The 1,018,060-nt window shown below is 35.4% G+C and overlaps 9 protein-coding genes and 1 non-coding gene across 16 annotated transcripts; 6 read left to right on the plus strand and 4 right to left on the minus strand.

Annotated features, from left to right (window-relative positions):
* The first annotated feature begins 24,162 nt into the window (after positions 1-24,162).
* LOC150093148 (endoplasmic reticulum disulfide reductase DNAJC10-like) lies at positions 24,163-209,309 on the plus strand. 2 transcript variants are annotated; one of them, XM_090413490.1, is made up of 20 exons: positions 24,163-24,622; positions 38,965-39,070; positions 41,288-41,597; positions 43,094-43,268; positions 51,013-51,063; positions 58,098-58,183; positions 73,595-73,720; positions 80,153-80,321; positions 90,599-90,642; positions 98,039-98,251; positions 113,269-113,515; positions 122,359-122,495; positions 124,217-124,333; positions 133,621-133,722; positions 144,871-145,026; positions 150,383-150,522; positions 167,021-167,222; positions 172,698-172,826; positions 194,610-194,684; positions 208,922-209,309. In XM_090413490.1, the coding sequence occupies exons 3-20, from the start codon at positions 41,427-41,429 to the stop codon at positions 208,946-208,948; spliced, it is 2,367 nt and encodes a 788-aa protein (XP_090269616.1). In that variant the 5' UTR covers positions 24,163-24,622; positions 38,965-39,070; positions 41,288-41,426; the 3' UTR covers positions 208,949-209,309. The 2 variants fall into 2 exon arrangements, with proteins under 2 accessions (XP_090269616.1, XP_090269617.1); XM_090413491.1 differs by lacking the exon at positions 38,965-39,070.
* A 19,488-nt stretch (positions 209,310-228,797) lies between these two features.
* Positions 228,798-245,035, minus strand: LOC150093149 (uncharacterized). Its single transcript, XM_090414163.1, has 5 exons — positions 244,976-245,035; positions 244,671-244,765; positions 241,502-241,584; positions 241,132-241,357; positions 228,798-228,832 (listed from the first exon to the last, which is right to left on the minus strand). Exons 3-5 carry the CDS (start codon positions 241,514-241,516, stop codon positions 228,798-228,800), a joined length of 276 nt encoding a protein of 91 aa, XP_090270289.1. The 5' UTR covers positions 241,517-241,584; positions 244,671-244,765; positions 244,976-245,035.
* On the minus strand, positions 244,663-258,853 carry LOC150093150 (uncharacterized). The gene is made up of 5 exons (XM_090414164.1): positions 258,757-258,853; positions 258,327-258,538; positions 258,008-258,129; positions 253,091-253,264; positions 244,663-244,765 (listed from the first exon to the last, which is right to left on the minus strand). The coding sequence occupies exons 1-5, from the start codon at positions 258,851-258,853 to the stop codon at positions 244,663-244,665; spliced, it is 708 nt and encodes a 235-aa protein (XP_090270290.1).
* On the minus strand, positions 249,786-249,857 carry TRNAC-GCA (transfer RNA cysteine (anticodon GCA)). Its single transcript has one exon. It is a non-coding gene; the product is annotated as a tRNA-Cys (tRNA).
* A 43,427-nt stretch (positions 258,854-302,280) lies between the features above and the next one.
* Positions 302,281-399,197, plus strand: LOC150093152 (E3 ubiquitin-protein ligase ZNF598). Its single transcript, XM_090413808.1, has 6 exons — positions 302,281-302,685; positions 321,788-322,027; positions 338,111-338,322; positions 370,279-370,496; positions 387,067-387,163; positions 397,097-399,197. The coding sequence occupies exons 1-6, from the start codon at positions 302,518-302,520 to the stop codon at positions 398,865-398,867; spliced, it is 2,706 nt and encodes a 901-aa protein (XP_090269934.1). The 5' UTR covers positions 302,281-302,517; the 3' UTR covers positions 398,868-399,197.
* A 37,821-nt stretch (positions 399,198-437,018) lies between these two features.
* Positions 437,019-513,780, plus strand: LOC150093153 (uncharacterized). The gene is made up of 8 exons (XM_090413749.1): positions 437,019-437,217; positions 440,673-440,762; positions 464,220-464,778; positions 478,223-478,330; positions 490,530-490,699; positions 492,411-492,591; positions 501,869-502,163; positions 512,751-513,780. Exons 1-8 carry the CDS (start codon positions 437,125-437,127, stop codon positions 512,830-512,832), a joined length of 1,578 nt encoding a protein of 525 aa, XP_090269875.1. The 5' UTR covers positions 437,019-437,124; the 3' UTR covers positions 512,833-513,780.
* Positions 513,781-527,021: 13,241 nt separating this feature from the next.
* On the minus strand, positions 527,022-877,002 carry LOC150093154 (uncharacterized). Of its 5 annotated transcripts, XM_090413479.1 has the most exons (13): positions 876,937-877,002; positions 851,498-851,589; positions 727,473-727,556; positions 682,189-682,314; positions 668,115-668,312; positions 663,267-663,431; positions 638,195-638,633; positions 593,932-594,009; positions 580,115-580,234; positions 558,562-558,692; positions 544,725-544,827; positions 533,509-533,600; positions 527,022-527,303 (listed from the first exon to the last, which is right to left on the minus strand). In XM_090413479.1, exons 4-13 carry the CDS (start codon positions 682,294-682,296, stop codon positions 527,145-527,147), a joined length of 1,593 nt encoding a protein of 530 aa, XP_090269605.1. In that variant the 5' UTR covers positions 682,297-682,314; positions 727,473-727,556; positions 851,498-851,589; positions 876,937-877,002; the 3' UTR covers positions 527,022-527,144. The 5 variants fall into 5 exon arrangements, with proteins under 5 accessions (XP_090269605.1, XP_090269604.1, XP_090269603.1 ...); XM_090413478.1 differs by lacking the exons at positions 851,498-851,589; positions 876,937-877,002 and adding an exon at positions 771,354-771,478; XM_090413477.1 differs by lacking the exons at positions 851,498-851,589; positions 876,937-877,002 and adding an exon at positions 770,876-771,180.
* Positions 788,490-851,074, plus strand: LOC150093155 (uncharacterized). The gene is made up of 6 exons (XM_090414165.1): positions 788,490-788,683; positions 804,883-805,037; positions 813,446-813,584; positions 827,106-827,468; positions 835,542-835,592; positions 850,758-851,074. The coding sequence occupies exons 1-6, from the start codon at positions 788,650-788,652 to the stop codon at positions 850,964-850,966; spliced, it is 951 nt and encodes a 316-aa protein (XP_090270291.1). The 5' UTR covers positions 788,490-788,649; the 3' UTR covers positions 850,967-851,074.
* A 14,112-nt stretch (positions 877,003-891,114) lies between the features above and the next one.
* LOC150093156 (glycerophosphocholine cholinephosphodiesterase ENPP6-like) lies at positions 891,115-936,727 on the plus strand. 2 transcript variants are annotated; one of them, XM_090413747.1, is made up of 7 exons: positions 891,115-891,488; positions 909,882-910,241; positions 922,191-922,300; positions 925,332-925,487; positions 929,069-929,212; positions 930,624-930,738; positions 936,454-936,727. In XM_090413747.1, the coding sequence occupies exons 1-7, from the start codon at positions 891,245-891,247 to the stop codon at positions 936,654-936,656; spliced, it is 1,332 nt and encodes a 443-aa protein (XP_090269873.1). In that variant the 5' UTR covers positions 891,115-891,244; the 3' UTR covers positions 936,657-936,727. The 2 variants fall into 2 exon arrangements, with proteins under 2 accessions (XP_090269873.1, XP_090269874.1); XM_090413748.1 differs by lacking the exon at positions 891,115-891,488 and adding an exon at positions 897,097-897,246.
* Positions 936,728-943,963: 7,236 nt separating this feature from the next.
* Positions 943,964-979,103, plus strand: LOC150093157 (glycerophosphocholine cholinephosphodiesterase ENPP6-like). The gene is made up of 7 exons (XM_090413302.1): positions 943,964-944,411; positions 967,124-967,480; positions 967,862-967,971; positions 973,854-974,009; positions 975,597-975,740; positions 977,434-977,548; positions 978,751-979,103. The coding sequence occupies exons 1-7, from the start codon at positions 944,171-944,173 to the stop codon at positions 978,957-978,959; spliced, it is 1,332 nt and encodes a 443-aa protein (XP_090269428.1). The 5' UTR covers positions 943,964-944,170; the 3' UTR covers positions 978,960-979,103.
* The last annotated feature ends 38,957 nt before the right edge of the window (positions 979,104-1,018,060 follow it).

Consider the following 1,018,060-nt stretch of genomic DNA (forward strand, 5'->3'; position numbering starts at 1 on the left):
TGTTCCACATCATCCCCTGGTATAATCTTCCATCACTAGAAAGTATGCTTCCCAGATATATGAAGTTTTCACTGCTACTCAAGAATTGCCCATTGATCTAACACTATTAACGTTTACATTTTCTCTATGTTCTCACTTTTCCTGCTGTTAGTATAAAATCCATAGTTCTGTGTCACGCTGTTCCATTTGTCCAATTTCTTCTGTATCTCTTCTTTTGAATGCGCCCAAAATATCATCTTATCTGCAAACACAGCTATTTCTCCTTTCTGGTCATTAACCTCATCTAGGACACTATTGATCACCACAATACACAAATATGTAGCAATGGAAATAAGAGACTTCTTTGTCACATTCCATTATTATATGTAAACCACTCTGAATTGTCAAACATATACAGTATTCACGTGGTTGTTACATTTAAAATACATATTCTTTATCATTACTATTTCTTGTTTTTCAATGCCTATCTTTTCCAAACTTTCACAGCCTTTTCCCCGTTGAACCATCAACGGCTTTTGCTAAATCTAGAATGACACAAATACACTTTTTTTCAAAATTCCTAGTTTCTTTCCATCATTCCTCTTACAGCAAAATCCAAGTCAACAGTTGGTCGTTCTTTATTAAAAAGGAAATTGTCATCTCATCGATCTTCCTGCATTTTATATCTTATTCTTGTTTCTATTATTATTATTATTATTATTATTATTATTATTATTATTATTATTATTATTATTGTTATTATTATTATTATTATTATTATTATTATTCGTGACACCTCTAAGGAGTCTGAAGACCCATCGGGGGAAGACACCTACTGTACAACTCTTCGTTTCACACAAGTACACCAAACCTCTACTACCAATCATCTACATCAACGCCATCTACTGCCCACTACCACCACCATACAGATAGTATTTTTTGTCTGTAAATTGCGCGTGTTCTGCAGGGCAGATTTGTCTATATGCCGGTTGAAAACCCGAGTTTCCCGGTTTTTCATCTCTTACTCTTTAATTAGCTCTTTTTCTGATTATAGAGAACTCCATATTCATTTGATCCCGTATTATGAAGTAGTTTCGAAAAGCTTCATTTTTTAACTGTGTGGTGCTTCTTTCATCTCTCATCCACTAAAGTGTTTCTTTTCCTTTTCCGCTTCACTCACACACACACACACACACACACACACACACACACACACACACACACACACACACACACACACACACACACACACACACACACACACACACACACACACACACACACACACACACACACACACACACCTCTTCCGCCGTTTTAATATCACAAGTCGCATTTTTTTCATTCGTGGTCGACATTATATTTAGTCAGCTCATTGAACATGACTGAAGTCTCAAATTCTTGCTTTATTTAGTCTGTTCCAATGTCCATAGCATCAGTTTTCTATATGTTTTTTTTTTCATGTCAAATTTATGATGTGGCGTAAAAAAACAAAACAACAACAAAAAAAATAGCACTGAACGCCAACACTCCCTTCAATACACGTGCCATGAGATATGAAGTTCACTACTGTTTTTGTTAGTGTCATACCGTATTTTCGATTCACTCCTTAAATAGGTGGCTATAAGTTACCTATGATCTCCTTCTGAAGCAACAGAAGGGAAAACTTGATCTCCATGACTACCTTGCTCCATTCTTTGCCAAGGATAAAATAATATATTACTAATATTGGGGCTACTGCAGAAATTTTTACCAATCAGTTTATTATAATTTTGCTTTGGGCAATATTGAAATTATGCACAAAAATTGCACATATATACACAGGCCTATAAATAGCATGTCCCATCATGCGCTAGACCATCCAAAGAAACTCTCTTGTAAGTTCGATTCTTGCAAACCTGGCAGAAGGAAATTTTTCTAAGCGTTATCGAATGCATTCGAATTAATCGACCGGAGTCACGTGCCAGCGTCGTTTTCTCCCAGATACTGAGATTTATATCCCTTTAACTGAAGAAAATCGACAATAATATATTGCTGTGGGATTGAGGACAGCAAGAAGGCAGCAACATGCCTGCCATACTGTTTTCGCTGAATGCCGTTCAATATATTATTATTATTATTATTATTATTATTATTATTATTATTATTATCTGAGACTTCCAGGAAGTCAAGGACTCATTGAGGAAGGCAGTAAATTACCCGACCCAGGTATAACTAACTAAGTCTATAATTAACTGCAGGAGGAGATTATCAGCCCCTCACTAGTCTGAATAGTTAAAAAGGGATAAAAGAGGTTCATCTACTTTCTTGATGAAAAAGGAGTTAGAGGATTTATTTACGAAAAAATCTGCTAACGCCTTGTATAGGGAGTAGGCCATACTGTTTTTGTTATGTCTAACTTTTCAAGACTTAATGGCCGTTCATCTTCTATCATTAGCCTATTAGTGGTAGTTGGATTAAGCATATCATTGATTTTAAGCAGCATCCACTGAAGAGACAGAAACCAATGCCACTAGCTCTTAATCTCTAACCGTCAAATAATATACTATTGTCTGAAATGGTGTGGGATATATAGTCGATTATCTGGTATTTACCGGACAAAAAAATCAGAGTGTCCAGGAGAAAAAGCTTGCATATCCCTCTCAGAGATCGACTTAATCAGAAACCGACTGAAGAACGGTTTGAAAACGTTTATTTATTATGAAATCTAGAGCTAGAAGAAAATGTCACCTCGACAGGCCTTTGTTTAAAAAAAGAAAAAGAAACATTAAAATTATCATCTAAAAACGATCACCGAAATTAAAGTTTAATTTCGTTTATGCACCAACTGTGTTGTGAGAACAACACAGTTGTCCTGTAAACTCAAGAAAATCGACCGTAGAACCACACTATTTCAGACATCAAATATACTGTGTTAGGGTTAGGGACCACGAGATGGCAGCACTTGTTGAGCCGTCTCTCTTCACTGTGTGCTGCTTAATTATTGATAGCCTTGGGCCAGCTATCTCTGATTGGGTACCACTGGAGATTGAACTGCCCACTCAGTCTCCAAAAGTTAGATAATCTAAAACGACCTCGTCTACTCCCTATACGGGAATAAAAGGCGTTAGCTGATTAGCTGATTTTTTTCTTTAGCATTAAAGACCACACATTGAATTTTGTAAGATACTTGAAACCTCCAATAAGCAGACAATGATTTCTTCAGAAGAGATGAAATTCAAGCACCCTCTAAAGACATTTTACAAATCCATATTGACAGTCAAATTAAAAATCTGTAGCCAGTTGGAGGGGTAGAAACGGTAAAGACTCGACCAAAACGGTCAGACAACCTTATTTTTTAAAACCCTGGTTCCTTGAAATTCCATTCGTTTTTATTTCTACAGCTATTCACATACTAAAGACTGATTGATGTTTTATCATTACTGGCGGAATAACAGGTGGTTTGAAATTCATTTGATTTGACATTATGACTACTTATATTATTATTTATTTATTCATTCACATAATTGATACACAGTGAAAACAGGATATCATTTAAAAAACAATTTGACTGGCGATACAGAACAATTCATATTCTATATAAGAACATAAGAATAATCTGTCAAGTGGCGTCGTAAAATATGGGCAATTCCAAGTAATGCTATATTTTGCAGATCATATGGGGTCACACCGTTGATGTTTAATTGCTGTAAATAGTTGGACAGCTTCTTTGAAATTACATCAAAGGCAACGATAACTGTTGGAACGACTTTGGTGTGTTTAAGCCACAGCTGCCACACAGACATTTATTATTATTATTATTATTATTATTATTATTATTATTATTATTATTATTATTATTATTATTATTATTATTATTATTATTATTATTATTATCATTACCAAAATAAAAATAAATCAGCTAACGCCTTTTATCTCCTTATACGGAGTAGGCGAGGCCTTTATATCCTATCTAGCTTTTGGAGAATGAATGGGCAGTCCAATCTCCACTGGTAGCTAATCAGAGATAGCTGGCCCATGTCTATCACTAATTATAGCAGCCACCGATGAAGAGGATGACAAACAAGTGCAGCCATCGCTTATGTTACTGTCTGAAATAACGTGGGTACTACTGTCGATTTTCTTGAGTTTACGGGACGAAAAACCCGCTTCCCCATGGCAGAGATCGACTAATTCGGGAACCGGTGGAAAAAATGCTTAGGAAAAGTTCCCCCCCATTCGGAAACTAGACTTGAACTTAAGTCTAACTTCGAGCGACCAAGCACATAGGACTCAAGAGCCACTTGCGCTGAGCTACATCATCATCATCATCATTATTATTATTATTATTATTATTATTATTATTATTATTATTATTATTATTATTATTATTATTTTTATTATAACATTATTATAAAAAACTATAAGTTTTTTATAGTTTTAAAATGGTTCTTACACCCGTTTTAAGTTGAAAGTGCTCCCAAGTAACCCTACTTATCACGCTGAAGACAGTGGTATAAAATTCAACGAGATCGGCTAAGAAGAAACCAAATTTTGAAGTGTTAAAAAGGGAACAGAGAGGACCGTGGTCAACAACCAGCGAAGAACAAAGGACGTCGCCATCTTTATAATCACGCCTCACTGCCTAAGGGAAGAAAGGTGAGTCATGAAGTGTATCAAATGCCTGGAGGAGTTATCGTCCAACGGAAATAATATAACTTGTACGAAATGCAGTAGGATTCTACACTTAAAATGTGCCGGCTTTTCAGAAACAACCGGGCAACATAAATATGAACCCGATGTAGCACGTGAGGAATGGAAGGGTGTAATCTGCATGAGGAACAAAGAAACGCACGTAAGGCAGCCACCTACGATGCTGCCGATTATACCGGAGGCAAAATCAGATGACGAACTGAACAGACAAAAAACGCAGGTGAGTCCTATAATTTAAACTCTTTAAGTATGCTAATAGAAAACGGTCTAGTGACTATAAAAGCCAGCTTAGTAGATCTTGTGCAAGAACTCTTTAAGAAACAGAACGAACAAATAACAAAAAAATCTAGCGAATATGAAGATTTGGTAAAACATAATGATTTAGCAGTTATAGAAGTGTTGCAAACGGTAAAAGACATTAAAATGAGCATTAACACACTAAAAGACAGGCAACACAATTTGATGAAAAAGACATCCGAACTCCGTCAAGAACTTCATTCTCTAAAACTACAATACGAACGTTTAAATCAGCAACAACATAAAAAAGATCTTGTCACAAACGGTCTTCCTGAAACTGCACCTACAGAAAACCTCAGAGACGTGGTTTTAAAATTAGGCCATGTAATTGATATCCCCCTACAGCTTAACGATATTCAGACCGTAAATCGGATTCCTAGGAAGAGCAAAAACCAATGCTTCCCACGACCTGCACCAGTCATAATTCGTCTTAAGAGCAAGTCCACAAGAGACAATCTCATAAAAGCCAGCAGGTAGAAAAAACCAGTTGCCAAGGACTTGAACGCACAGCAAGACAATACACCAATCTTCCTATCCGAATATTTAACACCATTCAACCAGAATCTGTTGTACCAAACAAGAAAAGCAAAAATGGAAAAAAATTACCAATTTTTGTGGACCAGAGATGCCAAGATATTCATGAGGAAGTCACAAACTTCAAAGCCGATACAAATTAAAAGCACAGAATACATAGAAAGGCTGCCACTGTGAAGAAAAAAGCCTCCTAAATAGTTCAAAAAGAAGCCCACAATAAAAAAAAAGAACGTGAACCATCAAGATAGATGCAATAACACAGAATATATCGGCAATTTCACTCTGATCCGACCTTTCAGATCATTCATTTGACCTCAAAAGATCTGCCTACTTCCAACACAGCAACCAAATCAATAACAAATATATGTATATATAACCAGTATCTCCCTCAGATAAGCTAATTACAAAGCTTCGAGGGTGCAGTTGAGTTACATCCCAGTAGTAGTATTTATCTAACATTATTCACTTAATATTCTGTAATGAATTTAGTAGTAAACAGAAAATGTGATAATAATACTTGAATCATATATTTAAGTTTAAAATTATATATTTAATTTACAATTTAAATTTTAAAAAATTATTATTATGTAAACTGTAACATAAGTAATATTGTTTAACTTGTGAGTCATTAATAATAAACACGATTACTATGATTATTATTAATGGTAATAATACACACTTTTTACTCTTGTGTCAATGAAAAATTCTGCAAATGATAATGATTTAAAGAATAATTATAATTCTTACTGAGCCATTTTGCAAGGAAAAGATGCATTGTTGCCTAAATATTAGTATATTCATGTAATTATTTTAGGAGATAATAAACTATAAAAAAATTATTATTATTATTATTATTATTATTATTATTATTATTATTATTATTATTATTATTATTATTATTATTATGTGATTCAAACTCCTGCTGTTAATTTAAAAGTGTGTCACAAAGTAACTCTTCTTGTCACACTAAAGACAGGGATATATAATTCATCGAAATCGGCCAAGTGAAACACAAGTTTTGAGTTTGTTGAAAATTGAGCAGAGTTCAACGTGGTCCAAGGGAAGAAAGGTGTGCCATGAAGTGCAACAAGTGCCTGAAGAAAATATTCCGACGGAATTCATATAACCTGGAGGAAATGCCTTAGGAATCTTCAATTTACATATTCCAGATACTCAGAAACAACATGGCAACGCAAATCCAATGCGAAGCGAGAGGAATGGAAATGCCTATACTGCAGAGAGGAGAAAGAAACTCCACAACTGATTACGCCGGAGGCAGAATTGGACGATGAACTGAACAGACAAAAAAATACCAGGGAGTCTTATAATTTGAGTTTTGTAAATCTATTACTAGAAAAAGGTTTAGAAAATATAAAAGCCAGCTTGGTAGATCTTGCCCAAGAACTATTTGATAAACAGAATAAAGAAATAACGAAAAAATTAGCGAATATGAAGAGTTTGTTAAATTTAATAATTCAATAGTCGAAGAAGTCTTACAAATGGTAAAAGAAATTAAAACCAGCATTAACTGACAGGCAGCACAAATTGATAAAAGACACATCGGAACTCCGTCAAGAATTTAATTCCCTGAAACTACAATACGAAGTTTTAAACCAACAACAACATGAAGAAGACCTTGTCATAAACGGTCTTCCAGAAACTGAATCCAAAGAAAATCTCAGAGACGTAGTTTTAAAGTTAGGCCATGCAATTGACATCCCCTTATAGCATAATGATATTCAGACCATAAATCGGTTTCCCAGGAGGAACAAAAAACAAGACTCGCCACGACCTGCACCAGTCATAGTTCGTCTGACAAGCAAGGCTACAAGAGACAATCTCATAAAAGCCAGCAGACTGAAAAAACCAGTAGTCAAGGATTTAAATGCATCGCAAGACAATACGTCAATCTTTCTATCTGAGTATTTAACACCTTTTAATCAGAATCTTTTGAACCAAGCAAGAAAAGAAAAAACAGAAAAAAGTATCAATTTTTATGGATCAAAGACGTCAAGATATTCTTGAGAAAGTCACAGACTTCAAAGTCTATACAAATAAAAGCTCGCAAGATATAGATAGGTTGCCAGAGTGAAACAAAAGACTCCAACTTAGTTCAATAAGAAGATCTCAACACAACAAAAATTAGTGTGAACCATCAGATAGATGTAATTACACCAGAATACATCAGTAATTGTACTTTCGAATCGCTTGATGCATGGAAACAACACACAGTACAAGCGAGAGGTCTCTCAATCTTGCATATTATCATCAGAAGCATCCAAAAACATTGGTTATTGTTACAGGCTTATCTGAGGAATTACACTGATATTATTGATATAATGATTCTTACAGAAGTATCCATAACTAATGACGATGCGACTGCTTTCCAAATTCCAGGCTTCCAACAATATACATCATGACGCCACACAAAATCGGGGAGCGGAATATTAATATTTATCAAACATAAATTAATAGCAAAAGAAAATGTTTATCAGTTTGAACATGCTGAAACTCTTTGCCTCGAAATCACTAATACCACCAATAGACAGCATCCCATAATAAAATGCTATTTACAGGCCACCAAACCTAAACATGATAAAATTTTTGCACGAATTCAATTGCTGGCTTTCAAGCCAAAAAAATATGCTCAACCGAATACCTAATGATAATTGGCGACATGAACATAAATATTGCAAACGAAAACCAGAACAACACTGTACAATACCTGGACACGCTATCCATGTATAATCTAATACCAACAATAACATCGTGTTCTAGAGAAGAAATATTCGGAAATACTATCACTGCCTCCTCTCTAGATCATATAAACATCCGAGCACCACCAAACATTTACACTGCATCAGTCATAAAGTGTAAAGTAGCAGACCATTACTTCACCGCTCTAAACCTGCACACCAAGACAATATCCATGCAATATCCCACAGAAGAAAAGCGACAGAAAACAATAATAGACGAAGAAATAGTCAACCACGAAATAAGAAAAACAGACTGGGAACACCTGGCATCAGATATCTTATACAACAACATTAAACTCACACTGGAGGAAATATATAAGAAAGCTACAAAGAAAGTCAGAATTCGTTCAAAAACAACACAATATCCTTGAATAACACAAAACTTAATCCTAGAAATACACATAAAGGACGGTTTATGGAAAGAATTAAAGCGATATCCAAATAACACAGCTTTAAAAACTGAATATAAGATAACAAGGAATCGACTTACAACACAAATAAGAAATTAAAAAAAAAAAGCTACTACAGAGACAAACTATCCTCTGCACAAAATAACTTGAAACAAACCTGGCATCTGATCAATGAGATGCTAGATTTTGTTCCCATCACCACCGCCTCCGAAACCATAAAGCACAGCTTCATGAAAGACGCAAAACCTATCCAACAACCAGCAAATGACTTTAACCAATACTTTGCAGACTCCATCCAAGAACTGCACAGAAATATTCCCCAGTCACAAAATGAGACCCTCCACTTGGACCACAATCAAAACAGACATTATGGTTCCCAACCATAAAAGAAGCAGAACTTCTCTTTGCACTACATCAAATCAAACCAAACAAAGGCCCAGTTGATGGTATCAGACCTAAAGATATAAAGCAACATGCAACTAGTTTAAGTTCTGTCCTACTAAAATTAATAAATAAAATATTTAAAACAGGACAGATACCAAGTATGTTAAAGACCGCCATAATCACACCCATATACAAACATGGAAAAAGAAATTTAATCAGCAATTACCGACCCATAGCAACATTACCAATTATCAATAAAATTATGGAGCGGATCATACTGAAGATCCACAGCATACACTGAGATCTTTCATATTATCCCCAAAACATAATATGGTTTTCAGAAAAATAAGGGAACAACATCTCTCTTGGAAGACTTTACAGACGTAATTAATACCGCCTTAGACAAAAACAAAATTTCCATGGTAGTCTTTATTGATCTAACTAAAGCATTCGATACACTTACACATCAAACCTTGCTAGAAAAGCTGAGGCATGTTGGAATAGACGGGCCTCTTCACAGGTGGTTTACAAACTACCTTCAAAATATAAAGCATACCACACGTATCGGGTCAAACCGAAGCAGAGAGCTACCAGTAACCTGTGGAGTACCACAGGGAGCTGTACTCTCCTCAACTCTATTCAACATTTACACTTACGATATTAATCAGATACCACTCAAAAGTAAGATATTCCAACACGCAGACGATACAGTAATAATATCCACCCATAATAATGCAAGCATAGCCCTAACAAATATGCAACGACATAAATCTGATCATAGACTGGCTCACGAAAAACTCCATACACCTAAACTCAGAAAAGACAAAATTAATGATATTCAGAAATCCACTGACTCGACTAGTTGATAACAAATATATAACCATCCAACATCCACTTTCCAACATAATAAACACACAGAACTGTAAAACCACTACAATCACTCAGGTTGAAACAATACGATAGCTTGGAATTTACTTCGATGCAGATATGAACTGGAATAGCCACATAAACCATCTACACAACAAACTCCGAACAATAAGTGGCAAACTCTACAGGTTAAAAGACATAATTCCCATACGCTTAAAAACACTAATATACAAAGCACTATGCCAAAATATACTAAGATACGTTATAACAACGTATGCTTTCTGTGCACCCTACAAATTGAATAGATTAATGTCGCTACAGTACAAAATGATAAAACTGATCTTTTAGGAACAAAGAGAAAATAACATACATTGCAATGTCAGAACACAAAATACTGAAAGCAAAACATTTATGTCACTATGCAGCTTTGCTAAAACATTATTTCGATGCCAACTACAGGACAGTCGGAAATACATACCGTATAACAAGACCTCAGACTACTAATAACATCAATGCAATAATCACTACGGAAAGGCCACGCGAAACTTCTACATCCCAGACATGATGAACAAATTACCTTTTGAATATAGAAACCTTACAAACTACAATAGCCTGAAAAGCGCTCTAAGGACATACTATGAACAAGAAACACGCACCCAAAATACCATACAAACTTAATGAAACACAATATATTCGTTCAGGCTTCCAGTTCAGCGACGCATTAATACATTCCAAGTTATTATGTGTGTGTGTGTGTGTGTGTGTGTGTGTGTGTGTGTGTGTGTGTGTGTGTGTGTGTGTGTGTGTGTGTGTGTGTGTGTGTGTGTGTGTGTGTGTGTGTGTGTGTGTGTGTGTGTGTGTGTGTGTGTGTGTGTGTGTGTGTGTGTGTGTGTGTGTGTGTGTGTGTGTGTGTGTGTGTGTGCGTGCGTGCGAATTTCTCAATCATAGATTTCATAGCTTCCCAACACAGCAAAAAAATAAATAAATAAATAAATAATAACCAACTGGTGTCATCCTCAGATAAACTTACATATAAGCTTCGAGGATGAAAGCAGAGAAATTAGTTCTCATCCAAGATGTATTATATGTAACCAAGTGCATGTAATGTACGTATCACATGTAAACCAAAGTATGTAATGTATGTATTATATGTAAACAGATGTATGTAATGTAAGTATAGTTCGCCCACCGATTTGAGGTCCCTCGACACTTCTGCGCATGTCAGAAAAAGGAGAATTCATTCCGATAATAGGGTAATCAGTCTGTCTTCTGGGATGTAATAATAAACAAACTGAGTTTGTTTATTATTACATGTCGGAAAATTTAGCTTTTCTTTTACGAATATTGCTGTTTTTAAAGTGTAACTATTTTGCTTGTATAACAGTTGGAAAAATGTACGTAGAGTGTTAATACGTGCAAATACTGCGTTCTACATAAAACAATGTCACTTCGCTCCATGATAAGTTTCCTTTTATTCTGTGACTTTTTAAAACAAAATCCAATTTCATGAAGTATTTTCCTTAAGTTTCTCTTTTCCAAGGAAAATTAATTTTTTCTTTAAGCACAGGAATCAATTTCGGAACAGTTGGCACTCTTCTCTCGACTACGTAAAATTCGTGAATAGTTCTTATAACGTCTACATCAAAATCATTCAAAGTTACGGTTTCGATGGTTTTCTTTCTCCGGCGCTTTTTTTTTAGGAGATTTAAATTTTGGCTTACCTTCACCTTTTGATTACCTACGAATTATTTTAACAGTCGCTCCCGATACGCCCGCACTTGCACGTTTTATGACTTGAGAAAGGGGAACAAGAAGACGGCCTTCTGACGATTCTTTTTCGCAGAATGTCAGCACATTATTCAATATTCTTTTGCAAGAGCTACTGAAACGTGTAACAATAGAACTTGTGGACTGTACTGGATCCATCATACAAATTAATAATAAAAAAATAATGCAAAAAGAGAACAACAAAAATCAAGCTAGTACTAGTACAACGACAGACAAGAAAGCACGTGATTTCGCATGTTGGCGACCAATTCGTACATCCTTTATTTCTTTCTCCCCTTCAGCATGAATCGACTATTCTTGGCACCAAGCCAAGAAGGGATCTAGAAATGGTGGGCGAACTATATCATATGTAAACAAATGTAAGTAATGTATCATATGTAACCAAATGTATGTAATAACTGTAACAAAAGTATGCAATAGAGGGTGATTATATCCATTGATATTGTATATATAGAGTGTAAAATTGCAAAGAAACATCTGCAATAATCATCATTATGAATATTATAATAATATATGTTTAAACAGTTATTGTTATTATTATTATTTAAAAAAAAACTTTATGTACGAAAAAGTATTTATTATGCATAATTTTCGTCATATAATGTATGTAATTTATCTGAGAAAAAAAAAAGTAAAAAAAAAATTATTATTATTATTATTATCCATTATTCAAAAATTCCATGTAATCTTCATTGTTAATATTAGAACAGATGTTGTAAATATAGATGCAAAAAAAAAGTATTATTATGAAAATTTTAATTGAAATGCAATGTGGAAACTGAATCACATAAGCATTTAGTGCTGAATTTTGTAAAAATTACAAGTTGGAATATCACTAAAGATGATTATTGTAATTGTGTAAATATTTCAGAAATCAATCAATAAATTTAAAAAAAATATATTATTATTATCAAAAATAAATATTATTTTTATTATTATTATTATTCACTAAGGTGAGCTCAGGGGCTCACTTTAGTGAGTACGGACGTGGCAAACGCGAAGTACTTGATGCCTGGACCATGCCTTACTTCATGTAATATACATCTGTTATATTATCTGTGGACTGGTCCCTCCTCTTCCTCTGTTGCTTCTTTCTTTCTTTTCTTCTTGCTCCTTCCCACGAATGCTATTAGAGTGGAGGGGTGGAGGGGGAATCTTTCCTATTTTGCTGTGTCATTACCAAACACTGTAACATAGTTAGGTCATCAAAAAATGTTCATACGCATCGTCCATCGCGCAGGTTACCAAAGGGACACGTTCGGGTTTTAGGCAGAGGGACCCGTTCGAAAAGTATGTTACAATTCGAGGAAGACAAGCGCTACCGGCTAGACTTAGTCGGGCTTTCTTCGACCAAGAGGAGAGCCTCTGGAACTGTCGACCTGGAAGCTCTGGTGTGAGCCCGGCAATATCTGCTCTGACGGCTGTGGGGATGCTCCCGAGCCTGTGTGACTGGCTGTCAGACTCTGTTATTGAGTGGATCCCTTTGGGGGACGGGTATGTGTGTTAAGGCTTCAGATGAAAAACCATGACTTGGCCGTGGTGCATAGGCTTGCACCACAGCCAACTCAATTCACCTAATCTGGAGTTGGAAAACTCTGCCTTCCTAGTGTAAGTGGATGCTGCTTTTGTCAGGGGGAAGACATGGAATCAGTCCTGCTAATGGGTGACTTCAATGCACATGTTGGAACAGATGACCAGACGTGTAGGGGTGTGGTGGGGGAACGGCGACCCTGACCTTAATGCGAATTGGTTGAAATTATTGGACTTCTGCTGTACTAACAGCTTCTCCATAATGAACACCTTTTTTCAGGAACGAGAAGTCCAAAGGTATAGCTGGTACAAGGATGCACGTGGACTCTGATTGACTTCTTTATAGTCTCAATAGACCTATTTTGCTCAGTGTTGGACGTTCGTGTGAGGAGAGGGGCAGAACTGTCAAGTGACCACCACCTTGTTGTGTGCACTCTATGGCTTCAGAAACCAGATGCTACCATCAAAGCTGGTAGGCTTAAGCAGCTATACCACGTGAAATGGGAGCCACTGGGAAATGAGGCTGTGAGGAAGAATTTTCCAGATGACATTTCCTCCAGGTTCAAAGAGATTTCCAAGCATACTTCATGTTCAGAACAGCTGTCATAGCCTCTGAACTCTCATGCTGTGGCAGAAAGCAGCTCGGTATGGCAACGGCAGTGAGAAAAGGACGCCTTGGTGGAACCAAGAAGTCAAACAAGCTGTTCTGGCAATAAAGGAGGCCTGCCTTACATGGCTTAAGGTCCGGTCACCTGAGATACGTTTCCGGTATGCTGAAGCGTGAAAAACTGCTGCTGAGGCAGTAAAGACAGCAAAGCAGAAGGCTTGGGAATCCTTTGGAGAAAGATTAGACTCATCCTATGCAAATGCAAACAAAGTATTCTGGCAGACCATCAACCGCCTTCGAGGGAGGAAATCGTGGACAGCATGGACAATTAAGGCCTCTGATGGTGCACTTTTAACAACGAGAAGGATATCCTCTACAGATGTAGGGAATCTTTTGAGAGCCTTCTTAACCCAGGTGGACCAGCAGTTGTGAACATCCAAGAGTTGCAGATCGGGGTGATGACTAGTCTCACAGCAGAAGAGGTCCATTTAGCAATAAAATCGCTAAAACTGGGCAAGGCTGCTGGTGATGATGAAAATCGGCGCCCGAAATGCAAAAACCTTAAATCGAGATGGTGTTCTCTGGCTGACTAGAGTGTGTCAGGTTGCTTGGATATCTGGGGTGGGGCACCAAAGCAATGGCAGACAGGACTTATAATACCGGTCTTCAAGAAGGGAAACCAGAGAGAGAGATTGCAGCAACTATCGTGGCACCTCCCTGCTCAGCCTGCCTGTGAAAGTGTATACTAGGTGCTTGGAAAGATGGTGCAGGAGCATAGTTGAGTCAAAGTGTTCCAGAAAGAACAATATGGCTTTCGTCCTGGTAGAAGCACAACTGACCAAATCTTCACTTTAAGGCAAGTCTCTGAGAAATCTTGGGAATATGGCAAGAATGAGTACACATGTTTTGTAGACTTGGAGAAAGCATATGACCAGGTTCCTCGGGATAAGCTTTGGTGAGTAGTATAGGCGTATGGAGTGGATGGCCAACTATTAGCTTTCATCATGTCCCTGTATAAATGCTCAGAGTTTTGTGACAGGGTAAACAGCACAAAATGTGAACCTTTCACAGTCTCTTTTAGCCTCCGAAAAGGGTCTGTTCTGTTACCCCTCCTCTTCATAATATTTATGGACTGGATTGATAGGCGCAGCTGAGGCAGTGAGTGTGTCAGAATTGAAAGATGTAGCATTGGACGTCTGCTTTTTGCAGATGACCTAGTTCTGCTTAGCTCTTCCACAGATGTCCTCCAGCATATCTTGGATAGGTTTGGCTGTCTTCAATACTGTCTTCAATACACCATCCTCGCATAATGTCATGAGAGTTGGGTAATGACCAAAAGAATGCGGACACGAATCCAAGCAGCTGAAATGAGTTTCCTTCCAGGGATTGCGGGGCTGAAAAGACTCGACAGATTCAGAAGCTCTGCAATTCGGGAAACCTTCAACACTCGACCGCTGCTTCTCTTTGTTGAAAGATCACATTTACGTTGGTACGGGCACCTGGTCAGAATGCCACAAGAGACGGTCACTCAGCAGGTCCTCTTTACCAAACCAAAGGGTATGAGGCCACGTGGAAGGCCAAAGACTCGCTGGATAGATTATATCCAAAACCTTGGGTGGACACGTTTGGGAATCCCACTAGAACACCTGAGCTTGGTAGTGGAGGATCGTGACCATTGGAAATTCTTCTTGCAGTTACTGCCCCCACAACCCAATTAGAAAAGGTGGGCCTTGAAGATATGCATGTATTATTATTATTATTATTATTATTATTATTATTATTATTATTATGGAAAATCGGGTTTTTCGTCCTGGAAACTCAAGAAAATCTACCGTAGCACCTGCATTATTTCAAACAGTAACATACCCTGTTAGAGTTAAGTATCTAGAAAGACAGCATTTGTTTGACCGTCACTTCATCGGTGCAGTATTTAATTGGTAATAGACATGGATAATGGATTTAAATATAATCTGATGAGTAACAACAGTTATCATTAAGTTATCTACATAATTCAGAGGGCGTGGTCAAATGGATCGATTTTCAGATGATTACAGTGAAGCACTCATATCATTCAATTATAAAATTGGAAATAAAACTGAATGTGAAAATTTACAAGTGAAATTAATGCATTTAATTTACCTATGCATTTTGGCAAAAAAAAGCATTAAATTATATTTGAGGTGGTCCTGCAGTATTGCATGTTTCAACTATTTTCATGAAAATTTCATAACTCAGACAGTTCCACATGAAAAAAAAAATTAAGACTTGAGGTGGAAACTGAACGATCATAAAATAATAAATTAGAAATTAATTAAACAAAAAATTATTTATCCGTTGTTTAAATAAAAAATGAAATAATTAAATTATTTTATTTTGTTTTATTTAACTAAAAGCAACAAAAGAATTTTAATCAGGATGATGATTTAGTATTATTATGGGCGACTCAATGGATTCCTCAGACATATCTAGAGAAGAACCATTCTAAGCATTATCGACATTCCCACAGTATATCTCATACATTGCATTGAACTCATTCACAGTCATGACACTCCATAGAAAATCTGACAACCTATTCCACTCATTCACCACTCTCCAAGCAAAAAGTCTAGTAATGCCATCCATGCTAACTGCACTCTCGCTCAATATCGAAGGATGGAGCTAATTCTCCTACCATGACACCTTATCTAAAAAATTTATTCTGTACTATTCCTGTAAAATCCTTCAGTAATTTCTCTCTTTCAACGATAACACCCCTTTTTCCTCTGTCAGTCACTTTCCTAATTTACAACTTTTCCTCATGAAATGCATACAGTCGACCTTCTACCAGCTTATTCCCTCGGCTCCGGAACCTCTCCACCTCCTCCTCATTCCCAAGAAAGCCAAGTGATTTCGTCTGAGCACAACCGTCAAGATGGAGTCTTATGAAGGCTCTGTAAAGAAGTATAATAATCTGGTTTATCTCTGCTAGTCAAGTTATTCTTCAGTAACCAAGTAATCCGCTGATCTGCTTTAGCCAAATTTGCAATATGTCCTTTAAATTTGACGTTTTAAATCCCTCCCACAATCTTTCTTGGTTGAGAAGGATGGTGGAATGGAGGCTTGATGAAGAACAAGCTGGATTCAGGACAAATAGAGGCTGCCAGAATGAGATTTTGACTTTACAACAATTAGTTGAGAAATAATGAGAATATATATAAAAAAAGATCTGTATTTAACTTTTCTAGATTGGAAAAGGCATATGACAAGGTGCCAAGAGAGAAGCAATTCAAAACGTTACAGTTGTATGGTGTCAATGTCACATTACGAGGCAGGTCATTCCCAAACGTGTCATTGTCGGCCTAACAATGAAAAAAACGAATTTATAATTTAAAAATTATTTTTATTTTTCAAAACATAATCTCCCTTAAGACAAATACATTTATACTCGATGCTCCCGCGCAATTATCCCAATTATTTATTGTACTTGCAACATACCATATATAGGAGAAACAGGACGCACAATTCCTATCAGACAAAAAGAACATAAACGACACATTAAATATAATAATTATGGTGAAGGCCTTTTTGATCATGTCCTGAATTCCTTACACAGAATTGGTATGAACGAAAATTCCAGGAAGCATGTGAGATTATTATCAACCACCCCAATCTGAACAATAACGACGGTCTAAAAATCTCAACCATATGGAAGGTATATATTCGACCCATGGAACGTTCCTCACTACGAACAACTATAAACAGGACTGTAGAAAATCAAGTATCTTAAAATCAAAAATAAGAATTGTAATACTAAAAATAGGACATCATTGTTTCTGAAAGAATGTTTATTCCTGTCATCGTAAATAGAATTTAGCTTGATGTAATTTTTTTCACTAGAGGTCATACCAGTAGAATAACATGTGATCGCATACAATTAATAATGTAACTCAGCTTGTCTTATATATTGATATTCTCCAGATGATGATACTGATATGAAGATCGAAACGTCAGGATAATAAAAAATTTTTTTAACACGGTTGTAAATTCCATAAATTTTTAAAATGAATGCTGATCACCGTGTAACTCTAAAAGAAAGGATTGTACTCGATACCAGTTAGTATGTCAGCTTCTGATCGCAGTATTGCCTACCATATGAGGTTGAAATATATTAACCACGGCAATAAATTCTACTCATTTGTTTATGATACTCCAAGCATTCGTATACAGAAAGCAAGTATACTCCTCAGGTGGTCATAATTTCCTCTTTAGTTCAGCATGTAACCTTTTCTGAATGGAACATTCATAAACGTAGTCACTTAGACATTATAAGTTACCTGATTCCTTTTTTGTACAGTCTTGTCTGTAGTACGTGTGACACAGTTGGAAAACTTACAGATCTTTGTTCTTCTCTAGTTCCGTATATATGCAGACATCGTTACAGATACTTGATAGGTCTGGACCGGAGGAAAACAAAATCGTTCTTTCTTTCTTCATAAGAATTTCCATAATGATAATCATTCCTATCATAACACAGTAACTTATCACTGCCACTTTTACACCCAGATTCTCACGATTACTCTGATTACAACTCAGTTTTCCTAACTTTCTGTATTAGGTAGGCGTATACGTACCGTTTTGAATGGAACAGTACCGGTTTTTTTTTTTTTTTTCATATTTCCAGGCCGTTCCGTCGTTTTAATAAAAATTCCAATTTTGTCCCGTTTTTAATAAAAACTATAAATATACTTTAATATTGGTCAATCATAAATTATTATTCATAACCTATAATCGTATATCAATATCATGGATACCAGTAATTTGTATAACCATGGAGTCGCATTGTTCGATACAAAATATCCATACCTGCAGTGATTTATTCAGAGAAAATAAAAATGCATGCTGGCAACACTCCGCGTCTCAGACGCGGAGTCTGTTCTGCTGTAGGGTTAGTTTTTGTTTTCCTGTATGCTAACCGGTGGCTTTGTTATTCAATGCCAGTGTTTTAAATTTCATATTTTTTAAAGTTTTAAGTCTTATCGATATCAAAGAGGCGAAACTGCAGTTTTAATGAATGACGATCTCTAGAAAGAATTCAAATTTATTTAAATGGACCCAGCTGTGTACAAGTGATGGAACAAAAGTACATATTTTTTCTGAAATGAGCGAAAACCGCCTAGACTTTCAATATTTTCTGTTATGAACAGTATGTGATTAAAGGATAAATCTAGATTAAGCATTGAGACAATAAGGGCTTTGTTAGTTGTAAGACAAAATTGTGTCATGGAATGTGAGAAGTTTTATGATAAGGGGTTGAAAGATCGAAATTCTGCGTAAGATCATTTCATTGGAGAAATATTCATGGTACGATCGTGGCTAATTACAGTGCCCCCTCAACGTCTACCTAAATTTTTGTATGGGTTCTGTCACTAAGAATAATGCTCAACATGTTTATGTAATAAAACTTTTTTTTATCGTCTTACATTTTCATGAATACAGAATATTACATAACACCCGTCCCGTTTTTGTCTCAAGGAAATATGGTCAGCCTAGTATTAAGTTTCATAGCAGTTAATAAATTTTCAAGACTCGTGATGCAAAACGAATTCAAATATTGACTGTTCCTCTGATGCAAATCTATTCTTCCTTCAAACTCACTCCACACATGAAAAACCTCGGATTCATTCCTTCTGCACACAGTCTATGCATCGAGTTGTTTGCCATCATAGCACTGCTTCGCATTTCATTTCTATTATATCTTGATAGTAAAATAACAATTTTTACTTCCGCATTACTTTTTCTTGCTTCTTCCAACAACCTTTTGATATCCTTTCTCATATTAAATTTATCGATATTTAAGACTGATATCTACCAGAATTAAGATCTCTTTCCTTTTCTGTTTCTCTTTTCTTTTCTATTTTTCAATTACCTGCGTTATATTTTTAAATTTTGCTCCGGGAAAACTTGACGTTATAACCAAATCATCATGAGTGGCTTATAATGTCGAAGTAACGAACGAGTTGTACGTTTTATGATAGAGTCCCCATCCCAAATAATATCCTTCTTTTTAGAATCAAATTTACTTACCATATTTTCAATGTTATGCACTAACTTACCTGATTCCGAGGTTTTTTTGTTTTCCCTTTTGCTGCTGAGCTTTTTTTTATTCTTCCTTTATTCGTCTAAATGCCAATTTTATGTAATTCCTTCGTTCGTGAGTGGCCTGTGGAATGTTCCCTATGAAGATAATGAAGATAGATTGAAGGTGTGTAGATTGCAGAAGTTGGTTGATAGGAGAAAAAGAAGGAATATGATAGAAACATTTAAGTTGTTTAAAGGGTTTTATAGGCTACATGCAGAGAAAATGTTTCAGCACTTGGCAAGAGGGACTACTAGAATAAAAGGTCATCCTTTGAAGTTGAATAAAGGTGTGGTTAATAGGGTTGTGAGGACTATATTTTTAACAATAATAACATTTTCATACAGACTATATACAGCCATACATGCACATTTCACATCTGTGTTTTCTATTTAGTACTGTAGAAAATATTTTTAGATAAATGTACACAATAAATAAATCAGCAACAGGAGGAGTAGAAATAATAATTAATTATTTTTATTATTAAGTAAATTAACATGTAGTAATAGAATCATGCTTTAATAGAATGTTAATTATGAGTTTAATTATAAAGAGTGCCTATAGATGTCACTAAGACAAAAACTGTATTATGATATACGTAAAGAGAGAGAAGTATATGTAATCAGGAAAAAGAGACTCATTCTTATAAGAATAAATAATATCATTAAAGATCAAGTGAGCGGATGATGTTCTATAGATTATATCATTTAGCGTCGTGTGATCTGGATGTTAATTGTGGTAATTGGGTTATAATATCGAATTATTATCCCATCGTTTCTAAGCTAAGTGAAGCTTTTGTGATGGAAGTGGGATTATTTCTTAATTCCTGCATGCGTGTTGGTATATTATGTTATTTTCCTTTTAGTCTCATAGATAACTAATCCTATGTGGTCTTTCAGTGTGATATGCTGTTAACATTTCCATAGTTTTTTTGGGTGTTCGATAACTGATTAGTTCTAAGGTGTGTGACACATTGTTGTTGTTGTTATTATTATTATTATTATTATTATTATTATTATTATTATTATTATTATTATTATTATTATTATTATTTGACAGCTCCAGGGAGTCCAAGACTCATCGAGGGAGGACACCTACTCTACAAATCTCCATCTCTACCACTCATCCTCATCCACCAACAGCATCATCTACACCAACGTCATCTACTGTCCATCACCACCACGTGTATTTTCACAGACAATCAAAAACATTCATACCCACAGCGGGATTCGAACCCGCAACCTTTTGGCTGGACAGTGGATATGCTAACCTCTCGGCGATCTAGGCTAGCAATTGTTGATCAGAATACCTATCAGATTCTTTCACATAGATTTTCCCGTATCTATTGATGAAGCACCTGGTAGTATATAGAGTAGTGGTAGGCCTAGATATGCGATATGTGTCTCTATGTTTGCCGTAATCATTACTGAAGTAGTTGTTTAATATGATTATGTAATTTTTCAAGTTAGATAGGTTTATTTGAGGAAAATTGAAGAGTTTGTCAGTGATTTGCGTACGTGCTGGCTCTCAAAAACACCTTGGAAACGATTATTTTGTGCAGTAATTCTATTCTGGCCAGGTCTTTGCATGGTTTAACAGATGCTATAGGAGATACGTGTTTTAGTTTTGACTGATATCATAGCCTTTATTTTGGAATAATTTAGCTGCAATAATGCGATTTTTTATTAATTAATTTATTATTATTCTTTTATTTATTTATTTGCTTTCAGTGTGTTGCTCCATTTAAAGTGATCATCGATATAACTGTCCAAATATTTAACGTGTCTTACGAATGTAGTTTTAGGACAATTGCAAATGTTAAAATTGAGAATATAATGATATGTGTCCTGTGATAAGTGGTACGAGATATACTAGACTAGGGTTTTTAGTAACCAACATTTAGTTTTGGTATTGTTTATTATGAGTGAATTCTTATGAATATATCTTGTTAATTCATTGCGGTCTTATGCTTTGGAGAATGTGATGTTAATGTCTTTGTGAATTGTTAGTAGTGCAGTATCGTATGCATACTGATATATTTGGTTCTGTATGCGGATGTTGTGAATGTCTTTTCTGTTGTTGTTATTATTATTATTATTATCTGAGACCTCCAGCAAGTGAAGGACTCATCATAGCCTTTGACTTATAGTCAAGGGCTTTAAATCTCCCAAACCAACTGTCATACCTTCCCTTAAATTCGTTCACACTAGATGTACTCACTACCCCCTAAAGACAAACTATTCCACTCAATCACTACTCTCTGGGAGAAAAGCCTAGCTCTTACCTCTTTCTTGACTGCAAATAAATTTAACTTCCATGATCTCTCCCCCACCTTTCATATACGAAAATTTCCATCAGACGATATCAGATGATAATAATAATAATAATAATAATAATAATAATAATAATAAGAGAGCCTGTGTAGCTCAGTGGATGTGGCGTTTGCATACCACCGCGCTTGGCCGCACGAAGGAAGTCTTGGTTTCGAGTCTAGTCGGCGACTAGAGGAAATTTTTCTAAGCCTTTTTTCGACCGGTTCCCGAGTTAGTCGATCTCTGGCACGGGCAAGCAGGTTTTTCCTCCCGGAAACTCGGGTTTTTCGTCCTGTAAACTCAAGAAAATCGACCGTAGAACCCACATTATTTCAGACATTAAATATATTGTGTTAAGGTTAGGGACCACGAGATGGCGGCACATTTGAGCCGTCTCTCTTCACTGCGTACCGCTTAATTAGTGATAGCCTTGGGCCATCTGTCTCTGATTGGGTACCAGTGGAGATTGAACTGCCCACTCAGTCTCCAAAAGTTAGATAGGGCTAAATGGCCTCGCCTACTCCCGTATATACGGGAATAAAAAGGCGTTAGCTGATTTTTTTTTATTTTATTATTATTATTATTATTAATATTATTATAAGGGCAAGAAGAAGAGCCTAGGTTCCATTCTCGTCGTCGAGTAGACGAACTTTTTCTAAGTTCTCTTCGATCGGTTCTTGAGTTAGTCAATCTCAAGTACGTCCATAAGACCCATATTATTATGAATATGGTGTGTTTATAATTAATAGTAGTCTTGGGCACGCTACCTGAGATTGGCTGCTGGTGGAGAATTAACTGTCCCTTAGTCTCCACAAAGTTAGATAAAGCTAAGTCTTGTCTTTTCCCTTTAATAAAAGGGATTAGCGGGTATTTTTATTTTGCATCTAAAAATGAGTAAAATTTTAATTGAATTTACTTTACTAGTTGAATTTACTCATAAAGAGTAAACTCTTTATTTTACTGAATAAATATTTTATTGAGTAAATAAAGAGTAAGCTCTTTATTTACTAATAAAGAGTTTACTCTTTATGAGTAAATTCAACTAGTAAAGCCCTCTTAAGTAATCTGTTCATATCCGATTGCATTATCTTGAACAGAGATGTTAGGAACTGAAGCTTGAATTTGATCTGAACGATCAAAAAAAAAAAAAAGAAAAAAAAGAATTGGAACAGGTCGAGAAAAGGCTTCGAAAATGTTCCTCGACTCACGATTAGCTTCTAACCCAAGTCTTTCATCGTGCGGTTAATGGACGTAGTCCACAGACTCATCGAGGGAGTACACCTGCTTTTAAATAATGATTTTATTCTATTCTGTCACACCTGCTTTTAAATAATGATTTTATTCTATTCTGTCACACCTGCTTTTAAATAATGATTTTATTCTATTCTGTCACACCTGCTTGCATACTCTGGAGATAACTTACATGTTTTTAGATCTGTGATATAGGTTCAACACTGAAGTTACGACCAAAGAAATTTTTCTAGGCTTTTATTTATTTTTTTTCTTCAATTGATTACTGGGTTAGTTAGTGCTAACTAGAGTGGGTAACTAGAATTTTTTCGTCTACTTATGAGATTACATGAGATGGCTGCAGCTCTATGTAGCATTTTTCTCTTCTTCCAGACACATTGGAAAACTTATGAATATCGATAGGCGGGCTATCGATTACCAAAATTTAGGATTAAGAGAGTATGGCTTACTCCTTTAAGTAATAAATTAGAATTATGCCATATGTGCAGCTAAGAATCAAGGGCACACAAATTGTGTGCAATACTGTGTTCATTCATATCCATAATGAAATAATTAGTAGTTTGGCTGTACTTGACACTCGGTAAGAGATGTGGCGCTGTGCGCTAAATTGAGCGGCGTGTCTTCGAAAGTTTTTGACACTTGTAACTGATGTAACTTGTCAATCTTTTTTTTATTTCTCTATGTTTTAGGGATTTGTCATTTTGCTATGTACGTTTCATATGAAATAGCTGACACATACATCTAGTGGTTAAAAATCATTATGGTATTTGAGTAATTTTCCCCCCATTTCATGCGTATATATAAAAACTTTTCACGTGCATTGAAGATTTTTCGTTCATCGCTTAGTATATTTATGTTTTAGGCATTAATAGTTGTATTTGTGGTGAATTTCTTTTATTGCATTTCACTTTTTTATAGATAAATTAATTTCAAGTTAATAAGCATAGGCGTATTAATGACGAAATATGCAAATAAGTAGCATCCAGTAGAAGTAGTACAAGTTTCCTTTAAAGGAAGAACTGCTGCTCCATCCACGCATTTAAAACTTCGCATTTTCTTTGATTAGAAAGAAAATTGACTACTCAAGAAAAGGAGCTCCTGTAAGATTTTATTTAATATGCAGAATTAGTAATGGGTAAAAATGCAGTTAGAAAGCATAAAGTGTGTTTATATATATATATATATATATATATATATATATATTATTTTTTTCGACCCCAGAACATGCAAACCAGCCCCGTGAACACACGCTTCTACAACAGACATAGGACACCTCCAGGAATAAGGAGTAACCAACCTATTCCGTAGGATTTCGGTTCCGAATGCCTACACGGTAAAATATGTAGGGCTACGCGTGAGCGTAAATTAGAATAGGATATACAGGGTGTTCGGGATAAATTTGACAGTTTCGTAAGGAAAAAGAAAATCTTCTTTGTATCTATTAAATTTAATGAATTGACAAAAAAACATTACAGGCAGAGTTAATTACAATACTATCAACAAGATTTACTCAAAATAACCACCATTAGCATCGATCACAGCTTCAATTCTGCTTCGGAACCTCGAACAAGCTGATGCTACAGTCTTCCTGGGAAGGGCCGCAAAAACTGTTTTAATTTTATCCATTAACTGGGCTTTTGTATTACTGGAAGTGCGATTGGTGTCTTTTTCAACTGCGCCCCATACAAAATAATCCATGGGGTTAAGGTCTGGGGAGTTTGGAGGCCAAACATTTGGACTGGTGAAGTCGTAGAAATTTTCAGACAACCATTTTTGACTTTTCCCAGAGGTGTGGCAAGGGGCCGAATCCTGCTGCCATACATACGGCCTACCATTGGCTACCCTTGTTATCCAGGGCTTGACTACAGTTAGCAACTCCACGAACAAAGCCCGAATTCCAATGCCAGGGTTCTTCAACACCTGTTCCTGCAGATTTGCGAGGAATTCTGCTGTACGAACGCAATCAGATCGTCTGCTAGGGATCTTTCTTCTTGCTACATCCTCGTAGTCACCATTGCAAGTCTCTAGTTCATGCCTGATTGTTTTTACTGTATTCAGGGAGCATTGGGCAGCAGTCGTAATATCCTTATTTTGATGGCGGGCACGAATCATCATGATACAAGTTATTCTCTTCCATGATTCAGGTGGGTTCCAGCTATCCATCCTTTCTGACATCTTGTATATGAATGAAGAAGGGTCCAAACTTTTAAATGAAGAGAAGTGTGTGTTAATACATGTAACTTACGGAAAAATATAATTAATTATAAATATGTCAAATTTATCCCGAACACGCTGTATATATATATATATATATATATATATATATACATACACACACACACACACACACACACACACACAAAGGAATATGAATAGGCATTAGAAAAAAAGCATAAAGTAAGTTTCAGGCTTTTTAATTGTATTTTTTTTATTACATCTGCATGTTTCTTTTATATGTTCATTTCCCTGTGTTTAGTTTTTTAAAGTGTGTCCATGAGTAGTGTCAGATGTCATTTTTTAAAGTTGAAATTTGTTTTTATTTTTTATTTTTGAGAGATAATTTACATAAAAAGTGTACAAAATGACTTCTACAGCTCTCCAGTAACATAAAAAAAAAAAAAAAAAAAACACATGAAGTATTGCCATTCATGTGACACTGCTCTATAGAGATAAGAAAATAGGATGCATATAAGAACATCAAACTTAATAAAATAATAAATTAAATGTAAATAGCAGTAATAAGTACAATATAATAACCAAAATGACACATGTAGGAATATATATATATATATATATATATATATATATATATATATATATATATATATATATATATATATGTGTATTCCTACATGTATAAGATATATATATATATATATACATACACACACACACACACACACATTCTTGGAAGGGTTGCAGATTGTAATTGTTTGGGAATACTTAATGAGGAAGGCATTTCAGAGAACAGCAGAAAATGTTATAATAGAAGAGAAGTTGGTTTAGTGTGTTTGTAGCTATACACAAAAGGCATTTGGGTAGCTGTTGCTCTTGTTTAAATAGGACCAACAGAAAGTGAGCAAATGATTGTTGTCAATTCAATGCAGTAGTGACCATGGAGGTACCTGCAGAATGGACACGGTGCATTGCATCATAAAGAAAGAGGTTAAAGTCTGTAAGGGTAGAATTATCTGCAAGTCCAGTTGCTCTCTTCTTCACAGCATCAAGAATTTTTGGGAAGTTTTAGGTTCACCATTTCAGTAAACTGAAACTGTGAACAGTATTCTGAGGATGTGCAAATTTGGAATTTGTATACCTTTAGTAGCCTGATGGGTGTAAAACAGCATTTTGAGCTGAAGAGAATGCCTAGTTTTTTGGTTGCTGAGGAAGCAATTGATGTGATGTGTTTATGGCAGGAGAGTAGAGATAAATGTTAGTCCAAGCAGAGAGATCTGATTCTTTCTGACAATTTGTATGTTACTGAAAGTAAGGATAGGTGAACTGAGATTGTTTTTGTAAGAGAAAAGGCAGGGCTGCATTTTGGTGGCACTGAAGATGACCAGATTGTCCTTATCTCATTGAAGGATGGTGTGCAGATCAATGTTTAAAGCATTGTTTCCCAGACTTCAGATATCTGCATACCCCTTCTTAAATTTTCATTATTACCAAGTATCCCATTATCAAAATAATAATAGATCATGCTAGGATGTGAACTTCGTGGTTCACATCCTATAATGATTCCATGGATTAATGATGCATAGCTGAAAATTGCCACGTACCCTCCTGAAGACCTTTTGCGTACCCCCCCAGGGGGGGAGCGTACCACACTTTGAGAAACACTGGTTTAAGTCATTGGTTGTTGATGATCTTGAAACTTGATGTCTAAGCACTACATGGTTTGTCAATTGAGTAGGATGATAAATTAAAAATGTCAAGAAATTATATTTTTGGTTTCATCCTTTATCTAAGTGTAAGCAAACAAAGTTTACGTTGAAGTAACTTCATGACTGGGCTACTTGTATATGGAGGCAAATGGCTTCACATTTTGACTACTTGTATATGGAAATATGACTTGTGCATTACTTCAACCTTGTATCACTTCTAGGTCTGGCTCCCACTGATGAGATTTCAATAACGGTCGAAATCTGGTCAGTGGCCTTTCCCATAATGCATAGCACTACACGTCTGTAAGGATATGTGCATTGCATTATGGGATACTAAGGCAATTGATGTGAAGCCATTAACCTCTGTATACAAGTAGCACAGTCGTGAAATTACTTCACACACAAACTTTGTTTACTTACACTTGGATAAAGGATGAAACCAAGAATCCTGAGATGACCTCATGTTCTGCCTCTCTAGCAATTCCTGAAATATATTTTCTACATCAATCCTATAAAAGTCCTTAAGAAACTTAAATATTTCTGTCATATCTCCCTTTTTTGCCTGTTAAACAATTTTGCAATCCACAAACTCTCGATATATCTTTATAGGGAGCCGACCACTGACAATCTTGTTCACTGACCTCTGGATCGTCTCCACCACTTCCTAATCCCCAAGAAACCCAGGTGACCAGACCTGAGCACAGTAATCCAGATGTGGTCATATCAAGGATTTATAAAGAGAAATGATAACTCCCTTATCTCTGCTTCTTAGTATGTTCTTCAATAACCAAGTAATCCTGTGCATGACTCTGTTTACTTTAACAATATGCTCTCTTGACTTCAGCTCTCTATCCACTATTACTATGAAATCCCTGGCTTCATCAGTTTCCTTGAATATGCTTTCCTTAATGTGGTACACAACTTTTAATCTTTGTATCCCAAAATGCATAACTTAACACTTTGCCACATTAAATTGACATTCATTATTTTTTGCCCATGCTGGCAACCTATTTAAATCATCCTACAAGCTCTACATTACCTTAACTATTATCCTATCTAACTTTGCATCATCAGCAAACAACTGAATATCTTCTTTCAAATTATTTCAAGTCATTTATTTACAAATTAAACAGCTGTGGTCCAAGCATAGAGCCCTGTGGCACACCACTAGTTACCTGCCTTCTCCTGGATTCTGCTGCTCCATATACTACTTTTTGGAATCTGTCCATCAGCTACCCTTTTATCCATATCATTAGTTTCATATTCATCTCAATTTGTTGCAGTTTGCATAACAGAGTTCCATGTGGTATCCTGTCAAACTTCTTTACAAAATGCAGCAATATCATTGTGTAGCCATTCCCTTTATCCAACTCAGCTGTCACTCTATTATCAAGAGTGACAACTTTAGTTATAAAGTTAGTAGATTACTAAGGCATGACTAACCCTTCACAAAGCCATGCTGCTCCTCATAGAGTATCATATTAAAATATAAGACTTATTATTGTTTATGTGACATAGGTTTTTTTAATTACTATATATGTTCATATAATAACGCCTACCAGTTTCGCTAGCAACTGTCTAGCTTTCTCAAGACTTGAACAAGAAACACAAAAAAATTATAAACGCACAAAGTATAAAGAATGCAAAACCATTAGTAAATATAAGGTAGCTAAGTTGATCATACATCAATTTGATAAACAATAATAAGTCTTATATTTTAACACTTCATGACCAAATATGAATACTTTAAAGAGTATCATATTCTTACATAATTTGCTATTGAAGTCTTTGATCCTCCTTTATGCAAAGGAATTATTTTTCCCTCCTTCCTCTTTTGTGACTGCTAGAGCCGAGACTTAAACAGCCTGGTTAAAGGGTATCGCCAGTTCCTCTGCACATTCTTATAAAACATGAGCCAATATTCCATCCAATCAAAGCTGTATTTGCATTTAGATCCTGCAATATATTATCCAACTCTTCAACCTCTGTTCTCACGTCAGTCCCTGTCACTTCTGTCATAACACTATCTTAAATTGGATGATATACCCTTGCAAAATGATCACTGAGTACCTCAGCAATTTTGTCTGCTTCCATTACTGCTCTGTCCTCTGCATTCATTAAAGTTGTCCTATATTCAATTTTTCCTCTTACTTGACACATAACAAAATAACTCTGTTTTCCTTTCACCTGTTTGACTAATCTCTTCTTATAATCTGATTTTGCATTTCTTACCATGCTGGTCACTTTTGTTCCTGATCCCTGTACTGCTCATAAGTTAGTCTGGTCACCTTCTTATTTACTCTCCACAACATTTCCTTTGTTTGCAGCTCATGCTTAATGATATTACTCATCCATTTAACTCCTACCTGATTTACCCTCCTGACCTTGGGTATAGAGTATGATATTGCTTCCTCCAGATACTCCTTGACTATCCCCTATTGAATGTGAACATTCTTTCCTTGCAGATCTTTATGTCATGGTTCAGTTTCATCTTCCTTTTAAGTGTATCATAATTACCTTGGAGTTCCATATTATACCCCTTCTTAACTGGAATTACCGTGTTTTGCTCCCTCCCAAATCAAGACTATATGATCAATTTCCTTAATCGGAGGCAACCTAGCTTCTTCCATAGTTATGGAGAGGTCTTTTGATCACTTAACAAGATCCAATATTCTCATACCCTGAGTCCCTTCCATCATATTCTGCTTGAAGTAATTATCTCTCAGTAAGTGTATACATTCATTTCCTTCCTGCCATGTGATCTTTCCTCCTTTCAATCTATGTCTCCATAGTTGAAGTCCCCCCCCACAATAATTAATCAACTTGCACTAATTGTACTAATCTGCTGATGCATGTCTTCTGCATCATTCCAATCCTATAGCAGCAACCAGTTTTATATTTTTGTTGGCTTGTATCTCATACCAGACTCAAAAGAACTGCCATCCATCCAACTGATTCCTAATCTTGTTGGATGCAATTCATCTGCTGTCATCAGCAGTACCCCCACTCCCTGTCCTGTCTACTCTATGCTCCCTGAAAAACTAAATCATTCTTATTCTGTCCCTGTAACTACATCATCTGCTGTTAGCTAACTCTCACTAATGCCTATGACTTTTGGCAAGGTTCACTAACCAAAAGCTCCTCACTCTTGTTCCTGACATTTCCAGCATTAGTATGTAGAAACTGCAGCATCCCTTTTCTTCCTGAATTGACTACCCTATTCAATATTTCTGCTTGAGACTAGATTCTGCACATTTTGGTCATTCTCACACTTATTTGTCTCATGGATGTCTTCTCACACATGCTTGTCTGTGTCCACAATCTCAGTGAACAAAGTTCTCTGTAGACACCTAACTCCAAATTCATTTAAGTGCAGTCTATCAACATTGTACTAATCTTTGCATCTATCAAACTCATGCCATAGATCCACAAACTCTACATGATTCCTTCTGCACAACCTGCATATTGATTCACTAGCTATCATTGCCCTCTTTCTCAGTTTACCTCTATCATAGCATGGCAGCAGACTTACGAACCTCATTCTTTCACTCTTTTATTTTTGCTCCTTCCAAAACATAACATGATAACATAATAGCATGCAGACCACTATAACAGCATGCAAATTTGCTACAGTGGTGTTTGCTGTAATGCATGACAATGTATATTGCATAATTTGATTGGATGGTATACCAGCTTGTGTCATACGAGAAGCAGCTAAAGAATTGTCAGTGCCTTTGACCATTATGTTTAATTTGAGTCTCGGGTCTGGGTTAGTCCCAAGGGGGTGGAAAGAGGGGAAAATAGTTCCATAAAGGAGGTTCCAAGACTGCTATTGAAAATTACCAGCCGATCAGTATATCAGGAATTGTTGTCAAGGTCTTGGAGAAAATAGTCAAGAGGAAAATACAAGATTGGATAGATGAAAATGGGAGACAGCATGGTTTTGTGAAGGGTAGATCATGCCTCAGTAACTTGCTCACATTCTATAACACAGTGACAGCTAAACTGGATAAGGGTAACGGGTCTACAGTGATTCTACTGGACCTTACTAAAGAATTTGATAGGATACCACATGGAATTCTAATCAGTAAACTGCAAGGAATTCTAATCAGTAAGCATATGAGAATGGATATGGGGGTTGGTGAGATGAATAGGAGGGTGGTTGATGGAGAGATATCAGAGAGTGGTTTATTCAGGAGTAGAGTCCAAAAGACGGCCTGTGACTAGTGGTGTGCCACAGGGTTCTGTTCTTGGACCACTACTGTTTAACTTGTTCATTAACAATATAGGAAAGGATCTGAGAGGAACTGTGCATCTGTTTGCGGATGATGGTAGAGCAATAGTGAATGCTCAGGATGTCAAAATTTGCAGGATGATTTGGATAGTTTGGAGGACTGGGCTAAGGAGAATGGATGTTAATTTAATGTGGAAAAATGTAAGGTTTTGCATTTTGGGGTGAAAAGATTAGCAGCAGTATATCACATTGGTGGAACTGTACTCCAGGAGATTGACGAGGCCAGGGATTTGGGAGCGTTGGTGGATAGGGAGTTGAAGTTTAGGGGACACATCGCAAAAGTGGCAAAATCAGCTCATCAAATCACTTGGTTGCTGAAAAACACTTTAACGAGCAGAGACAAAAAGGTTATTGTTCCTCTGTATCGAGCCTTGATAAGACCCCATCTAGACTACTGTGCCCAGATTTGGGCACTAAATCTGACCTCTTCTCGATGGAGAGGAGGTGGAGAGGATCCAGAGACAAGTGGCGAAGATAATAGCAGGACTATGGAATGAACCTTATGAGAACAGGTTGAAGATTTGTGGGCTGCAGAAATTGGTTGATAGGCGGAAAAGAGGTGATATGATTGAGACATTCAAATTACTGAAGGGTTTCTATAAGATTAATTCAGAAGATATTTTTGAGAATAGGACTGGTAGTGGGAGGACTAGGGGTCATCCATGGCAGCTTGGTAAGAGTGTGGTTAGCAAGGGTGTTAGAGCTAGGTTTTTACTTGGAGAGTGGTAAATGAGTGGAATATGCTGCCAGAGTCTGTTGTGGGTGCCATGACTGTAAATGAGTTCAAGGTGGAGTATGATAGATACTGTGTGAATGTTGAATAGTTGTTCTTGACATGATGTTGGGCCTCCCTCGATGAGTCTAAGGACTCCTTGGAGCTGCCCGTAATAATAATAATTTCATATGACATAGGGTTTTTCCTTCCACACAACACTCACATTTGGTTCCATTTTATTAATTTTCATGTTGTTTGAATTCTCTTCTTTTTATCATCAAATGTAATTGTGCATTATTGGGTTCAGTTCATGTGTAGAGTTCACCCCCCCTACTTGGTTATAAATTATATTAAACTTGCTAAGACATTATATTCTTGTTTAATCCTTTACCCAAGTGTAAGCAAATAAACTTTGCTTGTGAAGTATCTTCATGACTAAGCTATTTCAATATAGAAGCTAATGAGGCAAAGTGCACATCCTTTTGGATGTGTATAATGCTGTGTGTTAATGTGAAGGATTACTACCCAGACCTTTGTGTAAGTTAATCTCCAAAAACTAGATGATTCTTCGGATCACTAACCTCAATGTGTTATCTTATATTTACTCCATTTACTCAAGTTAAATTAAACTTGCTATTTTAACTTATCAAGTGATCAATTTAACTTATTAATTTTTGATCACTTCAAGATACTGAACAGTGGTTCCACTCAGTTACAGGCAAATCATACTGCTCAGCAGAATTGCTGATCTCCCAGGGATGGGAAATCAGCAATTCTAAAATGCACTTATGCACCAATGAAAACCACATCAGTGAGAGCCAAACCCATAAGAGATACCGATATTGATTTTTGACTAAACTGATATGATGGAGATCAAGTCCTTGGTTTTCACTCCCTTAATCATGTAGATTAATCTGCTGGAGCATTTATTGAGCATATAGTTTGCCCTCTGTAGGAAGTGAGATTAGTGATTAGATCTGGTTCAGTAGGATTGCTTTAGGACATTTGTATTTCACACGATCATTGATTTGGATGGGTAGCTGCTTGAGAAAAGTTTTAGAGTTGTATACTGAAGAAATATAAGAATATCTGGAATGTTGGCTTCTCGATGAAGTTGTGAATTTCTAACAAACCAAGGAGCATCAGTCGTGTAGGCATTTATTTTGGATTATTTTAAGTTTCTTGATGATGGAAGGTGATATATGGCTCCATGCTGGTGATCCATATGTCATTATTGGTCTGATGATTGATTTGTAAATAAGTAATTTATTATCTGTACTTAAACAGATAACAAATTACTTATTTACTAAATTAGATAATAAATTACTTAATTTATTAATTAATTTATTATCTAATTAATAATAGATAATAAATTACTGCTTCTGTTGATCAATGAGTATAGCTGAGCAATTGTTTTATGTGACATTTGTGGAAAATAAATGGAGAATAATAAAGGAGATAGTAAGGAGCTTTATGGAACACCTGCTGTAATTTTATGTTCAGAGGATCCGAGACCCTGTATTTTAACTTTGAATTATCTGTCCTTTAGATGAGATCTGATAAATTTAATTAGTTGAATTGGAAATTTTGTTATTAGCTTATAAAGGAGGCTGTTATGCCATACTTTAACAAATGCTTTGGCTATGTCAAGGAAAATGATACCAGTTTGTTGCTTCCATTTAAATCTGTTTGAGATATATTCCATGATTCTCTGGACCTGCTATACTGTATATGGTTTGGTCTGAATCCAAACAAATTGTTCATCTGGTATGATGTTATTGTTGGATACTCCTGCAGTCTTGTTAGAATAATTTTTTCTGATAGCTTTCTGAGACAGGAGAGGAGGTTAATGGGTCAGTAGTTTTGAGGAAATTTGAAATCTTTTCCTCGCTTGGGATTAAAATTATATTAGCTGTTTTCCATCTAGTTGGAAAATAACGAAGTCTCAGCATTGCATTTGTGATGGCAACTATATGCATGATGGCTTTTTGCAGGAGACATTTAATAACCGTATTTATGATTCTATCAGGGCCAGGAGCCTTTTTATTGAGCTTTTTGATGATTCTGTGGACTTCAGCTGGAGAGGGTGAGCAGATAGGCATTTGATGGATATGGCAGTTCAGAAGTATTTCTTTAATTTACTTATATTTACTTAGATCTTTTTATATTTACTTAGATCTTTACCTTTCTCTTTTTTCCCCCTTTTTTTTATTTAATTAAATCCATAATTTCATCAGTCATCCATTATTTTCTTTTTCCTTGTTCTGTAGTTTTGGATCTGCTGATGTAGTGTGTGTGTTGTGTTACAAGTTTTATATTGTACTCACTGAAGATGTCTCTGTGACTGATACAAGATATTGGAAAAATTAATGTTTTCAATCCTTTCTCAGTGCTGTTTTACTCCATTAAGCCTATACTATGAGTTCCTCCCAGCACCAAAGCCTTAACAAACATATCATGAAATATTTGATAACTTAGCCAAGGAATAGAAATTCTGCAAGTCATTTCATTGTCACTGTTGTAGTGCTGAAGTATATGATACCCAGATTAGCTGATAGAAGGTCAATTTGTATAAAAGAAGGCATGGACAAGTTTACAGATGGAGTGGTCAGTTTGGAAGTACAGCTGGTTAAGGCATCCAGGATGTTGGGAGGATATATATTGATGTCATCATAGTCATTTGGAATTAGGAGAGTACCCAAGTTAGGTAAGGAAGTCTTGACTTAAACCAATCTGTAAGAAGATCAATCAACCTTCATTCATGTGTGCCCCATTTTTTAATATTAGTTTTTGTGGTGCCCCCTCCCACCTTCCCTCTTGCAATTCTTGTGTTGAGACACTGACAAAATCCATAAAAGTTAGCAAAACAACAACAACAAAAAACAACAACTATGAATTAAATCAAATTTTTAAATATTCATACAAATTTAAATATGTCATCAAATCTTTTGAAAATTGTATAGATCTGGCATCGCTGCACAGACCATTGAATCATATTGGCCTTTCAGAAACATTCTCGATTTCATTATGGAAATTCTCAAATGTTCTGGAAATGTTTCTGCAAGTAAATAAGGCTTGAAATGGCAAGACGGCATAACATTGCAACAGTGACCAACAGTGAGAGGTCGATGGTTGGCTTTATTTTATTCCTATTCACAACAACTGTGATGATACACAGTATAAAAACAATCTTTTCTAGTGTAGAAAAATGGATAAGCAGATATCTGATGACTGTGGAGTGCTGACATCAACAAATTCAGGTTCACAGAATATCACTGCGAAAGTAAAATCAAGAAAGTATGCACTGTGACCACTGTGTATTATTTGTTCGAAAATTTTGGTGGCTGATAGCATGAAACAGAATAAACTTGAATGACATTTGGAAACACATCATAAGGGGAGTATGTTAACAAACCTCGAGAGGTCTTTGCTGCCAAACTAAAATGTTTTGAAAAGCAAAAATCTAGCATTAAAAAAGTTTTGTCTGTAAATGAAAAAGCTTTACTAGCTTCTTACAAAGTTGCATATAAAATAGCTAGGTGCAAAAAGTCGCATAACTATTGGAGGAGACCTAATTCTGCCAGCTGCGATTGATGTTGCGGAAACAAAGCTTGCAGAAAATTTTACTAAACAACAACAGTGCATACCTCTATCAAATGATACTGTTGTTTGGTGAATTGGTGATATGTATGAAGATATGCAGCAATAACTTTTGTCGAAGCTTTGTGACAATTATTCTCAATTCAGCTTGGTGAGGCAACAGATAAGAACAAGGTTTGTCATTTATTAATTGCTTATGTTTGATTTTGCAATGGATTATCAGCAGTTGAAGAGTTATTGTTTTGTCAACCAATAGAAAGAAGAGCCACAACACCTGAATTGTTCAAAATATTGGACGGTTTATATGCATTGGAAAAATTGTGTTGGAATTTGCACTGATGGTGTTTGAGTTATGTCTGGAAGGTTTAAAAGTTATAAGCCCTTGTGAAGGGGAAAAATCCCACAGTGTATTTGGACATATTGCATGATTCACAGAGAAGCTCTTGCTGCAAAGGAAATGAGTCCTAGTCTTATGTTAACATTATGTTAACAGTTATAACTTGGTGAATTATATAAAAATGAGACCGTTAAAATCAAGACTGTTTTCTTAACTTTGCAAAGACATGACTGGAGCAGAACATTCAACATTACTATTTCACTGCAAGATAAGATGGTTATCACAGGGAAAATGTTTACAACGTATTTATGAATGAAGAGATGAAATAGCAATCTTCTTGGAAGAGGAAAATCACAAAGAAGCAGAGAAGTTTAGAGATCACGTATTTGTGATGAAATTGTGTTACTTGGTGAAACTAATATTTGAGAAACTAAATATATTAAACCTGCAACTTCAAGGAAAAAATACACATATCTTAGAGATGAGTGACAAAGTTAATGCCTTTGAAAGAAACAAGAGTTATGGAACAAAAAGTAAAGCAACAAGAATTAGAAATGTTTGCAAATGTGGATGACTTTATCAAAACCTACAAGGCCGAAGAGCAACACATCAAAGTTTTATTTGCAACTATTGAAAATCATTTAACAATGTTGACGAAGAATTTTAGAAACTATTTTATAACCGAGAACAACATAATGGCAATGTCCGAGTGGGTTAGAAATCCATTTCAAATTATCCCTGAAGGTTTCTCAATTGAAGAAGAGGAGCAATATAGACTTTATGTCAAGTGGTGAAATCAAAAGACAGTTTGCATCTAAATCATTTTTTGGAATTTTGGGCCAGTGTTGAGGATGAATTTTCTGCACTAAAGTCAACAGCTTTTCGTGCACTTTTGCCCTTTCCAACATCTTATTTTTGTGAAATTGGGTTTTCTGCAGTAGCTGCCTTAAAAACAAAATATAGATAGATCTCAGCTAAATATAGAAAGAGAACTAAAAATGTATCACCATCATATGAAAAGCTTTGCTCTGCAACATAGGCCCAAGGAAGCCATTAATTTTTAGATTGATTGTTATTGTTTAGTTTTAATTAGCAATTAGTATATTTTGCAATATTGATATGTTCCCATAAGCATAACTAGTTTATTCAATACAGTGGATTTTATACATTTTATTATTTTATTTTCAGAGTGTATTTTATGTTTTTGTGTCAATAAATAGTTTCATTAAATTACTTAAATATAAAGAGCTAATAAGCTTCATTTTGGCGATATAAACATTAAAATTAAGGGGATATTAAATCCCACATTGTTTTAAAACCGAATAAGAAACTCAAAGATTGGAATCAGAGAGTTTCTTGCTGAATATAGTAAACTATAAAGTATCGGCGACCACTAGCGTGAGCTAATGCAAGTGACCCTAGTACGTAGTACAATACTGGGCAATTCGTAGCAAAGGTGGTGAAGTTCTGATCGCTATTCTTAGGTATTTCCCATAATGTAAAAACACATTTCCTAGGAAATGTATGCTGTTATTACATTATGGTGGAAGGTCACTACCCAGACTAGTTTCAGCCTTTTTTGAGGCTTCATCAGTGAGTAGCTAGACCAATTAAATTGGTCTAGCTACATCAGTGAGTAACTGATGAATTTTCTGCACTAAAGTCAACAGCTTTTCGTGCACTTTTGCCCTTTCCAACATCTTGTTTTTGTGAAATTGGGTTTTTAAATTAAATTGGTCTAGCTACTCACTGATGAAGCTTCAAAAAAGGCTGAAACCGGTCTGGGTAGTGACCTTTCACCATAATGTAATAACAGCATACATTTCCTAGGAACTGTGTTTTTACATTATGGGAAATACCTAAGAATAACGATCAGAACTTCACCACCTTTGCTACGAGTTGTCCGGTATTGTACTACGTACTAGGGTCACTTGCATTAGCTCACGCTAGTGGTCGTCGATACTTTATAGTTTACTATATTTGGCAAGAAATTCTCTGATTCCAATCTTTGAATTTCTTATTCGGTTTTAAAACAATGTGGGATTTAATATCCCCTTAATTTTAATAATGTTTCATTAAATGTTTTTGTTTCAATAAAGTAGTTTTTCATTTGATTTCCACTTTCTTCGCCCCTCCTTTAGATGTTTCACACCTCCATAGGTTGAGAATCACTGGTTTAAACAGATTGTGTAGAGGGGATTCTAGGGTCAGTAATCTTTGGCATGGAATGAATGTCAAATTTGACAAATTCATGTTTTTTGCCCTTTTTATGGAAGGAATTGTGCAGAATATGGTTAGTATAGGTATGGTGTACTATTGTATAGGATGTTAGTATAGGATGACTGTTGAGGTTCTCTGTGGAATAACAGGTTAAGTTTAGATGCATTCAAGTGAGTTGCATGTCATTAATTTTCATGTTGATGTGTATTTTTTATTTATTTTAATTTAATTTAATTTTATTATTGTATATAATATTTTTTTTGCATGGGATTTTATTGTTTTAGTTTTTTTGGAGTGTTTTGATTTTTTTTTTGTTGATTTTTGTGAGAGTTTATCTTTTTAACTGCAATGTTGCTGTTATTTATTGTGATATCTTTCATATGCTTCTGTAGGCGCATTTGGAAGAATGATGGAATATATGCCCAGTTGGGAAAAAACTAGGTTCAGTTCTCATCATACTCCTCAAAGTAATCTTTGTATGGTCGTTCTCATCTGAAGGTGAGTTAGCTAGTCTCTGTAGAGGTGGTAGGGATTTTTCTCTCAGAAACTCAAGTTTTTCCTCCTACAAAACAGGCAAACTAGTCATCTATCATTCAGTTAACAGATAAGAATGTTGTGTAGTAGATAGTGTAGTGCAGGAAGTGGATCATGTAATATTGGATTGTGTCGCTGTAGTGTAGCCTCCTTGGTGGAGTTGCCATGTAATGATAATAAGTCAGAAACTTTAAAAAAGCAAGAACCTGGAGAATGCTTCCATATTGCTGTACTCAGACTTATCTCCAGGCACTATCTGACAGAGTGGTAGCAGCAGAATTATTTGCTGGCTGGTGGAAAGCCTCCTGATGCATTATCATCAGGTTCACTCTCATGTATAGATATAGTAGTTGGCCTACAGAACCACTTGATTGCTATACATGAAAGAAGTGCTACTCCATAGTTAATTATGGTATTTGTGTGATATTATTGACAGATAATTTCTCTTCCAGATTAATCTGTTCAGAATATCCATCTAAGCCATCATCCACACTTTTCATGTGAACGTGAGAGGGGAGGAAACAGTACGTTCAGTGAGCTTTATCCATGGGGACTGTGTTATTATGTGTACTATATTATATAAGGCATGGGTATTTGTAAAACTTACTTTGAATGAGCTTATGTGGCTACTTGAGTTTATAAATAAAAGTTTATCATTAAAAATAAAGTCAAGTGAGAGAATTCATATCTCATTCGATAATAATGATGCCCTTTGGCTGGTATAACCTGCATGTGAATCCCATCTAGGATTGCAAAGAATCTATAAGAGCTTTTCAGCCAAAACTGAGTTAGCTGGCCTCATACATAGTGGGGATTTTCTCCCAGAAACTGAGATTTTTCATGTCACAGGATAAACTGACTAGAAAATACATGTAATTTAGAGACATTATAGATTATACAGATAGGCTTATCTTAACATTGTTTCTATGACGCCAAGTTACTTGACCATGAGAGGCCACTGAGCCTGATGCTTAAGGAGATGAGTCAATAACTGATATATTATATAACTTTTATAAACAATTCATTAGTTTTTATTAATAAATACAATTTATGAAATTACTCATCGTATGTACCAATGGTTAGCATACAAAAGAATATTTAAATTGATTATTGCTAGAGACAAAGTAATAAAGTATTGGTATATGTTCATCATTTGCATTTCCTTCAGTATACTAAAATGGTTGATCTACCCTGTTTATGAAATACATAACCCCCAAAAAGTTTTATAATTATTAAATAATGGCTAATTTATAGTGTTTTGTAATTTTATAAAGTTTTTAGCATATAATCACAAACAAACAAACAAAAAAAAAATCTAATTTCACAGAATTACTATGGATTTTGATGCCTTGCTCACTTCACTTGCCAACTCCTACTCTTCAGTGCTTTGTTCTACAGCTTACTAATTTGTGTGCATGTTCAGTGAAGCACATTAAATATCTGCATTTTTAACCACCCAACTGGCCATTATGTGTATATACATCCAGGTTACCATGGATGCAAAGTGCATATTAAATTTGAAATATATGATGGATACGAAGTGTAGAGGAGTGATGTATTTTATCCATATTGATGGTGACATGGTTTTAAACCAAGAAAAGTAAAATAAATGTCTGTATTTGAAAAACTACTTTTGCTAAGACTTGTCTTGGTATGTTCCACTAAGTAACACACACGAGCAAATCAGAGGTCGGTCACACTTCATAAATTATAAAAACAAGTAAAGCAGAGGAATCAAAATGAACATTTTAAGCAGAAGTGTGATCTTCCGTTCTTAGAAGTTGCCTTGGTATACATGACTGAAGTTATTGCATAAGCTACAATTTATGAAGAAGATGGCTCAAATTTTGTGTAATTTTAATAACATGATGAAATTACACATTTTCATATCTGACATATTTCACATAATGAAATATGTTGGATATGTTACACATCTATAATTACATGGATGCGACCATTGAAACTGAAATAACATTTGGATACTATTAAATTAACATATATATGAAGCATAAAAGATCTAATAACTATTACTGTTTTTAAATTTTTGATGGTTTAAAAATATATATCTTTATCAGCATAGCTTTTATAGTGTAACTAAGAGAGATCTTAACTTAATTTTTTTTTTCTTTGTGTTGTGTGTGTGTAAAGCCTAAAAATATTTTATAATTTTATTTCATTCAGTTTTTGCAGTCTTCTGTTATCAGACAAAAAGAAAAGTTTGTGCATCTGCAATCTAGTCATAATGTTCAAGTCCATTCCTATTTTGCTGATGACCTTCTAGTCCAAAAAGTGTAACACTCATCTAGGCTGTAATTTTAAAATGTGCTCTATTGGCAAGATTGGTGTATTGTTTTTACTTCTTTTTGTGAATAGTCTTACTAGTGCTGATGATTATTATGAGCTTCTGGGTGTTGGAAAGGATGCTAATAATAGGGAAATTCGACGAGCATTCAAAAAGTTGGCATTAAAATTACATCCTGATAAAAATAAAGTAAGTGTTCTAAAATAATGGTTTCAGTATTTTCATATTGTACAATAAATCAATAATAATCATACCACTGATTTTCTAGCACCTTTGGCCAGACCAACAGATGACACGTAATAATAATTCATCAGTACATCTTTGACCCACTAATTATATCTCTCCCACATGTTTAAAGCACCATGGACTACTAGAAACTTAATATATTCAATGTAAATTAAAGATGAATTAAGTGATTAAATAAAATGTATCTGTATAAATGATACAGACTTGTGCTTACACTTGATACCATTAGTGTGAACTGCCTTGCTCCCTGCCAAGAATCATTCAAAATCAAGAGATCACCATTAAATGTAGATGTAAATAATTAAGCAAGGGTGTACGTGCAATGCCATCTGTGGGTGGTCCAGTGAAGTAGCTGGGTAGTCACAGAAATTTCAAATGCACTATTGTAATTTTTGTCTGGACTAAAGAAGGTGCTGAACCATTTACTGGAAAATCAGTGGTATACCTGTATAATTTTGTATATTATGCATGTAGTTATGTGTGGAGTAAATAGAAGTTAAAAGATATTGACTGGTTAAGTCCTGAATTTATTTATTTTTCTTTTCTTTTGTTTATAAATGTTTACCTACATAAGGTTGGAAACCTATAGCACATTAGTACAATGATGGATTATGGGTGACAATCTTTGACCTTGGAATTTTGTTGTAGAAAGGAGTCTTTTATGCCTCCAGTATGCAAAGCAGTGATATTATATTGTGTGACAAAGCATCTGTCACTTAAATCTTTGTAATCTGCAAAATAATCTTATTGCTTATCACAAAAAAGCTCAAACAGATAATTTGTGGAAACCATTTTGAGTTGTTTTCACAGTTTTTCATATACTTTTTTTGCAAGTGGGATGCACATAAAAATTAAAATAGTTACAATATACAAGTAGTGAAATGTTATATTACTTTATGATTTAAAAAAAATAAAAATAGCAGTCTCACCTATATTACATTAATGCCAGCTTTGTTCTGTTGCAAAGCATATTATACTTGACAGAAAATTCTTGATTTCATCCATTTTTTATCCAAGGTATAAGCAAATAAAAGTTTGCACCTGAAACATCTTCAAGATTAAGCTCTTTATAAAGAAAGGTTGGTTTCACATCAAAGCTCTCTGTATCTCGTAATGCCAAGCATGTTACTTCTCAGAACATATATTACCACGTATCATGGTGAGAGAGTTCCTGTCCACATCTGATGTGTTTTGTATTAAGACAGCTTGATGTGAAGTCATCTACTCTCTATAACTAGTTGTCATGAAGATATTTATTTACTCATACTTGAGTGACATGGATGAAAACAAGAAATGCAGTTTCTTGTCAAGTATAACATACTTTAATACCAGAAGAAAAAAATAATTAGAGGAATATTATCTGAAAATTGAATTGAAATATATGATTAGAGAATGTTTATTTTTTAAAAAGGGATATACTTTGTTAACGTGTTTCTTAGGATGATGAAGATGCACATGAAAAATTTATTAAAGTAAATAAAGCATATGAAGTACTTAAAGATGAAGAAACAAGAAAAAAATATGATCTTCATGGTGAGGAAGGTCTTAAAGATGATTTTGGTAAAGGATGGAGAGGAAGCTACCATAGCTGGAATTATTATTATGAAAACTTTGGTGAGTGTTGAATTATGTATTTTTTTTTTTTTTTTTTTTAAATTACAGATGTGGATGAAATTTTTAAATAATGTTATAATAGTATACATAGTAAGTTGACATTAATGGTCTAAGTGGTTGAGTGTGTGTTGCATATATATAAAGGTGGTGGTAAACTGTTTAGATATTGCACTGTGTTGAATCCTTTTTTTTTCCTCTCTCATGAAGAAGAGCATCAGTTTTCTGGTAAGTGCCTTTCTTTGTAATAACTTACTGAGGACAAGAAAAAGTCTTGAAGTGTTTTACAATTGTATGGCATGCTGATGTTTTATTAATGAACAATTACAATAGTCAATAAGCACATATTAGTGCCTCTGATAGTTTTAACTATCTATACATATTTTGTTGAAATTTGAGTTCTTGTATAAAAATTATACATATTTCTCTTGATTTAATTGATACATTACTTAATATAATTCATATCATGCATTCAGTTGATATTAAACTGATAACCTATTATTACTCAAGCTCTGTAATCATACCTTCTTCAAGCTGTAAGCATATTTATCTACAATTTTCTCTTACATGAATTGGAGTATGGCTTTAATTCATTATTCCTGCAAGTAGGAATTTATTCTGACAAGCAACTTAAAACTACAGCTTGAAGCACAATTTTCAGTATTTTGTTTTTCCTGCAATATACAAATTTCCATAAATTCACATGTAGAGAACAAACACTCTAGAAAAATTGTTATTGTTGATAGCAATGTTTTCAGATTGCATTGAGATATAAGAGTGTGCAGATGATTTGAAAAATAGTATTGAGCAGAATAAAATGAATAATCAATTAAAAATAAAAAATATCTGGACTAAAGTTTTTTGAAAAGAATCAAAGATTAAAAAACTATGTTGACTCAAATATACAAAATTGAGGGGAGAGAAAAAAAATTAAGAAGTTTGATAAGAACCAAACCATAGAAATTGAATGGAAACTTTTGATGCAAAGAATTAGGAAAACATGTGAAGTTGTTTCAAAGATAGAAAAATAATAACTCTGTGGTGAGCACAGGAAGTTAAAGAATCAGTCTAAGTTCCTAGCTACTTAAGTCAGCACATGTGTTCTTAAAGAATACAGAGAAAAATGTAGGAAACTGAATTATTTGGTAACTACATAAAGTCATGGGAAGATTTTGGAAAGAATATAGAAAATAAATATCACGAAGGTGACAATGTTTCAGCAGCTGCGGAAAAAAGATTGGATATGGAGATAAGAGGATAACAAAAGGAATCGGATACTAAAGATGATGTAAAGACAGAACAAAAAGGACATTCCAGATGTCTGAATAATTATTTTGAAAGAAGTAATTATTTAGATGATTATAATCAAGTGAAAGTTTTTTTACTTGGTTATAAATTAAATTAAAAATGCTAAGAAATTATATTCTTGTTTAATCCTTTATCCAAGTATAAGTAAACAAAGTTTGCATGTGGAGTTTCTTCGTAACTAGGCTGCTTGTATATAGAAGATAATGACTTCACATGAATTGCCTTAGTATCGCTTAATGCAAAACACACCAGACGACCCAGCAAAGATGATAATACTATTATTAATATGGTGTTACGTAATATTGGTATGATGTTATACATAAAGGTGTTAAATAATATTAATAAGGTGTTACACCTTTTCACTACTTGTACACATACTGACCACTGAATTAGAAACTTTTATTTAATACCATGTTGAGAACCTCCTTTAGTCTAGATTACAGCACATGTGCGATTTGGCATAGATTCCACAATGTGTTGGATTGCATCTATGTCTACAACATATAAGGCGTTCACCAGACAAGCCTTTTGATTTGATGTAAGAGGACTTTGCTCCCAGATCTGTATTTTTTCTAATGTCCCATACATTCTCAATGGGGTTCAGATCCAGGCTTTGTGGTGGCTAGGGAAGATGGTGGAAGTCACTGTCGTTCTCAATGAACCACTACTGAACAACTCTTGTGCGATGACAGTAGCATTGTCTTCCATGAAATAACTGTCACCTGCTGCATAAAAAATCAACATTGCAGGATGGACTCGATCAGCAAAAATGTTCAGATATTCCTTGGCAGACACCCAAACTTTCAGCAATATTGGGACCCATTCCATACCAGCAGAACATGCCCCACACTGTATCACTACGTCCAGAACCTTGAGTTTTGTTTATAAGGCAAGCTGGGTTTATTGCTTCATGAGGCTCCTGCCAAACACTTTCTGTCTACCATCAGTACAGAACAAGGTGCACCATGACTTGTTAGACCACGACTTTTTTTCAGTGTCCAGTCATGGTGTTTCTGACACCATTGTAGATGAATTTCCTTGCTCTTTGCAGAAATCAGTGGTTCTGTATAGGCATATGACTGCCAATACCAATCCTCTTCAATTCCCTGTGCGTAGTTCAATGAGATATGGGACAGGAATAGTCATCATTAAATGCTTTGGTCAATTGCTGCACTGCACATAGGAAGTTCTGTTTATCCATACAAGCCATCTTAGATGATGGTGATCTCGTTTCTGACAGACTATCTTTGGACCACAGTTATGCCTTTTGACAAGAAATCTAGGTTATTTTTCCACTGATTAAACACCTAGGATATCTCACCTTTTGAGAAACCAGTCAGCTCTGCTATTTTCAAAATCGGGACTCCAGCCAGACGGGCACCCACAATAAGCCTTTTATCAAACTCTGAAAGATCCTTTGTTTTTCCTGTTGAGATCAACACTATTGTTGATTACTGACAGCAGCATTCTTAAATAGTTGCCTAGAACACTTGGCAATGTACATGACCAAGTATCTTGTATTTATGCTGTGACGTTTATGTACATCTGCATAAAGGTTTTTAATTCAGTGCCAGTATGTGTGTATGGGATATGACTGCTGCATTACTTCGACCCTAGTATCTCTTTTAGGTCTGACTTCCACTGATAAGACCTCAATAAAAGTTAAAACCAGTCTGAGGTAGTTGTTTTCTCTTAACGCATAGTATTATACATATAGATGGATGTGCACTTTGCTTTATGGGATACTATGGCAATTAATGTAGTCATTAGTATCTATATACAAGTATGTACTGTATATAAAACTTTCTGCAAATAGCTCTAATCCAAAGTATTGTAATATTTTCACTACTCGTATATGGGATATACATGACTTCTGCATTACTTCAGCTATGGTATCTCTTCTGGGTCTGGCTCCCACAGATGTGGGACCTGCTGAAGTGGTCTCAAATCATTGCATTCCATTAGATGCCTGGTATGGTATGACCTCTACTGATGTGCTCTTTATTGAGGCAGGCCCTTTAGTGGATGCCTTCCCTGGGAATTGTGTGGTTCTGGCTGATTGTGTGGAGATTGATGCTTGGCTTAGTGATGGATTTTTGCCTATCACCAAGTTGAGCCAAGGCTTGTCTAGTGAAACCACTGAGATTAATGGAGTTCAATGAGTTATAGGATCCTTTGGATTACTCATTGAGGTTAAAGTGATCTCAAGGATTGCCTAGCTTATGGAGAAGACTCTTTGCTTAACCAGAAGTATAATTTCTTGGCATTTTTATTTAAGATGACTAGATTAAAGCTCTCATCTTGTCAATTTATTAAGAGAGAAAGAGAAACTGAATGTACAAATTAGAGAGGTATCAGTATTCCAGGAAAGATTTTGTAAGCATACTTGAAAGAAATGTTGAAGGGGAAAGTGGTGAAGCACAAGCTGGATTTAAGCTAAATAGGAATGTCCAAGATCAGATTTTTGCCTGACAGGAAATTGTGTGAACTATAATAGAGACCCTTAGATCTCTGTTTTTGTTGAGCGTTCAAAATGTATGTTTAGGTATCAAGGGAGGAACTGTTAAGCCATTTCATTATATTAAGAGAGACTATTTTCATCATATTATATTGATACTAGTAGGATAATCCTAGTTATATTCCATAAATAGAATTTTCTTTTGAAGTTATAAGGATGGGCCTAACTTTTGTCCACAGTCACAATTTTGTGAAGAAAAGCATTGCCTGCACTTTGGCACTGTTGGAGCAGTTGGTGACAACCTTCTATAAGGGAAGGCAATGCCTTTTTTTTTTTTTTTTTTTTATGTGTGTGTGTTATGAAGAAAATTGTCTGCTCTTTGATAACTGAAATTATTGAAATAATTGAAACAATTGTCAATAAACTTCCCATCTTATGTGTTTCATTTGCTAGTTAAGCAGTATCTGATATGTGTATCTCATTTCTGTAGAAATTTGGGTGACTCCTGTTAATTCAATGTTTAGTTTCATTTACTAGTGATTTCTGATTTATTTTCTAATTTTCTTTGATTAATTTGTCAGCTTAATTCTTCCTTCCTTTCTTTTCCTAATGGAAATCATCATTTGTATACCACTGAAAAGTTTCCTGTGTTTTAGTGGTGTACAATACATCTACAGTTGCTTCAGCTATAAATTTTTGTGTATCACAAATTTGATTACTGCTGGCTGTTTTACACTTTTCAACAAACATGTAAAAGGCTTCTCCCTTGTGTATGCAATAATATAGAAATAAAACTTTAAAATGTTTACCACTACATGCTAAACTGTGGTGGAGGGAAGAAGGAACAAATCAAGATTGTACATTTTGCATTTTTGCCTTTGTAGTTAAATGACATGTCTAAGTAAAGCAGTCTCAAATCCATATTATTATTTGTCTTTTGTTTTGAAGTAACAATCTCACTGTTCAAAACTTCATAATTATATTAGTTTTTAATAGAAAGGGGGATGGTAAATCCCTTTATGTTTCTATAGCCGGGTACGAAACTCAGTTGCCCTGGTGTTGTACTACCCAAGTGATCATTTACACTTGGGCTCGCTGATAGTTTTTTTGGCATGAAACTCTATGGATTTCGATCCGAGTTTCGTACCTGGCTATAAAAACATAGGGGAATTTACCATTCCCCTTTCTATTAACATATTCGCCGGTAAAATAGCCTTTCAGCTTATTAAATTAGTATATTAGTTTTTATGTATATTGGTATATTGTATTGGTATTTTTATTTGTAATACAACCTTTGTGGGTGTTCTATATATATATATATATAACTTTTTTTTTTTGCACAAAATATTGTACTGCGCATAATGCAAGCATGTATAAAAACTACCATAAGCATAAAAAAATAATTTATTTGAGACTTGTTTTTTTATCATATAATAAATGAGAAATAATAGAGAAAAATCTGTGTGCATACATGACTCAAAAACAGTAATATTATTAAGAGAGACTTCCAGGGAGGCCACATACTACACACACCAGCTGTCATAATTGTTCTTAAATTCATTCACACTGCTTGCACACACACAATATCCAATGGCAATCCATTCTAATCATGCACCACTTTATGAGAGAAAAAATCTACCTCTCAGTCACTTCTTAGCAGCATTCATTCTCAGCTTCCAAGGATGTCCTCTTGTCCTTTCCCTACCCTTCATAAAATAAAAAATTCCATCAACTGAAATCCTGTATGACCCTTTCAGAAGATTGTAAGTCTCAATCATATCACACCACTTTTTCTTGTTTGCTAGTGTCTGCAGTCTACAAATTCTCCATCTGTCTTCATAATCAGTATTCCACAATCCTGATATCATTTTTAACACTCTTCTTTGCCCCCTCCCCTCCCACTGTATCAGAATCACAACCGACACCAGAACTGTGTGCAGTAGTCCAAGTGAGGTCTTATAATGGCCTTGTAAAGAGGCAAAATGACATTCTTATCTTTACAAGTCAAGGTTCGTTTCAGAAGTGCAATTATTCTCTGAGTTGTATTTACAATTTTTGCTATATAAACCTTGAACTTCAACTTCCTGTCTACTAAAACTCCAAGATATCTTCCTGAACAGTGTTTTCTAGTAATCACATCATTATAATATGACGTTGGATATCTAATCACACCAAAATACGCGATCTTACGTTTATTAATATTGAAATGACAGCCATTTTTACATGCCCACAATTCCGGCCTATTCAAATCATTCTGCAAGTACTGCATGCCAGCAATCTTCCTGATTACCTTACCTATCTTATAATCACATCATCAGCAAATAGCTATACGTTGCATTTCAAATCCTTCCCAATATTATTAATGTACATATCGAATAACAATGGACCAAAGACTGATCCTTGAGGCACACCACTGGTTATCTTGAATCCCATATGCAAATTTTTGATGTCTTTCAGTTAGCCATCTTCCTATCCATGCCAATAGTATGTAATTCAATCTCATATTCTCTAATTTATGCAAGTCTTCCATGCTGTATTCTGTCAAAAAAGCCTTAACAACATCCAAAAATATCATGGGGTATCCATTCTCCTAGTCTTGCTCTATGGTAACATTATTATAGAATGTGAGCAAGTTCTAAAACATGACCTTCCTTTAGTAAACCCATGTATAATGACCGCACATTGTTTTTTAATCAGTGATGTCATAATTTTTGCTGATTTTGACATCAGTTCATTAAAGACAGTGTTTTTTTTTTTTTTTTTTCATGATTTATAATCACTCTTTCTGTCTTTTTAAAATATATTCACATCCATGTATGTCTAGGTGATTTTGTGCCAAAGTCGTCTCAGTTTGTCTGTTTTGAATTTCACTCAATGTTTTGCATTACTCAGCATTAATCATTTTTAACCAATAATGCAATTGGTTATTTATTTAAAAATTAAATAAACCCCCTCATTTAAAACCAAAAGAATCAAAAATAAAATAAAGCAATCAAATTACAAAAAAAAAGAAAAAAAAAGTTTTTTGAATCAAAATCACTCTGGTGATGTAATTTATTTTATTGTTATTATAATTTAATATTGTTGTTATAATTTATAATATTATTATATTATAATTTATTATATTATTTTCTAGATGATGATGATACTATCATAAATTTAGAGAAAAACTTTGATACATGTCTCTTCAGTTTAAAAATGAGGTAAATTGCCAGTAATTAAAAAAAAATTGCCAAAATGTTCTGAATGGCAGAAATAATTACATTTATTTTGTTCATGCTAAAATTGTTTGTTATTGGCAAATTTTTAATAGCATTATTGATATGAAAGATAAATGTCATTAAAATCCCAGTATAAGTTGGCTACTGAATGGCATTATACTTTCCAGATTATCGTTATATGCATCTATTATGAGGGGTTTCTGAAAAGTAAAGTAACACATTTTTTTTCCCTTAATAATGGTTAAAGGGAATTGAGATAAAACATGATGGACAGATAGACCTGTTAATGCCTGGTGTGGGTACAGAATTCTTCAGTACTGGTATTGATAAACTGATCTGTCATTGGGAGACAAGTGCATCAATAAATTTGCAAACACTGTGGAAAAGTAGTACATTTTCACTTATTTCTTGGTGTATAATTTCAACTTACTATTATTAAACATCCTTGAGGGAAAAAAAAAAGTGTTACCTTACTTTTCAAAAACCCCTCGTATAATAAGAGGTTAATTAATAAAAATTCTAATTGCAAAAATAATATACTGTTAATCAGTAAAGCTTAATTTTTCTTAAGCTACACTAATTAATAATATGTTAAGTATAGCTAAATGTATTTTAATTGAAGTGTTAAATTTAACAATTGCTTATCAACTTAAATAATGAATTTCTTTTGGTCTTTGCTATTACTATATGTAAAAATATGTGCTATCTATGTTTTATCAGTAATTTGCCTGATAATCTGTTTCTTCATTTTTGTTGACAGGTATTTATGATGATGATCAAGAAATTATCACACTCAGTAAAAGTGATTTTGGTAAGATTTTCATTTTAACTTTTTTGTAATGTTATCTGTTACTATGCTCAGAATAAAACTTTTATTCCTGGCATAATTATTCTGACTTTTATTCTGAACAAAATTAAATTTTAAAAAAAAATTAAATTTTGTACAATAAAAAGATCTAAATGTATTTTAAAATGAGTAGTAAATCATTTGCCATTCACTTAAAAAAAAGTGATTAAAATTTATATATTCTCCCCCTTTCTACACACAGAAACACATTCACAAATATGCATAGTCTATAACATGTCACTGTTGTGTATGTGGGCCAGTTAGTTAAATAAAAAAAGAAGGAATGTTGTGATGGGTTTCTTGAAAAGCTGGAAGTTATAGTTGGTTGTAATTGGTCACCTCTAGTTAGATAGACGGGACCCAAGTGACGAACAGCTAGCTGTGCAGGATAGAAGTGATTGCATAGCTGGTGTGAACAAATCAGCTTTCTAATTGGACAGAGCTTCCTAATTGGAAGCTGATTTGCTCATAGAAGAGTGTCTAGGAAAAAAAAAAGACTGGTCCCCAAAACTTATGCCATAGAAACTCATTAACAGATTCCATCTTTCTCCCTAACCACTTGTCACTAGCATGTTGGTTTAATCTCCTGTATATGGGATTGACATAAAAAATTTGTAGATTACTAATAACTCCATTGTGGGTTACAGAAAATATTTAAAAAAAAAATAATAATAATAGTGCAGGATGTTTAGATTTCTTTTGGATAAAGCATGTTATTTGTGAATGTTTATATGTGAAAAAAAAAGGTATTTAAACATAATTAGTATTATGCTATGAGGTTATTCTTTCATTTCTTATGTAAGAAAGCAAAGAACATAAGGAGGTATAGTCAAGTAAGTCTGATTATTTTTAAATCCTGACTTGCCTGTATTCAGATTATTAATTAAGACAGTGAACTTGAACATCATAGCAAAACAACTTTATTACTATCATGAAAATATAGTGCGTGAAGGGATAAAATATGAGCTGAAAACTATCACTTCAATTTATTGCCTTAAGATAAGGTGACCATATCTGAACACTGCAGTCCACATGTGATTTTACCTGAGTTTTAAAAAGTAGGAGAACAACTTCATTATTCCTGCAAGTTAGTGTTTCTTTTCAACATTTCAGTTAGTTGATGGGATGCCATTTATCATTATGGCTCTTGCCTTTAATTCTCTATCATCACCCCTAAGGTCTTCATTATCTGGTCCTCCTTCTGCTCACTAGGAATTGTCTTTAAGTTAGTCATTGCTAATTCTCTTACACATTACTTTAGTACAGGTTAATAACCTGAAATGTTGAAAAGAAACACTGACTTGCAGGAATAATAAAGCAAATAATAATAAACAATGTATTTCAGAAAAAAAATATTTATGCATACTTGAGAAAAGAAAAATAGCTGAAGGGAAATTGGAAAAGAACAATTTGTCTTTAACCAAATAAAGATTTTTAAATCAGATATTTACCTTATAACAATATAGTCAAGAAATCATCAGAATTAAGTTTTGTTGATCATCTAAAAAAAAAAAAAACAGTTTTCCAATTGAGCAGAGCTTCCTAATTGGAAGCTAATTTGCTCGTAGAAGAGTGTAGAAAAAGATACATCCCATATCCCCCAAACTAATATTAAACTGTGTATAATACTAATCTATCTGGTGTTAACAATCTTATACGAAGTGTTGCATAGTTTATATTAAGTTGCAAATTAGCAGTTAGAATTTAAGTAGTTGCTCTGGAAGATTGCTTTGATTTTAAGTCAGATAAGTTATACAATATCTCTACTGTAGTTTATGATTGCATGGACTAGATAGAAAAGTCGGATTAAACTTTGCACTTATAGAAGATATTAAACTTAGTTCTTTATTCTGTATGGATGACATTATCCTCTTAAATAAATCTGCTGTTCAAGTGTTTAGCAAATTTAATAATTTCTACAATAAGTCCAGTATGACAATCAGTATACAAGAATGAAATGGTGTAAATAAGCAGAACACATCACCTACATTCTTGGTAGCATATGTATAGAACATTACATATTTTTAGCTGTTTTGGCAATTTTTAGTGAAGATGGCTAATTAAATATGGAAGTAGATAATTGGATATGCAAAGATCTGTAGAAGCCAATTTTAACTTGTAGATCTGAGAGATAAGTTAAAAATTTGATCATCTTCAAGATATTACAGATACTATAGTTCTGAGAAAAATTGGTCAGTTGAATTGATGATATTAATGGCAGAACCATATTAACTCCCCAACCGGCCACAACGTCTATAAATGTCAAGATAAATCTGGATACGAAGCTCTAAAACCCATTGAATAACATGGATAAGAAGTGCAATTTGGTGTCACTATTTCATCCACATTGGCCGGTAGGGAGATTAAAGTCGAAGAAACTGAGATGGTGTAGTTCATTTTTATTTTTGCATAAAGTACTCTACACAAATTACCTTCACTCCACCCACTGAATACCCTTTTTGCATTTGTGGTGGTATCCTTCAGAGCTGCCTAAAAATCTTTTTAATTTAGTACAGAAGAAAGCAGTTATGTTAATGACCAGTCTCTTACCAGTTTGATCCACTCTTTCATGCTGACTTTCAGTTTCTTCTACTCACTTGCATTTTCTATAAATGTTTCCATGGTCATCATTAGAATTGGCACAACTAATTAATACAAACTCCTTTAAATATGTTAAAACACGTGGCATCTATTCAACATTCTTTAACAATTTAAAAATGTCCAAACTCGCAGAACAAATTTTTCTTCACGTGTCATCTATTCAACATTCTTTAACAATTTAAAAATGTCCAAACTCGCAGAACAAATTTTTCTTCCTCTTCATTCATTCTTTCTGTTGCTGTCTTTTGGAATATTCTCTTGAGTTGTATGAAATCTAAAGAAAATAATCTGCAGGTTTTTAGATCTACTGTTAATGAACTTTTCTCTCTTTCTCTGCCCATTAATGCTAATGCTAATGTACTATAGGTTGAACAACCTCTCATTGCTCAACCTATAATATATCAGTATAGAAGAAAGCGCTGATCATAAACTAGTCACAAATATTAAGCGCATTAGACTTATCTTAATGTGGTAGTTCACCCATTGAAGGTAATGCAATCTTACTTTGTGCTGACAATATCTGAGCTCTGTTCTGTATAAAGCAAGTCTGGCTGGAATATGTCTTGCTGTTCTCTCTGTTTCATTTATATGTTTCAAAATTAAACAGTGTTCATAAAGGTGATCTTATAAACAATTATTTAATTATATTTGCAGACTGTATGCTACCTTGTGGGTATGTGTTCATACAATATATATGGGAGGGCTGAAAAGTTCTGATAAACACCTAGAACAAAAATTGTATTAAAGCAACTGATATAACCATTCTATATTATTTTCGACCATCTAATGAATGCAAGAAATTAACATAAACTGGATTGTATATTGGCTGAAGGATTTTAATAATTGATACTAAGTAAAAAACACCAAGTTTCATATCAGCCTTGCAGTCCATTGCAAACCAACCAACACAGGTCAGTATTTGCACTTCACATCTTCACACCACATTTCTCAAAAACCGAGTATCGTACACATGCTCAAAAATAGGGCCACTCGCATTACAACAGAAGAAAAAGATCTCGAACATGAATTATCCCATATATCAAAACCCTGATAGACGATGGCTATCCAAAAAAACTGATTCATAAGATACTTTTCTGCGACCCACAACAACAATCTGAGGAAACACATTACAAATTCACCATTGCCATTCCTTATGCTGTGACAGTTTCTAAAAAGATTGTTACACTCCTCAAGCCACATGAAATACGAGTGACTTTTAAACCTTTAAAGACTATCCGCCACTTTTTAAGATCTCCGAAAGACAGTTATGCCTTCTTCAAATACGCCGGTGTCTATAACATCTCCTGTTCATGTGGATTAAATTACATTGGTCAGACCTCAAGAAGTTTGGAAATAAGGGAAAGAGAACATGTCGGAGATGTAAACAACAACAGAGAAGACAGTTCTGGGTTAGCCCTTCATTTCTCAAGGACAAACCATACCATTGAATGGGACAAAAACTCCATGCTCTATTTTAGAGGAAGATTTTTGCTCCCGAAACATAAAAGAAGCTATAGCAGTCATCTGTTCTAAAGGCAACCTCAATAGAAATCAAGGATTAATTCTAGCTGATATTTGGAAGACCCTCATAAAATCATTAAGCATGCCAGAGTTACAGAACATTCCTGCTTGACAACACACTCCATGTGTTTGATGTACCGTTCTTCTGTATTTGTAAAAAATACAATTGTATTCGGTTCATTCCTTCACGAACAGTTTAAGTTGTTTTGTATCTCTTTTATACACCCTGATGAAGACAGACAGCTAAGTTAGTGAAACTTGTTGGTGTTTTTTACTTAGTATCAATTATTAAAATCCTTCAGCCAATATACAACCCAGTTTGTTAATTTCTTGCAACTGATATAACCACAAGAAAGAGCATATCTTAACCCCCCCTATATTTCATCAAATTGTAATAATATGTTCTTTTTCTTTTACAATATATAAGAAGACATGTCCAAGGTTTGAAGAAATTTGAAGACACAGAGGTGTGGGCCATCATCAAGTTTTTCATGCTGCAAGAAACGACTGCAACTATGATTCACCAAACTTTGAGACTTTAGTTGACTGTGCCCTGGCATATCCAACAGTTGCCAGATGGGTGGCCAAGTTTAAAACTGGGCATCCTGAAACAACAGATGCCCCCAAGTCAGGAAGACCTTTCACAGTGATCACACCTCAAAACATCGATACAGTGCATGACATGATCCTTAATGATAGACGAAAACCAGACTGGAAATATCCATGGAATAAGTTGGGTGATCCCAACTTATCCACCAACATTGGGACATGCAGATGCTCTCAGCAAAAGTGGGTCCCCAAATGTTTGAATGCTGACCAAAAGAGAAAACCTATTGTCATCGCAAGGGATTTGGGATCATTTTGAGAAATCGGGTGCAAATTTTTTGGCTCTGTTAAATTTGTGATCTTTGTAAACTTCATAAGAGAATCTACTTGATCACAATTTAACAAGTAGAAACCTTAATAAGAAAATCATGCTTGCATTTAAGTATAAAATGAAATAAATATATTGAAAAGAATAATTGTTAACTCGTATAAGAACATTGATTGTATAATATTAGAAAAATGAGAATTAATTTACAGTATTTAGTTATAAGAATTTTGCATGTAAAAGGCTTGCTTGTTATACACTTGAAACAAGAGATTGAAAGTTATGCTAATTCTTAGAAAAAATGGGTGAGCTGATAGAGTTTGATAAAGCTGACTCATAGGGTTACCTAGAAGCGAAGTAAAGTCCAAGATCACGGTTCCCGATTTAGACACTGGTGTGAGTCAGTCGCGTGCACACGGCCCACCAAAGATGGAAAGTTCAGCAGGGAGACACCACCCTAACAGGTTACGAGAAACGTATCCTAATGTCGGGGGGAAGAAAATTAATTGCAGGAGGTGTTGGTAGGGTCATATAAAAGGGTTAGGACCCCCCCCCACACACACCCCAAGAAGTCTTTTGCCAGTTTTCATTTAGAGGTTACCTTATGCAGTTTCCTGAGTGACAGTCTGGAGTCTCCTCCGTCCGCCACGACATGGGATATTAGTAAGTTGGATTTAGGTCCTGTTTTCTTACCATCGAGAAAACCCTAGTCCAAAGGAAGGAGACTATCAGTGGAAATTGTGGATATCCTCATGACGAATCTGATGACTGCAGAACAGCAGATAGATCATGTTTCCTTAGAAGAAGCCTGATATGCTGCAACCAAGATGGCCCTCATGTTCCGAAGTACCCCAAATATGTCCCATTACAGAAGGAGATTTTCTTCAGGAATCGCAGACTTCTTGGGGGGGGGGGGGGTCCTAACCCTTTTATATGACCCTAGCAACACCTCATGCAATTGAAGGACTTGAATGAGAGTTGAACTAGGACTTTAGCTCACTTAATAGTATAGAGAAAGAGGGAACTAGTTTATCAGTATTACTGAATGAATGATAGTGTGTATAGATACTAGTATATGTAATTTACCCTTAACTGAGAATGGTCAAGAGAATTGAATGTGGCATTCATTGTAGCAATGGAATTGCTAAGCCCACATAACTCTTGTAAATTAATGTGTGTAATTCAATCGTGTCTAATTGAATTATTGTGTCATATTATTGTGCTTAAGAGGGTGAAAGATTTAAGCCAACTTAATCGTTGACGGGAAAGCCCCTTTATCTTGTGCGTGAAGAGTCCTTTGTGGAGGCATAAAAGTTTATCCCACGTGCTGGTGTGAAATTCTCAATTTTGTATTTTGCTTATCTTATTAATATTGTATCAGCTAATTATTGAATTGTAGTTTTTAGAATTTAATGTACTGTATTGTATTTATGAGTTTAATAAACTTTTGCTTATCAGATATTCAGTTGTCTGAAATTGCCATTCAATTCACCTCTTGTTATAACGTACGAACCTAGGCGCGGGGGGGGGGGTTAAAAGTTAAGCTGTTAAAAATTCCAAAATATTTACTCAAAACTAATATGAGAAAGGATCAAAATTATGTGCAAACCAATATACACACACACACACACTACAAACTGATATTTTAATAATGGCTATTTTTATGGTAAAGTAGAGAGCCATAATGGAATCATAACCACAAAGAAATTTGCATCTTTTCACTAATATTTAACTGAAATTTTAAAAATACAGACTAAAAATACCTGTATAATATAAACTCTTGTATAATGAATAGATATTTATTACAAAAAAAAAAAAATTTTTTTTACATTTTAAAATATTCATATGCATTCAGATTAGTAATACTAATTGTAATAATAAAAAAATACTATATTTTAAATACACAGAACACAGATTTTTTTTTTGTTTGTTTATTTAACCATTGTCAGAAATTAGAAAACTCAATATCAGAGTATTAAATTTTTTAACATATTTTATTTTGCAGAACAATCAGTGATGGATTCACCTGACATTTGGTTTGTGAATTTTTACTCTCCCCAGTGTTCGCATTGTCATCACTTAGCACCAGCTGTAAGTATTGTCTTAATATTTCCATCTTTTAAATAGTTTGAAATTTGGCAACTGCATTATGTAAAGGAGAATCTCGTCATTCAGGTTTATTTTTTTTATATAGGGCCTAAATGTTATCCTTCATTATAGGTGTTTTGCAAAATTATTTTGTATCTCTCACTTAGACAAGATTTTATTGAAATTTGGTATTTGGAATGCTTAAAAAAAATTTGTCAAGCCATTGCAGTTTAAGAGTCATAAATTTTCATTGTGACAATTTTCAGGAGCACAAGGGACAGAATACTTCAAAATTATATATAGCAGTAACTCGTTTCTGATATAACGGCAGCCAGTTCATTTTGTTATTGAGAATAGATATAACTTTGAATATGTTCAAATGGTTTAATTTTGATGCTCTGATTGTTTTTTATTTGCTCATCATCATCATCAAGTTTCTGACATGTATACCCTCAAGGGGTGTACAGGATATGATAGTATTCCTATACTATATGAAAAATTTACATCATTACTAACTTCCTATCTACAATTTTCCTCTAAATCAGTCTGTTACTTGTCAAGACTCCAACATTATCAGATCTTATATTTCTATCGTCAAAGGCACGTTGTGCCGTATCAATCCACCTATATCTTGGCCTTCCTCTGGGTATTTTTCCTGTCAACCTGGCAGAGAACACTTGTTTTGCCAATCTTTCCTCGCCCATTCTGTTTAAATGACCATACCACCTGAGATTAGCTCTCTAACGCATTCCTGGATGCTAACAATGTCAAGTTCTTTCCTAATATCCTCATTTTTAATATTATATTGCCATTGATGCCATCTGTTCATGCCTCTAATCTTTCTCAGGATTCTCATATCTGTGGTCTCTAGTCTTTGGTCGAGTGTTTTACTTCTGACCCAGCTCTCAGATTATCTTATTCTTATGAATTTATTCAATTGACTTTCTACTATACCAGCTTCTGTTGTCTATTTCCATATTTAATTTACCATCTTCAGTAAAAATCGTGCCTAAGTACTGAAATGTTAATGAAATGAAATGAAATGTTAATGTTTTACACAGGTTCTCCATTCACAAAGCATTTGACATTTTCAACAATTCTACCTATTTTCATTATCTTTGTCTTTTTAATGCTGGCCTTCATACCATATTTAATACAACAGTTATTGAATTTATTCAGGTAATCTTACAAACTTGTAACGGATTTATTTAGAAGTATAACATCATCTGCATAAAGCAAAGAGCTGACATTAACATCTCCAATTCTGATATCATGTTTCATACCACTTTCCTTCATAATGTGATCCATATTCCTGTACTTCCTTCAATTCTAACTGCTGACTTACAACTCAAATAAAGACTAAGTATTGCTTGATATAATGCCCCATTGACACCGTATAATTGTAGCGTATTGAATAGCTTCTCTCTCTTGGCACCTTGTCTTATGCCTTTTCCAGATGAACAAAACTTAAATATAGATCATTGTTATATTCCCATGCTTTCTCAACTATTTGTCATAAACTGAAGATCTGATCCTGACAGCCTCTATTTGGCCTGAATCCAGCTTGTTCTTCACCAAGCTTTTCTTCCACAATTCTTCTCAACCGTTTCTCAAGTATACTTGCATAGATCTTACCAGGAACACTCAGTAGGGAAATATGATGTAATTCTCACATTTCGTTTTATTTCTCTTTTTATATGTGGGTACTATTAGAGGTCTACTCCAATCATCAGGAATTCGCAAACAGGATTATACTTCAGCATTTCTGGTCGAATATCATCTAATCCTGCTGCCTTTCCACATTTCAAGCCGTTGATGGCTTTTTCTACATCAAGTATGGATATGTATTCCTGACTGCATGCCTGTTGAGTGTTTTTTACCACTATGCTCTCACTGCTTGTTTCATTTAGCAATTTTTCGAAGAAATTACTCCATACTTCAAGGATATCTTTTTCTCCCGTTTTCATGTCACCTTTATCATCTCTAACTCCTTTTACATCACTCTTTCCTATATTTCTAAGCTTCTTCAACAACCTCCAGAATATCTTACCCTTCTTGATATTTATTTTCTATGTTCTTGCCAAAGTCTTCCTATGGCTTTTGTTTAGCTAGTTTTACACAGTGTTTCGCTTTCTTACATTTGTGTCTGTATTCTCTAAGAGCAAAAGCTGACTTATTAGCCAGGAACTTTTGATATGCTTTCTTCTTTTCCTTCACTGCCTCTTTAACTTCCTGTGTCTATCATGGAGTTCTGATTTTTCTATCCTTGCAGACACCTCACTACATGTGACTAAATAGTGATCGCTTCCAATTTCAAATACTCGGTACACTGTGGTGTCCCGCACCAGGGAGAAAACATCACTATCAACAATAACATAGTCAATGAGCCTTTTCTTATTCCTTGCCTCTTCTCTCCATGTGAATTTGTGCACATTGTTATGTTGGAACATGGTGTTAGTAATAACTGGTCCAAGTCCTGAGCAGAAATCCATCCGGTATTTGTCATTATTATTTGCTTTGCTCTTTTCTCTAAATTTTCCCAAAATATTTTTGTATGTCTGACAATCACTTCCTACTCTGCAATTTAGATCCCCAACAAGGACCAACTTTTCATTTTTCATTGTGTCAGTAGCATTCTCTAGAGCCTCAAAAAATTCCTCCACTTCTAACTTAGTAGCGCCTTCTGTAGGACCATAGGCACAAATAAGTCTCATTGTCCAGTTCCCCATTCTCATATTTGCCCACATTACTCTACTTGAGACTGACTGCCATTCAAGAAGATTAGCCTCATATTTTGTGTTGAATACTATGGCTACTCCTTCTTTTCCTTGATTGCCATTTCCTGAATATAACATTTTGCTTGTATTGCTCAGAAAGATCTCACCAGTTTTTGTCTTTTTTGTTTCAGTCACCCCTATTATGTCAATCTGGTACTTATCTAATTCTTCAGCTAGCTCCATTTCTTTGCCATTCAGGCCTCTTATGTTAGTACCGATCTTTAACTCTGGTGATGTCGAGTTGGGGTGTGCTTTCAAATTTGTTCCAGTAGCTGACTTTTCAATGTTCGCCCTGGTTCCCTAGTGAAAACAACAGAGGGCCTTGTTTAACTGGGCGATGCCCTAGCCAGAATGAAATTTTGTCATGTTGTACCATCATTTTCTATATTGGTTTAAGCCAATAAGAATACAATTTGGTCAACTAAATCCCAAATTGCCAGCCCATTATCGTTCGTTCAGTATCCAGGTAGATACCCAACAGGGTGCACCATGAGAAGGTGAGGATTGGACATTAGATCAGAAGCCAAGGAATAAGAAAAGCCTCATTGACTATATTATTGTTGATAGTGATGTTTTCTCTCTGGTGCAGGACACCAGAGTGTACAGAGGATTTGAAATTGGAAGTGATCACCATTTAGTCTTGAGCAGGATAAAATTGAATTTCATATTGAAAAGAAGAACATGTAAGAAAGTTTTAAAATGAATAAAAGTTGAGCAGCTCTCAGATGTGAACTGTAGACAAAAATATACAAACATTATTCAAGAAAAAATGAAAGAGTTTGAGAACAGAAACCAAATCTTGGGGTTTCAGTGGCAAGCTCTGAAGAAAACATTGATTGAATCTTCCAGAGAGGCATGTGGTGAGGTTGTCTGTAAGTATAGAAAAACCAGAACTCCCTGGTGGACAGAGGAAGTTAAAGAGGCAGTGAAGGAAAAGAAGAAAGCATATCAAAAGTTCCTGATAAAAAAATCAACTTTTGCTCTTAGAGAATACAGAGACAAATGTAAGAAAGCTAAACACTGTGCAAAACTAGCTAAACAAAGGTCATGGAAAGACTTTGGTAAGAACATAGAAAATAAATATCAAGAAGGTGGTAAGATATTCTGGAGGTTGTTGAAGAAATGGAGGAAAGAGTGCTGTAAAAGGAACTAGAGATGATAAAGGTGATATGAAAACTGGAGAAAAAGATATCCTTGAATTAGGGAGTAATTACTTCAAAAAATTGCTAAATGAAACTAACAGTGATGAAAGCACAGTGATAAAAAAAACACTGACCAGGCATGTAATCAGGAATACATATCCATGCTTGAAGTAGAAAAAAGTCTGAAATGTGGAAAGGCAGCTGGAGTAGATGATATTAGACCAGAAATGCTCAAGTATGGAGGTATAAAAGTCTTACTGTGGCTGCAATGCATAGTTCAGAGGGCCTGGATGACAGAAGGATGAATTCCAGATGATTGGAGTAGAGCTCTCATAGTACCCATATATAAAAAGGGAAATAAAACTGATTGTGAGTATTACAGAGGTATTTCTCTACTGAGTGTTCCTGGTAAGATTTATGCCAGTATACTTGAGAATGAGAAACGGTTGAGAAGGAGCGTGGAAGAGAAGCTTGCTGAGGAACAAGCTGGATTCAGGTCAAATAGAGGCTGCCAGGATCAGATATTCACTTTACGACAAATAATTGAAAAGTCTTGGGAATATAACAAAGATCTGTATTTAAGTTTTGTAGATCTGGAAAAAGCATATGACAAGGTGCCAACAGAGAAGCTATTCAAAATGCTACAGTTGTATGGTGTCAGTGGATCATTATATCAAGCAATGCTTAATCTTTATTTGAGTTGTAAGTCAGCAGTAGTTCGAATTGAAGGAAGTACAGGAGATGATTTAATGTTAAATCTTGTGTCAGGCAAGAATGTACATTATCACCTCTGTTATTCATTATCTATGTGGATTACATTATGGAGGAAAGTGGTATTAAACCTGATATCAAAATTGAAGATGTTAATGTCAGCTCCTTGCATTATGTGTATGATGTTATACTAATAAATAAATCCGCTACAAGTTTGCAAGATTCCCTGACTAAATTGAATAACTGTTGTGATAGATATGGTATGAAGGTCAGCAATAACAAGATAAAGATAACGAAAATAGGCAGAGGCATTTAAAATATCAGCTGCATTGTGAATGGTGAACCTATAGAACAAGTAAAACATTTCAGCTACTTAGGCACGACTTTTAGTGACGATGGTAAATTAAATATGGAAATAAACAACAGAATTAACAAAGCTGGTATGGTAGGAAGTCAACTTAATAAATTTATATGGAATAAGAGAGAAATTAGTCAAAACACTAAATTATCTGTATACAAGACAGTGTTCAAACCAGTTTTAACTTGTGGATCTGAGAGCTGGGTCAGAAGTAAAACATTTGACCAAAGACTAGAGACTGCAGATATGAAAGTCCTGAGAAAGATTAGGAGCGTTAACAGATGGCATCAATGGCAATATCATATTAAAAACGAGGAAATTAGAAAAGAACTTGATGTTGAGCAGAGCTGATCTCAGGTAGTATGGTCACTTAAACAGAATGGACGAGGAAAGATTGGCAAAACAAGTGTTTTCTGCCAGGTTGGCAGGAAAAGGACCCAGAGGAAGACCAAGATATAGGTGAATTGATATGGTAAAAAGTGCCTTAGAAGATAGATATATAAAATAAGATCTGACAATGTTGTAGCTTTGACAGGTAACAGATTGATTTGGCAGAAAATTGTAGGTAGGAAGTTAGTAATGATGTAAATTTTTCATATACAGTAGATTTGACTATCCAGCTCGCGATTATCCGGCCTCCATACCATCCTGAGCCTGGATTTTATCATGGAAAATTATAATAATACAGTAATTCTCCGTGATAAAATGAGGAATATGTACTGTAATTTACTTTACCAAGTTGAGACATGCAAAGTGCGGATTTCTCCACTTCGTCAGTTGTGTATCAGATGTCCACAAGTGCGGAATACGTTTACCAATGTTCCTAGTTACATTAGTAAATTGTTAGTAAAGAGATTCGAAACATATCACTTGTAAAGTCTTGGAAAATTCTTTTGGAACATGAAGGTGGATATTTTAACCTTGAACCCATGTGTGAAACCGAAGTGGAAGATGAAAACGATAAACTTGTTTCGTTGCTCAAAAATGTACTGAGCTGTGACGATATCAATGCAGAGGATATTACAGAATGGATGTCAAACGATGATGTTGATGAAATAACTGACAACGATATTGTGGAAATGGTGACACAGGGAGAAGAGGAGGAGGCATCCTTAGATGACAGGAAAAATCTCATCCCACATTCGGAAGGGTTCAAGACGATTGAGGCAGTGCTGCAGTACATAAGTGAGCAGGAGGAAGCGACACCAGCTGATATAATCTCCGGCATATCCTGCTTTTGTGTTATCCGGCCTGCCCTTCCACCACATTAGGCCGGATAGTTGAGAGTCTACTGTAGTACTATCATATCCTGCACACCTCCCTTGAGGGTAAATGTCAGGAATTTAATGATGATGACATTTTGTCAATAAAAGTTATCACAAAATTTGATAGAATGATTCATATTAACAATGTCTGCACTGGCTGAATGGAGTTAAATAAAATTTGGTGATTATGCTATATATTTATTCTTATTATTATCTGAGAGGCTCTACAAACAGCTGTCATACCTTCGCTTAAATTCATTCGTGCTAGATGCAGTCACTACCTTAAAGGCAAACTAATCCACTCACTCATTGTTCTCGAGAGAAAAACCTTACTCTTATCCTTTTCTTGGCTGCGAACAAATGGGACGTCCATGGAGGACCCCCGATATTCTCTCTTCCCACCTTCCATATAATGAAAAATTTCATCAGATGATATCCTATAACACCCATTCAGAAGTTTATATTCTCTCTCAACCTGCTCTCATAATCTAAATCCCATAATCCCGATATAATCTTTGTAACTCTTCTTTGCACCCTTTCCACAACTTCTCTATCTGATTGGAATCCAGGAAAAAATCTGCTCACAATAATCTTATCAGGGTCTTATAAAGAGGTAAAATGACTTCCTTATCCTTACATGTCAAGGTTCACTTCAACATCGCAGTTATCCTCTGAGTTGTATTTTCAACTTTTTCTATGTGACATTTGAACTTCAAATTCCTATTCACCATTATGCCAATGTCCCTAGTCTCATCAGTTTCTTGTAATATAACCCCACTAATATAATATGCTGCTGGAAATCTCATCACACCGAAGGCAATAACTTACACTTACTACTATTAAACTGTAGCCATTTTCATTTGCCCAAATTTTCAGCCTATTCAAATCATTTTGTAAGTGCTGGATATCAGTAGCATCCCTAATTGCCCTGCCTATCTTTACATCATTGGCAAACAAATTCACATCTCTCCTGTTTGATCCTTCCTAATGTCAATGATGTATAGATTGAACAACAGTGGCCCAAGGACTGAACCCTGAGATACACCACTAGTCATCTTGAATCTAGCAGATTCACACCCACTGTATACCACTTTTTGATATATATCTATCAATCATCCACTGATTCAAGTCAAGAGTTTATATTCCAATCTCATATTCTTCAGTTTATGCAACAGTCTTTCATGTGGTATCCTATCCAAATGCCTTATCAAAATTCAATATTATCATAGTGTATCCATTCACTTTATCCAACTTAGCTGTAACAATGTTATAAAATGTGAGTAAATTGCTGAAACTTTTTTAAGTAAATCATGCTGCTCCTTGCAGAGTATAGCTTGTTTGTCTACCCATTTCTGTATACTATTTCTTACTAACTTTTCTGAAATCTTCACTACCACACCAGAGATACTGATAGGTCAGTAGTTAGACACATTAATTTTTCTACCACCCTTGTACAATGGAACTATTACACATTCCTGAGTTCAGACTCAAATTATACAAACATGTGAAAGGCCTAGCTAGTTCAATTAAACAGTCCTTTAGCAAATGTGTTGATATTCTATCTGTCCCTATTGACAATTCATATTCAGTTGAAAGTTTATTTTTCACTTGGTTAGATTATAATAAATTTAGTTTAATCCCTTATCCAAGTGTGAGCAAACAAAGTTTGCGCCTAAAAGTATCTTCAGGACTGGGGTAAGGTGGTACAACACCAGGGCACTCCTTGCAAAGGTGGAGCGAGCTACCAACACTCCTATCTCAGTATCTCCCATAATGCAAAACACATCCCCTTGCAGATATGTCTAATGTTATGCATTAAGGGAAGGGCCACTACCCAGAATAGTTTTGACCTTTATTGAGGTCTCATCATTGGGAGCCAGGCCCAAGTGGAGATACCAGGCAGCAGCATTAGCAGGTCATCTCTACCTATAGGAGTTGCCAAATGGTGTGCCACCCTTTTTTAATAAATTACTCTGGATTTAGAGAAAGATGTTGAAAGTTTATTTTTCACTTGGTTAGAGTATAATAAAATTAGTTTAATCCTTTATCCAACTGTGAGCAAACAAAGTTTGCACCTGAAAGTATCTTCAGGACTGAGGTAAGGTGGTACAACACCAGAACACTCCTTGCAAAGGTGGAGCGAGCTACCAACACTCCTATCTCAGTATCTCCCATAATGCAAAACACATCTCCCTGTGGATATGTCTAATGTTATGCATTAAGAGAAGGGCCACAACCCAGACTAGTTTCGACTTTTATTGAGGTTTCTTCAGTGGGAGCCAGGCCCAAGTGGAGATACCAGGCAGAAGCATTAGCAGGTCGTCTCTACCTATAGGAGTTGCCAAATGGTGTGCCACCCTTTTTTAATAATTTTTAATAAGTCTGGGTTGTGGCCCTTCCCTTAATGCATAACATTAGACATATCCGCAAGGAGATGTGTTTTGCATTATGGGAGATACTGAGATAGGATTGTTGGTAGCTTGCTCCACCTTTGCAAGGAGTGTTCTGGTATTGTACCACCTTACCCCAGTCCTGAAGATACTTTCAGGTGCAAACTTTGTTTGCTCACACTTGGATAAAGGATTAAACTAAATTTATTATACTCTAACCAAGTGAAAAATAAACTTTCAACATCTTTCTCTAAATCCAGAGTAATTTTTTAAAAAAGGGTGGCACACCATTTGGCAACTCCTATAGGTAGAGATGACCTGCTAATGCTTCTGCCTGGTATCTTCACTTGGGCCTGGCTCCCACTGAAGAGACCTCAATTAAGGTCAAAACTAGTCTGGGTTGTGGCCCTTCCCTTAATGCATAACATTAGACATATCCGCAAGAGATGTGTTTTGCATTATGGGAGATACTGAGATAGGATTGTTGGTAGCTTGCTCCACCTTTGCAAGGAGTGCCCTGGTGTTGTACCACCCAATCCTGAAGATACTTTCAGGCGCAAACTTTGTTTGCTCATTGGATAAAGGATTAAACTAAATTTATTAAATTCATATCCAGGTTATGCAACATTTCTTCAACCCCATTTTCATGCATCCCTAACTCTTCATCCAGCACTGTGCACCATGTTACATACACCTGGTTGATATATAAGTGAGCTCATTAATTGAATGATCTCATTAGCATCTAACACTAGAATACTATCTGTGTTCAGTAAAGTTATTCTTCCACACTCATTCTTTCTTTTGCTTGTGGCATATTTCTTTACATATTTCATAACTCTTCTCACTCTTATTCTAACAATATTTTTTCCACATCATCTTCTTTTGGATCTCTTGCTTAATAAGGTTGCACATTCATTTCACTCTCAACATATGAGGGTGGCCTGAAAAGTTCTTGGCCTAACAATGAAAAAATGAATTTATAATTTCAAAATTATTTTTATTCTTCAACATAATCTCCTTTAAGACTAATACATTTATTCCAGCATCATTATCCTGTTCCTGTAGTGGTTCTCTGTAAGATAAGAACCACTACAGGGACCACTCTACATCTGCAATCACCTCTTGATTCAAAGAAAAATGCAGATCAGTGAGGAAGAGTTTTAGTTTTGGGAAGAGATAGAAGTCAGAGTGAGCCAAATCTGGGGAATAGGGTGGATGTTTCAACAATTCATAGTGCAGATTCCTTAATTTTCCCATTGCCAAAACACCTTTGTGGGCAGGTGAATTGTCCTGATGAAAGATGATTTTTTCTTCTTCAAACCGGTTCTTTTCGTCTAGTCTGGTTAAAAGATCGGAATAATATTCCCCAGTTTACCCTTTTACCCTTTTCAAGATAATAATAAACAAAATGCCTTTAGCATCCCAAAACACTGATGCCATTACCTTTCCTTCTGATGGAACTGACTTTTTCTTCTTTGGTGTTGAACAACCGGCTTCTGTTTTCTGTTTTGATTGCTGTTTGGATTCTGGTGGATAATGGTGAATCCAAGTCTCATCCATAATAATAAATCAATGCACAAAATCATTTTTATTCTTGTTAAAATGCTCCAAGCACTGTTCAGTGATTTTCATGTAAGTGCATTTTTGATCTGCTGTGATCAAGCATGGCACCCATCTTGCCGCAAAGCTTTTTCATATGCAATTCTTCATGTAAAATATATCCTACATGTTATTTTGAAATGCCTATAGTCTCAGCAATTTCATGCACTTTGACTCGCCGGTCATCCAATACCATATTATGCACTTGCAGTGATTTCTGGTGGTGTTACACTTTTTGGACATCCTTTATTGTGGATCATCTTCATGACTGGTACAGCCACTTTTAAACTCGGCAGCCCATTTCTTAATTGCTGAAAACAAAAGAAAAGAGTGCCAATAAACTTCAAATGAATTTTGCTTGGCGTTAAACTTTCTTTAATAAAGAATTTTATAACCACACAATACTCAATTTTATCCATTTCAAAGGATACAGACAACACTTTTGCTTCAGAAAGATGTATAAAACAAACTACTTGATAGAATGACTTGCAATTTCACATGGATGCTTATGACAGATGTACCAACTTAGAAAAAAAAATCTTGCCAATAGTGTTGCCATCTATGGTCGAGGCCGAGAACTTTTCACACCAACATCGTATTTATTCTTCAGACATTAGGAGTGCATTCAGATACTACCTTATTTAATCACTTTTTCAAAGATTCCCATGCATTTCTGATATTTTTCCCATTCAGTAATTGATACCATGAGACCAAAATAGTATTCTCCTTAGTTGATCATAATTTCCAGCTTTGTAGTTCAGCATATAACCTTTTCTAATGGGAATATCAATATAATTAGATACTTCCCAAGAAAGCATATCATTCACCAACTGGTGGCTTTATTTGGCCTTGGTGGTAAAACAGTCATATTCTTAACAGAGATCCCCTCTGATGCTATGAACAAATATAACACTCTTTGACCTTGAATTTCCTCTTTTACATTTCTGTTTAAGAAGGTTGTCTCGCAACAATTCAATAAATTCCTCTTCATTCTTATGATATTTCTCTTCTACCCAATCAATATTTGGAAAATTGAAGTTGCCTATAATGATCACTCATTTAGTACTCATAAGGCTAAACTTGTGATGTATTTCTTTGTCCTCTGTAACTGAGCCACCAGGTCTATAACAACATCCCACCATATATTTCATTCTGTTAGTCTCCACTTCACACCAAATAGCCTCAAACTTGCTGGAACATTGGACATTGTTATGATCGTTGTTTTCTTGCTTTTCTACCCTAATTGGACTTAAGTTGCCTGATATCATTAGTAGTACTCCATTTCTTCTCCTATTTATTCTATCATTCCTAAAAATAGTATACCCACTACACTCGATTTCAGTTACCATATCTAATAGCCATGTTTTACTAAAGCCAATTTCACACACATTTTTCCCATTTTTCCCTTGATGACCTAGTTTTCTTGACTATGCATTAGGCCTCATCCCAATAAATAATTTCTCCAAGCTCCCAATGCCAAATGAATTCAAGTGCAGGCCATTTCTTTATTCAAGTCTTTTCTGTCATCAAACACTCCACACATCTAAAAACTTGCATCCATTTCTTCTACACAGTCTGTGCATGAAATCATTTGCTATCATTGCACTTCTTAACTTGGCACTGTCATATCTCATTAGCAAAACCTACATTTTTTACTTGCATTTCTTTCTCACTTCTTTCAACAGACCTTTCATATCCTCTCTCATATTGTATTTGTTGCTACTTAAATTATTAGTTCCTACAAGAACTACCGTCTCTTTTACTTTTTTTTTTGTTGTTTTTTGATTATGTGTGTTATATCTTTAATTTTCACTGCCAGATATTTGTCAGATCATTTCAGTTGGGATTTCATTCAGATCATTTGTACTGGTAGAATTAGGCAAAACAAAATTATAGTTCTGCAGTACATATAAACCATTAACTCAATATTTCATAAATGGTACTTTAACTTTTGGCATAATTGTTGTATAAGTACAATCATTTGATAGTGTTTTTCTTTCTTAAGTAGTTTCTCCAGTTTGGAGGTTAGCAATCATGGTATGCTGCAGTGCCCATTTCTCTGCCATCCTTTTGATCTCGTAATAGCTCTTGTTACCCATCCATTTTTTACATCATCAACCCAGGTTCTTGGTCAGCCAGGAAATCTTCTTCCCTGTGATTTTTTCTCCACTATTGTCAGATAAGTTTTTCTTGTTGATCCTTTTGATATGTGTCCTGCCATCTTGCAGTTTCTCTTTATAAGGTCTTCTGCAAGTGCCCTCTCTCTCTCTCTCTTTCCATCAACTTCAGTACCTCTTCATTTGATTTTTTTCTCTCTCCAAGAAATCTTCAGTGCTCTCCTAAATCATTGCATCTCAAAGGCCTACAATTTCCTGATTACGGATTTTGTATATGTCTACGTCTCACATCCTTAATTCTGTGTGGACCATACATAGGATTTTATTATTCTTATTTTAGTCTGTTTATTTATTCTAGAGGTCATTAGTAATTTATTATTCCAAAATGCTTCTTTTGCCTTAGCTATTTTTGATTTGATTTTCATAATTGTTGTTCTATCTTCTATAATCATTACTCCTAAATAATTATAAGCCTTTACATTTTGAATGAATCCCATTGATACTCTTAAATTTGTGGTTTTTGTTATTACCATATACTTGGCTTTAGCTGTATTTAACACTAAGCTAGCATTCTTACTCTTTTTGATTAGTATTTCAACCATATTTTGTAACTGTGTTTTTGTTATGAACACCAGATCATCAGCAAATCTAATATTGTTAATTCTATTGCCATTTACTTTTATTTCCATTTTAGTTTATTTATATTTTTTCATTATCATTTCATGCATGTATTGAAAAGTATAGGGGATATTATACATTTGTCTCTCTCCCCTTTTGATATCTATTGTTTCATTATTATTAATTTCGAAAGTTTATTTTTCACTTGGTTAGACTATAATAAATTTAGTTTAATCCTTTATCCAAGTGTGAGCAAACAAAGTTTGCTCCTGAAAATATCTTCAGGACTGAGGTAAGTTAGTACAACACCAGGCAACTCGGAGCAAAGGTGGACCAAGCTAACATCACTCCTATCTCAGTATCTCCCATAATGCAAAAGACATCTCCTTGCAGATATGTATAATGTTATGCATTAAGAGAAGGGCCACTACCCAGACCGGTTTCAACCTTTATTGAGGTCTCGTCAGTGGGAGCCAGGCCCAGAAGTGGAGATACCAATGGAGAGGTCATCTTTACCTATAGGAGTTTCCAAAAGGTGTGCCACCTTATTATTAAATTACTCTGGATCTAGAGAAAGATGTCGAAAGTTTATTTTTCACTTGGTTAGTCTATAATAAATTTAGTTTAATCCTTTATCCAAGTGTGAACAAACAGAGTCTGGGTAGTGGCCCTTCCCTTAATGCATAACATTATACATATCTGCAAGTAGATGTGTTTTGCATTATGGGAGATACTGCGATAGGAGTGATGTTCACTGTCCACCTTTGCTCCGAGTTGTCCAGTGTTGTACTACCTTACCTCAGTCCTGAAGATATTTTCAGGTGCAAACTTTGTTTGCTCACACTTGGATAAAGGATTAAACTAAATTTATTATTATTAATTTCATTTACAATTTGTATCTTCTGATTCTAGTATAATTATTATTCTGAGGTCTTTTGTATCAATTTGAAAGTCTTTTAATATTTTTAAGACATTCAAATTCATGGCTTACTGTGTCAGATGCTTTTTGAAAATTTATAAAGCATATGTTACTCTTTATTTCTATTGATATTTCAATAACAGGTTTTTAGTTCATAAACTATATTAATTGTACTTTTTCTGCTGTCCACTTATATTGCATTTAATTTTAGGAAACATTATTTTTCTTTTTAATTTCTTTCTTTCTTTTGTTTTTTTCTTTGAATTCCTTAAATTTTTCACAGATGTGATTATTCTTGCAAATATGGAAAATCGAAAATTAAACTGTATGCAAAATTTTAAAGCCTGCTAATCCAATGTGCATTTGGTAATTTGCATAGTTGTAATATTTTTCAGTTTGAAGTTCAATACTGGTTGAAAAAACATTTTCCTTCCCCTTTTTTCCCCACCTAACAATATTCTTATTGGCAAAAAGATTGGAAATGATGATTCCTTTCTGATTGATAGAATTTAATCAAATTTAGTATTTAGAATCTATTAAAATTTTGAATCAGTTTAATTTTGGCTTCATTAGGAATATTTCTAATGTATTTCTAATATATCAAGTTCTGTGGAATGAATCAGAAATCTTGCATCACAGTTAAGACAGAGAAAAATATAGGTGTCTAGTGAAATTTTGTTATATTCTGTACATTTGAATATAAACTTTAGCATTAATCTGTCTGAAGGTATGAGGCACATAATATGCATATGTGCACACGATAATGAGAACATATTCACAACCAATTTATCTGCATGTATATGTTATGTGTCATTTACACTTGAGGAAGTTCCGTGTACTTAGGACATCTAGTCATGTAGTATTAAATAATTAAAAGTTTTTATTTATCTTATTCTGACTTCATATGGACTTTTCTAGATTAATACACACATATACTGCTTGGAAAGAAGTCAATGGACACCCTATGTGCAAAGTGCATTGTGCCATGTAATGAGTCCTGTATTTGTTTCTTCTTCTTCAACCTTTTGGTTCTGTCCACTGCTGGACGAAGGTCTCCCCCTTGATTTTCCAGATCACTCAGTTTTCTGCAATTTGTTCCAGTTCATCCCTCCACCTTCTTCTTGGTCTTCCTCTTTGTCTTGCTCCATCCATTGGTCTCCACTCTGTTGTTTTTCTAGTCCATCTCCCGTCACTGCATCTGGCAATATGGCCAGCCCAATCTCCACTTTCAGATGTTTCAGATGAGAGCAAGGGACATCCACTCAACAGTCCAGGATCTCATTTCATGCCTACTGGTCATTTTATTATTAATGGTCCAAAATTCCCATTGATTGCTATCATATGCTTGTGGAAAGTATGCCCATAGACTTGTTGTAGTTATTGCAGTGAAATGTGTTACATCTCGTTAAGGTGAGCAGCATGGCTGTTTATTTGTCACACTAAGGTGTCTGTTGACTTCTTTCCAAGTAGTATCTCTATTATATATCTATCTATATCCTTTTTTTTTTCTCAATATAGTGGCGAGCTTTAGCACGAGAATTGGAAGGTGTTATACGAATTGGAGCAGTCAACTGTGAGGAAGATTGGAGCTTGTGTAGGCAGCAAGGTATACGCTCCTATCCTTCTCTTGTATTTTACCCTGAGGTGAGAATTTTATTTAAAACTTTATTATAATAGCACATGTAATTCATTAGAGAAATGAGCAAAATCTTTTTTTTCTTTTCTTTTTTTTTTTGATAAACACTCAATAATTGGTTGATCATTAAAATATGATATTCATTTTATGAATATCATTATTCATAAAATTTTATTAATTCGACAAAAGTTTGACATTCATTTGGAGTAGCTGTAAATTTCAGCCTTCACTTAAATATAGTTTCAGTGGTTCTCTTAGGTCTTTTTGTTATTCTTCTAAGCACTTTAATTTGGTTCATATGCGTGGAGAGGTTGTAGGATATTTCACAGTATGAGAAGTACATGACTGTTGTTCACTTACACAGGTAGTCATTTAAGCATTTAGTACATAAAGGCTAAACTAAACTCCTTTGCTATCTTTTCATTTCAGCTTTTGCAGGTGGTGTGAAATTGTATGTAAGGATTACAAAAGTCTGAACTTCATGATGAATTGAAGCATCAGTCAGGAAAAGAAGAAATTGCATCAAAAGTTCCCTGCTGAGTAACTTAGTGAGTTCTCTGAGAGAGAGAATACAGAGAAAAAGTGTAAGAAAGCTGCATCATGTGTAAGAGATGCTAAACAAGTCATCAGAATTAAAAAAAAATTGGTTAAGATATGGCGACGATGTATTTGCAGTCTGGGATCATCCCAAACATGAATTACAACTGTTTCTAGATAAAATTAACCTTCTTCATCATCGCATCAACTTTGCGTTAGAAAAAGAATCTCCACAGGGTATCTCCTTTTTGAATTTACACATCCAAAGAAAAGAAGACGGTTCCATCGCCACATCTGTCTTTCGCAAGCCTACATTCTCAGGTCGCTACATTCGCAATTCTTCTGTTCATCATCCATCTCAGAAATCTGGCATTATTAAATCACTAGTTTCCAGAGCACACAAATTCTGCTCCTCTGAAGAATCTTTAAACCAGGAATTAGAAGTAATCAAAAATACAGCCATCCTAAATGGATATAATCCTAAAACAACTCAAAAAATCATCAGTAGTCACTTCTCCACACATCAAACCAGACAGGAGGAAGTCCATAGGATTCCCATACCTTATGTTAAAGGCATCTCAGAACGTCTTTTTAAAATTATGAAGAAATACAATTTTGCCACTACTTACAAACCCATCAACCAAATTTACAACTTGTTACCTTCTCCTAAGGATAAACTCTCACCTTTGATGTTGCCTGGTGTTTATGAGATTCCATGCTCACACAAATTATCTTACTTTGGACAGACAGGTAGGTCTGTTCAGAAACGTATCTCGGAACATCAAGACCACATTCGTCTTTTTAAACCGCAGAAATCTTGCCTCTCTCAGCACGGAATTGAAAATCCAAACCATAGGATCCATTGGGAAAAGTCTAAACTTTTACATAGATCTTTATATAAACATGAACGTTTATACAAGGAGAGTTCTGAAGCCCTACTACACAGACCAAACTTAAACAGCAACGACGTTCTTACTACTCCTAAAGTATGGGAAATTGTCATACAAAATTGTGTTAAGTAATTTTTTATTTATTTTATTTTTTTTATTTTTTGTACTACTGTAGCACGTTATGCACGTTTAATGAGATTCTATTGTAATATGCACCCTAACTGTATGTTATTCCTATTATTGTTTAAAACTACTGTACTGATGATGTCCTAAGATACTTAGGATGAAATATTTACAATTAAATAATTTTCACTGTGGTTAATACGTGTGTTTCTTTTAATTATGATCGCGTCACAGGTTTCGTTATTTAAAAAAGCCATCAGAAGACTTTGGTAAGAATATAGAAGATAAATATCATGAAGATGACAAAATATTTTAGTGGCTTAGAAGTGGAAGAAAGAGTACTGTAAAAAAATATCAGAGATAATAAATTTAGGTTACATAAAATTGAAGATAAAGATATTCTGAATGTCAGAGTAATTACTCTGAAAAACTGAAATGAGAGTGACAACTGTAGTAGAAAATATACAAGAGTATTTCAGGTAGTGAATAAACCATCACTATCCTGAAATGTGAACAGGTAGCTGGAGTAAATTATATTTGACCAGAAATGTTCATATAGATGGATATATAAAAGTTTTATAGTAGCTACACTATATAATTTACAAAGACTGGTGACAGAGTCAAATTTCAGGTAATAGGAGCAGTACTTGACTATAAGATGTCAAAATGAAATTAAATAGACCTACAGAAAAATTTCTCTGCAGAATGTTCTGGATAAGATGTATGCAAGCATATTTCAGAAGGTACTAAGAAAAATTGTGGGAAAGAACAATCTGGATCCATTCTAAATAGAGATTTATCCACACTGGATTTTTAGTTTGAGAAATAATGAGAGTGACCTATATGTTTTATAGATCTGGAAAAGGTGTATGAAAAGCTGTTCATACCCTATACTCAACTTATAAGCAGTTAGAATTGAAGGAGGGTGAAAATTGGAAGAAATACTAGCAAAACAACCAGGATGATAGGCAAAAAATATCCATTAGATGACTAAGATCTAGGTGGATTGGTGCATGTAGGTAGTACATTTGAAGACCAAAATAATAGATATGATCATGTTGGAGACCTGACAAATAACAGATTGATTTGGAAGAAAATTGTTGACAGGAAGCAAGTAATAAAGCAAATTTAATCATGTAGTACATTATTCTGTAAACACCATGAGGTTACATACAGGAATTTTTTGATGGATTTTTTCTTGTAGTCTAGCTATTTTACATATAGAGGAAAGTTTTTATCAGCATTTCAAAGGAACAGTAGTGGATATCCCTCTCTTATCTTTCTTTAAATAAATTTGACATGATTTATTTTGAAGAAAAAATTATTTTCAAATATTTTTCCTTCCCCCCCACAACCTTGTGTTTGGTATCATATCCTTAGATGATGTGTTTTCCCTCCTGTGGCTTGCCTCTGAAAAGGAATTTCAACTTGCTGAGAAAGATTAATATCCATCAGTGCATCAAATCGGTTCTGAAGAATCTGAAATTTGTGGGTGGATTTGAGATTTGTACAGCGTAAGCAACCAAACAGAAGAGAAGTAACATCAGGAGTGAAAAAGTATGCTAATTTTTATTGGCATCCTTTTTTGACACACAAAGTTGACAATACAATGTTGTTCCAGGTAAAGAAGTTGATTGCCTTAGTCATCTCTTTAGGAATTGGATGAGAAGAATGATTTCAGGAGGTCACTCTTCTCTTTAGATGATGTTGTAGTGCTATCATTTGGGTGGGAAGGAAGGTTGAAGCACGGATGAACAAAAGTTATGCCCAACAGCTTTGCGAGGGACCAGAAGACATGATTACCATTGGCACAGTTGGCAAGTTTATTACATTTACATGTCAAGGTCAGACTCAGCCTTTTTAATGATTTAGTTAATATGAGCTTTGGTGTAGGCTGTGAATGAAGCTGCAGTTTTTGTCTCAAGCCACTTTATTAAGTTGTGTTTTTTTCTTGGACTACCTTGGTACACTTTTATGGAAAACTACGGCTTTGGATATAGGGTGGGAATTTTGAACAAAGTGAGGGATGGAAACTCCATTTCAACGTGGATAATTTCTGTAACAAGATCACAAGTATCCAGAGAATAAAACACACAAACAATAGTTTTTTAACTATGAAAAGGAAGAATAGCCTCAGAGAACTATAGTTGCATCTGCCTTTAACTGAAGAGATTGGAACTTAGTAAGATTCTCTGCTGCTGTATCCCATCCATGATGAAGTCTGACACATTGTAAATTTTAATATAGTTCTTTTCAGACTGCTGCTGTGTTTCCCATTTGAACCCATGAGGCTCATCTTCAAATCTGCATGATTCTTGAAATAGTGTGTTGGTTTCTGGTCACAGAATTATCATTAACTAGACACAGTGAAATTTTCTGCTTGGTTATAAAGTAAATTATACTTAACAAAAAATTATATTCTCATTTTTAATCCTTTAACCAAGCATGTGCATGTGAAGTAACCTCACAATTAGGTTGGTTTCTAATTTCTCCTTAAGCATAACTAACTTTGTAAATTAAATTATACTCGTAATTAAACCAAAGGCCTTGCTATAACTATCATCCCCAAATATCTTACCATTTTCCTACTTGTATATGAAAATATGACTTCCAGCATTGATTTAGCTCTCAGTATATCTCCATGGGCCTAGCTTTCACTGGTCAGATTGCAGAACAGGCTGAAACCAATCTGGAATAGTGGTCCTTTCCACAATGCATGGCAACATAAACATCTGAAAAGAAGTTTAATGTGAAATCATCTGCCTCCATACACAAGTAGCCTAGTTGTCAAGTTACATTTTGTGCTCACTTGTGAGAAAAGGATAAAAACATGAACATAATTTCTTATCAAGCATAATTTAGGTTATCCTGTTGGACTATTCTTAATTCACTGTTACTGGTGATATGAACAGCCCGATGACACACTCGATGGATAAAGCATTAGAGATAGGAGTGATGGGAAGTTGACACTGGCATCCTCCACACAGAGTAAAACATACCAAAACTTGAACACAGATGGTAAATAGGCAGATATCAGGGCTTTCCAACAGTGTATTGCAATCAATGAATGTGGATTAATGTGGCAAACTTAGCGACTTTGATTGTGGACGTATTATCGGTGCAAGACGATGGGTCATTCCAAGCATCCAGTGGTAAGAACCCTAGGGTTCTCGAGGATGACTGTATCAAGGGTCTAATGCAAGTAGACCTTTGACATACTAGTGCCCAGCGAGCAAGTGGTGGCCGACCACATGCCACTGATGAACAGGATCAACAGACTGTCCAGGCTCATACAGACCAACTGTAGAGCAATGGCAGCACAAATCACATCCGGTTTCAATGTTGGAGGTCCAAGCAGTGTCAGCAAGCAAACAGTACAATACCCTGCATGCCATGGGAGCTGTCCCTAATCGTGCATCACTGTTAACAGTTCATCATTGGGCCTCGCCTGGTGTCGGGACCAAAACTGGACCCTGCAGAGTGGACTGGAGTCATGTGGTCTGATGTACTAAGCTGATGGGAAGGTGCGGGTGTGGCATCGACAGCATGAGGCCATGGTCCTGTCATGCCAGGTCAGCTCTGTTCAAGGAGTTGGTGGCTCTGTGATGGTTTGGGAAGCCTTTTCTTGTGACACATTAGGTCCTTAGTGTGTCTAGAGAGATCTTTAAATGCTGTGGGCTAACAGAATGTGTTGGCTGATCACCTACACACTTTCATGGCCTTCAGTTGATGATCTGTTTCAGCAGGACAGTGCACCATCCCACCAGGTTACAAACATCCAAGCATGGCTCGAGGAACACTCATCTGAGTTTGGGACCATCCAGTGGCCCTCAGAGCCACAGATTTAAATCCAGTCAAATCCTTTTGGGATTCTGTAGAGTAAGATCCGATCTAATGTATCCAGGACTGACATGTAAGGCACAGTTGTGGACAATGCTACAATAGGCATGGCTGGAATTACCTCTGGCAACCCTCGGGTATCTGGTGGAGTCAATGCCTCACAGAGTACAGGCTGTTATTCACACTAGAAGAGGACTGACGCACTCGTTGCACTATTAGGTAGGTCTCACTAATTACTTAAATTAAGGGGATATTAAATCCCACATAGTTTTAAAACCGAATAAGAAACTCAAAGATTGGAATCAGAGAGTTTCTTGCCGAATATAGTAAACTATAAAGTATCGGCGACACTAGCGTTAGCCAATGCAAGTGATCCTAGTACGTAGTACAATACCAGGGCAGCTCGTTGCAAAGGTGGGGAAGTTCAGATCGCTATTCTTAGGTATTTTCCATAATGTAAAAACACATTTCCTAGGAAATGTGTTTTTACATTTAACGCAAGTGTCGCCGATACTTTATAGTTTACTATATTCGGCAAGAAACTCTCTGATTCCAATCTTTGAGTTTCTTATTCGGTTTTAAAACTATGTGGGATTTAATATCCCCTTAATTTAAGTAATGTTTTCATTGCCGAAATGAAGCTTATTAGCTCTTTATACTTAAGGTCTCTCTAATGTTTTGTCCATTGAGTGTACTTTTGCTAGTGAATAGTTTTTTACCACTATTATGCCATGCTTAGCATTAACTTAGGTCATGTTGTTGCTCAATTGTTTTGAAACTGCATGCACACAACTTGGAATGGCTGCTGACTTCTGATGAAGCACTGGATTATAGAGTGAAAAAAAATGAACTACATGTTCATATTTTACTCTACTGTCAGAATTTTTAAATTATGCATAAGAAGAAAATTAAAATCAATAAGAAATTTTATATTTAATAAAAAAATAATACATTATAATTTGCTTGAATACCAACAATAACAATTGTTTTTATTCATTTCTTTTTATAAATTTTATTGTTATTATTACTTTTTTTAATTTACTATTTTAGAAAGAAAAATACCTTGGCCCAAGAGATACAGATTCTATGGTTGAATTTGTCCTTCATAGGCTTCCAGATAAACTTATTTCTTTGTTAGGTGATGATTTTGAACATACAATCAATAATGAAGATAATGGTGATAGACCATGGTTATTAATAAAACTTGCTGTAACTCAAGGTAATTACTGTTTCATATAAGTTAATTACTGTTATACTTAGTGTTCTGTACCAATGCTTCAAACTTTGATAATGCATTATCTGAGCTCAAAATTTCATATTAAAGAATCATAAGGCTAGAAATTACATTTCTAAAAATGTCTGCAAAGCTTCTTTCTAAAGTTAATCTAGCAAAACAATGCTTATTTAAGTTATGAACTGTAACGTTCAAGGAATTAATTCTCACCAACAAAATCAAGAAGATATGAGATATATAGTGACTTCACTTACAAATAAACTGTTTGCTTCAGTGAGAAGAAGCTACTTTTCCCTTCAGCGTTTAAAAATACATTATAGTATTTATTTTTTGTATAAAATATAAGCTTAGTAGCTTGGTTAGGTTTTTATAGCAGAACTCATATAAAGTGCACAAAATATTAACACTTAGTATTGTTGATATTTATTGTCTGTGCTAGTAGATATTTAAGAACTGAGACTTGTTTCAGTTTGTGATTGTTTTCATCCACTGCAACCGCTTTTCATTTTGGAAAAGTGAGTTTTTATATCATATCTAAGGGAATAAAAGTCTAAACATATAAATGTTTGAGAAAAGCCTCAGGAGTTAATTTTCTTAAAGAAATATTACAACAATCTCAGTAGATACAGTTGATGTCATAACTTTTAGAAAACCAAATCTGAAAGTTTTAGAATAAAATTTTTCCACGTTATATTTGCAGAATGCTGTAATGAAAATTTTTAAATGCAACGTTGTCTAATAAGTTGGGCTTCTGATTATTCATGACCGCCTTGACTTCTTAATTTAATATTATGTAATTTCTAATTCTTAGTCCAAAAGAATAAAAATTAGAATCTCTGTTGTTCAGTCAGTATAGATCAGGGGTGGCCAATTATGCATCCTTTTTTAGCCAAAATAATTCCAGTAGAACTTAGAAGAGCCATAACCTCTGATCGATGCGATGGTACAGGAGTAAGTGAGTGTGCATATGGCGAGGTTGTAACAAGCTTGTAAGAACTGCTTTGACTAATTATCTAATTTTAAGGAGCTTACTAAGAAAATGGATACAAGGAAGGCCTCTACTAGTAAATAACTAAAACTGTGTTTCAACTTTAAAATTATTTTAATTGTTCAAAGTGAACTTCATTTAATATGTTTCGAATTAAACTTTTTTTTATTGACCTGTTTTTCTCTATCTTCTCTCTTTTTTTTTTATTTTGTTCCTCTTTTTTGTTGTCTTCTCTTTTTGTTTATTTTTTACTGGTAGATTGCAAAGAGCCACGTGGACGCGAGCCACATTGTGGCCACCCCTAATATAGATGATGCCTTTTGGTTGGAAAGATTTGACTTCAAATCCTGTACAAGACATGAAGAATGTTTAATCAGGATTTTTCAGTGGAAGATTAGCAGGTCTTATATGGAGGTTACAGGATTTTCCCTTTCTGAAACTTGGGTTTTTCAACCCACAAAACAGTCAAGCTGGTCAGAAGAACATGCAATTTACAGCCATGGCACACAATGCAGATAGAATTAACCATCCTATCATAAGTAGTAATCTGGTTTCTAAAAAGCCTAGTTATTTGGCCATGACATGCTTCAGCCTAACATGTAAGGAAAGATGGATAAAAATTTAGATTCCTTAATTAAGAAATAACAAAGATGTGAAATAGATTTGATTGACATGTTTGTTTTAAGAACTATTCTGCTACTATATATTTTCAAATTGAGAAATAACTATTCCTGATAAAATACTGTAGAATGAGAAACCAGTTGAATAAATGTTTTTTTTTTTTTTTTACTTTTATAGTTATATTGTGGTTATACTCAATCTGTTGCACACAGATAAGCAACTTGACTCTAAGCTGCTTCTGTTAAGTGAAAATGCAGTCATGTTGTGATTTTAGTTCCCCCCCCCCCTTTAATGGTTCTACTGATTCACAGTATTTGGCATCATTGAATGCTCTTCAGAATTCAGCTAGAAACTTAATAGTAGTTCATGTGAGATGTTAAGAAAATTCAGAGACAATATTGATTTACCTTTGCTTTTTTAATATTGATCCCATACACAAGAGGTAGAAAGGCCTATAGCCCATTAGTGCTATGGGGGGGGGGGTTCGAGAAAGAAGACATTTGTTGGATTCAGTGTGTTTGTAGATGGGCTGAGAAGGAAAGGACTGCTGCTCTTATTTTTACAGACTCAGCAAAAAGCAGAAAAATGATGAATTATAGCTGCCACTTCTTGGAGCAGTACGATAGAAGTACCTGTAGAAAAGGCATGGAGCTGAAACATTGCATCTTTAAATTAGTGGTGAACTGAGCATTTGAGGGAGGGATTATCTTTCAGCCAAATTGCTCTTTTCTGGATGGCATCAAGAATTTTAATGTTTTAGGTGCATCATCCCAGATAAGTGAACAGTTTTCTTATAGGTCACATATTTGTGATTTGTAAAGCGTTAACAGCTGGATGAAAAGTAGTGTCTTCAGCAGAAAATAATGCTAATGTTTTTTAGAGGCTGATGAAATATTTGTTAATATGATGCAATGTGTTGATACCAACAGGTAAATACCAGTCTAAGAGAAATCTAATCCTGTGTGTGTGGTGATTTGTATATTATTAAGGCAAGGGTGGGTGAGCTGGTGAGAGGGGCTACATTTTGGTAATGCTTTAGTAACAATACTCAATAAAAAAAAATTACTGATGTTTATCATTCTTGACTAAAAATACTTGATTTTATTGTTCAAACTAAAGTCTTTTAGGGGTCCTTTCTTATTTTACGAGATTCATGGAAATCTTGTGTTATTTGTCAATAATTATGAATGTTTATGGTCATATTTGGTTCTCACAGGTTAGATTTAGTTTTTAACTATGATTGTATAGTTATTCACATTAAATCATCATCATCAAATTCCTGACATGTACCCTCAAAGGGTGTACAGGATATGATAGTACTAAATGAAAAATTTACATCATTACTAACTTCCTATCTACAATTTTCCTCCAAATCAGGCTGTTACTTGTCAAGACTCCAACATTATCAGATCTTATATTTCTACTGTCTAAGGCACTTTGTATCGTATCAATCCACCTATATCTTGGTCTTCCTCTGGGTCTTTTTCCTGCCAACCTGGCAGAGAACACTTGTTTGGCTAATCTTTCCTCGCCCATTCTGTTTAAGTGACCACACCACCTGAGATTAGCACTGCTAACGTATTCCTGGATGATGACAATGTCAAGTTCTTTCCGAATATCCTCGTTTTTTAAACGATATTGCCATTGATGCCATCTGTTCATGCCCCTAATCTTTCTCAGGACTTTCATATCTGCGGTCTCTAGTCTTTTGGTCAAGTGTTTTACTTCTGACCCAGCTCTCAGATCCATAAGTTAAAACTGGTTTGAACACTGTCTTGTATACAGCTAATTTAGTGTTCCGACTAATTTCTCTCTTATTCCATATGAATTTATTCAATTGACTGCCTACCATACCAGCTTTGTTGATTCTGTTGTCTATTTCCATATTTAATTTATCATCTTCACTAAAAATCGTATCTAAGTAGCTGAAATGTTTTACTTGTTCCACAGGCTCTCCGTTCACAACGCAGTTGACATTTTCAACGATGCTGCCTATTTTCATTGTCTTTTTATTGCTGACCTTCATACCATACCTATTACAACAGGCATTCAATTTATTCAGGGAATCTTGCAGAATTGTAGTGGATTTATTTAGAAGTATAACATCGTCTGCATAAAGCAAAGAGCTGACATTAACATCTCCAATTCTGATATCATGTTTCATACCACTTTCCTTCATAATGTGATCAATATAGATAATAAATAACAGAGAGGATAACGTACGTACTTGTTTCACACCAGATTTAACATTAAACCATCTTCCTGTACTTCAATTCTAACTGCTGACTTACAACTCAAATAGAGACTAAGTATTGCTTGATATAATGCCCCATTGACACCATATAACTGTAGCATATTGAATAGCTTCTCTCTTGGACACCTTGTCATATGCCTTTTCCAGATCAACAAAACTTAAATACAGATCTCTGTTATATTCCCATGCTTTCTCAACTATTTGTCGTAAAGTGAAGATCTGATCCTGACAGCCTCTATTTGGACTGAATCCAGCTTGTTCCTCAGCAAGCTTTTCTTCCACAATTCTTCTCAACCGTTTCTCAAGAATACTTGCATAGATCTTGCCAGGAACACTCAGTAGGGAAATATGATGTAATTCTCACATTCAGTTTTATTTCCCTTTTTATATATGGGTACTATTAGACCTCTACTCCAATCATTGGGAATTCGTCCCTTTGTCCAGGCTTTCTGAACTATGCAGTGCAGCCACAGTAAGACTTTTATACCACCATACTTCAGCATTTCTGGTCGAATATCATCTAATCCTGCTGCCTTTCCACATTTCAAGCCTTTGATGGCTTTTTCTACTTCAAGTATGGATATGTATTCCTGACTGCATGCCTGTTGAGTGTTTTTTACCACTGTGCTCTCACTGTTTGTTTCATTTAGCAATTTTTCGAAGTAATTACTCCATACTTCAAGGATATCTTTTTCTCCTGTTTTCATGTCACCTTTATCATCTTTAACTCCTTTTACAGCACTTTTTCCTCCATTTCTAAGCTTCAACAACCTCCAGAATATCTTACCACCTTCTTGATATTTATTTTCTATATTCTTGCCAAAGTCCTCCCATGACTTTTGTTTAGCTAGTTTTACAGTGTTTCGCTTTCTTACATTTGTGTCTGTATTCTCTAAGAGCAAAAGCTGACTTATTTGCCAGGAACTTTTGATATGCTTTCTTCTTTTCCTTCACTGTCTCTTTAACTTCCTGTGTCCACCATGGTGTTCTGATTTTTCTATCCTTGCAGACAACCTCACCACATGCCTCTCTGGCTGAATCAATCACATAAAAGTATTAAAAATCAGAAGATTAACAAAGGTATTTAACATTCATGAGCTGCATGCATATTCCTTTGAATGCTATGATGAAGATATTGTGAAGAGAGTCACCATCATTCGCCAATCAGATGATTGCTGGGCGTTGATCTTAAAATTTTAATATTTTTGCATAAAATGGGGTGAAATTCCAGACTTCGTTACCAGAGGTAACATTAACCAATGTATGACTGTGTGTTTGTGTGTGTGTGTAGACAATACATACTTAAATATATTCCTCTATATCATGTTTTCCATTTGCCCCATATAATTGTACTGTTTTGAAAAACTTTTCTGTGGGTACCTTGTCATATTCCCATGAGTTCTCAGTTATTTGTCATAAAGTGAAAATCTGATCTTGGCTAATCTCAGCTTCTTCTCATAGTTTCTCTTCCACAGTCTTTTTCAACCTCTTTTCAAGTGTATTCTTTCATAATCTTACCTGGAGCATTTGGTAGAAAAATTCCTCTTTAATGCTCACATTCAGCTTTATTTCCTTTTTTTTTTTTTTTTTTTTTATAGATGGGTACTATGAGAGCTCTACTCTAATCATCGGGAATTCGACCTCACCAGGCCTTCTAAATTATGCAGTGTAGCCACTGCCAAACTTTTATACCCCCACACTTAGCATTTCCGGTTGAATATATACTTCAGCTGCCTTTCCATATTTCAATTTTTTTACCATTTTTTCTACTTCAAGTATTTATATTTACTTGTCTTTGCATTCCTCTTGAAAATTTTATAGTACGCTTCTCTCACTTCTTGGGTTGTTTAACAGGCTTTCAAAGTAATTATTCTAGAATATCCTTATTTTTGATTCCTTTTACAAAAATCAAGTGGATATTAGATCCAACATTATTTCAAAGGCGAATGTAGAAACTATGAAAGTTTCATAAAAAAATAAGCTGACCAAAGAGCTTATGTTACAGAGAATATGTCTGCTGGCATTAACAAATTGCCCTAGTGTGGACCACTTTAGAAAACATGCACGCTGCCCTGGCATCCATATATTCGCTTTCTAATTTGGTCCATTTTTTTAAGGTTTCACTAGCCTGATAGCTGTTTCAAACTGGTTGGTTCTTGTTAGAGACTAGGCAGAAACCTTAAGAGAGCAAAAACTCTTTCAGTACTCTCTTCAAAACTCAAGTTCCTCCTCCTCCTCATCATCATAACACTAATTACAGGTATAGACCATATTGGTCCGTTATCCATTATCCATCCTCATTATTCATCCAATATCCTTTTTTGAGGTCTACCCTGCCTTCTCTTTCCAGTTCGCTTATATAGGCTCAAGTTCCTTAGTATTGAAAAAAAAAAGTGTTTTTGTTCTGTTAAGGTTTCTGCCTGGTCTCTGACGAGAACCAACAACTCGAAACAGCTGTCAGGCCAGTGAAACCTTAAAAAAATGGACCAAATTAGAAAGCGAATGTATGGACACCTAGATAGCATGCATGTTTTATAAAGTGATCCATGCTAGGGCAACTCGTAAATGCCTGTGGGCATATTCCCATAAGCTCTCTGGTCAGCTTATTTTTACGAAACTTTCATAGTTTCTACATTCGGCTTTAAAATAATGCTAGATCTAATACCCACTTGATTTTTATAATGTTTGCATCGTCGAACTGAAACCTTTTCGCTCTTTATTTTAGTAAATTCCTTTTATAGTATTTTTTCCTCCATTTCTAAGCTGCTTGAATAGTCTCCAGAACACTTTGCCACCTTCCTGATATTTTATTTCCCATACTCTTACTAAAGTATTTCGTAGAACCTTTGTTTTACTACTTTTACACATAGCTTAGTTCTTTTACATTTTTCTCTGTATTCTTTTAGAGCATCTGCATACTAGGAACTTTTGGTATGCTTTCTTCTTTTCCAGGACTGCTTAACTTCTTGTGTCCACCACAAGGTTCTTATTTTTCTATCTTTACAGACAACTTCATCACATACCTCCCTATGTGAATCAATCACTGTCTTTATTCAGAGCGTTCCACTGAGACTCCAAGTTTTGGTTCTTGTTTTATTTGTTACATGTTTTCTTCAATAATGTTTGTATAGTTGAGTCTACAGTTTACCTGTAAAAGTTGCTCAACTTTAATTCTTTTTAAAATTTTCTTATATACTGTTCTTTTCAATGTGCTATCCATTTTTATCCTGCTTAGCACTAGGTAATGGTCACTTCCAATTTCAAATCCTCTGTACACTGTTGTATCCTGAACCAGCATGATGATATCACTATCAACAATGACATAGTCAATGAGGCTTTTCCTATTTCTTGTGTCTTCTCTCCATGTGAACTTGTGCACATCTTTATGTTGAGAAACATGTTAGTAATGACTAGTCCATGTCCTGAGCAGAAGTCCAGTAAATACTTACCATTATTATCATCATTATCAATTTTTGACCTTTTCTCCAAATTTTCCCAAAATGTTTATGTCTGGTGGGGTTCATTTCCTACTCTGCTGTTCAGATTTTTAACAAAGACCACTTTGTCTGTTTTCTTTTACCCCATTTTGAGGTTTCCTCACATAATTCTACTTGAAACTGCCTTCCAATCAAGAAGTTTATCTTCATGTTTGGTGTTGAATACTATCACTATTCCTTCCTTCTCTTGATTATTATTGTCTGAAAAACACATGCTATACTTATTATTTAGCAAGATCTCACCCTGTTTTTGTCTTATCTCAGTACTGCCAATTATGTCCACTTGGTACTTTTCAAATTCTTCTGCAGATTCAATTTCTTTCCATTAATACTCCTAATACTTCTTCTTCTAAATGTTGAGTTGGGGCATTATCTTGTATTCATCTAATTTAATATTTTGACTATTTTTGCATATTCCATATAAATTTATTCATTTGACTTCCAATCATTATCAGCTTTGCTTATTCTGTTGTCTATTTCTGGATTTAATTTGTTATCTTCATTAAAAAGTCTGCATAAATCGCTGACATGTTTTCACTTGTTCTTTAGCTTTCCCATTCAGGATGTAGCTGATGTTTCACTGTCTCCCCCCCCCTTTTTTTTTATAATTTTCATGTCAAATGTTACAGCAGTTATTCAGTATAGTTAAGGAATTGTACAGACATGTACTGAATTTATTTAAGGGTTAAAAATCATCTGCATAAATAAAGAGCCGAAATGAACATCTCTAATTTTGATATCTAGCCTGATGCCATTTTCCTTCATAATGAGATCCATATACACAATGTGAATAACAGTGGAGGCAGTGTACAGGTTTGTTTTGCACCTGATTTTTATGTTCAAACCATCTCCTTCAATTCTAACAGCTGACTTATAACTTAAATATAGACTGTATTACTCGATATAATTTCCTGTTTCCATAATATAATTGGAATTTTTTGAACATAACTGTCTATAAATGTTAAGTATACTGATCCTTTATGATTTTTAACTGTTTTTTTTATAAAGCAAAAATCTGATCCTGACAACCTCTATTTGGCATGAACCAAACTTGTTTTTTCATGTTTTCTTTCTCCAGTTTTTCTTAGCCTCTATTCAGCTAAACTTGCATTAATATTCCATGGAACACTCAGTAGAGGAAATTCCTCTTCAAATCAGTTTTATTTCCTTTTTTATAGATGGAAGCTATAAGAGTACTACTCCAATCATCTCCAATTCAATATTCTGACCAGGCCTTCTGTGAATGCAGTGCAGCCGAGTCCATTATGTTCATTATGAAACTTCAGCCTCCATATTTTCACATTTCTGGTTGAATATCATCTACTCCACCTGCCTTTCCACATTTCTTTCAGGTTTTTGATGGCTTTTTCTATCTCAGGTATGAATATGTGCTCCTGATTACATTATTCTTTATCAACAACTGCTCCAATAGAAACTGTCAGGTCAGGTGGATCAGAGCTCTCCATTTCTTTTTAAAATGGTTGCCATGTGCTAGAGGAATCTTTTTTTTTTTTTTTTTTTTTTTTTTAAGACTTCTGATTTTATTATTTTTAACATGGTTCCTCTAGCACATGGCAACCCTGTTTTAATGGTAAAGCAATTAGTTTTACCTGGTTTTCCTGTCTTTTAATTGTTTGTTGTTTCCACACACACTGATGATATGCTGTTAATTTCATTTTACATGTTTATTTCTCTTGCAATCATTATGTCACAGGTGCCTTCAAAGATTATCTATTATTAATTTTGCTCACCATCCCAAATATACTTTGAGATTCTGTAACTTTGTTCTTTTCTCAAACCAATTGTTTCCAAATTTGAGATTATTTCTGATGCAAAAATCTAGTAACATTTTTTCCCCTCATTTCCTTAACCAAAACCAAATGCCCCAGATTTTTTCTACTTGTTCTATCTTCTCCAATATGTACATTAAAACCTCTTAAGATGAATATACTTTTATTTTAAATAATACTCTTCAATGCTTCTCACTGTCTTTTCCTCCATATCTTAACCTTGTGGTGTGTATACCTCGAGAAGTGCAATTTGTTTTCTATAACATTCAAATGTAAGTCTTATCACTAATTCCATTAACTTTATAAGTCCATCATTTCTTCTTTCCTAGTCATAAAACCAGCTCCTTTTTTATGCTGGTAATCTGCTTCTTTCCAAATCCAAACATATTCTTCTTTTCTTGTTTTTTCTGTCTTGTTTTGTTATGACCCCAAACATCTGATTTCCTCTCCATCATAACATCCACCAACTATTCATTTTTACCTTTAAGTGTCGGTATGATCAATATTTTCCACTTTTCAAATTCCCTTTCAGTCTACAATATTTACCATTTATATCTGTCCAACTTTGATTCCTTTGTTTCTTTTCAGTTTAAATAAATCTGTTCCCAATTTACTGGGCCTGTTGCAACTATACCAGCTCCTCAGTTGCCAGATTGTTCAGGAATTTTAATGAATTTTCATCCATCAGGCAACCCCTGCAAATTTCAATTCTTTTCTTCTTTCACATGTTTTCTTTTGGCTCAGACTTGGGGTTGGACTTTGCATTCTTCTTTGCTTATTTTCTACTGCAATTCTGCCATTTCTTGTTTTATTTAGCATTCTTTGAAAGTATTTATCTGGAATATTTTTTCTTCAATTTTCATTTTTACCTTGATCATCTCTGATTTCTCTCACATTTCTCTTTCCTTCATTTCTTACAACTGGGAATTTTTTAATTTTTTATTTGGGAAAGTGCAAGTTGACATCAAAAAAATTGTTTCTTTTAAATCAATCATAACTTTAATTTTTGAGATGTTGTGAAATGTAAACTATCCTTGGAAATTTACAGTGTGCAAAATTTTACAAAACAATGTAACCTAAAATAATTAAGAATTTTTATTTGTTGATTGCAGGCTATATATTTCAAGACGATATGAAGAAATTGAGCTTTATGTTGGTAAGAATTTTCTAGAACTTGAAGATTTCTCTTTTATCATTTTAAATTATGTGATATAATTTCAGGATGGCAATAAGTTATTCATTGGTTTATACTATTTGTGAGGTGCTTTTTATTATTTTTTGCTGAGTGTTTTTTTAATACATTCAAGAGAGAAAGCTGAGAAGGATCAGCAGTATTTGTTGCTTAACAAGATATTTTGAAATTGGTTTAATAAATTAAGTTGATAATTTTAAATTTGATAGCTATTTTGATGGAGAACCCATCCATGAGCAGTTGAATAACCTATAATACACTAGTACTGTGGATGGGCAAGAAGGAATTTGTTCACATTTGACTGGAAAAACTGTAGATTGTATTCCTTGGGAAATTCAAATGGTGGGAGATCTGTTCCAGAGGGAAGAAGTGGAAGAAATGAACTAAGAAATGGAAAAATTTGTTTTGTGTGTTTTGAGAGAGTGTTGATTGGCTGCTGCACACGTTGGGATGGATTTTCCAGAGTGGGACAATTATTAATGCCAATTCTAATGTCTAGCAGCCTAGAAGTATTTATAGAAGATGCAAGCAGCAAAAGCTGAGCACCTGTGTAAAAGTGAGTAAAGTGTGTATTAGTGAGAGTTGGGTTATTAATCTGTCTAACTTCACTTTAATGGGGTTTGAATTAGGTTGTATATGGTTAGGAGTCATTTGGAATTAAAGTAAAACCCTTTGCAAAAGTGAACGTAATTTTTTGGATACAGAGGAGGCAATATTTGTAATATGTTTGTGCGAGAGAGATTTGAGGTTGGATTTATCTCAAGAAGGTAGATCTCATCTCAGCTAGAGATTTGAGTTTGCCATAGGTAAGACTGGAAGAAAATGATTCTTTTTTATGGGAAATAAAGCAGAGCTGTGTTTTGCTAGCATTGAAATTGACAAGGTCCTCCAAATTCCATTGAATGTTTTGAAGATCAGAATTTAAGGTGGTAGAGATTAAGATTCTTCAGTTGCTTGAAATTCTTGACATTAAAGATGTCAAGAAAAGAAATTATATTCTTGGTTTAATCCTTTATCCAAGTGAAAGCAAACAAAGTTTGTGTCTGAAGTATTTTCAGGCCAGGGCAACTCTTATATAGAGGCTAATGACTTCATATCACTCCTTAGTATCCCATAATGCAAAGCACATATCCTTACGAACTTTGCTTTCACTTGGATAAAGGATTAAACAAAGAATATAATTTCTTGGCTTCTTTAATTTATAAGATTCTGCAGGTTGTGTGATTTGTGCATTGCAAGCTTAGTCAAATGAAAAAGGAGTGCAGTGTGCTGGATTGGCAGTAAGCTGTAGTAGATCATTTATACATAGAAGGAAGAGGGGATGGGTTAACGAACAAAGCCTTATGGGACCCCAGCATTAGTTGTATATTAAGAGCTTCATGTTAGAGGCTTAATGGATTCTATACAACACTCAAAAAGGATTAAAAACAGAATTTAATTCTTCCTATATTTTGTCTCAGTCAATGAGACATCTTCAAGGATTACAAAAAAACTAATGTAACATAAAAACAAATAACAAACAATACTAAGCCCAACCACGTGGGTGACACTAAAGACCTATCTAGGTGAAGTGCCCTCTAAGGGCAGTTGTAGGTGGCCAGGAATCTAAAGTGGGACCTCCGGTGATAAGTGTTCCCAAATCTTAGGAAGCTTAATGCAACCATATTTGTTAAGATTTGGTTGATTCCTGAGACCTGCTGCTGATTCTAAGAATAGTCTTTCTCTTTTGAATTTGCTTGGTGGAGCATGGTGGTTTTTTTCCATGAGATCCTGTGGGTTGTATATGTAGTCAGGCCTGGCTGATCCATGGTCAGCCAGGCCTGACTAACCATAATCGTGCTTGCAGATGTATGACTTATGTTCCTCCAGGCGGATAGTAGCTGATCTGCCTGTCTGTCCAAAGTATGCCAGTTTACAGGAACAGGATACTTTATAGACTCTAGGCACTGAGAGAGGAGGGAGCTGATCTTTTGTAGAGCAGATAAGGGTAGCAAGTTTGCGGTGGGGCTTAAATGCTGTGTGTAGGTTGTACTTTTTTAAAATCTTGGCTATTTTTTTCAGATGGCCACAGATGTAGGGTATGGTGACGGCATTTCTAAACTCTTTTTGAGGAGAAGACCGGGGAATGGGGGAGGACCTGATTATTTTTTTAATGCTGTGATCGCTGCAGCCATTGGAGAGGAAAGTGTTGTGTATGTGGTCAAGCTCAGTTGTAAGGGCGGTTCCACTGGAACAAAGATTGTGGGCTCTCTTGGTAAGAGTTTTAATAATGCCATATTGTTGAGCAGGGTGGTGGTGGGAGTGTTTGTGGATGTATCTGCCTGTGTGTGTGTGGGTTTTCTATATACCATGAAGGAAAGTGTACTGTTGGGAAAGTGTGTAACTCTGTTTTTAATCCTTTCTGAGTGCTGTATACAATCCATTAAGCCTCTAACACGATGTCCTCACAGCACTTAAGCCTCTACACACGTATATTAAGAGCCATCCACTATCACTCAAAATGAGTGACCAGTCAGAAAGCTGGCAGAAATCAGACTAAATGATGGGAGTGTTTACTTAAAAAAATTTTTCCATGCTGTTTGTCCAGAGATGGATGACATAGGTAAGTAGATCCCCTGTTGATCAGCAGTGACAGAATCCATACTGGTTGGAATTTATTAGTTTGAGAGTCTTTGAGATAGTGTTAGAAATTGAATGTTGATGGTTATTTCCATTACTTTAGAAAGAATTGAAATGAGAGAAATTGGATGATAGTGTGAGGGTAATGATTTGTCACACCAGTGGAATAAGGGAGTATATAAAGGTGGCTTAGAGTGGAAGTCAATTCTGAAGCACAGATGACAAAGTGGCTTGGCTGAGGTTGCTCAGAAGTTTGAGTACTGATTTGTTGATCTTGGTACAGTTGCCATTAGTCCCCTGACAACAAAAATCATATAGAAGACTCTTTTTATTTTCTAATGTCCAGCTTGCAACTTTGGCACTTCAGAGCTTCATGTGGTCAGTCTGAGTTTGGTTTGGTGCAGTATATAAGGACCTGTCACCCTTATATACTGTACCAATAAACCCCTAATCAGCTAACCAACCAACCAAACTGTCTGCAGCAGTGAGACTTGAAGGACTCTGTTGTCACTCAGCTTTGTTGCCACCATCTTTGCTTCATGCTGTAAATATGGCTGTATGTTGTGTCCTGGCACTTTCTTTGGCCAATATTAGAATAGAGTAAAATTTTTTTTTAAATGGTCAGAGTACCTATAGCATTCTTCTGAAGCTCCTAGAAACTATTGCTGTACTTTCATCTGGATTGTGCGGTTATGTAAAATCAGTTTTAAAACAATAAAATAAGAGAGTACAGTTTTTGGAAGTTTATTTTAAGAGAGTACAGTTTCTTAGCAATACAATCTAAAAACCAAAATTAATAGATATATTAGAAATATACCTGCTCCTCTTACAAAATCAGTTGGTGCAGTGAAATTATTTTGTGAATGGAATGTAAGCATATATCAAATGATTTCCTATTGTTTTTTTTTTAATCTAATTTCTTCTGCAGGCAAAAGTTATTTCAACTCATTTTCTTTAATTAAGATAGTGTTTGTACATAAAAATTAGAAGCTAAATTAAAAAAAAATAATAATAATAAAAATGTGGCTTGTAATTGACTTGAGGGTATATATCAGGAATTTGATGATGAAAAAATGTGACTTCCAAACCTGTGAAAGTAAACCTATAGTACATTAGTACTGTGGGTAGGGTACATGATATGATAGTGTGGAAAGTTTTGTTCACTTGGTTATACTATAAATTAAAGATGCCAAGAAGTTGTATTCTTGATTTCATCCTTTATCCAAGTGTAAGCAAACAAAGTTTGCACATGAAGTAACTTCACAACCGTTTACACTTGAATAAAGAATGAAACCAAGAATATAAGTTCTTTGCATCTTTAATTTATAGTATATATAGCATTATACATGCCTGTAAGGATATGTGCATTGCATTATGGGATACTAAGGCATTTGATATGAAGTCATTAGCCTCCATATACAAGTAGTCCAGTCATGAAGTTACTTCACATGCAAACTTTGTTTTCTTTGATAGTTATATGGAATCATTAACCTCACTATATCTGGCTGTGATGTCATTTTATCAAATATATTTGATTGTGAAATAATTTGTTTATTCTAGTGAAAATTTATTTTGTAAATTGAAATAAAGGTCTTCTGAAATACATGGTCTTCTGTAATAAAAATTTGTAAATATAGAGAATAACTGAGTGTATTGTATTATAAATATGTGGGTAAAAGCTTTTTGATTTTCTCAGTTGCAGTGAGCAAAATAAAATTTTCATTGGGCAGAATCAGTCTGTAGGTTGCTCACCCCTGATTGAAAGAGAAGCAGTTCACATTTCTTCTTTTTAAACATACAAAAAGTTTTTCTTTTTTTTCTTATATGGTAATGTAACTGTCAGTGTTACATTTAAGTTTCATACGTGCTTTTCTTCTTTTTCCTATTGTAATATTCTAGTTTTTTTTTCTTTATTAAATTTCATCATTTTAGTTAAATTGACTTGTTTTTTACTTCATTCTGAATAGCCTCAGGATTATCAAGTTGGCTCTCGGTATAGCAAACACTATTGTAATAAATTCACTCACCTAATGCAAATTACTGAAAAGTTCTGACCAAACTCCATAAGTATGGTTCTTTGCTAAACGAAATTCACTGTAGCAAATTATCTGCTATAGTAAACCATTCCTCTGGTCCCTGTGAGTTGATCATAAAAGAGTTATGGTTTTCTAGTTTACTTTTATACTCTATTGAGAAATGGTAAAATGCAATAACACAATTGCTTAAATGATAAAGGTTTCTGTATTTATATGTACAGGTAAAACTTTTATTTCTTTGTTTGTTTATCATATCAGCATAGATAATTTATCATTTTTTTTTTTAAATAATGCCTAACGAAGCCTTCTTAAGAGACTTTCTTAAAAGTAATTTTATGCATTTGGATTCTTGGGAAATGCACTCCTTTTTGCACGCCTTGCTCTGGCTCTTTGATGAAAATAGTGATTGGGAGAAAGACTTGTTTAACTGGTTGGCTCTCCAGCTGGCATGACCTGTTTACCTCATTTTTGTATGTGGTTTCAGCCAGTACAGAATATCAGGTCATCCCAAAAGTAATGTTGTTTTCAGCACTAAGTTTTGAAAGGATATAAAAGATAAATTACTATTTTTATGGCCATTTAGCCTATTTTGTTTAGGAGTGCCCCTTTTTATAATGTCATTGGCTTTTTACTCAAATTTTAGTTCATTAATGATGTTTTATATAGACTGATATATGAAGAATATGTAGGAGGAAAAATTCTGACATACCATTGTAGGATGTTGCTGGCCGTCTTCTTATTCAGCAGCATCCTGCCGTATGGCGATATACATTCATCTGCTGTTAAAGGAAGTATGATTAAAAGGAAGGGGGGATTGGAAAAAGTGGGGGTAGAGAGGTGTTGGGGAATGATTGGTGAGGCAAGGGATATGTGAACCTTTTTGAAAAACCCAGGTTTTTTTATTATTAAAGGTGGGCAGAGAATACTTGGAGGGGGGGAGTGAAAATAGAAATTTTTTGGGGAAGGGGAAGGATATGACAGGAGTAACGCGGTGTGAGCCATTTCGACAGTGCGTTGTCTTTGGAGCTCGTAGGGAGGCTATGTCATGCCGGCTTGGTGTATCTGTGTTATTTCCTATTGGTCAGAGTCGTTACCTAATTTTTATGTTACAGAGTTTCCAACTCTTGGAGATTATGTAGGGCTGGGGGGATGTTTATTGAGTTTTTGTCACATTTTATGGCGATCGTTTCCGATATTCTAAGCATTGTTCCGTTTTCTTGTATATCTATTATTATGGCCTTGTCGATTTGCAGGGTATGTTTCTGTCCAAGGACGTGGACTGCTATTTTGTTTTCCCTGTATTTTGCAGTGTGTTTTTCTTTTGGTTATTGCATTTTTTATTGTTTAAATGTTATGGAATAGGGATGTTACAGTCATGGAAATGTTCTTGTAGTCCTGACCATAAAGATCTGATGGTAGAACCTGTGTAGGTGAGATAACAATCTTTTTGGCAAGGAAATTTGTAAACCACATTGTGGTGTTCTAATATTTCTTTGTGTGTGTGTGAGATTTTGTAGGTTTTAGAAGTGTTGCCAATTTTTGGTTCGTGGTGAGCACCAGCTTATAGTTGGTGTGTTTGAAAATGTATTTGTAAGCTTTGTATGTGTTCTGGATGTATGGCAGTTTGATGATTTTTTTGTGTTGGGAAGATAAATTACTAAATTAATCAAGTATATATTCTCCATTTGAATCAGTAATGCTCTTCCATCGTTGTGAATGCTTCATAATGCCATTTCTATAGAATTATTGTAGAAATTTTAATTTCTACAATGGGGTTCGGATAACCTCATCAATTTCAATGCTAATAAAACCCATTTCTGTTCTATCTCCCATAAAAAAGAGCCATTTTTTCCCCAATATCCTTTTTGACAATACCCAAATTTCCACAGTTTGAGATCTCACTCCTTGGAATTACCCTCACATCAAACATTACCATCGCATAAACACATCACAACCCATTGCAACCTTAGCTTCAAAAAAACTAGGATTTCTCTTTTGCTCAAGACGTTACTTCACCCCTGAACAGCTGTTAACATTATACAAATCACAAATCTGCTCAGCTATTGAATACTGCTCCCACATATGGGGTGGGGCCCCTAAAAGCTATCAAAATGCTTGACTTAATACAAAGGAGAGCAATTACTTATTAATGACCCATCCCTTACGAATTCTCTCCCCCCACTTTCACACAGATGTATGGTTTCTGCAGTATGTATATTCTACAAATATTTCCATGGGAAATGCTCATCTGAAATAACATCAATAATTCCTCCACTCGGTACTAAGCTCGTTGGAACACGTGCAGCTGCTGCCCAACATTCCTTCACTGTACACCTAGAAACAAACAGAACAAGTTTCTTTTCCTCCTCCTTCATCCCTGCAACTGCTGCACTGTGGAACAGTCTCTCACCTGCTGTGTTTCCCAAGGAATACAATTTATAGTCATTTAAATCAAATGTAAACAAGTTCCTCCTTTCCCAGCCCATTACTCATATACAGTACTAATATACTATAGGTTGACCAACCAGCCTCTTGTGTATGGGCACAACATTAAAAAAAAAAAAATGAAATAAAAATTCTCTTTTCAGATTCCTTTTCTAGCCTTTCTGCAATAGGTAAATAATTGTTTTTTTCAGCTGTCACTTATATAAATACCAAATATCTATAATAGTACCTATTCAGTTTATATTTTTTTCTACCTTTAGGATGGACTAGTAAATGTAGCTGAGTTTGACTGCCAAAATAACAATGCTCTTTGCCACAAGCTAGGATTCAGTTCAGGAATAATGCTTTGTAATAACCTGAGTAATAAAGATGCCATTTGTGAAGCAATTTCAGCAACAGAAATAAAGGATATTAGTCATTTTGTGTTGCAGAAGCTTCCAGGAGCCCAAGAAATCACTGATAAAAAATTCAAAGTAAGGTTGGAAATTTATCATTATTGTGATATTAATGCAGTAATTTGTCCATAAGTATGAGTTTTAATAATGGTCTCTTTCAAATACTAAAGCACATCTATACTGCACTTTATAAGAGTTTTTAAACTGAAGATGAGTTAACCATTTTCCTAGGAAGCAGGTAAAGTTTTTATTGCCTTTCAGATAGGCACACTGGAAAGCAAACACATTAAATTTACTGACACATGGCCTCATGACTTTTGTTACTATTTGCCTCAGCTGTTATTCCAAAAGAAAAACAGAATTTTATGCATTATGAATAGGTTTGTTTGGTTGGTTGGTTTGGAATTAATTGCAAAGTGACTAAAGCTATGAATTCAGCATATTATGTCTATTCTGTATGTGTGGGTAATTTGCATGTTCTTTGGGATAAAAAAAAACCGGTTTCGCTATCACTTCTATATGAGATCCTAACTCATCTTCAGTTGAAAAATCTTATAAAGATTCATGTCATAAACAGGATTTCATCTCTAGGTCTTTCTTAAAGGGTATTGTCATTACCACTTGAACTATGGATGTTCTAAAGAAGCTGAATTTCAGTGAAGAAAATGCAGCAATGTTCTATATGTTATTAAAGAAATTTTGTTACTTAGAGGTGGAGAGCTACCATAAATACGTTACTCTTCTTCTTCTTCTTGAGTATTCTGCAATTGAGCAGGTTCTTCTCTTAGTAGCAAAAACTTTCTTTCCACTCTCTTCTATTCTGAGCCTTCTCTTCAAGGTTGTGTACCTGTCTCCATTCAGCATGTCATCTAGCATTGTTTTCCATACTCTTCCTCTGGGTCTTTTTCCTTCGATGCCATCTCTGATGATTCCATTCCCTCTCAGAACATGTCTGATCCAGTTTCCCTTTCTTTTTATCCTCCATAATAGACTTCTTTCTTCTTCTACTCTTTTTAAGACCTTTTCATTAGTTATTTTATCTGTCCATTTGATTTTTTCCATCCTTCTCCAAATCCACATCTTCTTCTTTCTTCAATGTCCAAGTTTCAGCTGCATAGAGGGCAACACTCTACACACAACATTTTATTAGTCTTTTCTTTAGGTTTCTATCCATTTTACTTCTGAATAAATTCCATTTTCTATTAAAGGCATCTCTTCCCATCTCTATTCTTTCTTTTATGTCACATTTACATCTTCCATCACTGCTAATCACACTTCCTAGATATTTAAATGTCTTCTTTACTCGCTTCAATTTTTCCCCATTTACTCTAATAAATGGGGAAAAATTCTTTCCTTGCTATTTTCATTACCTTTGTTTTTCTTATATTAATTTTCATTCCATAATTGATACAGGATTCCAGTAATCTGTTCAACATATGTTGTAGTCCTCTTTCAATATTTGATAATAATGCCTTGTCATCTGCCTATCTTATTGCAAATATCTGTCTACCTCCAACCTTTATTCCTTCTTCCGAATTCTCCAGTGCTTCTTTTAACATTGCTTCGGAATACATGTTAAACAAAATTGGTGATAGAGAACAGCCTTGTCTTACTCCTCGTCCAATGATACCTGGTTCTGTTGTACCATATATGTCTCTCACCATGGCAGTTTGTCCCATATATAGTGAAATAATTAGCCTTCTGTCTTTCCAATCTATACCAATCTTTTCCGTTACTTCCACCATCGTATCCCATTTTAGAAGGTCAAAAGCTTTTTCAAAATCTATATAACAGATATTAACTTCTTTATTCACTTCCAGACTTCTTTCATTTACTATTCTTAACAGTCCAATCGTATCTCTTGTTCCCCTACCTTTCCTGAAACCAAACTGATCTTCTCCAAGAAATTCTTCCGCCTTAGATGCAATTCTTTGTGTTAAGATTCTCATAAGTATTTTTGATGTATGGGAAATGGGGCTTATTGTTCTAAAATCCTTGCAGTTCACTGCATTACTTTTCTTTGGTATAGGTATAAATATTAAGGTCATAAAATCTTTTGGTAATTCTCCTTTGTTATAAATTAAATTTATTATTTTGATTATTTCTTCAGTTCCTTTCTTCTGAAGTTGTTTCAGTAATTCTGCAGGTATTTCATCTATTCCTTCTGCCTTTCCACATTTTAGTTCTTTAATGGCCATTTTTACTTCTGTCTTCAAAATCTCTGGGCCTAGATCATCTTCATTTACCTTCTAACGGCAACTCATTTGGTCTATTTTCCTTGTCATATAGATCTTCAATGTATTTATTCCATCTCATTAGGATTTTATCTTCTTCAGTTATGATTTCTCCATTCTTATTTTCTATGCTTCTAGCTCGAATTCCATTTCTCTTGTGCTTTATGCTTCTTGCTTTTTCATGCAAAAGATCATACCTTCCCACTCAAATTTTCCATTTCTTCACATTGTTTTTTAAGCCAATCTTCTCTACTTCTTTCTGCTTCTCTTCTCAATTTGTCATTCAGGGTTCTATATTGTATTTTCCCTTCTAGGATGTCTTTATTTTTCCATTTTCTTCTTTCTTCCATTAGAGAAATTATCTCATTAGTTATCCAAGGTTTTTTTTATTCTTTTAGCTCTTACATATCCAATTTCTTCTTCTGCAATCTTCTTTATTTTCTCTTATGTTACTTCTTCTGCAGCTTTTCCCACTTAAGTAGAGTCGCTGATGTGCTTAGCTCTCATGGTAACAAACTATTGCAAAATCCCATCTAAGTCCTGATAGCATCACTGTTATGCTATGGAAATTCACTAGCAGACCTATTGTGATAAACTATTCCTTTGGCTCCTTTACTTAGAGTTGACTGTATAAGGTTTGTACTGGTGCATTTTCCCAAATACAGTATACACTCATAAAAATAAGTGAAAATCAGAACTGTGGATGCTTTCTGATAAAAATGTAGATGTCAAGACATTAAAGTATTGAAATAATGCCATGAAAGTGAGAAATTTCTCTCTGAGTTTTATTTACTTTATCCTTAATAGTGCTTCAATCAGATAAAATGTTCAATGTTTTTATTTTTATGTTGTGAATAACCATTAAATTTCATTATCAAAATTCTCTCTCTCAGTCATCATAAAGTAAATGAAAAAAGATTACTTAGGTTGAAACTAGATAACTTGGAGAAGATCTCCATGTGACCTGTAAGGAATGTGAACTGATTGGAACTTCTGACTTGATATCCAATATGTTTTCCCATGGTGGAACTTATTAACTCAGATGTTGAAAAAACACAGACTAGCAGTTTGAGAACTTGAATGAAGGCAAATTGTTCTCTGTATTGGCTGAAACAGAAACAGAGATTATGGTTGAGATTTTCCCATCTGGCACAGTTGGGAAAATCACCTGATTTATATATATATATATATATATATATAGGACTCCAGAAATATGACTTAAATCTACTAGTCACAAAAATTTTACTCACCTGTAGTATGAATTGTGGTGTGTGTATGTACTGTATATACATACATTGATTTTTTTTCCTCCCCTCCAAAACCTCTCAACCCATGTTTGGTTTTTGTACTGTCAATTTCCATTTTGTTCACATTCAATTCTTGATCCTCCCCCCCAGCTGATATATATTTTTCAAATATACCATGGATGGCTTTTCTCCCCTTGACAACTCTGACTACAATCTCATTCAAGTCCTCTTCTTTACAGTTCATCCTCCTCCCAGCCAATCTCACCCTCACCTCCTATGGCACTGGTTGGTGCCAACTGGAAGGATGACCTCTGGATTTTTTTTGCTGCTTTTCCATCAAATTACTGCTTTCACTCTCATGATTCAAACACCTGCATTGAACTAGTAACCAAAATAATCCTCACTGGAATGAGAACATTCATAACCCACTCCACTGCAAACCCCTTACCTGTATCTAAGCATTGGTTCTCAAAAAAAAATGTGACTCTGCTGTCCATGATAAAAATGCATCTTATGTTTAGTGGCTTAAATTAAAAACTCCAGCTTCTCATTCAACTTACACAACAGCCAGGAATGTGTAAAAAAGTTAACGATTCCAAAGCAGACTTCACAAGAATAAAATGCAATAAACTTACCTCCTGCTGAACTGGCAGTCAATCCTTCTGGCCCTTTGCTTAGGCTGTTCGACATAACTTCTGCCGTTCCATGTTGCCACTTCTCTTGCATCCTGTTGGCACTATGATCACATCACCCAAAGAAAAGACAGACCTCTTGGCATCAATTTTTCCCTCCAACTCCAACCTCAATGACTAAAACAAATCACTTCCCATACTTCCACAAACTGCCTACTGCATCCCTCCTCTGAACTTTGGCTGAAAGTACATCAGAAAAGGTCTCATTAATTTTGATACTAATAAGGCTTCTGGTCCAGATGGTATTCCTCTGGTTGTTCAAGACTTGTCCTTCAGAATTGACACCCATCCTATATTTTGTATATAAACTTTCATATTCGGGGTGCTTAAGGTCAAAGCTGTATAACTGAGAGGAGACCTCCACATAGCCTTTAAAGGAATGTGGAGAACCGACCAGGGCTTCTGACTTAATGTCCAGTCCTCACCTTCTCGTGGTGCACCCTGTTGGATATCTATCTGGATACCGAACGAACGAGGATGGGCTGGCAATTTGGGATTTAGCCGACCAAATTGTATTCTTATTAGCCTAAATCAATATACAAAATGATGGTACAACATGACAAAATTTCATGCCGACTGGGGCGTTGCCCAGTTAAACAAGTCCCCATTGTTTTTGCCAGGGAACCAGGGCGAACAGCGAAAAGAAAGCTACTGGAACAAATCTGAAAGCACACACCAACTCAACATCACCAGAGTAAAAGATCGGTACTATCAACATAAGAAACCTGAATGGCAAAGAAAGGGAGCTAGCTGAGGAATTAGATAAGTACCAGATCGACATAATAGGGGTGACTGAGACAAAAACTGGTGAGATCTTTCTGAGCAATAAATACAAAATGTTATATTCAGGCAATGACAATCAAGGAAAAGAAGGAGTAGCCATAGTATTCAACACAAAATATGAGGCTAATCTTCTTGAATGGCAGTCAGTCTCAAGTAGAGTAATGTGGGCAAATATGAGAATGAGGAACTGGACAATGAGACTTATTTGTGCCTATGGTCCCACAGAAGGCTCTACTATGGTAGAAGTGGAGGAATTTTTTGAGGCTTTAGAAAAAGCAACTGACACAATGAAAAAGGAAAAGTTGGTCCTTGTTGGGGATCTAAATAGCAGAGTAGGAAATCATTGTGACACACACAAAAATATTTTGGGAAAATTTGGAGAAAAGAGCAAAGCTAATAATAATGGCAAATATCTGTTGGATTTCTGCTCAGGACATGGACTGGTTATTACTAACACCATGTTCCAACATAAAAATGTGCACAAATTCACATGGAGAGAAGAGGCAAGGAATAAGAAAAGTCCCATTGACTATGTTATTGTTGATAGTGATGTTTTCTCCCTGGTGCAGGACACCAGAGTGTACAGAGGATTTAAAATTAGAAGTGATCACTATTTAGTCTTGAGCAGGATAAAATTGAATTTCATATTGAAAAGAATAGCATGTAAGAAAGTTTTAAAGCAAATAAAAGTTGAGCAGCTCTCAGATGTGAACTGTAGACTAAAATACACAAAGATTATTGAAAAAAAATGAGAGTTTGAGAACAGGAATCAAACCTTGGAGATTCAATGGCAAACTCTGAAGAAAACATTGATTGATTCTGCCAGAGAGGTTGAATCTTCACTGCCTCTTTAACTTCCACCAGGAAGTTAAAGAGGCAGTGAAGGAAAAGAAGAAAGCATATCAAAAGTTCCTGTCAAATAAGTCAGCTTGTGCTCTTAGAGAATATAGAGACAAATACAAGAATGCTAAACACTGTGTAAAACCAGCTAAACAAAAGTCATGGGAGGACTTTGGCAAGAACATAGAAATTAAATATCAAGAAGGTAGTATGATATTCTGGAGGTTGTTGAAGAAGCTTAGAAATTGAGGAAAGAGTGCTGTAAAAGGAGTTAGAGATGATAAAGGTGACATAAAAACTGGAATAAAAGATATCCTTGAAGTATGGAGTAATTACTTTGAAAAACTGCTAAATGAAACAAGCAGTGATGATAGCACAGTGGTAAAAAACGCTGACCAGGCATACCGTCAGGAATACATATTTATACTTGAAGTAGAAAAAGCCATCAAAGGCTTGAAATGTGGAAAGGCAGCAGGAGTAGATGATATTCGACCAGAAATGCTGAAGTATGGTGGTATAAGAGTCTTACAGTGGCTGCACTGCATAGTTCAGAAAGCCTGGACTCAGAAACAAATTCCCGATGATTGGAGTAGCGCTCTCATAGTACCAATATATAAAAAGGGAAATAAAACTGAATGTGAGAATTACAGAGGTATTTCCCTACTGAGTGTTCCTATTAAGATCTATGCAAGTATACTTGAGAAACGGTTGAGAAGAATTGTGGAAGAAAAGCTTGGTGAAGAACAAGCTGGATTCAGGCCAAATAGAGGCTGTCAGGATCAGATCTTCACTTTACGACAAATAATCGAGAAAGCATGGGAATATAACAAAGATCTATATTTAAGTTTTGTTGATCTGGAAAAGGCATATGACAAGGTGCCAAGAGAGAAGCTATTCAATACGCTACAATTATATGGTGTCAATGGGGCATTATATCAAGCAATACTTAGTCTTTATTTGAGTTGTAAGTCAGCAGTTAGAATTGAAGGACATACAGGAAGATGGTTTAATGTTAAATCTGGTGTGAGACAAGGATGTACATTATCACTTCTGTTATTTATTATCTACATGGATCACATTATAAAGGAAAGTGATATTAAACATGATATCAAAATTGATGATGTTAATGTCAGCTCTTTGCTCTATGCGGATGATGTTATACTTCTAAATATTTTGCAAGATTCTCTGACTAAATTGAATAGCTGTTGTAATAGATATGGTATGAAGGTCAGCAATAAAAAGACAAAGACAATGAAAATAGGCAGAATCATTGAAAATGTCAACTGTGTTGTGAATGGAGAACCTGTGGAACAAGTAAAACATTTCAGCTATTTAGGCAAGATTTTTACTGAAGATGGTAAATTAAATATAGAAATAGACCACAGAATCAGCAAAGCTGATATGGTGGGAAGTCAATTGAATAAATTCATTTGGAATAAGAGAGAAATTTGTCGGAACACTAAATTAGCTGTATACAAGACAGTGTTCAAACCAATTTTAACTTATGGATCTGAGAGCTGGGTCAGAAGTAAAACACTTGACCAAAGACTAGAGACTGCAGATATGAGTCCTGAGAAAGATTATAGGCGTGAACAGATGGCATCAATGGCAATATCATATTAAAAACGAGGATATTAGGAAAGAACTTGACATTGTCAGCATCCAGGAATGCATTAGCAGAGCTAATCTCAGGTGGTATGGTCACTTAAACAGAATGGGCAAGGAAAGATTAGCAAAACAAGTCTTCTCTGCCAGGTTGGCAGCAAAACGATCCAGAGGAAGACCAAGATATAGGTGGACTGATACGATACAAAGTGCCTTAGACGATAGAAATATAAGATCTGATAATGTTGGAGTCTTGACAAGTAACAGACTGATTTGGAGGAAAATTGTAGATAGGAAGTTAGTAATGATGTGAATTTTTCATGTAGTACTATCATATCCTGTACATCCCTTGAGGGTACATGGCAGGAATTTGATGATGATATTTCTACATAGTATTTATTTCATACTCTGTAGTTTGGAACTTCATCTGAGATCTACTTTTCCCTTTTTTCTTTAAGCAACCGACAGATTAGAGCAGTTTCTTCACTTATTCCTTAGTAGGTCACTCTGTGGGGCTGTAGGCACAAATGAATCATCAAATTCCTGACACACACACACATACACTTTCAGAGAGGAGGGATTGCAGAATATTACTGCATTCTGCAATTCTAAAAATACTGCATCAAAAGTTCTATGCCCTATTTTTTGCAAAAAAAATCTGTTATTTTTGATTGTTTGCTTTTATCTGAGAGATCTTTATAAATTTCGTTTTATGGAGCTAAGCACTTGTGAAGTTCTCTCTTAAATTTTGTGCTTCTTTCAGTGGAAGGATCTTCATTTAGAAAATATAACTCCAATTGTTCAGCTAAGTCTAGGCCTTTCTTTATTCTTTTTAGGATAAAATGTTTAACTTCGTTTCCATCTTTGCTATCATCCTCTGAATTAATTTAGTTTATTCCAGATGCCATTTCCACCAAATTTGCTTCATCAGTCTCTTCTTCCACCAGTAATTCTTGAATATCTTCAACATCCATATCGTCAAAGTCTTCCCCTTCTAGAGACTTAACAAGTTCTATTATTGCATCCATTCTGTTTTCTGCTGGCTCGATTAGATTTTCACTTTGAACTGACTCTGGCCATACATTTTTCCAACAGGCATTTAACATTATTGGTTTTATTTCTTTCATGGATGAAGTTATGAGATTAATACAATTTAAAATTGTAAAAAGTTTCCATGACTTTGATAGATTCGTCATCGACTTTATTCAAAACCCATTGCAATGATTTCGTGATGTAATTAGTTTTAAATGTGGCTATAATTCCCTGATCTAACTGTTGAAGTAATGAACTTGTATTTGGTGGTAAGAAAATTATTTTGACATTTGGGTATTTAAATCTTTCGGATGGCTGGGTGCATTATCCAATATCAGTAGAACTTTAAAATCTAGATTTTTCTGCTTTGATGCTTTAAAATCTAGAATTTTTCTAAACTGTTTTGTACCACACTTGGTACAAAACAGTTTAGAAATCATTTTTTAAATAAATCAATAGTTACCCAAGCTGTCTTATTTGCCGTCCAATATACCAATAAAGCACTCTTATTCTCTTATTTAGGTTTTTCATTGCACAAGGGTTGAGGGATTTATAAACTAGCATGGGTTTTACTGTGATCACCTGAAGCATTACTGCACATAAGTAATATTACATGGTCTTTTGATGCTTTAAAACCTGGTGCAACTTTTTCATTTTTTGAAATAAATGTTTTCTTGGACATTTTTTTCCACCAGTGGCTCATCTTGTCGGCATTAAAAACCTGATGTGTTGTATATCCACCCTGTTTAATAATTTTTTGCAATTCCTTTGGATAAGTTTTGGCAGCTTCATTAAAATGCTGATGCACTTTCCCCTTGTATTTTATGTTTTGTAATGAAAAGCATTTTCTAAAACGGCTGAACCAACCTTTGCTAGCAACAAAGTTGGGGTTAATAGCAGATTTTCCATTTTGTAAATTTTTAAAGTTTTATGTTTAATAACATTGGTGTCCAGTGGATCCATTTTTTTTTGAGCAGTTATCAATCCAAATACTAAGAACTTTTTCCACATTTTCAAGTATTGGTGTTCTGGGATGAGCTGTCATATTTGTGGAGATAGAACAGCCTGCAGCAATGGAAGCTCTAATTTTCTGTTCATTTTTCTATATAGTCCGGATTGTTGCTTCATTTAAATCCAAGTTCTCGTGGAAAGGCTTAGATGTTGGTTATGCATTTTTTACTAAATAATTTAAGGAAATTACAACGTCAACTAGGATATGCATTAAAATAAATTTTAATATACTTCAATATTTCGGCAACGTCACGTTGCCATTTTCAAGAAACTTAAGAACAAGACACGTGCACGCAGGCACAACAAACAGTAAATCCTGATGGTGCCCCCTAGTGGGCAATGTTGGTATTCTTGGGCGATTGGGCTGAAGGTGTTCAGATGGAGATTTCCCAAATTTGAGGCAGTCTCATGCAGCCAAATTTGTTGAGGTTTGGATTGTTTCTTAGGGCTGAAGCCGATTCCATGAAAAGCCTTTCATATTTGTATTTATTACGATGTATTATCGTGGCTTTCTTCCACCGTATTCTATGGCAGGTATCCAGCGCATAGTCAGCAAGACCAGAGTGGTTGTATTGGTGAAACTGGATGTAGTCCTTGTGTTCTGAAATTCTGATATTTGCAGTCCTGCCTGTTTGGCCAAAGTAGGACAGCTTATAGCTGCAAGGGACCTGGTATACACCAGGTAGGTCTGGGGGGGGAAGGTTGGTCTTTAGTAGAGCAGATAAGGGATGCCAATTTTTTATATGGTCTGTAACAAGAAGTTAAGTCATGTTTTTTTTAGGATTTTTGTAATTTTTTCCGAGGTGCCTCGGATATAGGGTATGGTGATGGATTTAGAGTAATCCTTGTTATGAGGGGGTTATTGGTTTCAATATTTTTGGGTTTTTTTTGGGGGGGGGGGTAGCCATTGGCTGAGAAAGTGTTAAGAATGTGGTTTAGTTCTGTGGTTAGGGCATTGTCATTTGAACAAATAAGTTTAGCCCTGTTGTGTAGTGTCTTAATGACTCCATATTGTTGCGAGGAGGGGTGGTGGGATTGTTGGTGAATGTATCTGCCTGTATGGGTGGGTTTTCTATAGACTGAGAAAACCAAGGTTCCATTAGGCTGGCAGGTGACTAGTGTGTCTAAGAAAGGAAGGCAGTTTTTTTCTTCTTCCAGGGTGAATTTGATTCTGGAGTGTTGGTTGTTTAAGTGTGTTAGGAAGGAGAGGAGTGCATCGGAGCCATGTGGCCAAATAGCAAACACATCATCAACATAGCGAAGCCAAATGGTTAGTTTTTGTAGGGCAGAGTTTAAGGCTTTCTCTTCAAAAGTCTCCATATAAAAGTTGGCCAAGGGTGGGGAGAGTTTCGAACCCATGGCTGTCCCCTCTATTTGTTTGTAGAATTTTCCTTGCCAAACAAAATAGCCTGAGTTCATTGTGAACTGAAATAGGGCTGTGATATCGGGAGGAAATTTAGCTTGGATTAGCTCTAAGAATTCTTTGAGTGGGATATTTATGAATAAGGAGGAGACATCAAAACTGACCATTATGTCAGCGTGTTTGAGTGTAAGGTTTTCTATGCTGGCTTTGAAGTGGGTTAAGTTTTTTATGTGTGAAGGTGTGTTGCCAGTATAGTGTGAGAGAGCTTTCGCCAAATGTTTAGCTAGTTTGTATGTGGTTGAAATCAATGCCATTCACTATGGGATGTAATGGCACATTTTCCTTATGTATTTTTGGGAGTCCATAAATACAGGGGAGGGGTATGGAGTTAAATGGTTTTAATTTGTTAGTGATTTCCACAGGCCAAGAAGTAACCTTCTTAAGGAGCCTGTGGAGTTTTCTAATTTGTGAGTTGGTGGGATTGTACTCAATAGGGAGGTAAGTAGCCCGATCTAACAATAGAGCTTTCAGCTTACCTGTGTAATCCTTTTGGTTAAGCAATACTATGGCGTTCCCTTTATCAGCTTTGGTGATTATTATTTTCTTGTTTTTCTTTAATTCTAGTTGAGATTTAATTTCCTTACTGGGCATGTTGGTTTTTGGTGGTTTAGCTTTGATCAGAACACAAGCCACATCCAGTCTAATATCGTTGGCGACGTGGTTTGGAAGGTGTCGTATCCCACATTCAATTCGTATCATAATATCTTCAGCAGGTATTCTTCTGGGCGCAATGGCCAAGTTGTGGCCACATGCGAGGGTGCTGAGTGCTTCAGGTTTCACACTAAATGACGAAAGGTTGATTACCGTTTCGGTAGGAAGTTGTGGTTTCGAGATAGAGTTCTTTTTTAAATTTTCAAATTTTTTGATGTGTTGATCTCGTACTTTTTTTAATTCTTTCTCTGCTGCAGTGCACGAGATGTCGTATAAAATAGACCAAATTTCATGGCTTAAGATGCTTGAAAGGTTATCTTTGAGTGCCTGGATAGCTAAGTTAGCATCATTCAGGAAACGGCCAGTCGTGGTGATTTGTTCCCTGAGCAAGGCTTGTCTGGCACAGTTATAAATATGAAGAGCCTTTTGCGAAGAGAAATGGTGCTTGAATTTGACACAGTTAGGAATTACCTGGTTATCCCGGCAGTGTTTTAGGAAGGCGAGACGATTAAATCCAAGGTTTTTGCAACATGTGGTACTTCCCCCCCCTTTTTTTTTTTTTTAAGATGATCCAAAATCTGTATTTTTAATTCTAGAGAGGTGAAATGTCTTTTAAGAGGTACTTTTTTACTTCTGGCAGACATTGTTCATGGCTACAAATTAATTCACAAAAAAGAAATATTTAATACTTCTTTGAAAAAGGTTCAATAATACATACAAAGAAGAAAACGATGAAAGTCTTAAAATATGTTTAATATTCCATGAACAAAATGAATTTAAAATTCTAAAATTCTGTATGCAAATCTGACACGACATACATGCTTGAATGAAAAATATTGAATGAGATGCTGCCTGCTCATAAAAGCTCTTATCACATCCTGTGTTGTATGGGGATTTTCCCAATTCTCGAACCATGTTAGAGCGAGAACTTGTTGTGGGAATGCCTTGTTATACGGGGATTTTCCCCAATTCTCAAACCTTGTTAGAGTTAAACCGTGTTGTAGGAATGTTATACAGTGGTTACCTGTGTGTGTGTGTATATATATATATATATATATATATATATAAACATATATAAAAATGTTAATTGTTCTTCTGAGCATTTTGTGCCATGCTTTTCTACTTTATTCATTTGTGACTAATACGTTTGCATTGTTAAGTCTTGTTTATGCTAATTGTTATATGAATGCCTTGTTATACGGGGATTTTCCCCAATTCTCAAACCTTGTTAGAGTGAAACCGTGTTGTAGGAATGTTATACAGTGGTTACCTGTGTGTGTGTGTGTGTGTGTGTGTGTGTGTGTGTGTGTGTGTGTGTGTGTGTGTGTGTGTGTGTGTATATAAACATATATAAAAATGTTAATTGTTCTTCTGAGCATTTTGTGCCATGCTTTTCTACTTTATTCATTTGTGACTAATACATTTGCATTGTTAAGTCTTGTTTATGCTAATTGTCTTGTTTAATTTTGAATTCATAATGATGAAGATGCCCTTCATCCTTGAGCGAAACTTTTTACCATTAAAATTCTAATGGTGTTCCATTGCACTAAAATTTTATTTAACTTGTTTCCAGTAGCTGCCTTTTTACTGTTCACTTTTGTTTCTTGATAAAAACAGCAGCTGTCCTCTTATTTAATCAGGTTACATTACTTTGCATGACATTTCATCATGCAGTACAGTTTATATTTTACATTACACTTCTATATACACTTAAATTATTAAAAATAAAAGAAGATAAAAAATATACAAATATATAATTTTACATATTTTTTTATTATTTTTAATTGATCGTCTGTAGCAGCAGTCGGCAACCTTTTTGGAGTGAAGAGCCATTTTTAAAATTATATCTGTTAAAAAAAAATTTAGGGAGCCGTATGCAGTGATGACCAACCAATGGTCTGAGGGCTGCATGCAGTCCTCTCAGGTTTTTTATGCGGTTCATGGTGTTCGTTTTGTATGGCAGAATTAGTATATTTTAATTAAAAATCTATTTTATGAATGTTGATTTTTACATGTGAATTTATTTGTGCAGGTTAAAAAATTAAAATATACCTAAATAATGGAAAATAAATTAATACTTTCTTATCAAAGAAAAAGAAAATATTCTTTATGTGGATCGAACTGAGTATTTGATTTACTATTTAATTACTCATCACTGCTTTAAATTTAGAAACTACATTGAAAAATATTATAATTAAATTATTTATTCAGGTTTTTTTTTTACAGTAACACATTATCATACTTGTAAAACACGGGTGGCATGTGACACGAAATTATATGATATTTTTAAATATTAAATAATAAAACAAGGATTTCCTCCTTACAAAAACTTATGTATAAAATCCAATAACATACTTATTTTTTTAATTTAAAATATCTTCTTAGTGCTACTTTTGCTGTTGAACTTCTTGGGATAGTTTCTCAGTATGTGGCGAATATGCCGTAATTTTCATTTTCAAACATGACGAAAGCCTCTCGTTGTTTAGTTGGTTTCTCAACTTATTTTTAATAAAATTCATGTTAAAAAATATATGCTCACAGAAATATGTCGATCTGAAAATCGATAGAAGTCCAAATGCATATGTTTTTAACTGAACGTAAGTGTCTGGTAAACAATTCCACGTGTCAAATACAATCTGATCTTGCTTTTTAAGATCTTCTATTTCAGATCATTTGTGTTGTATCGCAAGGGTAAATTTTTGTCTTTCCAACTCCTCCAGGTCAGTTGCAAGAGTGAGCAGATTTACAGACTACACCTGCACTATATGCGAAGACAATGGGCGCATTCAGACAGGCAAGCGCTACATGTGCTAGCCTAGCATGACGTATTTGGTTTAATAAATTAAAATAACATAAAACATAACTTAAGTAATTTTAATTGGCATGAATAATTAAAACAAATATTTGACAAATCAGTGGGTTTATGAATTCTTGCATTATCCATGATAATCTAAGACTAATGTAAAGAAGGATTATCGCATATGATTTCAGAGTTCAAACATGAACATATTAAAATTTTCAGCATCGCATGTACTATTTTCAATTGTGAAATATCCTTGACTTAAATGTAAAATGTCCTTAATTTATTCCAATGCTATATTTAGGGTTTTTAGTTTCTAATTTAATAAATAATATTCATTTTGCATTATTCAAAAATAGGTTATTTATTAACAAAAAGAGCCGCAATTATTCATTCAAAGAGCCGTATGCGGCTCCGGAGCCACAGGTTGCTGACTGCTGGTCTATCGCATTTGTACTCTTTTATTCAGTGGTACATTTCTTAATATTGCATCATTTCAGTTTGTAACTCATGCCAAGCATTCAAATAATAACTACTCTCACAGTTATCGTTAGTTCTTTTGAATTTTATTTTCTTCTTCTTTATGTTGCTCTACAAAATATAGTGTTGTGTCTGTTTTTAATGTAATTTACTTATTAAGCTGATTTCTCCAGAGGACCATTACTTTTTTGGTATAACTGCACAAATGAAAATAAGTATATGATTCTTATATTATGTTTATAAATTCTCAGTACTTTAAGTTATGATCATTAATTTCTAATTTTATTTATTTTCTAGGAAATTTGGGAATCTTTACAAGATATGAGACATAAACCTTGGTTAATTCATTTTGCTTTCCACATTAATGGAGAAGAAAATGAAAATCTAGAAAGGGAAATGAAGCGACTTAAGGCTTTATTGCCAAATGTTCAATTAGGAAAAGTAGACTGTCAGCAGAATGCCATCACCTGTAACTTTCTTCATGTGCACAAATTTCCGACCTTCATAGTCTTTAAACCTGGTGGAACTTACGAAATTCATCATGGTATGGCATTTAAATAAATAAATACATTGGAGGAATATTAGAACTCAAAATTAAAAGCATATTATATAACAAACGACGCTAATCATTTGACATACGGTGAAAAGGTTGAAGACCATACTTTCATAAATAAGATAACCATCTAATACCCATCATTCATTGCATAAGGGTTGAAGTTATTACTATTTTGTGCCTAGAGTCTTGGAGCTGTGTATTTCTGGGGACTAAAGGTCCTAATTTTTTGGAACTTACTCCTATAATCCTGTTATTTAAATTAAGAAATATTGGTAGCCTCTTTAAGAGGTTATCTGGATCAAGTGTGAGACATCCATATTCTTGATATTTTAGACCATCATTACTGTTAAGATTAAGTTGAAGTGAATCTTTCCTATTTTGCTTTTTCATCTCATCTTATGTGGAAAGGGCCTCTGCAATCCTACCACTTTCTTCTTGCAATGACTTTGTTCCAAAATGCTAATATGGTTGTGCCTTATAATACATAATGCATAGCTATATATATTTCTCATAATGCATAACAACATATAATTTCTAATGAAGAAGAAAACAGAGGATTCATCACACTCCCATATATTAGTTCTGTTTCCATAAAACTAGCAAAAATACTTAAGGAATATAAAATCAAAGTAGTATTTACCCCCTTTATCAAGATGAGATCACTACTAAGATCTGCAAAACCTCGACATAGCCCACTTCAGTATCCAGGTGTTTATTGGTTATGGTGTGATTGTCAGTCATCTTACTATGGACAGACAGAAAAATCAATTGAGCAGCACATTGAATAACACATTTGAGAATTGAATACCATAGAAATAGACCCTCAGCTTTGTCATCACACGTGCTCTCTTCAGCTGACCCATAAGATGCTTTGCAAATGAGACATCAAGTTTTCTGGGATAAATCAGAACTACTACACCATTGCTATGATACAACAGAAAGAAAAACATATTGGGGGGGGGGGGTCTTTGGAAATAGCATTAGATCCTAAACATTTAGATATTAACTAAAGTATTAACTTGTCTGAATACATCCTGCCCTTAATTAATCAAGAACGTTCATGTGAATGCTTAAACATAAACATGCAGAATCGGAACAATTAGAAATAATTTTTAAAAAATAACATCAGTCTCTTTTGTATAACTGCATAAGAGTTCTCAACTTTGTTAGTCCTTGTGTGCTAGTTTATTTACACCTGAAGAAATCCTGTGCCATTGGGATGAAACATCGTTTTACTAAGCAAATAAATGTTATCAACTTATTCTGGTGTTCTGCCTTATAAACTTTAATCAAATATTTGAACTGGCAAAGTTTACACACACACACACACACACACACACACACATACATATATATATATATATATATATATATATATATATATGAATAGAAATATGTTGTTGTGCATTATGGAAATACTGAGGTAGTTGATGCACAGTCAAGTCTTTATAGTCTAGTCATGAAAATAGTTCATGTGCAAACTTTATTTGCTTACACTTGAATAAAATAAACAGACAATATGATTTCTTATCTAGTATGGTTTACTTTCTAACTAAGCAAGAAAAATTTTCTGCAACATTCAACTCAGTTCTTTACTTTATGAAAATATTATACTCTTAAATTTATTAAGGTCTATGTATTATTAACTAAATTGAATAAAAAGACAACAACTTTCAAAATAGGAGAGAACATGGAAACAGTTGCATTCTCAGTGGAAATTGTAGTTGTTTTGAATTATGGCTGAAATGTCTAAGGTTGAATGGCCAGTGTGTGTGCTTGTGGCCATTTTGCCTGTTATTCCCTTTGGAATTATGAGAGGGGAAAAAACCTACCGCTATATGAGACAGGCTAACTCACTTTCATTAGAAAAGCCCATATAAACATTCTGGTATGGTGGGGGAACCAGCTGAATAAAAAAAACTGCCGACTAGAGAGACCACAAATATGAGAGTTTAAAGAATTAGAAGTTTAATTATTTCTCTTTGTGCTGTACTTATTCCATTAAACGGTGTAAACCAGCACCTAAGCCTAAACATGCAAGGATATTAGAAGTGAACTTTACATTGTTATCATTTAGAAATGTGCAAGCAGAACTAATCTAAGTATTATTGTCACTTAAAAAGAATGGGAGAGGAAAAATTAGCAAAAAGTGTTTAATGCCAGAGTGCAAGAAAAAGGTCCATAGTAAGAAATAGGTGGATTGTTGCAATTAGTGATGTTTTAGAAGACCAAAATGCAAGAACTAACAGTATTGAATATGTGACAAATAATAAATTAGTATGAAGAAAATTGTTGCTAGGAAGCAAGTCATAATATTAACTTTATTAGATAGTCCTATCATGGTATCCTGTACATTCCTGGAGGGATGTGATGACTTTAAAACTTAAAAGATCTTTGCCAGAGTTATGTTGGACCTGAGAAAGTCCATATAAATGGGATTGATGTGGCAGACTTGATATTGTTTGTATTTTTCAGTTTTCTGGTAATATCATCAGGCAGATAATAACTTTTTCCAGATTGTTGCTGTTCTTGCATATTCTGTTAGCTTGATTTGTTAGAGACTTTTTATGGCAACATAGTTATGGGTTGAAAAATATAGTCTCTGCTAGTGATCAGTATTTTACAAGTTTTTAAACCCCTGGGCAGTTTTATCTCTTGATAGCTAAATTGTTGTTTTGGTTATAATCCTTAATGTATATGATAGAGAAATTACTTAGCATGATTTTAAAATAGTGATATTATGGTTTGTTTTCAATATGGTAAGAAATGTTTTCTCCATGCACCCCATTCGGTAATGTTGGTTTTGGGTATACTTTTGCATTCTTAATTGGATTTCCTCATCTGACTGAGTATTATTATTTCACTTTTACATTAGGGAGGCATTAGTCTATTTAAGATGACAATGGTGTAGACTTCATAAATTATCCTATTCCTGCTACTTTCTAAAGAAAAGTAACATTGCAAAAATGTGTTAGAAACAGTTGTTTTAGATGTTTGAGGTGAAAGTCTGGGAATACCAAAGGAAATCAACCTGAGAACTGATCCACTTAGTACAGGGATTTAAAAAATGATCAGCAGTAGATGAGTGATATACTGACTGCTGGACAGAGGTGACACATAACTGAAGATTCTCTTTCCCCTTCTATATAGGTAGTGTTTTGTTTATTCGCCTTCAAATTATTTCTCTTTTTTATTTTATATTAATTTATATTATTTCATCATCTTGTCACCTTTCATAGTAATTATCACTCAATTTTTTTTCATTAGAATTCAAATAACCTTGTCAATTGTGATACAGCTTTTGCCTTATTTCCAACAAAAAATAATTTTCTTTCACCCTTACTTTTACAAGATTCTCTTGGGATTACTCTCACATCAAGACTCTCTTGGTATGAACCCATTAAAACTGCTGCTTCCTCGATATCCAAAAAATTTAGGATCTCTCTTTCACTCAACATGCTACTTTATGAAGGTGAAGTAACACGTTGAGCTGTTGTGTATGACTGTAGACCTATACAGATCTGCTCAACCCTTGAATACTGCTCTCACATATGGAGTGGTGCTCATGAGAGCTTCTTAAAAATACTTGATTCAGTAGTATAGAACAGAGCAATTAGGTTGATTAAGGACACATCAATTCACTATATCTACTTTCATAGTCATTTAGTTTCTGCCTTTTTGCATCGTCTATAAATACTCTCACAGTAATTGTTCGTCTGAACTAGCAACAATAATTTCCCATTTTGTACTAAATCCATTAAGACGTGCAGCATAACTTCCTGTCCATCCACAGTACTAACGTACTATAGGTTTGTTTCAATATAGGAATACAAGGCATGATAATAATAATAACTATAAAGCCAGAGGAAAACTCACATAAAAATTTATTTATTTGTAGAATATTCATCTGTGTTTCATAGGCATCTTGAGTATAGAATTATAAAATGGCAATCAAACAATAACAGAAAATTCTAAAAAGCATCACCACAATAGTAGCTAATATAACACAACTAGACCAGTGGATCTGTTTAGGTTAGGGCAGTGGAGTAATATTTTACACATTTCTTTATAAAGACACTGTGAGGAATTGACTTTTATGAAGGATTGTCTTGTTCCAGTGAATTCCATGCTTGGTGGAGACAGCATGCTCAGCAAATCCTTTCAAACCCACAATATTTAATATAAGACTTATTTTCTTCAAGACAAATAAAAGCAGATCTTCCAGTTTGTCCAAAATAAGATAGGCTACAAGAGCATGGAATCTGGTACATGCATGGAAAACCAAGAGGCAAAAGATTGTCCTTAGAAATGAAAAAGGAAGAGGTTTTCTCGCGTTTCATGTTTTTCCTATCCCTTATGTGCAAGGCATTTCTGAATACATAGCAGAATTTTTAAAACCACTGAACATTTTTGTTATCTTTTGTCCTGTCAGAAAAATCTCCACCTTACATTACGTACTGTTATTGTTTGATTGTAATTCTGAAGATGACATGAAACATAGCCGAAAATTCTATAAAAATAAGTTTTTAACATGAGTTTTTCTTCCGTGTTTATAGTTCAGCAATTTCATCTACCTCTGTTGCCTCTTTACCATCTGCATTCATTAAAGTTATCCTTCCAGAGTCCTTCCTCCTGCTTGCGTAATGAAAAAACCTTTTTGGGGTTTTCTTTAACCTGTTTAGCTAATCTCTTCTCAATCTGATTTTGCCTTCCTTACCATGCTGGTCACCTTTCCTGCCAATGTTACTGTTACACCAGTTCAGTCTACTTTCTTTGTGAGAGAAAGTGGACTGAATTGGTGAAAACTCGCACTGAGGTTCAATTTCTGCAGGTCTTTCTGTGGACATTGTTCATTAGAATTCTAATCTAATCCTGTAGCTTCCTCTATTAAGAGGGTTACAGCTGATGAACAGTCTGCTTCTATATCACTCTATCTCTTGCTTCTGTAAGACTCTTGCCCATCCAGTCTTTGAGGTTGTCTTTCCATTGCAGTCAGAGTCTTCCTCTCCTTCCCTCCACCATCTCCTGCAAATGCTATTTTTCTTCTTTGGATACTAGCCATATAGTCTCTTTTCATCTTGAATCTTTTAAGAACCTCTTCATTGCTTATTCTTTCAGTCCAGCTGATATGATCCATTTTTCTCAAGCAACACATTTCAAACGCATTCAATCGGTCACTCGTCTCTTTATTGATTGTCCAGGACTCATATGTCCCCACGCTCCAGATCATTGTCTTGAAGATTCTTACTTTTAACTGTTCAGATTGTTCAAATTTTTAATTGTTCAAATTTCTGTTTCCTAATATGTAGCATATTTGGAAACATGCTACTTTTTCTTTTTTAATTCTGTTCTTAATTTCATAATTAGATTTATTGTCATCTGTTATCCAACTCCCAAGGTATTCAAAACTTTCTACATTCTCTATTCTTTGTCCGTTCAAAGTTATTTCCAACCCTGTTTTCAGTCTATTCAAAATTCTTTGCAAACCTTCCTCTGTTTCACTCATAAGTACAATATCATCTGCATATCTTATATTATTTATCAGATGTCAATTTATCTTTATTCCATCCTTCAGATCTTCCAAGGCCTCCCTCATCATCCATTCACTATAGACATTAAAAAGGAATTCGAACATCCCACACCCTTGTCTCATACCCTTTCTTATGGGAATCCATTCAGTATCCTCTCCTTCAAATCTAACCCTGGCTTCTTGAGTTTTATATATTCTGAACAACAGTGATAATTTTTTCATCTATTCCTATTTTATGCAAAATATCAAATAAAACAGAACGATTAACATTATTGAAAGCTTTTTGTAATGCACAAAGCATAGATATAAATCTTTATTGCATTCAATCATTCTTTCCTCCAATATCCGCAGTGTTGTAATAGCTTCATTGTTTCTCCTGAAACCAAATTGTGCTTCATTTATTTCTCTCTATCATCTGTTCCATTCTTCTATATATTATGTTGATTAGGACTTTTGCAACATGGCTAATCAAGCTGATAGTTCTCTGCTTATTTCAATCCATCGTTCCTGTAATCTTGGGAATAGAAATAAAAATAGATCTTATGAAGTCTTTAGGTATTCTATCATCCTCCAGACTTCTATTAAATATAATGGATAGAAGTTTTATTCCTTCCTTCCTTTCCCAATGCCTTCAGCAGGTCTCCTTGAATTTCATCCACTCCTGGAACTTTCTTATCTTTTATTCTTTTAATGGCTGCTTTGGTTTCCCATTCCTTAATTTCTGGGTATCATCATCTTCTATCTGATCACATTCCAGATTATCTTCATCTCCAGAAAGTTTTGTTACATATTTCGTTTTTTCCACCTTATCGTTTTTTCATTTTTTTTTAAACAAAATCTTTCCTTTTTCATCCTTTAAAGCACTTCTTTTTGTACTTCTTCCCTGAAATCAAGTTCAAACCATCGTAGACCTCTCATATCCTTTGCTGTATCATTTTCCTTGCAGACCTGATTGAGCCAGTCTTCCTTTACATTTTTAGCTAGAATTTTTACTTGTTTATTGATCTCTTGATATCTGACTTGGACTTCGTCCATTTTTTATATCACTTAATCAGTAATCCAGGGCTTCCTTCCTCTTCTCTCTGCCTCACCCAGAAGACCTTTAGCACATTCCTTGATTTTCTCTCTTAAATCAGTCCAGATTACTTTTAGGGGTCTGTCAGTATCAATATTGCTGATATTATTTTCTAGTTCAGCTTGATATTTCTCTATCTTTTCTTTTTAGTCCATCAATTCTTATTTTTGCTTGCATTCTTTATTTATTTGTTTTAATCTGATTTTTACTTTAATTGTGAGCAGGTTATGATCACTATTGCAGTCTGCACCAGGATAAGTTTTGCATTTTTTATTATATTTATCTTGAATTAATTAATATACAGTATAACCATTCTGATTTCTTTACCTCTCTGTCCAGGTGCTCTCCAGGTATACAGTCTTCTCTCGTGTTGTTGAAACCAGGTGTCACTATCAATTTGTGTCTTCTACAAAATCCACCAGTCTGTCTCCCCTTTCATTTCTTTCTCCCAAGCCCCAAGGGCACACCAGACCATCCTCTCTTCCGTTCCCTATTTTTTGCATTCATATCTCCCATTACTATCAGTATATCTTTGTTATTTTTCAAATGTAAACATTCCTCTATTTGTTGATAGATCTCTTTGACTTCTTCATCTATATGATCTGTTGTAGGCAAGTATACTTGAATTATAAGGATATTTCTAGGTTTGGCCTTTATTTTCAAAGCAATCACTCTTTCAGATCTCTGCCAATATCCCTCCACCATATTAGCTATCCTTTTATCCAACATTATTCCAACACCTCTTTGATGTTCCTCCTAAATAAATAAATCTAAATCCATCATCTGTTCTTATATCTCCTTTCCCTTTCCATCTAACCTCTGTGATTCCAAGAATTGATATCTTCATTCTTTTCATTTCTCTGATCACATTGGCCATCTTCCCTGCTTAATATATTGAGTTAATATTCCATTTGCCCATATTTGTATTTTCGTTGAGGTTCATTTTCTTATGTTGTGTCCTTACATCAGTTCCAGAACTTTATTATTATTATTTTTATTATTATTACATGACACCTCCAGGGAGTCCAAAGACTCATCGAGGGAGGACACCTACTCTACATTTCTCCACCAACTACAACTAACTGTAACTACACCAACGCCATCTACCGCCTGCCACCACTACTAGTATTTCCACAGACAATCACAAACATCCATGCCCACGGCAGGATTTGAACCTGTGGCCTTTTGGCTGGAGAGCAGATACGCTAACCGCTCGGCCGGCCAGGAGGCTTTGATCCCTGCAGTGTCATTTGAGGTCTTATCCTGCTGAGACTCCAACACAGATCTACAAACCCCTCCCCCCTCCCTGGTAGCATATTGCACGAGATTCAGACACAGGGGGTTCCATCTGTTCTTGTGTATAATTCATTCTTCCATCTTGACTTCATCGTTACTTGGAGAAAGAGAAAAAGTCTGCATGGTGGTTCTCCGTTGCCTTCCATGCAGCATGGTGGGTTGGACATTTCCTTCCATCCAGATGTAATGGTCATACAGGCATGACCACTGCTAATTCATTATAATTAGCAGTGGTAATTCCCATATTCTTCTCTAAATCTGTTTAAATACGTGCAGCAGCAGCAGTTCAGTTCAAATGCGGAACAAATTTTTCTTCCTCTTCATTAGTTCCTTTTATTGTTCTCTTTTGGAACACATTCACCTTTTGTATTATAAAATGGATACTTTACATACCTTCAAATACAATGTTAACAAGTTTGTTCATTCTCCTTAACTTTCTGCCCATTGACTGTTCTAATGTGCTATATAAGATCAAAAAACTCCTTGTGTATGGGATTACCCAATAACATTTCTGGAGAACATTTACATAAAATTTTGTTTTATGATAAATACTTGCAAAATGAGCTATATGAAATGATTATATAGTAATATATAGAGAGGGATGTTTATAAAATATCTTAAATTTTTGAGCATATATTACATTTAATTTGTGCCTCACTTCACATTAATTATCTTAACCCTAAATTGTAAGCACTCAGCTAGTGTTTGCATTACTCCTAATTAAAAACACATTGTATTGGTCGATCTGAGCATATTTATGAAAATCTGAGAGTAATATTTAAAAATATTACTGTGGAATATCAATGAACAAATATCTGAAAAATTAAATAAACTTGACTTAATAAATATTATGCATATATTAACCTTCACAACTTTATTACTTTTTATTTTCTGATTTTACTGAAGGCATACATTTTCTACTGTGAACAGGGAGAGCCAGTTCCCATGATATTGCAAGCTTTGTTAGGGAGAGCTTATCTAGTCGAGTCGCAACTTTGAAACCTAGTGATTTTCCTGACAGAGTTATAAATTCTGGAGAACCATGGTTTATAGATTTCTTTGCACCAGTGAGTATTATTTATATGTATACCACACACACGTGTATATCATTCTTAAGTTTTTGTTCCTAAAATAATATTTACAGTTGATAGTGGAAGGTCATCAGTGTTGGCCGAATGTACCTGCTCTCCAACCAACAAGCTGTGGGTTTGAATCCCACAGTGGATATGGATGTTTGTGATTACTTTTGGGTGGGAGATGACTTATCGAATGGTGGGAGACTACTGCCCTGCTTATTGGAGTCCTGAAGTGAGTTGAAAAAGCTCCATGTTTGGTCTCTGGAGCAGGGTTTCCAGGCTATGTTGTTTCCAGACTCTGTGTGTGTGTACACTGAATTAGCTTTGCACTAGGAACACCCACCTAATAACGTGTTGGTCCACTTCACTGTGCAATCACAGCTTGCAGATGCCTAGGAATCAGATTCCACAAAGTGCCAAACATTCTCCATGTGCAACTCAACCCATGATCGCTTCAGCAACTCCATCAGTTCATGCTCATTCCATGAAGGAGGATCAGCAGTTCCCACACAGGTTCACTTGGGTTTACAGTTAGGGGAGATTGGGGGCCCAGACGATGTGGCAAATTTGTTGTCGTTCCTCCAACCACTCAGTAGTTGTATGAGCCAAATTACAAGGTGCATTGTCCTTGAAGGATTGCACTGAGGTCAGGGCCTCCTGAAGATATGGATGGAGATGGTTGACTAATGGGTCCTTGTAGCATTTGCTGTTGTTTGTGGGATGCTAACCAATGGATCTAGGGCATGCCAGAAAAAAAGCTCCCCAGACCATAGCACTCCACCAGCCTGTTGAACCTCAATTCTGCAACCAGGGGTTAGGACTTCATGCTGTTTATGCTAAATGCAAACCCGGTCATCAGCATAGTGCATCAGGAAATGGGACTCATCACCCCAGACGACCTTCTTCCATCTGTCTAGAGTCCATTACCAACGTTCCTTGGTCCATGTGATTCATCGTTTACAATGCCTAACCATTATCATGAGTACCCTTGTTGGTCTCCAGCTGTGGAACTTCAAGCAAAGCATAGTACAGCACATGGTGCATGTGGAAATGGGTCTAATTGCCCTGCTGCTATACTGGTGGGTGAGCTGTGTGTCTGTTGATGAGATACCAGTCATTACACCCGATGCTCATCTCTAGGATCAACCACATGTGGCTGACCGATGTGAGTCCTTCTGCTTAATGTCTGTTAATGGTTAATCCAGTCCTGATGCATCCTTGATACAGTAGTATGGGAGCAACTAACAAGTACAGCTGTTTTTTTAACTACTGGCACCTGTCCTCTGGGCTCAACTATCCCCACAGTCAAATTTGCTTACGTTTTCCCATTACTGGTTTGACTGATTACATACAGAGGATAAGTGTGCCCATTTATAGTAGCTGCACGTGATGTTGATATCACGTGGTACTTCGTTATTTCACCGAATATGTAAATTGAATGGGGTGTTCCTAATGCAAAGCTAACTCAGTATATATCTCCTTAGCCATGGCACAAAATGTAATATAAGTTTGCATCTTTCATGGGTAGGTCATACAAAAGAAAAAAAAAAAAAGCAGAATCAGTCATTAAGGCATTTTATTTTAATAAATTCATTCTAATTTTATTAAAATAAATTTTAGTAAGATTTTGGAAATTGTTGCATATACTTGAAATATTTGTGCAGACTGATTGTTACAAATTTTTCATTTAACATATTGATTTTTAATATTAGTGGTGTCCTCCATGTATGCATTTATTGCCGGAATGGCGAAAAGCCTCCCGAGCTGTTGGGCACTTGGCTAATTTTGGCACTGTTGACTGTACCATCCATTCTTCTCTTTGCACTAATGTAAGTAATATTTTTTTCATAGTCCTATTTCAAAATGCTAAAATATTATCTATGTCTATGTAAAGTTATGATATCATGAATAATTGAAACTTATATTTTTTTTTCACTTACCTTTTTAGAATTGTATCACGTTTAGTACTACAAAATGTAGGTAACAATAAAAATAATTTAACTTATATCATGTACAATATCCTTTTCCATAGTTTCTTGTTTCTATATTTCTGCTCATCTTGTATAAGTAATTTATATAACAAGAAGCTAAAATATAATATCAACAGGGTGTCTTTGAGAGAACAAACTAGCTCTCACCCTGTCTCTTTCTGCACACAAACTGAACTTTCATGGATTTCCCCCTTGTCCTATCCCCTGTCCTTTAATTATCCAAATATTGATTGGGTAGCAGTAAAATCTCAGGAGAAGAATGAAATTGAATTTATTGAGCTGTTGTGAGACAACTTCCTCAATCAGCATGTGGCAGAAGGAACTTGAGGTCAAAGAGTGTTAGATTTGATTATAGTGTCAGAGGGCATTTCAGTTAAAGATGTAACTATTCTAGCTCTGGTTGGTGACAGTGATCATGTGGTACTCACTTAGGAATTGGCTAAGTTTATGAGTGTTCCATTCAGAAAAGATTACATGCATACATTATGAACCAACTGAGGAGTATACCGAGTTCAGTGCGACGGCATCAATTGCTAGATAGGAAGAATATCAACAGTTCATGGAAAGCATTTAAAAAATACTTAAATTATGCAATATCAGAATGTGTCCTGAGAGTTCAAAGAATAAAAATGGTAGGAGTCAAATAGATGTGTAAACTTATTAAGCAAGAGATTCGTAAGAAAAGGATGATGTGGGAGGAATACCATGTACATAAGGATGATTATAATTTTCATAATGGACTATGATGTCCATTATGAAAATTATAAGCAGCAGGCCAGAAGAGTCGCAATTTTTGTACGGAAATCTAAGTCTGAGTATGAAAATAAATCGGCTCTGCAAGATAATGACAACCCCAAAGAATTCTATCGATATGCTGCAAGTAAAAGAAAGAATGAAATTGAAAGAATAACTGTACTGAATGCAGTGAGTGATACAGAAGGGACTGTTTAACTGGTGAGTAGCCATTTTGCTAAACGCTATCAACCTGGTGTGTGCAACATTGAATTCACTGCTACCTCTTCACTGGATGAAGAAACTCAGGTGTATGAAGAGGAAGTATTAGAGCTGTTGCAGAACCTGAATAAGAATTCAGAAATAGGGGCTGATAGCATATCAGCACAGGTGCTAAAAAAAAGAGCTCAGCTGAACTGGCCATTCTTTTGACCAGGCTATATAATCTGAGTCTGTCTCAGAACAGGGAAGATTCTGCAGGAGTGGAAAGAATGTATGATAATCCCATTGTACAAGGGAGGTGCAAAGACTGATGTATCCAACTATCTACCAATCAGTATCTCAGGAGTGGTGATGAATGGTGAAGATTTTGAAAAAGTTGGTTATGTCTTGCATTCAGAAATTAGTTGACAGAGAATCTCTTGCAATGAACAGCATGGGTTTACCTTGGGAAGGTCATGTTTTAGCAACTTGCTCAAATTCTATAATAATGTTACCATTGAGTTAGACATGGGGGGAATGCATGGACCATGATACTTTTGGATTTTGCAGACTTTTTGACAGAATACAGCATGGAAGACTGTTGCATAAATTAGAAAATATGGGTTTGGATTATAAATATTAATGTGGTTAAGAGGTTGGTTGACTGCAAGATATCAAATAGCGGTATACGGAGAATGTAAATCTGCAAGGTGCATTGGATGTGGTGACTGTGGTCAGGCCGGTCTTTTTGGTCGTCGTGCCTTGAGCACTTTGCATGGAGTTGACTGGGGGGGGGGGGAGTGCCTGTTGTTTTGCATCGCACCAGATCGTGGTGTAAGCATGAATTTGGGGAGGCCTGTGGGATTCTTGTTGATCACCTTGATCTTGACAATGGTGATGGTCTGGGGGTCCCAAGCATGTGGAGGATACATGTTCTGCCCGCTTAACTTTTTCCCTGGGAGTTGGTTTTGAATAGAGCCATTGGTGTCAGGGATCCTGAGTCTAGTGTGGCAGTTGTCATGTTGGATTGGGACATCATTTTCACTGTGACATGGCTGTCTGCGAGTGTTTCACTGATGTTGTCTTGAATAGAATGTTGCTTTGATGCAGTTAATTTGTTTTACTTGTTTTCATTTGTGTTTCACGGATATTGTCTTGAATAGAATGTGGCTTTGATGTAGTTAATTTGTTTTACTTGTTTTCATTTGTTTGTTGTGGTTTTGTTTTCACTGGAGGTCGGCCAGTGGATTGGCCATTGGTCGAGTCGTTGTCTCTTCACCATGCTGTGTGTAATGTGATTTGGCTTGTCACTGTGTGTGTGTGCACGCTCTCTCTCTCTCCAGGTGGTGACCTTGGTGTAGGGGAGATTGAAGTGGTTATTTATGGCACGGTTGTAGAGTCCATAACTTGTGTAAAATTAATTAATTTTCCTTTACGACTAGAGGTGATTTTTTTGCTGGTACATGTATTTGAGTTTGTGTATCTGCAGAGAGGCTTTCGGTAGCCCATTAATACAAGCAGACTTTAGGCAGGCTAAAGGCTCATCCCATTATCAAGGTATCTTAATTGAGTCAGCACCTGCAGAACACGAGATTGGCATCTCTGCTGCACTGTTCTGTAGATGGTGCTCCTTTAAAAGAGTCATATCTGATGCCTCCCCAGCATGATTGGGTAAGGGATGGCACCAGATTCCTCCCTGGGTTAGAGTATATTGACCTTATCAGGACAAGGATCAATGCCCTGCCCAGTGTTGTTTCTGCACCCATGGGGTTCTCGTGCGGAGGCATGATGCCATGGTCTCCATTCTGTACAACCTCTTTAAGGTTGGGAGACTGCGGTGGAACCACATTATAGAACCTCCGTGGGTTTGTGTAAGCCAGATTTAGTGATTAAAAGAGATCATGACATTTGGGTAGTTGATGCCCAGTGCTGGGAACAGGGCACCTACTAGCCTATAGCCATAATAATAAGGTAAACTATTATAAGAATAACCAAAATCTAGTTAGTAAGATATGAGAGGAGCATGGGGCAACTCCGAGGTTTACCAGCGCCACCATCTCTTTACATGTTGTATGGAGCACAGAGAGCTATAAGGACTTAAAACAGCTTGGGCTTACGCAGAAGGATATAAAAGTTCTTTCCTTGAGGACCCTACTGGGCACACTGGTGGCATGGTGTTGCCACCAGGGAATGACTACAATGATAACTAGAACAGGCATAGGGTAAAACACTTGTAAAGGCTTAGGTCTATATCAAGTCTGGATGAGATGTCTGGACATGATTTTGAGTAGTACTACCCATAATCAGTACAAAGATTAATAAAATAAAATAAAATAATAAAAATAACCAGTGGTATACCACAAGGATCAGTCCTAGGTCCACTGTTATTCAATCTGTACATTAGTGGCATTGGAAAGGATTTAACGTTCGACACACAGCTATTTGCTGATGATGCAATGATAGGTAAGGTAATCAGGAGTACTGCTGATATGTGGGAATTGTGGACATGAGAAAATGGATGTCAGTTCCATATCAGTAAATGTAAAATCATGCACTTTGGCTTGATTAGATATCCAGTGTCATGTTATATTGGTGGGATTATGTTAGAAGAAACTGATCAGGCTAGCGATCTTTGAGTGTTAGTAGATAGCAAGTTGAAGTTCAGGGACCGTGTGGCAAAGATTTCGAATACAACTTAAAACATAATTGCAATGCTAAAACAAACTAACATGTGAAGATAAGGATGTCATTTTGCCTCTTTACAAGGCCTTGCTAAGACCTCACTTGGGCCACTGTATGCAGGTCTGGTCTCCTGGTTTCCATTGTGATTCTGATACAGTGGAGAGAGAGCAAAGGAGAGTGTTAAAAATGAGATCAGGATTATGGAATACTGATTATGAAGACATCGAAGATTTGTAGACACTAGCAAATAGAAGAAAGAAGGATGATATGATTAAGACTTACAAACTTCTGAAAGGGTCATACAGGATTTCAAATTGATAGAATTTTTCATTTTATGGAGGGTGGGGAAAGGACAAGAGGGAATCCGTGGAAGCTGAGAAGGGAGGTGAGGGCACCACTCTATAAGAGATTTTTCTCTAATAGAGTGGTGTATGATTAGAATGGATTGCCATTGAATGGGTATGTGCAAGTTGAATGAATTCAGGAATAATTATGATAGCTGGTGCTTTTAGTTTGTGGCTCCTTTTATGAGTCCCCGACTCCCTGGAGGTCTCTCTTAATATGAATAATAATAATTGCTTGTTATTGGCTTTCCACCAGGAGGCTGAAGGCAATGCTGAGGGTAACGAAATTACACTCAGTTGGAATCAATTAGGCTGCCTTAACAAATTACCGAGTTTGTTTGTTTTTCCTGACAGCTTTACATGTAATTCTACTCCTAAATGTGTGCACGAGGTCAGTATTGTTGGATCAGAGTTCTAAAATATATTTAGGATGTTAACTAATATATCAATATCAAGGAATCCATGTGCATATAGAAGTAAATACTATCTGCAACATCATGTTGCCATTCTATACAAAAAGAGGAGGGGGGGAGCATGATCATGATGGTTTAATGGATGCATTCTGATGGATAGACAAGATAAAACTTGAAAGCTTGGTGACTGTATGCTAACAGCATTACAACTACCTTCTTGATTTCCCTGTATGCCTATAGATGGTTGTAATGCTGTTAGCATACAGTCACCAAGCTTTCAAGTTTTATCTTGTCTATCAAGATATTTTATTTTGTCACAATTAGACTGCCTTATGAAATGCCATTTCATTTGGGCAGTTATGAGACATTTCAAAGTTAGAACAGGAGTTATTAGGTACATTGCAACATCTGGAAAATCCTAATATTTAACTAACTTCACATACTATGAGAAATATGTATCTGATATGCAAGTCAGCAGAATATATAGAATCAACACAATGTGTGCAAGTACATGCTTCCGGGTGAGAAGTAAAAACCTACTGTTATCTTCAAAAATGGAAACAGCTACCATGTTAGAGTAAAACTTCAGTTTAATATAAACCAAAATAATCACTCACTGTTTCAACTTTCTCATTGAGGTCATCATCTGGAGTACATACATATATACAAAGAAACAAGCTGCACTACAATCCACATGGTATGCTGAAGTTGCATTAATTTGGTGAACCGTTAAAACTACTGGCCTGACCTCTGATGAAGAAAAACAATCTTACATCAAAGCTATAGTCTTGTTATTATATTATTATTATTATCTATTAGGTTACAAAATTAAATTCAGCTAGAGAGCAACATGTTCACACAAAAAATTTTACTAATATAAGTACAGTGGTACCTCAACTTATGAACCGCTCGACATACAAACTTTTCGAGATATGAACTTTTTTCATATCCCATTTTGACCTCTAGATATGAACCGTGATGCTTTTCTTTTCAAATGAACTAAAGCCTGTTTTACATTATACTTTTTTTTTAAACTTTTTATGCATGTTTAACTGAGCATACGCTGAACTGTCTCTAGTGTAATGATTGTTGTTACTATGTTGTACTTATCTGAAATACGATGAATGCTTCACATATTTGCTTTTTTGTGTATCTATTTCGGTATTGTGTAAACAAACAATACACTTTGTGAAGATTTTTTTAGGTTTGTATTTATTATATGTACTGTATGTATTTCTTTTTATAAGTGACGTGTTTTATTGTAGCTTCACATTTATTTTCTTAATAATCTACCAGATAAGTGTCATTTCATTGATCAGCGTATTATTTTCAACATGGGGCCAAAGAAAACTAAAAAAGAAGAGAAGAAGAAATCACGATAGAAATTAAGAAAGAGATTGTGGAAAAATATGAGAAAGGAGTCAGGCAAAGTGATCTGTGCAAGCAGTGTGACTTGTCCAAATCCACCATAGTTACAATTGTCAAGAAAGCAAATTTTTATAAGAAACTGGATGTGGGCAAAGGAGTATCTATCGTGTCATCTCGAAGAAATAAAGTTATGGAAGAAATGGAAACTTTACTACTCATCTGGATTAATGACATGCAACGGAAAGGAGATAGGGTATCTCAAAACATGATATGTTTACAAGCTCAAACTATTTACAAAGATCTTTCACAGAACTTGCATCCACTAGCAGTAGCAAAGACATCGGCAAAGAGTTTAAAGCTAGCAAAGAATGGTTTGAGAAATTCAAGAATAGGACCGGTATCCATAGTGTTGTTAGACACGGAGAAGGTGCTAGTGCTGACAAAGAAGCCGCTGAAAGGATTGTGAAGGAATTTCAGAAACTGATGGAATCAGAAGGTTACAGACCAGAACAAGTTTTCAACTGCGATGAAACGGCTTTTCTGGAAGAAAATGCTTAAGAGAATGTTCATCAGTAAGGAGGAAATGGCATTGCCAGGACACAAGCTAATGAAATGCAAACTTTGCTTTTTTGTGCTAATGCTAGTGGTGACCTGAAGATAAAACCTCTGTTGGTTTACCACTCTGAAAATCCTAGAGTCTTTAAAAAGCAGAAAGTTAACAGGCACAAACTCAGCGTTATGTGGAGAGGTAAGAGCAAGAGCCTGGGTAACCAGGCAATTCTTCTGTGAGTAGATGACAGGGGTCTTTGCTCCCACAGTGAAATGGTATATAAAAGAAAAGGATCTGCCTGAGAAAGTTCTTCTTATAATGGACAATGCTCGAGCACATCCACCACAGTTGGAAAATTTGGATGAAGAGTTTGATTTCATCAAAATTAAGTTTTTGCCTCCTAATACCACACTACTCCTACAACCAGTGGATCAATATGTTATTTCCAACTTCAAAAAGCTTTATATCAAAGCTCTTTTCCAAAGATGTTTCGAAGTTATCACCAACATAGAATTAACCCTCAGGGAATTCTGGAAGAATCACTTCAATATTTTTCCGTCTTATTAGTCAGACATGTGAAGATGCTTCTGAGAGAACTCTAACATTAGCCTGGAAAAAGTTATGGCCCGACTGTGTCCGAGGAACTGCATTGGAAGGATCTAAAATCAAAATTGATATTGTAGATACAGTTGTCTCCCTGGACAAGATCATGCATTTGGAAGTTGATGAAGCAGACATAGAGGAGCTGGTAGAGGAGCACAATGTTGAGCTGACCACTGAAGAGCTACAGGAGTTAAGAATAGAGAGCAAGAAAAAGAAAGGGATGAGGAGGAAAAGCAGATGTCTTCAGAGGACGAAGAAGACAGCAACAAAAATGGAGCAATTCTAACAAGTGACTTAAAAAAAATCTTGCAGCACTGGGGCAAATTGCAAGAATTGGTTAACAAGTAGCATCCAAATCAAGGTGTTGTTTCTAGAGCCACCAATATCTTCAATGACAATGTCATTAATCACTTTAGAAGGGTGTTAAGGAAATGACAGATTCAGTCAACATCGGATAGGTTTTTTAAACCTCTCTCACCTAAGAGATGAAAAGAAGCAACTGTTGACAACAAATAGAAAACTCCTGAACCATAAAACCAGCCACAAGAAAATTGATTTTTTTTTACAATTTAATGGAAGATGATTTTCATACTAATCATGTAAAACCAAAGAATTCATAAATAAAAATTAATATGTAATGGTATACAAAATGCATATTTATAGTGTAAAAATGCTCCTCCTCCATTTCTTTGCATTTTCTTCATTTAGTTGAGAATATTTTTTTTATTTTTTGGATTTTTTTGTTTAAGTTTTGAATCTGGAAACAGATTAATTGAATTCCCATAAGATATAATGGAAAATTGGATTTTGAGATAAATACTTTTTGAGATGTCGAGGTACCACTGTATACATATAAATTGAAACAAACCAGTATGGATGGTGGCCAGTAAAAGCTGAAAAGTTGCTTAGAGTCCTAAAGTCCGGGTTTGCTCTAATGAACAAGCTCTTAAAATAAGAATTACAAACTATTAGCAATACATTTATAAATAATGGCTATAGCAAAAATGCTATTAATATTAATAAAGTTCTTCATAAAACTTCATCAAAAAATAATATAGATTACAGTAAAACATAACTATCCCATACATCAAAGGGTTATGAGAAAAAATTAATAGAATTCTACACCATTATAATCTTAATGCCACTTTTAAAGCACCTATAAAACTAAAAGACATATTCAACTCTTTTAAGAATCCTCTTCCCCCATTGGCTCGCTCTGGCGTTTATTGTATCTATTGCACCTGTAACTTACTTTATATTGTAACTTACCTATCCGTGAAAAAGAAAAAAAAAAACCGACATATTAAATTTAATAATTTTGGTGAAGCAGGCCTCTCAAATCATGCTCTTAACACCCTACACCAGACTGACTGGAAAAGTACTTGTTCTTTACATCATACAAAAACTTGGTATGAATGGAAATTTAAAGGGGCCTGTGAAATTTTGATTAACCGACCTAATCTTAACAATAATGGTGACATAAAAATCCCAAGAATTTGGATGGCACACATTTAACCCACACTTAGTTTTTCAAGTTTTCCAGCAAATCCTGACTTTAGGACTCTAAGCTATATGAGTAAAAGTTTTTTTGTGTGAACATGTTGCTCTCTAGCTTAATTTAATCTAATTTTGTAACTTAATAGATAATTATAATAACATAATAACAGAACTCTAGCTTTGATATAGTAAGTTTTTTCCCTCTTCACCAGAGGTCAGGCCAGTAGTTTTAACGGTTGACCAAATCAATGTAACTTCAGCATACCATGTAGATTGTAGTGCAGCTTGTTTCTTTGTATATATGTATATACTCCAGATGATGTGAAGGTCAAAACTTTGAGTGATTATTTTGGTTTATATTAAACTGAAGTTTTGTTCTAACCTGGTAGTTATTTCCATAATTTTTGAAGATGTATTCTGATTATCATGTAAACATGAAGGAAAGGAACTTACTGTTATGGTTCTTTAATGGGATTGTAACTGTTATTCTTATGCTTGCCTGTTGATGCTCATGCTAAATAAAATTTACTAGTTTAAAATCAATGGTGTGATTGTATGTATCAAAAGGCATTATATGTGTATGATTGAAAGAGAAAATTTGAATTTTTTCAGGTTTTTGTCTTATTAATTAGTATTTGGTAACATGCAAATTTTCGTTAATAATTTAAGAAATAATTTCAGTCTTTTAGTCTTAGGAGCTAATTCATGCTTCTGAATTTGCTCTTCATTTTTCAGTATAATATACGGTCATATCCTACAGCCATCTTTTATAATCTGAGTATTCCACATCAGTTCTTTGGAGGTCATTCCATGCAACAGCTTATTGAATTTGTACAGGTATGGATAGTATTTTGATTATAAAATATTGACTGTGAAAAATTTAAATAAAAATTCAAGCAATGAATGTGGATAAAAGAATACATTTGACTCTCACCATAGCAAACTTGTGGGGGACTACAGTACTGGTTTGTTATAGCAGTTAGTTTGCTGTTGTGAATTTCTTTTAGCATAGCATACTTATATAGGGTTTTGGTTGGGACTCTTTAGTAATTTTTTTACTATAAGGAGAGTAGAGTATAGTTTAATACAGTAATAAGAATATGCAGATAATATAGTGGTTAGCATATGTAGTAGTTAGAATACTTGCCCTCCAACTAATGGACTGCAGATTCAAATCCCACCAATAACAAGAATGTTTATTTTATAAAAAGGTGCCAGCACACTCTGCACATACCTGGGGAAGAAGGGAGATCTAGCATAGCGCTTATAAGCACACTCCAAAATTTACTGCATATGCAATCATGCAGAATGAAATTTTCAAATTAAATGGTTAATTTAACTGAATTTTGGCTTGAATTAGAAACTAAAATAAATGAACTGGGGAAAAAAAATGCATCTAAAAATGGCACTATATGCAGCCCTGTTACTCTTATATTGCCACAAGTTCTCTTAGATTTCTCAGCAGTGATAACATCACGTTTACATTTTCTGGTGAACTGGCTGCCATCATCCTTTCACTGTTGGGCTCAAACATACTGAATCAACTTCTTGTCTTTTATTCTGTTTAGCTCTTCTCTTCAGAACAGTTTTCTCCATACTGTTTTCTATGTTTGAAGTCAATCTTTAAAAAATCTGAAACATTTTAGAGGAGAAAATGAAACTCTAGGGAAGAAAGTTTTGTTTTCTTATCGGCAATTTCTGATTGTACACTTTAAATTAATCAAAACTAAATGGTCAGTAGGGAGAATGTGTTTTGTATTCAAGTTATTTAATGGTATTTTGAAACAGAGTAACCCGAGAAAGAAACTATATTTAGGCAGAAGGGGATTGGGAATCCACTTTGATTATAAGATACATTGGCTTTTTAAAATTTAAAGAACTTTATTAAAGGAAGCATTACAAAAAGTGAATAATAACTATTATAATTACAGCTATTTTGCCAGCTTCAGTTTAGGAGTGCCCCTTTTTAAATGTCATTGGCTATTTACTCGTGGATTCTTAGGGCATTGTAGATGTAAATTTACCAAAAAGTATATGTAGCATAAGGAAGAGAAATTTACACATACCTTTTTCTGGGTGTTGTGGCTTTTCTTCTTTCTGCGATGTCCAAAAACTACTGAGTGTGTGGAGGGGGAGGCAATTTGGGAGAATTAAATTAGAAAAACCCGGTTTTTTTTCCAGTAATATATATATAAACATATATATTATATTAGTATATTATATAGGGTGGGGGAAAAGGTGAAAGGGAGAAAGGGGGTTGACAGGGGCAGTCCGTTTCGACTAATTCTTGGTCGTCATCTAAACACGTTGGGAAAGTGGATGCTATGTCAGTGCAGGTAGGTGCTTCTGTTTTTAAAGTGTTTGTGTTATCGCCTATTGGTCGGGGTTGTGACCTCAATTTTATGTTGTGAAGCTTCCAAACCTCGGAGATTATGTAGGGCCTGTGTACGTTGATAGAGTTTGCGTCACATTTTATGGCTATTGTTTCCGATATTCTTAGCATTGTTTCATTGTCTTGTCTGTCTGCTATGATGGCCTTGTCGATCTGAGGGGTATGTTTTTGTTCAAGGGCGTGAACAGCTATTTCCGTTTTTCCTGTGCTTTGTATTCGATTTTTCTTTTTGATGATACGTTTTTTAGTGTTTAAATGTTCTGGAATAGGGATGTTACAATCATGGAAGTGTTCTTGTAGTCTTGCCCATAAAGACCTGATGGTGGAACCTGTGTAGGTGATATCACAGCCTTTTTGGCAGAGAAATTTATAGACTACATTGTGATGTTCAAATATTTCTTTCTGTGTGTGAGGTTTGGTGGATTTTAGGAGATTTGCCAGTTTTTGGTTTGTGGTGAATACCAATTTGTAGTCAGTATGTTTGAAGATGTATTTATAAGCTTTGTATGTGTTTTGGGTGTATGGTAGTTTGATAATTTTTTTTGCTGGGAAGTTCGTTTTGGTACTTGGGTTGTTTTGGCGGTTTTTTGCCGTCTTGTTTGCGTAGTTAATCAGTTGTGTAGGATAGTTACGATTTATGAAGATCTGTGTTAGTTTTTTTATTTCTGCGTTTAGATTATTCTGATTGGTTGAAAATTTATAAGCATTTATGAATTGTGATAAGATGACAGATTTTTTAACAGAATATGGATGGTATGAGTGAAAATGGAGGTAGTTTCCTACATGCGAGGGTTTGTGGTATACTTTCATGGCTATTTTGTTGTGTGTTCTGGTTAATGTCAAGTTTAAGAAATTGGTGGATTTGTTCTGTTCGGTTTCTGTGGTGAATTTTAGTCTGTTGCTGTAACCGTTTAGGGATGATTTTAAGGTGGTGATGTGTGTGGGATTACCAGTGCACAGAATATCGTACAAGTATCTGCCATAAAAGGTGATGCCGGGAGGAAGGGAAGGGAATAATAACATTTTTGGAAGGAAATTGCCCTAATCTTCTATCATTAAAATACAAGATGAAAAAAAAAAATGTTTTGAAAAGTTTCATTAGCTATTTTTCGTGTAGCTAGTGATCTTTATTCTTTATTTTACCTTTTGCATTTGGGTGTGGAGTTTCCTTAGTGGATTGTAATTATCTTTGCATCTATTTAGGCCTGATTTTTAGGAAAGATGGTAAATTAAATATTTCATTTAAGACAACAGAAATAAAACTGGCAGTGTAGGGATCCAGTTGAATAAATTTATATGGAATATAAGAAAATTTAGCCAAGACACTAAATTGCAGTGTTCGAACCATGCAACTGTAAGTTTCTGTAGTTTAGTAGTTCTGTGGGAAGTATTCAGTATTGAGACCACATCATTATGTAATTAAAGAGTTTATGGGCTGGCAATTTGGGATTTAGCCGACCAAATTGTATTCTTATTGGCTTAAACCAATATAGAAAATGATGGTACAATATGACAAAATTTCATGCCGGCTGGGGCATCGCCCGGTTAAACAAGGCCCCCCATTGTTTTTGCCAGGAAACCAGGGCGAACATCGAAAAGTCAGCTACTGGAACAAATCTGAAAGCACACCCCAACTCAACATCACCAGAGTTAAAGATCGGTACTATCAACGTAAGACGCCTGAATGGCAAAGAAATGGAGCTAGCTGAAGAATTAGATAAGTACCAGATTGATATAATAGGGGTGATTGAAACAAAAAAGACAAAAACTGGTAAGATCTTTTTGAGCAATAAATACAAAATGTTATATTCAGGAAATAACAATCAAGGAAAAGAAGAAGTAGCCATAGTATTCAACACAAAATGCGAGGCTAATCTTCTTGAATGGCAGGCAATGTCAAGTAGAGTGATGTGGGCAAATATCAGAATGGGGAATTGGACAATGAGACTTATTTAATGCCTATGGTCCCAAGTAGAAGATTCTACTTGGGACCATAGGCATTAAATTTCTACCTTAGTAGAAGATTCTACTAAGGTAGAAATGGAGGAATTTTTTGAAGCTTTAGAAAAAGCAACTGACACAATGAAAAAGGAAAAGTTGGTCCTTGTTGGGATCTAAATAGCAGAGTAGGAAATGATTGTCAGACATACACAAATATTTTGGGAAAATTTGGAGAAAAGAGCAAAGCTAATAATAATGGCAAATACTTGTTGGATTTCTGCTCAGGACATGGACTGGTTATTACTAACACCATGTTCCAACATAAAAATGTGCACAAATTCACATGGAGAGAAGAGGCAAGGAATAAGAAAAGTCTCATTGACTATGTTATTGTTGATAGTGATGTTTTCTCCCTGGTGCAGGACACCAGAGTGTACAGAGAATTTGAAATTGGAAGCGATCACTATTTAGTCTTGAGCAGGATAAAATTGAATTTCATATTGAAAAGAACATGTAAGAAATTTTTAAAGCGAATAAAAGTTGAGCAGCTCTCAGATGTGAACTGTAGACTAAAATGCACAAAGATTATTGAAGAAAAAATGAAAGAGTTTGAGAACAGGAACCAAACCTTGGAGATTCAATGGCAAACCTTGAAGAAAACCCTGATTAATTCAGCCAGAGAGGATGTGGTGAGGTTGTCGGCAAGGATAGAAAAATCAGAACTCCATGGTGGACACAGGAAGTTAAAGAGGCAGTGAAAGAAAAGAAGAAAGCATATCAAAAGTTACTCACAAATAAGTCAGCTTTTGCTCTTAGAGAATACAGACACAAATCTAAGAAAGCGAAACACTGTGTAAAACTAGCTAAAAGGACTTTGGCAAGAACATAGAAAATAAATATCAAGAAGGTGGTAAGATATTCTGGAGGTTGTTGAAGACGCTTAGAAATGGAGAAAAGAATGCTGTAAATGGAGTTAGAGATGATAAAGGTGACATGAAAACAGGAGAAAAAGATATCCTTGAATTGAGAACCTGTGGAACAAGTAAAACATTTCAACTACTTAGGCACGATTTTTACTGAAGATGATAAATTAAATATGGAAATAGGCAGCAGAATCAACAAAGCTGGTATGGTAGTCAGTTAATCGAATAAATTCATATGGAATAAGAGAGAAATTAGTCGGACACTAAATTAGCTGTATACAAGACAGTGTTCAAACCAGTTTTAACTTATGTATCTTAGAGCTGGGTCAGAAGTAAAACACTTGACCAAAGACTAGAAACCGCAGATATGAGAGTCCTGAGAAAGATTATAGGTGTGAACAGATGGCATCAATAGCAATATCATATTAAAAATGAGAATATTAGGAAAGAACTTGACATTGTCGGTAACCAGGAATGCGTTAGTAGAGCTAATCTCAGGTGGTATGGTCACTTAAACAGAATCAGCGAGGAAAAATTAGCAAAACAAGTGTTCTCTGCCAAGTTGGCAGGAAAACAACCCAGAGGAAGACCAAGATATAGGTGGATTGATAAGGTACAAAGAGCCTTAGATGATAGAAATATAAGATCTGATAATGTTGGGGTCTTGACAAATAACAGACTGATTTAGAGGAAAATTGTAGATAGGAAGTTAGTAATGATGTAAATTTTTCATGTAGTATTATCATATCCTGTACACCTCTTGAGGGTACATGTCAGGAATTTGATGATGATGATGTGTAATTGATTTTTAATAGGCTTCTGCTGTGTAAAACTTATGTACCTGTACTCCTGATGATGTAAGCCTTATGACTTACAAAACTTGTTGGGTTTTAATTGTTAATTTTTTTATTAAACTCTTTAATTACATAATAATGTGGTCTCAGTACTGAAACTTCCCATAGTGAAGTTTTAATTTTAGGAATGTCAAGAGTTTGGTTAAAAAGAAAACAGTTGATCAGATACTAGAGACCACATATATGAGAATTTTTAAAAAAATTAAGGGAGTAATCAGATGTCTTCATGGCAGAATCATATTAAAAATAAAGATATTAGAAGGGAATTTGATATTGTTAGCTTCCAGTTTGTGAGTAATGATTAATCTAAGGTGATATGATTACTTAAATAGAAAATGGGAGGAAAGGTTAGCAAAATAGATTTTAGATGCCAGAATTGCAAGAAAAAGAGTAAAGGATTGGACTGGTGCAGTTAAAAGTTCATTAAATATAGAAGATATGACAATATTGGAGTAGTGAGACTAATCTGGAGGGAAATTGTTGATAGGAAGTTAATAATGTAACTTCAGGTGGTAGATGAATTTAATCACCTGATGTGAGTTCACCACCCTGCTTTTGGAGTCTTTGAAGTGACTTGAAAACTTTCCATGTTTGGTCTCTAGAGTAGGATTTCCAGACCAGGTAAAAAATAAAATAATATACAAAAAATCATATAAAAATTAATGAAAAGAGGAAAAAAATTTACCCATGACACATATACTATATTATATGTATAGTACATATGATATACTATATGTATACAAGGTATACATTAAAAAAATAAATAAAAAATTGCATTCCTTGAGGGGTAGGTACTTATTCTCTTCATGCCTCATGGCACATAAGGCTGGGATCAGCTTCACTCGAGCTCTTCCCAACTGGCCATTCTTCTTTTCTTTTCTGACATTCTCTGCCAAGTTAATTTAAGCCTTTTTCTTTCTGGAATCAATGTCAAAGCTACTTTTGGAGTCTCTCTGTTGTTCATTCTTCGTATGTGCCCAATCCTTTCCATCTCGTTTTTTAATTTCACTGATGATACTGTTTTTACTCAATCAGTTTATATAAGTCATTTGTTATATGTTGTGGCCAAAATATGTTTATTTTACACAGACAATTGGTTTTAAAAACTTTAATTTCCTATTTTTTCATCATTTTCAATGTCTTTATAATAATTAATCTTTACATGGCTTTTGAAGATCTGCATTTTGGATGACTATTGGATGACTTCCATATATTATTTAATTTTCTGAAAGCAGTATTTGCTTTGGTCAATTTTTGCATTATACCCCTGTCAGTTCCATTTTCAGCATCTAAATTTGCTTCCAAGTATGCAAATTTGCATTTTTTTTTTAAATTAATGCTTTTAATTTTGATTGTATATTGGTGTATTTTGACAAGTTCAAGGTTGTTATTTGCATAATCTAGATCTTCCATATTTGACATAGGATTCTATTTAATTCCTCATACTTGTAATGTAACTTTCTCATAATCCAATCAATGATTATGTTAACAGTAAACTAGACATTACACAAGTCTGTCTCATTAATGACCTACCTCTTGTTACTGATAGTTCTGGCATTAATATACAGAAACTGCAGCATTCCGTTAGTCTCATCCCTTCAGTCCCACCCACCTTTACTTCTTGAATTGACTACTTTGTTTTGTATTTTTGCTTGTGAGTCTAGATTCCACACTTGGTCATTCTCACACTCACTCACCTCATGGGTGTCTTCACACAAACTCATTTGCTTCCACACTAATTGCTTAAATTTTCCTGAATTTGCACTTCAGCATGCTCAATGAACAAAGCTTTCTCCAGACACCTAACACCGAAACCATTTAGATGCAATCCATTAGTATTGTACAAATCCTACATCATTCCTTCTGCACAATCTACATATAGACTCATTGCTTACCAACACCCTCTTCCTCGGTTCTCCTCTATCATAGTGTGGTAGGAGACTTACAGTCTTTACCTTGTCGCACTTCAGTTTTGCGTCTTCTAACAACTTCTTTACATCCTCCCTCATAGAATACTTTTTCAGCTCTCAAATCATTTGTACCAACTAAGACAATCCTTTTCTTTGACTTTATGCATCTGGATGGCATGGCTAATATCTTGAATTTTTGCACCCAGGAAAAACGATTTTGTCACACTTTCCTTAAGTACTCCTCCAATCACTGAATCTCCATACATAATTTTCTCCTTAACTTGTTTTTCTTGTTTGTTCAGTCGGTCTTTATTATTCCTTTCAATCATCTGCTAATCTCTTGCCGCTTCTGCAATTTTTCAATTTTGCACTTTGTCCTATGAAGGATAGCATTTAGGTGCACTATTTCTTTATTAATGTTCATTTCATTCTCCTCTATTTCCATTCCCACACGTTCAACATTAATAACAGCATTTTCCATCTTATCGTCGGTATTTGCTGCATCCTCATCACCCTAATAGACGCTCACTTTTGAAACATTTAATACATACTCTCCCTCCAGTTTCAATTTCCTTCCACATATTCTTTAATTTTCTCGATGAATACATTTCATGCACACTGCACCTAATAAAATCCTGCAAATTCAAATCGCAGGACAACGATTGATTGTCTTTGCCGCCATTTTTCATCGCATTGGTGTCATGCAGACATCACAATAAAAATGTTATAAAGGCACTAAATATTCTAAAAACATAGAAATCTACACTAATGTTCTAATGAAAAAACACAACAAAACAGATAAAAATCACCAATTTTACACAAGCACTAAATTACACAACCACTCAGTGTAACCTCGAACCCTTCATTTTAAAGCATATTCTATTCTCAAGAAAAATCAGCGAAACTTATGAATTCAGTGCAGTAACAGTTGTCACTACTATTAATCTGTCATCAAGGCAATTAAATTGCTAAACTAATTTAAATAAGTTTCTAAAAGTTCTTTTAGAAACTTATTTAATCAATAAGTCTTAGTTGGCATTCCATGCAAACTAAGTAATAAAAGAAATGCCATTATTTATTGTTGATTTTCTTTGTATATCATTAAGCAAAATTGATCACAATGATTAACTTTATTAACAACTCTCATGGAAAAAATGGATTGTGCAACATTGAAATTAATAGAAAATAAGTACTGCAGAATAAACACAATTTCATTCTGTGGCTGCTTTTGATAGTGTGAAGTCTACTTTTGGTTGCGAAGTGGTTGCCTTGGAAACATTTGCATCCGTCTTTATCATCAAATGAAAGATTTTTTACTATATATATATAGACAGTCATTACTGAATAATTGCTTTTTGATCATGATCCATTATGTATAATCTTCAGTCTTTTCAGATGTTTCATGCCCTACCAAAATTGACTTCTGAGTTTCAAGCAATTACAACAAAGTACTTTTTTTTTGTACTAAACACCACATCTGTACTCATTGAACATGTGGCACATCCACGAAACTCCATGACTGTTCTGTTATTAATTATTAACTGCTTCATTAGTGAAGAATGTCTTTTAGGCATTTTATACAAATGAAGCTGATAGTGAAAGAACATTCACACTGTCTTCTAGATACACTACATCTGTCCATTATTGTTCAAAACGTTTTTCAAGTTTTCTCTAAATGCTTGAAATTCTGTAGACAAGTTCACAAGGAATAAACCATTTCATACTAACTGAAGATTATAACAGAATTTTCCTTTGACAAAGATGGATGCAGTGTAATGTTTCTATGGCAACAACTTAATCAAAAGTAGACTCCATACTACTACTTTCATTCTGAGTTGGAATCCATATATTTGTACATTTCAGTTAGCAGGTGGTTATGTGGTAAATGAATTTTAATGATGTATAAGTTCTTATTTAGAAATGAGCATCTTTCATAAAAGCAGATGTTCAGGACTCTCTTATCAGGTTACTTTTTTCTGTTTTGTGATGTGGATTATTTATATAAGATATTGATATTTATACTTTCATATGGACAACTGATATTTTTATGCATTATAAATGACTTTAGAGGAGCCATTTCTACTGTTATGAATTTAAGCTTGAGCCCTAGAAAAAAGTTAGAGTAATTTATAATTTGAAACTAAGAGCAGGTAAAAGCTTTCAGTCTCCTGTTTTTGTTACTACCCTGGGATTCATTTCTGCATTGAATTTATCGTGCTTTTTAGAAGAAAATTACAGGTTGTTAAAGGTGTGAGAGGCTATTCTTAAAACCAACAGCAGCTCTGAAGCACTCTCCCAACCACAACAAGTATCGTTGCATTAATTTACCAAAGATCTGGGAGACTATCATTTTAAGGTCTAATAACTGGACCTCTCTAAATTAAATTTGTAATCTTACCCATAGAGGGCACCATATATAGACATTGTCATTTCCAATTTAAATTGTTTCTACAGTTACTTAGTTTAGTACTTTGTGCCTTTCATAGTTATCATTGTGCTTTGATGATGCTGGGTAGAAAACCAGCAAAATATTAGTGAGTTTAATAAATGTATTTTTTTCACCTTAGTGTTGTTTATACTGGTAAGCATTATTATGAATTTGATTTTTTTTTTTTTTTCCCTTCAGAAAGTTCAGTTACCTTGTAACTGCTTCATTGCTTGTTGCTATCCCATCAGAAATCAAATTATGAAGAAAGTCAAAATACATTGTCTTAAATATGCCACTTTTAATTCACATTTCAGCATTACTTTATTTGAGAGACACTTGGGAAATACGAGAAAAGCAGTAAAGAATAGCGTTTCATCAGCTAGCTACACAATATATAATTCTTTGATTTGATAATTTATCCTCCTGGAAAGTTGTGTTTTGTACTCCAGAGAAACTAGTCAGAACATATGCAGTTAACAGGCATAATGGAAGGGATGATACAAAAGTAATGCTTCCTCCCCTCTCTCTCTCTCTCTCTTTTTAATATATAACCCTTCAAGCATGGCAGAAAGCTTTACACATCACCATGAGTAGATGGTATTAGTTTTAATTTAAGTACTGTGATTGGTCACATGGACATAGCACACAAATAATTATAATTCAGAATGACAGCTGCTATAGATGATATAAACAGAAAGTTATGAGTGAATTCCTTACTGATCTAAATTCATGCCTGTTGGAAAATGGGTTATGGAGATAACTATTTAACAGTAGGTCCACTAGAAACATGAATGAGGTTCTCTTCCACCATGATAATATTCTACCTCATGCCAGTTTACCCATAAGGGATGAAGTTGCAGTGGCATTTGGCTGGTCTGAACTTTCTCATTCCACCAATATCCCAGATCTTGCATCCTCTTACCATCACTAGTTTGGCCTCCTAAAGGATGTACTCCAAGGAAGCCATTTTGCAGATGATGTGCTGAAAACAAATTGATCATAAAGAGCTCTGATGTCAGAGTAAAGGCCTTTGTGTGATCAGCATACATCTCACTTAGCATGGCAAAAAATAAATAAAATAAAATAATAAATAAATTATATAGAAAATGACGGAGACTTTATTTAAAAATGACAGTACTCACTGAAAGATGCAGGATTAATCCAAGCAAAAGTTACTTAAGTAAATTTTCTCAGAAAAAAAAAAAGTCATTACTTTCATAAAGCCCTTCGTACATTAGCCTCATAAACTTTGTTGTTTCAGAATAATGTTAGATAACAAAAGTTTAATAATTTATGTAATTATTCGTTTTTTTCATTAATCAATGAAGTTTCTGCATTACTTTTTCTTACTTCATATTTTTCATGTAACAATTTCATAATCTGTATATGTATATATATGTGTAGACATTTTAGATTAATTTGATTGTTATCCTATTATGTATTTAGTCTGTCTGCTTAGTTAACTCTTATTAATATGCATTCATAATTTTTCTTGAATCCTTATAATAGATAAAATTATTCACTTTATTTACTGTAGGATACTCTGTCTCCTCCTGTTGTATCCCTAAATCCATCCCTCTTTTCTAATCTTGTCGAGACAAAGTCTACCAGTGAAATTTGGGTTATAGACTTTTATGCACCATGGTGTGGGCCATGCCAACAACTTTCTCCTGAATGGAGGAAGTTAGCTAAGGTAAATGTATATGTACAGTATTTTAATCTTAAAATATATGAATTTTTAAGTAGCATAAATGATTTAGCGAATTCATAACTTTGAAAGAATCAAAATGCCATGTGATATTTAGAAAACCATGATATCTTACAATATTCTTATACTGTTTAACAATTACAAAGTGATCTTCTTTTCCAACACATCATCAAATTAATGACATGTACCCTCAAGGGGGTGTACAGGATATTATGATAGTACTACATGAAGAACTTACATCATTACTAACTTCCTATCAACAGTTTTCCTCCAAATCAATCTGTTATCTGTCAACACTCTAACATTATCAGATCTTACATTTCTGTTTTCTAAGGCAATTTTTACTATAACAATCCATCTTTATCTTGGTCTTCCTCTGGGTCTTTTCCTGCCAACCTGGCAGAGCTTTTTGCTATTTTGCTAATATTTCCTCTCCCATTCTGTTTAAGTGGCCATACTACCTGAGATCAGCTCTGCTAACACATTCCTGGATCCTAACAATGTCAAGTTCTTTCTTAATATCCTCATTTTTAATATGATATTGCCATTGATGTCTTCTGTTGATGCCCTAATCTTTCTCAGGACTCTCATATCTGTGTTCTCTAGTCTTTGGTCAAGTGTTTTACTTCTATCCCAGCTTTCAGATCTATAAGTTAAAACTGGCTTGAACACTGTCTTATATACAGCTAATTTAGTGTTTTGGCTAATTTCTCTCTTATTCCATATAAATTTTTTCAATTGACTTGACTAGCTTTGTTAATTCTGTTGTCTATTTCCATATTTAATTTACTGTCTTCACTAAAAATAGTGCCTAAGTAGTTGAAATGTTTTACTTGTTCTATAGGTTCTCCATTCATAATGCAGTTGATATTTTCAGTGCTTCTGCCTATTTTCATTGTCTTTGTCTTTTTATTGCTGACCTTCATACCAAATTTATTACAACAGTTATTCAATTTAGTCAGGGTATCTTGCAGACTTGTACTGTATTTATTTAAAAGTATAACATAATCTGCATGAAGTAAAGAGCAAAGATTAATATTTCCAATTTGGATATTAGGTTTAATACTACTTTCTTTCAAAATGTGATCCATATAGATAATGTACATCCTTGTCTGATACCAGATTGAACATTAAACCACCTTATTGTACTTCCTTCAATTCTAACTGCTGACTTACAACTCAAATAAAGACTACATATTGCTTGATGTAATGCCTCATTAACACCATATAACCGTAGTGTTTTAATAGCTTTTCTCTTGGCACCTTGTCATTTGCCTTTTGAAGGTCTACAAAATTCAAGTACAGATCTTTGTTATATTGTTACGATTTCTCAACTATTTTTCGTAAAGTGAAAATCTGATCCTGGCAGCCTCTATTTGGCCTGAATCCAGCTTGTTCTTCACCAAGCTTCTCTTCTACAATCCTTCTCAACCGTTTCTCAGGTATACTTGCATAAATCTTACCAGGAACACTCAGTAGGGAAATACCTGTGTAATTCTCACATTCAATTTTATTTCCCTTTTTGTATATGGGTACTATGAGAGCTCTACTCCAATCGTCTGGAATTCATCCCTCTGTCCATGCCTTCTGAACTACGCAGTGCAGCCACTGTAAGATTTTATACCTAGAGCATTTCTGGTTGAATATCATCTACTCATGCTGCCTTCCATCATTTTCAGCCTTTTATGGGTTTTTCTACTTCATGTATGAATATGTTTTCCTGATTGCATGCTTATTGAGTATATTTTTACCACTGTGCTGTCACTGCTTGTTTTGTTTAGCTATTCTTTGAACTAATTGCTCCATACATCAAGGATATCTTTTTTTCTCCAGTTTTCATGTCACCTTTATCATCTCTAAACAGCATTCTTTCCTCTATTTCTGAGCTTTTTCATCCAGAATATTTTACTGTCTTCCTGATATTTATTTTTTATGTTCTTGCCAAAGTCTTCCCATGAGTTTTGTTTAGCTATATTTACACAGTGCTTAGCTTTTTTACATTTGTCTCTGTATTCTCTAAGAGCGGAAGCTGACTTATTCACCTTCTGATGTGCTTTCTCCTTTTCTTTCACTGCCTCTTTAACTTCCAGTGTGCACCATGGAGTTCTTATTTTTCTATCCTTGCAGACAACCTCACCACATGCCTTTCTGGCTGAATCAATCAGTGTTTTCTTAAAGGCTTGCCACTGAATCTCCAAAGTTTGGTTTCTGTTCTCAAACTCTTTCATTTTTTCTTGAATACTGTGTGTATTTTAGTCTACAGTTCACATCTGAGAGCTACTCAACTTTTATTCATTTTAAAACTTTTTTTTACATGTTCTTCTTTTCAATATGAATGTCAATTTTATCCTGCCCAAGACTAAATGGCGATCACTTCCAATTTCAAATCCTCTGTACACCAGTGAGAAAATCCCTATCAACAATAACATACTCGATGAGACTTTTCTTATTCCTTGCCTCTTCTCTCTATGTGAATTTATGCACATTTTTATGTTGGAAATTGTGTTAATAATAAACAGTCCATGTTCTGAGCTGAAATCGAACAGGTATTTGCCATTATTATTAGCTTTGCTCTTTCCTCCAAAGTTTCTTAAAATATTTTTGTATGTCTGATATAAGTCCCAAAACTTTCCAACACATTGTTGTTGAATAACTTTATTAAGTAAAAAAGTGGTTACATTCTGTTATCTTAGATCACATATGGGCAACCTGCAGGCCGGATCCGGCCCTAATCTATTTCAGCGAAGTTTGTCTGATTCATGGTGGGAGAAAACATGGTGTGTTCTACTAACTTACATTAAGCTGTCATCATATGACTTGTGCAAAACACACTGTTTTCTTCAACCAAGGTCTCTTTCTCATTTTGACTAGCGGCGTGTGTGAACATGTTACAACTTGTCAGTTCAGTACTTGTGTTGGTGTTGTGCTTTGTTTAGTGCCTGCATTGATGTTATGTTCTGTTCTGTTCAGTGCCTGCGGTGTAGAAGACAATTCTGAATATCGCTTATAAATTTGGGACAATGTCAGGGGTTATTGCAAAAAAAAGAAAAGTAGATGTAGAGAATCGTCAATTTCCAGACAGCTGGACAGAGGATTATTATTTTATTCTGAATAAAGGTTTGACTGTATGTTTGCTGTGCAACGAATCCATCAACAAAGCATACAACTTGAAGAGACACTTTACTTCGAGACTTGCTGATCACCCAGAAATTGATGGACAACTACGAAAAGAGGAAATACAGAAGTTGAAGAAGAACTTGGATACACAGCAGCAAATGTTCAACAAGCAAAGAACGCAGCACCACAGCCAGCTTTGTGGTAAACGAAAAAATCGCTAAGCATTCTAAGTCATTTGGTGAAGGAGAATTTATCAATTGTTCGACGGATAGAAATTATGGCTGATGATATCAAAAAAAGTTTAAAAGAGAAGATTGCTAGATTGGAAGCATTTCCAATTGCTTTGGATGACAGCACCGATGCATCCGATACAGCACAACTAGCAATATTTATTCGTGGAGTTGATGCAGATTTCAACATCACAGGAGAATTATTGGCGCTTCGGCCATTAAAAGGAACAACTACCGGTGAAAATATATCTGAAACAGTCTTCGAGAGATTTGGGCTTAAATGGAGTTCACTATCTGGCATATGCACTGATGGAGCCACTGCAATGGTTGGTGCACAGAAGGGATTTATTGGAATAGTTCATGACAGAGCAATAGAACTACCGTTCCATCCAGAAAATTTAACAAATTTTCACTGCATTATCCACCAACAAAACCTGTGCGCAAAATCGATTAAATTCACAAATGTTATGGAAGTTGTAGCAGCCAGTATCAACTTTATTAAGTCACGTGCATTTAATCACCGCCAATTTAAGGAGTATTTGGCAGACCTATTTTCGGATTATGAAGATGTCTTATTATTGTGAAGTGAGGTGGTTGAGTAAAGGTAAAATGTTAAAACGATTTTATGATCTGAGACAAGACATTGCAGATTTTATGGACATAAAAGGAATCACAATTAACCAAATAAAAAATGATGAGTGGGTACGTGATTTAGCATTCCTTGTAGATGTCACTGGATACCTAAACAAACTGAATCTTAAATTGCAAAAACAAGGACAATTGGTTCATGAACTGCATGGACATGTCAAAGCTTTTTGGAATAAACTAAGATTGTTGGAAAGTCAGATAAGAGCTAAAAATTGTTATCATTTTCCTACTCTAGCAATTCATAAAAATATCCCTTATAATTGTTATGGAGATGAACTGAAGGCATTAATAGAGCAATTTGATACAAGGTTTGCCGACTTCAAAAACAAAGACTCCACATTGGCTCGTCCGATGGATGCTGATGTAAATAATGTGCGAGAAAACTTACAGATGGAACTTATTGAGCTTCAGGTGGATTTAGTGCTAAAATCACAGTTTAACAACATTGCTTTGACGGATTTTTATAAATTTTATTTGATGGAAGAAAAATATAAAAATTTACGTGCCTTTTCAAGAAAAATCATTTGTCTTTTCGGCAGCACATATATGTGTGAACAGTTTTTTCGAGGATGAAATACAATAAATCAAAAATTCGGACAAGAATAATGGATGAAAACCTTGAAAATTCTATGCGATTATCCTTAAGTAATATTAATGTCAATATTGATAGTCTCGTAGTTGAAGTACAAGGCCAATCTTCACATTGGCCTTGAAATTGTTATGTCGTTCATTATATTATAAAATTTATGTAGAGCTTTATACTAAAGCATTATATTATAAATAAATGAAATATGACATAGCAACTTGTTTTAATTCATTTAATATTAATTGATTTTATTTAATCATTTGGTCCGGCCCTTGACTCGGAGACAGAATGGTAATTTGGCCCCCGAACTAGGAAAGGTTGCCCATGCCTGTCTTAGATGATTGTAATTTAATTCTATAAGAAGAAAGTGTGCTTGCATTATGGATATGTTGCACATATTATGTGTTAGTTTTTATTAAAGCAATTTGCAACTTGTGAAGAATTTGTCACCACTTGAATGTATCTATTTGCAGCTTGAGAGGTTAGATCCATTGAAATTCTAAAATAAGTTATGTATAATAAAAGCACAAGTATGAAGAAATATCATTCATTATCATTGGTGAATTAAATTGGTTATATGGTCTGTATACCCTAAATGAGATGTCTTCTAGTCCATCACAGGAACAAGAATATTCTCAAGTTAAAAACATTATTGATTACAAAATGTTTTTATATGTTTTATAATGTAGGAAGTAAAATTAGGCTTATTCATGTATTGGCTAAGGGGGGAAAAAAAATTATTTAAAATGTTTTCATTTAGATGCTCTCCCGTGAATCAAATGTGCATGTAGGTGAAGTTAACTGTCAAACTCATCATCATCTGTGTTCTGCTCAAGGGGTGAAATCATACCCTAACATAAGAATTTATCCAACTTCTAGTTATGGTACTTCAAGGTTTAGGTATGTATAAATTAAATATTCATCAAAACTTTAACTCTTTTATTGTTGTCTGTTTGTCTAAATGACACTTAAAAATAAATAACCAGATTGCTTGTTATTATCATCATGGAAGGTTCTCACTATCAACTGGTGTTTTATATTGATTCATTGTTTCTGCATTCATCATGCTCTCAGGTATTGCATTTCACTCACACTTTTAAATCAAACAAAAATCAAACAGAATCCTCACTCCCTTGCTTTACACCTGTACACTTGTCTCCTTTCACACTAAGGAATAAATGCTTCAACTTATGACTCATTCACACTAATCCTCCTGTCATCACAGGCCTTACAAGTGGCATTCTCTCAATCTATCTTCATATTCATCATTCCAGACATTTGCAACTGGCTTAGTTACTCTTTTCAAAATCTCTTTGTCTCCTCTAAAACCAAGGTGACCAAATATGTGCATAGTAATCCATATGCAGTCTGATCGAAGTATCTCTTGATTTCTTTACCTTTATCTCGTTATTTCTACAAATATGCCATAATTTGCCATTGTTATCCTCACAGTTTTAATACTGAGCCATCTAAGGTTAAGCTCCTTCTCTGCCAGTACATACCAATTACAAGTACAGTATCTCATTTTCTTTTTGAAAATCTCGCACTTTACAACATTATATTGATATTTGAGTTAATCTACCCCCCAAAGAGCCACAACATTTTCTCTCCTTAACTTTGCATCATTGCATTAAATCTCTCTCTCTGTGTCATTAACATATAAGGTAGATAGTCCTCTCTGTCGCACACCACTAGTGACTTTTCTGTTCTAGAATACTGATCCTCTGTAAAATATTTAAATATCTTAATATGATTTTGTTTGCGGAAATTATTGTTACCGTAGATAATTGAAATAAAAGATGTATAAATATATCATTATGTTGATAAAATTATGTTTAAATGCTATTTTATTAAGAAGAATATAGCAAGTGCTTGTAGTTTCACTGTTAGTAGTTGACTAACAAAGCCAATAAGCCTAACTGTACCTAATTGCTATGTCATTCGTGGAAATAGCTTATCATTCACCAGCATGAAGAATCGGCAAGATACACACACCTACCTATGCCTTTGGAATTATAATACCTGTAGATTTTTTTTAATATACTGAGTGCAGTGAAATAAACATCAGGTGGAAAAGAAATTTCATCATACCACAAATAAACATATCCAGTCTGCCATTACTAAAAAAAAAAAAAAAAAAAAAAAAAAAAAAAAAAAAAAAAAAAACTTCACTGTTTGTGATTCCTGGCTGTGATGAGTCATTCCACGCAATTATGATTGAGAGAAGAATACAGCATCTGAAAAGTTCTCGGCCTTGACCATAAATGACAATGCCATAAGCAAGGTTTTTTTTTTCCTAAGTTGGTGCATTTGTCATAAGCATCCATGTGAAATTGCAAGCCATTCTATCAAGTAGTTTGTTTTATACAGCTGTATAAAGCAAAAGTGTTGTCTGTATCCCTTGAAATGGATAAAATTGAGTATCGTGCAGTAAAAGAAGGTTTAAAGGCAAAAGAAATTCATTTGAAGTTCATAAAAGTTTATGGGCACTCTTCTCCTTCATTTTTGACAATTAAGAAATGGGCTGCCGAATTTAAACATGGCCGTAGTCTTAAAGATGATCCACGTGAAGGACGTCCAAAAAGTAACAACACCAGAAATCATTGATCAAGTGCATGATATGGTATTAGATGACCAGTGAGTCAAAGTGCATGAAATTGCTGAGATATAGGCATTTCAAAAGAACGTGCAGATATTTTGAATGAAGAATTGCAAATGAAAAAGCTTTATGCAACATGAGTGCTGCGCCTGCTCACAGCAGATCAAGAACTCACTTGCATGAAAATCTCTGAACAGTGCTTGGAGCATTTTAACAAGAATAAAACTGATTTTGTGCATCGATTTATTACTGTGGATGAGACTTGGATTCACCATTACACAACAGAATCCAAAGCAGTCAAAACAGTGGACAGAAGTCAGTTGTTCAGCGCCAAAGAAGACAAAGCTGGTTGCATCAGCAGAAAAGGTCATGGCATTGATGTTTTGGGTTGCTAAAGACATTTTGTTTATTAATTATCTTGAAAAAGGGTAAAACAATAACCGGGGAATATTATTTAGATCTTTTATCCAGACTAGATGAAAACATTTGTGAGAAAAGACCCAGTTTGCAGAAGGAAATAATAATTTTTCATCAGGATAATGCACCTACCCACAAAAGGTATTTTTGCAATGGGAAAACTAAGGGATCTGCTATGAATTGTTGGAACATCCACCCTATTCCCCATATTTGGCTTCCTCTGACTTCTATCTATTCCCAAAACTAAAACTCTTCCTCGCTGGTCATCGTTTTTCTTCGAATCAAGAGATGATTGCAGCTGTAGAGGGGTATTTTGCAGATCTTACTGAGAACCACTACAGGGATGGGATAATGGTGCTGAAGCATCGCTGGAATAAATATATTAGTCTTAAGGGAGATTATGTTGAAAAATAGAAATAATTTTTGAAATTATAAATTTGTTTTTTCATTGTTAGGCCAAGAACTTTTCAGACCACCCTCGTATATGCTTGACTGTGATATGAAAATGAATAGCTGATGGACACAAGAGAGAGAGAGAATGTGCATTTTTATATATAGAAGAGTCATTAAAAAAAAAAAGATAGAAGAATATAGTTCCCTTAAAAAAATATTTAAATCAAAATTAACCGACAGTTTTGATTTTTATGGTGCAAAGACATCGCAGGTCATACTGTGCCAGGGGTATAGCAGTACATATGGTAAATGGATATTTGTGCCTCTTGGCTGGAGAGCAGATATGCTAACAACTCGGTCAACCAGGCCTACCAAAAGATATAAAGAATGAATAGTAATACTTTTTGTGGATTCTTATGTTCAAGTTCCTATTGAAAAGTTTATATATCTTCACTGTTGTAATTTTTTTGGTTTTTTGGGTGAAGATTACATGAAAAACTATCTCTGTTTATGGAACTGACAGTTGCCAAGTTCCATAAAATTGTTTTCTGTTTCAGTACTGGATAACTGAGTTTTATGAAATAAACTTAATGTGTTAAGTACTTGTTTTATGTAGTAACTGAATATGCTAGAAGTAAAGCATGTTGTTGAAGACACGGATATGAATTAATATATTCTTGTGTGATTGTGTGGAAGAAAATTTATTGCTGCTTTTTCCCAATATAAGGATTAATGAGAAACATGTTTGATTTTCCAGAGTAAGATTACTGATTTTTATGTGAATGTCTGTTTGAGTCTCTGACTAAAATATGTTAACTATAAAAGGGTCATTATTGTTTTAATATGCAATTTTTTTTTATATTTGTGTGTGTGTGTGTGTGTGTGTGTGTGTGTGTGTGTGTGTGTGTCCATCAGTTATATTTACTTGGTGAGTAGATATGTTCATGGTTTTTTGATTGACTAGAACTGAGAAAACAGACAACAATTTAATTTAATGAGGCACACATGTTTCATCAAAAATGACTTCAGGTGTGGGAACACTTAAAGCAAATGAAAAAAGCATAAAAACACTGTACCATTATAATAACAGACTTGTAAACTGAAGTTAAGTTTGAATTGTCGTTATGGACTATTACGACAATTCAAACTTAACTTCAGTTTACAAGTCTTATTATAATGGTACAGTGTTTTTATGGTTTTTTCATTTGCTTTAAGTGTTCTCACACCTGAAGAAGTCATTTTTGATGAAACATGTTGTGTGCCTCATTAAATTAACTTGTCTGTTTTCTTGGTTTCAGTCTGTCAAAAAATGAATATATATATATATATACTTTGCTAATAAGATATATATAAAAAGAAAGCTTAGTTTTCATGTATGTAGCATAACAAACACCAAATACATAGCCTGGGGAAAGAACCTGTAAATTGTATTGGAAAATATACATGTAAGAACTTCTAAATAATTAACATTTCCCTGATGATGTCAATTTGACTTTGCCAAAATACTTGAAATTATTACTCAAATTTATTGCAATTAATATTTATTCTAATTTTATTTAAAAAATACTGTTATGAATAGCTAACATACAAGTCTTATCACGAAACTCACCAATCTTATATAAGTAAAGTGAATATTAGATCCAGCACTATTTCAAATCTGAATGTAGAAACTATGAAAGTTTGGTAAAAAAAAAAAAAAAATAATAATAAATAAGTTGACCAGAGCATTTATAGGAATATACTCACCAGCATTCATGAGTTTCCTTAGCGTGAACTACCTAGAAAACATAGGTGCCACCCAAGCATCTATATATTTGCTTTCTGTTAGTCCATTTTGATAAGGTTTCACTGGCCTGACAGCTGTTTTGAACTGGTTGGTTCTCCTCAGAAACCTTAAGAGAGCAAAAACTCTCGTTTAGTACTAAGGAAAGCCAAAAGCCAATTCGGCAATGCAAAATTATATAAGTAAAGTGGATATTAGATCCAGTATTATTTCAAAGCCAAATGTAGAAATTATGAAAGTTTTGTTAAAAAAATAAGTTCACCAGAGAAAACTTATGAAACTTTCATAGTTTCTACATTCGGCTTTGAAATAATGCTGGATCTAATATCCACTTATATAATTTTGCATTTTTGAACTGAAGCCTTTTGGCTCTTTTATTTTAGTAAATCACTAATCTTAGATCCTATCCCTTGTGGAATTTAACATTTAACCACAACTCTATATACTTGGGCCAGCTTGTGATTTGAAACCTTGTGAAGTAGCAATGTCACTCTCCAGTATTCATTCTGTCTTCTGTTAGCTGCATATTGAAAACTGCCTGGGATTGTTCTTGGCCTGATTGTCTAAGTACTGTTCTCATGCATCTGATCATCTCTTATCTTATGCTACTTCAATAATGGCTGTTTCTCCTTCTTGATTGCCTGTTTAATCTCACTCTTCATCAATCTCCTAACTTTTGGAACATATCCAGACATCATTACTGTTAAGTACTTGATCACTTATCATATAGTCTGTAACTTAGACCCATTCATATGTTACGACATACACATACATAACAGGACTTAATGTTGTGGGATAGATAATAGAAAATAGATTCTAATATATATGTTTAATTGTTTTGTAACAATAAATGTCAGGCATATTTTTTAATGATCATTAGAATGACATTGCCCTGGTATTGAGGCTAAAACACAAAACAAAAGTGGAACATAAAATTAGTGTACAGTTAAAATTGTAAATTAATTATATACAATTAAAAGCATTTACAAAACATTCATGTTAAGCCCTGTACATAAATAGAATTAAATACTTCATTCATATATGCACACATACATGCATGTGTTAATAGCATCTGTTGCGTGTGAATTTAATTGTACAGTTTTCATCACAACAGAATAAATTAATCACCACAACCAGCTAGCTATCCATCTCCTTTTAACAAACTGTCATGTTGCCATTATTTTAATTACAATTCCATTCACAAAAAATTTGGTATACTGCAGTACATTTTAGTACTCTAGATGGGGGATAAGGGTAAGATAATTATGAAAGGATCAAATGGTACTTTTTCAGGCTACTTTCAGCTTCTTATGCAGATTGATGGTGGTAGCATCTTCACGCTGAGTGAAGAAATGTTTTATCAACTAATGTTTGTAAATTTAGAGACACAAAAACACATGTGTTGAACAGATTATTTTATTAATTACACTAATAAAATAAAACTTGACGTTTCGACCCCTGTATCGAGGTCATCATCGGAAGAATACAAGTATATACGGAACCAAGCTACATGCTCATGCCCTGTATACTGGTAAACTAAATCTACATATTTAGTTAATCCTTTTCCCTAGCCTGACCTCTAGTAATAAAAAATAAAATAAAATAAATAAATATTAAAAAAAAATATATATATATATATATATATATATATATATAAATAAATACAACTACAATAAACTGCTAAAGTCATGTATTAATATTCTTCTGGATAGTTCTGATTGTTATAATATGATTTCTTTCAGTTGCTCTTGAATGTTACAAACACTTCACCAGGTTGTCTTCTTGTAGTGGGATTTTTCTATGGCTACTTTAGGTTGTTATATAGGTTGTAGATGGGTCTTCCACATTCTTGAAATGGTTAAGCCATCATTTTTGTTGAGATTTGGGTTGCGTTTGAGCATTTCACATGACTCTTTAAATTTTCTCTCAAACCAGGTTTTGGTGCAGTGTAGGGACTTGGTATTTCTCCGATCAATTCTGTGGTATGTTTGGAGCGCGTGGTCAGAAAGGCCGGTTTTACCAAAATGGAGGTATTTAATGTGTCATCTGTGTTTGTCTTGTCTGATTGGGATAGTTTGCCCTTCCCTTTTCACCAATGTCCCAATCAATGACATGATCTTGCTCCTACAGAACATATTTCCATGTGACATCATGGCCCTCTTTGCCCACATACTCCGCTCCGGATATTTCGTGTGGCAAAACAATTTTTACCTTCAAAAAGAAGGTACAGCCATGGGCCCACCACTTTCTCCCCCAATAGCTAACTTTTATATGGAAGACTTTGAACAACGTGCTCTAGAGACAGCATGTCTAAAGCCCAAAATTTGGCTCAGATACATCGACGATATTTTTGCCATTTGGCCCCATGGCCACGAAGCTCTAAATACTTTCCTTAGCCAACTAAAAAAACAACTCTCTTCCTTTCCTAGACACACTTGTCACACGTCTTCCCTCTGGCTGTCTCTCCTTCTCAGTTTACCGCAAACCTACACACACAGGCCAATACATACACAAAAACTCATACCACTACCCAACACAAAAACTAGGTGTCATAAGCACCCTTAAACACAGAGCCCTAACTATTTGTTCTAATGAACAGGCTCTAAACCAGGAATACAAGATCATCAACCAAACATTTATCAAAAATGGATACAGTAAAAAACCTATTCATAAGCTCCTCCATAAAGATACCAGTAAGAACAAAAAAGATTTCAAGAATGCTATTGCCATTCCTTATGTTAGAGGCATTTCTGAAAAAATAGACAGAACACTTCGCAAATACAACATTAAAACCACCTTTAAACCCCCAAATAAGCTAAGACACCTACTCAGTTCCTCTAAAGATCCTCTTCCACACCTAGCACACCCAGGGGTATACAAAATACAATGCACATGCAACATTGCGTATATAGGGGAAACAGGGCGAACTATCCCAATCAGACAAGATGAACACAAACGACACATTAAATACCTCCATTTTGGTAAAACCGGCCTTTCTGACCACATACTCCAAACATACCACAGAATTGATTGGAGAAATACCAAGTCCCTACACCGCACCAAAACCTGGTTTGAAAGAAAATTTAAACAGTCATGTGAAATGCTCAAACACAACCCGGATCTCAACAAAAATGGCCTAACCATTTCAAGAATGTGGAAGATCCATCTACAACCTGTATAACAACCTAAAGTAGCCATAGAAAAATCCCACTACAAGAAGACAACCTGGTGAAGTGTTTGTAACATTTAACAGCAACTGAAAGAAATCATATAACAATCAGAACTATCCAGAAGAATATTAATACATAGGACTTTAGCAGTTTATTGTAGTTGTATTTATTTATTTATTTATTTTTTATATATATATATATATATATATTTTTTTTTTATTTATTTATTTTTTATTTTATTTTTTTTTATTACTAGAGGTCAGGCTAGGGAAAAGGATTAACTAACTACGCAGATTTAGTTTACCGGTATACAGGGCATGAGCATGTAGATTGGTTCCGTATACACTTGTATTCTTCCGACGATGACCTCGATACCGGGGTCGAAACGTCAAGTTTATTTGATTAGTAATTAATAAAATAATCTGTTCAACATTTGTGTTTTTGTGTCTCTAAATTTACAAATATGAGTGCTGATCACTGTGTAACCTTAAAAGAAAGAATTTTATCAACTAAATTTTCACATCTATGTCATTGGGAAATTCAATGACATAGATGTGAAATTATTGATGTATTCTACATTTTCAACTACTGATGGTTGAAAAAGTAGAATAAACACATTGTATTTGGGATTGTCAATAGCATATTATGTCTTTACATAACTGTGCATTCTTAGGCTAGTTTATTTTTGATTCCTATGAGTAGATTTGCTTGAATTATAATAACCAGCTTTTTAAGTCATATGCAATTGTTTATTTATACTAGATGTATTTCCTCTACATGATTGTCTACATAAATAACAGCATCATCAGGAGGTTACATAACATATATATAAAAAAAGGCAAAAGCTTAAACGTTTTTCAACAGCAGTTAATATCTATAGTTGAAAAGGCTTGGAATGATGGTCTAATCATGAGTATCATTAGGCATGTCACGTGCAGTCTTTCCATTGTTTTCTAAACTCTGTATGTGATGGCTGGCATAGGACATCTTTAATTTTACACATGTTAATTAATGATTTCCAGATGTAATGAAGGATCATTCTTTGATTTTTATTTAGTGTGCCTTTTGAGTGAATGACCTCAGAGGACTCCTTGAACAACCTGTCGAAGTAATTCTCTTCTAAGTATGGCATGGAGGATGTTTGCCAATTTGCTTTGTGATGTTCTTTGAGGATGTGCTATGAGTCCACTTTTTTCTTCCCATTTGTTTTCAATGTTCTTTGTTGTGGATTTCGCAACTTCTTCCAGTCTGACCTATGTATATCTTCACACAAGATGTACAAGAGGAAAAATCAAGAGAAAAAGTTGAGCTACTTCTGCCTGAGAGATCAGGCAGAAGTAGCTGGACTGGTCTCAGAAGTCACAGAAACATACTGCAAATGGGCTTACATTAAATATTTCCCATTGTAAACAGAATTTGAACTGTAGGTTTTTTCCAGAAAAATGGATTTGTTTTAAAGCACATCACTCACAAAATCATATTCCTTCATTGATAAAACATCTAAAAACATATTACTTGTGTATTTGTGGCCAAAAACAAGTTAGTATTATTATTGTGCATTAATGGCATTAACTCGAAAAAGAAAGCAAAGCAAATTTAGGACTGTGTGTGTGTGTGTGTGTGTGTGTGTGTGTGTGTGTGTGTGTGTGTGTGTGTGTGTGTGTGTGTGTGTGTGTGAGAGAGAGAGCTACTATTATAGTACTTCATGAAAAATTTAATATATCATCTTTCAGCACTCCAATATTGTCATGCCTTATATTTTGTTTTCTAAAGCACTTCTAACCAAATCAATCCATCTTGTAATCATATATACTTGGTTGGATAATCTTTCCTCTCCATCTCTTTAAAGTGACCATACCACCCAAGATTATCCCAGCTCATTCAATGTCATGTTCCTTCCTAATATCTTCATTTATAATATGATTTTGTCATTGATGCAATTTGTTTGTTCCAATTTTTTTCAGAAAATCTCATATCGGTGGTCTCCAGTCTTTGATTAACTGTTTTATTTCTAACCCATCTCAACAGTTATTCAATTTAGTATTGTAATAAATTTGGTATGAAAATCAGTAATAAAAAGACTGTTTAAGCACAATATTTAGTAAGATGGTAAATTAAATATGGAAATAGACAACAGATTTAGTAAAGCTGGTATGGTAGGAAGTCAGCAAACTCGTACTGGATTTATTCAGAAATATAACATCTGCATAAAGTAAGGAGCTATGATTAGCATAGTCAAGTTTGATATCAGATTTAATACCATTTCCTTCATAAGGATCCATATAGATAATGAATAATTGTGGAGATAATGTACATCCTTTTTGCTGTATACAAGACTGTGTTCAAACCAATTTTAACTTATGGATCCGAGAGCTGGGTCAGAAGTAAAACACTTGACCAAAGACTGGAGACCGCAGATATGAGAGTCCTGAGAAAGATTAGAGGCGTGAACAGATGGCATCAATGGCAATATCATATTAAAAATGAGGATATTAGGAAAGAACTTGACATTGTCAGCATCCAGGAATGCGTTAGCAGAGCTAATCTCAGATGGTATGGTCACTTAAATAGAATGGGAGAGGAAAGATTAGCAAAACAAGTGTTCTCTTCCAGGTTGGCAGGAAAACGACCCAGAGGAAGACCAAGATATAGGTGGATTGATATGGTACAAAGTGCCTTAGACGATAGAAATATAAGATCTGATAATGTCAGAGTCTTGACAAGTAACAGGCTGATTTGGAGGAAAATTGTAGATAGGAAGTTAGTAATGATGTAATTTTTTCATGTAGTACTGTCATATCCTGTACACCCCTTGAGGGTACATGGCAGGAATTTGATGATGATGATGATGGTTTTACATCAAACCATTTTCTTGTTCATCCTTCATTTCTAACTACTGACTTACAGTTTAAATAGAGACTATGTATTGTTTGATATAGTGTCCCATTTACACCATATAAATGTAACATTTTGAAGAACTTTCCTCTTGGCGCCTTGTCATATGCACTTTCCAGATCTCCTTATTATATTCCCAAGATTTCTCAACTGTTTGTCTTAAGGGTAAAAATCTGATCCTCACAACCTCTATTTTGTCTGAATCCAGCTTGTTCTTCACCAAGCTTCCCTTCCACAATTTTTTCTTAGCCATTTCTCAAGTATGTATGCATGCATAAATCTTACCAGGAACACTCAGTAGGAAAATACCTCTATAATTGTCACATTGTTTTATTTCCCTTTTTTATAGGTTGGTATCATGGGAGCTCTACTCCAGTCATCTGGAATTCATCCCTCTTACAGCCATGGTAAAACTTTTATACCTTCATATTTGAATCTTTCTGGATGAATATTATCTAGCCTAGGTGCCTTTTCACATTTCAGGTTTTGATGGCTTTTTATCTTCAGTTTTCATGTTACCTTTATCATCTCTGATTCCTTTTACACTCTTTACTCCATTTGAAACATTTTTCAATAGGCTCCAAAACTTTTTTTTTTCGCCTTCCTGATATTTATCTTCTGTATTCTTTTGAAAGTCTTCCATGACTTTTGTTTAGCCACTTTTACACACTCCTTTACTTTCTTACATGTTTTTTTCTGTATTCTTTCAAAGCTTATGCTGACTTATTTGCTAAAAACTTTCTTCTTTTTCCATGACTTCCGCTCCTTCAGTCTGCCATAAAGTTTTAATTCTTCAATTTTTGCATTCAAGCACTTGCTTCTCTGGCTGAATCAGTCTGTTTTCTTCAAAGTCAGCTACTGAGTATTCAGTTTTTCTGAATGTCCAGTTTTGGTTTTCAATGTTGCTTTCACATTCTTTAATTTTTTGTTAAATAATAATTGTTTATTTATGGAGAGTGCTGAAGCCATGCTTCATCAACTTAATTGGAATCAGAACTACTGCCTCTTTTTACCAAAAATCTAGGAAGTGTAATTTACACAGGCATCAATAGTTTATTTTCATACCAATTACTGTACCTTCCTAACATCACTTTGTTATTTATATCATCATGCAGCTCAGACTGCTTTTTATACAATTCATTGTTAATGTTCCGCTTTATACTTACTAGCCTACCTGCCATTAATGACCTGTTAATTTCAGGTTAAAATATTTGACAATAAAAATTTTTTCGACTTCTGTGTTTTAATAGTTTTATTTATCCTTGTGTTTGCATGTAGACTTTTCTCAACATTAGTGCTATGAGTGAGCTAAAGATTTATTTTATTTATTTTTTGTATTTTTATCTATTTTTTACATAATCCAAGACCCCTGCTATAACACAGATCTGTATTTAAGTTTTGTAGATCTGGAAAAGGCACATGACAAGGTGCCAAGAGAAAAGCTATTCAAAACTACTTTTATATGGTTCCTTTCCTTTGGTGTTACAGTGATCAGCATTCATTTCAGTAAAATTATGGAAACTATAACCATGTTAAGAATGATTACTTTAATTTCCTAATGTTTCGACCAATCTTCATATTAAGGTCATCATATGGAGTATACATACATACGTATATATAGACAAGCTATATTACATTTCAAACAGTATGCCAAAGTGGCAATTATTTGATCAAGTGTTATTCTACTGGCATGACCTCTAGTGGAAAAAAAACTACATCAAAGCTATGTTCTATTTCTAACATTATCAGAGAACAAATTCATATCAATAGTTTTAATAGAGAAAAAGTGGTGGCCTAATCCATAGTTTAACATGAGTTTTGTTATATTAGAGTTTTGATCCTAAATTACTTAGTCTCCTAATTATAATTAACTCTTAGACCAAAAGGTTATGTGGGTAGAATATGTGCCTTCCATATTCTTAAATAATAAAGTAACACGTAAAAACCAGTGAAATCTTTAATTAGTAAAAAGAGATATTTCGTACTAAAATTAATAGTACATCTTCAGTGTCTGTAACAGTAATAGGAATAGAATATAGGCAAACGTTCGGTGCGATCACTATTTAAATACAATTGTTACCGTGTGCTAGGAAATAATAGAAATAACAAATTTAATCTATTAAGATAAATGGTTTTTTACATAAGATAAAAGTCTCCCAGATTTTTGAGAGAGACATACAGTCATTTCTATTTAAATTCGGTCGGTGTAAGATAGTTTCACAACTTTCTTGGAATAAGCGTTCATATTTGAATCTGCATCTATGGAGGAGAACTGCTTTATCCCACTGGACATTATGAGTAGAGTCAATACTGTGCTGCACTGCCAGACCAGACTTCAGAAGTTTGTTATAATCAATATAATATTGATGTTCTTTTTTCTAAAGAACAGCCAGTTTGTCCAAAATAAGAGACATCGCATTTGCAAGGTATTTGGTAAATGCCAGCCAAAGATAGAGAAGACAGTTTATCCTTTGTAGAAGGTAATAAAGAAGAAATTTTGTTGATAGGAATGTATGTTGGAATCAGTTGATACTTTTTCAGAATTCTACCTGTAGGTTCTGAGATTCCTGGAATGTACGGAATAGGAACTCTGCGGACTGTTGAAGAAACCGTAGGTGTTGGAACGTTGTAGAAAAGTGGAAAGTTCATCTTCAGTGTGTGGAGATGAACTTTCTACAACGGATAAATAACCTTCACCCACGCATCCAATTCACTATGGTAAAAGAAAACTCTGGTACTTTACCACTTTTGGACGTCCTCCTTACTAGAACGTCTTCTGGTACCTTATCTACAAGCGTCTTTTGAAAACCACTTTTACTTGCAGATACATTCACAAAAAAGTCTGCACACCACGTCTCAAAAATTTGGTATTCTTAAATCTCTAATTCATAGAGCACATAAAGTTTGCTCTTCCCCAATAATCTTACAACAAGAACTTTCCATCATTAAAAAGTTAATGGAATCAAATTATTACAACTCCAATCAAATCCAACAGATACTTGAATCTTATGTTCCAACACCTACAGTTTCTTCAGTCTGCAGAATTCCTATTCTGTACATTCCAGGAATCTCAGAACCTATAGGTAGAATTCTGAAAAAGTATCAACTGATTCCAACATATATTCCTATCAACAAAATTTCTTCTTTATTACCTTCTACAAAGGATAAACTGTCTTCTCTATCTTTGGCTGGCATTTACCAAATACCTTGCGAATGCGATGTCTCTTATTTTGGACAAACTGGCTGTTCTTTGGAAAAAAGAATAAAAGAACATCAATATTATATTGATTATAACAAACTTCTGAAGTCTGGTCTGGCGGTGCAGCACAGTATTGACTCTACTCATAATGTCCAGTGGGATAAAGCAGTTCTCCTCCATAGATGCAGATTCAAATATGAACGCTTATTCCAAGAAAGTTGTGAAACTATCTTACACTGACCGAATTTAAATAGAAATGACTGTATGTCTCTCTCAAATATCTGGGAGACTTTTATCTTATGTAAAAAAACCATTTATCTTAATAGATTAAATTTGTTATTTCTATTATTTCCTAGCACACGGTAACAATTGTATTTTAATAGGTGATCGCACCGAATGTTTGCCTATATTCCATTCCTATTACTGTTACAGACACTGAAGATGTACTATTAATTTTAGTACGAAATATCTGTCTTTTTACTAATTAAAGATATCACTGTGGTTTTTACGTGTTACTTTATTATTTAATTACTATGCCATAGGTTCCGCTAAAAATTACTTCCATATTCTTGAGATTTTTAGACCATCATTATTGTTAAAATTAGAATGGCTGATAAGAATTTCGCAGGCCTACATAAATTTATGTCATACTGCGTTTTGATGCGATGTAAACAACAGGTGCCTTTCTGGTAATTTCTATGTAGAATATTCAGGGCATGATCAGAAAGGCCAGATTTACCATAGTTATTAAATTTAATGTGTCATTTATGTTCCTTTTCTGATAGGAATTGTGCATCCTGTTTCTCCTATATAGGACAAATTACAGGTGCAGTGAATATGGTATACTCTAGGTGGGCCAGTGGAGGGAGTGGATCCTTAGATGAGTTGAATAAGTTTTTTAATTTTGCAGGATTAAAGGTGGCATTAACTACAGAAATATAACTTAATGTCACTCATCCAAGGATCCACTTCCTCCACTGGCTACCCGTGGAATAATCTGTATTCATTGCACCTGTAATTTTCCCTATATAGGTGAAACAGAACACACAATTTATGTCCAAAGAAAGGAACATAAACAGTGTTAAATTTAATAACTGGTAAATCTGGCCTTCCTGATTATGCCCTGATACTCTACATAGAATTAACAAAGGGCACCTGATGATGTTATAAATAGAATATAGCTTTTGATGTAGGTTTTTTTTTTTCACTAGAAGTCAGGCCAGTAGAATAACAGTTGATCAAATCATTGTCACTTTGGCGTACTGTTATACTGTTTGAAATGTAATATAGTTTTTCTTTGTGTGTTGTGTGTGTGTGTGTGTGTGTGTGTGTGTGTGTGTGTGTATTATGTATGTATACTCCATATGATGACCTTAATATGAAAATCGAATCTTCAGGAAATTAAAGTAATTATTACTAACACAGTGTAAACAATACATTAGGTCCAGTTGTACATAGTGTATATTTGAGTTGTAAGTCAAAAAAATTGGAGGATGTACAGGATTTGATGTTAAATCAGGTGAGAGACAAAGTTGCACATTTTGAAGAAAAGTGATATTATACTTGATATCAAAATTGGATATGTTATTTTCAATCTCAGCTCTTTACATTATGCAGATGATGTTATACTTCTAATTAAGTCCAGTACAAGTGTGCAGGATTCCCTGATTGAACTGAATAGCTATTATAATTTGATATGAAAACCGGCAATAAATAGACAATAAAAATAAGCAGAAACTTTGAAAACATCAGCTGAACATATAGAACAAGTAAAACATTTAAGCTGTTGAGGCACAATTTTTTTAATGAAGTTGGCAAATTAAATTTGGAAATAGACATCAGAATTAGCAAAGGTCATACAGTAGGAAGTCGGCTGAATAAGTTTATATAGAATAAGAGAGAAATTAATTCAAAATACTAAGCTATCTGTATGTAAGACAGTGTTCAAACCAGTTTGAGAACAGGGAAAAAACACTTGATCAAATTGAAGACTATAGATATGAGAGTTTGAGAAAGATTAGGGAAATGAACAGATGGCATCAATGGCAGTATCATATTAAAAATGAGGATATATTAAGAAGCAACTTGATATTGTTAGCATTCTGTAGTTGTGTAAGCAAAGCCAACCTCAGGTGATATTGTTGGTCACTTAAGCAGAATGGGAGAGGAATGGTTAGCAAAAGAGTTGTCTTGTAACCTTGTCAAGATGTATGTGGATTGATACCTTATAAGGTCAAAATATAAGATCTATCAGTACTGGAGTCCTGACAAATAAAAGATTAATTTGTAGGAAAACTGTTACAGAAGTTAGTAACGTATAAACTTTTCATGTAGTGCTCTCATATGTGTACAACTCCCCCCCCCCTGCCTCAGGGTACACGTCAGGAATTTGATGTTAATGATGGTAAAAAAGAGACCAATATGAAACTTTGTCAAACCACTTCAGGCATCCAATAAATGGGGTAGTGGTCTCACAGGTGACAAATTTCATCCTCCATGTAAAGATTGCTAGCATAGGAGAGAGATCTGATATCCTACTTGATTGGTTGAAAGGCTTCAAAATATTATACAAGATGAGGTCTTGGTTTTTGTTTAGACTGCCATGTGAGTGTATAATGGTGCCAGATTCTTCGAAAAGCCAATATAGGAGGTTATCATAATGAGGCATCAGAACTAATGGCCCTTCCATATCATTATTGTTCTGTGAAAGCATGAGAATTCTCAAGAGCTAGACATTTTTCTGAATGGAATGCTTCATAATCTTTGACACCTATATAAAATAGTTATAGATAGCCCCTTAATTTTACAATCCCTTGTTAGGTATGCTGTAATGCTCATTTTTATAAGATTGTATACTTTTTCCCATTACCTTTTACTCTAAGAATAAATAACTATTGAAAATATCAGTATAAATAAGTTTACAAAAATGTATTCTTTCATAGTTTCTATAATGACTGGAACAGAGATGCCTCATCTCTTAGAGCATGGGTATACAGTTTCCTACCAAGTCATGTCAAAACTCTTTCTTCTGGAGATTTCTTCAATAATGTTCTTACTGACAAAAATCCATGGGTGGTCGATTTTTATGCACCTTGGTGTGGTCATTGCCAGATTTTTGCACCTGAATTTGAAAGTGTTGCAAAGGTGAATATTTTCTGTTATGCTGTTTATGATGATTATTACATCTGATTATTTCTTAATAGCTATTCCTAATTTTTTTTTAACTTTTAATCTTCCTTTTTAAGTAAGTTTAAAAACTATGTAGTTGATAAAATGTGAACGTTTTTCTTCCAGATGATTGTTTGAATAAAAACAAGAATGTTGTGGTATATGAATACATATGGGTGATATTTTAAGGTCTACTTAAAAACACCTGAAGTAGTTCATTAATTCAGAATTATTATTAGTGTGAGATGAATTTAAAATGTTTAGAAACTCATGTTTTTAAACACTGAAAATGAAACTTTTTATGAGATTGGTATTGATGTTTTTCATTTATGAAATCAGTACCAAAAATAAACTTATTATAAAATAAATTGTTAGGAAGCATTTGATTATATAAGAAACACAGAAAGTGGCAGCAACATTTGGGAATGATACATTTTTGGAACATAGGTGTGCTGTTGAAGGTTTTATGAAAATGCACATCCAAAACATTCATGTGTGTGTGTGTGCAGCAATCGTCGATTATGCATCATTTTTTTTCTATACCCAAATGCAATTAATGTGTCTGTAAAATTCGATTAGTGCGCCTATATATACATCTTAAAAATAAATGTTATAACTTATGGATTTGGGAACAGGGTTAGGGAAAAAAACACTTGATCAAATTGAAGACTATAGATATGAGAGTTTGAGAAAGATTAGGGAAATGAACAGATGGCATCAATGGCAGTATCATATTAAAAATGAGGATATATTAGGAAGCAACTTGATATTGTTAGCATTCTGTAGTTGTGTAAGCAAAGCCAACCTCAGTTGGTATTGTCGATCACTTAAGCAGAATGGGAGAGGAATGGTTAGCAAAAGAGTTGTCTTGTAACCTTGTCAAGATGTATGCAGATTGATACCTTATAAGGCCAAAATATAAGATCTAACAGTACTGGAGTCCTGACAAATAAAAGATTAATTTGTAGGAAAATTGTTACAGAAGTTAGTAAAGTATAAACTTTTCATGTAGTGCTGTCATATCTTTAATACCCCCCCTGCCTCAGGGTACACATCCGGAATTTGATGTTAATGATGGTGAAAAAGAGACCAATATGAAACTTTGTCAAACCACTTCAGGCATTCAATAAGTGGGATAGTGGTCTCACACCAGGTGATAAATTTCATCTCCGATGTAAAAATTGCTGGCATAGGAGAGATCTGATATCATACATGATTGGTTGAGAGACTATACTATTTCCATATACACTATGTTCCAAATTTATGTCATCTGCTAATTATATAGCATTTTGCTGATCATATCTCGTGTTTCCAATGCTGTTTTCCTTACTTTTTTTATTTTAAAGTATTTTCCCAACCTTTAATCATGAGTAAAAGAATTAGTGAGCAAAAAAGTGGAAGTGTGAAAATTATTCGAAAAGTAATATCACTGAAAGTCAAACTTAAAATAATAAAGAAAAATGAACAAGGTGAGTCCAGAGCAAAGATAGGAAAAAGAACACAAAATGGGCGAATTTAACTACAAGGGCAATTTTAAGCAAAGCTGCTGAATACAAAGAGAAAGGTAAGGCTGCTTCAAGTTCATCATGCATGCAGACCACTTGAAACCAAAGTATTATAATGATTGAATTACAGAGACTTATTTTTACAGAGTTGAGGATTATAATCACTGGGGAAAACAGTATGGGGAAGATTTCCAGAAAATCAGAGGTGTAGGGAATGAAGGACTAATCTTTAAAGGTAACTGACATGATTATAAATAATAAATTACACGATAACCACAGTAATTAACTTGAATGAAATGAAAGTACACGATACAAAATACAATGAAAGTACAAGATATGTACTTTCATTTCATTTCATTAAAGTTAATTACTGTGGTTATCGTGTAATTTATTATTTATTTAAGGAAGTAAAGGAGTTGGATGAAAAGTTGATAAGTTTGAAACTGAACTGTGTATGGATATTGACCAGCAGCTGTTTGTGTTTATACATGATTTAAGGAAAGTAGTGACCAATTCAGTGTAGCAGCATCCCTAGAAATACATTATAAAAAAGACATGATGTACCAACAGTGCTGGCAAAGCAGCTAGATGTAGTCATACAGAGAGAGAGAGAGGGATCACCATTTAAGCGAATAGCTCTCCACTGAATACAGTCAAGCATTTTGAATGAGATCCTAGGTGCACCATCCCAAATGTGAGAGCAATATTCTAAGACAGCAAATGTTGTGCTTTATGAAGTTTCAGAAGGTGAGCAGAGAGACATTGTTTGAAGAGAGAACTATTATTTTGAAAGAAAAAGAACAAGATTTTTTGTGGGCTGAAGAGGCAGTGGGAATGGTATGTTTTTGCTAGGGTTGGCTAGATATAAGCCAAAAGAGAAAACTGATCCTGATTGGCAAGCATAATATTAGCAAGAGTGAGGGAAAGTGAAGCATACTCTTGTCCAGAAAATGAGACGGGATTGCATTAAAACTCACCAGATTATCTTCACACCAATTGAGAATGATGATTGGTGTTTAAGGCATTGATTATGGAATCTTGAGAGCATTGGATCTTGACGTCTTGAATCACTTGAGTACTACAAAGTTTTGAGAATGAAAAGAGGAATGAAATGTACTGTCATCATCAAAGCTATGAATAGGATTGCATGTCAAAATGAAAAGATCATTGATATATAGGAGGGCAGAGTGTAGAGCACAGAGCTCTGGGATACTGAATAACATTTTGAAAGGAAACAATCCACCATGACCCCCCCCCCCCAAACAACCAGAGAGGAAGGTGGCAATCCACTCACAAAAGGCAGAAAGAATACCAAAATATAGCAGTCCACAAGAAATCTATGATGCCACACTCATTGAAATGCCTTCAAAACATCAAGAGTAACTGCTTCAGTTTCTCCAAAGGTGAGTAAGGTTAGCTAGAAGATCCATTCTGCAACAAGAATAGCAGAATCCATATTGATTTAATCGGTGAGTCTCCAGAGAGAGAGAGAGAGAGAAAAATTATCAAGCACATAGAGCATAGCATTATAATTCGTTGAGGAATATTATGTTTTTCATTTACAATATCAAATTCTTTGACCCACGTTTCCAAAATTCTGCACATGTGTAAAATGTGTCACAGACACACACATGCTTCAGTATATATATTTAAGAATTACATTTCTTGTTGCAAGTATTCTTCATTTTAGGCTTATGGAGTTGTCATTGCCAAATTACATGACTTCATATAAAAATATCTGATGATATTTTTAGCTCCTCTGTAGTGCAGTTGGAAGAACGACACTGTGTTGTGCCCTTCGGTTAGAAAAGAGCTAAGTTCGATTCTCGTCATGATGGGAGGAATCTTTATATGGACTTTTTCAATCAAAGGTGAGTTAGCTGATCTCATACGGAGATAGCAGGGTTTTTTTCCTCCCGGAAACTCTGGTTTTTCATTCCGCATACAGACAAATCGGCCCTTCAGAACACATGCAGTTTACAGACAAAAAAAATACTAGTGGTGTTAGTGGTTGTGGGCAGTAGATGGCGTTGATGTAAGTGATTGATAGTAGAAGTTCTGTGTAGTAGTGGAGACGGGGAGTTGTACAGTAGGTGTCCTCCCGTGATGAGTCTTCAGACTCCTTGGAGGTGTCACGAATAATAATAATAATATGATATCGCAGTTAATCTTGAGTTTATGCTGCTTGCATTCCTTTCTGGTTTGTCTTTCTTGCAGGCTGAAAAACCAAAGTTTCTTGAAGGAAAAATCATTTACCTCTGTATTAGATCACCTAACTCGGCATCAATTGTTAAAGCCCCAATAAAGATTTCTTCAAATGTCCTACACTGAATTCAAACCATTAAGAACAGTAGAATAGTTTATTCAGTTACAAAGTTTCTCCAGGAATAGGTGGCATTCTTCTTTCCAAATACTGAATAAATACATGAAGTGGAAAATGTCATATAAAGTAGAAATGAATTCTGGAGTACAGTCCTTGATCAAACTCTTCATCAATCTTTGATAAAGTTATTGTAGGCATTAAATGTGATGCTTTGTTTGGAATGGTCAGAGGATATTTATCTATCTTATCATTGCAGAGTGTAGAGAAGAAGATAGAAAGAAGCTAAGTGTTTGGCTTTGTCCATAGATAATACTGCAATTGAACTGCCTGAATGCAAAAAATGCGTTATATACATGAGCAGTACAGAAAAGAGCCAAAAAAGCTTCTTGTTTTGAAAAGTTTGAAATGAAGGAATAATAAATATCCATTACTTTTATGACCAAGTAGGTAAACATGGTTTGCCATTTGAAAGTTTAAAATTTACCAAAATGATGGAGAGCTTTTGAGTGTTCACTTTTAAGCGATGCAATATGAATATCAATATCTTTGATATTCATTTTTATTAATGCTTTTGCTTAAGGGTTTCACCAGTCTTGCAGCAATTTTAGATTGTTGGTCTCCATTAACAACTGGAAAGAATCCTAAAATGTTAACTTGTGCTTGAATGATGTATATCTTTCATAACTGGAATCTTGATCATGAACAGTTCATTCAATTTACTATTGAAATTACTATATTTACTCGAATATAACTTGTTCTTTTATTTCCGAAAAAAATAAAGTTGAAAAAAAATTGTAGTGTGTGAGATATTATGTGGGATTTTCAAAAACTAAATATTTTCAGGAAAATATTAAATTGGCATTTATAATTAAATTCTCAGTATTCATTATAATTTATAATTGCTCACATTATTTATAAAATGAATGCCTTTAAATTTTAATTATCAATGTTTATTATGCGATCGGCTGCTCACCTTCATTGCACGGTATATTTGAATCTTCAGCAACAATGCTTTCTGTAATTAAATTAAAGCAAACAGTTTCATTATTGCTTGTCCTTTTATCATTTCAGAAATCATAAGATTATCATGATTTAAAAAAAAATAAATAAATAAAAAAAAAAAAACTGAAAATGGATATGGCTTACCAAGAATCTACTATTCACTATCGCTACTTCTGGTCTCGCATATGATTGGTGCAATATTAACAAGAGATTGCATGACTAACAAAGGCAAGCTGATGATTGTTGAGTTGAAATGCTGATTCTCTTCAACCAAATTCCGAAATATCTGAAACTGCCAATAACATTCACTATCTATTTCTTAAAGTTTTAAACTTTTTTTCATGTGCTAAGTACATGCAAAAGTTTTTAATTTCTTTTTTCATAAAGTAAAATCAGGGGTGTGAGATATACGTGAGGACAAGTTATATTCGAGTAAATACAGTAATGAAATAAATAGCTATTGCTATTTTAGTCAATTAAGTAAACAATGTTTGTCTACTTCGTTGTAAAATGAGGAATAATTCTTTTCTTTTCTTAGTTGTGCATGTTTTCAAGATATTTGAAAATTTATAATAATTTGCTCTCTTGCTTTGAACTTTAAATTGCATGTTTTAATTTCAGAACTTGAAAGATAAAGTAAATGCAGGAAAATTAAATTGCGACGAGCATCCACATGTCTGTCAGCAAGCAGGTGTTAATGCCTATCCTACTGTAATACTTTATTTAGGAAGTGCAAATGGAAAAACGCAGGTAAGCTTGTCATCATTGAATTGTGGTGATGGATTGTTTATTATTACATATACATTTTTCAATGGTATTCTATACAGAATGAGTTATATCATGCCCTAGCTTTCAGTTTACTTTATGTAGGTAATGTTATACTCTTAAATATTTTCCTGTCCATTGTCAGATAGTTAAAAATATCTGACAATGGACAGGAAAATAGAAAACATTGATTGCATGCTCAGTGATCTGATAGAAAACAAGTAACATTAACCATTTAAGCACAATTTTTAATGTAAATGACAAATTAGTTATGGACATAGATAAGAGAATAAGCAAGACATGGTAGAACTGGTTCAGTTTGTTCGGAATAAAGGGAAAATCAGCCATATATACAAGACAATGTTCAAACTACTTTTACTTAATGTATGGATCTGAGAGTTGATTTAGACTTAATCAAAAACTGGAGAGCACAGAAATGAGAAATGTAATGAAAATTAGTGGAGTGAACCATTAACAATGGCAGACCCTTGTTAGAAATTAGAACGTAATTTGATGTAAAGAGCTTTTCAGAATGTGTCAGCGTTAATCTCAAGTAGTATGATAATTTAAATAGAATGGAAAAGGTTGAAAAGAATAATTACCCAGAATAAGATCAAGATCTTGATTGTTGTAGTTAAACTAATCTTCCTTGAAATTAAGACAAACATTCATGCTTGTGGGATTTAAACCCACTACTACTAGAGATTGCAGTAATTTAAGTAAATGGCACCAACATCCTTTAAAAATTTACTGGTAATGCAGTGTTTTCTAATAGTATTTTGGTAAAAGAAAATAATGTTGAATGTATCTGCTCTAGATACTTAGTTTTGATTATCACTCATGTTGCTTAGTGGACAAAACACTCATCTGAAGATAACTAAATTTATTTAGCTAATTAGATTACTAAGCCAATATTTCACCCAACCAAGGTATCTTTGCAGATACAAAGAAATATACTAAGCATGTACATGCAGGCATATCATTAGGAAGGCAAACACAGACTGATGCAAAAGGCAGGTTCCTGTGTTCCTAATTGGTGTCCTCTGTGTGTGTGTGTGTGTGCAATGATTGAATCTTGCTGAAGGTCTCAAAATGATGGTTTTCCAGAGTTTTGGTAATGTGAACTAAACTATGCCATAACTCCAAAGGAAATACCAAGGTCTGCAAATTATGGCAAAAATAGAACAAAGCATCTGCAGTCGCCTCTCTTCCTCTTTCTCCTCCATAGTGCCAACAATATCCAGCTAGACATACCCAACATTTTAAAGTTTTAAAGCATCCAACAAGGAATGACCTTATGTAGAATTTGCTGCACTTAAAAAGGTACACCAAATTCACAATATTTTCATCAACAAAGCAGAGGTAATGTTACATTAGTACTTGATCCCTCTGAACATGATAAAAAATTATGGATCTTATTCAGAGATTAATCTACATACTGCTTAGTTGATACTGACTCTACCCAAATATAAGAACAAGCTTTCAAAAATTATCGAAGTTGTTTCCTGTCATTTATAGATGAGTTTGGGTTACCAAAAATACACAAACAAAACACACCCTTGAAACTCATATGACAGTATTGGTTTCCCTACTTATAAAGTGACCAAATACTTAACTTAAGAGCTCTTTATCTTTTTCTTCGTATTACAGACCACACTTCTTTCCAAAACTCTGTGCACTTCAAACTTTGCTTGTCAAATATGTTCCTTAAAGATATTGACATCATGGATGGTTTTGATATAGCCTCCCTATTTACTAATAAACCACTAAAAAAAACCCTCAGAACTCATGCATATACCCCCCCCCCACACACACACACACAACATCAGCCTTATGCACTTTGGCTATTTTAATTGGGATGTGAAAAACCTACAAGCAGATTGAAGGCAAAGATATTGGCTCCTTCTTCCCTATCCTCTTACTGTTCTTTTCAAGGAGCATTTTGAAAACACGTCCCTAAACTCTGCCCTTCTCAAATCCACAATATGGCTATATGACTACACTATATTGATGTTTTCTTCATTTGTCAACACCTTTTAGAAACATTTTAACATGCCTCAACAGCTAATACCCAAGGATTCATTCATCCATCATTGAAAAAGAAAACAACTCTTTAGCTTTCCTTGACACTGTAGTCATCCTTTCAGTCTACAGAAAATCTATCCTCTGCAAGGCATATCCATCATATATAACATAACCACTCCTCTCAGCAATAGCACTTCAAAAAAAAAAAAAAAAAAAAAAAAAAAAAAAAAAAAAAAAAAACCTGCATGCATTCTTAAAAGGTTTAACTTACAGAGACCTCCTTCAGGCTATACGAATAATTAATTACCTTATCCACTTACCAACACATCATCTCTAGATCAGTGTTTCCCAAAGTGTGGTATATGTATCAATAGGGATACACAAAAGGCTTTAGGGCAGATACTATTTTTTTTTCTTTTAAATTTGATTGCCTTTTTGTACAGAGGATTTGAAATTGGAAGTGATCACTATTTAGTCTTGAGCAGGATAAAATTGAATTTCATATTGAAAAGAATAACATGTAAGAAAGTTTTAAAGCGAATAAAAGTTGAGCAGCTCTCAGATGTGAGCTGTAGACTAAAATACACAAAGATTATTGAAGGAAAAATGAAAGAGTTTGAGAACAGGAATCAAACCTTGGAGATTCAGTGGCAAACTCTGAAGAAAACATTGATTGATTCTGCCAGAGAGGCATGTGGTGAGGTTGTTTGTAAGGATAAAAAAATCAGAACTCCCTGGTGGACACAGGAGGTTTAAGAGGCAGTGAAGAAAAAGAAGAAAGCATACCAAAAGTTCCTGTCAAATAAGTCAGCTTGTGCTCTTAGAGAATATAGAGACAAATGCAAGAATGCTAAACACTGTGTAAAACTAGCTAAACAAAAGTCATGGGAGGACTTTGGCAAGAATATAGAAAATAAATATCAAGAAGGTGGCAAAATATTCTGGAGGTTGTTGAAGAAGCTTAAGAATGGAGGAAAGAGTGCTATAAAAGGAATTAGAGATGATAAAGGTGACATGAAAACGGGAGAAAAAGATATCCTTGAAGTATTGAGTAATTACTTTGAAAAACTGCTAAATGAAACAAGCAGTGATGACAGCACAGTGGTTAAAAAAACACTGACCAGGCATGCAGTCAGGAATACATATCCATACTTGAAGTAGAAAAAGCTATCAAAGGCTTGAAATGTGGAAAGGCAGCAGGAGTAGATGATATTCGACCAGAAATGCTGAAGTATGGTGGTATAAAAGTCTTACAATGGCTGCACTGCATAGTTCAGAAAGCCTGGGCAGAGGGACGAATTCCCGATGATTGGAGTAGGGCTCTCATAGTACCCATATATAAAAAGGGAAATAAAACTGAATGTGAGAATTACAGAGGTATTTCCCTACTGAGTGTTCCTGGCAAGATCTATGCAAGTATACTTGAGAAACGGTTGAGAAAAATTGTGGAAGAAAAGCTTGGTGAAGAACAAGCTGGATTCAGGCCAAATAGAGGCTGTCAGGATCAGATCTTCACTTTACGACAAATAGTCGAGAAAGCATGGGAATATAACAAAGATCTGTATTTAAGTTTTGTCGATCTGGAAAAGGCATATGACAAGATCCCAAAAGAGAAGCTATTCAATACGCTGCAGTTATATGGTGTCAATGGGACATTATATCAAGCAATACTTAGTCTTTATTTGAGTTGTAAGTCAGCAGTTAGAATTCAAGGAAGTACAGGAAGATGGTTTAATGTTAAATCTGGTGTGAGACAAGGATGTACATTATCTCCTCTGTTATTCATTATCTATATGGATCACATTATGAAGGAAAGTGGTATTAAACATGATATCAAAATTGGAGATGTTAATGTCAGCTCTTTGCTTTATGCAGACGATGTTATACTTCTAAATAAATCCGCTACAAGTCTGCAAGAATCTCTGACTAAATTGAATAGCTCTTGTAATAGATATGGTATGAAGGTCAGCAATAAAAAGACAAAGACAATGAAAATAGGCAGAATCATTGAAAATGTCAACTGTGTTGTGAATGGAGAACATGTGGAACAAGTAAAACGTTTCAGCTATTTATTCACGATTTTTACTGACGATGGTAAATTAAATATAGAAATAGACAACAGAATCAGCAAAGCTGGTATGGTGGGAAGTCAATTGAATAAATTCATATGGAATAAGAGAGAAATTAGTCAGAACACTAAATTAGCTGTATACAAGACAGTGTTCAAACCAGTTTTAACTTATGGATCTGAGAGCTGGGTCAGAAGTAAAACACTTGACCAAAGACTAGAGACTTCAGATGTGAGAGTCCTGAGAAAGATTATAGGCGTGAACAGATGGCATCAATGGCAGTATCATATTAAAAACGAGGATATTAGGAAAGAACTTGACATTGTCAGCATCCAGGAATGCATTAGCAGAACTAATCTCAGGTGGTATGGTCACTTAAACAGAATGGGCAAGGAAAGATTAGCAAAACAAGTGTTCTCTGCCAGGTTGGCAGGAAAACGACCGAGAGGAAGACCAAGATATAGGTGAATTGATACGGTACAAAGTGCTTTAGACGATACAAATATAAGATCTGATAATATTGGAGTGTTGACAAGTAACAGACTGATTTGGAGGAAAATTGTAGATAGGAAATTAATAATGATGTAATTTTTTTCATGTAGTACTATCATATCCTATACACCCCTTGAGGGTACATGCAGGAATTTGAAGATGATGCCTTTTTTTACTGCTATATTTTTGTCACAGATAGGTGCAGTTCATTCTGTAATTAATTTTTCAATATCTCAAGGAAGTTTTATAGAAAATATGTCTCTTGGTATATCAATCGATATCATCTTCATCAAATTCCTGCCATGTACCCTCAAGGGGTGTACAGGATATGACAGTACTACATGAAAAAATTACATCATTACTAACTTCCTATCTATAATTTTCCTCCAAATCAGTCTGTTACTTGTCAAGACTCCAACATTATCAGATCTTATATTTCTGTCGTCTAAGGCACTTTGTACCGTATCAATCCAGCTATATCTTGGTCTTCCTACGGGTGGTTTTCGTGCTAACCTGGCAAAGAACACTTGTTTTGCTAATCTTTCCTCTCCCATTCTATTTAAGTGACCATACCACCTAAGATTGATATAATGCTCGATCGACACCATATAACTGCAGCGTATTGAATAGCTTCTCTCTTGGCACCTTATTATATGCCTTTTCCAAATCGACAAAGCTTAAATACAGATCTTTGTTATATTCCCATGCTTTCTCGACTATTTGTCGTAAAGTGAAGATCTGATCCTGACAGCCTCTATTTGGCCTGAATCCAGCTTGTTCTTCACCAAGCTTTTCTTCCACAATTCTTCTCAACCGTTTCTCAAGTATACTTGTATAGATCTTGCCAGGAACACTCAGTAGTGAAATACCTCTGTAATTCTCACATTCAGTTTTATTTCCCTTTTTATATATGGGTACTATTAGAGCTTTACTCCAATCATCGGGAATTCGTCCCTCTGTCCAGACTTTCTGAACTATGCAGTGCAGCCACTGTAAGACTTTCATACCACCATACTTCAGCATTTCTGGTCAAATATCATCTACTCCTGCTGCCTTTCCACATTTCAAGCCTTTGATGGCTTTTTCTACTTCAAGTATGGATATGTATTCCTGACTGCATGCCTGGTCAGTGTTTTTTATCACTGTGCTGTCATCACTGCTTGTTTCATTTAGCAGTTTTTCAAAGTAATTACTCCATACTTCAAGGATATCTTTTTCTCCTGTTTTCATGTCAATTTTATCATTTCTAACTCCTTTTACAGTACTCTTTCCTCCATTCCTAAGTTTCTTCAACAACCTCCAGAATATTTTGCCACCTTCTTGATATTTATTTTCTATATTCTTGCCAAAGTCCTCCCGTGACTTTTGTTTAGCTAGTTTTACACAGTGTTTAGCTTTCTTACATTTGTCTCTGTATTCTGTAAGAGTAAAAGCTGACTTATTTGCCAGGAACTTTTGATATGCTTTCTTCTTTTCCTTCACTGCCTCTTTAACTTCCTGTGTCCATCAGGGAGTTCTGATTTTTTTATCCTTGCACTCAACCTCACCACGTGCCTCTCTGGCAGAATCAATCAATGTTTTCTTCAGAGTTTGCCACTGAATGTCCAAGGTTTGATTCCTGTTCTCAAACTCTTTCATTTTCTTTTCAATAATCTTTCTGTATTTTAGTCTACAGTTCACATCTGAGAGCTGCTCAACTTTTATTCGCTTTAAAACTTTCTTACATGTTATTCTTTTCAATATGATATTCAATTTTATCCTGCTCAAGACTAAATAGTGATCACTTCCAATTTCAAATCCTCTGTACACTCTGGTGTCCTGCACCAGGGAAAAAACATCACTATCAACAATAACATAGTCAATGAGACTTTTCTTATTCCTAGCCTCTTCTCTCCATGTGAATTTGTGCACATTTTTATGTTGGAACATGGTGTTAGTAATAACCAGTCCATGTATTCCTGACTGCAGAAATCCAACAGATATTTGCCATTATTATTAGCTTTGCTCTTTTCTCCAAATTTTCGCAAAATATTTTTGTATGTCTCGCAATCATTTTCTACTCTGCTATTTAGATCCCCGACAAGGACCAACTTTTCCTTTTTCATTGTGTCAGTTGCTTTTTATAAAGCGTCAAAAAATTCCTCCACTTCTACCTTAGTAGAACCTTCTGTGGGACCATAGGCACAAATAAGTCTCATTGTCCAGTTCCCCATTCTCATGTTTACCCACATTACTCTACTTGAGACTGACTGCCATTCAAGAAGATTAGCCTCGTATTTTGTGTTGAATACTATGGCTACTCCTTCTTTTCCTTGATTGTCATCGCCTGAATATAACATTTTGTATTTATTGCTCAGAAAGATCTCACCAGTTTTGGTCTTTTTTGTTTCAGTCACTCCTATTATATCGATCTGGTACTTATCTAATTCCTCAGCTAGCTCCATTTCTTTGCCATTCAGGCTTCTTACGTTGATAGTACCGATCTTTAACTCTGGTGATGTTGAGTTGGGGTTTGTTTTCAGATTTGTTCCAGTAGCTGACTTTTCGCTATTCGCCCTGGTTCCCTGGCGAAAACAACATGGACCTTGTTTAGCCGGCGACGCCCCAGCCGGCATGAAATTTTGTCATGTTGTATCATCATTTTTTATTTTGGTTTAACCAATAAGAATACAATTTGGTCAGCTAAATCCCAAATTGCCAGCTCATCCTCGTTCGTTCAGTATCCAAGTAGATACCCAACAGGGTGCACCACGAGAAGGTGAGGATTGGACATTAGGTCAGAAGCCCTGGTCAGTTCTCCGCATTCCATTAAAGGCTATGTGAAGGTCTCCTCTCAGTTATACAGCTTTGACCCTTAAGCACCCCTCAATCGATATCTGTTAGCATTAGTTGATTGACAGCACAATTGTGTTCCATTTAAATGTTCATACTGTTTGTGAATGTTTAAATTTAAATAGTTTGAACAACACAGTCGGAACTTTCTGCTAAATTTCATCTCATTAAACTTTTTTTTTATTATTGAAAATTTAAATTTCATAATTTTTGTTTTATTGTATTATATTGGATTTGTATAACTAAAATATATTTAATAATAATAATAGTTTCACACATTTGTATTATATATAATGCAAAAATAAATATTATAATTATCCATGTTTGAATAAAATATGATAACATCCCAACAACAACTTCTCATACAAGTTGTACCTCTTTTGCTTTGATTAAAGACATTTTTACAAAATGTGAAAAATATATATACGGGATTCCAATTTCAATTTAGGAGACTTATTTCTAAAAATAATTTTAGAAATAAGATTTCGAAAAATAATTTTAGAAATCTCCTATTTTTAGAAATAAAAAATTATTTCTAAAAATAGGAGACTTATTTCTAAAAATAATATTTGGGAACTATCTTAATGGTATAAAAAAAAATCTCAAATCTAATGTTATCTTATTTCGAGTCATCAAAAAAAAAAGAATGAAAGAAACTATTTGTGTTACATAAATCTGTTTTTCTGTGCTTGGTGAAGTATATACAAGGGTGGTCTGAAAAGTTCAGCCTCAGCCATAGATGGCAACACTATTGGCAAGATTTTTTTTGCCGATAGTGTTGATAGATGCTTATGACATAGAGGCCTATGACAGATGTACCAAGTTACCAAGTTCCTAACTTGGTACATCTGTCATAAGCATCTATGTGAAATTGCAAGTCATTCTATCAAGTAGTTTGTTTTATACAGCTGTCTGAAGCAAAAGTGTTGTGTGTATCCCTTGAAATGGATAAAATTGAGTATCGTGCGGTTATATTCTTTGTAAAAGAAGGTTTAACGCCAAAAGAAATTCATTTGAAGTTCATAAAAGTTTATGGGCACTCTTCTCCTTCCTTTTTGATAATTAAGAAATGGGCTGCTGAGTTTAAACGTGGCCGTACAACACCAGAAATCATTGATCAGTGCCCAATATGGTATTGGATGACTGGCGAATCGGAAGTGCGTGCAATTGCTGAGACTATAGGCGTTTCAAAAGAACATGTAGGACATGTTTTGCATGAAGAATTGCAAATGAAATAGCTTTGCGCAAGATGGGTGCTGTGCTTGCTCACAACAGATCAGAAATGCACTGGCATGAAAATCTCCTAACAGTGCTTGGAGCGCTTTAACAGGTATCTAATTTTGTGCATTGATTTATTACTATGGATGACACTTGGATTCACCATTACACACCACAATCCAAACAACAGTCAAAACAGTGGACAGAAGCTGGTTGTTCTTCACCAAAGATGACAAAGTCAGTTCCATCAGCAGGAAAGGTCATGGCATTGGTGTTTTGGGGTGCATTTTGTTTATTAATTATCTTGAAAAGGGTAAAACAATAACTGGGTAATATTATTCCGATCTTTTAGGCAGATTCTTAGTTTATAACCATGACCAATCAGATGTGTTAATTTAGATACCGTGCATTAAAAACAAAATTATTATTATTAATGAATGGGCACCTCTATTAAGTCCAAAGACACAATGTCAGTCATACCTCTCATTGACTGATAGAGTACTCACAACGGACTCTGGTAACCCATTCTACTCATCCACCAAGCTCTATGCAAAAAAATCTAGTCATCACACCCTTGTTAACCATACTCTTACTCAATTATTATTATTATAGTGTGGGCACCTCTTGAGTCCAAAGACTTATCGTGGAAGATCCAGACTGTCCATACAATATCTCTTGCACTTCTTGAACCCATTAACAAAGCACTCATAACTGACCTTGGCAACCGATTCCATTCATTCACCACTCTCTGAGTGAAAAATCTGGTACTTATCCTTACTAACGACAATCTTCTTCAACTTCCTGCAATGATCTCTTGTTCTTCACCCCCCCCCCAGCCAAGTCCTGAAACATTTCCTCTGCATTAATCCTATAAAACCCTTTAAGTAACTAAATGTTTCTATGATGTATCCCTCTCTTTTTCATCTATCAACCAACTTTTGAGACCCACAAACCCTCAATTTGTCCTCATAGGGAGTATTCCACATGCTGCTCACCTCTGGTCCCTTTCTACCACTTCCTCATCCACAAGAAACCTAAATAATTAAACCTAAGCAGAGTAATCCAGATGTGGACATATCAAGACCTTTTAAAATAGCCTTAATAGCCAAGTAATCCTGAGAGCTACCTTAGCAATATGCTACCTATACTTCAAATCTATCTACTACCACTCCCAAATCCCTAGACTTGTCTATTTCGGGGAGTGAAGTTCAATCAATGTTCTGTCAGTTATCAATTTATGTACACGTTTTATAATCAATTTATGGCCAAGCAATAACTTTACATTTTTCCACATTAAACTGATACCCATTATCTTTTGCCCATACTGACAGCCTATTTAAATCACCCTGTACATTTGCCTTAATTAACTATTACCTTTTTTTTTTTTTTTGTATGCGAAGGTTTCTGTGGTTTAGCAATTCATAAGAAAGATTCTGGTAATTGGACCACATGTTTATTAAGATAAATGACAATAAAAAACAAACCCGACAAGTTTTGTAAGTCGTTTGATTTACATCTTCAGGGGTCAAAGGTAACTAAAAGTTTAAACACAAGAAATGAGAAATTACTCAAAATAGTTCCTTTTATGCAGTTGTGGCCATCTAACTTTCATAAAATTCATTAAATTGAATATCCGAATGTAGATTCAGTGCAATGCTAAGTTTGAACAATGCTGGATGCTGTCATGTTCTGTTGTTCGCATTCACATTGTCTGAGGTCTGACTTGGGTATATTTTGTATCGATGCTGACCAAACTTTGTGTAGATTTAGGTCCTGGGTTTTGTTGCATTACGTTGGAATTCTAAGCATGTTTTCAGCTTCTTTAAATTTCCTTATGTAACAATTTTTTCAATATAAGACATGTTTGTTTTTTGCTAGAGTACATTATGGCCGGTGGAAGTTCTATGCTATGCTAGGCCTGATTTGTGTTCTCTTCTTTTTTGCACGTCTTTTGGTGTTTCATTCATGCGGATTTCCCCTGATCTTCCCATATGCCCTACATAGCAGATACCACAGGAACAATGAATTTTATATACACCTGGTGTTTCTAAAGGATGATGTGGAGGTTTGAGGGGGATGTAGAAATCTTGAAATTTTTTCTAGCGGTAGAAAAGCCACTCTGATGTTATGTTTGTTTAGTAATTTGGCCATTTTATCTGTAACATTCTTGATGTATGGAAGCATGATTGTGTTCTTGAAATCTTACTTTTGAGATGCTTGTTGGAGGTGTGTTGAGGATTTTTTTGATTATTTTAGGTTCATAACCTTTTCTTTTTTGAGGATCTGTGTTAAATATTGAAATTCTTAATTTCTTTGTTTTTCTGTGCTGAAAATATTATAAGCTCTGTCTCTCAAGGTTTTAATTAAACCTATTTTTTGCAAAGGATGGTGGTGTGAGGCTGCATTAAGAAATCTTCCTATGTTGGTGGGTTTTCTATAGATGAAGAAGGATAATTTATTATCGTTTTTCATTGACTTCTATTAGGATATCAAGAAAGGGAAGTTTTTTATGTTCTTCTTGTTCCAAAGTAAATTTTTTGTTGTGTATATTATTCAGGTAATCTTTGAAAGCAGTTAGTTCCTCTGTTGTTCCTGCCCATATGATGAAAATATCATCTACATAGCATAGCCAAATTTTTGATTTTTTATGATAATTGTTTAAAGCATTATTTTCAAAATGTTCCATATATAGGTTAGCTAAAGCCGCGGAAAGAGGGGGGCCCATAGCCAGTCCTTTTTGTTCCCAAAATTTATTTTGATACATGAAAAAAGTATTTTTTATGCAATGTGTATAAAGTTCTATGATGTCCGGAGGAAAATGGTCTTCAAGGAGATTCACTGTTTCATTTCTAGGAACATTTGTAAACAGGGTGATTACAGGTTGAAAAGAATAAGAGGAAAATAATTTAAAATGGCTTTTCATTATCAAATGATCAGTCAACCAACAAATTTCGAATCTGATTTTTCTGCTGCTGGATTAATTTGTACAAAAATTAGTTATGTTAGTTATCACAAAAAACAAGTTATGTTTTTTGTGATAGTTTTTTCTTATGTTTAAAGTTATTTATGCTTTGAAATACATTTTGTTGGTTTATAATGTTTATAATCCCTTGCACATTCCCTCAAAATACATAGTTGTATATCAAGTCCCTCAGCCTTATTAACATCAAGTTTGCTCAATTCCCCATATACCTCATGTTCATGCACAGTCTCTCCTCCTCCTCCTCCTCTTCCAGTGCTTTCAAACTCTGCATTATGTCACATTCAAAAGGATGAAATACCTTTATGAACAGCTCATTTAATATCTCAACTATATCTCTCCTCTGCAACAGCTATCCTTTTACTATTTTCTTCAACCAGCATCATCCTTCCATGATCTTTTTTTGCTTGCTGACTGCATATTGAAATAACTCCCTAGGTTTTTTAGCATCTTTAGCTAACCACTGATCATACTGCACCTTTGCTCCCCTTGCCAGGTCACCCTTCTTATTTGTTCTTTGTACTCCTCATGGAACTGATTACTACCACTCATCTTATGTTGTCTCTGTAATCTGTTATTCCTGTATTATATGCTTAATATCTGCATTCATCCATTTTACACCTATCTCATTTAATCTTGTAACTCTCAGAATGCATTTAGACATTAGTTCTACTAGGTAATTCGTGAATATCACCCAAGCAGGAGTGATCTCCTTTTCACCCAATTCTTCATCCCATGCTACAGCTGCAAGCTGTCTCCTGAGCTTTTCATAATTACCAGCCTTGTACTTCCACATATATCCTTTCCTCACGAAAGTACTCATGTGACTTGCAACCACCTAGGTAATAACTTCGTGGACACTCTTACCACATACAGGGAGATTTGACACCTTATTTATAATGACATCCTCTGATGAGATAATAGATTCAAGACCCTCAGTCCTTACATACCATACCCTCTGTTATATAATGTCTGAGGTAGTTGTCCCCTCAATAACTTGAGAAATTCATCTTCTTTACTTCTAGATGCTATCCTGTCATCCCAGTCTATATTGCTATAATTAAAATCACCCTTTTTCTATTTGCTTATACATTTCATGGTCACTGCCCTCCAAGGTCTATAGCAACATCTAAGTATTTCATTCTGTTCACCTCTATCTCACACCATACTGTCTCAAACCATTGCTACTATTACAAACCCTTTGCATCTGTTTCTTGCATGGGCATAACTCCTTTTCTATCGTCATCAGCACTCCACCTCCTTTTTAATCATTTCTATCTTCACAGAAAATGTCTTTTCATCTCTATTCCTATCAAGATGTCATCCTCATCCAACCACATCTCACTTATTTCAACAATTTTTAGATGAACTAGCTCAATCAATGGAACATTTTCGTTCCCCTTGTTTCTAATACAAGGGTGATTTGAAAAGTTCTCAGCCTAACAATTAGAAAACAAATTTATAATTTCAAAATTATTTTTATTTTTCAACATAATCTCTGTTAAGACTAATACATTTATTCCAGCGATGCTCCAGTGCCATTATCCCGTCCCTGTTGTGGTTCTCAGTAAGATCTACAAAATACCCCTATACAGCTGCAGTTACCTCTTGATTCAAAGAAAAACGCTGACCGGCAAGGAAGAGTTTTAGTTTTGGGATGAGATAGAAGTCAGAGAGAGCCAAATCTGGGGAATAGGGTGGATGCTCCAACAATTCATAGTGCCGATCCCTTAATTTTCCCATTGCCAAAACACTTATGTGGGCAGGTGCAGTGTCCTGATGAAAGATGATTTTTTTTTCCTTCTGCAAACTGGGTCTTTTCTCACGAATTTTTTCGTCTAGTCTGGTTAAAAGATCAGAATAATATTCCCTGGTTATTGTTTTAACCTTTTCAAGATAATTAATAAACAAAATGCCTTTAGAATCCCAAAACACCAATGCAATGAACTTTCCTGCTGATGGAACTGACTATGTCTTCTTTGGTGCTGAACAACTGGCTTCTGTCCACTGTTTTAACTGCTGTTTGGATTCTGGTGCATAATGGCAAATCCAGGTCTCATCCATAGTAATAAATCGATGCATAAAATCAGTTTTATTCTTGTTAAAATGCTCCGAGCACTGTTCAGAGATTTTCATGCGAGTGCATTTTTGATCTGTTCTAAGCAAGTGCTTCACCCATCTTGTGCAAAGTTTTTTCATTTGCATTTCTTCATGCAAAATATATCTTACATGTTCTTTTGAAATGCCTATAACCTCAGCAATTTCACACACTTTGAGTCGCCTGTCATCCAGTACTATGTCGTGCACTTGATCAGTGATTTCTGGTGTTGTTACACTTTTTGGACGTTCTTCATGTGGATCATCTTCAAGGCTTACAGCCACGTTTTAAACTCTCCAGCCCATTTCTTTTGGCAATAATCCTTCTTTTACAAAGAATTTATAACCACACAATACTCAATTTTATCCATTTCAAGGGATACGGATAACACTTTTGCTTCAGGCAGCTGTATAAAACAAACTACTTGATAGAATGATGTGCAGTTTTGCATGGATGCTTATGACAGATGTACCAACTAGAAAAAAAAAAAAATCTTGCCAATAGTGTTGCCATCTGTGGTCAGGGCCAAGAACTTTTCAGGCCACCCTCATACTTCAAGGTTTTGTATTCAAAAATGACAGTTCATTTCGGGATGTATAACAGGTTTCACTGATACCACTTATTAGATGTGGCTTCTCCTTGCCTTCCTTGAGCTGTTCCTTTCTCACATTACCCATCCCAGTACTGTCTTCAAACCCAACTGTTCCTCCCTACAACCTAGGCTGTTCCATTTCTTTCTTGAAATGCCCCTTTATGCAGAACAGCTGGCAGGATCTTCAGCATCAGTAAAGAAACTGCACTCAGAAGATATCCTTATTGAAGCAGCTACAATAGATAATCAGAAAAATTACTTCATAACATCTGTGGGAGGGTGCCGATTATAGTTACCCATAGCTTGAAACTTTTCCATAGGTGTGATATAAGAAGAGTGGAGAACTTGATATTCTTGATATGATCTGCACTGAACTCGAGGACCAAGGAGGGACAGCCATAAGATGAAGAATCCTCATTCGTAGGGATAGACACATGATTCCAACCAGGAACATCATCCTTACCTTCAACAAACCCAAACCATCATCCTTCAAAGCAGGTTATCTCAATTTTCCAGTAAGGCTCTATATCCTAGAAACCTTTTATGCCACTTTATATCAGAAATATGGTCATTCTCAAGCTGCTTGTGATTGGTCTGCTATCTGTTCCCATTGTGGCAGTAAAGATGAGAATAAAGACTAAGAACAAAACACCAAAATGCTCCTGTGGGGGAGAGGCCACTAAGTATGCACCCGAGCATGCCAAAAGGAGATCCAAAAATTCTGCAAGCAATCTTCTTCTTTCTTTCTCCTTATCTAATGTCTGTTTAGAATATCTAGAAGTCTGTTTATTTTCCTCATTACAACTATAACCATCAGTTTGGTTGCATTAGCTGAAGATGTTTTCATCATTTGGCCCAAATCCAAAGCAGTAAGAGGGTTTTAATCATATTTATTTATTTATTTTATGTTTATATAGTCCGGAAACCCTGCTTAAGAGACATGGAACCTTTACAAGCCACTTCAGGCTTTCAATAAGTGGGATGGTGATCTCACACGGGAGGATGAAATTTTTCCATTGTATCAACTTCACCACAAAAAAGCAAAAGGCTGGAAAATTAGCCTTCTTAAACAACCTATTCTTTCTGATCCTATCTTATGTACTAACAACTTCGATTTTTCATAAACCCACTTTCACGGGCTGTTACCTACAACAAGATTCAGCTTACCATTCTTCTCAAAAATTGGGCATCATCATATCTTTACTTAATAGACTACATGTCTGCTATGCTAGAATTCTGATGATCTTAAACTAGAACTTGACATTGAATGCATCATGCTGCAAAATGGCTTCACCCCCCCTCCCCCCAAAGAAGATTTCCCACATCTGTGATGTGTTAGGTCTTTTCTGAATTACATCCCTGTCCCAAGATCAGGAACTTGCCACTGTATGGCAAGTTTCATTTCCATACATTTTTTCTGGAATCTCTGAATCAATTCCAAAGATGCTTAAAAGATATAATTTAGTTTTCACTTTTTTCCTGTTAATACCTCTTCCTTATCACCCCCCCCCCCACACACACACACCAAGAATAAACAGTCTCCTCTCCCTCCCCTCCCCTTCCTGGTATTTCCACACAAATGTGGCAACTCCAGGGAGGAAGACTTGGATCTTTCTTTTGACAAACAAGATGTTTTGTCAAAAAATAACTACAGAAACATACATATATACATCATCTATAAAAAAAAATTGATCTTGCACCGTAAAGCAGACCAAGAACATTGACCATGGTATCCTCTGGTCAATGATCCAGCTATTACATTGGTGTGATTTTAATTTGAGCAGTGGTCTGAAGAGTGCTGAAGTGTAATCTGACAATGTGCTAAATTAAATAAAAATGACTCTCTTTTCTTTAATTAGCTACAATTTGGGAGAATCTTATCCTTATTAATGGCAACCAATAGTTTTTTTAAGCATACCTTACTGTTTGTCATATGGTTCATATCTGTTGAAAAAAAAGCAGTTGTTGTTGCTTTACCTTTTAAATTGTTTGTTCACTGGTGATGGTCTATTAGTTTCAGATCAAAATACAGGTAACTCTTGTTATACATGATTTTATTATTCGAGTTATACAGTGATAATGGAATTCACAAGAGCATGCAATCATCTATCTCAGCATGATCAGAGTAACAAAATCTTGATATTATGCAATTAAGAAATTGGAAAAAATATTAGCTATATGGATCAAGCATCAGAATCAGCAGAACATGCCTTCTATCATATGGCTATTCCCAGACAAAGGTGAAAAATTTGTACGAAGATCTCACAAAAGATGAAAAGCAGACAACTTTTGCTGCAAGCTGTGGGTGGTGTGACTGCTATAAGAGTTGCTACACATTCTACAATTTCAACATGACTGGTGAGGCTGCAACTGCAGATCACGTTACCACTGAAGAATTTCATGAATTTCTCTCCAAAGCAAGGACAGAAGAAGGAGATTACACACTGAGAGGTTTCAATCAGAATTTGACAACTGTGAGTCAGGTTTCCATTGAGAGATTCTTGAAAAAATAGCCATCAGCTTCCTATGAGTCTTCAATTTCAGCATGCTTGATAAAGATGCAATTACGATATATTTATCGTGAAAATAAAGACTGATAGGAAGCTGATGGCTATCTCTAGGATAGGGTTACTGAATTATCTTTTTTTATGTAACTCCCACAAATGAAAGATTATAAACCTATAGTACATAATTAGGTGGCTAAGGATTGTTTTCTATTTTTATTAATTTTGTATTGTATATTTTTTTTTGTACTTTTTTAAATTTTATTTTTTACATAATCTGGAAACCCTGTTCTAGAAAGCCGCTCTTGGCATCCAGTATGAGGGACTGGGGTCTCACACTGGAGTTCATCTCCCAGCTGAAGAAGCTGCCAACATTCATGCCCACCATGGGATTTGGTTAATCTAACCACTTAGTCAATCAGGCCAGCCTGACTCTTAGCTGTTTTTTTAACCCACTAATGTATGAGTGCAGCAGGTGTCTGCTTACCATAATATAGCTTTTTATTGCCTCCCCCCCCCCCTTTTTTTTTTCTATGTAAAATTTAATACTATCTATTAATAGCATGTGTGCACATACAATCTTGGCAATCAAGTATCACCAAAAGTTTAAAAGTTCTGTTTAAAATAACATGCTCTAAAAGAAATATTAAACAGAAATGTTCACTGAATACTTCTTTTTCAAGTCCACCATATTTGTCTTGGTTATATTCATTATTGTTTTCATTTAATCAGAGAGAAAGAAGAAATGAACTTTTCATTTCATCTTGCAAGATGGAAAGCCTGTTACCTTGTGGGATAACAAGATAGTATGTTTAGAACCAAAATGAAAAGACCTGCAAGGAAGCATTCAGTGGGCATGTGTTTCATGCATGTCAAGAGGTTGCACATTCATACAGTACATACTTTGCCTGTTTTGGAATTACAAAATATTTCAATAAATTTGATTAATCAACGTGAATTTTTTAGTGATTTAATATACATTTTTGAATCCGTGAATTGTTTACCTAGTTATATGTAGCTTATTTTGTTTTTAAACAGGCTTCCAAAAAATAGATTTTTTTTATTTAAATTTTTGGTGCATTTTTCAAGCAGACACTCATTGTATTATAAGTTTGTAGCCCTTTGTATTATCTTCTATTTTTGGGACATTCAGGTGATTATCTCTGCCGATTGCTCACTTGAAAATTGCTATCTTGTTCATAAAGTGTGATAATTGGTGTATGGTACATACTGAAAAATATGTCCTTGTGTAGAGGCTTAAGTGCTGTGAGGACATTATGTTGGAGGTTTAATGGATTTTTTACAACACTCAAAAAGAATTAAAATAGAATAGTAGATGCTATAGTAGATGCCACCAATGCACCTTGTTATAGACTGTCTAAACAGCTGGCCAATTCTCTGTCCCCCCTCACCGGAAATTCAGCTTCCTATATAAAAAACTCGACCCACTTTAAAGCCCTCACAGAAAATTTAACCTTGAATAATACAGACATATTGGTAAGCTTTGATATCTCCTCCTTGTTTACCAATATTCCCCTAACTGACACTTTATCTCTCTTAGAAAACGTTTTTCCCTCTGACATCTTAGATCTCTTTTCCTTTGCCATCAACTCTGGGTATTTCGCTTGGAATAACAAAATCTACAAGCAGATAGAGGGAACCGCCATGGGCTCCCCCCTCTCACCCCCCCCTTGCCAATTTCTATATGAAGATTTCGAAAAACGAGCCATAGACTCAGCCCCACTCAAACCTTCTATCTGGCTAAGATATGTAGATGATGTGTTCTCTATTTGGCCTCATGGCCCAGACACGTTAGATTCCTTCCTTGGTCATCTCAATAGCCTACATCCAAGAATCCAGTTTACTATGGAAAAGGAAAAGAACAATTGTTTACCCTTCCTAGACACCTTAGTCACGCGCCTGCCTAATGATACACTTGCCTTCACTGTATACAGAAAGCCCACACACACAGGCAGATACATTCACAAACTCTCCCACCGCCACCCCTCACAACAATATGGCATCATTAAAACCCTTACCAAGAGAGCCCACAATCTTTGTTCCAGTGGAACCGCCCTCACTACTGAGCTTAACCACATACACAGAACTTTCCTTTCCAATGGCTACAGCGAACACAGCATCAAAAAAATAATCAATTCCTCCCCCATTCCCCGTCCCTCTCGTCAACAAGAATTTAAAAATGCCATCACCATACCCTACATCCGTGGCACTTCGGAAAAAATAGCCACGATACTAAAAAAGTATAACCTACACACAGCATATAAGCCCTACCGCAAACTGGCTACCCTTATCGGTTCTACGAAAGATCAGCTCCCTCCTCTCTCTCTGCCTGGAGTTTACAAAGTACCCTGTTCCTGTAAGCTCGCGTACTTTGGACAGACAGGCAGATCAGCATCCATCCGCCTAGAGGAACACAAGTCGTACATCGTTAAACACAACTATGGCCATTCAGGCTTGGCTGACCATGTTTTGGACACCACCCACAGAGTATCATGGAAGAAAACCACCATGCTCCACCACAGCAAATTCAAGAAAGAGAGACTTTTCTTAGAAGCAGTAGCAGCTCTCAAAAACCAACCAAATCTTAACAAATACGGTTGCATTAAGCTTCCGAAGATTTGGGAAACAGTCATCACCAGAGGTCCCGCCTTACATTCCAGGCCACCTACAACTGCCCTTAGAGAGCGCTCCACCTAGATAGGACTTCATTGTCACCCATGTGGTTGGGCTTAGTATTGTAAGTTTTTGTGTGCATGTTACATTAATTGTCTTTGTAATCCCCGTAGATGTCCTAGTGACTAGGACGAAATATAGGAAGTATTAAATTCTATTTTAATTCTTTTTGAGTGTTGTAAAAAATCCATTAAACCTCCAACATAATGAAAAATATGTCTGATATTTGTGTACATCCTATCTTCCAGTCTATTTGCCTTTTATCTGTTGTTTTGCTGGTCATTGCATTGATAGAGTAGCACTTTATACAAGAACTTAGAAAGAGATTATAGGAAGAAAATATTTTTTACAGTTCTTACTAATAAGATGTATAAGGGTCCCATATTTTTTACGTTACACTCAGGTTGCTGCTAATATTTCATTCAACAGATTGTATTCCATTTACTTGAGTTCCATGGCAATTAATTAAAAAACGAAACTTGGATAATTAATCTCTAGGTCTTCTCCATAAATACAATGAGTGCACTAACTTCCATTTTGATTAACATAATTTTTTAAAGTTTCTAACTCATTTTTGATTTTTTATTATTTAAGATAGATTAACTATAAATATTTTGATTCACATATCATAGATTATAATAAATTTAGTTTAATCCTTTATCCAAGTGTGAGTAAACAAAGTTTGCACCTGAAAGTATCTTCAGGACTGGGGTAAGGTGGTACAACACCGGGCGACTCCTTGCAAAGGTGGAGCAAGCTAACATCACTCCTATCTCAGTATCTCCCATAATGCAAAACACATCTCCTTGCGGATGTGTATAATGTTATGCATTAAAGGAAGGGCCACTACCCAGACTATTTCGACCTTTATTGAGGTCTCTTCAGTGGGAGCCAGGCCCAAGTGGAGATACCAGGCAGAAGCATTAGCAAGGTTGTCTCCACCTATAGGAGTTGCCAAACAGTGTGCCACCTTTTTATTAAATTACTCTGGATTTAGAGAAAGATGTTGAAAGTTTATTTTTCACTTGGTTAGACTATAATAAATTTAGTTTAATCTTTTATCCAAGTGTGAGCAAACAAAGTTTGAAAGTATCATCAGGACTGGGGTAAGGTGGTACAACACCGGGCAACTCGTTGCAAAGGTGGAGCAAGCTAACATCACTCCTATCTCAGTATCTCCCATAATGCAAAACACATCTCCTTGCAGATATGTATAATGTTATGCGTCAAGGCAGTAGTTCTCAACCGGTGTTCCCCGGAACACTGGTGTTCTGTGGAAGGTGAATAGGTGTTCCACGAGAAGTTCTGGAATTTGTCATTTTTCAATTAATTTGTCAGCACAAATTAATTTAATGATGGTTTATTTGATGTTAATTATTAATCAAGAAGTAATTATCAATTATTGATTAATAATAAAAAAATCAGCTAAATTGCCAAATAATTATTAATTTATACATTACAAAATAACCAAGGTATTCCGCGAAAATTTCAGGATTTGTGAAGTGTTCCGTTGTCAAAAAAAGTTTAAGAAACACTGCATTAAGGGAAGGGCCACTTTTTGCAACGAGTTTCCTGGTGTTGTACCACCTTACCCCAGTCCTGAAGATACTTCAGGCACAAACTTTGTTTGCCACACTTGGATAAAGGATTAAACTAAATTTATTATAGTCTAACCATATAACTTTTCAATATCATGGATTAGTGCGAGTATAATACAGTTGAAAATTAAACAATACGTGAATTGAAATATTTCTAGTTAATCTATCTTAATTAAATAATTTTTCAACTGTGTATATGTGTAACTTATACTATGAATAACACAGTTATCTCTCAGTAAATATATTGATGGCATTAATTCACTCTTCTAATTTTTCTCAGATCTATTATTAAAATTAATTAAAATTAGTTTGAACATGGTCTTGTGTACTGCAAGTTTAGTGCTCTATCTTTAAATTCTCTCTTATTCAATATAAATTTATTCAAGTGACCTCATCATACCATCTTTGCTTATTGTATAGGATGGACTATGTCTCAAGACCATTCAAAAGTTATTTTCATAAGAAATGGTTTCTAGACATGGTTTATCCCATGTTATATATTACTAATGCTAAATTGCTAAAAATCGTGACTTAAACAGCTGATGAAAAGTTCACTGAGGATGCAGTCAATGTTTTTTGTTTCTGCTTATTTTCATAGTTTTCATTTTGTAAATATTGTACAATTGCATTGTAGTAATGTGTAAAATAATTTTATTTTTATTCCAGCATCCTTGGGGAGAAGAAATTCACAGTCAGAAGGCAAACGAGATTTTATCTTTTGTGAAAGACAGGTTACCCAAGGTAGAATATCTTATATGTGCATAGTATTTAGCTATTTTAAATAGGTAAATGTATTGTTTCTGGGAAAATTCCCATGTTACTCCTCTTAAAAAACTATTATTTATACAGCTATTTTAGCCTGTTTTCGTTTAAGAGTGTCCCGTATTTCAAATACATTGGCTTTTTATTCTAGAATTTTTAGGGCATTATAAGTGTATTTTAGAGGTAAATATATGCAGACTAGTAGAGGAAGAAATTTTGCACATACCTTGTTTGGATGTTAAAGGCCATTGGGGGGGGGGGGTATAGGAACCATGGGGGTGTTTGAGGCAAGGTGGGAAGATTAAATTAGAAAAACCCAGGTTTTTTTATTGTATTTAATGGGGCTTCTTTAGGAAAGGGAAGGGTTTTATGGGAGACGGGCAGGGGAGAGCGTTAACTGGGTGCAAGCCATTTCAACCGTGTATTGTCATTGGAACATTTCGGGATAAGTGTAGGGCTGTGTCATGACGGCTTGGTGTATCTGCCTTAGAAGGACTTTTGTTATCGCTTATTGGTCGTAGTCGTGACCTAATTTTTATCTTGTGGAGCTTCCAACACTCAAAAATTAGGTAGGGGTCAGTGGACGTTGATTGAGTTTTCGTCATTAACGCCTCCCCTGCCCCTGTCTCCCATAAAACCCTTCCCTTTCCTAAAGAAGCCCCCTCAATGTCCACCGACCCTACCTAATTTCCAAGTGTTGGAAGCTCCACAAGATAAAAATTAGGTCACGACTCCAACCAATAAGCAATAACAAAAGTCCTTCTAAGGTAGATACACCAAGCCATCATGACATAGCCCTACACTTATCCTGAAATATTCCGATGACGATACACGGTCAAAACTGCTCGCACCCCGTTAACGCTCTCCCCTGCCCATAAAGCCCTTCCCTTCCCTTTCCTAAAGAAGCTTCATTAAATACAATAATATATATATATATTATTTATAAAAAAAACAGGTTTTTCTAATTTAATCCTCCCACCTTGCCCCCCCATGGTTCGTGCCCCCCTTTTAACGGCCTAATAACAGAAGTATGGAGAATGAAGACATTTTAACATCCAAACAAGGTATGTGCAAAATTTCTTCCTCTATTAGTCTGCATATACTTACCTCTAAAATACATTTATAATGTCCTAAAAATTCTTGAGTAAAAAGCCAATGTATTTAAAATAAGGGACATTTCTAAACGAAAGCAGGCTAAAATAGCCGTATAAATAATTGTAAATAAAGAGTTTAGAAAACTAAAGACATTACTGTTAGTAATCTGCATGTTAATTTTTCACTTCACATTTATGGATAAACTTAACAGATTGATACTAAACATTCAAGCTAAAATAGCAAAGTGTATTACCTGATGTCTGAAAACTAATATCTAATATAGGGTTCCTTTGAGACTGTTGTTGAGACTTATCCTTTACATCATGATGGTATTTAATTTTTCATGAAGCTTGGGCGTTCACATACAATGACAGACTTGGGTGACAGTATTAACATTAACTGCTTTATCATAGTATAAGCAAGGTTTATGAAAGCCAAGTTACTTGCCTGTGACAAGCCATTAGACCTAATGTATTACCAGGGATCAATGAATGCAACAATTTTCAAGTCATGTAAGTTCATGTTTAGATGGAAATAACGTCTCTGTTAATAGTTATATTAATTCCGTTTATTTCCAAAATGCAAGAAATATAGTCTTGTTCACTGTGGCTGCTATAGAAAGTTCTCTGTTTTAATGTCTACAAAATATCTATTATTAAGGAAGGAATAGTTGACTATTCCTGTATCAATAATAGGAATGTGTAGTCTCCCTTGATGGGAGACTACACATCACTCACACCATGTCAGGTCTTCTCTTGAATTCATATACGCTGTCTGCACTTGCAACTTCCAAAGGCAAGCTATTCCAATCACACACTGCTCTATGAGGGAAAAATCTAGTTCTCATCCTTTTTGCGATTGCATTCGACTTCCATGGATGCTCTCTCTTGTTCTCTCCCCATCCTCCATAAAATGGAAAATTCTGTCTGCTATTATCCTGTATAACTCTTTCAGAAGTTTGTAGGCTTCTACCATATTACCCCACTTTCTCCTGTTTGTTAGTGTCTACAGTCCACAAATACTTAGTCTCTCTTAATAATCTTCATTCTAGTCCCAGTATCATCTATAGCAGGGATTCTCAACCTATGGTATGCATACCACTGGTGGTACGTGAGCTGCTGTCGGGTGGTACAAAAAGAGTACAAAATAAAAGGGTAAATTAACATATTGTTTTACTCGCAACATGAGTTAAGAATTAAAAATATATGCACAAATATTTAACAGTTCTACTTAAAATATTTCATGAAACTAAATTAAAAACAATTAGATTTTACATTATCATTAAAAACTTGTGTATAATAATACACAAAAATAATACGGAAGTTCAATTTGAATTTAATAAGTATTAATCAAATGACAATGACAGAAAGTAACTTGAATATATTTTATTGGACAACAATGGGAAACAGTTTGTCCATTGTAGTTTGTTTAGCTGTGAGCCGCAGTCACAGTTAAGAAAGTAGTGGTGTTAGATTATTGTCTTTGAATGTGAGATTTTATTTGTGAAATTGTCATATTTTTATGTAGGTTGTGTTAGAGGATAGAAACAAGTGCAAGCGGGGGTGAACAATTTTTTCTGCCAGAAGCCACTACTTCGAATCCTAACCAACCAATGGAGGACATCATTGTACAAGAATGCAAAAAAAAACCCATACAGCGCAACGTAAATATAATCTTGGTTATTTATCATATGGTTTCACATATATTGGAGAAGAAACCACACCTGTTCCCCAATGTGTGATTTGTTATGAAACGCTATCAAAACATTCGATGAAGCCTTCCCTTCTTAGACATCATTTTGAAACCAAGTGGTGATCTAAAACACAAACCTTTGGAATATTTACAGAGAAATCTGTCCAATTTGCTGACAAATTGGACAGAAAAATAAATATCCTCATTTTCAGGATTTAACACGAAGGCTCTGGAGGCATCTTATGAAGTCAGTTTAAGAATAGCTAAGGCAGGAAAACCTCACACGATCAGAGAGTCATTAATATTACCGGCAGCTACAGATATGGTTAGAATAATTTTTGGGGGAAAGGCAGCAAAACAACTTGAAATGATTCCATTATCCAATGACACCGTATCACAAAGAATTTCAGATTTGTCTTCAAATGTTAAGGAGCAGTTAATAGAAGTTCAGGTTAGTAAATGTTTTTCCATACAATTGGATGAAACTACTGACATTAACAGCATGGCCTCTTCTTACGTATATAAGATTTATATAATGAGAAAACAATGAAGGAAGAATTCTTGTTTTGTAAACTACTGCCTGTTCAAACAACTTCAAATAATATAGAATGGAATAAATGTGTTGGTGTTTGTTCTGATGGAGCACGTGCAATTGGGAAACACAGTGGTATTGTTGCAAAAATTAAAGAAATAGCTCCACAAGCAAAATTTGTACATTGTAGCATTCATCATGAGGCTTTAGCTGCAAGAAATATGCATGTTGCTCTGAAGACAGTTTTGAATGAAAGCGTGAGAATTGTTAATTTCATTAAGTTCAGAGCTATGAATTCATGACTTTTCCATTTTGTGCAGTGAGATGGGTGCTGAACATGATTCTCTTTTACTTCACACCGAAATTAGGTGGCTGTCGAGGGGAAATGTATTGAGCCGCCTGTTTGAACTTAGTTCAGAAGCAGATTTTTCTCTCTGACAAATCCTCAGACTCAGGCTTGAATTATTTAACTGATGAACTGTGGCTTGCCACACCAACCAGCTGAATACGAGCTTGCAGGGTGCACATACTTCCTTATTCTTGGTATAGGATAAAACTGCAGCTCTTAGGAAAAAGCTTGGCTTCATCATTAAAGAAATCGATACTGGAAACAAATGTTCTTTTCCATTGTTGGGTGGAACTGAGAATGAAATTCTTCATAGTGAACTGGCAGCGAATATAAAGAAGCATCTGGGAGTCTAATCACAGATTTCAAGGAATACTTCCCTGAAAATCTGGCTTCAGAATTTTGCATAGAGAGCCATTTTCCATTGATGACTCCTTACCAGAAACATTAACTCCTTCCAAGAAAGATGAACTAATCGAGCTCAGGCAAACAATCAAGAGGATGGATTTAACAGACTTCTGGTTGGCAAGAAGAAATGAATATCCAATGATCTCAGAAAAAAAAGCTGTAAAATTTCTGTTGGTGTTTTCACCTGCTTATCTTTATGAATGTAGGTTTTCTTCTCTCATTTATATCAAAAACAAGTACAGGAATAAGTTGAACCTGATTTAAGACTCAAATTAAGTCAATTGAAACCAGACATTAAGAAGCTGTGTTTAGCTAGACAAGCACAACCTTCACACTGAAACAAGAATGTGAGTTCTGTAATTAAAAATATGTTACATTTATAGCTTCTACTGATTGTAAGTTTATTTGAGAACTGGAGTACATTGTCAGGAATATGTGTTTGTCAAAATTTGTTTATGTATTCACTCATTATTATTTTAATTTTAAAAAATTGCACATTTTACAGAACAATCCATTGAATAGATTCAAAGAGTAACTGTTTCTCCAATAAATATCCGAATAAAATAATAAATTACTAAATAAATCACTCGTATTGTAGAGAAATGCTTATTTTGCCCCTAGGACCAACAAATCTCAACAAATCACATTTTTCCAGAATAAATTTGCTTACTGGTACATCCACTACCCTGAATTAACATAGTGGTATGCTACCAGAAAAGGTTGAGGACCCCTAATTTATAGCATTCTCCTTTGCACCCTCTCTGCTATATCTGTTACCTCGAAAACCAGAAGACTAGATCTGTTCACAGTAATCCAAATGAGGTTGCATCAAAGCCTTGTAAATGGGCAAAATGGTTTCCTAATTCTTACATGTCAATGTTCATTTCACCATTGCAGTTATCCTCTGAGGTTGTATTTCCAGTTTAATCTATGTGACCTCTGAACTTCAACTATCTATCTACTAAAACTCCAAGATCCACCAAATATAATATACTTATTGGACATCTCATTACACCCAAGTACATTTACATTTCCTAACATTGAATGGACAGCTGTTTTCACATGTCCATAATTCCAGCTTATGCCCTGATTATCCTGCCTATCTTTGCATTATCACTAAATACCTGTGTGTCACTTGTCAAATCTTCTCCAGTGTCATTAATGTAAAGATTGAATTACAGTGGACCAAGGACTAATTCCTTTGGTACATCACTGTCACCTTAAATCTTTCAGACTGACATCCCCCCCCCCATACACCACTTTTTAATATGACACATTCAGTCATCCTCTTATCTAAACTATTAATTTATAATCCAACAGCCTTCCATGCTGAATCCTGTCATAAACTTTAGCAAAAAATCCAAAGCTCTACGGTGTAAAGGAAGAAACTGAGGTAAAATAGACACTTAGTTGAACCACCTCTTCTGGATCTATCACCCTCATATCGTCTGTGCTGACAAGTTATTCTTTCACATTCATTATTTCTTTTACTTGCAATATAATGATAGATTTCTTTTGGATTGTCTTTAGCTGCTTGCACAGTCAATTTCTTTTCATACTCATACTTAGCTTTCCATGCAACAATTTGCAACTCTTCCAGCCTTCACCAATTTTCATAGCTAACATCATCCTTATCTACACATCATGCCTTCCATGTCATCTTTTTCTTAATCTCTTGCATGATAAAATTGTGCATCCATTTCACTCCTATCCTATTTATTCTTTAAACTCTAAGGACATTTCAATATTGCATCATTGATGTGTTTTTTAAGTGGTTTCCATGCACTGCCAGTATCCTTCCCATCTAGAAACTGATGGGAAGGATACTAGGTTAAATTCTTAGGTTAAACCATGGAATTTAATCTAGTATTCTCCTCAGTCCATAATTTCCTGCTTTGAAGTTGACTATGTAACCTTATCGACATGGAATATCTTAGCTATTTCCTACTGGTCACTGTCACCAATTGGAGGCAGAACAATCGCATCTTTAATGAAAGCCCCTTCACACACACAATAATCAGCCCTAATACTCTTTGATCTCCAGTTCCTTCTGTTACATGCTGCTTAAGAAAGTTCTCACACCACAGTACCATTAGGTTTATTTGGCACTGCATTTCATTGTCACCAGCAACTGATCCACTAGGTCTATAGCAGTACTATCCCACCATGTATTTGATTTTGTTAGACTCCACCTCACATCAAATAATCTCATACTCACTGCTACATGGGAAAACCATTAACAACTATTATTGCAAACATAGCTATCTACCTGAACTGGACTCAAATCATCTGATATCATTAGCATTACATCCCTTTCTCTCCTGTCTTGTCTTGTCTATCCTTCCTAAAAAAAAATATATATCTATATACCCTTTACATTTAATATCTTCCTCTTTTTAATTGGCAGTGACCACTTATAAAGTTGACCAAATTCTGAAGTTTTAAAATAATTTTTGATTTTAATAGTGCAGACTGTACATACACTGCTTAGAAAGAAGTCAATGGACACCATATTGGGAGGAACAAACAGCCATGGTACCCACCTTAATAAGATGTAGGACCCCTTTTCATTGTAACAACTGCAGTGGTCCTTTGGGGTATACTTTCCACCAGCATACAATAGTGATCAGTGGGAATTTTGGACCATTCTTCCTGTAGAAATGTAATAAGGTCTTGATCTATTGTGGGTTAGACATCCCTTGCCTTCACCTGAGGCTCCAGTTCATCCCACAGTTGTTTCAATAGGGTTGAGATCAGGGCTCTGTGTGGAGGCCAGTCAAGTGTAATGAAGTTCATGTCCACAAACCATGCAGTTACAGCAGCAGCCTTATGACATGGTGCACCATCTTGATGAAAGAGACAATGGTCACTTCCATAGAAACAACAAAATAGAAAACATTGCATTCTCCAGAAGGTTCAGATACCTCTGAGCTCAGTGTTTGTGGCACCACAGAGGTTCAAAGCCAAACCAGGAAAAACAGACCATACCATCACACCGCCACCTCCAAACTTCATAGGAGGAGTTACGTACTCTGATAAGAGACATTCACCAGGTATCTGACACACACACAGGCATCCATCTGCTTGGTAGAGTGTGTAGCATGATTCGTCATTCCATAACACAGCTTTCCATGTCCAACTGTTACATGCTCTTTGCACCACTGAAGAAGATGCTACATAGTTCGGATAATGTGGAGTTTGCATATTGCAGTCCTACCATGTTGTGAGCCTCAGATCTGAATGTTTTTGTGTAGATTCGTGTATTTGTTCCAGTCAATACCCAGAACTCTGCATTCAGTGTGTCATCTGACAAATAGCAGTTTTTACATATTATCCTTCATAGCACCCTACAGCCACATTTAGTGAGCATGGTAGGTCATCTAGTGCAGGTAGCACCTGCAGTTGACTCTCTGTACTTTCATCTCAGTATGGTATCACTAATTATTGACCTAGGATGGCCAAATTTGTCAATTTGCCTAACAGATAGGCCTACAACATGGCATCCTATCACAAAGCCTCTTTCAAACTCATCAGTTCCCTTCTCATAGCCATTTCACTTAGGCACAGTTGCTCTGACTTGGGAGCATAATATTCCTCCAATTTATACTGGCTACAAACACGTGACTTATTACAGGCACAATGCACCTTGCCCATGGAAATATCTGTTTACTTCTTTCCAAGCAGTATATTTAGTTCACTGTGAATTAATAAATATGTATATGTTCATTAAGTGACATTAATTTAAGCTAAAATAACGTTTCAGATTTAATCAGTAATTCTGGATTTTCATTTTATGATTTTGTACTCTTCTAGTTTTATTATTCTTATTTGTTTCCTGTTATTGGTTGCATTTGTACTTTTTCCATGTTTTGCAGGCTTTATGTATAGTTCCTGTCTTTATGTTCTGTTGTCAGTTTAAGATTTTCTGCTCTTGTTTTGTTTCCTGAGAATTGAGTGGGGATCAGCTTTCCATCTCCCTCCCTTCCTCGCTCTTGAATTCATTATAGTGAACCTCGCATTATAATAGACTATTTCTTTTTCTCCCAAGGGTTTGTTGTAGCAAGTGTCTGCTCTGCTATATAACATCAACTCAACAGCCTTCTGGTGAAAATTATAATACAATTATTATCTGGGGATAGACATGACACTGGTTAAGTGGATAAGAGGGTGGCTGCTGGACAGATATCAAAAAGTGGTATATGTAAGGGATAGAATCAAGGTGAAAACAGGTGACTAGTGGTGTACTGCAAGGTTTGGTGCTGGTACCATTGCTGTTTAATTTTGTACGCAAGTGAAATAGGAAATATGATGCTAAATTAGGTAGAGTAATAGTTAATCAAGGTGATGTGGAGAGAGAGAGAGAGCTTACAGGACTATTTTAAATAGGCTGTCAGTATTGGCAAAAGATAGTGTGCATCAGTTTAATGTTGAGAAATGTAAAGTTATGTATTTTGGGAAAAATAGATTACAAACCATGTATCATATTAATGGTACTGTACTCCAGGAAATAGATGAAGCTAGAGATTTAGGGGTAGTGGTAGACAGAGAGCTAAAGCTTAGAAGTCATATTACTAAGTAGCCCATAAGATTACTTGGCTAATGAAGAATACATTAACAAGTAGAGATAAGAAATTGTTATTCTTCTTTAAGGTCTTGATTGGATTACTTTGGATAACCCACATTGGATTACTGTACTCAAGTCTGGTTCCCTGGGTTTCTTAGGGATGAGGAAGTGGTGGAGAGGATTCAGAGGCGAGTGACCAAGATTGTGAGAGGCCTGGGGAATGTTCTCTGTGAGGATAGATTGAAGGTGTATGGATTGCAGAAGTAGGTTGATAGGAGAAAAAGAGGAAATATGATAGAAACATTTACGTTACTTAAAGGGTTTTATAGGATCGATGCACGGGAAATGTTTCAGCACTTGGCTAGAGGCGGGCCAGAACAAGGAGTCTTCCCTTGAAGTTGAATAAAGGCGTGGTTAGTAGGGATGTGAGGACTAGATATGAGCCTCCATAGCTCAGTCGGTATAGATGAAGCCTTTTGATCAGAAAGACCTAGGTTCGATTCCCATCCGTGATGTGAGAAACCTTTATCTGGTCTCTTTCGATGAAAGATTAGTTAGTCGGTCTCATATGGAGGGGGGGGTCACCTGGAAACTCAGGTTTTTTTTTGTCCCCTAGAACAGGCAAACTGGCCCTGTGAACATACGCATCTACAGACATAGGACACTATGGGAGGCATAGGGCTAACCACTTTATCCTTGATTACGATTAAAAAATCCAAAAATAGTCGGAAAGTCATGGGCACTTATATGCCTGTTAGAACCACTGATGAATGAATGAGGACTAGATATTTTGGCTTGGAGAGTTGTGGATGAGTGGGATGCCAGAGTCAGTTGTGAGTGCTTTGTCTGTTAATGAGTTCAAGGAGAGATATGATAGATATGGTCTCCTGCGATGAGTCTTCAGACTCCATGGAGGTGCCTGTATAATAATAATACAGGTAATCCTCGTATAATGCGGATGTTAGGTTCTGCAGAAATGCCGTGTTATATAAATCGCGTTATGTGAGCCTCAGATCACATAGAAAAAGTAGGCTTATGTTCCGAAATTGTAATTTTTTTTTTTTTTTTTAATTATATAAACAACAATGACATATCCAACAAAAAAATATTTTTATTTAATTCATAATTCATGTAAGTTAAGAAAACATATAAACTATGAAACAAATACATAGTATAAAAGTATAAAAATTACAAATTGTACTTAAACTTCATTGCACATAATGCATAAATGTTTTAGGCAAAATAGAATAGTGCATATTTTAATCTTTCATAGCACGAGGATTTGGGGATTGGTTAATAAACACTGGTTTTGTCATGTAATCACCTGATGCATTACTACAAAACAGAGTAATTCTGTCTTTGGAAACTTTGAATCCAGGAGCTGATCTTTCATTTTTCGAAATATAGGTGCGTTTTTGCTTTTTTCCAATATAACCTGGATTCATCCACATTGAACACCTGGTCTGTACTATAAATGTTTATAAACTTTGAGAGTTTTTTGTTTAATAAGATTTTCATTCATAGGAATTTTCTTTTGAGGTTCAATCTTCTATCGAAATCAGAGATTTCTCCATTTTTCCATTAGAATATCGCATACATGAGCAACGTGCTTTGCACTTATCATTGGCCCAGCAATAAACACTTTCTTGGATTTTATGTTCATTTTGTTTGATTGTTCGAATTGTTGATTCATTTATCAAAGTCCCTACAAAAACTCCTGGTTTTTCTCCATTTTTCAACCGATCCAAGATTTTGAATATTTTTCTTCGAGAGAAATTAATTTTGTTTTCAATGTTGGCTTTTCTCTTTCGTTGCAGTTTGTGGCCATTACTATAAAATAATTTTTTACACAAAAAAGCAAGCATTACATATTGTATGTAACTCACCAGAAAATAAAGTGCTCAGCTTGAGATGAACACACTTATGATTTTTAATGCACTTTCCTGGTTGAAACGAGGACAATTTTCAACAATAAACGTTTTATATGGTAAACAATTGAGGTACATGCATGCTGAAGGGTATTTCCCCTAATATAAATTCACTACTTATAATTACATGCGGGATACAGGCAGACACAAATTTAATGAAGATAAAATTTGATTTTTAAGTCGTGCAGTGAAAAACATATGAAAAGATAAAGGGCTACTAAAATTTGTAGACAGTGTTATATCGAAACTGCATTGTATAAGTACCGCGTTCAACAAGGGTTACTACAATTTTAGACTGCTTTGTATAAGTACCACGTTATACGAGGGTTACCTGTAATTATTATTATTGTTCTATACATTAAAAATCTTTTGGAAAAATAGTTCATGTTTTAACAAGAATTGTTTTTTTCTGTCTCCTTTTCCAGTTGTTTATATGGATAGTGAAACAACTGCAGATGAGCAGCTGATTTTGTGTTGTGCTGTCCAGAAACAGTTTCATTCAGCATAAGATGGAACTGATACATTAATGAAATTTTATATGTAAATCTGATAGCAAAGTTTTGATAACGTAAACTTAACTAACATTGGTTTTTTTAACAATTTTTTGATAACAATTTTTTTAATAGTTGAAGTTAATTTAGATGATTCAAATGTATTTCAAAATTCTGAATCAAAATCTGCAATCCAGAACCTTAAGGATATTCCTCTCTCCACCACACCAATTTGTGTGGTGGAGAGAGGAATTTAATATTTTAATATTTTATAATACTAAAATATTAAATGACTCTCACGTAATGGATCTATTTTTAGCTCTCATAACTCTCGAGGCATGTATCTTCTTGAATAATGAAGAGCCCACTTTGTACAAATTGTGGGCTTCTACTTTAACCCAAATGAAATGGAAGCATATATATATAACAATCTTATGAAAGTATGCCGTGCTTACTGTGCCACTGATATGTTGCTTAATATTTGTAAATGATAAAAATGCATTACAAATATTCACACTTGTTTTACAATATCTAAATTTAAATGTTAAAGAGAAGAGAGAGAGAGATATTCAAAGACATTTGAGTGATAGCAGTTTTTTCCTCCCAGAAACTCAAGTTTTTCATCCCACATACAGACAAATTTACAATTTACAGACAAAAATTACTAGTGGTGGTTGTGGGCAGCAGATGGTGCTGGAGTAGGTGAGGATGGTGGTGGTTCACTGTAGTTGGTGGATTGGGTGGTGGAGAACGGAGAGTTGTAGAGTAGGTGCCCTCCTTCAATGAGTCTTTGGACTTCTTGGAGGCGACACATAATAATAACTCCAGACTGAGTTTAGGTTACAGTATTACTTGGTGTATCAAGTAGTAGTGGAACACAAACTCAGTCTGGAATTCTTATTTGCACACACTTATATGTCTGTAGCCTTATTATTGCTGCATGTGTTGCAAAGTTAATTTGACTTTATTTATTGGGAAAAAGGCTGACTGGCCTCTGACTTTTGCTGTCCCAGTCATTTTGAAAGAACCCAAATATCGTGCAATAGATTGTTCTTCTTAAACTGATGTATATGAATTTTCAATAAAAAAAAAAAAATGATTTTGTATCCAACCTTAGAATCACTAATAAGGCACCTCACTTTTGATCCTCCAACATCTTCTCCACCATCACTGTAATGTAATGCAATATTGTGCAGTTTGCAATATTATATCTTGCTATAATAGTAATAATAAACTGGACAAACAAAAACCTTCTTTAAAACATTGTACAGAAATGGAACTGAAATTATATTTGTATTATATTTATTATAATTTAGTTGTATAACTTATAAATTATTATAATTTATTTGTATTATATAACATCAAGACTATCAAAAATTTCATAAGCAAAACTTAAAGCAGGTATAATTGTTAGATATGAAATAGGATAATGGAATAAGCAAGAACAAAGTATTAACCACCTTACCGGCCATTATGGATCAAATATGCATCCTCGTATGCTTCGTATCCATCATATATTTTGATGTAATATCAATGGTATTACAATTTTAATATGCACTTCGCATCCATGATAACCTTGACCCGGTAGCGTAGTTAAAAGATAAAGAATTCAAGAAGCGTCTTATTGAAATTAAATAGAAGCCTGGAAATCCTTTTCTTTAGGAAAATGCAGATAAATCACAGTATAAGCATCTAGTTACCCCTGTTATAAAATGTAATAGGGGGAACTAGATAAATTAACAAATCCATGCTGCTCTTTTGAAAGATTTCCATTCTCGTCAACCAGAATTGTCTTCTGTCTTAACCTTTACCACTACACCTGATATATACACTGGCCTAAAATATAACAAAATATACAAGTGGTTGAATTTTGGCTGTTTGTTTTGTTAATTTTACAGAATATAATGTTTGTTGGAAGTCTTCCCACTTGGTTATACTATAAATTACAGATACCAAGAAATTGTATACTTGGTTTAATCCAAGCATAAGCAAAGTTTGTGCCTAAAATATCATCAGGACAAGGCAACTTGTATATAGAGGCTAATGACTTCACTTACCCTAGTATCCCATAATGCACATATCCTTAGGGGTATGTATAATGCTATGCATTATGGGAGGGGTCTCTACCCAGAACAGTTTCGACCTTTATTGAGGTTTCGTCAGTGGGAGCCAGACCCAGAGGTGATACTAAGGTTGAAGTAATGCAGAAGTCATATTTTCATATACGAGTTGCCAAAAGGTGTTACACCTTGTTATTAAAATACTCTGGATTTGAGATAGTTGTTGGAAGTTTTTCCACTTGGTTATACTATGAACAACTTTATCCAGGGGTAAGCAAAGTTTGTCCTTGAAATATAATCAGGACAGGGCAACTCGTATATAGAGGCTAATGACTTCACTTCACATGCCTTAGTATCCCATAATGCAAAGCACACATACAAAACATAAACTTGACCAACTATTTTTCAAAAATAAATACAAATTAACACTTTTAAAAACAAAAATTATATTCTATAAATTAAAGATACCAAGAAATTATATACTTGGTTTAATCCTTTATCCAAGTGTAAGCAAACAAAGTTTGCACCTGAAATAAGTTTTATTTCAAAATAAACCAATAAACCAAATTAAGAAATAGATCTGGAAGGTTCTGTGGGGTTTGTTGTTGACTGAATGGGTCATAAATTTCCTATGCATTGTTTGTATTCTAGTTTCCAAGATGGCTATTAGCAGCACTTGATTCTACAGTATTCCTTTGTAGTCATTGTTCCATGTTTCGTTGCTGCTTTGTCATTTTTCTTCCATTTATTAGTGGAATCGATAACCTTTTTTATGCTGGCCAAAGGTAAGGTCAAGCTGCAGTAATATACATGATTGGGGTGAAGTGCGTTTGAGGTTGTTCACAGCCACCATTAATTATTCACAGGTTACTTTCACCAGTTACAAGAAATTCTTTCATCCCATCTTTTGCATATTTGAAATCCTTATTTAAATTTCTACACAGCACTATGCATTTCATATTACACAAATATCAAACTTCAATTTTTAAACTGTATGGATAAAGAATAAATTTTGTTTTTTGCACAATGTAGAATAGCCAATTTTGCTAAATTCGGCACTGTTATTCAGCATGCTGATGTTTTTTCTTTTTTTTTTGCAGTTGACTACACAGAAGGATGAATTATAATGTAGAATGAAAGCTTATAATAATGCAGTTAATTATTATTTCAACTAAACAAATTTTAAAGCAGAGACTGTTTATTAATTTCACTGTTTGGGCTTTCTTTATGCATAAAAGACTTAAGGTATAGTATAGTTAAGAAACGTTCTTTCCTGACCTTGAGAAATAAAAAAAAAATTATTTTTAAAAAGAAGAAAACATGAAAGATATTGAGATGCTCTGCATTTATATGCATTTTTAAACCAAAGGTTAATATATGTTTGTAAATTAATATAATATTCCATGACATCAAACAATATTTTACTCCTCTGTTTGTATTTTTTTATTTTTGCAAAAAAATAAATAAAATTGTTAAGTTCAATCGAAACCTGCTTATTTTGTGTCTTCTATTTTATTATGCCTTGAATAATATAATGTGCTGTTTGCAAAAAAAAAAAGTCAATGTACTGTATTTCTCATACTACATCTCTTCTAGTGAGAGTTCATGTCAGAGCAATCACAAAAATAATAGTCATAACTTCACTTTTGCTGTTGGCCCTGTTAATACTAGCAACTGTCCATCATCCCTTTTCACTGCATTTGTGAACACACTAAACTTGCTTCTCTTTCTCTTTTGTTATATCTACCTCTATCCTGTGGAACAGTCTTTCTCTTAAAGTGTTCCCTAACAACTACAGCCTAGCTATTCAAGAAAGTTGTCAAAGTACTATAATTTTCTCAGCTGTCACCTGTACCCCTTCTCATGATACTGTGCTACAGGTTCTTTTGACCTCATGTATATGGGTTGATATTTTTAAAAAATAATTATAATTTAAACTAGCTTCCCTATCTAATCTCCTAAGGATAACATCCACCCATTATCAGTAAGAATTTTTGTGATGTCTTGTCAGTGTAGCTTCCTCGTTTAGCTGCAGAGTGGTAAATCTGCTACCTAAATGGAGAGGTGAACACCAAAACTATTATTTTTAATCAATATTGGACAAAGTTTGATACCAGTTGATATGCTTAACACCCTACATGCAGTAAGATGAAGATTGTTATCTCTAAGAAGACTGCTTCATAAGTGAAAGGTTATCAGCTTATGCTGTATGGAATGATTCATTTAAACAAATTTGAATGTTAAACACTGAAAAATATTTGGGATGCTATCATCTTCTGCTTAAATCAACCAAAAACCCAGCCAGCTTTTAGGACATGGTTAAATTTGAATACGTGCTTGAAATTGTGTGTTCTTGTTGAGTTTTTCTTTGTTGCTCTTTATCATTATTAGGCTGCTTGAAAAAAAAGTATAGATACTGGAAAAAGTATGACAAATATAAAAGTCTGCTGGATTTACTAAAAAAAAAATCTCTCTGAGATGTTCTTTACTATTGATGTTGATAGTGAATAGCACACTTTCTATCAACAGGCTGGATTAGAATTGAATCCAACTGTGATATAGATGTTAGTAAATGTCTTTAGGTTGAAGATCAATTTAATTGTCTGGTGCAAGATCACAATCCTACTTATATGAGGTGGCTTGAAAAAGTTCCGTATTTGATTTGAAATGAGAAGACCATTTAAATCTTACACCACAGTAATGTAAACATATCATAGATATTCACCCTTTCATGTGTATAATTTGCACTAATAAATAAATCCCTCAGTGGCTTCTCCCAAAAGGGAGTAGGCTTAACCAACTTTCATTTATTTTCACATATTAAAAAAGAGAAGACAAATCTGCTTACACATTAGCCTCTTGTACTTAGTTTAATGGTTTCTCTGTACGTTAATTTCACTTCATGATATGTCCATGTTATTAAACCAGTGTTTTGCACTTTCTCTAAACAGCTTTTCAGAATCTGTATTTCAGGGATATTAAGCAAAAACTAAAAACAACCAGTTATTACATACAAAAAACCAAATAAAAGCATAAAAACTACATGTAAATGCAAGAATCAGCCCTTGATTCTTGCTGCATTTTGTTGGAATGCATTATCATCTTCTTTGCCTTTTTGAATCTCTATGTACACTGATTTCCCATAAATTAAGAAACAAAGAGAAAAATTGCAATAACTCAGGGAAAAGGAAAAAAGCATATGAAAGTCATGTATGTTATGTAAAAAGATACTATCTGGTTATGGTATTCAAATGAGTGGCACTATTGGTATATACAAATGAGCCGTGACATAAAAGTGGGCATTTTGGAGTGGTTTTCCATTTTGTGTCTTGAGTGAGAAAACGACATTTCACGATAGCAAAATTCTTGAATATGGCTGCAAGTTATCATGAGACCAGAGGCTGGCTAAAGTTAGGCAGAATTGGCCAGATGGGTGCATGTGAGTCATTCTGTGGTTCATAGACTGTGGAATTAATTGCAACAGTCATCACAAACGCATCCCAGAGATACAGTGAAGGAACTCTGTGGGCTAAAACTGCAGTGGGTGACTGATATTTCAGATTATCTGCTCACCAAAACAGGAGTGCTATCCTGAATTGACTGTGATCCCGCCTTGGCTACAGGAACATTGGTTTCTGCTTCCACTGTGTGCATAAGGCTTCACAAAGGTAGTCTGCATATCCCTTTACCACTCCACAGGAGAATGTTTGAAATGGGCTAGGTTCCACATCAACTGTACCCATGACCACTGGGGGGGGGGGGGGTATTATTTATTGACGAATCATGATTTGCTCTACAAAGTGATACCAGGTGTGCTCTGATCCAGACAGAATCAAAGACACATTATCATCTCTCTAATATTCTTGAAATCACACCTTCACTTATGGTTGCAGTGTGATGGTTTGGGGACCCATCTTATTGGATGAATGTGCCGACCTTTGTGTTTCCTAGCAAAACCATGAATGCTTTAAGTTATAGAGATGAGGTCCTGGATCTCTGTGTTCATTTGTATGCTGATGCAATAAGTTAGACATTTATCCTACAAGACGATGATGCTCATTCTCATCAAGCAAAGCTCTTGGACCAACATCTTTAAGAAGAGACTTATCATATGTATTGGCTAGCCAGGCCAGATCTCCTAGCCTTAATCCTATTAAGCATGTCTGAGATGCTCTAGGTCAGGGGTCACCAAACTTCTTTGACCATTGACCCCCTTCAAGAGTTTCTTGACTTTTTATCGACCCCTCTATTTTACTATTACGTAATTGTAACAGGACAATCAAAAAAGATGCTTATGTTAGTTTTTAGATTGTTTATTTTATAGTTACACTGTTTATTGTATGTATAATATAGTATATATTATTATATTGGCTTAACGTCAAAGGGATACTTTTTTTTTTTTTGATCCTTCTTAACATTACATATTTGATAGGAGGGATAATTAAAATATAAAATTTAATTTATATTTTATATTTTATTAAATATAAAATATATTTTAAATTTATTAAAATATGTAATAAATTTAATATTTAAATATATATTAAATTTTTAATATATATTTAATTTAATATTTGCATTCTGAAGTAAGATGGTCCATCTTACTTCAGAATGCAAGAGTAATTGGTTTGATACTCATAATTTTTTTTCACAAAGTTTGGCAACAATCGCGATTTAAGAGGATGAGCTCTAATTTGATTAATAGATTTAATACACACTCTTAGAGTATAATGCAGTTCGTCACTGAGAGTTTTTGCCACCAAATGGTTTCGGTGCAACACACAGTGAATAGTACGTACCCTTTGAACTTTTTCTTTTAGAAAGGCAGCGAAACCTCGATAACGGCCCACCATTGCAGATGCGCCATCTGTGGCTACTGCTGTTATATTAGTAAATGGAATGTCAACCCCATTCCATCACTTTCAAGATATTTTGCAAATAAAAATTCATCAATAATTTGATGTTTGGTTTTACTAATAAGCCATAAGAATAGAACTATCAAATATAGATTCATCAAGTTGGATGACGAACTTACTATTTTTGAGTTCTGATACTACAGTTTTCATCTTCAGCCATTTCACCAATACGTCTTTTCACGGTATTCGCACTCAATGGTAGGCATTTTAAAACAGGGCTAGAATCTTTTTTCATTATGGTTTCAATTATTTCTTTGATTGCGAGTATAACAATGTCCTCTGCAATTGTATATGGTTTCCCTTTTTTTGCTATATTAAAAGAAATATTGTAGCTGGCTGATAATCCTTGTTTATTGTCAGTTTCGGCAGGTGCTTTCATAAATGATTTTATAGTTGGTCGATGTGTGTATTTCTCTTTCAGTTCTTTAAAAAAGATCTTTATCTTTCTTATCGGGATGGAGTCTTTGAAGATGATCCTTCATTTTTGCTGGTTTCATTGCATCGTTACTAAAAGTTTTTTCACAATGAAGACACATAGGTCTCATTTCGTTTCTTAATGAAGCAATAAACCCGAGTTTCAAATATTCTAACGAATATTGTCTGCATTTCTTTTTAGAATCTGAAGCTGCCATTGTGGTTATTGTGGTTGTAACAAAATAATTAAAATTGAAGTCAGCAGAAATGATAAGTCTAAATAACATACCTACTCACGTATTTCTATAGGATGTACAAAACTACCAGCCCTGCTCAACTCGTCAACATAGAGAAGTTTAGTTCGGGAATGAATAACGATTGAATTATAATATGTATGTTGATGAATTTTAGAACATTATCGCTCACTTGTATGTCGATGCGCAAAAATGAGATTGGGATCGAATACTTGTAAGTATAAGTAAATAAGCAACCGGGCACGTGTTGCAATCTTGCTTCCACCACGCCGGCAGGCAGAAACCACTGTCATCTGTTTATTGGTAAATACGTTATTTTGGCCTACTTGATTGGCCTCCATAACTATTTTCATGACCTTGCTCCATATTACAGGTCCTATTCATGTCACTGTTCCCACGATTCACTCTTAATTGCGTTGTTGTCATTCAGGATGGAGGTCATCCAAGTTAACCGAATTAAATATTACCCATGCAATGATGTCTTATATTTTTCTATCGGCCCCTAAAAATGTTATATCGACCACTGCTCTAGGTAGACGTCTTGCTGCTCTCAATCCCCTTTCCCAAAACCTTCAGGGATTTAGGAAATCATTGCAATAGTTTTTGTTACCCACTGAATTCCTGGACACCATTATAAACAGTATAAGACAAGCTCTGTATTGCTGTGAAGGATGACTGCATTCCTTATTCAGGCATTCTGACAATCTCGTTTTGACTTCTTTTTTTTTTCCCCCATTATCTTCATATGTCCTTTTGTTACTAAATTATTTATCTACAATTTTTGTGGGTGTTTTTTTCATATCTCATATCATATTACTTTTCACAGAATTGTGTAAAAATTCTTCATGCTGTTTTTGAGTTATTGTGATTTTTCTCTTTAATTTGTGGAAGCCAGTGCATTTGTATGCAGTGCATAAAAGTTTTGTCTCATTCCAGATAACTGTTTTCTTTTATAGTATACAATACTAATCTTGACTTTTGTGATTGTTTTTACTCAGTGTCATGTTGAACTGTGCAAATTTTTCCCAATATGTCTGTCTACATAAATGCTGTGTGCACAATAAACATGCAGTGGAAATTCCAGTTAAGAAGGGTTATATGTTAGGGTTATAAAATTAAATAATTTTTCATGAAACATGAAAAAAATATTGTTTATTATCGATAAAATTATACAGTTTAGTATAATTCAAAATTACTGAAAAATAAAATCCATTCCTTTAATTGTAATTGAAGGAATGGATTTACAATTTTTGGACATTACAATTAAATCCTTTAATTGTAATGTCTAAATATTTAAAGAGACGGAGTAAACACGATAAGCATTATGAACACTGCTACTGGTGCAAACTGCATATAAACAACAGTGGAACTGCGCGACGGACAGTGCTGCATTATGCTAATAGCTTGTATCTCACTATGACGTGCATATTGTTGTGCGCAAAGCAATATGATACTGTGGTAAACACAGTGCTGCTAGCATCCTTCACTCTCCAAAGTTGTACAAGGTGGATTTTTATTATTTTTTATATACAAAATAAGAGAATTGTATAGGATGATAAAATTGTTGTTGATGATAAAATAAAATATTACAACCAAGTATTAATAAATTAATAAATAAATTTATATGAGAAAAATTGGAGGTGCTGCTGTTCCTGGCCATGATCCTTCCTGCTTATGGAACCGACTTTGTCTTCTTTGGAGTCGAACAACTGGCGTCTGTCCACTGTTTTGACTGCTCTTTGGATTCTAGTGTGTAAGATTGAATCCAAGTCTCATCCATAGTAATAAATTGACACACAAAATCCGTTTTATTCTTGTTAAAACACTCCAAGCATTTTTCATAGATTTTCATGCGAGTGCGTTTTAATCTGCTCTGAGTAAGCGCTGCACTATTTTGCGCAAAGCTTTTTCATTTGCAATTCTTCATATAAATTATATCCTACACGTTCTTTTTAAATGCCTGTAGCCTCAGCAATTTCACGCACTTCTACTCGCCTGTCATCCAATCCCATACCATGCACTTGATCGATGATTTCTGGTGGTGTTGCACTTTTGGACGTCCTTAACATGGATCATCTTCAAGGCTGGTACGGCCACGTTTAAACTAGACAACCCATTTCTTAATTATCGAAAACGAAGTGAGTAGAGTGTGAATAAACTTCTATGAACATCGAATGAATTTGTTTTGGCGTTAAACCTTCTTTTACAAAGAATTTTATAACGGCACGATACTCAATTTTATCCATTTCAAGGGATACTTTTGTTTCAGGACAACACTTTTGTTTCAGCCAGCTGTATAAAAGAAACTGCTTGATAGAATGACTTGCAATTTCACTGGGATGCTCACGACAGATGTACCAACTTGGATAAAAAGAATCTTTCTGATAGTGTTGCCATCTATGGTTGAGGACAAAAACCTATCAGAGACCCTCGTACAAGAGGCCATTCTTTGAAATTGTATAAAGATGCTTGCATGAAAGAGTGAAGCATGACTTGTTTTTTTCATGGGGAATCGTTGGAGAGTGAAATGCATTGCCGGACGAGGTGGTGAATGTGGAGACATAGATTCAATTTAAGATCAAGTATTGCAGATATTATCTCTGTTAATTTGTATGGCCGTCCTCGATGAGTTGCGACTCCAGGAGCTTGTTTATAAAATAATAATAATATTAATAATGTTAGATAATCTATTTTAATATATACAGTTAATATATAGTACGAAAAAGCAGAGTTTTTTTGCTGAAACAGCAAATAGTTATTCTTTAGGCATAGATTTAGGAGGGAACAGGAGGGGGGGGGGGCAAACAGTTTCTGCTTTATAGGTGAAACCTACTTTCATGTATCAGAGATATGTTGTCTCTTTTTCCTTCACACACTTCTTGCCATGCTTGACCATGGTTTTTGGATATGTAGGGTGAGCGGTAACCTTTCCATATGATTTTGCAGCTGTGAAATTAGCATTTGATTTACAAACAGTTTTAGGAGACGCTCCTATTTTTTGGTAAGAAAATTCTTTCTTTCCTATATATTTTATAACTTAGTACTGAGCAATAATCTTCTTAGCATATATTTTATTCTAGTAAATCTAAGATGTTCTGAGAGCTTTTAATAGCACACAATTATACATTAAACCAAACTAAAAGTTAAACAAAATGCAGACATTTAAAAAATTAGAATTGTAGAATTTTTAACATCGTTTGTTAATAACAAATGCTGCACGTGTAGTGGATGGAATAAACAATATTGACCATGCTTCCCCTACCCCACAGAAGGATTTTACATCCCCCAGGACAGCACACTCCACCCTTTGAAAATTACTAAAGTTTTAAAAAAATCAGCTAATGCTTTTTATTCCCTTATATAAGAAGTAGGCGAGGTATTTATCCCCTATCCAGCTTTTGAAGACTGAGTGAGCAGTTCAATTTCCACCTGTAGCCAATCAGAGATAGCTGGCCCATGTCTATCACTAATTATAGGCAGCCACTGATGAAGAGGCTGGCAAACAAGTGCTGCCATCTCTTGGTATACCTAACCTAACAGAATACGTTACTGCCTGAAATGTGTACCACGGTGATTTTCTTTAGTTTACGGGACGAAAAACCTGAGTTTACTGAAGAAAAATCTGTTTGCCCTTGCAAGAGATCGGCTAACTCGGAAACCGGTCGAAAATAGTATGATGTAGCAAATGATCTTAATATTGATCCTATTTTTCGAGGCATTCGCAAAATAACAAAACCAACAAAAATGTTTGGTTACGAAGCATCAGATGAGACAACGCATAATCTTTGCACTTAAAACTGAGCGACAATCGTGATATTGATGGAGATGACTTTATTTCAGGAATTAAAAACTTTGCAATGTTTTATTAAAAAAGGGTTGGCTCCTCAGGATGTTTTAAATTATATATACGAAAATAAATTAACTGACACATTTCCGAATACTGAGATTGCAATGCGTACTTATTTAACATTACCAATATCCGTAGCATCAGAGGTGCTGGTTGAGGGAGAGGACTTTGGCCTTTTGATGAGAACAGACGTATTATTTTAGATTGAGCCTGATCAGATTTCATACAAGGTTTTTCAGGAATCTCATATTGCACTGCTGCTCACACAGTTTGATTCCTACTGTCTCCCCCTCTGCATGAAACATGCAAGAGGTCTGATGGCCGTGTAGGCCCCACCCGCTATGAGGACCAGTGATGGATTTATGGTTTATTTAGGGATGTAGGATTTCAATCTGTGGCCAAGTGAGATCTTGACGCTCCTTTCCTCGTTTAGTAGGATGCCACAACTTTAAATATTGCTAGTAGACCACCTTGGTCTACAGGATTTTTGCTGGCAGGCCCCTAGCCCTGCAGGATTCTTTTAGTAAGCCAACTGGCACACTTCACTCTGAAGTCTCCCGCACTCATTACTGCTCTCAAACATTCTCAGCCGGCAGGAGACCCCACCCCGACATGGACAATATCAAGGAGAAATCCGGATCCTTAATAAAGAGCATTCCCTAGAGGTACTGAAACTCATAATGGACAAGCTTGAATCCGACTGGCCTGGTTTTATTAAGCAGTACATACAAACTAATGACCAGGATGGAGAGGAGGAGAAGGTATCACAAGGAGAATTCATTACTGTTCTGTCACCAAAATCCCCCTGTCAAAACACTCGCAAGGGGAGCATTCTAACAAAAGGTGCAGAACTACAGAGGACCAGTTGGATGAAGACTGACCAACACCGGATGTCCCGAGGAACACTGAAAAGGTTCCACCTGTTATATTAAGGGACAGGGACAAATGGACCACTGTCTCATCAGCCCTTAGGGAACATAAAAATCTCATATTCCTGGGCTAGAAACCAAGATGGAGTCACAATCCAGCCAGCCTCAGTAACTGACTATAGACAAATGACAAAGCTAAAGGATAAAAGTCTTCCTTATCACACATTTGCTTTACCCAGTGAAAAGAATCTCAAGGTGGTACTTCATTTGGTAACCGAAGGTCTCACCTCTGACGAAATCACTGCTGACTTTATGAATCAGGGCCTGATCCCAGTCAAAGTGAGCACGATGCTAAGGTCAGATAAACGGCCTATGCCACTGGTTCTGGTAGAGATTGACAAGACACATAAAAAGATATATGAACTGACCGCTATCTGTGGCCTCAGAATTTCTACTGCGCCGCTAAGGAAAAAATCGTCAGCTGGGCAGTGCCATAGGTTTGGTCATGCCCAAAAACTATGCAAGGCCAATTTCAGGTATTTAAAATGCGAGAGGGCCACCACACCATCATATGCACCTCAAGATCCATGCCAGCTAAATGGGCCAACTGTGGAGGACCTCATCCTGCCAACTACATGGGGTGCATTGCACACCCAAAGAACCACGAGTCTGCAAAAGCTGCCCTTCCGACACCCTACAGTGACACTCAAGGAAGCTATGCAGGTCACACCCCAGTCCAAACAATCTCCAGTTCTACAATTCAGGATAGAAAAGAATCTGCAGAAATGACCAAAACCTATGCCGAGGCCGCAAGAACCAAGGTTATTCCATCACATGAACAAATAAACTCTAATCTAACGTCAGTGTTAACTGCCTCACTAGATACCATGTTACTAGAATTCAGCATGCCAAATCCTTCACTATCCTCCATGAAAAGATTCCTGCAAGGTACTCATTCAATTTTGACAGCCCTCAGTAATGAAAAGAAAATACAAGCCAAACTCTTTCATGATCACTGCATGGAATGCAAATGGACTGAGTAACAAAATCCTAGAATTGCAAGAGTTCACTCACAGACACAATCCTGATATAATATTAGTAAATGAAACATATCTGAGAGCAGCTAATGACCCCAAATTACGGGACTACATAATGTACAAAACAGACAAACTCACCAGCAGTGGAGGAGGTACAGCCATATACATTAAAAACTACCTAAGCCACAAAGTCCTGACCAATCCACAAACCAAGAACCTAGAGATAACAGGCGTTGAAGTTCATACAAACAACGCGGGCAGTATCAAAATCTATGCTGTATACAATCCACCCAGCATTCCATTACTGGTATCCGACTTGGACTCCATTCTCAGCTCCACAGACTCCATCATCATCATCATCATTGCTGAAGATTTTAATGCCAAGCATACAGTTTGGCACAGCTCCACAATCAATGGCAACGGTCGTAAACTACTACTCAACTCAAAATTCTATTGTCATAGCAGGACCCATAGAACCCACCCATCACATCCCATCTTGAAGCTCAGATGTACTTGACATAGTCATCCTCAGAAACATTAGATACCAGTATCAGTTGGAAACATTAAATGAGCTGTCTTCAGACCACAACTCCATTCTGCTTAAGCTTGGTACACAAGAGCAATTCTCTCCTCTGCACTCTTTTATATCTTGAGACAAGCTCTCCAGAATTCTCCCAGAGCATATCGGTCCAGTCGCTGTAAAGAAGAGATAGACTGCTGTAAACAACCTAACTATTCAAATCAAAAAAGCAATAAAGTCAGTCATCCAAACTACAGTCTCTCACCCTGGCGGTCGGATCCCCGAGGAATTCATGGATCTAATTAGATTGAAAAACAAAGCCAGAAATACCATAACAATAGATCAGATAAAACAACTCTGAATAATCTAAATAGACAAGACGCGAAGCTCTGCAAATGCATCAAAACCAAGACTGAGAAACCAAGCTGACGAAACTGAACCCAGAGGATAACTTCATCTGGAAATTTTTAAGACTCCTCTGCACTAAACGGCAACTTATACCCCCAATTCAGACCAAAAAGGGAATAACCCACACTGACAAAGAAAAAGCAGAAACTCTAGTTGACAGCTTGGAAACACAATGTGACCCCTCTTATGAAAATCCGAATGTCAATCTTATATACAAGATTCACTCTGAGTCGAGCAGGTCATAACACAACAAAAGGAGAACTCAGAACCTATCACATTCACTTCTCCAGCAGAAGTTATAAATATCATAACCCATTTGAACAACAATAAGGCTCCAGGTCCAGATGGAATCACAAACCGAATAATCAAACTACTCCCCAAAAAAGTCATTGTGCATCTACTCAATATAATCAATGCCATCCTCAGATTCAAGTATTTTCCCTTAACATGAAAGATGGCGGATATCACACCGATCAAAAAGATTGGAAAGAACTCGGCTCCCAGAAAGCTATAGACCTATCAGCCTTCTGTCCAGCCTTGGAAAGGTTGCAGAAAAAGTCATCCTTACAAGGCTTCAATCAGCAACGGATAAATTAGGTATTATTCCTAATGAGCAATTCGGATTCAGAAAAAACCATAGCACTGTACGACAGATACGCCGCTGGTCGAATTTATCACTAAGGATTTCAATTGGAACCTCCACACAGCTGCGGTCTTTATAGATGCTGCGAAGGCTTTTGATAAGGTATGGCATCGAGTTCTTCTCTACAAACTTATCAAATTCAATATACCAATTAATTTAGTAACAGTATGTTAAAAATACCTCAGACAGATTCGTGCAAGTCAAAATAAATGAAATTGTATCAACCAGATGCAAGATCCTGGCAGGCGTGCCACAGGACTCGCTTCTGGTCCCCCTGCTATTTTCTATCTACATTGCTGATATCTCTCAAAACCCAAGTTCAACAATCACTGCGTTACATGCAGATGATACTGTTTATTAGTAAGATCTCTCAGCCCCAAACTAGCCATTAAAAGACTCCAAAACAGCATTCATATATTGGAGAAGTGGCTGATGGAATGGAGGATCTAAGCAAACCCACAGAAGAGTTCAGTCATGCTGTTCTCTAAAAAGAAGGTCCAGACCAAGGAGGACCACCTCCAAATTCTTATGCCATGGCGCTGCTGAAAGCTAACTCCTCAGCTTGTCATAATTGCATATTTTGTAATCCACATATACCTCTTCTTAACAGAATATTCTGTATGCCTGGCCATCTCCAAGTCAAGGCCAGTGCCGCGGCGTGGGTAGGAGGCGCCCTTGACTTGGAGATGGCCAGGCATACAGAATATTCTGTTAAGAAGAGGTATATGTGGATTACAAAATATGCAATTATGACAAGCTGAGGAGTTAGCTTTCAGCAGTGCCATGGCATAAGAATTTGGAAGTGGTCAAGGAGTGTTTGAAGAAAGCAGTATCAGAATGCATACCCAGAGTCAGTCAGAAGGAAAAATCAGGTAGCAATCAGATGGGTGAATAGCATCATTAAGTAGAAGATGCAGACAAAGAAAAAGTAGTAGAGGAAATATAAAGAAAGAGGTGATCAGCATGCTCATGATTAATATACGGAACGGGCAAGTAGTGACTTGTATGGTAAAGAAAGCGAAAGTTAATTATGAGATTAAGTTAACTGATGAGGCCAAAAGAAATACTAAAAAGTTCTTTCACTGTGAAACAGGTAAAAGCAGGAACGACTATAGATCTTTTTGCCAGGGTTTACTATCTAAGTGGTGATATTGCAATGCTGAATGTGACTGATGACAGAATAGAGGTTGAGGAATTGGAAATGTTTAAAATATTGTGGAATCTCAATGTGAACATGCATGGAATTAGATGGCATATTGGTCCATGTATTGCAAGAATGCAAAGGAATTATCAGCTCCTCTAACCAAGCTGTTTAATTTAAGCCTCAGTACTCGAAAGGTATCAGTGGAGTGGAAAGAAGGCAAAATAGTCCCGCTGCATAAAGGAGGAGACTCCAAGACAGAAGTAGCAAATTATAGGCCAATCAGTATCTCAGGAGTGGTGGTTAAGATATTGGAGTAATTGATAAAAAAACAATTTAGGACTGGATTGATAGGAATATGATACTTTATAGGGGCAACATGGTTTCTTGAAGGGTAGGTCTTGCCTAGTAATTTGCTTCCTTTTTGTGGAATTGGATAAGAAAAATACCCACTCAGTGATACTGCTGGTCTTTGCAAAGGCATTTGACAGGATTCCACATAGAATGCTGTTGTATAAATTGGAGCAAATGGGGATGAATATTAATCTGGTGATTTGGATTAGAGGGTCACTGATGGACAGATATCAAATTGTAGGTTATGGAGGAGCCGAGTCTAGTAAATAGCTGACTACGGGTGGTGTACCAGAAGGCTCAGTACTTGGTCCTTTGTTGTTTCATGTGTACATCACTGATATAGATAATGATCTTCTGGGAAGTATTCAGTTTTCTGCTGATGATGCAAAACTGGAAGAGAAATAGTATGGGATGTTAATGTAAAGATCCTGCAGGATGACCAAAATAAGAAGTCAGTACAGGCAGAAGTAAATGGTTGCCAGTTTAATGTGGCCAAATGTAAGGCGATGCAATTTGAGAAGAAGAGATTGCGTTCAGTGTACTGTATTGATGGAACTGGAAACTGATGAGGCTAGGTACATTGGAGTGATTGTGGACAGGATAGGATTGTGATGAATTCCTTAAGATGTGGTTGTTGAAGAACCCACTAACAAGCAAGGGTATGGAGGTTATCGTTCTCCTTTAATAAGATCACATCTGGACTACTGCATTCAGATCTAGTCACCTGGATTCTGTGGGGATGAAAAAGTGGTGAATAGGATCCAGAGGCAAGTGACAAAGATTGTGACATGTCTACAGAATGCTTCCTATGAAAGTAAATTGACAGTCTGTAGTTTTTAAAAACTAGCTGACAGGCAAAATAGAGGAGACATGATAGAAGTATATACAGTAAGTTATTAAAGGAGTTTTATAGGATATACACCAAAGACTTTTTTTCAGTACATGGCAGGAAAGGAGATGGGTAACCCATGGAAATGGAAATTGTGTAAGAGTGTGGTTGGCAAAGGTGTTAAGACTAGAATTTTTGCTTGGAGGGGATGAATGGTGAATTGTGAATGGATGATTGATGAAGCACTCACAACCAGAGGTGGTTGTGAGTGCTTCATCAATTAAGGAGCAGTATTGTGTTATAGGTATTGTGGGAATAATGATCTCCTATAGTGAGTCTTCTGACTCCATGGTGAGATACCTATATAATAATAATAATACCTGAGTAGGATAAGAGTTCTGGAAACTTTGCTCTAGACCAAACGTAGTACTTTTTCAAGCCACTTCAATTCTGCAATTAGCAGAGTAGCGATGTTTTTAGTAAGCCTACTCTATTAGCAGCTTGAGATTTTAGAGTTTGTCAGGGTTTTTTTAATTGAGTTTTCATTAAATATGAGAATTTTGCTGAATTCATTGCTTGTTCTAGTGATGCTGTATAAGAAAAATATAAATCATCCTTAAGCTTAAGTTCAATGACTTTTTTTATTTAACACACTTCTTTATAAACTTTTTCACAGCATTTATTCCTGAAAAAATGTTTAATGCATAAGAATTTAATCTAACTTTCCAAATGTTAAATGCTATACTCTTAATTCATGCCTTAAATACCATTTCCTTAACAAACTCAGTAGCTGAAGAAAATTCTAACAATATTTTATTCCAGCTGTCAAGAAGCTTCATTGCTCTTTTTTGTTTTTCATCTACTGCAAGATTCTCATGTGAAAATTTTGTTTTCCTTTTTAGGATCTTAAGCACATGCTTCATCCACAGAATATTGGTTTTTGGGTTATACTTCTTCCAGTCATTCCTATAGAAAAATGAAAGGAGATATCAAATGATAACAGATATGTGTGAATGTGTATTGATAGCGATTTAATTATTAGTTAAGCAAACAATCTAATCGTATTTGTATAATCCTGCAAGACCACTAGAAAATATCAAGCTATAATTCGTGTAGCAGTAGTTTTTGAAACATGAAATTATAAATATTACGATCCTTTTGAATGAAAACAATCCAAATATAAAAGCTAGTCAAAATAAATATTTAAAAAAAAAATTATTCTTTATGAAGAAGAAAAATACCACAGGCTCAGTTACAAGATGTCATGATATTGCCCTTCAATTGGAAGGACCTAGATTCAAGTTCTGCAAGGGCCCTTTCTTAGGACTCTTGCAGGACTTACAGGAACTTTTCAGCTGAAGTATCAAAGGTGTTAGATGATTTCGCACAGGAAATGGTAAGGTTTTTACTTTCTGGAATCTCAGGTTTTTCATCTGACATAACTTCAAACTTGCAGAGAATATATATAATTAATAGGCACATCAGACTAATTGAATAAGGCTACCCATGCTGTCTCACTGGATTTGGCATTGAATACCTACATATTGTTGTTGTGTCGGTTTTTGCATAAACTGATGATGAAATTAATAGACCAGTTCATTTTAATCTAAATCTTGTGGAAATGTATTTCCTATTGATATTTAAATAGGATCATTATTAAGATACACTTGAGCAGTTTTCTTTCCTAAATGACTTTACTGTATTATTATAGGGTTGAATGATGTTCTGATTTGGATTAGCAAATCCCCATTCATTGCTATATCTTGCTTCCCAACAAGACATTTATATTATCCTATTTTAATTTTTGTTATTTAATTAATTTTTATAACATCATGCAATCCTATAATAATACAATAGTCATTTATGGAAGAAAGCTGCTCATACATTTATATGCATGATCTACTACAAATAAAGATCAATTTTCAAGCATATCTTAATAATATTCCTATTTAAATATGTATAGGAAATACATTTCCATAAGAGGTGAATGAAAATTGAATATCATATTGAAAAGAAGAGTGTATAAGAAAGTTTTAAAATGAATCAAGATTGAGTAGCTTTCGGAGGTGAACTATAGCCTCAAATACACAAACATCATTGAAGAAAAAAATGAAAGAATTTGAAAATAAGACTGAAACCTTAGAGCAGGGGGTGGCCAACCTTTTATAGTTCATGCGTCAATTTTTTCATTTTTTAGTTAAGATGCGCCATACAAACTTATACTACTTTTCAGCCCTTTTAAAATATGGTAATATGGATATATTTAACAGTTATGCATAAAATGATTTATATGGTAATATAGACACTTTTAGCAGTTTTAAATAAAAGGATTTCATATAAAGACAAGATAAACATTAATTATTTCATTGAGACTTTTGAAATTGCTTTGCTTTTGTTAAGCTTGTAATTTTTGGAGTTAAATCTGTTACAGAAAGCATCAAACAGTTTTTCAAATTTGAATCAGTCAGTCTCGATCATAGTTTGTTCTTAATCATTTTCATTGATGAAAATGCTTGTTCGAATCTGTATGTAGTTCCAAAACGACAGATATAACTCTGAGCAAATTTTCTCAGTTCTGGAAAATGTTCACAGGGCAACGATCACCAGAAATTAATTATATCAGAAGCATCTGGGAGTGATGGAAGTTCATTAAATTTCATTTTCAATAAAGAATTGGTTTTGAGAACTAGGCATCGTCAAGATTTTTTGTTCAGGAAGTGAAAAGGGATTTATAAATGCAAGTACGCTGTCTTCTTCTTCGGCAAAATCGCTAAAATGACTGCTAAAGGACTCTTGCAATAATCTGAGTTTCTCAGTATATTCTGTAAAGTTGCCATTATTTTCAACAGATTCACTAATGTTCTTTTAAATGTGGAAATTGACTTAAATCCCCATTTTCTAACTGGGAAATGAACAGTTTTAATTTCATTTTGAATGCACTAGTGTCATTTACTAAGCTAGGAAACAATTTGTTCTTGCCCTGCAGTTTCAAATTTAGATCATTGAGGCGGCTGGTAACATCAACTAAAAATGCTAAATCAAATAGCCATTTCTCATCACACAACGGGGCTTTTTCCTCATGCAGCACATCCTTCTCTTCCAGAAAATTACGAAGACTTTCTTTCAGCTTCCAAAATTTACTGAGAACTTGTCCTTTAGAAAGCCAGCGCACCTCACAATGAAGAATGAGATCACCATATTCCATATCTAGCAGTTCACAATATTCTCTGAATTCTCTTCTGTTTAACCCTCTTGCTCTAATTTTATTCACACACACACTTTACAACTGGTATCATTACATGCTTCAAATTTGGAGTTTTTCCACACAGAGATTCTTCATATATAATACAGTGATACTTTAGTAGAGAACGACCTAAAAACCTTTCAAGTAAAGTTAGTCCCAGAAACTCTACCTACCATTGACGGTGCTCCATCAGTGCAATCTAGTGAGTTCATCAGTCCACCGATGAACTCACTAGAATCTAGTTGTTGATTTTCTAGACATGACTTTACTTTGTCAAATATGTCTGACCCCTCTGGTTTTTCCATGAAGTGACTCAAGACCGATAGGTTCTTCAAAGATGTTAAAATTACCATGAATTCCTCTTATAAAAATGCTTAATTGGGTTAAATCACATATGTCAGTGGATTCATCCAAGGCTAAAGAAAAGAAAGAACAAGCATGAACATGGTCTTTCAATTGCTCAGTAACATCATGGGAAAGTTCTTTGATGCATCTTGTAATTGTTTGCTTGGACAGAGTAATTTGGTTTACTTTTCTTTCAACATTCTTATCATCAAGACATTTTGCAAATTTTTCGAGACAGGACTTAACAACTTCCTCTCCATCAGATAAAGGCTTGTGTTTTTTAGCCAACACAAAGGCAATTTCATATGACGCCTCCAGCATTGCCACACTTTCACAATTTTGTTTCACAAATATATTTTGTCTCTTTTTTTATTTCTTCCTTTTTCTTAACCACACATTCTTTCCGAAACTCAGACCCCAGGAACTAACTTCAGTTTTTCTTCTAATTCAGCTTGATGTTTTCTATAGTGTCTGTTAAGATCATGTCTTCTATTATCTGAGAGAGTGCTTTCACAAACAATGCACAACGGTTTTCCTGAAGGACCCACAATAAATAACTCATTTTCCCACAGTTCATTAAACTGGCACATGCTATCACCTTCTGCTTTTCTTCTGCAAAGTAATGGGTAACTGACAGTAAAAAAAAATTATTTCAAAAAGTAAAGCTTATTATTAAATAATTTATTTAAATTATTTTATCGTTTTAAACATTATGAACATTCAAAATCAGTTCTACAAGTTTTAGATAAGATTCCTGTTTTCATGAATGCCTAATACAGTTCTATAAGTTTAAAAATCATACATATATTTTTTTTTCATAGAGTTTTCGTCTCTCTGTCTCGTAATATATTATGTCCAATGAAATATGAGATCGCTTCCTGCCATAAAACAGTCGATCAGCTGGCCATCTCACACACAACCCAAACATCCTCATTACGAAAGTTTTGCTGATGATCAGTTAAATTTTAGGAATAAACCTACTATACGTAAATAAAAAGGAAAGATATTGTATAAAAACACACACACACACACACATACAAATACACCGAATAATTGCATGTTTCACTAATCAGCAAATTAGGGGAGAGGGCAAGAACTTGACATACACGTTCAAAATGAAAACATTTATTTTTAAATTTACAGAACTATATTAAGCCTTCATGAAAACAGAAATCTTATCTTAAACTTAAAGAACTGTTAATAAAAACATAAAGTCCGAAACACAGAACTGTTCACTCACGTCGAATCAGAAGTTCATCAAACGTTATGACACGAGAGTCAGCTGTAAACTGATTGAGTAACTGGTGATGCATGTCAGCATTTGCCAGTGCCTGTTGCTTCAAGATCAAACAAGTATAATAAGTGCACACTCTAGAATTCAGTGGTAGGTTAATTGTGTGTTTATATAAATCGTATACAATTTTTTTTTAAATTTTTCTCTGGGGTTCAGCGTGCCACTTCTAATCATGCAATGCGCAATGGGTTGGCCACCCCTGCCTTAGAGATTCACTGGCAAATCCTGAAGAAAACATTGATTGATTCAGCCAGGGAGGCATGTGCTGAAGTTGTCTGTAAGGATAGAAAATTCAGAACTCCATGGTGGACTCAGGAGAAAGAGGCAGTGAAGGAAAAGTAGAAAGCATATTGAAATTTCCTGGCAAGTAGGTCAGCTTGTGCTCTTAGAGAATACGGAGAAAAATGTAAAAAAGCGAAATGTGAAACTAGCTAAACGAAATCATGGGAAGACTTGGGTAAGAACTTAGAAAATAAATATCAGGAAAGTGGCAAAATATTTTGGAGGCTTTTGGAAAGGCTTAAAAATGGAGAAAAAGTACTGTAAAAGGAATCAGATGATAAAGGTCGCATGAAATCTGAAGATAACGATATTCTAGATGTCTAGAGTAATTATTTTGAAAGACTGCTAAATAAAACAAGCAGTGTCAGCATGAAAGTAGAAAGCTCCCAACAGGAATGCAGTCAGGAATATATATATATATATATCCATACTTTTAAAGTAGAAAAAGTCATCAAAAACCTGAAATGTGGAAAGGCAGCTGGAGTAGATGAAATTTGCCCAGAAATGCTCAAATATGGAGGTATAAAAGTTTTATAGAGGCTGCATTGCATAATTCAGAAAGCTTGTTCAGAAGGTCAAATTCTAGGTGATTGGAGCAGCACCCTTATAATACCCATCTATAAAAAGGGAAATAAAACAATGTGAATTACAAATGTGTTTCCTTACTGAGTGTTTCTGGCAAGATTTATGCAAGTATATTTGAGAAACTGCTAATAAAAATTGTGGAAGGGAAGCTTAGTGAAGAGCAAGCTGGATTCGGGACAAATAGTGGTTGTCCGGAGGAGATTTTCACTTCAAGAGAGATAGTTGAGAAATTTTGGGAATACAGCAAGGATTTGTATTTAAATTTTGTTGATCTGGAAAAGGCATATGACAAGGTGCCAAGAAAAAAGCTCTTCAAAACGCTACAGTTATGTGGTGTAAATGGGACACTATATCGAGCAATACATAGTCTCTATTTAAGCTGTAAGTCAGCAGTTAGAATTGGAAAAGTACACAAAAAGAGTTTGAAGTAAAATCAGGTGGGCAACAAGGGTGCACATTATCTATATGGATCACATTGTGAAGGAAAGTGGTATTAAATCTGATATCAGAATTAATGATGTTGAATGTTGAAAGTTTTTTCACCTGGTTATACTATAAATTAAAGATGCCAAGAAATTATATTATTGGTTTCACCCTTTATCCAAGTGTAAGCAAACAAAGTTTGCATGTGAAGTCACTCCACCACTTGTATTTAAAAATGTGACTTCTGCATTACTTCAACCTTAGTATTACTTATGGCTCTGGTTTCCACTGATGAGACCTCAATAGGTCTCATCAGTGGAAAGGAAAGGGCCTTATGGACATGTATAATGCATAGTATTATACATGCCATAAGGGTGTGTGTATGTTGCATTAATGGATATTAAGGCAACTGATGTGTGAAGTTATTATCCTCTATATACAAGTAGCCCAGTCATGAAGTAACTTCACATGCAAACTTTGTTTGATTACACTTGAATAAAAGATGTAACCCAGAATATAATTTCTTGGCATCTTTAATTTACAGTGATGTTAAGCTTAGCTCTTTACTTTATGCAGATGTTATACTTCTGAATAAATCCAATACAAGTCTGCAAGAATCCCTGACTAAATTGAATAACTGTTGTAATAAATTTGGTATTGAAACTCAGCACTAAAAAGACAAAGACAATGAAAATAGGCAGAAGCACTGAAAACATCAACTGTATCCAGAATGATGAACGTATAGAACAAGTAAAACATTTCATCTATTTAGGCACAGTTTTTAGTGAAGATGGTAAATTAAATATGGAAATAGACAACAGAATTGGTGAAGTTGTTATGGTTGGAAGTCAACTGAATAAATGTGTATGGAATAAGAAAGAAAAATTAGCCAAAGCACTAAATTAGCTGTATTTATTTATTCATATGGAGTTCCTCCACTGTCTCTTAGGACTGGTTAAGCCCTCCTAATGAGGGATTATATATTTATGACTGTAGATCCATGTGTGTTCACAGACAGGCCTATTTGCCTGTTCTGAGGGAAGAAAAACCAGCTTTTGTGGGTGAAAAAAAAACCTCCACCTCTGTATGACACGGTGAAGAAAGAGGACCAGATAAAGTTCCTCACATCACTAACAGGAATCAAACCCAGGTCTTTCTGACCAAAGGGCTTTGCCTATACCAGCTGAGCTATGGAGGCTCAACTAGCTGTATAAAACACAGTGTTCAAACCAATTTTAACTTATGGATTCAAGAATTGGGTTAGAAATAAAACACTTGATCAAAGAATAGGTACCTCTGATATGAGAGTTCTGAGAAAGATTATGGAGTCAACAGATGGCATCAATGACAGTATCACATTAAAAATGCAGATATTAGGAAAGAACTTGCCATTGTCAGCTTTCAGGAATGTGTTAGAACTAATTTTACGTGATATAGTCACTTAAACAGAATGTGAGAGAGGAAACATTAGCAAAACAAGTGTTATTTGGCAGGAAGACCAAGATGTAACTGGATTGATACAATAAAAAGCACCTTAAAAGATAGAAATGAGATCTGATAATACTGGAGTCTTTACAGATAACAGATTAATCTGGAGGAAAATTATTAATTGGAAGTTAGTAATAGTGTAACTTTTTCATGTAGTACTATCATAATTATCCTATACACCCCTTGAGGGTACACATCAGGAATTTGATGATGATAATGATGAATTTTTATAACACATTACCATTAAAAATTAATATACCAAGTAATCAACATATTTTAACATTACCAAAATTACCTTAAAATAAGTGCTGTATCAAAATATTTACATCAGTCTTAACTAGCTTTGTTAATTGGATAAAACCCTCTTTTATCCAATTAACAAAGTTATTTGCACAAAATCTTTGTGCTGATTTGCCTCAACAGGTTACAGATTCAGTTTCCACTATAACATGTTTCTTTTTTTTTCGATTTTTGGAAATTTATTAATGTTATCTTCAGAAGTAGTAATAATAATAAAAGCAAGTAAAGATATCATACTTTTGAGGCAGAGGTTCTAGGCTTTATTTAGATTGGTTATTAGCATTTTGAGGGAAAGGATTTAGATAGATTTTTGTATAAACTTAAGGACAATGAAATTTACTATAGATGAAGAAGAGGGATTGAAAGGCAGAACTAGCCAAAGTTGCTTGTATACTGTTTGCAATCGCTCTTGCAATGAAGTCACTAGAATAAAACATAAAGAAACATAGTTTCTAATTTGAATTAAAAATAAGATAAAACCTGGGCTATAAATATTTGTTATCCTGAACTAAATCCTTACAAACAGTAAAAAAAAATGTTGCATAACTGAATCTCCCCTCTATCATATATGACCAGTTACTGTATCATCTTGAAAATCCCCTATGTTCAGAAAAGCAGAAGCATAATTGATAGTACATAAAGGATATGTTCCATCCCAAGAAAAAGAACCATAATAACTCATATTATGCAATATAAAAAATGATACCCAAAAATTCAAGTCCTGCTATGCTGACTATGCTGGGTGTTAATGAGTAAAATCTGAAATGTTATATTCAAGCAGTAATCAAAATAAAGGATTTTAAGTAGAGTAATAAGAAATGTAGTAATACAGTATTAAGAAGAATTTTGGTTGTTGCAAATACCAAAGTAAACACATTTCAGGATAGCAAATTGTGGAGGTCCTTAGTTATTTATGAGTTTACATTTATTAATAAATAACTAAATCCTGGCATGAATTGGATTTGGGTTATTTATATTCTTCATAAGTTGCTCCAGGATTTAGTTATTTATTAATAAATGAAAACTCATAAATAACTAAGGACCTCCACAATTTGCTATCCTGAAATTTGTTTACTTTGGTATTTGGTTACAAGTCTAAATCTAGAGACTCAGTCTTTAGATTTAGACTTGTAAATTACTAATATTGTTATTACAATAAGATTGATTAAAATATGACTTTGTTAATAACTAAAGCTAACATAATGACTTTGGAAACCATAAGGAACAAACAAGTATATAATTATGCTGGAAGAGTATAGCCTTTCTCTCAAAACATAATGAAATTTTTAAAAAGCTTCCTCTTTTTTACATTGTTGAGCTACTTATAAATTGCCTTTTAATGATCTGTTGGCAGAAGAATTAGAAGTATATCACATCAACATAATTGACATCATGAAAACGAAGACCAAAACAGGATTTTTCAAAATAAAAAATACGAGATATATTCAGACAATAACAGGCGAGGAAAGGAAGGAATACTATAGTATTCAACACAACACAGAGTTGAATGGCTTGCAATTTCAAGGAGAGTGATGTGGACAAACATCAAAATAAAGAATTGGGTAGTTAACTCATTTGTGCTTATTGTCCAACAGAAGGTCAGACAATTCCTCCTCTAAGGAGGAATTGTTTGAGTCAATAGAGGAGGCAACTAACATAAAGGGAAAGATGGTTACTGTTGGAGATTTAAAGAAAGATTAAAATTGAATATTATATTAAAAATAAAATATGTAAGAAATTTTACAAAAAATCTGAAGTGGAGCTGCTTCCAGAGGTGAACCATAGACTCAAATCAAATATACAAATGTTATTCATGAAAAAATTATAGTTTGAAAAGAAGAACCAGACCTTGTAGTCAGAGGTGGACTGAAGAAAACAACATTGATTCATCCAGAGAAATGTGAAGTTAAGGACAGAAATATCAGAACTCTGTGGTGGACTTAGTCAGTCATGGAAAAGAAAAAAACAGTCCAAAAAGATGATGTGAGAAATGAAAGTCTCATTAATTATGTTCTGGTTAGCAATATTGGAGCTTTATTAGCGTGGTTAGTGTACTAAAGTGTTTTATAACATAATCTATGTCGGGAAGTCGCCGCTAGATGAATTTGTAATGTGTAGTGTTCGTGCAAGCTCCAGATAAGATAAGTATCATTTTCAGTTATCGATACAAATTACTTAATATTGTGTAGTTTTGTTTTGTTTGCCTTGCGTATTTTAGTGCGTCTATTTTTGGTGTGTTATAGGGTCTTAACTTGGGAGGTGGTTAAAGGTGTAGAATTTTCAATTAAGACAGGGTACATGTGGAATTATCGGGCTGGAAAGTATGACAAGCTTAGGAGTTTGATTGGTTCAGTGCCATGGCATGTACAACTGCAAGGACTAGAAGTTGATAGTGCATGGGAGGTAGTTAAGAAGTGCTTGCATGACGCAATGGCTGACTGTATACCTAGAGTCCGAATAATAAATCAAGTAGGGGTTAAATGGATGAATAACACCATTAAGCTTGAGTTGCAAAAAAAGAAACAACTATGGAGGGAATTTAAGGAGAAGGGTGACCGGCAGGCACATGAACGGTATAAAGCGCAGGCCAGAAGGGTGACGAGTGTGGTAAGAAAAGCAAAAAAGGATTACGAAAGAACATTGGCCATGCAGGCTAAAGAGAATCCTAAACAGTTTTTTAGATATGTAGCAAGTAAAAGGAAAAATGTACATGGCAGATTGATTTTAAAGAATGCCGATGGTAGGGAAGTAACTGAATCAGTTGAGATAGTTGAGTTACTGAGTGAGCACTTTGCAAAAGTATATCATCCAGGTGGTGACATTGCAGAAACGAATAAACCAGTAGATTATACGGGAATTGTGGTTAATGAAGTGGAGGTGAGTAGTCTATTGCATAACCTCAATGTCAATACATCTGTGGGATTGGATGGTATACCAGCTCGTGTTGTACGAGAAGCAGCTAAAGAATTGTCAGTACCCTTGACCATTTTGTTTAATTTGAGTCTCGGGTCTGGGTTAGTCCAGAGCGGGTGGAAAGAGGGGAAAATAGTTCCACTGCATAAAGGTGGTTCCAAGACTGCTGTTGTAAATTACCGACCGATTAGCATATCAGGAATCATTGTCAAGGTCTTAGAGAAAATAGTCAACAGGAAAATACAAGATTGGATAGAAGAAAATGGGATACTGTATCGGGGACAGCATGGTTTTGTGAAGGGTAGGTCATGCCTCAGTAACTTGCTCACGTATTATAACACAGTGACGGCTGAACTGGATAAGGGTAATGGGTTTACGGTGATTCTACTGGACCTTGCCAAGGCCTTTGACAGGATTCCACATGGAATTCTAATCAGTAAATTGCAGCATATGGGAATGGACATAGGGTTGGTGAGATGGATAGGAGGGTGGTTGATGGAGAGATATTAGAGAGTGGTTTACTCGGGAGTAGAGTCCACAAGACGGCCTGTGACTAGTGGTGTGCCACAAGGATCTGTTCTTGGACCACTGCTGTTTAATTTGTTCATAAATGATATAGGATATGATCTGAGAGGAACAGTTCATTTGTTTGCGGATGATGCGAAGTTGGGTAGGGCAATAGTGAATGCAGATGACATCAAAATTTTGCAGGATGATTTGGATAGATTGGAGGTCTGGGCTAAGGAGAATGGATGTCAGTTTAATGTGGCAAAATGTAAGGTTATGCATTCTGGGGTGAAAAGATTGGCGGCAGTTTACTGCATTGGTGGAACCATGCTCCAGGAAATTGATGAGGCACGAGATTTAGGAGTGTTGGTAGATAAGGAATTGAAATTTAGGGGACACATTGCAAAAGTGGCCAAAACAGCTCATCAAATCACTTGGTTGCTGAAGAATACGTTGACAAGCAGACACAAGCAGGTTATTGTTCCTCTGTATCGAGCCTTGATAAGACCCCATTTAGACTACTGTGCTCAGATTTGGTCACCTAGGTTTCTTCTTGATGGGGAGGAGGTGGAGAGGATCCAGAGGCGAGTGACCAAGATGATAGCAGGTCTGTGGAATGAACCGTATGAGAACAGGTTGAAGATTTGTGGGTTGCCAAAATTAGTTGATAGGCGGAGGAGGGGAGATATGATTGAGACATTCAAATTACTGAAGGGTTTCTATAAAATTAATTCAGAAGATATTTTTGAGAACAGGGCTGGTTGTGGGAGGACTAGGGGACATCCATGGAAACTGGGCAAAAGTGTGGTTAGTAAAGGTGTTAGAGCTGGGTTCTTTACTTTTAGAGTAGTGAATGAGTGGAATGCGCTCCCTGAGTCTGTGGTGGATGCTGTGACAGTGAATGAGCTTAAGGCGAGGTATGATAGATACTGTATGAATGTCAAATAGTTGTGATGAATATGATTTGGGGCCTCCCTCGATGAGTCTAATGACTCCCTGGAGTTGCCCGTAATAATAGTAATAATAATAATAGTAATATCTTCATGCTGGTTCAGGATTTGAAATTAGAAGCATTCACCATTTAGTTTTGAGTAGAATATAATTGAATATCAAAACGAAAAGTACAGTTTGTAAGAAAGATTTAAAGTGAATCAAAGTTTAGCAGTTTTCAGAGATGAAATGTAGACTCAAATACACAAGTGTCATTTGGGAGGGGGGGTGAAAGATTTTGAAAGCAAAAACAAATCTGGGAGATTCAATGGCAAACCCTGAAGGAAACATTGATTTATTCAACTAGAAAGAGAGAGAGAGAGAGAGGTGAAGTTATCTGCAAGGACAGAAAATCAGAACTCCATGGTGTGCTCAGGAAGTTAGAGGCAGTGAAGGTAAAGAAAGTGTATTGGAAATTACTGGCAAATAGTCATGCTCTGAGAGAATACAGAGAAAAATGGAAGAAGGCAAAGCACTGTATCAAAATAGCTAAACAAAAGTCATGAAAAGACTTCTGTAAGATGATATTGAAAAACATAGTGGAGGAAGGAGCACTGTTAAAGGAATCTAAAGATATCCTAGATGATTGGAGCAATTATTTTGAAAGGTTAAATAAAACAAGCAGTGACAGAACAGTGGTAGAAAACATTCAGCAGACATGAAATTAGGAATATACATAGTACTTGAGGCAGAAACCTTATCAAAAAACCAGAAATGCTAAAATATGGAGGTATAAATGTTTTACAGTAGCTGCACATAATTCAGAAGGTCAAATTCTAGATGTTTGGAGTGGAGCTCTCATAATATCCATCTATTAAAAGGGAAATAAAAAGTGAAATTTCCTTAGGGAGTATACTAAGCAAAGATTTATGCAAGCATACTTGAGAAGGAGCAGTGCAAAATTAGTAATAATGTAAACTTTAAATGTAGTATTGGCACTATATCCTTTTATATGATGATAATCCTATTAAATCATGAATCAAAGTAATTTTGGACAATTCTACATCTTGGGATAAAAATTGTTTGGCTCAAACACCACTCGTGGAAGACCTCGGAATTTTGGGATTACCAAAATTCCTGGAAGTTACTATGCATTTTAATAATAAGGTGATATACTTATTTGTATGTAGAAAATATGACTCCTACATTGATTTAGCCATCAGTATCTCTACAGATCTATTTCCCACTGATGAGATCTCCACAGAAATTAAAACCAGTGAGGTGTATATTGTATGGCAATATATACACATCTGAAAGGGAGTATCGTGTGTTTTTATGGGTTACTGAGGTAATTTGATGTGAAATCTGCCTTCTATCTACAAGCAGTCAAGTCACAAAGATATTTAACACACATTTTAATTGCCAACTCTTGGAAGAGTGATTAAAACAATATACAATTTGTCAAGTATAATTTATAAAACAATACAACTCAATTCAACATAATGGTAATCTTTGCATTCTCATTCACTAACATACAGAATACTATAGAGCAGTTCAAAATTTTTCTCCAGATATTAAATTATTATTATTCTCCGTCTCCACTCTACCGAACCTCTACTAACAATCAACTGCATCAGCGCCATCTACCGCCCACCACCACAACATCTTTGTCTGTAAATTGCGTGTGTTCTGAAGGGCTAGGTTGTCTGTATGTGGGATGAAAAATCCGAGTTTCCGGGAGAAAAAACCCTGCTATCTCCGTATGAGATCGACTAACTCACCTTCAGTTGAAAAGGTCCATATAAAGATTCCTCCCGTCGGATGGGAATCGAACCCAGGTCTTATCCAATCGAAGGGCGCAATGTACCATCATTCTTCCAATTGCGCTATGGAGGCATGTCACACATTCTAGCTATTTCACTTATGAAGAAAAGTTTTAGCAGCAAGTTGAAATAACTTGCTGCAAATTTCAACTTAATAATCTTTTATAATGCTTATTAGCAAATACATTTTCCCAGCCTCGTGATATTATTTCATGGATGATGTGTTTGCCACCTACCCTGCCTCTGATCAGTTTATTATTGAATTTAATGTCATTAAATAATATTACTGGTGTCATAAAATTTACTGTTGAAAAAGACAACACTTATCTTTTATTATATAACTCATGTTAAAGCTTTTAACATGACTTATACAATAGAGTTATACTGTGTTTGTATATTATACAATTAGGAAGAAAAAACTGAATTGGAAAAAATTAATTCGTACTCACTTGCTAATTTCCTGCATTTTTTTGTAAACATAATTATGATCACACCAGCACCTTTTCATATTCCACTCTGATGGTATAATATCATCAAGATTTTTGAAGTATATACAGTTTCCTTTAAAATTAATAAACTTATACATTAAATAATTTAATTCAAACTTTTATTGTTTAATATCACTATGTAACTTGCTATCTTTTTTCAAAAGTAATTTATATTTCTTGCTATTTATATAATTGAGTCTCAGCTCAGGAATGGAAGGAATGTATGATAGTTCCATTATACAAGGGTGGTGCAAAAACCGATGTGTCTAACTACCGACCTGTCAGTATCTCTGATGTGGTAGTGAAGATTTTAGAGAAGTTGGTAAGAACTCACATAAAGAAATGGGTAGACAAACATGCTATACTCTGCAAGGAGCAGCATGGGTTTACTAAAGGAATGTCATGTTTTAGCAATTTGCTCATATTTTATAATAACAATGTTACAGCCGAGTTGGATAAAGGGAATGGATACGCTATGACAATGATGGATTTTTCTAAGGTATTTGATAGGATACCACATGAAAAGCTGTTGCATAAACTGGAGAATATGAGAATAGAATATAAACTCTTGACTTGGATCAGGGGATGGTTGACAGACAGATATCAAATAGTGGTATACAGTGGTTGTGAATCTTCCAGATTTAAAGTGACCAGTGGTATACCTCAGGGTTCAGGCCTTGGCAAGATGTCTTGATACGTAGCCTATTCACCCAAAGGATTAGTCTGCATACCTTTATCCACAGCTTATCATAGAGCAGGTTGTAAAGTAGCTGCCCTCCCTCATCGCGAGAGGGTAGCTACTTTACAGCTGTCTCCACCACTCAATCCACCAACTAGAGCAAACCGCACATCTACACCAATTCCATCTACCATCCACCACCACTAGCACTTTTACAGACAATCACAAACATCCATGTCCACTGCGGGATTCGAACCCGCAGCCTTCTGGCCGGGGAGCGGATATTCTAACCACTCAGCCAACCAGGCCAGTAAAGGTTTAGTAAAAGTTTTTCTAGTCGGCGACTAGAATTGAACTCACGACACTCTTTATTCGAGGTGTCTAGCACCATGAACGGCACATGCCACTCCCATAACCTACACATTCTCGAAAGGAATAGATATACGGCGGTGCTGGGGTCGCAGTGTCGGGAGGCAATATGCTTAATGGACACACCAAGCTACAAGTGCTGGAAAAAGGGAGTATGATTGGTGAACGATGTTGCAACGCAGTTCTTCAATGCCATGTTCAATTGTTTCGTGGCGCTGTAGGCAAAGAATTCATTTTTATGGATGACAATGCTACACTATATCATACTCGAGCAGTGGAGATACTTCTCGAGACAGAGGATAGAAATAAAATAAAAAAAAAAATCAGCTAATACCTTTTGTTCCCTAATAAGGAATACGCGAGGCTTTTTTTAGCCTTATCTTTAGCCTTATCTGAATGGGCAATTCACTCCGAATTGGTAGCCAATCAGGGATAGCTGGGCCAAGTCGGTCACTAATTTCAGTGACGCGCAATGAAGAAACGACTAACAAGTTTCGCCATCTAGTGATCGCTAATCTTAACAATATTATTATCTGAAATAGTGTGGGTTCTGAAGTCAATTTTCTTGAGTTCATGGGATGAAAAATCCGCTTGCCTGTGCCAGAGATTAAGTAACTCGGGAACAGGTCGAAAAAAAAGCTTAGAAAAAATTCTTCTACTTGGCGACTAGAACCGAACTCATGATGCTCTTTCTTCCAGTGGTCTAGTGCTGAGGATTGCAACCACTTCCGCTGAGCTATGCAGGCTCTGGAGAAGAGAATATTAATCAAACTGAGTGGCCAACACGTCCCCAGATCTCAACCCCATAGAACATATTTGAGACGCAATAGGGAGAAATGTTGCACGAATGTCTTCCTTACTCTGAAGGAGGAGTGGGCCAGTTTGCCTCAAGAACTGAATCACTTGGTGCTAAACATGTATTATAATAATAATTATTATTATATACGGTAATAATAATAATAATGTGTACTAATAATATATAATTATTACACCTCCATGGAGTCCAAAGACTCATCATGGGAGACCAAATCTATCCACATAATCTATCATACTTCTCCTTGGACCCATTAACAGACAAAGGACTCTGGCAACCCATTCCACTCATTCACAGCTCTCCAAGCAAAAAAATCTAATCCTCACACCCCTACTAACCACACCTTTATTCAACTTCCAGGGATGACCCCCCCCCCTTGTTCTGAACTCTCTAGCCAACTGCTGAAACATTTCCCCTGCATCTATTCTAGAAAACCATTTAAGCTACTTAACTGTTTCTAGCATGTCCCCCTCTTTTTCTCCTATCAACCAATTTCTGCAATCCAATCTCATATGGAACATTCCACAGGCCACTCATCATCTTGGTCATTTTCCCTCTGAATCCTCTCCACTGCTTCCTCATCCATAAGAAACGCAGGGGACCAGACTTGAGCACAGTAATCCACATGTGGGCATATCAAGGCCTTATAAGAAGGAATTACAACTTCCTTATCTCTGCTTGTTAATGTGTTCTTCAATAGCCAAATAATCTTATGGACTACCTTAACACTATGTTCTCTAAAGTTTAACTCTCTCTGTCTATCACAACCCTCAGATCTCTAGCTTCATCTATTTCCTGGAGTACAGGTTCATCAAAGTGGTACACAGCTTGTAATCTATTTATCCCAAAATGCATAACTTTACATTTCTCGACATTAAACTGATACCCATTAACTTTTGCCTATACTGACATGACAGCCTATTTAAATTGTCCTGCAAGCTCTCAACCATCGCCTTGATTAACTATTACTCTATTCAAATTTCGCATAATCAGCAAACTGAATATTTCCTTTCAGGTTATTTCCTACATCATTTATGTACAAATTAAACGTACCGATTTATGTACGAATGTTCGGGGCTACCAGTGATTTCAAAATTTTTGGGTGAGAGTATGGCAAAGAACTGCACCCATCTTGTTTTTCTAAATTTTAAGTTGAGCTGTCTTCAATTAAGGCTGAGGCATCTAATTTTATGAAGGGTGTATATTGTGTCTGTCAATTGCGTTAATTCTTGTGAACACAATTTGCTTGCTTTGTGATTAAAAAAAAAAAAAAACTTAAAAGTTTCTGGTATGGAAACCCTGCCGTCATGAAATGGCATATTATTATCTGAAATATACTGATAGTTCTATGGTAGAATTTTTCTGAATTGAGTGGTTAAAACCCGAGTTGGCAATTTCAAGATAACTTACTTGGCTGTGCCAGAAATGACTAATTAGGCTGATAAAAAAAAGGCCTAGTAAAAGAGCCAAAGAGGTTTTTTCTTTCACTACCGAGTGATTTATCTTTGACTACTGAGACTAAACTTTAAGCTTTTTTTTGTCTATGGAAGATATTTATCCAATTCTTTAAAGCATATTATTAATGAACAGTACCTACCTGTATTGATTCTTGCAAATGTAAAATCAATTATCATGGCTCGGACACCATAACTAGGCATATAAAATTTCCGGCCTTGAATCCTGTACTCAAAAATTGGCTTATCATATTCAGAAAACAGGACATTGCCAGCATGTAGATCGCGATGTTCAAATTCTGTGGTTATCTCTGCTAGAGCAAGGGCTATAGCTACTTGCCTAAATATGCTGACACTTTTCCATGCATCCTGAGAAAATAAAATAAGTAAATAATAAAAATAACGTAATAGTGAAATAGCAAAATAACGATATAACTAAAAAACAAATTTTGTTATTGAAAATTGTGAAAAGACAATGACTTTAAAGCTAAGATAACCATTAAAGAAAATTACCTTATTTATATCCATCTGATCCAGGCTCTTCCCATAATATCCGCTTTCGATACTCACATATATTTGACTTTCCTCATCAAGGTCTATAAAATAAATGAAATCACTTCATGATATTGTTTGTAAAAAAATAATCAATGACTAAATATTTAAAAAAAATCAAGAGTCGGTACAGTGTTAAGCATAATTGAGAAAAAAAGTCTATAAACATATGTCTCGTTCTTCTGTTCTAACTAATGCTGTAATCGATTTAGTATAACGCCATACTATGACCTATTGTTTCATGGCTTGTGTTAGAGCAGTTAACTGCCTTGCAGTAGAAATTAATGCTTCTATCCATTTGTGTAAAGAAAAAAAATTTCTCTTATTATCAAGGGCTAATATCAACTAATAACATAGACATTTGGATAAAAGTAATAATAGTCACAGCAATGCTGACATTAATTCATTCCTGTTTTCAAGAAACAACTGCTTGTAGTAAAGCTATTATGCCGGATGTATTGTGGGCAGCAACTTATTCTTTGTATGTTATTAATTATGAAATTGTAGCTGACCAAGTAGCACATAGCCCATGATAGACGTACTTTCACATCTAAATATAGAATTTTGTTAGCTAATAAAAATTGCCCCTCTTCCCTTTCCAAAAAAAAAAAAAAAAAAAAATATATATATATATATATATATATATATATATATATATATATATATAACATATAAAAAAGAAAGAAAAAGAAAAAAAAAACATATAGTAGAAAAGCAGCATTTACACAACAAGATGTACGTACTTGGTAATGTTTGCTGTTGCTTCCACTGTGTCTTTCAAATTATGTAATGTATGACCACTTCACTCCATCATTTGCTACTCATGATTATGAAAATGTCTTCTTAGTTTTGGGAGAAGTATGGTACTTCTTAGTTCTAAATTTGTATTGTTATTCAAATCACCGAAATGTGTGATTGCTATCATCTAACTTTCACAGAATCACATGATTCCAGAACCTAACAGTCACCATGGCTATCATTCAGACTTCCATCATAACCCATACTTAAAAATCATCATCATCATCATGCGTATCATGGATTTCGGCCTAGCATGGCCTGTTTTGGCCTTAGAAGTCATTGTTTAAGAGGACGTCCTGGTTTTCGTTTTCCTAATGGTTTGTACTTTAAGGCTTGTTTTGGTAATCTTTCTGTTTTCATTCTTTGAACGTGTTCCATCCATTTGTGTTTATATTTTTTAATTTTTTCTATTACTGGTTCTTGGTTTAATTTGTTCATAATTCGTTTCTTTTGTGATCAAATAGGGTATACTTTGCAGTTTTTCTTGTAAACTTCATTTCTCCTGTTATTAGTCTTTGTTTGTCTTTTTGTTTTATTGTCCAGATTTTGCTTCCATACATTAAGATTGGTAGGGCGAATGTATTGTATACTTTTAGTCTGGTTTGTTTTTGAACTAGATTTGGTTTAAATATAGAGTTGATTACATCTGTTATTTTTAAATATTTTGCAATTTTTACGTTTATATCTTTTTCATTTTCATAAGTGATCACACATCCTAGGTAGTTAAATGAATTCACCTGTTCTAAGATCTTGTTATGTATTACTATTTTAATTCTTGCTGGATCTAATAATAATAATAATAATAAACCTTTAATCAATGGAATATTATCAATCATCTCCAGGAACTCTAGAAAAATGTGGGAGTTGGTCTTGTCATAAGACCAACTCCCACATTTTTGTAATTTCTCTCCCACCCACACACACACCACTATCACCGCCACTCCCTGTGTTCTATGGTCTGCACTCCCACAGCTATTGATCCATAGCCAATGATACACCGCGAACGATTATTTAGATGTTATGTTAACTACTCTTTTTCTGAAAGTTCTCCACTATTGTCAGTCCATTGAATCTTGGTGTTGCAACCATCCGTCTGGATCTTGATCATTTACCAGTCTTAAATTAAACAACTATTTTGCTATCTTTACTCTAACATATTGGTCATTATTTTCTTAGATTAGTCCTGCTTTTACATTCTTGAATGCTGCGGACTTCATTAAGTTCCTCGTAATCTCCATGCTTAATACGATTCTGCAATTGATGTCATCTGTTAGCTCGTAATTTTGTCCTCTTTCGCTCTTAAGAGTGTTGAAGATTTGATCTGCAGCGGGTTTATTTAGGAGTATAACATCACTTGCATAGAGGAAAGCAGAAAGGTTTATCTTAGATTCCGATATTGGGTTTAAAGCCACTTTCCTTCATAACGTGCTCCATTACAGCTATTTTTGCATTAAGCCGTTTACAATATATAAATGAAGTATCCTCGATTGCTTTTCTTCTGGAACTTATCATATGTCTTTAAAAGTCTACAGAACTTAATTACATTTGTTATAATCTCCGACTCATGCTTAAAATAAATATTCAGTCTTGACAACTATAATAAATTTAGTTCAGGACTGAGGCAACTCGTACGAGTTGCCTCAGTCCTGAAGATACTTCAGGCGCAAACTTTGTTTGCTTACACTTGAATAAAGGATTAGAGTAAATTTATTATAGTCTAACCAAGTGGAAAATAAACTTCCAACTGACAACTATGTCTGGACTGAAATCAACTCTTTCCCCAAGTTTCTCTTTCCACATTTTTTTTAAAAATCGATCGAAGATAACTGGAAGAAGATTTGCACGTTTCATCATTACATGATACGTGCAGAGATCTCCTATTAATGGGTTATCTACCGGATACTGAACAAAACGAGGACCAGCTGAAAATTTGAGACTTAGCTAACCAAACTGCAGTAAATAATTTCATAATTTGGCAGTTAATACCTAATGGCATTTGATGTTTTTGTTTTGTTGGTGCGACCTGAGTTCGCATGACTTCAAGCACGCAAGAAATATTTATAAAGATTTTCAGCTGAAGGTGAAAAAGCCAGTCTCATGCGGATTTAGCAAGGTTTTTTTCTTTTGGAAACTCGAGTTTTTCATCTGCAAAAACAAGCAACCCGGCTAGAAGAATAAACACATTTATTTTTCTAGCCGGTTCACTGGTCCTAAAACTCATTATTATTAACATTTATAGTGAACATTCGTTCTCTTTCTTCACAATATTTTTAAACGACCTAGATATCACTATCTGTTTGCAAATTAAAACTTTTAGTTGCTAGTTACTCACCGCCAGGAAAAGTATGATGAGAGAAGTACTCGAAGTAATATCTTTCCCATGATTTCAGCAAAGGCTCAGGGAAGCGATCTTTAACGCAGCAAATTCTAAAATTCAAAATATATTAAATGATCATTAATTAAATTTCGTATAAACCTACAGGGGAAAATACATTACCTGGCTTGTCCATTTCAAGTGAGGTAGTTATCAAGTATTTTGTATTTAAAAAATAAAAAAGGGGAAAGACAACAGGTGAAGACCAGCTACTTATCGATTAAAAAAAAAAAGTGGGGGAGATAAGAGTGTCGCTTACTCACTTTAACAGTAATTATATTCTTGATTTAATTTTCTTTCACATGCTACCTCCCCAAAGATTCATGTCACTTTGGAATTAAGTTGGATTTTACTTAAATATATCTTAAATTTTTCGATTAAGGGATTTATTATTTTAAATCAGAAAAACTTTTACTTCAAAATATATTTAATTTTATATAATGTTATATGTCTCCTTGCATATAATGAATCCGTGGACTCCTTGGAGGTGTCACGTAAAAATAATATTTATTTATCTTTCTCGTATAGATAAAGAAATAGACTCATGTGACAGTTATTTACACATGATAAAATTTTATGACCGATGTCTTTCTTACATTGAGCTTTGGGAAAACAGTTTTGGTGGAGCAGAATCTTTTACTTGGATAAATAATATTAAGTAATATTAAGTAATATCTAATAATAAGATAATAATAAGGTACCGATGCATGACAAAGAATTTTTAATAGCTGCTAAAGAAGCAACTTTTGCATTTCATGTTGCTATTCACAATCTCAGCTTTAAGTCTGCCGATTGTTCATCTAAATTGATATCAAAGCTTTTTGAAACAAAGTTTAGACTGGGTAGAACAAAATGTGAAGCCATCATTGTTAATGTGATTGAGTCACTGTTGTTTCAGCAACTTTATGAAGATTTAAACAAAACAACTTTGTGACGATATCAATTGATTCTTCCAACAGGAAAGAAATTAAAACTGTGCCATGTGTTGTGCGGTATTTTGCACCAGATTGTGGAGTAAAAGTTAAACTTTTAGACTTTCAATCAGTTCCCAGTGAAACTGCAGAAATACTGACAAACCATTTAATGTCAGTTATGAAACTCATAATATAACAAAAAAAAGTATTGGATTTTTTGGAGATAACCGCAATAACAATTTTGGGGATGTACAGTAAAACGGAGAGGAGAAAACAATATTTACAGTCGATCTAAGAAGAAACTAGGAAGAAATATTGTGGGCATTGGTTGCGGTCTCACATCGTTCACAACTGTCTTCAAACTGCAGTTGATGTTCTACCTATTGAAATAGAAGCTTTAGTAATCAAAATTTATAAATATTTCCACATTTATACGGTTCGAGTCACTCAACTAAAAGCGTTCTGTGAATTTGTAGATGTAGAGTATAAAAAGGTTCTTCAACATGACAACACCCGTTTTCTTTCGCTATTTCCAGCTATTGACAGAATACTTGAAATCTATGAGGACTGAAATCATATTTTATTTCACAAGAACACCGTCCGGTGATGATAAAACAGTTCTTTGATAATGGTTGTGGTGAAATGTATTTGTGGTTTGTGCACGGGCAACTCAAATTGTTTAACAAATCTATCTTGATTATGGAAGGTACAAAAGCGAGTGCAACAGATATTGTCATTGAACTTAGAAAATTAAAAACAAATCTTGGGGAAAGGCGTAATAATAATACATTTATACCTCAAGAAGCAAAAAAGCTTTTTAGAATACTGGAAAATAATGGAAGTATTAATATTAATACAATACTACAAGAGTTTACCAAATTTTATGTCCGATGTCTTTCTTACATTGAGCTTTGGGAAAACAGTTTTGGTGGAGCAGAATCTTTTACTTGGATAAACAACAATGAAGTAACTTGGTCGGAAATTGAAGCTTCAGGTGAAAAAATTAATGAAACTCTTGCAAATAATGCAATAAACATGGATGAACTGTTTGTTGAAGTGGTGATTGCAAAAGCTTTTTGGTTGGCAAACTATGACATTTTGAAAAATAAAAGTTGCGAAGAAAAATGGATACAACTATTCAGTAATTTCAAAAAAAAAAGAACATTTCATTGCCCAATCTTGTCCGAATTATAGAATACATTTTCAGCCTGCGAGGCACATCTTCACCCGTTGAAAGGATATTCTCAATAATGTGGTCTGAAGAAAGAGGTAGAATGGCTGAATCAACAGTAAAAGCTGGATTGCGCTGCAAACTTAATAGTGAACTAAAGTAGTGAATTTTTCGACGCGATTAAAAATAACAAAGAATTTTTAAAGAAAGTTTACGCTAGTGATAAATATTAACAAATTTTTAATAATAAGGTATGTTCAGTTAAGAGTAATTAAAAATTATTACTACGAAATGTTGTTTTTTGTGAACCGTTCCGTTATTTAGCCTTTTCAATCATAAGTACTTAGCGTAGAGGGCGCTACTTTCTGTTTTGAGCGAACTCCCAAAAATGTCCCGGTTTGATGAAAAATTTTTATGGTAAGTCTACCCATAATACAAAGCACACCTCCTTTCGGACGTGTATAATGCAATGTATAATGGGAAGGGTCACTACCCAGACCGGTTTAGATCTTTTTGAGGTCTCATCGGTGGGACCCGGTACAGGAGAAATACCAAAGCTGAAGTAACGCAGAAGTCACATACATCTCATATACAAGTAGAGTATTATGGGATGTATACTAAGGCAAGTGATACGAAGTCATTAGCCTCTATACACAAGTAGTTCAGACGTGAATATATTTCACACGCAAAAACATTGTTTTGCTTCCTTGGGAAAAGGATTAAAAGCAAGTATAAAATTTCTTGTTATCTTTAATGTATAATAAACCCAAGTAAAAAAAAAACAAAAAAACTTTCTACATCTTTCTCTCATCTAGAGATTTTTATTAATAAGGTCAAGCACCTTTTGTCTATTTGTATATGAGTTATATATGATTCTGCATTACTTCAACCTTGGTATCTCTCTCGGATCTGGCTCCCACTGATGAGACCTCAATAAAGGTCTAAATCGGTCTGGGTAGTAACCCTTTCCATTATGCATTATACACGTCCGAAAGGAGGTGTGCTTTGCATTATGGGATACATACTAAGACAAGTGATATGAAGTCATTAGTCTCTATATAGGAGTAGCTCAGACGTGAACATATTGTTTCGTTTCCTTGGGAAAACAAGATTAAAACCAAGTATAAAATTTACTGGTATCTTTAACGCACAATTTTGGATGTTGTACAGTTTCTAGTAGATAATGATGTCTGATGGTATTATCCCGTTTCGCTTTACAGTCGAGCACTTAAATATCAGACGGTCTATTACAGCTAAGTTACTTGATTTAAAATATTAATAAATAAATTTTCTAATGCTTCTTTCTCCAAAGAGGGTAAATAGCATTTATTAAGATTTAAGGTTTTTGATAATCGGAAAGGCTATCTCTATTTTTCGTATTGCTGCAGTTGAGTGCCTTGTAGTATAAGGTGAAAGGAGACAAGAATGCAACAAACAACTACTGCCATCTCTCGTGTTATTAATTCTAATTATTTCTCTATCCATGTATGTGATGTGTTCTAAAAATCATCATCAGCAAAAAAAAAAAAAAAAAGTCGCGCAATTTTTTTTTTTTTTGAGTTGCAGCATTTAAAAACCTAAGTTTGTTCTTTCGGGAGAAGGGTAAAAAATATATTTATCTGCTCTAAAGATGAACTAACTCATCATCTGCTGTATAAAATAAAATAAACTAGGAAGAGTTTTCTAATCAGTGTTTAGAATCGAAGCTGTCGAAATTTCTTCCACTCTAGTAGATTCATGCACTAGCTTGGTTTTTATAATATAATATAAATAATATATATGTGTATCGGACTGGGCGAGATCTTTCCAAGTAGAGGCCGTTGTTATTACTATCCATTGTAAAAAAAAAAAAAAGTGTTATATATTCAAGAAACAGCTTAAACAAATACCGGAAGAATTATTTTTAGCGCAAAACATGTACAATAAAAGAAAAATCAGCTAATGCCTTTTATTCTCTTATAGGGAGTAGGCGAAGCCTTTTAACCCAATTTAGCTTTTGGAGATTCAGTGAGCAGTTCAATCTCCACCGGTAGCTAATCAGAGGTTGGCTACCTGTTTCAAAAATGAACGCGCTTTACAATCCTGAGGGTTACGAACATTCACCTCCCCCCCCACAGTCCTGACTTTGCATTTAATGCTTCCCATCTCTTTTGTCCACCTAGTTGGCAAGTTTACACATGTAGTGTCAATCTGTAGCAGTCTATCATTTTCTGGTTAAAGTATATCATTCCGATTTCTTCTAAGCCGGTATAAACACAACGTCATTGGCGACTGTGTGGGAAAATGATGTCTATATAAAGTTGATTGTGTTGTACATGCATCTAGTCTCACAAGAAAATCCTTCGCACAAAAGTGCAACATTATTATTATATCATCATCATCATCATCATTGGATTTATCATTTAATTTAAACTACAATATTATTAAAGTATTTTATATATATTTTATTTTCCAATTTTCAAAGAAAAGTTCTTTTCCATTCCCGCGTTCTTTTGAACTGCGCAAGCATTGATTTTATTTCCAAGAAATGCGTCGTTACGGAAAAATTCAATGATTACCCCATCATTTCAATAGACGATCCACTATGAACTTATATTTATACTAAATGGCAAATAAGCAAAACTTACTTGTAGATTCGTGGAAAATGTGGAGCCCGGAAGAGTTTTCCTCGAGCTAATGCATCAAGATGTCTGTAATAAAGAAGAAAGAAACTTCAGTTAGTGACCATTCGCTTTTGATTCCAGTTATTTTGATTAATTCATTTAATTTAATAAACAGAGTGAGATATTATAAGAATCAGAACGGATTTACACTGAAGAATATGAACATTATATTCACATTAATAATGTGAATTTGGTCCGAACTGTTGTAAGCATACAGTACAATTAATGTACTGTATGCTTACACACAAACAACGTAAGCAAGATGGTGGTCGCATAGTTGGCAACGAAAATCGTGTACTTGAAAGAAGAAGAAAAAAAAAAATTAAGGGAGCGCTCGGGATTGAACCGAGGACCTCTCGATCTGCAGTCGAATGCTCTACCACTGAGCTACACCCCCACTTTCTCGTTACTTTCTTCATCTCATTCACCTCTATGGTGAAGTAGCAAAAGTTTCACGACATCATGAATTGATCAAAATCAGGATTTTGGAAGGCATGCACTTTTGAGTAACGCAATATGAAACATCGCACTTTGGAAAATTCAGGAAAAACGTCTAAACTGTGTCTACAGTTCGGTTCCAGATGGGGATAACGTTTTTTTTTTTTTTGGTAGAACATCTCATATATTTCCATTCTCCTCATGGTTCAAAAGGAGGCCACAATGTTTCAGAAATGTTGCTTATATTTGTCGGTGAACTGTTGTTTAGGAATCTACCGTCCATAAGCAGAAATATCATTATCTAATGAATGAAATGTAACCAAGACTAAGCAAGTATTTTTTTAAGTCTTTTGTCATACTCGTAGATATGGATGGTATTATTCTCATCATTTTTCATAAATGACACTTTTTTCAGGGGGTCGGTGGTAAATGCTTAGCAGCAACAAAACACTGCTTCTATTCTGTGCTCAAATTTCTATCCTCCCCGCATCCCATATTCATAACCTATAGATAAACTGTCCCTCTAATAAACGTATTTTCAATATTAAAAAAAAAAAACTCCTAAGTCCTTACACCAAATACTGTAGCGAGTCACTGTAAATTCGACCTACTGTAAATTCTTGGTTCTATTTTGGAGAATTCAGTTTGAATCCTCCAAATGACACAGCCTGTCAAATTTCAGGTGTTATAGTCAATTAAAAAACTTTGAAAATAGTAAAAAAAAACGTCTAGTATCGTTTTCTTCTTCCTCTTATTTCTCGGCCCCCCATGAGAATTTTAACAGATCACATGTTCAGGGCTACAGCCTGAAGTATTGTGAATTCTATGTTTTTATTTTTTTTTAATTTATATTTAGCTTTAAGATTAAAACCCTGAATTTTCAATAGTATAAATCCTACTTACCTGTTCCAAAGATCTACGAACACGCATGTAAAATCCAAGAAAGAACTAGAATCGGACTTGTAAAGATAGCAGCTGTCAAGAGTTAGAAAGCAAATGCCATTCTCCACAGGACTAACTCCTGCCTACAAAAGGTTTTAAATTGATTGCGGGCTGGGTTAGAGTTAGATAATCCGGAATTGGGATTATCTAATTGATAATCCTAATTCCGCATTGCGTAAAAAAATTCCGCAAAAATTCTGCATTGCAAAGGAAAATCTTGGCAATGCAGATTTTCTGTCGCAACACACTTCTCTTCTAGACTCAGCCTTAACTAATCATGTTAACCCAAACAACCCGCTGTACATGATGACATAATAATAATAATAATTATTATTATTATACGGGCACCTCCATGGAGTCCGAAGACTCATCGCTGAAGACCTGATCTATCCACACAATTATTATTGTTGACAAATAATTATTGTCATATTACTGGTGGCCGATTAGTGGCGCTTTAATTTAGCATTTGCTTTTTAAATAAGTATAATTGTATAAATAGGCAAAAGTACTTTGCAATTTTGACGCGTGGAAACTGGCTGATGTAATTCCTATACATAAGCCAGGCAAAGACCCGCACCTACCGCAAAATTATCGTCCAATCAGTCTCATCTCCAATCTGGGTAAGGTTGCGGAGAAGGTCATCCTCTCACGACTCCAAACCTCAGTAAATGACCTAAACATCTTCCCTAAAGAACAGTTTGGTTTTCAGCAACACCATAGTACTACTCAGCAAATCCACAGAATTGTCAAATACATCACCACCAGCTACAACTGATGCCAGTGCACAGGAGCTGTTTTCCTAGACCTATCAAAATCCAAAGCATTTGACAAAATCTGGCATTTTGGGCTCCTGCACAAACTTATCTCAGCCGGTACCTTACTAAAAATGGTTTATCTAATCCACTCATATCTTCAGAATAGATCAATGCAAGTTAAAATCAACGGTTCTACATCGTCCCAGCGCCATATCTTTGCTGGAGTGCCGCAGGGATCTCTACTGGCTCCATTGCTGTTTTCTGTATACATGTCAGACATCCCACACAATCCGATGACTTCCATTTTGGCCCTGTATGCGGACGATACGGCAATACTAACCAGATCTCTCTCCGACCCCATTTCGTTACCAGAACGCTCCAAGAAAACCTTCTAAAGCTGGAGGGGGTTGGTCCTCCAAGTTGAGATTGGAAGTCAACCCCTTGAAAAGCTCAGCCATTCTTTTCACAAAAAGGCCAATGTTTCCTGTAGGAGATGTGTTACTATTCAATACTAAAATTCCCTGGCAGATAGAAACAAAATACCTGGGTGTAATTCTCGACAAAAAGCTAACTTTCAACCAACACATCAAGTCTGCGTGCGCAAAGGCATCTAAAGCCATAGCTCAGATCTACCCGATAATTAATAGAAATAGCAAGCTCAGCAACAGAATCAAATTTCAACTATACCAGATGACGATTCGTCCTATAATCACCTATGCCTCTCCAGCCTGGAGCCACACCTCTAATACTAACATTATCAAAATACAACGAGTGCAGAACAAGTGCTTGAGAATGATTCTGAACGCCCCGCAGTATGTTAGAAACAATCAACTTCATACAGATAGAAATATTCCCTATATTTTCTCTTTTCTACAATCCTTAGCTTCCAAGTTTTGCTTAAAGACGTCCACACACCCCAACGATTTTGTTCAGCAAGCTGCAGCATGCGAGGCAACGGACATATTCAAATATAGAAGACCAAAAGCTATATTAGCCTCCTATAGCGATGAAAAATCTCCATGCCCATTCAGGGCGAGCAAACTGCTCATAAATTTTACCCTCACTGTAACTACAATAGATAGCGGGGAATGTGAAAAACATCTTGCTTCACCCCTAAAGACATAAATGTCAATTGTCAATTTGGACGCGGCACACCATTTGAGAAACTTATAGCTTCTTATGCAATTCATCAATACGCATAAACAAACCTCCCAATATGTTCCATTAAAAACAAGAACGTACGCTTTTTATCGCTATTGAAAGACAAGGGTTCGTTGCATAAAAATTTTGGCGTAATATACAGTATTTCGATGTTGCATACGGAGTTATAAAGGTCCTCTTACGAAGGCAGTCACTCGCCAGCACTCTCGCAATCATAAAGAGTGCTAGTGAGTATCCACAGGTGGATTATACTATATTGTCTGCGAGAGTTCTCATGTTTTCCATCAAGCTATTGATGTTAGGTTACGCTAGAAATAATTGTTGAATCACTTACTTGGAAGCACTGATTTCACTGATGATATCACGGAATTTTAGTTCGGCAGTGGAAGAGTTGTATTTATTTGTGAGAGTCATGAGCTTCACAGTCCTGAGTGTATGGTCATCGATACGCATGAGATAGATCTCACCCCAACTACCCTCATCGATTTTTTGGCATAGTTCCCATTTCCTATAAAGAAATATTGAATTACTTAATATCCTTTAGGCCATAAAAAATTTATCATGTGATAAGGTCAAAATTAATGACAATGATATTGTCATTAATTTTCTGCGTGTATATTCTGCGTGTGTGTGTGGCGCGCGCACACGCACACACGCAGAATATACACGATTGCTTACATTACATGTGATTACAATTAGAAATAATGCAAGGACACTCGAGGTAGTTAATGAGATTAAATAGTCGGAAATAATTTCTGATAACAAATTCAACTTCTAACAAGCATGTAGGTGCCAAATGCCTGCAGTAATAAATCTAGCGAAATGGGCAAGAATTAAGCCAACGAACTCTGAAAATAATGTCTGATTATTATATTGATATAGGATATATCATCTAAGGCAGCTTCTCTTGTTTTGCCGGTATAACACCCATTTACTTGAAAACTCAAGAATTCTCTCCAAGAATATGAAACTACTTCGGGAAAATGCAATAAAAATGGCAATATTGTTCCAAAAACTACACGAATGTTTGGTTTATTACATCAAGTGGGCTCATCCAGATACTAAAAATATGCATTAAGAAGAATCACGGTAAAGAAAACGACTAGGAATATGACATCCATACTAACTGAAGCAAAACAGAAAGGAATGTTGGATGTTCTGTTGTTGACTTGCTCTAATACGAGATAGTATTAGTGCAGGAGAGGCCAACACTAAAGTGGTTTTCAATTAATGTAGCATATACTAAATTGAATATAAAAGTAGTAAAGTCAAGTACTGTATACGTGTCAAATATGAAAAATAAAACGTTAAAAAATAGTTAATCCAAAATTATGTAAATATATACACTGTATATGCAATGTAGCATACGGAAAATAAAAGACACTCCTAGTAAGAAAACAACACACACACACACACACACACACACACACACACACACACACACACACACACACACACACACCAGTTAACAGTTTTTCTTGAAATGATTCACTGATTTTCAATATGCTCTCTTAACTGTCTGTTGAAAAGCCACTTTACACTGGGTCTTATAAGTGGAAGCAGTCCTCTTCTTTAGTGTCTGTCTGCTTTCATTATTTTTAACCATCATGAAGGAAATCGTATTAGCTCGGAAGTAGCTCGTTTCCAACTTGAAACATCTAAAAAACTTTATCAAAATCAACTTTCTGACAAGTATATTTATAACAGTCTTTGTGTGGGAATAATGTGTTTATAACTTTAATGTTATTGTAAATACACACTCGATTCGAAGAGGCCTGTGAAGCTCAGTGGAAGTGACGCTTGCATCCTCTGCGCTGGGCTACTCGAAGATACACTTAAGTTCGAGTCTAGTCACCGACTAGAGGAACTTTTTCTAAGATTTTCTTCGACCGGTTCCCATTTTAGTCGATCTCTGCCACGAGCAAGCAGGTTTTTTCTCCCGGAAACTTGGGTTTATCGTCTCATAGAACCGAGATTATTTCAAACTAACACATCTTGTTAGGGTTAGGTATACCACGAGATGGCAGTACTTGTTTGCCAGTCTCTTTATCGGTTGCCACCTATAATTAGTGATAGTCATGGGCCAGCTATCTCTGATTGGCTACCGATGGGGGAGTGAACTGATCTCTAAAAGCTAGATAGGGTTAAAAGCCCTCGCCTACTCCCTGTAAGGGAATAAAAGGCGTTAGCTTATTATTATTATAATCGATTCGACTTCTTCCATTTCTAATAACTCTTTGCTCGCTGAATTAATTTTGTTATTATCAATTCTAGCATTCAAGTCTCTCATCACAACTTGAAAATTTAACTTACTTACTTTGTTCGTTACTTCATTCAGGAGGGAGTATAAGTTTTTATTACTTTCTTCATCACATTTTTCATAAGGAGCGATTTTTTTTTCCACAATAGCAATGCTGTATGCATTTGGGTTGCAATAAAACAAATATTATCCACAATACGAATAATGTCTTTTGCAAATATTGCGAGAAACCATTTCTATTAATAATGCTTTCAGATTAAACTCAAGTAAAAATGGCGGGAATGGAAGGCAGATATAAGATAGCAGTTTGCCCAGAAATCTTCTCGATCGAACGGCTTGGAAACGATGACTAAACCTTTCCAAGGCATGTTTAGAAGTGGATAATGTTAGCCAGGAAATCCACTATGAATTGTGATTATGGGGTAGGATATTATCAACACCAGAACACTTATTGGCATCCAAGACATTCGAACTTCCTTTGACATCCCTCTGTCTAGTGAAAGACCAGACAACGCATGCAGAACAATTCTTAGCAAATCAGCAAGTAATTCGCATAGTTTATCAATGCAGTATATAATAATTTTGTATTTTAATAAGTCGTCAGCTTCTAAAACGATTTATGGATTGTTACTGTGATATGACTCAAGAATGACTAATTCTCGATCATAAAATTTGTGCAGATATAAAGAACTCAAGAATAATTGGTGGAGACAATATCAGAATGAATTCCAAAGGTTAAGAGGGTAATTAGCGCAGGTACGAAATGGATGAATCAAGAGATAAGGTATGCAATTTGGAAGAAGGTATTATGAAAGCACAAGATGAGTAGTTATAACAACCAGTTGCATGAGAAGTATAAAGAGCAGGGGGAGGAAGGTGATTCGTTTGATAAGGGTAGCAAAAGTGCAATATGAACAGCAGTTAGCAAAAAAATAAAAAAAATCTAAGGATTTTTTTCGATATGTGGCCAGTAGAAGAAAGAATGATTGTGGCAGGATGGAACTGATTGGTGAAAGAATCATTACCGCTGCGGAGGATATAGTTGAGATATTTAATGAGCAATTTCTAAAGGTATTTCATTCTTATGAATGTGACATCATGCAGAACTTGAAAGCAGTGGGAAAGGAGGAGGAACTGTTAGTAAGTGAACACGAGGTATATGAGAAATTGAATACACTTCATGTAAATAAGGCTGAGGGACTTGAAGCTATTTCACCACGTGTCTTGAGGGAATATTCCAGAGAGTTAACAACAGTTTTTACATATCTTTTCGACATGAGTCTTGCAATGGGTCCAGTTCCAAAGGAGCGGAAAGACAGTAAAATTTTTGGAATTCATAAAAAGGTGATAAGAGTAGAGCTTTGAATTACAGACCAGTCTGTGTGTCCGGAGTTAAGGTATTAGAGAAGTCAGTTAGTACCAATTTTCAGAATTGGGTTGACAACAGAAAAATTCTCTTTGGCGGCCAGCATGGATTTGTTAAAGAAATATCGTGCTTTAGCAATCTGCTTACTTTTTATAATAAATTGGAAAATGCATTGGATAAGGATGTTGTATACACAGGGGTATATTTAGATTTTGCAAAGATGTTTGATAAATTGCCACATGACAAGCTGGTAATTAAATGGGAATGAATGGGGCTGAACAGCAGATCAGTTCGCTGGATTGGAGATTGGCTGTCTGATAGATATCAACAGGTTGTGTATGGGGGGGGGTGATATCCCAGAAGAGGAAAATTACTAGTGATGTACCCCCTCCCAAAGGTCTGTTTTGGATCAATTGCTGTTTAATTTGTATGTAAATGATATTGGGAGATGTCTGAATGGTGATATGCAGTTGTTTGCAGATGATGCAAAGTTGGGGAGAGCTGTCAGGAGTACAACGGATGCTGTGGTTTTGCAAGAGAACTTGAATACACTGGCTGAATGGGTAAATGAGTGGGGATATCAATTGAATGTTGCAAAATGTAAGATTTGAAATTTGGAAAGTAGAAATGGATTGTATGGTACACACGCGGTGGAAATAGCTTAGAAGAGGTAGAGGAGATGAGAGATCTGACAGTGATTGCAGACAATGACCTAAAATTTCGGGTACATGTTACTAAAATTGTGAAGACAACACAGCGGATAATGGGAATGATGCAGAGAGCACTGACTTGTAAGGATGTTATGGTTCCTTGTATAAGGCATTGATCAGACCACATATGGATTACTGTGCACTAATCTGATCACCTGGTTTTCAAAGAGATGAAGATGTGTTGGTAAAAGTTCAGAGACGATTGACTAAAGTGGTTTCTGGTCTCTGGAATGTTGAGTATGAAGACAGATTGATAAGATGCAGTTTGCAGAAATTGGTGGATAGAAGGAGTAGAGGGGATATGATCGAGATATATAAGCTCTTAAGAGGTTATTACCAGATTAATGTTGGGGAGGTTTTGAACAGAATGGGTGAAGACAGGAAGAGAACAAGAGGTCATTCCTGGAAGCTGTATAAGGAGGGTGTGAGCAAGGGAGTGAGGAGCAGGTTTGTTGAATGGAGAGTGATTGGAATGCATTGTCCGAGAATGTGGTGAGCGCAGAGACAGTGAACATATTTAAGGTATGTATAATAGGGGACCTCCCACGATGAGTCTTTGAGTCCATGGAGGTTTTTATATTAATAATAATAATAATAATAAGAAGAAGAAGAAGAAGAACTAGGGTTTCTATATATAAATCTCACAATGTGCAGAATTCCTCAAGAGCACATCACTGATAAATTCTGCAATGAACACATCAGTTCAATGACTCGATCGCTGAAATCCAAAGATGCACAGAACTCTGCATTCGAGCACAGTGGAACACGATTTATTTATTTTAATAACAGCTGGAGGAAGTCCAGTCACCCGATGCGAATGGATGTCAACCAACAGTTATTTGGTGGTAAATATTTGTGCCATAAGCATTTAAATGGTGGTAAACAAAGTCAGGCGTATGCTAAGATTGTACCTACCGTTTGGGAATTGCCCAGCAGAAAGGTACAGGGTACTGAAGTGCGGTGTAATCTAGTAATGAAAGTGCAGCTGTCCGACTGGCCCTTTCAACCCTCAGTGGTCTAGGCACAGCAGTTAATTTCTGGAATAAAAGAAAGAATGATATGTTACTAACATTAATTCTTAGAGGAAGTACACACACACACACACACACACACACACACACACACACACACACACACACACACACACACACACACACACACACACACACACACACACACACACACACACACATGCACGCACGCACGCACGCACGCACACTGAGAATATACTCACCGGATTTTTTCCTTTTTCAAGTACCAACTTGTAAAGAATTCCTAACTTTTTCGTCACATGTTTCCAAAACCAAGGTGCTGTTCCATCATCATTGTTGTATAGATTTAATGTTATATTTAACTTCTTAACAATTTCGCGAAGCTTTTGTTGCTTTTTCTTTCTTCTTTTCGGATTTTGATCTTTTTTTAATAGATGTCGAATCCTTTTCCGAGCTATGTAGAAAGACAAACGTAACACGTTAGAGATTTTGTTGTGTGTGTGTGTGTGTGTGTGTGTGTGTGTGTGTGTGTGTGTGTGTGTGTGTGTGTGTGTGTGTGTGTGTGTGTGTGTGTGTGTGTGTGTGTGAGAGAGAGAGATCGTTCCATTAATTAGTCTAAATCAATGACATCTGACCCTCCCCCATGGAAAAAGCTCCTGAAAATGGACGTACCTATTCTGTTCGGTTTGATGCCGAAATGCTCGCTTGTTGTTGATACAATTTCAACAAATGCGTCCTTAGTGGAGAGGGCATTCGCTGCAACTTTCATGGTTAAATTTAGCCACTTAGTGCCCACTGCAATATTAAACCACTAAAGCCCTTTGTTTCTGTGCATGTAATGTAAATCGAGAAACAATGGATTTACTGCGATTCTTTGTTAATTGGGGGAAAAAAAAACGATTCTCAGTTCCTAACAATACCTGGTCGAATATTTTGTAACAAACAACTTTCATTTGTTTCATTTGTCTCATGACGAACTATTTTGTTATTTAAATACTTAATATTTGAGGTTTTTTTCTTATTCATATCGATTTAATAATTAAAATGATATCAACATATCTCATGGAAATTATATCTCTATCGGAATTATTTTATGTAGCTTTTTTTTTCTTTTCTTTTCTTCCTTTTTTATGGAAATATACCTTAACGTCCTCGAAAAGGAAATAAATAAATAAATACTTTGTTGAACTTTCTGACTTAATTTCTAGAAGGATTATTCTTAGTAATGAACTATATCTATATAACTATTTTCATGTATTTTTTTTTTCCATTTTGTGCTCTAAGTATTCACAATAACTTGAAATGCACAACATCAAAATGTTGACATGCTCATTCAGAACGCATGTGTACCAACAATCTGTATTTCAAGTAAGAACATTCAGCAGGCTTCGTAAACGTTTGGTTGTTCAAAAAATCTCAAAAAATGAGTAACGTTTACACATATAACAAGGTGATCGCGCATTATTGTTATTCTGGTTTCCGTAAAACATCTTTAAATAAAACAATGGTTTCGTATCTACAAAATATCAAGCTTTCTTCCCCCCCCCCCCCAAAAAAAAACTATCATTCCTTTCATTCCCTCAAAACATTAATATAATTAGCTTCATTTACCTACAACCATAACTAGGTATGGAATGTACAGAATGACATAACGCTGAGCTTTGAGGTTACGTCACTGTTCGCAAATATACCATTACAGGATAACTTTAAGCAATTAATAAAAATATTTTCTCCAGATATTGTCAACTTTCGGTGTGTTGTTTACCCTCCCAATAGTAATCCTAATAGGACAATTTATTTCCTACATCCATTGCATATAATTTATATACGTATTACACGTAGCTTCCAAGTAACTGATCAATATTTATATTAAATTTACGTTTATATTTTTGTATCACTATTCGTATTTATATTTGTGTTTTTACATCTATATGTACGTAGTCATATTTCGTATTCATCCATATTTATATTTATATTTTTCTGTCAGCAAAAACTCTTATTTATACTATATGATTCAAACATTATGAGTCTTTTATATTACATTACAATTATTAGAGGTTTATCCTATTGGCAAAATTAAATAATTCTGAGTAATACTTTTGGAAAAGTCTCTGTTTTGACATTGGCTAATGTACTCTGACGTAATTTCATCGTCGTCAGGTGTCTCTTTCCATTCTTCTTTGCCTGTAAGATTTGTGGATTTCTTCATTTGTTGATTCTTCATCATCAGGAATAAACTTGTTTATCATAATAGCTGCAGTTTCTGGTAAGTTTCTAGTGTAGGAGTCGTCTGTTTTCTTAATAGTTGATAATATAGGTGTTGCCTTATTCATTCTTGCTGCTAATTTATATATACAGTTCCAAAGATTCGATATGTAATAGGTATGTATTACATAGGAATGTAATAGGTATTGAAACAGTGCAGAATTTTTTCCATGATTCTGTTTTCCCGTTTGTAATTTTGGATTGATAGCTGTATTCGGATTTATAGTAGTTCTGTCTTAAATCTTCATTGTTGTAGGTTCTTCGACAGAGTCGTCAACACGTTTTCTTAGGACTGTTAATTGGTCATTCCACCAAGATACTAATTTTCTGCCATCGATGTTTAGCTTCTTGGATATTCTGAGCGTTTGGTCGCTGGATTTTTTCAGACCTAATAAAAGCGCACAAGCAAGGAAGTCTATATAGGCTTGTGTTGATGTCCAGATGGCTAAGTTCTTGTCTAGGTTAAGCTGTTGTTCCTTGGTGACAGGGAATGACGCTCTGAGATTAGGCCTGCAAATTCTCCTTTCATTGTTTTTGCAAAACGTATCTTAGTGAAGTACGTAAAGCTATTGTAGTGATTTGTCTCATGTATTCTGTTTAATTTTTATTACTGATGATGAAACTTAATACGCAATGATCAGAACAACTTTCTTCTTCCTCATTCAGAAATCCTGGGTAAAGAAGAGTCGTTTGCTATTGTCAGATCTATGAAGCTGCTTTCTCTAGTACTTTCTAGTACTCTCAGTCGAGGAAATTAATATTGCCTCGACTTCAGGGTTGACCACGAGTACTACAGCACTCTTTCTTTCTGATCTTTTGGAGAAAATTTTATAATTAGTTGGAAAGCCACATATTTTCTTGTTGATGTTGAAGGGTTCTTGTATAAATGCTAATCTTGTATTTCTTCTGTTTCTATGAATTCTGTTATGTTATATACAGCTTCGATAGAGCATTGAAGATTTATTTCAAGGCATGGCAGGGAAGTAGTGCTGCTTCAGCTAATTTTACTATTGATTTCCATAATCGATGTTTTGAATTTTGAGCTGTCTGTAGTAGTTGAATGTCGGACAGTCTTTGCTTAGTGCCATGTGTTTGCAGTCGTTTATGCAGTAAATTAATGTCAGTTTTTGTTTTTGTTTTTTTTCTTTTGGATTCGATCAAGACTCCTCTGTTATTAATACTTTTCATTTTTGTAATTCTGATTTTGATTTTTCTTGGGTCTGATATTTTTGGTTTCTTCGCAGTCGGTTTCACTATTGATTTAAAGCAAGGGTGGTTTTCGGAATCGTTTTTGTTTTTAACTAAATTAGCCTGCACCTGCTTGGTTGTAGTGGGCTGTAGTTCTTTCGTTTCACTTTTAATTTTATTGTATACCTTTTAGTTCGCTCACTGCGTAAGTATGTCCTTTTTTAAAAATCATTTCTTAAATTATTGCTTACTTTGGAAACGTTACGCAACAAATCGAGGGCTTTTTCTAACTCGGTTTCGTCCCATGCCGCCATCTTAGTGCTAATCAAAGTTGCAATACTATAATTTTTCACTTGAGCTACTAAGTTTAAGAAATATACTTGCAGTTTTGCTGCTTATTCCTAGAAGTGTGTGTGTGTGTGTGTGTGTGTGTGTGTGTGTGTGTGTGTGTGTGTGTGTGTGTGTGTGTGTGTGTGTGTGTGTGTGTGTGTGTGTGTGTGTGTGTGTGTGTGTGTGTGTGTGTGTGTGTGTGTGTGTGTGTGTGTGTGTGTGCGCGCGAGCGCGCGCTTGTTGCATAAATCTCACTTGGAAATACTCAATAGAAAATTTCTCTGTAATTCTTTTTATAAACTGGGTACAGTTCTACTCCACTCACCATCAGGAATTTGTTGTAGAATTCTGACCAGATGTTTTCAATTATGCAGGTAACCACAGCAAAACTTTTATACGTCCATGTTTGAAGACTTTTGGTCAAATATCCTCTACTCCATCTGCATTCCCACATTATACGTGTCTGATAGCTTTTTCTATCTCAATATTGATATATACTCCTGACTGACTGTTCCTGTTGAATATTTTCTACCACCGTTCAATTATTACGTATCTCATTTAATAATTAATTATTCTAGGAATCCAAGAACATCCACATTTCAGTCTATGTGTCATATTTATCATCTCTGATTACCTTTTGTTGTACTCTTTCCATCATTCTGTGCTTTTCACTAGCCTCCAGAATATTTTGCCTTTCACAAAATCTAATTACATTCTTCTCAGAGCTTCTACTGATCAGTTGTTAATAATGAAGTCCTTTGGACAGAAAGACCTGAGTTCGATTCTCATCTAGAACGCTAAAAAAAAAAGGGCTATAATGTCTTTTCAAGTAAATTTGAACTAAGTGGGCTCATATGACGGTAGTACGTTTTTATTTTTTACTCTAGAAAACTCTGGTTTTTCGTGTCTCAAAACAATCAAACCAACCTTTAAAATAGAACTGACAGAATTAAGAGAATGCGCAAATACGATTAATCATGCTGTCAGAGCATTAATGTGCTCTTCTTGAAGTTATATGACCGTACGTTAAGGAGAAAATTACGTATTTTTTCCTAAAGTATTGTCATGAAATTTGTTTAGTTACATTTTTTACATAACTTACGTTTCTTACATTTTTCTCTATTTCTTTATATGTTTCCAAGACTGCTTCTTTCTCATTGAAAACACTTCTTCACATCCACCTTGAATGAATCTTTTTTTCACGTTTTGTCACTCAGGTCTAGAAGATTCGTTTCTTCTTTTCGAAATCTTTCATTTTTAGGAATTCATATTCAGTGGCGGCTCGTGGCTTGAAATCGTGGGGGTGCTGCAAAGTGTATACGTGTTTTAATAAAATATCAAAATTATGATAAAAATTTTAAAAAAATTAAACATGAAAAAATATTGTTTATTATCGATAAAATTATACAGTTTAGTATAATTCAAAATTACTTAAAAATAAAATCCATTATCATAACCCCAATAATGTTCTAAAATAAAAACTATAACAAATGTCGTGTCTTTAATTGTAATGTCCAAATATTTAAAGAGACGGAGTAAATACGATAAGCACCACGAACACTCTACTACTGGCACAAACTGCATATAAACAACAGTGGAACTGCGCGACGGACAGTGCAGCATTACGCTAATAGCTCGCATCTCACTAGGACGTGCATATGATTGCGCGCGTAGCAATATGACACTGTGGTAAACACAGTGCTGCTAGCGTCCTTCGCCCTCCTAAGTGCTACCAAATGGATTTTTATTATTTTTTATACAAAATAAGAGAATTGTATAGGATTGTTGATGATAAAATTAAATATGATAAGCAAATATAAATAAATAAATTAATATATTTATATATCGAGAAAAATTGGGGGTGCTGCAGTTCGTAGTGCCTATGCACGAGCCGCCCCCTGTTCATATTTCTCTGAAAGCTGCTAAACTTTAATTCTTTTCGATCCTATTCTTTTTATTTATTTATTTAATGTGGTGCTCATTTTTATCCTGCTCAAACGAGATGGTGACTCCTATTTCAAACTCCTTTATATTTTATATTCTCGGAAATACATCTACACCTGTGTGAACAATGTCATAATCGAGGGGACTTTTCTTTTAACATGTATTCTCTCCATGTGAATTTATATTAAAAACAGCAATATAAGAAGGAAAAATTATGTCTTTCAAGTTGGTCTATACTGAGGCAGATACTGTATTCTTGATTAACTTTGTAGGTATAAACATAAACTTAATTTAAATGAATTGTCGTATTCTATCTCTCTAAGAAGGAAATATTTCTTCTTTCATATATAGTCATTCCGAGTTGTCGATATTCTGTTTATTTTCTTAAGACAAACTATTTAAATATGAGTGAGAGGTCACTGCAGTTACTATGCCTTCCCCCCCCCCCCCCAGTTATTTTACGCTGCAGAAAAATAGCATTCGGTAGAGATTATTATCAAGGTCAAAATGTTGAAGTTCTGTATTTTTTTATGTTCCCGAAATTCTATTTTTAGACAGAATCCAGAATCATTACCGCTTCTCTTAGATGATGTTTAAAAATAGAATATTTCGGGAACTTAAAATACAGAACTTGCTAAAAATATAATATGTAGTTATTAAAAACTTAATGTTAGTAAGTGGCATGTACAAGTCCAAATAACACACCTATTTTTTTTTTTTTTAATTTAATTCTTTGCGTTACAGTATTCTAACGCTAGGGGAATAACTAGCACACATCAATGGCATGTTCATAAAGATAGAGGGTGCATATCATTGATGCATACTTCACAATTCCTTGAAGGGCTCTGAGGGAAAGTATTTTGACATCTTGGGCGCTAAAACCCAACACCTGCGAATCCTTATAGGACTTTACACACAACATGCTTCTATTTCAGATAGTTAAAAAAAAAAAAAAAAAAACTGGCAGCAAGTCATATTCTTCTAAACAATGTCTTTATCCGGATTAGCGGAATAATTTATCTTATCTTCATTTGTCCAATCTAGGTCTCTGTTCGATCCACAGACTTGGATATCCAAAACGACAAATACTGCCATCTCTTGATGTCAAAAGAGGCTTTTTTATGCCTACCTCAGACTTGATATTTGACTCCTTTCTGATTAACCATCCTTTCTGTTCTAGTCGGTTCTTTATGATGGCACATATTGCATTTTCTTTTAACTCTAATGTTATGGGTTCTAAAACAACATTGAGTATATGTGTCATAGTCTCTCTGAACCCACATCCATCTCCACATGAAGTATCCATATTATACCTACTGCGGGTTATACGAGCCTTGGTAGGAAGGGCTTTTCTACCAAGCCCTGATCAGATCTATATACTCCCATCCAAGTGACATTCTTGTTCCTTCACGTACCAAAAGATGTTCAAACGGAACCCTCTCCGAGCCACTGAAGGGCTTCCCGTCAACTACGAAATATAGAAGTCCTTCCCATCTCTTCATTTCAAGAGAATTGGAAACAATAGGCATTCCATTATCAAAAGTCCAACGTAGTGTTTTAGTTGATTCTCGTTGAATTAAAGGAGTTCTAGAGGCAGCTATGGTAAAAGGTAAAGATGGTGAACAAGGTGAAGTTTATTTAACCTCGGATATTTTAAGTGAGGAATCATCCATCTCAATGAAGAAATTCCTAACCCACTAGATTTAAGGGCCGGATGAAGATAACTGGAACACCATGTTGTAGTCTCAGCCAAGATCTAACTACTTGATGTACTTGTTTATCTAGTATTAGGATGAAGTTAGTTTTCCTAATACTGAAGAATGGAATAATTGAGATAGCACAAAATGATTTAATAACACAATGCGTTGTTGAGGCATCAACGGAACTTTACGGAGCTTATCTAGAAATACTGAAAGTTGATTCGACCAAGTCGTCATCCATCAGCCGAAAATAGTAATCCCAAGTGCCGCCACTGAGTGGCGGTACCCGTCTTCTATGTCATATGGCGACAGTTCAACATAAAAAAATAATTTAAAAAAAACTGACTGTACTTTTTATGCTATGCAAAATTTGAGCCATGCAAAAGTATTACTCCAGTTACTCCAGCAATGTTTGTAATACACAGGGTAAGAGCTGAGTTACGTGTTAGACAGGTATGCCAAGACATAGGTGGAGCTCGTAGTGTTTTTTTTTTTTGCACTCCAAATACAAAAATTTACATTATTTCTTGTTTTTCTACTCCTTTCACCGTGTTACGATATGGAGGAAAGATGCGCTCAACATGTTACTGGTTAAAATATACCCCCCCCCCACCACCACCACCACCAACATAAACAGACACATTTGCTAAGTTTCACTTAAAAAGAAGACGTAGCATTTTTTGAATCTCTGCTGCTGTAGAAAATGTAGAAAAGATCACAAATGTGCTGCACACGTCTTAGTTAAGAAATGTTTTCCATTTTCACGCTAGATGGCAGTGGAAGCAATGATTTTTCAAATTTTGATATACTGTATGTGTATATACAGTATATATAATTTTTACGTCCATATGTTACGCCCGTATTTGTGTGAACGGAAATCGAATTCTCAGCCTTTCCTTGAATACCAAATCGTAGTGACACAAAATACCGTTAGCGTGGAAGTATAAATTATGCACTTAATAAGGAAAGGAATAGCACGTTTTGAAGCTAAAAAACTTACTGTAAGATTTATAATTAATTAACGTTAAATAACATATTTCATCGCAGATAAAAATTATCAGTAGTACAAGGTATGTTGCTGATTAAAAACAAAACTCGAAAACAGATAAAGATAAATAGTTTATTACGGTTTTATCAGCTCTACAAATGTTTTTTTTTTAATACTAGCGACAGTTAAAAACTGCACAAAATCCTTAACCGGCAATTATATATTTCTTTGAAGCATGGGACAAAATACTAATAATACTTTCCTAATAAAGGAATGCTTCTTTGTTTTTAATCTCAATTAAAATAATAGAAATAAAAACAATTAACAATAATGCATTAATAGACATGAATACGTAAAATATCAAAGAAAACTTAATTTTATTTATTTATTTTTATTGCAATTTTTGTATAAATTCGTGCACCCTGATCGAGTGGTCTGCCCTGAAAGACTTAGTTACGGCACTGCTTACAACAGCTGCTGTTTACAATTCCAATTGAAATATCGACTTAAAACAAACATGCAGACTAGATCACCATTTGCAATCGCTGATTCTAAAACATAGCCGGTTATTTTTTAGCTTGATTTGGTTTAATTGGAATTTAAGGATCGTGGCTGTTATTGCGTATGTTTTTATACCAGTTTGCTTGTTTTGCACTAGGAAAACCCCTGCCTTCTCATTCCATGTGACAGGTAGTCCCACTTTCAGTTAAAAAGCTCTTATAAGGATTCCTAGCATCCTAGCAGGAGCGCGCCAGTAGTGTCCGGCCCCTGTGTGCAAAACTTTAGTTGGAGCCCCTATCCCCCCCTCCAATAAAAAAATCACTTTAAAAAAAACTTTTTTTAAAGTATTTCCTCCTCTTTGGGGCCTTTACTATCCTGGCGCCTGTGTGCGTCGCACACATTGATAATGTAAAGTGGCTTGCAGATGTGAAACCTAACACGCTGCACCGTCGACAGGGTGTAGCATAGAGGCAGCCTGCCTCACGGCGCGGCTTAATTAGGGCGCTCGTTCAGCCATATTGCAGTAGGCGCCGTCGCTACGCCAACAATTCCTGTTAGCGTAGCAAGTGCGGAAAGAAGTTTTTCCGAGCTGAAACTGATTAAAAATTATTTACGAACAGCAATGACCCAAGAAAGATTGGTTGATCTAGCAACTATATCGATAGAGGCGGACATAGCTAATAATTTAAATTTAGAAGAGCTTATAAACAGTTTTATTGTGAGATATTCCTGCAGAGCAAACATTTAATTAATATTATTATGTAATCGTGTTGCATTAATGTTTCTCTTACAATAAAAACAAAATGACAATTGGAGATTTTCTTATATTTTTGTCTTATGATCCAGCAGGGGCGATATTTAATTGTTTGCCTCAGGGCGCGATCTAATCTGGCGACAGCCCTGCTAACACGTATGCCACGGTCAGAGATCAATTTATTCATAATATTAAAAACATATTGAATACAAAAGAACAGTGAAATGCATGTGTTACAATGGAACAGCATTTGTGTGTGTGTGTGTGTGTGTGTGTGTGTGTGTGTGTGTGTGTGTGTGTGTGTGTGTGTGTGTGTGTGTGTGTGTGTGTGTGTGTGTGTGTGTGTGTGTGTGTGTGTGTGTGTGTGTTATTTAATACAGTTGAAGAGAAAAGATAACAGTTTCCCCAACTTTTGTAATACGTAGGCAATAATGATTGCGGTTTAAGTTACGCCGATGTAGTAAGGCTTCAGAACTTTCTTTGAATAAAGGTATAAATTTATAATTACAAAAGATTGATATCCCATGGCTAGCGTTGTCAATTCCATGTTGAGCCAGATCCGATTAATGCGGTCTTATATGCCGAATATCGTTTTGATATTCTGCATTTTTTTTTTAACTTAACTTCCTGTTTGACCAAATAAGATAAATTGAGGAACATGGAACTTGTTAAATAACAGGTAATAGCAAAGATGACAGTTGGTCTTTTGACGAAGGCAGAAAAGATTGCCAATTTGGCTAATGGATTTCAAGATGACGGCGAGTTTCGAATTTCTTCGATTGCTTCATGCGCAGAAGCGTTTTAAAATATCCCTTCGAAATGGATTGAAATTAATAAGCAAACGATAAATAGTTATAATCAAAGAATTACACATAAAATCATCGATAGTTTCTCTCAACATCCTTCAAACGAAGAAGTCCGCAGAATCCTTACATTTATGTAAAGAACGGGGGCACAGGGATCTGCGGACTTCTTCTCTTGGAAGATGTTGAGAGAAACTCAATGATTTTATGTATAATTCTTTGATTATAACCATTTATCAATGTAGTTTGCTTATTGGTTTCAATCTATGTCGAAGAGATATTTCGGAAGAGCAAATTTAATGTGTTCCAAATACTGATTTTATAATTCTGTATTTTTGAAATAAGTGAGGGATGTCCACACACACACACACACACACACACAAAAAAAAAAAAAAGATGATATTGATTCTTTCTCCAAAATAATTATGATTCTAGGATGTAATGTAAATTATTAATATCCGCCATCGAAATAGCTAAAGAGAAGGTTTAGGGACGAAACTTAATTTTCTTTCTTCGAGTAGTTTTAAATAATAATAATAATAATAAGTTCCTCCCCCCCCCATACACACCATTTTAAATGGTGAATAGAAGAAAGAAGTCATCCACATGGGATCCACATAGGATGTCAACAAGGAACGCGTTTGGTGCTATAGCTCCAAGGCATGAAGCGATAAATGGACTACAGGGCTCAGACACTTTTGCTGGGCAACTAGGGTAGGAAAGCTGAAATGCGAACTGGAAGAAGAGAAAGAAGAATTGAAACGAAAGAGATGGACTTCATCTGAAAAGAAGATAATTATACAAGTTTATTAGGAACCAAATCCAGCATCAAGAGGAAACCAAAAGCGAATGTATGAAATTTGGAAACAGAAATTTCCTGATACAAGAGTCGCTGAGCAGCAGTTAATGGACTAACGATTTATTGTAGGAAACCGGGATCATTTAAATGTGGCACAACTCGAACTGAGACATCTGACTGCAGAATAAATGCAGAGCACCGGGCAAAGACAACAACTAACGACACTGAAACAAATCCGGTGATAATTGACAAAAATGTCGTATTTCGAGTTTAACAGTTATATTCGCAAGTTAATTAAAGAGGCCTCCGGAAATGTACGGTATCCAATCTATACAAAAAAAAAAAAAAAAAAAATCATCCAAAACCTTATGGTTTGCTTTTATAAATAGGTTATGATTGATAACATGCAGCCCAAATTAAGAATGAATCACGTGTATGATATGTGGAACAATGTCGAATGTTAATTTTCAACATCAATTTTGTTCAACATTTTTTGATGTTATAGCTTCTGATTTATTCTATCCACCTTTGTTAACGATCTTTATATCCCTTAAGAAATACGCGTGGTGGTAGAAAATAGTTGAACAAAAATCATTTTCTGCGCAGTTATACTGTTTTATATTAATATTATGAATACCAGTCACAAGAGGCGTACAGCCTTCAAGCAAAACACACCTCTGTAATGTGAATACATGTTAGTTGTTTAATATTACTTAAAAAAAAAAAAAAAAGTTTCTTTAAAATTTTCTCCTACCACTTAAGGCAAGCTTGAAGGCCTCAAGATGGCAGCTCCATCACGAAGCTAGACTGCAGATGGCCAGTAATCCTCTCAGTCAAAATTTTAACCCTCTAAAAAGACTCATGAAGATAGTAAACGGACAGACTTTTTTAGTAACGAACCGGCTTGGAATAAGGATTCGAGAAGAAAATTATCGAAAACAAAAAAAAAGCAGAAATACACCTATTGGAATATAGCCACCTGGAATGTGAGAAGTATCCACCACAAAATCATAGAACTGGACCAAGCACTAGAAGAAAGAAATGTAAAAATAGCAGTAATTACAGAATCTAAAAAAAAAAGCAGGCAGGAACAGACGAAACTGAAAATTATATCTATATATATAGTGGGGTAAAAGCAGAAGAGAGAGAGCTAAATCTGGTGTAATGATCTTTCTACATAAATCTCTTAGAAACAATATAATCCATTACAACTTTTGGAGCGATAGAATAATAGAAATGAGAATTAAAATAGACAGAGGCTATATGACAGTAATTGGAACTTATGCACCTGAAGATGGAAAAGAGGAGGACTCAGAAAACTTCTATACCCAACTGCAGAACATATTAAATAAGACCAATCCTAAGGATCACATTTTGGTAATAGGAGATCTCAACGCAAGAATTGGCAATAAACCATATAAACCAAACATAGGACCTATCGGAGAACTTAACTGTAATAGAAATGGAAATAGATTAAGGGATTTTACTATAAGCAATAACCTTAAAATAATGAACACCTTCTTCAAACATAAAGACATCCACAGATACACCTGGGAAGCAAGAGATACAAGAAGCATTACTGATTATATAATCAGCAATATCAAAATGTCAGAAATGATAATAGATACAAGAGTACACAGAGGATCTGAAATAGAATCAGATCATTACCTTTTAATTGGAAAAATAAAATAGGAACCAAGATGGAAAACAACAAAAAGGCACAAGGAAAATAGAAATTTTGAATCTTTCAAAGTTAGACTTTTGGGCGACAGTAGTATTAGACTTGTACCAAAAAAGAATAAAGAACTGGATGACAAGTATTAAACAAAATCAGAACATAGAAGAAGAATAGTCAAACCTAAAAACCATAATGACAAAAGCTGCGAAAGAAAGTTTTAGGAACAAAGAAAAACTGGAAAAGAAAAAGAGGCCTTAGGGACTTGGATGATGAAATTAAATGCATTATTGAAGAAAAGAAAAAAAGCATATAAAAACTGGCTGAACCTTAAAACAATAGAATCAAAAATCGAATACAACAGAAAAAAAAGCAATAGCAAAAGCAGCACGCAGGAGAATAAACAGAAACAGATGGAACAATTTTGTAACAAAATTAGAGAGAGACTGTACCCTCAACTAATGCATATAAAATCCTCAAAAATCTAAGCAATGAAACTAGAGAAAAAGCAGATATTAATACCATTAAAATAGAAAAATGGCAAAATCACTATCAAGATCTATGGTATGATGAAAATATTCGAAACAGAAAACTACCCTTTGTAAACATCTCTGATAACTTAGAAAACATCACTCTAGAAGAATTAACAGAAACATTAACCCAAAGCAAAACAGAAAAGGCTCCAGCAGAAGACAATATAAACTTGGAACTTATCAAATATGCAGGACTTGAATTCTCACTCAGGTTACTTAACCTTTATAATATGATCTGGAAAGAAGGAAAATGCCCACAAGATTGGACCAAAGCAATAGTTATTCCATCTACAAAAAAGGACACAAATCTGATTGTAACAATTATCGTGGAATCAGCTTACTTAGTACCTTTTATAAAGTATATGCAAAAATCTTAGTATATAAACTTAAACGTATAGTAGACCCAAAATTAATAGAAGAGCAAAATGGATTCAGAAAAGACAGGTCTTGCATAAACTCTGCATTTACGTTAAAATTATTAATTGAAAAACACATAGAAATGAACATAGAAACACACATAGCTTTTATAGATTACACCAAAGCATTTGATAAAATTATCAGAGAAAAACTATGGGAAATTCTAGAAGAATATGAAATACCAAGCCAACTCTTTAGAGCCTTATATAATATATATCAAGATAATAAAATATCTGTGAAGTACAATAATTCAACATCAAGCTGGAAACCAATAAATCGAGGAGTACGTCAGGGTTGCCCTCTCTCACTGGTTTTATTTAATATATACATAGATAAAATCATAAAAGAATGGAAGATAACTAATGAAGGAGGATTCAAGATAAACCGTAACACCAGATTAGCTACTCTACTTTTTGCTGATGACCAAATAATCCTTGGAAATAATGAAGATGAACTACAAAAATCATTATGCAGTCTAAATAATCGGATAAAAACGTATGGTATGGAAAGATCAACAGACAGAACAAAAGTCATGGCCTTCAAAGGTGCTGATCCAATAAGAAGCAAAATAGTAATAAACAACAAAATAACAGAGCAAGTAAATACATTCAAATATTTAAGTTGCACAATGTCATATGAAAATGAAGCTGATATACAATCAAAGATATCAAACTTTTTAAAAGTAACAGGCATTATAAATAAAATTTTTAAACCTAATTATGTACAAAAACACGCACGAATAAGAATCTACAATACAGTTGCTAAACCAACCTTACTTTATGGCAGTGAGATATGGACAATAAAAAAAAGCAGATGAAAGAAGAATTGAATCATCCGAAATGAAATTTCTGCGCAGAACTGAAGGAGTCACAATAATGGACAAAATGAAAAGCAGCGAAATCAGAAAAAAAACTTGGAATTACAACCTCCCTAAATGAAACAGTGATTTGCTATAGAGAAAAATGGAAAGAACACGTAATGGTAATGAATAGAAGCAGAATACCTAAACAAATTCTAAATTACCACCCAAAAGGTACTCGATGCAGAGGAAGACCCTTAAAAAGATGGAATTGAGTCCGGAACAGGCCACTTGGCCTATAAGCCTGGAAAGGAAGAAGAAGAAGAAGAAGAAAAGGACATCTTTACCGTTAACTGGAAATTACCAGCAGCTTGAACTGCAGTGTTAAAGGATTTTTGGAGTTAACGTGCAGCATTGTTTCTCAGAATATATTCCGAAGTGTAGTGTGGGTCGTTGAAAAAAAAGTATCCTTAGAAAATATAATAATTCAAATACGGCATGCGAGCGATAGAGAAAATCAAGCTATAAACGATAAAAAATAATAAAAACAAACACGACAGAAATGGATAGTTATTACTTATTCAAGTGTTGATTAACATGCGTCACATTAAAAAAAAATGCCCATTTAGTCTCAACAGTTGCCTGATATCAGAACACAGTTAAAATACCCGCCAGTTATTACAAAATCTACATATTGTATTCAACAATGTGCATGTATGCAGGTTGTTTGTGATGGAACGAAAAATTACACTGAAAACCACTAGTTTCCAGCAATGTAAAGTTTGGAAAAATCTGCCTTATAGTAAGCTTTTGAAAATCAAAATTGTGTTGATACAACTATTAAAAAACTTTCTTTTTCTGTCAGCATGGCGTGATTCCCATTCCCATTCCCAAGGGTCAAGTAACTTGGCTTTCTCTGAAACCTAATTAATGCTTTGATAAGGTGGTAAAGAACTACCTTGACAGTTCTTTACGCTCTCTGCATAGTATAGAATTCAGGGTAAAACAGTTTCAGAAAATATTATTTCGTGACGTCTCCAAAGAGTCCGCATCCCAATATCTACACAACCCAATATGTCTTCATTCACTACTATTTATTATTCTATGCACTACTCCATCTATTGGTCAGAGTATTTTTGTTTACGTGCTTTGATATGCAGGGGGGAGGGTTATTGTCCGGTGTGGCCTCTATACGGGCCGTGTCGGTGAATGCTTTTCCCTGGAATATGGGGGGGTTCTGCTCAGTGGTAGGGTGAGCCAGTCACTGAGTGGAACCAACGCTGAGTTGGACGATCCTTTGGTCACTCGTTTAGAGTGGTCTGGGGGATCGGCTAATTTTTAGAGAGGCCTTTACTTATACAATGCCTGATCTCTGAAGAGAACCAGCCAGTTCGAAACAGTTGTCAGGATAGTGAAACCTTATCAAAGCGGACTAATAAAAGGCGAATACTATAGATCAGTGTTTCTCAACTTGTGGTCCGCGCACCACAGTGGTCCCCGACGATGGGACAGGTGGTCCACAGGCAGACTTAAATTAATTAAATAAATATATATTTTTTAATTATCCAAACAAAACAAATTAAAATTGAATAAGTAAAAATTATTGAAATCAAATGGAGACTTAACAAAAACAACAAATAGCTTCAGAATATTCAAAGGAGGACGCAATAAGACTATATTGTTGTTTACTTCACCGCTCTTTTATTATTGGTCATTCTGGCACTACAATAATTTGTAGCAGCAGAATGACGAATAATCCGCCTTCCTTTGAGTTTTGTCAGATTTGAAGGAAACACGTGTTATCCACATTTCAACCAATTGCTTGCTGTTTGCTGATTTTTATTACTGAAGGTTTTCCTCCTTCAACCAAGGCTCAGTATATCTTCAGAGGTGCTAAATGATACTTGGACAAAGTGTGTCGTGAGTTAACCCCAGTATTTATATATTTTTCGGAAACGTTTTTAAATAATGGAAAAGTGGCTTAGAACTAGGACTTTGAAAAGAAGAGCAAATGAAACAGGTGATGCTAACCCTAATTGTGATACAAGTGTTGCAACGGCGAGTAAATCTGATACTATTAAAGTAGAAGAAACAAGCAGTTCAAAAGAAAAATACAGTAGGAAATATGACAGTTCATATTTGGAATTTGGGTTTACTTGGTGTGGAGATGAAAGTGAACAGAAACCTCAGTGTCTTTTGTGTTATGAAGCATTGTCGAACGAGTGCATGAAACCTGTGAAACTCCGGTATTTAGAAAAAACATTGTAATATGTAAATTAGGAAATTGGGGAAAAAAAGCCAATTTCAGCGAAGCTTAGCGACATTAAATAACGGAAAAGATGTAGTTCCGACCATGGGTTCGATTCATAGCAAGGCACGGAAGCATCTATCTCTTAAGTTTGTGCATAGCGAAAACAGGGAAACCTCATTCTGTTTGAGAAAATTTACTACTTCCAGCTATAAAAGATGTGGTAAAAACTTGGCAACAAGTTACTAAAAGATTTGATTCCTCTTCCAAATTACACTGTCGTCGCAGAATTAATGATATGGCAGGGGACGTAGAATCTCAGTTAATCGAAAGAGTTAAGAAGAGTCCTTATTATGCGTTACAAATAGACGAGGCTACTGATGTTACAAATGATGCGCAGTTAATATGCTACGTAAGATATGCGCCTGATAACAACATTCACGACGATATTCTGTTTTGTAGAACTTTGCCATCCCGAACAACCGGAGAAGAAATATTTCACACTCTCAATAATTACATAATACACAAAGGGATCCAGTGGGAAAAATACATGAGCTTCTGTTCGGATGGAGCTCGCGCCCTTACAGGCAGGAATAGTTGGGGATTGTTTCTATGGTCAAGGAAGCCTCCGGATATGAATCTGGTACATTGTTTATGAAACAACGTATGACATAGGAAATGGTTGGGAACTTATACCTTTTATTTGTTTAATGAAAATTAAAACTTTGTTCAGTGATCATACACTTTTAATCGTTTACTTTTCAACTTAAAATGTTATAAAAAAGTAGTTAAATAACAGGTTATTTTCAGTACTGCGATGAAATGGGTAGTGACAGGGCTGGCGGAAGCGGGCATGAAGTGCATGCGAGCGCCACCACGAAGAGAGCGCCGCTGCCGGGGCATGGTTAATAAGTTCATTTTTAGGAAACAAAATTTTTATCATAAAAACAAAAAATTCTTAGAATGATCAATATTAAAATAAATAAGAAGGCCAGATACACCAAATAAAAATTTAAAAAAAATTGTATATTGCCGCCTTTTTGATCAGCCGGCTGTTTACAATTTTGCAGCGAGAATGTCTGCAGAATGTTGTGTCTACTGCAGTCTATCTAAAGTGAAACGGTGAACGGTTTTTATGCGCAGAAACGAATTTTCGAACAAAACATTTGTTGCTAGTTAGCCAGTCATATGGTACGCATCTCAGTAGGCTACTGACAGCAGCGCAGTGTGGACTATTATTTCGTCTCTGTGTCGTGTTGTGTAATAATTTCTTGTGGGTATAAAATAGAAATGGAATCAAAAATTTTAAAAAAAGTTACCCGGTGCACAAAATCATAATCGTCATGCTGCGAAAGAAGCAGATATTAAGAAACAAACTGGGGCTCTTAATAAATTTGTTAAAATATTAAAATATTCTGATGCAGATTGTAACCAACTCGATACATCAGAAATCAGAGTTGAAGAACCGTGCACTTCATCCAGTTTTCATGAAAGTACTATTGCAACTGAAGACGCATGATTTAAGTGAAAAACAGTTAGGAGAAATTTAGTTGTAGTTGACTACGAAATTAATACGTTGTTAGTCTCTGTAAATTTAGATGATCCAGATGAATGGGGAAATATTGATGAAAAATTACGAGTTGTTTTAATTGAAAAGGGGCCTGGTCAAAAGAAAAATGTAATATATCCCAGAGATACATAGGTCGTAAATTTGGCGATATGTATTATAATAGAAAAATGGAAAACGGGGAGCTCGTACCAAGAACATGGCTCATTTACTCCGAAACTTTAAATTTTGTTTTTTGTTTTTGTTGCAAACGTTTTGCACCTACTGAATCAAGTAGTCTTGTAGAAGACTATAACGATTGGAGAAATGTAAGTACAACTTTGCATATACATGAGACTAGTTTAACTCACATGAAAAATTTCTTAAAATGGAAGGAACTTGATAAAAATTTAATAATCAAAACTGCTATTGATTGCCAGCTCAAAGCATGTATGAAATGGAAAAGAAACATTGGACGAGTGTTTTAGAACGCTTGATTGAAATTATAAAATTTCTTGGTAGTCAAACTTTAGCTTTTCGTGGATCATCTGATAAATTATATTATTATTATTATTATTATTATTATTATTCAGGCCTCCATGGAGTCAAAAGACTCATCGTGGGAGGTCCTTCCTAAGAACATATGAAAGGAAGAACGGCAATTTTTTTTAAATTAGTCGAACTGTTTGCGAAGTTTGATCCCGTTATGGAAAATCATGTTGAAAGGACCCTACAACGAAACAATAGAGAACACTATTTGAGTAAAGACAAAATGAAATATTGGAAACTTTAACTAACGCAATCAGGGATACAATTTTATTATCAATTCGAAAATCTAAATATTATTCCATAATTTTAGACTGCACACGTGATGCAAGTAAAACAGAACAAATGACTAGTATAACTACGATGAAAAGCCAAACGGCTATTTTTTTTTTTTTTTTAATGACTATTATTATTCGCTTTGTTTCCTGTGACAATGGAATTGTCAAGATCAGGGTAAACATTTTAGGTTTTCTAGATATATCAGATTCCACAGGACGTGGTTGGTTAATGTACAACAATAATGGAACAACTGGAAAAATGGAACATCCCCATTGAAGAGATGCGAGGTCAAGGGTATGACAATGCGGCAAATATGAACAGGAAAAAAATATGGGCTCCAAAATTTCTTTTTGAACAAAAATCCTCGAGCTTTTTACGTGCCATTTCTTGCTCATACTCTAAATTTAATCATTAACGATGCAGCCAAAGTGAATGCAGACACAATTAGTTTCTTTGCAATTATTCAAGAAATATACAATTTCTTTTCATTCTCTTACAAACATTAGGCAATCCTTTTAAAGTTTGTAAAAAATTTAACATTGAAACAGCCATCAAAAACGCGATGGGAAAGTAAAATGAATGCAATACGCCCTCTACGATATCAGTTACGAGAAATTCACGATGCACTTTTTGAAATTTTAAATAATGAAAATTTTAATAAAGAAACTCAATATGAAGCACAAACATAATGTGCTAAAATAAAGGACTACAAATTTATTTGCTTTCGTATAACTTGGCATGATTTACTTAACAGAATAAACCCTTTGAGTAAAATGCTTCAAGACAAAAATATGAACATTACACTTGCTTTACAATCTGTCGAAAACTTAAAAATATTCTTACAAGAGTATCGATCAGATACAAATTTTAAAGAAGTTCTAGAAGAGGTGGATGGAGTGAAGAGGTGGATGGAGAACAAGAATTTAAACCTGGTACGGAAGTTTTAAATTCGAAAGAAGACACGACAATTTGACTACGAGCATCAGCGAGCGGTGAACGTTCCTTTTCCAAGTTGAAATTAATTAAAACCTACTTCAGAACAAGTATGTCACAAAAAAGGCTTGTTAGTTTAGCGTTAATAGCTATTGAAAATGATGTATGTGCGGAATTAGACGTTAAGACCATTATTTCTAATTTGGTGACTATAAAATCAAGAACCCTAAAATTTTAATAAAAAAATTTCAAGTATATTTATGTAATTTAATTTATTGTCTGTTATTCTGGTAAAGATGTTATTTTTTGAATACTTATATTAATATTAATAAAATGTTCTAATTTTTATTTCTGAATTATTTTCTTATTTTCTTATCGGTCTTGAGTTTCTTTTATTTTCCTAAAAGATAGCTCCACTTATAAAAATTATTAAAAACTTTTTACAACTTACTAAGAATTTAGTAAAATGCAAGAATTTTTTAAACTTTAGTTCAAATAAATTTTAACTGTAATTAAAATTCATGTTAATTTTGTTAGCGATTCGGGACGGTGAGAAGGCTATAATCCTTGTATCATTATATTCAACGATTAAAGTGAGATGGCTTTATCAAAATTTGCTTTAACTTTTGAGAATTTTTTGAATATTCGGGTTTTTAACGATTATCCTGCCTAGTCAATACCCCCGGTTCGTTACATTTAGTGAATGTGTGGCTGTTCTGTCAAAATTTATCTAAGAAATTTCAAATAATTTAAATTTTTATTATCGTGAAAGAACCACACACTCCTAGATCGTTACAGGGGCTCTTAGATAGAAATTGCATGCGGGCGCCAAAGACCCTAGCGCCGGTTCTGGGCAGTGAATATACACAACTTTTGCTTCATTCTGAAATTCGCTCGCTTTCCCGGGGCAAAGTACTAAGAAGATTATTTCAATTAAGGCACGATTTTTTATTTTTTGTAAATGAACGTAATTCTGATTTTGCATTACTCCTTGTTGCCGAAATCTTTCAGACATTTTTTCGAAATTAAATGAACTAAATCTCTCCCTTCAAGAAAATTCTTAAACTGTTCTTGATGCCTACGACAAAATAAAGGAATTCGGAAAAAAAAAAAAAAAACTAGTGTTGTGCATTAGTTATGTATAAGAGAGACAATTTGCACATTTTCCAACATTCGAATTCTTTTTAGTGGAAAATGATATTTTTGTTGATTCTGAGTTTCTGGAAAGGGTTTGTGACCACCTCAAAATTCTGAAACAGAATTTTGAAACATATTTTCCGAATAACTTTTATAAGAATTTCTGTGCGTGCGAGATCTATTTCTGAGCTTATGGTCACGAGAACGATCTTTCGTTATCGAAAAAAGAATAATTAATTGAGCTTTCAAGTGAAACTGGGCTTAAAAATGCAATTCTGTTATCTTGGTTTGGCTCAATTCTGGATCTCACCTTAAGTGAGAAGTGAATTTCCCGAATAATCTTGAAGCACTTAAAATCATCATGCAGTTTTCTACAACCTATCTTTGTGAGAAAGGATTTTCATCGCTCCTTCAAATAAAAACAAAATACTTAGTGTGTGTGCCGATCTTCCAGCAACTCTGCAAAGGCCGAGAAGCTCTCATTAAAAGCAAGTAGTAACATAATTATATCGTATTACTTATTTGGACTACAGTTTCCGATGATTCTCGTTACTGATTTTGGAATTAATAAATATCCAAAATCGGACAAAATCGGCTCTGCCGGCGAGGTGGATAGCTGTACGTATCCCGTTTAGCGAAGTTCCGTCGCATGCAGACAACAACATCCGTGCGGTCATGGATGGCACTTTGCAACTGACATCGTGGGTTGGACTGTTTATAGATATCGGGAAGGACCTCACATAACAGGAAGTCTTAAATTTTTTTGCTGGTATAGAAAACTCGTCAGGGAAATAAGGCGATTCGTATCGGCCGGACGTGGGGGGGGGGGATCAATGGCTTTGGGATGTTCTGAGTGAAATAAATTTTTCGGTATTTGCAGAGGATGGTTTGGACAGGACAAGGGATGTCAACCATGATGGAATCCATCGATGTCAAGTTCGTATTCAATATTATTTTTCCCTCGTCTCACAACGCACTTAGCGAATGGAACAGTTTTCATGTCGAATGAGAGCGTGCGTGAAGATAAAATTTGTTGTGGGACTAGCTTCATAAGTATGGGCAAATGAATGGGGAATAACATATAAAATATAAAAGTTGCTGTGGGCAGATGAAAGGGGGAAACAGCTGTAATGCCCATTCATTTGCCCATAGCAAATCGGAAACTTATACCTTTTATTTGTTTAATGAAAATTAAAACTTTGTTCAGTGATCATACACTTTTAATCGTTTACTTTCCAACTTAAAATGTTATAAAAGGTATAGTTGTTCCAAAATGTTGGTAATCCCCTCATACATTTAAAAAAACATTACATAACTTAGTGGTCCGTAGATTGTTTTCGGCATTTTACTGGTCCTTGGGCTTAGAAAGGTTGAGAAACACTGCTATAGATCCTTTGGACGGGGCCTATGTCTTTTAAGTAGTCCGCATTAAAGCAACTCGTGAATGCCGGGGAATTTCTTTCTGCAAGCTCTCTGGTCACTTTACCTTACGAAACTTTCATAGTTTCTACATTCGGCTTTGAAATAATGCTGGATCTAATATTCACTTTACTTATAAAAAAAATAGTTTTATTTTTCGAAATCAAACAGTAAAGTAACCTTACGAGTACATTTTAGCTATAAAGTACAATCGTGTATATATTTTCAATATCAATACTTCGGTTTTATTTTTAAAAATGCAGCAACTTATAGTTTTCCTTTCTTTTAACTTTTAGCTTACTGTTTATGAACAAGGCACATAACTTTAATACTGATATTTTTAGTGGTACACCAACAGTAATTTATATTTGTAACTTCGTTATGCTTTCCTTTGGTTGCTTAAAACAACTTCTCCCCTCTTTAGACAATAAATAATAATAATAATAATAATAATAATAATAATAATAATAATAATAATAATAATAATAATAATAATAATAATAAAACTCTTTCATATCAAGTCAAATGCTGATCTGTAATTCATATCGCATTTCTGAATAGGAAAAACTTTATGGTGCAAGCACTTCTTACAGAAGTAACTTCACCAATCCTTTATATCTCCAAAATTTGATTCATCATAAACATCACTAGAAATCAGAGATTTCATTTAATGTCACTCTTATAAATGCTTAAGGTTTCAAATCTAATATTATGGTACTAAGAATTTTTACAATAATAATAGTAAAGGATCGCATTTATATTTCTTTGATTGTCAGTAACTGTAAGTTAGAAAATCAAATAAGAAATAATACAGAGAATCATTTAGAGACCGTACCTGAATTTTTCAGATAAAAATGCAAATACTCGTCTATCGTTTGGTGCTCTTCGCAGTGAAAGAATATCACTGAACTTACGTTTGCCTGAAAAAGTTGGAAATCGCAATTTTAGTTTCGTAAAAAAATAAGTCTTTTGATCGCTATATAAAAATGGCTTGTTATAAAAGGTATATGGAGTTTTATACTAATAGCTTAGTATAAAAATCCAAATATTATATCTGGTTGAGTCTAAACAAAATTTTAATTAACCAGCCATTTTTTAATTAATTAATGCTTAGTGTCATCCTGCTACGTATTCATAATGCGTTGCATCCATTTTATTTAGCTAATAATGCATGCCTATTACTCTTTGTTGCTTTCTCTGCAGTAATATATTTTTCATGCAAACATAAAATTGTTCTTGAAATTCTTATACTTGAATCATAAGTGTGTTAAAAATTTTTCTTTCACTGGCTCGACACAAGTGATCAGCTAATAAAGAATCTCCTTGAAGTAGTCACAGGACTTCGATTTAAGATTTAACGTTAAATTACTGAATGCCAAAGCGATTTTTTAATTTTATGGTCTTTTTATTCATTTCCTTTAAGTATAGATAAAAATTAGAAAATTTAGTAAAGTTGAAATATAAAATATGCAAAGTCAAAGTGATGTTAAGAAATATTGATAGTTTAATCAATAATTTACCTAAAAATATCTTTAAAATAAAGACTATTTTCATACGCATCTTTATTATACATTTTCACTAGTTGTCTACATTTACTTAAACGAGTCATTGAACTTATAAACCAATGGACACATCACTTATGAACACCAAAAATAACGTTCAGACAGAGTGTTTTGAAAGGCTCCCGTTTAGCGATGGGCAGGCTTATCGGGACATTGACCTGTTTTGTAAGTTCTGAAACAAACCTGGAGGTTTCCGAGCAACAACACAACAACAACAACAACAATAATAATAATAATAATAATAATAATAATAATAATAATAATAGCCTGTACAGTCCCAGATCATTTATTATAACGTCATCACATAATGTTTATATCTTTCGTTCAATAAAATTTATTTATTACGATTATTAATTAATAAATATGACTATCCTCTTTACTAATGGATTAACTTGACATAGTTCAAACGAGATTCGAATTTGTTCGCATAAGGTTGTTGATGTCCCAAAACACCAAAATTGTGCCGATTTCTTACAGTTATTATTATTATTATTATTATTATTATTATTATTATTATTATTATACGGGTATCTCCATGGAGTCAGAAGACTCATTGTGGGAGACCTAAACTATCAAAACAATATCTATCATACCCAGTAGCGGCTCGTAACTTGAAATCGTGGGGATGCTGCAACTTTCGAAATATACATACACACTGTAAGTACAGTGGATACCAGTTTGGATAAAATATCAAAACTATGGTAAAAATTTTAAAAAAAAACATGAAAAAATATTGTTTATTATCGATAAAATTATACAGTTTAGTAATTCAAAATTACTCAAAAATAAAATCCATTATCATAACCCCAATAATGTTCTAAAATAAAAACTATAACAAATGTCATGTCTTTAGTTATAATGTCCAAATATTTAAAGAGACGGAGTAAATACGATAAGCACCACGAACACTCTACTACTAGCGGAAACTGCATATAAACAACAGTGGAACTGCGCGACGGACAGTGCCGCATTACGCTAATAGCTCGCATCTCACCATGACGTGCATATGATTGCGCGCGTAGCAATATGACACTGTGGTAAACCCAGTGCTGCTAGCGTCCTTCGCCCTCCTAAGTGCTACAAGACGGATTTTTATTATTTTTTATACAAAATAAGAGAATTGTATAGGATTGTTGACGATAAAATTAAATATGATAAACAAATATAAATAAATTAATAAATATATTTATATATCGAGAAAAATTGGGGGTTCTGCCGTTCGCAGTGCCTGTGCACGAGTCGCTCCTGATCCTACCTCTTCTTGAATTTATTAACAGACGAAGCACTCACAACTGAGTCAGGCAATGCATTCCATTCATTCACCACTCTCCAAACAAAAAATCTAGTTCTCACACCCTTGTTAACTACACTCTTCCTTAATTTCCAGGGATGACCTCTTGTTCTTCCACCACTATCTTATCACATCAATCTTATAAAAACCTTTTAGTAATTTAAATGTTTCTATCACATTTCCTCTTCTCTGCCTATCAGCTAACCTCTGTAATCCATAAGCTCTCAATCTATCCCAACTTAATCACCCTCCTCTGAACCCTCTCCACAACTTCTTCGTCTCCAAGGAATCCAGGCAACCAGACTTGAGCACCGTAATCCAAATGTGGAAGTATCAACGATTTATAAAGGGGAATAATAACCTCTTTATCTCTGGATGGTAGTGTGTTCTTCAATAACCAAGTAATCATGTGCACTATCTTGGACACCATAGCAATGAGGCCTCTTAGTTTCAACTCCCTATCCACCAACACACACACTGGTACCTAGCCTCATCAATCTTGTTGAGGCTAGGTACCTCATCAAAACCACCCAAAGTGATTTTTGATTTTATGGTCTTTTTTATTCATTTCTTTTAAGTGTAGATAAAAATAGAAAATTTAGTGAAATTGAAATATAAAATATGCAAAGTCAAAGCGATATTAAAAAATATCGATCTTTTAATCCCAAAATGCATGACTTTACACTTTTCCACATTGAACTGACTTTGATTTTTTATTGCGCTACCCAACTTTGTATCATCAGCAAACAACTGAATATCTCCCTTCAAGTCATTTCCTATATCGTTTATATACAAATTAAACAACAATGGCTCAAGCACAGAGCCCTGAGGCACACCACTCGTCACCTGCCTTATCCTGGTCTCAGATTTTCCATACACTACTTTCTGGTATCTCTCCACGAGCCATTCTCCTATCCATATCACCAGTTTAGTATCCATCCCCATTTGTTCTAATTTGCGCAACAGTGTTCCATGGGATATTCTGTCAAAAGCCTTAGCAAAATCCAAAAGTATCACTGTGTAGCCATTCCCCTTGTCCAACTCAGATGTCACTCTATCATAAAAAGTTAATAAATTGCTAAGGCAGGACCGACCATTAACTCTGGTATGGTCCTTCCACTCCTTAGAGACCATATCAAAGTTCAAACTTAAGTTAATAACCAAGTAAGAGGAGTTGACAATTCCTTTGCACATTCACGCAACCCGAGCTGATATTCCATCTAAACCTACAGCAGTGTTTGCATTTAATTTCTGCAATATACTAAGTACATCTGATTCATTAACTACAATTTTCACATATTATTTTTACAGGTACAAAGATATCCTCACTTGGGTGATAGACTTCTGAAAAGTGGTCACTCAGTAACTCTACTATTATATCAGATTTGGTCACGTCGATACCATTAGCACTAAGGTTATTTTCCAAAATCATTCTTCCTTTTACCTGCCACGTAGCGGAGGAACACTTTGAAATTACACTTGATCCCCTTGGCTAAGGTCTTCTCATAATCTCTGATTTAGCTTTTCTTACTATGCTGGTAACCTTTCTAGCCTGAGCTTTGTACTGCTCATGGGTGTACTGATCACCTTGTAAATTCCCCATAACATTTTCTTTTTTTGCAGATCAAGCCTGATACTACTACTCATCCATCTTGTTAGCCTTCTTGACCATGGGAATACATTCTGATATTGCCTCCCTCAGATACCCATTTGAAAAATATTTCGTCTGAAAACTGAAATACTTTCAAAATCACAACTTCTCAAAAACTTACAACAGAAAGTTTTATTCTAAGTACGATTCTATTATTTTTCGTGTAATTCATAGTTAGATATCCATGATTTTCATAACATGGTGAAAAATTACCGCCATATTGATCACCGGAAAAAAAAAAGTAAAATTAATGATTATCAACTGTACTAATGAATGGTACTAATGTGTTTTAAGATTCTTCCTTATCTATGTAAGTATATCTTGGTTCTATCATCGTCTAGAATGACTAAAGATAGCACCTCTTGAAAAAACCTGTGACCTCGAATACTTTGTGTGTGTGTGTGTGTGTGTGTGTGTGTGTGTGTGTGTGTGTGTGTGTGTGTGTGTGTGTGTGTGTGTGTGTGTGTGTGTGTGTGTGTGTGTGTGTGTGTGTGTGTGTGCGTGCGTGCGTGCGTGTGTGTGTGTGTGTGTGCGTGTGTGTGTGTGTGTGTGTGCGTGTGTGTGTGTGTGTGTGTGTGTGTGTGTGTTTCATTTTTTACTTAAAAATTCAAATATGTTTTTTTATACTGATGTAATGCCGCTCTTGTAAAACGTGTGTCGCTCTAAGAATGCTTTTACTTTGCTGGGTCAAGAGCTAGTCCTGATCGAAAAGTAAAATAGATGTGCTGGAACTGCTCAACTGACCATGCGGCACAATCGGAAATAGGCAAAGACCTGTTGGGCAGTGTCCCAGTCGAGTATAATAACAGACGACTATTGACATCACGTCTGTCCAACGCAACCTCACTATGAGACACAGAAGAATGGTCACACGGAAATGAAGAAGGCAGTTTACCATGTAGAAAATATACCTAAAACCGAAGGTATAATGGCACAACCAATAATGAAACATATACTGCTTAAAACACGAAACGAAATTGCTAAGTTATGACTGGCTTCCATGGGTTCATGTACTACTTCAAAGTCAATCTAGAACCTCGAATCTCTCCGCATGTCACATTGCTCTATTTTTGGTAATTTCTTCTCACCATCTTTGTTTATTTACCCTGATCTGTTGTTATTGTTGGGATGTGTCAGTACCATAGCAACCTTGAGAGGCAGTCTTGTAGATTTTCTATCTGTTCATGGTTTAGTGCTATGTCAGTTACAAAATGATCTTCCATTATTGCCTTGCAATAATGGAAGATTTAAGTTCTTAATTTTTCTTGCAGTACTTCACTGGACGATAATATTTCTTTTGGTGTTCGGTTCACAAATATCTTAATGATATGATTCGTGAATCGCGTGATGTTTGATGATATCTCTTTGCCTTACATGTGGTGAACTCTTTCAGCATGATAACATGATAACCACTTCTGGTTGAGCTATAACCAGAAGTGGTTATAGAAAGATCATAGTGAATTTACCTTCATGTTATTCCCCCCCCCCCTCGTTTGCCAGATTTCATTCCCAGTAAACAGCTTTAGGATATATTAGAAAACAAGATGTTCATGAGAAAAATTTACCAGCAGCAATTCGTTATGTCCGTCTATGATTGGATGGGATAGGAGGAACATTATGCAATGTTTCAAGAATCTTTTGGCACAATGGATGCCCTAGAGCAGTGTTCCCCAAATTTTTCCTACTACGAACACTTCACAAATTCCTGAAATTTTTACTGAACACCTTGGTTAGAGTCGCAGCATTTAAAACTATTCCAGGCTCATATTAATATTATTTTTGATAATTTTTCACGGAACACTTATTCACTTTCCGCGGAACACAATTTCGGAAACCCTGTCCTAGAGGGTCGAGAATATTGCGAATGCTCACGGCGATCCGATGTGCTATTACGTACGTTCGTATTGCTATTATGTTGTCCTTGTTATTGTCGTTTGGAATTACGTTCGAAGCGACTAAGGCTATGAAGCCAGTCTTTGAATTGTGTGTGTTCTTCTGAGCGTTTTACCTGTTTTACTAGTTAAAAAAACTCTTCCATCTCTGGTTAACTCACCTTCATTTGAAAAACTAACAAAGGTCTTCGCTTCCTGAACTGATTCGCACTCAACTATAACAGTTTAGAAAAGTAAACAGTACTTCAACATTCTGCATTCTGCCTATAACGAAGATAACATTCAGTACGAAGAGAAAAAAATTTCCTGTTATTAAGTAGAGGGAGAAATAATTATTATGTGTTCAAGTAAATGTTAATTTACACGCTACAGTTTAAAACATTTAAGTAAAAACAAAACAAAAATCAAAAGTTCTCTAGAACAAGTTTCCTGATTGTATAAATCTCAATTCGATCATAGTATTAATGTGTGGTAATAGATTTAAAACCTTTAAAAGGTAGGTATGTGATTAAAAAAATAATAATAATATAAATTGCCTATGTAGCCCTGTGGGAATGGTATTTGCTTCCATAGTGCTGGCCCGCCGGGGGGGGGGGGGGAGATTCGATTATAGCCGCTGAGTTGATCGATTTTTGGGTCGAACTGCGGATATTAAAAACCTCCGCAGCTCGAAAAGTGAGGGCATACTATTTCAGACAATTAATACCTGTTAGCATTTAAAGGCCACGAGATGGCAGCAAATGTATGACATAATATTTCCCTTGAAAGGTTTAATCCTTTGTTACTTTAAGCTCATTATCAGGGACTGGCTATCCATTCATTATGTTAGGAAAGGAGCTCATCTCCCTTTGGGAATAAAAGGTTTAAGAGAATTTATATTTATATTTTTTAAAGTATTAAAAATATGTGTCTATTTGATGTCGTTCAGATATGACGATGTTACCACATCTATGAATAAATTAGCAGTTCATTAGTTACACCTACTTGATAGCAAGTAGGATTCCCTTTAGCCATCAGAACAATCTCAAACCATTGAGCCTTTGATTCTACTGGGTGAGGAATCATTTTGCACGGGCCTTCTGTGGATCGATTGAACAGCTTGTTCAACATCGTCTCAGGGATGCTCGATGTGTTTAAGATTCGGGTTTTTGAGTAGGCTAATGAAGTCAGTTTGATGATTTTGAAACCATTCTCAGACGATCTGTGCATGATACATTTTCTTGCTAGAAATAACTTTTTACCAAATCGATAAACCACCATCATCATCATCATCATCAAATTCCTGCCATGTACCCTCAAGGGGTGTACAGGATATGATATTACTAGATGAAAAATTTAGATCATTACTAACTTCCTATCTACAATTATCTTCCAAATCAGTCTATTACTTGTCAAGACTGCAACATTATCGTATCTTATATTTCTATCATCTAAGGCACTTTGTACCGTATCAATCCACCTATATCTTCGTCTTTCTCTGGGTCTTATTCCTGCCAACCTGGCAGAGAATTGTTTCGCTAATCTTTCCTCTGCCATTCTGTTTAACCGATAAACCATAAGCATGAATAGATAGACGTGATCCGCGAAAAGTTCAAGTACCCGTTGAATTTGCCATTCAAATGTCGCTCCACCTTTGTCAGAGAACTCATGCTGCAACAACAAACAAACAAACAAACAAACAAAAAAACATACTGTCACTGCTAACCTACACCACGTTGCTATCAGTGATTAATCCTGCTGTCTCCACATCGCTGATCCTTTATCCACGTTATCAGTTTTTACACGTTCCTATGCTCACTGTACTCTTCCTGTTTTAGCCAGAAAAGTGGAACTCGGCGAGATTGTCTGATGACAATATCTCACGCATTCTCCCTTTCTACATGCTCCTTCTTTGAAGATGACTGTTGTATTACTAAACATTTTTATAACACTCTGGTACTTGACACCTAATTACCCCCCCCCCTTTTTTTTTTTGAAAATTTTAAGTGGAAAATATCAAGCATTATTAAAAGTGGATTTAGTCATTTCCATTATTGGAAAATCTATTAGAATAATTATAATTTCTCTTCTACATCTGTAAACATTACTATATAATATCTATAACAGATCATATTTAGTATATTATTAGTAACTGTTGTTACATAAGTACCTCCGAGTCCAAGAAGACCCATCACATCAGGTCCACACTGTGTGTAACATCATCTTATTTTGTATCGTAATCAACAAGTTAACAGTTATTTACAAATAATTTAAAACTACCAGATAACAAGAACCACTTTCAGGAATGACTCATCGAGCTTGCACAATGCTTATCTTAAATTCGTTCACTGATGTAGCAACATATTCCACTTCATCATCATTTGCCAAGAGAAAAATCTGCTTCTCACTCCTCTCCTAACCAAGCTTTTATTCGACTTCCATAAATTATCTCTAGTTCTTTCCCTTCCTATCATGTATTGAAAAAATTTCCCTGCATCTATCTTATAAACCTCCCCACTAGTTTATATTATTATTATTACGTGATACCTCTAGGGAGTCCCAGGACTCATCGTGGAAGGGCACACTACTCTACTTTGCTAAATACATCTCGTCCTCTCCACTACTACTCAATTCTCCAACAACGACTCCAACTTGCGTGTGTTCTGAAGACAGATTTGTCTGTACGCGGGATGAAAAACTAGAGTTTCCGGAAGAAAAAACCTGCTACTATCGTATGAGATCGGCTAACTCACCTTCCATTGAATAAGCCCATATAAGGATTTCCCCTCGTCACGACGAGAATCGAACCCAGGTCTTTCCAATCGAAGGGCGCAATGTTCCGCTGTTCTTCCAATTGCGCTACGGCGGCCATTATATGTTTTTATTATATCCTAATTACCTTCTCTCCTTCTTTCTGACATATTTTGCACCCTACGGTTACTCAATCCCTTCTTATAGCCATCTTTCCACAGCCCTGAAGTCATCTTAACTATTCTCCTTTCTAACATTCACACGTGTGTAAATTGTTCCAGAACTCATGCGTGTCTAATTCACTATCATTGCTATGTGTCTCTTGAACTTTATCCCCCATTCAGTCAACCTCGCATTCTTTCCTTCCTCTACCTCTTTACAATGCAAAAACTTATACTTGGAAACACGGAAGAGACATTCTTCCCATATCGCTAGCCTATCTAAATCTTCCTGAAGTAATCCTATATCAGCATTAGTTTACATAACTCTCCCTAGCTTTACATCATCTGCTCCCCTTTAAAATAAGTATATATGTTAAATATAATAGTATCGGTATTATGGTATCGCCTTTTCTTTCTAATATACTGCTTAAATAATAGATATTAACACACTGATTTCTATTTCTGAACTAGTCTCCAATCCATGTTACTAGACTTTTATCAATCCCCCTTTGCTGTAATGAAAATATTAATTTACGGCGCAGTACCAATTTAAATACTAAATTCTTGTTCAGGAAATATTACAGTAAAACTTTCGCTTTAATCCAATATGATAATATTTTCATTCCTTCTAACGTTTTATCTTTTAATTATATTATTATTTTGCCCAGTCTAATTACTGGAATTAACGAATCACGCTGTCTATCTGCTTTTCTTTATTTCAATTTCTTCCTCTGTTATGTGTATATTCGATAAGTTTTACTATCAAAGTTCTGCAATCTGTTCTTTTCTGATATGAAAACTTTCTTCGTTAATGATAATGTTCGTCTAATAAATTACTGTATATATCACATATTAAAAAGTGATATTATCAATATTACTCCGAGATACTATATTGTTCGTTTCGTATTCATTGGTCTACTGTACATAGCTGTTTCCAGTCCAGCATACGCAGACAAACTGACGTTGCACTACTTCCGATAAGAAATCCTTTCTCAGTTACTACATAAGTATCTGTATGATGAAATTATAGGCCATATTGATCAGTTTGTTCTTATCATATTGCCTGTAATTTCATCATACAGATACTTATGTAGTAACTGAGAAAGGATTTCTTATCGGAAGTAGTGCAACGTCAGTTTGTCTGCGTATGCTGGACTGGAAACAGCTACGTACAGTAGACCAATGAATACGAAACGAACAATACAGTATCTCGGAGTAATATTGATAATATCACTTTTTAATATGTGATATATACAGTAATTTATTAGACGAACATTATCATTAATGAAGAAAGTTTTCATATCAGAAAAGAACAGATTGCAGAACTTTAATAACTTTAATAAGAAAAGAACAGATTGCAGAGCATGCGGTGCATGTGGGCGCCGCTACGAAGGGGGTGCGGCCGCTGGGGAACGGTTCATAAGTTCATTTTTAAGAAACAAAATGTTTATCATAAAAACAAAAAAATTCTTAGCATGATCAATATTAAAATAAATAAGGCCGGATACACCCAATAAAAATTTTAAAAAATTGTATATTGCCACCTCTTTGATCAGCTGGCTGTTTACAATTTTGCAGCGAGAGCAGGCTAAATGCTTGCCTGCAGAATGTTGTGCAATCTATCTAGAGTGAAATGGTGAACAGTTTTTATGTGCAGAAAGGAATTTTCGAACAAAACATTTGTTGCTAGTTAACCAGTCATATGATACGCATCTCAGTAGGCTACTGACAGTAGCGCAATGCGGACTGTTATTTCATCTCTGTGTCGTGTTGTGTAATAATTTCTTGTGGGTATAACATAGAAATGGAATCAAAAGTTTAAAAAAAAAGTTGTCCTGTGCACAAAATCGTAAGCGTCAAGCTGCGAAAGAAGCAGATATTAAGAAATCGGATATTAAGAAACAAACTGCGGCTCTTAATAAATTTGTTAAAATACTTAAATATAAAGAGCCAACAGGCTTCATTTCGGCAATATAAACATCAATTAAATTAAGGGGATATTAGATCCCACATTGTTTTAAAACCGAATAAGAAACTCAAGGATTGGAATCAGAGAGTTTCATGCCAAATATAGTATAGAAAACTATAAAAGTATCTAGGATTACTTTGCATTCAGCTCACGCTAGTATTCTCCGATTTTGCTATCGGCATCAATGCTGATGCCGATTGCAAAAATCAGTGAAACTAGTCGGATAATAAATATTACTGACTTGACTAACATTCCTAAAAAATGAGTTATAGTGTCTAATACAAGTAGTCAAAAAAAAAGTCACACAATAGAGTACACTATTTGAGTAAAGACAGTGAAAATTAAATATTGGAAACTTTAAGTAACGCAATCAGGGATACAATTTCATTTTCAATTCGAAAATCTAAATATTATTCCATAATTTTAGACTGCATACCTGATGTAAGTAAAACAGAACAAATGACCATTAGTATTCGCTTTGTTTCCTGTGACATTGGAATTGTCAAGAGCAGGGAAAACCTTTTAGTTTTGCAGATATATCAGATTCCACAGGACGTGGTTTATGTGCAACAATAATGGAACAACTGGAAAAATGGAACATTCCCATTGAAGATATGCGAGGTAAAGGGTATGACAATGAGGCAAATATGAAAGGGAAAAAATATCGGCTCAAAAATTTGCTTTTGAACAAAAATTCTCGAGCTTTTTACGTGCCACGTGCTGCTCATACTCTAAATTTAATAATTAACGATGCAGTCAAAGTGAATGCAGATACAATTAGTTTCTTTGCAATTATTCAAGAAATATATAATTTCTTTTCATTCTCTTACAAACGTTGGGCAATCCTTTTAAAGTTCGTAAGAAATTTAACATTGAAACAGCCATCAAAAACGCGATGGGAAAGTAAAATTAATGCAATACGCCCTCTACGATATCAGTTAGGATAAATTTTCGATGCACTTTTTGAAATTTTAAATAATGAAAATTTTAATAAAGAAACTCAATATGAAGCACAAACACTATGTGCTAAAATAAAGGACTACACATTTATTTGCTCTCTTATAACTTGGCATGATTTACTTAACAGAATAAACCCTGTGAGTAAATTGCTTCAAGACAAAAATATAAACATTACACTTGCTTTAGAATCTATCGAAAACTTAAAAATATTCTTACAAGAGTATCGATCAGATACAAATTTTAAAGAAGTTCTAAAAATGGCAAAAGAACTGAGTGAAGAGGTGGATGGAGAACAAGAATTTAAAACTGGTACAGAAGTTCGACGACGAAAGAAGACACGACAATTTGACTACGAGCATCATGACGAAACGCCACAATCGCCAGAAGATAAATTTACAGTGAATGTGTTTTATTCACTTCTAGACGTTGCAATGTGTTCGTTAATAGAACAAATTTTGAACAACTAAAAACATCTTCTTCTTCTTCTTCTTCCTAACATGGAATTTAGGCCAAGTGGCCTGTTCCGGTCTCATGCCATCTCTTTCTTGGTCTTCCGATTCTTCTTTTTCTACTTATTTTGTATCTGTATAATATTTTTGGTAGTCTGCTGTTGTCCATTCGATTTAAATGTTCTAGCCATTTTTGTTTATACTGTCTTATGTCGTAATTAATTGGTTTTATTTTCAGGGATTGTAAGATTTCTTCATTTGTTTTGTGGTCCCACTTGATATAACCAGCTGTTTTTCTGAGGAACTTCATTTCTGCTGTTTGAATTCGTTTTTCATCTTTCCTTTTCATGGTCCACGTTTCGCTTCCGTATAGTAGAGTTGGTTTTGACAAGACATTATATAGTCTAATTCTAGTGTGTTTTTGTACTAGGGATGGGTTAAATATATTATTTATTATGCCATTTACTTTGACAAAGTTTGATATTTTAGTGTCTATGTCTTTTTCTTCTTCGTATGATAGATCACATCCCAAGTATCTGAAAGTGTTTACTTGTTCTAGTATTTTATTATCTATCACTATTATACTTCTTATTGGGTTTTCTCCTTTGAATGCCATTATTTTTGTTTTTTCTTTAGATATTGTCATATTATTTTGTTTTGAGATATCATTTAATGATTTTAATGATCTTTGTAAGTCATCTTCTGATGTAGCTAATACTATTTGATCATCTGCAAATAGTAGTGTATCTATCTTCATTTGCGGGATCATTTGTATATCAAATGGGTTATGCTGTTTCCAGATTGTTAATATTTCATTTATATATATACTGAAAAGCAGAGGTGAGAGGGTACATCCTTGGCGTACTCCTCTTGATATATCTTTCCATTCTGAGATGTGTTCTAATTTAACTGCTATTTTATTTCCTGTATATATTTTTTGAATAGATTGTAAAGTTGGTTTGGTATGTTTAAATCGGTTAATATTTTAAACAATTTTTGTCGACTAATTTTGTCAAATGCTTTTTCATAATCAATAAACGCCACATGTGTTTCTTTTTGAAATTCTCTTCTCTTTTCTATTAATAATTTTAAAATAAAAATTGGATCTATGCAGGATCGGCCTTTTCTTAAACCATTTTGTTCTTCTAGTAATTTGTCTTCTACAATGCTGCTTAGTTTCTCTTTTAATATTCCTGCATATATTTTATATCCTGTATTCAGCAGGCTAATTTTCCAATAATTATAGCAATTGTCTTTATTTCCTTTTTTATAGATTGGGATAACCAGTGCTTTTATCCAAGAGTTAGGGTTTTTTCCGGACATCCAAACCATATTAAAAAATTTCAGAAGTCTTTCATTAAATTTTTCACCTGCACTTTTGTATAGTTCTATATTTATATTGTGTTCTCCTGGTGTTTTCCTATTTTTCATCTTCTTCATTATATTTTTCAGTTCTAACATTGTGATATTTTCTATTGGGTCATTCTTTGTCTTATAAAATTTTATTTCATTGTTCTCATCTGTCCAGAGATTTTGGAATAGGTCACCCATTTTTCTAAATCTATTGTTTGTATTTTTATCTTTTCTTTTATTTCTTTATTAATGTATTTTATTACTTTATAGGTTTTGGGTTGTGGCTTAAATAAATCCTTTTCTAGTTCTGTTACGAAATTGTTCCATCTTCCTCTATGTTTTTTCCTTAATTCACAACTAAAAACGTATTATGATAATTTCAATTTCTTTTATAGATTACTACAAATTAATAACGAAGATTTACGAAAAAAAAATCTTCGTTAATCTCTAAAATGTGACGATTTAGAGATTCTCTTGAAGGACGGCGACAATAAAGACGTAATGCAATACAACTATATGACGAGTTATGTGCTTTCCGGGGATATTTTTCGAAAGGATAATTTAAACATTCAAAACCCTTTCGATATTCTTAATTTTATTGTGTCCAATAATTTATCTTTCCATAACTTTTCAATTGCTTTAAGAATACTATTCACCTTACCTGTTAGTGTAGCGAGCGGTGAACGTTCCTTTTCCAAGTTGAAATTGATTAAAACCTACTTAAGAACAAGTATGTCACAAAAAAGGCTTGTTAGTTTGGTGTAATAGCTATTGAAAATGACATATGTGCGGAATTAGACGTTAAGACCATCATTTCTAATTTTGTGAATATGAAATCAAAAACCCTAAAATTTTAATTAAAAAAATTTCAAGCATATTTATGTAATTTAATTTATTTTCTGTTATTCTGTAAAGATATTATTTTTTGAATACTTATATTAAATGTTCTAATTATTTCTGAATTCTTTTCTTATTTTCCCATCTATCTTGAGTTTCTTTTATTTTCCTAAAAGATAGTTCCACTTATAAAAATTATTAAAACATTTTTACAAGTTACTAGGAATTTCGTAACTTGTAAAATGCAAGAATTTTTTAAACTTTAGTTCAAATAAATTTTAACTTTAATTAAAATTCATTTTAATTTTGTTAACGATTCTAGTCGGTGAGAAAGCTATAATCCCTGTATCATTATATTCAACGATTAAAGTGAAGTGGTTTTATCAAAATTTGATTTAACTTTTGAGAATTTTTTGAATATTAGGGTTTTTAACGATTATCTTGCCTAGTCAACACCCCCGGTTCGTTACATTTAGCGAACCAACGTGTGGCGGTTCTGTCAAAATTTATTTAAGAAATTTCAAATAATTAAAATTTTTATTATCGTAAAAGAACCAAATACGTCCGGATCGTTACAGGGGGCGCTTAGATAGAAATTGTATGTGGGCAGCAAAGATCCTAGCGGCGGTTCTGTGGAGGTGCTTGCCCCTTGCTTGTATCACATTTTTCATAAAATAACCTTTACAAAATACTGCATATGTAGTAATCAAATATTTGCAACGTCACAACTGTATTGCAAATGACAAGCTGTTCGGAATGCAACCCATTTAGTAATTTCCATTATTGGAAAATCTATTAGAATAATTATAATTTCTCTTCTACATCTGTTAACATTACTACATAATATCTATAACAGATCATATTTGGTATATTATTATTACTGTTGTTAAATAAACCTCCCCAGTCCAAGAAGATCCATCACATCAGGTCCATTCTGTGTGTGACATCATCTTATTTGCATCGTAATCAGCAAGTGACAGTTATTTACAAATGATTTAAAACTACCAGATAACAAGAACCACTTTCAGGGATGACTCATCGAGCTTGCACAATGCTTATCTTAAATTCGTTCACTGATGTAGCAACAAAAACGAGTTGATATGTCATTAACGCATCATATAACTTTTGAACAATCGTCGAATTTTTATATAAGCATCACCACTCGATACAGTTTCATGCTACTATTGTATATAAACATATAAACTAACATTTGTTAACAATAATGCCACTTTGAGTATATGCCTGCATACCGCAATATTTTAATATTTAATTGAAAATTCAAGACATTTCTTTGCTCTCTAATTTTTTAGAGTATGGGGGATCAGGATCAATGATGTCATTAGTATCTACGTCATACTTATTTACAATTTTGATATTAATCTATCACAGTCCTATTTTTCTGATTATTTATTACCGATTATCTTCATTATAATTATTTTTCTCTTCGTGAATAATAATGCAATTACTTTGAAAGTATTGGCAATTAAAATATTTTCCTGCTTATTTTAAATATTTTTATATAATACCAATAACAACAAGAACGAGTAAGGATATATATCATAAAAACTGGTGTTTTTTTCATAGTAGCACTCTTGTGTTTTTTGAATATGCGATGCTTAATTTTGCCATTAAAATGTTCAACTGAAACGACAGATTCTAATAGGGATGCTAAATGTCACATTTCGTTAAATTTCATCACTAGAGGGGGGGGGGATGATTATGCCGATGAAGAGAAACCAAAATATGGATGAGATTATGGTGATGGCTATCTAGAGAGGCATTGTAAACCGAGTAGCAACAAATCTGAGATCAATGTTAACGACTGCCCAGCAAAAAAGTGTATTGTCCATTAAGTAAATAGCAGTGCCGAAGAGGGGAAACTAGAGTTGGTAGGTTGAAAGATGGCACAGATGGTCTCTTGTAGGGAAAGTGGTTCAAGAGGTGATACTTCTTGGAGTAGAGTAGAAGCTGCCGAGGATAATAATAGACATGTTGTCGGTGAAAGTGCTGGTATAGCTGGCTCACATATAGGGAATGCTGGGAGGGCTCTACGTTTTCTATATATAAATGGTAGAAGTAACAGAAGTAATATTAATACGTTGGTTGCGTTGATTGACACAATCTGTCCAAAGGTTATCGGTATTAGTGAAACGTGAATGACAGAAGATGTCTTAACAGGAGCAGAAATGGAAGGGTATGGAAGTCGTCTTTGACAGTGTGTGGTGCAAGATGGAGATGGGAAGAAACAGATATGTAGTTAGGACCGTTAGGGAAAGAGCTTTTTTGTCGCACCTAAATTCACAAAAATATGTAACTAAAAAAAACAAAAGTGTGTTTATGACTGAGATACAATTTTTCCGGTTTTCCCGTGTTCTCCAAACTTGTCACTACTAGGCATTGCTTTAGTTACTTAATGGGTTATGATGACCCTACTTCTAGCGTAAGTTTTCAGGTTTCATAATGCACAGTAGTTGTTCAAAAGGGGTCCACCTGCCAGCGATGGACCATGCTCGATATTGTGGCAACAAATTCTATTGTTCCAGCAGAACAGACTTTAGTTTAGTTTAGTGACGGAGGGGTTGGCTGTCGGCTTGCAGTACGAAGCCCAAGGGTTTCCCATACACGTGGTTCCAGGATCTCTTCTGTGTACTTCTACACAGTTACAGTATCCCTAAGAGGAGTGCTGCTGACGATCATTATTTCTCCCAACACACGAGAACTCTGTCTCGAGTGAAAGTGCTCTTTTCTCTGAAGTTGGAGGGATGGTAATGTATTCCTCGTTCTCTCCAGATCAAATAACGGAGAGAATCCATTTATAGGTTAAAACAGAACTCATCAGAGAACAGAACTGTACCCCAATTTTTCGGGAATTCCGAAACACAAGTTCATGTCACCAGTTTCTATTTCACAATTTCAGAAGTTTGTAAGTCTCAATCATATCACCCCTCTTTCTCCTGTTTGCTAGTAAGTACTGTCTACAAATTCTCAATCTGTCTTCATAATCAGCATTTTACAATCCTGATATTTTTAACACTCACCCTTGTACTCTCTCCAATATATCAGAATCACAACGGAAACCAGACCTGCGCAGAATAGTCCAAGTGAGGTCTTATCAAGGCCTTGTAAAGAGGCAAAATAACATCCTTAACTTTGCATGTGAACGTTCGTTTCAGCATTGCAATTACCTGTTGGTTGTATTTGCAATCTGCCACATGGCACCAGAATGTGAACTTCCTATCTGTTAACACTCTAAGATCCCTAGCTTCATCAGTTTCTTCTAGCCTAATCCCACCAATATAATACGACATTGGATATTTAATTATGCCAAAGTGAATGACTTTACATTTACTGACATTTAACTGACACCCATTTTCCCATGTCTACAATTCCAGCCTATTCAAATCATTCTGCAAATACTGCATATGAACAGCATTACTGATTATCCTACCGATCTTTGCATCATCAGCAAATAACAGTATGTCGTTTGTCAAATCCTTCCCAATAACATTAATGTACAGATTGAATAACAGTGGACCAAGCACCGATCCTCGTGGTCACCACTTGTTACCTTAAACCTTACAGACTCAGATCCCTCGTATTGGTATCTTTTTGGTATCTGTTAGTAAGCCATTCTCTTATCCATGCTAATATTGTATAACCGAAACCCATTTTCTCCAATTTATGCAGCAGTCTTCCATGCTGTATTCTGTCAAAAGTCTTAACAAAATCCAAAAGTATCACGGTGTATCCATTCCCCTTGTTTAGTTCGATGATAGCATTATTATAGAATGTGAGCAAGTTGCAAAAACATGACCATCCCTTAGTAAACCCATGTTGTTCATTGCAAAGTAGAGATTCACTGTCAACCCATTTCTGAATGTAGGCCCTGATCAGTTTTTCCAAAATCTTCACCACCAGTCCTGAGATACTAATTGGTCGATAGTTCGATACATCGGTGTTTACACCACTCTTGTGCAATGGAATTACCATACATTCCTTCCATTCCTGCGTCATTATCCCTGTTCTGAGACTCAATATTAAACATCATGGTCAAAGAAATGACTAGTTCAGCTAAATACACTTTTAGCACACGTGCTGATATTTCATCCTTCCCTATTGCTGAATTCTTATTCAATTTGTGCAACAGCTCTAATATCTCGGCCTCACACACCTGCGTTTCTTCATCTAGTGAAGAGATAACAGTGAGCGGAATGTTGCATTCACCAGGTTGATAGCTTTTAACGAAATGGGCATTCATTAACTGAACAACCTCTTCTGCACCTGTAACCATCACGCCATGTGGATTTAGAAGAGTTATTCTTTCATATTCATTCTTTCTTTTACTTGCAGCATATCGATAGAATTCTTGTGGGTTGTATTTAGCATGTAGAGCCAGTTTCCTTTCATACTCAGACTTTGCCTTCCGTACAACAGTTGTGATTATTCTAGCCTGCTGCTTATAACGTTCATTACGGACGTCATCCTTATGCAAAACAGTATTCTTTCCATCGCCATTTTCTTACGAATCTCTTTCTTAATAAGATTACACATCCATTTGACTCCTACTATTTATTCTTCGAACTCTCGGGACACATTCTGATATCGCATCATTTAAGTATTGTTTAAATGCTTACCATACACTGTCGATATTCTTTCCATCCAGCAACCGATCCCATTCCACTGAACTCAGCATACTCCTCAGTTGGCCATAATTTCCTGCTTTTGTAGTTCAGTATGTAGCCCTTTCTGAATAGAACATTCATAAACTTAGTTACTTCCCAAGTGAGTACCACATGATCACTGTCAACAACCGGAGGCATAATAGTTACATCTTTAACTGAAACGCCCTTTGATACTATGATCAAATCTAACACTCTTTGACCTCGAGTTCCTTCTGTCATATGCTGCTTGAGGAAGTTGTCCCCCAACAGCTCAATAAATGCATTTTCCTTCTTCTCATGATATTCTACTGCTATCCAATCAATATTTGGATAATTAAAGTCTCCTATTATGATTACTCTTTTCGCGTTCATCTTTGATATTTGGTGATGCATTTCTTCATCACTAGCAACCGATCCACCAGGTCGTTAACAACATCTTACTATGTAATATGTCTTGTTAGATTCCACTTCACACCAGTGGCTTCAAACTCGCCGGCACATGAAATATTGTTAGTAGTACTACAATCATAGGTCTCAACTCTAACTGGATTTAAGTCATCTGATTTCATTAGCAGCATTCCCCCTCCTCTCCTATCCTCTCTATGCTTTCTAAAAATACTGTACCCATGAGACTCGATACCAGTTAGTAGGTCTGATTCCGATAGCAGGTCTCACTAATATCTACAATCTGAGGTCACAACATATGGACTAAAGCAACAAACTCTATATCCCTTTGTTTCTGATACTCCTAACAATCGTGTACAGACATAATAATCTGTGTGTTTGTTCTTTTGTATTGTCTTGTCTGCCTAACACATTTGGAAAACTTGCAGACCTCTGTTATTCTCTAATGCTTTACACATGCAGATATCTTTGCACACATACAATTCGTCATATGTGTTATATAATTTAATCGGTGATGGGTTTGTTTGTTTGTTTGTTTGTTGCACAGTAAGCTTCTATAAGTCATTTGTTATACGTTGCACTACCAAACTATTTTTAATATTTTACACAGACATTTTGTTTAAAACTATTTAATCTAGAATCTTGTTTTTTTGTTTAGCTTTTATGTCTCTGATCCATATAATAATGCGGCCTTAACACTGCTATTGAAGATATTTATGGATATGTATGTATACCCATAAGTATTTGCATTGAGAACGTTACTTCCGTTATGTAGAAAAGACGAACTTAATTACTATTAAGTATATTTTATTAATATCTTCTTTTTCTTCCTCTTCATAGAGCTTTTATCCCACTTGGTGCAGGGCTTGCTATGATTATGCGATTGTGGAAAACCCCAACGTCTTGTCGCAGAGTGTGGCATTGGGGAGAGGAGGAAACCAGTTTTATGACTTAAGTGTGTGTGTGTGTGTGTGTGTTCACGAGCTGGTTCTTTTGATGAATACCGGGTGAAAAAAAAACCCTAACTCCATATGAGACAACTAACTCACCTTTAGTCGAAAGAGACCAGATAAACAGGAATCGAACCCAGGTCTTTCCGATCAAAGGGCTTCGGTCTGTACTTACTGAGCTGCAGAGGTCCTGTTTCATGAATATATTAATGAATGTATTGTTATATTAATAGTTTTTTTTTTCATATAGATCTTTCAAGAAACTAATATGAATTTTGAATAATTTTAAGACTAATCCTTTTATAGTTATAATTTTGGAAATGTAGATATTAATCCTAAAATTATTTATAATTTTATTTTTGATTACTGAAAATTCTGTAATTACCTTCATATTTCTAAAATTTATAAGGGAGTACGTGAAATATACACCTCTTGACATCTGTTCTGTGTTCCAGAGTACTAGTCTATGTCCTTGGCATCGTTGGTCCTTGGACATGATACGATTACAGTAAATTAAGAAACTCTTTACCCATAAGTATTTGTATTGATAACGTCACTTCCGTTGTGTAGACAGACGAACTTAACTGGTGTAGTCGTGACGATCAGAAGTTCGTAAGAAGTTTTTTTAAGTCTATTTATTTATGTGATTAACTATATTTATGTAGACGGGGATATTGTATTATGCGTCATTTCCTTTGAGCTGGATAATATTAACTAAGTTGACAACAGTAGTTTCTATTAGTGTCTCAGACAAAAAGATGGAATCTTCTGATCTTGGAGATGATGTCTGTGTTGTCTGCTGCCGGAAAATTAGCTATTTTGCGGTGGGAGTATGTGACCATCCAGTTTGTCATGAATGTTCTACCAGGATGAGAGTACTTTGTCGCCAGAATGAATGTCCCATTTGCCGCAGAGATATGGGGAAGGTTTGTATGTATATATACAGTATATATATTGTCATTTTGATAAATATTATAGATTTATGTAGTCGAAGTTTTGTAGGATACGCTAATCATGGAAAGTTTTATGTATAGGCAAAATTATCTGTCTGTAAGTACACATCAGTGTGCTGATGGAATGATACTTTTACCTATGCATAAAAGTTTCCGCAGCATGCATGCGAAGGTAGGTGTTACATAATGGCAGTTGAGCAAGCGCTCTTATTTAAAGAGCTGTACATATGGCTATACCACGCAAGTCTGACTACATTGCTTTAATACTATTACTTGTTGTTCCTTCACTTATACTATTTCTGACGCTTAAAAAAAAAAAAACCCTTAGGTTGTGTACTTTTAAAAGAAAATGTAAAATCGGGTAAAATTGAGACTCGAAGTGCCATACGATTTTATTTTTAAATCATTCACCACCCAGAACTTCTCCAATAATTAAGAATGCTTAAGTTACGTTACTTAAATTAAGGGGATATTAAATCCCGCATAGTTTTAAAACCGAATAAGAAACTCAAAGATCGGAATCAGAGAGTTTATTACCGAATATAGTAAACTATAAAGTATTAAGTTACGTTGTTTACAGCGTTTTATACCTCTTAAGTTTAGAAAGCATGACGAATTGAGCCGATTTAAAAATAATTTTCAATCGCCTGAAAAAGGCATTCATTTCATATAATGGAATGATATACAGTTTTCAAAAAAAAAAAAAAAAGTGTCTTCTAAAGTTTTTTGCTCCCTTATTATTATTAATGGCAACTCTATGGAGTCTGAAGACACATCACAGGAGACCCAAATCAACCATCTTACACACAAATCCTATCATACTTTAACTTAAATGCATTCACCACAATGGAGCTATTGTGGTGAATGCATTTAATAACCAATTCTGGCAATCCATTCCACTCACCACTCTCCGTGCAATAAATCTGGTCTGCACAAACCTACTAACCACACTCTTACACAACTTCACAGATGGCCCCTAGTTCTCTGATTATTTGTCATATATTTTATACAACCCCTTTAATATCGTAAAAGTTTATATTACATACCCCTTCTTTCCCACCAATCAACTAAACTTTGTAACCCACAAACCTTAAATCTATCCTCGTAGGGAATATTCCACAGACCTATTGCCATCTTGGTCACTTGTCTCTGAATCTTTTCAACCACCTTCCTGGTCCCAAAGAAGCCCTGGTGATGAAATCTGTGCACAGTAGTCAAGATGTGGCCAAATCATAGCCTTATAAAGAGAGAGAGAAAACTTCCTTATCTTTAATTGTTAGCATGTTTTTCAACATTCAAGTTATTTGTTGAGCTTTACCAACTTCACCTTTTTGTCCATCATTATTCCCAAGTCTCTAGCCTCATCAATATGCTACACCATATCAACCTGAAGTTCATAATTTTGCAACATTAAATTGACAATTATTATCCTTTGCCCATAATGCCAATTTATTTAAATCATCCTGCAGGATGATTTAAATAAATTATAAAATAAATGATTTAAATATCCACTATTGTTCTCCACAATTTTGCATCATCAGCAAACAACTGAATATCCCACTTAATCTTTCCCTGTATCATTGATATACAAATCAAAGAGTAGTAGCACTAGTAACGAACCCTGAGGTACTCCACTAGTTACCATCATTCTCTTTGACTCCACTCCATCATATATTACTCTCTGGTGTCATCTGTCAGCTACCCCTCTATCCATGCTACTAGCCTTATATCCATTCCTATCCTCTCCAGTTTTTTAGTAGTTTTCAATGCAGTATTTTGTCAAATGCCTTATCAAAGTCGAGCAGTATCATGGTGTAGCCATTACCTTTTATCCAATTCTGTTCTCACATTTATTATGAAATGATTATCATAAAAAGTTACTAAAACAGGACCTACCTTTTACAGAGCCGTGCTGCCCACTATAGAGTATGGCATTCCTATCTACCCACTATTGTATTTTATCCTTATTAAAAACACGCAACACTTTGTAAACAAAATCAATGACATCACACTGGAAAAAGATGAATTATTAGTCAGTTTTGATGTCTCTGCCCTCTTCACAAATGTTCCAGTCAATGACACAATCCTTCTATTACAGGACAAATTCCCTCCTGATATCACAGTGCTCTTTGCACATGTACTATATACTTTCTACCTACAAAAAAGAAGGCACAGCCATGGGCTCACCATTATCCTCCTCTCCCCAAGTACTAACTTTTACTTGGAATATTTTGAGCAATGTGCTCTTGATTCCTCTCCTTTAAAACCCAAAGTCTGGCTTAGATATGTTGACGATGTTTTCGCTATCTGGTCCCCATGGCCGCCAGACATTAGACACTTTCCTCACCCAGGGCTGTGAAGATTTGCTCCGATGAACAAGCACTTAAAGATAAATTAAAAATTAGTAGTAATACCTTCCTAAAAGATGGCTACAGCCAAAATACTGTCAACAAAATTCTTCACTCTAGTTTATTTTTGTTTTTAAGTGAAGTCTTATGAAGAATTTCTCTCCCAGGCTAATAAAACTGTAACCATTCCATACATTAAAGGGATATCAGATAAAATAAACAGAATACTATAGAAATACAACCTTAAAACCATCTTTTAAACCTCTTGCAAAATTAAAGAACTTACTCAACTCATCCAAGGATCCACTCCCTCCCCTGGCCCACCCTAGAGTATACCGTATTCACTGCATCTGTAATTTGCCCTATATAGGAGAAACAGGACGCACAATTCCTATCAGAAAAGGAACATAAATGGCACATTAAATTTAATAACTATGGTGAAGCTGGCCTTTCTGATCATGCCCTGAATACTTTACATAGAATACTGGAAAAGCACCTGTTGTTTATTACACCGAAACGTGGTATGAACGTAAATTTATGGAGGCCTGTGAAATTCTTATCAGCCATCCTAATTTTAACAATAATGTTGGTCTAAAAATCTCAAGAATATGGAAGGCACATGTTTTACCCACATAACTTTCTCCTTAAGAGTTAATTATAAATAGGACTATAGGTAATCCAGGACCCTAAATCTAATATAACAATTCTCATGTTAAATTAGGACATCGTTTTTGTTGTAATTAAACTGTCCATAGGAAAAAAATTTTCCCAGATGCTGTCTTGAATTTTTCTTTCATTTATTATTTATTATTTTATTATTTGACACCTCCATGGAGTCCAAGGACTCATCGAGGGAGGGCACCTACTATACAACTCAGTCTCTGCCATTGAATCACCAAATGACTGCAACTATATCAACAGCATCCACTGCCAACCACCACTGGTATTTCCACAGACAATCACAAACATCCATGCCCATGGCAGGATTCGAGCCTGCAGCCTTTTGGCTGGAGAGCGGATACGCTATCCACTCGGCCAACCAGGCCAGCATTTTAATTTAATTTAATCTAATTTTTCACTAGAGGTCAGGCCGGTAGAATAATTGTTGATCAAATCATTGTCTCTTTAACATATTGTGTGAAATGTAATATATATCTTGTATATGTATACATATCTGTATACTCCAGATGATGACCTTAATATGAAGGTTGAAACATTCGGGGAAATTAAAATTATTTCTAATACGGTTGTAGAGTCCATAATTTGTCTAAAAAGGACTATTGTATTTTACCTTTCACCGACTTTTCCAATACTTCAACAACCACTCCTGATACGTTAATTGGTCTGTAGTTTGCTACTTCTGTCTTGGAGTAACCTTTATGCAATGGTACTATCCTACTCTCTTTCTTCCCTTGGAACCCTGCCAGAGCTGAGACTTAGATTGAACAACTTTGTCAGAGGCAATGCCAATTCTCTTGTACATTCACGTAGTACATGGGCTGATATGCTATCTGGTCTGACTGCTATGTTCACATTCATACTTTTAATATGCTGAACACACCACCTGTTCATCTACCTCAATGTTAATATGCATCTCTGTAAAATCACCACCTGGATGATACACCTTTGCAAAATGGTCACTCAGCGACTCAATTATTACTTTTGGTTCAGCCACCTGCCATGAGCATTGTTTAAAGTACTTCTACCAAAGTTATTTTTCCTCTTACTTGCTACATAACAAAAAAAACTTAAGTTTACTTTGGCCTGTTTGGCTAATTCTCTCAGTCTGATTTGGCCTTCCATACCATACTAGTTACTCTTCCTGCTTGCATTTTATACTGTTCTTGAGTATGCTGATCACTTTTTTCTTTATATATCCTCCACCATATTTTCTTTTTTTTTTTTTTGCAGCTCTTGCTATATATCCATACATATTCACTTAATTCCAACTTGGTTTATCCTCCTGACCTTGCGTGTGCAGTCTGATACTGCTACCCTCAAGCAATCTCTGTCCACATGCTGTGCACTACTGACATTCTTTCTTTGTAGCTTCTCAAGCCATGGCACTGTTCCAAGATGACTCTGGAGTCTCTCATAATCACCAGCCTTATAGTTGAACATAAACCTATTCTTGATAGAACTCCACATGCTTAGCATCTTCCCAAAACAAGATCACACGGTCACTCTCCCCAATTGGAGGCAGAGTGTCTACCTTTGTTATGAATACATCTTCTGATGCTATTATCAGATTCAACATCCTTGCACCCCTTGTTCCCTCTTATAACATGTTATATGTGTGTGTTATGCATAGTTTATCGTACCTTATGGAAATATTCTTGTAAACCTATTTCCAGAAAAGGTTCACAACATTGTTATTCAGTTCTTGCCCAGCTGAGTTGTTTCTAGAATATTATTATCATCCTAAGACTCATCTAAGAGGTAACGAGTACGCTCCTTTGTCATACATACAGCTCATCATACCATGCCTTTAAACACATTCAAATTCTCTTTAGACAGACATCATGCTCTCAGGCAATGCATTCCATTCACAACTCTTCATGCAAAAACCTGCTTCTCATTCCCTTGCATATGCCCTCATTATACTACTTCCAGGGATGACCTCTTGTTCTCGCTCGATCTCCCACCATTTTATGATAAACCTCTTCAATGTTAATCCTTCATCCAATCTCCCTCATCGATTGTAGCTGTCACCTATTGTAATAAGTAAGTAGATTACTGACCTCCCTTTAGCAAATCATTTTGATTAAGATTAGGTCTATGAAGTAAGGCTTTGCCACTTTCTTTATATAACTGTTTATATTTATATGTGGATCTATGTAGTAACTGTTCATTGAAGATAATGCTACTGTTGTCAACCTGATTCTGGTTTTCACCGGCCTCTGCAACACTTTAACCACAACTTACATAGATAGGCCTATAATTCAATGTTTGAGTTCTGTAATCTCCCTTATGAAGTGCTGCAATTTTGCTTTCCTTCTACCCCTTTGGAACTTGACCGAATATAAGACATATTAAACAAATATGTCAAGGCAGATGTCAATTAACTGGTACATTCCTTCAAAATACGTGGTGATATATCAAGTTCCACAACCTTATTGACATCAGTAACTACAGAATAACACTTATACCACAGTAAATAATTTTTTTATTATGTAAATATTTCATTTTATGTATCATAAGACATCATCAGTACAACTAACAAACAACAATAGGAATTGAATTTAAAAAAAACTGTAGTGCACATGCTTAAATTGAAATCCCTCTACATATACAGTCATGTGTTCATAGATTAAAAACTACTGGGATCAAATTAAAGTTACTTAAATTAAAATATAGCAGATATATTAATGAATACAATTGAGGATAATAATTTCCCAAACTTTTGGGATAGTGAGACAGTCATTTCGATTAAGATTAGGTCTATGAAGTAAGGCTTTGCCACTTTCTTTATATAACTATTTATGTTTATATGTGGATCTATGTAGTAACTTGGCATTTTGCCATTGGATCCTGTGGTTAGCATTTTCAATTCCATGTTCTGCAAGCCCAGATTTGTGAGGTAGATGTGGTCTTGATGTTTAAAGATACATTTATTGCTGAGAGTTTGTCTTTTGGAGCAAGTTGTGAATTTCGTTGATGGTTTGTGGGTAGCAATGATATACGAAATAGGAGTCCTATGGGCTTCTTGTCTGGGTTGATTTGTAGGAAAGTGGTTGATTAATTTTGAGGTTGTTATTGGATTATATTCATTTAGTAAGGATATTTCTTTGTTAATTTCCAATTCTTGTTTTAGGGATTCTTCAGAAGAACAAATATTGTGTGCTCTGGATACTAAAGACTTTGCCACATTCTACAAGCCCAGATTTGTGAGGTAGATGTGGTCTTGATGTTTAAAGATACATTTATTGCTGAGAGTTTGTCTTTTGGAGCAAGTTGTGAATTTCGTTGATGGTTTGTGGGTAGCAATGATATACGAAATAGGAGTCCTATGGGCTTCTTGTCTGGGTTGATTTGTAGGAAAGTGGTTGATTAATTTTGAGGTTGTTATTGGATTATATTCATTTAGTAAGGATATTTGTTAATTTCCAATTCTTGTTTTAGGGATTCTTCAGAAGAACAAATATTGTGTGCTCTGGATACTAAAGACTTTGATGCCATATTTTTGAGATGGATATAATGACCCGAAAAAGTTGGTTTTTGGTAGATGGAAGTGGAAATGGATCCATCTTGTTTACGCTGGATGTGTATATCAAGAAAGGAGATACCTGTTGATGATTCCTTTTCTAAAGTGAACTTGATACGAGGATGCAGGGTGTTGATTTTTTGTAGAAACGAGTAGAGTTCAGATTCTGTGCGACTCCAAAGACGTCATCCATGTAGCGTAGCCACATTGTTGGTTTTGGGTCAAGAGCGAAAATTCTATTTCTACTTTTTCAAGAAAAGAGTTGGCTAAGTTAGGTGATAAGGGTGAGCCCATTGCTGTTCCTTCGTGTTCTTTATATATTTTATCTTTCCATATGAAGTAACCTGCTGTGATTGTAAATTTGAATAATTCCACTATGGCCGGTGAAAATTTTTGGGTTAACAATTCTATTGTTTCTTTGTGAGGGATATTAGTGAAGAGAGAGAGAATGTCAAAGCTTATGCACATGTCCGTATCTGCTAGTTTAATGTCTTTTATCCTTGTATGAAATTCTATGGAATTTTTTATTGAGGAGGTTGAGTGGCCAGTGAAGAGATGTAGAATGTTAGACAGGAATCTTGATATTTTATATATGGGACTGCTGCCCATAGAATCCACAGTAGGTCTGGGTGGACAGTTACGTTTATGTAATTTTAGTGAACAATATATTCTGGGAGTCTTGCATGGTATGTTTGAGTCTTTTTGGTGGTTTCTTCATTAGTGGATATGGTTTCATCCAGTAACTGGTTGAGTTTTTTTAGCTGACTTTACTAACTCCCAGCTTAATAATGATGGGAGTAAGTATTGCAATCACGAAACAGTAAATTCTTTTTCCAATTGTATGATTTAGCATCTAAGGTATTGCCTTTGTCAGCTTTGGTGATATCTATATTATTGTTACGTTTTAGTGAATTTGAGGCTTTTAATTCTGCTGGTGGAGTATTCAATTCTGGTGGTTGGGCATCATAGATCACTCTGTTAGCTTCAGCACTAGACAGATGGCTGGTGCTCTTTTTAGTGCTGTGTAGGTATTCATTATATATATATATATATATATATATATATATATATATATATATATATATATATATATATATAAAGTATTATTAACATCATATTTGCTCACTTCCCCATATATCTCTACTCTCCATGATGTCACATTCACAAGGATGAAAGAGCTTTATGAACTGCTCATTAAATATCTCAACTACATCCTCCACAGCAGTTGTCCTTATACCATTTGGGCTATCTCAGACTGACTACAGATAGAGAATGGTTGTCCCTCGATCTCCAAAAGTCAGATGAAGCTATTATTTTTATGTATATTATCTTTTGTTATTTTTCTGCCAATGAAAAATCACAAGATTCTAGAAAATCTGTCTTATTAATTCAGTGGTATTTTCTTCAAAAAATGCCACATGTTAGAGTTGTTTCTCGTTCATCACTTACTAAATGTGTTTTTGAAATAGCACTAGATATGATTTGTATTTTCTTGATTTTGGTTTCTATGTCCCACTGATTAGCACTTGGTGGTTTTTCATCCTTGAAGTTCTATCTAAAATTATCCACTGCTGCAGTTCACAAGAAAAACTCCTCTACAGGTGAACTAAAACCTTTACTTGTTTTCCACAGTTGTCTGTAGAGGGTGAAGGCCTACATCAGCGGATCTGTATGCTGTTGCACATTGTGGGAGATCCACTCTGTCTCACAAAGTATATGTTTGATAAGCACTTTGAATTTATGTGATTCCATCATATCGGCACCCCTTTTTCTACTAAGCTCTCCAGGTTACATTTCCTCAGTCTTTCCTTGTAGTTGACATTCTGATATTATCATTGTACTCTTCATAGTTTTCTCAGGCATTTGAAGTCCATATTCTCTCTCTCTCTCTCTCTCTTTTTCTGTGTATGTGTACACGAGAAAGAGAGATTTAATTTTAGACTCTGTGCTGCAGGAAGTAGTCACTACTTGTCAACATCCTTCTCACCATTGTAGCAATCCTCTAGGTAGTCTAACCAAGTGAAAAATAAACTTTTAACATCTTTCTCTAAATCCAGAGTAATTTAATAAAAAGGTGGCACACTGTTTGGCAGCTCCTATAGGAGGAAATGACCTTGCTAATGCTTCTGCCTAGTATCTCCACTTGGGCCTGGCTCCCACTGAAGAGACCTCAATAAAGGTCGAAACTAGTCTGGGTAGTAGCCCTTCCCTTAATGCATAACATTATACATATCCGCAAGGAGATGTGTTTTGCATTATGGGAGATACTGAGTTAGGAGTGTTGGTAGCTTGCTCCACCTTTGCAAGGAGTTGCCTGGTGTTGTACCACTTTATCCCAGACCTGAAGATACTTTCAGGCGCAAACTTTGTTTGCACACACTTGGATAAAGGATTAAACTAAATTTATTATACCTTGCAATTTGTCTCTTTAACTTTGCCCCCTCTCAGCCATCATCTCAAGGTTCTTTTTCCTTCTCCACCTCCTTCAGTACAATTTTACCACCAGAATGTGCATGCCCTTCTTTAGATCCTAAAGGCCAAAACCTTATACTTGGTCATTAAAGTGGTATTCCACTCATCCGTTTCCTTCCCTTTCCTTTCATGCCTGTTCAAATCCTCCTGTATAGCTAGTGCATCAGTACCATTTCCAATAACTCTTCCCAGCTTTGCGTCATCAGCAAACGATTGTATATCTGCTTGTAATCCATTTTCAATGTTAACACAGACTTGAACAGCAGTGCCTTTTTCTATGGAATCTCACTTATCTTCTACTTTCTTGATACATCTTTCATAGAGTAGTTCCCTTTGATTTCAGAAAAAAATGGATTGTGAATAAGTATTCAAACTCTCATGAGTTTTAGATTAATTAGATTATATACTGTTAATGTTCAGCTAAAACTTTTCTTTTTTCTTAGGAAATTAATATCAAACCTTATATATCTGCATTTTCATTGAGTAAGTCCCACAGTTTGAAAACCTCTGAGATAGCCCAGTTATCCATCATATCTTAGTCATGAAAGGAGATTGAACAGCAGATAACTTTTAATTCTTGTCACAAAAAAAATTCATTCCTATTTGAAGAATAATTATTTTATGATAAGCCAGCATATGTTGAGTGTATTCATAAATATATTTATGTAAGCATATATGAGATATGGAAATAGACTTAAGATTGTGTGCTAGGCATGCCGAGCTTGGTGACAGCTGAGGTTTTATCAGCTCCAATTTTGTTTCTTAGCTGGAGGGTAAGGAGATGTTGAGATGAATGACTAATATTCTTGTTGCAGCATTGTTCAATATTTTGATACAGAAATTAGATGCACTAATCCTACCCTGTAGGATTAGTGCATCTAATCCTACTGAGTAGGAGGAGAGTGTGGAATGAATGGATGATGTATGTCATCCTAGGACCACTCTAGATATGAAGGTGATGTCAGTATATACCTGGGCAATAGCATTCTAGTTAGGTTAGCAGCTAACCATAGTATTTTATACCCATTTGCTCAAGGAAACCAAAGTTGGAAAAACTTGACAGCTGTATTGGAACTGACTAGGAACAGGAAAGACATAAAGAAGAAATACTGGGAATTGGCACCTGGAATGTAAGATCACTGACAAGAGGAGAATCGCTAAAGAACTTGAAACTCATAATATTAAATTTTTGCAGTATCAGAAAGAAAAACTGCAATGGAATAAAACAAATTGGTATTTGCATATTAATCTATAGTGGAGTAGAAAAGTATGTAAGAGCAACGTAATTAAATATCAAGCAGAATACTACATTTAAAGCTAAATAAATGGGGGAAAAGTATTAAATATTAGTGTGTAGAGTCTAGAGAAGGGAAACTAAAAATAGAATAATTTTATAAGATCTGCAAAATACACACACACACACACACACACACACACACACACACACACACACACACACAAAATATATATATATATAAACAGTAATTGACAATGTAGCAATTCCAGGTATTATGTTAAAGATTTTGTTAAGAAATAATTAATGAAAATGGAATAAATCTGCTACAATTTTGTACAAATAATGAATTAAGAATAAATAATATATACATAATACAAATAATACATTAATACTTGGAGGGGGGGTGGGATAGAAATACATTTTATTTTATTCTATGATGTACTTCTATCCCTTCCCCATTTTCATTGAGACACTTACTCAATGAAAATGCAGATATATATAAGGTTTGATATTAATTTCCTAAGAAAAAAGAAAAGTTTAAAGAAAAATTGAAAATGAGATAGAATTACTCCAGGAAGAAAGCTTAAAATATCTGTTCAGAAAAGGAAAAAAAAACTATTAAATAAACTGAAAATAATAAGACCAAAACAAACAGTAGTAGACTGTTTTTAAAGATGCTGTGTATAAAACAGCAGAAGAAAAACAGTACAAAAACTAATCAAAGATGGACACCATGGTATAAAGAAGAGGTAAAAATTTAGTAAAGGAAATGAAAACTGTATTTCACAGGTATCTACAAACTAAATCAAATACATCAATGTATGAAGCATATAAAGTTATATGAAATAAAGTAAAAAGTGAGACAACGAAAATTAAACAGTAATATTCTGAATAACTTAGCATAAGGGAATGTGCTAACCAGTTCGGTCATTAATCTACACCATTAGAAGTTTTTCCATTTTGGCAGTAAAATTGTCACGTTTTACAAATAACTTTTATATTAACCTGTGTAGCACTTTTCACATCGCTCAGAAATGTCTTTTGTTTTTAATAACTGTAACAGCAGTAGTGCGAGATAAGTTTAGCCTGCAGCTAAGCCTTCTCTGTGTTCGATACATTATTATTATTATTATTACCACCCCAAGACCTCATGGAGTCAAAGACTCATCTGGGAGGTCCTTTTATCACACACACACACACACACACACACACACACACACACACACACACACACACACACACACACACACACACACAGCTCATCATACCGTGTTTTAAACACATTCAAACTCTTTGCAGATACCACATTTTCAAGCAAGACATTCCAATCATTCACAACTCTGTACGAAAAAAACCTGCCTCTCACTCCCCTACTCACACCCTCTTTATACAGTTTCCAGGGATGACCTCTGGTTCTCCCCTGATCTCCCACTATTCTCTGTAAAACTTCTCCAGCATTGATCCTATAACAACCCCTTCCAACATGTAGGTCTCTATCATATCTCCCCCCCCCCTCTTCCTCCTGTCCACCAGACTCTGCAAATTACATCTTCTCAATCTTTCCTCATACTCGACATTCCAGAGGTCAGAAACTGCCTTAGTCAGTCTCCTTTGGATCCTTTCCAACATCTTCATCCTTCTGAAAACCTGGTGACCAATACGTCAGTCTCTAAATTTAATAGTTTTAATCATCAATATCTAATGATAAGTTTATACATCTTTTTCTTTTCACTGGATAAACTGCACTTTTACTTTGAATTTTATTGCCCTTATTAACAACATTAAAAAAAAAAAAGTTATACACACCTTATAATTCATAGTGAAACACTAAAACACAGAGAGATGTAGCTAGCAATGATGTCTTAAACAGAGTTCATGAATTGTGCATTGGTTGATTCATGGTATTGTCATGTTACTAAAACTGTTTATGAGCGAATACAGCATGATATAAATGGGCATTGGTCATAATTGAAAAGCTGCATGTGGGCAGATCATTGTAAAGTGAAGTATTGCTGTATTATATTGGATAAATAGAAACGTTATTTTTGAAATCTCTACACAGAAAAGAATAAAGATGATATAATGAAAAATAACATTTATGAAGAGGACAATGTACTTTTTATAATATATACATTTACAGAAGTTAACAATGTATAGAAAAATATAATTTTTGAAAAGTTAAATATATTTCATCCTATGTTACATGGACAGCATCAGAGAGAAAAGAGATCCATTAACTACATTGAAAACATGAATTACAAGATATGGGTCATCTAGTATTTGCTTACCAGTCCATGTCTTGTTCAGAGCCGAGTTATCAGGAGAATGTACATTGAACAAATTTAATAGCTTTTGTAATTTAAAATTAAATAATGTATTCAGTGTTACAAAAAAAAACCTTTATGGCTATTACTTCTTAGAATTTTGAGACTGACATGCAATTCAAGCTATTAAGATTCAGGCAATGTCAAAGTTTCAAGGGACAGACATGAAATTTAAATCTGATGAAATGAAGAACCTTGGTTTAGTTCCAAAGAATTGTGTCTATGTCAGTAGCATGAAAAACAAGGCCAGACTTTTGTTATGCTAAAAATTTAATGTTTGATAATACCTGTCTTCTGTAATAGATGACGTGAAGACAGGTGTATCTACCAGTGAAGAAAGGTTTTCTATAAACAGAAAATTCTATCCAGAAGTATTATTATGTGACACCTCCAAGGACTCATTACAGGGCACTCTACTCCACTTTGCTACATACACATCTTCCCTACTTCTCATTTCTCCTACTACACACAACCATCTACCACCCACCACCATTAGTATTTTTTGTTATAAATTGTGTAAGTTCCGAAGGCCAATTTGCCTGTATGCAGGATGAAAAATCCAAGTTTCTGGGAGAAAAAAACCTTGCTACTTCCATAGGAGATTGGCTAACTCGCCTTCAAATGAAAAAGCCCATGTAAAGATTTCTCTTGTAACAACAAGAATCAAACTAGCACCCAGAAATAGAATGCTATGATTGGATTCATGTTCAATAGTGAATTTGATACAGGAGTACAAATAGTATATTTTATCCAGAAATTGTAGTAATTCTGGTTCTGATATAGCAAAGATATCATCCATAATAACAATAACTATAAAAACAGAGGGAAAACTCACAAAAAACTTATTTATTGTAAAATTTTCACCTGAGTTTATCTCGTTTTTATAGTTATTATTATTATTGTGAATGATATCTTTGTGGTCTGGTCCCACTCACAATTGAACATGAATCCAACAATAGTCTTCTGTTTCTGGATTCTTTAATAACCCATACTTCTACATACTGTACTGAATTATCCGTTTACAGAAACCCTTCATTCGTTGGTAGATACATCCATCCATCTTCACATCATCCATAACAGAAGGCAGGTATTATTAAAGCTGTTGTACGCACAGCTTGTGCATAATCCACACTTTTGATTATTTTCTGTTGGAAAAATAATTAAATAAATAAAAAAACACTTGAGTAATAGTTATAATGAAACTACTATCTTAAAAATTATTGAAAATTATCATTCCTCAGCCAGATCACAATCTGATATAAAAGAATCTCTACATTTTTCATTAAAGGGGTAATGGGACAAATAGCATGGGTTCTATACACTACCTTCAATTGACTTAATTTTAACACACTGGCCATTCTGCTAAGATTAGAATCCAAGAACATCAGGACTACATTAAATTTTTAGAATCAGAGAAGTCTGGTTGTGCTTGCCATACCATTGATACTAGAAGAGTTCTTTGGAGCTAAACCAACATTTGATCATTTTTCTCGAAATGAAACTTTACAACTTCATCCAAATTTTGACCCTGGATTACATTCCAGGGTCAAAATTTTAAAAAGAAGCCATAAACTATTCATAATTTTTTTTGTAATATTGAATAAAATTGAATAAATTTATTTAATTTTGAATTACTGAAGTTTTCATTTTGTTCTTTTGAAGCCTAAACATTGCATTCTCCCGATAACTCAGTTGTGACAACTGAGCATCAGCTAGTAGCTTCATGCTGTGTAACTCATATCTTGTGATTCATGTTTTAAATGTAGTTAACATCTTTTTCTCTCCAGTGATATCCATGTAACACTGAATAAAATATATTGGAGTTTTCTATAAATTTTTCATGTGTCAATGAATTACAAAATAGTAAATCAACTTGAATGGATAAGATATAAAAATGAATTATTCAAATATGGAAGGAAACAACAAATATTTGTGATATTCTAAAGTCAGTATGTGAAGAAAGGGAAAAAAAATACTAAAAAAAAAAAGAGCCTAACAATACCAATTTAAAAAAAAAAAGGACAAATCCATAGAATTGCAAAGGAATAAATTTGCTTTGCAGAGCATAAAATTATGCTCAAAAAAATTTAAAATAAATTGACTTATCTGATGAACAACAAGGATTTATTAAAAATAGATCAACAATAGATTCAGTATTTATATTAAATAGCAAAATCATTAGAATACGACAAATCTCTTTACATGTGTGCTATTAGCTAAAAGCATTTGATAGAATGTATTATTTAAAGCGGGGCTGTCCAACCTTAGGTAATCATCCGAGGACCACATTAAAAAAAAAAGGGTTTATCCGGGTCTCATTACGATGTGCATCTAGTAATTTGGTGAGCAGCAGTGGCACAACCTCGAAAGCTGACAAATGAACAACACCAATTGCACACTTATCATGTGCTCACGTTCCCCGTGAGCACCTGGAGCATGCACGTTGGAACAAAACAGTGTGAGAACACTTCTATGACACACCTAATATTTGAAAAACGCACGTATACAGTGATGTAAAAACACCAAATAAAATTACCAACATTGAGATTATCAATTAGTGATATAATTAAAATATCTAATAAACATTCAATTAAAATTATTTTATTTTTTCTCTTGTGAAAATCAAAACCCACAGGTGGGCCGCACAAAATTTCACTGCGGATCACATGCGGTTTGTGGGCAGTTCTTTGGACAGCCTTGATTTAAAGCATAATAACCACATGAGAAATAAGATAGATAAATACCAAACAAATTTCAGAACTACTGTATTTATGTATTTACTCGAATATAACTTGCCCTCGCGTATATCTTGCACTCCTGATTTTACTTTAAGAAATAGATAATGAATGTTGTTATGGAAGTTTCATATATTTTGGAATTCAGTTGGAGAGAATCAGCATTTCAACTCAACAGATCATTGGCTTGCACGATCTTTTGTTAATACCACACCAAGAAATATCACAGCTATGCATGTTTGCATAACTGCGATATTTCTACAGGCCTACCTTTGCTGTCCGTTTTGCATTCCGCTTTCACTTCTCGTTAGTCATTCATGAAGGATTGTTCATAATGTATCTCAAGTCTTATAAATTACTGGTAATTTTTGCTTGAAATATGGAGAAACATTCAAGTTACAGTACTGGTTTTAAACATAAAGTTATGATAAACTCAAAGATAATATGATTCCAAAATGATAAAAGGACAAGCAATAATGGAACAGTTTGTTTTAATTGTCAAAACTGCCCTTGGAATCTCTCTTCTATCCATTCTTAGTACATGTCCAATCCATCTTCATCTTATAATTTCGATTTCAATCTATTTATACATTCAGTAATGCAGCAGAAAAGAAAAAAATTGAAAATATCAACAAAATAAACTAAAACCATGACAGATGCTAAAGAACCCATAAAATGTAAAGTGAAAATTAGTGGAAAAGTAATTGAACAATTTAGTAAGATAAACTATTTAGGAATAGAACTAATTAATTATGGCATCACACAAAATGAAGTGCAAGAATAATCAATAAAAAAGAATAGCATATCTGGCATTCAACATCCTCATCTAGAGGAATAAGAAAATAAATAATAATCTACAAAAGTTTTCAAAACGAGTACTAACATATGCAGCAAAAACTACAAATAAAGAAATGAATGAAACCAGTGAGATGAAAATATTAAGAAAATTTGATTGTAACTATTGCACAAAACCATTGGTTCCAATAATGACAAAGATGAATGGAAAAATCATATACTAGCAGTATTATTTCCAAGCCTTCATGGAGTCCAAAGGCTTATCACTGGAGGTTGACCTCACAGACCATAGTAACTATCATACCTTGCCTTTAATACATTCAGTGTTGGGGCACTTGCTACCCACTCTGGCAATGGATTCCACTCATTAACCATCTATCAAGCAAAAATTTCTTTTTCACTTCCTTACTCATATGACCTTCATACAGTTAATAGAGATGACCTCTTGTTCTCTCATCACATAGGCTCCTCTCACCAAATGATGGATGGATGGATGGTATTATTGAGATCTATCATTTGGTGAGAGGAGCTTTATCTTTATCTGCCAAGTTTAGAAGACTAAATTTCCTCAATTTGTCCTCATGTTCAATATTTCAGTCCTCAGGCAATCTTAGTTTTCACATCTTTACTCTTTCCGGTGTTTCCTTAACAATATAACCAAGAGACTTGATCTGTACACAGAAATCCAAATGAGGCCTAATCAGTGCCTTATACAGTGGAACTATCACCTCCTTATCTGTACATGGCAATGTTTTTCACAGTAATCCTTCCAACTTTAATAATATGTATATGTTCTCTGAATTTTAGTTCCCCCTCCACCCAGATCCCTTGCCTCCTCCCCATCCTGAATTAAAATTTCTCCAATATGGTAAATCTCATTTTATGTTCTCTGGCCAAACTGAATAACTTTACGCTTAGTAACATTGAAATGACATTTTCAGCCCAAACCACCAATCTATTCAAATCATCTTGTAATAACAACACATCAGAATTTCCTAATATCGTTCTTCCTAATTTAGCATTATCAGCAAACAACTGAATATTTATTTTCATTGATATATCTCAAAGTTAAACAGTAGTCCCAGAACAGAACAGCGTTCTGTTCTGTCATCTGGAGTATACATACATACAATATATACACAAAGAAAAACTATATTATATTTCAAACAGTATGCCAAAATGACAATGATTTGATCAACCCCGTTATTCTACTGGCCTGACCCCTCTAGTGAAAAAAAAAAAAAAAAAAAACTACATCAAAGCTATATTCTATTTATAACATTATGGTGCCTTTCTAGTTAATTCTATGTAGAGTATCAGGGCATGATCAGGAAGGCCAGATTTACCATTTATTAAATTTAATGTGCTGTTTGTGTTCCTTTTTTGAACAGAAATTGTGTGTTCTGTTTCACCTATATAGGGAAAATTACAGGTGCAATGCATACGGTATATTCCATGGGGGGGGCCAGCAGAGGAAGTGGATCCTTGGATGAGTGACATTACGTTGCATTTCTGTAGTTAATGCCACCTTTAAACCTCTTGCAAAATTAAAGAACTTATTCAACTCATCCAAGGATCCACTCCCTTTGCTGGCCCACCCTAGAGTATACCATATTCACTGCACCTGTAATTTGCCCTATAGCAGGGCTTTTTGGATTATGTAAAAAATAAATCTTTAGCCCAATCATAGCACTAATGTTGAGAAAAGTCTACATGCAAACACAAGGATAAATAAAACTATTAAAACACAGAAGTTGAAAACATTTCTATTGCCAAATATTTTAACCTGAAATTAACAGGTCATTAATGACAGGCAGGCTAGTAAGTATAAAGTGGAACATTAACAATGGATTGTTTAAAAAGCAGTCTGAGCTGCATGATGATATAAATAACAAAGTGATGTTAGGAAGGTGCAGTAATTGGTATGAAAATAAACTATTGATACCTGTGTAAATTACACTTCCTAGATTTTTGGTAAAAAGAGGCAGTAGTTCTGATTCCAATTAAATTGATGAAGCAGGGCTTCAGCACTCTCCATAAATAAACAATTATTATTTAACAAAAAATTAAAGAATGTGAAAGCAACATTGAAAGCCAAAACTGGACAATCAGAAAAACTGAACGTTCAGTAGCTGACTTTGAAGAAAACAGACTGATTCAGCCAGAGAAGCAAGTGCTTGAATGCAAAAATTGAAGAATTAAAATTTTATGGCAGACTGAAGAAGTGGAAGTCATGGAAAAAGAAGAAATTTTTAGCAAATAAGTCAGCATAAGGTTTGAAAGAATACAGAAAAAAACATGTAAGAAAGCAAAGGAGTGTGTAAAAGTGGCTAAACAAAAGTCATGGAAGACTTTCAAAAGAATATAGAAGATAAATATCAGGAAGGCAGAAAAAAAAAGTTTTGGAGCCTATTGAAAAATGTTTCAAATGGAGTAAAGAGTGTAAAAGGAATCAGAGATGATAAAGGTAACATGAAAAGATAAAAAGCCATCAAAACCTGAAATGTGAAAAGGCACCTAGGCTAGATAATATTCATCCAGAAAGATTCAAATATGAATCTTTCTGGGTGAAGATTCAAATATGAAGGTATAAAAGGTTTACCATGGCTGTCCCACATAATTCAGACAGCCTGGTAAGAGGGATGAATTCCAGGAGTAGAGCTCCCATGATACCAACCTATAAAAAAGGGAAATAAAACAATGTGACAGTTATAGAGGTATTTTCTTACTGAGTGTTCCTGGTAAGATTTATGCATGCATACTTGAGAAATGGCTAAGAAAAATTGTGGAAAAAAAACTACATCATAAAAGGTGTACCCCTAAACAAAAATAAGCAAAATAGCCATAGAAATTAATGAGTATCTTTTCTTTGTTTTTAATTTTCTGTATGATGAGCTTTACTGTCATTTGTATAGTTATTATTAACTTAAATATAATATTTCATACAAATTTTTTTGCAGGTAATTTTTACTCATAAAGTTCAGCCATTTTCTGTTCTTTCACATAATGCTTACCAGATTGACAGAAAATATAAAATTTGTTTTGAAGATGAAAGTGTACGGGAAGCTTATGAAAAATTGCTTGAACACTGTTGTACACTATGCAATAATAGAACATTTCGAACATTTGGTTTGCTGAAAGATCATGTACGACGAGAGCATGAGCGGTTTTATTGTGACCTCTGTGTGGAAAACTTAAGGGTATGTATCCTATCCTTCAGTATATTTATATTCTGTGTCTGCATTTCTAATTTAATTCATGAATTTAGCTTTCCATTATGATGATACTGGATAAAATGAATCTGGGCTTTTTTTATACCTTAGAACAAAATTATTATTATTATTATTATTATTATTTTATTATTATTACGGGTATCTCCATGGAGTCAGTAGACTCATCGCGGGAGACCCAAACTAGCAAAACAATATCTGTCATATCTCTTCTTGAATTCATTTACAGACAAAGAGCTCACAACTAAGTCAGGCAATGAATTCCACTCATTCACCACCCTCCAGGCAAAAAACCTTGTTCTGACACCTTTGTTAACCACACTCTTCTTTAATTTCCAGAGATGACCTCTTGTTCTTCCATCACTATCACACAGCTGAAACATTTCCCCTGCATCAATCCTATAAAAACCTTTTAGTAATTTGAATGTTTCTATCATATCCCCTCTTCTTCGCCTATCAACCAATCTCTGCAATCCACAAGCTCTCAATCTATCAATGTAGGGAGCATTTTTTATATCACTCACCAACTTGGTCACTCTTCTCTGAACCCTCTCCACAGCCTCCTCATCTCCAAGGAATCCAGGTGACCAGACCTGAGCACAGTAATCCAAATGTGGAAGTATCAATGCTTTATAAAGGGGAATAATAACCTCTTTATCTCTGGATGTCAGTGTGTTCCTCAACAACCAAGTAATCCTATGTGCAATCTTGGACACCTTAGCAATGTGTCCTCTGAACTTCATCTCCCTATCTACCAATACCCCTAAGTCCCTAGCCTTATCAATCTCTTGGAGTACCTTTCCATCGATGTAGTACACAGCTGGTAATCTTTTAATCCCAAAATGCATGACTTTACACTTTTCCACATTGAACTGACATCCATTTTCTTTTGCCCATTTTACCAGCTTATTTAAATCTTCCTGCAAACTATCAACATCAGCTTGATTTTTTATTGCACTACACAACTTTGCATCATCAGCAAACAACTGAATATCTCCCTTTAAGCCGTTTCCTATATCATTTATATACAAATTAAACAACATTGGCCCAAGCACAAAGCCCTGAGGTACACCACTGGTCACCTGCCTCATTCTGGACTCGGCTCCTCCATACACCACCTAATGGTATCTCTCCCTGAGCCATTCTCCTATCCATATCACCAATTTAATATCCATTCCCATCTGCTCCAATTTGCGTAACAGTGTTCTATGGGGTATCCTGTCAAAAGCCTTAGCAAAATCCAGAAGTACCACTGTGTAGCCAGTTCCTTTGTCCAACTCGGATGTTATTCTATTATGAATAGTTAATAGATTGCTAAGGCAGGATCTACCTTTAACAAAACCATGTTGGCCTCTATAGAGTATCATATCCTGATCCACCCATTCTTGAATTTTGTCTTTAACCAACTTTTCCAATACTTTTACCACTACTCCTGAGATGGTGATTGGTCTGTAATTCAATACCGCAGTTTTAGAGCCACCTTTATGCAAAGGAACCACTTTGCCTAACTTCCACTCCCTAGGGACCATACCAGAGTTCAAACTTAAATTAAATATCCAGGTAAGAGGGGGTTGACAATTCATTTGCACATTCACTATAGGGCTTTGATCAGGCCACACTGTATGCAGATTTGGTCACCTGATTTTTCAAGGAGAATATATTGGACAGGGTCCAGAGATGGTTTACTAAGTCAGTGTCAGGTCTATGGAATGTCAGATATGAGGAGAGATTGAGGGAATGCAACAACAGAATTACCTTCATATACACATAGATTACTGATAGAAAAAGTGTGCTTTACATGGAGATAAAATGGATTAATTTGTTTTATCATGTCCATTCAAAACTCAAATGAATTTTTTTTTTTTTTAATTGGTTGAGATATACTGTATATTTACTGAATTTGCAATGAATCAGTGCTTAATCAATTTTAGGAATTTGTAGTGTATACATATGTGAAAGCTTACATTAAATTTGCAACAATGTTATTTTGCAAAATAAAATTATGCTCGATTCATTTTTCTGTTTTTCTCTTGTTCATAAATGGCATAATTAGGAGTATGAAATTAATTTATTAAAGGAAAATAATTATGTCATATCAACAATTTTAACACTACACATAATGTTGAATTTGGATTTAGAAATTACTCAACCATGTTTCCTTTTATATATTGTAACACATTTGCAATTGATGGTTTAAAAAATTTCATTGCTCAGGTACTAACATTTGGTTAATAAAAATAATTAATTTTCTTGACATTTAAAATCAGGCAAAATTAATCTAAGTTATATATATATATATATATATATATATATATATGTGTGTGTGTGTGTGTGTGTGTCTATTGTATATAGTTGCAATGTTTATTCTTTCAGCCTGCATGTTATAGGAAATAAGCATTGCATATGTGTACTGCATGTGAATGCATTAATTTTATTAAGAAGAAGTAGCTGTATTTCTAAGTTTGAAAATTTTCTTAATTTAGTTCAAAAAAGTATAAGTATATAAAAAATAAATATGCCAAAGAAATCTTTTGGGGAAGTTTCAAGCCATTAGCAAACCCAGAAGTACATTAAATGTTCAAAAGTATCAAATAAGATTGGAAACACTTCAACAACGATAAAATGCTTCACAACTAAACGTGACATTATTTTGCAGAAAGATACTGAAACTCAAGAAGGTAATGCTTCTTAAAAAATTAAAGCCAATAAAAAAAGTAGTTTTTTATTTATTTTTACATAGTTCGAAACCCCTGCTCTAAGAGACCAAGCATAGAACTTTTTCAAGCCACTTCAGGCCTCCAATAAGTGGGGCACTGGTCTCACACCAGGCAATGAAATTCATCTCCCACCTTTGTCCAGCGAATCTGTCACCTTGTAGGAGATGCATAATACAGTGGTATACTTGGATTTTTTCAAAGGCCTTGGACAGATTGCCACATGACAAGTGATAGCTAAATTGAAACAGATGGGATTAGATAAGACTAATCATTTGGATAGCTGGTTGGCAATCAGATAGGTATTAGCATGTGGTATCCCAAAAGAAGAGGTATCAGCATGTGGAGGAGTGGTATCCCAAAAGAAGAAGGTCACTAGCATAGTGCCTGGATCTATTTTGGGACCATTATTGTTTAACTTGGACATTAATGACATTGGGATTGGCTTATCTGGAGATGTTCAGCTGTTTGCTGATGATGCAAAGTTGGGAAGAACTATTAGAAGGAGAACGGATGTTGAGGCTTTGCAGGAGTGGCTCAATAAACTGTGTGAGTGGGCAAGTGAGCAGAGTTGTCAGTTTAATGCTGCAAAGTGCAAGGCCTTGAAATTTGGTAGGCAAGGTTAGAATGCAGAGTATACAAATAATGGGAAGCTTTTGAAGGAGGTGGAGGAAATGAGAGCTTTGGGAATGATGGTGTAGAGACTTGAAGTTTAGGGGTCACATTGCTAAAATTGTAAAAACATCGTGATGGATTTTGGCAATAATGAGGAAGACATTGATATGCAGAAGCAAAGAGGTTATGGTTCTCTTGTATAAGGCTTTGATCAGGCCACACTGTATGCAGATTTGGTCACCTGATTTTTCAAGGAGAATATATTGGACAGGGTCCAGAGATGGTTTACTAAGTCAGTGTCAGGTCTATGGAATGTCAGATATGAGGAGAGATTGAGGGAATGCAACTTGCAGCTTTGTGAATAGAAGAAAGAGAGTGGATAAGATTGAGACATAAGTTGGTGAGCGGTTGTTACCAGGTTAATGTAGAGGAGCGTTTTCATAAAGTAGTAGGAGAGAAGGGTAGAACAAAAGGCCATCATTGGAAGATGTATAAGGAGGGTGTGAGCAGGGGTATGAGAAACAGGTTCTTCATGGAGTGTGATTAGTGAGTGGAATGCATTGCCTGAGAATGTGATGCGAGTTCAGGAACTGTGAAAGGATTTAAGATCTTTACTTTAATGAATCCTTCGATTCCCTAGAGGTCAGATATTATGCTTAGCAACATTAACTGTTCCTTGCATCTCTAGAAATCAAGTCTGGTCACATCCTCTTGCAGGAATTCATTGTTACTATTTATTGTTCTTTTCCAGCTTTGAATCTGCAAACAATTGGGTGTCTTACCTGAATCCATTCTAAATATTAGGTAAATATCAATAATCCAAAAACAGACTCCTATGGTAACTCGCTTGTCTTTCCTTTATTGAATTCTCCCTCATACATAACTCATTGATACCAATCTCCTATAAAGAACACTTAATTCATCATATTCTCATTTCACTTAATTAAAAGCTTACTATTAGGTTTTTTTTTTGAGGGGGAAGGGGTGCTGTAGTTGATAAATCTCATCAATACAGTTGTCACCTTGTGTAAAATCTAAATTATTGAAGCATGATCTTCCCTTAACAAACCTTTCTTGGTCTGTAATAGAGGTCGGCCATCTTCCCTTCTGTGTTAGCTCCAATGGCTTGTCACAGCCAAGTACCTAGGTATCTTAGAAATTTGATACTGCTTATGCTAGGGTGATTAATCCTATCTTCATTATGTGCTATCAATGCAAATTTTGTGTTTCTTCTAACCAATTTTCCTGTTTTGCCAGAGGAAAAATCCTGCCACTTCGATATGAGACTAGCTGACTTATCTTCAGTTGAAAGGTCTTAATAAAGGTTCTTTGCATCTTATATAAATCCTGTATTTTAGGTCTAACCAGTTGTTTGAAAATTTTAATTTCCACTTCAGAAATGCATACTGTATGCATATTTTGAATGTTGAGGGACAAAACTGGGTTTAATAGTAGTTACTGTTTACTAGTGGATCATATATTCATATAATGAACATACGATCATATTCATTATATGAACATTCCTAATGCTATTAACTTTTTTCCTTGCTGATTGCATAGTTGTAAATTTCATCAACAAAAATAATTTGAACTTTGTCTTATCATGTATCATAAAATCAGTTATTTTAGCCTCTTTTTGTCTTCTCTGTTAGAAACTATCTACTAAATCTGGAAAGTTTTTAATACTTACTCCTTTATTAATTTTTGTATCTCCTTTTCTTTCTCTTACGTGTCATTGAATGCTTCACCATCCATAGTTTTGCTGATGATAGTACAGCATAATCCAGGACAGGAAAGGAATGGTGTACACAGGAAAGGAACGGGGTGACCTGGGATCAAGAGGAAACAATTGGAATTGAAGAGGGTTATAAAATGAATAAGCAGAAAGGGAAATGGCTCCAATCGAGCATGGAGAGATCACATTGAATGAGTGGTATCAGTGGAACTAGCTGTAGATCCAGGAATAAGCTGTTGTGTTTTGTATACAAATGCTAGAAGTGTAAGAAACAAGGCAAATGAAATGGTCGCACTAATTGAATCTGTTCACCCAAAAATTGTTGGAATAAGTGAGACATGGTTAGATGAGGACGACATCTTGACAGGAATAGAGATGGAGGGGAGTAAAATTCGGACTTGTGATGAGTGGTAAAGCTGGTGAAAGTCTTGATCATTACGCAGAATGAATGCTCGCTTATACGTATACTTTTAGAACACATTCATACGCATTTCACTGATGTAACTCTAGTGATGTTATTTATTTCTGAAAAACTTGACACAAACTTGCTTTACAAGATTCTTGAAACTACAAAAACATTATAATTTGCCTTCAAACACTAATGTTGTACTTATTCTTTCACTTCGGGCACATTTAAAAAAAATGGATACCACACACAGCGGAAACTTTGCTAATCAAGTCCTAAGCGTCGTCTGCTTCTGTCACGACTGCAGCGCCTCCTCGCCAAAGTACACAGTTTTAAAGAGAATTCGCAAGTCTTTGTGACAAAAATCTTTACAGCTCCCTTTGGGGGAAGCACATCCGTCACAGGAGTGTCGATGTTGCATCTAAAAAAAAACTCAGGCGAGTAATTGACTCTAAAATACAAGAAATGAGGTGAGAGCTTTATGGTGCGATGCAGCTCCCACACACACAAAAGAAAACTATATAATTATCATTAACTAAACATCAAGAAAATATATAATCATTATTAAGAAACAAGCCAATAGCATTAATTAATTATATCAGTTTTTAATCTGGAAAGGGCATCAGCGTTACCATGACGACTACCCTTTCTATATGTAACAGTCAGATTATAACGTTGTAGGGCTAAAGCCCATCGGGACAACTTGGCACTATGAGGGGCACTTTTAGTTAGATAGGTCAGAGGGTTATGATCTGAAATTACCTGTATTTCAGCACCAAATACCCATGTGTCAAACTTTTTCAACGCCTCCAAGACGCAAAAAGCTTCCCTTTCAATGGTTGACCATTTCATTTGACAGGAATTTAGTTTCTTACTGAAAAAAGCAATGGGCAATTCTTTTCCTTGTTCGTTGTTTTGAGCTAAACATGCGCCAATTGCTGTTGCTGATGCATCCGTATACAACTGGAACGGCTTGTCGAGATCTGGAGTATGCAAAGAAGGCATTTTTATAAGCTCTTCCTTGAGTTTCGTAAAAGCTTCATCAGCATCAGTAGTCCAAGGAATGTTGTTTGGGACACTTTTCTTAGTCAGATTTGTCAGTGGTAATACAATTTGGGAGAATCGTGGTATGTAGTCACGGTAGTAGCTAGCCAGTCAAAGTAGACTTCTTACTTCCTTCATTGTTGCTGGTGTCGCTAAACTTTTTATAACCTCGACCTTCTCTGGGTCTGGAGAATGTTGACCGGATCCAATCAAATGACCTAGTAACTTCACTTGATTTTTCCCGAATTCGCATTTTTCTAGGTTTACTGTTAAACCCACCTCTCTTAATGTTTTGAAGACTTCATCTATGTGGGTGAGATGTTCAGACCATGTTTTAGAAAATATAGCAAAATCGTCGATATAAGATCGGCAGTATGCCTTATGAGGAGCTAGTGCTTTATCTAATGATTTCTGGAATGTGCTTCCAGCGTTCTTCATTCCAAATGGTAAGACATTCCATTGATAGTGACCAGAATGCGTCACGAATGCGGTGAAGGGCTTTGCTTCCTTTTCTATAGGGATTTGCCAATATCCCTTGGTGAGGTCAACTACAGTGATAAATCTTGCTTGTCCTACCTCAAATAATAAATCTCTAGCTATTTTCATTGGATAAGCATCTGGAATAGTAAAACTATTCAGCAATCTAAAGTCAATGCATAGTCTGACACTTCCATTTTTCTTAGCCACACAAACAACGGGATGAGCCCATTCACTGACACTTGGCTCAATGAGACCCATATCTAACAGTTCTTTGACTTGTCGATCTACTTCCTTTTGTAGAGTGATTGGCACCCTATAGGGTTTGAGTCTCTTAGGGGAACAGTTCTCTGTAACTTTGATGGAGTGTCCATCAACTTTGGCATGACCAGGTTTGGAACTAAAAACATCTGCATATTTCCGGAGGATGTCAAAAAGTTCTTGTTTTTGTTCTTCCGTCAAGAGAGCTTTCATATCCTCAAGGTGTTTCCTAATATCTTCAACTGATTTATTCATCTTGTCAGCAGGTGCATAGTGGAGTGTTCCGAAATCTTCATCTAGTTCGAAAACTAGACCGACATGATTAATTCTTTGAATATATGGTCGAAGCTTATTTATGTGGAGCTCCCTGATACTTCCATCCTTCATCTCAACCTTCGCAGAATGTGGTCTAGTTGGACGACTGTAGCAGGTCCTGTCCAAGTATTTAGAAGCTTATGAGAGGATGAAGGTAACAATACTAAAACCTTTTCACCAACCATGAAGGATTTTTCTTTGGAACGAAGATTATATCTGGAGGAGTATTGTTCTTGAGACTCTTTGGCATTCTCGGATACAATTTCATGAGCTTTTCTTAGATTTTCAAGAAGCTCTTGTAAATAATTTTCAACCGAGCGAGAGGCAGCAGTTGGGATGACTCGTCCACCAGTCCAAATTTCTTTTAACAAAGATAAGGGGCCTGGAGGTAATCTTCCATATACCAACTGGAAAGGTGATAACCCAGTAGTGCTATGTGGTACTTCTCGGTATGCGAATAGAAGATAGGGAAGATGTAAATCCCAGTTTCTTCCATGTTCCTGTATATTCTTATTCATCATCTCTTTTAAAGTTCTGTTCCAACGTTCAACAGCGCCCATACTCTCAGGATGTCCTGGAGTGGAAAAACGTGGAGCTATGCCTAGCAGATCTTCAAAAGCTTGAGTGAGTTTAGATGTGAAATTTGTACCTTGGTCGGTACAGATCATTTTAGGAAATCCAGTCTGAGTAAATATCCTCATTAGAACGTTACATGTAGTTTTAGCACTTATTTCCTTGACAGGTATGGCTTCGGCCCATCTAGTGCATAAATCAACAGCACATATTATGAATCGATGTCCTCTTCCCGATGGGGGTTCTAACGGTCCGATACAATCCACGCTCCATACCTCAAACGGAGCTTCTGGTCTGACGATAGGTCGTATGGGGATTCTATCTCTATATGTAGCAGTCCTTCTCATTTGACATTCCTTGCAGCTTTCGCAATATTTTTTCACGTCTTGTTTAATGGTAGGCCAAAAGAATGAGTACTTGATTCGCTGACGGGTTTTCTTTTCGCCGAGATGGCCAGCAAGAGGGATTTCATGTGCTATCTTTAAGACATTCTCTCGTTTCACACGCGGTAGCACTACTTGTCTAATATTCTCGCCACAAATATGTTCATTATGAAGCAGAACCCCATTGTCAAACGCATAGGAATTTTTCTGTCTTTTTGCCCATTCAAAACACCTTCGAAGCGTCTCATCATCCTTTTGAAGTTTGCCGAATTCGAATTTTGTTTTTTCTGGTATACACTCATTTTCTTCACCTGGTGGGGACTCTATCGTACTTACTGCCAATGCTGTACTGGTTATTTTCGAAGGCATGTCTTCATCTTCATCATCTTCTGACCGTTTATCGCTTAAATCTTTTGATTTCAGAACCGGTGTCTCCCAATGATGACTACTCTCATGTAGCTCGACGCTTTCGACCAGCATTTCATAGGCAGAGGAGCTCAGTATCAGATCGGTAACCAGTTTTCTTGAGACAGCACATGTGACTGGAACATTACCATGTAAATTATCATCAATTTTCATTTCAAAAATCCTTAAGGGTGTTATTTCATTTTCTCCGAAAGCAGAAGATATTTCTATCTTACTTTCTCCATCATGGGGCGTATCTGCCACTAAATCTTCGCGCACTACCGATATTTGCACTCCCGTATCTATTATTCCATTTAAAACCCTACTTCCACATTTGATTTTGACCACCTTCAAATCATCTACATTTCGATCAATGTCCACTGATTTGGATACTGGAATGGAAATTTTGGCAGTCAACACACCTGATTTATCGTCATTCCCAGTGGTAGACGTTTGAACTAGGTTACTGTGTGCTGTAGTAGGAGTACCTTTTGATTGACTATTTTTCATACAAAACTTGGCAATATGACCTTCCCTTCTACAAGTAAAACAAGTTGGTTTGTAGTGAGGCTTGTATGAATCATCATTTCGCCACGGCTGGTACCATCTCGGTGGACTTTGAGAGGGAGATAACTTATTTTTGAATGTTCGCTCAGCAGGTGGAGTATAAGGTCTAAACTTTTCAGTAACCTTGTCCTTCGGAATAGCTCCGATGGGCTTCCTTGATGTACTACGAACACTGTCGTATTCGTCCAATCTGTCAGCTAACTTGGTTGGAGAAACGAATTTTGTCCAGTCGTCTAAGAGATGTTCTCTCACTTCATGTGGTACTTTCTTCTTCAGTTGATCCGTAATAATTAGATCTTTTAACCCTTCAAAATCCTTGATATCAAGGCCACCAATCCACTCTTCGAAATAATTAGTTATTTCATAACAGAAATCCCTCCAAGATTTTTCAGCAACCTTTTGGTGCATCACAAACTTTTTTCTGAAACTTTCAGGATTCAGTCTAAATCTCTTTAGTAGAATTGTTTTAATATATTCATAATCTTCGCAATTTTCTTCTGACTCTCTACCAATTAATTGGACAATCTCAAATGGTAACAAAGTCAAGAGACATGATATCCAGTCTTTAACATCTATTTTTGTTCTCTTAGCTTGTCTTTCAAACAGGGATAGGTATATCACAATGTCATCCTCTTGTAATCTAAACCTAGACATTAGCTTAATTAGTTCAAGACAATATGGTTTATTGTCACTGGATACTGGAGTTGAGGTTGGTTGAACACGCGCTTCAATTTCCAGTTTCTTCAACTCGAACTCCATTTGTTCTCTTTTCTGTTGGGCCCCCAATTCATCTTTCCGGCATTGGGCTTCTAGTTCTTCCTTCCGCCGTTGAGCTTCTAATTCTTCTTTCTTCATCAGTTCTTCCTCGAGTCTGGTACTAATAATCGTCTCCAACATCCCTTTAACAAATTCTTCTTCATAAAATTTACTTCCCGTAATAATCATTTTAAGATCTATCACTTTCATTTCAACAGTTGGCTTCTCTCCCAATTCTTCAGCCAATTTACGTAAATCTTCCTTTCTACCTTTGGTTAAATAAGTCATGGTGCTAAACAATAACTCTCTTTACTGATAAAAAAAATCACCCTAAAAAAAAGAATCAATTGCACTTTTTTTTTTTTTTAAAAGCCCAAAAAGAGATGTATACATTTGGCGATTATGGGACTCATAATTAAATTCAACATATCATTTGTAAACATAGATAAATCTTACAATATTATCAGATAAAAACTTCAACTACACAATTTACTACACTTTCAAATACACAAATATATATATATATATATATGTGTGTGGATATATAAAAACAAAACAAAAACAAAAAAATAGTTCCGATTTTACACCGCTACTATATAATAACTGAAATCTCGAAACAGAACTATCAAAACAGTATGCAAAAATTAACTATGATAACACTGTCGTGTTCTTTCTCTGGCGAGAAATCACAAGTTCTGACTGTTCCAAGATGGAACTAACATGCAAAACAGGACAAATCGGTAACTGCAGAACAAAATAAATTTAAAATGAAAAAAAAAAACAACTATTCTGAACTATCTGGGACGAAAATATAGCTTGAACACTGGCGTGTTTTTCATTTATCCAAACTGTTGTACTACTGTTCCAGGATGGAACAAAATTTGAATACTGACGTATTCTTTCTCTGGCGAGAAATCAAAACTACTACTGTTCCAGGATGGAACAAACTACGAACACTATTTTTTTTTTGTTTTGTATTAAAACAGACTTTCGCCCAAATAATCAAAATAGAACTCTAAAACATGGGAGCATGCATTTACATAACGAATTGCTCTCACCTTGTAGATCCTGTCGACTGCGCCAGTAAAATTCGGACTTGTGATGAGTGGTAAAGCTGGTGAAAGTCTTGATCATTACGCAGAATGAATGCTCGCTTATACGTATACTTTTAGAACACATTCATACGCATTTCACTGATGTAACTCTAGTGATGTTATTTATTTCTGAAAAACTTGACACAAACTTGCTTTACAAGATTCTTGAAACTACAAAAACATTATAATTTGCCTTCAAACACTAATGTTGTACTTATTCTTTCACTTCGGGCACATTTAAAAAAAATGGATACCACACACAGCGGAAACTTTGCTAATCAAGTCCTAAGTGTCGTCTGCTTCTGTCACGACTGCAGCGCCTCCTCGCCAAAGTACACAATTTTAAAGAGAATTCGCAAGTCTTTGTGACAAAAATCTTTACAAGGGGTATGATGTGCTTCATGAGGATAGAAGGGGTAAAAAGGGAGGGAGAGTGCTATTGATGATAGAGAAAGAGTTATGTCCATACAAAGTAGAGATGCAAGAGGGAAATAGTGCCAGTGGTTTTGAGGCAGTATGGTGTGAGATAGAGGTGAATGGAATGAAATACTTGGTTGGATGTTATAGACCAGGCAATGTGGATGGTACTGACTATGAAATGTATAATCAAATTAGCCAAGCAAATAAGAAATGAGTGATCATTATGGGCGATTTTAATTATGGCAACATAGACTGGAATGATGAGATAGCAACTGGAAGTAAAGAAAATGAGTTTCTTGAGTTTTTGAGGGATAACTGCCTCAGTATGTAACAGAGGGCACACGAGGATTTGAGTGTCTTGAATTTGGTCATCTCATCAGAGGATGTAATTATAAATGAAGTGTCAAATCACCCACCAGTTGGTGAGAGTGACCATGATTACCTGGGTGGTTGTCAGCTGTGTGGGGATCTCTGTAAGAAAAGGGAAAAGAGATCAATTCAGCTTGGGGGATTTTCCAAAACTCTGGTAGATGCGATGTCTAAATTATTCCAAGGGTGAGAAGGTTAAATGAGGTAGGTGTGAAATGGATGAATAAAGCACTTAAGCATGCGATACAGAGAAAAAGGGCATTATGGAGGCAGCATAAGAGAAGTGGAAATAACCAATTCCTCGCTCTTTTCTTATTTGCTTGGCTAATTTGAGGGTAGCTAAAGAAAGTATGAATAGCAGTTAGCTGATGAAGCCAAAAAGAATCCCAAGGAGTTCTTTCGATATGTAGCCAGCAAAAGAAAGAATGATTATGGAAGGATGACATTGATTGGAGAAAATGGAAAAGACAGCTGTTGCAGAAGGTGTGGTGGAGATATTTAATGAGCAGTTCATAAAGGTCTCTCAATCTTGTGACTTCATGGAGTGATTGAAAGTGTTGATGATGGGGAAGAGATACTGACTGTAAGTGAGCAAGAGGTGTATGGGGGAGTTGAGCAAACTAGATGTAAATAAGGGGGAATTAACGTTGGCCTTGACATATTTTTTTAATTCAAGTCTTGCACTGGGTCAAGTTCCTAAAAAGTGGAAGGAAGACAAGATTGTGCCACTTCATAAAGGAGGTGATAGAACTCAAGCATCAAACTATAGGCCTATCTGTGTGTCAGGTGTTGTAGTTAAGTTGTTGGAGAAGCTTGTGAGAACTAGGATCCAGAATTGGGTTGACTACAGTGGTATTACCATATTTTTTGATAGATAACATGTGCATTATCTATACAAAAAAAGTCTAAATTCGTTAAAAATGAACATGCGCAGTATACATTTGAAAGGTATGAGAGGTAAATCAAATGTAATAACAAAACTAAGGTAGAAGTATTACTTAATATTTATTCAACATTACACTATTCAAATCCAAAAAATTCTTCATCAGACTCAATATTGAAAGAATCAATTGCGTTTGGTATTTTTTCAGCTTCATAATCATTGTCACCGGACACCACTGCATTCCATTGTGCTTTAATGAAACCATTTCTAACACAGTTTTTTTCACTTACAGCAGCCCAACTTTCTACAATATACGTAACTATATCTTTATATGATGTTCTTTTCATCTGCCCTGTTTTGTTATATTCATGGTTATATATAAAGTATATATAACCGTGCTTTTAAAGAATTCCTCCATCCTCTGTCTGTACTTCTTAACTCTACCGCTAGTTGGCGCATGCGCGTTATCTATGCAGCAAAAGAAGTGATGAAAATGTGAAAATGTTGGGGTGCGCGTTATCTATCGAAAAATACGGTATCTTTGATGGACAGCATGGATTTGCTAAAAGGAGGTCATGTTTTAGTAATCTACTTACTTATTACAATAAGGTGACTGCTAAGGCTTTTGATAGATTACTGCATGATAAGTTGATAGTCAAACTAGAGTGGATGGGGTTGGATATTAGATTGGTGCATTGGATTGGAGACTGACTATCTGATAGGTAACAACAAGTTGTGTATGGGGGAGCAATATACAGGAAAAGGAAAGTTACTAGTGGTGTGCCTCAGGGATCTGTTTTAGGGCCATTGCTGTTTAACTTGTATATTAATGATATTGGTGAAGATTTGGATGGAGGTATTAAGTTGTTTGCAGATGATGCAAAGTTGGGGCGAACCATGAAGAGTAGAGAAGATGTTGTGGCCTTACAAGAAGGCTTAAATAAATTGAGTGATTGGGAATGGGGATGTAAGTTCAATGTTGCAAAATGTAAGGTTTTAAAATTTGGAAAACAAAAATAGGATCCAGAATTTATGCTTGGTGAGGATATATTGTTGGAGGTGGAGGAAATAAGAGATCTGGGGGTGATAGTGGATAAGAATCTGAAATTTAGGGGACACATAGCCAAAATTGTGAAGACAACACAAAGGCTTCTGGGAATGATGCGGAAGACACTGACTTGTAGAAGTAGGGAGATTCTTGTTCCGTTGTATAAGGCTTTGATTAGGCCATGTATGAACTATTGTGCCCAGATTTGGTCACCTGGTTTTCAGAAGGACGAAGAGATGTTGGAAAGAATCCAGAGGCGACTAACTAAGGTAGTTTCTAACCTCTGGAATGTCGAGTATAAGGAAAGATTGAGAAGATGCAACTTGCACAGTCTGGTGGACATGAGGAAGAGGGGAGACCTACAAGTTGGTAAGGGGGTTGTTATAGGATCAATGCTGGAGATGTTCTACAGAAAATAGTGGGAGATCAGGGGAGAACCAGAGGTCATCCCTGGAAACTGTATAAAGAGGGTGTGAGTAGGGGAGTGAGAAGCAGGTTTTTTTTTTCATGCAGAGTTGTGAATGATTGGAATGCCTTGCCTGAGTGTGTGGTGTCTGCAGAAAATTTGAGTGTGTTTAAAGCACGGTATGATGAGCTGTGGGTGTGGGTGTGTATATGATAAAAGGATCTCCTAGATGAGTCTTTGACTCCATGGGGTCTTGGGTAATAATAAAAATAATAATTCATGCCAGTTAGTGTCGGTACTCTTTTGATTTAGCCATTTGTGGAAAATGGACTGTATCAGCAAGAGGGCAGAGCTATTAATTGACAATGCAAGACTGTATTTTGTTTAGTCTGCTTGTGCATTTGTTTAAATTACATATCAATGCATTTCTTCCTTAATACATTATTAAATATTAGTATCTGATTTATCTCCAGCCTTTAACTCATCCACTGCACTAGTTTGTATATTAGTCTTATAAGCCTTTTGTACATAGGATTTCTCAAGTATTGTGTGTGTGTGTGTGTGTGTGTGTGTGTGTGTCAGTGCTGAAACTATTGTACAGATGCTGCATTTGTAGAAAGGTTTAATTTCTGCCACATTTTTAAAATTTTCTTTACATATTTGCAGATATGTTAATGACCTTTGTGATCTTCTCCAGACAGGAAAAAAAGTTTGTTTTAAAAATGTTTATGCATCACTTTATTTTAATTGAAGTTAGCAAATGCTCATAATATCCTCTCCAAATATTGGTTACAGTAGGTAATGGTTGCCCTTTGTTTGAGGTTTAGACACTGAATGTTCAACCATAACAATTTTGTTTATATATATATATATATATATATATATATATATATATATATATATATATATATATATATATATAAACAAAATTGTTATGGTTGTAATAAACAAAATTGTAATATATATATATATATATATTTTTTTTTTTTTAAATTTTATTTTGTTTATTTATTATTTACTTTTTTGGAATAACATGCTTATAATACAAACAAAAGTAACTATTTGATGCAGAGAGAATGTTAATTCTGTTATGAACCATTATCTTCAGGAAAATTTAGCACTAGCACAAAGTAAATATTTGTTACTTTGTACTAGTGCTTTCTTTTGCACAGTTAAATTTGATCAATATAGATTCTCATCATATTATGAAGCATGCCAAAAAATATCTTATTTCTAATACTGCTGATGATGTGTTCATATGCCAAGTATACTTTGTAACACCTGCACTTGCACAAATTGTCAAGGTGCCAAAATCCTTCACTAGTCAGTGCATGAAATTTGATATCTGAGAGTGGTGGTGGTAGAAATCAGAAGTTTTGTTTAAAAAACTGTACTTAATTTCATTACAAAAAATACTGTTTAAAATGTCTGGTGTATCTAATGTAATTCATTATAATAATCTTTAGTCAGGCTTTTCTAGGTATTATTATAAAGCAGTCTTCAAAATGGATTTAACAGAAAAGCAAATGTCTTTATACACAATATAAAGTTTTACACATTCTTGATATTTTTATTGTTTCAGATATTCACATTTGAAAGAAAGTCTTATAATAGAAAAGATCTGGCACGTCACAGAAGAATTGGTGATATAGATGATACTTCTCATCGTGGCCATCCACTCTGTGAATTTTGTAATGAGCGTTATGTTGATAATGATGAACTTTTTCGCCACCTGCGCAGGGAACATTATTTTTGCCATTTTTGTGATGTTGATGGGCGACATCAATATTATAGGTTAGTATAAACTTTTTTTTTTACTTTATGAATGGAGGAGCAGCTAGTGAATCTTCATTAGACAGCATTCTCAGATCTTGCTTTCAGCTTCTTATAGGACAGTGTTTAATAACATGGTTCTGCATGATCTGAATGGAGCTTATGTGGTCTAGTTACTCTATATAAATAAACTTTAAAAATTCATGTGCTTGATTTTCAAGACACAGCATAAAAAAAAACTACGACATATGACACAGGTCAGCAATATTCTGAAAATTGCATCAATCTGCTTATAGGAATTGTCAGATAATTTTATTTTATTTTTTCCCCTACATTTTTTTAATAGTTACTTTTTATAGATTATATGCATCGAGATCTATATATGTACCTGAGGTCCTTTCTTTCATAGTTACACTGTGATCAGCATTCATTATAATAAATTATGAAAACAAATTCATGATGTGTATATAGATTTTTTTTGTTCAAAAAAAACAAATGTGACAAATGATAACTGACACTGGGTTTAATAGGTTGTGATAATATAGACAGTTAAGCTGAGTAGTTTCATCACAGATGCTAGTGGCTTTTTCTTCTTCTTTCTTAGGAAGGACAAAAAAAAAAAAAATACAAGCAATAAACATGAACTATTACATAAAACCGAACATGTAGTAACTGTTACACAAAAGTTAAAAAAACAAACAAACACAGTCATTGCTCAGTAGGTATGCATGATAGTTGGCGAAAATGTTTGACCTGCGGAAAGATCTAATAAGTAACTTCCAAGTATTACATAAAATCATTCTTTGGTTTCTGTTGATTGTGAATAACCATTGTAGCCTCTTTTATGTTGCAGGCACTGAAGTTGTCATCTATGTAAGCCATTTAGCTCTTATCCTATTCAGTATTGTGGTGAGTGTGGGAAAAGTGGAAAAATAGATCTGAGCTGTCTTCTCTTTTGTCATTAACATCTTCAATATGCTCTTTTTGTCTAATTTCCTAAACAAACTTCTAGATATGGGGTGCTTAAGGGTCAAAGCTGTATAACTGAGAGGAGACCTCCACATAGCCTTTAAAGGAATCAGGAGAACCGACCAGGGCTTCTGACCTAATGTCCAATCCTCACCTTCTCGTGGTGCACCCTGTTGGGTATCTACATTGATACTGAACGAACGAGGATGGGCTGGCAATTTGGGATTTAGCTGACCAAATTGTATTCTTATTGGTTAAACCAAAATAAAAAATGATGGTAAAACATGAGAAAATTTCATGCTAGCTTGGGCGTCACCCGATTAAACAAGGCCCCTGTTGTTTTCGCTACGGAACCAGGGTGAACAGCGAAAAGTCAGCTACTGGAACAAATCTGAAAAAACACCCCAACTCAACATCACCAGAGTTAAAGATCGGTACTATCAACATAAGAAGCTTGAATGGCAAAGAAATGGAGCTAGCTGAGGAATTGGATAAGTACCAGATCGACATAACAGGGGTGACTGAAACAAAAAAGACAAAAACTGGTGAGATCTTTCTGAGCAATAAATACAAAATGTTATATTCAGGCAATGACAATCAAGGAAAAGAAAGAGTAGCCATAGTATTCAACACAAAATACGAGGCTAATTCTTGAATGGCAGTCAGTCTCAAGTAGAGTAATGTGGGCAAATATGGGAATGGGGAAATGAGACTTATTTGTGCCTATGGTCCCACAGAAGGTTCTACTAAGGTAGAAGCGGAGGAATTTTTTGATGCTTTAGAAAAAGCAACTGACACAGTGAAAAAGGAAAAGTTGGTCCTTGTTGGGGATATGAATAGCAGAGTAGGAAATGATTGTGAGACATACAAAAATATTTTGGGAAAATTTGGAGAAAAGAGCAAAGCTAATAATAATGGCAAATACCTGTTGGATTTCTGCTCAGGACATGGACTGGTTATTACTAACGGCATGTTCCAACATAAAAATGTGCACAAATTCACATGGAGAGAAGAGGCAAGGAATAAGAAAAGTCTCATTGAGACTTTTCTTATTCCTTGCCTCTTGAGCCGGATAAAATGGAATTTCATATTGAAAAGAATAACATGTAAGAAAGTTTTAAAGCGAATAAAAGTTGAGCATCTCTCAGATGTGAACTGTAGACTAACATATACAAAGATTATTGAAGGAAAAATGAAAGAGTTTGAGAACAGAAACCAAACCTTGGAGATTCAGTAGCAAGTCTTGAAGAAAACCATTGATTCAGCTAGAGAGGCATGTGGTGAAGTTGTCTGCAAGGATAGAAAAATCAGGATTTCTATCTTTGGTGGACACAGGAAGTTAAGGAGGCAGTGAAGGAAAAGAAGAAATCATATCAAAAGTTCCTGACAAATAAGTCAGCTTGTGCTCTTAGAGAATACAGAGACAAATGTAAGACAGCGAAACACTGTGTAAAACTAGCTAAACAAAAGTCATGGGAGGCCTTTGGCAAGAACATAGGAAATAAATATCAAGAAGGTGGTATGATATTCTGGAGGTTGTTGAAGAAGCTTAGAAATGGAGGAAAGAGTGCTGTAAAAGGAGTTAGAGATGATAAAGGTGACATGAAAATGGGAGAAAAAGATATCCATGAAGTATGGAGTAATTACTTCAAAAAATTGCTAAATGAAACAAGTAGTGATAGCACAGTGGTAAAAAACACTCAACAGGCATACAGTCAGGAATACATATCCATACTTGAAGAAGAAAGAGCCATTAAAGGCTTGAAATGTGGAAAGGCAGCAGGAGTAGATGATATTCGACCAGAAATGCTGAAGTATGGTGATATAAAAGTCTTACAGTGGCTGCACTGCATAGTTCAGAAAGCCTGGACAGAGGGATGAATTCCCGATGACTGGAGTAGAGCTCTAGTAGGCCCATATATAAAAAGGGAAATAAAACTGAATGTGAGAATTACAGAGGTATTTCCCTACTGAATGTTCCTGGCAAGATCTATGCAAGTATACTTGAGAAACAGTTGAGAAGAATTGTGGAAGAAAAGCTTGGTGAAGAACAAACTGGATTCAGGCCAAATAGAGGCTGTCAGGATCAGATCTTCACTTTATGACAAATAGTGGAGAAATCATGGGAATATAACAAATGTGTGTATTTAAGTTTTGTCGATTTCGAAAAGGCATTTGACAAGGTGCCAAGAGAGAAGCTATTCAATACACTACAGTTGTAGGATGTCAATGGGACAAAGACAAGCAATACTTAGTCTTTATTTGAGTTGTAAGTCAGCAGTTAAAATTGAAGGAAGTACAGGAAGATAGTTTAATGTTAAATCTGATGCGAGACAAGGATGTACATTATCCCCTCTGTTATTCATTATCTATATGGATCACATTATGAAGGAAAGTGGTATTAAACCTGATATCAAAATTGGAGATGTTAATCTCAGCTCTTTGTTTTATGCGGATGATGTTATACTTCTAAATAAATCTGCTACAAGTTTGCAAGATTCCCTGACTAAATTGAATAACTGTTGTAATAGATATGGTATGAAGGTCAGCATTAAAAAGACAAAGACAATGAAAATAGGTAGAATTGTTGAAAATGTCAACTGTGTTGTGAAAGGGGAAACTGTGGAACAAGTGAAACATTTCAGCTACTTAGACATGATTTTTGGTGAAGATGGTAAATGAAATATGGAAATAGATAACAGAATCAACAAAGCTGGTATGGTAGGAAGTCAATTGAATAAATTCATATGGAATAAGAGAGAAATTAGTGGGAACACTAAATTAGCTGTATACAAGACAGTGTTAACTTATGGATCTGAGAGCTGGGTCAGAAGTAAAACACTTGACCAAAGAATAGAGACTGCAGATATGAGAGTCCTGAGAAAGATTAGAGGCGTGAACAGTTGGCACCAAATGCAATATCATATTAAAAACGAGGATATTAGAAAAGAACTTGACATTGTTAACATCCAGGAATGTGTTAGCAGAGCTAATCTCATGTGGTATGGTCACTTAAACAGAATGGGCGAGGAAAGATTAGCAAAATAAGTGTTTTCTGTCAGGTTGGCAGGAAAATGACCCAGAGGAAGACCAAGATATAGGTGGATTGATACGGTGCCTTAGACAATAGAAATATAAGATCTGATAATATTGGAGTCTTGACAAGTAATAGACTGATTTGGAGGAAAATTGTCGATAGGAAGTTTGTAATTATGTAAATTTTTCATGTAGTACTATCATATCCTGTACACCCCTTGAGGGTACATGTCAGTAATTTGATGAAGATGATGTAAATATAATTTTTTTTTTTTTTTTTTTACTGTGCATCTGTATATTTTATTATAATTACTATAGAATTATAGTTTGTTTTGTTCCACTCTGATGTACTGTTAATTTTGGTACAAAATATCTGTGCTGCTTTTATTAAAGTTATTTACTGTGTCTAGTATATTTCCTCTCTCAATGACTGTGTCACAGGTTCCATTAAAATTAAAAGCATAAATGAGATTTTTGGTATTATAAACATCCCTATCTGCTGCCATACCAGTTACATCTGTCTGAGGTAGCTCAGACAGAGAGGTAACTTGCTCCATACTTAACAAGGTGGGTCATGAATGTTTTTGTAAGCTGTCGCATGCATATTAGACAGTGGTGTTTCACCAGTATTCAGTGCAGGTGCACTGGCATCTGCCATTTAAGGGTCTAGTTGAATTTTTCTTCCATCTAGGGAAGATGTGATTCTGGGTTGGAATATTTGCCTGACGCAGCCTGATGCTTGTGAATAGAAATATTCACCTAAATCTCACCTTTTCATTCTGCAGGTCATGTCATGGGAAAATGAGGTTGGCTATATATTGCACATCACTAGCCCATTAGTGATCCCCACCCATTTAATTATCATAGATTCAATTTGATTTAAAAAAAAAAAATTCAGTTATATTGTTTTTGGTACATGCATCAGTGTACCTGTTATGCCATGTGGTAAAACTAATACCGGTAGAGGTCTGCTATAGCCTATTTGAACATCATAATGACCAGATGCATCTCTTCGTGTTTCTGGTTTAGCCATCTAGTAAAGATTACTTCTAACAATACAACAAGAGATTTAACAATAAAGACACGTTCAATGAAAAAGTCATATAAAGATTAGAGTAATATAAAGTATTAAGATTAAAAGTGAGGTGCTAAAACCAGATGGTGTTAATAAGAAAATTCTGATTGGCTGATGTAGTTAGTTATTAATCTTGCTTGGATTTTTTTAAATAAAAATTTTAATTTAACTTAATTTATTTATTTAGTTAGAGCCTCTGTAGCTCAGTCAGTATAGACGAAGTCCTTGGGTCGGAAAGACCTGGGTTCAATTCCTGTCCAAGACGTGAGGAACCTTTATCTGGTCTCTTTCGACCAGATAAAGTTGCAGTCTTATACGGAGGTAGAGGGTTTCCCCCCCTTCCGGAAACTTGGGTTTTTTTGTCCTCAGAACAGACAAACCAGCCAGTAGACACATGCATTTACAGACAAGAATACTTGGAGACATAGGGGTAACCGCTTTATCCTCATATTACAGTTAAGAAATTCAAAGATACTTGGAAGGCTATGGGCACTTAAGTGCCTATTAATGCCACTGGAAGAAGAAGAAGATTTATTTAGTTGTTTTTTTAAAATACAAGAGGTCTGGCCAGATGGATTAATTAGTTTTAGATGTGATGTAGCTTACTATGGTATATTGGTAGTAGCTGTAATGCATCATATGTACAGGGTGATCAAAGTTAAAGTATCCCTGTTTAAACCCTTATGGAGGCTTTAAAGTTAGTGTTAAGGCTTTAAAAAAGCCTTAACATTAAAAGATCAAATTCTGTGAAACTTTGCAGGTATTCATTGTGCGTCATGCGGAAGCGATATCTGAGGGGAAGAAAAAAGTAGTTTCGAAATTCACCACCTGGGCACTGTATGATGTACCAAATGTAGGTGTAGTAATTTTTCTGTATGTAAGAAGGAAAAAAGAGACACCAACATAAAGAACACATTTTTATTCACTTCCATTATGCATTCACAGGCTGTACTGTTTAATGTGCTACCTTTCCTGGTACAGTGGTGCCTCGCAATTTGACAGTTGAATTTCGCGGGCCCTCTCATGCACATGCATGGAATTGTGCGATGTTATTTGTCATTTCTTGTTGGGCTACGTTGGTGTGATGGCAGTAGACACCTACGGGCATTGGATGCGTGGTTGTTGATGATGATGATGCGTTGGTGTTTGTTCGTGTTTTTTGTGCTAATTTTCAGTTCTGCTTTTTCAGAAAGTAAAAATTTTGTGCATCTGCAGTTATTATTTTTTTGAGTGAAATTTAAGAATGGGTCCAAAGAGAAGTGAACAGAGGAATAATTCAGGAAAGAAGCACGCTTGGTTGAGCATAGAGAAGAAGAAAGAAATTGTAGATAAGGTGCAGAATGGCAGAACAATTACAGATGTAGCTCAAGAGTATGGCGTTCCTAGGTCAACTTTGGCAACAGAGAGAAGATTATGGGTGCTAGGGTGTCTACTAGTGCAATGAAGATTTCTGACAAGAATAGATCTTCAATCAATGAAGGGATGAAAAAGCTGCTTATTACCTGGATTAGAGAAAGACAGATTAAGTGAGATCCAGTAACTCAGGCAATGTGAGAAGGCTAGGTTGATTTTTGAAGAATTGCAGAAGAAAACTCCAGGATGTACCTCAGATCAAACTGAGGAATTCAAAGCAAGTCGAGACTGGTTTCACAGATTCCAAGGTAGAATAGGCAGACAGTGGGGAGCTGCTAGTGCAGAAAAGTTTGTGAAAAAATTTGAAGATTTAATCAGGAAGAAGGCTACTGTTATATGTGTTGGTTCTTTTTTTATTGTTATGTTCTAATATGTCATTATTTAGGTAGGGAACATTTCCTTTTGATTCCTCTTTATATGTCCTATCGATACTCAAACTACCTATCAATTCTGTGGTCATCACTTAGCTTTCTCCCATGTGCAAATTCGATAAACAAAGAAACTGCCCCTGGATCGAGCCAATTCCTTTATTTGAAAATCTGGAGCTGTCTCCTCGTTGGGTCCAGGAAAATTTCTTTGTTAATGCTGCATCATCCAGAACCCTTAGATTAGAAAAAGCTTCTTAATCAAGGATTGAGCTCTCAGAGTGACACACGGTTATACAATCTCTATAATAACAGTTACCAAGTTACCCAAATCCCTTATTTTAAATTCTCATTGCAGTCGTGGTCTTCCCCAGTTAGCTAGTTCCTCTCAGGTTCTACTTGATGAGTGGTGCATTGGATTCATTCATCAGGCAATTTGTTAGGTGAAAGAAAAAGGATTTATTCATCAAACTATCACAATACAAATTTACAAGACTTGTCATATAACTCAAGTAAATCTTTCTTCTAAGTTAACAGACTTAACTATACATAACTTCAGTATTCCTAGTTGAATTCTACCACGAGACAATATTAATTATGAATCAGTTCACTGATTTCTAATAATCAGATCTACAATTTCTCTCAATGTTCAACTTATCAAACTTCAAGCATTACTAAGCTATAGCATACTACATACAAATTAACACCACACTATATCAGAATTCACTCTCAGAGATAAAACATTCTGGTATTAGGCTAAGCCCAGAAGTCCTGTTTTATATATTATATAGGTCCCACTAATGAATATTTTTTTGCACATTATTACATACAAAGTTCTTTTATATACACAAAGGAAACTAAGAGATTCGTACGTTACTGGGACCTTCGGACTTTGTTGGGTCTATCTCTCGATCCTTACAATTCTTTCCACTGATCATTTCTTCTTCACAGTTGCTTTCCAGGCCAGCCTGGAACTCACAATCATGAATTATCCTCTCCTATGTAGACAAGAACAGCTCTGCTTAAGTTGGTCCACGGTCTAGCATGATGATCAGCTTGCGTTGATTCTCCCGCTTTACTGACGAAATGCCCGTACTCGGCCGCGTAACTGCGTCTAGACATAGTTCTGTTGACTGCTCTCACGTATTCATCTCGGGGAATTATTCGAGTTTGGGCCCTCGAGCGACCTACGCCAAAGTTGAGAGAGAAGAAAAAAGCTTACGAGAGAGAGCAAGCTAGCGGCATCAAAGCCTTTTATATCGTACCTTGAGCAGCGCTCCTACAGCGTCATACCTTTCCGCTCGGCACTACTCCTTTGCACACGGTTCCGGTCCTTCTCCTCACGTCTCCTGGGAAACGTCTCCCGCGCAATTTACTCCGTGCGTACGTGACTGCCATGGGGCATATTACTAATCAGAGTGTCTCGTTTGCGAACTTTGAACTCGCTTTTGCATACTAATATAATTCTCATCAAATTTTCTTAGAGAATAGTCTAATATTAAAAGTATTTATTTAAAATTTTCAAGCATTTAACGTCTCTACTTATAGACAAGTATTTCTCTCAGTGTTTTGATGCTTGTAAAATCCTGAATGAGATATTTCACAACGAAATCTCTTCATGCAAGATTTAACACTACCTGCTTCAGCAAATTTTTAATGGGGATGAAACTGGCTTATTTTGGAAGTGCTTGCCAAATCGAACTTACATCACACAAGAAGAAGTGAAGCTCCCAGGACATAAGCCTATGAAAGATAGGCTTACCTTGTTATTGGCAGCAAATGCAAGCGGAGACTTTAAACTAAATCCACTTCTGGTCTACCATTCAGAAAATCCTCGGTGCTTTGGGAAGAAAATCATTAAGTCCAAACTGCCAGTGATGTGGAAATCCAATGCAAAAGCCTGGGTAGACCAGCAAGTTTTCAAAGATTGGATTTTTGAGGTGTTTTCCCCGAGCGTGAAGAAGTTCCTCACTGACAACAATTTGCCTTTAAAAGCACTGCTGGGCCTTGACAATGCTAGTTACCACCCTCAAAACTTAGAGGACATTCTTGAAATTGACTTTGACTTCATTAAAGTCAAGTTCTTGCCTCCAAACACAATATCACTGATCCAACCAATGGATCAAGAAGTGATTCCCTAAAAAAATTTTCAAAAAAACTTTACACCAAAACTTTGTTCTCACGGCTTTTTGATGTGACTCAATCTTCTGACAAGACACTGAAGGACTTCTGGAAGACCGATTTCAATATTCTCCACGCCATTTCCTTTATTAAAACTGCCTGGGATGGAGCGACACAGAGAACCCTTTGTGCATCATGGAAGAAACTCATTCCTAATTTTTCTCAGGATGATAACAGTGCAGACTAAACAGATGGAGGATCAGAAGCAGCTGCAGCCATGCGAGAGATCTTTTCGACAGTGGAGAATCTCGACATAGAAGAGGTTGATGAGGCTGATGTAGGAGCTTGTGGAGGATTATGATTACAAACTTACTGTGGAAGAAGAACTCAGAGCACTCAGTGAACAGTGAATAAAGGAGTGAGAAAGAGAAATTTCACCTGAAGAAGAGGATGGCAGGGAAAAAGGGATGATGCCAACAGCTGCCATTAAAGAAGTTTTATTCCATTGGGAGAAGGTGCAGTCTGTTTGTTTGGAATAACATCCCAACACTGCCGATGTGAGTAGAATCACAGACTTGTTCAACAACACCATGATGCATCACTTCAAAACCATCTTGAAAAAGAGGGAGAGACAGTCGACCCTTGATCAGCTCCTCATCCCTGTTCAAGCAAAGAGGAGATGAGAAGAGATAGAACAGGAAGAAAACTCCCTTCCAACATCTAAGGCTCAATAAATTGTATGTATTGTGTATACAATAGTGTATTTTGTAATTTAGTGTTATACAATAGTAAAATACATAAAGTAAATAATATGGTGTATTTCTATCCCACTCCCCCATTAGGGGGGAATGGAATGGAATGGGAGGTCTGACAACGAATTAATCTATTTTCCATAGACTTATATGGGAAATACTGTCCCACAATTCGACATTAGTTCAGCAATGGATTCATGTCGAATTGCAAGGCACCACTGTATGCCACACACACACACGTCATCCTTTGCACAGTGTGAGTTCAATGGCAGAATGCAGCTGGTCAAGACTGATATTGCGCACATGCTGCATTATGCTGTCTTTCAGAACTGGCAAGTTATCAGGATAATCCCGATAAACCCTGTCTTTGAGAAATCCTCCAGAACCAGACGTCACAGAGGGATCAGATGAATGAGGCAGCTATGCAGTGTGAAAGCACAGCTGATCTCTCTCTGGCTTTCATGAAATGTTTTCAAAGAACATCTTGTACAAATCAACCAATATGTGGATTCAGTCATTCTGCATGAAAATGACTGAATCCATGCACAGATGCTGCTGTAGCAGTGGCACAACGAAATTATTTAGCATATGCCAGCAAAGGTTAGTCGATTGGTAGAGCCTCTGCTACTAATCGCTCACGCAAAAAGTTAAGCAAGTTTGAGCATAATTAGTAGTTGGAAGGGGTTAATCATTCGATGCTGTTGGCACACTCTTCCTCGATGAATCTTTGGACTCCCTGGAGGTGTCACATAATAATAATATCATGATATTTCTTGGCAATAACTGAGCAGGTCACAGGACCTGACCAGCAAATGTCCTCAAAGAATGGTCCAATGATAAACGAAGCCTATGAAGCAATGGTAAAAACCTGCACCAGGCAGTAACCTTGGGTGAATGCAAAGGATCTTGTTGGATTGCATGCAGATTTTTCGTAGCCTATACCCAGCAGATGTGGGTATTCGCAGCTCCGTTCAGGTGAAAGTGAGCCTTATTTCCCCACAAAATCATCTACATCCATGCAGCATCCAGCTCCACCTGAGCAAGGAATGTTAAAGTGAATGTCATTTGACTTTCAAAGTCCTGTGGGTGCAATCTTGAATGGGTAGAAATGCAGAATCTTCCATAGAATTTTCTGGACAGTTGTGTAAGACACATTCATATGTCTTAATACAGCACGTGTACTACAGGAACCAATGTGCTGTTATTCATGGCCTGCTCCACAGTAGCAGTAGCAACTTCATTCACTTGCTGTGAACTGATTGGTTTGTGACTTCTGCCAGGTCGACTCCCAACGATCCTTTTTTTTTTCAATCATTTGTTGCTGAGCACCAGTGGCGAATGCTGGTCTTGAAATTCATGCTTGCTCTTGTTATCATTCAGGGAGTGAGAGGTGTGATTGAAGTCTGATTAGCGGAATAACGAATTACTGACCATTTAAAACTATATATTTAGAAATTTATGTACTTTGAATCATACAAATACAACATTTATTTTACAAATGATATTCTATCTTTTTCAGTTTTTCTTTCGGTTTTGTATTTAAACTACTTGAATACAAATTCTACCCTACGGTTCTTCGAACTGGTCAATAACATTGTCATAAAAAGTTGGTTGTAACTTAATTTTCCCAAGCAGCATGCACACTTGTAAAGGCTGGCTAAAGCTATGTTGACTGTGTATGGCCTGTGTTTAAGCAACAGAGTGAGACGCTGAAATGGCTATGCACACGCATGAAATCACAGTGCTGCTGCGAGGACCTAGAAGCTCCTACAACTGAGCAAGCCAAGGTAGCTTTGACTAGACGAGCAAGCATCGGCCTTTGATATACACAACGCAAAGCTCAATTATTTCCGCGAGCATAGGTCTTCTGTTTACAAAAAAAAAAAAAAAAAAAGCCTAAATGGAATGCTTATAAATGCATGCATTTATTAACAAATAAATATTACTACTTTCTCGATTAATGTGCTTGCATAGTAAGCATGGAGAATGCTTGGTTAGTGCCATCACTGTAGTATTAACAACTAGAATGAAGGGAAAAATTTTGGGTCCATCTTTTTAAGCCCTCCTAGCATATGCAGAGTTGGGTGATATGCATATTCAATGCATTTGGTGTTTAAAATGCCCCTGGTGATGAATTTTGAAAATTTTTTTTTTTCAGATATTGCTTCTGCACGATGCACAATGTATTCCTCAGTTTCTTATCATTTGGATCACTGAATGGTGCTCCACAAAGCCTTAAACATGGATACTTTAATTTTGATTACCCTGCATATATTCCTGAAGGCAGCCTTAATGTAAAGGTCAAAACATGGAATTTTATTATTAGTTTTATATGAAATGGTAGTTGACTCCTAATTGAGAGTAAGTCATTTATCTATAATAAAAAGAAGGTAGATGATAGAACATATCCTGAGATGCTACTGCATTGGTGGCAAAGTGAGGGACATATTCCCTATGGCATACAGTGAACAACCAGAGAGGAAGCTGGCCATCTAGTTAAAGAGCAAAGCAGATAGACTGAAGGATGTCAGTTTGCTTAGTGGTCCTTGAGGCTAGACACGATCACAAGCTCTGGAAATATCGAGAGTGACAGCACATTTCTCACTGTTTCCATTGCACATGTCCAGGTTGTGGATGATTTAGGCCAGTGATGGCAACCCTATGACACGCGTGTTGAGGGTTTCAGGTGACACACCTTGGATGTTGAAAAATATTGGCATTCTGATGAAAAAGCTGCAATAAATCGTGCAAGATCGCTCTCAGTTAAGGCGAAGGTAGGTTTGTTCATTGAAAGAACTTTCTACCAGTAGTCAACAACAGAAAAGTCATTAAATGTAATATAAGTCATAAATTTTATATCAATGTCCTATTAAATAAATAGCCTAATATGATATGTATAAGTCACCATCTATAATTATGTAGTTACATTTATAATGCATGTATGCAAGTGGCACATCAACAACATCAATATTTAAAAAAAAAAAAAAAAAAAAGTTTGACACACCTGGGTAAAAAGGTTCGCCATCACTGATGTAGGCTAAGAGGTCAGCTGTGACCATGATGCGTGAAATCCTTACTGGTGTTTGCTAATTAACTGGTGGCCCTCTGTAGCTTGATATTATCTTGTTGCCTTCTGCTGGATGTTTTCAACTATATACTCATTTCATCTGAACTGTAGTACTATATCTGAGCACAAGTAGTAAAGATGGGATCTTATCAAAGCCTTGTACACTAGAGGAATAACTTCCTTATTCCTGAGTTATCACATGACTGCAACTAATATAATACCTGAAATATGCTCAAGCCAAAATGCATAACTTTCATTTTACAAATTATGGACTTTACATAACTTTTCACTTAGCATTCATTGTCATTTGCACATAGAACCAGTTTGTTCAGATCAGCCTGCAATAATTTTCCCTCATTGCCTTTCCTAACTTTGAATCTTCAGCAGATAGCTGTATATTACTGCCTAAATCAACCCCAATATCATTAATATACAAATTAAACATGTAATGGCCCAAATACTGAATCCTGTACTACCACACTAGTCAGTCTCCTCTTAAAATTGGCATCTCCATACATAATTCTCTTTGTCACAATCCAAAAATGTTGTAGTATATCCATTTCTCTTATCCAATTCTACAGTCATTCTTTTATAAAACATGACCATATTTAACAAAGCCATGCTGTCCTTTAAATAGGTTGAAGGTGCACTCTACACATCTCTGGATGTACATCCTAATTAGCCTCTCCAACATACTATAATGCTACATACCCATTGGTCTGTAATCGGTTGCTTCTGTCTTATATTTCTATAATAGAGTTATCTTACTTTCCTTCCACTCAGTAGGAATTCTGCTCGTGTAAAAAATTCAGTTGAATAACCAGAGAGAGTGAGGCAAGTCCACTTCCTCATTGTGCTCCCTGGAACCTTCTGTAGGGTACACTCCTTACAAGGATGCTAATGGACCTCTGTGAAGAACAGTGGACAAATCAGCAGAAGAGGATTCATATCCCAATGGTGAAATGTGTGGAAGAATCTTCAGAGGAGCAGACCTCTATAAACAACCTGGGCTCAGCTGGCTCCAGCTGTCAGTACCTCGTCAGGGTCCCTACTGATGGTTACAAAGAAAATTAAAGGATTCCTCTGACAAAGGAAAGCAGCTTTGTCAGTACTGACACAAGATTGAAGTCTCATGATGACGGTAAAGCTTGCGATTAGAAAATTGCAGATGGCAATACAGTTTATTATGTACTTCTGTAATGTCAGAACCCTGTATAAAGCAAGTGAGCTAAGAAATGCCCAGGAAATGAAAAGACTTGGAATTTGGAGTTTAGGAATGAGTGAAGTTAGGCAGCCAGGTTCAGGCAAAACCCAAGTTAATGACATGACAATGTACCACTCTGGAAGTAGCGAAAACAATCATCAAATGGAATTGGAATAATATTAAACAAAGATGCCAATAAGTTACTGTTGACCTTCATCCCCTAATCAGATAGGATGATGTTATTAAAACTGAAAGGTGAACCACCAGATATTAATCTTATATGGGTCTTTGCCCTACTGTTGACAAAAATAATACCGAGATCGAAGAATTTTATGATCAATTAAAAGAACTAATGAAAAATACAAAGAAGCATAATATTAACATCGTCATGGGCGATATCAGTGCTGAAGTTGGGAAAGGTAGAAGTGGAGATATAGTTGGCGAACATGGACTGGGAACAAGAAATTACAGAGCAGACAGTCTTATTCAATCCTGCCAAGAAGAGGAACTAATAATTACAAACATGTGGTTTAAGCTAAGAAATGCCCATCTATGAGAATACACAGTTTTGATGCTAGCTCCACAAGCCAAGCATTTTCACTGTACTGACCTTGAAGAAGTGAAAATGCTTGGCTTGTGGAGTTAGCATCAAAACTGTGTATTCTCATAGATGGTATATGCTTTGCACAAGCCAACAACGAGTATACTCATATGACGCTTACCGCCGGCAACGAGATTACCGTACCGACCTTGAAGAAGTGAAATTGCTTGGCATATGGGAACAGACTATGCTGAAGTAGCTTGGCAGCGAACGTGTTAAGAAACATCAACAAAAAAGTTTGATCTAGGAGAGTTAAAAAAAAAAAAAAAAAAAAAAAAAAAAAAAAAAAAAAACAGAGATAAGAAAAAACTGAGTCATGATCTGAATCAAGAGATAGCACTTATCAAGAATGATGATGTCATGAGGGTTGATGAATCATGGGACAAATTAAAATATCTTCATAGAGAAATGTACCAATATCTTGTGTCCTGATAGAGCAGTAAAAAAAAGAAAGATTAGATAACTGACTAAATTCTTTCTCTCATGGATCAACACAGATATAAAGAGGTTCAGAAAATTATTAAAGACAAAATCAAAGAAGCAAAAGAAATATGGATGGATGAAAAATGTGAAGTAATAAAATTTCTAAAAGGAAAGCCTGACAGTTTAATCTATGCAAAAAGCTGAATGAGGCATCAGTTATATTTAAGAAAAAAACAACTCTGTGTCTTTTGAAACAAAAAGGGAGAAATAATATCCGAAAAGATGATAAAATAAAAGAATGGGTGAAATGTATAGGAAAAACTCTTTACTGATAACAGATAAAACCAGAAAATACTTATGAATGCATGGACCTTCCATCTGTTATCGAGACCAGAGGTAGAATGTTTGCTGAACTCATCTAAAAATGGTAAAGCCTTAGGCCTGATAGAATACCAGCAGAAATAGTCAAGTTATTAGAAGGTGACAACATTACTATATTAGTAAAGCTATTTAATAAGAGATATGATACAGGCATAATCCTTCAAGACTGGTTACAGTCTACCTTTTTCATACTATGTAAAAAAGCAAATGCGAAAACTTGTAACGATTATAGAATGATCTGTCTAATGAGTTATGTTCTCAAAATGTTTCTGAAAATAATTCCAAAAAGAATATACAGAAAATGTGAAGACACCATCAGTGATACCCATTTTGGCTTTAGAAACGGTTTGGGAATGAGAGAGGCTCTTTTCCATTCTCAAATCTTATTCCAGAAATGTAGTGACCAAAACAAGGAAGTATTCATTTGCTTCATCAACTTCAAGAAAGCATTTGACAAAGTCCAACATACTAAAATTATTGAATTATTAAAAAGAATTGGATTAGACAGTAAAGACATCAGGATCATTGAAAACTTATATTGGAACCAAAAGGCATCTGTTCAAGTCGATGACATTTATTACAGACTCCATTAACATCAAACAAGGAGTAAGGCAAGGACGTGTGCTGTCATCTCTCCTTTTTAACGTATACTCAGAATTTATATTTCAAAAAAATCTTAAAACTATTCTGCAGACAATATTCAGGATCTTCAAAATCTTCTTGAACTAGTGAACAAAGAGTGAAAAAATGGGATTAAGAATAAATATCATCAAAGCTAAATTCATGGTCATAAGCAAGAAACCAATTCTTAATTCAGCACTTTCTTTAAATGGGAAACAAATAGAAAGAGTGACAAAATTTAAATATCTCGGATGTTGGTTAAATGAAGAATTCAATCAAGAAATGGAAATAAAAGTTAGAATTGAAATGGCAAGAAAAAATTTTCTCCTGATGACATCAACACTGTGTAACCACAATTTAAATTTAGTTTAGAGTATGCATGGTTAAATGCTATGTATGGTCTGTATGTTGTGTAGTGCAGAAATTTGGACCTTGAAGACAACATCGGTTTAAAAAAAAAAACTTGAAGCCTTTGAGATGTGGTTATACAGATGATTGTTAAAAATCTCATGGACAGCAAAAACATCCATTCAAGAAGTACTGGAATAAATGGGGAAATCATGCAAACTTTTAGATACCATAAAAAGAAGAAAAACTGCATATCTTGGTCACCTATTTTGTAATGAAAAATATAAGATACTTCAATTGATTATAAAAGGAAAGATAAATGGAAGAAAATCTTGGCTGGCAGATATCAGACAGTGGACTGGCATGAGCTCTGAGGGACTGTTCAGAGTGGCTGAGGATTGCTCAAAATTTGCCAAGGTGGTCGCCGACCTCCGATAGGAGATGGCACTCAAAGAAGAATAACTGGATCATAGGCACTGCCAATTTCCTTACACACTTCCTCATTGCCCTTGCTGAAACCTCATCTATTTCCACCATTCAAATCAATCTCTTTCAATAGTTTTAATACTTCCTACTCATCCACCTCAGAATTCAGAGAGCTAATTGGTTTGCCTGAGATTGCATGTCTTACTAAAGAGATCACCTAACAGTTTTTGTTTCCAATACATCTGACACTTTCCTGCCTTCCATATTCATTAAGGTTATTCTCCCATGGTCGTTTTTACTTGCCACATAGCAAAAAAAAAATTCCTAGATTGATTTTTGCATGTAAGGCTAAATCGCTATGAAATGCAGTTTCATAGCATTTGTCTTATAATATGAAACTCATGCTATTTTGATAGTAAGAGTTTCATGATTTGCTGCCTTCCAGGTTAAAACCAAGTGGTCTCTCTCTCCATCCATCCTTAAGTAGAACAAAACAACTGTCTTATTTATATACAGATGCTCCCACAATATCTCTTCTACCACATGCTGCTTGAGGTAATTAGACCATAGCAAGTCTATACATTCTTCATCTTGCATGTTTTCCCTTTTCCAAAATGTTGTACACCCCTACCCAGTGTCACAAAAAATCAGGTGTTTAACTTTATATTAGGTTTTATATTAAATCATAATGGATGTGAATGAAATTGCTTACATGTCTAATCTTTAATTTTGTTTTATATTGTTGCATAACTATAAAACAAAATTACATCTAACCACGGTAATAAACTTTATTACTTTATAAACAAGATCTATAAACAGATAGTAGGCACTGCCATGGGTAGCTCTCTGTCTCCACCTTTGGCAAACTATTTTTTGAACCATCTGGAAGATACTTTGTTCTCATCCCAACTCTCTTTGGTTTGGTTATGTTAATGACATTTTTGCTGTTTGGTCTCATTCTGAAAATGATCTTACCACTTTCCTACATTGAATCAGTAGCCTTCACACTTGCATTCTATTCACCATGGGAAAAGAAAATGGTGGTAGTTTACCATTCTTGGACATCCTCCTCTAGTAAACAATCAGGGCATTAATTAATAGAGCACATGTTTACTCCTCTCCACAATAAGAATTTCTCACTATCAAAGCTTTAATGGAAGGAAATGGTTACAAATCTCATCAAATTCAATAGGTAATTTACTTCTAGATTCCAATCGCTTATATTCTGGTATCTCTGAACCTATTGGTAGAATTTTGAAGAAGTATCATCTGTTGCCATTTACAAAAGAAAAATTGTTGCTTCTACCTTTAGCTAGTGTTTACCAAAGCCCTTGTGAATGTAATTTGGCATACTTTGGGTAGACAAGCAGTTCTGTGGGAAAAAAGAAAGAATTAAGTGAACATTGGTATTACATTGAATACATGAAACCTAAAAAAATCTAGTCTGACAGCTTAGTATTGGCACTAAACACAGTAACCTTTGGGAGAAGACAAGCTTTATCCCAAAGGTTACTGTGTTTTAAATTGGCACTAATGAATACAAGGAGTTGTTGGATGAAGCAAAAATGAAGAGCCAGAAGGTGAAGACTAAGCCTCCTGCCATGCAATAGAGGTGAATTGAAGAGGAGGGCATTGATAGTGAGAGAATCAATACACAGGGTGTACAGAAGGAATGATGTAGAGTCTGTGGACCTGTGGCCTGTGTTTGAGGGAAGGATTTGTATAAAGCTGATAGCCTGCATCTAAATGTTTTGGTGTTAGGTGTCTAGAGAGAGAGAGCTTTTTGTTCACTGAGCATGCTAAAGCACAAATTCACAATTAGGGTGAATGCAGATGAATGTGTGTGAAAACTTACCTCATGGGTGCTAACACCCATGAGGTAAGTGAGTGTGAGAATGACCAACAAGTGCAGAATCTAGTCTCTCAAGCAAAACTATAGAATAGGGTAGTCAATTTGGGAAATAAAGGTGACCGGGGGCTTAAGGGATGCTGTGGTTTCTATATACTAATGCCCAGAAGTATTAGGAACAAGATGGAAGAGTTTTTTGCATTAATTAGTACAACCTTACCAAAAGTTATAGGCATTAGTGTGACTTAGCTAACAGTAGATGTAGTTACAGGGATAGAATGTGAAGGGTTTAGTAGTTTCAGGGTAGATGGCATGGCAGAAGGGGTAGCTGTTAGCAGATGAATTGCAGTCAAAAAGAATAGGAGATAAGATGGAGGGTGACTGTTCATTTGAAGCAGTCTGGTGTGAGATCAAGGCCAATAAGACAAAATATATACTTGGTTGCTGCTATAGGCAAGGGGGATTCCGGGAATGATCTTGAAGACTTACATCAACAAATTAGTATAATGAATGCAGGTCAAGTGATTATTATGGGGGGACTTCAACTATGGAGGTCTAGATAAGAAGGAAGAGAGATCACATGGCAGAAAAGAAATGGAATCTGTACCCTACTGAGAGATTATTACTTGAGGCTGTATGTCATAGGAGGGAACTAGGGTTGTGAGAGTATTGGACCTTTAAAGGAACAGAAGAGCTATCTGTAGCTGAGATAGCCACATTACCTCCAATTGGGGAAGGTGACTATGCAGTTTTGATTTGAAAGATTGTAAAATATGAGTAATATTCTGTCAAGGAGTATATGTGTAACTACAAGACAGGAGAAAGCTCAATGCTGAATTATGGCATACAACCCTGCAAGGGAAGGATATTAGTAGTGCATGGAGATAGTTAAGAGGCATCTAGGAAAAACTTGTTAAATTGTATATCTAAGGTAAAGAGGGTTAAGCATGAGCTGTTGAAGAAGAAAATGCTGTGGAGGGTATTAAGGAGAAAAGTGACCAGCAAACTCATGAACAGTACAAGGCTCAGGCAAGAAAGGTAGAAATCATGGTAAAGAAGGCAAAATCAAATTACGAGAAGAATCTAGTCAAGCAGACCAAAGGAAATCCCAAAGGGGTCTTTCAATACATGGCATGTAAGAGGAAGAATGACTCTTGAAGATTAACATTAATGAGTGGTGATGGTGATGAGGTGACAGAAGCAGATAAAATAATTGAGCTACTAAGTGCATAAATCTGCATTATTGATCCATTTATTGGTTTTTCTTTTAAGTCTGATGAGCTATTTTGCTGTTTATAGTAGTAAATTTTTCTCACTTGGTTATACTGTAAATTAAAGATGCCAAGAAATTATATTCTTGATTTAATCTTTTATCCAAATGTAAGCAAACAGTGTTTGCACTTGAAATATCTTGGCAACTGGGCTACTTGTATATAGAGCCTAAAGACTTCACATCAGTGCATTACTTCAACTTTGGTATCTTGTCTGGGTCTTGCTTCCCACTGATGAAACTTCAATAAAGGTCAAAATTGGCCTGTGTAGTGGCCCATTGCATTATGGGATACTAAGGCAATTGATGTGAAGTTATTAGCCTGTATATACTTCTCGTAGACAGGCTTATACGTTGGTTATGCATTATTAAAACGCTTCAGGAATTGAACAACGTAGTTAAGAATATAAATTAAATTATACTTTAATAAATATTTCCGATATTTCAGCAACATCACGTTGCCATTATCTAAAGGAACTTACAAAAAAAAGTAAAACTTGCTACCGACACCGTAATCAACCTTTCTTCAGTCACTCTGAAGCACTCAACGCGCTTTCATATGGCCACAACTTCACCATTGCACCCAATAAAATACCTAGTGAGGATATTATGATCCAGATTGAACGTGGAATCCGCCACCTTCCACATCAAGTCGCAAACAGTGTAAGACTGGATGTTGCTTGTGTCCTCTCCAAAGCAAGACCACCAAAAACCAACATATCCAACAAGGAATATAAAGCTCTACAGGAAATGAGGAAGAATAAAAAATTAGTTATCACCAAAGCAGATAAGGGAAATGCAACTGTAGTACTTAACCAAAAGGACTACACAGGTAAGCCGAATGCTCTTCTATTAGATCGGGCTACTTACCTCCCTATCGAATACAATCCCACCAACTCTCAAAATAGAAAACTTCACAGGCTCCTTAAGAAAGTCACTTCTTGGCCTGTAGAAGTTACCAACAGATTAAAGCCGTTTAACTCTATATCCCCCCTCCCCTCGTATTTACGGACTCCCAAAAATACATAAAGAAAATGTGCCATTACGTCCCATAGTGGATGGCATTGTTTGTCCCACATACAAATTAGCTAAACATTTGGCCAAAGAGTTCACCCACTATACTGGCAACACACCATCACAGATAAAAAAAACTCAGCCCACTTCAAAGCCAGCATAGAAAACCTTACACTCCGACGTACTGACATAATGGTCAGCTTTGACGTCTCCTCTTTATTCACAAATGTCCCACTCAAGGAAACTTTAGAGCTAATCCAAGCTAAATTTTCTCTCGATATCTCAGCCTTATTTCAGTTCACAATGAACTCAGGCTATTTCGTTTGCAGGGAAAATTCTACAAACAAATAGAAGGGACAGCCATGGTTCACCACTCTTCCCACCCTTGGCCAATATCTTTATGGAGACTTTTGAAGAAAAAGCCTTAGCCTCTGCCCCACAAAAACCAACCATATGGCTTTGCTACGTTGATGATGTGTTTGCTATTTGGCCACATGGCTCTGAAACACTCCTCTCCTTCTTAACACACTTAAACAACCAACACTCCAGAATCAAGTTCACCCTGGAAAAAGAGGAAAACAACAGCCTCCCTTTCCTAGACACACTAGTCACCCACCAGCCTAATGGAACCTTGGTTTTCTCAGTTTATAGAAACCCACCCATACAGGCAGATACATTCACCAACAATTCCCCCCCCCCCCCTCACAACAATATGGAGTGGTGAAAACACTATACAACAGGGCTAAACTAATCTATTCAAACGACTTGGCCCTAAACACTGAACTAAATCACATCCTCAACACTTTCTCAGCCAATGGCTACCCCCCAAAAAAATTCCAAAAAATATTAGAACCTAAAAACCACAGATTTCCTCCCTCCCCCCCTCCATCCGAGGCACCTCGGAAAAGATCACCAAAATCTTAAAAAAACATACCTGACCTCCTGTTACAGATCTTACAGAAAATTGGCATCCCTTATCTGCTCCACTAAAGACCAACCACTTCCCCTAGACCTACCTGATATATACCAGGTCCCTTGCAGTTGTAAACTGTCTTACTTTGGCCAAACAGGCAGGCAGGATAGCAAATATCAGAATTTCTGAACACAGGGACTACATCCGTTTTCACAAGTACAGTCTTTCTGGTCTTGCAGACCATGCTCTGGATACATGCCACAGAATACAGTGGAAGAAAGCTACAGAAATACACCGTAGCAAATACAAATTCGAAAGACTATTTATGGAATCGGCCTCGGCCCTAAGAAACTCTCCAAACCTCAACAAATTTGGTTGTATGTGACTGCCCCAAATTTGGGAGGCTTACATCAGCAGACCTTCAGCCCAACAGCCAAGAACACCTAATTAGCCTGCTAGAGGGCACCATCAGGACTTTTAGGAGAACAATAGCTTTCTCTTCATTCTCAGTTACTGTGTTGTAGTGCCTACGTGTACATGCCTTTTTTGTAAGCCTGTATATAAGTAGCTCAGTTGTGAAGATACTTCACCCACAAACATTGTTTGCTTAAACTTGGATAAAGGATTAAACCAAGAATATAATTTCTCGGTATCTTTAATTTCTACTGTTTATAGGTTTAAAGTTCATCATGTATCTTTTGAATAAAATGAAGCTCTCGGATGTGAACTGTAGACTAATATACACAAATATTGTTCAAGAAAAAATGAAAGAGTTTGAGAACAGGAACCAAACCTTGGAGATTCACTGGCAAGCCCTGAAGAAAAGACTGATTGATTCAGTCAGAGAGGCATGTGGTGAGGTTGTCTGCAAGAATAGAAAAATCAGAACTCCATGGTGGACACAGGAAGAGTAAAAGAGACAGCGAAGAAAGCATATCAAAAGTTCTGGCAAATAAGTCAGCTTGTGCTCTTAGAGAATACAGAGACAAATGTAAGAAAGCTAAACTCTATGTAAAACTAGCTCAACAAAAATCATGGGAGACTTCGGCAAGAACATAGAAAATAAATATCAAGAAGGTGGCAAGATTTTCTGGAGGTTGTTGAAGAAGTCAGAAATAGAGGAAAGAGTGCTGTAAAAGGAATTAGAGATGATAAAGATGACATGAAAACAGGAGAAAAAGATATCCTTGATTCATATTTGTAGATTTAGGGACTCAAAAACACACGTGTTGAACAGATTATTTTATTAAATACAAATAAAATAAAACTTGACGTTTCGACCTCTATATCGAGGTCATCATCGGAAGAATACAACTGTATATAGAACCAAGCTACATGCTCATGCTTTCTATACCAGTAAACTAAATCTACGTAGTTAATAAATCTTTTTTCTAGCCTGACCTCTAGTGATAGAAAAAAAAGACAAAAATAAATAAAGAAATAAAATGATAAAAAAAAAAAAATTTATATATATATATATATATATATATTATAAATAGATAAATGCAACTACAATAAACTGTTAGAGTCCTCATGTATTAAAATTCTGGATAGTTACAAAATGATTTCTTTCAGTTGCTATTGAATGTTCTAAACACTTCACCAGGTCACCAGGTTGTCTTCTTGTAATGGGAATTTTTCTAATGCTAGTTTAGGATGTTATACAGGTTGTAGATGGGTCCTCCACATTCTTGAAATGGTGAGGCCATCATTTTTGTTGAGATTTGGGTTGTGTTTGAGCATTTCACAAGACTCTTTAAATTTTCTCTCAAACCAGGTTTTAGTGCTGTGTAGGGACTTGGTATTTTTCCAGTCAATTCTATGGTATGTTTTGGAGCACATGGTCAGAAAGGCCTGTTTTACCGAAGTGGAGGTATTTAATGTGTCGTTTGTGTTAGTCTTGTCTGATTGGGATAGTTCGCCCTGTTTCCCCTATGTGTGGTATGTTACATGTGCAGTGTATTTTGTATACCCCTGGGTGTACTAGGTGTGGAAGAGGATCTTTAGAGGAACTGAGTAGGTGTCTTAGCTTATTTGGGGGTTTAAAGGTGGTTTTAATGTTGTATTTGCGAAGTGTTCTGTCTATTTTTTCAGAAATGCCTCTAACATAAGGAATGGCAATAGCATTCTTGAAATCATTTTTGTTCTTACTGGTATCTTTATGGTGGATCTTGTGAATAGTTTTTTTTATTGTATCCATTTTTGATAAATGTTTGGTTGATGATTTTGTATTCTTGGTTTAGAGCCTGTTCATTCGAACAAATAGTTAAGGCTCTGTGTTTAAGGGTGCTTATGACACCTAATTTTTGTGTTGGGTGGTGGTAAGAATTTTTGTGTATGTATTGGCATGTGTGTGTAGGTTTGCGGTAAACTGAGAAGGAGAGACAGCCAGAGGGAAGACGTGTGTCTAGGAAAGGAAGAGAGTCATTTTTTTCCATTTCAATGGTGAGCTGGATACGTTTCTGTTGTTTGTTTAGGTGGCTAAGGAATGTATTTAGAGCTTCGTGGCCATGGGGCCAAATGGCAAAAATATCGTCGACGTATCTGAGCCAAATTTTGGGCTTTAGACATGCTGTCTCTAGAGCACGTTGCTCAAAGTCTTCCATATAAAAGTTAGCTACTGGGGGGGAAAGTGGTAAGCCCATGGCTGTACCTTCTTTTTGAAGGTAAAAATTGTTTTGCCATACGAAATATCCGGAGCGGAGTACGTGGGCAAAAAGGGCCGTGACGTCATGTGGAAATATGTTCTGTAGGAGCAAGATCGTGTCATTGTTTGGGACATTGGTGAAAAGGGAAGTTATGTCAAAGCTGACTAATAAATCTTGGTCGGTGAGTGTAATGTTTTTGATTTTACTGATAAAATGTTGTGTATTTTTCATGTAGGAAGGGGACCGACCTACCACTTCCTTGAGTGTGGCAGCTAATTTTTTTGCTAAGTGATAATTTGGGCTGTCAATTCCTTCAACGATTGGGCAAAGTGGTGTGCCAGATTTGTGTATTTTTGGCAGGCCATAAATTCTAGGCGCACGGGCATACTGAGGTATTAATTTTTTTGTCGTTTCTTGGGGGTAATGTGTGGACGGATTTGATTAATTCAGTTGTTTTCTTTTTGTTACGTTTTGTGGGGTTGTAGTTAACCTTTTGGTAGGTGTTATGGTCCGCTATTAACTGGTTCATTTTTTCAATGTATGTCGTATGGTCTAACAGGACGGTGGAATTGCCTTTATCGGCTTTCGTTATTATAATATCCTGGTTATTTTTTAAGGATTTAAGGGCTAGATTTTCGGTTTTGTTTATGTTGGTGTATAGTTTTTTGTTAGAATTTAGTATACACGATGTTTCCATTCGTATTTTATCAGCCAGAATGGTGGGGAGGGATTGTAAACCTCTCTCGATATGATACACAATATCAAGCTTGTTTACTGACCTTGGAGCAGCGGCGTAGTTCAAACCTTTCTTTAGCAGCGAGAGTTCACCTTCGGTGAGAATGTGATTTGATAGGTTGATAACTGAGCATTGATCCGATGGTGGTTGGTGGCTCCTAACATTGTTTATGGGCGATTGGTTGCTCCTTATGAAATCGGTTTGTGGTTGGCTATTCCTTTCGTAATGGCGTCTTGATGATCTTGTGCTTTTCTGTTGTTGTAGGGCTTTAAATTTCATTATTAGTTTTTCTTTATTTTTCAGTAGTGAGTGCTTGGCTGAGTCATCAGTGATCCTATCTAGAATCTCCCAAATTTCTGGAATAACGTAGTCAGATAATTCAAATTTAAGTTGCAGAACTTTGGTTTGGGTGAATGCTAGATTTTTACGTGCCTCGTGGATTTGTTCTCGTAACAAGGCTTTTTCCAACCGGGCATAAATACGGAGCGATTTGGCTGATTTAAACTTCTTCTTTAGTTTAATGCAGTTTGGAATTATGTTGCTGTCTCTACATCGTTTCAAAAAGGCTAGTCGATTCGTTAATAAAGAAACACGTATCTTCAGCTTACCGTAGAGGCTGCACTGCTTATGGGTCACATCTCCATGGATTATGATGATTCTTTCTTTTAGGGTTACACGGTGATCAGCACTCATATGTAGATTTAGGGACTCTAAAACACGTGTTGAACAGATTATTTTATTAAATACAATAAAATAAAACTTGACGTTTCGACCTCTATATCGAGGTCATCATCGGAAGAATACAACTGTATATAGAACCAAGCTACATGCTCATGCTTTCTATACCAGTAAACTAAATCTACGTAGTTAATAAATCTTTTTTCTAGCCTGACCTCTAGTGATAGAAAAGAAAAACAAAAATAAATAAATAAATAAAATTATAAAAAAAAAAAAAAAATTATATATATATATTATAAATAGATAATTGCAACTACAATAAACTGTTAGAGTCCTCATGTATTAAAATTCTGGATAGTTACAAAATGATTTCTTTCAGTTGCTATTGAATGTTCTAAACGCGTCACCAGGTTGTCTTCTTGTAGTGGGAATTTTTCTAATGCTAGTTTAGGATGTTATACAGGTTGTAGTATGAGGTAATTACTGAGGTTGAAGTATGGAGTAATTACTTCGAAAAATTGCTAAATTATATAAGCAGTGATGACAGCACAGTGGTAAAAAACACTCAACGGGCATACAGTCAGGAATACATATTCATACTTGAAGTAGAAAAAGCCATCAAAGGTTTGATATGTGGAAAGGCAGCAGGAGTAGATGATATGTGACCAGAAATGCTCAAATATGGAGGTATAAAAGTCTTACAGTGGCTACACTGCATAGTTTAGAAGACCTGGACAGAGGGACGAATTCCAGATGATTGGAGTAGAGCTCTCATAGTACCCATATATAAAAAGGGAAATAAAACTGAATATGAGAGTTACAGAGGTATTTCATTACTGAGTTCCTGGTAAGATATATGCAAGTATACTTGAGAAATGGCTGAGAAGAATTGTGGAAGAGAAGCTTAGTGAAGAACAAGCTGGATTCATGCCAAATAGAGGCTGTCAGGATGAGATCTTCACTTTACGACAAATAGTCGAGAAATCATGGGAATATAACAAAGATCTGTATTTAAGTTTTGTCAATTTCGAAAAGGCATTTGCCAACAGAGAAGCTATTCAATATGCTACAGTTATATGGTGTCAATGGAGCATTATATCAAGCAATACTTAGTCTTTATTTGAGTTGTAAGTCAGCAGTTAGAATTGAAGGAAGTACAGGAAGATGGTTTAATGTTAAATCTGGTGTGAGACAAGGATGTACATTATCCCCTCTGTTATTCATTATCTATATGGATCACATTATGAAGGAAAGTGGTATTAAACATGATATCAAAATTGGAGATGTTAATGTCAGCTCTTTGCTTTATGCAGACGATGTTATACTTCTAAATAAATCCACTACAAGTCTGCAAGATTCTCTGACTAAATTGAATAACTGTTGTAATAGATATGGTATGAAGGTCAGCAATAAAAAGAGAAAGACAATGAAAATAGGCAGAATCATTGAAAATGTCAACTGTGTTGTGAATGGAGAACCTGTGGAACAAGTAAAACATTTCAGCTACTTAAGCACGATTTTTAGTGAAGATGGTAAATTAAATATGGAAATGGACAACAGAATGAACAAAGCTGGTATGGTAGGAAGTCAATTGAATAAATTCATGTGGAATAAGAGAGAAATTAGTTGGAACACTAAATTAACTGTATACAAGACAGTCTTCAAACCAATTTTAAATTGTAGATCTGAGAGCTGGGTTAGAAGCAAAACACTTGACCAAAGACTAGAAACTGCAGATATGAGAGTCCTGAGAAAGATTAGGAGTGTGAACAGATGGCATGAATGGCAATGTCATATTAAAAACGAGGATATTAGGAAAGAACTTGACATTGTCAGCATCCTGGAATGTGTTAGCAAAGATAATCTCAGGTGGTATGATCACTTAAACAGAATTGGAGAGGAAAGATTAGCAAAACAAGTGTTCTTTTCCAGGTTGTCAGGAAAAAGACCCAGAGGAAGACCAAGATATATGTGAATTGATACGGTAAAAAGTGCATTAGAGAACAGAAATATAAGATCTGATAACGTTGGAGTCTTGACAGATAACAGATTGGTTTGGAGGAAAATTGTAGATAGGAAGTTAGTAATGATGTAAATTTTTCATGTAGTACTATCATATCCTTTACATCCCTTGAGGGTATATACCAGGAATTTGATGATGATGATCTTTTAATAATTTTATGAATCAAAAACCAACTCCCTCATCTCCTCACTGTGTTCCTGAATAAAGCAAAAGGTTTTTCTCATCTGTAAACAGTTCTTTTGCTTGTGGCCATCTGATCTCACAAAACCCCATCGTTTTCATCTCATGCAGTGATAGTCTGTTTCTCTCCCAGGTATTTGCTTAACCTAGTAGGCTGAACAGAAAAGAGATCGATGCCACCTTTTCGAAGCATCTGACATTCCAAGAACACCCCCCCCCCCATGAAACTCTTCCTGGACAGCAATGAGTTCTCTTTGTTGATCCATATTATTATTACTTGACACCTCCAGGGAGTCCCAGACTCATCGAGGGAAGGCACTTGCTCTACAACTCTTTGTCTCCACCACTCAATCCTCTAACTACAGCAAACCACATCGTCTACACCAATGCCATCTACTGTCCACCACAACTAGTCTTTTCAAAGACAATCACAAACATCCATACGTACGGTGGGATTCGAACCCACAGCCTTTTGGCTGGAGAGCGGATATGCTAACCACTCAGCCAACCAGGCTGACATATAATACCAGTAGCAAACTTTCCACCACAATCTCTGGCAGTTCCAGAAGGTGATGCAGTCTCTGTTTGTCCTTATGATGATTCAGCTGGTATAGAATGCTGTAAGACTCTCCATAGTGTGATATGGGTAAATATAGAGGTGGCACCATCTCTTTTGTCTTCAGCCTATTAGGTAAAGCAGATAGATACCTGAGAGAGAAATCAGACTTCCACTGCATGAGATGGAGGAGAAAAAACAAACAAATGAACAAAAAATATATATATAAATAATAGGAAAGATTCACTTCTGGCCTTCGAATACTCGAATAGCATTTGGGAAGGTGTAAGAACCCTTCATTCCCTAAGATTTGGGACCAGTCTACAGATGTATATTACATGAAGTAAGGCACAGTCCCGCATCAGGTACCTGGGTTCACCACTCCTGTATTCACCAAAGTGAGCCCTTGAGGTTAAACCAGTCAGCAATAAACCTGCAGTTTTCTTTTCTTTTATGTGTGGTTTATTCTGGAAAAGTCAAAAAGGAGTTTGCATTTGATACCAAATCAGAGGTTTCATTTACATTAACGAAACCTCTTTACAAAAGGCACAGCTTTATAAAAAAATTTAATTTAAGCAGAACACCAGATTCTGTAATGGTAATCTTTTACCATTACAGCATAAAATTTTACCATTATTTGGAATAGATGGACTGTCATGAGATGTGTATAGTCTTGAAGATGTAGACAGTAACAATGTTAAGATATTATATTTGTTTTCATGGGGAAGAGAAAGTTAGTACTTTGTCCTTTTCAACAAAGGCACCACCTACCTGAACTATGATAGCAAATGTATATCAGTGTGTATATATATATATATATATATAGGATCCATATTTTCACATATTCTCTGGTTGTTGCATGTTGTATAATACAGCACAAAACTGTGAATTATAGAGAGAATATAACTCTACAGTTTTTGCCTTTTGATCAGCAATATTTCCTCGTGAAACCATTCCAACATTTTATAGTAATCTGTGAGGTAAGCAGTTTATAAAGCTTATTGATAAGAAAAATGTTGAAACTTTTGGTCTGATTATGTGATAGTTGTTAAGGAATGAACTGAATTTGTGTTATTAATTGAGTTCTTCCCTCCCCCTTTTCCTGCGTCTTTCCTTTTCTGTATTTTGAAATCACTGGTAGGCTGAAAAGTAATACAGGTAACCCTCATATACCGCGGTTTCGATATAACGCAGTCTACGATTTGTAGTAACCCTTGTTCAACGCTGTTTCGATATAACGTGGTCTACAAATTGTAGTAGCCCTTTATCTTTTCATATATTCTTCACTGCGCAACTTAAAAATCAAATTTTATCTTCGTAAAATTTGCATCTGCCTGTATCGCGCATGTAGTTATAAGTACCAAATTTATATTAGGGGAAATATCCTTTAGCACGCATGTACGTCAATTGTTTATCGTATAAAGTGTTTATTGTTGAAAATTGTCTTTGTCTCTGCCAGGAAAGCGCATTAAAAATCATAAGTGTGTTAATCTCAAGCTGAGCACTTTATTTCCTGGTGCGTTGCATACAATATGTAATGCCTTTTTTATGTAAAAAATTAATTTTTTATATTAATGGCCACTTAGAAATCTTTTGCGATATGGTTGAAAACGAAATTAGTGAATTAATTGATTGGGAAATAGATTTAAATGAGGAAGAACTAGTACAATTAAGAGATGACATCGAACCAAATGTCGTGGAAAGTTCTTTTGAAGATTCTGATTGTGATGAATCTGTTAAGAATTCAGTTTAAAGAAATTAGCAGAAGAATTGGACTTAGCAAGGAAGTTATTTTACGGATAATGATCCCTCAATGGAGCACTCCGGAAAATTCACGAGACAATTGGATATTTGTTTAGCTCCATATTATGAACTTAATAAAAAAAAAACTGCAGCGTAGTGGTAAGCAAGATCTTATTACTGACTTCTTGATAACTAAACTAGTCGAAGTATGCAATGATGCACATATTATTCATTGCACATAATGCATAAATGTTTTGCCTAAAACATTTATGCATTACTCGTATGTGCAATGAAATTTTCGTACAATTTGTAATTTTTATAAGTTTATACTATGCATTTGTTTCATAGTTTATGTTTTCTTAACTTATACGAATTACATGAATTAAATAAAAATATTTTTTGTTGGATATATCACTTTGTTTATATAATTAAAAAAATATATAAAAAAAAACGATTTCGGAATATAACCCTACTTTTTCTATGTGATCTGAGTCTTGCATAACGCGGCATTTCTATGGAACCTAACATCCGCATTATATGAGGGTTATCTGTACTAGTTTTTGAATAAAACCAGAATTAGAGGACTGATTAACTTCCCTTAGCCTGTTATTTATTCACTTTTTGAAAAATCCATGTTCATAATTTTTGAACCAATATTTTTTTTAATTCCTCATCTATTCATATTAAAGTAATAACAACATTAGTGTTTTTTTTTTTTTATCATTATTATGATGCAAAGTTGTTTGATAATTTTCAGGTTAGGTCTTTTTTATTTTTATGGTTTACCTGGATTTTAAAAATTAAAAATTCGCAATCCCAAGAAATGGGTTACTGCTATTTTTATGACTTTGCTTTATTTTTGGTGCAGGAGATTTACACTTCATTCACTTTCATTCTTGATATTGGCTTATATTCTCTCTTGTAGTGATAGACCAAGTCATATTAGTAATAGCACTTTTTTTAAATACTAGATAGACTATTTACACAAGATCTCTAAAAGGCATGAGGTAATCTAGAATTTTTAAACTTTCACCCACCCACCCTCAGTATCCTAGCCTTTCTATCACTGTACGAACACTTTCAAATGGTAAGGGACTTTTTAAGGCTTAAAGTTTTTAGTTCACACAATGGTCTTAATGAATCCATTCATCTCCATTTCTCAGATTTTCATTTGTAATTTCCAGTGGTCTGTCTGACCTGGGTTGATCTTTATTTTGGTAACAGTGTTCTGACGTTGCTGATATCAGTAGTTTCTGCATCATATACACAGATTAGTTTTTTTTTTATGAATTTCCACTTCTGACAGGACTCGGTAACTATCCACCACCACCACATGTAAACATCATATGATCTAGCCCGTGTTAAGAATTAAGGTAATTTTGTAAGGAAATGGACATTACATTTCTGCATCACTGTATTTTTTTTTTTTACCATCTGAAGCAATTCGTTTAAAATTTTGTCAAGAAAACTTAAAATTTTAATCATTGCTGTAATAGCTACTGTTATTTCATTATAATAATCATTAATGAATTTTTATTCATTTAAATATTTTCTCCCCATTTTAGTAACTATGAATTTCTTCGGTCTCATTTTCGAGAAGAACATTACTTGTGTGAAGAAGGTAGTTGCCGTGATGAAAAATTTACTGCTGTGTTCCCCAGTGAAATTGATTTAAAAGCACATCGAGCAATGCACCACAGCAAAAATTTGACAAAGGCTGAAGCAAAACAAGCCCGTACATTAGAATTGGAGTTTACCATTACTCCAAGGAACCAACAAAATGGTAAGAACATTAATATTGATAATTTTCTAAAAAAAAAAAAAAAATGTGAATTCATTCATTATAGATATCTCTTGTTTCACTTTTCTGTGAAAGTCTTTTTGTGTTCCATAATATGCAGACTATCTAGTAGTGGCATAAAATCTTACCCTTGTGATTATACACTTTCAGGCTGAAGCTATACTAATGACTTGTCTTAAATGTAAACACAAAAATCTAAAGAAGGAATTATTTGCCAGTCTGGGTGGCTGAATGAGTGGTGTGTCTGTCCCCCCCCTCCTCGCTTTCTAATTTTAAGTATAAATTTTACTATGGTGTTTGTGAATTAGGTGTAATGACTTATTTTTCATGTGAAATCTCTACTCAGCTTATTAGAGGCCTGAAGTGGCTTTGAAAAAAATGATTTCTCTAGCAGGGTTTTCACATCCAACTCATAGCCCACCCATAGTGTTGATGTGTTCTAGGTTCACAAACTTTTATTGTTGGGATTATAGCATAAATATATAATGAGTGAGGCATGTGGCATGGAACTTACCCAAAAATCAATTGTGGAGCATGCATTTTTTTAATAAAGGGTTGTAAGCTTAAATATTTTTGTTGGCTTTCCACAGTTATTGTGCTAATTTTTCTATGAAATAGGTAGTTGAAAGATTAGCAAACCAGGCATTTGAAGATAAAAGGCAGGAAAATGACCTAAAGAGGGAATAGGACCAAGATATATAGGTTGATGAGTTGACTATTTTGGAAGACAGGAAACAAGTGACGATTTGTAAGAGACCAATTTGAAAGACATTTGGTCTTTCAAAATTGGAAGAAAACACATCTATAACTTAACTTCCCTACTAGCCTGGATGTATATATATGTCCAGCAAAACCTGGGTTCAGATACATATAATCTTTTGGAAGAACATGGGGGGGAAAAATGCAAGTCTACCCTCATATCCATTACAAGGTACGATATACTGAGGAATGTTCATAGCTATGTACACATATAGCAAGAAATGCAGTTCCTTGCTATTTTCCTTGCTGTATGCTGGGTAACTGGAATCTTATTTGTAGTAGACAGGCTAAATACCTACAAATTATTTTTATTTTTTTCTACTTTTTTTTTATTGTATATAGTTTTTAATACCAGGACAGAATAAGAGATCCTTTCATACTTTATTCATTTAAATATTGTATCACCTTGAAAAATCAGTATCATAAATTTTTTGGGAGGAAATTGTGTCTAATCTTAGTCGACAACATGTTTTATTTGTTCTCATTTGGCACTTCAACTTTCTTTGTTTTCCAGAATCACTCACTACAAATTGAAGTAAATTGTTATCTATATATTTTCTGTTAGTTTAGATGTTATTTGGCAATTTTGAATCAAGAACTTGATTCAAGATAATTATTTTATAATTTAATAAAAATCTGAATCTTAAAAAAAAAAAAAAGCTCCATATGTTCCAAAATTAAGCATTATTTATTTATTTATTTTTATTCATAATCATGGTTCAAAAAATAGTTCACAGTTGCATGAAGGTCCACCCTTTTACAATTTTGCTTCTAAGAGAACTATATGAAAATCTTTAATCAATGAAATGAATAATCTATATAATGTAATCTGAAGTTATTGGCACTTCAACTTTCTTTGTTTTCCAGAATCGCTCGCTACAAATTGAAATAAACAGTTATGAAGTAAATTGTTATCTATATATTTCCTGTTAGTTTAGATGTTATTTGGTAATTTTGAAGTAGCAATATTTTTACTGTAGTTTGATTCAAAATATGTATATGTACTTGTCTCAAAATTCCAAATTTCACAAAATTAAAAGGTTTCACCTACTCCTTATAAAGGAATAAAAGGCATTAGCTAATTTTTTGTTTTATAATTATTATTAGTAGTAGTATTTTAATAAAAGTGGGATAAAGGGACTTTTTAGATACATATCAATTTGTATCAGAAAACATGTTATCATATTGTTAAATGCATTCTAGGTGATTCCATGGGTGATCTTGGAAGACATGCATTGGCAAATTAGTGCAGATTGAGTGATTATTATGGGGGATTTCAACTATAGAGATATAGGCTAGAAGGAAGAAAGATCACATGGTAGGAAGGAAATAGAATTTATATGCCTACTGAGAGATAATTACTTAAGGCAGCAATGTGATGGAGGAGACTAGGTTATGAGAGTATTGGGCCTAGTCATAGGATCAAAAGAGCTATCCATAACCAAGGCAGCCACTTTCCCTCCAGTTGGCGAAAGCAATCATACGGTCTTGATTTTGGGAGATTGTAAAACATGAATATTCTGTCAAGAAGGGGTATATGTCGAACTACAAGGCAGGTGATTATGACAAGCTAAGGAGGAAGCATAAATCTGTGCCATGGCATAAAACACTGCATATGATGTTAGTAGTGCATGCGAGATAATCAAGGAGCATCTTGAAGAATCAATATTGAATTGTATACCTAAGGTAAGGAGGGTTAATCAGGTAGAAGTTAGATGGATGAGTAATATCATTAAGCATGAGATGTAGAAGAAGCAAATGCTGTGGAGGGTGTATAAGGAGAAAGGTGACCAGCAAACTCATGAACAGGCAAGAAAGGTGACCATCATGGCAAGGAAGACAAAATCAGATTATGAAACAAGTATAGCCAAGCAAGCCAAAAGAAATCCCAAAGAGTTCTTTCATTATGTGGCAAGTAAAAGGAAGAATGACTGTGGAAGATTAACTTAATGAGTGCAGAAGGTGACAGAAGCAGAAAAAATAGTTGAGTTACTGAGCGACCACTTTGCAAGGGTATATCATCCAAGTGAGGTTACTGCTGTAACATATGTGATAGAGGCAGATGAATTGGAGGTTCTTAGGATTTGCAGAATCTCAGTGTAAATACTATTACATAGGATATCAGTTTGGGTTTTGCAAGATTGTGCAGTGCCTTCAACTAGACTGTTTATAATAAATTTAGTTTAATCCTTTATCCAAATGTGAGCAAACAAAGTTTGTGCCTGAAAGTATCTTCAGGACTGGGGTAAGGTGGTACAACACCGGGAAACTTGTTGCAAAGGTGGAGCAAGCTAACATCACTCCTATCTCAGTATCTCCCATAATGCAAAACACATCTCCTTGTGGATGTGTATAATGTTATGCATTAAGGGAAGGGCCACAACCCAGACTAATTTCGACCTTTATTGAGGTCTCTTCAGTGGGAGCCAGGCCCAAGTGGAGATACCAGGCAGAAGCATTAGCAAGGTCATCTCTACCTATAGGAGTTGCAAAATGGTGTGCCACCTTTTTATTAAATTACTCTAGATTTAGAGAAAGATGTTGAAAGTTTATTTTACACTTGGTTAGACTATAACAAATTTAGTTTAATCCTTTATCCAAGTGTGAGCAAACAAAGTTTGTGCCTGGAAGTATCTTCAGGACTGGGGTAAGGTGGTACAACACTGGGCAACTCGTTGCAAAGGTAGAGCAAGCTAACATCACTCCTATCTCAGTATCTCCCATAATGCAAAACACCATTATGTGTTTTGAAGATACTTTCAGGCACAAACTTTGTTTGCTTACACTTGGATAAAGGATTAAACTAAATTTATTATAGACTGTTTAACTTAAGTCTCAGCTCTGGTAGAGTTCCAAGGGAATGGAAAGAGGGAACAATAAGCTGTGTTCTATATTGATGGAACTGTACTGTAGAAAACAGATGAAGCTAGAGATTCATCTAGCTTCATCTTCGTCTAACTATTACTGGTATGTTTCCCCATACTGCTACTAAAGTAGCTCATAAGAACACACTAAAAAGTAGAGATAAGGAAGTTATCCCTCTTTGTAAGGCCTTGATATGTCTGCATCTGAATTACTGTACTGAGGTCTAGTCTCCTAGCTTTTTTGGAGATGAGGAAGCAGTGGAGAAGATTCAGAGGTGAGCAACCAAGATGGTGAGTAGTCTGTGTAATGTTCCCTATGAGGATAGATTGAAGAAGTTGGTTGATAGGGAAAAAAAGAGTTGATATCAGAAATAGTAAATGAAAGTTCTCTTTTTGAGAACATTAACTATTAATGTTCTCAAAAATTAGAAATCAAGTTTCATTTCTAATGAAAAGAATGAAAACCATTTACTATTAGAACATACAATTTTTAGAAAAAACTACAGAGTAATTCAAAATTAAGTGGATATTGGATACCATATTATTTCTTAGCCGAATAAGAAACTCAAAGATAGAAAATCTAATCTAAGTGTTTCATGCCGAATATAGAAAACTATATAAAAATCAGCGAGTCCAAGCATAAGCCAACACCTGGTAGTGCAATGCTAGGGTGACTCGTAGTAAAGGTGCAGTAAGCTTTGATCACTGTTCTTAGTATTTTCCAATAATGTAAAACACAGTTCCTAGGAGATGTATCATCCCATAATGTTACAGAGAAGGTCACTACCAGACCGGTTTCGACCTTTTTTGAGGTCTCATTAGCGAGTAGATAGACCTAGATGTAATACTAATACTACGAGTCACCCTAGATTTTTTTTACCAGGTGTTGACTTACGCTTGGACTCACTGATTTTTATATAGTTTTTTATATTCGTCATGAAACTCTTAGATTAGATTTCCTATCTTTGAGTTTCTTATTCGGCTAAGAAATAATGTGGTATTCAATATCCACTTAATTTTGAATAATTTTACTTCTCTGAAGTGAAGCCTGTTTGCTCTTATTTCAGTAATCGTATTTGTGCACCTTTTTTGACAACTCGTACGGTAAAGATATAAGTACTCACTGATGAGACCTCAAAAAAGGTCGAAACCGGTCTGAGTAGTGACCTTCTCTCATAATGTAGAACAGTAATACATCTCTTGGAGCTGTGTTTTACATTATGGGATGATACATCTCCTAGGAGCTGTGTTTTACATTATGGGAAAATACAAAGAACAGTGATCAAAGCTTATCCCACCTTTACTACAAGTCGTCCTACCATTGCACCACCAGGTGTTGGCTTTGCTTGGACTCGCTGATTTTTATATAGTTTTCTATATTCGGCATGGAACTCTTAGATTAGATTTCCTATCTTTGAGTTTCTTATTTGGCTAAGAAATAATGTGGTATTCAATATCCACTTAATTTTGAATAATTTTACTTTGCCGAAGTGAAGCCTATTGGCTCTTATTTCAGTAACTGCAGAGTAATCTTGAACAGTCGATGCCCACTTTATCTCATATTTAAATTTTGTTTTGCATGAAATCCCAATTATCGGAATTTTTTATTTTTATTTTATTTTTTTGAAACATTCCGTATAACACAATCACACTTAATGCAACTGGTTTTTTGAAATTTGCCTATTATAAGATTGTTTTTAGTAAATAAGTTTGTTAATAGTGAAACTGACTTTTAAATTTTCATTTTTAAAAATGTTATGTCCTGAAGATACTTCTGTGCAACTTTGTTTGCTTGCACTTGGATAAAGGATTAAACCAAGAATTGGCTTAATTTTTTGGCATCTTTAATTTATGCAAAAAAGTATTTCATGCTGTTTCTAAAGGACAGAAAATAACATTAATCGTCATATCTAACTTTTATCACATAAAGATAAGACTTTTTTTTTTAAGTATGGAAAATAACAGGTAATCTATTTGTAAAAAATAAGGTCATTTGAAATATTACTGAATATAAATTTGTGAAGTTTTTTAAAACCTTACAAATTTATATTCATTTACAGAATAAGAATGTAAAAGAAAAGTAGAAAAAGTTGTTCACAAATAACAATAGTGTGTCTAAATCTGTAATTATAACAATATGACATGCATATTTCCATATCGAAATAGTACAAGGAAAAAAAAGTTCATATTTATTTCAATAAATGTTGCTTGATAGTCTTTTTTTCAGAATATTTTAAAAATAAAATTTTTAACATCAGCTTTGGAAATTAATGCTAAAATAATTTTCACAGTATTGTCAGTGTAACATGTCTTCTAATGTGAATGTATATCTTAGAAAGAACCAAAATGTTTTCTTGGAATTTCCTAATAGAGGAAATTCTAGGTACAACAGTTCATCACTCTTCGAGTCAAGAGGACATAAATGTTACAACTCCGTTACACTTAAGTTAATGTATAATTTCCAATGTTCAGTTGGCAAAAATAACAAGAAAATAATCGTGCACTTTCTTTTCCAACCAATAACATTTTGTTCTAAATCTCGATGAAGATGACATTTTTTTTATTCTTATTATTATTTGGTATTTTCTTGTAGCACAACGGAGAAATTGCTGGACATTTTGAAAAATGCATTTGCTTCTAGTTTAGATATGTAGCATTTTTAAAGTAGCTATACTTTTACTACTATTACATACTAAAATAATATTACATACCTGCCTACAAAGGACACTTCTCGAAGGAACTGTTGAGGGAAAGAGAAAGAAATGAAAACAAAGACTGGAGTGGATGAAAATATAGAAGACTGGACCTGTCTCTGCATTCCTCTCTGCATATAAGGAATGCAGCAGAGAGGTGCAGAATAGGACATGTTGGAGACACATGGTAGTCAATCTCCTGGAGGGAGAAGACACCTGACAGGACATATTAAAATGTATGAACATGTTCCCCAAGTGAATTTATGTTTGTAACAATTGTCATGTGAACTGTTGTGAAAATAAAATATCTGAAATATCTTCAAATTCAATAGACAGGAAACTCCTCCTCCTCCACAAAAAAGAAAAAAAGTATAACACTTCAGTGGCAACCCAGAGGGGAAGCCATGGGACCCTGGCACCCCCCCCCACCAAAGAAAAAGGAAAAAAACACTAGAAAATTTTCCAAAAATGTTTTCCCTAATTAAAATTCATTTTTTATGAATTTTTCATTTTATATGAATAGCTGCAAAAAACTACACAACAGTATGTTTATTAAACTCAGGTTATAAAATATATTCAAAAACCTTGTATCAGCACTGTCCTTAAAAAGTTATGCATTGTGTTGTTTAAGGAAATTAAAAACGTAGACTAGATAATAACTAAAAATATTTAATTATTATTTCTTATATTTCAGGGAAGTCCTCACTGTGCGCTTTACAACCATATGCCTGGGGAAGGGGTGTCCTAGGTTCGATTCCCATCGATGACGTGAGGAGCTGAAGGATCTTCCTCAGCCATAGCCAAGTTAACCGGTCTTGGGCATGGACAGTAGGGTTTTTTTCCCATTTTATCCTGGGGGTTTTTATATCCCACAAAGGGCAAACCGGCCTTGAGAACTCAACACTATGGACATAGGATACACTGGGGTGTAGGGCTGACCACCTTATTCTGTGAAAGGTTTGAGGTCCGATGATAACAAACCCTCGACACCGCAAGGTAAAAGAGGGTAAAAGGGAGATGAGATGAGAAATTCATTTTTTATTATGTTGTGTGGTGTCTTCTATTTCTATACTACTACTGATGAATTAGCGACCATTGTAGATGCTCAGTCATAGGTCATATGCGATGCATAGTGTGTATTCTCAAATCGTCTACTCAACTTGTCCTCCCTTCCCCCAAGATTAAATCCTGAGTGTGCCACTGTAACACTTATTTAAAACATGCACCTTTTTTAAAAATAAAAAAAAAATCAAAACCTTTGATGATGATGATGATGATGATTGTTTCCAATCCAATAAAACAATGAATTTATAATTTTTGGATAATAAAAGTGAAACTGATTGTTAGAAATTAAGAAATAATTATTTTAACAGAAATACAGTATCAGCTTGTAAAAGAAATATCTATTCTGTTTAGGATGTCTGTTAATCAATCAATTGAAAATGAAACAGACATTGCTGATGCATTCTGCGCTGCTGTTGAGACCTTAGTGCGACTTCTGGGGAAGTGTTCTGTCTTTTTTTCTCTTTTTTTTTCTCAACAACATTAAAATAGCCTAAGCTTTTAGTTTTCCTCTAGCTGATAGGATTATTATCTAGTATTTCTAAGACAAGCTTATTTCAGAAAGAAAATAGTAACAGTAACACTACTGAACTTACTTTTTTTTGTGGGATCCATATAAACAGTTTTTATAAGGTGAAAATACAGCAGAGTATTTATAAAACTTAGAATAATTTCAGCAGACAGTTGAAAGTTTATTTTTCACTTGGTTAGAATATAATAAATTTAGTTTAATCCTTTATCCAAGTATGAGCAAACAAAGTTTGCGCCTGAAAGTATCTTCAGGACTGGGGTAAGGGGTAGTACAACACCAGGGCAACTCCTTGCAAAGATGGAGCAAGCTAACATCACTCCTATCTCAGTATCTCCTATTATTAGCCAGGTCATCTCTACCTATAGGTAATGCTTCTGGCTGGTATCTCCACTTGGGCCTGGCTCCCACTGAAGAGACCTCAATAAAGGTCGAAACTAGTCTGGGTAGTGGCCCTTCCCATAATGCATAACATTAGACATATTCACAAGGAGATGTGTTTTGCATTATGGGAGATACTGAGATAGGAGTGATGTTAGCTTGCTCCACCTTTGCAAGGAGTTGCCTGGTGTTGTACCACCTTACCCCAGTCCTGAAGATACTTTCAGGCACAAACGTTGTTTGCTCACATTTGGATAAAGGATTAAACTAAATTTATTATAATTTCAGCAGACAGTTGAACAACTGATTATAGATTGCAAAAAGGTAGTCTAAAATAAGAAGTACCTGCTTTGAAAGATACAACAATATTATTGCCTTAGTGCATTTTGTTAAAATGGTAAAATGAATTACCTTAATCCCCTCCCTTATCCATGGGCTTACTTTCTGTGGTTGCAGTCAACCCCGGTCCGAAAATATTAAATGGAAAATTAACGTGGCAAGACATCTGCGACAAGTAGGCCTATATGCCCGAAGGCCTGTAGTCTGCATCCCTTTATCCACAGTACATTGTGGAACATGCTTTCAGTGGTATTGTATCCATAAAAATTGAACAAGACACGAATGGGCTAATGTACTCCTTACAGATGAGTCGTTTTAGTCTTTCCTCTGATTCTAGATGATGCTTGATCTGGTGTGAAAGTGGTGCTGCTTGCCATCATTAAAGGGATAGGTATGGCAGTGCTCTGGCCATGGCATGAGGTGGCATTATACTTAATGGACGCACCAAGGATAAGGCCTTGTTAGTTTTCTGATGGGGATGAGCAGCGGTGTGTCTCCCTATTGCATCCCAAATGTGTTCTATAGGGTTTACATTTGGGGAGTATACTGGCCATTCAGTTAACATCCTCAATCTCCAGAAGTATCTCCACTGCTTGTGTACGATGTGATGTGGCATTGTAATCCATGAAAATGAATTCTTCATCTACAGAACAATCAAGCATGACATTGAAGAACTTTGTTGCAATATCGTTCACCAGTCATAGTCCCCCTTTTCCAGCACTTGTAGCTCGGTGCATCCATTAAGCATAATGCCTCCTCACACCATGACCTGAGCACTGCCGTATCTATCCCTTTCATGATGGTAAGCAGTGCCATTTTCATGCTAGATCAAGCATCGTCTAGAATTGTAGGAAAGACTAAAACGACTCTCATCTGTAAAAAGTACATTAGTCCATTGGTGTCTTGTCCAATTTTTATGGATACAACACCACTGAAAGCGTGTCCTACGATGAGCTGTGGATAAAGGGATGCAGACTACAAGCCTTCGGGCGTATAGGCCTGCTTGTCACAGACCTCTTGCCACTGGTCAAGATATTCGCATACTTGTGTTTGAATGGAGCCGACTTGCAAGCTGACCTGCCGTGGGGGTATCGATTACGTTTTGCTGTTAACCAAAAATCTGTCTTTGTGCTCCACGGTAGAGCAAGGGTGACCTGTTAGCTAACATCTAGAACACATTCCATTGAATTGATATACTGTCCAGAGCCTGGAGGCAGTGCTATGTGAGATCCCAAATGCAAGCAATATGAATAATTCTGTAGCCTTCTTCAAACTTTCCAATAATTCTTCCCCATGTGAAATCATCATGATGTCTTTGAGACATTACAAGACATCCAAGTTTGCAACTTTATTCCTTCACAAAAAGAGCTTCCTTCAAACATAGTGCAGCCTTTTATCCTGTTGAATGCTATTACACGAACCCTTTGTGCGCAATTCAAAAATTTGAATGTTTATAGTATGCCCACATTTCATAGAACTCAGTCTGGCAGATTATCAAGAATTGTCAATTCATGCTGAAGGGGAGAAAGAAATAAAGGATGTACGAATTGGTCACCAACACATGAAATCGCATGCTTTATATGTAAAATTTTCAAACTGTTATGCAAGCAAAATAGTTACCACTTTAAAAACTACACTGTTCACAAAAGAAAAGTTAATTTTCCAACGTGTAATAATAAACAACTTGTCACACAAGATGGATTGATTACCCTATTATCGGAATGGATTCTCCTTCTTCTGACATGCACAGAAGTGTCAAAGGGTCTCGCATCTGTTGGCATACAGTACCCGCTTTCTACTCATTCATCAGTTACACAAATTTCCACAAGCTGATTAGTCTGAATTTTACAGATTCGTCTGAATCTGTAATCTTCAGAAATAGTGTTCGTAGCTTTTAGATAGCTTTTAGACACCAATATATTTTGGGATTACACAATATTTATTTCCTTATAAACAGTATTTTATAAATAAATAAAACTGATAAAATATCATAACCTAGTAATATGTTGTTATTCTGCTGGATATCTATAATTTATTATCCAGTAGAATTTTAAAAATCTCCATAAAATTGCTTCTCATTCACATCAAAGGCATGTAAATATCATAAAATCACACTGATTTGAATCTACCATGTTCAGGTAACCTCATATGCTGAATTAGGCATTAACAAATATGATTAGAAATACTGCTTTCAGTGATTTAGAATAGATAGTTTGATTACATCAGTGGTTCTTAACTTTTTTTGCCTGGCACCCCTGCTCATTTTTGCACTAGGTTAATGACTCAATAATATAATTATAATATATTTGAACTGATAATTAATTAAAAATTAGTGACTTTGATACAAATTAATTTTTACTCAAAAAATATGTAAATTTACAGTATTTAATAAGCCCAATCATTAATGGCTACCCTGAGCCTGATCCCGCTAATTTTTCGATATCAGGTTTCAATGTTCGACAAATGAAGTTTAAAGTTTTTTTTTTATATTAAGTTTATTATATCAAGTTTATTATTATATTAGTAGTATTATAATGCTTACTGTCCCCCTCAGCACCACCGAACCACTTACTGCCCCCTCCCCCACGGGAGCGCTACTGCCCAGGCTAAGAACCACTGGATTACATCATGGTCTTGTCAGAATCACAACTAGTAATTAGCTAGAAATAGTGAGGTAAAATGAGCTCTCATAGTCATTTTGTAGAAGGCTCTACAGATTATTAGCTAACGAAATTACCAGTACAATACCTCTCACTATATATCAAATGTTTTTGGAGCAAAGGAATAGTTTCTTGTGGAAAGTGGAAAGTTTTTTTCTAGTGGAAAGTTTGGTATAATGATAAATTCTTATAGAATAGCATTGATGCTTCTGAACTTTGGCTAGAACTTATTAATAGAGTTCACTATAACAGTGTTTACTATGTTTTAATGAAAGAAAACTTTTATGACTAAAAAGTTCATGCTAGACAGTAAACATAAAAATGCATAGCGCATTAGTTGTCTGCAGTTAGTAATGGAAGTGATTGTTGGCAAAATTAAAATCTGTAATGTTAATAGATTTAACGGGAGATTATCATGTACCACCTCTTGGTCAGGCCTTGGTTTTCATTCAGTGGACATTGTGCAAATAGATCACTACAACAGATCCCTTCAGAAGTCTGAAATAAAAGTGCTCTTCTAAATAAGGCATGATTGAAAGGTTTCAATCATCTGCATGGTTGAGATTAGAATTATGGATGGCTAAACCAGATTCATCTTTTCTTTTGTGTTTAATATCTGCAACATGTTCCTTCTTTCCTGCCATAGTTTGGATTTGTCTATTTTCATAGAATAGACAAATCCATAGTTTTAACTGGTAATTAATTTACGGAATTGACAACACATATAAAGTAAATAAATTAAAGATAACTTTAATGAATCACTTCTATATTTCGGCAATGTCACATTGCCATCTTCGGGAACATAAAGATATGGTATGTGCACTAAGGAACTAACAAAGCAAATGAGGAAGAAAATAAGAACTAATTTTGTTCCTAAAGTCCTAATGGTGCCCTCTTGTGGGCTAATTTGGTAGTCTTGGCCGTTGGGCTGAAGTTCTCAAAATAAAAGTCTCCCAAATTTGGGGCAGTTTCATGCACCCAAATTTGTTGAGGTTAGGAAAGTTTTTTAGAGCTGCTGAAGATTCTTGGAATAGTCTTTCGTATTTAAACTTGCTGCGATGGATTATTTTTGTCTCCTTCCAATGAATTTTATGGTGGGTATCTAAGGCATGGTCTGCCAGTCCAGAGCGGCTGTACTGGTGAAACCGGATGTAGTCTTGGTGTTCTGAAATCCTGATATTTGTTGTTCTGCCTGTTTGGCCAAAGTAGGACAATTTGCAGCTGCAAGGGACCTGGTATACACCAGGTAGGTCTAGGGGAAGTGGTTGGTCTTTGGTAGAGCGGATAAGGGATGCCAACTTTTTATATGGTCTGTAACAGGAAGTAAGGTCATATTTTTTGAGGATATTAGTTATTTTTTCAGAGGTGCCCTGGATGTAGGGGATAGTGATAGACTTGGTGTAGTCTTTATTGTGGAGGGGGGGAGGGAGGTTGTGGTTTACAGGTTTTAGTATTTTTTGGATTTTTTTGGGGTTGTAGCCATTGGCTAAGAAAGTGTTGAGGATGTGGTTTAGTTCCATAGTCAGGGCCTTGTCATCTGAGCAGATTAATTTTGCCCTGTTATATAGTGTTTTTATCACCCCATATTGTTGTGAGGGGGGGGGGGGGATTGCTGGTGAATGTATCTGCCAGTGTGGGTGGGTTTTCTGTAAACAGAGAAAACCAAAGATCCATCAAGCTGGCGGGTGATTAAAGTGTCTAGGAAGGGGAGGGTGTTGTTTTCCTCTTTTTCTAAGGTGAACTGGACTCTGGGATGTTGGTTGTTTAAGTGTGTTAGGAAGGAGTGGAGTGTATCTGAGCAATGTGGCCAAATAGCAAACACATCATCCACATAACGAAGCCAAATAGTGGGTATAGTGGTACTACTTACCTCCCCATTGAATATAATCCGACCAACTCTCAGATTAGAACTATCCACAGACTCCTTAAGAAAGTCACTTCTTGGCCTGTGGAAGTCACCAACAAACTTTAAGTTTGTTGGTGACTTCCTTATAACTCTAGACCCCCCCGATTATATGGACTCCCAAAAATACATAAACAAAATGTGCCATTGCGTCCCATAGTGGATGGCATTGATTCCCCCACATATAAATTAGCCAAACATTTAGCCAAAACGCTCACACACTACACTGGCAACACACCATCACACATAAAAAACTCGGCCCACTTTAAAGCCAGTATAGAAAACCTCACACTCCAACACACTGACATAATGGTCAGTTTTGACGTCTCCTCCCTATTCACTAATGTCCCACTCAAAGAAACCTTTGAGCTCATCCAAGCCAAGTTTCCTCCCGATATCTCAGCCCTATTTCAGTTCACAATGAACTCAGGCTATTTCGTTTGGCAAGGAAAATTCTACAAACAGATAGAGGGGACAGCCATGGGTTCACCACTTTCCCCACCCTTGGCCAATTTCTTTATGGAGACATTTGAAGAGAAAGCCTTAAACTCCGCCCCACAAAAACCCACTATTTGGCTTCGTTATGTGGATGATGTGTTTGCTATTTGGCCACATGGCTCAGATACACTCCACTCCTTCCTAACACACTTAAACAACCAACATCCCAGAGTCCAGTTCACCTTAGAAAAAGAGGAAAACAACACCCTCCCCTTCCTAGACACTTTAATCACCCGCCAGCTTGATGGATCTTTGGTTTTCTCTGTTTACAGAAAACCCACCCACACTGGCAGATACATTCACCAGCAATCCCCCCCCCCTCACAACAATATGGGGTGATAAAAACACTATATAACAGGGCAAAATTAATCTGCTCAGATGACAAGGCCCTGACTATGGAACTGAACCACATCCTCAACACTTTCTTAGCCAATGGCTACAACCCCAAAAAAATCCAAAAAATACTAAAACCTGTAAACCACAACCTCCCTCCCCCCCTCCACAATAAAGACTACACCAAGTCTATCACTATCCCCTACATCCAGGGCACCTCTGAAAAAATAACTAATATCCTCAAAAAATATGACCTTACTTCCTGTTACAGACCATATAAAAAGTTGGCATCCCTTATCCGCTCTACCAAAGACCAACCACTTCCCCTAGACCTACCTGGTGTATACCAGGTCCCTTGCAGCTGCAAATTGTCCTACTTTGGCCAAACAGGCAGAACAACAAATATCAGGATTTCAGAACACCAAGACTACATCCGGTTTCACCAGTACAGCCGCTCTGGACTGGCAGACCATGCCTTAGATACCCACCATAAAATTCATTGGAAGAAGACAAAAATAATCCATCGCAGCAAGTTTAAATACGAAAGACTATTCCAAGAATCTTCAGCAGCTCTAAAAAACTTTCCTAACCTCAACAAATTTGGGTGCATGAAACTGCCCCAAATTTGGGAGACTTTTATTTTGAGAACTTCAGCCCAACGGCCAAGACTACCAAATTAGCCCACAAGAGGGCACCATTAGGACTTTAGGAACAAAATTAGTTCTTATTTTCTTCCTCATTTGCTTTGTTAGTTCCTTAGTGCACATACCATATCTTTATGTTCCCGAAGATGGCAATGTGACATTGCCGAAATATAGAAGTGATTCATTAAAGTTATCTTTAATTTATTTACTTTATATGCGTTGTCAATTCCGTAAATTAATTACCAGTTATGTCTAACCAACGTATAAGTCTTACTACTAGAATAAAATCCATAGTTTGTCTATTCTATGAGACTAAACACACAAGCATGGAATTCTGTATACCTACTCTGGATATTTGTAGAAAAGGTGAGCTATCTTTAGGAGACCTCAGGAGGTTACAAACAATTTAAATTGGCTTAAAAGTTATTCTGATGTTGTGATCTTTGAAAAGAGATGCTATTTTAATTGATAAATTTCCATATATAGTAATGTGATGGCGTCTCTGTATTGTATATTCTGGTTATTGGGAACAGAAGGGTTCGAACATAAAATCCTGTTCGAACAAAAGCTGTTTTCTTGGAATAGCTTTTGAGAACAAAGAAATTATGGATGATATGGAGTTCTGTCCTGAGTTGGTCATCATTTTATATAATAGAAACTGCTCTGTTCTTTAGTGTGTGGATTATGCCTAATTTTTGAGAAGGATAGATGGTGAAGTGATGAAGAATGAACATATCGTCTTGTATGTGAAGGTTTACAATACACATCAAGGGTACGCCACTTTCAAGCTTTTTAAATAAGAACATCAATCAAGGAAATGGAGTTTTCCCGTCTTTGTGAATTCAATAGTAGGTTTGTAATAATTAAGGGAATGTAGAAATTGTTGCAGGCTTGGGAGGCCATTTTGGTTTTATCCTTGTTTCTGTTAGAAAAGTCAGTTCATAATTCTCCAGGAAAAGGTAAGCTAAGAGAGCTGATAAGGAGAAGGGGATAGGAAGCTGCCATAGGCATTCCTCTCTCTCTCTCTCCTTCTTCATCTGACCTTTGATGGTTGCCAAAATGACTGACTAAAGATAGAACACCAGACTATGTCTGATTTCTTTGTTCTCAATGGCTATTTCAAGGATGCAGTTGACAGGATTTTATTTTTGAACCCTTCTGTTCCCAATAACTAGAACTCCATCACATCAGAGTAACTTTTAAGCCAATTTAAATTGTTTGTAACACGGTCTCCTAAACATAGCACACCTTTTTACAAATACCCAGGAGTATATAGAATTTCATGCTCGTGTAATTTGGTCTACATAGAACAGACAAGCTGTGGATTTGAGGTGGGAAAGAAGGAATGTGTTGCAGACCTTGATCACAAAAGAAAAGACATTTGGTTTGGCTATTCATAATTCTAATCTCAACCATGCAGTTGATTTTACCTTTCCATCCTGCCTTACTGAGAAGAAAACTTTTATTCCAGACTTCTGAAGAAAAACCAAGGAGTGATACATGGAAATCTCTCATTAAATCTTGCAACATTAGAGATTTTAATTTTGCCAACAATCACCTTCTATTACTAACTGCAGGCTAATGCATGCATGCATTTTTACATTTACTGTCTGGCGTGAATTCACCAGTCTGTATTGTAATGGTTTTTCAGCATTTAATCAAATTTGTGATATTTGTTTCTAACCCTGAAGAAGCCACCAGTTATCTTTTGAGTGGTGAAACTAGTCGGTGTATTTTATTTATTTAGGTAACGACTAATAAATTTCTTTTATTAAATGGGCATTTACTATAATGAAAGTTGACTGTTTTTTGTTAGCTCATTGGCTGTTATATACTACATAACATTTTGTTTCCACATTAATGCAAATTAATTCTTGTTTTCTGTAGGAATTATTCCTAATTCAAATCAACATGAGTATATCAATTCAAGACGAGGAAGGAGGGATAATCGAAGGGGAAAATATCACCAAGGACCAAGAGATAGGTATTAGTCATTTTTTATTTTAAAGCTTGGCTGAGATTTGCCCATCTAAATTAATTCTTAGTAGTTAGCTGTTGAGAATTATGACATCAAATCATTACTGATCTACTTACTCATATTGCTATTTACTTGATATTGCATAGTCAAGTATCTCAGTGATAGTACTTAGTAGCACTAATTGAGTTGGTTACTTCTCATTTAGTTAAAATTGTGCCATGAAACTTGGGGAGCAGCAAATACATCATTTCTTGGACAGATCTACCCATAATTTATTAATTTTTTTTAGAACAGGTATATAAGCTGTCATATTTGTTTACAATTTGGGATGGAAAAGAGGTGATACTAAAAAAAAAAATGTGACACGAGAGCATTTTTATTTTAAAATTTAAGCATGGTTTTTTTTTTTTAAAAAAAAATATAAATTGCCACAAGTGCTCATTTTTTTGCATTACAATAACTTTCTTATGTTGCATTGATCAAAATGAAACTATTACATTTAAAATGTTAATCCCAAGATCAGTTTAGATTTTCATTGAATTTGCCATTTCTTATATCATCATCATCAAATTCCTGACATGTACCCTCAAGGGATGTACAGGATATGATAGTACTACATGAAACATTTACATCATTACTAACGTCCTATCTACAATTTTCCTCCAAATCAGTCTGTTACTTGTCAAAACTCCAATATTATCATTATCAGATCTTATATTTCTATCGTCTAAGGCACATTGTACCGTATCAATCCACCTATATCTTGGTCTTCCTCTGGGTCGTTTTCCTGCAAACCTGGCAGAGAACACTTGTTTTGCTAATCTTTCGTTGCCCATTCTGTTTAAGTGACCATACCACCTGAGATTAACTCTGCTAACACATTCCTGGATGCCGACAATTTCAAGTTCTTTCTTAATATCCTCGTTTTTAATATGATATTGCCATTCATGCCATCTGTTCTTGGCTCTAATCTTTCTCAGAATTCTCATATCTGCGGTATCTAGTCTTTGGTCAAGTGTTTTACTTCTGACCCAGCTCTCAGATCCATAAGTTAAAACTGATTTGAACACTATCTTGTATGTAGCTAATTTAGTGTTCCGACTAATTTCTCTCTTATTCCATATTTAATTTACCATCTTCACTAAAAATCGTGCCTAAGTAGCTGAAATGTTTTACTTATTCCACAGGTTCCCCATTCACAACACAGTTGATATTTTCAACAATTCTACCTATTTTCATTGTCTTTGTCTTTTTAATGCTGACCTAGAAAAAGCCATCATATCTATTACAACAGTAATTCAATTTAGTCAGGGAATCTTGCAAACTTGTAGCGGATTTATTTAGAAGTATAACATCATCCACATAAAGCAAAGAGCTGACATTAACATCTCCAATTCTGATATCATGTTTAATACCACTTTCCTTAATAATGTGATCCATATAGATAATGAATGACAGAGGGGATAATGTACATCCTTGTCTCACACCATATTTAACATTAAACCATCTTCCTGTACATCCTTCAATTCTAACTGCTGACTTACAACTCAAATACGGGCTAAGTATTGCTTGATATAATGCTCCATTGACACCACATAAATGTAGAGTATTGAATAGCTTCTCTCTTGGCACCTTGTCATATGCCTTTTCCAATTCGACAAAACTTAAATACACATCTTTGTTATATTCCCATGCTTTCTCGACTATTTGTCGTAAAGTGAAGATTGGATCCTGACAGCCTCTATTTGGCCTAGCTTGTTCTTCACCAGGCTTTTCTTTCACAATTCTTCTCAACTGTTTCTCAAGTATACTTGCATAAATCTTACCAGGAACACTCATTAGGGAAATACCTCTGTAATTCTCACATTCAGTTTTATTTCCCTTTTTATATATGGGCACTATTAGAGCTCTACTCCATCATCGGGAATTCGTCCCTCTGTCCAGGCCTTCTGAACTATGCAGTGCAGCCATTGTAAGACTTTTATACCACCATACTTGAGCATTTCTGGTTGAATATCATCTACTCGTGCTGCCTTTCCACATATCAAACCTTTGATGGCTTTTTCTACTTCAAGTATGAATATGTATTCCTGACTATATGCCCGTTGAGTGTTTTTTACCACTGTGCTATCACTGCTTGTTTCATTTAGCAATTTTTTGAAGTAATTACTCCATACTTCAAGAATATCTTTTTCTCCTGTTTTCATGTCACCTTTATCATCTCTAACTCCTTTTACAGCATTCTTTCCTCCATTGCTTCTTCATAAGCTTCTTCAACAACCTCCAGAATATCTTACCACCTTCTTGATATTTATTTTCTATGTTCTTGCCAAAATCCTCACATGACTTTTGTTTAGCTAGTTTTACAGTGTTTAGCTTTCTTACATTTGTCTCTGTATTCTCTAAGAGCAAAAGCTGACTTATTTGCCAGGAACTTTTGATATGATTTCTTCTTTTCCTTCACTGACTCTTTAACTTCCTGTGTCCACCATGGAGTCCTGATTTTTCTATTCTTGCAGACAACTGCACCACATGCCTCTCTTGCTGAATCAATCAGGGTTTTCTTCAAGGCTTGCCACTGAATCTCCAAGGTTTGGTTCCTGTTCTCAAACTCTTTCATTTTTTTCTTCAATAATCTTTGTATATGTTAGTCTACAGTTCACATCTGAGAGCTGCTCAACTTTTATTCGCTTTAAAACATTCTTACATGTTCTTCTTTTCAATATGAAATTCAATTTTATCCTGCTCAAGACTAAATAGTGATTGCTTCCAATTTCAAATCCTCTGTACACTCTGGTGTCCTGCACCAGGGAGAAAACATCACTATCAACAATGACATAGTCAATGAGACTTTTCTTATTCCTTGCCTCTTCTCTCCATGTGAATTGTGCACATTTTTATGTTGGAACATGGTGTTAGTAATAACCAGTCCATGTACTGAGCAGAAATCCAGCAAGGATTTGCTACTATTATTAGCTTTGCACTTTTCTCCAAAATTTCCCGAAATATTTTTGTATGTCTGACAATCATTTTCTACTCTGCTATTCAGATCCCCAACAAGGACCAACTTTTCCTTTTTCATTGTGTCAGTTGCTTTTTCTAAAGCATCAAAATATTCCTCCACTTCTACCTTAGTAGAACCTTCTGTATTACCATAGGCACAAATAAGTCTCATTGCCCAATTCCCCATTCTCATATTTGCCCACATCACTCTACTCAAGACTGCCTGCCATTCAAGAAGATTAGCCTCGTATTTTGTGTTGAATACTATGGCTACTCCTTCTTTTCCTTGATTGTCATTGCCTGAATATAACATTTTGTATTTATTGCTCAGAAAGATCTCACCAGGTTTTGTCTTTTTTGTTTCAGTCACCTCTATTATGTCGATGTGGTACTTTTCCAATTCCTCAGCTAGCTCCATTTCTTTGCTATTCAGGCTTCTTATGTTGATAGTACTGATCTTGAACTCTGGTGATGTTGAGTTGTGTTCTCAGATTTGTTCAGTAACTGACTTTTTGCTGTTTGCCCTGGTTCCATGGCGAAAACAACAGGGGCCTTGTTTAACCGGGCGACGCCCCAGCCAGCATGAAATTTTGTCATGTTGTGCCATCATTTTTTATTTTTGGTTTAACCAATAAGAACACCATTTGGTCAGCTAAATCCCAAATTGTTAGCACATCCTTGTTCGTTCAATATCCAGGTAGATACCGAACAGGGTGCACCACGAGAAGGTTAGGATTGAACATTAGGTCAGAAGCCCTGGTTGGTTCTCTGTATTCCGTTAAAGGCTATGTGGAGGTCTCCTCTCATTTGTACAACTTTGACCCTCAAGCACCCCTTCTTATATTATATATGTTTTAAATTTTGTTATCCTTGTTGGATTTCAACTTATCATCCATCATTCAGTAAATCTCTTTGAATACAATACATCTTTCACAGACTTATTCAGTAACATTCCGTTGTTGCTAATGAGCATGTCATTACTCAAAGCAGTTAACATTTGAAAATGTTTCGTGTACCAAAATGATAAGAAAAATTCAAGCTGTATTTGATCCTCTGTGTTTAAAAAAAAAAAAAAAAAAAAAAAAAAAAAAAAAAAAAAAAGAATCATGTGATCATGGTATGGTAATTATTTGTTCTAAGTCCTGTAGCATGTCTTGAATTATCTCTGTAGTGCAGCTATGAGAAATTTGACAATAACTGAAAAGATTTGACTTACATTTGGTTGGTCTAGGTTTGAATCCCATGTAGCATGTGAGGAATCTTTATAACTTTTCAGCTGAAAGTTGAGTTGGCCATTCACGGTTAACACTGCAGTGTTTGTAACAGATATACTGCTTGGAAAGAAGTCAATCGGCACCATAGTGCGAGGAACAAACAACCATGGTGCCCACCTTAATAAGATCCAGGACCTCCTTTTGCTGCAATAACTGCATCAACCAATGGGAATTTTGGGCCATTCTTCCTGTACCAGTCAAGTGTGGTGACGTTGTGTGTCCACAAACCAAGCAATTACAGCAGTATCCTTATGAAAAGGTGCATTGTCTTGCTGAATGATACAGTGATTAGTTCCATAGAAATGTCACAAACTAGGAGGCATTGCATTGTCCAGGGTGTTCAGATACCTCTCGGAGTTCAGTGTTCATGGAACTACAAACAGAGTTCTGAGGCCAAAACTAGGAAAAACAAGACCATACCATCACACTGCCCACGTCCAGATTTCATAGTTGGGGGTTATGCACTCTGGTAAGAGATGTTCACTGGGCATCTGCCATACCCATCCAACTGCTCAGTAGAGGGTATAGTGTGATTTGTCACTCCATAATACAGCTTTCCAAGCTTCCATGTCCCACTGTACATGCTCTATGCACCACAGAAGCTAATGCTACATGTTGGTTTGGATAATGTGGGACTTGCATATTGCGTTCTTCTCATGGAAACCCATGTTTTGAGCCTCAGTTCTGAATGTTTTTGTGCAGATTTGTATTCCAGTCGATGCCCAGAATTCTGCATTCAACTGTCACCCAATGATAGCAGTTTTTACATATTATCCTTCATAACACTCTATGGTCTCTTTTGGTGAGTGTGGTGAGTTATGTACTATTGGTAGCACTTGCAGCTGACTCACTGTAATTCCATCTCAGTGTGGTATCACTGATTGTTGACCTGAGATGGCCCAATTTGCTGAACAGATAGGCCTGCAACATGGTGTTCTGTCACAACCTCTTTCAAACTGTCAGTTTCCTTCTCGCAGCCATTTTACCCAGATACATTTGCACTGACTTGGGAGCATCATATTCCTCCAATTTATACTGGCTACAAAAACATGACTCATTACATAGCACAATGCACTTTGCTCGTGGTGGTGTTTATTAACTTTTTTCCAAGCAGTGTACTTTGCTATAGTGATTTTTCTTTATCATGCATGCACCTCTGGGGATGTGTTCAGAACTTTTCATTATTTTCTTAAAATGAGTGAGTTTGTCATAAGTGTTTGCTTTAAATAAGAACCAACTGTATGCTAACCTCATGGCCTTGGCCCCCTCTGTTTCCAAAGAGTATATATAGCATTCTTTGTTAGTGAATTTGAGTTCCTTATCACATGAGAAAGGAAGACTGTTAATCATTTATTAAGAACATAAAAATATAAGTGGATGAAAGTTTAGGTTTATTTAAATTCAAGAACTCTTTCTGGAAGAGGTTCTCCAAAATTAACAATTGCTATTGAGCAGATGGCTTAATATTAACAAGATTTAGTATTAACAATTGCATTTCCTGTTCAGGATATGGACTAATCTTTATTAATACTATGTCCCAGAATAAAGATATACTTAAATTCTTATGGAGTGAAGACACAAGAAATACACGAATATTTCTGTTATTAGTTTTGCCCGTTTTTTGAAAACGTTTCTATATATCTGGAAATGAGCAGGGTCTGCTAGCTGTGGGGGGGGGGGGGGGGGGAAGGAGGCAATACTTGATAGATTAAGGTAAGAGGAGTTCCTTCCTTGTCAGTAGTGGTAAAGCAACTCTTACTAATAATCTATTTATTATTGAAACAGGTTTTTTTTTTTTTTTTTTTTTTTTTTTTTTTAATATAGAGATGTGTGTATAGATAGTGTTCAATTTTGATTAATTGAAACTCTTAAGAATTTCATTTATCATCATTTAACAAGCAAAACCCTGAAAAGAATATACTTGCATCCAAGTATGTGTTATATGTATATGGACAGATATAGAATACGTTATCACAAAGAACGGAAATTGTGAATAATTAAATGAAAGGATTCTTACTAGATTGTCTAATGTCAGTGATACTTTGTAAATATATAATAATTTTAAAAATAGATACAACAATTAATTGTTGTAAGACTTGCATGTAAGTTAACGTGAACAAAAGGTTAAAGTATAAGGGCACGTCAATGGAATGAAGGGTTGCCCCAGGCAGTATCAATTGCGCACGGTACGTGAAGAGATAAGCGAAATTAAACGGTACAAAGCGAGACCCACGTGGGAAGAATTCTACGCGATGGGTGAACAACGAAGGTTACAGAGAGTGCTAGTAGGGAGATGGTATAAAAGGGTTGGGACCCCCTACACACGCAACTCTCTGAGGCTGCTGCTTTGGGTTTTTGCAGTGGCGAGCATCTCTCTTCCAGAACATCCAGACGGGGAGCTCTGCTCAGACTCCCGTAGGTGATAGTTGGAAATGCCATGTACCAGTTGAAAAGGTTACGTACCCCAAACCTTAGTATGGAAGAAAATATATCTATACTGAAGACAGGCAACAAAGTCCTTTGAACAATGCGGCAAGATATTATTCCATACAGCTCTCACGTTGCTTTGAGTCACCTCTTGCCAAGATTCATAAATATTTTGAATGGCATCTTTTATGTTAAATTTCTTCCAAAATTCACTCAAAGTCCAAGAATCTTCTTCTGCTGCGCCTTTAATAGCTTGAGCAAAAGTTCGCCTTGAAAGTGGAGATAACGCCTTGATCCATCGGCTGCAGAATTGATGTTGTGTTTGGAGGGAAAAAATGAATCTTGACATTTTCATCTAAGTCATTCAATAGAGTTGGATGGCCTGGCGCATTGTCTAACAAAAGCAAAATTTTGAAAGGAATATCATTCTTTTTACGATAGCTTTTAACTTCAGGGCAAAAACGAGTTTTAAACCAGTCTTCGAAAATTGAACGAGTCACCCATGCTTTTTTATTCGAATGCTAATGAACACGTAAATTGTTCTTTGTAAAGCCCTTAAGAGCTCTTTGGTTTTCCGCTCTGTACACTAACAGTGGCTTTAATTTTAAATCACCTGATGCATTACTTCCTAGTATAAAGTGTCAATCGGTCTTTTGACACTTTATACCCAGCTTGTGTTTTTTCCTTCTCTGCTAGAAATGTGCGCAATGGCATTCTTTTCCAAAACAAGCCAGTCTTGTCAGTGTTAAAAATTTGATCATCTGTGTAGCCTTACTTCTCAATAACCTCCTTCAATTCATTTGGAAATAATTCTGCATTGGCACTTGCGCTTTTACGTTGGATTCTTATGTTATGGAGTCCCATATGCTTTTTGAAATTGTAGAACCACTCGCAACTTGCTATAAAAGTTTCACTGGTTGTACCTCCTTCATATTCGCTTTCATTTTCTTTTATTTTGTTATATAGACTTGTTAGATTTTGCCTGGATTATCATTTGACTCAAAGGAATCTTTTTCTGATTACAATCTTCAATCCAGATTAGAAGGTGTTCCATATTTTCCATTGTAAAAGATCGATTTCTTGTGATCACTTTTGACATATAAGAAGCGATGCTCATTCCATGTTGTTTAATCTTTTCTTTGCTCTGAATAATTGTTCGTACAGATGACTCATTCATTGAATTCTCATGTGCTATTTTAGCAAACGAAGCACCATTCTCGTGACATTTTATAATTTCAAGTTTCTTCTCTAATGTCAGCCACTTGTGTTTTTTTGTTACTCCAACAGTGTCTTCTTTATTTTGTCTCTTTTCACTCATACTTAAATAATAAAAAAATATTAAATACTAATATTAACATAAATAATAAAATGCTGTGGGGAAAAAATGTGTCTACGTGAGAGCCAATCGAATAACTACTGCATAAGCGTGGCTTTCGACTGTCACTTGCGGCGCCCAGGAGTCAATCGGTCAGTGTTGACAATGTTAGTGTAATAATAAAGCCCACGTTGTTCAAAACCACGCTATACAAGGTATTCCTGTATTTCTCTATATGTCATTTTCGTTTTTACTTTTAGTATTTTTGGCGTGTATTGAGAGGGACGGCAAACTCGGGAATTGCCCCGGGCGGCAGGAGCTCTAGCTACACCACTGGTGGTTGGTTATTCATTCATTGTTACTTTTTTTATTCATATTCTTTTATATTCTTACATGCACTTTTTATATTCACTTCACACAAATGTACTCTTATATGCATTTTTATGCAAATGTTATAATTTAATTTTTACTTTTATTTTAGTAAATGTTTCTTTATAAATTTTCTTTTTACATATGCTTTGACATCCCTGTTATGAGTCACATACTCTATTACCAATTTGCTGTGTTAATGACTATGTTTATGGTTTCCCATGAATTCCAAATAATATTACATGCCTTGCCAGAGAACTGAAAAAAAAAGAAGAAAAAAAAAGAAAGTACACTGTAACATTTCATTCCATTCTCACTTCCTGTAACTATCCACTATTTTTGTGTGTTCACTCTGATATGAAGTACTCAGCATGAAACTTAATTTATGTAGTGTGAGGCCTGTGTAGTCCTGCAGCAGTGGCCATCCATAGTAGTAGGCTTCCTGATGGAAGATGGTTCTAAGTTTGATTCTAGTTGCTGACTAGAGAAAATATTTCTAAGTGTATTGTCAACCACTTCCCAATTGATCTCTAACACGGGCAAGTAAGGTTTTCTCCTTCCTGGAAATTTGGCTTTTTAATGCCATAACTCAAGAAAATCGACTGTAAAACTCAAACTACTTCCAACAAAAATATATTGTCAGCGTTAGGAATGACATAATGTGAGTTTATCTCATGAAGTGGTCAGAGAATTTTTCTCCAATAAAGATGGGTAGACCAGTCCATTGGACTGCATGCCATTGCCAGGTGATCTCAACTGGGCACAACCAATGCCAAAATGTGGCGATTGTTTACATTTACTCTCTTCCATGGAATCTCTTTCCCAGAAGCCATTTGTAAAATTAATAATAGTCTTGGGCCAAGTGATTGGCTAAGGATGGAGAATAGTGCCATCCCTCCAGTTTCCAAAAAATATTTAGGGATAAATGGCCCTGCCTACATCTGTGGATAATAATAGGTGTTAGTAGGGCCTTTTTTTACTTTATTTATGTAAAGTGGATTAGATAAGATGGAATGGACCAAGCCACCATTAATCGTTAGGAGGCATCAAATGTGTGTTCTGTGATTATTTTGTGATCTTTCATCATGAGCTTATTCATATTGTCATAATTTCATTATTTTAGATTTTCACTGGCCTTCCTCTCATGGAGTTGTCTTTCTCATCTGTTCAATCACATTTATGTTCATAAAACCGTCTCTGAATTCTGTGTTTAAACAGGACTGATTACACTATTTAAACAGTCTTTGATTTCAGGCAATGATACATGTTCATTTGTCAGAAATTTGATGCAAGTATGTTTTCCGTTTTCTTTATTTTTCAGTATCTCAGCATGGTGTCGCTGAGATAAACTGAAATTGTACTTTCTTTTTACAAAGATAGATTAATTGTGGAATTTGATTAAAAAAAAAAAAAAAATACTACTAAAACTGTATTCAGTCACTGTACAAAAATCCTTCTTCCTGCGTACAGGAAAATTCTGTGTTTGACCAAACTTTTCACGGTCTTTTATATAAGTAGAAATGAATAACAATTTTCTTTTTTGTCTTGCAGGGAAAACAGAAATTTTAATTCAGGTACTCCTCACTTCGAATCATCCCAAGCTCATGTCCAAGAACTTTCTCCAATAGTTGAAAATCCTCATATTCCTCCTATTGATACACATTCAGTAGAAGAATTTCCTCACTTAAATTCTTCGGCCTTGCCATCTGGTGCAAATAACACTTCTGCCAATAATACTATGGCTGATCGAGTAGCCAGAGGGAATTTTCTCACTGTTAGATCAAGGCAGCATAAGCATGCTGATAATATTATTAATGAAGAGGATTTCCCTAGATTAGGGTCAGCTTCATTTAAAATACCAACTCAGAGTGGTTCATCTAGTTCACGATTAACAGTTACATCTTGTCCTCGGTCTCCTAATACTACTACTGCAACAACAAAGAAAACGCTACATTTTCATTTTAATGCTCAGGAAGATAACAGTGCTACTTCAAAATACCTTCCAAATGTTTCTATTGAAGTTTCCAGGACTTCAAATCTTCCTTCTTGTGTTAGAGGTATAAATTCGGTGAATAATCTAAATGGAACATCCGGTTTACAAAATATAAAATTGCACCATCCTGTCACATCTGTCATTAAGAGAGCAACTGTTCCTGCCACTACAGATGCTTATGATAATATTGAATATAGTCAGAAAGTTTTATCAAGAAAGTCTATTAATAAAACCGACTTTGATGAAGAATTTCCTGCTTTGGAGCAATATAAAAATTGTAGTAACAAATCATCACTTGTTATACCAGTGTCTAAGTTAGGTAATCAAGAAACAGACAGCTTTGGGAATAATGTAAGTCCCCCATACATTACAGTGAAATGCAAATCAAAGAAAAAGAAACAGAAGTCTAATCTGGAAACTGAAAACAAAGAAACTATACACAATAGTGAACCAAATAAAAAGAAAAAGAAAGAACCTGTTTTGACAGTTAATAAACTGCATTATAGTGATGAAGAATCTTCATTGGAAAATCAAGAAAATGAAGATCCTCAAAGAAATATGGAAGAGTTGGTTACAGATCAGAATGAAAAAGATGGGCAAGACGTAAGGGATTTGAGTAAACAAACTAAAAATCTTGTAATGGATGATTTTCCACCTCTTCCATCTAATGTTGAGAATATCCAAAAAGCTCCTCCAGGATTCAGCAAATGTGGAAGGATAAACAGTGGTAATTCTCCTCCTCCAGGATTTGTAACATGTGGAAAAAATTCATCTGTCAACATATCATTAAGTTCTGTAGCTAGGCATTTGGTATCTCCATCATTTACTACCACAATAGATATAGCATCAGAACACACAAAAAACTGTCCTTACACTCAGCCTTCTGATTTCCAGCAGCGAAATAGAGAACTTATAGAGAAAATTCAAGAATTACTTAATGGTGATCAGGAACATTTTTCAGAGTTTAAAGCACTATCAGGACAATTTAGACAAAATGTTATCCTTGCAGATGAGTATTATGAAAAATGTATGCAAATACTTGGAAAAGAAAAATTTCTTCAGACCTTTCCAGAACTTCTGGTGCTACTTCCAGACATCAGTAAACAACATGAACTGTTCAATGTATATAATAAATTTTCTGTCAGAGAAGCTAAGAATGGTGGAGCTATTCCAAAAGAAAATCTTTGGAGTAGACCTAATCTCACTTCAAATTTTTTAGTTTGCAACCTTTGTAATCAAGTATTAGCCAAAAAAGATCATAAAAGTCATATGATGATGCATAGTTCAAATATAAATGTGTCTGAAGTGAGGGAAAATGTTTGCAGTTAACATAACTGGTGTATGATAAGAAATCTAATACCGAAGTGTCAGAATTGATACTACAAATAGTGTTAAATGCTGTAATAAAAGTTATTTATAACAACTGAAAAATAATCATTCTTAATCTGTATTTTGATACGACATGTATATGCTTAATTATGGACTTGAATAGTAAGCATTCCGTGCATGTTACAATAATATAATTGTATGGTATTAGAATAAGTTGGCCTTTATTTCCCTCAGTGTCAATAACTGCAAATCCACTTTGCAAGTTGGACTAGGAAGAAAGCTTAGTAAATTCATTACCCTAATGACATAGTAAAATGATATTCACTGCTTTGTTTTTGTTTAAATCATATACTTTTTCTTTTCAAGTATATCATTTAAAAATAATTCCACCTACAAGAAGTTAAACTATAGCATAATATGCAGGTGGGCTAAGGTTAGATTAGTGATTGCCAACCTTTTACAAGCTTCCTTCTCACCCCCCCCCCCTCAACTTTTCAGTATTATTTTCTAATAGTCCTTGATGGAAATCAAAATAAATTTTTGCTATATAAAACTAGTCATGACATCACTTGAACAATGGTGGAATGGCCTCATAAAACATCTTTTTGACAAACTAAAAAAAAATTGCTGTGCAATATATATTTGTAATCATTTGTATAAATCAAAAAAAAAACTTAAAAATAAAAGAGCTGCATACAAGAAAAGTAAACAGTTGCACTAAAATCCGCAATAAATACAGGGTGTCCCAAAATTCATGCAAGAAGTAATTTTGATAGAAAACACAGGTTTTTAATTAAAAATTGTAATTTCTTATTGATTCATAAAGTATACAGTAGAGGGTTATGCATGGAATAGCATATCGGGGAAATGGCCTCCACGGCTTTGCTGGCACATACGCACTCTTTTGTCAAAATTTTCCATGACCGTTTTGCATAAATGTGGCTGAATTTCGTTGATACAGCGCTCAATTTCCTCCTTCAAGGCATGGGTGGTGGTGGTGGTGGGCTTGTTGGCATAAACCTTAGACTTCAAAAAAACTCCAAAGAAAAAAGTCCAATGGTGTTAAGTCACATGATCTGGGCGGCCAATTCTGATCACCAAAACGAGAAATTACACGACCAGGAAATGACTCATGCAGTAATTGAATTGTTTCTCGGGCTGTATGGCATGTGGCACCATCTTGTTGAAACCTCATGTCGTCCACATCCATATCTTGCAATTTAGGCACAAAAAACTGGATTATCATGTCGCGATAGCGAGCACGTTAACTGTTATTTCCTTACTAGCCACATTTTTGAAGAAGAATGGACCGATGATGCCTCCAGCCCAAAATACACACCAAACAGTAACACATTGTGGATGCATTTGTTTCTCAACAATCGCTTGTGGATTTTCTGAACCCCAAATGCGACAATTTTGTCGATTAACGAAGCCATCGAGATGAAAATGAGCCTCATCGCTGAAGATGATCTTGCTGCCAAACCTTCATTATTTTTAAAATATTGCTCAACAATGAAAATGCGTTGCTCTTTCGTGTAGCGCTCCATTTTTAATAACCCTGAACTGTCAGCTGTCTGCTGTCTTTTTTTTTCTCGTTGGCATCACTTTACCGCACAAATGGCGCCAAATTTAAATCTTGTGTAAATTTTGGGACACCCTGTACAATGTTTTTTCTTTTGTTATTAACAAATTAATAACAATTTTTATACTGTATTTTTAAAACTGTAATAGTACTTTTGAAACACTGCAAATTTGAATTTAACCCTTTCTGACCTGAATTTTTTTTTTCCCAAGCGAAAAAAATTTTTCTTTCTATTTATTTTGTCTTTAGGTCTAAAAAAAGCAAGAGTATCAAGTATTTTGATGAAAAATATATTTCAGGATAGGAATTCTGACTGATTTTATATGGAATCATTATATTCTGGTAGCAAATATTCAACTTCTGAGCTTATACTCTATAATCCAATATATGCATATTATTCTACTAAGTCATAAAAAATCGATATTGGTAAGATTTATACGTATAATACATACCTGTTATTATATTAAAGAAATGGAACTACGATGTACGATACCAATTGGAATCATTTGCCACGTAATATGGGCTACAAAAGCCAAGACAGTTAGTGATTCCAATTGGAATCACTAGGGCAGAAAGGGTTAATGACATTGAAGAAAAAAAAATGAAATAGATGCTTTCCTTTTAAAAATACCATTGGTTTCATTGTTAATTTCAGAATTAGTTTGCTAAACACACATCACATAAAATAAAATGTAAAGGTTTGGCCAATATTAAGACTTGCCATTTTGAAAAAATACCCAACATATGACTGAAGCATTCCCATTGTCAATGTGACAAACCATATGCCTTACTAATTTCTGAAACAGTCTTTTTCCTAGAAGACAGAAACATTCCCATTAGAAATCATGGAATTACGTATCTGTAAGTACCACTCTTGAGGTCAAATATATTATTCTTTTAAGTTATTCAGGCTTCAAGACTACAAAGCAGACTTTCTGATGCTTGCTTAGGTAGTTGAGTAGATAGTAATGCCACCTTGTAACTAACATGCTGTGGGTTCAATTTCTAACACCTGTATAATCCAGGCTTTCAGTGTTTAGCACAAAAACTAATAAAAATTTCAGCTTCTTTGCTCTGTGTAATTAGTCATGGGAATTTTTATTATTATAGTATTTGTGGTAAGTGGGCAACTGTGATAAATTTAAAAGTAATATCTGGTTTATTGGGATGCCATATACTTGTAGTATTTATGAACAGTAAGAGATATAGAATTAATAAAACCATATTAGTCAGCATGACTCTATTTTTAATGGTTTGTATTTATTTTCCAACATAATCACTGTTATAAACATTCTGTATTTTATTATGCATTTCACAACCCTGCTTTGTCTTTGTTTTCTTTTTACTTAGAACTTTGCAAATCATAAATGGTCAATTACCTTAACTAAAGACTACTGCCATTTATTTATTTCAACTAGATCTTATTTCTCACTCTCTATAGTCTAACAAATTTATTTGTTTTATGACTGTGCCAGTTAGACTATGTATTGAGTGCGAGATAAGATTTTTAACCAAAAACAAAGCAGATATTATTAGCCTTTCCCGCTTATGTTAATCTTTATCTTTAATTAGTCGTGGCTTGATTATTGATCATCTGAACTTTATCTTATGCAGTTTCAGGATAGTGCATTGACAGAATCAGTCTAATGTGTTGTTCACAAACCATTTAATTAAATCAAAAGGAATATTTACAGTATGATTCACATTAACACACACACATACACATACATATATATATATATATATATATATATACAGTATATATATATATACAGTATATATATATATATATATATACAGTATATATATATATATATATATATATATATATACAGTATATTACAATTCTTTATTATTTTCAATTCTTCCTAATTCAAACTTAATTCTAATTTACTTCTTTAAAGCTAAATCACAATCTAAAATATCCTACCAGTCATATATACACAAACTGATAATAAAGCATACCTTGAGTAACGTTAATTCAATATCAGTTTACATTATCTTATTGTGCCCATTAATGTACACTCTTATTCGGGAATTCTCACATATATAACTACTTACAATTCTTGTTCAGCACTTCTCTTACATAAATTTTTGTTCCCACAAAGATGTTACCTTTTATCCTTCTTTCCTTCTGCTGGCTCATTCTTGATTTCCCACCAAATTTCTTCCTTGTCTGAGTCGTTGATTATTCCATGCCCTATAGGATCCTTAACATTCCGGCAATGTCAATCTTTCCTTTCGATTCTCAACATCAGACCTCGTGGCAGCGAACCTAGGTAAGAGAAGGTGAAAATCCTAAGACAAAGTCCTTCTCAATGTCTTGCCCTATATAGGCCCAGACCTCCATTGTACACACGCGCACATCTCTCGAAACTTCCATATATGGTCACGTATTGACATCAGACAATGATTACGACATACTTCGTGTGTCTTTTGAATTTGTCATATATGGCAGTTCTTAGAATTTTTCACTATTCTTAGAATTAGACGTACTAATTAGACATGAGTTGACAGTGATACATGACATCATGCAGCACGTTATTTTAACAAAGGCTCATTGGTTAATTTATTACAAATACAAGATTATTACGGACAAAATCTGTCATTTCTTTAAGGGCAGTCTCCTTAGAAAAATATGTAAAAACAAACATAAGTTACATAGTTGCATATCATGAGAGATCTTACACACTATCTTTGCATACACCTAGAAACAGTAAATAAACTAAATTTTGAACAGATTTGCAGTTGAAATTTGTTCAGCATTGTATTTCCACAAACAATGATATTCTTGTGAGATGGGGTTAAAATAAAATGGAAAGGAAGTTTAAATGAAATAGCAAGTGATCCTCAATCAAAAGAAACCTTTCAACCATTTTTAGCTAATTTTATACATCAATTAAACTATATTACATTAATAAAACAATAGCCCTACCAGCCCTATTAATATTGAAGTGAAATCTGGACAATGAAACAAAAAGACAAAGATTAATAACAGCTGAAATGAAGTTTATGAGGAAAACTGCCAAGTATATGCTATTCGATCACAAAAGAAATGAAGAAATTATGAAAGAATTAAACCAGGAATCAGTAATAGAAAAAATTAAACAAAATATAAATGGATGGAACACATTGAAAGAATGAAAACAGATTATCAAGCCTTATATTATAAACCACTAGGAAACCAGGACATTCCTCTTAAGAGATTCAGCAATGACTTCTAAGGCCAGAACAGGACACTCTAGGCCTAAATCCTTGATAAGCATGATGATGAGTTAAACTATATTAGAGTAAAAGATGTTGTACTGCTATAGCATTGATGGTAGAGAAAAGTGAAGCTTCTCTATCTGAATTTGATAGATGGAGAAATTGAGATTTGCTTATATGGAGATCTTTGTCCGAAACATTGAACAGTTCATGAAATAAAAAATAGCAAAATTGCTGGCATAGTTGAATGGTTTGCACATTCACTCTCCAGCCAACATGTTGCAGTTTCAAATCTTGCCATGGGCATAAATGTTTTTGATTGTCTTTTAGGTTGGAAAATGAATTTCATCACCTATTTGTGAGACTACCACTTTGCTTATTGGAAGCTTGAAATGGCTTGAACTGTTTTTTTGGATCTCTAGAGCAGTTTCTGAACTATGTTATAAAAAAAAAAAAAAATAATAACAGTTTATGGTATCTAAAGCTCACACTTTAAATACAAAAGTGAACATCCACAGCTCATGATTTTTTGAATCATGATTCTTGTCTTGATAGAAATTTTACTCAAGTAATTTGGGTAATGTAAGCTTTCTTGGACAGAAGGAAAGGAATAACAAAGTAATTCTAGTACAAGCATATCTTACATTATGTATACATATGCTATGGGACTATAGGGTTATGGAGTACTCTCTGTAATGATCAACCTGAAGGTTTGCCTGTTAAGCAAAAAAGCAGATACTGATACATTATTATGAACACAGTACTTCTTCCTTTCATGAATGTAGACCATGTGTCCTGTTTCAATTTCTATCCAGCATCATTATTCTATTTATATTTGAGTTTCTCAGGGGATATGGAAATGGTGGAGAGGATTCAAAGATGAGTGAACCAAAATTGTAACTGGTTTATGGAGTACTCTCTGTAATGATCAACCCGAAGGTTTGCCTGTTAAGCAAAAAAGGCAGATACTGATGGGCAGAAAAGCAGGAATATGATAGAAACATAAGTTACTAAAGAAATATTTCAGTACTTAACTATACTGGAGAGAACAAGGCATTTCTCCTTGGAAGTTGTGTGTGTGGTTAGAGGGTGTAACGAAATATTAAATTTGTTGAATGGTTGCCAGTGGTCATTAGGGTATTGCTAGCGAATGAGTTTGAGGAGGGAGGATAGTATTGTGTGAATAATAGTTAGTGTGGTTCTGACCCCCATGGTGATGTCTATTGTAATAATTATTATTGGTGTCTGGTTTAGTTCTTTCAATGTTCTTCATCTTAGTTATTTTGTCTAGTTTTGTGCAACTTGTAGTTTTCCTTATTAAGACAGAGCACTAATTAAGTATTGTTGAAGTAAATTTGCACACACATATTGTCTATCATTACTTATAAGCCAAGAATCACTGTAGTAAGTATTCATCCATGTCAGTCACACTTTTAGCAACTTGTCAGTGGTCCATCTTTGTAGTGTGTGACTTTAAGTAAGAGAGCAGCTTTTAAAAATGCTATTATTATTATTACCTGACACCTCCAGCGAATGCAAAGACTCATCGAGGGTGGGTACTACAGCTCTCTGTCTCTAACTGCAACTACACCATCTACCACCCACCCACCACCAGTATTTCTACAGACAATCACAAACATCCATGCACATGGCGGCATTCGAACCTGCAGCCTTTTGGCTGGAGAACAGATACGCCAACCAGGCCGGCAAATCATCCTTATGTGAGTCGAACCCACAACCTTTGGATTAGAAGTCCAACACTCTATCCACTGCGCTACAAGGATATTATGTAAGATCACCAGCACACTGAAAACCAGGCATATAAGAAAGGAAGATTGAATACAACTGTGCATTGATATACACGAAAATAAAATCAGATAAATTCCAAACTCAGATTATTTAAGCAAAAATACATGTTATCCATTATTTTCATAAGCATTTTTAAAATGAATCCACTGGTAAATAACGTGATCAAAGTTTTAATTTCTAAATTTTATCGTCAATTTATTTTTGTATCAACCTGTAAAATGGCTTCATAAATTATAATGCATTCAGGTGAAGTGAATGATTTTCTAAATTAAAATTGTGCCTTCTACACATCTTTTATGATAGTGGGATCACTAGCAGTCATCTAATAAGAAATATTTCGTAATGAATACTGCTGATCTTTTAACATTTGAGAGGCCTGGAAGAAAAAAAAAAAGTTAGCAGTCTAGATTAAAATGTGATCATTTCCCATTCTTACGATGATTATGCCTATATTATTAGACTGTTCAATAGTTTATTCAGCTGGATGGTGTTTTTACTCCCTCCCCCCTTTCAAAGACTTGGCTTCAATTGTGGGGAACTCAGCTAAATTGGGGTTGGGGGCTCAGCTGAAGGTGGGTTACCCAATCGCAATAAGTTAGCAGACATTTAACCTACTAACCAACCATTCTTTCCTTGGTGTATAGTTCATGCACTAAAGCCTGGTGGCTTTGAGATATTATTATTACATGACACTTCCAGAGAGGACACTCTGTGTCTCCACCACTCAATCTACCAACAACAATGAACTGCAACTAGACCAATGCCATCTACAACCAAGTTTCACTTATTCCAATTATCTTTGGGCATACTGCCTCAATCAGTGCAACAAACTCAGCTCTCTTGTTTCAAATACTCCTTAATTTATGCATAAACATAACAATCACTGTGTGTTTGAGGTCATTTTACCAGCACCAACATTCTCTGTTCTAGCTGCTATACCTCTCTTCAGCCTGACCACTCTCGTTTCCTTGATCCTGACTGTGATTTTCATTTCTAGCTGTCTCATCCTCACCTTTATGCATTCTATCTTCTTGTGCTGCTGCAACCACATCTTCACCTCATATCCATCTTCCTCCTGTCATGCAATCTGACATAGAAAGATTTAAAAGGGGATATTCAGTTGTTTACTGATGATTCAAAACTGGGAGAGCCATAGTTGATAAAGGTGATGTACATATCTTGCAGAATGATTTAAATAAATTGGCATTGTAGGCGAGGGATAATTGTCAATTTAATATTGCAAAATGTAAGGTTATGCACTTCAGGTTGAAAAGTTGCATATGGTGTGTATCATATTGATGGTACTGCTTTGCAGAAAATTGATGAGGCTAGGGATGTGGAGATAATGGTCGACAAAGAGTTAAAGTTCAGAGGGCATATTGCAAAAGTTAGTAAAATAGCTCAACAAATTACTTGGTTGTTGAAAAACATGTTAGAAAGTAAAGATAAGGAAGTCATTATCCCTCTTTATAAGGCTATGATTTGGCCTCATCTTGACTACTGCACACTGATTTGGTCACTTGGGGACCAGGAGGTGGTCGAAAAGGTTCAGAGATGTGTGACCAAAATGGTGACAGGTCTGTGGAAAGCTCCCTATGAGGGTTTGTGGGTTACAAAGTTTACAGGTCTGTGGAAAGCTCCCTATGAGGGTTTGTGGGTTACAAAGTTTACAGGTCTGTGGAAAGCTCCCTATGAGGGTTTGTGGGTTACAAAGTTTAGTTGATAGGTGAAAAAGAGGGGACATGATAGAGACCTTTAAGATATTAAAGGGATTTTATAGAATTGATGCAAGGGAAATTTTTCAATACATGACAAATAGAGAACTAGGGGCCCATCCGTGAAAGATTTGCAAGAGTGTAGTTAGTAGGTGTGTGTGGACCAGATTTTTTGTGTGGTGAGTGAGTGGAATGGATTACCAGAATTGGTTGCAAGTTCCCTGACGGTGAATGGATTCAAGGAGAGGTATGATAGGATTTGTGTGTGTGGTGGTTGATTTGGGTCTCCCATGATGAGTCTCTGGACTCCGTGGTAATGCTGTAAATAATAATAATATAAGGCTGAAATGATTAAAAAAAAAAAATATATATATATATATATATATATATGGTGATATTTCATTGGACAGAGGAGTTGCATATACAGTAATTTTTCTGAATTTTGCAAAGTAGTTTGATAGAATGACGTGACAAATAAGTGCTAGCAGAAATGTGTATGGATAGCAAGCAGGTCAGTGGCTTGAGCATGAAATGATTCTTCAGTAAATTTGTGTGTGTGTATTGGAGGGGGAGAGGGTTCTTGAAGGAAAGATGTGATAAGCAGCATACCACAGGGTTTTTTGGAGTATATTGGACCAATATATACTCCAAAGATTTAGATGTTCAGTTGTTTTGCAAATAACACAACACTGATGAATACAGAATTCTGATTTTTAGAAATGATGACTATGCTATAAAATTGGAATGCCATTCTATAATGATCTTGAAGTGTAAAGCCTTGCCCTTTGACAAGAGGGTATGGACTACATTTAACTCTATTGGGGGTAAATGTTCCCCAGGAAATTTTGGTTGTGCACTCTACAGTTATACTCAGCATCACAGATGCTGAGTATAACTAGAAATTGGTTCCACAGTCTGTGAATCACAGAAAGACATGTAAATATTTGTCTACCTCTGCCTGACTTTGGGTGGCCTGTAGTCTTACTATGGCTCGTCACCTGAATTCATTGTTTAAACAATGTCTTGCGTGCCAAATCCAAGAATTTTGCCATCATGAAATGGAAAATCATCCCAAAATGCTTGCTTTTATGCTGTTTTGGTCATTTGCATATACTCTTGACAAATGAATTTAGTATTTTCAGGAAGGATAGGGCAGAGTACTGTTGATGATAGCAGATAAATTGTAACCAACAAGATTAGGAGTCAGTCAGGTGAATAGTAGTTTTGAATCAATTTGGTGTGAGATTGAGGCCAATAGGACTAAATGTAAAATCGTTGCTGCTATAGGCTAGAGATAATGTGGAAGACATGCATCTGCAGATTAGTACAATGAGTGCAAGTCAAGTAATTATTATGGGGGGTGAGGGGGTTTTCAACTTAAGAGACATATATTGGAAAGAGGAAAAATCATATGGCAAGAAGGAAATGGAATTTATACACACTGAGAGATAATTATTTGGAGCAGAATGCGATGGAGAGGACTTGGGATATGAGAGTACTGGATCTTGTTATAGGATTAGAAGACCTGTGCATAACTAAGGTGGCTACATTGCCTCCAATTGGGATAGGTGATCATATGGTCTTAACTTGAGACATAGCAAAACATGGAAATTCCAGTTAAGAAAGGATATGTAAGGAACTATAAGGCAGATGATTATGATATAATTAGGAGGCAGCTTGAAACAGTACCATGGCATAAAGTTCTGCAAGGGAAAGATGTCCACAGTGCATGGGGAATAGTCAAGGGATATTTGGAGGAAGCAATATCATACTATATATATATACTCAGAGGGTAAATCAGGTAGAAGTTAGATGGATGAGTAGTATCATTAACCATGAGCTGCAAGAAAACAATGCAGAAGATATTTAAGGAGAAAGGTGACTAGCATGCTAAGGAAGGCAAAATCAGATTATGAGATGAAATTAGCCAAACAAATGAAATGAAATCCAAAAGTGTATTTTCATTATGTGGCAAGTAGGAGGAAGAATGACTATGTAATGATAAATTGAATTGAGTGCAAATGGTAGATAATTTTGTCTGCCTCTGTTATCTACCATTTGCACCCAATTCAAGTTATCATTACATAGTCATTTTTCCTCTTACTTGAGCACTGAGTGATCATTTTGTAAGAGTATACCAAGTGAAGATATTGTTGTGACATGGACTGATGTAAGAACAGAGGTTGATGAATTGGAGGTACTTAGGATATTGCAAAATCTGAATAGAAATACAGTTGTGGAATTGAATGGGATATCAGCTCTCATTTTAAGAGAGTGCAGAGGAATTGGTGAAGCCTTTGATCGAGCTGTTTAAGTCTCAGCTCTATAAGCAACTGAAACAAAGGCCCAAGAGAATGGAAGGAGGACAAAATAATTCCTTTGCATAAAGGAGGAAAGTCTGTGATAACAAATTATACACCAATAAGTATTTGAGGAGTGTTGGTGAAAGTAGGTCAAAAAGAGAATTCAGGAATTGGTGGATAAGAATATGGTACTCTATGAAGGACAGCATGGCTTTGTGAAGGTTAGGTCATGCCTTAGTAATCTTTTTATAATAGGGTGACAGCTGAGGTGGATAAAGAGAACAGCTACATGATACTGCTGGATTTTGAAAGAGCATTTGATAGGATACCACATTGAACTCTGTTATGCAAACTGCAACAAATGGAGATGGATATGAAACTGGTGATATGGATAAAAGGGTGGCTGATGAATATATGGAAGAGCAGAATCCAGAAGCAGGAAGGTGACTAGTGGTTTGCTGCAGGGATCTGTGCCTGGACTACTGGTGTTCAGTTTGTGCATAAATAACATAAGAAATAATTGGAAGGGAAATATTCAGTTGTTTGCTGATGATGCAAAATTGGGTAAGGTAATTGTTAATCAAGGACATGTAGGGTGATTTGAATAGGCTGACAGTATGAGCAAAACATAATGCATGTCAATTTAATGGTGAAAAGCATTTTGGGATACAATGATTACAGGTTGTGTATTATATTGAGGGAACTGTACTCCAGGGATTTGTGGGTAGTATTAGAGTTGAAATTTAGAGGGCAAAGTAGCAAGGGTAGCTCTCAGGATTACTTGATTATTGAAGAACAAGTAGAGATAAAGGAGTTATCATTTCTCTTTAAAATAAACATACCAAGAAATTATATTCTTGGTTTAATTTTTTATCCAAGTGTAAGCAAACAATGTTTGTGCATGAAGTATCTTCACAATTGGGCTACTTGTATATAGGGGCTAATGACTGCATATTAGTATCCCATAATACAAAGTACACACCCTTTCTGATATGCAGAGCCGGGGCTAGGGTCTTTGTCTCCCGCATGCAATGTCTATCTAAGCGCCGATGTAACGATCTGGCGTGTGGTCTTTTATGATAATAAAAATTTAAATTATTTGAAATTTCTTAAATAAATTTTGACAGAACAGCCACACGTTGGTTCACTAAATGTAACGAAGCGGGGGTGTTGACTAGGCAGGATAATAGTTAAAAACCTGAATATTCAAAAAATTCTCAAAATTTAAAGCAAATTTTGATAAAACAACTTCACTTTAATCGTTGAATATAATGATACAGGGATTATAGCCTTCTCACCGACCCGAATCACTAACAAAATTAAAACGAATTTTAATTAAAGTTAAAATTTATTTGAACTAAAGTTTAAAAAATGTTTGCATTTTAAAAGTTGCTAAATTCTTAGTAACTTGTAAAAAGTTTCTAATAATATTTATAAGTGGAACTATATTTTAGGAAAATAAAAGAAACTCAAGATAGATGAGAAAATAAGAAATGAATTCAGAAATAATTAGGACATTTAATATAATTATTCGAAAAATAAAATCTTCACAGAATAACAGAAGATAAATTAAATTACATAAATATACTTAAAATTTTTTTCATTAAAATTTTAGCGTGTTTGATTTCATATTCACAAAATTAGAAATAATGATCTTAACGTCTAATTAGGCACATATATCATTTTCAATCGCTATTAACGCCAAACTAACAAGGTTTTTTTGTGACATACTTGTTCTTAAGTAGGTTTTAATCAATTTCAACTTGGAAAAGGAACGTTCACCGCTCGCTGCACTAACAGGTAAGGTTAATAATATTCTTAAAGCAATTGAAAAGTTAGGGAAAGATAAATTATTGGACACAATAAAATTAAGAATATCGAAAGGGTTTTGAATATTTAAATTATCCTTCCGAAAAATATCCCGGAAAGCACATAACTCGTCATGTAGTTCTATTGCATTTGCGTCTTTATTGTCGACGTCTTTCAAGAGAATCTCTAAATCATCACAACTTTTTCGTAAATCTTAGTTATTAATTTGTAGTAATCTATACAAGAAATTGAAATTATCATAATATGTTTTTAGTTGTTCTAAACGTTCTATTAACGAACACATTGCAACGTCTAGAAGTGTATAAAGCACATTCACTGTAAATTTATCTTCTGGGGATTGTGGCGTTTCGTCATGTTGCTAGTAGTCAAATTGTCGTGTCTTCTTTCGTCGTCGAACTTCCGTACCAGTTTTAAATTCTTGTTCTCCTTCCACCTATTCACTCAGTTCTTTTGCCATTTTTAGAACGTCTTTAAAATTTGTATCTGATCGATACTCTTGTAAGAATATTTTTAAGTTTTCGATAGATTCTAAAGCAAGTGTAATGTTCATATTTTTGTCTTGAAGCAATTTACTCACAGAGTTTATTCTGTTAAGTAAATCATGCCAAGTTATAAGAGAGCAAATAAATTGTAGTCCTTTATTTCAGCACATAGTGTTTGTGCTTCATATTGAGTTTCTTTATTAAAATTTTCATTATTTAAAATTTCAAAAAGTGCATCGTAAATTTCTCCTAACTGATATCGTAGAGGGCGTATTGCATTAATTTTACTTTCCCATCGCGTTTCTGATGGCTGTTTCACTGTTAAATTTTTTACGAACTTTAAAAGGATTGCCCAACGTTTGTAAGAGAATGAAAAGAAATTATATATTTCTTGAATAATTGCAAAGAAACTAATTGTATCTGCATTCACTTTGGCTGCATCGTTAATGATTAAATTTAGAGTATGTGCAGCACATGGCAGGTAAAAAGCTCGCGGATTTTTGTTCAAAAGCAGATTTGTGAGCCGATATTTTTCCCTTTCATATTTTCCCCATTGTCATACCCGTGACCTCGCATGTCTTCAATGGGATTGTTCCATTTTTCCAGTTGTTCCATTATTGTTACACATAAACCAAGTTTTGTGGAATCTGATATATCTGCAAAATCTAAAAAGTTTTCTCTGATCTTGACAATTCCATTGTCACACGAAACAAAGCGAATAATAATGGTCATTTGTTCTGTTTTACTTGCATCAGGTGTCCAGTGTAAAATTATGGAATAATATTTAGATTTTCGAATTGATACTAAACTGGTATCCGTGATTGCATTAAAAGTTTCCAATATTTCATTTTGACTGTCTTTACTCTATTGTTTCTTTGTAGGGCCCTTTCAACATGATTTTCCATAACGGGATCAAACTTCGCAAACAGTTCGACTAATTTTAAAAAATTGCCGTTATTCCTTTCATATAATTGATCTGGTGATCCACGAAAAGCTAAATTTTGCTACCAAGGAATTTTATAATTTCGATCAAGCATTCTAAAACACTCGCCCAATGTTTCTTTTCCATTTCATACATGCTTTGAGTCTGGCAATCAATAGTAGTTTTGTTTTTTAAATTTTTATGAAGTTCCATCCATTTTAATGTGAGTTGAACTAGTCTCATGTCTATGCAAAGTTATACTTACATTTCTCCAATCGTGATAACCTACAAGACTACTTGATTCAGTAGGTGCGAAAAGTTTGCAACAAAAGCAAAAAACAGAATTTTAAGTTTCTGAATAAATGAGCCATGTTCTTGGCACGAGTTGCTCGTTTTCCATTGTTCTATTACAATACGTGTCGCCAAATTTATGATCATGTGTATCTCTAAGGATATATTATATTTTTCTTCTGAACAGGCCCCACTTCAATTAAAACAACTCCAAATTTTTCATTAATATTTCCCCATTCACCTGGATCTTCTAAATTTACAGAGACTAACAATGTGTTAGTTTCGTGGTCAACTACAACTAAATCTTCTCCTAACTGTTTTTCACTCAAATCATGTATCTTGTTATTTTGTTCAGTAGTTGCAATAGTACTTTCATGAAAACTGGATGATGTGCACGGTTCGTCAACTCTGATTTCCGATGTATCGAGTTGGTTACAATCTGCATCAGAATAGTTTAATATTTTAACAAATGTATTAAGAGCCCCAGTTTGTTTCATAATATCTGCTTCTTTCGCAGCATGACGCTTACGATTTTGTGCACCAGATAACTTTTTGTTAATTTTGGATTCCAGCCAACCACGGCGCTTGGCCGCACGAAGGAAGACTTCGTTTCGAGTCTAGTCGGCGACTAGAGGAAATTTTTCTAAGCCTTTTTTCGACCGGCTCCCGAGTTAGTCGATGTCTCGCATGGGCAAGCAGGTTTTTCCTCCCGGAAACTCGGGTTTTTCGTCCTGTAAACTCAAGAAAATCACCGTAGAACCCACATTATTTCAGACATTAAATATATTGTGTTAGGGTTAGGGACCACGAGATGGCGGCACATTTGAGCCGTCTCTCTTCACTGCGTACCGCTTAATTAGTGATAGCCTTGGGCCATCTGTCTCTGATTGGGTACCAGTGGAGATTGAACTGCCCACTCAGTCTCCAAAAGTTAGATAGGACTAAATGGCCTCGCGTACTCCCTATTCGCCGTATACGGGAATAAAAAGGCGTTAACTGATTTTTTTTTTGAAGAAATTGTTACACAACACGACACAGAGACGAAATAATAGTCTGCACCGCGCTACTGTCAGTAGCCTACTGAGATGCGTACCATATGACTGGTTAACTAGCAACAAATGTTTTGTACAAAAATTCCTTTCTGCACATAAAAACCGTTCACCATTTCACTTTAGATAGACTGCAGTAGAGACAACATTCTGCAGGCAAGCGTCTCTGCTCTCGCTGCAAAATTGTAAACAGCCGGCTGATCAAAGAGGCGGCAATATACAATTTTTTAAAATTTTTATTCGGTGTATCTGGCCTTATTTATTTTAATATTGATCATTCTAAGAATTTTTTTGTTTTTATGATAAAAATTTGTTTCTTAAAAATTAACTTATGAACTGTGCCCGTGCAGCGGCGCCCCCTTCGTAGCGGCGATCGCATGTCCGCTTCCGCCGGCTCTATGCATGTCGTTCATAATATTCTACCGCTACAGAAATGATATCTCTATGGTTGTTTGTTATATGTAAAAAGAAACGCTGAAAGTTTCTTGGTGTATAATGTAGACTGCTGATTACGCTACGGTCGGAACATGCTGGTAGTACCCAAGGTAAACAAACAAATCTTTCATAAATCCTTCGAATACCTAGCGACAAGCAGCTACAATAAACTCCCAAATGAAATCAAATCTATAACCTCAGCTTATGCATTCAGAAAAAGATTGAGAGACTACCTCATGGGACTAAACAATGTTGATATTTAAACGTGTAGTATAAGAGATCAATGGAACTCACACATCATACAAAATTATGTGGATATTGAATACCACATTATTTCTTAGCCGAATAAGAAACTCAAAGATAGGAAATCTAATCTAAGAGTTTCATGATATAGAAAACTATATAAAGTTCGGCGAGTCCAAGCGTAAGTCAACACCTGTTAGTGCAATGCCAGGGCAACTCGTAGTAAAGGTGGTGCAAGCTCCGATCACTGTCCTTAATATTTTCCCATAATGTAAAGCACAGCTCCTATGAGATGTATTACTGGCCTACATTATGAGAGAAGGTCACTACCCAGACCGGTTTCGACCTTTTTTGAGGTGTCATCAGTGAGTAGGTAGACCTAGATGTAATACTAAGGTTTCAATAGTCAGAGCTTATTTCTTTACTGTACGAGTTGCCAAAAAGTGCACAAATAAAATTACTGCAATAAGAGCCAACAGGTCACTACCCAGACCGGTTTCGACCTTTTTTGAGGTGTCATCAGTGAGTAGGTAGACCTAGATGTAATACTAAGGTTTCAATAGTCAGAGCTTATTTCTTTACTGTACGAGTTGCCAAAAAGTGCACAAATAAAATTACTGCAATAAGAGCCAACAGGCTTCACTTCGGCGAAGTAAAATTATTTGAGCTTCTTATTCGGCTAAGAATTTATGTGGTATTCAATATTCACTTAATTTTGAATAATTTGACTTTGCCGAAGTGAAGCCTGTTGGTTCTTATTGCAGTAATCACATATCATATCCAATTAAGGTACCAATATACTAACTAGTTCATTCAATTAGGTGACTAATATATTAATATGTACATTAAATCAAGCCTTGTAAAGTGAGCCCTCATAGATGCGGTCACTGGACTTTCAGTGACTGTTTCGAGCTAATTATTTCCCTAGTAACCCAGTATGGCTACCGCCCTTGGTTACACATAAATACATAAATTAACTTGCTTTATCACTAAAACCAGTAACTTATTATAAACTACGAAAACCATCCAAAATGCATTTTATTCTACTTGTATATGATATGAGAAAACGTTTTATTAATTATTACAAAACAAATAGCCAAAATTAGTGTAAGCACTAACAGAAAATTATAGTAATACTTGAATTGTATTGTTTAATACTGTACATTGAAATGTACTGTAAAATATTGCACATTGAATTATATTCTGACTGATAACTGATAACTTTTGTGGCTTGATGGATATCAGTCCCGTGGACTCTGCTCCCTTCATCGCTATGAATGATTCCCGGTTTAAAGGAAGAAATTTTTGAGCACTTGGCTCGCCTTAATTAGGGCTGTGTTGAAAGATTTCAATCTGTGACCAGGGCCGCCTTTGGGCGTTTATGTTTCCATCTCTCTTTTTCATCGTAATCTGATAACTCACGAATGAGTAGGTTGGGATGGAGTGATGCCTGAGCAAAGTACTTGGTTGCTATCTGGAGGAGAAATGTAGGTATGTCTGGCAGGTTTCCATCTTGATGGAGGATACTGTTCCTTACAAACCACGGGGCATCGAAGATCATTCGGAGGCATTTGGTTTGGATTAATTGTAATCGTTTGATGTTGCTAGGAGAGCTGTGGCTCCATGCTGGCGAACCATAAGTCAGTATGGGTCTGATGATTGCTTTGTATATTCTTCTAATTTGTTATCTGGACTGACTTTGCTTCTACGGTTGAGTAGAGGGTAGAGCTGAGCTATTGCTGAGTTTGCTTTGTTGCAAGCATGACAGATGTGGGAGTTAAAGCTGAGATGGTTATCTAGTTTGATTCCCAGGTATTTTACTTCTTTTTGCCATGGGATATCAGTATTGAGCATCATGATTGCTCCATACTGGTCTACTTTCTTCCTTGTAAATAGTATGGCCGTACTTTTATATGCATTAACATCAATTCTCCATAACCGAAACCATTTTTCAAGATTCATTACTGCATTTTATAGTCTTTGTGTGGCCAGGTATGGCCTGAGCGATCTGGTCAGTATCGCCATGTCATCCACATAAAATACCATGGTGGTTGATGTCGTGCTTGTGACGTCTGAGATAAAAATGTTAAAGAGTAGCGGCGATAATAGGGAGCATTGTGGGACACCTGTTGTGATACTTCTTGTAGTTGATCTGAGCCCACGAAGTTTCACTTGAAATGTTCGGTCTTTTAGGTAAGAGTCTATGATTTTTAGATGAGGTTTAGTGAGTATTTTTCAGTAATTAGTTTGTGGATGAGGCCTTTGTGCCACACTTTATCGAATGCCTTCGCCACATCCAGGAAAATTGCACCTGTATGCTGTCTCCAATTAAATCCGATAGTCATGTATTCCATAAGTCTGTGTATTTGTTGAGTTGTGCAGTGACCAGTTCGAAAACCAAATTGTTCTTTTGGGATTAGACCTAGATTGTCCGTTTCGCTTTGTAGGCGTTTTAAAATTACTTTTTTGGCTATTTTCCCTAGGCCTGACAAGAGGCTGTGCTGGATCCTACTTCTTCTTAACACATACTTTGGATCCGACATGTTATTTACTATGATGTTCTTAACTAATTGATAAGTTGTGAGTTGATTTCTAATTAAAATATAGAGAAAATTTATATTTAAAGACTGCGCCACTCTATATCTTAATTAGTTCAAGAATTGAAGAAAAATCAACCTTCAACTATTTCTCTTTAAAACATATACTGGCCGAGTATATTTGACTTACTTAATTTACTCGCTTTGGTTCGAATATTTTATGAATGGTGTAGTAAAAGAGATTCAGGCAAAATACAACCTTAGATTAACAAAAACAAACATTAAATTTTATAATCACAAATTTTACACTTAGGATCAAATCACTAATTAAGTTATTATAAACGCTTCAGCCTTTCTGATAATACTGTCATACAAACTCAGACAATGGTAAACTTGTTATCTCTAATACATTCTTCTCACAGTTTTTTAAGCTATTTAATAAAGTTCCTTAATGATCATTCACATCAATATCTCACAGTTCTTTAAGTTTCAAATACAATAAAAATTGCAGCAATACCTCTTTACAAACACTTATAAATATACACTTTAGCTAATTTCCTCAATAGTTACTGTTAGTATAAGGAAATTCTAGGATGAAACTCACACACTTCTCTGCAAAGGAATATTAATGGTTGGAATAATCTTACCGATAATCTTCTTTCTTCATGAACTTACACACAAACATTTTTTTATAACTGTAAACACTTTTAACAATAATCGGCACTCATTAAAATAAATCTTCAAAGCATTAACTGAATTAATTCATCGGTCACAATACACGTAAACAAACGTTGTTGCATAAAGCACTACTGATCACTCATGAAATAAGGCAACACAAAATAATTCCTTAACTTGAGGTTTTATATGCACAGCTGTTCATTCTTCCTGCATTCATTTATTTCTTTAGGCAATATATTTCTAAGCACAGCTATCGGTATACTTCAACTTTACAGCTCTACTATTCTTTAGTAACTTCGTGCTTTATTTCAAGATTCTGTGTGTCCTTGACAGGTCGGCCCTGAAATTAAATCTCAACTCAAATATCGCTAGTCTATTTAGTAGTCACTCAGCTGTCTTCCGTAGCTATAATTGTTATTCTACAACTTATTAGCTAACCGCCTCTCGACTAGTAGACCTTATTTAGCTGCTTGAGTGACTTGCCGACTCGCTATTAACGTACTGTGATTTCCGAATGCTGAATGCTCCGATTCCAACCTAATGCCACTCTCTCTCTCTTATAAATCTCTAATGCTCTAATCTCTCCTATTTTAGTAACTAGTAACTAGTAACATTACTGGCTTAACGGGTGAAGCTAAAGCTTTTCATATTCTCGGCTATTTTAATAGAAACAGTGAGTTGAGAGAGTTTATGAGCCAATTGCTCGCCCTGAGTGGGCTAGGAGATTAATCCTCAGTGTTGGGGTTGAGGATGGCTTTAGGGCTTTTGTGCTTAGAATAGTCCATTGCATCATAGTCAGCAGCCAGTTGGATCAGTCTGTTAGGGTGCACAGTTGCTTTTGAGAAGAATTTGGTTGCTATAGTCTGCATGAAAGTATAGATATAGGGTACCTCCGTGTCCCGGTGCAGTTGGACAGTTCGGATGAACCATGGGGCGCCCAGGATCATTCTAAGACACTTGTTCTGAATGCGTTGTAATTTGATAATATTCGAGTTTGAAGTATGGCTCCAGGCCGGTGAAGCGTAGGTGAGTATTGGACGAACCATCAGTTTGTATATGAGAAGTTTGATTCTGTTGCTCAGTTTACTGTTTCTGTTAATTAACGGATAAAGCTGGGCTATGGTGTTTGATGTGTTTGCACAGAGAGTCTTGATATGGGAGTTGAAAGTCAGTTTTCTGTCCAGTACTACACCAAGATATTTGATCTCTGTTTTCCACTGAATTTTTGTGTTAAATAGGAGAATATCTTCTTTAGGAAGCACTGATCTTCTAGAGAATAGGACGGCTACGCTCTTCAGAGGATTCACCAGGAGTCGACATTTGGCAAAATATTGTTCAATTTGCAGTAGGTTTTCTTGCAGTTTCTTGATGGCTAGGTGAGGCTTTAATGATCTGGCCAATATCGCTGTGTCATCAGCGTAAAGAGCTTTAATTGAAGATAATGGGTTGTGTGGTATATCATGCAAGTATAAGGAGAATAGGATTGGTGCTAGTAAGACCCTTGTGGAACTCCAGCCAAGATGTGTTTTTGTGTAGAGACTACTCCACTTAATCTCACTTGCATGCACCTATCGTAGAGATATGCCTTGATGAGTTGAATGATTCCCATTGGTACACCGGATGATATTAGTTTATATAGTAAACCATAATGCCAAACCTTGTCAAATGCACTGGCTAAGTCTAGGAAAACAGCCCCAGTACATTGACGCCAGTTAAAACCTGTGATGATATGTTCCACCAATCTGTGTATTTGTTGTGTGGTGCTATGCAACTGTCAGAAGCCAAACTGCTCCTCAGGCAGGATATTTAATCGGAGTACAGAATCTTGAAGTCTAGTAAGAATTACCTTCTCAGCAATTTTTCCGAGATTAGAGATGAGACTGATTGGTCTGTAATTTTGAATCAAAGTGGGATCTTTTCCAGGTTTATGAATTGGTATTATGTACGCCAATTTCCAGTAGGAAGGAAAATATTTGTAGTGAAGAATGGAGTTAATTATATTTGTCAGATGGACAATAGCTTTACGAGGTAGAAGTTTTATAACTTTGTTGGAGATACCATCGGGTCCGGGAGCCTTTTTATTCTTGAATTTCTGAATAATAGCATATATTTCAGCAGGTGAGGTGGGTGCAATTTCAGTGGAATATGTTGGAGCTGAATTGAGCGAATATCTGACGTTACGGTGGATCTTGTAGATATGATTAATATCAAGGTGGTCGTATGCGGGTTCGCATTGTTTTTCAAGATGATTTGCTATTGCCTCAGATTTATCAGCATCAGTGTGGATGAGACCTGAATCTGTTTGAAGAGGGGGAAGAGGTTTATTTCTGTTTTTAATCTTTCGGATAAGATTCCATACAGAGTGATTGTCAGTGGAGATGGAGGTCAGTTTTTCTTCCCAGAGTTGAGTTCTATGAGCTGCGAGTGCGTCTCTCACTGCAGAATTGAATCTGTTTAAGATCCGCTTGTCTTGTGGCGCCCTGGTGTTGTGGTATCTTTTTCTAGCCTTATTTTTTTCCCTAATCAGATTCATAATATCTTCAGGTAAATAGTTGGATTTGTGGGTAGTTGCAGGGGTAGTAACTGCTGCAGAGGCTGCTGTAATCTGCTCTGTTAGATTTTTGACAACTGTTTGAATTTCCTCTTTTGATTTAATGATGGGAACAGGACCAATATATTTTGGAAGCACCTTGGAGAGCCTTTCCCAAGGAATAAATGAGTGAGGGGGGGGGAATAATTTTTCAAGATTTCCTAATTTTAACCGTAATGGGTTATGATCTGATGACAAATCATTGATTGTCATTAAATTGTATTGGAGTCTGATGTGCTGCAGTATGGCTATGTCCAATACATCAGCCCTACCATAAGTATTGTGATGTGTGGGATCAGCAGGACCTATTATATGAAGGTTGCTGAAATCAGCATAGTTCTGTAGTATCTGTCCATTTTTGTTGGTGGAATGGCTATTCCAGGTAGAATGCTTGGCATTTAAATCACCTGCCACAATGGCAGGCTCTCCAGTATCAAATAAGGCGTTCAAGTCCGAAAATAATAATGATTTTTGTGGGGGATGGTATGCTGCAAAAATTTTTAATTTGCCTACTGAACTCGTGAGAATCTCAATGCCAGTGACCTCAAGATTGAAGGTAGGAAGGATGTTTGTGGAGTGATGAGAGATAAAATTCTTGATGAAAATTGCCATGCCTCCACCTCTGTGGGTTGATCTGTCAGTTCTGTACGATTGATATCCATAAATTTTGGGATTGTCTTCCGGTTTTAGGTGCGTTTCATTTAGTAAAAGGACATCTGGCTGATGTCTGTGGACAAAATTTTGAAGTTCTAGGATCTTATTTCTCAAGCCATTTGCATTCCAGGCTATTATCTATAGGGATTCTGGTTTTAATTTTTTACTGTTCATTAGTGAGCGCTGAAATGATGACTTGGGTGTCTTTTAGAAATCTGTTAGTAGAACTTTGTGAAGGATTAGATCTGCTAAAATCTAATAGCATATTAGCCAGGGACGCGGTAATGATAGCTGTCAAATTTGGGCATGATGCAGACTGTTCTAGGGATGTCTGTTTAGGGCGGGTTACATCCGCATATGTCCTACACTGCTGTTTTTGAGTTGTTTTTTGTGAAGCCTCCGTCAGCAGATGGGCTTCTGAGTCTTTATTCTGAACTTTAGGAGGCTGTGAAGTCTGATGAAGGTGAGCTAATTGAAGAGGAGAATGTTCCTTCTTCAGATTTCCTATTATGTGGATTATGCAAACATCCTCTGTAGTTGGCAGTGTGAGGACCGCCACAGTTGGCACATTTGGCCGGGGTAGATTTTGGTTTAGAGCATGTGTTGGTTGGGTGACCGACCCCACACTTCAAACATTTGAATTCGGCTCTACACATTTTCTGGGCATGCCCAAACTTTTGACATCTATGGCATTGCCCAGTAGAAGCTCTCTTCCTTAACGGTTCTACCGAGATATTCAATCCACAGATGGTCGTCAAGTCATATGTGTTTGTAGGTTTGACTGATCTCAATCAACACTAGTGGCATTGGAGTCTTGTCCCTCCTGGTTATTCTGCTGACCTTTATTGGTGGTAAATCATTCAGGTGCAGATCTGTAGTGATTTCGTCTGTGGATACATCCTCAGGTACACCTCTGATCACTACTTTGAGGTTTTTTTTTCAGAACCAAGTGAGAATGTATGATACTGAATTCCTCTGGTATTTAATTCAGATGTTAACCGACGATAGTCCATAACAGTCTTGGGGTGAATTTTAACACCATCTGTGACATTCTTTGCATTGTGGTAAGAGATCTTTAAGTTGTTCATTGTATTCCTTAGTGACATCCATTTATTCTTTTCACGCAGAATAATCGGGGGGATCTTTTCCCTTGAGGAGGTAGGAGAGTCTGGGACAGAGCCATCTTCTTCCATTACATCCACATTTGGTGGTTCGAAGGTCGCAGTTTTGCGCTTTTTGCGTGCGCGAACCTCCTGATAATCAGTGTGGTCAGTAAGGGAATGATCTTCAGCCGTTGTTGCTTTTTCAGTAGCGCTGTCTTGAAGTAGTTCTAAAAGTTGAGCGCCGTGTGCATCAACTTCTTGTATTTCATGAACTACTACCTTACCTGGCCATTTTGTGTGAAGCAGATTTCCAATATGCTTCACACAAAATGTGTGAAGGAGCTGTTTAAAGTTAAGTTACTCATACGGAGCATCTATGGTTGGACCCACGTTTTGTTCTGTGGAACAGGACATGACTTTCCTTTTCCACAGTATTGTAATAATAGACAGTTTTTAGTGCAGTAGCCGACGCAATGAAACAATGGCGATGCTGATAGCAGTAGGCCTAGCGTATCGCCGTTGTTTTGAAAAAAGGTCGACTTACCTACTAAGTTGATTTTTTGAACCTGTTGAATACCCTATCAACAACTGAGCATTAGCTATATATACATATATTAATACAATCCCTCGCGACTGGTTATAGTAAATCGCTTAACGCTTACCTCTATAAATATCATTCAAAACTATCGCACTGATCAAAACGCGTCATTAATACGTGAGCCGCCATTTGCATTTTTCTCTCTCCTATTTAACAACAACAACAACGTTACTGGCTTGTTGGGTGAAGCATAAAATGCTTTTTATTTTCCCCTTTATCTGTGTTGAGAAGATTGATGGTTGTGAGACTTATGCTCGCCCTTTGTGAACTATGGCGTTAGCTCTGTTCTGCTGAAAGCAGGAGGATTGCCTTGGATCTTTTGTGTTTTTGATAGTCATGTTCACTATAACCGGAAGCTTGTCTGATTAGTGGATTGGGATGAGAATGTGCCTTGCTGAAGAACTTTTCCGCATGGTCATGAAGGAGAGAACGGATGTCAGGGGTTCCGGTTTCTCTGTGGATCTGCGTGTTTCTGACGAACCATGGGGCGTCTAAGATCATCCGCAGGCATTTGTTTTGTATCCTCTGTAGTTTCCGGATGTTAGATTTGGATGTGTGACTCCATGCCGGGGATGCATATGTGATTACTGGTCGAATTACCATCTTATATAATAACAGCTTGTTGCGTTTATCCAATTTGCTGTTGCGATTGATCAGGGGATAGAGTTGGGCTATGGTTCTGGATGTCTTTGTGTCTATGAGCTTGATATGGCTGTTGAAATTTAGCTTTTTGTCTAGCTGTACTCCAAGGTATTTGGCTTCTGTCTGCCATGGTATCTTTTTTCCGAGAAGTTCAATATCATCTTGGATGAAGGCTTTGCGTCTGGTGAACAGTATAGCTGAGCTTTTGACGGGGTTTACTTGTATCCTCCAGTTGGAGAACCATTTCTCTAGCTTTGTGATAGTATCCTGGAGACGACTGATCGCCAGGTGTGGGCGGAGAGATCTTGTCATTATGGCTGTGTCGTCAGCATATAGGGCTGTGATGGTAGTCCTCAGGTTCTGTGGAATGTCAGCCACGTAGACTGTGAAAAGTAAAGGAGCCAAAAGAGATCCCTGTGGTACTCCTGCAGGATTTTGCGCCTAGTTGAGATGGTGCCATTTATTTTTATCTGCATGGATCTGTCAGTGAGGTATGATTTTATTAGACGGGTAAGGTTTGTTGGAATGTTGGCCTGAATGAGTTTATAGAGTAATCCTTGATGCCATACCTTATCAAAGGCCTTGGCAATATCCAGAAAAACTGCAGCTGTGTGAAGGTTCCAGTTGTATCCTTGAGTGATATGCTCCACTAGTCGGTGTATTTGTTGCACTGTGCTGTGCATACGGCGGAAGCCGAATTGTTCGTTTGGAATTATTCCTATTTGGTCTGATTTTTCTTGTAGTCTTGAAAGGATAATTTTTTCAGCAATCTTTCCCAGGTTGGAAAGCAGGCTTATTAGACGGTAGCTTTGCGGGAGTTGCGGATTGTTTCCTGGCTTTTTGATTGGTATGATGTCTGCTGTTTTCCATGCAGAGGGGAAGTGTTGTATCCTCAATATTGCATTGGTTATGTTAACCAGGTGCATAATAGCCTTTCTAGGAAGTAATTTGATGATTCTGTTAGTAATTCCATCTGGCCCTGGAGCTTTTTTGTTGTCTAGATGTTTTATGATGTTGGTTATTTCAACTGGAGTAGTGGGGGTGATGCTGGCTGGTTTGTCTTCGGACTGACTTAAGGTACGCTTGACCTGCTGGTGGACTTTATATATGTGGGTGATGTTTATATTATCATATGACGGGCTGCATTGTTTTTCTAGGTTTTCTGCTATTGCTTCTGCTTTTTCGTTATCAGTGTGCGCCGTTCCATGAGCAGTTTGCATGGGCGGTAGGGGATTGTGTTTAGTGCGCAGAATCTTCAGAAATTTCCATATTGTGTGATCTTCTGGGTTGAGTGATGATAGTTTATTGTCCCAATCCTGGTTCCTGTGGATTTGAAGTGCTTTTCTGATTGGTTGTTCAACTTGTTCAGAGTTTTCTTGTCCTGTGGGGCTCTTGTGTTGTGGTATCTTTTCCTGGCTTTGTTTTTTGTTCTGATGAGGTCCATTATGTTTTCTGGTAGCCGACCGAATGGGTGGTTGGTTGTGGTTTTGGTGACTGCTTCTAGTGCTTTTTTAATTTGGCTTGTTAAATTGCTTATTGCTTCATCTATTTCTTCTTTTTTGTGGATGATTGGTACAGGACCAATGTATTCTGGTAGGATTTTATACTACACAACTATTCTGGTTGAATAGTTGTGTAGTATGCGACCACTTCTGTTGTTGGTGGTGCTGAACCATGCTGTGTGTTTGGCGTTCAAGTCACCTACTATGATGGTGGGGTCTGTGGTGCCGAGGACTGCATCCAGGTCCGTTGTCAGTAGAGGATTGCTTGGTGAGTTGTAGGCAGCAAATATCTTGAGGCTTCCAGCATTGTTTGTGTGGACTTGTATTCCTGTGGTTTCCAGGTTTGCAGTCTGTGGGCTGGATATGGCATTGTGGTGGAGGTATGGTTTGATGTAGATGGCAGTGCCTCCCCTCTGGAGCTGAGTCTATCCATTCGGTATATTGTGTATCCTCTCACTTTTGGGTTGTTGGCAGGACTTAGGTGGGTCTCGTTGATCAGCATTATGTCCGGGTTGTGTCTTTGTGCGAATTCCTGTAGTTCTAATGTTTTGTTGGTGAGGCCATTGGCATTCCAGGCTGCAATTAGAAGCGAGTTAGGTTTTACTTTTGTTTTATTCATAGTTGAGTGCTGTGAGTATGGAATGGGTTCCTTGCAGGAATCTCTTTGTGGAGGATGGAGTTGGGTTTGTTCTGCTGAATTCCTGCAGCATAGTGGCTAGCGAAGCAGTCAGTATTGCTGTGATGTTGGAGCCTATTTGATTGCTTTGTATTGTGTCCTTTGGCGGGCTGCTTCTGCATAGGTCTTGGTGGAAGGTTGAGCCCTTTCCTGACTTTTATGGATTGGGTTTTGGTGGTTTGATGACTGTGCAGCAGAGATGCTTTGAGTGGTGGTCCAGATTGAGGGAGGTTGGATGGGTCTTGTAGTTCCGTGATTTCTGGGATGGTGGCTGCATCCTTTGTAGTTTGCTGGGTGGGGACCTCCACAGTTGGCACATTTCGTTGGTGTGGTTCTTGCTTTTGTGCATGTAATGGTTTGATGCTTCTCGCCACACTTCAGGCATCTGAACTCGGCTTTACAGAGTCTTTGGGCATGGCCAAACTTTTGGCAACGATGGCATTGCCCTGCTGATGCCCTTTTCCTGAGTGGCTCTGTTGATATTTTAAGACCACAGACCGCAGTTATGTCATAAATTTGTCTTTGTGTGTTCTGTATCTCAACCAATACTAATGGCATCGGTTGTTTATCGGATTTGTACATCCGGCTGACTTTGATAGGTGTTAGGCCCTGCTGGGTAAGGTCAGCCGCAATCTCCTCGGAGGTAATGCCTTCGGTGACACCTCGCAGTACAACCTTTAGATTTCTTTCGCTGCTTAGTGCGAAGGTGTGGTACTGTAATTTGTTGTTATCCATCATTTTTGTTATTCCTCTGTAGTCTGTGACTGTTGTTGGTTGAATTTTTACACCTTCGTCGGTGTTTATGGCCCAGGAGTATCCAATTTGATGTTCTCTTAGGTTTCTTGCAACTGTGGTCCATTTTTTCTTTTCACGGAGAATTACCGGGGGGACCTTTTCCCTTTTTTTCAGGGACTATTTGTGAGGGTGTTTCGTTTTCCACATGATCATCTTCGATTCTACGTCTCTTGCCCGTCTGTTCTCCTGTGAAGACCGTCTGACTGAGGCTCTCGGGCAGGGAGATGGATGTGTCATTGATCTTTTCCGCTTCGCCCTCCATATCATCGGATTCTTCCGGCTGTGTGTACAGGTTTAGGAAACCTGGCCATTCAAATTTTTTAAGCAGTAATTTAAACAATTTTAATGCTTGCTCTTTGTTTAGATGCTCTAGCAGATCAGTAACATTATCCATGTCTGTTTTATTTGTTGTTATATCTAGTAGGTAGTGATTGGAAAATTGCTTATGATCGCAATTAGACCGCAGGTCTTGAGATCTGCCAGCAGAAATTTTGTAGAGGATATTGCAGATGAAAAGGATTGCCAGCAATATCGAGCGATTAGCTAAATGCGCAAATCAATAGCATATGAAATTTCAGAAAATGAAGAACGCTTACCTCTATATATATCATTTATCATTCAAAACTATCGCACTGAACTAATACGCGAGCCGCCATTTGCATTATATCTCTCTCCTATTTTCAGCGTTCTTCCCTTTTTATATCCGTTGTTCCCGCCTAAATTCTTCTCGTGATTTCTTTCTAAAACTCTTTTCAATAAACTTCACATGGTGTTCCATAACGTGCTCGCTCACTTACATACGTTTCCATGACAACAAAACAAAATATAATAAAATTGAGCTATTACATAACGTTAAAACAAACAGGAATAAATAGAGAATATTTACATTTCAAATAATGCGCAGTTAAAATATCAAATACAAATTCTTATAATATTAACGTAGTAATAAATAAAATAGCTTAATAATATTTAATACAGTCTTTTCATTATCAATACATATATCTTGATGAAATAATTAAATATTAAATAAAGTTAAAGGTAGTTATATGAATATTAAATTATAAAATAAGTTATTTACATTAAATAATGTTTACAAGTCTAGCCTTTGTGATGGAAGATCATGTTGGATTCTGAAGCAAATAATAATTACTCTAATCTCTATATAATCAGAATCCAACAGCCGATAGGTCTGTAATTCTGTAGGAACTGAGGCGCTTTCCCTGGTTTGTGGATAAAGATTACATCTGCCTGCTTCCAGCGGGTGGGGAAGTAATTGAATCTTAGCATCGCATTGATGATAGCCAGATGCATTATTGTTTTGTGAGGGAGTGTTTTTATAATTTTGTTTGAAATATGATCAGGACCTGGTGCTTTTCTGTTATTGAGGTTCTTGATGATTTGGTATATTTCATTTGGTGTGGTATAACTTGAGTTGTCACGGGTGGTGGAACGATGAAGTGCATAGCGTACTTGCTTGTGGATTTTTTCAATGAAGCGCAAGTCTGCATGAGTGTAGTTTGGTTGAAATTGCAGCTCCAGAGAGTCTGCAAAAGCTTCTGCTTTTTCATCATCTAGGTAGACTATACCTCTTTCTCCATGGATTGGCTTTATGTTGGGGTGATCGCTGCAAAGGGTTTTAGTCATTTTCCATAATGAGTTATCTTCAGTTTTTAAGGTGCTTAATTTCCTCTCCCATTGCTGATTCTTATGGTCTTTGATTGCATATCGGATTAGGTTTGTTGCCCTGTTAAGCTCTTGTTTATCCTGAGGTGATAGTTTTGCATGGTACCGACGTCTAATCCTGTTTTTGTTGCGGATAAGCTTTATCCACAACAAAAAATCTTTGAGAATTGAGTTGAGCTTCTTGAGATATATGTAGGATTGTCGGAGATGGTTTCTGCTTCTCCACCTAGGCTAAGCAGAACTAAATTGTGGTCGGAGCTAAGACCATTAATTACCTGTAACTGGAATTGGTGTGGGGGTTTCCTGAAATTGGTTATATCCAGCACGTCAGGTTTGCCCAGTGGTCCATAGTGTGTTGGATAAATAGGACCTGTTATGGTGATGTTTCTTGTCGTAGCGAATTTTGTGTAGGCTCTTCCCATTATTATTGGTGTTTCTACTGTTCCACTCAGGGTGTTTTACGTTTGGATCTCCCGCCACTATTATTATTATTATTATTATTATTCCTGATACCTCCAAGGAGTCCGAAGACTCATCGCGGGAGGACATCTTCAACTGTCTTTACACCTTACCTCTACTACGAATCAACGCCATCTACCGCCCACCTCCAACACCACCACAACTAGTAATTTTTGTCTGTAAATTGCGTGTGTTCTGAAGGGCCGATTGTATGTATGCGGGATGAAAAACCCGAGTTTCCGGGAGAAAAAACCCTATTGTTGCTTCGTCTGTGTCAAGGAGCTAGGAGAGGTCTGAGGCTAGGAGGGGTTTGCCTGGAGGGTTGTAGACTGAATATAGTTTAAGACTGTCTGTGTTTTTTGTATGTATTTCAATTCCAATTTCTTCCAGGTTTGTGGTTGCTGATTTCTTGATCTCATTGTATCTTATGCTTTTTTTTAACAAATATAGCAGTTCCGCCCCCTCTGGCGTTGAGTCTATCTGATCTTAGCAGAGTGTATTACCTTATTTTGGGGTTGTCGCAAGGCCGAAGATGCGTCTCGTTGACTAAAATGATGTCTATTTTATATCTATCAGCAAATTCTTTTAGTTCTAGGAGATTGTTGTTTAGCCCGTTAGCTTTCCAATAAGCAAACTGTAATGAGTTAGTTAAGGTGACCGTGTTATCCATTAATCATAGAGAAGATGACTTGTGTGTTTTTGAGGAATTGTTGGTGTCAGCCTGATTGGGATTTGTTTTGCTAAAGGCTGTTAACATCTCTCCTAGAGTAGCAGCTAGGATTGTTGCGGTGGTTTGTTTGCAAGATGCTGTTTGCTATTAGTAGAGACCGCAGATGCATATGATTTTTCAGGGGTAACGACCAGCGTTTTGATTTCTGGTGTAATTCGCTCTGATTGGGCAGGGGTAGTTCCTCTCTAGCCTTCTGCAAGTTGAATGGGTGGAGTGAGCATGCCTTGTAATTTGCTGGGTGTGGGCCGCCACAGTTCGCACACTTAGCAGGTGTGGTTATTTATAAACACAAAAAAATTAAAATTTTTCATTTTTTCCTTGGGGGTGCTGCAGTGTCACAGTGCTTAGTACGGGTCGCCACTGCTCTACATCATTTTCATTAACAACAGCTCCCTGGTTTTGCACCATCTGCAAACACCTGGACATATCCAATATCATTAATATACAAATTAAATTATAATGTACCAATGGCAAAGGTTTGTGGTTACCGACCTTCTCTTTGATACAACTCGTCGGTGTATTGCTCTTTGATATCTGTTTAATTTCCATCGGTGCATTAAGATCTACTTCAGTTGCGAACTAGCTCGGCACTTACTGCGATGACGTTCACAGCACCAGGAAACCAAAATTCAGGTAAAGTGAAGATGAAATCCAAATAGTAACAACACTGTCGCAAAGTCTCCAAGCTAATAGTTGAAATCATAATCTATATACAGTTTAACCTTTGTAGCTGAATGGATCTCAATCCCTTGGATTATAATCCCTTCCTTTACTATACAGTATACCATCAACCTAAACATATATTATAACAATAGCTCGCACAACGGAAACAGTAATTACAAGAATTTTCAACACATCTTAATAGCATATCCAGAGTGTAGTACTGGCAAGAAGATTGTTTTTTTTTTTTTTTTGAGAATATCCACCAATGCCTTTTTTTGCCTACATTTTCTTTAGTTTAATTTGCATTAAAATTCAAACAAGAGTATAAGTTAAGTTTTTGCATCAGCTGGAATCATTTTCTCCAACCGAACAGCACATCTCAGACCGACTGCGGGATTTATTGATATTTTGTTTACAATATCTTAAAAACATTTCGATGCATCTCAACTTTTGTGTCGCTCGGATAATTTGTTGAGGAACAGAATGGAAAAACTTTGTAAATTATTTAAAACAACAATTACGTCTGATTGCGTGGAATTGAATACAAATATAATTTCCATCTATGCCAGTATTCCTCCTTTTAATACAATCGTCATTTAATTTGAATGATTGCTATTGGCGAAAAATTTTTTATTATTATTATTATTTGTGACCTCCAGGGAGACCAAGACTCATCGAGGGAGGGCATCCACCCTACAGCCCTTTCTCCACCACTCACAGTCCACCAACTGACTGTAACTACACCAACACGCCATATATCGCCGACCACCACTAGTATTTCCACAGACAATCACAAACATCCATGCCCACGGCAGGATTCGAACCAGCAACCTTTTGGCTGGAGAGCGGATACGCTAACCACTCGGCCAGCCTGGCTGGCCGAGTGGTTAGCGTATCCGCTGTGGTTAGCGTATCCGCGAGTGGTTAGCGTATCCGAGTGGTTAGCATATTATATAATGTAGTGGTTACCATGATCAATTGGAAAAACAATTGATCATGGTAATGATAGCAATTTTTGACCAGGTGGTTAGTGGTTAGCGTACCCGCTTTCCAATTAGCAGTCAGTTGGTTCCAATCCCGGTATGGGTAGGAATGCTTGCGATTTTTTTTTTTTTTTAATGGAAGATGAATTTCATCTCTAAGTGTGAGATCACTGCCCTGATTATTGGAAGTTTGAAGACCTTCAAAAAGTTCCATGTTCGGTCCCATACTTTGTAAATATAAGTAAAAAATATAAATTTACAATTGGCAATTGACATTTATGTCTTTAGGGGTGAAGCAAGATGCTTTTCATAATCCCCGCTATATGTTGCGGTTACAATGAGGGTAGAATTTATGAGCAGTTTGCTCGCCCTGGATGGGCATGGAGATTATGCGTCGCTGCAGGAAGTTAGAATGACTTTTGGTCTTTTATATTTGAACATATCCGTAGCCTCGTATGCTACAGCTTGCTGCACTGGATCATTGGGGTGTATGGACGCCTTTAGGAAGACGTCTTTAGTTTCTAAAGATTGTAGGAAGGAGAAAATATAAGCAATATTTGTATCTCCATGAAGTTGATTGTTTCTAACATACCATGGGGCATTCAGAATCATTCTCAAGCACTTGTTCTGTACTCGTTGTATTTGGATAATGTTAGTATTAGAGGTGTGGCTCCAGGCTGGAGAGGCGTAGGTGATGATCGGACGAATCGTCATCTGGTATAGCTGCAATTTGATTCTGTTACTTAGCTTGCTATTTCTATTTATTAACGGATAGATCTGAGCGATGGCTTTAGATGCAGTTGCGCACATAGACTTGATGTGTTGGTTGAAAGTTAGCTTTTTGTCGAGCATTACACCCAGGTATTTTGTTTCCGTCTGCCAGGGAATTTTAGTATTGAATATTAATACGTCTCCTGCAGGAGATATTGGCCTTTTCGAGAAAAGAATGGTTGAGTTTTTTGTGGGGGTTGACTTCCAATCTCCATTTGGAGAACCAACACTTCAATTTTAGGTTTTCGTGAAGCTTTCTGGTAATGACATGTGGTCGGAGAGATCTGGTTAGTATTGCTGTATCGTCCGCATACAGGGCCAAGATGGAAGACATCGGATTGTGCGGGATATCCGACATGCATATAGAAAACAACAATGGAGCCAATAGGGATCCCTGCTGCACTCCAGCCAGGATATGACGCTGGGATGAGGTAGAACCATTGATTTTGACTTGTACTGATCTATTCTGAAGATATGATCGGATTAGATGAACCATTTTTAGTGAGATACCAGCTGAGGTAAGTTTGTGTAGTAGTCCGAAATGCCATATTTTGTCAAATGCTTAGGATAGGTCTAGAAAAACAGCTCCTGTGCACTGGCGCCAGTTAAAGCTGGTGGTGATGTATTCCACTATTCTATGGATTTGTAAGGTAGTACTATGGTGCTGCCGAAAGCTGAACTGCTCTTTAGGAATGATGTCTAATTCGTTTACAGAGGCTTGAAGTCGAGAGAGGATGACCTTCTCTGCAACATTACCCAGATTAAAGATGAGACTGTTTGGATGATAATTGTGGGGGAGGTGCGAGTGCTTACCTGGTTTATGAATTGGGATTACATCAGCCTGTTTCCAGATGGAAGGAAAATAGTGAAACTTTAAGATGGCATTAATGATTATAGTCAAGTGCACTACAGCTTTACAGGGCAGTAGTTTGATCACCCTATTTGAGATACTTTAGTTTTTTAATAATATCATATATTTCAACAGGTCATGTGTGTGCAACATCGTTAGCACTGGTATCTGGGAGTTTTAATACGTGTCTGACCTGCCTGTGGATTTTATATAAGTGACTGAAATCTAAGTTGTCATAAGTCGGTTTGCACTGCTCCTCTAGATTCTTTACTATGTCTTCTGCCTTGTCTACATCTGTGTGAGCTAGGCCCTGGTTAGAGATTATGGAAGGGGGAGGGACCTGTTTTTATTTCTAATGTTTCTCAGTAATCCCCAGATAGTGTGATCAATAGGTGAGATAGAAGCTAACTTTTCATCCCAAACTTGGTTTCTATGAGTTTAAGTGCATCTATCACTGCCCCATCCAATCTCTTAAGAACTGTTTTGTCCTGAGGTGCGCGAGTGTTACAAAATCTCTTCCTAGTTCTGTGCTTCTCTTTGATCAGGTCCATAATATCCTCGGACAAACGACCAGGCTTGGGGACAGATTTGTAGAAGGTGGCAACCGTTATAGCGGACTTATTTTGTTGGGTGAGGCTAGTCACTGCAGATTCCGCATCTTCTTCTGTGCATACGTGAGTAACAGGTCCAATTTGATCCCTAAGTGCTTTAGACAACTGTCCCACGATATACATGAATGAGAGGGACGAGACAGGTATTCTTGTTCTCCCAGTTGTAGTAGAATTGGGTTGTGATCTGATGACAGCTCGTTCAGTGATCTAAGGCTGTACTGAAGTTTAATGTCTTGCAGGAACGCTATTTCCAGGATGTCAGCAGTGCCAAATGTACTGAGATGAGTTGGTTCGGTAGGTCCAGCCACAACAGCATAGTTTGATCCTATGTAGTTGGAAAGGATGCAGCTATTCTTGGATTCGAGGTAATTCTACAATTCCAAGCAGGGTGTTTGGAGTATAAATTCCCAGCAATAACTATGAGTACTCTAACTCCTAAAATGGCATTCAGATCAGTGTGCAGTAGAGTTTTTAAGTGTGGATTGTAAGCTGAATAGATTTTCAATCTGCCGGCAGAGCTGGTGAAAACTTCCACGCCTGTAATTTCAAGGTTATTGGTTGGTGGGTTGTTCACAGAATGGTGCTTAATATAATTTTTAACGAAGATGGCAGTGCCAGTGCCTCTGTAGTTGGATCTGTCATTCCTGTACAAGAGATAACCCCGTATTTGGGGCTGTCTGAGGGTCTAAGATGAGTTTCACTGATTAGTATAATATCTGGCTGGTATCTGCAGGTGAAATCTTGGAGCTGCAGAATTTTGTTCCTTAAGCCGTTTGCATTCCATGCAATAATCTGAAGAGAGGCTGGAATGAGTTTGTTTTTATTCATTTATTATTGCTGTGAGGATGGCCTGTGTTTCCCATAGGAATATTTTAATAAAGGTTGCTGAAGGGTTAGACAGGCTGAAATCTTGTAGCATGTTAGCTAGAGAGGCCGTAATAACTTTTGTCAGATTAGTAGGTGATGGTGGGTGATTTGTTCTGATGTTGGTTTGTTTATGCGGGCCACATCAGCATAACTTCTTGTTTGCCTTTGGCTTCCACTGTCTTTGAACGTCACCGACTGTTGCTACCGAGTCTCAGGCTGTGGAGCGCGGGCCTCAGGTGTTCTTTTACTAGAGGAAAAGGGCAGTTTAGCTGTCTCCATCCTTCTGTTCTTTGGGTGCGGAGTATATCCCTTGTAGTTCGCTGGATGAAGGCCACCACAGTTGGCACATTTAGCCGAGGTAGTTTTTGGCTTTGTGCAGGTGTTCGTGGGGTGGTTCTTAGCACATTTCAGGCATTTATACGCTGCCTTGCAGAGCCTTTGAGCATGGCCAAAGTTTTGGCATCTATGCCATTGACCAGCAGATGCCCTTTTACGGAGTAGCTCTGGAGTCCACAGACTGATGTTAAATCATAGATATTCTTATATGGATTTCAACTAAGACCAGAGGCATAGGCATTTTTCCTTCAATTCTTTCAGAGCTATTGAATAAACTGCGTAACAGTTTCATCTTTTTTCAGATACTTATTAATAATTACAACATCCATATCCCATAAGTCAATAGCAAGAACCTTCCCTGCTGACTTTTGGGTTTGGAACTTCTTTGGCCATGGATAATCTTTGTGTCTCCACTTCATTGACTATTGTTGGTTTCTGGGTCATAGTGATATAGCCATGTTTCATCTATAGTCACAATACGAGACAAAAAATTGCACCCAATTTCTCATAATGACCCCAAATCCCTTAAGATAACAGCAGGCATTCTCTCCTTTGGTAGGCGTTCAAACAGTTGAGGACCCATTTCACTGAGAGATTCTGCATGTCCAGAGGTTGGTGGATATTGACTTAAACTCGTTCGCTGGATATCCATGGCATTCGTCTATCATCAAGGATCACGAAACCCGAATTTTGGCCCATTCTACCTGCATCGATGTTTTCATGAGGGATCGCTGTGGAAGGTCTTCCTGACCAGGGGGAAACTGTTGTTTCAAGATGCGTTTGATATGCTTGGGCACAGTCTCCTAATGTATCACACAAAGCTTGATGAATCTCAGTTGCGGACTTTTCTTAGACTTTTCAAGCAAGAAAACCTTGATGGCCTGCACCTCTGTATCTTCCAATTTCTTGAAAACCTCTGACATTTCTTCTTATATGTCCGAAAAGAAAGAGAACAAATTATGACAGTTTGATGAAACATGGGCTTTAAAGGATTTTAAGATATGTTCTTTCTTTCTTGTGGTTATATTAGTTGTTTTAATATTCTTTTTGTTCTGGTGTTATCATACGTTTCAAAGCTCCTCCCTCGTATATTGATTTTTGTATTTGTTATACATTTTATACCCATGTGTATAACCAAAGAACATGAGTTTATGTTCTTTGGTTATATACATTTGGCATTGTTAAATTGTATTGCATTGTATAGTATTAAGTAAATTTTGTTCCTTCCTTTGGTTGCGATGACTGCAGAAATCCTGAGGAGCTTACTTTCCACAAGCGTGAGATAGAGATGAATGAGAATTTTGGACCATTCTACCTGTAGACATGTTATGAGGTCTGTACTGTCCTATGGCGGGCGTTCCTTGACCTCACCCGATGCTCCAGTTCATCCCATAGCTGTTGATTAGGATCGAGATCAGAGTTCTGTGGAGTCCTGTCAATTGAGTCATATTCATGTCTAAAAACTACATAGTTACTGCAGCAGCTTTATGACAAGGTGCATTGTCTTCTTGAAAGACACATGGTCAGTTCATAGATGCGCCACAAAGAAGATAGCATTGCTCAATGTTCGTGGCAATACAAACAGAGGTCTGAGGCCAAACCAGGAAAAATAGAATCATACCATCACACTCCTCAAAATTTCATAGTACTGTATGCGATGCATTCTCAAATCATCTACTCGACTCGGCTCTCCCCCCCTCCCCAAGATTAAATCCTGAATGTGCTACTAGTTCTTAGGGACTAAAGACCGTATGAGACCGGTAAACTCACCTTTAGTCGAAAGAGACTGGATAAATGTACCTCGTGTCATGGACAGAAATCGAACCCAGGTCTTTGCGACTAAAGAGCTTTGTGTATATCGACTGAGCTTCAAAGGCCCGCTTTTTATTTTATCAACATATTGTCTAAATTCACGCGAACTTTGAACAGCATGTCACTCTTATTACAGTCCTCCCCTCATGTATTCTCCTTCTAATTCTTAGTGGAGGTTCGGTATAGTGGTTGAGACAGTTGTAGGTGTCCTCCCGCGATGAGTCTTCGGACTCCTTGGAGGTGGTATGAATAATAATAATAATAAAAAAATCAGCTAACGCCTTTTTATTCCCGTATACGGGGAGTAGATAATAATAATAATAATAATAATAATAATAATAATAATAATAATAATAATAATAATAATAATAATAATAATAATAATCTTTGCTCCCATTGTTGAGATTATTATATGCCAAAATTATGATTAGTGCATTTTGAAAGATGAAGTATTTCGAAATATTAATAATGGACATTTTTAAAGATCTACTTAGTAATAACTTTCCAATGATTCATTTGGTTATCTAAATGTGGCAATATGGCTAAGGAACAGAGAGTTAGAATTAGTATTCCTCCCCCCCCTCTCTTTTTAACACAAACAAAACAGTTTAAAATTACAAAATTTGGATTAGAAGGCTGTTTCTTTATATTATTCGAGATTATTTATATAACTTTTATGTGATACGCTTAAAATATTTTCACCAATAGTAATTGAGATATGGTAGTCCATCGAATGCAATCTACACCAATCGCGTTTAAGAGTACAGTATTACGGTAAATTCAAATTACGAAAACGTGGATAATGTTAGTTGTTAATTGAAACATTTAGCTCTTGTATTTTATATAAATATGGTCTCATATACGGTGGAAGAACTGCAACAGCTGACATATATTGAACTTCGGAAACGTGCTAAAGACATTGGTATCAGGAAAAGTATGAAAGTAAGTGTACGATCTTTTATTTAGATACGAACTGCTTACTCGCTGTTGATTTTAATGGAGCGGTTAATTGCATAATAGTTGAAGGATATGACAGAATAGTTCCCAGTTTATATTATTAAATATTAAGGCGAACAATGAAAACTGTACCGAAAGAAATGACACGTTCAAAGAAATAAAACATGTTTAAACTTGTGTAGGAATTAATGTAACGAAATATAATAATATAACATAAGCAAACTGCTTCTGTATATATCGCCAACTGTTAACAGTAAGCAGGTCAAAGTGCACTAACACAGAGTCATTAAAACAAAGAAATAGAGTATGCATTTCCAGTGCGAGCTATTTCCTGACTGGATAAAGTTGTGATATTCTGTGTGTGTGTGTGTGTATAAATATATATAGATGAGTCTCTTGACTCCATGGAGTTCTCTTGATAATAATATGATAGAAAGGTCACTTAGGAAACATGAGATATATTTCTATATACCACTGAAACATAGTTGAATGGCACTGATTCCACTTATAAACTCAATCTTGGTCTTGTTCCTTTTCCCACCTTAATCTTAAAGGGGGGAAAATTCCCAAAAAATGCCAAAATTTTACACAAACTATAAATATTAGATGAAGAGGGGCACCTTCAGCACTTGGTCAGCTTAGTGCTGACACACTTTGCCTTTGAATATAAAGGAATGGGACCTTTGCTGGCTTAAAGGGGAAAAAAAAAAGGTTGCTATTTGAGCAAAGAAGTATAAACATGCATAGTGCTCTTAAGTAACCTTGATGAATCTTCTTTACCTATCAGTGAAGAAGATTCATGAAAGTATCTTCAGTGTGCTTCATTCAAATGGTAACCTTACTTTTAAAAAAAAAAATCAATAGAAGTCGGAACATTATTATTATTATTATTATTTGACACCTCCAGGGTGTCCAAAGACTCATCGTGGATGACTGTTTTTTGGTATTCATATTACTACCAAGACTTCACCGTACTATAGTTTAACAATGAATAATTTAAAACAAAACATTCATGCAAAATTTAACATTTCTATTTATGAATAGAACAGAATATGAAATGAGTACTTTATCTGACAGATGCTGTTTATTAAACTATACAAATTTGTACTATAGCAAACACCGCCACTTTCATTTGATACAGTAAGTGAAAATTAGCTATTTCACGGCAGTGTATCATCATACGATTATTATTATTATTAGCTGCTTCTTTGATCCCTGTGAATTCTGCAGTGAATCCATGTTACTTCATTGAAAAAATTTTATTTTATTTTATTTTTTTGTTAAAACTGAAGTCAGATATTCTGAAAGCTTCCTTTTTAATAGGATGTACTATTTAAAAATGGAAATATAGAAAATTGATATTTGTCAGTCCTAGATGAGGCAATTTTTTATTTCTTTTTCTTTCGTGTTTTTTTTTTTTTTTTGTTAAAGTTTGTGCATATGCATTCTAATATTAGTAATTATTAAAAAGGATAATAAATATCTATTATTTTATAATAAGTAGACAAACTGTTTTTCTCTCAAGTTTTGAAACTGATTCAGAAATTTCAAGAATACAAACTTTCAATGACAGTTTCTGTGGCATCAGTCTTCCTAAAAGACTTTAACTCTGCCCAGGAACCTATATATTCATCTTTTTATTAATGCTTCTGATTAAGGATATTACTTTATTTTTCGGACATGTATTTTGAACAAGTGTCAGACCAGTTTCTCATCAGAGAAACTAGTCTGACACTTGTATCAAAGGTTTGCAGTCTCATAAGCTCTTGCTAATTACCAGCCCTCTGGTAAATATTAACAATATTTACCAGAGGGCTGGTAATTAGCAATTAATTAATTAAAATATTTGTAATTAAAATATTACAAATTTCTTGCAATTTTTTGTTCAGTTAAAAAGAATAAAGCATAAATGAAGAAATAAGACATTAAAAACACATGTAATTTCCTGTAAAATAAGCATTATGAAATTATTATTTTATTTTTTTGGTGCATCCATGATTGAAACAAACTGTTAGTTTTCATATTCTGGGACCAGAGGAGTGTATGTTTACTTCAGTCAAATTGATGTGGTTTTAAATTGACTTTAAATGGTCAGGTAAGCTTTCAAGGACCATAGTGCAGGCTACTCTTCTTCCAGTATATTGGTCTTGAAAAAGAGCAATTAACAGATTAAGAAATACCAAATCATTCACAGATATACAGAAAAGCCAATACTAATGACTCGTGCACCTAGAAGCAAGCACTCCTGGCTTACAGCCCTCCAACATAACCATCGTAAGTTAGTAAAGACAATATGCACATCACATTTTACTTAAGCAATTAAAACACTTTGCTGGTCCCATAGTATGAAAAGTAAGGTTTTGCTATATTCATGGATGCTGGCATTGCTATATAGCTTGGGTAATGTCAGCCAGTTGGCTGAGTGGATAGCGTATTTGCTCTCCAGACAAAAGGCTGAGGGTTCGAATCCTGCCATGGGCATGGATGCTTGTGATTATCTGTGGAAATACCAGTAGTGGTCAGGAGTAGATGGAATTGGTGTAGTTGCGGTTAGTTGGTAATTGAATGGTGGAGACGGAGTTGTAGTGCAGGTGCCCTCCCTCGTGAGTCCTTGGAGGTGTGTGTCAAATAATAATAGTAATTTAAAAAAAAAAAAATTGCATACATATATATAAAATCATTTCACAATGCATATTTTATGGGAAATTGCGCAGGTTTTTGTATTTGTTTCTTTATTTACCTTATTCTTTTTAACTTAACAAAAAACAGCAACAAGACATTTGATTTTTCTCAGTTTTAGAGGAAGCTGGGTTAATGTGAGCCCTATTTTATTTTTAATTTTTCTCCCCTAACTCCTTTAGCCTCTTACTATCCATTGCTAGATGGCCGTCTCCTTTCAAGCTCTGTCTGTCTTTAGCCAATGTCCACCATCTGGCACCTCCATAGTGCAACTGGAAGAACAGCAGAACATTGCATCCTTTGATTGAAAAGACCTGGGTTTGATTCTTGCCGTGATGAGGGGAATCCTTATACGGGCTTTTTCAAGGTGAGTTAGCTGATCTCATACAGAGGCAGCAGGGTTTTTCTCCCAGAAACTCTGGGAGAAATCAAAAAATACCATTGATGATGAAGGACAATAGATGGCATTGGTGGTAATAGTGTTGTAGTAGGAGAATTAATAGTGAAGAGGGTAAGATGTGTATTTAGCAAAGTAGTGTCCTCCTGCGACAAATCGTTGGACTCCCTGGAGAAGGTGTCACATAATAATAGTAATAATCTCATGTCAAACTTTTGTAGATCATGCCTTTTTTCCTATTTGATATAAAGTGATCGATATTTATTATCCTTTTTTTTTTTTATTGATTTTCGTTGCTCACTTTGAAGCATTTTAGGTTTTTTCTTCATTAATTATAATAATAGTAATTTTTATTTTATTTTAGACAGATAAATTGATTGCTGCAATTTTAGCACATGATGAGGACTGTCATTCACCTGAATCCAAAAGAAACAGGGGACTAACAGAAAATAAGGTAACTATTTAGAACAAAACACTGAAAGTTTATTAAATGTTACAATGTCCATGTTTTCTTTTTTTCGAAATAATAAAATTTAGGGGATACTGTGCATTAGACTTTGCTTTTTATATAACAAATGTAAGCTCAGTTACTATTTACACATGCCTACAGTGAACTTTTCACTGTAAGCATGTGTAAATCTGGCACAAATTTACGCTGTAGGCATATGTAAATAGGATACACTAACCACTCAGCCAGCCTGGTTAGCCGAGTGGTTAGCGTTTCCGCTCTCCAGCCAATAGGCTGTGGGTTTGAATCCCTCGTGGATGTTTGTGATTGTCCTCTCCCAATACGGACTGGATCACCATGGGAGTAGTAGACCCAAAACCTTCCGCAATGGGAGAGGCCTTCACTTTTCTTTTCTTTCTTGCAGTGGGTAGAAAATAGGCTGAAAATTTAAAAAAAAAAAAAAAAAAAAAAGCAGTGAACTACCATAGGTTTATGTTATTACAATGTTGAAGACATTGATTGATAATGCCACTGTATTTAATTTCTGTTTTTATCACTGTGTATCATTATTAGGAGTCATTTTTTTGCTTTTTTTTTTTTTTTACTATAACTTTTATATTTAAAAAAAAAATATTTTTTTTTTTTTTTTTTACAACAAATCAGAGCTTGACAACTACACTCACCTGTGGTGACTGCATTTTGCCAGCTAGTGAGTAGGCTGGGTAAAACAATTTTTATAAAAAAACTTGTTAAACAAAATCTTAACTTTTTAAAGAAACACAAATGCAGCACAACTAATTTATGGTACTCCTATTAACTTATTTGGACATATCATTAAAAAAATGAAGGGAGAGGGGTATCTTGGACGGTAGTGTTTTGCATCATTTGTCGAGCCCTGAAAAAAAAAACAAAGTATACAGCATTTAAGTCTCATTTGAGTTCATTAGTTGAAAAAAAATGAGTTGTATTAGCCTGCTATTGTTTTGTTTTTGTTATCCTCTTCCCAAGTATACTGGAATCATCGGCAGGGAATCCCTGTGTAATTTTTACATTTTCTTTTCTTTTCGAATGAGTCTTATGAGACCACTACTTCAATTATCTGGAATTTGGACTTGATTATGCATTTCAGCCACTGTGAAAACTTGCATATCAACCTCTCTAGCTGCTGTTCCCTATTTCAAGGGAACAGCAGCTAGAGAGGTTGATATGGAACATCACCCAGTCTTCAAAAGAAAATATTCAGAGATATTCCAAAATATCTTTATCTTCAGTTTTTATGTTACTTTGATCATCAGATTACTTTATAATATCCCCTTTCCCCTTCCATCTCTAGCTTTTCAATAATCTCCAGAAGATTTTGCTAATTGTATATTTTTCTTTCTCATGAGTTTTCTTGTAAACACTTGGCTTTCGTGCCTTTTTTTTACCTCTATATTCTCTTGAGATATATACTAGCTTACTTTCATTATGATTTATTCTTTCAGGCCTCCCCCTACAACTTCTAGAGTCCAAAAGTTGATCTCCTTTGTCCTTGTAGACAATTTTATTTCTCCTGGTTCAGTTGATGCTTTCTTCCACCAAGACTGTGTTCTGGTTCTCATTTTCAACCTCTTTCACTCTCCCCCAAATATGAGGGTGGTCTGAAAGTTCTTGGCTTAACAATGAAAAAAAACGAATTTATAATTTCAAAATTATTTTTTGATATAATTTTCCTTAAGACTAATACATGTATTCCAGCGATGCTCCCATGCCATTATCCTGTCCCTGTAGTGGTTCTCAGTAAGATCTGCAAAATATCGCTCTACAACTGCAATCACCTCTTGATTCGAAGAAAAACCCTGACCAGCGAGGAAGAGTTTTGGTTTTGGGAAGAGATAGAAGTCTCAGGGAGCCAAATCTGGGAAATAAGGCGGATGTTCCAACAATTCATAGTGCAGATCCCTTAATTTTCCCATTGCCAAAACACCTTGTGGGCAGGTACATTGTCTTGATGAAATGTTTTTTTTTTTTTCTTCTGCAAACCGGGTCTTTTTTCATGAATTTTTTCATCTAGTCTGGTTAAAAGATCAGAATAATATTCCCCAGTTATTGTTTTAACCTTTTCAAGATAAGTAATAAACAAAATGCCTTTTTAGCATCCCAAAACACCACTGGCATGCCCTTTCCTGCTGATGGAACCAACTTTGTCTTCTTTGGCACTGAACAACCGGCTTCTGTCCACTGATTTGACTGCTGTTTGGATTCTGGTGTGTTATGGTGAATCCAGGTCTCATCCATAGTAATAAATCAATGCACCAAATCAGTTTTATTCTTGTTAAAATGTTCCAAGCACTGTTCAGAGATTTTCATGCGAGTGCATGAAAATGAGCATTGATGAGCAAGCATGGCACCCATCTTGCGCAAAGCTTTTTCATTTGCAATTCTTCATGCAAAATATATTCTACACATTTTTTGAAATGCCTATAGTCTTAGCAATTTCACGCACTTTGACTCACCGGTCATCCAATACCATATCGTGTACTTGATCAATGATTTCTGGTGTTGTTACACTTTCTGGACGTCCTTCACATGGATCATCTTCAAGGCTGGTATGGCCATGTTTAAACTTGGCAGCCCATTTCTTAATTGTCGAAAATGAAAGAGAAGAGTGCCCATAAACTTTTATGAACTTCGAATAATTTTCTTTTACAAAGAATTTTATAACCACACGATACTCAATTTTATCCATTTCAAGAAATACAGACAACATTTTTGCTTCAGACAGCTGTATAAAACAAACTACTTGATAGAATGACTTGCAATTTCACATGGATGCTTATGACAGATGTACCAACAAGAAAAAAAAAATCTTGCTGATAGTGTTGCAATCTATGGTTAAGGCCGAGAAATTTTCAGATCACCCTCATATTCATATATTTGAGTCTACAGTTAATCTCTGAAAGCTGCTTGATTTTAATCCTTTTTAAAACTACAGGATAACAGTTAGCACCACATTGAAAATGTGGTGCTAAATGAATTAAAAATTCTTAGAAATGGAGGAAAGAGTGCTATAAATGGAATAAGAAATGACAAAGTTGACATGAAAACTGGTGAAAAAGATATCCTTGATTGTATGAGGTAATTGCTTCAGAAATTGCTAAATGAAACAAACAGTAACAGCACAGTGGTTAAAAAAAAAAAAAAAATTACAAGTATTCAGGAATACATATCCATACTTGGAGTAGAAAAATCCATCAAATGCCTGAGATATGGAAAGGCAGCAGGAGTAGATGATTTTCGACCAGAAATGCTCAAATATGGAGGTACAAAAGTCTTGCAGTGGCTGCACCTCATAGTTCAGAAGGCCTGGACAGAGGGACAAATTCCAAATGATTGGAGTAGAGCTCTTATAGTATCATCTATAAAAAGGGAAATAAAACCGAATGTGATATAATTGCAGAGCTATTTCCCTGCTGAGTGTTTCTGGTAAGATTTATGCAAGTATATTTGAGAAACGGTTAAGAAGAAAGCTTGGTGAAGAACAAGCTGGATTCAGGCCAAATAGAGGTTGTCAAGATCAGATTTTCACTTTACAACAAATAGTTGAGGAATTGTGTGAATATAACAAAGATCTGTATTTAAGTTTTGTAGATCTAGAAAAGATATGACGAGGTGCCAAGAGGAAAACTATTCAAAACGCTAGTTATATGGTGCAATGGGGCATTATATCAAGTAGTACTTAGTTTTTGAGTTGTAAGGCAGCAGTTAGAATTGAAAGAAGTACAGGAAGATAGTTTAATGTTAAATCTGGTGTCAGACAAGGATGTACATTATCCCCTCTATTATTAATTAACTATATGGATCACATTATGAAGGAAAACAGTATTAAACCTGATACCAAAATTGGAGATGTTAATCTCAGCTCTTAATTTTATGCAGACAATGCTATACTTTTTAAATAAATCCAGTACAAGTCTGCCAGATTCCCTGACTAAATTGAATAAGTGTTGTAATGAATTTGGTACGAAAATCAGCAATAACAAGACATAGAAAGACAGAAGCATTGTGAATGGAGAACTTGCAGAACAAGTAAAACATTTCAGCTTTTTAGGCCAATTTTTAGTGAAGATGATAAATTAAATATGGAAATGGACAACAGAATCAACAAAACTGGTATGGTAGGAAGTCAACTGAATAAATTTATGTGGAATAGGAGAGAAATTAGTCGAAATACTAAATTAGCTGTATACAAGACAGTTTTCAAATCAATTTTAACTTGTGGATCTGAGAGCTGGGTTAGAAATAAAAATACTTGAGTAGAGACTAGAGACCACAGATATGAGTCCCAAGAAAGATTAGGGACGTGAGATGGCATTAATGGCAATATCATATTAAAAACTAGGATATTAGGAAAGAACTTGACATTGTTAGCGTGTAGGAGTGTGTTAACAAAGCTATTCTCAGGTGGCATGGTCACTTAAACAGAATGAGAGAGTAAAGATTAGCAAAGCAGTTGTTCTCTGCCTCTGTTGGGTGGAAAAAGACCCAGAGGAAGACCAAGATATAGGTGGATTTATACAGTAAAAAGTGCTCTACAGAACAGAAATATAAGATCAGATAATATTGAAGTCTTGACAGCTAACAGATTGATTTGGAGGAAAATTGTTGATAGGAAGTTAGTAATGATGTAAGTTTTTCATATAGTACTATCATAATATCCTATACACCCATTGAGAGTACATGTCAGGAATTTGGTGATGAGTCCATTCTACCACCACCCTTATGCAATGGCACTATCTTACCTTGGGCACCTTTCCTATAGCCAGACTCTTAATAAAAAGCTGCCAATGGAGTAGTCCATTTCTTGGAACTGACAACTCTATTTAATGATTCAAAGTGATCATTAAACAACTCTACTATGTCTTCTGCATCACTCACTCTACTCCCATTTTAATCTAACAGCTTCATTCTTCTACAGTCATTTTTCTTCTTACTGACCGCATAATGAAAGAATTCTTTCAAATTTTCCTTGGATCTCAGGGCTAATTTCTTCTCATATTTTTTTTCCTTCCTTACCACGCTATTCACTTTCCTGTTCTGCAACTTCTCTCCATTCCTCTCCTTATACCCACAACCTCCCCCCCCCTTTTTTTTCTTTTTTTTTTTCCAACCTGCAGTTTCTGTTTGTTATCAAATGGGAACTCCAGATGGAAAAAAAATTTTACAACCATTTATGTCAAATAGTGTTCTGTTTTTTTTTTTTCACTCGGTATGCATCTTGCTACTAATAAATATTTCTTTATTAGTTATCTTGCACTGGTGATATTGCACCCACTGATTTCTAGGATTATTATAATCACTTGCCTTATAATTCCAAAATAAATTCCTTTCTTCTTGATACTTCTGCATTTCTGTTCATCCAACAAGTCAAGACTACATGGTCACTTTCAAACTGAGGACAGTTATGACATTTCAGTTATAGTCGGGTCCTCTGATGCTAGGACCAAATCCTAAACACCCGAACCTTGTGTTCCTTCTACATGTTGCCGAGGTATGTATCCCTCAACAATTCCAGAAATTCTGTTCCCTTACTACTACATGCTAATTTCCCAATTTTTAACTACTACTGTAGTTAAAAATTTCCCATAATGATCACTTGTTTTCTATTACAGAACTCAATTGCCTAAATATTTTTTACTCTTTAAACTCTGTATTCTCTGGTCCTTAGCAACATCCCAATAAATAACCTGTTCTGCTCAGCCCCACTTGACACTGTATACTCTCAAAACCATTAGTGCCATTTCCTTCAATTCTCTTCTCTTAGAGGACACAACTCATCACTTATCATAAGCAATACCTGAAACTGTGTTTGCCCTTTCTATCCTGCTGAAATATGTTATACTCTTCTACTTCTATTCCTGTTAGTATATCAACTTTGGTCAATTATATTTCACTGGTCCTAATAATCTTTGGACTGACCTGGCTAAGGCTATGTATGCCACTAATTTATCTCCTTTATTTCTGATACTTTGACATTTGTATAAAGAAACATCAATGCATTCAGTATTTCCATACCTGCTATTATTCCTTCCAGACTCCATTTGATTCAGTATTTGATCCCATTGTGTATTCACAGCCATCATCCAAACCTTGGTTGTCAAAAGTGTGCCAACGCATTAAAAAAAAAACTGCGCATCGAATAGCTCAAGTCCAAAACTCCAGCTGCTCACTCTGCCTATACTATAGCTTGCAATAACTACAGAATCATCACTAAATCCAAATAAGACATTGAAAGGCCAAATGCTTCCAACTCGCTCCTGTCCAAATAGCAGTTGTTCCGTTTAGTCCTTTGCCAAGGCCATTGGGCACAACTTTTGCCCCCCCCCCCCCCCCAGTTTCTAACATCTAGATGGTACTGTAGTCGCCTCACCTAGTGTAGTCACCTAAAGACAAGGCTGACATACTGGCATTACTCTTCTCTTCCAATTCCTGTATTGATGATCTGAGCAAAGTTCCCTCCACAACCAAGAACTGCTCTTGCCATGTCACCCATAGTCTTCTGCCAGAAAGATATCCAATAAGTGGGATACCATTTGATCCTGATAGTATCCCACTTATTGTGTTAAAGACTTTTTCCCCAGAACTAACACCTATCTTGTATCGTGTCCTCAGTCTATCCTATTCAATTGGCATCTACCTTACATCATGGAAAGAGGCCTACATCCAACCCATCCCAATGAAAGGTGAAAATCAACCAATGAACTACCACCTGATTGCTGTTACTTCTGTTCTCTCTAAAATTATGGAGGTCATCAGTAACCAACTCCTGAACCACCTAGAGAGACCTACCAACTAATCAGTGACCAGCAATATGAATTCTGCAACTCAGTCTATAGCAGCGGTTGCCAATCTTTTGGACCTCACGGACCACTAAACCCACAATTTTGAATCCCGCAGACCACTAACATGAATTTTTTTTTTAAAAAAAAGGTACAAAAGTATAAAATAATGATCATAAAAGTTGCATTTTATTAATATAAAATGCACTTATTTAATTATAACAAAATTATTAGTGTGATATATGTTGCTGCTTGATAAGTTTATGGATTCTTGGCTTCAATGATGTCACTGCAATATGGAGAGCCGTTTCTATTTCAAGCCAACCAACAGCGGTACTTATTTTTAATTGCCGTAACAGATGAGAATGTCTTTTCACACTAATAGGTTGTTGCAAATTGAATCAAAATTTTTGATGGCTTTAAAAATTGAATACACTCAGCACTGGGTATTCAATTTTTATGGAGAACCAAAAATGATGGCTTGATGAGGACGAGTGGAATTTAGCTTTGAGACTGTCGTCGGATGCTAGATCGATTAGGCTTTCTTTTTCTTTCATGCTCAAATTGCTATCTTCAATTTTTGCTTCCATTATCCACATAATGCCATGTCGTTATTTGGCCATTTGGTAATACTTTGCGTAACCTCACGGTTATGCGAAGTATTACCAAAGAAATGCAAAATGCTTGGTTGCTTTTTCTCACTCATTGTGGGTTTATTTTATTCGAATCTTAAACCAAACAAGAAATGACAGTTATCAAACTCAAGCTCTTCGATGCTTAAATATCACACTGTGCACAGTTAAAATAAAAAAGATCGCTGGTCGCTTACCTAAGAAGAGTATCATGAGGAATAAACACCAGTATAGTATTAACAGACGACAATTCACTTCAAAAAAATAAAACAATCGGACGAGAATCGGTATTCACAGGGGGTTTGATTTTGTGACAGTACACATGTGCCACTGAAGCCTGGCGCATGCATACTAGCATTTGCAAGCCGTGTCAATGGTGGCCCGACAACAAAAGCACACCTAGACAAAAATTGTCAACAATCCTGGGTCTGTGTCCAAATTTCTCCACAGACCACCAAAATTTTCCCTCAGACCACTAATGGTCTGCTGACCTCTGGACACAAGCTATGGAAAAATTCGGAGAAACTTCCATAGTAGTTGTTCTTGATATTTTAGAGCATTTAATCAGGTTTGGCACAGGGCCTACTTAGCAGACCATACGGTGGCAGTTTGCTTTCCACATTCTGGAACTGGATTGCCAACATTCTCACTGGTCACTCACTACATGTCACGGTGGATGGTTTCCTTTCCTCAGATATCCCCACCAATGTAAGAGTACCCCAGGGTTTCATTTTTTCACCCATTCGCTTGTATATAAATGACTTTTATATACAAGCAAACCTCCCCTCTCACAGACTTCCAGTCCTATCCATAGCTCCAGTCCACTCCATTCCTCCTTTTCAAGATCCACCACAACTAATGTTCTGAACTCTGGCCTTGTAGCTATATCTCAATGGGACAACCTTATAGATTTCAGTACCACTAAACTCAGTCTTGTCTGATCTCAAAAGCGCTTGCATCCCTCTCCTTTACTTTCAGTAATATCCAGAATCAAACACTCATATATCCTTTCTTGGATTGACATATACCTCCAACCTTTCCTGGAGAAACTATGGTTGAAACATATTTCAGCCACATCTCCTGCAGCTGCCTAAAAAAAACTTGGTGCATTTTTCTGCTGAAGACACTACTTCACAATTGCTAATTATAGAATTCCCAAATCTGCCCATAGAATATTGCTCCCATACCTATGATTGCTCAGTTCTATCCAGAAGACGGCAATGCATGATCTTCTCTCACATATCCACTTCACTCTCACAGGCATTCAGTTTCTGCCTTGTTTGCCTCTTCTACAAATAATTTCATGGACAGTATTCTGCTGAATTGACCACTATTATTCTTCCACTTTCTCTAAAATTATTAGAACGAGAGCTACTGCTAACCAACACCCTTTTACAGTCCATCTTAAAATTCGCCGAACTATTTTCACTGCCTCCTCTTTCATTTCATGTACTTCAGTTCTTTAGAACAGCCTCTCCGACTCTGCTTTCCCAAAAGAATACAACCTTCAGTTCAAAAAAAAAAAATGTAAACAGATTCCTCCTTTCTTCTGATTCTCTTACCAACATAGAGCACTGTCTGCAGTAAGTCTTGTGGCTTTTCATATGTGGGTCAGAAAAAATAAAAATAAAAAATCCCACAAGGGGCCACCCTGCACTAATACTCTCACTTCCCCCGAGAATAACTTTCTCTCTCTCTCTCCAGTTGCCTATATCCTTATTCAAATGCACTCAAGCATCCACATAATCCAAGTCTCTTTTGACACATTCTTGCTATCAAGTCATTCATTATTAATGATCTTTTCAACTCTGCATTATCATATCTAAGTAATATGCTTACTGTCTTCCTCTCATGCTCTTCTTCCATACAACCTCAAGCATAAACATCTCTCACTACCTCATTCACATGACCTCTCAGGTCATATGCAGTGGTGCACCCAGGGAGGGGGCCAAGACCCCCCCCCCCCAAAAAAAAAAAAAAGAAAAAGGAAATAAACACTAGAAAATTTTCCATAAATCTTTTCCTAATTAAAATAGATTTTTTTAAAATTTATGTTGTCTCTATTTCTATACTATTTGTCATGTATTGGCGATCACAGCAGGTGCTGAGTCATAGGTCATATGCAATGCGTAGTGTGTATTCGTAAATCATCTACTCAACTCCCCCCCCCCCCCCAAGATTAAATCCTGAGTGTGCCACTGGTCATATGTACCCACTCTCACAATCATCTCTTTTGCCTGGCTTAATTGCCATAATCGCACTATATCATTCTTCCAGGAAAGCACTCCTTTAGCATTGTATTTTGCACTTTATAAATCAATGAATTTCCATACATTACAGCTCGCTGCCCCATTTATTTCTTGCTTGCCAACAAAGGTTGGTCGATTGGTAGTTTGAGTGCAGTTAGTAGTTGGAAGGGATCAATCATTCGATGCTGTTGGCACACTCTCCCTCAATGAGTCTGGACTCCCTGGAAGTGTCACATAATAATGCATTCTCTCTCTCTCTCTCTCTCTCTCTCTCTCTCCTTCTTTGACTCTGTTCTTGCACTTCTGCTTACTTGCCTTCCTGTTGTCTCTCCAGCCGTAGTTCCTGCACTATCTTACCTTTTGCTCCCACTCATTCTCTGGTGTTCTATTCTCTCTCACTCCCTGCCCTCTTGTTTGTTTAACATCAGTTGGCCTTTCCAGTCTCTTAATGTCTTTCATGCTTCTGAACTCCCTTTTCATATACTCCACTTCTTCTCTCTCTCTCTCAGTAACCTACTCTCACTCACCGACCCAATCGTCACTACCCTCTAAATCTATGGCATTACGTGATGCATTATTCATCTCTCTCTCTCTCTCTGCCATTTCATTGTCTGTTCTTCATATTCAGATGAAGGATCATGAATCTGCTTCTCCTTTGTTGTTATGAAATTGAAAAACATTATTTGAACACTATTGCATATTCCATTTTTCCTTTTGATAACATCAAATTTCAATAACTTAGAAAGTCAGGATTTGTGACTCACACCTTGAAATTCCATATGATGAAGTGGAAACATGCCTCACACACTTATTGATTTATCTATTTTGGTAATCTTGTGAGGGCTTCCTAAATCTATTAACACTAAAGTACAATGATTTGATGTCCATGTTGAGGATATAGAAAGTTTTTCAATAGGATTTTTTTTTATTTTTATTTAAAAAATATAAAAAAAGGAAACAGAATCCCATGGATGGAAATATGAATATTTCCAGCAATAGTCATTAAATTGCATGCATCTTCACCACTTCTTCTATATAGTTTCTGATGGCATTCTATAAATAATGCTAGTCTTAGATGATTATAACTGAAATTATTAGCAAAACATAAGTAACTAAATTACTTTCATATTTAAATCATAGGATTTCTTTCATTAAAGAAACCCTCTGATCAAAAGAAAACTTTTATTAGTTGCAGCTCTTAATACATGTTGCACATGCATAATAATCAAGGTTTTTTTTTTTTTTTGGTGTCTTAACTACCTAAATGGCATTTGGATGAAATATCAATTTATCATTGGTATCCCTGTTATTTCAATTGTTCAATCAAATGTTATTTTTATTTCAATTATTACACTATGCATCCATCTCATTTTTGATGTGGAAACATATCTTGGCTAGTAGAGTGGATAAAAATCATTGTATTAAAAAATTGTAGCTTCCAAAATTTATGAATATTTTTCATCATTAAGTTTATGTTTTATCTTTTTACTCTTTGCATTGAGCTGCCAACCTTATTTAGCACAGTTGAATACATGTTTCCAAATGATTCACCAAAAAGATCTGCCAACCTAAACATAGAGCGAGACATGTAATATGGCTGCATTATTTGCAGCCATACTGTATATCAGCTGAATGTAGAATAAACATGGGGGGGGGGACCGAGCTAATGACAATTACTTTTCATTTTATGCAAATTATGGACTCTACAACCGTGTTTATAAATAATTATTTTAATTTCCTGACATTTTGACATTCATATTAAGGTCATCAGGAGTATACACATGTATACAGAGACAAGCTAAATTACATTTCACACAGTATGATGGAGAGACAATGATTTGATCAAAGGTTATTCTATTGGCCTGACCTCTAGTGAAAATAAAATAAAATTATAATAAATAAATGAAATAAAATTTTTCTTGAATCAATTTTTATGTAGCAAGCAACTGTAGCTTGCTTCATTCTACTTTTCTAAATCTCCATGTTGACATCCATTTTCTCAATCAAATTAATTTAACAGTGGTAAACATCTGCCAATTTATTTTCAGTCTCCTTTTTTTTGGTGACAACTGCTTCTTCAATCCACAACTCCTGCCACCTGTTCTACATCTTCATGGTCAACCTCAGATTCCTGCTCTTTACTTAGAAGCACTCTCTTGTTTTTTCTCTTGTTGAATCCTGTGAATGTACAAACATTTTCAGCGGCTTATTCCAAACACTATTCATATACTCCGCTGTCACCTCATTCTATGCAGCATCTATATACAATGGAAGAGATTATATTCCTTGTAAGTTTTTTTTTTTAGTAGCATCAATAGCATGAGCAAAATTATTTCTTAAATAATGTCTTGACAGCAGTATCTTGATGAACATGTTAGTTCAATAGCTATCATAAGTAGTGTTCTTTAGTTGAGGACTGACAGTACTTTTAAAATAATTGAATAGAATAGTCTTCAAAACTGTTCATCCACTTTTTTTTGACACAACATTATTTGCCTGTTATTTTTCTCTAAAGTTTTCAGTACTGTTTACTTTTTTTGATCAAATTTAGTTGTGTGTGTGTGTGGGGGGGGTCTAAGAATGACTTTTTTTTTTATTAGAACATTTTTTAAAAAGAAATTGGAACTATTTGATGTGAAATTGCTGTACCAAATTTGTCTAGTTGTGCTGATAAAAATGAACTAGGATCTGTACACTTCCTACTTTTTAAAAATTTATTCCTAAATTTCACTCAAGTGCCCCTCAAGGGCTCACTTTAATGAGTATGAGAGGGGTGAACCCAAGGTACCTGATGCTGGACCATGCCTTATTTCATGCAATATACATCTATTATATTATCTGTAGACTAGTCTCTACTCTTCTTTCTCCCCCCCTTTCCCAATCTTTCCTATTTTACTTTTCTTCATCTCTTGCAGTTTGTTTATCCTACTAAATAGTAGCTAGTAGCCATTTCAGTGCCTTCTGACCTGGGTGTCCTGTCTTCCAGCACTATATCACAAGGCAATGACAAATCTCTTCTGTATACATTTTGCCCAAGAAAATCTTGTGAACAGAGGCTTAAGTTATTGTGATATAGTGCTGGAAGATGGGATGCCCAGGTCGAAAGGCACTGAAATGGAAGAGCAGAGAGGAACTTTCAATGGAGTTAACAAAAATGATAAAGCCTGATCAAAGCAGTCTGGAAGTTCAACTTCTGATAGTTAATCTCAGAAGAAGATGCCTTTTGTTTTACATACAGTAGGAACATGAAGGAACATGAAATGTAAGAAGCATGTATCAAGGAAAACTGGAACCGGTGAAGAAAGAAATGAGAACTCAAGTTAAGATGTTGGAAATCGGCGAACTGCGATGGGCAGGAATGGGTCACTTTGATACCAGTGATTTCATGATGTATTATTCTGGAGATGAAAACCTTCGAAGAAATTGAGTAGTTAGAGAATACAGAAAATGCATTTTGAGTTACAATCCAGTGTCCGATAGAATAATTCTAATCAAAATAAAGGCATACCCAGTGAATGTTACTCATACAGGTATATGCACCCACTACAGATTCAGGTGAAGATGAGATAGAAGAATTTTACAGCAGCTTGCAACAAGTGTACAGTGCTATCCAAGTAGTATACAGCTTTGATAAAACAAGATTTTTTTTTTCTTGATATTAGGTGATTGGAATGCAAAAGTGGGTGAAAAAGAAGAATGAGGCATCGCTAGAAAATTTGGTTTAGGACTGAGGAATGAAGCAGGAGAAAGGATGTTGGAGTTTCGTGTTGTGAACAGTTGCTTTATTGCAAACATTGAGAGCACTTGCTTCCAACAACACAAAAGAAGATTGTACACATGGACCTGATGGAGAATACAGAAATCAGATTATATTGTTGCCAGTAGAAGGTGGAAGAGTGCTATCCAGGCAGCAAAAATATGACCTACTGCAGACTGTGGGACAGATCATTAATTATTGATAGCTGAAGTTAAATTGAAATTAAGGGCTAAGAACAAACAAAAGGGCAGTATCAGATTTGATTTAAATCCTATAAATGAAACATTTAAAGTAGAAGTTGGAAAGAAATTAAGTTTGGAGAAGACAGGAAGAGAATTAGAACTATGGAAAGAAATAAAATGTACAGTCATAGCAGCAAAGAACACTTTAAAGAAAGCAACAAGAAAGAAAAATTGCAAATTGTTGTCAGAAGATGCTATTCAAATAGCAGAGGAAAGAAGAAAAATTTAACTCCAGAGAGGCAAAGGGTCAGATAACTGAGTGCAGATTTCCAAAGATAGGCTAGGAAAGATAAGGAAAAAATCTAAACAAAAGGTGCAACGAAATTGAAGAAAGCAATATTATTGTAGAACAAGAGATATTTAGAAAAATTATGTTACAGGAAAGTTCATCCCTAGATTAGGAGTTGTAAAAAATAATTCAGGTAAATATCTGATGGAAGAAGAAGCAGTGAAAAAAAAAGATGGAAAGAGTATGTAGAGGATTTGTACAAGAAAGATAATAATATTGAAGGAGAATTTGAGGAGCCCATGATAATGAAAAGTGAAGTAATATATAAAAGCTCCTGGAGATGAATGCATGTCAGCGGAATTATTGCGAGCAACTGGGAATGAAGTAGTGAATATACTGACTGAAATTTGTCAACAGGTTTGGAAGAAAATATACTAGCCTAGAGATTGGAAAACATCAGTATTCATCCCAATTCCAAAAAAAAATCAAATCCCAGAAATTGTGAGAATTATAGAACCATTGCTTTAATTTCACATGCGAGTAAATTATGATGAAAGTGATCCAACAATAGAGCCATATGTGAATAGAGAAATGCCACAAGAACAGGCAGGAGAGGAAGAGCATAAAACCAAATAGCAAACATGAAATGGATTATAGAAAGAACAAAAGAATTTCAAAAAGACGTATTCATCTGTTTTGATCATAAGAAAGCTTTTGTGTGGATCACAACAGAATTTAATTGTAATGAGATCAATGGGAATATCTGAACATCGAATTCTCTTGATAAGAGAGCTGTATCACAACCAAGAAGTGTCAGCAAAAACAGTCTTTGGAGAAACGGTGTTCGAGTTGAAAAAGGGGTGCGGTAGTATTCATGTTGAGAGTCACGTTGAATAACTAAGTAAAAGGTACTGGTAATTCTTTTGTACATTCTTATAGCACCTTTGTTGATATTACATTCAGTCCCACTGCTATGTTCAAATCAAGCTCTTGCAGTAGCTTATACCTCCAGCTTGATCCACTTCTGTCCTTTCATCTTGTTTGCCTTAATACCCTAATAGTCAATAGGTCTTTCTGGATATATATCTTGCTAAAGTAATCACTTAATTTGGCTATTTTTTAAAGCACAACACTTTCCTACCTTCTGCATTTATTAAGGTTATTCATCCACTGTCATTTTTACCCCCTTTTCACAAGTAGGGAAAGAAAAAAAAACCTAAACATCCCTTTGAGTGTGCATATCAGGAAAGGGATGATGAATAAAAATCTCTTTGATTTCTCTTTGCTATATGGCTAACTGCATTTCACTGTCACTGTTATTTTCTTAGTCTGCTTTTTATTCTCTTCTTGGGTTTAATGTGAATCAGAATCAACATAATTTATTACGGTACTGATGCTTTTGCTATCTTTTAGCTACTACCCTCAGACCAGAAAAACACTTATCATAAAACATAAAGGCACTGCATCTAGTGATTGTAATGGAAAATAGAATAAGTATAGTCTGTGGCTATAGAGCTGAAGGTAGTAATCTTAAGACTACCTTCAGCTCTATAGGTTTGAATAAAAATGAAGTACACTCCAAACTTGGTAACGTTTAGGGTTTACTTCATTTCTGATGCCAACTCCAAATATCTCAGATGTATATATGGCCTTCTTCCTATAGGAAGAGTGCCCTTCATGTAGTTAGTTCTAACACTTGCGACAATGAGGAAATTATGTATTTCTCATTTTTCTCAACCAATGTTAATGGGTCTTCATATTAGTCTCTCTGATATAGACTTAGTTGCACTCACATGGCACTTTTTACATTCCTCTGTGTGTTAAAGGATGAAGCTTGCTCTTTAGGATAATTCATTGATAGAAATTGCTTTGTTTAGTTGAAAAAGTCGACACACTAGAAGATATTTATGTAAAAATAATCACACCATTGTCCAACTCAGCATTATGCTATCCTTAAAACACTGATCTAAGATTAGAGGTGTTGATTTCCAGTTACGTAGCACCTGCTATCGAACTTAGTTGTATGTGTGTCCCTCCCTGTAAAACAGGTATAATGCCATTTCTCACCTCTCAAGATCATTGCAAAACTGCAGCTAGGATACGTTTGAAAAGTAGCCAAAGTAGTATATATAAATAGAACATATATCAACATAAGCTATACATCAAACTAGCAGCCCTTGAAGACAAATCCCATCCTTTAACATATCACTATGTAAAATGCAGCTTATCTTATTTAAGACACAGAACTGCTAACATCAATATTGGAGAACATGTGAAATACCCATGCCATTATGGCAAGGCAGGACTAGCAAATAATTGCTGGATTTGCAGTCCCACAGGATTAAATAGAAGAAAAATACTGCACAAGTCCGAAAGACTATTTTTGGAGCCTGTATCAACAGTGAAGCTTTCCCAAACCTCAAATATGGCTGCATTTCATTTACCATATTTACAAATATGGAAATGCAGCTCTAAATGAAACCACAAGGACTGCATTCATTTTATTTCTTTAATTTTGAATTCCTGATGTTTAAGCTTATACATTGATTCTCATGCATCGTGTTGTTCCAGGAAATTTAAACAGTGTAGGTTAGATAATAACTAAAATTTTAAATTACTTCCTAATGTGTTTGATATCAATATATTAGGAAGTAATTTAAATTTTATTTAAATTACAGTTACTGAAGTGTGCCTGCAATAAAATTTTATTTTATTGCAGGCACACTTCAGTAACAAAGATGGAACAGGAGAGATACAGGCTAGCCTGAAATTTTATAATTATGCCACCTGTTTGGCTTTGGGTGGATGTTCTTGGCCATTGAGCTGAATGTTTGCAGATAAGGGTTATTTATATGTTAGAGAGTTTGTACAGCCATATTTATTAATGTATTAATCCCTAAAGATGTCAATTTAACTTTGGAAAAATATAGGAAGTAATAATTAAAAATTTTAGTTATCTAGTCTGTTTGTTTTCTTCCTGAAACAACACAGTGCATTAACTATCATTTATGGAGCCAAGACACGAATAGTTAGAAAAAATGCTGGAAGAAAACTGCTAGTCTTTGAAATTTAATGTTTCTAGAAGATTAATAAAGATAAACTGCAAAACTAATGAATAAATTAGACATGAACTTTGATAACACAATCATGGATATGTCAAAGAATGACAGTGGTTTGGTTGCCAGAATGCATTCAGAGAGTTTCAGCTCTCCATCAAGACCACAATTAAGTTGGTTATAAACATTTTAAATGAATTTCTAAAGTCATAATATATCATGTTCGAGCCTAGAGAATATGGAGAATTCACAAGGGACTCTTGACTCATCCCAGAAGAGAAGTATCCTGTACTTTATGAGACGTTTTTTGTATGCCAAAGATACTTATTTGAAATAATCGGCAGCTGAATAGTTATTTATTTCTTATTTTGTGTTCAGAGTTAGTAACACAAAAAAATAGCATGAATAATACCAATACCGAAACAACCCAATGCATTAAAAACATTTCTGCTGATCTAAAAATTTAGGATTTACATGGATAAACTTCTATGAAAATAGGCAGGACAATAGAAAACATCAGTTGCTTTCTCAATCATGAACATATAAAACAAATAACATGTTTCAAGTATTTAAGCAAGAAGTATTTGAAGATTGCAAATGAAGTAGATAATAGAGTGATTAAGACTGGTATGTGGGAAATAAGTTTTTGGTTTTCTCTCTCTCTCGTTCCATGTGTATATTGACACCACTATAGAACTGTTCAATATCTTTTTTTTTTCTTTTTTTTTTTTATCATATGTTAAATGGATCTGAGAGTTGGGCTAGAAATATTTTGAAGAGCAGCTGGAGACTGGATATGAGAATTCTAAAAAAACAAGGGGAGTGAGCAGATGTCATCATTGGTTAAAATGATATATTAATTTCTTTTCTAATATCTTAATTTTTATCATTTTAAAAAGTTGTACATGACTGTTTTGCATGCTGGTTAGGCCTTTGATTGTTGGTTATCTTTGTAGTGAATGTTGTACTGCAACTCAGAGGCATAATGATGATATTCTTTGTCTTCTGATAGCTTAATTTTTGTTTATTTTAGAATAATGTCCATTATAAAGTTGTAAAAAAAAAGGGGGGGGGGGCTGATTAATTGTAACATCAGCCTTGTGTATGATATTCAATTAATAAATATGTTCATAGTATTATGAACTAAATATTTATTAAAGTAGTAATAAATGTTTTTTTAAACCTTGAAATCCAGTATAAATTCCATATAAACTGTTTGTTGATCAGTTGTTTTATTGAGCTTAAATCTCTACTTTTTTGTGTATATTATAATACACTTCATCAGGAGAGTGAAATAATAATTAAACAACAAACCAGCTAACAAACTATAGCACAGAATATTTGAAAAAAGATGAAGCACATGGAATTTGTGCTGAATTATTGATGGCTAGCAACATAAGAGTATCAAGTTTTCAATGAAAGATGATTAAACCTGGCTTAGACTCATACCTCGTTTCTTGTTTCATTGATGTGGTTTTCTATAATTTTCCAATAACTTTTTTGAGTGCTACTGAAGAAATTGTAGGACACAATTTTTATATGCTGCAAAAGTACTTGAATCATGTTTTGTCTCTATGCTATTAGTCCTGATTTGTTTTTCTCTGACATACATATTTCTTCTCACTAGCTGATCTTTGTGTACTCCTGATTTTGAGTGAAAGGATTTGAAAATTGAAGGAGACTTTTTTGTTTAGTTAGGAAAAAGCAAGTTTGTTCTTTGTTGATGCATTATCTTTGTTATCTTGTCCACGACAGACTATATGTTAGGGACTGATATTACTCTTCTTTTTCCTGTCCATCTCTTTGGGGGGAGGGAGCTCCTTTAGGATGTTCAACCATTTTTGGAAGGAATTGACTGAGAGCTTAGTTCCTGGCTTCTTTATTTCTCTGAAAATGTTTGGTGCTTTCTCTTGAATGTTTTTTTATAGCATATACCAATAAAAATATATATACCAATTTTGTCATCGTTTTGCAGAGTGGGGTCGTGTGATGAACATATTATATTCTGCAACAGATGTTAGGTTATAATTCCTCAGGGAATTACATAAGTTTTAGCTTCTGGTTAGGATGCTGACTTATTTGTATTGACTGTGCCAGTCCCTGGTATTAGGCCAACTAATACATGCTAGTTGTTGATCACTTGTATCTCCCCTCCTTCCCCTTGACTAGTGCTTGACTGCCTGCTGAAGTTTTCAAGTTTATTTTTAATGGTATGGACTACACATATTTAGTTAACTATATAGATTTCAAATAGGGACATTAAATTTTTGAAATGTTATGATAGCTTAAATTAAACATTAATTCTGGACTTTCATTTTTATAATTTCATACTTTCTAGTTTTCTTTGTTTTCCATTGTTTTGCAGTGTGTTTTTCATATTGTCATTTTGTATGATATATATGTATAGTTTCTGCCAATCCCTTGTATTCTGTTGTAAATGTACAATTTCCCATCAGTTCCTTTCTTTTAGTGTTACATAGTGATCAGTATTCATTTTAGAAACTACGACTTTACAACCGTGTTATAAATAACTAATATTAATTTCCCGATGTTTTGACCTTCGTATTAAGATCATCATCTGGAGTATACACAAATATACAAAGACAAGCCGAGTTACATTTCACACAGCATGCTAAAGAGACAATGATTTGATCAACAGCTATTCTACTGGCATGACCTCTAGTGAAAATATTATATATATATATATATATATATATATATATATATATATATAAAATTTAATTAATTAGAAACTACATCAAAGCTATATTCTATTTAAGATAACATCTGAGAAACATTCTTTCATATACAACAATCTCTCGATTAATGTGTTCTTTAAAAAAGGCGCATTAATCGAAAATGCTAACCAAATATAATAACTTATGGGAAAAAGTATAATTCATTCCACACTTTGTAGAGCTTCGCTTGGCTTGGTGCCAAGAATAGTCGATCCATGCTGAAGGGGAGAAAGAAGGACGTATGAATTGGTTGCCAACACACAAAATCACATGCTTTATAGATAAAATTTCCCAACAAAATAAGCAAAATAGTTACCACTTTAAAAACTACAATGATCATAAAAGAGAAGTTAATTTTTCAACGTGTAATAATAAACAACTCTTCCCAGAAGAAGGATTGATTACCCTGTTATCGGAATGGATTCTCCTTTTTGTGACATGCGCAGAAGTGTCGAAGGGTCTCGAATGTGTGCGTACTATAGCAGATGACATAAATTTTGGCAGTAAAAATTTGGAACATAGTATACATAGTGTACATGTAAGTAGTGGAGTATGCCATTAAAAATAACTCCGTAAATTGTTTTAAATCGCTAACTAAATTATTTCATTCTGGTGAGTGATTTTTTAAAATAGTTAGCTAGATGTATAGATTTAAAATTTGTAACATTTATTTTTAAGATGTATATAGGCCCACTAATCGAATTTGGGTATCGAAAAAAAAATGACTCGCTAATCGGGGGTGCATTAATCGAGGGATTACTGTATAATTTTCTTACAGTAACAATAATGTCCTAATTTCACATGACAATTGTTATATTAGATTTAAGATTCTGGATTATCTACAGTCCTGTTTATAGTTAACTCTTAGGGAGAAAGGTTCCATGAGTAGAATTTGTGTCTTCCAATCTCACAGACTTCCTTAAATTTACGTTCATACCATGTTTTGATGTGATGTAAACAACTGGTGCTTTTCCAGTCAATTCTATATAAAGTGTTCAGGGCATGATCAGAAAGGCCAGCTTGACCATAGTTATTATATTTAATGTGTTGTTTATGTCCCTATTGTCTGATAGGAATTGTGTGTCCTGTTTCCCCTATATATGGTAGATTACAGGTGCAATAAATACGGTATACTCCAGGGTGGGCCAGTGGAGGGAGTGAGTCTTTGGATGAGTTTAGTAAGCTTTTAAATTTTGCAGGAGGTTTAAAAGGTGGCTTTAAGGTTGTATTTCTGTAGTATTCTGTTTATTTTATCTGATGACCCTTTAATGTATGGAATGGTTATAATTTTATTGTAGTATAGTTTCTTTGTTTAGTGAGGTCTTGTAGAGAATTTTGTTGATAGTGTTTTGATCATAACCATTTTTTAGAAAAGTATTGCTGATAACTTTGTCTTTAAGTGCTTGTTCATTGGAGCAAATCTTCAAAGCTCTGTTTTTTAGAGTACTAATGACACCTAGTTTTTGTGTTGGGTGATGGTAGGAGTTTGTGTATATATTGTCCAGTATGTGTCGGTTTCTGGTAAACAGTGGAAGAAAGACTGCCAGAAGGAAGACGTGTGACAAGTGTATCTAGAAACGGAAGTGTGTTCTGCTTTTCAATCTGAAATGCGAACTGTATGTGTTTTGTGTTGTTTGTTTAGGTGGCTGAGGAATGTGTTTAATGTCTGGCAAAAGCATCGTCAACGTATCTAAGCCAGACTTTGGGTTTGAAAGGAGAGGAATCTAGAGCATGTTACTCAAAATATTCCATATAAAAGTTATCAGTGAGGGGTGGGAGAAGATAATGGAGAGCCCATGGCTGTGCCTTCTTTTTGTAGGTAGAAGGCATTTTGCCACACAAAATTACCTGAATGTAATACATGCGCAAAGAGTATGATATCTGGGGGGAATTTCTCCTTTAAAAGAAGGACTACCCTCTTTATTAATGTCCCAATCATTGATTGGGACATTAGTAAAGAGGGCAGAGACATCAAAACTGTGACTAATAAATTATCTTTTTCTAATGTAAATGTCTTTGATTATGTTTATAAAGTGTTGTGTGTTTTTTTATAAACATAACCAAAGACATTTACATTAGAAAAAGATAATTTATTAGTCACAGTTTTGATGTCTCTGCCCTCTTTACTAATGTCCCGATCAATGACACAATCCTTCAATTCCCTCCAGATATCACAACACTCTTTGCACATGTATTACATTCAAGTTATTTTGTGTGGCAAAATGCTTTCTACCTACAATAAGAAGGCACAGCCATTATCCCCTCCCCCTCCCATTGATATTTATTCCCTGAAAAAGGAGTGTGGATCAGTTTATACAAACTATTTCTATGCTCTCTATGTTTTGGTGAGCATGTACTGTTATTATTTAGTAGTTTCACTTATGTTGACATGGTATTTCTCAAATCTTTTTGCTAGTCCTACCCATTTCTTTTGCATTGATGCCTCTGATGTAAATGCTTATCTTCTATTATGCTGAAGTTGGTTTTTGCCTCAGTAAATGACTTTTCAATGTGTACCCCAATGGAAAAACAGCCAGGACTTTAATGATATTTTATTAAGTTATACTATCATTTGTCTATGGTTTAATTTTAATAAAGAATTAAAATTGCCTTTTATACAATTTTAATTAATGGATACCTGATGGTGGGGCAGCATGGAAAGTTGAGGATTGGACATGGATCTGAAGCATGGGTCAATTTTCTACATTCCTTGCAGGCTGTGTTTATGTTAATTTCCTTCTCATTTATCTATCTGTAAGTGCTCACTGTTTAAACTTATATCTACAAATTCTTCATTGATTGACTCATCAGCAAGGGAAAAAAAATCTTTAATTACTTTGTCATTTCTTGGCAGAGTTGACATAATAGGAAGATGACTTTCTTACCAACTGTTAAATGCATTCAAGTTTATCCCTAAGATTATTATTTTATTTGTCTTATTAAATTTATAAAAATAGGAATCATCTGTTCTTTAAAAAATAATCTAAAGCTATTGCAGCTAATTGGAATATACTTTGTTCGTAATAACAAATGATAATAGTATCACATTTGTGACTGACATAATTAGAACCACTAGAGTGCTAGGAATATCTTTTTAATCCAGATAAGAATTGACAATCCCACTTGCAAATCTGTTTTGTTATATATTATTACTTCTAGATTTCTTCATATACTTTTATGAGTTTTGTAATCAGATAGTCAATATTTACATAATTAACATTTTAAAATTAGTTTTTAGAACATTTATGGTCTTAAAATCGTCTAAAAATCTCGTAGCTTGGCACTCAATTTTGTTTTGCTTCAAGTTTATAAGTCCTTTAGCTATATCTTATATTCTGTGGCACCACTTGTACGTGATTTAATCTTCTACATTTATGATTTTTTACGTGTGTGTGTGTGAGAGAGAGAGAGAGGAGGCTAAGAACTGTTTTTAGCAAGCATTTTATTGCATTATTTAAGTAAAGTAGTTTCTTTATCTCATTACTGATGAGTAGCTGTTTCAAAAGTTAGAGCTAAGATTTATATTTTTTATTTTTATTTTTTTGTTTCTTTATATCGCAGATATCTCATCAGAATTGTCAGTGTGAAAAGGTAATATAACCCAAAACTGTGAGATATTTAGATCAAGTAAACTAAATGTTAATATAACTTTTTAAAATCCTTAGAAGTAAATGGAGGGATGTTATCATTTCACAGTTAATAAGAATGTAAATTTCTGTTTTCATTCATTTTGACTTTGCAGTTTGCTGAGGTTAGTCTGTCTAATGACAGTACAGTGATGCCTAAATCCAGCTCTCCTATTACAGAAGATTCTAATCCACACCAGAATCATGCATCATCTGAGTTGGCAAATGAGACGTTTACACTGGACAAAGATAATGAAGATTTGGAACACTCAGATGTGTGTGAAATATTAGAAAAAAGAGAACAGAAATCTCCGTCTCCAACAAAAGAGATATCAGAGATTTTGAAGAAAAGAGAAACTGTGTTAAAAACACCAAGTTCTATGCATCGAAAAATAATTCGGAGTACTAAAAAATCAAGCATAAGATTATCAGCTCGTAGAAAAAGTTCCACTCCTGCTACTCCTGGTTCTATCAAGAAAAAAACTGTGCGATTGGCTTGTGATGAAAATGTGCCTTCAAAATCAAGCATAAGATTATCAGCTCGCAGAAAAAGTTCCACTCCTGCTACTCCTGGTTCTATCAAGAAAAAAACTGTGCGATTGGCTTGTGATGAAAATGTGCCTTCTGGGAAAAAAATGATTTCTACCTCAGAAGTACAGAAGAACACCAATTCAGGTAGAGAGTTTTATTTAACATATCAGTATACTAATTAAAAATTCCTAGCTGATGAAATTCTCCAGCTTTAGATCTACCTATGCAAAAAGTGGTCTAAAAATGTATCCCTTTTTATATGATTATAACATTTTGTTTATTATTTAACTTTTGATTGTTCTTTACAGGTTTAAGAATTTCCTGACTACTGTCCAGAGAGAGAACAAAAGTTAAATTGTTAAACTTATCGTGAAAAAGTTGTAATAATATATTATGTTGTTATTAGTTTTTTTTACTAAATAATTTAAGGAAATTACAACGTAAACTAGGATATACATTAAAATAAATGTTAATATACTTCAAATATTTCGGTAACGTCACGTTGCCGTTTTCAAGGAACTTAAGAACAAGACACGTGCACGCAGGCACAATAAACAGTAAGTGAGGAAGAAGCAGGAAGCTATTATTTCTCCTAAAGTCCTGATGGTGCCCCCTAGTGGGCAATGTTGGTATTCTCGGGTGATTGGGCTGAAGGTCTTCTGATGTAGGTTTCCCAAATTTGAAGCAGTCTCATGCAGCCAAATTTGTTGAGGTTTGGATTGTTTCTTAGGGCTGAAGCTGATTCCATGAAAAGCCTTTCATATTTGTATTTACTACAGTGTATTATCGTGGCTTTCTTTCACCGTATTCTATGGCAGGTATCCAGCGCATGGTCAGCAAGACCAGAGTGGCTGTATTGGTGAAAACGGATGCAGTCCTTGTGTTCTGAAATTCTGATATTTGCTGTCCTGCCTGTTTGGCCAAAGTAGGACAGCTTACAGCCTGCAAGGGACCTGGTATACTCCAGGTAGGTCGGGGGGGGGGGGGGTTGTCTTTAGTAGAGCAGATAAGGGATGCCCATTTTTTTTATATGGTCTGTAACAAGAAGTTAAGTCATGTTTTTTTAGGATTTTTGTAATTTTTTCCGAGGTGTACCTATATCCGAGGCACCTAGGAAAAAATTACAAAAATTCTAAAAAAACATGACTTAACTTCTTATTACAGACCATATAAAAAAATGGGCATCCCTTATCTGCTCTACTAAAGACACCCCCCCCCCCCAAGACCTACCTGGAGTATACCAGGTCCCTTGCAGGCTGTAAGCTGTCCTACTTTGGCCAAACAGGCAGGACAGCAAATATCAGAATTTCAGAACACAAGGACTGCATCCGTTTTCACCAATACAGCCACTCTGGTCTTGCTGACCATGCGCTGGATACCTGCCATAGAATACCGTGGAAGAAAGCCACGATAGTACACCGTAGTAAATACAAATATGAATGGCGTTTCATGGAATCAGCTTCAGCCCTAAGAAACAATCCAAACCTCCAACAAATTTTGGCTGCACGAGACTGTCTCAAATTTGGGAAACCTACATTAGAAGACCTTCAGTCCAAGAATACCAACATTGCCCGTTGGGGGGGGGGGGGGGGCACCATCAGGACTTTAGGAGAAATAATAGCTTTCTGCTTCTTCCTCACTTACTGTTTGTTGTTCCTGCGTGCAAGTGTCTTGTTCTTAAGTTTCTTGAAAATGGCAACATGACATTGCTGAAATATTGAATTATATTAAAATTTATTTTAACGTATATCCTAGTTTATGTTGTAATTTCCTTAAATTATTTAGTAAAAAATGCATAACCAATATCTAAGCCTTTCCACGAAAAGTTATTAGTAACATCTCCATAGAGTACAGGAACTCATTGCAGTAAGAAACTACACCACATAATTCATTGTCCTACACCACATAATTCATTGTCCTACACCACACTATCCACCCTAAATTGTGGATTATATGGTTTAGGATGGATAGTGTCATCCATCTACCACTCACTGCATAGTAATTTTTTGTCTGTTAATTATGTGCATGCATATGTGGGTTCTTGGCCGATTATGTTGGACAAAAAAAAAGTTTGCAAGAGAAAAAAATTTGCCACTTCTGTTTCGAGATCAGCAAACCTTGCCTTCAGTTTAAAAAAAAAAAAAAAAAACTTGTATAAAGTTTATATATATATATATATATATATATATATATATATATATATATATATATATATATATATATATATATATGAAACGTACTATTAACTCGGGGTTGGGATATGTTCATTTTTTAAATTAACTGACTTAAACCCGAGAATTATAACACAATGACATTTATTTGAAAAAAACGCAACATGTTTCGTCAAAAATGACTTCTTCAGGCAATAAGAACATAGAAAAGATAATAAAAGACACTTAAATTAACATTGACACACTCCAAAGCCATACAATTACAAAGTCATAATATTCGACTGTAAATTACAGTTATGAGCTTGAACTACAGTCCGAGTTAATGTTCTATTGTTGTGCACCTGTGCGTGTGTGGAATCACGCGATCTCCAGTATCTAATAATAGAGTTGAAAGAGTCAGCCAAATTATAGCTAAGATTATTATTCAAATGCAAAGGGTCTAAGGTGATTTCCCTTGACTCGACAATGCGGCGCTCTGTTTCATCATGGCAGACGTGTAGGTTTGAAGTCAATGTCCAATTTATTTCATGTTGGTGGCCTTCGTTGTTCGTGTTTATTGAAAGCAGGACATGGCCCGACAGAGCAGTTGCTCTGGTTCTCTTATAAGCAATGTCTCTCTGATGCTCTTCGAGACGTAGTAAGATAGATTTCTCTGTCTGCCCATAGTAAGGCTTTCCGCATTCACAAGTGACCTTGTATACACCTGGGAATTGTAGAAGGTTGTGAGGTTGTTTATAGTTCTTGAAGCGTGATATTATTTTTGGCAGAGTCGAGAAGCACGTTTTTATGTTAAACTTCTTTAGAATTCTGCTCAGCTTTTTGGATAGTGTGCTGATATATGGCAAGACGATATGACCTTTGGAGTCGTCCTGTGTCTCTACGTTGTTACGTTGATGTCGGGATAATTGGTTGTTAATACTTTTTAGAGAGTAGCCATTGTTTTTAAAGGTCCATTTAAGATGTTGTAGTTCCTTTTTCAGTTCTTCTTCATCTGACAGGACAGATCTTGCACGATTCGCTAGAGTTGATATAATACCCAACTTTTGCGCTGGATGGTGATGGGAGGACGCATGCAAATATCTGTCTGTGTGTGTTGGCTTTCTAAAAATAGAGACTTTAATTGATTCAGGCGTCTTGGTGAGTTTAACATCTAGGAAGCAGATGGAACTATTTTCTTCAATCTCCATAGTCAATTTTATATCTTGATGGCGGTTGTTTAAGTGGTCGAGAAACTTGTGAAGATTCTCAGTACCATGCTCCCATATGAGGAATATATCGTCCACATATCGAAGCCAAATTTTTGGTTTTAAAGTAAAAGAGGAGATCGCCTTTTCTTCAAAGTCCTCGAAAAAAATGTTGGCTAACACAGGAGAGAGAGGGCTTCCCATAGCTAATCCTTTGACCTGTTTGTATAGTTTTCCTTCGAATTCAAAATAGCCAGAGTTTACACAGTGAGATAACAGAGAGAACATTTTATTTGAAATCTTGTTTTTTAAAATATGGAGAACGTCCTGTGTCGGAACGTTCGTAAAGAGTGCTACCACGTCAAAGCTCACCATGATATCAGAAGATTTTAGTTTTAGGTCCTTTATTTTAGAGACAAAATCTGTTGAGTTTTTAATATAAGAAGAAGATTTTCCCGCATAAGCTTTTAATGATGACGCCAAATATTTGGATAACCTGTATGCGGGTGAGTCAATGCTGTCTACTATAGGTCTCAGTGGATAGTTTTCTTTGTGTACCTTCGGGAGGCCATATAACCTTGGAATGAGTGGGTGTAAAGAGCGGATGGAGAGCCGTGTATTCCGTGGAATTTCTGTGGTCTTTTGTAGGAGATTATTTGTTCTATTGTGTATTTCTCTTGTTGGGTCTCTCTCAATTTCCAAATAATTATCTGAATTTAACAGTGCTAAGATTTTTTCTCGGTAGTCTATTTTATCTAGAACTACAGTTGCATTCTATTCTATTCTCACTAGGGGATATATTGATAATATATCCCCTAGTGAGAGACTTGCAATTAAAAATCTACGGATTAACAAGGACATTGTCATCTTAATGTTTTATTCTATTGATTTTATATTTGGTATTCCTATGTTAAGAGTGATGGTATAGCCCTATAGAAATATTCCACCATAGCACTAGGCTTCCCAAAGAACCAACCACCACAAGTTTGATTCTGGTTGAACAGAATTCTTTCTAAGCCTTTCACCTGCAAATTCCCAAGTTGTGAACAAGTAGATCATTGTGAACTTATGTTGTGTAACCCCATAACTAAAATTGACTTGAGAACTCGCCATTTTAGACATATACTTCTTGGGATTTATTACCATAAGGCAGATGTCATCTGCTGTACTCTCATGATTTGATTCACTGATAGTGAAGACTGAAGGATGACTGGTTGCCCATCTCTCTCGCTCACTCACTCACTCACAAAAAGCTAGTCAGGGCTAAAACATCTCTGCCTAACTCCCTTACGAAATAAAGCCATTAGGTTTTTTTTTTTTTTTTTTTCTTCCCTAGTACCAAAATATATTACAAAAACAGTTTTCATCCCTCAGTATGAGACAACTACTTAGATTAATTAGCTCTTCTCACCTCAGACATAGCTAATTTAGGTGGTCTTCTCATTGAACACAATCGCAAAAAGATGTTAGAGGAAGACTAAGATCTAGATGAATTGATTCAGTTAGAAGTATATCAGAATGGAAGTATAAGATCTGACTATATATTTGAGTCCTGACAAGAGACTAATTTGGAGGAAAATTATTGATAGGAAATTAATAATATCACTTAATCATGTAATAGTATCTAGTACATTCCTTGAGAGTACATGTTATCAAGAATATGATCATGAAAAGATCTAGAGGAAGGCCAGTGTCTGGATGAATAGCTGCAGTTACAAATCTTAGAATGTGAAATATGATGAAAATGGAGATATTATAAATAACAGATTAATTTTAAAGAAAAGTTTTTAATGGGTAGCTAGCAATGCAAATTTAATTGTTGTGGTAATTACCATTCTCTCCTGTACTGTACATTTGTTGAGAGCATGGCTCCAGAAATCCACTTGGCACAGGCAAGTGAATTTTTAGCCTCATTCTAAATGCATTCAAAGTTTTTTTTTTTCGTTTAATTTATACTTTTTTTTCTTTCTACGTTAAAACATCTCACTCGCTGTGAAGTCATTCAATGAAGGGTTGTTGCCAACAATTTAATAAAGAAGTTTTATTTCCAAAGAGATGGAAATGAAACTTCTGGATCTGGAATCCTTAGTTTGAAACTACATGGTTCTGCTTTTACAGAATCATAAAAACACTTGCTATTTTAGTTGCCGGCATTCTCTAATAATAGAAATAATTATCTGTCACTGTCATAACATAACAGTTGATAACTTTAAACATTTTTCTTTTTATATGAAAGACTTCATAAATATCAGCTATCAAGTTTCAAAAAATCCTTTCATTTTTCTCACAGCTATGTTTATAGTATTCTATATATAGAAACAGCAGATATTAAAGATCCAACATTTATTTCAAAGCCAAATGTGTGTAGAAAGTTTCAAAGTTTTGACCAGACCGCTTATGAGAATACAATCCTCGGCATTGGAGTTACTCTAACTTGCACTACTTAAGACACGAGCATTGACCTGGCATCTGTATATTTGCTTTTTTTTTTATTAGCGCATGTCATAAAAGTTTCACTGGCCTGCAGCTGTTTCAAAATGGTTGGTTCTCTTCAGAGACCAGACAGAAATTTTGAGCAAGGGTAATTCCTATGCCATGGTTGTATTCTCATAAGCTCTTTTTGGTCAAAATTTCAAAACTTGTTTCAAAGCCAACATTATTTGGCTTTGAAATAATGTTGGATCTTTAATATCTACTGTTTTTATATAATTTATATCACTGAAATAAAGCTGTGTAGAACTTATTTTTAATTTCACTCCATGCATACTACTCCACTACACATCACACCTCTAGTTTTGTTTCAGTTATGAAGTGTGAAAAATGGGTTACTATTACATTTTATAATTCTAGTGCTTTATTTGAAAACAGTAAATCTCACACACATTAATTAAGTGTGCAAGACACGTTTTTCATATTATGAATGTATTTCAATTAAATTATACTTATCACTTCTAACAAATTTTTAATCAAATCAGTGCATTCATTTGGTTCAGTATTAACCTTTCATGTATATACATACCCACAATATATGTAATCAGTTATCATAAAAATATTTATATTTTTAATTTCATTAACAAAATAAACTGGTAATTATAAACACCAATTAAAATTGGTGTTTATAATTACCAGTTATTATTAAAATACTGCAGAACAACTATACACTTATTTTTCCAATACCTTTTTTTTTTATCCTTAAATGGAGAAAATTTTAATATAGTATTGTCCTAAGCTTATTTTCATAGCTCACAACATGAATTAACTTAGTGTAAATACTCAAAATTTTACGTAACAATGCTTTTTAATACTGTTTAATAATACTTTGCAAAGACAACTCGAACATGGGTGCATTGTGAAAAGTGAGTCTTGCTCCATATAGTGCTATCTTCTTGTTTTCATGAATTTTATTGTCTTTCATATTAAATTATTCTTTATGGATAAGTTATATAAATTCACCTTCCATTATGAACAATAAATGAAAGAAAACACAAATTGAGGTGTGTTATGTCATAAGTTTTAAACCCCACATATTTCTCTATTTATAAATATGTGTAATGTATAGTGAGATAAAGCCCTTTTGGTTAGAAAGACCTGGGTTCGATTCCCATCCAAGACATGAAGAACATTTATCTGATCTCTTTCAACTAAAGGTGAGTTAGCTGGTCTCCTACATAGGTAGGAGGGTTTTTCCACCTGGAAACTCAAGTTTTTTCATTCCCCCAGAACAGGCAAACCAGCCCCATGAACACATACACATCTACATGAGTAGGGCTAACCACCTTATCCTCAAGGCATTCATGGTTTCAGATTGTAATAGGCCACTAGGCCTTATATACATTTGAGGAAGATAATAGTGAGAATGTGTTACTTTCTTTTGTCAGTATAACATTTTTTTTTCTAACAACCTACAATACTTAAGTAGACCAATACCTTGCACAAGTAATTTTTTTTTTTTTTGTGGCTAGTAGATTCAAGTTGTATTTCTGGAGCCCTGGTTGAGAGTACATATTAAAAAATGGATATTTTTAAAATCCATTTCTGTGGTGATTTATAGACAAATGTATAGAGAACCTAGATACAATAATTCAGTTAATTGTAATTATTATTAATTTGTTGCTTGTTAGAACAATCATTCTTAATGTTCATCATAATCAAATTCCTGCCATGTACCCTCAAGGTACATGGCAGGAATTTGAATATCATATCCTGTACACCCCCTCAAGGGGTGTACAGGATATGATAGTACTACATGAAAAAATTACATCATTACAAACTTTCTATCTACAATTTTCCTCCAAATCAGTCTGTTACTTTTCAAGACACCAACATTATCAGATCTTATATTTCTATCATCTAAGGCACTTTGTACCGTATCAATCCACCTATATCTTGGTCTTCCTCTGGGTTGTTTTCCTGTCAACCTGGCAGAGAGCACTTTTTTTTGCTAATCTTCCCTCGCTCATTCTGTTTAATTGATCATACCACCTGAGATTAGCTCTGCTAACGCATTCTTGGATGTTGACAATGTCAAGTTCTTTCCTAATATCCTCGTTTTTAATATGATATTGCTATTGATGCCATCTATCTCAGGCTTCTCATATCTGCAGTCACTAGTCTTTGGTCAAGTGTTTTACTTCTGACCCACCTCTCAGATCCATAAATTAAAACTAGTTTGAACACTGTCTTGTATACAGCTAATTTAGTGTTCCGACTAATTTCTCTCTTATTCCATATGATTCAATTGACTTCCTACCATACCAACTTTGTTGATTCTGCTGTCTATTTCCATATTTAATTTATTGTCTTCAGTAAAAATTGTGCCTAAGTAGCTGAAATGTTTTACTTGTTCCACAGGTTCTCCATTCACAACACAGTTGACATTTTCAACAATTCTACTTATTTTCATTGTCTTTGTCTTTTTATTGCTGACCTTCATACCATATCTGTTACAACAGTTATTCAATTTAGTCAGGGAATTGTAGCAGATTTATTTAGAAGTATAACATCATCTACATACAGCAAAGAACATACATTAACATTTCTAATTCTGATATCATGATTAATACCACTTTCCTTCATAATGTGATCCATATAGATAATGAATAACAGAGGGGATAATGTACATCCTTGTCTCACACCCGATTTAACATTAAACCATCTTCCTGTACCGTACCTCCTTCAATTCTAACTGCTGACTAACAACTCAAATAAAGACTAAGTATTGCTTGATATAATGCCCCATTGACACCATATAACTGCAACGGATTGAATAGCTTCTCTCTTGGCACCTTGTCATATGCCTTTTCCAGATCAACAAAACTTAAATAGAGATCTTTGTTATATTCCCATGATTTCTGGACTATTTGTTGTAAAGTGAAGATGTGATTCTGACAGCCTCTATTTGGCCTGAATCCAGCCTGTTCTTAACCAAGCTTTTCCTCCACAACTCTTCTCTACTGTTTCTCAAGTATACTAGTATAAATTTCACTCATTAGGGAAATTCCTCTAATTCTTACATTCAGTTTTATTTCCCTTTTATATATATGAGTACTATGAGAGCTCTACTCCAATCATCGGGAATTCGTCCCTCTGTCCAGGCCTTCTGAACTATGCAATGCAGCCACTGTAAGACTTTTATACCACCATACTTGAGCATTTCTGGTTGAATATCATCTACTCCTGCTGCCTTTTTACATTTCAAGCTTTTGATGGCTTTTTCTACTTCAAGTATGGATATGTATTCCTGACTATGCCTGTTGAGTGTTTTTTCACCACTGTGCTGTCATCACTGCTTGTTTCATTTAGCAGATTTTCAAAGTAATTACTCCATACTTCAAGGATATCTTTTTCTTCCGTTTTCATGTCACCTTTATCATCTCTAACTCCTTTGACAGCACTCTTTCCTCCATTTCTAAGCTTCTTCAACAACCTCTAGAATATTTTGCCACCTTCTTGATATTTATTTTCTATATTCTTGCTATAGTCCTCCCATGACTTTTGTTTAGCTAGTTTTACACAGTGTTTAGCTTTTTTACATTTGTCTCTGTATTCTCTAAAAGCAAAAGCTGACTTATTTGTCAGGAACTTTTGATATGCTTTCTTCTTTTCCTTCACTGTCTTTAACTTCCTGTGTCCATCGTGGAGTTCTGATTTTTCTGTCCTTGCAGACAACCTCACCACATGCCTCTCTGGCTGAATCAATCGGAGTTTTCTTCAAGGCTTGCCACTGAATCCCCGAGGTTCGGTTCCTGTTCTCATACTCTTTCACATTTTCTTGAATAATGTTTGTGTATTTTAGTCTACAGTTCACACCTGAGAGCTGCTCAACTTTTATTCGCTTTAAAACTTTCTTACATGTTATTCTTTTCAATATGAAATTCAATTTTATCCTGCTCAAGACTAAATAGTGATCACTTCCAATTTGAAATCCTCTGTACACTCTGGTGTCCTGCACCAGGGAGAAAACATCACTATCAACAATGACATAGTCAATGAGACTTTTCCTATTCCTTGCCTCTTCTCTCCATGTGAATTTGTGCACATTTTTATGTTGGAACATGGTGTTAGTAATAACCAGTTCATGTCCTGAGCAGAAATCCAACAAGGATTTGCTATTATTATTAGCTTTGCGCTTTTCTCCAAATTTTCCCGAAATATTTTTGTATGTCTGACAATCATTTCCTACTCTTCTATTTAGATTCTCAACAAGGACGAACTTTTTATTTTTCAATGTGTCAGTTGCTTTCTCTAAAGCCTCAAAAAATTCCTCCGCTTCTACCATAGTAGAACTTTCTGTGGGACCATAGGCACAAATAAGTTTCATTGTCTAGTTTCTCCATTCTCATATTTCCGCACATCACTCTACTTGAGACTGCCTGTCATTCAAGAAGATTAGCTTTGTATTTAGTGTTGAATACTATGGCTACTCCTTCGTTTCCTTGATTGTTATTACCTGAGTATAACATTTTGTATTTATTGCTCAGAAAGATCTCACCAGGTTTTGTCTTTTTTGTTTCAGTCACCCCCCTATTATGTCGAACTGGTACTTATCTAATTCCTCAGCTAGCTCCATTTCTTTGCCATTTAGGCTTCTTATGTTGATAGTACCGATCTTTAACTCTGATATTGAGTTGTGGTGTGTTTTCAGAATTGTTCCAGTAACTGACTTTTCGCTGTTCGCCGTGGTTTCCTGGCGAAAACAATGGGGCATTGTTTAACTTGGTGATGCCCCAGCCTGCATGAAATTTTGTCATGTACCATCATTTTGTATATTGATTTAAGCCAATAAGAATACAATTTGATCAGCTAAATTCCAAATTTCCAGCCCATCCTTGTTTGTTCAATATTCAGGTAGATACCCAACAGGGTGCACCACGAGAAGATGAGGATTGGACATTAGGTCAGAAGCCGTGGTCGGTTCTCCACATTCCTTTAAAGGCTATGTGGAGGCCTCCTCTCAGTTATATAGCTTTGACCCTTAAGCACCCCATTCTTAATGTTGAAAGTTCAAAATGCAGACCTATTAATAAAAAAAAAAATAATAATAAAATTAAAAAAAAACATTTTTTTTAACATACAAATTGCTTGTTTTATTTATTATTATTTTTTGAATGTTCATTTAGTATGCTAGAAATAAAACTTCACCTGCCATTATAGACTAGCAGCTTAAAGACATGTACACCATCATCAGTTTCCTGATATGACTTAAAATGGGTGCACAGGCTACTATGAGCACTACATGAATAAGTTTACATTATTGCTAATTTTCCTCCAAATATTAGTCTAATACTTACTCAGCACTCTAATATTGTATCTAACATTTCAGTCATCTAAGGTACTTCTGACTGAATCAATGAACCTATATCTGGATCTTCTTATGGGTGTTTTTCTTGCTTTCTAGGCAAAAAATTTTGTTGCCAAGATAGTAAAGTTAACCTTTTTTCCCATCCTGTTTAAGTAACCATATCACCTTAGATTAGCCCTGCTCACACATTTTTGAATGCTAACAATGTAAAATTCCTTTTTAATATCTTCATTTTAAATATGATTTGACCATTGTTGCCACATGTTCAGAACTCTAACTTTTCTTGGAATTCATGTCTGTGGTCTAGTCTCTAATCTTTTGATTTAGTGCTTTACTTCTAACCCAACTCTTAAGATCCATAACTTAAAATAGATTTGAAGTCTTGTATACTGCTAGTTTAATGTTTTGGCTATTTCTCTTAACTGGTAATTAGTTTACGGAATTAACAACGCATATAAAGTATATTTATTAAAGGTAACTTTAATGAATAACTTCTATATTTTGGCAACGTCACGTTGCCATCTTCAAGCTGCAAGGGACCTGGCGTATACCAGGTCCCTTGCAGCTGCAAATTGTCCTACTTTGGCCAAACAGGCAGAACAGCAAATATCAGGATTTTTTCTGAGATACACAAAAGTGTCGAGGGACCTCAAATCGGTGGGCGAACTATAGTGGTAAATACAATGAATGCTCTGACAACCTATTTCAAAATAAATTATGTTTATTCTAAGAATATTCAACAATCTTGCATTATATTCTTCTACCCCAAGAAAAAAGAGATTTATTTTTCAGAGTATTTCCAAGAAAATGTTTGCTTTACTTGGAAATATATGAACAGTATTACAGGATATGAAATTTTCTCTGAGAAAATCAAAAAATGTATAATTATTTTATAAAATTTCATGTTGATTAGTATTGTTTTTATGCAATGTTTGTTTTGCATTTTCAAAGTAATTTTTTTCAAAGTAATTTGCATCTTCAAAACAAATGTAATTTCCTTTGAAGAATGAAAGAAGTTGAAGATGCAGTGCACATTGCATCTAAAATAATCTCAATTTCCTACATATTCTCATTTTCTAAAAGCACATGCTGATGCCAGTAACCTATGTTAATGTTTTGTATTCTTTGATCACTTCTTAAATTTCTCGAGTAGACATGCTTATTTTCCATTCTTTCTACACATTTTCACTATTTGGTCCCTCTGCTGATTCTATTAATGTTTTCGATTTAGCTGCTTATTTTCACCCCCCCCCCATCACCAATAAAAATAAATAAATTTTTTATATGAGTGCAATTCATAGTCAGGTGCAGTTTGATATTTTGTTTATTGAAATTCAGTTAGTGATATAAGAGCTTCTATACTTATGGGAGGAGGGAACAAAATATATTTTTTGATAATTATAAATGCTTAATGTTTTCTTAAAACGATTTAAGTATTAAATATTTATTTGTTTTGTATTAAGTAAGTTTTTCATAATGTGAATTTGTGTTACATAATATATGAAAATATTTAGAAAAAGCTTCTTCAGTCATAAGCAAAATTTGAACCTAGGTATTTCTCACTGATATATCAGCATTGCAGACACTCAGTTGTGAATGTCATATGAGGAAATGGACATAAATGGAAATCTTTAAAATTAAAGATTTAATCTTGGAATCTATTCACAAAAATAAACGTCCCTGTATATATATGTACTTTCTCCTGTCATAATCTTCAAAGGCAGTACAGAGACATTTAGAACTATAAACTGAACATACAATTTGTTATGCTTATCCAAAGTTGTATGTTCAGTTTATAGTTCCAAAATGTTATGTAAAATGTTATATATTATAGTACGCCCACAGATGAGAGACCCTTCAACACTTCTGCGCATGTCACAAGAAGGAGAATCCATTCTGATAATAGGGTAATCAATCCGTCTTCTGCGACAACAAAAATCAAGCTAAATCAAGAAAGCACATGATTTCGCATGTTGGCGACCAATTCGTACATCCTTTATTTCTTTTTCTTCTTCAGTGTGAATAGACTATTCTTGGCAAGTCACCAAGTGAAGCTCTCACAAGTGTGTGCATACTATGCAAACCCTTCTTTGTAATAAATTATAACGATTTCCTGGAGACTAATAATATTTGTTGAGTACCATCTAGGATTTTATCCAAAATAAATAAAAAATAGATACAAAAAATCAGTTATTAAAAATATGTCCAAATGTTTTAAATTGCGGGTAACGGCTTGACATATTTCTACACAGCCAGCAACTATCAGTAATTACTCCTAATGTAAAATGTTTTTGCATTTTAAGGCAGCAGATAAAATTTTCCATATTTTTTTTTATGAAAACTTATCTTAAAGTGAAGACATATTTCAGTATATTCATACATTTATGAAGAAATTGTTATTCCGTTTGCTAATAATGTATTTCATTATCTAGTCAAGAGCAAGTCCAGACAACTTAACAAAATGAAAAGCAACATTCCAAAATTGCTTCCCACAAAGAATGCCTTGCAGTCTCCACGTGAAAAAAAGAATCGTACACCAAGTAAGTATCTTAACAGTATTTTCAATAATAAAACTGAAATATTTTAATATCAGTTGCATTTTAAATTATAGAAGAATATTTGGTTTTGTATATGTAGAATTGGAGATTTGCATTTCATAAAAATTTATATTTAAAAATGTACTGTGTTGTTCAAGTTGATTATATATTTTAAGCAAAATTTTGACATATAAATTCATTTCTTATTCATTATGGAAAACCGTTATACAGGTTTTGAAAAAGTATGTACACAAGAAAATAGGCATTATGTATTTAAAATTAAAAATGAATTTCTAATGTTGATATTCATATTTCAGGATTTAAAATACTGGGAACAATCATTTTAATTAGTGTTATAGGAATTAAAATTTCATCGTATCATTCAAATGCAGAAACTGTGTGAATTTCTTTCACAAGCGTGTTATTCTTTCAACAGTGCTGTGGAGACACTAAAGCATATGTGCCTATAGAAAACTCCTGATTTTATATATATATGTGTGTGTGTGTGTGTGTGTGTGTGTGTAATGGCTGTGTGTATTTTTTTTTTTTTTTTTGTTTATTCAGTTATTATTGCATTACATAACGTTCTTTAAAGGTACCTGTGGCATAACTATAAATAATAAATTACACGATAACCACAATAATTAACTTTAATGAAATAAAAGTACAGATATTTCACTGTTGTACTGAAATTAACAATACATCATCAGTGTAGACAACAAGCAATTCAGAGGAATGGAATTACAAAGTACATAACATGGAAAGGCTTAGACGTTGGTTATACATTTTTACCAAATGATTTAAGGAAATTACAACGTAAACTAGGATATATATTAAAATAAATTTTAATATACTTCAATATTTTGGCAACGTCACGTTGCCATTTTCAAGGAACTTAAGAACAAGACACGTGCACGCAGACACAACAAACAGGAAGTTAGGAAGAAGCAGGAAGTTATTATTTCTCCTAAAGTCCTGATGGTGCCCCCCCTAGTGGGTAATGTTGGTATTCTTGGGCGATTGGGCTGAAGGTCTTCTGATGTAGGTTTCCCAAATTTGAGGCAGTCTCAAGCAGCCAAATTTGTTGAGGTTTGGATTGTTTCTTAGGGCTGAAGCTGATTCCATGAAAAGCCATTCATATTTGTATTTACTGTGGTGTATTATTGTGGCATTCTTCCACCATATTCTATGGAGTTAAATGTTAAAATTACACGGGATAAAATTACACTGCCAAAATTACACAGGGATGAAATTACAAATACACTAAGAAAAAATTACACAAATTTGAGCATTCACACCGAAGTTTTTTACTTTAGAGTTTTTAAATTTTTATGATGAATTTTATATTTATTTTTCAGATAAGAGTTCTGTTAATTTTGTAATACTTTATAAGACCTACCTGTTGACTTTAATTCGATTAAAATATTATTGGTATTTTGTTGTCAAATTAAACACACAAACTTTCTTAATATTGCAAAAATTACTTATTATTTTAAAAAATAATAAAAAACAAACACTAAGTCATATAAGCTATACAACATAAAAAATCCAATCGTCTATTAGAGTCGTAATTTTGTACAATATTTGAAATACGTTGTTTTAACGAAATGTACCTACGGCGTCCTGGTTTCGTTGACCAGTTAAATGCTGCAAATAGTTTGTATGTTGTAAAGATAATTCTTTAACAATGTCATCCAAAAATTTCCAAACAGTTGGATGGAAACACTGAAAGAGAGACTGAAGTCCATAGTGCCATCCTCCAATACAATTTATAGTTCTAGCTATACGGGTGGCTGCAGAGTGGCTATGGTTCCAAGTAGAAATATTGAATAGAGGTTGTCTAAGTACCATTCCTGAGCTGTTGACCTCGAATATATGTACGTTTGAAGTAAAGGTGAACTTGCTCGATTTGTTCATTATATTCATTTAAATTAGAGAACAGATCAGCAACTTCTAAAAATGTTTCTAACACTTCTTCTTCTGGCAAACGTACAAGTGATTGTAACATTTTAATGTGTACTGCAAATGACTGATTGGATTCATATAGAGATTTTAGTCCACGTTCATTTGCTTTGCATGATAGATTGCGTTAAGTGGAAAAAGCAGCCACCAATTTCGATGTTTTCAAACACGGCACGGAAAGCATTCATTGCTGCTGTTTCAAAATCAGTCGAAATTGTTCGTGGTCGCGCTTGAGGAAGTTTCTCCAGTAACATGTTCAGCAGCTTCATGTATATTTCGTCCTTTTTCCCTGGTAGAAGAGCCAATAGACAAGGAAAAGCGACGCTTGAATCATATTGGACATGGATACTGTATAACTGATAATATATTTCTGGAACCACTTTAAATGTACCATCGGCTAGCCAAAAATCGTTAACTACAAATTGATCTAGAAGAGTCTTGTGACCAATTAGTATTATACGTTCTGGATCTTTTGTCCCAGAATCATGAATAATCCATTTAGAGTATTTCTCTGGTATTTTAGTTTTTGTTATCTGGATTTGACGGAACATTTCCGATTGTTTTAGCTTTGGATCTATTTAATCGCCTTGTCATGGAGCTCTTCTTCAGTAGGCACATTTTTAATCCGTCTGATACAGTCATTAAATTGCTAGCTATAATTGCACGAGCCGTTGCACCTGGATTTGACATTTTTCTTTTCATTTGATTTGCAAGTTGATGAGCTTCAGATTCAAAAGTCCTATTAACATGACAGTGTTCTGAAGACTCGCGGATAATCTCGTCTCTGGTATGGAGCAGTGATCGACAATGTAAAGTTCTAAACTTTTGCACGATGCCAATGAATAGTTCCGATAGCAGTTTCACGGTGACGAACAAACGCGAATCCTTCATAAATTATAATTTGACCACCTTTATTACTAATGCCATACTCAAAATCAGCCATGGGTAAATTAAAAATTAATTTAAAAAAATTAATCACGAAATTTATTAACTCGCACGTTATACACTAGTTGTATTACGAGTCACTAAACTAGAACTGAAGAATGAAAGACAAAAATTTACTTGTATACCTTTACCCAAACAATTCTTGAGCAGTTCATGGTGATTGACAATTGTCGATTGGTTTTACCTTAGGAAATTATTCCTTGTAAATCTGAGGTAAGTACTAATTAGGGTTGCTAATCACTACATCATTTTGAGTTTCCAACTCAACCACTTCCCTAATCCCCTTGCCCAAATCTGCACTAGTGATTTATCCCTTGCTGATTATAAATTTTGTACAATTTTTGGTAAATTTTATTATCTGATTTTATTATTCAGATATCAGAATTTCAGAACACAAGGACTACATCCGGTTTCACCAATACAGCCACTCTGGTCTTACTGACCATGTGCTGGATACCTGCCATAGAATACGGTGGAAGAAAGCCACGATAATACACTGTAGTAAATACAAATATGAAAGGCTTTTTCATGGAATCAGCTTCAGCCCTAAGAAACAATCCAAACCTCAACAAATTTGGCTGCATGAGACTGCCTCAAATTTTGGAAACCTACATCAGAAGACCTTCAGCCCAATCGCCCAAGAATACCAACACTGCCCACTAGGGGGCACCATCAGGACTTTAGGAGAAATAATAGCTTCCTGCTTCTTCCTCACTTACCGTTTATTGTGCCTGCTTGCACATGTCTTGTTCTTAAGTTCCTTGAAAATGACAACGTGACGTTGCCGAAATATTGAAGTATATTAAAATTTATTTTAATATATATCCTAGTTTATGTTGTAATTTCCTTAAATCGTTTAGTAAAAAGTACATAACAGTCTGTGGATTATTTTAATTAAAATTAAAAATTATTTAATTTTGTGTGCTGTTTGCTGTGTGCTAGAAATTAATATATTCCTTTCCTTTGAATTGCTTGTTGTCTACACTGATATACTATTAATTTCAGTATGAAATATCTGTACTTTTATTTATTTATATGTCCCCTTTAATTGACTTATCTTATCTCTGCATCCACTCTGTGTGTGTGTGTGTGTGTGTGTGTGTGTGTGTGTGTGTGTGTGTGTGTACACATTAAAGTATGTGTATGTATGTATGTGTGTGTGTGTGTCTGTATATATATATATATATATATATATATATATATATATACACACTTTAATGCAATAATTATTATGTACTTCTAACTATTCATCCTTATCACTCATTGGTATCCCTATATGTTATTCCCTTTAACATGACAGGTGGCTTAAGTTTAGTGATACCGTCGGATACTCGGGATTGCAATTTCCTGAATAGAGATCCGGTTATCACTGAAACTTGGGAACCAGTGTCTAGCAAAACTCTGCATTTTTCCCCTAATTACTGTCATGGAGCTTTCCTGCTAACTTCTAATACTTCTTGGCAATCTCTTAGTCCTACGTGTGGGATGGTGGTGAGTCATTACCATATTGGCCTCAAATCTTTTATTTCTGTCATAGTTCCCTCTGCTGTGAGAGCAGTATCTGGCAATATGCCCAAATTTTCCGCATCTGTAGCACTGGGGTGCTTCTCTCCTATTTTCCTTTTTGCTGTCCGTTCATTCAGAGTCTAAGTTCTCCAATGAGGGTTTTGCTTTGATCTCCCCTAACTGATAGAGAATGGAGTTAAGCTTCTCCATCCAGGTCCACTGTAGCTTTTCTACCTCTCTTTTGATAAAGGCTTGTAGTTCTTCTCTGTTAAAAGAATCAGAGGTTGTCTGTATGTTGTGGTTTACTTCATATATTTCTTTAACTTTATCTTCCTCATTTTCTACCTTCTGTTTGTTTATTCTCTTTTCTTTAGGATTAGCTAGATTCTTCTCTTTCTTATTCACACCTTTTGATTCTGACACCTCTGAAATGTCGTGCATTTGACTTGCTAGATGCTGGATGTAGATCAGCTAACCTTTCTTCCCTTTCCTTTATTGCCTGATAGCAGTCTTCTAAATTATTTATCTTCCTATTATATGCTGTTTCTTTATGTTCCTCTCTCACTCCTAGCCTGAATTGGTTAAGGACTGCCCAATCAAAATGGCTCTTTTCCTCATCCGGCACACCCAAGCTATTTGCTAAGGTGAGCAGCCTATTGTAAAAGTCTGTGATAGTCTCTTTACTTTCCTGCTTGCATTTCTGTAGCCTCCACAGGTTCGGACTCACGCTTCTGGTCTTGGAAAACTGAGATATTGGGTATTTTTAAACTTATTGTACTCCAAAGCGTCTCTCAGTATTGGAGAGGAGTACAAAAAGTTTTTAGCCCTGCCAATCAGTTTATTCCTTAATATTATCAGAAGCTGGAAGTCCGACCAGTTTTCGATGTTCCTTAACTCCTGTACGAACTTGAAGAAGGACAACACATCATCGTGGCCATCTCCAGAGAATCGAGGGATTAAAAGGTGAGGACACTGTTCTGAAGAATTCTCTATCCTCCATTTTATCACTACTAGTGACTCCCGAATCAACATTGCTCACATTCATGGTTAAAATAATTTTCTTTTACTCTATATGTATACTCTCTATGAATATAAATATAAACTTTCTGTTTAGTTGCCTGATCTTAATTTATGAAACTGTTCCAATCCACTTTTATCTTATTTAATTACTGTGGATTTGATCCTACTGGCTGCGGCATTGTAAATGTGGGGGTTAACTATCTTTATTTATTTATACGCCCTTTAATTGGCTTATCTTATCTCTGCATCCATTCTATATATATACTTTAATGCAATAATTATGTACTTCTAACTATTCTTCTTTATCACTCTTTGATATATCTCTATGCTATACTGCCTTCCGCACTTGTCTTCTTATTCTTTGAACACCAGAAAATTTATTTGAAAAAAGCTGAGCCACTGATGTCTGTTTTCTAGTAACAAGAAGTGTTAAATGCATCCAGTAGTTTTCCCATTACATTCAAATTATCCCTGATTAATTAATATCTGCAGTCGTGGTTTACTATCTATCCTTTGCTATCCTTTCTCCTGAGTTCCCACTAATAGGCTCTAATATTTTTTCAGAACAGTGCATCAAAGAATTAAATATCAGGCAGCACTCTATTAACATTTAAACAACACATTTATTTTACATAAAACAATTTACACTAATTTTGCAATAAAGAAAAATTTGCTTAGTTCAACAATTAACTTAAAACGCCCTTTCAATTCATGAAAATTATGTCACATAAATAACCACTCTTCCAAATACAAGTTGCTACCCTAAGCAATGGTACCTATTAATAAACTGTTACTTCTTAACTGTTATGCACATAAAAAAAATATTACACACAAAAGCTCTTTCTTTCCAATACTAAGATAATTCTATAGGCAAAATGCACCATTGGCAAGCAGTTACTCTCTGACTGTTACACATATAAATTTCTATTAATTAAACATCTAGTTTTCAACCATTAACTCTGCTCAACTTAACAGTCCACTAATACAGTTCTCCCATAATTCAAGAAAATTGAATAAATGGATCAACTCACTTTATGGCTGCTACCCACTGTGTAGGTGGCTTCGAACTGGAGTCCTGACAGTTTTCTCCCGAATAAGGTTTTCTCTCCCTTTTTACAGCGGCGATAGATTTACTGACGCTTCTGGGACGCTGCGCTACGGGCGAAGATTATCGGCTTGTGGAATGCTTGCATGCGCGTTTGGACTAACGGAGCAATTTCTTCCCTCGGACAACAGCTCCCAGTGAAGATTCATCATTGTCGTGACGACTCTTTTCTGTCGTGTTCTAATTACCATCTAGTCCAAGTCACTTTTATAAATAATACAACTAATTACGAAATGATCACCGATCCAAAAGTAGGGAAATTTATATTTATACTGCGCCACCCTATTTTTAGATTAGTCTATATAAATAGTAGGATCAGTTCTAAATTAAGTTAACAGTCATCTCATTAGGCCGAATCATCTATAATCATTTTTTTACTTGGGGTTCCCGCACGATTCGAATGTTTATGAACGGTGCAATAATAAGGAATTCAGGCAAACACAATATTTAGATCAACAAAATAAAACATTTAATATATGATATGGTTAACAAATACAAGAACTCTATTTCAAAATGGAACTATACAATTAACTTAACACTTCTTCTTAGGTCACTGATACTAATTCAATGTTCTAACTTTCATATACTATTCACAGTTTCAAAACACAAATCTTCTTATCTCAAGTTAATATAACAATTTCACATTTAATTCAGTCTTCACAAATCTATCAGCTCAATGTTTATATTCACAGCAGGCAATAAACTACGTAAGCTATATTCCAAGCAAATATACTCCCGGACCTTGAGCATCGGAGATATATTACAGTTAATGCTAGAATAGAGAAACTTATACAACTACTCTTACCAGACAATTTCTTCAATACATCAAATTATTGAGAGAGCACTTATGAATTAACTTAATTAACATTAGCGGAACACACATAACAAATATTCTCCATAGTTTAAACTGTATTACTGTAAGTCGCACTTCACTATTCCAAACAACAGTAATTAGGTACTAATATCTTTTCCTGTTCACTTTTCTCCAAGTAATCAATATAACTCCTTCCTAGGGCAACATAGAATTAATTCGTAATCCAGATTAACTGGAACTAATCAGAATTTTCGCATTGACTGTCCAGTTTCCTTTTTATCTGATTACGACATTAACCTTTCTTCATAACAACAGCTGACTTCGCCTATAATATTAAACCTTATGATTCACTACTTATTGGTTCACTTCCGAACACTATTTTCATAAATTTCTGCCCTGAGGATTTTATAATCTTGGTTCCGCAAAACTCTCTCCTCACTCCTTAATAATAATTCTTCTCTTCCTCTCTATCTTATCTATGACCTTCCTTCTTCTTTACCCTTTTTCTCTATATTCTATATCTCTATCTGACCTTCACTCCCACCTTACGTTCGAACGCCACGTTCTACTCCACTCGTGGTTGTTTATGTGTGCGTCTCCATGACAACAGACTGCACGTAAACATTTCGCTAATGTAATGTATGGTCTATTATTATTCATGAGTGATTACATAACATTAAATATTTCACAAAATAAAACAACAGAATATTTAAGCTACTTCTTTAACTTTTTGATTACGTATACAGTTAAATATAAATTAACATTTTACGTTACACCACATATATTTAGTTATACAAAATTCTAAACATATTATTATTTTATAAACTAATAATAGGTCAAGTTTTGAGTAAATATTTAATTAGTAATTCTTAATTAAGGGATAATAAACAATTTTATATAAACCATGATTAATATTTAATAAGCCATGTTAAATGTGAATGAAAAATAATAAATTACATAACATAGCTTCATTCACAATTTAACATCATCAAATATCTGCTTTGCCTGGCAGATTGGCTCCTGTCATCTTTCTTTCAGACCACTGGCATGATTTCTCCTGAAGTCATGTCCTCGATGGCTTACATCTGATGGACAATTGCTAAAGACTTCTCGATAACGACCTCTGAACAACCAATGAGGGACACCTGGAAGCAATACTCGCTCTTCCGGCCAACACCTTTTATTTGCCTTCTTTCGTATCCCTGCACAAAGATATGAGAACCCGAACATTTCGGTGCGGTCCCTTGTTCTTCTACTGACGCTGACCCTTTCTTTCTTCTTGTGTACTCCTCTAATCCTATTTGTTAGCGGACATTCGTCGGTCCGTTTAACACTGACCTTGAGTATTTACAGGTGGACTTCACAAACAAATTTTATGTCCTTATAAGGAGCTAACATATACAGTTTTCTGGTAGCAAGGCTATTGCCTTAGTTCAACACATTCTAGAATTTTCATTTTAGGGATGCAAGTACGGACAATTCCCATAGGGATTATTTACATTAACAAATTTAGGTACTGTTTTAAATATACATAGACATACAGGTTATTTTTATAACATCCTTACAGGGCTTGACTTCTGTAAAAATTGATATAAGGCTTTCTGGCATTATTAAGCTACATCAAATTTTTACAGTGTATACATACTACTCATATGTACATGTGGAATAAAAAAACAATGCAGTTCAGTAACTACTTGAATATTTTGTATTGATTATTATTTATATATAATAATTTATACAATTATTTTAAACAAGTTTTCAATATGTTTATAAAAATTTTAGGTACTGTCTAATCAGATTTCTGTATGTGTTCATGTTGTTTTCCTTTCGTATTAAGAGCAGTAAGCTGTTGAAGATTTTTGGAGCTAAATAGATAGTGTTTGTGTATTATTTCTTTTTGCACTTTAGTGATAAAATATTTTAAGCCCACTTTTCTGCAGAAGTATCTTTTCTAATACTTACGTACTGGTTATCAGTCTCTAGGAAAAGTAGCATTCTGTAAATATATATAGTTCTCTAAGTGGAAGAATATTTAATATGGTATATTTAGCATTCACTGTAGTGTCTGTATATTTAATGTTGGTTAAAATGCGTATTCATTTATTTTGTAAAGAGATTGATGGTCTCGGCGTGGTGTGATATGTTTCTCCCCAGCTTGTTATACCATACTCCATAACAGTTTGTATCCAGGTGAAATATAATGTTCTTAACGTTATCAGTTAATCTCTTTAAGAAGAAGACTTGAGATGGCATAAATATTACTTTGTTGCATACTTCTGTAATATGTGGGTTCCACCTTAAGTGCTGTTTATTTTTAATCCTAGGTAGGTTATAGTGTTCACATTTTCTATCTCCATACAGTTACAATTTTGGTTACTTTTACAGTTCCAGTTATGTGGGAATATATGGACAGAAAAATTGGTGTTACTATTAGGTGTATTTTTGAGTTTAAAAATTTGTAAATTTTGTTTTTCCAGCATTGAGAGTTAGTTTGTTCACATGAAACCAATTTGTCACTATTTGCAAATCTGTGTTCACCATATTTTGCATTTCATTTACAGAATTTGTAGTGAATATCAATGGTATCATCTGCAAAAGGTGTTACTTTACTTGATAAGTGTAGGTCACAGAACTCATTAATGTAAATTATAAATAGTACTGGCCCAAGCACAGAACCTTAGGAAACACCGCATTTTACCTGAACGAAACGGCTTTAGCTTTTGTTGATTTTTACTGCTTGTGATCTAGATTTCAAATAACTCTTAAACCAGTCATGTGCATAGCCTCTAATTCCCATATTGTCCAATTTTTTTAATAAAATATCATGGGGTATTGTGTCAAATGCGTTCTGCAGGTCTAGAAAGACTTCTAAAGTTAATTTGCTTTGGTCTTGTGATGAATAAATCAAGTTTTGTGAAGTTCAGCAGTGTGCATGCTCGGTGTTTAGCTTCTGTCTAAACCCATGCTGGTTCTTAGAGAAGTGGTTTTTTTCTAAAAAAGAAAAAAGTTACTAATCTTTTTTGCTAACTTCTCCAATATTTTGGAGAAAACAGGGAGTAGGGATATTGGCCTGTAGTTTTTAAGATCATTTTTGCATCATTTTTTATATATTGGTATTACCACAGCTTTCTTAAATTCTGTTGGAAACACACCAGTCATCAGCGCAATAGATTGAAGATAGTCATCAAAGGAGCTATCAGAGATTCCTGGCACTCCCCGCCCAATTCTGACATTAATACTATTGTGGCCCGGAGTAGAAGTTCAATGTACTTTTTTCCTCTTTGTAATATTTTTGATTTCATTCTCACAAGTAGGAAAAAAGTACATTGAACTCTCATTTCTTTTAAGTCTGCAATTTATGGATGGATTATTATGACTGGAATAAGAGAATTAGTCAAAATACTAAACTAGCTATATATATGACAGTATTGAAACAAATTTTAACTTAGATCTAAGAACTGGCTTAAAAGTAAAGCAGTTGTTGAAAGACCAGAGATATAAGGGATCTTAGAAAAATTAGTGGAGTGAACTGATAACATCAAAGGAATCATCCTAAAAGTAGACAATAGGAAGGAATGGAACTTGACATTGATTGACTATATCAATCCACTTGCCATCAATTCTGTTTAAGTGAACCATACCACTTGAGATTAGCTCCTTGCGCATTGCTGAAGTTAGAAGTGCCTTAGAAGACTGAAATATACGATCTGATGGTATTGGAGTCTTTTTTTGGTGGAAAATTATCAACAGGAAGTTCCTAATAATATAAGCTTTTCATGTAGTACTATCATAGTATAGCACACTATACATCTATTGAGGGTACTATCTGAAATTTGATAATGATGATGACTTGAAATCAGGCAAAGAAAAACTTTGAATGGAGAAGAAAAAGCTGGATTCATGCCAAATAGTGATGTTCAGAATATATAATCAAGACAAGTAAGACAAAACAAACAAAAGAAAAAATAAACAAAAAGAGAAGAGGAGACAACAAAAAAGAGGAACAAAATAAAGAAGATAGAGAGAAAAACAGGTTAAATAAAAATTACTACAATAAAAAAAAGTTATTTACTAGTAAAGGCCTTCCTTGTATCCATTAGTAAGCTACTTAAAATTAAGTGTGTAATTATTAGTCAAAGCAGTTCTTACAAGCTCGTTACAACCTCTCCATTCACACACTCACTTACTCCCGTACCATCGCATTGGTCAAAAGTTGCAGCTATTCTGATAAGAATTATTTTGACTCCAAAAGGATGCATATTTGGCCACTCCTGCTCTATATTAAAATATAGAAATATAATGAATGAAAGTTGCATTAAACCTTATAACAAATCTGGAGATGTTAATCTCTGCTCTTTACCATATGCAGAACTTGGAGAACAAGTCAATGAAGAATGGGTAGAAAAAATAAAATACTTGTTCTACCAGTATATTGCCCCCAGTATTAGGATAGTTATTGTACACTGGTCAGTGATCCTATTCAACCTAAAGACTTTGAAAACCCACAGCATCACTGATGTTCTTGAATGTTGTTTGGAATGTGGCAAAATTTTTGAAGTTCGCTGCCCCAGTTATGATTTCAGCACTGAAATGATTGTATCCAATTATTAAAGATTTTATATGTGTATGTGTGTACTCAGTATGTATTGAACATGCATGTTAAATACATATATGAACTTTCCATCTTAATAATCATATACCTTCAAGGTATCTATCAAGAATTTGTTGTTTGTTTTTTTAACTATTTATTTCTTACTAAAACTTTTGCATTGTTGTGCAGCACTGTGTTGATTGATCATTTAAGGCAGATATCTTTTTTTTTTTTTTTTTTTTTTTTTTTTTTTTTTAAGATTTTGCACTCATTCATAAGAAAGCATTTGACAAAATGGAGTCTATTGATGAGTACCTCCAGAAAAAACGACAAAGGACTCAAACTGCAAGTGAAAAAAACACAAAGCATATTCTTCAGGAAACCCAAAAAAAGTTAAATAACATAAGGACAAACTTGTTTTCACAAAAGGTATGATCATGAATTTTTCTATTTGTTTGGAATCATCATCATTATTATTTTTATTTATTTATTTTTATTTTATTTTATTTTTTTTAATGTTTCTCAAATCTCTACTTGCAGGAATATTTATTAGTAGAAACATGTATTTTGCCATATAATTTGCTTCTAGCACATCATTTGGAATACTCATTGAATAGCAGCCACTCCAAAAATGATAAAACCGATTTGTTTTTATTATATAAAACGATATTAAACATCTTTTCTTTTTTTTTTTAATTGCCATATGCAAATTTTCCTGAGAGCTTATGTAAATATAGCCTTCAACCTAGGAGTTGCCTTGGTCACAACTTCAATCAATTCTGTCCAGGCAGCCACAGTCACCTTTTATTAGTGCATGAATTGGATTTTGCCAGGTTAATAGCCTCAAATTTTTTACAAAAATGACGCGTCGAGCTACATTTTTTTCCATGTAGGCATTCGGAACTGAAATTCTATGGAATAGGTGGGTTACTCCTTATTCCTGGAGGTATCCTATGTTTGTAGAAGCGTGTGTTCACGGGGCTGGTTTGCCTGCTTGCTGGAGGAAAAACCTTGCTGTCCACACCCAAGACAGACTAGCTTGGCTATGTCTGAGAAAGATCCTTAAGCTCCTCACATTGCCAACACGAATTGAACCCAGGACACTCCTTTCCCAGGCATATGGTTGTGAAACGCATAGCCCTCAGCTAACTTCGTGGACAAAATGATATATACCAGAATTAACAGTATATTAAATTTCCATCACCTAAGAGAACAAGCAGGTTTCAGAACATTCTCTGCTTTATTTATAAACCCTTAAATAAAGGGGGATGGGGTTAAAAAAACAACAACATAATATACCAGTTTCCTTGGCTTTCATAGGTTACAAAAAGCTTTTCACTCAGTTTGCATATATAAATAGGAATATAGAAATAAATTACTAATTATATGAAGAGCCAAAGGCTTCAATTCGGCGACATGAACATATGGGATGTAATATCCCTTAACTTAAATAAGTTCATGTCGCCGAATTGAAGTCTTTGGCTCTTCATATAATTAGTAATTTATTAGGACACCTTCTTGGCAATTCTCATAGAAGGGATGTAAGTTCTGTTCGCTACAAACTTGGTATTAACTAGGTGTACTACTAGCTGATGAGACCTCAATAATGGTTGAAACCGGTCTGGGTTGTGACCTTCTCTCATAATGTAGAACAGTAATACAGCTCCTAGGAGCCAAGTTCACATTATGGATAAATACCAAGAATAGTGATCAGAGTTTGCTCCACCCTTACTATGAGTTGCCTCAGTTTGCACTACCAAATGGGTCAGGTGTTGCACTATCCAGGTATTTGCTTACGCTTGGAACCGCCTAACTTTATATAGTTTCTATATTTGGCATGAAACTCTTTGAGTTTCTTATTTGGCTAAGAAACAATATGGGATGTAATATCCCTTAACTTAAATAGAAATAAATGTTTCTGTATTAATATATTAACTCATGAGAAAGGATCAGTAGTGAGGAATGTGTTTGGAAAACAAAAAAATAGAAATAAAAGTGAGGAGTAGGCAAGGAGTTGCCATTTCACCAAAAAAAAATTTTTGTGCATAAACTTTAAGATACAAAACTTCAGTTGTATTCATGCTTCTAAACCAAAATTTGATTTGGTTATTAAATTAGTATTATTTTATGTTCATTTCAGATAGAAAAACAAGATTCAAAATCTTCTAAACTGCTGAAAATGACTTCAAAATGTGCAAATGTGGCAGTTCAATGTCAGACAAAATTTATTCCCAAAGTATTATCAACAAGAAATATGAACTTAAAGTTTGGAAGTTTGACTGAAAGTGTGGGTAAATCAAAGAAACTAATGAAGACCCCAAGTAAGTACTGCTCTTTTAGCATGCTAATTATAACTTATCATCATTCTTTTCTACGCAGCTCTTATAATGCAGATAGCATTTTTCTGTCATGTCTATTCAATGCAATTTAGTTTGGTGAAATAATTAACATTTTGTTAGTTGCTACTACGAATTGCTATACTGCCTACCAAACTACTGCTAACACTTAACATTAAAGTTAAGTGTTAGTAGCAATTTGCATCAAATTACTATTAACAAGATAAGATTTCATTATTTCCAAATAGTTGCAAGGACCCGATATTTACTAATTCATCATAATTTCCTGATATGTATCCTAAAAGTATGCCACCCTGGTTGGCCGAGTAGTTAGTGTACTCACTCTCCAGCCAACAGGTTGCAGGTTTGAATCTCAGCATGGGTGTGGTGATTGTCTTTAGGTGGGAGATGAATTTCATTAACCTGTAGGAGACCGCTGCTCTGCTTATTTGGAGGCCTGAAGTGGCTTGAAAAAGTTCCATGTTTGGTTTCTAGAACAGTGTTTCCAGACTTTTTAAAAAAATAAATTAATAATATAAAAAATATATATAAAATTGTAAAAAAAATCCTTAAAAACCTATAGTACAAAATATACTATAGGTTTTTGGGTGGGAGCAACATAAAAAAAGAATGTACAATTTACTATGATAGCACTACATGATTGAGTTTACATTATTATTAATTGCCTATTAAAATTTTCCTCCAAAGTAATGTTACTTGTCAGCATTCCAATATTGTCATATCTAATATGACATTCTTCGAAGACACTTCTGACTGAATCAATCGATCTAGACCTTGGTCTTCTGTTGGGTCTTTTTCTTGCGATCTTGGCATCAAATTCTGTTTAAGTGACCATACCACCTTACATCAGCATTGCTCATACATGCTTAAATGCAAACAATGTCAAGTCTCTTCCTAATGTCTTTATTTTTAATATGATTCTATCATTGATGCGATTTGTTCACGCCCATAATTTTTTTTCTTAGAACTCTCATATCTGTGGTCTCTAATCTTTGATCAAGTGCTTTTTTTCTACCCAAACGCTTGGATCCATAACTTAAAACTGGTTTGAACACGGCCTTGTATGCTTATAGTTTGGTGGTTTGGCTAATTTCTCTGTTATTCCATATAAATTTATTCAGTTCACTCTCCACTTTACCTTTGCTTATTCTGTTGTCTGTTTCCAAATTTAATTTAATTTACATCTTCACTAAAAACTGCCTAATTAGCTGAAATATTTTGCACTCTCAATGGAGGATCTATAGAAAAGTAATGGAACGTTTCTGTATTTTCATAGTTTAGGTCTTGCTGATTTTCATGGAGAATCCTGGAGACTTGCAATGGATCTGTTTAGGAGTACAATATCATCTGCATAAAACAAGGAGCGCAAAGGGTGACATCTCTGATTTCTAATATCAGATTTAATGCTACTTTCTTTCATAATGCAATCCATATAGCTGATGAATAAGAGTGAAGATATGTGCATCCTTGTCTTGCCTCTGATTTTATATCAAACCATCATCCTATATTTCCTTCAATTCTAACTGCTGACTTACACTTTAAATATAGACTACATATTGCTCTGTATGATGTCCCATTTATCCCATATAATTGTAGCATTCTGAAAAGCTTTCTGGACACCTGATATTCTTTTTCCAGATCTACAGATACTTGTCATATTCCCATGATTTTTCAACTATTTACCATTAAGTTAAAATCTGATCTTGACAACTTCCCTGTTCAAGCTTGAACCCAGCTTTTTTTTTTTTTTTTTTCCAAATTTCTCTTCCACAGTTTTTCCCATTCTCTTTGTATGCTTTCATAAATCTTACATGAAACACTTAGAAGAGAAATTCCTCTGATTCTCACATTCAGCTTTATTTCCCCCCCTCCACCCACTTTTTTTTTTTTTAAATAGATTGAAACTATAAGCTCTACTCCACTCTTCTGGAATTCAACCTTCTAAGTTATATAGTGTAGCTCTCTTATACCTCCATATTCAAGCATTTGTCATCAAATATCATATACTCTAGCTGCCTTTCCACATTTCAAGTTTTTGATGGCTTTTTCTACCTCAAGTATTTCAACACAAAATACGAGGCTAATCTTCTTGAATGGCAGTCAGTCTCAAGTAGAGTAATGTGGGCAAATATGAGAATGGGGAACTGGACAATGAGACTTATTTGTGCCTATGGTCCCACAGAAGGTTCTACTAAGGTAGAAGTGGAGGAATTTTTTGAGGCTTTAGAAAAAGCAACTGACACAATGAAAAATGAAAAGTTGGTCCTTGTTGGGGATCTAAATAGTAGAGTAGGAAATGATTGTGAGACATACAAAAAATATTTTGGGAAAATTTGGAGAAAAGAGCAAAGCTAATAATAATGGCAAATATCTGTTGGATTTCTGCTCAGGACATGGACTGGTTATTACTAACACCATGTTCCAACATAAAAATGTGCACAAATTCACATGGAGAGAAGAGGCTAGGAATAAAAAAAGTCTCATTGACTATGTTATTGTTGATAGTGATGTTTTCTCCCTGGTGCAGGACACCAGAGTGTACAGAGGATTTGAAATTGGAAGTGATCACTATTTAGTTTTGAGCAGGATAAAATTGAATTTCATATTGAAAAGAATAACATGTAAGAAAGTTTTAAAGCGAATAAAAGTTGAGCAGCTCTCAGATGTAAACTGTAGACTAAAATACAGAAATATTATTGAAAAGAAAATGAAAGAGTTTGAGAACAGGAATCAAACCTTGGAGATTCAGTGGCAAACTCTGAAGGAAACATTGATTGATTCTGCCAGAGAGGCATGTGGTGAGGTTGTGTGCAAAGATAAAAAAATCAGAACTCCCTGGTGGACACAGGAAGTTAAAGAGGCAGTGAAGGAAAAGAAGAAAGCATATCAAAAGTTCCTGGCAAATAAGTCAGCTTTTACTCTTACAGAATACAGAGACAAATGTAAGAAAGCTAAACAGTGTGTAAAACTAGCTAAACAAAAGTCATGGGAGGACTTTGGCAAGAATATAGAAAATAAATATCAAGAAGGTGGCAAAATATTCTGGAGGTTGTTGAAGAAGCTTAGGAATGGAGGAAAGAGTGCTGTAAAAGGAATTAGAGATGATAAAGGTGAAATGAAAACAGGAGAAAAAGATATCCTTGAAGTATGGAGTAATTACTTTGAAAAACTGCTAAATGAAACAAGCAGTGATGACAGCACAGTGATAAAAAACACTGACCAGGCATGCAATCAGGAATACATATCCATACTTGAAGTAGAAAAAGCCATCAAAGGCTTGAAATGTGGAAAGGCAGCAGGAGTAGATGATATTCGACCAGAAATGCTGAAGTATGGTGGTATAAGAGTCTTACAGTGGCTGCACTGCATAGTTCAGAAAGCCTGGACAGAGGGACGAATTCCCGATGATTGGAGTAGAGCTCTCATAGTACCCATATATAAAAAGGGAAATAAAACTGAATGTGAGAATTACAGAGGTATTTCCCTACTGAGTGTTCCTGGCAAGATCTATGCTAGTATACTTGAGAAACGGTTGAGAAGAATTGTGGAAGAAAAGCTTGGTGAAGAACAAGCTGGATTCAGGCCAAATAGAGGCTGTCAGGACCAGATCTTCACTTTACGACAAATAGTCGAGAAAGCATGGGAATATAACAAAGATCTGTATTTAAGTTTTGTCGATTTGGAAAAGGCATATGACAAGCTGCCAAGAGAGAAGCTATTCAATACGCTGCAGTTATATGGTGTCAATGGGGCATTATATCAAGCAATACTTAGTCTTTATTTGAGTTGTGAGTCAGCAGTTAGAATTGAAGGAAGTACAGGAAGATGGTTTAATGTTAAATCTGGTGTGAGACAAGGATGTACATTATCCCCTCTGTTATTCATTATCTATATGGATCACATTATGAAGGAATGTGGTATTAAACCTGATATCAAAATTGGAGATGTTAATGTCAGCTCTTTGCTTTATGCGGATGATGTTATACTTCTAAATAAATCCGCTACAAGTCTGCAATATTCTCTGACTAAATTGAATAGCTGTTGTAATAGATATGGTATGAAGGTCAGCAATAAAAAGACAAAGACAATGAAAATAGGCAGAATCATTGAAAATGTCAACTGTGTTGTGAATGGTGAACCTGTGGAACAAGTAAAACATTTCAGCTACTTAGGCACAATTTTTACTGAAGATGGTAAACTAAATATAGAAATAGACAACAGAATCAGCAAAGCTGGTATCGTGGGAAGTCAATTGAATAAATTCATATGGAATAAGAAAGAAATTAGTCGGAACACTAAATTAGCTGTATACAAGACTGTGTTCAAACCAGTTTTAACTTATGGATCTGAGAGCTGGGTCAGAAGTAAAACACTTGACCAAAGACTAGAGACCGCAGATATGAGAGTCCTGAGAAAGATTAGAGGCGTGAACAGATGGCATCAATGGCAATATCATATTAAAAATGAGGATATTAGGAAAGAACTTGACATTGTCAGCATCCAGGAATGCGTTAGCAGAGCTAATCTCAGATGGTATGGTCACTTAAATAGAATGGGAGAGGAAAGATTAGCAAAACAAGTGTTCTCTGCCAGGTTGGCAGGAAAACGACCCAGAGGAAGACCAAGATATAGGTGGATTGATACGGTACAAAGTGCCTTAGACGATAGAAACATAAGATCTGATAATGTTGGAGTCTTGACAAGTAACAGACTGATTTGGAGGAAAATTGTAGATAGGAAGTTAGTAATGATGTAATTTTTTCATGTAGTACTGTCATATCCTGTACACCCCTTGAGGGTACATGGCAGGAATTTGATGATGATGATGATGATGTATGATTGGTATGTACTCCTGTTTTGCATTCCTTTTAGAAAATTTTCCACTACTACTGTTGTTCTGGCATTACTTGTTTCATTTAATAGTCATTCAAATAAATTAATACAGACATATATATATTACATCTTTGTCATCTTTGATTCCTTTTACGTTATTCTTTCCTCCATTTCTGAGCTTTTTCAATAGCCTCCAGAACATTTTTGTCACTTCCTGATATTTATTTTCTATATTTAAATATAAAGAGTCAACAGGCTTCATTTCGGCAATATAAACATTAATTAAATTAAGGGGATAATTGATCCCACATTGTTTTAAAACCGAATAAGAAATTTAAGGATTGGAATCGGAGAGTCTTTTATACTATATTTGGCATGAAACTCTCTGATTCCAATCCTTGAGTTTCTTATTCGGTTTTAAAACAATGCGAGATCTAATATCCCCCTTAATTTAATTAATGTTTATTTTCTATATTTTTACTGAAGTCTTCCCAAGACTTTCATTTAGCTACTTTTACATGTAGCTTAGCTCTCTTACATTTTTCTCTGAAGCTGGCCTTGGTATGCTTTCTTCTTATTCAGGACTGCTTCTTTAACATTTTTGTGTCCACCATGGAGTGATAAATTTTCTATCCTTGCATACAACCTTACCACATGCTTCTCTGGCTGAATCAGTCTGTTTTCTTCAGGGTTTGGTTCTTGTTTTCAAAGTATTTCATTTTTTTTTTTTTTAATAGTATTTGAGTATATAGTTCACCTCTGAAAGACTGTTCAACTTTTGATTTGTTTTTAAGCTTTCTTACACACTGTTGTTTCCAGTATGAAATGCAGGTTTACCCTTTTGAAAACTAAATTATCACTTCCAATTTCAAATCCTCTGTATAGTGTTATCCTGAACCAGTAGGAAAATTTCACTGTCAACAATAACATAGACAATGAGACTTCCTATTCCTTGCATCATCTCTCCATTTGAATTTGCACACATTTTTATGTTGGAACATGTTATTAAGAATTATTCCATATCCTGAACAGAAATCCAGCAGGTACTTACCATTATTATTAGCTTGACTTTTTTTTTTTTTCAAATTTTTGCCAAACATTTGTATATGTCTGATAATCATTTCCTTCTCTGGTGTTTACATCTTCAAAAGGACTCTCCTACCCCTTTTCCTTTCTCATTGTCAGCTGCCTTGTCTGATGCCTCAAAATATACCTCCACTTCTTTCTCAGTAGAAACTTCTGTTGGACCATAGGCATAAGTCTCATTGTTCATTCCCTATTCTGATATTTGCCCATATCATTCTATTTGATATTGCCTGCCATTGAAGATTATTCTCATATTTGGTATTTAATACTATAGCTACCTCTTAGTCTTTTATTTGATTCTTTGCCTAAATATGACATCTTGTATTTGTTGCTCAGAAAGATCTCACCATTTTTTTTCTTCTGTTTCAGTAGCATCTGTTATGTCAGTCTGGTACTTATCCATTTTTTTCTACTAGTTTGATTTCTTTTCCATTGATGTTTCTTATGTTGATTGTGCCAATCTTCAACTCTACTGATGTTGAGTTCGGATTTGTTCTTGTAGCAGACTGTTTGCCGTTCGCTCTGATTATCTGAATGAGAGCAATGGGGGACATCGTTTAACTGGACGATGTCCCAGCCAGCATGAACTCAGTCATGTTTTGTCATTTTGCATTATATGATTGGTATTAGTTTAAGCTAATAAGAATACAGATACCTAACAGCGTGCACAATGAGTAGGTGAGAATTGGGCATTAGATCAAAAGTCCTGGTTGGTTCTTCACATTCCTTAAAAGGCTATGTGGAGATCTCCTCTTAGTTATCAAGCTTTAACCCTTAACACCTCAATAGAGTCCCTTCCCTGTGTGACCTATTACGTCCATGATTAACTTTCTGTTGAATAAATTATCATGCAGATGTTTTTTATTTTAAGATTTTGCAAGTAATTCAGTTCAGTTCAATTTTATTTTATTAAATTGTTTTATAAGTTGAAGTTTGATAATTCTGTCAACAAACTGAAAGTAAGTTTTAGACAATATGCAAAGATGTGACTGAAAATACTAATGGAATATCTTTATTGTCAACAAAATTTTCAGGCAAATCTCATGCCTGTCTTATGTGCTAGTATTTCTACTAGTACAGAAGGGATGATGTGCATGATAGAATATTTACTAGAATAGAATAGTTAAATTTTTGCAACTATGGTGTAGTAGTGTATAATGGTAGGCTTTGTCTGATCCTCCATCAGAATCTAATAGGCTTAAGCTAGGAAAGGATAATTCATTTTGTCCTAGACAAAATTAGCACTGACCACAGCTTTCTGTGGTCTGTGCTAATTCACCTTTAGGATTATATTCACAGGGTTTCTATTTCTTTTGTAGGAACTCTTGAAGAAAGAATATCCAGACTTCTACGCATTGCAGGAATACATCTAGTGTTTCATGCACTATGCAGTTTTGTTTCCTTTTGTAAGATTGAAATCTGCCTATTCTTTTTTACATGGATTCTGTTTTTTTGGTGTGTGTGTGAGAGAGATTTATTAATCCAGTGACATTATAATTTGTCTTTTATTGTAATGGGATATTGGTCTTGTGGACAGGATCCCCCTCCACAGGGAGTGCTCTGACTCCAAGTATGATGACAGTTTCTCTCTGCAAGCTGCTATATTTGGACTCGCTCCACATACAAGAGTAAGAAGCAGCAATATTATTCACCAGCTGGTTGTGGATCCTCCCGAAGAGTTATTAACAGGCTTGGTCCCACGTACAGTCTAGCGACTGGCCTGCAGAAAATGCTTTACTGCTGTACCATTGAAAGAAGGGAGATAGTGGTGGTGCCTCTCTAATTAATTACATGGAGGAGAGCATGCTCAGCAAGTCTGTCCCCCTGAAACTCATATGAATCAGAAAGGACAGCAATTAGAGATCCTATTCCTGAAGCAAAACATGACAATAGCTGCTTCACACCACTATTAAGTGGGGCACTGGTGTATCACTGGTCATTGAAAGTTATCTACCATCCAGAGGTATAATTGGCATTTTCTCCAACTAGGGAAGATATATTTGAGGGTTGCAATACCTTCCAGAATCAGTGTTTGTAGAAACACACCATACTACAGAAAGGTGGAGTTGATTTGACTGAGAGAGGCTATATATTGTGTGTCATCAGCCTACTCATGACCTATTGCCACTGTTATTTATTTATTGATTTTAGTTCAGTAGATTGTAGATTTAAAGATAAAAATAGAATTTATATCTATTTGGTTGTAGCAGACATGTCTGCTACATGTCTTTCCAGCATTTCTTGGTGGAAGACCGCTTAATTTCACTTTATATCCATAACTCATTACCAACTAACCTTTCTTCTATTTTTGTATATGTACATAACCAATGTTAATAGCTGCTTCTTTCTTATGGATGAGTTGATGATCCAAGTTGCATTTAAAATTGCATTAGTTATTTAATAGAGACATCAGCATTAAACATACTATATTTTTTTAATAACAGCTTCACATATAGGAGTAATAAATTATATTTAATTTTCTCTTACATATGAAGCCATTATTAAAAAAAATAGTAAAACTGCCATGTTTTAGAAAAACCTGATCCATAAAATAACTAAGATATATAATAAAGATGTAATATAATAAGTCAGTCAGTATTGACAATACTCTTTGGGTTGGAAAGATCTAGGTTCAAATCCCATCTAGGATGGAAAGAATCTTTATCAGGACTTTTGAAGTGAAGGTTAGTTAGTTGGTCTCATATGGAGGTGATAAGATTTTCTTCTCTAGGAACTTGGGGTTTTCATCTCACAAAACAGGCATTAGTCAGAAGAAACATGCAATTTACAGACATAGTAGACAATACAGATAGGATTAACCACCTATTATAAATAGTAAGTAGGTTTCTAAGATGCCAGGTAACTTCATCATGACAAGCCATTGAGCCTAACACAAAGGAAGGATGAGATGTAAAATAAATCCTTATCATAATAAAATGTGTGGTAAGGTTGTGCACTGCATACTAACAACTATACAATATTTTTGTTCTGTTTAGTTTGTTATAGGTGTACCTAGAATGGATGAGTCCAAATATCATTTGAACTGGCAGATGTAGATAGGTGTATGATCAATATAATAAAAAGAGGCACATTCCTATAATGATTATAATCATTATGTAAATTTTGCATTTTTCAGTATGATTTATTAATTTTATCATATTCCTGGCATTGGGACAAATGAAATTTGTCCCAATGCCAGGAATATGATAAGGACATTTCTTGGATATAATAGTGGACTATTATATCTCTACTTCAGGTCATAAAAAGCTGCTGATTGTTATTCATCAAGGTTTTGCTAATGCAGATTTGTTTTAAATTTCAGGTGCTGATCCTTCTGTTTATTGGTTTAGTCAAGAACCAGCCAATGTAAACAGAAACATGTCATCTGTCAGCAGAATTAAAAATAAAGACCCTGGCAATAAAACTGTCTTTGATCTTAAAGCTAGTCTATCAAAAAAATTGCCTTACAAACCTTATTCTGGGCCTTTAAAACCATTCACTCCAATACCACCTGCAACACCAGTTTCCAAAGTTGGCCATTATGTTCATCCTCGCATGCAAAAATCTTGTATACCTGTTGCAGACCCTTCAGTTAATAAGTTGACCATGAGGTTAAGGTAAGTAATGCTACTTGATATGGTCATCCTATATTTATTCATAGTTTAACATTACATGTAAAACGATGTGCATTGGTAGTTATTCATGTTGAATTTTTATGTATTGACTTGTAAACCATTCATGAACAAAGATAACTGATAATTTAGTAAGCTGCTGATATTTTCTGGATTTCAAACCATCATCCAGAGCAAGCTTGTCAAAGAACACAAGACCTTCATAATCAGGTGAATGCAGAAGCATAATTTTCAAAATTGTAATGGACTAAAAAACTAACATCTTCTGTCACCTTCTAGTTATGGATTTAAGGCGGTTTACAGCTTTTGGACTGAATGGGGGGGGGAATCATTGAGTAAACTATATATGGGTATAGTATGCCCACGCTTTGAGATCTCCACTTGGAAACTTGCCAAGAATAGTCGATTCATGCTGAAGGAGAGAAAGAAATGAAGGACGTACGAATTGGTCGCCAACACGCGAAATCACGTGCTTTATAGCTAAATTTTTCCACCTGTTATACAAGCAACATAGTTAACTACAATGATCATGAAACAGAAGTTAATTTTCCAATGTGTAATAATAAACAACTCATCCTGCAATACGGATTGATTACCCTATTATCGGAATGGATTCTCCTCTTTGTGACATGCGCAGAAGTGTCGAAAGATCTAATCGGTGGGCGAACTATAACCACCATTATGGGTGTAGATGTGGCTATGCACTAGATAGTGACTGAAGAACTTTTATAAGGACATTCCAGCTGAATGCAAGTTAATTATGTGAAGATTGCAAGTATTTTCAAAGCATAAGCAATTAACATACATAATATAAATAACTAATACTTGCCTTACAGTGTTAGTTATTTCTGTTATTCCAACCAACCCAACACAAATGAGCGTGGAAGTTGTATCTCCTGGAATAGGTAACAATATAATGGCATTACCAAAATTGATCATTAGGAATTAAATGTCATACTTCATATCGATATGGTATTTCTTGTAGAAAGTTTTTCACTAGGTTAAAAAGTAAATTTTACTTGCAAAGAAGTTTATATTGTTTAATCCTTTACCCAAGTGTAAGCAAACCGATGAGGCCTCAAGGTTGAAACCTGTCAGAATAGTGACCCTTCCCTTAATGCATAACAATAAACACATCCCAAGGAAGTGTGCTGTGCATTATGGAATACTGAGGCGATTGATATGAAGTCAACAGCCTCTATATGCATGTAGCCTAGTCTTGAATATACTTCATGTGCAACCTTTTGTTTACTTACACTTGGGTAAAAGATTAAATAAGAATGTAATTTCTTGGTAAGTATAATTTAATTTATGGCATTTCTTAGTATCTACATTGATTAAAATGCATATAGAAAAAAATAGTAGCAAACTGAAAAAAAAAAAAATCTCACTGACTAAAGTGTAAAGAGAATGGAAATTCTCTTTACACTTTACATTTGGTGCTTATGGTGAGAATAATGCAATGCTGCATATGGACTAATTAGTAGATGAGATCCACAGTTAATATTGAATAAAGAAAAGTAGTATAAAGTGATTTCCTAAATGATGTTTTATTTAGAAAATCATCATCATCAAATTCCTGACATCTACCCTCAAGGGGTGTAGAGGACATGAAAAATTTACATCATTACTAACTTCCTGTCTACAATTTTCCTTGAAATCAATCTGTTACCTGTCAGGACTTCAACATTATCAGAGCTTATATTCTATCTTCTAAGGAACTTTTTACTGTATCAATCCACCTATATCTTGGTCTTCCTCTGGGTCTTTTTCCTGGCAACTTGGCAGAGAACACTTGTTTTGCTAATCTTTCCTCTCCCATTCTGTTTAAGTGACCATACCTGAATGTGTTACCTCAGATTAGCAGAGCTAATCTCAGGTAACACATTCCTGGATTCTCTAATTCCTGGATGCTGACAATGTCAAGTTCTTTCCTAATATCCTCATGTTTAATATGATATTCTCATACCTGCAGTCTCTAGTCTTCGGTCAAGTGTTTTGCTTCTGACCCAGCTCCCAGATGCATAAGTTAAAATTAGTTTGAACACTGTCATGTATACAGCTAATTTTTTTCTTATTCCATATAAATGAATTCAGTTGACTTCCTGCCATACCAGCTTTGTTGATTCTGGTATGGCAGGATCTTTTTCTGTTGTCTATTTCCATATTTTAATTTACCATCTTCACTAAAAATCGTGCCTAAGTAGCTGAAATGTTTTACTTGTTGTATAGGTTCTCCATTCACAATGCAGTTGATATTTTCAGTGCTGCCTATTTTCATTGTCTTTGCCTTGTTATTGCTGACCTTTATATACAGGGTGTTCGGGATAAATTTGACAGTTTCGTAAGGAAAAAGAAAATCTTCTTTGTATCTATTAAATTTAATGAATTGACAAAAAAACATTACAGGCAGAGTTAATTACAATACTATCAACAAGATTTACTCAAAATAACCACCATTAGCATCGATCACAGCTTCAATTCTGCTTCGGAACCTCGAACAAGCTGATGCTACAGTCTCCCTGGGAAGGGCCGCAAAAACTGTTTTAATTTTATCCATTAACTGGGCTTTTGTATTACTGGAAGTGCGATTGGTGTCTTTTTCAACTGCACCCCATACAAAATAATCCATGGGGTTAAGGTCTGGGGAGTTTGGAGGCCAAACATTTGGACTGGTGAAGTCGTAGAAATTTTCAGACAACCATTTTTGACTTTTCCCAGAGGTGTGGCAAGGGGCCGAATCCTGCTGCCATACATACGGCCTACCATTGGCTACCCTTGTTATCCAGGGCTTGACTACAGTTAGCAACTCCACGAACAAAGCCCGAATTCCAATGCCAGGGTTCTTCAACACCTGTTCCTGCAGATTTGCGAGGAATTCTGCTGTACGAACGCAATCAGATCGTCTGCTAGGGATCTTTCTTCTTGCTACATCCTCGTAGTCACCATTGCAAGTCTCTAGTTCATGCCTGATTGTTTTTACTGTATTCAGGGAGCATTGGGCAGCAGTCGTAATATCCTTATTTTGATGGCGGGCACGAATCATCATGATACAAGTTATTCTCTTCCATGATTCAGGTGGGTTCCAGCTATCCATCCTTTCTGACATCTTGTATATGAATGAAGAAGGGTCCAAACTTTTAAATGAAGAGAAGTGTGTGTTAATACATGTAACTTACGGAAAAATATAATTAATTATAAATATGTCAAATTTATCCCTAACACCCTGTATATCTATTACAACAGTTATTCAATTTAGTCAGGGAATCTTGCAGACTTGTAGTGAATTTATTTAGAAGTATAACATCATCTGCACAAAGCAAAGAGCTGACATTAACATCTCTAATTTTGATATCGGGTTGAATACCACTTTCTTTCATAATGTGATCCATATAGATTATGAATAACAGAGGGGGTAATGTACATCCTTGTCTGACACTAGATTTAGCATTAAACCATCTTCCTATACTTCCTTCAATTCTAACTGCTGACTTAGAATTTCTTGATATAATGCCCCGCTGACACCATTCAACTGTAGCATTTTGAATAGCTTCTCTCTTAGCACCTTGTCATATGCCTTTTCCAGATCCACAAAACTTAAATACAGATCTTTCTTATATTGCCATGATTTCTCAACTATTTGTTGTAAAGTGAAGATCTGATTCTGACAGCCTCTATTTGGCTTGAATCCAGCTTGTTCTTCGCCAAGCTTCTCTTCCACAATCCTTCTCAACCGTTTCTCAAGTATACTTGCATATATCTTACCAGGAACCCTCAGTAACAAAATGCCTCTGTAATTCTCACATTCAGTTTTATTTCCCTTTTTATATATGGGTACTATGAGAGCTCTGCTCCAATCATCTGGAATTTGTCCCTCTGTCCAGGCCTTCTGAACTATGCAGTGCAGCCACTGTAAGACTCTTATACCTCCATACTTGAGCATTTCTGGTCGAATATCATCTACTCCTGCTGTCTTTCCACATTTCAAGCCTCTGATGGCTTTTTCTACTTCAAGTATGGATATGTATTCCTGACTGCATGCCTGGTCAGTGTTTTTTATCACTGTGCTGTCATCACTGCTTGTTTCATTTAGCAGTTTTTCAAAGTAATTACTCCATACTTCAAGGATATCTCTTTCTCCAGTTTTCATATCATCTTTATCATTTCTAATTCTTTTTACAACACTTTCCTTCATTTCTGAGCTTCTTCAACAACCTCTACAATATCTTGCCACCTTCTTGATATTTATTTTCTATGTTTTTACCAGAGTCTTCCCATGACTTTTATTTAGCTAGTTTTACATTTGTCTTTCTGTATTCTCTAAGAGCACAGGATGACTTACTTGCCAGGAACTTTCAATATACTTTCTTCTTTTCCTTAACTGCCTCTTTATCTTCATGAATCCACCATGGAATTCTGATTTTCTTTTTTTGCAGATTACTACCTCAACACATGCCTCTCTGGCTGAATTAATCAGTTTTCTTTAGGGTTTGCCACTGAATCTCCAAGGTTTAGTTAGTATTTTCAAACTCTTTTGAATGATGATTGTGTATTTTAGTTTACACTTTATCTCTGAAAGCTGCTCAACTTTTATTCATTTTAAAACTTTCTTACATTTATCCTGCTCAAAACTAAATGGTGATAATTTCCTATTTCACATCCTCTGTATATACTCTTGGTTCTGAACCAGTCAAAAACCATCACTGTTGATAAATCTCATAGTCAATGAGACTTTTCTTACTTGCATCTTCTCTTCATGTGAATTTGTGCACATTTTTTATGTTGGAATATGGTGTTAATAATAATTGCTCCATATCCTGAGCAGAAATCTAATGCGTACTTACCATTTATTATTAGCTTTGGTCTTTTCTCCAAATTTTCCTCAAACATTCTTATATGTCTGGTAATCATTTCCTATGCTGCTGTTCAGATCTCCAAGAAGGACTAACTTTTCCTCTTTCATTGTGTCAGCTGCCTTCTCTAATGTCTCAAAATATATTCCTCCATTTCTTCCTTGTTTGAATCTTCTGCAACCATGAACACAAATAAGTATTGTTGTCCAGTTCCCCATTCTGATATTAGCCCACATCACTCTACTTGATATTTCCTGCCATTCAAGAAGATTATCCTCATATTTAGTGTTTAATAGTATAGCTACGCCTTCTTTTCCCTGATTGTTATTTCCTGAATATAAAATCTTGTATTTGTTGCTTAGAAAGATCTTGCCTGTTTTTTTGTCTTCTTTGTTTCAGTAACACCTATTATGTCAATCCGGTACTTATCCAATTCTTCTCCTAGTTCCATTTCTTTTCCATTGATGCTTCTTATGTTGATGGTGCCAATCTTTATCTCTGCTGATGTGGAGTTGGAGTTGGATTGAACATGAATTAAATTTACTTTGGAGACAGGGAAAAAACAACAAATTTTCCTTTTTTAGATATTCTACCCTTTGTTCACCATCAGGTAAAATATTTATTTTCATTTATTGAAAGCCCACTTTCAATGGACGCTATATTCAATAGCAATCAGCTCGCCATCTATCACAGAAGACTGGAATTATAAAAACTTTACTGTGACAATCTCGTACTATTTTTTTCTATACTTCAACTATTACAGCAGAAACTCTTAAACATCAAACTCAGTGGTTTCTCAGAAAGGATTATGCAACAGCTTTTTAATTCTTATAATCTTAACTCAAATAACAATGAAGCAGTACGTCCAGTTTTAATTCCTTACATTTCTGCCATCTTAGAACCCATTTCCAGAATTCTTAAGGAGTACAGTTTAGTGGCTACTCTTCCTATCCACAAATTATTACCATTGTTTCCGTCTCTAAAAACTAAATCGCCTTCTCTAGCTCTCCCTGGCATTTACCAAGTTCCTTGTGTGAGAACACCGACCCTTGTCATCATTCTTACTTTGGACAAACTGGATGCTCTGCAGAAAAGAGAATACACAAACACCAGTTTTAAAGTAGCAACAGTAAATATGAAACATCTGGCTAGGCACAGCATGGAATAGATACAGACCACAGCATCCTATGATCTGAAATGTGATTACTTCATCAATGTCGGTATAAATCTGAATATTTGTTTAAAGAAAGCACTGAGGCCTTACTTCACATTCCAAACTTAAGTTGCAGAAAGATTCAATTGACTACAATTCAGTTGTAGTCAATTGAATTGACTGCATGTTTCTAAAATATGGGAAAGTCTTAATTCAATTGCACCAATTTTTTTAAAATAGTTAATTATCAATATTGCAATATTTCCTAATATTTTACCGTTGCATTGTTTTATGTATAACATCACGCTGCCTTTACTTTTTCAAATCAATCCATTGTTCATGTTCTACTTATAGTTCACTATTGTTGCCACTGGTAATAGCCTGTAATATTCAGGCTGAAATATATGGCCTTAAATAAATAGTATTACTTATGCCTTGTGTTTTTCCATGTTAATTGAAGAAATTTGCCATTTTCACTAAAATTGTGCCTAAATAGTTGAAATGCCTTACTTACTCTTGTAAGTTCTCTATTGAGAATGCAGTTTGTTTTTTATTTTTCTGCCTATTTGCATCATTTTTTTTTATTGCTGATACAGTGATAAAAGCAGTTATTCAGTTAATATTTACTGCAGTATTCAATTTAGATAAAGAATCCTGAAGATGTACTATATTTATTTGGAGTATAACACTGGTAAAGAGAGTATAAAGTAAAGTGAGTTTAATATCTCCAATTTTTTATATCATGTTTAATGCCACTTTCTTTCATAATATGTTTTGTATAGATGTGAATAAATATGGAGATAGTATGCACCCTTGTCTTATACCTGATTTTACGTCAAACCTGTTTGTTATACTTCCTTCATTTCTAGCTAGTGACATACAACTCTTAATTCTAGATATACACTGCTTGGAAAGAAGTCAATGGATACCCCATGGGCAAGGTGTATTATGCCATGTAACAAGTCACGTGTTTGTAACCAGTATAGATTGGAGGAATATGATGCTCCTAAGTTATTGCAACTGTGTCTGGGTGAAATGGCTGCATGAAGAGAACTAACTGTGTTTGAAAGAGACGTTATGATAGGATGCCATGTTGCAGGCCTATCTGTTTGACAAACTGGGCCATCCCAGGTCAACAATTAGTGATACCATACTGAGATGGAATCACAGAGTGCTTCAAGTGCTACCTACAGTGGATGACACTGCACACTCATCCAAAGTGAACATACAGTATTACGAAGGATAATATGTAAAAAAATAAATAAAACAGCCATTCGTTGGCTGACATGTTGAATGCAGAGTTTCAGGCATTGACTGGAACATGTGCCCTACGTTATCGTAAACAAACATGAAGTATTGTCTTCAGTGGTGATAACAGAGTGTACAGTGGGACTTGGAAAGCTGAGCGACGAATCATTCTACACCGTCCAAGCATTTGGACGGGCATAGGTGTGTGCCCAGTGAACGTCTCTTACCAGAGTCCATAACCCCGACTATGAAATTTGTAGATGGTGGTGTGATAGTGTGGTCCTATTTTTCTGGTTTGACCTTGGACCTTTTGTGTTGCCATGAATATTGAATTCAGAGAGGTATCTGAACATTACGGACAATGCAATGCTTCCTACTTTGTGGCATTTCTACGGAACTGACTATTGTCTCTTCCGGCAAGACAATACACCGTGTCATAAGGCTGCTGCTTCTGTAACTGCATTGTTTGTGGATATGAACATCGTCACACTTGAATGGTCTCCACAGAGTCCTGATCTCAACCCTATTGTACATATGTGGAATGAACTGGAACCTCAAGTGAGGTCAACAGATGTCTGCACCACAGAACTTCATTACATGCCTACAGGAAGAATGGTCCAAAATACCTATTGATCACTATCATACAGTTGTGGAGAGTATGCTCTGTAGGATTGCTGTAGTCATCGCAGCGAAAAGAGGTCTTGCATCTTATTAAGGTGGGTACCATGGCTGTTTGTTCCTCACACTATGGTATCCCTTACTTTTTTCAAAGCAGTGTATGTACCCATTTGTTTCATATAACAGTAGTTTGAATAGCTTTTCTCTTACCACCATAATTATATATGCTTCATACTTATCAAATATTTAAATACAGATGCTTATAATTTATGTGATTTGTTGACATAAATTTGGCAATACAAAACTCCAGTGGTAGAGTCTAACTTGTTCTTCCCAAATATTCTCTGTCACTCTGGGTATTGTTTTGTATATGTCACATATCTGCCAGGAGCTTGCTTGATTGTGTAATGTCCCTTCTGCTCTGGACATGTTTGGGCATTTTTACACATTCGGCAATATGTATGTATGTCCGTGCGGTTAGCCTAGTGGCTGTGCACTTCGTAACCATATGCCTGGGGAAGGAGTATCCTAGGTTCGATTCCCGTTGGTGACGTGAGGAACTGAAAGATCTTCCTCGGCCATAGCCAAGTTAGCCGGTCTTGGGCATGGACAGTAGGGTTTTCCCCCAGTTTATCCTGGGGTTTTTTCATCCCACAAAGCAGGCAAAACGGCCTTGAGAACTCAACGCTACAGGACATAGGATACCGGGGGGTGGGGGGCGGTAAGGCTTGACCACCTTATCCTGTGAACGGTTTGAGGTCCGATGATTAATAAACCCTCGACACCACAAGGTAAAAGGAAGATGAGATGATATGTGATGTACCAATTTCAAATTTTCACTAGAATTTTCATATAAAACTAATATTTGTGAACTGTCTTAATAGTATAGCTACACCTTTTTAGAAATTGAAAAATACAAAAAAAGGTATAGAATTTCTCTTAATCATTGGTGAATTATGACTACAAAGCAAAGTTATCTGAAAGCTAAACGAAAGCAAACTTTGCTTTCTCTAGAAAGCTAGAAAGCACACAATATGTTGAGTGCCCTAGGTCTTCCAAATTATGTGTGACTACCATAAAACTTTAGTTTCATTTTTGAGCATGTATGATTGAATATTATCTAGTCCTGCTGGACTAGATAATATTCAATTTCAGTTTTCAAATGCCATTTTCTATCTGAAGTATTGTTGCATTCCTCTTTATTATTTGCTAACATTGTTCTGTCACTGGAAAGCGTTTTGATTTGTTTTATTTTTAAAACTTTCATACATGCTTTTCTTTTCGATGTGATGTTCACTTTTTATCCTGCTGTAAACAAATTTTAATCACTTATTTCAAATTCCCTAGGAATCGGTATGAAAATATCATTATCAGCAATGTCTTTCTTTTTTTTTTCATGTATTATCTTCATGTGAATTTGTGCACATCTTTATTGATTAGTCTGCTAACCTGTTAATAATGAGTAATCTATATCTTGATCAGAAATCCAGCATGTACGATATCTTCATGAATCTTGGTTACTCAACAGGAACACACACACACCAAAAAGTGTAGTTCACAAGTGGAAAATAAATTTATGAAGAAGAAGAAGAACAACTTTTTGTTCAGGCCCATTAAGCCAACATTTCCTTCATTGCTTATGCTTTTTGATAACATGGCTTCCATTTTGATGAAGTTCATTTATCATCCTTTCAATAAGAAATGGATATAACTTGCACATCATTTACAGTTGAAATTAATTTTAATTAAACTCATCTTTTAAGTCCAACCTGATTTAAAGAACTCGATAAAAAAAATTATATTCTTGTGTTAATTCTATATCCAAGCATAGCTTCCTGTCTAGTCTACTTGTATGTAGAGATGGTTGACTTCACATCATTTGCCTTGAGTTCACACCATGGGTTCGTTATGCAGGCCTTTATTGAGATCTCATCAGTGGGAACCAGATGCAAGATACCATGGTTAAATCAATGCAGAAGTCATATTTTTCATATAAAAGTAGAAAAAAAAAAGGTGCATCACCTTTATTATTTTCTCTGGATGAGATAGTTGTGGAAAGTTTTACTGCTTGGTTACAATATATACTTATACTTGACAAGAAACTATAATCTTGTTTTAATACTATATCCAGGCATAAGGGTAAGCATGAAGTAACTTCACAACTAATCTGCTTGGATATAGTGGCAATTGACTACACATCACTTGCTGTATTATTCCATAATGTAAAAACATTATGGGAAGGATCAATTTTTGCATTATGGGATACTAAGGCAAATGATGTAAAGTCAATTGCCTCTATATGCAAGGGAATTGGTTGTGGAATTACTTCATGCGTACACTTGAATACAGGATTAAAAGAATATAATTTCTTGTCAAGTAACTAATACATTGTAACTAAGTGAAAAAAAATTTCCACAATTGTAGTATAATTAGCTCTTAGCCAATATGTACAAATAGTTGACTGACTGTATGAATACATAACTACCATATTTGCCGGCATATAAGATGCACTTTTTTTCTTTGAAAATAGTCTGAAAAACAGGGTGCGTCTTATAGACCAGTGTGCCTTATATGCCTGCAAATATGGTAATTATTTCACTAATTCATTTATTTTAAATTGGTAAAATAAATTGAAACTGAGATTAATTCTTTCAGATTTTTACATAATAGCATAACATTTTGGAAATTTGTTTCTTTCAGGGAAAGAAACAGAGATGCTTTAAAGGGAGTAAGGCAAAATAAACGGTTTGAGTTGCAGATGAAGCTCAGAGGAATAGTTTAATATACCTTTTTTATTTTTATTTTTTTTTTTATAACTCAACCTTTTATATGGAATATGGAAGGTTAAACAATAAATTCAGAGTACCATGTGTGTAGGAGAGCTTTTTGTAAGAATGTAGAAATTTGATCAGCTTCATCTGCTTTTATTTGATATCAACTAAAACTTTTAAATAAAGGACAGTGCTAAAATACTTCTAATTTAGGCTGATTCTCTTATACTGTACTTGGCCATTTTTGAGATTCTTTCGTAATATTTCACAGGTTTTGAAGAAATATTTATAATACAATATTTCAGAAAAACAATTCTGAATGAACTTGTTAAAAATAATGCAGTAATTTCATTGTATTGCAGAACATTTCTTGGTTAATGAAAAAATATACCCCAATTTAAATAAATTACAGAAATAAATACACATTGGATTTATGAGTAGCTTATTAAAATAAGCTTCTGTTGTATGGGTTATCAGCTGAAGTGTGATCAGTTTTTAGAAGAGTTTGAATTAGTAATAATTTGCAGATACCTTTTTATTAAATTTGTAATAATAATTGTTGTGGATTAGATTGATATTCAGATTATTTTAATTTGGTTTAATTTTGTCCAGTTTATAATACAGTCAGAAAGAAGAAAAGATACTCCATTGAAAAAAGTGAATTGCTTGTCATCTGCAATTTTTGCACTTGAGTGACTATTTTATCATTATTTTTAGAGATATTGTAAATTTCCTCTGAAATCTAAAATGTTGCCTTGGCATAACTCAGGTGCTGCTAGTAAGTTCCAGCTATATTGTGTAGATTTATTACAAAAATTTTTACTAGGTTTACATTATTTTGTTATTTAAAAAAATAAACATTAGTGACTTTTTTTGTAAAGCCTGCATTTACATTATAGCACACATTGTGTAAACTGTGTAGTAATATTGTACATTTCAAAATAAAGTATATAACCACATTTTATTTTCGTCAGACTTAAAAAAAAAAAAAAAATTTGCCATTCATTTTTAAATTCCATTTTTAATCCAAAGGTAGTGTATATATATTAACCATCCAAATGTCCACATGGATGAAATATATTGATCATCTTTGACTTTGTATCCATGGGATATCATATTGAATTTTTGTGGGCACTTTCATCTGTATCAACCTCGATGTGCCAGCTGGCAGTTAAAAACTAGTTTCAAAAAGGTAAGCTGTTCATGAATAAATTGTAAGTTAGCCTTGCACTTATTTTATAACCTACCACAAGAATATATATCTTCAGCTTGTTGTGCAAACTTTATTGTGCATAGAGTTGCATTTTTGATATATGGAGTTTGTTCCTTTTACCATTCATGACATTGACCTAATATATATATATTTATTATAAAGGATACTCATTCTCACATGCAAAAAGTTTCAGAATCTATAATACACTAGCCTCATGCATGTTTTTGTGCCAAGTTAATGTAAAACTTAATTCTGACTTATCATACAATATATAATTTTTATATAAATTAATAAGTTTTAGCCTGTGAAATTTGACACATTTAGATATTGGATAAGGTGTCAGAATCTCAGTTGTATGTACATTATAGACATTTATTCTGAAAGCTTCTTATTTTCATTTTAATTCTTGCAGGTGCTTATATTTTGAAAACTTAAGTATGATTCGTTACACTATTTTGTTATAAACTATTTATGTACCTGCTTCGTTTGTTCTTTTGTATTGTAAAAAGTTTTTTTTTTTTTGTAAAAAAAATTAAATATAAAGAAATTGGTCTGTGATTAGTTTTTGATATCTATAGAAATTAATGTGATAGATGACAATTTTTTTCCCCTCTCCCAACGTGCATGCAATTCACATTAAACTGGAAATGGAAATTATGTTGCTAGTGACTTTAAAATGACACAAATTAAACCTCAGTTTAAAAGCATATAATAATCTGAATGCAATATTAAAAGAAAAAAGTGCAGCCACGAGATGTCATGTAGCAAAGACATTAAAAGCTGAGGTTAGCAATTATTTTAAAGTTCCTAAGTGTTCGAAGGATATATATTAAAAGCTTCATATACTGGAAATTTTTTCTTTAAATTCAAGTTCTGACAATTTTAATACTCTGTTAAGCTTTTATTTATTTTAAAAGTTTACTTTGTCTTATGCTATCTTTCTCAACATATGTACAGAAATTTATATTTTGATGCTTTTAAATCCTTTGCTTTATAAGCTATTTTTAATTAGTTATCAATGCTGAGTTGGAAATGGCATTCTTCAGAACATCAAAACTTAAATTCTTTTTTTGCCTTTCTTTAAAGGTGGTCAAACAGTTTTAGTTTAACATGTTTCTCTCAGTTCAAATGACCTGTGATTTGTTTAATTATTTCTAATATGATCGACTTTTCTGTATTCCACTCTTAACTACTGTCTGTATCTTAACAGAATGCAGTTAAGAGTGCGTTTTCTCTAGGTCTTTCATCTAGTCTGTATTAATGACGTTCCATTTCAGATTAGATATGCTTACATGTACTTGAATATTAATATCAAGTTATTTTTTGATAGCTTAATTTTTTAATACAATTAAATTATTTGCTGACTCCCTTAATTTTCCTTAACTCAAAAATACCATATCTGGTTTTCAGTCTTGGTCTCCTGATTTGTTTTATTTCTAATCCAACTCTCACACAAGTATATTATGAATTGCTTAGCTTGTTATCTTGGATGATTTCTTTCTTGCTTCCTTTGCTCCTCACCGTGTTAGCCTTACTTTTCTATAATCCTTTTCCACATTGATTCATTTGAACTGAAGATTTTACCTAAATAGTTAAAATGGGTTACTTGTTATATACATTCACAACTCATAATGCAGTTAGTTGTTTCTGTGCCTATTTTCATAGTTACCTTATTTTTCTTAATCGTCATGCAATGGCAACTATTTCATTTGGTTTTAAAAAAAAAAGTGAAGAGTTATAACAGATTTATTTAAGGGATAATATATAGAATTGAGGATTAATATCCTCTGTGCTGGTTTAATACCACTTCTTTATAATGTGGTCCTTATAAATTGTAAATAACATAATGTACAGTCTGTATCTTATACCTGATTTAAAATGGTATTAAATCAGGAGTGAGAATCATTCACTTCTCACTGCTGAACTACAACTTACATAGAGGGATATAAAATGTATGTTTAAGGTTCCATTTACACTGTAAAGTTTTAGTGAATGGTTTACCTTGTGTTTCTCTGTTTTAAGATTTCAAAAAAGTAAACTTAAACAGAATTTCTTGTTAAATTTACAATTTATGAATTCTTTAAGTTAAAGTAAAATTCTGGTCTTGGCAACTGATTACTGGCCTAGTTGGAGAGATGGATATTGCTATCCACACTTCGTGGCTGTGGGTTTGAAACATATTGAGGGATAATGGTTGTGACTCATCTTTAGATCATATTCACCAAGTGTGAGATCATTACCTTTATTGGAGGCCTGAAGTGGCTTGTACTGTATTCTCCACAGTGGGGCTTCTGGATTATCTAACCAACCAACTGTATTAATAATGTATAATAGATTTAAAGCCTATTATCCATTAACCCCCAACTGGCCAGGACGTATACATACGTCCAGATAAATCTGAATACAATTCTGTAACACCTATTGAATAACATGGATAAGAAGAGCAAGTTGGTCTCACTATTTCATCCACCTTGGCCAGTAGAGAGGTTAATATGGTAGGTAGGTTTTATGGTGGGATTGATTAAGAAAAAAATAAAAAGGGGATGGCCTATCTCCAGATGGTTCTTCACTGATTTTCCCCTCAAGAATTTTATTTAACTTCTTTCGAGTAAACTTCCACAGCTCAGTCAGTGTGACAATGTTCTTTGGTTGGGAAGACCTAGGTTTGAATCCCATTTAGGATATAAGGAACCTTTTCAGGATTTTTCAACTGAAGATGAGTTTGTTGGTTTCATACAGAAGTGAGTGTTTTTCCCTCCAAGTAGCTAGTTTTTCATCATATAAACCAGCCAGGATACACAATTTCTTGCACGAATATATATATATATATTTAGGCATAAGACTTAGGCTCACAGGTGTTAATTTAAGGTAAGGTGGTTAAGTACTTTTAAGTAGTATTGGAGATTATTATGCTGTATATAAATATAAATTTCTTGAATACAGAAGTTTCTCGCACTCAAATGTTTTTATTTATTTATTTTTTTTTAATAAATTAATACATTAAGAACTATAATCCAATTATGTGAAGGCTCTGGATGCTCACTACTTATTTATGTAGTTTTGTGTATTTTTTCTTTAATCCCACAATTTTTTAATTTCTTAATAGCATGCAAAACTTTTTCCATGATTTTATAGCTACTTTAGCACAGGGGACATTGTCATGAAATGTTCTGATAGTTTTTATTGTGCCTGAACAGCTTTATTACATGCTTTTGTAATGACTGATTCAATCATTTATTTTCAATTTTATCATTTATTTATTTTCATGCTTTCAATCCTGTTCTATAATATTTGTATATTTGCAGTTGTTTATTTTCAAAACTATGTCAGTTATGTCCACTTCAAATTTTCTCTTGCTCTTATATGCCATGCTATTCTGAATAACTTTCAACAATGTTTATCAGAAATTTTTTTTTTTTTTGCTTTGGGTTTTTTTCTAGGCAATTTTTATTAGCATTACTCTATCCCAAATTTTACCTAAATTTTGGTATTTTGGGACTGATTTCATATTCTGCTATTTAAGTCTCCAACAAAATCAGCTTTTTTCTTGAATAATTTCTCTTCTACTTTCAGTAGTACTTTAAACAGAAATAAGTCTGCTTTTCATTTTAAACTGCTGTTTTCACTCTACTGCATTCCATTCAATACATTTAACTTCATGTTTAGTGTTAAACACTATAGTTGCTCCTTTCTTTACCTGTCCTGTATTGCATTAATATCATTTAAGATCTTCCCTGTTCACTTTGTTGGAACATCAGTTCCGCATTTATCGTACTGATGCATGACTGCTTGACATTCAGTTCAGTTTCATCTCAATGAAACTGAACTGACCACCTCATTGCAATTGTTTCTTCATGTTTACTTTTCATTGTTGACTCTGTTTCAATATTTGTTTTGCCTAACAAAACAAATATTTGAAACGTGTATAATTGGGTGAGGTTCCAGTCAAGATATACTGATTTTACATTTTAGCTTGGTTGACAAGTCCCAAATTATAGCCTTAATTCATTCTTTCAGTATCCACATATATACTTACTAAAAAGGAAGCTACAAGGTGGTAAGGACTGATTATGGAATCGATCAAATTATTTATTAGCTTAGATATTAGTTTAAGGCTCATCTTCAGGTTCAATGAAATAAATAAATACAGGTTTAATAGTTCCAATATTTTATCTGTCACAGACACATCATCTGGGACACAATATAAAAATTTGGTAATAACACACACACACACACACACACACACACAGAGAAACTAGCCAAACAGTTAGCTCAACTTCAATTCCCCTTAATCTTATATAAAAAAAAAATTCCACCCACTTCAAATGTTGTTTAATCCAAAATTTAGTTTCAAATAGTATTGATTGTGGTTAGTCTTGACATCACTTTCTTCACCACTATTCCCTTTTCTGACACATTAACTTTACTCAAAAATGTACTTAATTCTGGAAAAAGACTATTTTGATCCATTTCATGTTCAAAAAGAGGCAATGATTTGATTGTGGTTATAGCTGAAGCAATTAAGATCATGAGATTATTACACTACATTCATTTTATGTGTTTTCTAGGTAGTAATGCCTGTTTTTATGTGAGGAAAAACTTGAGTTTTCAAAATAATCATTCTTCTCCCCCCCAATCCACAACTTTTGCTTTTGGAAGGATTTTAGCAATGCTGTCAGAAAAAATAGAATTCTAAAGAGATAAAACCTTTGCACAGTTTTAAAGTGCATCTTAAAATTATCTATCCTTATCTGTTCCACTAAGGATCAACCCCCTCCTCTCTGTTACTGGTGTATATATGTACATTTCCTGCATGTTTGACCTACTATGGACAGATAGATCAGCCATCATCCACATAGAAGAACATTATATAATCTGCAATCAGATCTTCTAGGGCAGTATTTCCCAAACTATGTTCTGCAGAACACTGGTGTTTCGCAGAAAGTGAATAAGTGTTCCATGAAAAATTATCAAAATTAATATGAACCTGGAATGGTTTTAAATGCTGCGACAAGTTCAGACATGTTTGAAAATCAGGTGCTCCTCACTTTGCGTGTGGATTATGCTATTAAGGCCAGTGCATGCTGGCCTTGACTCAGCTGCTCGCAGTTGTCGACATCTCCGAGCGCGAGTGAAGTATGGAGATATTTATTCTAGGAAATGAGCGGTCACAAGCAAGATCAATGTGATGCAATTCGGCCTGGCACACCTGTAGTGTGCGCTGTCGCATTTTTGCTATGTGATACAACTTGCTGCAGTGATAATGTGCGCTTAGCTTTACATTGAATGCAAGACTGATAATACTCGATCTAACCAAGGTGTTTCGTTAAAATTTCAGGATTTGTTCCGTTGTAATAAAAGTTGGAGAAACACTACTACTACTCATATTCTCAACTGGGGAGGAGGGGAAAAAAAAACCTTGCTGCATTGCAAGAAGCTGAGAAGAGAAAGACTATTTTTAGAATCTGTAGCTGCCCTCAGAAATCAGCCTAGTTTGAATATATATGAATACATAAAACTTCCCAAAATATGAGAAACACTAATTCTTTAAGATCCCAACTTACACCTGAGACTACCAACCGGTGCCCAGAGAGAAGCCTCCCTAGTTAGTCTTTTGTTGCCTACGTATGCTAAAAGTTTTATATTGTACTCCCTGCAGATGTCTCTGTGACTGAAATCAAATACTGCAAGAATTAAACATTTTTTTAATCCTTTCCCAGTGCTGAGAGTTCCTCCGGCATTCAAACCAGAACACACGAATGTGAATAGAATCATTGGTCTTTGAAAGCAAGTCATTTATGTATGTACAGTAGAAAGAAGGTAGGTCATAGAACAGAACCTTGAGGCACTCTTGCATTTATGGTGAAGCTTGAAAGAATCCAGTATGATATACAGTAAATGACTAGAGAGGAAGCTTGCTACCCAATTACAGAGGGCAGCAGGTTGGCTAACACATGGCAATTTGCTCAGGTGTTGATGCCAGATATGAAGAGTTTTGGAAATGTCAAGATTAACAGCATACGAGGGGAGGAGGAAGAAAAATTCTGATAAATATCTAGGACAAAAAAGATATTAAAGCAGCTAATATAACTACAAGAAAGAACATATCTTAAAACCTTTTAACCCCCATGTTTCATCAAATTGTAATAATTTGTTCTTTTTCTTTGGGATATATAAAAGATGGCAGAGGTTTTGAAGAAATTGGAAGGGACAGAGATGCAAGTGCTGCAAAAAAATGTCTGCAACTGAGATTCACCAAACTTTGTGCGAAACTTTGGGGGGGGGGGCATCATATCCAACAATTGCCAGATGGGTGATCAAATTTAAAACTGGGCATCCTGAAACAACAGATGCCCCCAGGTCAGGAAGACCTTTCACAGTGATCACACCTGAAAACATCGATGCAGTACAATACCATGATCCTTGATGACAGGTGAATACCATACAAAAACATTATAAAGACTCGAGGGATATCCAGGGAATGAGTTTGAGTCATTATCCACCAACATCTAGAGATGCAGAAGCTCTCAGCGAAGTAGGACCCTAAATGTTTGAATGCCAACCAAAAGAGAGAATGTATGCTGTCATCTCAAGGGATTTGGGGCCATTTTTGGGTTTGTATTGTTATTGTTGCTGAAACATGGCTTCATCACTATGACCCTGAGACCAAACAAAAGTCAATGGAGTGGAGACAGAAAGATTGTCCATGGCCAAAAAAGTTCTGAACCCAAGGGAAGGTTTCTTGCCATTGTCTTTTGGGATATGGATGGTATAATCCTTACTGAGTACCTAAAAAAAAAAAAAAAAAAAAAAAAAAAAAAAAAAAAAAACTGTTACAGCAGCAGTTTGTTCAACAGCTCTGAAGGAAAAAATGGTGCATGAAACTGAGCAGAGGCATGTTGCTTTTGCAGAACAACGCACCTGCTCACACTACTCATGAAACCCAACAGACAATACACAACTTGGGCTTTCAATATCTGCCTCACCCATCCTATTCATCAGACCTGGTCCCATCTGACTATTTCTAAATTTAAAGAAACACTTAAAAGGAACAAAATTTACCACAGATGAAGTCATATCTGCAAATGAGGACTGGTTTGTGCAAAAAGAGAGATTCCCCCCCCCTCTCAGAGGATTAAAAATGATGCAGCAGTGTTGTAACAAGTGTATAACACTATGTGGGGAATATGTAGAATAATGTGTAAGTTACATGCTTCTACCTTAATTCCTTCATGGTGATTATCACAACTTTGCAACACACACCCTTGTATTTCTCCAAACCTTCATGGCATGTGTCTAGTAGTGGGTGGTGTAGGCTAAGAGGTCAGGTGGCTCTCCACAGAAATCAATCACATCCAGTACACTTTTTTAGCCAATAGCTTTCCCCTTCAATAGAAGTCCATTCCCCCCCCCCAAAAAAAAAACAAAAAAAAAAAAACATTGCAATTCTGTATGTCTAAGGCACCTTAAAAAAAGCTTCAAAAAAAAAAAAAAAAAAAAGGCTACAGCTACACTACCAAAAATTCAGCTATCCTTATCCACACACCAAAAGATCCTCCATCTAGATCATCCTATGATCTACAGCATCCTTTGCTCCTTGCAAACTATCTTACTTGGACAAACAGTGAATATCGGTCAGGAAGAATAAAGAAACTGTCCATTATCTGCACTACAGATCATGCCATAAATACAGATCACTGGATCCAATGGAACAAAACCTCATTTTTATACAGAAGCAGATATAATGTGAGACTATTTCTAGAATCTGTCACAGCATTACATTTGCCAAATCGTAAGTTCAAATGCCTCACTTTATCTAAAATTTGAGAGACCACACTGAATGCAGTGATTTCTATACGCGTTTTCTCCACTGAACATGATATATGTTAAAATGCAGGTGAGCAGAGGTGGAATGATTCTGCAGGTGCATTTATTGCATGCTTCAGCATAGCTGAGCATGAATCTGGCATTCTTGATGCAAGCCATGTGTGTGGTAAGGTGAGGTGTTTTTTTTTCCCCCCCAATTGCATTGGTACACTTTGTTACTGAACTAGGGCTTATAAAGTGGATGAGAATTTTGGGTACAATGAGGAATGCAAGCCATACCAGTGAGGATAATTTCTGTGATGTGCTTGGAGCAGGTGTTTGGGTCAGAAAGAAATAGTATAAATTCCAGGGATTGGTATCTTTGTAGTGCCGAAGGATTTGGACAACTGGATTGTAGAACTTGATGCAGAGGAAGGTGAAGAAATCGGTGGCTTTTGGAGACTATTAAATGCAGCAGATGAAGTTACTAAGGGACAAGGAAATCTTGAGCCAAGGGAAGTCAAAAGCAGGGGATTCTAAGTTAAGTCATTCTTTGCATTTGGATTACTTTGAAGAAGACAAAACAAAACCTGCAATCTGCTAAACCTTTGTATTACCACCATGAAAAAGATTTTTTGAACAGATCATATACAGGCAAATATGACTTAAATTCTGCCTTAATTTCAAACAAGCTTAATTTTGATTTTTAACTATTCAATGCACAGGCAGCTGACATAAAGAAAATGGAAAAAAGTAGTCCTTGTTGGAGATCTGCACAGCAGAGTTGGAAATGAATCCCACCAGGCATATAGGAACATTTTGGGAAAAAAGGGCAAAGTTAATAATGGTATTTATTGGACTTCTGCTCAGGACACTGATTAGTTATTACTAAGACCATGTTTCAACAAAGGTGTGCACAAGTTCATGTGGAGAGAAGACACAAGAAATAAGAAAAACCTCACTGACTGCCATTGTTGATAGTGATATCATGCTCATTCAGGATACGGGTGTAGAGAGGATTTGAAATTGGAAGTGACTATTACTTACTTAGTACTAAACTGGATAAAAATGGATATCATCACATTGAAAAGAACAGTATCTAAGAAAGTTTGAAAAAGAATTAAAGTTGAGCAGATTTTACAAGTAAATTATAGATTTGAGTACATAAACATTATTGAATGAATAATGAAACAAATTGAAAACAAGAACCAAATTTTGGAGTCTCGGTAGCAAACTCCCATGCTGAATCAATCGTCATGAAGATGTTGATTGATTCAGCTAGGGAGGTATGTAGTGATGTCTGCAAGGATAGAAAAATAAGACCACCATGGTGGACACAAGTTAAAGAAGCAGTCCTGGAAAAGAAGAAAGCATACCAAAAGTTCCTAGCAAAAAGTCGTCAGATGCCCTAAAAGAATACATAGAAAAACGTAAGAGAGAAGCTATGTGTAAAAGTAGCTAAACAAAAGTCATTGGAAGACTTTGGTAATAGTATGGAAAATAAATATCAAGACTGTGGCAAAATGTTTTGGAAGCTATTGAAAAAGCTTAGAAATGGAGAAAAGCAGTATTGTAAAAGGAATCAAAGATGATAAACGTGACATGAAAAGTGAAGATAAGGATATCCTAGATGTCTGGAAAAATTACTTTGAGCGACTTATATGAACCAAGCAGTAATAAAACCATACTAGAAAATTTTCAAGAGGAGTACATATAAAAACTTGAAATGTGGAAAGGCAGCTGGAGTAGATAATATAAGACCAGAAATGCTTAAGTATGGAGGTATAAAAGTTTTGCGGTGGCTGCACTGCATAATTCAGAGGATCTCGTCAGAAGGTCGAATTCCAAATGATTGGAGTAGAGTTCTCATCTATAAAAAAGGGAATAAAACTGAATGAGAATTACAGAGAAATTTCTCTACTAAGCGTTCCAGGGTAAGATTTATGCAAGCATACATGAAAAGAGGTTGATAAAGATTGTGGAAGAGAAACTGAGAAGAAGCTGGGATTAGGCCAACCAAAGATGTCCAAGATCAGATTTTCACTTTACGGCAATTATTGAGAAATCATGGAAATACGACAAGGATCTGTACTTAAGTTTTGTAGATCTGGAAAAGGCATATGACAAGGTGACCTAATAAAAACTTTTCAAAACACTACAATTATATGGGGTGAATGGAACATTATACAGAGCAATACATGGACTATATATTTAAGTTAGCAGTTAGAATTGAAGGAAATACAGGAAGATGGTTTGATGTAAAGTCTGGGGTAAGACAAGGATGCACATTATCTCAACTCTTATTCATCATCTATATGGATCACATTATGAAAAAAAAAGTGGCATCACCTGATATTAGAATTGGAGATGTTAAATTTAGCTCTTTGCTTTATGCAGTTGATACTCCTGAACACATCTAGTGCCTGTCTCCAGGATTCACTAACTAAATTGAATAACATCTGTAATAAATTTGGCATGAAAATCAGCAATAAAAAGGCCCAAACTATGAAAATAGGCAGGAGCACAGAAAACTTTGCAAGAAATGGAGATCCTATAGAACAAGTAAAATATTTTGGCTATTTAGGCATAGTTTTTAGTGAAGTGGTAGGTTTAATGTGGAAACCTACCACTTCAACAACAGAATAAGCCAAACAGGTAACGGTGGGTAGCCAGCTGAATAAATTTATATGGAATAAGAGAGAAATTGGCAAAAATTGAACAATATAAAATAGTGTTTTAAACCAGTTTTAAGTTATGATTCGAGAGTTGGTTAGAAATAAAGTAGTTGATCAAAGATTAAAAACCACAGATATGAGGGTTCTGAGAAAAATTAGAGGAATGAACCGATGCCATGTCAGCAGAGCTAATTTAAGGTGGTGTGATAACTTAAATAGAATGGGTGAAGAAAGGTTAAGTGTTTGATTCCAAGATGGCAGGAAAGAGACTCAAAGGAAGACCAAGATCTAGGTGGATTGATTCAGCTAGAGGTGCCTTAGAAGCATGAAATGTTAGATGTGACAATATTGGAGTGCTCACAAGTAATAGATTGATTTGGAACAAAATCATTGATAGGAAATTAACAATAATGTAAACTTAATCATGTAGTGTTGTCATGGTAACCTGAAGACTCCTTGATGGATACATATCAGGAAATTGATGACGATAAACTCTTATTTAATTGTTCCTATGTGCTGTATTTATTCATTCTATTAAACCCAATAATGAAAATGAGTAAAAGACTTGTTTGTCAGTCAAGCTGATTAAATACTAATTTTTACAGGAATACTTTTCACATGCTGTTTCATTAAACAGTGACTATCAGAATAAGTTAAATATAACCAATACTGAATCACGAGTCTTACTGTGGAATAGTATGTATATATGTTACAATAATATTCTAAAATAGAATGAAATAATTGTTAAAATACGCGATGAGCCAAACCTAATCACACTGTTTGCTTGTTATGTGCAAGGTTAGGTCATTTTAAAGCAAACATTAACATAATATTTCACAAGAAAATAAGTATTCTGGTGAATTGCTTTTTCAGTGATTTTCGGTAAACTGTTTTTCATGAAACCAATAAAAACACACTGAAAGAGAGAGAAAAAAATTAACCTTTAGTATGTAAATGGCTTTCAGTAATAAATAGAAAATTTATGCAACTTTAAGAAAGAATGGATCACTGTTTATAGCTGAAGAAAGGACAGGTAATTAAAATTGTACTATATAATATATGTTACATATGGCTCATCAAGAATGTTTGTGAATTAAGGTACAGGTAATGGACAAAAATGGAAACTGGCACATTTCAATTAAAATGTGTTGGTCTGCCATGGGCATCTAACTACCGCCTATATATTCTTGGAGGGAGAGAGAGATAGACTTAGTACTTGGAACAACAGGAAGAATTTTACACTACTCGTCCAACAGAAACTGGAACAATTTACCTTAGTTCTTAGGAGGTGGGAAATATTGCCTGAGAGCTTGCTCCAGAATGTTCTATAGGATTTAAGTCTGGTGATTGTGATGACCATGGCAAACAGGAGACCTCAATGTCATGTTCCACAAACCACTTGGTGATAACGTTTTGCTCGATGAAAGAGCATTATCCTGTTGAAATGTGGCTGGCTGGCTAGGAGAAAAGTGTCAACAGGAATGAAGATACGATCACTTATGACTTAAAGATAATGTGCAGCATTCACTTTGCTTTCCAATACAACAAATGGACCCAAAACATGCCGTGAGAGTGCACCCCCAGACCATTACAGAACCATCAAAACCTGTCAACAGTTGGAAACAAGCACTCTGGTTGATAAAGCTTCTTTACTGATGCTACACATGTTCGTCTGTTTGCAGCAAAAAAGTGTGAACATGGATTCATTGGACCATATCACATCCCTCCACTGCCTGTGTTCTTTTACATCATTGGATGCAGCAACATGCTTTGAGGAGAGTGATCAAAGGCTTTTGTAAGTGCAATCTGACCATTATATCCAACTCTGTGTAGTTCCTGGGTAGAGATTTTATCGAAATGGATTTCTCACAACTGGTGTTGAATTTTTCACACTACTGTTCAGCAGTAGCTGGGCAATTGTAGTATAATTGCCCAGCTACTAATGCTTGAACGTCCCTCTCTTGCAGTAAACGCTTTTGTCTACTGTTGCATTTCTCTGATGTTTGTCCTGTCGACTGCCATGCTGATATAACCTTAGCCTGTTCCTCGGCTAACATGCAAGTTCAGCTGTTCTAGGTACAGATGCACTTGCCAACCTGGCTCCAATAATAATGTCTGGATTCCATTCTAACATGCAATAAACAGTAGTAACCCTCCATTTGCCTTTTAGGAATGTTGGGAGTACATTTGAATATCAACTGCATCTGTGTTTGGTGCATTGCAACTACCGATAACGTGACCTAATAGCTCAGTGTTTCCGTGTTTGTTTTTTTTTGTCTGGTCCATTACCTGTATTATATTATATTACAAACCAACATCGCATGCAATTATGTGACTTTGGTAGATCTCTTGTCTCATATTATTTGATTACAATGATGTTCTTGGAATTTTAAGGAGGGAAAAAAAAAGAAGATAAATATATGTTACTGTAATAGCTCTTTGAGCCTATAAGAGATGGAAAAGAATTAATATATAGGACCAAGCAAATGAAAGTCAAACTATGAAATTCAATATTTAAAAAAATTTATTTGATTTACAGTGTAGGAATGATAATTGCACATTTGATGTTAATGAAGATATATTATTTACAGATGAGATTAAATTATGACACATTAGGCACCGTCAAAGGCTACTTATGGGATATGGTACGCATCTGTTCGAGCTCCCTGCGATACTGTTCAGCTTCATGTGCTTTTTGTTGGAGCTGTGTTTTATATTCTTCAGCCTGCCTCCTAACTTCTTCTAGTTCTCGTTGCAACTTTATCCTTTCTTCTTCTACAGTGTCATTCTAAAAATAAAAATATAAAAAGATATTATAGTTAGTATTCGTTTGAAGAGAGATCTCCCAATGATAATACAGTTTAACATTCACTGTAGTAAAACACTGTGTATAGTTACACAGTAAACTTACTATAAAGTATTATTTTGGTTCCTGAAAGTTAGCTCCAGTGAGAATTAGCTGTACTGAAGTGACAGAGTAAGACATTATCTTTGGAGAATTTCTATTCAATTCCAATATCAAACAGTATCAGTTTCCAAATCGGCTCACTCTCCACTCCACTATTAATGTATCCTCAAACAGGGCTCCAGAAATACAGCATGAATCTGCTAGCCACAAAAGTATTTTAGGCCTACTTTATATATATAGTTATAGGTGATGTTTAAAAAACAATGTAAAATTCACGAAAACAACGTAGACGGCATTCGTTGTGGAGTTTGACGCACTTTACCTTTGCAAGATAATTTACTTTTTAAACAACAGTATTAAAAATACTTTTCATTATATAAAATGTTCAAGTCTTTAATTACACTAAGCTAATTCTTGTTATGAGCTGTGAAAATAAACTTAGGCCAGTACTATATTACCCATGCAAACCTACTTAAAGGTACTGGAAGAATTGGATGTACTACAGGATTTAATCAAACTGTGGCGATTTTAATAACTATTATTTTTAAATAACAGATTGACTATTACACGTGTTGAGTTGAATGAATACATTGGTCGGATTCCAAAAGTTATTTATTGGAAATGGTCACTGCAATTTCATTTGAATGTATTAATGATATGAAAAACTGTTGCTTTGCTTGAAGTGTGTGAGATTTACTATTTTCAAGTAAAGCACCATATGATGACTCATTTTTCTTGCTTCATGACTAAAATGAAAACTAGGGAAATGAGGACTGTATAAATACTCTTGAGAGAAATTATTTTTTTTTGTATTTATATAACTCAACAGCAGATATTTATGAAGTCTCACACATATAAAGAAAAATGTTTATGGCAATGACAACTGGGCAGCTGTTGGTAGGAAGGAGATACATCAGGTTGAGTTTTTAATTGCTGTTCTTCCTTTTTTGCAGTCTTTTATATAAAAAAAAAATGCTCTCCAACTTAAAGGAGGTAAAAGGAAAGTGAAGATGACCGTTTTAGAGAAAACCAGCAATATCTCAGAAACTTTATTTCCCGAGATATTTCCAAATCTCAGGAAATAAAACTAATAAATCATTGGCAGCCACTCATGATCAGATAACTTCACAGTCAATCAGATTTTTAAAAAAAGTTGATGCAAAAAAAAATATATTTAGAATGAGGTGAAAATTCACTCATCACTTGCCTGTGGATTTCTGGAGCCCTGTCCTCGAGAGTAATTCACAAACATTAACATGTAATTCTTATTCTGGTTATACATTGTATATATATATATATACACACACACAGGGTGGCTCAAAATTCCACGTACAAACTTTGAGGGGAAGTAGAGAAAATCGACCATGTTCACAGAGGAAAGCATGACTGGAAACGCCACCTGAAAGTGATAGGTGGCGCTGCACCAGAGCTCCAGATGAGCAATTGGGGCTTCCTCATTTGAGCTTTCGACGTCACACGAAGAACACGCATCATTTTATAAATGCTGAGATGGAAGACATGCACAAGCCGCTACGAATGTATCATGAAAGGTACTCAAACAAATGTTTGCATACGATCGACACGGAATCCGGCCATGGAAGATGTTGTGTTGCATGTGATGGACAATAATCCAGAGACAAGCACGTGCCGTTGCCTCCTATAGGAGTATCTCGATCCAGTGTATTGCACGTTTCGCACTCTCAGTGCTTGCATCCATTTCATCTGCAACGGGTCCAGTTACTGATGGCCGAAGATTATCCTCGACGTGTGGAATTCGCACAGTGGTTTCTGCAGAAAAGTGCCATAGACCCAGATCTTCCCACTTGTGTTTTGTTCACGGATGAAGCTTCATTTACCTGCGAAGGGGTCTTCAATCACCACAATGCTCGTGTGGGACCATGAGAACCCACACGCTGTGCAACAATGCGTCACCATTAATGTATGGGTAGGTATCATCGCTGACTGTTTAGTCAGCCCATACCTGTTACCACCCCGACGACTCCCAGAAGTAGCGGACCTTTCTAGAAGAAGTTCTGCCGGATTTACTGAACAATGATTGTGTATCAGCAGATGTGGTTCCAACATGATGGGGCTCCAGCCCATTTTGGCATTTCTGTGCATCAGTATTTGGACAGGCCCTTTGGGGCTCGATGGATTGGGCATGGTGGACCCGTTGCATGGCGCCCACGCTCACCTGATTTATTGAGCATTGATTTCTTTCTGTGGGGATCCTTAAAGCCATGGTGTACGAAACATCTGTTACCTCTGACATGGATCTCATGGCAAGAATTGCCACTGCTAATATCTGGGAAACTCCAGGTATTTTCTAAAATGTATGGCAATCAACGCATCGTTGGTATCAGGCATGCAGCCTGCTAATGGTCGTAACTTTGAGCACCTGATGCAAAACCATATTATGCATCCAACTACTATTGAACTATTCAATTACGCCTAATAATAAAGTTTTTTACACTACTTGCTGCCTTATTATTTCTGTATCTGTGGCATTTCCGGTCATGCTTTCCAATGTGAATATGGTTGATTTTGATTTCTCTTCTTCCCCTTTCAAATTCTAATATTCAAAATCCAACAGAAAACAAAAAAAAGCCAAATTTAGTTATAAAAAATTAAAAAAGTTATGTTTGGAACAAATAGCAAGGATTCTTTAAAAATTCAATCTGTACACTTCCTTTCTACTATCCAAAAAGGATGCATTATCACCTCTTTCCTTATCTATCAAGAATCGTGCTCATACCATCTTTGTTATTTTGGACAGACTAGCCATTCTGTATCGATTAGAATAGAAGAATATCAAGACAATTTTTTGGAATTGATAGGCACTGAGTTCTTTGGAACCAGACTTAACTTCTTCATTCCAGTAAGTTCAAATTCGATCACCTTTTTCCAGAAATGTGAGATTCTATGAAATCGTCTTTGAACAAAATTGTTTGAGAAGAAATTTTTCTTCCTCGCCATTCGTTCATTGTTTTGTCTTTTGGAAATTTCCCTGCTTATGTATTTCACAAAGAGCAAAACTTACAGGTCTTCAAAATCCATGAACCAGAACAACTGGGCCTTGCAGAACACACTATCACCACTGGACATGGAATCTTTTGAGATGATAAAAATAAAATACATATATGCAGTCATGACTATAGCTCTACACTAATGAGCAGATGAAAAAAAAATCTCTCAAGCAACACATCAAAGAGCAGGCCAGACCAAGAATACAAATATGTGAAGCCACATTGCTCTCAACATTATCCTCTGTGCTAACTCCAATAATGGCTGTTAATAATGGAATGCAGCTAACCTTAGGTTGTGCAACATGTTCTGGCAAGATGGTCTGTTTTACAAAATGAAAAATCCAATTCTGTAAGAAACCAGCTAATGTTGAAGGGTGACCCAGGAGTGAAAGAGTGAGTACTTCGGTGTCTTTCTGCAGCAGAAATATAGAATTTCAGATGCATGAATTTCAAGTACTTTGGAATAGATCTGAAATACTACACTGCTCTTAAGAAAAGGCAGAAAGAATAATCTGGGATCTGTAGAGATTATGTTGGATTCCATGTATTAAGACATAAATCCTAGTATTAATATGTATGACTTTGAAGTGATGATCATCTCTTTCACAAGTATGCATTTGTATAAAAATAGGTACACAAACGCAGCTCTCTTAAATTATCAAACTCCTACCTTAAATTTGTTTTGCATCCTTCCAGCTTTAGTACAAACTTTTAATTATGTATGTATGCCAGCATTCTATCATATTATACACATATATAAAGGGTGTCCCAAAATTCATGCAAGATTTAAATTTAGCGCCATTTGTGCGGTAAAGTGTTGCCAACGATAAGAAAAAAGACAGCTGACAGTTCAGGGTTATTAAAAATGGAGCGCTACACGAAAGAACAACGCATTTTCATTGTTGAGCAATATTTTAAAAATAACGAAGGTTTGGCAGCTACGGTTCGCAATTTTCGTACAAAATATGGTCGGAATAGTGATTTAACTTCAACTGTAAAAAGATTAATTAAAAAATTCAAGGAAACTGGATCAATTAGTGATCTTATACACTCTGGCCGTCATTCAACAGAAAACATCGAAGCAGTTCATGAGAGTGTTGCTGAGAGTCCAGGAACATCAATTCGGTCTTGAATTGGGCATTTTGAGAAGCTCTCTACAACATATTCTCACGAAAGATTTGCATCTTTATGCTTACAAAGTTCAATTGACTGAAGCCTACTGATCACACACAGCGAAGAGAGTTCGTTGAATGGATTATGGAACAAGTGGATGCTTATTTTTCGAACAAAATCATCTTCAGCAATGAGGCTCATTTTCATCTTGATGGCTTCGTTAATCGACAAAATTGTCGCATTTGGGGTTCAGAAAATCCACGCGTGATTGTTGAGAAACAAATGCATCCACAACGTGTCACGGTTTGGTGCAGATTGTGGGCTGGAGGCATCATAGGTCCATTCTTCTTCGAAAATGCGGCTGGTAAGGCAATAACAGTTAATGGTGCTCGCTATCGCGACATGATAATCCAGTTTTTTGTGCCTAAATTGCAAGATATGGATGTGGACGACATGTTTCAACAAGACTGTGCCACATGCCATACAGCCCCAGAAACAATTCAATTACTGCATGAGTCATTTCCCATTTTGGTGATCAGAATTGGCCACCCAGATCATGTGACAATGCCGTTGGACTTTTTTCTTTGGGGTTTTTTGAAGTCTAAGGTTTATGCCAACAAGCCCATGACCACACATGCCGTGAAGGAGGAAATTGAGCGCTGTATCAACGAAATTCAGCCACATTTATGCAAAACGGTCATGGAAAATTTCGACAAAAGAGTGCGTACGTGCCAGCCATTTCCCTGATATGCTATTCCATGCATAACCTTATACTGTATACTTTATGAATCAATAAGAAATTACAATTTTTAATTAAAAACATGTGTTTTCTATCAAAATTACTTGCATGAATTTTGGGACATCCTGTGTGTGTGTGTGTATATATATATATATATATATATATACACACACAGACTATAAAGTATCATTTGGAGTACATCTTTAATAGAATAGTGCTTTTGTAATACTCAGCCACTGCACTTAATTGTGGTGGAGACCTGATTGCTATCTTTCAGAATTAAGGAAACAAGTACCTCAAGAATATATGTTGTAAATGCAATAATGAGACTGCCAACTCTAATACTACCATTATGGATTCACTGCTCAGAAAATTAAAGAAATCAAGTTTTTCTATGATTAAGTAAAGTCAATAAAAATCTTTTGTCAGGAAATAAGCATGAGATTTGAAAGAATCATTAAAAAGCATGCATGTCGGTTGTATATATATCCACCTATCTAGGATATATTTTGAAATGAATAATCCTAAAGCTAAATTACTATTTTGGAATTTGCATATATATTGTCAGGAAATAAGCATGCATGTCGGTTGTGTATATCCAGTGGTGAGCTATGGAAATTTTAACAAAGGGCTCGCATTGTAGAGCAAAAAAAAAAAAGCCGTATTTCACACACAAAAACTTTTACTGATACAGCTTGTGTACAAATTCCAATCAACCTTTAAAGGCTATCATTTTTAAACAAATATTTCATGATCTAAACAGGAAATATTTGCACACAATCATCTGTATTAATTTATCTTACATAAGAAAAAATTTGATTGGCTACCAGAAAGGAGAAGGGCAAAGATAGCGAATGCATTTATTTTATTTTCAAAGTTAGGTGCATTCGTTATAGAGAAGTTGAAACAATAATTCCAAATAATTTATACTGCAGAATAGGCTGATTTTTGTTAGGTTACTGTATGAGTTTGTCGCTTAATATGTTTCAAAAAAAAAAAAAAAAAATTTTTTTTGAAAAAATAAAGTAAACAGGAACAAGGGGCTCACAAATTTGAGAAAAATTTAACAAAGAGCTCGCATGAGCCCCTTATAGCTCACCACTGTATATATCCACCACTGATCTAGGATATATTTCCAAATGAATAATTCTAAAGCTAAATTACTATTTTGGAATTTGCATATATATACACACACACACACACTTACCGGACATACAACTTTTCCATTTGGTGTGGATTTTGATTGTTCTCTAGAAATAGAAGACAACCTCGGCCTTTTAACAGGTTGTTCACCTACATCTGACAGGAAAATAATGAAAATAAACACAAATCCAATAAAAATAAATTAATAATTTATATCATTTGTAAAAAATATAAGAAAATTCTTTTTAAGTGTACAATTTTAAGCTACATTATCTATTAATGCAGTATAAGTTCATTGTGGTGAATCCACATGGATAAACTATTGTTACACAAGGAAAGCTGCAGTAATTTTGAGCAAGACTACACTCCCTCCAATCTCCAGATTAGTATACTTCAAACTAAATAGTTTCAAAAGTATAGCACTCATTGTGGATAACTGAGTTTTAGACCTATCTAGCAAAAAAAAGCTTTCAGTGGGCTTATTAAGAACTTCCTGGCACACCAATTGGCTCTATAAAGTTAGGCAGCTCTGATTTGCAAAATATCATGGCACACACCTGTATTTACACATGTAGTATTTAAGCATTAAATATATATAAGGGCTAAACCAAGTTTCTTCATTTACTATAGTTGCCTTAGTGGATAGTATAAATAAAAAAAAATCAACAAATTACTATTTTATGCTATATGAGGGTGGTCTGAAAAGTTCTCGGCCTAAATGAAAAAACAAATTTATAATTTCAAAATTATGTTTATTTTTAAACATAATCTCCCTTAAGACTAATACATTTATTCCAGCACCATTATCCTGTCCCTGTAGTGGTTCTCAATAAGATCTGCAAAATACCCCTCTACAGCTGCAAATCACCTCTTGATTAGAAGAAAAATACTGACCAGCGAGGAAGAATTTTAGTTTTGAGAAGAGATAGAAGTTAGAGGGAGCCAAATCTGAGGAATAGGCGGGGGGGGGGGGGGGGGGGGGGGGGGGGATGTTCCAACAATTCATAGTGCAAATCCCTTAATATTTCCATTGTCAAAACACCTTTGTGGGTAGGTGCATTGTCCTGATGAAAGATGATTTTTTCTTCTGCAAACCGGGTCTTTTCTCACGAATTTTTTTGTCTAGTCTGGTTAATGGATCAGAATAATATTTTCCCGGTTATTGTTTTATCCTTTTCAAGATAATTAATAAATAAAATGTCTTTAGCATCCCAAAACACCAATGTCATGACCTTTCCTGCTGATGGAACTGACTTTGTCTTCTTTGGCACTGAACAACCAGCTTCTGTCCACTGTTTTGACTGCTGTTTGGATTCTGGTGTGTAATGGTGAATCCAAGTCTCATCCATAGTAATAAATCGACGCACAAAATCAGTTTTATTCTTGTTAAAATGCTTCAAGCACTGTTCAGAGATTTTCATGCAAGTGCATTTTTGATCTGCTGTGATCAAGCGTGGTATCCATCTTGCATAAAGCTTTTTCATTTATAATTCTTCATGCAAAATATATCGTACACGTTCTTTTGAAATGCCTATGGTCTCAGCAATTTCGCACACTTTGACTCACTGGTCATCCAATACCATATCGTGCATTTGATCAATGATTTCTGGTGTTGTTACACTTTTTTGGACGTCCTTCACGTGGATCATCTTCAAGGCTGGTACAGCCATGTTTAAACTTGGCAGCCCATTTCTTAATTGTCGAAAACGAAGGAGAACAGTGCCCATAAACTTTTATGAATCTCTTTTGACCTTCTTGTACAAAGAATTTTATAACTGCATGATACTCAATTTTATCCATTTCAAAGGATACAGACAACACTTTTGCTTCAGACAACTGTATAAAACAAACTACTTGAGAGAATGACTTGCAACATGGATGCTTATGATAGATGTACCAACTTAGAAAAAAAATCTTGCTGATAGTGTTGCCATCTATGGCCGAGGCCAAGAACTTTTCAGACCACCTCATACTAAATAGCAGAAAGAGAATCAGATAAATATATCTATTATGAGATAGTTTAAAATTAACCAAATTAAAGCAAAGACAAGATTCCCCAGGAATCTTACAACTTTTTTATGATAAAAATGTTAATTACCTCTACTTACACAAAATAAATGGAAAAGTAGAACAAACAAAGTAATGATATAGAAACAGAATGAAATAATAGAATGCCTGGAACAAAAGATAAACAGAAAAGGAAAAAGGGAATAAGAAACTGTAATCAGCAGAGTGAAACAATTCTTTCCATATCCATTATTTATAAATAATGGATGGTAAAAACAATGAAGACACATATAAATAATGGATAAATGCAAAATAAATTAGAAGCAAAAATTATTTATAAACACAAAAGAGCAATAGCAAAAAGCAGGAATAGAGAAACATGGGATCACTTCAGAACAAAAATGGAAAGATAGCTTACAGTGAAAGACAAATACATATAAAATATTAGGAAACATGAATAAAGAGTTAAAAGAAAATATTAATTTGAAATCAAAGGGTCTGGATTAATATCTTCAAAAACTTATGGCAAGGTAGCATAAAAACTGATATAATGCAACTACCTTGCCATATGTTACTGAAGAAATTAATCCAGGCCCTTTGATTATTCCAAGAGATTAATATTTTCTTTTAACTCTCCCGATCTATACAAATGAAGAAATAACAGCGGTATCCAACACGAAATACATTACATCAAAATACATCAGGAAAATCTCCTGGAGAAGATAAATATAAAATAAATGTTAATGTTTTATAAATAAAAATAAACAAACTTAGTAATATGCAGGCATTCTTTTCACCAAATGACTTAAAATTAAATAATAAAATATAAAGCCGAAGAGCTTCAATTTAGCAAATTAGAGATATTAAAATTGGAGGATATATATGAATCCATCCATATTTTATGCCAAATATAGAAATAAATTTTGAAATTTATAGGGCTTATGAGAATAAAACCTCCAACTTTGGAGTTGCCTTGGATTATACCAATTAAAAGACATGGATTCTGCCCAAGAACTTATATATTTGCCTGTTAGGTTTCACTAGCATGACAGCTGTTTTGAACTGTTTGTTCTCAAAGAACCAACAGCTCTCATGACTTGAAATTATTTAACATCAGGGGAACAAGGAGAAATACCAAAAAGATAGAATAAGGTTTATTATTCCAATATATATATATATATATATATATATAAAAACATAACTGAAACTATAATATAGTAAGTCTCCTAAATACTGGTTATGCTATACATGCAAATAATAACTTTGAAACTTCTACAAGAACATGTAGAAGATAACTTTCATGAAAAATAAAATGGCTTCTGAAAAGGATTAGTGCATATTACCCCAGCAGTTTCTAAAAATCCTAATGGAAAGTGCTGCGAATTCAACACAGCATTTGTAGATTACTGAAAAGCTTTTGACAAAGTCCTAAGGAACATTCTCTGGATTGTACTCAGGTTCAACATTCCAAATAAGCTACTTTCAGTAACTACACATCAGAACAATCAAACAGCTGCAAATCACTGACAGAAAAAATTACAGAATGGAAACCAATAAACAGAGACGTCTGTCAAGGATGCCCATTGTTACCACTCTTATTTAATATCTATATAGATGAAATAATAAAGAAATGGAAGAAAAATAGAGAACCAGCATTTCAACTATATTACAGAACTAAATAGCCTATTGTTTGGAGATGATCAAATAAACATAACAAGAAATGGGCTACAAACGTCAACATTTTCCTTAAACACAATTGCTAAAAATAGATAAAATGAAAATCATAACTGAAAATAAAATTGTATTAACTGCTAAATATATTAAATAAAAAGATAAATAACTGCTTAAAATACCTTGAATGCTCTATATTATTATATAAAAGAAGCACATGCTGATGCCACAATTTCTTAAAGATAACAGGCGTGATCAATGATAACAATGTTTTCAAACCTAACAATTTCAAAAGCATACAAAAATTAATCTATAAAGTTCTGGCAAGTCCTTTTACTGTGTGGAAGTCAAATATGGATTATAAAAGCTGAAGGGAAAAAAAAGAAAAAACAGGGGAATGAAATTTCTACATACACTTCCAAGGGAAAAAAATTACAAATATGTAAAGAATTTAAAAAATAGAATATATAAACACAAAAAGGATTTAAAACCTATTTTCTTGGGTTATCTTGAGCTTTGGACAGCTCAAGATAACCCAAGAAAAATACTTCAATGCAATCCAAATAGAGGATATAGAAATAATCAAGGACAACCTGGAAAATATACTAAATAAAGCTGGAACAAGCCACTGGACCTAAAATCCATGCAAGGATGATGATGACTATTAATAATCATCACTTTCCATTATTGTTTAAGAACGCAACTATCAGGGATTCATTTAGAGATACACACAAATTCATCTTTTCCTTAGTAGTATCTGACTTTCATGTACTGAAGTATCTTTTTTTGATTAGTCTTGAATTGTTCATTCTTTCAATATATTCAATCCATTTCCATCTGTATTAGTATATGTTATCTAATATTAAGTCTATTTTTAGTTCTTTATGTATTCCTGTACTTTTTTTTGTCACAAACAGGTTATACTCTTTGGGACAAAAATTACAAGACTGCTGTCCTTCATAGGAATTTCATCTACAGTTTATTCATTTTTCTTCAGTTCTTATGGTTATTTCACTTCCGTACAGGTCGAAAAGGTCTAAACTCCGATTCTTGTATGATTTTGAACTTGGTTAGGTTTAAAAATAATTTTAAGCCTGTTATGTTTAGAAAGTTTGAAATTTTGGTATCTATCTATGTCAACTTCTTTTATAGGATATAGAGCATCTGAGTTATTTGAAGCAGCTAATTTATTCTAGAATTTCATTTTCAAATCATAATATTTAGTTCTAAACGGAGATGGTCCTTTAAAAGCCATGATTTTTATTTATCTGTTAATACTTCTATTTCAAATTTTTTAGTAAACTGTGTTTAAATTTAAAAAATAACGATTTCTGGAGTCTATCTTCACTTGTTGTTATAATTATTTCACCTGCAAATAACCAGTATTAAATACCGTTTGACAGTCTAGTTTAAATGCTGGTTTTATATTTTTCTTCCATTTCTTTTAGTATTTTATCTACATAGATATTAAATAAGAGTGATAACAATGGGCATCCTTGACCGACTCCTCTGTTGACCGATTTCCATTCTGTAATTTTTTCACTGATTCTTACAGTTATTTAATTGTTGTGACATATGTTATTTATGGGTACATGTAGCTAATTTGGAATGTTTAACTTCTTGACTTTGTGAAAGGCTTTTGGTAATCTACAAATAGTTTCAATGTTGAATTTGCAATGCTTTTCCATTAGGATTTTTAATGTCAAATCTGGATCAATATATAATCATCCTTCTTTTCATAAAGTTTATCTTCTATATATGATGTAAGTTTTGAAGTTGATATTTGTGCATATAGCTTAAAACCAATATTTAGGAGACAAAATCCTCTATAGCAGTGATCTTCAACCTTTCACCTCCCAAGGACCACATTCACTACTGACAAGACTTTGCAGACCATAGACAAAATCTGATTATTATTATTATTTTTAAGAGTGAGTTAGTCAAATTATGCCCTCAGCATGAGTGATGGAGGTAGGACAAAGTACTTAAAAATATACTAGTGAACAGTAGTAAAATTTATAGAAAATGGATATCACATCCATTGAAAGATTACGATAGCCAACAGATATACAAAACAAAAAATAACAAAATATCTGTCCTAGTCAAAAGATAAAATTAAACTTATGAAATTAATACATTTATTTATCAGAAGATATACATACATCCAATGTGATATCTGAGGCTGCAAATTATCAGGAAGTTTATTAATACTCACTTCAGTGTTCATGATGCAGAATCTTAAAATATTATGTAAATCATTTGGATGTCTTGTTCAACACTTTGATTTGATTGTTTTCATTTTCGAAAATGTTGATTCACAAATATATGTGCTAACAAAAATGGAGGACATGGCTGCTGCAAATCTCTTTAGGTTCACAAATATATCAGGTAGTGCTGAATAGAAATTAGGAAATTCTTACAAAGAAAAGACTGTTTTCTTTGTAAGAATTTTTCAAAGCATCAACGGCTTGCAGATCAATGCATTCCATCTGAAATATTGTAGAAGAGTCTTCTGGTGATACTTCAAATGGATTCAGAAACATTCTTATTTCCTTGGCATGTTTGTGGAAATCTCCAAGCCTGTTGTTGAATTCTTCTCACAAGAGCTGAATGAGAAACCATTATTTTGCTAGATTCGACTTAACAGCAAGAGAAGTGTGAAAAGTACCTGTATTAAACTGTTTCACCAAAATGTTCAATCTCTCCTCAAAAGCTTTCACCTCAGAATACATATTTGACACTAGTTTTTCTTTACCTTGTAATATTAAATTTAGATTATTCAAATGATCTGCAATGTCAGTTAAGAATGCTAAAGCCCAAACCCAATTTGGATCCGACAATTCTTCTTGATATGTTTCCATTTCAGTGAGAAAAATATCAATTTCACGATGAAAATAAAAATATATCTTCAGGACTTTTCCTTTGCTAAGCCACCTAACTTTGGCACTTGATGAAGCACATCCTCATATTCAGCATTAAACTCAGAGAGGAATTTTTAAACTGGCAGTGAGTCAAACCAAAATGCCTGATGTAATTAATGCTTGATTCAACAACACTCATAACAGCTTCAAATTTTATGATCTTACTGTATAATACCTGCTGGTGAATGATGCAGTGAAATTGCATAGGAATTTCAGCATTAACTTTAACTTTCACCACTTCTTCCATAATTCATGCAATTACTCCAGCATTTTTCCCTGTCATATTTCTCGCACAGTCTGCAGTCATACTTTTTAATTTATCCCAACTAGGATTAAGATTTCTTACAGATTTGGATACTTTCAAGAATATGTTTTCTGCAGGTGTAGGTGTCTTTCATACTTTGTATGTGCACACAACTTTTCTGTGATCACAAAATTTTCATAAACAGCCCTGATAAAAATCAGTAGTTGACTTGTATCTGTTATATCATTGCTCTCATCAAGAGCCAAAGAGAAGTAGAGAAATTCTTTTTGTCCTTTCAGTCAATTTATTATAAAGATTGTCTTCCATCTCTTCCAAACACCTTGTAATGGGAGATAAGGATAAACTCACATTCTGAATACAATGTAATTTGTACACATTTACTCCATTACTTTTAACATGCAATTCTTTACAAAACTCACCGTCAGTGAATGGCCTCCCATTCTAACAAATGCATTTAGCCGCATGATAACTAGCATAGACAGCATACAAGTTTTGTTCACCGAAACAATGAGTACTCTTTATGATAAGTATAATAAATTTAGTCTAATTCTTTATCCAAGTGCGAGCAAACACAAAGTTTGCACATGAAAATATCTTCAGGACTGAGGTAAGGTAGTACAACATAGGGTAACTCGTAGCAAAGGTGGACCAAGCTGACATCCCTCCTATCTCAGTATCTCCCATAATGCAAAACACATCTCCTTGTGGATATGTATAATGTTATGCATTAAGGGAAGGGCCACTACCCAGATCGGTTTCGACCTTTATTGAGGTCTCATCAGTGGGAGCCAGGCCCAGAAGTGGAGATATGAAGGCAGAAGCAATGGAGAGGTCATCTTTACCTATAGGAGTGCTACCTTATTATTAAATTACTCTGGATTTAGAGGAATAATTTAGTGAGAAATAAACTTTCAACATCTTTATGATGAGATTTATAGTGCCCCTTATATGAACAATTTCAAACTTTTAACACTTTCACAATGTATCTTCAAAAATGTTCAAAAAAAATAATCATTTGACCACTGATCATTGAAATGATGGCCTTCATCTACTATTTTTCATTTTTTTTAAAAAAATTAAAATTTAATGAGGCAATCTTCTTAAAGGGTATTTTTTTTAGAATTATAAACTTTTAAATCAATTTGAAAAGAAATATCTCTATTGACTAATTATGTAATAAAATAATATAATTTATAACACTATAAAAAGTGATTAACATACCACACTGAATCCGAATCCACCTAGCCTTTTTTTTTTTTTTTTTTTTTGCCTCGTGTACACAGGCACACATGTGGAAAACTTTTCTCCAGCAACACTTGTGTGATCACAAAATTAATATTAACTTTTTAGAAACGAGGCATTTGTTACACACCAAAACTAAGCTTCTGCTGCTGATGTAGAACCTACTACAAAAACAATTTTATGTCATGTGACATAATGACTGTGATAACATTATTGCTCTACTATGGTAGTTTTTTCAATGTCTCAAATATCACAGAATATACTGACCAAAAATTTCATAAAACTTATATAATCACAAGCATCTATTTTTTATCGATGCTTGTGATATTATAATCTCATTTGCAGGCAGAATAATATTAACGTTGGGTTGGACTCTGAAAATAGTGAATTTTAAGAGTCCAACTGATTACCACAGTCTATAATCACTTTATTACTAGATACACTTTAGAATTAGCTGATAAAAGTAACAAAAACAAAACCAAAAAAAAAAAAAAAATCACTCACACCTAAACAGAAGATATATTAGGGAAGAACTCAAAATATTTGCAAAACTTATCTGGCATATGTTTTAATGGGCACTGACTGAAAGCAGTGGGAATAGGATACTGTTAATTCAGATGAATTCATGCTTAAACTCAGCTTCATTCAGCAGGTCTCGACATGTTTCAAATTCATTTGTTTCTCATAGTTCTTTACCTTCTTTGATCTCCATAACAGTTGGATAAAAACATACTAAAATTCCACCACGACCAACAGTCTTATGTCCAAAGATGGGAAGAATTTGAGAGAAAATTTATTACAGATGCTTTTAGTAATCATTTATTCACATAGGGTTACTCAACAATGTCAAACGTATAAAAATTTGAACGAGGCAGACTTTCTGGGAGATCGAAGGCTGCACATGACCTGCAGGTTGAAACTCCTGCTCTATAGTTTTCATTTACATTTTCTTGCTGTCAGATATTGTTAAATAATTTTAACAGTCATCTGATGAACAGGATGCCTGCATATTTAATAAATTCTATATTTATTCCATCTTCTTCTTCAAGGGATTTTCCTGACTTACTCTGATGTATTGCTATTGTGCTATATAATTAGTAGATAGAATTATATCAGTTTTAGTTTCATTGCTATATTGCCATAAGTTTTGAAAGAAGTCAAGCCAGGTTTTCTCTTCAGTTATTTCAAGTTTAACTTTTTATGTTAAACATTTTTATAACTGTTTTGTTAAAACACAGGCTTGTTTGTATAAATAATATTTTGTACAAATGATATTATCAAAGAAAGCATGTAGGAAAAATAATAGAGAAAAATGGGATCACTTCATAGCAAACTTGGAAAGAGATCTCATAGTGAAGAGACCAAATATGAGATCTCTTTCCAAGTTTGCTATTAAGTGATCCCATTTTTCCTCTATTATTTTTCCTACGTGCTTTCTTTGATAATATCATTTGTACAAAATATTATTTATACAAACAAGCCTGTGTTTAAACAAACTCTTATAAAATGGCAACATATATATCGGTCCCACAAACTGATTTCTGAAAAAATAAGATTAAAGAAACACTGAAAAAGAAAGAAAGGAAGAAAGTAAAATCAAATATTGTTGCTCACATGCTACAAGTTTCAGTTGTGTATTTAAGAGGAGTGGTATTTGAATTCATTTTTCCTTATTGCTGCTCAGAAACTTCTTTAATAAAAAGCCGAAAAAGAAGTTATGTAATTTCACCTCTTTGGAAAAAGCAAAAAATCAAACTGGTTCAAAATATAAAAGCTAAATCCAGTATTTCAAAAAAATTAAATAATAGAATTATCCATGTGATATTATTAATGGCCTTTTACAAGGAAAGACTTACACCATAGATGGATTTAAGGCAAACTTCAATCCATCTATGGTGACCATGGCATGAACTACAAATTACACAAATTCATATTTATATATGGAGGGCACATATAACTATTTCCAAATATGTTCAAAGTTAGTTTTATGTCTGTGAGAGAAAGACAAGAGCACTTGGAGGAAAACAATTCCACAGGAAACAATTCAATACCCATATACAGGTTGACTTGTGTATATTCATTGATTAGCATATCTTCTTGATTATCTCACATCCTTTTATCACCATTGCAGTAAAGATTTCTGATATAGTTGTGGTAATGTAAAACATAAATAAAAAAAGAGCACACTCTTTCTTTTTTAAAAATTAATAAAAAAAAAGATAAATGAAAATTGGAAAAAAACTTTTAACCCCCACAGTATGAATATACTTCAGGTTTTGAAAAAATTTCATGACACACACACACACACACACACACACACACACACACACACACACACACACACACACACACACACAATTAAGTTAAAAATAAATGACTGCATTTGCTGAATGAACAGTTTTGGGGGACACAGCAGCATTTAATGTCATAGTTGATTATAGTGAATTTTTGAACTTTCTGCTGTTTGCAATATTGAGCCAAAAATAGCATTGCTGACAGAGCTTTAGGTGTTCTTAGTGATAAGATCATGAGTGCAATGAATAAAGCACAAAAGTTCATGTGCATTTATATCATAATAGGTATAGAAATTATTCAAAAATCATAAGAAGCTGTATTTCATGTCTATACTACTATTCCAAAACATGGATTTTGTCTTTAATGCGAAACTTTTAGTTTGTTTTACAGTATAAAAACATCATAGATGTAGCAAACAGGCACATTCCAAAGTTAATAGCGTGGCTTGCAATGTAACTTGTTCTTCAAGCTTCTATTGGTGTTATACACCCAGTAAATTAGAAACAAATCAAGTAAGCAAGTTTTTTGTTTGTTTCTTTCTTTCTTTGTTAGAACACAGTATAATTAAGTTAAAAGATTGTCTTCTAATAAAGACAATTTTAAGTTAAGGAACTTAAATTCTAATAACACATTCTGAATGGCTAGAAGCTAAAGGGAACTTCAGTAAGGTAGTTTTTTTCTGGGAAAAGAATATGCTGTCACCATAGATATTGGGAGTTTCAGAGCCAATTCCTTCAAGGAAAAATTTAACAGGCATGTACGTTGGATTTCCTACAATGTGTTCAAAGGACCCCATGAAAACTGCATACAACAGTTAGTGCAGACTAAACTTTATCAGTAATTTCAGGAAGTTTCCTAAAATAGTTTAAGAAAACTTACCTAATGTTTGTGCATTCTGATTAACCACCACAATGGGTGCTGACTGGGAAGTGGTAATAATGGACGGCAATTGGGATTGTTCAGCTACTATGGTTATTACTTTCTGAAATATATATAATTTTATTTAAAAACTTTCACAGCTTACATATATAAAAAATATATAGAATTTTATTCAAAAACTCCAATATATTCCATCCAACACTATGTGGACATCATCATGGAGACAGACCTGATGATGTCAATGGTAACTACATTTAAAACATGAATCATAAGAATGAGTCATAAAATACGTTGTACACAAATTGTATACTAATTTGTGTCTTGGTCACAGCTGAAGTATACGATTACACTATTAGTGTTCAAAGAAACAACTGTAAAAGTTCCATAGATAAAAAATCATTTAAAATAATTATTTAAAAAAAAAAACATTATAAACAATTAATAGTAATCACTTCTCAAAACTTAGAGAATGGCATACAGTCTGAGCTGTTATGGTTAGGATGATTTTGTAGTGTTCCACATGTTTCAAGGAAAAGATCAAATGCTAGAATGAAGAACCTGTCTGGTTGCAAATAACTTTGTGCCTAGTGTCAACAGCATGAGAAATAAGACCAGACTTGTCAGATTCCAAAAATGTAATGTAGTCTTGATGTTCTTGGATTCTAATCAGAGCAAAATTGCCAGTCCGTCAAAATAGCAAAGATGACATTAGCAGGGTACCTGATAGACACCTGATAAGGAAAGGGGTCATAATGTATTCTTTGCATGATAATTAGTAAGAAGGAAGACAGTTTCCAAGCTGGTTTGAAGGAAGTGTATAGATTGAATCTGCAAAGAATCCATGCCTAACCATCCATGGACTTTGGAAAAAAAAAAAAAAAAAAGTCACCTCCTGGCTGTTGGAAGTTGCCAAATAATTAAAATTCCCTATAGCAAATTCACATAGGGACCTCAGGAATAGTTTGATATAGTGAATTTCCTTTAGCACAGTATTACATGTGAAGCTTTGATAGAGCTATTTCAAAGGAAATGTTGACTGATGGCCAGCTACAACTACAATATTAGCCTCACCAGACAACAGCACTTTTACTTCTAAGAAGATTCCTGTTCTTTACTGTCAAGATCTATTCAAAGAGTTTTCCTTAAGTTGGGGGGGGGAGAGAAGGGAGATGAAACATATTATTCATGGTATAGTAAGAAGTGATTTATCCAGATTATCTATGCAGGAATTAGAGAATTATGATGCTATGTGGTCAGCTTTGTCTTTGAGTGATAATGTTCTTTTATTTTGGGAAGCATGGAAAAGCAAAATTACTGCCCAAAAGTCTTGACAAGAAACTAGAAAAAAGGCAAGTGTAGGAATTAAGATTTTTTTTTATTTTGTTCTTTCAAAGTCATATTTGGATTGGTTGATTTTTTATTTATTTATTTATTCTGTTAGTTTTTTTTTTCTTTTTTTCCAACTGTTGCAAGTTGCAGAGTACCTAAAGCCATGAAGGTAGAGATTTTTTCACAAATCACTTGTGATATGCTATTTATTTATTTTTAGACTGCCTGGGAACACTTGATGGAGAACCAAGACTTAGATAGAGAAAGATTTTGAATGGAATGAGAATGAAAATTTTTATTCCAGAAGGAACTATTTCAGTAATTCCATCAGAGCAAGTGCTCAGATCAGAAGAGTGGAAACAGTAAAGTGGTCATGAAAAAGAAGAGTGTAAATTAGATTATACTGCTTTACATAGTAGTGCCAAAGGATACATGGCTCATAAAAGGATGTTAAATAAAAAAATTTGAACAAAGGTTGCAATTTTCAGAAGGGTATTGAAAGTTTATTTTTCACTTGCTTAGACTATAATAAATTTAATTTAATCCTTTATCCAAGTGTGAGTAAACAAAGTTTGCACCTGAAAGTATCTTCAGGACTGGGGTAAGGTGGTACAACACCAGGACACTCCTTGTAAAGGTGGAGCAAGCTACCAACACTCCTATCTCAGTATCTCCCATAATGCAAAACACATCTCCTTGCAAATATGTCTAATGTTATGCTTTAAGGGAAGGGCCACTACCCAGACTAGTTTCGACCTTTATTGGTCGAAACTAGTCTGGGTAGTGGCCCTTGGAGGTCTCTTCAGTGGGAGCCAGGCCCAAGTGGGGATATGAGGCAGAAGCATTAGCAAGGTCATCTCTACCTATAGGAGTTGCCAAATGGTGTGCCACCTTTTTATTAAATTACTCTGGATTTAGAGAAAGATGTTGAAAGTTTATTTTTCACTTGGTTAGACTATAATAAATTTAGTTTAATCCTTTATCCAAGTGGGAGCAAACAAAGTTTGTGCCTATTGTTAGCTTGCTCCGCCTTTGCAACGAGTTGTCCAGTGTTGTACCACCTTACCCCAGTCCTGAAGATACTTTCAGACGCAAACTTTGTTTGCTCACATTTGGTCTAACCAAGTGAAAAATAAACTTTCAACATCTTTCTCTAAATCCAGAGTAATTTAATAAAAAGGTGGCACACCGTTTGCTAATGCTTCTACCTCGTATCTCCACTTGGGCCTGGCTCCCACTGAAGAGACCTCAATAAAGGTCAAAACTAGTCTGGGTAGTGGCCCTTCCCTTAATGCATAACATTATACATATCCGCAAGATGTGTTTTGCATTATGGGAGATACTGAGATAGGAGTAATGTTAGCTTGCTCCACCTTTGCAACGAGTTGCTCAGTGTTGTACCACCTTACCCCAGTCCTGAAGATACTTTCAGGCGCAAACTTTGTTTGCTCACACTTGGATAAAGGATTAAACTAAATTTATTATTTCAGAAGGGTAGCTGATAATCTACAATATACTTAGAACTGGTTAAAAGCTCAAAAGTACTAGAAGGGTGGCAAAGATTATCTGGATAAACTATAGTGGATAAACACATGATTTACATTGAGAGGTACTACTAATGGCAAATAGTTGTTCTGTGGAATTGGAAATGGAAAGCTTGTAGAGTTTGAACATCAAAATCCCAAAGGAAAATTACCTTACTGTTAGGATGAGATGCAATAGAATGGAGCAAAATTTTACTGTATAAATTATATCATCCTTTTCAGTAAATCATTTTAGAATTTTCCAAGACACAACCAATCTGAGCAACTGATTAATACCAAAATCAATAATAAAAAGAATAAAAATATGAAAACTGGCAGGAAAACAGGCCATATCAACTGTATCTCAATGAACTAAAAGAATACCATTTTATGATTTTAAAATTTCTATATTTAAGTCAAAAGTCAACTATTAAAATTGAAGGAGGTATAGGAAGATGGTTTGATGCAAAATCAGGAATTGAGACAAGGGTGCCTGCTATCCCCACTGTTATTCACTATCTGTATATATCATGTTATGAAGGAAAGTAGCATTAAACCTGATATCAAAACTGGAGATGTTGAACTCAGCTCTTTACTTTAGGCAGATGATGCTGTACCCTTAAATGAATTCAATACAAGTTTGGAGGACTCTTTAACTAAACTAAATAACTGCTGCAACTAATATGGCATGAATATCGGTAATAAAAATACCAAAACTATGAAAATAGGCAGGAAGAGAAAACTTAAACTGCATTCTGAATGGAGAATCTATAGAACAAGTAAAACATTTCAGCTATTTAGGTGCAATTTTAAGTGAAGATAGTAAATTAAATATGGAAATACACAATAGAAATAGAAAAGCTGGTATAATGGTGAGTCAAATGAATAAATTTATATGGAATAAGAGAAAAATTAGTCAGAACCCCAAACTAGCAGTATACAAGCCAGTTATAATTTATGGATTTGAGAGCTAGAAGTAAAATAATCGATAGGAAGTTATTAATGATGTAAATTTTTCATGTAGTACTATCATAACATTCTTTACATCACTTCACAGGACATTTCAGGAATTTAACGAAGACAACAATAATTTTTAGTGAAGTGGGAGATATTAAATAGAAATATGTAACAGAATTAGCAAGGCAGATGAATAATATATTTATATGGAATTAAAGAAAAACTGCATGGGTTAACCAAAAACATCTACTACAACAGAAAAATATTAAAAAATGAAGATATGAAACAAAACACTATATGAGAAAAATGAAGTTATGATTAGCTCTACATAAGCAGAGATAGTGTGATCGGAATCAGAAGTGGTCATTTAGAAAAGCATTATGTGTGAAGGAAAAAGTGGCAGAGAAAATGACCAGAGGAAGACCAGGGTATATTGGAAATTATACAAATAGCACTGCTACAGAAAATATACTGAACTTTCCCCTCCCTTCCACTTTTAGGAAGACTGTATAACTTCTCTGCTAAAAGATCAATATATCAACACGATGATTTATCATTCATCACTATCACTTTCATTTTATAATGAACTGTGCTGGTGAAGTCATTATATTGAAGAAATCTAGCTGATAGGGTTAGATGTTGAACATCATTCATAACTTATTTTAATGGTATTGCAACACCAAACAAAACTAATATATAAATGAATTTTTATTAACTAGCTTATAGTTTGGCAGATTTCCTTAACCAGCATCCTTAAATGTTGAAAGTTTATTTTTCACTTGGTTAGAGTATAATAAATTTAGTTTAATCCTTTATCCAAGTGTGAGCAAACAAAGTTTGCGCCTGAAAGTGGCCCTTCCCTTAATGCATAACATTAGACATATCCGCAAGGAGATGTGTTTTGCATTATAGGAGATACTGAGACAGGAGTGTTGGTATCTTGCTCCACCTTTGCAACGAGTTTCCCTGGTGTTGTACCACCTTACCCCAGTCCTGAAGATACTTTCAGGCGCAAACTTTGTTTGCTCATACTTGGATAAAGGATTAAATTAAATTTATTATACAGCATCCTTAAAGCAAAACATGTTGTAGTTTACAAGTGATGAGTAAGTGAAACATTCAAATTGTAATGGACAAAAGATTCAAAGTCTTAATTTGGCACCCTCTAATGCTGTATTAAAAAGTTTTACAGTTGTGTAGGAGTTGATTTAAGATTACTTCTCTCAAAAATTTGAGAGATTAATGTAGCCATATTTGTTAAGGTTAGGAGAATGCTTCATACCATTGCTGATTCTAAAAACAGTCTTTTTAACCTGTAATAACAACTATATAGAACAGTGGTGTTCTTCCATCTAATTCTGTGTGAAGAGTTATCCAAAGCATGTCTACTAGTTCTGACTAGCCATAATAATGGTAGTAAATGTATTTCTTATGTTCTCCAAGATGAATGTTAATGGATCTTCCTGTTTGTCTACAGTAGACTAAGTCACAGTCACTTCATATACTCCAGGATGTGCTAGAGCAGCGCTTCCCAAACTGTGGGCCGTGGCCCCCTTGGGGGCCATGAAATAATGAAAACAAATTTAAAATGTTTTAAGACTAAGTAGATTTTTTTTTATTTTAAAAGAAACATATTTAACTTTTATTATTTATTATTTCTTTTTTGTTATTTTTTATATTTTAATGGAAAAATTCACACATTGGTGTTGGTTCACAAACTTTGCTTCCTGCGTATTTCGGCGTTTAATGAATATTAGTAAATATTGCTTATTCATATGTTTCATTTCAAAGCAGTGGTTAATTATATTTACTACGAATGCTCTCCAGGGAAGCTCCAAATCTTCCTGTCCCTTTCATCATAATCAGGGACTGTTGATATTGACTATATATATATCAAAACTCGTTTTATATTATCACTGTCATCCGAGGTAGTTTTTTGTTACCAATAAAAGTTTCGCATATACTTCACACATGAAAAAAAGCTTAAACCAGTTCATTTGGGGAGATAGTAACTCGCTTGCAGTGGTAAACAACACGCCCTCCCTAACAGCCACTATACTGCAGAAGCAATAAAAACAAGTGCTTTTATTATGCCAATGAATAAGGTATGAGGAGTCTGTGTAATATATTTCTCAACAAATAGTGCAATTAGAGACAACTGGGATAAATTAATTAATAAACTAATTTGAATAAAATAAACTAACTAATAAACTAAATATAATTCATTAATTAATAAACTAATTAATGAATCACATATCCCCTCATACAGAAACTATGCTGTATAGACTGAAACAAAACCATATGTTGCATGGGCAAACACAGTATCTAACTAAAAACTATTGTTATTAATTAGATGTGTGTGAGTTCGATTTCCCAAGGCAGCAATAAAATTCAACTGAACGTGTTAAAATTCGTAAAAGTGTTAAAACTAAGTAATATATATATATATATAATGAATGTTATGGCAGTTTCACATATGGAATTCGGTTGGAGAGAGTTAGCATTTCAACTCAATTGTCAGCTATGCTTTTATCTTTCAGTTGCGCGATCTTTTGTTAATACCGCACCAATCATATGCAAGTTTTAATAACCTGCATTTGCTGTCTGTTTTGCGTTAGGCTTAATTACCATAAAGGGAGAAAAGTCACAAAAGAAAAAAATGTTCCTGGTCCAGGGATTCCCTTATTCAGGTAATATTCACTAATTTCATGTTATCAGTCTGTGGTGTGCCAGTATCGGTAAGTGGTGATATTATTTGATCTATTCTACGTTAAAAAATTTAACCCTGAGATGGATAAGTGGCTGATAAAAAATAAAAAAAAAATCCCGCGAACAATCAGAAGCAGAAACAGACTAAAAAAAAAAGGACAGTATTTCATATTCTACCAGAACAGTCTGCATCGTCTTCAGAACCAAACGGTAAGAGGCAAAAAATGTAATATATGCATTTGATTTTTGCAATATTCGCTGTGTATGTTTTGTATTGAATATAAATACAATAAATATTATAATAATATATCTCTCTATTATGATTTTTTTTCGAGGGGGGGCCATGAAATATTTTAATTTTTGCAAAGGGGGCCCTGACATCCAGAAGTTTGGGAAGCACTGTGCTAGAGGATGGTGTTAATTCTTAGGAGAACAGACTAAAGTTGTTAACTTGACATGTGGTTTGAAAGTTATATTTTAATTGTAGTTGGGTTGTCTTTTCAAATGTACATTGGATATATGAAATAGGCAAGTTATGTTTTGTTCTTGTGTTTGGGGAGGGAGAAGTAGGGATGGACATGTAGTCTTTTATCTATTTTGAGGGAGCTGTAGCCACTTGCCAAAACTATGATGAACATAGCTGAGTTATGTGGAAAGGGCTACATCATTAGAACAAATAGTCTTGGCACTATATGCAAGTGTTTTCAGAATTCACACTGTTGGATTGGATGATGATGATGATGATGTGATTGTTTATGTAGATATCTCCTGTGTCTGTTGGTTCACTATCCTTTTCCATTTATAGAAAGCCACCTGAAAGGCAAGTGACTAACGTGTCAAGAAAAGGCAGTTATTTGATTAGTTATTTGATTCTTTTTGTAATGTGAAGTGAATTTTAGGGTGTTGGCTGTTAAAGTAAGACACAAAAGAAGTCAAAGTGTCTTGCCCATAGACCTAAATGGCAAAGACCTCATCAATGAAGCATCAAGTGTCATGTGTAAACTGTAACATGTTATTTTGCTCTGAGGATGTTAGTTCAAAATATAAGCCATTTAATAAACATTTTTTTTTATTAATTATAATGAAGAGCCAAAGGCTTCAATTCGGCGACATGAACTTATTTAAGTTAAGGGATATTATATCCCATATTGTTTCTTAGCTGAATAAGAAACTCAAAGAGTTTCATGCCGAATATAGAAACTATATAAAGTTCCACGATTAGGATGGTGTTAATTCTTAGGAGAACAGATTAAAGTTGTTAATTTGACATGTGGTTTGAAAGTTATATTTTAATTGTAGTTGGGTTGTCTTTTCAAATGTACATTTGCTTACGCTTGAAATCGCCACACTTTATATAGTTTCTATATTCGGCATGAAACTCTTTGAGTTTCTTATTCAGCTAAGAAACAATATGGGATATAATATCTTTTTTATAATTTACAATGAACAAAGTTGGAAATTGTGACAAACTCAGGAGAATATTATGCGTATTCCATGGTATCAGTTACAGAATGGGAAGGATATCAACAATGCAGCGAAGCTTTGAGAAGATGCTTAAATGATGCAGTACCTGAATATGTTCCCAGAGAATGAAATGGATGTGCATCCTTATTAAACAAGAATTCCATAAGAAAATATATCATTATAGCAAGCTTGAGAAGTTAAAACATAAAAGGCACAATCCAGAAAAGTTACAAGTACTGTATGGAAAGCAAAGTATAGAAAGAAATTGGCTGCACATGTTAATGGCAACCCTAAAGAATTTTATCATTATACTATTATGTAAAAGAAAAAATGGATGTGGAAGAATAACCTTACTGAAAGCAAACAGTAAGTATTTTTCAGAAGCAGATGCAACTGTTCAAATAATGATCAAATGGTGAGTGCAAAATGGTGCACAGTGCTACTAATACATAATAATGATGAAGAAATAGAGCTGCATGAGAAGAAGATTCTAGGTGTTGCACTTGAATAAGAATTTGACAATAGGGGAAGACAAGCTATTAGCATGTTATGTTGTAGGAATGTTCAGCCAAACTGGTTCGGGTAGGCTTGTAACCTGGTTGCATAAACTTGAAATCTCAGCTGAGGAAAGATCTCAGAAGAATGAAAGACTGTATAATAGTCCTATTGTATACCAGGATAGTGTAAAAACTGACATATGAACTAGTGACCTATCATTATCTCTGGAATGATGGAAAAGATTTTAGAGAATTTGGTAAGAACTCACATGCAGAAACGAGTTGAGAGACAAGCTATACCTTTCAAGAAGCAGCATGGGTTTACTAAATGGAGGTAGTGCCTGAGCAATTTGCTCATATTTTATAATAATGTTACAGCTGAGTTAGATAAATGGAATGGATACACTATGATAGGGTTGGACTATACTAGGGCATTCTGACAGGATATCACTTAAAAGGCTGCTATGTAAATTAGAGAATACAAAACTAGAATATAAACTACTGACTTGAATAGGCAGCTGACAGACAGGTATCCAAAAGTCATATATAGGAGTGTGAATCTGCCAAATGGAAGGTAACACCATTTGTCACCTGCCAAATGGTGTTCCTCAGGGATCAGTTCACAGATCACTGTTGCTTAATATACACTGACTTTGGGAAGGACATGACAGGAGATGTTCAACTGATGTTGACAATGCAAAGATAAGCACGACAAGACAAGTTACTCAGCCATGACAGGCTAGAGAGCTTAAGATGCAATGAGAAACAGTGCATCCTAGATGGGATTCAAATCCAACCAAAGGACACTACAAAGATACTGTCAGAATACTGTATCCACACTAGTTAGGATATTTAACTAAGCATTTATTCAACCAAGTTAATTAAATCTCATCTCATCATCCCATTGTAATTCAGGCTCAACAGCCTGTCAAGTCCAAATAACTGCTCACAGAAGCATAACTAATGCTATGATAGGGAAGTTAAGTCTAACCCCATATTCTATTGCATTATTTGAGGCCAGTTTGTCTGGATACAACACCTGAGCTTCCAGGAGGAAGAACCTTGCCACCTCTTGCATGTGACTGGAAAAATCACCTTCCATTGAAACACCATTATAAGATTGCATCCTAGGCAGTCTTATGATGGTATTCAAACTAGGTCTTTCCAACCAAAGGGCAATGTCATTACAGGCTAAGTTATGGAGAAGTGTTAATTCAATCTCAAAATAAAATTAAAATTTTATGTAACTCCCATCCATGAAAGTTTTTAAACCTTAGCACATTAGCTACGTACAAGCCAATTTTTTATATATTTTTTTATTGCATTTATTTTGTTTTTATAATACAAACTCTGCTCTAGAGATCAAACATGGAACTCATGATAAAAGTTTAATGGAGTGAAATGGTATAAGGAAACAATTAAAAATAGTATTAATGCTTCCAATATTTCATCTCGGTTACAAAACTAACACTAGAGTCTTAACTAGGTGAGGTACCCTCTATGTACACCTGTCTGAGCCTAGGATGTAAACTGGGATCTCGAAATATTAGTGTTTCCCATATTTTTGGAAGTTTTATGCAACTATATTTATTTAAATTAGGCTGATTTTTAAGAGCAGCAACAGATTTTAAAAATAGTCTTTCCCTTCTAAATTTACTGTGATAGAGCATGATAGTCTTTTTCAATGATTCTGTGAGCTGTATCTAAAGCAGGGTCTGCAAGGCCAGATTGACATAAAAATATAAAAAATACATCTCTAGTCATGACTAGAGATGCATTTTTTATGTTTTTCCATTCGGATGGTAGCTGATCTTCCTATCTGTCCATAGTAGACCAACTTGCAGGAACAAGGAACTCTGTATACACTTGGAAATGAGAGGGAAGGAAGTGTGTCTTTAGTGGAGCAGATAAGGGTAGCTAGTTTTAAGTGGGGCTTGAAAGTGGTGTGCAAAGTCTGTATTTCTTTAAGATTGTGGATATTTTTTCTGATGTGCCTCAGACATAGGAGATGGTGATAGCATTACTAAAATCTTTCTGAAGAGAAGGTCATGGATTGGGGGAAGAAATGATTATTTTAGCCAAACATTTATAAGAAATGGCTAAAAAATAATAATAACAATAAAAAAACCATTCACAAGATACTCCATGATTACAAGCCTGCCATAGCAATATCATACATTAGGGGAATATCAGAAAAAATAGATACAACACTATATAAATACAGTTAATTCTCTTTTTACATGGCTTTTTTTACATGATTTACATGATTGAAAATAACAGTTTAGAAAACAAAAGCAATGTTATTTTTACATGGCATATTTTAATTTAACTTGTTGTACAGAATATTTGCCAAATGCTTGAGAGATGTTGGAAGAGGGAATCTGTTTCTCACTCTGGTCTCCAAAATTGCCCACAGTGATTTGATAATATTCAAATCAGGTGAATGAACTGGCCAGGACAGATGTTGAAGTTATTCTTGGTACTCCTTAAACCAAGACTGAACTGTTCTGACTGTGTATGTGGACACATTCTTCTCTTAATAGCAAAAACTTTCCTTCCACTCTCTTCTGTTCTGAGCCTTCTCTTTCAAGGTTGTGTACCTATCTCCATTGTCATCTAACATTGTTTTCCTTACTCTTCCTCTGGGTTTTTTCCATCTATTTTTCCTTCCATGGCATCTCTGATGATTCCATTTCCTCTTAGAATATATTCGATCCAGTTTCCCTTTGTTACGTCGTTGCTTTCTCTATATTTTACTGATTTATATCTTCCTATTCTATCTTTCAATCGCTATTTTACTTCTTCAGATATCAGGCCTAATATATTTACATCTAGGATTGTTTCCTCTTTCGATACTGGCAAATTTATATTACTGCGCCAGCCAGTATCCTATAGCAAAAAAGATCCTTGCTCAGGGAGGCAATACTAGATTCTGAGGCGTTCTTACACAATGATTTTATTTTAACATGGCCTTATAGATTCAGGCTGCAGTCATGACCTAAATCAATAATTATATACACTTTCTAATTTCTTCCCGCCAAAAGAGGTTCTATTTTTATAAGTGGTAAATCGGAATCGGAATCGGGCATGACTCAGGTTTAGGTAAATAAAACATGCTTATTGGAATATCAAAGCAAAATACACTAAAGAAATTCATACATTCAATTTTAGTTTCAATGCTAAATTAGGAAACTCGAGTTAAGAGATTAACATACTCTAAATTAAATCAAAGGTTATAAAACATCGTAAAACACAGTAATTGAAAATTGGGATAGATTGCAAATGATATAATGTTAAGCTAAAATTCCCTTCTGCAAGCTATTCATAAGATAATATAAACAAACATTCTAATGTTACTCAGTTACTAAAAATCCAAATCCTAATCTCGTTAAGTTAACTCAATCACATACAATACAAAAGACTTCTTCCAAACAATTCTTCTTATTCTCAGAAGGAGGTTAACTATTTAATTAGAGTCTGTCCACAAAGTTCTTTAGAATAATGTTCATAATTTACATTCACATATAATTTTCTCTCTTCAAAGGAATTCTAAACAACACAAAATAGAGTAATTCTACTTTACTGAACTTTTTCCGACATCTTTCAGCACCACTTGTACGTATAGTTACCTCTTGTTTATTGGCTGTCCTTATGCCAGCATAGGGGCTACGCTATCTTCATAATTACTGCCGATCACTGACTCGATTTTCGAGTCTCAGGAAACATCTCTATTCCTTTCGATGGGACTTCTCTGCGAGGGCTTGATTCTGCTAGTGCTGGAAATCTCACCTTCAGCTCTGCGTGAAATCCTACAGCATTCTCAGGAAAACCTGCCGTCCGACATCAAAGCACTGATGCTTCATCCCCGCCCCCTTACTCAAACCACTGGCTAACTCCTGAACCACGAACCAAGAAAACGATTAGACAAGAGACTGCCGATACAGCGCTCATTCCCTTATATTCTTCACTCGAGCACCCCCTTTTTTTGGAGTCCCCTTTGGCACACGACCTATATCTTTACTCCCCTTGGGTTCATTCCTTGCTCTCCCCTTTCCTGATTAGCGTTGACGTACATTCCGCGTAAGCTACTGCCGCCAGCATTACGCTGGACACGTGTAGTTGTATACCTTCTATGAATTGTTACTTTAATATCTATCTGGTGACTCACAATCATTATATATAGCTAAACTGAGGCTTAAATAATATTAAATTATTCCTCTTTTAAGACATTCTCTAATTTGATCTTAATATGATCACAATAGATTAAATACATGGCACATAAAATTAATGCAATTTTATACATATGTGAAGAAGTTTCACTTAAATTTCTTCACATATGTATAAAATTATACAAGCCAGACTGAACATGAAACCATAGAGAATGAATTAAATATCAACTTTGCTTGCTTTGAGAGAAGGCTGATGAACCTCCGTGAGAGGTCAAGGAATATCAAGCATAGAATTCGGGAAAGGCAACCTGAACTCAACACTGCCAGTAGTAAGGGAAATTTTAAAACAGTAAGAAAATGGGGTGGAAAAATTAAAAGACAAATAACAAAATTTGTCTTTTAATTTTTAAAAGCCGTGGAGACTGTTGCTCTTGACACAGTGACCAATTGGGCTGTTCTGGTTGCAGACACTCCTACTAAATGGACTCCCACGATTTGTCCCCTTTGGAAGCCTGGCAAGTCACCCATTATACTGATAGCTAGGATTAACTGCTGCTGACAACTTGTACCATAGAGAACACAAACAAATAAAAAACAACAAACAATATTCATACTATGTTTTTTTACAGTGTAGCATACCTAATAACAATGGTATTCACATTATTTTGTCCAACCCCTGTAGCTCTTGGGAGGGGTTTTCATCTTTTAAGTAGTGTAGAAATAACTAAGCCAACTCAACATTTGTCATTTCATAAGCTCTTGTTAAGTATTCTGACATTTAAAATTTCAAAGCACAAACACTGCACATACTTGGTATAAAATAATGATGGATTATTATTCTTCCACTTTAATAAATCAGAAATTTGATCAACTCTTTTTACAATTTTTATATGCTTTTCTAATGAGTAACATATCCTTAAATTTTGGATTATGCAAATGAAAAAAATTCACACTGCACAGACTTAATTCTTGTTAATGTGAATTAACAAAAGCATATATGAAACTAGCAGTTATAATCCTCTTCACTTTAGAATAATGATAAATTTTCATTATGAAGGAATTATGATTAAGTGGGGAAGAAAGTGTGTAAAGTGTGTATGGTTATCAATAACTCAGACAGTAGAATGATTAACTTTTATTTTACTAATCATTATTAATAAAATAAGTAAACCACAGATTAATATCATACCTGATTTGGTGAATTTGGTATGCTATGTAGGGTTGTGCCACCGGCATTATTTTGTGCAGATGTTACTATTGTTGCAGAGTTTCCTACATTCTGCTGTTCTTTTACCCAACTTAAAGCTAGTTTCCCAGCTTCTGTAAAAGTAAACGAGAATCTTTATTTAAAAAAAAAAAACAATCTGAATATAAGTAATTTTCGAATGTTTCATTTAAAAAAAACATAAATTTCAGCAAACAAAAAAATATCTAAATAATTCGGCAAACAAGAATTTACTGGACTACTTTTTTAAATTAATTTGATTTTTATATCTAATCTCCTGTATGAAAGAGTGTCCAAAGCATGGTCTGCAAGTACCTAATTGCCATTACATTCCTGAGGCAAATGTCAACAGATCCTCCTTTCTGTCCATTGTAAGCCAAGTCGATAGTGTTCTATACTTGTGACCTGGATTGTATGGAGAGACAAGAAGTTGATATCCTCCATCTCAGAGAATATAAGAAATGCATTTTCCACCATTGTCAAGTCAGGACTGACTGGCTATACTTCAGCCATCCCTTCACACAGAATTAGATTCAAAAGGGGAAAAAAAAGTGACTATTTTTGAAGTCGACAGCAGCTAAGAAATATTCCAAAACCTCAACAAGTATAGTTGTATCAATGCCAAAAACATGGGAGCCAATCTTAAGATTGAATTAATAACTGCAAAATATCTCTTTATCCAACAAAAATTGGGACTTAGTTATTTATATTGTCTGTTAAAATCAAAACCATGCCCTCTATAACTAATTGCATACTATAACAAGCTGTTTATACCATGAAGATTCCAGATATGAACCAGTAAAATATTAACAACTAAATAATTAAATAATATATTAATTTTCTCTGTGCTATGAATTAAACAGCATAAAAATCAAACATGAACAAATGCCAATGCCTAAAACTTTTCTACACATCTGATCTACTATTTATGAAATGCTTTTGATCCATCAAAGAATAAAAAGAAAAATTTAAAAAAAAAAAAAAATGTAAGTAACCTCTGCCTCACTCATTATTGGATACATCATTTTACTTGCCTGAAGCAAGACAGAGCAATCTTATGTTAATATTTCACTTCGTGGTACAAACAGTTTGTTATAGTATACAGTTATAGAGGACATGGTTTGAAATTTTAACAGACAATACAAATAACTAAGTCCCAGTTTTTGTTGGATAAAGAGAAGTTTTACAGTTATTAATTCAATCTTACTGAAAGCTTAAAGTGGAAAGAAAATACCATGCTTAATCTCCAGACGGGCCAAAATGATACTGAAAATGTAATTTGAACACACAGATAATATATATGCATATCTAGGGAAGAACAAAAAAGTGGAAAGTTACTTGGGGGAGGGGGGGATGTCATAATGAAAGAAAAGAAGAGACAGGAACAAGAAAATTAACACCATAAAATAAGACTGACAACTGCAAGAATGAGAAAACATTTCTTATAGGTGTAAGTACATCAGCTTAAGATAGGGAGGATTATAGCAAATGTTTCATTATGCTTATGCCTGACAGCACAGAACCAACTGAAATTGTGTGAATGAGGAAAAGTTAACTGTTTTTAAGGAAATCAGATTATACATAACTAGAACATCACATAGTTAAATGTGGGGGGGGGGTCCCTGTTGTTTTCCCCAGAAAACCAAAGCAAACAGTGAAAAGTCCACTACTAGAAGAAATATGCAAACTCCAAATTACTATCACAGAATTCAAGACTGACATTATCAACATAAGAGGTATCAAAAGAAAAGAAGCGAATTGCATTAAGCACCATGGTGACATAATTATTATCAAAACAAAGACAAAAAAGGCAAGATTTTTCTAAATCCATCAGTAACTCCATCAGTATTTAGATGATACTGATGAAGGAGTAGCCATAGAATTCAACACTAAGTATAAGGATAACCTTCTGGAATGGCAAGTAATATCAAGCAGAATGATGTGAGAAGGTAACTGACAAAAAGAAAAAGCTGGTCTTTGTTGAAGATCTTAGCAGAACTGTAAGAAATGAACAAACCATATAGAAAATTTGGAGAAAGAGCAAGGCTGAAAATAATGGCATCTTATTGATGACATGGACTAGTCATGAATAAAACTATGTTCCAACATAAATATATGCACAATTTCACAGAGAGAAGACACCAGAAATAAGAAAGGCTCATTTACTATGTCATTGTTGATAGCAATATCTTCATGATTAATAAAATAGGAAATGATCACTATTTAATTATCAGTAAGACAAAATTGAATATATCATATCAAAAAGAAACAAGTGAAAGAAAGTCAGTTGAATGGCTTTCAGAGATGAACCGTAGACTCAAATACATGAATATTATTCAAGAATAAAAAAAAGGAAGGGGGATTGAAAACAAGAACCAAACCTTGGAAACACATTAGTAGATCCTGAAGAAAACAATGATTCATTCAGCTAGAGAGACATGGTGAGGCTGTCTGCAAGGATAAAAAAATTCTAACTCCATGGGGGGGGGGGTCAAAAAATTATAATGATTGCAGTAGAGCTTTTACAGTTCCCAACTATAAAAAGAGAAATAAAACTGAATATGAGAATCACTAATCATTACCTTACCTACTGCATATTCCAGGTAAGAATTATGCAAGGACACTTAAGAAGAGGCTAAGAAAAACTTTGGATGGAAACTTGGAGAAGAGCAAGCAGAATTCAGGCCAAATAGAGGTTATCAGTATCAGATTTTAACTTTTAGTTGAAAAATAATGGGAAGATAACAAAGATCGGTATTTAAGCTTTGTAGTGGAAAAGGCAGCACAAGAGGCTACAGTTATATGGTATAAACGGTATATTATATTCAGCAACACATAGTTTATATTTGAGTTGAAAGTCAACAATCAGAGCTTCAAGGGGTTACGGGAAGAGAGGCGCAAGATAAACATGCACATTATCTCCAATATCATTTATTAACTGTAAGGATCAGAGAATAGTAGGAAATAAATAACAGATATGCAGAAAGGTTTTGGAAAAATTCCCACCCCTGCAAAAAAAAAAAAAAAAGGTAAAACTAAAAACATTAAGCACCTGCTGGATTTTTTGTTGAGGACATGATAACTCATTACTAACACTATGTTCAAACATACAGATGTGCACAATTTCAAAATTAGAAAGGCCTTTATGCAGATGACGTACTGTGAAATAAATGCAGTCCAAGTCTGCAGTGTCTCTAACTAAATTGAATAACTACAGTATTAAATTATGGAAATACAGACACACTGAGAACATCAATTGCATCCTGAATGAAGAATCTCTAGAATACACAAAGCATTTCAGGCATTTAGGTACAATTTTTAGTGACACTGGCAAACTAAATATCAAAACAGACAACAAAAGTCCTTGAGCCCTTGACTCTCTGGAGATCTCAGATAATAATAATAATTAGCAAAGAGAGTCAAATGAATAAATTTACATGGAATAAGAGAGAAATTATTCTAGGAATATGTTTTATGGTATTTTTACACACACAAAAAGACATCAAATAGAAACTATTTTTTATTTTCTCGACTAGTTTCATGAAAATTCTTTTGTTTCACTTTGTCAGGGTTATTACATGAATAAACTTAAAAACTACAAAACAAATAACAGTTAAAAACTCTAGTGAAAATATCTGAACATGATTAAACAATGGAAAGCATGTATTCACTATTATGCTGGCTGCTAGTTTGTGGGTTGCTATATACTACTGGCAAATACTAGCATGTCATGAAGAATTAATAAAGACCAAACTTGATGCAAAATCATTTCTTGTTTTCTGTTACACTGCTGAAGATGTTTTGCTTTTGCCATTTTGGCTGATTCTTTGAATGCTCTTGGAAAAAAGGCATTGATCTATGTGAAGCATTTTTGTTTGTTGCCATGATACTTGAAATTTTGTTTCTGTTGTATATGCTGCCAGCTCTAATTTGTGTCTTCTTTCATTCTCAATGTCTTTGAAGTGTTCTAATCGGCATAAATCTCCAGATCTACCTGTCTGTCCTATGTAGTGTAAACCACAACTACAAGTAATCTTGTAGACACCTGGTTTTTTAAGTGCCCGATCTGAAGGTTTAGGAGGTTTTCAGGCAATTAGAGATCATTGATTGGGCAGAAGGCAACATTTAAGTTTTGTTGGCAAAGCAACCTTGCTATTTGATCTGTGACTGATTAGCTCTTGGTTCTTTTTATCTATGTCAGTGAAAATTCTGTAGACCCTATTGCATAAGGAATGGATGATGCCTATTTTTTCCACTGGGCAGTGATGAGATGTAGTATGCAGGTAATGTCTTGTGTTTGTTGGTTTCTTATAGACTAGGAAGTTCAGTGCATTTTGTTTGAATACCTTAACTAGTATATCCAAAAACTGCAAAGACCTGTTTGTTTCTAATTCAACAGTGACTTTAATTCAAGGATAAATGTATTGTTGAGATAGGTAATAATATCTTCTAATTGAGTAACAGTACCTGGCTAGAGGATAAAAATATCATCAACATATCTTCTCCAAATTTTTGATTGTGTTCCTTCATACTGCAATGCTTTTTTTTTTTTTTTTTTGAAACCACTCCATGAATAGGTCAGCCAACAATGGAGAGAAGATGTTGAAAGTTTATTTTTCACTTGGTTAGAGTATAATAAATCCAGAGTAAATTATTAAAAAAGGGTGGCACACCAATTGGCAATTCCTATAGGTAGAGATGACCTGCTAATGCTTCTGCCTGATATCTCCACTTGGGCCTGGCTCCCACTGAAGAGACCTCAATAAAGGTCGAAACTAGTCTGGGTAGTGGCCCTTCCCTTAATGCATAACATTAGACATATCCGCAAGGAGATGTGTTTTGCATTATAGGAGATACTGAGATAGGAGTGTTGGTAGGAGTGTTGGTAGCTTGCTCCACCTTTGCAACGAGTTGCCCTGGTGTGTACCACCTTAACCCAGTCCTGAAGATACTTTCAGGCGCAAACTTTGTTTGCTCACGCTTGGATAAAGGATTAAACTAAATTTATTATAATGGAGAGAAGAGCCCATTGCTAGTGCTAGTCCTCCTTTCTGTTCAAAATAATCTTGAAATTTGATTTCAAGATTATTTTGTGGGGACAAATGGAAGTCTGAAGGCACTAAGTCTTGGCTGTGGGGTGGGGGTACATGGCAGAATTTCCCAATGATTACAGTACAATGAGTACAACGATTGCACACAACCACTCATGAGTGGTGTGTGCAATGTGTGAAGTAGAGTTATTGCACACCAAAATCATGCCACTTGTCAGGAGTCCTGGGTCATTTGTGTCAAATGTTGGCTTTCAGTTTGTCCAACATTGCATAAAGCTCGGCATTAATTGTTCCTCCCTTTGGCAAGAAGTCCATCAACAGAATCTTTGATGATCCCAGAACACTCTGACCATGACTTTTCAGACAGTGGGAACAGTTTTGAATTTTGTGCACATGGGAGATTGTGGATATTTCTAGGTCATGGAGTCTTGTTTGTTCTCCAGGGTAAAGTGATCATCATCATCATACGTATCAAGGATTTAGGCCTAGTATGGCCTATTCCAGGCTTAGAAGTCATCGTTGAATCGTTTAAGAGGATGTCCTGGTTTTCTTTTTCCTAATGGCTTGTACTTTAAGGCTTGTTTTGGTAATCTTTCTGATTTCATTCTTTGAACGTGTTCCATCCATCTATGTTTATATTTTTTAATTTTTTCAATTACTGGTTCTTGGTTTAATTCTTTCATAATATCTTCGTTTCTTTTGTGATCAAATAGGGTATACTTTGCAGTTTTTCTCATAAACTTCATTTCTGCTGTTGTTAATCTTTGTTTGTCTTTTTGTTTTATTGTCCAGATTTCGCTTCCATACATTAAGACTGGTAGGGCTAATGTATTGTATACTTTTAGCCTGGTTTGTTTTTGAACTAGGTTTGGTTTAAATATAGAGTTAATTACTCCTGTTATTTTTAAATATTTTGCAATTTTTATGTTTATATCTTTTTCATTTTCATAAGTGATCATACATCCTAGGTAGTTAAATGAATTCACCTGTTCTAAGATCTTGTTATCTAATACTATTTTAGTTCTTGCTGGATCTTGTCCTTTAAAGGCCATAGTTTTTGATTTTTCCGTTGATATTATCATACCATAATCTTTGGATATCTCATTTAGATTTAAAATAGCTTTCTGTAAGTTATCTTCAGAATTTGTAATTATTATTTGGTCGTCTGCAAAGAGGAGAGTGTTTAAGTTAACTGTAGGTGAAAGTTTAATTCCTTGATGTAAATTTTTACTCCATTTTATTATTATTTCATTTAAGTAGATATTAAAAAGAGTTGCTGAGAGGGGACATCCCTGTCGGACCCCTTGGTTTATCTTTCTTGTATATGATAGCTCGTGATTTAATCTTATTTGTATTTGATTATTTTCATATATACTTGTGACAGCTTTTAGGATATTATTTGGTATTTGTCTTTCTTTTAATATGTTAAATAATATGTTTCTTTTAACTTTGTCAAAGTCGATAAATGCAATATGCATTTCTAAATTATATTCTCTTCTTTTCTCTATTATTAATTTTAGGCAGAAGGCTGGGTCTATACATGATCGTCCTTTTCTAAATCCATTTTGTACCTCTAGAATAAAGTTTTCGGAATATTTCATTAGTTTGTTATTTAAGATTCTGCTGTATATTTTGTAACATGAATTTAGTATACTGATACCTCTATAGTTTTTAGGGTCATCTCTATTACCTTTCTTAAAGATAGGAATCACAATTGCTTTTTTCCATTCTATTGGGGGGGATACCAGTTGAGTAAATTTTATTTAAAAATAATAAGAGTCTTCCTTTGAATCTTGTTCCTACATATTTATATAGTTCTGAACCTAGCTTATCTTCTCCAGGTGATTTTCCGTTTCTTGTTTCTTTCAGGCTGATTTCTAATTCTTCTTCAGTTATTTCCTTTTCGTTAATTGTTTGCCAGTTGTCTTTTTTAAACTGTTCTGTGTAGTAATTTAGAAATTCTTCTAATTTCAATTCAGTGTTTAATTTTATGTTTTCTTTGGTATCTGCATTTAGGTGTTTCAAAATCTTATATACATTGAGTCTTATTTTATATAAATAATGTTCTAAATTAGAAACAAATTTATTCCATGATTCTCTATGTCTTTTTCTGACTTCTCTTTTAGTTATGGCTCTTATTCTTTTATATTCTATTTCATCTTCTAATCTTTTACTGCTTAACCATTTGTGATAGGCATCTTTTTTCTTTTTGATTATTTCTTTGATTGTATCATCCCAGATCTTCAGTTTTTTTCTTTTATTGAATTTTTTGGTCTTTCCTAAGCTTTCATTTGCTGCTGCATTTAGTATCGTTTTTATATTAAGCCATTCTATTTCTATTTCTTCATTTTGTTTTATTTTATCTAGATACTGGTTAATTCTTTGTTCATATAGCCATTGTACATTTGTGTCATTCAATAGTCTAGTTTTATAAACAAATGTTTCAATTTTTCTTTCTGTTCTTGTTACTTGTAGCCATTTAGGTGGTAATCTTAATTTTATTTTAACAAGGAAGTGGTCACTGCTTATTTCATATCCTCTGTGAACTCTAACATCTAGTGAAAATTTTGATGTCTTTTCATTTAATATGAAGTAATCTAATATTGATTTCCATCCTCTTGCTGCCCAAGTATATTTATGTATGTCTTTATGTTTATAGAAGGAATTCATTATTTTTAGGCTATTATAAACTACAAAGTCAATCAATTTTTTACCATTTCTGTTTAGAGTGTGTTCTCCATGTATTCCTATATTATTATTCATTTTCGTGTTTCCAATTCTTGCATTTAAGTCTCCTGCTAAAATTATGTAATCATTTTTATCTATTTTATTATATATGTTTTGTAGCTGATTATAAAAATCAATATTATCCTGTTCTCTTCCTTCTTCTGGGGCATATAAACCAATTATTGTTAAATAGCCTCTATCTATTTTTATTCTAGCTTCTATTATTCTTTCATTCCATAATTTATAATGTTTTAACTGTTTTGAAAGGGAGTTATGAATCCAAATCATGACTCCTGCTTGTGCTCTTTGGTCTCTGTCGACTCCACTGTATATCACATTAAAATTTTCAGTTCTCATAGTTCCTTTTAATTTCTTTTTTGTTTCAGTGATTACTGCTATTTTTAAATTTCTTTCATTTAATAACTGGTCTAATTCTATTTCTTTATGTGCTATTCCTCTTACATTCCAGTTTGCTATGTGTATTATATTTTGTCGTTTCCATTTTCGTTTTCCCTTTTCCATTCCAGGGTCGTTTCCCATAGATTCAATCCGATTATCTTTTTCTGACAGCTTACAAGTATGGTTATGTTCTCCATGTCAGGGGACTAGCCTTACGATGGAATAGTTCAGTGATAGGGCTGCTACCTTAAGGCTTCTGAACTCGCCTTCTTCCGAATTCAAACCCATAGGAGGAATAGGGTATATTGAAGGGGAAAGGGTAGATTATAGAAGAAATATAGTAAGGTTTATAGAGAGGACATAGTTGTAAGGCCAGAAATGAAAAGACCCCATGGCCCTCGAGTACTCTAATAGCACAAGGGTCATAAAGTAAGAAGAGTTGGCTGATAAGGCCTTATAGGAAAGATTAAAGTAAGTGGGTCTTTCTCAAAGTAGAAGAAGGAGAGGATAGATCCAGCTAGGGGTCCATGGGAGTGCCGCTTCCTTTACAATCAAGATGATTGCCCCTTATGGCCCTGTTGGTCCACGAGTCCTTATTCAGTATATTCGGACCACCCCACCATATATATATATATATACACACACACGCACGTGCATGTACACACACACATGGTGGGCTCCCCTATCCGCCACCCAGGGGACGCACTCTCTAGGGGTTACAGGGTCCCCTGAGAGAGGGTAAAGTGATGAACCCACATTTTGTTTCCTGTGACTAGGCAAGCAAGAAAATCTTCACCTTTGTCACTGCATTGCAACAAATTCTCCAGACACATCCCCATGTGTGTTGCCTTCTGCTCCTCTGACAATTGTCAGGAGATACCCAGTTGGAGGGAGCACACCTTTTGAAAGCCAAAGACATCATGAACAATTTCGTAAACAGTGGACTCACTCAAGTTCACCACTCATACATGAATTTAAAGTGGGCCATGCAGTTTTATTCACCAGTCTTCAAGAACAATGCCCTTAATGTGTGAAATGCTGTCTTATGTCTTGCTTGATGAAGGCCTACCTGCCTGAGGTCGATTTTCAATGTCACCATGGCCCACTTGAAATTAATTGCACTAAAAACACACCTGCTTCTTTGACCTTTCCAAAACACGCAGCAACCAGTTCACAGCAAATGTCACTTGGTGAAGCCCCCTTTTGCTTGCAAAAAACTAATAACTTCACAGACACCTGTTTTGGACCACACTTGCATGGTAGCTGCATTCTTGCAACTGGAATTAGCTGCAAGGCAACTATAGTGCCACACTGCAATAGCAGTCTTTTTTGAAAGTTATTAATTGGTCTATCTGTACCACGTTTATCTCATTCCCTTTCACCATTATTAAGGAAAAAAATGTGTTACCTTACTTTTCAGAAACTTCTCATACATATGATCTTATATGGAATTTAAATTTTTAATAAAAATCATCAATTTCCTGATATGTACTCTCAAGGGGTGTACAAGTTACCATGACAGTACTAGATTATTAAGTACTGTCATGTCAACTTACATGAATTACTTACTAATCTCCTGTTAACAATTTTCCTCCAAATTAGCCTATTACTTGTCAGCCCTTCAATATTGTCATTTTTATAATTTCAGACATCTAAGGCAGTGCTTCCCAAACTTCTGGATGTCAGGGCCCCCTTTGGAAAATTTAAAATATTTCATGGCCCCTCTCGAAAAAAAAATCGTAATATACACATATTATTATAATATTTATTGTATTTATATTCAATACAGGGGTGCTTAAGGGTCAAAGCTGTATAACTGAGAGGAGACCTCCACATAGCCTTTAAAGGAATGCGGAGAACCGACCAGGGCTTCTGACCTAATGTCCAATCCTCACCTTCTCGTGGTGCACCCTGTTGGGTATCTACTTTGATACTGAACGAACGAGGATGGGATTTAGCCGACCAATTTGTATTCTTATTGGTTAAACCAAAATAAAAAATGATGGTACAACATGACAAAATTTCATGCCGGCTGGGGCGTCGCCCGGTTAAACAAGGCCCCCGTTGTTTTCGCCAGGGAACCAGCGCGAACAGCGAAAAGTCAGCTACTGGAACAAATCTGAAAACAAACCCAAACTCAACATCACCAGAGTTAAAGATCGGTACTATCAATGTAAGAAGCCTGAATGGCAAAGAAATGGAGCTAGCTGAGGAATTAGATAAGTACCAGATCGACATAATAGGGGTGACTGAAACAAAAAAGACCAAAACTGGTGAGATCTTTCTGAACAATAAATACAAAATGTTATATTCAGGCAATGACAATCAAGGAAAAGAAGGAGTAGCCATAGTATTCAACACAAAATACGAGGCTAATCTTCTTGAATGGCAGTCAGTCTCAAGTAGAGTAATGTGGGCAAATATGAGAATGGGGAACTCGACAATGAGACTTATTTGTGCCTATGGTCCCACAGAAGGTTCTACTAAGGTAGAAGTGGAGGAATTTTTTGAGGCTTTAGAAAAAGCAACTGACACAATGAAAAAGGAAAAGTTGGTCCTTGTTGGGGATCTAAATAGTAGAGTAGGAAATGATTGTGAGACATACAAAAATGTTTTGGAAAAATTTGGAGAAAAGAGCAAAGCTAATAATAATGGCAAATATCTGTTGGATTTCTGCTCAGGACATGGACTGGTTATTACTAACACCATGTTCCAACATAAAAATGTGCACAAATTCACATGGAGAGAAGAGGCTAGGCATAAGAAAAGTCTCATTGACTATGTTATTGTTGATAGTGATGTTTTCTCCCTGGTGCAGGACACCAGAGTGTACAGAGGATTTGAAATTGGAAGTGATCACTATTTAGTCTTGAGCAGGATAAAATTGAATTTCATATTGAAAAGAATAACATGTAAGAAAGTTTTAAAGCGAATAAAAGTTGAGCAGCTCTCAGATGTGAACTGTAGACTAAAATACAGAAATATTATTGAAAAGAAAATGAAAGAGTTTGAGAACAGGAATCAAACCTTGGAGATTCAGTGGCAAACTCTGAAGGAAACATTGATTGATTCTGCCAGAGAGGCATGTGGTGAGGTTGTGTGCAAGGATAAAAAAATCAGAACTCCCTGGTGGACACAGGAAGTTAAAGAGGCAGTGAAGGAAAAGAAGAAAGCATATCAAAAGTTCCTGGCAAATAAGTCAGCTTTTACTCTTACAGAATACAGAGACAAATGTAAGAAAGCTCAACAGTGTGTAAAACTAGCTAAACAAAAGTCATGGGAGGACTTTGGCAAGAATATAGAAAATAAATATCAAGAAGGTGGCAAAATATTCTGGAGGTTGTTGAAGAAGCTTAGGAATGGAGGAAAGAGTGCTGTAAAAGGAATTAGAGATGATAAAGGTGACATGAAAACAGGAGAAAAAGATATCCTTGAAGTATGGAGTAATTACTTTGAAAAACTGCTAAATGAAACAAGCAGTGATGACAGCACAGTTATAAAAAAAACTGACCAGGCATGCAGTCAGGAATACATATCCATACTTGAAGTAGAAAAAGCCATCAAAGGCTTGAAATGTGGAAAGGCAGCAGGAGTAGATGATATTCGACCAGAAATGCTGAAGTATGGTGGTATAAGAGTCTTACAGTGGCTGCACTGCATAGTTCAGAAAGCCTGGACAGAGGGACGAATTCCCGATGATTGGAGTAGAGCTCTCATAGTACCCATATATAAAAAGGGAAATAAAACTGAATGTGAGAATTACAGAGGTATTTCCCTACTGAGTGTTCCTGGCAAGATCTATGCAAGTATACTTGAGAAACGGTTGAGAAGAATTGTGGAAGAAAAGCTTGGTGAAGAACAAGCTGGATTAAGGCCAAATAGAGGCTGTCAGGATCAGATCTTCACTTTACGACAAATAGTCAAGAAAGCATGGGAATATAACAAAGATCTGTATTTAAGTTTTGTCGATTTGGAAAAGGCATATGACAAGGTGCCAAGAGAGAAGCTATTCAATATGCTACAGTTATATGGTGTCAATGGGGCATTATATCAAGCAATACTTAGTCTTTATTTGAGTTGTGAGTCAGCAGTTAGAATTGAAGGAAGTACAGGAAGATGGTTTAATGTTAAATCTGGTGTGAGACAAGGATGTACATTATCCCCTCTGTTATTTATTATCTATATGGATCACATTATGAAGGAATGTGGTATTAAACCTGATATCAAAATTGGAGATGTTAATGTCAGCTCTTTGCTTTATGCGGATGATGTTATACTTCTAAATAAATCCGCTACAAGTCTGCAAGATTCTCTGACTAAATTGAATAACTGTTGTAATAGATATGGTATGAAGGTCAGCAATAAAAAGACAAAGACAATGAAAATAGGCAGAATCATTGAAAATGTCAACTGTGTTGTGAATGGAGAACCTGTGGAACAAGTAAAACATTTCAGCTACTTAGGCATAATTTTTACTGAAGATGGTAAACTAAATATAGAAATAGACAACAGAATCAGCAAAGCTGGTATCGTGGGAAGTCAACTGAATAAATTCATATGGAATAAGAAAGAAATTAGTCAGAACACTAAATTAGCTGTATACAAGACTGTGTTCAAACCAATTTTAACTTATGGATCTGAGAGCTGGGTCAGAAGTAAAACACTTGACCAAAGACTAGAGACCGCAGATATGAGAACCCTGAGAAAGATTAGAGGCGTGAACAGATGGCATCAATGGGAATATCATATTAAAAATGAGGATATTAGGAAAGAACTTGACATTGTCAGCATCCAGGAATGCGTTAGCAGAGCTAATCTCAGATGGTATGGTCACTTAAATAGAATGGGAGAGGAAAGATTAGCAAAACAAGTGTTCTCTGCCAGGTTGGCAGGAAAACGACCCAGAGGAAGACCAAGATATAGGTGGATTGATACGGTACAAAGTGCCTTAGACGATAGAAATATAAGATCTGATAATGTTGGAGTCTTGACAAGTAACAGACTGATTTGGAGGAGAATTGTAGATAGGAGGTTAGTAGTGATGTGATTTTTTCATGTAGTACTGTCATATCCTGTACACCCCTTGAGGGTACATGGCAGGAATTTGATGATGATGATATTCAATACAAAACATACACAGCGAATATTGCAAAAATCAAATGCAAATATTACATTTTTAGCATCTTACATACACATTTGACATGGCACATTATCTTATATTTTTATATAGATAAGATATGATGTTATTATACATTTGCAGTACAAGCATATGAAACATAAAACGATTAGTAATAAAGAAAGAATTAAAAACATAAAAGAAGTTTAATCATAATTTAATGTGATGGATGAGTTTCAGTACTGCTACACCAATATCAGGTGAAATATTTGAAACTGCAATTCTTAGATTTCTGCTTTGAAATGAAAATTATATGAATAAGCATATATTTACTAATATTCATTAAGCGCTGAAATACGCAGGAAGTAAAATTTGTGAACCCGCACCATGTGTGATTTTTTTCCTTAAAATATAAAAAATAACAAAAAAGAAATAATAAATAATAAAATTTAAATAAGTTTCTTTTAAGATAAATAATCGACTTAGTCTTAAAACATTTTAAATTTGTTTTCATTATTTCACGGCCCCCCTCAACGAAACCCACGGCCCACAGTTTGGGAAGCACTGATCTAAGGTACATCTGACTGTATCATTCCACCTAGATCTTGGTCATCTGGGTATTTTCATTGCCATCTTGGCATCAAAACATGTTTTGCTAACCTTTCCTCTCTCTCATTCTGTTTAAATGACCATACCACCTTAGATTAGCCTTGCTCAAAGATTCTTGAATGCTAACAACGTCAAGTTCCTTCTAAAATCTTCATTTTTAAAATGATTCTGCCACTGATGCCATTTGTTCATGCCCTTCATCTTTTTCAGTACTCTCATGTGGTCTCTAATTTTTTTTTAATCAAGTGGTTTATTTCTAACCCAACTCTAAGATTCATAACATAAGACTAGTATGAACATTGTCTTGTATCTTGCTAGTGTAGTGTTTTGACTAATTTCTTTCTTATTTCATACAAATTTATTCAGCTGACTTCCTACTACACCAGCTTTACTAATTCTGTTGTCTATTTCCATATTTAATTGGCCGTCTTCATTAAAAATTGTGCTTCAATAGCTGAAATGTTTTACTTGTTCTATAAGTTCACTATTCAGGATACGGTTGATGTTTTCAATGTTTCTGCCTATTTTTGTTGTCTTTTTATTGCTGATTTTGCAGGATTCAGGGAATTCTGAAAAATTGTCCTGGATTTATTTAATTTAAAGTATAACATTATCAGCATAAAGTAAAGAGTTGAGAGTAACATCTTCAATTTTGATATCAGGTTTCATGCCACTTTCCTGCATAATGTGAGCCATATAGATAATGAATAACAGTGGAGATAATGTGCACCCTTGTCACACACCTGGTTTAACATCAAACTATCTTCCTGTACCTCCTTCAATTCTAACTGCTGATTTACAACTCAAATAGAGACTATGTATTGCTATTTAATGTCCCATTTACACTATATAACTGGAGCGTTTTGAAGAGCTATCCTCTTGGCACCTTGTCATATGTCTTTTTCCAGATCAACAAAACTTACAAATCCTTGTTATATTCACAAAATTTCTCAACTATTTATCTGAAAGTGAAAATCTGATCCTGAACTTCTATTTGGCATGAATCCAGCTTGTTCTTCACCAAGCTTCCACAATTTTTCTTAGCTGTTTCTCAACTATGCTTACATAAATCTTACAGGAAAACTCAGTAGGAAAATACCTCTGACATTCTCACATTCAATTTTATTTCCCTTTTTATAGATGTGTACTATGAGAGTTCTGCTCCAATCATCGGGAATTCGACTCACTTGTCTACTGATTTATGCAATGCAGCTACTGTAAAACTTTTATACCTGCATATGTGGAGGCCTGGTTGGCCGAGCGGTTAGCGTATCCACTCTCCAGCCAAAAGGCTGCGGGCTCGAATCCCGCTGTGGGCATGATGTTTGTGGAAATACCCGTGGTGGGCCGTAGATGGTGCTGGTGTAGTTGGTGGATTGAGTGGTGGAGTCAGAGAGATATAGAGTAGGTGTCCTCCCTCGCTGAGTCTTCAGATTCCCTGGAGGTGTCACGTAATAATAATAATAATAATAATATGTGAGCAATTTTGTCTGAATTTCATCTACTCCAGCTGCCTTTCCACATTTCAAGTTTCGATGACTTTTTCTACTTCAAGTATGATATGTATTCCTGACTGCATTCCTGTTGGGAGTTTTCTACCAACGTATTGACAATGCTTGTTTCATTTAGCAGTCTTTCTAAGTAATTACTCCAGCCATCTAGAATATCTTTATTTTCAGTTTTTCATGTCACCTTTATTATCCCTGATTCGTTTTACAGTACTCTTTCCTCCATTTCAGCTTTTCAATAACCTCCAGAATATTTTGCCACCTCCTTGATATTTAATTTCTATGTTCTTACCAAAGTCTTCCCATGACTTTTATTTCGCTAGTTTTCTTCTTCTTCATCATAATCTCATCCATCTGGTGATGGGTTGAGTTCCCTTTGTACAATCTATCTCCAAATGGTTCTATTTCTAGTCTTCTCAAACATAGTAATGAAGTCGGGGAATTCGCCTCTTTCTTCTAAGGATCTGAGCCAACTTTTCCTCAGTCTTCCAGATGGGCGATGTTTTCCTCTTCTTCCATTTAGCATGATGTTTGGAAGTCTGTGAGGAGGCATTCTCTGGACATGGCCGAACCATCGGAACTACTGATGAAGAATAATGTCTGTGAGGTAGTCCTGGTAATTGAGATCCTTCTTTACCTGTTCTGTGGTTTTATGTTCAATCCAGTGTGATAGTTTTTTTTTTTTTTCCAGTTAGCTAGTTTTACCCAGTGCTTTGCTTTCTTAAATTTTTGTCTGTATTATTTAAGAGCACAAGCTGATTTACTTGCCAGGAACTTTTGATATGTTTTTTTTTTTGTTTACTGCATCTTTAACTTCCTGAGTCCACCGTGGAGTTCTGATTTTTCTATCTTTACAGACAACTTCAGTACATGCCTCTCTAGCTGAATCAATCAATATTCTTCAGGATTTGCCACTGAATCTCCAAGGTTTGGTTCTTGTTTTCAAATTCTTTCCTTTTTTTTTTCTTCAATGGTGTTCGTGTATTTCAGTCTAAATTCATCTCTGAAAGCTACTCAAACCTTGATTCATTTTATAACTTTCGTACACACTCTTCTTTTCAATATGAAATCCAATTTTATCCTGCTCAAATCTAAACAGCGGTCACTTCCTATTTCAAATCCTCTGTATACACTATAACATAGTCAATGAGACTTAATTTCTTGCAGCTTCTCTCCATATGAATTTGTGCACATTTTTATATTGGGATATTGCCGGCAAAGATTGGTCGATTAGAGCCTCTGCTACTAATGGCCCAGTAAGTTTGAGCGCGGTTAGTAGTTGGAAGGGGACCAATGATTCGATGCTGTTGGCACACTCGAGGGAGAATGTGCCAACAACATCAAACGTATTATTAGACACCTCCAGGGAGTCCAAAGACTCATTGGAGGTGTCTAATAATAATAATATGTTAGTGACTAACTTTTCCTTTTTCATTGAACCAATTGCCTGCTCTAATGACTCAAAAAATTCCTCCATTTCTTTCCTCCATTTAACTTTGTTAAATTTCTCATTACAGTAGACTCTCGACTATCTGGCCTAATGTGGCGGAAGGGCAGGCAGGATAACACAAAAGCCAGATAGGCTGGAGTTCTAGACCTACCTTTTCACACAAATGTGAAAAGGTAGGCCTAAGATGAAAGAGTCAAAACTTACAGTTTTTAGTTTTTGAAGAAGTCCTTGATAGATGACTGCTTCACCCTTTTAGCCCTCTTCCGCAATGCAATGTCCCTCCACTTACGCAAGCAGATGATATCAGCTGGCGTCACTTCCTCCTGCTCACTAATGTACTGCAGCACTGCCTCAATCGTCTTTAACCCGTCCGAATGTGGGATGAGATTTTTCCTGTCATCTAAGGATGCCTTCTCCTCTTCCCCCCCCTGTGTCATCATTTCCGCAATATCATTGTCAGTTATTTCATCAACTTCATCATTTGACATCCATTCTGTAATGTCCTCTGCATTGACATCGTCACAGCTCGATACATTTTTGAGCAACGAAACAAGTGTATCATTTTCATCTTCCACTTCGGTTTCACACAAGGGTTCAAGGTTGAAATGTCCACCTTCATGGTCCAAAAGAGTTTTCCAAGACTTTACAAGTGATGTGTTTCGAATCTCTTTACTAACAATTTACTAACGTAACCAGGAACAGTGGCAAACATATTCCGCACTTGTGGACATCTGATACACAACTGACGAAGCGGGGAAATCCGCACTTTGCATGTCTCAACTGGTATTATGCACACGGCAAGTAGGAGGATTGTAGCAGACGTCCGCTTGCAACGCCTTGGCAAAGTAAATTGCAGTACATATTCCTCGTTTTTATCACGGAGAATTACCGTATTATTATAATTCTCCGTGATAAAATCCGGGCTCCAGATAGTATGGAGGCCGGATAGTCGAGAGTCTACTGTATATCATTACAATGAAGTTTATATAAATTGTGAGAGGATAACCAAATTTGGAGGTCATTCTTGTTTTTCTCAGAAGAGAAAAAACATGCAGTTTGTTGTCTATTTGAATTGACATAATAAAATTCATACAGGCATTTCTTCCTTGGTAAAACCTTCTGTGGGACAATAAGTACAAATAAGTCTTATTGTCCAGTTCCCCATTCCGATTTTGGCCTACATCACTCTACTTGATATTGCTTGCCATTAAAGAAGATTATCCTCATATTTAGTGTTGAATACTATGGATACTACCACTTTTCTGTGATTGTTATTGCCTGAACATAACATTTTGTATTTGTTGCTTATAAATATCTCACCTGTTTTTGCTTTCTTTGTTTCAGTCAGACCTATTATGTTGATCTGGTACTTATCCAATTCTTCTGCTAGTTCCATTTCTTTTCCATTGATGCTTCTTAGATTGATAGTACTAATCTTGAACTCTGTTGATGCTGAGTTGGGACATGTTCTGAGATTTGTTCCAGTAGCTGACTTTTCACTGTTTGTCCTGATTCCCTGATGAAAACAACAGGGCCTTGTTTAATCAGGCAATGCCCAGCCAACACGAAATTCTGTCATGCTGTATCATCATTTTACAGTGTGGTTTAAGCCAGTAAGAATACAATTTTGTTGGCTAAATCCCAAAGTGCCAGTTCATCCTCATACTTGTTGATGAGGATGGACTAGCAGTTTTTCTTCCTTTGATGTGCTAACAAGAAGGTGAAGATTGGACATTAGGTCAGAAAGCCCAGTTGTTCTCCACATTCCTTAAAAGGCTATGTGGAGGTTTCCTAGTTATACAGTTTTGATCCTTAAGCACTCCCTTTCTTTTTGATATGCTATTTAATTTTGTCTTGCTAAAAATTAAAATATACTGTTATTGTTAATAAGACTTATTTCTTGTATCTTCTCCCCATGTGATTTTGTGCACATGTCTATTGTTGGAACATGAGTAATAGTAATGACTAGTCCATGCCCTCAAAAAAATTCAACCATTATTTTTAGCTTCGCACTTTCCTCCCAATTTTCCCGAAACATTTTTATATTATCTATTATTCATTTTCTACTATTTTGTTAAGATGGGACCAACTTTTTCTTTGAGTCAGCTGCCTTCTCTAAAGATTTAAGAAAATCTCCCTTTCTTCCTTAGTAGAATCTTCTGTGGGACCATAAGTGAAAATCAGTCTCATTCTTCCATTCCTCATTTTGATGTCTGCTCATATCATTCTGCTACTCCTTTCTTTTCTTGATCAGCATTGTCGGAATATAACATCTTTAATGGTTATTTAAAAGAATCTCATCTGTTTTTGTCTTTGTTTTGGTAATACCAATTATGTCAACCTGGCACTTCTGCCAGTTTCATTTCTCTTCCTTCGATGCCTTTTATGTTCATAATGCAAATCTTGAAATCTGCCAATGTTGATGTGGAGTACGTGTAGTTCTGTTCCAGTAGAAAGAGTGGTCCTCCAATGAGGACTAATGCTTCCTTCTTTATTTCTATTATCTGCCTTCTCTAATGGCTTGAAAAATTCCTCCACTCCTCCTTTAGTAGATCCTTCTTTGAGAACACAGGCACAAATATGTGTCATTGTCCAATTATCCATTCTGATGTCTGCCCACATTACTTCGCTTGATTTTGCCTGCCATTCAAGAAGCTTATCCTTATGTTTAGTGTTAATTCTTAAGTCTGCCAATCTTTATTCTTAAGATTCGCAGAGTTATTAAAGGAGTGACATTAACACCATGAAAAGGTTAGTTACTGTTTGAATTCAGGAATTGGTAAATAGGGATATGATACACTATAGTGGGTGGCATGGTTCTGTTAAAGGGAGGTCCTGTTTTAGTAATCCATTCACATTACATAAAGTGGAAAAAAGATAGTTCGATAAAGGAAATGCGACCATAAGCACAAATAAATCTCATTGTCAAGTTCCCCATTCTAATGATGATGGTATTTTTCACTATATAATCCAAACATTGAGTAGTTTATATTAGAACAATTGAAAGTTGATCCTATTGGCAAAATTAAATAATTTTGAGTAATGCTTTTGGATAAGTCTCTGTTTTGACACTGGCCACTCATCTCCTGAAGTGATATGTTGTATTAGGGCATTCAGATGAAATCCAGTAGCTGACAGTCATAGACTAAGTGATCGACAGTCTGTTGAAGGTGAGGACAACAGATACAAAATGTCTATTCCAGAATATGGTCTATTTGGATAATATCTTAATTTTCCATGTCCCGTTAGTAGCTTGGTTAAACCTGGAGAGATGGCGTCTATTTTCACCTAGAGTCTGCTTCTTATACTGTAGTGAAGTGGAAGTTCACTACAATAAGTGGCTTCATATATAAGACAACTCTTGCATCTTCAGGCAGATCTCAGATCAACACTAACACGAGCTGTCTCAAAAAATATTGTCCAGTATCCTTTAATTATTCATATGGAAATAAAGCATTGAACTCTGTTTAACTTTTGTTGGGTTTTTCTTAGAATTTAGTGCATCTTTCCAAGTGGGTGCAGCATACAATATCAATTCTTTCTTTTAAGGTTACACGGTGGCCAGCATTCATAATGAAGAATTTATGGAGACAAAAACATACAAGTTAGAGTAATTACTTTATTTATATACTGTTATTGTTAATAAGACTTATTTCTTGTATCTTCTCCCCATGTGATTTTGTGCACATGTCTATTGTTGGAACATGAGTAATAGTAATGACTAGTCCATGCCCTCAAAAAAATTCAACCATTATTTTTAGCTTCGCACTTTCCTCCCAATTTTCCCGAAACATTTTTATATTATCTATTATTCATTTTCTACTATTTTGTTAAGATGGGACCAACTTTTTCTTTGAGTCAGCTGCCTTCTCTAAAGATTTAAGAAAATCTCCCAGAATTTCTTAGAATTTAGTGCATCTTTCCAAGTGGGTGCAGCATACAATATCAATTCTTTCTTTTAAGGTTACACGGTGGCCAGCATTCATAATGAAGAATTTATGGAGACAAAAACATACAAGTTAGAGTAATTACTTTATTTATAATTAAGGAAACACTTGATGTTTTGACCTCTGTATTGAGGTCATCATCAGTAAAACACAAGTAGTGCCATGAAGCTTGTGTCTTGTGCATATCTATGTTTTCCTGATGATGACCTCAATATAAAGATCAAAACGTTGAGTGTTATTTTCTTAATTATAAGTAAAGTAATTACTCCAACATATGTGTTTTTATCTCCATAAATTCTTCATATGAATACGATATCAGTGTTAGTAAAGCTCTGGAGTATATTGCTTTTAGTACTTGTTGGCCAGTCCCCAGTTAATCCTTGACTAAGCTAGATGGTTTACAATTTGTAAGCTTTTTTCTCACAACATATGAGATGTGCTTATTGAAGTTAAATTTGTTGTCTATTGTTACACCTAGGTATTTTAACTCACTAGATAACTCTACAACTTTGGTTATTTTGATTGTTTACATGAGATCTGGAGCACTTTAGATTTGGTGTTATTAAAAGTAACTTTCTTCTCATATGCCCACTCTGCAATTTTAATTCTTCATTAGCCATTACTTCTAAGTGTAAGCTGTCATATCCCCAAATCATTATCATCGAAAGCTATGACTTTGGTTGTGTATGTTCATTTACAAATATACAAACCTGTCAGTGAAATGGTCTGGCCTCCTTCAAGAGCTGAAGCAACAATGGTGGAATTATCAGCAGGCAACATTGCGATTCCATGTGTTTCCAACCACTGCAGAGCTTCTGAAGTTGACAGTGCTAAATAAAAAAAAAAAAAACATACTCATGTTTCACAAAAAATACAAATAACTCCTGAAATTTAGATTTTATATTTGACCTATCATAAATTTTATTATGTCGTACCGCACGGTTAGCCTAGTGGCTTTGCGCTTCGCAACCATATGCCTGGGGAAGGAGTGTCCCAGGTTCGATTCCCGTTGTAGACGTGAGGAATTTGAGGATCTTCCTCAGGCATAGCCAAGTTAGCCGGTCTTGGGCGCGGTCAGTAGGGTTTTTTCCGCCAGTTTATCTGGCGTTTTTCATCCCGCAAACAGGCAAACCGGCCCCATGAACATACGCCTCTACAGTCAAAAATATATCCCCTCCAGCGGCAGACCAGGCGACGGGTCGGTTGGGAGTAGTACTAACAAGAAGTCGCATCTAAAGTAACATGCGGACCCTGCATGGGAAGCAGGAATAACGCGCAGTAGAAGAAGAATAAATTTTATTATGTCAATTCAAATAGACAACAAAATACATTTGTTTAAGTTAAGGGATATTACATCCCATATTGTTTCTTAGTGGAATAAGAAACTCAAAAGAGTTTCATGCCGAATATAGAAATTATATAAAGTTCGGCGATTCCAAGCGTAAGCAAATACCTGGATAGCAGCAACCGACTCTTAAGGTAGTGCAAGCTGAGGCAACTCATAGCAAAGGTGGAGCAAGCTCCAAACGTTTGCTACAAACTTGGTATTAATTAGGTCTACCTACTCACTGATGAGATTGGGTAGTGACCTTCTCTCATAATGTAGAAAAGTAATACAGCTTCTAGGAGCTAAGTTCACATTATGGGTAAATATCAAGAATAGTGATCGGGGCTTGCTCCACCTTTGCTATGAGTTGCCTCAGCTTGCACTACCTTAAGGGTCAGTTGCTGCTATCCAGGTATTTGCTTACGCTTGGAATCGCCGAACTTTATATAATTCCTATATTCGGCATGAAACTCTTTTGAGTTTCTTATTCGGCTAAGAAACAATATGGGATGTAATATACCTTAACTGAAACAAGTTATATGTCGCCGAATTGAAGCCTTTGGCTCTTCATATATTTAGTATTTAGTAACAAAATACATGTTTTTTCTCTTCTGAGAAAAACAAGAATGACCTCCAAATTTGGTTATCCTCTCACAATTTATATAAACTTCATTGTAATGATATAATGAGAAATTTAACAAAGTTGATTTCCATTGTCAATATTTTGGCATGTAAAGAATTTCCAAAACTTTTTAGTGCATTTCAATAGCCAACACCCTAAAATTCCTGTTCACAATGGAACAGGAAACCAATGACTGTCTGCCTTTCTTAAATTAAATCTTTATCAATGCACTAGTCACGCACCTTCCTGATGGTTCATTATATTTTTCTGTTTATAGAAAACCTACACATACAGGGAGATATGTGTACAAGCAATCACACTATTATCCAGCTCAACAATATGGCATCTGAAAAACACATACTCACAGAGCCAGAGCTGTCTGTTCCAATGGCAATGCTCCTATCGCTGAACTCACTTACTTACATCACACTTTTTTAGCCAATGGCTACAATCCCCTTCATTGCCTAATATGCAAGAATGTTACCATACATTCAGGGCACATCCAAAAAGATATCTAGTGTGCTTAATAAATATCAGCTCTGTGCCACATTTAAACCAAATATCAAATTGGCAACTGTCATCTGTTCATCTAAAGACAAATTCTCTCCTTTTTTTCAACTCTAGGAGTGTATGAAGTGCCCTGTACTTGTGACCTGGATTACTATGGACAGACAGGAAGAGCATATGAGATGTAGGATAGGAAGACCATTATAGGTCAATGTGAACTGCCTTGGAGAACATAAAAAATACATTCAGCACTATCATTATGGCAAGTCGGGACTAGCAGACTATGCCTTGGATATCCTTTCACACAGGATAAAATGAGTGCCACACAGAAGTCATAAGTCAGAGAGATTGTTTTATCAGCAGCAACTTAAAAACATTCTCCAAACCGCAATACATATGGCTGGATCAATTTTTAAAAAATCTGGGAGATAGTCATTTTAGATCTAATTAATACTTGTTTTTTTTCTCTCTTTATCCAACAAAAGATGGTGCCAATTAGGCCTTTATTTTCTTGTGTTGTCTGATACAATTTGTTTAAAACTGATTCTGCCATTAACCAAACTGCTGCTGTTCATGTGCTGTGACAAACAGTTTTTGTGTTCTGAAGATGCTGGATATAATACTAACAAAATATAAGAAAATAAGTTAAATAAATATTAATTATTTTCTTTATTATTTTGAGTTGTGAATTAATATTGTGAAATAAATTGACCTGTTGTATAGGTTCTCCACTTGGAATTTAACTGATGCTTTCACTTTTCCTGCCTATTTTCATAATCTGTATTTTTACTGCTGATTTTCATACCACATTTATTAAATACTGCAGTTATTCAACTTAGGGAATCCATAGACTTGTAGTGAATTTATTTTGGAGCATAACACCATCTGCATAAAGTAAAGAGCTGAGATTAACCTCTCCAATTTTGATATCAAGTTGAATGACACTTCCTTTCATAACTGATCCATATAGGTAATGAATGATAGCAGAGATAGTCTTAAGCCTGATTTTACATCCAACCATCATTCTTTAACTCCTTCAAAGAATGAGCAGTCCATAGTCTAAGTACAGATTGCAGTATACAATAATATTGTATACTGCAATCTGTATAATTGTATAATATATATTGAGCAGTCCATAGTCTAAGTACAGATTGCAGTATACAATAATATTGTGCTTACCTAGATGATTATAGCATTCTGAACAACTTTTCTCTTAGTACCTTGTCACATGCCTCTTCGAGATCTACAAAGCTTAAATAAAGATTCCTGTTATATTCTCATGATTTCTCAACTACTTGTCTTAAAGTGAAAATGTGATTCTGACAACTCTCTATTTGACCTGAACTCTAAGTTTTTCTTCCACAATATTTCTTAGACTCTTCTCAAGAATATTTGCATAAATTACCTGGAACACTCAGTTATTCGTCCGAGAATTCCTGGATAGATATTAGAATACTTCTAATCATTGGGAATTCGACCTTTCTGACTAGGCCTTCTGAATTATGCAGTACACCCACTGTAAAACTTTTATATATACATATCCATATTTGAGTTTTCTGGTTGAACATCATCTACCTCCCAATATACCAGGTTTTTGGTGGGTTTTTTTTCAACTTCACATATCAATATATATTCCTCATTGCAAATGCTTTTGAATATTTTCAATCACTGTTCTATTACTTGCTTTTAGCAATGTTTCAAAGTAATTACTCCAGACATCTAGAATATGCATATCTTCAGTATTTATGTCACTTTTATCATCTCTGATTTATTTACAGCATTGTTTCCTTCATCTCTACTTTTTTTTTTTTACATCCTCTAGAACATTTTGCCATCCTCCTAGTATTTATCTTTTATGTTCTTGCTAGTCTACCCATGACTTTTGTTTAGCTACTTTTATATACTGCTTCACTTTCTTACAGTTTTCTCTGCATTCTTTCTTAACACATAACGATTAACTTATCAGGAGTTTAACTTTCTTCTTTCCATTGCTGACTCATTAACTTCTTAATTCCAGAGTTTTGATTCTATCCATGATGGACCAAGTTTGAGCTCTGGGATGGAGTATCAAGTGCTTTCACAATAATCCTTGTAAGTCATAATGCTTGAAAGAGGTCTAAAATCCCTCCCCTCCAATTTAGCTGACAAAATATGAATGGAAACATCGTAAGTTGCAACCTAACCAGAACAGAAAAATTGGCCCTTAAATCCTTACAAAATAACCCAGACATCATGATTACAAAAGCAGATAAAAGTAATGCTACTGTTGTCCTTGAGCTATAACAATATGCTCTAATGAACAAGCTCTTAAACAAGAATTAAAAATTATTAGCAATACATTTATAAATGATGGCTATAGCAAAAACACTATTAATAAAGTTCTTCATAAAACTTCATCAAAAAATAATATTGATTACAGTTTGATTAAAATCATAGCTATCCCATACATTAAAGGATTATCAGAAAAACATTAATAGAATCCTACACCATTATAATCTTAATGCCACTTTTAAACCACCTTTAAAATTAAAAATCATATTCAATCTCCCCCCACTGTCACATCCTGGAGCTTATTGCATCTATTGCACCTGTAACCAACTGGTATCCGACCACAACACATACCAAATGGTGAATTACAATCCTACAAACTGCATCAAAAAGAAAACAACAAAATTAATCAAATCGGTGTTTACATGGTGAGAGGAAACAACCAAAAAACTTATACAGCATTATGCCTGTGCTCCCAGAATTTACGGCCTGCCAAAAATACACAAAACAAACATGCCACTATGACCAATAGTTGAAGGAATCAACAGCCCTAATTATCACTCAGCAAAGAAATTAGCAGCCCCACTCAAGGAGTTGGTAGATCATCCCCCCCCCCTCCTACATAAAAAATATGCAACACTTCATAAACAAGATTAGAAACATCACATTCAATGACAAAGATTTATTAGTCAGCTTTGACATAACTGTCCTTTTCACTAATGTCCTAATCAATGATATACTATTCTTCTCTTAAAACATATTTCCACCCGATATCACAGCCCTCTTTGCCCACGTACTCTGCTCTGAGTATTTCGTGGGGCAAAATAATTTTTACCTACAAAAAGAAGGTACGGCCATAGGCTCACCCCCCCCCCCCCCTCCAATAGCTAACTTTTACATGGAAGACTTTGAGCAATTTTATTTTATTTTGGTTTAACCAATAAGAATACAATTTGGTCGGCTAAATCCCGTAGTACTATCATATCCTGTACACCCCTTGAGGGCATGGCAGGAATTTGATGATGATGATGATGACTTTGAGCAATGAGCTCTAGATTCAGCTAGCCTAAAACCCAAACCCTGGCTCAGATATGCTGATGATATTTGCGCTATTTGGTCCCAAGGCACCGCAAAACATTAAATACATTCCTAAGCCACCCGAACAAACAACATAAACATAGCTAATTCACCAGTGAAATTGAAAACAACAACTCTCTTCCTTTTCTAGACACACTCAGCACACATCTTCTGTCAGGCTGCTTTTCCTCTTAAAAATTCATACCACCATCCAACACAAAAAAAAACAAAAAAACTAGGAGTCTCCCTCAAACACAGAGCCCTAACAATTTGCTCCAATGAACAAGCTCCGAACCAAAAATTTGAAATGAGTAACCAAACATTTGTAAAAAAAATGGCTACAATAAAAAACAGTTCACAAGATCCTCCATAAAAATGCCATTAAAAGCAAAAAGATTACAAGAATGCCACAGACATACCCTACATTAGGGCATTTCAGAAAAAAATAGAACACTACTTAAATACAACGTTAAGACAACCTTCAAATCCCTAGTAAAATTAAGAAATTTACTTAGCTTTTCCGTGCCTTGCCCACCCAGGAGTTTACAAAATTCAATGTACCTGTAATTTACCTTACATAGGGGAAACAGGATGCACCATCCCTATCAGAAAAGACAAACACAAACACCACATTAAATACCTCCACTATGGTAAAACAGGCCTATCAGACCACGTACTCTAAACATGCCACAGAATTGACTGGAAAGGCACTAAGTCCCTACGCTGCACCAAAACCTAGTTCGAAAGAAAATTCAAAGAGGCTTGTGAAATGCTGAAACATCATCCAAATCTGAACAAAAATGATGGATTAATTATTCCAAGAATGTGGAGGGCCCATCTTCAACCCACATAACAACCAGAACAACCCCGACAGAAGAAAATCTCAAAATTAAAGGATTTTCGAAATTGTTTAATGTAGGTCTTTTTTTTCCTCACTGGAGGTCAGGCTAGGATAAATGATTAACAAACATTTAGATTCATTTTACTTTTGTATAGTGCAGCATCATGTAGCTTGTATCTTGTACATATGTATGTTTTCCTGATGATGACCTCAATACAGATGTCAAAATGTTGATTGTTACTTGCTTAATGTTAAGTAAAGTAATTATTCTAACACGTGTGTTGTGTCTCCATAAATTCTTTATTATGAATGCTGACCATCGTGTAACCTTAAAAGAAAGCTTCCACAATAAAGTTGCCTATCCTCGCAGACAACTTGTCCACACACACACACACACACACACACACACACACACACACACACACACACACACACACACACACACACACACACACACACTTTCTGACTGAATTAATCAAGTTTTACTCAGGCTACCATTGAGGCTCCAAGGTTTCATTATTGTTTTTAAACTCTCATTTTTTCTCCAACAGTATTTGTACATTTCTATCTACAGTTCACCTCTGCTTCACTTTTTTTTTAAATTTTTTACATATTTTTCTTTTCAATATGATATTCATTTTTATTCTGCTGAAAACTAAATGGCAATCACTATCTCAAATCCACTGCATGCTCTTGTGTCCTCAACCAACACAAAGGCATCGCTGTCAACAAGAACACAGTCAATTAGACTTTTCTTATTTCTTGTGTCATTTCCCTATATGAATTTGTGGATGGACATCATTAAGTTGAAACATGGTGTTAATGATGAATAGTCTATATCCTGAACAGAAATTTAGAAGGTGCTTACCATTATTATTAGCTTTCCTTTTTTTCTCTAAATTTTCCAGTACATGACTCATTAAAAAATGATCCAGACTCATTACAAAATGAATGGGATGGTGAGGGAGGTTTTTGAATGACTAAATGTTTTGCATGGTGAATAGGGTTTTGCATATTTCTCAAGCCTTGTCATTAGCTCTTAATTTCCCTAAAGACTCTTGAAGATCCATAGAATATTTTTTTAGCAGGACATCATCTGCATAGAGTTAAGAACTAAACTAAGAACTATATCTTGTATATAATTTTTAATATCACTTTCCATAATAATGTGGTTCATATGGGTTATAATTAACAGTGGATATAGTGTACAACTCTAACTTATACCTGATTTAACATCAAACTCATAAACAGCCTTCTGTTCTAATGGCTGATCTACAACTTAACTAAAAGTTATATATTGCCCTTTTTAAGATTCCATTTACAATATACAAATTTAGTGCTTTTAACAGTTTTCTCTTTGGTACCTTATCATATACTTTTTTTTTTTTTTTTCAGTGAAGCCTAAATGGAGATCCTTATTATATTTCCATTATTTGCATACTATTTGTTATAAGTATGATCTCATCTGATCCCATTAACTGCTATCTTGCTTAAATCCAACTTGTTCTTCTCCAGTTTTTCCCTTCAACAATGAAAAACATCTGATAGCTTTAGCCATGTTATATTTGATAATGTTGGAGGCTCATAAAGTACAGTTCTTCATAATTATTAAGAAAAAAATGGTTGTATACTAATCATCCTTTTTTGTTTTATGACAATCCCACCATGAAAACTTTGAAACATATAATACACATAATCAGATGACAAAAGGAGCAGCTGAAAAATTAAGCAGAATACTTTCCAAATATAATCTAAATACCACTTTTAAAATCTTCTCCATCTCCCACAAAATTAAAAAGATTATTTTGTACACCTTAAAAGACTATAAAAGACTATTTGTCTTTTAGTTTGCACTAAATTTCATTTTCACAAGAAAAGAAAGCAAAATTTCATTTTGCGAGAAAGTTTAAGACTAGTTTTTCTCTTCTTAGGTTGCCTTTCACATCTAGCCTATTCTATCACAAACACATCACTAACATTCAAAACATTATTTCTTTCCTTCACCACTCCTAATACTTTATATATTTTAGATCTGCCCAGCCTTAGAATGTTGTTCTGAATTTGGGATGGTGCAAATACTCAGATGTATCCAGAAAAAGGTAGTCTGTTTAATAGATAATTCTTTTTCACAGACTCCTAATCACTTTCTCATACACTCTGTTTTGTCTTTATTATAGGTATTTTCATGGGCACTGCTTCACTGAACTGCCCAATACCATTACACTTCTTTCCTCTAACATGAGCAACATGCATACACACATTTCAGCTCCAGACTTATCAGATTAAGTCTGTTCTTTGAAAGAGCTTTTCTTGTACAATTTTTCCCAAATGAAAATAAACTCCAGCTCTTCAACAAAACATTAATAGATTTCTTTTTAATAGATAATAGTGTTAATAGATCTCTTTTCTGTCTGTCTCTCTCATCATTTGCTAAAAAGTGGTGGTAATCCTTTAACAAATAAAGTTCAAGAATGAAAGTTCTAAGAGCATGAGTTCTAACATATCCTGACTATCACAGTCTTCCAATTTGGATTTTATGAGGTAAGCAAGATATTTATTCCACAGAAGCATATAACAGCAGGAGCAACTACCTGATTCACTCTCTCTTACAGGTGGAGATATATTGTTGGAAGAATCCAGAAGATGAACTGCAATCCTTTTGGTTTTTGTCACACCAAGTACAAGTAGTTAGATGTATTCTGTATGTGTAAATATTAAGTACTATTCTCTAATTTTTTGTCTAGGCTGATCCAGGATCATTATTATTATTATGTGATAACTCTAAGGAGTCCAAAGATTCATCAAGGAAGGATATCTACTCTGCAACTCTCAATCTCCACCAACTACAGTGAACTGCAGCTACCATCATCATCTACACCAATGCTGTCTACTACCCACCACCACTAATATTTTCACAGACAATCACATGTTAATCAATGGGGGTTCTACAAAATAATAAATTGTACTGCACAATTTTTATTTTTATTAAATAAAAAATGTTCTATTTTGTCCAGTCTGCAGAAACTCACGAGCTCCAAAATCTACTTGCTGTGGGTGAGCATATGTGTCAAGCCCTAGCTATGACTATTAAGTAACAATATGAAAATCAATCAGCAACAAAATTAAATTATTAAAACAGGCAGGGAAATAATTCATTTTTAGCAGAAGCTGAAGTGAGCTGATTTAATCTATTATACAAATTTAACTATTTAGACAACATTTAGTGAAGACGGCAAATTAAATATGGAAATAGATAACAGAATAAACAGAGAAGGCATGCTGAGAATATAACTGAATGAATTTATACAAGATGAAAGAGAAATCAGCCAAACAATAAGCTAGTAAGAGTAAGCAGTATAAGACGATGTGTTCAACCAATTTTATCACATGGATCAGAGAGCAAGAAACGAGATGCATCAAGGGCAGAACCACATTAAAGTGAAGACACCAGAAAAGCAACTGACATTATTAATACTCAAGAAAGAAATGGCAAAAATTTGTCTTTGAGGAACTCAACCCCACCATGAGCAGATAAGAAGAAAAGAAATATATTGGAGATTTTGAATAAAATTCTATATAATTTCTGTTACATGTGTAAGCTGTGAAAGTTATTTATATATCTCTAGTGCACATGTTCCATTAAAACTATTTATTTAATAATCTAAGATGGGGGTAAGCAGTGGCGACTAGTGAAAATTTTAAGTGGGGGTGCTGCATATACAAAAAAAAAAAAAAAAAATCTAATCAGTAACGAATTTATTAATAAATAAATTTACATATTAAAAATTGCTTTATTAAAAATATTTCATCTCACCACGAACAAACACCAATAATAAAAGTTTCGTATCAATAGCAATGGCAAGTGCAAACGAATATCGGCGTTAGATCGCAGTGCATTTGTTTTGTAACAATAATTGAAAAAATATAATTCTTTTCATATTTTCAACAGTGACACTCGTCATAATTCAGCCTTGTATCTATAATAAATAAATAATTATGTTATTTTAACAAAATAAAATAATATTGACAAAAAATGGTTCAACACGCACCAATAATAAACATTTCATATCTCACAGAAATAACGTGTGTAAGGATACTAAAACTGCACTGCTGTGTGAGCAGTGTCTGAATGACATAACGTGCAACGACAAGCGCAAACGAATATCAGCGTTAGATCGCAGTGCATTTGTTTCGTAATCTTAAGTGTTAATCGAACAATTCCAATTATTAACTATTCAATCAATGTCGAAACATAAGCTGTAGACTTTAACATGTTGTATTGCATTTATATAATGTTGTAAGCATTGTTATTATTTATAAACACAAACAAAATTAAAATTTTTCATTTTTTCCTTGGGGGTGTTTATGTACGGGCCGCCACTGGTGGTAAGCAAGCAGAAGAATGGGAAATAAAAAATTAGTAAAACAAATATGACAGTTAAAACAACCAGAGGAAGTCCACGATCTGAATGGATTGATGTATTTAGATGACCAAAATGTAACAGCTGATCAACTAAGAGACCTGACACATGGACCAATTGGGAAAGAAGGTGCAGGATTGTCATCATGTTTAAATCATGCTATAAATACATATCTGGAACACTGTTTGAGGGTATACAATAGACTTTATCATCATTTAGTATAAGACATTTTGTCACTGAAGGACTGAAGTAGCATGAAAGAAGTTCTGTTTGATCTCTAAAACAGAGTTTCTGAATTACCTAACCCTTAGCATACTAGTAGTACCAATGTAAAATAGGTTTATTTAATATTCACATAAAAAAACAGGTGAATTAAAGATTGAATCTAGATAACAGGGATTAAACTTCCACATATTCTGTAACAAATGTGAAGAAACAACCAAGGCTTCTGACCTCATGTCCAATTCTCACCTATTCATAGTTCATCCTGTTATTAGAGGACACAAGAAATAAGAAAAAACTGACTCACTGACCATGTTAATACTGATAGTAATATTTTTACGCCAGTTCAGGACACAAGAGTTATAGAGACGATGTGAAATAAAAAGTGACTACCATTTAGAGTTGAGCATGATTAAAAAACATTCAAAAGAAAAATATGTGCAAAAGTTTTAAAAATTTTAGAATCAAAGCCAGGCAAATTTCAGAGATGAGCTGTAGAATTCAAGATTTTTTTTTAGAGTGGCAGATGCTGAAAAAAAAATTTTTTAAAAATAATAATAATTCAGCCAAGGAGGTATGGAGGTGAAGATGCTGCAAAGGTAAAAAACTCAGACCTTTGTAATGGACTCCAAAAATTAAAGAGACAATCCAGGAAAAAAAAAGATCCTAGGATGAAAATCAATAGATATCTTTAGAGAATACAGAAAAAATTAAGTCAAATATGTATAACTGCAGCTAAACAAAAATTATGAAAAGATTTTTGAGACTATTGAAAAAGCTTAAAAATGAAGAAAATAATATTCTAAATTGAAAGAGAGATGATAAAGGTTACATAAAAACTGAATTAAAAGATATTATGGATATCCAGAATAAATTTCTAGAACAAGGCATAATTAGAGGATGGAAATTTAGCATGTGATGGAGAATACATACTTCCATTCTGAGTAGAATTACTTCAGCGATGTATCCAGTGTGTGTGTGCTTGGATTGGAAGATCAAAAGATAATTCAACCAAGGGCATAGAAATCTCAGTGGTCATCTCACTTGGTATTTTTATAATGTCAGATGACTCTTGGTTGAGAATGGCAGTGTGGTTGCTTGGTGGGGGAAGAGATAAGCACAAGGTTGTGGTCTGAATTACCTAAGGGAGATACAGCCTTCACAGTATATTTGATGGAATCACTAGTGAAGAAGAGGTCCAGAGTGTCTGGAGAGTGGTTGGGATTATCTGGTATTGATAATCTGATGGGCATGTGAACAATTTATGTAAGATCATTTGTGGTGACAAACGTCTCAGTATCTCTACCTGCTTGGTCCATGCAGTTGGAGAAGGAGCCAATGGTATTGTGAATGTTAATCTCACCAAGTAACATAACTTTGTTGTAAAGAAAGTTGGACTGAAAGACATCAACTTTCAAGGAGAGAAAGTCAAAGTTCAGAATGGTTAGTGGTTGGGAGAGTGATATAGACAGCATATGAATCTGACAATGGAGCAAAGAGAGATTTTCAGCCAAATTAGATCATGATTGGGAAATTCTAAGTTGAATGATGGCATGGCATGGCATGGCATGGCATGGTATGGTATGGTATGCCAGAGTGAACATATGCAAAAATGTCACATTTGAGTCAAAAGGAGTCAAAGATTCGTGTAAGCATACTTATATGAAAAAGCCTTTTCTTAGATGTTAAGAAAAGGCTAAAAAATTGTAGAAAAGAAACTTGGAGGAAAAACAAGCTGGATTTGAACAAATAAAGGCTGTAGAGTTTAGATTTTTTTTTATTTCAAAATAAACTGTCAAGAAATTATGAAAAATAACAATGATCTGTACTGAAGTTTTGTGGAACTGGAAAAGTCAAGTAATAAGCTGCCAAAAGAAAAGCTATTCAAAATACTACAGTTATTTGCAGTAAAACAGGACATTATACAGAGCAAAACGTAATCAACATTTAAGTTGTAAATCAACAATAAGAATTGATGGAAGTACAGGAATATGGTTTGATGTAAAAGCAGGTGTAAAACAAAGGTGCACGCTATCTTCACTGTTATTCATCACCTATGTGGATAACATTATGAAGGAAAGTAGTGTTAAACATGATATCGGCAATATTCAACTTAGCTCTTTACTTTATGCAGATTATGATAACATACTTCTAAATAATTCCAGTAAAGCTTCAGGACTCTAGCTAAGAGACACCACTAAAAACAAAAAAGATTTCAAGAATGCCATTGCCATTCCTTATGTTAGAGGCATTTTTAAAAAAATAGAGGCATTTTTAAACCCCCGACAAAATTAAGACACCTACTCAGTTCTTCCAAAGATACTCTTCCACACCTAGCCCACCCAGGGGTTTACAAAATACAATGCGTATGTAACTTACCATACATAGAGGAAACAGGGTGAACCATCCCAATTAGGAAGGACGAGCACAAACGACACATTAAATACCTTCATTTTGGAAAAACCGGCCTTTCAGACCATGCACTCCAGACATACCACAGAATTGATTGGAAAGGTACCAAGTCCCTACATCGCAACAAAACCTGGTTCAAGAGGAAATTTAAAGAAGCATGTGAAATGCTCAAACACAATCCTAATCTGAAAAAAAATGACGATCTAACCATTCCAAGAATACGGAGGACCCATTTATAACCATTATAGCAACCAGAACAAGCCAAAAAAAAACTCAATACAAGAAGACGTGGTGAAGTTTTTTTTTTTTTAACATTCAATAACAACCTGAATGGTACAAGTCCAGAAGAAAATCTTAGTATAGCAACCTGAACTGTACAAGTCCTGAAGAAAAAACTTAGTACAGGAGAACTTTAGCAGGGTTTTTTTTTTTACCACTAGAGGTCAGGCTAAGTAAAAGATCAATTAACAGTGTAGATTCAATTTGCATTTGTAGAGTGCAAGAGCATGTAGCTTGTCTTCATATACACATGTATTTTTCTGATGATGACCTCAATACAGGGGTCGAAACGTCAAGTGTTATTTTATTGATAACTAAAATAATCATTTCAACACGTGTTTTGTGTCCCTAAATTCGTAAATATGAAAAAAGCACTTAAATTTATAGCTGAAATGTTTTACTTGTTTTAATCTTTAACACATCTGCAGTATTAACTGCTATATGTTTAAACTCTTTCATGGTGAGAATGTCATAAAACAAGAATGACTGCTGTATATGATCCTCTACAAAGAATTCACATTGTAGTTAATATTAAATAGTAAAATACATACTTGTATTCGGAGATGTTGCTTCTGCTAGGGCTGCAAGTGTAGCCAGCACATTTGTACAGCTCTGATTTGAAGAGTCTCCTGTAAAAACAAAATATGAATGAACTGCTAAAAGCATTCCATTCCCAAAAGTTAGGCTTACTAATTTAAATGAACCATGTATTTTTAACAATTAAAACATATTAAACATGTGCCAATATGTATAATTCTTTAGCATAGATAATCTAATTCATATAAACATCATATGCTTGTATGAATCAGTTTACATGTGTTTATTAAATAACACTCATCACAATATCAAGTAATTTCTCTGAAGTGTTTGTAAATACTAAGAAATTATAAATAAAATCCTCTAATGCTGTCCTTTACAAAGGGAATATACAGAATTCTTCTTTTAGTTCTGACGTTTAGAAAAAACTGGTAGGCAGCCAGCCACCATTAACTTAACCAGCAATTAAGGCTACTGATGATTTCTAGACATGACTTTTCTCAGATGCAGGAATAAAATCACAGATATCTAAGAGATGGATTGTACAAAACAGCAAGTGTTATCTAGATTAAGTTGCACATTAACTTGGCTTGAGCAGTGGTCTTAGTCTTTTAGAATACAGTCTTTAATCATAGTTCATGAGGTTTAAATCACAATATCATTTCTTTTTGAATTTTCAGATTCTGAATTTTTTAATACAGCGGCTGGGGAAAAATGCTACCATCTTCGTATGAGACTGGCTAACTCACTTTCTGTTTAAAATACTTTTATTAAGGTTCTACATCCTAGAGGTAGGGGGGGGGGGTGACTGAAACAAAAAAGACAAAACCTGGTGAGATCTTTCTGAGCAATAAATACAAAATGTTATATTAAGGCAATGACAATCAAGGAAAAAAAGGAGTAGCCATAGCATTCAACACAAAATATGAGGCTAATCTTCTTGAATGGCAGTCAGTCTCAAGTAGAGTAATGTGGGCAAATATGAGAATGGGGAACTGGACAATGAAACTTATTTGGCCTATGGTCCCACAGAAGGTTCTACTAAGGTAGAAGTGGATGAATTTTTTGAAGATTTAGAAAAAGCGACTGACACAATGAAAAAGGAAAAACTGATCCTTGTTGGGGATCTAAATGGTAGAGTAGGGTATGATTGTGAGACATACAAAAATATTTTGGAAAAATTTGGAGAAAAGAGCAATGCTAATAATAATGGCAAATCGCTTGGATTTCTGCTCAGGACATGGACTGGTTATTACTAACACAATGTTCCAACATAAAAATGTGCACAATTCACATGGAGAGAAGAGGCAAGGAATAAAGTCTCAATGACTATGATATTGTTATTAGTGATGTTTTCTCCCTGGTGCAGGACACCAGAGTGTACAGAGGATTTGAAATTGGAAGTGATCACTATTTAGTCTTGAGCAGGATAAAATTGAATTTCATATTGAAAAGAATAACATGTAAGAAAGTTTTAAAGCGAATAAAAGTTGAGCAGCTCTTAGATGTAAACTGTAGATTAAAATACACAAAGATTATTGAAGAAAAAATGAAAGCGTTTGAGAACAGCAACCAAACCTTGGAGAATCATTGGCAAAGCCTTGAAGAAAACCCTGATTGATTCAGCAAGAGAAACATGTGGTGAAGTTGTCTGCAAGGATAGAAAAATTAGAACTCCATGGTGGACACAGGAAGTTAAAGAGGCAGTGAAGGAAGAAAGCATATCAAAAATTCCTGGTGAATAAGGTCAGCTTGTGCTCTTAGAGAACACAGAGACAAATGTAAGAAAGCTAAAGACTGTGTAAAACTAGCTAAACAAAAGTCATGGGAGGACTTTGGCAAGAATATAGAAAATAAATATCAAGAAGGTGGCAAAATATTCTGGAGGTTGTTGAAGAAGCTTAGGAATGAGGAAAGAGTGCTGTAAAAGGAGTTAGAGATGATAAAGGTGACATGAAAATGGGAGAAAAAAAGATATCCTTGAAATATGGAGTAATTACTTTGGAAAACTGCTAAATGAAACAAGCAGTGATGACAGCACAGTGGTAAAAAACATTGACCAGGCATGCAGTTGGAAATACATAACTATACTTGAAGTAGAAAAAGCCATCAAAGGCTTGAAATGTGGAAAGGCAGCAGGAGTAGATGATATTCGACCAGAAATGCTGAAGTATGGTGGCTGCACTGCATAGTTCAGAATGCCTGGACAGAGAGACGAATTCCCGATGATTCGAGTAGAGCTCTCATAGTACCCATATATAAAAAGGGAAATAAAACTGAATGTGAGAATTACGGGGGGGGGGGATTTCCCTACTGAGTGTGCCTGGTAAGATATATGCAAGTATACTTGAGAAACTGTTGAGAAGAATTGTGGAAGAAAAGCTTGGTGAAAAACAAGCTGGATTCAGATCAAATAGAGGCTGTCAGGATCAGATCTTCATTTTACGACAAATAGTGGAGAAATCATGGGAATATAACAAAGATCTGTATTCAAGTTTTGTCGATTTGGAAAAGGCATATGACAAGGTGCCAAGAGAGAAGATATTCAATACGCCACAGTTATATGGTGTCAATGGGGCATTATATCAAGCAATACTTAGTCTTTATTTGAGTTGTAAGTCAGCAGTTAGAATTCAAGGAAGTACAGGAAGATGGTTTAATGTTAAATCTGGTGTGAGACAAGGATGTACATTATCCCCTCTGTTATTCATTATCTATATGGATCACATTATGAAGGAAAGTGGTATTAAACATGATATCAAAATTGGAGATTTTAATGTCAGCTCTTTGCTTTATGCGGACGATGATATATTTCTAAATAAATCAGCTACAAGTCTGCAAGATTCTCTGACTAAATTGAATAACTGTTGTAATAGATATGGTATGAAGGTCAGCAATAAAAAGACAAAGACAATGAAAATAGGCAGAATCATTGAAAATGTCAACTGTGTTGTGAATGGAGAACATGTGGAACAAGTAAAACATTTAAGCTACTTAGGCACGATTTTTAGTGAAGATGGTAAATTAAATATGGAAATAGACAACAGAATCAACAAAGCTGGTATGGTAGGAAGTCAATTGAATCATATGGAATAAGAAAGAAATTAGTCGGAACACTAAATTAGCTGTATACAAGACTGTGTTCAAACCAGTTTTAACTTATGGATCTGAGAGGTGGGTCAGAAGTAAAACACTTGACCAAAAACTAGTGACTGCAGATATGAGAGGCCTGAGATAGATGGCATCAATGGCAATATCATATTTAAAATGAGGATATTAGGAAAGAACTTGACTGTCAACATCCAGGAATGCGTTAGCAGAGCTAATCTCAAGTGGTATGGTCACTTAAACAGAATGGGTGAGGAAAGATTCGCAAAACAAGTGTTCTCTGCCAGGTTGGTAGGAAAATGACCCAGAGGAAGACAAAGATATAGGTGGATTGATACGGTACAAAGTGCCTTAGACGATAGAAATATAAGATCTGATAATGTTGGAGTCTTGACAAGTAACAGACTGATTTGGAGGAAAATTGTAGATAGGAAGTTAGTAATGATGTAAATTTTTCGTGTAGTACAATCCTATCCTGTACACCCCTTGAGGGTACACGCAGGAATTTGATGATGATGAGTAGGCAACCATCTAGAACTGAACAAACAAGAACAGATTGGCAATTTGGAACTCATCCAACCAAACTGCATTCTATTTTGGCTTAACCACCCTACATCATGACGAGAATTTACAATGAACAAAACATGGATGAATTTACATATCAAAACAGCATAAATATAGACACTAAGCTAATGTGGCTGATATATTTCATCCACCATAGTTGGCTGGTGGTTAAACCACAATACAACATAATTTTTTAAGTAATTCACTACAAGTAGTTTAGTTTATATCAACTTTGAATGATTGACCAGGTTTGATTCATAGATTTTTTATTAAAACTAAATGTTATTCTGAAATGATTTGTTGTTTTCATGGCCAGCTGCATCTTCAGCAGATAAAGGATAACCAAATAGTAATTTTAAATAGTGAGGATTATGATAATAAGATTGCTTCTATGTTATTGGACTTTTCCACTTAATCAGAAATGAATCATGATCCCACTTGGCTGTCACACACAAAAAAATATCCATGATGTGACCTCTAATACATTTGCATTCACAGAATTTCTTAAAAAAACAACTTAAGCCAAGACACCCAATCACTTCCAGATTGTATGGAGTGCCTAAAGCACAAAAAAGTGGACATCACACTTCATCTAATAGTGGGTGGCAGGAGTTCTCCTACATATCTTCTTTTTAAATACTTATTAAAACTCCCCAAGCCTCAAATCAAACATTCAAACTTCTTGAAAAACTCAGTGGATTTTGTAGAGAAATTTAAGACGCACAAATTACCCTATCAGATATATTAGCTAGTTTAGATGTAATTTCATTGTTTACAAACATCTCTGTGGAAAAATCGATAGATATCCTTGCAGATTTATTTCCTCCTGACATTACATGTCTCTTCCATCATTGCCTCCAATCCTCATTCTTTACCTGGAAAGTTAGATTTTACTACCAAAAATATGGTCTAGCAACTGGCTCACTTCCTATCGCTAATTTATACATGGAAAATTTGAAGAAGAAGCTATAGCACAGATGATCTCAAAGCCATATGTTCTAACTCAAATCATCACCCTTGTCAGAAATATGGTGTAGTCAACTTTCTAGTAGACAGAGCTCATAAAATACAGTATGTTCTACAAATTATCTTCTAAACAAAAAACTGTCTATTATCAGAGCTACTTTTATCTCTGATGGTTATAATACAAAAACTATTGATAAAACTATCAATGATTATGGGCTTCGTTTTAACCTTCCTCATGAAGTTATCAGAATTTGTATTCTATAAAAGACTTTCAGAAAAAATAGCAAGACTACTTTGACGGATTGAATTACAAAGTCTCTTTCATCCAGTTTGTAAACTTAATGCCTTCCTTATCTCTCCTAAAGATGAATATCCTCCTGTTTCTTATCCTAGAGTTTACAGAATTCCCTGCTCTTACAGCTTATGCTTTTATGGACAGACTGGTCATTCTGCTCAGATATAGAATTAAAACAAGAATAAAATTTTTTGTCTATTATTAGATACATGGATACTAAATTAGTATCCATATTGCATATTAGATATTAATATGCAAACACTTCGGTCTAGAAACTTATTTGGCTGGTACGTGGCTGCATGTATGTTTTAATCATGGAACATGCAATTTCACTAAATCTTTGTTCCTGTTGTATCTTAGTATAATTTAGCTCAACCACAGCAATTCATCCCTCGCATCAGAAAAGGATGCCAATAATGATTACTGTTTTTAAGTAAAAGCTCAATTATCTAACTGCACTCAGAAATCAATTTGCTGGTGGATAATTGAAAGGAATCAGTTAATTTCAGGTACCATACCAGAATTCAGTTAACACACTAACCCACTGAGGAACTGCTTAATTGAAGATCAGATAACAAAGAGATCAAACATTCTCTTCAATGTCTTCTTTTGAATGTCTTCAAAAGAAGACAAAAGAAATTAACCTGATGAATGCACAGTTTAGAGAAATTTAAATTCTCAGATTTTTCTGTGTTTATGTAAATTCATTAAATAAAGCTTTGGTCCTGTTGTGTGTTACATAACCAAAAACAGTAACCAGTCAGGTTAACCTGAAGTTTCATAAAGACTAAATTTTATTATGGCCTAAGCCATGTTTAAACATGTATATGTGGACTTTGTTATAAAACAACCCATATTTCTTCAGACTCTTTAATTTTCATCATCATCAATTTCCTGATATTAATCCCCATGGGGTGTTCAGGTTACCATAACAGCACTACATGATTAAGTTTAGATTATTATTAATCTCCTATCAACAATTTTCATCCAAATCAGTCTATTACTTGTGAGTACTCCAATATTGTCATATCCAACATTTCATGCTTCTAAGGCACTTCTGACTAAATCAATCCACCGACCTTGGTCTTCCTCTGAGTCTCTTTCCTGCTACCTTGGCATCAAACACCTATTTTGCTAATCTTTCCTCACTCATTCTATTTAAGTGGCCATACCACATTAGATTAGATTAGATTAGCTCTGCTAGCATATTCTTGAATGCTAATGTCAAGTTCCTTTCTAATATCTTTATTTTTCATATGATTCTGCCACTGATGCCATCGGTTCACTCCCCTAATTTTTCTCAAAACCCTCATATCTATGGTCTTTGAGACAAAATTTCTAACCGAACTCTCAGATACATAACTTAAAAACTGGTTTGCTAACTGTCTTGTATACTGCTGGTTTGATTTGGTGATTTTCATTATTTTTAACTGTACACTTTTTTTTACACCACTTTTGTCAATTTTACATTGACATTTCTGCAAAACAGTTGCTCCATTTTAATTTCCCATTTTGTTTAAGTGATGATGATGATACCTTTGTATGTACACTTTCTTGAATAATCATCTAAGATAATAACATATACATTCTTAAATATGCTGCTATTGATACCATCTGTGGTCTCCATCTCAATTAAGTGTTCTACAGTCAACTCTCACTACAGCAAACTGGTAGGTAGATAAAGCCCACAAGAATAGTTTGCTATAGCAGAAAGTTTGCTAGTGAATTTTTTTTTTAGCATACCATTGCATCAATGGTTATGACTTAGCTATAACGAACTACCAAAAAGTTTGGTAGTTCATTATAGCTAAGTTCATGAATTTCTTTCAGAGGTGTTAGCTATAGTGGAAGTCAATTGTATTTCCAATCTCACTCTCAGAGATAAATGTGCTAAAATTGATTTGAACACAATCACATATATGCAGATCTGGATAACCAATTGGACATCACTCTTTGTGACTGCTGCAGATAACAATTATCTTGAAAAGGGTAAAACAACAACTGGGGAATATTATTCTGATCCTTTAACCAGACTAGATGAAAAAATTAGTGAGAAAAGATCCGGTTTGCAGAAGAAAAAAAATCATCTTTCATCAGGACAATGAACCTGTCCACAAAAGTGTTTTGGCAATGGGAAAATTAAGGGATCTGCATTATGAATTGTTGGAACATCCACCGTATTCCCCAGATTTGGCTCCCTCTGACTTCTATCTCTTCACAAAACTAAAACTCTTCCTCGCTGATCAGCGTTTCTCTTTGAATCAAAAGATGATTGCAGCTGTAGAGAGGTATTCTGCAGATCTTACTGAGAAACCACTACAGGGATGGGATAATAGTGCTAGAGCATTGCTGGAATAAATATATTAGTCTTAAGGGAGATTATGCTGAAAAATAAAAATAATTTTAAAATGATAAATTTGTTTTTTCATTGTTAGGCCAAGAACTTTTCAGACTACCCTCGTTTAATTTATTTAAATTAAATAAATCCAGGACAATTTTGCAGAATTCCCTAACCAAACTGAATAACTGTTGTAATAAATTTGGTATGAAAATCAGCAATAAAAAGACAGCAATGAAAAGAGGTAGAAACATTGAAAACATCAACTGTATCCTGAATGAACCTATAGAACAAGTAAAACATTTCAGCTATTTAGGCACAATTTTTAGTGAAGACAGCAAATTAAGTATGGAAATAGACAACAGAATTAGTAAAGTTGGTATGGTAGGAAGTCAGAAGAATAAATTTATTTGGAATAAGAAAGAAATTATTCAAAACACTAAATTAGCTGTATACAAGATAGTGTTCAGACCATTTTAACTTATGGATCTGAGGGCTGGTTCAGAAGTAAAACACTTGACCAAAGACTAGAAACCGCAGATATGAGAGTCCTGAGAAAGATTAGAGGCATGAACAGATATCATCAATGGCAATACCATATTAAAAACGAGGATATTAGGAAAGAACTTGACATTGTCAGCATCCAGGAATGCATTAGCAGAGCAAATCTCAGTAATATGGTCGCTTAAACAGAATGAGAAAGGAAAGATTAGCAAAACAAGTGTTCTCTGCCAGGTTGGCAGGAAAAATACCCAGAGGAAGACCAATAAATAGGTGGATTGATACAGCAAAAAGTGCCTTAGAAGAAAGAAATATAAGATATGATAATGTGAGTGTTGACAGATAACAGATTAATTTGGAGGAAAATAGTTGATAGGAAGTTAGTAATGATTAAGTTCTTTGTGTAGTACTATCAAAATATCCTTTACATCCCTCCTTCCCTTGAGGGAACATGTTAGAAATTTGATGATGATGATCAGGATTTCTGGGATTATGTAACCCTAAGCCAATCCAATGCTAATGTACATTAGGTTTGCAACCTTTTGGTGGGATTGACTTAATACATTACTTTTTTAATGTCATTATACTTAATGTTAATTTCACTGATGTTTTGAGTGATTTCTTTCTTAATCCATATGAAATTTATTCAATGGCTCCATGCTATACCAGTCTTGCTATTCTATTATCTGATTAAATATTAAATATCTAATTAGCTTTATGCTTATTCTTTTGGTTTCATATTGGAAATGCAGTTGGATGGATGTTTACTGTTTTTCTGCCTTTATTTTTATGGGTTACATTTTTACAGTAAATTTGCAGCAGCAATTGTTAGATTGGAGCAAACAATCTTGAAGGACTTCATGGATTTAGCTAAAAAAAAAAAAAAAAAAAAAAAGTGAACATGATCTCCATAATATAAAGACGTGCTCAATATCTTTGATCATGATCAGTATCATCATTTGTAATGTATATTCTCAAAATGTATTGCATATTATAATATCTAATATACCCTATTAAAATACTATTACTTGTTTCTTATCAACAATTTTCTTTCAAACTTGCTATCGCTGTGAAATTTCTGATTTGATCAGCTCTTACTTTTCCATATTCTAAACACTCATAACTGCCTCATTCATCCATCTGTTCTTCCTTTGGATCTCTGTTATGGATTTTAGTTTCTGTTAATCTTTTATGCATTATATTTAAGTGGGTTCTACAAATGAACCCACTTAAATATAATCTAAATGGGTTCATTTAAATATATAAATTTATATATTTATAATTTTTTTTTTTTTAAAAACAGAAATCTCATATCTTGTTTTACTTGTAACCCAACTCTCAGATCCATATGTTAGAATTATACATGGTGTTTCAAAAGGAGGTATACAACTTTGAATGACAACAGAAGGTAAGTAGCAATAGATGAACAATTTTTATTACTGTATTAAATGTAGCGTAACACTTGAAGTTTCAACACAGACAGTTAAAGTTCAGTATTACTGCCTCCAGTAATTCTGCAGGTGTCCCATCTGTAATCATTTCCCTGCCATATGCGACAGAGCATATCTGGTGTAACTTCAGCAATGGTGGCAGTAATTCTGCAATGCAGCTCATCCAAACTGGCTGGTAGTGGTGATACAAACACTCAACCTTTTGCAAAGTCCGTCCCACAAGAAAAATCTAACATGTAATGTCGGGGAGAATGTGGTGGCCATGCTACAAGTGTCCCTCTACCAATCCATCTGCCTGGAAAATGGGTATCAAGGTACCATCTTACATTTGTCAGGTAACGAGAAGGTGCTCAGTCTTGCAGAAAAAGTGTCCATCATGGTCATTGTCGTCTAATTGTGGTATTAGATATCCATGTAGCATGTCCAGATACACACCACCAGTAATGGTAGACTCCAAAAAAAAAAAAAGAAAAAAAAAAGAAGAATCCATGCACTTTCTTCTTGATTATGGCACAAAAAATGTTAGCCTTTGGGGCACCAGAAACATGTTCTATGATGGTATGTGGATTTTCGCTTCCCCAAATTCTGCAGTTGTGAGTGTTTAGTTTCCCACATACGTGAAAAGTGCAATCATCACTGAAAATGATTGTGTCCAAAAAAATCCTAATTTTGTTCTATTCTACTAATCATTTCCATACAGAAATCCTGGCATATCTTCTTATTGTCTTTCTTCAAACATTGTATGAGGGTAAATTTGTAGGCCCTTAAATGTAGACATGTCGTAAAACAAGTCACACAGTACACGTGGAATTCCAATTTGACAAGATGCCCATCTGGTTGACTTTCCAAGGTTTCTCTAGAGACTTTCCCGAACTTCTACAACAGCATCAGCAGTACACAGCCTTCCTGTTGACCTTGGATGATGCACAGAAAGCCTGTTTCCTGTGCCACATGTAGATTGTGTGCCTACTAGGAGGTTCTTTGACGTATTGCATGCAGAAATTCCTCTGAACTTGTGTTGCAGACTTTGTTTTCTCAAATCAAAATACACCTTTGTATTTTGGTGTGGTATCACACCATCGTGTGATACCATACCATCTAGCGTTGTTATTTGGTAATAAAGTTACATGACCAAAAATTGATGTGTTTCACTACATTATGACACTATTCAGCTTTTGTACATCTTCCAAGTTATTCTGTGTTCTCCTGCAAAGTTGTATAAACCCTTTTGAAATACTCTGTATTAAACAGTCTGGCGTAACTGTTAACTTTATATTAGTGAATTTCCTTTCCATTATGTACACTTTTATTCAACTGGCTCCCCACCATTACTTATCCTGTTATCTATTTCCATATTTAATTTGTCATCTTCAGTAGAGATTTTACTTAAATAGTTAATATATGTTAAGCTTTATCCATTATGCTCAGGGTGATCCACAGGACCTTGAGCATGATGGTGTGGTAATGAAGAACTTAAGACAGCTAGATGAATACTTTATACCAGATTAAGCCTATGACAGTCTGATGGAGAAACCCAGTAATGGCAGCATTAGACCTAAATAGTCCATTAAGCTGTTTAGGTGAAGGAAGTTTTATAGGTTCACTTTTGAAACATCTATTTCCTGGCTAATTTTCACATAAAATTGTCAGAACAATTATTTAATTTGATTAAAGATTCCTGAAGACTTGTAACAGATTTACTTAAGAGGTAACATCATCTGCATAGAATACAGAAATGAGGAAGTGGTTGGTCTTTGGTGGAGCGGATAAGGGATGCCAATTTTCTGTAAGGCCTGTAACAGGAGTTCAGGTCATGTTTTTTTAAAATTTTGGTAATTTTTTCCGAGGTGCCTCGGATGTAGGGAATGGTGATGGATTTAGAATAATCTTTGTTGTGGAGGGGGGGGGGGCTGTGGTTTGTAGGTTTTAATATTTTTTGGGGGGGGGGGGTAGCCATTGGCTGAGAAAGTGTTGAGGATGTGATTTAGTTCAGTGTTTAGGGCCATGTCGTTAGAACAGATTAGTTTAGCCCTGTTGTATAGTGTTTTCACCACTCCATATTGTTGTGAGGGGGGGGGATTGTTGGTGAATGTATCTGCCTGTATGGGTGAGTTTTCTATAAACTGAGAAAACCAGAAAACCAAGGTTCCATCAGGCTGGAGGGTAACTAGCGTGTCTAGGAAAGGAAGGCTATTGTTTTCCTCTTTTTCCAGGGTGAACTTGATTCTGGAGTGTTGGTTGTTTAAGTGTGTTAAGAAGGAGAGGAGTGGTTCAGAGCCATGTGGCCAAATAGCGAACACATCATCAACTTAGCGAAGCCACATGGTTGGTTGCTGTGGAGCAGAGGCTAAGGCTTTTTCTTCAAAGGTCTTCATAAAGAAATTGGCCAAGGGTGAGAAGAGTGGTGAACCCATGGCTGTCCCCTCTATTTGTTTGTAGAAATTTCCCTGCCAAACGAAATAGCCTCAGTTCATTGTGAATTGAAATAGGGCTGAGATATCGGGAGAAAATTTAGCTTGGATTAGCTCTAAAGTTTCCTTGAGTGGGACATTTGTGAATAAAGAGGAGACGTCAAAGCTGACCATTATGTCAGTATGTTGGAGTGTAAGGTTTTGTATGCTGGCTTTGAAGTGGGCTGAGTTTTTTTTATGTGTGATGGTGTGTTGCCAGTATAGTGTGTGAGCTCTTTGGCCAAATGTTTAGCTAATTTGTAATGGCACATTTTCTTTATGTATTTTTGGGAGTCCATAAATACAGGGGGGGGGGGAATATAGAATTAAATGGCTTTAATCCTGTTGGTAACTTCTACAGGCCAAGAAGTGATTTTCTTAAGGAGCCTGTGAAGTGTTCCAATTTGTGAGTTGGTGGGAATGTATTTGATAGGGAGGCAAGTGGCCCGATCTAATAGAAGAGCATTAAGCTTACCTTTGTAGTCCTGTTGGTTATGTACTACAGTTGCATTTCCCTTATCCACTTTGGTGATAACTAATTCTTTATTATTCCATATTTCCTGTAGATCTTTAAATTCCTTGTTGGATGGAAATGAGGAATAATAAATCACCAAAGCGGATAAGGGAAATGCTACTGTAGTACTTAACCATGAGGACTACAAAGGTAAGTTTAATGCTCTTCTATTAGATCGGGCCACTTACCTCCCTATCAAATACAATCCCACCAACTCACAAATTAGAAAACTTCACAGGCTCCTTAAGAAAGTCACTTCTTGGCCTGTAGAAGTTACCAACAGATTAAAGCCGTTTAACTCTATGTCCCCCCATATTTACGGACTCCCAAAAATACATAAAGAAAATGTTCCATTACGTCCCATAGTGGATGGCATTGATCCCCCCCCCCACACATACAAATTAGCTAAACATTTGGCCAAAGAGCTCACACACTATACTGGCAACACACCATCACACATAAAAAACTCAGCCCACTTCAAAGCCAGCATACAAAACCTTACACTCCAACATACTGACATAATGGTCAGCTTTGACGTCTCCTCTTTATTCACAAATGTCCCACTCAAGGAAACTTTAGAGCTAATCCAAGCTAAATTTTCTCCCGATATCTCAGCCCTATTTCAGTTCACAATGAACTCAGGCTATTTCGTTTGGCACAGGGAAAATTCTACAACCAAATAGAGGGGACAGCCATAGGTTCACCACTCTTCCCACCCTTGGCCAATTTCTTTATGGAGACCTTTGAAGAAAAAGCCTTAGCCTCTGCCCCACAAAAACCAACCATATGGCTTCGCTATTTGGCCACATGGCTGTGAAACACTCCTCTCCTTCTTAACACACTTAAACAACCAACACTCCAGAATCACGTTCACCCTGGAAAAAGATGAAAACAATAGCCTCCCTTTCCTAGACACACTAGTCACCTGCCAGCCTGATGGAACCTTGGTTTTCTGGTTTTCTCAGTTTATAGAAAACCCACCCATACAGGCAGATACATTCACCAACAATCCCCCCCCCCTCACAACAATATGGAGTGGTGAAAACACTATACAACATGGCTAAACTAATCTGTTCTAACGACATGGCCCTAAACACTGAACTAAATCACATCCTCAACACTTTCTCAGCCAATGGCTACCCCTCTAAAAAAATTCAAAAAATATTAAAACCTACAAACCACAGCCCCCCCTCCACAAGAAAGATTACTCTAAATCCATCACAAATCCCTACATCCGAGGCACCTCAGAAAAAATTACCAAAATTTTAAAAAAATATGACCTGACCTCCTGTTACAGGCCTTACAAAAAATTGGCATCCCTTATCTGCTCTACCAAAGACCAACCACTTCTCCTAGACCTACCTGGTGTATACCAGGTCCCTTGCCGTTGTAAACTGTCTTACTATGGCCAAACAGGCAGGACAGCGATTATCAGAATTTCTCAACACAAGGACTACATCTGGTTTCACAAGTACAGCCATTCTGGTCTTGCATACCATGCTCTGGATACATGCCACAGAATACGGTGGAAGAAAGCTACAGTAATACACCATAGCAAATACAAACTCGAAAGACTATTTATGGAATCAGCGTCAGCCCTAAGAAACTCTCCAAACCTCGACAAATTTGGTTGTATGCGACTGCCCCAAATATGGGAGGCAAGGCATACATCAGCAGACTTTCAGCCCAACGGCCAAGAACACCTACTTAGCCCACTAGAGAGCACCATCAGGACTTCTAGGAGAACAATAGCTTCATCTCTTCATTTTCAGTTACTATGTTGTAGTGCCTCCGTGCACGTGCCTTTTTGTAAGTTCCTTTTGAAAATGGCAACATGACGTTGCCGAAATATCAGAAATATTTATTAAAGTGTAATTTAATTTATATTCGGATCTACGTTGTACAATTCGTTAAGTGATTTAGAAGTGAAGATGATATATGGCCTTGCTTAACATATAATGATTTGTATAAGATTCCATTTTTACATCACATACTTTTAGTTTTGAGTAATTCCTTCTCCCCCACTCTTTGGTCTTTTATTAGCGCCCCCCTTTTCTTTTGAAATCCCAAAAGGCTGGAGATCCGTTATATGTACATGTGGACTACTATGTACAGAATGGCAGTCTAAGTTCTGAGAAGATAGGAAAATAGCGGGGAAGATTCAGAGGCAGGTGATCAAGACAATAACTAGCTTATAGAATTGCACATGAAAACAAATTGAGGAAATGTAGTCTTCATTTGAGGAATAGATGCGGACTTATGATAGAAACTTATAAGTTAGTGAGGGGAACTTAACTTATATACTGTATATGTAGCTTCAAAATTTCATAAGTGAGCTTTTGCAACTTATGGTTGGTGCAGGCAGAACTTGGGTCATTAATTGAAATTGGCTAAGGATATGGCAACAAAGCATGTTAAGTCCAAATTCTTTTCATAGTGAGTAGTGAATTTGTGGAATGGACTGCCATTAGATGTTGTAGAGTGAGCATATATGTTCAAACAGAGATATGATAGATATCCAAACATGAGCAGATAAAATGGTTCACCTTTGATGAATCCTTGGACTCCTGAAGGAGCATACATAATAATATCACGTGATTTTTCAACTATTTATATCAAAATAAAAAATAAAATTTCATCTCAGCAGCCTTTATTTGGACTAAACTTAGCATGCTCTTCATCATCAATTTGCCTTCAATAATTTTCTCTAAGCTTTTCTATAATATGTATGCATAAATCTTTCCTAGAACACTGAGTCAGTAATCCCTGTCTGATTTAGTGATGAGTAGAATATTAATTTTTCCAAGTCCCAAGTTAATTGCCCATTAACTTGGGATGAACTGAATATCCTTTTAAATGGACATGGATTCAACACTGTTCCTAAGTTTTCCACATCTTAACTACCTTCATGACATTCTCGTACAGTGTCACACAGTTTTTTTTTTTCTCATAGAAGGTTGGTTTTTCACCCTGAAAAACAGAACAATCTAGCCAGATGAACATACTTAACAGAAAAAATACACTGGCCTTATAGCCTTAGCTACTTCAGCCATTAATTCCAAAACAATCTAACCCTTAACACCAACATACAAATGGAATATCACTCACTTTTCCAGTAAACAAAACTAATAATTATGTAAATTAAGTTGATATTAAATCTAACATCATTTCAAAGCTGAATACAGAAACTATAAAAGAAACTATATTTTAGTAAATACTATACGCACCGACCGAGAGTCCACTTACGGAAAATACACCTCTCCGACACTTTGAGTTCCTTAGTACTGAGAGTTTTTGCTCTCTTAGGTTTCTGCCTGGTCTCTGAGAAAACCGATGAGTTTGAAACAGATGTCAGACCAGTGAAACCTTATCAAAATGTACTGATAGGAGGCAAATATACAGGCACTTTGAATGTTCATGCTTCCTGTAAGGTTCAGCTATTGCAACTCGTAGTATGAGGGCGAGTGTATTCCCGCAACCTCTCTGGTCAATTTTCGCACAAAACTTTTATTGTTTCTGTATTCGGCTTTGAAATGATGTTGGATTTAATATCCACTTAATTTATATAATTTTGCATCGCCGAAGTGAAGCCTTCTGGCTCGATTTCAAACTGCCTAAATAAAATATTTCTGTTTCAGAAAATAAAAGCACACGCCTTTGAGAAACAATTGAAACTATGTTATCTCTGAAACTGATAACAGACAGCATTACAGCTATAATGAAAGAATACAACAGAAAAAAAAAATCAATCTTCTTTTATGTGATCACAGTACTCAAACTCATTTATTGGCATTTATTCAACCAAAAGTTAACTAGCAGGCTTAATAAATTACATAAAACCACTTGTTAGACCAAGTAACAATAAAAAAAATAATAAATAAATTACGACATGCTATGCAAGACTACTGAGGATCTACAGTCTAATGAAATATAAATCAAACTGTCCATTAAGACTGATAGTCCAAATTACAGGATTGCAAAATTTTTGCCCAATATTCTATATCTTTTCATAAGTCATTCAAGATAATACATTAAACATATTACAGATTTTTTTTTCTGATACTAGGGAAAGTTTTGATATCACCTCTCTCTCTCTTCACAAATCTCTTTGGGCTGACGTGTTTTAATTTTTATCCACAAATTTCCCATTGATATTTTAGTTATCTCAGCCTTGTTAATTTAAAATACTTCAATTCTATAAGCAAGTTAAAGGAATAATATAGGCAATACACTGCCAGCGTCCTTTGCAAACCATTATCTAGAGCAGGGATTCTCAACCTATGGTAAGCGTACCACTGGTGGTACGTGAGCCACTGCCTTACTGGTACATCTAACATCTTGAATTAAATATAGTGGTACACCACTGGAAAAGGTTGAGAACCCCTGATCTAGAGCATTTGGAAAAATTCCATTCAAGTCATCTTCAACTCTGTTTGTGAATCTGCTATGTAGATGATATTTTCCCCATTTGGAAACAGTGATCAAAAATGATAACTATTTATTCAAAAAATTAACTTCATTCATTCCAGAATGAAATTTATAGTTGAAGAATTGCAAATCATGTCTTACTTAAATATTCATATATTATTATTATTCCGGGCAACTATCCATGTTTCCCATGGATATTCCCATATCCATGGGAAAGAAACTCGTGGTTCTATTTACCACATATGACTGTAAATCTGATCCACATACATCTATTCACACATCATTCTTCCTGAAAATATGATGCAATTAAGACTTCCAATACACCCATAATCTCCTCCATTAACCATGCTAACGGCCAAGACGTCTATAGACGTCAAGGTTATCATGGATGTGATGCGCATATTAAAATTGTAATACCATTGATGTTACCTTGAAATATATGCTGGATATGAAGCATATGAGAAATTACGTATTTTTGTGAATTCAAATAATCAAATGTGTGTTTGATCCATAATGGCCGGTAAGGTGGTTAAAGGGTACAACAGTAAAGTCATTTTGCAGACAGGTGACAAAATAGTGCATGATCCTACTACTGCAAACTGTAAAAATAATAATTTATAATTATGAATCTTTGTACAATTGCTTTTCTACATTAGTATTTTTAAACCCATTATACCTGGCTTTGTAACCATGTATAATTGGCACTTGCAATGTGCCCAATAAGAAATTGATATTTATGTTAAAATAAAATGTAAAGTATGTGAGATTTACTGTACTTACTAAATATTGGATAATAGTAATAATTTCAATTCTTTATTGCAATTCGCAATTGTTAAGTGTAGTGATATCTGTCATTCATAGCAAAGACATTCTCTTTTCGCTGCCGATGATAATGTATCAACCATTACTGACTTCTTGCTTGCCTCTTAATTGAATACGTATGCATACTCACCAAAGAGATCAATGGGTGACTGACATATGACAGATAGAGCATTTGGCACTGAGGTAATGAACAAAACAAGGAGAGCGAGAGAGAGAGAGAGAATAGAAGTCTGAGAATGCAGACCAGAGAATTCTATTTTAAGTAGTTTGTGAAAACTTGAGAGAATAAATTAAAAGAAGATTCCAAAAAGGAATCGTAATGAGGTGGATCATTAGGCTCGAAAAGTGAGACTGTCAACTAGTAAACAGTAAATAAAAGGAGATATTAAGCAGACGTTCTATTTCAACATTTGAAGAATTCATAATAGAAAGTTTCATCTTCTGTCTCAAGGACACGGGTGATATCTGTTTTTTTTTTTTTTTTTTGAACAAGCAACAGAATCTGAAAAAATTCTGAAACTATAAAGTAACAATGTATCAAAGCTCTACTTTGATACATTGTTGTTTATAAGGTAGTTAAAGAAACTGTTTTTTTTTTCCTCTGGCAAATTGCCCGAGGTAAGAATATTTATACTCGGTGAAGCAGTGAGGATGAAAGAAACAATATATGCTAAATAAGGAAACACTGCATAGTCCCATGGAAGTTAAGAAGTTTTATATTTTGAAAACAAAGCCTGATAAAGAAGTGATCGATGGAAGTTTTTTCACTTGGCTATGCTAACAATTACATATTGGATTTAATCCTTTATCCAAGTGTGAGCAAACAAAGTTTCTGCCTGAAATATTTTCAGGACTGGGGCAACTCGTGGTGAAGGTGGCATAAGTTCTGATCATTTTGATCTGATCAATTTGCCTTAGTATCCCATAATGCAAAGCACATATCCTTAATGGGTATGTGTAATGCTATGCATTATGGAAAGGATCACTACCCAGACTGGTTTCGACCTTTATCGAGGTCTCGTCAGTGGGAGCTAGACCCAAAGGTGGAAGTAACACAAAAGTCATATCATCATATACCAGATGCCAAAAGATGTCAACACATTATTAAAATTCTCTGGATTAGAGATAGCTGATGGAAGTTTTTTTACTTGGCTATGCTACCAATTACATATTTAGTTTAATCCTTTATCCAAGTGCGAGCAAACAAAGTTTGCACCTGAAATATTTTTGGGACTGGGGCAACTCGTGGTAAAGGTGACTAATCTAATCCAGAGAATTTTAATAATAATAATGCGTTGACACCTTTTGGCAACTAGTATATGATTATATGACTTTTGCATTACTCTCACCTTAGTATCACCCCCTCTGGGTCTAGCTCCCACCGACAAGACCTCAATAAAGGTGAAAACTGGTCTGGGTAGTGATCCTTTCCATAATACATAGCATTATACATACCCATAAGGATATGTGCTTTGCATTATGGGATACTAAGGAAAGTGATCAGAACTTATGCCACCTTTACCACAAGTTGCCCCAGTCATGAAAATATTTCAGGTGCACACTTTGTTTGCTCACACTTGGATAAAGGATTAAACCAAATATGTAAAAGAAGTGATCCTAAGGAACATTTATTGTTTGTTGGAGTTTGTTGTGAAAAACAAAATGTTCAATCTGGTCGACTGATTAAACTCATATAAAACAAACTATTAATAGAATTAGTCAGTGAGAGAATAAATTTATCCACTAAAGATAAAAGAAATCTCAGGTTGCAAAGGTTGCAAGTGGCTGAGTATATAATACTGCTTAACAATAGTGAAAGGGGTCAAAGACCTTAATCTACAGGGTTATATAAATAGGATCTAAATTTGGAAGGTGAAAAAATATAGGCAGCCTGATCTAGGAATAAAAATGTTCAGAACTTGGATTTTGAAACTATAAAATGCTGGCCTGGTTGGCCGAGTGATTAGTGTATCTGCTCTCTAGCCAAAAGGCTGCGGGTTCGAATCCCGCCGTGGGCATGGATGTTTGTGATTATCTGTGAAAATAACAGTAGTGGTGGTGAGCGGTAGATACCGTTGGTGTAGCTGCAGTTCATGGGAGTTGGTGGATTGAGTGGTGGAGTAGTCTACTCTAGAGTTGTAGCGTAGGCGCCCTCCCTCGATGAGTCTTGGACTCCCTGGAGGTGTCAAGTAATAATCTCATCTTCCTTTTACCCTCTTTTACCTTGTGGTGTCGAGGGTTTATTAATCATCAGACGTCAAACCGTTCACAGGATAAGGTGGTCAGCCCTATGCCCCAGTGTATCCTATGTCATGTAGCATTGAGTTCTAGGCTGGTTTGCCTGCTTTGCAGGATGGAAAACCCCAGGATAAACTGGGGGGAAAACCCTACTGTCCACACCAAGACCGGCTAACTTAACTATGGCTGATGAAGATCCTTCAGCTCTTAAAGTCACCGACGGGAATCGAACCTAGGACACTCCTTCCCGAGGCATATGATTGCGAAGCACAAAGCCACTAGGCTAATCGTGTGGACTCAAGTAATAATAATAATAAAAAATATCAGAATCATGAATAGGTATGTGCAAGGGAACCTGGAATTGGGGACCGACCTGATGGCTGTGCCTAGGACTTGACTCTCCTCTCCTAATTAAACAATCACAAAGCCAAGGGATGCATTGAAGAATACTGCAGAAATCCTGCAAATATGATCTGGTCTGTCTTCTGCCCCTTTATAACTGAGTAGTCAGTTTTCTCTCTAGTCATTCACTACATTTAATCGTGGACAGCTTTCATTATTCAGATTTCACTTCCATTGTAGGAGTGTCTTCATTTTTATTCCATTTGTTTGTTCTCTTATGCATAAATGACCTTATTTCACGAGCCTCAAACTCTAATTACCATTTTGTTGATGATGGGACACTCCAATCATTTTGCTCATTTGACAAACAAATCTTCTAGAAGAATCTCTCATAATCTTCTTCTAGAAGGCCTTGGATCCAAATAGTTTTACAGTTTTAATGAATATTAATTTAATTATATTAATCATGTATATAGTTTTTAGTTTCATCAAATATATTTACTTTTTACTTGGTCTTGAATCAATTATTTCCTGGATTCTAAAAGGAACAGAGTTAAAAGTCAATGCACCAATCAGATTGAACTCTTGTAAATGTGCTTACTACTCAGTGTAACAACAGTCTCTTCAAAGAGATAAACAAATTGGCACAGTTTTTTTTTTTTTTTTTTACAGAGAGATATAACACAAACCTTGATGGAAATGCATCGAGAGACTTTCAGATCAGCTAGTGCATGATCCTGCTGCTGCAAACTGCCAAACTGTGCCTGGAGAAATGTATGAGTAGTGGTATGTGGGGATGGGAGGATAATGTTGAAGCCATGTTATGATAAGGAGATTACTGGTCTCTATGTAAGCAACTTGTCCATGAGTATCTCCTCTCTCTGCATGTCTCTACTCTCAATTCAACTATTTGCTAAAATGAACCGTAGGACAGAAAACAAAATAAACAGTGTCACTGTGGTTAAAAACAAACAAACTATCTTAAAAATCACAAATATTTAAAAAATACCAAAAATGTTAAAAACACCACCACTTATTCATGTCCAGACTTGATCTATTTTTGACTGAACCTCAACTTACAACAATTGTACATCTTGACCATCCAAACATTATGATTCCTTCCAACACAAAAGTGGCATATTTGTGCAACCTGTTTCTGACCTTCTCTATCTTAAAGTTTCTTCATCTCACTTTGTTGCGTTCATACTTGTTACCACTCTCCAAATTCTGAAATTCACTCTGACCTCTTTTTTCAAGCTTCTTTTCCCTTTAGCCCTGAGAAACCTGCAGTTTAACCACTCAAACAGTGAAGTCACTATTCTATGTAACTTCAAAGTCCATAACTCCAACTGATTTTCCTCTTTCCCATCCTACCAATTAGACTGGATGTGATGCAAGCGTATTTGCTATAACCAGCAATCTAAAATGATTTAATGCAACTCATCCCTCTACTAACAAGAATACTAGTTAACTCTCTAAAATATCAGGTCACCCTCCTGTTGGTAAATGAGCTCTTGACCATTCTTAATCTTTGTGCTCTATGGCACTACAACAGTGCCAAGTGGAACAACCTCCAAAACGTTTGCTTTTCCCCTTCCTTTCTCTGGTTAGATTATTGCTTCCACTCTTATGATTTCTAAACTACTTCCAGAAGTGAGTTAAATTATTCTCACTGGAATGAGGATTTCATTCTTCCCTTGATTCAAAATTCCTATCCATTATCCAAGCCAATGGTTAAACAGGTGGACCAGGGCAATCTAAGGAAAAAGTTCAGCATAGCTGAAATAGCTTGGAACAGATAAACAATTAAATATGAAAAAAATGCAAAGGAACAGTCAGCAAATCAAAATCAGAAAGGGCCAAATGCATAAAATCACCTTCTACACAAATGGCAGTCAGCTATACATTTGTTCTATAGTCAATGGCTGTAGAATGTTTTTACACTTGGTTGACTAGAAAAAAAATGTTCTTATTTTAATCCTATACTAGCATATGCAAATGAAATTGCATGTGAATCTTCACAAATAGTCAAAAGGCTATTACTGTATATATAGTAGTAGCCTTTGGACTTCACATCAATTGTCATAGTATCCCATAATTTGACCATATGTATTAGTTATCTAGGACAGTACCTTTTTCAGATTATTTGCCCCAGCCCAAAAGATACCATTCTTGTCCCGATTTTTGAATGTGCAATTTAAAGAACAAAAGCGAGTCTTCTCAAATACATTTTACAGTAATGAAATTGTATCAAACATAAGAAAATAAATACTAAACAGGAAATAGTAACATTTACATGTCACTGGTTTACTAGTCACAGAAACGGCAGTTCATTTATTTCTAGTAAATGGCACTGCTTATCCAAGCTTATATGCATGTAAAGCAATCTATGAACCAAAGAATGGTGTATAATATTAAGTCTGTTACCTTCTAGGCAACTTTTTTAATGATAAACGGTAATACTTTTATAAATTAACCATGCATAATACTCTAAAAGAAAAAGAAATTTAATAAAGACTTATAAAGGAATTTTATTTTAATTTTATTAAGAAACTAAAATCTGACAACACGAAAGAATAACCAATATTTGCAGAAAAAATTTTTCTGTATCTCTTAGCAATTGATTTCAGATCAGCTGGCATTTCATAGTTTGTCTTTCTCAAAATCTGGTCACCTTACCCATAAATACAAGCACACTTGCTTTTTGGATGAGTATACTGCTATACATTATGGGAAGGGTCATCCCAGACTACTTTCAACTTTTATTCAGGTACAGTATGTATAAGGGGAGCTTCTCCTGATCACTCTAAATCTCACTGAGTGACCCAAAAGGATCACTCCTAAACTCATCAAACTCTCATCAGTGTCTCTACTCAGTGACAGGTAAAAACCGACCAGCAAGCAGAGCCATTCTACTCCATGGAATCATACCCAAATATAAATATTATTAAATGCCATTAGTGGGAACTATATCCTCCTCTCAGTGGGAGTTAGACCAATATACCAAGGTAAAATTAATGCAGAAGTCCTATATTTCCTATATATATATATGTGTGTGTGTGTGTCAAAATGATGTATCACAATCTTTTTAAAATACTCTGGATCAGAGAGAGAGTTACAGAAAGTTTTTTTTTTTGCTTGGCTATCAAGTAAATTATAATAGGCAAGAAATTATATTCTTGTTTTATTCCTATATCCAAGTGTACACAAACAAACTTTGAATTCACATCAACTGCTTTAGTATTATCCCATAATGTTAAGCACACTTTCTTTCAAATGTGCATATTGCTATGAATTATGGGAAGCATCACTACCCAGATCAGTTTTGACCTTCATTAAAGTTTCCTTGGGACATAGTAAGAGTCACTAGTACCTAGACCAGGCCTGCACAACTTGATTGGCTTTGAGGGCCAAACCCAACTTGGACCACCTGACCAAGGGCCAGATCACTTCGGACCTAGAATCTTAGACTAGTCCACTGCAGCTAAACTTAAGTAAATTTGTTAGTAGGTCTATGGTAAATACTAATTAATATGCATATTTAAATTTTTTAAAGAGTTACAATTAAAATTATAATCAAAATTATTTACAAACAGATATAGCTGCAAAATTTCTCAATAAAACCCACTTAAACATAAACAGAAAGTTTAGTAATAATTTCACTGAGAATATCAAACATATTCTCATTGAAATATCAGTGACTGAAAGTCACATTATAACATTCAGAATGTCACATTGCATTTCTTTGTTGCCACTATTTTATCAAAGTTTGGTGTCATGTTTGAAATGGCTGTTGTTAATATGGCTTCTAAATTGATATCACTTAAAGACGAACATTGTTTGGTTTTGTTCAAGTTCATGACCGAAAATGTTTGTTCACAAGTATATGTGCTCCCAAACATACAAAATACCTGGTAGGCAGTATCCAACAAACTTTTAAATTTATCCTGATCCAGAATAGAATAAAACTCTTGTAAAGTACTCTCTGTATGCTTGACCCGATAGTTTTCAGAACACTGAAGATCAATAACTTCCATCTGGAGTTTGACAGGTAGATTTCCTGCTTCGACAGAAAATGGATCCTCAATCACTTTTATATGGACTTCGTCTTCATTACTCAATGGCATTCTTTTCTGAAACTCCTCACTTGGAAGTGATATGTGCTTCTTATATTTTCCATCCACCAATGAATGATATTCTGATGGAATATTCTGTCGACAAGTTAAGAAATGTGACATATACCCCTTAGCAAGTTGATTTTCAAACAAACAAACTTAATTTCATTTTGAATGCCTTTATAAGAGACATTAACTGAAAAACAAACTTATTATTTCCTTGAAGCTGTAAGTTAAGGTCATTCAAGTGACCCAAAATGTCACACAAGAAAAATAAATCTTGATTCCATTCTTCATCCATTATTTCTGGGAATTTTTCCATATATTCTTGAGATTCCAAAAATTTAATTAGTTCATTTTTCTGAGCGACAAAGTGTGACAAAACTTTACAGGGGCTCAACCAACGTACATCAGTGTGGTATGGTAGATCCCCGTCTCGGCATCATTTTCTTCTAGAAACACCCGAAACATTCTGTGTTTCAAACCCTGAGCTCGAATATAGTTGACCAGAGCAAATACTACTTTAATCACATGATCAAACTGCAAAACCTTTGAACATAACACCTGCTGATGAATTAGGCAGTGAAATTTTGTCAATGAGTTTACCTGCATATTGTTCAATAAATGTTACAGCACCAACATTTTTTCCACACATAGATGGGGCACCATCAGTGCCCATCTAAATTCTTGAAATTTAAGGATAGTTTTTCGGTTACACACATCTTTATATTTTCTGCTATCTCCTTTCCTGTTGTTCTTCCTTTCATTGAACACAAACCAGCAAGCTCCTCTGTCACCTCAAAATCTTATTAATGCCTCTTACATATATTAAAAGCTGTGCAGCATCTTTCACATCAGTACTTTCATCCATAGCAAGCGAATAATAGACAAATTTACTAGCCGATTTTTGCAAGTTATCTTTAAGATCTTTGGCAATATCAGCCACCCTGTGCTGAACAGTCATACGGGACAAACTGATATTTTCAAAATTATTTTTCTTATCAGGACACAATTCGGAAACGGCAATCATCAGACACTTTTTTTTTTTTTTTTTTTTTTTTTTTTTTTTTTTTTTATCAACTCTCCCTCAGTAAATGATTTGCCAGCACAAATTATTTCTTGTGATATTTTTAAGCTTACCTTTGTGGCAACTTCATTTGCAGATGTCACTTTTTTAAAGGCTTGCTGCTCACTGCTAAGGACTTTCAATAACTTTGCTGCTTTTATTTGCTTTTCACTTGCACCCAACTTGCCAAGGTTAGGATGGGATGTTTCGATTCAAAATGACATCTCGGATTGTACTCTTTCGGCACAGCGATAAATTCCCGGAAAACAATGCACACTATTTTGTCCTTAAACAACGTAAAAAAATATTTGTTTGTGCACTCAGGGTTAAACGATCGATGTTCCGAATCTATTTTATGCTTTTTACTCAAGCTCATTGTGTCGAGATTGACAATATTAATTACCAAAAACTAATGATGAAAAATTCACAATAATGCAGGTTATGATAACGGTTATGTAATGTATTGCTCCAGCTACAACCGACCACTACACTGCCAAAGCCAGTCAAGGCATGGCCAACTTTGTGTAATACGATTCATTCTCGTTCGTAGACATCAAGTCGTTATCATGGAGATGTAACTTTGAATTTCCTCGCAGCGACACTAGCGCCAACAAAACCTCAAAGCGACTGTAATAATTTGTTATTAAATATGACAGTGGAAATAACTTCAAATGCAGTTTATTGTCGAGTTGAAAGAAACATGATTGTGATATTAATCGCATGAACGTAAACATGCAGTCTTAGTAAAAATTTAATTCAACACTAGGAAAAAATCGTCTAATTTCATATTCCCCTGTATGATTAAATAGTTCAGGCAGACAGGCCAAAATAAATAGCACTGTGGGCTGCATGCTGTGCAGGCCTGACCTAAACTGATTTTGACCTTTATTGAGGCCTCCTTAATATGAGTTAGACCAAGTGAAGTCAAAAGCTTCTATATACAAATAGCTTGGTCACAAAGACTCTTGACGTGCAAAGTTTGTTTACTTATACATGGGTATAGGTAAAACCAGAATATGATCTGCTCAATGGCTTTTACAAGAAATGAAAACCATTTTTCTTGCTTTTCAAAGGCTATTGAGCTCAACTTATTTTCATCTAGGCTCTGACTAGATGAGCATAAAACATTCAATGTATTCCTATGAGTTAAGTACAAAGTCTCAATGATTAACAACAATATGTTCGTGAATGGTTGAAATCTTAAAGTGATTGGGGGGAAAAAAAATTGATAGTTTCATCAATAATCTTTAAAATCATTCTAAAACATGAAGAACTGCATTCCTTATTATTATACAGGCCTCCCACAATGAGTCACTATGAATCTCTGGAGGCTCACATTAACCACAATGCCTATCATACATCTTAAATACATTCAAATGACAGATCACTCACATCTAGCAACTCATTCCACTAATTACGTACTCTCTATGCAAAACTGTAGTTCTTATGATTTTGCTAATCACACCCTTACACAACCTCCTGGGGTGACACCTTGTTCTTTCCCATCCAGTCATGTCTGTCTAAGAGGATAGACAGACCTTCAGTCTATCCTCTTAGGGAGCAATCTACAGACCAATGAACTTTTTTTTTCTTTAATATCTCACCCACACATGAAAGTTTGCAAGAGCTATAGCAAATCAGTGCTGTGTTGTTTGAGAAAAAAAAGGGTAAGAAGAAAGAAGAAATTTGTTACACTCTTTTGAACAGCTGAAGATTGTATTCTTTTTGGGAGAAGGCAGAGTGTGGGAAGCTGTTCCACAGAACAAAAGTAGATGGAATGAAAGAGGAGGCAAAGAAGTTGGTTTGGCAAGTTTCAAGCGGGACTGTAAATGAGTATTAGTTAGCAGCAGCTCTTGTTCTTGGATAGCACCAAGCAACATTAAAGAGGATTTTGGTGTACTACCCTAAATATGTGAATAATATTTTTACACTGGCTGTAGAAGCTATGGTTGAGAATTGTTTGTGCCAGGAAAGACTGGAGGTGTAAATCAGTCCAAAAAGGGAAATCTGACAATGTTTAGATATCAGGTTATTATCGAAGGTTAGGAGAAGTGATATGAGCTCTTTCGCATGAGAAATCAGAAAGGACTGAATTTTGTGACATTGAAGTCTACAAGGTTGTCCTTGCCCTCCTGAAATATCTAGTATCTCTAGGAGGTTTAATGGAGTATTGACAGCACTAGAAAAGGATTAAAAACTAAATTTAATACTTCCAATATTTTGTCTCAGTCACTGAGACATTTTCAGGGAGTACAAATAACACTTGTAACACACACACACACACACACACACACACACACACACACACACACACACACACACACACACAATACTTAATAAAATATGTGGGTAACTCTAAAGTTCTATATAGGAGGTGAGACCTATATGGGCATTTGAAGGATGTAAAATGGGAGCTCTGACAATTATTGTTTCCCAAATTTTGGGAAATTTAATGCATCCATATTTGTTTAAATGAGGTTAATTTCTTCCAGAAGATCCTGTGAGTTGTGTCCAATGTATGGTCCACAAGGCCAGATTGACCATAGTTGTGATTACAGATGTAAGATTTATGTTCATCTAAACAGATAGTGGCTGATGGAAGTTTTTTCACTTGGCTATGCTACCAATTAGATATTTGGTTTAATTCTTTATCCAAGTGTAAACAAACAAAGTTTGTGCCTGAAATATTTTCAGGACTGGGGCAACTCATGGTAAAGGTGGTATAAGTTCTGATCACTTGCCTTAGTATCCCATAATGCAAAGCACATATCCTTATGGGTATGTATAATGTTATGCATTATGGAAGTAATGCAAAAATCATATCACTATATGCCACTTGCCAAAAGGTGTAAACACCTTATTATTAAAATTGTCTGGGTAGTGATCCTTTCCATAATGCATAGCATTATACACATTTATTATCCCATAATATCTCATCACTTGCCTTAGTGTCCCACAATGCAAAGCACATATCCTTATGTGCTTTGCATTATGGGATACTAAGGCAAGTGATCGGAACTTATACCACCTTTACCACAAGTTGCCCCAGTCCTGAAAATATTTCAGGTGCAAACTTTGTTTGCTTACACTTGGATAAAGGATTAAACCAAATATGTAATTGGTAGCCAAGTGAAAAAACTTCCATCAACTATCTCTAATCCAGAGAATTTTAATAATAAGGTGTTGACACCTTTTAGCAACTGGTATATGTGATATAACGTTTGCATTACTTCCACCTTAATATCACCACCTCTGGGTCTAGCTCCCACTGACGAGACCTCAATAAAGGTCGAAACCGGTCTGGGTAGTGATCCTTTCCATAATGCATAGCATTATACATACCCATAAGGATATGTCTTTGCATTATGGGATACTAAGGCAAGTGATCAGAATTTATACCACCTTTACCATGAGTTGCCCCAGTCCTAAAAATATTTCAGGTGCAAACTTTGTTTGCTTACACTTGGATAAAGGATTAAACCAAATATGTAATCGGAATAGTGGCTGATCTACCTGTCTGTTCAAAGTAAGCCAACTTGCAGGAACAGAGTACTTTACTTTATATACTCCAGGCACTGAGAGAGGAGGTAGCTGATCTTTGGTAGAATGGATAAGGGTAGCAAGTTTCCGGTGGAGCTTAAAAGCTGCAAGGAGGTTGTACTTTTTTAAAGACCTAGCTATTTTTTCTGATGTGCCCCAGACATAGGGGAAGTTGATGGCATTTCTGAAATCCTTCTGAAGGGATGGCCGAGGAATGGGGGAAGAACTGATTTTTTTTTTAATTCTGTAAGTATTGTGGCCATTGGATAGGAAGATGCTTGGGTGTATATGGTTGAGTTCTGTTGAAAGAGGAGGTTCCACTGGAAAAAAGATTATAAGCCCTATTGGTTAGAGTTTTGATGATGCCATATTGTTGAGAGGAGTGGTGATGGGAGAGTTTGTGAATGTATCTACCTGCATGAATGGGTTTTCTATGTACAGTGAAGGAGAGGTTACCATTCAAAAGGCATGTCACTAAGGTGTCTAAATAAAATTTTCACATTTGATGTCCACAGACGTCGTATGGTCACTACCGTACCTCACATGGTTTTGGCAATGATGTTTTCTGCTAGAATAAGTAGTAGGGTCGCAGATTCCTTTTCCACACAAGGTTTGTAGAACAATCTCAAACATTCATGCTCATGGCAGGATTCAAACCCACAGCCTCTTGGCTGGAGAGCAGACACGCTAACCACTTGGCTAACCAGGCTGGCTCAATCAATCAATCAAGGTTTTACTTATTAATTGGGCAATACAAGGTTTGTCAAATGAAAAGGAGGAATAAAGTGTACAGTAGTCTCCCCTTATCCACAGGGAATACGTTCCAAGACACCCCATGGATACCTGAAACCGCGGATAGTACCGAATCCTATATATACTATGTTTTTTCTTATACATACATGATAAAGTTTAATTTATAAATTAGACACAGTAAAAGATTAACAACAATAACTAATAATAAAATAGAACAATTATAACAATATATTGTAATAAAGTTATCTGAATGTGAATGGAATCAATCTTAGCAACCTGAGAACACTTTTTTTTTAAATAATTTATTTATTATTTTATAAAGTCGAGAACTTTCATCTTTTTCACTTAAAAGGAAGCATTTTACAGCTTCTCTTTGGCATATCTGAATTGCCAGCATCACTACTACACTTGCACTTTGGAGCCATTATTAAGTAAAATAAGGGTTACTTGAAAACAAGCACTGAGATACTGCAGCAGTTGATCTGATAACAGGGAACTGCTCAGAACGGCATGCAATTCCTGATATTCCTGATTTTCGAAAGGCTGCAAGGTGCGTGTGGCTTTCTTCACCTTTGCAATGAGTTGCCCTGATGTTGGACTACCTCTGGGATCAGCAAAATTGACTATTACTAAAAGAAAGAGCCAAACGGCTTCATTTCAGCGATGTAAAATTATTTAGGCAGAGTGGATATTAGATCCAACATTATTTCAAAGCAAAATGTTTGTAGAAACTATGAAAGTTTTGCAAGGTGACCTGAGAGCTTACGAGAATACAATCATTGGCATCCCCGAGTTGCACTACCTTCTTGACTTAAGTAGCTAAGGCAACTCGGGGATGCCGATTGTATTCTCATAAGCACTCAGGTTAACTTATTAAACTTTCATAGTTTCTACAAACATTCAGCTTTGAAATAATGTTGGATCTAATATCCACTTTGCCAATGTAATTATAAATTGTTTATTTCTGGAATTTTTCCGATTTAATATTTTCGGACCTGGGTTGACCGCAGATAACTGAAACCATGGATAATGGAGATTACAGTATTGTCATCTGCAAATCTACAGATAAGATTTCAAATCTGTGAGAGAAGGTGAAAGCACAAAACCCTGGGGTACTCCTGCACTGGTGGGAAAAATCTCTGAGCAGAGGAAACCACCCATCATGACACACAGTGGGTGGCCACTAAGAAAGTTGGTGATCTAGTGCAGGAAGGGTGGAAGGCAGACCATAGAATGAAGTTTACTAAGTAGGCTCTGTGCCAAACCCAATCAAATGCTTTTGAAATGTCAATTAAATCAAAACAGCCTGGCTAGGGGTCATTTTTCTTGCAATTTTGCACAACACATGGACTGATATCCCATCCAATTCCATGGCTCTCCTATCTCTATTCTCATACTGACCTGTTTAAGACCTTGTGGAGTGCCATCCAGTGATCCAAATGCTGCAAAACTTTGCAGGAATACATTGTGCATCATGCAGAAACAATATCTGTGTTGGGTGGGGAGCAAAAATTCACCACCAGGGGTGTTATAAACATCAAATGCATGGAATTTGCATATCGTGCAACTCGGAAGTGATGACTAACCTTTCCCCAATATGCATTGCTCGTGAAGCTGTACCACATAAACAATTGCAGTGCGGTTGCTGCACTCCATGAATTTCATCACCTGAACAAATGTCGACAAAGTTCACTATCTTCATGTGCTCTGCAACGAATGATTAGTCATTTTGAAGAAACTTGATCATTGTGAGTTAGACCTGACAGAGGTCACAAACCAATCAGTTCACAAGTGAATGCAGATGCTGCTGCTATTGCGAAGAGGCCATGAATAGCAGTGTTGGTTCCTGCAGTGCACTTGCTGTATCAAGAAACATGGATGTGCCTTACATAACTTCTGGAAAATTCTATGGAAGATTCTGCATTTCAACCCACTCAAGATAACCTCAACTTAGGAGTTGCACACCAGAATTTTGAAAGCTGACTGACATTCACTTCAGTATTCCTTCCTCAAATGGAGTTTGATGCTGCATGGCCGTGAATGATTTTGTGGGGAGATGAGGTTCACTTTCATCTGAACAGAGCTATGAATACCCAAAAATGCAGGTGAATGGGCTATGCAAAACTCCACGTGCCATCTAACAAATTCCTTTGCATTCATCCACAGTTGCTGTCTGGTGCAGGTTTACAACTTTATTTATCACTGGACCATTGTTCTTTGAGGATGCCAGTCAGGTCCTGCAACCTGTTCAGTTACTACCAAGAAATATCTCAATGTGATAAACTTTATCGTGCCACAGCTACAGCAGTGAATGTGCACAGATTCAGCTATTTTCATGAAGAATGGGGGCTATCCACACATTTTTCGATCAGTACAGGAGGTTCTTCGAGAATATTTCACGGAAGCCAGAGTGATCAGACATGCATGGGAAATGCATAGCTGATCACTCTGCATGGTCACCTCATTTGCCTGATCTGATCCCTGTGACTTCTGCCTCTGGGGAGTTCTCAAAGACAGGGTTATTGGGATCATCCTGGTAACTTGCCAGCACTGAAAGATAGCACACTGCAGCATATGCAGTTTGTGGGATACAGGGAAGGACAGCCCATGAATGGGAACTACATTTTTTCCCCTCAATTATTGCTTCCACATTATGTACAATGTATTCTTGCCAAGTTTTACAGCATTCGGATTACCATGTAGTGCTCCACAAGGCCTTAAACAGGGATACTTTAATTTTGATCACCCTGTATAAGAGTACACTGCTCCAAAAGACAGAGAGAGAGGTGGTGGGGAGAAACAAACTTTGTTCTGTGAGTTCTGAGTAAAACTGAAAAGGAGTGGTGAGTAGGTACTTCACATTTTAAAAGATTTACAGCAGAGTAGGGGGTTTATTATTAAGGTTTAAACTGCTCTCTCCTATCTAAGTCAAGTATTTTTAAGTAGCTCTTAGGAACATCACTCCAAATGTGCAAACAGTATTCAAAAGTGGATAATTTGCCATTAGAAGTGATAGCTGTTCAGAAGTAAGGTAATGTCTTAAGCAAAAAAGAGAAAACCTAATTTCTTGGATGTTGAGATGATATTTTTAATATCCTTATGTTAATCAAAATTAGAGTTATACCAAGAAGAAAATATTGTCTTGTCTAGGTCTCATTAAAAAATTAATTTTTTTTTTTTGGAAGATTAACAGAATGAGTTGTAAGATCAACAGGATTAGGCAACAGATGACTAAAGCTAGTGAGAGACCACCACAACTTTGTTCCATGGACCAACATTGAATGCTTGGTCTCTAGGAATGTGTTTCTGGATTATAAACCTATCCTTGGCACTACTGTGCTACGTTTTAACAAATTTTCATGGGCAAAATCACCATAAAACCTGGCTATCCAGGTTGGCTAATAAATTAAATCACAAGCTTCTATAACTTAAGTCAGTAATAATGATGCCCCTCTGGAAAGATCTGGGTTCAAATCATATTTAGAATGCAAAAAATCTTGGATGTTATTAAAAAAAATGACATCCTGGTAAAAAGGAATTAACAAAAAACTTAAACCTTATTATGCCAAACCACTCCAGATATAGGGGATCCCTAAAATTCACAAACACAATACTCCCCCCCCCCTTGCTCAATAGTAGACAGCACAGACAGCCCCCACCTGCAAACTGGCTAAACATTTATCCAAATCACTTTCCTACCTTACAGGCAACTCTCCCTTATCTATTAAAAACTGTTTGAACTTTAAAACATTAATAGAAAATGTAACTAACAGATTCTGACATCATGGTCAGAGTCTGTTAGTTACATTTACAGAGACCCTTGACCTTATTAAGCCACATCCCCCCCCCCCCCCTGACATAACTGAATTATTCAGACTCACTATAAATGTGGGTTATTTCCTATGGAAAAGAAAAATATACAAACAACTAGGTTTCCCTTCTTCTCCCCCAGCAAAATTCTGAAAGACCCAAGCACTCAAACAGCCACGATAAAGCTAACAGTTTGACTGTGCTATGTCGATGTGTTTGCTGTTTGGCCTCGTGGTCCAGACATATCTCAACAGCCCACATCATAAAATAAACTTCACCATAGAAAAATAAAGTAATAACAGTCTCCCCTTTTTAGATACATAAGTGACATAATTTCCTAATGGCTCATTATCCTTCTTCATCTGCAGAACACTCTCTCATACTAGAAGATATTTACATAAACAATCGCACCACCACCTTTCCCAAAAGTCTAGAATCCTCAAAACACTTATTCACCAAGCCATGACTCTTTGTTCAAATGACACAGCCCTTGAAAGTGAGCTTAGGGACCTTTGCATCATCGTTTTTAGCCAATGGCTACTGCCCATATAAAACAGATAAAATATTACATGCCCGCCCCCCCCATCCCTCCAACATCCAATACACAGGATCACAATAAAACCATTCCCATCCCACATGTTAAGGGTACATCAGAAAAAATACCTAAAGTTCTCTACATATATGTTCTCCATACTACTTTAACTTTTCATTCAGCTAGCTACTTTCATGTGTTCACCTAAAGATCGACCACATCCTCTTGAATATCCTGAAGTTATAAAGTTCCTTGTGCCTGAAGTTTAGCCTACTTTAGACAAATTGGTAGATTAGTTAACATCTGCCTTGAAGAACACAAAAATTAATATCTGAGATCATCTGTATGGCAAGTCAAGATTCGCAGACTATGCTCTTTGTACTCCTTCACACGGGATCAGATGGAGAAAAACCTCTTTATTACATAGAAGTCATTACAGGTCTGAAAAGCTATTCTTAGAATCACCAGCTATGAAGCACTTTCCCAACCTTCACAAGTATGATTACATTAATTTACCATTGAAAGTTTTGCCACTTGGGTATACTATAAATTAAAATAAATTAAAGATGCCAAGAAATTATATTCTTGGTTTAATCCTTTATCCAAGTGTAAGCAAACTAAGTTTGTGCTTGAAGTAACTTATAAATGTCCACAAGGATATGTGCTTTGCATTATGATTAAACTGCTGATATTCAAGAATGTGTTAGCAGAGATTATCTAATGTAGTATGATCACTTAAACAAAATCAGAGAGAAAAAAATCAGGTGAGCTAAACAAGCATTTCATAACAGCATAACAGGAAAATGATCCAACAACCAACATCTAGGTGTACTGATGCAAGAATTGCCTCAGGAAAATGAAAAATAACATCTGATAATCTGTTATATGTCTGGACTCCAGTTTCAATTTAGAGAAAAACTGGCCAAAGGAAGTTAATAATAATGTAAACTCAATCAGGAATTTGATGATTATTAGAAACCCGAGTGACCAATATTAGTAGTTTGTCATATACACGAAGTCATATGTCATATGTCACAGCAGCATAAATGCTGCTGTGACAACTGCCAATTAACTGCTTGTTTTTATATGTCTATATGTAGTTGTACATGTTTACATATTACGTTTATATTGCATTAAAATTTATCGAAGTGAATTCGTGTTATTATAAGTTGGTATCCAATACAAGGGTAAAGTTTTAATGTTCTGTGTAAGCTTAAAATACATAAATTTAAAAAATTTTACTTCGTTCACTGAAAGTGTGAGTTTTTACCACTTTCAAGTGAAGTGCCATAAGATGACACATATTGGCAACTGTTTGCCTCACTTCATGATTAAACAGAAACTGGAAGTTTTATGTGCACTATGCACAGTAAAAAGAATATGGTTACTAGTAAACAACTGAAGAGAAAGCTGTGAGTAAAAGAGATACAAATATGTGAAATATGGAAGGATTTTTAGAATGAGTTATAGAAAGTTCAATTAGTACTAAACTTTCCTAAAGAAGGAAACATGTTTTAAAAGTTATCTGTTATGCTACAAAGGTAACTGGAATAACAATTGTGGAAGAAATTTATAGAAACTTTGGAACCTAATAAGTGAAGTTTCTCATATAGAAGGAGAAATTTTTATTGAATATTAAAAGTTCCATTAGAACAGTGAGGATTTAATGGTTGTTACAGAGAATAGATACAGTAAGTTGATTTTTAAGTGTTTGATAAGTTTTTCTTGGAAATCTGTTGTAGGATATCCGTATGAAAACTCAGATATCCCACAAACTAAAAATGTAAAAATGAATTAGTTAAGAAATTAGTAATGTGGTATTATCATCATCAAATTCCTGCCATGTACCCTCAAGGGGTGTACAGGATATGACAGTACTACATGAAAAATTTATATCATTACTAACTTCCTATCTACAATTTTCCTCCAAATCAGTCTGTTACTTGTCAAGACTCCAACATTATCAGATCTTATATTTCTATCGTCTAACGCACTTTGTACCGTATCAATCCACCTATATCTTGGTCTTCCTCTGAGTCGTTTTCCTGCCAACCTGGCAGAGAACACTTGTTTTGCTAATCTTTCCTCTCCCATTCTATTTAAGTGACCATACCACCTGAGATTAGCTCTGCTAACGCATTCCTGGATGCTGACAATGTCAAGTTCTTTCCTAATATCCTCGTTTTTAATATGATATTGCCATTGATGCCATCTGTTCACGCCTCTAATCTTTCTCAGGACGCTCATATCTGCGGTCTCTAGTCTTTGGTCAAGTGTTTTACTTCTGACCTAGCTCTCAGATCCATAAGTTAAAACTGGTTTGAACACTGTCTTGTATACAGCTAATTTACTGTTCCGACTAATTTCTCTCTTATTCCATATGAATTTATTCAATTGATTTCCCACCATACCAGCTTTGCTGATTCTGTTGTCTATTTCTATATTTAATTTACCATCTTCAGTAAAAATCGTGCCTAAATAACTGAAATGTTTTACTTGTTCCACAGGTTCTCCATTCACAACACAGTTGACATTTTCAACTATTCTGCCTATTTTCATTGTCTTTGTCTTTTTATTGCTGACCTTCATACCATATCTATTACAACAGCTATTCAATTTAGTCAGAGAATCTTGCAGACTTGTAGCGGATTTATTTAGAAGTATAACATCATCCGCATAAAGCAAAGAACATACATTAGCATCTCCAATTCTGATATCATGTTTAATACCACTTTCCTTCATAATGTGATCCACATAGATAATGAATAACAGAGGGGATAATGTACATCCTTGTCTCACACCAAATTTAACATTAAACCATCTTCCTGTACTTCAATTCTAACTGCTGACTTACAACTCAAATAAAGACAAAGTATTGCTTGATATAATGCCCCATTGACACCATATAACTGCAGCGTATTGAATAGCTTCTCTCTTGGCACCTTGTCATATGCCTTTTCCAAATCGACAAAACTTGAATACAGATCTTTGTTATATTCCCATGCTTTCTCAACTATTTGTTGTAAAGTGAAGATCTGATCCTGACAGCCTCTGTTTGGCCTGAATCCAGCTTGTTCTTCACCAAGCTCTTCTTCCACAATTCTTCTCAACCGTTTCTCAAGTATACTTGCATAGATCTTGCCAGGAACACTCAGTAGGGAAATACCTCTGTAATTCTCACATTCAGTTTTATTTCCCTTTTTATATATGGGTACTATGAGAGCTCTACTCCAATCATCGGGAATTCGTCCCTCAGTCCAGGCTTTCTGAACTATGCAGTGCAGCCACTGTAAGACTTTTATACCACCATACTTCAGCATTTCTAGTCGAATATCATCTACTCCTGCTGCCTTTCCACATTTCAAGCCTTTGATGGCTTTTTCTACTTCAAGTATGGATATGTATTCCTGACTGCATGCCTCGTCAGTGTTTTTTTATCACCGTGCTATCATCACTGCTTGTTTCATTTAGCAGTTTTTCAAAGTAATTACTCCATACTTCAAGGATATCTTTTTCTCCTGTTTTCATGTCACCTTTATCATCTCTAACTTTACAGCACTCTTTCCTCCATTCCTAAGCTTCTTCAACAACCTCCAGAATATCTTACTACCTTCCTGATATTTATTTTCTCTGTTCTTGCCAAAGTCCTCCCATGACTTTTGCTTAGCTAGTTTTACACAGTATTTTGCTTTCTTACATTTGTCTCTGTATTCTCTAAGAGCACAAGCTGACTTATTTGCCAGGAACTTTTGATATGCTTTCTTCTTTTCCTTCACTGCCTCTTTAACTTCCTGTGTCCACCAGGGAGTTCTGATTTTTTTATCTTTGCACACAACCTCACCACATGCCTCTCTGGCAGAATCAATCAATGTTTCCTTCAGAGTTTGCCACTGAATCTCCAAGGTTTGATTCCTGTTCTCAAACTCTTTCATTTTCTTTTCAATATCTTTCTGTATTTTAGTCTGCAGTTCACATCTGAGAGCTGCTCAACTTTTATTCGCTTTAAAACTTTCTTACATGTTATTCTTTTCAATATGAAATTCAATTTTATCCTGCTCAAGACTAAATAGTGATCGCTTCCAATTTCAAATCCTCTGTACACTCTGGTGTCCTGCACCAGGGAGAAAACATCACTATCAACAATAACATAGTCAATGAGACTTTTATTATTCCTACCCTCTTCTCTCCATGTGAATTTGTGCACATTTTTATATTGGAACATGGTGTTAGTAATAACCAGTCCATGTCCTGAGCAGAAATCCAACAGATATTTGCCATTATTATTAGCTTTGCTCTTTTCTCCAAATTTTCCCAAAATATTTTTATATGTCTCACAATCATTTCCTACTCTGCTATTTAGATCCCCAACAAGGACCAACTTTTCCTTTTTCATTGTGTTAGTTGCTTTTTCTAAAGCATCAAAATAATGTGGTGGTATTAAGTAATGTGGTATTAGTTTTGTCAAGTTGTTAGTTAAATGTATGTTTTTTTGTGTGTGTTGTGAGCAAGATGATTTGACATGTTAATTTTATTTTGAGCTCCTGAAGTCTTGTTTAGATATAAAATAGGTTTATTTAGTTATATATTAGAGCATAATTATATGTTTTGTACGAACTGTCAAACATTGTAATATTGGTGTGGTTTATGGTATTTGTTAATTACGAGAGAAGTGAAAGTTACCACTGTATTCATGTTGTAAAAATAATAAATGAGCTTACTTCAGTGCATAAGAATGTGAAAAGAATCATTATAATTTCTGCTACTTTCATAATGAAATTAAAATAAACTTTTATGCAGTGTGAAGAAAGAACTTCATCTTTTCAAGTCCAGTGCTGAAAACAGTAATGGGAGTACACAGGGTTCCGTGACATGCCACGATCTGGCAAGTCACGGAACCCTCTTGCTGGAAATGTTCAATCAAGTGATGAATCATTGTTTCCGAGGGAAAATTTCTGACATTAAAATAGTGGCAATGTGCTCTTTGCATTAGAATAATTGAATTCTGATTTTCAAAACAAAATTCCACAATTTTGATTCACTGCTGGGTTGAGAACTTTTCCATGATTAATTTCTCAAATGTTCCTTAGATACCTGAAAAAATTAATAATCAAAAAAGTTATTCACATTTTAAATCCCTTCATGACTTTTGGGCTACACTGTAGAAGGCAAAATTGTTACACAGAAGTGTTAAAACTATTGATAAGATTTTAAGCAGAATGTTGAAATTTTCATTTAGAAAGTTAATTCATTCTAAAATGATGATATGGCTCATATAGTTTTTAGTAGTTTATTCAATGGGGCTTACTGCTACTTTCATATAGAAAGTAAAGTTATAGAAGTGTCTTGAATGAAGACAAGATATATTTTCTTCAGTGTTCTGTGATTTTAAGATGCAAGAAAAATTTGATTATGTTGCTGTCATATAGTGAACAGTTTTGTGTTAGTCTTTCTCTTGTGTAAGTTGAAGAGAGAATGAAAGCTCTGTAAGAGAAAAGAGACTAAACTTATGTTCAACTGTCAGCTTATATGTTTGAAGAGAAGCTGTCCTTGTGTAGAGGCTTAAGTGCGGTGAGGACACTATTTTGGAGGTTTAATGGATTTTTTACAACACTCAAAGAGAATTAAAATAGAATTTAATACTTCCTATATTTCGTCCTAGTCACTAGGACATCTACGGGGATTACAAAAACAATTAATGTAACATGCACACAAAAACTTACAATACTAAGCCCAACCACGTGGGTGACACTAAAGTCCTATCTAGGTGGAGCGCCCTCTAAGGGCGATCGTAGGTGGCCTGGAATGTAAGGTGGGACCTCTGGTGATGAGTGTTTCCCAAATCTTCCGAAGCTTAATGCAACCGTATTTATTTAGATTTGGTTGGTTTCTGAGAGCTACTACTGCTTCTAAGAAAAGTCTCTCTTTCTTGAATTTGCTGTGGTGGAGCATGGTGGTGTCCAACACATGGTCAGCCAAGCCTGAATGCCCATAGTTGTGTTTAACGATGTACGACTTGTGTTTCTCCAGTTGGATGGATGCTGATCTGAATGTCTGTCCAAAGTACGCCAGCTTACAGGAACAGGGTACTTTGTAAACTCCAGGCAGAGAGAGAGAGGAGGGAGCTGATCTTTCCTAGACCGGATAAGGGTAGCAAGTTTGCGGTAGGGCTTATATGCTGTGTGTAGGTTATACTTTTTTAGTATCTTGGCTATTTTTTCCGAAGTGCCACGGATGTAGGGTATGGTGATGGCATTTTTAAAATCTTGTTGACGAGAGGGACAGGGAATGGGGGAGGAATTGATTATTTTTTTGATACTGTGTTCGCTGTAGCTATTGGAGAGGAAAGTTCTGTGTATGTGGTTAAGCTCAGTAGTGAGGGCTGTTGCACTGGAACAAAGAGAGAGCCCACAATCTTTGTTCCAGTGGAACCGCCCTCACTACTGAGCTTAACCACATACACAGAACTTTCCTCTCCAATGGCTACAACGAACACAGTATCAAAAAAATAATCAATTCCTCCCCCATTCCCTGTCCCTCTCGTCAACAAGATTTTAAAAATGCCATCACCATACCCTACATCCGTGGCACTTCGGAAAAAATAGCCAAGATACTAAAAAAGTATAACCTACACACAGCATATAAGCCCTACCGCAAACTTGCTACCCTTATCCGGTCTACGAAAGATCAGCTCCCTCCTCTCTCTCTCTGCCTGGAGTTTACAAAGTACCCTGTTCCTGTAAGCTTGCGTACTTTGGACAGACAGGCAGATCAGCATCCATCCACCTGGAGGAACACAAGTCGTACATCGTTAAACACAACTATGGCCATTCAGGCTTGGCTGACCATGTGTTGGACACCACCCACAGAGTATCATGGAAGGAAACCACCATGCTCCACCACAGCAAATTCAAGAAAGAGAGACTTTTCTTAGAAGCAGTAGCAGCTCTCAGAAACCAACCTAATCTAAATAAATACGGTTGCATTAAGCTTCCGAAGATTTGGGAAACACTTATCACCAGAAGTCCCACCTTACATTCCAGGCCACCTACGACCACCCTTAGAGGGCGCTCCACCTAGATAAGACTTTAGTGTCACCCACGTGGTTGGGCTTAGTATTGTAAGCTTTTGTGTGCATGTTACATTAATTGTTTTTGTAATCCCCGTAGATGTCCTAGTGACTGGGACGAAATATAGGAAGTATTAAATTCTATTTTAATTCTTTTTGAGTGTTGTAAAAAATCCATTAAACCTACAACATAATGAAGAGAAGCTGTGTAGATTGAGGTGTGCTTTGTTTGTTATTTGAAGTTGTGGTATGTGAAGAAAATACTTGCACTTGTGTAGATAAGTTATATAGATTTATTATTTATTATTATTATTATGAGAGACCTCCAGGGAATCAGGGACTCATTGAGGGAGGCCACATACTACATGCACCAGCTATCATACTTATTCTTGAATTCATTCACACTGCTTGCACTCACAACATCCAATGGCAATCTATTCCAATCATGCACCACCCTATGAGAGAAAAATCCAGCCCTCACTGCCCCCCCCTTCTTAGTGGCATTCATTCTAGAATGCAAATAATCACAATTATATATATTTGTGATTATTTGCATTCTACGGCACTTGACCTGCATGAAGAAAGGATTTGGTGGTTCAAATCTAGTCGCCGACCAGAGGAAATTTTTCTAAGCTTTTTTTCGACCGGTTCCCGAGTTAGTCGATCTCTGGCACGGGCTAGCGTTTTTTTTCTCCTGGAAACTCGGGTTTTTCGTCCCATAAACTCAAGAAAATTGACCGTCAAACCCACACTATTTCAGACATTAAAAATATTGTGTTAGGGACCACGAGATGGCGGCACTAGCTTGCCATCTTCTTCACTGCGTACTGATGAATCAGTGACAGCCTTGGGCCAGCTATCTCTCTGATTGGCTACCAGTGGATATTGAACTGCCCACTCAGTCTCCAAAAAAGTTAGATAGGGTAAACGGCCCCATACTCCCTATAAGGGAACAAATAGGCGTTAGCTGATTTTTTAAATATTTTTTTTATACATTTGTAGTTACAAGGTGGGAAGACTTAATCTCTTAATGAGTTAAGTGAGTTAAATAGGAATTTAAGAGGTTAAGTTCTTTTTGTATATAAATGATATAGGAAATGGCTTAAAGGGAGATATTCAGTTGTTTGCTGATGATGCAAAGTTGGGTAGCACAATAAAAAATCAAGCTGATGTTGAAAGTTTGCAGGATGATTTAAATAAGCTGGTAAAATGGGCAAAAGATAATGGATGTCAGTTCAATGTGGAAAAGTGTAAAGTCATGCATTTTGGGATTAAAAGATTACCTGCTGTGTACTACATTGATGGAAAGGTACTCCAAGAGATTGATGAGGCTAGGGACTTAGGGGTGTTGGCAGATATGGGGAGATGAAGTTCAGAGGACACACTGCTAAGGTGTCCAAGATTGCACATAAGATTATTTGGTTGAGGAACACACTGATATCCAGAGATAAAGAGGTTATTATTCCCCTTTATAAAGCATTGATACTTCCACATTTGGATTACTGTGCTCAGGTCTGGTCACCTGGATTCCTTGGAGATGAGGAGGCTGTGGAGAGGGTTCAGAGAAGGGTGACTAAGTTGTTGAGTGATGTAAAAAATGCTCCCTACATTGATAGATTGAGGGCTTGTGGATTGCAGAGATTGGTTGATAGGCAAAGAAGAGGGGATATGATAGAAACATTTAAATTACTGAAACGTTTTTATAGGATTGATGTAGGGGAAATGTTTCAGCTGTGTGATAGTGATGGAAGAACAAGAGGTCATCCCTTGAAATTAAAGAAGAGTGTGGTTAACAAAAGGTGTCAGAACAAGGTTTTTTGCCTGGAGGGTGGTGAATGAGTGGAATTCATTGCCTGACTTAGTTGTGAGCTCTTCGTCTGTAAATTAATTCAAGAAGAGATATGACAGATATTGATACTGTTTTGCTAGTTTGGATTACTGTGCGATGAGTCTCCCGCGATGAGTCTACTGACTCCATGGAGATACCTGTAATAATAATAATAATAATAAAGTTACATATGAGATATCCTGGGATGCAAACTTGCATGCAAGTTTAATTAGGAGTTTAGTGTCAGAGTGGGAGGGAGAAAATAAAAAATATATGCACCTCCTCCACACATACATACATGATGATAAAAGTTGTGCTTTTTTTTTTTTGTGAAAGAAAGAAGAAATGGTTTATGAATTTTTCTAGAAGTCATTAAAGGAGGAATGATAGTGTTTGAAATTGAGGATTTTATTGTCCAACTCTGAACTTTGCATATTTCTTAATATGAATAGGAAATCTACTACAGTTATTTTCAAGACTTTCAGAGAAAAGTAGTTTTCAGGATAAGGAATGTTTCCACTGAAGAAATAAAGTAACTGTTTCTTTTAAGAGAAGTCCAAATGCAGTTTTAAAAATATATATATTCTTTTTAGCTGGCATATTTTTGGTCCCAGATAAGATGTGATTTGTTTAATTATCTTTTTTAGATTTTAAGATAAGTTTCTGTAACAATTAAAGTTGAATATTGTATATTTCTTTTAATGTATCTTAGTATTATTAAACTGTTTTCATTTTTGTATATGGAAGTGTAATTGTTCAATTTACTTAGTTATTGAGGAAGTTAAGACTGGTTTTTAAGAGTTTTTAAGAATAGGAAAGTATAATTATCATGGCAATATACATATATCAAGAATCTTACTTTCTGTGCCTATCTTTCAGTATAGAAATCTGAAATATAATCTTGAAACCTATTTTTACATTAGCACACTTGATGACAAGATTGAATAAACTAATACTAAAAGCTAAATTTTTTTGTTTAGTTTTTAGTTATTAGCAATCGGTGTATGTATACAGCAATCTCATGAGTAAGGCTCACTATCGCACATTTCTATGAAAAATATTGGTTATGATGGATTAAAATTCTATCAATAATATTATAGCTGGATTAATTAATTAATCAGTAAGTTTTATATTGCCAGTTAATGTTTATCCAATACTACTACTACATGAGTTTCTTGTGGTGATATGTCAATTTTTCATCTAGAACAATTTTGCCAGTCTAGAGCAATATGAGATTTCTATAATATCATGGCCCATGTATTTTAACTAGAGAAGATGTTGATAGCCTTTGTTTCTATTATCCCTGGAAGTTTCATTGTATGAAGCTAAGAAAAGCAAGATTTTAATCTGCTTAATCAAAAGGATGAGGCTACCATAAGTAAATTTAGTATAATAATATTCCAACTTGTTTCCTCCCACCAATATTTAAATATTTTCCCCAGGTTACAAAAAAATTTCTGATGGCTCCAAGAAAAATTAAATTATGCAACAAGAACACATATCATAAAGTAAAAAATATATAAAATGTTAAATGCTTACAACATACTAACCATCGGAATCACAAATGCCCGATTTTGGTGTTCCACCAGCTACTGTAGTTGCTGCTGCTGCTGCTTTCTGAACATGAGCAAGGTTGGCATGCAACAAAATAGGACGTGATGAGGTAGTTTTGGCACTAGTTTGTGTAGTGGTTGTGGTGGTATTAGTATTGGTAGTAGTAGTAGTACTGCTTGATGTGCGCATGGGTAGCCCACTGTTTGAAGTCACAGAACTACACACTGTCACAGGCCTAGTAATTGATGGTGTCACACATGTTGTGTTCACTTTTAATGTTATAGGTGTGGCTGTCTTGGCAATAACTGGACTTGCTGCTACTATGGGAGTTGCTGTAATTAGCTGCACTGAATTAGGTGGCACTGCTGGCTGCAAAGGTTGTGATGTAGGGCGAGATTCTTCATTTGATGGTCTCACTGGATTTTTAGCATATGACTAAAACAAATATAACAATGCATTAATAACAAACTCTTAAATCATATTTTTTATAGTACAATGGTTAAAAACAAGATGCATGATTAGAACCTTACAATATCACAAACTTATTGTTAAGAACATGAATCATGTGCAGCACAAACTACTTTCCGCTGCAGATGAAATCAATTATTATAGTTCTTGCCAAAGCATTTATTATTATTATTCGTGACACTTCCAAGGAGTCCAGAGACTCATCACAGGAGGACACTTACTATACAACTGTTTCCACCACAACACCGAACCTCTACCAATCATCTCCATCAATGCCATCTACCACCCACCACCACAACTAGTATTTTTTGTCTGTAAATTGCACGTGTTCTAAAGGGCTGATTTATCTGTATGCGGGATGAAAAACCAGAGTTTCTGGGAGAAAAAACCCTGCTACCTCTGTATGAGATCGGCTAACTCACCGTTGATTGAAAAAGTCCACAAAGATTACTCCCACTGCGACGAGAATTGAACTTAGGCCTATTCCAATCCCGTCATTCTTCCAATTGCGCTACAGAGGCACATTTGTTACAAACTATTATGCAAAATTCATACTTGACAGTATTAATAACTGAAGATTACACATAATAAAAGGAGGTTGGGTTTTTTTCCAACTATATACTTGGGATTTTCATTTAGCAAACAGATAAACCAACCTGAGAGAGCACTTGCTAAAAGAAATAACTAAAAACATCAGGGAGTACATTGAACCCACTATAAAATAGCTTGAGTACAAGGATCTTGTGTGTTCTAAGGTACTGAAACTTAGATTTGGGGGGGTCTTAAACAAAAGAAATTGGTATATAAGATGAGCTACATACAAAAACTGAACATTTCTCATAAGACTACCGAACTAATCCTAATGATGAAAATTTCAAGATTCAATCCGATCAGTACTTTTCAGCTCTCAGAACTGAAGGGATTCCTAAATAATCCAGGCATGACTTTCCTAAATATCAAATCTGTCACATTTATCAATTTAGCTGATTATCTATCTTAACCAAATGGCATATCTTAACTAACATTTCAATATTTGAAGTTAATAATACAAATTACATATGACAGCAAGTTCTTAAAAAAAAAAAAAAAAAATTTAGTTCCCTGAAAATTTGGGAGCATTAGGTACTTCACTATATGCAGAAAATAATAAAGTAAAATTGTAATCAAAGATTTATATCAGAAAAAAAAATTGCAATGAATCCTTAAAAGTAATATAAGCATATTTCTTTATTCTCAAACCTGATGCAAAATTAGAGCATCTTAAATTAAACAGTACTCACCCCCCCATCTGACATATTATTTTTATCTATAACATATCAAGGCCAATGGAATTTCTTTTATACTGAATTCACAGTCGCTACTTATGATACAGTGAGTGTCCACCTAACATGATACAACTTATCACAGCAACCACATCAAAAATTAAAAAAAATCAGTCAAAATGCTTCACTGCAGTTTTTCAAGGTATGCATTTCCCCTCCTCCTAGTTCAAATGACTGAAATTTGGTAGCACCTATTAGTGAAACGTATACACTTTGGAATATAGCCAGGCAATAAACTTAAAAGATGACACACCAGCAAATATTAAACAGAATGTATACTACTGGATTTCTTTATTAATGGATTTCTTTTTAAATGCTCCAGCATATTTTGTCACACTTTTTTGCATATTTATGCATTAGTTAGATATCTGTTTTTGTTCCTAATTAGTCAGAAAGATCTTCAGTTGTTTGTATGGTCTCATAATATTCAATAAGATATATCAAACCAGTCACATACTAAAGTGAAAAAGAGTCCACTGACCATTCTATGGTCATGTGTTGTGCTTGATGTTCTGTCAAGCGGCTGCACTCAGAGTACAAATAGATAAGTCAAAAAGAGATGGAGAGTGAAAAAGATGTTTTGGCAGAAATGCATAAGAAGATCAAAGTTTTGCATTCAAATTTAAAGCAAGTTAGGGGAAATTTAGATGTTTTAAGAATAGAATGGGATGGCTCTCTCTTTGCCCATGTACTATGTTCTGGTTACTTTGTGTGGCAAAATAATTTTTACCTACAAAAAGAAGGCACAGCAATGGGTTCGCCACTATCCCCCATAACTTTTATATGGAAGCTTTTGAATAACATACTCTAGATTCCTTTATACTAAAACCTACAGTTTGGCTTAGATATGTTGCTGATGTGTTTCATTATCTAAAATTGAAAATCAAACCTCATGTCCTTTCCTGGATACACTGTTCACACATCTTTCTCCAGGCAGTCTATCCTTCACTGTCTATCACACAAGCCTACATATACTGGCCAATATATACATGCTAACTGTTATCACCAACCACCCTTCACAATTTGCTCTACTGAGCTAGCTTTCAAACAAGATTTACAAATTATTAGCAATACTATTAGCAATAAAGAATGGCTATAGCAAAAATACCATGCTCACACATCTTTCCCCAGGCAGTCTATCCTTCACCGTCTATCACAAGCCTACATATACTAGCCAATATATACATGCTAACTGTTATCACCACCCTTCACAATTTGCTCTACTGAGCTAGCTTTCAAACAAGAATTACAAATTTCAAAAAATTCTTCATAATGCTTCACCAAAAAATGCAAATAATACAGATTACAGTAAAAACATAGCTATCCCATATTAAAGGGCTGTCATATAAAATAAATAGAATTTTACACCATTACAATCTTAATACTACTTTTAAACTATCTATAAAATTAAAAAAACATATTCAACTCCTCCAAGGATTCCTCTCCCTCCATTGGTCCACCCTGGGGTATACAGAATCCAGTGCACCTGTAACTTACCTTATATTGGTGAAGCTGGATGAACAATTCCAATCCATAAAAAAGAACTCAAATGACACATTCAATTTAACAATTTTGGTAAAACAAGCCTCTCAATCACACTCTTAACACCCTACACAAAATTGATTGGAAAGGCATCTGTTCCTTACATCATACAAAAACCTGGTACGAACGCAAATTCAAGGAAGCCTGTGAAATTTCAATCAACCACCCTAATCTAAACAAGAATGATGACATAAAAATTCCAAGAATTTGGAGTGCACACATGCAGCCCACATAAGTCTTTCTGGTTCTCCCATAAACCCTTACTTTAGAACTCCAAGCAATAATTTCAGCCCTTATTGGCTACCATCTATAATGTTTTGTTCTTCTGATTTATTGGTGAGTAATTATGTGGGAGCATGTTGCTCTCCAAACGTAGGGGGGGGGGGAAGGAAGGTTACATGTTCATCGCATATGTTGATTCATTTTAACGGTATAGATGAGAACACAGACTGATAAGAATAAATGCTATAAACGCTACTTGCCTGGAGCTATCTAAAATAAATTCATCCATCAACACCCTACGTGACAAACTATTTAATATTTTAAACCCAGAACTATGGGATATCCTGGACAACATCTCTGATGCAATAGCCAAAAAGGAATTCATCAAAGTTAAAACCTGGCACCAGAGAAAATTTGAAATTCTCTAACAACACAGTGCTACACAATGACTGCAATTACAAGATTGCATCATTGTGAATTTATCATTGTTAACCTTAACCAAAGAAGCCACTAGTGCATTAAGTCAGGGACACAATTGCCATTACTCCAAAGAAAGTGCCAAAAGCCAAAATAATGGCTTCCGTTGAATGGGGAATATACGACCTGCCTCCAGCAACAGCCAATAGCATTTGTCTAGATGTGGCCAACATCCTAATCCATTCTAAGTGTGGATAGTATAAACAGTTCCACATATATTAACTTGCTAGATATTTAGCCAAGCTACTAGCCACTCTCAGAAACAATTCTCCCTCTTTTGTTGAAAATTCTACCCACCTAAAAAGTATTTTAGAAAACCATAACTTTAAAAAGTTCAGACATAATAGTGAGTTTTGATATCGCCTCACTATTCACAAATGTACCATTAACTGAAACCCTTGATTTACAAAAGCCACACTTTCTCCCTGATATATTTCAACTATTTAAATTCACAGTACAGGCAGGTTATTTTACATGGAAAGGGAAAATATACAAACAATTAGATGGGAAAGCAATGGGCTTCTCCCCCCCCCCCAGCCAACATCTACATAGAACACTTGGAAAAGTTAGCTATCAATACAGCCGCTCTCAAACCAAGGCATTGGCTACACTATATTGATGATGTGATTGTTATTTGGCCACATAGCCCAGACACGCTGGATACATTCTTAGTGCATTTAAATAGCCAACACCCAAAATTTCACTTTACAATGGAACTGAAGCTATGACTGTCTGCCCTTCTTGGATACACTAATCACACGTCTTCCAGATGGTTTCTTATCATTTTCAGTTTATAGAAAATCCACATATACAGGGAGATATTTAGAGAAACAATCACACCATCAACTATCTCAACAATATGGTATCCTAAAAACACTAGCCCACAGAGCTAGAGCGATTTGTTCCAATGACATTGCTCTCACTGCAGAACTCACTCATTTAAGTCACACCTTCTTGATCAATGGCTATAATCCCCATAATATAGACAAAATACTAAATGCTCCCCAAAAATCCCCCCACTGTCTACCACAGAAGAATACAACAAGACTGTCACCATCCCATACATTAAAGGTACATCTGAAAAGATATCTAGAGTGCTTAATAAACATCAACTATGCACCACATTTAAACTGTATGAGAAATTGGCAACTCTCATCCATTCACCCAAGGACAGAATCTCTCCTTTATCACATCCAGGGGTCTATGAAGTGCCCAGTTCATGTGATCGAGCTTACTATCGACAAAACAGGAAGAACTGTGGACATTTGCCTCAGTGAACATAAAAAATACATCTGGTACTATTGCTATGGCAAGTCAGGTCTAGCAGACCATGCTTAAGATACCTCTGCACACAGGATCAATTGGAAAAAAACAAAATTGCTGCACAGAAGCTTTTATAAGTCAGAGAGGTTGTTCCTGGAAGAATCAACAGAAGCACTAATATAAAGGTACATCCATGAAAGTTGAGTTGTGTGCAGTCAAAAATGGGTGAGAACTAGACTTTTCTCTCACAGAACCATGACCGAGTAAAACAGTTTACCTGTTGAAAGTAGTAAGTGCATCTAGTGTGCATGACTATAAGAAAAGGTACGACAGCTGATGTGGGTGATATTTGGCCCCCCTCGATGAATCTTCAACTACCTGGAGGTCTAATAATAATAATAATAATAATAATAATATTTTTTGCCCTACATAACAGGAGAAAATTAGTCTGATAGCAATTCCATCTCCACCAAACGACTACATTTGCAAAAAAAACTTCTTAATAAATGGCTACAATACTCACCTTATTCAAAAAAATATTAAAACTCCACTCCAAAACAAAGATTACACCAAAGCTATTACCATTCTGTATATCCAGGATACGTATGAAAAACTAACTGAAATCCTAAAACAATACAACCTGACAACCACTTACAGACCAATAAAAAATTGGCATCCCTTATCTCCATTGAAGACCAGCCACAGACCCCAGGCCTGCAAGATGTTTACCAAGTCTCTTGCAGTTGTAAACCATCCTACTATAGCCAAACAGGCAGGACAGTCAACATCAGAATCACTGAACATAAGGACTATATCAGTTTCCACTACTACAGCCACTCAGAATTTGCTGACCATGCTGCTTTGGACAGCCCCTTTCCCAACAAGATACCGTAAAAAAAGGCCACTCTACTCCACTGCAGAATATAAATACAAAAGACTATTTCATGAATCTGATTCTGCCTTAAGAAACTGTCCAAACCTCAACAAATTTAGTTGCACGAAACTACCCCAATTTAGAAAGCTTTTATCCTCCATACTTCAGCCCAACAGCCAAGAAACCCATTTCAGAACACTAAGGGATACTGTTTATGACTTCAGGCTTAATTTTGGTTGCCATTCTTCAGTCTCATTATTCAGTGTATGACTGAAAGCACATATCATATTGTATTGTGTGCTCCTTGATGATGGTAATTTGATTTTGCCAAAATATAATGGACAAAATATGACCATTATTTTATTAATATACCAAAATATACCATAATTAAATTTACTGTAGTTGATCTAGAGACTCTGTAGCTCAGTGTATAGACGAAGCCCTTTGGTCAAAAAGACCTGGGTTTAATTCCTATCTGTAGCATGAGGAAGGCAGGAACTGGTCTCCTTATCTGGTCTCTTTCAACGAAAGGTGAGTTAGGCAGTCTCATACGGAGGTAGGGGATTTTTTAACCCAGAAACTCTGGTTTTTCATCCCCCAGAACAGGCAAACCAGCCCCATGAACACACACACACAGATTACAGTCAGGAATACTTAAGAAACGGTCCTTGTCTGATTAGTCAGCTATGCCGGTCCTGAGCCTACATAAAATAGGGGAGATTGAGATGGTGCCATACCTCTCCATAAAAGGGGCTCATGCCCATTGTATCATCATATGAAATAAATAAAACAAATATTGATCTATGTTGGAATTTCCTCAAAAAACTACGAACATCGTAGATGTCTGCTCTTCTGGAGGCAACTCCAACCATAATCTTATCCATGTCTCCTTTTTTTTTTTAGAGATTGTTCTGTTCCCAGATAATCTCGGCATTATACCCTAGTGATGAAGTTGCTAGTGGAAGAAATGCATCACCACATAGAAAAGATGAGCACAAAAAGCGTAATCATAATGAGCCTTTAATTATCCAAATATTGATTGGGTAGCAGTAGAATCTCATGACAAGAATGAAAATGAATTTATTGAGCTGTTGCAGGACAACTTCCTCAAACAGCATGCGACAGAAGGAACTTGAGGTCAAAGAGTGTTAGATTTGATTATAGTGTCAGAGAGCATTTCAGTTAAAGATGTAACTATTATGCCTCCGGTTGTTGACAGTGATCATGTGGTACTCACTTGGGAAGTAACTAAGTTTATGAATGTTCCATGCAGTAAAGGTTACATGCTGAACTACAAAGCAGGAAATTATGACCAACTGAGGAGTATACTGAGTTCAGTGGAATGGAATCGGTTGCTGGATGGAAAGAATATCGACAGTGCATGGGAAGCATTTAAACAATACTTAAATGATGCGATATCAGAATGTGTCCTGAGAGTTCGAAGAATAAATAGGGTAAGAGTCAAATGTATGTGTGATCTTATCAAGCAAGAGATTTATAAGAAAAAAACCATGTGCACAAGGATGATATCCATTATGAAAAAAATCATAAGCAGCGGGCTAGAATAGTCATAACTGTTGTACAGAAAGCAAAGTCTGAGTATGAAAAGAAACTGGCTCTGCAAGCTAAAGACAACCCACAAGAATTCAATTGATAAGCTGCAAGTAAAAGAAAGAATGAATATGAAAGAATAACTCTTCTAAATGCAAATGACGTGAGGGTAACAGATGCTGAAGAGGTTGTTCAACTAATTAGTGCCCATTTTGTTGAAAGCTATCAACCTGGTGTATGCAACATTGAGCTCAGTGCTACCTCTTCACTGGATGAAGAAACTCAGGTATATGAGGACGAGGTATTAGCGCTTACAAGGTATTAGAGCTGTTGCACAAATTGAATAAGAATTCAGCAATAGGGACTGATGGAATATCAGCACATGTGCTAAAAGAGTGTTCAGCTGAACTAGATATTCCTTGGACCGGGCTTTTTAATATGAGTCTCAGAACAGGTAAAATTCTGCAAGAATGGAAAGAATGTATGGTAATTCCATTGCACAAGAGTGATAAAATTGAACTAGACAAGGGAAATGGATACATAATCATAATTTTAGATTTTGCTAAGGCTTTTGACAGAATACAGCATGGTTAACTGTTGCATAAATTGGAGAATATGGGTTGAATTATAGAATATTAGCATGGATAAGAGGATGTCTCACTGTCAGATATCAAAAAGTGGTAAATGGGGATGTGAGTATGCAAGATTTAAGGTCACCAGTGGTGTACCACAAGACCAGTGCTTGGTCCACTGGTATTCATTTTTGTACATTAATGATATTGGGAAGGATCTGACAAGTGACATACAGCTATTTTCTGATGATGCAAAGATAGATAAGGTAAATGCTACTGATATACAGTACTTGCAGAATTATTTGAATAGGCTGGAATTGTGGGCATGGGAAAATGGATGTCAGTTCAATGTCAGTAAATGTAAAGTCATGCACTTCGGCGTGATTCGATATCCGATGTCGTATTATATTGGTTGGATTATGCTAGAAGAAACTGATGAGGCTATATGATCCACTAACACTCCAAGAGCTCTATTTGATAGGGCTCTTGGAGTATTAGTGGATAGGAAGTTGAAGTTCTTTATGTTGGAGGTTTAATGGATTTTTTACAACACTCAAAAAGAATTTAAATATAATTTAATACTTCCTAATTTCGTCCTAGTCACTAGGACATCTACGGGGATTACAAAAACAATTAATGTAACATGCACACAAAAGCTTACAATACTAAGCCCAACCACGTGGGTGACACTAAAGTCCTATCTAGGTGGAGCGCCCTCTAAGGGCGGTCGTAGGTGGCCTGGAATGTAAGGTGGGACTTCTGGTGATAAGTGTTTCCCAAATCTTCCGAAGCTTAATGCAACCGTATTTATTTAGATTTGGTTGGTTTCTGAGAGCTGCTACTGCTTCTAAGAAAAGTCTCTCTTTCTTGAATTTGCTGTGGTGGAGCATGGTGGTTTCCTTCCATGATACTCTGTGGGTGGTGTCCAACACATGGTCAGCCAAGCCTGAATGGCCATAGTTGTGTTTAACGATGTACGACTTGTGTTCCTCCAGGTGGATGGATGCTGATCTGCCTGTCTGTCCAAAGTACGCAAGCTTACAGGAACAGGGTACTTTGTAAACTCCAGGCAGAGAGAGAGAGAGGAGGGAGCTGATCTTTCGTAGACCGGATAAGGGTAGCAAGTTTGCGGTAGGGCTTATATGCTGTGTGTAGGTTATACTTTTTTAGTATCTTGGCTATTTTTTCCGAAGTGCCACGGATGTAGGGTATGGCGATGGCATTTTTAAAATCTTGTTGACGAGAGGGACAGGGAATGGGGGAGGAATTGATTATTTTTTTGATACTGTGTTCGTTGTAGCCATTGGAGAGGAAAGTTCTGTGTATGTGGTTAAGCTCAGTAGTGAGGGCGGTTCCACTGGAACAAAGATTGTGGGCTCTCTCTTTGTGGATTGGTATTGGATGTTGTGTGTGCAGGCAGTGTGAATGAGTTCAAGAATAAGTATGATAGTTGGTGCATGTAGTATGTGGCCTCCCTCAATGAGTCCCTGACTCCGTGGAGGTCTCTCTTAATAATAATACCCTATGGCAGTGGTGGTGAACCTTTTTATGTGCGTATACCAAGAGTTTACAAATCAAGTTGCTGACGTGCCGAGCAGTTTTTAATAGGGAAAAAATTAATAGAAAATTAATTATAAATTTGTAATATATATAAATTTATAATATTATAAGTGTAAAATTGATTATTGTATTATTAAATTGATTTTAATGATGTTGATTTAAAAAAAAAAAAAGGTAGTGAGAAATATATTTATGCATTGTAATTCACCATAGAAGTCAGCTGGGCAGGGGAAGCAGCAGAAGGATGTCAACTTGTCAGCAAAATGCTTACCGTATTTACTTGAATATCACTTGCCCTCGCGTATAACTCATACTTCTGATTTTACTTTACGAAAAAAGACATTAAAATGTTTTGCACATACCTCGCACACAAATAATGTTTAAACATGTTCACGTCGAGGCGATAGTAACTCGCTCCCCACGGAAACAACATGCCCTCCCCAACAGCCATTATACTGCAAATGAAAAAACAAGTAGTTTTATCGAATCCTTGAATAAGGTACAGAAGCTTTTGCAGTCTGTGTAATATATTTCTCTACACTTCTTCTTCAGCTTTTCCCACTTAAGTAGGGTCACTGTTTGTGGTTAGTCTCCTCCACAACCTCCTGTCTTGGGCTGTAGCCACATCCAAGTTCTTCATCCTCAAGTACTCCTACACCATCTCCCTCGATCTCTTCTTTGGCCGTCCGCGCTTCCTCTTCCCCTGTACATCTATCTGCATGACCTTTCTTCCCACATACTCTTCCTCCCTCCTCAACACATGACCAAACCATCTCAACCGTGCCTCCTGTATCTTTGCTCCTAAGTTCGTAACTTTCACCGTTCCCTTTTCATAATATATTCCTCAACAAATAGTGCAATTAGAGACAGATGGAATAAAAACGGAACTAACTAATGAATTGCTTGTCCCCGCCCACAGAAATTATGCTGTATAGACTCAAGCAAAACCACATGTTGCACCGAAACAGCATCTAACTAAAAACTATTGTCCAATTTTTCAATTATATGAAATAAGTGTTTGTTTTATTGCATTTGAAATTCTCAATATCATTATGACAGACCACAAAGGCTAACTTAAAAAATAAAATTCTGCTAAGAATTGAAGCATGCCATATAATGAGTGCAGGAGTTCACCTGCCAGTTCAAATGCAAACAAGTAGCCATAAATTTCAACCAAGGGTTGAAAATTTTCGTGAGTTCAGCCCAACGGTAACGAGAAGTTCCATCTGAATGATAAACGACACCCCCATCGCGAATGTGTTAAAACTAAGAAATATATAGTGAATATTGTTATGACAGTTTCAGATGTTATGGAATTCGGTTGAAGAGAATTACCATTTCAACTCAACAATTGTCACTTGCCTTTGTCTTTGGGTCGCATGATCTTTAGTTAATACCGTACCAATCATATGCACATTTTCATAGCTGCTCTCTTATGTAAAACAAAATTTAACTTGTCACCATCATCAAATTCTTGACATTATATTATATCCTGTACACACCTCAAGGGGTGTACAGGATATAATAGTACTACATGAAAAATTTACATCATTACTAACTTGCTATCTACAATTTTCCTCCAAATCAGTCTGTTACTTGTCAAGACTCCAACATTATCAGATCTTATATTTCTATCGTCTAAGGCACTTTGTACCATATCAATCCACCTATATCTTGGTCTTCCTCTGGGTCGTTTTCCTGCCAACTTGGCAGAGAAAACTTGTTTTGCTAATCTTTCCTTGCCCATTCTGTTTAAGTGACCATACCATGTGAGATAACTCTGCTAACGCATTCCTGGATGCCGACAATGTCAAGTTCTTTGCTAATATCGCGTTTTTAATAAGATACTCCCATTGATGTCATCTGTTCATGCCTCTAATCTTTCTCAGGACTATCATATCTGTGGACTCTAGTCTTTGGTCAAGCTCTTCTGACCCAGCACTCAGATCCATAAGTTAAAACTGGTTTGAACACTGTCTTGTATATACAGCTAATTTAGTGTTCCGACTATTTTCTTTCTTATTCCATATGAATTTATTCAATTGACTTCCTACCATACCAGCTTTGTTGATTCTGTTGTCTATTTCCATATTTAATTTACCATCTTCACTAAAAATCGTGCCTAAGTAGCTGAAATGTTTTACTTGATCCACAGATTCCCCGTTCACAACACAGTTGACATTTTCAACAATTCTACCTATTTTCATTGTCTTTGTCGTTTTAATGCTCACCTTCATACCATATCTATTACAACAGTTATTCAATTTAGTCAGGGAATCTTGCAAACTTGTAGCAGATTTATTTAGAAGTATAACATCATCCGCATAAAGCAAAGAACATACATTAGCATCTCCAATTCTGATATCATGTTTAATAACTTTCCTTCATAATGTGATCCATATAGATAATGAATAACAGAGGGGATAATGTACATCTTTGTCTCACACCAGATTTAACATTAAACCATCTTCCTGTACTTCAATTCTAACTGCTGACTTACAACTCAAATAAAGACTCAGTACTGCTTGATATAATGCCCCATTGACCATATAACTGTAGCGTATTCAATAGCTTCTTTCTTGGCACTTTGTCATATGCCTTTTCCAGATCGACAAAACTTAAATACAGATCTTTGTTATATTCCCATGCTTTCTCGACTATTTGTCGTAAAGTGAAGATCTGATCGTGACAGCCTCTATTTGGCCTGAATCCAGCTTGTTCTTCCACAATTCTTCTCAACCATTTCTCAAGTATACTTGCATAGATCTTGCCAGGAACACTCAGTAGGGAAATACCTCTGTAAATCTCACAATTCAGTTTTATTTCCCTTTTTATGTATGGGTACAATTAGAGCTCTACTTCAATCATCGGGAATTCTTTCCTCTGTCCAGGCTTTCTGAACTATGCAGTGCAGCCACTGTAAGACTTTTATACCACCATACTTCAGTATTTCTGGTCGAATAGCATCTACTCCTGATGCCTTTCCACATTTCAAGCCTTTGATGGTTTTTTCTACTTTGAGTATGGTATGTATTCCTGACTGCATGCCTGGTCAATGTTTTTTATCACTGTGCTGTCATCACTGCTTGTTTCATTTAGCAGTTTTTCAAAGTAATTACGCCATACTTCAAGGATATCTTTTTCTCCCGTTTTCATCTCTAACTTCTTTTACAGCACTCTTTCCTCCATTTCTAAGCTTTTTCAACAACCTCCAGAATACCATACCACCTTCTTGATATTTATTTTCTATGTTCCTGTCAAAGTCCTCCTATGACTTTTGTTTAGCTAGTTTTATACATTGTTTCGCTTTCTTACATGTGTCTCTGTATTCTCTAAAAGCAAAAGCTGACTTATTTGCAAGGAACTTTTGATATGCTTTTTTCTTTTCCTTCACTGCCTCTTTAACTTCCTGTGTCTATCATGGAGTTCTGATTTTTCTATCCTTGCAGACTACCTCACCACATGCCAATCTGGCTGAGTCAATCAGGGTTTTCTTAAAGGCTTGTCACTGAATCTCTAAGGTGTGGTTCCTGTTCCAAATTCTTTCAATTTTTCTTGAATAATGTTTGTGTATTTTAGTCTACAGTTTACATCTGAGAGCTGCTCAACTTTTATTCACTTTAAAACTTTCTTACATGTTATTCTTTTCAATATGAAATTCAATTTTATCCTGCTCAAGACTAAATAGTGATCACTTCCAATTTCAAATCCTCTGTACACTCTGGTGTTCTGCACCAGGGAAAAAACATCACTATCAACAATAACATAGTCAATGAGACTTTTCTTATTCCTAGCCTCTTCTCTCCATGTGAATTTGTGCACATTTTTATGTTGGAACATTGTGTTAGTAATAATCAGTTCATGTCCTGAGCAGAAATCCAACAGGGATTTACCATTATTATTAGCTTTGCTCTTTTCTCCAAATTTTCACAAAACATTTTTATATGTCTGACAATCACTTCCTACTCTGCTATTTAGATCCCCAGCAAGGACCAACTTTTCCTTTTTCATTGTGTCAGTTGCTTTTTCTAAAGCATCAAAAAATCCCTCCACTTCTACCTTAGTAGAACCTTCTGTGGGACCATAGGCACAAATAAATCCCATTGACCAATTCCCCATTCTGATATTTGCCCACATCACTCTACTTGAGACTGCCTGCTATTCAAGAAGATTGGTCTCGTATTTTGTGTTGAATACTATGGCTTCTTCTTTTCCTTGATTGTCATTGCCTGAATATAACATGGTGTATTTATTGCTCAGAAAGATCTCACTGTTTGTATTTTTTGTTTCAGTCACTCCTATTATGTCGATCTGGTGCTTATCTAATTTCTCAGCTAGCTCCACTTCACCATTCAGGCTTCTTATGTTGATAGTACCGATCTTTAACTCTGGTGATGTTGAGTTAGGGTGTGCTTTCAGATTTGTTCCAGTAGCTGCTTTTTGCTGTTCACTCTGGTTCCCTGGCAAAAACAACGGGGCCTTGTTTAACCGGGCGATGCCCCAGTCAGCATGAAATTTTGTCATGTTGTACCATCATTTTGTATATTGGTTTAAGCCAATAAGAATACAATTTGGTCAGCTAAATCCCAAATTGCCAGTCCATTCTCGTTCATTGAGTATCCAGGTAGATACCCAACAGGGTGCACCACGAGAAGGTGAGGATTGAACATTAGGTCAGAAGCCCTGGTCAGTTCTCCGCATTCCTTTAAAGGCTATGTGGAGGTCAAAGCAGTTATACAGCTTTGACCCTTAAGCATCCCATTATGTAATGATTTAAAAAAAAAAAAAAGTTGAATAACACAGGCCTGCGATGGAAAAGTTGTCTGAGAAGTAATAATTAGATTCTTATAGATTTTTAGGTGCTGAATTCAGAAAAAGTAGTAAAAAAATTCCATCACCCACCAATTTTACTCAATTTCTAATTTTATAGTTTTTATTAGTAGTATTACGATTTAAATTCAGTACATTGGTATTTATTCTCATTCTCCTTTATTTACCGCTAATTATTTGTATAAGTGCTTTTTAGAAGTGCCTTTTTATGGTAAATAAAGAAATTCCACGAAACTTCTTGTTAATTCTTAAGACAGGAGAGGGAGAGAGGAATGCAGATTAAAGTGCAGGTGGCTACTCTGAATCTTCATTCATTCATTTTGTATGGTGATTCAACAGCTGTGAGCCCCTTTTACGAGGAGGTACGGCACCACCTCAATCCCCCCCCCCATTCTTATCTGGAATCGGGACCGGCATAGCTTACAATTCAGACCTATGGCTGGAGGGATTGTATTAAGTATTCCTACCTGTATCCGTGTGTGTTCATGGGGCCGGCTTGCCTGCTTGCGGGATGAAAAACCCCAGATAAACTGGGGGAAAAAACCTTGCTGTCCACGCACAAGACCAGCTAACTTGGCTATGTCCGAGGAAGACCCTTAAGCTCCTCAAGTCATCGACGGGAATCGAACTTAGGATACTCCTTCCCCAGGCATATGATTGAGAAGCGCATAACCACTAGGCTAACCGAGCGGACACATTGAATCTGATTCGCCGAGATAACAGATGACTTTCCTGTTGTCACAGATACATTTTCTTGTGTGATTCTTTAGTTGAACTTTAGTCGTTGACTACTAAGGTTATCATATTTCTGTAAGGTGTCATATTTTCTAAGTTAGTGTGAAGATTGTGTTTGTGGTTTTTTTAATGTTATTATTATTATTATTATTTGACACCTCCAGGGAGTCCAGACTCTTCAAGGGAGGGCACCTACTCTACAACTCTATCACCACCAATCAATATACCAACTGACCACAACTACACCAACGCCATCTACTGCCGACCACCACCACCACCAGTTTTTCCACAGACAATCACAAGCATCCATGCCCACAGCAGGATTCAAACTGGCAGCCTTTTGGCTGGAGAGCAGATACACTAACCACTCAGCCAGCAAGGCCAGAATAATTATCATTATCATCATTATTACGTGACACCTCCATGGTTTCAAGGACTCATTGAGGAAGTGCACCTATTCTACAACTCTGTCTCCATTACTCAATCCACCAACGAACCGCAACTACACCAACACCGTCTACCGCCCACTAGCACCACTATTATTTTCACAATCACAAACATCGATGCCTACAGCAGGATTCAAACCCACTGTCTTTTGGCTGGAGGGCAGATATGCTAACCACTCGGCCAACCAGGCTGGCAAAATTAATATTTTTACTTAATACCTCCAGGGAGTCCAAAGACTCATTGAGGGAGAGCTCCTAATCTACAACTCTCCACCTCCACCAATCACCACAACTACTTTCCTCATCTACACCAATGCCATCTACTGCCCACCACCAGTATTTTCACAGACAATCACAAAAAATCCATACCCACAGCAGGATTTGAACCCACAGCCTTTTAGCTGGATACGCTAACCACTCAGCCAACCAGGCCAGCAAGTCACATGTTTTTACGTAGTGTCGTCTAATAGTGTTGATATCATTCGTTAAAATTGTTTAATTGTGTTTTAAGTGGTGTTTGTAATGGCTTTTGCTTTTGGGACAACAAAGAGGCTACACCAAATACCCATGCTTTTTGTGCGAGTGGGACAGCCAAGATCGAGGGCAACATTGGATCAAGAAGGAATGGCCAGAAAGAGTCGCATTAGAACCTGGAAGTAAAAATGTGTTACACGAAAATTTGGTTGTTTGGGAAAAAATCCTTTTACCCCCACTTCACATAAAGCTGAGATTGATGAAACAATTTCTCGAGGCTTTGTTCAAAAGAAGGAAAGTGATTATCTAGAGCAAAATTGAAAGAAGGTTTTTTTTTTTTTTTTTTTTTTTTAATCGGTCTGGACATCAGGAAACTTATGAAGGATGAACTGTTTGAAGAAAAAATGGCAACTGTTAAAAAAGAAATGTGGAAAGCTTTGAAAGAGGTGGTAAATAATTTTTAGGAAATCACAAGGACCCCAACTATAAAATGATTGTGGAAGACATGCTACAGAAATTCAAATGATCCATGAGCTTAAAAGTGCACTTTCTCAACGCTCATTTAGACTACTTTCCTGGGAATCTGGGAACTGTCAGCAAAGAGCAAGGAGGGCGATTCCACCAAGACATCAGGAGATGGAAAGGAGGTATCAGGGCAGGTGGAATGTCAACATGATGGCGGACTATTGCTGGATGTTACACAGAGACAACCTGGGAAAAGAATTTCACAGAAAAAGTTCAAAAAGAAGCTTTGAAGGAAAAAGAAAAAGACACCACAGTAAAATATAAAGTATGTACTAAAGATTAATCTTTAATTACTTTCATTTAAAATTTTTTTCCCAATACTTTCATTCCAAAAATGTTTACAGAAAATTTTAAATACTGTTATTTTACTTAATATAATGTGTTTTAAAACTATTTTACTGTAATATTGAATTTTGTGATAGAGAAAAATGGAAGAGATATTTGAAATCAGCAGTCAAAAATAAATCAGAAACAGTTAATAGTTTCCAGACAACTTTTCATGACTCGAATTTTGTAGGCCTCTGTAATTTATAAGCGTATAAAAGGATATCACCTGTAAATCGCTGACATGCCAGCAAAATTCTCGGATGTGCCACCTCTGGCATGTGTGCAATAGGTTCACCACCTAGGCTCTATGGCACTACAATGTAGCAAAATAACCACCAGGATTTCTAGACCTCTTTTCCACAGTTGGATTACTGTTTTCACTCCATAATAATCCTTACTGTAATAAGAGCTTCTTCATACCCCACCTCACTGCCTGAAACCTCAACCTGAAAGCCCTGGTTCTCTAACAATTGTGCCCCTGTGTTTATGATAAAAATATAGTATGTGTTCAGTGGCTAAAGTCTAAAACTAAAGCCTGAAATAGTCTGAAACAAGTGTAGATAAATTATTAACAAATCAAAGGCAAACTTTGCAAGGGCAAGCTTGCCTCCTGCTCAACTAATAGGCAAGCTATAAATTAAAGATGTAAAAAAATTATATTATTGGCTTTTTAATCCTTTATCCAAGTATAAGCAAACAAAGTTTGCGTGTGAAGTCACTTCACAACTGGGCAACTCATATATAGAGCTAATGACCTCACATCACTTGCTTTAGTATAATAAAATTAGTTTAATCCTTTTTCCAAGTGTGAGCAAACAAAGTTTGCGCCTGAAAGTATCTTCAGGACTGGGGTAAGGTGGTACAACACCAGGACAACTCGTTGCAAAGGTGGAGCAAGCTACCAACACTCCTATCTCAGCATCTCCTATAATGCAAAACACATCTCCTTGTGGATATGTCTAATGTTATGCATTAAGGGAAGGGCCACTACCCAGACTAGTTTCGACCTTTATTGAGGTCTCTTCAGTGGGAGCCAGGCCCAAGTGGAGATACCAGGCAGAAGCATTAGCAGGCCATCTCTACCTATAGGAGTTGCCAAATGGTGTGCCACCCTTTTTTTATAATAAATTACTCTGGATTTAGAGAAAGATGTTGAAAGTTTATTTTTCACTTGGTTAGAGTATAATAAAATTAGTTTAATCCTTTTTCCAAGTGTGAGCAAACAAAGTTTGCACCTGAAAGTATCTTCAGGACTGGGGTAAGGTGGTACAACACCAGGGCAACTCGTTGCAAAGGTGGAGCAACGAGTTGCCCTTTATTGAGGTCTCTTCAGTGGGAACTGAAGAGACCTCAATAAAGGTCGAAACTAGTCTGGGCAGTGGCCCTTCCCTAAATGCATAACATTAGACATATCCGCAAGGAGATGTATTTTGCATTATAGGAGATACTGAGATAGGAGTGTTGGTAACTTGCTCCACCTTTGCAACGAGTTGCCCTGGTGTTGTACCACCTTACCCCAGTCCTGAAGATACTTTCAGGTGCAAACTTTGTTTGCTCACACTTGGAAAAAGGATTAAACTAATTTTATTATACTTTAACCAAGTGAAAAATAAACTTTCAACTTGCTTTAGTATCCGATATGCAAAGCATTACGGGCATGTATAATGCTATACATTATAGGAAGAGTCACTACCCAGATCCAGTAATACCAAGGTTGAAGTATTGCAAAAAATCATATTTACGTATACAAGTAACCAAAAGGTGTCACACTTTATTACTAAACTCTGGATTAGAGATGTTGAAAGTTTTCCACTTAGTTATACTATAAATTAAAGATGTGCAGAAATTATATTCTTGATTTAATCCTTTATCTAAGTGAAAGCAAACAAAGTTTGCACATGAAGTAACTTCATGACTGGGCTACTTGTATACAGAATATAGCGGCTAATGACTTCAGATCACTTGCCTTAGTATCCTATAATCCCTTATGGACATGTATAATGCTATTAAACCAAGAATATCATTTCTTGGCATCTTTAATTTATAGTATAGCCAAGTAGAAAAACTGATAGGCAAGCTTTCTGATTGCTGGCTAAGCTGCTTTTTTTTTAATGTAAACTCCCACCATTGGAAGACTGTAAACCTATAATACATTTACCAGTTTTCTATTTTTTTTTTTTATTAATTTACATTTTTTATGTATTTTTATGTATTTCTCACATGCATAGTCAAGACATTCGGCTCTAGAAACCAAACATGGAACTTTTTCAAGCCACATCAGTCCTCCTTTAGTATCCTTTAGTAAAAGAGTTTTGCAAAATTCATGCAGAAGAAATTTTCAATCCACAACAGGAAATGAAAAAACAAAGGATTATCCAAGAATGTGTGTAAAGAGCATGATAAGTCCATGAAGACTATATTTTTTGCTTGGGAAGGGGTAAATGAATGAAATGGGTTGCATACAGGTGCTGTGAACACTTCAATAGTGAATGAAATTAAAGAAAGGTATGACAGTTATTGTGTGAATAACAGTTAGTGTGAGCCTCTCACTAACTGTTTTCATATTTATACCTATCATGATGAGTGTTTAAATGCTATGGATAATAATAAAGGATTCTTTTCCCATATTACTCAAAAATAATCCTAATTTTAGATAACCTTAAAAACCAGATGTTGAACATACAAGCATAATTCATTTCCCAAATTAAGAATTATAGACACGTAAACACAAGATTAATTTAATATTTGCCAAATATTTCAGTCTGAAAATAACAGACTATCTTCAGTGGCTACATAGGAACAGTTTTTAACAAGGTGGAATACCAACAATTGATCATTCAAAAGTAGAACAAGCCGCATGATGTTACATTGCTAAGTATTAAAGAGAGGAAAAATTTCATCAGAGCAATGATTAAACTATAGGTATTAATTTACAATTTCATGTAATAATCTTAATTTATAAGTAACATTAGATTAATGTAGGAATTACAAATCTCAATTAAAAATAAATAAATAAATTAATTAATTAAAAAAAAACTAATGTGTTATCCTGATTAAACTTTCCCATAATTTTGATAGGGAAATACTGTCAAGGGGTGCTTAAGGGTCAAAGCTGTATAACTGAGAGGAGACCTCCACATAGCCTTTAAAGGAATGCGGAGAACCGACCAGGGCTTCTGACCTAATGTCCAATCCTCACCTTCTCGTGGTGCACCCTGTTGGGTATCTACTTGGTTACTGAACGGACGAGGATGGGCTGGCAATTTGGGATTTAGCCGACCGAATTGTATTCTTATTGGTCAAACCGAAATATAGAATGATGGTACAACATGACAAAATTTCATGCCGGCTGGGGCGTCGCCAGGATAAACAAGGCCCCCCATTTGCTTTCACCAGGGAACCAAGGCAAACAGCAGAAAGTCAGCTAATGGAACAAATCTGAAAACACACCACAACTCAACATCACCAGAGTTAAAGATCGGTACTATCAACGGAAGAAGCTTGAATGGCAAAGAAATGGACCTAGCTGAGGAATTAGATAAGTACCAGATCGACATAATAGGGGTGACTGAAACAAAAAAGACCAAAACTGGCGAGATCTTTCTGAGCAATAAATACAAAATTTTATATTCAGGCAATGACAATCTAGGAAAAGAAGGAGTTGCCATAGTATTCAACACAAAATACGAGGCTAATCTTCTTGAATGGCAGTCAGTCTCAAGTAGAGTAATGTGGGCAATATGAGAATGGGGAACTGGACAATGAGACTTATTTGTGCCTATGGTCCCACAGAAGGTTCTACTAAGGTAGAAGTGGAGGAATTTTTTGAGGCTTTAGAAAAAGCAACTGACACAATGAAAAATTGGTCCTTGTTGGGGATCTAAATAGCAGAGTAGGAAATGATTGAGAGACATACAAAAATATTTTGGGAAAATCTGGAGAAAAGAGCAAAGCTAATAATAATGGCAAATATCTGTTGGATTTCTGCTCACGACATGGACTGGTTATTACTAACACCATGTTCCAACATAAAAATGTGCACAAATTCACATGGAGAGAAGAGGCTAGGAATAAGAAAAGTCTCATTGACTATGTTATTCTTGATAGTGATGTTTTCTCCCTGGTGCAGGACACCAGAGTGTACAGAGGATTTGAAATTGGAAGTGATCACTATTTAGTCTTGAGCAGGATAAAATTGAATTTCATATTGAAAAGAAGAACATGTAAGAAAGTTTTAAAGCGAATAAAAGTTGAGCAGCTCTCAGATGTTCCTGTTCTCAGTTTGAGAACAGGAATCAAACCTTGGAGATTCAGTGGCAAACTCTGAAGAAAACATTGATTGATTCTGCCAGAGAGGCATGTGGTGAGGTTGTGTGCAAAGATAAAAAAATCAGAACTCCCTGGTGGACACAGGAAGTTAAAGAGGCAGTGAAGGAAAAGAAGAAAGCATACCAAAAGTTCCTGTCAAATAAGTCAGCTTGTGCTCTTAGAGAATATAGAGACAAATGCAAGAATGCTAAACACTGTGTAAAACTAGCTAAACAAAAGTCATGGGAGGACTTTGGCAAGAATATAGAAAATAAATATCAAGAAGGTGGCAAAATATTCTGGAGGTTGTTGAAGAAGCTTAGGAATGGAGGAAAGAGTGCTGTAAAAGGAAATAGAGATGATAAAGGTGACATGAAAACGGGAGAAAAAGATATCCTTGAAGTATGGAGTAATTACTTTGAAAAACTGCTAAATGAAACAAGCAGTGATGACAGCACAGTGGTAAAAAACACTGACCAGGCATGCAGTCAGGAATACATATCCATACTAGAAGTAGAAAAAGCCATCAAAGGCTTGAAATGTGGAAAGGCAGCAGGAGTAGATGATATTCAACCAGAAATGCTGAAGTATGGCGGTATAAGAGTCTTACAGTGGCTGCACTGCATAGTTCAGAAAGCCTGGACAGAGGGACGAATTCCCGATGATTGGAGTAGAGCTCTCATAGTACCCATATATAAAAAGGGAAATAAAACTGAATGTGAGAATTACAGAGGTATTTCCCTACTGAGCGTTCCTGGCAAGATCTATGCAAGTATACTTGAGAAACGGTTGAGAAGAATTGTTGAAGAAAAGCTTGGTGAAGAACAAGCTGGATTCAGGCCAAATAGAGGCTGTCAGGATCAGATCTTCAGTTTACGACAAAAGTCGAGAAAGCATGGGAATATAACAAAGATCTGTATTTAAGTTTTGTCGATCTGGAAAAGGCATATGACAAGGTGCCAAGAGAGACGCTATTCAATACGCTTCAGTTATATGGTGTCAATGGGGCATTATATCAAGCAATACTTAGTCTTTATTTGAGTTGTAAGTCAGCAGTTAGAATTGAAGGAAGTACAGGAAGATGGTTTAATGTTAAATCTGGTGTGAGATAAGGATGTACATTATCCCCTCTGTTATTCATTATCTATATGGATCACATTATGAAAGAAAGTGGTATTAAACATGATATCAAAATTGGAGATGTTAATGTCAGCTCTTTGCTTTATGCGGATGATGTTATACTTCTAAATAAATATGCTACAAGTCTGCAAGATTCTCTGACTAAATTGAATAGCTGTTGTAATAGATATGGTATGAAGGTCAGCAATAAAAAGACAAAGACAATGAAAATAGGGAAAATCATTAAAAATGTCAACTGTGTTGTGAATGGAGAACCTGTGGAACAAGTAAAACATTTCAGCTATTTAGGCACGATTTTTACTGAAGATGGTAAATTAAATATAGAAACAGACAACAGAATCAGCAAAGCTGGTATGGTGGGAAGTCAATTGAATAAATTCATATGTAATAAGAGAGAAATCAGTCAGAACACTAAATTAGCTGTGTACAATACAGTGTTTAAACCAGTTTTAACTTATGGATCTGAGAGCTGGGTCAGAAGTAAAACACTTGACCAAAGACTAGAGACCACAGATATGAGAGTCCTGAGAAAGATTATAGGCATGAACAGATGGCATCAATGGCAATATCATATTAAAAACGAGGATATTAGGAAAGAACTTGACATTGTCAGCATCCAGGACTGCGTTAGCAGAGCTAATCTTAGGTGGTATGGTCACTTAAACAGAATGGGCGAGGAATGATTAGCAAAACAAGTGTTCTCTGCCAGGTTGGCAGCAAAACAACCCAGAAGAAGACCAAGATATAGGTGGATTGATACGGTACAAAATGCTTTAGACGATAGAAATATAAGATCTGATAATGTTGGAGTCTTGACAAGTAACAGACTGATTTGGAGGAAAATTGTAGATAGGAAATTAATAATGATGTAATTTTTTTCATGTAGTACTATCATATCCTGTACACCCCTTGAGGGTACATGGCAGGAATTTGATGATGATGATGATGAAATACTGTCATTTCAATTAAAGTTAGGGTGTTGAAGTAAGGCCTCAGCACTTTCTTTAAATAGGCATTCAAATTTATAGCGACATCTGTGTAGAAGGCGAGTCTTGGACCAGAGGATGTTGTGGCTTGTCTCTATCCCGTGCTGAGCCAATCCACACTTATCGGATTTGCTGTGCTGAATGTATGATTGATGTTTTTGAATTCTTTTTTTCTATAGGGCATCCTGTTTGTTCAAAGTAAGACAGTTTGCAGTTACAAGGAACTTGATACACACCAGGCAGAAACATAGTTGAGCGTTTATCTTTAGAAAAGGGGAAAATAGGTGAATATTTTGTTAATAGGTATATAAGCAGTTGTTAAATCATATTTCTTCAGAATTCTTGAAATTGGTTCTGAAATCCCGGAAATATATGGAATTGGAACTCGACATATTGAATCTTTATTGTTCTGGATTGGATTGTAGGAATCGAAAAGATGTTGTGTACTTTTTTCAGAGAAGCCATTTAATTTCATGTGATATATGATAGTTGAAAGTTCTTTCTATAATTCATGAGAAGTTGAAAAATTAGTTCTAGCTCGTCAGATTAAACGTTTTATGATTCCTGTTTTTTGATAAGGATGATGAGCAGATTGTTTGAGAATATAATGTCCAGTGAAAATAGGTTTTCTGTAAACTGTTGTTGTTAGAATACCTGAAGGTGAATGGATGAGGAGGATGTCTAAAAAGGATAACTGAAGATAGTCTGTAATTTTCAGACTGAAATATTTGGAAAATATTAAAATAATCTTGTGTTTACGTGTCTATAATTCTTAATCATAATGTCACAAGTGTCTATAAAAAGTAGAATTCATTTCCCAGATACTAAATTTGTAAATAAACTTAATAGAAACATGCATTTAGTGTTTAAATGCACATTTCTTTACATTTAAACATTATCTAAAACTAATATCGAGAGGATCCAGAGTTTTGTTACCTCCACCTCACCATTTATTTTGTGAGAAAGTGTACTGCTATATTGTTTAAAAACTTTGATCCTACACATGAGAGTTTGCAGAACCTATAGTACACTGGTGCTCTGACTGTGCAATTAAGTTTTTAGTACTGGTTTTTAATATTTATTTTGTTAATATAACTAAAATTCAATTTTTCATTAATATTTATTTCAAAATTTTAATTTGTATCATAATTTATTAAAAGATAGGTACAGACAGGATTTTAAGTGAAAATTCAGAATATTTTTGTTCTGTTATTTTCATCTCTAACTCTTCCCTCAACACTTATCTTAAATTAGTGCAAAACCAGTAAGAAAAGGGAAAGGGGAGGGGAAAAAAATTCTATATCTATCAAAACAAAATATGATATAATATAAATGAAATTCTTCTCATTTAAGATTCTGAATTAATACACAAAAGGCATTTATATTAACCTGATTATTTAAAATAGTATTTTATCTTCATGTTTATACCAAACTCAAAAGATGTACCTCAAGAAGCTGCACAAGATCCGGCCTAAAGGTGTCTTCTGCTATATCAAAGGGAGACTTGTCAAACTTGCTAAGTGCATTGACATCAGCTCCATTCCGAAGCAAGCAATGGATGACAGGAACATGTCCACGTTCTACTGCCCAATGAAGCGGAGTCATTTTCAACTGTAAATATATTACATATAAAACTGCATACTGTAAAAAATCCCATACATAGTATTAAATGTTAATCATCTGACTGATAATTATTATTATGATAAACATATCAATATGGTATATATTAGTAATCCACTGAATCTTTTATAAAGACAATTATGAATGCTAATTTAAAAGCCACTTTTTCTGTGTGAAGTGCAGCTTGGAACTATTAAAAATGGCCCAAATTACATACTTAAATAATATATGTCAGTGCATTCAGTGCATGCATGCACACATACATGCCTAGGTAAAAAAACAAAAATTATAAAGTACAAATGTATTCTGTAACATTTTTTTTTATTTCCATTCTTGTTATTACAAAATTAAGGAACAATGTGAGCATAACCAATGATGAGGCACAGAAGTTTCCTCTATAAAAGTATATATTAAAAATTAATAATAATCATTAAATAATTAGTAATAGGTTCAAGTCTCCTGTAAAAATGTTGTGTGATTCTTGACTCAATCACGTGTGTGTGTGTGTACATGTACCTATAATAGTGTAGTCTACATGTTTCTTGGTTGCGATACTTATCTGAATCCTACTGATTGCAAGTAGTATTAAATTTTAATACTGAAATGAATCACACAAATTTGATCCCATATATATGTATATATATTGCTAATAGCATTCCTTTCTTTTCTATTATTTCAAAAAAAAAATCTTGCATCTTTAATAATTAAGTGAACTGAGCCATCATACTCCCAAATACCACAAAGAAAATAGTTCAATAAAAATTCAAAATACTAAAAGAAAACATGTAATATGCAAGGATTTACTTCAGCATATATATCATTTTAAGACTTGAAAGAAAAATAAATAAAACTAGGTCCAAATTAAGCTAGCTGCTTAAGCAAAAAAGACAATTTAATGCTACTCTAATATGCTTATAAAGTACAAATTTGGTTAATTTGATTGCATCAATATTTCTAATAACTTTATAAACATTTCTTTTTTCTTTAGAAGTTTTTTTTTTCCACCCGTACACAAGAGGTTGGTTGATCAACCTATAATACATGTACTGTATAGGTAGTGGGTTGTGAAAGGAGAAACGTGTTTACATCTGATTTAAAAGCCTGTATTGCTTTCCTTGGGAAATACCTCAGAGGAATACAGTTCCACAGTACAGCAGTAGCAGCGATGAAGAAGGAGGAAAAGAAACTTGTTCTGTGGATTTCAAGGTGTACTGGGAAAGGATATTGGGTGGCAGCTGTACGTGTTCCAACAGGCTTAATACTTAGTAGGGGAATTATTGATGCTAATTTAGATGAACATTTGCCATGAAAATATTTATAAAATACATAAATTGCAGAGACCAAACGTTTGTGTGAAAGTGAGGGGAGTGAGTTGGTAAGAGATGGGTCATTTATCAGTGTACTTGCACTCCTCTGTGTTGGGTCAAGCATTTTCAGGGAGCTTTTAGAAGCCCCCATTCCAAATGTGAGAGCAGTATTCGACTGGGTAGATTTGTGATTTGTATAAGGTTAACAGCTGTTTAGAGGTGAAATAACGTCTAGAGCAAAAGAGAAATCCTAGTTTTTGGATGCTGAGGATGCAATGGTCATGCTGCGTTAATGACAGGAGAGGCCTGATGTCAGGGTAATTCCAAGAAGAGAAATCTCATGTAAATCCATACCTCCAGATCACTAGAGGCCTACAGCACTGACTAGTCTATCCAAAATAGAAACCAATGCATAAACAATCTTTAAAGGTACCTGTGGCATGACTATAAACAATAAATTACACGATAACCACAGCAATTAACTTTAATGAAATGAAAGTACAGATATTTCATACTATTATAAAATATATACATGTTTACACAAGAATATTATTTAATTTGCCAAATATTTCAAATATCAAATGAAATCAGATATTTCATACTCAAAATAACAGTACATCATCAGTGTGTAGAAACAAGCAAATCAAAGGAACGTGAATACAAAGTACATACATCAGTCGGTGGTTTACCAATTAAAAAAACTATTGCAGTGTGCTAGAAATTAATATTAATAAATAATATTATTAAAAACTATTTTTGATGGTTACATAAAATAAGAATCTCCCCAACTTTTGGAGAGAGATACAATTGTTTCGATTCAGATTGGCTGATGTAAAAGGACTTCGCAACTTTTTTTGAAAAGGCATTCATATTCAAACCTGCTTCTATGGAGAAGACGAACTTCATTCCACTGGATACTGTGTTTAATGTCAATACTATGTTGTGTCAGACCAGACTTTTGAGGTTTCATGTATTCGATATAATACTGATGTTCATTAATTCTTTTTTTCCACAGAATGGCCTGTCTGCCCAAAGTTTTTGCACCAGATATCTTGTGAATGTTAGATTACATTCACAAGATATCTGGATATCTGGTAGCCAGCTAATGATAGAGGTGACAGTTTGTCTTTTGTAGATGGCAACAGATGAGAAATTCTGTTGATCGGAAAATATGTGGGAATGAGATGATACTTCTTCAGAATTCTACCAATCGGTTCTGAGATGCCATAAATATAAGAGATTGGAACCCTGTAGTCTGTTAAAGAATCCTGAGGTGCTGGAACATAGGAGTCAATTATCTGCTGGATTTGATTAAGGTTATAACCATTAAATTCCATTAATGTTTTGATAGTGAGAAGTTTTTGTAAGCTTGAGGAAAAGGAGCACACCTTATGTGCTCTATTAATTAAAGACTTGATAGCACCAATTTTTTGAGAGGTATGATGAGCAGATTTTTGATGAATGTATCTGCCAGTAAAGGTAGGTTTTCAATAAACACTGGCTGATAAATTACCGGAGGCCGTGCACATAAGAAAGATGTCCAAGAATGGTAAACTATCAGTCTTTTCTTTTTCCCAGGTGAATTGAATGCATGGGTGAAGGCTAATGATCTGTTGTAGGAAAGTGATAAATTCATTTTCAGAATGAGGCCAAACAGCAAAGACATCATCATCATAATGAAACCACTGAGAGGGTTGGGGATGAATGGATGAGAACAAGGTATCTACCAGATGGTTCAAAAAATAGTTTGCCAAAGGTGGAGAAAGAGGACTGCCCATGGCAGTACTTTCACAACTTGTTTATAGATCTCGTTTTTCCAGCTGAAATATCCTGATTGTATAACAAATGGAGGTATCCTGTAAAAGGCAGTCTATTTTTCTCTCATAGTCGGCCTTCTCCAGTATTACTACTACTTTTCCTTTATCTGCTTTTGAAATAGATATATTGCTATTTTGTCTTAATGAAAACAGCACATAGGTTTCAGCACTAGATAAATTACATGGAGGTAATTTGCTTTGCTGACACTGTTAATTTACTATATGATGATTACCCTCCTGATATTGCAAAAATTTTTGAATTTGTTATTTATTATGAATTTGAATAGTTTTTAATAATATTATTTATTAATATTAATTTCTAGCATGCAGCAACATTTTTTAATTGGTAAACCACTGACTGCTGTATGTACTTTGCATTCCTGTTCCTTTGATTTTGTTTGTTTCTACACACTGATGATGTACTGTTATTTTCAGTATGAAATATCTGTACTTTCATTTCGTTCAAGTTAATTACTGTAATTATCGTGTAATTTATTGTTTAATGCATAAACAAGGAATATGGTAAACTCTAGAGAGTTTTAAGAAAAAAAAAGTATTTTGAATGATGGGAATAAGAGATGTTTACTGGCTTTCCAGTTATCTGGAAATCAAATCTTAGAGATGCCATAGTTGTAAGCCCACAATGCCTTTGTTAGGAGTTGATATGGAATGGATAGATTGGGTCTCCCGCAATGAGTTCTTCAGACTCCGTGGAGGTGTCCATATAATAATAATATTTTCTTGATCTCTGATGGAGTGCTGTTAGCGGGAGAGGAATGTTCAAGACTTGTATATTAGAAGGTAAGTAACCACTGAGAATAATCTTATCTTTAATGCACTTAATTCTTGTATTAGAAAATCCTCAGTATAAAGATCAAGTGCACTGTGTAGGCAAACATCTTGATAATGCTCAGTTCTGGAGATGGATGCTGCATGAAATAATGAAGAACATATCTCAGCGAACACAGGTTTTCTACAAACAAAAAAAACTTAGAGAACCACCAACTTCCCACTTTGAAAAAACAAGGAATGGAAGAGCTCTTCTGTTTTCTTTTGTTAAATTCATTTGGTTTCACAGCTCTGTTTCAATGCTGTTACAAATCACACTTTACATCTTAAATCTTCAGCAGAAGCTGTCTGAAAAATACAGCACTTTGTGAAATTTTGTAATTTGTGAAAATCACAAATTACAAAATATATATATATATATATATAAAGCAATTAAAATAAATTAATAATTTTTTTATCAGTTAACAAAGTTTCAATTCCTGTTATTGTTCGTTTTAATTTACAGAGAACTAGAATTTGGAAAATGGGTAATCTAAAAATCAACTGTAAAATAAAATAAGCAAGTAAGAAAGAATGCAAATTATCCACAACAACAACAAAAAAAAAAAAAAGTTCATTAAAGTTTCCTCAGATAAAGAGATAAGAAAATATAATGACTTTTTTCTTTCTTTTTCTTTTTTTGAAAAATGCTTAATGGCGTAATATAATTGATACATAACACAAATCAGCATAATGAAATTTATAAATTTACTCAAACTTACCATATCTTTTGCTTCAATATCTGCAACATGCTTTATCAGTAACTCAACTATTTCTAAATGTCCCTCTTGGGCAGCAACATGAAGTGGTGTCCTATCCACTTTTGTTCGGGCATCTCGACTAATTCCTGCTCGTAACAAAACTTCTGCTGTTGTTAGATGTCCATACTGAGCTGCCATATGAAGAGGAGATGTACCTAACTAAAATGTAATAACAAATGCAATTTTGATCATAATACAAGAAATTATACATTTTAAAAATGCATTATGATTTATCTGAACAAAGAGGATATGAATGCATCACTATACATTAATGCCATGTCAAGAAATGTACCTAACTCCCATTCCCATTCATGTACTATCTCCTATCCAGAAGGTTGACTACCATGATGTGACTCATGATTAACTATGGGCGTAACGGCATTTGGTGAGGACCCTATCTCTTCCACACATAGTCATAAGTATTCATGACTGTAAAACTGTGTGTCCACAGGGCTAGTTCTGAAGGACAAAAAAAAAAAAAAAGTTTCTGGGTGAAAAAACCTCCTACCTCGTATGAGACCGGCTAACTCACCTTTAGTCAAAAGAGACAAGATAAAGGTTCTTCACATCACAGACAGGAATCGAACCCAGGTCTTTGTGAACAAAGGATGTGGTCTATACCGACTGAGCTATGGAGACTCTCGACTATTTCTGACAATCCATTCCACTCATTCACAATCAAACAAAATATCTAGGCAACTAATCACACTTTTACACAACTTCCATGGATGACCCTTAGTTTTCTCACTATTAGTTATGTACTGAAAAATTTCCTTTGAGTCAATTTCATAAAATCTCTAATATCTTATAACTTTTTATCATGTCCCCTCTTTTATACCTATCAATTAAGCTTTGTAACGCACACATTCTCATAGGAAGCATTCCACAGAATGTACCTGACTAAAACATAATAAAAAAAGAAATCTTGATTATAAATTAGAATTACAAATTATATCAATTTATTAATTATAATTTATAATCAACAAGTAAAGCAATTTACATATCTTGGTAGTCTCATTACTCATCTCAACAACACAGAAACAGTAAAATATAGACTTAAAGGATGGTCTAATATGAATAAATTAAACAAAATATGGAAAAATAACAGCATTTCAAAAAGCCTCAAATTAAAACTCTAAAACCATTATTATACAACATATGCACCAAGACTTGGCCACACGATCAGAAAGAAATACAGAAAATCAGAGAATTTGAAATGAAATGCTTAAAAAATAAAATAAATAAAAACTCACTGGTTAGAACACAAAACAAATGAGCAAGTCAAACACAAATTAAAATACAGTGAATTAAACTATATCATAGCCATAATTCTGAAACAGCAATTAAGATGGTTTCGACACCTCCAGAGAATGTCCTTTCAAAGATTACCAAATATACTCTTGAATGGAATCATTGGAATCGGATGATCAAGAGGTAGACCAAAAAGAACTTGGCTACAGTCTTTGAAGAAAAGGTCATAATTATTGAGTTTCAGAGAGAGAGAGAGAGATGACAGAAATGGTCAGACATAGAACCACATAGCAAAGATTTGTAGGAGATTCAACCCGTCATCTGATAGATGAGAAAGAAGGAGAAATTATAATTAAAAAGATATTATATGACAATAACACAATATTTTACAACTAGTTTGAGATCAACTTTTTCTTCCCACATATCAATATTTAATATTATATATTAAATATTTATATTTAAATATATATTTAAATATTTATTTATATTAAATTTTATATACATATTTTACATATTAATCTCTTACATATTTTGTTCTCTTAAAGCACACCTAAACTGCAACAAGTCCTTTACATCTCAGTCTTTCTTGCTTCACATACAAAATGTTTGGAAAGCGAAAGCTTTGCTAAGCTTTCGCTTTCCAAACTGTCTAATTGACATTACCATCTTAGATCTTCTTACACATTCTTGAATAATATGAAATTAACTGCTCATATCTTTGCTTTTAATATGGTATTGCTATTAATGCCAAGTACCAGTCACCTCAGAATTCTTATTTGTGATCTCCTGTGCTTGATCGAAATAAAAAGACCTCCTCTTTCTACTTCACACACAACTGTGACATATCCAATCCATATGTATTAACACACACACACACACACACACACACACATTGGTCTGAACACTTTGTATATGACCAACTTGGTGGTCTTTTGGCTGATTTTACTCTTATTTCATATTGCTTACTTCGTTGGTCAAATACATTATATGTTTGTTCTCTGACTAACAGATATGGGGTTAAAGACGATTGTAAGGCAAGGACGTTTGTGAATTTCTTCGGGTGGTGGATAAATTTCATGATCCATCATGAGACCACATTCCCAATTACTGAAGGCCTAAAGTGGCTTGAAAAAAATTACATGTTTGGTCTACAGAGTTGGGGAATCGTATTACCTAATCTTAGCCTAACTACAGTGTACTAAATATAATACCTTCACAATTTTTTGTGAGAGGATTCACATAAAAAAATTATATCGTATGACCTGTAATGGTGAGAAGCTATTTGAATGTATATAAATATAAATTTATTCAAATGGCTTCCCACTATTACAGGTTTACTTTATTATCTAATTCCATATTTCATATTTGCTATCGTTACTAAAAATTGTAGCTAAACTGTAGAAATGTTTTACTTGATCTATAGCAATGTTTTTCAAAGTGCAAGTCATAACCTATTAGTAGGTCATCATCATCATCATATTCCTGCCATGTACCCTACCCTCAAGGGGTGTACAGGATATGATAGTACTACATGAAAAAAATTACATCATTACTAACTTCCTATCTACAATTTTCCTCCAAATCAGTCTGTTACTTGTCAAGACTCCAACATTATCAGATCTCATATTTCTATTGTCTAAGGCACTTTGTACCGTATCAATCCACCTATATCTTGATCTTCCTCTAGGTCGTTTTGTTGCCAACCTGGCAGAGAACACCTGTTTTGCTAATCTTTCTTCACCCATTCTGTTTAAGTGACCATACCACCTGAGATTAGCTCTACTAATGCATTCCTGGATGCTGACAATGTCAAGTTCTTTCCTAATATCCTCGTTTTTAATATGATATTGCCATTGATGCCATCTGTTCATGCCTATTATCTTTCTCAGGACTCTCATATCTGCGGTCTCTAGTCTTTCGTCAAGTGTTTTACTTCTGACCCAGTTCTCAAATCCATAAGTTAAAACTGGTTTGAACACTGTCTTGTATACAGCTAATTTAGTGTTCCGACTAATTTCTCTCTTATTCCACATGAATTTATTCAATTGACTTCCTACCATACCAGCTTTGTTGATTCTGTTGTCTATTTCCATATTTAATTTACCATCTTCACTAAAAATCGTGCCTAAGTAGCTGAAATGTTTTACTTGTTCCACAGGTTCTCCATTCACAACACAGTTGACATTTTTAATGATTTTCCCTATTTTCATTTTCTTTGTCTTTTTATTGCTGACCTTCATACCATATCTATTACAACAGCTATTCAATTTAGTCAGAGAATATTGCAGACTTGTAGCGGATTTATATAGAAGTATAACATCATCCGCATAAAGCAAAGAGCTGACATTAACATTTCCAATTTTGATATCATGTTTAATACCACTTTCCTTCATAATGTGATCCACATAGATAATGAATAACAGAGGGGATAATGTACATCCTTGTCTCACACCAGATTTAACATTAAACCATCTTCCTGTACTTCCTTCAATTCTAACTGCTGACTTACAACTCAAATAAAGACTAAGTATTGCTTGATATAATGCTCCATTGACACCATATAACTGTAGCATATTGAATAGCTTCTCTCTTGGAACCTTGTCATATGACTTTTCCAATTCGACAAAACTTAAATACAGATCTTTGTTATATTCCCATGATTTCTCGACTATTTGTCGTAAAGTGAAGATCTGATCTTGACAGCCTCTATTTGGCCTGAATCCAGTGTTCTTCAGCCAGCTTTTCTTCCATAATTCTTCTCAACCGTTTCTCAAGTATACTTGCATAGATCTTGCCAGGAACACTCAGTAGGGAAATACCTCTGTAATTCTTACATTCAATTTTATTTCCCTTTTTATGTATGGGTACTATGAGAGCTCTACTCCAATCATCAGGAATTTGTCCCTCTGTCCAGGCTTTCTAAACTATGCAGTGCAGCCACTGTAAGACTTTTATACCACCATACTTCAGCATTTCTGGTCGAATATCATCTACTCCTGCTGCCTTTCCACATTTCAAGCCTTTGATGGCTTTTTCTACTTGAAGTATGGATATGTATTCCTGACTGCATGCCTGGTCAGTGTTTTTTACCACTGTGCTGTCATCACTGCTTGTTTCATTTAGCAGTGTTTCAAAGTAATTACTCCATACTTCAAGGATATCTTTTTCTCCCGTTTTCATGTCACCTTTATCATCTATAACTCCTTTTACAGCACTCTTTCCTCCATTCCTAAGCTTCTTCAACAACCTCCAGAATATTTTGCCACCTTCTTGATATTTATTATTTTCTATATTCTTACCAAAGTCCTCCCATGACTTTTTTTTGGCTAGTTTTACACAGTGTTTAGCATTCTTGCATTTGTCTCTGTATTCTCTAAAAGCACAAGCTGACTTATTTGTCAGGAACTTTTGATATGTTTTCTTCTTTTCCTTAACTGCCTCTAACTTCCTGTGTCCACCATGGAGTTCTAATTTTTCTATCCTTGCAGACAACTTCACCACATGCTTCTCTAGCTGAATCAATCAGGACTTTCTTCAAGGCTTGCCACTGAATCTCCAAAGTTTGATTCCTGTTCTCAAACTCTTTCATTTTTTGTTCAATAATCTTTGTGTATTTTAGTCTACAGTTCACATCTGAGAGCTGCTCAATTTTTATTCGCTTTAAAACTTTCTTACATGTCATTCTTTTCAATACGAAATTCAATTTTATCCTGCTCAAGACTAAATAGTGATCACATCCAATTTCAAATCGTCTGTACACTCTGGTGTCCTGCACCAGGGAGAAAATATCACTATCAACAATAACATAATCAATGAGACTTTTCTTATTCCTTGCCTCTTCTCTCCATGTGAATTTGTGCACATTTTTATGTTGGAACATGGTGTTAGTAATAACCAGTCCATGTCCTGAGCAGAAATCCAACAAGTGTTTGCCATTATTATTAGCTTTGTTCTTTTCTCCAAATTTTTCCAAAATATTTTTGTATGTCTCACAATCACTTCCTACTGTGCTATTTAGATCCCCAACAAGGACCAACTTTTCCTTTTTCATTGTGTCAGTTGCTTTTTCTAAAGCCTCAAAAATTTCTCCACTTCTACCTTAGTAGAACCTTCTGTGGGACCATAGGCACAAATAAGCCTCATTGTCCAGTTCCCCATTCTCATATTTGCCCACATTACTCTACTTGAGGCTGACTACCATTCAAGAAGATTAGCCTCGTAATTTGTGTTGAATACTATGGCTACTCCTTCTTTTCCTTGATTGTCATTTCCTGAATATAACATTTTGTATTTATTGCTCAAAAAGATCTCACCAGTTTTTCTCTTTTTTGTTTCAGTCACCCCTATAATGTCGATCTGGTACTTATCTAATTCCTCAGCTAGCTCCATTTCTTTGCCATTCAGGCTTCTTATGTTGATAGTCCCGATCTTTAACTCTGGTGATGTTGAGTTTGGGTGCGTTTTCAGATTTGTTCCAGTAGCTGACTTTTCGCTGTTCGCCCTGGTTCCCTGGTGAAAACAACAGGGGCCTTGTTTAACCTGGCGATGCCCCAGCTGGCATGAAATTTTGTCATGTTGTACAATCATTTTTTATTTTGGTTTAACCAATAAGAATACAATTTGGTCGGCTAAATCCCAAATTGCCAGCCCATCCTTGTTCGTTCAGGTAGATATCCAACAGGGTGCACCACGAGAAGGTGAGGATTGGACATTAGGTCAGAAGCCCTGGTCAGTTCTCCGCATTCCTTTAAAGGCTATGTGAAGGTCTCCTCTCGGTTATACAGCTTTGACCCTTTAGCACCCCTATTAGTAGGTAGTGAGATTAATTTAGTGGAGCATGTCAGTTTACACTGATTATCAGAAATGATTATTATACAGTTGTAATGGTTAAATGAAATAACTAATAGCTATTTTCACACTTTAAACTTAGTAAGACGTTTTAATGAAACTATGAGCATTTTCTTAGTTTACTTAATTAAATTAGATTGCAAGCAATTGCAAAAAAAGTTTCCAAAGCAATCTACAAACTCTTTCACTCCCTCTCTCTCTGACAGAACCAGCAGGAAACACAACATTGGGAGGGGAAAAAAAGAAAAAAGAAAAGAAAATGCTTTTTTTTTTTTTAAAACGACTGTTGAGCATTATTCCCCTTTTGCATTTAATTATTAATATCATGTATAATATTAACTTTCTGTTATATATTTGTATGTGGTATAAATTATAACAAAATTTTTGTCACAGGGTAAAATGTATTTTCTGTTGTGGGTCATGATCAGAAAAGTTTGAAAAACACTTGTCTAGAGGATCACCATTCAAAATGCAATTAATGTTTTTTTTTTTCATCTTTGTATTACCAATTTTCATGCCAAATTTGTTACTGCAATTATTCAATTCAGTTAGAGTTCTGAAGACTTGAGTGAATTTATTTATCAGTATAAAACATGTCGGCAATAAAGTAAAGAACTACATTTCACAACTTCTTTAATATCAACTCCCATCTTCCCTTGCTCTTGCATGTTAGGCTTAATGGCTTATCACAGCCAAATGATTGGCTCCCTTGAAAACCTAACTAATGATCTGAACGGGAAGTTAATTCTATCTGCATGATGTATTATGACTTAATTACATGTGTTCTTCTGGAAAGTTTGACTGTTTTGCAGAATGAAAATACTGAATTTCTGGGAGGAAAACCTTGCCATCTCTATAAGAGACTGTCTAACTCACCTTCATGTTGAAAATTTATTTATCACTAGGTTAGACTATAATAGATTTAGTTTAATCCTTTATCCCAGTGAGAGCAAACAAAGTTTGCGCCTGAAAATATCTTCAGGACTTACTGGATAAGATAGTACAACACTATATTTAGTCCTGAAGATATTTTCAGGCGCAAACTTTGTTTGCTCTCACTGGGATAAAGGATTAAACTAAATCTATTATAACTCACCTTCAGTTGAAAGTCCTGATAAAGGTTCTTTGAATCCAACCAAAGCATCACTGAAGCCGACTAAGTTATGGAGGCTCTTTAACATCAGATATATCCTTCAATTCTGACTGCTAACTTACAACGTATGTGAAAGCTAATATATTGCTTTGTATAAGATTCCATTCATACCATACACAACGTTTTGAAACCCCCCCCCCCCACACACACACACTTGGCACCCTATTGTATACTTTTCAAGATCAATTAAGTTTATATAGCTGATGATTTCTAACTATTTGTCATCATCATCATCAATTTCCTGATATGCACCTTTTAAAGCATGTACATGATAATATGACAGTATGACACGATTAAGTTTGCATTATTACTGATCTCCTATTAACAATTTTCCTCCAAATTACTTTATTACTTATGAACACTCCAGTACTATCATACATCTAATATTTTCATCTTCTACAGAACTTCTGAATGAATCATCATCATCATCAAATTCCTGCCATGTACCCTCAAGGGGTGTACAGGATATGATAGTACTACATGAAAAAAATTACATCACTATTAATTTCCTATCTACAATTTTCCTCCAAATCAGTCTGTTACTTGTCAAGACTCCAACATTATCAGATCTTATATTTCTATCGTCTAAAGCACTTTGTACAGTATCAATCCACCTATATCTTGGTCTTCCTCTAGGTCGTTTTGCTGCCAACCTGGCAGAGAACACTTCTTTTGCTAATCTTTCCTCGCCCATTCTGTTTAAGTGACCATACCACCTGAGATTAACTCTGCTAACACATTCCTGGATGCTGACAATGTCAAGTTCTTTCCTAATATCCTCGTTTTTAATATGATATTGCCATTGATGCCATCTGTTCATGCCTATAATCTTTCTCAGGACTCTCATATCTGTGGTCTCTAGTCTTTGGTCAAGTGTTTTACTTCTGACCCAGTTCTCAAATCCATAAGTTAAAACTGGTTTGAACACTGTCTTGTACACAGCTAATTTAGTGTTCCGACTAATTTCTCTCTTATTCCATATGAATTTATTCAATTGACTTCCCACCATACCAGCTTTGCTGAATCTGTTGTCTATTTCTATATTTAATTTACCATCTTCAGTAAAAATCGCACCTAAATAGCTGAAATGTTTTACTTGTTCCACAGGTTCTCCATTCACAACACAGTTGACATTTTCAATGATTCTGCCTATTTTCATTGTCTTTTTATTGCTGACCTTCATACCATATCTATTACAACAGCTATTCAATTTAGTCAGAGAATCTTGCAGACTTGTAGCAGATTTATTTAGAAGTATAACATCATCTGCATAAAGCAAAGAGCTGACATTAACATCTCCAATTTTGATATCATGTTTAATACCACTTTCCTTCATAATGTGATCCATATAGATAATGATAACAGAGGGGATAATGTACATTCTTGTCTCACACCAGATTTAACATTAAACCATCTTCCTGAACTTCCTTCAATTCTAACTGCTGACTTACAACTCAAATAAAGACTAAGTATTGCTTGATATAATGCCCCATTGACACCATATAACTGCAGCGTATTGAATAGCTTCTCTCTTGGCACCTTGTCATATGCCTTTTCCAGATCGACAAAACTTAAATACAGATCTTTGTTATGTTCCCATGCTTTCTCGACTATTTGTCGTAAATTGAAGATCTGATCCTGACAGCCTCTATTTGACCTGAATCCAGCTTGTTCTTCACCAAGCTTTTCTTCCACAATTCTTCTCAACCGTTTCTCAAGTATATTTGCATAGATCTTGCCAGGAACACTCAGTAGGTAAATACCTCTGTAATTCTCACATGCAGTTTTATTTCCCTTTTTATATATGGGTACTATGAGAGCTCTACTCTAGTCATCGGGAATTCGTCCCTCTGTCCAGGCTTTCTGAACTATGCAGTGCAGCCACTGTAAGACTCTTATACCACCATACTTCAACATTTCTGGTCGAATATCATCTACTCCTGCTGCCTTTCCACATTTCAAGCCTTTGATGGCTTTTTTCTACTTCTAGTATGGATATGTACAGGGTGTTCGGGATAAATTTGACAGTTTCGTAAGGAAAAAGAAAATCTTCTTTGTATCTATTAAATTTAATGAATTGACAAAAAAACATTACAGGCAGAGTTAATTACAATACTATCAACAAGATTTACTCAAAATAACCACCATTAGCATCGATCACAGCTTCAATTCTGCTTCGGAACCTCGAACAAGCTGATGCTACAGTCTCCCTGGGAAGGGCCGCAAAAACTGTTTTCATTTTATCCATTAACTGGGCTTTTGTATTACTGGAAGTGCGATTGGTGTCTTTTTCAACTGCGCCCCATACAAAATAATCCATGGGGTTAAGGTCTGGGGAGTTTGGAGGCCAAACATTTGGACTGGTGAAGTCGTAGAAATTTTCAGACAACCATTTTTGACTTTTCCCAGAGGTGTGGCAAGGGGCCGAATCCTGCTGCCATACATACGGCCTACCCTTGTTATCCAGGGCTTGACTACAGTTAGCAACTCCACGAACAAAGCCCGAATTCCAATGCCAGGGTTCTTCAACACCTGTTCCTGCAGATTTGCGAGGAATTCTGCTGTACGAACGCAATCAGATCGTCTGCTAGGGATCTTTCTTCTTGCTACATCCTCGTAGTCACCATTGCAAGTCTCTAGTTCATGCCTGATTGTTTTTACTGTATTCAGGGAGCATTGGGCAGCAGTCGTAATATCCTTATTTTGATGGCGGGCACGAATCATCATGATACAAGTTATTCTCTTCCATGATTCAGGTGGGTTCCAGCTATCCATCCTTTCTGACATCTTGTATATGAATGAAGAAGGGTCCAAACTTTTAAATGAAGAGAAGTGTGTGTTAATACATGTAACTTACGGAAAAATATAATTAATTATAAATATGTCAAATTTATCCCGAACACCCTGTATTTCTGACTGCATGCCTGGTCAGTGTTTTTTACCACTGTGCTGTGATCACTGCTTGTTTCATTTAGCAGTTTTTCAAAGTAATTACTCCATACTTCAAGAATATCTTTTTCTCCCATTTTCATGTCACCTTTATCATCTCTAATTCCTTTTACAGCACTCTTTCCTCCATTCTTAAGCTTCTTCAACAACCTCCAGAATATTTTGCTACCTTCTTGATATTTATTTGCTATATTCTTGCCAAAGTCCTCCCATGACTTTTGTTTAGCTAGTTTTACACAGTGTTTAGCATTCTTGCATTTGTCTCTATATTCTGTAAGAGTAAAAGCTGACTTATTTGCCAGGAACTTTTGATATGCTTTCTTCTTTTCCTTCACTGCCTCTTTAACTTCCTGTGTCCACCAGGGAGTTCTGATTTTTTTATCCTTACAGATAACCTCACCACATGCCTCTCTGGCAGAATCAATCAATGTTTTTATCAGAGTTTGCCACTGAATCTCCAAGGTTTGATTCCTGTTCTCAAACTCTTTCATTTTTTCTTCAATAATCTTTGTGTATTTTAGCCTACAGTTCACATCTGAGAGCTGCTCAACTTTTATTCGCTTTAAAACTTTCTTACATGTTCTTCTTTTCAATATGAAATTCAATTTTATCCTGCTCAAGACTAAATAGTGATCACTTCCAATTTCAAATCCTCTGTACACTCTGGTGTCCTGCACCAGTGAGAAAACATCACTATCAACAATAACATAGTCAATGAGACTTTTCTTATTCCTAGCCTCTTCTCTCCATGTGAATTTGTGCACATTTTTATGTTGGAACATGGTGTTAGTAATAACCAGTCCATGTTCTGAGCAGAAATCCAACAGATATTTACCATTATTATTAGCTTTGCTCTTTTCTCCAAATTTTCCCAAAATATTTTTGTATGTCTCACAATCATTTCCTACTCTGCTATTTAGATCCCCAACAAGGACCAACTTTTCATTTTTCATTGTGTCAGTTGCTTTTTCTAAAGCCTCAAAAAATTCCTCCACTTCTACCTTAGTAGAACCTTCTGTGGGACCATAGGCACAAATAAGTCTCATTGTCCAGTTCCCCATTCTCATATTTGCCCACATTACTCTACTTGAGACTGACTGCCATTCAAGAAGATTAGCCTTGTATTTTGTGTTGAATATTATGGCTACTCCTTCTTTTCCATGATTGTCATTGCCTGAATATAACATTTTGTATTTATTGCTCAGAAAGATCTCACCAGTTTTGGTCTTTTTTGTTTCAGTCACCCCTATTATGTCGATCTGGTACTTATCTAATTCCTCAGCTAGCTCCATTTCTTTGCCATTCAGGCTTCTTCCGTTGATAGTACCGATCTTTAACTCTGGTGATGTTGAGTTGTGGTGTGTTTTCAGATTTGTTCCATTAGCTGACTTTCTGCTGTTTGCCTTGGTTCCCTGGTGAAAGCAAATGGGGGGGCCTTGTTTATCCTGGCGACGCCCCAGCCGGCATGAAATTTTGTCATGTTGTACCATCATTTGTATATTGGTTTAAGCCAATAAGAATACAATTTGGTTGGCTAAATCCCAAATTGTCAGCCCATCCTCGTCCGTTCAGTATCCAAGTAGATACCCAACAGGGTGCACCACGAGAAGGTGAGGATTGGACATTAGGTCAGAAGCCCTGGTCGGTTCTCTGCATTCCTTTAAAGGCTATGTAGAGGTCTCCTCTCAGTTATAGAGCTTTGACCCTTAAGCACCCCTAACTGAATGAATCAATCCACCTAAATCTTAGTGTCTTCCTCTGGGTCTTTTTTTTCGGCCATTATTGCACAAACTCCACTCCAAATCTGTTGAAGTGCCCACACCATATTAAATTAGCTCTGCTCATACATTTTGAAGGCTAACAATGTCAAGTTCTTTTCTGATATCTCCATTTTTCATGATTCTGTCATCTGTTCACTTCCCTGATTTTTTTCAGAACTATGTGGTTTCTAGTCTTTGATCAAATATTTTACTTACAACCCAGATCAGCTCCATAAGTTACAAATGATTGAACATTGCCAATGTATACTGCTGGTGTAGTGTTATTTCTCTCTTATTTCATATAAATTTATTCAGCTGACTCCTCACCATACCAGCTTTGCTTATTCTGTTGTTAATTCCACATTTACTTTGCCAAATGTTTTATGACTGCATATTCCTCCTCAATATTTTCTATCTTCTTCTTCTTTCCTAGATTCTCAGGAACATCAGGCGCCTGTAAATGCTTTCCGTTGGTGCCTTATCCTTGTTATTGGTATTCATTTTTAGCAAACTCTTCTTCTCACATTCTATTAAAGTTGATCTCCTCCATGTATTTTTAGGATGGTCATGCTTTCTCTTTCCTTGTTGATTCCATTCCAGGGCTTCAAGACAGATTTCTTCATGATCTTTCCTAAGTGTATGTCCAATCCATCTAAATTTTTGTTTTTGATTTCAAGGTTGACTTTTTGCTGATTTGTTCTTTTCCAGAGGTTTTCGTTAGTAATAATTTGTAGCTACCAACTTCAAAGGATGCTCTGCAGGCATTGGTTTATGAATGTTTGTAGTTTTCTTTGTATAATATTTTCGATCAATGCTTTATAATTTATTACCACATTTTTCAAAGCAATTACTTCACGGAACCAGAATGCCCTTATCTTCAAGTTTTTATATCACCTTCATGACCATTGATTAATTTTACTCTTTCCTCCATTTTTTCCATTTTCTAGAAGTACATGCTGATGTAATAGCTAGGAACTTTTAATATGATTTCTTCTTTTCATATACTGCTCGTTCATATTCTTGTGTCCATAAGGTTCTTATTTTGATTCCAACTTTGCATACTCCTTCATTAAATGTATCCCTAGATAAATCCATCGCCATTTTCTTGAAATTTTAGCCTCACTGTCTCTACAGTTTAATTCCTGATAATAAATAAATAAATTTGGTTTCTAGAGTAGATGATTTCCATATCATCAAACCCTTAGTACACATAAACACTATAGGTTTTGTAGATGGATTATTTTTTAAATCACTTTGGTTTTATCTAACACAAGTTAAGGCAAGGTTGTGACACATATAAAATGATATGTTTTGCAATATTGTTCTTTTGTGTTCTTTTGTGGTAATGTTTCATTACCACAGGCAAATTAACCTTAAGCTGTTTTGGGCTTATGTGTTACAGAAAAATTATAAAGATTTATAATTTATAAACATTATTTTATATTTATAAACATTCATAAAGATTATTTATTGTCATTTATAATGAAGAATTTTGCATTATTTCAAAATATTTTGTCTAATTTCTCCACTGAAACTGGTCTGATTTAAACTAATATTGATATGATGTAACAAATCTTATCCTGAATATCAAATTTCCATCTAACCTGAATGGAGCAATTATTTTGAGAACCTGCTAAATTTTGACCCTGCTAGAAGTTTAATTTAAACCAAAACTGAAGTTTCTTGACAAATATCCGAAATATTTCAAATATCAAATTTTATTTTAAATTCCATCCTGACAGAGCAGAGTATTATATTATATATTTCAGAAATGTGTAGCACACAGTGTTTCACACTGTGTGCTACACATTTCTGAAATGCACCTAAAAATGCATACTTATGACATATTAAGAGGAAAAGATAAGAGTTTAACACTTAGCATGAAGAGAGGTAAGAAAAGATGTGAAGTTTACATTATTCAACAAGAGACAGCTTGAAAAAATATTTAGCAATTACTGCATCATGACACTTTTCCAGTAAAATTTAAACTGAATTTCAGTTAATGAAACACTTAATAATTAACAAAAACTTAATAACACATTAAAACTGTAGTCTTTAATAATTTAGTACCTACCCAATCAGTAGTAAATGGTGCTCCATTTGTCATTAGCTGCCTTACTTCATCAGTGTCTCCATGTTTTGCTGATTCTAAGAGTCTCTTTCCCAAGTCCACAAGGGACATTGTGGACTGTTCACCCTCCTAAACATAAAGTTTTTCTTATATACTGCATACTAATTCAAAAGGTGATTATTTAATAAGGTTATATGGTACTAACTATAAATATTGGCATTTTAAATCAACAATGCATTTAAAAATCAGGAAATAAAATTATGTAATTTTTTTTTTTTCCACAGAAAAATTTGGTCCTATTAAAAGCTGGGAAATGAATGCAAATAGAACCATTACTTAACATACTGTGAGCCTGAATGAGTGAATGACGGTGCCAGTTTTATGAATTGCTACTTTGCATCAAAGTAGCAATTCATCAGCTGTAAGCATTCTATAAGTTTTCATCGACAGTTTTAAGAAGTGCTTCCTTAGATTTGTTTACCTAGTCATGTCAAGTTCTGGCAGGTACACAGCAGTTTTGCAAATACAGCTCGATCATCAATGGATACAAATTTGTTCTATCCTTGTGATTAATACTGATTTAGAAAATTTAAAATTTCTAACAGGAAAATTATTTCCTCATAAAGGGCTCAAGAGTCCAATCATCTGGGGATTGAAGGTGAGGTCTATTCTTAAGAACTGTTGCCAAGAATTTGAATCAGAGTGGACCGAATGTGATGAATAAGAGATGAAAAATAAAAAAGGTAGATAACTTAAATGCTTCCCATATGAGGGAAAAAAAAAAAAAATACAATCTTTGCATAGCTGAGCAAATGTATGGTCTGTTTCCCAGATCTACAGTACTTCCTAACTTGAATAACAATGATGACCTCATGGATATCAACTTCTGTTCACTTCAGAATCTATTTCAATAGACCATTTCCACAGTCCATAACAATAAATTCAGCCTTCACCTGTTTCAGCCAAATCTCAACAATAAGTATAATCAATGCAAATAGAATTTAATGTCTTATAATAAAATTTAATGGAACAAATGCAGCACAAAGAAATAATTAAACAGCAGGTTTAATTGTTTCAGTATTTCAACTCTGTCATAGGCAGATCTTCAGGAATTCAGTATTAAAACTGTAATAACACACACACACACACACACACATAGAACAATAAGTGGAAGAAATCAGACTATTTTAAGCCAAAAGTCTTATGAAAGGCACCTCCTATGGGTGCTGCTGACTAGCTTTAGCTATTGGATAGCACACCTATTTTTTTTTTTAAATTCTCATTTCTCCTCATTTTTTTAAAAAAAATCTGCTGCTGATTCTAAAGTATTTACAAGCTGTATTTGCTGTGATGAAGCATAATAGTTCTATTCCATCTGATTCTGTACAAGGTATCCACACAAGGCATGGTCTACTATTGTTTTGTGTGTATTTTTGTTGTATTATTACAATTTTAATATTGTATTCCTGAAGATGTATCTGTGATGACAAAGACCAAATATCAGAATAATTAAACCTGTTTAATTGTTTCTCTCTGTGCTGTAGACATTCCATTAAAATTTATTATGAGTGTAAATCATCATCTAAGTCTAAATACGCGAGAATTTAATTCCAAAAGTCCAGACTTCCAAGCTACACAATAAAACTGACCATCTACACAGGACTATCACCAAGATTTCTGAATTGCATTTAATCATAAATTTCATACTTATTCAATAAGCATGTTTCTAGGGTGCTATATCAGGGAGTTTAAATCATTTAAATCTAAAATGCAACTGATATATGGAATCATTACAAAGAGTAGTTCAAGTCAATTCGATTTGTTTTTTTCAAGTGTATCATTTCTAGAGACAAAGGTTACTGTCGAAATTATATATTACAATAACTGTTCTGCTTGGGTAGGAAGAGGTAGGGTCATGTAGCATTTATCTATTTCATAGGAGATGTAGACAATGCTCAATAAAGTGTGATGCAGGTAGATGAGTTCTGTGACAAAGGCTGCAACACTAGAACAAAACAGCCCTGGCTCTATGAGTTAATACTTTGAGGATTCCATATCGTTAGGCTGGATGATATGATTGCATATGCAGATATCTTCCATAGTGTGTGCGTATTTGTTTTTTTATAACAGATAAAGGTAGTAAACCATCTGAAAAATAAGGTGACTGGTGTGTAAAGAAACAGCAAATTATTATTTGATTCCTTTTCTAAAGTGAAGTGCATTTTAAAGTCATGACTGTTTAGATGAGTTACAAAGGAATCTAAAGTATTGTGCCCATAGGACCAAATTGCAAATACAACATATACATATTGCAGCCAGATTAAAAGTTTGAAAGAAGCTGTGCAAAATGCTTTGTTCTCAAAATGTTACATGAAAAAAATTGGCCAGAGGAGGGAGAATCCGTTGCAACACCATCTATTTATTTGATTTTTTTGCTTGCCAAGTAAAGTAACCTATATACTTGTTTTTTTCTAAAAGTAGAAAAATCTATGAGTTGAGCAAGTAACTTAGATAACTGATGGTCAAGTTTGCAAGCCAAATTGTCTATAGTTACAAATATAATGTGTACTGAAGTATTGGATTTATGAAGTTTAGGGAACCATAAATAGAGTGGGTGGTATAGTGAGGTCATGATCTAGATTTTTTTTTTTTTTTGCTACATTTATAATGACAGTTGTATTACCCTTATCAGCTTTTATTAACTCATTTATTCTAACTTTTTTTTAAAGGCAGTTAAGCTAGTGAAAGAGCAAAGTTCTGATCCCAACTGAGACCATAAATGTAAAACCACATAATCTCAACAAAGTTATGGTCAACATCGAGATCCAATTGTTTTTTTCCAATGGCTACAGCTCCTACAAAATAGATAAAATATTACATGCCCTTTATCTCACCTTCCACAAACACACAAGACCATTTTGCTTTGTGCTTTGGCACAAGGCACATCTAAAAAGATAGCTAAAATACTAAATAAATATAACTTTTACACCACAATCAAACAACACTTCAATATTAGCAACCCTGATCCTCTCACCTAAGGACAAACTTCCACTCCCTATTGCAACTGAAGTGCTCTGTGATTGTAGCATATCAACCGAATCTTAACTGTCATGACTGCCTTTCTATCCCAAAAAAAAATTTTGAAAATTGTTACTTGCAGCTGTATTCTTCTTCTTCGTCTATGATCTCTTGTGATTTTAAGCGTCGAGATTTTGCCAAAGAGATTTCCATGCCATCCTGTCCAAGGCTTGGTCTTTTACTTCTTTCCAATTAATTCCCTTCTTTTCCAATTTTTCTTTAATTTCCTTTTGCCAAGCTACACAATAAAACAATGTTCTTTTTCCTATTTTCTGGCTTTCATATACAATTTTTGCTATTTTTGGTGTTCAAAGGTACAACTTGAAGGCTGTCTCTTACAGTTTGATTTCTTATTTGGTCTAGTCTTGTTTTTTGTGCCACTTTCCTAAGATATTTCATTTCAATTGTTTGTAGTTTATTTGTGTTTCCTGTTGTTAAACACCAAGACTTGCAACTGTATATTAATGTTAGTACACTGCCATTTTGATATTCTGGGTAACTTCTTTCTTATCTAGGAGTAGGCCTTTCATTGCACAGAACAGCTTTGTTCCCCCAGTTATCGTGTTGCTAATTTCTGTGTCGAGTCTACCATCTTCTATATATATGATCCCAAGTATTTAAAGGAGTGAACTTGTTCAGTTGATGGTTCTCTATTTTTATTATGTGTTTTGATTGGTTTCTAGATATGATCATTCTTTTAGTTTTATTTATATTTATGGTCATATTCCTTTTGTTTGTTTCTTCATACCACAGTTGATGTTGTACTGCAAATCTTTAGCTGTAGTATTTGCTAGAATCACTACATCATCTGCAAAAGCCTTGTGTGAAATCCTGGTTACTTTCAGTTTCCTGTATCACTCCTTTAAATACTTTTTGTTTTTGTTTGGCATGCCTTTAAAATTTCATCCATTACTATAATGAAAAGAAGAGGGCTGAGGATACAGTCTTGCTTCACTCCTACATTTGTTTCAAATTCTTTTGATCTATTATTACAGGTTCTTAGATAATTTCTATTGCTTTTGTAGAGGCTTTGTATGGCTGCTATTTAAGTTATCTTATACAGTTAACTAATTAAGTTAACTCATTGTGATGACAAGAGGCCATCCCTGGAAGTTACGAAAGGAAACTGTGAGCAAGAGGGTGAGGAGTGGTTTCTTTGCATGGAGGGTGGTTGAACCATGGAATGCATTGCCTGATGGAGTGGTGAGAGCGAGAACGGTCAATGAGTGGTATGATAGACTTTGTGTTTCTTGGGGGGGGGCTCCCCTCGATGAGTCTTGATAGACTGTGTTTCTTAGGAAGGACCTCCCATGATGAGTCTTTTGACTCCATGGAGGCCTGGATAATAATAATAATATCTTGTTTTTCTTTAATGTTTGCCATATTAAGTGTCTGGGAACTCGGGTCAAAGGCCTTTTCGAAATCTATAAAAAAATGAATGTAGTTCTTTTCCATATTCCAATGTTTTCTCTGATATTTGTCTAAGACTGAATATAAGATCCTGTGTGTGCTTCTAAAGCCATACTGCATTTCATCCAGTGTATCCCCTATTTGGTTCCTAAGGCTCTCTTCTAAAATACAGGGATTCAATTTTCCTGGAACACTTAAAAGTGAAATCCCTCTATGGTTTTCACATTTATGGTTATCTGCAGTTGTATTATTATTTTTTTTTTAACCCAGTAGGGCTTTATCCTAACTAACATGCAGCTGAATGTATAGTGGAATTCTAATGCAACACACGCTTGCTACTGTTTCAGATTTCATCAATGTTGTTCTTTGCTTAAACTGATGATTTCTTATGATACATAATACAAAATCACATCAGATGTGAATTCTGATGTCATTTTATAACATCAGATGTCAGGCATGTTGCAATGATTAAGACTAGCTTCTGTTAGCTTATTATTGAGAGACCCTCATGGAGTCAGACTCATTGAAGAATGCTACATACAACCTGCACCAGTTATCATACCTTCTTTTGAATTCATTCATACTACCTGCACTCCTGCTATCGAAAAAAATCCATTCCAAATACATACACAACACTATGAGAGAAAAATCTAGCTCTCACTTCCTTCTTCACTGCATTAATTCTCAACTTCCATGAATGGCCTCTTGTGCTCTCCCCACCTTCCATAAAATGAACAATTCCATCTACTAGTATCCTGTATGATCCTTTCAGAAGTTTACAAGTCTCAATCATATCATCCCTTTTACTCCTGTTTCTAGATGTCTGCAGTCACTCCACAAATTCTGAATCATAATCTATATTCCACAATCCTGATCATTTTTAATACTCTCAATTACACCAAAGTGAATGATTTTACATTTACTGACATTGAACTGACAGTCATCTTCACATGTCCACAATTCCAGTATATTCCTATCATTCTGCAAGTGCTATATATATCAGTTGCATTCCTGATTATCTTATCTACCTTTGCATCATCATCAGCAGCAAATAGCTGCATGTCACATGTCAAATCCTTGACACTGTCATTAATGTAAAGATTGAATAACAATGGACCAAGAACTGATCTTTGTGGTACACAACTGATCATTTTAAATCTTGCCGACATCCCCCCATATACCACTTTTTGATATCTGTCGGTCAGCCATCCTCTTATCCATACTATTTTATAATCCAATCCCATATTCTCTAAATTATGCAATTGTCTTCCATGCTGTATCCTGTCAAAAGTCTTAGCAAAGTCTGAAAGTATCGTGGTATATCAATTCGCCTTGTCTAACTCAATGATAACATTATTGTAAAACGTGAGCAAGATGCTCAAACATGAACTTCCCTTAGTAAACCCATGCTGTTCATTGCAAAGTATAGATGCTCTATCAACCTTTTTTGTATTTCAGCTCCCAACTAACTTTTCCAAAATCTGTACCACCACTGCAGAGATACTAATTTATTTGCACCACCCTTATGCAATGCAATTATCAAACATTTTTTCCACTACTGTGGAATCTTCCCTGTTCTGAGACTCATATTATATAGCCGGGTAAAAGGAGCAACCAGTTCAGCTGAACACTCTTTTAGTGTTCATGCTGATATCCCATCAGTACATACTGCTGAATTCTTATTCAGTTTGTGCAACGGTTCTAGTACTTCCTCCTTATATACCTGAGTTTCTTCATACAGTGAAAAGGTAGCAGTGAGCTCAATATTGGATATACCAGGTTGGTAGCTTTTAGCAAAATGGACACTCGTTAGCTGAACAATCTCTTCTGCATCTGTCACATTTATATCATCCACATTCAGCAGAGTTATACTCTTTCCATGCTCATTCTTTCTTTTACTTACGGCATAATGATGAAATTCTTTTGGGTTTTCTTAGCTTGCATTACCAGTTTCTTTTCATACTTAGACTTACTTTCTGTACAACAGTTGTAGCACTTCCAGCCTGCACCTTATAATTTTCATAACTGACATCATTATGTGTAGTGTTCCTTCCACAACATCTTTTTCTTATGAATCTCTTGCTTAATAAGATGACACATCCCTTTCACTCCTATCCTATTATTCTTTGAACTCTAATGACAGATTCTGATATTACATCATTTAAATATTTTTTAAATGTTTCCCATGCTCTAGCAGTATCTTTCCCATTTAGCAAATGATTGCTAAATAATTTCCTGCTTTGTAGTTACTTCAGTATGTGCTTATCTGAATGGAATATCCATATACTCAGCCACTTTCAAGTCAGTACAACATGATCACTATCACCAACTACTGGAAGCAGAACAGCCACATCTTTAACTAAAACCCCTTCTGACACTATAATCAGATTTAACACTCTTTGATCTAGAGTTTCTTCTGTTACATGCTGCTTAAGGAAGTTGTCTCACCTTGCAACAGCTCAATAAATTTAGTTTTATTCTTCTCATTAGATTTCATGACTACCAATCAATATTTAGATAATTAATGTCACTCATGATGATTACTTGTTTCATATCCATCATATTTATTTGATAATACATTTGTCACCATTAACAACTGATCCACTAAGTCTGTAACAACATTCCACTCTGTATTTGTTCTTAATAGACTCTGCTCATACAGATGGCATCAGACTCACTGCCACATGGAAAATTCTTACTAGCATTGCAGTTTTCTATGCTGAATGGACTCAAATCATCTAGTAACATCAGCAGCACACCTCCTTCTCTCCTATTCTGTCTATCCTTTAAAAATACTGTGTCCTTTACACTCAATATCAGTAAGTATATATATCCGCTTCTGATAGCCAAGTCTCACTAATACCCACAATGTGGCACCAATTCTGATACTCCAGGCATTCGTGTTCAGACATAAGTTACCTGCATGCTTTTTTGTATACTCACTTCTGTAGTCTGTGGGACCCAGTTGGACAACTTGCAGATGTCTATTCTTATCTAATGCTATGCTCATGCTAACATGTTTGCACTTGCTTGGAAAGTCTGAACTGGGTGGACACACAATTGTTTTTAACTCATAATCATTTCCTTGGTAATGCACACTGGTCTCATTAAAAACAGTTACATAACACTGCCACCCTTTCACACAGATTTTCACCATTCCTTCCATCATAATAATTTGTCACTTATATATAAAAATTACATATATGCTCTGAGGATGAGCTTAATATAGAAGTTAAAACATTTATAAATTAATCATTTCTCTAAAATGGCAGTCTATCCCAAATGTTTTAATGACAAGGATCACTACCTTGTTTAGTGAAGGCCAGCAGTCTAAAAAGCCATATGTAACATACAGATTACTCTATCTCATTTAAGTAACTCTTGATCCATCTGCTCATGGTACTAGCATGGCATGTTTAACTTATAACATAATGCAGAAATACATAAGTACCAAAAGAAATACTAAGAAAATCACCAGTTTTTTGGTGGAATCTATTTTTGTCACCTGGTGTGAGACAATCACCAGCTTGCATTGAAATCTGAGATCTCCGTCCATCTATTTATTGGACATCATCATCAGATGCTGTATGGTCCCTCAAATGCTGAGTGATGTGCGACACCAGTGCTTGCCAGGTGGTTCTGTTGTATGCTTTTCTGGAGGCTTCAACTCCTGAAGATCAGTTGCTCCAAACATCATCCATCCATCTCATTGATAGTCTATCCCTTCCTCTTTTTCCAGGAACTTTCCCCTTCTATTATTCTATTCAGAAGTCCTCCTCCTATCCTTTCAACGTGTCCAAAGTAATTCAACTTTCTTCTGTCAATATCCTTAAGGAGCATTAAAGTTCTACCGATCCTTTCTAGCATTTGTCTGCCTTTCTGTATATGATATCCTCAACAGCTTCTGTAACACCACATCTCAAAAGCAGCTATCCTTTTCCTATCAGACTTCTTTAGGTTCCCAAGTCTCACCTCCATAAGTTGCACCACTTTTGGAAAAACAGCTGCATCCAAAATCCTCAACTTTGTTCCCATGGAGATAGATCCATTCTTCCAGATTTTAGACAATTAGAAATATATACACGTTTACACAAGAATAATGTTTAATTTGCCAAAATTAAACAATATTCTTGTGTAAACGTGTATATATTTCTAATCATTATGTCACAAGTATCGTTAAAGAATCAGATTTTAGACAAGTCTCTGACTGTTGTTTTAGCCATTTCTAATCTTCTTCTGAACAGCAATTCTTCACATTAATAACGGATCCCAGGTATCGAACATTTATTTCTCAGGAACTTCCCTGTATTTCCTTTGAGAACTATAGTCTTTCTTTTGCTAGGATTGAGCTGAAGTCCTTTCTTCTTATCGATCTCATTAACTGTGTCATGGATTTGTCATAGTTCTTGTTGTCATTACAAAAGAGTACTGTATCATTACATATCTCAAAACTGATCAATCTACCACCTACCCTAATTCATGCCTTAAGTTTGTCCAATGCTACATGCATGATGTCGTCAGCACAGATAATAAACAAGTGAGGAGAAAGTAGGCATCCTTGCCTAACTCTGTTTCCAACCTGAAGCCAATCAGTTAATCCAACACCTGTTCTTAACATAGCTTCTTGTTCTGTTATTTCCCACAGTTTCACATGCTGAACACAGTCAAAGGCTTTATAGTAGTCTATGAAACACATTACCATAGAAAGTATAAATTCTGTATACTCTTCTATGATCTAAGGAAAGGATCTGATTCGCTGCTACTCTTGCCTTCCTAAAATCTGCTTGTTCCTCAGCTATCTCTGCAACAACTTTGGCCTCAATTCTATTTAAAATGATCTTTAATAAAATCTTGCTTGCATTAGAGATTAAACTAATAGTCCTATAGTTCTTGCAATCCTTCATATCTCCCTTCTGATGTAGTGGTATGAAAACCAACTTCTTCCAGTTTCCCATATCCTTGTAATCAATCTATAAAATACTCTTATCCCCTGTGACCTTAATTAACTTTGCTGAGATTCCATCTGCAACTAGGGCCTTATTATTGTTAAGCTGTTTAACTGCTCTTTAAACTTCATGCCTAAGGGATCTGAGACCAATCAACATAAATGACATTACAGTAGTTCCCCCTTATCTGTGGGTTCACCATCCGCAATTTCATTTATCCCCAGCAACCCCAGTCCAAAAATATTAAATGGAAATTTCCAGAAAGAAACAATTCATAAATTTTAAATTAGTTTTTTTAAACTAAACATATTTGTCATTTTATAACTAAAATACAAACTTGTTTAATACTGACCATTTACAAACAAACTTACATTATAGCCTACCAGTTTCACCAGCAAACTGTCTGGCTTTTTCATGGCGTTTACGGAAAGACATAAAAACTAGCAAATGCAAATTGAAAGGAACATAAAAAACGTTGTAAACTAACTAGTAGCTAAGGTTATACGTTCGCGTGACAGAGAGGACTTATTGTTCTTATTCATTATCACGCATGTGTGTTTGTTGTAAACGTCTAATGTGATTACTGGCTAGCTGTAGTTTAGATTGATTTAGAGAGAGGATCAGGTTTTTCCACAAACTGTTTAGGATTGCACCCTGATTTCTGTTGTGGTTTCTGCAGGTTATTAACACTATTGTGGCTTCCTTGAATAAATGATGTCTGTAGTCGTCATCCAGATATGGCATGGAGCTGTTTTGCCACTCTATCGTGTGGTTAGACGTACAGAAATGATATGCTAAGCCAGAAGAGATACTTCTATTGTGGTTTACATCACCAACATGTTCTTTTTGTCTGATTTCTAAACTCCATGAAGTTTGTCTGATGTAGGCAAGACCACAGGAGCAAGGAATGTAATATACTCCTGGATAATTGTAGAATGGCATCTTATCTTTTGGGGATCCCAAAACTTGTCTGATGCTGGTGGTTGATTTGAAGACCACTCTGATGTTGTAGGCTCTTAGTAATTCGGGATCCCCAAAAGATAAGGCCATTCTACAATTATCCAGGAGTATATTACATTCCTTGCTCCTGTGGTCTTGCCTACATCGGACAAACTTCACTACAGTAGAAATGTGCTGGGAGCATGATTCTTCTTGTCTGGGGTTGTCACCGTATAGATATTTTTTGATGATGTTTGGAGGATATCCATTTTGTGATAATGTGTTGGCTATTAGTGAGAATTCAGTCTGTATATCCTCCTCTTCTGATATAAACTTTCTGGCTCTATATTTCAATATGTGGATAATGCTCAGTTTGTGCGGCTTGTGATGGTTTGAAGTATGATGAAGATATCTTCCAGTATCTGTGGGCTTTCTGTAAATAGATAATTTAACACTATTTGATTGTTTCTTTATCAAGATGTGTCTAAAAAATGCAGTTGGCTGTTGTTTTCCACTTCCAGAGTGAATTTTATCTTGTTATGTATTGAGTTAATTTTATCCATAAACGATTTTGTGGATAAAAGTTTTTAAAATTAGGTTTAAAATTAAGTTTTAGAGTAGTGTGATGAAATCTTGCACCATCCTGTCCAGAATGTGAATCATCCCTTTGTCTAGCATATCCATGCTGTACTGTATACGCTACCCACCCATTAATTATTTAGTAGCCATCATGGTATCGCAGTGCCTGTGTTCAAGTAACCCTTATTTTACTTAATAATGGCCCAAAGCAGCAGAAGAGTGATGCTGGTAATTCAAATATGTCAGCCACAAAACGCTTCCTTTAAGTGAAAAGGTACAAGTTCTTGACTTCATAAGAAAGAAAGAAAGAAAATCGTATGCTGAGGTTCCTAAGATTCCATTCACATAAATCTTATTACTATATATTATAATAATTCTTTTTCCTTTTTATGGCACTTTTATCCTGCTCAGTGCAGGGTCCACTATGATTATGCAACTGTGGGAAACACCGACCAGCTTGTCACAGTCTTGTGTTGGGGGGGGGACAATTTGTATGACTGTAGAAGTGTGCGTTCCTGGTGCTAGTTTTCCTGTTATGGAAGACAAAAAAAAACCCCAAGTTTCTGAGTGAAAAACTATGAGACCAGCTAACTCACCTTTAGTTGAAAGAGACCATTCCTCATGTCTTGAATGGAAATCGAACCCAGGTCCTTCTGTCTATACTAACTGAACAGAGACTCTTGATATAGTTATAATTGTTCTATATTATTATTAGTTATTGTAGTTAATCTCTCACTGTGCCTAATTTATAAAACTTTATCATAGGTATGTATATGTAAGAAAAAACATAGTATATATATTTCAGTATTATCTGCAGTTTCAGGTCCATGGAGCATCTTGGAACGTATCCCCCACAAATAAAGGGAAACTACTGTATGTCATTTTCATAGCAGAAATAAACAGCCATAAAATTTTATTATTATTACACAACACCTCCATCAACCTGCTGCAGGACACTACACCACACAGCTCCAGCATCTATGACTAATTATTTATTTTCAATTATTATTATTAACAATCTTCTATGGCAACAAAAGACATCTTCTGTAAATGTTTTACATTATATATATATAGGCATGCTGATGTAGCTCTCACAATTTATTTACAATGAAAAATAATGATAAAACATTATCACTCTGAAAATAATATTCCCCAAATGCATTTATTAGTTTCTTAATCAGAAAAAAGCTGCCAACAGATAGCTCATGATTATACAATAGATGATCCAACTATTCTTTATTACTTGTCTTAAATTCCACAAAATGCTTACAGACAAATTAGCATACTTTCATAGGGGGGGACATTACTTTTCAATTTTGGCAATAAGCCAATGCTTTCAAACAATGTTTTATGCATTTCTGGCATTTTACCAACTGTTGAGACTGGCATGTCAAAAAACAGACAGCTGGTAAAGGATGAACCTAGTAATTTTGCTTGCTGTACTTTTTCAGTTCAATAATAAATGTCCTCGAAAAAAATTAAATTAATTAGTTATATAATCAGTGTAAATTTCTTTTGACAAAGCAAAGAAAACACTGACGACATTATTATTGCATTATATTAAGTAATTACATGTCAGGAATTTTAAACATATTAATCAGATTTAACAATGTTAAATAGCTTAAGATCTTTGTGCTACTCGACTAATGAAAAATCCATTCTTTTATTTACTTCTATCACACCTCTGTCCATTAAAAATGACTGCTCTCTACTAGATGGCTTATTACAAAATAAATAATTATATTTTGCAGGCCCTGTGAACACACACATAAAAATTGTCCCCCCCCCCAACAAATTTATTGCTGTTAATGGCAAAATTTCTAACACATTAAACTTGTTTCACAATTGTCTTCATGCATTTTGAAAATGTTTCAAACTGTTTTTTATTTAATATTTCATGTGAATTTATATAATATATTCCTAATTTGTAGAAAATCTAGACTGTAATAAAATAAAATTTTTATTCAACCAGCCATATGCAGTATAATCTCATACAACCAGAAAACATAATTTTCACTATTATCATTGTAAATTTCTGGCAGACCAGTGGCCTGAAAGTGATTGTTGATTAAGAGGCTGAACAATGCATTCCGTTATGAAATATTGTATTGTATGGGATGCACAATGCACTGGACCTTCTCGTGGACAGAATAAAGCAGCAAATGATCACATCTGTCAGCTAAAAACAAGCAACTATGGGAAGAGTGGACACAGGAACACTGTGCTTAATGAATGGACTTAAGGAATAGAAAAAGCCTAATCCAATGAATCTGAGTTCAAGATAGTGTATGCTCAACAACAGCAATATGAGGATCACAGGGAACATTGTGACACATGTTTTCTGATACTAGCAACAAAATGTGAATGCCAAAACCTACATGCATGGTTACCAAACTGCATGCGTCACTTTAAGCTCATACCTTAATTCATCTGGTAACAACCACTCAAGATAATATGCCACAGCACAACATGGAACAGAACACTTGTGTAGAGGCTTAAGTGCTGTGAGGACATTATGTTGGAGGTTTAATGGATTTTTTACAACACTCAAAAAGAATTAAAATAGAATTTAATACTTCCTATATTTCGTCCTAGTCACTAGGACATCTACGGGGATTACAAAGACAATTAATGTAACATGCACACAAAAACTTACAATACTAAGCCCAACCACGTGGGTGACACTAAAGTCCTATCTAGGTGGAGCGCCCTCTAAGGGCAGTAGTATGTGGCCTGGAATGTAAGGTGGGACCTCTGGTGATGACTGTTTCCCAAATCTTCGGAAGCTTAATGCAACCGTATTTGTTAAGATTTGGTTGGTTTCTGAGAGCTGCTGCTGCTTCTAAGAAAAGTCTCTCTTTCTTGAATTTGCTGTGGTGGAGCATGGTGGTTTTCTTCCATGATACTCTGTGGGTGGTGTCCAAAACATGGTCGGCACATAGAGGGCGCTCCACCTAGATAGGACTTTATTGTCACCCACGTGGTTGGGCTTAGTATTGTAAGTTTTTGTGTGCATGTTACATTAATTGTCTTTGTAATCCCCGTAGATGTCCTAGTGACTAGGACGAAATATAGGAAGTATTAAATTCTATTTTAATTCTTTTTGAGTGTTGTAAAAAATCCATTAAACCTCCAACATAATGGAACAGAACAGTTGGTAATGTTCAACGTGTATGAGGTAACTTGATAGTGATCTATGCTCCTCAGTGAAACTGAGTTTCTTGAGATGAAATGGAATAAGTTGTTCATAACATGCATCCACTGCAGTCAAATATGGGGCAACTATGGAATCTATATGGGCTAACAATCACTGTGAAAATTGGCATCTCATGGAGTATAAGAAACCAAAGCCATTAAGGCTAAAATAAATATTCTAACAGTACCTAATAAATTAAGAATACCCTGTGTACCTAATAAGTTGGTCATCAATGTGTAATCAAATACAAAACAAACAAATCCTCACATGAGAAAATTAGAGATCACATAACATTATCAATTCATTTACCAATCAAAATTAATTGAAATATGAGATAAATTTAGTCTTCTATAAGACTTCTCTTCCAACATACATACATACATCTTCAAGGCCCACCTTTCCTAATTGGGTTATTGGGGGGCAACAGCTGCAAGAGGAACTTCCAATGGTCACGATCCTCTGCTACCAAGCTCAGGTGATCTGGTGGGATTCCCAAATGTATCTGCCCAAGGTTTCGGATATAATCTATCCAGCGAGTCCTTGGCCTTCCACCCTCTGGCTTGGCAAAGAGGGCCTCTGCTGAGGGAGGCTCTCTTGTGACATTCTGACCAGGTGCCCATACCAACGTAACTGTGATCTCTCAACACGGAGAAGCAGCGGTTGAGTATTGAGGGTTTCCCGAATTGCAGAGCTTCTGACTCCGTCGAGTCTTGTCAGCCCCGCAACCCCTCGAAGGAACCTCATTTCAGCCGCTTGGATTCATGTCCGCATTCTTTCAGTCATTACCCAACTCTCATGACCATAGGTGAGGATGGGGACATAGAATGTATTGAAGAAGCCAGCTTTGCCTTCTGGCTTAACTCCCACTTCAATATTACCGAAAACGGCCACGCTCCTACAATATTGAGCTTGCTAAGCCAATTCGAGTATCTAGCTCTACATCCCATTTTCCATCATTCGTGAATATGGACCCAACGTATTTAAACTTCTCCACCTGCCTTATTGGGACTCCACTTACATGTAGAGTGCACTGGGATGGTTGTCTTGAGACCACAAATGTTTCAGTTTTGGCCACACTGATCTTCATTCTGGCGTCTGCACAAACAGCTACAAAACTATCTGGGGTCCGCTGGAGGTCATCTGTGGAAGAGCTAAGCAGAACTAGGTCATCTGCAAAAAGCAGACGTCCAATGCTACATCTTCCAATTCTGACACACTCACTGCCTCGGCTGTGCCTATCAATCCAGTCCATAAATATTATGAAAAGGAGGGGTGACAGAACACACCGTTAGCGGAGGCCAACGGAGACTGTGAAAGGTTCAGACTTTGTGCTGTTTACCTTGACACAAAACTCTGGGCATTCATACAGGGACTTGATGGCAGCTAATAGTTGTCCATCCACTCCATACTCCTGTACTACTTGCCAAAGCTTATCTCGAGGAACCTGGTCATATGCCTTCTCCAAGTCCACAAAACATGTGTAGACATTCTTGACATATTCCCAAGATTTCTCAAAGACTTGCCTTAAAGTGAAGATTTGGTCAGTTATGCTTCTACTAGGACGAAAGCCACATTGTTCTTCCTGGAACTTTGACTCAACTATGCTCCTGCACCGTCTTTCCAAGCACTTAACATACACTTTCCCAGGCAGGCTGAGCAGAGAGATGCCACGATAGTTACTGCAATCCTTCGGGTCTCCCTTCTTGAAGACTGGTATTATTATGCCTGTCTGGGCGAGCACCATTGCTTTGGTGCTCGCCCAGATATCCAAGCAGCCTGACACACTCGAGTCAGCCAGAGAACACCGTCTCGATTTAAGGTTTTTAGCATTTCGGGACGAATTTCATCATTGCCAGCAGCCTTGCCTGATTTTAGCAATTTTATTGCTAAATGGACCTCTTCTGCTGTGAGACTAGTCATTGCCCTGATCTGCACCTCTTGGATGTCAACTGCTGGGCCACCCGGGTTAAGAAGGCTCTCAAAGTATTCCCTCCATCTGTGGAGGATATCCTTCTCGGTTGTTAAAAGTGCACCATCAGAGGCCTTAATTGCCCTTGCTGTGCACGATTTCTCCCTCAAAGGTGGCAGATGGTCTGCCAGAATACTTTGTTTGCATTTGCATAGGATGAGTCTAATCTTTCTCCAAAGGATTCCCAAGCCTTCTGCTCAGCAGCAGCTTTTCGTGCCTCAGTATACCGCAAACACATCTCAAGTGACCTGACTCTAAGCCATGTTAGATAGGACTCCTTTTTTGCCTGGACAGTTTTTTTGGACTTCTTGGTTCCACCAAGGTGTCCTTTTCTCACTGCCCGTTGTCATGCCAAGCCGCTTTCTGCCACAGCATGAGAGTGCAGAGGCAGTGACAGCTGTTCTGAACAGCTTCCACTCCTCCTCAACATCTGCAGTATGCTTGGGAATCTCTTTGAACCTAGAGGAAATGTCATCTAAAAAATTCTTCCCCACAGCTTCATTTTCCAATGTCTCCCATTTCACGCGGTATAGCTGCTTAGGCCTACCAGCGTTGATGGTAGCATCTGGTTTCTGAAGCCGTAAAGTGCACACAACAAGGTGGTGGTCAGTTGACAGTTCTGCCCCTCTTCTCACACGAACGTCCAACACTGAGGAAAATAGGTCTGCTGAGACTCATCCACATCACTGTAAATTCTACCTCAAATTTTCTTAATTATCTAGCATGCCAAACAATGCTATCATGCAAAATTTTAGCTGCAAACCTGCAGAAATCTGGGAGGAAAACTGCCAAAGTGTGAATTTCTGTTGTTGTAGTATCATAGTGGGTGTACCATCCAACTTCTAACACATCACTATCACTTCAGGTAACTAATTTTTCCTTCATACAACTCCTGAATGCACTAGTGCCCAAGTAAACCTTAACTGAGGTAATTAAAATACCCCTTAATTTACCACAGTGGGAAATCAATTTGCCAACCAGCTCTGGCTGAAGACACGGCAGTCCCTTGCTTTTGTCTGCAGTATACAAGCAACTAATAGCAGATATAGCACAAGAGAAATTCACTGCTGATACTTATTTTGAACACTTGCAGTTACTAGCAGCTAAAATTTTGCACAGGAGCACATTCATTGAGCAAAAATTCACTGAATGAACATCAAAAAAACAGAAATGACATGAACTGATGACACATGTATTGCAATCTCATTACTCAACTTGAAAAATATCTGTATAAACATATCAAAAATCCATACATGACTACCAAAACTGCCAAAGTGTGAATTTGACAGTAACTATCCACAGACCTCATATCATTTAGTAGACAGAGACAATTAAAATATATATATATATATCTTATTTTGCATCTCATTCTGGAATCCTGCTCAGTCTCTGAGGAAAGAGAATTACTAAGAAAGTGGAAATTCACCAAGAAAAGAGTGAAATTCTCACTTTCTTAGTATTAAAACAAGCATTTGAAAGTCATCTACTTCAGTTTCTGTGCATTTCATTTTTCTTTACCTATTCACTTTTACAAGGCATTTTATAATTTTTCCTCTCCTCAATTCTCCCATTTTTAACTTTTCTTCATCAATATAATTTTTTTTCCTTAATTCTTCTGTTATTCTCAGGATTATGATTGGTAACTGCATTGTGCTTGTGACTCGAGTATGTTCTTTTAGTTTCATATAGTGGTAGCACCATACAAAACTAAGTCTCTCACCACAGGCTGAAGGATCCTTATAAATGTTCCATGCTTCCAAGACAGAATTCCAACCACAGTGAATGGGTAACTCTTCTTATACATCACAGGCATCTCTTTGTTAACCATTTTACAGCTAATCTAACTTTTGCAACTCCTATGTTTCATATTCTGCACAGAATTAAAGTCCAAGAAAGGTTAATATCTTTATTTTACCTATCCATTTTCTTTTCATTACCCTATTAATTAATAATTTTCTCTCCACTTAAAATAGAGCCAGTTATGATAAATAGAGTAAAAACTGCTAATTCTTTTGATACAAGAAAAATAATTACTTCAGTCACTAATTGCACATGGAGTAAATATATAACAAACAAGCAGAGAAAGTGATTGTTTGGTAAAGAAAGAGAGCAGTGTGACTAGCATGTAAATAAATAAAAATATATTAATAAAAGTAGGGAACAAAAACAGCCCACCTGTTTTACTAATGTACTATATTTTTCAACAACCTTCTGCAGCTGGAAGTCATAAAAACTTAGTTAATCAGACCATGGAAAATCTTAGATAGTTGCTGTAATGTGTAGCACCTCTGTAGCGCAGTTGGAAGAATAATGGGACATTGTGCCCTTCGACTGGAAAAGATCTGAGCTTGATTCTTATCACAATGAGAGGAATTTATATGTGTTTTTTTTTTTTCAATTGAATGCAAGTTAGCTGATCTCATAAGGAGGTATCGGGATTTTTCCTCCCAGAAACGAGTTTTTTTATCCCGCATACAGACAAATCAGCCATGAGAACACACAAAATCAAGAGACAAAAAATACTATTGTTGATGGTGGGCAGTAGGTGGCATTATGTGTAGTTGAAGAATTGAGTGGATTGAGCACTATATAATAGGGTACAGTGCCCTCCTGTGATAAGTCCTTGGACTCCTTGGAGGTGTCACATACTAGTAATAATGTAACCAATAGAAGGGAAATGATTATTAGAATAACAATAAATAAACATGGATGTCACTTATAGCATTTTATTATTTATTTGTATAGAATTTTCAGCTACATTTAATGGCCATTTTCAATACACTAGAAAGAGATAAACATAAAAAAATGAACGATGCTTAAATTGATATGCAACAGTATATGTGCTATCAACTGAAGGAGAACAATTCCACTAACATTATTAGAGTTCAAGGAATAAATAAAAATTAAAAATTTTTTTTCACAATTTTTTTTATGAAATACATGAGTGAGGAGTATTCTTTAGGATAACTTCCCAAAATTGAAAACGTTTAAAGCAATAATTTTTGTTAAGGTTAGGATTGCAAATGTGAATTTGATCTTTCTTTATATAATCTTTCCAAAAGAAAATATCTTTTTTGTAGAAATCAAAGGGTGTTTGAAGAAAGTACTATCTGAATGTATAAAACCCAGAGTTAGAAGGATAAATCAGGTATAAGTTAGATGAACGAATAGCTTCATTAAGCAGGAGTTGCACACAAAGAAAAGGTTATGGAGGGATTATATGAGCAATATAAGGTGCAGGCAAAGGGTGACCAGTATGGTAAGGAAGGTCAAAGCTATTTATAAGAGAAAGCTAACTGATGAAGCCAAAAGAAACCCTAGGGTTCTTTTACTATGTAGCAAGTAAAAGGAGGAATGACTATGGAAGGATGACTTTTAAAAAGTGCTGATGGTGGTGAGGTAAAGAACCAAACGAAATAATTGAATTACTGAGTGCCCATTCTGCAGAAGCATATCATGTAAGTGGTGACACTGCAATGTCAGATGTGACATTGACTGATAGGAGAACAGAGGTTGAAGAAATGGAGGTGCTTAAAATATTTCAGATCTTCAATACAAACACAGGCATGGGATTAGATGACATACTGGCCTGTGTATTATGAGAATGTGCAAAGGAATTATCAGCTCCTCTGACCAAGCTGTTCAATTTAAGCCTCAGTACATGGAATGGAAAGAAGGCAAACTAGTCCCACTGTATAAAGGAGGCTTCATCAAGATAAAAGTAGCAAATTATAAGCCAATCAGCATCTCAGGCAGTATTGAAGAAATTGGTGAAAGACAGAATTCAGGAATGGGTGGAAATGAATGAATATGATCCTCTTTAAGGGAAAACAAGGATAATAAGATACTAATCTTATGGTTGGAACCTAGTGGAAAGAACGTGGCCATTTTACAACATACAAGGGAAACAAGGTGTTTTTCTCCAGGCCAGACCATAACACCGAAAAGGGAGTTGCCATCAATGTTAATAAAAACATAAGTAGAACAATAAAAGGATACAACCAAGTCAACAACAGAATCATAGCAGTAAGATTTAACACCAACCCAATCCCAACAACGCTGATACAGGTTTATGCACCCACATCAAACACTGAAGATGACATAAGTGAGAAATTCTACGAAGACCTAAAAAAAACTATGGATGCAATACCAAGAAATGATATTCAAATAATTCTAGGAGACTTCAATGCTAAGGTGGGATTCACCTTTCAACGCACATGATGATCACTTAAATGAAATCATTGGAAAATGTGGACTGGGAATTAGAAATGAACGAGGAGAAAAACTATTGGGGTCTGCATTGAAAGGAAATTAGCAATGACTAACACTATGTACAAACAGCACAAGAGGAAATTATACATGTGGGTAGTAGCACTTGGGAATCGATGCAAGAATCATATTGACTACATTTTAATCAACAGAAGATGGAGGACACTAATCAATAACACCAAAACACTGCCAGGTGCAGACTGTGGATCAGACCACCAATTATTAATTTCTAAAGCAAACAAGAATAAGAGCAACAAAAGATGTGACTTTTCACAAATGGACAACAAATTTACAATGAACATTGAAGCAAAGCTCAAAAACACCTCAGGAACAAAGCACTGAATCATACTAGACATACCTAAAACAAACCACTGTAAAATCTGTGGCCAAAAACATCCCAATAAAAAAAAAAAGAATGATAGTCCATGGATTACAAAAGAAACCCTAGAACTAATTGAAAAAAGGAAACAAATTAAAACAACAGACTGACAAAACCCAAATTACCTGAACAAAGCTACTAAGAAATCTTGTCAAAAAGATAAAACCAGCTATATCCAAAACATCTGTAAAGAAATAGAAAGACACTCCAACTCTAATGAAATGACAGATTTATTCAAGAAGGTTAAGGATATAACCAAAAAATTCAAACCAAAAGTTAAAATTGCAGAGGAAAATGGCAAAATCTTAAATGACACTAATGACATAGCCAAAAGATGGAAAAAGTATTGCACTTAGCCCAGCTATTCAACAAGAATATGAAGGAGCCATAGAAAACATGGAAACGGAGATCCTTGGAAGTAAAATAGAACAAGCAATCAAAAAACTAAGGAATAACAAAGCTCCAGGTCCTGATTCAATATCGGCAGAAATGCTGAAAAACTTTGCAGTCAACTGGATACATGAGTTATGCAACTAAATCTAGAAGATGGCCAAATGATTGGACTAGTACCACCATTATCCCAATTACAAAAAAGGCAATTACAACAAATGTGAAAACTACTGCACCATAGCCCTTATCTCACATAATAGTAAGATTTTACTACACGTTATCAAGGAAAGATTAGAAAGTTTCATAGACCATCAAATCTCAGAAGAACAAGCAGGATTCAGAAAAGGTCGAGAAACTAGAGATCATATATCTAACATCACAAATAATTGAAAAAGCAAGAGAATTCAATTTAAACCTATATATGCTTTATCTACGCTTTATAGATTACTCCAAGGCCTTTAACTGTATGAGATGGGATATTTTATGAGATATCATGCAAGAATTGGGAATATCAAATCATCTAGTAACCCTCATAAAGAACTTACATCAAGGAAATCAAGCAACAGTAAGAAATGAAAAACTCAATGACCTTTGCATTCCAAACTGAAAAAGGATCAAGACAAGGATGCATACTCTCATCATTACTATTCAACCTTTACAGCAAAACTATATGAAAAGATCTCTAGAGAAGTGGAAAGGAGACATTAAAATAGACGGTCAAACAATCACTAACCTATGAAATGCAGAAGACATAGTGATAATAGCCACAAACAAACAGGAATTAAAATCCATCCTAAATCAATTAGAATGGGAAAGCTTAAGCCATGGTTTATGAATAAATAAAGATAAAATCAAAATAATGATTTTAAACAACGCAGAAGAGATAGACGTGGAAGGAATTGAAATTGTTGACAATTTCAACTACCTTGGAGCAATAATAACAAAAAAAAGATGGATGTAAAAAAGAGATAAGAAGAAGAATGGCAATAGCTAAGAAAGCGATGACCGATTTAACTAAGATCTGGAAAGACAAGCACATCTCCAAAAAGACCATAATTAAGCTTGTAGAAACCTTAAGTCTTTTCGACTTTTCTCTATAATGCTGAGTTTTGGACAATGACAAAAGATGATAGAAAAAGAATTGAGGCATTTGAGCTCTGGTGCTGGAGAAGATTGTGAACTAGAAGAACTGAATATCCACACAAGACTGATAAACATAATCGACAAAAGAATTGCGCAATATTTTGGACACAAATACAGAAGGAAAGCCAACTACCTGGAAAAAATAATCATCCAAGGTAAACCATGTGGAAAAAAGAAAAAAAAGGGAACCCCCCCCCAACAGATGGACTGACCAAATATCAAGAATCATCGGGCTTAAACTAGAACAAGTGATAAGAGAAGCACAGGGGAGGAAGAAATGGAGAAGCATCATCAGGAGGGTCACGAGTCCTCAGACATGAGGAGATCGAAAGGAGGGGAAGGAAAAACATGTTTTTTTGCCTTAGTAACCTGCTTACTTTTTATAATCAAGTGACAGTGGAACTGAATAATGGAAATGACTACTCAGTGACATTGCTGAACTTTGCAAAAGCATTTGACAAGATTTCACATAGACCTCTATTGCATAAGTTGGAGCAAATGGGGATGAATATAAATCTAGTGATTTGACTGATAACAAAGAGTGGTTTATGGAAGAGTTGAGTCCAGGAGAAGGCAAGTGACCATTGGTGTACTACAGGGCTCAGCTTGGTCCAGTGCTGTTTAATTTGTATATCGATGTTATAGGAAATGATTTGACAGGAAATATTCAGTTGTTTGCTGACAATGCTAAACTGGGAAGAGCAATGGTAAATGATGGTGATGCAGATATCCTGCAGGAAGACTTAGACTAGCAATATGGGCAAATAACAGAAATGACTACTCAGTGACACTGCTGAACAGTTTAATGTGACCAAGTGTAAGGTGATGCACTTTGGGAAGAGATCAGAAAATATGTGCTATATTAATGCAATTGAACTGCAGGAAACTGATAAGTCCATATGTAGCCTCCAGGATTCTGTGGGGATGAAGGAGTTCTAGAGAGGATTCCAAGACGAGTGACAAAGATTGTGAAAGGTCTGTGGAATGCTCCCTATTAGAATAGATTGATGGTCTGTAGGCTTCAAACATTAGCTGATAGGCAAAAAAGATCAGACATGATAAAAGCATTTAAGTTATTAAAGGGATTTTATAGAATTGACAGTGAAGGCATTTTTCAGTGCACGGCAAGAAGGGAGAGAACAAGGGATCACCAGTGGAAGTTGTTAAGAGTGTAGTTAGCAAGTGTTAGGACTAGATTTTCTGCTTGGAAGATGTGAATGAGTGGAAAGGGTGCTTCATCAGTGTATGAGTTTAAGGAGAGGTATGATAGGTATTGTGTGAATGATGGCTAGCGTATGAATAATGAATCTCCTATGCTGATCGTCTGACTCCATGGAGATATATAATATATAATAATAATTTTGTTTTATTCCAATGAATTTGATGTTTATTAGAGAAGGTGCAGCTAGCTAAACCAGATTTATTGGACTCTCAAAATAAAATATATTCCTGATGGTCTGAGCAGAATGGCCAGTCTGTTCATAATAACACAAGAACATGGAATTCTTGCAATTTTCTTTGTTAGTCCTTTAACACATAAAACATAAATTCTAGAAACTTCTTCTCAAGGAGGATTACAATGAAAGCCATAATTATTATTTTATTGATTGTTTTTACATTATAACCTTTGCAGATGGTGTTTCTGATAATAGACATTGGACTCGTTGGAGGATAAGAAGTCGAGTGGTGATGATGATGTGAAGCAGCAGTAATGTACTTCTCAGTATGAGTTGGTAAACCAAATACCTTCCTCATCTATCTAAAAGATAAATTTCCTCCTCTCTTTTATTTGGAGTTTACAAAATCGCTTATTCTTGTGGCTTTGTGTTATTATGGCAAGACTGGTTGTTCTGATCAGATTTGTCTTGAAGAACACCAAGAATATATTTTACTTCAAGAGTCCAAATAAATCTGGTTTAGCAGGCCATGTTGGAATAAAACTAAAGTTCTACATAAAAGTTACTTTCTTCTGGAAAGATTATATAAAGAAAACTGCATGGCATGCATTCACAATCCTAACTTTAACAAAAATGATTGCTTTAAACTTTTTTCAATTTTGGGAAGTTATCCTAAAGAATAATCCTCACTCGTGTATTTCATAAAAAATTGTGAAAAAAAAATTATATAACTATTAAAATCTCTTATTCCTTGAACTCTAATAATGTAGGTGGAGGGCATTCTCCTGCAGCTGATAGCACATATGCTATCATGTGCTTTCCATTTAAGCATAGTTTGTTTTTATGTTTAGCTCTCCTACTGTATTGAAAATGGCTAAGAAATGTGCTGAAAATTCTACAAAAGCAAATAATAAAATAACATAAGTGTTTATTTATTGTTATTGTAATACCTTCTACTTACATCTCAATTTTTCAAATATATTCAAAGGTAGTGGCTGATGGAAACAGTAATCAGATAGTGAGAGCTATTATACAAATAAAACAGAATGAGGCAGGGAATTGGAATGATATCATATAAAAACAATACTAAATACAGCAGAAAATGAAAGTCTAGGAAAGTCCAAAAAATGCATTAAAATTTATTAAAAAGAAAAATTTTAAATAAATTATGATGAAATTAAGAAATGATTAAAAAAAAAAAAAAAAGAAAAGAAAAAGAAACATCACAAGGGTTTTAGCAGTAAAAGATCATCATCATCAAATTCCTGCCATGTACCCTCAAGGGGTGTACAGGATATGACAGTACTACATGAAAAAATTACATCATTACTAACTTCCTATCTACAATTTTTCTCCGAATCAGTCTGTTACTTGTCAAGACTCCAACATTATCAGATCTTATATTTCTATCGTCTAAGGCACTTTGTACCGTATCAATCCACCTATATCTTGGTCTTCCTCTGGGTCGTTTTCCTGCCAACCTGACAGAGAACACTTGTTTTGCTAATCTTTCCTCTCCCATTCTATTTAAGTGACCATACCATCTGAGATTAGCTCTGCTAACGCATTCCTGGATGCTGACAATGTCAAGTTCTTTCCTAATATCCTCATTTTTAATATGATATTGCCATTGATGCCATCACGCCTCTAATCGTTCTCAGGACTCTCATATCTGCAGTCTCTAGTCTTTGGTCAAGTGTTTTACTTCTGACCCAGCTCTCAGATCCATAAGTTAAAACTGGTTTGAACACAGTCTTGTATACAGCTAATTTAGTGTTCCGACTAATTTCTTTCTTATTCCATATGAATTTATTCAATTGACTTCCCACGATACCAGCTTTGCTGATTCTGTTGTCTATTTCTATATTTAGTTTACCATCTTCAGTAAAAATTGTGCCTAAGTAGCTGAAATGTTTTACTTGTTCCACAGGTTCTCCATTCACAACACAGTTGACATTTTCAATAATTCTGCCTATTTTCATTGTCTTTGTCTTTTTATTGCTGACCTTCATACCATATCTATTACAACAGCTATTCAATTTAGTCAGAGAATCTTGTAGACTTGTAGCGGATTTATTTAGAAGTATAACATCATCCGCATAAAGCAAAGAGCTGACATTAACATCTCCAATTTTGATATCATGTTTAATACCACATTCCTTCATAATGTGATCCATATAGATAATGAATAACAGAGGGGATAATGTACATCCTTGTCTCACACCAGATTTAACATTAAACCATCTTCCTGTACTTCCTTCAATTCTAACTGCTGACTCAGAACTCAAATAAAGACTAAGTATTGCTTGATATAAAGCCCCATTGACACCATATAACTGCAGCGTATTGAATAGCTTCTCTCTTGGCACCTTGTCATATGCCTTTTCCAAATCGACAAAACTTAAATACAGATCTTTGTTATATTCCCATGCTTTCTCGACTATTTGTCGTAAAGTGAAGATCTGATCCTGACAGCCTCTATTTGGCCTGAATCCCTGCTTGTTCTTCACCAAGCTTTTCTTCCACAATTCTTCTCAACCGTTTCTCAAGTATACTTGCATAGATCTTGCCAGGAACACTCAGTAGGGAAATACCTCTGTAATTCTCACATGCAGTTTTATTTCCCTTTTTATATATGGGTACTATGAGAGCTCTACTCCAATCATCGGGAATTCGTCCCTCTGTCCAGGCTTTCTGAACTATGCAGTGCAGCCACTGTAAGACTCTTATACCACCATACTTCAGCATTTCTGGTCGAATATCATCTACTCCTGCTGCCTTTCCACATTTCAAGCCTTTGATGGCTCTTTCTACTTCAAGTATGGATATGTATTCCTGACTGCATGCCTGGTCAGTGTTTTTTATCACTGTGCTGTCATCACTGCTTGTTTCATTTAGCAGTTTTTCAAAGTAATTACTCCATACTTCAAGGATATCTTTTTCTCCTGTTTTCATTTCACCTTTATCATCTCTAATTCCTTTTACAGCACTCTTTCCTCCATTCCTAAGCTTCTTCAACAACCTCCAGAATATTTTGCCACCTTCTTGATATTTATTTTCTATATTCTTGCCAAAGTCCTACCATGACTTTTGTTTAGCTAGTTTTACACACTGTTTAGCTTTCTTACATTTGTCTCTGTATTCTGTAAGAGTAAAAGCTGACTTATTTGCCAGGAACTTTTGATATGCTTTCTTCTTTTCCTTCACTGCCTCTTTAACTTCCTGTGTCCACCAGGGAGTTCTGATTTTTTTATCTTTGCACACAACCTCACCACATGCCTCTCTGGCAGAATCAATCAATGTTTCCTTCAGAGTTTGCCACTGAATCTCCAAGGTTTGATTCCTGTTCTCAAACTCTTTCATTTTCTTTTCAATAATATTTCTGTATTTTAGTCTACAGTTTACATCTGAGAACTGCTCAACTTTTATTTGCTTTAAAACTTTCTTACATGTTATTCTTTTCAATATGAAATTCAATTTTATCCTGCTCAAGACTAAATAGTGATCACTTCCAATTTCAAATCCTCTGTACACTCTGGTGTTCTGCACCAGGGAGAAAACATCACTATCAACAATAACATAGTCAATTAGACTTTTCTTATTCCTAGCCTCTTCTCTCCATGTGAATTTGTGCACATTTTTATGTTGGAACATGGTGTTAGTAATAACCAGTCCATGTCCTGAGTAGAAATCCAACAGATATTTGCCATTATTATTAGCTTTGCTCTTTTCTCCAAATTTTCCCAAAATATTTTTGTATGCAGTAAAAGATTAGAAAATGAAATAGAATATTAAAAAAAAAGCCCATATCTTAGGAAAAGTTAAAAAATGACAGAGAAATCATGGAACAGATTTGTTTCTAATTTAGAACATGATATATTGTATAAAATAAGATGCAATGCACAGAAAATTTTGAAAGCATCTCATTACAGATATTAGAGAAAAAGTAAAAATAATCAGTGAACTAAAAAACAAATTTCTAAATTTTTATTCATAATTTATGGACTGATAATAATATATGAAGAAAAAAAAAAAAGCATCTGTCAAACAGATAATGGAAATGATAAAATTATTACTACTATTATCCGAGACTTCCAGGGAATCAAGGACTCATCGAGGGAGGCTATAAATCACCCAAACCAACTGTCTTCATCTCTTAAATTCATTCACATTATATGCACTCACTATCCTTAAAGGCAAACTATTCCACTCACTCACTGCTCTGTGAGAGAAAAACCTAGCTCTTACTCCTTTCTTAACTGCAAACAAACTTAACTTCCATGAATGCCCCCATGTTCTCTCCCTACCTTCCATATAACAAAAACTTTCAGACACTATCCTATAATACCCATTCAAAAGTTTATAGACCTCTATCATATCACCCCTCTTTCTCCTGTTAACCAGAGTCTGTAATCCACTTGGAACCCAGGAGCCCAAATCTGCACATAATAATGCAGGTGTAGTCTTATCAAGGCATTATAAACAGGCGAAAGAACTTCCTTATCCTTACATGTCAAGGTTTGCTTCAACATTGCAATTATTCCCTGAGTTGTATTTGAAACTTTTGCTATGTGATCTTTGAACTTCGACTTCTGGATATCTCACGCCAAACTGCATAACTTTACACTTACTAACATTAACTGATAGCCATTTTCTTTTGCCCAAATTTCCAGCCTATTCAAATCATTTTGTAAGTGGTGGATATCAGTAGCATCCCTGATTGTCCTGACTATTTTTGCATCATTGGCACACAATTGCACATCTCCTGTTAGGCCCTTCGTAATGTCATTAATGTATAGATTGAACAACAATGGCCCAAGGACTAAACCCTGAAGTACACCACTCGTCACCTTAAATCTGACAGATTCACACTAACTTTTTGATATCTGTCTGTCAATCATCCACATTATAACAACAGAAGAATTAGAAATCAGTTTAAAAGGAACAAAAAGTGGAAAATCACCATGAAAAGATAATCTAAGCTCAGAATTATATAAATATGCATGGATAAGATTTAGACTTACTATTTTAAAATCAAGTTATTCAGCAGGAAATTCACTAGAAAATAGTGACAGTAATTCCTATTCATAAGGTAAAAAAGAAGTTCATAAAAATCATAGTAGTATAATGCAGCTGTTTGCAGAGGATGCAAAATTGGGGGGGGGGGGGGGGGGGGGGCAATGTAGAATCAAGCACATGTTGTGGGCTTATAGGAGGACTTGAATAGACTGCATGAATGGGCAGGAAAGTGGAAATATCAGTTCAATGTTGCAAAGTATATCATCATCATCATCAAATCCCTGCCATGTACCCTCAAAGCAGTGTATAGGATATGATAGTACTGCATGAAAAATTTACATCATTATTAACTTCCTATCTACAATTTTCCTCCAAATCAGTTTGTTACATGTCAAGACTCCAACATCATCAGATCTTATATTTCTATCGTCTAAGGCACTTTTCACCGTATCAATCCATCTATATCTTGGTCATCCTCTAGGTAATTTTCTTTCCTCGCCCATTCTGTTTAAGTGACCATACCACCTGAGATTAGCTCTGCTAACACATTCTGGATGTGACAATGTCAAGTTCTTTCCTAATATCTGTGTTTTTAATATGATATTGCCATTGATGCCATCTGTTCATGCCCCTGATCTTTCTGAGGACTCTCATATCTGCAGTCTAGTTTTTGGTCAAGTGTTTTATTTCTCACCCAGCACTCAGATCCATAAGTTAAAACTGGTTTGAACACTGTGTTGTATACAGCTAATTTAGTATTCCCGACTAATTTCTCTCTTATTCCATATGAATTTATTCAATGGACTTCCTACTATACCAGCTTTGTTGATCCTGTTGTCTATTTCCATATTTAATTTACCATCTTCACTAAAAATCATGCCAAAGTAGCTGAAACGTTTTACTTGTTGTATAGGTTCTCCATTCACAACACAGTTGACATTTTCAATGCTTCTACCTATTTTCATTGACTTTGTCTTTTTATTGCTGACCTTCATACCATATCTATTACAACATTTATTCAATTTATTCAGTGAATCTTGCAGACTTGTAGCGTTTTATTTAGAAGTACAACATCGTCCGCATAAAGCAAAGAGCTGACATTAACATCTCCAATTTTGATATCATGTTTAATACCACTTTCCTTCATAATGTGATTCATATAGATAATGAATAACAGAGGTGATAAGTACATCCTAGTCTCACACCAGATTTAACATTAAACCATCTTCCTGTACTTCCTTCAATTCTAACTGCTGACTTACAACTCAAATAAAGACTAAGTATTGCTTGATATAATGCTCCATTGAACATCAATGCCCATGGCGGGATTCGAAGTTGCAGCCTTTTGGCTGGATACACTAACCATTCGGCCAAAATTGAAAGCACAAGATATTATATGCACTATCAGGAGGATAACTCCATCTATATTATTTGAATTCAAGGAATAAAATTTAAATAATTAATTTCAATTTTTTATGAAATACACATGCAAAGTGTATTCTTTAGGATAACTTCCCCAAATTGAGAAAGTTTTTGTTGAGATTAGGATTGTGAATGTCTGCTTTGCAGTTTTTCTTTATATCATCTTTTCAAAGAAAACAACTTTTATGTAGAACTTTAGTATTATTCCAATAAATTCTATGTGTAGTAGACAAGGCAAAACAAAATTTATTGAACTCTTGAAGTAAAATATATTCTTGATGTTCTTCAAGATCAATCTGAGCAGGTTGATCAATCCATCCATAATAACACAGGCTGCAAGAACAACAGATTCTGTAAACTCCAGGATAAGACAGAAGAGGATGTTTATCTTTTGGAGAGATAAGAAAGGTATTTAGTTTATGAACTGGACAGAAAGAGACTTATAGGTGAATCTGGCAAAGAAGTCTTGCAATTTTCTCTGATTATCCTTTAACATATGGAACATAAATTTTGGAAACTTCTTGAGGAGGATTAGGATGAAGGCCATAATTATTACTTATTTTATTGATTGTTTATTGATATCAGGTAGCTCTGATAATAGTTCATTGTTTAAATGGTTGAACAAATTTTATGAGCTCTGTCAACTAAAGATTTAACCACACTGTATATCCGACAAGGGTGATGTTGTGAAGCAGTATTAATGTATTTTCCAGTATAAGTTGTTTTCTGTATGCAGAGAACTGCACTGTTATTAGGTTGATACAGAATGAAAATGTCCAGAAAAAGAAAATAGTTATTATCTTCTACTTTAAGTGTAAATTTAATTCTTGGTTTAAATGAATTACTGTTCTCAAGGAACTCATGAAGTTCAGAAAGGAATAGTTCCTTGCAGCAGAAACATCAGCATAACTATACCAAATGGATGGCTTAGGTGAAAAAAACGTTAAGAATATGTTTTTCAAAATGTTCCATCAAATAATTAGCTACAGTAGGGGAAATGGGAGTCCCATACCTGTTCTCCCATTTCCTGTGGGATCATCCATTTCTTAAAGCCTACGCAATCTGAGGTCCCAACATGTTCACCTGGACAACAAATTCTACCTACCCACTTTTTGTTCCTAATATTCCAGGCATTCTTGTACAGACACAAGACATTACCTCCAGGGTTTTTTTTATAGATTTGCCTCTGTAGTCTGTATGACCCAGCTGGACAACTTTCAAATCCTTTTCATTTCTAATGGTTTACTTATACAGATATCATTGCACATTCTTAATAAGTCCTAACTGAATGAACACATAGTCATCCTTTCATCATAATCATTTCCATGATAATGCATATTCATATCATTAGCACTGTTGCATAGCTTGGTCACTCCTAGACATAGATTCTCAACATTTCTAGTCTCATGATCTAATTATTGTGATTCTCTGTATTAGGTCTCATATCAATAAATAATTATTTATTACATTTGGTATTAGGAATCCAGAGAAATTATGCATAATTTCTCCAGACTCCTAATACCAAATGTATTTGAGTGCAGGCTGTTCTCTGAACTTCTAATTTGTATTCATCCTAATCCTGTCATCCCTTACCTCCTTCACCTAATATTCTTCTTACTTTGTCCACCTTTCTAGCTTATTCTGATCTTACTGAGGAGCCCGAAATTGGCACTCTTACTTATAACCCTTTCCAGCTTCACATCATATGCAAATATTTGAATATGTCTCAGCAAACACTGACAGTACTATTGACATAAGGTTGAACAGTAAAGGATCCCCATCCCAAGCCCTCTGGACCCCCCACTTATAACCTTCCTTCTCCCTGATACTGCCTCATACATATACACAACTCTTTGATATCCATCAGACAACCAATTTCCAACTTAGTCCACCATTTGCCTGATATATAAACCAATATGGCATTCTGTTCAACACTTTGCAGTATAAATCCATGCTGATTTTCATAAATAATATTATTCTCATGTGCCCATTTCCATTTCTGTGTTAGTTGTTACTAAGTTCTTCAAACTTTTATGATCACATAAGTGCAAAATAGAAATAGTTTATAGTATGATATTTCTTTAGTATGTTTTTTTATAGTATAATATTTTCATAAAGGTGGTAGATAAAGGTTCTACCACCTTTATGCAGTGGTAGAATAGAAAAAGCTGAAAGAGTTTCTACTGTTTAGGGACTCTTTCAGTTGTAAGATTTTCGTTAAACAGTCAGGTCACTGGCATCCTCGGTTTCCTAGCATATTCCCTTAAATATGTAATGAAATCTCATTCTTTACTATTGGATGTGATTTTACCATGTGATTACTGACATCTGGAATACTTAAGAGAACTCAGTATTTTCATTCACTTATAATTGCTAAACCCCATCTATCTCACTAGGAATAACATCTGTTTTTACTAGGATAAAATACTCCAGGGGACGCCAAAGTCATTTGCCCGTCGACCCCTTCAAGCGTTTCTCGACTTTTTATCGACCTCCTATATTTTACTAGTACGTAATTATAATAGGACAAGCAAAAAAAGATGCTTATGTGAGTTTTTAGATTGTTTATTTTATAGTTACAGTGTTTATTGTATGTATAATATAGTATATATTATTATATTACTATTACTATCACTAGTAATATCACTGGTATTACTAGTGATATTAATAAACTACTGGTATTAATATCACTGGTATTACTACCAGCACTGCTCAACTCTTCAACACAGAGAAATTTAGTTCGTGAATGAATAACGATTGAATTATAATATGTATGTTGATGAATTTTAGAACATTAACGCTCACTTGTATGTCGATGCGCAAAAATTTGACTGGGATCGAATACTTGTAAGTATCAATAAATAAGAACCACGCACGTGTTGCAATCTTGCTCCCACTGCGCCGGCCGGCAGGAACCACCAACATCCGTTTATTGGTAAATACGTCATTTTGGCCTACTTGATTGGCCTCAGTAACTATGTTCATGACCTTACTCCATCTTATAGGTCCTATTCACAGACCTGTAAGATGGAGGTACTGATCCCACGATTCACTCTTAATTGCACTGTCTTAACTTGGATTACCTCCATGACAAAAGACATGGAGGTAATCCAAGTTAACTGAATTAAATATTACCCATACAACGATGTCTTATATTTTTCTGTCGACCCCCCCCCCCAATCGACCCCTGAAATACTCTATCAAAGTGATCATTAAACAGCTCAATCTGCATTGGTTACTTGACTACATCTCCATTTAGAAAAGTAATTCATCAATAGTTATTTCTCCCTCCACTTGCCATATAGAAAAAAAATTTCCTTGGGATTTCCCTTCTTTGTAGTGCCTTCTTTCATGTTCTTAATTTTCCTTTACTATGCAGCCGTTTTCCTAGTTTAAGCCTTATATTCCCCATCTAACTGCTTTCAGTCATCCCTCTCTTTATACTTTTTCTATAAGGTGTTTTTTCATCTGTAACTCCTGTTTAATTTCTTTAGTCATCCATTTTACTACTAATCTCTTTATCTTTTTCACTTGAGATATATCATCTATAGTTGCTGCTAATAAATCATTCTTATCTAGTACCCACACTACTGACCTATCTTCCTTCACATTCCTTCATCTTTGATACTGCCTTATGATGGTTTCTGTTATAAAATTTTCCTTAAAATTTCACATAAAATACCTTTATCCTTAATACTTCTGCATATATTCATCCTCAAAGTCCAGACTACAGGGTCACTCTCATCAACTGTGGAGAAGGATGTCATCTCATTCATAGAATCAGAAGATTTGACTATGATGGAATTCTAAACTTTCAATTTTCCTCCATCACATGATGTCTAAAACATTTATATCTCTTGAATTCCAGAAATTCAGGTCTCTTATCATTAGTATATGCTTTTTCCTCTGTCCCATAATGATTACTTGCTTCACACCATTTTCTGCACTATATTCTCTTGCCTGTAGCAACTCTAGAACAGGACATTCTCACTGAATGTCCTGTTCTAAACCACATATCACTAAATATCCTATCCTGTCCTTTCTTGCACCATACATTCTCAAAGCCATCAGTGCCATTTCTCTCCCAGTTTATTCTGAGAGGGTACACCTCATCCACTCTGTTTACACACTTTATCTTGCCAAAATGTGTTAGCTTCCACTTCTTTTCCTGTCATAACATCTTCTGTTAACCACATTTCATTGATTTCAAAAATCATAGGCCAGATTGAGCATTTATGCTACAAACACGTTCCCTTTATTTCTGATGTTCCTAGCATTTGTACACAGAAAGAAGTGCATGGTCAATATTTCAGTCTCATACTGTGAATTAATGAGTATTATTACTGATCTTCTCAAACTCCACTCAGTTGCAATATACTATGCATCCCCTCATTTCACTTATACGAGGCCATTTCCTACCCTCTATCCTGGCAGCTGTAGTTTCCCTGTCTCAGCACTCTCAATTTGTTCCATAAACAGCATTTTTTCCAAATGCTTACATCCATCCTTTCATATTCAAGTGTAGTCCATCTCTTGAATATGGTTCTTTTGCCATCAAATGCACCCCAAGCAAGCACATATTCCAGACCTCACTTCCTATGCACTCTCGCTATTGTCATTTATTATCAGCACCCTTCAACTTTGCATTATTATACAAAGACAACATACAGTCTTCTCTTTCACACTTTTCTGCTGCATAACCTCTAACATTAATGTTTAATCTTTTGCTACTTGATTCATACTGCCTATCAGGTCATTCATACCATTTATCTTATTCCACATTTTGTTGTCTTCTTTATTGCCATAGTCACACTCTATTGTTCCCCAGGCAAGCACTCATCTTACATTCTAAGTAATCAAATCTCTATACATTCCCCTGACTCTTTCATTCACTCTCCTTTCTTTCACACACATTTCCTGTATTTCTTCTCACCTCCATTCTTTCCCTTATTTTCTCATTCTCATAACTTTCTCCCATGTTCACTCTTATTCTCCTTGCATTGGTTATCTTTGTCTTGAATCTCCTAATTTTTTCATTCATCTTTTTCAAATGATTCTTCATACTTTCACTTTTAGCATCTCTATTTCTCTCTCCAAGCATCTTACCCTCACTCAATATTCATCCACCCAGTCAGGGTCATCCATCAGAATTGTTAAATGTTCCCACCCGCAATATGTAAAGTTAGATCCATTGACCCTGCTTGCATGTTTTCCTCATCCTATTTACATTTTTTCTGCCAGTACTCATTCATTTCCAGCATGCTGTTTCTGCTTTTGTAAAGAGTGTGTTTAATGTATGTTTACCTGACTTTGTGGTTTTTTAAAGTTATGTATAATTGATGTTCATGCAGTCTCTTCTCAACCAAATGTTCTGTTTGTCCAAAGTATGAGGCATTTACAAAGAACCTGACAAACCTTGAAGCAATATTCCCCCTAATATTTGCCAGCCCATGTGTAAATGAAACACATTTTGTGCTCAAGTTTCCAGTCTCAGATTCAGTGTGTGCACTAGGCTGTGCTTACAGTAGTGAAAGTTACAAGCCACACGCTCTTAATTTAACTGCTATGTTAGCTATACCATTTCAACACATTTGTCCAGCCACTCAAATTTAAACAAATTTGCTTAACTTTGACAGCGACAATTTGAAGGTTTAACACACTAAAACTGCTTATGTAATATTTCTAATATTAATGTTGCCCTGTTTTCAGCCAGCTATAACCTGTAAAATTGTGAGCACAAAATTAATTTTCTTAAATCCAAATAGTTGAAAAAATCCATCACTGTTTGCATGAGTTCAAGTGACTGTACTGTGTAGACTGTGTAGGGTATAATGTGTTCAAGAAGGACAGAGAGAATAAAATGGGGGAAGGAGTGTTACTGATGATAGCTGATGAACTGCAGCCAAGGAGAATTGAAGTTGTATTGCAGGATAGTGAAAAGAGCTCATTTGAGGCTATTTGGTGTGATATTGAGACTGGCAGAACAAAATATATAGTTGGGTACTGCTATAGACCAGGTGATGGAATAGATGGTGAAGATAGTATGCATAAACAAATTGATGAAATGAATGGAAGGAGGGTAATTATTATGGGGGATTTCAACTATGGCAACATCGATTGGAGGGGGAGAGAGAGGACACATGTGAGGAAGGAAATGGATTTTATTCATTTATTAAGGGATAACTGTCTGAGACAGCATGTAATTGAAAATACTAGGGGTTTGAGAGTGCTTGACCTGGTAATAGCATCTGAGATTTTGACTGTAATGAATATGACCATGTTGCCACCTATTGGTGAGAGAGTGATCATAAGGTCTTGACCTGGGAGGTGGCTAAAGGTGTGGAATTTACGATTAAGACAGGGTACATGTGGAATTATTGGGCTGAAAAGTATGATAATCTTAGGAGTTTGATTGGTTCAGTGCCATGGCATGTGCAACTGCAAGGGCTGGATGTCGATAGAGCATGGGAAGTGGTCAAGGAGCATTTACAGGAGGTTATGGCCGATTGTATACCTAGGGTCCGAATAGTAAAACAAGTAGGGATTAAATGGATGAATAACACCATTAAGCTTGAGCTGCAAAAAAAAAAAAAAAACTGTGGAGGGAATTTAAAGAGAAAGGTGACCTGCAGGCACACGAATGGTATAAAGCGCAGGCCTGAAGGGTAACGAGTGTGGTAAAAAAAGCAAAAGCAGATTATGAAAGGAAACTAGCTGCAAGCTAAAGAGAATCCCAAACAGTTCTTTCAATATGCTGAAAGCAATAAAAAAAACTGTACACAGCAAAATGATTTTAAGGAATGATGGTAAGGAGGTCACTGAATCAGTCTATTTTTAGTGGAATTACTGAGCAAGCACTTTGCAAGAGTATATCATCCAGGTGGTGACATCGAAAAAATGAAGGAAACATTAGTTTATACTGGAATTGTAATGAATGAAGTGGAGGTGAATAGTCTATTACAGAATCTTAATGTGAATACATCTGTGGGATTGGATGGTATACCAGCACGGGTCTTACGTGAAGCGGCTAAAGAATTATCAGTGCCCTTGACCATGTTGTTTAATCTGAGTCTCGGGTCTGGTTTAGTTCCGAAGGTGTGGAAAGAGAGGAAAATAGTTCCACTGCATAAAGGAGGATCCAAGACCACTGTTGCAAATTATCGACCGATCAGCATATCAGGAGTCGTTGTCAAGATCTTGGAGAAAGTAGTCGAGGGAAAAATACAGGAATGGATTGATGAAAATGAGATACCGTACCGGGGACAGCATGGCTTTGTGAAGAGTAGATCATGCCTCAGTAACTTGCTCAAGTTTTATAGCACAGTGACGGCTGAACTGGATAAGGGTAATGGGTTTACAGTGATACTGCTGGACCTGGCTAAGGCATTTGACAGGATACCACATGGAATTCTAATCCGTAAACTACAACATATGGGAATGGATATAGGGTTGGTGAGATGGATAGGTGGGTGGTTGATGGAGAGATATCAGAGAGTAGTTTATTCAGGAGTAGAGTCCAAAAGACTGCCTGTGACTAGTGGTGTGCTGCAGGGTTCTGTTTCTGGACAACTGCTGTTTAATTTGTTCATTAACGATATAGGGAAGGATCTAAGAGGAACAGTTCATTTGTTCGAAGATGATGCAAAGTTAGGTTGGGCAATAATGAATGCAGAAGATGTCAAAATCTTGCAGGAAGACTTGGATAGATTGGAGTTCTGGGCTAAGAAGAATGGATGTCAATTTAATGTGATAAAATGTAAGGTTATGCATTTTGGGGTGCTGCTAATATGTTACTAATATACTGCTGCTAATCATTAAAAGATTAGCAGCAGTATACCACATTGGTGGAACTATACTCCAGGAGATTGATGAGGCCAGGGATTTGGGAGTGTTGGTGGATAGGGAGATGAAGTTTAGGGGACACATTGCAAAAGTGACTAAATCAGCTCATCAACTCACTTGGTTGTTGAAAAATACTTTGACGAGCAGAGACAAGCAAGTTATTGTACTTCTGTACCGAGCCTTGATAAGACCTCATCTTGAGTACTGTGTCAAGATTTGGTCACCTGGGTTTCATCTTGATGGGGAGGAGGTAGAGAGGATCCAGAGGCGAGTGACCAAGATGATAGCAGATCTATCGAATGAACCTTATGAGAACAGGTTGAAGATTTGTGGGTTGCAGAAATTAGTTGATAGGCGGAAAAGGGGAGATATGATTGAGACATTCAAATTGCTAAAGGATTAATTCAGAGGGTATTTTTGAGATCAGGACTGGTGGTGGGAGAACTAGGGGACACCTATGGAAGCTGGGCAAGAGTGTGGTTAGCAAGGGTGTTAGAGCTGGGTTCTTTACTTTTAGAGTGGTAAATGAGTGGAATAAGCTGCCAGAGTCTGTTGTGGGTGCTATGACGGTGAGTGAGTTCAAGGCAAGGTATGACAGATACTGTGAGAATGTCGTATAGTTGTGTGAACATGATGTTTTTAGGGTCTCTCGATGAGTCTAAGGACTCCCTGGAGTCGCCCGTAATAATAATAATAATAATAATAGACGGTAGACACTCTAAACAGATATGCCTCTGCAATTTGCTGATATCAGCATCAGTTCACCTACATAGCACAGGCTAAAAGTTACTAATTAGAGTGTATGAAGTTGGAATGTGTTGGAAGATATTAAAGCATGAACAGCTGGGTTTTAGAACAGGTGGAAGTACTGTGCATCACATTTTTACTTTAAGGAACATCATTGAACAAAGCATAGAACTTAGAAGCCTAAGTTATAAGTTTTAATACCTAATTTGTTTACATTTTGCTAAAGCATTTGAAAGCATTATAGTTATTTATTAAAAGTTATGGAATTCCTGACAAATATGTAAGAATAATCAAAGAAAGGTATATGGGAAGTAAAAGTTGTGTTATTGAGCTCGATTCTCGTCATGACGGGAGGAATCTTTATATGGATGTTTTCAATCGAAGGTGAGTTAGCCGATCTCATACAGAGGTAGCAAGGTTTTTCATCCCGCATACAAACAAATCGGCCCTTCAGAACACACGCAATTTACACACACAAAAAAATACTAGCTGTGGTGGTGATGGACAGTAGATGGCGCTGAGGTTGATGATTGGTAGTAGAGGTTCAGTGTGTGGTGGAGACAGAGTTGTACAATAGATGTCCTCCCACGATGAGTCTTCGGACTCCTTGGAGGTGTCACAAATAATAATAATAATATTGCACCACAAACAGCACCTCAATGATTTGAGATAAGATCTGGTTTAAGGCAGGGGTGGTTCATGTAAAAAAATCATGTAATGTCTGGTTTATTGTTTATTATAGTCATTGATTGGAATATGAGAAACACCACAGGTGCAAGAAGAGGAATTAAATTGAATCCTTTGTCACAGTTAGAAGAACCAGATTATGCTGATGACAATGTTTTGATATCATCAAAATACAATTATATATATATAAACAAAATCAGAAACTTGTATAAAACAGCTGAAATAGTTTGTCTTAAAATAAATATGACTAAAACAAAAGTTTTTAAACTAAATAGCAAATGCCATAAAAAAATCAAAATCAGTGAGCACGCTGCAGAAGAACTTAAGAATTTTACATACTTGAGAGCAAATGTAGATACTGGAGGTGGAACTGAGAGGTGTTGTTCTATAGTAGCATAAGTCACTTAAATTAGTGGTTGAAAGTTTTTTTCACTTGGTTAGACTATAATAAATTCAGTTTAATCCTTTATCCAAGCATAAGCAAACAAAGTTTGTGCCTGAAGTATCTTCAGGACTGAGGCAACTCGTGTTAAAGGTGGACTAAGCTCTCATCACTTGTCTTAGTATCTCCCATAATGCAAAGCACATCTCCTTACAGACATGTATACTGCTATGCATTAAGGGAAGGGCAACTACACAGACCTGTTTCGACTTTATTGAATGTTCAAGTACAGGTCAAACTCCAAAAACTCGGCATTGTTCCCCTCAGTAACAGGCTCACCCTGCCACTGAGAAGAACTCTCAGCGTTGGTTCTACCCCACGGCAGGCTCATCCCACCACCGAGCAGAGCCACTCATTTGCTCATGTGTCATCTGAGGAGTAACAGCAACAGCCGTGCCTCAGTTAACTTCATGGGCTACAGCATTGCCATTCATCACCCAAGCTTCCAACCGGTTTTGACCTTTATTGAGGTCTCGTCAGTGGGAGCCAGACCCAGAGGTGGTGATACTAAGGTGGAAGTAATGGAGAAGTCATATTTACCCATATGAGTTGCCAAAAGGTGTCTCACCTTATTATTAAATTGCTCTGGATTTAGAGAAAGATGTTGGAAGTTTTTCCCACTTGGTTAGACTAAAATAAATTTGGTTTAATCCTTTAACCAAGTGTAAGCAAACAAGGTTTGCGCCTGAAGTATCTTCAGGACTGAGGCAACTCGTAAATGTGGACAAACTCTCATCACTTGTCTTAGTCCGCCTTTACCACGAGTTGCCTCAGTTCTGAAGATACTTCAGGCGCAAACTTTGTTTGCTTACACTTGGTTAAAGGATTAAACCAAATTTATTTGAGTCTAACCAAGTGGGAAAAACTTCCAACATCTTTCTCTAAATCCAGAGCAATTTAATAATAAGGTGAGACACCTTTTGGCAACTCATATGGGTAAATATGACTTCTCCATTACTTCCACCTTAGTATCACCACCTCTGGGTCTGGCTCCCACTGACGAGACCTCAATAAAGGTCAAAACCGGTTGGAAGCTTGGGTGATGAATGGCAATGCTGTAGCCCATGAAGTTAACTGAGGCACGGCTGTTGCTGTTACCCCTCAGATGACACATGAGCAAATGAGTGGCTCTGCTCGGTGGTGGGATGAGCCTGCCGTGGGGTAGAACCAACGCTGAGAGTTCTTCTCAGTGGCAGGGTGAGCCTGTTACTGAGGGGAACAATGCCGAGTTTTTGGAGTTTGACCTGTACTTGAACATTCAATAAAGTCGAAACAGGTCTGTGTAGTTGCCCTTCCCTTAATGCATAGCAGTATACATGTCTGTAAGGAGATGTGCTTTGCATTATGGGAGATACTAAGACAAGTGATGAGAGCTTAGTCCACCTTTAACACGAGTTGCCTCAGTCCTGAAGATACTTCAGGCACAAACTTTGTTTGCTTATGCTTGGTAAAGGATTAAACTAAATTTATTATATTAAATTAGTGGTGTTTAAGCTTGTTTGTTTTGGTACACAAATCTCTTTCCCAAAGCTAGATATGCAGGATAAAATTATTGAAAGCACAGTCATGTATTAAAGAAGAAAATGCTAAAATTCTATTTTAATATGACAACATTGTTAATGCTAATGACTATCTCAATTTGTGATATAGTTCTGGTCAAGTTGTAAATCATCATATTATGCTATCTTTACATCCTTAAGATAATAACATAAATTTTGACTTAATTCTAATATCCAGATACAATTCAAACCAGCAGTTAATTCAAGTATGACTGATATTTATTAAATGTGATGATATGAACGGCTGAGAAATATTTTTAAGAAGTTAATTAAGCATAAAAGTCTGTGAACCAAAATTTATAAATTTTATTAAAATAATTCATTAAAAATAGAACTAATTTGTGACTTATTTAAAAAAAAAAGCATTTGAAATTTATGACAGATTTCATAGCTAATATTTCTAATATTTCATAGTTAATATTTCTGAATATTTCATAACACCAGTCCTCAGAGTACCACAGAAAACATTAATATTCAAATCAGCTTACTGACAATCATTGATAAGAATGTTCAGGTTCTATGGTCACTGTATCCTTCCTAACAATGCTAGTGTTTATGCCCAAGAAATATTAGAAATAAAATCTAATCATTTTAAAGTTTTTAGCTAACCAATGTTTGACAGAAATTCCATTCCTTTACTACCATGTACTATTTCCTCTGCATAATTTATACTGCTACCATAGTCAAAATCTCCATTAATAACCACTTTCTTTGTACTTGCCAAACTGATCTCCTAAACATTTCCTACCCATCTGTGTTCTTTGTGTTCCACTAATATCTTATTTTGCGCACCTCACACTCTCATAACTATTGGTGCCATTTCCTTCCAAATTCTCTACTCCGAGAGGAAATTTATCAAAAGGTATCATTTATCAAAGGTAACACTCCACTTGTTCTGAACTTTCTATCTTGCCAAAACATACTGTACCTTTCTATTCTTATCAGGACATCATCATTTGTCGACCACAGTTGAGTAATCTTTGGATGATTATATCAATATCACCCAATTTACTTACTTTATACCTGATACTCTTGGCATTTGTATAGAGAAACATCAATGCACTGTCACCATTTCTATACCTACTATTATTCCCTTCAGACTCCATTTGACTCTGCAATAAACCATACATTATCCTTAACTCCCAATGACCATCCCCATAAAAAGGTTGCTCCTGCTACCATTCACCATGGTAATTCTACGAGGATGTGTTGAAAAGTTGCGATAATCACTATGAAGGAACTGAGGTAGAACCATGTAATTTACATTATTCTACATATTCCTCACAAAGTGTTATACACTTGTTATAACGCTGCTGCATCATTTGCAATCCTCTGAGAAAAAAAGTCTTTCCCCTGTTGAACAAATTGGTCTATTTTTGTTCTAAGGTGTTTATCAGAACTTTTCAGTTTGCCCTCTCATAGTTTCTCAACACTTTCACTTGACCACAGAACAGCAATCTCTCTCTCTCTCTCTCTCTCTCTCTCTCTGAGTATCTATGCCCTTCCATGTTAAAATGCAGTCCATCTCTTGTAGCAAGTAAAAGGAAAAATGTACATGGCAGATTGATTTTAAAGAATGCCGATGGTAGGGAGGTAACTGAATCAGTTGATAGTTGAGTTACTGAGTGAGCACTTTGCAAAAGTATATCATCCAGGTGGTGACATTGCAGAAACGAATAAACCAGTAGATTATACGGGAATTGTGGTTAATGAAGTGGAGGTGAGTAGTCTATTGCATAACCTCAATGTCAATACATCTGTGGGATTGGATGGTATACCAGCTCGTGTTGTACGAGAAGCAGCTAAAGAATTGTCAGTACCCTTGACCATTTTGTTTAATTTGAGTCTCGGGTCTGGGTTAGTCCCGAGCGGGTGGAAAGAGGGGAAAATAGTTCCACTGCATAAAGGTGGTTCCAAGACTGCTGTAGTAAATTACCGACCGATTAGCATATCAGAAATCATTGTCAAGGTCTTAGAGAAAATAGTCAAGAGGAAAATACAAGATTGGATAGAAGAAAATGGGATACTGTATCGGGGACAGCATGGTTTTGTGAAGGGTAGGTCATGCCTCAGTAACTTGCTCACGTATTATAACACAGTGATGGCTGAACTGGATAAGGGTAATGGGTTTACGGTGATTCTACTGGACCTTGCCAAGGCCTTTGACAGGATTCCACATGGAATTCTAATCAGTAAATTGCAGCATATGGGAATGGACATAGGGTTGGTGAGATGGATAGGAGGGTGGTTGACGGAGAGATATCAGAGAGTGGTTTACTCGGGAGTAGAGTCCACAAGACGGCCTGTGACTAGTGGTGTGCCACAAGGATCTGTTCTTGGACCACTGCTGTTTAATTTGTTCATAAATGATATAGGAAATGATCTGAGAGGAACAGTTCATTTGTTTGCGGATGATGCGAAGTTGGGTAGGGCAATAGTGAATGCAGATGACGTCAAAATTTTGCAGGATGATTTGGATAGATTGGAGGTCTGGGCTAAGGAGAATGGATGTCAGTTTAATGTGGCAAAATGTAAGGTTATGCATTTTGAGGTGAAAAGATTGGCGGCAGTTTACTGCATTGGTGGAACCGTGCTCCAGGAAATTGATGAGGCACGAGATTTAGGAGTGTTGGTAGATAAGGAATTGAAATTTAGGGGACACATTGCAAAAGTGACCAAAACAGCTCATCAAATCACTTGGTTGCTGAAGAATACGATGACAAGCAGGTTATTGTTCCTCTGTATCGAGCCTTGATAAGACCCCATCTAGACTACTGTGCTCAGATTTGGTCACCTAGGTTTCTTCTTGATGGGGAGGAGGTGGAGAGGATCCAGAGGCGAGTGACCAAGATGATAGCAGGTCTGTGGAATGAACCGTATGAGAACAGGTTGAGGATTTGTGGGTTGCAAAAATTGGTTGATAGGCGGAGGAGGGGAGATATGATTGAGACATTCAAATTACTGAAGGGTTTCTATAAAATTAATTCAGAAGATATTTTTGAGTACAGGGCTGGTTGTGGGAGGACTAGGGGACATCCATGGAAACTGGGCAAAAGTGTGGTTAGTAAAGGTGTTAGAGCTGGGTTCTTTACTTTTAGAGTAGTGAATGAGTGGAATGCGCTCCCTGAGTCTGTGGTGGATGCTGTGACAGTGAATGAGTTTAAGGCGAGGTATGATAGATACTGTATGAATGTCAAATAGTTGTGATGAATATGATTTGGGGCCTCCCTCGATGAGTCCAATGACTCCCTGGAGTTGCCCGTAATAATAGTAATAATAATAGTAATATAGCTCTCTTCTATGCTCAAATGCACTCCAAATATCCACATATGTCAAGCCTCTCTCTCAACACATTCTTACTCGCATCATTCATTATTGCTGCTTTCCTCAATTCTGCATTATCATATTGGGGCAATACACTCAACTCACTTTTAATCAATAAAAAAAAAATGTCCAGAAATGTAACTAAGGAAATAAGATAAAGAAATATAATATACTGCTTCAAACACAGTGACAGATGGAATTTATGGGAGAAATTTTATAACTATGAACATCACAAATAACAATTATATATGCATATAAAATAATGAATAATGAATTTAATATGGAAAGCTTATTTTTCTAAACAATTTTTCGAAATGTGACTGAAAGTGTTACAGAAATTCATGCATCTGTAAGCTGGTTTCCAAATTCATTATGAATATACCTCATATATAAACTCACAGATGTGTGTGTGTGAACTTCTAAAAATAACTTAAATCTGCTTTTTAAAGTTTCTTATTTCTTATATTTGCAGAATTTCATTTCTGGTAAGCTAATGTTAAAAATAACCCTGAGTTTATATTTTCTCTATAAACTGATTTTAAGATTTCACCTGATATTATTCACGGAGAGTCAAAGACATCTGATTACTTTTTTTTTTCTGAAACCAGCAAATGGATATCGGGCTGATGTACACCTGTGTGTTATAGAAAGAGGCTGTGTCATTTTTCTATTAGTGGGCTGAGTAACAGCAATTAAAAATCAAATGTGGTCAGATTAATAATAAACATTAGTTAAGGTTCCTTCTAATCATTAAAACAAATCCCATAATAAAATTTCATTCTGCATATAAAGGTAAAAGGTAACCCAAGTTTTTTATTACAATAAACAGTCGCATCAAATGAATACCAGAATCAACTGTACACAATTAGATGGCACTAGTATTTCAATTTTTTATAACACAATACAAAAACTTGTTCAGCGATGCCTAGCTTCTTTTTGTTAAATAATAAAATTTAAAGGCTCTATGGCTGACTGACTTTGACACACATTAACTGATTGGGAAAGATACTTGAACTTAAACTTCATCAATTACAAGAGAATTCTCCAGGACCTTTTCAAGCACAGTTTTAGATGTAAGCAGCAAAGTTTGAAGTCTGGTAATTTGAACTGAGCTAGAGAAACAGAATTGGGTAATCTTACCTTACTATGAGGTTTATGAAAGGCAACAGCAGGTGTTGTTGACCCATTAAGCCTAATGAAAGGGCAGTGATGAAACAATCATTTAAAAGCCACTGTAGTAGGCAACATGAAATTAAAAAAACTTACAGAGTAAATATCCTAATATAAAGCAGGTCAACAGGTCAGACCAGGGCCGGCTTTAGGCTTATGCACAAGGGGCACCTGCCTAGGGGCACAATAGCATTGGGGAGCCAACATTGTAAAAAAAAAATAATAGTATTAGTCCAAGTAATAGTACAGTGTACAGTAATAGTACAAAAAGTTGTCACTTTTTTTGGCAATAACTATAAACTGATTTTAACAATAAAAAATTTTATGATGCCTGTTTTGTCTTATAATGAGTTCATAAAACTGGCCTAGGGGCACCACATATCCTCAAGCCGGCACTGGGTCAGACATGTAGAAAAAGTTGGAAGTTATATATTATTATTGATGCTATTTTTTTTGACAATGATAAACTTATTAAATAAATGGATTTATTAAGTCTGCTGATATTTCATAGGCTTCAAATAACATCTTCAGTGCATAAAGCAGAAGTAACAAGGACAAATTTCATCCTTTGAATAGGTAGTCTTGATCGGAATATAACCCCATTATCAGACTACCAGTGATACATTGCAAATAGTTCCATGCAGAGATAAATGGAGACTACAGCATGTAGAGATCAGCTAGCATTATCGAAGGCACTTGGAACACACACACACAGCAAAGACTAAAATTAAAATGATCCCTGAGAACACAGCCAGCATATATGGAGGATGACAGTGGTGCTCTCTGTGGTAACTGTTGACAAACGGACAGGACAGGGCGGCGCATCCACCATTGTCCTCCATACACATAATTAATCTTGTTCGGGAGGTCAGTTTAAAATGTTGTCTTCACTGAGTACACATTTTCTAAGTGCCTTTGATAATGCTACTTAAGCTGGCAAAATGTCAGGTTGCAAATATTTAGTAAATTATTTATTTCTTATATATTTATTATTTATCTACTTATTATTATTATGTGACACCTCCAAGGAGTCCAAAGACTCATCAAGGGAGGGCAGCTATCACTCTCCGTCACCACAGCTCAAATCCACCAACTACAGTGAACCGCATCATCTACTGCCCACCACAACCACTAGTATTTTCACAGACAATCACAAACATCCATGCTCATGGTGGGATTCGAACCCACAGCCTTTTGGCTGGAAGGCAGATGTCATGGCAGTTCTCCAAGTTACTCTTACAGACAAAAGGTTACGAATCCTATAATATATCAGCACCATGTGTCTGTGGTAAAGGAAAAAGAAGGAACCTGTCAGTATGTTTTCTTTAAACAAACAGAAATCATAGTCCTTACGGAAAATTGTGTGCAGGGGTAGCACAAACTTCCAATCCTAACCATAGCTTTGCTGATGACAGTACACTCCATTCCTCCTTTACATTCGACAAACTTTGTAGTGCTCGAGATCAATCATTACCAGAGACCTGAATATTAGAATCCTCAAGATCAATCATTACCAGAGACCTGAATTTAGATCTCCTAGTTATATCCCAGTGAGGCAAGGTCAACCTTGAAACTTCAGTGCCATCAAAATTCAGTTCTGTCTGATCTCTCGCAAGAAAGAGTTCGCATCCCTTTCCCCTTACCTTCAGTAATACTGAGATATCCAAAAAAAAATCAGATTTCTCTTCTTGGACTGACCTGCACCTCTAATCTTTCCTGGTTCAACCATAATTCAACTATAGCTTCTGCAGTCACCAAAAAACTTGGTGTACTTTTGCACACAAGACACTTCACACCCTCACAGTTGCTAATACTATACAAAGCCCAAATCTGCCCAGCCATGGAATATTGCTCCCAATATTTGGAGTGGTGCACCAAAATCCTCTCTAAGATTGCCCAATTCTATCCAGAACAGGACAATCCAGCTAATTAACGATCCCTCTCACAGATGTTAAATGTTTACTTTGTGCCTCTTCTACATATATTTTCATGGACAGTGCTCTGCTGAATTGGCCACTATTATTCCTCCACTTTCCTCCAAAATCATTAAAACAAGAGCCACTGCTAACCAACACCTTCTTACAGTCCATCTTAAAACTCGCCAAACCAACTTCACTGCCTCCTCTTTCATTTCATCTACTTCTGTCCTTTGGAACAGTAACTTCTTACAGTCCATCTTAAAACTCGCCAAACCAACTTCACTGCCTCCTCTTTCATTTCATCTACTTCTGTCCTTTGGAACAGTCTCCCCCCAAACAGGAGTTTGGGGGAGACTGTTGTGAACAAACTCCTCCTCTCATCTATTCCTCTTGCCCACAAATGGCACTAATGTGCTATAAGTCTTGTGGCCTTTCATGTGTGGATAATAATAATAATATACAGAGGTAGATGGAATGAAAGAGGTAGACAAAAAGTCAGTTTATGTTTGAGCTGGAACATAAACAGATGTCATTGATCAGCAGTTGCTTGTATGTTTGTGTCTTAAGGGAAAGTCGAGGAAATATGATACCAGTTCACTGGAACAGCATATATGAAATACCTGTGAAAGCAGAAACAGAATTTCTGTGAGAAAGTGGCTGGAATACATCTGAGAGAGGTATCACCAGTAAACCCAATAGCCCTTTTTTGGATAGCATCAATCATTTTCAGAGAGCTTTAGAGTTACAGTTTCCCAAAGTTGAGTAGTAATTATTATTAGCATCAGATCCTCTTGGAGTCAAAAGACTTATTGCAGAAGGTCCAGGTCCACACTTATGCTAAAAAAATCATTGAACCATGCCTTAAACCTATTCACACTTTCAGCACCCATCACACTCAACAACCACTCTCCATATACAAAAAACTTGCTCACCATTTCCTTATTATATGGGTATCTCCATGGAGTCAAAAGACTCATCGTTGGAGATCAACACTAACCATTATTCACACAATACCTATCATGACTCTCCTTAAACCTGTTCACTGTTGGGCCACTCACAACGATTTCTGGCAATCCATTCCACTCATCATCACTCTCCAAGCAAAAAATCCAGTCTGCACACCTTCACTAACCACATTCTTACAGAACTTCCAGGGGTGACCCCTTGTTCCCAACCTACTACTCATATATCAAAAAAATTTCTTTTGTGTCAATCTTATAAAATCCCTTTAGTAACTTATAAGTTTCTATCATATCCCCTCTCCTTTGCTTGTCAACCAAACTCTGCAACCCTTTATACCTTCAGTCTATCCACAGAGGGAGCATTTCACAAACCTGTCACCAGCTGGGCCACTTGTCTCTAAATCCTCTCCAGCAACTCCTGGAATAAAGTGTCCTCCTGCAATAAGTCTTTGAACTCCTTGGAGGTGTCACATATAATAATAATAAATACTAATTTAATTCCATTAAAGTTTGAACAGTGAGAAGTTCTTGTTGTAAACATGAAGGAGAAAAGCAAACATTATGTGCTCTGTTAATTAATGACCTGACAACACCAATTTTTTTGGGAAATGTGATGAGCAGACTTTTGATGAACGTATCTGCCAGTAGAGATAGGTTTCCGATAAACAGTGGTTGACAAAGTACCAAAGGCTGGGAGAGTAAGAAAGATGTCCAAGAATGGTAAACTGCCAGCATTTTCTTTTTCAAAGGTGAACTGAATGTGTCGGTGAAGGCTACTGATCCAATGTAGGAAGGTAGCAAGTTTGGGAGTTTGTAACCCTCTGTCTCCACCAAAGATGGAGATAGATGGTTACCTAATAAATTCAAAAATCTTTATATCAGGAAGGAATTCATCATATAATAAGTAATAGTGTCAGTTAATAGAAAGTTAATAAATACAGAAACAATGTTAAAACTTACTAAAATACCTGACTCTTGTATTTGAATATCCTTGATTTTTTCAAGAAGATGTGTGGAATTCTTAATGATCTGGACTGTCCAAAATGGGAAGTTAATAAAATGAAAGAAACTTAGCAATTCTATATGTTGGAGAGTCAATACACTTCACACTGGGTCTTACTGGACAACCTTCTTAATGAATTTCTGGTACACCATACAGATGAGGAGTACTTTCAAAATGAGTGCATAACTTATACTAAGTATTTTGATTCCAGCTAACAAATCAAATAGCTTATTTAATTCTTCATCATCATCATCATCATCAAATTCCTGCCATGTACCCTCAAGGGGTGTACAGGATATGACAGTACTACATGAAAAAATTAAATCATTACTAACTTCCTATCTACAATTTTCCTCCAAATCAGTCTGTTACTTGTCAAGACTCCAACATTATCAGATCTTATATTTCTATCGTCTAAGGCACTTTGTACCGTATCAATCCACCTATATCTTGGTCTTCCTCTGGGTCGTTTTCCTGCCAACCTGGCAGAGAACACTTGTTTTGCTAATCTTTCCTTTCCCATTCTATTTAAGTGACCATACCATCTGAGATTAGCTCTGCTAACGCATTCCTGGATGCTGACAATGTCAAGTTCTTTCCTAATATCCTCATTTTTAATATGATATTGCCATTGATGCCATCTGTTCACGCCTCTAATCTTTCTCAGGACTCTCATATCTGCAGTCTCTAGTCTTTGGTCAAGTGTTTTACTTCTGACCCAGCTCTCAGATCCATAAGTTAAAATTGGTTTGAACACAGTCTTGTATACAGCTAATTTAGTGTTCCGACTAATTTCTTTCTTATTCCATATGAATTTATTCAATTGACTTCCCACGATACCAGCTTTGCTGATTCTGTTGTCTATTTCTATATTTAGTTTACCATCTTCACTAAAAATCGTGCCTAAGTAGCTGAAATGTTTTACTTGTTCCACAGGTTCTCCATTCACAACACAGTTGACATTTTTAATGATTTTCCCTATTTTCATTGTCTTTGTCTTTTTATTGCTGACCTTCATACCATATCTATTACAACAGCTATTCAATTTAGTCAGAGAATCTTGCAGACTTGTAGCGGATTTATTTAGAAGTATAACATCATCCGCATAAAGCAAAGAGCTGCCATTAACATCTCCAATTTTGATATCAGGTTTAATACCACATTCCTTCATAATGTGATCCATATAGATAATGAATAACAGAGGGGATAATGTACATCCTTGTCTCACACCAGATTTAACATTAAACCATCTTCCTGTACTTCCTTCAATTCTAACTGCTGACTCACAACTCAAATAAAGACTAAGTATTGCTTGATATAATGCCCCATTGACACCATATAACTGCAGCGTATTGAATAGCTTCTCTCTTGGCACCTTGTCATATGCCTTTTCCAAATCGACAAAACTTAAATACAGATCTTTGTTATATTCCCATGCTTTCTCGACTATTTGTCGTAAAGTGAAGATCTGATCCTGACAGCCTCTATTTGGCCTGAATCCAGCTTGTTCTTCACCAAGCTTTTCTTCCACAATTCTTCTCAACCGTTTCTCAAGTATACTTGCATAGATCTTACCAGGAACACTCAGTAGGGAAATACCTCTGTAATTCTCACATTCAGTTTTATTTCCCTTTTTATATATGGGTACTATGAGAGCTCTACTCCAATCATCGGGAATTCGTCCCTCTGTCCAGGCTTTCTGAACTATGCAGTGCAGCCACTGTAAGACTCTTATACCGCCATACTTCAGCATTTCTGGTCGAATATCATCTACTCCTGCTGCCTTTCCACATTTCAAGCCTTTGATGGCTTTTTCTACTTCAAGTATGGATATGTATTCCTGACTGCATGCCTGGTCAGTGTTTTTTATCACTGTGCTGTCATCACTGCTTGTTTCATTTAGCAGTTTTTCAAAGTAATTACCCCATACTTCAAGGATATCTTTTTCTCCTGTTTTCATTTCACCTTTATCATCTCTAATTCCTTTTACAGCACTCTTTCCTCCATTCCTAAGCTTCTTCAACAACCTCCAGAATATTTTGCCACCTTCTTGATATTTATTTTCTATATTCTTGCCAAAGTCCTCCCATGACTTTTGTTTAGCTAGTTTTACACACTGTTTAGCTTTCTTACATTTGTCTCTGTATTCTGTAAGAGTAAAAGCTGACTTATTTGCCAGGAACTTTTGATATGCTTTCTACTTTTCCTTCACTGCCTCTTTAACTTCCTGTGTCCACCAGGGAGTTCTGATTTTTTTATCTTTGCACACAACCTCACCACATGCCTCTCTAGCAGAATCAATCAATGTTTCCTTCAGAGTTTGCCACTGAATCTCCAAGGTTTGATTCCTGTTCTCAAACTCTTTCATTTTCTTTTCAATAATATTTCTGTATTTTAGTCTACAGTTTACATCTGATAGCTGCTCAACTTTTATTCGCTTTAAAACTTTCTTACATGTTATTCTTTTCAATATGAAATTCAATTTTTTTTTCAATTTTATCCTGCTCAAGACTAAATAGTGATCACTTCCAATTTCAAATCCTCTGTACACTCTGGTGTCCTGCACCAGGGAGAAAACATCACTATCAACAATAACATAGTCAATGAGACTTTTCTGATTCCTAGCCTCTTCTCTCCATGTGAATTTGTGCACATTTTTATGTTGGAACATGGTGTTAGTAATAACCAGTCCATGTCCTGAGCAGAAATCCAACAGATATTTGCCATTATTATTAGCTTTGCTCTTTTCTCCAAATTTTCCCAAAATATTTTTGTATGTCTCACAATCATTTCCTACTCTACTATTTAGATCCCCAACAAGGACCAACTTTTCCTTTTTCATTGTGTCAGTTGCTTTTTCTAAAGCCTCAAAAAATTCCTCCACTTCTACCTTAGTAGAACCTTCTGTGGGACCATAGGCACAAATAAGTCTCATTGTCCAGTTCCCCATTCTCATATTTGTCCACATTACTCTACTTGAGACTGACTGCCATTCAAGAAGATTAGCCTTGTATTTTGTGTTGAATACTATGGCTACTCCTTCTTTTCCTTGATTGTTATTGCCTGAATATAACATTTTGTATTTATTGCTCAGAAAGATCTCACCAGTTTTGGTCTTTTTTGTTTCAGTCACCCCTATTATGTCAATCTGGTACTTATCTAATTCCTCAGCTAGCTCCATTTCTTTGCCATTCAGGCTTCTTACGTTGATAGTACCGATCTTCAACTCTGGTGATGTTGAGTTGGGGTTTGTTTTCAGATTTGTTCCAGTTGCTGACTTTTCGCTGTTCGCCCTGGTTCCCTGGCGAAAACAACGGGGGCCTTGTTTAACCGGGCGACGCCCCAGCCGGCATGAAATTTTGTCATGTTGTACCATCATTTTTTATTTTGGTTTAACCAATAAGAATACAATTTGGTCGGCTAAATCCCAAATTGCCAGCCCATCCTCGTTCGTTCAGTATCAAAGTAGATACCCAACAGGGTGCACCACGAGAAGGTGAGGATTGGACATTAGGTCAGAAGCCCTGGTCGGTTCTCCGCATTCCTTTAAAGGCTATGTGGAGGTCTCCTCTCAGTTATACAGCTTTGACCCTTAAGCACCCCATTTATTTAATTCTTTAATCTGTGTTTTTGTAGGGTTATAACTAATTTCTTGATAGGTGGAGCTTTCAAAATAGATATAATGGATCTTTTGTTTTAATGAAAGCAGCACATGGAATTCAGTAGTAGATAAATTCCATGGAGGTAATTTAATTCTAAAAAGTGAAGCAACAACTGCAAAGCATAGTTTGTTAGCATCTTCAGTTGAAAGACCACACAGACTGCATTTGATATTATGCAAAAAATCAAGATACTAAATGGATGTAGGTATGACAGCAAAATCATTACCATTAGCCAACACACTAGTCTCATAATCAGACAATAGTAGTCCTATCAGTAAGAGTGATTCCAGCATTATTTTGCTTACAATATAATGATTCCTGCATCAGTCTGTATGAATGTCCTTCATAAGAGTGGGTTAATGATTGTTTTGAAACAAAACGATATCCAGTAATTTATCATCCAGAGTAGCTGTAATCCTTCTTTTAAGATCTGAAATTGACTGAATATTAGATGCTAAATCTTTTTTTAGCTACTCAAAGTTGGTTCCTATGTTCCAACCCCCTAAGGATTCTTTGCCAAACTTCAGGATTCCAATCCCTTATATTTCTGGGATCTCTGAACCTATTGATAGAATTTAAAAGTTTCACCTAAATACAATATATATTCCTATCAACAAAATTTCTCTTCTGTTACAAAAGACAAACTGTTGCCTCTAACACCAGATTCCTTGTGAATATAATTTGGCATACTTTAGGCAGACAGCTATTCTTTGGGAAAAAGAATTAATGAGCATCAATACTACATTGGATACCTGAAACTACAACAGTCTGGTCTAGCACAGTACAGTATTGATACTAAACACAATATTCTGTGAGATAAAGCTCATCTTCCCCATAGATGCAGTTTTAAATATGAATATCTTTTCAGAGAAAGCTGAAGCCCTTTTAACCTAAATCAGAATGATTCTTTCTCTCTCTCTCTACCAACACCCCAAATATCTGTCAGATTCTCATCTTATGTAAATATCAAAAAACATTATTTATTTATTAATGTGTAGGATAGGGACTCACCATACAGGTTCAGGGTTCTTAAGATGGAAGTGCCATTTATGCATAGATTTGGTTGCTTGGGGCTGTGTAAGTGATGTTGGAAAGGATTTAGATGCAAGTGACCAAATTAGTGATTGTTTTGTGGAACACTCCTATGAAGATAGATTGAAGGTTTGTGGTTTACAACATTTAACTGATTGGCAAAAAAAGAGTGGAAACATCTAAGTTACTAAAGGGGTATTTTGTAGAGAAGATGCTAAAGCAATTTTCCCACACAACTGAATGGAAGAGAACAGTCACCCCTAGAAGTTGTCAAGGACTAGGTTTTTTTGCTTGGAGGGTGCTGATCGAGTGGAATGGGTTGCATTCCACTTATTCTGCACACATGAATGACTTTAAGGACAGATATGACAGGCATTATGTCAATAATTATTAGCATGGGCATCCCCAAAATGAGAGTCCATGAAGAAGCCTGTATAAAGTCAGATATAATAAAGTGCCCAAGATGGCAAAATATTGCCAGAAAACCTCGTGCAATCATCATATTTGTAAAGACTTGGCTTATCATGTTTTTTTTTTTTTTACAATGATTGTTTTAAACTTCTTGCATATAATTTATGACTAATATTATGAATTGCAAAAAAGTATAATTTAAATTTAGTTATAGAAGGAAAATTGCAGGTTCTTATGTGAATTAGTACATGTTACTATATTATTATACAATATTATTACATGAGAAAGAATTAATGGTTACTAACTGCCATGATAATAATTTAAATTAAATCAAATTATTTGAATTCAGCCTGGTTGGCCAAAGGGTTAGTGTATCCGCTCTCCAGTCAAAAGGCTGCGGGTTCGAATCCTGTCGTGGGCATGGATGTTTGTGATTGCCTGTGAAAACACTAGTGGTGATGGTGGGCGGTAGATGGCATTGGTATAGATAATGATGATAGTTGGTGGATTGAGTGGTGGAGAAAGAGTTGTAGAGTAGGTGCCCTCCCTCAATGAGTCTTTGGACTCCCTGGAGGTGTTACGTAATAATAATAATAATAATAATAATTCTGTGTATGTTATTAACTGAATAATTGACTTTGCACATATAGAAGAAATGGTACCTGAAAGACTGTTGCTATCCATGAAATACACGAATATAAAATCTAATGTAAGTGTTGCACAGTGGAGTGGACTTCTTCCTAATGGAAGTTCCATTATGCATGTCTGATAAGAATGTGATTAGAAAATACAAAGATTAGATTTCTTTCTTGAAGAGTGGTAAATGAGTGGAATTGGATTGCCACGTATGGTCATGAGTACATTATTGGTGAACGAGGAAAAGTATGACAGGCACTATGTCAACAACAGATTGTGTGGGCCTTCCATGATGAGTTTTTCAGACTCCATAGATTTGCCAGTGTAATAATATTATTATTATTACGACACCTCCCAGGAGTCCGAAGACTCATCGAGGGAGGGCACCTACTCTAAATCTCTCTGTCTCCACCACTCAATCCACCAACTACAGCAAACTGCATCATCTACACCAATGCCATTCACTGCCCACCACTACTAGTATTTTCACAGATATTACAAACATCCATGCCCATGGTGGGATTCAAACCCACAGCCTTTGGGCTGGAGAGCATATACGCTAACCATTCAGTCAATCCTCTCCACAAAGCTGTAAATATGTCACAAATGTTCATATGTTGGTCTAAGAAAAGAGAGAGAGATCTGATCCTTTCTGGTGATTTGTGTATTATCAAAGAAAAATGAAATGAAATGCTTTTTGTAAGAAAGAAGGCCAGTGAGGACTGAAAGGAAGCATGTTATCCTTGTTCCACTGATATGGAAATTAGTGTTTAAGGTACTGGTTGTGGAGCTTAAAACTTGGGATATTTGTGAACTGCATGGTTTTTCAAATGAGTAACAGAAACAGAGTGTATGTCATCAGCAAAACTATGGATAGAATTATTGGTCAATGAAAAATGTAATTCATGTATAGTGGAAAAGCCATCCACCATGACATGCAGTGGAAGGCAAACTGAAGAGTTTCAATTTACTGAGCAAGCTTCAATGCTAGATCCAATCAAATGTTTTGGAAGCATCAAAGACAGCACAAGGTTTCACCAAACCTTTCCAAAGTATGAATCCAGAGGTAAGATGTAGGCTATGAGATCTGCCATGGATCTAGAGTAGCAAAGTCCACACTGATGATCACAGATTAATTGGCAGACTTCTAAGGAAGTGAAGCAGCTGACTACTGATGACCTTCTCCATTATTTGGAGAGGAATGAGGTGAGGATGATGGATTGATAGTTTTCCAGCAGATTTTCTAGAATAAGCTAAATTAGGCATATTTCCATATACTGGGATGGATGCCAACTGAGCATAAAACTGTACAAGTAGTAGTTATGCAGCACAACTTTTAGAGTACGATTGGGGGGATATCCTCAGACCAGAAGACATTTTGATGTCTAGGTTATTTACAATTTTTCTGATGTCTTTGTGTCATGGAGGCATGTGACACACTGTTTCAAGTATTGCTCACCTGCAATTTTTCTGATGTCTTTGTGTCATGGAGGCATGTGACACACTGTTTCAAGTATTGCTCACCTGCAATTCCAACTGCTTCTTTCTGATGACACTACTATTAAAACACCTAAAGATAAAGCTGGAATCATTCTTCTCTTCCAACCCCTACATACATGACCAAGAAAGAGAAGAATGATTCCAGCTTTATCTTTAGGTGTTTTAATAGTGGTGTCATCAGAAAGAATCAGCTGGCATTGCAGGTGAGCAGAAGCTGTGCTGAAATGCCTTTGATTGAGATCAGAAGGCACTACTATTTAGACAGGAAGTATGTTTTTTGCTGTTGGTCATTACGAAGTCAGAGCTGGATTTATGTTGCTTTGCATTTATTGCCTACTTCAGCATGGGTTGAGTATGAAGCCCAAATTCTTTACATAAGATACTTGTAGTATGCTAAATATTTTGATTGAATTGCCTTGATATCCCTATTGCTAAACCATGACTTAGAAAAGAGTGAGAATTTCAAATAGAGTAAGGAATGAAGACCTTAATACCGGCAAATATAATTTCTGTAACTCCACCAGAGCAGGTTTAAGTCAAAAGAGCAGAAGCAGCAGTCTGACCAGGGAAAGGAAGAGTGAAATTCTCAGATTTCATTTCATGGGGGGGGAGGCACTCTTGTAGTATAAACAACACCAGAGAAACAAAATAAATAAAAAGTTAATGTATTAATTTTTATCCAGCCCCCAGAAGGCACCATAAAAAGACATTAGTTCCTTTTCAGTTACAATGAATTGTTTTACAACAGCCTAGTTTCAGTGTTGTGAGTTTTACAAGTTGCAATTTGTGCTCTGAAGATTATTATTACGGGCAACTCCAAGGAGTCCTTAGACTCATCAAAAACTATCTAACATATGCACAATATCTATTTTGCTTTGAACTCATTCACAGCCATGGCACCCACAACGGACTCTGGCAACCTATTCCACTCAGTTACTACTCTCCAAGCAAAAAACCTACTTTTAATATTCTTGCTAACTACACTCTTACTCAGTGTCCATGGATGGCCCCTAGTTCTCCCACCAACACACCTGTTCTGAAAAATTTCCGCTGAATTAATCTTGCAAACACCCCTCAGTAATTTGTATGTCTCAATCATATCACCCCCCTTTTCTGCCTATCAACCAGTTTCTGTAACACCACAAATCTTCTTCAACTTGTTCTAGTAAGGTTCATTCCATAGACTGGCTACCACCTTGGTCACTCACCTCTGGCTACTCTCCACCACCTCCTCATCACCAAGAAATCCTGGTGCCCAGATCTGCATGTAGTAGTCAAGATGGAGTCTTATCAAGGCTCGATAAAGAGGAACAATAACCTGCTTGTCTCTGCTGATCAAAGTATTCTTCAGTAACCAAGTGATCTGATAAGCTGCTTTAGCCACTTTTGCTAAGTGCCCCCTCTAAGCTTTAACTCCCTATCCACTAACACTCCCAATTTGTCAATTTCCTGGAGAACAGTTCCACCAATGTGGTATACAGCTGGTAATCTTTTCACCCCCAAAATGCACAACCTTACACTTTGCCACATTAAATTGATATCCATTCTCCTTTGTCTAGTCTGCCAATCTATCCAAATCATCCTGCAAAATTTTGACATCATCTGTATTAACTATTGCTCTACTTAACTTTGCATCATCGGCAAATAACTGAACAGTTCCTCTCAGACATCCTTTCCTATATTGTTAATGAACAAAATAAACAGTAGCGGTCCAAGAACAAGAATCCTGTGGTGCACCACAGGATTCTGTTTACAGGCCTTCCTTTGGACTCTACTCCTGAATAAACTACTCTCTGATATCTCTCCATCACCCACCCTCCTATCCATCTCACCAATGCTATATCCATCCCCATGTGCTGCAGTTTACTGATTAGAATTCCATGTAGTATCCTGTCAAAGGCCTTTGCAAAGTCCAGCAGAATCACTGTATTATAAAACATGAGCAAGTTACTGAGGCATGACATACTCTTCACAAACCATGCTGCCCCCCCATACAGTATCCCAATTTCCATTCCTGAATTTTGCTCTTGACCAACTTCTCCAATACTCTGACAACTCCTGATATGCTGATCAGTCAGTAATTTGTTACATCAGTCTTGGAGCCTCCTTTATGCAATGGAACTATTTTCCCCTCTATCCATCCCCTCATTATTAACCCAGAGCTGAGACTTAGATTAAACAATATGGTCAAGGGCACTGACAATTCCCTCGCTGCTTCAAGTAAAACTCAAGCTGGTATGCCATCTAATCCCACAGCTGTATTCATATTAAAGTTCTGTAATAAGCTATCCACTTCCATTTCATTTACCTCAGTTCCAGTATAAGCCTTTGGCACTCTCATTCCTGCAATATCATCACCTGGATGATATGCGCTTGCAAAGTGTTCACTTAGTAATTAATTCTACTATTTTGACTGATTAAGTTACCTCCCTACCATTGGTATTCCTTAAAATCATTCTGCCACATACATTTTTTCTTTTACTTGCAGCATATCAAAAGAACTCTTTGGGATTCTCTTTAGCCTGCATTGCTAACTTCCTTTCATAATCTGCTTTTGCCTTTCTTACCACACTAGTTATCCTTCTGGCATGTGCCTTGTACTGTTCATGTGCCTATAGGTCACTTTTATCCTTAAATTCCCTCCACAATTGTTTCTTTTTTTTTTTGCAGCTCCAGCTTGATGATATTCATCCATTTAACTCTCACTTGTTTACTCTCCTGACTCTAGGTATGCAGTCTACCATTACCTTCCTCTATCAACATCCAGCCATTGCAGTTTCACATGCTATGGCACCGATCCAAGCAATCTACTTACCAGCCCCATAACTCCACATATACCCCATCTTAAATGAAAATTCCACACATTTGGCCACCTCACAGGTCAAAACCATATGATCGCTCTCACCAATTGGTGGTAATGTGGTTATATTCGTTATAGACAAATTCTCAGATGAAATTACTAGATCGAGCTCTCGAACCCCTAGTATATTCTATCACGTCTCAGGTAATTATCCCTTAGTAACTGCATAAAATCCATTTCCTTCCTCAGATGTATCCTCTCCTTCCAATCTATGTTCCCAGATTGGAACATAGATTGGAAGATGTTGAAATTCCCCATAATAATTACCTGTCTCCACTCACTGAGTCTATTTACCGATGCATACATACTATCTCCATCATCTTGTCCATTCCCTGGATAAGGGAATGGAAAACAACTTATCCCTCCCCAAAAAAGCTCTAGTTTCTCTGATTCTGCACATCTACTTTCACTTCATTCACCAACTCTTTTTTATATAAAGAAAAGACATAAGAAAACCATCCTTTTTATATAAGTCCTTTCTTCTGTCAAACTCATTTCACACATCCACAAACTCCACACCACTCCTCCTGCATAACCTACACAGAGTTATTTGCTACTTTAGCCCTCCTTCTCAGCTCTACTCTGTTATACCACGGCAACAGACTCACCATCTTACCTCTCTTACTCTTTTCTTTTGCTATTTCCAGTAATTCTTCCATGTCCTCTCTCATGCCATACTTTTCTCCTTTTAAATCATTCATTCCACTACAATCATTTCTTTCACCCTACCCTTTTGTGCTTTAATAGCCCCACTAACATCATTAATTTTCACGCCAAAAAAGCACGATTTTGTCAAACTCTCATCGATCACACCTTTTATGATTGAATCGCCATACAACACTCACTCCTTGATTTTTCTTTCACGATGGTCAAGCCCTCATTTTTCTTATCTCGCATTTCTTTCTTTCTGTTATCAGATGATCCACTTGCCAGAGATTTTTGCATTCACTCTAGTTCACGCTTTGCCCTATGTATCACTCTGTGCAAACGACCTATCTCCCTCATTGAAGCCAACTCTTCATTCTTTACATCAGTCATACTATTTTTTCATTCAACACTTTTACTCGCTCTCTCTTCTACATTCTTACTTTCACTAAAATGCTGGTTGGAAATTATTATTTTATACCATAAAGCACAGCTATGAGTAGTAATCAATACTTGGACTTATCCTTATGTTTTTCATTAGTTGGAGGCACACATTAATTACTAATCACCCATACGGATTCTGTCACTCTCCCTCCATAATATCTTCTACAGCCAATACTGCTCACCTATGGACACAAACCACGGAAAGGTTGAAAGAAATTTTATTATTACAATTATCATCAGCCCAGCATGGAGTCATCTCACACATGCACACAACTTATACCATCACTAACCATACTTTTAAGCAATGCATTTCAAATATCCACACACACACACACAAAAAAAAAAAAAACTACTTCTCACCCTCTTGTTCACCCCTCCCCCTTCTTATACAGCTTCCAAGGATAGCCTCTTTTCTCTTCATGTCTCCAACCGTTATATAAAAAATCTCATCTGCATTAAGTTGGTAAGAGGTAATTACCAAATTATGTCTAAATCATGTTTCCCCTTCTATTCACCACGCTCTGCAATGATGGCATTCTCTCAAGATCCAAACCAACTTAGTCAATTGTATCTGAACCCTCTCCAACATCTCTTCATCCTTTTGAAAATCAGCTGACCATATCTGTGCAAAGTAATCCATATGCAGTTGTTCATTTGCAAAATTTTTACTTGTAAAACTGCTAACAGCATATAAATCCAAATTGTGTGATCACACGACACTTCCAGATCTAACGAAGAGGCATGTTTACTATGCTTCCATATTATAGTTTATCTTCTACTCTTTGCGAATGAATTTCACTATAGGTCACATGTCATGGTGGATGATTTCCCACAAATGCTGAAGTACTTCACGGATATGTACTGTTGTCTGCACTTTCTTTTATATATAAATGATCACATCTTCATTAAACTCAAATCTTAGGCAGTTTTTCTTAAGACAGTCCACTCCATTCCTCCATTTTCATTTGATAAAAATGCTGTGTTCAAATATCCCAAGCTACAAGATCCTCCATAATTCCGATGCTTAATTCAATTTCCTTACCATATTTCTGTGGGAATGAGGATAACCCTGTGTTATTTTGCACAAGAAAGATCACACTACACTTATCATCACCTTTGATAATGCCCAGATTTTCACACAAGATTAGATATATCCCCTTCTTCGGGTGACTTATACCTCTCGCCTTTGCTGGCATCAACATATCACATATGAAACCTCTTTCTATAAAAATGTTTTCATTCTAAAATTCTTTTTCTGTTCAAGACAATGCTTCTTATCTGAGTGACTGCTGACACATTTTATAAATCCCAAATATGCTCAACCTTAGAATATTGTTCTCACATTTATGGTGATGCATCAAAAACTTCCCTAAAAATTCTCAATGCTATTCAGGAGAGGCTTATGATGACCTCTCTAATCTGGTATGGATACTCAGATGAGAATAATCATTCATGCTGTCATTGCTGTTTATAAGAATTAACTAACTTTATTTACTTGTTAAATTATTAGACTAATATTTTGCTTTCAGCTGACAGTGTCAAGATAGTAATCTTCCAAATTTTTGGTAAAGTTAAGAGGCTACATTAATTTAGATTCAGACAATGTTGTAGAGCTGTGGCAGATTCCAGAAACAATTCCCTCATATTTCTATCCACCTCTGGGTAACAGAGAGGTTTATTTCCCCCTCCCAATGGATCCAATTTTGTCTATGGCATAGTTTGCAACCCCAGAACAGCTAGAATATGAATAATAGACATAATTTCTATGTTCATGTTCATCCAATCAGATATTGATTATTCTTCCAGTTTTGACTAAAATGTATCAAATTTTTGAGAAAGCAGAAAATTAGACACAAGGATGATTTCAGTGATGGGAAAAGAACTTCTGATGAGCAGATAAGGGAAGCTAATTTTTTGTATGGCTTAAAAGAAGTCATAAAGAGCGTGTAATTTTTCTTTTTAAATGCCTCTGGACATAACAGCTCAGACTGCTAATTTGTAAATGAGCAAGCTACTGGCTAAAACGTGTCCTAGATGTGAATTGATTTCAGTGGAAAGGCTAGTGATTCAAAACTATTACTTCTATTCACTGGCATCAAATCTATTTACTGACATTGAAACTGACACAGTATTCCACCATTTACTGACTTTAAAAACAAAGACCCTTCAATTCACTGACTGTTAAATGTCAATTGACTTCTAGTAGAGCATTATATAATTGTACTTCAATTATCAGAACTCACTGTTCCGATAATTTAAGGGTTGGATAAATGTAGATTACTTGGGTCAAAATGAAAGAACAGCCAATATTCAAATGGGTGAACATGGAAAAAAAATTATGTCCATTATTTACACTACAACTACTCTGAGGTTTCAGACCATTCTAATAACAGAGATCATCAGATTCAATAGAAAAAAAAATTCTCCTTATCATGCAGAAGTAGATACAAATCCGAAAGATCATTTCTAGAATCTGCTACAGATCTACATTCTCCAGATCTAAAGAAACATGGCTATCTCAAGTTACCAAAAATCTAGGGAACTATTATCTTGAAACCATCAGGTGAATGAACAAGATCTTATCACACTCATAAAGGACACTAGTTAGGATTTTAAGATCCAGTCTTTTTTTCTTTTTTTTTACACTCAATCTATGTTTTTCTTCCTGATGCTGTGCCTGCCTGCCTGTATGTACATATCACTGTGATCATCAAGAATGCTTTGGTGACCAAAACAGGCAATTAATCTGGAATTTAATAACTAAAAAACTTAATCTCCAGACATGTTTCTTCCTCTAAAACACAACATGAAATGATTACCTCTTCTCACAAACTCACCCCAATCAGGTTCTCATAGATATGCTGTTTCTGCAAAGCTAGCCACCATTATTCCTCCACTTTACTCTAAGCATGTAAAAAATACAATTAACTGCAGTAAACATCCAAATCTGTTCAGCTTCTCATTCTCCTCTTGCAATAGCCTTCCTAACACTTGCCCTAAAGATAACTACCTCTGGTTCCTTCATTTTTACAGTGTGATCAGAATCATTTTGGAAAATAATGGAGATTATTACATGTTCATGTAATAACTTTAATTTAAAATAATTATACTCTGCATTAATTCATATTAAGGTTATCACCCTTTATCACCATTATTCTTTAATACACAGGGTTTCCAAAAGCCACTGCATATGTTGGTAAAACAGTGCGATTTTCGAGCAAATTTCATTATACTAAGTATAATTTTCATTAATTTTTTTAATGTTTTCTTATCAGACCTATAATTCATGATGAATGTTCACGAGCAAAATTTTTGTTATAACATCCACCATCAAAGGAATCAAATATTGTGAAATTAGACTTTTCAATGAGATTTTATAGATTTAATACTACAGACAATGCAATTAGTGCACTGGTAAATAAGTTTAAAAGAACTGGGTCTGTGCATAACAAGGAGAATGCACTGGCCAAAGTCTAGGTTCCCCTCCCCCAAGGTATTGTGTGTGTGTGCGTATATATACAATACCTGATCTACCGATTAGTAAATGCCGGTGAGGTATTCCTGGATAGTTCAAGCATAAGGACATAGTGCTCCACCCTACTAAAACACTACAATTTCAAGAATACTATCATCAAGAAATCTGGGTTCAAGAAGCTGCTGAATCATATCAAGGTACACATGTTCTTGTGATTGTTGCTTCTCCAAAAAAGGTCCATAACTTTTTGATTTCATCATCCAAATGGCAAAAGGGAGTCCTTTTGCCATTTTTCTTTTTTGTGCAAATTATGCAGCAATTGGATGTTATAGAGTTTTTCCATCAGGCGACAAACACAAAATTCTGTAATTTGATGTCTTGGATATATTTTGTCTTCAAGATTCTGCCTTAATTGATAATGTTGGGTCCTCTTCGAACATTTCTCGAACTGATTAAATGCTTTCATGTGCTTTCCCTGGGCATCCATTTCTCTCCTCACTATGCACAGACCCAGTTGTTTTAAACTTATGTACTAGTACTCTAATTGCATTTTCTGTAGAACCAGCTCTATGAAATATGTTTCAGTAAGGAAATACCGTGAGTAGACATAATAATTAAAATTATAATAACGGAATTAACTCACATAAAATATTATTTATTAGTAGAATTTTCGCCTGAGTATCACAGGCATTTTCGGTACATGTATAAAGCTAATTAAACAATAATTGACAATTCCAAAAGGAGCCACCTAAGTAGCTAATGTAAGATAACTAAAAAAGGTCAATAAATTTCCTAACTTATTTAAAAAAAAAATATATATATATATATATATATACACACACACACACACACACACAATTAAAAAAGTTAAGAAAGATTAGCTGATTTATAAAGTACTATCTCCCACAAAGGAGATAGACGTAAACCATCGGATCTGTTTAAGTTAGGAGAGTGAAGTAAAGTTTCACATGTTTCTTTATAAAGCCATTCCATGAGGAACCGACTTTTGTGAAGGACTCTTGTCTTGTTTCAATGAACTCTATGTCTAGTGTTGATGGCATGTTCTGCAAGTCCAGACTGTTCAGGTTCAAGGTATTGAAGACTGGTGTTCTTCTAGCCAAATAAAGTCAGATCTTCCTGTTTGTCCGAAATAAGAAATAAATGCATTTCATCCAAAGATCCAGTTCACCCTAGAAGTAGAATTAAATAAACATTTAGCCTTTTTAGATCTTTTGATTGTTTGCCAACCAGATGGTAACCTACATTTCTCAAGTCTATAGGAAGAAGACTCATACAGGCCATTATATCCATGCTGAATCTCATCACCATCCCAGTCAAAAGGCAGGAACTATTAAAACCCTGGTTCATCGGGCCTACTCCTTTTGTTGTTCAGACAATCTATTACAGAAAGAATTGCAATATATTATTTCCTCTTTTTTATCTAATGGATATAAGAATTCCTTCATCAAAAGAGCTTTGAGTAGTTTTGATATGTCTTCCTCTTCAAATACAGAAGAAATAACGCATATTCATTATCTCTCTTATGTGCAAGGCATTAGTGAACGCATAGCAAGAGTTTTAAAACTACTAAATATTTTTGTTGCCTTTCAACCGTTCAAAAAAATCTCCACCTTTTTCACTTCTCCAAAGGCAAGCTTCCACATCTCAGTTATCCAGGTGTCTACCAGATTTCTTGCTCTTGTGGATTATCTTATTTCGGACAAACAGGAAGATCTGCCTTTATTTGGCTAGAAGAACACCAGTCTTATATTCAATATCTGGAACCTGAACAGTCTGGACTTGCAGAACATGCCATCAACACTAGACATAGAGTTCACTGGAACAAAACAAGAGTCCTTCATAAAAGTTGGTTCCTCATTGAACGGCTTTATAAAGAAACATGTGAAACTTTACTTCACTCTCCTAACTTAAATAGATCCGATGGTTTAAGTCTATCCTCTTGTAGGAGATAGTACTTTATAAATCAGCTAATCTTTCCTAACTTTTTTAATTGTGTGTGTATATATATATATATATATATATATATATATATATATATATATATTTTTAATAAGTTAGGAAATTTATTCACCTTTTTTAGTTATCTTACATTAGCTACTTAGGTGGTGCCTTTTGGAATTGTCAGTTATTGTTTAATTAGCTTTATACGAGTACTGAAGATGCCTGTGATACTCAGGCGAAAATTCTACTAATAAAACATTTCACGTGAGTTAATTCCGTTACTATAATTTTAATTATTAGCTCTATGAAATCTCCTTGAAAAGCTTTGTCTAATTTCACAACACTTAATTCGTTTGATGTGGGATGTTATAGCAAAAATTTTCTCTTGAACATTAATCATGAATTATGGATTTAAAAAGCAAACATTAAAAGAAATTAATGAAAATTATAAAATCATCTCTAATTACAAATACTTATGTTTTATGTAAAAAAGAATAAATATGCTTGTTTGTAATGAAATTTATTAGAAAATCACACTTCATCAAAATATGCAGTGACTTTTGGGACAGCCTGTATATATATATCAATGCCATTGTCAGACAATGGAAATCAACATTCATGGAAATATCCCATTATGAAGAAATAGTCATCTCGACACTGTTATACATAGATGATCAGATATTCCTAGCCAATAATGAAGAAGAATTGCAATATTCTGTACACCGTTTAAATCTTATTTCTGAAAAATTTAATATGGAAATATCGACTATAAAAATCAAAATTATAGCCTTGCAAGGAAAGGAACCAATCTGAAGTAAAATATGCATAGAAAATCCAATTCTATAAGTACTCTGCTTTAACTATATTTGTTATAGTCTGACTCAAAAAGAAGAAATTGACATTAATAATAATATTCAAAAATAGAGCTAAGCACTAAGAATAATTAATCAAGTTTGTAATCCAACAAAAGCACAGAAGCATACAAGACATTAGCAAGACCAATATTTACCTATGGGAGCAAAGTCTGGACCATGAAAACAATATGAACTGCTTATATCAGTTGAAACGAAATTTATTAGAACTGCAGGATATACATTACTGGATGAGATGAAAAACAAAGATATAATGAATAAACTAAATATGATACTCAGGGTTGAAAAATTTTGTGGTGGCATGGAAGTCAAAACAATAATCAGTAGTGATGAGAGCTAGATTTTTCTCTCATAGAACAGTGTATGAATAGAACTGCTTGCCTTTGAAGATGGTGAATGAATTCAAGAAAATGTACGACTGGTGTAGATGATATGTGCCTCCCTAAATGAGTTCCTGGAGGCCTAGTAATAATAACTACCAATTTCAGATCTTCCACAAAAAATTTATACAATTGTCAAAGCATCCATAGAACTAATTCCTTTCCCCACCATTACCTTGAGTACTCCTTAAGCCTTTAGTTTGGTGCAGTATGACTTTTGATATCCTTGCACCAATAAACCAATCACCCAACTTTATTCCACAACTCTTTTCATAACCACAGTTTGCTCGTATTATTAGAGCAACCTCCATAAATTACAGTAACAATTTTACACTTCAACCAGTTATAATAAACGAAAACCTGGTTACACGAAGTTCTTTATATTTTTTTATTAAATAAATATGTTTAGCGATTTTAAATATAGCATTGTCAATACTGTACTGTTGGTTTCATAACCTGTCATACAGACACAATTTTGTGTTTAGATTCTCAGCCACCACTTGACACCCATCTTGTTCAGTTGCATTCGTTTATAAGTTATTGAGGTTATTCAAGCATTTTAATTACTTTTGGAGTGTTCTAATAATATTTTGACGGTAAGTAGTTTATTTCAAGATTTGTATATGGTTTATAAGTGTTGTATTGTGTTATTTTATGATATGATTTTTTTATTCTTTTCTTGACAGAGTGTATTTTTACCATGGGCAAGGCCAAAGATCTTTCTCCAAAGAAAATTTAAGAAATAAAAACGCTCTTAATGAATACTGAACATTCTCAAAGGAAGATAGCATCAATTGCTAATGTTTCATGAGCATCAGTGGGCCGAAGAAGAAAAAAAAAAATTGATGCAAATATTGAATTGGCATTGAAGCATTTGAAGAAATGTAGCTGAAAAAAAAATTACCACCCCACAGGACGAAAGAAAAATTAGAGATATTTGCGTGGAAAACAGAAGGCACCGCAGAGGGTTCTTACAAAAATGATGCAGGATGCTGGCATTAAGATATCTTCAATGACAGCTCGTCGACGCATCAAGGACTTGGGCTTGAACAATGAAGCAGGATCAATACATCAAGGTACTGGAGACCAAGATGCTACCCCAAGTACAGGAGTGGTTCCCGAATAACAATTTCACATTCATGCATGATTATGCTGCTTACCATAAGGGGAAAAAAGTAACAAAATTCCTGAATGACAAAAAAGTCAAGGTTCTTGACTGGCCTGGAAATTCACTAGATCTCAACCCCATCGAGAACCTCCGGGAACTGAGGAAGCGGGAAATTTCCAAGGAACTTGTCACCAACAAAAACGCCAATTAATAGAGCGTTTGATTGATGTGTGGCATAGGAATGAATCAATAAAATTAAACTGTGCCAAATGCATAGAAAATATGCCCAAAAGAATCAAAGCAGTAATTGCAGCAAAAGGTAGCGTTATCAAATATTATTATTATTATTATTATTATTACGTGACACCTCCGGGGAGTCCAAAGACTCATCGAGGGAGGGCACCTACTCTATCACTCTCTGTATCTACCACTCAACTACCATCATCTACCACAACCATCTACTGCCCACTAACACCACTAGTATTTTCACAGACAATCACAAACATCCATGCCCACGGCAGGATTCGAACCTGCAGCCTTTTGGCTGGAGAGTGTATCCACTAACCACTCAGCCAACCAGGCTAGCATTGACCTCATAATTATTTCTATATATATTTTTCTTTAAATTGTATTATATTATATGCTATATAATACAATGCTTATATAGCATACTTTACTTTTTTAAGTGTATCATTAGAGGATTTGATGTAAAAACATTGGCAATAATTTGGCAATTGACAAATGTGGTTTTATTTCTACCCATAACTCACAAAATACCTTTTTTGCACTGTGGCTCTAATAATTTGATCACCCACTGTAATAAATATATATTTATCTGATAGCTAAAACAGACTTATTGTGGTATAGAAACCAGATGTAATAATTTATATATGTAGCAACAACAAGATGTAAGTAATAATGAACTAAATGAATGTAGGGACATTACTACATGTCCCTACATACATTTAGCTACAATATTATACATGATACCTATATCACAACAAATCAAGATGAGACCTTGTAGTACATACCAAATACAATATCTATTGAAACAGTACCAAATATTGGTAAAAGATTCAAAGAAGGATACTAATAGAAGAACTACTCTTATCACCTTAAAACAGTTAGCAAACTTGTCACCTTATGATGGAAAATTCCAACAAATAGCCATTTATACAATAAACATATCTGATTGGTCGAGTGGTTAGCATATCCGTCTCTCCAGCCAAAAGGCTGCGGGTTCGAATCCCACCATGGGCATGGATGTTTGTGATTGTCTGTGAAAGCACTAGTGGTGGTAGTCGGCGTTGGTGTTAGATGATGAAGGTTGGTAGTGAGAGTTGTAGAGTTGATGCCCTCCCTAGATGAGTCTTTGGACTCCCTGGAGGTGTGATATAACAAAAATAATAATAATAATAAAATACAAAACACATGTGCCTTTTGATTTTTTGCTAGACAGAGAGCAGAGGAATCTTGTCCAAATTTGACCCCCCCCCCAAAAAAAAAGTTTCCTGGTCCTGATGGCATTTCTCCAATTGAAATGAAGATTTATGCTTCAGAACGGACTTTTGTTCTCTGTCGGCATTTTTATTCTCTCATATTATCTATCCTGCAGTCTGAATATTAACTCCTATTACCCATCCCTAAGAAAGGTTCTTTGCCATCTAATTACCATTCAATTTTAAGTGCTTTCTATAATAATACAAGCAACAGTTGCCCAACATCCAAACCTGTTTGGGTTAACAAACCTAGTAGTAGGTTTGTTAATCCAAACCTACTACTACTACTATCCAGCTTTGATTCTTATATCTGTGGAGTTTGCATAATTAAACAATTACACATGTGCCACAGTAAAAAATAATACGTACTGTAGAACATCATCAGTGAGAGCGAAAAAATGGTTAGGAATTTGAACAATAAAACAGTACAGCATATGTACCAAGTTTGAATTCCTTTGTATAAGTAGTTGCGCATTTATTAAGTTAAAACTATTGGGCTGAAATGATAATTAAATTAATTATTATAATACAGTCTATTTAACACAACTGAGTTTAATGATTTCTCAAACTTTTAGGATAGTAAGGCAGTTGTTATGATCAACATTTGTCTAGAAAGTAGAGCTTCAGTACTTTCTTCGAATAGTCTTTCATATCTGTACATAGATCTGTGTAAAAGCTTTGTATTTTCCCACTGGATCCTATGGTTTACATTTTCAATTCCATGCTGTGCCAGGCCCGATTTGTGTGGGTTTGATAAGATAGATATGATCCTGATGTTCAGAAATATGTTTATAGACTGATCTTCCTGTTTACTCATGGTATAAGATATATATGAAATGTTAGATTTAAGGATAGATGGGGTCTTGTATAGAGGTAGCAAACTGCCTCCTGTTCAGCAAACTGCTATCCTATGATTCTACTTTTTACCTTTTATAATTTGGTGGATTGCTTCCTCTCTTCAGATTTTCCTACCAATGCAGGCATCTGGGTCAATGTTATTTCATCCATCCTTTTTTTCTCCCTGCAAAAATTATCTTCTCTTGATGATCTCATATCCTATCTGTAGGTTTGCTGATGACAGCATGCTCCATTCTAATTTGACAAACTTTTCAGTACTCTCACGTAAAGTTTTATAATCTTCTATAACTAATGCCTTTATCATTGATTTCCACTTCATTTTTCAGTGTAGTGAAGACATACTACTCAGTTGCAATGCTATTGAAACAGTTTTATGCCTGAAAAAATGATCTGTACACCTCCCTTTATACCTCTTTCAATACTAGTCAAGCCCCCCCCCCCCCCCGCTTCTTGGATTGACACTTATCCCCTAGCTTTTCCTGGGCAAACATCACATCTGTAATCTTCCTCAATCTTAAAAATAAAAATAAAAAATAAAAAGCTTTTTTGTTGTTGTTGTTAAAATCCCAAGTAAAATACTGTTCTCATAGATGAGGCAGCACACCAAAACCTCCTTAAAAATCCTGGGTGCTAGGATGCTGTTCAAAAGTGTTGCTCAGCTAATTAATGATCTTTCTCTCTCTCTCACACAGGTAATCAATTTTTGCCTTATACCCTTTTTTTTTTCATACACTTCCATGGAAGCTATTCTAAGCTGTCATCTATTCCTTGTAGTAATATAAGCAGCAGCTGCCCAGTATCCTTTCATAGTGCAACTGCAAACTTATCAAATCAGTTTTTCCTCTTTCATTCTATTGCAACAACATTCTCCTCTCATTGTATACATAACAGGTGCTGATTGATGCTCATGTCAATGTTTAATGTAGTGAAAAACAGCACAAAGAATTAAATATAGTTATAAATGGTTCCAATATTTCATCTGTCACAGAGACATTATCATGGACACATTAGAATTGTAATGATGCCTGCAAACAACAATAAAAATAAGCAGATAATATTTGACTAAGTTCAAAGCCCTAAGCTGCGCTCTGTAAATGCTGGTAGCATCTACAGAGCGCAGCTTAGGGCTTCTTAGCTATTGTGCAAAATCTTAGCCATTGTGCAAAAGATCTAAGAATTATTGTTTCCCAAATCTTGGGAAGTTTCACACATCCATGTTTATTAAGATTTGTTGTTTTTTTAATCTACTAATTTCAGAAAAAAAAAAAAGAGGGGGAGGTCATGTTTGTGTCTGTTTCCATTTGATTCTGTGCAAGGTGTAAGGAATGGTCAGCTAAATCTGACTAACCATAATTGTGGTGATAAATATATTTCTTATATTCTTTATGATGGTTATCAGATCTTCCAGTTTGTCCATAACAGGATGGGTTGCAAGAAGAGGGAACCTTGTATTTACCTGGAACTGAGAGAGGAAAGAGCTGAATTTTAGAAGAGCAGAGAAGGATTATTTCTTTAAAGTTCCAGCTAATTTTTCTGAGGAGCACTGAATATAGAGAATAGTAATAGCATTATTGTATTCTGTATGTTGAGAGGAATGCTAGATGAAGGAAGGAAAAAGTAATCAATTACACCTTCCTATTCGGAAACTATAATGACAACAAAATTACCAAAGCAATTTTGTCTGAAAAATCAGAAATAAACTTATTAAAATTAGCAGTTTGATTATTTCTTTAAGAATAATAGAAATAATACTAGAATAAGGTCTTCATCCTTTAACCATTAAAAATTCCCAACTATTATCCAATCCAAGTATTTGTTTTCCAGGTGTACTTAAGCAGCCCAAGAAAAATATTCAGTACATTACAGGTGGCTTAAGACAAAAACTCTGCCTACAACAGATATGGTTGATAAATCATTTGAGCAAGAGGTAAGTTTTTTGTGGTTGGCACTGGCAAAAACACTTGCCACCTTCTTGAATGGCATTTGAGCTTTCTGGTTCTGCCAAGGCCATCGAGCACTACTTTTGCATTTCCACATTTCTTACATCCAGATAATATTGTATCTTCACCTAAAGACAAGGTATACTTCCTGGAATCACCCAACTCATGCATGGGTGACCAGCCTCACTTTACCAACAACAGTTCGCTGTATGCTTCTACTTATCTTTCATCAGAAAAACATCAGAAGAATCATGAATAGCTTGGATACCAACACGTCTGACTCAGATGGCATTCTCCCAAATTGTGCAGAAATTTGAGTTGGATAGGTGATTTGCTGTCAGTTAGGTATTAGTAAATTGTGTTTGAGGAAGTGGCATCCCAAATTAAACTATCACTCACTAGTTGTGCACAGGACACTGTTTTGGGACTGTTATTGTTTAACTTGTGTGTTCATGATATTGGGAGAGGCTTAGCTGGAGATATGCATTTGTTTGCAAATGTCATGGCCTTACAAGAGGATCTGAATAGACTATGTAAATGGGCAAGTAAATGGAGCTGTCAATGCAGTGTTGAAGAGTATGTTTTTAAATTTGGTAGGCAAGAGTGGGATACCTGGTATGCAACTGGTGGAGAAATTTTAAAGGAAGTGGAGGAAATGAGAGATCGAGGAGTCGTGGTAGACAGAAACCTGATGTTTAGAGATTCACATTACAACAAATTACTAAAATTGTGAACCTCACAACTGATTATAGCAATCAAGAGGAGGACCTTGATGTGGGAAAGCAATAAAGTTATGATTCCATTATATAAGGCCTTGTACATTATATACAAGTTAATGTGGATATCTTAATGAGGACTGAGAGAAGAATGACTAAGGTGTTACTGAATCTGTAGAATGTGTGATATAAGGATTGATTTAGAGAATGCCATTTGCAAAACTTTGTGAAGAAGAGGCAGCGGGGGTTCAGACATAAGTTGATGAGGGGTTATTACCAGATTAATATGGAGGAAATTTTTCATAAAATGGATATAACAAGAGACCATTACTGGAAGCTATGTAAGGAGAGTGGCAGCAAGGGAGTGGGTGAGCGGCCCTTATCTGCTCTCATTAGAAGAGCAGATAAGGGATACTCTCCAAATGAGCGGAATACATTACCAGAGAGTGTGGCAAAGAAATAATGAATGAGTTTAAGATACTGTTTGATGATCTTGTCTGTAAGAGTAGTGATCTTCTGTCTTCATGAAATGCTAATAATAATCATAACAATTTATGCTCAAAGTTTAGCATCCTTCTTATATCTTTATAATCTTTCATACTTGTCTGGCATGTAACATTCAGTATGAAAAGTACACTTATATTCAAGTCCATTCAAAAAAAAAAAAAAAAAAGTCAGCCATTAGTCTATTTATATATATGCATGTATTTCCCCTGCCCACCCACCCCCCGCACACACACACAAAGTGGCTGCAAAACCCATAGTAGACCAATGCCATGGGTAGGCAGGGGTCAAGAGAAAAGTAGTCTGTTGATAATCTTGATAAAGTGGAAGTTGTGATCATCAAGTAATACTTCATGGGAAAAGCTAGTAGATAGAATGGAAAAGATTATTAATTAACACGTTCACTGCCAACTACAAGTATACTCGTAGTTTGTATATGAGCCCCACAAGCCAGCTACGAGTATACTCGTATGACGCTTACCACCAGCAACGAGATTACCCGTACTGACCTTGAAGAAGTTAAAATGTTTGGCGTGTGGAGCTAGCAGCAAAACTGTGTATACTCGTAGATAGTATATGCTCCTCACAAGCCAACTACGAGTATACTCGTATGTCGATTACCGCCGGCAACAAGATTACCCGTACTGACCTTGAAGAAGTGAAATTGCTTGGCTTATGGGAACAAACTATGCCGAAGTAGCATGGCAGCGAACATGTTAAACAATTAATTATTTAATTAAAATCTGCCTTACTCATCTCTGGGCTTTCCAAGCATTTCTTCATTTCCCTGGAAACCAAATAACTAAATCTGAGAAGTCAACATAACACTTAAAAAAATGTTTTCCCTTCTTGTATCTTAGATCTCTTTTCCTCTACCATCAATTCTGGATATTTTTCTTGAAAGAGAAAATTTACAAACAGATAAAGGGCACTACTATGGGCCCCCTTCCTCACTCTCACCTGCAATTTTTACATGGAAATTTTGAAAAACAAACCACAGACTGCCCCCCCCCCCCCCGAAACCTTCTACCTGGCCAAGATATGTAGATAATGTTGGCCTCATGGCCCAGACACATTACTCTTTCCTCTGTCACCTCAATAGTCTACGTTCAAGAATCCAGTTTAGGATGGAAAAGGAAATTAACAATAGTCTACCCTTCCTAGACGCTTTAGCTATATGCCATCGAAATGGTAACCTCTCTTCACTGTATACAGAAAACTCACACAGGCAGATACATTCAAAACTTTTATCACCACCCCCACCAACAATATGGCATCTAAACCTGCTACCCTTATCCATTCCACTAAAAATCAGCTCCCTCCTCTCTGTTCCTAGAGTATATAAAGCTCTCTGTTCCTGCAATTTGGCATATCAACAAAATCTAAATAAAGATGGATGCAAGAAACTTCTCCAATTTAGGAAACATTGATCCTCAGAGATCCCAATGTACAACATAGGACTCCTACAAACAAGGCATCCCACCTAATAAGACTTTAATGTTATATCCATATGTTTCATTTAGTATTGTTTTCTTGGTGTGTGTGTGTGTGTGTGTGTGTGTGTGTGTGTGTGTGTGTGTGTGTGTGTGTGTGTGTGTGTGTGTGTGTGTGTGTGTGTGTTAAAAGTGTTAGTTTGTACTCCTTGAAGATGTCTCAGTGACTGAGATGAAATACTGGAAGAATTAAAATAGATTTTATTCCTTTCTTATCGTTTATTATTTCATCTTCTTTTATCTTATATTATACTTTTTAACCCTGTTAATACTCCATTAAAACCATGATGTCCTCCCAGCACTCAAACCTAAATGCATGCACACGTATCTGGGAAGAGTAGTGCAATTATGACCTAAACAACATCTTATATAGTGAGCTTAATATTATTTTCCTTAATGATGAAGCCTAGTATGATACAGATGCTCAGATGTTGATTATTACTTACAATGATGTTTAGTGGAGAAAACATGCATCTAGAGATAATTACTAATTAAATTTATTTAGCTAATAAATTATTTATGCAAGTATTTTGCCCAATAGACCCTTATCCTTTCTGTCTGTCTACAGAAAACCTAACTATGCTAGAGGGTACATCCATCATCTGTCACTCTGCCACACCTCCAAGCAATATTGTGTTATCAAAACCTTAGCATATTAAACTAGGACCATTTGCTCTGATCACACTACTCTCTCCACAGAAATCAATCACATCTGGGACACCTTTTTTTTTTCAGCCAATAGCTCTCTCCTTTACAAAATCAACAAAATTCATGCCATTTCCTAAACTCAACTCCCCACCTCCAAATCTAAAACACAAAAAATTTGCCATATGTCTGGAGATTCTCAGAAAAAAAATTTCACATTCTAAAAAAGTATCACGTACAGACTTCCATCAAGCCAGACCAAAAGTTAGCTACCCTAATCTGCTCACCAAAAGAACTACTCCATCATCTAGAAGAACAGGGCTGTCCAACCTTAGGTAATCAGAGGGCCACAACACGAGTATCGAGTAATTTGGTGAGCAGCAGTGACACAACCTCGAAAGCAGAACAAACGAACAACGTTAATTGCGCACTATTTGTGTGCCCTCGTTCCCTGTGAGCGCCAGGAGCATGCATGTTGGAACAAAACAGTGTAAGAACACTTCTTTGACAGATCTAATATTTGAAAAACATGCGAGTATATAGCAACATAAAAACACCAAATAAAATTATCAACATCGAGATTATCGATTAGTGATAGAATTAAAATATCTAATACGCATTAGATTCAAATTGTTCTTTTCAATTTGAATCGAATTGAAAAGAACAATTTCAATTCAATTTCACTTTTTCAATTTCAATTCAATTTGTGCGGCCCACAGGCAGGCCACACAAAACTGCACTGTGAGCTGCATGCGGCCTAGGGGCTGTGCTTTGGACAGCCCTGATCTAGACTATTGTGGGGTCTACAGCATCTCTGGCTTCTACAAACTATCTTGCTTTAGACAGAAAGAAGAAAAAAGAACAGCTAATATCCATTCAGAGGGAACACAGAAACTAAGTCCATTACCACCATTTTAAAGTAACAGATCATGCTATAAATATGGATCACCAGAACCAATGGAACAATCATCAGTCATTGTCAATTTCCTGATATATATACCTTCAAGGGGTATATATATCAGGAAATTTTCCTATGACAGCACAATATGATCAAGTTTGCATAATAATGTAATATAATAATCTCTTATCGACAATTTTCCTTCCCTTTTATAACAACTCTCCCCCCCTTTTATACAGCAGATATAATTCTTAAACTATTTCTAGAATCTGCCACAGCACTGCGAACATTTGCCAAATTTTAACAAATTTGGCTGCCTTCCTTACACCAAAAATCTAGATCATCATAGTGAGACCTTCAGCATAATATTCCATCACCACACCCATAGAGGGAGCAATCAGGACAGTATAATCCCATCTCAGTCTATGTCCACCTTTCTGCTAGTGTGCCTGTGTGCACATGATCAGTGAATTTCTTTGTACTCATGAAGATCTCATGCTATACTGGTATACTTTCTTTTAGGCTTGCACGGTGATCCGAATGCATTTTTGGAAATTATGGAGGCAACTACCGTGTTTGAATAAAAACTTTAGTTTACTATTACTAAAATTTTACAATTAGACGTTTCGACCTTTATGTCAAGGTCATCTTCTGGAGCGTACAAATATACACAGGAAACAAGCTATACTACAATCATACTGGTTCGTTAAAGACACTGACTAACTGCTACCACAACTGTTGGCCTGACCTCTGGTGGGGAAAAAAAATTAAAAAAATAAAAAAAAATAAAAAAAATATACATCAACGCTAAAGTCCTATTATTTGTGTTGTCTACTATATACATTAACATTATATTAACATCATTCCAGCCAGTTGGAGTGGAATGGTTTCTAATAATAGCAGATTGGCTAGAGTCCTGACTTGTGTTGAATCTTTCAAATTAGGTTGGCTGAATGTGTGCCATCCAGATCCTTGGAATTTTCATACCATCTTTATTGTTGATATTTGGGTGGTTTATCAGGATTTCGCAGGATTCTTTAAATTTTCTTTCGTACCATGTTTTTGTGGGGTGTAAGGAGCAGGTGCTTTTCCAGTTGATTTGGTGTAAGGTGTTGAGTGCGTGGTCTGAGAGGCCTGCTTCACCATAATGGTTATATTTAATGTGTCTAATGTGTTCTTTTTTGCGTATAGGGATTGTCCGTCCTGTTTCACCTTACACCAAATCAACTGGAAAAGCACCTGCTCCTTACACCGCACAAAAACATGGTACGAAAGAAAATTTAAAGAATCCTGCGAAATCCTGATAAACCACCCAAATATCAACAATAAAGATGGTATGAAAATTCCAAGGATCTGGATGGCACACATTCAGCCAACCTAATTTGAAAGATTCAACACAAGTCAGGACTCTAGCCAATCTGCTATTATTAGAAACCATTCCACTCCAACTGGCTGGAATGATGTTAATATAATGTTAATGTATATAGTAGACAACACAAATAATAGGACTTTAGCGTTGATGTATATTTTTTTTATTTTTTTTTATTTTTTTAATTTTTTTTCCCCACCAGAGGTCAGGCCAACAGTTGTGGTAGCAGTTAGTCAGTGTCTTTAACGATGTCTTTAACAGGATGCTGGCATTAAGATATCTTCAATGACAGCTCGTCGACGCATCAAGGACTTGGGCTTGAACAATGAAGCAGGATCAATACATCAAGGTACTGGAGACCAAGATGCTACCCCAAGTACAGGAGTGGTTCCCGAATAACAATTTCACATTCATGCATGATTATGCTGCTTACCATAAGGGGAAAAAAGTAACAAAATTCCTGAATGACAAAAAAGTCAAGGTTCTTGACTGGCCTGGAAATTCACTAGATCTCAACCCCATCGAGAACCTCCGGGAACTGAGGAAGCGGGAAATTTCCAAGGAACTTGTCACCAACAAAAACGCCAATTAATAGAGCGTTTGATTGATGTGTGGCATAGGAATGAATCAATAAAATTAAACTGTGCCAAATGCATAGAAAATATGCCCAAAAGAATCAAAGCAGTAATTGCAGCAAAAGGTAGCGTTATCAAATATTATTATTATTATTATTATTATTACGTGACACCTCCGGGGAGTCCAAAGACTCATCGAGGGAGGGCACCTACTCTATCACTCTCTGTATCTACCACTCAACTACCATCATCTACCACAACCATCTACTGCCCACTAACACCACTAGTATTTTCACAGACAATCACAAACATCCATGCCCACGGCAGGATTCGAACCTGCAGCCTTTTGGCTGGAGAGTGTATCCACTAACCACTCAGCCAACCAGGCTAGCATTGACCTCATAATTATTTCTATATATATTTTTCTTTAAATTGTATTATATTATATGCTATATAATACAATGCTTATATAGCATACTTTACTTTTTTAAGTGTATCATTAGAGGATTTGATGTAAAAACATTGGCAATAATTTGGCAATTGACAAATGTGGTTTTATTTCTACCCATAACTCACAAAATACCTTTTTTGCACTGTGGCTCTAATAATTTGATCACCCACTGTAATAAATATATATTTATCTGATAGCTAAAACAGACTTATTGTGGTATAGAAACCAGATGTAATAATTTATATATGTAGCAACAACAAGATGTAAGTAATAATGAACTAAATGAATGTAGGGACATTACTACATGTCCCTACATACATTTAGCTACAATATTATACATGATACCTATATCACAACAAATCAAGATGAGACCTTGTAGTACATACCAAATACAATATCTATTGAAACAGTACCAAATATTGGTAAAAGATTCAAAGAAGGATACTAATAGAAGAACTACTCTTATCACCTTAAAACAGTTAGCAAACTTGTCACCTTATGATGGAAAATTCCAACAAATAGCCATTTATACAATAAACATATCTGATTGGTCGAGTGGTTAGCATATCCGTCTCTCCAGCCAAAAGGCTGCGGGTTCGAATCCCACCATGGGCATGGATGTTTGTGATTGTCTGTGAAAGCACTAGTGGTGGTAGTCGGCGTTGGTGTTAGATGATGAAGGTTGGTAGTGAGAGTTGTAGAGTTGATGCCCTCCCTAGATGAGTCTTTGGACTCCCTGGAGGTGTGATATAACAAAAATAATAATAATAATAAAATACAAAACACATGTGCCTTTTGATTTTTTGCTAGACAGAGAGCAGAGGAATCTTGTCCAAATTTGACCCCCCCCCCAAAAAAAAAGTTTCCTGGTCCTGATGGCATTTCTCCAATTGAAATGAAGATTTATGCTTCAGAACGGACTTTTGTTCTCTGTCGGCATTTTTATTCTCTCATATTATCTATCCTGCAGTCTGAATATTAACTCCTATTACCCATCCCTAAGAAAGGTTCTTTGCCATCTAATTACCATTCAATTTTAAGTGCTTTCTATAATAATACAAGCAACAGTTGCCCAACATCCAAACCTGTTTGGGTTAACAAACCTAGTAGTAGGTTTGTTAATCCAAACCTACTACTACTACTATCCAGCTTTGATTCTTATATCTGTGGAGTTTGCATAATTAAACAATTACACATGTGCCACAGTAAAAAATAATACGTACTGTAGAACATCATCAGTGAGAGCGAAAAAATGGTTAGGAATTTGAACAATAAAACAGTACAGCATATGTACCAAGTTTGAATTCCTTTGTATAAGTAGTTGCGCATTTATTAAGTTAAAACTATTGGGCTGAAATGATAATTAAATTAATTATTATAATACAGTCTATTTAACACAACTGAGTTTAATGATTTCTCAAACTTTTAGGATAGTAAGGCAGTTGTTATGATCAACATTTGTCTAGAAAGTAGAGCTTCAGTACTTTCTTCGAATAGTCTTTCATATCTGTACATAGATCTGTGTAAAAGCTTTGTATTTTCCCACTGGATCCTATGGTTTACATTTTCAATTCCATGCTGTGCCAGGCCCGATTTGTGTGGGTTTGATAAGATAGATATGATCCTGATGTTCAGAAATATGTTTATAGACTGATCTTCCTGTTTACTCATGGTATAAGATATATATGAAATGTTAGATTTAAGGATAGATGGGGTCTTGTATAGAGGTAGCAAACTGCCTCCTGTTCAGCAAACTGCTATCCTATGATTCTACTTTTTACCTTTTATAATTTGGTGGATTGCTTCCTCTCTTCAGATTTTCCTACCAATGCAGGCATCTGGGTCAATGTTATTTCATCCATCCTTTTTTTCTCCCTGCAAAAATTATCTTCTCTTGATGATCTCATATCCTATCTGTAGGTTTGCTGATGACAGCATGCTCCATTCTAATTTGACAAACTTTTCAGTACTCTCACGTAAAGTTTTATAATCTTCTATAACTAATGCCTTTATCATTGATTTCCACTTCATTTTTCAGTGTAGTGAAGACATACTACTCAGTTGCAATGCTATTGAAACAGTTTTATGCCTGAAAAAATGATCTGTACACCTCCCTTTATACCTCTTTCAATACTAGTCAAGCCCCCCCCCCCCCCGCTTCTTGGATTGACACTTATCCCCTAGCTTTTCCTGGGCAAACATCACATCTGTAATCTTCCTCAATCTTAAAAATAAAAATAAAAAATAAAAAGCTTTTTTGTTGTTGTTGTTAAAATCCCAAGTAAAATACTGTTCTCATAGATGAGGCAGCACACCAAAACCTCCTTAAAAATCCTGGGTGCTAGGATGCTGTTCAAAAGTGTTGCTCAGCTAATTAATGATCTTTCTCTCTCTCTCACACAGGTAATCAATTTTTGCCTTATACCCTTTTTTTTTTCATACACTTCCATGGAAGCTATTCTAAGCTGTCATCTATTCCTTGTAGTAATATAAGCAGCAGCTGCCCAGTATCCTTTCATAGTGCAACTGCAAACTTATCAAATCAGTTTTTCCTCTTTCATTCTATTGCAACAACATTCTCCTCTCATTGTATACATAACAGGTGCTGATTGATGCTCATGTCAATGTTTAATGTAGTGAAAAACAGCACAAAGAATTAAATATAGTTATAAATGGTTCCAATATTTCATCTGTCACAGAGACATTATCATCAGCCTGATATATATACCTTCAAGGGGTATATATATCAGGAAATTTTCCTATGACAGCACAATATGATCAAGTTTGCATAATAATGTAATATAATAATCTCTTATCGACAATTTTCCTTCCCTTTTATAACAACTCTCCCCCCCTTTTATACAGCAGATATAATTCTTAAACTATTTCTAGAATCTGCCACAGCACTGCGAACATTTGCCAAATTTTAACAAATTTGGCTGCCTTCCTTACACCAAAAATCTAGATCATCATAGTGAGACCTTCAGCATAATATTCCATCACCACACCCATAGAGGGAGCAATCAGGACAGTATAATCCCATCTCAGTCTATGTCCACCTTTCTGCTAGTGTGCCTGTGTGCACATGATCAGTGAATTTCTTTGTACTCATGAAGATCTCATGCTATACTGGTATACTTTCTTTTAGGCTTGCACGGTGATCCGAATGCATTTTTGGAAATTATGGAGGCAACTACCGTGTTTGAATAAAAACTTTAGTTTACTATTACTAAAATTTTACAATTAGACGTTTCGACCTTTATGTCAAGGTCATCTTCTGGAGCGTACAAATATACACAGGAAACAAGCTATACTACAATCATACTGGTTCGTTAAAGACACTGACTAACTGCTACCACAACTGTTGGCCTGACCTCTGGTGGGGAAAAAAAATTAAAAAAATAAAAAAAAATAAAAAAAATATACATCAACGCTAAAGTCCTATTATTTGTGTTGTCTACTATATACATTAACATTATATTAACATCATTCCAGCCAGTTGGAGTGGAATGGTTTCTAATAATAGCAGATTGGCTAGAGTCCTGACTTGTGTTGAATCTTTCAAATTAGGTTGGCTGAATGTGTGCCATCCAGATCCTTGGAATTTTCATACCATCTTTATTGTTGATATTTGGGTGGTTTATCAGGATTTCGCAGGATTCTTTAAATTTTCTTTCGTACCATGTTTTTGTGGGGTGTAAGGAGCAGGTGCTTTTCCAGTTGATTTGGTGTAAGGTGTTGAGTGCGTGGTCTGAGAGGCCTGCTTCACCATAATGGTTATATTTAATGTGTCTAATGTGTTCTTTTTTGCGTATAGGGATTGTCCGTCCTGTTTCACCTTACACCAAATCAACTGGAAAAGCACCTGCTCCTTACACCGCACAAAAACATGGTACGAAAGAAAATTTAAAGAATCCTGCGAAATCCTGATAAACCACCCAAATATCAACAATAAAGATGGTATGAAAATTCCAAGGATCTGGATGGCACACATTCAGCCAACCTAATTTGAAAGATTCAACACAAGTCAGGACTCTAGCCAATCTGCTATTATTAGAAACCATTCCACTCCAACTGGCTGGAATGATGTTAATATAATGTTAATGTATATAGTAGACAACACAAATAATAGGACTGTAGCGTTGATGTATATATATATATATATATATATATATATTTTTTTTTTTTTTTTCCCACCAGAGGTCAGGCCAACAATTGTGGTAGCGGTTAGTCAGTGTCTTTAACGAACCAGTATGATTGTAGTATAGCTTGTTTCCTGTGTATATTTGTACGCTCCAGAAGATGACCTTGACATAAAGGTCGAAACGTCGAATTGTAAAATTTTAGTAATAGTAAACTAAAGTTTTTATTCAAACACGGTAGTTGCCTCCATAATTTCCAAAAATGCTATACTGGTATAATTTATTAGCTAAATAAATTCAATAAGTAATTATTATCTCTAGATGTGTGTTGTCTCCACTAAACATCAACATTTCATGCATAATTCAGTCTCAACATATCTGTACATTATTTTCATTTCAAACTATTCACCAACAATTTACATATATATATATATATATATATATAAAGAATGAGAGTATACACTATGTATCAGTCAGTGTATGATTACATGTATATCATACACAGTGTTTTTGAATGGTTTCCAATGGTATTTTCTAAATCAACAAACAGATAAAACTAGATGAAAAACAATCGTTATTTTCAACCGGTTTTTCATAATTTTAACATACTTTTCCATGATCATTCACAGTATGGAAATACTCTATAATTCTCACAAATGTACTTCATATATTAAAAAAATTAAAAATGAGAACTCTAATCATATCAATTATGAGTTTTTGACATATACTATACAACTAGTATGAAATTTTTATTCATCCTTATTAAAATATTCCATACTGAATCTGATATAATCCAGCTACCATTCTGTGTTTGAGATTTCTGTTAAGAAACAAGATTACATTCTACGACCAATCAGTATCTCAGGAGTGGTGGTGAAGAGTTTGGAAAAATTGGTCAGGGCTTGCATTCAGAAATGGGTTGATAGTAAATTTCTACTTTGCAATGAACAGCATGGGTATACTAAGGAAAGGTCATGTTTTAGCAACATGCTCAAATTCTATAATAATGTTATCGTTATTATTAACATTTGACCTCCATGGTGTCAGAGACTCATCATGGGAGGTCACACTATTGCACACAATGCTCATCCAACTAATCGTACCTTAAACTGATTCAATGTGTCTACAACCACATCACACTCAGGCAATGCATTCCACTCACCAACCACCCTCCATGCAAAGAACCTACTTCTCACTCATCTGTTCACACACTCCTTATAGTTTCCAGTGATGGCCCCTTGTTCTACATGTAGAATTTTTGGATTTTTTAAGGCTTTTGACAGAATACAGCATGGAAGACTGTTGCATAAATTAAAGAATGGTTTGGATTATAAAAGATTAGCGTAGATAAGAGAATTGTTGAATGACAGAATATCAAAAAGTGGTATACAGGGGATACGAGTCTGCAAGATTCAAGGTAACTAGTGGTCTACTAAAGGATCAGTCCTTGGTTCCACTGTTATTCAATCTGTACATTCATGATTCATGCTTACACAGTGATTGGAATACATTATGGAAAATTATGGAGACAACTACCGTGTTAGAGCAAAACTTTAGTTTAATAGAAACCAAAATGAACACTCGACGTTTCAACCTTCATATCAAAATCATCATCTGGAGCATACACACATATATATACAGAGAAACAAGCTGCACTACAATCTACATGGTTTGTTAAAGTTACTGACCAACTGTTACAACAATTATTGGCCTGACCTCTGGTGAGAAAAAAAAAACTACATCAAAGCTAGAAACCTATTATTATTATTATTATCTATTAGTTTACAAAATTAAATTGGGCTGGAGTTAAAGAAGCCTGTGAAATTCTGATTAACCACCCCAATCTCAACAATAACGGTGGCATAAAAATTCCAAGAATTTGGATGGCACATATTCAGCCTACTTAGTATCTAGCATACTTTAGGACTTCAAGCAATTTTCAGCTTTTATTGGAAACTATTCCATACCAATTAAATTGTGGTATGGAATACCACAGAGTATGTTGCTCTTCAGTCCAATTTAATTTTGTAACCTAATAGATAATAATAATAGGACTCTAGTTTTCATGTAGTAAAGGTTTTTTTTTTTTTTTTCACCAGAGGTCAGGCCAATAATTGTTGTAACGGTTGGTCAGTAACTTGAGCAAACCATGTAGATTGTAGTGCAGTTTGTTTCTCTGTATATATGTGTATGCTACAGATGATGACCTTGATATGAAGGTCAAAATGTCGAGTGTTCATTTTGGTATATATTAAACTAAAGTTTTGCTCTAACACGGTAGTTGTCTCCATAAATTTTCCATAATGTAAGATATTGGAAAGGATTTAACAAGCAACATACAGCTATTTGCTGATGATGCAAAGTTAGGTAAGGCAATTAGGAATGCTGCTAATATGCAGTACTTGCAAAATGATTTGAATAGGTTGCAATTGTAGGCATGGGAAAATAGATGTCAGTTGATTGTCAGTAAATGTAAAGTCATGCACTTTGGCGTGATTAGATATCCAATGTCATATTATATAGGTGGGATTATGCTAGAAGAAACTGATTAGGCTAGGGATCTTGGAGCATTAGTAGATAGGAAGTTGAAGTTCAGGGGCCAATTAACAAAGATTGCAAATACAACACAAAAGATAATTGTAATACTGAAACAAACTTTAACATGTAAAGAATAGGATGTAATTTTGCCTCTTTACAAGGCTTTGATAAGACCTCACTTGGACTACTGTGCGCAGATCTGGTTTCCGTTGTGATTCTGATATGGAGTGCAAAGAAGAGTGTTAAAAATGATATCAGGATTGTGGAATACTGATTATGAAGACAGATTGAGAATTTGTAGACTGCAAACACTAGCAAACAAGAGAAAGAGTGATATGATTGAGACTTACAAACTTCTGAAAGAGTCATACAGGATTTGAGTTGATGGGATTTTTCATTTTATGGAAGGTGGGGAAAGGATAAAAGGGCATCCTTGGAAGCTGAGAATGAATGCTACTAAAAGGAGGTGAGGGATAGATTTTTCTCTCATAGAGTGGTGCTTAATTGGAATGGATTGCCATTGGATGTTGTGTGTGCAGGCAATGTGAATGAGTTCAAGAATAAGTATGATAGCTGGTGCATGTAGTATGTGGCCTCCCTCAATGAGTCCCTGACTTCCTGGAGCTCTGCAGATCCGTCAAGATCCAGAAAACTGACTTAAATACTTTTGATAAAACCCTGTATAAGAGAGTTCAACCACATGTTTTTGTCATATAGATCCTGTTACGAGTTACTTTTATTACTGCTGCTACATATATGTTCTCAGCCTTTCTTTCCAATTAAATATGACTGAACACACCAATGTCAGTTGTTCTGACTATGAGTGATGCTATCATTTGTTGCTTATCCATAAGAACTCCGAGGAAGTGAGATACTTTGCCTCTCCTTCCCTGCAACATCTAAATTATATCTTAAATTAGGTCAAATGAGACCAAGTTATATGGTTTCATGATGGTTCAAAACTTTTCACTCACATAAATAAACTTATTAAGATTTGTACAAAATTCTTTTATCAGTTGTACAGAAGATGCATTTTCCAGCTTGGTTGGCCGAGTGGTTAGCATACCCACTCTCCAACTAACAGGCTATGGGTTCAAATCCTGCCGTGGGCATGGATGTTTACAATTATCTTTAGGTGGGAGATGAATGTCATAACCCAGTGAGAGACCATTGGCCTGCTTATTGGAGACCGGAAGTTGCTTGAAAAAATTCAATGTTTCTAGATGCAAAAAGTAAATGAAAAATTACAAATTACAAAAATATATATATAATTGATAAAAAGAGTGCATATATGTATCCCTAGTGACTTACAGTGCAAAATGTACTATAGATTTGCAAATAACCTTGCATGAGTGGAAGTAACATAAAAAAAATTAAACAATCTGTGAACCTAGTATAATACTTAGAAATGACTGGAGGGAGAGAGAGAGAAAGATATAATACTTCTTTTCCTAATTCAATACATGTAAATTCCCTCTATGAGTCTTTGGACTACTGGAAGTGTCATTTAATAATAATAATTCTGCCTGAATACATCATCCTAGGCTTCAAACTCTACACTGTTCACTTTTTGTTAGTTTTCCCTTACTGAGATACTAACGCTGCAACAAAAAATTATAGTTAACATGGTTGTGTTTATTGGATAGTGTGCCCTCCCAAATGACTCCGTATCCTCCTTGGAGGTGTCACGTAATAATTGGTTAGATTCAGCCAGTCAGGTAACGAGTATATGTACACAAATAACTGGTAACTGAATTTACTGTTCTTAAAGCCAACGAATAGACTACGCTGGAGACTTCATGGGTTACGAAAAGTATTATGGAGCAGTCCTCAATATTCACTTCGGAATACACCACGGCCGAGTATAAAAATTGGCGCAAAACAGATGTTGGAATACATGAGAAAAATGAGCGGAAAAGGCATTTCTTTCTGCCAGTAACAATAAATTTAAAAGCCGGATGTAGTGTCCAGAAAAAGAAACCGAAAATCTGTTTATTTCTACATTAGAAACTTTGTACAAAGAAATAATCCACCATACAGACATACCAACTGCTAGCAATTATATTCCACATATGAAATCATTAGAATGCTTCTACTTTAACAAGTATTCTTATTAAAATATCAAACGCTGAAAATGAATATACAACACACACACACAAATATTCTAAGATGATAGCACAAGTTGTTTATTTTTGCTGTGTTTTCATCTATGCTTAATGTCAACAGCAACGGTTCGTGATTACACACAAATACAACCAAGTTCAGAATTAAGTGTCTATCTTACCAGACAACATAGTATTGAACAAAAAGCTGACACGTTTCTGTAATATATGCATTTATATCATATTCTGTCATTATTACAAACTTTTCCGCGGTTTTAATTTCAGACATTTCAGAAATTCCATGTCATCCGTTATCACATATCATTAGGTCTGCCATAACAAGGCTTGAAACACTGACTCAACCTTGAAGAAGGAAAAATACATAATGATAAATGTTATCACTCTGAAGTTTGGCATACACCACCCAGTTTTTAATTCCAAAATATAATTGACTATTAAGTCTGTCAACACACGAGGACGTTCCATCTGTACCTCTATTTCAATATTTACACGCGCCTTTTGAACTTCGCCGTCTCAGGTCTTGAAAATGCAAAAGTTGTTAGGAAAAGATCAACTCTGGAGGGCGAGTCTGAAAGACAACGCCGTAAGGTATATCTTATTTGTACCATATTTTTAAATTCTAAAATGCCTCCTTCTTACCTTTTGACACGCCGTTTCTACGTTTACGGCACGAAAAACTTCCAAATAAATAAAACGATGTAGTTTACGATAATCCTGTCCCGGAAGTACACCTTTTGTTTTCCGGAAGCACGCGATCAGAGTTGTCTTCTTCCAGCCAACAGCGCGTATAGTGACGCAGAGAAATCACGTGCTCTTGAAATATTTTTCATTTCCTATCCAAATTTCACGATATTTCGCAAGGCACTATTCATATACATATCTATTGTTATCTATATAGTTAATGATGTACGTATAGTTTTGAACATCTGTTTTGCAAAAGTATATTTCCTTAAGATGCTTTAACTGAGAACTATATTGCAAAGCGCATTTGATCATACTCGGAAGATACATCTCACTCCACATTTCGACATAAAAATATTCATCCGACAGTCTGCTAAGTCAGTAGCGCTATTGTGCAGGGAGCACATGTTACTGATTTAAAAATTAGGTAACCAATGGCGAAGGAAGCCATTGATAAGTTCAACTTGGCATAGGTTCTTTATGAAATCTATATTGCAATAAAGTTCAAAATATGTAATCAAAGATAAAAATTAAGTAGTTGTAGAAAAGTCATAAGCAAATGAACAATGAGCACACAGTTTACGAATTCGAGAATATCAGCAGCGGCCGATAGAAATCATTACACACACACACATGCATACTGATGGATACAATTATTCGAGGGCCTGCATTGCATTCATTGTGGTTTCATGTGACTATATTGTGTATAATATAAATTAACCTTACAAAGGAGTTTGAGAAGCATGCAGTCACCAGCGACTTCACTGATGGGGTGGTAACGATTTACAATATTAGGTGGCAAATAAAAGCCTTTGGATGTTAAATCAGTTCCTCAACTTAACAGCTGTTCTGCAACGACTATATATTCTCTTAAATTGATGAACCACCCAATCACATTTATCCTCCTCATCATCAATCACAAGAATCTGCTAATGGGAAGAGGTTCACGGGCCATTTCAGGATTCCCGAAACTCAATTTTTTTTGTGTCCTTTTACACATTCTTTTTTCTATGATCTGCCTTAGAATGAAAACAATATCAACACAAGACTTACTAAAAGCAAAGTTACGGTATAGTTTTGATACGCAGAAAGAAATACTCTTTCCTAACTATGTAGGTATAATTTTACATAATAGGCTGCTCAGGGACGCAATTACACTAATAATCTGAAGGATCGTTTTCATTACCCGCTTTTAAAGACAGAAGTTATATATGAAAAGGATCAATCGTAAGGAGCTGTCTAATGGGACTTGACTTAACATTCTTATTTTCCTAGAAGGTGATCACCTCCATAATGTCATAGATACTTCTCCTGGGATAACTTCCTACCCATATAATAGGTTGCTATTTATCCTAAATTAGTAGTTAATTTCAAAACGAGCCATTTTCAACATTCTTTTTTTATTTGTGCAATTGGTTCACTTTCCTCTTAATAACGATAATTTTTCTGATCCTCATGACTCGCGGAACAAAACCAAGCTTTATATGCTTCCCTCCTGCCTTCTTCTGTGATGATTTCAACAGTATCTCCTGTAATTCGCTCCACCATACTGTGATTCAAATCCTTTCGAAACCAAGTGCTTCATGAGCTGCCTCATGAACAATCTCTTTAATATGATTATAGATTTCACTAGCACTACAGACCTCACGTGCATTTCAGTATTTGATCAAAACTACATTTATATTTTCCTCTAACACTATCATCTTGAAGTGTACTGACCAGTGGAGCACTCAGGATTTAATCTTGGAGGGGAACGAGCGCTCAGGATTTAACCTTTGGGGGGGGGGGGGGGTTGAGTAGACGATATGCAAATACACACTACGCATCGCATACGACCTATGACTGAGCATCTGCAGTGATCGCTAATTCATAAGCGATCATGTGGTCTTGACCTGGGAGATTGAAAGACGAACTGAATATTCTATTAAGAATGGGTATATGTGGAATTACAAGGCTGGTGATTATGGCAAGCTGAGAAGTCAGCTTTCAGCTGTATTATGGCATGAGAAATTCAAGGGGAGAGATGTTGATGATGCGTGGGAGATTCTCAAGGAGTATTTGAAGAAAGCTGTATCAGACTGTATTCCCAGAGTCAGAAGGAGAAATCAAGTAGGAGTAAAATGGATGACTAATACTATTAAACAAGAGTTGCATATAAAGAAAAGGTTGTGGAAGACATATAAAGAAAAAGGTGATGAGCGTTCCAATGAGCAATATAAGGTACAGGCAAAGAGAGTAACCTGTATGGTAAGGAAAGCCAAAGCTAATTATGAGAGGAAGCTAGCTGATGAATCCAAAAGAAACCCTAAAGAGTTCTTTCGCTATGTGGCTAGTAAAAGGAAGAATATCCATGGAAAGATTACTTTAAAAAGTGTTGATGGTAAGGAAATTACTGAAGCTAGTCAAATAGTTGAGTTGCTTAGTGATCATTTCGCAAAAGTGTACCATCTTAGTAGTGATAGTGCAGTGTCAGATGTGACATTGACTGATGAGAGTATAGAGATAGATGAAATCGAGGTGCTTAATATATTAAAGAACCTTAATGCTAACACTGCCATTGGGTTAGATGGCATATCGGCCCATGTGTTACGAGAATGTGCAAGAGAATTAGCAACTCCTCTAACCAGGATATTTAATTTAAGCCTCAGTTCTGGTAAAGTGCCAATAGAGTGGAAAGAGGGGAAAATAGTTCCATTGCACAAGGGAGGCTCTAAGACTGATGTTGCAAATTATAGACCAATCAATATATCTGGAGTGGTGGTTAAGATTTTGGAGAAATTAGTTAAAATTAGAATTCAGAACTGGGTGGACAGCAATATGATACTTTATAAGGGGCAACATGGTTTTGTGAAAGGTAGGTCTTGCCTAAGTAATTTGCTTACGTTCTATAATAAAGTAACAGTGGAGTTGGATAAAGGAAATCCTTACTCAGTGATACTGCTTGACTTTGCAAAGGCTTTTGACAGGATTCCACATGGAACTCTGTTACATAAATTAGAGCAAATGGGTTTGGATCCGAAGATGGTGATTTGGATTAAAGGATGGCTGGCGGACAGATATCAAAGAGTGGTTTACGGAGGAGCTGAGTCCAGGAAAAGGCAAGTGACTAGTGGTGTACCTCAGGGCTCAGTTCTTGGTCCTCTATTGTTTAATTTGTACATCAATGATATTGGAAATACCTTGAATGGAAATATCCACTTGTTTGCTGATGATGCAAAATTGGGAAGAGCGATAATCAATTCAAATGATGTGGATATTTTACAGGATGACTTAAATAGGCTGACGCTATGGACTGGGGTAAATGGCTGTCAGTTCAACGTGGCTAAGTGTAAGGTGATGCACTTCGGGAGGATGACATCGCATGCTGTTTACTATATTAACGGAACTGAACTGCAGGAAGTTGATGAGACAAGAGACTTGGGAGTTATTGTGGACAGAGAACTTAAGTTTAAAGGGCATATTGCTAAGATTGCCAAAACATCACATCAAATTACATGGTTGTTGAGGAACACACTAACTAGCAGGGATAGGGAAGTTATTATTCCACTCTATAAGGCATTAATAAGGCCGCATTTGGACTATTGTGCACAGATCTGGTCGCCAGGATTTCTTGGTGATGCGGAAGTGGTAGAGAGGATTCAGAGGCGGGTTACAAAGATTGTTGCAGGTCTGTGGGATGTTCCCTATGAGGATAGATTGATGATCTGTGGGCTCCAAAAACTAGCTGATAGACGTAGGAGAGGAGATATGATAGAGGTATTTAAATTGTTAAAGGGATTTTACAGGATTGATACTGATGATATTCTTAAGACCAATGCAGGATGTGAGAGAACGAGGGGCCATCCCTGGAGATTGTGTAAGAGTGTGGTTAACAAGGGTGTTAGGACTAGATTTTTTACTTGGAGGGTTGTGAATGGGTGGAATGCTTTGCCAGAACTGGTTGTGAATGCTTTAACCGTGAATGAATTTAAGGAGAGGTATGACAGGTATTGTGTAAATAATGGTTAGTGTGTCAATGTCGGGTCTCCCGCGATGAGTCTTTTGACTCCATGGAGACACCGTTAAATAATAATAATAATAATAATAATAATAAGTAGTATAGAAATAGAAGACATGACACAACATAAATAAAAAAAAATGAATTTTAATTAGGAAAAGATTTTTGAAAAATTTTCTAGTGTTATTTCCTTTTCTTTGGGGGCACTCGGGTCCCTTGGCCCCCCTCTGGGTGCGCCACTGGTCTGATATCATAGTTCTACTAGTTTGATGTCACCATCTTGTTTATTTCCTTTTAATCCTTCCAAGCTCAATTACCTGTGCAGGTAACAGGTGGCGATCTATGCACCATTCGCCACATCTGTGCACCACATTCTGCACCTCTCAATAAGCATCCTAATTCCTAATTTACGCTTACGCTCAGACCTACACATTTTACTGTGTAGGCATTTGGAACCGAAATCCTGTGGAATAGGTTGGTTACTCCTTATTCCTGGAGGTGTTCTATGTCTGTAGAGGTGTGTGCTCACGGGGATGGTTTGCCTCCTCGCAGGAGGAAAACCCTGGATAAACTGGGGATAAAAACCCTGCTCTCCACGCCCAAGACTGGCTAATTCGGCTGTGTCTAAGAAAGATCCTAAGCTCCTCACTTCAGCCACGGGAATCGAACGCTGGACATTCCTTTCCCAGGCATGTAGTTTGGAAGCGCATAGCCACTCGGCTAACCGCGCGCACCTCAATAAGCATACAAGCCTTATAAAATGCCTCATCGTTTTGTAATAAGATGATTAATAATAGATATTAAAACTCCTGTATAGTGTACCTAATTAAATCTGTAGATACCTTTGAATTTGAAGTACGAATTCACAAGTTGGCATTCTTGTGCTTCGTACAATGCATTCAATATTTTAAAATTGTCATTTTCTACGCTCACCCTTAGCAAAGGTTTCAACCGTTAAATCACAAATTCTTCAACTAATTCTGCCTATTTAGGATCTCAATGAGACAAAAAATTCTCAGCTGTCCCTACATGTCTCCAACAATTCAACCAACTACTTAAAATACTCATTTTTCAACTCTATCGTTACATCCTGTTTGAGCATACCTTTCTATGATGACTGTTTCCATTCCACAAATATTGGATACTACTCTTAAAACTCATTAACTTACTCCCAGCTTTTAATTTTTTTTTTTTTAATTCCATTTCTTTATCTAGGGAGAGGAAGCGCCAGCTCACGATCTGTTTTTTTTCTGGGAGAAAAAAAATCCATTTGCCCGTGTCAGAGATCAACTAACTCAGTACCGGTCGAAGATAGGCCTTAGAATGAACCACTAAAATTCTACAAGTTTAAAAATAATGATTGACTTTATAATGCCTAATTGCTTAACACAGTCAACTTTGGAATCATATGAAGAGTGTTGCAGAAGGTTACAGACAAACGCTTTACTTCCGGTAAAGCATAAACTGAACTATATCTGCAAATGAAAAACAGTATTGTGTTAATGTAACGAATTCACTTTAAATACGAATGCTTACTGTCCATGAAGCTAACTCAATGGCTATAAACAAATCCAATAATTTAGCATCTGATCGATATAACCAAATCTAATAATCTACAATCTGAGCTTGCTTCCAAAGTAAGGTCTATCTATTCTATTCCCTCAGCCATACGACAGGTGGGAGTAGCTACATGCTACCATACTATGGAAATGACTAGGAGCAAGGTGGTTTCCCATTGCCTTCCTTGTCATACTATATCCTATGCATGTATGTTTTCACTGGGCCGGATTGCCTGCTTCTGGGATGAAAACCCCCAGATAAACTGAGAGAAAAAATCCTGCTTCCATGCCCAAGACCAGCTAACTTGGCTATGGCTGAGGAGGATCCTTAAGCTTCTCACGTCGCCAACAAGAATCGAACCTAGAACACTCCTTCCCAGGCATATGGTTGTGAAGCGCAACACTAGGCTAACCGGGCAGACTCAAAGTAAGGTATCTTGGAAATAATTTACTACCATTGCTTCTCTCTCTCTCTCTCTCTCTCTCACACACACACACACACGCACACGCACGCACACGCACGCACACGCACGCGCGCGCGCGCACGCACACACACACACACACGTCATATTCAGTTTGCTATTCCTCTGATTAATTTCCCATTAAGATTATTTTGGTTCTACCATTGCTTCTCTCTCTCTCTCTCTCTCACACACACACACACACACACACACACACACACACACACACACACACACACACACACACACACACACACACACACACACACACACACACACACACACACACGTCACATTCCGTTTGCTATTCCTCTGATTAATTTCCCATTAAGATTATTTTGGTTCTACCATTGCTTCTCTCTCTCTCTCTCTCTCTCTCTCTCTCTCACACACACACACACACACACACACACACACACACACACACACACACACACACACACACACACACACACACACACACACACACACACACACACACACACACACACACACACACACACACGTCACATTCCGTTTGCTATTCCTCTGATTAATTTCCCATTAAGATTATTTTGGTTCTACCGAAAAATTTGACAAAATATTTTGTGGTTACCGATTCTGAAAATTGTGTCCATTCCATAATACTAAGTGAAAGGCAGAAATGCCATCTAAATTTGACTAATCCTCTAACAGAGGTACGTTTCTAGATCCATTTCATCAACAGTTTCATGAGTTACTTGATATTTCAAAGGAAATTAAAATTTCTCTCAAATTTTGGAAGCTAGGGATTTTGACGTTGCAACTCAAGAAAATCTCTTGACATAATATAAAGGGTCAGGACCAAAGAGAAAAGCAGTTCTCTGCCATGCTCTCCTTCCGGCGTTTGGATCACTGGTGGTGTTAGGTCAGTAGTCAGTGATGGGTAAATAAAGGTGGAGACTGACTAGCCATCGATCTTCAAAAAAAGCTAGGACGAAAAAAAGACCTACTCCATTTATGGAATAAATGAATTAGCAGATTAGATAATGTGAGTAATAAATGTTGGCGACTATATTAATAAACAATAAATATTAAAAACATTTTGAATAACCTCTCCATTATCAATTGCTCTCTCTCTCTCCCCTCCAAAATAAGCACAAATCACCATTAATTAAGCGGAAAGTGTATGATATGCAGTTCTTCTTCTCCTAAAGATGTTTAAAATGTTAATTAGAGTTCGTGGGTGCTGACACCCATAGTAATTCATAAAAATAGTTCTCAAAATCCTACGTCACGTAATTAATCTGACTTTATTGAATGACATTTTGTGTTGCTGAATTTATTGGACTTATGTCCAAAGCAAAGAGACATATGGGACTAGTGCATAATACATATTAACTGCATGGGTTCTCAAGTCAGCTCGTCTTTCTATTTTTCAAGACAGTGTGCATGTGTGTGTGTGTGTGTGTGTGTGTGTGTGTGTGTGTGTGTGTGTGTGTGTGTGTGTGTGTGTGTGTGTGTGTGTGTGTGTGTGTGTGTGTGTGTGTGTGTGTGTGTGTGTGTGTGTGTGTGTGTGTGTGTGTGTGTGTGTGCTATATGATTACCAAAGCACTCAAAGAGAATTATAGAAATTGGGAATCTGTTCCTAAATGCCAATTTAACGTTCTGGTCAGTAAAATGAACAAGTTATGCATCACTTCTACTTTACCTATTATAATATCATATTACTTTTTCTGAAAGGAATGTTCCATAGAATGAGAAACCTCCAGAGTGTAGATTGCAACTTACCATGCTAAGAAACAATACCAAGTTAATAATTATTAAAGTAATAATAATGAATTATAATTATAATCAACTATTATAACTGATAATTATAATTGGAATGCCATGTTGCAGGCCTACTGTTCGGCAAATTGTTGACAAATTGGGATATCCTAGGTCAACAATCAGTGATACAATACTGAGATGGAAGCGCAGGGAATCAATTGCAAGTACTACCCACATTGGACGACTTACCACACTCATTCACCGAACGTGATCGTAGGGTGCTGCGAAGGAGAATATGTATGAGCGCGAATTGAAAAGTTTTCGGCCGGGACCATAGATAGCAACACAATCGAAAAGATTTTTTTCTAAGTTGGTACATCTGTCATGAGCATCCATGTAAAATTGCTAGTCTCAAGTATTTTTTATATATACAGCTGTCTGAAGCAAAAGTACTGTTTGTAACCCTTGAAATGGATAAAATAGAATATTGTGCGGTTATAAAATGCTTTGTAAAGGAGGTTTAACGCCAAAAGAAATTCATTCGAAGTTCATAAAAGTTTATGGGCGCTCTTCTCCTTCGTTTTAGACAATTAAGAAATAGGCTGCCGAGTTTAAACGTGGCCCTACCAGCCATGAAGATGATCCACGTGAAGGATGTCCAAAAAGTGTAACAACACCAGAAATCATTGATCAAGTGCACGATATGGTATTGGATGACCGGCGAATCAAAGTGTGTGAAATTGCTAAGACTATAGACATTTCAAAATAACGTGTATGATATATTTTGCATGAAGAATTGCAAATGAAAAAGCTTTGCGCAAGATGGGTGCCACGCTTGCTCACAGTAGATCAAAACCGCACTCGCATGAAAATATCCGAACAGTGCTTGGAGCGTTTTAACAAGAATAAAACTGAATTTGCGCGTCGGTTTATTACTATAGATGAGACTTGGATTCACCGTTACACACCAGAATCCAAACAACAGTCAAAAGAGCGGACAGAAGCCGATTGTTCAGCGCAAAAGAAGACAAAGTCAGTTACATCGGTGTTTTGGGATGCTAAAGACATTTTCTGTATTAATTATCTTGAAAATTGTAAAACAATAATCGGAGAATATTATTCCGATCTGTTAATCAGATTAGACGAATAAATTTTTAGAAAAGACCAGGTTTGCAAAATGAAAAAATCATCTTTCAGCACCGGCCCCCAAACGTGTTTTGGCAATGGGAATATTAAGGGGTATACACTATGAATTGTTGGAACATCCACCCTTTGCTCCAGATTTGCCTACATCTGACTTCTATCTCTTCCCAAAACTAAAACTGTTCCTCACTGGTCCGCGTGAGGAAATCAGCTCATGATTCCTCACGAATCAAGAGCTGATTGCAGCTGCAGAGGAGTATTTTTGCAGATTTTACTGCAAACAATTACAGGCAGAAGCATAGCTGTGGGCGGAGGAGGAGGGAACGGTCAGCCAAGGGCGGCACTTTGAACCTTTTTTTTTTTATTTTGCAATTAATTCTAAAATACAGTCTCGATGACTCATTTCCAAGTATTGTAATACTACTGCAAATTTTCCTCACAATTGATGTAAATGTCGCTAGTTGTGAGAGGAGTTTTTTTTAATAAAATTGATTAAGAATTACCAACATTACTATGGCCTCGCCTACTCCCGTATACGGGAATAAAAGGGCATTAGCGTATTTTTTTTTTTTTTATTTTTACTATGAAATAGGCATTGCAATATCATCGACGGCTTTGCTAACAGAAAACCAAGAAAAAAAGCATTTTAGAATGTTGAAATTAAAGTTTTACTTCAAAAATAAACATAGTGTTTTAATTTATTTCCATATACGTCGTTTTGACTTTTTGTATTATTTTTGGTGTGTATTGAGAGGGACGGCAAACTCAGGTACCTTCCCAGACGGCAAAAACTATAGCTACACCACTGAAAAACTATAACGGCAAAAACTATAACTACATTATCCCGTCCCTGACTACAGGTACGGGATAATGGCGCTGGAGCATCGCTGAAATAAATGTATTAGTCTTAAGGGAGATTATGTTGAACAATTAAAATAATTTTGAAATTATAAATTTGTTTTTTCATTGTGAGGCAGATAATTTTTCAGACCACCCTCGTAAAAACCGCCATTCGTCGGCCGACACGTTGAACATAAAGTTCCAGGCATCAATTGGAGCATGAATCCGCACATAATCATTCAGACCAGAGGCTCGCAACATGGGTGTCCATGGTAGGATCGCAATATGCAAGCACCACATTAGCCAAATATACATGCAGCGTCGACTTCAATGGTTCATGTGGAAGCTTGGAAAGCTGTGCTATGGAGCAACGAATCACATTATATCCTCTACCGAGCAGATGGTCAAGTATCGATGTGACCGTCACATGACTAGTGAACGTCTCTTATTGAAGTTTGTAAACCAAACTATGAAATTCGGTGGTGGCGGTATGGTCCTGTTTTTCCTAGTATAGCTTCAGACCTATGTTTGTTGTTCCGCGAACTTTGAGCTGCGGGAAATGTCTGAACATTCCGGAGATCTCAATTCATCCTATTTTGTGGCGTTTCTACAGAACTGACCATTGTCTTTTTCAGCAAGACAATGCACGACCGCGTCATAAGGCTGCTCCTGTAGCATGGTTTGTGGACATAAACGTCCCCACACTTCACTGAACTAAACACAGCCGTGATGTCAACGCTATTGAACATCCATGGGATGAACTGAATTGTCGGCTGAAGTCAAGCGCCGTCTGACCCACAACGTCCAGGACCACGTTACATGCCTACAATAAGAATGCTCCAAAATTCCCATTGACGGCTATCGTACGCTTGTGGAAACTACACCCCATAGTATTGCTTTTCGTAGCGAATGGAGATCTACATCTTATTAAGGTGGGTGCCATGGCTGCTTTTTTCTCACGCTATTGTGTCATTTTACTTTTTTCCAAGTAATGTACATATACTAAGTTCAGTTTTGTTAAGTTGAAGGATGTTCCATTTAAAGGTAGATAATCAAGTCTGATATGAAGATGGCAAGAACGTTCTCAGACAAACACAGTCATCCCATGAAATAGCAATCCGCCAGAAGAACACGTGCGACCAATACAGTGTCCAGGTTCATAGCCTTAGTTGTTTTGTTGTAATACCAAGTATTTTATTTTTTTCAGGAGAAAAACTACTTCTTTTCGAACCTGTACATTTTTCTTCTCCATACTTGGCAATATGCAAGATACCACAGAGGCACCAAGTTGAGTTTCTTAATGTTGAGTCCTTTTTCTCTACTGTGTTTCAATAAAGTACACAAAGTCATAAAAAAGTATCCATTCTAGCTTACTATGTTGTAAGCTGATGAGTGAATGAATGAATCCAACCTGAGAATAAACCTATTAAATTAATAATTACAGGCCTATATCTGCACTGTTGCTTCTAGTATAGAAATCGCGGAAAAGCTCGTCAATGACATTTTGTCATTGCCGAGCCTTATTCAATAATTCAGAAATTATTTAATAATTATTATTGAATGATTATTCAATAATTCAGAAATTCAATAATATGGAACACACAACGTGGATTTCGTAAAACACTCCCTTATCTGGTAAAAACCAGTTTGTGTTTGCATTAGCTCTCGACTGTTTTAAATACTTTAACACCACAGAACACATAATTCTTTTAAAAAAACTCGAAGGAATCAGAATAAGAGAAACCTTCCAAACCCGTTTAGTCGTAACTGACTAAACGATCCTGAGTATTCCATTTAGGGGATAAAATGCATTAGAGGATATTATTTATTACTTGATTGAGAATTGTAGTCGGATTCGCTATTGGCTTTTGATGTGATCGGACGTGTTATTTTAGGTGTTTCTTTAATTTATTTAATTATTTTATATAATGTTTTTCGGGAACTCACATTGCACTGGAGTTAACACAGTTTGAAACCTACTGGCTCCCCCTCTGCATGAAATATGCACGAGGTCTAATGGCCGTGTAGGCCCCACCCGTTATGAGGACCATTGGTGGATGTATGATATTAAAGAGGTAGGTTTTCAATCTGTGCCCAAGTGAGTTCTTAACACTCCTTTACCCATTTTATTAGGGTACTATGAAACTAAAAATTGCTGTTACTTCGCACTTTTTCGAACTTGGTTTTTCTGGCAGTCTTTTGCGCCTGCGGGATTCTTTTTGCGGGTAGACCACTGATTGGCTCTACGAGACATCTACACGGACTCAAGGACCCGCGATCTTATACACTGATTTTGCACCTCAATCTCTCGGTATGAGTGGGGTTAACGCTGACGCCCTGGTAGAATCATTGGACAGAAGACTAGCCATAAATATACTGCAAAAGTTTCTCAAAAAATTTGTACTTAATTTATACTCTATGTCGGGAGATGATGACAACAATGCTCCAGCAGATGAGCGGAACTTGGTGACCTTCGCCCCCTCGGACTTCACGGAGGTCTGCACGCGCACGAAGCGCAAAACCTAACCACCAAAATAGGATGGAATGGAATGGAAGAAGACGGTCCCGTTTTGGACTCCTCTGCCTCCACAAGAGAAAAGATACCTCCCATTATACTGCGCGAAAAACAAAGATGGATGTCTTAAGGGCTACCATGTCTAATCTACAGATCTCTTATAACTACGCAAAATATGTCACTCTCAGCATCAAGATTCAGCCCACCGCAGTGATGGATCACCGAAAACTCACAGGAGAAATGAATGCCAGAGGGATTCAATATCACACCTTCTCACTTGGTTCAGAGAAAAATCTGAAGGCAGTGTTGAGAGGAGTGTCTGAAGACGTATCCACAGAAAAAGTGACTGCTGATTTACACCATCAGGACCTACCACCCATCAAGATCAGCAGAATGACCAAAAAAGACAACACTCTGATGCCACTAGTACTAGTTCAGATCAGTCAAGCTTACAAACATATATATGACTTGACGTCCATCTGTGGATTGAAAATCAGCTCAGAACCCTTAAGAAAAAGGGGTTTAACAGGTCAGTGCCACAGATGTCAAAAATTTGGCCAAGCCCAGAAAATGTGTAAGGCTAAGTTTAAATGTCTAAAATGAGAGGACAGAAAATTAAAAATATCTGCAAAAAACCGAAAACCACCCTGGCTATATGTGCCAACTGTGGTGGTCCACACACAGCCAATTATAGGGGATGCATTCAAAACCCTAAAAATATAAAAACGGAGACAGAGAGACAATCTTCCTCCCCTAGTACATTCACATCAGAGGCCTCAGCTTCACAGTCTCTCAAAGACCAGTAAAAATTGTCTGAAGCCCACTGCCACAGTCAGAGGCCTTTAAAAGAACAACTCAGCAATGACAGACAAGGCCATATGCGGATGTAGTCCGTTCTAAACAGATAACTCGTGAACAGGATCAGCTAGTACCACACACAAAGCTGACAGCTATCATCACCTCTTCTCTGGCAAATATGCTACTTGACTATAATAGATCCAACCCTACATCATCCTCTTCTAAACGATTCCTAAAAGATACACAAACCATCCTCACAGCGCTCACTCATGAACAGGAATAAACTAAATCCAGACTCACTACAGATTATCTCGTGGAACGCGAGTGGCCTCAGAAATAAGGTCTTGGAGCTCCAAGAGTTCACCCAAAGACATCAGCCAGATGTAGTTTTGATGAGTGAAACGCATATGAGATCATTGGACAACCACCAAAATCAGAGGATATCATCTGTACAGAACTGATAGGCTCACCTACAGAGGCGGCAGCACTTCCATTTTCATCAAGAATTATATTAGGTATCACTTTGTAAATATCAAACCTGCTACTAATCTAGAGGTTACAGGTATAGAGGTTCTCACAAGCTCGGCTGGTAGACTAAAAATCTATGCAGCATGCAATCCTCCATTAAAATCACTACTCTTCTCGGATTTAGACTCCATTTTGGGCATCAGAGAGCCTGTCATCATTGCCAGTGACTTAAATGGCAAACAACCCGCCTGGAACAGTCGAACTACCAATAAAAACGGCTGCATACTTGCTAACTATACGGGATCCAACAACGCGGATCCCGTATATTTGTGGCAAGTCCCACTGAACCTACCCATCATAATACGTATGGCACGGCTGATGTCTTGGTCATATTCATACTGCACAACGTGAGACTCCAGTACAGTTTAATGACACTAAATGATCTTTCATCTGTTCACAATCCAATACCTCTACAGTTGGGAAACCAAGGAAAACTCTCTCCCACACTCATTCATATCATGGGAAAGGTTGATCAATTTCCAACCGAAATATATTGGTCCTGTTCTGCTTATAAAATCCAAAGAAGAAATTAAAACAGCTGTTAAAGACCTGACCCAACAAATTAACACAGCGTTTACAGCAGTCACTACTTACACAACTACCCTCAGGCCCAACCACTTGCCAGAAGATATCATGAACCTGATCAAGGAGAAAAATAAGGCTAGAAAAAGTTTTCTCCATACCCGCACACCACAAGACAAACGAATCCTGCATAGTCTCAATTCTGCGGTGAGAGATGCCCTTAAATCACATAGAAGTCAACTTTGGAAAGAAAGATTGACTTCTATCTCTCCTGACAATCACTCCATTTGGAATCTAATCAGAAAGATCAAAATAAACAAAAACAAAAATCTTCCTCCTCTCCAAACAGATCTAGGCCTCGTGCACACCGATGCATATAAAGCCGATGCAATAGCAGAAAACTTAGAGAAGCAATGTAAATCCTCATATGAACATCTAGAGATCACATCTACAAGATCCATCGACATGTCAGATATTCATTAAAATCTTCTGTAACCTGCTCCAATCACATTGCACCTACATCACCAGCAGTAATATATAATATAATCAAGAAATTAAAAAACAAAAAAGGCTCGTGCAGCTGACGGCATCACCAACAAGGTGATAAAGCTGCTGCCTCGTATAGCTACTGCACATCTCACCAACATAATTAATCCATCCTCCGTTTCAAACATTTCCCTTCCTGCTGGAAGGCGGCGGATATAATTCCAATCCATAAGACCAGAAAAGACCCGCACCTGCCTCAAAATTTTAGACCAATCAGCCTCATATCAAATTTCAGCAAAATTGCAGAGAAATTTATTCTTACCAGACTCCAAGCCTCCGTACACAAGTTAAACATTCTTCCTAAAGAGCAGTTTGAGTTCCATTAATTCCATAGTACCACACAACAGATACATAGATTAATACATCTCCATGGGATACAATTGACATCCATGCACTGGGGCTGTGTTTTCTTGACATAGCCAGTGCATTTGATAAAATTTGGCATTTCGGATTACTGCATAAACTGATCTCAACTAGAATACCATTGGAAATGGTTCATCTAATTAAATCATACCTTTTTTTTATACGCATATGCAAATCAAGGTCAACTGTGCAGTATCAGCACAGAAATTTATCTTGACTGGAGTCCCACAAGGGTCCTTACTAGCACCGATTCTATTTTCCATATACATGTGTGATATTCCGCACAATCCATTGTCATCTATCATGGCCCTTTACGCGGATGATACAGCAATATTAGCCAGATCCCTACAGCCACATCTTGCCATCAAAAACTGCAAGAAAACTTACGACTGATTGAAAAAAGGTTCGCCAAATGGAGACTGCAAGTGAATCCCCCAGAAGAGCGTAGCCATGCTATTCACCAGAAGACCGATGCTTTCTAAAGGGGACAACTTTCTGTTTAACATAAAAATCCCGTGACAAACAGAAGTCAACTGGACAGAAGGCTAACTTTCAGCTACCATATCAAGGCTCTCTGTAAAGACATCAAAAGCCATTGCTCTACTCTATCCTTTAATGAACAGGAGCAGTAAGCTAAACACCTGAATCAAATTACTTATGTACAAACTGATGGTTCGTCCTATACTCACTTACGCTTTTCCGGCTTGGAGCCATACCGCTGATACTAATATTCTCAAAGTACAACGTGTGCAAAATAAATGTCTACGAATGATCCTAAAAGCTCCTTGGTTCGTAAGAAATGCGCAACTCCATCGAGACACAGATGTCACCCCCCCCCTATATTTACACTTTCCTGCAAACTATAGCAACAAAGTTCTTTTCAAAAGCATCTGTACACCCCAACAAATTGGCTCAACTAGCTGCAAATTACGTAGCAACAGATTACTTCAAACATAAAAGACCAAAAGCCATCTTAAACTCCAATTCTGATGTTTAATCTTCAAGCCCGCTCAGGGCGAGCAACTGGCTCATAAATTTTTCCACTCACTGTTTCCCTATCAGATAGCAGGGAGTGAAAAGCATTTTGCTTCACCCTTTATGTTAGAAATGTTAATCGTTAATATTTATTACTTTTCGTACTAGTCACAAGTCGGTAAAGCTGTAGATCAAGGAGCAGTTACTCTTTTAGGAAATCAGATTAAATCGCCGAGCGGTGCGATTTTTAACTATAATGCAAATTAAAAATTCGGAATAAATGTTATTAGAGAAAAATGCAATTACGTTAATTGAGCAAGCAGATAAAACTCTAATAAGTGTTTCTCAATATTCTTCTTTCTAATCCATTTCATTCCCCCACCAGAGAATTCTGAATCATTGCATCTAGTTTTGTGGTGGGTTTAAGAAAAAGTTCAGTTGAGCTTTCTAAATTCTTAAATATTTTGTGGTGGGTTTAAGAAAAAGTTCAGTTGAGCTTTCTAAATTCTTAAATATTTTGTGGTGGGTTTAAGAAAAAGTTCAGTTGAGCTTTCTAAATTCTTAAATATATTGTACATAAGGATTAGTAATCATTATGCGTCTGGTTGGTAGAATGGACATCAAGATAATAGTGGAAACTTTTTTGCCCTTTATTATTTGAACTCTTAGTAACGCAGAGTTCTGTGGCCTAAAAGTGTAGGAAAGAAATGTAACGAAACAGTCATCACGTGCAACTGAATAAAAGTAAACTAACATTAAAATAATTTTGAAAAATGTGAATTGGCTTTGTAGTATTACTTCTGTATAGAAGCCCCAAGTATGAAGTTTTAGCCAATAGAAAATGCGCCAAATAACTGAGATGTGCGAAAAAGTGGCTGATATGTTTCCAGTACCGTCTGCTAGTTTCAATACCTTGTTTCTCTTCAAGGTATTGATTATTTAGGATGCAAATTGCTAAATGTCATATCCGACTATTTGAAGCACATTACAAGATAAGTGTAGATATTATGTAGATAGACTAAAAGCGCATGGTAGGTTAATTATCAGATCCTTCAGATTTAAAGGAAATGCACCAAAATGACAATCTCTAAGTTTCAGTGAAAAAAAAAAAAAAAACAAGCGATTGGAATTTATTGTGGCAAACATTAACTGGACTTGAGAAATTTTTGTGTGATATTTTTCGTTAATAATTCAAAGTATGAATAAAATACAGATTGTGTAAGGACTAAATGTAGTGGACTATATTATGACAAATGTGTTTTTATACAGAGTGATATAAATGAAGGCATTACTAATAGGGTTTATGTATATGTGTAAGTATTTCTTGTTTTATGATATAGGTTATTATACATGTGTCTGTGGTTTCAGTATCACAAAGCATGAAACATCGGTATCTGTCTAAATTTTAGAATTAGGACTAAATTATTCGGTGAAATTTAGTGTGACAGGCACTTACTAAAATTCAGTGTGGAAATGCGAGGGCTCTTTTTTTAAAAATTGTTGTTTATTGACACGGCAGATTCATTATAAGTTAGCATAAATAATAAAAGCATCTAATCAAGAAATGAGGGGAAAAAAAAAACCTCGGCACTGAGCTTTATAGTCGGTAGGTATTGTTATTATTGCATGACACCTCCATATAGTTGCAAGACTCGACACAGGAAGCCACTACATGCTACACAGTATTTTTATCTGTTAACTACATATTCCCTCCAGTGGTTTGCCTTATTTTTGTGAGGGGAAAAACTGAAATTTCTGGGAGGAAATGCTCAGCTTCATCCATACAAGACCTGCCTTTCAAGTCAATTGAAAAATCCCATAGATTCCTCACATCACAAGAATTGAGCTCAGGTCTTTTCCAATCTAAGGTGTGTTGTGCATATGTTTCCAGTACTCGTAATGAAGTCAAAATAGAAGCTTATATATGCTAGTGCATGTATCTTGATTTTTTTTGTGAGCTATCGTTGATAACTTAATGTATATAATTTTAAGCTGTAGACATGACACCGCCTATCTTCTGCACTTTTTTTTTGTATGACAGTTTCACTTAAAAAAGGTTGTAAAGCTATAACACATTAGGGAGTATGGATGAACAAAGGAATTCAAGTACTCCTGCTCTAGAAATCATGCATCATACTTTTCACAAGCTCCTTTAAGTGCCATTAGCAAGGTTAGTGACATCTCACCGAGTGATGAAAACCATTTTTCACCTAAAGACTTTAACAAATATCTATGCTAAATTAGTAGGCAAACATGCATCCTTTAGGTTGGAAAGTGAGGATTCTATTTCAACCAATCTAGCTGGCATTGATGAACTTTCACTAGTTTGAGGGCCACTCCCTCTAGATAGCAATGATGGCATAGGAGTAACAGCTTCTTTTCTTGTAGTTTGTTTCAACAACAGAAGCAAAAATAATTTCACATGTGAAAGATTGCAAAACTTGTAACTGCTTTGATATAGGTACGTAAGCTGACATACTTAGAAAATTAAAGACAGAAACTTAGATAAGGAGAGCAGTGAGGCCTTTCTACACTGAGTGAACCTAATCAGATCTGATGGCCTTTGGTTATCTTCTTTATGGGAAAATATTATTATATCATTTTCATGAAAATTCCTGATTATTATATATATATATATATATATATATATATATATATATTTTTTTTTTTTAATAATTGGGGAATTTACTGACCATCTGTTGTCCTATTGATGCTGTAGTGGCACACTTTTTAAAATTTATTATTTTATTGTAATTTTATTTTGTGTTTCATTGTTATTATACTGAGGATGCCTCTAATACTTAGGTAAAAATTTTAAAAATACTCAGCTAATAAATTTATTTCACATAAATTTAAGTTTCCATCTTTAATTTTCAAAACCTGTAACATAACAGTGCCTTGTGTGTGAAGTCATAAAGGGGGAAAAAAGGAACCTTTTCATTTATTTGTTGAACAGCTGAAGATCATTAGTCCCTGGGGAAAACTGTGAGGAAGACTATTTCTAAGAATAAAGATCAATGGAATGAAAGAGAAGGAGAAGTTGGCTCAAAAAAGTTTGAGACTGAACAATGTAGGGATGGTAACCAGCAGCTATTCATGTTTTTACTTACTTAGAGGAATGACACTAACCATTTGGATGCCCATGAACATACCTAGAGAAAAGGCAATATGCACAAACAGAAAATCCATGACAAAGTTGAATGAGTCTGTGAAAGGGTAGAGGTATTAACTAGCTTGTCCTCCTCTGGATAGCATAAACATTTCAGGAATGTTTTATGATACACCACTTCAAAAGTGAGAATAGTATCCTAAGGTGGGAACTGTTCTCACATTTGAGATTTTTGAAATGGAAAAGGATACTAAGTTTTTTGGTGGTTGAAGAAGCTATAAATGTGATATGCTTGTGCCAGAAGTGTAACTCAGCCCTTCACTTCCCTTCACCTGTTATCAAAAGTAAGAGAAAATGAAGTTAGGGCTTTCTTAAAAGAAATGAGAGTGCTTTTTTTGATATATCAAAATTAATAATAATATCATTGAATTTCTCTAGGTTCTCCTTGCCTTACTGGAAAATGCAGAGAGGTCACTGTTTAAGATATTGGTTATGGATCTTGGATTATTTGAGTACTACAAGGTGTATTACTAGGGAAATGCAAAGTGGTAAAACTGTCCACGTAACATATCGAATGACTAGAGAGGAAACTGCAGTACAGTTGTAAAGAGTTGAATGCAAACCATGTTAACCTGATACATAGGCCTCTATGCCAGATCTCACAATGCTTTGTAAATATTAAGAATGCCCACATAAGTTTCTCCATTGGTTGTGCCTAAAGATGAGTAATGTTGGTTAGAATTCTATGGAGAGTAGTGGTAGAGACCAAATGGGATTGCTAATTAATTGATGGCGTTCCAGGTAATGAAGAAATTGCCTGTTGATGTCAAACAACAGTTTTAATGATTGACATTTGTTTCTCTTTGGGATGGGCTGAATATAGACTTGCTTCCATGATGGATACTTATTTTGAGCACACATGGAATACCATCAGGACCAGAAGACGTTAATATTGAAGAAGCTATGAAGGATTCTTCTGATGTCTTTCTGACAGAAGATCAGAGATGGCATGTAGTGAGCTGTTTTTGGTATTGCAGGAAGTAATTAACTTATCATCTCTACAAGAGTTGAGGGAAATGACTGATATCAGAAGGTCATGTTTATCTTTGAGTGATTATAATGGATAATAAGTCAGTGCATAGGTTATACAGAGGAATGATGTGGCATTTGTGGAGTGAGTTCATCAGTCCATCTTTCAGGAAACTTGATCAAGGAATTATATAAGGTAGAGTTGCACTTGAACAGATTTGGTGTCCAGAATCGAAAAAGTGCTGTTGAATAGAGTGAGATTGGAGGTGGTGCAAAATCAGGAAAATTAGAGGTTTTTTTTGTTTTTGTGTGTGGGGGGGAGGATACATATTTTTTCTTAGTAACTTGATTCATTAATGAATTAATGTGATGACACGGTTGCATTCTTATTCCAACTTATCATCTTTCGTAATACAGGGTCAATCCTCTGGCAATCAGTGTGCAATGCAGATAGAAGGCAAAATGTCAAGAAATAAGCATAAATTCCTTGGTAACACTGACAAAAGAAATTGTGTAGGATGAACTTGCTTGCCTCATAATAAGTGTTCCAAATGACACTTCTGCTGCCAGCCATTTAGACATCTCACCATTGACAGCCTCATAAACTCAAAACTTGCTGGCTAAAGTCTGGTGGCAATGCTAACTTGCATTTTTAGCACATTTCTTCAGTTCATCAGCATTTCTCATTGGAGTAGAGTACAGTATATCATATCAGTGATTTCAAATTGTCCCCACAAATAAAAATCCATAGGATTTAAGGCAGGTGATCGAGAAAACCACATAATCAGTCCATCTTTCAGGAAACTTGAAGATACCCTTGAGGATCCACATTCTTCTCATGGCATGTGGAGAGCATGTAAAATTGGCTACCAGCAAATATTGTGAGTACATCTTCAATGAATGTTTTTAAAGAAACATATGATGAGTATTGGCATTGTTTGATCTGGATGATGCGCTCCTTTATGATTCTTTGAATCACTGAATAGCTTGCATAATCATAATGATAATTCCATTAATTTTTCAAAAATATTACATACTTACACTGTTCTTATATGTATAGCATTTCTGCTTATCAGAGGCTGAAAACTTGTAGTACACCAGTGCTGTGGATGGACTGGAGGTGAGATAGATATGAGAAATTACTGATATTCATTTTGATTGACTACATAAAGTAGAGACTGCATGATTGTGTTTTGTGACATACACTTGTTGGAAGATTTTCCACTTGGTTACACTATAAATTACAGGTTCCAAGGGAGTGGAAGGAGGGTAAAATTGTTCCACTGCATAAAGGCGATAAGGCTGTAGCTTCAAATTATAGACCGGTCTGTATATATGGAGTTGTGGTGAAGATCCTGGAGAGATTGGTGAGAAGTAGGTTATAGAAATGGGTTGATAACAGCAGTATTCTCTGTGGTTATCAGCATGGGTTTGTTAAGAGGAGATCATGTTTCACTAACTTATGTACTATAACAAGGTGACAAATACCTTGGACAAGGGAGATGCATATACAGTAGTGTACTTGGATTTTGCAAAGGCTTTTGATAGACTGCCATATGACAAGCTCTTAAATAAATTGAAGCAGATTGGATTGAATAACAGACTTCTGTGTTGGATCAGTGACTGGCTGTCGGATAAGTATCAGAAAGTTGTATATGGGAGTACAGTATCTCGAAAGAGAAAGGTCACCAGTGGTGTGCCACAGGGGACAGTTTTGGGGGCCATTGTTGTTCAATTTGTATGTTAATGATATTGGGTTGGGTTTAACTAGTGATATCCAGCTGTTTGCGGATGATGCAAAACTGGGAGAGCAATGCACAGTAAGGCTGGTGTTAATGCCTTATAAGAGGACTTGAATAGATTGCATGAATGGGCAGGTAAGTGGAACAGTCAGTTCAATGTTGCCAAGTGTAAGGTTTTGAGATTTGGTAAGCAATGATGGGATGCAAAGTATACACTTGGTGGGGAAACTTTAACAGAAGTGGAGGAGATGAGAGATCTAGGAGTGATGGTGGACAATGACCTGAAATTCAGGGGCCACATAGCACAAGTTGTGAAGACATCACATCGAATAATGGCAATGATGTGGAGAAACCTGACATGCAGAAATAGAGAGATTATGATTCCATTATAAGGCCTTGATCGGGTCTCATATGCATTATTGTGCACAGATTTGGTCACCGGGTTTTCATGGTGACTAGGATCTGTTGGAAAGGGTACAAAGAAGATTCACAAAGGTAGTCAGTAGTCTTTGGGATGTAGAGTACAAGGACAGATTGAGAGAATGCAAGTTGCGGTGCCTCGTGAATAGGAGGAAGGGGGGGGGGATATGATTGAAATATATAAGCTGGTCAGGGGTTGTTATCAGTTCGACATGGAAGAGATTTTTCATAGAATGGGAGAGGGGGAGTAGAACAAGAAGCCATTCTGGAAACTGTATAATAGGGTGTGAGCAAAGGAGTGAGAAGCAGGTTCTTTGCATGGAGGGTGGTTGGTGAGTGGAATGCATTACCTGAGTGTGTTGTGGATGTGAACACATTGAATCAGTTTAAGATGCGGTTGGATGAGCATTGTATTCAATAGTGAGTACCTCCCATGATGAGTCTCTGACTCCATGGAGGTCAAATGTTAATAATAAATTAAAGATACCAAGAAATTATATACATTGTTTAATCCTTTATCCAAGTGTAAGCAAACAAGTTTGCTCCTGAACTATTTTCAGGACTGGGGCAACTTGTATATAGAAGCTTATGACTTCACATTACTTGCCTTAGTATCTCATAATCCAAAACACACATAATTATGGGTATGTATAATGCTATGCATTATGGGAAAATGACTTCTGCATTACATCAATTTGGTATCACCTCTGGGTCTGGCTCCCACTGGTTAGACCTCAATCAAGATCGAAATCGGTCTAAATAGTGACCCTTCCCATAATGCATAGCATTATACATACCCGTAAGGATATGTGCTTTGCATAATGGGATACTAAGTGATGTGAAGTCATAAGCTTCTATATACAAGTTGCACCAGTCCTGAAAATAGTTCAGTCGCAAAATTGTATACTTACACTTGGATGAAGGATTAAACTGTGTATATAATTTTTTGGCATCTTTGATTTATTGTGACATACTATATACCATTCCCAGCTTGTGTTTTAAATTTAATGTGCGAATTAGGAGCATGCCTAGTAAAGACTTACCTGAAGTGAAATGCATAGTATAGTAGCTTGTAGATTATTATTAAGAACCTTTTGTGAAGCAGTTGGCCAAGTGGTTAGCATGTCTGCTCTCCAGCCAAGAGGCCGTGGGTTCGAATCCTGCCATGGGCATAGATGTTTATGATTGTCTTACAAACTTTGTGTGGAAAGGGAATCTGCGACCCTACCACTTATTCTAGCAGAAGACATCATTGCTAAAACCATGTGAGGTATGGCAGTGACCATACGGCATCTACTGACGTCAAATGTGGAAAAAAAAAAAAAAAAAAAGTGAAGCTGTGAGGCTTATTGTGAGAAGTTTGCTTTAATCATTATACCACTCTTGCAAAAAAAAAGTGACTTGCTCACTCTCTTACTCATCATCCCCTTGCACAACTTCCAGGGATGACCAGTTATCATGATTTCTCTGTATTACCATTTCAGAAATTTCCACTATGTCTATCTGGTAAATACTTCTCAAGAACTTAAATGCCATGATTATTGTTCGTTTCAGTGTTTCACAGTTCTGACAGTTTATTTTTATTTAATTTTTTTTTTTTTTCGTACACTTTACAAATTTTTATCTTTTTCAAATTCTGGTGAGCAGATCTTTAGCACTCCAAATTTGGTCTGATCGAGGCATTATAAAATGGGACCACCACCACACTCTTACCATATTTTGGAAAACATGTTTTTTTTCTTTATGCTACTTCACTTTTACTTTTTCAAGGTGCTGTCTCACACCATTATTATTACTGTGACTGGTCACTGTCCTTCCATTAGTTCTATGGAATTAGAACTATGGGAATTTCCATAGTTCCACTACTATAAATTTTCATTCTGTCAGTGGAATATACTTTTATTCCCAATCTAACAGATAAGCTTAGGTGTGGATGGTTATTCATGACTTATTTTTAATGGTATTAATAACACCAAACAATTTTATCAAAAGATGTTTTATTAACTGCTTATATTTTGCTGAATTTCAAATCAGCATCATCAGAGCACAACACAGCTAGTACACGTGACAGTGAGTAAGTTCACTTACTCACTGCTGCGTCATGTTGATAAAATTGTTTGGTATTGTTAATACTATTAAAAATAAGTCATGAACTTTTATTCCTGTTGATTCACTCACCTTTCCCCTTATACAAATTCTCCTAAAGAGACCTAATTATCAGCACCATTACTAATAACCTTTCTCAGCTTCGCATAATCTCAAACATCAAAGAGTTATTATTTTTCAGTTTCATTTTTAAATAGAATCACATTCAGTAATGTGTTGATAAGATAAAAAAATATTATTTTATAATTTTAATTTTTCTTAATTTTATCACCACCTTAATATGTAAAAATAGAGGATATTATAAATCCATCTATATTTGGCTTCTTGTGTCTTAAAATAAGCTCTGCCTAGAAGCCAGTATTCTAATAGCTGACTTGACAACTCAGATATGCACTATGTATTTTCTTAATATAATGTCCTGTTTACACCATTATCATAACTATAGCATTCTCTGAACAGCTTTTCTCTTGGCATCTTTTATCATGTGCCTTTTCCAGATTTGCAATAATAGCATACATATGTGTAGTACTTGTAATCTGCTCATTTTTAAAGTGAATTATCATCTGAAAATATAAAATGATAAATTTCATTGGAAATTTATCATCCTATGTTTCATTGGAAACACTTGTTTGTGAAATGCTTTATATTTTCAGAGCACAATTAGATATATCCATTAATAGCATTTCTTTAAAATTTATTCATTATTACAATATGAAATGTAGTAATTGTTAATACTTGGAAAAGTTGGGCTTTTTTTTATTTATTATTTTTTTTTTTACAGTTGATTTCTTCCTTGTCGGTGATTAACCCTCTTTAATAATTGAAAGGCTCTTACTGAATATGGATTCAGTTACTAAGGGGAAAACTTCACTTTACATTTAATGTTTTTAATCTCAAATTGTTAACAAATGATTAATTTAGCAATATGTAATTTTCATGCCTTCCAGAAAACATTCGTGGAAAATGCACTTATTTCCATTGTAGCCTATTTTACATACCGCATATCATGAGAAGAATGCTGATTTCACATGCTTACTAACCACACCCTTAGTTAAGATGGATAACTGTGAGTTGTTCCCGCCCCCCTCTCTCTCTCCCAAACACACACCTGTTATAAGATGCATATAAGATTCCCCTTACCAGTTCATATATTTCTATTGTATCTCTTCTCTTTTCTCTCTCCCCTCCTCCCTCTTGAGTTTATTACTAAAAAAATCTGAAGATCACATTATTTCATGTCTGAAAAAATGCTGATGTCACATGCTTCCAAACATACCTAGATAGTTATCCATCTAAACATACTCCGATTTTAGAGGAATAACTGAGTTCTGTCTATGTCATACGATCTCCTTATCAACTTATTTGTTTCTGTCATATCTCCTATCTTCAGTCTGTTGCTCAAACTTTGACAATCACATTCCATCAGTCTGTCCTCCTATGCATAATTCTATAAACCAAATATCATCTTGGTTACCACCTGCTGAATATTTTCAATCATCTTCTCAACTCCTCTGAATCCAGGTGACCACACCTGTCCATAGTAGTCAATGTAATATTGTCAAAGCCTTGTGCAAGAAGAATAACTTCCTAATTGGTGTTCTCTTTAATTGCAGTTATCTAATGTGATGATTTAACTACCTTAACAATATGGCCTCTCTCACTCAGATCTCTAGCTTCCTTGACTATTAGTAGCAAATTAGCATTACTGTAATATTCTATCTGCAGTGTTTGTTCACATCAATTTACAAGAATTCTGTCAGAAATGTCTCTTATCAGGAAAGAATTGTATATTCTATCCAGGCTACCAATACCAGCATCATTAATATACAAGTTAAACAGTAGTACCCCAAGTACAGAACCCTATGTTATTCAACTGGTCACTCACCTTTTCTTAGACTCAGCATTTCCATAAGTTACTCTTTGATATTTCAGTCAGTCACTCTCCTATTCATTTCATAAGAATATTTTGCATACCTCTACCCATCCCTTTTGATAACTTATAAAACTCCACATGGGAGTTTTATAATAACCTTCCATGTAGAGGTTGTTATAAAATGATGCAGATCCTGTTTAGCCTCTCCAACACTTTAATGATTCCACCGGTGATATTGATTGGTCTATAATTGGTTACTTCTATTCCCTAACTCCAAACCTTGTATAGAGGAATCTTTCCATCCTTCCACTCATTATGAATTTTATGTGCATTGAGATTCAGTTGAATAACCATATTAGCATACTGCTAATTCTTTTGCACATTTCTCCACCACCCTTGCAGGTGCTATTCAGTTACACTATTCTGTTCTGTTCAAATCAAGCTCTTACTATAGCTTTAATACCTTCGGTTTATCCATCTCTATTCATTCTTCTAGATTCACCTTAAACCTGATTTTAATGAGTCTGCTTGGGATCTTTCTAATGTGAAACAACTCGGCTTAAGGAGTAAGAATACTGGATATAAAAGCATCTGAAACAATTCAAAAGCATTTGATTGGGTTTGGCACAGGGAGCCTACTCACCAAACTGCCATCCTATGGTCTGCCTTCCTCACTGAGATATCCAAACACAATCAGATTTCTCTTCTTGGACTAACTTGCACTTTTGATCTTTCTTTGGCACAACCATATACTCTGCAACTGGATCACCAACTTTCTCATTGGTCACTCACTACATATCATGGTGGATGGCTTACTCTCCTCAGATTTCCCCACCTAGCAGGAGTACTCCAGGGTTCTGTTCTTTCACCCACTCTCTTTCTCTTGTATATAAATGACTTACTTTCACAGACTGCCAATCCTATCAGTACACTCCATTCCTCCTTTTCATTCGACAAACCTGTTAATGCTCAAGTATTAGTCCTCAAGATCTACCAGGAACCTGAACTTGGATCTCCTAGCGATATCTCAGTGGGACAAGGACAACCTTGTAAACTTCAATGCCACCAAAACTGTCTGTCTGATCTCTCACAAGAAAGAGCTCTCATCCCCCCCCCCCTTACCTTCAGTAATACTGAGATATCCAAACACAATCAGATTTCTCTTCTTGGACTAACTTTCACCTTTGATCTTTCCTTGGCACAACTATATTTCAACTATAGCTTCTGCATCCACCAAAAAACTTGGTATACTTTTTTGTACAAGACACTACTTCGCACCTTCACAGCTCCCAGCCATGGAATATTGCACCTATATTTAGGGGACACACCAAAATCCTCTCTCTCTCTAAGATTGCTCGATTCTATTTGACTAATTAATGATTCCTCTCTCACAAACCCACTTCAATCCCTCTCTTACAGATGTTCAATTTTTGCCTTGTGCCTCTTCTACATATACTTTTATGGACAGTACTCTGCTGAATTGGTCACTATTATTCCTCTACTCTCCTCCAAAATCATTAAAACAAGAGCCACTACTAGCCAACACCCTTTTCAAGTCCATCTTGAAACTCACTAAACCAATTTCACTGCTCCTCTTTTATGCCATCTACTTCTGTCCTTTGGAACTTTTGTCCTTCTCTCCTCCACTCTGCCTTCACCAAAGATTACAATCCTGAGCTGTTCAAACAAAATGTGAACAGACTTCTCCTTTCTTCTATTTCTCTTGCCTACTCATGGCAGTAGGGTGCTATAGGTCTTGTGACCTTTCGCGTGTGGATCAGATAAAAACAAAACAAAACGTAACAACTTAGCAATTTTTTAAGCACCTGACAGTTTCCTACCTTCTGATTTCCCAAAGGTTATTTTTCCATGATCATTCTTTCTTTTACTTGCCACATAAGGGAAAAAAATTATCTTACATTTTCCTTAGCCTATAAGGCTAATTGTATTTCTTATTTTGCCTTTCTCACCATGGTTGTCACTCTCCTAGACTAATATTTTTTGTATACTCCTGGTCATCACCTAAAAAAAAAAAAAACATTTGATACCCATAGACACCATATGGTCACTCCCATACCTCACATGGTTTTGGGAGTGAAGTCTTCTGCTAGAATAAGTGGTAGGGTCACAAATTCCCTTTCCACACAAAGTAGGACGATCACAAACATCCATGCCCATGGCTGGATTTGAACCTGCAGTCTCTTGACTGGAGAGCAGACACCCTAACCACTTGGCCAACCAGGTCGGCTGGTCATCACCTTTCATCCAATATTGGATCCACAACATTTTCTTTGTATGCTGTTTAAAAGTTGCATTCATTCATTAACACCCATGTGATTTATTTTCCTGTCTCTAGGAAAATTCAGCTATAGTTTCTTTCAGAATTCTATGACCACTTCTCGTGTACTACTGATTCCTTGACCATTTAGCTTTTGATGCCATGGCCATTTCTATATGTTATCTTCTCAGTCTATCCTACTCATTACCTTATAGTTACGCATGTATCCCTTTTTATTCAAAACACTTTCATAATCACCTTCTTCCACCAGTGGACAAAATAAGTACCTCATTTATATGCAAATTCTCAGATGCTTTTACTGTATCCAGTATATTTGCTCCACATGCCCCTTCCATCACTTGTCACTTAAGGTAGTTATCCCTAAGTAACTATATTTTCTCTTAATCCTGTCTTGCATGTTTATTTTCATTTCATTCTATGTACACATAGTTGAAATTACCCATAATAATAATAATTATTATTAAGAGAGAGACCTCCAGGGAGTCAGGAACTAATAGAAGGAGGCAATATTTTCACCAGCTACCATACCTGTTCTTGAATTCATTCACGCTACTTGCACACACAACATCCAATGGCACTCCATTCCAATTGTGCACCACTTTATGAGAGAAATATCTAGCCCTCGCTCACTTCTTGATAGCATTCATTCCCAACTTCGAAGGATGTCTTCACATCCTTTTTCCCCACCCACCATAAATTGAAAAATTCCATCAACTAAAATCCTCTATGACCCTTTCAGAAGTTTGTAAGTCTCAATCATATCACTCCTTTTTGCTAGTGTCTGCAGCCTACAAATTCTCAATCTGTCTTCATAATCAGTATTCCACAATCCTGATATCATTTTTGATGCACTCTTTGCACACTCTCTCTCTCCTCCTCCTCCTCCTCCTCCCTCCACTGTATCAGAATCGCCATGGAAACCAGGGCCTGCATACAATAGTCCAAGTAAAGTCTTATCAAGGCCTTGTAAAGAGGCAAAATGACTTCCTATCTCTGCATGTCAAGGTTCATTTCAAGATTGCAATTATTCTCCGAGTTGTATTTACAATTTTTGCTACATGACCCTTGAACTTCAATTTCATGTGTACTAAAATTCCAAGATCCCCAGCCTGATCAGTTTCTTCTAGCATAATCCCACCAATATAATATGACATTGGATATCTAATCACACCAGAATGCATGGCCTTACATTTATTAGCATTGAACTGACAACCATTTTCACATACCCGCAATTTCAGCCTATTCAAATCATTCTGCAAGTACTGCATATCAGCAGCATTTCTGATTACTGTACCTTTCTTTGCATCATTAACAAATAGCTGTATGTCACATACCAAATCCTTCCCAATGTCATTAATATACAGATTGAATAACAGTGGACCAAGAACTGATCCTTGAGGCACACCACTGGTTACCTTGAATCTTGCAGATTCACATCCTCCGTATAAGAAATTTTGATATCTGTCAGTCAGCCATACTCTTATGCATACCAATAGTTTATAATCCAATCCTATATTCTCCAATTTATGTAACAGTCTTCCATGCTACATTCTGTCAAAAGCCTTAGCAAAATCCAAAAGTAACATGGTGTATCCATTCCCCTTGTCTCACTCAATGGTAACATTATTTTAAAATATGAACAAGTTGCTAAAACATGACCTTTCCTTAGTAAATCCATGCTGGACCAAGAACTGATTACTATGTAAAATATGGGGATTCTCTATCAACCCATTTCTCAATGCGAGCCCTAACCAACTTTTCCAAAAAAAAAACTCCACTCCTGAGATACTGATTAGTCGATAGTTGGATTCATTGGTCTTTCACCACCCTTGTGCAATGGGATTACCATACATTCTTTCCACTCTTGTGGAATCTTACCTGGTGATTAATTTGAGTCTCAGAACAGGGAAGATTCTACAAGAGTGGAAAGAATGTATGGAAATCCCATTGCATCCATGCTGATATCACATCAGTTCCTATTGCAGAATTCTTATTCAGTTTGTGCAACAGCTTTAGTTGTTCCTTCTCATACACGAGTTTCCTCATACAGTAAAGAAGTAGCTGTCAGTTCAGTGTTGCACATACCAGGTTGATAGCTTTAGCAAAATGGCTACTCATTAGTTGAATAATCACTTCTGCATCAGTCACCTGCATACTATCTGCATTCAGTAGAATTATTCTTTCAAATCATTCTTTCTTTAACTTGCAGATCCAGTTTATTTTCATACTCCAACTTAGCTTTCCATACAACATTTGTGACTCTTTGGCCTACTGCTTATAATTTTCATAACTAACATCATGCACACAGTATTCCTTCCACATCATCTTTTTCTTATGAATCCCCTGCTTAATTAGATTACACATCCATTTCACTCCTACTCTATTTATTCTTCAAACTCTAGGGATGCATTCTGATATTGTATCATTTAAGTATTTCTTAAACACTTCCCATGCACTGGAGATATCCTTCCCATTCAATAACTGATACTATGGTGCAGAATCCAGCATATACTCCCTCAGGTGGTCATCATAATTTCCTGCTTTGTAGTTCAGCATGTAACTTTTTCTGCATGGAACATTCATAGACTTAGCCATTTCCCAAGTGAGTACCACATGATTAATGTCATCAACAGAGGCAGAATAGTTACATCTTTAACAAAAACTCCCTCTGACTGTAATCAGACCTAAAACTCTTTGATCGTAAGTTCCCTCTGTCACATGCTGTTTCAGGAAGTTTTCTTGCAACAGTTCATTATTATGCGATTACACAGCTACCCAATCAATGTTCAGATAATTAAAGTCCGCCATTATGATTACTCTTTTTGCACCCATCATATTTATTTGGTGATGCATTTCTTTGTCACTAGTAAACGATCCACCAGATCTGTACCAACACCCCACTATGTATTTATTCCTGTTTCCACCTCCCACCAGATGGCTTCAAATTCACTGCCACATGAAAAACTGTTACTAGTATTGTTGCATTTATAGGTCTCAACTCTGACTATATTAAAGTCATCTAATATTATTAGCAGCATGTCCTCTCCTCTGCTATCCCGTTTATCCTTCCTAAAAATACTGTACCCTTTGCACTTGATACCAGTTTGTATGTCTTCTTCTGATAGCCAGGTCTTGCTAATGCCTACAATATAAATTCCCAATACTAACCAAGGCAATAAACTCTAGTTCTTTGTTTCTGATACTGCTTGCATTCATGTATAGACATACTAAGTTTCATGCATGCTCCTTTGTATACTCTTGTCTGTGGTCTGCATGACACAGTTTGACAACTTGCAGATGTCTGTTCTTATCCAGTTCCTTACTTATACAGACATCTTTACATGCACTTGATAGGCTCAAACCAGACGAACAGAATCGTTCTCTCTTCATACTCATTTCCATAATAATAATAACCATTCCCATCATTAACACAGTCACCTAACATTGTCGCTCTTACACACAGATTCTCACAATTCCTCCCATCGAATTCAGTTTCCCAGACTCTCTTTGTTAGGTCTCATATTAATTAATAATTTTTCAAGACTTCTGATGCCAAATGCATTCAAGTGTAGGCCATCCCTCTTATTTTTCCACAAACACATTCCACACATCCAAAAACTTGCATCCATTCCTTTTACACAGCCTACACATGGAATCATTTCTCATCACAGCCCTTCTATGATTCTCCTTCCAGCAACCTATAATAACTTTACTTGTATTCACAAAGTTTGTTTGGTTATGCAGTTCGGTCCACCTCAGAAGAGCTTGTTTCTAGTTGCAGCCAACTATATATTTTGTTCTGTTAATTCAAACCCATTACCTGTACTACTCATACTACAATTACATCATCTCTACTGGGGTTACCTCTGCAATCATTCCCACCCTTTTTTTTTAACCTGTCTGTTCTCCCTATATGCATGGTACATTACATAAAGATATCCTCTTCTGTTATCCATATCTCACTAATAGTAAAAAGTTAATTGCTATTACAGATGTGACCCATTTAATTTCTAAAGCTAAAAAATCATCTCCTTTATTCTTGATGTTTCTGGTATTGGTGAACATGCATGATAACTTGCTACCAGGTCATTGCATATTCAAGTAACTCTTTACAACCTGACTGATTCATATAAGCGGCCTATTTCCTGTTGGTCCCGAAGAATTAACCAAAGAGGAAGAAGATGAATTTGGTTGATTTATCATATTCACGTTGTTTTTGCTGTTACTGCAGTAATTGTTTTTCTTTTCTGACAAAACTAGTCCCAGTATTTTCAAGGTCATCCCATGTATATTTTCTTTTCTCTCTCTCTGTCATAACAAACTCAGTCTCTCACCTTAGTGTATGTGCCCATGCTCTCATGCAGATACTTTGTCATACCTAGTTTCCCTCTGACTACCTCTGCTGAACAACAATTTCTCCAATCTTGTAACACAAAATCCATTTAAGTGTAAAATCCTTTCTACCATCAGAATCACTCCCACATCAGCATACTGCACCCACTTTCTTTTTCATAGTCTGTATATTGAATCATTGCCAGTCACATGTTTCTCTGTGTCAGCTCACTCATGTGATCATAATCTTGATTCTTTTGCTCTTTTTCACATCATTCAATTGGGGAAAAGTGCAGAAGCATATATAAGTATATATATGGCAGTATATAGAAGTATACTGCCATATACTTCTATACTCAAAAATGCAACTTATTAAAACTCCAGCCATACTCATTCATTCAAGCTAAAAGTTAATAAATCTTTCACAATACAAAAAAAAATTTACTTTTCACATTCTTTGTACAGTTTCCAGGGATGACCTAGATCATCTGGCATTTAATAAAAATGTCAGATAATGTTTTTTCTCTCTTAAAATTTGACAATCATGGATATTTTATTTTTGGATATTTTTGTACATAATGCAAATTTCATTTTGATTTCAGGTTTCCAGGGGGAGTTTATTTCTAGTCAATTTACAGATTCTCCAGAATGTATTACTTGGACATCTATCGAGAAAGATATAAGACCCAAAAATGATTATGTGTCTTGTTTCAAAAATGACTTTTGTACAGGAGTCAACTGTTCAGGAAAACTAGGAGTAAGTGTGAAAAGTATATTTATTTTCTGGTATGATTTGGATTTTATTAGGTGGTATTTTAGATTTTTTTTTTTTTGTTTTGTTTTTATGGAGATGTAGAACATGAAGGGTTGTGATCAACCTGTAGAATATATTAGTGCCACAGGTGGTGGAAATCTGGTAAGGAAGAAGAAAACCTAGCATTTGATTTGAATATTTGTAGATTATACTTTTTATCATCATCGACTTCCTGTATAATGTATTATATATTTATACTGTAGTAGTGAATACATGACAAGTTTGCATTATTACTAACATCCTATCAACAATTCCAATTTATTTATTTATTATTATTATTATTATTATTATTTTATCCCATACACAAGAAGTAGAAGAACCTGTTGCACATCAGTGCTCTGTGTAGGGTGCAGGTGAGGATTGAGAAAGAAGAAATCTGTTAACAACTCTTCAAAAGAAATGTTAACAACTCTTCAAAAGAAATGTACTTGTTGGGAAAAGCTATGAGATAGGCAGTTTCAGACGGTAGATGAAATAAATGATCAGGAGGAGAGTCAGGTTCATTGTGCTTGCATTTGTATTGAAAAGGAGTATTGGGCAGTTGCTGCTCTTGTTTTAGCTCTCTCTCTTCTACAGATACTTCTGCGGTCATTGCTCTGATGAACAGGCAATCATCAATCACCTTTTCAGTACAAATGAAATAGAGGCTGAGGTAAGTCTGTGAGAGAGGGATCATCCATGAGACATATTGCTCTCTAGATAGCATCGAGAATTTTTAGGGAGATTTTAGGTGCACCTCTCCAAACATGGGAACAGTATTCTAGAAGCCAAGGAATCTGTTGATATGATGTGTTTATACCAAGAGAGAGGCAAATGTCATACAATCTGTTATCTCCTCCTTAAAATCAATATATAAACTTGAACCTCTGACTTGTTATATTCCTGTGATTTTTCAAGTACAGTTGACCCTTGAAGAATGCAGGTTTGAACTGCGTGGTTCCACTTATATGTGGATTTTTTTGAATAAATATATTGGAAAATTTTTTGGAAATTTGCAACAGTGAAAAAACTCACAGACAAACCAGGTAGCCTAGAAATATCAAAAAAATTAAGAAAAAGTTACGTATGTTATGGATGTATAAAATATACACAAATCTATTATAAAAAGTCAAAATTTATCAAAACTAACACACACAAACACTTACAGACCATAAGTCTGTTAAATGGCATACATGGCACCATTTGCAGTTGAATGAAATGTAAAGATGCAGTATTAAATCAAAACTGCATAAAATTTACTGTTATACATAAAATTTTCTTAATTAGTTAAATTTAATTAATTAGCATAGAATTAAGATTTTATGACCATTCATTGATTTATGGGCTAGGTTACCATAAAGCAGTCATATTGCTGCTGAATCGTTATACCTGTAAATAAATATGAATAATTTCTTTTTCACATTATCTTTTCATTCTGATATTTAGTATTACTAATACGTATAACATGTACAGTATTTTGTATCATAAAAGACAATATTGATGTAGGTACTGACAGACAATTCATCTTGTAAACAGATGAAGCAAATTTATGGTATGGGCTAGGCTACCATAAAGCAGTCATATTGCTGCTGCTTCATTATCAATGCATGAATCGTTATACCTGTAAATAAATATGAATAATTTCTCTTTCACATTATCGTTTTCATTTTGATATTTAGTATTACTAATATGTATAATGTACAGTATTTTGTATCATATAAATACGAGTACAGTACTGTAATTATATTTTCTCTTCCATATGATTTTCTTAATAACATTTTCAAGGGTCAACTGTATTTGTCTCTGGTCTCTGCAATCCCTATTTGACCTAAATCCAGCTTATTTTATTCACCAGTTTTCCCTTCAACAAAAATTTTCTTAACATTTTCTCAAGTATGCTTGCATAAATCTTTCCTGGAACATTAAAGAAATTTCCTTAAACGTGTGGACAGACTTATGTGTTCGTCGAACATGTTGTTTATTATTTTAACGGTATAATAGAACACAGACACTAAGTAAATAATTGATTTATTAACTTGATGCTGATATTTCGCTGGTATTATAACCAGCATCTTCAGAGCACAAAAACACTGTTTGTCACAATACGCGAGACTAAAACAACATGGTGTACATTAACAAAATTGTAGCAGCAACACAAAGACTAGAGTCCTGATTTTGGCGCCCTCTATCTGAAAAAAAAAAAAAAAAATGCTATCATATATTGCTAGAGTCCTAGAAAAGTGCTAGTTTTTCCTTAATATGACTGTCTCCCAGATCTTCGGCAAGTTAATACAGCCATATTTGTTGAGATTTGGAGTGTGACACACTCCAAATCTCAACAAATACGGCTGTATTAACTTGCCGAAGATCTGGGAGACAGTCATATTAAGGAAAAACTAGCACTTTTCTAGGACTCTAGCAATATATGATAGCGTTTTTTTTTTTTTTTTTTTTTTTTTTTTTTTTTTTTTTTTTTTCAGATAGAGGGAGCCAAAATCAGGACTCTAGTCTTTGTGTTGCTGCTACAATTTTGTTAATGTACACCATGTTGTTTTAGTCTCGCGTATTGTGACAAACAGTGTTTTTGTGCTCTGAAGATGCTGGTTATAATACCAGCGAAATATCAGCATCAAGTTAATAAATCAATTATTTACTTAGTGTCTGTGTTCTATTATACCGTTAAAATAATAAACAACATAAAGAAATTTCCGTATAATTTTTACTTTTTTTTTTTTTTTTCCTGCTTATTATAAATTGATTAAGTGAAAAAGCACTGTTGTAGTCATCTGGAAGGTCTTGAAACCTTTATAACCTTCAGTTCAGGCCAATGAAACTCTTAATCAAAAGCACTTTTTATTAGTGAACTTGATGAAAAATAACATGTATTTGAAACTGAACAGCCTTTATAGGCAGGAGTCATAAAAAAAAATTCCCATTTTGTATTATTTTTTTTATGAAAACTATAATCCTCATCCACAAAATGTTGTAAACCAATAGCATGTTAGTATGAGTTAGCTAAGGTTTTTTAAATTTTTATTATTTTATTTTTCATTTAATATTTTTTTTATAATTCGAAAACCCTTCTCCAGAGTTACTAGATGTAGCACTTTTTCAAACCACATCAGGCTTCCAATAAGTAGGATGTGGTCTCACATCAGGCATTGAAATTCACAAACATTTGTGACCACAGCAAGATTTGAACCTGCACCATATTAGTTGGAAAGCAAATAAACCACTTGGCCAACCAGGCCAGCACCTATGCCTTAAACCCATTTGCACTCTTTTCATTGATAACACATACTAACAATGAATTCTACTCACCTACCACTCTCTCCATAATTGTTCTTCTCTCCCTTGTTCACCATACCCTTATACAACTTGCAGGGGTAGCCTCTTGGTTTTACCTTCTCTCTCTCTCTCTACTATTTGTATTTTTTCTCAGCAGTAATCTGATTGTCTAATTTCTGATAACTCCACCTTAAAAGTCTTTGTTATGCTTCCTTCTCTGCTTATCTAATATGCTCTGCCATTTATTATTATTATTATTATTATTATTGTTCCGGGACACTCCAAGGAGTCGACAGACTCATCGAGGGAGGCCCTAACATCATGTCAAGAACAACTATTCAACATTCACACAGTATCTATCATACCTTGCCTTGAACTCATTCACGGTCGTAGCACCCACAACAGACTCTGGAAGCTTATTCCACTCAATTTACCACTCTCCAAGTAAAGAACCTAGCTCTAACACCCTTGTCAACCACGCTCTTGCCCAGCTTCCATGCATGGCCCCTAGTCCTCCCACCACCAGTCATATTTTCAAAAATATCTTCTGGATCAATCTTATAAAAACCCTTCAGTAATTTGAATGTCTCAGTCATATCACCTCTCCTTCGCCTATCGTCCAATTTCTGCAACCCACAAATCTTCAACCAATTCTCATAAGGTTCATTCCACAGACCTGCTATCATCTTGGTCACTCGTCTCTGGACCCTCTCCACTTCCTCCCCATCACGAAGAAACCCTGGTGCCCATAGCTGGGCACAGAAGTCCAGATGGGGTCTTATCAAGGCTCGATACAGAGGAACAACAACTTGCTCGTCTCTGCATGTTAAAGTATTTTTCAGAAGCCAAGTGATTTGGTGAGCTGTTTTAGTTACTTTTGCAATGTGCCCCCTAAACTTCAACTCCCTATCCACCAACACTCCCAAATCCCTGGCCTCATCAATCTCCTGGAGTATGATTCCACCAATGCGATATACTGCTGCTATTCTTTTCACCCCAAAGTGCATAACCTTACACTTTGCCACATTAAATTGACATCCATTTTTCCTAGCCCAGTCCTCCAAACTATCCAAATCATCCTGTAAAATTTTGACATCTTGTGCACTCACAATTGCTCTACCCAACTTTGCATCATCAGCAAACAAGTGAACACTTCCTCTCAGATCCTTTCCAATATCATTGATGAACAAATTGAAAAGCAGTGGTCCAAGAACAGAGCCCTGTGGCACTCCACTAGTCACAAGACGTCTTTTAGACTCCACTCCTGAATAAACCACTCTTTGATATCTCTCCTTCAACCACCCTCTTATCCATCTCACCAACCCTATATCTATACCCATCTGCTCCAGTTTACTGATTAGGGTTCCATGTGGTATCCTATCAAAGGCCTTGGCAAGGTCCAGTAGTATCACTGTAAACCCATTACCCCTATCCAGTTCAGCCATCACTGTGTTATAAAACGTGAGCAAGTTACTGAGGCATGATCTACCCTTCACAAAACCATGTTGTCCCCCATACAATATCCCATTTTCATCTATCCAATCCTGTATTCTTTTCTTGACTAATTTCTCTAAGACCTTGACAATGATTCCTGATATGCTAATCGGTCGGTAATTTACAACAGCAGTCTTGGAACCACCTTTATGCAGTGGAACTATTTTCCCCTCTTTCCACCCGCTCGGGACTAACCCAGACCGGAGACTCAAATTAAACAAAATGGTCAAGGGTACTGACAATTCTTTAGCTGCTTCTCGTACAACACGAGCTGGTATACCATCCAATCCCACAGATGTATTGACATTGAGGTTATGCAATAGACTACTCACCTCCACTTCATTAACCACAATTCCCATATAATCTACTGGTTTATTCATTTCTGCAATGTCACCACCTGGATGATATACTTTTGCAAAGTGCTCACTCAGTAACTCAACTATCTCAACTGATTCAGTTATCTCTCTACCATCGGCATTCTTTAAAATCAATCTGCCATGTACATTTTTCCTTTTACTTGCTACATATCTAAAAAACTGTTTAGGATTCTCTTTAGCCTGCATGGCAATGTTCTTTCGTAATCCTTTTTTGCTTTTCTTACCACACTCGTCACCCTTCTGGCCTGCGCTTTATACCGTTCATGTGCCGGCAGGCACATGAACGGTATAAAGCGGTTTATGTTTCCTGAATCTCATAAACCAACATTCTAGATTCCTAATATTGCTTTAGTTACTTGTCTCTGAGTGCTCTTCATAGTTATCACAACAGAAATTTAATAATTGCTTTTAGAAGTAGCTGATTTTGTAATTATATGAACACATTAGCATTCATCCAATTACTGGCAAATTCAAACCCGTTTTGTCATGCAAACTATCAGATTGTTAATATCATTATATACAATTACAATCTTTAAAAAAAACATATATCAGTAGGTTTTATTCTTTAACAATCCAAAAAAAAAAAACCGCAGAGAAATTTCAACTAGTTTTGACACAATGACCTTATAACACTTTTGTCATAATATGCATTTTTATTATTATTATTTTCACAACACAAGCTTGTCTTCCTTCTTCTTTTGGTCTTAGCTTTCATCATTTTCTGATTCACATTGTGGCAATTGTTTTCCTATGTAATGATAGAGGAAAGGAACTGAGACTTTAATTTTGTATTACATTAGAGGATTCAAATGTTTATTGCATGGTATTTGCTGCACACGACTGACAGTTATACCACTACATTCTTCAAACCATACAGTGAACTGCCATTGAAATTTCTTTCCAGTAAGAAAAGTCTTGATTATTGTGATCTGGACAACAAAAGATCTTTATCACAATGGTTGATAAAGAATGAGAAATGGTTAGCTATTTGAATTTTTTATGTATTTATTTCTTTATATCATTCCATACATGAAAAGTTGTAAAACTTATGGCAAATGAATGTCTGTTGACTCCATGGGGGGTTACTATAATAATAAATCCATGCCATGCGTGGTCAAAATATTAAGAGAAAAGTTTTCTTGAAGCTCTAGGCATAGTCTTTGGAGAAGATAGTGAGGGAATCTGCTTAAAAAAAAACAACAGAGGTTTGTGGAATGCAAGTAGCTTGTGGTGGGCTTTAAGCTGCTCATGTTCTTACATTCTTAGAAGAAAGTGGAGGTATGGTCATGGCCAGTTCAGGGGAACATTGTTCCTCTCTGTAGAAGAGGAATAAGTCAAAAACAGGTCCTAGAATAGAAAGAGGGATGTGTAAGAGGAGGTCATCAGTTAACTGGATAGTATGCCCTTTCTGGATAGCATAAAGTGTTCTTCCAGATGTTTTTGGTACACCGCCCCTATCTGACAGTATTCCAAGGTTGGACAGATTGGCATTAATGTAGATTAGCTGTTGTGTAAGCAATAGTTTTATAACTGGAATAGGATGGCATTTTTCACCTTCAAAGATTTTTGGAAGTGGAAGAGGTTGTGATGCATTTGTACCAAGAAAGGATAGAGGTGTAAGTTAGCACTAGTAGATGGGGGGGTGGGGAGATCTTTTATGGAGATCTTGGTATTATCAGAGTAAGAGGAAATCAAATGATAGATCTTTTGTGAGAAATAAAATAGATCTATGTTTTGGTAACATTGAAGTTCACAGGTTTATCCTCTCTCCACTGAAGAATATCAAGAAATCAGACTTTAATGCTTTAGTTATAAAAAAATTTTGAGATTTCATGTTATTCAAATGAAGAAGAGGAATGGAGTGTGCCTTCATCACCCAAACTATGGGTATGATTTGAGGTCAGTGGGAGAAGGCATTTGTCTATAGGTCAAAGAAAATAAGTAAAAGCATATCTTTCTTAGAAGACAAAGCCATCTATTGACACATAGTGGAATGACCAAAGAAAAAGCTGGTGATCCAATTGGCAAAGGATAGAAGGCAGATCATCAGATGGTAATTTGGTGAGCAGATGTCAAATTTCTGGGAAATGTCAAAAATGGCCACACAAGTTTCTTCAAGCCTTTTCATAGCTTATATCCAAAGATGGATGGTGATGGCTGTTGATCAAGAGTGCTAGAATACATATTGTTGGTTACTTATTATCTGTTGATCTTACAAGTGATAAAGAAGTTCGCTATTGATAATCTGCTCTGCAGTTTTTGAAAAACTGAAGTGACTACAGTGGATCAAGAGTATGATGGCTTTTTTGGAATAGGCTGAATGCAGGCTTCATTCAGGATGCTGAATGAAGGGAAATAGAACATAGAAATTCTGAAGTGCAGTTGTAGGGATACCATCAACACCAGAAGATTTCTTGATGTTCGAGTTATTTCAAGATTCTTTTGATTTCTGATGAAATACTAGAGGAGGTGTGGACTGTTCATGGTATTGTGAGCGATGATAAGGTATTATGGTTGTTTTGTGCAGCAATTGAGTGGGAAAAAATTATACTAGGAGGTCTAGTTTAAGCAGGAGAAATTTGAACATTTCTTTCTGATGTTTACAGAGTGTAAATGCAAAGATTAAAATTTTCACCCAATTAGGCAATCAGACCTAACTCCAAATTATTTACTTAGGCTTCCCATCAACCTGCCTCACTGAAAATTGAAATGCAGAAACTTCAGCACCTTCATTATTCTACAGAGTGCCTCTTTCTCCATTGGTTACTATCAAAAATATTTAGTAGCTGACATTACAGATCCTGCTTTGATAGTCTGATAATAAGAAGTTTGCAAAATATTATAGTAGGTTAAATGTGAACACCATATAAATAATATTATATTAATATCAACCACTAACTCTTAAAGACTAGAATTGAATATGGCGGTTACTAATATATTCCTTATTTAATCACTTTTAATGATACAGCTAGAGAACATTCACGTGATTTAATTAAGATTACTTCATCCACTTATTTTTCTTATCTTTGTGAGTCATTGAAATGAGCATTGATTGAAAACACATCTCCACTAACAGAAATTTCTTTCAGTGAGTAGTTAGTGGGAAAATTTGAAAAATTTTATCTTCTGAAAAGAGGAAAGGTTACATAAAATTTTTTAACAATTATGCTGGTGACTTCATACAGTTTTAAAATGAATTTTTCTATGTTCTAGATATATAGTTTCTCTGCTGGAATGCATGTAAATCCATGTGCTAGTCCAGTATCCGTTGAGTTATTCGCAAACATCCCACAACTTGGAATACATAACTGGAAACAGAGTTTTGTTCATGGAAATAAGTTTGATATTCCAGGTAAGTAAAATTGGTACATGTAAGTAAATTGCTGAATAAATGTGAAAAATTTCCAGTGCCTCATTGCAAACTACATCTACTGAAAAGAGATTTGATCAGGACCTTGAATTGTATTTTGCAGATATTGTAATTTATTTTATTAGAACATTTTTAATAAAATCAGAAATGTTTTCAAAATGCAGTTTATTGATTAATTAGGTAAAATAGATTAAAGTTGAAATTAGGTTGCTAGCCTGGGTTGGTTAAGTAGTTAGCATACTTGGCTTCTAACAAATAGGCTGTGGATTCCAATCCTACTGTGGGCATCGATATTTGTAAATGTCTTTAAGTTGTAGACGAATTTATTGCCCAGTGTGTGTGACCTTCACTCTGCTTATCGGAGGACTTCAGTCCTCCGATAAGCAGAGTGAAAAGGTTCCATGTTTGGTTTATCGAGGGAGTTTAGCCTCTAATCCAGAAACCTTGCTATATGTTAGCCCGTAGTACATAAAGACTATTAGTCTGTGTGCGTGCGCGTGTGTGCGCTATAGGCTAAGAGCCCTCAGCAGATAAGTATCACATGAAAAAAAAAAGTACAATTGATTTAGTTTCTTATTTTAAAAAATCAATTGCATATTCTAATAAATATTGATTATCATCTTTACCAACTACCTGTTCCCTCATTTGTGCTGAAAACAGTCATAGAGAAATAATTGGTCTTTAATACAGGATTTCACAGAAAAGTGTTATTTTAAATGAAAATATTTTTCAAACTAGATTGTTAACTGCTTAACCTAAGATGGATGTTCAAGACATTTTCTTTGCACACATGCCCATCCTGTTCTAAACAAAAAATGAAAAGAAAAGAAAAAAGCCCAGTGCTGTTGTTGACAAAATATGAGTGTCAGCAATTATGTGCAGTGAGAATTTTGGCTAAACTATCATTCATAATAACTATAGAACAACACGTATGCCACAGTAAATAACTGTTTTGTTATGTAAATATTTTGTCTTATGTATCATATGACATTGTCAGTACAACTAACGAACAACAATAAGAATTGAATTCAAAAAATCGGAATTCCTCTACATATATAGTCACGTGTTCGTGGATTAAAAACTACTGGGCTGAAATCATCATCATCATCATCAAATTCCTGACATGTACCCTCAAGGGGTGTACAGAATATGATAGTACTTCATGAAAAATTTACCTCATTACTAACTTCCTATCTACAGTTTTCCTCCAAATCGGTCTGTAACTTGTCAAGACTCCAACATCATTATCAGATCTTATATTTCTATCATCTAAAGCACTTTGTACCGTATCAATACACCTATATCTTGGTCTTCCTCTGGGTCATTTTCCTGCTAACTTGGCAGAGAACACTTGTTTTGTTAATCTTTCCTCGCCATTCTGTTCAAGTGACCATACCACCTGAGATTAGTTCTACTAACTCATTCCTGGATGCTGACAATGTCAAGTTCTTTCCTAATATCCTCATCTTTAATATGATATTGCCATTGATGCCATCTGTTCATGCCTCTAATCTTTCTCAGGACTCTCATATATGTGGTCTCTAGTCTTTGGTCAAGTGTTTTACTTCTGACCCAGCCCTCAGATCCATAAGTTAAAACTGGTTTGAACACTTGTATACAGCTAATTTAGTGTTCTGACTAATTTCTCTCTTATTCAATATGAATTTATTCAATTGACTTCCTACAATGATATATTTAATTTACCATCTTCATTAAAAATCGTGCCTAAGTAGCTGAAATGTTTTACTTGTTCCACAGGTTCCCCATTCAAAACACAGTTGACATTTTCAATGATTCTACCTATTTTCATTGTATCTATTACAACAGTTATTCAGTTTAGTCAGGGAATCTTGCAAACTTGTAGCGGAATTATTTAGAAGTATAACATTGTCCACATAAAGCAAAGAGCTGACATTAACATCTCTGATTCTGATATCATGTTTAATACCACTTTCCTTCATAATGTGATCCATATAGATAATGAATAACAGAGGGGATAGTGTACATCCTTGTCTCACACCAGATTTAACATTAAACCATCTTCCTGTACTTCTTTTAATTCTAACTGCTGACTTGCAACTCAAAGACTAAGTATTGCTTGATATAATGTTCCATTGACACCATATAACTGTAGTGTATTGAATAGCTTCTCTCTTGGCACCTTGTCATATGCCTTTTCCAGATTGACAAAACTTAAATACAGATCTTTGTTATATTCCCATGATTTCTGAACTAATTGTCATAAAGTGAAGATCTGATCCTGACAGCCTCTATTTGGCCTGAATCCAGTTTGTTCTTCACCAAGCTTTTCTTCCACAATTCTTCTCAACCGTTTCTCAAGTATACTTGCATAGATCTTGCCAGGAACACTCAGTAGGGAAATACCTCTGTAATTCTCACATTCAATTTTATTTCCCTTTTTATGTATGGGTACTATGAGAGCTCTACTCCAATCATTGGGAATTTGTCCCTCTGTCCAGGCTTTCTGAACTATGCAGTGCAGCCACTGTAAGACTTTTATACTACCATACTTCAGCATTTCTGGTCGAATATCATCTACTCATGCTGCCTTTCCACATTTCAAGCCTTTGATGGCTTTTTCTACTTCAAGCATGGATATGTATTCCTGACTGTATGCCTGTTGAGTGTTTTTTACTACTGTGCTATCACTGCTTGTTTCATTTAGCAATTTTTTGAAGTAATTACTCCATACTTCAAGGACATCTTTTTCTAATGTTTTCACACCTTTATCATCTCTAACTCCTTTTACAGCACTCTTTCCTCCATTTCTAAGCTTCTTCAACAACCTCCAGAATATCTTACTACCTTCCTGATATTTATTTTCTCTGTTCTTGCTAAAGTCCTCCCATGACTTTTGCTTAGCTAGTTTTACACAGTATTTTGCTTTCTTACATTTGTCTCTGTATTCTCTAAGAGCACAAGGTGACTTATTTGACAGTAACTTTTGATATGCTTTCTTCTTTTCCTTCACTGTCTCTTTAACTTCCTCTGTCCACCATGGAGTTCTGGTTTTTCTATCCTTGCAGACAACCTCACCACATGCTTCTCTGGCTGAATCAATCAGGGTTTTCTTCAAGGTTTGCCACTGAATCTCCAAGGTTTGGTTCTTGTTCTCAAACTCTTTCATTTTTTCTTCAATAATATTTGTGAATTTTAGTCTACAGTTCACATCTGAGAGCTGCTCAACTTTTATTCGCTTTAAAACTTTCTTACATGTTATTCTTTTCAATATGAAATTCAATTTTATCCTGCTCAAGACTAAATAGTGATCGCTTCCAATTTCAAATCCTCTGTACACTCTGGTGTCCTACACTAGGGAGAAAACATCACTGTTTTCAAACAGTCAATGAGACTTTTCTTATTCCTGCCTCTTCTCTCCATGTGAATTTGTGCACATTTTTATGTTGGAACATGGTGTTAGTAATAACCAGTCCGTGTCCTGAGCAGAAATCCAACAGGTATTTGCCATTATTATTAGCTTTGCTCTTTTCTCCAAATTTTCCCAAGACATTTTTGTATGTCTGACAATCACTTCCTACTCTGCTATTTAGATACCCAACAAGGACCAACTTTTCCTTTTTCATTGTGTCAGTAGCTTTCTCTAGAGTCTCAAAAAATTCCTCGACTTCTACCTTAGTAGAGCCTTCTGTGGGACCATAGGCACAAATAAGTCTCATTGTCCAGTTCCCCATTCTGATATTTGCCCAAATCACTCTACTTGACACTGCCTGCCATTCAAGAAGATGAGACTCATATTTAATGTTGAATACTATGGCTATCCCTTCTTTTCCTTGATTGTCATTGCCTGAATGTAACATTTTGTGTTTATTGCTCAGAAAGATCTCACCAGTTTTTGTCTTTTTTGTTGCAGTCACCCCTATTATGTCGATCTGGTACTTATGCAATTCCTCAGCTAGCTCCATTTCTTTGCCATTCAGGCCTCTTATGTTAGTACCGATCTTTAACTCTGGTGATGTCGAGTGGGGGTGTGCTTTCAGATTTGTTCCAGTAGCTGACTTTTCGCTGTTCGCCCTGGTTCCCTGGCGAAAACAATGGGGGCTTTGTTTAACCGGGCGATGCCCAGCTGGCATGAAATTTTCTCATGTTGTACCATCATTTTGTATATTGGTTTAAGCCAATAAGAATACAATTTGGTCAGCTAAATCCCAAATTGCCAGTCCATTCTCGTTCATTGAGTATCCAGGTAGATACCCAATAGGGTGCATCATGAGAAGATGAGGATTGGACATTAGGTCAGAAGCCCTGGTCGGTTCTCCGCATTCCTTTAAAGGCTATGTGGAGGTGTCCTCTCAGTTATACAGCTTTGACCCTTAAGCACCCTGGGCTGTAATCAAAATTACTTAAATTAAAACATAGCAGATAAATTGTCGAATACCAAAGGTTAAACGAGTAAATAGAGTAGGAGTGAAATGGATGAACAGTGAAATCAAGCAAGCTGTGCTTGAAAATAAAATGTTATGGAGGAGGTACACGACAGTTGGTGGTGATCAGATCCATGAAGAGATAAAGTGCAGGCTAGAAAGGTGATGAGCATGGTAAAGGAAGAAAAGGTGCAGTATGAGGGATTGACTGGTCAGGTCAAGGTTAACTCAAGGGAATTTTCTGCTCTATTGTAAGCAAGAGAAAGAATAGCTATGGCAGGTTTGACACTGGTGGATAGTCATGGCAGAATAACAGTTGCAAAGAATATAGTGGAATTATTGAATGGGCATTTTATCACCATATATCATACTGGTGTAAATGATGTGGTGCAATATATAGAAGAGAGACATGTATTAGGAGAATTGGAAGTGAAAGAAACAGAGTTGCATCAGATGTTGGTTTGGTAAGATGTGAGAATGGATGACATATCACCATGTATCCTTAAGGAATGTACAGTTGGCTATGCCTTTGACGTGGTTATTTAATGTGAAAGTCTTGCAGTGGGTAGGGTTCCTAAGGAGTTGAGAGAAGGCAAAATAGTACCACTCCATTAGAATGGTTCTGACAGAAGTCTCCAACTATAAGCCAGTCTGTATAACTGCAGTTGTGGTCAAGGTGTTGGAGAGATCGGTAAGGAATAGAAAATTGGGTTGATGGACATTCTTTATGATGGTCATCATGGATTTGTAAAGGGTAAGTCCTGTTTTAGTAATTTATTCACATTTTATGATAAGGTGACAAGTGTGTTAGATAAGGGATATACAAGTGTGTCATATGCAGTGATATTCTTAGACTTTGCAAAAGCATAGCATTTGATAGATTACCATATGATAAGTTGGTGTACAAGCTTCAGAGGATGGGAATAGATAGTATATTGGTTGGATGGATCAGAGATTGGCTCTCTGAACGACACCGCTTCAGGCTTCTGTTCTTTGGCCCCCTGCTGTTTAACTTGTTTTCAAAAACGATATATCATGTGGACTGACTGGGGATCTTCAGTTATTTGCTGATTATGCAAAGTTGAGAAGAATTATAAGTAGCACTGCTGATGTTAAATCCCTTCAGGAAGATTTGAATAGGCTTTTTACTTGGACAAAAGAGTGGGGTTGTAGTTTTAATATCAATAAGTGTAAGGTGTTGCATTTTGGAGTGCAGAAATATAAGGATGTGTACTATATCGATGGTGCTGTACTGCAGGAAGTGGATGAGATTAGAGATTCAGAAGTGATGTGATGGTTGACATTAGACTCAAGTTTAGAGAATATATTGCTAGTGTTGCAAAGGCTGCACATCGTAGTGCTGCTATGATAAGAAGTACTCTAACATGTAAGGATAAGGAAGTGGTTGTACCACTGTATAAGGTGCTGGTCAGATCGCACTTGGACTCAGATCTGGTCACCTGTTTTCAATGTGATGTGGAGAGACATTGGAGAGGGTACAGAGCCGAGTGACTAAGACAATATCAGGAGTTTGGAATACTGGCTCTGGAGAGAGAGAGGTTGAAGAAATGTGGATTTCAGTGTTTGGTGGATAGAAGGAAGAGAAGTGATATGATAGAGACATTTAAGTTAGTGAGAGGATTTTATCAGATTAATCCAGAGGGGGATTATAAAAAGTATAGAAGGTGGGAGGGGAAGAACCAGAGGTCATTCCTGAAGTTATGTAAAAGTGTGGCAAAGAGGGATGTGAGGAGTAGATTTTTTACATGGAGAATTGTCAGTGAATGGAATGCATTACCAGAATGTGTTGTTAATGCAAGTAAGTGTTAGGGAAGGATTTTAAGATGCTGTTTAATAAATATGTTGTCAGTTGAATGAACTTCCCAAAATGAGTCTGTCGACTCAGTGGAGGGTGTAATAATAATAATAATACAATTGAAGATAACAGTTTCCCAAACTTTTGGAATAGTGAGACAGTCATTTCGATTAAGATTAGGTCTACGAAGTAAGGCTTCAGCACTTTCTTTATATAACTGTTCATGTTTATATGTGAGGATCTATGTAGTAACTTGGCATTTTGCCATTGGATCCTGTGGCTAGCATTTTCGATTCCATGTTGTGCAAGGCCAGATTTGTGAGGTTTGATAAGGCAGATGTGGTCTTGATGTTCAAAGATACATTTATTTATTAATTTATCTGCAATATTTTAATTTAATTTAAGTAATTTTAATTTCAGCTCAGTAGTTTTTAATCCATGAACACGCGACTGTATATGTAGAGGGATTCCAATTTGGACATGCGCACTACTGTTTTTTTGAATTCAATTCCTATTGTTGTTCATTAGTTGTACTGATTATGTCTTATGATATATAAGACAAAATATTTATATAATAAAAAAGTTATTTACTGTGACATACATGTTATTCTATAGTTATGTTAACCCACAGGTTTCACTATATAAAAAAAAACTATCATTCACAGTGTTTGTCACCGTATCTTAATTTTTCTTTCTTCAATAAATTATTGCATTTGAAATACCAGCATTCTTTTGAAAAACCTGTAGTTTATAAACCCTAGATGTCAGTTGCATTATTTGTTAGTTATTTTAAATATTATTAAAATTATTTAAAAATTAATAATATTAAAATAATACCTAAAATGCTTGCTATCCAGAAGAGGGTAATCAGTGCCCTTTCTCTTGTCATTTTCTCATAGATATTCTGGTTCTGCCTTATTCATCTTTTATAGATATTTCAATGTTTCTGAACTGTTTGCCATTATTCCTCTTCTTCCACTTTTCTTTGAGCTTAGAAAGAACATGAACATCTGCTGGTTCATATGCCGGCCTGGTTGGCTGAGTGATTAGCGTATCCGCTCTCCAGCCAGAAGGCTACGGGTTCGAATCCCACCGTGGGCATGGATGTTTGTGATTGTCTGTGAAAATAATAGTGGTGATGGTGGACAGTAGATGGAGTTGGTGTAGATGAGGCAGTTTCTGGATGAGGTTGAGTGGTGGAGACAGAGAGTTATAGAGTAGGTGCCCTCCCTCGATGAGTCTTAGGACTCCCTGGAAGTGTCAAATAATAATAATAATAATATTTGTTTATCCAATTTCATATCCCCCCCCCTCACCTTTAATTCCATCTCTCTTTCTGTTCTTTGGAACTGCTTTCTTCACATTTTTTTTTATAACAAAGATTGCAGTCTTCGGCTTTCCAAGAAACACATCATTACACTAGATGCTATCTTTCTTATTCTTGTCTACATGGCACTGATAGGATATAGTCTTGCAACTCATGTGAGGTCTACATAGAAATGCTATTTGATTTCTAACCAAACTCTCAGATCCATAAGTTAAAATTCATTTCAAAACTGTACTAAATAAATGAATTGATATCTCTTATTAGAAATTGTCTAGTGATTAAGCAGTTTTCCAGCTCTTTTTTTTTTCATTAGATAATGATATTATTATTTTTATTATTACCACCCTAAGACCCCCATGGGATCAAAGACTCATCTAGGAGGTCCTTTTGTCATACACACAATTCATCATACTGTGCCTTAAACACACTCCTATTCTCTTCAGATACCACCCTGTCAGGCAAGGCATTCCAATCATTCACAATGCTGCATGCAAAAAACCTGCTTCTTACTCCCCTATTCACACCCTCCTTATACAGCTTCCAGAGATGACTTCTGGTTCTCCGCTGATCTCCCACTGTTTTCAGTAAAACTTCTTCAACATTGATCCTATAACAATCCTTTACTAACTTGTATGTCTCTATCATATTACCCCTCTTCCTCCTATCCACTAGACTCTGTAGATTGCATCTTCTCAACCTTTCTCATATCCGACATTCCAGAGATCAGAAACTACCTTAGTCAGTCAGTTACTCACTTCTGGACTCTTTTCAACATCTCTTCATCTTTTTGAAAACCAGGTGACCAAATTTGTGCACAGTAGTCCATGTGTTGCCTAATCAGAGCTTTATACAATGGAACAAGAATCTTACTTCTACAGTGTCTTCTGCATCATTCCCAGAATTCGATGTCCTCACGGTTTTGACAGTGTGTCCCCTAAATTTCAGATCCTTATCTGCTATCACCCCAAGATCTCTTATTTCCTCTACCTCCAACAATATATCCCCATCAAGCGTAAATTCTACATCCTATATTTGTTTCTCAAATTTTACATTTTGCAACATTGAGCCTATCCCCCACTCAAAAAAAAAAAATTTTTTTTTAAATCAGCTAATGCCTTTTTGTTCCCGTATAGGGAGTAGGCGAGGCCGTTTTTTAGCCTTCAATCTATTCAAATTTTCTTGTAAGGCCACAACATTTTCTCTACTCCTCATAGTTCGTCCCAACTTTGCATCATCTGCAAACAACTGAATATCCCCATTCAAATCTTCCCCAATATCATTAACATACAGGTTAAATAGCAATGGCCCTAAAGTAGACCCCTGAGGCACACCACTAGCGATTTTCCTCTTCTGAGATATTGCTTGCCCATACACAACTTGCCGATACCTATCAGATAGCCAGTCTCCAATCCAATGCACTAATCTAATATCCAACTCCATCTACTCTAGTTTGACTATCAACTTATCATGCAGGTAATCTGTCAAAAGACTTTGCATAATCTAAGTATACTACTGTGCATCCCTTTCCTCTTTCCAATGAAACTGTCACCTTATTGTAAAACATGACTTCCCTTTAACAAATCCATGCTGTCCATCAAAGATAATACCATTGTTGTCAACCCAATTCTGGATCCTGGTTCTCACCAGCCTCTCCAACACCTTAGCCACAACATCTGACACACAGATAAGCCAATAATTCGATGCTTGAGTTCTATCACCTCCCTTATGAAGAAACACAATCTTGCCCCCCTTCCACTCCTTTGGAATTTGACCAAATGCAAGACTCATATTAAAAATATATGTGAAGGCAGATGGCAACTCCTTGACACATTTCTTCAAAATACGTGGTGATATATTATCATATCCCACAACCTTATTAACATCGAGTTTACTCAATTCCCCATGTATCTCTTGCTCACAGTCAGTCTCTCCTCCTCATCATCAACTGTTCTCAAACTCTCTGTGATGTCACATTCACAAGAATGAAAGATCTTTATGAACTGCTTATTAAGTATCTCCACTATATCTTCTGCAACAGTTGTTCTTATACCGTTTTTTCCAATTAATGTCATCCTTCCATAATCATATTTTATTTTTTGCTTGCTACATATTGAAAGAACTCCCTGGGATTCTTTTTGGCTTCATTAGCTAACTGCTGCTCATACATCAATTTTCTACCCTTACCAAGTTGCCCTCCTTGCTTGTTCTTTGTAAATCATGGAATTGATTATTACCACTCCTCTTATGCTGCCTCCATAATGCCTTTTTCTTCTGTATCACATGCTTAATCTCTTCATTCATCCATTTCACACCTACCTTATTTAACCTTCTGAACCTTGGAATGCATTTAGACATCGCTTCTACTAGACAGTTCTTGAATATCCCCCAAGCTGCATTAATCTCCTTTCCAGCTTATTTCTCATTCCATGCCGCACCTGCAAGCTGTCTCCTGAGCTCCTCATAATCACCAGCCTTCATCAACCTTTCTCATGCTATGTTCCCTTGTCCACCCTGAACCTCCCCGTTTCCCTGTCTGTCTTGCACACCGGTTCTCTCATTCTCTATACCCATGCCACTCACTTCTTCAATCTCTTCTTTCTTACTCTCCCATTCTTCCACATCACTTCCTACTTGATCATATTCATTCTCTGCACTCACTTCTCTACCTCCCAGCAGCAGTCTCTCCAAGTAACTCGCACCAAAACCACTCAAATGTAATCCATTACTCTTATACAGCTCGCTTCATCCTTCAAACTTATTCCGCACATTAACAAATTGCACTCCTTTCTCCTCACACATTTCTGCTAACATATCATTCATAATCTTTGCTCTCCACCCCATTTTACTACTGTCATACCTGGGCAACGTGCTTACTACCTTTCCTATCACACTATTATCTTTTATCTATCTCAACAACCTCCTGATATCCAATCTGACATGTTCTTTATTCCCAGTCAAGTCATTTGTCCCTATTACAACTACCAACTCTTTTGCTTGCTTGCTTGCTTCTCATATCTAGTTCCTCAATCACTCTATTCATTCTACCTCCAGGAAAACAATCCTTGTGCATCCTCTTGTCCAGCACACCTCTAATAATCGAATTACCATACAATGCCACTCGCTAGTCTTTCATTACCTCTTTGATACCAATATTATTCGTTTTCATCATTTTCACTCTTCCATACCTATCTCGAATTCTCTTAACTTCATTCCACATCCATTTCATATCTTGCCTCATCTTAACCAACTCAACTTTCAAATCTTGCATCACATTTTCACTCTCATTCACACTCTAAATTTTGTTGTCAGCCATACATGCTTGTTCACAGTCAACGCTGCTCACCACCTTACCTTTAACTGCACTAAGTTTTTTTTTTAACTTCCACTACATTCATATCACTTCTGTCCTTCTTATTATCGATTGTTAAGTTTATCATACCATTCATTCTCTTTTTCAAACTTTTTTTTACCATTTTTTCCACTGCTCTTTTGCACTGTTCCTCTTTTCTATCTTTGCTACTAACACTTTCGGTTATTAACACATTAGCACTCATCAAGTCCTTATTCACACACATCCTCCTTCTATGGACCTTACTTATCCATAATTTATCTATATAATTGAACGAATACATATAGCACACCTCACATTTAATGAAATGACTGAAATCATAATATTACAAGGGATATTCAGGCCACATATCATTCACACCACATGTCATACCTTCCCTTAAATTTATTCACACCACCTCTAAAGGCTAACCTTTCAGGTCAAACACTGCTCTTTGGGAGAAGTATTCTTCTTGATGTCAATCCTTTCTTGACTGCATTCATTCTCAACTTTCATGGATGCCCTCTCATCCTCTTCCTACCCTCCAAATAAAATATTCCATCTACTGGTACCCTTCCAGAAGATTGTAGGTCTTTATCATATCACCCCTTATTTCTCTTGTTTGTTAGTGTCTGCAGTCTACAAATTCTCAATCTCTCTTCATATTCTACATTTCCGATATCATCTTTAACACACTCCTTTGTACCCTCTTCACCATATCTGTATCACCAGGAGACCAGATCTGTGCACAATAGGTCATATCAAAGCCTTGTAAAGAGAAAAAATGACATCCTTATTGTTATATGTCAGTATTTGTTTCAGCATTTGCAATTATTTCTATATGGCCCCTGAATTTCAACTTCCTATTCACTAAAACTGCAAAATCCCTAGCCTGGTCAGTTTCTGCTTACATAATCCTACCAATATAATATGACATTGGATATCTCATTACACCAAACTGCATAACTTGACTTCTGCTAACATTGAACTGAGCCCAGCTTATTCAAATCATTCTATGGTTCTGCACTTTTCTGCATACTCTTCCTCTTAAACATAAATGACCTTACCCTTCTCTCACTTGCTTCAGCTGGCTAGTAACAGTATGAAGAAAAATAACTACAGTAAATGCTGTATTATTTTATTTATTTTTTTTTGTCCAGCTGATACAAAGAATGAATGAATGGGTTTCCAGTACTGAAATCTGCCATTATACACTCCTTTTCTCTTCATTTAATAAACCTTATGACCAAACATTCCACATTTAATCACTAGGCGTTCCATTAACTTGGGTGCTGTCAAAACAGCCCTGTCCTCTTTCTTACAAAAAAAAAAAAAAAATCTAATCCCTTTTTTCGCTCTTATTTTTTGATAATAATACCCAGAACTTTAGACAAGATGTGATTTATTTTTTAGGCTGACTTACAACTCTAGCCTTTACTGGCACAAGCATATTACATTTTCCTCCTTGGCCTTCATAATGCTTATATGCTCAGGATTCTTCTTGTTTGTACAGCTGCTATTCTGTAGAGATCCCAAATTCTTCCAAATGTAGAACATTTTCTTATATTTGGGATGGTGGACCAAAAACCTTAAATAATACTTCTCTTCCAAACTCACTCTATTCCCTTTCTCATAAATGTTCTCTTTTTTCTTTATGCCTTTTAGTTATTTTCATGGAGACTCTATTCTGTTCAACTAGCCATTTCCACTTTCTTTTATGCTTATAAAAACATAAATTGCTTGTCAGCGCATTCACACTCCAGCTTCAAACCTGCCAAACAAACTTCTGATTGTCCTCTTTCATTCTATCTACCTTTGCCTTTGTTCTCTGAAACAGCATTCTTTACACTGTTTTCCCCATGGACTACAACTTCAACTGTTCAAGAAACATATTAATAGCTTCCTTCTTGTAGAAAGTCCTTCTTTTTCCTTAACCACTTGATCATACACACAACAGCACTGACGTGCTCTAGGTTTTGTAGTCATTCGTGTGCACAATAAGACAAAGTAAGATTTTTTTTTTTTTTTTTTTGATTTTTCATCATCCATTTTTATAAGTTAAATGAGAACTATTGAAAATACTGTATAATCTGTTATTTATTTTAAACTTTTCTCTCTATTAAATTTTTGTTTGATAGCTGGCAATGAATGTGATGACATACGTACTACTTTTATATAGTTTGATTATATTCTTTATTTCTGTTAGAAATAATAGTTTACTTTTAACTATAATTCAACATTTTAAGTAGTTTAAAATATTTTATAGAATTCTAAACATGCAGCGTGTATCATGTTATTCTATAACAGTGAATTTCAAGCAGCCTCAGCTGTATACTGTGTATACTGAAGAATCTAATTGTATCTAAATTATATATCTAATCTTCTATTAATCTAGTAGGCCAATTGGCTTCATAAATGTAAATGTTTTTTGTTATGCCAGTTTCTCGCATCCTTGATTGATTTCCACCTGAGATCTTTCCAATCAAAGGGCTGTTGTTTTATTAAGATTTCATTGCGAAATCTCACATATATATAAAATTGATTTTTACATTGAGCACTGCATTAAGTTCATAATGGAATATCATTATAAATAGGAAATATTATAATTGTCTTTTTTACATTTTTTAAGGACCTCAATTTAATATTTCTCCTGGCCATATACAAGGAGAACTTCATCTGGAACAGATGAAAAATGCTATTAAACTAGGACTGAGAGCTGAACTTCTAGCTAATGGGGGAGATAATATTCTTACAATGCTTACTCCACTTCATTTTCCCTTAATCCATGACGTCACTATCCCTGTTCCATTTTGTGACAATAATGCATCTGTTACTACTGATGATCCCTCTACGATTGTTACACAAGATACAGCAATTACAACAACGCCTCCTCCCTCTGTCACTGTCACTACATCTACTCTTGTAATGATTAACCTTACAGATAGTAGGACTACAACTACTTCAGAGAGTATTACCAACAAATCTGTGATAGGTAAGTTTATGAGGTGTAATTTTTTTTCTCAAATACACCTTACTGTTTTAAGATTCCAAAATAAGCATTCATTTATATTCAAATATTGTCAGAACTTTCAATTAATTCATATTTTCCATTTAAATTTTTTTTATTATCAAAAGACACTGACATCATCTTTGTTTGGATCATATTTTCTCTGTTAATTAATGTCCACCCAAGTAAACTATAAATTACATAATTTCATATATATCATTGCTGCATATAGCTCTCTTCAGCATTTAATTATTGTTCTGATAAAGATTTATTTAGTTGAAAAACTGCCAAAATACTCTGAATTGAATTTAGTTCCAGATATTTATCTCAACTCCAGAGTATAGTTAAAATATGGTAATATACTTTTTTATATACTGCAAAGTGATTTAATAGGCTTAAATGCTAACTACTTTATATAATCCTAAATTAGGATTTTGAATCCAAGGGTATTGTATGTCACAAAGAACTGAAGAGTAGAACATAACAAAAAGCAAATTAAACTTTCTGTTCTGTTTAAAAATTTCTTTTAAAAGGGGGAGGTTGTTCTTTCATATCTAGGTATTACTGATAATCTAAATATGATAGAAATGAATTAAGAAGTACTATGATTGCAAATGATTTGATGTGTAGGCTGCGTACAAGGAATAAATGGAAGTGAGTTTTTGGATGTGTGGGTGGAATTTGAGGGAAGATTGGATTTATATAAGAGGGATAGTTTACACTCAAATGTGTTCAGTATCAGGAGTCTGGAAAAATTATTAATTGGTATTGGACCTAACACACAGAGTCAGGAAAGTAGATAATTATGGGAGGAATGAGCATTTTCATGCAAATGATTATGAAGAAAGAATGATTGTTTTGTCTGATTCAGATATTTTAAGCATGTGCAAGAATATCTGCATAAATAAGGCATGAGATAAGAATAAAGATCTATGAGTTGTTCACCTAAAAGTACAGGTAACTTATTATGCATACAAATATGAGCAGCATCAGAAACAAAGCAGTAGAGGTTTTTTTTTTTGCTTTGGTGAATATGTTAGTGAGACCCAGCTGTCTGAAAGCAGATATACTAACGGATATCGAGTGTAAAAAGGGGTACAGTATTTTTAGGAAGGATAGACACAATAGGAGAGGTAGGGGCATGCTGCTAATGTTATTGGATGCTTTGAGCCCATTTAGGGCACAAAGCTGTGACTAAAATACTAGTAATAATGTTTTCTTGTTACAGTGAGTTTGATAGCATATGGTGCAAGGTGGAGTTAGACTCCTCCTTGCACCAGAATGTTCTTACAGACTTAGTGGATCAGTTGCTAGTGATGATGATGAAGCTCATTGCTAAATAAATATGAGTATGAAACAAATGATCAAAATGGGTGACGTTAATTATCCAAATATTGATTGGGAAGTGGTGAAATCTCATGAGAAGAATGAAACTAAATTTATTTAACTGTTGTAAAACAACTTCCTCAACCAGCTTGTGACAGAAGGAATTTGAGGGAAAAAAGTGTTAGATCTGATTATAGTCAGAGGAAGTTTCAGTTAAAGACATGACTGTTCTGCCTCCAGTTGATGACAGTGATCTTGTTTCACTGACTTGGAAAGTGGCTAAGTTTATGGCTGTTCTATTCGAAAAGGTTACATTTATTAATAGAACACGTAAAGACCACAGTAATAACTTTTAATTAATAAAGGTACAAATATTTCGTACTGAAATTTACAGTATGTACAAACAGTTAAAAGAATGGAATACAAAATACAGAACAGTCAGTGGATCACCACATAAAATTGTTGCTGCGTGCTAGGAGAATAAATACTAAAAATTATTAAATAATCCTTTAAAGATAATTAATTTTTATTGCTGGTTGCATAAAATAAAAGTCTGCCAGATTTTTGAGAGAGAGAGAGAGTCATTTCGATTTAAATTCGGCCGATGTAAAATAGCTTCACAACTTTCTTTAAAAAGGCGTTCGTATTTGAACCTGCATCTATGGAGGAAAAGAGCTTTATCCCACTGGATATTATATTATGAGTAGTGTCAATGTTGTGTTGTGCAAGACCAGACTTATGAGGTTTCATGTATTCAATATAATATTGATGTTCCTTAATTCTTTTTTCCACAGTCCAAAATAAGATACATTGCATTCACACGTTATTTGGTAAATGCCAGCCAAGGATAGAGATGACAGTTTATCTTTTGTAGATGGCAATAAAGAAGATATTTTGTTGATAGGAATATACATGGAAATCAGATGATACTTCTTCAAAATGCTGCCTATCAGTTCTGAGATGCCTGAAATGTAAGGAATTGGAACTCTGCAGTCTGTTGAAGAAACCTGAGGTATTGGAACATAGGACTCAATTATCTGCTGGATTTGATTGGGGTAGTAACTATTTGATTCTATTAATTTTTTTATAGTGGAAAGTTGATGTTGTAAGATTATTGGAGAGAAGAAGCATCATCGTCCTTCACAGAGAAGAATTTACTAAACAACCAAGAAAATTAGGAAAGTTATCGGTTTTACATGGTAAGCTTTGGGCAAGGATTGCCTTTCTAAAAAAATACCATGATACGAAAGTTATTCCTACGTTTGCTAGATTTAAAGAAACAATTCGGTCTCCTGGAGTCCCTGCTATTTACATTCATGCAAGTTTTTCCTTAATACGGAACCAGCTTCGGACAACTAAAAAAGAATTAGCTTCTAATATTAAATCTATTTTGGATCTCGAAGAAAAAATTTCAGTTGTTCTTGATGACGAATTATTAGATATTGTTCTTCAATTGTCAGAACAATCTTTGGCCCATTCCTAATGAAAGAAATTCTTACAAACTTATGCAAAAATATAATTCTTTATATCACAACCAAAAGAAAAACTTTACCTCTGACAACACTTCTATGAATAAATGGATTGTAAATATTTCTGGATGCCAATTATCTGCGCTGAAACTAGTGCTTTATCTAGAGGCCTTGATTTTGCACTTATACCTAAACGCATTCCATATCTTGATTTTTTACATAATATAGAACGTAATCTGTCAGGACTTTCTAGCGAAGATGCTAACAAACTACGATTTGAAGTTGCGACTTCTCTTTTTAAAAGCAAATTGCCTCCATGTAACCTATCTAATGCTGAAATCAATGGGCTAACTTCTTTAAGAAAAAATAAAGATTTATCTATTTCAAAAGCCGATAAGGGAAAAGCTACCCATTGTGATCATGGGTAAGACTGACTATGAGAGAAAAGTATCCAGCCTTTTAGAAGATACCTCCACTTACCAAGAAATCAGTCATAATCCTACAAATTGACAAATTAAACAATTAAATAAGTTACTTGATGAAGTTATCAGTTGGGATCCTAATTACGTGAATAAACTACATACTTATTTTGGAAGAACTCTTCACTTATTTGGCCTCCCAAAAATACGTAAAGAAGGCTATCCAATAAGATCTATCGTGAATTGTATTGATTCTCCTACTTATCAAATTGCAAAAGTCTTATCACGTTCCTTAACTGCTCTTACTGGACACTTCAGATCATACATAAAAAATTTGACAGATTTTCTTGAGAAAATGAAGGATATTCAAATCAAAGAGTCTGAGTTATTAGTCAGTTTTGATATTGTTTCTCTTTTTACCAATATCCCACTAGCTGACACTGTTGAATTACTATATGAGGATTACCCTTCAGATATTGCCAAGATTTTCAAATTCGTTTATTCACTCAGGCTATTTCAGTTGGAAAAACAAGATCTACAAACAAGTTGAAGGTACTGCTATGGGTAGCCCTCTTTCTCCGCCTTTGGCAAACTATTTTTTGAAACATTTCTAAGATACTATGTTTTTGCTATTTAGCCACATTCTGAAGAAGAACTTTCCACATTTCTACAACAGATAAATAGCTTTCACCCACGTATTCAATTCACCATGGAAAAAGAAAATTCTGGTAGTTTACCATTCTTGGACATCCTCCTTACACGTACATCTTCTAGTACTTTATCTACAAGTGTTTATCGAAAACCTACATTTACTGGCACATATATTCATCAAAAGTCTGCTCATCACACATCTCAAAAAGTTGGCATTATCAAATCCTTAATTAATAGGGCACATAAAGTGTGCTCCTCTCCAGTAATTTTACAACATGAACTTTCCACTATAAAAAAGTTAATATAATCAAATGATTACTACCCCAATCAAATCCAGCAGATAATTGACTCCTATGTTCCAATACCTCAGGTTTCTTCGACAGACTGCAGAGTTCCAATTCCTTACATTTCAGGCATCTCAGAACTGATAGGCAGAATTTTGAAGAAGTATCATCTGATTCCCACATATATTCCTATCAACAAAATATTTTCTTTATTGCTATCTACAAAAGATAAACTGTCTCTTCTATCCTTGGCTGGCATTTACCAAATAATGTGTGAATGCAGTGTATCTTATTTTGGACAGGCCATTCTGTGGAAAAAAGAATTAAGGAACATCAATATTATATTGAATACATGAAACCTCATAAGTCTGGTCTTGCACAACACAACATTGACACTACTCATAATATCCAGTGGGATAAAGCTCTTCTCCTCCATAGATGCAGGTTCAAATACGAACACCTTTTTAAAGAAAGTTGTGAAGCTATTTTAAATCGGCCGAATTTAAATCAAAATGACTCTCTCTCTCTCTCAAAAATCTGTGAGACTTTTATTTTATGCAACCAGCAATAAAAATTAATTATCTTTAAAGGATTATTTAATAAGTTTAGTATTTATTCTCCTAGCATGCAGCAACAATTTTATTTGATGATCCACCTGTTCCGTACTTTGTATTCCATTCTTTTAACTGTTTGTATGACACTGAAGATGTACTGTAAATTTTAGTACGAAATATTTGTTCCTTTATTAATTAAAAGTTATTACTGTGGTCTTTACGTGTTCTATTAATATATATACTATGCCACAGGTACCTCTAAAGATTAGAAAAGGTTACATGCTGAACTACAAAGCAGGAAATATGACCAGCTTCAGAATATGCCGAGTTATGTCCTATGCTTTGGTTATTAGATAGGAAGGATATTGCCAGTGTATGAGGAGTTCAAAGAATAAATAGGGTAAGAGCAAAATAGATGTACAATCTTATTAAACAAGAGATTTTCAAGAAAAAGATAATATGAAAGAAATACTATTTGTATAAGGACATAAGGATATGTCAGTTATAGGAATTGTAAGGAGCAGGCAAGCCAGAAGAATTATAAATAATTGCATGGAAAGCTAAGTCTGGGTATGAAAAACTAGTTTGCAAGTTAAAGACAACCCAAAATAATTCTATCATTATGCTGCAAGTAAATGAAAGAATAACTTTACTGAATGTAGATGGTATGCCCAAGACTATCGCTAATTTTGAGCATCATCTTGTGAAGAGATGGCAGAGAATGCTGCCATATTGTGGTTACTAACATATTATGTTATTGTCTGAAATAGTGTAGATTCTCTGGTCGATTTTCTTGAGTTTATGGGATGGAAAACCTGAGGTTCCATTAGAAAAACCTGCTTGTCTGTGCTGAAGATTGACTAACTCAGGAACTGGTTAAAGAAAGGGTTAAAAAAGTTACTCTAGTTAGCAACTAGAATAGAACTTAGAACATGTTTGGGTGGCCTAACAGGCATTTGGATGCAAATGCCACTTCCACAGGTCTTGAAAAAAAACTATTAGAAAAATATTGTGAAATGAATATAAACAATTAAAATTCAAGCACTTGCATATTTCACTATATTTATAATAAATAAGACTTTTTAAAAAAAAATACATAAAAAATTAGAACAATATAAATACTTCATTTCTTCTTGCAGTCACTGTTATATGTGTCTCTCTGAATAAACCATTCCTATCTCTTATGATAATATTACATTATTGCTCTATTACCATGATCTCTATTATCCTGGTAGAACTGTCTTCTGCCCCCCCCCCCACCTCCACACCAAGTAAGAGGTGTGTGTGCACACCTCTTACTTGGTGAAGTAAGAGGTGTGCACACACACCTCTTACTTCACCAAGGTTTTCAAGAAAGAAGTTTAAATTAGAATGGAGGATATAAATCTTCAGGTGATAATCCTGATCCCTCATCTTATGGTATTTTGTTGTAAGTTATGAACTAGTTTATTATTTTTAGCTTTATTGTTTTCAAGAAGCTTATTGGCATTTCTAAAAGATTTTCAGGTTTCTGTTTTATTGAGACTTTGACATTCCATTCTTTGTTACAAAAAAGTATGAAACTAGGCTTTCCTTTCTCCCTCTTAAAAGCAGAAATTTTTATTATTTTAGTTAATAAGTTCCATTAATAACAACAAAATTCAAGCAGTTCAGATTATTGTTTAGATAAATTCAGACTTTAACAAGATTGCTTGATTTCTCTATTCAGTCAGTTTATCATTAAAAAAAAAAAATCCAGATTTTAATGAATTCTGATGAATGAGTTTAATAGAAATAAAATCTGCTACATGATGTTTTTGTTCTCTCCAAGTCATTGGCATTCTGAAAGTCATAGATTAGCCTTTTCCTTGAGGCCATTGAGTCAGGTAAACTTTAACATAAGCAAGATTGAGGAGTCCATTGCTCATGCTCAAAGTAAAAGTATGCAGCTTTCCCTTGAAACACTGGTTGTTGTGTCATTACTCAACACTTGTAAACAAAACACACATAAGTGATTCACTCTTATTTTACAGCTGCTAACGTTTAAATGAAAAATAATAAATTCAAAAGGGGAGAGATTTAGAGACTTGCTTTTGTTTCAGTAATCCATTTGTAAAACAGATCTAGATATGTTTAAACATGTTCAAACCATTGCTTCATCTATTTTCATACTGAATTTGATCAATTTTTTATTTAGAACACATTGAAAAAAAAAATCTTAACTCTCCGTCCTAAGCCTTCTCTTTGGCCATGATATGCAGATGACATTTTTGCTTTTTTGGAGTAGCATTGAATTGGAGATCCCTTCTAGCTGAAATTAATAATTTATATCCTCAAATCAAATTTACTTTTGAGAAAGAATCTTCAGAAGAAATATCTTTGATTACACCTTAGACGAGAATCTGATGGATCACTTTCAACTTTTATACGCACACCATCCTTCTCAAAAATATGGAATTAATTATAAAATCCTTGGTAGCACTTAAAATTTGCTCCTCTGAAGTATCTCTTCAACAGGAATTGGAAACTATCACACATATGACCATATTTAATGGTTATACCTAAGAATTACACCTAAAATCATTGACATTTCCCCTTGACATCCTCCAAGGGAAGAAAAAGTCCACAGAATTCCTATCCCTAATATTAAAGAGATCTCTGAACATGTGGTAAAAGAAATTCCATCATCTTCAAATCCATAATATCTTACCTTCTCCAAAAGCAAATTGTCACGATTGCTGTTGCCTGGTTTACCACATTCTATGTTCTTGCAATTTGCCTTTATTTTGGTCAAATGGGATGATCGTAAAAATGCATTTCAGAACACGAGCCATACTTAGCTTATCAAGCTTCATAAATTGGTTTGGCTCAACATGGCATTGACAAGACTAGCTAGGATCCAATGAGATAATACCAAACTTTTGCAGAAGTGCACTTTTGAATTTGAACATTTATTCCAAGAAAGTGCTGAAGCCTTTACTTCATCTGCCTAACATAAATTTTAATGTTTGTCTTTAATTTCAAAAGCTTAGAAAATTGTTATCTTCAATCATATTAAATCATATACACATGCGTACATTCACACATCCCAATAGTGTTTTTTAATCTACTACAGTAATTCGACTGCATGTTTAGAAGGATCTGTAATGTAGAAAGATTTGTAATAAAAATTTCTCTTATTGTTCTTTGGCTCACACTGAAGAACAAAAAAAAAAATTAATTTGTCAAGCAGTATATTTTTCAATGACTAAATCAAGACCTCTTAGTTAGCTAACTTGTAAAACAAATTAACCTTAAATTACAGCATTCACTGTGCATATCAATTTATCATTTTTGACATCAGTGTTAATTATTTTGCTTTTTTTTTTTTTCCTAGATTCAGATCATTCTGTATTTTCTTCAACAGTACAAGAACATGGCACTTCTGGTAAATAGTTTTATTTATTATTTTATAATAAAAATGAATATGATAAATGTTTTTTTTTTTTCGACCACTATATATTACATAAGATGACAGAAAAATTGAGTGTAATAGGTTGGAGATTTTGATACAAACTATTAGCCTACTAGTTTCACCACATTAACTGTTGGCTTCTTCTGGGCCAGATAAATCTACACATAACAGCTTAAAAACAAAAATGAGCTTAAGTTACGAATTAATACATAACTGAAAGATGAAAAAATATCAAATTCATAGAAACTATTACATAAATGTGTAACAGTTTCTATGAATTTGATATTTTGCATATATTTGATATTTTTTCATCTTTCAGTTATATATTAATTCGTAACTTAAGCTCGTTTTTGTTTTTAAACTGTTGTGTAGATTTATCTGGCCCAGAAGAAGCCACCAGTTAACATGGCGAAACTAGTAAGCTAATAGTTTGTATCAAAATCTCTGACCTATTTAAACCCAATTTTTCTGTCATCTTATGTAAAAATAAATATGGTTTATTATTATAAAATCTTAAGTTACTAATTTTAGAGGGAAATGTAAAGTTTGTTTGCAATTACTGCATATGATTCTAAATTTATGATTATAATTGGACATTCTTTTCATCATTCCTTTTCTTTTCTCCCTTTCATGCAAAATACTTTTTCATTGTTACTCTTAAAAGAGTAACAGTTTTCAAAATTTCAAACCTCAAGGTTCATGGCATGCAGTAATATCACCAAAAAAATGGCAAGCAATTTTTATATCACACACTCTTTTTAATTAAATCAACAGTTACTTTGCCATTTAGAAGAAAAAAAAATTATTAAAGAGTTGAGAGCAGGAAGTCAAGCATTGGATTTACTAGGGTTGTGAGCATAAAAATTAGTAATATACTTGGGAGAAGGACATTATTACCCTAGAGTAGTGTTTCTCAAACTTTCAATACATGCATATCCCTGTAAAAGTTTAGTAATTTTAAAATTTTAGACTTTCCCAAGCAAAGTCAATATAGGAGAAGAAGTTGTGATATTTCATTCAAACACAAATAATAATAAAGGTATTTATTTTTTTAACATTATAAATAGCAATTTATAATATTAAATTATAATTTGTTATATAAATATATATTATAATAAATTATAATATATATTTATAAATATAATATATTTCGAGTATCCAATTTGGAGAAACTGATTAAATAGGATTTGAAGTTTTTGTTTTTATTTGATTTCATCATTTTTCAGTATGTTTAAAGCTCTATTGTCAAGGTTTGATTATACCTAATTTTTGTTGTGGGTAATGGAATGAGCTTGCTTGTAGGTACACCTCCCTGTGTGAGTTTCTTTCCTCTATATAGGAAAGAAACTCACACAGGCAAGTGCGTGTGTGTGCGTGTGCGCGCGCGCGAGTTTCTTTCCTATATGTAGATTTCTGATGATAATCATCCAGTAATGTTTTTGTTGAAAAGGATGTCTAGGAATGGTTCTTTCCTGCTTCTAATGTGAATTTTATTTTCAGATGTCAATTATTCAGAAAATATATAAAATCATTCATGTCTTTGTGGGTGTGTTTCCAGATCATAAAGATGTTATCCACATATCTCCACCATATATGTTGTTTTAAGGTTGCCCGAGCTGTAGCTGATTGTTCAGAATTTTTGATGTATAAGTTGGTGATAGAAGTCAGCTCATTGCAAGACCATATCTCTAGTAAAATTTTCCTTTCCAAGTGAAGAATTAAGATTTTTGGCAATCTTGAAAGAGACATGATGCCCAGAGGAAATAAGTTATGAAGTATATCTATTGATTCTTGAACATAGATTAAGGGTCAAAGCTGTATAACTGAGAGGAGACCTCCATATAGCTTTTAAAGGAATGCGGAGAACTGACCAGGGGACTTCTGACCTAATGTCCAATCCTCACCTTCTCGTGGTGCACCCTGTTGGGTATCTACCTGGATACTGAACGAACAAGGATGAGCTTGGCAATTTGGGATTTAGCCGACCAAATTGTATTCCTATTGGTTGTACCATCATTTTGTATTTTGGTTTAACATGACAAATTTTCATGCCAGCTGGGGCGTCGCCCAGTTAAACAAGGCCCCCGTTGTTTTCGCCAGGGAACCAGGGTGAACAGTGAAAAGTCGGCTACTGGAACAAATCTGAAAACACACCCCAACTCAACATCACCAGAGTTAAAGATCGGTACTATCAACATAAGAAGCCTGAATGGCAAAGAAATGGAGCTAGCGGAGGAATTAGATAAGTACCAGATTGACATTATAGGGGTGACTGAAAAAAAAAAAGACAAAAACTAGTGAGATCTTTCTGAGCAATAAACACAAAATGTTATATTCAGGAAATGACAATCAAGGAAAAGAAGAAGTAGATATAGTATTCAACACAAAATACGAGGCTCATCTTCTTGAATGGCAGGCAGTATCAAGTAGAGTGATTTGGGCAAATATCAATGAGACTTATTTGTGCCTATGGTCCCACAGAATGTTCTACTAAGGTAGAAGTGGAGGAATTTTTTGAGGCTCTAGAGAAAGCTACTGACACAATGAAAAAGGAAAAGTTGGTCCATGATGGGGATCTAAATAGCACAGTAGGAAGTGATTGTCAGACGTACAAAAATGTTTTGGGAAAATTTGGATTTGGAGAAAAGAGCAAAGCTAATAATAATCTGTTGGATTTCTGCTCAGAACATGGACTGGTTATTACTAACACCATGTTCCAACATAAAAATGTGCACAAATTCACATGGAGAGGGAAGAGGCAAGGAATAAGAAAAGTCTCATTGACTATGATATTGTTGATAGTGATGTTTTCTGCCTGGTGCAGGACACCAGAATGTACAGAGGATTTTAAATTGGAAGTGATCACTATTTAGTCTTGAGCTGGATAAAATTGAATTTCATATCGAAAAGAATGATATGTAAGAAAGTTTTAAAGTGAATAAAAATTGAGCAGCTCTCATATGTGAACTGTAGACTAAAATACAGAAAGATTATTGAAGAAAAAATGAAAGAGTTTGAGAACAGGAACCAAAACTTGGAAATTCATTGGCAAGCCTTGAAGAAAACCCTGATTGATTCAGCCAGAGAGGCATATGTTGAGGTTATCTGCAGGGATAGAAACAGAACTCCATGGTGGACACAGGAAGTTAAAGAGGCAGTGAAGAAAAAGAAGAAAGCATATCAAAAGTTTCTGGCAAATAAGTCAGCTTGTGCTCTTGGAGAATACAGAGACAAATGTCAGAATGCTAAACACTGTGTAAAACTAGCTAAACAAAAGTCATGGGAGGACTTTGGCAAGAACATAGAAAATAAATATCAAGAAGTTGGTAAAATATTCTGGAGGTTGTTGAAGAAGCTTAGGGATGGAGGAAAGAGTGCTGTAAAAGGAGTTAGAGATGATAAAGGTGACATGAAACCGGGAGAAAAAGATATCCTTGAAGTATGGAGTAATTACTTTGAAAATTTGCTAAATGAAACAAGCAGTGATGACAGCACAATGATAAAAAAAACACTGACCAGGCATGCAGTCAGGAATACATATCCATATTTGAAGTAGAAAAAGCCATCAGAGGCTTGAAATGTGGAAAGACAGCAGGAGTAGATGATATTCGACCAGAAATGCTGAAGTATGGTGGTATAAAAGTCTTACAATGGCTGCACTGCATAGTTCAGAATGTCTAGACAGAGGGACGAATTCCCGATGATTGGAGTAGAGCTCTCATAGTACCCATATATAAAAAGGGAAATAAAACTGAATGTGAGAATTAAGAGGTATATCCCTACTGAGTGTTCCTGGTAAGATATATGAAAGTATACTTCAGAAACGGTTGAGAAGAATTGTGGAAGAAAAGCTTGGCGAAGAACAAGCTGGATTCAGGTCAAATAGAGGCTGTCAGGATCAAATCTTCACTTTATGACAAATAGTGGAGAAATCATGGGAATATAGCAAAGATCTGTATTTAAGTTTTGTCGATTTGGAAAAGGCATATGAGAAGGTGCCAAGAGAGAAGCTATTGAATACGCTACAGTTATATGGTGTCAATTGGGCATTATATCAAGCAGTACTTAGTCTTTATTTGAGTTGTAAGTCAGCAGTTAGAATTCAAGGAAGTACAGGAAGATGGTTTAATGTTAAATCTGGTATGAGACAAGGATGTACATTATCCTCTCTGTTATTCATTATCTATGTGGATCACATTATGAAGGAAAGTGGTATTAAACATGATATCAAAATTGGAGATGTTAATGTCAGCTCTTTGCTTTATGCGGACGATGTTATACTTCTATATAAATCCGCTACAAGTCTGCAAGATTCTCTGACTAAATTGAATAACTGTTGTAATAGATATGGTATGAAGGTCAGCAATAAAAAGACAATGAAAATAGGCAGAATCATTGAAAATGTCAACTATGTGAATGGAGAACCTGTGGAACAAGTAAAACATTTCAGCTACTTAGGCACGATTTTTAGTGAAGATGGTAAATTAAATATTTAAATAGACAACAGAATCAACAAAGCTGGTATGGTAGGAAGTCAATTGAATAAATTCATATGGAATAATAGAGAAATTGTCGGAACAGTAAATTAGCTGTATACAAGACAGTGCTCAAACTAGTTTTAACTTATGGATCTGAGAGCTGGGTCAGAAGTAATACACTTGACCAAAGACTAGACAGCAGATATGAGAGTCCTGAGAAAGATTATAGTCGTGAACAGATGGCATCAATGGCAATATCATATTAAAAACGAGGATATTAGGGAAGAACTTGACATTGTCAATATCCAGGAATGTGTTAGCAGAGCTAATCTCAGGTGGTATGGTCACTTAAACAGAATCGGCAAAGAGAGATTAGCAAAACAAGTGTTCTCTGCCAGTTGGCAGCAAAATGACCCAGAGGAAGACCAAGATATAGGTGGAAGACCAAGATATAGGTACAAAGTGCCTTAGACGATAGAAATATAAGATCTGGTAATGTTGGAGTCTTGACAAGTAGCAGACTGATTTGGGGGAAAATTTTAGATAGGAAGTTAGTAATGATGTAAATTTTTCATGTAGTACTATCATATCCTGTACATCCCTTGAGGGTACATGGCAGGAATTTGATGATGAGATGTTGGTAAATAACAAAACTATATCTGATGGGGAAATTTGAATGTTTGAAACATTATCTACAAAATGCATCGAATTTTTTAAATAAGAGTCTAATAATAATTAGTCATAATGTCTACTTTGGGGATGTGTCTTGGAATGATGGCATAATTAAATTCTTTATTTAAAACTGGAGCTTCTATATTGTAAGATTATAGTTCAAAAAATTTAATACAAATTTATTAGAATTCCAGAAGATTCCATTTTTGTGAACACCATTGTATAGATGCTAGAATTTTTCTGACAGTCTATATTTACAATCTCTGTCTATTTTTGAGCCATTCTTTGAATGTATACTATCTATGGCATTTCAGGATATTTGTATGTATTTGAGGATAAAGAATGAATCTGTTTCTATTGAGAAGTTAATTTAGTTAAATCTCATAACAGAGAACAGTTGATACATACCAAGAGATGGATTGTTTAAAACTTCCTTTAGATTTTTTAGTTATTATACAATTAAGGCAACAAAAATATAAAAGTAAAAAAAATAATCCAAATTAAAAAAAAAAAAGTATATACCCTTAAAAGACCTTTTGCGTACTCTTAGGGATACACAGTCCGCGCGGTTAGCCTAGTGGCTTTGCGCTTCGCAACCATATGCCTGGGGAAGGAGTGTCCTAGGTTCGATTCCCGTCTACAACGTGAGGAGCTTAAGGATCTTCCTCAGCCATAGCCAAGTTAGCCGGTCTTGGGCGTGGGCAGCAGGGTTTTTTCCGCCAGTTTATCTGGGGTTTTTCATCCTGCAAGCAGGCAAACCGGCCCCGTGAACACACAGGTTACAGTCATAAATACTTACGGCAAGGAAGGCAACGGGAAACCACCTTGCTCATAATCATCTCTCCCTAGAATGGTAGCATATAGCTACCCTCCCGCGGCCGTATGGCAGATGGGAACCAGAAGAAGAAGGGATACACATACCACACTTTGGTAAACACTTCCCTAGAGATGGCTGATATAAGGAGCTTAAAAAAAATAAACACCTGGGATAAACATTGTGGTACTTGGATGCAATGTATTGACTATTGCAGTATTGTTTTTAGTTGTTTAATAGATAAGAGAACTATAGAAGGAATGCTCATCTTGTATAAAGGGTAGCCTTTATACAAGATGTAATGCAAGCAAAAAAAAAAAAAATGCTGCTAACAACAGTGGACTACATGTCTAAAATTTCCTAAATTTGGGGTATGTATTGTCCATGGGTTTGGGGATCATTCTTCAAGTGATCAAATATGACCACTCGAAGGATGCTCATCTTCTTGGGAATACAGCTGCTGTGCTTTTGCCTGCATTGATATTCATTTGCCATTTATTTTTTGAACCAGCATTCTAGTTCTAAGATTTCTTTTTGTATTTTTCAGTTGCTGGTTTGTGTCAGAGAGAGCAGATCATTATTGCAGTGTTGTTTGTGTATAAGACCATCATGGTGGTGACTGTGTGTAGGATGTCAGCCACATAAATTAGGACTACTCATTATCATCTGTTTTCCTAAGTGTGTGTGTGGGGGGGGGGGACTGCTGTGAGTTTGCATTTGAACAAACTCATACCTTGCAGCTTTGCTCAGAGTTTATTTGCTGAGATAGGATTTGATGAGTCTGACCTAACTGAAAGAGAAATACATTGGATTTATGTGGCACTAATAATATAAAAATGAAAACCAATTAGTTTCACCACAGATACTTGTGGCTGTTTCTGGGTCAGGATGAACAAAAAATATAATGATAGGCTAACACGAACTATAACATCACTAAAATACAGAACATGTAGTAACCTTTACACTGTAAGTTGAAATGTGGAAGCTGGCACAGGTTAGTTATTGTTCAGTGATCTGTGCAAGATAATTGACTGAAAATTTAAAGTCTGGCAAAAAAGATCTGAGTGATTTCCAAATATCACACAGAATCATCCTTTGGATACTTTGGTCATTCATTCACAAGGTACATTCAAGAGGAACCAAGGAATGATCCTTTGTGATATTTGGAAATCGCTCATTAGCTCTTTCTACACGTCAGACTTAATTACCATAAGTAATTAAAAAGTTGTAGAAATTTAAAGTATTTGAAAAGGCACAACATCAAATACCAGCTGTTAACACTTGTAGAAAATATTCAAGAAGAATGCAAGAGGGGTTCTTATCAATACTTGAGGTAGAAAGTGCTATCAAAAACTTGAAATGTGGAATGGCAGCTGGAGTAGATATTCATCTATGCAGGTATAAAAGTTTTGGCTGTGCTGCATAATTCAGCTCTAGTCAGAATGTCAAATCATCCATTTATAAAACTTAATGTGAAAATTACAGAGGCATTTCTCTACTGATTGTTTCTAGTTATGATTTTTACAAGTATTCTTCAGAAACATCATCATCATCAAATTCCTGCCATGTACTCTCAAGGGATGTACAGGATATGATAGTACTACATGAAAAATTTACATCATTACTAACTTCCTATCTACAATTTTCCTCCAAATCAGTCTGTTACTTGTCAAGACTCCAACATTACCAGATCTTATATTTCTATCGTCTAAGGCACTTTGTACGGTATCAATCCAATTATATCTTGGTCTTCCTCTGGGTCATTTTGCTGCCAACTGGCAGAGAACACTTGTTTTGCTAATCTTTCTTTGCCCATTCTGTTTAAGTGACCGTACCACCTGAGATTAGCTCTGCTAACACACATTCCTGGATGTTGACAATGTTATGTTCTTCCCTAATATCCTCGTTTTTAATATGATATTGCCATTGATGCCATCTGTTCATGCCTATAATCTTTCTCAGGACTCTCATATCTGCTGTCTAGTCTTTGGTCAAGTGTTTTACTTCTGACCCAGCTCTCAGATCCATAAGTTAAAACTAGTTTGAGCACTGCCTTGTATAGCTAATTTACTGTTCCGACTAATTTCTCTCTTATTCCATATGAATTTATTCAATTGACTTCCTACCATACCAGCTTTATTGATTCTGTTGTCTATTTCCATATTTAATTTACCATCTTCACTAAAAATCGTGCCTAAGTAGCTGAAATGTTTTACTTGTTCCACAGGTTCTCCATTCACATAGTTGACATTTTCAATGACTCTGCCTATTTTCATTGTCTTTTTATTGCTGACCTTCATACCATATCTATTACAACAGTTATTCAATTTAGTCAGAGAATCTTGCAGACTTGTAGCGGATTTATATAGAAGTATAACATCGTCCGCATAAAGCAAAGAGCTGACATTAACATCTCCAATTTTGATATCATTTTTAATACCACTTTCCTTCGTAATGTGATCCATATAGATAATGAATAACAGAGAGGATAATGTACATCCTTGTCTCACACCAGATTTAACATTAAACCATCTCCCTGTACTTCCTTGAATTCTAATTGCTGACTTACAACTCAAATAAAGACTAAGTACTACTTGATATAATGCCCCATTGACACCATATAACTGTAGCGTATTCAATAGCTTCTCTCTTGGCACCTTCTCATATGCCTTTTCCAAATCGACAAAACTTAAATACAGATCTTTGTTATATTCCCATGATTTCTCCACTATTTGTCATAAAGTGAAGTTTTGATCCTGACAGCCTCTATTTGACCTGAATCCAGCTTGTTCTTCACCAAGCTTTTCTTCAACAATTCTTCTCAACCGTTTCTCAAGTATACTTGCATATATCTTACCAGGAATACTCAATAGGGATATATAGAAATAAACTGAATGTAATTCTCACATTCAGTTTATTTCCCTTTTTATATATCGGTACTATGAGAGCTCTACTCCAATCATCGGGAATTCGTTCCTCTGTCCAGGCATTCTGAACTATGCAGTGCAGCCACCGTAAGACTTTTATACCACCATACTTCAGCATTTCTGGTTGAATATCAACTACTCCTGCTGTCTTTCCACATTTCAAGCCTCTGATGGTTTTTTTCTACTTCAAATATTGATATGTATTCCTGACTGCATGCCTGGTCTTTTTTTTTTTTTTTTTTTGTGCTGTTATCACTGCTTGTTTCATTTAGCAAATTTTCAAAGTAATTACTCCATACTTCAAGGATATTTTTTTCTCCCGTTTTCATTTCACCTTTATCATCTGTATCTCCTTTTACAGCACTCTTTCCTCCATTCCTAAGCTTCTTCAACAACCTCCAGAATATTTTGCCACCTTCTTGATATTTATTTTCCATCTTCTTGCCAAAGTCCTTCCATGACTTTTGTTTAGCTAGTTTTACACAGTGTTTAGTTTTCTTACATTTGTATCTGTATTCTCTAAGAGCACAAGCTGACTTATTTGCCAGGAACTTTTGATATGCTTTCTTCTTTTTCTTCACTGCCTCTTTAACTTCCTGTGTCCACCATAGAGTTCTAATTTTTCTATCCTTGTAGACAACTTCACCACATGCCTTTCTAGCTGAATCAATCAGGGTTTTCTTCAAGGCTTGCACTGAATCTCCAAGGTTTGGTTCCTGTTCTCAAACTCTTTCATTTTTTTTCATGAATAATATTTGTGTATTTTAGTCTACAGTTCACATCTGATAGCTGCTCAATTTTTATTCGCTTTAAAACTTTCTTACATGTCATTCTTTTCAATACGAAATTCAATTTTATCCTGCTCAAGACTAAATAGTGATCACTTCCAATTTCAAATCCTCTGTACACTCTGGTGTCCTGCACCAGGGAGAAAATATCACTATCAACAATAACATCTCCATGTGAATTTTTGCACATTTTTATGTTGGAACATGATGTTAGTAATAACCAGTAGTGTCCTGAGCAGAAATCCAACAGGTATTTGCCATTATTATTAGCTTTGCTCTTTTCTCCAAATTTTCCCAAAACATTTTTGTATGTCTGACAATCACTTCCTCCTCTGCTGTTTAGATCCCCAAGGATCAACTTTTCCTTTTTCATTGTGTCAGTAGCTTTCTCTAGAGCCTCAAAAAATTCCTCCACTTCTACTAAGGTAGACTGTGGGACCATTCTGTGGGACCATAGGCACAAATAAGTCTCATTGTCCAATTCCCCATTCTGATATTTGCCCACATCACTCTACTTGAGACTGCCTGCCAATCACGAAGATTAGCCTCGTATTTTGTGTTGAATACTATGGCTACTCCTTCTTTTCCTTGATTGTCATTTCCTGAATATAACATTTTGTATTTATTGCTCAGAAAGATCTCGCCAGTTTTTGTCTCTTTTTTTTTTTTTCGGTCACCCCTATTATGTCGATCTGGTACTTATTTAATTCCTCTGCTAGCTCCATTTCTTTTCCATTCGGGCTTCTTATGTTGATAGTACCGATCTTTAACTCTATCGATGTTAAGTTGGGGTGTGTTTTCAGTTTTGTTCCAGTAGCTGACTTTTCGCTGTTCACCCTGGTTCCCTGGTGAAAACAACGGGGACCTTGTTTAACTGGGTGATGCCCCAGGTGGCATGAAATTTTGTCATGTTGTACTATCATTTTGTATTTTGGTTTAACCAATAGGAATACAATTTGGTCGACTAAATCCCAAATTGCCAGCCCATCCTCATTCATTCAGTATCCTGGTAGATACCCAACAGGGGGTGCACCACGAGAAGTTGAGGATTAGACATTTGGTCAGAAGCCCTGGTCGGTTCTCCGCATTCCTTTAAAGGCCATGTGGAGGTCTCCTCTCAGTTATACAGCTTTGACCCTTGAGAAACAGCTAAGGAAAATTATAGAAGAGAAAATTTAGAGAGAGTTGTCCTGGCATCTGACAATTGGCTTGGATTAGGGTCAAATATGCATTGTGAGGGATCAAATTTTTTACTTTAAGATAAATAGTTAAGTAATCAAAATGTTATATATGGGGTAAATGGGATATTGGGCAATGCATGATCTATATTTAAGTTCAATTCAGCAGTTGGAAATGAAAGAGGAACAGGAAAATAGTTTAACATGAAATCAGCTGCTAAGCAATGGTATATGCTCTCTCTCCTCTCCTGCTCATTATCGGCATGGATCATATTTGAAGGAAAGTAGCAATAAACATGAAATCAAAATTAGAGATATTAATCTGAGTTCTGGTATTGTTATACTTTGAAATAAATCCTGCTGTAACAGATTTAGTGTGAAAATTTGTGGTTTGTCAGAGAATGAGTTCAAAGAAAAGTATGGCAATCATTATGTATATGATGGTAAGTGCTTGGTGAAATGTTTAGCAGGCCTCATGTAATAAGTCTTCAGAATTCATGATAATGCCTGTGTAATAATAATAATAATATGATGATGAAAATGGAAAACATTATGGCATTCTTAGTGGTGAACCTATAAAACAAATAAATTTCAGCTGTTTAGGCACGGTATTTTCCCAATTTTTCTGAATTTTATACTTTGCATCTTATGCTTGCCTACCAAATTTTAAATGACTCTTTGCAATTTGAACTTGTAGCTCCACTCACTTGCCCACCTTATAGTCTGTTCAGATTCTCCTGTAAGGCCACAACATATGCTTGACTGCTAGTTGTTCTCCCCAACTTGGCATCATCTGTAAGTAGCTGCATATTTCCATTTAAATCCTTTGAAATATCATTACTATACAAGTTAAACAATAAGGGCTCACAAACAGATCTCTGCTGTATACACCTGTAATGACTTTCCTCCTTTGAAATGCGACATCTTCCCTCCCAATACACAACTTGTTGATACCCACCTGACAGCCAATTGCTTATCCATCACTAATCTGGTACCTAACCCATCTGTTCCAATATAGTTACCAACTTGTGTGTCAGTTTATCAAAGATGCAAAATCTAAGCATACCACTTTATATCATCTCCCTTTTCTAGTGCATTTGCTACCTTGTAGTGCATAAGTAAATTGGTAAAGCATGACCTCCTCTTAACAAACCCATGTTGATTGGTAAAGCATAATCTCCCCTTAACAAACTCATGCCAACCATCACATGTAGAGAATACTGCTATTACTGGTTCTGTATCCTAGATCTCACTACAACTCCAGATATACAGATTAGCCTATATGTAGCCTGAGTCCTATTACTACCTTTGTGAAACAGTTTTATTTTTAGCAAGACTTGTTAAATAGATATGCTATGGCTGCTATAACTCCTTGGAAATTCCTTTAAGACATGCAGTGATATATCACAGGTTCTGTTGTCTATTTGACATCGAGTTTACTAAATTCCTCGTATACCTCTTGCTTGCTCACCATCAGTCAATCCACTCCAATTCTCTATACACTGAAGCTTCTCATGTGACAGCTATGAGAATGAAATGCCCTAATGAATTGCTCATCAACTGTATCTTCTGCAGAAGTGACTAGTCTACTAATTTGATCCATTAGTATCATCTTGTCATAATCATTCTTTCTTCTACTTGTCACCTATTGAAACTAATATTTTTCTTGGCCTGATTGGTTAATTTCTATTCATGTCCTTACCAAGCAAATCACCTTCCTAGTCTGCTCTTTGTATTCTTTATGCATTGGATTATTATTGTTACTATGTTTAATGTACTATCTCTACAGTATCTGCTTCTTTCAATTTGCATGCTTAATTTCTTCACTCATCCATTTTACATCTGCCTTATTCAACCTTTTTTTTATCTTTGAAATACATTCATACTTTGTTCCTGTTAACCTTCTCTCTGTGTACAAATATTTAACGTTAACCATGTACAGGGGTGTAATTACACTCCATGCATTTTCAATGCAAAATGTAAAGAAAAAACTTTGGCATAAAACTTCCAGCATATATTAGAATGCCAATCATAGTATAGATTTCATCAGTATCATACCAAATACGAGGTCGTTTGCATTGCTATGCAAACGACCTCGTATTTGGTATGATACATTTCTGGATACATCGTAATGATCTCTGGCTTTTCTATTAGTTTCACACACAATCACATTTATAATTGTTTCAGGAATTATTTGTTTGAAACAGTCCATTGCAGAGCATAGATTTTGAGTTAGTATTGCTCTGGCAATTCCTTCTCTTTCTCAAAATACCTGAAAGTCAGGAACTTTATGTACATCAGAAGGAACATTGGTCCATCTTCTGTTCATTTTTGAGTTTCTATTCAGATACACAACAACATTTTCCAGGATATTCTGAGCAGAAGAACCAACAGCTGAAGCATCCACAGTAGCTATAGATTCCGCATTTGCTTCTTCTTCTCTTAGTTTTTCATCTAACTGTGGTATATATTCTTCAGCAACATCGTCAAAAGCTTAGAAATCGCCATCAAAACATTGTTTTCTAATTTCACATCTGAATCATCATCATCGCTTGGCATATCTGATGAAGCAACTGACAACACTTCCTTTAAAAGATTTCTCAACTTGGAACTGGTATGACATCTTTTTCTTCCTGTCATAATTATCTAAAATATCCACAGAAAAAAAAAATTATAAAAACTACAACAAAAAATAACCATCAGAAAACACAAAACAAACTTAGTAGCAATAAGTAGTAATAAAATAAGCAGTAATGAAGAAAAACAGCAATAAACACAGCAGATAATAGTTCGTAATTAGCAAGACAATATCAAATATGAAAACCATAAACACTTACCACTAATTCAGTAAACAATATATCTTACTTCTTTGTGAAATGCAAACAAAGACTGAACTGAAACTGCATCAAATCATTTTAGAGATACTGAAATTACATAACAGCGTACACCAGTAAGCTGAACAAAAAATGACAAAAAACGAAGAAAAATATACATGCCCATACAAGAATCATATATAGTTCCAAAGCTAATATGTTAGCAAAGCAAAAAATATATATTTCAGGCAACAGGATTAAATACAAAACAAACTATGGAAAAATACTAATGCAGCTGCTACATTCAAATTCATCGATTTCAATGAAATTTTTTTCCAGTTGTGTGTGAAACATATCACAGATAGCATTCCTAAGAAAACTTTGGAAATTTTCCATTCGGCAACTTTTTATTTACGTTTTTATTAGCCTGGGGTGTGTTTACACCCCTGTACACAGAAAGAAGGTTAAATAGCTCTTGATCACTGCCCAAGCAGAATTTATCTAATTTCTGAACTTCTCATTCCATGCTCTAGCTCCAGAAGCTGTCTCCTAAGCTTCATTATCAGTGGCTTATAGTTCCATATATCTTTTCCTAATAGAAATCTTGATATGTGATCTTCATGAAGCAGTCACCTAGCCACTGCCCAGGTGATAACTTCATGATCACTCTTGCCAACTGGAAGGAAATGTGACACTCAATTTGCATTTTATTGAAGTGTGAATTTACTCCATTCCATTGGATTATCTTAATGACTTTAAGCTGGTGAATTAGGTTTCATCTTGAATCCTTTTTCCAATAAAAAGATCTAATTATAGTGAAAGAAGGGTAAACATTATTTTCATCATTTCAATTGGTTTTACCAATGAAAATGGAATTAATAATGGATGAAAAAAAAAAAAATCGTTCATTCATCAGGAGGAAGTGTTCCGGTGGCTAAATGTACATCACATCAGTGACCTGAAGGAATTCTGCCTACTCCCTTTGGGGAATAAAAAGGCTTTAAAGGAGGAGGACAGTTAGATTAATTATTTTTAAAGAAAATACTAACTACATATACTCAAGACAACTTCAGGGTAATGTAATATCATATTTTGAGAAGAATGTAAGTCAATAAAAAAAAGATGGGCTTACCCAGATAGGCATGGGTGTTTTTTAACTAAATAATGGGCAGTTAGTTTCTGACATTTTAATAAAATTATTTGGAGGAAGGCTGAGGAGATGTCAGTCTATATTAGATATTTCAGAAAGATTTAGAAAGATATAAATCTAAAATCGTTATTAGGAATTTAGTAATAATGTAAACTTATCAGGTAGTACTTTCATGGTATCCTCTACACTCCTCGAGGATACATATCAGAAATTCATAATGACCTTTAGGTTATTTTATTTATTTTCTATTTGGCATGAATGTATATTCTTTCAAAGAAATGAATATTTGAATGTGTTCTTATTTTATTCTTCTCCTAGTGTACTTGGTGCTTGTTGCAATTCTGGCATGTTTAGCAGTTGCAGCAGTAATTTGCAGTCTTGTATATATTGTAATGCGCTTACGAGTGGTCCAAGCCCTGAGGAGGCGGCTGCATGTTCAAGTAGATGATGAGGTTCTGCTTGGTCAGGAGGAAGAGGAAGACGATTATGAGGGAGAAGACAGAAGGCTTGCCAACCCAATAGCCTAACAGTTGAAAGGTGGTTTAATTGTGATATATTTTTACACATATTACAAACCCTGCACTGCCATACTTAAGAAAAGTTTTAATAGAAAATGTTGTTTTGCAGTACTGATCAGTAATAAGATAGCTGTTTGGCACACTTATAATAATTAATTATCAAAGTGGCAGCTGAGATTTGATCCCCTTTTTTGATGGATCGATTAAGTTGTAATAATTTAAATAAGAACATACATACATACAGATTATGGCATTTAAAATCTACACATAAATAAGAAATTATTTTAGTGTAGTTTTATTTTATTTATTTATTTATTGTTATTATTATTTAATTTATTTACTTTCTCCATTTGTCCAATATGGTTTTATAAAATACAGTGGACTTACTTAATGAACACTTTGGACTACGAAATTTCAACTAACAATTTACTTTCTATACCATCTTTCAGTTCATCTAACAAAATTTTGCTGCATAATAAAATTACTATGAATTAAAAGGAATAATTTTCAGTGATTTTACATAAAAAACAACTTAGTTACCTGAAATTATGTGTCAGCCAATCATGGCATGGTACATCAGTTGAGCTCATTTTAACATAGATTTTCTTCCTTTTATCTCCTCTTTCTGTTGTCTGTTTCCACATAGTAAATGTTAGACTTTGCATTCAGTAAATTTACTAGTTTTTTTTTTTATTTATTTTTACAGATATTATTGCTTACTATTACTCATTAGAAGAAGTCACATTGTGCATCTTTTAAGTGACCTCATCTTAGTAATACTATAGTATTACTAAGGAGTGTAGTGATATAATATTTAATTGTTTACTGAACTTTCTATTTATTAATTTATAAATCACATTAAAGTTACAGTTTCTTAGGATGGATATATCTGGATTTTGAAGAGTTTGAACAGATTATCTTATTTTCTTTTAAAATAATAGTTCACATTACATTATGAACATTTTACATAACAAATTACCTCATGAAATCAGTTTCATTATGGAGGAGTCTACTGTGGTACCATTTCTTAACAGTGATTTCTGAAGGAAAATAGGACATTACTTGAAAACACAAAAATTAATTTAGTTCATTCATTTCTTTTCATCCTCCCACCACCACCACGACAGAAAACTGAAATATAATGCCGTGTAGGATTCATGATATCAGTCATGATTTTAATATTGGTATTTCAGTATTTTTAAATTATGAAACTGGGATACTGGTATTAATATCAGTATTCCAAAAACAAACATTTTCTAATACATTTTGATGATTAGGTGCATACATTATTTATGATTTGCTTTCATCTTGTATCCCCCTCTATGAAATATGGAGTTTTGATGCTGTGTACCATTGCAATTTTCTAGCTATTTCAGAATTTATTTTTTTATTTTCAAAGAACTGGTGTGAGCTTTCCCAAGCTCATCACTGCTTGTAAGTTAGTATGGTGATAATTATGCTATTCTCATAACTATTTTTAGCTATAATACATATTGTGGTATGCAATGGCAGTTTCTTAAATATCCACCTACCTGCTGATTTTTTTATGTCAGTGCCCTTCTTCACCCTCCCCTGCATCATCAGTGGATATTGAGAAGTTAAAACTTCTCAGTGTCTGTTTTCAAATGGACACTGGGGAGGTGAAACCACTGGCATTTTGGAGCTACTGCTCCAAAACGCCAGGTTTTCAATAATTATTAGCTGTGATAATGTTTTTTTTTATTTTTATAGTTTTGCAAATTGAAGAAAATTTTGTGTTTGTGCATGCCATTTACAATTAACTAGATAAGGTTTTGTGGTCATATTAAAAATGATAATTTTTCTATTCAGATAACAATCTGAATTCCATTGTCTGTTAATATGCTAATACTGCTACTTACCACTACCGTGATATTGATTGACATGGAAGTATGGCATTGCTGTGGTGTTGTGAACTATAATTTGTGCCTTGGTACAAACTTGTGTGTTGTATACTTCTAAAAGTGCACTTGCAAACTCATTTTCCTGTAAATTTATTAGAACACCTTTACTCTGGTGTTATAATGTTATGTAGGTAATAACGTGTAGATCTTCCTCATATCAAGGTAAACTGATTGTTAAATACTTCCTATATATATATTATGCACCCTATTAATAAAAGCTGAATAAATAAATAAATATATTTATTTATACACATATAGAGCAGTATTTTTGAAAAATTACTTGCCTAGTAGAGAGCTAGTCTTAATATAACCTATCCACTAGGACACTTTCTGTGACTAGTTTTTGTTACTAAGTATTTCACATATTGTTGCATATAATTTTTGTTGTTGTTGACACTTAATTTGACCTAACTGATAGCAATATAGTTATAAAGGTAATTACAATATTAATTTATTGTAATAAACATAAATTGCAGCTTTAAAATGGTGAAGAAAAGAATCAGGTTTGATTTATACAAATATGTGCAAAACTGCTATTAGTTTTAGAATAATAGAGGCTATTTATCAAATTGTATATATAACTGAAATTAGTTTTTAAAAAGAAAATGGTATATATTAAAAGAAATGTTTTAATTGTGCTACAAATATAGTAAAATGTTAGTGTTTGACAAATAAGTAAATAAAGTTCCAAGATTACATTCAAGATAATATCCTCAGTTAGAGCTATGTTACTAAGAGTATTTCTTGTGGTCAAAGATATGACTTATGACAGAAGTGTCTCTTTCATGGAGTAAATCATGTGTTAGCATGATATTATACATTAACCACAAGAAATTTATTAGTGTGAGAAAATGTTTTTATTATTCATGGATGAACTTTAAGAAGGGAGGAAAAAAAAAAGAAATTAAGAGAGAGTTTTTTTGTATTGAATGTATGCCAAAGCAGAGCGTATATTTTTGCATTGTAATGTGATGTAGTATGCCTTTGGTACATAATATTTGGCTCACTTAATGTTTTACATTATCCTTATTGATAAATAGCACAAATATGAAATAACTACGAATATGTGAAAGCACAGGAAAACTGCCAAACAAGTATTCATATTCCCTTCCTTTTGTGACCCTGCTACATATTTATTACTCGGAATCATGTTGGTTGATGACTATGTTTTATAACGATTATAACTATGGTGGTGGTCAAACTATTTTTAACTATTTTTATCAAATTAAACAGTGGTAACTATGACATCACAGGCCATTCGTGGCACAGTTACAATTGCTTAGTTGCATAGTTAAAAATGGTATAATGTAGCAGGGTCACAAAAGGAAGGGCATATATATATATATATATATATATATACTTTATTATACAATGAAACCTGCGGAGAATTCATGACTAAACAAACACGCGTAATAACCACAGTAATAAGTTTTAATAAGTAAATATATCATCCTAAGTATCTTAGGACATCGTCAGTACAGTTAATTTAAACAATACTAGGAATAACATACAGTTAGGGCTCATGATTACAATTGAATCCCAATATGCATGCAGTAACGTGTTATAGAATTAAATTAAAATATAACTGCAGGGGGGGGGGGAACATTAAAATAAGATAACATATATATGTATAAAAAAATTATTTTACACAATTTTGTATGACAATTTCCCATACTTTAGGAATAGCAAGAACGTCATTACAGTTTATATTTGGTCTGTGAAGTAGGGCTTCAGCACTTTCTTTATATAAAAATCTATTTATATAAAAAATATATAAAAAATCTATGTAAAAGTTTGTTCTTTTCCCAATGGATCCTATGGTTTAGGTTTTCAACTCCGTGTTTGAGCAAGGCCAGATTTCTGTGGTTTGATAAGATGGATATGGTCTTGATGTTCTGAAATGTGTTTATGAACAGATCTACCTGTCTGTCCATAATAAGACAGTTTACAGGAGCATGGAACCTCGTACATGCCAGGTAGCATCAGAGGTGAGAGTTTGTCTTTAGGAGAAGGTAAGTTATAGATCTGGTTGTTGGGTTTGTAGGTAGTAGAAAGTTTGTATTTCTTCATAATTTTTGAAAGACATTCGGAGATGCTTTTGACATAAGGTATGGGAATCCTATGGCCTTGTTCTTGTCTAGGTTGATGTGTGGGGGAGAAGTGGCTGATGATTTTTTGAGTTGTTTTAAGATTGTATCCATTTAGTATGACTGTATTTTTTATTATTTCCAATTCTTGGTTTAGAGATTCTTCAGAATAGCAGAATCTGTGTGCTCTGGTTACTAATGATTTAATGATGCCAAATTTCTGAGATGGATGATGAGCAGAAGAATTGTGAATGTAGCGACCTGAAAATGTCAGCTTATGATAAACAGAAGTGAAGATGGAACCATCTTCTTTTCTTTGGATGTGTAAATCCAGAAAGGAGATACCCTGTGGAGATTATTTTTCTAGTGTAAATTTGATGTGAGGATGAAGAAGGTTTATTTTATCTAGAAACAGGTGTAATTCTTGTTCCGAATGACAGACAGCATCGACATATCGTAGCCAAATTTTTGGTTTGGGTTTAAACGTGAAAATTTTATCTAACCTTCTCCATCTTCACATAGGCCACTCAGCCTCATCAATTAAAAATTCCACAGAGTTTCACACAAAAATAAAAGACATTCAACTGTTGGAAACTGACATGCTAATTAGCTTCGGCATTGTCTCCCTCTTCACTAATATTCCCCATAAGGAAACGGTAGACTTGTTAACTCAAATATTTTCCATCTGATATTGAATTATTCAAATTTGTTATTACGTCTGATTACTTCACTTGGAAAGAAAAAAATTACAGCAAGAGGAAGGACCAGCAATGAGGTCTCCCTTATCGCCAGACTTAGCAAACCTGTTTCTAGAATACCTTGAAGAAAAAATTTTCACGTTTAAACCCAAACCAAAAATTTGGCTACGATATGTCGATGACGTCTTTGCTGTCTAGGGTCATTCGGAACAAGAATTGCACCTGTTTCTAGATAAAATAAACCTTCTTCATCCTTGCATCAAATTTATGCTAGAAAAAGAATCTGCACAGGGTATCTCCTTTCTGGATTTACACATCCAAAGAAAAGATGTTTTCATTCTCCACTTCTGTCTATCACAAGCCAACATTTTCAGGTCGCTACATTCACAATTCTTCTGCTCATCATCCATCTCAAAAATTTGGCATCATTAAATCATTAGTAACCAGAGCACACAGATTCTGCTCCTCGGAAAAATCTCTAAACCAAGAGTTGAAAATAATCAAAAATACACCCATGCTTGAATGAATACAATCTTAAAACAACTCAAAAAATCATCAGTCACTTCCCCATACATCAACCTAGACAAGAACAAGCCCATACCTTATGTCAAAGACATCTCCAAACGTTTTTCAAAAATTATGAAGAAATACAAACTTGCTACTACCTACAAATCCATCAACCAGATCTATAACTTATTACCTTCTCCTAAATACAAACTCTCACCTCTGATGCTACCTGGCATGTACGAGGTTCCATGCTCCTGTAAACTGTCTTACTATGGGCAGACAGGTAGATCTGTTCATAAATGCATTTTGGAACATCAAGACCATATCCATCTTATCAAACCACAGAAATCTGGCCTCACGCAACACTGAGTTGAAAACCCAAACCATGGGATCCATTGGGAAAAGACCAAAACTTTTACATAGATTTTTATATAAAGAAAGTGCTGAAGCCCTACTTCACAGACCAAATCTAAACCGTAATGACGTTCTTGCTATTCCTAAAGTATTGGAAATTGTCATACAAAATTATGTAAAATAATATATATATATATATTTATAATCTTATTTGAATGTAATTTTTTTTTCCTCTCCAGTTATATTTTAATTTAATTCTATAACACACTACTGCACATATATTGGGATTCCATTACTGTGGTTATTATATATGTTTGTTTAGTCATATATATACTTATTTGACTGTTTTTCTGTAAGCCACATGCTTATACAGTAGTATTGTTATGTTGTCTATTTATTCAGTATCTCTGGGACAACAATTTAAAATAATTTTTCATTTTCACGTAAGTTGATTGTAGGTTGTTTTATTTATATTGTTATGTGTAAGTTAAGAGTGTCAGGTTTATTTTGGAAATCTAGTAGTTATTCAAATCTTTTTTAAGTCTTTCCTTTATTGCCTTTTATTGTTAAGTCCCTTTTTTGTTGGTTAGTTGTTATTGTATCTTAATATGGCTGAGATAAGATTAATTATATTTTTTTCTTTTAATTTTAATGAGGAGAAAGGAATTATATTACTATTTTTGTCAATTCTAACCTTTAATTGTAGTGCAACGTGTACATTTCTGTTATTTTTTTTTGTCCTTTTTTATCTACCCTTGTAACTTTTTGATAAAATATATGTTGGATCTTCTGTTGCCTATTTAAGTAACAAAGAGCATAATTTTTTTTTTCACTTCTTGTTTATTAAAATACTACTACTAGTAACAACATCAGGTTTTCACTATTTATGTACTTTGTATCATATTCTGAATTCAAAAGTACATTGCTTTTTAAGTAATTATTCTAGTTGCATTTGCTTATGGCAGCAATATGCAAACTGTTTGTTCATTTCAGAAGATATTTTCTTGTATTTTATTTTATTTTTTTTATTGTATCCTAAATTTTGTTAAATTAAAATTGTTTTAAGTACAGTAGTTTCTCAGAAATTCAGTTTGTCTTCATAACCTTATTGCAAAGTTCTTCTGTTAATCAGGAAATGGTATATATCCCACCGAATATTAGGATTTATTAACATATGTTATTTAATTCAGTTAGGATTAAATAATGTTTTGTTTTCTTTTAGTTTTGTTAACATAAGTGTTATATTATGCATTATTTGTATATTTAATGAAATCATCTTTATCCAGGAAAATATCCATATTAAAAGTTTAAATAATTGGTTGAATAATCACAGAATGGATATTTAAAATAGCTTTTTTAATCTTCTTCTTACAAAAGTTATTCTAGAGTATTTCTCAAACTGTATAGTCCAGTGCAGTAAGAAAAGCTTTCATCCACTCCTCCTTTCTGGTTTATGTTAGAATTTATTTTATTCTAAAAGAAAAGACTATTTTTGTAAGAAACAAATAGCTTTACCCATGTATCAAGGTAATGACCATTGTAATTATGAGGATAAGGTACTGGGATAGCCAACAGTTATCTGAAACTCTTAAAACTTACAGTGCAGATCCTTTTGAGAAAATGGACGGGAATACATTATTAGCAGTCTTTCTAAAGCTGTTTTTAAATAAGACATGGGCAATGTTTGGTGATGCTGGTTGTTTATGATGTCTGAGTGAAACTTGAATGCTCCATATTTGAGAAATGTTGTACTCATAATCCTTATATTTGTAACTTAATTGTGCATATTGAGACTACTCCTTTTATTCAGTATCTGAGAAATCTGCAAACTTGTGAATTGTCTCCTTTAAAAAAGATTATAATCACAAGCAGTAGGTGTTGTGAGACATCTTCCTTAGCATAGCATGATTAAGTATAAATGTGTGAAAAATTACACAGGAAGAGGTTGTAACTATAGGATTGGGTGTTCTACCAATGTCAACAGAACTTTCATCACCACTCATAGCAGTTTTCCTCAAGATATTCATTGCTGAAAATTCATGCCTATGGATCCAAAAAACAATACAATATTAACATCACTTTTCCAAACAAAGTTGATATACATTGCCTTCATTAAAGGCACATTTTTTTTGTCCAAGACACATGACTTCTGTTTTGATTTTGGGTTGTAGTTTCTAATTCATTAAAGCTGATTATGGAGTTTGTACAATACATATCTAATTTCATTGATAGACTTCCATGTTTGTTTGTTTGTTTTGTGTGTGTGTGTGTTATATTTAAATACAGGTAGTTCCTGACTATATGAGTTAATTTGGTCTTAGTATGTGCTCATAAAGTCTCATTTCCCATGATGTTAAAAACAGGGGTTATGTTCTTTAGCAAAATTGGATCAGTAATGTTAAATAAAGGTTCAGCAAAACAATAATATATGCTAAGCAATGATTTATTTATCCAAAGAAATGAAAACGTAGCCTTTAAAATTAAACAAATTATAAGAGTTGTTTGTTTCCATGAGTTATTTTGTCTCCAAGACAGATAAATTTCACAATAGCATATATAAACATTTTTTTTAAAATTTGTAGCAACTTGTAGTGCATTCAAAATTTGAATCTCATGAGTCGAAAAACTCTCATGTTTTCTGTGTATTCAAATGCTTTGTCAAACCCCTTGAGAGTGAAGGAATGACCAGCAGTTTTAGCTATTAAATCTCTTCTTCCTCATCTCCTTCAGATTTTGTCATTTCAAGGAGGTCTTCATTTGTGAGCTCTCTCCATTGTATGCTTTGAAGCAGATCAGTGACATCAGTTATAGAAATATCTAGAAGCAATGTTAGCAACTGCTTCTGTTTCGTTAGTACAAGACAGTGCTGTAGTACAGAGTACTATGTTGCATTTATTTGTGCTGTTGAGCATTTTTTTCCTGCAATTAATGTTCATATTTTCAATTTTGTTCATACTTGGAAAAAAAAAAAAAAGGAACTTGTAAAGTGGGAGCTGTCTGTACATCTACAACCTGAATACTATTGCTCTGTTCATTGCTTCTAGTCTGTAGGCATTTCATAAACATCTGCCTTTGAAAAATTTTTTCCAAGCTTCACACAGAATTACATAGCACATCTATGTCTTATAAAGTATACAGAATATTATCCACTACTGCTAATAATTGTTTTGTAGAACAGCTAAGAAACACATACACAATACACTGGAAAAAAAGAAAAAAAAACAACTGTTGCATTACTGATGCAAGAAGTGTGAAGTTACTAGTTTATATATGCCCTTTATTGATAAATGACACCTTAACTGTGCAGTGTTGTCAGTCTTGCTACTTTTCAAATATCCAATGTATTTCAGCTGTTTTGGATGGAATAAGAAAGTGAAGGGAGTAAAACAAAATGCATAATTATTGTAGGATGCATGTTATTTCCTCAAGAAGTTTTTTCTTGATTTGCATGACTCACTGAAATGTCCTGCATTAAAATGTAGTACTTGCAAAATAGTTGAGAAGATTAAAATTTACATCCTTTCTCCTGGAAATTAGATGTCTTAACCTCATCAGTTTGCAATACTCTTAGCATTATTCATATGTTTATCTATTTTTACAAGAACTGACATCCACCGATGAATGCTTACTCTTCTAAAGTAGCTGCCTGCGGGTGCCCCACATTCCTATTCTTGGATTATTCTAAACTTTAAAAAAAATTTACTTACATTTATTTATTATTATTACATTTTAATTTATGTTGTATAACATAAAATGTATTAATTTTTAACAAAATGTCTACTTTACATCTCTCCCTGAGGATTATAATCCTCATTTCTAAAACTTTTACTTGAAGGAAAATGTTTTAGCCATAATCAGAAAAGAATCGATCTTATGGTTTAGAATATTTAGAAAGTTAACTTCATTGGCTTAAATTGTTGAAAAAATTATTAAGGAAAATATCTATGATATACAGTTTACATGTTGTATATGGAATTATAAAGTATGTTATAAACTCACAGAAAACAACTTATTTCCATTTAAAAAAATAATTTTTTTTTGCTAAAGAGTATTTTAGGTAAGGTTTTATTTTTATTTATTTTTTTATGTGGCTCTCACCCATGAAAGTTGTTTGTAAACCTATAGTGCATTTGTAGTGTAAGTGAGCAAGAATTTTTTTTTTCTCTATTTTGTTAATTTTATATTTTTTATTTATTTATTTTTATACAGTTCATGTTTTATGTTCAAGCTCTTATAACAACCATTTGTTATTATAAATGCCTGCAACTCATAAATAAAAAAATTAACTTCTGTTATGCTGTCTTCCTTTGTACTTTTATCACCTGTACAGAAATTGTAATAAATTGTATTTGAATATTATTAATAAAAACATCCTAGCACTTTGAAAAAGAGTTGGACCAGTTTAGAGCCCTTTTTCATTTTTAATGCATTTCAGGAAATGGACTAAATTCTATTATAGAACAGAAAATATAACAATGTTTAGTACTGTATTTTTAAATTATTGTATTTCATACAAAAGTTACTAATAAATGGCACATACTAAACTATGATTGTTGTTGTTTTATGCATTAATGTAGCTTTTTTTTTTTTCATATAAAAATTATTATTATACAGGTATCTCCACCATAGTCAGAAGACTCATTACAGGAGTGCTACATTAACATTATTCATGCAATACCTATCATAATACTCCTTAAACTCATTCACTGTCAGAGAACTTGATACTACCTCTGGTATTCCAGTCATTTACCATTTTCCAAGCAAAAAAATCTAGTCTGCAAACCAGCCCCTCCCAGTCTCACTTTTATATAACTTTCATGGATGACCCACTATCTCTCTCTCTACTCATCATCAATTTCCTGATATGGACCCTCAAAGGATGTTCAGGCTATTATTACAGCACTACATGATTAAGTTTACATTATTATTATTAATCTTGTATCCACAATTTTCCTCCAAATCCATCTATTACTTGTCAGCACTCCAGTGTTGTCATGTCTAACATTTCATGCTTCTAAGGCACTTCTGACTGAATCATTCCTTGGACCTTGATTTTCCTCTGAATCTCTTTCTTGCCATCAATCACCTGTGTTTGTTAACCTTTTCTCATTCATTCTATTTAAGTGGCATACCACCTTAGATTAGCTCTGCTTACACATTCTTCAATGCTAACAATGACAAGCTTCTTTCTAATATCTTCATTTTTAATATGATTCTGCCATTGATACCATCCGATCACTCGTAATTTCTCAAAACCCTGATATCTGTGGTCTCTAGTCGTTGATCAAGTGCTTTATTTTTAACCTAACTCTCAGATCCATAGCTTAAAATTGGTTCAAAAAGTCTTGTATACTGCTAGTTTAGGATTTTGGCTTTCTTATTCCATATAAATTTATTCAGCTGGCTACTTACCATATCAGCTTTGCTTATTCTGTTAGTCTATTTCCAAATTTAACTTGCCATCTTCACTGAAAACTATCTAAATAGCTGAAATATTTTACTTGTTCTATAGGCTCTCCATTCAGAATGCAATTCATGTGTTCAATGTCTCTGCCTATTTTGACTCAGTAGTTTTGGTCTTTTATTGCTGATTTTCATGTCAAATTTGTTACAAAATTGTATTCAGCTTAAAGAATCCTGGAGACTTGCACTAGATTAGGAGTACAACATTAGCTGCATAAAGCAAAGAGCTAAGTTTGACATCTTCAATTCTAATAACAGGCCTAATGCCACTTTCTTTCATAATGTGATCCATACAGATGACAAATAACAGTGGAGATGATATGCATACACATTCATGTATATGTATCTTTGTCTTACAGCTGATTTGTCATCAAACCATCTTCCTGTATTTCCTTCAGTTCTAACTGCTTTACAACTTAAATATAGGCTATGTATTGCTCTGTATAATGTTCCATTTACCCCATATAATCGTACCATTTTAAAATATTTTCTCTAGGCACCTTGTCATATGACTTCCAGATCAACAAAACTTAAGTACAGATCCTTGCTATATTTCCATGATTTCTTAATTATTTGTCATAAAGTGAAAATCCAATCTTGACAACCCCTGTTTGGCCTGCTTCTTCTCTGTGTTTCTTTTCCACGATCTTTTTCAATCTCTTTTCAAGAATGCTTGCATAAATCTTACCTAGAACATTCAGTAGTAAAATTCCTCTAATTCTCACATTCAGCTTTATTCCCTTTTTCTATAGATGAGAATTATTAGAGCTCTACTCTAATCATGTGGAATATCACCTTCTGACCAGGCCCAGTGAATTATGCAGTATAGCCATTGCAAAACGTTTATACCTCCATACTGGTCGAATATCATCTACTCCAGCTGCATTTCAAGTTTTTGATAGCTTTTTCTACCTTGAGTATTGATATGCATTCCTCTTGAAAATGTTCTGGTATAGTTCTGTCACTATTTGTTTTTGTTTGTCTTTCAAAATAATTACTCTAGACATCTAGGATATCCTTATCTCCAGTTTTCGTGTCATGCTTATCTTTTATTCCTTTTACAGTACTCTTTCTTCTTTTTCTAAGCTTTTTCAATAGCATCTAGGGCAACATTTTGCCACCTTCCTGATATTTATCTTCTATGTTCTTACCAAAGTCTTCCCATGACTTTTGTTTAGCTACTTTTACACACAGCTTAGCTCTTACATTTTTCTCTATATTCTTTTAAGACATCTCCCAACTTACTTGCTAGAAACTTTTGGTATTCTCTCTTCTTTTCCAGAACTGCTTCTTTGACTTGTTTCCACCATGCAGTTATTTTTCTATCCTTATAGACAACTTCATCACATACCTCCCTAGTTGAATCAATGTTTTCTTCAGTTTGCCACTGAGACTGCAAGGTTTGGTTCTTGTTTTCAAATCGCTTCAAAGTTTCTTCAATAAGAGACGTGACCAAGATGATAGCAGGTCTATGGAATGAACCTTTTGAGAACAGGTTGAAGATTTGTGGATTGCAAAAATTGGTTGATAGGTGGAAAAGGGGTGATATGATTGAGACATTCAAATTACTTATCAAATTTCTATAAGATTAATTCAGAAGATATTTTTGAGAATAGGACCGGTGTGGTTATGATAGGCGAGGTATGATAGATACTGTGTGAATGTCGAATAGTTGTTCTTGACATGATGTTAGGGCCTCCCTCGATGAGTGTCGACTCCGTGGAGTTGCCCGAAATAATAATAATGTTTGTAAAATGTTTACTGTAAAAGCTGTACAACTTTAATTCCTTTGAAACTTTCTTACATACTGTTCTTTTCCATTATATCCATTGTAATATCCATTTTTATTTTACTTAGCACTAAGTAATGATCACTTCCAATTTCATCATCTGTACCCTCTTATCTTGAACCAGCAAGAAAATTTCACTACCAGCAATGATGTTGTCAATGAGGCATTTCTTATTTCTCGTGTCTTCTTTCCATGTGAACTTGTGCACATCTTTATGTCGGAACATGGTGTTATTAATAAGTAGTCTGTGTCCTGAGCAGAAATCCAGCAAATGCTTACCATTATTATTAGCTTTGACCTTTTTTTTTTAAATTTTCCCAATTTGCCTAGTGGGATTCATTTCCTACTCTGCTGTTTAGAAATCTAACAAGGACCACTTTTTCCATTTTCTTTGTCAGCTGCCTGTTCTAATGACTCAAAAAATTCTTCCTTAAAAGAACCTTCTGTGGGATCGTAGGCACAAATAAGTTTCATTATCCATTTCCCCATTTTGAAAGTGCACCAACATCACTACTTGAAACTGCCTCCCAATCAAGAAGTTTATCTTCATGTTTAGTGTTGAATGCTATTGCTACACTTCTTACAGATCTTCACTTTACGACAAATAGTTGAGAAAGCATGGGAATACAACAAAGATCTGTATTTAAGTTTTGTCGATTTGGAAAAGGCATATGACAAGGTGCCAAGAGAGAAGCTATTCAATATGCTGCAGTTATATGGTGTCAATGGGGCATTATATCAAGCAATACTTAGTCTTTATTTGAGTTGTAAGTCAGCAGTTAGAATTGAAGGAAGTACAGGAAGATGGTTTAATGTTAAATCTGGTGTGAGACAAGGATGTACATTATCCCCTCTGTTATTCATTATCTATATCGATCACATTATGAAGGAATGTGGTATTAAACCTGATATCAAAATTGGAGATGTTAATGTCAGCTCTTTGCTTTATGCGGATGATGTTATACTTCTAAATAAATCCGCTACAAGTCTGCAAGATTCTCTGACTAAATTGAATAGCTGTTGTAATAGATATGGTATGAAGGTCAGCAATAAAAAGACAAAGACAATGAAAATAGGCAGAATCATTGAAAATGTCAACTGTGTTGTGAATGGAGAAAACCTGTGGAACAAGTAAAACATTTCAGCTACTTAGGCATGATTTTTATTGAAGATGGTAAATTAAATATAGAAATAGACAACAGAATCAGCAAAGCTGGTATGGTGGGAAGTCAATTGAATAAATTCATATGGAATAAGAAAGAAATTAGTCGGAACACTAAATTAGCTGTATACAAGACAGTGTTCAAACCAGTTTTAACTTATGGATCTGAGAGCTGGGTCAGAAGTAAAACACTTGACCAAAGACTAGAGACCACAGATATGAGAGTCCTGAGAAAGATTAGAGGCGTGAACAGATGGTATCAATGGCAATATCATATTAAAAATGAGGATATTAGGAAAGAACTTGACATTGTCAGCATCCAGGAATGCGTTAGCAGAGCTAATCTCAGGTGGTATGGTCACTTAAATAGAATGGGAGAGGAAAGATTAGCAAAACAAGTGTTCTCTGCCAGGTTGGCAGGAAAACGACCCAGAGGAAGACCAAGATATAGGTGGATTGATACGGTACAAAGTGTCATAGATGATAGAAATATAAGATCTGATAATGTTGGAGTCTTGACCAGTAACAGACTGATTTGGAGGAAAATTGTAGATAGGAAGTTAGTAATGATGTAATTTTTTCATGTAGTACTGTCATATCCTGTACCTTGAGGGTACATAGCAGGAATTTGATGATGATAATGCTATTGCTACTGCTTTCCTTGATCATTATAGCCTGAATATAATATCTTATAGTTATTTTGTAAGACCTCACCTGTTTTTGTCTTTTGTCTCGGTAATGCCATTTATGTCAATGTGGTACTTTTCCAGTAATGCAAGTTTGATTTCTTTTCCATTAATAATCCTTATATTGATGGTCCTATCTTCAGTTCTGACATTGGATTTATTCTTCTTATAGATGTTGAGTTGAAGCTTGTTCCAGTAGCTGACTTTTCACTGTTTGCCCTGGTTCCTTGATGAAAGCAGGGCCTTGTTTAACTGGGCATAACCCCAGCTCGCTTAAAATCTCATCATGCTTTACGATCATATGCATTTGTGATTTAAGCCAACAGAAAATAAATTTGCTTGGCTAAGTCACAGATTTCCAGCCTGTCCTTGTTCGTCAGGACCCAGTAGATACTAACAGGATACACCACATGAAGGCGAGGATTGGAAATTAGGTCAGGAGCCCCAGTCAATTTTCTCCATTCCTGAAAGATGATGTGGAGAGCTCCCAATTACTTGGCTTTGACTCTTAAGTGATCCTTACTCATCATATATTAAAAAATTTCTCTTGTGTCAATATTTTGGAGCTCCTTTAGTAACTTATAAATCTCTATCATGTCTCTTCTTTTCCACCAGTCAACTAAACTTTGCAACCCACATACCAGGAAGCATTCCACAGAACTCATTAGCTCAGTCACTCGTCTTTGAATCCACTCCACCACCACCTCATCCTAAAGACCAGGTACACACTAGTCAAGATATGGCATTATGAGATTTATAAAGGGAGATAACCTCCCTATCTCTAATTTTCAATATTTTCTTCAACATTCAAGTAATTCTTTCAGCTATTATGCTAACTTTTGCAGTATATCCTCAGAACTTCAACTCTCAATCTACCATTACCCATAAATCACTTGACAGCAATTTCCTGAAATCCGGTACCATCGCTATAACACCGTATGGAATCTTTTCATCCCAAAGTTCATAACCCTACATTTTGCAATATTAAATTGACAACCATTACCCTTTGCCCACACTCTGCTGATTTATTGAAATCATTCCAATAAATTGGCAGAATATTCCCAAAATTCACGCAAGATTTAAATTTAGCGCCATTTGTGCAGTAAAGTGTTGCCAACGAGAAAAAAAAGACAGCGTGACAGTTGACAGTTCAGGGTTATTAAAAATGGAGCGCTACACGAAAGAACAACGCATTTTCATTGTTGAGCAATATTTTAAAAATAAGGTTTGGCAGCTACAGTTCGCAATTTTCGTACAAAATATGGTCGGAATAGTGATTTAACTTCATCAACTGTGAAAAGATTAATTAAAAAATTCAAGGAAACTGGATCAATTAGTGATTTTATACACTCTTGCCGTCCTTCAACAAGTCGTTCAAGAAAACATCGAAGCAGTTCGTGAGAGTTGCTGAGAGTCCAGGAACATCAATTCGGCACCGTGGTCTTGAATTGGGCATTTCGAGAAGCTCTCTACAGTGTATTCTCACGAAAGATTTGCATCTTTATGCTTACAAAGTTCAATTGACTCGAGAACTGAAGCCTACTGACTACTGTTGTTGAATGGATTATGGAACAACAAGTGGATGCTTATTTTTCGAACAAAATCATCTTCAGCGATGAGGCTCATTTTCATCTTGATGGCTTCGTTAATCGACAAAATTGTCGCATTTGGGGTTCAGAAAATCCACGAGTGATTGTTGAGAAACAAATGCATCCACAACGTGTCACTGTTTGGTGCGGATTTTTGGCTGGAGGCATCATCGGTCCATTCTTCTTCTAAAATGCGGCTGGTAAGGCAATAACAGTTAATGGTGCTCGCTATCGTGACATGATAATCCAGTTTTTTTGTGCTTAAATTGCAAGATATGGATGTGGACGACGTGGTTTCAACAAGACGGTGCCACATGCCATACAGTCCGAGAAACAATTCAATTACTGCATGAGTCATTTCCTGCTCGTGTAATTTCCCGTTTTGGTGATCAGAATTGGCCGCCCAGATCATGCGACTTAACGCCGTTGGACTTTTTTCTTTGGGTTTATGAAGTCTAAGGTTTATGTCAAAAAGCCCACGACCACCCACGCCTTGAATGAGGAAATTGAGCGCCGTATCAACGAAATTCAGCCACATTTATGCAAAACAGTCATGGAAAATTTCGACAAAAGAGTGTGTATGTGCCAGCAAAGCCGTGGAGGCCATTTATCCGATATGCTATTCCATGCATAACCCTATACTGTATACTTTATGAATCAATAAGAAATTACAATTTTTAATTAAAAACCTGTGATTTCTATCAAAATTACTTCTTGCGTGAATTTTGGGACACCTTGTATATATATATATATATATATATATCAACTATTACTTTCCCCAGTTTTGCATCAGCAAATAACTAAACATTCCTGCTTAAATTATTATTCCCTATATCATTAATATACACATTAAACACTAGGTGACCTAGTACTGAGCCTTGACGTATTCCACTAGTTACCCTCATTCTCCTAGATCCTGCACCACCCTTCTCTCTGGTGTTGTTAGTCAGCCACCCTTTATCCCTGCTACCAGCTTCATATCCATTCCCATTTGCTCCAACTTATGTAATAGTTTTCATGGGATATTTTGTCAGATGCCTTTGCAGATTCCAGCAATACCATGATGTAGCCATTTACCTTGTCTAATTTTGCTGTCACTATTATAACATGTGAGGCAGGACCTACCTTTTACACAGTCATGCTGCCCTCCATAGAGTATCATATTTCTATCCACCCATTCCTGAATTCTACCTTTAATCAACTTTTCCAATACTTTAACCTCACTCCTAAGAAAGCCGTAATAACTTTCTTTTCGTGAAATTTTCTTCTTAATTTTTTCTTTTAATAGATGAAAACTGGAATAACATTCTCTATTAATGACGCTGAAAATAGTTTCCGAGCCTAGACTGGGATCTGCGCAACAGAAGAAAATGATCATTTTTTTTTATCCTGTCTTGTCGCTTGATTGGCTGTCGTTTTCTATAAAACAAAGGATTTTATAGTAGAGATCAATGTGCATCATCATTGCACAATGGGTTATCAAGTTGAATCAGATGATGCAAAGATAGAATGATTTGAATAACCTAGAATTCTGGTATGAAAATGGTTTGTAAAAAGCCTGCTGTAGAAGAGCATGGGATTCAATGCGATATTTCCTTTGAAAGTCAACTGCTATTTACAGGAACACAGTGAGTGTATACAGCAGCAAAATGGAAAACAAAGCATGGAATCAGGTAAGTTAGTGCATAATAACAAAAATCTAGTAAGTAAAGTTGATTATAAAACGAAAGAGTCACCATACCAAATACCATCCATCATAAAACATATCATTGATGAGCTGTTAAAAATTAAGAATATAACGCAAGCAATTGACAATCAAAAGAAAAGTAAAAGTGGTCGTAATTCTGGTAGGTACCAATGATTTAACTAGCGATAAATTCAGTATGATGAAGACATGAAAAGGTTGTTGGAAGAAGTGAGAGTGAAGAGTGAGAAAGTAAACATCGTTAGTATATTTTTTATTTAGCGTATGATGTACAAGTATTACATACATATTACATGAAACAACATAAAAACAATTGTAAAAATCGTATTAAAAGGAGTACAATAGGTTCAAATGATTAAACATTAAGAATCAGAGGCTTAATCCTTAAATCCCGGATCCATTCCAGGGATTCTGGGATCAGTTTTAAAAAAGTCCTCTTCAATGCCTGAGAATGAGTAGATAGAGCACTCAAGCACTGTGATTGATAGTCTGAATCCCTCTTCTGCATTCACAGTTTGGAGTATCGGACCAGTTCCATTTATGCAAGAGATGCTTACATCTCCCATGTCCTGTTCTGATCCAATTTAAAGTGATCCGTACATGTCTAGGGAGATCGAAGCCCTCCAGACGAGATGTTGGATTTGACATGGGAATTGAAGATTGGAGGTATGTTGAAGCCAATACTCTCCCCATGACTCACACAGGTCGAAGTTCTGGTCGTTCATTTGTATTGCACTCCTTCAGGCAGGGCGCCTGGATTTCAGTCTTTGTGAGGTATGGAAGGAAATGTCTTGGTGGATAGGCAAAGAACTATTTCCGATTATTTTTGACCATAATTTGCTTAAGGCTTGGGTTCCGTGAAGCGAGGGAGGGGCTATATTGCTGAGAGTTGGGAGCCAGAAGTAGATCTTGGAGCACCAGAGATTATCCTCTTAGTTTGATTCAGCTGGACATCGACTGAAGAAGCATGTGCACTGTTCAGCCATACAGGAGCACAATACCCTGCTATAGAATAAACCAAAGACAGTGCGGTAGTGCGCAGCGTGTTAGCATCAGAGTACCCCAAGAAGTACCAGCAAGTTTATGCATTATATTATTACGAGTTTTTATTTTTCAGCGATATTTTCTAGTTGATGTTTAAATATCAAACTTCTGTCTAGGGTAACTCCTAGATATTTTTGGATGATTGTGAAATTTCACCTGTTTATTTCTGAAGTAAACTTTTTGGATATAATTAGCCTGGATATTACTAAATGAAAGGATGCGACTTCAGTTTTGTTCAGATTGGGTTGTAATCGCCATCGTCTAAAGTATTTATCAAGTACACTCAGAACTTCAGTTAAGATGTTTGAGCTTTTTGGAATGTAGAATGTTGAGTTGCAATGGCAATATCGTCAGCATACATGAATCGCCGTGATGTTATCACTGAGATATCACTAATATAGAGGTTAGAAAGCAATGGGGCAAGAATTGACCCCTGAGGTAGGCTTTTTAATCTTAAAGAATTTACTTTTGGATTCATTTAGAGATACCTGTATCCATCTGTCTGCAAGTATTTGATTAAGTAGGTTAGTTAGTTTTGGTAACGAGATAGTTTCTAAGAATTTTAAAATGAGGCTCTCTCTCTCTCCACATTGTGTCATAGGCAGCAGAGAGGTCCACAAATACCGCTATTGTTTTCAATTTTTTTTTTTTTCAAAGCCATTTTCTATGAAGGTTATCAGTGCCAGTATGTGATCGCAATAGCTTCTATTAGATTTAAAGCCAGCCTGTTCCTGAGGAGTTCTATTATGTATACTTGGAGAAATTCTGTTGTATATCATTCTTTCCAAAAGTGTCAGGCAGATGCTTAGCAAGGCGGTAGGACAGTAGTTGGAAGCAATTGTAGGGTCTTTGCCAGGTTTTAAGACGACAATGGTTTTAGATCTTTTAAAAATTGATGGACGCATGCCAGAGAGTCCAGAATATATTGTACATAACAGTAATCCATATAATGGTTTTTGAACCACACTCCTTAATGAATTCAGGATAGATGTCGTGTCCTGCCGCCTTCCCAGTCCTCAATGAATTAGTATATTATCTAGATATGATGGAAATGAATAACAAAAAAAAAGAGCTACGATGGCAAATGATTCGATGCGTAAGCTGTGTAAAAGAAATGCATGCGAGCGTTTGGATGTGTAGAGTGAGTTTGATGGAAAATTGGAATTCTATAAGTAGGATGGCCTAGACTTGAATGCGTTTGGCATCAAGAGTCTTAAAAAAGCATTAATTGATATAAAACCTGACACAGAGAGTTGGGGAAACTTGAATTCTAATGGCAGGAATCGTGAGAGTCTGAGTGTAAGAGCAACAATGTTAGATAACAGTGTTGATGATTGAAAAGGTTATTATTTATGGAAATGATTACGAAGATAGAATGAGTCTGTGTTCTTCCGGTTCGGCCCTATCAAGCATGTGTAACGATGTTTGCATAAGTACGGAACTAGCTAAGAACAGGGATTCTGCCTGTTGTCGAAATGAGTCATGAAGACCATAGACAAATGTATACAAAAAGCATGCAGGTGATTTATTATGTCTATAAATGAAGAGTATCTGAAACAAAGGAGGAGAGTTTGTTGCCTTGGTTAATATATTGGAACTTCATATTGTAGGCATTAGTGAGACCTGGCTATCAGAAGCAGAGGTACTAATTGCTACCGAGTGTTTTTTTTTAGGATGGAGAGGAGGGAGGTGTGCTGCTAATGATTTCAGATGACTTGAATCAATCCAGTTAGAGTTGAGACCTATGACTGCAATACTAGTAACAGTTTTTAATGTGGCCGTGAGTTTGAAGCCATCTAGTGTGAGGTGGAGTCTAACAAGTTTAAAAACATATTAGGGTGTTGTTATAGACATGGTGGATCGGTTGCTAGTGAGGAAGAAATGCATCACCAAACAGAGGCGGGCTTGAAAAGAGTAATCCTAACTGGAGATTTTATTTATCCAAATATATTGAGTGGGTAACGGTAAAATCTCATGAGAAGAATGAAACTGAATTTATTGAGCTGTGCGAGACAACTTCCTCAAGCAGCTTGTGACAGAAGGAACTCGAAGTCAAAAAATGTTAGATTTGATTATAGTGTCAGAGGGCGTTTCAGTTAAAGATGTAACTATTATGCCTTCACTTGGTGACAGTGATCATGCAGCACTCACTTGGGAAGTGGCTAAGTTTATGAATGTTCCATTCAGAAAAGATTACATGCTGAACTACAAAGCAAGAAATTATGCCCACCTGAGCAGTATGCTGGATTCTGTACCATGATATTAATTATTAGATTGGAAGGATGATGCGATACCAGAATTTGTCCCTAGAGTTCAAAGAATAAATAGAGTAGGAGTGCAACGGATGTGTAATCTAATTAAGCAAGAGATTCGTTAGAAAAATATTATGTCAGTTATGATAATTATAAGCAACAGGCAAGAAGAGTCACAAGTGTTGTACACAAAGCTGAGTCCGAGTATTAAAAGAAACTGGCTCTGCAAGCTAAAGATAACCCAAAAGAATTTTATCATTATGTTGAAAGTAAAAGAAAGAATGAATGAATGATATGCAGGTGACTGATGTAGAAGTGATTATTCAACTAATGAGCAGCCATTTTCCTAAAAGCTGGTAAATGCAACACTGAATTCACTGCTAACTCTTCACCATATGAGGAAACTTATGTGAATGCAAAGGAAGTACTAGAGCTGTTTCACAGACTGAATAAGAATTTTTCAATATCAACTGATGGGATATCTGCTCGGATGCTAAAAGAGTGTTCAGCTGAACTGATTATTACTTTCACGAGGCTATATGATTTGAGTCTCCTAACAGGGAGGATTCCACAGGAGTGTAAAGAATGTATGGTAATCCCATTGCATAAGGGTGGTGCAAAGACCTACATATCCAACTATTGACCAGTTAATATCTCAGCAGCGGTAGTGAAGATTTTGGAAAGAGTTGGTCAGGGCAGGCATTCAAAAATGGGTTGAGAGAGAATCCTTACTTTGCAATGAATAGCATGGATTTAACAAAGGAAGTTCATGTTTTAGCAACTTTCTGACATTCTGCAATAATGTTACCACTGAGACAAGGGGAAATGGATACACTATAAAACTTTTGGATTTTGCTGAGGCTTTGACAGAATACAACATGGAAGATTGTTGCATAAATTAGAGTATATGGGATTGGATTATAAACTACTGGCATGGATAAGAGGATGACTGATTCTCATATCAAAAATTCGTATATGGGGAGGGGAGATCTGCAAGATTCAAGGTAACCAGTGGTGCGCCTCAAGGATCAGTCCTTGGTCCACTGTTATTCAATCTGTACGTTAATTAATCTGTACATTAGAAAAATTTGACGTGTGACACACAGCTATTTGCTCATGATGCAAAGAAAGGTGGGGTAACCAAGAGTGCAGTTAATATGCAGTACTTGCAGAATGATTTGAATAGCCTGGAATTGCGGTCATGTGAAAATGGTTGTCAGTTCAATGTTAATAAATATAAAGTTAGGCACTTTGGTGTGATTAGATTTCCAATGTCGTATTATATTCGTGGAATTATGCTTGAAGAAACTGATGAGGCTAGGATCTTGGAGTTTTAGTAGATGAAGTTTTAGGAGATTGAAGTTCAAGGGTTATACAGCAAAAATTGAAAATATAACTCAGAGTATAATGGCAAATGCTGAAACAAACCTTAAATGTAAAGACAAGAGGAGGAGTCGTGCCTCTTTTCAAGGCCTTGATAAGACCACACTTGGATTATTGCGAGCAGGTGTGGTCTTCTGGTTTCCATGGTGATTCTGATAATGTGGAGAGCGTGCAAAGGAGAGGATTAAAATGATATCAGGATTGTGGAACAGTGATTATGAAGACAGATTGAGAATTTGTCGCCTGCAGAGACTAACAAACAGGTGAAAGAGGAGCGATATGATTGAGACTTACAAACGTCTGAAAGGATCACACTGAATTTCAGTTGATGGAATTTTTCATATTACGGAGGGTGGGGAAAGGACAAGAGAACATCTTTGGAAGCTGAACATTCATTCTCACATTCTGAATGCCTCTAAGAAGTCGGTAAGATCTAGATTTTTCTCTCTCATAGAGTGCTGAGTAATTGAAATGGAGTGTCATTGGATGTGTGCAAGTAGTGTGAATGAATTAAGTATGACAGCTGATGCATATAGTATGGCCTCCCTCGATGAGTTCATGACTCCCTGAAGGTCGCTCTTAATAATAATAATAACAATAATAATAATAATAATAATAACAATAATAATAATAATAATAATAATAATAATAATAATAATATGATTATTAATTAATTATATTATTAATTCCACTTCCGCTGAATATTATTATTCAGTGGAGTGGCACTTGCGTCCTGTGCGCTTGGTCGCTCGAAATTAGACTTAGGTTCAAGTCCAATCGTCGACTAGCCAACTGGAGGAACTTTTCTAAGCCTATTTTCGACCGATTCCCGAGTTAGTCGATCTCTGTCACGGGCAAGCGGGTTTTTCTTCCCATAAACTCAAGAAAATCGACCGTAGTACCCACATTATTTCAGACAGTAACATATCCTGTTAGGACTTAGGTACCAGGAGATGGCATCACTTGTTTGCTGGTCTCTTCATCAGCAGACGCCTATAATTAGTGATAGACATGGGCCAGCTGTCTTTGATTGGCTACCGGTGGAGATTGAACTGCCCACTCAGTCTCCAAACGCTAGATAGTGTATAAAGGCCTCGCCTACTCCCTATAAGGGAATAAAAGGCGTTAGCTGATTTTTTTTTTTTTTTTTTTTTTTTGAGGAATCTAGATGAAATCATTCACCTTGGGATATCCGTTATTATTTTACAATGAAATGCCATCTCTGACACTAATTCCTCTCTTCTAACATGTGAGTTCTCATTGCCTAAAATATGTACAGATTCACACTAATCAATAGTACATTACCACGAGCACTGAAAATATAAATGCAGCACAGTTTTTGTATTATCAGAAATGTCATTGAAAATGTGTACATTTTTTTTTTTTTTCAGTTTCACCCCTGATTCTCGTCGCTTTTCATCGCGTCGATTTGCTCTGAAGTGACCAGATACGTCCTCCTTCCATTGAAAAATAATGATAATACACATTGTTAACAAAACATCAGACACTATATGTAAGAAACCAAATGAAGGAGAGGTTCGGTGTACTTCTCCCATGCTGACTGAATTCATCTTGGAAGAGTATATATGTTTTTAGGAAAAACAATCACAACTATCTATGCCCACGGTAGATTCAAACACAAAACTGTTGGCTGCAAAGTGAATACGCTCTCCATTCAGCTAACCAAACCGGATGTAGACACTATGTTTATTCTAAATCTGTTAACTATGGTTTACTGTGAATACGTATATCCTGCTTGAGTCACATTGCGTTTCTCGCCATTTGTTTTCAAGATTATGTAGAAATACATGAAGTTGAAATAACTATTCGCACAGCACTATATTTCAGAGCGCATATAACTGCTATCATGTTCGCAGTGATACGTAGGAGGCTGTTTACAAGCGTGAACTCGATGGTGAGCATCAAAATGATATGTTCAAAATGCTTCCATGATGTGTGTGTTTGAAGTACCACTATATTTCAGAAATATCAAAGCTGCACACATCTCAGTGTGTCCCATCCACTCCTGATTATCCTTTTCATCTTTATTAGGCTTACCCTTCACCAGTCTGTGATAATATGAGCGAGTTCTGGATTTTCGACAGCACTAGACGTTCCAGTTCGCCCCAAAGATATTTTGTTGGTTAAAGTTGAATCCGGATTCTATGTACTGCCAGTGATGTAGCTATAGCTTTTGCTGCCTGCCTGGGGCGCTCCCTGAGTTTGCCGCCCCTCTCAATACACACCAAAAACATTACAAAAAGTCAAAACGACGTATAGGGAAATAAATTAAAACACTATGTTTATTTTTGAAGTAAAACTTTAATTTCAACATTCTAAAATGTTATTTTTCTTGCTTTTCTGTTAGCAAAATCGTCGATGACATGGGCGAAGTCTATTTCATAATAATGTAGGTAATTCTTAATCAATTTTATTTAGAAAACCTCCTCTCACAACTAGCAACACTTACAGCAGTTGTGAAGAAAATTCGCAGTAGCATTACAATATTTGGAAATGAGTTCTCGAGACTGTATATTAGAATTAACTGCAAAAGTTCAAAAAGGTTCAGAGTGCCGCCCGGGAAGGACTGCTTCCTCCGCCCCACCCTAGCTACGCCTCTGTCTAGTGCACTTAGTTTCACTCCACCACTCTTCTCAAGTTACATGGCATCAGCGGTTACACTACGATACGGTGCAATGTCAAATGGTTGTAAACTTTCCGTGGGTAAGAGTTGGAAAGCGGAGATACCATCAGTTTGGCCAACCAGTCCATGTTTATCTTTTCAAATCGCCTTTCAGTTTTGGAAAGAAGTGGAAGTCCTTTGGATCTTTTTTGGATCCAACTTACTGAAGATCCAACTTTCCTGTGTTGAGGGAGGAAAAACCCAATTTTTCAGGAGAAAAACCATCCATATGAGATTCGCTAACTCATCACTTGATACATCTAATAAAAGATGTATCAAGCATAAAATGCATAAAAGATGTATAAAAGACTTGATCCATCTACTAAATTAGATGTATCAAATCTTTTATTATGACTTTGATTGATACATCTAATAAAACTCATAGATGGGAAAACTGACTTCATCGAATGTCAACCTCCTACAAACTGACAAACGTTTTTAAAACAATCAATAAGAATGTATGAAATTTGTAAATTATTTGTTTAAATCGTTTTATGAAGCCAATTGAACCTATAAAATTGTATTATTCAAAAAGTAATTGAAAAATATTTTATATAATTATTGTGCTCAATAAACATAAATCATTTCTTAAAAACATCCGAAGTATTATTGAGTAAATTTTGAAATGAAAAACATTTCTCGTAGCCAGTCTTACTTGAATATCCTTTGGCACTATAGCAGTGCCAAGTGAGACATTGACTTCTACGCGTCCTTCTCGTCGTTTGATTGTTGTTTTAATTCTCCCGATCTAAATGCATGCTATGGCAGAACAATTGAAACAATTCTTGCTGGAACGAAAGCCTTCGTTCCTCATTCTTCTCAAAAACTGTTCTTTCAAGTGTTGATACTCATCCAAGTGGGATAAGGCAATCTAAGGGGAGAAATGTTTAGCATATGAACAGGGGTTTGCAACAAAAACTCTCTCTCTCTCTCTCTCTCTCTCTCTCACACACACACACACACACACACACACACACACACACACACACACACACACACACACACACACACACACACACACACACACACACACACACACACACACACACACACACACACACACACACACACACACACACACACACACACACAACGCTTCAAACTTCAACTCATCACAACAGCTTCAAAACAAAATTATCAACCAATCCAACGTAATTTTGAAGGAAACATCATATCCATGGTCACGTGACACGATCTGTTATAGTTCGAAATGCTGTTACAGTCGCCCTCAACAGAGCGAGAATTCTTATGCTGTAGCTCCAGATTAATTCCTGGTGATTTTTCAGGTATATAAATCAGCCGAGAAAATTGTTACGTGTCATTTTCAGATACAGGAACAGAGGATCATCATGCAGCAGACGATGAGCACATTAATTAATATTGACAATGTCAGTTATGAGATGAGATTCATTTAAATCATTACAGTGTGAACTTTTAGCCGAATTAAGAGGCTCAAAGCAAATTATCTTTTAGTTACGGTTTCTTTTTGTGGCAGAAGTAAACGGTGTAGAAGATGTGCTTCACTGATGTACTTGACAGAGCACACATCTGTACCTACTTACTGTATATATATATATATATATATATATATATATATATATATATATATATATATATATATATATATATATATATATATATATATATATATATATATATATATATATATATATATATATATATATATATATATATATATATATATATATATTAAATAAATACCTTTCTACTTAAACAGAAAAAAATATAGCGTGCTGAAATATTACTTATTCCAAACCAATTTATTTTCTGTCACATAGTATACACAAGTCCACACGGTTAGCCTAGTGGCTTTGCGCTTCGCAACCATATGCCTGGGGAAGGAGTGTCATAGGTTCGATTCCTTTCGACGACGTGAGGAGCTGAAGGATCTTCCTCAGTCATAGCCAAGTTAGCCAGTCTTGGGCGTGGACAGCAGAGTAATGATTGTATGTTTTTGTCATGGAAACATACAATCATTACTCTATATCCACCTTAGTCTACTACCATCGAAAGCATAAACTGACTTATTTGCCAATTAAAAAAAAAATAATAATAAAATAAAATAAACTGGGCTGGTTGGCTGAATGGGTATCTGTTCTTCAGCTAGGAAACTGCCGGTTCGAATCCAGTCAAGGGTATAAATGTTTGCGGTTGTCTTTCATCCAGACAACAGACAAATATGTGTACATTCTCCCAAGACAGGGTGAGTCACCATGGGAAAAGTAGACTCATCCTTTCCGCAATGGGAGAGGCCTTCACCCAGCGGTGGGGAAGTTACAGGCTGTTTTCTTTCATTCAAAATAAAATAAATAAAAAATTTTAAAATATTTTATCATTCAGAAAAATACGTTTTGAAATTGTAAGTACACTCTTGTAGTCTATCCCATACGATCATAAGCTTCTATATGTCTAGACTGAATTTATTTCCCGTGTGTGTGCGCGCGCGCGCGCAGCTGTTTGATTATTTAAAGTGTCAATGGATTTTTACCAAGCACAATAAAACTACCTTCACATGTAATTTCCAGCGCCTTTCTTTTATTGCAATACAGATCATAAACATCCTTGACAGAAATTGTATATTTTCTAAACAGCTTGTTAATGGTTTAGTACATTCGATATTTTCCTCAGAATTTCAAGACAAACATATCATGCCATTAACAAGCTGTTTAGAAATTAGACACTTTCTGCCAAGGATGTTTATGTTCTTTATTGTAATAAAAAAGATGGAAAATTATTGCCCATTCAGCTTATGTTACGTTATGTATCATCTTTTTCAATTCTATATATTAAAATTTCTAGACTTCCTAAATAATATATATATATAAACTGATCAAAACACAATCCTGCCTTATGTCGGGTAATAAGGGAGGATTGCGTTCTGATAGCATTAAAATTTACTAAATTATCTTCATCCCCACTAGTGGATGAACAGAAGATCTAAACTTGAATCTGAGAACTACAAGGTTTCTGTGAATAGCGAAGAGGAATGGAGTGCATTGTAGCAAAGCTATGAAGAGGATTGGATTAGCAAGAAAAAAATATCAGTGATGTACAGAAAAAGAGTGCATATAAAAAAAAAATGACACTGAACCAGAGAGGAATCTGGCAATCCATTCACAGAGGATAGGAGAGACCAAAATGGCAGCTTAGAGAGAAGGGGGCCGAGAAGCCACACTCGATCAGATGTTTTGGAAATATTTGATCGAGGGCGACTCCGCCAGATCCTTCGTATCTTCATAGCCTATGTCCAAAGGGAGGTAAGGTTTGCTGTAGAACTAGAATGGCAGAATCCATATTGATGATTAATAATTAACGGGTTGTTGATGGTCTTTTCTGTCACTTTGGCGACTGTTGAGGTTTTGGCAAGGGGATAATAGCTTCACGGCTGACTCTTATCTGCCTTTTAAGGAACTGGTTGGAAATAAACTTGAGTTTTATGCTATCAGGCAGATGAGTAGGACAGCTTATAAAGGAACAAGCCTTTAGTAGGACTAGAGAAATAACACCCAGGCCAGAGAATGTATTAGTACCAGGATTAATGAGTATTTTTCTGATGTCCTTCCATCGAAAAATGACAGGAAGAATACTGAGGGTAGTTTCTGTAATGGAAGATTTGCAGTGGTCGTCTAAAGACAGTTGGAGAAAAAAAAAACTGATGCCAAGAGGGACCTGAAAGCTCGACTGCCATGTGAGCAGTAGGCAAGCCTTTGATGAGGCGCATTCATCCCTTACAAAAGTTTTCTTTATGTCTGCTGATGATTTTTTTAAGCTGATGACATCACCAATCATCTATAGTAATATAAAAACTTATCATGCATAATTTGAATATTTATTCGTAAGTAACCCAATTAATTATTTCTATCATTAAAAATGTGGATTATTGTACGATCCAACACTATCAACAATGCTAAATTGTCAACAATTTAGCATTGTTGATAGTGTTGGATCGTACTTCCTTGTTTTTGATCCGCCATCTTGTTATAACTCTGTTCTTAAACAAGTAATAAGTTGGTGGTTGATTACTAATTTAAATATGTAATCAACCACCTAATTTACTGCGCCACTCTATATCTAGATTAGTCTAATGAAATGTAGTGGAACCAACCATCAACTAATTTTATATCAATATTATTTCTTATGTAGACCGAGTTTATCTCTTATTTTTGAAGCTCCCGCTAGGTCCGATAATTTCATGAACTGTGCAGTAAAAGAGATTCAGGAAAACACAATTTTAAAATCATCAAAACAAAACATTTAATTCAGGGTTATATATTATACATATAAACTCAATTCTGAGAACAAGATAATATAAATGTCTTAGCTTAACTGGTCATAACATCTTATAGATTCAGTCTATGGGCATTCTGCTATCAGACTTATAGCTTTCACAATATTAAAATAACTTTTAATAGAGTTCAATATCACAAAATCTCTTAGTAACAAATTTTACTATTATCACAGAGTCAATAAAGCCTCAGTACATTAATGATGACAACAACTGCTTCGTGAGTATACACTTTCATACTTCATACTCCGGCTGATTTCAGCAAAAAACGTTGTAGTTAATGTGGGGAATAAGAGGAGGAGGAATTACACATATATCTCTGCACTGGAGTAATATAAAATTGGACAGTTCTTACGAGATAAATCCTTTGCTCATGGTATTCACTGAGGCACACTTAAAACTTTAGTTAACTATCACACTAGAGCTACACATTTCAAAAGTAATCTTCTTTAAAATAACTTAATCATTAATCTCTGCGCATCACAAATGTGGACACATTTTTCACTAGAAAATTCACTTGTTCCTCATTCACTACTTGCAATAAAATCAGCTTTTCACTGATCTTCCTTAAAAGCTCTGGAATTCGTCATAACTTTAGAATTCCTTATCAATATTCTGACTGCCAATTTACATCTTGATCCTTCGTAATCTAATTACAGCACTTAATTCCTATTACTACAGCCTCTTACTTTACTCCGTGCTGCCATGAGTACTCCATTCTTCCCGCCTCTCTCTTCATCGCACTATCGTGAATCTTTTTGGTCTACTGATCCCATGTAATTGACAATTGACATTTATGTCTTTAGGGGTGAAGCAAGATGCTTTTCATATTCCCCGCTCTCTGTTGTGGTTACAGTGAGGGTAAAATTTATGAGCAATTTGCTCGCCCTGAAAGGGCATGGAGATTATGCATCGCTATAGGAGGCTAATATAGCTTTTGGTCTTCTATATTTGAATATGTCCGGTGGATCGTATGCTGCTGAACCAAATCGTTGGGATGTGTGGACGTCTTGAGGAAAAACTTGGATGCTAAGGATTGTAGAAAAGAGAATATATAGGGAATATTTGTGTCTCTGTGGAGTTGATTATTTCTAACATACTACGGGGCATTCAGAATCATTTTCAAGCACTTGTTCTGCACTCGCTGTATCTTGATAATGTTAGCATTAGAGGTGTGGCTCCAGGCCGGAAAGGCATAGGTGATTATAGGACGGATCGTCATCTGGTATAGCTGCAATTTGATTCTGTTGCTGAGCTTGCTATTCCTATTAATTAGCGGATAGATCCGGGGTATGGCTTTAGATGGTTTTGCGCACGCAGATTTGATGTGTTAGTTGAAAGATAGCCTTTTGTCGAGATTCACACCCAGGTAATTTGTTTCTGTCTGCCAGGGAATTTTAGTATTGAATAGTAACACATCTCCTACAGGAGACATTGGCCTTTTTGAGAAAAGAATGGCTGAGCTTTTCATGGGGTTGACTTCCAGTCTCCACTTGGAGAACCAGCCCTCCAGCTTTAGAAGGTTTTATTGAAGCTTTCTGTTAATGAAATAGGGTCTGAGAGATCTCGTTAGTATTACCGTATCGTCCACATACAGGGCCAAAATGGAAGTCATCGGATTGTGCGTGTCTGACATGTATACAGAAAACAGCAATGGAGCCAGTAGAGATCCCTGCAGCACTCCAGTAAAGATATGGCGCTGAGACGATGTAGAACCGCTGATTTTAACTTGTATTGATCTATTCTGAAGATATGAATGGATTAGATGAACTATTTTTAGTGATGTACCGGCTGAGATAAGTTTGTGTAGGAGTTCGAAATGCCAAATTTTGTCAAATGCTTTGGATAGGTCTAGAAAAAAGCTCCTGTACACTGGCGCCAGTTGTAGCTGGTGGTGATGTATTCGACAATTCTGTGGATTTGCTGGGTAGTACTATGGTGTTGCCGAAAACCAAACTGTTCTTTAGGGAGGATGTTTAGGTCATTTACTGAGGTTTGGAGTCGTGAGAGGATGACCTTCTCTGTAACCTTACCTAAATTAGAGATAAGACTGATTGGACGACAATTTTGCGGTAGGTGTGGGTCTTTGACTGGCTTATGAATAGGAATTACATCGGCCAGTTTCCAGGAGGAAGGAAAATAGTGAAATCTTAAGATTGCATTTATTATACTGGTCAGGTGCACTACAGCTTTCCGAGGCAGCAGCTTGATCACCCTGTTTGAGATGCCATCTAGTCCAGGAGCTTTATTGTTCTTAAGTTTTTTAATAATATCATATAATTAAACAGGTGATGTGGGTGAAATATGGTCAGCGCTGGTATCTGGGAGATTTAAAGCGTGTCTGACCTGTCTGTGGATTTTGTACAAGTGATTGAAATCTAAGTTGTTATAAGAGGGTTTGCACTGCTCCTCTAGATTCTTCACTGTGGCCTCTGCCTTATCTACATCTGTCTGAACTAAACCCTGGTTTGAGATTATGGGGGAGGAAACTGTTTTTATTTCTGATGTTTCTCAGTAACCCCCAGATAGAGTGATCAATAGGTGAGATAGAGGATAACTTTTTATCCCAAACTTGGTTTCTATGAGTTTTAAGTGCATCTCTTATTGGCCCCATTTATCCTGTTTACAGCTGTTTTATCTTGTGGTGCACGTGTGTTACGAATCTTTTCCTAGCTCTGTTTTTGTCTCTGATCAAGTTCATGATGTCTTCGGGAAAACGATCTGGGTTGCGGGCAGATTTGTTGGAGGTAGCTACCTTTACAGCAGAATTAATTTGTTGTGTGAGATTTGTAACTGCAGTTTCTACTTCTTCTTTTGTGCGTATGTGAGGAACAGGTCCAATATAATCCTTGAGTGCTGTTGACAGTCTTTCCCATGCAATGTAGGAGTGAGAAGGAGGACACAGCTATATTCTTGATTTCCCAGCTGTAGTAGAATTGGATTGTGATCGGATGATAGTTCATCCATAGATATGATGCTGTATTGAAGTTTAATATCCTGCAGGATAGCTATATCCAAGATATCAGCAGTGCCAAACGTACTGAGATGAGTTGGTTCGGTGGGGCCTACTACAACAGCGTTGCTTGATCCTAAGTAATTAGAAAGGATACAACCATTCTTGTTGGTGCTTGTGCAATTCCACGCAGGGTGCTTGGAATTCAGATCCCTGGCTATAATGGTGGGCTCTCTGACGCATAAGATGGCATTTAGGTCAGATTGAAGTAAAGATTTTTGGGGAGGGTTGTAAGCTGAGTAGATTTTCAGTTTGCCAGTGGAGCTGGTGACAACTTCCACGCCTGTGATCTCAAGGTTAGTGGCTGAAGGATTGCTCACAGAGTGGTGCTTAATTTAGTTTTTAATGAAGATGGCAGTGCCGCCGCCTCTGTAGAGTAGTCAGTCATTTCTGTATAGGTGATAGCCCCTTATTGTAGGATTGTCTGATGGTCTTGAATGAGTTTCACTGATTACTATATATGAAATTTCAGAGTTCCAGAATTTTGTTTTTGAGGCTATTTGCGTTCCAAGCAACTATTTGAAGTGATGCTGGAATGAGTTTTTACTATTCATTTATGAGAGCTGTGAGGATGACCTGAGTTTTACGAAGAAATCTTTTAGTGGAGGTTTCAGTAGGGTTTGATAGGCTGAAATTTTGTAGCATGCTTGCTAGTAAGGCCGTAATAACAGCTGTTAGATTTTTAGGTACTGTTGGTTGATTTTGTTCTGGCATTGGTCTATTTTTGCGGGTCACATCGGCATAACTTCTTGTTTGCTTTTGGGTGTCTCTATTTTTGGAGGTATCCGATTTTGGCCGCTGAGTCTCCGGTTTTGATGCCTGGGCCTCTGGTGTTCTTATGCTGTAGGAGGAGGAAGAGGGCTGATTGACTGCCTCCATCCGTCTATTCTTTGGGTGCTGGGTACATCTTTTGTAGTTCGCAGGATGAGGGCCAACGCAGTTTGCACATTTGGCTGATCTGGTCCTCGGCTTTGTGCAGATATTGATTGGGTGGCTGTCCCCACATTTTAAACATCTATATTCTGCTCTACATAGATTCTGGGCATGGCCAAACTTCTGGCACCTGTGGCACTGTCCACAAGATGATATTTCCGGAGTGGTTCTGGTGTGACGATGAGACCACAGACTGTTTTTAAGTTGTAGATATCCTTGTATATTTTATGAATCTCAACTAGGACTAATGGCATGGGAGTCTTGTTTGCCTTGTACATTCTGCTGACCTTGACTGGAGGCTGATCTTGAGAATTCAAGTCAGCAGCTATTTCTGCTGTGTCAATGTCTTCACAGACACCACGAAGGACCACCTTTTAACTTTTTTTTTTCGGAGCTGAGCGCAAAGGTATGATACTGGATGCCTCTGTCGTCCAGTTCTTTGGACAACCTTCTACAGTCTGTCACTGTTGCTGGCTGAATCTTTATGCCTTCATCCATGTTTTTGGCCTTAATGAAGCCAATGTGCAGATTGGACATTGTGGATCTTAAAGCTGCCCACTTCTGCTTTTCTCTAAGGATGATCGGAGGCACCTTTTCTTTGAGAGAAATAGCGGCGTCCGAACCCTGAGAATCCTGTTCCATTTCATTATTGTCACTGTGTGGTTCTTCTGTTGCCCTTCGCTTTTTGCGTGCGCGCACTTCTACAAAGTCTGAAGGAGTAGAAGGCACCGATTCTAATTGATCTTCTACGACAACGTCTGTAACACTTTACGGGGGAAACGTGTCGTACAATTTCACTTTTCCCGGCCAATTGCTGTTAAGTAGTTCACCTAGTCTTATAAATTCTTTATATATATATACCTCTTCGAATATTGTCTCATTAAGCTGTTTTTCCATGATTATCAATGTGAAGTAAAAAAAAAAAAAAAAAAAAAAAAAACGCTTACCGTGCAGTTGTAGTCTTGCTGGCACTGCTACAGGACTTTGTACTGTTTTGGCAAGAGCACTGAATCAAAAATTGCATGATCTACAAGACACATAATGTAATAAAACGTACCACAATTCCAAAACTGACCAAGGACGCGCCAAACCAGCTGATCCCCCGTATACTCTCGCTTTTCGCTTATATACCTTCACTTCCTTTCCCGCCAAAATTGTTTCTCACGCTCTCTTATGTCAATTCCTTCTCTCAGTTGAATACCATATCTCGCGATCCATGCAGACGCTAGCTATTTCTTGCCCGTCTCCATAGTAACAAACAAAATAAAATAAAAACAGAAATATTGCATAATATTATACCTTTACATACTGGTAGCGATAAATAAAAAAATCAAAATATTCTAATTCACATAAGGCATATTAAATTTATATATACAATTCCTCATAATATTATTGAAGGAATAAAGTAATAAAATACATGGCATTTACTACAGAGTCCTTTCATTATTATGACATATCCTAAAATTATATAATTAATTAATAACTGACAAAATACAGAGCAATTATATGAGTAATACAGTTTAAGCAAGAGACAAACAATAAACAATATTTACAAGTCTTGCTTATGTTATGGAAGATCATGTTGGATTCTGAAAGAAATACCAATAACTTTAATTTCTCTTCATTCAGAATCCAACAATAGTGTTCAAAGTCAGGTGGACTTTAAATCAAATTTCAATATAAATAATGTTTTAGATATCGCGTGATATCTGAAAATTCAGTTTTTAGATAGACACAATGTGACTATTTGTGTGCGTGTGTGGTGGGGGGGAGGGATTCGATCTATTTATGACGATCTATGTATTGGTTCATTCTCATGCATTCAGTTAAAAATTTGGAGATAAAATGCGAAATCAAAAACTTTTGAGGTAAAACGTCAGATGGTACTACTGCAGCTAGTATAAGGTCATCTGCTGAATGTTCGGCAGGATAGAATCTATTGATACGATTATTTCAAAGGTGGATCATGTTGGAGGCCTGAAGTGGATTGAAAAAGTTTGTATTGTCTTTAGAGCAGAGCTTCCAGATTATGTTAAACAATCATCATCATCATCATCATCAAGGATTTAGGTTAGCGTGGCCTGTTTCGGCCTTAGAAATCATCGTTGAATCGTTTAAGAGGACGTCCTGGTTTTCTTTTTCCTGGCTATGTTAAACAATAAATAAATAAAATAGAAAATTATCCTTATTCCATCCACGGTACTAGCGTACTATAGGTTTAAAATCTCCCCTGGATGAGAGTTACGTATGAAATATTATATTACTAATCCTAATAAGGAAAATCCATAATTGTTTTTCTTTTAATGGTAATTCCAATCCTATTAGTGAATCTGTTTGGGTATAATCAAACTTCACAATTCAATCGAAAGTGGGGACTTGCTATAAAACAGGTGACAATTCAGACCGAATAAAAGGAACAAGTTAAGGATTTTAATTGTTACTTTGGGAAGTATGAGAACCTAAAGAAACCCATCCTGTTTTACGCTTATGCGTAGACCCTCCACCATACCATACAGGCGTTAATAGGATGATTAATCCTTATTCCCATAGTATCCTTTCTCTGTGTATTGCGCGTGTTCTTCTGCCGTTTGCCTGTTTTGCGGGATGCAAAACAGGCAAATCGGCAAGTCTTCGGGAGGAAAAAAAATCTTTTACCTCCGTATGAGAGCGGTAACCCGCCTTCCGATGAAAAGCTGTTATAAAGGTTATTCGCATCCCACATGGGATTAGCCCTATGTCTATATCAGTTGCATGTGTTCTCCTGGCTAATTTGCTTGTGTGCTGGAGATGAAAAAACCCTGCTACTTCCATATGAGACCGGCTAACTTACTAAACCTTCAGTTAAGAAACCTGATAAAAATTCTTTGCTTCCTAGATGAGATCGAACCCAGGTCTTTCCATCGAAAAGCATCGTGAAAACCGACTGAGCTACGAAGGCTCTCAAGCAAGATGACTAACGAATCGAGAAATTTTTCGATTATGTGAAACTTAATAATTCGAGGAGAAGAAATGGCCACATCCTATCATGTTCGATCAAGGACAGATGATAGTTTTTTTTTTTTTTTTTTTTTTTTTAAATATAATAATGAAGGCTTCAAATAGATTTAGATGAAGTTACAGTGAACTGGGAAAGGATAATATAGTCTAGTCCATAAAGAACATTTTGACAAGAGGGACATTTAGAAGTCAATAAAATTATAAGGGACTTTCAACATGGTTTTTTAAGTACCGTTTATAAATCGTAACATCGTAACATTGGTACAGATCCTCCCAATTAAGAACGAATTTGAGTTGATTTGTTGATTTATGCAATTATTAAGGGAATACACTGGATTTCTATTCCTCGGAAAATAAACAGAATATTTCACTGATCTCAGAATTATCAATTAACAATGTAAACTTCATTTGGACAGAAAAAATAAATTAAAATAAATAAATAAATAAATAAAATGTCTGAGGCGCCAGGTATTTGGGTAAAAATAGCCTAAAACAGAGCTCGGCAACCTTTTTAATGTTAAGAGCGCAATATAAAATTTGAAAATTACGGAGGGCTCATGACAGGCATTTTTAATAGTCACACTGTTATCATAATAAACAAATACATTTGCAATTAAGATTGATAAAGCAATACTTTTCCTCCCAATCGTTATTAAAATAGTACGTTCTTTTCCTTTCATGTTTATCCATTATAAAGGGTTAAAAATATCTTTGTAAACAAAGTATTTTATATTTGCACTGATAGTGAGAGTGATTCAACAAACAGACATACTAAAAACAAAGGGTTCTAACAACGTTTAGAAGAGGTGTGAAGGGTTGAACTCAAACTACTTATGATCAGTGGTCTCTCGTCTTAATAGGCAAAAATAAAGCAATTTACAATAATTTATCTGAAGACACACTAAAAATTCACTGCGGGCGCCATGACACTTGCGGACGCTGCGTTTCCGACTCCTGGCCTAAAACAATGGAAGAGAAAAAAGAACCCAAGCAGTTGCGTAACTACAATTTTTTTCCGCTCCTTTTTGCAACAGCGTTTGACAGGCCTTTTCAGAGGCCTGTCAAAAGCTGTTGCAAATTTAAAATTTATACACATTAATTTTTTAAATTAATTATAGGCTTTATATATTCCATTTTTTGGATAAATATTCTAAACACTTCTGCAGTTTATTATATTATTAGCCAATTCAACTGAACTGGTGCCAATTGATTAAATTATGCTTCTGTTATTAATTGATTGAGCATTACCATTGCTAATATTTAACGCATAATAAATAAAGTTCTCAAATAATAAATTTTGTCATTCGTTTGGAAATTGTGATTGTTTGATGTCATTGGGTTGCTAGGATACAAGTGACGTCAGTAACATTCACAGCAGTTGTCTGATTCATAAAATGGATCAATTTCAGAACTTAGTAATGCTCTATTTACCTGAATATCGAAATATTTTGTTACATATTAAGCTCAAATGAACTAATTTGTCATAAAAATAAAAACTTTTAAGAAAAAGTCAAATGGGTAGAAAATGCTAGTTTGATTTAAATTTCGGCACACTATTCACTGTAGTGTTGTGGAATCTACCGAAATTGGAACACGACCAAGATTTCCTCTAAGCTTAGTGAGGGGGAGGGGGAGATATCGTAATAGCAGAAGTGTCGCCCAATTAATATTATAGCCTTATATGTCCTCAGCGATGATATGACAAGGTATGTATGCATGCGTTGACTTGATAACCGGCGCATGTAGCAAAAAATTATTCGGCCTATGGACTGAAAAAATTAGAAGAAATATTGGTGAAGATCTATAGTTTCCCCACCCTTTTCTAATATTGGAGCTTAATATATTTGCCGTTTATCTCTTCTATCTTCCTTGCTTTTCGCAAATTGAATAAGCACCCATTAATTCTGTTTTGTATATCCGTCTGTAAACACATATAACAACTTTACTCTGGCTGGGCGAATTTTAATAAAATTCGGTATTGGGGATGCAATAATTAATGAAGTCACTATACAAGAATGCAACTGTGAAATAGTATATTGTAATAGTATATTGTACTGTTTACATTTTCAGATCGTGTACGTACTTATTGATGTTTTCTTCTCCCATTTTTTTTTCACTTTTTAATATAATCAAAATATAACATTAAAAAATATTTATAATATATTGGTTTAATAGATTATATGAAAGTAGTAGGGGTGGCAGTTTGAACCAGATCAAGATCAAGATAAGGAATCGTGACGTGTTGGTTGTTTATTTGATGACGTCATTGTGTGTGACGTCATGAGACTGGAATGTTATTATTATTATTATTATTATTATTATTCCTGATACCTCCAAGGAGTCCGAAGACTCATCGCGGGAGGACATCTTCAACTGTCTCTACACCTTACCTCTACTACGAATCAACGCCATCTACCGCCCACCTCCAACACCACCACAACTAGTAATTTTTGTCTGTAAATTGCGTGTGTTCTGAAGGGCCGATTTGTATGTATGCGGGATGAAAAACCCGAGTTTCCGGGAGAAAAAACCCTGCTACCTCCGTATGAGATCGGCTAACTCACCATCGATTGAAATCGACCAGATAAAGATTCCTCCCGTCGCGACGAGAATCGAACTCTAGGCCTATTCCAATCGAAGGGCGCAATGTACCGTCATTCTTCCAATTGCGCTAGGAGGCGCTAAATGTTAGGAATTTCCCTGGGAGCATATGTGTCAAGAAAAGATTATTCAAATTATAATAACTGATTCGCTAATTTTTAGTTGTCAAAATTTAAATTATAGATAAAAATAAATTATATTCTGTATAATTTATGGCAATTTACAAATTACTATGTGTGTATTGGGTGGTGTCTTTGGACTCCTTGGGTATTTCACGTCATAATAATAATAATACACTAAGATTAACAATATTTGCTGTATACAACAAGAGATACATCTTTTTGCGCTCTATGTAGTGTGTACTGTATATCCATGCACAGTCGGAAGAGCGACAGACAACACATGTGCCTTCGATTGGGAAAGATTCGCTCATGAGAAGAGAAATCTCAAAACTTGTATACTGCCAGTAATTGTGTTTGAATGTACTGCTGGCTAAAACGAATACTTTTATTATTTATTTCACAGTAAGGCTGTCGAAATCTTGAAAAAAGAAATAAATAAGTCTCTTGGTGACGGTGATGCTTTAAATATTTTAATCATTGAATAGATAACGGCCAAATGTAATATGCATAATATCAATAATACTTATAACATAAGCTTATATATTCATTATTAACCGAATCGCGGATTTTACGCCAAATCCTCACGTAAAAATTTCCGAATCAACTAATTATAATCTATCGCGTTTCATTGCACTTATTTTCAACTTCACGGAAACAGAATTGAAAAAGAAAAAAAAATAATAATAATACAAAAAGGGTTATTTGGGTTGTATTTATTTGTTTGACGCAACTACTATTGCAGACATCGCCTTCATTCAGAACAGGCTGCATCAGCCTACACCTTAATACACCTTTCGAAAACTACAACCCGTCAACATGTGATCATTTCATACGAATGTCACGCTAGCGTGGCGGGAGAATCACAAGGCAGCAGTTGCAGCTTGTTTGTAGCACGAGGAACATCTCCTTGTTGCTGCGAGGAGCTACGATTATAGTAACGTGGTGCCTTGTCTATATTTTTCCGTCCAGAAGGATCATAACAAACTCATCAATGTCGCATCTTCTGTGTGCTTTATGTGGGTTTTTATCGCTGACGGCGGTGTTAAGTGCAGCCACGAGAGCTTCGAAAAGTAAAGTGATGTTGATTTTGATCGACGGCTGTCGCTGGGACTACCCGGACGAGGATTCCAGTTTGACGGGGTTCAAGAAACTTGCAGAAAACGGCGTCAGGAGCGAGTACGTGATCCCTATTTTCCCGTCAAACTCGTATCCCAACTGGTACACGTTAGTAACAGGTAATAAATTTTCTTAGCTGCTAAGCAGAAAAAGATGTCAAACGTTTTGCAAATTGAAAACAATTTTTCATTTCAGGTTATGCGCTGCCAAATGAATACTCATCGTTTTGATAAAGAAATATTTGCGTGCTTTATCGTATATAGTCTCAGTAACGTAGTTTATTAATGAGTATCCTCTCGAGAGCTTTGAACCCCTTCAGAGTTTTCGTGGCGAGTGTAGGCAACCATCTCGAACCCAAATACACATCTGGATTTCGTAATATGGTTATGCCGCTGTGGTGAGCAACTCTTTCTCCTTCATTTTGTCTGTTTTTCCTCGCCAAAATTTCTAAACTCAATCCAGCACAACTAATATTATATATATAATCGACTGAAAGAATTTTTCGACACGCACGCGCGCGCTCGCACACGCACGCACGCACGCACGCACACACACACACACACACACACACACACACACACACACACACACACACACACACACACACACACACACACACACACACACACACACACACACACACACACACACACACCATATTATAAGACGTCCATTTATCTGCATTACATTTCCCGTTCTCTAAAAACAGATATTTTAACGAGGAAAACGAAAAATTAAGGGCTATTTTCTTTCTCAATTCTAACGTCTGTAATTCGAAGACACTATATTATTTTAACCCCTGAATAAGGAAAAAATAAATAAATACCGCTACAAGATTGGTCGATTGGTAGAGCCTCTGCTACTAATGGCTTAGTTAAGTAAGTTTGAGCGCGGTTAGTAGTTGGAAGGGATCCAATCGTTCGATGCTGTTGGCACACTCTCCCTCGATGAGTCTTTGGACTCCCTGGAGGTGTCAAATAACAATAATAATAATAATATTCATTCGTTGTTACTTCATATAATTGTCTACTTTGCCTTGTAGACAATCAGAGATTGTTTCGAATGTAAAACTAGAAGCAACTCACGAAAATTAATCAAGCTAATAACACATACCAAACCGGTTGTCTACTCTCAGGCTGTTACTGATTGCGTATTCTGGGGAGGAATAAACTTTACCACCTCCATATGAAAACGGCTAACTCACTTTCGGTTGAAAAGGAGATTCAAATCTGGGTCATTCTATCCCATAAGCAAATGTCACATTATCCTCACCGCGGAACCTCTCATGGGTTCGAGACACAGCTCTTTTCTGAATACGCCTACAGAAATAAACTACTGTAATAGTATAAATATGTATAAGTATGTGAGCTTAATGATTTTGAAGTAGATGGGGAGAAAATGGAAGCAGTTAACAATTTTGTGCTCCTAGGATCCCGAATTGATCAAGGTTGTTATTGTACTGAAAAAGTTAGAAGAAGATTATTACTCGGAAAGAAAGCAATGACAAATTTAAGCAAAATCTTTAAAGATATTAGCTTCGCAACAAAAATCAGAATAGTGAAAGCAATGGTATTCCTGTGGTTCTATGGATGTAAAAGTTGTACTCTGAGAAAGAGTGGAAGAAGGAAGATAGATGCATTTGAATTATGGGTTTGGAGACGCTTACTAAGAATACCATGGACTGCAAAGCAAACCAATAAATCAGTGATAGACAGAATAAAGCCAGATTGCTCCCTCGAAGCTATGATCATCAAGCAAAAACTGTCATACTTCGGACATATTATTTGAGCAAATGACAGTCTGGAGAAGATGATGATGCTTACTAAAGTTGATGGAAGCAGGAGAAGAGGAAGACCAAGAATTAGATGGATGGATGGATGGAATTAAAGAAGCAACTTGGAGGTTCTGAAAGACATGGTCAGAGCCATATCGGAATGGAGAGTGTATGTTCGTGGAGTCGCTGGAAGTCGAAAACGACTCGATGGAACACACACACACACACACACAATAGTATAAATCCGGAACTTTAATTCAATTCACGGGGTAGATATCGGCTGCATACTAATTTCCAAAATTTGGTTCTTAAAGAGTTCTGCCTACACCTTTTGTAGAATGAAAGTCTTTCTTTCTACAAAATTCGGTGACCGGACAGGCCAAGCATAACAAAACCACCCTCATGCTGCTGGAACTATTCTGACACGATCTATGCTAGTAAATTTCACATTCTGAAGTTTCCGCAGTATCGAAAGCGTCGACTGGATGATTCAACACGTTTCATCGTTATGTTGTCATCGCCGAGCAAGAGCCAGAATTCTTCGAACCATACAGCCATTTTCTGATCTTCATATGTCAGTGTTTTTCTATCTGCTTCAGCCGTAGTTACTTGCTTTTAGCTCACGGAAGTGATACAGGAGGTTATCTGTATCTATCGAAGCATCTCACAGAGGTGATGCATTTTTGCATCCGACACTTCCCTTTAACTCTACCGTTTTGATCTACTTCGGACAATCTCACGATCCTTGTAACCTTCCTTCCATCAACAAGCTGTCCCTGGTGACCGAACCTACCTACCATTCGTTAGATGTTTTCTGATTGGTAGACATTTTCGATGCATTCTTAGTTCCTGTTGTGCATGAATAACTAAGCAAGATGGCAGTTTTGATACTTGCACCTCATACTGTATATTATGCTCTAATTCACTTAGATCACATACTGCCGGTCTAATATATTGAATTACCCACACTGTCCCTAGCTATCTGTCCACGTTCTTTGGCATGGGAATGAACACATCTTTCTGACAAAGCGATGATTCTATGCATGGCTTTGTCATAAATTGACCAACCTAGTGTATTCTGTTTTCTAAACAGTTGGCAAAACTGTGGCTCATCATGCTGTTGTGTACTGAATTCAGTTTTTTTGCATCGTTTACAATATTTAGATATGCTTGTTATAAATGAAAAAAAAAATCATCTTGATGTGAATAAGGCTAAGGGATTGAATGGAATTTCACCACGTGCTGTGAAAGAATGTGCTAAGCAACTGACAGGTCCGTTAACTTGGTTCTTTAATGAGAGTCTAGTGTCCTCAACAATCTCTAATGAGTGAAAAGAGGACAAGTTTGTTCCTTTGCATAAAGGTGGAAGCAAAACAGATGGTTCAAATTACAGACCAGTTTGTCTTTCTGAAGTAGTTGTTAAAGTCTTGGAGAGATTGAGGAATAGAATACAGGATTAGGTGGAAAAGGAAAGGATTCTGTATAGAAGTGAACATGGGTTTGTTAAAGGGAGATCTTGTTTCACTAATTTACTTACATTTTAGAATAAGGCGACTATTGTTCTGGATAGGGGTGATACATATACAGTGATACTTCTGGATTTTGCAAAAGCATTTGACAGGCCTACCACATAATAAACTAGTGTATAAGTTATTGCAAATGGTACCGGAAAATTAATTGGTTGATTGAATAAGAAACTGGCTTCTAATCGATAACAAACGGGGATGTATAAAGATGCCATGTCTCTTAGGAGGAAAGTTACCAGTGGAGTCCCACAGGGTTTTGTTCTGGGGCCACTGTTGTTCAGTTTGTTTGTTAATGATATTGCCAGTGTTCTGCAAGCTGATATTCAGCTGTTTACGGTTGACGCTAAGCTGGGAAAAGTTATTAGGAATGATGCAGATGTGCTGGTGCTTCACAGAGATTTGAATAAAGTCGCTATGTGGGTAGACAAGTGGGGATGTCAATTAACACCAGTAAATGTAAGCTTTTGCACATTGGATCTCAAAAAAAGAAAGCTGCGTATCATATTGGAGACGTTGTATTACAAGGGGTGGAGGGAACTTGGGATATTGGTGGATAAAGAATTGAAGTTCAAGGGACATATTGCAAAAGTGATAAAAACAGCACACGGAAATGCCAGTATAATAAGAATAACACTGACAAGTAAAGATAAGGATGTGGTCATTCCGCTGTACAAGCCTTTGATTCGACCACATTTGGACTACTGCGCATCGATTTGGTCACCTGTGTTTCTAGGTGAGAAGCAAGCTGTGGAAGAAGAAGTTCAGAGGCGAATAACAAAAGCAATATCAGGATGTGAGATATTGACTATGAAGACAGACTGAGAGAATATGGATTACAGGCGCTAGTCAATAGACGGAAGAGAAGCGATATGATTGAGACATAAATTGTTAAGGGATGCTTATCAAATAGATACTCAAGATATTTTTCAAAAGGTTGAAGGAAGGAAGGAGATAGAGACAACAGATCATTCTTGGAAGTCGTATTAAAGTGTGGTGTGTAAGAGAGTGCGGCATGACGTATTTTGCATAGAGTGGAATATTGCCGAATGAGATGGTGAGTGCGCAAACAGTGAACCAATTTAAGACGATGTATGATAAACATTATCGCTGTTAGAATGCATCTTACTATTGTCTCCCTTGATGAGTCTTGACTCCAGGAAGTGTTTGAATAATAATAATAATAATTAATAAGCATCGATGTAACACGAACCTAGAATTTTTGAGGAATTTGTGACCCAACATAGCAATATATCGCAAAAATGTTTTGGTAACGATAAAATTTTGAAAGTAGAGTTTTTTCCTTGCCCCTACCCCTTTTCTTACGACGATGTTAACATGTTATATGCTCTATTTTTCCTCATAGAGCATAATATACTTTTAGAGGCTTTAAAAACTAATGCAGTACTCCAAGATATTCTTACACACACATACATCCCCCCCTTCCACGAGGAAGCACTTATATTAAATTAATTTTTTTTTCGGATACCACATATATTCAATTTAAATTCGAAAAACAAACTTTGTTCTCGAAAATTTAATATGTACATAACGTAAATCGCAAACATCCTAAAAAAAAAAAGAAATTATTAATCCACAGCCAACTAGCACAAGCATCTTGTTCATTACAAAGCATGGAATCAATTTTGCTGTTACTTTTGCAACCGACACTGACGGTCAGACTAAAACCAATAATTACACCAAAGGGAGTTTTCACATAGATAACCAAAAAAAAAAAAAACTTTGACAAATTGAACGCGCACACAAGAGCAGTGAATCAACTGTTTTTTGTTTGATCCGATGGCCATCTTACGAGTGATTGGATCCGATTATTAGCTTCTGCTGAGGTGTAAGAACGAATCTATTCTCTTGACATCACATATTTCATCTTTGCCCTAAAACGGGATAATAATAGTAATGCAGAACAATGATCCTATTCCCTGCTACATTATTTCTTTCTTTCATTAAAACTAGTAAGGGGCTATCTTTCTATCAATTTCTACCAGATTATTACTTGTAATACTTGTTATGATAACAAGTATTACAAGTAATATATATACAGTATATATATATATATATTTAGTTTTATGAAAAAATTGAATGACTAGAACCGAGATTTAAGTAAAAAGGTTTTAATATAAACACACTACTAGTTTCGGACTGTAACAGCCCTCTTCAGGTGACATTATAAAAGAAAAAACACTAAACATTGAGGGTTAAAAGACTATGAACAACATAGACAGTCTTTATACATAATTAGCATGAAAACGTTGTAGTTGTATTTGAAGCTGTTCTTTCATTTGTTGCATTGTTGGGAGAGTGCGTGCTTGCTGCATCACGTGAACGCCAGTACATGATTACAGCTGAATGACTATCTGGGAGGTTGTAGCTTAAGTTATTATTTAGATGAACAGGATTGAAGATGATTTCTCTAGATTCCACAATTTTTCTCTCTATTTCGTCACTGTAACGGAAGATGTTAGTAGATTTTTCCCAGCAGACTTTGTGACTTTGGGTTTCATCATTAGGATTAGCCGAGAAAAGGATATGACTTGATAACGCACTCGCTCGCTGTCTCTTGTAAGTAATGTCTCTCATGTGTTCTTCCATACGCATTTCGACAGATTTGTCTGTCTGCCCGAAATAAGGAATATCGCAGTCACATAATATTTTATATACACCAGGGTATTTGAGTTGATGATGACAAGGTTTGGGTGGCTAATTAAGGAACGGATCTTTGGAAGTGGAGTGAACAAGGTTCTGATATTGTATTTTCTTAGAACTTTTGCTAATTTATGTGAAACAGTACTTATGTAAGGAATAGATATATTGCTTTTGAATCTATTTGTTTCTTCTGAGTGATGTCTAGGAGGATTAAGAAGGAATTTGTCAATGATTTTCTTGGAATATCCATTAACTTCGAAAGAAGTTTTCAGATGGTTTATTTCTGTAAGCAGTTCATTTGGGTCATCCAGAAGAGAACGGGCTCTATGTCCCAAGGTGGAAATTATTCAAAGCTTATGAGGAGGGAAATGATGGGACTGACTGTGCAGATATCTGTTGGTATGTGTGGGCTTTCTATATATCGATATTTTTAGTTTACCAGAAGAGCGAGTCAGTTTGACATCAAGAAAACGCAAGGAATTATCCGTTTCAAGCTCAGCAGTAAACTTAATACTTTGATGTCGGCTATTGAGATGTTCGAGGAAAACCATAAAGGATTCATGTCCATGGCTCCAAACAATGAAGACATCATCCACATAACGTTTCCAAACTTTAGGTAGAGATAACCTTGGTTTCAAAATCTTCTAAGTAAATATTTGCAAGAACAGGAGATAAAAGATTACCCATAGCCAGTCCATGATTTTGTTTGTATATATTATCTTGAAATTTGAAGTAATCGGACCTGATGCAATGTGTAAGCAAGGCTAACATTTTTTTGGATAACTTGTCCTTGAGTAATGTTAGGACTTCATCTGTTGGGACATTAGTGAACAAAGAAGTTATGTCTAAGCTAGCCATGATGTCATTTTCATCAACTGTAATATCCTTGATGTATGTAACAAATTCTGTAGTGTTCTTGATAAAGGATGGTGACTTCCCTGAAAAACTTTTGAGGTTCTTGATAAAGGAAGTCACCATCCTTTATCAAGAACACTAGTTCTAGTCATTCAATTTTTTCATAAAACTATGTATGTTAACCGAGTCAATGATCATTCTGTCATATATATATATATATATATAGTTTATGATACTTTGAGTATATATATTAAACACGTTTTAAATGTGGTTGTAAACCTTATTATTTTTCGAACATGTTGGAGAGTACAATGCTCTTTTAAAATGTCATTCAGCTAATAAACCTGTTTCGCTTTAACCCCAACTCTCCTTTTCCCCTTCTAACGTTCTGCGAATAAGCAATATTCAAGTAATGGGAACTGTACTAATAACATTTCTGCTTTGCTTTAACAGAACTGAAAACTTGGATCTTACCTCATGAATGGTAAGCACTGTGCAACAAGAAAATTACCCTTGTTAATAATTTTTATTCCTATCTTTAAAAAAGGTAATAGAGATGACTCTAAAAACTATAGAGGTATCAGTATACTAAATTTCTGTTACAAAATATATAGCAAAATCTTAAATAGCAAACTAATGAAATATTCTGAAAACTTTATTTTAGAAGTACAGAATGGATTTAGAAAAGGACGTGTATAGACCCGGCCTTTTGCCTAAAATTAATAATAGAGAAAAGAAGAGAATACAATTTAGAAATACATATTGCATTTATTGACTTTGAAAAAGCATTTGACAAAGTTAAATGAATGTTATTTAACATATTAAATATGTTATAATTTAACATGTTATTTAACATATTAAAAGAAAGACAAATACCAAATAATATCCTAAAAGCTATAACAAATATATATGAAAATAATCAAATACAAATAAGATTAAATCACGAGCTATCATATACGAGAGAGATAAACCAAGGGGTCCGACAGGGATGCCCCCTCTCAGCAACTGTTTTTAATATCTACTTAAATGAAATAATAATAAAATGGAATAAAAATTTACATCAAGGAATTAAACTTTCTCCTACAGTTAACTTAAACACTCTCCTCTTTGCCGACGACCAAATAATAATTACAAATTCTGAAGATAACTTACAGAAAGCTATTTTAGATCGAAATTAGATATCCAAGATTATGGTATGAAAAATCAAAAACTATGGCCTTTAAAGGACAAGATCTAAAATAGTAATAGATAACAAGATCTTAGAACAGGTGAATTCATTTAACTACCTAGTATGTATGATCACATATGAAAATGAAAAAAATATAAACGTATAAATTGCAAAATATTTAAAAATAACAGGTGTAATTAACTCTATATTTAAACCAAACCTAGTTCAAAAACAAACTAGGCTGAAAATATACAATACATTAGTCCTACCAGTCTTAATGTATGGAAGCGAAATCTGGACAATAAAACAAAAAATACAAAGATTAACAAAAGCAGAAATGAAGTTTATGAGAAAAACTGCAAAGTATACCCTATTTGATCACAAAAGAAACGAAGATATTATGAAAGAATTAAACCAGGAACCAGTAATAGAAAAAAATTAAAAAATATAAACATAAATGGATGGAACACGTTCAAAGAATGAAAACAGAAAGATTACCAAAACAAGCCTTAAAGTACAAGCCATTAGGAAAAAGAAAACCAGGACGTCCTCTTGAACGATTCAACGATGACTTCTAAGGCCGGAACAGGCCATGCTAGGCCTAAATCCCTTGATACGCATGATGATGACGATGATGATGATGAATAATTTTTATACTAATCCATTGCAAAAGCTTGGATTCTTAACTAAAAAAAAAAAAAAACAAGAGGCTTTTTTTTTTTAATGTCAAACTAGAAATCTGTTTATAACTTTTCTGTCTAATTCATCCATTCACAATTTATAGAACTACTTGATAACAAGTTAAAAACCACCGCCAGACATTTTAAGCTTACTGAGTCAAGTTCTTTGCACTGATACAGAGACGAAAATATTTTCATTGCAGTATTTTGTTTACGTCAAAAGACAGTACATGTAGGGTCAGCTGTCAGTAATTTAATATACGAGAACGAACGATGATTTAATTAAAGGGAGATGAAACGCAATTCCAGAAACTATTTTATCTTTTCAGAAATGTTGTCAGCAGTATTAAAAACTAAATGATTGACACAATGACAACAAAATCAATAATCTGATTTAAAATAATTTATTAGAGTTTAGCTGCTTTGTATACCAATACTCACGCTTTGAATCTCCTCATTTTAACTCCCAGCGTAACATTATCGTCTGCAACGTTTGTAGTGACACCTGTCAACGAAATACTTAAAAACCGGTTATTATCGTATCTCGCTTATTCTATGACACTGATTGCACTCCTAAAAATTAAAGTTCATCGATTTTTTTTTTCTGGTTTAGGCGCATCTTACTAAATAAATTGTGATATTTTGTTATTTATTAGTGTGTCATATTTTAGTTATTAAAACAAAGCTTGGATTTCACAGAATAAAAATATTCCTCTCAGAAAACAAGACAGTTGATTTTTTTTTCCGGGTTTTGACAAAGGAAAAATATTTGAATATTCCCTACGCACTTTCACGAAAATTATAAATTATCGTGAAATTTGGGGAAGAAATCAATCTTGATATGCATTCTGAGAAAACAGCCTAAAAATATTACATTTTATTTATATTTATATTTTCATTTGAGAAAGTTATTTTAATATTGTTTTTGGTAACCTTTCAAATGCCTGAAATCGCAATTAATACTGAAATTCAAAATCGTTCGATACTTGTCTTTAATTTTAAAGATTCCTGAAATTTTTTTTTTAAAACCGACAGCTAACATGCTTGTTATACTTTGTTCATCACAATGCACTGGCTTTCAATAGACGTTTTAATTTTACATTAGCAGACGTTTCATAAATCTGCTAATGTAAAATACATATTTATTATAAAGTCCGATATGCATCTCAATTCCAATGATACCAACAGGAAACAACAGTAATATCAATAAAATATACTTGTTTGGAAACTACTGAAATCAGATTACATATTCTGTCAATAAATATTTCTAAAATAGAATGCATTCTCTCTCTCTCTCTCTCTCTCTCTCTCTCTGCATTTTGATATAAAGATAAAAATAAATAGAAAAATACTATATAAATAAATAAAAAAATCCTCGTGTGAAAGAAGTCTGGGCTTCGAGAAAAGATAACATAAAATTGGAAAAATGTGTATGGCTTCTTTGAGAAAATTTACATGCGGATCGATCCTAAAATGCTTATTGGATCGAACCCACAAGACATATCACAGTTTTCTAAAACAGCTACTGATATCGATTTGTCTGTTTCTCCCTACCAAAATCGTGTATTCCTTTAGATCAAAATGCTCTTTTCACATACCGAAATAATCCAATTATTTCCACAACTATATTTGCTACATTTTCTAGTTAATCTAGTTAAGTGATAACGCGATTTCAGTTGTCATATTTATGATGCATTCAGTTGAGATTCTGGAATATATAAAACAGAGTTTAAATAATAATTTAAAAAAAGAAAGAACGAAAAGAAAAGAAAAATTATGTGTAGTGACTTTTTTAACCTATTAAGGGTGAGGAAGTTCTGGAAGCAGTTGCGGATCTATCCAACAGCTTATATAAAGATTCACTATTACGTTATGAAGCATCAATGTGTCATATGCATAATATAAAATATTTATATCACTATTTGCATTTATCAGGCTCTACACAATTACGTTTTTTTTTTAAAATAATGTATAATTTACATTATTTTTAGTATTATCATTTTAAATTATTATAGATGTATCAAATATTAAAATAATAAATTTTAGGGAACTTATACATAAAATAACATATATAAAGGTTATGGATGAGGAGAAACATTCATGAGGGGAAAAAAAAACGTAATTTTTTTTTCCCTATAGGTTTTGCGTATATTTGTATATTATTTTTCTTGGTATGACAATTATAAAAGCAAAAGGTTGTTTCTCGAAATTATAGTAAAAAAATGCATTTATAAGTTATTTGAATGAAGTAACATCTTTTAAATAATTTTAACTTTAATGAGCGATGAATTACATTTTAAAAAACTATTAACTGCAATGATGGTATAGAAAAATTGCGTAGAAAAGATCTATGTAGTATAGGTATGAACTAATGTAATTAGAGTGTGACACTAAACTGTTATTTAGAACTACATTGCTTATCTATTGCTCCCTGGGACAAAACTACGAACTGGCCTGGACAAAAACGTCAGAAACGGAAATGATCTTGTAAAATAAATAAAAAATAAATGTATTTCGAGCCCAATCATGTAAGGCAGTGCTTCCCAAACTTATGGATGCCAAGAGTCCCCTTTGGAAAAATTAAAATATTTCACTCCCCCCCCCATAAAAATCGTAATACAGGCATATATTATTATAATATTTATTGTATTTATATTCAAGATTTTGCGTTTGTAATCTATTTTGTGCTTCTTATCGATACCTTTGAAATGAAACTTGTATGAATAAGCATATTCAGTATTTACTAATATTCATTAAGCGCCGAAATACGCAGGAAGCAAAATTTGTGAACCAACACCAATGTGTGATTTTTAACATTAAAATATAAAAACGAACAAAAAAGAAATAATAAATAATAAAAATTAAATACGTTTCTTTTAAGATTAAAAATAACTCTACTTAGTCTTAAAACATTTTAAATTTGTTTTCATTATTTCACGGCTTCCCTCAACAAAACTTACGGCCCCCAAGGGGGTTACGGCCCACAGTTCGGGAAGCGCTGATGTAAGGAATAGTTGATCATTATCGTTAAAATATTGTAATTAAATTACTGAAATACTAAAATTAAAAATAAAATAAACATTAATATAGTTACACACTTTTATTCGTATTTCTTATTGTGACCATATTTTACCAATTGCTTTAATCAGTGACTTATGCTTGTTAATAATATTTTCATCGATATTATATTGACAAGCACCTGTCTGTGCGTGCTTATACTCATTCTCGTAGATTTGTGGACGTTACCGTATGCGACCATGGTATATCATTGAGAACAGTGACCTTGCACGCAAACCTGCAATATACGTTCTGTATATAACAGAAAGGTAACGGAGGGTTACGGCTTTATTTGCACAAAAAAAAAAAAAAAAACGCATAACGAAAGTTTTAAACTAATATTTTTGTTGCTTTTTCCCCCCCATCATAAAATCCTCCACCTTTCTTGCTTCTCATAAGGACAAGTTTCCACCTCTCGGTTATCCAAGCGTCTACCAGATTCCTTGCTCTTGTGGGTTATCTTATTTGGAACAAACCGGAAGATCTGTTTTTATTCGTCTAGAAGAACACAAGTCTTATATTAAACACCATGAGCCTGAACAGTCTGGACTTGCTGAGCATGCAACTAAACATAAACATAGACACTAAACATAGAGTTTATTAGAACAAGATAAGAGTCTTTCATAGAAGTTGTTTCCTGATAGAACGTCTTTATAAAGAAACGTGTGAAACTTTACTTCACTGTCCCAACTTAAACAGATCCGATGGTCTGCCCCCTTTTTGAGAAATAGTACTTTTCAAATCTGCCAATCTTTCCTAACTTTATTTTGTTTATGTGTATATTTATATTTATTTTTAATAAGTTAGGAAATTATTGACCTTTTACAGTTATCTTACATTAGCTACTTGGGTGACGCTTTTCAGAATTATCTGTTATTGTAAAATTACCGTTCTGTGATCCTTGACGATGCCTGTGATACTTACGCGATACTTAGTTATTCCTGAGTTGATTTACCTATTTTTTTTTAAATAAATGATATTTCATTAAAAACTACCTCATAATTAAAAAAATAGTTGAAATTTAGAAACACCTACTAAGTTTGCATTACGGTTTTAAATGATCAGAATATACGTTTCTTTTTTTTTGAAATTCAAGAAACCAAATAATACGCTAATGCTCTTTGCGTAGCTTGCTGGAATATTCGATGCGAATGATTGTCACAATGGAAACGTTGAAGCGTAACATCATGTTAAACAACCGATATTATTATGGTGAGGCATAGGTTAGTAGAGGTCTTATTACTAGTTTGTAGAGCAGAATTTTGTTGTTTATGTTTAGGAGGCTGTTCATGTTCAGGAATGGGTATAGCTGTGATATGGTCTGGTTGGCTTTATGGCCAGTTATGGTCGGAGGGATAGAGACACTATCGATGTGCGTCTCGAAGTTCAGGCTTTTATCAAGCTGAACTCCTAGGTATTTGACTGATTTGTGCCGAGGGATGGTTTTTCCAAACATTTGATGGATGGGGGACCACTTGGGAAGATGTGCCATGTATATGGAGAAGAGTAAAGGAGACAGTAGAGAGCCTTGGGAGACTCCAGCCGTCATTTTTCTTTCTGTGTATCTAATTCCATTTATTTTTATCCTAAATTTCCTGTTGTTCAGATATGACTTGATGAGTAGGCCTAAGTAAGACTAGTGGTATCGGGACTCCGACTTGGTGTAGTTTGTAAAGTAATCCATAGTGCTATATTCTGTCCAGTGAATGAGCTATATCCAGGAAGATTGCGCCAAATTGCTGATGCCATTCGTATCCTTGAGTAATTTATTCTATGATTCTGGTTGTGGAGTGCTCCTTTCTAAAGCCGAATTGTTCGTCTGGTATGACGTGTTTTTTTTATTTATTTTATTTATTTTATTTTATTTTTTGTCGCCTCTCGGATCTACGCAAGTTGTGCGCGTTCGGCTATCTCGCCTATGCATGATAGTAGACTGGTGGATCAATAGTTCTCTGGAAATTGTATGTTTTTTTCCTGGTTTTGGAATTAGGAAGACGTCTGTAAGTTTCCACCGTTCTGGGTAGTGATTTAGCCGTAGGATGACATTGATGATGGCCACTAGATGCATAATGTCTTTGCGTGGAAGTAGCTTGAGCGCCTTGTTCGTGATTCTGTCAGGGCCTTTCGGTATATTTCTGTTGGCGATATGGGTTTGTTGTTGGATTGGGGTGTGGCGTTTTGAGTTATTTTGTGCACTTGGATGTGGATTTTTTTATGAAGTTTAAGTCTACTTGGGCATAGCTGGGCTGCACTGTTTTTCCAAGCTATCTGCAAATGCTTCCACTTATTCTTCATCTTTATAGGCAATTCCGCATTCACCTTTGATTGGAGGAAGTGTATTGTGCTTTGAGCGAAGCTATCTCATAACTTTCCATGTTGACTGATCTTCTATGCTTCCAAAGTTGGTTTCGGTGGCCTTTAATGCATACCGAACCTGTTTTGTTACTCTATTAACTGCTTGTTTATCTACAGGATCCATTGTTCTATAATATTGTCTTCGTAGCCTGTTGTTTTCTTTCCTCTGGGAATCTGTTTGGTGATGCACGTGTCGTTGCGTTTGTTACATAGGATATTGCTGTCAATATTTGTTTTTCAAAGGTTGCCATTGCCGTTTCTATTTCTTCAGTAGATGTTATGTGTGGTACTGGGCCTAGGTTTTCCTGGAAGGCTGAAGGGAGTTGGTTCCAGTTGATAAAGGTGGCGTTATCGGTTAAGTCGTGTGGTGTCTAGTTGCAGTATGATGGGGGTGGTGGTCCGAACTCATGTCGTTCATCACCTGTATTTGATAACCGTGTGCTACGTTCTTTAGTATTACTATTAGTACATCTGGTCGGCCGGTGGCTCCGTAGAATGGGGGCTCTGTGAGTCCTATCATTGCCATATTGGGTGTTTGGGAGGAAGGCCAAGGGGATCTGCCCCCCCCCCAAAAAAAAAGAAAAAAAGGAAAAAACACTAGAAAATTTTCCAAAAATCTTTTCCTAATTAAAATTCATTTTTTTTATTTATGTTGTGTCGTGTCTTCTATTTCTATACTACTTACGAATTAGCGGTCACATGAGGTGAGAATACCCTATAGCTTTCAGGAATCACGGCCGCCACTTGGCCCCCACTCAAGATTTAATTTTGAGTGGGGGCCATTGTTGTTTGCATTTCTACTGTTCCAAGTTGGGTGTTTGGGGTTAAGCTTTCCGGCTATTATCACTGCTCTACCTGCGTTCAGTAGTTCTTCCAGGTGTGATTCTTAGAGTTTATTTTTTTTTATTTGGGGGAAAGGTTGTAGGCTGCAAATATCTTGAGGCTGAATTCGAACAACACAGCAAAATTAAGTTAAATACCACTACTGTTGAACATGTGGCAAGGTAGATGTATACTTTTGATAATTAAATATTTTAAATAAAAGTTTAAATGAAAAAAAAAATACAAGCAAACACAAAAATTTATTAATTTCTATATAAAAATAGTGAGTTGGATAAAATCACTTCGATTTTATCCAACTCGTAACTTCCCATTTAAGTTTACTGTCTCATATTTTATTTTATTTTTACTTTTAAATTCTATTCGTTATCTTTTAGTCGATGATGAAAAAAAATAAAAAAAGTAAATTAAAATAAAAAAATCATTCGTACAATTTCAGCTGTGGCATACTAAATATTCGATTTTTTTCTTCATGCAGTTTTAATGGGCTATTTTTTTAATTATTATTTTTTGTTCGAGCGCGACTCATTTGCTTTCACGAGATAAATGCGTGATTTGGAGAATGAACATTGAAAGCTCATAACTTTTAATATCTGGATCTGTCAGGGTCATACGAAACTCTGAACCCTGTCGGAATGGTGCCATTTCCGATAATATATTCATTATGGGCGTCTTTCCAAGCTATCTCGATTCACCTTTATGCGGACTGCACTCATCCTTAACGTACGCAAGTTTTATCGAAAAGAAATGTCATTCCAGATATATAAAAATATTTCTTTGTGTGCGTGTGTGTGTTAGTAATTGGACGTATTCAGTATTTAAGGTGTATTTAACTGCTTGTGGTATATTAACCCTTTTTTTTAATTATAGAAAGTCAGTACTTAATTATTATGGTTCTTTATAAATACTAAATGTCTTGACAAATTTACGCACATTTTTATCCAGACAAGTGTCATAGTAGGAGGTGGGGGATGAAGGATGAAAAGAAATTATTAGATATTTGATATTTCGTAATGACCCGAGAGCTTACGAGAATACAATCCTTGGCATCCGAGTTGACTTAGTTTGCACTACTTAAAAGACATGAACCTCTACCCAACTGTCGATTATAAGCCTTTTATTAGTGCATTTTTTTTAAAGATTTCACTGATCTGACAGATTTTTACGAAACTTTCATAGTTTCTACAAACATTCGGCTTTGAAATGATGTTTGATCCAATATCCACTTTGCCTATGTAATTTTACATCGCCGAAATAAAGTCATATGGCTTTTTTTTTTTTTTTTTGTAGTAGTAATGCAGAATCTTTCCTAAAAATTTTATTCTGCTACTTCACTGAATTAATCGCATCCGCATATGAATATTAAGTTCGCTTTTAGTCTCCTACAACCAAATAGCCAGGCATCTGACCAAGAACTGAGTTTGAAAGCTTTGTAGGACTCCAGAAACGTTATAAGGTTTAAAAACAACTGAAAGCAAACCTCAGACTGCGATAATAGTTTTCCTCCTGGAAACTGGAACGTTTCATACCACATAAAAGACAAACCATCTAACGAACACACGTATCTAACATCATAATATACTAGCTTTAATGGCTGCATCCGTAATTCTAACTCTTTCCTACACGTCCCTTAAAAGCCGTTTAATGGATATTATTATAATAAATTCCAATTGTATATCCAATTGTATACTGAACGCTAGAAAACGGCACTTTTAAGGATATTTTAGGATGAATTGTCATTTTACAATTTTTTCCCTCATTAATTAGCAGTACATGCAGTATATGCGAAGGCGTTATAAAATCGCTGTCTAAATGGAAACCTTAATATTTGTATTTTAATTATTGAGAATATTTTATTGCAACAGTTGAAATTCAGTTTGCATTTGTATTTCATTTTCGTATTATTTCAGTAGACCTGTTTATCTTTTTTTTACAACAGATATACTTTCAGTATATATTTCAGTATATGTTGTAATCATTTCTTACAAATAATTTTGCAACACGAAGTTATTTGTGTCAACACACACACACACACGCAGAAAAACAAATTTCTCAATAACACGTTTCATGTTCTGGAACTTTATATAATTTATTTATTTGTTTTGAAAACAATTATTGCTTCTTTTGGCACATTACAGGTGGCGTCTGCTGATTGAGTACTTCACGTAAGCGACTCAGTAACTGCCATGCTTTGAGAGATGTTATTATTAATTCTCAGACTTGTACCGCTGCAGGGATGATCCCTTACCCCCTTCCTGTTGATATCTTTCTTCACTCCATGACTATTTTCCTCCTTATTTGATTTGTAAATATATTTATACGAAACAGTTATTATTTATAATTTCTAGCTAGGAATAAATTGAGCATGCGTACAGAAGTTCGTTTGGTTAAACAGAAATGAAAATTATTATAAAAATAAAAATAAAACTTGGAGAGGGCCCTCATTGCTGTGCTTGGCTTTTCAGATAAAGATGTTGTTTATTTTATTTTATTTTTTTGTCCCCCGATAGTAAAATGCTTTCTTTTAAAAATCACAAATAAAAAAAAAAAGGAAATTCCTGACAGGAATTGATTTATCAGTGATGTTTGAAAAGTTTTTTTTTTTTTTTTCAGTTCAGTTTTCAGTCATCATTACTCTTGTGCATTTTCTTTAGTTTTTTGATAAATTGAAAAGAACCCCAGTGATTTTCTGAAGATATTGGATTAGATCTCATTTCACGTACTTAAAAAAAAATAATAATAAATTAAATAGCTCACTAAAGGCATCTCTCGCAGACGAAACCAATTGTCTAAAATAGAAAATTCACCGATTGGTTACGGAAACATTTCTGAGGACTCATGCGGGCTTCTCAATTTATTTATTAAAAAGAACAAAGTCTTTGTTTCTACTCAAATATAGTTTTACAAAATCAGATATTTATTTATTTATATTTCATTACTTAGCATCTGTCTATTCTGTACTTTCTATTCCACTTTGGGAAATGTAGTCCGATATTGATCGGTATAAGAATATCTTGTATAATCCGCTCTCGTCGAAAATGTGCTTCTTATTATGGTTCATGAAACTACTTCGACTGAATAAAGAATTTTGTCTTTACTTACAACCGGAACTTGCTTTTGTTTTTTGAATAAATTGGCTACAAGTACCGTTCACTGCCTACTACAACTATTGTCTGTCCATATGTTCTCTGTTAGATAGAAGCGCAGAAGACAACTAAAAAAAAAAAAAAAAAACGTTTTTTTTTGTTTCTTTTTTTTTGGTTGCTGACTTTAAAGTTCGTGTAATATAATCTGCGTATAGCGTATAGACGTACTTGCATACCGTATAGACGTACATGAATGTGTTTTTAGTTTTAGAATATTGAAAAATTATGTTACGTAGCACAAAATGTATATATATATATATATATATATATATAGAAAGTTTTTTTACCATAAACCTGCTTAATAAAAAAACCTGGTTAATAAAATAAAAAAATAATAAAAAAACAGGTCTATATTTAAATAACTTCGTATCTTTAACACACACATATAGTTTATAATTTTTAAAATTTTTTTGTAATACTAAATATGTATTTTTTAACGTCTGTTTACAGGATTGTATGCAGAAAGCCATGGTTTCGTCCAGAACAATATGTACGATTATCGAACCAACGACATCTTCCTGATGGGACCAAACGAAGCTGCTTCTGTACCTCATTGGTGGAACGAGGCTGAACCTCTGTGGATTACGGCTGAAAAACACAATTTGCCGACAGCATTGTATTGGTGGGATGGTTGTCAAGTGACTATTAAAGGCCGAACGCCAAAATTATGTGTGGAATATCGATACCCAGGTGACAAGTGGTTGACTGTAAATAATGACACAAAACAAGCGATATTTACTGCGCTGGATCAACTTCTAAATGACTCGTTCCATCTCGCTCAAATTTATTATGAGCCCGTCGATCATCGAGGTAAGGAATTTTTAAGAATGACAATTGTTATTTAATTTATAAATCATATTTAAAGTCTCCCCTTTTTCTCATAATGCATTCATATGCTTTTCACGAAACTTCCATTAACTGGATCCCCTCTTGTCGAAAAAAGTGACATACAAGGGCTCCCAGGTAGTATAATGCTGTACCAAATGAGAGGGTATTCAAGGGATATACAGAACTCATCCACTTTTAGTTTATCCCTATCGAATATGCACTCATCAGATAAACACATTATGACCACCCACCTTAGTAGCGTGCTGGGCCTCCTTTGGCCGAGATAACCGCTTGCATCCGTCTTTGTATTAACTCCAATAAACCATGGTCGATATTCTGCACCAACTAGTCAGAATAACATCCCGAAAGTCATCGACCTGAGAGGCACTGGCGTCGACCGGCGGATGTTGTTTTCTACAATTCCACAGATGTTCGATGGAATTTAAATCAGGAGAGAATTAGGCATCGGGGGGGGGGGGAGCACATGGAATGCTTGAACATGCTCTTCGAACCATATTTGCGAACCTTGTGACACGGGACACTATTATCTTGCTGGAAGAGTCAGATCCAGTGAGCAACATTGTTACGATACAGGGCAATACCCGGTTCGAAATAATTCCCAGATTAGAATTACTGGAAGGCTTGTTCAATGGAGATCAGAGGACCCAGTGATGTCCATGAGATCAATCCTCATTAACCAACGATTTTAATGAATTGCTCGGTCGTATTACCGCAGCAATGAGCTAAAACCTAAAGGTCAGCATATCTAGAAGTTCTATTATTATTATTATTATTATTATTATTATTATTATTATTATTATTATTATTATTATTATTATTATTATTATTATTGTCAGTATGCAGCTTTGCTAAAACATTATTTCGATGCCAACTACATAACAGTCAGAAATACATACCGTATAACAAGACCTCAGACAACTAATTATATCACATATAAATACAATAATCACTACGGAAAGGCCTACGCGAAACTTCTACATCCCAGACATGATAAACAAATTACCTTTTGAATACAGAAGCCTTACAAACTACAATAGCCTGAAAAGAGCTCTAAGGACATACTACGAACAAGAAAAACGCACCCAATATACCATACAAACTTAATGAAACACAATATATTCGTTCATCCTTCCAGTTTAGCGACGCATCAATACATTCCAAGTTATTGTGTGTGTGTGCGCGTGTGCGCGAATTTCTCAATCATAGATTTCGTAGCTTCCCAACACAGCAAAAAACCCAATGAATAATAACCAACTGGTGTCATCCTCAGATAAGCTTACATATAAGCTTCGAGGATGAAAGTAGAGAAATTAGTTCTCATCCAAAATGTATCATATGTAACCAAATCCATGTAATGTACGTATCACATGTAAACCAATGTATGTAATGTATGTATTATATGCAAACAAATGTATGGAATGTATGTATTATATGCAAACAAATGTATGTAATGTAAGTATTATATGTAAACAAATGTAAGTAATGTATCATATGTAATCAAATGTATGTAATGTATGTAATAACTATAACAAAAGTATGCAATAGAGAGTGATTATATCCATTGATATTGTATATAGTGTGTGTAAAATTGCAAAGAACCATCTGTAATCATCATCATTATGATTATTATAATAATATATGTTGCAAACAGTTATTGTTATTATTATTGTCTAAAAAAACTTTATGTACGAGAAAGTATTTGTTATACATAATTGTGTTCATATAATGTATGTAATTTATCTGAGAAATAAGGAAATATTAAAAAATAATAATAATAATAATAATAATAATAATAATAATAATAATATTATTATTATTATTATTATTATTATTATTATTATTATTATTATTATTATAGCGGCCTGTGTAGCTCAATGGAAGTGGCGCTTTCATCCTGGTACTAGGCCACCTGAAGATAGACATAGTTCTAGTCGCCGACTGGAGGAACTTTTTCTAAGCCTTCCTTCTACCGGTCCCCGAGTCCGTCGATCTCTGGCACGGGCAAGCGGGTTTTTTCTCGCGGAAACTCGCGTTTTTCGTCCCTTAAACTCAAGAAAATGGACTATACAATCCACATTATTTCAGACAGTAACATATCCTGAAGGGTTAGGTACCAAGAGATGGCAACGGTTGTTTGTCGATCTCTTCATCGGTGACCTCCTATAATTAATGATAGACATAGGCCAGCTATCTCTGATTGGCTACAGGTGGAGATTGAACTGCCCACTCAGTCTCCAAAAGCTAGATAGGCTTAAAAGACCTCCCATACTCCCTATAAGGAAAAAAAGGCGTTACTTATTATTATTATTATTTGATTTTTGATAAAACCTACAATAAATAACAGTTGCAAATATATTCAAGGAACAGAAATCTGTTATTTTTTTTTATAATGATTTTCTTAAAATCAAGTCTATTTTACTTTTGTCGTTGCTGTAATTCGACGTACCATTGTGAGTATTCATCAAAAGAACATCATTAGCGTCAAATATGGCAAAATCATTGGCTATTCCCGACATCTTTTGAAATTCACAAAGGCTTGCATACCGTTTTTTTTGAATTTTATTTATTTATTTATTTATTATTTATTTTTTTTAAAGGTCTTCTGTGTTGCGATCTCGAGAAAGAAAATGCCTGGTGCGGTATAATAGGAAGAGTTTGATCACATTTTCATAGCTAATGTTTATATCTCAAGCATTTAGGGTAACAACAAAAAACTGACACCTAATTCCCAAGGACTTTTAAAAGCAGAAATTCCTGATTTACTCAAGTCTACGTTATCGAGTAATCTTAATTAGTCAGTTGAGCATCGGTGAACACATTCAAGACTGGAGATTAACGTCTTGAACAACCTCCAACTCTGGAAGGTGTTCGTGAAATACAATCTGATCTACGGTATACACGGCAAACAAACTGAAAATAAGTGTTTATCTCAAAGAGTGTATTCAACGTATGTATCTCGTTACATATCTCAGATAAAGAAAGTATTTTAAATTGTTAATTACGCATCGCTGACAACTCGAAGACTCCCCAACTAATTCACTTATTGTGAAAGTTACTTCAACTCACCTAAATTCTGAGAATTTTTCAATACTGAGAATATCATCGTGTGTACGTCCTTGATGAGAATGTTGACCTCAAACTGTTTTTCACAGAACTTGGATGCTCTCTGTGGACGAAGTCTCTTCAAGGACAAGATCTCCGCAGATGCTTCTATGGAACGAGCAACTTTTCCATTTCTCGAGAAATCCAGAAATCCACAGCATTTCTGTTTTATTCAGTTTTACGCGGAACGAGTCCTTGGTTGAAAAAATGATGTATGATGTTGGGAGCAGTAGGTGGTTTGCGAAGATTTCGTGCATCTAAAATTATTTCAGTTCACTCCTTTTTATTGTATAATATTTCATAAGAATTGGCAGCTATGGTTTATAGTAATTAATGACTTGTACTTTCCAAAATTCTTATATCACTTTGAATAAGAATTCTGCATTCAACTTCATAAATTGCTTCTTCAAAGCGTATATTGCGCATGCTTACTAACAGACAGACGATAATTATTTGATTGTTTGTTTCGATATTTTATATTTCCTAAAAGGTTTAAACCCAAAATTCGATTTTTATTGTCTTTGAATTTACTTAACAAATTGTAATATTTTAAAGAGATTATAACACTTCGAATTTTATGCACTTGAGTGAACTACTAGCAAATGTCATAAAAATGGCGAAGTCAGCAACCAGTTCACCTTCCAAATGATCGATAAAAACATGCTGTTTTACAGTTTACCACGCAATATTAATATACTACATAGATAACATGATATTTTTGCGTGTACAAGGAAGTGAATGTGATGTTTACTACTCTGAACTGCGCTGTATGAAATACTGACAAAACGCAATGAGGAGGTTGAGCATTCAGATAGTCTTGCAGTTTCGAAGTAATCATAGAGATTAAAGTCAAAGGTATATTTACGTGTTTTATTGTATCGTCATTCTACTACTGAGAAATGAAAGATTCTTTTGGTCCGTTTATTTGACCAAATACGTCAAATAGTTTTTTTTTTAAATTCTATGTTAAAATTCAACCATTCTTCTGTAACCAGATGGCAAACTGAATTTCACAAACTCATTTATGAGGTTTCATTAAAATGTCAATACTGACATTTTAATGAGATGTCGTACACACAGTGTCGTACTTTAGAGCCCGCAATTAATCCCGAATTCGTTTTCATTGAATAGTTTGTCTCCAAAACAGAGTTATTGGAGTTTACATTGACATTAATGTATTCTAGGTTTACAACTTTTCATGGATGGAATTCACATAAAAAAAATCAACCATTTTATTCTAAATTTGAAATTATAAGTTATTCATTTATTCTAAATTCCAGTTAACAAAAGGCATAAAGGTACAGCCAGATATACACATCCTCCTTATATACCGATGTATACGCAAGAGCGCACCTTACCCCATACAAAAACGGGCAGTACACAAAGAACAGAATAAATATTGCAGAGCTAAGTGACATTATTTACTGTATACGTATACAACATTTGTCGAAATCTACTCTAACCCTAATGGATTAATTTAAATTATTCTGAAAAAAAAATTTTTTTTCTTCATTTTCTGTAGAAGGATAAATATCCTTTGATCAAATTTTTATATTGATATGAATTGATTTTAAGTTATTAATAAAGAAAGATTATGGAATAATTTTAGAGCTAAGTAAGTGTGATTTAGGGACTATTTAGTTCACGATTTTTTACTAAATATCTTGTTTGATATTTAGCTACTGATTATCTTTTTTATTTTTATTTTATTTATTTTTTAAGCAGAATAAATTTCTTACCAACAGAAATTTGGACATTACAATTAAACGATTTAAAGGAATGGATTTTATTTTTAAGTAATTTTGAATAATACCAAACTGTATGATTTTATCGATAATAAACAATATTTTTTCATATTTAATTTTTTTTAAAATTTTTACCATAATTTGACTCTTACGATTTCAAACCACGAGCCGCCACTGTCTGTTGGTATAAACGATATTCAGACGAACATTGTTATAGACGAAGTGGTATTACAATATTGTTCTTCTCATCAGCCATGTTTCCTAAAAATTAATTAACACAACTCCTCTGCGTACTTGATTCATCATATTAGGAATATATTTTCTCATGGAAAATTTGCCTGGAGATTTGTAGTGTAATTCTTGCATATATATATATATATATATATATATATATATATATATATATATATATATATATATATATATATATATATACCTCCTCGGATATTAAAGTGATAACAATTGAGCTGAAGAAGTCATAGAACTCTTTCCCCTTTCCATTATCGTTTTTTAGCCTCCAGTGTGTCCAGTAGTTCTGATTGGTTAGTATTATTTGCTCTTTTTCGATCACTTTTGTACAACTCTACCAACCAAATACCTTCTTTCGTCACATTATAGGCTGCGTAAATATTCAACTACAGTATTTTTGTCAGTCGTTGTAAGCCTACTATGCTAGTGCGTTTATTATATTTTCTTTCTAGCTGCAAACATCGGTGCACGTGTATATTGAATTATGATTTACTATTGTCGCTGGCTTTTTTTTTTTTTTTTTTGACTGATCGCTACAGGTAGTGGCGTGCAGCTGTAAACGCATCAGCTTGTATAGAAGAAATACCATCTGTATTAAGGGGAGAAGTAGTACAAATCGGAAATAAATTATTTTATTTTTCATTTGCACTATTTCTGACTGTTTAGAAAAGCGTTTAAATGTGAAATCAGACAAGATTATTCTGCAACTTTTCGTCTGAAGCGTCTTCGTTTTTCTTTTTCTTCACCGCCTTTTGTATTGGATGTAATTTTAAATTTTTTGTTTTATTTAATTTTAACTTTATTGTTTCATTTTATTTACTTTTATTATTTTGTTTTATTTATTTTTATTTATTTATTTACTTTTATTTTGTTTTATTTTATTTTTTGTTATTTATTTTATTTAGTTTTGTTTCTGGAGTGCATCTATAGAGTCTTGCTGAAATTCACGTCTTCCATATTCATATTGATTTTTGTGAATGATACATGAGTTTGATCACCCATTTTCTTTTTTTCTTATTGTGAGAGCACAGCGCAGTTCCGCCAATTAATTTACCTTGAGCAGACATATGAATTCAAAAATATAATAACGGAATAACTCACGTTAAATATTATTTAATAGTATAATTTTCGCCTGTGTATCGCAGGCATCTTCAGTACATTTATAAAGCTAATTGAACAATAACTGACAATTCCATAGCGCGCCACCCAAGTAGCTAATGTAAGATAACTAAAAAGGTCAATAAATTTCCTAACTAAAAAAAAAAAACGTATATATATATATATATATATATATATATATATATATATATATATATATATATATATATATATATATATATATATATATATATATATATATATATATATATATATATATATATATATATATATTGTCATCATCATCATCATCGTGCATTTCAAGGATTTAGGCCTAGCGTGACCTGTTCCGGGACCATTTTTTAAACGTTGAATCGTTTAAGAGGACGTCCTGGTTTTCCTTTTCCTGATGGCTTGTACTTTAAGGCTTGTTTTGGTAATCTTTCTATTTTCATTCTTCTACTTATATATATATATATATATGATAGCAGGAGAAAGAGGACTGCCCATTGCTGTTCCTTCAATTTGTTGATACAACTTGTTTTTAAGGAAAAATAACCAGAATGTATTACAAAATCAAATATTTTTACAATGTCTGAAGGAAATTCTTGTTGCAGTAATTCAATGCTTTCAGATAAAGGAACATTTGTAAATAAAAAAAAAATATTGGAAAACGTATGATCCTCAGATTTCTTTTTTGACCCTTAATTTTTTTTATAAAAGAATTAAGGTATGTCTCAGGGCCTAGTTAAAGGAAAACCATGAAGCTGAAAGACAATAAAACATATTCAGAATATAAATTTATTATTCTGCTTCTTAACAAAGAATTGAGATAACGTAGTTTGGCGGACATTCTATTTCTTTCTTTTTTTTTTTTTTTTCATACAACTGACGGTATGGCCCTATTGCCTCTTCTGCAAATTTTACTGGTTTTCTCTTCACCAGGGTCAGTCTCTAAGCTTTGCTGCTTAAAAACTTCGATTACGAAAACTATTTTCAGATTGTTTCTGTGAAACCTCTTTGGGCTTGTCAGTGATTCAAATTTTCTTCATATTCTTCAGGATCTTCCTGCTCTGCATCTAAATTTAGAAGGTCGGAATTACCCAATTTATTAGAATGATATTTAATTAAATTAGATTCATTTGAAAAGGCTCTAAAAGCATTTGCACAATGTGGAAGAATGTTCTTCCAAACGGCTCGTAGATTGCTAGCAGTAATTTCATTCGACTTTGCGACTTTATAACCAGGCTGAGATTTCTCTGATTTGGCTAGAAAAGTCTTGGAAGGCTTTCGCTTCCAAAAAAAAAAAAAAAAAAAAAAAAAAAAAAAAAAAAAAAAAGCCGGTTTCATCGACATTAAATATTTGTTGGTCATAATAGTCCCCTTCTTACACAATTTTCTTCAAAATCTCTGTATATATATCCTTATCTGCACTTGCAGCTTCGCCTGTGATTAGATCATTATATAGGCTATTTCTCTTTTTGAAAAACTCAAATCATCCAGCACTAACGTGCAATTCTTCTTTTCCATCACTGATAGCCCTTTCTTTCCGGGTTACAAAGAGACTTTGCATTTAATAAGGGCAGTGTGTAGCGGGATCTGTTTTTGGTTACAATCTTCGATCCATGTAAAAAGAAGTCTCTCTAATTCAATCATTATAATACGTTGATTTTTCTGTGCATGCATGATGAGCTTGAAGCAGCCTTACCTTTCTCTTTGTATTCAGCAGTTGATTCACCCATTTTTGTGTTCTTGTCCTATCTTTGCTCTGGACTCGCCTTGTTCGTTTTTCTTTATTATTTCAAGTTTTTCTTTCACTCAGATTACTTTTCGAATCATTTTCACGCTTCTATTTTTTGCTCACTAATTCTTTTACTCATGATTAAAGGTTAGGAAAATAATTTAAAATAAAAAAGTACGGAAAACAATTGCACGAGATATGATCAGCAAAATGCTATGTAAAGCAGACGACATCAAATTTGGCGGTAAATTTGGAACATGGAACATAGCGTACATGGAAATAGTGTAACATGCCAAAAAATAACTCTGTAAAATGTTTTAAATCGGTAACTAAATTATTTCATCTGGTAAGTGATTTTTTAAATAGTTAGCCATAAAAAAAAAATGTATAGATCGAAAATTTTTAAAATTTGTAACATTTATATTTAAGATGTACATAGGCGCACTAATCGAATTTGGGTATCGAAAAAAAAAATGACGCATTAATCGGGGGATTGCTGTATTCTTTATAAAGTATCAGTTCTTCTTGTTGAAGAAGTGAGTTTAGAAATTTAGAAATTTTATAAGAGTGGGACAGCCTATACAATCTACCACTGACCTCAACGGAATACCTGGTTTATGAACTTTCGGAAGACCATACAATCTAGGTGGAACGACCGAAGAAGGTTTTAAGTTTTTTCTTTTGATCTTCATCCTATGTAGATACATTATCTATAAGAGAATTAAATCTCTTCAGTGGACTCCCGGTAGGATCCGATATAAGGGGCATATAAGTTGAATAGTCGCGGAGTAATAGAGACATTTTTCTCTCATATTCCTTCCTATCTTGAATCACTACAGACTTCCCTTTGTCAGCTTTCGTAATAATTCAATTATTGTTATTTTTCAGTAATTTCAATGCTTTAAATTCAGAGTAAGAAAGATTAGGACGAGGAGGCATTAAAAAGAATTTTCGCACATTCAAAACGTAACCTGTTGGCTGTTTTTTTGGGATAAGGATCGAATACCTCTGCTATGTTGTGAAAAAAATCCATCAGGGGTACCTTATTCAGCGCAACGGTGAAATCATGTCCTTTTGATAAAACAAAACGTTTACTGTCTGTTAGTGGACGGGCAGAAACATTGATAATTACTTTATATGTATCTAACATTAGTACTGGATCTAGGGAGGCTCACCAGTGATTCAAACTTGCGCTTTAACTTATCACGAGAATCGTTAAAAACCTTTAGGTAAGAATTCGAAGATATGCGCAAAAAAGCGTTAAAAGTTTCAGCCGTTAAAACAGATTCTAGAGCGTTCTTGATGTCCACAATTTCTCTATTTAAGAGGGCTAGAGATTTTTTAGCTTCGTGCAGCTGATAATTTAAAAGAGACCTACTAGCTTTTAAATACATACATTTAAATACACACACGATGAGCTCTTAAGGACCTAAAGACTTCTTATATTTTACGCCAGGTAGGAATAACCTGAGCCATCTTACAACGCTTTAGGAATATTATTCTGTTATTAACATTTAGCCTTTACCAATACTTTACCGTATCTAGCACATTGTTTGGAAGTAGACTCTCCGTAAAGTCTCGAAATTTGTCTCCACCTTTCTCACTTCTCCAAAGGACAAGCTTCCACATCTTAGTTATTCAGGTGTCTACCAGATTCCTTGCTCTTGTGGATTATTTTATTTCGGACAAACAGGAAGATCTGTCTCTATTCGACTAGAAGAACACCAGTCTTATATTCAAAACCTTGAACCTGAACAGTCTGGACTTGCAGAACATGCCATCATCACTAGACATAGAGTTCATTGGAAAAAGACAAGAGTCCTTCACAAAAGTCGGTTCCTCATGGAACGCTTTATAAAGAAACATGTGAAACTTTACTTCACTCTCCTGACTTAAACAGATCGGATGGTTTACGTCTATCCCCTATATTATGGGAGATAGTACTTTATAAATCAGCTAATCTTTCCTAACTTTTTATTGTATATATATATATATATATATATATATAAGTAGAAGAATGAAAATAGAAAGATTACCAAAACAAGCCTTAAAGTACAAGCCATCAGGAAAAGGAAAACCAGGACGTCCTCTTAAACGATTCAACGTTTAAGAAACGGTTCCGGAACAGGCCTAAATCCTTGAAATGCATGATGATGATGATGACGATGATATATATATATATATATATATACGTTTTTTTTTTTTTTTAGTTAGGAAATTTATTGACCTTTTTAGTTATCTTACATTAGCTACTTGGGTGGCGCCCTATGGAATTGTCAGTTATTGTTCAATTAGCTTTATAAATGTACTGAAGATGCCTGCGATATACAGGCGAAAATTATACTATTAAATAATATTCAACGTGGGTTATTCCGTTATTATATTTTTGAATTAATTTACCGTCGAACATTTCTTCCATTTTCGGGAGCATCCCTCTTCGTGCGGTATTTCCAAAGGGTTACAACCTGTTCAAAAATAAGTCAACAGTTCCTTCTCATTATTATTCGCCTTCATCTTAAACTCCAGCGCCCATCCAAAGCATTAAAAAAAATAGCGATTCTGAAACTTTTTTTTTTAAAAAAAAAGTAATATAAAGGTTATTCCTAAACCACACGAATTGACATGCTAGAAATTATTAGGAACGTCACTTCCCACCTAATAAAACGTGGGGATACACTCACTGTCGGCGAGATATCGTGAGAGATGGAAAGAAATAGTCCTACCGATTTCGAGGTATGTGCGGTTAGTTTGTTAGTTTTCACCTCAGAGTTTCTCATAACAAAGTATTCTGAAGTTATAAACACACACACACACACACACACACACACACACACACACACACACACACACACACACACACACACACACACACACACACACACACACACACACACACACACACACACACACACACACACACACACACACACACACACCAGCGCGAATTCATTGTAAGCATGTTCACGTATAGTGACGCACTTCGTTCCAAAATAAACATCCTCTTATTATCCACTAGCGAGCTTTCAGTGGGTTCCATCAAACCATACGTATGAGGATAATCAATAGATTCCCTTCCAGGATCCAATCATGTCAGTCGATAAATTTTTGGTTTTTCATGTTACATCTAGGCCAAAAAAAGTGACTCATGGAAACACACAAATATTTCCAACCATTAAAAAAATACAAAACAAATGCATACTCTGTTTTCGAGTAAGCATTTTTAAGCAACACAAAATTGCCATGTTTACTCAGGTTTTTTTTTTTTTTTTTTTCATTGTGTGTGTTAAAGCAGACTGAATATCGCTGTTCAGAACAAGTAATTTTAATTTATTCTTTTAAAGAAAGCGTCTACTTTTTGTAGGAGTTAGAACTCCTTGATATATATCATAAGACTGATGAAATCCCCCCCAAAATATATTTGGATATATCAAATGTTATTTTAATCTTTTATAAACAAGAATTCCTTTTTCGAGGATAATAGAATAGCAATGAACCCGAACAAATATTTCATTTCTAAGAAGTTGCCTGAATATAGCCAAGTTCAAGGACAGCATTTCAGTTTTAAAAATAATCATGCAGATAAAAATCCATTCAGTATATGTATAAATTCCTTTTTCTTTTTGTTTTCTTTTTGAATACACTACTCAGTCCTAAGCGCCCCTTGTGTTAAAAAAAAAAAAAAATTAAAAAAAAATTAACAAAATATATGCATTGGTCACTGTAACAGAAGTAACAATTTTAACAAATCTGTGATGTGACATAAATAAATAAATATATATATATATATATAATATCGGACAATAGAGGAGATCAAAGTTATTAAAATGCTCAACGAACAAACATTTAAGGCTAGGATTTATGAAGTAAAAATCCAGCATTTTCATTTAGATATTTCAATAGCAATGTTTGCTTTTCATATTTTCGTGGATCGTATTTTTATTTTATTTTATTTTTATTATTATTTTTTTTTTTCAGGTCATGGATATGGTCCTGACTCAGAACAACGAAAAGAAGCCTTCCGTAACATCGACGGAATTTTAGACGAACTTCAAGAAGAAATAAAACGAAGAAACGCAGAGGATGAAGTACGTTTAAATAATAATAATAATAATAATAATAATAATAATAATAATAATAATAATAATAATAATAATTAATAAATATTGTTAATTTTGTGCTAGTTTTCAGATAAGAAGTTTGTCTTGCACGCTTCAAAATTTTCCTGAGACGAGAGTACAGCTGACAACTATCGCCATCTCGAGGCTCCTAAACCTTGTATTACTATCGTAAAGAATGAGTTTTTCCAATATTTTCTAAGATCAGGGAAAAGAACCCTAATTGACTGCACCACATATCGAACATTACCATCATACTTTTGGCAGTAGAGCATTATGCTTTCCCACAAGGCTGCATGTGCTCAAGAAATTATTCGTTGTAAAATCTGAAAAGATCTATGGAAATGGAAGTTGAAACAATATTTATTTTATTATGTTTATTTATGAAATCATTTTTACAATGTGTATTTTTTAAGCACTTCTGAAGCTGGTATTCTCGAACTCATTGTGCTTTGTTTATAGAGAACTAGTAGCAATGGGATTGCACAACTACGTGGATATTTATAAGACCCTTCGCTTAATGATCAGCGTTTAACAAAGCACTATTTCCTTGTCTTCGTTTACATTCTTCTCATATTTTTCTCGATTCACTCGATCATTAAACACGTAAATTTTCCTGTCAAACAATTTGAGATCAGTAAAGAGTGAAATAACAACTTCCATACATTAAATAAATAAATAAAACCATGAATAATCAACCTGCTTTATCACATCTGAAAAAGTATACATCTTTTGTTTATATTTCGCAACGAATTTCCTCCTACTTGTAAATGATAGTGCGTAGGATATTGAACACATACACTCGTGTTTAGATGCCTTTGGCAAAAAAAATTTCCCTTGTGAGGCGTAACAGCATTTTCATTCATTGTCATCTCCCTCAAGGTCACAGTGTTGAAATCCGTGACTGAGCTGCAAATTATCCCTTCTCACTCACGTAGATGGCCTTTGCGTAAAAGAACAAACATACGTGGCTAGTTGGATGAAAATATATTTGAACCAGTCCGATGATCAACTACTCCCATTGGTCTTTGTTTTTAAAATATTTTTTGCTCTTTTTTGTTACTTCGTTTGTGTTTTCTTTTGTCAAAGTTTCTTTCCCTCGCAAACCAAATACAAGAGACAGCTACTTGGATCCTTTCAGTACACAGTGAGAGACTAGCTAATCAGGTACTTCCTTGTCATTTATGGAGTTCGCTGTTTGCAGGCAAATCTCAATTCTAGGCTATATAAAAGGACAAGCAGACAGACCCACCCACACACACACACAGAAAGAGAGAGAGAGAGAGAGAGAGAGAGAGTCGATATGATAAAAGAGGCTAGGATTAAGGGAGAAGTTTGATGGGGCAGAAATAGTATAATCAGGGGCTAATGCTAGTCTTGAAATTCACGCTTGCTCTTGTTATCATTCAGGGAGTGAGAGGTGTGATTGAAGTCTGATTAGCGGAATAATGAATTACTGACCATTTAAAACTATATACTGTTTTAGAAATTTATGTACATTTAATCATACAAATACAACATTTATTTTACAAACGATATTCTATCTTTTTCAATTTCGCTACTTGAATACAAATTCTACCCTACGGTTCTTCTTTATGAACTGGTCAATAACATCGTCATAAAAAGTTGGTTGTAACTTAATTTTCCCAAGCAACACGCACAGTTGTAAAGGCTGGCTGAAGCTCACTGGCTAGAGCTACTTTCACTGCGTATGGCCTGTGTTTAAGACGACGTGAAGGGAGCGGAAATGGCTATGTGCGCGCATGAAATCACAGCGCTGCTTCGAGGACCTGGAAGCTCCGACAACCGAACAAGCTAAGGTAGCTTTGAATAGACCAGCAAGCATCGGCCTTCGATACATAACGCAAAGCTAAATTATTGCCGCGCAAGCTTAAGACGTCTTCTGTCTACAAAAATAAAAGCCTAAATGGAATGCTTATAAATGCATGCATTTATTAACAAATAAATAGTACTTCTTTCTCAGGTAATGAGCTTGCGCAGCAAGCATAGAGAATTCGCCCCTGAGTATAATGGTTCTTATGATTTCCCAGAAAACACTCCAGTATGCACAAGATAGGATATCTTGTGCATATTGGTACCCATAACATCCAACATAAACATTGTTGCATTCCTGAGCCTCCATGCTACTTGTTTACTCATTGAACCAGAAATGTGACGATGACTTCTCTGACTTATTAGTCTAATGTAAACCCTCCTGGACATTTATGAGATGACCTAGAAAGACCAGCAAAAGAGTCAGTTGATCGCCTTTCGCTTTCCTACAATTCCACTAAATGTTTCTCTACGGACTTGTTTTCCTGTGGATCCTTTCGATTCCCTTATATCCAACGATATGAAAGCTAAATGTCCTACACGATATTAGGCAGGTGCTCGTGCTCCTAATAAGTGTTTCGTTTTTTTTTTACTCTAAATTCCATACGTTTACTCTCCTCTTGCATTTCCTCATTATTATCTGCCACTATTAGGAATATGTCTAGAAATCAGAAAGTATTATTTCGAACCGTGTTAATTATAGTACTGAGAATTATATTCTTGCTAAAGATGAACAATGAGCGACACTGCGACATTGAGTTTACTCCAACGGCTTCGATTCGTTGATGAAATGGAAGCCGAAGCAAGTAAAATATCTTTACTTATCTTAACCATTTAAGATATGTCAGTATCCCAGAAACTCATTTTTAATCCTGCACCCGAAAAAAAAAAAAAATCGACCGTAGAACTATTTCAAACATAATAGGTTATGCTAGACCTGTTAGGGGTTAGTGCAACGAGATGAGAACACTTGTTTGTCGTAATTTCTCGCTTGCAAGTCATGATTCGCTGATATGCTATTCGCTATCCAAGATAGCTAATGGAAGGTGTCAGAAGATTTATTTTTTTATTATTATTTTTTTATTTTTACAACAATTACTTAAAATATTATTTTCTTAATCTATTTTTTTTTTTTTTAAGGAATAATAACGATTTTCCCTATATTTAGATTAATTTGGTGATAGTATCAGATCACGGTATGGCAGATACCAAAGGCACTGAACCAATAGAAATCGGCAACGTCATCAACATCCATGATGTCAAGTATATGATTTATTATGGAGCTTCATCCATGATTCTTACTGAAGATGGAAAGGACGAAAAGGTAAGTTGGAAAGAGTCACTGTTGAGTCTACACTAATTACTTTACACAAGCGAAATATAACTAACGTTCCACAGTCCTGAAATCATTTTCGTCCAGATGTGATTTGGACGAAATGGACTTGATCTGGATCGAATCAACCTTATACAATGCAGCCACTACCATTTTACCTCTGTTGATCATATCCTCTTAACACTGCAGGAATTCAATGACTTCACTCAACTATTTTTTGAAATGTTCCTTGAATTTCAAATTTTTTATCCATCACCACCTTAAGATCCCCTGATCCGTCACTTTCTGCAGCAAACGAAATCACAAAATAGAAGAATTATTTAAAAAATAACTGTATTTAAATTGGAAAGTTTTCATTGATTTTATTATTCCTATCGGAAGATCATCTTGTAAATTATGAAATAATAATCAAATACAAAATTTGACTGATCTTTCTGAATTTACAATATGATATCAATAAAAGATTATGTTTTATATTAAAATTATCCCAAGCCTCCCAAAATGACAGAACAAAAAGTATAAAATAACCTAAGGGAGCGAAATGAATCTATTGATATTTGTAAGCTTTATAATTACTTCACAATGAGTGTATGCCGATAAGTGTAAATGTTAAGATGTTGTCAATCTGAATTACAACAGTGACTTTATTATTATTTACACTTCCTACAGTTCATATCTCACCTTAAACCGATTCAATGTTTTTGCCCTTAATACTTCATCTGGCAAAGCATTCCACGCAACTACCACTCTCCGTGCAAGCAAAAAAAAAAAAAAAAAAGAAGCTTCACACCCGTATGCACCACATCTTTATACATTTTCCAAGAATGACCTCTGTCTCCTATTCTTTTCCCTTCTTCAACCCTTATCCCAGGTATCTAAATAATAAGATCCTCTTAACAATTTATATAATTTCAATTATACCATCCTTCCTCCGCCTATTTACGAAACTCTGCCATTTACATTCTGTCATCATAACCAGTATTCTACAAGCCTTTGTTATACCTGAACATTTCCCAGCTACTCTCTTAGAAATCCAGGCGACTTAATCTGTACAGTAGTTCAGATGTAGTCTATTCTACAGTCCAATGACCCCCCTTATCTCTACTTTCAATCTTTTTTTCTATAGTAGCATTTTTGTGCAGTTTATTTCACTTGAGCAATACATCCTTTGAACCTCAGCTCTATATCCACCAGTATCTCAAATCTCTCCTTCTCTTGAAATACAACACGACTCATGTGATACATAGAGTTATATTTCGAGTTCTAAAGTGCATCCATACATCAACATCGTCGTTCTGGATAATCCTTACCCAACTTTGCAGCGTCAAAACAGTTTGAATATCCGTTTACCAACTGTTCGCGATATTATTAACGTACAAATTAAACGAAGTGGTCTAAGGGAAAACTTTCCATCCTCCTCCTCCTCTTTAGAGACACGGCTCCTTTATACAGAAATTCGACGAAGCGATAATCCCAACCCATTTTTCCTAGCTTCCAAGGTTAAATCAACTCCATCCAGCAGAGTCATCCTTACATAATCATTCTTTCTTTTGCTAGCCACATAACGGAAAAACTTCCTGGGACTTTTTCGAGTCTGTTTTGCTGGTTTCCTCTCATATTCCAACTTCTCCTTTCTTACTATACTTGTCCCTATTATAGCCAGGGGCGCGCCGGCCATATGTGCAATGTGTGCGACCCACACAGGCGCCAGGATAGTAAAGGCGCCAAAGAGAAGGAAATACTTAAGAAAAATGTTTTTTCAAAGTGATTTTTTTATTGGAGGGGGGGGGAGGATAGGGGCGCCAACTATAGTTTTGCACACAGGCGCCGGCTACTGGCGCGCCCTTGATTATTGCCTGTAAGTTATAGGTTTCATGTTCACTTCTGCTAACTTTGTTTCCTTCATAATCTTCTCTTCTTCAATACTTTTCGTTTAATTTCTCTGTTCATTAATTTAAAATATACTCTATTTGAGGGGAGGGGTAGGTGAATAATCTAGGTAAATAAGCTGTTGCATAAATTGGAGACTATGAGATTGGAATATAAACTGCTAGGTTGAATAAGTGGGTGGTTAACTGACAGGTATTGGAAAGTGGTATATGAGGGGTGAATCAGTCACATTTAAGATGACGAATAGTGTACCCCAGGGTTCAATCCTTGGGCCATTGTTGTTCAATCTGTATATTAATGCCTAACAGGCATTAATATACAGATTGCTGATGATGCGAAGATAAGCAGGGCAATAAGGGATGATATACAGCGCTTACAGAATGATTTCAATAAGCCAGAATAGTGAACAAATAATAATGGCTATCAATTCAAAATTAATTAAGTGTAATATTATTAACTTTGGTTCGATGAGATTTCCAATAGTATGTTATATTATGCTAGAAGAAACTGGTGATGCCTGAGATAATGGCGTTATGGTTAAGAATTTGAAGTTCAAAGGTCACATAACAAAAATTGCAAATATATCTCAGAGGATAATTCTGAAGCAAACGTCGACATATAAGAATAAGAAAGTCATTTTGCGTCTTCACAAGCCCACGATACGATCTTGACTGGACTACTGTGGGCAGGTTTGGGTTCCAAAGGAACAAACAAATGGAAAAGGTGAAAAGAAGAATTACAAAGATTATATATCCCGATTATGGGATTTAGATTATGAGGACAGATTGACGGTATGTGGAGCGCAGACAGTGGTAGACAGTCTGCACTTCACATACCCAAAAATACTGTGGAAATTCATGTCCAGTTAAGAAAGGTGTCAGAACTAGATTTTTACTCTCAATAATAATAATAATATTAATGTCCTCTTATTCAAGTAACTTTGCATGTTTTCGCACCACTCATATATTTTTAATTGAACTAAAGTACTGTTAAAAACAATGATGAGTATCAACAAGAAATTAAAATAAAAAAGGAATATACGAATAGTCACATGATGACTATTCGTATATTCCTCTGAACTTGATTCATCAATTGCTTTCAAATTTTAAACGCGAATTTCCTTTTATTTTCGCAATTACATCAAATTACAGAGGGCGCTTTTGTAGTTTTGAAAACAAAGCGTAAGCAATTTGTTTCCATGTGAAATTCTATTGGTAAGGCTTCTTTACATGAAAACCGCATATGGGAAATACTTTCGCGTTAAGGAAAGTAAATAACTTATTTTAATAGCTCAGATTTACTCCTACTCACGTATACATAATACCTAATATAATAATGATGATAATAATTATTAATAATTATAATTATTGATTGTTACGATGACTGTATATTCATTCAACTTTTTACTAGCGACATGCTCTCGTTAAGATTTTTAATATTTACATTTCAAGTTTAGGATTTTTAAACCGGCATGCATAATATTGCAAATGACAATTTGAATAATTCTGTGTGTGAACTTAATAGGCATATGCACTTTTAAGAGAACGATTGCGAAAATGAAAAGTAAATTTATGTTTTGTGACTTTTTTTTCATTCTAAATAATACGCATCACTGCATTTGTTATTGTAGTTTAAATTTATGACATAACATATCTTCTTCTTCCCCCCTCCCCTTTTAATAGATGTACAATGATTTAGTATCGGCTAATTTATCAGGCTTGCAAGTGTATATGAAAAAGGACATTCCTGAACTCTACCACGTGAAGAACAATCCTAAGACTTTGTCACTGTTGCTAATTGCCGATGAAGGCTACTATATTGAAGGGGTAGGTGTTGTTATTGTTATAACTATTCCTATTAGTCTGTTATTTTATTTATTTAATTTTTTATATGCCGGAATGGCTTTTTGGGGGGGGATTGACTTTATCCATTTAAATAGATTAAAAAAAATTTTAATTTTTGACTAATTTAAATTATGAAAATTTAGGAGTTTTAGATATTTTTATTTATTCTCCTAACTACACCACTACTACCATTAACGCACTACTCCATTCTTCCCACCACCAATAGCATTTTTGTTTGCAAATTTTGTGTGTTCTCTTGTCTGATTTGCCTGCATACAGGATAAATAAAAGAAAAAAAAACCTCAAGTTTTCGTTAGAAAGAAACCTCTGTTACCTCCTTATTAGATCAGCTAATTCACCTTTAGTTAAAAGTCCTTATAAAGATCCCTCTTGTCGTGACGAGAGGGATCTTTAGAATCGAATTGGAGTCTTGTATCAGCATAGTATTGCGTCAAGGTATCATAGTGTCATATCTTGTATTATACTATTACTTAGTTTTCTATAAAGCCAAGTATGTTACTTGATTGCGACAGATAGCCTCATGCCTTAGTTGCATCGGCAGTAATTTTAAAATAATAAAAAGAATATTTTCAAGAATATTTTGAAAAGCCAAAAACCAGTTTTAACTTAGATTATAGTTACATCCATAAGCAGATTTGTTGTTATTGAAATATCTACAACACATTAGAATTTGTTGCTTCGCCTGGAATAAAAGTACTGTTTGATTGTCAATATGAAGAATATTTTTATAAGCAAACTTGAAAATTTGTTTTTTATCAAATAAATAGCAGAACCGATATAAAAATTTCCACTTTAAAAAATGCAAACAATGCCATTTTTTCCGTCAATGAACTGTTAGATGGCAAAAAAAGATTGAGTGTGATAGAAAAACGATGGAAGCAGTCTCACTGCCTCGTTATTACATGCATTCAGAAAATATAAACCGGTCCGATGTTTCACAACATTGCCTTGACAGGGAAAATCTTTAAAAGTATATCGTAGTTTATTTTGTCCTTCATCACACAAAGCTACAGTTTTATGATTACTATTCATTTCTTCTAAGAAAAGGCTTGCTTTTCCACAACACAGCGTACCAGTTTGGGTACAATTTATAAAAAATTAGGAATAAAAGTATTGTTCAGGTAACTTAAAGGTAATTCATGGACGTTTGGTATATGGATATATATATATATATATATATATATATATATATATATATATTTGTAAAATGAAGATAGCATATTGTGCACATCACAATTTCAAGACGTGAAAGATTTATTAAGTGTTAATAGTAATAGCCTATAATATACATCTTATTGACAAACAGCATAAAGAAGATAATGTCTTAATTAATTTATACAGATACATAATTTCTTCATTTATTTTCTTTTAGCTTGGCATTCCAGGAAAAAGTATTCCAGAAGACAGGGGATTAGGTCCCGGAACGCATGGCTGGGATCCGTACAGAACAAAGGATATGAGAACGATCTTCTTTGCTCGAGGTCCAGGTAATATGCAGTCGTAACAGCAGAATCCCAAGATCGATCGATCTATTTATATCTATATATTTATATTTATATGTATATATTTATGTATATAGTCAGTGTCATAAAATAGAAACACACACACACGCACGCACGCACGTACACACACACACACACACACACACACACTTTTCATAATTGCAGGAATCAAATTATATCCTTCAGCATCCGCACATGTCCACAATAGTAGTCAATGTCCTGTGTGCAGAGGGTATTGAATCTTATTCGCATGCTACCATATTCTTGCTTACTCTGTTTCTGGGAAAATGAGTCGTGTCCGTGCTATCCAATCCGCACGCGAGATACTAAATACTAAAAAAAAAAGTATAAATTTGCTTGCAACCAACGGTCTGTTGTCACGTTAACTACGCGTTTATGCTTTTTTTTTGTTTGAAATCTGCCAGGTTTTTCCCCAACTAATGCATTGTCATCACAGCAAGTTCTAATTTTAGGAATTGCAATTAGAAGGAATTTATCTTTTTTTTTTTTTATTGAGTTTATTAGCTATTTCTGAACATAATCACTTTGAATAATAGCAGCTATTTTTCTCTTTATTTTTACTGCAAATGATAGCAAGAAACTCTTTTAAAAATGCATTCGCGTATTTGTTTACGGTTGATTTTGACACATGGCGCCCTCTGAAGGTAACAGTATAGAACATACGAAAAAAAAAATTATTATTATTATTATTATTATTTCAGGCGACTCCAGAAGTCCCTAGACTCCTCGAGGGAGGCCCTAAACATCATGTCCACACAACTATGCGATTACATTCTCAGAGTATCTATCATACCTTGTCTTGAATTCGTTCACCGTCATAGCACCCACAACAGACTCTGGCAGCTTATTCCACTCATTTACCACTCTAAAAGTAAAGAACCTAGCTCTAACACCCCTGCTAACCACACTCTTGCCCAGCTTCCATAGGTGTCCCCTAGTTCTCCCACCACCAGTCCTGATCTCAATAATATCCTCTGAATTAATCCTATAGAATCCCTTTAGCAATTTGAATGTCTCAATCATATCTCCCCTCCTCCGCCTATCAACTAGTTTCTGCAACCCACAAATCTTCAACCTGTTCTCATATGGTTCATTCCATAGACCTGTTATCATCTTAGTCACTCGCCTCTGGATCCTCTCCACCTCCTCCCCATCAAGAAGGAACCGAGGTGACCAAATCTGGGCACAGTAGTCGAGATGAGGTCTTATCAAGGCTCGGTACAGAGGTACAATAACTTGCTTGTCTCTACTCGGCAAGGTATTTTTCAACAACCAAGTGAGTTGATGAGCTGATTTAGCTACTTTTGCAGTGTGCCCCCCTAAACTTCATCTCCTTATCCACCAACACTCCCAAGTCCCTGGCCTCATCAATCTCTTGGAGTACAGTTCCACCAATGTGGTATACTGCTGCTAATCTTTTCATCCCAAAATGCATAACCTTACATTTTGTCACATTAAATTGACATCCATTCTCCTTAGCCCAAAACTCCAATCTATCTAAGTCATCCTGCAAGATTTTGACATCTTCTGCATTCACTATTGCCCTACCCAACTTTGCATCATCAGGGAACAAATGAATTGTTCCACTTAGATCCTTCCCTATATCGTTAATGAACAGATTAAACAGCAGTGGTCCAAGAACAGAACCCTGCGGCACACCACTAGTCACAGGCCGTCTTTTGGACTCTACTCCTGAATAAACTACTCTTTGATATCTCTCCATCAACCAACCACCTATCCATCTCACCAACCCTATATCCATTCCCATATGTTGTAGTTTACGGATTGGTATTCCATGTGGTATCCTGTCAAACGCCTTTGCCAGGTCCAGCAGTATCACTGTAAATCCATTTCCCTTATCCAGTTCAGCCGTCACCTTGTTATAAAACTTGAGCAAGTTACTGAAGCATGATCTACCCTTCACAAAGCGCCTTTGCCAGGTCCAGCAGTATCACTGTAAATCCATTTCCCTTATCCAGTTCAGCCGTCACCTTGTTATAAAACTTGAGCAAGTTACTGAAGCATGATCTACCCTTCACAAAGCCATGCTGTCCGCTGTACAGTATCTCGTTTTCATCAATCCATTCCTGTATTTTTCCCTTGACTACTTTCTCTAAGACCTTGACAACGACTCCTGATATGCTGATCGGTCGGTAATTTGCAACCGTAGTCTTGGATCCTCCTTTATGCAGTGAAACTATTTTCCCCTCTTTCCACACCTTCGGGACTAAACCAGACCTGAGACTCAGATTAAACAACATGGTCAAGGGCACTGATAATTCTTTAGCCGCTTCACGCAAGACCCGTGCCGGTATACCATCCAATCCCACAGATGTGTTCACATTAAGGTTCTGTAATAAACTAGTCACCTCCACTTCATTCATCACTATTCCCGTATAAACTAATGGTTCCTTCACTTTTTCAATGTCACCACCTGGATGATATGCTTTTGCAAAGTGCGCGCTCAGTAACTCCACTATATCGACTGATTTAGTGACCTCCTTACCATCGTCATTCCTTAAAATCATTTTGTCGTGTACAGTTTTTTTCTTGCTTGCAGCATATTGAAAGAACTGTTTCGGATTCTCTTTTGCTTGCAAAGCTAGTTTCCTCTGATAATCCGCTTTTGCTTTTTTTACCACACTCGTTACCCTTCTGGCCTGCACTTTATACCGTTCGTGTGCCTGCAGGTCACCCCTTTCTTTAAATTCCCTCCACAGTTGTTTCTTTTTTTGCAGCTCAAGCTTAATGGTGTTATTCATCCATTTAACCCCTATTTGTTTTACTATTCGGACCCTAGGTATACAATCAGCAATATATATATACAGTATATATTTTTTTTTTCAAATAAACTGCCAAAAAGAAAGAAGAAAATGTTTCGGAAATCAAAGCAAAACATAGATGTACACAAACTCAACATTAAAAAAAGATATATTCCAACACGAACTAAACAATAGATTTAAACATCTTATTATAGATAACTATGCTAATCTATCAGAAAGTAATGACATTATTATCCAAAATATTTTACAATGCTCACTTGAAATAGCTGATACCACAGAACAAAAACAATACAACATCTCTGAAGAAACAAAACAGCTTATAAAGAAACGAAGAGAAATGAAACAATCAGTTAACCTACAGAATAAAATTGAATACAAGGAATTGTGCAAAACAATCAGAAAACGTGTCCCAGAAGAAATAAGAAAATTCAATTGTAAATTCTTACAACAAACAATTGAAAACAACCACAGTCTCAAAAAAGCCAAACAGCAAACAGATGGTTGCAGTCAAACTACAAGACGGGACCATCACCAGAGATAGATATGGTATAGCAAAAAAAATTGAAGAATTCTACTCAATATTGTACCAGGATGATGAATTAAATGAAGAAGAAGACAACTACAACACAGCTGAAGTACCACAGATTCTACCAGAAGAAGTTATGCAGAGCATCCAAAGCTTCCAAAATGGGAAAGCTGCAGGTGAGGATGGAGTTATAGCTGAACTTCTAAAAACAGGCGGAGAAATAATCTACGAACTCTTAGCAAAACTATTTACTTTATGCCTGAAGAAAAATGATCTACCAACAACATGGAAGAAGGCTACCCTAATTCTGATACATAAAAAAGTGAGATAGAAGACTTGACGAACTACCGATCTATCAATCTACTATCAGTGGTCTACAAAGTGTTTACAAAAGTCTTAGCTAATAGACTTTGTGCGACTCTGGACCTATCACAACCAAAAGAACACGCAGGCTTTCGAAGGGGCTTTAGTACAATGGACCATATTCAAGTTGTACAGCAGATTATTGAACGGTGTAATGAATATCAATTACCACTATGTCTTGGTTTTATTGACTATGAGAAAGCCTTTGATTCACTTGAAACTTGTGCAATACTTAAAGCATTACAAAACCAACAAGTGGAGGAGCCCTACATCAGAACCATCAAATCAGCATACACCAATGTCACAGCAGCAATTCATTTCAATGGAAACATCTCTACTGTAGGAATACAGAAAGGTATAAAACAGGGTGACACAATATCTCCAAAATTATTCACAGCGTGCCTAGAAGAAATATTCATACTTCTTGATTGGGAAGGGAAAGGTCTGAAGATAAATGGAAGATATTTAAGTCATTTACGCTTTGCAGATGACAGTTATCTTTACTTCAACTGCACGTGAATTACAGACTTGTATCCATGAGCTCCAAATTGCTAGCAGAACAGCAGACCTAAAGAAGACCCAAGTTATGTTCAATAGCGATGTCCAACCAGAAATAATAAAAATCAATAATGAGGAAATTAAGTAAGTAGATCATTACATATACTTAGGACAACAGATATCAATGGAACAAAATATAATGGATGAAATGAAAAGGCGTGCGATGCTTGGGTGGAAAGCATTTGGAAAATTACATTGAATATTCAAAAGCCAACTATCATTATGCCTGAAGAGAAAGGTTTTTAACCAGGGTATTCTTCCTATACTGACACATGGCTATGAAACATGGACACTGAATGCAAAGGAAATTCAAAAATTAAGAACAACACAATTTAGTATGGAAAGAAGTATGCTTGGTATCACAAGATTGGATCACAAAAGGAATACGTGGATAAGAAATCAAACCAAAGTATCTGACATCATAGGAAGAGTGAAACATCTGCAGTGGCAATGGGCTGGGCATATTGCCTGAAGACAAGATCAGCGATGGACAAAAGAAGACTGGACTGGATTCCACGAGAGGAAAAACGACCACGACGCCGACCTAAATCACGGTGGATTGATGATATCATCAGATTTGCAGGAGTGACATGGAAAAGGAGAGCCACGGACAGAGAGTGTCGGAGTAATCTTGGAAAGGCCTTCATCCAGCAGTGGATCGATAATGGCTGATGATGATATTGTTAATGAAAACTAATATATTACTATGAAATTGTTACAGACAGCTGCATTAAAATTAGTGTGTAATATAAAATAAATAAATATGAACCTGAATTAGAGTGAATGTTGGACAGTTTTGAATTGATTCGTAGTGATATATTATTGAATACCATTACACCAACGTACCTGCTTTTATGTAGTTTAATTATGTAGAGTCTATTACTGATAGACAGTGATTGAAATAATCATACAAATTATTATTATACGGATCGGTGGAAGGCAGGCGTGCATTGTGTTGAGACGAGTGAGTAGTACGTGAGAATCATACAGCAATAAAAGATTAATGCTAGCCGAAAAGCGGAACAACAGTAGATTTGATTTGTAAGATCGCTGAGGGTGTGAGCACTCTGACATAGCGACTTAACGGAGAATTAGAATAACAGAATAACCTGAAACGGTTTTGCCATTTATTTATTAAAAAATTAAAAGAAAATAATAATAATGCATACGGGAATATTGAATTAAAAGAAAGATTCATTTCATCGGAAATAAATGCCTCTTTTTTTTTATTTATGGCTTCCAGTTAATTACTTGTTTGATTAACACTTCAGTTTATCATCTAAAGTGTTAATCAAACAAGTAATTCTTCTTATTATTATTATTTGACACCTCCAGGGAGTCCAAGGACTCATCGAGGGAGGGCATTATAATTTTTGACTTACAAAAATATCGAACACGTTTTTTTCGCATTTCTTAATCATTTCATCTTATATTTTATTTCTCTCTTAGGTCTCAAGAAAGGATATGTTTCACCTCCGTTGGAGAACGTAGATCATTATAACCTCATCTGTCATTTACTGGACATAGAGCCTCTGCCGAACAATGGATCTTGGGAGAGGGTAAAGGATATGTTGGTTAGTCATTCACCAAAGCTTTGTGGGAATATTGTGATTATAATCGCATTTTTACTCGTATCTCATTCACGTCTTTAGATATGGTCCTATTGCTACTAACCAATGTGTATTGCATAACGAAGATTTTATTAAAGAAATAAATAAGTCGCCTTGGAAGTGTAAATTCATATTCAAACTCTCTCTCAGTTTTATGAGTGCAACTCCTGTGGACACTTACTTCCTAGTTCAATGTTTTAAAGTTCAGAATAAAATATCCTTAAAATAGTTCAAATACAAGCTTGTATTTGGAACTGCGGAAACATTCGCTATCAATTGATGTTACACATCTTATACTTCGATCTTATATTATCTTTCATTGCGGTTTTAAAGTCTTTTCTTGTTTAGCGTGATTGCACCTGTGTTTTGTTCGGTGTCAAATTTCATCCTTAAGTAGGCCTGTACGGCGAGTTATCCTACAACGGTGTAGTACTTGGAAGTCAAAGGGTTTATAACAATCAGCTATAGTTTATTAGAACAGTTTTAGTTGATTAGAATTCATATTAAAATCTTTCTCTCTTAATTTGCAATGTTATGAATGTAATTTTAAACCAAAAAAAATTCTGTTTACTCTAATAAATCAGTTTCAGAACCGGTGCTAGCTTCAAAGCGAGAGGATTTAAATTCTTGTTTGTTATAAAGAAGACCTGTTATCGCCCCCCCCCTCCCCATCGGCAGACTAGGCGACAGGTCGGTTGGAAGTGGTACTAACAAGTAGTCGCATCTAAGTAACACGCGTACCCTGCATAGGAAGCGGGAATAACGCGTAGTGAAAGAAGAAGGAAGTTATAAGGAAGAACTGTGGTCACATTTCTATAATTCTGGAAGATAACGACTTCGGAAAATGTGTCAATTATTTGCAACAAAAACAAAAAGGAGAACTTCCAAAATTATGCATTTCACAATTTTATTAATACAATATATCTTCCCTTCATACAAAATAAATCCTGAAATATATGCAGATATACTTCAGGCATTTAAAATTATAAATTTCTATTATTGTTGGAGTATATACTGTATATCGTACGTACTTATTAGGATATCATATCCATTACGCATAGCTGCACGAGATTGAAAGTAATTATCATAAAACATTATTGAAAAACATTGCGAAAAATACCTTGGCCGAGATCCGTGTCTATTTTTGTACTATGACTGCATTGTATGATAAGAGTGGCCTTAAAGAAAAGACGCCATCATTAATTCAAAAAAATGGCGTGTCATTAATTTTAACGGTATAAGAATTAAAGAACGCCGTTACATCTAGAAATAAACGATAAATGTTTATTTCTGCGAGGAATCCAACCTGCTATTACGTTTCTTTCTATTCTGATTCATGAATTGATGTATGTCAACCCAAACGAACTTATAGCATCACCTTCGAAATAAACGAATTAATAGCGATATAATAAATCACCTAATGCCTTTTATTCCCTTATAGGGAGTAGGCGAGGCCTTTAAACCTTATCTAGGTTTTGGAAACTGAGTGGACAGTTTAATCTCCATCAGTAGCCGATCAGAGATTGCTGGCCCATGACTATCATGACCATCAGTGGCCGCCTATCATAATGATAGGCGGCCACTGATGAAGAGACTGGCAAACAAGTGCTGTCCTCTCTTGGTACCTAACAGGATATGTTACTCTCTGAAATAATGTGGGTTCGACGTTTGATTTTCTTGAATTTACGGGATGAAAAACCCAAGAGAGAAATCCGGAATAAAAAAAACCCGCTTGCCCGTGCCAGAGATCGGCTAACTCGGGAATCGGTCGAAGATAGGCTTAGAAAAAGTTCCTCCAGTCGGTGACCAGACTAACTTATGTCTAACTTCGAGGAACCAAACTCAGAGGACGCAAGCGCCACTTCCACTGAGCTACACAGGCCTCTAATTAATAGCGATATGAGTGTATTAAAATTACAAAATAGTATGATCTCAAAAAGGATGAAACGGATCTCAAAATCCGTACTATCTTTGGATTGGTTCGATACTTGTCATTCTATATTAAAATAAAATGACATTTAGACTAAAACACACTCTTTGTTTAGCTACTTCAAAGATTTCTCAAGTGATACAAAATGTAATATCGTCTCAAATAAAACTAATCAGTGTTATATCTGAGTTCAACAAGTGATCAAAATTACCTAAATACAAACAAAACAAGTATGAAAATGATGAGACTGTTTTTTCCTATTTGCTCTTTTCCTGCTCTTCTTTTGTGTATAGTTTACGACTTTTATATTATATTATTTTATTTTATGTATATATTAATTCGATAATATGCCACTTATTCTGCATGTGACACGTCAATCTGAGTGACTATTTACTTCACTCGCATACGCATTTAATATTTCCATTATGAATCACCGAAGTTTATAAAAATTCCATCCCATCTAAGTTTCAACAACTTTCTTCCTGGAACTTTTGGAATTTCCAAGTGTTGTTATTCTAAGAACTATTCCTCCCAAAGAACCGAATATTGTTATATTGTCTTTTAGTTAAAGGAAAAAGAGTGTAATGAAGGAAACGTGCAGTCATTGATACACCTTTTCCTGTACTGAATTTTTTCCCTTTTATCGCATAAGGGAAATAGTAATGAATCATAAATAAATGAATCATGAATGAAAAATAAATATTTCAACATATACATTATTTGAGAATCAAACTGAAACTCTCCAACCAAACGATAATCTGCAATCTAAAAATATTATTCATGCAATAATTTCTTTTATAGATTTGTACACTTTGGAAATGGATTTTTGGAGTATCCTATCGCAAAAGTGTTAAGTTATTGCTATTACTATTGAACAGCGTCACAGTTTGAACCTGTATTACATCAAGAAGTCTGTTAGATTCTCGCAACAACTCAAATGTCTTGTTTCTGTAATTTATATATTGTTGTATTGTCATTTTAAAAGTTAAAGGCTGTCAAACAAGAGAGGATTGCTCTTGTTACACGTGTGGTTCGTTCACGTGTTGAGTATCGACACAACATTGCTGGTGTGGTAAGAGCAGCATATTTGCATCGAGTGTGAAACAGGACTCAAGTAAAGAGATACGGAAGTGCTTGCAGCAATCACAAAAATAAGCCTGTGTTTCGTAATCTCATTCTTGTATATAAAGGCGTCACACATTACACACATGTCGACCAATTCTTTTTAGGTGCGTTTCGGAAAATGAATAAACGTCTATAACGTCTGGTTTTTTTTTTTTTTTTTTTTAAACTACTTATTCCGGAACTCTGGCCGGAGGAAATTTCCATGAGATTTAATTTAATTAATAATTAATGCTAATTAATAATCATAATGAATAATGAACTGACAATACACACAAATTACATAAAAAAATTAAGGTATTCAATACAAAAATACGTTTATAATTTAATGCCAATATTCAGTCAAGATCGTTTGGTTTATTTCACTTGCCAACAAAACTTCAAACACGCGTGCCCAGAAATCGTAATTTCCTGCATTGATTATTTATTTAGCTCAATGATAGTTAAAACTGTGTAACTCAGAGGGCGCAATGAAAAAATGCAACTTATTAATTGAATTATTTTCTCGTAGGTTTGTGGTCTCTTTTTTTTTTTTTCCGTCTGAGAACTGACGGGATATGGGTGGTGAACCAATTACATATGAACAAATAGAATACGCTCTAAGTCAAATGAAAACAGGTAAAACACCAAGCCCTGATCAGATCCCTATTGAATTGTTAAAGAAAGTAAATGAAAACACACTTAATTACCTAAAGGTTATTTTTAATAACATCTATGATACAGGATACATCCCTGATGATTTAAGGAAATCCATTTTTGTCACTATTCCCAAAATTCCAAGAGCTTTTGAATGTTCAGAATATAGACTAATAAGTTTAACAAGCCATGTTACAAAATTCCTACTGAGAATAATCCTAGAAAGAATAAAAGGCACTTTGTCGGTAGAAATAGAAGACATTCAATCAGGTTTTCAAAAAGACAAAAAGGTACAAGAGAAGGAATTTTCAATTTGAAAACATTATGTGAAAGAAGCATTGATAACCAGAAAAGCATATATCTTTGTTTTATTGATTACACCAAAGCATTTGATTCAATCGATCACAAGAAATTAATACATATCCTACAGAATAATGGGTTAAAAGCAAAAGATCTACGTATAATTACAAATATATACTGGAAGCAAATGGCCTTAATCTACTCTATAATACTCTATAATATAAAATGATAAGCTTTTTTTGTAACGTTTTAGTGTCACGTTTTTTGTCAAGTTATTTGAAACGTTTTGAAACTCAGGGGCTATTCTGAGTGTCGAGTTTTCAAAATTCGAGTCATCAGAATTCAAGGAGAACCGGCCTACCAGTCCGGAACTTGGGGTTAGGTGCCGTAGGCGTCAGGGGGGAGGAGCCCCCCTAGTAAGATATAAAAATACATATTCTGGCAACTACGAAATAAAAAAAGGAGTAAGGCAAGGATGTGGCTTATCACCCTTACTGTACAATATACAGTATATACTGTATATTATATATACAGTATATACTGTATATACAATATACTGTATATAGTGAGCAAGTTTTTAAAAATATTTCAGAACTGAAGGGTGTAAAAGTTGGAGGTAGGAACTTCAACAGCTTCAGGTATGCAGATGACACAGTCCTTATAGCTGAATCTGAAGATGATCTTCAAAACTTAGTCACAGAAATTTATAACAGAAGCAATTTATAAAGAAGAAATTTATAAAAGAAATTTATAACCTTCTCTACAACAGTGAAACTTGGACTCTAAATAAAGAAGCAGAGAAAAAATTAGAAGCTTCCGAAATGTGGACCACCAGAAGAATGTTGAAAATACCATGGACAGAGAAAATGAAAAACGAAGATGTTTTAAAGAAAGCAAAAAGGAAAAGAACATTAATGAAAATAATTAAAGAACGAAATTTTCTTTTTGTTAGATGTCCAAACTAGGCAAGTTTGGACATCTAACTAGACAAGAAGGCATTCAGAAATGAATATTAGAAGGGAAATTGGATGGAAAAAGAGGGAGAGGTAGACCCAGGAGAATGTGGTTCGAAGACATTAAGGACTGGACTGGCTTGAATTACCATAAATGTTCCAGAGCAGCAAAAGAAAGAAAAAGGTTCAGTGACAACCTCCTTCTAGGGGGATGACACTTGAAGAAGAAGAAGAGAACCGACGTCGGTTCACGCGCTCAATCATTTAGAAGCCATGGCCAGATTAGCACAGCCAGACGCAGACTTTATTTAATTGTATTGAATAACAAATATTTATTTGTGTTTTAATTTTACACGCTAATAACAAATCGGTTTTATTTTAATCGCGATAATTTATTTTTAAAAAAAGTTTCTGTTATAAGTAAAAAGTACATAAAAAATTTCTAATTCTCTTACACGATTACACAAAAAGAATTAAATTAATAATTAATAGGTATGCCAAGCAAGAATAATCATAAAACTAATTACAACAACAACAACAACAACAATAATAATAATAATAATAATAATAATAATAATAATAATAATAATAATAATAATAATAATAATAACAAATCTCTGCTAGTTTCAATAGGATAAACAAAAACAGTTTAATTTACAACCTTCGCTTACATTCACTATAACTTTTAAGGAACTTTTTTATTTATAATATAATATAATATATTATTTATAATATACTGAAATAAATAAATAATTTTTCAACGCCGATGAAAAATAGCCATTTTTCATCGGCGTTGAAAAATGGCTGTAAATATTAGAGAAAACAAAATCCGTTTATTGAATTAGCGATAACAATTGTTATACATATAATAAAATGATTGGAGAATAAACATATCTGTTTGACATCGGCATTTAGCCTCTGGGGCATCCGGAAAGCTAAACTGACGCGTTTAAATACGAATAAAAAAACCAAAGAGAGGTGGACAAGAGGGATGCGATATCGTTATATATCTGTATGTCTGTTAGACAACTCTGAGACGGCCGACGTGGCTTCCGTCCAAGACCTTGAATCTACACGTGCGTCTCAAGAGGCCGACTATCCTTCGATTGCACGTGATTTGTAAACAGACGCAGCTTGGAATGGGCAATGGGATTTTGTAGGTGCGCGATTAAATTGACACAGGGTGAAGAGGGTGTTCGTTTATCAGTAGAAAATCCGCGTTCTTTTACATCGCTGTCATTAATAATAATTTCGCTTAAGGGAGATCAGACTGTCAAACGAAAAGCATACGTGGTGTGCTATCTTTATCTACACTATGTAACCCAAAGTCAAATATCAAAACCCAAAGTCATATATATATATATATATATATATATATATATATATATATATATATATATATATATATATTTATTTACATATAGAATAAATAGATTTATTTATATATATATTTACAGATTCGATTGAATCTGTAAAAATGTCCAAGGTTGAAGATTTTGAAGGGAAATGGCAGATCAGCCATTTAAACATCACCATGGCAAGAAACATTAACGACACATCGACATATAAACATTCTGTCCTGATAAGATGCCATTCCTGAGTTGTTAAAAACTGGTAGCTACTTACCATTTATTATATTTATGTGTCTTCGAATATAAATAATAACAGAAAAATCTGATTAATCATAGAGCTGGCGTTAGATACGTCACTTCTTATCACTTGTTTTATGTTCTTTCACTGAAGTTTTAGTATCTCCTATAGAGTTATTACACTGATAAATCTGACGCAAAAAAAGGAAGAAAAAAAAAAGTTGCCATCTAATTCAAAAAGCTACTGTTGCACGAAATATTATGATATAAAAATGCCTGGTTTCATATAATCAGGGGATAAAAAAATAAAAAATAAACTAATATCTAACTTTCTTTCAACGATGATTGATAGAGTAATTAGTTAAATAGGCTTAGCTGAGAGTGCATGAATAAAAGCATCTAGAGTCGTCTGCATTATTGTAATTTACGATGTAAAATAATAACTGTATTTTTATTATTTTAACATGCGGAAAGTTAGAAACGTTTTGTTTTTAAAATTGTTTTTACTATGCATCTTTTTTATGCTTCGTTTGTAAATCTGTCTATGCTAATCTTAATTAAAAATAGAGTATTTTATTTCTAGATTAGTTTTATCGATTACCTAATCATAAATGCTTCGTTTTAGACTCTTACGTAAAATGTGTTAATTTCCATATCCGGTTCGGGTTTTGCAGACGATACCTGCTAGCAGTTCTCCGAACTACTATTTAAAACAGAGTCATTTTCAAAATAATAACAAGTTCGTTACATAACATCATAAACCGTGACTAAGGTACAAGTGCTGCCACCTGGCATATTTATTAGTCCCCCACATGGCCCTAGCTGACATCTACGGTAGTTCTTGATATCACTAGTTTGACTACTTGTTTATTATACAGCCACCTTCCCATCATCACATAAGTGACCTTTGGCAATCCGGATTGCTGAGTTGGAAGGCTTTCATTTCTCAGTTAATCTAAAGTTAGAGAGAAAAACGCAGTCGGTTGTTTCACAGGTGACTTTTTTTCCCCTTCCGGCAATCTCAATATGTGGCTTAAATTCGTTCTTGCGGTGTGTGTTGTTTATCAGGTTTCGTGGATTGAAGCGAGGAGTGTGAAGTCGCAGTTTAAAACGATTCTAATCCTTGTTGACGGGTGCAGGTGGGATTACCTTGATGACAACAAGTTAACAGGATTTGCTAAAATTGCCGAACATGGAGTTAAAGCCAAGTATGTTACTCCAGTCTATCCAAGCAATTCATATCCCAACTGGTATTCGATTGTCACAGGTAGGTGGCACTGTCTACTATTAAGTGTCAGACGATATTTGCGCTTTGTGTTGACTGCTTTGTAATTTCACGTTTGATTTATGTTGTTATTCTTCGTGAATAAAGGAAGTGGTTATTTATATTTATTTCCTTAGAATGAAATATTGGCATACCTTAATATTTGAGTAGAGACTGCAGGTATGTATGATTTAATACAAGAAGTGAGTTGTATATATGTGTGTACGAAGTGTCAGGGACACTATAAGATTGACAGAGAAGCTAGTTTTTAATACATAGGGAGTAGGGGGGGGGGAAACAAGGGGTCATACTTGGAAGCTGTCCAAGAGTGTGGTTAGTAAAGGTGTGTGGACTAGGTTCTTTACTTGGAGAGTGGTGAATGAGTGGAATGGATTGCCAGAGGCGGTTGTGAACGCCACAACATTGAACAGGTTTAAGGAGATGTATGAGAGCTATTGTATTAATGGATAGAGTGGGTCTCCCGGAATCAGTCTTGACTCCATTTAAACAGTGTCTATATAAATAATAATAATACCTCGTCTTAAATTGGTTCAATGTTTGCGCACTCACCATCTCATTCAGCAGTTCCACTCCATGCAAAAAAAGGCATGCCGCACTCTCTTACACCCCACATCTTTATACAACTTCCAAGAATGACCAGAATGACCTCTTGTCTCCATCCGCTTCCTTCCCTCCGTCAATTTTTGAAATATATTCTCGGTATCTATTTGATAAGCACCCCTTAGCAATTTATAAGTCTCAATCATATCGCCCCCTCTTCCGTCAATTGATTGACTAGTGTCTGTAATCCACATTCTCTCAGTATTCCACAACCTTGATATTGCTTTTGTTATTCGCCTCTGAACTTTTTCCACAGCTTGCTTCTCACCTATGAACGCAGGTGACCAAATCGATGCGCAGTAATCCAGATTGGGTCTAATCAAAGGCTTTTATAGCGGAATGACCACATCCTTATCTCTACTCGTCAGTGTGTTATTCTTACTACACTGGCATTTATGTGTGCTGTTTTAATTATTTTTGCAATATGTCCCTTGAACTTCAATTCTTTATCCACCAATATTCAAAGATTCCTCGCTTTCTCTACCTCCTGTAATACAACGTCTACAATATGACACGTAGCTTTACTTTTTTTTGAGATCCAAAGTGCAAAACCTTACATTTACTGGTATTAAATTGACCCCCCCCCCCCACACACACACTTGTCTGCCTACGTGGTCACTTTATTCAAAACGTTCTGAAGCACCAGTACATCATTAATAACTTTTCCCAGCTTAGCATCATCCGCAAACAGTTGAATATCAGCTTTCAGATATCATTAACAAACAAATTGAACAGCAGTGACCCTAGAACAGTGGGACTCTGCTGGTAACTCTACTCCTCAGAGACATTGCTGCTCTGTACACTACCATTTGATATCGATTAGAAAGCCAATTTGTCATCTAATTAATTATTTTATTTTTATTGGTATTTTTAGAGTATTGATGCAGCAATTTATGTATTCCAGTATACTTTTTATATATATTTCAACTAGATTAAATGACTGAAGCAGAGAGATAAGTATAAAAACTCTGTTATTAATTAAAACACTGTAGTTTCGTCTTCTTAGAACACTTCATTGGGTGAATTACATAATAAATAAATAAATAATAATAATAATAATAATTGCAGCATATTTCTGACATTTGAAGGCGACATTTGATAGCCTCCACTTGTCAGCCCACTTAGCCACATGTATATATATGTGAAAACACACACACCGAGTGTTTTGACAAAATACAGCCCTGATTATATTTATTTATTTATTAGTAGGCGCTCGTTTAACAGCCGAGTGAAAGATAAACGGAAGTTTGAACTAATAAAATAAATTTTACATAGGCTTAACCACAACAAATCGCTGATACTGAGAAGGAAACACTGAAATTTCCTTACAAAAGCGCAATTGGACCGGTTGTTATTCAGCTATAGTGCAATATCATTGGAAAATTAGACCGCAAATTGCTCCTAGGAATTGAAGGAAACTCGTGCAACTTGGCTTGTTTACTTTGAGCTGGTCCTAGCGGACAGTATGAAAATCAATTTAGGTCCGCGCTTGCAGCGGTGAATTATTCTCTGGTGGGATTAATTAATAAATTAATATTTATTAATTTAATAAATAACAAATAGATAAATATAAATAAAATTTAATTTAATAATTAATAAAGTTTAATTAATGTTTATAAAAAGCTGTGATTTTCAAACATTTAATTAAAAAGGCGTCGTGTATATAAAAGAGTAATTAAAACATGCCGATTTTAATCAGTAATGATGTTTATTATATGTAATTAATTAACATTTAAGAATTTTAATCAATAATTAACTAATTATTTAATAGTGATATCTAACGATAAAAAGCTTGGAACTTATAAAAAAGAAACTTGAATATTTTCAACTAATTAAAAAAAACGTAGCAGGATTATAAGATATTTAATTTTTTCATCTATAAACTACTTTTTATTTTTTTTAAATTTCTCTCTAACGAAAATGTTTTTGCATTTATAAGTAATTCACCGAAAACGGCAAACTTTTCTCCACCACGAAAAAAAATCGTAAGTTTGTTCATTATTGGTTCAACTTTATCATCGAATATAAATGTATAACAAAACGAAAGGACGTTTTCCAAACATTGGCTTTATTAAACATTAAATCCCATTGAACTCTACTACAAACACAAAAACAGCCACACAAAACACGAACATTTAAAACACATACAAAATTAAAATTCATTAAGTGGAATTATTTTGAATCGAATTTCTATTCCTTTTCAACAGCCCAGATTTTTCAAACAGATTTTCAATTAAGTGCCCACATTGTGGAATGGGATCTGAATTGTAAAAAGGAAAGCTATCGATACGTGGGTTCGTGTGAAAATAGATTTCTGTGGAATATCTGAAATATTTTATTCACAATTGAAAAAAAAATTCTGTAATTTAAACTGATTCGCTTCTCTGCTTTTTTAAGTAATTTTAAAGGCTTAGAACTCAGCTTTTATTCTTCAGAGATATTCAACAGATCACAGTCAGTCAACCGATTTTGACAAAATGTGGAATTGGGTTGTGTCTTACTTTACTAAGGATATCCTAAGAAAGCGATATTGATATGAGCGGGATATAGATAATGCGTACGCACGGACCAGTGGTGCACCCAGGGGAGGGGGACAAAGGGCCCTGGTCCCCCCCCAAAAAAAAAGAAAAAGGAAAAAAAAAAAACCTAGAAATTTTTCCAAAAATCTTTTCGTAATTAAAATTCATTTTTTATTTATGTTGTGTCGTATCTTCTATTTCTGTACTATTTATGAATTAGCGATCATTGCAGATGCTCAGTCATAGGTCGTATGCGATGCGTAGTATGTATTCTCAAAACGTCTACTCAACTCGGGCGCCTCCCAAGATTAAATCCTGAGTTCGCTACTGGCACGGACAAATAGTGTTAATTACGCCTTTGTGAAAATGCATTTCATAAAAACAATTAGTGCATAGTCATGGGTTGATGGACGAAGAACGTCGACCACTATTACAGCTACCGTCTCTTTTAAATTAGGATATCAAAAATTCTCATAAAATCCATCAACCGAATTAAAGAATGAAAATCTCGCCCCCCCTAGTGTAGTTATAAGGTGTTTTTCACTACCCACCATACTGAAAAGTAGACGTAATTTCTGTTTGACTCGATTATTGCTCATTTCTATTTATTTTATTTTCCCCTGTCCTCTACTTCCTGTTAGTAATTCACAACCTGTTACGCAATAGGTTTTGTTTGCATTTCAGGTTTACCTGTTTGCGAAACAACACCTTCATATTGCAAAGTAGAATCCCTGGTATTCAACAATTGGCAAACCACACACATATTGCAATGCTATGTTGATATTAATTTAAGGAGAAGGAACTTAACTATCCCACTATGTATGCCAGGATAAATGATGAAATATTCCTCATATTACAACTTCTATTCCCGGTAGTTTCATATATCAATGATTCTTCGAATTACCGTTTTTTTTTTTTTTTTTTACATTCTGTTTACTTGTTTTCTTTCTTTGGACTGTTTGACTTGATTTTTTAAACGTGCTGTTTAAAAGCACGAGATAAGGATATCAAATATACACTATTGTATACGACAAACAAATAACAGTGTGTTCACATTTCCGCATTCTTTGAACAAAACATAAACTTTAAACCCCACTTCCGGATAACTCATTGTATCTAGATGAAAATGTGTTAAAAGTAAAAGTACAGGCATATTAAAGATTAAGTTTCGAATTTTGGTGTTTAGCTTGTATTGTGTGACATCACAAAAGAATGAAATTATTTAAGAATGAAATAAATATTATTTTATTGCAGTATTTGTTTAATCGATTTAAAAAAGTTCACTATCAACAAATTGTACACATAAAACTATTTTTATTTCATAAAAATAAGTAAGGAGGGACTTTAGTAAATATTGTTGGTAATGTCTTCGTCCTCGAAAGATTTTTAAGTGAGATCCATACATTCGTTTTGGATTCTTTCCTAAAATAAAGTCTATACACGCTGTGTCGTTATAACAACGAGATAAAGCAACATTTTGATAATTGTTTGCGGGGGGGGGACTAAAAATAAGTATCATGATAAGCGGTCATTTACTGTACTAGAATAACTTTCATTGTCTCCTGATAAGATTAAAAATGTAATCCTAATTTACGTTATTTGCAGATACAGGACTTGTTTTTATTTTGGTATAGCTTAGCTGACTTGTAGAAATCCAGACTCATCAACACAAACTCCAGTGTTCGTTTTACCAAATCACGAGTCACTGACCATAACTCAGTTAATATCATCAATAATTTCGGAACAACAGACTTTTAACTAGTATTTGTATACACGAGGCAAGATCACATCCCCAATACTGCCATTCTTGAAGAAACTGGCAAAGATTTTTATTATAAAAAATTCACAAAAGGTAACAGGTGTGCATCCACCCTGACTGATGTTCAGTACTCTTCTCTCTACAGACCAAAGATTGGTAAACGTAAAAGAGAATGGATTTCATCTCCAAGATGAAATCTCTTACTTACTTTCATCTTACTCCAAGATGAAATTAGCTATTCTCTTACTTTCATAACAGGATAAAGGGGAGGAAAATGGATACAAATTAAACACCATAAACAAGCCAAACAGAAACTAAGTTGGGTTTAATGTAATTTTCAGGTGTTCCTTTACTAATGGAGTGGCTAGTGAAGATCACCTTATTAACTACACTGTCTATCCCTATACTTCTGCATAAAAAAATGTTTTTAATTCCTTTGACTGCTTCACGGACTTTGAAATTTTTGGTATCCTAATTTAATAGAGGACAGTACTTATCGATTTTTCATCGCTGTCAACTCGTGTCTTTCAACCATCGTTCTTATTAAAGTGATATAAGGATCGGCCTTAATTCTTTTGCCAATCTGGCTTTGTAGCTACTAGCAAATGTTCATTGTCATCGCAACTTGTGCTTACTTTTTCATTAAGATGGGAGTGATAGGATTTAAGCTGGTGACAAGGATCAAATCTGCTTTCTGTAACATTCAGGCTTCTTATGTTGATAGTACCGATCTTTAACTCTGGTGATGTTGAGTTGGGGTGTTTTTCAGATTTGTTCCAGTAGCTGACTTTTCGCTGTTCACCCTGGGATGAAAACAACAGGCGTATCGGTTCTCCTACCATCTCTCTATTTCATCAAGCTCTTCCTTCCCCACAAACCCCATTATCATACATTCATACTGGAAAACATTCCAGCAATTATTATTATTATTATTGGTTGTGGTGGTAGTGTTGTTTTACATATTAATACATTTTACGCTCGAACGTTATTTTGAAATTATAACTTAAGCAGCAGTGCACTAAAATCGCATATTTTGTTCTTCATTGTGTTACCATATTCGACAGTATTATGCTGCTCACGGTGAAAATGTACATTACGACTTCAAACTAGTATAAACAAGCAGAATCCATTGTGGAAACAAGGAAACAGTCATAATCTGTTTTGAACAAAAGTGTTATATTGTGTATAGGTATTTTTCACAATCAATTGCCTCATTTTGTTGGCACATAACAATGAAGTTATGTGCCAACCTAGATTGATTCTCCCATGTGCCAATCTAGATTGATTCTCATCTTGTAATTAAATGAAGAAATTGAGTGCATAAACTTCTGCAATCGGGACAGTGATCTCTACTTACACGTAAATTGAAAGAAATTTCTTACATGAAAGAAGATACAGCATGTCAGAAAGAAGTCTCAGAATTATCGCACTTAGCATACAGTATAGATCAGGGGTCGCCAAAGTCATTTGCCCGTCGACCCCTTCAAGCGTTTCTTGACTTTTTATCGACCCCCTATATTTTACTATTACGTAATTATAATAGGACAAGCAAAAAAGACGCTTATGTGAGTTTTTAGATTGTTTATTTTATAGTTACAGTGTTTATTGTATGTATAATATAGTATATATTATTATATTACTATTACTATCACTAGTAATATCACTGGTATTACTAGTGATATTAATAAACTACTGGTAATACTACCAGCGGTGCTCAACTCTTCAACATAGAGAAGTTCGTGAATGAATAACGATTGAATTATAATATGTGTGTTGATGAATTTTAGAACATTTTTGCACATCGACCTGTATGTCGATGCGCAAAAATGAGACTGGGATCGAATACTTGTAAGTATCAGTAAATAAGAATCACGCACGTGTTGCAATCTCGCTCCCACTGCGCCGGCCGGCAGGAACCACCAACATCCGTTTATTGGTAAATACGTCATTTTGGCCTACTTGATTGGCCTCAGTAACTATTTTCATGACCTTACTCCATCTTACAGGTCCTATTCATGGACCTGTAAGATGGAGGTACCGATGCCACGATTCACTCTTAATTGCGTTGTCATTACCTCCATGTCTTTTGTCATGGAGGTAATCCAAGTTAACCGAATTAAATATTACCCATACAATGATATCTTATACAGTGTATTTTTCTGTCGACCCCTGAGCCCGAATCGACCCCTAACAATGTCATATCGACCCCTTTGGCGACCACTGGTATAGATAAACAAGTCTCCCCATTTGCCGGTGCATATTATGTGTCCTAGAGTCGAAGGATTAACATATTAGCTTCGCTTTTCAATTGCACTGTTTGTAAAAGTGCATCAGATCTCTGTGGTCACAATAGGTGAACGCCTCCTTCATTTATAGACATTAGCACAGTGCTGGGAAAAGTGTGCAATTCCAAACAGTTGTTTGGAAAACCAAAGGGTTGCATCAGTCATTTTGCATTTGTAACATGTGACTGTGACAGAGGGATACAGATCAACGCATGGAGTAGCTGTGGAGAGTCTTTGAACATGAATCAGCACCTTCAGAGATGGAAACGCGATCTTATGATTCGTTGCTATATTTAGCACGAGACACTGGAGATATCTCATGATCACAGAGACCTTCACTGGGGCGGATCCACTCGTCAGGGCAACGACTGTATGTCTCCGCTATCAAATCTATGAAGAATCAAAAACGCATACACACACACACATATATATGCACGGGCTGGGTGAAAGAACTGGATTCGTCCATAAATCAGAAACTATTCTTTTCAATTTCCATAAAAGATAAAAAGAAAAAAAAAAAAAAGAAAGCATCTTATCCATTTTCTTTTTCTTAATTCTTAAGTTTATTCTTGTGAACGAAAATTCTCATTTTCATTCAACATAAAATTTCACGATGGCGCCATCTAGTGTCACAATCGAGAACGCAAAACATTTCATTTTCGTATGCTAAAATTGCTCGCGCTGTTATTAATTAGAATTACAGCCAAAACAAATAATGCAGTAAAGCACAATAATATATCTGTTAAATTACGCATGTTATTTTGGCTGCTAATCAATTTTTTTTCCAATTTAAACAAAAAAGTATAATGGTGGAAGTTTGTGAATATTTTTACAATAATAATAATAACAGTAAATATTTTACTTGAGTCAGGGACGCGCCTGCCATATGTACAATGTGTGCGACGCACACAGGCGCCAGGATAGTAAAGGCGCCATAGAGGAGGAAATACTTTTAAAAAAAAAAACATTTTTTTTATGATTTTTTTTATTGGAGGGGGGGAAGGAGTCGAATTGGCCTGTCTCAATGTTTATTATTTATTTGTTATGTTTAGTGAATTAAAGCACGAATATTTCATTCGAAAACATGTTGTGGCCTAAATAATTGCTGGAACCACACATTTTAGGAAATTTGTGGGTTATCACGTGATCATTAATAAAAGGAGGTCTCCCATTTAGTCATTTCGCTTCAAAATGTGTTATCTTAGCAATTCCTTTCCGGGGGTTTGTGTCAGTGAACTCGGTTTGTTATGATAGTTTCTTCATAGACGGTGTAGCAACTTTTTTATCAAATGGCGACACTGGCTTGTACAATATTGCAACATCGTTTACCAATGCAACATTAATTAAACGAAACGAAAGTCTGTAATAAGATATTGCTCATTTTAACGAGGTCGAATAAGGAGGCCAAATCCTCCTTTTAATATAAATACAAAGCATGAGTTTTAGACCAAAATTCGACTACTACTTAGATGAGTAATGTTTGTCTCCAAAATGACTTGCATTCATAGTTGGGTGATGGCAATATTCATTTTGGAAGCCATAATAAAAAGCAGGCAAAAATGTGTTTCCCTTCTCAAAGCAAACTCTTTGAATGTAGTCACATATGAAGGGAATATAGTCAGTTTAGATTACGTTTTCGTGTCGATATTCTTCATAACTACGCATTGGATATATCTGCTGGAATATTGAAGCTATTACTTTGAAAATATTTAATATTTTTCAATGGACTGAAGGTTTAGAAAAATTTCTATAAAAACGTTGATGTAAATTATAACTTGTTACGTCGTTTTTATTTTTTAAACACAAAACAAACTATTAATTAAGATAAAAGATTTTTGTTTGGAAAAATCGCCTGTGTATGATTGTGTTAACTGCCATAGCGCTAAATCGACAAATAAAAAGATCGTTATAACTTCGATTCCAATTGGTGTCGTTTCTAGATTTTATTTTTTTGTTTTACATCAAGTTGTTGAGTCGAACTCTCCACACCTTTTCTTCCATAACCTCGAATTTCAATCCCACAATTCAGATACATTAGAATTTGGACTACAATAATACCAAATGAGTGTTTTGATGTTTTGAATTTTCTACGTTCAGTATTCTTTCTCTGCGGAGAGCAAGAGTACTCACCGTAGGTCAAGTTGGGTGAGTACTCAACTTGACCTGAATTGTTTCTGATAGGGACCTTTGCTAGCTTTCTTCAAGAATGATATTAGTGCAACATCATCTTCAAAGTAGAAACTGCTTATGTGGGTTCGACCAGACAAATCAAGAGTTATTTCGAACCCATTCACTGTGAGTCTGAATACATAGCAAGGTGGTAATAATAAGAACATGTAGCGCCAAAGAGTCTCCCTGGAAAGCTCCATTGGAAATGGTAAAGCTCTCAGTCATCTGTTCATTAACCACTGCTCTTGCATGACAATTCTGGTATGGTTCTGTTATGTGCAGGGACATTCCACAATAACTGAGAACTGTGAACATCCTTTGTCTGTTTTATTGAATCGAAGGTTCTGGAGAGATCAGTACCACGAAAGATTTTTATCTTTTTCTCTTTCTATCAGCCTTCTAAGGCAGTGGATGTGTTCGACCTCATTTCTGTTGCTATTCTTCAAGAACTCTTATTCAGTACGGTTTAAAATATGCTCATAAGCAGTCTCAAGATTGATTTATTTATTAAAAAATAGTTTCTCCAGTAAATATAACATGTCGATAACCTTTTGTAACAAAATTGGGTTGTTTGTTTCCTCTGTCCCCAATGGGTAACTATTTTCTTTAGAGATATATATTTACTTTTCTTTTTAATTTTTGTATTAACGAATTATATCCAACCAACGTTTATTAAAACGTTTTAAAACTTATTTAAGGGAATAATTTAACGCGGGATATTCAGTTGTTTGTTCATGGTGCAAAACTGGAAGGGCAATAGTTGATGAAAGTGCTGTAGATATCTTACAGGATGATTTAAATAAATTGGCAGTGTGGGCAAAGGGCAATGGTGGTCAACTCAATTTTATAAAATGTAAGGTAATGCACTTTGGAATGAAAAGATTACATATGTTATCGTTTCATTCTCATGGATTACTTGGATGTTGAATAACATGCGAATAAGTAAATATAAGGATGTCACTATCCCTCTTTATAAGACTATGATTCAGCCACTCCTTGACTACTGCGCATAGATTTGGTCACCTGGGTTTCTTGGGGCGAGGCAGGAGGTGGTGTGAGAGGATTCACAGCTAGTTACAGGTCTAAGGGATGTGAATGTTCTTCCCTTAAGGATAGATTGAAGGTGTGTGCGAAAGAGAGTTGCAAAGCTTAGGTGATAGGCGAGAAAGAGGAGAAAAGATAGAAACTTATGTTTCTTAAGGGATTCTATAAGACTGAGACAAAAGAAAATTTTCAATACATGACAAATAGAATAGAATAGAGACAGAAAGAATATTCCGGGTCACCCCTGAAACTTGTGTAAGTGTGGTTAGGTGAGTGTAGTGAGGGTATTCGGATTTGATTTTTTGCTTGGAGAATGGTGAATGCGTGGAATGGATTGCCAGCGATACATAAACTTCATTGACGCAGCAGCGCGTGTGCAAAACACTTAGTCACGTGTGTCACCGTCTGTTTTAGACGACTATTTAAGAATGCTGCTGGTCAGTAGTCGTCAATAGTGTTGATCCAATGGGAAAAAGAAAGGATCTTTCTTTTTCCCATTGGATCAACAAAGGAGTTCGACAAAGAGCTTGTTATGGATGCCCTTCTGGCTGGAGCCACGATTCTGAAAACAGCAGAACTGACTGGTTTCTCAAAAGATGACATATTCCGGATGTTTAATCAGTAGAAAAATGAGCCACTTGCTTGTCTAAGAGGAGTCAGGGCCGCCCCGTGCAGTAGCATATTTTGTCGCCACTTCTCCCTTATTTTGCGTATAGTTTATGCCAACTTTGCCGCCCAAAAAAAACTTGCCGCCCCATGCAAATGCACGCCTTGAACCGTCGGTAGAGCCGGCCCTGAGAGGAATAACTGTGGTCCTAAGACCGTCTATCAGTAATAAGATTGCCGTCGTCTGAGAAGGGTGGACGTTCCAATAGAATTTTCCCTGTGCAGAAATTGGCCGAAGCATTTGATGAAGGCTGTTCCCGATCCATATCTCACCAAACTAGCGCAGGGAATTGAAGAGGATCGATATTGGCAGTCGCATCCCTAAAGATTTTGTTGTTCAAGTTGCAAACTCCGAATTGCTGACTTCATTAATTAAGGTAATTGCTTGGATGTGAATACATGTATGACCGCTAGCTATCTCTACACCAATTTGGGCAAGGATTAGATTAAACACATAACATTTTAACTAATAAACAGGTGAGGTCAACCGAAAACTTCATTTGGCATTTTTACAGCAACTTTTGAAGTTTGCTGTAAAACGTGTGACTAGTTTGAAACCTTGTGATATAAAACAAAACTGAATTATGTCGTTAATTTTTAATGGAAAACAAAAATCCATTCGACAAAATGTGTGTGTGTAATTATTATTATTATTATTATTATTATTATTATTCATCGGACCGGTTGAAACGGTTTGGATAATATGTATAATAATTTTCGTAGATAAAAATAAGTGAGTAAATGCATTATGATAATTTCTAACACGTGGTAATGTTTGGTAAACCGGGAAAAAAAAAATCAATTGGCAAGTAGCACACAACATGCGTTTGACTTCCTGGTTTAACTCGTTGAGCAACTTAAACACAATTAAATACAGTATAATTTCATAAGAAGCGATTCCCACAATGCTCGACAGATGGCTCCACTAAGCACTTCAAACACGCTTTCAAATAGCCTAATAAATATCACGCGGATACAGGCATCAATAAACTAACAATATCTTTAGGTTTTATGGTATTGGTTTGTGTTTATGATTTTGTTATATCATTATCTGCGTACTGTTATAAAAGAGTATATTTTATCGGAATGACTTTTTAAATGCATTCAGATAACCATTAAATTCTCATTTTACACTCAAATATATCTCCCCAAAGATTTTATGTGAATTTCAAGAGCAGTGAAATAAAATGTTTTTGACTTGAATTTCAGGACGTCTGATTTATATTTATAGCCACAAATAATAAATAAATAATTTCTTTCTTTCTTAATTTTTATTATTTTTTTTTGTTATAGTGAACCAATAGCATGGCTGCATTTTAAATTTCACTTGTGTACTATTCGTACATAGAAACAAACACACGAGATTGTTCATTGTATTATCAATAGAGAAAGCTGGACAGACGATTTGTTTAAATTGGCATTTTCAATCTGTGAAGTTTTATTTCCAGAGTTATTTCCAAACTTTTATCAACTATCGCCCTCTGCAGAAGATGTCTTAGTTTTCATGAACTCCTTTGTTTAACATTTATGAATATATTATTATAAGAAAAAATAATAAATGTCCAATATTATAGTTCAGCACTTCCTTTGAAACTCTACCAGTTTCGAAAATGATCGGAATAAAAATGTAAATGTATGGCATGGTTACGAACTACTATGTCATTTCCCACCGTCACTCTCTGAAGCAACTTTTACAGATAATACAACCTAAAGGATTTCGTAACCAAATACGCTGTGTTGAAATGATTATTGCTACACTTTTGTTTTAGCGTGAAACATGGATATTGATCTTTAATAAATTTAGTTTAATCCTTTATCCAAGTGTAAGCAAACAAAGTTTGCCCCTTAAGTATCTTCAGGAGTGAGGCATTATGGGAGATACTAAAACAAGGAGTGATGAGAGCTTGGTGCAACTTTACCACGAGTTGCCTCAGTCCTGATGATACTTTAGGCGCAAACTTTGTTTGCTTACACTTGGATAAAGGATTAAACTAAATTTATTATAGTTTAACCAAGTGGAGAAAACTTCCAACATTAACATTGATCTAGTCGACTGTATACGTGTATCTCTAATATTAGCAGTCACGTTTGGAGAAGAACATCATATAATGCTATACTGACGATCGGTCCGTGCATTACCAGCCAATGGAAATGGGAGTGCCGTACCTCAGTTAAGAAACTGAAACATGCAGAAAAGCAGTCCACTATGAGGGGAATCAACTAGGAGTTTAAAGAGGCTCCAAAGTTTCGATTAGTAGTAGCAATACCTAATAGGATGTAAAGAGCTGCACTTCTTGGTTTCTAGGGAAGAACAGATGCACGAAAGACATGTATCATCCGAAGCAATCAATAGAAGAGAATATTAGCGTACAGAAAATCACTGGAAGTCTATGATATGGATACACAAATCATGCTATACCCTTTTTCAATTGAATTGGGGAGTAATTATGCCGCATATTTGGGATGAGGAATGTGTCATGCCCAAGTGCGTCATCTGACTGTGATATTTGGTGACAGTTATAAGGGTTTGGCGCTGTTTCTCGTATATTTTATTGCAATGCCCCAACCACGAATGATTGAAATTCTATAGTGAATTTTAGTAACAATGTGAAATCCTAGCGAAAACGTTCCAAACATGGAACGTTTTCGAGCCATCTCAGGCCACCTACAGGATGGTGGTCTCCCACTGGAAATGAAAACTCATCTACCACCTAAAGAATTGTAAGCATACTGTGGAATTCGAACCCTGTAGAAGAGTGCAGACGATATCCAATCGATCAACTGAGCTGGTAGGAATTTCGACCTTTGCTTGAGATATCCGGAAGGATGGCCATGAACACTTCTGAATAATACAGAACTGTTCTTACACTGTGGCAGGTCTTCAGAAAGAAAGGAAAAAAAAAAAAAAACGTCATTTTCACCACGACAATGCACCGTATCGTAATGTACGTATGTGTAGGCACTATTTCCACGTAACTTGAGAAGAGTGACGGAGTGCACTGCAATGAATCCGAGTTCAACCTTAACACAACAGAATATCTTTGTGGTGAACTGGAACGTCAGGTGCTGTCCGATATGTGCATCCAATAACAATTGTACACAGGATCGGGGCTAGAGTTTATGTCGCCAGGGACAAGACATGAATTTGACGCTCCTTATCCCCCCCCCTACATAAAATTATTATTATTTTTTATTTATTTATTTATTTTTTTGAAATGCCTTATGTATTAGAAGTGGAAAGAAATTTTCCAATGTTTTAAATTTTCATTTTATTTAAAATATTTTAATTTCACTTACATTACTACAATAGTTTCACTGTTCGTTTATTTTCATTCACGAAAACGAAAAGGCACTGCTAACAAATGTTAAAAGTGTACTTTATGAGCTTTCTGGGCTGCAAATTCTTTAATAATTTCCCTGAAATCCAAGCTCGTGTTCGATGGAAATAGATGCCAAATCACCAAGTCGTTGTTCAGACATCGACGATTTTTTTTAAATATTTGCATCTTTTCCCGCTTTTCTTTTACAGTATTGAGCCCCCGTTAACCGTTTACTTCCGTATCCCGACATAACTAACAAGATTTGTCCAATGCTTCCCTATGAAGTTAGTCACGCCACGCCACGCCACTGCGTGCCACGTAATATAAATATAAACTATAAATACAAATAGTTAAAATATATAAATATAATATAAACTCGCGCCCTGTAATATAAATAAAAATATTAAAAAAATAACAGGGTCTGAAAATTTTGTATAAAAAATTTGTATAAATTTATGAAATTTGCCGCCCTTGCCATTTGGCACCCTGGGCAAATGCGCAGTTTGCCGATGCGGTAGTGTCGGTACTGATTGTACATGGACTAGAGTAAGAAGAATGGTCGAAAATACAGAACTCGCTCATATTATCACAGACTGGTGAAGGGTAAGCCTAGTAAAGATGAAAAGGATAATCAGGAGTGGATGGGACACACTGAGATGTGTGCAGCTTTGATATTTCTCAAATATAGTGGTACTTTAAAAACACATCAAGATAGTGCCTAAAAAAATAAGCAATGCAGTATCATTTTGAAGCTCACCATCGAGTTCACGCTTGTAAACAGCCTCCTACGTATCACTGCGAACATGATAGCAGTTATGTGCGCTCTGAAATATAGTGCTGTGCGAATAGTTATTTCAACTTCATGTATTTCTACGTAATCTTGAAAACAAATGGCGAGAAACGAGATCTGACTCAAGCAGCATTTACATATTCACAGTAAACCACAGTTAACAGATTTAGAATAAACATAGTGTCTACATCCGGTTTCGTTAGCTGAATAAAGAGCGTATCCGCTCTGCAGCCAACAGTTTTGTGTTCGAATCTGCCGTGGGCATAGATGGTTGTGATTGTTTTCCCTAAAAACATATATACTCTTCCAAGATGAGTTGAGTAAGCATGGGAGAAATAGACCGAACCTCTCCTTCATTTAGTTTCTTTCGCATAATGTCTGATGTTTTGCTAACAACGTGCATTATTATTTTTCAATAGTCGTATGAGGCCTATCTGTCCAGTTCAGTGAACATGGTTGCGATGAAAAACGACACGAGTATTGAGAACGAAAGCAAAAAAAAAAAAAAAAGTACACATTTTCAATAACATTTCCGATAATAATAAATATATAAAGTTCAGCGAATCCAAGCGTAAGCAAATACCTGGATAGTGTTACAACTGACCCTTTAGGGAGGGCAACACTGAGGCAACTCATGGTTAGGGTGGAGCAAGCTCCGATCACTACTCTTGATATTTCCCCATAATGTGAAACCCAGCTCCTAGGAGTGTATTACTGTTCTTTATTGAGGTCTCATCGGTGAGTAGGTAGACCCAGAAATACCAAGTTTGTAGCAAACAGAACTTACATATACCCTACTATGAGAAATAGTAGGGTATATGTAAGTTCTGTTTGCTACAAATTTGGTATTAACTAGGTCTACCTACTCACTGGTGAGACCTCAATAAAGGTTGAAACCGGTCTGGGTAGTGACCTTCTCTCCCTCATAATGTAGAACAGTAATACAGCTCCTAGGAGCTGGGTTTCACATTATGGGGAAATATCAAGAGTAGTGATCGGAGCTTGCTCCACCCTTACCATGAGTTGCCTCAGTGTTGCACTCCCTAAAGGGTCAGTTGTAACACTATCCAGGTAACACTACCCTTCATATAATTTGCTTACGCTTGGACTCACCGAACTTTATATATTTACTATATTCGGCATGAAACTCTTTGAGTTTCTTATTCGGCTATGAAACAATATGAGATGTAATATCCCTTAACTTAAATAAGTTTATGTCTCCGAATTGAAGCCTTTGGCTCTTCATATAATTAATAATTTCCGATAATATAAAAACTGTATTGCATTTATATTGTTCTGTACTCATGATAATGTACTATTTGATTAGTGTGAATCTGTACATATTTGAGGCAATGAGAACTCACATGCTAGAAGAGAGGAATTAGTGTCAGAGGTGGCATTTCATTGTAAAATAATAACGGATATCCTAAGGTGAATCATTTTATCTACATTGCTCATTAATTAATAATTATATGTATAATTAAAATTTATCATTGTTAACCTATAAACTCAAAGTCTTCTCGTGCTCGTTTGTAGCAGGCTTTTTACAAACATTCATGTCCAAGGTGGGATTCGAACCCACCACCTTGGCCAACCACGCTGACCGAGTCAGGCATTCATTGAGGGAGGCCTTATGTCGCTCACGACACATTCATACATTATCTTGAATTCATTCACGCTGTTTGCAATCACGAACCTCCAAAGTCAAGCCATTGCAGTCACACACCGCTCTAACAGAGAAAAATCTAGCTCTTATCTCTTTCTTGAGTGCATTCATTCTCAACTTCCATGGATTGTCTCTCGTCCTCTCCCCATCCTTCATGAAATTAAAATTTCCCAACTACTGGTATCCTGGATGATCCTTTCAGAACTTTGAGATCTCTATCATATCACCTTCTTTCTCCTGTTTATAAGTATCTGCAGGCCACAAATTCTCAAAATCTAGTAATGTCACCAGTATAATACGCTGTTGGATATATCATTACACAAAAATGCATAACTTTACATTTACTAACATTGAACTGATAACCATTTTCACATCCCCCCAGTTCTGGCTTATTCAGACCACTTTGATAGTACTGCATATCAATTGTTTTCCTAATTATTCTGCCTATCTTTGCATCATCAGTAAATAATATGTCACCTGCCAAGCCCCCTCCAGTGCCATGAATGTAAACATGAATAACAGTGGATTTAGAGCAGATCCTTGTGGTGCACCATTGATTATCTTAAATCGTGTATATTGACATCCCCCCATATATAACGTTGTGATTCTGCACTCAGCCATCCTCTTCTTCAAACAAGTAATTTATAATCCAACCGCATATCATTCAGCTTATGCAACAGCCTTCCGAGCCAAATCGTGTCAAAATCTCTAGCAAAGTCCAAATGTACACCGCATGTAAGGAAGCCAACGGACACCTTAGTGTGTGTGTGTGAGGAATAAACAGCCTTAATAAGATGTGAGGCTTCCTTTCACTGCGATGATTGTAGCAATCCTACGGGGTATACTTTCCACAAGCGTAGGATAGCGATCAATGGGAATTTTTGACCATTCTTCTTGTAGGCATCAACTATTGAACATCCCACAGACGTTCAATAGTTGAGATCTGTGAATATCACCACACTTGACTGCTTCCCACAAGCGCGGAGACCAGTCAAGTGCGGTGAAGTTCATGTATACTTATTCAGATACCTCTCGAAGTCTCAATGTTCGTGGCACCGCAAACTAAGATCCGAGTCCAAACCAGGAAAAACAGGACCGTGCCATCAAACTGCCACCTCCGAATTTCATAGTTTGTTATGCAGACTGGTAAGAGATGTTCACCGGGCATCCCCAACACCTCCATTTGCTCGGTCGAGGGCATAGCGTGAGTCATTGCTCCATAACACAGCTTTCCAAGCTTCCACATTCCACTGTACATGCTCTTTGCACCACTGAGAGAACGCTGCATGTTGTTTGACGAATGGCGGTTTTTACATATTATTCTTCGTAGCACCCTACGGTCACTTTTGGTGAGTCGTCTGCTGCGAGTAACACTTGCAGTTGACTCCTCCCTGCGCTTCCATCTCAGTAAAAAAAAAAAAAAATCAGCTAACGCCTTTTTTTTAATTCCCGTATAGGGAGTAGGCAAGGCCGTTTAGCCTTCTTTAACTTTTGGAGACTGAGTGGGCAGTTCAATCTCCACTGCCACCCAATCAGATAGCTGGCACAAGGCTATCACTAATTAAGTGACATGCAGTGAAGAGAGACGGCTCACAAGTGCTGCCATCTCGTGGTCCCTAACCCTAACACAATATATTTAATGTCTGAAATAATGTGGGTTTTACGGTCGATTTTCTTGAGTTTGCAGGAAAAACCCGAGTTTCCAGGAGAAAGAACCCTCTTGCCCATGCCAGAGATGAATGGGGATAATAGATAAACGTCGTTGCTGTACCTCTTTCCTCATCAATGGAGAAAAACATTGATCAGTTCCTCTCTGATTTATCTAATATCCCCATTTATCTGCCCGCAATGATTAAGCTTGGCCCACAACAACATTTATCTGTCATCCCCATTAATATGCCCACGACAAACTACGACTAAACACTCTTTTGACATGTGACATCAGGTTAGTTTAGTTTAGGTTAGGTTAGTTTATAATGATTTCTGATTTCATTGAGTGCAAAAGAAGTACTTTCCTTACATTTTTCATTATAAACTAACCTTACCTAACCTAAGCTGTTATAATTTCTATTGAGAATGAAAACCTATATACAAAACCTATAAACATGTTTTTATTACATTTACCAGACTTTTCTAGGAATTATTCACTTTAACCGGTTAAAGTGATTAATTCTCTTAAATTATTCACTTTAACCGGTAAGTATTAATAATAACCGGATTTATCACTTTAACCGTAACATATATATAGCTTCCTAAATTAACATTAAATAAATTTTTATTTAACATCAATAACAGTTTACGTTATTGTGTAAAATAGTATATTATAATTTAATTAAAATATTAAAACATAAATAAATATTAAATAATTAAATAAATTCATTATTTTTAATTAACATCAGCAGCATCCATGACTGTTTAAATCTCTGAAACTTCGTCAAAATCGTATGAAAAAAATAATTTAAAACTGCTTATGAGTTAATGGAACAAGGTGCGTTACAAATGAATTATGCAGTAATCTGCTGCCATCTAGCGGATTATGATAAAAATATTCCTAAATCGTGTAGGCATTGGTGCTATTCTGACTTTCCCTTTTGCTTAAATATAAACAAAAATAAATTTGTATATACTTGCAGACAATGTACTAATTATTCGCTATTTATTACTTATACGTCAGTAAAATATTTTTCAAAATGTTAATCGTAAATAATTTAAGAAGACGGTAAACAACTAAGAGAATAAGTTACAGCAGTAGTACATTAGAATCGCTTTGTTATTCCTGAATATACTATTGCGTCAAAGTATTTTTACAGCTGTCATGCTTTTTAATCATCTGCTGCACATGATATTGCGAATTATGTTTTACGTAGATCTTAAATAGGAAAAGGAAAATAACTGAGACATTCTTTTACTAGCTATTAAAAAAAAGGCTGAAAAAACACAAGCTTTCGACCTTCGTCGCATCCTATTATTTCACTGTGCTTATATTCTCTTAGCCAATATCAAACAGCCTAAGACATGCGCCAAGAACACGCCTGGCGACAATCGTGTTGGCACTGTTTGAGTAGCTAAGAACGAAGTGAAATAATAAGCCAAACGATATTATTTCATAGGAAGTTTGTCGCCATCGGGACTTCTGTTGTTGTAGTTGTTCGAACATTCTGTTGGCGTTTATTTAATTATTAATATCATAGATATCTTGTCAAGATCTATTTAAATATAGACTACTATAAATATAGAATACCAAAATGAAAACACGTGAAAAATTATTATTAGTTTTGTGTGTTTTGTAATTTCACATTTTAAAAACTAATTACAGCTAAATTCGTGTTATTATTGTAATGAATATTTGCATATTTTGAAATGTCAATATCGTCATGTTGGTATTTTTTATAGCCATTTTTAAGCCAATTTTTATGCTAAAAATTTTAAGTTAATTTAAATATTTTGAGTTAAAAATAACTCAGTATTCTCTCGGGGAAAAAAATTCTCATTGAATCTGTTCATGTGGAAGTAATTTAGAACGTGACTCCTTCTGATGTCCTATGTACGATCTTCACGCGAATAAGATAAAATGTGACATCGCATTGCTATGGCTAATTTTCTGGTATGGTCAATGCTTGTGTAAACGAAAATATTAAATAAGAAATATGAGACGACATTTGTTATACCTTGAAGCTGATAAGCATAAGTTTGATTTATAGATATACAGGTATCGAAAAGTTTAGTCCAAATCCGACCGAGCTTCTGTTCACATTTTTAATCGGAATAGAATTGTGCTAGTACTTTTGATACTTTATGTAATTTCTCTGTTTAATACAACATGGCTGAGTCTTAGTCAAGACTGGAAGTGTCTCCACATCAATCATAATGCACCACAAATCACAGATAGGCAACACATTCTAGCACTAGCGCACTCAGGGTTCATGGGATGGGAGGCTGAGTAGAGTAGACGATTTGAGAATACACACTACGCATCGCATCCGCCCTATGACTGAGCATCTGCAAGGATCGCTAATTCATAAGTAGTATAGAAATAGAAGACACGACACAACATAAATAAAAAAATTAAAAAAAGTTTAATTAGGAAAAACATTTTGGAAAATTTTCTAGTGGTTATTTTCCTTTTTCTTTGAGGGAAAGGGTCCCTTTCCCCACTGGGTGCGCCACTGCATTCTAGTAAATAACGTTAGCTTGCACTTCCATATCACAATTTCCAACTATTCCAATCACAACGAGCTCTGTGCGCCACACACACACACACACACACACACACACACACACAAAGTTTGGGAGTAATATTTGACCTTTGCGCATCCCTTTCTTGAAAATTGAAGCTACAGTTCGATATAATTGCCATACAAATCCTAAAGTTGTGAACACTGAAAACTCCTTGTTGAGATAATTAATCTACCGAATAAAGCACAATTCTTTTCACACGCTCTTCTATCTCTTTCCATCAGTGTATGGAGTCTGCCAGACTGTTTCTTGATTTTCTTTTTATGGTTATATTTCCTTTATATTTCTATTATTTTAATGCAACAAGTCATAATTGCTACCGTATGCTCTGATTGTGCAGTACTCCCACGAACTGAGTGATGACTAATATAGTAGTAGTTTCATGACAACTCTTCTAGGAGTCAATTAACCGTAAACCACTTCCCATTTCAAGTACCATACACTACAATAGTTTAGTGCACGTCCCTTGCTTTTATACGTCGTGTCATGTGGTTTTTTGTGCTTTCACGTATTTGAAGAGAAAATAGAGGTGTACGTAAATTTATTGCAACCTACTGCGTGACCTCGATTCTGTTTGAACTTTAGAGAGATTAATGGGGAATGTTCTATGAACCTGAAGTTCATATTTTAGATTACACGAAAGATAAGTCAACCACAGCGCCCCCTGTTTATTAATAGAAGGAAGGCTATTCTTTATTATTATTATGTGACACCTCCAGGGAGTCCAAAGACTCATCGAGGGAGAGTGTGCCAACAGCATTGAACGATTGAACCCTTCCAACTACTAACCGCGCTCAAACTTGCTTAACTTTTTGTGTGAGCCATTAGTAGCAGAGGCTCTACCAATCGACCAACCTTTGCTAGCTTCTTTGTGGTGCAAACTTTATTCTTGTAGCAATTTTTTTTTAATTTATAAATGATAACGCCCACTTATATTCTTGTATCAAATACGATACGTTCTGAAAAAAATTTACAAAGGATGGTTTCTCCTTTGAATGGAATGCAGTTTAAACACAAGTAAACAGATGAAAATAGAGCACAGTACATGAACATTATGATTTTTTCGGCGTCATTTTTTTCCGGCTTTTAAAATCATTTATATTATTATTCATTTGTATTGATTCTAAATCGGTTCTTTATTCTTATTTCGTGATTGTCCATCATTGACCATTCTGGAAAAAAGAAAAAAAGATAAATGACCAAAGCCTTATGTAGCTGATTCCACATGTATTTCTACATCCGACGAAATCGTTATACTGACTAGAACAGACATTTGTATAGAAGTGATTGCGGTTATACAAATATCACTGTGTTGTCTACAGCAATCGACAACATAGTCTGGTGGTTCGGACTTTGAACAGAAAGATAGACTTTGCTTTTAAGAGTCATATTACTTTGCATAACCCTATATTTTAAAGATCGGAAATCAGTTTACTTAGATTATTATTATATTTCAACTGATTTTAATAAAATTAAGAATACAAATAACACAGACGGAGTATTTATATGAATATTTGTCATAAAGTGATGTCTAAACCAGTGAGATCAATAATTCAAAATGTTTACATTAATAAGAAAAATTGTCTATTGTATTTTTTATTTCGTTGATTAATACTTTTTTTTTTGAAACTTTATTTCAGGTTTATATTCTGAGAGTCATGGCTTTGTCCAGAATGAGATGTACGACGAAGAAAAACAGGAATTTTTCCTCATGTATCCTCATCCCAATGCCAGTCATCCTCACTGGTGGAATAAAGCTGAACCGATTTGGGTCACGGCCGAGAAAAATCAAATCCCCACTGGAATGTACTGGTGGGTGGGATGCCAGATAAAGATTAACGATATCTTACCTACGGAATGCGTTAAACATAGATATGGGCCAGGAAATGAGCAAGAAACAAACGAAATCATTGAAACATTCAACAACATTTTGGAAAATTTTCAGAAAGACAAACTCGGCTTAGCGCTAGTTTACTACGGTTCTGTGGACTACACAGGTAATGGAAAACATTATTTATCGATCTATTTGACAATGAGTCAAAAATAGATTTTTACGAGTACATTAAAACTACAATTTATTTCTTTTTATATTCATTGTCTGCATGCGGTACCAGTCTTTGTTGTGTATTTCTGTTGCTTGGACAAATTCTAAAGATAAAAACGTACAGTATTTTAAATTATATTAAGAACCTGCTTTTCTAATTTCAAGATTCCTCCCAGCCAAAAAAAATGTTAATAGACAGTTGATGAAACATGCTATATTTCAAACGACACTTCGTTCCTTATGAGCATTTTTAGTAAAAATTGCAATAGTATATTTAATACTTCCTAATGAAAAATTTTATAAACAATTTTTTTTAATTATTTATTATATTTAGGGCATTATTCAGGTCCAGATTCCGCTGAAAGAATGCGAGCTGTGCAAGACATCGACAGAGCTCTCCTCGCACTTCAGGAAGAGATATCCAAAAAGAACATGGAAGACCAGGTGTAGCATATTTAGTATTATTATGTTGCTATCCATTACTCTATGTAAATCAGTGAAATATAATATGAAATATTATACATATTTCAGAGATATCTGGATGAGAGGGCGCTTTCATTGTTTACAGCCAGCAAACGATTTGCGATTGCTAAGGCGAATATCCATTTTTTTTTTTTGTTTGGTGTTTAAATTATTCGCTAAATCGTTTAAATTTTCCAGTTGATTCAATATTTGGTAAATGTTGCAAAGAAATACGAAATTCAATCTCATAAGGTTTGTTTTATAATGAACACAAATCACAAAATTAAGTATTTTCTATGAAAAATGCATTCTACAATTTTTTGTAGCAAATTCATTTATTATATTTATTAAATTAAAGAGGTCGCTTAAGAGTCAAAGCTAGATATCCGGAAGGACTAAACATAGCCTTTTAAGGAATGCGGAAAACCTAGTAAGGATTCTATCGTCCTTGGATGCGAGTAGATGGCGGTTCGTATGTTAGTGTTTAGTGTCGTGTATGTATTATTGATGATGAATTATGAATTGGTTTGATATGTTTTTAGCGATTTATATTTATGCTTATTCATTAGTAATAGTAGTTAATTGCTTGCTACCATAAACAGTCACTTTATTTTCCATAGTGCTTTATCCAGGTAAGTCATTTGTAATTACAAGTGCGATTCGCTAGGCTAGTAGACTAACTCAGTCTACAGGACATTTGCTGGCAGGCTTCAAGCCCTGCGGGATCATATATTGCTAGTAGTCCGTCTAGGTCTACAGGATACTTTGCTGGCAGGTCCCCGGCCCTGCGGGATTATTATACTGCTTTTAACCCATCTCTGCTGGCAGGAAATCGCCACTTTGAGATGGACAACATCAAAGATCACATCCAGCTCCTTAACAAGGAGCAGTCTCTAGAAGTGCTCAAACTTATAATAAGCAAATTAGAAACTGACTGGCCAGGATTCATAAAAGAGTACATTCACTCTAATGATGGAGAGGAGGAGGAGAATGAGATCTCACAAGAGGATCTCATTGCTGCTCTGTCACCAAAATCCCCCTGTCAAAACATCTCTCAAGGGGAGCACACTTACAAAAGAAGAAGAATCATAGAAGACCAGATGGATGAAGACACATGTACATTAGAAGTCCCAAAGAACACCGAAAAGGTTCCACCAGTAATACTTAGGGACAAGGACAAATGGACCACTGTCACCACAGCCCTTAGAGAACACAAAATTGCATATTCCTGGGCAAAAAATCAAGATGGAGTCAAAATCCAACCAGCCTCAGTCACTGACTACAGACAGCTAACAAGACTAATGGATAACAAAAGTCTCCCATATCATACTTTTGCTTTACCCAGCTAGAAAAATCTCAAGGTTGTGCTTCGCGGAGTGACCGAGGGTGTCACCTGTGAAGAAGTCACCACTGATCTCATGAGTCGGAACCTAACACCAGTGAAAGTGAGCAGGATGCTCAGGGCAGATAAAAGATCAATGCGACTAATACTCGTAGAAATTGATAAGACACAGAAAGAGATTTATGAATTAACAACGATATGTGGCCTCAGAATTTTTACTGAACCACTAAGGAAGAGGTCAACAGCTGGGCAGTGCCATAGGTGCCAAAGGTTTGGCCATGCCCAAAAACTCTGCAAGGCAAATTACAGATGTTTAAAATGTGGCGAGGGCCACCAGACAGTCATGTGCACAAAACCAAGATCCACTCCAGCTAAATGCGCAAATTGTGGAGGACCTCACCCTGCAAACTACAAGGGATGCATTACACTCCCAAATAACCGAGGGTTACAAAAAACTACCCCTCCAACACAATTCAGCGATGCTCAAGCCAGCCGTGCTAATCACACCCCAGCCTACACTATCAGTAGCCCAACAACTCAAGAAAGGAAACAAATGCCTAAAACTTATGCAGAGGCAGCACGAACAAAGGCTACTCCATCTCATGACCATATAGGCTCAAATCTAACTTCAGTACTAACTGCCTCACTAGCTACCATGTTACAAGAATTCAGTTTGACGAATCCTTCACCGTCCTCCACGAAAAGATTCCTACAAGGTATCCACTCAATTCTGACAGCCCTCAACAATGAATAGAAGAAAATTCCATCCCAACTCTCTCATGATCACGGCATGGAATGCCAACGGACTCAGCAATAAAACCCTAGAACTACAAGAGTTCTCTCACAGGCATAATCCTGACATAATACTGGTAAACGAAACACATCTCAGGCCAGCTAATAATCCCAAATTACGGAACTATACTATGTACAAATCAGATAGACTAACCGGAAGTGGAGGAGGAACAGCTATATACATTAAAAACTATCTAAGCCACAATGTTCTGACCAATCCCCAAACCAAGAACCTAGAGATAACAGGCATTGAAGTTAATACCAACAATGCTGGCAATATCAAAATCTACGCTGTTTATAATCCACCCAGCATTCCATTGCTGGTATCCGATTTGGACCCCATTCTCGGCTTCTCCGACTCCATCATCATGGCTGGTGACTTTAATGCCAAACATACAGCCTGGCATAGTTCCACAATCAATGATAAAGGTCGAATTCTAAACCATTACGCAACGCAAAATTCTATTGCTGTAACCGGACCACAGAGCCCACCCATCATAGCTCAACTGGAAGTTCAGATGTACTTGACATAGTTGTCCTCAAAAACATCAGATACCAATACCAGCTGGAAGCAATAAATGAACTTTCATCAGATCATAACCCTATTCTGCTTAAACTTGGTACACAAGAACAATTCTCCCCTCCCCACTCTTTCATATCTTGGGACAAACTCACCAGAATCTTACCTGATCACATTGGCCCAGTCCCTACTATTCATACTAAAAAGGAGATAGAAATGGCTGCAATCAACTTTACCAATCAAATCAAAAATGCAATAAAGGCAGTTACCCAAACCACAGTTTTTCACCCTAGTGGACGGATCCCCGAGGAAATTATGGATTTAATTAGACTGAAAAACAAAGCCAGAAAGCGGTATCATAACACAAGAGCTCCTCAAGATAAAGCAAATTTGAACAAATTAAATAGACTAGTACGTGAAGCCCTCCAGACACATCGAAACCGGGAATCTAAGCTAACAAAATTAAACCCTGAGGACAACTCCATATGGAAGTTTCTGCGAACCTTCCGCACCAAAAGACAACTTTTACCCCCAATTCAAACCTCGTAAGGAATAGCTCACAATGATGGGGAAAAAGGTCTTGCATTGACTTGGAAAGTCAATGCAACCCCTCATATGAAAATTTGAACATCAATCTTATCTACAAGATTCACCGCCGAGTTATTAGGCAGGCCATAACAGAACAAAAAGATGACCTAGAATCTCTCACACCCACTTCTCCAACAGAAGTTATAAACATTATAACCCACCTGAACAACAATAAAGCTCCAGGCCCAGATGGAATTACTAACAGAATAATTAAACTACTCCCCAGAAAAGCCATTGTACATCTAGTCAGCATAATTAATGCCATCCTCAGATTCCAGTATTTCCCTTTAACATGGAAAATAGCAGATGTCATACCAATCAAAAAGATGGGAAAAAACGCTCAACTCCCTGAAAACTACAGACCTATCAGTCTTCTGTCTAACCTTGGAAAGATTGCAGAAAAAGTAGTCCTTATTAGACTTCAATCACAAACGGACCAACTACATATAATCCCAAATGAGCAATTTGGATTCAGAAAAAACCATTCTACCGTTCAGCAGATCCATAGGCTGATCGAATACATTTCCGAAGGCTTCAACTGGAATCTTCATACAGCTGCAGTCTTTTTAGATGCTGCAAAGGCTTTTGATAAGGTGTGGCATCAAGGTCTTCTCTACAAACTCATCACATTCAATATACCTATTAATCTAGTTAAAATAATTCACTCTTACCTCAGAGACAGATACATGCAAGTCAAAATAAATGAAACTGTATCAACCAGACGCAAGATTCTGGCGGGAGTACCGCAGGGCTCACTCTTTGCCCCCTTGCTGTTTTCTATCTATATTGCTGATATTCCTCAAAACCCAAGCTCAACAATCACTGCATTATATGCTGATGACACTGCATTATTAGCCAGATCTCTCAGCCCAAAACTGGCTATTAAGAGACTCCAAAGCAGCATTCACACGCGCTGGAAAGATGGTTTATGGACTGGAGAATTCAAACCAATCCACAGAAGAGCTCAGCCATACTGTTCACTAGAAAAAAGCCTCAAATCAAGGAAGATATACATTTACTAGGTGTTAAAGTCCCATGGCAGAATACAGTCAAATATCTTGGAGTAATTCTGGATAAAAAACTACAATTCACCAACCATATAGAACACATAAGTTCAAAGACGTCTAAAGCAATAGCGCAGCTCTGCCCCATGATCAACAGAAAAAGTAAATTAGATACTCAGAACAAACTGCTCATATACAAGATGGTAATACGCCCAGTCATAACTTATGCATCTCCTGCGTGGAGTCACACTTCGAAGACAAATATTCAGAAGCTGCAGAAAATACAAAACAAATGTCTGAGAATGAGTTTAGATGCTCCATGGTTTATCAGAAACTCCCAAATCCACAGAGACGTCAGCATTCCCTACATCACAACTCTTCTTCATGACCTAGCTGGAAAGATCTTCAATAAGACAATTAATCATTCAAACCCACTGATCAAGCAAGCTTCAGACTATAATGAAGCAGATTTCTGCAAATACAAGAGACCCAAGTCAATTCTATGCTCAGCTGAACAGAGTTAACCTCACTGCCCTTTCAGGGCGAGCTTAAAGCTCAATAATTCTCCACCCAAAGAACTTTCCTTTTCAGATGGAGGGGAATATGAAAAGCATTTATGCTTCACCCATCAAGTCAGTACCGTTATGCGTAGTAAGGATTCTGAAAACATATTTAGATAACTAACAGTTATCTAAATATGACTGGTATACTATCTTACCATACAAGCTGCAATAAATAAATAACAATAAACAATCTCTAGAAAAACATCTCATATAATAAAAGACTCCGAATTAAGAAATTAGCTTTAAGATTACTGCCCCAAAATAGAAAATCAAAAGCGAATTAAACTGCACTCTTAAAATCCTTTTACATTTACATTGCGCAATTTCACTAATAAATCACTCAGTACTTTTAGAGGACATTAAATATTTAGTTAAACTTGCATTTTAAAGCAGAGTACTGATAATAAAAGGGGAGGGGAAGCAGATAAACTAACGTACCGTCTCCTACAGTTTTTAAGAAAACAACAAAGACTGACCAGAAGTCTGCTTTATCTGTATTTCAATAAATAACAAACGATGTAATTTAGTGGGTGGTTTATCGAAGACGCGATAAGCAGAATATATTATGGTTCGTTGCAGCGCTTAATGCTGTCTCTCAGTAAATCCGCTTGTGTTCTTACAAGCATTATTTTCTGTCGCAAGTACATTATCTTAAATCTTCATGTTTGTAGACGTTCGTTCCACATGACCATAACACAAAAGCACCGACATTTATGCAATAATTTAAGTTCGGCTTTATAATGCAGCAGTGAAATGGTTTAGCGGATTATATATCGCGTTCAAGGCTCTTTTTTCATCATTTTTAAGTAGTAGTTATTAACTACTACTACCCGTAAACTTGTTTAGATTACAGATACATTATTGATAAAGCTATGCTTATAACTTGAACGATTCGCTTAGCATTTTAATAAAGTTGACCCTGTTTACTTATTTCATATGTAGAGCAACGGTGCTATTATGATTACTGAATTTATTTTTACATAAAAATATTGATACTTGATTCTTCAATATTGTTATATAAATTTCATTTATGTTATTGTTTTTTTTTTTACTAGGTGAACATTGTAGTCGTGTCCGACCATGGCATGACAAAATCCGGACCGGGCGATGTCGTCTATATTAACCTCGAAGAATATTCTTCTGACATAAAATATATGCTTGGTGGCGGTTCACTGTCTATGATATTGCCCGAAGAAGGCAGACTGGATAGCGTATGTATCTCTACTTATGACGAATGTATTTATCGGTAAAATAAGGCGTGTACTAAAAGAATTCAGTTAGATGGCATTTAATAACAGTACTGTGCTCTTAAGACTAGAAAAATAATTCAGTCGTCTGGTACAGTACCTGAAAACAGAATCTACTATTGACATGGAAACGTTAAATCGAATGTTTCTTAAATAGTCTTTAGACTCCTTGGAAATGTCACGTAATAATAATAATAATAATAATAATAATAATAATAATAATTTATCAAACACTGTGATTGTAGAAAGCTGTAGTCACATTATAATACGAGTAGCGTGCTGAAATACTATGCTACCTGTCATATGCAAACAGAGCTTACTGTTGCCAAGGTAACATGGAAGCATAATATTATTAAGTGTAGTATTTTTTTTTATTATTTTTTTGTTTGTTTTGTTTTGTTCTTTGTAGTTGCCGAAGTCGCCACTTGGTGCTTCCGTGGTATTCATGGCGTTTTAGCGGTTGATGAAATCGGTATATATTGCCGCAGGAAGTTGTGGATAGCAGTTAAAAACAAAAAAAAAAAAAAAAAAAACTTTACATTCTTAGTTCTTGATTTTTTATTAATGATTAAAACTGAGTAATTTTTTAAATATTGTCACTACCAAATAAAAAGTGTACTTTCGAAATGCTGCTATTTTTACTCGGAGAAGAATAATTCTTTTAAACACGCATTCTTCAAGAAAGTAAGTTATAATTTTTTTTATTATTTTTATGAACAAATATAATAGACGAACGCGAGATAAATACTAAATTTCAAATCGTGTTTTTTTCCACCTTGTTGCGTTTGTTTCTACATGACTTTTTACTGTTATTACAATATTTCCACTTTTTTTTGAAAAAAAAATCTTTGTTATATTTTCTGCTGCTAAATAATAGTTTCCCTCTTCTACTAATTCTAGTAGATGGATTATACAGTGCGATAAAGGGAATTATTTATTTTATTTTTTACGCGGCGCATACCTTTCTTTTCTGCTTTGTAGTTTGCATTCAAAGAAGCATCCAGTATGACATTGGAGTTTCACACAGCACGTCACGTTTTCTTACCCGTCAAAAGAGGCCATAGCAGGGTTATATGTCCAATTTATCCGCAGCGGGGTCAGTGCACCGCTGCGGATATATATATATAAAAAAAATCTTGTTTTTAGAATCTAGTGTAAACTATCTCAGCGCGGGAGATAGTTTTCTCTGAAGGACACACTTTTTTTTTTTTCCATGCGAAGCAAAAAAAAATAAAAATAAAAAATTACTTACACAGGTCTCAAATGAAAGGTATGGAGCTACATTAACAAACGTTAAGTCGTAAATCATATCAATTTATTTTGTACGCTGTATATATTTTATTTATTCACTTCTAGGTACACGTTCCTGTATTCTCCATCCAAATTGCACAACCAAACGAGTCGCTTTGTTTAGGTCAAAAATTACATACCGAAAATTTAGCTGCTTTTTTTTTTTTTTTTGGAATACCCACAATCTTACAAAATGGCATAAAAATATACTAATATGAATATTTATTTAATAATTTAGGTTCAATTATAATTCCTTTTCAGCTCTATAATAATTTAAAGAGTGCTGGTATTAAAGGACTGAAGATCTTCAAAAAAGAGGAGATTCCTGAGAAGTACCACTTCAAAAACAATAAATTAGTTTTACCACTCTTCCTCATGGCCGATTACAAATATTACATTCAGAGGGTAAGTTCAGCTTGTTACATTCATACGTTTATGTTTTCATAACATTGCTGTAATTTCCACCAACCAAGTTCGTTGAAAATGAGTTTGCCATTTGTTTGGTGGTGAGTTATCGATCTGATACACAGGTAAAAAGTTTTTCTCTCGGGAAACGCTGGTTTTTCATCCATATATACAAGTAAATCGACCAGAGGACACACGATCCTTATGAGAGTATAAAGTACAGCATTTTATACTTTCATAAGGATCCCTCTGGCACGAGCACATCAGTTTACCGAGTCCTCTTCTAAACGACTCGTAAACCTTCTTATATTTGACCCAGTGTCACAGAGTAACTCATGTATCACCGACACTGGAAATTTGAAATGAATCACCCTTCATTTTAAATTTGATTAACCAATTGATTAACTAAACAAAGTGATTATATAATAAAGAGGAATATATAAAATTTAAATGTTCATTTTTATTGCTAACCACTTACCAAATATGAGCGACTCAAGTAAATTTTCTACATTATTTGCTTGATGTAGAAAATCTTCGCACGATTCCTTGCATAATCGTGTAAATTTAAAAGAATTTCGATTAAGAAATGTCATGCCTTCAATACGATGGTCACGAGAGGAGAACGCCAAGAATTTACGATTGATTCAAGTTCAGATGACTGGGATTTCCTTCACATCCTGTTATTAGCAATTTTATGTCCTACATATAAAATTGCTAAATAATCGTGAAATTCTATTTCTTCACTTTATGAAACCTTCCATTCTACATAAAGAATACTTCTGATTTTATTTCAGATATCGAAAGCACCATATGAATCCCAAATGACTGACTGGTGATATTTGATGTTACATCATTGTTTACCAACATACCTTTAAAAGACATCTTCCAGTCTTTCAACTTTTTAAAGCAAAATTTTTCTCCTGATATTATTCAATTATATAGAATTTGTTATGGATTCCGAATTTCGCTTACAAAAGGAAAATATTATCAACAAAGTGAAGGACCAGCTATGGGGTCCTATCCCATTACCAAACCTGGCCCAATTTTATATGATTCATTTTGAAAACAGATTTTTACTACCATATTTCCTCAACTCCGTATATGGTATCGGTATATGGATGATAAATTTGCCATTTCTGACTAGTTCAGATAGCAAAAACATCATCTGGTTCAGAGACCGACCTTCATGATAAGAACAACATAAGATCTTATGCTAATCTTGTGAAGCCTCCGTAACTCAGTCAGCGATGATGTCATTAATTTGGATAGAACTTATACAAGTACTCTTTAACTAAAGGGGAATTAGCCGACCGTATACGGTAGTGGTTTCAAGTATGTGAATATTTTTCTTTGTTGTTGTTATAATAGTTTTATATAATTATCAGATTGTTTATCGATATCTGTTCATAGGCCCAAGTTAAAAAATCAAGTTTCCGGGAGAAAAAAAATCTTCCATGCTCATGTTACTGAAGCAAAGCCTAATAAAAGTGACTAGAACTAAAGTTGTAGTTCTTTCTTCAGGTGGCTTAGAGTTATGAAGGCAAATGCTATTTCCATAGGCACTTTCTTGTGGATATCTTATTGTTCAAATATGTTTGAAGTTACATTGAAAAAAAAAAAAAAAAAAAGATTTATTTATGTTCTGAGTTTATTCTAGCAAGAAATTATAACATAATTCGTATTTACCTTTTAGATAACTGACTCAAGTAAAACAATGACCAATTCCACTAGCATATATTATGGTTACCATGGTTACGATCCATACGTCGTGGAAGATATGAGAACAATTTTCTACGCCCGCGGTCCAGGTAAGTAACACTATTTCAAATAGTCAAAGTTACATCGAATATCATGGAAATTATAACGCCAATATATAAAGTGTTCCTGTCTTAAACTGTTTGTTGTTTATCCTGTTAATATTAAAAGTATTTGTATAAACTAGGACGGAGGGGGGGGGGGCGGTAATGGAAACATTTCTATCTCAATATCCTAAATATTGCGACGCTGAAAATTAAATCTTCAGCTTTAGATGGCCTTTTTTTTCTGTTACTTGCACGCTAAACAGACTAGGAAGCGTTTGGTTGTTACTTCCCTCCTAACTAAAAATTTCTCGGTCTTTATGACATTGCGGGAATGGAAAGTATGTCATCTATTCCTATGGAAATGCAACCAACACCTTACTTGGAATCTGACAATAGAAGAGACCCAGCTACGTCTGAACAACCATAAACTTCAAAAACCACACTGCAATGGCAGATTGGTTGAATATTTCACGTACAATGTTGAATGACATTCAGTGTATAATATCAGATTTTGTAATTAAATTAATTTAGAATAACTGAATTGATTAAAAAATAATAAAATACTTCCTGTGCATAAAATGTAAAACAAATAACTGGAATTTCAAAATACTCACTTCATCCACGCTCAGCAGCTGTAAAATTTACTTAAGCATAATGCTAAAAACTGCTCACAGTAAAGTCATAATGCAGTGAAATTTTGAATTTACCTTTAGAGATCAGTTGATTTTGTCGATTTCGTTATTTTCGTCGACTGATATTCATTTTCTTCTATCAGCAGACGATAGTATAACGTATTATAGAATGTCGTACAGTAGAAAGAAGGGGGGGGGCAATTGCTAGAATCCAGTAAAAGTGTTCAAAATCAAAGAAAAGATTATCTGTAGGCTCCAATATCCATAATTTCTCCACTGCTAGTAAAATGACTGTTTGCAGTCGAAATGAAAAATAAAAAAAATAAATAAATAATAACAATAGTGATTATTTTTAATAACCAGGCAAAAAAAAAAAAAAATCTTCTTCCCTTCCCGATCGCACAGAAAACAGCGCTTCAAGCGGTCTTATTGAACACTATTATGACTTAGTATAAACTCAGTTTCTGATAATACAAGTAATTTTATTTTTATGACTGCAAACTGTGGTGTTTCGTTTTTATTAACGATGTGTTTTGCTATTTAAATAATTTCTTATATTGGATTATTTCTTTGCAGGCATTAAGAAGCACTTCGTATCCGAACCACTTGAAAACGTCGATCACTACAATCTCATGTGCCACCTGCTGGGTATTGACGCACTTCCGAATAATGGTTCTATGCAAAGAATTACGAACATAATGACTGACTCCGGTGTTTCTACCTACCCTGGATTTCCTTCCTTTTTGACTGCGATTGTGTCGTTTAAAGTAATCTCATTCCTGTAAATGCGCCTAAGTTACCAGTGAAACACTGCGCTGTCTGCTCTACAGAAAGCATTGTGAAGTATGCATTAAGAGTGTCGATCAGTTTGCGCCTTTGTAATTTTCTGAATGTTTACATATAGGATAAATAAAATGAAATTAATTGTTGTTCCTTGTTGATATTCTTTTCTAAACACATCGTCTTGCTTAGTTACTTGAAAATATAAATAAAAACGTATGAAAAAATTAAAGGGAAAATATAAATAATTCTCTAACGGCTTTTTAACACATTGAAAAAAAAAAAAAATTCAATCAGGCTTTTTTTTTTTTTCACTAACCAATCAATCATTGACCAGTTGAATAGGTTTTTCCCTTTCTCCCAAAAATAATTCGAATTTTTTTAATTCCACAACTCAAAAAAAAAAAAAAAAGTAGAACACACAAATATACATATAAATAATACTAGTTGCGATTAAGAGAGCAAATGGCGGCAATTGCTTGCCTTATCCACTCCATCTTTTTTCCTCTATCGTTCTGCCAGAAATGCCGCGATGGTGAAAGACGTGGTCCAGTCGCTTACCAATTCCCAAAATTTGGGACCTCGTGCTACTCCTATCAAAAATAAAGAGAGGATAGAAGATTTATTTATTTTAAATAAAAGCTAAAAATGTTTCGGTTTTAATTTTTTGAACACCATACATAGATCATTACTAAAGACAGAGTCATAAGGCTTCATTTCCACGATGTAAAATTACACAAAGTGGATACTAGGTCCAATATTATTTCAAAGTCGAATGTTTGTAGAAATTATGAAAGTTTCGTAAGTTGACCATTGAGCTTACGAGAATACAATCCTCGGCATCTCCGAGTTGCCTTTGCACTACTTCAAAGACATGAACGCTGCCCAAGCATCCGTCCGTAAGTTCGCCTTTTATTAGTGCATTTTATAAACACTCTCGTTCAGTACTAAAGGAACTTGAAATGGCAGAGAAATGTATTTTTCGTAAGTGAACTTTCGGTCGGTGCGTAAAAGTAATCACTTAAGGAAGAGCCATAAGGCTTCAGTCACAGTAGTCTTATGGCCTTGTGACAGTAGCATTGTCACAGTAGTGACATTGCTACTGTCCATCACGCAAGAATTATTCAGCAGTGGTTCAACGAGCATGGCAGCAATTTCCGCCATCTTTCCTAGCCACCACAAAGCCCGCATCTAAAACCTATTAAGAATACATGGGACATGTTAAAAAAACAGATCCGCGAGCAAAATCCTCTGCCGTCCAATATAAGCCAGTTAAATAGCAACATAGCCAATTCTGCTTAGCAGAATCTCTGTTGCAGAATCTACGATAGATAAGTCCTTGTTAGATTGTCCCTTTTAGTATGTTAAAGTAAAGTCAACAATTTCGTGACGTATCAATTGCATATAATAAATATTTAATTTTCTGTCAGTCTTTTAAGCTATAGAAGCTTTTTTTTTTTTTAAAAAAAAAAACAAGTTTATATTTCTTTATTTATTTTTAATATATTCTCCTAAACTTTTATTTTTTTTTGACATCTGAATGTGAACACAAGATTTGTGTTATAGTTTCTTAAGCACAGAATGCTCGCTTTTATAGGAAGTCCCTATATCTGAAGGGATCTACATCTGACCACCAGTTGTGTTCGACTGGACTACCAGCTTTCTCTAGAAACGGCTTTTGGTAACAAGAAGTCACTTTGTATAAGTGACTCACTCAATCTGCGTGACTTAGACAGCTGAAGATCTGCAAATATATCAAAGCAGTTGAAAAATTCACTTCACGACAGTCTCTCTCTCTCTTAAAAGTCCAGTGCAATTCTAAGGGCTTTATGGTATGTTAATCTTGATCTTTCCCTGGGTCTTGTACCCTCTATAGTACCCTCAAATATCAGGCGAAGAAGTTTGTGAATTCTTTGCTAATTTTTTTTAGTGAATTTTGAAAATGTTTACTTATCATTTTCATATTGTTTGAGAGTCCTACCCGGTGGCCATGGCTTAATTAACAAATATGGCTGTTTTTATCCTTCCTAATTAAATGGTTAGTGACATTTTTCAAACTGCATTTTAATATAAATGTAGTTTAGTTTAGTTTGTAGTTTATTATTTAATTTTTTTTTTTTTTAATTGCTGGCCACCTTGATGATTTGACTGCTAAATTACGTATAGAAATACATTTCCATATCGTATATGGAAATTCTAGAATCATTCCATTGGTTATTTCTTTATAAATAGTGTTTAGTCATCAAAAAAGTCAATACTCACGTTACAAAACTAAAATAAGGAGGGCTGTTTTATTTTATTTACGACTCGTGTTATTTTCTATTTTCGTGTTCGCTCATAATTGTTTAACAGTGAAACTGCGCAAAGCGACTCCTATCGGAACTTGCATGGGTGTTTACGTTAAATCTATAATTGCCCAGCAATTCTATTTTTCTCTCTTTAGAAAAAGGGAGATTTTATCTTGGATATGTCACCGCTCAACATTGTGTGTATGTGTGCGCGAACATTGATAAAGTGAGCGAGAGAGAGAGAGAGAGAGAGAGGTCAACATTCTAATCGTTTCCGCTATTTCACAGTATATTCGACGATCTTACGTCTGCCATGAAATACCAACTTCCTTAAGTCAACTTGTTCATATCAAAACAGTTCAAGGTCAACGTGTAGGTCAAACGCGTGTCTATTGATAACTCTTATTTCTTATCTGTTTACTACCACTTTCAGTTGAATAGCAAACTGGTTATTGGACAAATAGAGTATTTCAAATTTCGCATTATTAGTTGATGCCTGAGTTTTCTTTTTTAGTATTCAATGCTGTCAGATTGAATACTAAATTTAAATAAGGAGAATATGCTAATCTCAACAACAACTTTGAAACAGAATGTTGTGAAATAATCGGAATTTACGAATAATTATTATTCCCTCTTTAGAAAAAGTTCCACCGTAACGTTTTCAGGCATGGGCAACCTTTCCTAGTTCTGGAGCCAAATTATCATTCTGTCTCCGAGTCAAGGGCCGGACCAAATTATTAAATAAAATCAATTAATATTAAAAGAATTAAAACAAGTTGCTACTTCATATTTCATTTATTTATAATATAATGCTTTGGTGTAAAGCTCTGCATAAATTTTATAATATAATGAACGACATAACAATTTAATGTGAAGATTGGCCTTGTACTTCAACTACGAGAACTATCAATATTGACGTTAATATTACTTAAGGATAATCGCATAGAATTTTCGAGGTTTTCGCCCGTTATTCTTGTCAGAATTTTAGATTTATTGTATTTCATCCTCGAAAAAAACTGTTCACACATATATGTGCTGCCGAAAAGACAAATGATTTTTCTTGAAAAGGCGCGTAAATTTGTATATTTTTCTTCCACCAAATAAAATTTATAAAAATCCGTCAAAGCAATGTTGTTAAATTGTGATTTTAGCACTAAATCCGCCTGAAGCTCAATAAGGTCCATCTGTAAGTTTTCTGGCACATTATTTACATAAGCATCCATCGGACGAGCAAATATAGCGAATGTGGAGTCTTTGTTTTTGAAGTCGTCAAACCTTGTATCAAATTGCTCTATTAGTGCCTTCAGTTCATCTCCATATCAATTATAAGGGATATTTTTATGAGTTGCTAGAGTAGGAAAATGATAACAATTTTTAGCTCTTATCTGACTTTCCAACAATCTTAGTTTATTACAAAAAGCTTTGACATGTCCATGCAGTTCCTGAAGTAATTGTCCTTGTTTTTGCAATTTAAGATTCAGTTCGTTTAGGTATCCAGTGACATCTACAAGGAATGATAAATCACACACCCACTCATCATCTTTTACTTGGTTAATTGTGTTTCCTTTTATGTCCATAAAATCTGCAATGTCTTGTCTCAGATCATAAAATCGTTTTAACATTTTACCTTTACTCAACCACCTCACTTCACAATAATAAGACACATCTTCATAATCCGAAAATACGTCTGCCAAATACTCCTTAAGTGGCGGTGATTAAGTGCACGTGACTTAATAAAGTAATACTGGCTGCTACAACTTCCATAACATTTTTGAATTTAATCGATTTTGCACACAGATTTTGTTGGTGGATAATGCAGTGAAAATTTGTTAAATTTTCCGGATGGATCTGTAGTTCTATTGCTCTTTCATAAATTCCGATAAATCCCTTCTGTGCACCAACCATTGCAGGGGCTCCATCCGTGCATATGACAGATAGTAAACTCCATTTAAGTCCAAATCTCTCGAAGACTGTGTTGACTGTTTCAAATATATCTTCACCGGTAGTTGTTCTTTTTAACGGCCGAAACACCAATAATTCTTCTGTGATGTTGAAATCCGCATCAATTCCTCGAATAAATATTGCTAGTTGTGCTGTATCGGAGGCATCGGTGCTGTCATCCAAAGCAATTGAAAATGCTTCCAATCTAGCAATCTTCTCTTAAACTTTTTTTGATATCATCAGCCATAATTTCTATCCGTCGGACAACAGTACGTCTCGACAAACGAATATTCTCGAAGTCTTTTTTTTCTTTTCAGGACATATTATACTTGCAACATCCAGCAGACATTCTTTGATAAATTCTCCTTCACCAAATGACTTAGAATGCTTAGCGATTTTTTCGCTTGCCACAAAGCTGGCATTGACAATGCTGTAGTGCTGCGTTCTTTGCTTGTTGAACATTTGCTGCTGGGTATCCAAGTTCTTCTTCAATTTCTGTATTTCCTCTTTTCGTAGTTGTCCATCAATTTTTGGGTGATCCTCATGTCTCGAAGTAAAGTGTCTTTTCAAGTTGTATTCTTTGTTGACGGATACGGATTCGTTGCCCGGCAAACCTTTATTCAGAATAAAATAATAGGTCTAATAATAACGCTCCCTTGGGGTTTTTGCCTTAAGGGAGCAATTTGAGTCTCCGGGGAAAGTGTTCTCCGGCACGGCCCGCTGAGGGGCTTTGTCGGTGAATGATTTTCTTCGGAATTTGAGCGGTTTTGCTCGGTGGTGGCGTGTGGGTGGACGGCCATCACTGAGTGGAGCCAACGCTGAGATGGACGGTCTTTCGCCCACGAGTGAGTGGCCTAGGGATCGTCCGAATTTTTAGAGACGGCTTTACTTACTCATAAGGCTGAAACCGGTGGGGGCTATTATGAGTTCGCTCCCTTGGGGTTTTTGCCTTAAGGGAGCAATTTGAGTCTCCGGGGAAAGTGTTCTCCGGCACGGCCCGCTGAGGGGCTTTGTCGGTGAATGATTTTCTTCGGAATTTGAGCGGTTCTGCTCGGTGGTGGCGTGTGGGTGGAAGGCCATCACTGAGTGGAGCCAACGCTGAGATGGACGGTCTTTCGCCCACGATTGAGTGGCCTAGGGATCGTCCGAATTTTTAGAGACGGCTTTACTTACTCATAAGGCTGAAACCGGTCTGGGTAGTGACCTCCCTCCATAATGTAATAACAGCATACATTTCCTAGGAAATGTGTTTTTACATTATGGAAAATACCTAAGAATAGCGATCTGAACTTTCCCCACCTTTGCAACGAGTCGCCCGGTATTGTACTACGTACTAGGATCACTTGCATTGGCTAACGCTAGTGTCGCCGATACTTTATAGTTTACTATATTCGGCAAGAAACTCTCTGATTCCAATCTTTGAGTTTCTTATTCGGTTTTAAAACTATGTGGGATTTAATATCCCCTTAATTTAAGAAATGAATACCACGTATTAAAATAGTAATAATTCCAACCCCTTGTGGATTAAAATTACATGCTATATAATATACTGTTTTTAAGGCACCATATCTTTTTTTTTTTTCAATTATGATTCAAATTTTGAATGATTTTTACCTCATTTATTCATTTCAATCAGTCATTTGCATTTTTAATGTAATTTTTTGTATGTGAAAATAAATTACGGTATAACTAGCCTGACTGAACAACTGTTAAATGATGTGTTGTGTTCCTGTTTCTGGTTTGTTTTCACGAGTAATGCGCCACTGATCTGGTCGCCATCATTTCTTCACTTTCCTGTAAGCATGAAAGCCCAACGTCAATAAAATAGTTCCGCAGCAAACTTCACTATGTGAGCTGTTCGTTCTATATATACATTTACAGGAAATCTTCGCTTAACGCGATTAATTAATTAATTAATGTGCGCTAAGCGAAATCGCGTTAAGCGAATGCACTAAACAATAGAAATAATATTAATTCATCCATCAGTTAGCGTAATTTTTTTAAAAAAAAATACAGTATAAGCTGTATTAGAGGATAAAATCATCAAACTTAATAAAAATCAATTGCTTAAAATTTTATTTAATGTCTAAATATTTGATTGAGTTACTTTTTTTTTTTGTTAACAAAAATATTAAGTAAAGATGTTTGAATCGTGCTTGACTTTTTCATCTTGTCATGCAATTTGCGATAGCTGGTGATCGTTTTATCAAGATTTCTGCGGACTTCAGAGCTTTGTTCAATATCAGGATTAGCATCAAACAAAATTTCCTTAGCATACTCAATGTGATTGAAAACTAGCTCAAGTTCTATTGCAGTTAGCTTTTTAGTCGTAACATTCTCTTCTTATTCGTGCTCCTTATCTTCTTCTTCTTCATATGCACGCTGTTCTTCTAGTTGAAGGAGATCATGCTCACTCAAGCAAGTTTCTCACATCTTCATTATCCTGTTCATTAAATCCAAGTTCTTTTTCAACTGTGCTGATTTAATAATATTAGATGGGTTATTTTTTCTTATTAACACTCGTTTTTTCCCTTTTTTTTTTCTTATTAACTTTTTTCTTCCTGAAATTCTGGTGTTTCTTCCTGTAAACTCAAGAAAATCGACCGTAGAACCCACTATTGCAAACAATAATATACTGCATTAGGTTATTTTTTTTCTTTCTTTCGGATATCTGATCTGATCCTGTGGCCTCCTCTCCTTTCGGATATACATATATAATAAAAGCAGAGTGAGTGCCTCGTATAAGACGGCTGAAATCATTTGCTAAGTGTCACAAACATCCATGCCGCAGTGTGACTCGAAAATTAAAAAATAAATCTTCAGTACGTAGCATGCAACAGAAACTGAATATGTATATCATAAAAACGAAGGTGATAGAAGAAAGAAAGGGTGCACAATACATGAATCGCAAGGTAGAGAACAACAAACTGAAGGGGAACAAGAAGATAGCAAAATCGCCCGCTTACATGTCTACCGCTTCTGTCAACATCACACTGTATATTAATGCAGTGTATAGATATACTGATGACAGCGCAACCATACATTAGCTGTTAGTTGGTCCTAGTAGACATAAATACAACAAATTAATGCCATGAAAATATATAAGCATATAGTCGCATCCAGTGGCGTAGCTGGGGGGGGGGGGTTCGCTCCGAGAGGCACTTTTTACTTGAGACACAATTTTATTTTTCGACGATTCTTCTATTTATGTTAACTTAGTAATTTTATTACTTAATTAATAATTAGTTTTCAACAACTATACTTACAACTAAAATAAACATAAAAATAGTGTTTCAATTTCTTTCCCTGCGCCATTTTGACTTTTTGTAATATTTTTGGTGTGTGTATTGAGAGGGGCGGCAAACTCAGGGATCGCCCTGGGCGGCAAAAGCTCTAGCTACGCCACTGGTCGCATCACATTTAGATTAACAAAACTATGCTTTTTTATTGCATACAGAAAGAGATGTTGGCTTTTTTAGTTATAACAAAATTCATCAAGAAAAACCGTTCGCAATAAGTTAGAGGCCAATTCTAATTTATGTCGAACATAATACTTTCGTCTAATTTGAAAAAAAACTTTTTCTAAACAGTGATACATAAAAAAACTGTGTTTTCTAAAATGCTAGTCATCCCTGTAGCATCTATAAAATCTATTAAAAATGGAAGAAAATAATGAAATTTGTAATTGTTATAAAAGGTAAACAATTCATTTTAATACTTAATATTTTTTTATTGAAAAATATTGCGCTGCTGTTTATTATACTTGGAAATTAGAAATAGTCATTAAAAACTTAAACCTAACTGATGCTGTCGTGACATACTATCGTGTGTAAGAGTAAATAAAGCTATGGACATTCTGAAACTAACGTTGTATTAGCTTAGTAGTGAACTTTGTTCTAACCAAATACTATCATTATTGTGAACTTTAACAGTGCTTTTGTGCTCATCACTATGATTTGACATCATTCTAAATTCTTCACTTCTAAATAACGTGGTATAATAAACGATGAATATGCAACGTCGAAAAAAAGATATATACATATCATCCCCAAATTACTGATGCACACTCTCAAAGGATGTAGAGCAGGGGTCAGCAACCGTGGACCCCTGATATAGAACAGCGCTTCCCAAACTGTGGGCCGCGGCCCCCTTGGGGGCCGTAGGTTTTGTTGAGGGGTCCGTGAAATAATGAAAACAAATTTAAAATGGTTTAAGAAGTAGATTTTTTTATTTTAAAAGAAACGTATTTAACTTTTATTACTTATTATTTCTTTTTTGTTATTTTTTATATTTTAATGGAAAAATTCACATATTGGTGCTAGTTGACAAACTTTGCTTCCTGAGCATTTCGGCGCTTAATGAATATTAGTAAATATTGCTTATTCATATGTTTCATTTCAAAGCAGTGGTTAATTGTATTTACTTCGAATGCTCTCCAGGGAAGCTCCAAATCTTCCTGTCTCTTTCATCACGCGCTCGCTCGTAATCAGGGACTGTTGATATTGACTTTATATACATATGAAAACTCGTTTTATATTATCACTGTCATCCGAGCTAGTTTTCTGTTACCAATAAAAGTTTCGCATATACTTCACACATAAAAATAAACTTAAACAAGTTCATGTGGGGAGATAGTAACTAGCTTGCAGTGGTAAACAACACGCCCTCCCTAACAGTCACTATACTGCAGAGGCAATAAAAACAAGTACTTTTATTATGCCAGTGAATAAGGTATGAGGAGTCTATGTAATATATTTCTCAACAAATAGTGCAATTAGAGACAACTGGGATAAAAACACACTAATTAATGAATCACATGTCCCCTCATACAGAAACTATGCTGTATTGACTTAAACAAAACCATATGTTGCATGGGCAAGCACAGTATCTAACTAAAAACTATTGTTATTAATTAGATGTGTGTGAGTTCGATTTCCCAAGGCAGCAATAAAATTCAACCGAACGTGTTAAAATTCGTACAAGTGTTAAAACTAAGTAATATATACATATAATGAATGTTATGGCAGTTTCACATATGGAATTCGGTTGAAGAGAGTTAGCATTTCAACTCAATTGTCAGCTATGCTTTTATCTTTCGGTTGCGCGATCTTTTGTTAATACCGCACCAATCATATGCACGTTTTAATAACCTGCCTTTGCTGTCTGTTTCGCTTAATTACCGTAAAGGGAGAAAAGTCACAAAAGAGAAAAATGTTCCTGGTCCGGGGATTCCCTTATTCAGGTAATATTCACTAATTTCATGTTATCAGTCTGTGGTGTGCCAGTATCGGTAAGTGGTGACATTAGTTGATCTATTCTACGTTAAAAAAATTTAAACCTGAGATGGATAAGTGGCTGATAAAAAAAAAAAAAAACCACGAGCAATCAGAAGAAGCAGAAACAGATTAAAAAAAAAGGACAGTATTTCATATTTTACCAGAACAGCCTGCATCGTCTTCAGAACCAAACGGTAAGAAGTAAAAAATGTAATACATGCATTTGATTTTTGCAATATTCGCTGTGTATGTTTTGTATTGAATATAAATACAATAAATATTATAATAATATATCTCTCTATTACGATTTTGTTTCGAGGGGGGCCGTGAAATATTTTAATTTTTGCAAAGGGGGCCCTGACATCCAGAAGTTTGGGAAGCACTGATATAGAAGATACTCTGATAGTACTACATGAAATGCTTATATTGTTACTAAAAAATTCTTATCGACAAATTTCCTTCAAATTACTTTATCTATAAGGACTCCAATACTGACAGATGTTATAGTTCGGCCTTCTATGGAATTTCTGATTGCATCAAACCACCTAGATCTTGGTCTTCCGTTGGATCTTTTCCTGCCATCTTGGCATCAAATGTTTTTTTTTTAACTTTCCTCTCTTCCATTATGTTTTAGCCATACCTCCCGAGATTAGGTACTTCTACATAGCTCCATAGTTCCACACACACACACACACACGAATGCTAGCAACGATGCCCTTGTATTATACCTGATTTACTCATCAAACCATCTTTTTTAACTTCCTCAATTCTATTGCTGATTTACAACTTAAATAAAAACTGTGTATAAATAGTTTAAACATAAACTAAAGATAAGACAGATCTCTTGACATTGATCTTCTCATCCACTTCTTGTTTAGATGAACATGACAAATCTCCACTCGTTATTCCATAAACTACGTAGGGTAATGCCTCTTCTGATCTTTCGCCAGAACCGTTTTTTCCAATCAATACAACCCCCAGCTCTTCAACAAATACATTAACAGATTCTTTTCTTCTCTCTAATCACTTGTCGCCACACGGCACTGTCGTGTTATATTGATATCTCTCGTGTGTGAGATTGATATAACATGCACGTATAAATTAATATACATTTGATTCCTGTTATTATTTCACAATAAATTATACTATCTTTGATAATATATTATTTAATGCATTATGTATTGTATGGCAGGCAACTAACCGATATATCGTCAGCCAATCCTTTATGTTTTTGAACCACGTAGATCCTAGACGGTGATCCATAATAGCCAAGCTCCTGGATGAAGATCACTTGTAATTGTGTAATTTATAATTCATATTTTATATTACAATTGTCGTATAATATTATAATTTTTATGTACAACACTGTTTATGATATTTTCGTATTATAGTTTAACCTTTTCTTTTTAATATTTAGATTTTATTTGTTTATTTACTTTGATTATTTTCTTAAGCTAAAATAAAACATGACTCAATATAAGAATATACTTCTTACCAAATATAAAAGGTTATCCAAATTAGAGGGAAAACATGCTTAAAAACGATTTTAACAATACTTAAAAAGCAGCAAAATGATAACAAACAAAGAAGAGAAGAAAATTTTGAGGTCATTACAGTTCGACTATTACATTTATAAACTGTCGGAAAAATCTGGAAGGGCAGTGAGATCAGTTGTGTTCAGCTGAGTACTTGGGTCTTTTGTACAGTGGCGCACCCAGAGGGGGCTGCAAGGGGCCCGGGAACCCCCCAAAGAAAAGGAAAAAACACTAGAAAAATTTCCAGAAATCTTTTCCTAATTTAAATTCATTTTTTTTATTTATGTTGTGTCGTGTCTTCTATTTCTATACTACTTATGAATTACTGATCACCGCAGATGCTCAGTCATAGGTCGTATGCGATGCGTACTGTGTCTTCGCAAATCGTCTACTCAACTCGGCCTCCCCCCCCCCCCCCCAAGGTTAAATCCTGAGCGCTCGGCCCCCTCCAAGATTAAATCCTGAGTGCGCCACTGCTTTTGTATTTGTAGAAATCTGCTTCATTGTAGTCTGAATCTTGCTTGATCAGCTGGTTTTGGATGATTGCTTATCTTGGTGAAGAAATTTTCTGCTAGATCATGAAGGAGGGAATGTTGACTTCACTGTGAATCTGGGCGTTTCTGTAGCGTCCAGAAGCATTTTCAGGCATTTATTCTGTATTCTCTGCAGTTTTTGAATGTTTGTATCCGAGGTATGGCTCTATGCAGGAGATGCGTGAGTGATGATTGGGCGTATTACCATCCTATATATGAGTAGTTTGTTCCGAGTATCCATCTTGCTTCTTCTGTTGATCATGGGGTAGAGTTGCGTGATTACTTTGGATGTCTTCGAGCCTATGTGTTTTATATGACTGGTGAATTGGAGTTTTTTGTCAAGCATCACGCAGAGATATTTGACCTCAGTCTGCCATGGAATTTTAACTCCTAGCAGATGTATGTCCTCCTTGGTCTGGACCTTCTTTTTGGAGAAGAGTATGGCTGAACTCTTCTGGCGGGTTTGCTTGGATCCTCCAGTCCATCAGCCAATTCTCCAGTGTATGAATACTGCTTTGGAGTCTTCTGATAGCCAATTTGGGGCTGAGAGATATTGCTAATAAAGCAGTATCATCTGCATATTATGCAGTGATTGTTGAACTTGGGTTTTGAGGGATATCAGCTATGCAGATAGAAAATAGCAGGGGGGCCAGAAGTGAGCCCTGTGGCATACCTGCTAGGATCTTGTGTCTGGTGGATACAGTTTCATTTATTTTGACCTGCATGTATCTGTCTTTGAGGTATGTGTCAATTGTTTTTATTAAATTAATTGATATACTGAATTTGATGAGTTTGTAGAGAAGACCCTGATGTCACACCTTATCAGTATATATATATATATATATATACTGCCTTCCCAGTATCTATGAAGACCGCGCTGTGTGGAGATTCCAGCTGAAACCTTTTAAGATATTCGACCAGTCCGTGTATTTATTGTACAGTGCTAAGGTATTTTCTGAATCCGAACTGCTCGTTTGGAATAATACCTAATTTAACCATTGCGGTTTGAAGCCTTGTAAGGATGACTTTTTCCACAACCTTTCCAAGGCTGGATAGAATACTTATAGTTCTGTAGTTTTAGGGAAGTTGAGAGTTCTTTCCAATCTTTTTGATTGGCGTGATATCCGCCATCTTCCAAGTTATGGGAAAATGCTTGAATCTGAGGATGGCATTGATTATATTGACTAGATGCGCAATGACTTTTCTGGGGAGTAGTTTGATTATTCTGTTTGTGATGTCATCTGGACCTGGAGCCTTGTTGTTGTCGTTCAGATGGGTTATGATATTTGTAACTTCTGCTGGAGAAGTGGGTGTGATAGGTTCTGAGTTATCCTTTTGTTGTCTTAAGACCTGCTTGACTCCGGGGTGAATCTTGTATATAAGATTGATGTTCAGATTTTCATAAGAGGGGTGGGTTACAGTGAGTTTCCAAGCTGTCAATTAGAGCTTCGGCTTTTTCTTTATCTGTGTGAGCAATTCCTTTCTTGGTCTGTATTGGGGGTATAGGTTGGCATTTAGTGAAGAGGACTCTCAAGAATTTCCAGATGGAGTTGCCCTCTGGCTTTAGATTAGTCAGTTTAGTTTCCCAATCTTGGTTTCGATGTTTTTGCAGAGCTTCGCGGACTTGTCTATTTAAATTATTCAAAATTTTAAATTTCTGGCTTTGTTTTTTAATCTGATTAGATCCATGATTTCCTCAGAGATCCGACCGCTAGGGTGAAAGACTGTGGTTTGCATAACTGATGCTTTGCTTTTTTTAATTTGGCTGGTAAGGTTGTTTACGGATATGTTTATTTCCTCTTTATTGTGGATAATAGGTACTGGGCATGTGATCTGAGAGAGTTCTGGAGAGCTTGTCCCAAGATATAAAGGAGTGCGGAGGAGAGAATTGCTCTTGTGTGCCGAGCTTAAGCAGAATGGAGTTGTGATCAGAAGATAACTCGTTTAACGTTTCCAGCCGATATTTGTTCTGAGAATGGCAATGTCGAGTACAGCTGAGCTTCCAACTGGGCTATGATGGGCGGGCTCTGTGGGTCCGGCTATAACAATAGAGTTTCGCATTGAGTAATGGTTTGGAGTACGCCCTTTGTCGTTGATTGCGGAGCTGAACCAAGCTGTATGCTTGGCATTAAAGACTCCAGCAATGATGATGGAGTCTGTGGAGCCGAGAATGGAGTCCAAGTCAGATACCAGTAATGGAATGCTGGGTGGATTGTATACAGCATAGATTTTAATACTGCCAGCAATAGCATCAGTTATGCAATTCCTCCAATACCTGTTATCTCTAGGTTCTTGGTTTGCAGATTGGTCAGGACGTTGTGGCTTAGATACTTTTTAATGTATACGGCTGTACTTCCTCCACTGGTGGTGAGTCTATCTGTTTTGTATAATATGTAGCTCTGTAATTTAGGGTTATTAGCTGGCCTGATATGTGTTTCATTTACTAAGAGGATTGTATCTGTGAGTGAACTCTTGCAGTTCCAGAATTTCGTTGCTCAGTCCATTTACGTTCCACGCAGTTATGATAAGGTAGTTAGGCTTATATTTCCTTTTATTCATGATTGAAGGCTGTCAGAATTGAATGGGTATCTTGAAGGAATTTTTTCGTGGAGGATGGCATAAGATTTGTTTTGCTGAATTCCTGAGGCATGGTAGCTAGTGAGGCAGTTAGTACTGATGTTAGGTTGGAGCTTGTGTGAGTTTGTTGGAAGAAGAATCCTTGGCTCGTGCAGTCTTGGCGCATGTTTGTTTTGCTCCTGGTTTCAGATTGTTTTCCTTCCTGAGTTGTCAAAGTGGAGGTTGTGTGAACTGGATAGCGATCTGAACGGTTGCCCGGAGTGTCACTGCTGGGCGCCGGATGGGCGGCTTTTGCTGACCTGCGGTTCTTTGGATGTACTACGCACCCTTTATAGTTGGCAGGATGGGACCTCTGCAGTTTGCACACTTAGCCGGCATAGATCTTGGTTTGGTGTATGTGATGGTCTGGTGCCCTTCGCGGCATTTTAAGTGGCTGGAGTTGGTGGGGCATAGTTTTTGAGCATGCCCAAATCGCTGACATCTGTGGCACTGTCCTGCTGACGCTCTCTTTCTTAGAGGTTCCGTGGTAATTTTGTGGCCACAAATAGCAGTCAGTTCATATATCTTCTTTGGGGATATCAATCGCTACAAGTACTAAAGGCATTGGCCTTTTGTCAGACCTGAATTCAGGTCAGGATTATGCTAGCAAAGACCTGCCAGCACAATCCTGTTTAATGGAACAGTCAACTAGCAAAGATCGAGAAGCGGTGTTTTGTTGAAGTAGTTATTATTATTATTATTATTATTATCGGCAACTATAAGGAGTCCTTAGACTCATCGAGGAAAGCCCTAAACATCATATCAAAAACAACTATTCAGCATTCGCAAGGTATCTATCATACTTTGCTTTGAACTCATTTACAGTCATGGCACCCACAACAAACTTTGGCAGCTTATCCCACTCATTCACCACTCTCCAAGTTAAAAACCTAGTTATAACACCCTTGCTAACTACACTCTTGCTCAGTTTCCACGGATGGCTCCCTAGTTTTCTTATCACCAGACCTGTTCTGAAAAATGTCCTCTGAATTAATATTGTAAAAACCCTTCAGTAATTTGAATGTCTCAATCATATTACCCCTTTTCCGCCTATCAACCAATTTCTAGAACCCACAGAACTTTAACCTGTCCTCGTAAGGTTCATTCCATAGACCAGCTATCATCTTGGTCACTAGCCTCTGGACCATCTCTACTTCCTCCCCATCAAGATGAAACCCAGCTGCCCAGATCTGGCACAATAGTCAAGATGGGTTCTTATCAAGGCTCGATAAAGAAGAACAATAACTTGCTTATCTCTACTCGTCAAAGTATTCTTCAGTAACCAAGTGATCTGATGAGCTGATTTAGCCACTTTTGCAATGTGTCCCCTAAACTTCAACTCCCTATCCACCAACACACCCAAATCTCAGGCTTCGTCAACCTCCTGGAGTGCAGTTCCATCAGTGTGATATACTGCTACTAAATATTTCATCACAAAATGCATAAACTTACACTTTTCTACATTAAACTGACATCCATTCTCCTTAGCCCAGACTGCTAATCTATCCAAATCATCCTGCAATTTTTTGATATCATGTGCATTCACTATTGCTCTACCCAAATTTGCATCATCAGCAAATAAATGATCAGTTCCTCTCAGATCCTTTCCCATATCATTAATGAACAAATTAAATAACAGTGGTCAAAGAACAGAACCCTGCAGCACACCACTAGTAACAGGCCTTCTTTTGGACTCCACTCCTGAATAAACTACTCTATGATATCTCTCCATCAACCACCCTCTTATCCATCTCAACAACCCTGTATCCATCCCCATGTGCTGCAGTTTACTGATTAGAATTCCATGTGCATCCTATCAAAGGCCTTAGCAAAGTCCAGCAGTATCACTGTAAATCCATTACCCTTATCCAGTTCAGCCGTCACTGTATTATAAAACGTGAGCAAGTTACTGAGGCATGATCAACCGTTCACAAAACCATGCTGCTCCCCCCCATACAGTATCCCATTTTCATCTATCCATTCCTGTATTTTTCTCTTGACTACTTTCTCCAAGACCTTGATAACGACTCCTGATATGCTGATCGGTCGGTAATTTGCAAAAGCAGTCTTGGAACCTCCTTTATGTAGTGGAACTATTTTCCCATCTTTCCACCCTCTCGGGAGTAACTCAAATTAAACACAATGGTAAAGTGCACTGACAATTCTTTAGTCGCTTTACGTAAGACCGGAGCTAGTATATCATCCGATCCCACAGATGTATTCACATTGAGGTTTGCAATATACTATTCACCTCCATTTTATTCACTTCATTCCTGCAATATCACCACCTGGATGATATACTTTTGCAAAATGCTCGCTCAGTAAGTTCACTATATCAACTAATTCAGTTACCTCCTTACCATAGGCATTTCTTAAAATCATTCTGCCGTATACATTTTTTCTTTTACTTGCAGCATATCGAAAAAACTGTTTGGGATTCTCTTTAGCTTGCGTGGCTAATTTCCTTTCATAATCTGCTTTTGCTTTTTTTACCATATTAGTTACCCTTCTAGCCTGTACTTTGTACTGTTCGTGTGCCTGCAAGTCACCTTTCTCCTTAAATTTCATTCACAATCGTTTCTTTTTTCTTTTTTTTTTTTTTTTTTTGCAGCACAAGCTTAATGGTGTTATTCATCCATTTAACTCCCACTTGATTTACTCTCCGGACTCTAGGTATGCAGTCAGCCATTACCTCCCTCAAACGCTCCTTTACCACTTCCCATGCACTATCAACAACCAGCCCTTGCAGTTTAACATGCCATGGCACTGATTCAAGCAATCTCCTAAACTTGTCATTCTTACCAACCAGGTAATTCCACATGTACCCTGGCTTAACCACCTTACCGGCCATTATGGATCAAATACGCATCCTCATATGCTTCGTATCCATCATATATTTCAATGTAATATGAATGGTATTACAATTTTAATATGCACTTCGCATCCATAGTAACCTGGACGTATATATACGTCCTGGCTGTTCGCGTGATTAATTGAAAATTCCACAATTTAGCCACTTCCCAGGTCAGGACCTAATAATCACTCTCACCAATTGGTATCAGTATGGTCATATTCATAATAGTCAATTTCTCAGATGCAATTACTAGGTCAAGCACTCTTGAACCCCTAGTTCATTCTATTACATGCTGTCTCAGGTAGTTATCCCTTAGTAACTGCATAAAATTCATTTCCTTCCTCCCATTTGTCCTCTCCTTCCTCCAATCAATTTACCATAGTTGAAATCCCCTATAATAATTACCTGTCCTCCACTCATTGAATCTATTTTCCATCGCCAGGTCTATAGCAGCACTCAACTGTAAATTTTCTTCTGCTGACCTCAATCTCACACTTATTTTTAAGCTCAAGAATAAAGCGACGCCTACTGGAATTATAAAACTAGAGTTTTGGCCACCAGGGAATCAGAAACCTTCGGAGCAGTTTAGAACGCTAACATGCAATTACGTCGTCAAGTGGTTGCGAAATTGTTATCATCTATCCCATGTTTCGTTCTTCACGATGTATGCAGCTGAATATTTCATTTGGTTGCATATTTCATACATAGCATAACATCACACATTTTGTCTTAATCAACAACAAACAAATAAGCTTTATAGGTTTTGCATCCTTTCCTGAGTAAGTGAAATTTACATTAAGCAAAGAAAAACGACAGATACCGTTGTCTTAGATATTAAATTTAGTATCAGTGTTTTGTCCATTTTTGATTTCAAAAATATCCCAATCAGTGAACAATTAATTCAAAGAAAATCGTCCGAAATAACTGAAAATAATTAATTTCTTCTCAAGCTTGGCACCCAAGACCAACTCGCCCCCCCCGCACTCTTTCATAGCATGTTACAAGCTAGACAAAATTTTCCCAGAATACATTGGCCCTGCACCCATCATCCACAAGAAAGAAGAAATAGACGAAGCAGTGAGCATCCTGACATCCCAAATCGAAAAAGCTCTAGCAGCAGTCACCAAAATCACAGTCACCCACAGGATCAGCTGGCTCCCAGAAAACATCATGAACCTGATCAGAACAAAAAAAACAAAGCCCAGAAGAGATACCACAGCACAAGAACCCCCACAAGATAAGAAAACCCTGAACGACTTGAACAACCAAGTCAGAAAAGCACTTCAAAACCACAGGAATCAGGAATGGGACAACAAGCTGTTAACACTCCACCCAGAGGATCACACAATATGGAAATTCCTGAAAACCCTTCACACCAAACACAAACCGCTCTCCCCCCCCCCCTCATGCAAGCCGCGCACGGAACCGCTTGCACTGATATAGAAAAAGCCAGGCGCTAGCAGACAACCTAGAAAACAATGCAGGCCATCGTACGAAAACATCAACATCCACCACATTTATAAAATCCACCAATAGGTCAAGAGTACCTTAAGGATGTTCACAGACTATCCGGAACGCATCACCCCCACTACTCCAACTGAAATTAGCAACATTATAAAACATCTCATCAACAAAAAAGCACCAGGTCCAGACGGCATCACCAACAGAATCGTCAAGCTGCTTCTATGAAAGGCGATTGTGCATCTAATCAACATAACGAACGCAGTACTAAGGATACAACCCTTCCCCACATCATGGAAAACCGCCGACACCATACCAATAATAAAGCCAGGAAATAATCCTTAACTCCCCCAAAAGTTACCGACCCATCAGCCCACTATCCAACTTAGGAAAGATCACCGAAAAAATCATGCTCTCAAGACTACAGGAAACCTCAGACCAATTTGGAATCATACAGAACGAACAATTCAGCTTCCGACGCGAACACAGCACAGCGCAACAAATTCACTGACTAGTGGAACACATTACACAAGGATATAACTGAAACCTACACACTGCAACGGTATTCTTGGACGTCGCCAAGGCCTTCGACAAGGTGTGGCATCAATTCAAACTCATTAAAGCAAACACACCAACACACCTCATAAGGTTAATAAAATCATACCTCAACGATAGAACCATGCAGGTTAAAATCAACGGCATAACTTCGACCAGGCGCAAAATCCTGGCAGGAGTACCACAGGGCGCCCTGCTGCCCCCCCCCCCCCCCCCACTCTTTACAATCTACGTTGTTAACATCCCACAAAACCCGAGGACAACCATCACAGTCCTATATGCCGACGACACCGCAATACTGGCAAGATCTCTCAGATAATAAAGACCTGGCAATCAGCATTCCAGGACACTATCACAACACTGGAGAAATGGTTCATGGACTGGAGAATCCAAGTAAACTCATGAAAATGCGCGGATTTTTCGCCCAGTAAACTCATGAAAATCGACCTTAGAAACCACACTATTTTCAGACAAAAAAAATCTAGTATTAGGATTAGGGACCATGAGATGGCGACACGCGTAAGCCTCCTCACTGAATGACGTGTACAATTAGTGATTGTCTTGGAACAGCTATCTCTGAATGGCTACCAGTTTAGATTGAACTTTCTCCCTCAGTCTCCAAAATTTAGATAGGACTAAAGCAGCCTGGCCTACTCTCTATAGGGAATAAAACATGTTAACGGATTTATTTACTTATTTATTTATTATTAATCAGGGCTCGACAAATAACAAATACGCTCGCTCACGTAGATTTTGCCAGCTGGCGAGTAACTGCAGATTGGAAAAAATAAAAATATGTATTGTTATTTAATAAAAATAACTTTGTAAACAGAACGTTTTTTTAACTGTTTTAGAAAAACAAATACAGAAGAATACGCATAACGTAAAGGGCCTTTCTAGTAAAAAATTAATGTAACAAATAATCTTTTCCAAAAAATGGTTATTGCTGTTACTGTTCTTCTTATTCTTATCATTAGACTTATCCTATTTGGAATGGTTCTCCCACAGCTCCACTAATTATTTTATGGAATTATTATTGTCTTACTGGGGCATATCATCAAAAATTTGTGGGGGCGAAGCAGAACGATTTTTTTTTTTTTTTCATGACGAGTAGAATTTTACATTATTTATCGAGCCCTGAATATTATTATTATTATTATATTTGGAAAACCTCGCATGGCTACAGATCTCTCACACATATTGACATGCTATACCCCATATTGGTCAAGAAAACAAAAACCTGTCATTGCCCAAACAATCTAGGAAGTTACAGATCTCCAATATTTAGGCCAGCACTTTAACTGCAATATGCGATGGAGCACACATATTAATTATATACACAAAAAACTGAGCATTAATCTTTAACACGCACTACTTACAAGACACATTACCTTTATATACTAGCAAAATCATCTGTAAATCCCTAGGTAATCTATACTGAGATGTGGTATATCTTGTTATGGTTCTGCACCGCAATACTTGATGATAAAACTAAATCATTACGAAACAGGCTGATGGATGGCAGCAATAGCTCTTGAGCCCAAAATCTTGGGTTCCAAAAATAGTACCCTTCTTTTTCATCCATCAGCACATAAAACAACAATCGAGTTCTGAATGTACCAAATGTTAGTCATTACACCAGTAGTGCACTCAGGATTTAATCTTGGGGGGGGGGGTTGAGTGGACGATTTGAGAATACACAGTACGCATCGCATACAACCTAGGACTGAGCATCTGCAATGATCGCTAATTCATAAGTAGTACAGAAATAGAAGACACGACACAATATAAATAAAAAAATAATTAATTTTAATTAGGAAAAGATTTTTGGAAAATTTTATAGTGTTTTTCCTTTTTCTTTGGAGGTAACACCCTTGGCACCCCCCCCCCCTCTGGGTGCGCCACTGCATTACACTATCATGCTAAGACACTACTTTTCAAAAAAATACCGAACAGGAACAATTCCATATCAAATCAGACCCCAGCATACAACATACAACATACATTATAAATAATTATAATAATAATGCATATAGATAAGCAACTGGTCCATTCTCATGATGAGTCTCTGACTTCATGGAGATCAGATGTAAAAAAAAAAAAAAATCAGCTAACGCCTTTTTATTCCCGTATACGGGAGTAGGCGAGGCCATTTAGCCCTATCTAACTTTTGGAGACTGAGTGGGCAGTTCAATCTCCACTGGTACCCAATCAGAGACAGATGGCCCAAGGCTATCATTAATTAAGCGGTACTCAGTGAAGAGAGACGGCTCAAATATCCCGCCATCTCGTGGTCCCTAACCCTAACACAATATATTTAATGTCTGAAATAATGTGGGTTCTACGGTCGATTTTCTTGAGTTTACAGGACGAAAAAACCGAGTTTCCGGGTGGAAAAACCTGCTTGCCCGTGCCAGAGCTCGACTAACTCGGGAACCGGTCGAAAAAAGGCTTAGAAAAATTTCCTCTAGTCGCCGACTAGACTCGAAACGAAGTCTTCCTTCGTGCGGCCAAGCGCGATGGTATGCAAACGCCACATTGTGTGCAAACGCCAAACGTGAAATATACTTACACACTATAAGTACAGTGTGTTTAGATAAAATATCAAAATTATGGTAAAAATTAAAAAAAAATAAACATGAAAAAATATTGTTTATTATCGATAAAATTATACAGTTTATTATAATTCAAAATTACTTAAAAATAAAATCCATTCCTTTAATTATAATTAAATAAATGGATTTACAATTTTTCGACATTACAATTAAATCATTTAATTGTAACGTCCAAATATTTAAAGAGACGGAGTAAACACGATAAGCACTACGAACACTACTGGCGCAAACTAATAAACAACAGTGGAACTGCACGACGCACAGTGCCGCATTACGCTAATAGCTCGCATCTCACTATGACGTGCATATGCTTGCGCGCGTAGCAATATGACACTGTGATAAACACAGTGCTACTAGCGTCCTTCGCCCCGCCCTCCTAAGTGCTACCAGATGGATTTTTATTATTTTTTATACAAAATAAGAGAATTGTATAGGATTGTCGATGATAAAATTAAGTATTACAAGCAAATATAAATAAATTAATAAATATATTTATATATTGAGAAAATTTGGGGGATGCTGCAGTTCCGCAGTGCCTATGCACGAGCCGCCCTGCTCTGGAGTACACGTATATATACAAAGAAACAAGCTGCACTACAAAATAAAATTACTTATATAAGTATACATATAAATTGCAACTGGCATGGACAGTGGCCAATAAAAAATGAAAAATTGCTAAGAGTCCAGGTTTGCTGAAAACTAGTTGTATCCATAATTTCGTAATACATTCTGATCACCCTGTAAGCAGAAAGAAAGGATTCACTGTACCAAATGTATTATTATTTTGTTGTTTATCATTCCTTTTAATATCGCTACTGAATTTATAGATTATTATTGACTAAATTTCCTTATTTGTTGTTGTTGGAACATATTGACTCATACAATTCATTTTTTTTCTATATTGATCAAGCTGAAAACACTTTTATTGATGCTTTTCCTGATAAAATGGCCTATTTCAAGGACGTAAAATGCATACTTGGAAAAGTTTCAAAGGTTTACGATTATATTTAGTATTAACAGGTGGTGGAAACTACGTGTAATAAGGAAAGGAAGTACATCTTATTGCTAAGAGAAACTGATGTTAGGAAACTAAGCATAGAACATAAAAGACGCCCTCGAACAATTGTTGGGTGAAAAATAAAGGGGTGGCTTATTGGTGAGGCTAATTTTATGCTAGATTAGAAAGATAAAATAAATATGTGTTAATATTAAGCACTTATAGAATCAATAAAAGTACGGCAGTAATTTAGATATGTTATTCAATTCATCGAAATTATCTTATAATCGACCGAAAATGAAATGATTTAAAAAAAAACTATGTTTATTATCCGTAACTTACTCTGGACTTTCTCAATAACGAGCAATAGTTCATATCTCGTAAATGTCAGTCAATGGAATGCTGATTTAACAGTGAAGATGAAAACGATATTTAAGACGATTTGAATGTCCGATGACGTTATAATGAACAATTCTTAGAAACTAGAGTTAGGTAATAAATATTACCTTGTTTGACACCAGCGAATTGTATTTACGTTGTCAAAAAAAACCCATCATTTCCTTCTTTATTACACTTAATTTGTTCCTGCTTACTTAATCCTTGGTTCACCCGAGATGAAGTTACATAACATAAAAAAAGGTACCTGAGAAGCCTTATGGTAACTTTCATGACTGTAGAAGAAAAACCTATAGATCGGATTATAAAGAAAGTTTTATTGCGTTTTACTTTTATTTTTCAGCCGATTTCAGATTCAGTCAATCTTTCGAGCAGGAGGTTTCTCCTACGAAAAATTAGAGTAATATTCCCCCCCCCCCCTTCTCCGCAACTGAGCAAAATCGACTGTAGAAGAGACAAATTAGGATTAAGAAAAATAGCTTCGAATGCCGTAGAAATGCAACACGTTGAACTAGTGACATGATGAAAGTGAAGACTAAGTTGCCTGCCATCTCAATAATAATAATAATTTTTTTTTTTTTTTGACGAAGTTTATTATCCTCTTCATTTATACAAAATATTTACAAACATACAATTGAAGTATTACTATTGCATTTTTGTTCACTACAAATATTCAGTATTTAATGTTAAGTGAATATCTTATTTAAATACATAAATAATAATAACTAACAATGTATTTTCCATTTTTCATACATATTTACAATTATTCGTTTTATCTGTTGAGAGAGATATTTTTCATATTAACGATATTGGTCGTGGGATTTTTTATTTTTTATTTTTTTTATTTTTTTTATAGATAAATATACATTCCCCCCTCCCAGCATTTTGTCATTTACATTTTTATTTTCATCTGCAGTTCAAGTAATTCTCAAATTATATTCATAGTTTCTTTTTTGGTATCAGCAGGGAATGCTGAATGGATTCATTTCACTTTTTGACAATGCTATTTTTAAATTGAAAATAATATTAATATTTTTTTAGTAATAATAACACTGTACTTTTTTTTTTCACATACATATTTACAATGATTTCATTTTGACAATATTGGTTATGGATTAAATTTGTATAAATATATAAACTAGTTTTTTTTTCCTACATTCTATCTATTACATTTATATTTCAAAATTAACAATAATAATAATAATAATAATATTTTTTTTTACATTTTCTTTTATTGCATTACATACATTTGTTACAGTTATTACATACATTTGATTACATATAATACATTATTTACATTTGTTTACATATGATACTTACATTACGTACATTTGTGTACATATAATACATACTTTTCATGTAAACGCAAATAACTTGGGTTTCAATTCACCTAAATTTTATACTAATTCTTTTTGTTTGCGAATGCATCGCTTTTAATCCACTTAATTACATTATTAAATATTAACTCAAGGAACATTACATTCCAGATAAATAAAATAAAGGTATTTATTAATTTTATATTTATTGCAATTCAATTCCAACTTCAAAAGTTTTCGATCAGCTTCTACATCGCAGTTTATAAACATTCTTCATTAGAGGCGAACACTGAATTTCGCATCCAATATTTACTTGACATTTGTAAACCTGAATGCATATTTAACTCGGAGTTGGATGTAGCAGGTACTACATACTACCAGAACTCTGTTACTAATACTAAGGTTGTTTTTGTATGTAGGCAATGTTAAATACAGGAATAGTTTCTTCGCTATTTTCCGTAATTGCGTAAATAATATATTTGTCAATATGTGAATAGTTTGTTGAGAAAGTGCAATTTAAAACTGCATTTTTTTTAATAATATTAATCGGTTAATTTACTCTGGACCTTCTCAATAACAAGCAATATTTTATGTCTCATAAATATCAGTCAATGAAAGTTTCACTGGATTTTCATTTGTTTGTACATTCTTACGTAGTAAACGTCCTCCATGTATGCTAAATCTCCTACAGTATTTTCCTCTTTCGTCAATCCGACATCCTTGTAAACATGTAAATAACTATTTCTATTGCAATAAATCATTACAGCCAGTATACTTTCTTGCTGGATTATACGTGATCGGAATGGGATAAAATAAGAGTGTAATAGATTGAAATTATCCTTAGCGATATTAAAGTAAAACCCATGAGAACGTATGAGATACGTTGATCTCCCTCTCAGCCCTCTTCACGTGCTGGGGGGGGGGGAGAATAAACTGTCTCACTCAGGTCATTAACGCTGTTTTAAAGAGTTCTGTTGTGAATGTGAATGAACCAGAGGTCAAAGATGAAGAGTTAATCTTTGAACTGTTTATAAAATCATTAATACCGAAATGCCATTTATGAACAAGCCAATTTAAATAATTGGATAATTATATCAATGCCGAATACTGAATATCTGTGCCCAACCGATACTACAGAATCTGTTGATTCTGTATGATATCAGAATAATGGGCAATACAAATGAAATCGACTAATTATTCACATAGAAATTTGTAAAGGATTACAAAGAAATGTATTGTATATTTTATTCCTTTTTTTTTTTTTTATAAGTTTCGCTATAGACTGGAGATAAAATAGTTCGATAAAATAGGAGGTAATGGCTGATTGTATACCTAGGGTCCGAATAGTAAAACAAGTAGGGGTTAAATGGATGAATAACACCATTAAGCTTGAGCTGCAAAAAAAGAAACAACTGTGGAGGGAATTTAAAGAAAGGGGTGACCTGCAGGCACACGAACGGTATAAAGTGCAGGCCAGAAAGGTAACGAGTGTGGTAAAAAAAGCAAAAGCGGATTATGAAAGGAAACTAGCTATGCAAGCAAAAGAGAATCCCAAACAGTTCTTTCAATATGCTGCAAGAAAGAAAAAACTGTACACGGCAAAATGATTTTAAGGAATGACGATGGTAAGGAGGTCACTGAATCATTCGATATAGTGGAGTTACTGAGCGTGCACTTTGCAAAAGCATATCATCCAGGTGGTGACATTGAAAAAATGAAGGAACCATTAGTTTATACGGGAATAGTGATGAATGAAGTGGAGGTGACTAGTCTATTACAGAACCTTAATGTGAACACATCTGTGGGATTGGATGGTATACCGGCACGGGTTTTGCGTGAAGCGGCTAAAGAATTATCAGTGCCCTTGACCATGTTGTTTAATCTGAGTCTCAGGTCTGGTTTAGTCCCAAAGGTGTGGAAAGAGGGGAAAATAGTTTCACTGCATAATGGAGGATCCAAGACTACGGTTGCAAATTACCGACCGATCAGCATATCAGGAGTCGTTGTCAAGGTCTTAGAGAAAGTAGTCAAGGGAAAAATACAGGAATGGATTGATGAAAACAAGATACTGTACAGGGGACAGCATGGCTTTGTGAAGGGTAGATCATGCCTCAGTAACCTGCTCAAGTTTTGTAACAAGGTGACGGCTGAACTGGATAAGGGTAATGGGCTTACAGTGATACTGTTGGACCTGGCAAAGGCGTTTGACAGGATACCACATGGAATACTAATCCGTAAACTACAACATATGGGAATGGATATAGGATTGGTGAGATGGATAGGTGGTTGGTTGATGGAGAGATATCAATGAGTAGTTTATTCAGTAGTAGAGTCCAAAAGACGGCCTGTGACTAGTGGTGTGCCGCAGGGTTCTGTTCTTGGACCACTGCTGTTTAATCTGTTCATTAACGATATAGGGAAGGATCTAAGTGGAACAATTCATTTATTCACTGATGATGCAAAGTAGGGTAGGGCAATATTGAATGCAGAAGATGTCAAAGTTTTGCAGGATGACTTAGTTAGATTGGAGTTCTGGGCTAAGGAGAATGGATGTCAATTTAATGTGACAAAATGTAAGGTTATGCATTTTGGGGTGAAAAGATTAGCAGCAGTATACCACATTGGTGGAACTGTACTACAAGAGATTAATGAGGCCAGGAACTTGGAAGTGTTGGTGGATAGGGAGATGAAGTTTAGGGGGCACATTGCAAAAGTAGCTAAATCAGCTCATCAACTCACTTGGTTGTTGAAAAATACTTTGACGAGCAGAGACAAGCAAGTTATTGTACCTCTGTACTGAGCCTTGATAAGACCTCATCTCGACTACTGTGCCCAGATTTGGTCACCTCGGTTCCTTCTTGATGGGGAGGAGGTGGAGAGGATCCAGAGGCGAGTGACTAAGATGATAACAGGTCTATGGAATGAACCATATGAGAACAGGTTGAAGATATGTGGGTTGCAGAAACTAGTTGATAGGCAGCGGAGGGGAGATATGATTGAGACATTCAAATTGCTAAAGGGATTCTATAGGATTAATTCAGAGGATATTTTTGAGATCAGGACTGGTGGTGGGAGAACTAGGGGACACCTATGGAAGCTGGGCAAGAGAGGAAGTGTGGTTAGCAGGGGTGTTAGAGCTGGGTTCTTTACTTTTAGAGTGGTAAATGAGTGGAATAAGCTGCCAGAGTCTGTTGTGGGTGCTATGACGGTGAACGAGTTCAAGGCAAGGTATGATAGATACTGTGAGAATGTAATCGCATAGTTGTGTGGACATGATGTTTAGGGCCTCCCTCGATGAGCCTAAGGACTCCTGGAGTCTCCCGAAATAATAATAATAATAATAATAATAATAATAATAATAATAATAATAATAATAATAATAATAATAATAATAATAATAATAATAATAATAATAATAATAAAAATAATAATAATAATAATCAAATTCCTGCCATGTACACACACAAGGGGTGTACAGGATATGATAGTACTACATGAAAAAATTATATCTTTATTAACTTCCTATCTACAATTTTCCTCCAAATCAGTCTGTTACTTGTCAAGACTCCAACATTATCAGATCTTATATTTCTATCGTCTAAGGCACTTTGTACCATATCAATCCACCTATATCTTGGCCTTCCTCTGGATCGTTTTGCTTCCAACCTGGCAGAGAACACTTGTTTTGCTAATCTTTCCTTGCCCATTCTGTTTAGGTGACCATACCACCTGAGATTAGCTCTGCTAACGCATTCCTGGATGCAGACAATGTCAAGTTCTTTCCTAATATCTTCATTTTTAATATGATATTGCCATTGATGCCATCTGTTCACGCCTATAATCTTTCTCAGGACTCTGGAATCTGCGGTCTATAGTCTTTGGTCAAGTTTTTTACTTCTGACCCAGCTCTCAGCTCCATAAGTTAAAACTGGTTTGAACACTGTCTTTTATACAGCTAATTTAGTGTTCCGACTAATTTCTCTCTTATGCCATATGAATTTATTCAATTGGCTTCCCACCATACCAGCTTTACTGATTCTGTTGTCTATTTCTATATTTAATTTACCATCTTCACTAAAAATCGTGCCTAAGTAGCTGAAATGTTTTACTTGTTCAACAAGTTCTCCATTCACAACACAGTTGACATTTTCAATGATTCTGCCTATTTTCATTGTCTTTGTCTTTTTATTGCTGACCTTCATACCATATCTATTACAACAGCTATTTAATTTAGTCAGAGAATCTTGCAGACTTGTAGCGGATTTATTTAGAAGGATAAAATCATCCGCATAAAGCAAAGATCTGACATTAACATCTCCAATTTTGATATCATGTTTAATACCACTTTCCTTCATAATGTGATCTATATAGATAATGAATAACAGAGGGGATAATGTACATCCTTGTCTCACACCAGATTTAATATTAAACCATCTTCCTGTACTTCCTTCAATTCTAACTGCTGACTTACAACTCAAATAAAGACTAAGTGTTGCTTGATATAATGTCCCACTGACACCATATAACTGCAGCGTATTGAATAGCTTCTCTCTTGGCACCTTGTCATATGCCTTTTCCAAATCAACAAAACTTAAATACAGATCTTTGTTATATTCCCATGCTTTCTCGACTATTTGTCGTAAAGTGAAGATCTGATCCTGACAGCCTCTGTTTGGCCTGGATCCAGCTTGTTCTTCACCAAGCTTTTCTTCCACAATTCTTCTCAACGGTTTCTCAAGTATACTTGCATAGATTTTGCCAGGAACACTCAGTAGGGAAATACCTCTGTAATTCTCACATTCAGTTTTATTTCCCTTTTTATATATGGGTACCATGAGAGCTCTACTCCAATCATCGGGAATTCGTCCCTCTGTCCAGGCTTTCTGAACTATGCAGTGCAGCCACTGTAAGACTCTTATACCACCATACTTCAGCATTTCTGGTCGAATATCATCTACTCCTGCTGCCTTTCCACATTTCAAGCCTTTGATGGCTTTTTCTACTTCAAGTATGGATATGTATTCCTGACTGCATGCCTGGTCAGTGGTTTTTACCACTGGGCTATCATCACTGCTTGTTTCATTTATCAGTTTTTCACAGTAATTACTCCATACTTCAAGGATATCTTTTATTCCAGTGTTTATGTTTCCTTTATCATCTCTAACTCCTTTTACAGCACTCTTTCCTCCATTCCTAAGCTTCTTCAACAACCGCCAGAATATTTTGCCACCTTCTTGATATTTATTTTCTATATTCTTGCCAAAGTCTTCCCATGACTTTTATTTAGCTAGTTTTACACAGTGTTTAGCATTCCTGCATTTGTCTCTGTATTCTCTAAGAGCACAAGCTGACTTATTTGACAGGAACTTTTAATAATAATAATAATAATAATAAAAATCCATTTCGAGGAAGAAAGCTGGTTCCGTTTATAGGATTCGTAACCTGCACTCATGTAAAAGTATATTCCATTTTTGTCACTTGTTCGCAATAATCTTGTTATGACTGATAATTGATATTTGGGAATCACTTTTTATATTATATTTATTTTTATTTTGAATTTGTACAAACTGTCTCTAATTTACCATTTATTACAAAAGAGTAATAAATAATAAGTTAGTGTCAGTACCTGCCTACAATTTTAAAATAAAAATTAAATATTCTTTAAAAAAATCGTTATTGCAATTCCGTATTTAAGATACTGTTGATGGATAATGAATACAGTAGTATCTCGCTAATCTGAACCTCTTTAGTCCGAACCCTCCAGTTATCCGAACTGCGGTTTGAAAGAAAAAAAAGTTTTATTTATTACGTATTATTATTTTGTCTGCTATTATTTTTATTGAATAATTATTATTTTTATTGAATAATTATTATTTTTATTGAATAATTATTATTTTTATTGAATAATTATTATTTTAACTATTATTATTTATTTTATTATTATTACAGTACAGTATATTTTTTTTTCGTACTGTCGATTGTATGGTTACACTGCAGGCCTATTTTAATTTATTGTGTGTTCACGTTTGCATTTTTATACTCTACAGTACGTACTGTCTTGTCGGCATGAATCACCGCTGTCGAGCGTCATGTAAAAAACTGTGGCCTTCTAGAATTTACGAAGATAACTACAGTGATACACAAAAAGCGGATATTCAAAACAGGCATACTTTGGTTAAAAATATAAATCCGAATGTTGAAATTTCACAAGCAGATGTTACGGAATGGATTACAGGTAGAACCGAAAGTGAATTCGAAATCAAATCAGATGCTTAAATTATAAATATGACGCTACAGAATGAATTAGCAGACGATGATGACGATAAAGAATTCGAAGAAAAAAAAGCAAAACACGAATAAGCAGTTGGCAGTTTTAATATGTGTATAGAATGGGCTAATCAGAATGATAGGCCATTCCACAAAATTTTATTGCTAATGCAGCTCCTAGAAGAAGCATTTGAAAAAAGTTTAGCTTCCAAGAAGCAAAAGAAAATTTTTGTGTGTGTTGTGTACAAGAAAGTGGTATTTTTTACGCAAATTAAGTTATGTACTGAACTATGCAATTTTATTAAATCAGAATCCTCAACAATACAGGTGAATACAAACTAAATATTTTACAAAAATAAACTTGCGTTCTATATTATTTTTTTAAGTTTTATATTACAGTACAGTAGCATTTTTTCTATCAGTTAATTCATTTATTTACAGGATTAAATTGATGTACCATTAGAATCTGATTATTTTTGTCTTAAACGCTAGTTATTGTTGCCTCTTGGGGGAAAATTCGCTAATCCGAACTTTTCGCTAATCTGAACGAGCGCGGTTTTTATTAGTTCGAATTAGCGAGATACCACTGTATTTTCTTTCGAGGATGAGTTTGTTGACAGTTACGTTACAGGTTTAGTTATTCTAAATCCTAAATTAAAGAATGGGTCATAGTCAATGTCCGATACTTCTGGGAGTCCAGTCGGGATGGTAACAGGTATGGGCCGACTAAACAGTCAGCGATGAAACCTGCCCATACATTAAAGCACAGCGTGTGTGGTCTCATGAGACCAAATATGAGCATTGTGGTGATTGAAGACCCCTTTGCGAGTAAATGAAGCTTCATTCGTGAACAAAACACAAGTTGGATAATCCAGGTCTACGGCACTTATCTGCAGAAACCACTGCGCGAATTCCACACGTCGAGGATAATCTTCGGCCATCAGTAACTGGACCCGTTGCAGATGAAATGGATGTAAGGACTCAGTTGTCAGAGTGCAAAACGCGCAATACACTGGATCGAGATACTCCTATAGCAGAGGCAACGGCACGCGTGCTTGTCTCTGGATTATTGTCCATCACGGGCAACACCGCTTCCATGGCTGGATTTCGCGTCGATCGTGGTCGCCCACTATCATGCCTGCGATCCCTGAATGATCCATAGTCATACAAATTCTGATGCAAATGCACAAACATTTGGTGATGCGGTACACGTCTGTTCGGGTACCTTTCGCGATACATTCTTGCATCGGCTCGTTCATTACCATCAGCTAACCCATAAACGAGGTGCATGTCTGCCATCTCAGCGTTCGTAAAATGACGCATGTTCTTCGTACGACGTCGAAAGTTTGAATGAGGAAGCCTCAATTGCTCACCTAAAGCGCTGGAAACGCCACCTATCACTTTTGGGTGGCGTTTCCAGTCATGCTTTCCTATGTGAATATGGTTGATTTTGATGTTCTCTACCTCCCCTCAAAGTCTGTACGTGGAATTTTGAACCACCCTATATATATATATATATATATATATTAGCTGATTTTATATATATATATATATATAAAATCAGCTAACGCCTTTTTGTTCCCGTATAGGGAGTATGCGAGGCCGTATTTAAGCCCTATCTTTTGGAGACTGAATGGGCAGTTCAATCTCCACTGGTAGCCAATCAGAGATAGCGGGTTCAAGGCTATCACTAATTAATTGGCACGCAGTGAAGAAGGTGGCTAGTAAGTGCTGCCATCTGCTGGTCTCTAACCCTAACACAATATTTTTAATGTCTGAAAATAGTGTGGGTTCGACGTTCGATAGTCATATTGTGTCCGGCCAAAGAAAACGGCATTCAAAAAAGGATACACAGATAAGTACGAGTCAACAAGGGAAATCGTCAAAAAGTCCTATGATGGATTTAAATCTGAACGTTACAGTGAGTGAAATGGCCAAAAAGTCTGATATAGGTAATGTAAGGCAGCCGTTGTCAGAGATTAAACATCTTGAAACGATGGTTTCTATCCCACTTAATAAAATTAAACTGGGTAAATATTTGAAAACAACATCTGGCAACTCAAGTGACACTGTTATAGATGACTTGGTATCATTAAAGGATAAGGAGTCATACTTGCCAAATGAGTATGGTCATCTAAATCAACATTCGAGTGGCCTTGATCTGGATGTTGAAGGCCAACTGTCAGGTGAAGGTGTCTATACCAATGTATTGTCCCTATCAGTTTCTGATTCTTCAACTAATTCTCACCTACCAATCAAAATCCTGGGTAGTGATAATAACAATCCTTTCATCAATTCAGATGAATGTGTGCATACCAGTGTATTGTCCCTTTCAGTTTCTGATGCTACAGTTAATTCCCAACTGCCAATCAAAATCTTGTGTACTGATGACATCAATCCTCTACTTTCTAGTTTTGATATGGCATCTGAGTCAACCATTTCTTCTATAGTCGCTAGGGATGTCAATCCAGATTACTCAACATCTTGTGTGTCTATGGTATCATTTCTTGAATCTGATGTCAAGGTAGAAATGAAAGATAATGCAGTCCATTTCACATCTTCTAATGTATCAACTGTTTTGCCTGTATTAATTGACTCGTATAAACACAGACGTTTTAGTGTAATATATGATGATACATCTGGTTTTTCTAATGTCCCAAGTTTAAGTGATCATCAAGACTTCACAGTTAGGTGCCATTAGTCTCATAGGAAACATTCCTTTTTTATACAACCATATTACAATGTAACTGATAGAAGCATGTGGAGTAAACTGTATTGTGCAAGTTCTCTTGAGACAAAGGAACTGATATTTTTAAATGACTGTAATATATTTTATAATTTTGATCTGACCAAATTGTATAGTCTATATTTTAGCATTCCAATATGCTCTAAAGTTTTTTTATGGAATAGAAAGTATGAGGGGGGGGGTTAAGAATGACATGGGATGAGAATGACAGATTATTTAATAACGGATTAAATGAGTGTGTGTGCATGGAATAAATAGTGCAGAAATACATACACAGAGATTGCTGAGCGATATACGAAAGAATGTGGGAGAAGATCAAGGACAGAAACAAGCATCAGTGGGGATAAAGGATATCAAGTTAAAAAGGAGCAGAAAAGATATTGTGCTGTATGGGGATTCTATAATTAAGGGTGTGTGGGATGGTGGAGTAATTAAAGCATGTTATCCTGGGTCAATGATTAAGGATATAACTGAAGCTGTTATATTGCAGAAAGTTAGAGCGAGTGAGATTATTGCAGTTATAGGGACGAATGATCTAGGTAGCGAAAGATTTTCTGTGAGACAGTATTTGAAGGATTTAATGATAGCAATGAATGCAAAGAGCGAGAGTGGAAAGATCACGAGTGTGCTACCAAGATTTGATAGTGATGAATTAAACAGAAGAGCAATTATATTAAATGGAATTAATTCAAGATTATGAAAAAGCTTTTGCAATGAAATGAAACTGAATATTCATTTTATGAATGTCTGGGATGAGTTTGATAAAAGGAAGGAGTATTTTAAGAGAGAGAGTTTGCACTTAAATGGATTGGGCGTTTGGCATTTAGAACATTTTATTGATAAAGGATAGAGTAAATGGTCAAAAAACTGGGCAACGGGATTTGCTAGGAAGGTAGGTGATTGAGTCAACTGTAAACAGTACTGAGGTTATTAATCGTTTTGAATTTTGGGATTAATTTAATCCCAAATCTGTTACCACAGTATAACAGAGAAGAGTTGAGAAGGAGAGCCATAACGGGCGAAAGGACTTATATAAGATAGATGGTTTGAATCTGAATGGATTTGATGTGCTGAGACTGGAAAAAGTGTTGCTGAATGAAGTGAAAGTGGATGTGTAGAAGAATCAGGGAAACTAGAGCTATTGGGGGTGGGAGTGGATATGCAGACATCAGGGAGGCAGTTGAGTGTAAGAATGTGTGTAATATGCCTGAGCTAGTATGAAGGACAACAAATCAGAATGGGACAGTTAGAATAAGGCATCAAGATGGGGGGGGGACTAACAGGCTTTGCACTTCATGTATACTAATGCCAGGAGTATTAGGAACAAGAAGGAAGAATTTTTGGCCATGGTTGGCTCTTCCTGGCCATGGCATTAGGGAGACATGGCTGACAGAAGATGATACAGCTAATGGGATAGAATGTGAAGGGTGTAGTGTGTTTAGGAAGGACAGAGAGAACAGAATGGGGGGAGGAGTGTTATTGATGACAGCTGATGAACTGCAGCCAAGGAGAATTGAAGTTGAACTGCCGGATAGTGAAGAGAGCACATTTAAGGCTATTTGGTGTGAGATTGAGACTAGTGGAACAAAATATACAGTTGGGTGCTACTATAAACGTGGTGATGGAATTAATGGTGGAGATAGTAGTATGCATAGACAAATAGACCCAATGAGTTGAAGGAGGGTAATTATTATGGGGATATCAACTATGGTAACATTGATTGGAAGGAGGAGAGGGCATATTGAAGGAAGGAATTGGATATTATGCCGATATTAAGGGATAACTACCTGAGACAGCGTATAATGGAATATACTAGTGGTTCGAGAATGCTTGACCTAGTAATTGCATCTGAGAATTTGACTGTAATGAACATGACCATGATGCCACCAATTGGTGAGAGTGAGCATAATGTATTGACCTGGGAGGTGCCTAAATGTGTGGAATTTTCAATTAAGAAACGGTACATGTAGAATTACCGGGCTGATAAGTATGACATGCTTAGGAGATTGCTTGGTTCAGTGTCATGGCATGTAAAACTGCAAGGGCTTAATGTTGATAGTGCATGGGAAGTGGCAAAGGAGCGTTTGAGGGAGATAATGGCCGACTGCATACCTAGAGTCCGGAGAGTAAATCAAGTGGGAGTTAAATGGATGAATAACACCATTAAGTTTGAGCTGCAAAAAAAAGAAACAACTGTGGATGAAATTTAAGGAGAAAGGTGACCTGCAGGCACATGAACAATACAAAGCATAGGCTAAAAGGGTAACTAATATGGTAAGAAAAGCAAAAGCAGATTATGAAAGGAAATTAGCCACGCAAGCTAAAGAGAATCCCAAACAGTTTTTTCGATATGCTACAAGTAAAAGAAAAAATGTATATGGCAGAATGATTTTAAGGAATGGCAATGGTAGGGAGGTAACTGAATCAGTTGATATAGTGGAATTACTTAGTGGACACTTTGCAAGAGTATATCATCCAGGTGATGATATTGCAGGGATGAAGTAACCAATAGCTTATACGGGAATTGAGGTCAATGAAATGGAGGTGAATAGTATATTACAAAATCTCAATGTGAATACATCTATGGGATTGGATGATATACTAGCTCTGGTCTTACGTGAAGCGACTAAAGAATTGTCAGTGACTTTGACGATTTTGTTTTATTTGAGTTAGTCCCGAGGGGGTGGAAAGAGGGGAAAATAGTTCCACTGCATAAAGGAGGTTCCAAGACTGCTTTTGCAAATTACCGACCGATCAGCATATCAGGACTCGTTATCAAGGTCTTGGAGAAAGTAGTCAAGAGAAAAATACAGGAATGGATAGATGAAAATGGGATACCGTATGCGAAACAGCGTGGTTTTGTGAAGAGTAGATCATGCCTCACTAACTTGCTTACGTTTTATAACATAGTGAGGGCTGAACTGGATAAGGGTAATGGATATACATTGATATCCATTACCCTATGCAAAAGTACTAGACCTTGCTAAGGCCTTTGACAGGATACCACCTGGAATTCTAATCAGTAAACTGCAGCATATGGGGATGGATATTGGGTTGGTGAGATGGATAGGAGGGTGGTGAGATATCAGAGAGTAGTTTATTCTGGGGTAGAGTCCAAATGATGACCTGTGACTAGTGGTGTGCTGTAGGGGCTCTGTTCTTGTACCACTACTGTTTAATTTGTTCATTAACGATATAGGAAAGGAACTGAGAGGAACTGTTCATTTGTTTGTTGATGATGCAAAGTTGGGTAGAGTAATAGTGAATGCACATGATGTAAAATTTTTGCAGGATGATTTGGATAGATAGCAGGACTGGACTAAAGAGAATGGATGACAATTTAATCTGGCATAGTGTAAGGTTATGCATTTTGGGGTATAAAGATTAGCGGCAGTATACCACATCGGTGGAACTGTACTCCAGGAGATTGACGAGGCCAGGGATTTGGGAGTGTTGGTGGCTAGGGAGTTGAAGTTTAAGGGGCACATTGCAAAAGTGGCTAAATCAGCTCATTAAATCGCTCGGTTACTGAAGAATACTTTGACGAGCACAGACAAGTAAGTTATTGTTTCTCTGTATCGAGCCTTGATAAGACCCTATATTGATTACTGTGCTCAGATCTGGGCACCAGGGTTTCTTCTTGATGGGGAGGAGGTGGAGAGGATCCAAAGGATAGTCACCAAGATGATAGCAGGTCTATGGAATGAACCTTATGAGGACAGGTTGAAGATTTGTGGGTTGCAGAAATTGGTTGATAAGCAGAAAAAGGATGATAAGATTGAGATATTCAAATTACTGGAGGGTTTCTACAAGATTAATTCAGAGGATATTTTTCAGAACAGGACTGGAGGTGGGAGGACTAGGGTCCCTAAATGGAAACTGTGAAAGAGAACTGGGTTTTTCACTTGGAGAGTGGTGAATGAGTGGAATAAGTTGCCAGAGTCTGTTGTGGGTGCCATGAGTGTGAATGAGTTCATGGCAAAGTATGATAGATACTGTGTGGATGTTGAATAGTTGGTCTTGAAATGATGTTTATGGCCTCCTTCGATGAGTCTAAAGACTCCTTGGAGTTGCCAGTAATAATAATAATAATAATAATAATAATAATAATAATAATAATAATAATAATAATAATAATAATAATAATAATAATAATAATAATAATAATAATAATAATAATAATAATAATAATAATAGTGTAGCTCAGTGGATGTGGCGTTTGCACACCACCGCGCTAGGCAGCACGAAGGAAGTCTTGGTTTCGAGTCTAGTCGGCGACTAGAGGAAATTTTTCTAAGCCTTTTTTCGACCGGTTCCCGAGTTAGTCGATCTCTGGCACGGGCAAGCAGGTTTTTCCTCCCGGAAACTGGGGTTTTTCGTCCTGTAAACTCAAGAAAATCGACCGTAGAACCCACATTATTTCAGACATTAAATATATTGTGTTAGGGTTAGAGACCACGAGATGGCTGCACATTTGAGCCGTCTCTCTTCACTGCGTACCGCTTAATTAGTGATAGCTTTGGGCCATCTGTCTCTGATTGGGTACCAGTGGAGATTGAACTGCCCACTCAGTCTCCAAAAGTTAGATAGGGCTAAATGGCCTCGCCTACTCCCGTATATACGGGAATAAAAAGGCGTTAGCTGATAGCTGATAATAATAATAATAATTGGAATTGTTCGATTAAACCTTTAGATTTAGAAATATACTGCTATTTAGCGCAGTGTTGGAATTATCACGTTCGACCAATCACAGCCAGTCTCGCCGATATTCGTTTCCGCTTGTGATTACACGTTACAAATGATTCCGAGAGTGCTTGGTTGGGCAGTGTATCGTATGCTTTTGTCCGTTATTTCTGTGAGATACGAAACTTTTATGATTGGTGTTTGTTCGTGGTGATGGTGAAATATATTTTTTTCTAACATATTTTTTTAACAGAATAAAATCTTATTTTATTCTGTTAAAATAACATATAATTATTTTTTTATTATAGATACAAGGCTGAATTATGACGAGTGTCACTGTTGAAAATATGAAAAGAATTATATTTTTCAATTATCGTTACACGAAAGAAATACACTGCGATGCTGCAAAGTGCGATAATTCTGACACTGCGATCTAACGCAGTGTCAGAATTATCGCATTTGCAGCATTATCGGCGAGTCTGGCCAAATGCAGCCAGACTCGCCGATATTCGTTTGCGCTTGTGATTGCACGTTACAGGTCATTCCGACCCTGCTCGGTTTGGCAGTGTATCGTTTGCTTGAGCGCGTTATTACTGTGAGATACGAAACTTTTATTATTGGTGTTTGTTCGTGGTGAGGGTGAAATATTTTTAATAAAGCAATTTTTAATATGTAAATTTATTTATTAATAAATTAGTTACTGATTAGGAAAAAAAGAATTTTTTTTTTATATGCTACCCCCACTTAAAATTTTCACCGGCCTCCACTGAAGTATAATACTATTTGATTTAGTGTAAGGAACAAGATATGCCTGCAGTTATCTGCAGTACTCTTATCATCCTTAAGTATTGAAATGATCAGTAGCCATGAAAAAAGATTTCCGTCTATTCCTTTTAGGAGTAAAAGTGGTTAGAGCATTTATTTATTTACTAAGATAAATCTTATTCCTCTTCATCAAAAAGAACATATTCACCCCGATTAAAGACGGAACTTATCGTACATCTTATGATAAAAAATCAGCATCAAT

This window comes from Typopeltis vanoorti, chromosome 24, assembly GCF_054136105.1.
Source record: "Typopeltis vanoorti isolate ZY-2024b chromosome 24, IOZ_Tvanoo_1.0, whole genome shotgun sequence".
NCBI lineage: Eukaryota > Metazoa > Arthropoda > Arachnida > Uropygi > Thelyphonidae > Typopeltis > Typopeltis vanoorti.

Bases quoted from the DNA above. Each gene is read 5' to 3' on its own strand.
- LOC150093157 (XM_090413302.1), top strand. From the start codon at position 944,171: ATGTGGCTTAAATTCGTTCTTGCGGTGTGTGTTGTTTATCAGGTTTCG. The intron at 967,481-967,861 runs GTAATGGAAAAC...TATTATATTTAG, and splicing joins CGGTTCTGTGGACTACACAG to GGCATTATTCAGGTCCAGAT. The intron at 974,010-975,596 runs GTATGTATCTCT...ATTCCTTTTCAG, and splicing joins AAGAAGGCAGACTGGATAGC to CTCTATAATAATTTAAAGAG.
- LOC150093149 (XM_090414163.1), bottom strand. The intron at 228,833-241,131 runs GTAGGTACTGTT...CCCTTTTTATAG, and splicing joins ATTTGCAAGAATCAATACAG to ATGGGTATTATAAGGGTGCT.
- LOC150093152 (XM_090413808.1), top strand. From the start codon at position 302,518: ATGGAATCTTCTGATCTTGGAGATGATGTCTGTGTTGTCTGCTGCCGG. The intron at 322,028-338,110 runs GTATGTATCCTA...TTATTGTTTCAG, and splicing joins TCTGTGTGGAAAACTTAAGG to ATATTCACATTTGAAAGAAA. The intron at 370,497-387,066 runs GTAAGAACATTA...TGTTTTCTGTAG, and splicing joins TCCAAGGAACCAACAAAATG to GAATTATTCCTAATTCAAAT.
- LOC150093150 (XM_090414164.1), bottom strand. From the start codon at position 258,853: ATGAAAGTTGCAGCGAATGCCCTCTCCACTAAGGACGCATTTGTTGAA. The intron at 258,539-258,756 runs GTACGTCCATTT...CTTTCTACATAG, and splicing joins CATCAAACCGAACAGAATAG to CTCGGAAAAGGATTCGACAT. The intron at 253,265-258,007 runs GTAGGTACAATC...ATTTCTTTATAG, and splicing joins TGCTGGGCAATTCCCAAACG to GAAATGGGAACTATGCCAAA.
- LOC150093148 (XM_090413490.1), top strand. From the start codon at position 41,427: ATGTGCTCTATTGGCAAGATTGGTGTATTGTTTTTACTTCTTTTTGTG. The intron at 43,269-51,012 runs GTGAGTGTTGAA...TTTTGTTGACAG, and splicing joins TTATTATTATGAAAACTTTG to GTATTTATGATGATGATCAA. The intron at 150,523-167,020 runs GTATGTATAAAT...ATTCTTTCATAG, and splicing joins TATGGTACTTCAAGGTTTAG to TTTCTATAATGACTGGAACA.
- LOC150093156 (XM_090413747.1), top strand. From the start codon at position 891,245: ATGTCGCATCTTCTGTGTGCTTTATGTGGGTTTTTATCGCTGACGGCG. The intron at 910,242-922,190 runs GTAAGGAATTTT...TTTTTTTTTCAG, and splicing joins TGAGCCCGTCGATCATCGAG to GTCATGGATATGGTCCTGAC. The intron at 929,213-930,623 runs GTAGGTGTTGTT...ATTTTCTTTTAG, and splicing joins AAGGCTACTATATTGAAGGG to CTTGGCATTCCAGGAAAAAG.
- LOC150093155 (XM_090414165.1), top strand. From the start codon at position 788,650: ATGAAGGCATTACTAATAGGGTTTATGTATATGT. The intron at 805,038-813,445 runs GTAAGTGTGAAA...TCTATGTTCTAG, and splicing joins ACTGTTCAGGAAAACTAGGA to ATATATAGTTTCTCTGCTGG. The intron at 835,593-850,757 runs GTAAATAGTTTT...TTCTTCTCCTAG, and splicing joins ACAAGAACATGGCACTTCTG to TGTACTTGGTGCTTGTTGCA.
- LOC150093153 (XM_090413749.1), top strand. From the start codon at position 437,125: ATGGTCTCATATACGGTGGAAGAACTGCAACAGCTGACATATATTGAA. The intron at 490,700-492,410 runs GTATGATCATGA...TGTTCATTTCAG, and splicing joins CAAACTTGTTTTCACAAAAG to ATAGAAAAACAAGATTCAAA. The intron at 502,164-512,750 runs GTAAGTAATGCT...TGTTTCTTTCAG, and splicing joins AAGTTGACCATGAGGTTAAG to GGAAAGAAACAGAGATGCTT.
- LOC150093154 (XM_090413479.1), bottom strand. From the start codon at position 682,296: ATGTCCCTTGTGGACTTGGGAAAGAGACTCTTAGAATCAGCAAAACAT. The intron at 544,828-558,561 runs GTATGATATTAA...TATATATTTCAG, and splicing joins TACCAAATTCACCAAATCAG to AAAGTAATAACCATAGTAGC. The intron at 527,304-533,508 runs GTAAGTGTGTGT...TTTTATTTTTAG, and splicing joins ATGGAAAAGTTGTATGTCCG to AATGACACTGTAGAAGAAGA.